This window comes from Pleurodeles waltl, chromosome 5, assembly GCF_031143425.1.
Source record: "Pleurodeles waltl isolate 20211129_DDA chromosome 5, aPleWal1.hap1.20221129, whole genome shotgun sequence".
In the NCBI taxonomy this organism is placed as follows: Eukaryota; Metazoa; Chordata; class Amphibia; order Caudata; family Salamandridae; genus Pleurodeles; species Pleurodeles waltl.
In genome coordinates, this window is record NC_090444.1 from 949648977 (window position 1) to 950802409 (window position 1153433).

General features: G+C 45.7%; 1 protein-coding gene across 7 annotated transcripts; it reads left to right on the forward strand.

Moving 5' to 3' along the window:
- Nucleotides 1–427564: 427564 nt before the first annotated feature.
- RGS17 (regulator of G protein signaling 17) lies at nt 427565–953125 on the forward strand. 7 transcript variants are annotated; one of them, XM_069235062.1, is made up of 10 exons: nt 427695–427809; nt 545282–545357; nt 586854–586966; nt 590692–590767; nt 629709–629776; nt 637569–637648; nt 667387–667523; nt 781392–781481; nt 829329–829563; nt 949606–953120. In XM_069235062.1, the coding sequence occupies exons 7-10, from the start codon at nt 667408–667410 to the stop codon at nt 949792–949794; spliced, it is 630 nt and encodes a 209-aa protein (XP_069091163.1). In that variant the 5' UTR covers nt 427695–427809; nt 545282–545357; nt 586854–586966; nt 590692–590767; nt 629709–629776; nt 637569–637648; nt 667387–667407; the 3' UTR covers nt 949795–953120. The 7 variants fall into 7 exon arrangements, with proteins under 7 accessions (XP_069091165.1, XP_069091166.1, XP_069091167.1 ...); XM_069235064.1 differs by lacking the exon at nt 637569–637648 and having other exon boundaries at nt 427565–427809; nt 781404–781481; XM_069235061.1 differs by lacking the exon at nt 637569–637648 and having other exon boundaries at nt 949606–953125.
- Nucleotides 953126–1153433: the final 200308 nt, after the last annotated feature.

The window sequence follows — 1153433 nt, forward strand, 5'->3', positions numbered from 1 at the left end:
GAAGTGGCATTTCTAGAGTATTTTTGACAAAACCACCTTTAGCATGAGAAGGAAATTGTCAATCAAATGATAGTAAACATCATGAGGCTGCTCCACTGCAACCCACTATTGCAGCCAGGATTAATTATAAACTTACCCACATGTTATCCTATGGGCAGAGCAGCTCTCATGGGCAGTGAGAACACATATGGGTATTCTGCACTCCTTGGGCACATGTGCCCTGGTGCACGCACAAGCCTGCAGGGGCAGGCTGGACTAAAGTTTAGAATCACCAAAAAGGTGCAAGTACACCCCTACAGGCCTGCTGTGTCAGGCTCAGTGTATGTAAAATACCAGTGTCCAAGCATGCACACCTTGGCAAGAAGTGCCAGGTTCAGTATATATGGAAATATAATTGTGCACGTGTGCACATATTGACTAGTTGTGGCAGGCTCAGTACAGAAGTGAAAACACCATTATGCAATTGTGCATGCACTGGCAAGTTGTGCAACGTTCAGTATGTAAGAAAACACTATGGTGCATGTGGGCACATATTGGCAAGCTAGGCCAGGCTCAGTATATATGAAAACACCATTGTGCAAGTGTGCACATATTGGCAAGCAAGGCCAGGCTCAGTATTTATAAAAAAAAACAACATTGTGCAAATGTGCACAACTGGGACTCAATGGGAGGCTCAGTACCTTATTGAACACCATTGTGCAAGTGCACACACGATGGTCTGCAATGACAGGCTCAGTACACGCTGTTTAGCGCCACTTCCTACCTGGTGGGGGAAGGCACATGCATTTCCACCCTGTACACCAAGGGGATAGTGCTCAGGACCATAAGGTCATTAGAAGAGAATCAGCCCACCCTATGGGAAAGGATCACCCCCACTAGGTCGGGAAAACCCCTGTGGGGGTTCTTCTCTACCAGGGCATGGCACACCTCGGTATACCTGCTCTAGGGAAGCATAAGACCTGCTCAGGGCTGTCCCAGGCATTTGAGATGCCACCCTCAGTGCAGGGGCACATGCGTCCCCACAGACCTGCACTGTCAGGCCTAAGACATGGTTGATAGGCCCTTCTAGTGGGTTGCACACTCAGTACAGCATCCCACTAGTAACCAGGGCTGTACTAGCCCCAAGTATGTGGTGTACCTTTTTACAGGGCACTCCTGGGTACAGCATCGCAATCAAACACATGAGAGCTCTTCACTGGCATGTGTAGGAAAGGTGATTGCACTTTCCCACTGCAGTACAGTGGGAAAATGCTCAGATTCCTAAGGCCACACGAAGAGAGGCAGCAAAAACTGGGAGGAAAAATAAAAGAAAAATTCAGGAAAATTCCCTAAGAAGGGCCATGTCCAACATAGGGCTTTCTTGGTTTTCGGGATTGCTAGTGCAGCACCTAGTCGAGTTGAAGGCCATATCTTCTCTAAACCAGAGCAGAAGCAACCCAAGACCAGTTTTGGGCTAAGTGTGTCTGTTCATTCTGGTGCATCTTGGTTACAGCTGCACAGTGAACACACATCTGGCATAGTCATTGCACTTAGGGCCTGACAAGAAAAATACAAAAAAGAGAAGAAAATGTAAAAAATCATACCTGCAACTAGATTCCTTTCTTTATCGCTTCAAGGCTCATATCACTGGAACTCACTGTCTGTCAAGATTTAATTGTGCTACTCACTGGGTAAGTTTAAAACTGCCCTGAAATGTCAGGGGTGTGGCTGGTGGCCAAGATGGCAGCCACGAAGTTCTGAGCCCTGCTGCTGACCCAACACAATCCATTAGCATCCAGCACATTTCCCCTTTACTTAGGGCTTGAGGCGGTGGCGCAAAGCCCATGTCTCCCCAATGAGGAATGACAGCTCTGTAATCAAGGCACTGGCCCGAGGCAAGGTGAGAGGGACAGCTCATGAGCGGCCACAGAGCACAGAGAGTGGCAGGAGCCCTCCGCATGCTGCTGAGGGCTGGCGGCATTTACGGCTATGTGGGCTGGTGGCAGCAGGGGCGCTCAGGAGAGTTGGAGCAGGGCAGAAGGTCGTGTTGACGCCCACTGTAACGAGGCCTGGTGATGTGGGGCCCATCCACAGTGGTGTGCTGGCGAGGATGCCTGGAGCAACCAGACTGGGGCAGGGCTCGCCCCGACTTCAACGAGTTGAGCGGAGAAGAAGCTGGGACATGAGTGGCAGTGCTGGGCTCTGGGTAGCGACGGCAGCAGCGAAGCGCCTGGAAACCCAGGGAGGATTGTGGAGGAGGGGTATACATGTGGTCTTTTAGGTGAAGCGCCCTGGAGAGCCTGACTAATTGGGGCCCACTGACATATGGATTGAGAAATAAGTGGAGACCCTGGAGAATGAGAACAAGCACTTGCAGAGATCAAGGAGGCCCAGGACTGACTTGTGGCTTTGGCCACAGACTTGGGCCTTAAAGACCATTGGATGATGCAGTGACCAGTTATGGAGCAGCCAGGGACTGATTGGGCCCCTGTGGGGGAAATTCAATGTGGTCATGGATCGGGTGGCTGACACGTTGTCTGCCCCAGGGATTGTGTGTAATAAGCACCTTTGATCCTGGGAGGAGGCGCTGGGCCTGGTAGATGCCTGGCAGCTGCACCATCGCTCAGAGTGGCAATACACATAATACACATACTATTCCCCCCATGGCACTTCCTCCTGCCTAGACTATTTCCTGCTGCCCTCCTCAGACACAGGCTCCATAACACAGTCAGGAATCCTTCCAAGGGGGTATTCAGATAATTCTCTGGTATTTACCGGTTGGGGACGGGCAGCAGGATGAGCATGGATTGTGGAGGTTGAAAGCCTGGTGGTTCCAGGATTTTGTGACTTTGTGGAAGAGATTATAGGAACTAAAACAGATTACTTTGAGCAAGGGTGGCCACCACCAACACAGACCTTTACTAAACATTTAAGACAGTACTTATGTAGGCGCAATATGTGAGAGGAAGGGCAGTTGCTGCAGTGGGAAGACAAAAATACTGGCCTTGAGCGGCAGGCTCAGGCTTCCTCCACATGGTTGGTGCAGGCAGTCTTGACCAGGCTCCCCTGGAGCTTCAATGAAAGTTGCTGGATTTGGCGAAACTCAGTTGGCTCCACTTCTAGGGGTGGGTGTACGAAATGGGGGACAAGGCGGGCAAACTGATCTACTGGCTGACAACAGCGGATTACCCATACAGTTTATGTCCTCGCTGTGTTCTCTCGAAGGCATGGTGTTGTGGTATGTAGATATCTTGGCATGGAAATTTTCTTCACACTTTTAGGCGCTGTATGCTGGCCAAGACCTCCACCCCCTGCTTTGGAGTGGACCCCTGTTTATCCATCATTTGTCAGTGCAAAGGCTTACAGGCCTTTGAGAGTGGCAATTTAGATCTCCCCCTTACTGCCGAGGTGATGTTGCAGGCCATCTATGCGATGCCCTCTAGAAGGGCTCTGGCCTTATTGGGTTTCCACTGCAGCTGTACAAGCAATACTCATCTTTGTTGGTCCCACATTTGCTGGAGCTGTACGACAATGTGTTTGCCCGGGGAAGGCTGCCTTCGGACATCAGGGATGCTACGCTCATGGTTCTACTGAAACCAGAAAACCTCTGACGGACTGTGGGTCATATTGTCCTATTAATTTTTTGAAGAAATTCTGGCTGACGTGCTAGCTACACACCTGGCCCACACCTGATAGATTAGGTGATCCACATTGACTATAATGGTTTTATGCTGAGTAAAAACACTAGACATTGTCTCTGCCGGTTGCATATGACACTCGCCCACTCTAGGAAACTACTGAATGATGTGGACCTCTGTTAGCTGACACAGAGAGGGTCTTTGGCAGTCCTACATAAGATGTGCTTTGGTTACAGGTTTATAAAGTGGTTGTCCATCTTGTATATGGGTTAGTGGGATCAAGTCCGAGTGAATGGCTTTTTCTCTTGGAAATTCCCTATAGAAACAGGCACTCGGAAGTGGTGCCCTTTTCCCCCACCCCCCCCCCATTGTTCACTCTAGTGATGAAGCCAGTGGCAGAACTTATCCAAACAGACACCAGATTGTGTGGGTTTGAGGGGAAGAGTGTGGGGCCTTGTTTTTACTGTACGCTGACAACATTCTCCTCTTTCTCCAGAGGCCTAGGGATACTCTCTCATGACTCACGGAGATCCTAATGATTTATGGGGATGCCTCAGGGCTCAAAGTTATTTGGGGCAAGTTGACTCTGGTGCCTGTTCGGGGGAGTTGGACCGGCAGGAGGTGGACTCTACAATGCAGGTGGGGGAGGACAGCTTCTGCTATTTTGGCACGACTGTGGCCCTAACCCAGTAGTGATGCTGGGAACTGAATATAATTCCACTACTGGCCAGAGCGCGTCAGTGTATGGTGGGTATGGTCTAAACTGTCATTGTCGATGGCCGTGGCCAGGGCACTCTCTAAATTGTGTCCCTCCCTCATTTTTGTACATATTGCAGCATTGCCTGCACCAGCTGCTGTAAACTTTCTTGCCGAGCTGGAGGCCCAAATCACAATTTTTCTATGGGAAGGCAAAACACCTGGGGTGTCCTTTGTAAAGTGTAGCTTCTCTACATTCGACGGGGAGCTATGTTGGGCAGATGTTAAATTGTACTAGTGGGCCTCACAACTAGTGAACATTAATGACTGGCTAAGGGCATACAGGGACGTCCCGCCTCAGAGGTTGGAGTTAGATCTGTTGCATCCCTATGGTGTGCTTCCCTTCTGAACGGTGGATTTCCTCCCCGAGCACTGCTGCCTGCCACCTAGGTCCCCATTCCATGCTGGTATGTGGCCCTTTGGCACACAAAATGGTATGGTACTCTTATGAGGTGACCCCCACCTACTAGCATGGAAGGTGGTTTTCGGAAATGGCTGGCCTTGCGGGGTTTCAGGTTTAGGGCATCATTAGAATATACACATTCAGAGATGTCTAGAGAGAGGGACGCCTGTGATCCTTCCAAGAGTTAGTGGTTGACTTATAACTGTACTTCTCTCAGTTCTATAGGTATGTTCAGCTGTCCAACTCTTTTGAGGGCTATAGAAACCTACTGGGAATCCTCCCAGAGTTTAATCCATTGGAATGTAATTTGGTGACTGAGAACCAGGGCAAGAGAGGCATCTCCCGCATCTGTAAGTCATTGGTTGGTAATATGTCAGATCGCTTGCTGGCCCTCAGGATGAGCTGAGAGCACGACGTGGGCCTCTTGATGATGATGACTGGGTGAAGGTGAAAATGGCTCCCAGAATGTTGGTTATTTCCAACCATTTCCACTTGATCCAGTTCAAGTAGTTTTGCCATTTCTATTAAGCCCAGAAAGGCTCTGGAGGATGGGCTGGGCCCTGGGGTCGAATGTCTTAGGTATGGCCATGTCCCGCTCTCTTTACCATGTTCTATCAGTTTGCTTGTAGCCCAGGGGTACTGGTGAAATGTTACCAGCCGGATTAGGCAGGTGAGCTGTTGGGGATTATTGACTCCCTGGAGGAACCTTTTGCCACACAACTACTTATTACCATGGGGTATATGGTGGCCAAGAGAAATCTGGCAAGGCCCTGGATGGATGAGAGGATGTAGCAATCGCAAGCCTGTGTCAAGGTTATGGGCCACTGTGTTGCAATGGAGAAATTAGTGCATAAAGCACAGGGGGTCCTGCAAAAACTTGAGCACATATGGGCGCACTGTACTTGGTGCAGAGGACCCTTGGACTAATATGGACACATGAGAGACTGTCTGGGCCTGTCCATGATTCTATGAAGGATTGCGGAAGGGGGAATTAATCTATCTTACTGTTTTTTGGTTGTTATTATGCTCACTGCCTAGCGCTTGAACAGGTGGCCCTTGTGGCCAAAGTTGTGTTACGTGCTGATCTTTGTCAACTTTGCAAAATAAATAAAAAATGTGTCATAAAAAAGCCTATCCTGAAATATCATCTAATGCAGCCGGAACATAAGAACACATAGATGCCATTTAAAAAAACTTCAACATGTAACTTGTCGAAGTGTTGTCTTACTTTGCTTTCTATCTATCACAAGCAGTATCTTTGTTCAGTGTTTTAATCCCCCTGTCTGCATTTTGCCATGTACATTTCTGCCAATTAAACTATGTCCCAGATTGTTTAGAAAATGACAGAGTGTGGTGCTGCACCAAATTTGGCAGCGCCACACTCTGTCATTTTCAAAACGCAGGGACGCACTGTATTTAATAGAATACGGTGCACCCCTATGTTTCCCCCTGCAACGGCGCTAAATTTGCTGCAGAGCACCAATACAGCCAACCTCGTGCCATGGTGCAAGAATGACTGCTTTGAGGGGGAGATTGTTTGTGTGCAGGAAGGGATGCCTTCCTGCAAAAAACTGTCTTAAATGGCGATTTGCTCTTTCTATGTGTGCTGCAGGATGCGATGAAATTTAAAGGGGCTGCTCCCGCCCCAAAGTCGAAAGTGCAATCAGCCAATTGGCAAGGGGACCCGGCTCCAGCCCCTGCCTCAGGAAAGCGCGACCCGCGGGAGCGGGCGCACAATGAAATTTAAAGGGGCTGCTCCCGCCCCAAAGACGAAAGTGCAATCAGCCAATTGGCAAGGGGACCCGGCTCCAGCCCCTGCCTCAGGAAAGCGCGACCCGCGGGAGCGGGCGCACAATGAAATTTAAAGGGGCTGCTCCCACCCCAAAGTTGAAAGTGCAATCAGCCAATTGGCAAGGGGACCCGGCTCCAGCCCCTGCCTCAGGAAAGCACGACCCCAATAAAATAATTTAATAAATAGGTATGACAGGATCAACATTGCTGTAAGAATATGATTGTGTAAATGCCCTTTCTATATTATCTTTGATGGACCATATTTAACATGCCCTTCTAGAACGGTGCCTGAATCTTCTTCTAGGAACCACTCTCATTAATGTGACACCTTGGCTGGTGAAGCCAAGCCTCAGGAGGAAAGCACCCATACATCTAAATTGGTATATTCCTAGTAATGGAAAAAGCAGTGCATGCAGCTACCTACCATAACAAGATGATCATCATAGTCATGCCTTTTAATACAGTCGGATTGAAGCAGCCTGGAACTATGATGTGTTCATGAGAATGTTCCCCCAAACGTCAACCTTTCCCCAGAGAGGCGGTCTAGATAACTTGGAAGTGTGTGGTTTGAAAGATCCTCAGTGAAAAAGTTACCTGGAGGAGAAAGATTGAAATTACAACATGAGCTCCTGAAACGTTAGTTTAGTTACTGCTCAAAATATAAGTGCAAACGATGTTCTACGTTTGTTTGCTATCCCTGTTCCAGGGACTCGTACATGCTTAACACTTTCCTGAACCTGATGCCAAAGTACTCTTGTTATATATATCACAATCCTCCGCCTGGATCACACCAATTCAGTGCAAGAAATCTCTCTGGATTACGCTGAAACTTCAATGTGTTATACCTGATAAAAAGATTAATGGTGGCCTCTTCAAAGTTATCTCAAGTTTACAATCTGCCATACCCCAGGGTTAGGTTTACCTTGATGCCAACTGGAAAGCCCATTCAGGGCAAGTAGAGCGAGTGATGACATTGTAAACCAAATAGACTGTGAAAACAAGCTTCCGCACATTCTCTCACATTTACATCTGAACTTCCTGATTGACCTTGATAAGGTTTAATACATAAGGATGAGGTGCACAAGACAGGTGGTCCAATTCAGCAGTTCCTGACACTGCTCAGCACCAAAGAATCTCTGCTTCTCCTGTAAATACTGCGTAATTGATGTATTCCTTTGGTCTATATCCCCTTGGCAAAGCTTGTAACCCCAGCTTTCCAACATCCTGCAACCCTGTACAATCTAGATCTCATCCTCTATTCCTTAGAAGGGGAAGGTTTTGCTTTTTGCTCTGTAATAAGGAAGCCATTGCAACATATATTATTTGCTGCTGATCATCCCTAGAGCAGCTGAGTTGTGGCTGATAGTACGAAGGATAGTGTTTGCACACTGCAATCTTTTAGCAAGTTTTACATTCTTCTATACCTACTTTGATGGGTTTTTGTCTCGAACTGAGGCTTGAATCATCAATGTAATGACATATCAATGACAGTGAAGCATAATTTGCCCCACAGTATCCACAAAGGGCAGATTTGAAAACCATTACATTCTCATTAACAAACGAGTAAAGTTACAAAGTCAAACTTATCAATTTAGACATCAATAATCATGTGAATAAAACATGTGAAATATGCTCCACACAAATCAAACAGCAAATGCGAAGGCAAAGGGGCATATTTTGCGCATCTTAGCGCCCCCCCAACGCCACCATGTGGGTACCGTATTTAAAATATGGTGCACCATAGCAGTAGTTAGGGAAATAGCTTCGAAACTTTTGACGCTTGTAGGAAGCTGGCCTGGTTTGTAGTATGTACCTTGGGTACTTACACCTTATCCCCCAGGTCCAGTTATCCTTTATTACTAAAGTAGTTGTGTTCTAGAAGCTTAGGCTGATAGAGGTAGCAATAGCAGAGCAGCTTAGGCTGAACTAGGAGACATGCAAAACTCATGCAATGCCACTTATAGTTACACAGTACTTCTACACAAGTAAAGACAATAATCAGTGCTACCAAAAAGAAAGGTATTTATTTGGGTGACACAGTAACAAAAATATCTTAGAGACAATACTCCTTCTGGAGGTAAGTATTATATACAATATATACACTAGACACCAAAATTAGACAAGTAAGTAGTCATAGGACAGTGCAACCAATAGGAAATGCCATAGAATGCAATGGGAGAAAATAGGTCTCGGGGCAACACAAACCATATAATAAGAAAGCGGAATGTGAATCATAAAATCCCCCCTAGACAAGTGTAGTGTGTGCAGAATCGCTGGGATAGTGAGTATACAGTAAAGGTAAGTAAATTACCCCACCCCAGAGCCCAGAAAAGCAGGAGTAAAGTACAGCAAGTTTCCTTAGGAAACACTACACCTCATGATTGGGATTTTGCAGTAACCAACCAAGTCTGCAAACAACAACTGCTGGATTCCTGGACCTGAAGACCTGCAAAAGAAGGGGACCAAGTCCAGAAGTCGAAAGAAGTTCCAGGAAGGACAGGAGCTCCTGCCAACCACAAGAGGGTGCAAGAGAAGAGCCCCTGGTTAGCCGAGGACTGCAGGAATGCACCCTGGGAAGATGCCAGCGGGTTCCCGCATGATGCACAAGATGTTGCACAACGTGAAGATGGATGCAGATGTAATTTCGTTTTGGAAGTTGCCAACAAGCCTTGGTTACGACAAATATGCGTTTTACATCAAAATTCCACTGGGTGGGCCCAGGAGGGACCTGGGGGCCTCAACTCTGTGTGAGGAGGAAGAGGGGGCTCTCAGCACTTCAGAGAGTCCTCAGGATGCCAGGCAGCACCCACGGGAGTCCCAAGACACGGAGACAAAGGAGGTGCAAAACGCGGTTGGTACAGCACAAAAAAGGAAGGTCCCACGCAGCCGGAGAGCAACTCAGCGAGTTGAGCATCGCAGGATGGATTGCTGGGGACCTGGGCATGAAGGAATCTTGAAAATAGTGTACAGAGGCTTCAGGAGGTGAAGAAGACACAGTACACAGGGGTACTGTTGCTCTCGGGGAAGGCAAGGTCTTACCTCCTCTGAATTGCATCAGCAGGACCTCAGGGCAGTCTACGTTGATGGGGTCCACCTTCTGTGTCCTTAGGAGCACGCTCGTCACTGTGAGAGGAGTCCAAGGGTACAGGTCATCATCTTAGAAGGTGCCTGCGTGAGCAGGGGAGTGACTCCGTCACCCCATGGGAGATTTCTATGGTCCTTCTGGTGCATGATGAAGACAGGGAGTCCTCAGAGCGTGCACACCGTGGAAACTGTTACAGTTGCTGGCTGGAGCTGAAGTTGCAGAGGAAAAGTATCCCTTGTGGATACTTTGTTGCTGTTACAGCGGTTCCTGGAGCAGGCTGCGGTTGATCCGAGGTCAGAGGGTGAAGCAGTAGCTGCAGAGGATTCCTGAATGAAACTTGCAAGCAGAATCTGAAGAAAACCCACAGGAGAGACCCTAAGTAGCCCTGAGAGGGGGATTGGCTACCTTATCAGGTATGGACCTATCAGGAGGGGTCTCCAACATCACTTGCTGGCACTGGCCACTCAGAGCCTTCCAGGGTGCCTCCACACCTTGCAAAGCAAAATGGCTGAAGTCTGGGACACACTGTAGGAGCTCTGGGCCCCACCCCTAGGGTGGAGATGGACAGGGGAGTGGTCACTCCCTTTTCCTTTGTCCAGTTTCGCACAAGAGCAGGGGATAAGAGGTCCCTGAACCGGTGTAGACTGGCTTATGCAAGGAGGGCACCATCTGTGCCCTTCAAAGCATTTCCAGTGGCTGGGGGAGGCTACCCCTCCCCAGCCTGTAACACCTATTTCCAAAGGGAGAGGGTGTATCACCCTGCTCTCAGATTAAATGCTTTGTTCTGCCTTCCTGGGACTGAGCTGCTCAGATCCCAGGAGGGCAGAACCCTGTCTGTGAGGTGGCAGCAGCTGTAGCTGCAGTGCAAGCCTCAGAGAGCTGGTTTGGCAGTACTGGGGGTCCATGGTGGAGACCCCAGCATGCATGGAATTGGCTCCCCAGTACCATATTTGGAATAGGGGGACAATTCCATGATCTTAGACAAGTTACATGGCCATATTCGGAGGTACTATTGTGAAGCTACAGATAGGTATTGACCTATATGTAGTGCACACGTGTAATGGCGTCCCCGCACTCTCAAAGTCCCGGGAAATGGCCCTGAACTATGTGGGGGCACCTTTGCTAGTGCAATGGTGCCCTCACACATAGTAACTTTGCACCTAACCTTCAGCAGGTGAAGGTTAGACATATAGGTGACTTATATGTTACTTAAGTGCAGTGAAAATGACTGTGAAATAGCGTGTGTGTTATTTCACACAGGCTGCAATGGCAGACCTGTGCAAGGATTTGTCTGAGCTCCCTATAGGTGGCAAAAGAAATACTGCAGCCCATATGGATCTCCTGGAACCCCAATGCCCTGGGTACCTAGGTACCATATACTAGGGACTTATAAGGGGGTCCAGTGTGCCAATTAAAATTGGTAAATGATGTCACTAGCCTATAGTGACAAATTTAAAAGCAGAGAGCGCATAAGCACTGAGGTTCTGATTAGCAGAGCCTCAGTGACACAGTCAAGCACTGTACAGACGCACACATTAAGCCATAAACTATGAGCACTGGGGTCCTGACCAGCAGGATCCCAGTGAGACAGGCAAAAGCATACTGACATACAGGTAAAAATGGGGGTAACATTCCGAGGAAGATGGTACTTTCCCACAACGCTAATCCTGCAAAGCACCCAGAGGCATACTGTAACCAATGGAAGCCTCCTTTTAACGCCTACTCCGAGGAGGCATTTAAAGTGCCAAAAAAATGATGCAAGGAAATCTCTTAGATTTCCTTGGTCCATTTGTTTGGCTCCCCTAGTGGGGGAATTCCCCTTTTGCATACAGTATGCCTGGTGCAGGTATAATGTAGCGCAAAGGGTTACAAAGTGGCTCAAATCATTCACTGCACCACTTTGTAAATATGGTGCGGCGTATTTGGCCTTCTAACGCCACATTAGTGTAAAAAATGATGCTAATGTGGCATTGGAATCGTGCTAGGGGCCTTAAGTATGCCCCAAAATGTTTAAAGACATAATAGGCAAATGACAAAAGGGTTCAGTTCCTCTGAAGAGAACTCCCTAATCCTAAACTGCTGTTGCAGTTAAAGCAAATATGTCTCAAATGCAACCAAATGAAGGTTCCAATCAAAAGGAAACAAAATTAGTCTAACCGAAAAACTATGTCTATGAGCAGAATTAAAAGCAGCATTGGGTTGCAAGAGTAGGAAAGGGATGTTCACCTACAATGGTGTAAATGTCGAACATCAGAATACACAATTAAATCATGAAAATCAACAGAAAAATACACTACTACAGTTCCGCTATAGAGACAGAACTAATCAAAACTAAACATACTTGTACCGGTTGGTGTCAGCCCACTTCTCATGAGTAATACAATACAGAATTTTTCATCACCGTAGCCTTCACATATATTGCACAAGGAAGTATTCTTCTTCGCCGGCTCCCTTCTCACGCAGATGCTGAGATTCACTGTCCAAATCTTTAAAATGTTACAGTAATAACCTTCATACAAAACTTTAACAATAGCAACACTGTTAACAAAAACACAGTAGCTCTTGGTGCCTGAAATGAGAAAAGAATAGGCACATAAAGCAGAAATACAACATTTCATTTAGTATGGAATCTTTCAACTGAGGCCTACAATGATTCCAGCTAACTTAAGCTAACTTTACGTGAACACACTCTAATTATGGTTAACTGCTAATGTAAAAATCACTCAATATAGTCAGTATAAATATAATGCCATGTGTGTGTATGTATGTTAACAATGATTACATATGTTATTAGTTAACATGTCACTAAAGAAGATAACGAATAGTCGCATTGTGTCACCAATTTCCCCCCTCTGATAGTTGGCATAGCCTTAATGACAGTTCAGAAATCAGTTGTTGACTTTGCTGCTTACCTCTAAATACCTCCAGGTTCTTCAACTTATCATAAACACAGCACTGCCTCATTTCCAATTCTATTTCATCTTGTTATCTTTTCATTCTCCTACTCTCATCTGATTTCTCTCCTCCTTTCTGTTCTGAATTCTTCTCTTTCATCAGCTTGAATCCCTTTACCATCAAGAGCAAACAAATCACACAAATTAAAATGATCAATAAAAGACTAAATATAGCACAAAAGAGCCCACTACCAATTCCACTAAGCCATTAGCTTACAGCAGAAAAGTATTTTCCATTTGCTTCTCAAGCACCTGGTCTTTCAAAACTTTAGATAGACTTGTTATATTCTTAACATAGTTGTTGATCTCTATGCTCTTAACTAACACACATATGTAGCATTGTTGGATGTGTAACATTTTACAAATTCTGCAATATTTCCCATGCAAAATGTCTAAAGCAACAACATGTCTTTAACTATAATGGCTAGCAGTGCACCTACTGTGCTGGTTGTGAGTCTAGCTACTTATCTAGACATCTTTCAAATCTTCACATCAATCAATCGGGGATTTGTAAAGCGCACTACTCACCCGTGAGGGTCTCAAGGTGCTGAGGAGGGGAGGGGGAGAAGGTGGGGGGGTGCTGCTACTGCTTGTACAGCCAGGTCTTGAGAAGCTTCCTGAAGGTAAGTAGGTCTTTCAGGTAAAACTACTCCTACAGAGGGAATAATAGTCCCAAATATATCACATATGATTTGTGAAGCACTATGCTTAGCTCTCCCAAGAAACTCAATTGTCTGGTCACCTAATCTATCTATATGATACACTTTGGGAAACTTTAAGGCTAATTAGCAGCTGCCACCCCATAACTTAAAATGCATTCTTCCCACACACATAATAAACTTCAGGAGTGACAGACTAATTTCCTGTGAATATCTGCTCTGTACAACCTAAAACCTCAAATTTATGCAGATGTTCACTCCAACCCATCCTCTGAGAATTCTAAGCATTTTTCTTTCTCCTTATAAAACATAATTTTTCCTTGCTTCTCCCATTCCAAGCTCAATTTTCATTGCATTCCAACTAATCCATTGTTCTCCTCTTCCTTTCTCCAAACACTGTTTGATTAATCATTTCCATTCTTTGCTTTGAGTATAAGTTCTTCCCGCATGTCTCTCAAGTCATCAATAAAATCCTTTTCAGCCTTGCTCAGCTTAAGGTTAAATTCTGCAGTGCCAAGCTTAACTTGTGACCTAAAGAGGTGGCACACGGTTTCCACATATTTAGCATTAGAGTAGGGATTCAACTGTTGGTGCATGGACACCTCAGAAAAGACTATGGCCTGAGAAGACCGTCAAGTCAATGGCCTTCTGCCCACCGTATTTAGATGTTACAGTTCTGCAAGCGGATTGACTGGTGACGGATTGCTGATGGAGGGAGATGGTGGCAGGACCCAATGGACTTCGTACAATGGCTGGGGCTATGGAATTGAGGTAAGTGACACACACACACTGTTCCTTAGCCATAGGGGTAACCCCACACTAAACAGTACACCACATACACATAACCCATCGCCATTCTGACACAACACAACCCGTACATGCCGAAAACACCTATTGACACACATCCATGCCATAATATACACACACCATTGACACTGCACCCACACAGGAAACAACCACAACAACCAACACAGTTACACACTCAGCTACACGAACACATACGCACAACTACACACATCACGACAATGTCTGCCACACAATGGTCACACTTACCTGAGTGTTTCACAAGGCAACAAAACATACACAACAACATAGGTCTCACATGCAAGTGACACACATACAGACACAAACACATCACCCACTCCAGCTCCCTCCACCGCAACCAGCTAATCCACACACACACACACATACAGACACACACACCCATGTACTGAATCACTAACGCAACTCACAACACAACATGACAGGTACAGGTCCCCTGGCAATGTGCACACATGGACACGGTTTACAGGTGTGAATGTATTGTCATTATGGTGCCAACATTTATTTACCAATGAATATTGGCACCATAATAACAGTTGTATGTGTGCAATATGTGTTGTATACCAATGCATCCCCATCCATGTCTGACTCACTCGCATCCCCAACGTATGCATGTCACTGTGATTCAAAAAGGTTTTGTGGCATGTATATGCCTGCCTGCAGTGGTCTAGACCTCCCATGCAGTGCCAACCCAAAGTACCCTGGGAATGCGGCGTCCGTACCTTCGAGTCCCGAAATGGGGGGTTGGGTTTTCGGCATGGGTCAGTGGCATCAGTGACGGAAGGTGTTGTCCAGTCATGCCCCTCGGAGACAAGGTTGGACTGGTGAAAAAAATTCACCCCTTTCCCCGCCCCCAATCCTCCAACTCAGATATGGAGATTTGACAGCCATTTTTTCTTGGCAGTATCCAAATCTGCACAGCAGTAATGGTGTCTGGCATCCTCTTTTCTATCTCCCGCCATCAATGCAGGTGGTATTTCTTGGTAGAGGTGGCAGTTCTAATGCAAGCTTCCGTCTATGGGATCACTAACATCTAAATACGGTGGGTGGACCGTAAAGGCAGCGGACAGGTTTCCAGTCAAAAATTCAACGGTGGGACTGTTACCACCAACATCTAAATCTGGCCCTAAATCATAATTTGAAAAATAAGACTCAAAATGTCCCTGATGATACAAAAGACAAAAAATGATACTACAAAATAGAACATACATAAGGGGAATATGACGGTAGGTCATACCTTCAGCCAGTGCCTTGCTGCGCCACCCTGAGCCACTGGGAAAGGGCATAAATGCATCATATCTGCAAGATACAGCGCATTTCTGTCTGTTCCCCCACGTAGGTACAGAAATTGCTGCCAATCTCCAGGGCAGGCACCCTTGCACCATGGTGCAAGAGTTCCTGTATTGTGGGGATGATTGTTTTTGTGCAAGAAGGGACGCCTTCCCGCACAAAAACAATCAATGGAGGCAGATTCAGCACACATAGAAACTGGAAAAAAAGGAAAAAATGTGGGGAAATAAATATATTTTTCTCTGTTACATCACTCTTGCGTAGGCTTTTGATGCATTCCCAGGTTCACAAAACCTTGTAAATCTGTGAATGAGTCAAAATTCATGGATATTGCATAGGAACACCCACGCAACCCCCATGGAAATGCCTCCCTGATACAAAGTAAGGCAATGCAGCGACATGTGCTGCATTGTCTTACTTAGTATCTACAAGGCCATGAAAAGCCATGCAGAGTGGCTTTGCGTGGCCTTGTAGATATGGGTCAGCAGCCTGCGCCGTCTGTGCCTCACTAAAAGTGACACATCGGCGGTACAGACTGCTTCTAAAATATGGGCCTCAATGCGTAGTGATCTTGCATAGAAAAAAACAATGACATAAGGAATATGACAATGATAAGAAATGAGGGTTACATAAATTACACCATCTATTTGATCGCTCCTGCAGAGCAAGACTAGAAAGCCTTGCTTCCGGTACAGATGCAAGTTGGAGTTAATTGGTGTAACCATTCTGATTTATACTAGCTATGCGGGGTGAGGAAAAAAGGTGTTCCTTCTGCAGAGAAAGTAGAGGAAATATGTATTCCATTTTATTTTAAAAAGCAAGAGCGATGCCTTTCTTCAGAATGTTCAATATGTGTGAGGTTTTCAGAAAGCAATGGGGGCACTATAGTATTGTGCTGCAGACAACTTGCCTGCAAAAGGAGAGGAAATTGCTGGTGAGGAAAGAAATGAAGACTAAATTTAACATGCAGAAAGTTCTTGCATGCCATCCCGAATTTGTTACCTTGATGAACACATTAAAGCTGAGGCCTGCAATTCCAATTTGTTTTAAAAAGGACCAGGTGCCCAGATTTGCTATTTTTTGTACCATCATTCAGTGAAATTGGGCTGCTCTTCATGACAAGCAAGTGAAAAAAACGGAAGCGCCAAAAGCATTATTTGAGCAGAAAATTGATGTTAAGTGCAGCAACAAATGCCTATGCACTACATTATGCCAAACCCCTGCTTATAAATTCAAAGTGGAAGTAATAGGGCAAGAACAATCCAAGCACTCCTCAGATTCCACTCAAAACCAAATTTTCTAAGAGAGGGGGCTGCCGCAAATCTCAATGGAAGGGGCGGGTGGGAGGGGCAGGTGGGGGAACAATAAAATAATAACAATAAAAAATAAACAATAAACAATAATAATAATAAAAATATATACTTATCTGTCCGCTGTCGGCCACCCAGCTCCTCTCCCCTCCTATTGGCTTTGGTGTCCCAGCAGTCCCTAGAACACCTGCACAGGGTCCCCACACATTTCAGGTGCTTCTCTCATGCTATACCTAGCATTTGAGTAGCATCAGGATTGGTCTGAGCAGCTTGGTTTGCTGCTCAGACAAGGCATTGGAGTCCCTGCAGTTTCTCCAGCCTGGCTGTGCAACACAGCCAGGTTGGACAAACCTAGGGGACATATTTACATGCCCCTAGCACCACTGGAGGGTCACTGTTACAAGGTGGCACTAAGCCACTTTTTGTGGCTTAACGCTGCCTTGTCAATATGAGCCCCTCCAACGCAGTTTTCTGCGGCAGAGAGGGATACAATGGGTGTTGCTGTGGGCATTCCACTGCAACATCCATTGCTTTTGACGCTGCCCCAGGTTTACAAGGAATCGTAAATCTGAAGAAGCGCCAAAAACTAATGCCACTCCAGAGGTGGTGTTAGCATGATGCAACAAGGAGAAATACTTTCATTTCTCCTCGTTTTTGCCTTTTCACACATAGAAAGCCCAAAAGGCCACTAATGATTGTTTATGTGCAGGAAGGTGTCCCTTCCCGCACATTAACAATCATTCATTAATGAGGATTTGCTACTTCTATGTATGCTGCATTCTGCAGAACACATACAAGTGCCAAATCACCATTGTAGATCGTTTATGTGCAGGAAGGGACACCTTCCTACACATAAACAATCATTATCATCTACGCAGACACCCTTGCACCATGGCGCAAGGATGCCTGCGTTGGTGCTGGCAGCTACATTTAGCGCCAGAGCAGGGGGAAACACAGGGGTGCACCGGTTGCGCAAGGAGCTTGTAAATAAGCCCGCAGGTGCGGACAATGGGCAAGCGGAATATCGTGTGATATTTCTACACGTAGCCCTTGAATGGTTGTCTCCACATTTCTACATGAGGGTGTGCATTGCGTACAAATGTAAGACACCGTTCTCTACTATTTGGACACCGGCGCAACTATTAGGGGTGTCCAAAAATTGCATTTATTCACCATGAACGCGTTCGGTGACATCATCAGCACGATAGGCTTTGTAAACACGACGCCGAACAATGTTTTCATTTCATACAAAGGAGCATTGTACAATTTCGCGCAGAGCTGCGCCTCCTTATGTTAAATACATCTGGGCCATTGTCTTTCAAATATTAGTTCATCCGTGATAAGCATGACAGGAATGACAACAACCTCAGCTGCCATAAGGAACATATCATGTTGAGTTAGGCAAACCAGCTAGAAAATATTTTTCCCGTGCGACTGTATGAGCTGATAGGTTGCAGCGGTGACATAACATTCTAAACACTCGCTGATCGCTGGAGCAAAGCAGCCGAGAATAAACTGGGAATTGCATTGCATCCTTTTCTCCTGTCCCGCACGCACGGGGCACTCTGGGGAATGTAAAGAAAATAAGGGAAAGTACGTGCTATGCAGTCTTTCATAATGTTCATCACATCTCTGTCACTGACACTGTCCACAGGCTCAACCTATCTCTCTGTAAAGACCACGGATAAACCTCCTTTGAGGCCGAGTCATAAACTACAGTGTTTTAGCGCCTTCTAGTGGTGATAAGAAGAACACCTTGCAATGCATTTACATACGGATTGTGTTTCTAATGCTTGACAATTTACAATGTGCGTTGAATTAATGTATTAATAATCAGTTTCACTCAAAATAATATGAAAAAGTATTCTCACGTGTTACGGTATTTCAAACCGCAGGGTAAAACATAAACACGCTAAAAAACCGCGTTACAACCTTCTATGTGCAAAAATAATACAAAAATGAACAAACAAGCCCACTCGGCAATCATTTAAGAATGACCAGTGTTTGTATTTTAAATTATCGCACATTTATTTTATTCTAACAGAGTGTGCCTAAACACACGCTCGCGACGTTTAAAATCATGTAATAAAGGTTCACATTGTCTGACATGAACGAAAGAACAGACAGAATATCTGATCAAAATACCTTGCTTAATACACACCATTATGGAGGAGAGAAAACATACCCATCGTGATCAGGCACGTGGTGAAGGATGGTGACCTTCTCCTCAGACGTGTAGCACAGAAAATAAAGAATGGCATTCTTGTGGGACATGGATTATGGCACCCAATACAAATAATACCCCTCCCCTATCTAGCCGAATAAACACAAATCACACCTTTGTTGGACCTGACCCCCTCTGTTGGATCACCCCAAACGTTTTGCCTTCAGCACTCCTGTTTTGCTGAATACATTTGCCTTTGGGACTCTGCGTACTTTACCACTACTAAAGTTGTTGTGCTCTCTTCTAAACATGGTAAAATTGGGCTAACCAAATTGGCCTATTTAATTTACCTGTAAGTCTCCAGTAAAATGCTACTAGTAGTCCCGCAGCACTTATTATGCCACCCAATTATGAATCCCTTTTAAACATGTCTCGGGCCTGTCAGTGCAGCCTGTGGGTGCAGTTTCAAACTGCAATTTTTTACCTGCCAAAATAAACCTTTTGCCTGGCCTAAACCTTCATTTTTAGTACATATAAGTCCCCCCTAGGGTAAACCCTAAACAGTCCACAGGCAAAGTGCACTGTCGTTAAAAAGTTGGACATGAACTTTTAAGTTTTACATGTCCTGTTAGTGAAAAACTCTCAGATTTGTTTTCACTATTGCAGGGCCTACTTCTCCCATAGGGTAACACCATATTACATTTAATAAGTGATAATTTGTTTTGGGAGCAGGTAGGAATTCCATGTTTGGTGTCTGAGGAATTGTAATTTAAATCCATCCTTAATGGTAAAGTTGAATTTTAAGTCACAATTCTGAAAAGACACTTTTAGAAACTTGCCATTTTCTTGCCCTAACCCTTTGGTGCCTGCAGCCTGTTTTCTGGGTCAGGTGACCGAGTGTAATTGGCCTTTCTGTATTCCTACCTGACAACCACACAATAGAGGGTTTGGGTATTGGCATGATGGGCCATCCTAACTTGATGAGAAGGAGGAAGCTGTCACCTGTCACACTTGCGCTTCAAAGACAGTGCCTCAGCTCATACAGAAAACACTTCACACTAGCCTTTTGTGCTGACAGACAGACTAGGACCAGGACAGGAAGGCAGGACATTCCAAACATGCTTCTGTAGGGGGAAGACTCCAGAAATCTCTACCTCTTCAAAGTGGCCACCAAATATAAAAAGGGGACCCTCAGACATACTCTTCAGTACACTCCTGGACATGTGGATACTACAGATGGCTGCCAGAGGACTGCGCTGCTGCTTGAGGCCTGCTACGCTGTCTGAGAAGGACAGCTGGACTTGGACCCTTCATCCCAAGCTGAGGTGATTCCAAGGGTCAGGTGACTGACCTCCTGTTCTGAGCTACAGGGTCACAACAAGCTCCAGAGGTCTCCATGCAACCTCCCAGCTGACTTGCTGCACTGGACCCCAATGGACCCCAATGGACCTGCAACTGGACCTGCCTGAGCCCTGCTGGCCTCTTCTGCGGTTAGTTCCCCAAGAGATGTCACCCAGTCCCTGGACCCTTGTTGTGGCATCAGTTGAGCTCCTCCTTGACTTGATAAAAAGGGGAAATCATGAAGTTTTTGGCTCTTCATGACTGCAAATGGGAAAGTTCATGCCAAGATCATGCTGTCCATACTAGCTGGCAACTCAAAGCTCCGGTGAACCCGACTCTTCTTGCTACAGCAATCGCCAGAGATGACCGGCAATGAGAGATCTGCACTTCCACCTGCAGCATCCATACCCTGCGGTGACTACCAACTTGAAACTCCAGCAAAGACCGTATCCTGACGCCCAATATAGTGTTTGGGCTAAAGTGACAACCATCCATGATGCCCTGTCTGCTCTTTACGCCACATCGATAACCATTCACAATACTCTCCCTGCTCCTCACGGCCTCCTCCATCATGAACTGGTCTCTTCACACTAGACTTTAGAAGGTAACTTAATCAGCAGGACTAACCTGGTTCCTGTATTTGGCCAGCATTCCATTGTGGTCAGCCTGAACTTGAGACTTTCATCCGGTTTTGCAGAACCTATTAACTGCAAGTGGTGCTTTGTGCTTTTAGGCACTATACTTACCTTTAATCTTTGACATTACATATTTACAGTTCTACTGATTCAATTGTTGTCAAATAATTTATTAAATTTAACTCTAAATTAAGCCGAACTGCTTTTCTGCCAAGCCACCAGATGGTTAAGCACAAGTTAATTTACTGACTTTTTGTGGTTCAACCTGACAAGAATTGAGGCTATGCTTGAGTGGGGTTTCATCCCTTCAAACCAGCAACACAATGGCGGTGATTCTAACCCCAAATCCCTTGCAAATCTCAAAGTTTGACTGAAAAAACACATTTTCCTCACATTTTTGTGCTGAAAGGTCTGGAACCTGCAGACAGCCACATACGTAACATTCCCCCAAGTCAACTGATAAAAACAGTACCTCACTTGTGTGGGTAGGCCTTCTGCCCACAACAGGGAAAGGCCCAAAAATGCAACATAGAGACATCACATTTTTCCACTGAAAACTGACACCTTTTTACAATGTGGGTAGCCATGGACTTTAGGTCCTCATTCAACTAGAATCCAGGGAAACCTAGCAAACCTGCACATTTTTGAAAACTAGAAACCCAGGGAAATCCAGACATTTGTACCCCAAATCCCTCGCAAACCTCAAATGTTGACTAAAAACATATTTTCCTCATATTTCTGTGAAGAAAATTCTGGAGTCTGTGGACAACCACAAACTCCCTACCATCTAGCATTCCCTCAAGCCTCCCAATAAAAATTGTACCTCACTTGTGTGGGTAGGCTTAGTGCCAGCGACAGGAAACAGCCCAAAAAGCTACATGGACACATCACATTTTCCACAGAAAAATGACCCCTTTTTTCGCAAAGTGGATAGCTGTAGATTTTGGGTGCTAGCTCAGGCAGCACCTAGATGAACATGAATATTTTTTTAAACTAGACACATAGGGGACTCAGGAGTGGGGTGACTTGCATGGCTCCCACCAGCTTTTTTTAAAACAAAATCCCTGGCAAACCACATATTTGGCTAAAAAAAAATCCTCAAATTTATGTGATGGAAAGTTCTCAAATTTGTGGGGAGCCACAAACTTCTTCCACCTCGCATTTCCCCAAGTTTTCCAATAAAAATGGTACCTCACTTGTGTGGGTAGGTGTAGTGCCTGTAAAGAGGAAGGGCCTAAAAGGCAACATAAAAACATCACATTTTTCCACTGAAAACTGACACTTTTTTTGCAATGTGGGTTGCTGTGGATTTTAACTGCTAGTTCTACTGGCATGCAGGGCAACCCAGCAAACCTGCACATTTAAAAAAAAAACTAGACTGGACTCACCTAGAAAGATCCAGGGTGGGGTGACTTGTGTGGCTCTCAACCAACTTTTTACCCTGAATCCCTTGCAAGCCTCAAACTTTGTCTAGAAACAAATTTCCCTCACGTTTTGGTGATGAAAGTTCTGAAATATGCACACAACCACAAACTTCCTACCACCTAGCATTGCCCCAAGTCTCCAGATAAAAATGGTACCTCACTTGTATGGGTAGGCTTAGTGCCTGCGACAGGCAACAGCCCAAAACAAAACATGGACACATCACATTTTTCCACAGAAAACTGACCTTTTTTTGCAAAGCTGATAGCTGGGCCCTAGTTCAGGCAGCACCTAGGGAAAATCAGCAAACCCTAACATCTTTTAAAACTAGACACCTAGGAAAATCCAGAGCGGGGTGACCTGCGTGGCTTTAGCCAAGTTTCTTTAATAGAATCCCTTGCAAACCTCAAACTTTGACTAAAAAAGCACATTTTCTTCACATTTCTGCGATGGAAAGTTCTTGAATCTATGGGGAGTCACAAATGTCCTGCTACCTCGAACTGCCCCAAGTCTCCTGATAAAAATTCTACCTCACTTGAAAGCATAGTACTACACAGGAAACAGCCCAAAACACAGCACGGACAAACCACATTTTTGCACTGAGAAATGACTCATTTTTTACAATGGCAGTAGCTGAGGAAATCGGGCCCTAGCTCAGCCGGTACCTAGGGAAACCTAGCGAACATACACATTTTTGAAAACTAGGGGGCATATTTATACTCCGTTTGCGCCGAATTTGCGTCGTTTTTTTCGACGCAAATTTGACGCAAAACTAACTCCATATTTATACTTTGGCGTTAGACGCGTCTAGCGCCAAAGTTCATGGAGTTAGCGTCATTTTTTTGCGTGAACTCCTTCCTTGCGTTAATGATATGCAAGGTAGGCGTTCCCGTCTTAAAAAATGACTCCGATGCATATGCGTCGGATTTATACTCCCGGGCAAAAATGATGCCCGGGAGTGGGCGGGTCTAAAAAACCCGCATTAGCGCCGGATTTTAGCACCTGGGTCAGGGCAGGCGTTAAGGGACCTGTGGGCTCAGAATGAGCCCAGAGGTGCCCTCCCCTGCCACCAGGGACACCCCCTGCCACCCTTGCCCACCCCAGGAGGACACCCAAGGATGAAGGGACCCACCCCAGGGACATTAAGGTAAGTCCAGGTAAGTTTTTTTTTTTTTTTTGTGGCATAGGGGGGCCTGATTTGTGCCCCTCTACATGCCACTATGCCCAATGACCATGCCCAGGGGACAGAAGTCCCCTGGGCATGGCCATTGGGCAAGGGGGCATGACTCCTGTCTTTGCTAAGACAGGAGTCATTTCAATGGGGGATGGGCGTCTTAAAAAAATGGCGCAAATCGGGTTGTGGCGATTTTTTTACCTCAGCCTGACTTGCACCATTTGTGGACGCCCATACGCCATTTTCCCCCTACGCCGGCGCTGCCTGGTGTACGTCGTTTTTTTTAACGCACACCAGACAGCGCCGGCGGCTAACGCCGGCTAACGTCATTCAATAAATACGGCGCCCGCATGGCGCTTCAGAATGGCGTTAGCCGGCGCTAATTTTTTTGACGCAAAACTGCGTTGGCGCAGTTTTGCGTCAAAAAGTATAAATATGGGCCTAGATATCTGGAGGAATCCAGGGTGGGGTGGCTTTCATGTCCCTTGCCAGGTCTTCTTACCCAGAATCCCTCGCAAACCTCAAACTTTGACTTAAAACACACATGTTCCTCACATTTCAGTGGTGGAAAGTTCTGGAATCTGTGGCAAGCCACAAACCTTCTACTTTCCCTCGAGTCTCCCAATAAAAATGGTACCTCACTTGTGTGGCTAGGCCTAGTGCCTGCAACAGGAAATTGCACAAAATAAAACATGGACATATCACATTTTGTACCTAGAATTCCTTGCAAACCTCAAACTTTGACTAAAAATACATTTTCCTCACATTTCTGTGATGGAAAGTTCCGGAATCTGTGGGAGTCAGAAACCTCCTTTCACCTAGTTTTTTCCCAAGTCTCCCAATAAAATGGTACCTCATTTGTGTTTGTAGTCCTAGTGCCTGTCACAGGAAATGCAACATAGTCATGTCAAGATTTTCCACTGAAAACTGACTTTTATTGCAGTGTGGCTAGCTGTGGATTTTGAGTCCTATTTTAACTAGCATGCAAGGAAACCTGCCCAACCTGTACATTTTTTAAAACTATCCACCTAGGGAAATCCAGAGTGGGGTGACATGTGTGGGTCCCACCAGACTTTGTGCCCCAAATCCCTTGCAAACCTCAAACTTGGACTAAAAAAACACATTAGCCTCATACTTGTGTGATAAAATGTTCTGGAACCCTTAAGCAGCCACAAACTGCCTACCATCTAGGATTTCCCTAAGTTTCTAAAACAAAATGTACTTCATTTATGTGGGTAAGCCTAGTGTGTACGACAAGAAACTGCTCAAAATCCAACATGGATACATTACATTTTTCTGCAGAAAAGTGACCCTTTTTGCAATGTGTATAGCTATAGATTTTGGGCCCTAGCTCAGACGGCACCTAGGCTAACTTACCAAACCAGTACATTTATGAAAATTAGAGAACCTGGGGAGTCTGGGAACCAGGTAATTTTACCCAGAAACCTTTGCAAACCTCAAACTTTGACGAAAAACACACATTTTCCACACATTTCTGTAAGGAAAATATCTGGAATCTGTGGGGAGCCTCAAATTTACTACCACACAACATTCTTTCAAATCTCCTGATAGAAATGCTACCTCACTTGTGTGTGTGTAGGCCTAATGCCCATGAAAGAAAAACTAGACAACCAGGGGAATTCAGGGGTGCATGACTTGCGTGGCTCTCAGTAGGTTATTTCAACTAGAAACCCTCGCAAGCTTCATACTTTGGTAGGAAACACAGATTTTCCTCACATTTCTGTGATGGAAAGTTCTGAAATCTATGGAATGACACCATCTTGACTTCCCACATGCCCCTCAATAGGAGTGGTACCTCACTTGTGTGGGTGGGCCAAGAGACCACGACACAAATGGCCCTAAAGAACAATGTTGAGATATAAGCTAGAGGGGCAGCAGCTGTATTTGGGGACCTGCTGTGGTGCTACCCATAGAAACCTACAAACCACAGACCTTTTGGAAAAGTATACAAGCAAGTGATTCCTGGGCAGTTTGCCTTGCATGGATTTCACAAGGTTTTTGTACCCACAATGCCCTGCAAACCTCAAACCTTGTGTGAATTCACACATTCCCCCTCCTATTTCTGTGATGGAGACTTCTGGAATCTACAGGAAACAACAAAATTCCTAGGCCCTAGCATTTCCCCACTAGTGCTGATACAAAACCTTGGTACACGTGTGTGGCTGGTCCTAGTGCCGACAGCAGAAAAATATAAAACCACAGTCAATGGATATCCCACCTTGGAAATCCCATTGAACTTGGTTTGTTCCATTCCTGTTGTATGCACCAGAACAACTCATGTCAATAAAGAACCAGAATTTGAAGATCAGTTAAAAAATGCTCTTGATACACAGACTAGATTTTTTAATTCATTTGATGATGGCTCATTTTTTTAAAAGTGCAAACATTTGCATATGAAGACTATGCCCATTTCGCAGAGCATGGCATACTCTCATTTTGGTAGTTACTTGTGAAAGAAGCATGAATTTTACTAAACATGAGTCAATCAATCAATCAATCAATCAGTCGCATTTATAAAGCGCGCTACTCACCCGTAAGGGTCTCAAGGCGCTGGGGGGGGGGGGCGGGGTCAATGCTCGAAGAGCCAGGTCTTGAGCTGCCTTCTGAAGTGAAGGTGGTCTTGTATGGCGCGAAGGTGGCTGGGAAGGGAGTTCCAGGTCTTCGCTGCTAGGTAGGAGAAGGACCTGCCTCCGGCGGTGGCTTTGCGAATGCGTGGTACGGCTGCCAGGGCTTGTCCGGTCGAGCGTAGGGTGCGAGGAGGAGTGTAGAAGGAGACGCAGTGGTTGATGAGTTCTGGTCCGCGGTTGTGCAGGGCTTTGTGTGCGTGGGTGAGGAGTCTGAAGGTTATCCTCTTGTTGACTGGGAGCCAGTGGAGTTTCTTCAGGTGACCGGAGATGTGGTGGTGGCGGGGTATGTTCAGGATGAGTCGTGCGGCAGCGTTCTGGATTCGTTGAAGTTTCCTCTGCAGCTTGATGGTGATGCCGGCGTACAGGGCGTTCCCATAGTCCAAGCGACTGGTGACGAGGGCGTGGGTGACGGTCTTCCTGGTGTCGGTGGGGATCCAGCGGAAGATCTTGCGGAGCATGCGGAGGGTGTTGAAGCATGCTGAGGTCACCGAGTTGACCTGTCTGGTCATGGAGAGGGAAGAGTCCAGGATGAAACCGAGGTTGCGTGCGTGGTCGGTGGGTTGGGGAGTGCTGCCTAGGGCGGGAGGCCACCAGGAGTCGTCCCAGGCGGTTGGTGTCGGGCCGAGGATGAGGACCTCCGTTTTCTCTGTATTCAGTTTAAGCCGTCTGTCTGTCATCCACTTTTCTACTTCCTTCATGCCTTCGTGTAGTCTGGTTCTTGCTGAGGTGGGGTTGTTGATGAGGGATAGGATGAGCTGGGTGTCGTCTGCGTAGGATATGAGGTCGAGTCCGTGTTTGCGTGCGATGTTCGCCAGGGGGGTCATGTAGATGTTGAAGAGGGTGGGGCTGAGGGAGGACCCCTGGGGGACGCCGCAGATGATCTCCGTAGCCGTGGATCTGAAGGGGGGGAGGCGGACTCTCTGAGTTCTTCCGGAGAGCAAGGAGGTGATCCATTCCAGGGCCTTGCCTCTGATGCCGGCGTTGCTTAGGCGACGTGACACTTGTGACACAGTTCTGGTGATACTAACTCATTCCCGATTCTTTGTATTGTTGAAATAATCAAAACTAGTCTCCTATGCATCACAGAGGAAGTGGGTGCAAAGAAAGGACAATAGCTACAGTACATAGCCAGGAAAACAAAAAAGGACACATTAGCAGTCACTCACTTTGCAACAAAAGAGGTTGCTTACGCACTACCACTGTGACAGTTGGAAGAAATCCATACTTACGTAGAGGGCAACATACATCAGTAAATGGGATTCATGGCTGAGCAGCTCTCTCTAATGAAGGCAGCCTTGCTGTTTTGCAACAAAGGTGCTTCCAGAACACACAGATGTCAACTCCCTCAAGTTCCAGTCCTGAGGCAGATTCAAGAGGAAGTGGATCCACAGAAGGAAATTAACTGAGGAAAACATAATGCTGATCCTTTAAAGATGAGACAGTGGGTAGGAGTGTATGGTGTCCGTGGGTGACATTGGCTCAAGGAGGCAGGAAATCTCAATGCCAAGAACAAAGGACTCAGGGCATCACAATGCCAATAAACAAGACTGATTTGGGGATTGCTCGCACAATCTCCATCCATGTTGGATTCATGCAACATGACAAATAGGGAGGTCTAAACATGAACTACTCCAAATAGCCAAAAAGTGCTCAGCACTGTGGGGGCAAGGGGGAAGGTGGGATGGAGGGCTGGGACAGGTGGAGTGGGGGTGACAACCCAGCTGTAAAGGGGGTAAAAACCAATAAATATATTAAAAGCATTTAAACCAAATCATTTTAATTAAAAAATATTCAAACAATATTTTAATTATAAAGGAAAAAGTGATATTTAAAGCAAAATATTTGTGTCTGTCAATATTCTTTCCAATATATTTTATTTGAACACCTTGGCAAGATAGCTGTCCTCAAGAGGTCTTATAAGCTATTGTGCATATTCAAAATCAATCCCTAATTGATACTTTTAAGAAAACTGGGCTTTTTGCAGATGCCCTCCACTTTTTGCCCCCTCCATTGGACCCCTAAATGCTGGCTTCTCGACTCTGAGAGTGTTCTGGGAACTGCCAACCAGACCCCAGTGTATGTGTTCTCTCTCTAAATTGTCATGTCGACATGTGAATTCCTGATTGGCAAAAATTTATCGCTTTGTAAGCCCCTAGTAAGTGGTACCCAGGGCATAAGTGGTAAAGGGGTCTCCAGGTCTGCAGCATGAAGTTGTGCCACCCTAGAGGACCCAGACAAGCTACTTGTGGCAGGCCTGCCATTGCAGACTGTCAGAGCAGTGCAAACTGCTCAAGTCTGAATGTGCCTCACCATGTGTAGCACAGTCGCATGCACTGCCTCACATATATCACAGACACCCCTAAGGAAGGCTTCAGCAGGCCCGGAGGCAGGGTGCATTATATTTGAGGTGCAGGCAGGTAAGCACAAGATTATGGGGGTCATTACGAACCTGGCGGTCGGTGGTATAGTTGAGGTATTACCGCCAACAGGCTGGCGGTACATACCTCCACTATTATGACATTGGCGGTTTGGCCAAGTACCACTAGGCCGCCCATGGCATTATGACCCCGCCCACCGCCATGGTTTCAGTGGTTTCGGTACCGCCACAGAAACCATGGCGGTAGGCACTATCAGTGTCAGGGAATTCCTTCCCTGGTACTGATAGGGGTCTCCCCCGCCCCCTCCCTCTGCCCCTACCCAGAATCTTCCCCCACCCTCCCCCTCCCACTCCCAACCCCCCACACATTTACACACATACACGCACATACATACACACCCATACACACACGCATACACACATTCACCCATGCATTCATACATTCATCCACACTCACAGCAACACTCATGAACATACATCCAGGCACACACGCAATCTCATGACACAACATGCACGTACACTCACACCGACTCACGCACACACGTATTACACATGCATGCACGCATTCACACACAGTCAAACACACTCCGCTCATGCACACAACACCCACACCCCCTCTCCTGTAGGAGAACCCGACTTACCTGCTTGCAGGAGGTCCTCCGGCAGGAGACGGGATGCGGCGCCGCCAGCAAAACACCGCCAGGCCATATCATGGAACATGATACGGTAGGCCGTGTTTTGCTGACGTGGCGCCGCTGCTGGCAGCAGCGTCACCTTACCGCCGTCCGCCGCCATGACCGTAGACGGATTACCACCAGCCTTCTGGCAGTATTCCGTCTACAGTCATAATGCCATGGACGGTCGGTAGCCACGGCGACGGTATGTTGGCGGCCGTCGCTGTGGCGGTAGGCGGCATTTGCCGCCAAGGTCCTAATGAGGGCCTATATGCCTCTATAGCATCCTTTCCATTAAGATACACTATAAGTGCAGGCCGGTCGATAGGATAAAATGAGACTAAAGCCCCAGTTGACCAGGGCTACTAGCTCCATTATGGTACCACCTAGATATTTCAAGTTTGGTGTCAAACAATGTGCCTTCTCTCCCGATCACGAATCTTGTGCCGCAGAACAGCTGGCATGCACCCAGTTGGCACACTAGAGGTTTCCTCCAGCCACCCACACCCCCAGGCACATTTGCTCATGGACAGGTGGGAAATTAGGTATACAGAACTGTGTACTCCCCCAGCAGGCTGACCACACCTCTAGGGTGAGCAGTCCAGTCAGTGCACTCAATTTTAGTTTCTGCCATCTTAGGAGTGGTAGAATAGACAGGTCCTGGGTAGCTAAAGGTGACCTGTCCCACCGAATGTGGTCACCTCAGAGGCAGATTAGGTGTAGGAGATAGCTGGCCATTAGTCTCCACATTCTTAACTCCCGTAAACCCAGGATTTAAGGGACACCCCTGACACCAGAACCTCAGATCTGATTGGCCAATTTCAAATAAGGACCAGAAGAAGCTCTGCATCACAGAGAACCGGACTCTGCCAACTGCTCCAAAGCAAAAGAGGGAAACTCTGACCCTGAGGCAACAGACTGGGAAGTGCGTGATCGGTCTTCATCCTTGGCTGAAACTCATCACTCCCGACCAAAGGGACACCTGTGGAAGCCAGAAGCACCTTCAGTAACCCTTTGACTAGTGACACTAGTCCCCTGCAAACTGCAGGTAAAAACGACTGCAGGATCTGAAGTTTCACCAGCCCTTGGGCCCGCCATGGTACCATCAAAGACCAGGTGGGCCAGTGTCTTCTGGGAGTCTTAGTCCAGCCTGCCTCCAAAAATCAGGCTGCTACCTCACTCCCTCGGACCCAGGTAATTTCCCAAAGGATTTAAGGACCCTTACCACTGCCAAGGCTTGTTGGCTACCAGCCTGGTAACTAACCTATTCACTCGACACCTCAGGAGCAGTGCACAGCGTGCAACCTGCATCAAACATGTGCAACCCAGTCCCAGCTGAGATTTTGCATCTCCTTGTCAGCATCATCATGCTATGGTAAAATCAGCATAAGCCCTGTTCAGCACCACAGACAGCCAGGGCACCTCTGCACACAGGCCCCACAGACTTGGTAGAAGTGAACTGACTGTTGTGGCCTGGTCCCAGGGCCCACACTACCTTAACTCTTTAAGAATTCCTCAACCTCCAAGTGGTCGTTTGTCACCAGTGGCATACCTGTCATTGACTTCAATGCGAGTCCTGTTCAGCACCACGGACAGCCAGGACAAATCTGCACCCAGACTTCACGGGCCAGGTAAAACTGCTCTGACTGTTGTGATCTGGTCCCAGAGAATATACTAGCTAAACCCCCCAAGGATTCCATGCAATTCGTCCTTTAAGCGCATTTTTGCAATGTATGACATTTTTCCTTTGACTTCAATGCAACGTTTAAATGCCATTTCTGTAGTGATTTTCTATTGCTTCTAAAATCAATATCTCCGGTTCTCCCAAACCTATACTGTTTGTTTTGGTGTCTAAATTTATATAAAAATAAGCTCTACTTTTATACGTTGGTTCTGGATTTCTCTTGAGTTGTGTCAAATTGTCCATGTTTGTACTGTGAAACTCTTAACACATGTTCCTCTAAGTAAAGCCTGACTGCTCTTTGCCACACAACCAGGACCGATCTAAGGATTTACTAGTGTGAATCTAAGGACCATCTCTGGTAGAGACTACACCAGCACAGTATCCCATTTACCGATAGTGGCACAGGCCCAAAAGAGCTGAGACTGACCACCATGGAGGCTCCTAAATTCAGAAAGACACCAATATTAAGGACTTGCTATCAAGTTCAGAAGCATTGAAGCAGAACAATATACTAAGATGGCTAGCAGGCCCTCTTCAAGGGACCCACCTCAGCAAGGCAATGAGCTGGTGGAGCAACCTATTATACATTCATGCAGGAACTCTCCAGAGGCCCCCGGGAAGACTTTTTTTGTCTGAGAGATGAGGTCAATCAAGACAGCCAAACCTCAAGTGTGATACAAAGGAGCTGGAAGACAGGGCTTCACTGCTTGAGAATGCAGGTTAGACCTGAGAAGAAGTGGAGGCCTGTACCAAGAGATCCTCTACATAATCGATCAGGTGGTGAACGTACAGGGGCACTTGGAAGACATAGAAAACTGGCCATGAAGACAGAACGTGAAGCTTTATGTCAGGCCACGAAATCCAGGAGGAGAAGAGATAGTAATATCTGTCAAGAAGCTGTTCAAACATATCCTCCCAGCCCTCCAGGAAGCAGATAAAGGGCCTGATTTAGATTTCAGCAGACAGGTTACTCCATCACAACAATGACGGATATCCTGTCTGCCGAAATATAAATCCCATTATTTCCTATGGGATTTGTATTTTAGAGGAAAGGGATATCTGTCACTTTTGTGACAGAGTAACCTTTCTGCCAAAATCTAACTCAGGTCCAAAGAGCTTGACCGCATACACCAACTCTGGTAGGGGCAGGGGAGAGGGAACAAGCCTCTGGATATTTTAACATGCCTCCACTACTTCCAGAAGAAAGAATGCATCATGGCAGCAGCTCGAGATATGAAACAACTAACATTTGAGGGACAACAACTGACACAATACCAAGACTTCTCAACCATTACACTACAGAAGCAACAGTAGTTCAGAGCAGTTACAGACTTTCTGAGAGGCAAAGAGATAAGGTATATATGGGATCATTCATTCAGCATTATATTTATGTGAGAAGGAACTTAGGCCCATATTTATACTTTTTTAGCGCCGCATTTGCGTCGTTTTTTTATGCAAAATCGGCTCAAACTTCCAAAATACAGTTGTATGTTGGAAGCGTGCGCTGCTTTTGCATCAAAAAATGACGCAAATGCGGCACTAAAAAAGTATAAATATGGGCCTTAGTACCAAATGAGGTCTTTGTCTGGGCCTGGGAGATGCACAGATATTGGCCACAGCTTCACTGACAACACCCCATGCCTCAAGTACAACATCCCCAAACGAGGTAGATGGAGGAAGGTACAGGATGTTCAGAAAACCATGATGCCACTAAAACAGACATTACCAGCATAATTCCAGGCCCGGTTGTACCAGCTTCATGCCAGAAGCCAGACGCAAGGCACTTAATAAGTACAAATAAGCTACTTCAGCAACACTCAAAGATAAGCAATAGAAAGGGGCAAGCTATTAGAATGTCTGGGGGGAATATGAGGCGAGATAAAGTAAGAAGAATTCAGGCAGGAGGAGAGCACAAGGGATATTGGTAATTGATGGAATACAGGACTGCTCCAATCCTACATTCAATCGTTCTTGACTTGTCAGCAGGGGAGAGTCTACTTGATGAGAAAATACATTAATTAGTTATGCTCATAAGGGGTTTGTTGAAGTTGAGGTGGGGGGAATCAGGGAAGGAAGGTTTAGCATATTGCACTGCTTGGTGAACATAGAATATGCTTTCCTAAATTAGATGAAGCAATCCTCATAGGAACACACATTGAATGGATCAAAGGAGGCACCCACCATAGCTATTCATTGCGGTATGAGGATATAGAAGGGTAAAATCCTGAGCCTAAATGTAAAAGGACAGAATGCCCCAGTATAAGAGGAGCGTTATTGTTGCTATTAAGGGACTAAGGTTGCTAGAGATGGTTCCTACAGGAGAGGCATCTGTTCAACAACAAGTGACATAGATTGCACTCAAGATGGCTTACAAGGCAATACTTCTCTTATACTTAGATCAGATACTTAGAAGAAAGCAGGAGTAGCAATTTTGCTAAGCAAGCACCTTTTGGGGACAGTGAAAAATATTCTTGCTGAGACCATCATTAGAATGCTAACCATCAGGATTACCCTGGAGAACTATATTTTCACAGTTTCAATGGTATGCACCACAAATTTTGGCTGGGAAAAATGTCTTAAATCCACCATTCAAATTTCATAAAAGCCCCAGACAAAGATACCATAATTGGAAGTGATTAACTTTAATAATGTACAACGAAAAGGTTAGAGCAGCATAGAGAGTGAGACAGATAGGTGTACTATCACTTGAAAGCAGGGAGTGGCTAAAAGAAGTAAGGTTGGTGGATGCTTGGAGCAACAGCCACACCCATACCAAGGATTATTTGGCTGCCCATCAAGTGTAGGCCCATCTAGACTACTTCCTGTGCTCAACTCACATGTTTCACCAGAGAGTGGTGTTTAACATAGGCACAAAATCACTGTTAGATGATGTGCAGATGCAAATCAATGACCTGGTCCCCAAGGTAGCTTAACAGCTGACAACTCAGTGATAACCTGCTCTTTAGCAAACTCAACAAGGAATAAACCAAACGTCCATTACCACATACATTCAAGAAGATAAAAGGGAGGGATTGGAGATACACCCACTAGGCCCGACTAGGCTACCAGGCAATTGACAAGTGGGGGTTGGCCGATGTGGTAACAGGTCGGCCCCCCAGCCAGGGTCATAATAATTAAATAAAAAGTTGTTTTTTCACCTCTGGGGGTGCGAGCGCGCCCCCCCAGAGGGTAATAAAATGCTTTTTTTTTTTATTTAATTGTCAGGGGGTCGTCCCTCCGATACATGGGCGACCACCAGTAGGGAGCTAACCTTTTTTTTATCGATGTTTGCTTTCCCTGGGGACTGCTATTGGCTCCCAGGGAAACCACACATCTAGGAAAAAATGTGTATTTATGTTTATATATGTATATATATATATATATATATATATATATATAAAGATAGATAGAAATGTAGATAGAGAGAGAGTGTTTCTCTTTGTGTAGATGGATAAATATATATATATATATATATATATATATATATATATATATACATATATCAATCCCTTTTTAAATACATATGTGGGGACTGAATAAAAGGGGGTTAAAAACATGACGCTTCCCATGTTAATTTCCATAGGACCTTCAGACACGACTACAGCCCGAACCGCTACACAGAATTACACGAAATTTGGGAGAAGGCTAGCTTTCTGTACACAGATCACACTTTCAATTATCTGGTGTAAATCCGTTCAGTAGTTTTTTGAGAAATTTAAGGGAAACTAAATTTGTTTATCTAGGGACGCGGATCCTTCATGAATAAATTTTGAACATTTGTGAATTTTCGCGAATATGCATGCAAAACAAGAGCTGTAATTGGCTGACCGCATCCTGACAAGAAAGTTGCGGCTTCCATTTTACTTCACAGGACAGGGTCCCCAGGGTTGAAAATCCTAATTGAAAGTTTGATAAGGGGTCAAGGCGAAGGAACCCTGAGCCCAGGGATGTGATATAAGTGTGTCTGAGGGGCAAATTATAGGTTTTAAATAATTTAGCGTCACCACTTGCGATATTCATGAAAATGCGCAAATGTTCACAAATTTCCACAAATTATGTGCAAAATATTTGCAAATGTGAAAAAATGTAAAGAAAAACCATAGACTCATTCATATACTAATTTATTCACTCATACATGCATTCAGAGACTCATGCTTCCACTCACAACACCCACTTAGACACTCACGCTCCCACTCACAGATCCACTGAGAGAGACAAGCCCTGTGGCCAATCTGCATTGAGGGGGTTGGGTGATTATAAGGGCTTGGCTGCAAGGCCTGGTTGCAGCCCTGGCCTTGCGACCAACCCCCGCCGTGCACTGGTTGGAATAACCTATAGTAATTAACATTACTTTACGTTAAAAAAACCATAAAAATTCACTGAAAAAAAACAAAGGTTACAGGTACATTATAGTTAGTTTCTGAATTTACTCGTACAAAACCATAGAAATTCAGCAGTTATAGTTAGAGTTCTTTCAAGTAACTATAAGTTGCGTCCTTAGGTAACTATGACTCACCCCTTTGCCAGGTACTAGGTAGTTATAGTTAGGACCTATTTTCTACAGAAAATTTGTTTTTTGTTTTGCTAATAACTTTGGCACCATTTGATGAATCTTCAAAAAAAATTCCAAGACAATACAGCGCTCACTTCAGCGTCTGGAAAGATTTGGAGTGATCCCTCAAGTGAGGGCCAAGAAAAAGGGGGGTCCCAAAACGCATTTTCTCCATGCATATTTCTATTGGGATTTTTAACAGGAATAGCGACGCACCATTGGACGGAGTTACACCAACTTTGGCAGAAAGATAGCTCTTGGTCCAGAAAGCGACTTTTTTCTTATTTGTTGTAAATCCATTCAGTAGTTTTTTAGAAATTAAAGAAAATCCAAATTTGTAGATATAGGGATGCAAACCCTCCCAATCTTGTGCTGAGATGTGATTGGCTGCCAACACTTCAACAAGGTAGTGTGGGCAGCCATGTTGTGACTCGGCTTCAGCCAAGTCCATTAAAAAAAGATTTTTTTTTAAAAGGGAACAGGGTAGGGGCGCCCTGACCACTTAATCCTGGTGCTGTGGTCCCACAGGGACCCCTCCCCCGGAGCAAAAAAGCATTTGTTAAACATTTTTCAGAAGGACACGTGGTGGATCCACTGATCGGCCAAAATATATATTTTTTAAACAATTGGGGGATCTTGCACCTGTTTCAGTGAAGAACCTGGGTGGGCCAGATCCTGGGAGCATTAAACGTTTGAAGGGGTCTCCACCCTGCCCCCCTGCAGTCCCTGGGACCACCACCTACCCAGGGCTTTATATAAAATGGATGCAGGGGGGCCACTGGGCCCCCCAGTAGCCCTGGGGACTGCCACCATCCCGGGGAACAATTGAAATCCAATGAGGGGGGTGCCTGGACCCCCTGCACCCCAGGGACTGCCACCTCCTGTGACTAATCTTTAAAGAGATGTGGGGGGCCATACTGTAGGAGGCTGGACTGGCTTGTAGTGAGTACCAAGGGGTACTTGCACCTTGCACCAGGCCCAGTTATCCCTTATTAGTGTATAGGGTGTCTAGCAGCTTAGGCTGATAGATAATGGTAGCTTAGCAGAGCAGCTTAGGCTGAACTAGGAGACGTGTGAAGCTACTACAGTACCACTTAGTGTCATATGCACAATATCATAAGAAAACACAATACACAGTTATACTGAAAATAAAGGTACTTTATTTTTATGACAATATGCCAAAGTATCTTAGAGTGTACCCTCAGTGAGAGGATAGGAAATATACACAAGATATATATACACAATAGCAAAAATATGCAGTATAGTCTTAGAAAACAGTGCAAACAATGTATAGTTACAATAGGATGCAATGGGGAAACATAGGGATAGGGGCAACACAAACCATATACTCCAAAAGTGGAATGCGAACCACGAATGGACCCCAAACCTATGTGACCTTGTAGAGGGTCGCTGGGACTATTAGAAAATAGTGAGAGTTAGAAAAATAACCCTCCCCAAGACCCTGAAAAGTGAGTGCAAAGTGCACTAAAGTTCCCCTAAGGACAAAGAAGTCGTGTTAGAGGAATAATGCAGGAAAGACACAAACCAGCAATGCAACACTGTGGATTTCCAATCTAGGGTATCTGTGGAACAAGGGGACCAAGTCCAAAAGTCACAAGCAAGTCGGAGATGGGCAAATGCCCAGGAAATGCCAGCTGCGGGTGCAAAGAAGCTTCTACTGTACAGAAGAAGCTGAGGTTTCTGCAAGAACGAAAAGGGCTAGAGACTTCCCCTTTGGTGGACGGATTTCGCTCGCTGTGGAGAGTCGTGCAGAAGTATTTTCCCGCCAAAAGAACGCCAACAAGCCTTGCTAGCTGCAAATTGTGCGGGTAGCGTTTTTGGACGCTGCTGAGGCCCAGGAGGGACCAGGAGGTCGCAAATTGGACCATCAGAGAGAGGGGACGTCGAGCAAAACAAGGAGCCCTCTATGAAGCCGGTAGCACCCAGAGAAGTGCCAGAAACAGGCACTACAAGGATGCATGAAACGGTGCTCGCCGAAGTTGCACAGAGGAGTCCCACGTCGCCGGAGACCAACTTAGAAAGTCGTTCAATGCAGGTTAGAGTGCTGTGGACCCAGGCTTGGCTGTGCACACAGGATTTCCGCCGGAAGTGCACAGGGGCCGGAGTAGCTGCAAAGTCGCGGTTCCCAGCAATGCAGCCCAGCGAGGTGAGGCAAGGACTTACCTCCACCAAACTTGGACTGAAGAGTCACTGGACTGTGGGGGTCACTTGGACAGAGTCGCTGGATTCGAGGGACCTCGCTCATTGTGCTGAGAGGAGACCCAAGGGACCGGTAATGCAGCTTTTTGGTGCCTGCGGTTGCAGGGGGAAGATTCCGTCGACCCACGGGAGATTTCTTCGGAGCTTCTGGTGCAGAGAGGAGGCAGGCTACCCCCACAGCATGCACAAGCAGGAAAACAGTTGAGAAGGCGGCAGGATCAGCGTTACAGAGTTGCAGTAGTCGTCTTTGCTACTATGTTGCAGGTTTGCAGGCTTCCAGCGCGGTCAGCAGTCGATTCCTTGGCAGAAGGTGAAGAGAGAGATGCAGAGGAACTCGGATGAGCTCTTGCATTCGTTATCTAAAGTTTCCCCAGAGACAGAGACCCTAAATAGCCAGAAAAGAGGGTTTGGCTACCTAGGAGAGAGGATAGGCTAGCAACACCTGAAGGAGCCTATCACAAGGAGTCTCTGACGTCACCTGGTGGCACTGGCCACTCAGAGCAGTCCAGTGTGCCAGCAGCACCTCTGTTTCCAAGATGGCAGAGGTCTGGAGCACACTGGAGGAGCTCTGGACACCTCCCAAGGGAGGTGCAGGTCAGGGGAGTAGTCACTCCCCTTTCCTTTGTCCAGTTTTGCGCCAGAGCAGGGCTAAGGGGTCCCCTGAACCGGTGTAGACTGGCTTATGCAGAATTGGGCACCTCTGTGCCCAACAAAGCATTTCCAGAGGCTGGGGAAGGCTACTCCTCCCCTGCCTTCACACCATTTTCCAAAGGGAGAGGGTGTCACACCCTCTCTCAGAGGAAGTTCTTTGTTCTGCCATCCTGGGCCAGTCCTGGCTGGACCCCAGGAGGGCAGATGCCTGTCTGAGGGGTTGGCAGCAGCAGCTGCAGTGAAACCCCAGGAAGGGCAGTTTGGCAGTACCAGGGTCTGTGCTACAGACCACTGGGATCATGGGATTGTGCCAACTATGCCAGGATGGCATAGAGGGGGCAATTCCATGATCATAGACATTTTACATGGCCATATTCGGAGTTACCATTGTGAAGCTACATATAGGTAGTGACCTATATGTAGTGCACGCGTGTAATGGTGTCCCCGCACTCACAAAGTTCAGGGAATTGGCTCTGAACAATGTGGGGGCACCTTGGCTAGTGCCAGGGTGCCCTCACACTAAGTAACTTTGCACCTAACCTTTACCAGGTAAAGGTTAGACATATAGGTGACTTATAAGTTACTTAAGTGCAGTGTAAAATGGCTGTGAAATAACGTGGACGTTATTTCACTCAGGCTGCAGTGGCAGGCCTGTGTAAGAATTGTCAGAGCTCCCTATGGGTGGCAAAAGAAATGCTGCAGCCCATAGGGATCTCCTGGAACCCCAATACCCTGGGTACCTCAGTACCATATACTAGGGAATTATATGGGTGTTCCAGTAAGCCAATGTAAATTGGTAAAAATGGTCACTAGCCTGTTAGTGACAATTTGGAAAGAAATGAGAGAGCATAACCACTGAGGTTCTGATTAGCAGAGCCTCAGTGAGACAGTTAGGCACTACACAGGGAACACATACATATAGGCCACAAACTTATGAGCACTGGGGTCCTGACTAGCAGGGTCCCAGTGACACATAACAAACATACTGAAAACATAGGGTTTTCACTATGAGCACTGGGCCCTGGCTATCAGGATCCCAGTGAGACAGTGAAAACACCCTGACATACACTCACAAACAGGCCAAAAGTGGGGGTAACAAGGCTAGAAAGAGGCTACTTTCTCACACAACCCCCCCCCCCCAAACGAAGGACAATAAGGCTAACCTTGGCCAGTTGAGACTTTATTGTCTAAGTGGTGATAAGTAGAGAGTAGCTCTGCAATAGACTGGTTACTCCCTTTATCATCCACTATATGGTTACTTCCCTGTGGGGATGTAAACCACCCTGTTTGAAGTTTTTTAGCTAAGCAACAATGTGAAGATGTATTTTCAGAGTTTCTATCAGTAAGTTTTAGTTTAGAGCAGTGGGAATTGTCCACTGAACCTATTTGTAGTGATGGAAATGCCAGACAGGGATGCTGTCTCAGAAAAACCATAGCTGGGCAAAAACTTTGTCCATATGGCTGGAAGAGAGAACAGGGATGCTGTTTCTCTTGAGTTGGAGCAGGGCAGGGATGCTGTCCTATGAGCTCCACACTAGGGCAGGGATGCTGTCCTAAGTGTTGTGAGGCAGTGCAGGGTTTCTGCACTAAAGTTTCTCTGGGAGGGTTGGAGGGATGCTCCATGTTAACTAAAATGGTGTTCTTTTTCTCACCAATGTTAGTTATCCCACAGAGAGGTACTTCTACCTCAGGGAGTCCAGCTTTGCCAGCTGATGATTCCCTTGGAACAGGTGCCACCCCAGGAGAGGTTTCTCCCACCACAGGAATGCTATCCTGAATGGTAGGGTGGTTAGGGGGATACTGTGATACCCTTTTTACCTGTTGATGGAGAGGGATCCTGAGTTTTCAGGCCTTCTCTCCTTTGCTTTTTCATTTCAGTAGAAATGAGAGGGAACAATTCCTCAGGGATGCCCAGCATGGCTGCATGGGCATAAAACTCTACATCAGCCCAACCTGAGGCCTCTAGGTCATTACCTAAGAGACAGTCTACAGGTAAGCTAGGTGATACCACCACCTTCTTAGGGCCAGTAACTCCACCCCAACTAAACTGAATTATAGCTAAGGGAAGAAACTTAGTGGAGTTATGGACATCAATAATCTTATACTGTTGTCCAATGATGTGTTGATCAGGGTGCACTAGGTTTTCAGTCACCAAAGTGATACTGGCACCTGTGTCCCTGTAGGCCAAGGCCTCAACACCATTTATTGAAACTGTCTGCCTGTACTTATCCATTGTAAGGGGACAAGCAGCCATTGTGGCAAGGCCAATGCCACTAGGTGTGACAGAAACTGTCTTGGGAGTGACTACCCCAGTTTCTACTATGGACCCAAAAGTGAACCCAACTACACCCTTAACTTGACTGTTGCCAGCAGTCCCACCACTAGTACCACTACTGCTAGGGGCACTAGAGCTTGATGTATTAGTGGTGGTAGGCTCAGGGGGTCTACCTGGACAGGACTTATCCCCTGGCCTATGGCCTCTGTTTTTACACACAAAGCACCAAGGCTTTTTAATGTGTGCAGGTTGAGAAGAAGAGGAAGAATTAGTTTTATCCCCACCCTCTGAAGAGTGTTTAAGATTTGAAGTGGGATCTTTGGTTTTACCCTTATCCCCATGCTTATCTTGAGATTTTTCACCATCTTTCTTCTTATTGCCATCTTTGTCACCCCCTGTATGAACTTTTCTGTTCACCCTTGTTCTGACCCATTTGTCTGCCTTCTTTCCCAATTCTTGGGGAGAGGTCAGATCAGAGTCTACCAGGTACTGGTGCAACAAATCAGACACACAATTATTAAGTATATGCTCTCTCAGGATTGTGTTATACAGGCTTTCATAATCAGTAACTTTACTGCCATGTAACCACCCCTCCAAGGCCTTCACTGAATGGTCAATGAAATCAACCCAGTCTTGTGAAGACTCCTTTTTGGTCTCTCTGAACTTTATCCTGTATTGTTCAGTGGTTAAGCCATAACCATCCAGGAGTGCATTCTTAAGAACTGTAAAATTATTGGCATCACTTTCTTTCACAGTAAGGAGCCTATCCCTACCTTTTCCACTAAATGATAGCCATAGGATAGCAGCCCACTGCCTTTGAGGGACATCCTGTACAACACAGGCCCTCTCAAGTGCAGCAAACCACTTGTTAATGTCATCCCCCTCCTTGTAAGGGGGAACTATCTTGTGCAGATTCCTGGAATCATGCTCTTTTGCAGGATGACTATGGGGAATACTGCTGCTGCCACCATGGGTTTCTAAACCCAGTTTCTGTCTCTCCTTCTCTACTTCTAAAGTCTGTCTATCCAAATCCAGCTGTTGCTTCTTGAGCTTCAGTCTGGTTTGTTCCACTCTCAATCTATTGAGCTCCCTTTCTAACAATCTGTCATCAGGGTGGGTGGGAGGGACATGCCTTGAAACAGAAGTATGGTGAGAATGGACAGAAGGAGACCTGTCCCTTACAGAAGCCACCCAAACAGCTTGGCTAACAGAAACATCACTACCAGTATGGTGAGAATAAATGCTTTTGCTATGATGTGAGACAACACTATTTGTATGGTGTGGCTCATTATCATTACCAACTATGCTAGACTGTCTAGTAATGGGCAGGCTAGGAAGTTTCTTTCCTGAATCTTTTCCTGGGGGAGTCCCTGGATCAGATTGAGAACCATTAGCTACTTTTTCACCAGATTGGGCACTTATGGCCTTATCCTGTACTCTAAGCGTGTTAATTAACAGTTCTAAGGAAGGATTCTTCCCTACACTCAAACCTCTCTCTATGCAGAGACTCCTTGCTCCTTTCCAGCTAAGGTGATCATATGCAAGTTTGGACAGATCAACATTTTGGCCTGTGCCAGACATTTTTAGAGAGAGTTAAAGTGATAGTAAAAGATAAAAAGTTTGTCAGAGCTTTTAGAAAGACAGAGAAAAAAAACTTTTTAATCTTTTTAGAACTTTTTAGAAAGTTAGAAGTACTTTTCAGCACTTAGAAAAGAGTGAAAAGAGGAAATGCAAAACTTTTTGGCTATGTGTATATACACTGACCTTGCTTTGTATATTTTTCTCTTATGAAAAGTACAATGACAAGAGTGGTAAGTAGTCTCAAAGCACTTATCCCACCGCTGCCACCAATGTAGGAGGCTGGACTGGCTTGTAGTGAGTACCAAGGGGTACTTGCACCTTGCACCAGGCCCAGTTATCCCTTATTAGTGTATAGGGTGTCTAGCAGCTTAGGCTGATAGATAATGGTAGCTTAGCAGAGCAGCTTAGGCTGAACTAGGAGACGTGTGAAGCTACTACAGTACCACTTAGTGTCATATGCACAATATCATAAGAAAACACAATACACAGTTATACTAAAAATAAAGGTACTTTATTTTTATGACAATATGCCAAAGTATCTTAGAGTGTACCCTCAGTGAGAGGATAGGAAATATACACAAGATATATATACACAATAGCAAAAATATGCAGTATAGTCTTAGAAAACAGTGCAAACAATGTATAGTTACAATAGGATGCAATGGGGAAACATAGGGATAGGGGCAACACAAACCATATACTCCAAAAGTGGAATGCGAACCACGAATGGACCCCAAACCTATGTGACCTTGTAGAGGGTCGCTGGGACTATTAGAAAATACTGAGAGTTAGAAAAATAACCCTCCCCAAGACCCTGAAAAGTGAGTGCAAAGTGCACTAAAGTTCCCCTAAGGACAAAGAAGTCGTGTTAGAGGAATAATGCAGGAAAGACACAAACCAGCAATGCAATACTGTGGATTTCCAATCTAGGGTACCTGTGGAACAAGGGGACCAAGTCCAAAAGTCACAAGCAAGTCGGAGATGGGCAAATGCCCAGGAAATGCCAGCTGCGGGTGCAAAGAAGCTTCTACTGTACAGAAGAAGCTGAGGTTTCCGCAGGAACGAAAAGGGCTAGAGACCTCTCCTTTGGTGGACGGATCCCTCTTGCCGTGGAAAGTTGTGCAGAAGTGTTTTCCCGCAAAAAGAACGCCAAAAAACCTTGCTAGCTGCAAATCGTGTGGTTAGTGTTTTTGGACGCTGCTGAGGCCCAGGAGGGACCAGGAGGTCGCAAATTGGACCAGCAGAGAGAGGGGACGTCGAGGAAGACAAGGAGCCCTCTCTGAAGCCAGTAGCACCCAGAAAAGTGCCAGAAACAGGCACTACAAGGATGTGTGAAACGGTGCTCGCCGAAGTTGCACAAAGGAGTCCCACGTCGCCGGAGACCAACTTAGAAAGTCGTGCAATGCAGGTTAGAGTGCCGTGGACCCAGGCTTGGCTGTGCACAAAGGATTTCCGCTGGAAGTGCACAGGGGCCGGAGTAGCTGCAAAGTTGCGGTTCCCAGCAATGCAGCCCAGCGAGGTGAGGCAAGGACTTACCTCCACCAAACTTGGACTGAAGAGTCACTGGACTGTGGGGGTCACTTGGACAGAGTCGCTGGATTCGAGGGACCTCGCTCGTCGTGCTGAGAGGAGACCCAAGGGACCGGTAATGCAGCTATTTGGTGCCTGCGGTTGCAGGGGGAAGATTCCGTCGACCCACGGGAGATTTCTTCGGAGCTTCTGGTGCAGAGAGGAGGCAGGCTACCCCCACAGCATGCACAAGCAGGAAAACAGTCGAGAAGGCGGCAGGATCAGCGTTACAGAGTTGCAGTAGTCGTCTTTGCTACTATGTTGCAGGTTTGCAGGCTTCCAGCGCGGTCAGCAGTCGATTCCTTGGCAGAAGGTGAAGAGAGAGATGCAGAGGAACTCGGATGAGCTCTTGCATTCGTTATCTAAAGTTTCCCCAGAGACAGAGACCCTAAATAGCCAGAAAAGAGGGTTTGGCTACCTAGGAGAGAGGATAGGCTAGCAACACCTGAAGGAGCCTATCACAAGGAGTCTCTGACGTCACCTGGTGGCACTGGCCACTCAGAGCAGTCCAGTGTGCCAGCAGCACCTCTGTTTCCAAGATGGCAGAGGTCTGGAGCACACTGGAGGAGCTCTGGACACCTCCCAGGGGAGGTGCAGGTCAGGGGAGTGGTCACTCCCCTTTCCTTTGTCCAGTTTCGCGCCAGAGCAGGGCTAAGGGGTCCCCTGAACCGGTGTAGACTGGCTTATGCAGAATTGGGCACCTCTGTGCCCAACAAAGCATTTCCAGAGGCTGGGGGAGGCTACTCCTCCCCTGCCTTCACACCATTTTCCAAAGGGAGAGGGTGTCACACCCTCTCTCAGAGGAAGTTGTTTGTTCTGCCATCCTGGGCCAGGCCTGGCTGGACCCCAGGAGGGCAGATGCCTGTCTGAGGGGTTGGCAGCAGCAGCTGCAGTGAAACCCCAGGAAGGGCAGTTTGGCAGTACCAGGGTCTGTGCTACAGACCACTGGGATCATGGGATTGTGCCAACTATGCCAGGATGGCATAGAGGGGGCAATTCCATGATCATAGACATGTTACATGGCCATATTCGGAGTTACCATTGTGAAGCTACATATAGGTAGTGACCTATATGTAGTGCACGCGTGTAATGGTGTCCCCGCACTCACAAAGTTCAGGGAATTGGCTCTGAACAATGTGGGGGCACCTTGGTTAGTGCCAGGGTGCCCTCACACTAAGTAACTTTGCACCTAACCTTTACCAGGTAAAGGTTAGACATATAGGTGACTTATAAGTTACTTAAGTGCAGTGTAAAATGGCTGTGAAATAACGTGGACGTTATTTCACTCAGGCTGCAGTGGCAGGCCTGTGTAAGAATTGTCAGAGCTCCCTATGGGTGGCAAAAGAAATGCTGCAGCCCATAGGGATCTCCTGGAACCCCAATACCCTGGGTACCTCAGTACCATATACTAGGGAATTATAAGGGTGTTCCAGTAAGCCAATGTAAATTGGTAAAAATGGTCACTAGCCTGTTAGTGACAATTTGGAAAGAAATGAGAGAGCATAACCACTGAGGTTCTGATTAGCAGAGCCTCAGTGAGACAGTTAGGCACTACACAGGGAACACATACATATAGGCCACAAACTTATGAGCACTGGGGTCCTGACTAGCAGGGTCCCAGTGACACATAACAAACATACTGAAAACATAGGGTTTTCACTATGAGCACTGGGCCCTGGCTATCAGGATCCCAGTGAGACAGTGAAAACACCCTGACATACACTCACAAACAGGCCAAAAGTGGGGGTAACAAGGCTAGAAAGAGGCTACTTTCTCACACATACCACCCCCTGCAGCCCTGGGTACCACCACCTCCCTGGGGCACCATTTGTAATCGAATGCAGGGGGGGCTACCTGGCTCCCCCGCCACCCTGGGGACCAACACGTCCCTGGGGCACAATTTAGATAATAAAAGGGGTCCTTTGTAATCCCCCAGCCCAGGGGACCACCACCTCCCAAAGCACACATTGAAATCCAATGCGCAGCTCCAGTGATCACCACCTCCCTGGGGCTAATCTTTAAAGAGATGTGGGGGGTGCACAGCCCCCCCACAACCCTGGAGACCACCATTTCCCTGAGGCTCAATTTAAATAATAAAGAGGGTCTTTTAGAGACCCCTGGCTCCAGGGACCTTCACCGCCCGAGTGTGAAAATGTAGATGTGTGTGGGTGGGCTGCATGGGCCTCCCACAGCCCTGGGGACGACCGCCTCCTCAGGGCAAATATTTAGTTCTGTTTGGGGAAGCCGCATGTCCCCCCTCAACTCCAGAGACCACCACCTCCCCGGGGCTAAAATACAATAATGAAGGGTGTCTGTTTCGGATCCCGGGGACCACTACCTCACCTAGGACAATGTCAGATGTTATGCGGGGCCGCGTTGCCCCCTGCAACCCCAGGGACCACCACCTCCCCCGAGCTAAAATGGAACAATGAGGGTGGTCATTTTCAGACCCCTGATCCCAGGTACTACCACCTCCCTGGGGCAATTCTCAATGGAGGAGGGCTATGCAGCCCCCCTCAAGGAGCCAATGATGACCCTGGGGACCACAACCCCCTGGGGCCAGTTCCTGTGGGCACCCAGGGGCAAAGCTGCTTCCTTTTGCTCGGTGGGCACTGACAGCTCTCACCAAGCAAAAGCAAACAAAGTCTGCTTTCTGACAGCAGGAAATTTCAAACAGCTCCCGCTGGCAGAAATCAGAATTTTAATCTGTTTCCCTGCACGCAAATTTGTTTGCAGGGAAACAGATGGGAACATTGCTCCCACAAGTGGGGAGCTGCTATTTAAAGCAGCTCCCTGCTTGTGTGAGGAATTCTGGATCCTGCAGGATGTGGGGAGCCAGCTAGGACTGTGGGGGCCTTCAGGCTCCCCCCATGGCCATGTCACTCTCTCTCTCTCTTCCATCCGATGAAGTGATGGAAGAGAGAGAGAGATTGTTATTGCAATGGTCTCCCCATACAATGACTTCAAAGAGTCAGACTAGCAAGATGTTTGGTAAAATTTTTATAGTTTTTTTGGATGCAGAGCAGAACAGAGTAGCTTATGGGCTAATGATCAAGGTCTTGTACTGTCACTCAGTAGGCTGAAGGTTCAATGGGACATTCATGTTTCTTTCCAATCACATGTATGGGTTGACTGTCATAGGTATGTCTGGAAGCATCACAGCAAAGAGTCACATATGGCCTAAAGGTTAATGTCACGGACCCTCACACTGAAAGTTGAGAGTTCTACTCAAGGTGTGTCTATGGTCATTTTCCTTCTTTAATGTATTTTAAATTTCAAAAGTTTAAGGTTCATTCTGAAAAATTTTCTCACTTTTTTTAATTGACAAATATATTTTTCTTTCCAATTTGTCCATAAATATCTTGTTCTAAGTATATCATTCATCAAAGCCTAGAAAACTCTCAATCTCTACCCCTTTCACTCTCTTTCTCTCTCAATTTCCCTCTTTCAATCTCTTTCTCCCACTCACACACCCACTCAGACCCTCATGCACCCATTCACAGCCCCACTCAAACCCTCATGCACCTACTCACAGACCGACTCGGACACTCAGGTATCCACTCACAGACCTACTCAGACTCTCACACACCCACTAACAAACCCAGTGAAACCCTCAAGCACCCACTCACTGATCCACACAGACACTGATGCACTCACTCTCCTACCCAGAGTCACTCTCACACTCAGATACACCCTCTCCCACCTATCCTTACACCCAGAGAGACAGGCTGCTGCCAACTCTGACTGTGCATGTCCTTTGGCTGTGAGCAGCGTGAGGTTAGGTTGTTAGGTGGGGTTGGCCGCAGGGTCTGGCTGAAGGCCAGGCCCTACAGCCAACCCCTGCTACCGATGGCCAAAGGCTGTGTGTGGCACAGGGTTGTGTGGCTATAGGGGGTTACCCTGGCTTTGTGGCCAAACCTCACCATGCATGCCCGAAGGACTACCATTGACCCTTATGTGATCCATTCCTGTTGCAGGCACTAGACCCAGGCACATCAGTGGGGTAGCACTTTAATCAGGACTAGTTGGGGAATGCTGTGTGGTAAGAAGTTTGTGGGGTCCCTGCTTATTCCTGTAGTTTATGTCACAGAAATGCAAGGAAAAATAGTGTTTTTATTCAAAGTTGCACCATTGCAGGATATTGTGGGTAAGAAAACTTTGGAGAATCCACATAAGCAATACCCCCCTGGACTCCCCTTGATGTCTACTTTTCAGAAATGTCTGGGTTTCCTTACATGGTTCCCGAACCCAGGACTAATTAGTACACTCACCCTAGTTATCATTATCACCACAATACGTTTTGGGCCCTTCCCTGTCACTGGCACATCGCCCACCCACACAGGAGAGGTTCCATTTTTACCGGGAGACCTGGGGGAATCCCGGCTGGAAAGAAGTTTGTGGCTTCCCACAGATTCCAGAGCTTTCCATCACAGAAATTTGAGGAAAATGTGTTTTTTAGTCAAAGTTTGAGGTTTGCAAGGGATTCTGGCTCATAAAACGTGGTGTGAGCCATGCAAGTCAGCCCACCTTAGATACCCCTAGGTGCCTAGTTTTCAAAATTGTACAGGTTGGCTAGGTTTCCCTAAGTGCCGGCTGAGCTAGGGACCAAAATCTCAAGCTACCCACTTTGGGTAGAAAGGGTTCGTTTTCCGTAGAAAAATGTGCTGCGTCCATGTTGAGTTTTGGGAAGTTTCCTGACACAGGCACTTAGCCCAGTCACACAAGTGAGGTTCCATTTTTATCATGAGACCTGGGGGATTGTCAGGTGGAAGGAAGTTTCTGGCTCTCCTCAGCTTCCAGAACTTTCCATCACAGAAATATGAGGAGAATGTGTTTTGTACTCAAAGTTCAAGGTTTGCAGGGCATTCTGGGTAAAAAAACAAGGTGTGAGCCATGCAAGTCAATCCACCTTGGATACCCCTTGGTGTCTAGTTTTTCAAAATGCACAGGATGGCTAAGTTCCCCTAGGCTTCTGGTGAGCTAGGGTCCAAAAATCTCAAGCTATCCACTTTGGGGAAAAGGGTCAGTTTTCGGTGAAAAAATGCACTACATTCATGTTGTGTTTTGGGCCATTTCCTGGTGTGGCCACTAGTCCTACCCACACAAATGAGGTACCATTCTTATCGGGAGAACTTGCGGAATGCTGGATGGAAGGACGTTTGTGGCTCCCTGCAGATTTAAGAACTTTCCATCATAGAAATATGAGGAAAATGTGTTTTTTTAGCCAAAGTTTGAAGTCTGCAAGCAATTCTGGGTAAAAAAAACATGGTGTGAGCCACGCAAGTCAGCCCACCCTGGATACCACTAGATGACTAGTTTTCACAATTATACAGGTTGGCTAGGTTTCCCTAGGTGCCAGCTGAGTTAGGGTCCAAAATCTCAAGCTTACTCACATTGGAGAAAAAGGATCAGATTTCGAAGGAAAAATGTGATGCGTCCATGTTGTGTTTTTCGCCATTTCTGTTGCGGGCTATAGGCCCACCCACACAAGTGAGGTATCATTTTTATCATGAGATTTGTGGTAACATAGAATAGTAGAACATTTGTTATTGCCTATTGGATTTCACTGCATCTGTGCCTTTCAAATGTAAGCCAGTGTATTACAAAGATGACATTTTGAAAAATACCCTTTAAATCATACGCAGTACGGGTAACCCATAAATTCAGAGATGTAGAAATAACCACTGCTTCTAAACTCTATGGCCCAGATTTAAGAGGGTCTAGCGTCATTTAAACGACACATTAGTGTCATTTATTTTTACACTAATGTGGCGTTAGAGGGCCAAAAGCACCACGCCATATTTACAAAGTAGCGCAATGCATAGATTGCACCACTTTGCATCCCCTTGTACCACATTATACCTGCGCCAGCCATAATGTATCAAAGGGGGACATTCCCCAATAGGGGGGTCACAAAAATGGTGTAAAGAAATCGAAGTGATTTCTTAACGTCATTTTTTTCGGCATTTTTAACGCCTGCTCAGAGCAGGTGTTAAAAGGGGACAGGCCATTGTTTTCAGTGGGCCCCCATGTACTGTTCAGAGTTAGCACAAAACTTTTGCTGTTAACCCTGAACAGCACATCAATGGCGTCAGAAGTTCTGACTTTATTGCCCCCTACCTTGTGCCATGGTGCGCCATATTTTAAATATGACACACACATGGTGGCGGTAGGGGGGCACAAGGGGCCACAAGAAAAGTGGCGCTACATGTAATGTAGCACCACTTTCCTTAGATCTGGCCCTATATCTTCTGCCCATTTCAGAAATACACAAGTTTCCTTGATACCTGTTTTTTACTCTGCCTATTTTGTTATAAGAATTATTCTATACACGGTATTCAATGAAAAACCATTTACTAGTGCAGCTGAGTTGTTGGCTCTTGGTACCTTGGGTTCTTATAGAGCCTACAAACCTTAAATATCCTCACAACCAGAAAGGTCCAACAGATATAATGGTATATTGCTTCTGTCAATAGGCCATCGTGACGAAAAGTTACAGATGAAAATGTTGTTTCAAATGCCTATTTTTTCCTACTCATTTTCAATATTTTTTTACTACAACAATTCTATAGCAAAACCTTGTGGGATCTAGACATATGACCCCTTGCAGATTTGGAATTTTGTCTACCTTCCAAAACATTATAGTTTTTCTGGATCACCCATGGGTTTCATACTGGTTTCTGCCACAAAGTGTATGTAGGTTGAGAACACAAAAAATACGGAATTTAGGCTGCTTCTTAGAAAAATGCCAAAACTACGGTACACATTTTTGATTTTTGGATTCAGCTCTACATATTGCTGAAAGCTGGGAAGGTAGTGACTTAAGTACAGCAAACTGTTTGTGGATGTCTTTCTTAGAGAGAAAACAGACACTTTTACCTAGAGCACATTTTCCATATTTTTCTCAGAAACTCAAAATGTTGCTATATTTTGCCTATTTTCTCAGTTCCTACCAGGGGAGTCTAAAAACCCTGGGTGCCTTTACAATCCCCATGATGTTGGAAGAAGAGGACACAAATTTGGCATGGATGCCTTACTAAAAATATTTGGGGGGCCAAATGGACCCCCCCAGACCCCGTGGATCACTACCTCCCTGGGGCTCCAATTAGTAAATATATATGGGGGGTCACACAGACCCACTGGGTCCGGGGGACCACCACTTCCTAGGGCCTACTTTAAATAAATTGATGGGGTGGGCCCCACAAGTCCCCCCCGAGGACTACTACCTCCATGAGGCAATAAATTAAAAATACTTGGGGTGCTGTGTGGCCCTACCAGGCCCCAGGGACCATCACCTCCCCAGGAAATAATTTTTGTTGCTCTGGGGAGGTGGTGATCCCTGGGGCCCGGTTGAGGTCTGTGCAGCCCACCAACAATTGTTTTAGGTAGTCCCAGGAAGGTGATGGTCTCTTGGGCCCGGGGGATCCATATGGCCCCCCATCAATTTTGATTTGGTAGCCCCAGGTTCGTGGTGGTCCCTGGGGCCCAGGGTGTCCATGTGCCCCCCAACAATTTTGATTTGGTAGCCCGGGTTGGTGGTGTCCCCCAGGGGCTGTGCGGCCCCCAACATTTTTCGTTTGGTAGCTGCGCATGTGGCCCCCCCAACATTTTTTATTAGATAGCCCCGGTAAGGTGGTGCTCCCCGGGGCCCAGGGGGTCTGCGTGGTCCTGAGGAGGTGGTGCATGGCATGGGGTTGAGTGATTATAGGGGGTGGCTGCAAAGCCTGGTTACAGGGCAGGCCATGCAGCCAACCCCCGCCGCACATGGCCAATGGCCTTGCATGGCATGGGTTGGGTGGTTGTAGGGGGTTGACCAAGCTCTGCCAAAGGCTGGTTGGATTAACAGATAGTAAGTTAAATAACTTTACATAAAAAACACCATAGAAATGCACCAAAAACACCAAGGTAACAGGGATGTTATAGTTAGGAAATAGAGTTGAAGAAAACATAGAAATTATATCTTGTGCCCTTGGCTAACTATAACTCGCTCTCTCACCGTGCACTGCTAATTACCCCATGTAATACAATACTAATGACATCTTTTATAACTTCATTGATAATATCAATGTAATATTTGCAGTAAAAGTATTGATGAGATAAGTGTGCATGGAGGGGGAGTGAGTTACTTTAGGACATGAGTTATAGTTACTATAACAGCTGAATTTCTATGGTTTTGTGAGTTTGAAATGTAAGCCTAACTATAACGTCCCTGTAACCTTTGTTTTTTTCAGTGAATTTCTATGTTTTTTAATTCTATTTCCTAACTATAGCGTCCCGTAACCTTTTGTTTTTTCAGTTAATATGTATATATAGACATATACATGATTGTGTTACAAGATACAAAGTTTCAATCTATACCCATTTTCCAAATTAGTATATTTCAAATTATAAAGAGAAAGACATAACAAAGCCTTTGGCCTTTTCTGAGGATGTGAGATGGTCTGCAATACAACGGTCATCAGCATGTATCTAGACTCCCAGTACCCACCACTTCAACTTTTCAACTACCACATGTGATCCTTCTGACAAACTCAAACATGTACTAATCACTTAATCCCTGAATAAAATAAATGTTGATCCTGACACATTTTCCCAACTATAGATCTATCTTAGATTTATTCTGCATTGCAAAGGGTGTGGAAACAGTGGTAACTACTCAACACCGCTAATTTGAAAAGTTCTAAAAACTGCTGGATGGTTTCTAGTCAAATCCATAGCACACACTTAATTCCATATTTATTCAGTATCAGGAAGTAATTATTTTGTGTCCCAGGCTGTGCCCAAGCTTACAAGGTGATTTTATTGGGCATCTATTCTAAACTATGTTTGGTAACATTGCTTCAAGGTGCTGGTTGGCTGTCATTTGTTTTGCAAGAACTATTGGCATGACCACATCCTGGTTTTCCTCTTTGCTGAGCAACATTATCCAGTGGGCCAAAGACTTACTATTACTACAAATCTAGCTATCACTGGACATTGAATTTATGGAGTGCAAATATGTGTACCACATAGCATTCAAATTACAAGTCCTCTATGACTTCCTGGATTCAGAAATGGTCACTCACCCATAATACCCATTGGAAAATGAAGTGTATAAATTGGTTATCCAACAAGTACCTCAAGCCAGTGACTGCCACTAGACACAGAAGAAAGAACCTCGGATGCAGTCCTGACAGGGAGTGGTATAAGTATGTGATCAGTGTGTGTGATCAATCACGACCAGTCTATGGTCTCACTGCTCTTCACAATGTTTTGCTCCACTGTTATTAATACATTCATGGTCCTTCTCTCACCTAGGTAGACATGGGGAGTGGGTAGATAATAGAAAAATATATTTTCATCAATATTCGAGGAATTTTCTATCATCTGCCACTATCAGGTAGGAAGAGCCTGATTTAAGATGCCCTAGCACCACCTTAGCGCCACCATAGCGTCATTTTTTTGAAGCTAAGGTGGTGCTACAGTGGCACTTTACACTGGACATATTTACAAAGTGGCGCAATGCAAGCATTGTGCCACTTTGTAAACCCTTGTGCCACATCATGCCTGCGTCAGGCATAATGTATTCAAGTGAGGGCATTCCCCCATTAGGGGGGGCTGAAAAAATGTAGCAAGGAAATCTAAGAGATTTCCTTGCACCATTTTTTTGGGCACTTTTAACGCCTGCTCAGAGCAGAAGTTAAAAGGGGGCATGCCACTGAATACAATGGGCCCCTATGTACTCTGCAGGGGTAGTGCCAAAATGTTGGTGCTACTCCTGCAGAGTACATCAATAGCATCAGGAATTCTAACACTATTGCCCTCTACCCTGCGGCGTGGTGCTCGGTATTTTAAATACGGCGCACACATGGTGGCGGTAGGGGGGCGCTAAGAGTTGCAAGGAAAGTGGCTCTGCACTGGATGCAGCACCACATTTCCTAAATCAGCCCGGAAATGTGCAAGTGCGGTATGGTTTTAAAACAAACTTCATGCTCAAAGTGAGAGTACATTTGACATGTCAAATTTGCATTTAATTGGTCAGTTGCTTGGAAATCCATTTCCATCCAATGTCGATAATCCATTTTTGAAGTAAAAAATATGTTTTGGCTAACAAGATTCTCTCTGATACCAACAGACCACTGCCAAAGTGTGTAAAACATCCTGCACATTTTGCACTTTCTAATACATTGAGTGCCATTATTAGGGGCAGATGTCCCTAATAATGTCTTTATTGAGAAAAAGACTAATGTTCACCTCTCACTGCATGAAACCCCCATATGTCCATCTGAAAAGTAAATGTATATTTATCTGAGGATGGTGGTAACTTAAGCAATCAATTCCACTTCAAAGATATATACCAAAATTTGACTTTTCTAGTCATCTTCTATTATGCTTAACTTCAAATATGAAGGCTGTCTTCAGTCCCTAGCACTGAGGGCCCATACCAGGATCTTTGCCCCCTCAGATCAGAAATCAAGGCCTAATCTAGAGTTTGGAAAATGGAGTGCAGTCCAGCAGGGTGCGCAGTACATTACATCCACTAACTTTCCAGATTACCATCGACCATATTTAGAGATCAGCACTTACAATACACAGTTATCTCTCTACATTGATAGGAACCGCCATCATGGCCATTCATGTCAACATACAAAAAGTTTAGTGAATAGCCTGTTAATTTTGATGGCCATTCACCAAACTTTACAAACATTTGCTTTTGAAAAACAAACTCTCAAATTGGGAGTTTGTTATTGACAAACCCAGGAATTAATGACCCCCACACCCTGGGAGTTTTCTACATTTGTTTGGGAGTCATTATTTGTTTCTGCCCCTCACTGCAGGTTTTATCAGGGGTGACAAGCAAAACTTACATATGAATGTCCAACCTAAATAGGGCAGATGATGTAATACATTTTCTCCAAAGGTCCCAGAAGTCCCTACTCTGTCGGGCTATTGGAGGAAGCTGACCGTCAAAGAAGACAACTGGGGCCCTATTGAAGGAAAGCTAGTGGTCCACCTGACCCTACAAAGAGCCACTGACTGTTGGTTTGAAAAAATGGGTACTGCATGATTTTGTGATGGAGTACCCTGACTACTGAACTCTGCTCCTTAGTCACTTGGTCTTTCAGTCCTAGCTCCCGACAGATTGAAAGAAGCCATTGTAACATACATCCAGGCACACACGCAATCTCATGACACAACATGCACGTACACTCACACCGACTCACGCACACACGTATTACACATGCATGCACGCATTCACACACAGTCAAACACACCCCGCTCATGCACACAACACCCACACCCCCTCTCCTGTCGGAGAACCCGACTTACCTGCTTGCAGGAGGTCCTCCGGCAGGAGACGGGATGCGGCGCCGCCAGCAAAACACCGCCAGGCCATATCATGGAACATGATACGGTAGGCCGTGTTTTGCTGGCGTGGCGCCGCTGCTGGCAGCAGCGTCACCTTACCGCCGTCCGCCGCCATGACCGTAGACGGATTACCACCAGCCTTCTGGCAGTATTCCGTCTACAGTCATAATGCCATGGACGGTCGGTAGCCATGGCGACGGTATGTTGGCGGCCGTCGCCGTGGCGGTAGGCGGCATTTGCCGCCAAGGTCCTAATGAGGGCCTATATGCCTCTATAGCATCCTTTCCATTAAGATACACTATAAGTGCAGGCCGGTCGATAGGATAAAATGAGACTAAAGCCCCAGTTGACCAGGGCTACTAGCTCCATTATGGTACCACCTAGATATTTCAAGTTTGGTGTCAAACAATGTGCCTTCTCTCCCGATCACGAATCTTGTGCCGCAGAACAGCTGGCATGCACCCAGTTGGCACACTAGAAGTTTCCCGCCTGTTTGCCACCCTCGCTTGTGCTCTGGATGAGCAGCTCATGCTTTTTCTCATGCTTGCTGCTACCAAGACAGAGTTCTGACCCCCTGCCAGACAGCTGGGGTGATTCCAGAGATCAGAACAAAGGGCTGAGGTGGGCAGGAGGTCACACCTCCCACCCCCCCAGCCAGGCTATTGAATACAGCTATTAGGACAGTGTGCTTCAAAGGCTGCACCTCCCCTGATAGCCATCAGTACTGTCCTCCAGCCACCAACACCCCCAGGCACATTTGCTCATGGACAGGTGGGAAATTAGGTATACAGAACTGTGTACTCCCCCAGCAGGCTGACCACACCGCTAGGGTGAGCAGTCCAGTCAGTGCACTCAATTTTAGTTTCTGCCATCTTAGGAGTGGTAGAATAGACAGGTCCTGGGTAGCTAAAGGTGACCTGTCCCACCGAATGTGGTCACCTCAGAGGCAGATTAGGTGTAGGAGATAGCTGGCCATTAGTCTCCACATTCTTAACTCCCGTAAACCCAGGATTTAAGGGACACCCCTGACACCAGAACCTCAGATCTGATTGGCCAATTTCAAATAAGGACCAGAAGAAGCTCTGCATCACAGAGAACCGGACTCTGCCAACTGCTCCAAAGCAAAAGAGGGAAACTCTGACCCTGAGGCAACAGACTGGGAAGTGCGTGATCGGTCTTCATCCTTGGCTGAAACTCATCACTCCCGACCAAAGGGACACCTGTGGAAGCCAGAAGCACCTTCAGTAACCCTTTGACTAGTGACACTAGTCCCCTGCAAACTGCAGGTAAAAACGACTGCAGGATCTGAAGTTTCACCAGCCCTTGGGCCCGCCATGGTACCATCAAAGACCAGGTGGGCCAGTGTCTTCTGGGAGTCTTAGTCCAGCCTGCCTCCAAAAATCAGGCTGCTACCTCACTCCCTCGGACCCAGGTAATTTCCCAAAGGATTTAAGGACCCTTACCACTGCCAAGGCTTGTTGGCTACCAGCCTGGTAACTAACCTATTCACTCGACACCTCAGGAGCAGTGCACAGCGTGCAACCTGCATCAAACATGTGCAACCCAGTCCCAGCTGAAATTTTGCATCTCCTTGTCAGCATCATCATGCTATGGTAAAATCAGCATAAGCCCTGTTCAGCACCACAGACAGCCAGGGCACCTCTGCACACAGGCCCCACAGACTTGGTAGAAGTGAACTGACTGTTGTGGCCTGGTCCCAGGGCCCACACTACCTTAACTCTTTAAGAATTCCTCAACCTCCAAGTGGTCGTTTGTCACCAGTGGCATACCTGTCATTGACTTCAATGCGAGTCCTGTTCAGCACCACGGACAGCCAGGACAAATCTGCACCCAGACTTCAGGGGCCAGGTAAAACTGCTCTGACTGTTGTGATCTGGTCCCAGAGAATATACTAGCTAAACCCCCCAAGGATTCCATGCAATTCGTCCTTTAAGCGCATTTTTGCAATGTATGACATTTTTCCTTTGACTTCAATGCAACGTTTAAATGCCATTTCTGTAGTGATTTTCTATTGCTTCTAAAATCAATATCTCCGGTTCTCCCAAACCTATACTGTTTGTTTTGGTGTCTAAATTTATATAAAAATAAGCTCTACTTTTATACGTTGGTTCTGGATTTCTCTTGAGTTGTGTCAAATTGTCCATGTTTGTACTGTGAAACTCTTAACACATGTTCCTCTAAGTAAAGCCTGACTGCTCTTTGCCACACAACCAGGACCGATCTAAGGATTTACTAGTGTGAATCTAAGGACCATCTCTGGTAGAGACTACACCAGCACAGTATCCCATTTACCGATAGTGGCACAGGCCCAAAAGAGCTGAGACTGACCACCATGGAGGCTCCTAAATTCAGAAAGACACCAATATTAAGGACTTGCTATCAAGTTCAGGAACATTGAAGCAGAACAATATACTAAGATGGCTAGCAGGCCCTCTTCAAGGGACCCACCTCAGCAAGGCAATGAGCTGGTGGAGCAACCTATTATACATTCATGCAGGAACTCTCCAGAGGCCTCCGGGAAGACTTTTTTTGTCTGAGAGATGAGGTCAATCAAGACAGCCAAACCTCAAGTGTGATACAAAGGAGCTGGAAGACAGGGCTTCACTGCTTGAGAATGCAGGTTAGACCTGAGAAGAAGTGGAGGCCTGTACCAAGAGATCCTCTACATAATCGATCAGGTGGTGAACGTACAGGGGCACTTGGAAGACATAGAAAACTGGCCGTGAAGACAGAACGTGAAGCTTTATGTCATGCCACGAAATCCAGGAGGAGAAGAGATAGTAATATCTGTCAAGAAGCTGTTCAAACATATCCTCCCAGCCCTCCAGGAAGCAGATAAAGGGCCTGATTTAGATTTCAGCAGACAGGTTACTCCATCACAACAATGACGGATATCCTGTCTGCCGAAATATAAATCCCATTATTTCCTATGGGATTTGTATTTTAGAGGAAAGGGATATCTGTCACTTTTGTGACAGAGTAACCTTTCTGCCAAAATCTAACTCAGGTCCAAAGAGCTTGACCGCATACACCAACTCTGGTAGGGGCAGGGGAGAGGGAACAAGCCTCTGGATATTTTAACATGCCTCCACTACTTCCAGAAGAAAGAATGCATCATGGCAGCAGCTCGAGATATGAAACAACTAACATTTGAGGGACAACATCTGACACAATACCAAGACTTCTCAACCATTACACTACAGAAGCAACAGTAGTTCAGAGCAGTTACAGACTTTCTGAGAGGCAAAGAGATAAGGTATATATGGGATCATTCATTCAGCATTATATTTATGTGAGAAGGAACTTAGGCCCATATTTATACTTTTTTAGCGCCGCATTTGCGTCGTTTTTTTACGCAAAATCGGCTCAAACTTCCAAAATACAGTTGTATGTTGGAAGCGTGCGCTGCTTTTGCATCAAAAAATGACGCAAATGCGGCACTAAAAAAGTATAAATATGGGCCTTAGTACCAAATGAGGTCTTTGTCTGGGCCTGGGAGATGCACAGATATTGGCCACAGCTTCACTGACAACACCCCATGCCTCAAGTACAACATCCCCAAACGAGGTAGATAGAGGAAGGTACAGGATGTTCAGAAAACCATGATGCCACTAAAACAGACATTACCAGCATAATTCCAGGCCCGGTTGTACCAGCTTCATGCCAGAAGCCAGACGCAAGGCACTTAATAAGTACAAATAAGCTACTTCAGCAACACTCAAAGATAAGCAATAGAAAGGGGCAAGCTATTAGAATGTCTGGGGGGAATATGAGGCGAGATAAAGTAAGAAGAGTTCAGGCAGGAGGAGAGCACAAGGGATATTGGTAATTGATGGAATACAGGACTGCTCCAATCCGACATTCAATAGTTCTTGACTTGTCAGCAGGGGAGAGTCTACTTGATGAGAAAATACATTAATTAGTTATGCTCATAAGGGGTTTGTTGAAGTTGAGGTGGGGGGAATCAGGGAAGGAAGGTTTAGCATATTGCACTGCTTGGTGAACATAGAATATGCTTTCCTAAATTAGATGAAGCAATCCTCATAGGAACACACATTGAATGGATCAAAGGAGGCACCCACCATAGCTATTCACTGAGGTATGAGGATATAGAAGGGTAAAATCCTGAGCCTAAATGTAAAAGGACAGCATGCCCCAGTATAAGAGGAGCGTTATTGTTGCTATTAAGGGACTAAGGTTGCTAGAGATGGTTCCTACAGGAGAGGCATCTGTTCAACAACAAGTGACATAGATTGCACTCAAGATGGCTTACAAGGCAATACTTCTCTTATACTTAGATCAGATACTTAGAAGAAAGCAGGAGTAGCAATTTTGCTAAGCAAGCACCTTTTGGGGACAGTGAAAAATATTCTTGCTGAGACCATCATTAGAATGCTAACCATCAGGATTACCCTGGAGAACTATATTTTCACAGTTTCAATGGTATGCACCACAAATTTTGGCTGGGAAAAATGTCTTAAATCCACCATTCAAATTTCATAAAAGCCCCAGACAAAGATACCATAATTGGAAGTGATTAACTTTAATAATGTACAACGAAAAGGTTAGAGCAGCATAGAGAGTGAGACAGATAGGTGTACTATCACTTGAAAGCAGGGAGTGGCTAAAAGAAGTAAGGTTGGTGGATGCTTGGAGCAACAGCCACACCCATACCAAGGATTATTTGGCTGCCCATCAAGTGTAGGCCCATCTAGACTACTTCCTGTGCTCAACTCACATGTTTCACCAGAGAGTGGTGTTTAACATAGGCACAAAATCACTGTTAGATGATGTGCAGATGCAAATCAATGACCTGGTCCCCAAGGTAGCTTAACAGCTGACAACTCAGTGATAACCTGCTCTTTAGCAAACTCAACAAGGAATAAACCAAACGTCCATTACCACATACATTCAAGAAGATAAAAGGGAGGGATTGGAGATACACCCACTAGGCCCGACTAGGCTACCAGGCAATTGACAAGTGGGGGTTGGCTGATGTGGTAACAGGCCGGCCCCCCAGCCAGGGTCATAATAATTAAATAAAAAGTTGTTTTTTCACCTCTGGGGGTGCGAGCGCGCCCCCCCAGAGGGTAATAAAATGCTTTTTTTTTTTATTTAATTGTCAGGGGGTCATCCCTCCGATACATGGGCGACCACCAGTAGGGAGCTAACCTTTTTTTTATCAATGCTTGCTTTCCCTGGGGACTGCTATTGGCTCCCAGGGAAACCACACATCTAGGAAAAAATGTGTATTTATGTTTATATATGTATATATATATATATATATATATATATATAGAAAGATAGATAGAAATGTAGAGAGAGAGAGAGTGTTTCTCTTTGTGTATATGGATATATATATATATATATATATATATATATATATATATATATATATATATATATATATATATACATCAATCCCTTTTTAAATACATATGTGGGGACTGAATAAAAGGGGGTTAAAAACATTACGCTTCCCATGTTAATTTCCATAGGACCTTCAGACACGACTACAGCCCGAACCGCTACACAGAATTACACAAAATTTGGCAGAAGGCTAGCTTTCTGTACACAGATCACACTTTCACTTATCTGGTGTAAATCCGTTCAGTAGTTTTTTGAGAAATTTAAGGCAACTAAATTTGTTTATCTAGGGACGCGGATCCTTCATGAATACATTTTGAACATTTGTGAATTTTCGCGAATATGCATGCAAAACAAGAGCTCTAATTGGCTGACCGCATCCTGACAAGAAAGTTGCGGCTTCCATTTTACTTCACAGGACAGGGTCCCCAGGGTTGAAAATCCTAATTGAAAGTGTGATAAGGGGTCAAGGCGAAGGAACCCTGAGCCCAGGGATGTGATATAAGTGTGTCTGAGGGGCAAATTATAGGTTTTAAATACTTTAGCGTCACCACTTGCGATATTCATGAAAATGCGCAAATGTTCACAAATTTCCACAAATTATGTGCAAAATATTTGCAAATGTGAAAAAATGTAAAGAAAAACCATAGACTCATTCATATACTAATTTATTCACTCATACATGCATTCAGAGACTCATGCTTCCACTCACAACACCCACTTAGACACTCAAGCTCCCATTCACAGATCCACTGAGAGAGACAAGCCCTGTGGCCAATCTGCATTGAGGGGTTGGGTGATTATAAGGGCTTGGCTGCAAGGCCTGGTTGCAGCCCTGGCCTTGCGACCAACCCCCGCCGCGCACTGGTTGGAATAACCTATAGTAATTAACATTACTTTACGTTAAAAAAACCATAAAAATTCACTGAAAAAAAACAAAGGTTACAGGTACATTATAGTTAGTTTCTGAATTTACTCGTACAAAACCATAGAAATTCAGCAGTTATAGTTAGAGTTCTTTCAAGTAACTATAAGTTGCGTCCTTAGGTAACTATGACTCACCCCTTTGCCAGGTACTAGGTAGTTATAGTTAGGACCTATTTTCTACAGAAAATTTGTTTTTTGTTTTGCTAATAACTTTGGCACCATTTGATGAATCTTCAAAAAAAATTCAAAGACAATACAGCGCTCACTTCAGCGTCTGGAAAGATTTGGAGTGATCCCTCAAGTGAGGGCCAAGATAAAGGGGGGTCCCAAAACGCATTTTCTCCATGCATATTTCTATTGGGATTTTGAACAGGAATAGCGACGCACCATTGGACGGAGTTACACCAACTTTGGCAGAAAGATAGCTCTTGGTCCAGAAAGCGACTTTTTTCTTATTTGTTGTAAATCCATTCAGTAATTTTTTAGAAATTAAAGAAAATCCAAATTTGTAGATATAGGGATGCAAACCCTCCCAATCTTGTGCTGAGATGTGATTGGCTGCCAACACTTCAACAAGGTAGTGTGGGCAGCCATGTTGTGACTCGGCTTCAGCCAAGTCCCTTAAAAAAATATTTTTTTTTAAAAGGGAACAGGGTAGGGACGCCCTGACCACTTAATCCTGGTGCTGTGGTCCCACAGGGACCCCTCCCCCGGAGCAAAAAAGCATTTGTTAAACATTTTTCAGCAGGACACGTGGTGGATCCACTGATCGGCCAAAATATATATTTTTTAAACAATTGGGGGATCTTGCACCTGTTTCAGTGAAGAACCTGGGTGGGCCAGATCCTGGGAGCATTAAACGTTTGAAGGGGGCTCCACCCTGCCCCCCTGCAGTCGCTGGGACCACCACCTACCCAGGGCTTTATATAAAATGGATGCAGGGGGGCCACCGGGCCCCCCAGTAGCCCTGGGGACTGCCACCATCCCGGGGAACAATTGAAATCCAATGAGGGGGGTGCCTGGACCCCCTGCACCCCAGGGACTGCCACCTCCTGTGACTAATCTTTAAAGAGATGTGGGGGGGCCATACCACCCCCTGCAGCCCTGGGTACCACCACCTCCCTGGGGCACCATTTGTAATCGAATGCAGGGGGGGCTACCTGGCTCCCCCGCCACCCTGGGGACCAACACGTCCCTGGGGCACAATTTAGATAATAAAAGGGGTCCTTTGTAATCCCCCAGCCCAGGGGACCACCACCTCCCAAAGCACACATTGAAATCCAATGCGCAGCTCCAGTGATCACCACCTCCCTGGGGCTAATCTTTAAAGAGATGTGGGGGGTGCACAGCCCCCCCACAACCCTGGAGACCACCATTTCCCTGAGGCTCAATTTAAATAATAAAGAGGGTCTTTTAGAGACCCCTGGCTCCAGGGACCTTCACCTCCCCAGTGTGAAAATGTAGATGTGTGTGGGTGGGCTGCATGGGCCTCCCACAGCCCTGGGGACAACCGCCTCCTCAGGGCAAATATTTAGTTCTGTTTGGGGAAGCCGCATGTCCCCCCCTCAACTCCAGAGACCACCACCTCCCCGGGGCTAAAATACAATAATGAAGGGAGTCTGTTTCGGATCCCGGGGACCACTACCTCACCTAGGACAATGTCAGATGTTATGCGGGGCCGCGTTGCCCCCTGCAACCCCAGGGACCACCACCTCCCCCCGAGCTAAAATGCAACAATGAGGGTGGTCATTTTCAGACCCCTGATCCCAGGTACTACCACCTCCCTGGGGCAATTCTCAATGGAGGAGGGCTATGCAGCCCCCCTCAAGGAGCCAATGATGACCCTGGGGACCACAACCCCCTGGGGCCAGTTCCTGTGGGCACCCAGGGGCAAAGCTGTTTCCTTTTGCTCGGTGGGCACTGACAGCTCTCACCAAGCAAAAGCAAACAAAGTCTGCTTTCTGACAGCAGGAAATTTCAAACAGCTCCCGCTGGCAGAAATCAGAATTTTAATCTGTTTCCCTGCACGCAAATTTGTTTGCAGGGAAACAGATGGGAACATTGCTCCCACAAGTGGGGAGCTGCTATTTAAAGCAGCTCCCTGCTTGTGTGAGGAATTCTGGATCCTGCAGGATGTGGGGAGCCAGCTAGGACTGTGGGGGCCTTCAGGCTCCCCCCATGGCCCTGTCACTCTCTCTCTCTCTTCCATCCGATGAAGTGATGGAAGAGAGAGAGAGATTGTTATTGCAATGGTCTCCCCATACAATGACTTCAAAGAGTCAGACTAGCAAGATGTTTGGTAAAATTTGTATAGTTTGTTTGGATGCAGAGCAGAACAGAGTAGCTTATGGGCTAATGATCAAGGTCTTGTACTGTCACTCAGTAGGCTGAAGGTTCAATGGAACATTCATGTTTCTTTCCAATCACATGTATGGGTTGACTGTCATAGGTATGTCTGGAAGCATCACAGCAAAGAGTCACCCATGGCCTAAAGGTTAATGTCACGGACCCTCACACTGAAAGTTGAGAGTTCTACTCAAGGTGTGTCTATGGTCATTTTCCTTCTTTAATGTATTTTAAATTTCAAAAGTTTAAGGTTCATACTGAAAAATTACCTCACTTTTTTTAATTGACAAATATATTTTTCTTTCCAATTTGTCCATAAATATCTTGTTCTAAGTATATCATTCATCAAAGCCTAGAAAACTCTCAATCTCTACCCCTTTCACTCTCTTTCTCTCTCAATTTCCCTCTTTCAATCTCTTTCTCCCACTCACACACCCACTCAGACCCTCATGCACCCACTCACAGCCCCACTCAAACCCTCATGCACCCACTCACAGACCGACTCGGACACTCAGGTATCCACTCACAGACCTACTGAGACTCTCACACACCCACTAACAAACCCAGTGAAACCCTCAAGCACCCACTCACTGATCCACACAGACACTGATGCACCCACTCACAGACTAAGACACTGATGCACTCACTCTCCTACCCAGAGTCACTCTCACACTCAGATACACCCTCTCCCACCTATCCTTACACCCAGAGAGACAGGCTGCTGCCAACTCTGACTGTGCATGTCCTTTGGCTGTGAGCAGCGTGAGGTTAGGTTGTTAGGTGGGGTTGGCCGCAGGGTCTGGCTGAAGGCCAGGCCCTACAGCCAACCCCTGCCACCAATGGCCAAAGGCTGTGTGTGGCACAGGGTTGTGTGGCTATAGGGGCTTACCCTGGCTTTGTGGCCAAACCTCACCATGCATGCCCGAAGGACTACCATTGACCCTTATGTGATCCATTCCTGTTGCAGGCACTAGACCCAGGCACATCAGTGGGGTAGCACTTTAATCAGGACAAGTTGGGGAATGCTGTGTGGTAAGAAGTTTGTGGGGTCCCTGCTTGTTCCTGTAGTTTATGTCACAGAAATGCAAGGAAAAATAGTGTTTTTATTCAAATTTGCACCATTGCAGGATATTGTGGGTAAGAAAACTTTGGAGAATCCACATAAGCAATACCCCCCTGGACTCCCCTTGATGTCTACTTTTCAGAAATGTCTGGGTTTCCTTACATGGTTCCCGAACCCAGGACTAATTAGTACACTCACCCTAGTTATCATTATCACCACAATACGTTTTGGGCCCTTCCCTGTCACTGGCACATCGCCCACCCACACAGGAGAGGTTCCATTTTTACCGGGAGACCTGGGGGAATCCCGGCTGGAAAGACGTTTGTGGCTTCCCACAGATTCCAGAGCTTTCCATCACAGAAATTTGAGGAAAATGTGTTTTTTAGTCAAAGTTTGAGGTATGCAAGGGATTCTGGCTCATAAAACGTGGTGTGAGCCATGCAAGTCAGCCCACCTTAGATACCACTAGGTGCCTAGTTTTCAAAATTGTACAGGTTGGCTAGGTTTCCCTAAGTGCCGGCTGAGCTAGGGTCCAAAATCTCAAGCTACCCACTTTGGGTAGAAAGGGTTCGTTTTCCGTAGAAAAATGTGCTGCGTCCATGTTGAGTTTTGGGAAGTTTCCTGACACAGGCACTTAGCCCAGTCACACAAGTGAGGTTCCATTTTTATCATGAGACCTGTGGGATTGTCAGGTGGAAGGAAGTTTCTGGCTCTCCTCAGCTTCCAGAACTTTCCATCACAGAAATATGAGGAGAATGTGTTTTGTACTCAAAGTTCAAGGTTTGCAGGGCATTCTGGGTAAAAAAACAAGGTGTGAGCCATGCAAGTCAATCCACCTTGGATACCCCTTGGTGTCTAGTTTTTCAAAATGCACAGGATGGCTAAGTTCCCCTAGGCTTCTGGTGAGCTAGGGTCCAAAAATCTCAAGCTATCCACTTTGGGGAAAAGGGTCAGTTTTCGGTGAAAAAATGCACTACATTCATGTTGTGTTTTGGGCCATTTCCTGGTGTGGCCACTAGTCCTACCCACACAAATGAGGTACCATTCTTATCGGGAGAACTTGCGGAATGCTGGATGGAAGGACGTTTGTGGCTCCCTGCAGATTTAAGAACTTTCCATCATAGAAATATGAGGAAAATGTGTTTTTTTAGCCAAAGTTTGAAGTCTGCAAGCAATTCTGGGTAAAAAAATCATGGTGTGAGCCACGCAAGTCAGCCCACCCTGGATACGACTAGATGACTAGTTTTCACAATTATACAGGTTGGCTAGGTTTCCCTAGGTGCCAGCTGAGTTAGGGTCCAAAATCTCAAGCTTACTCACATTGGAGAAAAAGGATCAGATTTCGAAGGAAAAATGTGATGCGTCCATGTTGTGTTTTTCGCCATTTCTGTTGCGGGCTATAGGCCCACCCACACAAGTGAGGTATCATTTTTATCATGAGATTTGTGGTAACATAGAATAGTAGAACATTTGTTATTGCCTATTGGATTTCACTGCATCTGTGCCTTTCAAATGTAAGCCAGTGTATTACAAAGATGACATTTTGAAAAATACCCTTTAAATCATACGCAGTACGGGTAACCCATAAATTCAGAGATGTAGAAATAACCACTGCTTCTAAACTCTATGGCCCAGATTTAAGAGGGTCTAGCGTCATCTAACGACACATTAGTGTCATTTATTTTTACACTAATGTGGCGTTAGAGGGCCAAAAGCACCACGCCATATTTACAAAGTAGCGCAATGCATAGATTGCACCACTTTGCATCCCCTTGTACCACATTATACCTGCGCCAGCCATAATGTATCAAAGGGGGACATTCCCCAATAGGGGGGTCACAAAAATGGTGTAAAGAAATCGAAGTGATTTCTTAACGTCATTTTTTTCGGCATTTTTAACGCCTGCTCAGAGCAGGTGTTAAAAGGGGACAGGCCATTGTTTTCAGTGGGCCCCCATGTACTGTTCAGAGTTAGCACAAAACTTTTGCTGTTAACCCTGAACAGCACATCAATGGCGTCAGAAGTTCTGACTTTATTGCCCCCTACCTTGTGCCATGGTGCGCCATATTTTAAATATGACACACACATGGTGGCGGTAGGGGGGCACAAGTGGCCACAAGAAAAGTGGCGCTACATGTAATGTAGCACCACTTTCCTTAGATCTGGCCCTATATCTTCTGCCCATTTCAGAAATACACAAGTTTCCTTGATACCTGTTTTTTACTCTGCCTATTTTGTTATAAGAATTATTCTATACACGGTATTCAATGAAAAACCATTTACTAGTGCAGCTGAGTTGTTGGCTCTTGGTACCTTGGGTTCTTATAGAGCCTACAAACCTTAAATATCCTCACAACCAGAAAGGTCCAACAGATATAATGGTATATTGCTTCTGTCAATAGGCCATCGTGACGAAAAGTTACAGATGAAAATGTTGTTTCAAATGCCTATTTTTTCCTACTCATTTTCAATATTTTTTTACTACAACAATTCTATAGCAAAACCTTGTGGGATCTAGACATATGACCCCTTGCAGATTTGGAATTTTGTCTACCTTCCAAAACATTATAGTTTTTCTGGATCACCCATGGGTTTCATACTGGTTTCTGCCACAAAGTGTAGGTAGGTTGAGAACACAAAAAATAGGGAATTTAGGCTGCTTCTTAGAAAAATGCCAAAACTACGGTACACATTTTTGATTTTTGGATTCAGCTCTACATATTGCTGAAAGCTGGGAAGGTAGTGACTTAAGTACAGCAAACTGTTTGTGGATGTCTTTCTTAGAGAGAAAACAGACACTTTTACCTAGAGCACATTTTCCATATTTTTCTCAGAAACTCAAAATGTTGCTATATTTTGCCTATTTTCTCAGTTCCTACCAGGGGAGTCTAAAAACCCTGGGTGCCTTTACAATCCCCATGATGTTGGAAGGAGAGGACACAAATTTAGCATGGATGCCTTACTAAAAATATTTGGGGGGCCAAATGGACCCCTCCAGACCCCGTGGATCACTACCTCCCTGGGGCTCCATTTAGTAAATATATGGGGGGGTCACACAGACCCACTGGGTCCGGGGGACCACCACTTCCTAGGGCCTACTTTAAATAAATTGATGGGGTGGGCCCCACAAGTCCCCCCCGAGGACTACTACCTCCATGAGGCAATAAATTAAAAATACTTGGGGTGCTTTGTGGCCCTACCAGGCCCCATGGACCATCACCTCCCCAGGAAATAATTTTTGTTGCTCTGGGGAGGTGGTGATCCCTGGGGCCCGGTTGAGGTCTGTGCAGCCCACCAACAATTGTTTTAGGTAGTCCCAGGAAGGTGATGGTCTCTTGGGCCCGGGGGATCCATATGGCCCCCCATCAATTTTGATTTGGTAGCCCCAGGTTCGTGGTGGTCCCTGGGGCCCAGGGTGTCCATGTGCCCCCCAACAATTTTGATTTGGTAGCCCGGGTTGGTGGTGTCCCCCAGGGGCTGTGCGGCCCCCAACATTTTTCGTTTGGTAGCTGCGCATGTGGCCCCCCCAACATTTTTTATTAGATAGCCCCGGTAAGGTGGTGCTCCCCGGGGCCCAGGGGGTCTGCTTGGTCCTGAGGAGGTGGTGCATGGCATGGGGTTGAGTGATTATAGGGGGTGGCTGCAAAGCCTGGTTACAGGGCAGGCCATGCAGCCAACCCCCGCCGCACATGGCCAATGGCCTTGCATGGCATGGGTTGAGTGGTTGAAGGGGGTTGACCAAGCTCTGCCAAAGGCTGGTTGGATTAACAGATAGTAAGTTAAATAACTTTACATAAAAAACACCATAGAAATTCACCAAAAACACCAAGGTAACAGGGATGTTATAGTTAGGAAATAGAGTTGAAGAAAACATAGAAATTATATCTTGTGCCCTTGGCTAACTATAACTCGCTCTCTCACCGTGCACTGCTAATTACCCCACGTAATACAATACTAATGACATCTTTTATAACTTCATTGATAATATCAATGTAATATTTGCAGTAAAAGTATTGATGAGATAAGTGTGCATGGAGGGGGAGTGAGTTACTTTAGGACATGAGTTATAGTTACTATAACAGCTGAATTTCTATGGTTTTGTGCGTTTGAAATGTAAGCCTAACTATAACGTCCCTGTAACCTTTGTTTTTTTCAGTGAATTTCTATGTTTTTTAATTCTATTTCCTAACTATAGCGTCCCGTAACCTTTTGTTTTTTCAGTGAATATGTATATATAGACATATACATGATTGTGTTACAAGATACAAAGTTTCAATCTATACCCATTTTCCAAATTAGTATATTTCAAATTATAAAGAGAAAGACATAACAAAGCCTTTGGCCTTTTCTGAGGATGTGAGATGGTCTGCAATACAACGGTCATCAGCATGTATCTAGACTCCCAGTACCCACCACTTCAACTTTTCAACGACCACATGTGATCCTTCTGACAAACTCAAACATGTACTAATCACTTAATCCCTGAATAAAATAAATGTTGATCCTGACACATTTTCCCAACTATAGATCTATCTTAGATTTATTCTGCATTGCAAAGGGTGTGGAAACAGTGGTAACTACTCAACACTGCTAATTTGAAAAGTTCTAAAAACTGCTGGATGGTTTCTAGTCAAATCCATAGCACACACTTAATTCCATATTTATTCAGTATCAGGAAGTAATTATTTTGTGTCCCAGGCTGTGCCCAAGCTTACAAGGTGATTTTATTGGGCATCTATTCTAAACTATGTTTGGTAACATTGCTTCAAGGTGCTGGTTGGCTGTCATTTGTTTTGCAAGAACTATTGGCATGACCACATCCTGGTTTTCCTCTTTGCTGAGCAACATTATCCAGTGGGCCAAAGACTTACTATTACTACAAATCTAGCTATCACTGGACATTGAATGTATGGAGTGCAAATATGTGTACCACATAGCATTCAAATTACAAGTCCTCTATGACTTCCTGGATTCAGAAATGGTCACTCACCCATAATACCCATTGGAAAATGAAGTGTATAAATTGGTTATCCAACAAGTACCTTAAGCCAGTGACTGCCACTAGACACAGAAGAAAGAACCTCGGATGCAGTCCTGACAGGGAGTGGTATAAGTATGTGATCAGTGTGTGTGATCAATCACGACCAGTCTATGGTCTCACTGCTCTTCACAATGTTTTGCTCCACTGTTATTAATACATTCATGGTCCTTCTCTCACCTAGGTAGACATGGGGAGTGGGTAGATAATAGAAAAATATATTTTCATCAATATTCGAGGAATTTTCTATCATCTGCCACTATCAGGTAGGAAGAGCCTGATTTAAGATGCCCTAGCACCACCTTAGCGCCACCATAGCGTCATTTTTTTGAAGCTAAGGTGGTGCTACAGTGGCACTTTACACTGGACATATTTACAAAGTGGCGCAATGCAAGCATTGTGCCACTTTGTAAACCCTTGTGCCACATCATGCCTGCGTCAGGCATAATGTATTCAAATGAGGGCATTCCCCCATTAGGGGGGGCTGAAAAAATGTAGCAAGGAAATCTAAGAGATTTCCTTGCACCATTGTTTTGGGCACTTTTAACGCCTGCTCAGAGCAGAAGTTAAAAGGGGGCATGCCACTGAATACAATGGGCCCCTATGTACTCTGCAGGGGTAGTGCCAAAATGTTGGTGCTACTCCTGCAGAGTACATCAATAGCATCAGGAATTCTAACACTATTGCCCCCTACCCTGCGGCGTGGTGCTCGGTATTTTAAATACGGCGCACACATGGTGGCGGTAGGGGGGCGCTAAGAGTTGCAAGGAAAGTGGCGCTGCACTGGATGCAGCACCACATTTCCTAAATCAGCCCGGAAATGTGCAAGTGCGGTATGGTTTTAAAACAAACTTCATGCTCAAAGTGAGAGTACATTTGACATGTCAAATTTGCATTTAATTGGTCAGTTGCTTGGAAATCCATTTCCATCCAATGTCGATAATCCATTTTTGAAGTAAAAAATATGTTTTTGTCTAACAAGATTCTCTCTGATACCAACAGACCACTGCCAAAGTGTGTAAAACATCCTGCACATTTTGCACTTTCTAATACATTGAGTGCCATTATTAGGGGCAGATGTCCCTAATAATGTCTTTATTGAGAAAAAGACTAATGTTCACCTCTCACTGCATGAAACCCCCATATGTCCATCTGAAAAGTAAATGTATATTTATCTGAGGATGGTGGTAACTTAAGCAATCAATTCCACTTCAAAGATATATACGAAAACTTGACTTTTCTAGTCATCTTCTATTATGCTTAACTTCAAATATGAAGGCTGTCTTCAGTCCCTAGCACTGAGGGCCCATACCAGGATCTTTACCCCCTCGGATCAGAAATCAAGGCCTAATCTAGAGTTTGGAAAATGGAGTGCAGTCCAGCAGGGTGCGCAGTACATTACATCCACTAACTTTCCAGATTACCATCGACCATATTTAGAGATCAGCACTTACAATACACAGTTATCTCTCTACATTGATAGGAACCGCCATCATGGCCATTCATGTCAACATACAAAAAGTTTAGTGAATAGCCTGTTAATTTTGATGGCCATTCATCAAACTTTACAAACATTTGCTTTTGAAAAACAAACTCTCAAATTGGGAGTTTGTTATTGACAAACCCAGGAATTAATGACCCCCACACCCTGGGAGTTTTCTACATTTGTTTGGGAGTCATTATTTGTTTCTGCCCCTCACTGCAGGTTTTATCAGGGGTGACAAGCAAAACGTACATATGAATGTCCAACCTAAATAGGGCAGATGATGTAATACATTTTCTCCAAAGGTCCCAGAAGTCCCTACTCTGTCGGGCTATTGGAGGAAGCTGACCGTCAAAGAAGTCAACTGGGGCCCTATTGAAGGAAAGCTAGTGGTCCACCTGACCCTACAAAGAGCCACTGACTGTTGGTTTGAAAGAGTGGGTACTGCATGATTTTGTGATGGAGTACCCTGACTACTGAACTCTGCTCCTTAGTCACTTGGTCTTTCAGTCCTAGCTCCCGACAGATTGAAAGAAGCCATTGTAACTTCCCTTCTAAAAAGAAAATCGCCAGGTAATTCTGTGCAATTGTCATCCCATTCAGTCATGTTTCAAGTTCAGCAAAGATTTTGAAACAGTACTTGTTAATGTCTGGGAGACCAGGGGGAAGACTCTCATCTGATAATGTTGAAAAACTTTCAACATTGTGGTTCACTTACTTGTTTTTGATAGACCACTCGAGGGATACTGTAGGACCTCGGAATTAACTCTATTCAAGTATGACATGCTTTCTCTCTGCAGTAGCAAAATCTACAAATATGAAACTTAGGTCTCACCGGGCATGATTTACTAAGGGTTTGTATTGCTCATGAATTACTCAAGTTGTCACAAGGCAACACTGTCCTTTAGTGGAATTTACTAAGCATCACAAAGCTTCTTGTTTAGCTCTGTGTGGTTTAGTAATTCCAAAGTATCTCAAGGCTGCACATATTGTTGCCTTGCATTACCTTTGAGAAAGGAAGCAGTCCATGCATGGAGTTCCTATGCGTCCATCCATGGATTTGTGTGCATTTCCAGATTTACAAAGAGTTGTAAACCTAGGAATGTGTTTAAATGGTACACATCCCAAATCCACGCATAACGAGGAGAAATAACTTTATTTCTCCTTGTTACTTCGTTTTTGTATGTGTGATGCATTTAGCATCACACACAAAACAAGAAAATTACTTTAAGGTGTTCCTTCCTGCACAAAAACAATCCTCTCTGTAACGCAGGAACCCTTGCACCATGGTTCAAGGGTGTCTGCATTGGCACTAGGTAGTACACTTTGAGCCAGACAAGGAGGCAGCAGAAATGCACAATATCTTCGTCAATATGGTGCATTCCTGATGTCTCTCTTTCACACAACGCAGCGCACTGTGCTGGGTGAAATGTTATTAAATCTGGGCCCTCGTTTTCTTCAAACTAACCGGAGTATGTCTCGGGGCTCTGTGCCCTTTCCTATTCTGTTTTAAACTGTGAAAGCTTGCCATTTTTTATAGTTAACCATGATTTTATGACTGCATATTGATTCCATAGCCATTGATTAATTGAGCCTAGAAATTAATTTGGCTGTTTTGCGTGAGGTATAAATAAACATAGAAGAGTGCCTAATATATATATGTGAGGGATAGATTTGTTGGGGTACGGATTTGACCTATATTATAACATTTGTGCATGTGATTATTGAGCCAATGGGACGTGAATAATTCACCTTGAGGGTGACCCAAACGTGGGAATGGGCCTTGTGCCCCTCCACCAACCACCCCTGACCCCTTTACAAATTCTCTGCATATGTCACCACACACAATTCTGTTAAACTGTATGAAAGTTGTCAGTGGATAGAGTGTGGTTGATTGGAGGATACCTTAAGATAAGGGGAACCTTTCATCAAACCTAAATGTGCATTCTTTGTGCAGCCTATTGTGTAATTAGATTACCTAGGATATTTGGATCATCCTCACGTAATCTGTCATCTAATCTGTGTGAGAAAACACTCTGGCTCTTTGTACTGAAGCTAGAGCCTGAAAGGTGTGCTCGTGTGGTCATGTCATGTTCCAAATATGTCTATTTTCTAATGTAAGACTTTCATTCAAATACAGTTATTAGTCTATCAAGTTGTGAGTTTCATTTCAATGAAGCTTCTGTTTTGCCAGTGTTGTGATAATCGCTCTCGTGAAGGGGGCTGTTCACAAAGGTAACTCGCACTTGTGAGTAATTTATATGTGTAAACCTACTATTATAGTTTGTAATAAATGTACTACTTTCAACTATTCACAACATCTGAGTGTAAAGTTACTGCAAAGGCTTGATTTACATGTCCCAATCCCCTGAAAAACAGAGAGGAGCCAAATTTACGACTGTAAAGTTACTACTGCCAAAAAGGAACAGTAGTAAATCCAGCTCCACACATGGCCAACCACTGATACTGCAACACCCTACCATAGATAATTATGGAGGTAGGGAGTTAAAATACATCCCCATAGGAAATAATTTACATCAAATTAAATTATTTAAAATAGAAATATAAATAAATAGAATTTAATGTTACAAAAACCATATAAAAATAAAACATATTTAAAAATATTATAATAATCATATTTAATATAAACATAAATGTAACATTATTTTTATTAAAATATAGTTAAGTTACATATATTTTGATGATCATTACTACACATTAAAACTATATTTTTTATGTCTGGTGGGAAATGTTTATTTATTGAAATTTCAGAACTTGAGTTCTTATTATTTTAATATATTTAAAATAATTAAATAGTTAATTACTTTGTTTTTACTTTTGTGGACCACGAATAGTGGTTACTTTCTCTCTTTGTTGACTATGTCTTTGACCTCCTCAATTAATTCATCAGTGTATTGGATAGTATAGTTCTCTGCCTCATGCCTAACATTTTTGGGCTTTTTCCTGCTGCCCTGTGGAGCATCACCAGCCTTCCTTCTCTCCATTTGAGCTCAATGAAGACTCCGTGGATCTTCTTAGACTCGGATGAAACATTGGGAAGCTTAGGCAGTGGCAGCTAAATCCTGCTAGTGGAGATGCAGATAGTTTATGACAGGTATAGGTAGCAAAGTACCAAGCATTTAGGCCCTCATTACAACCCTGGTGGTTGGTGATAAAGAGGCGGTAATACCGCCAACAGGCCGGCGGTAATAAATCTGAAATTATGACCACGGTGGAAACCGCTCAGACAGACAGCCACTTTAACACACCCACCGCCAGGGTGAAAACAACAGGCACCACAGCGGTAACCGCCAACAGCCAGGCGGAAGACAATGTACCCCCCACCGTATAATGACAGTCCAATCTGCCACCTTTTTCTGAGCGGTACCAACGACATCAAAAGCCTGGCGGAAACACTGCACAGAAGGGAAACGACTCACTTCTGGACACTCAAGGAAGAACCACGCCACCATGGAGCCCTAGTTGCATGTCTTCCCCATGCTCTTCTACCTTCTGCTCCACTACGAACACCAACGCTGGCGAAGATGACCACAGTGAGTACTGCCGCCTAGCACACAGGGGAGGGGGGGAAAGAAAGTGACACACACACGCAACACCCCTACCCCCAACACCATACACACAAGCAGATGCAGTAACATTACATATTCACCCCGTAACCCTGAGGAATAATGCAAGGACAACTACTATAGTGTAAAAAGGCTGTAATCAGATGGTGAAATTTGTGCATCCAAATCAAAAAGTATATACATATTTACAATGCAAGGTACACTGCCCAGTCCTCAATGTCCGTGGGCCACAGGGCCACATCAGAAAGACCAAGGCCCAACCTCACTCCTGCAACAACACGGAGAGAACACTGCAGGGGCATCAGGTCGAAAATAGACAGGCACCTCATAGGGATGGGGAATGGAGGGACACCTCAGCCGTAAGATGGAACACCACTGGTCCTGGAGGGGGCAACATGCCCTGTACTTGGTCCTGGGGAGTGCAAGGCCACAGTCTCTCAAGTGGGTGATTTTCCCAGATGCTCTGGAGGGGGCAACATGCCCAGTGCTTGGTCTTGGGGAGTGCAAGGCCACAGTCTCTCAAGTGGGTGATTTGCCCACTGACTTATCCTGGGGAGTGCAAGGCCACAGTCTCTCAAGTGGGTGGTTTGCCCACATACTCTGGAGGGGGCAACATGCCCTGTGCTTGGTCCTGGGGAGTGCAAGGCCACAGTCTCTCAAGTGGGTGATTTGCCCACTGACTTGTCCTGGGGAGTGCGAGGCCACAGTCTCTCTAGTGGGTGACGACGTCCACTGGTTCTGGAGGGGGCATTGTGCCCAGTGAGCTTCATCCTGTGGAGGATGGGGTGAGTGGATGGCTTCTTCCACTGGTTCTGGAGGGGGCATTTTGCCCAGTGAGCTTCATCCTGGGAAGGATGGGGTGAGTGGATGACTTCTCCACTGGTTCTGGAGGTGGCATTGTGCCCAGTGAGTTTCTTCCTGTGGAGGATGGGGTAAGTGGATGGCTTCTTCCATTGGTTCTGAAGGGGGCATTGTGCCCAGTGAGCTTCATACTGGGAAGGATGGGGTAAGTGGATGGCTTCTCCACTGGTTCTGGAGGGGGCATTGTGCCCAGTGAGCTTCCTCCTGTGGAGGATGGGGTGAGAGGATGGCTTCTTCCACTGGTTCTGGAGGGGGCATTGTGCCCAGTGACCTTCATCCTGGGAAGGATGGGGTGAGTGGATGGCTTCTTCACTGGTACTGGAGGGGGCATTGTGCCCAGTGAGCTTCATCCTGTGGAGGATGGGGTGAGTGGATGGCTTCTTACACTGGTTCTGGAGGGGCATTGTGCCCAGTGAGCTTCATCCTGGGAAGGATGGGGTGAGTGGATGGCTTCTTACACTGGTTCTGGAGATCTTGGGGAGTGCAAGGTCACAGTCTCTCACCTGGGTGTCAGACCCACAGGATTTGCAGGGGCCAGGCCGCACAGCAGCCCATGGATGCAGGACTACACACTGTCCGCCGGCAGTGACGGCTGCTCAGTGGTGACAGTGGCAGTGCTGGTGTCGGTGCTGAGAGTGGTGGGGGGAGGCTTCAGCCCTTCCACTGGGGCTGCTGCTGCTGGCAGTGGTGCTGGTGGCAGGCAGTGCTGGCAGTGGTGGGGGGAGGCTCCAGCCCATCCCCTGCAGCCTCTGCCGGCTGCCCACTGGGGCTGCTGCTGCTGGCAGTGGTGCTGGCTGCTGCTGCTGGCAGTGGTGTTGTTGGCGGTGGTGGTGGCGGTGCTAGCAGTGGTGGGGGGAGGCTCCAGCCCATCCCCTGCAGCCTCGGATGACTGCACCACCATGGTTGGTGGTGGGGGCTCTGACTGAGTCCTAGGACCAGGCCTCCTATCCTTTTTGCCTGCTGGTGCAGGCCCCTTGCCCTTCCTGCCAGCAGCTGGGGATAGCTCCTTGCTCCTTTTGGCAGCAGCCGGGGATTGCTCCTTGCCCTTCTTTTTACCAGCTGGGGATGCCTCCTCGCCCTTCTTTGCAGCAGCTGGGGGTGCCTCCTTGCCCTTCTTTGCAGCAGCTGGGGTGGCTCTTGCCCTTCCTTACAGCACTTGGTGCAAGCACCCTATCAGTGTGGCTTCCTGGTGCCCGGGATCTTCTCCCACCTGGTGTAGCTGTGGACACTACTGTGCCCCTGGACTGGGTGGCTGAGGTGCTTGGCTGGGTTCTGACCACCCTGGCTTGACGTGGGGGATGGGGGAGGGCTAGGGACGAGGTCAAAGGTGGAGATGAAAAGCTTCTTAGGGACATTGGTGCGGGAAGAGGGAGATGGTTTGGGAGTGGAGGTGGAGGGAGTGGTTGTAGGAGGTGTCTGTCTGCTGTGTTTGGGAGCAAGTGCATGGGCTGAATGCTGTTGTGAAGTGGATGGCTGTTGGGTGTCTGAGTGCTTGCGTTTGTGTACTTTGGGAGGAGGGGGTACAGACCCAGTGGGAGAGGACACAGGGGATGTGTGCATGGAAGTGGGGGTGGTGACTGCCAGTGAGGGGTGTGTGCTGATCAGTGTGCTGGTGATGGAGGTAGTGGATGAGGATGTAGTGCATACAGGTGTGAATGTAGACAAAACTGGGAGGGAGGTGGACGAGGAGGAGGAGGGGGCCACAGTGGAGGCAGTGGATGTTGGTATGTCTGCATCTGGATGGTGTTTGTATGAGTGCCTGTGGGATGAAGTGTGGTGCTTGTGTTTGCCATGTCCACTCTTGTGTGTTGTCCTGGGTGCCTGCTCGTCTGCCTGTGGGCTTGGGATAGGTTGGGGTTGAGGGGAATGGGATTGGGTAGAGGAAGTTGGAGGGGGAGGCTAGAAACAGGGACAATGGCTGTCATCAGAGAGGAGGCCAGAGCCTGGATTGATCTATGTTGGACCGCCATGCCAGTGTGAATGCCCTCAACATGGGACCTACCCTGCAATGTCTGGCCTGGCCTAGGGGCACCCACGAGCCCACATCCCCCACCTGGATCCCATCCCACCAGTCGCAAGTTGTATATTGGGGCACTGTACTCGCCCCCTCGTTGCTGCTGTGATGCCCCCAAGCGCCCATCCAGCTCCGGATAGGCCACCGCCAGTATGCGGGCCATCAGGGGGTCAGGGTTCGACAGGCACCCCTTCCTCGTTGGGAGGCCATCCCCAGCTGGGCCTCCGCCATCTTCCATGCCCAGTGTCTCAGGTCCTCCCACCGTTTGCGACACTGGGTGCTCCGTCTGCCGTAGACACCCAGGGTCCACACCTCCTTGGCAATGGCACACCATATTCCCTTTTTCTGATGGGCACTGACCTGCAGGGAAATGGGCACAGGGAAAGGTATTAGTCCAACAGTCCTGCCTGTTACACTCATGGCCCACCATGCCCCTTCCCATCCCCATTAGCACAGACATGGCCCACCATACATGCAGCACGCTGCCCAGGGCCCATCCACCAACCCCCCCACATGAGGCCTTCACACACAGCACTCCATACATTCACGCCCCATGCATCGTACTCACAGTGTACCTACCTGTTGGTCTGGAGGCCCATACAGCACTGGGGTAGGACCCCATCAACCAGTCGCTCCAACTCCGCCGAGGTGAAGGCAAGGATCCCTTTCTCCAGTGACGCAAGCCATGGTCAGTTCCAAACACAGGTCACAGCAGCACTTGCAGTGTAGGTCCTCTCCTGTTGAAGGTCAGGTAGCAAGTGAGTGAACAGATAGAAAATGGCGGTGATGTCCGCAGCGGTGCATACCGTCACCGCAGGCGCACATCACCATTGGCCACTGTACCCCATAGGGCCCAATGTTAACCAATGAGGAGTTGCGCAGTGGTTTTCGACCGCCTCCTGCAATGGCGCACAACGTCAGCGGAATTACCTCCATTTCCACTTAGTGTGTGTGCTCTTTTTGTCTCTCTCTGGTGGCAATTCTTTCTAGTTGTAAAGGGTTGTGGGTAGTGGGGGTCTGTGTTTTATAGTGGTGTGGGTGTGGTGTGGGTATGGGTGTCAGGTGTGTGTAGTTTGAATTGACAAATGTAGTGTTGTTTTGTTTGTGTGTGTGTATTTTGAGCACTGCGGTATGTCCCACCAATGGTTTGCCGCCATTGAATGCCCGCCGTGGTGATTCATGGGTAATAATGCTGTGGGCGCAGTTCTGTTGGTATAACGGTGTGGGTTTTGCTACCGCCAGTTTATCGCTGACCTTTGGGCTGGCAGACTTGTGTATGTGGATGTATAGTGACGGATTGGTATGTGTGTGTCATAATATGGTTGGTGGTTATCTGCCACGGCGGCATTATGTTGGCGGCAGTCAGCATGGCGGTAAGCGGGATTTACCGCCAATGTCATAATGAGGGCCTTAGAGTCTTGCTTCAGTACCTGAACATGTCAACTGTTGGGTAAGTTCAAGAGGCGTACCTTCAATATGCGGATGAAACAGGCAAAGTTGTGTGGAGAACAACAGGAGCAAATATAATGGTGGTGGCCTTGTCCTGCCTCTTCCTGGCAATGATGGGTGAAGAGGGGCCCGACCTTGGCCTGAGCTTTGCACTGGCGCATCCCGCACAGCGCGAACAGTGTTGGCGCCAAATAATGCTGTGTGGGTGCTGGCTCATCCTATATATAGAGCAATTGGTGCTGGGTCCTGGCACTATGATTAGTGGGGTTAGAAGTCCCCCTGGCAATGTTAGCAACAGAAGACCCATGCAGTGGAACAGCACTGGCACTAAGTAGCACTCTGGGGTGTTGGCTCCTCCACCTCCATGTGACAGTGCCACATGCTTCTGATGCAATGATTAGTGGGATTGGCTTTCCACTGCCAATGTCGGCAACAGAAGACCTGTGTAGTGAGAACAGTGTTGCAACTAAATAGTTCTCTGGGGTGCTAGCTCCACCTCCCTCAAAGTGACTTTTGCACCTGTTCATGGGACGGGAATTAGTCAGGGATGGAACCCTCCTTGCAATGTCAGAAACAGAAGAACTGAGCAGCAGGAACAGCATTGGTGCAAAATAGCACTGTAAGGCACTGGCTCCTCCTTCCCCATGTGACACTGGCACAAGCTTCTGGTGCAGTGATTAGTGAGGACTGGAGTCCCCCATGCAATGCCAGCAACATAAGACCCATTAATGGAAGGAGCTTACCAAGGAACTACCGCCAAATCAGCTTGACAGATTACTTGCAGAAAGTCTTCTGCCACCAAATACTAAATAAACTACAGGGTTGGATGGTTGTTTATCCACTCAAAAGTAAATACAACCAAACAGATCTTTCATTTTACTTTGGTTACGTAGAAGAACCTAAAGCTCGCCAAAGATAACCTTTATGTGGCGTTTGCATAGTTTAGAGCGGCCTCTGACCTTGGCCCCAGACACCACCTCAGGTCTACCCCTGGGTCAATGCCTGTCCCTTCCGAATTACTAAACATTCTAATAAGACTTCATGTGGGTATCTATGCTGGGGCGGTATTGGCGAGTTTACAGATTGCATCCCTGTCAGGAGAAAGGTCCGTCAGGGGTGCCTTCTCATGTCCATTTTATTTTCCCTTTATATAAACAATTTCATAACCCACCTTATCCATTGTGCATGACTCCCCCAAATTTGGAGCCTAAGCTATTCCAGCCCTATTATTTGCTGCTGATATACTCCTGATTTTGCGTATGCCTGGGGTATTGCAAAGCCTATTAAATAACTTAAATTAATTTTGTGACCACTGGGGCTTAATGGTGAACTTAACAAAACCAAATACATGATCTTGAATCGTCACAAAACCCATTGAGGTGGCTTTACAATACGGGGATGTGACTCCGAAAGGTGGACAGCTTTGATTATTTAGGGATTAGGGTCGAAAACATGCACTCCTGGAAAGCACACGTAATTAACAGTGGACAACCTTACCACACAGATCCTCAGCTGTTGAAATAAGTATTAAGCTACTTAACTGAGAACTGTTTCACCGGTATTAGGAACCAATTGTGCTAAGGCAACATTATACTGTGCAGAAATTTGGGGAATAGGAAATATTAAGGCATTGGCACTCAAAGAGAACATTTTTTTTTAAATGACTTTTTAACCTACCTCAAAGCACTCCAATCATTCTCCTATTTTTTTACACAAGACTGAAGAGATTCAGAGATTTAGCTATCTTTAAACCATTTTGCTTCAGAATAAAGTGTGGTCAACCTCTGAGTTGATGACATATAGAATAAGCCTCAAAGAAATATTGAAAAGTGACAAACCCTACACCGCACCTTGGAGTTACCATATAAAATCTTGGTTCCAGATTCTTGGGGTAGAGAACTGATGGGTCAATCCTGTAACCATAAAAAGAAGCATACAGAGCCTTATAATAGTGACTTTTGAGGACAGCTCATTAACCAGTATCACAGGGCACAGAAGTCAATAGCCTGATGGGGAGATTGTTGTCGACAAATTCAGAATGTATGAAATGGATGATATTAGCCCGTTTCAAGCTAGGCCACTGTACATCAAAATTAGATTGGGTATGTGAGCAATTTCCAGGTTCACATGTAATTAGGCCTGGGCGGAGTTCCACGGAATGAAGAAAACACTCCGGGAATTCCACCCAACTCCGCGTAAGCGGGTGGGGTTGTGCTTGGCATGCCGTTTGCACCGATTGGTGTGAGTCGCACACTCCACATTGCAAACATAAGCGCGAACAGAACCACGCAGTTGCCAGCGTGCCGTCATTTTATTTTTCCTGTTCTTTGCATGGTGCAGGGACTACTTTTCCATCTAATTTATATCTTGTCAATCCTTACTCTATCGTACTTATCCTTCCCTGTCTTACATTTATTTCATTAGTGTGTATTTGTGTTGGTGTATTGACATTTTTGCCTCTTTTTTATTTTCTGTGACTTTTATTAGTTTTCCCTTAACTTCTCCTAACTTAATTTCTCTATTCATCCTTTTCCTCCTGTCTTTTTTTCTATCACACCCAGTGCCATGGGTGAACATGAGGGACAAGGCGGTGCGAGTGCAGGAGTTGTGTCGAACAGCACACTCTGAGGGCACCGGTGCCACCAAGGCTTGCAGCCTCTGGACATTTTTAAGAGGTGGAGGAGGCTGCATTTGTTTTTTTTGTGCAGCACCCCCTCCCTTCCATGTTGGCAGCAGGCCTGGTAGTGGAAACGGCCTGAGGGTGTGGCTTTGCATTTGCCGATGCATTGGGGTTCGGCACACCCAGCAGCAGCTGATGCACCACTGGACAGATATCACTGACTGGGAGAGGGACCTGCTCGACCTGCTGGGCATCTAGGTTGCGGAGCTTGGTGAGCACTAGTAATTATTTTTTCCTAATTTTGTTGTGTTCTGTTGTATAGTGCTATTTTTTTTTCAAATAGCATGCTGCTCACACTCAGAGGTAAATTAAATTCATGAAAGGTAACATTACAAATATCATGTGTGATCCAATTTGAGCAAGCCAGGTGATCGGTGTTACCTAGTTTTGCTTGTTGCTATAAGTGCTCACTTGGGCTAATTATTTAAGAAGTTGTACTTGCTGACTCATCTGTCCTCCTGTCACTAAGATAGTGGTACTATTGTGGTAGTTGTAGTAAGTAATATATATCAGTGAGTTAGCATTCCCTGTGTCTTTCTTTTTATGGAGCTCACACAGTCCCACGCAATCTTCCATTGATGTTTGAGTGCATCTATGCATTGAAAAGGGAACCTGACTGAATTGGCCCATCAAAGAGGCTTGTGAATGTGATTTGTGAAGCAAAGATCATTTGTTGCAATGCATTAGTATTTCCAAATGTAGCTTAGGAAATGTGAAATATGGCTAAGGTAAGGTGTCAGAAATTAGGAATAGGGCAACTTGATTACATAGGTATTAGACAATCTGATCCAGAAAAGTGCAATGTCAATATGTTACTGCATTTGTCAATCAAAATTTTCTAGGAGATTAACTGTACCACTAATCTATTTGTGTTATGTTCTTTCTTTCTCATATCAGCACGTAAGGATAAGAAGAGGGCATTAGATGGTCGGCCCGAGGAGTGTGCCACCACTAGTGCTACTGTGAGTGGAAGTTCCACCACACCCGCCGAGGACGTGGCAGACAGCTTTGCTGGCCCCAGTAAGTTCTTGTTCATACTTATTTCTCTAGCTTTTAAATCTCCCCAATTAGATTAATGTTTCCTCATTTCTATTATTCTGTGACTTTTTTCAAGTGAACTTCATTCTATTCCATGATTATTCTTGTTATCCCACCCTGCATTATCCTTTTTTCTATATTTCTTGTTTCTGTAGCTGACTTCCTCCTGTTTCTATAATCTGTAGCTTAAGCTGTCTTCTGCTTGGTTATTCTGTCTTTCTCCCCTAACTTTATTGTATACTGTGGACTGGTACTGTAAGACTAAGGCCCTCATTATGAACATGGCGGGAAAGACCGCACCGCCGGCGGTAACTACCGCCAACAGGCTGGCGGTCTGGACCGCCAAATAATAAAGGACATGAAAAACAGCCAGCGTGAAAACCACTTACCACCAGCAGAGGAGTGCCGACATCGACGGAAGAGGCCACCCACAGGCCGACGGAAAGGCCTCACTCACCCAACAAATAATGAAGCACAAGACCGCCGTCAGTTCCGGGGCAAAAACCACCGCCACACAAAGCCTGGCAGAAACGAGCATTATAAAAGGAAACACTCACCGTAGGCACACAGAACATGCCGAAGCAGACATGGAGAGAGATTTGGAAATCATGCTCCTTGCCATATATCTCCACAACTGTGACCGCCGACGAAGACGACGACGGTAGGTACCGGAACCTACTAAACAAGGGAAGAAAGGGCACAGTTACAGACCCACCCACCCCACCCACCCTGCAACGCACCCCCAACCCCTCACACCATCACAAGCCATACACACCAGAACAAGAGGTACTTACCTGACACAAGTCCAAAACAACCTGTCCAAAGTACACACATGTGCACACCATACCCCCACAGTGAAATGATGAACCACGTCTCCAGAGTGTGCCAACAGCAACACTGGGCAGTCAAATTTTAATAATTGCGGAAAATTCAATGTCCAAATAAGGCCATTGGCCAGTCCAACATAAAAAGGCTGAAGGTCCCAAATGGCCCGAACTTGACTCCCACTTGCGCACATGGTACTCCACCATAAAGGGACATCAATGGGGCAGCCAGGCACCTCAGGGAACAGGGGCAGGGGGTGGCGGGGATGGGGACTTACATTTGGGATGGGGGGATTGGGCTTACTTTTGGGAGGTGGAGGGTGTTTGGGTTTAGCCTTGGAAGGTGGGGGAGCGGGCTTGGAACAGGGGGTGGCAGATGGACCGGGGCCAGCACGGGGCTTCTTGCTCAATGGGGAAGGGGCACTGGAATGGGAAGGGCAGACTGGGGCCAACTTAGACGTGGAAGGAGTGGACAGGGCAAGGAGGTGGGCATGTTTAGGGACGAGACGGGGTGGGCCAGTGGGTTCGAACAGGTCAACACAGGACAGGAAAAGTTTTTTAGGGGCAGTTGGGGAGGCTTTGGAGGAAGGTGTGGGAGTGGAGGTAGAGGGAGTGCTTGTAACTGGTGTAGGTGTGCTGGATGTGGATGCTGTTGCCTGTACAGTATGCTGAGGTGTGGTGGATGTGTGTTGGGTGGGTGTCTGGGAACGTCTGAGTGTTTTGGGAGGAGGGGGGGTGGACTCAGTGGGACAAGACAGTCTGCCAGTGTGAATGGATGTTGTCTGGGTGTCTGCAAGTCTGGTGAGTGTGCTGCAAGTGTCAGTGAATGTCGTTGTGGTGAGTGCAGGTGTGGTGTCTGGGGTGCCTGACTGGATGTCTGATATTGTGGTGACTGCAAGAATGGGGTCAGCAACAGTGAATGAGGGTGCAGTGCATGTAAGTGGGCATGTAGAGGTGACAGACAGAGAGGCGGGAGAGGTGGACACATTAGGGGAAGTGGATTTTGTAGTGTGTGCCTTTGTATGTTAGCTGTGTGTATGCCTGTGGTGGGAAGTGTGGTGCTTGTGTTTCTGTGTGTTTTTTGTGTGTTGAGGTGTGTGCATGGCTGTTCGAACGTGTGCTTGGGATGTGAAGGGAGTGGGGTGCTGGAAGGGGTAGAGGTGGTTGGAGGGGGGGTGGAAAGGCCAGGGATACTGGCTGCCATCAAAGAGGAAGCCAGAGCCTGAAAAGATCTCTCTAGGCCAGACATGGCACTGTGTATGCCTTCCAGGTATGCATTGCATTGCTGCATCTGGGATGCTAGCCCTTAGATAGCATTCACAATGGTTGTCTGCCCTACAGAGATGGCCCTCCGGAGGGCAATAGCCTCCTCCGTGAGGGCAGCAGGGCTGACTGGGGCAGGGAATGAGGTGCCTGGGGAGAAGGAGACGCCCACCCTTCTGGGTGAGCGGGCACGGGCAACTGGGTGGGGAGCAACTGGGAGGGTGGTGATGGTATGGGGTGGCGGAAAATGTCAAAGAATGGGTGGGCCCACTAGGGTCTGCCACCACCAGAGAGCTCCGATCGGAGGAGGTATCAGAGTCACTACCGCCAGTGGTAGTTGCCTCCCCTGTGGTACTCCCCTCACCCTCCAACCCACTGGTCCCCTTGGCGTCGGTAGACTCTGCCTTCTTGGAACCGTGGGCCGCTGCATCCCCACTCGCCGGTGCCATTGCTCCCTCGCCAGATGATGCTGATGTACACAGACAACACAAGAGTACAGGGGTGGAGAGACAAAACAGGAGAGAAATATGTTAACACCTGAATGGATGTACATATTTGGTTCATTCATTCTCCCACCCAGCATATACACGAACACGCGGCACCTACAGCTATAGTAATGCTTATGCCCCTGACTAGTGGCCACAACCCTAGCATACTCCTCATCTACTACATGACACAAGGACCTGATGAACTGCAGACCTGCCCCTAATCATCTCAGTCCCCATGAGGGTCGGATTGCTGTAAGACACCTGTCTGAGTACCTGGCACTAGACAGCAGAGATCCTACAACACCCTCAGACATCCATCAAAGAGGAGTTGCATGGTGTTGGTACTCACCCTCTTGTGGCTGCTGTGCAATCTTCAAGCGCCCATCCAAGTCTGGATATGCTACCGCCAGAATTCCTCGTTGGGAGAACTTCCCTAGTTGGGCCTCGCAGGTCTTCCTGGCCCAGCGCCGCAGGTCCTTCCACCACTTCCTGCAGTGGGTGCTCCACCGGTTGTAGACCCCCAGGGTCCGCACCTCCCTGGTGATGGCCTGCTAGAGTGCCCTCTTCTGATGTGCGCTGACCTGTAGGGGACACACAGAATAGAAACACAGAGTTCAGAAAATTGCCATGTGACACCGCTGACTATACGCCACCTATGGGACAGACAATTTACAACATCATCCCACCACCTCACTCACGGTACTTGCCAAACATTCTACGCCTGTGTAGGTACATACCGACCACACATGCATACAGGCATCTGCTACCATCACACACATCCAGGCAGGTCAGCCGCCTACTCACCTGCACCTCTGGTCACCCATATAACTTGGCATACAGGGGTGGGACCCCGTCCACCAGCTTCTCCAGCTCCTCCGTGGTAAAGGCCGGTGCCCTTTCCCCTGTGACTCATACCATTTGAGTAATCAGAGTCAGGACACAGCAGCACACTCAGTGGAGTACTTCCATACATGGGATCCAGGAGTCAAGTGAACCTGGGGTGACGACATGGCGTACGCTCCGTGGCGGTGTGCACCGTCTCCACCGGCGGCGATCATGATAGGCCCAGATTCCCCATTGACAACCATGTTGATCAATGAATGGGTGCACCGCCTTACACCATCACAACAACAGCCAGCGGAATGAGGTAACTTCCACTGCTACATATCTGGATGGCAGGGGGCTGCCATTTTGCTAGTACTACGCAGATATTTCCTGGTCATGAGCACCGTGCAGGCCCTATGGAACACAGCCCTTAGTCGCATGACTACATAACTCATTTCTGTCCACAACAGTCCAGACGTATCACTTCATACATGTCCCTACAGTTGTACATCATACAATGCTTTTGTGTAACCTACATAATGTACAGCAGTTATTTATACACAACATGTTGTGTATATGTATGTGTGTCCCTCACAAGCGTTTTCCACACCTCCTAGGTACAGGCCCATGTGCAGAGGGAGGGCCCTATCACTGTACAGATCTCTTGTTGATTTGGAGACCATGGTGGAACGTCACATCATTAACAACTACAGACTCACCCTTGCTACAATCCATGAGCTATGTGCATTTCTGGATACAGTACTCAGACCGGCTAATCGGAATCAGCATGCCAGCCCTACAGAAGTGCAAGTGCTCTCTGTACTTCCTTTTTCGGCAACGGGCTCATTTCAGGTGACAGTGGGCATGGGTGCAGGGTTCTCACAGCCAATGTTTAGCCTCATCCAGTCCAAATTCCTGGATGCATTTGTACTACACCTGCACACATGTGAAGTTTCCACAAAGGGGCTGATCTCCCTGCCATCAAGTCTGACTTTTATTCCTTTGGTAACATTCCCCATGTGATTGGTGCCGTCGATGGCACCCACATAGCTCTCATCCCCCCAAGAGTAAATGAACAGGTGTACAGAAACAGGAAGAAATTCTACTCAATAAACATGCAATTGGTGTGTACTGCAGACCAGTACATTTCACATGTGAATGCCATGTTTCCAGGATCAGTCCATGATTCATTTGTCCTGAGGAACAGCAGTGTACCACACATGATGGATAAACTACAAGGGGACAGAGGATGGCTCATAGGTGAGTATGTATGACACTGGTTCTGTACATAGCTGACAGCCAGGCTGTCTGCAAGTAATGGCAGTCTGTCACAGTCCTGTTTCAACCACTTTTGAAGGTGATTCTGGCTATCTCAACATGCATTGGCTCCTGACACCTGTGAGAAATCCTAGGACAGATGCAGAGAGGAATTACAATGAAGCCCATGGACGTACCAGGAGGGTGATAGAGCGCACTATAGGTCTCCTGGAGGCTAGATTCTGTTGCCTCCATCTCTCTTGGGGATCCCTGTGATGCCCTTAGAAGGTGTGTAGAATAGTGGTGGCCTGCTGCATGCTGCACAACATGGCTGTGAGGAAAGCCATCCCCCTACTGGAGGAGGAGGGTGCTATACGTCCAGATCTGCATCATCTGAGAGGGGATGAGAGTGATGGTGAGGATGAAGAGGGGGGAGATGTTCACTCTAGGAGCCAGCTAATCCAACTTTACTTCCAGTAATTATGAGGTACTGTTCACTGATGATGTTGTCTGCAATGCATATTATCTGTCTGACTTATTCACTATTGGGATGTGGGGTCTGTAGTCATTGACAATGTTACCTGAATATTGAGATTGCATGCGCCATTGAGACAAACATGGTGTACATTTCTGTTTACTCCACACAATGTTTTGCGTGGGGTGCCATTCCTGCAATAAAGGTTTGATTATGGTATTGACAGGATAATGCATTCACATTTCCAATTGATTCATCAATATGACAGGGGACATACGGTTTGGTGTGTTTTATTTGGTGTCACAAATGCATTGGTGTGCAGTACAGAGATTGGGGGTGGGCTAATGGTGATGTCCATTGGTAGGGGCTTCCAGGTTTGAGGGGGTCTCAGGCTGGGTTGGGTAATGGTGCTGCAGCACCCCTGCTATAGTGGCCATGGTAGCATTGAGTTCTTTCCACTGCTCCATGGTCTCTTGATTTTAGGCTATCTGCAACCTTTGACTCTGTTCCAGGGTGGCCAGGATCTGGCCCATCATGTCTTGTGTATGGTGATATGCTCCCAGGACCTCAGAGATCACCTCCTGGGCTGCAGCATCCATCCTTTGGCCTCCCCACTGGGCCACTGATACCCTCCCACTGGGCCTAGCCTGTGTCCCCTGTACAGGTCTGGCAGTACCACTTGTACTGGGGCCATCGTCATCCTGCCTGTTAGTAGGTGGAGACTCGGGCCTCTGTACTTCAATCAATCAATCAATCAAAAAATGTATAGAGCGCGCTACTCACCCGTGAGGGTCTCAAGGCACTTGTGGGGGGGGGTGAGGGAGGGGTTACTGTTCGAACAACCATGTCTTGAGGTTTTTTCTGAAGAGTAGGAGGTCTTTGGTTTTGCGGAGGTTGGTGGGGAGGGAGTTCCAGGTTGTGGGGGTGAGGTAAGAGAAGGCCCTGCCTCCTGTGGTGGTACGTTGGATGCGGGGGACTGTAGCTAGTGCGAGGTCGGCTGATCGGAGGTTGTGGGTGGGAGTGTGGAAGTTCACTCTTTCTTTGAGGTAGGTCGGGCCGGTGTTGTGGAGGGATTTGTGTGTGTGGATGAGGATCTTGAAAGTGATTCTCTTGTCTATGGGGAGCCAGTGTAGGGATTTGAGGTGTGGTGAGATTCGTTTGTGGCGTGGGAGGCCGAGGACGAGGCGTGCGGCTGTGTTCTGGAATTTTCTGGAGTTTGCGTTTGAGTTTGAGTGTGGTGCCGTCGTAGAGGGCGTCACTGTGGTCTAGTCTGCTGCTGATGAGTGCATGGGTGGCTGTCTTCCTGGTCTCTGTGGGAATCCATTTGAAGGATTTTTTTAGAGTACGGAGTGTGTGGAAGCAGGAAGATGTTAGTGAATTGATTTGCTTTGTCATGGAGAGGGAGGGGTCCAGTATGATGCCGAGGTTGCGTGCGTGGTTTGCGGGGGTGGGTGCGGGCCTAGGGCAGTGGGCCCCCAGGAGTCGTCCCATATGGTTTTGTTGGGGCCGAAGATGATAATCTCGGTTTTGTTGGAGTTAAGCTTGAGGTGGTTAGTTGTCATCCAGTTGGCGGTGTCGAGGAGAGCAGTGTGTAGGTTGGTTTTGGCGGTGGTGGGGTTGCGGGTGATCGAGAGGATGAGTTGGGTGTCGTCTGCGTAGGAGAGTATAGTGATTCCGTGTGGTCTGAGGATGTTGGCTAAGGTTATCATGTAAATGTTGAAGAGTGTGGGGCTGAGGGAGGACCCCTGGGTGACTCTGCAGATGATCTTTGTAGCGGTGGAGTGGAAAGGAGGAGGAAGAGGAAGGAGGTGAGCCAGTCTAAGGCTTTGTGGCGAATTCCTGTGTTGTGGAGGCGTGTGCGGAGTGTGTGGTGGCAGGCAGTGTCAAAGGCTGCAGAGAGGTCAAGGAGGATGAGTGCGACGGTCTCGCCTTTGTCGACTTTGGTCCTGATGTCGTCAGTGCATGCGATGAGGGCGTTTTCCATGCTGTGGTTCTTGCGGAACCTGGATTGTGAGGGGTCAAGAGTGTTGTTTTGTTCGAGAAAGTGGGATAGGCGGGCGTTGACTAGTTTCTCGGCAACCTTGGTGGGGAAAGGGAGGAGGGAGATGGGGCGATAGTTGGAGAGGGCCTCCGGGTCGGCTTTGTTTTTTTTTAGGAGAGCGGTGATTTCTGCGTGCTTCCAGGGGTCTGGGTAGGTGGCGGAGTCAAAAGAGGAGTTGATTATGTTGCGGAGTATGGGGGCGATGGTTGGGCTGGCTTTGTTGTAGATGCGATGAGGACAGGGGTCGGAGGGGGATCCGGAGTGGATGGAGTTCATGTTTTTTTCGGTTTCTTCATGTGTGGTGGAGGCCCAGGTGGTGAGTGTGGTGGGGGGTCATGAGTGGGGGTTGAGTTAGTTGAGTTCGGGGTGTGTGTGGTGGGTGTGTGTGGTATGAAGCTGTTGTGGATGTCCAGGATTTTGTGGTGGAAGTGGTTGGAGAAGGCGTCACATAGGGGCTGTGTATGCGTGGGGTCTATGTTGCTGGCTTTGGGTTTGGCTAGCTCTTTAATGATGGTGAAAAGTTCTTTGCTGTTTTGGGAGTTGTTGTCAAGGCGTGTCTTCTAGTGATCTCTTTTGGTGGTGCGTATGAGTTGGTGATGGGTGCGAATGGCAGTTTTGAGGGTGGAGAAGTTGGTTGTAGAGGGTTCTTGTCACCATATTTTCTCCGCTTGGCGGCATTTGCGCTTGGAGTCGCGGAGTTCGGGGGTGAACCATGGGGCGTTCTTGATGTTGTGGGTGGCGATGTGTTTTCTGAGGGGGTAGTGTGTCTGCGCAGGTAGTGATCCATTTAGAGAGGTTGTGTGCTCCTGCATTGGGGTCGTTGGTGTAGGGGGGGAGGTTGTGAACCAGTTGGGAGTTCAGGTGTTCTGTGGGGATCTTGTCCCACATGCGGTAGGGTGTGGTGTGTTGATGGTGGTGTGTGGGGGGTTTGGTGAAGGAGAAGTGGACGCAGTGGTGGTCAGTCCAGTGGAGTTTGGTGGTGTGGGAGTAGGCTATGTGTTGGCTTGAGGTGAAAATTGCGTTGAGCTTGTGTCCTGCTGAGTGGGTGAGTGCGGTGACCAGTTGTTTGAGTCCGAGGTTGGTGGGGTTGTCTATGAGGGAGGTTGAGTTGTGGTCTTGAAGGTTCTCCAAGTGAAAGTTTAAACCACCAAGGAGGATGTAGTCTGTAGCGGTGAGGGCGTGCGAGCTGATGGTGGCGGCGATGGTGTCGCCGAAGGAGGGGCGTGGTCCTGGTGGTCTGTAGATTAGTGTACCTCTGAGGGTGGAGTTGTTGTTAATGTGGATTAGGAAGTGCATGTGTTCTATGTTGTCGATAGTGTCTTGGGAGCTGGTGGTGACTTTGATGGTGTCCCTGTGTAGGATGGCGATGCCACCACCTGGCCTGTTGAGGCGGTCTTTGCGTTGGAGTTTGTATCCCTTGGGGGTGGCGATGGCTATGTCGAGTTCGGAGGAGGGGTTGGTCCAGGTTTCCGTGAGGAAGGCGATGTCTGGTGAGTGTGATGTGATGAGGTCCCAGAGTTTTATGGCATGTTTGTGAAGGGAGCGGGTGTTGAGGAGCAGGCAGTTGAGGTGGTTGTGGTGGGTGGTGTTGGGGTGCATGAGGGTGTTGTTGCGGGGTGTGTTCTGGTTGTGGGGTGTTGTGCGGCAGGGGTGGTTGGTGGGGTGGGGGCAGAGCAGGTGAGTATTGCGTTGGGGGTGTTGTGTTTGTTGTTGGGGGGGTCGCTATGGTTGGTGTGTGGTGTGAGGGATGAGGAGCAGGAGAAATGACAGATGTAGCAGGAGAAGGGGCCATGGGTGCAGGTGGGGCGAGGGCCTGGGTTGAGTGAGTGGAGGGTGAGGGGGGAGTAGATTTGTCTGAGGGGGCCAGGGGGACTGGCGCTGGGCGCAGTCTTGGCGCAGACGGGCACAGACGGGCTTGCTTTTGACGCACATTAGGTGCACATTAGGCGCACCAGCGGCGCGCCCGCTGCGTGCTTCCGCGCCGCGGCTGCCATAAATGGGGAGGAGGTAGGGAGTGGCAGCTGGGAGGAGGGAGGGCTGGGCAAATGGTAAGGCTGGGGGGTGGGGCCGCAGGGGATGGCAGCAGCGTGAAAAACAAAAAGGAAAACGGACGGTGAAGAGGTGGGGGGAGGCGGGAGGGGCCGCGGGGATGCAGTGGCAGGGGATTAGCAAGAAGGAGAATGGATGGAGAAGGAGGTGGGGGGAGGCGGGAGTGGCCGCGGGGACGCATCAGCAGGAGATTTGCAAGAAGGAAAACAGATGGAGAAGGAGGTGGGGGAGGTGGGAGGGGACGCAGCAGCAGGGGATTTGCAAGAAGGAGGACGGATGGAGAAGTAGGCAGCGCGGGGCGGCGGCGCAAGGAGCGACCTGCCTGCTGGAAGCAGGGTCAAGGGTTGCTCCTCGTTACTGCGCCGCGGCTGCCATAAATGGGGAGGAGGGAGGGAGTGGCAGCTGGGAGGAGGGAGGGCTGGGCGAATGGGAAGGCTAGTGGGTTGGGGCCGCAGGGGATGGCAGCAGTGGGAAAAACTAAAAGGAAAACGCACGGTGAGGAGGTGGGGGGTGGTGGGGGGCCACGGGGACACAGCAGCAGGGGATTTGCAAGAAGGTGAACGAACGGAGAAGTAGGTGGGGGGAGGTGGGAGGGGCCGCGGGGACGCAGCGGCAGGGGATTTGCAAGAAGGAGAACGGATGAAGAAGGAGGTGGGGGAGGCGGGAGGGGCCACGGGGATGCAGCATCAGGGGATTTGCAAGAAGGTGAACGAACAGAGAAGGAGATGGGGGAGGTGGGAGGGGCCGCGGGGACGCAGCGGCAGGGGATTTGCAAGAAGGAGAACGGATGGAGAAGAAGGTGGCGCGGGGCGGTGGCGTGAGGAGCGACCTGCCTGCTGGACCACCAGTCCGTGGCGTGGATACACTGGTGTGGGGTGGTTTGGCCAGAGCTGATGTTGGTGGCTGGGTGGTAAGGGTGTCAGTGGTGTCCTGGGTGGGGCTGCTGAAGGGTGACAGTCCAGGACTGTGTGATGGGTCAGGGTAATCCTCACTGTCCACACTTCCCTCTCCAGTATCCTGAGTTAGGCCTCTGTCTCCATGGGAGGCCCTGGCACTCCTTGGCCTGTCCGTCAGGGTGGCATGGGTGGTGGTGCCTGTGGGGGAAAATGGAAATGTATGTTACATTTTCTAGTTCAGATGAGGATGCACAGCTCTGGCCTGTATTGGGCCATGCAGGGACCTTTTGTGGGGTTGCAATTGCATTTTGCATGGGATGTGGAGGCGCATTGTGGGTGGTGTAGTGCTATTGTGATTCCTTGCAGGGGTAGGTGGCTGTGCACGGAGGGGGCTGTTAGTGGGTTTGTGGGCATGCAGGGTGACAGGATGTGGTGATTGTGGCCTTGGTGGGGTAGTGGTCCTGGTGGTAATTGGAGGGGGTGGGGTGGTGCATGCATTACAGGTGTGGTGGATATAGGGTAGTTGTAGATGACTTACCAGAGTCCATTCCTCCAGTGAGTCCAGTGAGGCCCTCAGGGTGCAGGATGGCCAGTACCTTTTCCTCCCAGTCGGTGTAGTCGGAGGTGTAGGTGGGGGTCCTGCCCCAGTCTTCTGGACCACAATGTGGTGCCTCGATGCCATGGACCTCACCTTCCCGCGCAGGTCGTTCCATCTCTTGCGGATGTCGTCCCTCGTGTGTGGATGGTTTCCCATTGCGTTGACCTTGTTGACAATCGTCTGCCATAACTCTATCTTCCTGGCGATGGGTGTGTGCTGGACATGTGCCTCGAAGATTTGTGGCTCGACCTTGAGTATTTCATCCACCATTGTTCTTAGCTCCCTATCTGTGAAGTGTGGGTGCTTAGGGGGTGCCATGGTGTGTGTTGTGGGTGGGGTATTGTGTGGATATTGGTGAGGTGCTGTTGTGTGGTTGGGTGTGTGAGTTGTGTGATGTTGCATTCTGTGTCTGCGTGTTGTGTTGTCAGTCTCAGTTGTCCTATTGACGATGCAAAGGATTGTGGGGTATGTCTATTAGTGTTTTATAGTGTTGTGGATATGTGTCAGGTGTGATATGTGGTGTGCCAATGCGTGTATTTCTTGCTGTTGGGGCACATTGTTGGCCGTGGCGGTCTGTACTGCCAGTGGTCTTTCGACATCCACTGTCCGCCGCAGTGATTTGTGCATCATTATTTGGAGGGGGGGGATTTGTCTGCTTGGTGGTGGCAGGGTGGGTTGTGCAGCCTTTCTGCCCACAAGGCCCTGGCGGTGGCTGGTGGAAGCTGAGTTTTTGGCTGTTTCTGTTTTTTGCATCATTATATGGCGGGTTTCTATTCACCGCCAATGACGGTCATCTGTTCACCGTCACCACAGCGGCCGACGGTGTTTACCGCCATGTTCATAATGACCCCCTAAGACTCTAGCTTAGGTGTCTACTGTGAACATTGCAGAGTTTGTAGACCCAAGCAAGATCTTATATGCTTGTTTGTTGAGAAGGTTTTCTATTTCTTGCACATGCTCAAATGACGAGAGAGTGGCCAAGGTTATAGTGAAACTTCACAGCAGTTCGGGCTGGACTGTTCCCATGAGGAACAGGTTCAAGACTGATTTGCATATGGCTGGGTCCAAACTGGGGTGGCGTGGTGAGCAAAAGAACAAAGGATTAAATCCAGATCTGTGACTGGGGGTGAGTGTTTGCATTGTTCAGCACTCCGTCCATCATCCTTTTGTGTTACTATAGGTAAACTTCCCCCTCCAATGCTGTGTTGTATTATCCCAACAGTTTCAATGACAGTGCAGCATGGCAGTAAAGTAGTATGAGGATGGACACATTGTATTTGTCAAAATTGCCAATCAAAACCAAACCATATGTCCTTCATTGGCCAATTTATTCTAACCGTTATTGTGCTTCAGATGACTCACAGTCATCATCCTATCCCTGCCCATCCATATGGTTGGCTTGACTACTGACTTTTCTAACATTGTCAACCAGCAAAATGCCCAAAGTGACATTTTAGATGGGAGAGGAGATACTGTGATCTCAACCGTAGTCATGTGTGGTGGTTGTATGTTGTTAAAAAAACATAAGGGGCGGTATATGTGGCATCTAAAATATGTGATGTTGTTTTTTCTAGCCGCACAGACCACCAGTGCCGGGGCCAGCACCAGTGCGCCAGATGCATCACCTGAAAGGGGAGCCTCTACGGCAGCAGGAACGGGTGATGGTAAGTCACATTGATTGGTTATTGACGATTACTAATGTACTCACTGTATTTGTTAAGTAAGGCAGATCCTACCCATCCATCATCATCCATAACCTTCCTGCCCATGCTTGTGACCCATGGGCCATGATGATGATGATAACACCACCCAACTGCAGCATGGTTCAATCCGGCACTGAGGTGTTAGCTGTGCAATGTGCGTCTGTTTCTGTTAATGTAGCATTTACAAAGTTTTCAATGGACTGCAAACCGAAACAAAACCAGAGTGTCTTTCTCTTCCCTCCCAGTGCCCATTCAGTCACTTTCCCTAGTACCACACTATTTGTTCCTAACTTCTGTCCACATTGAAAGAAAAAAAAATGTTGGCGTGTTCCCACTGTTACGGCTGGGCAAGTGGTTCATACTTTATATGGCTTACATAATGGATTTACACCTGTTCAAATTTGACATTCATCAACTATAAGTTTCAACTACAGTGACTGACTAAGCCTAAGCTACATCATCAGTGAGCTCCCCCAAGTATATTCTATAGAAAAACCTCTACTGTACCTAAGGGCCTGATTGAGAGTTTGGCAGGGGGGGTTCTAAATCACAAATGTGATGAATATCCCATCTCCCATATTACGAATTGTAATACGGCGGACGGGATATCTGTTACGTTTGTGACGGAGTAACCCCTCCTCCAAACTCTAGTCTCAGCCAGTCCCTAAGTCAAGTTTTCTTTTTTTTTCCTTCTCATACTGCCAAGTTAATGTATTTGATTTAAATAATTTATGTTTGAGGGTGAAGTCAGGAAGTAAAGTGGGATTAAGGGGGTCATTCCGACCCCGGCGGGCGGCGGGTGCCGCCCGCCGGGCGGAAGCCGCCAAAAGACCGCACTGCGGTCAAATGACCGCGGTGGTCATTCTAACTTTCCCGCTGGGCCGGCGGGCGATCTCCAAAAGATCGCCCGCCGGCCCAGCGGGAAAGCCCCTGCAAAGAGGAAGCCGGCTCCGAATGGAGCTGGCGGATTTGCAGGGGTGCGACGGGTGCAGTGGCACCCGTCACGATTTTCAGTGTCTGCCAAGCAGACACTGAAAATCTTTGTGGGGCCCTGTTAGGGGGCCCACAACACCCGTTCCCGCCATCCTGTTCCTGGCGGTAAAAACCGCCAGGAACAGGATGGCGGGAAGGGGGTCGGAATCCCCATGGTGGCGCTGCAAGCAGCGCCGCCATGGAAGATTCCCTGGGCCAGGGGTAAACCGGCGGGAAACCGCTGGTTCCCCTTTTCTGACCGCGGCTTTACCGCCGCGGTCAGAATGGCCCAGGAAGCACCGCCAGCCTGTTGGCGCTGCTTCCGTGGTCGTTGGCCCTGGTGGTCGGTGACCGCCAGGGTCAGAATGACCCCCTAAGTGTCTGTGATTTCATGTTTTTTGGATGGTACACTCTGTGAAAAGCATGCTCAAAAAATCTATATATCTTGTTCCTTTCCCTGTACTGCAGTGCATCATTCCTCCCACCGTCTACTTAAGCCAGACAAGACATCCATTATCTAAATGTTATACATGATATGTGTGACATATAATCATCTGCCTTTTTGTATTCAGGGAAGAGTTGAAAGGCATTTGAGGAAGAGCAGGGTCATTGGAATCAAAGATATTTTTTGTCCATTGCAGCTTATCCAGCTGCAAACTGCAGAGAGTAGCAAATTTGTAGTATACCTGATGTGCTAGCTAGCATGCTTCCAGTCATTTAGCACAACAAGAATAGAATATTTTTACTCATTAGCGGATGATGCCTCACTCATTAAACAGAATTCTTTTCATTTTTCAAAGTGTTTGTGTTGTTTCATTTTTTAGGAAATCCTTTACCAGAAAAAAACACTCTATGTTTTCAGTATTATGCTGCCTCCATGGTTTTCTGAGTCAGTGGTTTTCTGAGGCATGTGTTGTAATCATGTCCCTCCCTGTGAGTGACTTTTGGAATCATCACATCAAAAATCCAAAGGCCCTAGGGCAGCAGCAATGTATTTATACTGCACCACTATGTAATTTTAACAAACACGAATTTGCACAGAAAGTTCTGTACAATTTCTTTTTTTCCTTGTTTTTCTTTCTTGATATAGCTACTTCTGCTGGTCCACCTCCACCACCAACCTGGCAGGAGTTTGCGGCCCGGTTCTGGTGGCAAAGGCTGGTGGCCACCAGGGCACATTACCAGAAGTTGGTGGACAAGGAGGGCCTAACACATGCACTTGCTCCTAGAACTGGGCCAAGTTCCACCAGCCAACCAGCTGTGCCTCCAGTCTCCAGGCCACATCAGCGCCGTCGAAAGCCAGGAGCTGACTGTTCCCATCCTGCCCCCCTTTCAGACCGGCTCTACCATCAACACATGATGCGTGAGCTAGTGCAATTGAGCAATCTGATTGCAAACCTGAAAGGTTGCATTGAACATCTGGAGACCCTCATACAAAATACCATCTTTTAGCCCTTTTTTTTTTTGTTGGGGGGGGATGGAGGGAGGGAGTTGTTTTGTGTGAAGAAGGTGGGAATTTAGGAAGAGCCTTTTCTTATGTACATTGGGTAGTTAGTTTGGATATGGGCATTTATTTTGGACATTGGTTGGGGATGGGAAAAGATGTGGGACAGGCATGGGCCTGTTGTGGATGAAGAGGGTAGGTTTTACATTTTATTATTTATATTTTATATCTTATTAAAGGGAACATTTTTAATCCACTTTATGTCTGAAGTTTTTTTCGTCTTTAACTTAGCACTGATTCCTTTTCACACAGCCTCTCTTTTTAATTATTTTCTCTAAGTGTATGCCGGTTAAGAGGTATGCTGCCATCCTCCATATGGCCTGCAGAAACATAGATAAACAAGTACTTATCTCAATTGCAGTAGAAGTTAGCTACATACTAAGTAGGGTAGTTCACTTCGTCCCATAGTTCTCTTACTTGAAAATATGAAGTGGTGGTTGGTGGCTGCTCCCCCTGTCAATCTTCCAAGTTCCAACACCTTACTGAAGGATTTCCCAAGGTGCCTCCTTTATGGTAGTGGTAGTGCACTAACAGGGAAGGCATCATAGCGAGGTCCCACTCCTGCCTAGGTGATCTCCAACTGTAGGATTAATCAAAACAGACAACCAAATTGAAAGAAAAAACAAAAGTTAATAGGTTATGCATATACATTTATGTTATAGCTTTAAAAAGACTGAGGACAGACTGCTACCACCATGACACATCAAAGAATACCTCATATCGGAAACAAGCAATAGTAAATTATTCTGAGCAATGGTGAGCATGGAATTTGAAAACCAAAGTTATGAAATGCTCAAGTCATGAAAAATGTGCTCAAAGTCTGTACTCTGTAGTCAACAATGTTAAGTGGTTTACTGACGCATAACAAAGGCATGAATGGTGAATGATGAATGTTGACTTTGAGGAATGACGTTCTTCCTTACTAATGTGTAGTTGGGTAAGTGGGGCTAGTGTGGGATATTGCTCAGGTAATAGAAGATCCCACCGTGAGTTGGTGTCACATCTAACCACATCCGCCCCACCAAGTGTGGGATCTATTTGGTGTTAATTAACTTAAGTCACACCTCAATAAATCACACAGCCCAGGGGAAGAGGGTTAGTGGTTTCATGAATGGATGAGAAGGGGGATGTGGGAAAAGGTGTGACAAAGACAAACACAACAGAAGAACAGTATTCAACAGGACAATGAGCAGCACATGATTATCATCAATTTGTTGTGGAAGGAAATGAAGGAGTGAGTATGACACAATTCAGTTAAATGCATTTCAAACAGTACTTTTGCCCCAGCCACCCAAGGTATGGATAGCTAAATGTGCTGTCATCTAGGTTTGAAAAATTGAATTATGGAGGAGTTTATTGAACCCACTTGGTTCTAAAAAATGTCATTGTTAAAAGAAAAATGATACTGTATTGCCAAATTGGGTGGTGCACCTGCATTCTCCTCGGAATGTCCATCACTCTTTGGTGCCTGTCTCGAGACCAGTCCGGTAGGTAAGCAGGAGTATTTAACTCATCTTTTATTTTCATTTGTGCAGGAGAGGAGAAGGCAAGTGGATTGTAAAACAGAAACTGTATTGTAGAGTCAAGGAGAAAGAAAGAAGGAAGGTAAGTTTCATGAGGAGTGTACCAAGAACACTCAGCGGCACAGCAAAAAACAAGAGGACTCAGAATTTCACTTTTGCCACCAGTGAAACCGTACACTCATCAGCATTTCCCAAGGCAACACACCTCTCTCCATTCCACATAGCTGATTACTAGGCCTTAGAGTCATGGTTCCATTTGAAGTTGATAACTTCCTTCTTCTAGCTGTTGTTGATGAGGTAGTCCTGGCCTGAGTCCTTCCATCCACCTCCTGACTCTGAATAACTCTGTTCCAGTTCCGAAACAAGCAAGATAAACGTGTAGTACATGCTGTTGAAGAACAAGTAGAGAAACTGAATTGCTGAATGTTGTATAGATTAGTATTTGTTAACTAAAGTGACTGGTCTGGTCTCTGAAGAACCAGAAAAAAGTAGACCATACAAGTACATTTTTGCTTACTAAGTTTGTAAAGGCCAATCGCATTCAGGAAAAATTATCACCCAGCAGTCACCAAAGATTGATCAAAGTTTACTATTATTTACCACCCTCCCTCACTGTCTGCCACCACATAAATAATTAATCATCACTCACAATCACTCACTTATTGTTGCAATAATTGTACTTAGTTATAGTTACCTCTTCCAATCCAAGCACGGGTAGGTTAGGTACGCAGTTCTATCTTTGACGCAGGCAACATATTGGAGTTTGGTATTGGCACTCTTGTAAATAAATGATCTTCAAGGACAGCCCTGCTAAATGATGAAGAAAAGGGATAGGCATGCAAGGGAGGCAGGCATTGTCTCCAATGTCATGAAGGTAAGGTGGAGGCTTCTTCACTGCACACTAGTCCAACTCCAAATTGGCCACATGTGTGACTAAAAAATGATAAGGCAGCATAAAATTAAATCGGACATGAACAATGTTCTACTAGCTTTTTTTGGAAAAGAAAGAAGTTCAAAGAGAAATAATTAAAAAGTTATGTGGTGGCACTGGCATACTCAGTTTGGTAAGTAGAGTTTGTCCTCAAACTCAGGTGGTTCACCAAGAAGTTGGTCAACTAACAGATTTAGTTCTGACCAATCATCCTCCTCCTGTGGTGTTTTGGGAATGGTGTAAACAGGTGGTATGAAATGTTGGTTCTTTTTGATCATGGTCAATCTCTCCACATTTTGAGGTGAGAGACTGGTCCTTTTCAATTTAACAACTGCTCCAGCTGCACTGAACATACGTTCAGCAGACACACTGGCTATACGAAAAGCTAGATACTCCATTGCCAGCCTGCTGAGCTCTGGCCATTGGTGCATCTTCCCATACCAATATACCAATGGGTTTGATCCACATACACCTCTTTTGGGTCATACAGTTACTCCTGGAACATCCTCCGTATGGTCATTAGCGCTGCCACTTGCTCAACCTCTTTTGCCTTCGCCTCTGCAGTGGACTTAAGACCTGCCACTTGAAACCAAGCCAAGGCAGAGGTTGGGTCCAATTCTTCTGTCGCTGTTGTTGCCGGTGTTCTTTTTGCTGGTGTTGGCTGTTGTGATGACAAGACTGCCCTCTCTGGAACTTGAAGACTGCACCTCAGAGCCGTGGAGTGGGACTCTAACTTCAAGCCGTACTTCTTCCTGGTGTTCAGCTTGCTCAACAATCCATCTCCTGTATTTTGAAACATCCCCTTCAGAAAAAGGAATGAGATTGAGATGAAATGTTTTGTAGTGTGGATCAAGTAGGGTGGCACAGATGTCCTCTTTGGATAAGATAATGTCATTTTGCAGCCTTGTATTACAAGTCAAATGATAGCTTAAGCTTTCACCAAGGCATGCGCTTCTGGGTTTTCATTCACACCGCTGAGTGTGAAGCTTTCAGACACCGTCTTTAGCTGGTCCTGTAGCAGATGCAACAACAGGATAGCTTGGCCCATCATACTGTCCTCCTTGCTAACTTGCCATTTGAAAACCTCAAAAGGGAGCAGCATCTGTGTCAGGCATTTGGCTAGGCCCCATTTGTCAGCATCGATTGTCACAGCTTTCCCAATTGCATCCCTTCCTCTTTGAATGATATAGTCATTGATCTCTCTGTACTGCTCAAACAGATGTTGGGACATACAATAGGTTGAGTTCCAACGTGTTGGTACCTCCTGTATCAGGGCTTTAACTGCTACTCTATTAGCACCCTGAATAATCTGCAACTGCTTCCGGGCTTTAAAAAGATGGCTGAAATTAGTGCAGATTCATCTGCTGACTATGTCTTCTTTTTTGAGAAACTCTTGCACTAACAGGTTGATGCAGAGTGCAAAACACAAGACTCTGAAATAGCCACCGTCTGCCATCGCCTTGGCTATGTTACTGCCAATCCAATTCAGCGACCTCTGGGTCAAAGCCATTCAGACACCTTGCTACTAAATTCATTCAAGCTGTTTGCAGCTGTATGTGATTTCTCCTTGGCGAACATGGCTACTGTTGCATGCTGCCAAATGCTCTTAAAACTTTCTTCAGGGCCAGGACCTGTAGATAGCTTTTGCTTTACTACCGCAAAAGAGATCCAGTGTGCAGTGATGCACATGTAATCAGTCGCCTGACTACTTTTCCACATGTCTCTCATCAGGTGGATAGTGTGGACAACACTTTGCTGCAAAGCTTGTCCAACCAATTACTGCACATCATGATGCAGCGCTGGAGCAGCAACTCTAGCAAAATAGGTCCTTCTCAGAACCTTCCATTTCAGGCAGATGGCTCCCACAAATTCTAAAATTCCCACTCCATTCACAAAAGAAAAAGGGAGGAGGTCCAGCCCTAACATTTTTGCCAGCTTCACATTCTACAAACGTGCCATTCGGTGGTTGCGGTCTTAGGGCCCCTCCTGCCTAAACATGCCCATAATAGTAGCCAAGATTTCCTTCTTTTCTGGGACCACTGAATCAGGCGACTTTTGAGAAGTAGGTGGTGGTAAACTCAATGTGCATTGTGAGGCAGTCACTGTATGCAGTGATATCTTCATCTGACTCTGAGTCTTCTTGTTCCATTGTAAGGTCACTGAGATGGGTGATTCTGGTGCACTGCTGGGAACGGGCAGCTTTGCATGAGATGTCAATCTCTTCTTCCTCACCTCCCACCATGATTCTATGTCAGGACCGGGGGCTCCGATTATGCTTTGTCTTTCTTTTACTGTTCCAGACAGCAGCCAATGAAATAACAGTAAAAAAAACATCAATACCCATGATGCTAGAGAATATAGTCACATGGTCCAATCATAGCCCAGGACCTCAGCCCATAAAAGCTATGACCCCAAAAGTCACTTCCTCCTTCTTTGCTGCTCTGCAGCCAGATAAGTACAGCATTGGTTTCTCTGCACTTTACTGTGTATTTGTTTGCATAATGATAACGCTGTTTATCAATGTTTATGTCGTTTTATAAAACACTTATTCAGCATTTAATTATCTGCCCGCACCACCTGGCCAGGTCTTTGCCTGTGGAGTGGGATCAGGAGCGGACTACGCGTTCTTCACGTGGTCGTATTTCTATTTTTAGGACTCGGGTCGTGTCGCATGTGCGAGCCAGCTTTTTCTTTTCACTTTCTGAGGAGAAGCATTCCTTCCCCAGAATCTTTGCTCTTCTGTGCTCACTGGATGCCCTACAGCTAGCGTGTGGGGTTGTAATCATTGAATAGGCACTGCCTAGAGTGCAAATTCCAGGATGCTCCCTCCAAATTTTATTGGCAATTTTCAAATAAAGCCCGGCAGGGGTTTTGCACTTCCCCTTTGATCTCTCCTGCACATATTTCTCTGCAGATTTACAACTTTAGTACAGGAGTATGGCTCAATGGCATGGGGATGAGTCAGGAAACTATCCTGAAGAAAATGTTGACCAGCTTGAAATGAATCTGGTCGAGGCCCTTGATTCTTGGGTGCAGCAATCGGTCAACGACGCCCTTGTGAAGGCATTGGGACCCTTTTCCGGTCAGTTGATTGCTTACGCTCGTAATCAAGGTTGGATGCCGGGAATGCCAGCCCCCAGTGAAAGTTCTAAGTCCCAGGACAAAGGGAAACATATTGATTCTACATCCCTGGATGCTCAGGCTGACACCTTTGATAGACTTTGCCGCAAAAGAGCCAGCGAACATAATTATAGTAGTAAAAAAGATGCCAGCTCTTCGTCATCCTCCTCTGATAATGATTCCTCTCCTGGTTCAGATGACATGGATGTTCCAGGGCCCAGCAAAAGGCCTAAGAAACAGTCTTCACCGCCCAAAGTTCTTGATTTGACCCCACTGACATTATTCATCCTAGGGCATCCAACTGGGTCCCTCCTCCTGAAGTGACCAAATACGTGCATTCCCACTTACGCAAGAGCTTTGATAAGGAGGTTCGCGCACGTCTTCGTGCTGAATGCCCCAGACCAGACTTAGAGGGTAAAGTTGCGGATACCCCAGAAGTGGACCTCACGATGGAGATGTTCAAGAAAATATTTTCTAAGGACTCGAAGAAGGGTTTAGGCAGTGCGTGGCGTAATTGCCAGGACAAACTCTTAGACATGTCAGGCCCCCTTACTAAAATCCTTGAATTGGCTTTTTATTCCAAAGCATCTGGAGTAGCGGTGGACATTGATATTCTGATTGGATGGGCGCAGAGAGCCATTTGCCAGCTGGGCAATACTAATTGTGCTATTTCTTCTGAAAACAGACGGTCCTTCCTAACATGTATTGTCCCAAACTAAATGATCTAGCAACTTCGGAATCTGGTCCTGCTGTGGACGGAATGCTCTTTGGAGTACCGTTCATGAAAGAACTATCTAAATTTTGCTCTACCTACTCATCCCTCGACAAGGCCCAGATGTCCCTAAAAAAGGTTTTTAAATATGGTCTTTTTCTCAGGGCTGGTCGTTATGGAGGGCGTATGCCCAGTTGAGGAGCCTTTACAAGCCCTCAAGCCTACTACCCCAGAGGTAGAGGAGGCTGGTACGGAGAACCTGCGGAGGCCACCTTCTATCCCACCTGTTCCTGTGGCGGGCGCCCCAGGTTCTGCAGAGATCCCAGACGGGGACAACAAGGAGTGATACAGGATGCAGGATATTCTGGTAAGTGTTATACCTTCTTCCCAGGTGACTTTGGGGGCAGAGTGGGTTCTTTCCTACACAATTGGAAACTGATTTCAGGGGATCTTTGGACTCTTCAGTCAGTGACAGGCTTCAGACTGGAGTTTTCAGTACCCTGAAACAAACTCGGCCTCCTGCCCCAATGTATTTCTCACAAGCAGATCTGTCCATTATAGATTTAGAGGTGCAATCCCTTCTGGACAAAAGGAAAGTGGGTTTTTCCTCACCTGACCCTTACGGTTTCATCAGCCCTGTTTTCTTAGTAGACAAAAAGGGTGGAGGTCATTGTCTAGTGTTAAATCTCAAACAGTTCAATTGCTGGATATTAGACAGATACTTCAAAATGGAAGTTATTCACATGTTGAGGGATATTCTGTTAGGGGGCGATTGGATGGTTCGTCTGGATCTAAAAGATGCTTACCTTTCAGTTCTCATTTTCTCTCCTCACAGGAGATACCTCAAGTTTCTGTGGAGGGGACAGTGTCTAGAGTTCAAGGCTCTTCCTTTCGGCCTGCCGTCGGCCCCTTGGTGCTTCACCAAACTGATGAGACTAGTGGTGGAGTCCCTTCGAGCGAAAGGGGTTCATTTGATAATTTATATGGATGACATTTTACTGATGGCTCAGGATCCTCAGACTCTCCAGAGTCATTTGTGGTGGACTATTCAACTTTTAAAGGATCTGGGATTCATTATCAATGTGCAGAAGTCACTGTTAAATCCTTCCCAGGTGATACATTTTTTGGGGTTTTCAGATAGATTTGGTTTGAGCCCAGCGGATTCTCCCTTCTCAAAAGATTTGCAATATCAAGAGGGAGTTGAGGTCTGCCTTAAACAACCAGACCGTGTCATTGAGAGCAATTGCCAGGATAGTGGGACTTCTGTCCTCGTCCATTTAGGCCATTTTTCCTGCCCCCCTTCACTACAGTGCTTTCCAGAGATTAAAAATTCAGCACCTACGGAAGGGTCTGTCCTACTTGGAACAGATTCCATTATCCAAGGAGGCCAGCCAGTGGGGCTGGGGGGGCCCGTTGCAGATTGATTGCAATGGGGGGCCATTGATTTCAGATGGAAATGCGACTTCACAGAAATTGTTTAGAGCTTCTAGCAGGCTCATTTGCCATAAAGAGTCTTTCCCCTCAGAAGTCATATTGTTGTATTTTATTGAGGATGGACAACATATCAGCAGTGAGATATGTCAACAAGCTGGGGGGGACCAAGTCCAGAATTTTAGCAGAGATAGCAAGGAATGTTGGCATTATTGCATTTTTCACCGTCTGAGTGTCACAACGGTTTATCTCCTGGGGGTTCAGAATACCATAGCGGACTGAAACTCCAGGTACTTGAGGGATGCCAGCAATTGGAGGTTGGATCAGGATCTTTTCACCAGATTCTCCTCGAAATGGGTCCCTGTGACATAGATCTCTTTGCCTTCCGTCTCAATTTCCAGATTCCGACTTTCTTCAGTTGGCATCCGGATCCCCTGCCTTTGGTGACAGATGCCTTCCTTCAGGATTGGAGCCAGTTTCGGGGATATACATTTCCACCATTTATGATGATTCCCAGGGTTCTATCTCAGGTTCGAAGACAAAAAGTGGAGATTGTGCTTCTAACCCTGGTTCCCGGTAGCTCTGCTGTTAGCTTGCACTCCTCCTCGCCTCATTCCGCCTTGTCAGAATCTTCTTCTGAGTCCGGAGGGCCTTCAACATCCCTTGGTTCTGTAAAAGAACTGTGGTTAATGGTTTGGACAGTTTCAGGTTGAGATGGAGTTTCCGAGGCATTTTGCAAAAGGCTGCAGGCTTCATCAAACAGGCCTGGTCAACAGGCACTCATAAGCGGTATGCATCAGCCTGACGGAGATGGTCTAGTTAGTGTGATCGATGGAGTATCGATCCCATGAGGTTGAATGTTGACATGATTGTGAATTTTCTAGCAGTACTCATGGGATCGGGTCTGGCTTATCGTACGGTGAATAATTTCAGGTCAGCTATTTCTGCTGGTCCTATGCTGGTAGGAGGTAAGACGGTTGGGGAACATCTACTAGTTTGTAAAGTGATGAAAGGGATTTGCATGTCATCTCCTCCTCAATCAAGGTATTCTTCCCTTTGGAACACTGAACATAGTTTTAAGGTTTTTGGACAAATGGCCATCTAACCGTTATCTTTCCAGAAAACAAATATCAGCAAAGTTAACCATGTTACTTTGCCTTATTTCCTGTAAATGTGTTTCAGACATTAGAGCTTGGGATTTAGCAGGGAGAACATATTCTCCAGAGGGAGTTACGTTTAACATCACCAGAAGACCGAAAAACAATTGCAGGTTAGTAACATATCCTAGGTTTCCTGAAAATCAACAGTTGTGTGTAGTTCAATGTTTGAAGGATTATGAAACTGCTACAGTTGATATCAGACAAGATATTAAAGGTCAATTGTTAATATCATTGCAGAAACCATTTCATCATACACAAGCTTTATTCGGTAACAAGACCATCAAAGCATAAAAATACAAACATGATAATATAGAAATGCCATAAAATCGAAATATAAAATAATACATTAAAATATAGCATATAAATAGAAGATTGTAAAATGCATACGCGTAAAAAATAATTCATGAAGAACTACTTATTTAAAAAACTCTTCCTTATAAGCCACGCAGCCACAAGGAACTTGCTAACTGCGAGATACTGTGGCTTAGATGTCTCATTCCTTAATATTCTCATTGCTACTCTATATTGAGTCACACCCAGAGCACGGCAGATAGTACAGGTCCATTTAGATCGAGGAGTAGAATAAGCTTGACAGAAGAACATAAATTGCACCTCTGATTCAGGGTTACCAAGACATGCGGGGCACAGATCAGACAAGGGGGCATTCCCCCATTTACTAGTCAAAGTTAGAAGTGGAAGGCTCCCAAATCAGAAACGTGCATACAACCCCTTCAACAACAGATCAGGTATAAGGTCCAAATATGGTTTGAAGTGTGGAATTGACTTAAAGTCCAAGAAAGAGATAGTCAAACGACCATCCAAACTGCTACGGGTTAACTCGTTACTTATATAGGTCCAATAAGAAGTTTTCACAATGGAACTATGTGATTTCTCCAATCCCCGAGGATTTTCCCAAAAGCTTGTCATTCCTAAAATGTGAAACCATTTAGACACAAGTTTGACCCATTGAATACACGTCACATTGGGTTTTTTCAAAAGGTCACAAAAGGAATCTCTCTATATGGCAAGTTCAGGTACCGTCCAAATCCTTACCCAGTATAATAATGGTCTTAAAATAATCAAATCCATTACTCGTTTGAACCCCAGATCCAGAAACAGAGGTTTTAACGGGGTACTCCTCGGGCAAGCAATTAAAGCCCTGGCAAAATGCTTTTCACCTACAGTTATTTTTTTACAATCAGAAAATCCCCATATTTCTGCACCATAAGCAGCCGCACCTTGAGCTTTAGCCAAAAGAATTGATAGCAGGGGATACAGCTTTAGACACAGAGCTTTTGTAAAAGTGCAGGATTGCGGCTGCTCTATTCTGGAGAAGCCCCACACTCTTCCCAATCTGTTCCTCACAAAGCATGTTACTTGAGATCCTCACTCCTAAATAATCGCTAGAATTTACCCAGGTCAAAATAGACCCGTCTAGGCTAATGGGACATCTACCATGGGGTCCTGAGCCGAACACCATTAACCTAGTTTTGTCCACATTCAACTCCAGACCATAGTCCGAACAGAAGGATTTAAAGTGATCTACAAGGATTTGGAGACCCATTGGCGTCTTAGAAATAAGAAGGGAATCGTCAGCAAAAAGTAGAATGGGTATCTTTTGGGAATTCAGTATTGGGGCATCATTCTGGCAAGAGAGCAATATAGGGACTATCTCATTGATAAAAAGTGAAAACAGAAGTGGAGCCAAAACACAACCTTGGGGCACTCCCCTATAAGTGGGAATTTTATCTGTCAACTCGCCTCGTTTACCCCATCTTACCATTGCATAAGTATTCTCATGTAACCGCCTCAGGAGATCAACTATATTTTAGGGTATTGTTAGCCTAAATAATGCTTCCCATAACTTCTTCCTTGGGACCAGATCAAAAGCTGTTCGCAAATCCACAAATACAACTTATAGAGGTTGTTATTCAAGGACAACATACTTCCAATGCAGGAGGACAAATCTAAATACCTTGTCTATTGTGCTGATTTTTGGGCGAAAGCCCGTCTGCAATGGTGATAGAACCTGGTTGTCATGTACCCATTCCATCAGTCTATCCAGAAGTTGTTTAGAAAAATCTTTTTGCACGTTATCAATTAAACTGATTGGTCTATAGTTGACAGGTAAATTGGGATTCCCTTTTTTAAATATTGGAATGATTTCTGTACCTTTCCAAGTGCCAGGGATTGCACCCCCTGCAGCAAATTTATTGGAAATCAGGTTTATATACCAGGACCAGATCGTCCGTTCGGATTTGTATAAATCACCTGGTATCTTATCGAGTTCTGGGGCCTTGCCTGGTTTTAGGAATTGAATCGCATTTGTTGTCTCCTCCAGGGAAAAATTAATATTATCCTCGAATGTTTGAGGATCCTGGTTGGTTTGCTTGGAAATATCACAGAGGGTAACTCTGGATAAAAAAGCAAGGTCACACTTGTTACTATTTGGCGACTCAAAGGGAGCAGCATAAAGTTGGGAGAAATGTGTCACCCAAACCTCAGGTTGAATGTGGTTCCTGAAACTGGACCTATTCCCTCTTTGTCTTTTAGATACAGTTCCCAGAATAACCTATTATTTTTTAATTCTACTGCAGCGAGCAAATACTGCCAAACAGCATCTTCCCATGATTTTTTCACCTGCATTAATACTTTTTTATATGTGCATCTGGAGGAACAAACTTCCCCCAAGGTACCATCCATAACTGCACTCTTAAGCACCAGCTTTGCCTTTGCACAGTCCCTGTTGACCCATGCATTGGCTGCTGTCATGTTGGAAGGTATGCGTTTAGGCAAAACGTTTTTATAGAAAATATTCTGGAGCCTGTTTAGCAGTGACTCAGGTATATTAAGAATAGGGGTACTATTTGCTTCATGATCTACGTAGTGCGATGTCTCATCAATAAAAGCTTTATAAATACCTGATAGCAAATAAGGGTTAGACGTAACCTTAGGCTAACAAACTCTAGTGCAATTATTGCTCAATACGGGAGTGGAGGCCGCTGACCTCTGCCCATGAGTGGACCTCCTAAATTCATCTCCACTCAAAGTAAGGGGTAGGAGATTGTGGTCGCTCTCAGGTCGAGCATCCACCTTCATATCGTTTAACATGGGCCACAATCTGACATCCACTAAAAAATAATCAACAATACTAGCGGAAATGCCTCTCTTAAATGTCGGCATCATTTCCATATCAGAGGATGTGCGTCCATTGCATGCCCTAAGGTCATATTTTAAACATAATGCGGCCAGCTGAGAGGCCACTCGAGAGCGAATACATTGAGTGGTTTTTCTTAATTGCGTAATTCCCCGCAATTCGTCTTCTTCATCAGTTAGCCGGCTAATCAAAATGGATGCTTCAAAGGTGCAATTCAAGTCACCTCCTATTACTACCAGAGTGGATGGATGTAGGGAATCCAAGAATTCAGACAGTTGGCTTAACGTCTGGGATTATAAGCCCCGTGAAACTGAACGGGCATATACATTTATTATTATGATCTTTAAGTCCGAACAAAAAGTAAGTTGCACTCCCATTAGATCCACCGAATCTATATTTAATAGCAAGTGGTGACATCATAGCTTCTTATTTAGTAGTAACAATAATCATCCTTTGGCACGACCCGAACACTTAACTGGCGGTTGAGTGGGGATCCTAAATTAAGTAAACCCTTGAATATGGGTCTGTTGCTCAACCCAGGTTTCTTGAAAGAGACAAATGTCCTGCCTACTGATATAGGTGGTCCATTCTGTATCTCCCAGTTTCTTTTCCAATCCTGCTAAATTCCATGACATCAACAATAGCATTGTTTTTGTCAGCTCAAGGTCATCTGAGGGAACAATGTTTCCCTCAAGATGTAAAACCCTGTATGGTGACCCCAGGAGCACTATTTGGGTAGGATTTAGTCATCCGGTTACTGGGGGCAGGGTCGTGGATCCCATTTCAGCTTGTGATAAACAGACAGAAGTAGGAGTAAAAATCTTCCTAGAGCCTAGAACGGGGGGCTGAACTGCAAGGCTAATACCAGTTCCTCTCAAGGGATTCAAATAGAGTGTACGTACTTCAAAGTCTATCAATTCCTCCAATAGGTCCCTGCTGGAGAAACAAACAGAGATGAAGTCATAGCAATGCCTTTTCACCATGTAAATATCAGAGCGGATAACTGAAAGTCAGTTGCGCCGGGTAAGTAGCCAATGGATACATTTATTTATCAAGGACTCTTCATCTTCAAAGGCACCTGGCAATAACGTGGATATGTTGATCATATAAATAGTACGACTATTGCGTCTCCAATCCATCCTCTGATGTTGCTGGGGTTCCATTTTTTTTTCGGATAGTGGGGAAGAGGGGAGAGTAGGAGAATTAGCAATCCTATGGGGAAGAGGCTGGTTACCCTCTCTCCTAGGCCCTACTTCTACGTCACAGGGCTGTGTAGAGGCAAGTGTAGAAAATCCCTGATGAGACCTAGAAATAAGACCTTGGGTTTCTGGCTTCCGCATAACACTTGCATGTGCTTCCTGGTGTTTGACCCCTGTACTAGAAGTAGTTGGAATAGCAAGAGACTGGACCGGGTCATTCACCTGTGGAAATTTATCGGTTCCTGGTACGGGCCTAGACATGGCAGATCTCCCACCGCCCCCTTCCTCCTGGCATAAAAGCTGGCACTTACAACTATTACTCTGTAATAAATTATTTTTCATGAGACCCGTTAATAATAACAGTATAGATTTTATCTCATCAATTTTCTGCAAAACAGGAGTCAACTCTAATAGTTTGTTTGAAGAATGCAGGCCCTCAGGAGTGGGAGCAAAGACAATAGGAACAGAATTTGTGATAGCATCCACAGCAACTCCCGGATCAGGATGAGATATACATGTAGACAAATCCTCGTCCTCATCCAGAGGCCCAAAACGATTTACACACAAAATGTTAGGGACCACCTTGACCACAGGACTTAAAGGAATGGAAATAGGTTTAGCCCTTGAAAATGTCACATCTTTCTGGCAAGCAGGAGATCCCGGATCGCCCTAAGGAAATATCAGAGGAGTTTGAGGAGAAAACCCCTCTAATTCCTGGGGGGCCTTGGACTTGTCAATATTAGCATGAGCGCACTTGGCTTGTAGGCTCCCACTCTTGCTCTTGTTGAACATGGGTGGGATTTTCTTTTCCTTGAGCGTTCCACTACCAGTACAAGATGCGTGTGAATTACTATGTAATATGGCCTCAATCTCTTCGAATAACTGGTTGATAGCATGAAGAGCACTTAGGTCTGCATTGGGCTCAGATCTCGTTTGGGTACACCTGTTTTTTACTTTTTTAACACCACTCCGAGGGGTGGCAATATCAATAGCTTTCCTTTTCCCCATTTTCCCCTGCTATAAGAGAAAGTTATGAATCCTCCTTACTTGTAGATTTTCCACGGTGATTCACCCTGCTCGACCTCTTCCAGATGATGGTAAGCGCGTGAAGTACCCTACAATTAAATCCAAAAAAGAGGAAGAGCCTGGGGGAAGAAATCCCACCCCAGGCTTAATGGCCAGGGCGCTCCGATCAACGTCCCTTAACCACAGCACCGATGAAACATCAATCTTAATAGTCGTGCTGACAAGTAATCATGAGCCCACTGAGTAAAAATGCTTGGGACTCAGAGGGATTGCCCAGCCCGGTCTCCAACGGAGACTTTATGCTTATGCTTTATGCTTTATGATTTATGCGTCTGCGTCGATGGTCCGGCCCCCAGCAGCAAGCAGACTCCTGAGACAACGAGTCCCACCAGGAGTGGATGGCACCGGGAAAGAAGGGGAACAACCAGCGGAGCAGCACGGCGCGCTTTATGTGCCCGTGTCGATGGTCCGGCCCCCAGCAGCAAGCAGACTCCTGGGACAACGAGTCCCACCAGGAGTGGATGGCACCGGGAAAGAAGGGAAACCATTTAACCGGTGTCATCTGCTACTTTATCCAGATGGATGAGATGGTTGATGAATGAGGCAGGAATAGACATTTCTAGACATTTCTAAATATGGGGCTCATTCAGCTAGGGGAGCAATGGCTTCCAAGACCTATGCGTTAGGTTCTCGTCTGGAAGACATTATGAGAGCAGCGGATTGGCCATCAGAATCTACGTTTAGGAAATTCTATCACAAACCGGTAGTTGATGTTGCGACTGTGGTTGTTGGGCAGCTTCAAACTAGTATAATCGGAGCCTCCAGTCCTGACATAGAATACAAAAAATTCTAGCTTTCGCGTCAAGAATTTTCAATTCTACTAAGGACACAGAGGTGAGGATTATCCCGCCCTTAATATTATCTGAACCATATTTGATACATTTTGATGAGAATTGTATGATTAAAAATGGGTGTTGTGTTTTGGGTTCTGCCCGCCCTGAATTATAGATTCTATACAGATGTTTTTATTCTGAGTATCTGTTATGTTCGACAAAGGTACTACCTTAAATTTTTGTTTATCATCTTTAGGATCGAACCAGAAGACACCGTGATGGGTGGGACCTATTGATTCCTGTGTTTGAAGAGGACAGCTCTTGACTTTCAGTTTCTCTGGTGTAGCTGTTGAGGTTGCATCTTGTCCTGCCACTGTTGAGCTCGGACCGGGATGTTTTGGACTTCAGAATGGTTGTTCATGGACTGTTAATCTGTAAGGAGTTTCGTTTTTACTGCGTTCTGGTTCTAATCTGAATGTTACAGAGAAAGAGGAAGTGACTTTTGGGGTCAAAGCTTTTATGGGCTGAGGTCCTGGGCTATGTTTGGACCATGTGACTATATTATCTAGCATCATGGGTATTGATGTTTTTGTTTTACTGTTATTTCCTTGGCTGCTGTTTGGAACTGTAAAAGAAAGAGAAAGCATAATCCTCACCTCCATGTCCTTAATAGAATTGAAAATTCTTGATGTGAAAGCTAGAAAATGTTTTATTTGACTAGTTGTAGCTGATGTTTCCCGGCTCTCGTCCCATTCACTACCACAACCACATTCGGCATACTTTTTAAAGGTGCTCTTCCCACCAGATTACATGAAGTTTTTTCATATGGGTCATTTGGCCTCCAGAACCATAATGTGAACCAGGCTTACTTCGACGAACACTTGTGTGTCAAATTGAGCATATTGCAATGGTCTCCTGTTTGCTAAGCGTAAGAAAGGTCCAAACTAGAGAGGAGTACTTTGTTAGTAGGCCATTGACTGAAGAAGAACTGGAGGTAGGTGGGTGTGTCGTTGATTGGCTCTCTGCAGTACATACTTCTACTGAGGTAGGGGTTGGTGGAAGTCTCAGCTGGAGCTTTGCAAATATGGGAGCTGACAGTGCTACCTATGCTACATCCCTCGGAGCGGATTAAATAGTAAAGTCGGACTATTCTGTGCCAGCTTCCACAATGACTGGTTCATTGTTGTCATCCTCCTCATCATCCCTTTCCATGATTCTAAGGCTTCCGGGAACTTTTCTGTTTCCCTGCCTCTCCTGGCATCTCCCGGACTCTGACGGGGTCCCTATCATCATCATCATCAGAAGTGGTGCTTGGAGAAGATGGTGTAGTAGTGCCCTTCCTTTTCCTTGCTGGAGATCTGGGAGACAATGCTTCTAAAAGAGGAGGTTCTTGCTCAGCAGCAAGCATGACCTCCTGTTCTGCTCCAACTTCAGCAAGATCTACTATTGCTGGCTGTGACTGCTGTCCACTTTACTCTGTTTCCTGAAACAATTGGGTACTATTTTGTGAAAGGGATAAATCAAGGTTAGTGTCACTGCTCGCTGGCGTTGCCATGATAGCAGTGGCTGCCTACTCACAGACATGGTCTTGGGGTTAGGTTGGGGTCCTGCTATTGATGCAGGAGTGCTGCTCCAAGGTTCCTTCCCAGGGGCCGGTGCGGTAGGCACAGGTCTCCCAAAAAAGAATGTGGTCGGCACGCCACTAGTAGAAAGCTGCTTTTACTCACCGACCATTTTCTGGGGAGCAACTTTCTTTGGGATCATCTTAAAAGTCTCAGTTGCCAGTGGCACTAAGCTGCACAAGCAGGAGAGACTGGAGGACTGCAGTCAATATACAGGGCTTCTTTTGGCAGTACTGCAGGTGATGGCTCTTCTCTTGTGCACTTAAAAGCAACCAAGCAAGAAAAACATGTAGCTAGGAGAGGAGACAGAGGGAGCTCTCAGCAACTCAGAAAGTCATCAGAAGACCAAGCAGCATGCACAGGAGTCCCACAGCATGGGGACAAAGGAGTTGCAAAGGGTGGCCATTGTAGCACTACACAAAGGGATCCCACACCGCCGGAGAACAACTCACGGACCTGAGCATCGCAGGATAAAGTGCTGGGGACCTGGGCTACGCTGTGCACAAAGGATTTCTTGGAGAAGTGCACAAAGGCCCTAGGAGCTACAAAAAACATGGTGTGCAGGGGTACTGTCTGGCATGAGGAGGCAAGCTCTTACCTCCACCAATTTGGACAGCTGGACCTTTGGACAGTCAGGGTCACTTTAGTCCATGACCTGTGTTCCAGGATCCACGCTCCTCATCAGGAGAGGGGACCCAGAGTACCGGTCGTCGCTGCAGAGAGGTGCCTGCTGAAGCAGGGAAGTGACTTTGTCAATCCACAGGAGATTCCTTTGGTTCTTCTGGTGTAGGATGAAGACAGGTAGTTCTCGAAGTGTGCACAACCTAGAAACTGTTGCAGTTGCTGGTAGGAGCTGAAGTAACAGAGTTGCAGTAGCTTTCTTGGATACTTTGTTGCAGGTGTAGAGTTCTTGAAGTAGTTCTGCTGTTGATCCGATGGTAGAAGACGAAGTAAAGGATGCAGAGGATCCTTGCTGGAGTCTTGTAATCCGAGTCTGAGGAAACACCCACAGGAGAGACCCTAAAAAGTCCTCAGCTGGGGATCGGTCACCTAACCATGTATGGACCTATCAGGAGGGGTCTCTGACGTCATCTGCTGGCACTGGCCTATCAGATGCTCCCAGAGTATCCAAACACCTTGGAATCCAAGATGGCAAAACCCAGGGACACTCTGGAGGAGCTCTGGGCACCACCCCGGGTGTGGTGATGGACAGGGGAGTGGTCACTCCCCTTTCCTTTGTCCAGTTTCGTGCCAGAGCAGGGGCTGGGGGTCCCTGCACCGGTGAAGACTAGATTATGCAAGGAGGGCACTATCTATGCCCTTCAAAGCACTTCCAGAGGCTCTGGGAGGAAACCCCTCTCATGCCTGTAACACCTATTTCCAAAGGGAGAGAGTGTAACACCCCTGTCCCAAAGGAAATGTATTGTTCTGCCTTCATGGGGTTGGGATGCCCAAGCCCCAGGAGGGTAGAAGCCTGTCTGTGAGCAGGCAGCAGCTGGGGCTGAAGTGAAAACCTCAGAAGGTTGATATGGCAGTACTGTGGGTCCATGGTGGAGCCTCCAGGGTGCATGGAATTGGCCCCCCACTACCAGAATCAGATTAGGGATACAATTTCCGGTTCCTAGACACCTCACATGGCCATATACAGTTACCACTGTGTAGCTACATGTATGTATTGACTTATATGTAGTGCACATTTATAATGGCGTCTCCGCACTCACGAAGTCCAGGAAAATGCGCCTGGGTGATGTGGAGGCACCTCTGCTAGTGCAGGGGTGCACTCACACACATTAACTTTGCACCTTGCCTTCAGGAACTGTATAGACATATAGGTGACTTATAAGTTACCTGATGCAGTGAAAATGGCTGTGAAATAGTGCTTGCACCAAAGCTTCTCTGGGAGGGCTAGAGGGTTGCTCCAAATATACTAAAACAGTGCAGTTTTGCTTATCTCTTCTAGTGGTTCCACAGACAGAAAGGGACTTTTACATCTGGGAGTTGAGCTGTGGCAGCTGTGGGCTCCCATGCTACAGGTTCGACCCCAGGAGAAGTGTCTCCCACCACAGCAATGGTATCCTTAGTGTTAGGGTGGGGAAGGGATACTTTGATACTCTTTTTACCTGTTGGAGGAGAAGGATCCTTAGGCTTCAGGGCTCTTTCTCTTCTTTGCTTTTTCATTTCCCCTGAAATGAGAGGAAGCAATTCCTTAGGGAGACCCAGCATGGATGCATGGGACCAAAACCCTACCTCAGCCCAACCTGAGGCCTCTAGGTCATTACCTACGAGACAGTCTACAGGTAAGCTAGGTGATACCACCACCTCCTCTGGTCCAGTAACTCTACCCAAATAAGTTGCACTACAGCTAAGTGGAGAGACTGAGTGGATTTGTTGACATCAGTAACCTGGTACTTCTGTCCAAGGAGGTATTGTGCAGGTGACACCAGGTTTTCAGTCACCAAAGTGATACTGGCACCTGTGTCCCTGTAGGTCTGGGCCTCAACAACATTTATTAAAATTGACTGCATGTATTTGTCCATATTAAGGGGACAAGCAGCCAAGGTGGCAAGGCCAATGCCACCAGGTGCAACAGAAAGTCTCTTGGGAGTTTCTATACCTACCCCAGTTTCTATGATGGACCCAAAAGTGAACCCATCTACACCTTTTGTTTGACTATTGCCAGTAGTCCCACCACTATTACTACTAGTGCTAGGGGCACTAGAGTTTGATGTATTAGTGGTGGTAGGCTCAGGGGCTTTACCTGGACAGGACATATCCCGTGGCCTATGGCATTTACCTCTGCACACATAGCACCAGGGCTTTGTATTGTTTGTAGAGTGAGAAGAAGAGGAAGATGATTTATCCCCACCCCAACGGAGTGTTGTAGACCTGAAGAAGGATCTTTGTGTTTACTTTTATCTCCATGCTTGTCCTAACATTTCTCACCATCTTTCTTCTTTTGTTTGTCACCCCATGTATGAGCTTTTCTGCTCACCCTTGGCCTGACCCATTTGTCTGCCTTCTTTCCCAATTCTTGGGGAGTGGTCAGATCTAAGTCCACAAGATACTGGTGTAACAAGTCAGACACACAACAATTCAATATATGCTCATTCAAAATCAGGTTATATAGACAATTTACTGCCATGTAACGAACCTTCTAAAGCTTTGACAGAACAGTCCACAAAGTCAACTCAATCTTGTGATGATTCTTTCTTGATTTCCCTGAACTTAATTCTGTATTGCTCTGTGGTGAGCCCAAACCCATCAATGAGTGCATTTTTTTAAATGTTGTAGTTGTCTTCATTCTCCTCCCTAACAGAGAGGAGTCTGTCCATCCATTTGTCAGAGTAGGACAACCAAAGTATAGCAGCCCACTGCTTCTGGGGGACCTTTGAACCTTACAGGCCCTCTCAAGTGCAGCAAACCACTTTTGAATATCATCCCCCACCTTGTATGAGGGAATAATCTTATGTACGTTTCTAGAGCTAATGTTGTCCTCTCTGACCTCATAACTTCTGAAACCTTCAATGCTACTGCCACCATGGGGAACTAACCCCAACCCCTGTCTTTCTCTTTCTACAGCTAAGCCTTTCATATCTAGGGCCAGCTGTTGCTGTTTCAGCCTCAGTTGAGCCTCCTCCAATCTCACCTTTCTGAGTTCCATATCTAGGGAGTTATCCTCAGGACTGGATGTGTTAGACTCTTCAGAGACTGAGGTGATGTGTGACTAAGCAGAAGTGGATCTTTCCCTAAATTTTGTAACCCAAGTGACCTGGCCTCTAGGTGTGAAGGGTATCCTACCTGTGTGTGACCCCTTCCCACTACCAGCTACACTAGGGTGTTTGTTAATGGAAAGATCTGTAGAAGGACCCTCCCCTGAATCAACCTGGTCAGAATCTCCCTTTACCTACTCTTCATGCTCTACATGGTTATCAGATTGACCCTGAGGTGTAAAAGGAAATCCTTCTTGGGGTTCTTCCCAATCCCTAAGCTTCTTTCTAAGCACAGCCCCGCTAGACCTTTAAAGTTAAGGTTCTCATAAGTGGTCTTGATAACCCTAGGGGTGGCCTCAGCAGAAGACATAGGCGGTCATTCTGACCGCGGCAGGCGGCGGTAGCCGGCCGCCATGCGGTCACCGCCATTTGGCCGCTACGCGGTCAAAAGACCGCGGAGGCCATTCTGGCTTTCCCGCTGGGCCGGCGGGCGCCCGCCAAAGGAGCGCCCGCCGGCCCAGCGGGAAAGGCCCTGCAACATAGAAGCTGGCTCCGAATGGAGCCGGCGGTGTTGCAGGGGTGCGACGGGTGCAGTTGCACCCGTCGCGATTTTCACTGTCTGATAAGCAGACAGTGAAAATCATGCTGGGGCCCTGTTAGGGGGCCCCTGCACTGCCCATGCCAGTGGCATGGGCAGTGCAGGGGCCCCCAGGGGCCCCACGACACCCGTTCCCGCCATCCTGTTCCTGGTGGTAAAAACCGCCAGAAACAGGGTGGCGGGAAGGGGGTCGGAATCTCCATGGCGGCGCTGCTTGCAGCGCCGCCATGGAGATTCAGCCCAGACAGGGGAAATCCGGCGGGAAACCGCCGGATCCCCTTTTCTGACCACGGCTTTACCGCCGCGGTCAGAATGGGCAGGGAAGCACCGCCAGCCTGTTGGCGGTGCTTCCGTGGTCCTCCACCCTGGCGGTCGATGACCGCCAGGGTTGGAATGACCCCCATAGTGATATAAAAAGTTAGAGCAAAGTGAAAAGAGTAAGCAGACCTACTTTATCTAACTTTTTAAAAAGTTTTAGAACTTTTAAAATGCAAGTGAGACTGCTAGGTACAGTTGTGTATAGTTCTTTCTTATGGAAGGCACCAGTGACAGAGTGATAAGGCAATTGCAAGTACTTATCCCATCGCTGCATCACCAATGTAGGAGGCTGGCCTGGTTTGTAGTGGGTACCTAAGTTACTTACACCTTATACCAGGTCCAGTTATCCCTTAATATTGAAATGTAGGCAGTGTCTAGAAGCCAGGCTGTCTAGAGGCAGCTGTAGGCAGAGCAGCCAAGGCTGAACTAGGAGGCAGGCAAAGCTCTTGTAATACAACTGTAGTCACACAGTACTCACAAACAAGAAAAACAATACTCAGTGTTACCACAAATAAAGGTACTTTATTTTAGTGACACAAGGCCAAAAATATCTTAGAGGCTATACTCCCTTAGGCGGTAAGAATTATACACAAAATATACACTAGTAACCAAAATCAGGTAAGTAAACAGTCATAAAATAGCGCAAACAGTGAAAATCACAATAGGTTGCAATGGGCCTAGGGGGAACACAAACCATATAGTAAAACAGTGGAATGTGAAAGTCGGTTTCCCACCTAGGCAAGTGTAGTGTGTAGAGGGGCAATGGGAGTGTAAGAAAACACCAAAGATAAGTAAAATACCCCACCCCAGAGCCCAGGAAAGCAGGAGTAAAACACAGCAAGTTTCCTAAAACACACTAGAAGTCGTGGTAGAAGACAGTGCAAAAACCAGAAGAGACTGCAAGATACCAATGATGGATTCCTGGACCTCAGGACCTGTAGAAGAAGGGGACCAAGTCGAAGAAGCACTGAAGAGTCCAGGGAGAACAGCAGCCCCTGCTAACCTGAACGAAGGTGCAAAAGGAGAACCACCAGTGAGAAGACCTAGTCAGTATTGCACTAAAGAAGATAGATGCAGGTTCCTGGTTGGTGCAGAAGATGTCCCTCACTGGATGAATGAATGCAGTCTGATTTGCGTTGCGGGATTCCACCAACAAGCCTTGGTAAATGCAAAACTTATGTTTCACAAAAAATGGCGCTGCCCGGGCCCAGGAAGGACCAGGTTGACTCTACCCAGGAGGGGAAGACAGAGGGGGCTCTCAGCAACTCAGAGAGTCCTCAGAAGACCAAGCAGCATGCACAGGAGTGGCACAGCATGGGTACAAAGGAGTTTCAAATGGTGGTCATCGCAGCACTAAACAAAGGGATTCCAGGCCGCCTGGGAACAACTCACGGAGCTAAGCATCACAGGACAAAGTGCTGGGGACCTGGGCTACGCTGTGCATGAAGGATTTCTTGGAGAAGCGCACAGAAGCCATAGGAGCTGCAAAACACAAGGTGCACAGGGATACTGGCTGGTTTGGGGAGGCAAGCTGCTACCTACACCAAATTATCACAGCTAAACCTTTGGACTGTAAGGGTCACTTTAATCCACCACCTGTGTTCCAGGACCCACGCTCGTCATCAGGAAGGGGACCCAGTGTACAGGTCGCTGCAGAGAGATGCCTGCTGCTCCACTGGAGATTTCTTCAGTTCTTCTGGTGTAGGATCAAGACAGGCAGTCCTTGGAGGGGGCACAACCTGGAAACTGTTGCAGTTGCTGGCAGAAGCTGAAGTTACAGAGTTGCAGTAGCCTTTCTGGATACTTTGTTGCAGTTGTAGAGTTCCTGGAGCAGTCCTGCTGTTGATCCAACGGTAGAATATGAAGAAAAGGATGCAGAGGATTCCTGTTGGAGTCTTGCAATCCGAATCTGAGGAAACACCCACAGGAGAGACCCTCAATAGCCCTCAGAGGGGAATTGGTCACCTAACCAGGTATGGACCTATCAGGAGGGGTCTCTGACGTCACCTGCTGGCACTGGCCCACATCTTGGAAATCAAGGTGGCAAACCCCAGGGACACGCTGAAGGAGCTCTGGGCACCACCCCTGGGGTGGTGATGGACAGGGTAGTGGTCATTCCCCTTTCCTTTGTCCAGTTTCATGCCAGAGCAGGGGCTGGGGGTCCCTGAACCTGTGTAGACTGGATAATGCAAGGAGGACCCCATCTGTACCCTTCAAAGCACTCCCAGAGGCTCTGGGAGGAAACCCCTCCCATGCCTGTAACACCTATTTCCAAAGGGAGAGGGTGTAACACCCCTGTCCCAAAGGAAATGCATTATTATGCCTTCCTGGGATTGGGCTGCCAAACCCCAGGAGGGCAGAAGCCTGTCTGTGAGGTGGCAGCAGCTGGGGATGCAGTGAAAACCTCAGATGACTGGTATGACAGTACTGGGGGTCCAATGTAGAGCCCCTAGGGTGCATGGAATTGGCCCCCCAATACCAGAATCAGATTGGGGGTACAATGTCCAGTTCCTAGACACCTCACATGGCCATATTCAGAGTTACCACTGTGAAGCTACATATATGTATTGACCTATGTGTAGTGCACAATTATAATGGCATCCCCGCACTCACAAAGTCCAGGAAAATGGGCCTGGATGACGTGGGGGTACCCCTGCTAGTGCAGGGGTGCCTCACACACATTAACTTTGCACCTAGCCTTCAGGAACTGAGGGTTAGACATATAGGTGACTTATAAGTTACCTGGTGCAGTGCAAATGGCTGTGAAATAGTGCTTATACTATTTCACTCAGGCTGCAATGGCAGTCCTGAAGGAGTGTTTGTATGAGCTCCATATGGGTGGCAAAAGAAATGCAGCAGCCCATAAGGATCTCCTGGAACCCCAATGTCCTGGCTACCTAAGTACCATATACTAGGGACTTATAAGAGCGGTCCAGTATGCCAATTTGGAGTGTAATACTGGGTTACCAGTATGTAAGTACAAATTTGGAATCAGAGAGAGCATAAGCACTGGACTTCTGGTTAGCAGAACTCCGGTGACACAGTCAAGCATACTGACAAAACAATAACACATACTGACATGTAGGCCACACACTATGAGCACTGGGGTCCTGACTAGCAGGATTCCAGTGAGACAGTACAAACACACTGACAAACAGGCCAAAAATGGGGCTTACCATGCTGGAAGAAAGCCACCTTCCTACAGCTTCCATTTGAGAAAGCTTCCAAATGTCATTCTAAATAGCAGACAAGCATCTTTTGGAGCATGATGATCTAGGACCTAATAAGAAATCTTGTAATTCCATGTCATCAGAGAGGAGAGAGAGGTGTACAGCTGACAAAGTGGAATGTTGTAAGCATTACTGACATAACTTTCCTACACTGTAAGTAGTGACAACTCCTGTGTGTTGTGTCTCAATATAACGAGGGTCCAGGCTGCTTGCTTTAAAACCCTGCAAAGAGTTTATAAAACATGCATGACAACCATTTGTGTCCACTGGCCACAATAACCACCCATTGGGACCCGGAGGTGACAAATTAAATGTACCATTCTGAAACATACCATTGAGCTGATCTTCTGTGCAATTTGCCAAGCTTTGCCTATTATTGAATCATGAAATTGACAGGCACATTCATTTCTTTAATCTTTGCTAGACCTAGGCAAGTAGTCTTCTGGACAGTGTCATTCAGAAAAATCATCTGAAATGGAATTAAATATACTTTAAAAAGGCATCTATTCCTTGCACTCACCATTCGTTTGTTCCCCTAAGTGATTTTAAATCACTTGTTAATTTCCAATTTCTATAGCTTTTATTGGCTAGTTAGGAAATGAATGCATTTGAATAAATTAATTTCGTAGCTGTCAGCATTTTTTTCCTTACTTTTGTTGACTGTAGTTTGTAATAATAGGAGTAGAAGTATCATGACCAGAAAACTTGTCTAAGTATGTTTTTGAACTCTCTACGGCAGAGTTGGGCAATGTTCCCACTATGTATAATTAAAAATTGTACGTGGAGTACGAGTTCTCTGTAGGTAATGGTGTTTATCGTGATGGCAACAAAACATTTCACCGTAATTGGCTGAGTTCATGTACATATCTTCACTTTCAGATACAGTGTAATATTCAAGCTCAGAAAGCATTGAGGAAAAAGTTTTAACATCCCAGCCATCAGACACAACACCTGCTGTAATCACATCATCCATCACAACCTTAAAAACATATGGAATTTGAATAGTCTCTGTAGGACCAACAATATCATATGGAACCTGTTGGAGGCTGGCCTGGTTTGTAGTGGGTACCTTGGGTACTTACACCTTACACCAGGTTCAGGTATCCCTTATTAGTGAAATGTAGCAGTGTTCTAGCAGCTTAGCCTGATAGAGGTAGCTATAGCAGAGCAGCTTAGGCTGAACTAGGAGACATGCAAAGCTCCTGCAATACCACTTATAGTTACACAGTACTTATACACAAGTAAAGACAATACACAGTGTTACCAAAAATAAAGGTAGTTGATTTGGGTGACACAAGGCCAAACATATCTTAGAATGCAATTGGAGAAAATAGGTATAGGGGCAACACAAACCATTTACTAAGAAAGTGGAATGCGAACCACAAATTCCCCCCTAGACAAGTGTAGTGTGAAGAGAATCGCTGGGAGAGTAAAAATACAGTAAAAGTAAGTAAATTACCCCATCCCAGAGCCCAGGAAAGTAGGAGTAAAGTACTGCAAGTTTCCTTAGGACACACTACAAGTCGTGATTAGAGTTATTGCGCGAACCAAGCAAGACTGCAAACAACAAATGGTGGATTCCTGGACCTGAAGACCTGCAAAGGGAGGAGACCAAGTCCAGAAGTTGGAAGAAGTTCCAGGAAGGACAGGAGCCCCTCCTAACCCAGAAGAGGGTGCAAAAGAAGAGTCCCCGGTTGGACGAAGACAGCAGAAATGCAGCCAAGGAAAATGTCAGCAGGTTTCTGCATGAAGCAGTGGATGTCCCATGAAGAGATGTTGGATGCATGCTAGTTTTGGTGGTGGATTCGTCCAACAAGCCTTGGTTCCGGCAAAGTTGTATTTTGCATCAAAATTGCGCTGTCTGGACCCAGGAGGGACCTGGGGGCCTCAGCATTGCATCAGGAGGAAGAGGGGGGCTCTCAGCATTTCAGAGAGCCCTCAGAAGACCATACAGCACCCACAGGAGTCCCAGGACACAGGGACAAAGGAGGATCAAAATGTGGTTGGTGCACCACTGCAAAGGAAGGTCCCACACCGCCGGAGGACAACTCAGTGAGTTGAGCATCACAGGATAGAGTGCTGAGGACCTGGGCCAGGCAGTGCATGAAGGAATTTTGCAAATAGTGCACAAAGGCCTCAGGAGGTGAAGAAGACACGGTGCACAGTGGTACTGTTGTACTTGGGGAAGGAAAGCTCTTACCTCCTCCAAATTGGGACAGTAGGACCTCAGGACAGTCTGTGTCGAAGGGGTCCACCACCTGTGTTCCAAGGAGCATGCTCGTCGCCAGGAGAGGATTCCAAGAGAACCGGTCGTCGACTTAGAAGATGCCTGTGTGAGCAGGGAAGTGACTCCATCACTCCACGGGAGATTTCTTCGGTCCTTCTGGTGCAGGGTGAAGACAGGGGGTTCCCAGAGCGTGCACACCGTGGAAACTGTTGGAGTTGCTGGCTGGAGCTGAAGTTGCAGAGGAAAAGTAGCCCTTCTTGATACTTTGTTGCTGTTACAGCGGATCCTGGAGCAGTCTGCGGTTGATCCCAGGTCAGAGGATGAAGTAGTAGTTGCAGAGGATTCCTGCTGGAAACTTGCAAGTAGAATCTGAAGAAAAACCCACAGGAGAGACCCTAAAGAGCCCTGAGAAGGGGATTGGCTACCTTATCAGGCATGGGCCTATCAGGGGGGGTCTCTGACGTCACCTGCTGGCACTGGCCACTCAGAGGCCTCCAGAGTGTCCCCACACATTGGTAAGCAAGATGGCTGAAGTCTGGGACACAATGGAGGTGCTCTGGGCACCACCCCTGGGGTGGTGATGGAAAGGGGAGTGGTCACTCCCCTTTTCTTTGTCCATTTTTGTGCCACAGCATGGACTGAGGTTCTCTGAACTGGTGTAGACTGGCTTATGAAAGGAGGGCACCATCTGTGCCCTTCATAGCATTTCCAGAGGCTGGGGGAGGCTACCCATCCCCAGCCTGTTACACCTATTTCCAAAAGGAGAGGGTGTAACACCCTCCTCCCAAAGGACATGCTTTGTTCTGCCTTCCTGGGACTGAGTTGCTCAATCCCCAGGCTGGCAGAACCCTGTCTGTGAGGTGGCAGCAGCTGTAGCTGCAGTGCAAGCCTCAGAGAGCTGATTTGGCAGTACTGGAGGTCCATGGTGGAGCCCCAGGATGCATGGAATTGGCTCCCTAATACCAGATTTGGAGTGGGGGGACAATTTCATGATCTTAGACACCTTACATGGCCATATTCGGAGTTACCATTGTGAAGGTACATATAGGTATTGACCTATATGTAGTGCACATGTGTAATGGCGTCCCCGCACTCACAAAGTTCTGGGAATTGGCCCTGAACTATGTGGAGGCATGTTTGCTAGTGCAAGGGTGCCCGCACACGTATAACTTTGCACCTAACCTTCAGTAAATGAAGGTTAGATATATAGGTGACTTATAAGTTACTTAAGTGCAGTGAAAACTGGCTGTGAAATGTGTGCACTATTTCACGCAGGCTGCAATGGCAGGCCTGTGGAAGGGTTTGTCAGAGCTCCCTATGGGTGGCAAAAGAAATGCTGCAGCCCAAATGGATCTCCTGGAACCCCAATGCCCTGGGCACCTCGGTACCATATACTAGGGACTTATAAGGGGGTCCAGGTTGCCAATTGAAATTGGTAAATGAAGTCACTAGCCTATAGTGACAAAGTTAAAAGCAGAGAGAGCATAAGCACTGGGGTTCTGGTTAGCAGAGCCTCAGTGACAAAGTCAAGCACTACTGACAACACACACATTAGGCCAAAAATTATGAGCACTGGGGTCCTGCCAGCAGGATCCCAGTGAGACAGGCAAAAACAATCTGACATACAGGTAAAAATGGGGGTAACATGCCAAGAAAGATGGTACTTTCCTACAGAACCTTATCCTAAACAATATCATCAGGAACTGGAACAGCAGAAATGTTCACAAGAGACAGGTCTCTTCACACTTTATGGGATGAGAAATGATGCTTCAATACCTCATCTACCAGTTCAGGAGCGGAGTGTTTAGGAAGGTAATACACATTTATAGCAAGAAGAAATCAGTCACAAACCCAACCCACAAGAAGAGAGCAAACAAGACAAGAATAATCCACAAATAGGGCCATGGTTGGATCAGATAAGTGTGTTAAAGCCAATAAATAAGCTTACCTATACTATGAAGAGAAGTGGTATCTAAAACTGAACAGAAGATGTCAATGTTGACAAAGTACCCAGAAGCAGTCAGTGTGATGACAGGTGCCCGCAGCAGGTGAAAGAGAACTGGTAGACCCCTCCAAAGGTTGGCAATCATAAACAACTCCAATGCTTTGGGAAGTAGTAGAAAACTATAGACGTACATCTGGTGTATAACCTGCTGTTGTAGTGGTAACTGGAAACAACAGAAGTTCATTCTCTGCCCTCCCTAACTTAGGGGAAACAATGTTTGTGTTGCTGAATGCTTGAATAGGTAATTCCTGTATGGTAGTGAGAAGGGATAGGGAACTGCCCGTGAGTCCTTGAGGCCTAGTGTGTAGGATCGGCCACATGATGAAGTTTGACTTCAATGGAGACAAAGTATTTGTCTTTACAACCAGCAAGCGGTCGCAGGATCACAGTTCTGGTACCTTGAATTCCAAGGACTGGCAATGGTGCACGGTATGACGGGCCAAATTCTTTCTTCACTACAATATTTTCTTGAATTAGATCTCCAACTTTTAGAATCCATCCTGTAGGTGCTGGTTGGTCCCCCACTCCTACAGTGGCAGCATACGAAGTAGAATGCTCATCTTGGAAGTCTTGGAGTTCCTTTAAGACATTGAGACATTAATTTATTTCAATAGGTGTTTTCTGCCGCCACAGTGCCAGGAACATCAAGATCTGGGACATACATCTGGATGCCAAACAGGAGTTCATATATGGTATAGCCACTCAAAGATCTTCTAGGCAGATTATTTAATGCTGTCAGGACACCATAAAGGTGGTGGATCCAACTGCGACCTGAGCATAATACTCTAGCTGTTAAGGATTGGTTCTTCCTTTCCACTATTGAATTTCCCTCTCGATGATAAGAAGTATAATGCACAGCTACATCCAGGGTTCCCATGGTATCCCTGTATGTTTTAGAGGCAAAGGCAGGGTCCTGGTCTGAGTGGAATGCAGCTACTGCATATGTCCCAGTGAAGAGTTGCAAATCTTTAATAACAGTGCAAGCGTCAGCTGATCCCTACGGCCAAACCAAGAGAAATCTGGAGCAAAAATCTACAGCAAGTAGTATGTATTTCAATGCACCATCCAAGTTCAGGGGGGCGCAGTGGTCTAGATATCCACACGCAGTGTCTTGTTGGAAACTAGGAGGAGTGTCTGAGGAGTAACTTTAACGGTGGAGTCTTTAATTTGTTGGCAAATGTCACAGCTAAGGACATACTGCTTAGTCTGGCTATACAAACCATGCCACTAATAACATTTTTGTAGCAATGAAACTGTAGCGGCCACACCACCATGTGCTGCTGTGATTAATTCTTACCTGCGGTCTTGGTTGGGGATCACCCGACCACCCAGCCCTGAAATGGTTACATAAGGAATGTACTGGGCACTCAAGTGGTTGGAAGATTTTGCTGTGTCTTCCTTTAGTAAAGGGGTGCCATTAGCCAAAGCATTGATAGCAGCCAGTATTTATTCATCCACCCTCGTGTGAGAACGAGTATTCATGGCTACAGTAGCAGTAGTGACTGCAGATTTGGCTTCTTCATCAGCCAATGAATTCCCTACATGTATTCCTATATGTTGGTGACTCAGTGTTTGGATTACATGACCTCATGGCAGACTATCTTTAATTTGTGTCACCTTTCCTGAAAGCACTTTATGCTTGATAGTATATCCTTTAGATTCTGTGAATCCATTTAAGGCAGATTGCAAGTTTTCATTCAAAGGCTAAACACAGTTATATGAATCATACACTATAGGAGTGGGGAATTCGGGATCCGTATCCTCCAGTGCCAGAATAATAGCTTTTGGTTCAGCCAGTTCTGCAGTGCTATCCCCAAGGGACTGCATGAAAGTCTGCTGAGGGTCGAACTTGCTATCCCTCATTACTCCGTAAACAGCTGCGCAAACCGTGGAGCATTGATGTTTGGTGTCTATGGCAGGCTGAGTTGAACCATCAGTATATATGATATATTTATACTGATCAAGAGGCAAGACGTTAGTGCGCATGGGATATTCCAGTTCACACTAGAGAAATTCTTGAGTTTGTTATTTAGGGTGAAACTCATACTTTATGGAGGCCACAGCGCGGCCCCACTGAGCAGGTCCTCGTGCCAGCTCCCCTGTGACAGTCTCCTGCCCAGCCTTACCACTGCCACCCCCTGCTGCCTGGTTTCTGTTTGATGTATGCCCCTTTTTCCACTGGTCTTCTCGTTATTGCTCTGTTTTTCACTCTTTTCTGCTTGCTTTATGCACCCTTTTCCCCTTCTTTTCTGCTCATTTTCTGCAAATTTTTTCCCTCTTCTCTGCTCTATTTCTGTACCTCTTTCCCCTCTTTGCTGCTTGTTTTCTGCACCTTTTCCCCTCTTTCTTGCTTGTTTTCTGCACTTTTTCCCCCTCTTTTCTGCTCCTTTCCAACTGTTTTCTCTTTGCTTTTCCCTGCTTGCCTTATTTGATCTTTCTCCTCCTTTTTACCCACATTCCTCCTCTGACTGTTTCACACCTCCCACCACCCAGTGCCCCGTCCTCCACCAGGACCTATTTAATGAAGGCCACAGCATGGCCACGTGCAGCGGGCACGCAGCTTGCGTGTCAAATGTGCATCAAAGGCAAGCCCGTTTGCACCCCTCCATACCTGGACCGCTCCCAGTGCAAGGAACCCTGGCCCTCCAGCCACCCACCGCTTCTCCATAGAGAAGCTCAGAGCCATGAATATTGGGCACCACAACAACAACTGCTGCACCACATCCCCTTGTGCTTCCAAAAGACCATCACCTGCCAAAACTGCCCCTTCTCTTGCAGCACTGAGTCTCCAGCCCACTCATGACCCTGTGCCACACCCATCCAGAAGGCCATGGTCAACTCAAAACCTCTCCGATGTATCCTGCTCAATGCCTGATGCCTCTGCAAACATGACACGGAAATCTAGGACACCATCACCTGCCTCTCACCAGTCGTTGCCTTCATCACCGAAACCTGGCTAAACCCCTCCTCGAATCCCGACATTCACCACCACAATACCTGAAGGCTACAAGATCATACATTGAAACAGCATCAACAAACACAGCGAGGGCTTCACCATCATATTCAAGAACACCATTCAGTATATTGCCACCAACGACAACACATCATCCCTCATGGAACACCTCAATTTCCAATGACAAACCAACGCCAAAACTACCCTAAGAGGCACCCTCGTATACAGACGTCCTGAACCCTGATCAGTCTTCTGCAACACCACCCCCAACATTATCATGCCACTAGCCATGGACTCCAACCACTACATTCTATTCAGCAACCTCAATTTCCACTTCGACGACCCCAATGACGCCAACTCCACCACCCTCCTCGAGAACCTGAGCAACATAGGCCTCACCCAACTAGTCAACGTACCCACACACAAGGCCGGACACACTCTCAATTCCCTCTTTACCTCCAGCGACAGTCAGATTCAGCCATGTCACAGAACTCTCCTGTCTGACCATAGCATCGTCTACTTCACCATCATTGACACCCAACACACCACCACCAGGAACCACAGAGCTGGCTACCGCTCCTGGAGCCGAATTACTGTATCACAGTGAACGCAGGCCCTCAGCTCATCCAAGGCCTCATACAACCTCAACCAGGCCATCCTGAATGTCTCCTCCTGGATCACCAAATGTGCTGACTCAGTTGCCTCACTGAAACCAGCCAGAACCAACAAGACATCTAAAAACACCAGCTGGTAGACTCTGGAGCTCAGAGCCAACAAGGGCAGCTGCTGCAAACTTGAAAAACAACGACAATCCACCAAGAATTCCTCCAATAGAACAGCCCACAAAGCAGCCCTCAGCAACGATCACCGACAACTCAAGGAGGCGAAGGGAGCAGCCATCATGACCCGCATCGACTCAGCATCCAACCACACAAAATAACTTTTCAAAATAGTCATTGAAATACTCCAACCCTGCAGCCACAGAGAACACCTTCCACCCTTCCCAAGAATTTTGCAACACCCTCTAAGACTACTTCCACAGCAAGATTGCCACCATCTACAAGAACTTCGACCCTCAGCTCACGATCCTCAGCCTCAGCTCTCTCGACCCCCCAGTACACACAAATAGCAAAATCTCAACGTGGGCACTGCTAACCACTCAATCCACCTCAGCCATCATGTCATCCATTCACTCTGGGGCACCCACCGAGCCATGCCCCTAACACCTGTTCACCCTTGGAAACAACCTCATCAGCACGGAACTCACCAACATCCTCAACACCCCCATCACCACTGCTTGTTCCCCCAGACAAATGGAAAAATGGGGAAATCAAACCCCTCCAAAAAAAAAACTCAGTCGACCCTAACAAATTCCAGAATTACAGACCAATCTCTTTACTCCCCTACCCGGCCTAAGTACTTGAGAAGCCCATCAATCAGCAGCTCACCAGCTACCTAAAAGGAAACAACCTACTGCTTACCTCCCAATCAGGTTGTCGTTCCAACCACAGCACCGAGACTGCACTCATCACCACCACTGATATGCATGTCAGTCTGTAGTGATCTGGGTATTTGTGTATGTTCTGGAATCCAATGTTTGCTGCGAAACTCTAGGCAGATTAAATCTAATAGTGGTATACCTGGTGTGTAGGTTCTGCCAAAATTGAAGAATCCTAACAAGGATTATAGTTTTTTGATGGTATTTGGTGGTTGAACCTGAGCATACTTCTCAAGAAAGTGTGGTGCCAGGCTCTTCTCTTTATTTGGTAACTCGTATCCTAGGAACAGGACATTGAAAAATACTTTTTTTCTTTTCTTGATGTTTAATTTGTAGCCATGTTCTGCATATCCCAAAACTATGCAATCTACTCTGGCTAAATGAGTGTTTAAGTAATCATCCATCAGATATGTGTCATCAACATAGAACAATGCTTCTGGATCAATATCATATAATATTAATGTAATGGGGAAGACAATAGCCTAGGACTGTTCCTATGCCCCTAGGGGAGCCAGCAAAAATGGTGCTGGGAGCAGAGCGCAGAAAGTGTGGTTAGATCCCTGCTTTCATTTTAGATATTCAGGGTTGTTTCATATTTTATACGAACAATATTGTTAATTAATGCTCTACTGTGTGAGTTTTGTATTGCAAATGTGCCCATGTGGCTATTCAAATGTCTGCAACCTAAGACTATTCTATAAGAGTGATCCAACTTAGCTAATGGGAACAAGGGGTTGTTCATAAGGGATACACAGGGTTCAATTACTCCCTGGTACTCAGGATGTGAGATGAGTTTTCTCACTAAAGCTTTTCCTTCATGCTTTATTGGGTATTGTCGTTGCAATTAGGGGCTGGACCTAATGGATATTACATGATAAGGCGACTCCTTGACCTAGCCCACATAGTTGCAGTAAGGTGCAGGGGCTTGTGCAAGAGTCCAGTCTGCGACACAGGATTGTTTTACTTGCTCAGGAATTAGATCTGACAAAGATGGTAAAATCACATCTGTCCCCTGTAGGAGGGTTCTAATAAACTCCGGTGGCTAATCTTTTTCAGCCAAGAGAATGTCATAACTGTTAGTCTGTTCCAGAATATTACTTTATTTGTGCGCATTATGTTTCCCTCAATTTGCATGTTTAATATGCATACTCTATCTGGAGGGGTGACTCGCCTATCTGGGGTTTCTACTTCTAAGTAGTCATTAGTTGCTTTTGGATCCAGATACTCTAGAAGATTTTGAAAACGATTTTGACGTTAGCCGTGCTGGCTAGCAGACTCATTGGTCACATCCTGTTCCACAGTAATGTTGTTATTATGTGTGGCATATTTTGCCAGAATTCCCGAAAACGTATTCTTTTGGAATTGGGGGTTTTCTTGAGAAAGTTTCTTTTCTTTTTTCTGATGATGTCAGATGAACATTGCGAGTCCTTTTTTGGTTTCATGTATCCTTCTTCTCTGTCCACTCACATTAGTTGCCCCATAAACATGGCTCAGACCTGCCACTGCAGTGTCTGTGTGTGCAGTTTTAAACTGCCAATTCAACTTAGCAAGTTTACCTACTTGCCAGGCCTATACCTTCCCTTTTCTTACATGTAAGGCACCCCTAAGGTAGGCCCTAGGAAACCCCATGGGCAGGGTGCAGTGTACATTAAAGGTGGGACAAGTACTTATGTGTTTTACATGTCCTGACAGTGAAATACTGCCAAATTCGTGTTTCACTGTTGCAAGGCCTATCTCTCTCATAGATTAACATGGGGGCAGCCTTTAAATGTTATTAAAGTGCAGATTCCCTTTGGGAGCAGACAGAAATTTGGAGTTTGGGGTCTCTGAACTCACAATTTAAAAATACATCTTTTAGTGAAGTTGGTTTTTAGATTGTGTGTTTGAAAATGCCACTTTTAGAAAGGGCACATTTTCTTGCTTAAACAATTCTGTGACTCTGACTGTTTGTGGATTGCCTGTCTGGGTCAGTTTGACAGTTGGACTGCCTGCACCTCTCTAAAGACAGTGACACAAAGGGAGCTGGGGTGTAGCATGCATATCCTGATGAGCCATCTGTCCCGACAGGGAGGGGAGGAGTAGTCACTCACACCTGAAAGGGCTGTGCCTGCCCTCACAAAATGCAGTCTCCAACCCCTCGGTGTGTGACTGGGTCCTGGCCTGGGCAAGGCAAGATATGACAAACAGGAGAGACTTTCCTTTGAAGTTTGCCTACTTCAAAGGCAGAAAGGGGTATAAGAAGAGACCCCAAACCCCCTGAAAATTAGATCACTTCTGGAATCAAGAGGAACCTCTGCCAAGGAGAAGAGCTGAAGAGCTGAGGAGAAGTGCTGCCCCTGCCTGTGAATGTGCTTTGTTGGGCTATCCTGCAGTTGCTGCTTCCACCTGTGAAAGGGGACAAAGGCTGGACTTTGTTGAGCATTCCTGCTTGAGAAGAATCTCCAAGGGCTTCAACTGAGCTTGCCTCCTGTTGTTGAAGTCTCAGGGCCATCAAAGACTTCCCCTGCCAGCACCTGCACTCTCTACTGAGACTCCTGCCCTGCCAAGTGGTGCTCTATCCAGTTCCTCTGCCCTTGAAAGATGAAGTTGGCAGCTAAGAACTAAAAATCCACGAACAGACCGCTGTGCGGGAAGATTTTAGACACACCTTCTGTGATGCGGCTGATAAATGATGTGCCGCCGGCATCGCGGCTGGAAGATTGATGCAACACAGCTAGAGAAACGACACGCAACACCCGCTAATGGAGGCTGATAACGACGCAAACCCCATGCAGTGCGGTTTTCTGATACTGTGCAACCGGATTTTCAAAGCAACATCGCTGGGCGTGGAAAATCAACCCAAAGCCTGCCTGGAGGTGCCCATCCAGATCGACACATCGCTCTCTTGCATGAGAGAAGAAACGACGCACGCCAACCCGACCGGAGGAGGAACAACGCATGTTCTGGCTTGCGAGTGAGAAATCGCATCGCTGGCCTTTTCCAATGCACATCAGCCCGTGCGGCTTTATTTTGACGCTACCCAGGTACTTTTGTGCACTGAAAGTGTTCTCACTGTTTTCTAAGAATTAAGGATGTTATTCTTTTAAAAATTCATATCTTGACTTGTGTATGTTGGACTTTTGTCGTTTTGGTCCTGTTTTGTTTAGAGAAATATTATCTATTTTCTTAAACCTGTGTTGTGTTATTTTTGTAGTGTTTTCACTGAGTTACTGTGTGTATTGGTACAAATACTTTATATTGGAAATGGCCTTTCAGTAGAGTCACCCCCAAACTTTTTGCCTTCTGACCTCATATTTGGTGGCTTTAGGACTCTGTGCACTTTACCACAGCTAATCAGTGCTAAAGTGCATATGCTCTGTCCTTGAAAACATGGTGACATTGGCTCATACCCAATTGGCTTATTTAATTTACTTGTAAATCCCTAGTCAAGTGCACTACATGTGCCCAGGGCCTATAAATTAAATCATACTAGTGGGCTGCAGCACTGGTTGTGCCACAGAGATAAGTAGCCCCCCAACCATGTCTCAGGCCTGCCTCTGCTGTGCCTGTGTGAGCAGTTTCACTGCCACTTCGACTTGGCAGTTAAAAGTACTTGCCAAGCATTAAACTCCCCTTTTTCTACATATAAGTCACCCCTAAGGTAGGCCCTAGGTTGCCCATAGGGCAAGGTGCTATGTAGGTAAAAGGCAGGACATGAGCATGTGTGTTCTATATGTCCTGGTAGTATAAAACTCCTAAATTTGTTTTACACTGCTGGGAGGTCTGCTCCGTTCATAGGATAGCACTAGGGCTACCCTCATATACTGTTTGAGTGGTAGATCCTGATCTGAAAGGAGTAGCCAGGTCATATATAGTATGGCCAGACTGGTGATGCAAAATCCTGCTTAATGCTGAGGTTGGATTTTATATTACTATTTTAGAAATGCTACTTTTAGAAAGTGAGCATTTCTCTACACTTAAATCCTTCTGTGCCTTCCAATCCACGTTTGGCTTGGTTTAGTTGACAGCTCTCTTGTGCATTCACTCAGACAGCCCCAAACGCAGGATGCTCAGTCACACTTGCACACATCTGCATATTGAATGGGTCTTCCTGGGCTGGAAGGGTGGAGGGCCTGACACTTACATGTCAAAGGACAGTAGCCTGCCCTCACACAAAGGACTGCCACACCCCCTACTGGGACCCTGGCAGACAGGATGGAACTGAAAGGGGACCTTGTGCACTTCTAAGCCACTCTTAGAACTCTCCCCCGCTTCAAAGGCACACTTGGGTATTTAAGCAGGGTCTCTGACCCTACCAACTTAGTCAGTTCTTGACAAGACACTTTTGTCACAGACACTTCCTGGAGAAGAGAACCTGAACCAGAACCTGCAACCTGCCAAAAAGAACTGCCTGGCTGCCCAAAGGACTCGCCTGACTGCTTTCTGTAAAGGACTGCTGCCTTGCTGTTGCCCTGCTGCCTTGCTGCTCTCTGGCTGTGCTGAGAAGTGCTCTCCAAGGGCTTGTATAGAGCTTGCCTCCTGAAGTCTCAGGACCAAAAAGACTTCATTCCTGCAAGAAGAACTCCCTGTGCGGCAGAAATCGATGCACAGCCTGCCAGAAACAACACACAGCCTGCAACGCGGTGAAAATGCCCGCCAAACAGGAATGACACAGCCCGACTCAGCAAGGATAATATCGACAGAGCACCAGCGCAGCGACCAGAAATTCAACGCACACCCCACTGTATCAACACAAAGCCAAGCCGGAATGATGCAGCCCAACTTCCTGAGAGGAATCGACGCAGCATCTGCTGTGTGGTAGAAATTTCCACGCAATGCCCACCGGATCGACGCAGTCCCTGTGACTTCATCCTGTCAGTGCCGGATTTCAACGAATTGTCCTTGGAACGTCCGAAAACCCCGCAACCCGAAGAGGATCCAAGACTGAGCGCTGGAAATTGATGCAAAGCCTTCCCTGCGTGAAAAATAAATGTCGAATTACCGTGTGCGGCCTGAGAAATCGACACAAACCTCCCTGTTTTCCACGCATCTCCTCCTCTGCGGTCCTTTGCAGAGATTTTGAACGCAAACCAGGTACTTTGTGCTTGCAAGAGACTTTTATTGCTTTTAAGAGACTAAAGACACTTTATATCACTTTTACAGTGATATCTCAACATATACTTACTGCATCTTAATAGTTTTGACCTGCATTTTACCAGATAAATATTATATATTTTTCTAAACACTGTGTGGTGTATTTTTGTGGTGTTCTACTGTGTTATTGCATGATTTATTGCACAAATACTTTACACACTGCCTTCTAAGTTAAGCCTGACTGCTCAGTGCCAAGCTACCAGAGGGTGGGCACAGGATCATTTGGATTGTGTGTGACTTACCCTGACTAGAGTGAGGGTCCTTGCTTGGACAAGGGGTAATCTGACTGCCAACCAAAGACCCCATTTATAACACTTTACACATTGCTTCTGGAGTTAAGCCTGCCTGCTCATGCCAAACTACCAAGGGGGTGAGCGGGGGTTAACTGAGGGTGATTCTCCTTTCCCCTGACTAGAGTGAGGGTCCTTGCTTGGACAGGGGGTAGTTTGACTGCCAACCAAAGACCCCATTTCTAACAGGCGGTTTTAAATTATCACAGCTATGTAAATTGTAATGTTTTTCTGTGGAGATTCTTCCCGTGACTTTATTTTGTCTTTATTCGATCTTGGTTTGTCCCAGCATTTTTAGAAGCTTCTTGTGCTTGCTTGGTGTTATCCTTTTCAGGGTTTCCTTTAAGCTGTGGTTAATTTGGTCTGGCCTCTGAATTATCGTGACCTAGGGATGTAAGAGTTTCTGAAATAATTGTTGGTAACTTGCGCCCCTGACCTATTGAAGGAACTTTCACGAGACGCTGGCAAGCTGCCATTCCTGCTGCTTTGCCTTTTACATTTCCTAAAATAATTGTGGATACTGTGGAAAAATTGCCAATTGACTTCAGCCCCAAATCCAGGGCAGGGGGCAGTTTGTATTCATTTTTTATGTGTTTCAACCCATCTGATAAAACAGCAAGAGGTGGTATACCATGAGTTATGACATATATTGCAGCAAAGACTGTACCCCATGTTGCACATTCTTCAATAGAGGGTAGAATCCCAAGTGGCAAGCACATTGTGAGAATTTTATGTTTGTCTTGGGAAACACAGCTTCAAGCTGGTTTGTATTTTGAGCTATCCACAAAGGAAAATCCTCCCCTCTGGTGAGTACTTTACCCATAATAGCGTTAAAAGTTACTGGGTTTAATTCCAGGTGCCTTAGCTAGCCCATTTTGGAGTAAATGTTGTGTAAGAGCATGTCTACTATTGACAAGAATACTAACTGGATTTGTCAATTTTGTTATTGGAATTCAGAGAAGGAAATACTGAAGTGGGGTATCATTTTAGAGATTCAAGCCTGAACAACCTACAGACAAATATAGGTGCTTCCTGTACTGCTGAGAAGGATTTGACCCCTATTACCATGGACACCCCTACATTAGGTAAATAGGGCACATTGAGCAAACAAAAGAAACTACTCAGGAGACCTGTTAAATAAGTACCTGACTGTAGGAAAGTGGAGCATTATGTGGTGTGGGGGTTAGGCCTCACCATGTAATGCTCTCACAATAGTCCCCAGGACCGGATTACGACGGTCAGTGCAGTTTTACCTGGTCTGTGGTGTTCAGGTGAACAGTTGTCCTGGGTGTCCATTGTGCTGAACGGGACTTGTGTTGAAGTCAATGACATGGAGCCAATGGTGACAAACGACCACTTGTAGGTTGAGCTGCAGGGAACCCTTGCAGGGTTATGGTCCTGGGACTAGACCACAGCAGTCAGTTCTCTTCTACCTGGTCTGTGGGCCCCAGGTGCAGAGTTGTCCTGGCTGTCCGTGGTGCTGAATAGGACGCACGCTGGTGCTGATTTTACCATACACATGGGGCTGTGAGCAAGGAGATGCACAAACTAAGCTGTAGGGTCATTGCTGACCTTGGTCACAAGTGCTCGGCAGTGCTCGCCCCTTGCAGTGTCAAGTTTAGGGGTCAGTCACTGGGCTGGTGACCAACAAGCCTTAGTAAAGGTCAGCACAGCATAATTCTTTGGAAACCTCTTGAGGTCCAGAGGAATATGGTAGCGGCCAGTAGCTTTGTGGAAGGCTGTACTACTACTCCCGCAATAGACTTCACCAACTGGATCCAATTGATTCCTCGGCAGGCCAATGGCCGGTGATTCTTTGGTTCCAGAGTGTCTTTTTACCTGCAGTTTCAGGGAACTAGTGTCACTAATTCAAAGAGACTAAGGGTGTTTCTGGCTTCCACGAGGGTCCCTCTGGTGAGAGTGATGAGTTATAGCCAAGGACAAGGGTCCTTCACGCAGTTCCTAGCCTGTTGCCTCAGGGACAGTATATCCCTCTTTTGGCGTGGTGCAGTGGGCAGAGTCCTGTTGTCAGTGATGCAGAGCTCCTCTGTTTCCTTCTTTGAAGTTAGTCCATCAAATGTGAGGGTCAGGGGTCCCCCTCAAATCCTGTATTTAGCGGATTTAGGTGCGTGGAGGCCAGTGGGCAATGGGCAACTAGATCATACAGCCAATCCACCCCTAAAGTGACCACATCAGGTGGAACAGACCACCATTAGCTACCCCGAAAACCTCTATTCTGCCTCTCCTAAGATGGCCAAAATCAAGATTCAGTGCACAGACCAGGCTGCTCTCCCTAGAGTTGTGGTCGGCTTCCTGGGGGTATGCACTGACCTGCATAGCTAATTTCCAGCGTGACCACAAGCGAATGTGCCTGGGGCCAGGGGGAGGGCTCTTTCCTCACTGAGGGACAGAAAAGATGGCTATCAGGGGCAGTGAAGCCTTTGAAGGTCACTACCTTATGACCCTATTCACTAGCCTGGCTGGGGGGGCGGGACGGGTGCCCTCCTTCCTGCCTCAGCTTTTGTTCCTGACCTCTGTGAGCACCCAGGCTGCCTGGCGGGAGGTCAAAAACCTGTCTTAATGGCAGCAAGTGTGGGAGAAAGCAAGAGCTGACCAGCCAGAGCACAAAGAATGGTGGCAAACAGGTGGGCAACCTCTAGTGTGCCACCTGGGTACATACCAGCCATCTGTCCACACCAGATTCATGTTGGGGGAGCGAAAGAAAGTTGTTTGACACCAAACTCTACATATCTAGGCGGTACCATAATTGAGCTAGCAACCCAGGTCTGCCCGGGCTTACGTCCCATGTTATCCTATGGACCGGCCTGCACTTTCAATGTACCTTAATGGAAAGGACGCTATAGAGACATATATGCTTTTGGTTATATGCCTGGACCTTGAATACAATGTACTCTGCCTCCTGGGCTGTACAAGCCTTCCTTAGGGTTGTCTGATATATATGTAAGGCAGTGTATGGGACTGGGCCACTTGTGGTGAGGACACAGTCGAACTCGAGCAGCTCGCACCACTCTGGCAGTCTGCAATGGCAGGCCTGCCATCATTTGTTTGCCTGAGTTCTCAAGGGTGGCTAGGGTGGCACAAACATGTGCTGCAGCCCTGGGGACCCCTTTACCACCTATCTTCTAGGTACCTTGGGTACCATTTACTAGGGGCTTACAAGGGGGTAAAGCCTTGCCAATCAAGGAATTACCATGTCGACAAATAATTTAGGGAAAGAATGCATACACTGAGGCCTGTTTAGCAGGTCCTAGGGCACATCAGAGTCCAAAAAACAGCACCAAGGGGCCCAAATGGGGCATCTGCAAAGAGCCCAGTTTCCTTACGCTGACCTTAACGCATTGGTAGCACCATGTAATATGGTTCCTACTGAGATAATAGGACTGTGTATTTAAGATGGCAGAACTTCAGAATGTGGGAGACTAAGGGCCTGATTACCAGTATGGTGGTCCTGAGACTGCTGTACCCGTGGTGGCAGTCCGACCGCCGACTCCTCGACAGTCTGACTGCCAGATTATGAGGATGGTGGTCGGTCTTCCAAAAGAAAGCGGCAACCATCAGGATCCAGGATCCCAGGGCAAAGGGGGAGGGAAAGCCGTGGTCAGTCTCGGTGGTGCGGATGCTGGCACCTCTGTGCTGATCACAACCTGCCTTTCCCCCGTGTTTTTCATGGTGGGGACCCCACCATGAAAAGCTTGAAGGAAAGGCAGAGAAGAGGCCCCAAACAGGTTCCCAGGACAATTTTAAGCCCTTTGGATATGAGCAATTAACAAGTCACTATTAAAGTATTAAACCTTTCCAAAATACTTGTGTCTGTACACTAATGAGAAGAGAGAAGCCAGCCCAGCTGCCCAATAATTTCTAGACCACTACAAAAAAACACATAAATAAACTAGAAAGAGATTCACTAACTCCTAATGTGCTTTTTAATACGTTTCACTCTTGTTTTCTCAAAACCACAAAGATGAAAACAATGCCATTGAAATATTTGACCAAAGAAGAAAACATGAGAAGCAACCAACATGAAAATATCAGACTTCTTCCACATGTAAATTTTAAATTAATGCAAACAACTGTAAATGTGATATTTAGATAAGCAAAAACAGCAAACAGCAAAACAGATAATCATCTCTATATTTTTAAATGTACACAGATTACAACAGGTCCCAGGAGGCAAAATATAATGTACTTCAGAAAGGAAACCCCCTGCCAACATATCTAGGATACAAAGAACATAGCCCTGGAAAAGTACCAATTACTATTTAAATTGTTGCAAAGGGAGGACAATTATTGTTAATGATGAGACAGAAAACACCCCTGAGCATAATCATCCACCAAATACATTTGAAATGGATTCTGAAATACAGTTCAGGAACACGAAGAAGCCTCCACAAACTCAAGGCTCTGATTGGAGCAGTGCTTAAGTAATAAGACCAAAAAGTTCCTTCGTATTGTATAGCACAACTACTAATTCTTCCCAATGTGAAAAAATATGTAGAAAAGGACAATATAACAAAGTAGTAAACACACCCCCTAAAACCTTTGCAGTGATGGAAAACCCTAACCACTTACTCATTACCCATGCGAAAGACAATTTCCTCCTCTTAACAATGGAAACAATGGGAAACAACTATTAATTTTCACTACAGAAGAAAATCTTCAAACAGTAAAGCAATGCCCCATATGGCTAATGAATGGGGCATTTAAACCATGGCCACTACATTTCATCACATTATCTACTATCCATGGACAGATGCACAAAAATACTATGGGGCATATTTATACTCCGTTTGCGCCGGAATTGCGTCGTTTTTTTGACGTAATTCCGACGCAAAACTAACTCCATATTTATACTTTGGCGTTAGACGCGTCTAGCGCCAAAGTCCATGGAGTTTGCGTCATTTTTTAGCGTGGACACCTACTTTGCATTAATGAGATGCAAGGTAGGCGTTCCCGTCTAAAGAAATTGACTCCGAGGCATGTGCGCCGTATTTACACTCCCGGGCAAAATTCACACGCGGGAGTGGGCGGGTCAAAAAAAATGACATACGGCTGCTTTTGCGCCCTTTTTTAGCGCCTGGAAAAGGCAGGCGTTAAGGGACCTGTGGGCTCTGAAGGAGCCCAGAGGTGCCCTCCCATGCCCCCAGGAACACCCCCTGTCACCCTTGCCCACCCCAGGAGGACACCCAAGGCTGGAGGGACCCATCCCAGGGACATTAAGGTAAGTTCAGGTAAGTCTTTTTTTTTGTGGCATAGGGGGGCCTGATTTGTGCCCCCCTACATGCCACTATGCCCAATGCCCATGCCCAGGGGACAGAAGTCCCCTGGGCATGGCCATTGGGCAAGGGGGCATGACTCCTGTCTTTGCTAAGACAGGAGTAATTTCTATGGGGGTTGGGAGTCGAAAAAAATGGCGCAAATCGGGTTGAGGTGAAAAATTTGCTTCAGCCTGACTTGCCCCATTTTTTGGCGCCCAAGCTCCATATCCCCCTACGCCGGCGCTGCCTGGTGTACGCAGTTTTTTTTCACGCACACCACGCAGCGCCGGCGGCTAACGCCGGCTAACGTCATTGATTAAATACGGCGCCCGCATGGTGCTTCAGAATGGCGTTAGCCGGCGCTAATTTTTTTGACGCAAAACTGCGTTAGCGCAGTTTTGCGTCAAAAAGTATAAATATGGCCCTATATATTACTATTCAATGTACTACCCAATACACAAATGAACACCTACTTAGAAATGTTTAACACAATAAAAGTAACATTTACCAATTGTGCTACCAATAAAGTAATCATAGACTTTGGGGGGCATATTTATACTTTTTTGCAGCAAAACTGTGCAAATGCAGTTCTGCGGGCAAAAAGTATAGCGCCGCTTGCACCATTCCACAGCACCAGCCGGGCTCCATATTAAAGGAATGGCGCAAGCCGGCGCTAAACTTGGGCTAGCATCTTAAAAGAAGAGGCTAGCCAGGTGGGGGTGGCGGTAGGGAAGGAGGGGGTTGTGCATCAAAAAATGACGCTAGCCTGGTTAGAGGCAAAAAAATGCCTCTAACCAGACTAACGCCATTTCCTGGCGCACAACCACTAAAAACATGACTCCTCCTCTCTTAGGAAAGACAGGAGTCATGGCCAGCACAGGGGACAAGTGTCCCCTGGGCATGGCCATTGCATCCTGTGCCATACAGGGGGCCCCAAGTTAGGGCCCCCGATGGCACTTTAAAATTAAATTTAAAAATACTAAACTCTACTTACCCTACTCACCTGGGTAACCATGGAAATGGGTCCACAGGTCCCCTAACGCCTGGTCTGACCCAGGTGTTAAATGAAGCAAGCTTTGCACCATCGTTTGGCCCCTCCTCCCACCTGTGCGTCATTGTACCATGGGGGGTATGAATATGGGGCTATTGGGATAGCACATATTTTAGATGGGAACGCCTACCTTGCATCTCATTGACGCAAGGTAGGTGCACGCATCCAAAAAATGGTGAAAACTCCTATATTTTGATGTTAGACGTGTCTAACGTCAAAATATAAATATGGAGTTAGGTTTGCGCCGAATTTGCGTAAAAAGTTACACAAATTCGGCACAGAGTATAAATATGCCCCTGAGTGTGCATTGCTATACACAATGTCCATGGTATATCCAAACACACAAATACAAGGGTGCTATCTCCACTACAACAGAGCCATTTAGCACCACCTAAAAAATCTAATCTTTCTTAAGTACTGAGGCCCATATTTATACTTTTTGACGCAAATCTGCACTAGTGCAGTTCTGGGTCATAAAGTATAACGCCGGCTACCACCATTCCAACGCACCAGCCGGGCGCCTTATTTATGGAATGACAGTTTCCGGCGCTGCGGCCTGGTTAGCATCAAAATAAATGACGGTAACCGGGCAGCGTAGGCATAGGGAAGACTGGGGTTTGTGCGCCAAAGAATGGTGCAAGTCAGGTTAGAGTCAAAACTATTGGCTCTAACCTGACTAGCATCATTTTGTGACCCACAACCCCCATGGAAATGACTCCTGTCTTAGCAAAGACAGGAGTAATGCCCCCCTGCCCAATGTCCATGTCTAGGGGGCGACTGTCCCCTGGGCATGGCCGTTGGGCACAGTGGCATGTAGGGGGGCCCAAGTTAGCCCCCCCCATGCCATTAAAAAATAATAATACTTACCTCTACTTACCATAGATGGGTCCCTCCATCCATGGGTGTCCTCCAGGGGTGTGCGAGGGTGGCAGGGGGTGTCCCTGGGGGCAGGGAAGGGCACCTGTGGACTGCTTCCATGTTCAGAGTCCATGTAAATGAGCCCACAGGTCCCTTAATGCCTGCCAGGACCCAGGTGTTAAAAAATTACTTTAAACCGGTTTAGAGTCATTTTTTAAGGCCCTCCCCCTCCCGTGTGCCATTTTTGCACGGGAGTATAAATAAGTCGCAAATGCCTTTAAGTTATTTTTTGCCCAGGAAAGTTTACCTTGCATGTCATTAATGCAAGGTAGGTTTCCCCGGGAAAAAAATGACTTTATCTCCATAAATTTGGTGCTAGACAGGTCTAGCGCCAAAGTATAAATATGGAGTTAAGTTTGCACTGAATTTGCGTTAAAAAAAATTACATAAATCCGGAGCAAACAGAGTACAAATATGCCCCTGAATACCCTACAAACATCACATTCCAATTTCAAATTAAACATTTATTTACACGAGATTTGTACCACCCATAGAATAAACAAGGTATTATGATTCAGTAATTGATTCACATTTTTACAAAGATAAGTTAACCATACACTTAGATTACTTTTAGGACCCCACCACTCTTGAAAACAGACCCTAAACATTTAAACAAAAATTAACAACAGAGCAGAAGGGTACCACAACTCATTTCAAGCCACACTAGGTAGACACTACCTAATCTTCTACAGGTTCATTGAAATACAATAAAAAGAACACAGTAACCAAACCCTAAGAATACAGCAATTCTTATCAGAAACCTCAAAACATAGAGTGGCCAGGTGGTGGGATGGAATCACATTACGAAAATATCTTGAAAATAAAAAAATCCCACGAGGCCTGAGAATTCTAATTTTCCCGACCTTTGAAGACTTGGAAGAGGAATCATTGATGGAATGGGAGGACAACCTACAAAGTGCCTCCTTCACAATGATGCGCATATTAATTAAACATTTGGAGAAAAAACTACCAAATTACAGGCTGAGATCGACAAAATTGAGAAAGGCATTGAATCTATGAATCTTAAGGATGCTATTAAAAAGAACTATGAGATTATGGACACAATTTTGGAAGACCAACTACACCTGCGCGACAAGCAGTTACGTAAAATGAAACGGGATGACATGGACTACAGAGAAGGAAGGATCTATACCTTTGCACGTAAATATGACAATCTGAGATAATCTTTGACTAATAAAAGAACACGCATGGAAATGACGGACACAGACTCAGCTCTATGTGCTCCTTTGATAGTGTAGTATCTAATGAAGCATCAACACTAGCACCTTTACCCCGGAATCCTTTGCCTTTTTTATTAGAGATGGAAAGGCTAAGACTGGGGAACAAACCAGTACAAAAGGAAAGACTAGAAGGGGGGTAAAAGATGGAGGCAAAAACATAGGCTCACATCCCCAGGGGATACAAAAACGTTCCAAAAGAAATTAACCATATATGATTTAAATGCCACCACACCTATACCTTCCCCAGCTATTGACTCTACAACACAGCAAGAAAGATTGTCGATTGTTAATCTATCTGATCGTGTGCTTAATAAAGATGAATGTGAAATCCTAAGTCAAGGATTGGGTTTTTGTCCCACATAAATGAGTGATCCTACTGACGTCTTTATTGACCTGTTTAAATGTACACGTCTTCTTAAATTGAAAGATTGTTTTAGTGTGTTACATCGACCTGCCACTCCATCAGTTGAGCCATCCCCCATATCATTTCACTCTGTGTCTGACCTCTATGACTTACAACTGGTGATGTCACTTACTGATAATGATCATATTGATATTGATGCACTAAGGAAGGATTTGGGCATTGAGGAAAATGCATGTGTTAACCATGGCCTTAGACCCAGTTCCAAATTTATCCCTCAAGGAACAAATCATAATATTGATCTCTTTCGCATGCGTGTGTCTAATGATTTCTATAAACTCATGGAAAGACCCAATATCTCCAAATCTAGAGATGACAACCTGTCCAAATTAGAGAGAAGTGCATTACACTCTCTAAAATTGGACTCCTCAATAGTGATCAGGGAAGCCGATAAGGGTGGAAATGTTGTGGTTATGAATAAATTGGATTATATCCAGGAAATCAACAGGCAACTGTCAGACAGCGCCTGCTATGAACGCACAATGGTTAATCCAATGCAATCCCTTAGTGAGTTCATCAATATGCGACTAGAGGATTGGCGTGAAAGTGGCTTTATCTCTGATGGTGAATACAAATACTTGAGAATTCACGACCCACATTTTCCGTGCATTTATGTATTACCTAAAATACATAAAGGTGACAAATTTCCTCCAGGTAGACCCATCATCCCTGGCAATGCCTCTCCCACCAAGAGACTGTCAGAGTATGTGGATGTATTTCTACAGCCATTTGTACATAATTTACCATCGTATATACAAGACAGAAAAGATATACTCAACAAATTTGATGACTTTGATTGGTCGGATGAGCTCATGTTTGCAACCATGAATGTGACTAGTCTTTACACGTGTATAGACAAACATTTTGGCACCAGAGCGGTTGAATCTTTTCTCTGCACAAGAACTGCTGACCATTGGCAGCATAACAACATGTTAATGGAGATGATTGATATTATTCTCTCCAAAAACTTCTTCTTGCATGGTGGTCAGTGGTTCCTTCAGATACAAGGGACTGCTATGGGTTCCAGGTTTGCTCCTTCGTGTGCCTGCCTGTTTATGGGTTGGTATAAGAGAGAGCATGCCTGGGGCAAACATGCTGCTCAATGGAGAGACCTATTGGTGTTCTGGGGCAGATACATAGATGATATTATCCTCTTGTGGAAAGGGTCTGTGGAACAATTATTGGCATATCATCTATTTCTCAACAACAATCCATTTAATGTCAAACTGAGCCAACAGTATAGTAAAGAACAGATAGATTTCCTTGATCTAAGATTCTATGTTGAAAACTATAATATACAAAGCACTCTATTCAGGAAGTCCACATCGTGCAATAGTGTTCTTCATGCCAGCAGTGCTCATCCTAAATCAGTTATCAATAACATTCCTTTTGGTGAAATGGTTCGCATTAGGCGTAACTGTAGCACCAGTAATACATTCACTGCCCATATTGATGAAACCAAAGAGAGATTAAAAAACTGAGGATACAGTGAAGATGTTCTTACAAATGCACATAAACGTATTGGTGCGGTAAAGAGACATACAACACTTACAACCAACACCAAAGCAAGAAAAAACAGGTCTAGCCACCTGGTGTTTATCACTAAATTCTCTACATTGAGTGATGACGTGTATAAAATTCTACGTAGGCACTGGCACCTACTATTAGAAGTACCTGGTATCAGTAGTTCCATCCACAGGAAACCACAGGTGACCTACCGTAGGGGTCGGACTCTGAGGGACCACCTATGTCCAAGTTATATCACCACCAATAGAACACACACGTGGCTACCCACAGGTCATAAAGGTTTTTTCATTTGTCATGAATGTAACATGTGCAGTTTCGGTGTTGACAAAATCAGGTGTTTCAGCTACAATAATCGTAAAAGGTATGAAATTAGATATTTCAATAACTGCAAAACCAAATATGCTGTCTATGTCTTAGGCTGCAGCTGTGATCAAATTTATGTAGGGAGTACCATTAGACCACTCAAACTCCGTATACAGGAACACGCTTGTGCAATAAAGAACAAAGACATGAGATATCCTCTGACGCTCCATATGATTGAGCAACATCCCAATGACAGCAAAATCTGGTTCCATGGGGTAGGTCAAGTATTACCTAATCGGAGAGGAGGCGACAGAGAACTAGCTCTATGATGTAAGGAGGAAGCATGGATATGCCGCCTACGCGCTGTAGGAATGGGCCATAATACTGATGAGGAATTTCATTATTTACTCTAAGTATTTTATACAGTCACTCCTATTGGGTTGACAATTTTGCCATTATCAATGTTGTAATAGGCATTTTTCTTATTCCAGGCCCTCTCCCTTTTTTTTTCCAATCAGGACCACCTCTTTTTCTTTTTCTTCTCTAACACTGTTGTTATTTGATTCGCTTAGGCAACTCAATTTGCTTGTTATTATGTAGTTCTTACTTTCGTTATACGAGCACAATTATTTATGTATTGGTTTCATGTGTTTTTTCACTCTTTTTTGTTGATGGCTTTTTTAGCATTCTTCGATTATGTTTTCCGTTATTTCTTAACAATTCGTTTTATATGCCTGCTGGTTTGCTTATTTATAATCATTGGGTTTCTTTGTTTGTGACACATGATATTACATTACATATTTTTATATCCTTATTGATTTCTGAACTTCGTATGCTTGCCAACCCAATTCACCCATTCCTAGCTTTCTTTCCGGTTTCTTATTCTGTTATTCCTACCTTTTACATGTTACTCTTTGGTATCTAGCGGACCATTCCAAGATGGGCGCCTTGATTTCGACCATCGTCTCTGCCTCCGATGACCGGTTGCCTCAGCAACGTCTGTTTCCCAGGTTTCCTTGTGAAACTGGCTTTGTCGGCATCTTTGTAAAAAAAGGGGACTATACCATGCCCGGCGTTTACGTACTACGCATGGGACCGGCAGAGCCACAGAGGTTTGAGATGCTCTCGCGATATGGCATTTGTTCTGTTTCGTTCTTTTGTCTTACCATATGCATTACCACCACGATCTCCTGGACGGGGTTTGGCATTTAGATTTACCGAACCCTGAGCACTAGCCAAATACGATCGTCTTAAGCGTACCTGCATATATCCTCCTCACAATAGCTTACTTTTAACCACCAATACTTTTTGTTTTCTATCTACACTGCCCATCAGGCCCGTTTTTCATTAAAGTTGTATTTTCATTCATTACTTTATTATATTATAATAATTCAAGTTGAATATTTCATAGCTCTTTCCTGGTTTAATTTTTGCCACTATTGCCCCCTTATTATAGGGTTTTTCTTTCTTTTCTGTTTTTATACTCTTGTTTCAATTCAACATTCATTACTTTTTCTGCAATACATTCGGTTTTAACTTTTGTTATCTTTCTTTACATTGATAGTATACTACTCAGGCATTACGTTTCTTGCTACTCATGACTTCAAAAATCAATATGAGAACAGCTATCTACTATCATCTATACACAAGGTAGGACTTTCTGGTGACTTGTTCCTATGTGCAAGAAAAACTCAATATTGATAAGATGATTTTGTGATGATTTATAGTATTCGGACCTCATTGTTCTATTCCAAGTGGTGCAGTTTCAAAATATCTTACTTCTTGGAATGTTTGTGGCTTCTAAAATGCCCTAGAGAAAATCTTTTATTGGCACCTCTCGGTTTAGATATATGCTTGCCATCCTGTCCCATTTCTTTTTGATTCGGGGCCTACTTTTTGTGAGTCTTTTTGATTAGAATAGTGCACCCAAAAACACTGTCATACATCTTAGATGAGAATATCTGTAAATTCCTCCCCTTTATTTTTCAAAAGTACTAACTATATATCAGGTTAATAATTTTTTTTATATTAATTCAATCATTTTTTATTGGGTCACATTCCCTATGAATAATACACATATAGGCCCTCATTATGACCTTGGCGCCCGCCCGCCAAGATCTGACTGCCGGGCGGGCGCCAATGCGGCCGCACTCCCGCCGCGGTCATTATGAGATCCCCGCTGGGCCGATGGGCGGAAACCTGGTTTCCGCCCACCGCCCCAGCGGGGATCTCGGCCGCAACACAGGAGCCGGCTCCAAATGGAGCCGGCGGTGTTGCGGCCGTGCGACGGGTGCAGTTGCACCCATCGCGCTTTTCACTGTCTGCTATGCAGACAGTGAAAAGCTGCATGGGGCCCTGTCAGGGGGCCCCTGCACTCCCCATGCCAGTGGCATGGGCAGTGCAGGGGCCCCCATGGGCCCCGCGACTCCCCGTACCGCCAGCCTTTTCCTGGTGGTTCAAACCGCCAGGAAAAGGCTGGCGGTCAGGGACTCGTAATCCCCTGGGCAGCGCTGCAAGCAGCGCTGCCCAGGCGGATTATCACCGCCGGGGCAAATGTGACGGGAAACCGCTGGCCCCGGCGGTGCGACCGCGGCGCTTCCGCCACGGTCATAATTCCCGGGATTGCACCGCCAGCCTGTTGGCGGTGCAATCGCCACAACAGCCTACCAGGGTTGTAATGACCCCCATAGTATCATATTTCAAGCTTTTTTACATTAAGCTTAACAATATTCACTTCTAGCAATGTTCTTTTTTATATTTGTTGTCATCTAAACGTTTGATGACTTACTTTGGACTGCCTAGGTTTGCTATCAATTCTGTTGTAAATATTTAACACTTATTGCATTTTTGTTTTTGTTTCATTGCTCCTTAAAGTTTATACTTTTTGGTTCTTGTTGTCCCTTGTCTGCATGTTTTATAAATTAACTTAATTTGTTAGTCATGTTTTTAATGTGCACTTTATATGTGTTAGTATTTTTTATTTTTTATATTTGGTATGTATTTTTGTAAATATATTTAGGATATTCTTTCTATCATATTTCAGCCCTGAAGAAGTCCTTTGTTAAGGATGAAACGCGTTGGCTGATTTGTCTGTATGTGCAAGGAAAACTAAATAAAGAAAGAAAAAGATGACTTTGTGATGATATGGACTAATTGGACTTTATTTATATTTTTCTACTCTAAGTGGTGCACTATCAGAATATAGATTCTTGTATTTCTCTCGAGTTGGCACCTTGGCAGCAGGCGCTGTGATTTGTGCACACATTGTTTCTTAAATATCTGCTTCTTGTTTGCATTACAAGGACTATACAATAGTTGGAGATAGGGATAGGTGCATCTTCATTTCGAACCCGCTGCCAATCCTTTCAATAAATTGTCAAAGCAGAGAGTAGTCAAACAAATCCTAGAAATGCCAAAAATCCTCTGTAAAAAGTTAAACCTATAAAACGAACTATCACCCCAGACTTTCAAGAATCCTTAGCATACACACTACTAAAAATTACTACATTACACCTAAAAAACATAGCATAATCCACCACCTAGAAATATTTTATTTTGTTGAGTACATAAAATATGTTTCTCAACCCAAACAAAAACACTATCTACAAATAAACCACAATGCATATAACATTATTTAAATTATTTGATGGGCCTGCTCTGACTGTAGTGGGGGTGAGGAGAGGGGGGTAATGTGTATGTATGTGGCTGGGGGTGTGTGCGTTTATGGTGGGTGGGGAGGTTAGTGTATGTATCCGGGCTGGGGGGTTGAGTTTGGATGGGGGGTGAGGGGGCGTGCTTGGATGGAGGGGTTGGGGGGTGTCAGGTGAGTGTTTGGAGGGGTGGGGGAGCCGCCTACTGGTGACAGGGTAGGAATTCCCTGTCACCGGTAGGGCCTACTGCCATGGTTTTTGTGGCGTTGCTAACGCCATGGAAACCATGGCGGTAGGCCGGCTCTTAATGCCGGGGCGATACTCTGTCGGCTGCCAGGTAGGGGATTGCCATGGCAGTATGAGCAGCCAACCCGCCAAACTCACAATGTGGAGGTATGTACCGCCAGACTGTTGGCGGTAATACCACCACATTAACCCTGGCAATCAGGAGGCCACCAGGGTCATAATAAGGGCCGGAGTATGTTAGATCATGCCACTTTAATGTACAAGACTTTCCTTGTTGAACTTGCTAGCTTTTTTCCTTTTCCTTTGTACAAAAATGATTATTTGTTATTACTTCATATTGTGACTTTTGCTGAGTCTCTCAATTTTCTTGTTTTACATCATATACTGTTTATATCAATTTGGATTTTATGTGTCTTTTTTGATGGTTTTATGAGCACCATAGCGATTTTGGGTTAGCTAATAAAACCGAGGCCTCTCAATAGAAAGCCTACTTAACCCCTTCGCTGCCAGGCCTTTTCCCCCTCAGGTGCCAAGCCTTTTTTGGGCTATTTGGGGCAGTTTGCGCTTAGGCCCTCATAACTTTTTGTCCACATAAGCTACCCACGCCAAATTTGCGTCCTTTTTTTCCAACATCCTGGGGATTCTAGAGGTACCCAGACTTCATTGGTTTCCCTGAAGGAGACCAAGAAATTAGACAAAATACAGTGAAAATTTCGTTTTTTTTAAAAAAATGGAAAAAAAGGGCTGCAGAAGAAGGCTTGTGGTTTTTCCCCTGAAAATGGCATCAACAAAGGGTTTGCGGTGCTAAAATCACCATCTTCCCAGCGTTCAGGAACAAGCAGACTTGAATCAGAAAAACAAATTTTTCAACACAATTTTGGCATTTTACTGGGACATACCCCATTTTTACTATTTTTGCGCTTTCAGCCTCCTTCCAGTTAGTGACAGAAATGGTTGTGAAACCAATGCTGGATCCCAGACAGCTAAACATTTCTGACAAGTAGACAAAATTCTGAATTCAGCAAGGGGTCATTTGTGTAGATCCTACAAGGATTTCATACAGAAAACAACAGCTGAAATAAACAAATATTGAAATTGAGGTGAAAAAAACAGCCATTTCTCTCCACGTTTTACTCTGTAACTTTTTCCTGCAATGTCAGATTTTTTAAAGCAATATACCGTTACGTCAGCTGGACTCTTCTGGTTGCGGTGATATATAGGGCTTGTAGGTAAATGAAGAACCCTAGGTACCCCGAGCCAATAAATAAGCTGCACCTTGCAATGGGTTTTCATTCTATACCTGGTATACAGCAATTCATTTGCTGAAATATAAAAAGTGAAAAATAGGTATCAAGAAAACATTTGTATTTCCAAAAAGGCCACACGATAAGATGTTGAGAAGCAGTGGTTATTTGCACTTCTCTGAATTCTGGGGTTCCCATACTAGCATATGAATTACAGGGCATTTCTCAAATAGACGTCTTTTTTACACACTGTCTTACATTTGGAAGGAAAAAATGTAGAGAAAGACAAGGGACAATAACACTTGTTTTGCTGTTCTGTGTTTCCTCAAGTCTCCCGATACAAATGGTACCACACTTGCGTGGGTAGGTGTAAGGAAATGCCTGGTACCCATGATGTGGACACAGGAGACAGCATGCCTGTCAAAAACAAAATTTTCAGACAGTCTGACCAAGTTAAGGAAAGCATCAAGGTGGAAGTCCACAAGGTGCTGGAATTGGGAGTAATTGAGCACTCTGACAGCCCCTGGGCTAGTCCAGTGGTCTTAGTCCCCAAACCTCACACCAAAGATGGAAAGAGAGAGATTAGGTTTTGTGTGGACTACAGAGGACTTAATTCTGTCACCAAGACAGATGCCCATCCCATTCCTAGGGCTGATTAACTGATTGATAAATTAGGTGCTGCCAAATTCATAAGTACCTTTGACTTAACAGCAGGGTACTGACAAATCAAAATGGCACCTGGAGCAAAAGAAAAGACAGCATTCTCCACACCTGATGGGCATTATCAGTTCACTGTTATGCCCTTTGGTTTAAAGAATGCCCCTGCCACCTTCCAAAGGTTGGTGAATCAAGTCCTTGCTGGTTTGGAGTCCTTTAGTGCAGCTTATCTTGATGATATTGCTGTCTTTAGCTCCAGCTGGCAGGATCACCTGGTCCACCTGAAGAAGGTTTTGAAGGCTCTGCAATCAGCAGGCCTCTCTATCAAGGCATCCAAATGCCAGATAGGGCAGGGAACTGTGGTTTACTTGGGACACCTTGTAGGTGGAGGCCAAGTTCAGCCACTCCAGCCTAAGATCCAGACTATTCTGGACTGGGCAGCTCCAAAAACCCAGACTCAAGTCAGGGCATTCCTTGGCTTGACTGGGTATTATAGGAGGTTTGTGAAGGGATATGGATCCATAGTGACAGCCCTCACAGAACTCACCTCCAAGAAAATGCCCAAGAATGTAAACTGGACTGTAGAATGCCAACAGGCCTTTGACACCCTGAAACAAGCAATGTGCACAGCACCAGTTCTAAAAGCTCCAGATTACTCCAAGCAGTTCATTGTGCAGACAGATGCCTCTGAACATGGGATAGGGGCAGTTTTGTCCCAAACAAATGATGATGGCCTTGACCAGCCTCTTGCTTTCATTAGCAGGAGGTTACTCCCCAGGGAGCAGCGTTGAAGTGCTATTGAGAGGGAGGCCTTTGCTGTGGTTTGGTCCCTGAAGAAGCTGAGACCATACCTCTTTGGTACTCACTTTGTAGTTCAAAGGTGAAAATCCCAAACTGTTGAGGTGGTCCATCTCCCTACAGGGAATGGACTTTATAGTGGAACACAGACCTGGGACTGCCCATGCCAATGCAGATGGCCTTTCCAGCTTCTTCCAGTTAGAAAATGAAGACTCTCTTGGGAAAGGTTAGTCTCATCCTCTTTCGTTTGGGGGGGGGGGTTGTGTAAGGAAATGCCTCCTTGGCATGGTTACCCCCTGACTTTTTGCCTTTGCTGATGCTATGTTTTGAATTGAAAGTGTGCTGAGGCCTGCTAACCAGGCCCCAGCACCAGTGTTCTTTCCCTAACCTGTACTTTTGTTTTCACAATTGGCACACCCTGGCATCCAGGTAAGTCCCTTATAACTGGTACCCCTGGTACCAAGGGCCCTGATGCCAGGGAAGGTCTCTAAGGGCTGCAGCATATCTTATGCCACCCTGGGGACCCCTCACTCAGCACAGACACACTGCTTGCCAGCTTGTGTGTGCTGGTGAGGACAAAACAAGTAAGTTGACATGGCACTCCCCTCAGGGTGCCATGCCAACCTCACACTGCCTATACAGTATAGATAAGTCACCCCTCTAGCAGGCCTTACAGCCCTAAGGCAGGGTGCACTATACCATAGGTGAGGGCACCAGTTCATGAGCACTGTGCCCCTACAGTGTCTAAGCAAAACCTTAGACATTGTAAGTGCAGGGTAGCCATAAGAGTATATGGTCTGGGAGTCTGTCAAACACGGACTCCACAGCACCATAATGGCTACACTGAAAACTGGGAAGTTTGGTATCAAACTTCTCAGCACAATAAATGCACACTGATGCCAGTGTACATTTTATTGTAAAATACACCCCAGAGGGTACCTTAGAGGTGCCCCCTGAAACCTTAACCAGCTACCCGTGTAAGGCTGACTGGTTTTAGCGGCCAGCCACACTCGAGACATGTTGCTGGCCACATGGGGAGAGTGCCTTTGTCACTCTGTGGCTAGTAACAAAGCCTGCACTGGGTGGAGATGCTATCACCTCCCCCAGGCAGGAGCTGTAACACCTGGCGGTGAGCCTCAAAGGCTCACCCCCTTTGTTCCAGCACCACAGGGCACTCCAGCTAGTGGAGTTGCCCGCCCCCTCCGGCCACAGCCCCACTTTTGGCGGCAAGGCCGGAGGAAATAATGAGAATAACAAGGAGGAGTCACTGGCCAGTCAGGACAGCCCCTAAGGTGTCCTGAGCTGAAGTGACTCTAACTTTTAGAAATCCTCCATCTTGCAGAATGAGGATTCCCCCAATAGGGATAGGACTGTGACCCCCTCCCCTTGGGAGGGGGCACAAAGAGGGTGTACCCACCCTCAGGGCTAGTAGCCATTGGCTACTAACCCCCCAGACCTAAACAAGCCCTTAAATTTAGTATTTAAGGGCTCCCCAGAACCTAGGAACTCAGATTCCTGCAACTTAAGAAGAAGAGGACTGCTGAGCTGAAAAACCCTGCAGAGAAGACGGAGACACCAACTGCTTTGGCCCCAGCCCTACCGGCCTGTCTCCCCCCTTCGGAAGAAAACTGCTCCAGCGACGCTTTCCCCAGGACCAGCGACCTCTGAATCCTCAGAGGACTGCCCTGCTCTAAAAAGACCAAGAAACTCCCGAGAACAGCGGCCCTGTTCAACAAAGACTGCAACTTTGTTTCCAGAGGAGCAGCTTTAAAGACCCCTGCAGTCCCTGCCAGAAGCGTGAGACTTGCAACACTGCACCCGGCGACCCCGACTGACTGGTGAAGAAACAACGCCACAGGGAGGACCCCCAAGCAACTCCAAGACTGTGAGTAACCAAAGTTGTCCCCCCTGAGCCTCCACAGCGACGCCTGCAGAGGGAATCCCGAGGCTCCTCCTGACCGCGACTGTCTGAATCCAAAATCCCGACACCTGGAAAAGACCCTGCACCCGCAGCCCCCAGGACCTGAAGGATCGGAACTCCAGTGCAGGAGTGACCCCCAGGAGGCCCTCTCCCTTGCCCAGGTGGTGGCTACCCCGAGGAGCCCCCCCTTGCCTGCCTGCATCGCTGAAGAGACCCCTTGGTCTCTTATTGTAACATATTGAAACCCAACGTGTGTTTGCACACTGCACCCGGCCGCCCCCGTGCTGCTGAGGGTGTACTTTTTGTGCTGACTTGTGTCCCCCCCGGTGCCCTACAAAACCCCCCTGGTCTGCCCTCCGAAGACACGGGTAATTACCTGCTGGCAGACTGGAACCGGGGCACCCCCTTCTCCATTGAAGCCTATGTGTTTTGGGCACCACTTTGAACTCTGCACCTGACCGGCCCTGAGCTGCTGGTGTGGTAACTTTGGGGTTGCTCTGAACCCCCAACGGTTGGCTACCTTGGACCCCAATTTGAACCCCGTAGGTGGTTTACTTACCTGCAAGAACTAACAATAACTTACCTCCCCTAGGAACTGTGAAAATTGCAGTGTGTCCACTTTTGAAATAGCTATATGTGTTTTATGTAAAAAGTATATATGCTATTGTGATTATTCAAAGTTCCTAAAGTACTTACCTGCAATACCTTTCAAATGAGATATTACATGTAGAATTTGAACCTGTGGTTCTTAAAATAAACTAAGAAAATATATTTTTCTATACAAAAACCTATTGGCCTGGAATTGTCTCTGAGTGTGTGTTCCTCATTTATTGCCTGTGTGGATGTACAACAAATGCTTAACACTACTCCTTTGATAAGCCTACTGCTCGACCACACTACCACAAAATAGAGCATTAGTATTATCTCTTTTTGCCACTATCTTACCTCTAAGGGGAACCCTTGGACTCTGTGCATACTATTCCTTACTTTGAAATAGTGCATACAGAGCCAACTTCCTACATTGGTGGATCAGCGGTGGGGTACAAGACTTTGCATTTGCTGGACTACTCAGCCAATACCTGATCACACGACAAATTCCACAAATTTTCATTAGAAATTGATTTTTTGCAATTTGAACTATTTTTCTAAATTCTTAAAAGTCCTGCTAGGGCCTTGTGTTAGTCCCTGTTTATCATTCGTTTTAGAGTTTAAAAGTTTTGTGAAAGTTTGAATTAGAACCTAGAACTAGTTTTAGATTCTTAAAAAGTATTCCAACTTTTAGAAGCATAATGTCTAGTGCAGAGATGAATGTGGAGGAACTCGACCTCACACCTTACCTCCATCTTAAGATGAGGGAGCTAAGGTCACTCTGCAAAATAAAGAAAATTACAATGGGCCCCAGACCTTCCAAACTACAGCTCCAGGAGCTTTTGGCAGAGTTTGAAAAGGCCAACCCCTCTGAGGATGGCAACACAGAGGATGAAGATAGTGACTTGGAGGATAATTCCCCCCCTCCAGTCCTACTTAGGGAGAACAGGGCTGCTCAAGCCGTGACTCCAAATATACTAGTCAGAGATGCTGTTTCCCTCACAGGAGGGACCAGCACATCTGAAATCACTGAGGATAACTCCAGTGAAGAGGACATCCAGTCAGCCAGGATGGCCAAAAGATTGGCTTTGGAAAGACAGATCCTAGCCATAGAAAGGGAAAGACAAGAGATGGGCCTAGGTCCCATCAATGGTGGCAGCAACATAACTAGGGTCAGAGATTCTCCTGACATGTTAAAAATCCCTAAAGGGATTGTGACTAAATATGAAGATGGTGATGACATCACCAAATGGTTCACAGCTTTTGAGAGGGCTTGTGTAACCAGAAAAGTAAACAAATCTCACTGGGGTGCTCTCCTTTGGGAAATGTTCACTGGAAAGTGTAGGGATAGACTCCTCACACTCTCTGGAAAAGATGCAGAATCTTATGACCTCATGAAGGGAACCCTGATTGAGGGCTTTGGATTCTCCACTGAGGAGTATAGAATTAGATTCAGGGGGGCTCAAAAAACCTCAAGCCAGACCTGGGTTGATTTTGTGGACTACTCAGTGAAAACACTGGATGGTTGGATTCAAGGCAGTGGTGTTAATAATTATGATGAGCTGTACAATTTATTTGTGAAAGAACACCTATTAAGTAATTGTTCAAATGATAAACTGCATCAGCATCTGGTAGACCTAGGACCAATTTCTCCCCAAGAATTGGGAAAGAAGGCGGACCATTGGGTCAAGACTAGGGTGACCAAGACTTCCACAGGGGGTGACCAAAAGAAAGGGGTCACAAAGCCTCCCCAGGGGAAAGGTGTTGAGAAATCCAAAAACAAAAGTAGTAAAGAGTCTTTTTCAGGCCCCCAAAAACCTGCACAGGAGGGTGGGCCCAGAGCCTCTTCACAAAACAATTTTGGGTACAAGGGTAAAAACTTTGATCCCAAAAAGGCCTGGTGTCGTAGCTGTAATCAGCCTGGACACCAAACTGGAGACAAGGCCTGTCCCAAGAAAAGTACCACTTCTAACTCCACTCCAGCTAACACTGGAATGGCTAGTCTCCAAGTGGGATCAACAGTGTGCCCAGAGCAAATCAGGTGTCACACTGAAGCTACATTAGTCTCTTAGGGTGGGGTGGATTTAGCCACACTGGCTGCCTGGCCCCCTAATATGCAAAAATACAGGCAGAAGCTCTTAATTAATGGGACAAGTGTAGAAGGCCTGAGGGATACAGGTGCCAGTGTCACCATGGTGACAGAGAAACTGGCTTCCCCTGGTCAATACCTGGCTGGACAAACTTATCCAGTCACCAATGCTGACAATCAAACTAAAGTACATCCTATGGCTATGGTAACTTTAGAGTGGGGAGAGGTCAATGGCCTGAAACAGGTGGTGGTCTCCTCAAATATCCCAGTAGACTGTTTGCTTGGAAATGACCTGGAGTCCTCAGCATGGGCTGAGGTGGAACTGAAAACCCATGCAGCCATGCTGGGTATTCCTGAACTGATGTGTGTCAAGACAAGGGCACAGTGCAAGGCTCAGGGTGAAAAAGTAGAGCTGGAGTCTGGAAAAAGGGCCCAGCCTACCAAGAGGAAAGGAAAGACAACTGGGAAACCAGCTGCAACACAACAACAAAAAGAGAACCTCTCTTCTCAGGAAGAAGTTCTGCCCTCTGAGGGAACTGAGCCTATGGAGTTAGAACCTTATCAGGTTGAGACACTCAAGGGAGCAATTGTGTAAGGGGCAAGAAACCTGTCCCTCTCTTGAAGGCCTTAGGCAGCAAGCTGCTGAAGAGTCCAATGGCAAGAAAACTGGAACACATAGGGTCTATTGGGAAGATGGGCTCCTGTACACTGAGGCAAGAGATCCCAAACCTGGTGCCACTAGGAGAGTGGTAGTGCCTCAGGAGTTCAGAGAGTTCATACTGACCTTAGCCCATGATATTCCCCTTGCTGGGCATTTGGGACAAACCAAGACGTGGGAGAGACTAGTCAACCACTTCTATTGGCCCAACATGTCCCAGAAAGTTAAGGAGTTTTGTGTCTCCTGTACCACCTGACAAGCCAGTGGTAAGACAGGTGGACATCCAAAGGCCCCCCTCATTCCACTTCCAGTGGTGGGGGTCCCCTTTGAAAGAGTGGGTGTGGACATAGTGGGTCCACTTGAACCTCCCACAGCCTCAGGAAATATGTACATACAAGTAGTAGTGGATCATGCTACTAGGTATCCTGAAGATATTCCCCTTAGGTCGACTACTGGCCCTGCAGTAGCCAAGGCCCTCATTGGTATCTTTACCAGAGTGGGCTTCCCTAAGGAGGTGGTGTCTGACAGAGGTACCAACTTCATGTCAGCATACCTGAAACACATGTGGAATGAGTGTGGAGTGACTTATAAATTCACTACACCCTATCATCCACAAACTAATGGCCTTGTTGAGAGATTCAACAAGACATTAAAAGGCATGATCATGGGGCTCCCAGAAAAACTCAAAAGGAGATGGGATGTCCTCTTGCCATGCCTACTTTTCGCTTACAGAGAGGTGCCTCAGAAGGGAGTAGGGTTCTCACCCTTTGAACTTCTGTTTGGCCACCCTGTAAGGGGACCACTAGCTCTTGTCAAAGAAGGCTGGGAGAGACCTCTTCATGAGCCTAAACAAGACATAGTGGACTATGTACTCGGCCTTCGCTCAAGGATGGCAGAGTACATGGAAAAGGCAAGTAAAAACCTTGAGGCCAGCCAACAGCTCCAGAAGTTTTGGTATGACCAAAAGGCTGCACTAGTTGAATTTCAACCAGGGCAGAAAGTCTGGGTTCTGGAGCCTGTGGCTCCCAGGGCACTCCAGGACAGATGGAGTGGCCCTTACCCAGTGCTAGAGAAGAAGAGTCAGGTCACCTACCTGGTGGACCTGGGCACTAGCAGGAGCCCCAAGAGGGTGATCCATGTGAACCGCCTTAAGCTCTTCCATGACAGGGCTGATGTGAATCTGTTGATGGTAACATATGAGGATCAGGAAGCTGAGAGTGAACCTCTCCCTCATCTCCTCTCATCAAACCCTAAAGATGGTTCAGTAGATGGAGTGATCTATTCAGACACCCTCTCTGACCAACAGCAAGCTGACTGCAGGAAGGTCCTGCAACAGTTTGCTGAGCTCTTTTCCCTAACCCCTGGTCAGACACACCTGTGTACCCATGATGTGGACACAGGAGACAGCATGCCTGTCAAAAACAACATTTTCAGACAGTCTGACCAAGTTAAGGAAAGCATCAAGGTGGAAGTCCACAAGATGCTGGAATTGGGAGTAATTGAGCACTCTGACAGCCCCTGGGCTAGCCCAGTGGTCTTAGGGCCTGATTCTAACTTTGGAGGACGGTGTTAAACCGTCCCAAAAGTGGCGGATATACCACCTACCGTATTACGAGTCCATTATATCCTATGGAACTCGTAATACGGTAGGTGGTATATCCGCCACTTTTGGGACGGTTTAACACCGTCCTCCAAAGTTAGAATCAGGCCCTTAGTCCCCAAACCTCACACCAAAGATGGAAAGAGAGAGATGAGGTTTTGTGTGGACTACAGAGGACTTAATTCTGTCACCAAGACAGATGCCCATCCCATTCCTAGGGCTGATTAACTGATTGATAAATTAGGTGCTGCCAAATTCTTAAGTACCTTTTACTTAACAGCAGGGTACTGGCAAATCAAAATGGCACCTGGAGCAAAAGAAAAGACAGCATTCTCCACACCTGATGGGCATTATCAGTTCACTGTTATGCCCTTTGGTTTAAAGAATGCCCCTGCCACCTTCCAAAGGTTGGTGAATCAAGTCCTTGCTGGTTTGGAGTCCTTTAGTGCAGTTTATCTGGATGATATTGCTGTCTTTAGCTCCAGCTGGCAGGATCACCTGGTCCACCTGAAGAAGGTTTTGAAGGCTCTGCAGTCAGCAGGCCTCTCTATCAAGGCATCCAAATGCCAGATAGGGCAGGGAACTGTGGTTTACTTGGGACACCTTGTAGGTGGAGGCCAAGTTCAGCCACTCCAGCCTAAGATCCAGACTATTCTGGACTGGGCAGCTCCAAAAACCCAGACTCAAGTCAGGGCATTCCTTGGCTTGGCTGGGTATTATAGGAGGTTTGTGAAGGGATATGGATCCATAGTGACAGCCCTCACAGAACTCACCTCCAAGAAAATGCCCAAGAAGGTAAACTGGACTGTAGGATGCCAACAGGCCTTTGACACCCTGAAACAAGCAATGTGCACAGCACCAGTTCTAAAAGCTCCAGATTACTCCAAGCAGTTCATTGTGCAGACAGATGCCTCTAAACATGGGATAGGGGAAGTTTTGTCCCAAACAAATGATGATGGCCTTGACCAGCCTGTTGCTTTCATTAGCAGGAGGTTACTCCCCAGGGAGCAGCGTTGGAGTGCCATTGAGAGGGAGGCCTTTGCTGTGGTTTGGTCCCTGAAGAAGCTGAGACCATACCTCTTTGGTACTCACTTTGTAGTTCAAACTGATCACAGACCTCTCAGATGGTTGATGCAAATGAAAGGTGAAAATCCAAAACTGTTGAGGTGGTCCATCTCCCTACAGGGAATGGACTTTATAGTGGAACACAGACCTGGGACTGCCCATGCCAATGCAGATGGCCAGGTTCTTCCACTTAGAAAATGAAGACTCCCTTGGGAAAGGTTAGTCTCATCCTCTTTCGTTTGGGGGGGGGGGGTTGTGTAAGGAGATGCCTCCTTGGCATGGTTACCTCCTGACCTTTTGCCTTTGCTGATGCTATGTTTTGAATTGAAAGTGTGCTGAGGCCTGCTAACCAGGCCCCAGCACCAGTGTTCTTTCCCTAACATGTACTTTTGTTTTCACAATTGGCACACCCTGGCATCCAGGTAAGTCCCTTGTAACTGGTACCCCTGGTACCAAGGGCCCTGATGCCAGGGAAGGTCTCTAAGGGCTGCAGCATATCTTATGCCACCCTGGGGACCCCTCACTCAGCACAGACACACTGCTTGCCAGCTTGTGTGTGCTGGTGAGGACAAAACAAGTAAGTCGACATGGCACTCCCCTCAGGGTGCCATGCCAACCTCACACTGCCTATGCAGTATAGATAAGTCACCCCTCTAGCAGGCCTTACAGCCCTAAGGCAGGGTGCACTATACCATAGGTGAGGGCACCAGTGCATGAGCACTGTGCCCCTACAGTGTCTAAGCAAAACCTTAGACATTGTAAGTGCAGGGTAGCCATAAGAGTATATGGTCTGGGAGTCTGTCAAACACGGACTCCCCAGCACCATAATGGCTACACTGAAAACTGGGAAGTTTGGTATCAAACTTCTCAGCACAATAAATGCACACTGATGCCAGTGTAAATTTTATTGTAAAATATACCCCAGAGGGCACCTTAGAGGTGCCCCCTGAAACCTTCACCAACTACCCGTGTAGGCTGACTGGTTTTAGCAGCCTGCCACACTCGAGACATGTTGCTGGCCACATGGGGAGAGTGCCTTTGTCACTCTGTGGCTAGTAACAAAGCCTGCACTGGGTGGAGATGCTATCACCTCCCCCAGGCAGGAGCTGCAACACCTGTCGGTGAGCCTCAAAGGCTCACCCCCTTTGTTCCAGCACCACAGGGCACTCCAGCTAGTGGAGTTGCCCGCCAACTCCGGCCACGGCCCCACTTTTGGCGGCAAGGCCGGAGGAAATAATGAGAATAACAAGGAGGAGTCACTGGTCAGTCAGGACAGCCCCTAAGGTGTCCTGAGCTGAAGTGACTCTAACTTTTAGAAATCCTCTATCTTGCAGAATGAGGATTCCCCCAATAGGGATAGGACTGTGACCCCCTCCGCTTGGGAGGAGGCACAAAGAGGGTGTACCCACCCTCAGGGCTAGTAGTCATTGGCTACTAACCCCCCAGACCTAAACACGCCCTTAAATTTAGTATTTAAGGGCTCCCCAGAACCTAGGAACTCAGATTCCTGCAACTTAAGAAGAAGAGGACTGCTGAGCTGAAAAACCCTGCAGAGAAGACGGAGACACCAACTGCTTTGGCCCCAGCCCTACCGGCCTGTCTCCCCTCTTCGGAAGAAAACTGCTCCAGCGACGCTTTCCCCAGGACCAGCGACCTCTGAATCCTCAGAGGACTGCCCTGCTCTAAAAAGACCAAGAAACTCCCGAGAACAGCGGCCCTGTTCAACAAAGACTGCAACTTTGTTTCCAGAGGAGCAGCTTTAAAGACCCCTGCAGTCCCTGCCAGAAGCGTGAGACTTGCAATACTGCACCCGGCGACCCCGACTCGACTGGTGAAGAAACAACGCTACAGGGAGGACCCCCAGGTGACTCCAAGACTGTGAGTAACCAAAGTTGTCCACCCTGAGCCCCCACAGCGATGCCTGCAGAGGGAATCCCGAGGTTCCCCCTGACCTCGACTGTCTGAATCCAAAATCCCGACGCCTGGAAAAGACCCTGCACCCGCAGCCCCCAGGACCTAAAGGATCGGAACTCCAGTGCAGGAGTGACCCCCAGGAGGCCCTCTCCCTTGCCCAGGTGGTGGCTACACCGAGGAGCCCCCCCCTTGCCTGCCTGCATCACTGAAGAGACCCCTTGGTCTCTCATTGAAACCTATTGAAAACCTGATGTGTGTTTGCACACTGCACCCGGCCGCCCCGTGCTGCTGAGGGTGTACTTTTTGTGCTGACTTGTGTCCCCCCCGGTGCCCTACAAAACCCCCCTGGTCTGCCCTCCGAAGACGCGGGTACTTACCTGCTGGCAGACTGGAACCGGGGCACCCCCTTCTCCATTGAAGCCTATGTGTTTTGGGCACCACTTTGAACTCTGCACCTGACCGGCCCTGAGCTGCTGGTGTGGTAACTTTGGGGTTGCTCTGAACCCCCAACGGTGGGCTACCTTGGACCCCAATTTAAACCCTGTAGGTGGTTTACTTACCTGCAAGAACTAACAATAACTTACCTCCCCTAGGAACTGTGAAAATTGCACTGTGTCCACTTTTGAAATAGCTATATGTGTTTTATGTAAAAAGTATATATGCTATTGTGATTATTCAAAGTTCCTAAAGTACTTACCTGCAATACCTTTCAAATGAGATATTACATGTAGAATTTGAACCTGTGGGTCTTAAAATAAACTAAGAAAAGATATTTTTCTATACAAAAACCTATTGGCCTGTAATTGTCTCTGAGTGTGTGTTCCTCATTTATTGCCTGTGTGGATGTACAACAAATGCTTAACACTACTCCTTTGATAAGCCTACTGCTCGACCACACTACCACAAAATAGAGCATTAGTATTATCTCTTTTTGCCACTATCTTACCTCTAAGGGGAACCCTTGGACTCTGTGCATACTATTCCTTACTTTGAAATAGTGCATACAGAGCCAACTTCCTACAGTAGGCCTAGCGCCCGCGACAGGATATGCCCCAAAACACAACGTGGACACATCACATTTTCAGAAAGAAAACAGAGCTGTTTTTTACAAAGTGTCTAGCTGTGGATTTTGGCCTCTAGCTCAGCCGGCACCTGGGGAAACCTAGCAAACCTGTGCATTTTTGAAAACTAGACACCTAGGGGAATCCAAGATGGGGTGACTTGTGGGGCTCGGACCAGGTTCTGTTACCCAGAATCCTTGGCAAACCTCTAAATTTGGCCAAAAAAAACACTTTTTCCTGTCATTTCGGTGACAGAAAGTTCTGGAATCTGAGAGGAACCACAAATTTCCTTCCACCCAGCGTTCCCCCAAGCCTCCCGATAAAAATGGTATCTCACTTGTGTGGGTAGGCCTAGCGCCCGCGACAGGATATGCCCCAAAACACGACGTGGACACATCACATTTTCAGAAAGAAAACAGAGCTGTTTTTTACAAAGTGCCTAGCTGTGGATTTTGGCCTCTAGCTCAGCCAGCACCTGGGGCAACCTAGCAAACCTGCGCATTTTTGAAAACTAGACACCTAGGGGAATCCAAAATGGGGTGACTTGTGGAGCTCGGAACAGGTTCTGTTACCCAGAATCCTTTGCAAACCTCTAAATTTGGGCAAAAAAACACTATTTCCTGTCATTTAGGTGACAGAAAGTTCTGGAATCTGAGAGGAACCACAAATTTCCTTCCACCCAGCGTTCCCCCACGCCTCCCGATAAAAATGGTACCTCACTTGTGTGGGTAGGCCTAGCGCCCGCGACAGGATATGCCCCAAAACACGACGTGGACACATCACATTTTCAGAAAGAAAACAGAGCTGTTTTTTACAAAGTGCCTAGCTGTGGATTTTGGCCTCTAGCTCAGCCAGCACCTGGGGAAACCTAGCAAACCCACACATTTTTGAAAACTAGACACCTAGGGGAATCCAAAATGTGGTGACTTGTGGGGCTCGGACCAGGCTCTGTTACCCAGAATCCTTTGCAAACCTCTAAATTTGGCCAAAAAAACACTTTTTCCTGTCATTTCGGTGACAGAAAGTTCTGGAATCAGAGAGGAGACACAACTTTCCTTCCACCCAGCGTTCCCCCAAGTCTCCCAATAAAAATGATACCTCACTTGTGTGGGTGGGCCAGGTGCCTGCAACAGAATAAGGCCAAAAACTTGTAGAGATAGAGGGGACAGCACAGCGAGTTGAAAAGGACATATTCTTCTTTTATACATCTTTAGGCTGACTCTGCTTTGGGGACCCACACAAGTGAGGTGTCATTTTACTTGGGAGACTGAGGGGAACACTGGGGAGTAGGAATTTTGTGCTGGAGCGGTGATCTTACAAACAAAAGTCAGGAAAATATGCTTTTTTAAGCAACTTTTGCAGTTTGCAGAGGCGTCTGGGTAAGCCCCAAATTTCCTTCCACCCAGCGTTCCCCCAAGTCTCCCGATAAAAATGATACCTCAGTTGTGTGGGTAGGCCTAGCGCCCGCGACAGGAAATGCCCCAAAACGCAACGTGGACACATCACATTTTTTGAAAGAAAACAGAGGTGTTTTTTGCAAAGTGCCTACCTGTAGATTTTGGCCTCTAGCTCAGCCGGCACCTAGGGAAACCTACCAAACCTGTGCATTTTTGAACACTAGAGACCCAGGGGAATCCAAGATGGGGTGACTTGTGGGGCTCTGACCAGGTTCTGTTACCCAGAATCCATTGCAAACCTCAAAATTTGGCTAAAAAAACACGTTTTCCTCACATTTTGGTGACAGAAAGTTCCAGAATCAGAGAGGAGCCACAAATTTCCTTCCACCCAGCGTTCCCCCAAGTCTCCCGATAAAAATGATACCTCACTTGTGTGGGTAGGCCTAGCGCCTGCGACAGGAAATGCCCCAAAAGGCAACGTGGACACATCACATTTTTTTAAAGAAAACAGAGGTGTTTTTTGCAAAGTGCCTACCTGTAGATTTTGGCCTCTAGCTCAGCCGGCACCTAGGGAAACCTACCAAACCTGTGCATTTTTTAAAACTAGAGACCTAGGGGAATCCAAGATGGGGTGACTTATGGGGATCTGACCAGGTTCTGTTACCCAGAATCCTTTGCAAACCTCAAAATGTGGCTAAAAAAACACATTTTCCTCACATTTTGGTGACAGAAAGTTACGGAATCATAGAGGAGCCACAAATATCCTTCCACCCAGCGTTCCCCCAAGTCTCCCGATAAAAACGATACCTCACTTGTGTGGGTAGGCCTAGCGCCCGCGACAGGAAATGCCCCAAAACGCAACGTGGACACATCACATTTTTTGAAAGAAAACAGAGGTGTTTTTTGCAAAGTGCCTACCTGTAGATTTTGGCCTCTAGCTCAGCCGGCACCTAGGGAAACCTACCAAACCTGTGCATTTTTTTAAACTAGAGACCTAGGGGAATCCAAGATGGGGTGACTTGTGGGGCTCTGACCAGGTTCTGTTACCCAGAATCCTTGGCAAACCTCAGAATTTGGCCAAAAAAAACTTTTTCCTCACATTTTGGTGACAGAAAGTTCTGGAATCAGAGAGGAGACACAAATTTCCTTCCACCCAGCGTTCCCCCAAGTCTCCCAATAAAAATGATACCTCACTTGTGTGGGTGGGCCAGGTGCCTGCAACAGAATAAGGCCAAAAACTTGTAGAGATAGAGGGGACAGCACAGCGAGTTGAAAAGGACATATTCTTCTTTTATACATCTTTAGGCTGACTCTGCTTTGGGGACCCACACAAGTGAGGTGTCATTTTACTTGGGAGACTGAGGGGAACACTGGGGAGTAGGAATTTTGTGCTGGAGCGGTGATCTTACAAACAAAAGTCAGGAAAATATGCTTTTTTAAGCAACTTTTGCAGTTTGCAGAGGCGTCTGGGTAAGAAAATTTTGGGGGATCCACGCAAGCCACATCTCCCTGCACTCCTTGGGGTGTCTAGTTTTAAAAAATGTCTGGGTTTGGTAGGTTTCCCTCGATGAAGGCCGCACCCAGGACCAAAAACACAGGTGGCCCCTCCCCCCAAACACAGGTAGTTTTGTAATATATCATTTTGATGTGTCCACATACGTCTGTGATGTGCCAAACACTAAAATTGTGAAAAGAAACGCACTTAGGTTATGTGAAAAAGACCCCTCACCCACCAACCAAGTTGGTGGCATGCTTCATCATCGGGGTCCCACCTGAGACACCTAGTGTGTCTAAAGTGTGCTGCGACGCCTGATTACAGCGGAGCAGGTTTTGTCATTTGTACCACACATACTGGTTGGATTTGGCACGAGGGGGAGTGATGGTTCAGTAGATCAAATTTTCTTAACAAGAGATTTCACAAAAGTGAAATGCACTGGTAATAACTGAAAGTCCAAAAAACTGAACCAATGACTCACAGCTCGTGAGCTGTATAGCCACGACAAGGCACCAACCGCTTTACAGTCCATTCACACACCTTTCATACATGACATGCACAAGACCATTCACGCTGCCAGCCACGGGCCCAGCATATTACAAGACTTGCATCGACAGACAGCGCCAGTGAAGGGCCCATCACTTTCATGCGCCCACATGCCTGATACAGCAATCACACCAGCTGATGAGTGTGTGGAATGGCGTTTGGCTGGCACCGCCAGCCAAGCGCCACCCCACCCACACCACCAGCCAAGCCCCACCCCATGCACACCGCCAGCCAAGCGCCACCCCACCCACACCGCCAGCCAAGCGCCACCCCATGCACACCGCCAGCCAAGCGCCACCCCACGCACACCGCCAGCCAAGCGCCACCCCACGCACACTGCCAGCCAAGCGCCACCCCACCCACACCGCCAGCCAAGCCCCACCCCACGCACACCGCCAGCTAAGCGCCATCCCACGCACACCGCCAGCCAAGTGCCACCCCACGCACACCGCCAGCCAAGTGCCACCCCACGCACACCGCCAGCCAAGCGCCACTCCACACATACCATCCCTTTTTTTTTGTTTTTAAACAACAAAGAAACCACTAATCATAAATAAGTACAAAACTACAAACACAAAAGCTCTAACTGAATACATGACTAATGCCAACCGTGAAACTGAACATATAAAAATATAAAACAGCAGTTTACGCTCACGGAATTTCCCAATAATTCTTCTGTGTGTAGTAGCCCCTGAAACAGCCACCCACACACAGCCCAGGCTTTGAAGGACAATCAGGGCAGTACATCCTAGTCTCCTTCCTGATACCTCTTCGAGCATAGACTCTACATCTCTTAGCAGGAAAGTTTTTTTGGGCCGTGGGAGGAATGTGCTCAGCAAAGTGACGATCTTTCAATCTAGCCACATCCTCCACCACTGCTTCTCTAGGAACTCTTGCCTGTTCCAGCACAACAAGGCTAGCTATGATAGACTCCTGAAATTTCACAAATGTCATCCTTGACTCTGGAGAACTATCCTTTAACACAACAAAAGCATTAAAAGTTGCCAAGTGGAACAAGTGAACCGCTAATTTCTTATACCACACATAAGACTTACGAGCAGCAGTGTAAGGTTCTAACCTCTGATCTACTCTATCAACACCACCCATGTGCTTATTATAGTCTAAGATGCACACAGGTTTGCGCACTTCGGCAACCTGACCCCAAACAGCCACAGGTGAAGTACTCTCATCATGGATGGTGCTTAGCATGTATACATCCCTCTTGTATCCAAATTTCAGAGCTAGCAGCTCATCATTCCGCAAGGCACTGCACTGTCCCTTCTCAAGTTTTTTACAGACAAGCTCTCTTGGATAGCTTTTCCGATTAGAGCGGATTGTGCCACAAGCAACAGTGTCCACTCTGAACAACTCCTTGAACAAGTGAACTCCAGTGTAGAAGTTATCTACATATAAATGGTGACCTTTGTTAAACAGTCGTCTACCAAGTTCCCACACAATTTTCTCACTAACTCCAAAAGTGGGTGGACAACCAGAGGGGTCAATATTGGAATCCCTACCAGTGTAGACCCGGAAATTATAAACATATCCTGTACTACTTTCAGACAGCATATACAATTTAATTCCATACCGTGCCCTCTTGCTAGGAATGTACTGCCTAAAAACCAAACGACCCTTGAACAGGACCAAAGACTCATCTACAGATATTTCTTTCCCTGGAACATAGATCTCTGAAAACCGATCTACCAAATGATCAAGGACAGGTCTAATCTTCTTAAAAAGATGGCCAGAATCAGGATGATCTCGTGGCAAGGCTAAAGCATTATCTACAAAATGCAACATCCGAAGAAGAAGCTCATACCGGTTACAACTCATGATGGCAGGAAATATAGCAGTTGCCATCAAGGGAGTAGTAGACCAATATGAAGACAGCGATGGCTTCCTTATCAGCCCCATCAAAAAAGTTAAACCCAAGAACTTTTCCAACTCTTCCAGATTTGTGGGAATCCACCGGCTAGCTCTAGAGTGTGGCCTAAGTCTGGCAGCGTTGTCCCTCAAAAACTGCTCTGCATACAAATTAGTCTGCTCAACAATCTCTTCCAAAAATATATCGTCTGGGTTTGGTAGGTTTCCCTAGATGAAGGCTGCACCCAGGACCAAAAACACAGGTGGCCCCTCCCCCCCCAAACACATGTAGTTTTGTAATATATCATGCCTTGGGGGCAGATTGGCCTAAAAATAAGGTAACCATTACGTCCATGGCGGGGAAGGGGTTAATATAGGAAATCTGTCCAATTGATGAAGTGCTCTAGCATTTTTTTTTTTTATGTATTCTCTTGACTGTCTTGCTTTTATGTGTGCTTTCTGCCTTTTTATAACCTGAGACCTATTGATTCACTGTAAATTATTTTCTTTTGAACACCTTCTTTTGTAAAGATTTTAATTAATCATACAATAAAATACTTACTACTACCAAACAAAACAACAAACAAAATTATAACAAGACATTTAGTTATAAAAATCTAAATAGTGTTTTTGAAGAAACATGCATTTATAATATGTTTTACTTACATTAAACTAACATTTGTTACAATAAAATAGCACTGTTACATTTATTAAAAATGCTATCCGCCCTAAACCCCTATAATTCTCCTCATTAATCCAAAAACAATACTGTAAATATGATTAATAACAAAATAACACTTTAGCGTTGTTTCAAAATTGTAAAATAGTGTAATTTATCAAAAGCACATTGCTTAAAAATATTCTAAAATAATAAAATTATGTAAAATACTACCTACACACACTATGCCTTTATATATATTAACACTCAGAAAATAAAATAAAATTACAAGCACATGTTATTCTAATTCTTAACATAAATTAGCATAATAAAAATATTTTTTTTCAAAATTAAATTTTATATTCTTTTTACACAATTTCAAGTAAAAAACACTGTAAAAACAGTGTTTAATATAGACAGAAAATAATAATGATGAGGACAAAACTAACCTAATATCAATATTAAAACAAATAGACACTGAGAAAAACAAAAGGTTGAAGAGATGTTATAGTTAGGAGTGGTAAACTACAAGTTCAATGTAAAAAAGCAAAGTTTAAAGTCACATTGTAGCTAGGTGTCGAAATCAAATACAAACTAATGTTTAGAAATAAAAAGAAAACTGAAACTCACCAATTAAAGTTCATTGAGAAGACAATAACTTACACCCTGTCATGCATTGATTATGACTTCACATACTACATTATTGATGACATAATAAATTCCAGGAGTTGATGACATCCCTGATGACATCTCAAATTAGATCATTGATTACATACATACTTGATGACATCATCCAATGAATGTGACTGTTTGCTTCACCCTTTTCATACTGAACGGTTTCCAGTAGTTATACCTAGGCCCAATATTCTACCACCTCCATAGTGATAATGGGCGTGACCTTGCACAACATTTAGGACATGAAGCACATCTGTGAAATCATCCACATTTAATAGATATTATATATTTTTTTACTTTTCTATTTAGGTGCATCAGAAATGTAATGTGTCTGTAGACGTTAATGCAATTAGGAATTTATGTGATAGTAAACTTACACATGCAACTTACTCCCAAGTGTAAGTTATCTTTGTGAATGTACACGGTAGTGTCTTTGTCGCTGCAAACAATATTGCGATGAAGCCATTTATTAAACCTTGACTATTATTCAAAAGATTGTTTGGTGATTGTTTACCTTAATGAGATATACCTGTTAAATATCTTGTCTGACACAGAAGTCAAAAGGTCCACACTTATTTATTAGCTACTGATATGGCATGTACAATGAAAACATTTGTTGATCAGGCACATGCATTGCTTGATTGTATTGAAAAGCCAGGTAATATGTCTCAATCAGGAATGAAATACCCAAGTCTGTGTTTTTATAGTGTTTGCCGTATTTGGTCTAGTGGAAAGCAAACAGGATCATGGGCTTTTCCTAGTTGGAGTCCATTGACAGATGGCTGCAAACCCACCACAGAGAAAGGTTTAAATCCTGTTTGTACTTCTCCAAAACTGGCAGGAAAGTATTTTCTTTGCAGAGCGAGCATTTGCCCAAGAGGTGGGCACTAGAATAAGGGCCTCATTACAGGTTTTGCAGTCGGACCTCCAGACCGCCGTGTTGACAAATGTTATCTCCCCAGGTGTGTACCCTTGATAGATACCAAACAGGGGTATTTGGAGAAATGACCACTGGTCTGTGTTTGGAGTTATAGAACAGTGCCTGCTGGGATTTGGAGTTATGTCAGTCCCTGCACTTCACACACTATACTAATTTCATATACCCAAGTAAGTACACTTCAAATGTGAGTTGCAAAACAGATGTCTTTGGACTGGTGGACACTGGGCTGGTGAGTGGAGTGACAGTAAAAGTGGCAAAAGCTGAGCTGTGAGCATGTATGACATAGCATTTCGGTGACATTTTTAGTGTTGTGACTTACCAGACCCACTCCCCCCAGGTATTCCTGTCAAGCCCTAAGAATGCAGGATGGCCAAGACCTTTTCCTCCCAAAGAAAGAGATGTAATGGGGCACTGGGAGGGCCACTGCCAGTCTTCTTGGCCTGCAGCTGGTGCCTGGAGACCAGGGAAAGGACCTTTCTCCTGAAGTTGTTCCACCTCTTCCTAATGTCCTCCCTTGTGCGCAGGGTGATGTCTACAGCATTCTCTCTGTCGACGATCCTGTCCCACATTTCCATTTTCCTACTGAGAGAAGTATGCTGGACTTGCGCTCCAAACAATTGTGGCTCTACTCTTATGATTTCATCCACCATTGGCTCTTAACTCATTTTCAGAAAAACAGGGATTTTTTAAACGTGCCATGGTAGCAAAAAAAACAGGTGACAGTGACCAACTAAACAGGGGAAGTGCAAAAGAGTATGACTGGACACACATGTTTGCAGGGTATTGTATGGGATATAGTAGCAGGCACTATTATTGTGACTACAAACACTAGCTCAGTGGTCACATGCTACAATACATCTGTTAGTGAACTCTTAATTGAAGTGGACTCACCTGGGCGGATAACATCTGTATAGTGTGTATAGTACAGGGAGTTACATGACTGCAACTACCAGTAGCCCTTGTGTCTGTAATTCTAAACACCAGCCCAGGTGCACTTGCCCAAATACACCTATTTGCAACCCCTCCAATGCTCTTCACTCATCTGGGAGTATACTATTTGTCAAATGTTGGGAATTAGAGGGAGTGACATGACTGCAACTCCCAGCAGGCACTGTATCTGGTACTCCAAACACCAGACCAGTGTACTCTTGTCCAAAGACCCCAATGTCCTAAATGCCAATTGAGGTGTACTCATCCGGGAGGATGGTATTTGTATAGTATGCAGTACAGGGACTGACATAACTCCAACTCCTAGCAGGTCTTGTTTCTGTAACTCCAACCACTTGCACAGTGATCACTTGCCCACACACCCCTGTTTGTCAACTCACAAATAAAGGATACTCACCTGGGGAGAGAACATTGGAAAAGTGTGTGAACTAGATGGAATAACCTGAATGTAACTCACAGGAAGCACTGTTTCAGCATCTCATAACACCAGAGCAATGTTCATTCATCAAAAAACCCTGTTTGGAAACCATCAATGTACATCTACTCAGCTGGGAGGATACCATTTGTACAGTGTGTGTAACAGAAGGACTAACATGACTGCTAAGGCCAGAAGGGTCCATCACTGTTACTTTTCTCACCAGCCCAGTGTCCTCTCCTCCAAAGACTCCTGTTTGGTAACTCACAAATGAGGTGTACTTACCTAGGGGAATACCATTTGTATAGTGTGTAGTACAGGGACTGACATGACTGCAACACCTTGTTTCTTTAACTCCAAACACCAGCCCAGAGTTCCCTTGTCCAAAGACCCCTGTTTGGCAACTCACTGCCAAATGAAGTTTACTCACCATTTGTCAAGTATTGGTGAGTAGTGAGAGTGACCTGAATGCAACTCCCAGGAGACACTGTTTCTGTAACTACAACCACCAGTTCTCTGAATACCCTTCTTCCGAAACTCACAAATGAAGTGTACTCACCTGTGGGGATGACATTTATCAAGTGTCTGAAGTAGAGGGAGTGACATGACTACTAAGGCCAGGAGGCTCTGTTTTTGTCTCAGCCGGCCTTGTTTCTTTAACTTCAAACACAAGCCCAGTGTTCACATGCCCAACTACCCCTCTGTCTTAACTCTCAAATGCAGTGTACTCATCTGAGAGGAAGTGACCGCAACACTAAACCCAATAGGACCTGTGTCTCTAATTCCAACCACAAAAACAACGTTCACTTGCCCAAATCTATTTATCAACTCTCAATTTAATGTTACTCACCTGAGAGGATACCATTTGCAAGGTGTGTGTAGTGTAGAGAGAGACCTGACTGCAACTCCCAGGAGGCACTGTTTCAGTAACTCCAAATACCAGAGCAGTGGTCACTTGTCCAAATACCCTTGCCTGCTAATTCTCAATTGAAGTTTACTCACCTGGAAGTGACCAAGATACCGATCATGCTCAACTCTGAGATGTGTCTGGCCACCTAGCTCTATCTTGACCAGTCAACCGAAAATGAAACTATTGAGTACAGGAAGGACAGCTTACCCAGTGTGCAAAACAATAATACCAAAGGCCCCAAGATGCATCACTAGAATGTTATTGCAGCAGACACATTCACAATGCACTGACCATATCACAACTCCAATAACATGTACAACAATGTCCTGGGTCTCCCTGCATCATAATCAACTAGGCCTCAAAATGGCCAAAGATATATCTTGCAGAGCCACTGTTTTCCCTGCACTAATGACAAGATGGCATTCTCAAGCCATCCTCCCAAGTGCTAATGATCTAAACCATTTAGCAGCTGCTTGACTTAGATAGAATTTGTCAGCTCAATACAATCAGTATCATGGCTACTTGTCATAATACGATTAACTACAAAATGACTTTGTACAAGGTCTATGCTTAGTGTGACACTAAATCGTTGGAGGTAGCTTTGACAATTCAACTAGTAACAATGTGTCTTTCACATCAACAGGTTGAGCTTCCAAAGGGCACACAGAGGCAAAGGAAGAGACTGCCACTACCCCCCTGGATGAAGCCCTCAGTGAAGAAGACACTCCTGGATGCCTGGACATGGAGGACGGGTCTAGCTCATCTGGGCAACCTGGCCAGACACCAACAGTGAGTCTCACTGTGGTTGCATCAACAACTCGCAGCTCGGTTGCTCAACATCACAGGCAACCATTCGACCACCAACCTGTGTACTGAGCACAGTGTCTACCATCTCATACCCCCCACACCTGGATCATGAGCTGTAGCGTAACACTTCAGACAATGAGGGTCCAGTATCCAGCGGAAAAGAGCACCCTGTGTGAAGGGCACAGGGCTGTGGGGGTTTGGTGCATGGGAGGGATGCTGTGGGCCAACAGAGTGAGGCCACTTGGGCCGCTCCTGGCCAGGACACCATCAGCCACGTATTGGGGGTGTATCAGAAGTCCCAAGGCGTGATGGGCCAGATCATGACTGAAGTCCAGAAAATCATGCAGCTACAGAGGCACATCTATAGGGATATGCGTGAACTGTGACAGGCTCACAATACCAACATGGCCTTCCTAACAGGGAAGTTGAGAGACATTAACACTACACTGAGCAGGGCTCTACCGGACCATTCTACCCCTTTTTTGTCACATCCATGCTAGGCACTTCTTCATCGGTGCCAGCCACTGGAAGAGAGGCTCTGGGAGAGGAACACGCTCCAAACACCCATGCCTCTGTATCAGCAGATTCCCCCTCACCACACAAGCTGAGACGTCTGGCAAAGACTTCAGGAGGTGCTGATGGCAAGACACCCACCACTGCCAGCAAGTGACCTCTTCCTAAAGGACCTCCTTTGTGTGCCACACAATCACTCTGTTGACTGATCCTGAACTAACTACCAGTCCCAATGGGAGGAGTACTCTGAAATATGGAATATGGACTCCCTATGGTGTGGCATATACTCCAATGATTTCATTCACCATGGCTGACACCTTCACTATATTATTTTTCTTCTTTTCTGTCCAAATTATATTTACTGCATCAGCACTGTAATAAATTTACCCATCACAAACTCATTGTCTGCTTGCTTAATTTCAAAACTTTGCTATGTAGAGATGTAAGACCATGTGAGCCATATGATGAAGGCATAATTTACTTGTGCAAGGAGGGATATGTTACATGTTGACAGTGTCATGCTCAGGATTGCGACCCATACACACAAAAACATACGTACAAGTGTCTTATCACACCAAACATTTTATTCCAGTGTACAGCACACAGGCAGTCCATATGTCTGGACCTTTTTGACATAAGAATGTGTGACTCATACTGAGTCAAAGTACATATTCCAGGGTAAAATCCCCCAGAACACTGAAGGGAGGTATTTGTCAGGCATTGTCCTGTTGAATAGGCAAACATTAAAGTGGATGATGTCAGCAGCTTGAGCCTTATCACATACCACACCAAAGTAATCCAACCTCACATAATCCAAGATTTAGAGAGATTGCAGTACAATAGTCCTTGATCACAAGCCCATCTTAATCCAATGGCCATGTATCTGGTGTTATGACACAAACATATGACAGTGTTATGGCACAGGCACTGTGACCTGAAATGATGAAACACATCTAAAGCTATATACAGGCCACGAAAGAACAGTGTTTAGCCAATGTGAAGGGTGAATAATTTGCTCACAATCACTGACTAAATATTTAATGCCCACATGATGACACACACAATGCAATTGGACAAATACAGCATACAAAACAAGGCCAATGTGCACTTCTGACCTTCCACCCAAACTCTGTGCAAGCTGCCTTGGCACAGGTTTCATACACCCCAAATATGTGACCTACATTACCTTGAACAAGCCATATCTATTTCCTATGTCAGAACAGCATCAGATACCTGCCAGTGTCACAACTCTGAAATGCCTACATGAGGATGTCATGGTGAAGGTACCTGTACAAAGACAAAAAAAGGGGTATAGGTTTGAAAACATACCTATTACACAACTCACATAGCAAATTACTGGAAATGTAACTACATTGCAAGGAAAATGGCGCAAACAAAGCAACATCATCAAGGTGGAGATATGTCAAAGGCTGACTAATCAAACAGCCTTTGGCTGAATATTGCAGAGTATCAGCTCCCTAGTTGTTGCTGAAACACTCAACTCTACACATGCTAACAACTACAGTTCATTGTACAGTCACAGTCATGACATCATATAACATACTTCCACACATGAAAAGTAGCTGTTGATTAGATCTTCACACAAGTTAGGCCATCTTTGGGTACATTCGTGAGATCAGCTGGGGTATGGTGCTGTTCTGCATTATGAAGGAATCATGGACTGAACCCGGAAAACAGGTACAGACATATGAAATGTAGAGCTCTGCCAAACAGACAACTTGCACGTTGATGCCAAGGAAGTTCTTTCTGTTGCCATATACTTGTTCATTGACCTGCGGTGGGACCAAGCCAACATGTATGCCATCAATGGCCCCCACCACATGTGGGATGCATGCAAAACCATAAATGTCAGCCTTCACATGGGCTAAATCCACTCGTCAGGGAAACCAGATGTAGCTGTCAAAGGTGTTTCAGCACTGCTGAGAGGACATCCTTAAACACTAGACTGAACATAGGCTGGAACAAACCAGCAGGCAAGGCCACTGTATGATGGAAGGACCCAGTGGCTAGGAAGTGCAATATTGACATGACTTGTACAATGGGTGGTATGATGGTTGGATAATTAATAGCTGGCATCAGATCTGGCTCTAACTGACAACATAGATCCACTATTGTTTGCCTATCCAGGCCGTAATATGTTATTATGTGCCTTTGTTCCATGGTTGAAGGTCTGGCAGTGGACGGTAGACAGGAGGTTGTTGCACCCTCCCTCTCCTTGGGTACCTGTGTATGACAATACATGATTTGTAACATTAGTCAGCGTGTCCACAGCAACATACATGATGCATGTCAATGATATCATGTGACAAGGCATTTCTGACAGGATGAACATGGCAACCTGTACATATCACAGCTGCAAATAACACAAGGGTCACATTTGACACCTATGGTTTTCCACACGTGTCCACAACATGTATATGGACCAAACTCAAATATGTGAAACATAATTGCCCCTCAAAATGTGACTGGACATCCTGTCTGCCAAAATGACCATCGGCAGTGGTGGACTGTGACCCACTGTTAGAGAGAAGGGGGATTGATCGCACATTGCCTCACATCCCAGCACAGTTCTCCCCTTTACATCCTGATAAATGCAGTTCACAATTAGCACTTACTTCAAAATTAGCTGTAGTGTTTCACCAATGTTGGTGCAGACATTGCTGTATATCTCTAGACACATGTTTCTGGGGTTAGCCCTTCATCAGTAGGGAGCAGAAGTACTAGAGAGCAAAGGAAATTAATCTGGGGTTTCTGGAAATGTTGCCAAATTCGTCTCAGGTTACAGTTACCCTCAAAGGCACACAAGTGCATCTACAAGGTTCATCAGCTTGCTGGCTGAAGAGACCATTTTAAACAGAAGGGGGTTGGGACTGCATTTACCACGATGCATAGGACGAACTGTGCTGGGACGTGAGACAGGGTGCTTCCAACCCCCACTTCTGTTTTTTGCTTGACCTTGACCTTTCCCCTGTTCCCTCAATCCCCTGTTCCAAACCTAAGAGGCCCTCACCCACCTCTCAACCCAACTCTACCACCTCCAAGTCATCTCCTGTCACACCTGCCCCCCTGCAAGCACCCATGTTCCTCCCCCAGAAGAAGCCCACCCCTCACAAGAAGCAGTCCACCCCTCCCAAACCCAAACTCACCCCTACCTAATCCAGCCTCCCCCAAGATGCTCCCAGAGGTGCCTGCCTTCGTCCTTGATGCCCCTTCCTGTGGAGACTCCCTGGCAGTTAGGAGTCATGTGGCAGCACAGTGAAATGCCTGTGCACAACAAAATGCACTGGGCATTGGCCTTGGACTTTTCAAGTTTAAATTCAATAAACCCAAACAGTTGTTTTTTGGGTATTCATTTGTCCTGCAATTCCTTTCCTCCTGTATGTTGTTTCTGAGTGACTTGTCAGTTGTGTGTGTTTCAGCCTGCTTCGTGATCCATTTGCTGTTGTTTGCAGTATCTGACTTTGTGGGCAGTGCTGGTGTCCCCCAAGACAAGGGTATATGTTGACTGTATGATATGTGGGTATAAATGCAATGGTGGTGTCATGGCATTGTATACTGTTTGGTATGGAAATTATTTCATCTTGTGTTGTCCAGTGTGACCATGTATGGTGTTAGACTTGTCCCCCTGATATGGATTATGGAATAATCTAATGTGTGGGAGCTTGAATTTTGTTTGTGCAGCCATGGCGTGTGATATGTTGTGCTACCTTCCTTTGCATTTGACTGTGCATGTGTCCTTTTAGCTGTGTGTAACTTGCAGCTACTTCATGTAGATTCATTTGGAGTTGTACGTGCTTTGTTGACTTCCCTTCCACATTGTGCAGATAGGCATGTCATTTGAGTCTAGTAATGTAGGGCCAGTTCCTGTGGAAATGTTGTTTTAGGGGCATATGCAGGGTGATATGTGTCCTAATGCAGTCTCCTTCCCTGAGTGCTCCTGATGCCCCCATCCCTATTATGCAGATATTGTTTGCATAGTGATCTTTGTACATTTGTCTCTCTGTTTATTATTCAGCCCAGTATTCTTCCATTGTGTTGCGATGTGGGTGATGAGTGTGTCCATTGCAGGGCTGTTTACTGGGAGTGGTGTTTGTGTTCCATGCCACATCCATGGGTTGACTGTCCATGGCATGTGAGAAATTTGAGTGTGTGAGTTGTATTTGTAGATGTGATGGTGTGTTATTGGTGTTATGTGAGACAATGTTGTGTACATTTCACTGTCCCTGTGCCTGAGATGAGCAGACGTGTGTTTTTGTGTAGTGTTGCAGTGCAGGGTGAGTGACCTGCCCAAAGGGAGCGTTTTGTGACTGTGAATGTGTCCTTCTTTGTGTCTGATTATGACACGGACACATTGACAGATGTACTTGGTGCCCGTAGCATGACCCCAATATGATGTGGATGACAGCGCAACAATCTATTGTTGAGGGTAATGACACATGTGGGGGTGTGTACTTATGTTCGGCTGCGCCCACGGCAGTGTGGTTTTTGTGCTCCATCAATGATCAGCAGCAGTGGCAGGACATGTCTGATCAGCTCCATGGCGGCACCGGACATGGGAGGCTGCCTGCAGGTGAGTGTCTCCCTTTATACTCCCCGTTTCTGCCTGCTGAGACATGGTGGTTGGACGGCCATGGTCACATTTTCGGTGAGGAACCTCATAAAGTGGTTGTGTGTCGGAACAACGCAGGTCTTTAGCATGCCTGCCTTAAGAACGCTGCCAAAACTACGAATGCGTCTCTGCAACGCATTCTTTTACCACACAAGTCAGTACAACGACTTGCCTTGGGGAAAGTGCTGGACTTTGAAATAGTATAGTTTACTATTCCAACTCCAGTCCGCGCCACAGTAGGGAAAGTGTTGGACTTAAAGTCCAACATCAGTCCAACAACACTTTCCCTAAGGCAAGCCGTTGTAATGACTTGAGTGGTAAAGGAATGCATTGTAAAGACGCATTTGTGGTTCAGGCCGCGTTGTAAAGGTACAATGTGACTCGAGCCGCGTTGTTAAGGCTGTTTCCCTCATAATGTGTCTAGCAGAAACACAGGTGCCGCCGGCCTATTTGTGCTGTCTTGTGACAGCGGCGGTCTGTGCTGCCTCGCAGTGCCGGGGGGACCGCGTTAGTTTTTGCTCCCTAGGCCCGCAAGACTCATAATACGGCAGTCCAACCGCCAACCTGACAGTGGTCGGACCCCCAACACTGCCATGGCTGTCCACAGATCACCCAAACTGGTAATGAAGCCCTAAGTATGGTTGATTGCTTCACATCTGTTCCCTATAGACACAGCAACACAGTGAACTAACCAAACAGGCTCGCAGTGAAGAGACCCAGCCAAATCCCCAGAGGAATGAGGTAGCTGGAAGGCTTCCCACTCTTAGGGTTGTATGCCTTTTCCTTGGCTAGCAGAAGGGGCTACATACTGATGACAGTGGTGTAGTGCAACAATAGGAATGGTGGTATTATGGGTCATGAATGCAGAGGAACGTCTGTTTGCTGGAGTAGATGAGGGGCAGGGACGCTTCAGTTCCACATGCTAGGTTGCTTTTGGGTGCAGATGTAGGAGTGCTTTTGGATACATGTTTAGGAGCATTTCTGGTTGCAGGTTTAGGAGTGATATAGACTACAAATTTGATGTTTCTTGGTTCAATAGTCCACTTGCAGTACAATGTGTGGAACCAGGCAAGATGTCCATGGCACTTCTCTGCAGTGGTTGTATATGGGGCTGGAGTGCAGATTTTCGATAGTGGAACTTCACATTGACTCTGTCTAAGAATGCAGAATGTGGCAGCTACCTGTCCCACTGATGAGCAAGGCTGCTTTGCCCTGAGATCAGACACTGTTGAGATAGTGAATCAGTTGTTTGCAGTACTTTCGAGACACAACACCACTCAAATCAAGTAAAGTCGGAGACACTGCTGAGTAAGAGGAAGTTGCATGGGATGGCCTAATACAATTTTGTTTGTCTTAGGAGTGGCTTCACTTGATCAGAGTGCGAAAGCTTGAGTGTTGGGCCATGTGAGAAGTTTCTGCACAATTTTTAGATATGTTTTTTCAAGGCCCCATTGTACCACTTAGCCTTTCCTAAGGACTCAAAATGATAAGTCCAATGGAAGTGTTGTTTCTGTTTATTACAATCTAAAGATGCAGTAATGAGATACTAGGCATTCTTCAGGGCCATTGTGTGAAGTCACTCTGCCGTTTGATGAAGAGGGAAGTGTAGGAACAGTGTAAATGAAAAAATCCCTATATGATGATTAATTATAAACAGTATTCCATAAACAATGTGGCCATATTGACTGTTGTCGCTGCCAACTCTTGTTGGGTGTTTGGCCTCAACTCAAGCTTTCTCAGGCAGATTAATACAGGGTTGTTCCAATCCGCTGGTCCTCAGGGCAGCTGGGAAAAAACAAAACTCTTCAAGGGGAATAATCCAATCAACACACAGGGCAGCTAACTAGGGGAGGAGAGAGTGGCCCAGATTTAAGAAAAGTTAGAGCTGCCTTTGCACTATTTTTTTTACACAAAAGTGGCACTAACCCAGCGGCATATTTAGATTTTGTTGCTAGAGCAGTCTAGTGTCAAAATTTCCGACTTAGCATAATTTTTTGGGAGCACCACCACACCTTACGCCGTCTTACAACAATGATATACAAAGTAGGCTTTCCTTCCTAAAAAATGACACTAAGGGCCAGATGTAGGAAGCAAAACATTTGCGAGTCGGAAATTGCGAGTCATTGCGACTCGCAATTTCCGACTCGCAAAAAAAAGCGACATCAATTTGCGACTCGCAAATGATGTCGCACCGCAGATTGCGAGTCCGCTGTTAGCCAGGTCGCTTTTTGTGACCTCGCTAAAAACAAACTCGCAAATTGCGAGTTGGGTATCGCAAATTGCGACTGTGCCGCAAATGGCATGCAGGTGCAGGAAAACAGTTGGAAAAACACTTCCTGGCTCTTGCTGATGACATCAGAGCCAGGAAGTCATTAAATACACATGGGAGGAGGGAGGACCACTCCCTTTTCAAACTGCAGAGCAACTACCTGGAGGAACAGCTGCAACAATGGAAGACTCAGGCAGTGCAGGCAGGAAGAGAAAATTGAAATTCTCTGAAAAGGAACTTGAGGTGCTGACAGAGGAATGCTGCCAGCACCATGACCAGCTGTTTGGAAAGGCTGCCCTGAGTGTCCCAGACACTGAAAAGAGGAGAATCTGGCAAGACATCCAGGAGAGGGTAAATGCCATAGGGGTGAGCCACAGAAGCATAGAGGAAATTAAAAAACGGTGGGATGACCTGCGCTCCAGGACAAAGGAGAGGGTGGCAGAGTGCCTCAGGGAGATGAGGGGCACAGGAGGAGGCCCATCCACCATCCCACCACCCACAGCCATGGAGGAACTGGTTGAACAGACCCTGGAGCCTGAGGCAGTGTCAGGAATGGGAGTACTGGACATGTCAGCACAAGGGACATCAAAAAGTGAGTACCATGAAACATGCATGTACACTTATGAATGCCATACCCGCACCCACCCAGTACACAGCAGCATGCACAACCAGACTAGCTCCATTCCAGACTAGCAACCACCAGAATGATGCATTATGGGCAATGTAGTACAGTATGCAGCATATAGGCAAATGTTTTTTAGGAGGCATACAACAGATGTGAGATACTGACAGTGTGTTCCCTATGTCCCACAGGTCTCCCACAAGACACCCCCACCAGCCACACCGTCCAGGGTGAAGAAAGCAGGCCACAGGCAGGGCAGGAGGCGGCAGCAGCCACTACAGGGCGCAGCACCACACCACCACAGTTCCCTCCAGCTGAAGAAGTGGACATGGAGGAAAGAGACACAGCACCTGGTCCCAGCCACAGTGTGAGACAGCAAGACCAAGAAGAACAACCGCGTTCCAGACGCAGACTCCATGTCCACGCAGTGTCCCAGGAGGATATAGGTGACGCATCCATGTCTGCAGCAGAGGCATCCCTCATATCTGGTCAGCGGCTGCAAACAAGGCAGTTGAGAATCATTTCTGGGCCGATGCAGAGTGTGGAGCACAATTTTACGCATGGCCTGGCAGAAGTGAACACACAGTTCACACGTTTGAATGACAATGTCAGTGACCTAGCACTATCCATACGGCAACTGGTGACAGAACTGGTGTCAGAGAGACAGAGTGCAAGGCGCCGTGAGCGCCAACTGGTACAGAGATTGGACCACATGGCTGCATCCATTGTCCGTCTAGCAGTGAACACCACAGGGCTGTCACGCCGTACTGTGAGCTTGCAGGTGGACTTGGGCCACTTTGCAGGGGATGTGGCTCGGGGACTGGGCCGCATTAGCCACGCTGTGGACATGCTGGAGGCCAGACAGGTGGCTAGGGGCACGGCAGAAACACCTCAGGACAGTGAGGAGGGGTCCACCATCAGCAGCGCATCTGCCACAGACACACGTGTCTTGCGGAGTGGCAGTGCACGTCAGGGGTCTGCTGACCCACCTAGCACAAGCCATGCTGGGCGTACCAGGAGGAGGTGTTAGGCCCAAACACTGCAGGACACATGAGGCACATGGAGTTAATGTGTCCTCATTGAGGGTGGACATGTGCAGCCCCTTAACAACAGTTCAGTTCTTTAGTTATTGGTTCCCTTATTAAAAAGTATTGTTTGATCCACTTCACAACTGGGCTCTTTGTGTGTGACATAAGTGTGCGTGGTGACAGTTGCCACGTACCTGCCAAAGTATTGGGTTGCAATGTGGTCCCGTTTCTGTCTGCCTTGATTTGCAATGCTTCTATCCCCAGGCTGTCGATGTGGTAGCTCTTGCTCGTCATCCTCCGAATCTGGGTCTTCAGGGGTGAGATGTAGCCCACGTCTGGTGGCAATGTTGTGCAGTATAGCGCATGCGCCGACTATCTTGAAAGCTGTTATTGGGGCATACTGGAGCGCACCTCCACTTCTGTGAAGGCATCGGAATCTTGCCTTTAGCAGTCCAAAGGTCCTCTCTATGACATTTCTGGTCCGCCCATGTGCACTGTTATATCGCCTCTCATTCTCATTGCTGGGTGTTAGGTACGGGGTAAGTATCCATGGTCGTAGCGCATATGCACTGCCACCTGTGTGGCAGAAATTAACAATGTTAGCAGGGCATGGATGGTTTCTACAGTGACCTGTGTGTATGGCTTCAGGGTGTCTTCAGCAATACATAATAGATAGCCGTCTCCAAACTCCCCACGTTCTATGAGTTGGTGTATCCCATTGTGCCTGAAAATGTAAGAGTCATGTGTACTCCCTGGAAATTTGGCTACCATGTCAGTGATGACATAATGGGCGTCACATACCACCTGGATGTTCAGTGAGTGTGTACACTTCCTATTGCGGAACAGATATTCGAGATTTGCAGGAGGGCATATTTGTATATGTGTCCCGTCTACACACCCTATTACATGTGGGAAGTTGGCAATTCTGTAGAATTCCAACTTGGTGTTGTTAATTTCTGCCTCATTCCTGGGTAGGTATATGTATCTGGACATGTGTGTGAGTATGGCATCTAGGAATGATCTGAAGAATCTTGAGAGGGCACTTTGGGATACCCCTCCTGCCACTGCAATCACCCCCTGATAGCTACCCGAGCCAAGAGGTGCAGTGAGCATAGCACTTACACATGTGTGGGGATGATGCTGCCGTGCACAGTCTGGCATTGAAGCTGCGGATTGAGTAGATCAATTAATTCTAAGATTGCTGCACTGCTGAGTCTGTATTTGTCATAAATCTCCTCCTCGGTTTGTTGGAAAAGTGTCTGCCTGGTTCTGTATATCCTCTCCTGTCTCTGGCTCCTCCTCCTCCTCTGCTGTGCGGCGTGGACTCTCCTCCTCCTTACTATCACATATATTTCAGCCATTTTGAGTAACCCAGATGCCTTCTGGGTCTCCTTTTATACTTTGGTTATGGGTACCACCTGCTCTGAGTTAGTGGTAATTTGGGTGTGCAAAATGGGCTTTTTGCGACTAGTCGCAATTTGTGAGTGGCTTTTTCATATGATTTGCGACTCGCAAATTGCGACTACCTATTTGCGGGTCGCACAATGGGGTTGCAAATTTTGCGAGTCGGTAATGGCTCACGTCGCAATTTGCAATTCGGAAATGGGGTTTTTGCATCCCAGTTCCGATTTTGCGGGGTTGCAAATTGCGATTCGGGCCATTTGCGACTCGCAAATGTTTGCTACATCTGGCCCTAGGTCGCTAGCTCCATATTTATAACCCGACGGAAAAACAACACATGCATAGGACACTAAGGCCCTCATTATGTCAATGGCGGTAATGACCGTCTACCGCCGCGGCGATGGCTGCCAAAACACCGTTGCCGCGGCTACCTAGCGTCCACCATATTATGACCGTAGCCGGAATTCTGCAAGAAGGCTGGCGGAATTCCAGCTACAGTCTGTAGTGCTTTCCTCTTATTTAGTTTCTAAGCACTAACATAACACAACAGAAATGCACTTTTGAGGTCAAGGAAGACTTTTATTGTTATTTTATTCTTCCCCAACCACAATGTTTATGAATGAATGACGAATTAGTAGCTTTCAAGTCCGCGTTAATCAAACAAAATATATCAGTTTGCAATATACACAGCAGGTTATATTTATAAGATATTGAATGCAAAGCAAAACAAATACTTCACCGTGTGGGAACTATTCACAGCTTCATCTTTCTAAGGTCTGCAAGCTGAGGACCCCTGTCAACCGCGAGAAAGAGAGATTCATCTACCCACACAGGATTGCTGGCAGCCTGCGCCAAGCTCCAGCACGAGGTCCGGCAGATTCGAATCTGACTCTCTGCAGCCTGTTACATTCGTTACAAAGGTGTGCCCCCTCCTCTCAGACCTGGGAAACTGAGCAAGCCTTTTGGAGACTGGCCAGGTCTCCAAGACTACTCCTGTTCCCAAGCTCAAGGGAAGAGAAACGACGCCCATGTACTCTCTCTTATCAGGTCTAGTCTACTGTGAGAGCAAAACATCTTGGTTCTCTGGTGCAAAAACACAGCTTGGAAAAATACAGAACTCCACGTTAAAGGCAATGGGCAGCTAACCTAAATATCAAATGCAATGTCATGTTAAAGGCAATAGGCAGCTAACCTAAATATCAAATGCAATGTCTAGTGTCATGTCAAAGCCAATAGGCATCTAAGCTGAATACAAAATACAATGTCTTATATCATGTCAAAGCCCATAGGCAGCTGAGCTGAATACAAAATGCAATGTATAATATCATGTCAAAGCCAAAAGGCAGTTAAGCTGAATACAAAATGTAATATATGATATCATGTCAAAGCCAATAGGCAGAATATCTAATAGCATGTCAAAGTCAATAGGCAGCTAAATTGAATACATCATGTCAAAGTCAATAGGCATGCAATGTCAAAGCCAATAGGCGGCTAGACTGGATACAGCATGTCAAAGCCAATAGGCAGAATACAGAATGTAATGGCTAATGCAATGTCAAAGCCCATAGGCGGCTAAACTGAATACAGAAAGCAATGGCTAATGCCATGTCAAAGCCAATAGGCACAATACAGAATGTAATGACTAATGCAATGTCAAGGCCCATAGGCGGCTAAACTGAACAAAACATACCATGTGCTACTGGTGAACATTGAGCAACTAATATGCGCAGTGGTGAAACACAAAGTCATTGGTCAAAACAAAACTTTATCAAATGGCAGGACATTCCGCCCTTTGACCAATGAATTTTTGTTTCACATATCTCATATTTCAAAAAAAAAAAAAAAAAAAAACATCAGCACAAAAAAAAACATTATGATCAAAGCAATCCCTGTAAAGCAATAGAAGTGAATTAACACATTGATTTCATAACCTTTCACATCAGATACATCTACATAGAAAAGACTGGGCAATTTTTTTTTTTCTCTGAATGAGTCTCTAATTCAACAGTGTTAGCAATTTGATGTGGCATGAGTTCTGCTCATGTAAAGAGGCACGGTCCACCTGAAAGGTTTTCTGGAAGGTAAGCAAAAGTCAGAGTTCCAAACGAGAGGCAAAAAAAAAAAAAAAACACAGCAAACAAGTTGAACTTGAACTGAAGGCGCAGTTTGCGCAAAATGGATCCATGGTGCTGGCACTTTACTCAGCCAGGTTCAGGTTGGGGATTCGGTCCCTTCCCCGACCCCACACGCACACACCGGAAGGGGGACCACACAGCGCACTCAGGGACAGTGGCGAAACGTGGTCGGATCTGCAAAAGAAACAAGTATGACTTTTCTTGCAAATAACATTTTTCATTTAAACTGCACCCTTCCTCTTCCTTTCCCTGTTTTATAATCAGCAGGACGTTTTTGGGGCCCTTTGTTATATTTTCTGCAGGTTCTGGAGGGTCACTTGGGGCGTCAGCCCACACATCAGCACTGAGGTTTTTATCTGCTGCGCCACAGCTCCCCTTTTCTTGCACTGTCAGAAGGGCTGGGGCAGACTCCTTCTTTACCAAACCTCCATTCACTGCATTTTCGCCAATTTGGGCCATTCTGTCTCCAATTTGTATGAATAAATCAGATTCTTTTCTAGGTATCAGCATAATTTCGATTTTTCCTTGGTAATTTGCAGCAATCACTCTCCCTAAAACCTGATCAATTTGCCATTTCTGTTCTGGTAACTTTCCTCTCCCCAACTGCTCTGTGACTGCTTGCATGACAGATTGCTTTTGTGCGTGCTGCACAGTTTTTATCAAATCTAGGGGAATGGGCATCTCTCTCATCTCTGCCCACCTGTAAGTGGCCTTTTCACATTTCTGGGGCACCCACATAGCCATCCCCACTAAGGCAGAATTCTGGGTGAACACTTCTCTCTCTGCATTTTTCTCATTAACATCTGCAAGGTAATTGAACCAGTTAGGTGCTAAAACATTATCAAAGAACCAAAAATCAGCATAAAAATGACACATCTCACGTAGCTCTTGCTTTAAAATCTGACACACATTATACAACGCTGTTTCTTCTACTGTGCCAGAAAGCAACATTTCAGTCAATGAATCATTAGTAAAACAAACATGCTTTTTATCTTCAGTGGACACGAATTCAAATGGTGCACACAACTTCATTGGTAACTCTTTTATCTGTGGTACTCTAGCCCTGTCTTGCAAGTACCAGATCCATTGTATGATTCTAGCTAGGGGCACTATTTTCTTCCCTTGTTCATGATTTAAATGTACATAAGTATTTCCTTCTTGCACTGCGCAGAAACCTAAAGTCTGCATTATTTCATTTGCCAAATCACAAGCGCGCAGCTGCATATTATTTTTCACAGTGACCATGTACAAAAGTGTTAGGATTTCTCTCAAATGAGGGCTATTCTTTTTCCAAAAATCAAACAAGCTAATGAAACTCGGGGTGTCTTGCTCTAAAATCTTTCGTTTTACTTGTGCATTTTGCAACGGTAACTCGTAAATCACATTCTGGTCTCTCTCCTCCGTGTTATCAGTTAAGGAATGCATTTTGGCTGCCAAAAACCCTGGCTCACACGGAAACTCAGTGCAGCTCGGAGCTGTCTTAACCCCCTCATTACTGGAATGGGACAAGAAAGATTCTTCAAAAACAGCCTTTTTATAACTTTCAGTCGGGCTAATTTGCTCACGTAAATTCCTATTTTCATGTTCCAACTGCCTACATTTCTCCTGCATTTCTCTGTAAGCAGATAAAGGTATCCAGACCTTTCTGTCATCATTACTTCCAAAACACACTTTTTCTACATATATACAACGGGAATTATTTCTCAAAACATTATCAGGCCTTTTAGCTACACATGCATTTTCTTCTGTAATTCCCCAAACAGAAAACAATTCACAGTTTTTCTTAGCACCATCAGGCAGTTCATCAACACATGTATTCTCAGACATGGTCTGCCGTGCTACTGTGATTCTCCAAACAGAAAACAATTTCTGTAATTCTCCAAACAACAAAAAACAATTACACTTTTAAAGTGTGCACTTAGAAATCTACTAACTCGTCAAACCCTTTAATCACCTCTAATGACCGACCCCACTCCTGGTACCAATTGTAGTGCTTTCCTCTTATTTAGTTTCTAAGCACTAACATAACACAACAGAAATGCACTTCTGAGGTCAAGGAAGACTTTTATTGCTATTTTATTCTTCCCCAACCACAATGTTTATGAATGAATGACGAATTAGTAGCTTTCAAGTCCGCGTTAATCAAACAAAATATATCAGTTTGCAATATACACAGCAGGTTATATTTATAAGATATTGAATGCAAAGCAAAACAAATACTTCACCGTGTGGGAACTATTCACAGCTTCATCTTTCTAAGGTCTGCAAGCTGAGGACCCCTGTCAACCGCGAGAAAGAGAGATTCATCTACCCACACGGGATTGCTGGCAGCCTGCGCCAAGCTCCAGCACGAGGTCCGGCAGATTCGAATCTGACTCTCTGCAGCCTGTTACATTCGTTACAAAGGTGTGCCCCCTCCTCTCAGACCTGGGAAACTGAGCAAGCCTTTTGGAGACTGGCCAGGTCTCCAAGACTACTCCTGTTCCCAAGCTCAAGGGAAGAGAAACGACGCCCATGTACTCTCTCTTATCAGGTCTAGTCTACTGTGAGAGCAAAACATCTTGGTTCTCTGGTGCAAAAACACAGCTTGGAAAAATACAGAACTCCACGTTAAAGGCAATGGGCAGCTAACCTAAATATCAAATGCAATGTCATGTTAAAGGCAATAGGCAGCTAACCTAAATATCAAATGCAATGTCTAGTGTCATGTCAAAGCCAATAGGCATCTAAGCTGAATACAAAATACAATGTCTTATATCATGTCAAAGCCCATAGGCAGCTGAGCTGAATACAAAATGCAATGTATAATATCATGTCAAAGCCAAAAGGCAGTTAAGCTGAATACAAAATGTAATATATGATATCATGTCAAAGCCAATAGGCAGAATATCTAATAGCATGTCAAAGTCAATAGGCAGCTAAATTGAATACATCATGTCAAAGTCAATAGGCATGCAATGTCAAAGCCAATAGGCGGCTAGACTGGATACAGCATGTCAAAGCCAATAGGCAGAATACAGAATGTAATGGCTAATGCAATGTCAAAGCCCATAGGCGGCTAAACTGAATACAGAAAGCAATGGCTAATGCCATGTCAAAGCCAATAGGCACAATACAGAATGTAATGACTAATGCAATGTCAAAGCCCATAGGCGGCTAAACTGAACAAAACATACCATGTGCTACTGGTGAACATTGAGCAACTAATATGCGCAGTGGTGAAACACAAAGTCATTGGTCAAAACAAAACTTTATCAAATGGCAGGACACAGTCATGGCGGCGGACATCGGTAAGGTGGCGCTGCTGCCAACAGCAGCGCCATGCCAGAAGATCGGCGCAGACCGTATCATGATCCTTGATATGGCCTGGCGGTGCTCTGCTGGCATTGTGTTGTGTGAATGCGTGGGTGCTTGTGTGTATCTCAGTGTGTGTGGATGTGTGCATGAGTGTATGTATGCATGCGTGGGTGAATGTGGGTATGTGTGTGTATGCGTGTGTATGTTGGTGGGTGTATGTGAGTGTATGTCGTGGGGGGTTGGGAGGGTGGGGCAGGACTCTGGTTAGTGGAAGGGAGCGGGGGAGACCCCTATCAGTGTCAGGGAAGGAATTCCCTGGCAGTGATAGTGCCTACCGCCATGATTTTCATGGCAGTAAGGAAGCCACGTAAACCATGGCGGTAGGCGGGGTCAAAATCAAGCGGATGGGACAGTGACGGCTGCCTGGCTGGAGACTGAAGTCTGGCAGACGGAGTGGTACATTGGCGGTTTGGCGTGACCCAAACCGCCAATGTCATATTTTGGGGTAAGGTACCACCAGCCTGTTGGCAGTACCTTTCTCCAAAATACCACCGTCCCCCAGGGTTGTAATGTGGGCCTAAGTTTGATTAGCGCCAAAATATTAACACCTGGTCAGACCAGGCGTTAAAATGAGGCCCACACACTACTGCATAAGGGAAACACAGAGAAGCAAAATTGGCAAGCAACTGGACAACATGGACCTGTTATTGCTACAGTTCGGCACTGGTAGAAGACAACAGCGACAACGCCAAGTGCCACCAGCACCACTGCAGCAACGGCAAACCCTACCACAGCTGCCAGCACATAACCTACCTGGCCCTCAGAGAAAAAGAGATCAGATTCTACCATCTGAGGCGGGAGTCCATTGTACGGCTCCTCCACCACATTGCGCAGAGATCAAAGCAAAAGTGCAGAGTTTCACAGCAATTCCACCCAAACTCCTGGCTGTCCTCCACTTGTTGGCATCAGGACCATTCCAGACGACTGCGGCATAAGTGGGTAGGATCTTCCAACCATCCCTCTCTGCCTTCCTTACAAAGGTCCTGGACGCCATCATCAGACTCACGCCCCACCACATCCAGTTCCACAACACCCAGGAACTGCAGCAGGAGACCAAGCAAGGTTTCTTTCAAATTGCTGGCTCCCCGCATGTGCTGGGTGCCATGGACTGCACCCATGTCCAACTTGTCCCTCCTGCTGCAACTGAGCACCTCTACAGGAACCACAAACATACACACTCCAGCAATGTGCAAGCCATCGTTGACTACCGTGGAATTATCACAAACATCCTTGCAAAATATCACAGCAGTGTCCAGGATGCTTACATCTTCAACACACTAAACTTGTAGTACAAACAATACATACACCACACTAAACACACATGAACAGGGAAACACAGATGTATATACCACAACACATATGCCACATGCCACACTACACCGCATTCAATGCACCTCGCTGTCACATACGGCCATATCTACAAGTCCCTGGCACCACCTGACTGACACACCCCATGACGGACAGGTGGAGCAATGTCCCCTTTGAATGTAAAAGATAGACTCTAAACACTACGTGTCCAAAGGTTGACAACAAAACATAGATCCTTCACACTTAACACTTAGAAAGGAATAGTTCTGCTAAGGGAATTGCATCGGCCATTCAACTGTCAAACAACTCACACATTGGCACAGCCCCACATTTTTCATGCTGTAGAAACCTCAGGCAGAAACAATATCAATTGCCACCCGAGTGTTCCCATCACCATTTACATATCACCAAAACATAACAGATATCCTCATTGTGTTCAACTTTCCCTTGTGTGGTGCATAGTGCAGCACACATTGAAATTCAACATCACCATCAATGAAAGATTATGTGCAGAAACGGACACCTCACAGCACCCCAACAATCATACCTGTAAATCCCACATCTCCATACCATGATACAAGGGTACCAACAGTGGACTGTGGCAGATGAACTACTGACAATGTACAGGGAGGGGGCAGAAATACAGACAAACGGGGATACATGGGACTTAGCAGTGCTGGACTCCTGATGAAGAGCAGTGCTAAAAAGCATAGCATGTCCTGTCCCACAGCTGTCAGAAAAATCTTGCATGCATCACAAAACCTCCCACACAACTGTGCCACACTGGGCATTTGAACCTCGTGCACATACGTATGCCAGCCAGCAATTGCCAACAACAACACTTTGTGCAAGGGAGGTATTTCAAGGGCAACGAGGTGGGATTCACGTGCAAAACACAGGGCCCTACACCTGTTACATTACACAAAACACACAAAATAGGTGCACATTTGCACAGCATCACTGCTGCAAGTCTAAAGTGAAAGCACTAAGGGCCATATGTCAGAAAAGTGGGGCAGCATGTAAAGCAGCGCAACTTTATTTGCTCCCCTTAGCGCCTAATTACACCCAACATGTGTGTGCCATTATTCAATAATGAATAGTATATGAAGCAGAGTAGGTGCAATAGTGTCAACATAATGAATGCCATGGATGGATTGTGTAGGATTATTGCCAAATTTATGGTGCAAATCCTGCACAGTACATAAGGGCCCATTGAAAGCAATGGTGTGCCCCCTACTTACGCCTGCTCTGTGCAGGCCTCAAAAGTACCAAATAAAAATGACGCATTGGAACCTCTTATATTCCTCTGCACCATTTTTGCATTTGCCCTACCAAGGTGACACACCCCTTGCATACATGATACCTGGCACAGGCATAATGTGGCGCAAAGGGTCACTCAGTGTTGCACTGCATGGGCAGTGCCACTTTGTAAACAAGGCGCTGTGTTTTTGGCCTTGTTGGGCCACAATTGTGTCAATAAAAATTAGGCTAATGTGGTGCAAGGAAGTGCTAGGTCCTCTTAAATTTGGGCCCATGATCAAATATAGACAACACCACGCATATTTGGTATCGGTGAACTGTTAGACCAGAATTTCAATTACAATCACCAGGTACCTGAGGCACAAACCATGACAGGAAAGTGCACCACAACACACCAATGCAACCATCCATCCAAACAGCAACACACACAATGCCATATGCAAGTCTGATTCACCACTCCACTTAATACAAATATGTGCCATGGCACATAGCAAATAACTAATATGCATTATTGACACATGTTCTCACATTCCTATGCATTGGACCAAGGTTCAGCATCCAGCCATGGGTCATGACACCTTTTGGAAATCCTACTATGGATGCAGAGCGGTAATACAATGAAGGCCCAGAAGAACCAGAAATGTGGTTAGAGGACATTTGGGCCCTCATTCTGACCTTGGCGGGCGGCGGAGGCCGCCCGCCAAAGTCCCGCCGTCAGCTTACCGTTCCGCGGTCGAAAGACCGCGGCGGTAATTCTGACTTTCCCGCTGGGCTGGCGGGCGGTCGCCTTCAGGCCGCCCGCCAGCCCAGCGGGAAAGAGGCTTCCATGATGAAGCCGGCTCGGAATCGAGCCGGCGGAGTGGAAGCTGTGCGACGGGTGCAGTTGCACCCGTCGCGTATTTCACTGTCTGCGCAGCAGACAGTGAAATACATTTAGGGGCCCTCTTACGGGGGCCCCTGCAATGCCCATGCCAGTGGCATGGGCAGTGCAGGGGCCCCCAGGGGCCCCGCGACCCCCCCTACCGCCATCCGGATCCCGGCGGTCGGACCGCCGGGATCTGGATGGCGGTAGGGGGGGTCGGAATCCCCTCGGCGGCGCAGCAAGCTGCGCCGCCGTGCAGGATTCAATGGGGCGGCGGTACACTGGCGGGAGCCCGCCAGTGGTGCCGGTCCGACCGCGGCGGTAAAGCCTGTCGGCGGTGCTCCCGCGGTCCTCCGCCCTGGCGGTCTTTGACCGCCAGGGTCAGAATGACCGCCTTGGTCTCCTTAAATCAAGTTTCAGGTGCCTACGTCTAACAGGAGGAGGATAGTTAATTGCAGCACCCTTTGTATGCAAAATGATTCTTGTGTGCCATTTTGCTTAATATTTGTCTACGCACCAATGTCCCCTGGGATGAACAAGTAGATGTCCCCTATGAGGAGGTTGACAACAATGGTGTACAACTGGAGAAGGGGGGACAACAAAACACTACTGCTGGAATACGCAGAAGAGAACTAATTGTGCACGAGGGAAACTGAAAAATGTCAGAAAAGGGAAGAGCCCATTGTATGAGTGGTGATGAACTGGAAGGGTTCATCTGGTTAGTGTGCCACTACCTCCCCAACATGGTGGCTATGGGTGGCCGGGTCATCATGGGCTAACCAATGGAGGCGAGGAATCTGCAGTAGGGCAAAGTGCTCCACAAGCATCTCAGGATATTTTCAGTGGAGCGGACGGGCCGCCAGCTAAAACACCGGTGGGCAGACCTCATTGCCCGTGAAGGAGCTCTCCTGGATCACCTGGTGATTCGGGTTGGTGGACTGTTGGTAAGTACCCCTTTCACATTGCAACATCCTCATTTGCATGTGCATGGCAGTAGGACACAAGGAAAACTGCAGCATGTAATGACTAGGGTCAGGCCACCAAGTGTTGTGTGTAGGAAAGTAGCCTCTTTCTAGCATGATTACCCCATGTTTGGCCTGATTGTGAGTGTGTCAGTGTGTTTTTACTGTGTCACTGGGATCCTGCTAGCCAGGACCCCATTGCTCATAGATGAAAACCTGTATGTCAGTGTGTTTTGCCTGCCACACTGGGATCCTGCTAGCCAGGACCCCAGTGCTCATAGTTTGTGGCCTAATATGTATGCCTGTGTATTGCCTAACTGTGTCACTGAGGCTCTGCTAATCAGAACCTTAGTGCTTATGCTCTCTCTGCTTTTAAATTTGTCACTGTAGGCCAGTGACTACATTTACCAATTGTAATTGGCACACTGGACTTCCCTTATAAGTCCCTAGTATATGGTACCTAGGTACCCAGGGCATTGGGGTTCCAGGAGATCCATACGGGCTGCAGCATTTCTTTTGCCACCCATAGGGAGCTCAGATAAACCCTTACACAGGACTTCTACTGCAGGCTGCGTGAAATAGTGCACACACTATTTCACAGCCATTTTCACTGCACTTAAGTAACTTATAAGTCACCTATACCTCTAACCTTCACTTGCTGTAGGTTAGGTGCAAAGTTACAAAGCGTGAGGGCACCCTTGAACCAGCAAAGGTGCCCCCACATAGTTCAGGGCCATAGGGGCTTTTTTTTCCCCATAGTGGTGGGACTACTGGCAATAGTCAAACTAAAGGTGTAATTGGGTTCACTTTTGGGACCATAATAGAAACTGGGGTAGACAGTCCCAAGACTGTTTCTGTCACACCTGGTGGCATTGACCTTGCCACCTTGGCTGCTTGTCCCCTTAACATGGATAAGGACAGGCAGTCAACCTTAATAAATGGTGTGGAGGCCCAGGCCTACAGGGACACAGGTGGCAGTATCACTTTGGTGACTGAAAACCTAGTGTCACCTCCACAACACCTCCTTGGACAGAAGTACCAAGTTACTGATGTCAATAACTCCACTCAGTCTCTTCCCTTAGCTGTAATTCAGCTTAGTTGGGGTGGAGTTACTGGCCCTAAGCAGGTGGTGGTATCACCTAGCTTACCTTTAGATGGTCTCTTAGGGAATGACCTAGAGGCCTCAGGTTGGGCTGAGGTAGAGTTTAGTACCCATGCATCCATGCTGGGTATCCCTGAGGAATTGCTTCCTCTCATTTCTGGTGAAATGAAAAAGCAAAGGAAAGAAAAAGGCCTGAAATCTCAGGATCCCTCTCCACCAACAGGGAAAAGGGGTAGCAAAGTATCCCTTCCCCACCCTGCCACTAAGGATACCATTCCTGTGGTGGGAGAAACCTCTCCTGGGGTGGAATCTGTACCAAAGGAGCCATCAGCTACCACAGCTGGACTCCCAGAGGTAAAAGTACCTCTCTGTGGAACTACTAATCCAGATGTGCAAAACTGCACCATTTTAGTAAATATGGAGCATCCCTCAAACCCTCCCAGAGAAACTTTAGTGCAGCAGCCCTGCGCTGCCTCTAAACACTTAGGACAGCAGCCCTGTCCTGGTGTGGAGCTTATAGGACAGCAGCCATGCCCTGCTCCAACTCAAGAGAAACAGCAACCCTGTTCTCTCTTTCAGCCATATGGACAAAGTTTTTGCCCAGCTACGGCCCAATTTGCAGTACTTTATTCCTGCTTTTCTGGGCTCTGGGGTGGGGTAATTTACTTACCTACTCTCTAAAGTGCTGAGAGCCTCCTCTTCCTCCTCACACAGAGTTGAGGCCTCCAGGTCCCTCCTAGGTCCATCCAGCGCCATTTTGATGAAAAATATACTTTTGCCATAGCCATGGCTTGTTGGTGCCTTCCAACACGAAATCTCATCTGCAACAATCTTCACACCATGGGACATCTTTTTCATCATGCAGGAACCCGCTGGCATCTTCCTAGGGTGCATTTCTGCAGTCTTCAACTAACCAGGGACTCTTCTTTTGCACCCTCTTCTGGGTTGGCAGGGGCTCCTGTCCTTCCTGGAACTTCTTTCAACTTCTGGACTTGGTCCCCTTCCTTTGCAGGTCTTTAGGTCCAATAATCCAGCAGTTGTTCTTTGCAGACTTGGTTGGATGCTGCAAAATCCCAAAAACGAGGTGTAGTGTGTCCTAAGGGAACTTGCAATACTTTACTCCTGCTTTTCTGGGCTCTGGGGTGGGGTAATGTACTTACCTTTACTGTATTCTTACTCTCCCAACGATTCTGCACACACTACACTTGTCTAGGGGGAATTTGTGATTCACATTCCACTTTTTTAGTATATGGTTTGTGTTGCCTCTAGACCTATTTTCTCCCATTGCATTCTATATGATTTCTTAGTGTTTGCATTGTTATATGACTATTTACTTGTCTAATTTTGGTGTCTAGTGTATATATTGTGTATAATACTTACCTCCAGAAGAAGTATTGTCTCTAAGATATTTTTGGTACTGTGTCACCCAAATAAATACCTTTATTTTGGGTAACACTGAGTGTTGTCTTTACTTGTAGAAGTACTGTGTAATTATAAGTGGTATTTCATGAGCTTTGCATGTCTCCTAGTTCAGCCTAAGCTGCTCTGCTATAGCTACCTCTATCAGCCTAAGCTGCTAGAACACTACTACATTCACTATCAAGGATAACTGGACCTGGTGTAAGGTGTAAGCACCCAAGGTACTCACTACAAACCAGGCCAGCCTCCTACATTGTGTCTCAAACAGCTTGCATTTATGAGAGCTCAGCAATTCACTGGTTGCAGAAAAAGTGCAGAACATTGTACACACATGAACAATGGTGCAAGGGTTCATGTTTCCCAGGCACAAATTTACATGTCCATCATGGGCTTTACAACTCTGGAAGTGTGCTAAGTAATGTTAAAGTGATAACAAACATGAGGCAGGAGTATTGTTAGTCATGGGTGTGTGTGCCTTGAGTCCTTTATGTGCAGAGTGACATGACAAGAACCCAAATGTAAGAAGGAATGATTGGCTCATGGTGCACCATCTGTGTCTTCGAAGGTAATGTTGCCGATTGAGGCAAATATTACCTACCCATACGTCAAAATTTGGCTAGTGAATGCATTGTGGCGGATTTCAAAGCTGGGTGCCTCATGATGGCAGCGCCAGGCCTTAAGAATGTAAGGTGTGTATTCCTGCTGTTAGTGGCACATGAAAAAAGAGCGTTTAAATTAACTTGGTTGTACTGTGCCTTTTTTGGAGTTAACATGTATTTGTGCCTAAGGCAGGTTGGTTACATGACAATTCCATTGTTATCAAAATGCTTATTTTCACTTAGCAGGTATAGCACCTTCATGTATGGTGCAAAACATGCTAAGAGCAACCATAATGTCATAGTTTACAACAGCATTTACCTGACATGGTTTGCATATGTTACATACAGCACATACATGATGGAGTAATGTGGTAGTAGTATGGGTTCTTACATTTGTGTTCCTGATTCATTTTGAGGCTTGTTGATGTGTGGATGCATCATTTTGGGACACGGCATCAGGGGTGGCATTGTAGTTGTGGTACTAAGGACAGACATTGTAGTAATATTACTGTGTACTATTTTTAATGTGTCTTGCAATCACCGTCAAACATTGTAAGTGACAGACAGCATTCCTGTTAGTAGATTTAGTAAGATGTGTTCCTTACTGCAGATGTGCATTAGGACCAGCAAGAGAAACACCCATATACAATGTAGGTTATGTGGCATTGTTGGTGAGGTCCCTCATGTATTTAGGTATTACAAAGGTTAGTAGAGGGATGCATTGACTATCTGTGACAAGTATACATCCCTGCACATTTTTATTGATGCTGCACAGCGGAGCATGCAGAGCTATTGCACTGCGTGTTTCTTCATAAATGGGTAATCATGTGCCAGTATATCCAGACACAGACATCATGGTGCACTACCCAAGCATATTAATTGTTTAACTTCTACTCGAATGGTGGATAATGCTAAGTCATAATTAACACGCCAAAGTGAGACACCTTGCATACCTTATCCTGGCATATTTTCCATGTTCCCCTCTCACACCTGACACTGCATGTAATAGGCATTCCATGTGTATATTTGTGATCTTCCCATGCAACACAGATGTGACCCACCCAGCTTCTGATGCCTTTGAAAAGGTCAGCACATCTGGATTTGGTTAAGTGTAGTCCAAGAAATCAGGGTGGTGTGGAAGTGACAAGTAGGTGTGCAACAAGTTTGTAATTCTACAGATTATAGTGGTTTATTGTGTGTTGTACTGTGCATCACACATCGAGCAAACTTTCAATGTATTTGGTGCACTGATCCCACACCACCATTTTCCTTGCAGGCCCCTTGCCCAAGCCAATAACAACATGGAAGCACGTTATTGACATTACTGGTCACCATGGTGGACATTCCTACAGTACTCTTATGACTTTTGTCACTATATTGGTGCTTTACTGCTTTGGCACCATAAATTATGGAACTAGTGCAGCAAAGCACAGGGAGGTCCATTGCTTACAGTGCTTGAATCACTTTGCCATCTGCTTTTGGCAGGGCTCACAGATGAGGTTATTAGATAGCACAGTGCAACCTTTATGGAATGCCAGCCCCATTAGTTCTTCCCTCCCTGCGTAGGGAATATTTCCTTGCATACATCATCTGCTGCAGGCATGTGGTGGTGGAAGGATGTACAAAGTGGATCAATGCATGCATTGTGTGACTTTGTTGATGTAGCACAAGGGGAACGGGCAGCTTGGAGCAACATTGACAACAATTTGTATGATGCTAATGTTGCATTACAGGCTTGTACAATTAGGCCCCTAGTGCAACACTGATGCCACTTGTAGCTGTTGTTACACATGAAGGAGTACCTTTGTGCACGACACCAATCATTCCCACAACACAGGCAACTTTGCTGCATGGTGAAATGGAAGCTACTTGTACAGCAGCACAAATGATGATCACAGACATGCCCCATTATTTACCCTGGGGCGGAGGGTATGCTGGAACCCCGTGTGTGCGTTCCAAGGCAAAGAAAGGGGATAGACCCTCGTCTGCCATTTCCTCCCGGATCCAACTTTCCAAATTCTCTACCATGTTTCTCCCCTCAACACATTCTGGTAGACCAATTATGCGGACCTTGTTGTGCCTCGATCTGTTTTCAGCATCTTCCCCTCTCCATTTCAGGCCATGGACTTTTGGTTGGAGGTTGCGTATTTTTTCTGTTTCTTCAGTCAATGTTGGTGAGACATCCTTTATAGTCTTTTCCATTGCTGAAACACATTCCAACAGGTGTCGATGATGATCATGCAGTTATCCCATGTCAGTTGACAAGGAGTCGATTTTATCCTCCACGGCCTCCCAGGAGGTGGTTATGGCCTGGACTTTATCTTGCAGGGTGGGATCCCCAGGGGTCTTTGTTTGGTCTAGTCGGCTATCTTCTTGTAGCAGTGCAGGGCATTCTTCCATATTGCTGCCTCTTGTCCCCTGGTCTCTTTTGTAGGCAATTTTCCCCATTGTCACTGGGGCAAGTAGAATACATCAAATTTGGCAATCTTCAGGCTGTAGACCTCCCTGCAGACCTCCCGGTGGTGTAGAGCATCCCAGACAGCTCGGGGGTACGTGTGGGCTGCCCAGGTTATGAATTAAGCCAGTATTGAGGCTCTCTAATCATAGCCAGTGTCATTTAGCTGGGGGAATACTTCCTGAGAACAGGTGCTGCCAAGTTTTCCAGATCTTCCATGCAACTGAGGGAGAAGTGTCTATCAAGCCCCCTGCACATGGCTATCAGATAGCATGATCTGGTTAGGGAATATGCTTACAAGGGGGTACATAAAATCCTGGCCTGTGTTCTCCAATTATGTAGGCACTCACTGCCTTGGTCCTGCTGCTCAAAGCAGACCATGATATGAAGGCGCATTGTCTCCCTTGCGCTCACTGTGCAGTCTCTGGTTACAGCCCAGCTCTCCTCCCAGGCACCATCTCACCAGTAGCGTGATGATGTGAGTATTCTGGCCCAGCCTCTTTTCAAATTAAATTTGTGAACCATCAGTGATTGTCGTGATTCTGCATTTCTCTAGCCTCACCTGGGCCCACATCCCTGGGGGTGCCTCACCTGATGCAGCCGCGGTTCCAGGCAGGTCTCCGCTACTGGCACTCTGATTGCCGGCTGCTGGCGCACTAACAGTTTACCCTTGTCAGCGGGCCTCAGCGCCCTCAGACAGCAACCCCTCCCACTGCTTTTCACTGCCCCTCTGCAGTCTCACGCGCTCCATGGGGATGGAATCACTGGAATGCGGCTGGCATCTTGAGTCCAGTGCCTGGCCACTGCCTGATGTCGGATTTCTTGTGCTGCCATGCTCCCAGTCTGGCGTCGGAACCCATTGCAGTGTTCAGGGGTGCCAGTAGCCCTCCCTCCTTGACTTGGGGGTCAGGAGTAACGATTTTTTTTATTCAAGATGGCATTGGGTGAGGGTCACCAGCAGGAGCCCCACAAAAAGGCTGCCTACTCCATCGGCGTTAGACTACGCCCCTCCCGCATGCACCCTTCCTGACACTGCCCTGATCTGCACTATCCCATTTGCCTCCATACCTACTACTGGTGTTATGCGGGTGAATCAACCTTTTCAGGCCATTTTCTGCTCCATTATAACCCATGCAGGAGGCAGGTTATGTCGACAGGAGATGGAGCATGAGTAGTTGGATGAAAATGGAAGTCTCGGTCATGGGTGTCGATTAACCAAAATTCCAGGGGTAGCGGAAGTGACATCATGTGTCCTTTGATGCTCGGTGGCATCACAGGAAGTGACATCACCTAATCCTAATGACAGCTCAGGAAGTGACATCACGTGAACTTTGAATCTGATGTGATAGAAGTGACATGATGCTGAATTGAAACACAGGACATTGCAGGAGGTGAAATCGCGGATGAAATACTATGCTAAATCAAAATACTTTGAAATTTGACTAGAGCACCTGCAAACACACCAAAATAAACACAGCTATAATTAACTCAAATCATATCAAATAGTTACCAAATAATGCTATTATAAGAAGATAAAAGTGCATACAGAACTCAAAATTAATAGCCAAAGATGTTGACAAATACTGTTCTAATGTGTAAGATATTTATCCCAGAACGTGCATTATTAGCACTGCTGCTGGTGGTCAAATAAAATGGTGGCAGATGTGCAGAATGCATGCAGCACATCTAGTTCTATTTAATGTACAGGATGTGTACTCCGATGAAAAAGAGTTAAAAGCATAATAGGCAATATCTTGTTGTGTCTCAGTGCTAGTCATACAGAATGCAAACATCTTTATTTAGTGTCCATTCAGACTCTACTGACATATATACTTGGGGCACTTGTCTAAAACTAAAATGGGGAGCCACCTGCGCCCCGCAGCCCCAGGGACCACCACGTCCCCAGGACACTTTTCTAAATCTAACTGTGAGGGTGCAGCAATCCACTCCCTCCCCCAGCCCTAGGGACAGCCACCTCCCTGGGTCTAATAAATACAATGCAGGGGAACACCTGCCCCCCCACCCCCGCATCCCGGGGACTGCCACTTCCCCAGGGCTTATTTAAAAAGACATAGGGGGTCTTGCAGACCCTAGGCCTCGGAGACCACCTCCTCCCTGGGGCTACTAATATTGGAAAAAAAAGCAGAAATGAGATAGGTACAGATTGTAATCAATATGATTTCTTGAAATTGAATACATCTCTAGTTGCCTTTCTTTCTGCATATCCTCACACAGACACTCCTATATTACTGGAACCCACGTGCAACTTTGCCATGCACCTTGTGACCTCCAGCCCCTACCTACTCCTATTCCAATTTTGGGACCTATGTGCAGCTCTTCCATGTGCTTCCTGCCCTGAAGTAGCAACCACTTATATTTTAGCACTAGTACTCACACGCCGCTTTAAATTCACCTCATTCCATAACAACACATGCACCAACATGCAGCTCTTCTGTTAGAGTTTAAGCCTCATATGAAACACCTATCCCAATTCTGCCAGTACTGGCACCTGAAATCTGACCTTCAGCACTCAATTTTAATACTTCTGTACTGGGGCATATTGTCATACATCTCCGTCATGACTTACAAACATACACACCAGTATTCTTTGAGTACACGGACCCCCATTTATCCATGTATCTCAGTCGTGCCATTTTTGTCCAACTCTGCACTTCCAGAAATGGGACCACATGTAGGTTTGCCATATACCTCATTACTCGTGCATAACACTCATCCATTTTCCTACCCATACTCGGATGCTCCAGTAGCTCTGTAATGTATCTCACTCGTCACCCACTGCTCTGCTAGATCTGGGACCCAAAAGCAGCTCTATTATACTTCTGAGTCTTGATATGCAGCAATCAACACCGTTCTTCCAGTTGTAGGACCAAAAGAAGATGTAAAAACCCCATCCAAATACCTGCCAATTTTCCAGTTTGTCGATGTGTGACGTTTCCATGGTTTCAGTGTGGTTGAGTGTGACTTTTCAATCCCCTAGGTATAACACTTTCACACTCTTGTGACTAGAACACAGCAAGTATGTCCAGGTAACCAGATAAATATGGTATTGCCAGCTTTCTATAATGCAATGGTGTACAAATAGTCTCAAAATACCTCTGATCCTCCTGAAGTGTTTATGTAATATTGCTTACTAGTTTTATTTTTGTAGCACGATTGTACTGGAAACATTTGCGATCAGGGTGTGACTGGCCTAGAAGGCAATAAGGCTGTGCCTGAAGGGCTGGTATGATGGTTCAGTGTGTGGGCCATCTTTTGGTTGTTTATGGACCTGTTTTATGGTCTTCTGGGCTGGTTTTTTACTACTGATTTCCCTGATATCAAAAAACAAACTTTGTCTGCAGCTAGCTCAGGTCCATGCAGTCTTCCATGCCTAGTAAACACATACACAGTGTGTCTTTAAAAGTTCAAAACTCCCCCAATTTGCAAACATGGGTCACTTTATTTTTGCTATCTGATTCACCATTGGGACCACTTTTATATTGGTATCGGCTGTACTTTTACAATTCAACCAGCAATTAGAGGGCTCATTATACTTGCATGCACTAGGATCCTTTCCACATTAGCTACACCACTGCTAAACTATAGTGTTTTAAACAATGTGATCCTATAGCAGCGCCAAACTAAACATGCTGTAATCTAAACAGAAAGAAAGTAAATGAAAGCACTATTGACTGTGGCCAAAGCTTAATTTGTAAAATAATAAGTGGCAGTACCCAAAGTATTCCTCAGTACCATGCAGCCAGTACTGCTAAATGTCTGCCTTGCAGAATACCAAGGCTCTGTAGTCTTGATTTCACCCCATGCCTCTTTCATCCACCACAAGATAATCCCTGCCACTTTATCAAACTCTTGCATGTTTTTTTCCCTTTCTCCCATCCGCGCTGTTTTTATGTCTTTCTTTTTTGCCCTTCTCTCTATTTTTCTGGGCCAAAGCCTGATGATGAAAAGTAAGTTTTGATCCCCAAAAATAAGTGCTCAAGTTCAGGACTGACAGTGGCTGTCTACAAGAATTGTGGCATTTCAGAAAGTTGGTACAAGAACATCAATGGTCCACTCCAAACACCTGAAAACTGTACTCCTTGTCCTCTGAGACTATTCTGTCAGTCGAGTTATCAATAGTAAAAAACCTTCAGGACAACCACACTCATGCTAGAGGAAGTCTGTGACCTGGGGGCCCAAGGAGTGTTTCCCTCTTCAGGCTGAATTATAATAGTTGCAACTGTCGCAATCTGAAGTGAGCTGCTGCCACGAGAAACTGAACTCAAGAGCATTTTACTCAGTGAAATGTCTATGTTCCTAGTGCTTCCGTTTCCACTCAGAAGCCAGGAGTTGCAAGGGCATTGCTATGGGTCACAGGGGAGCTGCCAAGGGGCGTTGCGACCCCTGCCGACCCCAAATTATGTCCATGATCTCAGTCTGCTAGATGTAGCCGGGAATTCTCCCCACCCAAAGAGTCAGTTTTTCACATATCCCTCATTAAGATAGCTTAATACCGCTCCTTGGTACTTGCCACCCATCCTCAAGGAATGCCTTGATTCTAAGCTTGCACCTCCCGTGCAACAGTATGCAGTCTCGACAGACATACACCTCTTCCAGTAGGCTCAGTTCTTAATGCAACCAAATGATAGGAATGTAAGAAATAGATAGTTAGATGGTGAATCTCATGGCATGCTGGGGACTGTAATTTCTTATAAACTGAGCAAATATAGGGCTACTTAAATCTTTCAGTATAACCTCATCTGTGGAGAAAGAGAAAATATTATTTGCGCTAAAAAGAAAATCTGTGACTCTGTATTAGGCTACGTGGTGTAATTCCTACACCACGGTACAGTCAATGCTACCTTTCTAATATTGCCCTACAAATAACAGAAGTACCATCTTTTGTAGTGCAGAGAGCAGGCTTGGCATTATGTCTAGCATTGAACTACTTTGGCATTCCCCATTATAAATACTGTTTCATTTCTAATGCCCATGTCTAATTTCTAATGTCTGTGTTTACTGTCTAATCTCCACTTTGCCTTCTGTATTGAACAATTCTGTATAACAAATAGCAAACACTATTCTGATAGAAGCTATGATGTGTCTTTACCTGAAAACCAGAAAGATTACAATTAAGAACAATTTTGCATACCATTGTGTTACTGTTGACCACCCTGCTTGTCTCTAGGTAAAGTGGGGAGACAGGAAGAAAGAAGATGAATACTTATAGTTAAGAAATGGACCAGAGGTCAATGACAAAAGAGACAAGAACCTCTTGACAGCTTATGTTTTAGTACTCAAATATATCGAACTACAAACCTTTCTGGAGAGAGTATTTGAGACAAAGTAGCTCATGTGAATTGAGGGTCGGTAAACCCAAATACTACAGTGCCTTTTGCTATCTGTCACCTGCATACCACCCTATAAACTTGTATGGAATCAAGAGTGGGAAAAGCCAGACCTAGGCCTGATTATGAGTGGGTTGGTCAATTCCGACCCATGTGAAAACCCCCTGTTTACACACAGGTGAGAATTGCACGTTTTGTTTTGTTTATTGGATGTTTTAAATAACTCAACCGTCTTAAATTTCAGGAGGACAAACCTTCCAAAATTTAGCAAGGGAAATTGTACAGTATTTACCATACCATGCAGATTTTGGTGCGTTAAACACCAAAATGCACGGTACTCCCCACAAACTCGTAATAGGTGTTATTTATCTCACACGATAAATAATGTCCCCAGTGGTATAATTATTTATCATGTGTGATAAATAACAACTAAATTCGAAATTAGGCCCTTATAGTTCACATTGTTCTCTACCCCACACTTAATTCCTTTTTCTCCTCTCATCCTTTTGCTCTGTTCTTCTGCCACCCCATGTCCCCACTATCTCACTTAGTACACTCTATCCTATGCTTTTTGCTCCTCACCCTATTTCCCTCAATTATTTTCCTCCCTCTGCACATTGCCATATTGAGCTATCACTCTCCCCTCCCCTTTCATTCATAGCCCTGTCTCTTTTCTCACCTACACGTAATCTTCCTCTCCTCAGATCTCTCACTGAGCCCTGCTCTAACTGTCTATTCCCATTCACCATGTACCTGCTATCATATCCCTTCTCAATTGACCTCCCATTCTGCTAATAGCTCCCTCTACTCTTCTTTCCTTATTATTTTCTTTCACTTCATCTTTCTTTCATCCAGCCAAGTCTCCATCACTGACACTTGGTACAATCTCTCTGGCGTTCAACATACAATTGCTTCCATAACCTCATATTTCCCCTTTGACCAGTGATATCTCTGCACACCCCCATTCCCTTTCTCTCTCTCTCTCTCTCTCTCACTCCCTCACATTCTCCATCTTACTCTCTTTCTACTCCTGCTTTCCTCCTCTTTTCTACACTCTTTCCTAATAGCCGCTCCTACATCTTACACTTCTCCCTCTGCTCTTTTCCATTTCATCCATATATGTATCCTCCTGCACCTCCCTACCAACTCCTTCTACGTCTCCATCACCTTCATTTACACAATTCACAATTTCCTGTCCCCAAATAACCTTCTTCTTCTTCACCAGTGCATATTCCAAATCGCACCAACGGCACCGAAACACGGACTGCACACAATCCAATACCGGTCTGAATTACAGAGACCAGTCACACCCCAAATGTTCCAGGAGTGTTGCTCCAAAGTGCTGCATCATGCGTTCACGACACAGCTGCGCTGATGGGAGCGCCCACATTCGTCCTTGTTGCGGCGGGACAGCCATTGCGGAAAAACAACAGCAACAGCAAAATGCCGGCTAATAAAGCCAAAGTTATCGGAAATCCCCCAAAAATGCTTCCGAAAATTGAATGAATAGCCGAAGGTATTAAACCAAATATGGAAGAGAAGGTGTGAACGGAACCAACACCAATGGCTTTGAAAAAATGTGCTAATCCAGCCGTACTGGACGCATTAAATATACGTCCCACGAGTTCACCAAAGTGGCTCAGAAAGTTGGTATTTAACAGGGACTGTATTTCTGCTGATGACCTTGCCACCTGAAGTGCGTAGGTCTCGTGTGCAGATGTAAGGGCCACATGCTTTTGAAACAATGAAAGCCTTTAGTCTACTTAACGTGTCGAAATTCACCTTGAAAGTAGCAATGAGAGGCCAGATATCTTCTACCTCCCTTAATTTAGTGGGGGGAAACAACACACTCCCGTAGCAAGTAACGACCTTAGTGACCGAAACAACATAAACTATTCCGGCCCGCATGCCACAACAGTCTTCACTATTGAGGAGGACGTAGCTGCCGTTTGAAAGCACCTGGAATGTGCGTTTAATCAAGGGGACCGGAACTCCCTTCAGATAGCAAGCCAAGTTCGCAACCGAGGCATTACATGCCCCATGCAAGGACAGCTGCTTACAATCATCGAATGGCTGACTGAAGTCTTGCATTCACTACCGCTAAGAAAGACCTCTTTCATGCCATTGAGACATTTGTACAGGAAGGGAAGCTCCCACACCTCATGGATATAATTATCCCCCAACTTCTCATATCTGCCTACCGGAACATGTTTCAAACAAGAAGTGAATTGTAACGTAGAAATAGGCAGATTAATAACCCCATGTATCAGCCACTCTGCAGACGGTATTTCGGCCATGGTAAAAGGCAATCTTTCTAATTTTCAATGTTGAGCATGACATAAGTCGCCTCCTTCTTAGCCATTAGTTGTTGTTGTCGCGTTATATTAAAGGAAAAAAAATATCTCCCTGGCACTGATGTGCTGCCACGGAACGCGACCCGCCTTTAATGTCTGAAGTGTCCAACCCAACTGCATAATGGACCGGGTCTGACTTTGTCCATGATATAAAGAAGACATATCAGATTGTATAATGTCTATAGCAGAAGAAACAATGTTGTTAATCGTGTATATTCGGTCAGACAAGGTGTGAATTCCATTATCCACAACAGCTAATGCCTTTTTCAAATTTTCCTGATCTACCTGCCTTAACCGGGCTGCAGCCTCCTGCTGAGAAAGTTTCCATATTTCATTGTATACTTCTTACAAGAAACGCTTCCTACGTGGTGTCTTCTGGCCTGACAAAAAATCTTGTAAGTCAGTGTTATTAGACAGGAGAGTGAGATGTGTCTTAACTGCATCTAGCGAGGATGATTTTAACCATTGTTGGCACAATTTTCCCACACTATATGTAGTAATTATTTCAGCATGTTCTGGTGATATATAGCGAGGGTCTGCCCGACTCGTCCTGAAACCCCCCGAGGAGGTGACAAAACATCAATGACACCCGTTGGTGTCTATAGGCCACAATAACCACCCGCCCGGACGTGTCAATGAAGTGTTAAATGTACCATTCTGGACCCAGTTTGAAAGCTCACTAAAAGTGGCATTTATGTATTTCTGCCAGTTATTAATTTTTGCAGGGACAGGTATACTAGGCATGTTCAATTCTCTAATCGTTGCTAAGCCCAAACAGCTAGTTTGTTGTACTGTCTCATTTAAAAAAATCATTTGGACGGGAATGAGACATGCTCTAAACAATGTTTCTCTACCCTTTGTCTGCCAATGTTTTGTTACCCAAACACTTCTCAAATCAACATTATTTGACCAATATTCATAACCTTCAATCGACAGTCGGGAAACAAAAGAATCTGAGTATATGAATTTCGTATTAGTCAACAACATTTGCTTATCTTTAGATTAAAATAATATGCCTTAGCATTCATTTGATGATGCCCAGAAAAATACATAAATTTGTCAGAATAAGTTTTGGAACTCCCTTGCGGGGGAGTTGGGCAATGCTCCCATTGCGTATAGTCAAATCTCGTTTTTGGACTACTTGCTTTGTGTATAAAATGGTGCCCATAATAATTATAGCAAAACATGTCACCATAATTGTCTTTAAACTGGTAAACATCTTCATTTTCATAGGCAGTATAATATTGTAATTCAGTCATCATGGAATCGTCTGTCTTTACATCCCAATCATCAGATACAATGCCTGGTATTACTATATCATTCATAGATACTTTAGGACATACGGTATTTGAATTATCTCAGTGGGACCGTATATATCAAACATTACTTTATCCCACACAATCCCATCCGGAATTGGCACTGCAGAAATGTTCACTAAGGACAAGTCTCTTCGAACCCTATGTGATGACCATGTATTAACAGAAAAAAGTAATGACAAACCCTATCCAGAGAAAAAATGCTGACATAATCAATAAGAGCCACAGATAGTTCCAAGGAAAAACAAAATACGTATCTTTAAGCCAACACATCAGCTTAAGTGGACCCGACAGGTCAGTAGTCGAAGAGGCAAACAAGTCCGTTAGACCATCGTTGTTGTTGGCAAAGTACCCAGAGGCAGTTCGTGCAAAAGGTGTCGCCGTATTCAATGGAGGAGTTGGTGTTTCTCGCGGTGGTACACTGTAGATAGCACCATCCGTCACGTCAGTAGTCATGGTGACTCAATCAAACGTTTCTAAATTATTTGTTGTCAGTGGAACTAATGCGAGATCATCATCCACCCTCCCCAAGCTCAGAGAGGCAACAGTGTTGGTATAGATAACTTGAAGCGGAACATCTTCCCCAGTAGTGAGAGGGATTTGGGAACTACTGGACGTTCCTCCTGGTCTGCTGTGCAGAATCGGCCACATGTTGTAACTTGACATTGTCAATGGAAACAAAGAGATTTTCTTTTGCACCTTGCAATGGCAGAAGAATAACAGTTCTCGTTCCGTGTATCCCCAACACAGGGACAGGTGCTTGATAAGAAGGGCCAAATTCTTTTTTCACTGCGACCTTTTCACGCACAAGATCCCCAACTCTGGGTATCCAACCAGTAGATGTTACTGGCACATCCTTAATTCCTGTGGAGGCAGCACTTTTAGAAGAGTTTTCTTCACGGAACTGTTGTAATTCTTGCAAAACAGTGACACGATCATTTATGTCAAAAGGCGTTTCCGCCGCCTCCACACCAGGACCATCAAGATCCGGAACAAACATTTGTGTTCCGAACAGGTACTCATATGAAGTACGACCCCCCAGGGACCTTCTAGGCAGGTTATTTAGTGCTCTCTGAACTCCATACAGGTGGGTTAGTCAACTACGACCCGTACCTAAGACTCTGGCTGTTAAGGATTGCTTTAAATCACGGTTTAATCGCTCCACAACAGAATTTCCCTCGGGATGAAATGGAGACGAGTACTGGAGCTGGACCCCCAATGAAGCCAGTATGCCTACGCTAGGTATTTTATCCTCAGCGTTGAGCATACTTCCCATGAAATATTGGTATTTATGAGGAAATCCTTTAGGATAGGGCGTGCCATCAACCGTAGCTTTTATGGCAGCCAGAATCTCTGTGTCTGGTTTGGAACTCAAACGAGTCACTGCAGGCACAGTGGCAACTGCCATTGCCGACTTTGCGGCTTCATCAGCCAAAGTATTCCCAGCAACGTGTATTCCAACGCACTGGTGTCCAAGAGTATGTACAACATTGACTTTGGGTAGCGTCTCCTTCAGGTCTGCTACCTTCCCCCACAGTAGTCTGTGTTTTATGGTGTTGCCTTTTGAATCTCTGAACCCATTCAAGCGCCAGTAATGTACGTATTCATTAAAAGACTGGACACAATAATACGAATCACAAACAATCAGTGTGAACTGTGTCGGATCTGTATGTTCTAATGCCATCAATAGAGCTTTCAGCTCAGCCAATTGTGCCGTGCAATCCCCTAAGGTTTGTGTATAAGTATGCTGGGGGCAGAATTTCTCCCCCTCCATATGGCCGCTCACTACCGCACATGCAGCAGAATATTGGTGCTTTGTTCCTACTGCCGGTTGCGCAGAGCCATCGGTGTACATGACTACTTGATATTGATCAATAGGCAACGTGTCAGAGGGAACAGGATATTCATCTTCATATTGCAGAAACTCTTGAGATGTAATTTTGGGTCAAAAATGTAATCTACATCAGTGGCTGTTAAAGACGTAGCCCATTGTATCCATCGCAGGTGCAATGCTTTTGCGTTGGGAACGCTAGCTTTTGTAACAGCCTCTAGGGCCGGAATAGGGGAAACAACAATAATGCGTTTACCCTGGGCAAGAGGTCGTTCCTTAATAACAGCCATCTGTAGAGCAGTGAGAATTTTCTCTGTGGGTGCAAATCGTTGTTCAGCAGCCAAATACAAGTGGGACTTGTATCCAATCGGGACTGTCTCACCTTCGTTAAATGTGACATACGTAAACCCAATGGCCCCAGCTATCACCCTGATGACCAAATGCGTCTTGTTGTCCCATGTATGTAGATGTTTTGCTGCTAGGAGATCTGCTTGTAACTCCCAAAGTGTATGTGTATGTTCAATTGTCCAGAATTTGCTTGAAAAATCAGGACGGATTAATTCATATAAAGGTTTTATGCGTGTAGCCAATTAAATTTGTAGCCAATTTTGGCAAACCCTACGGGCTACCCGTCTTAAATGTTGAAGCAATTCGTCATCTGTGAGATATATATCATCTACATATGACAATGCTTCAGGGTCCAACTCGTGTAAAATTGGTGTCACACGAGCCGCAAACAGTCCCGGGCTATTCTTATACCCCTGAGGCAAACAACAGAATTTTTTCTGGGAGCCTAACCCGCTAAAGCTTGTGAAATCCCTGCTTTCGGGTGCTATATTCTGGCAGAAGAATCCATTTGAGATGTCTAAAGTCGTTTCATATTTTTTCCGCACAATATTATTTATCAGCGCGGCGCTATGTGAATTTTGTATAGCGTATGTACGTGTATGTCCATTCAAATGTCTGTAGTCTAAAACTATTCTATATGAATGGTCCAGTTTAGCTACAGGGAATAAGGGATTATTCATTGGTGAGACACTGGGTTCAATTACCTCCTGGTATTCCTGTTGTGTAAGTATTTCTCTCACCGGTGCCCTTGCTTCATGTTTTATGGGATACTGCAGTTGTGGCTGAGGTTCACCTTTAATCGTAATTACATGATATGGAGAATCCCTATCCCACCCTACGTGATTTCTATATAAGGCAGGTGCTTGTGCTAGAGCCCATTTGATGCAATAGGACTCTGCGAGTTCCCCTGGAACAAGTGGTGAGAACAAAGGTTTAATAACCTCCTCCCCAACTGGGCAGGTGCGGACAAAGTCAGGCGGCCAATCCTGTTCAGCCAGCAAAATGTCATATATCTTGACTACACGATCCCAAAATATTGCTTATATAGTGCGTTCAATGTCTCCTTCCAATTGTAAAGTCACTGTATACACCCTATCGGGTTCAGAGACACGCATATCTGCTGTTTCAACCTGTATGAAGTCATCAGTTGCTTTCACCTCCAGATGCTCTGGAAGATTCTGGCAAACTATTGTGACCTCTGCCGCACTGTCTAGCAGTGCTAGTGCCCATGTCTTGTTCTTCAAGAGAACTCTCTTCATGTGTGGCATGTCTAACTGAGACTGCCGCCACCTTTTTCTTTTTAAACTGTTGTTTTTGTTGTATCGGTTTGTCTTCCTTCTTGACAGAAACCTCCGAAGAGCGTTGTGATTCCTGTCTTGGTTTCACGTACTCTGTTCTCCGCTCTGACCGCCCACCTCTCTCATTTCTCTTTTCCGATGAGTCCTGAAAGGACCGGGATTGGCATGTATCAGTGAATTGATATCTATCAGGCGTTTTCAGGTTATCCCTATTTCTGAGATTACACCTATTCTGCGGGGTCTCCGTATGTGGAGATTCTCCCCTTTCTTTTTTAGATGTCTGTTGTTTTTTCTCCCAGCGCTTCTTATTACCCTCAGATTGCTGTTTAGCATTTTCTTTACAAAAGTTTCCTTGAAACTGAGGTTTTTGCGGTCTAGCCCTAGGCTATCTCGACCGATACTGGAATATGTTTCCGCTATTATTTTTGGTAATTCCCGCTCTTGATCTAGTCGCCGGACGTCACGAAGATGCACACGTACTGCAAGTGCAACTGCCTCCCCTTTAAGATTACTTAGTATTATTGAAGAAACCGTGGCAAAGTTGCCCATCAGTTGCATTCCTAAATCTAATGCTGGGGCAGCCCCGTGTTCATCCTGAATTTGTTTAAGCACTTCCGGTAAGTTGGCCAAAGTCGGTGTACCGTGTGCCGTTCTATAGAGCGCGGCAAACACCGTGCCCCATGTATTACAATGTTCCACTGTGGGAACCATGCCAAATGGTAAACACATAGTTAATATTCTATGTTTGTCCTGAGGTCCCGTATGGGGAAATACCGCCTCCAGCGTATTTATTTTCTGTGCCAGCCAAAAGGGAGTCTCCTCCTGTTTTTCTGGAACTTTACCCATGATAGAATGTACAGTCACTGGGTTTATACTTGGTGTTACTGCATGTGGTTGCGCTGGAGCAGCACGCGCTGGGTTTGTATTTAGTGTCTGCATCACAAATTGTACTAAGCGTCTATATGTAGCCGTTAAGTCTGTATATGAACGACGAACTTCAGCCACCGGCATATTTGCAACCGCAGGATGTGGTGTATATGTGGCTAATAAAGGCCAGGTCGGACCATCATTACTCAGTGGACCTAACCTTACTGGCAATATTGTATGGGGTAGGGCACCATCAAGCCAATTATTATGTTCTTGATAAGATAGAGGTATCTCTAGGTATGCGTCCCTGTACTGGCCATGGCGCGTTTGCAACCGTATATGTGTGAAATGTATTTGTATTCCCATCAACTGCTGGAAATGTGACCCAAGAGTAGAAAAATTATTTTCTAAAGGCTGCGTGGGCGGCCACCACAAATGTGACTGGACCACCCTGGATCGTAAGACCATGTGCAAGCAAATGTGCTGTGATTGGCTGTCTCATATTAAGAGCTATTTGCATTACCTGGGGATTCGCCATTAGAAAAACAGCGATGGTTCAGAGAAGGCACACCAAGAGGGGGTCTTTCCTTTTAAGGTTCAAGCTTGAACAACCATCCGCTATAATTAGGGTTACCTATATCGCGGTGGTGGAAGTCCTTAGTGCCACAGACACATCCGTTAAAGGAACTGAGGGATCATTATAATTTATGAGAGCGAGAGAAACTGGTGGACCCGAAAATTAGAGCCAGACCAATTGTTGGCGGCGTCATGTCGCGTAGGCTCTCATTTTCCTAATGAGACTACTGGATTTTTGGGTGGCAAGATTGTTCACAGTGTGGGGGACTAAGTCTGACCCACGGGGAAGGACCCTTGTCACCCCAAATCCAGGTTGAGCTCCGGCTAACTAGCAGTGCCTCATCTCTCCTGAAAGGAAGAGACAATTGGGCAGCCGAGCGCATGACATCTTAGCACTTCCCAGGGAAGTCGTGGTCACTCAGGTCCCAACCAGTTCTCTCATAAACAGTGTGATCTCATATATGAATGACAAAGGCAGTTTGAGTTTTAAGAAGTGGTTCAATAAAACGACTGCATTTTAGATAACAAGGCGTGAGCCTTAATAACCAGAACCATACAACACAGGAGGATTGAAATGGTAACGTGGAGAGTGAAACATAAGAATAATGCTATCATAGTGCAACTAGATTACGTTCTTTCTCTAAGTTATATTTTGAGCACATCATGTTAAGCTCTAAGCCTGCCTTTCAGGTTCCCCCGGGAGGACATCGACCCTCATACTTGAGCAAAGGCCTGCGATCGGGATCAGCATCTGCAACAGGTCAGTCAGCATATAGTTGTGGGTTCCTGGTCGGAATCTCCCTCTTACATGTACCAGGACTAGGAAGTGTTTTTATAACTAACACTCCGGTGTTCTAAGAAACGTCCCTACGTAAGAATGTGTACTTTCTATGAACCCTAAAGACTAAACTTCTACCACGTCTATCGGCAATGTACCAGACTGTATCCTTGATGGAAGCACAGAGCGAGCAAGAATGTATTGTTTGAGAACTTCAGTGCTGAAGTAAGCTAAACAGTGTGATAGAAGAAAATAAAACAAGACCGTGAAACTGGTTATTGTAAAATAACAGTGTGAGGCTAAATAAAATGCATCTAGGGCAAAGTGCACAGAGGCCTAATATTTTAAGCAAACGCGCAGAAAGCTACATTAAAAATGGCCACACTACAAGTTAACTCAGGGAACTTTAACCAATGTCAAGTTTTTTATCGCAATGTTTGCAAAAAGTTTGTAAGACAGCGGTGCCGGGCAAAAATATTAAAATGAAACAGCTTTGCTATGATTCATTTGGACCTCTGTTTTACTGTCTCTTCCTTTGTACTAGGGTGGGCTATTCAGTGGGCTGAGGTTTCAGTTGCTCAGTTCACAGCAATATAAACCAAAAACAGTACCACAAACCAAAAGCAGCCTTTCAACGGTTCCACTCATTGAGGTTAGTGGTGCACGATGGTTGGTTTTAGATGCTCTTATAAAAAAAATATTGTTAAGGCCAAAACTATGTGTTTTTTTCAATAAACAGGGCGGATGAAATAGTTAATCAGAACCACTCTGAAGTTCCCCAGTGCTACTAAGCTTTAAGGGATCGTATCTCAGAATGTATCAATGTTAGAAGTTGAGTTTCTGGTTGGCTGAGGTTTGCAGTAAAATCATAAAGGAATCCCCCACAAGAGAACCAAATCAATCACATACAAGTAATGAATCTCTCTATTGATCAGCTAAAATCAAGGAAATCAAGGGTAAGTATTTTTAATAAAAATCCAGATAAAATCCAAATCTTACAAGGACAACACAACCACATAAATACTAAAACTTCAATAACATGGAATAAATATCAAATGAAGTCAAATAAAAGGGAGACAAACACAAGGCATATACAATATTCTATAAAAACAAACTGTCCCAATGTTGATAGGAATAGGTTTATCGATAATTATCCACACTCTTTATTCGATAAAAGCCTCCTTCTATGGGTCCAGTCAAGGTAATGCGTCGACGCGTTTCGGTGGGCTTCCAAACTTTTTTTCACCACCTTCTTCAGGACTATATATTATGCACCCCAATATGGTTCGATAAAACCTCCATACAGGTCAATTTAAACCATCAACACTGATACAGATAAATACTTTCCTTCACATCCACAGTTTCTGTGAAGTATATTTCATGGAATCCAAATCTATTGTACTAGGTCAGAACCGTATATAAATCAACTGGTTCAAGCCTTACTTCTTAAAAACGACGCTCTTCTTCCTTTCACTGCCACTTAAAATTCATTTTGTGACTGAGGTTTGTACCCTCTACAAGCAGTACCCACAATTCTAGTCAAGGTAGGTCAGATACACACCATAAATCAACCTGGACTCAATGTCTGGTAGCTTGGAAGAAAACAGGCAGGCATGAAACTTAAGAGACAATATGCAAACTATTTGTGCAACACCTTGAACTGTAAAACAGTGAAAACACCACACAAAAAGATACCACATCTAGTTAGAAAATAGATCCTAATTCAATGAAAAAACAAGACCAAAACAACAAAAATCCAATAAGTAGAAGTGGAGATATGAATTTAAAAAAAATGTAAATACAATAAAGCGCTTAAAAGCATAAAACACCAATGGGGGCTATCTAGTTGCGCTGGACCGGATGAAATCTGAAAAGTCAGGCCAACTGCGATGAAGCGTGGGCCGAACACAGGGACCAATCTTGTCCTGCCCAAACAGTACCTTTTTGCATCGTCAACGATGGCCCGATGCGTTGAGCAGAGAATGCAATGTACCAGAGTCGAACCCGCTGGATGTAGGAGATGCATCATTTCTGAGCCACGCAAACCTAGATGCATCAGTGGCAGTTTCTTAGTGATGCAGGTGATGCATCATCGTCAAGCCACGCAGCCAGCAATATGATGTCTTTGTCCTCAGCGGCAGCCGTGATGTGTCGGAGTTAAGGCAAGATGCATCGGTTTCAACTGGCGCATCAACAGCACTTCCAAGGGCCCAGGACTGGAATGGCACCCATTGGCAGAGCAAGACTTGTAGCAAGCAAAGTCCAGGTGCTGTTGCAGGATCAAGTAAAGCCTTCGATGTCCCTAAGACTTCAGAACAGGAGGCAAGTCAGCAAGTCCTTGGAGTCACTTTGGTTTTGCAGATGTAGAGATGCAGGTCCAGTCCTTCTCACTTCAGGCAAGGAGGGCAGCAGGCAGCAAGACAGGCACACCAGAGCAGGAGTCCAGCAAAGTCCAGCAGAGTCCAGCAGAGTCCAGCAGAGTAATAGCCCCTTCAGCAGAACAGCAGTCCTTCTTCCTGGCAGAATGTCCTCAGGCCCAGAAGTGTACTGATTTGGTGGGATCAGAAGTCCAATTTTTATACCCAGGGTGTCTTTGAAGTGGAGGAGACTGCAAGGAGAGGTCTTTGAAGTGCATAGAGTCCCTGCCCTTCCTACCCCGACTCCAGACTTACTACAGGGGATTATGCAGCCCTTTGTGTTGGATCAGAACACAGCCTTTCAGATTCTCCCTCCCATGCTGCCCAGGATGGGCCATCAGGAAGTTGATGGTCCTTCAATTACACCTAAGCTCTCTTTGTGATTGGCTGCCCGGAAGAAATGCACAAGAGCCCAGCTGTCAACCACCCAGACATGTATTCAGAGACAGGCAGGAGGCACTAGATAATTTAAGGTAAGAAAATGCCAACTTTCTAAAAGTGGCATTTTCAGAATTAGAAATTCACCATCAGTTGTGATTTTAAATTGTGATTGCAGAGAAACCAAACTTGGGAGTCCTATCTCTTCCCAATTAGAAATTACCCTTATAAAATGTTATAAGGCAACCTCCTTTACCTATGGGATGGATAGGCCTTGCTGTAGTGAAAAATGAATTTAAGAGTTTCTTACTACCTCCACATGTAAAGCGTAAAAATACACGTCCAACGTTTTAAATACACTGCACCCTGTCCTTGGGGCTGTCCAGGGCCTACCTTAAGATTGATATATGTATTAAAAAGGAAGTTTTGGGCCTGGCAAGAAGGTTAATTTGCCAGGTCGACATGGTTGTTTACAACTGCACACACAGGCTCTGCAATGGCAGGCCTGAGTCAAGTTTAAAGGGCTACTGAAGTGGGTGGCACAATCAGTGCTGTAGGCCCACTAGAAGCATTTAATTTACAGGCTCTGAGCACAGTTAGTGCACTTTACTAGGGACGTATCAGTAAATAAAATATGCCAATTGTGGATAAGCCAATATTGCCATGTTTTAAGCAGAGAGTACCTCCACTTTAGCACTGGTTAGCAGTGGTAAAGTGCCCTAAGTCCTGAAGACAGTAAAAATGAAGTCAGCAAAACAGGAGGTCAGGACTAAAAAAAAGTCAGGGGAAACCATGGCAAGGATTCCAGGTTAGAAATGAGTTCATGGGACTGGCACCAAATAATCTATGTGCAGAGATATAGCAGAGAAATCTTTGTTTAAAAAAATATATACCTTCAGCACGAAGATGCTTTCACAGAGAGAGATATTTTCATAAAAGACATATGATAACATTAATTCTTCCAGCTTATACAATAAGAGTAAGAACTTTCTTTGGCTGACTTTAGGTCCACCACTAACAGAAAAAAAGTGTTAAAGTACTTTATAGAGAAACAGCACCTCAGTCGCGTAGGCCTTGCTAGTACTGAAAAAGTTAGAACCAACCATTGTAAGTGAGGTGCAAAATTAATGAAAATTAATTTTGTTGTATTTTAATAAAAAAAAGTGGTTACATGAATTTCTAAATTCAAAATACAGTACTGAAATATTTTATAATAAAATAATCTATTTGAACTATCTTTATAATTTTAACATTAAATTATATATATTTACATTTTTAACTATTTTTAATAATTCAATGTAATTTAACATTATTTCCTAGGGGTTTTATTTTAATTCCATACGCCCATTATTTTACATGGGAGTGTCTTGCAGTACATTTGGTTGGCCATATGTGGTGCTGGACTTCTCACTGTTTTTTTTTTTTACACTGCAGTAACTTACACTTGCAATTTGTAAATAAACAAATAATAGTAAACTTAAACAAAAGTGTAATTTTCCCAAACTTTTAAGTTACATTTGTGAATCAGGCACTCAGTGTTTAATCTTTGCAACTCACTTAAAAATGTTGAATGATGAAATGTAACAATAGGAGACGAATGCAGCCGAAGTTGCCAGCAAATGTTCTCAGAGAGGTCACAGCTCACGCAACGGTAGTCAGGATGCCTTCGGTCAGACAGTTGTTTAAAGTGAGGTTTGCATACGTATAATTTATAGTGCAACTTAATGAAGAGCAGTTTAAGATTTTCAGGGACATTACAACATAATTTGACCATTTGAACTTGGAATTTTTCGTAAGAAATCTGAACGTACCTGTAAAATATATAATCCTACACGTCTCTATGTTAGTGGTCAGGGAGACATTGGGAAAAGTTTCCTTATGCAAGTACTTACAGCTTATGTTTACAAAAAACACAGATTGCAACCTTTCATGTATTTTAACAATGCCAACTGGTCTAGCTGCTCACATTAAGAGATATAACTTTGCATTGTCTACTATCCTTGCCAGTAGAACATGATCACAAACTCAAATATCTCAAGTAATCTGGTGTAGCTTGTCATGATGTTCCCATAGTTCATAGGAAATTGAATGTTATTATTATTGATGAGATTAGCATAATTTCTAATTTCATGTTAGCTTCCATTCTTCTGAGAGAGCAAGAAGTTCTCAAAACAGACGACTTACTATTCAGAGGAAAACGTCATATTCTTTTGATATTTGATTTAGTTCACTGCAGTGAAAGGAAAGCCAGTGTTTAACAATTTACTGCATGAGCAAACACTGCACCTTTTGCAAATGTCAATGTGTGGTTACATTTCCAGTATTCTAAATTGGCCAGATATTTGAGACAGACTGTAGATGAAAAGTATGGAACTATGCTAGAAGACATTAGAAAACATGTACCAAATGAAGAATCTAAAACTGCACTGGAAAGTAATATATTAGTTTTTCTGTTTTCAGAAATAAATTTACTTTAAAATGTAATGGAAGAGTTGCAGAAAACCAACACACAAAGTATATGCCTCATGTCAACATCAAATCAGTGTGAACACAATGCTACACCTGCAGAAGCAAAATATTACTGAGCTCAGGTCAATAGACAAGATTCGGCATCAAGGATTAGACATACCACTATGGCACAAGTGGTTAGGAAACGACTTTAATTTGAAAAGTCAGTTTTGCAAGTTGTGGGCTAAGAAAACATTTAAGTCTGTGTAAAAATTCAGGATAATTTTACAATGTAATATGAGCATTGAGCAGGGTCTAGTAAATGTAGGGATGGGAAACGTGGTAGAATTCATGACAAATCTCAGCAGTACTGACATTAAATACGTTTTCATCAGGTATGAAATACATAGATGAAACTAAACAAATAGGCAGAACCAATGCTCAATTCATATCAGGAAAAGAGTTGTATTTACACAGAGAACAATTTCCTTCATACTTAGCTTATGCTTTCACCATACACAAATCACAAGGATTAAGCCTGGAAGCAGCAATTGCCAGAAAAAAAGCATTGAAGGAAGGGATTTTTTATTTTGCAATGCCACATGTTGGGACACTGTCTGGACTGTACATTCTTAATTATGAGAGCAAGTAAATGCAAACATCATATGTGTTAGGGTACAAAAGGGTGAGCAGTTTATACACTTCTTAATCTCAAAACTGCTGCAGAAGAATGTGGCAGTTTTTTTCCTGCAACTGGCATCAATGGAAGATTTATGGCGCTAAAATCACCATCTTCCCAGCTTTCAAGAACAGGGAGATTTGGCATTTTAGTACGAGATAGCCCATTTATCTTATTTTTTGTCTTTTCAAACTCCTTCCAATTCGTGGTGGAAGATAGCCCATTTATCTTATTTTTTGTCTTTTCAAACTCCTTCCAATTCGTGGTGGAAAGTGGTGTGAAACCCATGGTGGATCCCAGAAAGCTATACATTTCTGAAAACTAGACAAAATTATACATTTAGCAAGGGGCCATTTGTATAGCTCCTTCAAGTTTTTTTTAAAGAAATCAAGTGTTGAAATAAAATAAAAATGAAAATTAGTGGGAAAAACGAGCATTTGTGACAACGTTTTCATTTGTAATTCCTCATCACGATGGTAAATTTACAAAACCTATACACCATTACATCTGCTAGACCCATCTGGTTGTGGGGATATGTAGGGTTTGTGGGTGTTCTAAGAACTTGAGATACCCAGAGCCAATAACTGAGCTGCAACGTGCAATGGTTTTTCATTTTGAACCGGGTAAAAAGCAATTCATTTGGTAAAATATAAATTGTGAAAAATAGGTCTCACGGAAACCTATATATTTCCAAAATGGGCAGAATATATGGAGTTTAGAAGCAGAGTTGTCAGTACCCATACTAGCATGTGAAATAGAAAGTATTCCTAAAAATGACTTCTTTACACATTGTCTTACATTTGGAAATGCAGATAAATACCAATGGTAATAAAACCTGGGGTCATATTTACAAGTCACATTGCGCAACCAGAGTGTCACTTTTTGTGATGCTCCTGTGGCGGTGTGGATTAAGCATATTTACAAGGTTGCGCTAAGCCACTTTTTGTGGTTTAATGCTGCCTTGTCAATATGCTTCCCGACTCAGTTTTTTGCGGCAGAGGGGAATGCCACAACACCCATTGCTTTTCACGCTGCCCCAGAGTTACACGAGTCTGTAAATCTGTGGCAGCAGCAAAAACTAATGACACCCAGGGGTAGCGTTAGCATGGCACAACGAGGAGAAATGCTTTGATTTCGCCTTGTTTTTGCTTTTCTATGTCTGCTGTAGTCTGCAGCACACATAGAAAGAGCAAAACCACCATGAATGCTTGTTAATGTGTAGAAAAATATCCTTCCTGCACATAAACAATCATTAAATAATGACAATTGGTACTCATAGAAGTGCCAGATCGACATTGTAGATTGTTTATGTGCAGGAAGGGACACCTTCCTGCACATAAACAATACTTCTCTTCAACACAGGCATCCTTGCACTATGGCGCAAGGATGCCTCCATTGGCGCTGGCAGCTAAATTTGGCACCAGTGCTAGGAGAAACACAGGGGTGCGCTGTATTTTTCAGAACTGACACAGTTGGTGCTGCAAATTTTGGGGCAACACAGCATGGCGTCAGTTCATTTTAAAATATGCCCCTCATTTTACTATTCTGTGTTCCTCAGGAGGCCTATACACAGAAATGTGGTGTCGGTAGACCTAGCCTAGTAGTCATGGATACATTAAATTTTTCCACACAAAACTGACCAATTTTTTGCAAAGTGGGTAGCAGTGGCTTTTGGGCCCTAGCTCAGGTGGCACCAAAGGAAACCTATCAAACTTGTACATTTTTAAAAACTAGAAGCCTAGATGAATCCTGGATGGGGTGGTTTGTATGTCTCTCAATAGGTTGCATTACCCAGAATCCCCTGCAAACCTCAAACTTTGACTAAAAGCTCATATACCTCATAATTCTGTGATGGAAAGTTCTAGAATCTTCATGGGGCCAAAAACGTCCTTCCATCCAGCATTTTCCTAAATCTTCTGATAAAGATGGTACCTCACTTGTGTGGGTAGGCTCAGTGCCTGTGACAGGAAACAGCCCAAGACGCAACATGGATATATACATTTTTTCCATGGAAAACTGACCTGTTTTTTTCAAAGTGAGTAGCACTGGTTTTTGGGGCCCCACCTCAGCTGGCACAGAGGGCAACCTAGCAAACCTGTGCATTTTTTAGAACGAAACACCTAGGGAAATCCAGGATGGGGTGATGTGGGTGGCTCTCACCAGGTTGTTTTACTCAGAATCCTTTGCAAACCTCAAATACTGACTAAAAACAAAAATTTCCCTCACATTTCTGTTATGGACACTTCCAGAATCCACAGGAATCCACAAAATTCCTACCACCCAGCATTGCCCCACTGCTGCCAATATAAATGCTGTGCCACATGTGTGGTAGGTCCTAGTGCCAGTGACAGGAACTGATCAAACCAAGGACAATGGAGCCCTTGACTGGAGACTCTTATTGACGTCGGTTGGACGAGTTCCTTTATAGATTCCTGTGGATTCCAGAAGTTTGCATTACAGAAATGTGAGAAAAATGTGTGTTTTTATTCAATGTTTGAGGTTTGCAGAGGATTGTGGGTATGAAAATGGAGTGGAATGCATGCAAAGTACACTACCCTGGATTCCCCAGATGTCTAGTTTTCAGAACTGTCTGGATCTGGTAGGATCTTCCAGGTGGCAGCCACCCAAGCCAAAAAAAGTGCAGTTGTTCACCCTTGCAAGTGGGATGATACTGGGAGTTAGCCAAACTCTCCTTGCCCATTTCTTGAAACAACACCCAAAGAAGCAAATGTCCTCTTGGTTGCCTATGGGATGAGATGCTTTAGTCCGCAGTGGAGCTGTTTATATTTTAGGGGGAGTGTGGGGCCTCATGTTAGGCTGGTAAAGACCCACACTGTTTTTTATTCAAAATGTAGACTCCCCCAACGGAGCAGAAAGACTGTTTCCCATTTGTGAGGGGGTGGGGGCATGGCATGCTGAGCAGCCCTCAACCCTGTAATTAAAAAGAAAATAATCCCTGGGGTCCAAGGGGCCATCCGCCCTTTCCCCTGGAGGTGCAGATGGATGTAATGGCCCTCAACTATCCACAAGGGGGGGGCAGAAAGACTATATTTTCATTTTTATTTTTTCCCAATCAGGAATCCGGTAGGGACATTCTCCCCTTTCCAATTATACCTTTCCCATCTGCATCAGTGCTCTGGGGGCTGAGACAGCTGATTGGCTCATTTCACTTTCATTTCCATTGAAATGACGTCACTGCCATTCACGCCGATCATTAATTCAAATAAAATGCTTAAATAGCCTTGGGAGCTGGGGAAGCTCTTTTCCAGCACCCAAGGCTATTTTCAGTTTTGGGAAATCCCCCTGGTGCCCGCCTCATGTGCAGGGAAGGCTTGGAGTTATCCTGTGCACACAAGCACCATAGGGGAGGATGGCTCCAAGCTATCCTCTGCATGGAACTGGTTAAGCACAGGGTAATTTGGTGACATTTGTGGTTCACTCTGGAAGGATTATGGTTGATGTCAGAGTGGGGCTTCCATTCCCCTCAACCACCAACCCAATTCCTTACAATAAATAGAACCTACACTACTACTGCCAATATTTTAAAGAAAGAGAGACCATAACATCAGGGCATTTTACAGTCTATCTGAACAAATAGGACAGGTTGAAACTAATGTAACAATACTTGTCTAACATTCAAAGAATGATTGGTAAAAAAATTAAAAAGTTCATATCTGGCATTTCTAGAACTAAAGTTCTAGAAAATATGACTTAGTATATTAGAGATAGTTTCTGAGATATGGTATTTCTACTCAATAAATGTTGTCATTCTGCCATGAAGGTGAAAAAAAATCACAAAGAGGTACATAAACAATTATTCTTCACTGCTAGGTTGGAGCAGTATCCACAAATCTTTAGGAACTCTTCCTCTTTGTCTTAGTAGGAATTGAAAACAGTTCTATGGAAAAGGAATTCTGACACATAGTGAAAAATAATACCTGCTCTTTCTAGTTGAAATATCCAGCAAGAGGGTTCTGCCTATATAGTCTTGCAGGGATTGTTTGCTTTTAACTACCCAGTTTTTTGACTTTTTGAGGGAGTTTCACTAACTGAGTCTCACTCACAGTAAATTCACCATAATTGAACTGAGCATGCTGACTGCCAATATCCATCTTTCAAGATAAGGGCACTGCTACACAACTAGCGTAAGAGACTCCGGTGTGGTTACAGGTGAACACATGAGCACACCCATGTGCACTCTTGTGTGGACTTCACGTGTGAGACCACCATCTTGCAAAGCCCAGTATATGCACACAGATAGTCTATAGCAGAAGAGATTTTTCAAAGATAAGTGCTAACCTCGAGTAGGCTTTGTAATGTGAGTAGGCATTCATAGTTTAGGTCTGAAGTGCTTACTGAAGGTCCCTGGTGCTTCCACTGTGCACACACTATAGGCAACCTTTGCCTTAAAGTACAGTTTCACTCTACTTATGGCTTCAAGGTCCAGAAAGGCATCAATCTGGATGAAAACATGCACCTGAGTGTAAATTTATAGTCTTTAACATCCCATTTACACTTATTTTGGAACAGCCTGAGGCCAGAAGTACACACACTCACCAGGAGGGACACCGGGATCGGCAGCATGGAGGCAATGGCCGGCAAGGGGGGCCAGGTGTGCCGGCTTTGCGAGGATCATGGCAAGGTAGGTGTCAGGATGGGGCAAGCACCCTCAGAAGAGGTAGGGGTGGGATATGATACCAATGAATAAAGGGCCAACACAATGCTGGTAGTTGCCAGTGGTTTCAGTGCAGTGGCACTACAAGGGCACGGGGTACTCATTGGATTGGTGTATTTTCTCACGTCAATATTTGTTTCATTTCCTACTAGTGTTGTTACCTATCGGATAGTATGAGAAAACTGGGCTGATTGCAGAAGCCTGCAAACTTTTTGCACACATTTTTCGCTTTTTGCTGGTGTTTTCCTGACTCTGATAGCACCCTGGGCACTGCCAAACAGACCCAGGACCTGTGATCTGATTAAACTGATTATGCAAATTAGGCTAATTATAATCGGCTATCCCAACCTACCTATAGGTCCCTGGAATATGGTAATGCATCTAGGTTTAGGGACCCCGGCATAGGTGGTGCACCCATAGGTGCACTTCTGAGGTTCCCAGTGTCATTTTAAAGGCAGGCCTGCCTTGCTGGATGCTTTTAAATTGAAGCTACCTTCAAATTGGATTTGGAATTAAAAGTACTTCCAAAGTTGTAAAGTACCTTATTTTTACATATAAATCACCCCGAAGGTGTGCCCCTAGGGCTAGGTTCTAAGCCCTGCTGAGAATGACTTTAACTATTAAAATCTCAAACAAAGCTAGATATGTCAAGTTTGGCATCAAACAGATTGTTATAACAAATCCAACACCTTGCCATTGTTGAATTTAATATAACTAGTTCAGGGAAAGAGGCTGCCTTGATGAGGTGTGAAGTGGCCTGGGCTGAGGACAAAGCTCAGGACCGCCCCCATTTCCTGCAAACCCAGACAACTGAATGCCCCCTTGATTAGATTAGGAGGAGGCAGGAAAGGGGTGTATTAAGAGATTTTAGCCACACCAGTGGGTGGACTCAGCCAGACAATAACCTCCAAAATTGAATTCCTGGCATTTTGGATTTTTAAGGAATGTTGCTCCCTAGGATTGATTTTTGCCAAATATCACAGGAAGTGATCATCCAAGAGGGTGGTGGCCTGCCTGTGATAGGACATTCAAACCCCTACGCTTTCCACCCCAGGAGCAAGGATAAATATGGCAGAGCTGCACCCACACCTCAGATCCCTACCATGAACAAGACAAGAAGAAGAAGGACTGCCCTGCTGGACCCCTGACATGCACCTGGACACTGCACTCTGAAGGACTGCACCAACTGCACATTTAGGCTTAACCACAAAAAGGACTTTGCCTGGCTTCAACTGGTTCAAAAAATGACTCACTGTTTGCTACAGGTAACAAATAGCTAACCAGAGTCTGTTGCATCAAATTCTAAAGAAACTGACTAGCTGACCACTGGTGACCAACATTTGTGAGTTTGAGCCAGGTGCATTCCGGGAGTTGGAGTCCTAACTCTCAAGGAGCAACTCAGAGCTTCTGGAACCTTGGGGTTAGCAGCGGACTCCTAAAGGACCTTCAAAGACCTTCTGGAAAAAGATCCACAAGTTTGGAGAAGAATGGAGAACTTTTGATAAAAAGCTCCATAAAGGAACTGACCCGATGTCGTGAGTCAAGTCGGCTTACTTCGACTGCGACCCTGCCTGACTTTGCAGGTTCATCCAGCTGAAAAGCTCCAGAGCCCCAGAATTCCAGGATTTCACGGGGGCTCCTAGAAAGGAAATCCAATGACGTTGACTGACAATCAGTTTGCTTTGGAGGGTCGTTTGACGTCCAAAAGAAAAATCTCCAAAAAAGTGACAAAGTCCGAGTGTAAAAAGTTGACCGGGGACTTTCCGCGTAGCGTATCTGAGGAGGGTTCCAGGGACATCAGATCCAATTTCAACTTCACCCAGAATAAAGATTTCCATCCTGAAAAAATCAGCCCAAAGGTAGAATTCTTCACTGAGGTCTCCTGCGGCACGTATCAGAAGGGAGGTGGCATCAGATTGGTGACTTTGTCCCAGTGAGAAAAATCTTCAAGAGAAAGACTGAGTCCGAAGTTGAATTTTTGACCGAGGCCTCCCGCTTTCTGTAGCGGAGCAGGGCTCCATCATGGTCGGCCTCAAATTATGACTTTGCCCCTGTCGAGTTTCGACTAGATATCCTGAGTGGCACTTTTAGTTTCTATGCGCTAAAAAACATTCATTCTTAACAATATTCATATCTCCGGTTCCCATTATATCTGATTTTAATTGTTTTGGTGTCATTGTAAAGATAAATATATAATCTATTTTTATAAATTGGTGTTGGATTTTCATTGTGTTTTGTGTTTTAGTTATTTACAGTTTTTTTTATTTTGAAATGCTTTACATACCTGTCTGTTGTGTACTGGATGGGTACCCTTCCTGTACAAAATATTACAAATGCTTTCCATTTTGGATGTGTGCTGTACAGTGCATCCAAAGTCACAACCCTTTGGAGATATTTCTCCTTTTTAAGTTTAGCCTTAAGGAGGCATTGATTTTAAAATCAAAGCTCTACCTATAAAACTTAGTAGATAGGACTTTACGTCAAAGACCATTGGTGGTTTAATGGGAACACCCTTGTACCGCCCATGGTACCACCCCTTGATACAATGCAATGCAGCGCTACCCCAGCTTTGGTTTACTTTAGGACTAGTTTGCAATGCAAATAAACTTTTGTGCTGTAAAGTAAATGCCAAATAAACATTTTTGTGCCTCTTTGCATCACTTTTCTTTGCAAAGCTTTAGTAAATCTGTCCATGAGACGTACGCATGCAAACACTTTCTACCAGGTTGTGTTAGTTCCCTAACATAAAGTCAGAGCAAAGTTTATGTAGGGATTTACTTTTCAATTTATGTCATGATTTAGACAGAAATTTTACCAGAAACATTACACCTGCTAATGGCAAGCATAACAAGGAGAGAGGCTTATTTCTCTATTGATTACCAACATTCCTTATATGGTGTATACTACTGTAAACATACCAAGTTGGAAAAGTGAGAAAGCATTGGGTTTTTTTTTCACTAGAAAGGCCTCTTACTGTAAAAACACATATGCAGAATGCAACAGTCATACACTTGAAATATCGTGCATGATAATCTGCATTAATGCATGGCAGTGAAAAGTTGCCAGTGCTGAGGAAGAGAAAAAAAAACATCATATCTTGGTAGACATGATGTTTCCTTTCTTTTTGACTTCAAATGTAGTGCACCATGTTTGTATGCCACACAACATTGTGCCAAAGAATATTAAATTTCCCATTTAAAATATGGGAACACACTTTAACATTTCTAATTTTTAACACACAGATGACAAGCATACATTTCCTATTTTTTTAACAAGAAATGTGATTCTACAAAAACCTTTTTTGATTTTTAAAATGTTGTATGTTTTTCTGTAATTTTTCAATTGGCTGGGTCAACTAAAAATATGAAAAAGTATGGTTCAATACTTGCGTTAAAAAAATATAAATATATTTCTTGCAGTTTGCTTGGTGTGCAGCCACCTGCTTGTCATAAGCTTAACCACTCTTCTCCCCTACACAAATAGATTTTCAAAATTAAGTGCAGTACAACTCTATCCCTTTGTATGAAGGCTTCACATGTTTTGGAGACTAAGGGTCTGGTTACGAGTCTGGCGATCAGAAAACTGACCATCAGACTCGAGGTGAGGAGACTGCCACAAAGCTGGCGGTCTCCCCACCAGACCCATTACATGTTTTCCACTAGGCTTACTGGCGGAAGCCAAGGTTTCCCCCGGTCAGCCCAGTGGAAACTGCGTGGTGGAATTGAACTTGGCGCAACATGGAGCCAAGTCCAATGCCATCACACAGGGGGACCATCCAGCACCCTCGGAAGGCAGTGCCATTAGCATAGGAAGTGCAAGGGCCCCCGGCACTGGCTCTTCACCAGCCTTTTGATGGCGGGGTCCCCGCATGAAAAGGCTGCAGGAAAGTGGGATTGTAATTAGCCAGGCGGCGCTGAGTTCAGCACCGCCATGGCTGGTTACAAGCCCGACCACCACCACCCTGCAAGGATCTATGATCCTGACGGTGGTGGTGGTCCCTTGGCGGTCCAACTACCAGGGTTGTAATCTATCAGTCAGACAGCCAGGAGTGGAGCGGTCTGACCGCCATGAGTTTAGTGGTCCTCAGACCACCAAACTCACAATAGGGCCATAAGTACATGTTATGGTAGAGAATCACCTGTTGTTAGACTCATGAGTGAACAAGGAGATGTTGGTGCTTTATTGTCGTCCTCCTATCTCCTCTTTGTAGCATTCAGGTGCCTGCTATCCAACGTTTTGAGGTGCTTCATTATCACCGATTACCAAAGGAGGACTTTTTGCCATACCCCTGCTGAATTCCTTCTGGCATAGGTTGTATGCTATCAGTTTCGTAGCACCTTGTTTTCTCCAGACGAAATTGAAAATAATTGCCAAATGATGGACTCTGAAGAGGTCCTTTTCTGCTGCTCATCATTCTGAGGTCCTTCAAGTGACCTCTGGTCTACACTAGATACCATCTTTTCTAACTTTTTAGAGTTTATTACACCCAAAAAATAAAAGAAATTGTAGCAAAAGAAGTAGGAGAGTGCACAAGATTTGGATACAGCCAAGTGTAAATCCCTAATGGAATTAAATGGGGAAGAACTCCTTCAAAATACATCAATACTGTCGTAGCAATCAATAAAATAGTACCATCTTTAAGTACTTTAGTACCATACCACCCGAAAGTGCAGACTTTTATGTAAAAGCCACAAAATATCTTGGGGCCTGATTTAGATTTCAGCGGAGGGGTTACTCTGTCACAACGGTGATGGATATCCCATCCGCTGAAATCTAAATCCCATTGTTTCCTATGGCAGTTCGTCACTATTGTGACAGAGTAACCCCGCCACCAAAATCTAAATCTGTGGGGCTCTGGATGTGCCTTACCAACAAGCCACCTGTGGCGATCCAACCTCCACAACTCAGTTGGCAGATTGGGGGGAAATGAAGTAAAACCTTACCTTTTCTCAGAAATCCATTTCCATTTTCGACTGACACAATTGGACAAGACCCTCCGTCGATGCTGCCACTGGACCACAGAGAAAACACAATCCCTCTCCTGTCAATGGACTCAAAGGTAGGGAACCTGCATCGTCAGGGTACGTTGGGGGGCACTGCACATGAGGTTTAAATTACTGTGATGCATATATGGGGAGCGTGATTGTATCAGGCATGGATGGGGACACACTGGTACAAGTCACATATTGCACACATACACAAATGTCCTTTTGGTGTCAGTATTCATTGCCAACTGAATGCTGGCACAACAATGACGGTACATTCACACTTGTCAACTGTGTCCATGTGTTCACATTGCAAGGTGACCTATGCCTGTGATGTTGTGCTTCCCATAGTGCATAGGATATGTATGTATGTGTATGGATGTGTGTGATTCGATTATCTGTTTGTGGTAGAGGGAGCTGGAGTGGGTGATGTGGTTCTGTCAGTATGTGTGCCATATGCATATGGGTCTGATGTGTATATTTGGTTGTGTTTTGTGTTGCTGTGTGTAACATTCAGGTGAGTGGCATTGTTGTGTGGGGGACTTTGTTGTGATGTGTGTAGTTGTGGATGTGTGTGTTTCTGTAGCTGAGTGTGTGGTTGTGTTGGTTGTTGTGGTTATGCTGTATGTGGCTGCCATGTCAATGGTGTGCGTATGTTGTGTCATGGATGTATGGCAATGTGTGTTTTTGGCATGTATGGGTTATGTGGTGTTGGAAAGGCAGTTGAATATTGGTGTGTATGTGGTGTGTTGTGTAGTGTGCAGTGCAAGGGGACACATATGGATAAGATACAGAGTGTGTGTGTGTGACTTACCTCTATTCCATAGCCAGTGCCATTGTCCAATGTACATTGGGTCCAGTGACCTTCTCCCTCTATCAGCAATCCGTCGCCAGTACATCGCCTGACTGTGTTTTCGAGACCACCTCTGCCGCAGATTGGTGATAATACTGCCAAGATCTAAACCAGGCCCTTAGTTGTTTGAGCCTGCTAGGAAACTCCAAACGTCATAGTGAACAAAACAGGTCCAGCAGGACTGTGGAATAATTCAATCTCTTGCTTCTTGTCTTTTTTACTAATACTTTGCTCTGTTTCTTATAGACTGGTGCAATCCGAGCAGGATAAAACATACTCACTTATTAATTCATCATATTCTTTTTTAGTGATGGAGAAACAAAGTAACGGTCTGTACTTGGCATGTGAACGAGTTGAAAATATATTTAATCACATCATTTGATTATTGTCATTTCGCATGTGTTCTAACTCCTCCTCACAAAGTTTTTCCCAAGGCATAAAAAACAAAATAATGTGCTGCATATGCATTTTCTTTATCCCATTGTGTTTTCATAGGCATAGATTAAATCAAAACTTCAGTTTAAGGACTTAGTGAATAGTCATGGCCCCAGGAATACAGTATAAACATCAATATTTTCTATGGAACACTGCCTTTCACCATTTCTACCTGCTCATACAATTCCTACTTTTGTGCATGTCATATAAAAAAAAATTAATGAGACTGGTGCATAGTGTTTTATGAGATCATATGGCTTATATCACTTTTCACAAAGCATAAGAATGAAAAAAGTCAGAAAATGCTGTTTCACACAAGTGAGTCAAACTATGTTAATCCATCAATGGTATGGGTCACTGAGGTAATGTATTTCATGTATCCCAATTTGTCCTTACAGACATAGAGGAATATCAAAAACTTAACTCATGGACATTGTTACACTCACCCAATAAAATTAGGTCACAATGTGTTCCTTCCCAAAAGAATAATAACAAGACTCAGTTTCTATTTAATGCTAGGGTCACGGGAGGACAGAGATACCTCCTGTAATTTTGGAATAGGTAGTGTAGGCGTACACAGTTAAAAGGGAGTCAAAGGAACTGACATTCACAATTACATGTTTTTCATCCATGACACTGTAGACATTGGCTGACTCTAAGTAAAACAAAGAAGAAAATAACAAAAAGAAGCAGTCCCCAAACTAGCTCGGTGCTTGCAATGTAGAGATGCTTTCTTCCCAAATTGTGTGACTTATTTACAAAATATTGAAGGTTATACCATCCTAGCAAAGGTTGTAATCTCAACAAAAAACCTTTCAGAGAAGATTTTTCAGCAGAACATTTTTGCAGGGTTTTTAGAAACAGACGAGATTTCTAAAAAGTACCAGAAGTGTTTTCTTGAATATAGTGAGGATTTGTTGTTGACACTGGTTGGCCTAGTTAAAGTAAAATATGACGAATACGTCAGTTACACTAATGTATTTTGTATAGAAACAAGCTTCGAGATTTAGACATTACAGTATGGCATCTACATTCATCTGCCTTGCAGCCATGAAACTACAACAAAACATCTGCTAACAGTAGAAATCTGAAAGGATAACAAGGATGAAACAAATAAGTAACTTTATTTTCATAAGAGCGAAGTGCATCCAATTCCTTTTTTCAGAAGAATTGTGATTTTCCTAGCCAGCTGGTGAAGGAGAGTCCCGGTTTATTAAATACAAAAAAGGTGAATATTATTCAACCTCTTTCATTGTTGTTTATTGAAAAGCACCTTTGAAGAACTATATTTCCCACAACCCTGTCCTGCTGGGCAGGAGGTCCCAACATAAAGAAAACAAATCAATCCACTATAAATAGAGGCCTTCCAACCAACCTTTATTGCTAACTGCGACTCAAAGTCGATGCAAAAAACTAAACATCAAGAAAGTAACAGAAATCCAATAAGTAGCCAAATTACTTCTGCTTTGCCTTGATGAACTTACATGTGGAATGTGTCTTCCATCCTAAAGGGGTGTCTTTCTTTACCCAAATTGCCACTTGGCATCTCAGACCATTGTTTGTTTGGAAATGACTGGCGCTGGAATTATCCATAAGCAACATATTACCGCAGGTGTCAGTGCAGGCCTACATTTAGAGGTGGGATAATATTAGTCTCCTTTGTCTTTAATAAAATCAGGACAGAACTTCACCATCTGGCTAGGAAAATCTGCAATTTTATTACAAGACAGGAGGCTCATATTATCTTACTTGTGGTTTAAAGCTCATAAACAACTGTCATTGCTGAGTATTGAACTGGCTTACAATAAAAACATTTAAACGTTGATACTCTAGACCAATCTGCTTATTCAAGGATGCCCTCTAATCTAGTTCCTACCCAAAATGCTTTTGTGCCATAGCATAGGAACTGTGTATGAGTGAGCCTCAAAACACCCCTTATCCACCACTCCAGGGTCCTGACCCCCTTAACTCATCTTCTTTGGTAGTTTCAGATATCAGAGGGAATGGTTTATGTAATTAAATTAGTAATTGTGGCGCAGAGGTTAATTGCCTCTGTCGTCTTCACAAAGTGCTGAAGGATGAAGGTACCTCATAATGCATAACTTAGGGTGCTAGGGGAATGAAGGAAACTCTACAGAGGTAGAGCTATTGTCGGTACGCCTTGTCATGATAAAATGGAACCCCACTGGTGCAAAATACATTGTAGAAACATCTAAAGATCGAACATCAGAAACCCTTTTAAATGATGCAAGACAGTAACATAGCCAACTTGCCTGATAAACTCCATTGAAAGGTCAACATTGTCTTCCAATGACTGGCATTTGCAAAAACAAATTTGCATTCCACAAACAGAGTACCTGAGTTTAGGAGGGTTCACATATCTAATCCACTTCATCAACCTGCAAATCAAAGGGTGGTCCCCAAATGGTTTACCATCAACTTTCTAATGCCCTGTTAATATTAACACCCTCTGTTAATTAATAGTCCTATAGGACCTCTGACCAGTCGCCAAAGTGCCCAAGAAATGTAAAATCGTTCAATTCAATTCAAAGAGCATTATTCAGTAATAATAAAAAAAAAACTTAAAATGAATGCATAACATAAAGCAAATACACATTGGAATAAAACCCTACTGATTGTTAAAAGCTTTAAAAATAAATGAATGATCAGAAATTCATACACCAGTATAGGACTACTTTGAATCCCCCACTGAGTTCCTTGTTCTCACTGGTGACATTAAAAACACAATGTCCACAGAGAGCATTTGTAAAAACAAGAGAGCAAGGTGTGCTTTTTTAAAATCTCCCTCCTTAAATGGGGGAGTAAATAAGCCTTTCTTGGGAACTCATAGAATATGCACAACAAGGTAAAATGCATGGTATCCTGTGGAGACACCTGGTCGCAGCCACAGGGTGTTAGAAAGAGTGCCTCTTGCCAGCCCAGAGAAAATGCTAAAAGCTGGGGTAACAGATTTAACCTAAATCGGGTCAGCAGGAATCGAGCATGGTCAGAGGTGACCCCTATAGGATAGAGTTCCATGAATGGGTTGTTTTGAGTAACAGATAGCCTTGCCTCAAAATCTTTTGGAGATCTTCAGATTCTCTCTCTAGCAGTCTACATTAAAAAAAAATATCACTCACCCAGCCCTGGTCTGCCTTTACAATATTCTCTGGTCAAGTGAACAAATCCCACCTTACTAAAGTCTGAAACAATACCTTGATGTATTTGAGAAATAGGATTTGCAGGGCAAAGTCAAGGGATAAGAAGCCCTGTAACTACTTTTCTATTTACTTGTGCTCATTTAGTCCAGATCTCAGCCCAATTTAAAAGAGGGTGAAGAGCTACAATGTCAGTAAGATAACTTATCCCCTGCTCTTCGTTTACTATAAAGGAGGGTGTGCTCTGTGGTACACAAAGAAGGCATCTAAAAAATGTGTTTTCGGCCACCTGAAAGAGTTGATGCCTTACGTATCCCCAAATTTCACTCCCATAAGTTGATTTGGAGACACTTTTAGAACTGTAAACTTGTAACAAGGCACTAATTGGCTTCACACCCAATCTGGAAGCAAATTTCCAGACAGCAGCATTGGCCCTGGCAAGATCAAACAACTTTTACAACAGAGTCAAGCCGGCTAATAGGCATATGACAGAGTAGACTATCCCTGTCTCCTGTGTTAAATACTGGGACAATGACTGCGGAAGCCCAAGAGGAGGAGTGGGGTTTCCTTCACAGCAGCATTCAAAACATTTGTTAAAACAGGGGCCCAGGTTGCAACGTCACTCAGATATAGATCAGGGGGATTCCATCAGGTCCTGGCGCCTTATGTGTAGTTAGGCCCAGAATTCCCTTTTTTACTTTGGCCAGGGTGGAAACAAAATGGGGGACTCCTTCAAGAGGCTGAACTTCCTTGTTATTGGCTAAATCAGGCCCCCATTATATAACCCCCTCAAGGGGGAAATACAACTGTCTGCAGTAATATGATGCGCTAAGGAGGGAGCATCGGTTTGGGGAAAAAAGGGTGACTGATAATGCCCCAAAACATGGCACTGTTCCTTGAGCAGCCGGGGTCAAGCAGATTTTCCCCTGCAACATCCCTAACCTCATTTTTACTCCATTTCACTTTGATTTTATAATACAACAGCAGAGTACCACCAAAGAGACATCCCTAGGAGTTTCTTTAAGAGCCTTTTTTAAATCTCTCAAGGCATGTGAGCACCCTTTGCTAAACCATTTCGGACCAACAGAGACTCTAGGGCCCACTGGACAACTAACAGACTCAGAGTCTGCACAAGCAATATGTGAGAAGGCCTCTAAGATCATACGGGAACACAAAGAACCATTTGAGCAGGTTGTAACCTCCTGGGTACATTTGAGGGAAAAAGTATGTCTGAAATGCTCGGGGGGTTACCTGAGACCACTCAATCTTCTACCTTGGTCAGTGGGCATCAAAACCCACTAGATACCTCTGGATTCTGCTTAGTAGCCTCGCTCAGCTGAGACAAATACAGTTAGGATTATGATCACTATGCGGACTGCACTCAATTTTAACCTCTGAAATTTGAGAAAACGTGAGTGGCGAAACAAAATTAAAATCTATAATTGAAGCACATCCTCTGCCGGTAAAAGTGAGAATCAGCCCCCCCACCGCAGGGTAAATTAGTTTATCCAGTGTAAAGAAAAAATCATACTTGCCAAGAATAGAGTTCAATAAATTCCCTTCTGTGGAATGGTTCAAATGCAGACCCTCTAGTGACAGACAGCAACTACTTAGGGGCTAAGAGGGCATAGTAGTAGAGTCCTCACACATGTGACAATTAAAATCTTCCACTAGAAAAGTGTTTTTAAACCCTCCAACTTGGACCTCTCTTGCTGACCAAGGAAGGAATCCAGTAAGTTCAAGCTATTAATATCCTGGGGGAGTTTTTAGCATTGATTTACATCAGAGTTTTCGGAGCCCCTGCAAAAGTAAGAGGACTTGTAAGCTGGGAGACCCTGTGTCAATGGTCTCTACACACCCTTGAACTGCAATCGATACAAAAATGCCCAGACCGCCCTTTGTCTGACCCTTTCGAAATTCACATACTGGGATAGGATAAGACTTGTACCCCTCCATCAGACATGAAACTGTTTTATATAACATTACAAGCAGGGTTGCTAAGTTTACAGCCAAGGCCTGCAATGTTCCAACCAATGAGTCTGATATCTATAGAGGATTGGTTAATTAAAACATCTATTTATATAGTGCATGTCTCATGTGAAGGACTCAGAATGGAGTCAGCCTGGGTCAGTCAATCACACATGTCCAGGGTGGTAAGCAGCAAGAATTGATTGGAAGCTTCCAATTTAAACAGTACCACTGACCCCATATTGCATATCACGAGACGCTGAGAAGGCGAAGGGCCTAGGCTGTGGGATACATGTTCTGGCCCATTAATACAATCTAAAGGCAAGGCTACGATTTCTATTCTTGTGTCCGATCCTATTGAGTCAAGAACCTGCCCTGCCATTTCAGATCTGGTAAAGTTAATAATCATACAATCTTCGGGGCGCTTCCAATCCAGTTCACTCATCTCACCAAATTAATCCAAGCACCAAGGTGCACTCCCACTGAAGTATGGGCCCTCAGCCAGTGCATTATTCTTGAGTTGCATATAATTCCTTTTGAAATAAGGTGAAGACGAGGATCAGTCCCTAAAACCACAACAAAAACTGTCAGCTCAGGGGGCAGGTTGATAGAAACCTTGGGGGTCACGGACATAGTCTAATGTTTGCTCTGATTGGCGGAAGGCAGTACAGTGCTTAAAGACTCTTGAGGCGTGGATTGATGGCGATTAGCATATGTCACTCTATTCATTCTACCCATGACCGGAAGCCTCATTACATGGCATCTTGCACTGTCCATGTGCTATAATTGAGGCTTAGGTAGCAATGGAACTTTGGATGGGTACTACTTCCCTGAGTGGAGCAAGTTTGACCAACCTAGTAGTTTGCCTCCCTAATATGGGTGCCAGAGGAGAGGGCGGCTTAGGTGATGTATCCACTATTTGGTCTTTAATCAACTGCTCAATCTTATCCAAGTGTAAAGAAACAGCTTCTCATTCTTCAAATAAAAACCTTTTAAGAGGGTTTGCAAGCTGACAACCCACCCAGTTTGATCCGCTCCACTAAACGATTTTCCCACAGCTTTACAAAGGGATGACTCACATTGCCTAGGCCCAGTTTTCTCCTTTCTCTTTCTCTTAGGGGCTTGATGGGTCAGGTTGGGAGAGAGCAGAGGTTTGTGTATGACTGCTTGTGTCTGGGAGGGGCCATTTTATAAGACTCATTGTTTATATCCTGTTCTATATGAGTCACAGTGGGGGCCGGGCCAGGGTCAGAAGTGACAGTGTCTTTGGGGCTCAATGCACAGGCATAAACATGGGCCTGTGTGTGAGAGACCAGGTCCTCTTCTACAGTGACTATTTCTTCAGAAAGCACACCTACAACTGAAGACAGATAGTTTAGTATGGAGGACTTACCACGTGTCGTTCTGGGGGTCATACCATCCTTCTCCTTGAGGGCCTCCTTAATGGGGTTAGCTTTTCTTTTGCCCATGATGGTAAAAGTCTGTCCCAGGGAGACTAGTGTGCCAAATGTCAGGGGCCTGGTCCAGTCTCGGCCACCTGCAGACGAATGCAGACAGGCCTGCCCTTGGCCTGGGCGTGGCCTGGACAAGGCCCAGGCGCAACCCGCACACGTTCCTTGCTGCAGGAGGCCAGGACACACTAAGAGTGTATTGAAGCTGGTGGCCTTGCCCTCACCTCAGTCGTTGCAGCACCTCTGGGTGCTGAAGATTATGGCTGTTGTGGTCCCTCACAGCAGGACTGTGGTGCTCCTTGTGATACTCCTCCAAGGAGTCTGGGCCTCTCTCACAGATCCAACTAAAGTCCCACGCTGACGGAGGCCGGGACGTGCTTTAAGCGCATTGGCACTGGTGGCCCCGCCCCTCCTCAGTCATTGTAGCACCTTCGGATGCTTAGGATTATGGCTGTTGTCGTCCCTCACAGTAGGGCTGCGGGGCTCTTTGTGGTTTTCCAAGTCTCACACATGCAAACAAAGTTCCAAGCTCCAGGAGGCTGGGACGAGCTTTGAGCTCATTGGTGCTGATGGCTCCACCCCTTCTCAGTCTTTGCAGCGCCTTCAGGTGTTGAGGATTATGCCTGTTATGGTCCCTCACAGCGGGACTGTGATGCTCCAAAGGGTCTGGGCCCCCTCCCACAGATCCAAATAAAGTAAAATTGTTGTTTCATCTTATAAAACTTGATCTATACCCTGTTCTTTACACCAGCTATTCAAAACCTCCTTTGCATGTTTGTGACCAATCTGAGAGGTATTATGGCACTAGCCAGGAACCCCTCTCTCTGGAACAACTTTGCAATATTATCCCTGAGAACCCCTCAACATTCGAACAAACACTGGCAAAGGAAATTGGGTAATCTGCCACGACAACAGGGATGGGTACCAATGTTGTGCTGTCTAGAATGGTGGTCATGATAAAAGGTGGAAAAGTGTAGTGATTTTTGTAGGAACAATCCTGAAGAAAAAGTTATGTTGCTAATTGTCATGTTCTCCTCTCCTTGGAGTTACCCAATTTTCATTGAAGCAGAATGGTCCCTATTCCCATTGCCTTCCCAAGACACCTCACAATCTCCAAAATGTAATTCAGAGATTTGTGAGTGCTCTGAGGGGGGAAAGGGGATGGGGAGAAAAAGAAACAACTGCTTTGTCTCATTCTTCTGGGTTCTCCTCTCCTATTTGCCTTGCTTTTTCCTCGCTAATACAAAGATGATGTAGTGCCATTGGAGAACTGGAAATAAAACATCAACATAAACCTAACTTCCTATAACTCTTTACTGATTATGTTTTAAACACTAAACAGGTATACCTGTTTAGCTAACATACCCAAGACAAAAACATTAGTCATTCTCCTGTTGTAAGATAAGTATGTAAAAAAAAAATCTTAGTTACTGACTCTTTCTGAATGAATCCTCTATGTTAGTACAACATTTTCTGCAGATGCCTTAAACATTCTTCAAATAGTTAATTTGCATTTTGCTCTATATATTGTATTTGTAATTGTCATCTAACTTTGTTCTTTGTCTCTTTTTTCATAGGCTCCTTGCATGACAAACAATTTCTTCAAGGATGAAGTTCAAGTTGGAGTTCTCAGCATATATGTTATTCTCATTTAACTGGTGACTACTGAACTTCTTTAATTGAATGCCTTTTCCTGCTTTAGTATTCTGTCACTAGTGAGGTTTTGTTTAACTCCCTAGAACAGCTCTAAGACTCAGAAACACACTCTAAAAGCTCTAAAAGATTCTTCTTTCATCGGCGAACAGATGTGTTGTAATACTGAGATGCTAATCTATTAACCAAAGACACTACCATGACTTAACGGCCCTGACTAGCTAAACCTGAGGTAATGTGAATACGTGGACGTAAGAGGCTACCCAATGGAAATATTTGGTGAAGTGCGATGCTTCAGAGCATAGCGTGCGCTTTAGAACCTCTTCATACAGGCTATCATGAGAATTCAAAACAGGTAACAACTAGTGCAAGGATGTCAGTACTCGACGGCGGCCATCTTAAGACTCCTCTTGTGCTGCAACGATCTCCAGTTGAATGATGTGGTGTTCTTAGGAAGCTGATTCTGTTTCTTTAACCTCACTGATCTTGCTGGACAAATAGCATGGGATACTCTTGTTTCTTCTGTAAACCCTGACACTAACGCTTCCAGAACCAGTCTGAAATTTCTTTGACACTGTACTGTGAGCCTGCAAGCAAACACGTCTATGCCAACTGGAGCCCAAACCAATCTGCCCATTGGGTCGCCATTCTCTGACATTGCAGAGGTTTCCTTTCACACCCATAATTGCTCAGACCTGGGAGATACTCTACTTTTAGAGATATCTCCTGACATTGACAAACACCAGGGGGCCCAGGCCAATTCCACTAGAGTTCTGAACTTTGTGTCCCCCTACCTTTTCATGTATATAACTGCTGTCAGGTTGACCATATGCAAGAGGACTGAACACTATGGGCCTGATTACAACTTTGGAGGAGGTGTTAATCCGTCCCAAAAGTGACGGTAAAGTGACGGATATAACACCAGCTGTATTACAAGTTCCATAGGATATAATGGACTCGTAATACGGCTGGTGGTATATCCGTCACTTTACCGTCTCTTTTGGGACAGATTAACACCTCCTCCAAAGTTGTAATCAGGCCCTATATCTTGCATTTTATCATACTCTGGACTGCAAAGGAACCAGCAAGAAACTCTAAATAATGTATGTGCATTTACGAATTCCTCCTGGACCATTGTCCTCCACTCAAGAAGGTGCCACAGCTGGTGGCAAAACCCCAGAAACTAGCATCAGACTCCTATAGAAGATCTTGAGCAGTGGAAAAGATGGACTTTTCATTCCATGGCATAGCTACCAATTTATTTCTTCTTTTGCTACCAAGTCTATCTGAACCATCTCTGAGTATGCTAGACGCTTCTGTAAATGTTTTATTTTTAGTCTTTGGCGAGCCCTGTAATAAAGGGGCCTTGAAAAGGTATGTGAATTGAGAATAAAAAAGGCCCACCATCCTCACCCACTCCCTGAGAGAAATGTGCTGTTGAGTCAACATCATCCTTAACTCCTCCTTTAAAACCTGTATTTTTTCCTCTGGCAGAAAGAGTACCTCTTTGTCTGAGTCTACTCTGAACCCCAGAAACTCCATCTTTTGTGGACTTCTCCACATTAAAGATAAAACCTAGAGACTGGATGAATTCCATGGTTGTCTACACCTTCTCCAGCATGAGATTCTTTCGTAAACTAGAAATATCCTATCTTCCAAGGATTCCACCATTCTCAGCCCCTAGGATCAGAGACGGGCTGCAACAGATTTTATCAGCTAGGTAAAGCACCATGGAGCAGAGGTCAGGCTGAATGGAAGGGATTTGAACCTGTATGCCTGGCCTAGGCAAAAGAAATGTAGATATGTGTTTTGGCTGTGGCAAACTGGTGCTGTCAAATCTTGTCAGGGAGGGCAGCCATTGTTGTCCTACTAGCAATAATGCTGGGCCTGATTTAGATCCTGGCGGAGGGGGTTACTCCATCACAAACGTGTCAGATATCCCATCTGATGTATTATGGTCCCATTATAGTCTATGGGGATTGTAATACAGCGGATGGGACATCTGTAGTGTTTGTGATGGACTATTCCCTCCAATAGGATGTAAATCAGGCCTATTGTCTCGAGATCACATAGGAACCTTCCTGCTTCCTGCTTTCTGAAGTGATTGTAATTTCAAACCAGGCATGTGTACTTGACTACAGAATGGATTCTGCAGGAAAAGAGAAAAAGAGAGCAGTACAGTTCGACAGGTAGGTAAAGACAGCAGTCCTAACTATCTTTAGAGAAGGGGTGTGTAAAATGACAATTTTTCGAAAATACTTGTAAAGGTATCTAGTTGAAATTGTGCTTAAAATGCCAAATAAAGTTTGCACAAGGAATACCAAATGTCATATAAGATACTAGGAGACTGGGTTGGGAGGAAAATGCCACAAACAGGATACTTTCTTGTCAAACCAGCCCCTCTCGGGTAAAAATCACAGGGAATGTTATATAATTTTAAATGGCATACATTTGGCACAAATCATGTGACGTTAAAGCCCCAAATTATTTAGCATTACAATTTCAATGAAAGTTTCTCCCAATGAAGCACACATTGGCCTAAAATCAATATGCATAAAGGGTGATTCAGAATTTGGCGTGCACCATCTCTCTTGTACCCCAGCATTTCTCACATGTCCATACACTCTTTGGGACTCCTGTTCCCCATTCATTACAAACTACCCAGATATGCACAGAGCCAGAGGGCTTTCTCCCTACAGAGGTGAAGCTAAAAGGCCTGTGCTATTAATTAACTGCCACCAACTGGTAATTGTTTCAGGGCCTGGTTGTGGGGATGATAGTAACCCATGAAAAAACAATTAACATTTTGGGTATTCCGCTATCACCTAACGCAGTCTAGCAACATCTTAAACATTTAGAGCACCTTTCAGGGGGCTCGTAACACATGTTTCCTGCACTTGAATATATATTGGTCAGGGACGCAGTAACTGCTGGGTGGCCAGAAACTACAATTCCCGGCAGGCCTGGAGGAGGTCGCTTGATCACACTAAGAAACAGAGGTGCATATAAGGATTTCCCCACTCCCACTGCAAGGGACACACCTAAGAGCATGCCAGGGTGAAGACCGGGCCAAAAGATGGCCCGTCTGCGCCTGTCCGCACCTGGACGTGGCTTGGCCACCCCTCTGTGCATCGGTTCCTGGGAGGGGCTGGCCCTTTTGTCATCCTCTGAAGAAGAAACACAAGGGTAGTAAGGGTGAATGATGCCGCACTTCTAGGCAGTAAAACAATAGTTTTTAACAGGTATATGAGATAAAGCAAAGTCTGGTGCAGCTTGGCCCAGTGCCCTACTACCCAGAAGGCACAAAAACGGGTATCAGAGTACCCAAGGACAAAATTGGAACAAATTGGCCACAGCACACAGAATATATTGTCCAAACATGTGGTGACAATAAAGAATCCCTGGTGGTACGTTGAAGGTTTGGAGGAAGTATGAGGTAAAGAGAAATCTTGAGTCTTGTTAGTAGATGGTGTCTTTATTTGTGGGTGTTAGAAATCATAATGTCATCATAGATATACAGCCAACACGTGTTTCGTCACACAAGTGACTTAATCAAGGCTGGGCCATCCGGCCAGAGTAGTAGATAATAGTCAGCTATGTAGGCTAAGATAAGGAAAAGAAGATCTTAATGGGATAGTGAAACTAAGAGTAGTATAGCTGCCCGAGCAGCAGTAGGTGAGTTGGGTGTTGAGCATTAGACGCTCCAAGACTACCTACCGCGCCTCTACATCCGACGTTGATCAGGTTTGACTCAAGGCTTATCAGGGCTTCTTATACCTGTTTCAACCTACGTGCTCAACCTCATACTTCCTCCAAACCTTCAATGCACCACCAGGGATTCTTTATCCTCACCACATGTTTGGACAATATATTCTGTGTGCTGTGGCCAATTTGTTCCACTTTTGTCATCCTCTAACCACCTTCAGTGTCCACTAGAGTGAGTGCTAGCCCTTTGTTGTTTATAGTGGCCCTTGTGTAATTGGTTTTGTGAGGTTCCCACTGGCTCAAGGCCACTAATAAGCTTTTGAACCCCAACTGATCATGGGTAAACGCAAGGGTCTACTTATGGATCAAGTGCCTGCTGCCTCCAGAGGCCCACTACAATAGATAAGATGTTACAAATGGTGATAAGGGGTTGTAGCGACTGAAATCGAACTAACAGAAAGACGATTCTCCTTAAGTCGTGGTCTTTCCAGCCCTACAGCAGAAATCCACCCTGTAATTTCCTGAGTCCCTGAGTGCTCCAACTGTGATTTAATGGAGGAGTCCAATTACTCAGGAGATGTTGGGTTGTTCATCAAGGTCTGGGGCCATCATGCGATGTCTATAGGACAAAGTCTATGAGTGAAGATATCATAAAATCTAAGAAAACTAAATCTAAACCTGCGCAAAGCCAAAAAGGCTTGGGGGTGCAAGGAGTCTAGAACATGCAGTTCTCCTATGGTTAATACCTTTGTTGTGAAAACCAGATTGGAGAACACATAACACTGGGACAATGCCGCTGTGGAGTGAATTAGTGGTTGAAATTGAAAACATGTTGACAACAGCCCTGGCGGTGGAACTCACCCCTCTGGTGGCACGATTAGAAAGATACCTTAAGCTCAGCCCATGTGGCAACCAAGAGGGTTATGTCAGTGACAACTCAAACTGAAGCAGCTCTGTGGATGCAGCCTAGGGATACTAATATGCACTCTGATGTTGCCCCCATTGGCAGTCAGAATGGTTCAGCTATGGGCAATGGTATTTTAAAGCCAATAGGGTTGCATAGGGGCAGATCTAGTCTGAGACATAATGTGGGGAGGTCAACTTGCCGGCCCAGAGAGGGAGAGGAAGTCGTGTTTTCTGCCAGGGACAACAGTTTGAGGTGCCCTGTGGTAAATTTGCCCTCTGCCTTGTGCCCATACGTGGTGGTTCTCTCTGGGGTCCCCAAGCTTACGCTGGGCCAAAGGGAATCCCAGGAAGAACTAACAAATAAATGACTGCATTGTTTTATGCAGAACAGGAATTCTCCCCTTACTTTGGCCGATATCATCCTTCTTACTAGAAGGGTAGGCTGGATAGGTAAAAGTCCAAAAGATCATACAGGTGTGATTGTTAATTTTAGACATCCCCAAATGGCTTATAGTCTCTTGCAGAGAGAACTCAATGGTCAGAGAGCTAGATCTGGTATAACGATTCTGCTGCTGGACTATTTTTATAAACCCTTCCACCTTACTTCACCTGGAAGTCAGGCCCTCAACATGTGGAAAGCTATTGTCCACTGCCGTAATGCCCTGTCCCTGGGTTCTCATGACCCCAGAGCTAGGACTACTAGCAATGCTAACAACGCTGTGGTTTTGGAGGAGGTGGATTGATGCAGGGGCAATAGGGAATACGACGTTCAAGGGGTTTACCCACTACTTTCGAGTTAAAGCAATAATAGGCAAGCACTGAGATCTGACGAAATGGTCAGCCCAGTAAATTGTAGTTCCTTTTCAAACATCATGTCTGCAGTATGTAAAGCAGCTAGGGATTTCACTGAGATGTCGGAAGGCTCTAAGATCAATACCAGTACGACTGAGAGGACCCAAAGTACCCCTATATTGATAGGTTTAGCTATGGAGGTTGGTGGGGCAAGGGCATAACTGGGGATACAGGGGCATATTTATACTCTGTTTGCGCCGGATTTGCGTTGTTTTTTTTTACGCAAATCCGACGCAAAACTAACTCCATATTTATACTTTGGCGTTAGACCCGTCTAGCGCCAAAGATCTTGGAGTTAGCGTCATTTTTTAGCGTGGACACCTACCTTGCGTTAATGATATGCAAGGTAGGCGTTCCCGTCTAAAAAATGACTCCAAGGCATGTGCGCCTTATTTAAACTCCCGTGCAAAAATGGCGCACGGGAGTGGGCGGGTCAAAAAAAATGACGTCAAGCCGCTTTTGCGTCCTTTCTTAGCGCCTGGTCAGGGCAGGCGTTAAGGGACCTGTGGGCTCAGAAGGAGCCCAGAGGTGCCCTCCCATGCCCCCAGGGACACCCCCTGCCACCCTTGCCCACCCCAGGAGGACGCCCAAGGATGGAGGGACACATCCCAGGGAATTTAAGGTAAGTTCAGGTAAGTATTTTATTTTTATTTTTGTGGCATAGGGGGGCCTGATTTGTGCCCCCCTACATGCCACTATGCCCAATGACCATGCCCAGGGGACAGAAGTCCCCTGGGCATGGCCATTGGGCAAGGGGGCATGACTCCTGTCTTTGCTAAGACAGGAGTCATGTCAATGGAGGGTTGGAGTAAAAAAAAATGGCGCAAATCGGGTTGAGGCAGATTTTTTGCCTCAGACCGACTTGCCCCATTCTTTGACGCCCAAGCTCCATTTTCCCCTACGCCGGCGCTGCCTGGTGTGGGTCATTTTTTTTTACGCACACCAGTCAGCTCCGCCGGCTAACGTCATTCCATAAATAAGGCGCCCGCATGGTGCTTTGGAATGGCGTTAGCCGGCGTAAAAACTTTTGACGTACAACTGCGTTGGCGCAGTTGTGCGCCAAAAAGTATAAATACGGCCCACAATGTCCTGGGAGAAGATTGGTAGTGAGAGCGCTGAGGCCATTGAGCCTGTGAATGATCAGGCAAGCTCCCTCAGTACCATCAAGGTGCCTTCTTGGAGTGTGGTTGGGGTAAATTGGATTATCCAGATTGGATGTCATGCATAAACCAATTTAACATCTGTCTATTTCAAGAGACATGGGTCAGTGAGGACATCTGTAGGAAGGTAGCCTCTTTCTAGCCTTGTTACCCTCCCTTTTGGCCTGTTTGTGAGTATATGTCAGGGTGTTTTTACTGTCTCACTGGGATCCTGCTAGCCAAGGCCCAGTGCTCATAGTGAAAACCCTATGTTGTCAGTATGTTTGATATGTGTCACTGGGATCCTGCTAGCCAGGACCCCAGTGCTCATACGTTTGTGGCCTATATATGTTCCCTGTGTGGTGCCTAACTGTATCACTGAGGCTCTGCTAACCAGAACCTCAGTGTTTATGCTCTCTCTGCTTTTAAAATTGTCAGTGCAGGCTAGTGACTAATTTTACCAAATCTGATTGGCACACTGGAACCCCCTTATAATTCCCTAGTATATGGTATCCAGGTACCTAGGGTATTGGGGTTCCAGGAGATCCCTGTGGGCTGCAGCATTTCTTTTGCCACCAATAGGGAGCTCAGACAATTCTTACACAGGACTGCCACTGCAGCCTGAGTGAATTAACTTCCACGTTATTTCACAGCTATTTTACACTGCACTTAAGGAACTTATAAGTCACCTATATGTCTAACCCTCACTTAGAGTTACTTAGAGTGATGGCACCCTGGCACTAGCCAAGGTGCCCCCACATCGTTCAGGGCAATTTCCCCAGACTTTGTGAGTGCGGGGACACCATTACATGTGTGCACTACATAAAGGTCAATACCTATATGTAGCGTCACCATGGTAACTCCAAACATGGCCATGTAACATGTCTAAGATCATGGAATTGTTACCCCAATACCATTCTGGTATTAGGGGGACAATTCCATGCATCCCCGGGTCTCCAGCATAGAGCACGGGTACTGCCAAACTAACTTTCCGGGGTTTTCTCTGCAGCTACCGCTGCTGCCAACCCTCAGACAGGGTTCTGGCCCCCTGGGGCCTGGGCAGCCCAGTCTCAGGAAGGCAGAATAAAGGATTTCCTCTGAGAGAGGGTGTTACACCCTCTCCCTTTGGAAATAGGTGTGAAGGGCCTGGGAGGAGTAGCCTCTCCTGGCCTCTGGAAATGCTTTGAAGGGCACAGATGGTGCCCTCCTTGCATAAGCCAGTTTACACCGGTTCAGGGATCCCTCCAGCCCTGCTCTGGCACGAAACTGGACAAAGGAAAGAGGAGAGACCACTCCCCTGACCAGCACCTCCCAGGGGAGGTGCCCAGAGCTCCTCCAGTGTGTCCCAGACCTCTGCCATCTTGGATGCAGAAGTGTGAGGGCACAATGGACAGCTCTGAGTGGCCAGTGACGTCAGAGACCCCTCCTGATAGGTGCTTACCTTTCTCTGTACCCAATCCTCCTCTGAGGGCTATTTAGGGTCTCTCATGTGGGTATCTCACCAGATAACGAATGCAAGAGCTCACCAGAGTTCTTCTGCACTTCCACCTTTGACTTCTGCCAAGGATCGACCGCCGACTGCTCCAGGACGCCTGCAAAACCGCAACAAAGTAGCAAGAAGACTACCAGCAACATTGCAGCACTACCAGCAACATTGCAGCGCCTCATCCTGCCGGCTTTCTCGACTGTTTCCTGGCGGTGCATGCTCTGAGGGCTGTCTGCCTTCACCCTGCACTGGAAGCCAAGAAGAAATCTCCAGTGGGTCAACGGAATCTTCCCCCTGCCAACGCAGGCACCAAACTTCTGCATCACCGGACCTCTGGGTCCCCTCTCATCCTGACGAGCATGGTCCCTGGAACACAGGACTGGGTCCAAGTGTCCCCGACAGTCCAGTGGCCCTTCTGTCCAAATTTGGTGGAGGTAAGTCCTTGCCTCCCCACGCCAGACGGTAATCCTGTGTACTGCGTGAACTGCAGCTGCTAGGGCTTCTGTGCACTTCTGCAAGACTTCCTTCATGCACAGCATAGCCCAGGTCCCCAGCACTCCGTCCTGCATTGCCCAACTCGCTGAGTTGGACCCCAATTCCGTGGGACCCTCTTTTGTTGTGCTGAGTCGACCATTGTGCTCAGATCTTCTGAACACCTGTTCAGGTGCTTCTGTGGGTGCTGCCTGCTTCAGCGTGGGCTCTCTGTGTTGCTGAGCACACCCTCTGTCTCCTCCTCTAAGGGGCGACCCCCTGGTCCTTCCTGGGCCCTGGCAGCACCCAAAACCTTCAACCGCAACTCTTTCAGCTAGCAAGGCTTGTTTGTGGTCTTTCTGCGTGGAAACAACTCAAAGGAGAAGCTCCTGGCACCTTCCGTTGTTGCAGAATCTTCGGCTTCTTCTACCCAGAGGCAGCCCTTTTGCACCTTCATCCAGGGTTTAGTGGGCTCCTGCCCCCCTGGACACTTGCGTGACTCTTGGACTTGGTCCCCTTCCTCTACAGGTCCTCAGGTCCAGGAATCCGTCTTCAGTGCTTTGCAGTCAGTTGTTGTCCTTGCAGAATCCCCTATCTCGACTTTCCTGTCTTTCTGGGGTAGTAGGGTAACTTTACTCCTACTTTTCAGGGTCTTGGGCTGGGGTATCTTGGACACCCTTAGTGTTTTCTTACACTCCCAGCGACCCTCTACACACTACACTAGGCCTGGGGTCCACTCGTGGTTCGCATTCCACTTTTGGAGTGTATGGTTTGTGTTGCCCCTAGGCCTATTTCTCCCTATTGCATTCTATTGTGTTCTACACTGTTTGCACTACTTTTCTAACTGTTTACTTACCTGATTTTGGTTTGTGTGTGTATATTTTGTGTATTACTTACCTCCTAAGGGAGTATATCCTCTGAGATACTTTTGGCATATTGTCACTAAAATAAAGTACCTTTATTTTTAGTAACTCTGAGTATTGTGTTTTCTTATGATATAGTGCTAAGTGATATAAGTGGTATAGTAAGAGCTTTGCATGTCTCCTAGTTAAGCCTAAGCTGCTCTGCTATAACTACCTCTATCAGCCTAAGCTGCTAGAACACTACTAATCTACTAATAAGCGATAATTGGACCAGGCACAAGGTATAAGTACCACAAGGTACCCACTATAAGCCAGGCCAGCCTCCTACAACATCTCTCACCCAGGGTTTGCTATCTACTTTAAGGCTGCAATCAGGGGGGAGAAAATATGTCATCTGGTGGATTGCCCATATGGGTAGCCTCTCATTTGGGTTGGACCGTGGAGAAAGCTAATAGGGTTATTCTATGTTTCTCTGACTTCCCTGAGTAACATTGATTTGTTTGTGACCAATGTCTATTCCAGGCCAGTAACTTCTGGCCTAGAGTCTCTGGTGGTGGAATAGCTGTCTGACTTTTTACCCCTACTCCCAGTTAGAGCTTTTAAATTGATTGGAGGGGATTTTTCTTGCAACTTTGAACCCCTTAGTGTTTGCTCTGATGAATTTGTATCTGCTGAAGACAGTTTATGGTCTATTCCACTGCCTGGCACCTCCCCGTGAAGAAATGTACCCCGTTGGTTCCAATAGATTAATGAGCTTGCACTGAATCCATCGATATGTGCGTGCAATGGACGCACTAAATCTGATAGTTATGGGACACAAACATAAAATCAACCAGGTAGGACTCAATTGTTAGACTATATTTTTATTGATGTCAGGTTGTGGGTACATGTTATGGGCATGGAAGTTATTGTAAGGCATGACGGTTGCCACTATGCACTCTCAATAGTCCTGGAGATCCCATGCCATAAGGGTGGAGCTGAAGGAGATCTAAGTTTGGTGGCAGGCTTACACTGGCACATGATAGACATAGGATTATGTGGAATGAAATCTCCCTGACCACCAAAATCCGTTGGTCAGCTTTTTCCTATTATTGGCTCGGCCCAGGAAACGTTGGGTGAGAATTTAGATACACAGGTGTCCAACTGTTGGACCTGGCTTTTTGACAGGGTCATCCCCAAACTTTTTGCCTTCCTCCTTTTCTGTTTCTGACCTCATTTTTGCTGGTTTTTAGACTCTGCGCACTTTACCACTGCTAACCAGTGCTAAAGTGCATATGCTCTCTCCCTTAAAACATGGTAACCTTGAATCATACCTGATTGGACTATTAATTTACTTATAAGTCCCTAGTAAGGTACACTTTATGTGCATAGGGCTGGTAAATTAAATGCTACTAGTGGGCCAGCAGCCCTGGTTGTGCCACCCACTTAAGTAGCCACTTTTCCTTGTCTAAGGCCTGCCATTGCAAGGCCTGTGTGTGCAGTTTCACTGCCACCTCGACTTGGCATTTAAAAGTACTTGCCAAGCCTAGAACTCCCCTTTTTCTACATATAAGTCACCCTTAATGTGTGCCCTAGGTAACCCCTAGAGCAGGGTGCTGTGTAGGTAAAAGGCAGGACATGTACCTGTGTAGTTATATGTCCTGGTAGTGTAAAACTCCTAAATTCGTTTTTACACTACTGTGAGGCCTGCTCCCTTCATAGGCTAACATGGGGGCTGCCCTCATACACTGTTGAAGTGGCAGCTACTGATCTGAGAGGAGCAGGAAGGCCATATTTAGTATGGCCAGAATGGTAATACAAAATCCTACTGACTGGTGAAGTTGGATTTAATATTACTATTCTAGAAATGCCACTTTTAGAAAGTGAGCATTTCTTTGCACTTAAATCCTTCTGTGCCTTACAATCCACGTCTGGCTGGGCTTGGTTGACAGCTCCTTGTGCATTCACTCAGACACACCCCAAACACAGGGTACTCAGCCTCACTTGCATACATCTGCATTTTGAATGGGTCTTCCTGGGCTGGGAGGGTGGAGGGCCTACTCTCACACAAAGGACTGCCACACCCCCTACTGGGACCCTGGCAGACAGGATTGAACTGAAAGGGGACCTGGTGCACTTCTTAGCCACTCTTTGAAGTCTCCCCCACTTCAAAGGCACATTTGGGTATAAAACAGGGCCTCTGCCCTACCTCATCAGACACTTGCTGGAGAAGAAACCTGAACCAGAAACTACATCCTGCCAAGAAGAACTGCCTGGCTGCTCAAAGGACTCACCTGTCTGCTTTCTACAAAGGACTGCTGCCTTGCTGTTGCCCTGCTGCCTTGCTGAACTCTTGTCTGGCTGTAAAAGTGCTCTCCAAGGGCTTGGATAGAGCTTGCCTCCTGTTCCTTGAAGTCTCAGGACCAAAAAGACTTCCCTCTTTTACTTGGCCACTCCGTGCGCCGAAAATGTCGACGCACAGCTTGTTTCGCGGCGAGAAAAACGCCGCACTCCGACGCTGATCGACGCGACGCTCTTGGGACGATCGAAGATCCGACGCACGGCCTCGCAAGGACAACGCCACCCGACCTCTAGAGGAGAAATCGACGCGACGCCTGCCGTGAGATCGTAATTTCTACGCGCAGCCCCGCAGATCGACGTCTAGAGGAGAAATCGACGCGACGCCTGCCGTGAGATCGTACTTTCGACGCGCAGCCCTGCAGACCGACGCGCAGCCGGAGAACAAGCAGGAAAATCCACGCACAGACCCGGGACATCTGGTAATCCCCGCGATCCACAGAAAGAGACTGTCCGCGCGCCGGAAAACGACGCCCGACTTCCCCGCGTGGAAAATAACGACGCAAGTCCGTGTGTGCTGGGGAGAAATCGACGCACACACCCTTTTTCCACGCACCTCTTCTCTTGTGGCCCTCTGAGGAGATTTTCCACCAGAAACCAGGTAGTTTGTGCTTGAAAGAGACTTTGTTTACTTTCTAAAGACTTAAGACACTTTCTATCACTTTTCAGTGATATCTTTACAAATTCGTATTGCAACTTTGATCGTTTTGACCTGAAGATACCCAGATAAATATTATATATTTTTCTAAACACTGTGTGGTGTATTTTTGTGGTGTTATGCTATGGTGTTGTATGATTTATTGCACAAATGCTTTACACATTGCCTTCTAAGTTAAGCCTGACTGCTCGTGCCAAGCTACCAGAGGGTGAGCACAGGCTGATTTTGGATTGTGCGTGACTTACCCTGACTAGAGTGAGGGTTCTTGCTTGGACAGAGGGCAACCTGACTGCCAACCAAAAACCCCATTTCTAACACCAACAATCAGAGGTGCAGTGTGGAGTCTAAACATAAAGAGCTACTTGGGATCTTAAAAGTTTTTTTTGTTGAATCTCAGGTGGGTAGAGCCCGGAAAACGCCAGCTATGTGGTTTAACAAGCAGTGCCGCTTGGCAAAATTGGACCTTCTTAAGGCTAATAAATCGAAAGATTCTGGGTTGTTCCCTAGGGGCAGAAGCCATTATAAAAGTAGCGTATTCTCTGCAAAGAGAGAGTGTTAAACTCAAGATGGGAGTCCATCCATTCCACTGTAAGAAACAAGGATTTCCAAACATTCTTGAGGATTGTTGCCTCAGGGAACCAGGAGACAAGGGGCTTCATTGAGAACAACATATCTGCAGACCAGTGGTCGGATAACTTTTGGTCCTTATATGATTTTCAATCCAATGAAGATTAATTTGTGGGTATAAATCATGGCAAAGGGTTGGCTCCCAAAAAGCAGGAGGCTTGTCCCATGCTTACAATCGAGGAGGTGTATAACACCATTACCAAAATTGCTGCGGGCAAGGCTTCTTACTTAGATAGAATTCCAGGAGGTTTATCTAGCTTTGCACCTGACATCTGGGCACCTTACCTTGGAATTGAATTGAATGCTATTTTGTAGGTGGTGCCCATGCCGCCATCATGGGCTTATGCCAAAATAATACCTATTTATAAAAAAGGCTCCCAATTACTCTCAGCCAACTACAGACCAATTAGATTAATCGATATAATGTAAAAACTGTTTGCACACGTGATTTTAGGGAGACTCCGGGCTTGTATAAAAGTGAACCGTGTTCTTAGCCCCCTACAGGCTGGGTTTAGGCAATGTACTTCTACTATTGACCAGGTATTCTGTCTGCAGCTTATATATTGGAAAACTGTGGTGCTGGACGGTGCAAGTCTCTACACAATATTTGTGAACCTACAGGCAGTGTTTGATCTGGTTCCAAGAGTTACCCTTTGCCATGTCTTGACAAATATGGGTATTCCTACTTGTGTAGGACTATATAAAGACTCCATGATAGAAATTATGCCTAGTCCGGTTTGCAAAAATGGGAGAACTCACCAAAGCTTTCCCTGTCAGAAAGGGTGTTAGGCAAGACTGTGTGTTGGCCCCTCCACTGTTTTCATCATACATCAATGGATTGATTGAAGCCCTGAATAGTGTTTCAAATGATGCCCCTAGACTAGCCTCGCTCAGGGTTCCCAGGTTGATGTTCACAGATTACACTCCTGTTGTCAAAGTCTCCAATAGGCCTACACAGGATATTAGATAGTTTTGTTGACTTCCATAAGGTGAGGGGGTTGGAAATCAATGTGGGAAAAACTAAGTATATGGTTTTTCACCCCTAACTGTCACCTAGGTCAGGCCCCACATTAAACAGGGTATCTTTGGAGAGGGTCAAGGTGTTTGACTACTTGGGAATCATGCTAAGCGAGTATATGCACTGGCTTTTGAACATTGATGAACAAAAGCTTAGATTGGCAATTCACTGTGGCAGTGGTCTGGTGGGAACCTTCAAAGGCTCGTTTTTTTTTAAGACAGTCAGTCCGGTGTGGGAATTACACAGGTCACAGGCTTTGGGTGTGGTTATGTATGGGGCAGAGCTGTGGGCCACAAGATGGTTAGTGGTATCTCGAAGGAGGAGAACCCATTTTTTAGACAACTTTTAATCTTCCCCGAGTACTCCACTTCTGCCCTTGAGGTCTGACTTGGGTGTCCGGCCTATTGTTGAGGAATAGGGTTTGAGACCGCTTCATTTTTGGAGAAGAGTATGGACTGCTCCTGAATTAATATCATACAGAAAGGGGTTGGAGGAGATTATGTACTTGCCAGGCGCTAGCAAACTACCGTGGCTTAGGCAAATTAAGGATACTTTGAAACGTATGAGCAGGGCTAGCTTGTGGGAGCAGCCAGAGGTGTCTTGTCAAACAATCTCAAAGAGTGATTTAGTCAGGTCCTATAAGCACTTTAACTTGACTGTGCTTTTGCCTAATTCTGTGCATGGTTTTGTGACTTAGATTTTTTAGATTTTAGGGATCCTTACGAATTTGAATCCTTTTTAGATGAGGTGCAGCCAGAGCTAACAAGGAAGCTGTATTTACAGTTAAGACATGGTTCTTTGCCTCTTCGTACGTAGACCAGCAATTGAGGGCAAGGTGGTAATCTATCCAGAATGCTTTGCCCCGCATGCGGTCTGGTTGACGATATTGAGGTTCACCTTTTCTTTTTTTGTAAAGCCTACAAATACACAAGGTCTAAATGGTTGGTCACATCATGTCACATTATGTAGAAATCTACAATTGTTTTTTCTGTGTCAATGTATTTGTTTATGGCTTGGTGTATAATGTAAAAGGTGCGTGTAGTCTATTTTTACGGCTTGCGGGGGGATTATTTTCTCACTGTATTTTATGCTGTTAATTATTTATTAATGATATGTTCCATTGACATATTTTTATGATTGTAATGATTTGGACTGGTTGAAATGTAGTAGATTTTATTTATCAATGCCCTTTTTATTTGCTATGAGCCGCAATAAAGTTCATAATGATGATGATGATATATTGGTTAGTCATAATGAGAAAATGAGGAGCAGGATGTCACAAGACTATTGCGTCAGGGACCCTTGCCTGTCCAGCAGCCATGAATTTGGTTATTTTCTCAGTCACTAAAAATTAGAGTGATATAAGGGATGGTTAAATACATTCTTCTGTATGAAGTACATTTCCCTCACTTCTTTTGCAGCAATTTAAACTTTATGGGTATTTATAGAAGATCCCTATATTATTTTTTTTAACAGAATAACCTGGAATCAATAAGATATAGAGATATGCTGTGTGCCTCAGAATGATCTCGCAAACACAGTGTGATGTGATTCCTGAACCATTTTCTATGTCATAGAAAGTAACACGGTTTTCACAAGATGTGAGTCTAATGTTCTGCCATGAAAAATATGTTTCGTGTATATATAACCAGTGGTGTTTGTTATGTTACGGGTATTTGCAGCGCACACTATCACCCGTCAGGGTATCCTGGCATTTAGCAGTTGAGTGCCCTTGCTAGGAGAGAATTCAAGGTGACAGAAGTAGGCTCTGATGTGGAGTGTGAGGTTGTTCCTCATCTTATGTGTGATATAAAATAACGCTAGTCCTCTTGATCTGGTTCTGTGTATGCATGGGACCAGATACATAAATTCACTTTGTGATATTTGTTTAAAGGAGTGCAGAGGCTGGGTTGGCTTACTCTTGGAGGTGATTTTTGGAAACGGATTGGTGCTGGTGGTATTTGTTTGTTTTAAATAGGAGTCCAATGTGTTTGCCTTGGTTGTATAATGATTTGTCAGTTTTTCTGTGAAATCTTGAGTAATGGGATGAGTTCCTTTCATGCATTTAGGTTTTCGAAATTCTTTGAGAATTTTATAAAATTCTTTATTTGCAGATAGAACATTTTGAATTCTGTTTGAGTAGTACCTTTTTTATAAGTGTACCTTCCAATTGGGAATTTATGGGACAACTGAGTTTGGTGTCTCTGGAACCACAACTTAAAATCACAACTTATGGTGAAGTCGGTTTTTATATTGTAATTCTGAAAATGCCAATTTTAGAAAGTTGGCATTGTCTTACCGAAACCATTGGGTGCCTTCTGCCTGTCTCTCAATATAAGTCTGGGTGGGTGACAGCTGGGCTCTTGTGCATTCCCTCCAGACAGCCACACACAAAGGGATCTTAGGTGTACCTGGTGGGCCATCCTGGACAGGATGGGAGGGAGAAGCTGACACTTTCACCTGAATGGGCTGTGTCCTGATTCCACACAAAGGGCTGCATAAGCCCCTGTAGTGAGACTAGAACCAGGGCAGAAAGGTCAGGGACTCTTTTCACTTCAAAAGTCCCTCATTGAAGTCTCTCTCACTTCAAAGACACTACTGGGTATAGGAACTGGACCTCAGCCCCACCAACTCATTACACTTCTGGGCCTGTGGATCCTCTGCCGATAACAAGGACTGCTGTGCTGCTGGACTCTGCTGAACCCTGTTGGACTCCTACTCTGCTGACCTGCTGCCCTCCTTGCCTGGAAGTGAGAAGGATTGGACCTGCATCTCTCCAACCCAGAACCAAAGTGACTCCAAAGGCTTGCTGGCTTCCGTCCTGTTCTTCTGAGGTCTCAGGGACATCAAAAACGTCTCTTCATCCTACCTGGACTTTGCTTGCTGCAGTTCTTGCCCTGTCAAGTGGTGCCAAATCCAGTTCTGGGCCCTAGGAAGCGGATATAAAGTGCTGCAGCTCCTTAACCCTGCATCACCACCGTTGCGCCAATCGGAACCAGCGCATCTCCATCAATGCTGATACATTGCGGCTGCTGCTAGTATTGAGGACACTGCTTCGCCATTGATGCCGGTGTATCACTGCTGCTGCGAGGATAAAGAATATCACGTTTGTTCATTGAATTAAGGTCTATTTTTCTAACCTGGCGTGGTGTCTTTTTGTGTGGTGTTTTCACTGTTTCACTGTTTGAAGTGTTGCACAAATACTTTACACATTGTCTCTTAACTTAAGCCTGACTGCTCTGGTCCAAGCTACCAGAGGGTAAGCACATGTTCATTTATGTTCTGTATCTGACTTACCCTGACTAGGAGTGTGGTTCCTGCTTGGACAGGGTACAAACCTCTGCCAACCAGAAACACAATTTCTAACATTCATGCTTTTACCTCTCAATTTAGAGCTTTTTATGGGTTCTAACTGACATATTTCTCTAATTCTGCAATCTTAGAATAGGGGCTTTTCCTTTAAGGATTGATTCAAATGAATTGATGAGATTTAATATTGATTCTAATGAAAAGTTAAGAACTTGAGACTTTAATAAAGTTTTGAAACGCACACCAGATCTCATCATTGACTCCCAAAAGATTGAAATTGAAACTGTGATGAATAGTTGTTTTGACTCGCAGCTTCTGATTCATTCTCACTTATGCCCAAGGTCCATCGGCCTGGACAGCAAGGACAACTGAGTTGGTAAGATTATGCCATATGCCATATATTTAACTAAAGCCCCAACTCCACCAAAGTTGGTAGCAGGAGGACTGTTTAAGAAATTAGAAAGAGGAGCTGTACTAATTAAAATTTGCCCAGAGATAGATAAATATCCATGTCACATGGCCCAAAACCTGAGCTGAAAGATTGATGGAGTGTGGTTTTTTAAGGCTGTTGCTGAATTGGAGATGTATCAATAGGGTTATTTGTTGAAATTGATTATAGATTGTGATTATTGTGGTTTTATTCAAGTATTGGTATTGATGGATGAATGTTGAATGAGTTATTGAAGTTCATTAATTATTGATGCTTATGCTCTTTTGTTGAAGAAGATAAAGAGGTTATCAGACTACGAAATAGTCCAAGATCCCGGAATAGATAAACAAAGAGTTAATTTATGGTTTTCTTCTCTGGTTATGATTTGTGGTACAGGTCCTGAGACGTTGTCAAATGCACTTTTGAGACAGGGGCAGTAACAATTTGTTGTACTTGTACTAATATTGGTCTATGTTAGAGGAACCGGATGCACAAAGGTGACACTACATTGATTCAGGTGATTTACTGCTGGTCAAGATTTCATTGGTGTGTGTCAATTTCTTGTTGATTGAGAACAGTCGGAGGATGTAAAAACCATAATATTCTGGTTGTTGAATTGTTCTTTTTGTTTTCTTTAGAATGGGCAGACAAAGACTGTTATTGTATGTTGCATAGAACAGTAGAGTTGTAGCTTTGTGTGAATATGAAGAAATTGTAAAGGAGGGTGATCCACTGTAAGAAGCAGGATGATGCATCAAACTGTACCATGATGGTATTTGTGTGAAACGCAGCACTCCAACTTGTTGGGCTGCATGAAGAGCCGCGCAGTGATTGGTTGGTTAGTGTAAACAGTCGCTCTGAGATCGGAAGACAGGCTTATTAAACTTGATGTATACAGAACAGAATCAAAACACTGAAGATTTATATCCCTTTTAATTGCCATTTGTTGATTTAAATTCAGAATCGTGAAAATGTTCAAAGGTATTAGATGTTTAATGTGAGGTGATGTGACTATAAGAGTACGGGAGGGTAAAGAGGCACCTCCGGAGGGTATGCCAGCTTCTCATTTGATGTTTAAGAATGCTTACACACGTGAATGGCTTCACCAATGGTGCAAGATCACTGAGAAAGAGGGTCCATTGAGATTTTCTAGATGGGGGGTACCTTTAATATGAGAATTATACACAGATTATGAGAAACACTTTGTGACATGAAGACTCCTCCTAGACCCACACAATTTGAAGCACTAAGTGCTTGGGAAAAGATGGCTTGTACTAGGGTAGAGAGAAATACCAAAGACAGACAAAGGGATCTATGAGAAATTATACAGATGTGTGATGAGCAACAACAGAGGTGGAGAAAGAACATAGAGGAGGGAACTAGAATATATGCTCTGCAATTACAAATGAGAACAATGAGCAAACTAAAAAAAGATCAAGATACCCAAAAAGAAAAAGATTAAAGAGGAGAAAGAGACAAAAGAGGAAATTAAATTAGACATAGATACTAATTCAGGAGATTATATTTTGGATGCGTTTTTAGCTGTAAGTCCACCACTAATGTAGGTCCCATGACAAATACTGATGGATCATCAACTAATAATGTGACAGTGGCTGCAGCTTCTGTTGATCCAAACGTATATCAAATTGAAAGACTATTACCAATGAGTCGCCCCATTGTAGCACAGCCTGTGATGACACAACCTGTTAAAACACAACCTGTGTACAGCCTATTGCCCAAGTTGAGACTGTACAGGCAGTGAAGCCTATAGGTGTTATTGCTTCCATTGTGACTGTACCAGCACCTGTTGTTGGGATTATCACAGCACAGCCAGTAGAGATATACACACCTAATACTCTGATTAATATTGCTACAAATGTAGTAGCTCAATGAGCTGTTGAAGGAGCACCTGCTAAATGGTTTATTCTGACGTTACAGCATTCACAGATTGTTGTATTGACACCATCACAGACTATTCAAACACTAAGGGAAGGAAAGAGATGTGTCTGTACAACACAGACAACAGAAGGTGAGACAAATTTGTTTGAGGATGGGATTTTTACCCATTGGTTTGAGGAAGCTGCCAGGAAAAATACAAAAACAAAGAAGGCAGAAAGCCCAGGTACTAGTTAGATGGCAGAAAGAGAGAGACCACTAAATGTCCTAAGATTAAAAATATAATTGGTAGATATAATCAGAGGGTGTTTGTATCTTGAGCATGTGAATCAATACCAAGAAAAACAGCTGATTTATCTGATTAAAGGACTTACTAGGTGAGTTGCAACTGTACATCACAAATTGATGGAATCAGCAAATAAATATGAAGTAAATCTCTCATAGAGCATCCCATTTTCAGAAACGTTTCAGGGTAAAGAGAAAGCCACCTCGAAGTCCTCCAGATGATGGAGAAGCTGCTGCTTATTCATTAAGAAAAATACCAAGTGGAGGGTATGTTCATGTGCCTTGGAGTAGGGGAGATCTTGCATCATTTACAAACAATTTCCCCAACTTGAGGGGAAATCCTATGCAGTGGTACAGACAGGTTGAAAGATTTGTTAAGTTTTCCAAAGTTTTGTGGACTGAATTGAATATATTCTTAGATATTGTTGCTCCAAAGGATTTGTGATCTGAATGTAGAATTGCTGTACGTTCGCCAAATTCAGAACCACTAGGAGATCACCTCACTAATGCACTATCACCTACTGTGATGGATAAATGCAATGAGATGATTACTTTCATGAAAGGCAGAGTTCCTCCAAAGGATTTAGATTATGTAAGGTTGAACAAGAATCAACCGGAAGTGAAATAGTGCACGAACATTATGAGAAGTTATTGAAAGCGTTTAAGCCTCATACAGGTCAAATGCCTCTTGAGCCGAGTGATATAGAATTCTTTATTTCACAGTTTGTTCTTGGATTAAGACCTGAGTTTAGTCAGTATGCACAGCAGAATGTGATTTGTTGGCAGACAACTGTGTTGGATGAGTTTCTGAAAAACTCCAAGTAATGTAGTGATGAATAGGAGATGAAGCATAAGAAGCTTAAGGGAAAGTTTATGCTGGCACAAACGAAAATGGCTCTAAAATGTTTTCAGAATCAGTCATTTGCAGGGACTATTGTTGATGCAATCTGTCGATTTTCAGAATAGCATGCAAGGAGCTGAGTTCCAAGCTGGATCACCAGGTGTTCAAGGTGGTATGGTTGCTTCATGGGGTAGAGGGCGAGGAGTTCTGATTGATCCAAATTCAGGTGTAGCTGTTGCAATGTTGAGGAAAATTACTCCTTGTCACTTCTATAACAAGATCAGACATTGGAAGAGGGGGAGTAAGCTGAGTCCAGATAGAATAAGTGCAAATAATCAAATGCAAGGAGGGAACCAGGTGCAGATGCAAAACTTGTCTGTTTAAGAAATGCAACTGCCAGTGTAGACTCAAGCTCCAACGATGAACGTCCCACAAGTCCCTATTGTTCAATGGAATATGGAAAATCCTAAAATTAACATGAATCAGATTACCGAGTAAATAAAAATTAATTGCAGAACACGTTTCAGCAGTTTCCTATGACTGAGAGTGAGAGCTTCAACTCTGACAACTTACAGTGATGGTGCCTGAGAGGGGAAGAAGATTGTGTGCTTGGCGTAGTCTTAGAGGAAGACCAGAGTGGACCATTTGTGGAAGGTGAGGTAAATGGCCACCATTTGTCAATTCTTATTGACATCAGAACTACTCGTTCTGCTGTTAGAATAGCAGAAGTCCCAGACCTACCCCTCTCCATGACCCTATCACCACAGGGCAGCCTGGTTGTCTAAAATCATACCAATTATGAGCAGCAAATCCACACATCTGAAAATGTGACACTGAAGCATTGTCAGGTTTTGAATCCCAGTACTTTGCTACCCTTACCTGAAAGGGATATATTTGACGATTTTGAAAATTACTGTCTTGATGTTACCGATTTATGTACCAAAAGGCTAAGGGGGCAAAAGGGTTAAGGCCCGGAAGAGAACCTCAAGCTTGGAGGGATCCCCACTCAGCACCACTCCATCAGCCCACAAGCCGCACAAGACCAAAACAAGTTTCCGCCTGTAGTATCTAGCAGCGTGCAGGTCAGCCACCTAACCCAGCATTCTTGTAGAGAGAGGACTTGTGAGAACTCTTAATAATTGGACATCTCTGTCCATGACATGACCATAATGGCCTACTCCTGTGAATTTCACCTGTTTCCCAAAGCACCCAGAACCTAGCCCTCTTGTTAGAAGAGCCACTCTGCTCTAAACGGTAAAAATTAGTGATTGATGCCAACCATTTGTGCAGTGACAGAGCCGAAGGGAGAATCGATTTCAGACATGTCTCCCGGCAAGCCAAGAGAATCAGTACCAACACTAAGGACCTTTGGTGTCTGTGGATCACTTGGCTTTGCCCTTCACCAATAAGCACCCCTAATATTATCAAAGAGAGGCTTACCTTGGCTTCTGGACTAATCACATCCATAAGCACCTTACCTTCATCTTGACAGAATTGGTGGAGCATAGGGCACTGCCAAAACACGTGGAGATCATCCGCCCTCTCTCCATCGCTTTGGGGACAGGTTTTCTTGAGCTTTCCAAAAGGCTGTCAACTTCTCCAATAAGCCCTATGCAGTGTGAACAAATGTTTTTTTCTTTCAGGAAGCAGATTTGACTGTAGCCCAAAGCGTAGACATTGATACTTGCCAGAGGGTGGTGACATCAAGTGATGGCAGGTCCTTTCCCCATTTTGTTTCTGGCGAGAGAGGAGACTCTTCCCCAGCCTCTACTGGCATCCAGTACCATAGAGCAACCTCTTTATGATAGGTGAGTCTCTGAAGCAGTTTCTTTTCCCAGATGTCCTTCCCTTATCCTTCCTTAGGTAGAGTACTCACCCAACTTGCAAGTTGATAATATTTGAATTTGGAAACAAAACCCCCCACTTGCTCAGTAAATCTGGACCAAGGCAACAAAACGTGACCCACTATGATTTGGCCCCACTTCACAAACCCTTTCTCCTTTATGGGAATAGATTGTTTATCTTGGAGACATTTAGGGGTGCCTGGCAAGACCCAAATAGGAGCCAGGCTACTATAGTAAGATATCACTAGGACTCGCCAAACCTTAAACCAGAACTTGCAGGCTGCCATCAGATCTTTAGCCTAATCTTGGTAAAATATTCTGGATGGCGAAACTTAAATAGAAATAATTATAATTATTTTATTAGAGCTACCGACAAAGGCCTTAATGCCGCCCCCCTCCGCAACCTCTGGAACATTCAATAGCCTAATGTTATTCCTTCTCACATTGTTTTCCAGGGTTTCCATTTTATCCTGCAGTGCCTTCTCTCCAGACCTCAGTTGTTGGATCTCTTGCCTATTTAGGACCACCCGCCTGTCAGGTTCCTCAAGAGCAGGTTCCATTTTACTCATCCTTTCCATCAATATATTTATCTTGTCCTCCATAACCTCACAAGTCTCTTTAATCTTTTCCTGATTGCACTCAGAGATCACAAACTTCCCTCTAATTTCTTCTGTTAAAGAGAGAGAAGATGATTCTGTACATCCGACTGGACTTCTGATCTCAGAGATTGAGGGGTTAAGGGCTGGGATACAGATGCTAATTCACCAACCTGAGGTGGAGACGAAATCTGGGGGGTTCAATGGACCCATAAGAGGGTCCTAATGCTTCTGGGCAGTCTACTTGAGACATTGCACATCCCTCATCAGACTTTTCCAGGACCTGCATTCTCAAAGCTGTATCCCCCACGTCTGAAGGAAGGGAGATGTCTGCTGGGTCCTCAACATCCCTAGGGAGAACCCTAAAGAAGGAATGCAGAGAAGGAGTGATCCAAGGACCTTCTGGAGGCTTCGTACCCTTCCTCCTGTATACAGAAAGAATGTCTTTGATTGCCTTGTTTTAAACAAGAGTGGGGAGGGCCATTGCAAGATTAGCTAGATAAGAGGGAGGATGAGCTTGCTGTTTTTCTGAGCTATCGCCCTGTGTTGCTGTCCCACTTGTTGCTGCCAATAGTATCACTCCCCTTCGTGCTAGCTCCCACCTTCTTAATTGTAAGCCCTAGCAGCCTGATACTCAGTAGGGGCACCCCCCAGCACTGACACCACAGATATATTAGGAAGGGCCCCCGTACCTGTATACTGCTTGTTGCCTCGAAAAAGATAGGTCCAGAGAGGCTCCCTCAGCACAAGTCTGAGCTGGAACACAATGCCACAGTTCCAGAAAAAGAAATGGCACCTCTGGTGCCTCCAGTGGCACTGCCAATTCCCTAGAAGTCGGCCCGGGCACAGAAGTGTCTTAACCTGGCCGAGATTCCGAGCTGCCTCCACCCACAAGCCAGCACCACAGCCTCCTGCCTACAAGCGCAGCACTGCTGGGGCCGCGTCCAACAGCACCTCAAGTGCCCACATATGCCGAGTGACAGCCACTGAGAAAGAATCACACGGCAGGTAAAATATTGCAAGGGTTCTGAGAGTACCCAACCGGGCTATTCAGCTGATCACCATGTTCCCCCTAGCATCGTTGCCCTGGCTTTGTATTCTTAGCTGTGTCCGTACTCTTTGTTGATGACTCATGCTTAAGAACAAATTATGTTTTCCGGAGAGCAGCTCATGCTTTATGCTCATTCAAAGACATTGTGGAAGCCTCCTAGCTTCGAGGTGTTACCTCAGGACAAGTTGCAGAACTGATTGCCCTTACCACAGCTTGCAGCTTAACAGCACAAATGAGCATGACTATATTTACAGATAATCAGTATGGCTTTGGTATGGTCCATGACTTCGGACAGTTATGGTCATGAAGAGGCTTCATGTCATCATCTGGTTCACCCATAAGGAATGGGGAGCATGTAAGAAGAGTGCTAGAAGCTTTACAGCTCCCAACTGAAATTGAAGTTGTTTAATGTGCAGCCCACAGAAGTGACAATGGTTATGTAACAGTAGGAAAAAGGTACGCAGACGAGGTATCATGTTATTTTGCAAATGTGGCGTGTACATTTAATGGAACAATCACAGAAGAATCTCAAAAAGACGCTGTCTTTTTAATGTTGTCTATAGCTGACATAGGGGAACAAATCAAAAGTTTGCCGTAAAATGTTTCAGAAGCGGAATAGCAGAGTTGGATCAGAGCAGGATGTGTAAAGGATGCAAATAATGTTTGGATATCAGCAGATGGGGGACCAGTGTTGCCAGACAGTTTGTTGTCTCCCATCATATGACATTTTCATGGCCCAACACATTAGATTCAGGATGCAATGCTGAGGTCCTTTAGCTAGAATTGTTTTAACCCCAGATTTAGGATTCATGCAGAAGATCTGTGTCACTGTTGTGTAACATGCCAACAGTTGAATGTAGGGAAACGAACACCAGTTACACTGAGTCATACAGGGAGTTCAGGTAGTCCCATTAACAGAATGCAGATGGACTTTATCAAAATGCCTGTTTGTAATGGGCAGAGATATATTCCTGATTATGGTGTACATTTACTCTCAAAAGGTAGAAGCCTACCTAACAGGGAGAAATAACAGTCTCAGTGCAGCTAAATTGCTGTTAAGAGAACTGGTACCAAGGTATGGAATGCTGCTTTCGCTGGAGTCAGTTTGAGGCACTTAATTTAACAGTGAGATTCTTAAGATGTATGCAGCATTACAAGTGGTTCATACGTTGCATTGTTTCTATCAACCAGAGGCTTCTGGAAAGGTCAAGTATCTAAATAGAACAATAAAGTCCTGATTGTCAAGCATTTGTATATACATGTCACTGAAATGGCATCATGCTTTACCTTTGGTGTTGATGAAATTTCTAAGTACACCTGACAGGAAGACAGGTTTATATCCTCATGAAGTTCTGATGAGAAGAGCAATGAGATTGCGTGCTGTACCTGCAAATGCACTTGTGAACACAACAGATGACATGGTTCTCAATTGCTGCAAAGGATTGGCAGATGTATGACAACTTTGGAGGGGCCAGTTGTACCCCACCTCCTACTCTGGCTACACACATGGAACTCTGATATGGGTTGCCCCGGCGGCCTCCTTTAGGCCTATTAGAACCTTCAATGATGAGGAGGGCAGATATATGATGATTGAAGGCACACTAGGTCCCCACCCTCTGAGTGTAGTGAGTGTTTATGCTCCAAATCGTGATGAAGAAGAGTTTTTTGGGCGATGCTGGGGAAACTTCATCTACCCACAGACACGGGGATCATAATGGCAGGGGATTTTAACTGTGTTTTGGATGCTGAGTTGGACAGAACGCCACCCCGTCACGGCACTGGGCCAAGGGCAACAGCAGCCCTGAGAATGTCACAGGATAGCCTTATTTTATAGACATTTGGAGGAGCCGGAATCAAACTACCCTGACCTATTCCTGTTACTCTCCGGCATCTGACACGTATAGCCACTTGGGCTGCGTATTGGCACAGACATCAGACGTTCAAAATATCTCTGGAGCCCAATATTTGGGCACTTGTCTGACCACTCACCACTGTTGGTCACATATTCGCACTATGTCCCCCCCCCCTCGGATACCATTATGGTGCCTGAATTCTCCATCGCTGAGAGATCCGGTTTTCAGGGACCAGATGAAACAAGGTCTGACAAGTTACTTTAGAGACAATTGGGGATCTACCAAAGAGAGTGCCCTGGAATGGGACGCAATGAAAGTAGTAGTACGAGGAGCTTGTATATCAGCGACAAAGGGTATAAGAACACACTCTGGAATGAGAACTGTCCTTACAAGAAAGTAAATTAACTAGCTTAGAAAAAGTCTCTTTCGACAGGGAACATAGGGAAATCAGAGTGGAATGCCCAGCGTCAGAAAATAGGAGAGATACGGGATCGGCTGAACACAACTGGTCGGTCGCAGCTGGTGGTACCGGGAGGGTGACAAATCATGGCACCTACTGGCACACTTAATAAAAACAGAACATCAACCCCAACCAATCCTAAAAATGCATAATGACCATGGAACACTAGTATACACACAGCAGGCTATTAATAGAATATTTGCGTCCCACCTACAGAGGGTTTACACGGACGACCAGGGAGTGATAGTGGATCAGCGAGTGCGCACTTACCTGCAGACAATCCCGAGTTTGACCCGGAGGCTCGCGCGTCACTGGAGACTCCGATCAATCAATTGGAACTCTTAGAAGCAATAAGGGCTTTAAAACCAGCAAAATCTCCAGGTCCTGACGGCCTCCCGGACGTATTTTATCACCAGTTCTGTGAAACTGTGGTACATAGACTGCTAGAAGTATATGATGAGGCATTGGAGAAGGAGGACCTGCTGGGCTCCATGAAAGAGGCTCTCATAATGGTGATACCAAAGCCAGATAAAGACCCAACCAAACCTAGCTCCTACAGACCCATATCAATGTTGAGCATAGATCTTAAGGTGCTTAGTCATTTGATGGCGACAAATGCTGCTGCCTTTCCTGCCACAGTTGGTGCATGAGGATCAATTGGGGTTCATTCAGCGTAGAAATACTCTACGTAATATTTGTCAACTGGCTTATGTGGTGCACTCATTACAGGGGGAGGGAAACGAAAATTATGCCCTGGCCTTTTTAAATTTACAGCGGGCGTTTGATACTGTTAGTTGGAGGTATGTCTAGGGGGTGCTGGATACCATGGACATGGGCCCACAATATATTAAATGAATACAATTTCTCTATAAGTTCCTACAGACCAGGGTACGTACAAGCCGCACAGTCTCTGCAGCAATAGAGCTTCAGCGTGGCACCCGACAGGGCTGCCCTTTATAGCCCCTGATTTATGCTTTAGCTATGGAGCCGCTGGCATGTAGACTCCGACAAACACTTAAAGGCTGGGGAATATGGATGTGAGCACTGAAACACATTGTCTCTCTTTATGCAGACGATGCATTAATCTGTCTGAGGGAGCCAGCGGAGTCGGTCCCAAGTCTGCTGGCTGAACTTGAGGCATTCGCAATGGCCTCTGTCCTCAGAAAGAATAGAACAAAATCTTTTCTTTTCCCCTTAGGGGGATTGATCAGCACCCCGATAGGGCGGATCCCACTTCTAGACCTAACTTAGGTAACAGATGGAATACTAGCCCTGGGAATGCACATCAACCTAGATGAGGCCTTCAACTATGAAAAAAATATGGATAGGGTGATAGACGGATTAAAGAGATACATCCAGTTCTGGAACACTCTGAGGCTCTCCATGATGGGCAAGATATCCCTTATAAAGATGGTGGTGCTACTGAGATGTCTGTACACTATGCAGGGCCCTTTTTATGATATACCGCGGAAGACGTTCCGTAAATTGGATTCCCAACTGGTAAACTTACTTTGGAACGGGTGGAGGAGCAGGGTGAGTCTTGACACACTGCGGAGAGAGGATAAACGTGGGGGACTTGAATTGCCAGACCTAGAATTACATTACCTAGTGGCACAACTGCAACACGCAGTGAGTTGGTTTGATCAAGACCCATGCTGGGAGCGATCCCTCCTGCAGACTACGGACGCCATGCAACCACTGGGATTGTTATTGCTGGGAAGGGAAACACTTCCGACTACCTGTCTTCACCTGGTACGCCTAATGGCAAATATATGGGTGAGAACTATACAAACTGTTATACGAAAGAAACAGTATGCAACCAAACTCAGTATATGGCTCCTGCCCCCCTTTATACAGATCCAGAACTCAATGCCGGTAGAGCGCTGGCAAAAGGGTGAGTGTTTGACACTAGCTGATCTGTATCTGAATGTGCAGTTCATTTCCCTGCAAGACATTATGGAAAAAGTTTCTTCAGTATGCAAAACTAGCGGCCACGGCCAGAGGCTCCAGATCTCACACAGGCACTCCATTGTCTATAGTCCATGACAAGAGGATGTAAGTACTCGTCCAAGATAGCTTGTTGACACACGTCCCCTCGCCATTTCAGGTTCCGACCACAGGCTTACCAGGGTCTGCATTCAGGTTCTCTCACTCAACCATATTCTCATTAGTTCTACTCTAAGAAGTCACCACTGACGTCCCTGAGCCCATTCAACTGATCACGCGGCTCCCTCATTACTTACCTTCGTTACGCACCTTCCTGGCCGGCTGGCCCAGCCTTGATAAAGTCACTGGTGTGACGAAACACGTGTTGGCTGTATCACGCTGATGACACAATGATTTCCAGTATCTACAAATAAAAGACACCCTCTACAAACAGGACTTGAGACTCCTTTCAACCTTGCATCATAGCAACATAAGATAAGGGACACTCATCCCTGCCACACTATTGGACTATACTATCTGTGTGCTGTGGCCATTTTGCCCAAGGATGTAAATTAGTGACAAACTTATATCGAACATTATGATTCGTTAGACCAGCGGAGTCATTAAAAATAGAGCAGAAATGGGAAACAGTAAGTGATGAACTGCTTTTCCCTGAGGACTGGTCCCAAATACACAAATTCAGAGGGTATTGGTTTGTGCCAGATTTAAACAAATACAATACAACGTAATACACATGACCTACCTCTCACCAGAAGACTTCAGATGATTTACCCGGCACAGGATTCAGGTGCCCAAGATGCCTCGACCTGGATGCTGATTTTTTACACATGATCTGGCTGTTCCAAAAGTTATGACCATATTGGAGAGCTGTCACAGATCAGATTAGAGATACAAGGGGGTGGGACATTCCTCTAACTATAAGTGGCTGTATCCTAGGTTTGTTGCTGTGCGATCCAAAACATAAGCTTAGCAGGAGATTCACAGTATTAATACTTAAAGCAGCTAAAAGATGAATTGCAATACACTGGATTAGCGATCAGATCCCAACTAAGGAACGCTGGCTGGGGGACTTGAGGGAATGGAAGAAGTACATATGAGACAAACGAGTAGAGATGTCAAACTACTACAATTGCTACTGACATGCTGACACATGATACAAGAGTTATCAGGGGCTATGCAGGAGCGTCGATCGGAACTGGTCTCCAAACGGTCCCAGCAAGGGGGTACAGTATGAGACAATAGCTTTGCAATATAAACCTATAGAATAATCCACGATTTAGGTCAATAACCAACTTGGAAGAGGGAAAAAAACACACACACACATCATCAGAATAGAAGGTGATTGTGAGGTATGGATTTTCCTGTTCATAATAAGGGTTCCAGCATGGTAGGGGGGATTTTGGGGTGAGTCAGGACCCCAGTGCTTATGGTTTATGGCCTGCATGTCAGTGTGTTTCACTGTTTTCTAAATTGTCACTGGAGTCCTGCTAATCAGGACGCCAGTGCTCATGCTCTACAGTCAAAAATAATTGAAATTAAGTGTGTCAGTTGAATCCATTTCTCAAAAAATGCTGAGGAGACAGAGTCTAGCGGTTTAAGTGACATAGAAGGAGATCAACAAATGCGCAAGACATCCAAAAGAGCCAGAGCACCTTGTCGAAGGTGTTCAGCACCTGACTGATGAGCCAAGTGCTAACTATCCCAATATCTGATTTTCTTGACTGGAGCAAAGAATTGCCTGAACCACTTTGAGGTTGTTTGCATTTAATTTAGGGAAGTTGCTGGAAAAGATTCCTGAAAGAAATAAAAGTTGCTGAAAAACTCAGTGAAAGAATGGTGGAGATAGACTAAAATAAAAACTGGTGAGTTGCTGACTAAAAATAATCAAGAAGATTTATCTAGGCCCAAGGCTGCAGAAGAAGATTAGGGATAACATTTTAAAAGGACACAGAGTAGAGTTAAGGAAGACTATATGAAAATTGCTGTAAATAAGGCTGCAAGAAAGTAACTCGCAAAGAAAAGAAGAAAAAGAAAGACTGTGCAAATAAGTAACTTTGAAAGCAAAGAATTAACACTTGCTGCTACACTTATTGCTTTCAAAAGAGCTGACTATAGGCAAACGTCTGTTCTAACTAGAGCAAGATGCAAGGTTATTATGGGTATTACATTTAAGTAGTATTAGTAGCCACAGCAAGATTATTAGTGATACATTTTACACCAGAGAAAGCGAAACCTGCATTTTCACTTACTAACACAACATATGTTCCTGACATAGATGAGGATGAGTTAAAAGCCTCATTTCTAGATTACCTGAAATAGGATTATTCAATAAATGTGCATTGTAGATTAGTTCAAGAGTATGCACAAGCTTTAGATACAAAGGATTGTTATGTATGCACACTCTTACCTTCGTCGGCTGACGAGGAGGTGGCACACCATCAAATTCCTCTGCCATTTGCACTACATGCAGTATTTTACTTAGCTTAGTTTATAGATGACAACACTTTGAATATTCCTACTCTCACTTTGCCATGATTCTTTCCAAAGTACCTTTACAGAAGAGCATGACTTTACATCCACGGGCAAAAGAAATGGCGACTGTGTAGCATTATTTTAGACCTTTTCTTCCTATAGCCACTGGTAAGGCACATGAAAACAATCCAACCTGCTTATTGAGTGCACTAGAGAAAACATTTATTGTGATGTTAGAAGAAAGAAGGACACACTTTGCAAATAGTACAAATCAAAATGAGGATGTTTTTGAAGAATGTTTGGAAAACAGAAGAAGAAGAATAAAGAAGAAAAACGTATTTCCCAAAACTAAAGTTAGAGAGAAGACATAAGGGAAACATATACGTTTTTAGGAGAAGAATTCAAAATAGAAAGAGATCTGTAGGAATGGTAATTGTGAGCACACATTTGAATTATCAGGAGGTTCATGGCAAGTATTACTGGGAGATGATCCAACTATATCGGGAGTACAATTTATTTGTCGGCAGAATGCATACTTCAGATTAACTGCTGATTGGGAGGGTATTTGTTTTTTAGGTGTACTATTTCCAAGTATGTATCATGTATGTAATTTATATACTTTAATAATGACACCTGTACAGAGATACACATGTAGCATTAGGGAATGAACACAATAAGTGGGAGGCATATTTGGAGCACATATTCCAGCAGTGGGAATGGTACTAAATGATGAAAAGATTAGAAACTGTTAACAGTAGTGGACAAGCTGGCAACTACTACAACTGAAGTTTTGTTAGTAGCTAGCACAGAATTAGTAGCAGTTACTTCAATGGTTTTATAGAATAGGTATGCTTTAGATATTTTACTTGAGAGAAAGTTGGAGTCTACAAGATATTTGAGGTTGAAACCTACATACCTGATGAGAATCAGAAAATAGCAATATATGAGAAGTACATTTCAGGCATAAAACGTGATTTGGAACCATTAGAAGCGAGTAGCATTGTAAGAGTTTCACAGAGGGAGTTTCTGCAATAGGAAATTGGATTGCAACTGTAGGAGGAGGAATCCTCAAAGCCATATTAGTACCTGTGTTTGTTGTTGTTGTTGTCTGCTTCCTGGCTTCATTAGGAATATACAAAGCTATCAAACTATTATTGCAAAAGAAAAAGAATAGAGAAAGAAACATATAAAGAAAGACTTAGAATTAAGTGATTGCATTAACAAAAGAATACAATAGACCAAAAAAAAGAGGACATTTGAAAAGAAAGAGAAAACAATCAACTTAAGATGAGAGTGAGATTTAATATAATCTGTGAATGATTTTGTGATGGTTAGAACCCATCAGAGGGTGGAGGTTGCAAGGGCGTTTTTAAATAATGAAAATGAATGTAATTGTATAGTGCCCCACCATGCATAGTTTTCTCATCAATAATTTCACAGTACAAATTGCAGTGATATTAATTATTATTTAATAGGAGATGCCATTAGTGATATAACATGTGGGGTACGTAGCAGTGCATGACAAGGGCACGAATTATAGTTACCTTAGAGCACAAGTTATTGTTTCTTTAGATAAGTTTAACTATAACTGGTGAATTTCTGTGGTTTGAGTGAGTTAAACCTTAACCTAACTACAAAGTCTCTGTTGTATTTTTCAATGAAATTCTAATTATTTTTTTTATTCTATTTCCTAACTATAACATCCTTGTAATCTTTGTTTTTTATAGTGAATGTATAGCGTTTTGATAATGTTAAGTAATATTCAATTACCTTACATTAATTTAAACCTCATGGTGCACACCAGGGGGTTGGCCATAGGGCCCCCACAGGCACCCAACCCCGCACAGATCTTTGGTCGTGTTTGGGGGGGGTTGGCCAGCAGGCCACGCCCTGCTGACAACCCCCCTGCAGGCACCCAACACCACACCATGCACAACATTGGACTGTGCTTAGTGGGGTGTTTATGGGGAAGGGGCAAGCAACCCCTCTCCCGGGCCGATTTCTGGCCCCAGGCACCCCATCTTCTGAGGCCTGGTCATATGAAGAAGTGGGAGGGGGCACACAGCCTCGTACTCAGGACAACATTGGCCCTAGCAACCCCATCCCCCAGACCTATACAATTATTGTCTGGGGAGGAGGCCACTTGGCCCCCATCCCACGACCATTTTTGGCCATGGGGACCCCATCTCCTGGGACCCATTCAAAATTAGTGAATGAAGAGGGGGCCACGCAGCCTCCCTCCCTGGCAGATTTCAGCACTGGGGAACCCATTACTCTGGGCCCGACCAGTTAAGGGTGGATGCCAGGGGAGGGGGGCCATGCATGCCCCCTCCCCTCATTATTATATATATCTATATGCCCCCGGGGCCTAGCTGACCCAGTGGGCATGTGAAAAAACAAGTGTGGGAGAATGTGCTTTTAAAAACAAAAAATTGCATGGATTCACAGATCAACTGCAAATTTGCAGCAATATTTAAAAAAAAAACATTTTTGGGCCCCAGCGCGGACCCTGTGAGATCTTACCACCAGGCCAAAGGGGTTAAGGTATTCCTACCCTTGCACCTTGTGTTTTATTTTTATTTTGTCTTTGCTGAGTCCGAGTACCAAGGTAGCTGCCAACACTTCCTGGTTGCAGTATTGTCAGTCAATCATATCTCAGCATGAGATTTCTGGGATTCGCAGAGGCTTCGTGTTCATAGACATACAACTGTGTTTTCTCCTTAATAACACTAAAACTACTAAATGGATTTACACAAAATAACAAAAAGGGCTCTTTCTGGACCAAAACCTACCTTTCTGCCAAATTTGGTGTGCTTCCGTCCAGTGGTTCAGCCTGTAGTCGTGTTCAAAATCCCTATGGGAAATTGCTTGGGGAAAAAGCATTTTGGGACCCCCCTTTTTCTTGGCCCATGCTTGACACTTCACCCCAAAAGTCTCAAGACAGAAGCTGATGTGAGTGGCAAACTAGTTTTGAACATTTTATGAAGATTTGTCAAACAGTGCCAAAGCAAGATATTAACAAAAAAATGTGTGTCCTCTGGAAGCTAGGCCCTAACTATAACTAACTACAGGTGACTGTTAGTAGGTAATAAACGTATAGATCTGATTGTAGGTGTAAGAGGCGTGCTTTGGCTAGGGAAAAAAAGCTGAAAAATGTGTCATGATGGCAATCGCTAGGAAGAAATATAAGGCCTCCATGCTTAAGCCTAGGAAGGAGTGGGATAATGATAGGTGGCAGAAGCTACTGGAGGGATGTGCAGCTAGAGACCAATCGTGCTTCTTGAGGCTGCTGGCCAGTAGCCCAAATTTTCGTGGGACTGATTTACAGAATGATGTATCGCCATCTCATTGGGTCACCCATTTTGCGGCTCTCTATCATGAAGAGACAGTCTCATCTACTGAGAGTATTATGTTATATAATGGCCTACAGAATTTTAATTCTCTACCTTTTACTAAGAGGATGTACTTTATTCTTTGACCACATTTGAGAGGGGAAAGGCTACAGGGCCAGATGGCCTACCCTTGGATTTATTTGTGCATGATGCTGATACATGGGCTCAATATATGGCAGTCTCAATAAATGTGATTCAATGGGTGCATCTACACCTTAATCCTGGCAGGGAGCAGAAGTAGTGCCGGTATACAAAAATGGCAATAAGTCACTACCGGTCAAATACAGGCCCATTAGCCTTTTTGATTGCGTTAAAAAACGTGTATGGTTTTGTCAAAAATCCAAACGTGGGTTCTAGACCATGATATTATGAGCCCACTCCAAGCTGGTTTTAGAGCGAAGACTTCTACAATAGACCATGGCCCATATTTATACTTTTTTACGCAAAACTGCGGCAACGCAGTTTTGCGTAAAAAAAATTAGCGCCGGCTAACGCCATTCTGAAGCGCCATGCGGGCGCCGTATTTATTGAATGATGTTAGCCGGCGTTAGCCGCCGGCGCCATCTGGTGTGCGTTAAAAAAAACGAAAAACGAAGTACACCAGGCAGCGCCGGCGTAGGGGGATATGGAACTTGGGCGTCAAGAAATGGGGCAAGTCAGGTTGAGGCAATTTTTTCGCCTCAACCCGATTTGCGCCATTTTTTTTCACTCCCAACCCCCATAGAAATGACTCCTGTCTTAGCAAAGACAGGAGTCATGCCCCCTTGCCCAATGGCCATGCCCAGGGGACTTCTGTCCCCTGGGCATGGTCATTGGGCATAGTGGCATGTAGGGGGGCACAAATCAGGCCCCCCTATACCACAAAAAAACAAAAAAAAAACACTTACCTGAACTTACCTTAATGTCCCTGGGATGGGTCCCTCCAGCCTTGGGTGTCCTCCTGGGGTGGGCATGGGTGACAGGGGGTGTCCCTGGGGGCACGGGGGGGCACCTCTGGGCTCCTTCAGAGCCCACAGGTCCCTTAACGCCTGCCTTTTGCAGGCGCTAAAAAACGGCACAAAAGCGGCCGTACGTAATTTTTTTTGACCCGCCCACTCCCGGGCGTGATTTTTGCCCGGGAGTATAAATCCCACGCACATGCCTCGGAGTCGATTTTTTAGACGGGAACGCCTACCTTGCATATAATTAACGCAAAGTAGGTGTCCACGCTAAAAAATGACGCTAACTCCATGGACTTTGGCGCTAGACGCGTCTAACGCCAAAGTATAAATATGGAGTTAGTTTTGCGTCGAAATTGCGTCACAAAAAACCACGCAATTTCGGCGCAAACGGAGTATAAATATGCCCCCAGGTCTTTCGGTTTGTTCTAATTTTCTGGAAGATTGTAAGGATCGGCAGAGGCAACTTGTTTTTTGCTTTTGTCGATCTAAAATCGGCTTTCAACCTGGTCCTTCGATTGAAACTGTGGCAAGTTCTGAGGGCGATGGGCATGCCTCAGGACATTTTGTGATTAGGTTACATGAGAACAACTTTGTGAGGGTTAGATGGGGACCACAGGGCCAACTTACTGATAAAATCTGTGTGAAAAGGTGTAAGGCAAGAGTTTGTCTGTCCCCTATTCTTTTCACTCTTTACCTAAATGGGCTGGTTGAGTATCTTTCTGAGTGTCAAGTTGATGCCCCCACAATAGGTAACGTTAAGACCCCAATATTGCTTTTTGCAGATCACATAGAGTGATCTGCAAACACTTACAAATATATTTGCTGCTTTTTGCCAGGAGCGTGAGTTAGTAATCAACACTGCTAAAAACAAATGTATGTTTTTTTAGCAATTCTATTTCTAAAAAAATAACAGGTAATTTAATGATTGGGGTGAAATCTTTACCGCGGGTCGAGGAGTTTGATTATTTAGGTTGAGCCCACATATAAATCGGGCTGGCCTAAAGCACAGGCAGGTTGCTAGTGTTTTTTTTAAAGAGTATCGAGGTTCATTCACAAAGCCAGTAGCACCTTCCTACAGGTGTACGAGGCCAGAGCACTTGGAACAGCATTGTACGGTGCTGAACTATAGGGCTGTAGTGATGTCTCTCTGTTAGATGGCTCAGAAAATAGCTTTTTAAGATCCTTGGCTTTTCTTCTGTCTCGTACACCATTAAATCCACTAGCTTTGGATATGGGAGTTAAAAAAGGAGCTCTTAAAGCATTACTGCGGCCTTTGTTATTCTGGCATAGAGTGATTGCCACCCCGGATCTGGCACAATATGGTGTAGCCCTAGCAGATATCATCAAGATAGACAGATTTCATACAATTTCTTGGCTCTCCTCAATTTCGAAAGATCTGGCCTCTTTGGGCTATAGTGACATCTGCCATTATCCAACTGAATCTCAAATGAAGAAACAGCATTGTGTAATTACGCTCGAGAGGGAGGAGCAAAATGTGGGAGGCAGCTCATTAATGGGTGCATTTGTGATGTTTAAGTCAGCGCATGGGTTCGGAAAAGATTGGTACTTGATTACGGTCCCACTAGATAGGAAGATGTACCCCTCAATTTAGGGTAGGAACGCTTCCATTAAATTAGTTTACTGCGAAACGGCTGGGCTCTGCATCTGAGAAATGTCCTTTTTGCACGAACCAAATTGAGTATGTGCCATATGTGCTGTTTGCTTGCCCAGCATATTCTCTTCACACTTTCTTTGGATGGCACCTGTGTTTAGACGTCTGGGCACTTTTTGCCATTCTGTTGCTTTGGGGCTATTGAAATCGGACCCTTCCACGTTTTCTGTCAGTGCTGTAACAAATTATTTGGGGCTGATGTGAGCAAAGAGAAGATCTGCTTTCAAACAATAAGGAGATTGATTTGGCTTATAGGACTTTGCCATCAGCCCTACATTGTGTTTATTATGGATTTAGTTTCAAGGTATTTTAGCTTGGGGTACAGATCGTTTAAAAATAATTGTAAAATGTTTCTATGTGGTTGTGAGATTTTATAGTATGTAGTATATAATGTATTTTGTGACTTGTGTGGCTATGCTGAAATAAAGCTATCTTTGACTAGACTCTACTCGTTGTTGTCGCTTTTAACCACTAAGAGTCTTTAAAATGACCTGGAAGCTCCACCCATTTGGCTAAGCCACATATACCTTAGTGGTATGCAACCTTTTCCCGCATTTTTACAGGATGATGGACAGCTTACTGAAAAGCCCACAAAGCATGTTTCCCTCTGATTTTGGAGATGGGTTCTTGATGCAGAGGAATATGAGCACATCTCCACCAAATAAAGAAGCACTTACTACATATTGTTGGAAAGTGGGGTATTGGTAATGGCAGATATGTAACTACACCTAGCAAAAGACCACAATCCCCCACTAGGTCTAGTAGAGGTCTCAATAAATGAATCCTTGCTTAACCCTTGGTAGCTTGGCCCGCAAGCAGTTAGGCTTAACTTAGGAGACAGCTGTGTAAAGCATTTAATATCAACAATACAGTAAATAAGTAAAGCACAACACATAATACAAGTCTGACACAAATTTATAAAATTAGGAACTATTTCTATCTTTAAAATGACACTAACACGACAAATTTCCAATGTAGGGAACCAGAGATATGAATGTTCAAGGATTAAATATAAAAAAAAATGCTTACTTGTGCCTGAAAACCAAAAGAGCAAACTGGGGCCATCTGGTCGCGCTTGACCAGGGCAAAGTCAAAAGTTGAGGTCGACCATGATGGAGCCCTGCTCGGATACACTGAGTGGGAGTCCAATGTCAAATGTTTTACCTTCACACTTAGAAACTTTTTAGGAGCTTTTCTTCCTCAACGTTGTGCGGTCCTCCTTAGCAAGCCCATTTTAATGCAACGTCATTGGATTTCCTTTCCGCAAGCCCACGGTCAAATCCTGGAGGTCTGAAGCTCCAGAGCTTTCAGTGGAATTAACCTGAAATTCAGGCCTGGTCGTGGTTGAAGGTAGCCAGCTTGACTCATGATGTCAAGTAGGCCCAGTTCTGGAGCTTTTTTCAAAAGGTTCTTGATGTACCAACAAACTTGATCAAAGGTTCCAAAGGCTCAGATGTGCTCCTTGGAAGTGGGGACTACAGTTCCCAGAATGCACCTTGTCAGAATCCTCAAATGGACACTGGACGCTGGTCAGCTGGGCTCTTCTTGCAGGACTTGATGCAGGGGCCTCTGGTCAGCTTCTTTGTATCAATAGCTGATAAGGAGTTCACTCCTGGAGATGTGGAAGCAAGGCATAGTCCTTCTCGTGGTGAACCCCAGAGTGGGCAGCTGCTGTAGTCATTGTAGGTGCAGTCCTTTAGGTGCAGACCAGGGGTTCAGCAGGGTAGTCCTTTTTCTCCAGTATCTTCTACCAGCAGGGATCTGAAAAGCTGGGCAGCTCTGCCATATTTGCCATTACTCCTTAGTTGGCAAGCGGGGGGCACCCCTGATCAATGGGGTGCAGGGTGCCACCCTCTGGGGTGACCACTTTCTGCAAAGACTGGCAAAAATCAATCCCATAAAGCAACATTCTTTCCAAATACAACATGGAAAAAATCTCTTCTTGGAGGTTCCATCTGGCTGCGCCACTGGTGTGGATAAATTTCCCTAACACACCCCTTGCATCCCCCTCTCCCAATCTAATTACTGGGGCTCATATCTGGCTAGGGGAGCAGGAAATAGTGGATATCTAGCTTCTCTCACAGGTGGCTTTCCCTCCTTTGAATACCAGTTTGGCCACTCCCCCTCCCTTACTGCTCTGCCATCTGCTGCAGCAGTTCTCCTCCCACCAGATGCTTCCTTTGTTTCAGCCCAGGCCACTTCACACCTCATTAAGGTAAATAAGCTCAGAGACTGATCAATCAGGAAAGGGCACTACAAGGCTGATTTTGGTAGCTTTCAGAAAGAGTTCTAAAATTCTATCTCTGTACTAGTTAGAATGAATCCAACCTTGGCAAGTTGATGTACGTATTCTAACTTTTAATTTGATACCAAACATGACAGTTTGAGCTCTTTTCCAGCAGAAATGAGTCTTTATTAATTTTAAATAAAGCCTTCCAATGTTAGCCTATTGAGCTAATGTACTACCATGGGGAAAACAAATGTGGCTGTTTTAGCTAACCAGGGCTTATAAAATATCCTTTATAAAGTCCCTCCTTATATTTACACTGCACCCAACCGTTGGGGCTCACAGGGAAGACCTTAGGGGTGACATATGTGAATATAAGGTATCTTGAGACTTTGGAAGTACTTTTAATTCCAATGTCCAATTTGGGGTTAGTTTTAATTTAGAAGCAGCCTGCAAGGCACGCCTTCTTTTATAATGGCACCAGAGACCACAAGCAGTGCAACCATGGATGCCCTAACTACACTTTGATCCCTTAACCTACATGCCCTACCATATACTAGGGAGTTAAAGGTAGGGTATTATAATTATGCCTAATTTGCATATACTATTTTAAACAGAGCACTGACCCAGGGCGCAATCAGTGTCAGAAAACAACAGTATCAGTTAAAACTGGGGGCAAAAAGTGAGGGGGGTTCTGCAATCAGCCTAGTTTTCTCACACAAATAAATAGAGGAAGTACCCTTGTTTGGTGGCGTTTCAACTCTTTCGTCCTCTTCTCTACATGAGGATTCATGTTATTGCAGATTTCTGGATGAAGACCCTCGAGGAACAATCACATTGCCAAAATTACAGATACACAAGGTCACTGGAGAGTTTACCTCTTGGGGACCTTTACACACCTGTAGTGTGGAAGATGCGTTATACATTTACCCAATGAGGTAGTACTTGCTAGTTAGCCAGTAGAAAGTACTCCAGTTGGGTAGACATTTTGCGCAAAACTGTGGCCTCTTCTTGGATAAATAAGCATGTCAGGGTGCATTCTGGCACTATTACACATTTCATAGAAATTAAACATCAGCCCCACCCAGGATGCCAAGGGAGGGCTGTTCACAGTGCCTGGTCACAGACCAGACCCTGTGGCCAACCCCCAACACGCATAGGCAGAAGGCCATGCATGGAGCTAGGTTAGATGCCTTCAAAGAGTTGGCTGCGTGGCCTGGCTGTGTGCGGCTTGGGGCTACATGCGTGCAGTGGGTTGGCCACATGTCTTTACACTAATAAAAACATAGAAATTCACTTTAAAAATCAAAGGTTACAGGGACATTATAGTTAGGTTCTGATTTTACACGCACAAAACCATACAAATTCAGCTGTTATAGAGTTATTTCAAGTAACTATAACTTGTGCCCTAAGGTAACTATATTTCGTGCCCTCGACATGCACAGCTAATTACCCCACATATTACATTATTGATGAGATCTTCCATTTCATCATTGATATTATCACTGCAAAATTTGCAATAAAATTATTGATCTAAAAACTGTGCATGGCAGGGCGTGAGTTATAGTTACCTTAGGATACAAGTTATAGGTACCTGAATTAATTGTAACTGCTAAATTGCTATGGTTATGAACCTAACTATAACATCCCTGTTACCTATGTTTTTTTTGGCAAATATTTATGGTTTTCAATGCTATTTCTAACTATAACGGCCCTGTAACCTGGGTGTATGAGGCGGTGTGTGAGTGAGTGTCTGAGAGGTTGTGTGGCTGTGTAAGTGGGCGTTTGAGTGTGTGGTGGGTGTGTGAGTGTATGTGTGACTGGCTGCTTGGGTCTGTGAGTGGGTGTGGCAGTGGCTGTGTTGGTATGTGAGTAGGTGTGTGAGTAGCTGTGTGGGTGTGTGAGTGGTTTGGGTTTGTGGGTCTGTGAGTGGGTGTATGAGTGGCTGTGTGAGCAGTTCTGTGGGTGTATAAGTGGATGTGTGAGTGTATGAGTTGGTATGTGAGTGGCTGTGTGAGTGACTGTGTGGGTCTGAGTGGGTGTGTGAGTGGTTCTGTGGGTCTGCGAGTGGAGTGAGTGTGTGAGTTGCTGTATGGGCGTGTGAGTAGGTGTGTGAGTGGTTGTGCGGGTATGTAAGTGGTTGTGTGAGCGTATAAGTGGGTGTGTGAGTGCTGTGTGAGTCTGTGAGTGGGTGTCGGAGTGGTTTTGAGGATCTGTGAGTGGGTGTGTGAGTGGCTGTGTGGGGTGTGTGAGTGATTGTGTGGGTATGTAAGTGTGTGTGTGAGAGAGTGAGTATGGGAGCAGGTGTGTGTATCTGTGAGTGAGTGTGTGTATTTTTTAATGGTGTTCTGGATCTACTGAAAAAACAAAGGTTACAGGGGCATTATATATTTTTAAAACAGATTTTATTAGGTGTTCATAATCTCAGCATATAGCAGGCTACAAAAGGTACCACATGGTCATTAACAACAGACCAAACAACCCTTCTGCCCTCAATAACACCAGCAACTTCCCTCCCACCTCCGCAATGTTCGTAAATCAAAACCATTTGCACAGTTCTCTACCCATATAGCAAACTAATATCAGGATTTGATACTGTACTGTGTCTCAGAGCTAACACACTTCACTCATAGTGCCACATCAAAATTGTCCACTTTCAAATCAAATTTAGGCGGGTATCTCAGCCATCGACTTTTTACGAGACACCACTTGTGATGGGGGTTCTGGATCCTTCATACAGTCTACAAATACCTCCCAAGCTCTGACCACTTCCAATGATCTACGTCTCCTTCTAATTTCTTGAAGCAACACCTCATTCTTATACTCTGCCCATCTTTCAAGTTCTCTGCACCATGCTGGCAACCGGGGAACCCTAGTGACCTTCCAATTCTGTGTATGTCTCTTTTTGCCAATAGAAAGGCCATCTTGAAACCTATTGGTGACCTTAATTTGGCAGTGTGTGGGAACCAGCTTAACAAGCAGAGCCCCAGTGGAACAGGGGAACTCCCTCAGTGTAGTATCAGCGATTGTGTTCATAAACTCCTCCCAGTAGTTTACTAGAGATGGGCAGGTCCATAACATAAGAAAGTTTTCCGCCAGAACTACTCTACAACGTGGGGATGCTGCACGAGTCATACTGAAAAACCTATTAATTCTCCCAGGAGTAAGGTATGCCCTGTATAGAACATAGAAGTTGATCTGTTTAAATCTGGCATTCTGAGACATCCTGGGGGAATCACTCCAATGATTTTACCCTATGCCCTCAGGTAGCTGCACCCCTAAATCTCCCTTCAATTGTTCCCACCAGGCATCCAATGGTTTAATCATGTTAGCTCTGATTTCTCTACATAAACAGGAGACTGCTTTGAAAGTGCCAGAGCTCGAGACTATGTACTGACAGCCCGCATGAGTAGATGGTTCTGACATGCCCTCCCCCAGTGTTTCGTAACTGCTGCCGACACAACCCTGTGGAGCAAAAATTCCAGATCAAAGTCCTCGAAAGGGAGAAGCACTCCATCTCGAAACTGGTCCCCTACTTGAGTCACGCCTGCAGCCACGCAGCCTATTAGCCCACGCCAATGTCCTCTATGTGGTAGTAGCTCTAACAAACCTATGTGCATATGAGGTGAACAGCGGACCCAGTCCGTGTTTTCTGCAAGCATGTAGTCTGGGAGTTACACAGCACTTGGAATTCATTTGTGCCTCCAGTGAGAGGGTGCCCAGCTGACATTAGCACCTTGAACATCTGCTGTAACTCAATAACAAACTGCCCTGCTTCTCACCCCGTGGTCAACCAACCCACCACCCACTAGGTGAGCCACTTGAACTGCACCGCAACATACTACATCTTGAACTCTGGGATTGCTAGGCCTCCCTCCCCCCATGGCACTGCAATGTTGTCAAAACTACGCTCCTGTGACCTGCACCCCAGAGGAAAGTAGTAATTAGCAAATCCAGATCCTGGAACAACAATCGGGAAATGTATATAGGTAAAACATCAAAGAAGTATAGTTGCCGGGGATTCTCCACTATTTTAAGAAGAGCAATTCACCCCACCACAGATAAGGGAAGTGTCTTCTAGATGTGAATGCTCACTCAGAGGGATCTAATCACCATCCCCACATTCCCTTCTAGCAAGTTGGCCTGGTCATGATATACTTTCACCCAAAGATATTGCAGACATTGTGGCTCCCACTGTAGCACCCCCAGCCCCTTCGGGGATCTACAGTTCGCAACTACTAGAAATAGCCTCAACTTATACCAATTTACCCTCAACCAAGATATAGCCCTGAATTTATCCAGCAGGTGCATTGTTCCCTCTAGGTCAGTGTCAGTGTCTCGGAGGGATAGCATAAGTTGTCTGTATATATAGAGCAATGTGCTGTTGTTGATCCCTGACCTCTATTCCCCTCTAATGGGCACCTGGCCTGGCATGGTTGGCCAACAACTCCATTGCCAGAGCAAAGAGCAGTGGGGACAAGGAGCAGCCCTAGGTTTTTCCCACTGCTCACCCTATATCCCTCAGAGATAGCATGGCCTGTACGTACTTGGGCAGTAGGGTCCATATACAACAGCCTAGACAAGTCTATGAAACCACTCCCCAACTGCAGTCGCTCCATGACCCTACAGAGAAAGTCCCACTCTAAGCTTTCTCTATGTCATCCGTAAATATCACTTCCTCATCACAGTCATAGGAGTCTGCTTCAAGCAACGTTAACAATCTCCTGATATTGAGTGTTGTGTTACAACCTGGAATAAACCTTACCTGATCTGGGTGTTTCAGTTTTGTCATTTAGGGTAGGAGCCTGCTTCCTAAAATCCAGCTAAGGATTTTATCATCGATGTTGAGCATCAACAAGGGCCTATATGCCTTGCAATCATGTGGAGGCCTCGCCAGTTTCAACAACAGCACCACTAGAGCTTATCTGGTGGAAGGCAGGAGATGTCCCATATATTTTACCACTCTACAAGTGCACTAACTTGGAGGCCAATATGTCAACATACGTGACATAAAATTCAACAGGAAACCTGTCTCTCCCAGGTGTTTTCTTTCTCACCATGCTCTTCAGTGCTGCCCTTTTCCTGAAATGTAGTATTCACCCCCAGTTCCTCCTCCTCCTCACATGTGAGAGCCGGTAGGAGTAACAGGTCGAGAACATCAGTAATGACATCCTCAGTGTCTGTGGTATTGCTTTCGTAGAGGTAAAAATAACATTCCTGAAAACTTTGGTTAACATCCGCCTCTCCATATAGCCTGTCCCCCTGGTTTGTTTCCAGTTCTACAATGATGGATCCTCGGTTAACAGAATTAGCAAGCCAGGCCAGAAGTGAGCCAGCCTTGTTGTGCTCCGCATATATTCCCTATAATCATAACACCTATGTTTGTCAACCTGCTCCACCAACCGCTCCCTGGATTCCATCAAAACCTGTTGTAGTTCTGGGCACCCAGGTCTCCTTTGTTCCACCGCCCTCAGTTCTGCTTCTAAGTCCACCACTTAACTTAGCAAAGTATGCCTGACACTCACCGTTTCTGCTGTACACTTGCCCCGGGTTACTGCTTTAAAAGTATCCCATTCTAATTGTGGAGTAGATGCCATGCTAATGTTGTCCTCTAAATATTGTACAATTCAGACTCTAATCATGTCCTGAAAGAATGGGCCCTCCAAGGACTCCAACTTCAGCCTCTTTGCAGTTCTAGTTTGATGTTCAACATCATGTACTATCCCATAGATGTCAGATGTGCAGAAGAACATATCTAAGCACACAAGGAGCTCATGGAGCCCCAAAAACTAGGAATATTCCCTGGTTTCAGGGGGCATGCGGCACCAAGAGTCTACCAGTGCCCACCAGTCTTGCCATCCAGCAAATGCTCCAGCCGATCTGCTGACCTGAGAATCCCTCAATGGGGAGTGGGACCGATCTAGTGCAGGGTTAGCCACACAATAATAGTCACTCCCCATTATGGATGATTGCACTAAATAGGGCACCAGTACTCTGGACAAATTCTCTAAGAACATTCCATGGTCCACATTCGGGCGGAAATATAATCACCACTATGTCCTGGCCATCTAGGCGCCCTGTCACCACCACAAATTTGCCCGCTGTATCCAAAAATTTCCTTTTTTCTGAAAATGGAGCACCGGGCGCACCCAGATAAGTACCTTTTGTGCATAGGCAGAATACATGATGTAGTAGACCTATCCCTGCCATCTCCTCTGGACAGTGAAACCCTTTTTAGCCATTAAGTATCCTACCTAATGTTCCAGGATTTGAATTTGTAGCTAATGGGAGTCTCCACTGAGCATGTCTGCATGTAACTTCTGGCAGCCTCCATCTGGCCCTGGTCCTACTTCACAGCGCTTGCATACGAGGCTGGGGCCCATATACCAAATCCAATAGGATGCAACTCATATAATACCAACATTCACCCAAATAACAGTTAGCCCCACTTTTCACTCCCCAGGACATTTTGACAATGGACCCCCCATCCAAACTCACACTGAAACCACAAACTCTCGCAGGCGAGCCCACAGGGTCAAAGAAGCAAGCGAAGGGTCGCACCTGCGTTCCCTGGTGACCCCTAAATGATGTCCATGGCTACCCTTACATTTTGTGAAAGCCATAGGCCAAATTGCTTAACAAGTTGAAAACGTGTTAGCTGAACTATGTAAAATAGCCAGCAAAATAATGTAATCAAAATAAAAATTCTGTTGCCAAAAACACAAATGTACACAATACTTTTAAACAGCAATTTGAAAACTTCAAAAAGCAAAGAAAATGTTGATTGCATGAAAGAGTGGAGTTTTACTTTTGCCTTGGGTGCTGAAAATCCTCCCACCATTCCTTTGTTATGCCTGATGCACAATGGCAATATTAAAAAAAGGAGCTGCAGCTCTGCTCTGAAACTGTGAAACTATTTCAACCAGTTTTGGGTTTTTTTGTAATGTGCTTTATGGTGCTTGTCCATTTGGATCACTTGGATCAGGACGGCATTACAGCTCTTTGGAAGATTTTGGTGATTACTTGAAAGTTGCACATAATCTAATTAACAATAGGTCCTGATGAAAGCCATGGACCCTGAGTGGCACTTTCAGGCTGAAACATATTGACCTTAATTTTAGTTGTATAGGATTCATTGTTGATCCCCACAATGTCACCTGTTTTTAATCTTACCTTATTCTTTTTATTTACACAAATAAACAGGAATTTAGGGTATGAGGTAATTTGAACCTGTAGGAAAGTGCCATCTTCCTTGGCATGTTATCCCCATGTTTACCTGTATGTCAGTATGTTTTTGCCTGTCTCACTGGGATCCTGCTGGTCAGGACCCCAGTGCTCATAGTTTATGGCCTAATATGTGTGTCTGTGTAGAGCTTAACTGTGTCACTGAGGCTCTGCTAATCAGAACCTCAGTGCTTATGCTCTCTCTGTTTTTAAATTTGTCACTGTAGGCTAGTGACTTCATTTACCAATTTCAATTGGCACGCTGGACCCCCTTATAAGTCTCTAGCATATGGTATCTAGGTACCCAGGCCATTGGGGTTCCAGGAGATCCATATGGGCTGCAGCATGTATTTTGCCACCCATAGGGAGCTCAGACAAACCCTTGCACAGGCCTGCCATTGCAGCCTGCGTGAAATAACGCGCATATTATTTCACAGTCATTTTCACTGCACTTAAGTAACTTAAAAGTCACCTATATGTCTAACCTTCGCTTGCTAAAGGTTAGGTGCAAAGTTAGGTGAGGTCCTGCTGACGCAATTTAGAGGAGGTAAGACCTTGCCTTCCCAGAGAGTGACGGTACCCCTGTGTACTGCGTCTTCTTCACCTCCTGAGGCCTCTGTGCATTATTTGCAAAATTACTTCATGCACAGCCAGGCCCAGGTCCCCAGCACTCCATCCTGTGACACTCAACTCGCTGGGTTGTTCTCCGGCAGCGTGGGACCTTCCTTTGTTGTGCTGCATCAACTGTGTTTTGCACCTCCTTTGTCCCTGTGTCCTGGGACCCCCGGGGTGCTGGCTGGCATCCTGAGGGCTCTCTAAAGCGCCGAGAGCCCCCTCTTCCTCCTCACACAGAGTTTAGGCCTCCAGGTCCCTCCTGGGTTCATCCAGCGGCATTTTGATGCAAAACGCACTTTTGTTGTGGACAAGGCTTGTTGGCGACTTCAAACACGAAATCACATCTGCAACAATATTCACATCATGGGTCATCCTTTGCATCATGCAGGAACCCGCTGGCATCTTCCTAGTGTGCATTTCTGCAGTCTTCGACTAACCGGGGACTCTTCTTTTGCACCCTCTTCTGGGTTGGCAGGGACTCCTGTCCTTTCTGGAACTTCCTTCGACTTCTGGACTCGGTCCCCTTCTTTTGTAGGTTGTCAGGTCCAGGAATCCAGCAGTTGTTCTTTGCAGACTTGGTTGGCTGCTGCAAAATCACAATCACAAGGTGTAGTGTGTCCTAAGGAAACTTGCAGTACTTTACTCCTATTTTTCTAGGCTCTGTGGTGGGGTAATTTACTTACTTTTACTGTATTCTTACCCTCCCAGTGATTCTGCACACACTACACTTGTCTAAGGGGAAATTCGTGATTTGCATCCCAATTTCTTAGTATATGGTTTGTGTTGCCCCTAGACCTATTTTCTCCCATTGCAATCTATAGCATTTCCTATTGTTTGCACAATCCTATGTCTAATTACTTACCTTATTTTGGTGTCTAGTGTATATATTGTGTATAATACTTACCTCCAGAAGGAGTATTGTCTAAGATATTTTTGGTACTGTGTCACCCAAATAAATACCTTTATTTTTGGTAACACTGAGTATTGTCTTTACTTGTGTATAAGTACTGTGTATCTATAAGTGGTATTGCAGGAGCTTTGCGTGTATCCTAGTTCAGCCTAAGCTGCTCTGCTATTTCTACCTCTATCAGCCTAAGCTGCTAGAACACTACTACATTTCACTAATAAGGGGTAACTGGACCTGGTATAAGGTGTAAGTACCCAAACTACCCACTACAAACCAGACAAGCCTCCTACAGAACTCACATTCTTTCTCTCACCTTCTCACTGAGATATCCTTCAGTTCACTGGGAAAACAGTGTATTGAAGTGAATGGAGACCCCGTGATGATGCTACCCACAAAATCACCCCACAGTGGTAACATTCACCATTGAGGGTAGAATAAGTGGTTGGGGGTTTGTTGACAACGATTTCACAGGGCCTGGAATTATATGGTATGGTATGAAGGTTCAAATCGTTTGGTTATTAGTGTTAGGAAAAAGTTAGACTCTGTGTTGAAATGATGTGAGAAAGTGCATTTAAAAAATGAAAAAAACAACAGATATTCATTATAGGAGGCTGGCCTGGTTTGTAGTTGTTACCACACGTACTTACACCTTATACCAGGTCCAGCTATCCCTTATTAGTGAAATGTAGACATTGTCTTGAAGCAGGCTCTCTAGAGGTAGCTGTAGGCAGAGCAGCCAAGGCTGAACTAGGAGACATGCAAAGCTCTTGCAATACTACTGTAGTCACACTGTACTCACACACAAGAAAGATAATACTCAGTGTTACCAAAAATATAGGTACTTTATTTTAGTGACACAAGGCCAAAAATATCTTAGAGGCTATACTCCCTTAGGAGGTAAGTAATACACATACAATATACACTAGTAACCAAAATCAGGTAAGTACACAGTGACAAAATAGTGCCAATAGTGAAAATCACCATAGGCTAGAATGGGCCTAGGGGCAACACAAACCATATATTAAAATAGTGGAATGCAAAAGTTGGTTCCCCACGTAGGCAAGAGTAGTGTGTAGAGGGGTGCTGGGAGTGTAAGAAATCACCAAAGGTAAGTAAGGTACCCCAACCCAGAGCCCAGGAAAAAAATGAGTAAAGTACAGCAAGTTTCCTCAGAACACACTAGGAGTTGTGGTAAAGGATTATGCAAAAACCAAGCAAGACTGCAAGACACTAATGATAGATTTCTGGACCTGAAGAACTGTGGAGAAAGGAGACCAAGTCCAAGAACAGATGAAGAGCCCAGGGAGAACAGGATCCCCTGCTAACCTGGATGAAGGTGCAAAAGTGGATTCTCGGGTTGGAAGAAAAAGTCAGAAATGCACCAAAGAAGACAGCTGCAGGTTCCTGCTTGGTGCAAGAGATGTCCCACGTCAAGTCATTGGATGCAGGCTGGTTTTCGTCATTGGATTCTATCAACAAGCCTTGGCTCATGCAAATGTCGCGCTTGGCAGGAAAAGGTGCTACCTGGGCCCAGGGGGGACCTTGGGGTCTCAACTCAGATTGGGGAGACACAGGGGGTTCTCAGCATTTCAGAGAGCCCTCCGAAGACCAGGCAGCACCCACAGGCGTCCCAGGACATGTGGACAAAGGAGTTGCAAATCGCAGTTGTCACAGCACTACACAAAGGGATCCCACGCCACCGGAGAACAACTAAGGGAGCTGAGCATCGCAGAATAGAGTGCTGGGGACATGGGCTATGCTGTGCATGAAGGATTTCTTGGAGAAGCACACAGAAGTCCTAGGAGCTACAAAACATGGGTGCACAGGGGTACTGTCTAGCTTGGGAAGGCAAGCCCTTGCCTTCACCAAATTTGGACAGCTAAACCTTTGGACAGTCAGGATCACTTCAGTCCACCACCTGTGTTCCAGGGATCAAACTCGTTGACAGGAGAGGAGTCCCAGAGTACTAGTTGTCGCTGCAGAGAGGTGTCTGCTGAAACAAGGAAGTGACTTTGTCACTCCACTGGAGACTCCTTCAGTCCTTCTAGTGCAGTAAGAAGACAGGCAGTCCTCAGAGCGTGCACAACCTGGAAACTGTTACGGTTGCTGGCAGGAGCTGGAGTTACAGAGTTGCAGTAGCCTTCTTGGATACTTTGTTTCAGTTGTAGAGTTCCTAGAGCAGTTCTGCGGTTGATCCGACGGTAGAAGGTGAAGCAGAGGTTGCAGAGGAGTCCTGCTGGAATCTTGCAAAACCAAATTTGAGGAAACACCAACATGAGAGACCCTAAGTAGCCCTCAGAGGGGGATTGGTCATCTAATCAGGTATGGACCTACCAGGAGGAGTCTATGACGTCACCTGCTGCACTGGCCACCCAGATGCTCCCAGAGTTCCCTGACCATCCTGAAAACAAGATGGCAGAACCCAGGGACACTCTGGAGGAGCGCTGGGCACCACCCCTGGCGTAGTGATGGACAAGGGAGTAGTCACTTTCCTTTCCTTTGTCTAGCTTCATGCCAGAGCAGGGACTGGGGGTCCCTGGACCGATGTAGACTGGATTATGCAAGGAGGGCACCATATGTGCCCTTCAAACCATTTCCAGAGGCTCTGGAAGTAAACCCCTCACATGCCTGTAACACCTATTTCCAAAGGGAGAGGGTGTAACACCCCTCTCCTAAAGGAAATGCATTGGTCTGCCTTCCTGGGATTGAGCTGCTCAATCCCCAGGAGGGCATAAGCCTGTCTGCGAGGTGGCAGCAGCTGGGGCTGCAGTGAAAACCTCAGAAGGCCGATATGGCAGTACTGGGGGTGCATGGAATTGGCCGCCCAATACCATAATCAGATTGGGGGTACAATTTCCAGTTCCTAGACACCTCAGATGGCCATTTTGGAGTTACCATTGTCCCTGCACTCACGAAGTCTGGGAAAATGGGCCTGGACAACGTGGGGGACACCTCAGCTAGTGCAGGGGTGCCCTCACACACAGGTACTATGCACCTAGTCTGAAGGTTAGACATATAGGTGACATATAAGTGACCTGGTGCAGTGAAAATGGCTGTGAAATAGTGCTTACACTGTTTCACTTAGGCCGCAAAGTCCTGAAGAAGTGTTTGTATGAGCTCCTTATGGGTGGCAAAAGAAATGCTGCAGCCCATAAGGATCTCCTGGAACCCCAATGCCCTGGCTACCTAGGTACCTTATACTAGGGACTTATTAGGGGGGGTCTAGTATTCCAATTTGGATTGGAATACTGGGCTACCAGTATGTAAGTACAAATTTGGAATCAGAGAGAACATAAGCACTGGAGTTCTGGTTAGCAAGTCTTCAGTGAGACAATCAAGCATACTGACAAAACAGTAAAACATACTGACATGTAGGCCACAAATTATGAGCAATGGGGTCCTGACTATCAGGATTCCAGTGAGACAGTAAGAACACTCTGACAAACAAGCCAAAAATGGGGGTATCTTAACACAAAAAGACAGTCAGGGAGAGAAGGAAGACCACCCCATACTGTCCCCCTAAAACCTGAACCATAAACAAAAAAAGTATAGGGTTCACTTATAAAATGGAACCACTGGGAAATGATTTGCCTAGGGCTCCTCAGTCTCAAACTATGAGTATCATATTGAGTGCTGTTGAAAGTTATGTGTTAAGGGAAGTTTCCTTTACGGACTAGGTGGTCTCCCACACTATATAGGCCCTCATTACAACATTGGCGGTAAATGCTGCTTACCGCTGTGCAGAAGACCGCCAACACACCGCAGCGGCCGCGGAATTCCGCCACAGGTATTACTACCCACAGCTCGGAATCCGCCAAAATCTAGACACCCACACAAGTCCGCCACACCAAAGGTCAGTGATAAACTGGCGATGACCAAACCTCCACCATCACGCCAACAGGAATACGACGACACTATCACGGACCACGAATCCACACGGCGGTCTTTCAACCGCGGTATTCCATTGGCGGTACACACCGCCGCGCTCAAAATACACACATATCTACAAAACACTACCACATTGGACAATTCCAAATACACACACCTGATACACATACACACACCACTCCCACACACCCAATACAATATAAAACACACACCCACATTACCCACAAACCCTTACTACCAAAAATTCTGACGAAGGACAGAGAGACAGCGCACAGAGGAACACAACACCATCACACATACGCATCCACGCACAAAACACCACACACCCCTAAACATCACCCCACACATCACAACACACACCACCTCACACATCACCCACACCACCCCATGGCACCGCAAAGACACCCCAGGTTTTCTGATGAGGAGCTCAGGGTCATGGTGGAGGAAATCATCTGGGTAGAGCCACAGCTATTAGGATCACAGGTGCAGCACACCACCATAGCTAGGAAGATGGAGCTATGGCCCAGAATCGTGGACCGGGTCAACGCAGTGGGACAGCATCCAAGAACACGGGATGACATCAGGAAGAGGTGGAACGACCTACGGGGGAAGATGCGTTCCGTGGTCTCAAGACCCCACATCGCGGTTCAGAGGACTGGCAGCAGACCCCCACCTCCTGCCCCACAACAACATGGGAGGAGCAGGTCTTTGCTATACTGCATCCTGAGGGCCTTGCAGGAGTAGCAGGAGGAATGGACTCTGGTAAGTCAAATCTAAACTATTACATCCCCCACCCTACCTGCATGCTATCACATACCCCCACCCTCGCCCTTACCCCCATCACTCCAACTCTTCACAGATGTCCCACTATCACAAACCACACATCCCAACACCAGGCCCTGCATGAAACAACAAATCATGGACACCCATCACCAATACATGGCCACTACACATACCCACACAGACCCCTAAACAATTAGCACACAAGGTCCTGCACATGAATGGAAGCACTGGGGTACAGGGTCACCCACCCATTGCACACCATGGCACACACTAATGCAATAATCATGCCTTTACACCCCTGCAGGACGCCTACCCAACGTCACCGGACAGGAGGTTCCAGACATGTCCACTCCACCCACAGAAGAGGCCCACAGTGATGACAGCAGCTCTGTCCAACTGGATCTAGATGACCAGCCCGGCCCATCTGGGACCTCTGGACAGTCGGTTCCCCTCACACTGGCACAGGCCATCACAGAGCCTCCCCCTCAGGAAACACCAGCACAGCACCCACCCAGCGGGCCCATACCTCTGTCCCCAGGACACGTCAAGCAGCAGTGTGTCCACCACTACAGGGAACCCAGGCTAACCCACCACCCCAAGAACAGCAGGGCCCTGGGGGCAGTGGTAGTGGGCACACGGTTCAGGGGACAGAGGCCCAGGAAAACAGGGGAACTGGGAGGGCTGCTGTGCGACAGGGGGACGACAGGCCCAGGGATCCCACTCTCCACGAGGCCCTCTCCAACATAATGGGAGCCTACCATCATTCCCAGGAGACGATGGCAACGGTACTGGCCACGTTTCAGGGGACCCAGCGGCTGCAGGAGGAACAGTATTTGGAGTTCAGGGAGGAACTCAAATCCATCAATACCACCTTGGGCACCATTGTAGAGGTGCTGAAGGAACTCGTGAACACCAGGAGGGACACTGTGGCACAACAAGGGGCCCATGACACTAGCCTGGACGATGAACTGCCCACCATCTACGCCGGCGCTAGTGGACAGGAGGCACCGCCACAGGACCACGACATCATCACCCCACCACCTGCAGATGGAGGACCACCCGCAAGCGGTCCCTGAGACCCAGGACAAAGACAGAGAACAATGCCAAGACCCCCGCCAAGAAATGAGACCACCCTGATTGTCATCCTTCTGTCCCACTTTGTCACCCTGTCCATCCTTAAACTGCCCTAGCTCCACTTCCTATGCCCCTTTGGACAATGCACCTGTGAGACTAATAGACTGGACTCAAATAAACACCCTTAAATCACAAAACAATCTGGAGTCAGTCTGTGCTTTCACCAATGTGTATTTGCAATAACTGAGGGAAATAGCAATGTCCATTCAATTTGTCAACATACCTATGTCACACACCTCTAGTCCATGAGGAAACATACCAGAGGTAACACAGTGGGACCTACATCTGTGAAATTGAAAGGGAAAATGACAAACAGGGTCCATACACTGGGTGAAAGTGACAGACAGATAAGAGGTAGAACAAGTGTATCAGATGTAGGAGGCAGTGATTTCTTCTTACCTGTGTCTCACTGGAAGTATTGATGGATCTCACTGGAAGTATTGATGGATCACGGTGTTTCTGTTGTCTATGTCCTATTCTTCTGCCTCCTCTTCTTCACTGTCCACAGGTTCCACAGCTGCCACAACACCTCCTTCAGGACCATCCTCCTGCAGAAAAGGCACCTGTCGTCGCAAAGCCAAGTTGTGCAGCATACAGCAGGCCACGATGATCTGGCACACCTTCTTTGGTGAGTAGTACAGGGAACCACCTGTCATATGGAGGCACCTGAACCTGGCCTTCAGGAGGCCGAAGGTCCTCTCTATAACCTTCCTAGTTCACCCATGTGCCTCATTGTAGCGTTCCCCGGCCCTTGTCCTGGGATTCCTCACTGGGGTTAGTAGCCATGACAGGTTGGGGTAGCCAGAATCACCTGCAAATGTCGAGGGACAACTGTTAGACATACACTAACCCTTAGGGACAACCCCAGACAACTATTCACACTGTATAGGGTCCATGTCCTCACCTAATAGTCACACACGGTGCCTCTGGAGTTGCCCCATCACATAAGGGATGCTGCTATTCCTCAGAATGTAAGTGTCATGCACTGAGCCAGGAAACTTGGCGTTCACATGGGAGATGTACTGGTCGGCCAAACACACTATCTGCACATTCATAGAATGGTAACTCTTCCGGTTTCTGTACACCTGTTCACTCCTGCAGGGGTACCAAGGCCACATGTGTCCCATCAATCGCGCCTATGATGTTGGGGATATGTCCCAGAGCATAGAAGTCACCTTTCACTGTAAGCAAATCCTCCACCTGAGGGAAAACGATGTAGCTGAGCATGTGTTTCAGCAGGGCAGACAACACTCTGGACAACACGTTTGAGAACATAGGCTGGGACATCCCTGATGCTATGGCCACTGTACTTTGAAAAGACCCACTTGCCAGGAAATGGAGTACTGACAGGACCTGCACTAGAGGGGGGATACCTGTGGGATGGCGTATAGCTGACATCAGGTCTGGCTCCAACTGGGCACACAGTTCCTGGATTGTGGCACGATTAAGTCTGTAGGTCACTATTACATGTCGCTCTTCCATTGTCGACAGGTCCACCAGCGGTCTGTACACCGGAGGATGCCGCCATCTCCTCACCTGCCCCAGCGGACGTGCTCTATGGCTGAGAACAGCGAGCAGAGGGTCAGCCAACACTGAGGTACGAAAACATAAATTTATTACACACATTTGACAATCCGCTATGTGCCTGTCTTAGTGTGTATGCAAGGCCTAGATATGTGTGACTCATTTAAAATTAATGCCATGTGGCCCCCTGAAATAGCGGCTGCCTGACCTGTAAGGTGGGACAATGGGATATGAGGTAACTGCGCTGGCATTGTACACTGTCGCAGTAGGCGGTCGAAGACTGCGGCGCAATCCTGCATTGGTTAACATTGGACCCTATGGGTCCCAGGAGCCAATGACGATGTACGCCGGCGGTGACAGTACGCACCGCCGCGGACGTGACTGCCATTTTCTGTCTGTTCACTCACTTGATACCTGATCTTCGACAGGAGAGGACCTACACTGCAAGTGCTGCTATGACCTCAGTCTGGAAGCGACAATGGCTACAGTGTCTGGGGAAAGGGCCCCTGCCTTCACATTGGAGGAGTTGGACAAACTAGTGGATGCGGTCCTCTCCCAGTACACGCTACTCTACGGTCCTCCAGACAAACAGGTGAGTACACTGTGAGCATGCTGTATGGGCAATGCCTGTTTGGAGTGGTGTGGATGGGAGATGGGGGGGGAATGAGGCGTGCATGAAACAACGGTGAGTGTATGTGCGTCAGGGCAAGGGTGGGAACATGGGCCAATGACTGTGATGGTCCGGACGGTTATATTTTCTCCTTTTCCCCTGTACTATTCCTGTAGGTCAGCGCCCACCAGAAGAAGGATATTTGGCGTGCCATCGCCAAGGAAGTCCAGACCCTGGGGGTCCACAACAGATGGAGCACCCACTGCCGTAAAAGATGGGAGGACATTCGCCGCTGGAGTAAGAAGACGGCGGAGGCCCAGCTGGGGATGGCCTCCCAACGTGGGATGGGTGCCCGTCGAACCATGACCCCCTGATGTTCCGGATCCTGGCGGTGGTGTATCCAGAGTTGGATGGGCACTTGAGGGCATCACAGCAGCCACAAGGGGGTGAGTACACTCTCATTCAGCTGATTAAGCGCGCATGGGAGGTGTCTGGGTGGGGGAGGTGGGCAGTGGGTTACTCTAGGCCAGGGTGAGTTTTGCAGGCAAGGTCCCTTCGTGAGGCAGGCTATGTGGCACCCCACCCCACCAGTGTTAAGAGCCATCTACCCCTAGTCAGGCTCCTGTGACTAACATGTGTGCTGCAATCGGGCATAGGCCTTGTACCCCATGTCCCTGTGATTAATTAGGGAACTCTAAGTGCATGGCGCAGTGCAGACGGCTGCTGTGTCTGTAGTGTCTGCCAACTGTAGTGGTATTGCATGCACTGAACATGTCTTTCTACTTCCTTTCCCCCCCTTTTTGTGGTCTCCCTGTTCTTGTGTGCATTAGCATCATCAGGCGGAGGAGCAATGCCACCGGAGCAGGAGGGAGCTGTATCCCACATGGCCCTGGAGGGTGAGACTATGGACTCCGAATTCACCAGTGGGACGGAGGGCGAGGGGAGCTCCACGGCGGGGACAGGAGCTGGGACCAGCGACACCGCCTCCGCCTCTGATGGGAGCTCCCTTGTGGTGGCGGGCCCCTCTGTGCCCACCGCATCTACAGGTACAGCCGCCACCCCCCCACCAACACCGCCCTCCCAGCAGCCCCTCAGCGTGTGTCCCGTGGCTGCTCACCCAGGAGGGTGGGCATCTCCTTTGCCCCAGGCACCTCAGTCCTGCCCCTTTCAGCCCTGCTGCCCTCAGTGAGGAGGCAATTGACCTCCTCAGATCCCTCACTGCTGGGCAGTCTACCATTCTGAATGCCATCCAGGGTGTACAGACGCAGTTGCAACAGACAAATGCATACCTGGAGGGCATTCATTCTGGTCTGGCAGCCCAACAGCGAGCTTTTCAGACTCTGGCCTCAGCACTGATGACAGCCATTGCCCCCGTGTCCAGCCTCCCCCTCCAACTTCTTCCACCCAGACCCAATCCCCAGTACCTCAGCCCATCCCAAGCACACCATCAGACGCGCATGCACACACCTCAACACACAAGGGTAGCTCTGGCAAACATAAGCACCACACATCCCACAGGCACTCACACAAGCATCAAACCCATGCAGACATACCAACAGCCACTGCCTCCACTGTGTCCCCCTACTCCACGTCTCCCTCCTCCCTCCCTGTCACGTCTCCACTCACACCTGCATGCACTACATCTTCAGCCACTACGTCCATCACCAGCACGCCCATCACCACACACTGCTCACGTCCACTCACCACCCCAACTACCATTCACACATCCCCTGTGTCCTCTCCCAGTGTGTGTGTGAGCCCACCTCCCAAATTACACAAACGCAGTCACACACCCACCCAACAGCCATCCATCTCACAACAGCCTCCAGCCCATGTACTTTCACCCAAAGTCAGCAAACAAACACCTCCTACAACCACTACCTCTTCCTCCACTCCCAAACCCCCTCCATCTACCCATCCCAGTGTGTCTAAAAAACTTTGCCTGTCAAACCTTGACCTCTTCCCTACACCTCCCCCACCCCTTCCATCCCCTAGGGCCTGCCTTTCCAGGTCCCAACCCTGCACCTCAGCCACCACATCACCGGAAACAGTGGTGCCAGCAGTAACCAGCTTCTGGAGTGCAACAAGCAGCAGGGCAGCCAGTGTGCCAAGGAGCCAGCCCAAGGACATTCCCCCACCTCAAAAACTAAAGAAGTTGGCCACAGCCCAGAGGGAGAAGGCCAAAACACCTGCCACCAAGGGCTTTCCCAGGACTACAGTTGTGAGTGGCAAGACAGCTACGCCACCATCCAAGGTGGGGAAGGGCCAGAGGAAGAAAGGGAAGTCGCCGCCAACCTGCACGGCGGACAAGACCGCCACATGCACCGCCGCCACAGGCACCGCTGCCCAGGACACCGCCGCCAGCAGCACACTCACGGAGCCACCCACCAGCACCACTGCCTAATGAGCGCCGCAAGCACCGCCGCTACTGATGCCGCTGCCAGCACCGCCAGTGGCCACGCCACATCTTGTGCCAGTGGCACCACCGCAGACATGGCTGCCATCCCCAGTGGTCAGTCATACGTGGCTGGTGGTAAGTTCCAGGGGCCTGGACAGCTTCCATGTTGGCCCACCGTCAGTGGAGAGATACATCCACAACCTGAGTCCTTGGCAGGATGATGCACTCTGGCCACAAAGCCCCCTCCAGAACCAGTAGAGAAAGGCATCCACTACCTGAGTCCTTGGCAGGATGAAGCACTCTGGGCACAAAGCCCCCTCCAGAACCAGTGGAGACTGTTATCCACTTGAGAGTCTGTGGCTTTGCACTCCCCAGGATAAAGCAGTGGGCAACCCACCCACTGGAGAGACTTGAGAGACTGTGGCTTTGCACTCCCCAGGATACAGCAGTGGGCAAACCACCCACTGGAGAGACTTGAGAGACTGTGGCTTTACACTCCCCAGGATAAAGCAGTGGGCAAACCACCCGCTTGAGAGACTGTGGCTTTGCACTCCCCAGGATACATCAATGGGCATTGAGCCCCCTCATGGAGCTGGTGTTGTGCACTCATCCGGCTGAGGTGCCCCCTTTCCCTTCCCCCTGAGGTGCCTGTTTTATTTCGATCTGATGCCCCTGCAGTGTTCTATCTGTTTGGATCGGGTATTGAGTGTGGGCCTCGCCCATGCATTTTGGGTCCAGTGGTCCACGGACTATGTAGGTGCAGTACAGGGACTTGAAATCTTGGTGTACATATTTGTTGATAGTATATATATATTTTTGACTAATGGATTGTTTCTGATTACAATCATTCAAATAAATTCCTTTTTTCCTTGCGTTCTTCCAGGGGGGGTAGGTGGGTGTAAATGTAATGTTTCAACATGTATTTGTGTGTATGTTTTTGTGTGGGAGGGCGTTGCGTGTTACGTGTGTGTGTCACTCTCTTTTCCCTCCCCCCTCCTCTGTGTCGTAGGTGCAGTACTCACTGTGGTGGTCACCGCCGTCGTCGTGCTCCTGGTAGAGGAGCAGGAAGACAATGGCAGGTAGACTTTGGAGTTCTGGCTCCATGGCGTCCTGGTTCCTCGTGGGGTGTGTAGAGGTGAGCGTTTTCCCTTCCAAGTCCAGTTTCCGCCGTGTTTTTGTTCACGTTGAATCCGCCCCGGAAAAGGTGGCGGATTGGCCTCTCATAATGATGTGGGTGGTACATTGTCTTCCGCCTGTCTGTTGGTGGTGACCGCCATGCTGTTTGTTTGTACCGCTGTGGCGGTCAGAGTGTTAAAGTGGCTGTCTATGTTGGCGGTTTCTGCCATGGTCGTGATTCCATTTTTTTTTCCACCGGCCTGTTGGCGGTCTTACCGCCACTTTACCACTGACCGCCAGGGTTGTAATGAGGGCCATGGGCCCTCATTCTGACCTTGGCGGGCGGCGGAGGCCGCCCGCCAAAGTCCCGCCGTCAGGTTACCGTTCCGCGGTCGAAAGACCGCGGCGGTAATTCTGACTTTCCCGCTGGGCTGGCGGGCGGTCGCCTTCAGACCGCCAGCCAGCCCAGCGGGAAAGAGGCTTCCACGATGAAGCCGGCTCGGAATCGAGCCGGCGGAGTGGAAGCTGTGCGACGGGTGCAGTTGCACCCGTCGCGTATTTCACTGTCTGCGCAGCAGACAGTGAAATACATGTAGGGGCCCTCTTACGGGGGCCCCTGCAATGCCCATGCCAGTGGCATGGGCACTGCAGGGGCCCCCAGGGGCCCCGCGACCCCCCCTACCGCCATCCGGATCTCGGCGGTCCGACCGCCGGGATCTGGATGGCGGTAGGGGGGGTCGGAATCCCCGCGGCGGTGCAGCAAGCTGCGCCGCCGCGGAGGATTCAATGGGGCCGCGGTACACTGGCGGGACCCCGCCAGTGGTGCCGGTCCGACCGCGGCTTTACCGCCGCGGTCGGAATCCCCATTGGAGCACCGCCGGCCTGTCGGCGGTGCTCCCGCGGTCCTCCGCCCTGGCGGTCAAAGACCGCCAGGGTCAGAATGACCACCATAGTGTCTTACTTCATCATAAGACCACCTAGCCCCACCCAGGTAGGGCAATGTCACCTGGGTGGACTCAACCTCACCCTTAAAAGAACAGGAGGGAGTGCGGAAATTCAAATTATCTGGAAGTATATGGGATCCAGCTACGCTAGGGAAAATATGAAAACACTTAGGGCCTGATTCTAACTTTGGAGGACGGTGTTAAACCGTCCCAAAAGTGGCGGATATACCACCTACCGTATTACGAGTCCATTATATCCTATGGAACTCGTAATACGGTAGGTGGTATATCCGCCACTTTTGGGACGGTTTAACACCATCCTCCAAAGTTAGAATCAGGCCCTTAGTCAGCCACCTGTGTAATAGTACATCTTTATTCGTGGTGACTGCTGGGAGGTTAAGAACAGAGGATTGGACACCTATATGAGAGTAAAGACTCACGGGGTCCCCTATCTAATAGTTACTGGCCAACATGTTTCTGCCCGCTGCTAAGAGCCAAAAGATGTCTGGGGGCATTCTTCAGGGCCTGGGATCCCTCAGTATCATGCACTACAAAAGCAAGAAAAGGACTACTCCACCAGGAGGAGTTCAGATATTATAGAGATGAAGGGCCTACCTGTGGGAGGATACACTATGGTGGCCTAAAGGAAACAAAAATGAAAGTACTTTATACATATATGTGACACACAGCAATGCACAGCACACAAGGAAGTGACACAGCAAGCAAAAAGTCATGCAATGTAAACATGAGTAATACGTGTAAAGGGATAAAGAAGGTCTCTTACCCTAATCCTGAAGGGCTACTGGCCCCAGGTCAAAAGGAGGGGGAATGTCCCCTTATAGTCACACACTAAAAGCAAGAGAGTAAGGAAAAACAGAACAGGGAACAACCTATGAGCTATATGGAGGGCAGTGGTCCACCTATTGGTAGCCAAGGCTACTCTACACTGTGTAAGCAGTATTGGGGCTGAGGTGTACTACATTGCTGAAGCCCAAGTAGGAGAGTATAGAAATCGTAATTTAATTGGAGACATAGGCACACATATCAAATGAACTAATGTAAACATAAAGAGGTCATAGGTAATGAACACTGTCAGGCCAGCGGCATTCACCCATACACCCCAAAGGTGACAAACACACGACCAGGATTGAAAATGACCAAATCTTATCTGTGCCGGGGCATCACCGCTGTGCAAGGGTTCAGAAAGACTCATAACTCCAAAGGAGGCGCTCGCTCAGCACCTACTCCGTTCCCCTCCTAGACCACTTGTGGTAACGGGTCTAGGGAGTGAACGGCAAATAAAGAGCCCCGATGTGCATTCGACCGCCGGCCCGAACCGGATCAAGGGTCGTGGCAGGCAGGATGCTCGTAGCTCACAGCAGCGCTCAGTGAGGGGCCGGGGAATATGGGCATTGTAGTTCCCTGCTAAAAGGCCTGCGAATTGAGTTGCGAGGACCCGGGTGGAAGGAGGGAGGTGAAAACTCAGTTAAAATGTAACAGCACTCATTTTAAAAGGCATAATCTTTCCAATATGCGTAATAAACATTGTGTAGCAGAGATGAAGGAGTTGGTGATTCTGTTTATGGATCTGCATACAATCTTAGCAGTGGGAGGGAAAACACCACTTGAGGAGGATGTTTGATAAGTGCATTTGTTAATAGAGTGTCTGTTTATGATTTGTAAAGTGCAAAATATATGTGAGAACCAATTTCTAGGCATTCAAAACAGTAAATACAAAACTAGAAGAAAAAGAGATTATACACAAGAGGTTGTTGGGTAAGGTCACAAGAACAAAACAAGTGATCAACAGTAGAAATGTATATGTATGGGTTTTCAAGGAAGGAAGTATTCCCTTTGTAATACAAAAGAGATATAACAATAATTCAGGGAGCTACAGCTAACCATTGCTAAGCATTTGTCTAACCACAGCATAGTTTTTATTATTTAGAAGTGTGACAATGCAATATCAGTCTTTGTTGAAAAATAATTAGATTCATTACTATTGGTTCGGGGAAAGCATTCCGCAATGAAATACCTGCCACTTGTAATGTCCTGCCCTCTAATGTAAACAGTCTGTAAGAAATTAGCATATTAACTCTAAGTGGTGAGAACTCACCTCAAATAATAATCACAATCCTTGTTAGAGTGAATCACAGAAGTCACTAAATAAACCTGTGCTCAGCTACCTGGTAGCTCTCGCACAGAGCAGCCTTGCTTAACTTAGAGGCAATGTGTAATGTATTTATGCAGTACTCCAAAAGCAATAAAGTGAAAGCACTATACATGAAAAATCCCAAGCCAATTTAGATAAATAGACACTATTTTAATAAAATCAAATGATAGCAAAATTACAAAAATCCAATTATTTGAAACGGGTATATTAATTTTTAAAGTTTGAGTTATAATATAGTGGCAAAATAACACAAAGTGCCAACAGCATGTATCTGATTGTGCTAGACAGGGTCACAGTCAAAAGTTAAGGCCATCCATTATGTATGGCCAGTCAGGTACAAGGACTAGATTCATCTCAGTGGAAACTTTGCATTATGACTGAAAAGTTTTCTGGACAAAAAGTGTTTGTCAAGGAGTCGTTGGTAGGGCAAGCTGCCTAGTGGATCTGAGGAACTGCTCAACATTGACAGGAAGCTGCTGTGTAAAATCTTAAGAGTCAATTGGTGACTGCTCCATTTCTAGCCCAGTGATCAGTCAACAAAGGTTGTAGGTATGGATTGAGTGCTGAACTGCATCAAATCCAATGAAGCTGTCTATTGTGAAATAAATTTACAAGCCTCTTCTTGTAGGAGGCTGAATGTCCACAAGATAGAATACAAGGATACGGAGTAGGCTTCAAGATAGCATTTTATTTCGCTGCAGCGGGTCACCCCCAAAGAGTGTCCATGACTGTGGCCAAGTGCAACTGACTTTTTCCCCTCCCCCTCATATGACTTTATTGCAGTACCCACTTTACTACACTATACATGCGTCATAATTTCCAAAAACATTCAAGCAAACGTTTCCTGCAACACCGTTGAACCACAAGAACAGGATGTTCAAGCACAGAAATAACATTTCTGAGAACAAGAGGGCTGGTTAGGACATCTGCAAAGTTTTGAAAGCATTTCTAAGAAACCAGCACATTTTTAAGAAACCAAAATGAGCACAGCTGCTAAAGGCATACAATTTTGCTTGTATGCACATAAAGAATGGAGCTAAAGGTTAGACAAAATGGTGCCCTCACACCAAGTTAAGAAATCCATTTTCCACAAACTGCTCTTTATGCCGTAAGACGAATATCTTGTCTACAACTCAATGTCACATATTTCCCTAAAGCCTACGTCTCTTAACATGCATTGCCTTTCTCTTGAAACAGCAGATGGTCGACAAGCAGATGCGCACATGGAACATATCATAGGCAAGCAATTGATATAATAACAAAATCCCAATATTCCACCATCAACTATAAGCAATACAATAAAAATGTCCAACCCCATGTGGAAAGTAGGCCCCAGAACCTACCAGGTGCCTGTCTCCTGGTGCATCTTGGCAGCTATTCTGTGAAAAAAAATGATGATACTGAGGGAGCGTTATCAGGTGTATAAATGCAACAAGAAGACCCTATGATCCTACAAACACCACCACAGTCAGCCAGGATGGTGTCTAAAACAATCCTGTTTTGAACGGTCATTAATCTATTGGCTTGCATTTCAAGAATTATGTTAGCCAGGCATCCTGCAGTCTCATCTATGACAGCCTCAACTAATCGTGTAAGTCTTCTTATGTTTCTACTTGTGAGACCTGCTCCCACTGGAAAGAATAGGCCCAAAAAAGTTATCCTTTGTTACCTCCCCTTCGGTGTCACTTTGGCTTACCTCTCTTTTCAGCAATCAATGATCTTTATGGTAATTTGGTGAGGCAGGGCAGACGGGAGGTACCAAGAAAGCAATAAAACAAGTGCCCAACCAATTTTTGGGCAGCCAAGTATAGGCACTTGTTCCACATATAAAATATGTATTTGTGGACGGTAAAAGCAAGGGACATCTGGTACAGTTTAACGTTATTACCATAGAGCAATCACTATTACCCATAGGACGAGTGCCATTGGCACCAATACATAGTCTACCCTTTACAGGGAGTACGGATATGGTTTCTTTGCATTGGTAATATTGCGTTGTTTATACTCCAGCAGTTGAACTATTGTGGAATCATATTCTTCCATTTCCAGGGCGGTGCCATTGTGTGTAATATTATCAGCCCAGCATATTCTGGCTATGTCGTTTACCAGGGTGCATGTCCAATTATTCTCTTCTTTCTGTGCTGAACTAACCACTTTGGATATTTCAAAATAAGTTCTACATGATCCATTTTTGTTTGAAAGATATATGAACAATTGGGCTTTTAGTATCAGTAGAATGAGGCAACAGACCACAAATGTAACAGTTGGACTCGTAATAGGCCTGCTGGACTGCTCCCAATATTTTAAAGAAGGTGTTATTCATATAATTTATTCTGTGGACCTTCTTGTGTGGTTTTAAAGTTATGAAGCGATGTTCTGGAAGGGGAACAGTGTTGGGAAGAACCTCATTTATGGGAACATACCATTCAAGCAATAGAAACGCCACCAATATAAGTAAACAAACAAAAAGCAATGCAGCAAATATTCTGATACCCCGCCTTTTCTTGTTCATTACCCTTCTCTCCTCTGGGATATTGTCATACCTAGCCATTTTCCCTATCTACTCTAACAGAGAAAAGATATAATAATCCCCAGTGTCCTTTATTTCCAAGCCTCACTGGCAAGCTTATGTACTGATACGGACGATGGCGGTCTTTACCACTGGCATGGGGTGCAGTCCCTCCTGGGACTGTTTTTTCTTTTAAGTCTCTTTGTAGTTCAACTGTACCCTATTCTTTGAATCGTATCTAGGTCTATATATCTCAGAATCAAAGAGTTCAAGGGGAGAAGTGGAGTTGTCAGCGTGTTCCTCAGGTGTCCTTATTCCGCCATTTAAAATCACTTCTCCATTGCCAAAAGGAACTTGGTACGGAATGTGCTCAGTCTAGGTATCCGGGTAATTGTCTAATACCCACTGGTCATAAGGTAAAGGCAAAGGGTACTTTTTTACATGTGATGCATGAATTCAGTTCTTCCCATCACATTCCACAGCAGTCTGGGTGGTCAGGAGAACTTGCAGGGGCCCCTTCCACCTGGGTTCAAGACTCCTTTTCTTTTGGAAATTCTTTACAAAGATCCAGTCTCCTAGATTGATGGAGTGTCCAGAGCCCTCAATTCTCCTGGGCAGTGCCCCTTTGACCTGTTCATGGATGCAACACAGTTGTTTAGTTAGCTGCACAGAGTAATTTAAAAACAGTGGGTAATCTATATCAGCAAATTTCTTTGTTCTAGGTACACCCTAAACATTAGTGGGTCGCTCCATTATTACCTCATAAGGATAGACTTTGTTTTTCGAATGTGGTGTGTTTCTCATGGACAGTAAAGCTATAGGCGGTGCATCTGGCAATTTTAGTTTTGTCTCAGCACATATCTTAGCTAATTTGTTCTTTAAGGTACCATTACAGCGTTACACTAAACCTGCTGCTTGTGGATGATAGGCACAATGAAATTTATGTTTTATTTGCAACCCCTTACAGATCAGATCCATTATTTCTAGTGAAATGACTGCCATTGTCACTCCAAATTGTTTGAGGCAGGCCGTATCTGGGAAAGTATTCCTTCATCAAGACCTTGGCAGCACTGGCAGCAGAGCAGTCCGTCAGTGGATAGGCCTCCACCCATCGACTGAAGGTACATATTGCCACCAGCATATACCTTTTCTTGTTCACTGGTTACATTTCTACGAAATCCATTTGCAGGACTTCGAATGGCAAGTCCGGTGGTGCAAAATTCCCTTTAGGGACAAGAGTGCTTTTTCCTACATTGTATGTCTGGTATATGAGGCACCTTTGTACATGAGAACATGCATATTTTGGTATGTTCTTGTTATGCCATACGTGATCCAATGTATCCACTATTCCTTGAGCGCTAATGTGTGCAGGTACATGTGATAAGAAAACTATGGCATTCACATAAGTATTAGGTAGCATCCATCTCCTTTTCTTTGTCTTGTCTACCCAACATCCTTCACTATCTAAGGTGGCACAAATGTACCATTCAGCAAGTTCCTCCGGAGTAACTGCGTCCTGAATATCCTTTACACATTCTATTGTCTGGTTCATCATGCCAACTTCTGGTAACCATCTAGCTGTCCCTGTCACTTACATGGTACTGTACTCAGCTTGTGCAGTATTTTTCGCTGTCCTGTCTGCAAATGCATTTCCCTTTCCTATATCATTCTCAATTTTCTTGGGAGGTAAACATTTTATCACAGCCAATTTCTTAGGTAACGTTGAAGCATTTAGTAATTGCATAATAAGTTCACCATGATGTATTTGTGTTCTATGAGAGGTCATAAAGCCCCTCACTCTCCATAATTGACCAAAGGAGTGTGCTACACCAAAGGCATATTCACTGTCAATGTCCACATGAACTCTCAAGTCTTTTCTCAATTCACATGCCTGAGTCAAAGCTATCAATTCTGCAGCTTGTGCAGAGTTGTAGGGTATCTTGTTGCTTTCCACTATAGTCTGTAATGTAGTAACAGCATAGGCTGCAACCGTGGTCCCATCAGATAATTTTGAGCAGGAACCATCAACATACAATTCGCAATCCTACTGCTCCAAAGGCCTGTCAGTGAGGTTCACTCTACCTTTGGTCTCTTGTTCTGTTCTGATAATACAGTTATATATTTCTTCTGGCAACACTTCTTCATTAGGTAAAGGTAACAGAGTTGCAGGGTTAAAAACATCTCCATTTTGTGATTTGTGGAGAAAACAAAGTGAGTTTGTAGCCTGTCAACCTAGCATTTTTAAAATGTTGTGTCTGTGTTTTTTTGCAGAAGGACATCTACAGCATGGTGTACTATCACTGTTAATGAATGTCCAAGCACAAATCCTTCACTCTGTTTTATTGCTGTCTCCGCTGCTGCTACAGTCCTGAGACAACATGGCAATGCTTGTGCTACTGGGTCTAAGGTGGATGAAAAATAAGCACATGGTCTGTTTTTGTCTCCGTGTGATTGTGTCAATAATGCAAGACTGCAACCTTCGTTTACATGTACAAATAGGGTAAAAGATTTCTGATAATCCGGGGTGGCTAACACAGGTGCATTACACAAAAACTTTTTCAATTCATAGAAGGCTCTTTCACATTCATCATTCCAAGTGGTTGGTACATGTACATCTTTGAGAGTGAGGGCAAACAAAGGTTTCGCTATGAGGGAATAATTAGGTATCTGTTGTCTACAATGTGAGGTAATACCTATAAAACCTTGAACATTTTTCTGGGTTTGTGGGCAGTGTAAGTTGCAAATTATTGATATTCTTTGTGGGTCTAGTCTTCTACGCCCCTTCGACAGGAGGTTCCCTAAGTAGGATACCTCCTGTTGACAATATTGCAACTTGGGTAAAAAAACATGATGTCCATGTATAGCTAAATGTGACAATAATTGTGTGGCTTGTTGACATTGTTCAAGTGTGTTAGATGCAATGTATTTTAAAAGGACATTGCCAGCTGGTAATTTTAAAGTGTCCAATTAGCTTTTCAAAGCCTGTGACAAAGGTAACGGACTCTCAGTATACCCCTGGGCAGCTCGACAAAACTTGAAACATCTGTTTCTTATGGTGAAGGAGACTAAGGCCCTCATTCTGACCTTGGCGGGCGGCGGAGGCCGCCCGCCAAAGTCCCGCCGTCAGGTTACCGTTCCGCGGTCGAAAGACCGCGGCGGTAATTCTGACTTTCCCGCTGGGCTGGCGGGCGGTCGCCTTCAGACCGCCAGCCAGCCCAGCGGGAAAGAGGCTTCCACGATGAAGCCGGCTCGGAATCGAGCCGGCGGAGTGGAAGCTGTGCGACGGGTGCAGTTGCACCCGTCGCGTATTTCACTGTCTGCGCAGCAGACAGTGAAATACATGTAGGGGCCCTCTTACGGGGGCCCCTGCAATGCCCATGCCAGTGGCATGGGCACTGCAGGGGCCCCCAGGGGCCCCGCGACCCCCCCTACCGCCATCCGGATCTCGGCGGTCCGACCGCCGGGATCTGGATGGCGGTAGGGGGGGTCGGAATCCCCGCGGCGGTGCAGCAAGCTGCGCCGCCGCGGAGGATTCAATGGGGCCGCGGTACACTGGCGGGACCCCGCCAGTGGTGCCGGTCCGACCGCGGCTTTACCGCCGCGGTCGGAATCCCCATTGGAGCACCGCCGGCCTGTCGGCGGTGCTCCCGCGGTCCTCCGCCCTGGCGGTCAAAGACCGCCAGGGTCAGAATGACCACCTAAATATTGACTTTCCTCCGCAATTGGTATACTAATGAAAGCATTATTTAAATATATTACAGAGAAATATTTGGCAGTGGGGGGAATCATGTTGAACAGTGAAGCGACATCGGTACAACTGGGAATTGTGGTACTACCATCTTGTTAATAGCTCGCAGGTCACTAACCAATCTATATTCTGTCTGTTGTCCAGGAGGACTTTTCTTGATGACGGGATGTATGGGACTATTACAGGGACAACCATAACTCTCCTTCACAATACCCTTATCAAGGAGGTCCTGTACTACGGAAAAAGTCCTTCCTAAGCTTTGAGGGAATACTTGTATTGTGATATGCAGGGTGTGCAGGGTAAGGATGCGCCTTCTTCAACGCGTATCCTGACTGGTTCCATGTTTATGAAACCCACATCGTTTTTACCAGTAGCCTCAAAGAGACAGATCTATATGTGACAACTGCTGGGGTATATTAGTTGTGGAAAGAACAAGGTAACTCTTTGAAATGGAAGGATTAGCAATCATCACACATATTCCATCAGGGGAACATTAAATATGAGCATGCACTTTCTTTAACAAATCCAACCCTAGCAAATTTTCATCACAGTCATCAGTGAGGATGAAAGAATGGGGCAAACTGTAAGGTCCATTAGTAACATCCAAAGGTTTTGATATGGGGCTTTGTACTGGCATTCCAGCAAATCCAAGTGAAGTGTTAATAGACCCAGAGAGGGGAGCCCCAGGAAGATGGCTGTGGGTGGCGGAGGTGCGGGTAGCTCCAGTGTCTAACAGAAAAGGCTGCTCTTCACCACACATATAAGCCTACATACGGTCCCCGCTGCTCTACTGGAATTGCCAATCTCCCTTCACCCTCTTGTGGGCATCCCTAGTCCATATTGTCGACTTGGTCATCTACCACATATGATCTGTCCATGTGTGTTGTAACAAAGTAATTAGTGCACATCTGCTGTTGGGAACGTGCAACAAAATCTTGTCTAGATGGTCTACCTCTTCCTCCCTGCCTTCTCCTATTTCTCATTCCTCTCTGCATTCCTTGGCCAGAATTTTGTAGTTCTGGAGAAATGTCTTTCCAATGGCCTTCTTGTTCACAATAGGCACAGGTATTATATCCTATGACTCTCATTCCCTGTTGCGCAGGAGTATTTGTTTGTCCTCTGCCAACCCACCCTCCACGTCCTCTTGCCCTCTGTGTCTGCCTGTACCTTGGGCCTGATTAGGGAAAGCCTGTTGTATTAATGCTTTTGTTTTCAAATCCTTCATTTTCTTATCACAGACCTCTATCTCGTTTTTGAACAAATTTTGATAATATGTGGCCATCACTAGGAGTTCTGACGGGCTCCTAGTTGGCCATGTACTTTCAGTACTTTCAATAGAAGTCACAGAGGTACTTTTGCATGTTATTAATGAATTTATCGACAAACATTTGTTGGCCAGTCTGTGTATTAATATCTTGTCCCTTATGATTATGAAACACTTCTTTAAACCTAGCAAAATAATCAGATATTTCTTCTTCATTTTTCTGTTTACAAGCTGTTATTTTGCCCCAATCTACATTGTTTCTATGGATGAGTGTTTGGAGGTGTTGTATGATGCGGTCAGGTAAGTCACAAAGGCGCTGAGAAGGGAGGTCGCCGGCCGCTCAGGTGGCACCATCCCCTTCCAAGACATTCCAAGTAGCTGTGTACCTTGCCACATCATCTACGTCTTGTATTTGTCTCCATATCGAGATAGGTGAAAGACTGCCAAAAAACATTTCAATATCCTTAAAAGTCATGACACATAATTTACTAGCAGCTCCTCATAAAATTTGGATGGATTTTTTCTATAGTTGGGAAGGCCCTTTCGTATGTTAAGAAGTTCAGATCTTTGCCTGGGAGAATGTACATATTGTCAAACAAACGCATTGGGGTTTACGGGATCAGGTCTAGGGTGCATCTCCCTCATGGGTCTCTGGAGTGTTATGTCATCTCAACTATCATCCCCCCAGCGCTTTAAGAAGTTCGTCTAGTAATTGTGCAGTGTCTAACAACTCCTCAACTGCCTTTATTCAGTCAATAGGGGCCTTGTTAAGTGTGCCAGCATGATATTGGGTGAGGCCTATGGTAGTTGGTACATCTATACCATTTTCAGAACATTCCCTCTTGATCAATTTAGACATCAAGTCCAAAAGACAATGTTGCTGAAAATCGTTATAGTTTTCAAATTCATGAAAAGTGATGGCTGAATTTGTATATGGAGCATCAGTCATCCACTTGTTTACAGTGCCAGGCAAGGCCGCACCAGTTGTTTGGGATCTACTTATTCTTTCTCTGTCAGAGAGGAGACTATCTTGCAAACTAATGTGAAAAAACATCACTGTGGAGTCGGTGGTGTATGAAGTGTGTCCTACAGAGGAGGGCCTGTGTCCCTTCTTGTATTTTTTAGATTTAACATTGTTACTAATGTATGGTGACTGTTGTGGATTATAAGAAATAGTTCCTGTTGCATGTTAGTATGAATCTGTGGAGTCACCATTACACTTTGAGTGCTAGTCAATTGAGGTATGCCTCCCATTGTGGTGTTTGGTATAGCAGCATTTTGTGTAGTTTGTACGGGGACTGGTTTGGGAGGAATATTTATAACCTGGGCCGGATTAAATATGTGAGGGCCAAGAATCTGATTGTCAACATTGGGGACATTAGAGGTAGATCCAGGGGAGGAGGAATAGCAACATGAGGAACGGGATTAGGGATATTAACGTTAAAATTTGGCACTGGAGCATTGGGTTGGACGGGAACATAACGCGGAGGATTGTCCAAAAGATTGTACAACAATTCGTCCTGTGTAGTCCTTTGTCGTATGTCATTTTCTGACCAAGAGGAATACATTTTATTTATAGTCATTCTGAATTCCCTGTCTCCCTCTTCAATATTCTGTTCTTTTTTAGCGTCACTATATTCTTTCAATTTCAAGGCTGGTGGATTTTGTTTTCCTTTTTCATATTCCCTGGCCTCCTTCATGGCCCTTTTTCTAGCCTCTTTTTCCCAAGTCTGATAACTGTCCCACATTGCCTGTCTAACATTTTTCTTCAATAATATCTGTTGGAAATTTTTTTATTTGTCATCGTCAAATGATCCATTTAGTGGCCACTGTCTGTCTCCCCCTTTCTTAAAATATTTGTGCCAAATTGGGCCACAGAAGGTCAGGCCTGCACCATATTTTTTCATTACTATCCAGGCCTGACTACCCTTGGCTGGCACGGGTATAGTCTCGTCCAGACGAGGGGTCCAGAAACAACATCATTTAGAAATGCATTTATTGAGCTTACTCATGTCTCATGATTGTCCTAAACGCAGAATTTACCTATGAGAAGATCACAAACAAGTACCAAGATCAAATACCAAGATCAATATGACGTCAATACCAGGAAAAAGTTTACAAATTACAAGTGGCATAGAACGGTCTCACCAAATAGGTTGGGTCCGGATCCTCATATTCTTGAGGTCAAATGTCTCCTCGGCCTCCTACTAGGTCTCAGTGGGAGAAATTCTTTACAGGGGATTGAAGTTGACAACATTGGATGGCAGCTGCAAGAAACTTGTCCTTTAGCAGGGACCCCCTCGGTCTGGGGTCTCCAGTCTCCTTCCTCTGTCACAGCCTTTTACTCTGTCGAAATTCTCTCCATGAGTCCGCGTACAGGCCACCAAATTTGTGAAATAAATTAACAAGCCTCTTCTTGTAGGAGGCTGAATGTCCACAAGATAGAATACAAGGATACGGAGTAGGCTTCAAGATAGCATTTTATGTCGTTGCAGCGGGTCACCCCCAAAGAGTGTCTATGAGTCTCTCTGGCCAAGTGCAACTAACTATTTCCCCCCCCAATGACTTTATTGCAGTACCCACTATACCACATTATACATGCGTCATCATTTCCAAACACGTTCAAGCAAACATTTCCTGTAACACAGTTGAACCACAAGAACAGGAAGTTCAAGCACAGAAATAACATTTCTGAGAACAAGAGGGGCGGTTAGGCCATCTGCAAAGTTTCAAAAGCATTTCTAAGAAACCAGCACATTTTTAAGAAATGAAAACAAGCATGGCTGCTGAAAGCATACAATTTTGCTCGTATGCATATAAAGAATGGAGCTAAAGGTTAGACAAAATGAAGCCCTCACTCCAAGTTAATAAATCCATTTTCCACACTATGAAGGCTGTTAGCTTTAATGACCGCTGTCAAATCTGGTGAAGCTTGCAGTTAGGCAGTGAGGAGTACACTCTGACCACAATCAAGGGTTCAGGACATTGGGGACAGTGCTTGGGGGTCAGTGCTCACTCCAACAGAAGCCAGAAGAGGGGACCAGCTCAGGTCCAGTTCAGACTGGTCAGCTGGAAAGTAGAAAAAAGTCTCTAGAAGCATGTTGTGTCCCAGTAGCTCAAACAGGAGGTCAGCCAATTGACTTGTGGAGTCACTTCTGACATCCTAGGTTCATAGCAAGTAGGTCAAGTCTTCCTTTAAGGTTCAGTCAACAGTCAGTTTTCTTCTGATTCTTCAGAGGTCTATGACTGTTCTGAGGAGAAGTGTCATGATCTCTGTGGTGTACACTCTAGCGCCACCAGTACACTCACACACGTATCCAGTTCCCAGCCATTGTGGCAGACTTCATGGCACTATTCTTTGTGGATGAGTGCACATTCAAAGGAGAAATGGGCAATGGTAGTTACGCTATCAAAATATATAGTCAAGAAGTTTGTATTTAAGACCCTGTTGTAATATTACAAGAAATGTGCCAGATTATTAACCTGTGTTATAAACTCTTCTTGAAATCCATTTCTAATGTGAGAATTTGAATTGTGAGGAGGACTCACAATTCACAGGTTCTCTGGTGTTCCTCCAAACTGAAGACTCATCAGGCAGGATGCACACTCCCAGGTTCCCTGGTGCTCCCTCCTGACTGCTGACTCATCGGGTTGGGAGCACTTTCCAGATTTCCTAGTGCTCTCTCCAGTGTACAGAGTCATCAGGTGGGGCTCATGTATAAAAACCCACTCCACCCCAATACACGTCACTATTCAGGAAGTCTGGAGCAGGGAATGTCTTCTGATCCTGTGTTCCTTGGTCTCTTAATTCTGGAGCGCCTCCAAGGCAAATTCACCTCAGGAGCCCTTCGCTGTTGGCCTCTTCTATCAAACCTTCAATGGCATCCATCCAGATTCTGCAAAGTGGAGTGGATTCCAGTGAGTCTAGAAGACTGTGGGGGTCTCAAACCGTAAGGGTGTAGTTGGCCATTTGAATATTTTGGAAAAAACTATTTCAATGTAAACATTGTGACAAAATCGTGATGAAACTTTGAAAGCAAGTTTTAAAGGGGTTTCAGGAATAAAGTAAATGTGAACTCAAAGGTGAAAATTGAAAATAGAGGTAAACAGGAAAGTGCTTTATTTCCTATAAGAATATATGATTCCCTTAGTGTGAAAGTACTTTTGTGTCTGAATATTGTCTCTCTAGAACCAGGGGGAAGGAACCCTGTCCTGTACCTAATCTATGGAAAGCGACAAGAAGACCTAAAGTCCTAAATAATGGTATAGTCTTGCTTTAGAAGACTTAAAGGCCAGATTACTTGATAAAAAAAGGAGGGTTTGATTAAGAATAAGAATTCTTAAGCTTTTACAGCAGCTACTCTGAAGACACTGTGAATTCTCCTTACTTTAGGATGATCCCCAAAATGCACCAAAGGAACAGGTTAATAATTTATGTTTAACTTAATTAGTGATAGAGAAAGAGGTAATTTAAGTGCTGAAGATTTTAATTATTTAATTATTTTCTTTCAGATTTCCCTCACAGTTGTCTTTTCCCCCAACACATTTTCCCACATCTGGCCAGTCCATTTCTTGTGGCAAAAAGGCAATCAGAGTTAGTGGTCCCTTGAGGCGGCTTTCAAAGCTCTTTCTACAAGCTCTGAGGAAACTACAGTGCTGACAAAATGTTTAATGTGGTAGGAGACAGCATGTCTAGAGAGACTAAAGGGAGGCAGGCCTAGGTGTGAGCTTCATCTGCCACTGACCGGGTGTACATCATTTGAAGCTAAGGAGGTGGTTGGCCATAATTCACAATCCATCCTGTCAAGAATGGAGAGTCCCTCCCCACACCCAGAGTCACTTGTCCACTATCTGGGAGAAATACACATCTCATCAAAGGGTATTCATCATGGTCCATGTGACAGCTGGACACTGGCAGAAAAGCATTTTGGTTTAAGGCAGGAAAATAACAACTTTCTATAAGTGTCATTTCTAAAACAGTACTTTAAACTCTGACTTTGCCATCAAGTTAGATTTTAAATAACCATTAAAACGGTTTCTTAATTATTTCAATAGCTAGTCCCAAAATGAATTTAGCACTTATTAAATGTACCAGTGTAAACCACTATTAACCTATGGGAGAACCAGCCTTGCTACAGTAAAAAACACCTTTGGAGGTTTTTTACTGCCAGAACATGTAAAACATTGAGGCCCTCATTATGTCATTGGCTGTAAATCCCACTTACAGCTGCGGTGACAGGCACCAACATACCGCTGCAGTGACGAATATCCGTTTGTCATATAATAACACACACACACCAAACCGACAAAATACTGCCACAAACACAAACCCGCCAGCCTATAGGTCAGTGCTAAAGTGGAGGTACGAACACCCAAACCGCAACGCCAACAAAACAACACCCACCACATTAAGACCCACAAATCACCATGGCAGACATTCAATGGCGGTAAACCATTGGTGGTACACACCGGCGTCCTCAATGGCCACCCTAATACAAAACAAAACAACATTGGCCAAAACTAAACACAGACACATGAAACTCATACACACACCACACCCACCCACCTATAGCACTACAAAAAAAAAAAAAACACACCCACATCACACGCCACTCTTTACGAATACCAAAAAGCACCACAAGACTAACACAAAGACCACTGAGACAACTACACACACACACCACAAACACCCATATATCCGCCACACACCCCTCATCCTACACAGTGAGAAAGTAACCTTTTTCTAGCATGGTTACCCCCATTTGTGGCCTGTTTGTGAGTGTTTGTCAGTGTCTTTTTACTGTCTCACTGGGATCCTGCTAGTCAGGACCACAGTGCTCATAGTTTGTGGCTTATGTGTGTTGTCAGTATGCTTGACTATGTCACTGAAGTTCTGCAAACCAGAACTCCAGTGCTTATGCTCGCTCTGCTTACCAAATTGTTCACTATAGTTTATTGGCTCCATATTCCAATTCTGATTGGCACACTGGACACCCCTTATAAGTCCCTGGAATAAGGTACCTAAGTACCCAGTGCATTGGGGTTCCAGGAGATCCTTATGGGCTGCAGGATTTCTTTTGCCACCCCTAAGAAGCTCATACAAACCTTTCTTCAGGACTGCCACTGCAGCCTGACTGAAATAGTGCACACACTATTTCACAGCCATTTTCCACTGCACTAAGGCCAATATTTATACTTTTTGACGCACAACTGCGCCAACGCAGTTGTGCGTCAAAACTTTTACCGACGGCTAACGCCATTCCAAAGCGCCATGCGGGCGCCGTATTTATTGAATGACGTTAGCCGGCGCTGCGGACTGGTGTGCGGCAAAAAAAATGACTCACACCAGGCAGCGCCGGCGTAGGGGAAAATGGAGATTGGGCGTCACAAAAAGGGGCAAGTCAGGTCTGAGGCAAAATTTTGGCCTCAACCCGATTTGCGCCATTTTTTTCGACACCCAACCCCCATTGAAATGACTCCTGTCTTAGCAAAGACAGGAGTCATGCCCCCTTGCCCAATGGCCATGCCCAGGGGACTTATGTCCCCTGGGCATGGTCATTGGGCATAGTGGCATGTAGGGGAGCACAAATCAGGCCCCCCTATGCCACAAAAAAAATAAAAAATAAAAAATACCTACCTGAACTTACCTTTCTTTCCCTGGGATGGGTCCCTCCATCCTTGGGTGTCCTCCTGGGGTGGGAAAGGGTGGCAGGGGGTGTCCCTTGGGGCATGGGAGGGCACCTCTGGGCTCCTTCCGAGCCATCAGGTCCCTTAACGCCTGCCCTGACCCAGGCGTTAAAAAACGGCACCCATCAGGCTGAGCGTCGTTTTTTAAGGCCTGCCCCCTCCTGTGCGTCAAAATGACGTTACAGTATAAATATGGGGCACAGGCCTTAAAGTCATTTTTTGCAAGGGAACGCCTACCTTGCATATGATTAACGCAAGTCTGGTTCCCCCTTCCAAAAAATGGCGCACATGGTGGAACTTTGAAGCCCGCTGCGTCGGACGTCAAAGTATAAATATGGGGCAGGGTTTGCGCCGATTGTGCGTCAAAAATTTTGACGCACATTCGGCGCAAACAGAGTATAAATATGTCCCTAAGTAACTTATACGTCACCTATATGTCTAACCTTCTTTTACTGAAGGCTGGGTGCAAAGTTACTGAGTGTGAGGGCACTGATGCACTAGCAAAGGTGCCCCCGCATTGTCAAAGGCCAATTCCCCAGACTTCATGAGTGTGGGGACACCATTATAAGCGTGCACTACATATATGTCAATACATATATGTAGCTTCACAATGGTAACTCTGAATATATGGCCATGTGAGGTGTCTAAGATCATGGAATTGACCCCCCAATGCAAATCTGGTATTGGGGGCCAAACACATGCACCCTTGTGGGGGTCAAACATGGACCCCCAGTACTGCCAAACAGCTCTCGGAGGCTTCCACTGCAGCTCCAGCTGCTGCCACCTCACATAAAGGGTTCTGCCCTCATGGGGATTAAGCAGAGCAATCCCAGGAAGGCAGAACAATACATTTCCTTTAGGAGAGGCGTTTGACACCCTCTCCCTTTGGAAATAGGTGTTACAGGCATGGGATGGGTATCTTCCCAGAGCCTCTGGAAATGCTTTGAAGGGCACAAACGGTGCCCTCCTTGCATAATCCAGTCTACGCCAGTTCAGGGACCCTCAGTACCCGCTCTGGCACGAAACTGGACAAAGGAAAGGGGAGTGACCACTCCTCTGTCTATCACCACCCAAGGTTGGTGCTCAGAGCTCCTCCAGAGTGTCCCAGATGTTAGCCACCTTGGATTCCAAGGTGTGGGGACCCTCTGGAGACCTCTGAGTGGCCAGTGCCAGCAGGTGATGTCAGAGACCCCTCCTGATAAGTGCATACCGGGGTACATAGCCAATCCTCTCGCAGGGCTATGTAGGGCCTCTGGGTGTTTCCTCAGATTCAGTTTGCAAGATACCTCCAGGACTCCTTTGCATCCTTTGCTTCAGCTTCCGACAGTCGGATCAACCGCAGACTGCTCCAGGAACCGCTGTAACTGCAACAAAGTATCCAGGATGACTCCTGTGACCTACAACTTCAGCTCCGGCCAGCATTTGCAACAGTTCCCAAGGTGTGCACGTTCTGAGAACTGCCTGTCTTCACCCTGCACCAAAAGAACCAAAGGAATCTCCTGTGGAGTGACGGACCCTTCCGCGACGACAACCGGTACACTAGGACTCCTATCTTGGCAACAAGCGTGCTCCCTGGAACACAGGTGGTGGAGTGAAGTGACCCAGACTGTCCAATGGTCCAGCTGTGCAAATTTGGTGGCGGTAAGAGCTTGCCTCCCCGTGCTGCGACAGTACCCCTGTGCACGGCATCTTCTGCATCTCCTTGAGCTTCTGTGCACTTCTTCCAAATGTTCTTCGTGCACAGCGTGGCCCTGGTCCCCAGCACTCTATCCTGGAACGTACAGCTCCCTGAGTTGTTCTCCAGTAGCTTGGGGTCCTCTAGTGTAGTGCTGTGAAAACCGCACTTTGCATCTTCTTTGTCCCCATATTCTGGGACTCCCGTGGGTGCTGCCTGGTCTTCTGAGGGCTCTCTGAGGTGCTGGGAGCCCCCTCTGTCTCCTCAGTTTGAGTTGAGACCCCCCCAGGTCCCTCCTGGGTCCAGGCAGTTCCTCTTTGACACAAACCGCGTAGTTGCTTGAACCAAGGATTTTTGGCAGAATCCAGCAACGCAAACAGCCTGCATCAAAACAATTCGACATGGGACATCTCTTGCACCAAGCAGGAACCCGCAGCCATCTTCTTTGATGCACTTCTGTACTTTTCTTCCAACCGGAGAATCCAATTTTTGCACCTTATTCTAGGTTGGCAGGGGCTCCTGTCCTTCCTGGACTCTTCTTTGGCTTCTGGACTTGGTCTCCTCCCTCCACAGGTCTTCAGATCCAGGAATCCACCATTTGTTGCTTGCAGTCTTGCTTGGTTCTTGCATAATTCTTCATCATGACTTGTAGTGTGTTCTGAGGAAACTTGCTGTACTTTACTCCTGCTTTCCTGGGCTCTGGGGTCGGGTACTTTACTTACCTCTGGTGTTTTCCTGCACTCCCAGAGCCCCTCTACACACTACACTTGCCTAGGGGGGAATTCAACATTCGCATTCCACCATTTTAGTACATGGTTTGTGTTTCTTCTAGGCCCATTGCAATCTATTGTATTTTCTACTGTTTGCACTATTCTATGACAGTATACTTACCCGGGTTTGGTTACAAGGGTATATATTGTGTACAGTACTTACCTCCAGAAAGAGTATTGCCTCTAAGATATTTTTGGCCTTGTGCCACTAAAATACCTTTATTTTTGGGTAACACTGAGTATTGTCTTTTATTGTGTATAAGTACTTTTTAACTATAGTGGGATAGCAGGAGCTTTGCATGTCTCCTAGTTCAGCTTTGGCTGCTCTGCTACAGCTACCCCTTGACAGCCTAAGCTGCTAGAACACTGCCTGCATTTCACTAATAAGGGGTAACTGGATCTGGTATTAGGTGTAAGTACCTTAGGCACCCACTACAAATCAGGCCACCCTCCTACACACACCCCACCACATCACTCAACACCCTCTGCGCAACATACAGCACAACATCCATGTCCCCACAAAGGCACCCCTGTTTCACAGATGAGGAGTTCCGGGTCATGGTTGAGGAAGTAGTCAGGGTACAGCCACAGCTGTTTGCAGCACAAGTACAGCAAATATCCATTGCCAGGAAGATGGAGCTATGGAGGAGAATCGTTGACAAGGTGAACGCCGTGGGACAGCATCTCACCTGTGTGTCATTGGAAGCATTGACGTATAACTGATGTTCTGTTGTCCACATCCTCATCCTCTGCCTCCTCATCCTCACTGTCCTCAGGGTCCACTGCTGCCACAGGGTCATTTCCAGTCTCCTCCTCCTGCAGATAAGGCACATGTGGTCTGGGGCCCAGGTTATGCAACATGCAGCGTGCCACTACAATCTGGCAGACCTTCTCGGGTGAGTAGCACAGGGATCCACCGCTTAGACAGAGGCATCTAAACCTGCCCTTCAGGAGGCCTAAGGTCCTCTCAATAATTCTTGTGGTTCACCCATGTGAATCATTATAACAATTCTCAGCCCCTGTCCTGGCATTCCTCACAGGGGTCAGGAGCCACAATAGGTTTTGGTAGTCAGAGTCACCTGTAAGTATTGAGGGGCAAACATTAGCCTTTGCACAATGGTATGGTGTCAACATCAGAAGGCCTACATTGACATACATTGGGTGGGGACTCAGCCTCACCAATTAGCCACACACTGTGCCTGTGTAGTTGTGCCATCACATGTGGAATGCTGCGATTCTTCAGGACGAAGGCGTCATGCACCGGACCAGGATACTTGGCACTGATGTGGGAGATGTATTGGTCAGCCAGGCACACCATTTGCACATTGAGTGGGTGGAAACTCTTCCGAATCCTCAACACCTGTTCATTCTGGCGGGGGGACAAACGCAACATGTGTACCATCAATTGCCCCAATAATGTTGGGTATATGTCCCATTGCATAGAATCCTGCCTTCACAGAGACCAAATCTTCCACCTGGGGAAAGCAATGTAGCTGCACATGTGTTTCACCAGGGCAGACAAAACCCTTGCTAGCACAATTGAGAACATTGGCTGTGACATTCCTGCTGCCAAGCCCACTGTCACTTGGAATGAACCAGTTACCAGAAAGTGGAGCACTGATAGAACTTGCACTAGAGGGGGGATCCCAGTGGGATGACAGATAGCTGATATCAGATCAGGATCCAATTGATTGTGGCCCTGTCCAGTCTATAGATGAGTATGCCTCTCCTCCTGTGTAGCCAAGTCCACAAGGCGTCTGTACACGGGGGCTTGTCTTGTCCTCAAATTCCTCTGCAATGGTAGGCATCTAAGGTACACAAGAGTGAGTAGGCTGTGACAATTTAAACAGTGGATCCACCACCTCAGTGCACATAGAGCAGGAACGTGATGGGACATTGGAAATTACAATGTATGTGAAAAAATGGAAACGACGCAGTTCTCAATTATCTGAATATTGTCCACCACCATAAAATGTCGACCGCCTGTCATGTATGTAGGGATATGTGGAAGTGAGGTAACTCCGCCGGCATTGCGCATCATGGCAGTAGGCGGTCTTCCACTGCTGTGCTAATCCTCAGTTGATAACATGGGGCTCTATGGAGTACAGTGGCCAATGGGGATCACCGGCGGCAGTGACGGTGTACACCGCCACGAACATGACCGCCATTTTCTGTCCATTACCTCACTCGATTCCTGACTTTCCACAGGACAACACCTACACTGCGTGTGCTGCTGTGACCTGTGTCTGGATCCTACCATGGCTCGTGTGACCGGGGAAAGGGCCCCTGACTTCACTTTGGAGGAGTTGAAGCGTTTGGTGGATAGGGTCCTACCACAATATGGGCAGCTATATTGGCCTCCAGACCAACAGTTGAGTACACCTTGGGCACGAGGCATGTGACAGGGTTGCCTGGAGATATGTGTGCAAGCATTGTGTCATTTGGGGGGGGTCGCATGTCTGGTGGTAGTGCACATGGTGGGCGCTGAGTAATGTGTGTACCAATGGGGATGGAAGGGGATTTGTGGGCCATATGTGTGACAGGCTGGATTGTATGTGTAATGGTGTCCTTGCGTCTGTGTTTCCTCTGCAGGTCAGCACCCATCAGGACAAGGGATTGTGGCGTGCCTTCGCCAAGGACTTGTGGACCCTGGGGGTCTTCAGCAGGTGGAGCACCCACTGTAGGAAGAGGTGGGAGGGCCTGAGACGCTGGGCCCGGAAGTCAGCGGAGGCCCAGCTGGGGATGGCCTCCCAATGAGGGCAGGGTGCCCATCGGAACCTGCCTCCCCCGATGGCCCGCATACTTGTGGTGGCCTACCCAGAGCTGGATGGGCGCTTGAGGGCATCACAGGAGCCACAAGGGGGTGAGTGCATGGTGTGTTACAACTATGATTGGTAGGTGGCATGGGAACCTGGTGGTGGCTGTCAGTTAGAGGGTGCCCCTCAATGCCAGCTCAGAGAACGCAGCGTAATCCGGCTCAAGGGTAATGGGTTTATTGCTAAATCTGGTAACATAGCTAGGTTGCATACCATGTCAGACAGGGCGTACAGGCCAGGAGAGGTGCAGTTGGCGGTGTTTGGCTCTCATCTTGCTGTGGTACCTAGCCAATGTAATGCCAGTGTGATGCATGGGACACAATCCTAATACCTGTGTGTGACGGTAATGTGTATGTCATATGTGGTGTTGGTGCTGTAATTGACCCTGTGATCCCTTTCTTTCTACCCCCCCTTTTTTCTTCTGTCATCCTGTCCATGTGTGCGTTAGCATCATCTGGCGGAGGAGCAGGGGCACCGGCAACAGAGGGATCTGCATCCCACAGGACCCAGGAGGCAGAGTCCACCCACGCTGAGGGGACCAGTGGGATGGAGGGTGAGGGGAGCACCACGGCGGAGACAGGAGGTGACAACACTGACTCTGATACCTCCTCCGATGGAAGTTCTCTGGTGGTGGCGGACACCTCTGGGACCATCCCAGGTACAGGCATAGCCGCCAACCCCGTACCAGCACTGCCCTCCCAGTAGCCCCTCACCGAGATGCCTGTGCCCACTCACCCATGACGGTGGGCATCTCCTTTGTTCAAGGCACCTCAAGCCCTGCCCCATTGAGCCCTGCTGCTCTCAGTGAGGAGGCAATTGACCTCCTGAGAACCATCTCTGTAGGGCAGTCAACTATTGTGAATGCCATCCAGGGGCTGGTATCCCAGATGCAGCAATGCAATAGATTCCTGGAGGGCATTCACAGTGTATTGGCGGCCCAACAGACATCGTTCCAGGCTCTGACCTCCTCTCTGATGGCAGCCATTGTCCCTGTTCCTACCGTCCCCCCCCCAACTACCACTTCCCAGTCCCAATCTCCTCCACCCCAACCCATCCCATGCACACATACAGACAAGCATGCACACAAACCATCACACAAGAGTGGCACAGGCAAACACAAGCAGCACAATTCAGGCCACAAGTACTCACACAAACAACAGACAGTTGCCCACACTGCAACATCCACTGCCTCCACTGTCTCCCCCTCCTCCTCCCTCACTGTCACATCCGTACTCACATCTGCATGCACTGCATCAACAGCCACTACCACCACACCAAGCAGCACACACACCTCCACAACATCCGTTCACGCGTCCCCTGTGTCCTCTCCCACCCTGTCAGCCCCTACCTCCTAAGAGACACAAACACATGCACACAGACACCGAACAGCCATCCACCTCACATCAGCACACTGCCCATGCACCTGCACCCAAGTCTAGCAGACATACACCTCTGACAACCACTCCCATCCCTCATCCCACCCCACCGTCCCTAAGAAGCTTTTCCTTGCCCAACTTGACCTCTTCCCTCCCCCCTTTACCCCCCGTACCTTCCCGTAAGAGCAGGGTCCCAATGACCCAGCCCAGCACCTCACCCAAACAATCCATGGGGACAGTGGAGGCACCTCCTAGTCTTAGAGGCAAGAGAGGGAAGGTTCCCACTCCACCACCCAAGAGAGGGAAGGACCCCACTCCACCACCCAGGAAAGGGAAGGATCCCACTCCACCTTCCAGGAAAGGGAAGGATCCCACTCCACCACCCAGAAAAGGGAAGGATCCCACTCCACCAACTAAGAGGGGCAGAGGACCCCCAAAAGCAGTGATCAAGGTGCCCTCACCTCAGGCTGGGACACAGCAGCCCTCACCTCAGGCTGGGACACAGCAGCCCTCACCTCAGGCTGGGACACAACAGCCCTCATCTCAAGTGGGGACACAGCAGCCCTCACCTCAGGCTGGGACACAGCAGCCCTCACCTCCAGCAGAGGGCATGTAGGCCACCCCCAGGGAGTGTTGTACAAGGAGCCCCCTCAAGAACCAGTGTGCATGTTCCCCACCTCAGAGACTCTGACCTTGCACTCTCCAGCATAGGAAAATGGGTATGGAGCCCCCTCCAGAACCAGTGGCCAAGTTCCCCACTTCATAGACTGTGACCTCGCACTCCCCAGCATGGGAAAATGGGCAAGGAGCCCCCTCCAGAACCAGTGGGCATGTTCCCCACCTCAGAGACTGTGACCTTGCACTCCCCAGCATAGGAATATTGGCATGGAGCCCCCTACAGAACCAATGGGCATGTTCCCCACCTCAGAGACTGTGACCTTGCACTCCCCAGCATAGCAATATTGGCATGGAACCCCCTCCATAACTGGTGAACAAGTTCCCCACCTCAGAGACTGGTACCTTCCATGCCCCAGCATAGGAAAATGGGCATGAAGTCCCCTCTAGAACCACTGGGCAAGTTCCCCACCTCAGAGACTGTGACCTTTCACTCCCCAGCATAGGGAAATGGGCATGGAGACCCCTCCAGAACCAGTGGGCAAGTTACCAACCTCAGAGACTGTGACCTTGCACTACCAAGCATAGGAAAATTCCCCAAATCAGCTGCGGTGCCCCCCAACCCCCTTCCCCCTGAGGTGCCTGGCCATTCCCACCATGATGCCCCTGCACAGTGTAGTGCAGATTACGACAGGGAAAGAACTGGGGCTTGGACTGTGCCCTGTGGCCATGTGAGCCTTTTGTACTTTTGACTGGCCATTGGTCCTTTCTGCACAATGACTCATATGTATTTTGTAACATGGACAATATGGAGGCTGTTTTCATCCAATTACACTTTCAGTTCTGGAATGCTGTAGTCCTTGCATTATTATGACGTGGTTCTGTGACATTGTTTTTCCTCTGCAGCTGTTTGTGTGTATGGTGTGTGTGTGTGAATGATGTGTGTTGTGCATGTGTGTGTCGCTCTCCTTTTCCTCCTTCCCTCATTTGTGTGCTAGGGGGGTGTACTCACCATCGTCGTCTTCGTTGATGTTGATGTTTCAGGTGGAGCATGGCATAGAAGAGCATCTGGAAGACTTGAAGTTACAGTTCCATGGTGGCCTTGATCTTCTATGTGTCTCCGAGGGTGAGTCTTTCGTCTTCTGTGTTCTGTTTCCGCCAGGTTTTTTTATGGCGGTGGTACTGCCCTGGAAATCATGGTGGTGTGCTTTGTCATAAAATGGTGGGGCGGTACCTTGTCTTCTGCCTGGCTGTTGATGGCTACCACCATGGTCAGTGGTGTTAACACCCTGGCGGTGGGTGTGGTACATTGGCTGTTTATGGGAGTTATCACCGCCATGGTCATAATTTGGCGATAATTACCATCAGCCTGTTGGCGGTATTACCGCCACTTTTTCACTCACTGCCAATGTCATAATGACCACCTAAATATCAATATACTACTTTTAAATACAAAAAACCCTCCCCTTTGGGCTTTTATAGCCCATCTTGCAGATATTTTATAAGTTTATTTTGCCATGTCAAAATGGCAGTTTAAAAACTGGCCTAGGGACATGCTTTACAGGACTGCTGTAGCGGGTGGCACAATGGGTACAGCCATCCACTAGTAACATTTTATTTACTGGACCTGGGTACAGGTAGTACAATATACTAGGTACTTATAGGTAAATGAAATGTGCCAATTAGTTATATGCCAAATTACCATGTTCGAAAAGAAGAGCGCTTTACCGCTGGTAAGCAGGGATAAAGTGCACAGAATCCTATGGCCAACAAAAATGTGCTCTGCATCAGTAGGCAAATATTCTGTGTGAATACCACCAAAAGATGGTTATTTCCAACACATATATTAAGTATCATAAATTTTGGTTTGTTAGTTTTTTGGTGATTGATGTATGGCGGGCACAGGAGAATTGGCCTTGTTTCGCACCAGACAGCCAAAATTGGATAACTGGGAGGCAGGTTTGCAGGTGGGCGCTCTAACATTGGTAGGTCCTAAGGGAATTAGAACTCTAGGTCACTCCAAAGCATTGGGGGATTCCTTAGGTCCAGGAAGTGAAGGAGTACAAATAAGCCCCAGACGTTGAAGCTGCTAGATCCACAAGATGGAATGTCAGACCAGTCAGTTAATAAAGAGGAGGCTGGGTGAGGAAGTTCAGAATGGCTGAAGAGAGAGGACTAGAAGGTGAGAAAACAAAACAGATAGACTGGGTGATGACTGACAGCTGGTAGGCTGGAGAGAGGTGCGTCTGTGAAAACAGAACATTTTGGCCCTTATTACAACATTGGCGGTAAATGCCACTTACCGCCGTGCCAAAGACCGCCAGCACACCGCCGCGGCAACAGAATTCCGCCACAGCTATTACGACCCAAAGCTCGGAATCTGCCAAAATCCAGACACCCACACAAGTCCGCCACACCAAAGGTCAGTGATAAACTGGCGAAAACCAAACTGACACCGTCACGCCAACAGGAATACGCCCACACTATCACGACACACGAATCCACACGGCGGTCTTTCAACCGCGGTATACCATTGGCGGTACACACCGCCGCGCTCAAAATACACACACATTTACAAAACACCACCACATTGGACAATTCCAAATACACACACCTGATACACATACACACACCACTCCCACACATACAATACAGTATAAAACACACACACACATTACCCACATTACCCACATCACCCACAAACCCTTACGACCAGAAATTTAGACGAAGGCCAGAGAGACAGCACAGCAAAGACAACCCCACCATACAGAGGCACACAACACCATCACACATACACATCCACGCACAAAACAACACACACCCCTAAACATACCCCCACACTTCACAACACACACCAGCTCACACATCACCCACACCACCCCATGGCACCGCAAAGACACCCCAGCTTTCTTGACAAAGAGCTCAGGGTCATGGTGGAGGAAATCATCCGGGTAGAGCCACAGCTATTTGGGTCACAGGTGCAGCACACCACCATAGCTAGGAAGATGGAGCTATGGCACAGAATCGTGGACAGGGATGACATCAGGAAGAGGTGGAACGACCTACGGGAGAAGGTGCGTTACGTGGTCTCAAGACACCACCTCCTTCCCCAGAACTAACAACATGGGAGGAGCAGGTCTTGGCTATACTGCATCCTGAGGGCCTTGCAGGAGTAGCAGGAGAAATGGACTCTGGTAAGTCAAAGCTTTAACTACTTCATCACCCACCCTACCTGCATGCTATCACATACCCCCACCCTAGCCCTCACCCCCATCACCACAACTCCTCACATATGTCCCACTAGCACAAACCACACATCCCAACACCAAGCCCTGCATGCAACAACAAAGCATGGACACCCATCACCAATCCATGGCCACTGCACATACCAACACACACCCCTAAACAATTATCACACAAGATCCTACACAAGAATGCAAGCACTGGGGTACAGGGTCACCCACCCATTGCACACCATGGCACACACAGATGCAATAATCATGCCTTTACACCCTTGCAGGACCCCTACCCAATGCCACCGGACAGGAGGTTCCAGACATGTCCACTCCACACACAGAAGAGGCCCACAGTGATGGCAGCAGCTCTGTCCAACTGGATCTAGATGACCAGTCCGGCCCATCTGGGACTTCGGGACAGTCGGTTCCCCTCACACTTGCACAAGCCACAACAGAGCCTCCCCCCTCTGGAAACACCAGCACAGCACCCACCCAGCGGGCCCATACCTCTGTCCCCAGGACACGTCAAGCAGCAGTGTGTCCACCACTACAGGGAACCCCGGCTAACCCACCACCCCAAGAACAGCAGGGACCTGGGGGCAGTGGCAGTGGGCACACAGTTCAGGGGACAGAGGCACAGGAACACAGGGGAAATGGGAGGGCTGCTGTGCGACAGGGGGAGGACAAGCCCAGGGAACCCACTCTCCACGAGGCCCTCTCCAACATCATGGAAGCCTACCACCATTCCCAGGAGACGATGGCAACAGTACTGGCCAAGTTTCAGGAGACCCAGCAGCTGCAGGAGGAACAGTATTTGAGGTTCAGGGAGGAACTCAAAACCATCAATATTGCCCTGGGCACCATTGTAGGGGTGCTGAAGGAACTCGTGAACACCAGGAGGGACACTGTGGCACAACTAGGGGCCCCTGACACTAGCCTGGACGATGAACTGCCCACCACCTCTGCTGGCGCTAATGGACAGGAGGCACCGCCACAGGACCAAGTCACCAGCACCCCACCCCCTGCAGATGGAGAACCACCCGCAAACAGTCCCTTAGATCCAGGACAAACACAGAGAACAATGCCAAGACCCCCGCCAAGAAATGAGACCACCCTGATTGTCATCCTTTTGTCCCACTTTATCACCCTGTCCATCCATCAACTGCCCCAACTCCACTTCCTATGCCCCTTTGGACAATGCACCTGTGTGACTAATAGACTGGACTCTGCCATGGACATTCCTCCACCATCACCCCTGACCATTTCCCAAACCCCTCCCCTATTTGGCACTTAAATAAACACCCTTAAATCACAAAACTATCTGAAGTCAGTCTGTGCTTTCGAAAATGTGTATTTGCAATAAGTGAGGAAAAATGCAATATCCATTGTATTGTCAACATACCTATGTCACACAGTTCTAGTCCATGAGGAAACAAAGCAGATGTCACACAGTGGGACCCACATCTGTAAAATTGAAAGGGAAAGTGACAACTCAGGGTCCATACCGTGGGAGAAAGTGACCGACAGATGAGAGGTTAAACAAGTGTATCACTAACTCTTGGGGACAACCCCAGACCCAGACACCTAGTCACACTGTATAGGGTCCATGTCCTCACCTAATAGCCACACACAGTGCCTCTGGAGTTGCCCCATCACCTAAGGGATGCTGCTATTCCTCAAAATGTAAGCGTCATGCACTGAGCCTGGAAACTTGGCGTTCACATGGGAGATGTACTGGTCGGCCAAACACATCATCTGCACATTCATTGAATGGTAACTCTTCTGGTTTCTGTACACCTGTTCACTCCTGCGGGGGGACCAAGGCCACATGTGTCCCATCAATGGCACCAATGATGTTGGGGATATGTCCCAGGGCATAGAAGTCACCTTTCACTGTAGGCAAATCCTCCACCTGAGGGAAAACGATGTAGCTGCGCATGCGTTTCAGTAGGGCAGACAACACTCTGGACAGCACGTTGGAGAACATAGGCTGGGACATCCCTGATGCTATGGCCACTGTCGTCTGAAAAGACCCACTTGCCAGGAAATGGAGTACAGACAGCACCTGCACTAGAGGGGGGATTCCTGTGGGATGGCAGATAGCTGACATCAGGTCTGGCTCCAACTGGGCACACAGTTCATGGATTGTGGCACGGTCCAGTCTGTAGGTGACAATTCCATTGTCGACAGGTCCACCAGCGGTCTGTACACCGGAGGATGCCGACATCTCCTCACCTGCCCCAGTGGACATGCTCTATGGAGAAGAACAGTGAGTAGAGGGTCAGCCAACACTGAGGTACGAAAACACAACTTTATTGCACACATTTTTCAATCCGCTACGTCCCTGTCTTAATGGTTATGCAAGGCCTAGATATGTGTGACGCATTTAAAATTGATGCCATGTGGCCCCCTGAAATGGCGGCTGCCTGACCTGTGATGAGGGACAAGGGGATATGAGGTAACTGCGCTGGCGTTGTACACTGTCGCGGTAGGCGGACGAAGACCGCGGCGCAATCCTGCATTGGTTAACATTGGACCCTATGGGTCCCAGGAGCCAATGACGATGTACACCGGTGGTGACAGTACGCACTGCTGCGTACGTGACCGCCATTTTCTCTCTGTTCACTGACTTGATACCTGATCTTCGACAGGAGAGGACCTACACTGCAAGTGCTGCAGTGACCTCAGTCTGGAAGAGACAATGGCTCATGTGTCTGGGGAAAGAGCCCCTGCCTTCACCACGGAGGAGTTGGAGAAATTAGTGGATGGGGTCCTCCCCCAGTACACGCTACTCTACGGTCCTCCAGACAAACAGGTAAGTACACTGTGAGCATGATGGATGGGCAATGCCTGTGTCGAGTGGTGTGGATGGAAGATAGGGGGGGAGAATGAGGCGTGCATGAAACGACGGTGAGTGGATGTGCGTCATGGCAAGGGTGGGAACGTGGGCCAATGACTGTGACGGTCCGGACGGTTAATGTTGTACCTTTTCCCCTGTACTATTCCTGTAGGTCAGCGCCCACCAGAAGAAGGATATTTGGCGTGCCATCGCCAAGGAAGTCCGGACCTTGGGGGTCCACCACAGACGGAGCACCCACTGCCAGAAAAGATGGGAGGACATTCGCCGCTGGAGCAAGAAGACTGCGGAGGCCCAGCTGGGGATGGCCTCCCAACGTGGGACTGGTGCCCGTCGCACCATGACCCCCCTGATGTTCCGGATCCTGGCGATGGCCTATCCGGAGTTGGATGGGCGCTTGAGGGCATCACAGCAGCCACAAGGGGGTGAGTACACCCTCATTCAGCTGAATCAGCGCGCATTACGAAGTGCCTGGGTGGGGGAGGTGGGCAGTGGGTTCCCCTAGGCCAGGGCGAGTTTAGTAGGCAAGGTCCCTTCGTAAGGCAGTCCATGTGGCACCCCACCCCACCAGTGTCCAGAGCCAACTACACCTAGTCAGGCTCCTGTGACTTCCTCGTGTGCAGTAATCAGGCATAGGCCTTGTACCCCATGTCCCTGGGATTAATTAGGGAACTCTAAGTGCACAGCGTAATGCAGAGGGCTTCTGTGATTGTAGTGTCCACCAACGGTGGCAGTATTGCATGCACTCAACATTTCTTTCTTCTGTCTTTCCCCCCCCCTTTTTTGGGTCTCCCTGTTCTTGTGTGCAATAGCATCATCAGGCAGAGGAGCAGTGGCACAGGAGCAGGAGGGAGCTGCATCCCACATGGCCCTGGAGGGCGAGACAACAGAGTCTGAAGCCACCAGTGGGACACAGGGCGAGGGGAGCTCCACGGCGGGGCCAGGAGCTGAGACCAGCGACACGGACTCCTCCTCTGATGGGAGCTCCCTTGCGGTGGTGGGCCCCTCTGTGCCCCCTGCATCTACAGGTACAGCCGCCACCCCCCCTACCAGCACCACCCTCCCAGCAGCCCCTCACCGTGTGTCCCGTGGCCACTCACCCAGGAGGGTGGGCATCTCCTGCGCCCCAGGAACCTCAGCCCCTGCCACTGTCAGCCCTGCTGCTCTCAGTGAGGAGGGCATTGACCTCCTCAGATCCCTCACTGTTGGGCAGTCTACCATTCTGAATGCCATCCAGGGTGTAGAGAGGCAGTAGCAACAGACAAATGCAAACCTGGAGGGCATTCATTCTGGTCAGGCAGCCCAACAGCAAGCTTTTCAGACTCTGGCCTCAGCACTGATGGCAGCCATTGTCCCTGTGTCCAGCCTCCCCCTCCAACTTCCTCCAGCCAGACCCAAACCCCTGTACCTCAGCCCATTCCAAGCACACCATCAGACCAGCATGCACACACCTCAGCACACAAGGGAAGCTCTGGCAAACATAAGCACCACACATCCCACAGGCACTCACACAAGCATCATACCCATGCAGACATACCAACAGCCACTGCCTCCACTGTGTCCCCCTCCTCCTCCTCTCCCTCCTCCCTCCCTGTCACGTCTCCACTCACACCTGCATGCACCACATTTTCATCCAGTATGTCCATCACCAGCACACCCATCACCACACACCGCTCACGTGCACTCACCACCCCCACTACCATTCGCACATCCCTATGTCCTCTCCCAGTGTGTCTGTGAGCCCACCTCCCAAGGTACACAAACGCAGTCACACACCCACCCAACAGCCATCCACCTCACGACAGCCCCCAGCCGATGCACCTTCACCCAAAGTCAGCAAACGAACACGTCCTACAACCACTACCTCTTCCTCCACTCCCAAACCCCCTCCATCTACCCGTCCCAGTGTGTCTAAAAAACTTTTCCTGTCCAACCTTGATCTCATCCCCTCACCACCCCCACCCCTTCAGTCCCCTAGGGCACGCCTTTCCAGGTCCCAACCCAGCACCTCAGCCACCACATCAGCGGGAACAATGGTGCCAGCAGTAACCGGCTTCTGGAGTGCACCAAGCAGTAGGGCAGTCAGTGTGCCAAGGAGCCAGACCACGGACAGTCCCCCACCTCAGAAGCATAAGAAGTTGGCCACTGGCCGGAGGTAGAAGGGCAAAAAACCTGCCACCAAGGGCTCTCCCAGGACTAAAGTTGGGACTGGGAAGACAGCTGCGCCACCATCCAAGGTGGGGAAGGGGCACAGAAAGAAAGGGAAGACACCGCCAACCTGCACAGCGGACAAGACCGCCAGCAGCACCGCTGCCCAGGACACCGCCACCAGCAGCACCGCTTCCCAGGATGCCGCCACCAGCAGCACCGCTTCCCAGGACACCGCTGCCAGCAGCACCGCTGCCAAGGACACCACCGCCACCAGCACCGCTTCCCAGGACACCGCCGCCAGCAGCACCGCTGCCCAGGACACCGCCGCCAACAACACCGCTGCCAAGGACACTGCCGCCAGCAGCACCACTGCCCAGGATACCACTGCCACCAGCACCGCTTACCAGGACACCGCCGCCGTCCGCCAGCAGCACCGCTGCCCAGGACACCGCTGCCAGCAGCACCGCTGCCAAGGACACCGCCGCAAGCAGCACCACTGCCCAGGACACCGCCGCCAGCAGCACCGCTGCCCAGGACACCGCCACCAGAAGCACCGCTGCCCAGGACACCGCCTCCAGCAGCACCGCTGCAAAGGACACCGCCGCCACCAGCACACTCACTGAGCCACCCACCTGCACCGCAGGCCAATGAGCGCCGCAGGCACCGCCGCTACTGAGGCCGCCACAGCCAGGATGAAGCACTCTGGGCACAAAGCCCCCTCCAGAACCAGTGGAGTATCACATCCACTACCTCAGTCCTTGGCAGGATGAAGCACTCTGGGCACAAAGCCCCCTCCAGAACCAGTGGAGTATCACATCCACTACCTGAGTCCTTGGCAGGATGAAGCACTCTGGGCACAAAGCCCCCTCCAGAACCAATGGAGAATGTTATTCACTTGTGAGACATGTGGCTTTGCACTCCCCAGGATAGAGCAGTGGGCAAACCACCCACTGGAAAGACTTGTGAGACTGTGGCTTTGCACTCCCCAGGTTATAGCAGTGGGCAAACCACCCACTGGAAAGACTTGTGAGACTGTGGCTTTGCACTCCCCAGGAATCATCAATGGGCATGGAGCCCCCTCGTGGATCTGGCGTCGTGCATTCATCCGGCTGAGGTGCCCCCCTTTCCCTTCCCCCTGAGGGGCCTGTTTTATTTCTATCTGATGCCCCTGCAGTGTTCTCTCCGTTTTGATCGGATATTGAGTGTGGTCTTCACCCATGTGTGGTCCACGGACTATGTATGTGCAGTACATGGACTTGAATTCTTGGTGTATATATTTGTTAATAGTGTATCTATATTTTGGAATAATGGATTTTTATTGATTACAATCGTTCAATTAATTTCCTTTTGTCCTTGCATTCTTCCGGGGGGGGGGGGGTTGGGGGTGTAAATGTAATGTGTCAACATGTATTTGTGTGTGTGTTGTAGTGGGTGAGGGTGGGGGTGGGGTGGGGGTGTTGCGTGTGTGTGTCACTCTCTTTTCCCTTCCCCCTCCCCTGTGTCGTAGGTGCAGTACTCACCGTGGTCTTCGTCGCCAGCATTTGTGCTCCTGGTAGAGGAGCAGGAAGACAATGGCAGGGAGAATATGGAGTTCCGGCTCCATGGCGTCCTGGTTCCTCGTGGGGTGTGTAGAGGTGAGCGTTTTCCCTTCCAAGTCCTGTTTCCGCCCTGTTTTTGTTCACAGTGAATCCGCCCCGGAAAAGGTGGCGGATTGGCCTGTCATGATACAGTGGGCGTACATTGTCTTCCGCCTGATTGTTGGCGGTGACCGCCATGCTGTTTGTTTGTACCGCCGTCGCGGTCGGAGTGTTAAAGTGGCTACCTATGTTGGTGGTTTCCGCCATGGTCGTGATTCCATTTTTTTTTCCGCCAGCCTGTTGGCGGTCTTACTGCCGCTTTAACACCGACCACCAGGGTTGTAATGAGGGCCTATATATTTTCCATTAACTTAATGTTTCAGATGCGCTTGTGGAGCAATACAGCCATGAACATTTTTAATGTACCTTTCACATTTGTTTGCCTTTTTGTACGCTACACAGCTGTCTATTATTGATAGTATCATTTCAATCATGATGTAATGTTTTGTATCATTCATACATGTTGTTGATAGGCAGTCTGTGTGGGCACGCAGCAACTATCTTGTGGTGCACATGCATTCTAAACAGACACATTGGGTTTTACAAGGACTTGCACTTTTGCAACTTAGCCTTAGTGGAAGCAGATTCCACAAATTAATAATTCTGTGTTATTAATCAATGATAATGAGACACAAATGTAATGTCTTAACTTTGTTTAGTATAGTGAGACATAGTTATCTTGACAAGAGTAGGATTTTGCCTACTCATGTTTGAAACTGAACATTTGTAGTGCATGTGAGACATTAACTTGTCTGCCTCCTCCCTGCCTGTGCACCGCATAGCTCAAATATAACCTTCATTTCTCTTTAAATTGTACAAAATTCAGTTAGCTCTGTGGTCTTGTTTGGTCTATAAATTGTTTAAATTGTATTATTTTCTGTTCAAATGGTTCCTGAATAGCAGGATGTTCAATTGTATGCAGTTAAATGGCACTTACTTAGGCCAAAAGGAGGTGCTTTTGTATTCTGAATGTGGTATTGTTTTCTTTATAAGACATAATAATACAGCTTCATTCATTAGGTGTTGAGCAGAAAACATTTTACCATGTGATATATTTCTTTTTTACTACTGGGTTATGTGCAGGAACTTTCTTAATCGAACCACAGAGTTTGCATGATGTATTTGTCCGAAACTTTATGAAAACAACAAGCCATTTCTTCCTCTGACCCATTTACAGAGTAGACTCCATGTTAGTCTGTTTTTGTTGTTCTGAACTTAGAATAATTTCCAGATTCTCTCATTCTAACATGCACTGAGCAGTCCTTATGACAAATGCACCTTGACACATATTTAACTTTGTGCTAGGTCATATTCAGTACTGGCAATTGAGTAGATTACTGCTTAGTTGCTTCTGTCAATGGTGTTTTACATATATTTGTATTACAAATGTTTTGAATTGTTTGACTAGCCATATATTTTTGTGCCTTCTGTAATGATTCCTAGATATAAAATAGAACTTCTTAGTTTGCACTTTGAATTTTGTCTTGCGTGGATTTTCCTACCGGATTTCTCTGGGTTAAATGAAATTGTGTTTCGGGCTCTTATCTTTAAAAGACCTATGCATAGCCCCGATCCACCAATCGACTCTTTTCATATAAAAAGCGCTGACACCTTCTAAAAAATGTAACCATCCCCTAAAGTGAATGACACGCGATTCAGACTACTATGAAAAGCTAAAAATAGGAATACATTTATATATTCGGTATGCTAGGGCTATATTATAGCAAGGCGTTGGCTCATTTTCAGAGTGACCCCTGCGAGAGCGCACATCATGGTAGTCCTGCACGAACAAGTGGAGAATCGTATGAAAAAATCTAGCTGGCTTCCTTACATGGGCGGGTCATTGTGAAATTCACCATAAGAGTGGGTGTGGATTTATTTACTAGTTCCTGATATGTATTCGCAGCGAGATTTGCCTATCTCGGACACCAACAATTGATGAGCTGTGGAACCGACACTTGTCTAGTACCACTTGCTGTTAGAAACGGGATTGGCTGATACGGATAAAGCTAGCGCACTTGCTCACCTGCCGTCGGGCACGCAGGAATCAACTGCACGTGATGAGCTCACCCTGATGACAGCATTCTGTATTCATGTTGTACCTTAATCGTTGGGCTGAGTTGACCTGTGTATCTCGACATGCTACTGCATTCACGATGCATCAATTATTGTTCCCGCTTAAGACAGGACCCTGAGGAGTCATTTAAATATATATTTTTTTAAGTCAGATGTCCAGAGCCATTTCAGTAGCTCTTCTCTATAGCCGACTCACCTGTTCTCGATTTTTGGTCGAGGCGGCAAGGAATGAGATTTAAAAAAACAATGTAAGATAAATCATTAGGACCTTCTTATTTCTCTGCTTAAGCGAAACCTGAGCTCTAAAGATAGCACATTATATATTAGATACATATTTTGCTTTAAATAACCATTGGTATCTAAAGGACATCATAAACCATTGGGTTAGATACAATTATTTGATATTTCGTTTTTTACTTGTTCCTCTAGCTAAGTTTAGCCAAAAACGTAGGTATGGGTTTCAGCTTTATTTCAATGCTTTTTATTGTTTTTGAGACGTTTGTGACATTCACTATGCTTAGGGCCATATTTACAAGGCCCGTGGCGCAGGGCGATGCATCTAGTGCCTTGCGGTGCCGCTCTACGCCATCGGGAAAGGACAGATATGGCACAAATTGCTATCATACACCAACACTGGAACCCTTGCAACATGGTGCAAGGATGGTTGCGTTGTGGGGGTGATTGTTTTTGTGCAGGAAGGGACAACTTCCTGCACAAAAACAGGGCGATTTTCTCCTTCTATGCGTGCTGCAGAATGCAGCACACATAGAAAGAGGAAAAAACAGGGAGAAAAAAATATATTGCTCCTTGTTGTGCCGCTTTTGATAAATTCTCAGGTTTATAAAACCTTATAAATCTGGGAATACGTCAAAATCTATAGATGTTGTGTGGGAACACTCAAGAAATACCCATGGAAACGCCTCCCTGACGCAAAGTAAGGCAACACAGCAACTTGTACTGCATTGCCTTACTCCATATCTACAAGGCCAAGTAAAGCCATGTGAAGTGGCTTTGGGTGGTCTTGTAGATATGGGTGTGCAGCCTGTGCATCACAAAAAGTGACACATGGGTAGCGCAGGCCACTTGTACATATGGAAATTCTCATGAATATGAACACACTCATGGACTTTACAAATCCAGCCACTGCTAGGCTGCGATTTTTTTCAGTAGGTAATCAATATTAATATATTAATCATGCATAAAAAGTAAACTAAAGCAACAGCTGATCTAGATTCTTCTAATCTGTCAAACTACCAAAATCCAATGTATGTTTTGCCGTGGGGTACCACTTGGAGTACCAGATTCAATTGTGTAATTGTCGATGGTTCATTTACCCTGTTCTATTCCTCTACACTAAACATGCAGCCCCATTATCCCATATTGCATTACGTTGAGCCATTGTCTGTACTGCAGTACTTGGCGACTGAGTTCCCAATGAACGTGAGAGAGCTTTATCAGTGTATTAATCCTTTCAGTGATATGCCTTTTCTACCCTTGAATATTGAGGCCTGTTTTTTGGCTATTTGGGGCAGATCACACTGGCCTCTATAAACGTTTTACCCATGAGGTGTCCATGCCAAATCTGTGTTGTTTTCTTTTAATATCCTTGGATAATAACAGTAGCAAGGGTTTGTGTATTCCCCAGGAGTAGACCAAGAAAGCGGCCAAAATATAGGGGGATGTTGGGGTTTTCCTGGAAAAATGGGAATAAAACTGCTGTGCAAGAAAGTGATTTTTTCCTGAAAGTGTCACCAACAAAAGGTTACTGTGCTAAAAACAGCATTTTGTCAGTTTTCATGGACTGAAGTTTTCAAGTTCAATAAAAAAAAACGATTTCATGGACTGAAGTTTTCAAGTTCAATAAAAAAAACTATTTTTTTACCACAGTTTTGAGATTTTTCTAAGATGTAGCCAATTTTTCCTACTTTTTGTTCTTTCAGCCTCCTTCCAGTTTGGGATGGGAATGGGTCATACTGGAAAGCTATACATTTGTGTGAAGTAGACAATATTCTGAATTCAGCAAGGGGTCATTTGTGTAAAACCCTCACCGTTTTCTCAAAGAAACTAACTGTTGAAAAACATGAATGAGAGTTGGAAAAAACAAATCTTTATGACACGGTTTTAATCTGTAACTTCTTGTCACAATGTCGAATATACTGTTACATCCACTAGATCCTTCAGGTTGCAGAGAAATATAGAGTTTGTAGGTACTATAAGCACCTGAGGTATCGAGAACTAACAACTGAGCTGCACCTTAAAATGGTTTTCATTATGTACCGACTATACAGGAATTCATATGGAAAAATATAAGGAGTCAAAAATTATTATGAAATAAATCTATGTATTGCTGAAATACACACCAAATAGTGGGCTTAGGAGCAGTGGTTATTTTTACGTCTCTGAATTTGTGGGTCCCCATACTAGCATACGATTCAGAAGGCATTTTTCAAAATGTCTTCTTTCTTACACCCTGGCTTAAATTTGGAAGGCAGAAATGCAGAGAAATCCAATTAGTAATAACAAAGTTCTACTATTTTGTGTTTCAGCACGTCTCCTGATAAAACTGTATCTCACTTGTGTGGGTAGACCTAGTGCCTGCGCCAGAAAACGGCCGAAAATGCAACATGGACACTTGACACTTTAAAGGACTCCCACTGACCCTGGTTTGATCTTTTCCGGTTGGGGGCACTAGGCCCAGTCATATAAGTGGGATATCTCTTATGTCAGGAAAAGTTAAGGAAAGCTGAGTAGTAGGAATTGTGTGGCTCTCTGTGGTCTCCATTTCAGAAATGCAAGGAAAATGTGAAATATTACACAGTGTTTGAAGTTTGTAGGGAACTGTGGGTAAGAAAATGTTGTGGGATCCACGTGAGACACACCACTCTTAGAGGCAGATTTAAGAGCCCCTTGCATCATTTGTTTTATGCTACTGTGGCGAAATTATGGCAAAAACGCTGCACCAGATTTACAAAGTGGCGCAATGCATTAGTTGTGCCACTTTGTAACCCCTTATGCCACATTATGCCTATGCCAGGCATAATGTATGCAAGGGGGGCATTCCCCCATTAGGGGGAGCTGAAAAATTGCACAAAGAAATCTAAAAGATTTCTTTGCATCATTTTTTTCAGCATTTTTAACAACGGCTCAGAGCAGGCATTAACAGGTGTCACACCATTGTTCAAAATGGGCCCTTATGTACTGTTCAGGGCTGGAGCCAAAATTTTGGTGCTAGAGCTAACCTTGAACAATACATCAATAGTGTCAAAAATTCTGACCCTATTGCCCCCTACCCTGAGCCATGGTGCAGAGTATTTTAAATACGGCGCACACATGGTGGCGGTAGTGAGGCACTAAGGGGCACAAGCAAAGTGGCACTGCGCTGGGTTCAGCTCCACTTTTCTTAAATCTGCCCCTAGGTGTCTAGGTTTCAGAAGTGTCTGGGTTTGGTGGGCTTTCCTGGGTGGCCGCCGAGTCTGGACCTAAAAACTGCAGCTACCTCTTTTGTTGATCTCATCATATTGTATTTTGGACCCTTTCCTGTTGCAGACCCTAGGCCCACCCACACAGGGAAGGTAGCATTTATATCAGAAGGCGTAGGAATGCTGGGTGGTAGGACATTAGTAGCTCCCTGCAGATTCCACTACTTTCACGCACAGAAATGTGAAGCAAATGTTTGTTTTTAGCCATTGTTTGAGGTTTGCAATGGTTTCTGGGAAAGAAATCCTTGTGGAATCCTTATGAGGCTCACCACCCTGAGACCCTTGATAACTAGTTTACAAACATATTGGGGAGTTGGTAGGTTTCACCTAGAGGCAATGTACACCCTGGCAGGGAAAGTCAGAAAAGACAAGTATGACTGCACACCCATCAACTACTCAAATAGTGGATGGATGGGTGTGCATAATCCTGCCCCCGATATACCTCCGTAAAAAAATTGTTGTCCAGAGATCTTCATTTTTTATTTGTGTTTTTGGATCATTAGAGAAGTAATTTAGCTTGGGTAGATATTACTGATCCGGGCCAATTGTTTCTGGACGACATTTTTCAAAATGGTGAATGTGTTGCAGTGATGATTTAATATTTCAGGAACCATGAGACCTACAGTATATACTTCATTTTGGTGTCGAAACATAGGCTTTGGGGGTCAAGTAGTTCTATAGAGACAGAAAATAACTCCTCAGAACAACTCTTCTGCAATTTTCAAAAATGGCAGCTATAATAGAGAAAGAAGAGACATATATAGAAATGAAACACATATTAATTTTTTTTAATCCTTTTATGTATACACCAAACAATGTTTCTGATCTGAATATGAGAAAAATAATGTTTATCACTCCTGTTTTAGACACATTTTCATATTTCGCTTTATTTGTTTTGTCAATCCTTGGTGGTACATTTGAATATCAACATTTCTGTAGAGCATATTGACAGGGACATCTTTTTGTAGCACAGGGTTGACAAGTACATGTACGTGTAAGTTCTGTGGATAGAGGCTTTAAAAAGTTAGTAGGTTTTAGCACCCCATCAATATCTTCCCAACCAAATTCACACAGATCTTTCACTACATATGCATGATCCAAAACATTTACACATCTTCTTATAAAGTAAAAAGCTCTCTTAATGTGTCCACTCACAGAATATGATGTCGGTGGAAGGTCATTAGCGGGGCTGATCTCTTGATCTGGCTGTACCAAAGATAGGAAAATGTGTGACAGTCAGAACTAATTTTCCACAAACGCACAAGATATTTTTCTACATCTTTAAAGTCACATTCTTCTTCTGTCTCAGCAAATCCTTTTAGAAACTTTTCATGTCTATCAGTTAAAGCTCCAAGCTTTGTTCCAATTTTGCTCATAGTGTCATCACCCATAAGAATATGTGCCTTGATAAGAACACTGGACATCTCTGGGTCAAGTTTCTTCTACAGAATATGAAGCAGGATTAAGGCCCTCATTATGACATTGGTGGTAAATCCCGCTTACCGCCATGATGATGGCCACTAACATACAGCAGCGGTGGCGAATATACGTTCACCATATTATGACACACACACACACCATTCTGACAGAATCGTGACACATTCACAAATCCGCCAGTCCAAAGGTTAGTGCTAAAGTGTCGGTACCAACACCCATATCGTTACGCCAACAAAACAACGCCCACTACATCATGACCCACGAATCACCATGGCGGACATTCAACAGCGGTAAACGATTGGCAGTACACACCGGTGCGCTTAGAATGGACACCCAAATACTAAACTGCACAACATTGGCCAGTACCAAAAAGACACACCTGACACTCATACACACATAACGCCCACCCACAGCACTATTAAGCACACTCCCACATTACCCATAACCCTTTACAAATAAAAATTATTGCCACCAGACTGACACCAAGACCACTGCGACAACTAGACACACACACCACATACACCCATACATCCCTCACTCACTCCACTATGCACACCCAACCACACTACACAACACCCACACACTTACACACACCACACAACACCCATACCCTCACAAAGGCACCCCGTTTCACAGATGAAGAGTTGAGGGTCACAGTGGAGGAAATAGTCAGAGTAGAGCCACAGCTGTTTGGAGCACAGGTACAGCAGATATCCATTGCCAGGAAGATGTAGCTATGTTGGAGAATCGTTGACAGGTTGAACGCTGTGGGACAGCATCCAAGAACATGGGACGACATTAGGAAGAGGTGGAATGACCTACGAGGGAAGGTACTTTCCATTGGAGCAAGGCACAAGCTCGCCATCCAGAGGACTGTCGGTGGATCCCCACCTCCTCCCCCACAGCTCACAGCATAGGAGGAGCAATTCTTTGCAATGCTGCATTCTGAAGGACTCATCGGAGTTGCCGAAGGACTGGACAGTGGTAAGTCAATATTTACTACTTATCACCTCCCATACCTGCATGCCATCACACCCCGTCACCCTCACTCCCATCACTCGACTACATCCCACACACTGCACCTACACATACGACTATCCACAATTCCCAGCCCTGCATGCTATACCAATGCATGGACAGCCCTCCCAGCACTGCATGGACACCCATCACGAAAGCATGCACAGTATAGGGGAACTAACAATCCCACAATACATCACCATACACAAACAAAGGTGGCAGGGAAACAGCAACGATAGTGGGGAAGCTAGGGATGTACAAAATGTCACAGGCATGAAGCATAATACATCACTTACATCCCCGCAGGTGCCCCAGCCAATGTAATTGTAGAGGAGGTGCCACGATAAACTAGTCCCCCAACACAAGATGCCCCCAGTGATGACAGTAACTCTGGACTCCAGGATCTGGATGAACTACCTGGCCCATCAGTTACCACTGGTCAGTCGGTCACCCCAGCCCACTCACAGTCCACCACAGAACCTCCCCCATCAGTATCCAACATCACAGCCCCCACCCAGCGTTCCCACATCTCTGTCCCCAGGACACGTCAATCAGAAGTGTGCCCACCTGTACAGGGACCCCAGTCCACACCTCACACCCAAGACAATCAGGGACCTGGGATCAGTGGCAGTGGGCACATCATTCAGGGGACAGGGGCACAGGGCAACAGGGACACTGGGAGGACCGCTGTGCACCAGGGGGTGGACAGGCCCAGGGAACTGACTCTCCAGGAGGCACTCACCAAGATCCTGGGTGCCTACCAATAATCCCAGGACACGATGGGCCAGATACTTAACAACATGCAGGAGAACAAGCGGCTGCAGGAGGAACACCATCAGGAGATCAGGGAGGAATTGTAGGGTCTCAACACCACCATGATCTCCATAGCAGGGGTGCTGGCATACATGGTCAACATCATGAGGGAATCAACAGCACACCAGCGGGCCCCTAGCACTAGCCAGTCTGTTGACCAGCCCACCACCTCTGCTGCAGCTAGTGGGCAGGAGGCCCCACCACAGGACCCACAGGCCACCAGCACCCCTCCCCCTGCAGAAGGTGAACCACCCCGCAAACATTCCCTGCGACCCAGACAGAAGCCAGAGACACTTGCCAAGACCAAGACCACTGCCAGGAAATGAGACTCTCCTGAATGTCCCCCTTGTGGCCACCCTGTCACCTTGTCTACTTTAAACTGCCTTTGCTCCCCTTCCTATGGCCTCTTGGACACTGCACCTGTGCCTCAAAGAGACTGTAATAATACCCTGGACTTTTCTCTTCCATCACCCCATTCCATTGCACTTTACCCTCGATTTAATATCACCACAATAAACACCCTTGAAAACAACTTGACTGATAGTATTTTATGTGTTGAAAATGTGCATTTAGGGGAACAGTCACATCTGGTGCAATTGATATGGACACTGTGATAGCATACAATTAATGACCTGTATCTCTCTGTAGTAATCACATCAGGACACTGTTGTCATATCACCAACATCTGTAAGATTACAAGCCATAGGTGACAGTAAGTTTAGATGCAAAGGAAGCGAATGCCATCATGCCACAGCCACACAGATGAAATCAATATTCAGCGCAATGATCAGTTCCACTGTCTCACCTGTGTATCATTGGAAGTATTGACGTATAATTGATGTTCTGTTGTCCACATCCTCATCCTCTGTCTCCTCATCTTCACTGTCCTCAGGGTTCGCTGCTGCCACAGGGGCATCTCCAGTCTCCTCCTCCTGCAGAAAAGGCACATGCCATCTGAGAGCTAGGTTGTGCAGCATACAGCATGCCACTACTATCTGGCAGACCTTCCCTGATGAGTAGCACAGGGATCCACCTGTCAGATGGAGGCACCTGAACCTGGCCTTCAGGAGGCCGAAGGTCCTTTCAATTATTCTTCTGGTTCATCCATGTGCCTCATTATAACTGTTCTCAGTCCCTGTCCTGGCATTTCTCACAGGGGTCTGAAGCCACGAAAGGTTTGGGTAACCAGAGTCACCTGCAAATACTGAGGGACAAACTTTAGCCTTACACAATCCTATGGGAATAACACCTCAAGGCATACACTGACTTGCAGTCGGTGGGGACTCTGGCTCACAAATTAGCCACACCCTGTGCCTCTGTAGGTGGGCCAGCAAATTTGGGATGCTGCTATTCCTCAGGACAAAGGTGTCATGCACCGACCCAGGATATTCGGCAGTGACATGGGAGATGTACTGGTCAGCCAGGCACACCATTTGCACATTCAGTGGGTGGAAACACTTCCGATTCCTGAACACCTGTTCATTCTCGCGTCGGGGACTCATGCAATATGTGTACAGTCAATAATAATATTGGGGATATGGCCTATTGCATAGAATCCTGCCTTAACAGTGGCCATATCTTCCATGTGGGGGAAAACAATGTAGATGCACATGTGTTTCACCGGGGCAGACAGAACCCTTGACAGCACGATTGAGAACATTGGTTGTGACATTTCTACTGCCATGGATGTGCGGACCCTGGGGATCTACAGCAGGCAAAGCACCCACTGCAGGAAACGGTGGGAGGACCTGAGACGCTGGGCACAGAAGACCACGGAGGCCTAGCTGAGGATGGACTCCCAACGAGGAAGGGGTGCCCGTCGAAACCTGACCCACCTGATGGCCTGCATACTGGCGGTGGCCTACCTAGACCTGGATGGGCACTTGAGGGCATCACAGCAGCCACAAGCGGAAAGTACAGTGGGCATTACTACAATAACTGGTAGATGTCATGGGATCTGGGTGGTGGTTGTGAGTTAGTGGGTGCCCCTTAATGCCAGGCCAGACATTGCAGCATGATCCAGCTCAAGGGTAGTGGGTGTATGGTAAATGCAGGTAACCTAGCTTGTTTGCGTTCCACGTCAGTCAGGGCTTAGTGGGTCCCAGGAGGGGTGCAGTTGGCGGTGTTTGGCCCTCATCTTGCTGTGGCATCTAGCCAAATCAATGGCAGTGCAATGCATAGTGCTCAATCCTGATGCCTGTGTGTGACGGTGCTGTGCATGCCAACTGTGGAGTTGGTGCTGTAATTGACTCAATGTCCCCTTTCTCTCTCCCTCCCCTTTTTTCTTCTGTCATCCTGTCCATGTGTGCATTAGCATCATCTGGCAGAGGAGCCGGGGCACCGAAGACAGAGGGAGCTGCATCCCACAGGACCCAGGAGGCAGAGTCTACCGACGCAGAGGGAACCAGTGGGACGGAGGGTGAAGGGAGCACCATGGCGGAGACTGGAGGGGACAGTTCTGAATGTGATACCTCCTCCAATGGAAGCTCCACCCCAACTATAGGTACAGCCGCCCCCGTACCAGCACCGTCCTCCCAGCAGTCCCTCAGCGTGTTTCCCGTGCCCGCTCACCCAGGTGGGTGGGCATCTCCTTCGCCCCAGGCACCTCAGGCCTTGCCCCAGTGAGCCCTGCTGCCCTGAGTGAGGAGGCTATTGACCTCCTGATATCCATCTCTGTAGAGCAGTCAACCATTGTGAATGCAATCCAGAGACTGGCATCCCAGATACAGCAATGCAATGCATTCCTGGAGGGCATCCACGATGGACTGGCTGCCCAACAGAGATCGATTCAGGCTCTGGCCTCCTCTCTGATGGCAGCCAGTGTCCCTGTTCCTAACGTCCCACCTCCAACTACCACTTCCCAGTCCCAGTCTCCTCAACCCCAACCCATCCCATGCACACATACAGATGAGCATGTACAGAAGACATCACACAAGAGTGGCACAGTCAAACACAGGCACCACACTTCATCCCACAAGCACTCATGCAAACAACAGACACTTGCACACAACCACATCCACTGCCTCCACTGTCTCCTCCTCCTCCTCCACCTCCCTCACAGTCAAGTCCACACTCACACCTGCATGCACTGCTTTAACATCCACCACCAGCATCACCACACCAAGCAGCACACACACCTCACTTGCAGACACCTCCACAACATCCAGGCACACATCCCCTGGGTCCTCTCCTGCCCTGTCTGTCCCCCCCCAAAGGACACAAACACAGGCACTCAGACATCTAACAGCCATCAAACCTCACATCAGCATACTGCCCATGCACCTGCAACCAATGTCAGCAGACATACTCTTCCAACAACCACTCCCTCAACCTCCACTCCCACCCCTTCTCCCTTATCGCGCCCCTCCATCCCTAAGAAGCTTTTCCTTGCCCAACTTGACCTCTTCCCTCTCCCTCCCTCCCCCGTCCTGCCCGTAAGAGCAGGGACCCAGCCCAGCACCTCAGCCAAACAGTCCACGGGGGCACCTCCTAGTCGTGGAGGCAAGACAGTGAAGGATCCCACTCCACCAGCAATGAAGGGTAAGGATCCCACCCCAACAGCCAGGAGGGAAAGGATCTCACAACAACCGCCAGGAAGGGGAAGGTTCACATTCTAACAGCCAGGACAGGGAAGAAGCCCCCACCTCCTGCCATGAAAGTGCAGAAGCCCTCACCTCCAGCTGATACACAGCAGCCCTTGCCTCCAACCGAGGCTGCCCAGGAGGCACCTTCCACAGCTGAGACACAGCAGCCCTCACCTCCAGCAGAGACTGCCCAGGAGGTACCTTTTACAGCTGAGACACAGCAGCCCTCACCTCCAGCAGAGGTTGCCCAGGAGGCACCTTCCCCAGCTGAGATACAGCAGCCCTCATTTCCAGCAGAGGATGGCAGGGTATCACCACCACCACCAGTGGTCACGGAGCCCATATCTTCAGCTGAGACGGTGCAGCTCTCTCCTCCAGCAGCAGACATGTAGGCCACCCTCCAAGGACTGCTGTGCAAGGAGCCCCCTCCAGAAGCAGTGGGCGAGTTCTCCACCTTAGAGATTGTGACCTTGCACACCCCAGCAAAGGAAAATGGGCATGGAGCCCTGTCCAGAATCAGTGGGTGAGTTCCCGACTTCTGCTGAGGTGCCCCCAACCCCCCTTCCCCCTGAGGTGCCTGCCCACTTCAATCATGATGCCCCTGCACAGTTTGTGTGGATGTCATCAGTAAACGAGTTGGGCCTTGGACTGTGCCCTTTGGCCATGTGAGCCCTTAGTACTCTGAACTGGGCATTGGCCCTTTGTGGACAGCTGTACATATTTGGTTCATGTGGTGGCTTTTTCCTTGCTAATACATTTTCAGTACTTCCAAAATCTAATCCTTGTTTTATTATGCCATGTGTCATGTGCCATTGGTTTACATATGCAGCTGGTTGTGTGAATGGTGTGTGTGTGTGTCTGGTGTGTGTTGTGCGTGTGTGTGTGTCACTCTCATTTTCCTCCCTTCCTCTCTTGGGTGCTAGGTGGCTGTACTCACCATCCTCGTCTGCGTTGGTGTTCCATGTGAAGCATGGCGTAGAAAAGTATCGGGAAGACTTGCAGTTCCTGTCCATGGCTGTTCTTCTCTGTGTCTCTGATGGTGAGTCTTTGGTCTTCTGTGCAGTGTTTCCTCCAGGCTTTTGATGGAGTTGGTTCTGCCCCAGAAATCCTGGAGGTTTGCTGTGTCATAATATGGTGGGCTGTACCTTGTCTTCCGCCTGGCTGTTGATGGCTACTGCCATGGTCAGTGGTGTTAATGCCCTGGCGGTTGGTGTGGTACATTGGCTGTCTATGGAGTTATCACCGCCATAGTCATAATTTGGCTGTAATTACCGCCAGCCTGTTGGCGGTATTACTGCCACTTTAACAGTCACCGCCAATGTCATAATGACCACCTGTCAACACCAGAGCAGTACGCGCTCTATTGGCGACAAAAATGCAAAAACACAGCACTCTCAAAACAACATAATTTATGCATTGTGCTGATATGTTGTGGTTTAACCTTTTGCATTGCAGAGTTCAATCCTGAAAACGTATTTTTAATATGCTTACAAATACTGTTCCTTTGCAATGTATTGCTGCAGGTTTTCACAGTGTGTTAGGGTGCGGCCCCTTTCCAGGGCCTTCCAGAGACTTTCCCTGCAACATGCCTGGGCGTGGTTCTGGGCTGGGCCAAGACTCTATAAAAGAGAGCCAGCCCAACTCCCAGTGCTCACTATTCAGAGGTCCTGGTGCAGAGCAGCAGCTTCTTCCTGAGCTCCTGTCCCGGTGGCCTATTTGGATCTTCCAGTCTTCTGCCCTTCATCCTTCATTGGTGATCATTGGTCCAGGCGGTAAGACGATGGTTGGACTGTTCCGACAACGTTATTGAGAATTTTCATATTCTTGGTTTAATTCTTAAATGAGTAACAGATTACTTGCGCGCTACCATTTCTTGACATTTATATGGTAGTTTACAAATAGGCAAGACGCGCGATTTGTTTCATAAAGGTTTGACTTTGTTATTCATTGTGTGCTACCATTTCTTGACATTGGCATGCTGGCTTAAGAATCGCCAAGACGCGCGATTCGTTTTATGGTGTTTAAACATTGTTGTCCATTGCGCGCTACTATTTCTTGACATTTACATGATGGTTTACGAATTGGCAAGACGCGCAACTCGTTTCATGAGGATTTAACTTTGTTGTTCATTGCGTGCTACCATTTCCTGACATTTACATGGTGGCTTAAGAATCGGCAAAAGAAGCGCGATTCATTTCATTGTACTTTGATCTTGTTATTTATTGTGAGCTGTTATTTCTTGACATTTACATCGTGTTTTACGAATCGATAAGACGCGCGATTCGATTAATGATGATTTGACTTTGATATTCATTGCGTGCTACCATTTCTTAGTATTTTACATGGTGACACTCGAATTGGCAAGACGCACGATTCTCTCCTCGAGTTTATTTCATGTTGTTTATTGTATGCCACTATTCTAAGATATTTATAATGTAATATTCGAGTTGACAAGTTATGTGATTTGTTTCCTGAATCCATATTGTGCTATTCATGGTGCACAATCCTTTTATGGTGTTTACTATATATATGTATATATATATATATCTGCAATATGCGCAATTTGTGTTGAAACATTTTAAGAGTACACAGAAGGCCAGAGTTTCTAGATGCAATATTGTATGGTCCTAGTATACATTCTCAAAACAGGATTTATATGACTGGTTTAAAATTTAGTCAGAATGTTTTTTCTGATTCTCATGTAAAGGAAAGTACTTGAATAAGAAAGTTTTCATTTAATTCATCTTGATTCCTTACAGGTATCCAGCCATCTTGAAACTTAGTCATTTTAAACTTAACTCTTAGATTGCTCATGTTTTCAGAGTGACTAGGCTTAGAATCATAGTCTAGTATTGATTTCAGGAGATATAATTTTCATATTGTGTGTTCTAACCTTTTTCTTACTACAGGTCTCCTTCCCAGCTGTTCCCTTCCTAATCCCCTCCTCCCCTCTTGAACTCTCTCAGTCTCTGTGATTTATCTATCAGAGTCTTGGAGCTGTTCAGTGGTGGACGTATTGGGAACGTGCACAGACCCCGAGGATCTGGTGACTCTGACAGAAGAGTGAGTCAGTTGCAAGATAAAGTAGAGAAGAAGGAACAAAGTGCCACAGGTGTGTCTTGGCCAGGTACTTCTTCTCAGGCTTCTGGAAATAATCCGATTTCCCTAAATGTTCCTTCTGCAATTCCTTTAGCTCCCCCAGAACATTACTCAAGTGACCCTTTGAAAGCGCAATCTTTCCTGGTTCAAGTGGAACTACACTTCACCTGCAGACCAAATACTTTCCCCGATGCCCAGTCCAAAGTAGCTTTCTTGTTATCATATCTGTCTGGGGATGCAGTTACTTGGGCAATTCCTCTTGTGCATAAAAATAGTCCCTTGTTGTACAACTGGAGAAATTTTCTTCGTGAATTTGAGAGAGTTTTTGATCGTAGAACTGTAACACAGTCAGCAGATCGCGAATTATTAGATTTACGCCAAGGGAATCAAGACCTAGTGTCGTATTTAGCCAACTTTAACCGGCTGGTTCCCGAGACATCCTGGCCTGAAGAAAAACAAGCGGACTTGTTTTACAAGGGACTCAAAGAGGAACTAAAAGATATCTTAGCTCAAATCGACCTACAACCTACAGACTGTCAAGAATTAATAAATCTTGTCTTGAGACTTGATCATCGTTTAGCAGAACGTAAAGGAACGCGCAAAAAGATTGAAAAATATTCATGGCGCGTTCATGATAACAGAGACTCAAGAACTCCGAAAGAAAGAACGCCAGAACCAATGGAAATTGGAACCATCAGAAGACCTTTGACCATAGATGTAAAGGACCTACGCAGAAAAAATGGACAATGTCTTTATTGTGGGCGAAAAGGTCATTTTGCCAAAGATTGTCCAATCAAACCAAAGAACAAGCACGGTCCAGTTCAGAAGGTCGCAGCCAATGCACCAGTCGAGTTGGAAAACTAAAAAAACCAAGATGCAGAGAAGGGTTGCTCTTGGGTGTCACCGTGGACCCTTCACAATCTAGACATCTTAAACTGGAAATAAGAGTTCAGGTCAAGAAAAATATCTATTTCAAAAAAGCTCTAGTCGATTCTGGGGCTACTGGGAACTTTGTTGATTTCCAATTGGTTCGCGCATGGGGGATCCCATGTATTGAAAAGAAGACCCCAGAAATCATCCAGGCAGTCGATGGAAAACTCTTGACTGGAGGTCCGATAACTCTTCAGACTATCCCCTTGTCAATGATTTGTGAAGATAAGAATCAAAGAAAGAAACATGAAGAGAAAATCATCCTTGACGTGATCCATGCTCCCCAATATGGGATTATCTTCGGCTTTTCATGGTTAAATCATCACAATCCGGAGATCAATTGGGCAGAACGAAAAATCGTGTTCTCATCTGCACTATGTAACGAACAATGTCTCCAAAAGATTCAAGTACCAAAAGTTTGCAACTCTTACATAGCTACTACCGCGGAGAAAGAAATTCAGCTGTCCAAACAGTATTCATCTTACAAAGATGTATTTGATGAGAAAGGAGCAGAGACTCTATCTCCTCATAGATCTTATGACTGTCAAATTGGTCTAGCCCCAGGTGCGATACTTCCCAACTGTCGTGTATATGCCCTGTCAGAAAATGAAAATCAACATTTACGAAAATACCTAGATCAATTTTTGGAGAATGGCTTCATTCGCCCCTCTAAGTCTCCTGCAGCTTCGCCTTTGTTTTTTGTTCCAAAGCTAATGGAGAACTTCGAACTTGCATCGACTATAGGGGTTTGAACAAAGTCACCATCAAGAATAAATATCCTTTACCCCTAATTCCGGTCTTATTGGAACAAGTAAAGAGAGCACAAATCTACACGAAGCTTGACCTTCAAGGTGCTTATCATTTGGTGAGAATGAGAGAGGGTGACAAATGGAAAACAGCGTTCAAGACAAGATATGGCCTTTTTGAATACACCGTCATGCCTTTTGGTCTGTGTAATGCTCCAGCAGCATTTCAATTTTTCTTGAATGACGTTCTTAGAGAGTACCTCGACATATTTGCCATAGTCTACATCGATGATATTTTGATCTACTCAGACAATGAAAACGAACATGTCCAACATGTCAAGAAAATTCTTGCATTCCTTCGAAAACACCATTTATATTGCAAACTAACCAAGTATGAGTTTCATGTTACCACAGTCGAGTTTTTAGGGGTTATTCTTACCCCTCAAGGTATGGTGATGGCATAAAAGAAAGTAAAAGCCATATCTGATTGGCCCACCCCAAAGACTGTTCGTGATGTACAATGTTTCCTGGGGTTTGCAAATTTTTACCAGAGGTTCATAAATCATTTCTCCCAGACAGTGGCTCCAATCACTAAGCTACTAAGAAAGAAAGAAAAGTTTGTATGGTCCCCAGAAGCTGATCAAGCCTTCTCAACTTAGAAGGAAGCTTTCTCCACTGCCCCAGTCTTGATTCATCCTGATGCGAATCAACCTTTCATGGTGGAAGCTGATGCTTCAGATGTAGCAATAGGAGCCGTCTTATCACAACAAAATGAAGACACTGGTCAACTTCATCCTGTAGCTTATATGTCTCGGAAGTTGAACGAAGCCGAACAGAACTATGTCATTGCTGAAAAAGAGCTTCTGGGGATTCGTGACGCCTTTAAAGAATGGAGACATCATTTGTTGGGTGCCAAATACACTGTCACAATATATACTGATCATCGTAATGTTCAATTCATGAGTTCCGCCAGACTTTTGACCGCTCAGCAATTACGCTGGATGCTTTTTTTTGCCGAATTTGATTTTGTAGTAACCTTCCGGCCTGGTAAAGATAATCGCAAGGCTGACGCCTTGTCCCGTCAAGAGTCTACCACGTTGCCTGCATTTCAAGCCTCCAGAGATATCATTGCTCCTGACAAGGTTCTATGTATCATAAAAGCTGAAGATTTCTTTGAAGAAATTCGCAACTCTTTCACTGTTGAAAAATGGCAAACATGGGCCCAAGCAGATCCCAAAAGGTCAATCAAGCAAGGTTTACCCTTTCATGACACTCGTTTGTTCGTACCCACTACCAAACTTCGCAAGATAGTGTTTCATAGGTTGCATGTTATACCTACGGCAGGTCACCCAGGTACTCTTAAAACTCTTGAAATGATCCAACGCTATTTTTGGTGGCCTACCCTAACAAAAGATATAAAAGCAATGGTAAACAACTGTGAAGTTTGTGCTCGCATTAAAACAAGTCATTCAAAACCAAAAGGGTTGTTACATCCACTTCCAACCCCAAGTCGTCCATGGGAGCACATTTCTTTAGACTTTATTACCAGTCTGCCAGTGGTTCAACAGCATTCAGTAATTCTGGTGGTAGTAGATAGTCTCACGAAATATGGACATTTCATCGCCTTTAAAAAAATTGCCCACTTCTAGTGAATTGGCAAATATTTTACTGAACAGAGTGGTTCGTTATCATGGACTGCCAAAGGTTATCCTCTCTGATCAGGGTCACAATTTTCCTCCAATTTCTGGAAGACGTGGTGTCAAACACTCCAAGTGACATCTACGCTATCTACTAGTCACCATCCTCAAACAGATGGTCAAACGGAGTGACTAAATCAGACTTTGAAACAATACCTACGTGCCTACGCTGAAAAGGCACTTCATTCTTGGACATCTATGCTCTGGTTAGCTGAGTTAGCTTACAATAACTCATTCCACACTTTTATTGGCGTTACACCGTTTTTTTGGTTATTTGGCTATCATCCTGACACCTTGCCCATCACAATTCCTCAAGAAAGTTCCCTTACTCCAGCTGTGTCAGAAACCATTCAACATTTTCATCAAACCCAGAAACTGATTCAACAGCATTTAGAAAAAGCCAAACAAAAATAAAAAAAGCATTATGACAAGAAACATTGTGAGGGACCGCAATATCAACCAGGTGACAAAGTGTGGCTTTCCACAAAACATATAGGGGGTCATTCTGACCTCGGCGGTAAAAGGCGCTTACCGCCAGTCAGAAGACCGCCATAACACCGCCGCGGGCGCGGTAAACCGCCACGGTCATTCTGACCCGCAACTGGCAAACCGCCAAAAACCCGACATCCACAAAAGTCCGCCACACCAAAGGCCAGCGTAAAACTGGCGATGACCAAACCTCCACTGTCACGCCAACAGAAATACGTCCATTCGATTCCGACCCACAAAATCCACGCGGCGGTCTTTCAACCGCGGTATTCCATTGGCGGTACACACCGCCGCGGTCAAAATACACACACATATACAAAACACAGCCACATTGGACAATTTAAAATACACACACCTGATACACATACACACAACACTCCCACACACCCAATACAATATCAAACACACACCCACATCACCCACAAACCCTTATGACCAAAAAAAAAACGACAGAAAGCCAGAGAGAGACAGCACAGAATAGAGAACACCATCACACAGAGGCAAACCACACCATCACCCACACAATATCCACGCACAAAACACCACACATCACCACACTCACCACACTCTACTACACATACACCACCCCACACCTCATCCACACCACCCCATGGCACCCCAAAGACACCCCCGGTTTTCAGACGCTGAACTCCCGGTCATGGTGGAGGAAATAGTTCGGGTAGAGCCCCAGCTCTTCGGGACACAGGTGCAGCACACCACCTTTGCCAGGAAGATGGAGCTATGGCAAAGAATAATGGACAGGGTCAACGCTGTGGGACAGCATCCACGAAATCGAGACAACATCAGGAAGCGCTGGAACGACCTACGGGGGAAGGTGCGTTCCATGGTATCAAGGCACAACATCGCGGTGCAGAAGACTGGCGGCGGACCCCCACCTACTCCCCCAGAATTTACAGCATGGGAGGAGCAAGTCTTGAACATCCTGCATCCTGAAGGCCTCGCAGGAGTAGCTGGAGGAATGGACTCTGGTAAGTCAACCCTTCACCACTTCCCCCCCACCCCACCTGCATCCCAAATCATACCCCCACCCCCATCACCCCAAATCCTTACAAATGGCTCACCATCACAACCCACCCATCCCAACACCTAGCCCTGCATGCGTCCACAAAGAATGGACACCCATCACCAAAGCATGCCCACTGCACATACACATCTCCCCCACAAGCCACCCCCACAAAAGCCCCCACACAGGAATGCCAGCCCTGGGGTACACGGGCACCCACCCATTGTACGATATGGCACACACTGAAGCAATAACCATACTTCTATACCCCTGCAGGACCCGAGCGCCACCACACCGCCCAGGAGGGTCCAGAAATGTCCATCCCACCCCCAGAAGAGGCCACCAGTGATGACAGCAGCTCTGTCTCCCTGGACCCAGATGACCAGCTCGGCCCATCGGGGACCTCAGGACAGTCGGTTCCCTTCACACTGCCACAGGCCACAGCAGACCTAACCCCCTCTGGGAACACCAGCACAGCTCCCACCCAGTGGGCCCATGCCTCTGTCTCCAGGACACGTCAATCAGCGGTGTGTCCACCACTACAGGGCACCCAGGTTAACACACCACCCCAACAACAACAGGGACCTGGGGGCAGTGGTAGTGGGCACACGGTCCAGGGGACAGAGGCCCAGGGAAACAGGGGAACTGGGAGGGCTGCTGTGCGACAGGGGGGGGACAGGCCCAGGGAACCCACTCTCCACGAGGACCTCTCCTCCTTCATGGGAGCATACCACCACTCCCAGGAGACGATGGCGACGGTACTGGCCAGGTTCCAGGAGATCCAGGTCATGCAGGAGCAACAGTACATGGGGTTCAGGGAAGAACTCCGAAGCATCAGTTCCGCAATGGGCACCATCGTCGGGGCACTCAACCAGATTGTCACCAAATTGCGGGACCATGTGGCACCACAAAGGGCCCCTGTCACTAGCATGGACCAAGAACAGGCTACCACCTCCACCGGCGCTAGTGGACAGGAGGCCCCCACACAACAATAGGCCACCAGAACCCCACCCCCTGCAGAAGAAGAACCACCCCGCCAGCGGGGCCTGAGATCTCGAAAGAAGACAGAGTAGGATTCCAAGACACCCGCCAGCAAAGGATACCCCCTGATGTCATCCCACTGTCCCACATTGTCACCCTGTCCAACCTTAAACTGCCCCTGCTCCATCCTTCCACAGGCATATGGACAATGCACCTGTGAGACTGAAAATCTGGACTCTGCCATGGACATTCCTCCACCATCACCCATCACCGATTTTCAACAATGTCCCTAAATTCAACACTTTAATAAAATCACTTATTGCACAAAAATAATCAGGAGTCTGGCTGTATTGTGAACAAATGTATTAGACATAACGGTGCCAAAATGTCCAGTTACATAGTGATGAGAACATACCACTGTCACACAGCTGTGGTCCATGGGGAAACAAAGCAGAGGTCACGCAGTGGGGCCCACATCTCTGAAATTTGAAGGGAAAGTCACAACTCAGTTAACATACAATGGGGGAATAGGCCAGACAGTTGAGAGGCAGGAGACTGTAAGTAATTGTAAAATGCCGGTGTTGATTCTTACCTGTGTGTTATTGAAAATACTGTAGTATCACTCTGTCCCTGTTGTCTGTGTCATCCCCGTCGTCTTCCTCCTCTTCACAGGTTCCACCGCTGCTACAACACCTCCATCTGGATCATCCTCCTGCAGGAAAGGCACCTGGCGTCGCAAAGCCAGGTTGTGAAGCATACAGCAGGCCACGATGATATGACACACCTTCTTCGGTGAGTACATTAGGGATCCACCTGTCATATGCAGGCACCTAAACCTGGCCTTCAGGAGGCCGAAGGTCCGCTCGATCACCCTCCTAGTACGCCCATGGGCCTCACTGTACCGTTCCTCTGCCCTGGTCCGGGGATTCCTCACTGGGGTCAGTAGCCAGGACAGGTTGGGGTAACCAGAGTCACCAATTAGCCACACACGGTGTCTCTGTAGCTGTTCCATCACATAAGGGATGCTGCTATTTTGCATGATGTACGCGTCATGCACTGACCCAGGGAACTTGGCATTTACATGGGAGATGTACTGGTCAGCCAAACAGACCACCTGGACATTCATTGAATGATAACTTTTTCTGTTCCTGTACACCTGTTCACTTTCTCTGGGGGGAACCAAAGCCACATGTGTCCCATCAATGGCACCAATGATGTTGGGAATATGTCCAAGGGCATAGAAATCACCCTTCACTGTAGCCAAATCGCCCACCTCAGGGAAAACAATGTAGCTCCGCATGTATTTCATCAGGGCAGACAACACTCTGGACAACACCTTTGAAAACATAGGCTGAGACATCCCTGATGAAATGGCCACTGTAGATTGAAATGACCCACTTGCCAAAAAATTGAGTACTGACAGCACCTGCACTAGAGGGGGGATCCCTGTGGGTTGGCGGATGGGTGACATCAGGTCTGGCTCCAGCTGGGCACACAGTTCCTGTATAGTGGCTCGGTCAAGTCTGTATGTCAGTATGACATGTCTTTCTTCCATTGTCGACAGGGCCACCAGCGGTCTGTACACGGGAACATTCCTCCATCTCCTCGCAAGTCCCAGCGGACGGTGCCTAGGAAGGACAACAGCGAGCACAGAGTCAAGCAACCCACAGGTACGTTCCCACAGCTGGCACAGTACACGATTCTCCATGCAGTGAATAGATTGTATGAGTGGCAATGCAAGGCCTAGGCCTGTGTGACGCAGTAGAAATTAAGCCATGTGGGCCCTTGAAATGGCGGCTGCCTGACCTGTGAAGTGTGACAATGGGATGTGAGGTCAATGCGCTGGCGTGGCACACCGTGGTGGTAGGCGGTCGAAGACCGCAGTGCAAAGCCGCATTGGTTAACATTGAACCCTATGGGTTTCAGGAGCCAATGACGATGTGCGCCGGCGGTCGCGGTACGCACCGCTGCGGGTGTGACCGCCATTTTCTATCTGATTAATCACTCGAGACCTGATCATCCACAGGAGAGGACCTATACTGCAAGTGCTGCTGTGACCTCGGTCTGGAAGAGACAATGGCTGCTGCGACTGGGGAAAGGGCCCCTGCCTTCACTTCTGAAGAATTGGAGAAACTCGTTCATGGGGTCCTCCCCCAGTATGCGCTACTCTATGGTCCTCCAGATCAACAGGTTAGTACACTGGGACCATGCTTTGTGGCCAATGCCTGGGTTGAGTGGGGTGAATGAACGACGGTGCGGAGGGGAGCGAATGAGGCATGCATCAAACAACAGATGAGAGCATGTGCCACATGGCAAGGGTGGGGAGGGGGGGCCACTCACATCGAGCATGCAGAAAATGTTTACATTTTATTTTCTCTCCCTGTACGTGTCACATAGGTCAGCGCCCATCAGAAAATAGACATTTGCCGTGCCATCGCCAAGGACGTCCGTACCCTGGGGGTCCACAACAGACGGGGCACCCACTGCCGCAAGAGGTTGGAGGACATCCGCCGCGGGAGCAGAAAGACCGCAGAGGCTCTGCTGGGGATGGCCTCCCAACGTAGGAGGGGTGCCAGTCGTCTATTGACCCCCCTGATGTCCCGGATCCTGGCGGTGGCCTACCCAGATTTGGATGGGCGCGTGAGGACATCACAGCAGACACAAGGGGGTGAGTACAAGCACATTCTGCTATCTTAGCGCGCAGTGGAGGTGTCTGGGTGGGGGAGGAGGGATGTGGGTATCCCTAGGCCAGGGCGCTTTCTGTAGGCTAGTCCCCTCCGTAAGGCATGGCCCTGTGCCCCCGCCCCCCCCTCTGTAGGGTGCCAAGTACAGCTATCCATGGCCCTGTGTCACCTATGTGTGCAGTTGTCGTCCTTTGGCTTGTAGTCCAGGTCTCACTGATTGAGTAGTGTACCCCAAGTGCGCGGCGTAGTGCAGGTGGCTTCTGTGTCTGTCCTCTCCGCCAACTGTGTTGCCAATGCATGCACTCAACATGTCTTTATGTTCCCCCCCCTTTTTTGTCTGCTCTTCCTGTTCATGTATGCATTAGCATCATCTGGCGGAGGAGAAGTGGCATTGGAGCACGAGGGAGCTGCATCTCACATGGCCCCGGAGGGCCATGCAACGGACTCTGATATCACCAGTGAGATGGAGGGCGGGGGGGGTGTTCCACAACGGGGACACGTGGAGACATCAGCGACACTGACACGTCGTCAGAAGGGAGCTCCCTTGTGGTGGCAGCAACATCCGTGCCCACCGCAACAACAGGTACAGCCGCCACCCAGTGCACCAGCTCCGCCCTCCAAGCAGCCCCTCAGCGTTCGCCCCGTGCCCGCTCGCACACCAAGGCGGGCATCTCCTTCGCCCCAGGCACCTCAGGCCCTGCCCCAGTTACCCCTGCTGCCCTCAGTGAGGAGGTCATTGACCTCCTCCGGACGCTCATTGTTGGGCAGTCTACCCTTTTGAATGCCATCCAGGGGGTAGAAAGGGAGGTGCATCGGAGCAATGCATACCTGGAGGGCATTCATTCGGGTCAGGCTGCCCATCAGCGATCGTTCAACGCTCTGGCCTCAGCACTGACGGCAGCCATTGTCCCTGTCTCCAGCCTCCCTCCTCCAACTCCCTCCACCCAGTCCCACTCCCCTGTTCCTCTGCCTATCCCAGACACACCTACAGACCAGCCTGCACACACCTCAACACCCAAGGGCAGCTCATCCAGACATAAGCACCACACATCACACAAGCATTCACACAAGCAACATCCACATGCAGACATGCCAACAGCCACTGCCTCCTCTGTGTCCCCCTCCTCCTCGTCTCCCTCCTCCCTCCCTGTGACGTCTCCACTCACACTTGCATGCACAACATCATCATCCACTACATCCATCACCAGCACACCCACCAGAACACTCCGCACATGTGCAGTCACCACCTCCACTGCCATTTACACGTCCCCTGTGTCCTCTCCCACTGTGTCTGTCACCCCCTCATCCAAACCACACAAACGCAGGCAGCCACCCACCCAACAGCCATCCACCTCACGACAGCCTCCGTCACAAGCACCTGCACCCAAAGACAGCACACTTGACTCTCCTACAACCACATCCTCTTCCTCCACTCCCATACCCACTCCACCTACCCTTCCCATTGCTCCGAGAAAAAAAAATCCTCTCCAAAATTAACCTCTTTCCATCACCTGACCCAACCCCTCCATCTCGTAAAAGTCCAATCAGCACCTCAGCCACCACAACCCCTGGACCTACAAGGACCATAGTCCAGGGATATTGGAGTCCACCACCTTCGAGGGCAGCCACATCGGCCAGCAGCAAAGGGACAGCCAGCCCACCCCCTGGGAAAAAATCAAAAAAAGGGAAGGCCCGGCGCGAGAGGACAGAGACGGCAGCCTCCACAGCCACCACCCTGGCACCGTCAGGAAGTGGGGTGCCACCTGGCACATCTACAAAGGGAGGCAAGGGCCACAGAGACTCACGGAAGGATGGCAAGGGCAGCACGGCCGACAAGTCCGGCAGCAGGCGAGCAGCCCAGGAGGGCCCAACCAGCCCCATTCCTGAGGTGAAGGAGGACACCCACGGGCACGGGACACCAGCACAGGAGGGCCCCGCAAGCGGAAAGTCGGATGGCGAGTGAACACCATCTATTGTCCGGATCTGGTGCCCTGGAGACACATGTGAAGAACCGCTGAACAGGGCCCTTCAAGACCAGCACCGCTGAACAGGGCACCGCCGTCTCAAGAACCGCTGAACAGGGCCCTTCAAGACCAGCACCGCTGAACAGGGCACTGCCGTCTCAAGAACCGCTGAACAGGGCCCTTCAAGACCTGCACCGCTGAACAGGGCCCTTCAAGACCAGCACCGCTGAACAGGGCACCGCCGTCTCAAGAACCGCTGAACAGGGCCCTTCAAGACCAGCACCGCTGAACAGGGCCCTTCAAGACAAAGCACCGCTGAACAGGGCACTTCAAGACCAGCACCGCTGAACAGGGCACTGCCGTCTCAAGAACCGCTGAACAGGGCCCTTCAAGACCAGCACCGCTGAACAGGGCCCTTCAAGACCAGCACAGCTGAACAGGGCCCTTCAAGACCAGCACCGCTGAACAGGGCCCTTCAAGACCAGCACCGCTGAACAGGGCACCGCCGTCTCAAGAACCGCTGAACAGGGCCCTTCAAGACCAGCACCGCTGTACAGGGCCCTTCAAGACCAGCACCGCTGAACAGGGCACCGCCGTCTCAAGAACCGCTGAACAGGGCCCTTCAAGACCAGCACCGCTGAACAGGGCCCTTCAAGACCACCACCGCTGAACAGGGCACCGCCGTCTCAAGAACCGCTGAACAGGGCCCTTCAAGACCAGCACCGCTGAACAGGGCCCTTCAAGACCAGCACCGCTGAACAGGGCACCGCCGTCTCAAGAACTGCTGAACAGGGCCCTTCAAGACCAGCACCGCTGAACAGGGCACCGCCGTCTCAAGAACCGCTGAACAGGGCCCTTCAAGACCAGCACCGCTGAACAGGGCCCTTCAAGACCAGCACCGCTGAACAGGGCACCGCCGTCTCAAGAACCGCTGAACAGGGCCCTTCAAGACCAGCACCGCTGAACAGGGCACCGCCGTCTCAAGAACCGCTGAACAGGGCCCTTCAAGACCAGCACCGCTGAACAGGGCACCGCCGTCTCTGCACCGTTCCGCTGGGCCCTTCCTCTCAAGCACCGCTCCGCTGGGCCCTTCATCTCAAGCACCGCTCCGCTGGGCCCTTCCTCTCAAGCACCACTCCGCTGGGCCCTTAATCTCAAGCACCGCTCCGCTGGGCCCTTCCTCTCAAGCACCGCTCCGCTGGGCCCTTCATCTCAAGCACCGCTCCGCTGGGCCCTTCCTCTCAAGCACCGCTCCGCTGGGCCCTTCATCTCAAGCACCGCTCCGCTGAGCCCTTCATCTCAAGCACCGCTCCGCTGGGCCCTTCCTCTCAAGCACCGCTCCGCTGGGCCCTTCCTCTCAAGCACCACTCCGCTGGGCCCTTCCTCTCAAGCACCGCTCCGCTGGGCCCTTCATCTCAAGCACCGCTCCGCTGGGCCCTTCATCTCAAGCACCGCTGGCCCATTGGCAGAAGGGGCAGGCCTGGATCAGTGTCGGGCAGGGCTGCACGATACACTCTGGGCACCAAGACTCCTCCAGTACCAGTGGAGTCTGTAATCCACTTGTGAGACTGTGGCTTTGCACTCCCGAGGATGGCACAGTGGGCAGGCCACCCACTGGAGAGACTTGTGAGACTGTGGCTTTGCACTCCCCAGGATGGCACAGTGGGCAGGCCACCCACTGGAGAGACTTGTGAGACTGTGGCTTTGCACTCCCCAGGATTGAACAGTGGCCATGGAGGCCCCTCGTGGATCTAGCGTCATGGACTCATCTGGCTGAGGTGCCCCCCCTTCCCTTCCCCCTGAGGTGCCTGTAGTTTTACTATCTGATGCCCCTGCAGTGTTCTCTCCAATGGATTCGGGTCTCCTGTGTGGGCTTTGCCCATGTGTTGAGGACCATTGGCCCACGTACGATGACTGTAAGCCAATTTTGACGGGACAATTTACATAAGTGTATATAGTTATGGAATGTTCGAATTACTTATTTACTTAGCCTTACAATATATTTGGATTTCGATAACATATTTTTTTGTCTTTGCATTCTTCCAGGGGGTTTGGGGGGTGTCACTCTGAGTTGTTGATCTGCATTGGTGTGTAGGTAGTGGGGGGGGGGGTGTCGCGTATGCGTGTGCCCGTAACCTTTTCTCCTCCCCCCTCCCCTGTGTCGTAGGTGTAGTACTCACCGTTGTCTTCTGCGCCGGCGTTCGTGCTCCTGGTAGAGGAGCAGGTAGACAATAGCTGGTAGGATGTTTAATTCGGGTTCCATGCTGTCCAGATTCCTCGTGGAGTGTGTAGAGGTGAGCGTTTTCCCGTTCGTAGTCTGTTTCCGCCGTGTATTTATCGGCGGGGCTCCCGCCCCGGAAAAGGTGGCAGATTGGTGAGTTGTGATAGGGTGGGCGGTACATTGTCTGCCGCCTGCCTGTTGGCGGTGACCGCCGCGCTGTTTGTTTGTCCCGCCGTGGCGGTCGGAGTGTTAAAGTGGCGGTCTGTGTTGGCGGTTCCCGCCAGGGTCAGAATTCCATTTTTTGGACCGCCTGCCTGTTGGCGGGTTGGCCGACGCTTTAACACCGACCGCCAGGGTTGGAATGACCCCCATAGACTTCAACAAGAAGCACATGTTTAACCCCAAATTCATAGGTCCTTATACTGTCCTTCAGCAAATCAATCCGGTGACCTATAAACTACAATTGCCCAGATCCTTACGGATTCATCCAGTGTTCCACACTTCCCACTTGAAAAAGGCAGTCCAAAAGGTCCACCCTCATCCAGCTTCTGTTCTAGTACAAGGGGAAGAAGAATACGAAGTCAAGAAAGTGTTGGATTCTAAACTGAGAGGGCGTAATCTATGGTACTTAATCTCATTAAAAGGTTATGGTCCTGAAAGTAACTCATGGGTTTCCGCATCTGATGTTCATGCTCCAGTACTTGTGAGACGCTTTCATCGTCTTAATCCAAGCAAACCAGGCCCTAGAGCGTGTCTGGATAGGGGAGTACTGTCAACACCAGAGCAGTACGCGCTCTATTGGCGACAAAAATGCAAAAACACAGCACTCTCAAAACAACGTAATTTATGCATTGTGCTGATGTGTTGTGGTTTAACCTTTTGCATTGCAGAGTTCAATCCTGAAAACTTATTTTTAATATGCTTACAAATACTGTTCCTTTGCAATGTATTGCTGCAGGTTTTCAGAGTGTGTTAGGGTGTGGCCCCTTTCCAGGGACTTCCAGAGACTTTCCCTGCAACATGCCTGGGCGTGGTTCTGGGCTGGGCCAAGACTCTATAAAAGAGAGCCAGCCCAACTCCCAGTGCTCACTATTCAGAGGTCCCGGTGCAGAGCAGCAGCTTCTTCCTGAGCTCCTGTCCCGGCGGCCTATTTGGATCTTCCAGTCTTCTGCCCTTCATCCTTCATTGGTGATCATTGGTCCAGGCGGTAAGATGGTGGTTGGACTGTTCCAACACCGTTATTGAGAATTTTCAAATTTTTGGTTTAATTCTTAAATAAGTAACAGATTACTTGCGCGCTACCATTTCTTGACATTTATATGGTAGTTTACAAATAGGCAAGACGCGCGATTCGTTTTATGGTGTTTAAACATTGTTGTCCATTGCGCGCTACTATTTCTTGACATTTACATGATGTTTTACGAATTGGCAAGACGCGCAACTCGTTTCATGAGGATTTAACTTTGTTGTTCATTGCGTGCTACCATTTCTTGACATTTACATGGTGGCTTAAGAATCGGCAAAAGAAGTGCGATTCATTTCATTGTACTTTGATCTTGTTATTTATTGTGAGCTGTTATTTCTTGACATTTACATCGTGTTTTACGAATCGGCAAGACGCGCAATTCGATTAATGATGATTTGACTTTGATATTCATTGCGTGCTACCATTTCTTGGTATTTTACATGGTGACACTCGAATTGGCAAGACGCACGATTCTCTCCTCGAGTTTATTTCATGTTGTTTATTGTATGCCACTATTCTAAGATATTTATTATGTAATATTCGAGTTGACAAGTTCTGTGATTTGTTTCCTGAACCCATATTGTGTTATTCATGGTGCACAATCCTTTTATGGTGTTTACTATATATACATATATATATCTGCAATATGCGCAATTTGTGTTGAAACATTTTAAGAGTACACAGAAGGCCAGAGTTTCTAGATGCAATATTGTATGGGTACGTTTATTTGCGACCCACTGGGAATTGCAAGGGAAACTCAATGGAGTTTCTACATTTGGTATTGTGATTTCCTAATTGCAATTCGCATGGAATCGCAATTAGGAAATCGCAATTCCAAAGGTTCGTACATGTGGCCCATAATTATTTATTACAGAATAAATGTTCCCCTTTTTAGGTCAAGAGAAGTTTCTCTTTGAAAATGCTATCTGGTTAGACAGTTGGTGAGGATTCTCCAACCTGTTACAACCTACCTGCCAGCTTCCAAACTTGGAAATATTTAACCAGCTGAGAGAAGCAGAAGGATCTTGGGTGTCTTGGGTCTGAAGAAAGGATCTGGTTTTGAACTATCACTACTTTCCAAGCAATAGAAGGGACAAGGGATGTGGACAGGTCTTTGGGTCCAGCACAGCTTTAATAGATCCTCCTACCTTCCCTCAAAAACACTTACCAACAATTCTGAGGTTTCAGCTGATACCATTGGGATGAAGCAAAACTCTGATGGACTTCAGCTGTATGGAGACTTCATGCACAATCTGGAAACCAACTCAGTGCAGGGGCTACCCTCTCACCTTGCCTTTCGCTCTTTGATGGGGCCTCTTTGCCAAGAGACTGCGTGAAGATAGCCAATATCATGCAACACATGGTGGCACCATGTGAGTTGGAAGGTTTGCACCTTCACAGGTGGCTGGGGCAGAGAAGATACCCTCTTCAGCTATACAATAATTTCACTGAATTTGAGCTGGAGAAACCACCCAAGGAAAGAAGGAGCAATGATTACAGAGTGTCAATAGGAAGAGGAAAGACAGAGAGGAGCCTTTCATCTCGTTACTGTCTTACCTTCTGGAGACTAAGGTACAGCAAAGCCCACTGCCCATTGGAGTGGTGTGAGTACATTATGTCATTTTCTTCAGCTTCTGTCTCTGTCTCTGGGCCTGGAATGTATACTGGCATGTGACTATGGAAAACTGTTGCCCAAAGGGAACTTGGGGTAAGACAGAATTAGCTTCCTGCAACATTGGTATTCTGGGGGCAAAGTTAAACATAATACAGGAATAGTGGCACTTATATGGCACTTAGGGCCAGATGTAGCAAAGGTTTTTACCCATTCTGTGTCTATGGGAAAAAGTGTTCGTACATATGGCCCTTGGTCCTTTATTGGTACAATTCAATTTGTTACTTGGATCTTACAGTGTCTGCAGCTTGGTGGTTTAAGACCTTTCAGTGTCATTAAGCAACATTGAACACCATCTCCTTTATTATTTAGGAGTCGTCAGTGTGGCTTGATTAGTTCTGATTTTAAGTTGTTTCTTTTTAACTGGACTCAATCAGTTATTTTTTCATTCTTGGCACTGTTTATCACACTAGGGCAAATTTGACAATTCTGCCATGGCACTATGAACCTCACTGGAGCCTAATCATAAATGCAAGACACTATGGCCCTCATTACAACATTGGCGGTAAATGCCGCTTACCGCAGTGCTGACGGCCGCCAACATACCATACTCGCGGCGGTATACCGCTATGGGTATTATGACCCACACAGAGAAATCCGCCACTATACAGACACCCACACAAGTCCGCCAGACCAAAGGTCAGTGATAAACTGGCAGTACCAAACCCCACACTGTTACGCCAACAGAAATACGCCCACAGCATCATGACCCAAAAATCACTGCGGCGGTCATTCAACCGCGGTAAACCATTGGCGGTACACACCACTGCCCTCAAAATACACACACTAACAAAACTAGACCACATTGGACAATTTAAACTACACACACCTGACACACATAGACACAACACACCCACACACCCAATCCAATATAAAATACACACCCACAATACCCACAACCCCTTACAATGAAAACAAAATAGTGCAAGCTAAGAGAGAGACAAGCCAGGAGCACCCACTGAATCTGAGCCACAAAACACCATCACCCATACACCATCCATGCACCTCACAGCACACACCCCAACACATCACCCCACACACCCTCACACATACCACTCACACTACACCCATGGCACCACAGAGACATCCCAGGTTCTCAGAGGAGGAGATAAGGGTCATGGTGGGGGAAATCATCCGGGTAGAGCCACATCTATTCGGATCACAGGTGCAGCAGACATTCATTGCTAGTAAGATGGAGCTATGGCGGAGAGTCATGGACAGGGTCAAGGCTGTGGGACAGCACCCAAGAACAAGGGATGACATCAGGAAGAGGTGGAACGACCTACGGGGGAAGGTGCGTTCCGTTGTAGCAAGACACCAGGTAGCTGTACAGAGGACTGGCGGTGGACCCCCACCTCCTTCCCCACAACTAACAACATGGGAGGAGCAAGTCTTGGCGATCATGCATCCTGAGGGCCTCGCAGGAGTAGCAGGAGGACTAGACTCTGGTGAGTCAAATCTCTATTACTATCACCCCCCTACCTGCATGCCATCACAAACTCCTACCCCTACCCTCACCCCATCACTCCACCACCTCACATATACCCCACCATCACAACCCATCCATCCCAATACCAAGCCCTGCATGCAACACCAATGCCTGGACACCCATCACAGACCTGCATGGACACCCATCACCACAGCATGCACACTATTGACAATCACTTAGCCAACCAAATGACAACTCACACAAGCCAAAGCTGCCTTGGTAATAACAACCATAGAGGTAAATATACCCATGCACAAGATGTCACATGCAGAAACAATAACACTGCATTTACATCCCCACAGGACCACCACTCAATGTCACCGGTGAGGAGATGCAAGCAACATCCAGTCCCCCCACAGAAGAGGCCCCCAGTGATGACAGCAGCTCTGCATGCCTGGATCACGATGAACAACCTGGCCCATCAGGGACCTCTGGACAGTCGGTTACCAAGCCACAGTCCCAAACAACCACAGAGCCTCCCCCCTCAAGAAACACCACCACAGCACCCACCCAGCGGGCCCATACCTCTGTCCCGAGGACACGTCAATCAGCAGTGTGTCCACCACTACAGGGACCCCAGGCAACCCCACAAACATAGCACGATCAGGGACCTGGGGCCAGTGGCAGTGGGCACCCGGTTTAGGGGACAGAGGCACAGGACAACAGGGAAGCTGGGAGGACTGCCGTGTGACAGGGGGAGGACAGGCCCAAGGAACCCACTCTACAGGAGGCACTTGCAAGGATCCTGGGAGCATACCACCATCCCCAGGAGACCATGGGTCAGATACTGTACAAGTTGCAGGAGACCCAGAGGCTGCAGGAGGGACAGTACCGGGGGATCAGGGAGGACCTGAAAGACATCCACACCACCCTGGTCACCATTGCTGGGGTGCTGGCAGACATGGCAAAACACCATGAGGGAGGCAGTGGCACACCAACGGGCCCTTGACACTAGCCACACTGATGAACAGCCCTCCACCTCCGCCAGTGCTAGTGGACAGGAGGCCCTGCCACAGGACCAACAGGCCACAAGTACCTCACACCCTGCAGAAAAGGAACCACCCCACAAATGGTCCCTGCAATCCAGGCAGAAGCCAGAGAACATTGCCAAGCCCCTGCCAAGAAATAAGACTCTCCTGAATGTCACCCTTGTGTCCCACTCTGTCACCCTGTCCACCTTGAACTGTCATTGTTCCACTTCCTATGCCCCCTTGGACAATGCACCTGTGATACAAATAAACTGGACTCTAACCTGGACTTTCCTCAATCAGCAATCCAGCCCATTGCAATACCCCCATCCACTTATTAGCACCTAAATAAACACCCTTTGAACAAAATCAAGTATGGAGTCTGGATTATATGACAAATGTATTAGCTTCACAAACTGTAAACATTGCAATTCTAATCAACTGTAATATTAACATAGGTATGACCTGTAGTGGGCAGCAGTAAACAAACCAGGAGCCAGAGTGGGGCACAGAGATCTGAAAATAGAGATGCCAAAGGGTACCGTAAGTGGCCATAGAAATAGGGAAATCAGGCTCCCATGTTCAATGTTTAACACAATACTGCAATGGAAGGTGAAGTTCCAGTGTCTTACCTGTGTGTCACTGGAAGTACTGTTGAATGAGTGTATTTCTGTTGTCCACATCTTCTTACTCTGCCTCATTTTCGTCACTGTCCAAGGGCTCCACCGCTGCCACACGACCTTCTCCAGGCTCATCATCCTGCAGAAAAGGCACCTGGCGTCTCAAGGCCAGGTTGTACAACATGCAACAAGCAACGATGATGTGGCACACCTTCTTGGGTGAGTAGTACAGGGATCCACCTGTCAGATGGAGGCACCGGAATCTGGCCTTCAGGAGGCCAAACGTTCTCTCAATGATCCTCCTTATTCGCCCATGTGCCACATTGTAACATTTCTCTGCCCTTGTCCTGGCATTCCTCACTGGGGTCAGTAGCCATGAGAGGTTGGGGTAACCAGAGTTACCTGTAAATATCGAGGGATACCTGTTAGCCACACACTTACCCTTAGGGCCAAACCCACACCCAAATACCTACATCAACTGGGTGGGGACCATGGGCTCACCTATTAGTCACATCCGGTGCCTCTGGAGTTGAGACATCACATATGGACTGCTGCTATTCCTCAAGATAAAGGCATCATGCACAGAGCCAGGATACTTGGCATTGACATGGGAGATGTTCTGGTCCGCCAAACACACCATCTGCATATTCAGAGAGTGAAAGCTTTTTCTAATCCTGAACTCTTGTTCATTTCTCCGGGGGGGGGACAAATGAAATATGTGTACCATCAATGGCACCATTGATGTTGGGGATACGTCCCAGTGCATAGAAGTCAGCCTTCACGGTGGCTAAATCCTCCACCTGGGGGAATACGATGTAGCTGCGCATGTGTTTCAGCAGGGCAGACTACACTCCGGTCAGCACGTTTGAGAACATAGGCTGTGACATCCCTGATGCCATGGCCACTGTCGCTTGGAAGGAACCACCTACCAGGAAATGGAGCACTGACAGGACCTGTACTAGAGCGGGGATACCTGTGTGGTGGCAGATAGCTGAAATCAGGTCTGGCTCCAATTGGGCACACAGTTCTTGGATTGTGGCCCTATCAAGTCTGTAGGTCAGGATAATGTGCCTGTCCTCCATTGTCGCCAGGTCCACCAGGGGTTTGTACACGGGAGGATGTCTCCATCTCCAATTCATCCTCAGCGGTTAAACTCTAGGGTAAAAAACGGTGAGCAGCGGGTCATATTCACACATATTTTAAACTATATATGCATTTCTTCCTTTACAGAAACAGTTTGTGAACTCGAGAATCAGTTGATGTGCCAATGCCTGTTGTGATGCAGTCAGGTGCCATGGTCTGTGCCCCCCTGAAATGGCGGCTGCCTGACCTGTGAGGAGAGACAAGTGGAAATGAGGTAATTCCGCTGGCGTTGTGCGCCGTTGCGGCCAGCGGTAGATGACCGCCGCGCAACTTTGCAACTTCGCAACTTCGCTTTGTTTGTCATTGGGCCCTATGGGTTCCAGGAGCCAATGGCGATGTACGTCGGCGGAGACGGTATGCACCGCCGTGGACGTGACCGCTATTTTCTATCTGTTCACTCACTTGCTACCTGACCTTCAACAGGAGAGGACCTACACTGCAAGTGCTGCTGTGACCTGTGTCTGGAAGCGACAATGGCTCGAGTATCTGGGGAAGGGCCCCCGCCTTCACTTCAGAGGAGTTGGAGAGACTGGTGGATGGGGTCTTACCCCAATACACTTTACTCTATGGTCATCCAGACAAACAGGTGAGTACACTGTGAGCATGATGCGTGGGCCATGAATGTAGGGATTGCTGTGTGTGTAAGCCTCGTGTAGGGGGGGTGACTGAGGGGTCCTGGGCAGAGAGCTGCATGTCTGGTGGTCAATGTCTGTGGGTAAGGGGATGGGAGGTATATGGTGGGCCATGAGTGTAACGGGACGGACGGTATGACTCATACCTTTTTCTATGCATATTTTCCTGCAGATCAGCTCCCATCAGAAAAAGGGTATATGGCGTGTCATCGCCAAGAAGGTGCGGACCCTGGGGGTCTTTGACAGGTGGAGCACCCACTGCCGCAATCTGTGGGAGGACCTGCGCTGCTGGGCAAGGAAGACGGTGGAGGCCCAGCTGGGGATGGCCTCCCAATGACGAAGGGGGGCCCATTGTACCCTGACCTCCCTGATGTTCTGCATCCTGGCGGTGGCCTATCCAGAGTTGGATGGGTGCTTGAGGGCATCACAGCAGCCACAAGGAGGTGAGTACAGATTCTGAATCATTACTTTACGCGCGTTAAGGTTTTACCTGGGTGGGGGATGTGGGTGCCCCTAGGCCAGGGCGAACATGGCAGGGTAGGTCCCATGCTGGGTAGGCTCTGAAGCACTCCAACACCAATAGTGTTAGTGGGCATCTACTACTGGGCAGGGTCCTGTGGGTTTCAGGTGTACAGCTAATGGCGTTAGGCATTGTACCACATGGGCTGGTGACTAGCATTGTAACTGGTAGTGCATGGCCTAGTGCATAGGGCTGTTCCCTGTCTGTTGTGTACGCCAACGGTAGTGTTGTTGCTGGCATTGACCAAGTGTATCCTCTGTCTCTGCCCCCTCTTTTTGTTTTGTCACCCTGTCCTTGTGTGCATTAGCATCATCTGGCGGAGGAGCAGAGGCACCGGCAATGGAGGGAGCTGCATCCCACATGGGCCTGGAGGCCGAATCCACTGACGGTGATGGCACCAGTGGGACGGAGGGCGAGGGGAGCACCACGACAGAGACAGGAGGGGACACTACTGACAGCGACTCCTCCTCTGATGGAAGCTCCCTGGCAGTGGCGGACACCTCTGTGCCCACCCCAACAACAGGTACAACCGCCACCTCCGTACCAGCACCGCCCTCCCAGCAGCCCCTCAGCGTGTTTCTCGTGCCCTCTCACCCAGGAGGGTGGGCATCTCCTTTGCCCCGGGCAGCTCAGGCCCTGCCCCAGTCAGCCCTGCTACCCTCAGTGAGGAGGCAATTGACCTCCTGAGCTCCCTCACTGTTGGGCAGTCAACCATACTGAATGCCATACATGGTGTAGCAGGGCATTTGCAAAAAACAAATGCATACCTGGAGGGCATTCACTCTGGCGTGGCAGCCCAACAGAGAGCATTCCAGGCTCTGTCCTCCGCACTGATGGCAGCCATTGTCCCTCTCTCTAGCCTCCCCCCTCCAACTTCCTCTACCCAGTCCAAAACCCCTCAACCCCAGCCTATCCCAAGCACACCTTCAGACCAGCAGTCACCCAAATCAACACACAGAAGTGGCTCAGACAAACACAACCACCTCACTTCATCTCACAGGCACTCACACAAGCACCATCCCCATGCAGACACACCAACATCCACTCCCTCCACTGTGTCCCCCTCCTCCTCGTCCACCCCCTCCCTCCCAGTAGCGTCTACACTCACACCTGCATGCACTACATCCTCATCCACTACCTCCATCACCAGCACACCTATCACTAAACGCCCCTCACTGGCAGTCACCACCCCCACATCCATGCACACGTCCCCTATGTCCCCTCCCACTGTGTCTGTGACCCATCCTCCCAAAGTACACAAGCACACACCCACCCAACAGCCATACACCTCACAACAGCATCCAGCCCATGCACCTGCACCCAAACACAGCAGACTGACACCTCCTACAACCACTCCCTCTTCCTCCACTCCCAAACCTTCACCCTCTTCCCGCCCCAGTGTCCCTAAGAAGCTTTTCCTCACCAACATTGACCTATTCCCTACCCCTCCCCCCGTCCTTCACCTCATGCCAGGGTGGCCAGAACCCAGCCCAGCACCTCAGCCACCCAGTCCACGGCCACTGTGGTTTCTGCAGCTGTGAGAGGCTCCATGGAGGCACCCGTCAGCCCAGCCAGTGTGCCACCAACACCTGCCAAGGCCAAGAAGGGTCCGCCATCTGGCAAGGGCAAGAAGGGGACAGCAGCCAGCAAGGGGAAGGAGTCACAACCAGCCAGCAAGGCCAAGTCAAAGACTCCAGCTGGCAGAAGCAAGGAGGCACCACCATCTGCCAATGGCAGGAAGGGGCACAGAACACCAGCCATGACACTTCAGCCGTCCGAGGCTGCAGGTGAAGGCCTGGAGGCTACAACCACAACTGCCAGCACCGCCATCTGCACCATGGCCAGCACCGCCCACTGCACCACGGCCAGCACCGCCACCTGCACCACACCCAGCACCGCCACCTGCCCAGCCACAAGCAGCACCACTGCCAGCAGCAGCAGCCCCAGTGGGCAGCCGTCTGAGGCTGCAGGTGAAGGCCCGGAGGCTACCACCACAACTGCCAGCACCACCATCTGCACCATGGCCAGCACCCCCACCTGCACTGCGCCCAGCACCGCCACCTGCACCACACCCAGCATCACCAGCCCCGTCACAAGCAGCACCACTGCCAGCAGCAGCAGCCCTAGTGGGCAGCCGTCCGAGGCTGCAGGTGAAGGCCTGGAGACTACCATCACAACTGCCAGCACCGCCACCTGCATCACAACTGGCATACACTGAGTAGCCGTCACCACTGGAGAGCAGTGTGTAGTGGTGACTACATGGGCTGCAGTGTGTCCTGGCCCCTGCAGAAGCTGTTGTTGTGACACCCAGGTGAGAGACTGTGACCTTGCACTCCAAAACATCTGCATCACAGAGCGCAATGCCCCTTCCAGACCCAGTGGAAGAAGCTATCCACTTAGCCCCTCCTTGGCAGGATGAAACTCACTGGGCAAAAGGCCCCCTCCAGAACCAGTGGAAGAAGATATCAAAACAACGAAGCCAGCAACAACCAACACAAACCACCTGCACTGCATCCACCTCAACACACGCTCCGCACGAAAGCACGCCATCGAGCTCTGGGACCTGCTCGACACCACCGCCCCAGACGTAGCCTTCCTGACCGAAACCTGGCGGAACGACTCCTCAGCCCCTGACATCGCCATCGCCATCCCTGACGGCTACAAAATCACCAGAAGAGATCGCACCAACGGAATCGGCGGAGGAATAGCCATCACCCACAAATCTACCCTCAAGATCCACACCCACACGGACGACACCCTCAAGACAGCCGAACACCTCCACTTCCAGATTCACACGAACCCCAACACTACCCTCAGAGGAACCCTCATATACCGTCCTCAGGACCAAGAGCCCTCTTCAGCGACACCGTATCCGACCTCGCAAGCACCCACGCCCTCGCCTCTTCAGACTACATCCTCCTGGGAGACCTTAACTTCCACCTGGAGAACAACAATAACGTCAACACCGCATCACTGACCACCAACCTCTCCAACCTCGGACTCCGTCAACTGGTCAACACTCCCACCTACATCGCCGGCCACACCCTTGACCCACTCTTCACTTCAAGCGACTACATCTCTTTCAGCCACACCTCCGAACTCCACTGGACCGACCATCACTGCGTCCATTTTTCCTTCAAGAAAAACACCGAACACCACCGCACCCCTCTACCGCCTCACCGCCGCTGGGGAAAAGTCACCGAAGACCAACTAACCAACACCCTCGCCAAAAACCCACCACCCGACCCCACCGACCCGAACTCCGCCGCCATCAACCTTCAACAATGGATCCTCGACTGCGCCAACATCTTAGCCCCACTCAAGAGACCCACCGCCAACCAAGAAAAGAAAAAACCAGCATGGTTCACAGACGAACTGACCACCTCCAAACGCACCTGCCAGAAACTCAAGAAAAAATTGATCCTCGAGCGCACACCCGAGAACCTGGCTACCCTCAAGGAAGCCAACCGTGAACACCACCAACTGATCCGACTCGCCAAGCGCTCCCACTTCACAGAACGCCTTAACAACAACGCTCACGACTGCAAGGAACTCTTCGGCATCGTGAAGGAACTCTCCAACCCCAACGCCAACGTCAACGACATCCCTCCATCCCAGAAACTCTGCGACGATCTCTCCACCTTCTTCTACCAGAAAATCGCAGCCATCCACGACAGCTTCAACACCTCACCTCCGCCAGACCCCACCCCCAACAACTCCTCCCATGCCGACCACATCACCACCTGGACCCAAGTAGACGACGCCGAAACCCTAAAGACCATGAACTCCATCCAATCAGGATCTCCCTCTGACCCCTGCCCACATCACGTTTTCAACAAAGCCGACGTCACCATCGCCCCCAAACTCCGCAAGATCATCAACCTTTCCTTCAACACCGCTACCTTCCCGGACAGCTGGAAGCACGCAGAAATCCAACCCCTCCTCAAGAAACCCAAGGCCGACCTCAACGATCTCAAAAACTTCCGACCGATCTCCCTCCTCCCTTTCCCAGCGAAAGTCATCGAGAAGATCGTCAACGCACAGCTCACCCACTACCTAGAAGACAACTCCATCCTAGACCCCTCCCAATCCGGCTTCAGATGAAACCACAGCACAGAGACTACACTCCTCGCCGCCACAGATGACATCAGACAACAAATGGACAACGGCGAAACCTCTGCCCTGATCCTCTTAGACCTATCAGCCGCCTTCGATACAGTCTGCCACCGCACCCTACTTACCCGTTTACACGAAGCCGGCATCCAAGACAAAGCCCTCAACTGGATCTCCTCCTTTCTCTCCGGCAGAACTCAGAGGGTCCGACTCTCACCTTTCCACTCCAAAGCCACCAACCTCATCTGCGGCGTCCCCCAAGGCTCCTCTCTAAGCCCTACGCTGTTCAACGTCTACATGGCCCCCCTCGCACAACTGGCCCGCCAGCACGACCTCAGCATCCTCTCCTACGCCGACGACACCCAGCTCGTTCTCTCCCTGACCAAAGATCCTCTCACCGCCAAAGCCAACCTTCACGAGGGACTGAAATCCATCGCCGAGTGGATGAGCAACAGCCGCCTGAAACTTAACTCCGACAAGACGGAAGTCCTCATCCTCGGGCGCACCCCCTCGGCCTGGAACGACTCGTGGTGGCCCTCCGCCCTGGGCCCCCCACCCACCCCAGCCAGCAACGCACGAAATCTCGGCTTCATCCTCGACTCCGCCCTCACCATGTCCAAACAGGTCAACGCAGTCTCATCCTCCTGTTTTAACACCCTCCGAATGCTCCGCAGAATCTTCAAGTGGATTCCAACAGGAACCAGAAAGACGGTGACCCAAGCCCTCGTCAGTAGCAGACTCGACTACGGCAACGCACTCTACACAGGCATCCCAACAAAAGACATCAAACGACTCCAACGCATCCAGAACGCATCCGCCCGCCTGATCCTCGACATACCCCGCCGATGTCACATCTCCCCTCACCTGAAGGACCTCCATTGGCTCCCCGTGGACAAGAGGATCACCTTTAAACTCCTCACCCACGCACACAAGGCACTACACGACACCGGACCTACCTACCTGAACACCAGACTCAACTTCTACGTTCCCTCACGTCAACTACGATCTGCCAACCTTGCCCACGCCATCGTCCCCCGAATCCAGCACAAGACCTCTGGCGGCAGATCCTTCTCCTTCCTCGAACTCACTCCCGACCTCACTACGCCAGACCCAGGACCTCCTCACTTTCAGGAGACTCCTCAAGACATGGCTCTTCGAACGATAGCAGCCCCCCCCCCCAGCGCCTCGAAACCCTAACGGGTACATAGCGCGCTTTATAAATTTATTGACTGATTGATCCACTCAGCCCCTCCTTGGCAGGATGAAGCACACTGGGCAAAAGGTCTTCTCTAGAACCAGTGGAAGGAGCCATCCACTCACCCCATACTTGGCAGGATGAAGCACACTGGGCACAAGGCCCCCTCCAGAACTAGTGGAAGAAGACATCCACTTGAGAGACTGTGGCCTTACACTACCCAGGACCAAGCAGGTGGCAAACCACCCACTTGAAAGATTATGGCTTTGCACTCCCCAGGAACAAGCAGGGGCAAACCACCCACTTGAGAGACTGTGGCTTTGCACTCCACAGAACAAAGCAGTGGGCATACCACCCACTTGAGAGACTGTGGCTTTGCACTCCCCAGGACCAAGCAGTGGGCATGGAGCCCCCTCCAGGAGCAGTGGCGTTGTCCCATCTTCCGGCTGAGGTGCCCCCCATTCCCCGTCCCCCTGAGGTGCCTGTGTCTTTTCGACCTGATGCCCCTGCAGTGTTCTCTCCGTGTTGAGGAAGGAGTCAAGTGTGGCCTTGGACTATGTGGTTTGACCCAGTGGGCCACGGACAATTTTTGAGTGGGCATTGTCCTACTTTTGGTATATATTGTTGTTGGAAAATGGGTTATTGGTAGGGCAGGTAGGTACCTACACCTAGCAACAAGCCACAAACCTCCACATAAGTACAGTTAGGTCTCAGTAAATTAATCCCAGCTCTACCCTTGGTAGCTTGGCATCGAGCGTCAAGGCTTAACTTAGGAGACAAAGTGTAAAGCATTCAAATATCACAAAACAGTAATTAAATAAAACACAGGAAACAGTTTAAAAATCCAAAACCAATTTATAGCTTATATTTTTATCTTTAAAATGACACAAAAACGATTAAAATCGGTTCAGGGGAACCGGAGATATGAATTTTTAAAGTATTATTATTTTCTAGCGCTTAGAAACAAAAAGCGCCAATCGGGTCATCTGGTTGCACCAGGACCGGGGCAAAGTCAAACTTTCAGGCCGACCGCGATGGAGCCCTGCTCGGCTACAAGTCGCGGGAGGCCTCGGTTAAAAAGTTACCTTCTGACTTAGTCTTTATTTTGAAGTTTTTCTTCACCGGGACGAACCTGCCAGTTGAATCCGACCTCCTGGAGCCCTTGTCCGGATACGCGAAGTTGGTTTCCTCGGTGGTGATTTTTACCTTTGGACTTAGTCGTTTTTTCGAGATGAAAATCCTTCGACCGGGGTAAACCTGGATCTTGATCCGACGTCCATGGAGCCCTTCTCGGATACGATGGCTGGGAGGTCCCGGTCAACTTTTTACGTTCGGACTTAGTCTCTTTTTTGGATGTTTTTCTTTACCGGGACGAACCACGAAGTCAGGCCGGGTCGCGGTTGAGGCAAGCCGGCTAGAATTTCCGCGTCGGGTCGGTCACTTTATGGAGCTTTTTTAAAAAAATTCTCCAATCTTTTCCAAACTTCTGGGGCTTCACCCAGATGTTCTTTTAAGGTTCTTTTGGGGTCCACAGCTCACCCCAAGGGTCCAGAAGTTCTGTGATGGTCCTTGGGGGTGCGGACTTCAACTCCCAGAATGCACCTGGCGCAAACTCCTTTTTGGCCACTGGGCAGTGGTCAGCTGGTCGCTTCTTTCAGGAGTTGGTGCAGGGGACTCTGGTTAGCAATTTTTCACCTGTAGCAAACAGGGAGTCCCTCCTTGAACCAGTTGAAGCCAGGCAAAGTCCTTCTTGTGGTGAAGCCCAAGTGTGCAGCTGGTGCAGTCCTTCTGAGTGCAGGGTCCAGGTGCAGGCCAGGGGTCCAGCAGGGCAGTCCTTCTTCTTCCTTAGTTCCTTTCTTGTTGAATTCTGGAGGGGATCTGAGGCGTGGGTGCAGGTCTGCCAGTTTTATCCTTGCTCCTGGGTGAAAAGCAGGGGGGCCCTGGTTCTCCAATCAGGGACAGGGTCGTCCCCCTGTGATGACCACTTCCTGGGAAGTGTGGCAAAAATCCATCCCAGAAGGCAACAGTCTCTAAAAATCCAAAATGGATGAATCTGATTTTTGGAGGAGAGATCTGGCTGAGCCCGCCCACTGGTGTGGCTAAAAATCATAAACACACCCCTCTCCTGCCCTCTCCTAATCTAATCAAGGGGGCACCTAGCTGTCTGGGGTTGCAGGATGTGGGGGTGTTGCTGGGTGCTCCAGATGTCCTTCTCTGCCTTTGAAGACCAGTTTGGCAGCCCTCCCCCTTCCTGCCTCACCATCTGCTGAGGGGAGATTCTCTCCCCCAAGCACATTCCTTTGTGTGAAGCCAGGCCACTTCACACCTCATTAAAGTAGCCTGGCAGAAGCTGCTGAAGGCTGGCCAATCAGAGCACAGCAGCAAAAACAATGCAGAGCTGAAATTGGCAACTTTTTAGGTAAAGTCTAAACTTTTTACCTGCACTAGTTATATTAAATCCAACAACTGGAAGTTGTGGGATTTATTATAAAAATCAATTTGATACCAAATTCTTGGCATGTAACATTTAAGGAGACTTTAAAATTTAAAATAAAGTCTGCCCATTCTAGCCTATGAAGGCCATTTACTTCTATGAGGGAAAAACGAATTTGGCTGTTTTTACCTCACCAGGGCTTATAAATCTATTTTTATAAAGTCCCTGCTTATAGTTACATGGCACCCAGCCCTAGGGGCACAGAGGGCACACCTTAGGGGTGACTTATATGTAAAAATAAGGTAGTTTAAGACTTTGGAAGTACCTTTAATTCCAAAGTCGAATTTGCATATAACTTTAATTTAAAAGCAGCCAGCAAGGCAGGCTTGCTTTTAAAATGACACTGGGCACCTCAGCAATGCACCTAGGTGTGCACCACCTATGCTGTGGTCCCTAAACCTACATGCCCTACCATATACTAGGGACTTATAGGTAGGTTAACTTAGCCAATTATAATTAGCCTAATTTGCATATCCATTTTACACAGAGCACTGGCCCTGGGACTGGTAAGCAGTACCCAGGGCACAGCCAAGAGTCAGTAACCACCAGTACCTATCCAGAAAGAGTGGGGGTGATCAGGCAAAAAAAAAGGACTTTTCTACACTGCCCCCCCCCCAGATGAAAGGTGATGGGTACTAACCTACACCCTGGTAGTCCTCATCAGCTAAGTGGAAAAACCTGGAAAGGCCATCTGCATTGGCATGGGCAGTACCAGGTCTGTGCTCCACTGTGAAGTCCATCCCCTGTAGGGAAATGGACCACCTTAACAGTTTTGGGTTCTCCCCCCTCATCTGCATCAACCATCTGAGAGGTCTGTGGTCAGTTTGTACACGGAAGTGAGTGCCAAACAAGTAAGGCCTCAACTTCTTCAGGGACCAAACCACAGCAAAGGCCTCCCTCTCAATGGCACTCCATTTTTTCTCTCTGGGGAGTAGTCGCCTGCTGATGAAGGCAACTGGGTGATCATGGCCCTCTTCATTAACTTGTGCTAACACTGCCCCAATCCCTTCCTCTGAAGCATCTGTTTGCACTACAAATTCCTTGCTGTAGTCAGGGGCCAGTAACACTGGTGCTGAACACATAGCCTGTTTTAGGGTGTCAAAAGCTTTTTGACACTCTGGGGTCCAAATGACCTTCTTGGGCTGTTTCTTGGAGGTAAGCTCAGTTAGAGGGGCCACTATGGTCCCAAAATTTTGAACAAACCTCCTGTAATACCCAGTCAGGCCAAGAAAGGCCCTGACCTGAGTCTGGGTTTTTGGAGCCTCCCAATCCAGGATAGTCTGGATCTTGGGCTGGAGAGGTTGTACATGGCCTCCACCAACAAGGTGGCCCAGGTACACAACAGAACTTTGCCCTATCTGGCACGTGCTTGCCTTGATAGTCAGGCCTGCTTGAAGCAGGGCCTGAAGCACTTCCTTCAGGTGGACCAGGTGGTCCTTCCAGGTGGAACTAAATACAGCTATATCATCCAGATAAGCTGCACTGAAAGATTCCAACCCAGATAGGACTCTGTTCACCAACCGTTGGAAGGTGGCAGGAGCATTTTTCATGCCAAAGGGCATCACCTTGAACTGAAAGTGGCCCTCTGGTGTGGAAAATGCTGACCTCTCCTTAGCTCTTGGACTTAAGGCAATCTGCCAATATCCTGAGGTCAGATCAAATGTGCTCAGGAATTTGGCAGCCCCCAACCTGTCAATGAGCTCATCAGCTCTAGGTATGGGGTGAGCATCAGTCCTAGTGACTGCATTTAGACCTCTGTAGTCCACACAGAATCTTAATTCTTTCTTCCCACCTTGGGGATTAGCTTTGGGCACCAGTACCACTGGACTGGACCAAGGACTATCAGAGGGCTCAATTACCTTCAGGTACAACATCTTAGCCACTTCAGCTTTGATGTTGGCCTTGACCTGGTCAGACAGCCTGTACAGCGTGTTCTTGACAGGCAAGCTGTCACCAGTGTCAACATCATGGACACACCAATTGGTGAGTCCAGGGGTCAGGGAGAACAGACTAGCAAACTGTCCCAAGACTTGCTTACAGTCTTGTTGTTGCTGATCTGTCAATTTGGGAGAGAGTACCACTCCCTCCACTGACCCATCTTTTGCCTTTGAGGACAGGAGGTCTGGCAGAGGTTCACCCTCCTCCTCCTTCCCTTCATCAGTGACCATCAGCATGGTCATGTCTGCCCTGTCCTGGTGGGGTTTCATCCTGTTTACATGTAGGATCCTGTGAGGATTCCTGGGGGTGCCAAGGTCCACCAAGTAGGTGACCTCACCTTTTTTCTTTAGGATTGGATAGGGCCCAGTCCATTTGGCCTGTAGTGCCCTAGGAGCCATGGGCTCCAAAACCCACACCAGCTGTCCTGGGTGATACTCAGGCATGGTAGCCTTTTGATCATGCCAGAGCTTCATGAGCTCCTGACTGGCCTCCAGGTTTCTGCTTGCCTTCTTCATATACTCAGCCATGCGAGACCGCAGGCCTAGTACATAATCCAGCACATTCTCCTTGGATTCCTTGAGAGGCTTTTCCCAAGACTCTCTCACCAAGCACAATGGGCCTCTTACAGGGTGCCCAAACAGTAACTCAAAGGGGCTGAATCCAACCCCCTTCTGTGGCACCTCTCTGTAGGCAAACAGCAGGCATGGGAGGAGGACATCCCATCTCCTCCTGAGTTTGTCAGACAAACCCATGATCATGCCCTTCAGGGTCTTATTGAATCTTTCCACCAGACCATTGGTCTGTGGATGGTAGGGTGTGCTGAACTTATAAGTAACACCACACTCCTCCCACATGGCTTTCAGATAGGCTGACATAAAGTTTGTGCCCCTATCTGAGACCACCTCCTTTGGGAATCCCACTCTGGTGAACACACCAAGTAGGGCCCTAGCCACTGTAGGAGCAGTGACTGTCCGGAGGGGTATTGCCTCAGGGTACCTTGTGGCATGGTCCACTACCACCACAATGTACCTGTTACCTGAAGCAGTTGGTGGGTCTAGGGGACCAACAATGTCAATCCCCACCCTCTCAAAGGGAGTCCCAACCACTGGCAGTGGAATCAAGGGAGCCTTTGGCTTGCCCCCTGTCTTGCCACTGGCTTGACAGGTGACACAGGAGCTGCAAAACTCCCTGACTTTTTCTGACATTTCGGGCCAATAAAAATGGTTGACCAGCCTGTTCCAGGTCTTGGTCTGTCCCAAATGACCAGCTAAGGGGATATCATGGCTTAAGGTAAGGAGGAATTCTCTATACTTTTGGGGGACCACTACTCTCCTAGTAGCCCCTTCTTTAAAGGCCCTTGCCTCAGTATAGAGAACTCCATCCTCCCAGTAAACCTTGTGGGTACCACTGGTATCCCCTTGTTCTTGCCTGGCAGCAGTCTGCCTCAGGCCCTCAAGAGTGGGACACTCTCTTTGTCCCTGGCACAAATCTTCTCTGGTGGGCCCACCTGCCCCTTGCAGTTCTGCCAAGTCAGGCAGAGTTTGCAGGGAAGGTGTCCCTCCCTCAGAGTTCAGATCCTCCCCCTCAGGGTTGGATTCTTCCTGACCCTCTGTACTTGTTGGGGCTGGCAAGCCAGACCCAGTGCCTTTTCTCTTTCTCTTGGAGGCTTGGCCCATTGTTCCAGGGTCCAAGTGTCCAGCATTCCCCTGTTGTGCTGCCTGTGACCTGGTCACAGCACACACCCATTCAGGGAGGTCCAGCATCTGTGCATGGACCCTTCTTTCCACTTCTGACCACTCAGATGCTTCAAGATCATTTCCCAGTAGACACTCTACTGGGAGGGCAGGAGCTACAGCTACTTTTTTAGGGCCAGTCACACCTCCCCATTCCAGACTCACCATAGCCATGGGATGGAGTTTGGTTCTGGTATCTGCATAAGTCACCTGGTGGAAGACACCAGGTAAGACCTGCTCTGGAGAAACCAGCTTTTCTGCAACCATTGTCACACTGGCTCCTGTATCTCTCAGAGCTTCCACTTCAGTCCCATTGACTTTAGGCCTCTGCCTATACCTCTCCATGATGGGAGGTAAGGTGGCCATAGTTGCAATGTCCACCCCACCCACGGATACTAAGGTGACCTCAGTGTACCCTGATTCCACCCCTGGGCCAACTTCCACCCCCAACCCTACACTAGCAATCCCCTGGGATTGCCCACCAGTGGGGGGCTTCTTGGTGCAGATAGCATCTCCTCTTTTATGTCCTGGCTGATGACAGTCAAAACACTTGCCGGCCTTAGCAAGCTCCTGAAACTTTCCTGCCTTAGCAGGGTCATAATTCTTTCCCTGATACCCTTTCCCTTTAAAAGTGAATTGGCTCGGGGCTCCCCCTCCCTGAGAAGTTTTTGGGGACTCTTGTGAGGACTCTTTGGGTTTTTTGTCATCTTTCCCCTGGTTCTTCCCCTGAGAAGAACCATGTCCTCCCTTTTTCTGATCACCCCCTGGGGGTTTCTGGTTAACTCTAGTTCTTAACCAGTCATCTGCTGCCTCCCCCAGCTCTCTGGGGTTGGTCAACCTAGAGTCTACTAGATACTGGCGGAGCCTCTCTTGGACACAATTAGTTAGAAGGTGCTCCCTCATAATCAAATTGTACAGCCCCTCAAAGGTACTTACCCTGTTGCCCTGTATCCAGCCCTCCAGTGCTTTTACTGAAATGTCCACAAAGTCCACCCAGGACTGGGTGCTTGTCTTTTGGGTGTCCCTAAACTTAAGCCTATACTGCTCTGGGGTTAGACCAAACTTTTTAGTCAAGCAACTCTTCATACTGGGGTATGAGTCTGCATCCTCCCCACTCATGGTTAGGAGCCTATCCCTCCCAGAGTTGGGAACTAACTCCCAAAGGAGTGAACCCCAGTACTGAGGCTTGACTTTCCTCATCTGGAGGGCCCTCTCAAAGGCCCCCAGCCACTTATCTATGTCATCCCCCTCTACATAGGCAGGAACCACCCCTTTGGGTAATCTGGGGGCAAAACCCCCACCCAGGGACACCTCAGTTTCTTTCTCGCTGCCTCCATCTTTTTTTTCTTTGCTTGCCCACTTTTTCTTTTCTAGGGCAAGCTTATCTGCTTCCAAAGCTATGTAGGCTAGCTGGGCTTCCAGCTCTCTTTCTCTGATGGATGGGTTCTCTCCTCCTGAAAGGACCCCCTTCCTACCACTAGCTTTGGGTCTGCCCCTAGTGACTGTATCCACTGAGGACCGTTCCTCCTCTTCCTCACTTAGGCTCGGACGCCTTCCCTCCCCTGAGTGGTTAGAGTTAGCATCTTCCCCTTTTTCTTCCTCCTCTGGAGCTTCCTCTGTCTCTACCTCTTGGGCCTCAGCCCATGCTGTCAGGGATTTAATCAGGATTTGCTTCCTGAGATCAGGGGTTGCAGGCAACCCTCTCTCAATACACAACCCCCTAAGCTGGACTACTGTCAGTGTGGGTAGGCTAGCCAGATCAAGCTCCATGGTTCCCTTGTTTTGTGTCAACAAAAACTTTTTGCAAAAATTGGTAACAAGAATTTAGAAAAATTACAAAAATTCAATAATTGAAATTAATCCAAATTAATAAAAAAAATTAAAATTAAAAATTAAAAACAATTTTTGCACTAGGACAATTTAAAGGATTTTTAATTTGTTTTATCTAAAACTGTAACGTGATATTGAACACAAGTACAGGATCCCGTCGCTGCTTCCAATTATGTTGGAAAATGGGTTATTGGTAGGGCAGGTAGGTACCTACACCTAGCAACAAGCCACAAACCTCCACATAAGTACAGTTAGGTCTCAGTAAATTAATCCCAGCTCTACCCTTGGTAGCTTGGCATCGAGCGTCAAGGCTTAACTTAGGAGACAAAGTGTAAAGCATTCAAATATCACAAAACAGTAATTAAATAAAACACAGGAAACATTTTAAAAATCCAAAACCAATTTATAAAAATAGCTTATATTTTTATCTTTAAAATGACACAAAAACGATTAAAATCGGTTCAGGGGAACCGGAGATATGAATTTTTAAAGTATTATTATTTTCTAGCGCTTAGAAACAAAAAGCACCAATCGGGTCATCTGGTTGCACCAGGACCGGGGCAAAGTCAAACTTTCAGGCCGACCGCGATGGAGCCCTGCTCGGCTACAAGTCGCGGGAGGCCTTGGTTAAAAAGTTACCTTCTGACTTAGTCTTTATTTTGAAGTTTTTCTTCACCGGGACGAACCTGCCAGTTGAATCCGACCTCCTGGAGCCCTTGTCCGGATACGCGAAGTCGGTTTCCTCGGTGGTGATTTTTACCTTCGGACGTAGTCATTTTTTCGAGATGAAAATCCTTCGACTGGGGTAAACCTGGATCTTGATCCAACGTCCATGGAGCCCTTCTCGGATACGATGGCTGGGAGGTCCCGGTCAACTTTTTACGTTCGGACTTAGTCTCTTTTTTGGATGTTTTTCTTTACCGGGACGAACCACGAAGTCAGGCCGGGTCGCGGTTGAGGCAAGCCGGCTAGAATTTCCGTGTCGGGTCGGTCACTTTATGGAGCTTTTTTTCAAAAATTCTCCAATCTTTTCCAAACTTCTGGGGCTTCACCCAGATGTTCTTTTAAGGTTCTTTTGGGGTCCACAGCTCACCCCAAGGGTCCAGAAGTTCTGTGATGGTCCTTGGGGGTGCGGACTTCAACTCCCAGAATGCACCTGGCGCAAACTCCTTTTTGGCCACTGGGCAGTGGTCAGCTGGTCGCTTCTTTCAGGAGTTGGTGCAGGGGACTCTGGTTAGCAATTTTTCACCTGTAGCAAACAGGGAGTCCCTCCTTGAACCAGTTGAAGCCAGGCAAAGTCCTTCTTGTGGTGAAGCCCAAGTGTGCAGCTGGTGCAGTCCTTCTGAGTGCAGGGTCCAGGTGCAGGCCAGGGGTCCAGCAGGGCAGTCCTTCTTCTTCCTTAGTTCCTTTCTTGTTGAATTCTGGAGGGGATCTGAGGCGTGGGTGCAGGTCTGCCAGTTTTATCCTTGCTCCTGGGTGAAAAGCAGGGGGGCCCTGGTTCTCCAATCAGGGACAGGGTCGTCCCCCTATGATGACCACTTCCTGGGAAGTGTGGCAAAAATCCATCCCAGAAGGCAACAGTCTCTAAAAATCCAAAATGGATGAATCTGATTTTTGGAGGAGAGATCTGGCTGAGCCCACCCACTGGTGTGGCTAAAAATCATAAACACACCCCTCTCCTGCCCTCTCCTAATCTAATCAAGGGGGCACCTAGCTGTCTGGGGTTGCAGGATGTGGGGGTGTTGCTGGGTGCTCCAGATGTCCTTCTCTGCCTTTGAAGACCAGTTTGGCAGCCCTCCCCCTTCCTGCCTCACCATCTGCTGAGGGGAGATTCTCTCCCCCAAGCACATTCCTTTGTGTGAAGCCAGGCCACTTCACACCTCATTAAAGTAGCCTGGCAGAAGCTGCTGCAGGCTGGCCAATCAGAGCACAGCAGCAAAAACAATGCAGAGCTGAAATTGGCAACTTTTTAGGTAAAGTCTAAACTTTTTACCTGCACTAGTTATATTAAATCCAACAACTGGAAGTTGTGGGATTTATTATAAAAATCAATTTGATACCAAATTCTTGGTATGTAACATTTAAGGAGACTTTAAAATTTAAAATAAAGTCTGCCCATTCTAGCCTATGAAGGCCATTTACTTCTATGAGGGAAAAACGAATTTGGCTGTTTTTACCTCACCAGGGCTTATAAATCTATTTTTATAAAGTCCCTGCTTATAGTTACATGGCACCCAGCCCTAGGGGCACATAGGGCACACCTTAGGGGTGACTTATATGTAAAAATAAGGTAGTTTAAGACTTTGGAAGTACCTTTAATTCCAAAGTCGAATTTGCATATAACTTTAATTTAAAAGCAGCCAGCAAGGCAGGCTTGCTTTTAAAATGACACTGGGCACCTCAGCAATGCACCTAGGTGTGCACCACCTATGCTGTGGTCCCTAAACCTACATGCCCTACCATATACTAGGGACTTATAGGTAGGTTAACTTAGCCAATTATAATTAGCCTAATTTGCATATCCATTTTACACAGAGCACTGGCCCTGGGACTGGTAAGCAGTACCCAGGGCACAGCCAAGAGTCAGTAACCACCAGTACCTATCCAGAAAGAGTGGGGGCGATCAGGCAAAAAAAAAGGACTTTCCTACAATTGTGTATATTGTACATCCTGTTTTATCTTTATGAACATATTTCTACGTATTACTAATATTACACTCATTTTACTCCATTCCTTTTGTCCTTGTGTTATTCTAGAGGGTTACAGGGTGTATATGTAATGTTGTTGCATGTGTTTGTGTGTATGGTGTTGGGGGTGGGGGCGTTGCGTGTGTGTGTCACTCTCTTTTGACTCCCCCCTCCTCTGTGTGCTAAGTGCAGTGCTCATCGTGGTCCTCGTCGCCGGCGTTCATGTTCCTGGTATATGAGAATATACATCAGCATGGGGAACACCTGCAGCTCGGGCTCCATGGCGTCCTGGTTCTTCCTTGAGTGTCGAGAGGTGAGTGGTTTCCCTTCTGTGTTCTGTTTCCGCCATGCTTTTGATGGTGTTGGTACCACCCCGGAAAAGCTGGCGAATGGGTGGGTTGTAATGCAGTGGGCGGTACATTGTCTTCCGCCTGGCTGTTGGTGGTTACCGGCCCGGGGTTTGTTGCTACTGCCGTGGCGGTCAGAGTGTTAAAGTGGCTGTCTGTGTTGGCGGTTTCCGCCGTGGTCATGATTCCATTTTTTTCACCGCCGGCCTGTTGGCGGTGTTACCGCCGCTTTATCACCGACCGCCAGGGTTGTAATGAGGGCCTATACACCTTAATAGGGAAAACACGTATAACTAACTTAGCATGACACTCTTTGTTTAACTTAGGCACTGTTATAGTTGAAAGGCAGTGTGTACCTAACTGAGCAAAGTAACACTTGCAAGGCAGCACATACCTTACTAATGAGAAACTGAACAACCTAGCACAGCACTGTACATCTCAGTAGGATGTTGTGATGCTCGCATGTCATTGTGTACCTAACAGGGGAAAATGTACATAAACTGGCAATTTTGTGGTAATGTGCATAAGCTGGCATAAAACTGTTTTCGCATTATGATATTTCAAAGGTACTGTGCATCTTTCCAAAGCAAACATGATGAACCTGGCAGTGTATTTCACTGTGCCACAATAATATGTGATTGTGCTGTGTACTTTGCTGGAGTAAATGGGAAGGATCTGAAAGGCACTGTATCTGCTACATGGGCATTGTGATACTTATCGCTTTATACTTGACTGGGGAAAATGTGAAGAAGCTGGCCTCACTCTGTGTACCTATTTGGGGCATTGTGATACTGGTACGGTGGCTAGCGAGAAAACTGGAACCTGATGATAAAGTGTAATTCACAGGGGCAATACAATATTTTGATGGCCATATGGCAACTGACAATCTGTCATATTAAGTTGAACCGTGGCACTTCTAGCAGCACTAGTGGGAGGCTGTGTATATTACTTGAATGATGTACACTCCTGTCAAAAATGTCAGAGTACTATGCTGAGCAGTTCCTCTTATCACATTTAAAACTAGTACCATATTTATTAAGTTACAAAATAGAAATGGCTTTTATAATAGCCCCTAGTTCGATTATTTTCAATAGGAGTGCATTTCAGTACCTGTTAGTGGCCATGTGTGGTGATGGAATTATTCCTTGGCTGGGCTGGAGTACATGTACGACTATTTGGGGCCTTTTTTGGCTGTTGTGCCTTTAGAAGTGCAATTTCTGAATAGCAATGGACTTACTCTCCTGTGGGTGTGTGCTTGTATATACTTGTTCCTCCTTTAACCCCTCTTTACCCCTCTGTAAACCCCTACTTCAACTTCCATAAATCTCTCCCATTTTGGAGTATGTATTCCCTATTTTCCAGTCTCTCTCCAGGTTGCACCCACATTTACAATGTGTGAGGAGACCTCTGCAACCAGAGCAGAGAACTCTGCATAGAAAAGATAGGAGAGGCAAAGGTCTCTGCATATTGGTTTGCGAATAGCATTTTGTAGTACACATAGTACTATTAAACGTTCTACAAAGTTCAGTTTGTAAATAGGCACCGCAGTTTTTTTGATAGGCTCGAGTAGTATACAGTGATACCTTTCTTCACCATTCATTTTTTGACAGGTGGGAACGCCCCCCGGAAGTGACGTAGTAGCCGGAAGTCCCGCCCCGGAAGTCCCTCCCCGGAAGTCCCTTCCTGGAAGTCCGGGGCCGGAAGTCCCTCCCCAGAAGTCCAGGGCCGGAAGTCCAGGGCCGGAAGTCCAGCCACTGAGGGTCGGCCCCCCCCGAAGGGCATCCCCTAAGGTGTCCAGTTGTAGTATGAGTACCCTGCACACTGGAATTAATGGATGTGTAGGTGTGTCATAGGTTTAGAGTGACGGTGTGGGGTGCCTAGGGATAGCTGCAAGGCAGGCAATAGGGCCTACTAGGGGTGTTTTAGGGTTGTGGGATGGATGAACAGAGACTTACCTGTGGGGTGCCATGTTTGTTGGCCAAGGTGGGACATGTCTTGGCATGCATGGACATGTCTGTGCATGTTCATCGGGTAGTTACGGCTGCAGGCTGGTGTTGCTTGAGCAGTGTCGAGCTCCATCTGTGGAATGGGAGTCCTAGAGTGTTGCGCGGCCTTTTTTGGAGGTAGGACAGCCCCGTAGGAGGCGTGGCTGATGCCTATGGAGTTCCTGAATGATGGCCTGTGATGTAGTGGCGTAGCCTTAGCAGGCCGAGGGCTGGAAATCCATTGGCCTCGAAGAGGCGGGAATTTTGCCGCCTAATTTTAAAAAGTCTAGACTGTGAAATGAGAGCAGTTATGAAAATAAAATAAAAAATAAATGCCAAGTCACTGTGGGTGACGTAGAAGGATACAAACCCTTTTATGAGCTTACATTGTATATAAGGAGACCCTTAACGCATAGTGTTATACCAGCCGGCAAGAGAGAACCTGGGCATCATGAAGCGGTCCAACTATCTCGCATCGAGGGATACCCGTGAGCGGGGGGTGAACACTATTGACAAATATTTTCGCCCCCTGAGTCCCCTGGTAATAGATGAGCAGAAGCTGCAAGAAGTCGCTAAAGAGGAGAGCGCCGAAGTAACAGGTTATCATGAGGACCTGTGTCGGCGGATGGCCTCACTCAGCCTTGAGGATCGACCACAGCTGATATCACCTATTAAGGGCTCAGAAAGCACCAGCCAAGCCTCAAGTCAAGAGGGAAGCTTTGAAAATAGTTTCACAGAGATGGAAGTTTCGGAAGAAGCTATAATCTCACCCCAATCAAAGTTGTATGAAGATATGAGATCTCTGGAGGCTGAATCAGGGTCAGATCCCGCAGGTGGTCGGCAAGGTGCTGAAATCAGCGACGATCATGAGGCGATGGACTTTGACATCTCGCAAGATTTCAGAGCAGCAGCAGAATCCACTTCAGATGTGGAGGTTAGTATTATCTTAATGTAGATATTTTAAGCATCTGTGATGCATTTTATTTTATTTTTTCTTGTTAACTAATCCCTTTCTTTCTTTTTTGAACTGCAGAAAGCAGCAGAAAATTGCGCCGAGGTTGAGGAGTTTTCAGGGGCTGCTAAGACCTTCATTATGAACTGTTTGTGCTGTTCAAAACAGATTGAAAGTTCCACCAGCCAAAACAACGAATTGTGTAAGGACTATAAAAAAGCATTGGACTTCAAAGATCTTGAAAAGGAGACCTCATGTGTAACCTGCCTGGATAGAGAGCATGTTAGGGGTTTTGCAGCCAGTGTTGTGTATGCCTGTCTCAAGAGAGACTTTTATTCTCGATGTTTTGGTCATAAAACTAAGGATCCACAACACACTGCTCATGACTGCCTATATCCATCTTACACAGCTGAAACTACCCGTTATATATGTCATTTGATAGACCCCTGTAAGTTATATAAACTGTTAAAGTCTGTGTACCGGCTAGCAGCAGAGAAAAATGGCAGACCGGCTACGGTCAGGATCTTGTCGCAGGCCCTCACGGAAATCAAAAATGCATATCATATTAGGGCAAAACTTTCTAACATGCGTGGCCGCTGCCAGCCAGTTATTAGAAAGAGGGTGGAACGATCTATAGAAAAGCATGTTGCTGATGTATATTATAAAACTAGAAAACAGGTGGGGCGTATGGACCCAAGAAAAATGTTTTTAAATTTAAATAGAGGCAGCTCATATTAGTGTGTTGTAGAAAGAACCATAGCATCATTGTGTGACTGTTAAGAAATGCCAAAAATCTCTGTTGTTATAAGCTCATGTTTGACTATTTAATACTTATTTTTAGGATATGGAGCAGGAGATGGTGATCCCTGATGATTCTGAGCCAGCGCCGGAATACCTGTGTATTGCTAAAGTGTTATATGATTTGCTTAAAGAAAGAATCATTGAATTACAGCCAACGACATTGTGCTTTTCAAAAATGGTCCGTTTGCTAGAGGGGGCACAGGCAGGGCAGTCCTAGATGCTTATGTGGCTGCGGTGTTAGTATGTGGTCGGCGACGAAGGACGCCTTTTGGAACAACTGTATATACTATATGCGAGGCTTAATCCTGCCACAGATGTCCATCTTAAATTTAGCCTGTAAACTTCTAACAGAGGATTATTTTAGAAACAAAGGTTTCCTGATGTGCGAGAGAGAATTGTATGAACTATTGATGGCAGCCAGTATCCTAGCCGTGCAGAGTTATTGGCGGGTGATCGGATTAACCTATACAGTACTATGGACTATATATCTTTAAAAATATCAAGATATGTGACTCTACGTCGACATCTGAGACAAACACCCGAATTCTATGTGCTTGCATACTGAATAACCTGTATACTACTTTTTTAATGTTGGTACCACCCACAATGTAAGCTTGTAAACTATGGAATGCTAATATTTTGTTATCCTATTTACGTATAATAAAGTGCCTATACACAAAACATGCGTCTTTCATTTTGAGTTTCAGAAGTGCTAACATGTCTGGGGTCTTGTTAAAGAAGCTTTATTATGATACAAAGGATGTTGCGAGCTTTGGAAGCGACAAAGCGCTGTTAAGAAGGGCTAAAGCTGAAATGGAGGCGATAACTAGAAACCAGGTGAAGGCGTGGCTATCTGGTGAAGAGGCGTATTCACTTCATAAGCCAGCGAGGAGACGCTTTAAGAGGAGACCCACTATTGTTAATGCGCAATTAGATTATCAATGGCAGGCTGACATAATAAGCCTTCAAGATCTAGCCAAGCATAATAATGGAGCCCGGTACATCTTAACAGTAATAGATGTACTGACTAAATACGCCTATGCAGAAGCTCTAAATGATAAAAGTGGGGCAAGCGTCACCAGGGCCTTTAAAGTAATCTTCAGGAAAGGCCGAACACCTCAAAAACTACAAACAGATGCCGGAAAAGAATTCTTAAACAAAACCTTCCAGAAATTATTAAAACAGCATGGGGTACAACATTTTGTAACACATGCAGAGGTAAAAGCAGCGGTTATAGAGCGCTTTAACAGAACCTTAAAATCTAAGATGTGGAGGTACTTGACGGCATACAATACATACCGATACCTCCCCGTTCTACAGGATTTTTTAGCTGTTTATAATGCCAGCTATCACAGAACTATCAGAATGGCGCCTGTAGAGGTAACGGCTGACAATTCTCTAAAGGTGTGGAGGACGGTATACAGACGCTACTTCGCTGCCAAAATAAAGAAGCCTGTTTTTAAAAAAGGGGACCATGTCAGGGTTTCAAAATTAAAAGGGGCCTTTATGAAAGGATATAAACAGACTTTCAGCGATGAAATATTCATAGTTGATAGTGTTGAGCTTAAAGAAGGTATGTACATTTACAGGCTGAAGGACTACTCTAGTGAACCAGTGACAGGTGTTTTTTACAGTGAAGAGTTACAAAAGATCCCAGACGATGTAAATAGGGTTTACAGGGTTGAAAAGATTCTATAGTGGAAAGGGCGGGGACAAAAAAACAGGCCTTTGTTAAATGGCGTGGATGGCCTGAGAAATTTAACAGTTGGGTGCCTGCCGACTACCTGCAGGACGTGTAAGGAATGATAGCTCAAAAAAGAAGAAGAAAGAAATATGGAGACAGCATCCTTTTATATTACATTACCTTCTAACGCATCGATGGCTATGTTCCCGGATAATAAAATATCAAATTATACGGTCAAATTGGCTAAACCGGTAGATTTGAAAGGGGACTGGGAAGTCGCCCTAACAGAAATCCAATACCCCCGCACATGGAATACATTTAAGGGATCAGAATCTAAATTCAGTATAAAGAAGACACAATCCGAACCTCTAGGCAGCTCAGGCTTTCCCCCGGGATACTACCCTACTGTTAATGCTGTGTTGGATGCCATTAACAAGACAATATCCGGCATTGATGGGTTTTCAGAGGTTCAACTGGTGCTTGATAGTGTTAGAAGGAAAGTTTTTATTAAGGCGCCCAGCCAGGACGCCCAGTTTGTTACCCGTGGGAAGTTGAGCAGGGTTTAAGGAACTGTCCAGCATATAAAAAGCAAGCATGAGGCAGATCTGACATGTCCAGATATTGATGGTGGGTTTTACACACTCTATGTGTATACAGATATAATATAACCGCAGAGAGTGGGAGATTGTTATGCTCCCCTGCTGAGGTGGGTTCAAGTGCGGGGCGAAAACAACACAATAGCTAATATTCAATATATTAAGCCTGACTATGTAGCAATTTCTAAAAGTCATCTTGACACTATAACAGTTATGGTCTTTGATGATCAGTCTGAGCCGGTGTCCTTTAAATACGGGAAAGTTATTGTTAAGCTTCATTTCAGGCCACGCCGCGGCGGTGACTATTAAGAGCTCATCATAGTGGCTATGAAAGCCTACGGCAACCCTTCTATGTATAGAGAGTATTACAAGCACCAGGTGGGATATGGAGGGCCCCCCCTACTTTCAAGGAGCTCCTGTTATGTACGGGCGGGTCTAGGAGGTTTTTTCCGTAGCTTGTTCAGAAGGGCTATGCCTTTTTTGAGAAAAGGCTATGAAATTGCAAAACCCCATGTAAAGACAGCTGCCCAGAATATTGCCCAAGATGTGGTGGGGTCTGTGAAGTCGGCTGTCGTTGAACGTATGAACAGACAACCTCAAGAGGGGTCAGGACTGTTGTACAAGCTACGCCCTAGTATTAAAAGGAAGAGGAGGTCTTCACAACGTCGGGGGCCCCCTGCGCCCTATAAAAAAAGGAAGCGATCTTCAAAAAGAGCTCACAAAAGAAGATCCCCAAGGCGGAAGAGAGCTACGAAGAAGAGAACACCCCCTAACGGTAATATTTTCTAAAAGGCTCGCCACCCTGAAACATGGCTTTTGTACATTGCGCTTCGGGTGAATGCGCCAAGTCCGAGTTAGATTTGTTCTCTCTAAAACCCACACAGACTAGTATCGAAAACAGTTTTTTCATGGAGGTTTCGCCATTAGCGGCCCTGACACCACTGGCCCCTATAGAGTTTTATGTATCTGGGTCCACGGATATGTATCTAGATCTCAACAATACGCTGCTACATGTGGTATGTAAAATTGTCAAAGCGGATGGATCTGATATTCCTGCAACCGCTAAAGTGGCTACCGTTGCTTACCCCATAGCGACGATGTTTAATCAGGTGGACATTACCCTGGGTGACAGACTCATCAAGCAAAGTGACAATATGTACGCCTACAGGGCTTACATTGAGAGTATCCTAAACTACAGCAGCGATGCCTTGGACACACAGCTTTCAGCAGGGCTTTTTTACAAAGATACTTACGCTCAGTTTGAAAACACGGCTCTGGACGGCCCCAATACCGGGTTTGTAAAAAGAGCAGGGTTTGCTGCAGAGATTAGAGTTCGATCTCCTGGGGCGAATACATTCAGACCTCTTCTTCCAGGATAAACTAATCGTTAATGGCATAGACCTCAAGATCAAACTCAACCGTAACAAAGATGCCTTTTGCCTCATTACTGGGGATTCCGAGCAGTATAAACTGCTCATACAGTCTGCAAGCCTGTATGTAAAGAGAGTGAATGTATCACCATCGGTCAGATTGGCTCACGCTGAAGCTCTACAACTGTCGAATGCTAAATATGCCATTGAAAGAGTCTCTATGAAAGTCTACAGCATACCAGTCGGCACCCGATTAACACAGCAGCAAAATTTGTTCCTGGGGCAGCTACCAAAACTTGTTATTATAGGGTTTGTTGACAATACAGCTTTTAGCGGTGTACGCAACTCCAACCCTTTTAATTACAAGCACTACAGTATCAACTACGCTGCCCTGGTTCACGAGGGAGCTGTCATACCTGCAAAGCCGTACACACCCAATTTTGGAACTGGAAATTTTATTAGAGAATATCTTGGATTAGTGTCGATAACTGGGAAACACCTGCGTGATTCGGGGGTCGTCGTATCACGCGAAGGATATGGTGCCGACTACACACTATTTGCCTTTGATCTGACCCCCGACATGGAAGATGGGGACCATTACAGCCTGGTTAAAAATGGAAATCTAAAAGCTGAAATCCGATTTAGCGCCGCCCTAACTACGAATGTGAACATGGTGGTATTTGCTGTATTTGATAGCGTCATACAAGTTAATCACGCCCGGCAGATTCTGTTTGATTATCTTTGAAAAGAATATAAAATGGACACTGTTCACATACGAAACTTCTTAAGCCGCCATAAAGACGTTAAGAAATACTTTTTAGGTGTTTATCCAAGCAATGGGTTGCCGAAGGAAATAAGTTATGAAAGACCACGATCTCTGGTCTTTAACACCGATCCTCATCATGAACCAGGAACTCACTGGGTTGCTATGTTTTTGGACACTGACAGGGTAACGGTGTTTGATAGCCTTGCAGAGTTTCCGGAGCATAGCATCTATACAAAACCCATATTCAAGTATTTAAAAAAAGTGGCTTCTAGAGTAGAATATAACAAGTTGCAGGTACAGGATTCACTATCTATTACGTGTGGGGAACATTGTATATATTTCATCTGTAAAATGTCAGAGGGTCTAACTTTTAGAATTGTTTTAAATTTATATTCAAGTGATCGCTTAAACAATGATAGGCTTGTTACCCGCTACATGAAAGAAGGCTTGAAACCTATTCCTTGCAGCGTTACAAATGAATACGATATTTGTCAAAAGTGTAAAGTTTTATAATGCATGTTTGTGTAATGCTCATGTTCAAAATAAAAATATATGAATACAAGTCTGTATTTAACCAACTACTCATACTATGTGGTTTTCTTATTTACGCCGCGCCAAGAAAAAAAAAAAGCCAGTAGAGTGTTGAAAGTTATAAATGTTTATTACAAGCATTTTGAAATATTCAAGAATCACACACATAAAACTGGTACAGAGATAAATAGAGAACCATATAGTGAAGACAGGCAGGGAAGCACAGTTCTGTACACCCTCTTTATATACAAAATATACAGGCAAACAGTAACATGCCACAAGCAATTTTTAATATGGGAGCCATCCCTTCATTTTAAATAGAGACTTTTAGCCTCCAGAGGCACATCTCCAGGGTTACTTGAGGAGGCTAGCTGTGGAAAGAATGGGGAAGTGGGTGATTTTGAAGGTGTGTGAAAGGCAGATGATAGCAGAGGAGATGCACCACTGGCGGTCCTAGGGTGTTTCAGAAGTTCAAGTTGGTGGCGGTGTCCTGTGCTACCCACAAGCAATGATGGTATGTTGAGTTCCGCAGCAGCGCTTAGAAACTGATCCCATCCTCTCAGGGCTGTCTGTCGTGAGAGGGTTTTAGGATGCGTGAACCTTTTGATCAGATCGTACATATGTGACCCACCAACTGGTTGTCCCTTGTAGATGAACTCACCACGCTCATTCCATGATGTTAGGTCTTTAGAATAGCGTCAGGGGATACCTGCGGCTGGGCTAATGGTAATGGTGTTGCCTGGGCTGCCGCGGATATAGGTGCTGGCTCATCATCAGCAGCGTATAAAGTCAGTTTGTTTTTTTCAGCCTGTATCTGCTTGTAATATTGCAAGAAATTCTGAAGAGCTCGGGAGTAGAGCCCCGCTTTAGCTTCAGGCTTTAAGTCTGTGCGGGCCAAAATATCTTTAATTTCAGCATCCAGGCGGAGTGTTTCAGATCTCCTTATGTCCCATGTATCATTTGTCGAGGGTGTCAGCTGTTCAAGCTGCTGTTGCGGTACTAGATACATTTTCTGGGCGTAATCCATCAGGTCCGCGACAGGAGGCTTGTAATTAGAGGTATAGCTATACCCAGCAGAGCCCCTATAAAGCCCCCAGACTGCTTTACCAGTTTCTTCTTTGAAGTAAGGGAGACCCTTTTATTACTAAGCTTCTTGATGAGTTGCCGCTTCTTCTTCAGCACCCTGTACTGGCTAGTTGAAATAGGAACATTACCTTTTAGGGTGTTCAGAGCAATTTCTGAAATGGCACCAACTAAGTCGTCTGAAGCAGCACATAGTATGGCTTTTCTCTGAGGGGGACTGGCTGTAACAAGCACTTTCAAGAGGGCCATATTACGGCGTAAACGGGTGGACATGTTTAACACCGTATGGTGTGGCGCTTTGTGAATAAATGGTTCCTAGGCGTTTTAGTGATTCTTTTTATAACCTTTGGGTCTCTGTTTTGGGATGTAGGCGATAGGTAGCTCGGCGGGAAAATATCAGCCCGCAGTCTGTAGTCTTCCAGAGTACAGGTCTTTAAGTCCACCAATAAGTAGCCGTGGGGTTTAGTGGTTGCATCGTTAAAGGCTTCCATAAAAAACTGAGTGTTCCTCGGATACATTTGTTTAGCTATAACGGCTATTTGCTGTTTATCCCGGGGTTTTTTAAATAAAACTAGGTAGGAGGCATTGAGAGCTATAGAACGGCTTCTCTTACCCTTGTAAAACAAGTTCTGTATGATGTAACATATACTCAGATTACGATGGTGGGAATATTGCGTAAAACCTCTCTCTATCTCAGGATGGTCCCCTCCTTCCCGCATAAGATCATCTACAATTACCATATTCACGCGATCCTTGGGCAACAAGTCGTCGTCGTTAAGACTCGTAGGTATCCCTTCTATAAATCTAATATTTGCAAACTTGTGAGTGAGCTCAGTATAAAAATCTTGCCAGCAGGAATAAAGCCAGACAATATTGTTAGGCGTATGGGATAAAATGCTCGGAGCATTTTCTAATAGTTTTTTTATAAAGTAGCTTTTGCCGCAGTTTGAGGGTCCTGCTATAACGCATGAGAAGGGGTGTTGCAACCTGGTATCCATGTTGGTAGAGGTTCTCAGCCGTAATGAATCTTTAATAACCGTAAGGGACCGTTTTGTAGTCTGACATTAAGACCCTTTTATCGATCACCACTCGTAATGTTTTATGCAAAAGTTGGGTTGTGATTTCCCATCTTTTTTTGGTCCTAACTATAGAAGGTTGACTTACAACGATGGTTTTGTCACAGGAATGAACGGTCTTTGAGGCATACTCATTCACTAGATTCTTTAGACTGTCGAAATGTATTTTTATGGTATTCTTGACATTTAATGTTATACCTTTGACTTTCATACAGACTTTATTGTTAGACGTTTTGTAGCTGTACGTCTTTGGCCCAGTTGACGCGAATTGGACTATGAACTCATCCTTATCTAGTTCACTAGTTAAATCCCCCAGATAATCTCCCAGAGGAGGGTCTTCATCCCCTATTTTGCTCACAAAAATAACAGAGTCTGTGTCATGATACAAACACCGTTCCTGTAGGTTGTCTAGCAATTTGTAAAGCTCCAAACGTGCATGTGCGGTTGTAAAACAAGCTATAAAGATGTTTATATTGTTACTAGTTGTGGGGTACTCTTTAGCATGTTTCCAACCCAGCATGGCCGTATCGTCGTTAATAAACTCACAGGTGGATACGTCATAACAGGGTGCAAAAAGGTAAGGTTTGTGGTTGCGCAAATTTTCCCCACAAGGAGTTGAGACATAACTTCGCCAGCTGACGTTTGGCGGGGTTGACTTCGATAAAATTAGGTCTCAGGTTTATGCCCTCATGAGTATAGTATTCATTGATGTACTGTTGTCTGGAGGCAGCATCAGTGCACCAGTCTGGATACCCCGAGGCCGCCTGCTTGTCTCTGAGAAATAAATTAATATACTCAGAAAAAAGGTTGGTTGTAGTCTTTTCAAAGTGCCAAATTTCAAATATTTTACCTAACCGGTATCCTTTCTTTAGGGCCTCTTGAACCTCTATGCTACACCATGTACCCCTGAGCATCCGTTGTGCTTCAGTGTGTAGGCATAAGGTGTCCTCTTTACTTTCAGCGCAGGTTCGGCAGAGGGGGAACATGAGCTTACTATCGACTCTGTAGGGCAACACTGGGAAGTAAAGGCCCCGGGGCGGATACATTTCACACTTAACTAATCCAAAGTATGTGTCTATAGATTTAAAGTTGCGGTATATAATAGTGGGATGCCCTTCGGGTATAATTTCATTTTGTTGACAAATGGATACAAGCTTGTGAAATCATAGTAGTGTATTTTCTCCCCGGGACATACGGCTCTGTGCAGTTGTATCGCATTTGTGCGGCCCCCGAACAAGGCATGGCGGGGATCCAGCGGTTCAGGTAGCTGCTCACTCTTGAGAAAACAACCTAGCTCGACATCTGATGCCAGCATGTCATTCCACTCGTGTTCCCAAAGCGTTCTCATAATGAAGCCCTTGTTTACAACATACTGAGCTTTCATTAGTGTGTGTCTATAAAGGTGCTCAAACTTTGTGCCTATCAGTTTATTAAACTCGTTGGGTTTGTAGCAACAGGGGCATCCATGATAAAAGCAGCCGTTGTATTCAAAGGCTGTTGGCCGTCCGCTGATTACCGCATACCCATCCAGGTAATAAGGCCCTAACCGATATTCACCACCCTGCAAGGCGTGCTGAATGTAGATGTTTTCTTTGTTAGAAATGTACATAAGCCATTGTATTGACGGCGTGGAGTAACGTTTTTGTTTACCGTTATAGAGGTCTGGTGGTATTAAAGCTATGCTTTGCGGCTGTAAAAACATGTGCTTATAGATAGACATGCACATAGAAGCCAGGGTAATACTCTGAAAGGGATCGATGTACTCAATAGACTCTGTCTCCTGAGGCGTGTTGGGGTTGGTTACTTCCACCTGTTTAGTCATGTCTACAACTGCATCTCTGAAAAGATTACAAGCCTGGCGCAAGATCATAACATCCGCTTGACAGTAGGCTTTTAACTCTGTCTGAAAATTTAACGTTTTGTCACTGTTTTCGCCATACCATTGTAAAAAGTTATTTTCCTCATCTGGCATCATTTACTCAGCTCCATAGCTGTGAGGCAGTGGCATGGGACCCTCATAATTTTGATTAGCCCAGGTGTTAAAAAAATGGGGAAAATAGCCTTTACACCCAGGAAAGCCAAAAGCTTTTGGCAGCTTACTTAACTTCATGGGCAGAAAATTTAAGGTGTCTATAAAACGTATTTGTAGGGTTACAACAGTTACAGACATTAGCTTAGAGCCTTGGGTGATGAGTTTTACAGGCATCTTCTCACTAATCAACTTCTGTAAAATAAAAAATGAGTCATACCCCTTTGAGTTATGAGCCATCATGGTGTACCCCTTATATTTGGGCTGCATGAAGGTGGCTAGGAAATCACTCACACAGGATCGACCTTCAAACTCCCAGTTCTCATCCGAAGTTAGATGATGAGCGTAGATATAATTGGGCTCATGCACAGATGTTTCTTGGGTGCACTCTATATAAAAAATGATATAATCTTCTGTTTTAGGTGGTTGTCGTCCCTTGCACATGTAGCACATGTGCTCTGCACCCTCCTGAAAAGAAGCCTTACAGCGGGGGCATTTCATGCCACGGCATTTGTGACCCTCGGCGACGTAATGCCCGCAGTGACCACAATCTGATTTAAGTATGCACCGGACAACACTGTTATGTATGCGCAAACATCTTTGGGAGCGACAGAATAGATTACAGGTGCCGCAGCGCACCTTCTGCTCTGCTATGACTTCGCATCCAGCTGTCTGACACATTTTAAAATACATTTCACAGTCATGAGTTAGCTGATTGCTGTAAATGTGATCACAGTGGGTACACACATACCTAGCTCCTAAAAATCCTTTTAAATTCAGGATACCATAAAAATGGTGAAGAACATAAATGGTCTTGTTTTTCAGAGGCTGTCCAGATGTGAAGTATCGCCAGGTGCTGTTGTTGTTGTACAGAATTTTTACCGTAACTTTAAAATAGTTCTCAAAAAGCCCTAGGTATCCAAAACCAACAGGGTGATTTGTAGGTACTTAAAGAGCAGTATGGGCTGCATTAGCTCTAGACAGGATAACAGCATCGCAAGTGTTACGGTCAGCCAAAAGTCCTGCTATGCTTGCGGCCAGGCATGTATTAGCTGTCAGGTTGTTAAAAACCAGCCATTGTTGTTTCTTCCCTATGATTTTACTGAACAGAATAGTCTTTAAAGGTCTAGAACCACCTCCGGCGCGAAATCTGACAACTAGAGCTATGATTCTAAAGGTTCCATGAGCCATTATCTCACTCCTACTCTGCAAAAGATTAGTGAGGTTTTCTAAAAAATCTACAGCGTCAAAGACATCACGGGCTGCTCTAGTTGTAAATAAAGGACTATTGAGATCTTCAGCCTGGAACCGCAGCTGAAAAAAATCATTAGGCCCTGTATCGTGTAACATGCGCTCTATGAGGGTTTGTATAGCTTGATGAATAGCTAGAATGCCTTGTTCTAATGAGGTTATACGATCAAGGTTGACAAATCTAAACTACTCGTAATGTTCTGTAGCATTAAATTTCCGTACAGGATGGGTGTACCTTCTGACGCTCTCTAAAAAGACAGGCTCTAAGTCTTCAGGTTGAGGGCTGATGCTCCTTGGCAATCTCACAGGGGAGGGGTGCTGAGGGGTCTGTCTTAGGGTCTGAGCGGCTAGTTTTTGAATCCTTCTTGTGACGTGTATTCTGGCTTTCTTTAGGCTATTTGTTAAACGCCTGCGGAGCCTCCCACTATTAAGCTAATTCTGCTTGTTCTAAACCCATGTGCTTTTAGGTAACCTCCCACATCCTGATTGATTCGGAAAACTTGTAAATTCAGGCTCAACAGGCTCATTTTTACAACTCATTATTGATGCCTCTAAGGGATTTAAACCCCCGACGGACCTTTCTAACTGTTTTGTCTTCTTAACGGCCCATAGGACTCGTCGAGCCTTATTAAGTATCTTCTGGAATGTTTTTTTATATTTTGACACACTTGTAGCTTTATTCATAAACCCAGAATTAGAATTTTTTAGGGATGTCTGAGAGTCTAGTCATAATGGTATGAGCATTAGGTTGGTAGCTGCTGATTCACAAGCTGATACCACATAGCTTGTACACATTTTCACCGTATGATTTATTTCCTCCAGCACGTCATTTAAAGCTCGGTTCTTGTTTTTTGCTTTCCCATGTTTTAAAATTATAGAGCTCACCCTAGTTTTTACTTGTTTGATAGACTTCTGCATTTCTTTGATATTGTTCAGTAAAACCGTTTTATGAGCTAATTCAGAATTGTTGGTGCTGTTAGGGTCATCTATTAATGTAGGGTTTATATTACTATGGGGACTCCTTCGAATCGCTCCCTCGTCATCTATTAACAGTTTTATTATTGATGTCAGCGCTGCTATCTGCTAAAGCTGGGCCCCTTTGCGAACATCCCTGTGCATTAGTCCCTATTACGTAAGTCGCTGCCGCTCTAGGCTTTTCAATATTATTGTTGAGGGGGTCTAAAGAAGCAGGTTCCCAATACGAACACCCTGGTGCTGATGCCCTGAGGGTCACAGCTAATTCATAATACCTCTTTTCAACCCCATTCAAAGTGGCACTATAATCATGGTCTGAAGAGGGTGAGGACAATATTATTACACTGGATGAGGGACTAGTACGGTCATAGGCTGAATCGGGTTCGGCGGGTTCCACGTGCTGAATGAAATTTAAATGCTGATCATAATAAGCCAAGGCCTCAGCGGTATGAGATGCGAATGGGGCTGGGGGGCGGTACTCTATATTCCTCATAGTTCACATTAGAGAGATGGTCAGACGCTTCTGTTGGTGTTATTTCAGAACCCTCGGTCAGCCTAGACATATCCTGAAGAAGCTTTATAAGACTTGCGTGCAATGTGCGTTCTGACTCCTTACTTTCAATAACCTCTCCATTGAAGTCAGGGCCATTATCGGCTAGGGGGCTCCTATCCGGCTGAAGATCAGCCGCTAAATTACCAGAGGCCTTGTTTGTCAGGGGTTTCTTGTGGGGTTTAGCGTTCACTCCTTTAACTCTCTGTTTATGACCGGTCGCCAGCTGTGTGGAGCGACCAGGGGTTGGGGTGTCTAGTGGGACCTGTCCTTCACCTAGGTCGTTAGGCATCTGTGAGAAAAAGGTAGGCTTAGACATTTGCTTAGCTGCTTTCTTTAGAGCTAAACCTCTGGGGTCATTTTGAATAACAGGGGCAGCGGCTAGATCCAGTTTTAACTTTTTCACATATGTAGGCTTTACTTTAGCTGATTTACAATCTCCACCAGTCTCTTCAACCGGTTTACAAAAAATCTGTTCACCTTCATAAATGTTGTCCTCCTGGGCATTTTTGACCTCAACAGCTGATGTCTTTGTGTCGCGCCGCACCACGCGGCGCGAGCCGAGCGTTCGGCACAAGCCGCGCATTCGGCTCGGGCCGCGATTCGCGTCTCTAAGACGCGGCGCGCCCCGAGCCTTTCTTGCACCCTGCGAGGCCCCAGGACTTACTTGGGGCCTCGCGCTGCTCTCTCCCTCTGTCTTGTTGGGGTCTCCTGACCCCTCTTACCTGTTTGGGGCTCCTTTTTCTTCTTTTCTGTCTTTCTTCCTTTTTGGGTCTGTTTTCTTCCTCTGTCCTTTATGTCTTTTCCCCTTCCCAGGTTACCTCTGTCTTCCCAGCATTCCTCCTTCCCAATTCTCTATGGTTTCTGCTCCAGTCTATTCTATCTACTTTTCCCTATTCAAGATGGTGTCCTTTTTCTTCCTGTGGGTCACTTCCTGTTTTATGGTATTTAAGGGTGGGTTTTCTTTTCCTCTTTGCGCTGCAACACTCTCTGTTTCAGTTAGTGTCCTCGCTCCTGATTTCCTAGCCCTTGGCTCTGGATTTCGCCATTTCTGTGTTACGTCAGTTCCTTTGATTCCTGTTCCTCTGTTCTTGTTCCAGGAATCCCCTGCGAATCTTCTGGGAGGTTTTTCCTCTTCTTCTGAAGGGGTTTTTTCCCTCTGGCGCTACTTTCTCACGGTCACGGTCTGTCCTTGGCGTTTCCTCGCCTACAGCACCGTGGCTACCAGAAAGAGTCGCCCCTTTTTGGGCCAAAGTCGAACCCTCAAGATCCACGCCTCAAGATCTGCAAACTCCAGGCGCAAGCAGCACGTGAGTCGTGACAGATTGCAGCGCCAAACCATCCCGACGTCTTCTAACACCATGGAAGACACTGTGGTAGCTGCTGCGGATCCGGATCAAGCTCTGCTAACTACAATTCAGCAACAAGCTCAAGAATTACAGCAACTACGCAGTGAGAATGCTGCGCTGCGACAGGCTTTGGCTTTCCGCAGTGGTGATGTCCAGACGCTCTCCGCCTCTACCCATCGTTTTTCGGGTGAACCAACCAAGCTGCGAGAGTTCCTTGACTCCTTGACAGTGTACTTCGCCTTCCGACCCACCCAATTCTCCCATGACAGAACAAAGGTGGGTTATCTCATCAGTGCCTTATCTGGTCCTGCCTTGGCCTGGGCAACCCCGATGGTATCATCTAACGATCCGGTATTGTCGGATTATTCCGCCTTTGTGAACCGCTTCAAGCTGATGTTTAGTCGTCCGGGATTGGAGGCTTCAGCAGAAGAGGCCTTATGCGATATTCATCAAGGTTCACAAGATGTCCTTCAATACATTACACGCTTTCGTCAACTAGCGGCAGAGACCACCTGGGTGGAACGTACTTTGGTGACTTTGTTTCGTAGAGGACTCAAAGAAGAAATCAAAGACGAACTAGTACATTCCACCAGAGTGGAAGATCTTCGTGGCCTGATGGATCAAGCCCTCTCCATCGAGTATCGCCTTCAGGAACGGAGAGCAGAGAAGAGAAAGAGCAGAGGGTCTTTTCAACCAAGCACCTCACGAGTTTTTCCGCATCGTTCTGAGGAACCTCGTCCTCCTGTCAGAGACACCGAAGGAGAACCCATGCAGGTGGATACAACTCGAGGCCCTCTCTCCGCTAGCGAACGAGAAGATAGACGAAAGAAGGGTTTGTGTTTATACTGCGGTTCTGCCGGCCACATACTGCGTACCTGTCCAGTACGTCCATCAAGGCCATCGGGAAACGCCGCTTCCCGTCCTCTGTAAGAAGGGAGGGGACGGGATTAGCAGCTATACCTTCCATCAGTTCTTTCAACGACAATACCACATCCTTGTTCATTTTACCAGTAATGTTACAATTACCTGATGGCCGTCAAGAGAAGACTATGGCACTACTAGATTGTGGAGCTAGTGGCATTTATATGGATAAGAAGTGGGCCACCACTCAACAAGTTCCTATACAACCTAAGGAGATTCCAGAACAAGTACACACGGTGGATGGATCTTTGATATCATCGGGTCCAGTAGATACAACTACCCTGATGCTGAATCTACAGATCAGTAACCATCAGGAACACATCTCCTTTGATCTTATAACTTCCCCCAACCATACCATCATTCTTGGAATCCCGTGGTTCATCAGACATAATCCATATGTGAACTGGGCTACCCGGACGGTTTCCTTGTCTTCACAGTTCTGTCACGAGCACTGTTTTTCTTCAGACAAGTATTGGTCGCCTAAGAGGTCAATAATCACGGAGGGTACCACCGGTTTGACCATAAATACAGTCCAAGGAGTTCCTGAACACTATTTGGATTTTCAAGATGTCTTCCAAAAACCTTCCAAACCTGTGTTACCTCCACATCGAGATTACGATTGTGCTATTCCCTTGGAACCTGGCACTATCGTTCCTTTTGGCAGGATGTATTCCCTCACGGAAACTGAAAAGGAAGTACTAAAGGAGTATTTGGATGAAAATATTCAAAGTGGTCTTATTGTTCCATCGTCTTCTCCGGCCGGGGCTCCTCTCTTTTTCGTACCCAAGAAGACAAAGGACCTTCGCCCTTGCCTGGATTTTCGAGGCCTGAATAAAATAACTATTAAAGATCGTTATCCTTTGCCTCTCATAAGGGACATTTTAGAGGCAGTCAGAGGGGCCCAACGGTTTACCAAACTAGATCTACGGGGAGCCTATCACCTCTTACGCATTAAAGAAGGAGATGAGTGGAAAACGGCCTTTAGGACTCCATTTGGTCACTTTGAATACAGGGTAATGCCTTTCGGTCTTACTAATGCCCCGGCAATCTTTCAGAGATTTATGGACTCAGTATTCTCGGATCTCCTGAATCAGACAGTTGTAATCTACCTTGATGATATTCTTATTTATTCCAGAAATCCCGAACTCCATTCTTCCCATGTTAAACAAGTCCTTCAACGACTCCGGGCACATCAACTATTTTGCAAACCCGAAAAGTGTGAGTTTGACCAGACGGAAGTCAAATATCTAGGATATCATTTAAGTACCACCGGAGTAGCCATGGATCAAGAAAAGGTACAAGCTATCCTAGATTGGCCTTCTCCATCTTCTATTAAAGAAACACAATGCTTTCTAGGATTGGCGAACTTCTATCGACAATTCATCGCAGACTTTGCAAAACAAACTAGCCATATAATTCACACTTTAAAGAAGGAAAATCTTATTAAAGGGTTTGTCTGGACTAAAGCTGCTGAAACAGCTTTTCAGGATTTAAAGAAGGCATTTACACAAGCTCCCATCTTAAGACATCCAGATACCAACAAACGATTTATTGTCGTCACCGATGCTTCTGAAAAAGCCATTGGTGCCGTCCTACTCCAACAACAAGAGGATGATGGTCTTGAACATCCTGTTTTCTATTTGTCTCATATACTCTCTATTGCAGAACAACATTACTCAGTATTGGAAAGAGAATTGTTGGCTCTGAAAACAGCTTGTATTGAATGGAGGCAGTTTCTGATGGGTTCCAAGGAACCTTTTGAAGTGAGAGCAGACCATCGAAACTTACAATGTCTACGAAATTTCGTATGCCAAAATAGTCGTCAAGCTCGTTGGGCCTTCTTCTTCAGCCAGTATGATTTCTACATTACATATATTCCTGGCTCCCAAAACATTCTGACTGATGCTCTATCGCGTCGTTATCCAGATTGTACTCCTGTCCCAGCTCAACCCCTACTGGAACCTAGTAAGATCATTGGGGTAGCCCAGTCTTTTCTGGAGGAGGTACAACTGGAGTACCCCAATCTATCTGATGATGAAATAGAGAACTTAAGGCCTCTTTTACATAAGAGACAAGGATACTATTATTATCACGATCTGTTATTCATCCCCACTAACAGAGTGAGAGAAAAGGCATTACAAATGTGTCATGATTCACCGGTTGCTGGTCATAGAGGCATCAAGGCCACACAAGAACTGTTATCACGATTTTTCTGGTGGCCTACTTGGAAACAGGATATTGAAACATACGTTCAGGCTTGTCCCACATGCGCTCAAGTCAAGATTCCCCGAACCAGACCTGCGGGATTACTCCAGCCCTTGCCGGTTCCGCCAACACCATGGCACACCACCTCTACCGATTTCATGTGTTTGTTACCACTCTCAGCAGGAAACCGGGTAATCATGGTCACTGTGGACTCTTTTACTAAGATGGCTCACTTCACTGCCTTGAAAAAGCTACCTACATCCCAAGAATTAAGCCAGATATTCATCGAACATATCTTCCGTCTTCATGGACTTCCTCATACTCTTATATCTGATAGAGGACCTCAGTACATTTCCCGGTTTTGGAGGTATTTTTGTAAGACACTAAACATCGATAGAGCTCTGTCATCGGGCTTCCATCCTCAGACCAATGGACAGACCGAGCGTCTGAACCAAGGCTTAGAACAATACCTTCGTTGTTTTTGCAACTCAACTCAAAGCAACTGGAACACTTATCTCCCTATCGCTGAATTCTCTTATAATAACTCAGTCCATAGTGCCTCCAAGACCACTCCTTTTTTCTGTTCTTATGGTTTTCATCCTACCTCTTTTCCTACTTCTTCTCTGTCTCCCACTCCCTTGCCCGCTATTACTCATTTTTCCAAACGTCTTCTACAAATCCATAGACTGATTCGTTCTAATCTCTTACACACCAAGAGATATATGAAGAAAGTAGCAGACAAGAAACGTAGGGCCACTCCGGACTACCATCCACAGGATAAAGTTTGGCTTTCTTCTAAATTCTTACCCTCACGTCTTTCTCAGAACAAATTCACACCTCGCTATTACGGGCCTTTCCGTATTCTCCAGTTGCTTAATCCTGTCACTGTCCGTCTTCACTTGCCTCACACATGGAAGATTCATCCAGTCTTCCATGTCTCCCAACTCAAACCTTATGTACCAGATCCGTATTCCCGTCAGTTTTCCTGTCCTCCTCCTGTCTTAGTGGATGATGTTCCTGAATATGAGGTTCAGGAGATTTGTGACTCTCGTCTTTTTCACACCCGTCTGCAGTATCTGATTCATTGGAAGGGTTATCCTCTCAGTGAGTGTTCTTGGGAAGATGCATCTTCTGTTCATGCTCCTCTTCTGACTCAGCGCTTTCACCGTTTATTTCCTTTCAAACCAGGGCCTTCGGGAGGGGGGCCTACTGTCGCGCCGCACCGCGCGGCGCGAGCCGAGCGTTCGGCACAAGCCGCGCGTTCGGCTCGGGCCGCGATTCGCGTCTCTAAGACGCGGCGCGCCCCGAGCCTTTCTTGCACCCTGCGAGGCCCCAGGACTTACTTGGGGCCTCGCGCTGCTCTCTCCCTCCGTCTTGTTGGGGTCTCCTGACCCCTCTTACCTGTTTGGGGCTCCTTTTTCTTCTTTTCTGTCTTTCTTCCTTTTTGGGTCTGTTTTCTTCCTCTGTCCTTTATGTCTTTTCCCCTTCCCAGGTTACCTCTGTCTTCCCAGCATTCCTCCTTCCCAATTCTCTATGGTTTCTGCTCCAGTCTATTCTATCTACTTTTCCCTATTCAAGATGGTGTCCTTTTTCTTCCTGTGGGTCACTTCCTGTTTTATGGTATTTAAGGGTGGGTTTTCTTTTCCTCTTTGCGCTGCAACACTCTCTGTTTCAGTTAGTGTCCTCGCTCCTGATTTCCTAGCCCTTGGCTCTGGATTTCGCCATTTCTGTGTTACGTCAGTTCCTTTGATTCCTGTTCCTCTGTTCTTGTTCCAGGAATCCCCTGCGAATCTTCTGGGAGGTTTTTCCTCTTCTTCTGAAGGGGTTTTTTCCCTCTGGCGCTACTTTCTCACGGTCACGGTCTGTCCTTGGCGTTTCCTCGCCTACAGCACCGTGGCTACCAGAAAGAGTCGCCCCTTTTTGGGCCAAAGTCGAACCCTCAAGATCCACGCCTCAAGATCTGCAAACTCCAGGCGCAAGCAGCACGTGAGTCGTGACACTTTGGTTTATTTTGCCCTACATTTGTGATGTCCTTTAGATGTATTGATAATGGGCCCCTCTTGAGTGACTCTTCTTTTCGCACAAACTTGTGTACTGTTTCTACAGATGTAAACAAAAATATATATTAAAAACTAGAAAAGTATAAACTAGTAACAATAAACCACGGTAAGGTTTCTTACAAACAACTGTGATGAATACTGGGCCCTTCTACTTTACACTATATCTGGCTAAAACATTCTTTTTTTTAAACGGAGTCCAAAGCTTTTAAAAGCTCACCTGTTTGTTGTCTTTGTAGAACCCCATTCTTAGTAGACTGTCCGCTTTTAACCTCTTCTGTGCCTTGGACGAGATGATCTCGTCCAAGGCTACAGTTCCCCTGTGCCTTGGACGAGATCATCTCGTCCATGGCACAGGGGAACTTGGGGGCGCGCTAGCGCGCCCCCCGTGCACCCCCCTCCCCCCCCCCAAGTCGGGGATGGAAGGGGAAGACCTTCCCCTTCCACCCCCGACCCCACCCCCACCCCCCCTGTGACGTCAGCGCGCGCGCGCGCGCTGATGTGTCACAGGGGCCTCCCTCGTCGCGCTGGAAGCTCTGCTTCCAGCGCGATTGAAAAAGAAATGCAAAAGCATTTCTTTTTCAATCACTTGGGAGGCCCGGAGGGGCTTCAAAGGGAAGGAAAAGTATTTCCTTCCCTTTGAAGTCCCTCCGAGGGTTTCAAAAGCCGGATTGCTTGCAATCCGGTTTTTGAAACCCCACTAGACACCAGGGATTTTTTTTTTTTTCGTAGAAATTGACAAAAGGGAGCGACCCCTTGGGCAAGGGTCGCTCCCAGGGGGGGCATTTTTTTGAAAAGGCCTTTTCTGCCCCCCCTGGGGGCAGATCGGCCTTATTAGGCCGATCTGCCCCCAGGGGGGGCAGAAACCTCTAGGCACCAGGGACCTCTTTTTTTTTTTTTTTTTTTTTTTTTTTCATTTTTTTTTTATTGAGGTGGGGAGCGACCCCTTAGGCAAGGGTCGTTCCCCTTGGGGGAAAATTATATTTTGGCCATTTCTGCCCCCCTTGGGGGCAGATTGGCCTATTTTGATGAGGCCAATCTGCCCCCAAGGGGGGTAGAAACCACTAGACACCAGGGATTATTTTTTTTTTTTATGGTTATTGACAAAAGGGAGCGACCCCTTGGGCAAGGGTCGCTCCCAGGGGGGCATATTTTCGGGAAGGCCTTTTCTGCCCCCCCTGGGGGCAGATCGGCCTACTATTAGGCCGATCTGCCCCCAGGGGGGGCAGAAACCTCTAGGCACCAGGGACCATTTTTTTTTTTTTTTTTCATTTTTTTTTTTTTGGTGGGGAGTGACCCCTTAGGCAAGGGTCGCTCCCCTTGGGGGAAAATTATATTTTGCCCATTTCTGCCCCCCTTGGGGGCAGATTGGCCTATTTTGATGAGGCCAATCTGCCCCCAAGGGGGGTAGAAACCACTAGACACCAGGGAGTTTTTTCTTTGCGTGAATTTCACGCAAAGGGAGCGACCACTTAGGCAAGGGTCGCTCCCTGGGGGGGAGGGGAATTTATTTTAGGCCATTTCTGCCCCCCCTGGGGGCAGATCGGCCTATTATTAGGCCGATCTGCCCCCAGGGGGGGAAGAAACCTCTAGGCGCCAGGGCAAATTTTTTTTTTGTGTTTTTTTTTTTGGTTCTTTTTTTTTTTTTAGAGATGGGGAGCGACCCATCAGGCAAGGGTCGCTCCCCTGGGGGGCAAATTGTATTTAGACCATTTCTGCCCCCCTGGGGGCAGATTGGCCAATTTTAGGTCAATCTGCCCCCAAGGGGGCAGAAACCACTAGGCACCGGGGATTTGTTTTTTGGCGCCAATGTCACGCAGGGGGAGCGACCCCGTAGGCAAGGGTCGCTCCCGGGGGGGGGGGGGGGGTGGGGGTTGGGGGGGCAAATTTATTTTAGGCCATTTCTGCCCCCCCGGGGGACAGATCGGCCTATTATTAGGCCGAACTGCCCCCGGGGGGGGGGCAGAACACTCTAGGCACCAGGGCAATTTTTTTTGTGTGTTTTTTTTTTTTTGTTGTTTCTTTTTTTAGAGATGGGGAGCGACCCATCAGGCAAGGGTCGCACCCCTGGGGGGGCAAATTATATTTAGACCATTTCTGCCCCCCTGGGGGCAGATTGGCCAATTTTAGGTCAATCTGCCCCCAAGGGGGCAGAAACCACTAGGCACCGGGGATTTGTTTTTTGGCGCCAATCTCACGCAGGGGGAGCGACCCCGTAGGCAAGGGTCGCTCCCGGGGGGGGGGGGGGTGGGGGTTGGGGGGGCAAATTTATTTTAGGCCATTTCTGCCCCCCCGGGGGACAGATCGGCCTATTATTAGGCCGAACTGCCCCCGGGGGGGGGGGGGGCAGAACACTCTAGGCGCCAGGGGCAATTTTTTTTTTGTGTTTTTTTTTTTTGTTGTTTCTTTTTTTAGAGATGGGGAGCGACCCATCAGGCAAGGGTCGCTCCCCTGGGGGGGCAAATTGTATTTAGACCATTTCTGCCCCCCTGGGGGCAGATTGGCCAATTTTAGGTCAATCTGCCCCCAAGGGGGCAGAAATCACTAGGCACCGGGGATTTGTTTTTTGGCGCCAATGTCACGCAGGGGGAGCGACCCCGTAGGCAAGGGTCGCTCCCGGGGGGGGTGGGGGTTGGGGGTTGGGGGGGCAAATTTATTTTAGGCCATTTCTGCCCCCCCGGGGGACAGATCGGCCTATTATTAGGCCGAACTGCCCCGGGGGGGGGGGGGGGCAGAACACTCTAGGCACCAGGGCAATTTTTTTTTTGTGTTTTTTTTTTTTTTTGTTTCTTTTTTTAGAGATGGGGAGCGACCCATCAGGCAAGGGTCGCTCCCCTGGGGGGGCAAATTGTATTTAGACCATTTCTGCCCCCCTGGGGGCAGATTGGCCAATTTTAGGTCAATCTGCCCCCAAGGGGGCAGAAACCACTAGGCACCGGGGATTTGTTTTTTGGCGCCAATGTCACGCAGGGGGAGCGACCCTGTAGGCAAGGGTCGCTCCCGGGGGGGGGGGTGGGGGTTGGGGGGGCAAATTTATTTTAGGCCATTTCTGCCCCCCCCGGGGGACAGATCGGCCTATTATTAGGCCGAACTGCCCCCGGGGGGGGGGGGGCAGAACACTCTAGGCACCAGGGCAATTTTTTTTTTGCTTTTTTTTTTTTTGTTGTTTCTTTTTTTAGAGATGGGGAGCGACCCATCAGGCAAGGGTCGCTCCCCTGGGGGGGCAAATTGTATTTAGACCATTTCTGCCCCCCTGGGGGCAGATTGGCCAATTGTAGGTCAATCTGCCCCCAAGGGGGCAGAAACCACTAGGCACCGGGGATTTGTTTTTTGGCGCCAATGTCACGCAGGGGGAGCGACCCCGTAGGCAAGGGTCGCTCCCAGGGGGGGGATGGGGGTTGGGGGGGCAAATTTATTTTAGGCCATTTCTGCCCCCCCCGGGGGACAGATCGGCCTATTATTAGGCCGAACTGCCCCCGGGGGGGGGGGGGGACAGAACACTCTAGGCACCAGGGCAACTTTTTTTTGTGTTTTTTTTTTTTTTGTTGTTTCTTTTTTTAGAGATGGGGAGCGACCCATCAGGCAAGGGTCGCTCCCCTGGGGGGGCAAATTGTATTTAGACCATTTCTGCCCCCCTGGGGGCAGATTGGCCAATTTTAGGTCAATCTGCCCCCAAGGGGGCAGAAACCACTAGGCACCGGGGATTTGTTTTTTGGCGCCAATGTCACGCAGGGGCAGTGACCCCGTAGGCAAGGGTCGCTCCCGGGGGGGGGATGGGGGTTGGGGGGGCAAATTTATTTTAGGCCATTTCTGCCCCCCCGGGGGACAGATCGGCCTATTATTAGGCCGAACTGCCCCCGGGGGGGGGGGGGGGCGAACACTCTAGGCACCAGGGCAATTTTTTTTTTGTGTTTTTTTTTTTTTGTTGTTTCTTTTTTTAGAGATGGGGAGCGACCCATCAGGCAAGGGTCGCTCCCCTGGGGGGGCAAATTGTATTTAGACCATTTCTGCCCCCCTGGGGGCAGATTGGCCAATTTTAGGTCAATCTGCCCCCAAGGGGGCAGAAACCACTAGGCACCGGGGATTTGTTTTTTGGCGCCAATGTCACGCAGGGGGAGCGACCCTGTAGGCAAGGGTCGCTCCCGGGGGGGGGGGGTGGGGGGGGGCAAATTTATTTTAGGCCATTTCTGCCCCCCCGGGGGACAGATCGGCCTATTATTAGGCCGAACTGCCCCCGGGGGGGGGGGGGCAGAACACTCTAGGCACCAGGGCAATTTTTTTTTTGTGTTTTTTTTTTTTGTTGTTTCTTTTTTTAGAGATGGGGAGCGACCCATCAGGCAAGGGTCGCTCCCCTGGGGGGGCAAATTGTATTTAGACCATTTCTGCCCCCCTGGGGGCAGATTGGCCAATTTTAGGTCAATCTGCCCCCAAGGGGGCAGAAACCACTAGGCACCGGGGATTTGTTTTTTGGCGCCAATGTCACGCAGGGGGAGCGACCCCGTAGGCAAGGGTCGCTCCCGGGGGGGGGGATGGGGGTTGGGGGGGCAAATTTATTTTAGGACATTTCTGCCCCCCCGGGGGACAGATCGGCCTATTATTAGGCCGAACTGCCCCCGGGGGGGGGGGGGGGCAGAACACTCTAGGCACCAGGGCAATTTTTTTTTTGTGTTTTTTTTTTTTTGTTGTTTCTTTTTTTAGAGATGGGGAGCGACCCATCAGGCAAGGGTCGCTCCCCTGGGGGGGCAAATTGTATTTAGACCATTTCTGCCCCCCTGGGGGCAGATTTGTCAATTTTAGGTCAATCTGCCCCCAAGGGGACAGAAACCACTAGGCACCGGGGATTTGTTTTTTGGCGCCAATGTCACGCAGGGGGAGCGACCCCGTAGGCAAGGGTCGCTCCCGGGGGGGGGGTGGGTGTTGGGGGGGCAAATTTATTTTAGGCCATTTCTGCCCCCCCGGGGGGCAGATCGGCCTATTATTAGGCCGATCTGCCCCCCGGGGGGGGGGGGGGCAGAAACCTCTAGGCGCCAGGGGAATTTTTCATTTTTTTCTTTTTTTTTTTCTTTGTTTTTTTTTTTTAGAGATGGGGAGCGACCCATCAGGCAAAAGTCGCTCCCCTGAGGGACAAATTGTATTTAGGCCATTTCTGCCCCCCTTGGGGGCAGATTGGCTGATTTTAGGTCAACCTGCCCCCAAGGGGGCAGAAACCACTAGGCACCGGGGATTTGTTTTTTGGTGCCAATGTCACGCAGGGGGAGCGACCCCGTAGGCAAGGGTCGCTCCCGACGGGGGAGGGTGGGGGTTGGGGGGGCAAATTTATTTTAGGGCATTTCTGCCCCCCCCCCCCCCCCCCCTGGGGCCGGCTGAGCTACAGGCCAAACACCACAGGTAGGCACCTTGCAAAAAACACCTCTGTTTTCTGTGAAAAATATGTTGTGTCCACGTTGTGTTTTGGGCCATTTCCTTTTGTGGGCGCTAGGCCTACCCACAGAAGTGATGTACCATTTTTATCGAGAGACTTAGGGGAACGCTGGGTGGAAGGAAATTTGTGGCTCCTCTCAGATTCCAGAACTTTCTGTCACCGAAATGAGAGGAAAAAGTGTTTTTTGGGCCAAATTTTGATGTTTGCAAAGGATTCTGGGTAACATAACCTGGTCAGAGCCCCGCAAGTCACCCCATCTTGGATTCCCCTGGGTTTCTAGTTTTCAAAAATGCACTGGTTTGCTAGGTTTCCTCAGGTGTCGGCTGAGCTACAGGCCAAAATCCACAGGTAGGCACTGCTTTTTATAAAAAAATGTGATGTGTCCACGTTGTGTTTTGGGCCCTTTCCTTTCGTGGGCGCTAGTCCTACCCACACAAGTGAGGTATCATTTTTATCGGGAGACTTGGGGGAACGCTGGGTAGAAGGAAATTTGTGGCTCCTCTCAGATTCCAGAACTTTCTGCCACAGAAATGTGAGTAACATGTGTATTTTTAGCCAAATTTTGAGGTTTGCAAAGGATTCTGGGTAACAGAACCTGGTCCGAGCCCCGCAAGTCACCCCTCCTTGGATTCCCCTAGGTCTCTAGTTTTCAGAAATGCACAGGTTTGGTAGGTTTCCCTAGGTGCCGGCTGAGCTAGAGGCCAAAATCTACAGGTAGGCACTTCGCAAAAAACACCTCTGTTTTTTTCCAAAATTTAGGATGTGTCCACATTGCGCTTTGGGGTGTTTCCTGTCGCCGGCGCTAGGCCTACCCACGCAAGTGAGGTATCATTTTTATCGGGAGACTTGGGGGAACGCTGGGTGGAAGGAAATTTGTAGCTCCTCTCAGATTCCAGAACTTTCTGCCACAGAAATTTGAGGGACAAGTGTTTTTTTAGCCAAATTTTGAGGTTTGCAAAGGATTCAGGGTAACAGAACCTGGTCCGAGCCACACAAGTCACCCCTCCTTGGATTCCCCTAGGTCTCTAGTTTTCAGAAATGTACAGGTTTGGTAGGTTTCCCTAGGTGGCGGCTGAGCTAGAGGCCAAAATCTCCAGGTAGTCACTTTGCTAAAAACAGCTCTGTTTTCTGTGATGTGTCCACGTTGTGTTTTGGGGCATATCCTGTCGCGGGCGCTAGGCCTACCCACACAAGTGAGGTATCATTTTTATCGGGAGACGTGGGGGAACGCTGGGTGGAAGGAAATTTGTGGCTCCTCTCAGATTCCAGAACTTTCTGCCACAGAAATGTGAGGAACATGTGTTTTTTTAGCCAAATTTTGAGGTTTGCAAAGGATTCTGGGTAACAGAACCTGGTCCGAGCCACACAAGTCACCCCTCCTTGGATTCCCCTAGGTCTCTAGTTTTCAGAAATGCACAGGTTTGGTAGGTTTCCCTAGGTGCCGGCTGAGCTAGAGGCCAAAATCTACAGGTAGTCACTTTGCTAAAAACAGCTCTGTTTTCTGTGATATGTCCACGTTGTGTTTTGGGGCATATCCTGTCGTGGGCGCTAGGCCTACCCACACAAGTGAGGTATCATTTTTATCGGGAGACGTGGGGGAACGCTGGGTGGAAGGAAATTTGTGGCTCCTCTCAGATTCCAGAACTTTCTGCCACAGAAATGTGAGGAACATGTGTTTTTTTAGCCAAATTTTGAGATTTGCAAAGGATTCTGGGTAACAGAACCTGGTCCGAGCCCCGCAAGTCACCCCTCCTTGGATTCCCCTAGGTCTCTAGTTTTCAGAAATGCACAGGTTTGGTAGGTTTCCCTAGGTGGCGGCTGAGCTAGAGGCCAAAATCTACAGGTAGTCACTTTGCTAAAAACAGCTCTGTTTTCTGTGATATGTCCACGTTGTGTTTTGGGGCATATCCTGTCGCGGGCGCTAGGCCTACCCACACAAGTGAGGTATCATTTTTATCGGGAGACGTGGGGGAACGCTGGGTGGAAGGAAATTTGTGGCTCCTCTCAGATTCCAGAACTTTCTGCCACAGAAATGTGAGGAACATGTGTTTTTTTAGCCAAATTTTGAGGTTTGCAAAGGATTCTGGGTAACAGAACCTGGTCCGAGCCCCGCAAGTCACCCCTCCTTGGATTCCCCTAGGTCTCTAGTTTTCAGAAATGCACAGGTTTGGTAGGTTTCCCTAGGTGGCGGCTGAGCTAGAGGCCAAAATCTACAGGTAGTCACTTTGCTAAAAACAGCTCTGTTTTCTGTGATATGTCCACGTTGTGTTTTGGGGCATATCCTGTCGCGGGCGCTAGGCCTACCCACACAAGTGAGGTATCATTTTTATCGGGAGACGTGGGGGAACGCTGGGTGGAAGGAAATTTGTGGCTCCTCTCAGATTCCAGAACTTTCTGCCACAGAAATGTGAGGAACATGTGTTTTTTTAGCCAAATTTTGAGATTTGCAAAGGATTCTGGGTAACAGAACCTGGTCCGAGCCCCGCAAGTCACCCCTCCTTGGATTCCCCTAGGTCTCTAGTTTTCAGAAATGCACAGGTTTGGTAGGTTTCCCTAGGTGGCGGCTGAGCTAGAGGCCAAAATCTACAGTTAGTCACTTTGCTAAAAACAGCTCTGTTTTCTGTGATATGTCCACGTTGTGTTTTGGGGCATATCCTGTCGCGGGCGCTAGGCCTACCCACACAAGTGAGGTATCATTTTTATCGGGAGACGTGGGGGAACCCTGGGTGGAAGGAAATTTGTGGCTCCTCTCAGATTCCAGAACTTTCTGCCACAGAAATGTGAGGAACATGTGTTTTTTTAGCCAAATTTTGAGGTTTGCAAAGGATTCTGGGTAACAGAACCTGGTCCGAGCCCCGCAAGTCACCCCTCCTTGGATTCCCCTAGGTCTCTAGTTTTCAGAAATGCACAGGTTTGGTAGGTTCCCCTAGGTGGCGGCTGAGCTAGAGGCCAAAATCTACAGGTAGTCACTTTGCTAAAAACAGCTCTGTTTTCTGTGATATGTCCACGTTGTGTTTTGGGGCATATCCTGTCGCGGGCGCTTTGGCCTACCCACACAAGTGAGGTATCATTTTTATCGGGAGACGTGGGGGAACGCTGGGTGGAAGGAAATTTGTGGCTCCTCTCAGATTCCAGAACTTTCTGCCACAGAAATGTGAGGAACATGTGTTTTTTTAGCCAAATTTTGAGGTTTGCAAAGGATTCTGGGTAACAGAACCTGGTCCGAGCCCCACAAGTCACCCCTCCTTGGATTCCCCTAGGTCTCTAGTTTTCAGAAATGCACAGGTTTGGTAGGTTTCCCTAGGTGGCGGCTGAGCTAGAGGCCAAAATCTACAGGTAGTCACTTTGCTAAAAACAGCTCTGTTTTCTGTGATATGTCCACGTTGTGTTTTGGGGCATATCCTGTCGCGGGCGCTAGGCCTACCCACACAAGTGAGGTATCATTTTTATCGGGAGACGTGGGGGAACGCTGGGTGGAAGGAAATTTGTGGCTCCTCTCAGATTCCAGAACTTTCTGCCACAGAAATGTGAGGAACATGTGTTTTTTTAGCCAAATTTTGAGGTTTGCAATGGATTCTGGGTAACAGAACCTGGTCCGAGCCACACAAGTCACCCCTCCTTGGATTCCCCTAGGTCTCTAGTTTTCAGAAATGCACAGGTTTGGTAGGTTTCCCTAGGTGACGGGTGAGCTAGAGGCCAAAATCTACAGGTAGTCACTTTGCTAAAAACAGCTCTGTTTTCTGTGATGTGTCCACGTTGTGTTTTGGGGCATATCCTGTTGCGGGTGCTAGGCCTACCCACACAAGTGAGGTATCATTTTTATCGGGAGACGTGGGGGAACGCTGGGTGGAAGGAAATTTGTGGCTCCTCTCAGATTCCAGAACTTTCTGCCACAGAAATGTGAGGAACATGTGTTTTTTTAGCCAAATTTTGAGGTTTGCAAAGGATTCTGGGTAACAGAACCTGGTCCGAGCCACACAAGTCACCCCTCCTTGGATTCCCCTAGGTCTCTAGTTTTCAGAAATGCACAGGTTTGGTAGGTTTCCCTAGGTGGCGGCTGAGCTAGAGGCCAAAATCTACAGGTAGTCACTTTGCTAAAAACAGCTCTGTTTTCTGTGATGTGTCCACGTTGTGTTTTGGGGCATATCCTGTCGCGGGTGCTAGGCCTACCCACACAAGTGAGGTACCATTTTTATCGGGAGACTTGGGGGAACATAGATTAGCAAAACAAGTACTATTGCCCCTTGTCTTTCTCTACATTTTTTCCTTCCAAATATAGGAGTGTGTGTAAAAAAGACATCTATTTGAGAAATTCCCTGTAATTCACGTGCTACTATGGTCACCCCGGAATTCAGAGATGTGCAAATAACCACTGCTCCTCAACACCTTATCTTGGGCCCTTTTTGGAAATGCAAAGGTTTTCTTGATAGCAATTTTTTACTCCTTATATTTCAGCAAATGAATTGCTGTATACCCGGTATAGAATGAAAACGCACTGCAGGGTGCAGCTCATTTATTGGCTCTGGGTTCCTCGGGTTCTTGATGAACCTACAAACCCTATATATCCCCGCAACCAGAGGAGTCCAGCAGACGTAACGGTATATTGCTTTCGATAATCTGACATTGCAGGGAAAAGTTACAGAGTAAAACGTAGAGAAAAATTGATGGTTTTTTCACCTCAATTTCAATATTTTTCTTTTTCAGCTGTTATTTTCTGTAGGAAACCCTTGTAGGATCTACACAAATGACCCCTTGCTGAATTCAGAATTTTGTCTACTTTTCAGAAATGTTTAGGTTTCTGGGATCCAGCATTGGTTTCATGACCATTCCTGTCACTGACTGGAAGGAGACTGAAAGCACAAAAAATTGCACAAATGGGGTATGCCCCAGTAAAATGCCAAAATTGTGTTGAAAAATTGGGTTTTCGGATTCAAGTCTGCCTGTTCCTGAAAGCTGGGAAGCTGCTGAGTTTAGCACCGCAGACCCTTTGTTGATGCCATTTTCAGGGGAAAAACCACAAGCCTTCTTCTGCAGCCCCTTTTCCCAATTTTTTTGAAAAAAACGAAATTTTCACTGTATTTTGGCCAATTTCTTGGCCTCCTTCAGGGGAACCCACAAAGTCTGGGTACCTTTAGAATCCCTAGGATGTTGGAAAAAAAGGACGCAAATTTGGCTTGGTTAGCTTATGTGGACAAAAAGTTATGAGGGCCTAAGCGCGAACTGCCCCAAATAGGCAAAAAAGGGCCTGGCACAGGAGGGGGAAAAGGCCTGGCAGCGAAGGGGTTAAGCATAGGCACTGATTGCAGCGCTCTTTTCTCCGAAGATGTACCACTTTTAAGCACAGGTGTTGTTTGTCGAGCGCGTTTCTCAGGAGGAGGGCCCTTTTTAAGCACCGGTGCTGACCTTTTCACAGCTCTCCCTTTAACACACATTTCTACTGTATATATATGTATCCACAATGTGATCCCGCTTGGTCTTGAGCGCTCAACAGCGGGTGCTTTGCGCTGGGTTCGGATCCTGACCTTCGCTTACTTCCATTAGAACAAATAGCGCAGCACTCCAGACTAGGTTACTTAAGGGATTTTATTTTTCACAGTACCACTCAACAACTCATGTATATATATATATATATATATATATATATATATATATATATATATAGCATACTTCACAAGGTAATAAGGCTTGCTCTCCTTTTCGCAGTACGCGTGCACACACACACACACACACACCCTTCCTTACCTGTAATAGGCGTATTAGAAGAGTGTTGCTTCTCCCGTTCCTCAGCATCCAATTGTTGTTGTATTATGTCAAAGGTTAGTTGCATATCCATGTCATAGTCTGTAAAAAACATACATAGAGAGGTAGTTAAGAAATGCAGGAAAAACGTTTTTACTACTATTTCTAAAAGGCTGGCGCTTATACACATACCTTCGGCAAAAGCAGCAGTTTCCGCATCAGACAGTGTCAACTCCTAAAGATCCTGCGTACAGAAAATAAATAAATTATAAATACTAATAAAAGAAATAATAAAATATATATGTATGAAAGCTACATATTAATAAAAATATAGCCTGATTTATTTTGCATGAACTTGATCCCAAGGGGTTTCAGACCACTTTACAGGAGTACCAGGTGTATTACAGTGTGCATTTTTATTTGTCCAGAACTTTCGGATACTTGAGCCACGACACCAGTTGTTTTAGAGGGGTCCCAGGAGCTAGCCTCGATCATTCAACTACAACCTCTCCACATGAGGCTTGCAGCTGCGCATTTTATGTACTGGGCCCTTCTGCTTCAATAAACTATTGCCCCCCTTAATTGGCCCAGGATCACAGGATGATTGAGTCTGCACTGAGACACCCTTGCCACCACGGGTCACAAACACCGGCTCTAATTGTAAAGCTACAGCCTCTCCTTACGAGGTCTGTAGCAACATGCTTTAAAAGTACTTGGGCCGTGTTATTAAAAGCTTGGGGACAGTGTGAGCGCACCGTGGCCCCCTGCTTTCATTCACAGTGCTTGTGGGGGACATAATAGAACACTGTGCTAGGCAGGGCATACAGCGCTGCCATGATGGGGGTGGAAGTAGTGCTTTAAACACTTCCGCCCCCATCATGACGTCAGATCACAGGGAGGGACTCAGAGTGGTTTGAAACAACTCTGAACCCTCGCGCTCTCACACCCGGCGTGGTCCCCGCACTGGAGAGCAGCACACCGACAACAACCCCACGAGTGGAGGAGGACATCAGTGCTAACAGCACTATCCAGGTTTGGGCGGCGGCGGAGGCATTGAGGTCAGCCTCTGTCGCGCTTATCAGGGCAATATATACATTTTTTTAAACAGAAAAGGTGCTGGTCCCCTTTAGGGCTGCCGCACCTTGTACCGGCAGTGCTGCTATTGCAGGGGATCGGCGGACACGTTCCCTAAGGCCTCCGTCTGGCCCCAACAGTAAAGCAGGCATTGCGGGGGATCGGCTAAGGCGTTAGGGGGCCAGCCTTCGTCGGCCCCTCGCACCACGGGCATGGCTGGTGATTTAAAAAAAAAAAAAAGACATCCCGGGTGGTGAAGGCCCCAGGGTCACTCGCCACAGCTCCCCGCCCCTAAGTATTTTTAAGGCCCCGCAGGGGAGGCGATGGCCCCTGGGGTCAGCCGCCGTCTTCCCCCATAGACCTAAAGTCATCGAGGCACTATGGAGGCATTAGGAACAGCCGCCCACGGCCCGTGACACTTCAGCCCCGTGCATGGGGCTTTTTAGTAGCTCATGGGTGGTGGAGACCCCAGGGGCCGGCTCCACACCTCAGACGCCTAAAGGGATATTATTTTAATAACATTACTCAGCGCTGCGAAGGCCTCAGCCTTAGCCTTCAGCACCCCGCCTACTAAGACAGGTCTTCAGGGCCACCCTTTTACCGGAACCATCATCAAGTACAGAGCCACAGATGCTGGATTTGGAAGACCCCAACATCACTACAGATCCTGGAGACGCCCTGCATTTAAGGTAAGTGTATAACAGTCCTTGCTTTGTCATTTTCACCCTCTTAAACTGCTAAGCCTCTATGCCCCATACTACAATAGCCTCTCTGTGCATGCTTTTTACAGTTGTTCATGGTCTATGGTTTTTAAGTAAGGCCTGAAATACTTTATAAATTAGAAATAAAATTCAAAACTACTTACATTAAGTATAGAGTTGGTTTTATCAGTGTGACTGTTGCCAGGGTGTGCCATGTTAAACGCGTAGTCTTCTGTCGAAGTCTGTTCACTCGCCAAAATGCAGATAGGTGCTACAAAACGCCTGTCAGAGTGCCAGTGTGCGTCTATGTTATGTCCCTATTTTTATACCTGTTACAATCTGATAAAAACCAGAAGGGTCGTCCTCTAGACTGGCTGAAACTTATGGCAGAGAGAGTTTACGTGTTAAACAGACCAAAGTGTAAAAGCGCTCCTTAAAAAATGTTGTACACTCATATCTGTTACACTCTGATAAAGCAGGCCTTGTAGGCTCCCTCTTACAGGCGGGAAACTCACGGCTATAGAGATAAGAGCTTACGTATTACCCTTCAATTATTTTCTGCAGCCTCCCAAATGTAAAAGCGTGCCTTTGAAAATGTCATACTTTCTTTGGCCTCTCTCATGCACTGCCTGCCTAAGCGTCCCATGTGCACATTTCGCGCCACTCTTTTACAAGACAACATTGCTTATCAGTCCTTGCCAGCTGACTCCACGTAGAAGCCTCTTCGTTTCTTAGCAGTCTTTTAGACTGTTTAAAATTAGGCGCCAGAATGTTACATCAGCAAACTTACATTTTAGTTATGCCGCTCTTATGAGCCTCTTGTTCTTCCCGCTCTTTCTGTGTTGCACCAGCATTTTTTCTCACCCTGTTACATCTCCATGGCTAGTTTTCCACCTTTTTGTGACACTTGCGCCATCCAACCCTTTATGGGCTGTAGCAGCCTATTTTACCGTTACAAAAAAAAAATACCTGTCCATGTTGTTGAACCCTGAGGTCTGCTTTACAAGTATGCCACGTTTAGCAGCCCTGGCCCCTCACTCATACGTAGATCGTAGCCTCGGCTGCATAACACATGTCCTTATTTATATAATTTATTTATTTTTTCTTTTCATAATTAGTGTAATTTACATCAGAGACTTTCAAATAGGCTGTACATAATGCTGCACCAGGAAACTCTCAGTCTAGGTTTGTGACAATACATTACCCTGTAAAGAACCCAGTAAGGGTCTGTTACACAACCCTGCAGCTGCCTTACATCCTGGCCCCTGCTCATCATCCCTAACACATTACTCCATGTAGAAAGAAGCCACAATTGCACAACACTTGTCTTCATTTATTTTTTATTTTATTTATTTTTCTTTTCATAACGGACATCAATTTACATCAGTGACTTTAAAATATTTATTTATTTATTTTCCATTTCATAAATGGCATCATTTTACACCAGAGACTTTAAAATTAGGCTGTGCAAAATATTGCACTGGCAAACTAGCAGTCTAGGATTTCTGCAGCACGCTCCAGCGTGGTACACTGCAGTGCCCTGGCATGTTACACAGCCGCCATCAGGTGGTTTACACACTGTCCCTCTTTATCATCCCTAACACATTACTCCCACGTAGAAAGAAATCATAATTGCACAACATTTGTCTTTATTTATTTTATTTTCATAACTGCTCTCATTTCACAGTCTAGACTTTTTATAATTAGGGGGCAAAATTCCCGCCTCTTCGAGGCCAATTTATTTCCAGCCCTCGGCCTGCTAAGGCTACGCCCCTACATCACAGGCCACCATTCAGGAACTCCATAGGCATCAGCCACGCCTCCTACGGGGCTGTCCTACCTCCAAAAAAGGCCGCACAACACTCTAGGACTCCCATTCCACAGATGGAGCTCGACACTGCTCAAGCAACACCAGCCTGCAGCCGCAACTACCCGATGAACATGCACAGACATGTCCATGCCTTCCCAGACATGTCCCACCTTGGCCAACAAACATGGCACCCCACAGGTAAGTCTCTGTTCATCCATCCCACCACCCTAAAACACCCCTAGTAGGCCCTATTGCCTGCCTTGCAGCTCTCCCTAGGCACCCCACACCATCACTCTACACCTATGACACACCTACACATCCATTAATTCCAGTGTGCAGGGTACTCACACTACAACTGGACACCTTAGGGGATTCCCTTTAGGGGGGCCGACCCTCAGTGGCTGGACTTCCGGCCCTGGACTTCCGGGGAGGGACTTCTGGGGAGGGACTTCCGGGGCGGGACTTCCGGCACCTACGTCACTTCCGGGGGGCGTTCCCACCTGTCAAAAAATGAATGGTGACGAAAGGTATCACTGTATACTACTGGCGCGTAAATGACTTACTGCAGATTATGAGTACTTCTTTGATTTGTGATAGACTTTTAAATATAGAAACATTTCATGGGCTCCCCGGAACTGCATATAAAACCTACAGCTATTTTGGCTGATATATTGGGAAAATTGTGTTGCAGCATGTGCAATCTGCACAATATGCCCCCAATTGTAAAATGCTTTCTCGTGGTCGAACCGTCTGTCCTAGGGTATGTGGAGCTTGCACACCACTCTCACGCTCTGGGTTATTTTTGTTCCTTTACATGAACACAGAATTCAGCACCTCCTAAGTCTATTTCTGTCTGCTGTTGTACTTCATTTGGTTATGTTTATTTTGGAAATATGATTGTCATTTCACAAAGTTTGAGAACTATGGGCCATATTTACAAACCATTTTTGCGGTGAGAAATGGCCAAGCAGGCTATTTCCAACGACTAACATACTTTTACATATGTACAAAACACAAATTGTGGTTCAGTAATACAGTTACCGAATCGCAATTTGTGTTTGCAATTTGGTATTTGGAAGGGGTGAGTTTAGGGCAACCCTTCCAAATACAAAACCTGAATGGGATGTATAATGGAAAACAAATGTTTTTTAAGAGCAGGCAATGGGTTCGATGACCACTGCCTAGTCATTAAAAAAAAAAAAACTCAAAGTTGCATTTTCTTTTTTTTAAACACATCCAGTATTCCTTTAAGGAAAACTGACTGCATTAAAAATAATGCTTTTATTAAAAAGAAATCACAGACATGGTTGTCTGCTGACCTCAGCAGACCACCATCACTATGATAGATGTGATTCCTCATGGGTCGCAAATTGCGATCCACCCCAGTAATATGCATGAGATAGGTTTATTTGCGACCCAATAGGAACTGAGATTCAAAAGAGTTTAATATATTAGGAACACTGATTTCCTAATTGAGATACGGAAAGAATCGCAATTAGAAAAACGGTACCCCTAATGTTAGGAAATCTGTCCCCAAACTCTTTTCATGTTCACTTCTTAGCTGATCTATGCATTAAAACTGAGGATACAGCCAGTGTTTCATTCTGGTTGTATATCAGAAAATTGATAACATAACTATCATCTGTCATCACTATTGTGGCCTGAATAAAGTTTATAAAAGTATCCCTCCGTTGGCTGCAGTCTTTCTATAATTAACGCCAGTAGATTAATATTTTTATGAAGGATATTTGGTTCACAATAATTTTGTCAGATGATATTTAGGCCATGATATTTAGGTGCCATCCCGTCAATACATCTATGTGCCACAGCTCGCCTGACCTTTCATATCTTTCTTTTCATTCACCATTTGCACCATCAGAAGGGGAAAGCATGTTTGTGAATTTGTGCAGCTCACCTCCCCGCAGAGCAATGTCTAATACTGTTGACCCACTGCACTGGAACTAGGGGTATTGGAGGTGCTGCAATACCGTCAGAAAACTTGAAAGACTTTAGGTGGAGAATGAATAGAGGTCTCTTTAAATGTTCTTTTTCTGTCAGCATTTTTGTGTTTTAAAATCAACAGTGTAAACAGTCAACAGTGACAGATTTGTGTGAGGTAAAATTATTGGCAAGCACCCCCACTCTTAATATCGTTCCAGCACCACTGTGTCCACCACTATGCGCTCTCCCAGAAACGGCCCAGTTAAACAAATAGTTGTATTTTCGGTTGCATCTGTAAAACTTGAATTTTGCCCACAATATATCATATGTCATTTCTTCAGAAATGTTTTAGTGTCCTGAACTGTACTGAAGAGAGATGCTTATTCAGACACCTCATTCGTGCTTCATCATTCATTCACCAGCATTTACAAAATGAGCTCTAGTTCGTATAGTAGGTCACATATTGAAACTATGCAGCTCAATTCTGGCATTTGAGTTTAATATTCGTTAGGTATAAGCTGGCACCACTCCATAAACAAGCTTCGTGATTTAGGAAACCGCTTTGTTCCAGCCCTGCATTTTGAACATCTCGGGTCGGATGCAAACAGTTAAACAGTGGAGTAACACAAAACGACAGGCTCGCCTGCAGAAAGCGGTGAAGGGCCCCTGAGTCTCCCATATTCACACATATTAATTGGACAAGGGCTGAATGCCACCCCCCTCCCCCCCAAAAAAATGTTTAGGGTGTCCCCGAATGGTTGGGGGCAGCCTTGCGCCGCAGGGGGCTGCATTATGCCCCTTGGTGGAAAATCCTTAAAGCGGTTTATTGTGAGTTCGCAAACCTTCCCCAGCGAGCTCTTGCTGTGCTGCTCGCTCCGGCAGGAGTAGCAGCAGCAGAGACGGCTTCTGGGCAGCGCATGCGCGCTCGCCCACCTCCCCTTTACTCGCCTCTCCCAGAGCTGCTCTGGCCGCCGAGCGCTGCTGCTGCTGCCGCTGCTGCTGCTGGGGTCAGGCGGATGGCAGCGGCGCGGCTCCTCTGAGAAGAGACCAGCCTGCAGCTCCAGGCACCGGTAAGGCACCCGTGGCTTTGTTCTCGTAAAGGATGCTCTGATCTTTACTGTGGGAGGTGGGAAGAAGCACAGCGCCTATAATAAAAAAAAATGATGTCTTAGTATGATCATTGGTAAATAGTTTTATTATAGGGACGGGGAACAGGAAGATTCTAGACACGATATGCTACATTGCATGCAGATTCTGCGAGGAGGCAGGCGTGTGGAGGGGTGCGCTTCCATCTGATGCTGTGTGCCGCGGTTTGATTTCTTTTACAGGAGGGCGGGGTTGGGGTGTCAAGGGGCTGGCTCTCCCGTGGGGCTCGGGTGCTGCTGTCGCATTGGGGTACATGGGGTATAGGGTTGACCTGCAGGAGCCGGCGCTGTATCAGATAATGTCAAGTGAAGAGGAGTATATCTCGCTTCTGTACTACACAGCGGAACTGAAGTGGGGGTATTTTCCCATTTTCCCTACGTGTTCGGATTGTGTTGCGATATTTTCTCACAAGTTGTAGCGCGAGGGATGCCGGCGTGTACCGTATTTATACAGGCTGCTGCAGGGCTTTGCTTGTCACCTCGCCAGTTGGAGGGGGCCGGGAGGATCACTCACAGAAGATGGCTTGGGATTGCATATCGTCGTTGTGTGGAGCGCGCGGATCAATCACGGTCCCAAGATTTATTTAAACTCTGAAATGCACGAGGCCCTGTGGGGCCGGGATACCCCTTTTCGAGCGGTGAAACCGCCTGCTGATGGAAGGATGCGGAAGAGATCGACGGCTCCGGTTGTACTGCAGGAGACTAACACACACCCCCTGCTCGCTGAACTGGATCACGTCGGTACAGCGCATAACTCGTCAGGCGCTGCCAGTGTGATGTGTGCACTGCAGGGGAGGGTTCATAGAAGGGGACTACTGGCATGCGGTAAGTGCCTAGATGGGGCCTTTGATTGCATCCTATCAGGAGGCCAGGGCTTTCAATGCCAGCTTCCAGGCGTAGCAGTTATTCTGATCTAGGATGCTCCTCGTCCTTCACTCCCTCAGAAACTCAGAATCCAGGGTAGACCAAGAAGCATGAGGTCCAGTTTTTATTATGTGACGCGTGAATAAATCTTCCCTTGTCTGTTCTACACTGTAATTCAAATTAAGATTTTAAATAACCTGAGTGTACCATTAGGGCGTCCATGTGGCCACACTTTGACATATCTCACAAAGAGTCAATTCACGAAGGTTTCTTCATTTAGGTATTACTTAAACATGTACAAGTGAACATGAAATGTGTACAAGTAAAGTAGGATGCTATATTTCGAAAGCGTTACTTTTACTATGTATATGTGCACGTAAGTCCTATTACGCATTTTTGACTTTGTACTGTGTACACAGGTGCAGTTTATTTTTACAATCAGCCATTGGATTTTTTTTGGATAAAATCAGCGCCTCCCAGAACTTGCTTTATTTCTATGTATTTCGTTCAGGTTTCCTTTCGTAATTGGAATTGAATGGGTATGTTTTCGTGTTTACATATGTCTGTGAATGGTCATGGGTGCTGATGTCTGTGGTGTTGTGTGGTGTTGAGCACTGCGCTGCGTTGTAAGCGTAGCGAAATAATTACAGTACACCAGGGCTGTATTCTGCAACTGGTCAGCAGGGGGTTCACTGCACGTTGCGATCTCTCGTTCCTCGTGCCTCCACCCATTGACCTCTCTTTATTATGTATTCACCCACGTGACCAAGGGGGTCAATCCATTAGGCTCATACACGAGGGGAGTCGGGCGAACCTCCTCTCTAGCCGAATGCTACACCATGTTAGTGCCTGCGACCAGTTGCATCACTGGCGCAACACTACGTTCCTCCCCAACAAATAAAAATGACAAACAGGCGAATCAAGCAACTATTAGACAAAGAGAGTAATACTCCAAGTGTTAGTTCACACCAGATGGTCTCGTAGCTTCTGGGATGGAGCTGGATTACCCCTCAAAAAATATCTGGTGCGCTTGGATCAATCAGTGTTAACCCCAGCTCCCCGATCACCTGGGAAGTCCCATTGTCTGGACCCTTTTCAGAAGGGTTGAAGGCTGACACAGGAGTACCAGAAGAGACTAACGGACAACTGCTAGAGCCATGGATAGAGTCTTGTTCATCATCCAATACCAGTTCTCATTCGGCAACCCCGTCCAAGGATGGTGGAGGGGAAAATCTTTTGAACATATAAACATTCCTGGTGACGGTTGAATTTCCTCTTTGAGCGACAACCATAGTTCCACTCCGCACAGTTACCCATGGACTCTGATCAAATGGCAAGCAAAACTTGCTCTGTGGTGACTACCCTTTCAGTAGCACACCGTCCCCTACCCCTAGATCTGAAACCTTCGCATGGCGCTGGTGACTAGCCTGTCGGTTCCCCTTAACTCGCTTGTTGTGCACACAGAGGTCATCTATGGGCCCTGGTTTTCAGTTACGATGAGGTATGGAGTCAACCACGACCCTCCCTAGCTACACATGAGCCTGGGCTTGCCCAGTGGTGGAATGAGGAGTTTGATGATAATTCCTCATAAGAGTATTTGGCATATTCCACAGGTTGTCCATCAGCAGAGGGGATGCAGATGACTTTGTTCAATGTTCTCATAAAATGTTCAACTTCTCCGTTCGCCTGTGGCCAGAAGGGTGTGATTATTCTGTGTCGGATGTCGATGGCCTCAAGATATGATGCAATTTCCTGGCTCTGAAATGGAGGGCCGTTATCTGTCCGCAGCTTGGTGATGACACCATGGGTAGCGAGAATCTTCTCTGTCTTGGGAATCACAGCCTCAGCCGTCAGGGCAGAGATGATCTCTACTTCGGGGAACTTAGAGTAATCGTCAGTCATCACTAAGGTGTGTCTACCGTCAGGGAGGCTCCCAAAGTCTAAACACGCTGACACCCAGGGCTGTTGGGGCCCAGCCTCAGTTTCTATCGGTGCAGGCCTGCTGGGTTCTCCTGATGCCTGCCACCACTCGCATGAGCGTACAAGCTGCTTGACTTTTCCATCCATCAGGGGGAACCAGACTTTGATTTGCAGTCAATTCTTTGTCTTGACCATCCCTTGGTGTACATGATGGGCAATGTGGACCACTCTGTCTGGAAGGGAAGACGGAACATCCAGGTGATGACCTCTCAATAGACATCCGTCAGGATCAACTGACAGCTCTTGCCTAACGTGATACGAGCTCTATAATTTATGCTTCGATTCAGGCGTAATTGCAGACACTTGTTTCCTTACAACATGCCACTGGTCGTTTTGTGTAGCTTTTGTGGCCTTTTGAAGACACTCGTCGTGTCTGGTGGCTTGAATGATGGCTTCATTAAACTGTCAGCGGCCATAACCTGTTGGATATAATACAGCACATACTCCTCAACTTCTTGAGCATCATGCTGGTCCTCCGGGGTAGCTTCCTGGGGGTGACGGGATAGATAATCCTCTGGGTTTTCGGAGCCCAGCCAGTACTCAAGATGACACTGATAGTCTTGCAGCTGGAGTAACCACTTTTTGATTCTTGGAGGTGGCTTGGAGGCAGTCCCATTAAAAAGGGGAACGAGGGGCTTGTGATCAGTGGTCACTAGAAATGGTTGTCCATACACATAGAGATGAAAGTGTTTGCAGCCCCAGTGCACTGCAATGGCCCCTTACTCAATTTGCGAGTATCCTTGTTCTGTGTCCGTTAGTGACCTTCTCGCAAAAGCTACCAGCGACCACTCCTGGTTGTCTTGTCTCTGGAGCAACACGGCTCCTAACCCTTTTGGACCAGCATCAACGGCGATCTTGGTTTCCTTTCGAGGGTCAAAGTATCGAAGAATGGTGTCTCCCGACAAGGCATCTTTGGTGGCTACGAAGGCTGCTTGTTGAGCAGGCCCCCAGACCCACAGCTCTGCTGACTTTGTCAAAACTCGGAGGGGCTGAGTCAGTGAGGAAAGGTAACTAATGAAACAGCCACAGTAGTTGACCATTCAGAGGAAACTACTTCTGTGACAGTAGTGGGAGGAGGAGCTGCTTTGATGTCTTGTACCTTGCTTGGGTCTGGCGCTATCCCCTCTGAAGAGAATATATATCCAAAGAATTGGATCTTCTGTGTGAGAAATACACACTTTCGGCAGTGGAGAGTCAATCCTGAGTCCTTTATCTGTTGAGCACTCCTCTGAGTCGGGATGATGTTCTGAAATTATTTTTGCATGAACCAAAATAACGTCACTGACATTTATAACTCCAGGAAGGTCTGCTAGGAGTTCATGAATTACATTTTGAAATACTTCTGCAGCGCTGGATATGCCAAAGTTGAGTCCCATGTAGCGTCTTAGCCCAACGTGAGTCAAAAATGTTCTGATATAGTGCGATTCCTCCGTGAGAATTAGTTGGTGGTACGCAGAGTGCAGGTCTAACTTCGACAACCAACAGGCACAACTCAGTTCACTGATCAATGCGTCAGTGGTGGGGGTCAGGTGCCGCTCTCGCTTGATGGCGCCATTGGGGAGGCACATGTCCACACATATTCGCACTGCTCCTGGTTGCTTCGGTTTCTGTGCAACTAAAATCGACAGTACCCACGGCGTGGTTTGAGAGACACTTACGATGATGCCTGTAGCTTCAAGTTGGTCTAGGTCCTTCTCCATCTGCGGTCTTAGGTGGAAAGCAATGCGCCGATGTCGGAGTGCCACTGGCTGTACGGACTCATCTATATGCAGCCGTACTTCTTTGTGACGGAGACAGCCAATGCCGTTGAACAATTCTTTGTATTGTTGTAGGATATCAGCCATGGATTCTTGGTATATTCTGAATGGAAATGTGACAGGTCCTAGGGCTTCGGCTGTCTGGCATCCCAGGAGCATCCCTTGCTCCTCTTCTGCCACGTACACAGGAGCATGAACCGAGCAGGGTGCATAAGTGATTGACGTTTCAAATTGGCCCTTGAGTAGAAGGGGTGTGTCCTGACCATAGGCATAAACTCACATGTTTGCGGCTTTCAGACTGGGGGCAGAACTCATCTGACGGTAAATGTCTGCAGCTAATATAGTGATCGAAGCTCCTGCGTCAACGACAGGAAGGGTGGGATGTTCACTGACCTGTATTTGGCATCGCAGGAGCTGTTTTGAGGGTTGGCGAGCTGCACCCACTGTGAAAAGAGAGTGGATGACGTTCTTCAGCATCGCAGTCATCCATATCAGTGCTTCCATGCGGTTGGCTTATGGCTGGATTGACAGTGGTGCTTTCCAATCGTGGTTTGCTGAATCTACACACTGTTACAAAGTGATTGACTTTCCCGCACCCTGCACATCTTTTTCCTCAGGTTGGGCAGTCGGAGGGTTTGTGTTGCGGCCCCCCAATGTATCCGCAGGTACTTGGTGTTCTGCCGGTGTTCCTTGGTCTTGTCTTGTTGGGGGATGGCATCACCGCATTGACTGGCTCTTCCTTCACTGCTCTTTGGAGTGCTGCTTCCATGTGGGACGCTCTGGCTTTGGAGAGTTCCTTAGTGCACCCCATCGTGAGGATGTCTGGTAGTGACCTCCCAGACTCTTTGACAATTCTTCCTCTCAGTTTCACTGACGCACACCCCTGGATAATCTGACCCCTTATTTCTTTGGTCTCATCAGCTGTTAGCCAGTTCTTTTAAATGCATACAAAACAAGTCAATCGATTCTTCGGCTTGCTGGTGGGCTTGCCTGAAAATGAACCGTTCATAATCCGTGTTGGCCATGGGCTCGAAATGCATGTTGAGGACGCCTATGAGAGTCAGGTGCGCCTTGGGTGTGGCTTCTGTAAGATTCTTTGAGATTTTGTAGATTTCCTTCCACGAGGTGTAAGAGCATGGCTCTCTTCTGGGCATTATCTGCTCTGGTGGCCCTGAAGAAAAGTATGATCCGTTCCACCCAGTCCTTCCTTTTGAACGCTTGTGCTGACAGGGCACCCTCAACAACAAAAGGTTCAACCAGGGGAATGTTGGACACCTTGGCAGTTTCGAGGTGTGAGCTTGCGTGTCCTTACTACGTGTGGCTGCATCAGTGATGTAGAGGTGACTGCAGGGACTCTGGCTGAACTATGCAACCCCTTCCTCTTTTGCTACTGTGCCAGGAAGATTGTTGTGTATGTGCACTTAATTGCCCTCTCTGTGTCATTTCATACTGACATCTTATGAGCAGTAAGCTTCTCTTGTGTTCACAATCCAGTGCAGAGCATGGAATATGCAGTTCTTAACTGGAGGCTACCGGAGAAGCATGTGGAATCTGCTGCTCGGTAACCCAAATTGCTGGGAGCCGTGCAGCAGCGTCTCACCGTGCTGAGCAGCATGTGGAATCAGCTGCTCGATGACACAACTCGCCTGGAGCCGTGCAGCTGCGTCTCACACAGACGGGCCAGCGAGTGCACAGGGACAGACACATGCATGGTGGGCGAGGCCTCCTAGGGCAGTGAGGGCGCTGGTGTCGTTGGCTGGGGAACAGGCAAACCCTGCACCCACAGACGCCGCACGGCGCCGGGTGGCAAGAGATGCGGACACCACATAGCACGAGCACCGCAAGGTAAAGGGCGGATGCCGAAGTGTGGTGACAGGTGGGTGACGTCGCACCCTCGTCGCCAAATGTGGTGTCGTGGGGGTGTTGTTGAGCGCTGCACTGCATTGTAAATGTAGCGAAATAATTACAGTACACCAGGCCTGTATTCTGCAACTGGTCAGCAGGGGGTTCAGTGCACATTGCAATCTCTCGTTCCTAGTGCCTCCACCCACTGATCTCTCTTTATTTATGTATTCACCCACGTGATCAATGGGGTCAATCCATCAGGCTCATACATGAGAGGAGTCGGGCGGACCTTCCCTCTAGCCGAACGCTACAGAATGGTAGTGCCTGTGACCAGTTACATCACTGGTGCGATACTACAATGTCGACAAGACCCATTTCACGCCATGTACAGTGCTAGTCCTGTTTGGGGCATGGGATTAGTACTACAACAAATCTGCCCTAAGTACTGTTGGGTGACATTCTTCTTGCGCTGTGCAGGTTAAAGCTGTAAGCTGAGCAGAGTTTATTTTTAGGTGCATCAAGCAGGCCATAATGCAGCAGACACCACCGGAGAGTATAGATGCAATGGATCATGGACGTGAAGTGAACTTTATAGTGAGTGCACATTGCAACGAGCATACTATACCTTATATTTGTAAAGAGTACCATTATTTTTTGGGCTTCTTATCGTTGAGTAACAGATGTGTATTCTTTCCCCATTAAATTGGCACTCTTTTTTCCGACAAGAGGAAGGACGAATGGACCTGACCGAGTTCAAATCTGTGGCCATGTGTCAAGCATACATTGCTAGTGGGGATACGTTAGCCCACTGAGCCACCAGACCCTGCGAGCAGGCACGAATACCACCACATTTAAACAACTCAGGTGCCCGTCCTGTAGACCGCATTGGCGTGGAATGTCATGTATTTTCCTTCATAGATGAACACTCTGCAAGGGTGGAAAGCTTTCCTAAACAGAGCGCTGCACCCAAGTGGGTCATGTTCCCCAGCCAGTCATTTATATGGATATTTCGAAGTGCAGGCACTCCCTAGTTAGAATACCTGTTTGCTGCGGAGAAGTGGCGGTATTCTCCCATGGAATGTATAGCATCAGTGCCGGGCTTACTCCAATAGGAGTGGTCAGGGCCAAGGGCTTCCTGTAGACACTGCAGACAGTCACCGTTTTTCATCTGTCACAAATCTCTTCATTTACACTCCAAAAAAACTGCTGCACTGCACCCCAGGAGATGGAAGGGCTCTGAAGGCCTCTTGTTTTTATAGTCAACCATATTGTATTCCGTATATTCCAGTGAGTGGGTTCATCAAGGGAGCGTGACGGCCTCTTGTCTGAAGTTTATTTATTGCACAATTAATACTAATCATTGCAATCAGCAAAAGAGGTTAAAAAGGACATTAGGATCTAAAACACCATAAAACATCAAAAAGACCAAATTCCACAATATGTAGTAAAAGCGAAAACAATTTAAAACCAGCGATGACCTAGTGGCAACTCAGTGCAAGTTCTGCAGTGTGTATCATCACGGGGGCTAAGAGCTGAAAAGTAGTAAACCAACAATTAAGGTCCTACATTAAACAACTTACTTCTTTGTTGTACCTACCCGAAAGTCTTGCCGACAAGAATAAGTCAGTTACACAATAAAATCCTGTGCCGGTTGCTCATATTAAGAGGTACTTGAACAGCAGTATATTTTAAAACAGAAACTGAGCATAGTTAGAATGATGAGCTCGGTCGACCTTCTTGGTTGCTCGGCGCATGCTTAAGGAGGCAATCAACTTTTAAAGTCAGTTTAGCGAAACATGCCATATGTTGTGATGTCAACCCTCTAAGACGAAACCAGATTGCTTGACGGCATGATCTAATGCCATTGGCGTTAAAGATGTTTTTGAGATATATTTTCACCAAGATAACAGTGCGGGACATATACAAAGAATATGCAAGAAGTCAATTCAATTCAAAACAATCTTTATTCGGATTTTACTCCATAAAGGAAAAAACAGTCTCTTTAAAATGAAAAGTTATACAATAATTTTTTTTCCAGATACGTTACTAATAAAAGGATAAAAATCTTTGTTGCGACAAATTATGTGGTTATTCATTCTCATATCGGAGTTTTTCTTAATAAGACAACTTTTTCCTCTGTTCAATTGCATGTAGGATAAATGTTATCACTGCTTCACATTTCTCATTCGTATCCAGTTTAAATAAATAGTTAAAAGCTTCTCTGCAGTAAAATAACTTATTAATAATAAATAGTGGTTTTAAGAATTGCTTCCTAATGTCATGATAACATTTACAAGATATAATAAAGTGCATTGTAGATTGTGCAAATCGTCCCACACAGGGGCACTTCGGTAGGCTTTTACTCCAAATTCTCATTTTTGGGAAGGCTACCAAAAAATGCAACATTCTAAAACGTAATCGGGTCAAATAAAATCTATGCTGAGTATTCACAACTGTCAGTAAATAATTTGGTATTACCTCATTGTTTTCTATCATATAAAGAGCTACCGTTGATTTCATGCATTCTCTGTTTCCTCTTTCACTAGCCCTCCAAGCCATTAAATTATTTTTCAGTTCTTTCTTGCTAAATTGGAGAACTATGCCTGGGTTGTCTAAGTTTGGTGTTAGATTTATACCTCTCAACAGATCTTTTAAGTGCATGAACCATGGGATTCTATCCCAATGTTCTAATGTAAGGCAATCTTTAATAATCTGTTGGGTAAGATACATCCCTTCTTTTGACCAAATACCATGCCAAGCCGACAACGCATTTATATATATTAAATCCACCACGTAGGGACTGCCCAATTCCTTGTGTACCATATATGTGGAAGTGGTATTTGGGCCTGCAAGTAGTCTGTTAAAAAATGTATTCTCTAACACTTGTAATGAATGGATCTCGGGCATCGAACCCCAAAGGGCAGAACCATATGTGATGCTGCTGATTGATTTGCTTTTGTAAATTTGCAGCATTTCCCTTAGGGGTTTATTACCAATTTTATTGGAGAATCTAAAGATTGCCTCAGTTGTCCTAATATACTTCATTTTGGTTATTTCTAGGTGTTGTTTCCAATGTCCCATATTAGAAAATTGTATACCCAGATATGTAAATCATTCACCTCTTCGCATTTGTGGCCCTTAATAAAATACGTTTTCTTCCTGGCCTTTCCCTGTCCACAAGTCATTACCACTGTTTTACTCATATTCAACATCATATCTCTTTCCTCCATAAATTCCATGAAGCCCTCCATTAGTTGCTGCAACCCATTTGCGGTTCGTGACAACAAAACTGCATCATCTGCATATAAAAGGATTGGGATAGAGTATTCTCATATTTTAGGGCAATCAATTTTTAATTTTTTTAAGTGGGCATCTACACCATTTATATAAAGAGAGAATAGGAGCGGCGCTAAGACACAGCCTTGGCGTATTCCTCTCCATATCCTAAAGCCTGAGGTACATTCTCCATTTCTTCCATATCTCACCCGTGCTGTTAGATTATTGTATAGTTGTGCCAAGAAGCTTATTATATCCGAGGGCGCACCCATATCTGTTAAGACTTTCCACAACTTAGCATGATTCACCAAATCAAAGGCACTACTAAGATCTGCAAAACAGAGGAATACATGACCCTTCTTTGCTATTGTATACTTACTTATTATTAAATTAAGATTTATACATTGTTCCAGGGTACCAACCTCAGGCCTAAATCCCAATTGAGCCTCTGTAAGTATATGATTATTTGTTGCCCATGTTTCTAGTCTTTCTACAAGTACTCTTCCCAGCAATTTAACAGAGGTATCCAAAAGTGAGATTGGCCGATAACATTTGGGGTCGCCTCTATGCCCCTTTTTAAAAATAGGGACAATTATACTTTCACTCCATGATGTTAAAATATATCCCTTTGTCACACTCAAAAAGACTTGGGTCAGGATAGGGCACCATAAATCAACGTGTGTCAAATAGGCATCTACTGGCACCCCGTCAGGGCCTGGCGCCTTCCCTTTCGGGCATCTTCCCATGGCAAACTTCACTTCCTCTAGACTGACTGGTTTCAAGAAGGGTGGGTTGATCTCAATTATCCCATTATTTGGCGGGTGAATAGTCAGGTTCTCTGGGTTAAAAATTGAACCAAAATGAGAAAGCCATTCCAATAAAGGAACATGTACTGTTATTTCGGGTGCATCACTATCTTTTAGGAAAGGTTGGTTGATTGTTTTCCAAAATAAAGTACTATCTCTTAGTGTCGTTGCTTGTTCAAGATTCGCCCATGCCCTAGCTCTCAAATGTGCCTTCCTGGTTTCTAATGTATGTTTGTAATTAGAACGCTTAATAATGACTTTTTCTCTGTTTTTTGGTCGGGCCTGCAGGGCTTGTTTTAGTTCCTGGCTGGCTGATGAGCAATTGTGATCAAACCACCCCACTTTACCACTCTTTTTTTCCCCCGATGCTCTCAATAAACTTCCTGCGATGGCGATTCTAAGTTGATTAAAGGACCCTAGGATCATATGTGAATTTTGATTATATTCTGTAGATATGATAATTTCTTGGTGGTGTTGTGTCACCACTTTGTTCATCACATCTGTTTAATTTATCCCAGTCCATTTAATCGCAAATCCGTTTTGACTTCTTATTCCTATATCCATTGCTAGTCGTTCACCTATATTAAAGGGTTTAGCTAGTCTCGTAGTCAGTATCAGGGGGTAGTGATCACTATATATAGTGGGCTCAATCTTCAGTGAAACGACCATATCCGAATGGCTCTTTGACATTAGTATGTGGTCGATTGTCGAGAAATGTCCTCTTCCTACAAACGATGGAAGCTTCTCTCCTTTATACCCATCTTGCTTTCAACTCTAGGTCATATCTAAATAGTATTTCATTCAATACAGTTCCATAGTTATTGTGTAAAAAGTGCAATTGGGTACATCCCCCCTCGTCGATGAATCCGCATGTCTCCCCTATAGTATTCTTGCATATCCCGATATTGAAATCTCCAGCCCATATTATTATGTAACTTGAAGTTATATCGTTTACAAAAGCTTGTAAGTCATCGTGGAGAGTCGATGCCACTATTCTATTAGTACCATCAAATTTGTTGTTGTAATAGTTTATTAGTACAATTCCTAAGATCCCATCTATCCGAAAGTATAAAAACTGGTAGTAGGGGGAATCGAGGGAGGATTTCACCAATAAGTAGGGTACCAATGTTGAAATAAGGATTGCTAGACCTCCCTTTGTCCTTCCCCTGGCTGAGGCCGAGGCTGGTGAAGAGAATGTGGCATAACATTCCATAGAGAAGGATCCCGTGTGTCATGTCTCTTGTAGGCAGATTATATGTGATGAACTTATTATAGTCTGCCATTCCTTCTCAGCTATTTTCGTCTTTACTCCAGCTATATTCCATGACATGAGTGTAATTAGGTCTCCTACTAGAGGTCCCCCATCTGGCTCAATGTTGCCATTACCACTTGGAGATTTTGATATGGGCACTATAGTGGTAAGTTGTGTTTTATTATGCATCGGAGTCGTTTTCCTACTCAAGTTCTCCTGCAGTCAATCTAGATCCTCCATGTTACTCAGGGGGGCAAAACGGTTGGAATACTCCCGTTTATTATGCCTATCCAAAATACTGGATGTATTCTCTGTCACCCCTATGTCTATTATGCCTGTGATGTTCATCATTCTGTAAAAGTATCCTAGGGGAACAGCCATAATTTCCCTCCTCAGGTATTTACAGTTTCGATGTCTTATATCCAAGTCTGCTAGTAGTTGGCCCACAAAGCGAGGGTTACGAAAGTTGACCACGTTACAATCTCCCTCTTCTTCCTCCAAGTTTCCCACCCAGTCAACACTCCTTGCATATAAGATCTCTCGGAATAGTGTATCTGGTGTACATATATTCCCTGACATCCAGTGTATTACCTTATTACGTATATCTGGCCAGGTCTCGACAATATTTGGGCCACGTTTGGGAACATTTTTCAGAATGATTGTGTATGGGGTAGCATCTGGTGGTAGTTGTAACACCTCTTTCACAGGTCTATTCCTAGTCAAGGACTCGCGTTTCTGGTTTCTATCCATGGGCTCTGTTTGGTAAGTCATAGGTGCCTTGTACTGGGGTGTTTCTTCCTGTGTGGGATGCCGGCATTTCATACTCCTTTTGTTGGGATCTGCAAACCCTATTATTGCTCTATTCCTTAAGGCTGCAGCTTCTTGATTCTCGTTTAATATAAGGTCACTGCTAGGAGATAGAGTTTCTGGTTTGGTCATTGAGTTAACACTTACTTCTATCTTGGTTATGCGTTCTTTTATCTCCTTAAATTCTGACAATATTTTTGTCTCTATATGATCTAACTTGCCATGCAGTTTTTTTAAAAGGGTTTCCACGCGTTTTTGTAGGGAACCATCGTTATCTGATGGTAGTGCTACTGCATGACCCCCATACATTTGTGTAATTTTTTTGTTACTCTTAGGAAGCTGTGAGTGTACTACCATGGATTTAGATTTGATAATCTGACTACTTCTTTTTTTCTTGGGTGGTGAAAAGATTTGGTCGTCTGTACTATTTGGTGAGTCAATTTCCTCTATTATATCTGTAGGGAGTAAGGGTCCTAAAGAGAATCTAGAATCTGGCCCAATAGTTTTTCCTTCTGAGGCTTTTAATTCAGAAGTTAGACCTGCAGCCTCAGAGCTCACTTCGGCGATGCTCTCATGTAAAACATTTTTTGTTGCCACTAAACGTGCTTCAGCATTAATGATTTCTTCATTTATTTTTCCCATGGCATCTGTAAGGTAATTAGTAATTGTATTAGTACTTCTCTGGGTTGTGGTGTTCACACCATTCCCTATTTGATTTTGCTTTCTTTTCCCCATTATGTATGAGGGGTTAACTATGGTAAGCACTCTTAGCTAGTTGCAAACAGGGTATATATAATTTCTAAAAACAAATGACAATAAAAAGACAATAAGAAAGTGCCCAGCCCAGCTCTGGTGAGCACAAAGCAGCGGTGCAAGAGAGTTATTTTGGGCTTCTATTCTAAAAATCGGCTGCAAGTCTTAGTTCAAGCGACTCTTAATAGTCCTGAGGAAACCAATATCAATAGGGGCCGGTAAAAGGATGTCAGGGGGGTGGCCCAGCCCAGCCTCTGTCAGGCGCTGACGGGCGCAGGATGGGCCCGCCCTTGGCCCGGGCACCGCCCGGGCGCATCCCGCGGGTGGGAACGCGGTAGTTCACATTTAAAGGGCTCCTGCCCTTCAGATCAAGTTTAAAGGGCTCCTGCCCCTCGGGGATTGCTGCCGCCGCCTCCCGCTCCAAGCCGCGCTTCCCGCAGGGCGGAAGAAGTCATCCTGGGGGTATGCACATAGCCTATATCTCCTGCTGTTCGAAGGTTTAAGCCATTTTGGAGCTGAATCCCGTGAAGGAAGGCACCAAGCAGCTCTCGGAGCACCACATGCCTCTGCCACAGATCCAAAGTAACGATCATTCGTTCTCAAGTCATTGGCATATCATAGATGGAAATAAACGACTCAAGCGCCCTCTTCCCCGTTACACATTTCAACAAATGATAGGGTATAAGGGTACGGCTGGGTAGGCCCTGCTCGTCCAAGATTGGAGAAGAGAGAAACGATGAGGTCTGCTTCACAAAGTTCTTCACAAAGATGCTACGTCAGTGAAATCAGCTTGGCGTGTGCAGTGTCTTTGTAACGCACGTTGGTCCTAACGGAGGTTGTAAAAAAATGGGTTACCGGAAGGTTGCTGTGCCCAACATTTAATTATCATCAGTAGAGGGCCTAGAAGCAGGCTGGTGCCAAAACACGACACCTTTTCTAAAATGGTGGCAAATGTACACTAGACTTGTGCTAAAATGTCACCCAAACTTCACAAAACTTCAACGATCGTGACATCATCCCTAGTGTTTCCTTTTTACTTTAGCAGATACCGTTGTTGGCACTCACCTCGCGATGTACATGAAAATGGAACTATTGAATGTTTTCAGTGTTTTACAAACATTTGATTTGCTCTGTATGTTTAGTGCCCATCACACTCAAGCGTGCGTGTAATGATATTCTAACACCTTCCTGACTTAAATGACGCTTTTAATCATATGTTGGACAATCATTCACTAAATGGTTTTTACTGAGCACATTTTGCAGCAAGATGGTTAATAAGGCAATTCAAGAAGTAACAACAAAGCTGCTTACTCCCACATGTTAGCATGATAACCATAAATAAGAAACGCAGCTTAAATAGAATTATTAAAAACACTCAAAATTAAATATAGTGTACACCAGACACGCCTCAGCAAATTACCAAGAAACACTTGTATCCAAGTCTGTGTGTGTACTTTGAGTTCTATAGGTGCTTTGAAGTTATAGCTACGCTACACAATCAATGTCACCCTGACGTAAAGCATCATTGTAGTGCATGTGTTGTCTACGATATTCAGAGGTCATCATTAGGTCTTGGCTGCAAACTGCGTGAGCTGTCTATAGGAACACCTATTCTTTCTAAAATACTTTACATGATCTTTGGTTTAACCTCTTGCTCATGATTTGGTGGCTTTGTTGTGTATCTCAGATGTGTTCCTTGATTGAGTGGTCTTTCTTCTCTTTCTTGGGTTTGCTCCATCGAGGAGCATTTTGATCTGTCAGTGTTCTGATCAAATGAATGATATCCTTCCACTTCTTACTTGAGGGAAGTCTTTTTTTTTTTTACTTTCTGAACTCAATCAAAGTGAATGTTCGGCTGCTCTCTATATCCCCTATGTTTAACGTCCTCCCCTAATTGCTCTCTTCACCTCATCCCTGTGGTGACAGATAAAAGACATGTTGGGCTAACAATGATGTAGGCTTGGCCAACCCTGGTCATCACTGACAGAAATAGTGCAGCTTTATGTTGGAGGAAAGCCTGCAATATGCTGCCACATAAGACGTTGAACAGGTTCATTTTGGACAAATCAAGCCACGAACCAAAAAAACAGACCTTGTCCAATATTTCCATGTGAAAAAAAGATGAGAAACCAAGGTTATCAGTTGCTTATTTGTTAATTGACAACTTTGGCAACTTTACTACATACTTGTCCATAGGTAAATCACTGGCATCTCTGGGGGGGGTGGGCAGATGGCGTAACTGCCTCAGCTCTCTTCGCCCCTTCGCCACCACAGCTATTGAATGCACCAGGAGACAACTCAGAACTGTACGTAGCTGCACACATTCGTTGTCCCTCTACCTTTCATTGCAAGGCACAAGGTATTAAGGATTTTTGGGGGGCTCTGTGGCAAGCATATTTTGGGTGCCCCTGTTTCCAACAGTTTTGCATTTCGGACCCATTTTCAGCTAATTCACCCCCTTTGGTTTATACATTACAATTTGAAAAAAATGGTAAAAGAAAGAAGATACATGATAGGCAATTAGTTATATAAATTCCTCAAGGTCTCAATGGTACCTTTTAACATCCCTCCTTTTCTTGTTCTTGCCTTGGACTGTCTTGTTCCACAAATAACCCCCCCCCACGGGTCACCATGAAGCTACCCTCCATGAGTCTGTAGTGTATTTGGCAACATTCTATGACCAAAAGATGAAGGAATTAGCACATTTCAAACGTGCAAATTTGCATTACAATGACGTCACAGTAAATGGTATCATATGGCCGTCAACATGGCAATGAGATCACAGAAAATGCCCACACAGCACTTTACTTGGATGGTGTATTCTTTGATTCTGAGAACATCACTATGAGGTCTAGGCTAATCTCGGAGATATTTCATTGTGAACAATAGAAACATGGAATCGGAGGAGGACTGCAAGCCTCATCCAGTCTCCCTATTTGCTATCTATTTTTTATTTACCAGCCGTAACCTTGCCTTTTTATCAGAATTCTTTTAACACGACGCCTGCTGGCCATTGAGTTTACCATTGCCAGACACGTCTTTACTCACAAACTCTGCATGGCATCCAGTTTTACACAGAAGGACAGCAGCAATATTGTCATTTTCTTGTGCCAATAGCAGGAAAGAAAAAGAAGAGAAAGTAGTAAACAGAGAAAGGAGAAGGGATAGAAGGAAGAATGGAGTGAAAAAAGAGGGTAGATGAGAAAGGAACTAGAGGAGGCAAGAGGAAAAATTGAGAGAAGGGATGGAAGAAACAAACGGGAAGGAGGAGCTAGGATAAGGGAGGGCGATAGAAGGGTAGATGGGAGAGCATTAAACGTGGCAGGAATTAAGTGAAGAATCTGAGGTTATTCTGGAAATGAGATGGGGAGGGAAGAGTCAGGAGAGAAGGAGAGGAAAAAGATTGGCGTAAGAATGGAGGGAAAATTATAGTAAGAACATGGGAGCTGAAGAAAGGAGAAGAGAGGAGCATAAAAACTAAGAGAAAGGATGAGAAGGCAGAAGAAGGAGAGGGAAATCAGATAGCAAAAGAAAGGTTGAAGAATAAAGAATTGGACATGTGAGTAACAAGTATTGGCATGAGGACAAAGGGACAGTAAATTGATGAGGAGAATGGAAGCATGAGAAGCAGAAGTGGAAAGAAGGGATAAAGAAATTGAATGAGCTGTGTTAGAAAGTGGGATGGAATACAAGGAGGATCCATGGAGAAAGTTTGAAGAAAAAGAGAAGGCGCAGAGAGGAAAAAAGCTGACAGAGGAAGAAAAATAGACAGTGAGAATAAAGGGGCATTAAGTCTGAAGCATATTTGAAAGGTAGTAAAGGAAAATGAAAAAAACGGAAGAGGTAAATGCAGAGAGGCAAGAAAGAAGAGAATGATAGAAGAACGATATGCTGGCATGGAAAAATGGACAACAGTCCAAAGATGTGAGGAAAGGAAGATGAATGAACTGGGAATATAACTGCTCCAAGTTAGCATGAGATTATCCATGTGCATCTTTGGAATCCAAAATTAACCTGTCTGCTCTCACCACATCAGGGCACAGACCCCACAATGAGGCCTGATGATAAAGACAACTTTCTTTACAAATGCTGAAGGCCCTTTTGGATTTAGATGAATACACCAACAGTATTGCAAATGTATATCCCTTTTTAAAGTAACTGAACAGTGATGATGGACAAGACGATAAAGAAAAGAACAGTGTCATTTTTACTCCAACGGTACTAAATAAAGCTTTGTCGGGGCGAGATTAAAAATCATAGTCTGACTGTTGTATGCACTGGATGTCATTTCTGTCTGTCTGGGGTGTCACTGTTTACAACAATAAGACACACCATTACGTCGTGGATATAAGCAATGTTTCGTGCCAGGAAAGACAGATGCCATCCTTTAGGCAGCCTGCTGTCAATTTATCATGATGGGTGAACAGGATGATTTGCTCCTTCATGCCCTTCCTAGGGTGCACAAGCTGTCTCTATCACCTTTCCCTCTCACTTAGTGAGTTCTTTAAAGGCTAATTGAGCTTCAGCCACCCAAGCACTCGTTCTCCTCCACAGAACTTTCCCCGTCTGCAGAGGGAACTGAAATGGAGCAGTGAAGAGTTTACCTGCTGCTGACAGTGATTTAAATGGACAGATATTTTGTCAAGTACTGAGTACCAGCACTTCTCAACAGGAGTGAAATAGTCTCAACGGGAGAGTACTCTGACTTTTCATTAGTGAATAGATGTTCTGGCATAGTGGGTACCTACATGCTTATATTTTCATTCGAAGCTCTGGCTGCTGAAATGGCAATAGCTCCTTCTTTGCCCCTTACTGCAGTACAACATGGTTATAGGGATTTCCGAAGAACAGATGAGCACCGATATGGAATCAATGAGTGTCCAGGGGAGTTCGGAGAGAAAAGACTACGACTCATCACAAGGGTTTTTAGCATGGGCAAATAAGGCCAGGAAGAGGTGTTTAAGAATCTGCTGAAAGGATGCCAGTGCACACTGCCTTCAACAACATAACTTGTGGGGCTGGGCTCACCATGACTCAACTTGCCAGGCACCAGCCCCACCCTATAGCAGTGCACCACCTTTGTGCGATGCAAGAGCAGCACATATCTGTAGGTGATGAGCCCCCTTCCCACATTAGGTCTCATCTCAACAACTGATACTAGTATCCATTCCCTTTCTTCCCACTCTGCACTCCTGAGTCTGTGGTCCTCCTGGTGGAGGGTACCTTTTTCCTAGGGTCAGGAAGTGACGGAGAGAGCCAAGTGCAAAACAAGCCATGCACATCTGACATAGATCATAAATGTCACATGCCTGAGCTGATGCCATGATGCAGTGGGGCAGCAGGGGCTCTCAAAGGTGGGTATCTTGACTTTTGAGGTCCATCCTTAACATCTGCATCAGTATTTGAATACGCGTCAACATTATACTGATTATGCTGGTGAGCAAAGTATAGAGCTGCTTGCAGCTTAATATGCCTCAACAGTAGGCCACGTGTGCTGGTGAGCGAAGAAAAATGCTGCATGCAACACAGGCCAACCATATTCAAGCACTGCTGAGAGGCATTTGAGTGTCACAGTGCTAGAATAAGATTTCAGCATGAAAATCTGTGATTGCTGTGACAACCTTTTAGAGTGCTGAGTATGGGTACATGCACAGCCCTGTGACCCTTCTTTGCTTCCATACGAGCACTGCTCTGTGAACACAGGTGAAATCACGGCGGCCCGGGTGCTTTCAAGTTTGAGTAGGGAGGTAGAATGAACACCCAAATGTACCAAATTAGAGCACCTCTTTGCACTGGCTATATTTGTTTATTTCCACATCCTAAAAACTCAATATCTTCCTCCACTGCTGGAGTTTTATGCCCTGCGCCTGTTTTTTCTTTTGATTTGAAAGACTTCTCTGGAGGAAGTCACACCAGTAGAAAGCTTAACTTTGGCTTCCACCTCAGCCACTCTCTGTCATTGCTTATCGCTTAATGTCTGCAACATTTTTGAATTTGGCTAAAAATAGTTGATCAATTAATGAGGATCCCCCTTGAAAGGTGGGGCCCTGGGTCAGAGCCCACTTTGCCCATGCCTTAAAATGGCTCTAGCTGAGGAGTGTTGTTTTACTTAAAATGTTGGAATCTGATTTTGTATGGATGTGTATAGATGTGTATTTATATATCAATACATATATATTACATGGTTAAGCCTTCTTACTTGAAGAATTGTCAGCGGTTTCAAAGTTTGTATTTCATGAAAAAGAGGTGTAACCAAATTATTTCCCATTGTTCACATTAAGGATTTAATTTGCAGGGTATTTAGCTCCCCTAAGCTAATTAAAAAGTTAAAAACAGACTTTCATTTTTCTTTCAGCACTTGTGAAAAAACACTGTTATAATTCCAGTGCTGCTCTTAGGGCATTAATCAGCACACCTGGATTGCTTACTCTTGCAGACCCAGCCTTGACTGAAAGCATATATCAATAAATCCTCTCCAGTGTGTGAAAACAAACATTGTAACCGCAAAACTCTGTTACCAAAACAGTACACCTTCCCACATTGCACTTTTTTATACATGTCTAGTTCAACATACTCCAAACGTATACACATTTTAGAATGCGTTTTCATTTTTTACAATGTGCTTTGCTTTTAAAATTTGATTTATAATAAGTCACATTATTGCATAAAGCACATTTTATCTATTAGTACATTATCCCGATTAAAACATTACTTTCTCAAAACATTAACTAACATATTTGCAGGTTCAGGCAAACACTGAATACTAAACAGATGATGCTTGGAGACTCTAAATATTTCTAAAGAGTACCAAAATCATCAATTGACCATGTAACATACAAAATTCATAATGAGTAACATGTGTAATATAGTCCTATTTTGCCTAAGTTGGAGTTCAAGTGGCACTTATAAACTTTAGAGTCATGCTTACAACACCAGTATGAGATAAACCACCTTTAATAGACACCCAGTTTTCTAATGGATTCATCAATCAGAAATGTTTTAAAATCTTCAGCGAAGTTCTGGAAAAAAATCTACACTTTACAAACGTCCTCACTACATAGACTTTGTCTATATCTGTCTATTACAGCTCTTTAATGCAAGCATGTACTCATATATTCACTGGTGGATATTCTATTGTCAACAGAAGTTTTGGACTGGTAGACTTAGGCTTATAGACATTTTTTCAATGGGCTTTGACTTTAAGCCATAAATAACTTACTTTGAAACATACCTCTGTAACCCACATCAGGTGCATTCAGCCATTACCATGTTTAACATGGAATACTACTGGCACCCCAAGATTTATTAAGTTGTAAACTGTGCACCATTTAACTATGCATCCACTTGTGCTCACTTAGTAGCTCTGATATGACTATGTAGATGTGTGGAATTTAATAAAATACCTACATGTCCATGTGACAAGTTGCTTCATAAATCAACTTGTCCTGTAAAAATTGTACTTGTCCCTTTGGTACCCTATAGTGCGGCAACAAATTATGACAGCAATTTCATTATTTAAGAGCTCTAACAATAGCCTCTCCCATTACGCCAGTGTTAATACTATAGTAGGACTTGAATATTAGTAGTTTCCTTATGTTGTCACCTTTCCACAGATCTACATACCGGGGCTGGAGGTAGTGTTAAGGAATAGTTCCAGGTTTGGAATGCCTGTGCAAACCTACTAACTTGCATGTTTTAAGGGCTTTCACCAGCTCTTCGCTAATCTTCTCCCATTCTGAGAAAGATTAGGAAATGTACTCCTGACAAGGGCAGAAGTAAAACATCTTCCAGGGTTGGGAAAAAATGGTTGGAGGGAAGGTGAACTTGTAAACAGTTAACAGAGTTGCGCATGAGCAAATATACACACGCATATTTGCTTGTCCTAAAATACAGTTCACAAATATTTTCTATGACTACTACAATTTCCTAGTCTACTTGTGTATGTTCTTGTGAATTAATGACATACATAAATCTGCACTCATGTAAAGACCTTGGATGCACTTTTGTGACTTTCTTTAAAAAATAGGCCCCTAATTAGGTCTGGTCTTTACCAAGACTTTTTTTTTTTTTTTTTTAATTCCATCTCTTTCTCTATTCATCTGTCAGATGCCTTCACTGTGAGCGATAGGAATCTGCTCTTTCACAAGAAGCATATCGGCAGACAAAGTAGTTTTGTTCCATGTCAGGAATTTTTGTGGCAATGTGTGGTTTTTTAGACCAATTTTTTTTTGTTTTTTGCCAATGTTTGTTACAATGGCTAGGGCCCAGCAGCTCCCACAATAATAACGTTTTATAAAAGCCATGTCAATTAAAAATATTTACTCACAAAACCAAAAGACTAACCACCAATGTCAGACGTATTGGCTTTGTCAATGCTTGTTTATTTTCATGTTTCCCATAATCGTCTTCAAACTACTTATACTGACTTTCCATTATAAACATACTTTGGAAATACTAGCATGCATCAACACATTTTACTAAATGATGCTTCAAAGAAACAGTACCTAAAATATCACAGTAATTTAGCAAAACATTTTTCTCCTAGTTGCCTTCTTGTGAACATTTTATTTTGAAAGCAATCTTGCTTCCACACTTCTGCAAATATTTGCATCTGAACAGAGAGGATTCTAGGAGCATTATACATAGCCTCATAATGTGAAACTTTGCAATGACATACACATTTTATACTGGAACTACTGTCAGTAGTGCAGTCCAAACTTACAACATTTATTTAGAGCGCTCACCCTAATAATAAAGGCTTTGCATTCATGAACCAAAGGTACAAGTTTGAATAGGTTTAACATTTGGATACAAATGTTACAAACTGCAGGCAGTTTCCTTACCTGCTCCATAATGTGGTCAGGTAAATTGGCGGCTAAAAGGTTTGTGCTGCAGGGCACTTGGCCTATTTGCCCCAAGGACAAAATTAAAACTTGCCCTTGACCCCAAACAATATGCCCTGGTCACCAGGCTATATGAATTCCACACTCCTGACTATGATGACAACAGTGATGCAATCAATAATGTAATTTAATAGGTTGTGAGTGATATAAATTGTGAGGCCATGAGCAGTGCATGGCAGGGCCACATGTTGAAGTTAGTTCAGTAAACTATAACTGGTGAATTTAATTTTGTTTGGATTTTAAACATTCGTTTAAAGCTTTTATCTTTCAACACCTAATTATGTTGTCATTTTAATATACATATATCGTTCCTCCAAAGTGGTCTGTAGCGTGCCTCACTCCCTGGGGCTGGTGTTCTCAAGAGGGTCAGACCCACCCTCCGAAATGTGTTATATCAAAGAATTTTGGCACTCAGAAGACTGAAACCCAAGATATATTTACTTACATTCTTTACATTGTGAATGTGACAATAAAAAAGAGTCAACAAGTTTCAATCCAACGGTCTTGTTTATAAATTTGGAACCTTTCGCCCTCAAAAACTACTCAACGGATTTACACCACGTTACAAAAAGCACACTTTCTGGGTAAATATCTAAGTTATCTGCCAAATTTGGTGCAATTCATTTCATCAGTTTTTGCTATATCACTGTTTAGTTTTCCTATGGAAAGTTGCATGGTTTTGGGACACACCATTTCTCAGCTCCCACTAAATGAGTGATTCTGAAACTTTCCAGGCGCTGTTGAGTTGGCTGAGTCCTTTTTTGAGAAAGTTATGCGAAGATTCTTCAAACAATGCCAAAGTTATTAACAAACCCAATTTTTTTTAGATATATAGATAGATAGATTTAGATAGATAGATAGATCAGGGGTGTGGAATTTATTAAAATATCTACTTGTCCAGGGGACAGGTTGCTTCTCAAATCTACTTGTCCTGTAAAAAGATCTACTTGTCCCTTTGGTGCCATGTAGTGTGGCGACAAATTATGGCAGCAATTAATAGCCTCTCTGATTATGCCAGGGCTACTACCATAGTAGGGCTTGAATACTTGGAGTTTCAATCCCTACTGTAGAAATTTCCTTATTTTGCCACCTTTCTGCAGATCTGCATACTGGGGCTGGAGGAAGCAGTAAGCAATAGTTCCAGGGCTGGAATGCCTTTGAGTCTGCAAACCTACTAACCTGCATGTTTTAAAGATTTTTACCAGCTTCTCTCTAATATTTTCCCATAATAAGAAAGGTTGGACATTTACTCCTGACAATGGCAGAATTAGAACTTCTTCCAGGGTTGGGAAGAAAGTGGCTGGAGGGAAAATGAACTTGCAAATGCTCAATAGATTTTCACATGAGCAAATCTACACATCGTATTTACCCACGCTAAAATACAGTTCACAAATATTTTATAGGGGTACGACATATACCATGGGTGCACTTTTGTGACTTTCTTTAAGAATTTGGGGCCACAAGTAGGTAGGTTCAGATTTGTGACCTGCAAATTGTGAGTCGCAAATCCGAATGTAGGATGGTGTCCTTGACACCATCTGTGATTCGCAAGGGCTTCGCAAATGCCCACATCATGAATAATCATGAGGTGGGTCGCAATTTGCGACCCCCTCACGAATGGTGGCCTGCTGGAGACAGCAGACCACCATGTCTGTGACTGCTTTTCAATAAAGCAGTTTTTTTTTGTAATGCAGCCCGTTTTCCTTAAAGGAAAACGAGATGCATAACAAAAACGAAAAATGAAACGTTTTCGTTTCATTTTTTCAGAGCAGGCAGTGGTCCACAGGACACTGCTTGCTCTGAATTTTTTTTTACAGTGACATTCACAATGGGAAAGGGGTCCCATGGGGATCCCTTCCCTTTTGCGAAAGTGTTAGCACCCATTTGAAATGGGTGCAAACTGCGATTGGTTTGCGCCCGCGTTCGCGGTCACAAAACAATCCTACATTGCACTGCGAGTTGCAATTAGGAAGGGAACACCTCTTACTAATTGCGAGTCGCAAACCCGTTTTGTGATTCGGTAACCAGGTTACTGAATCGCAAAACTGGGTTTGTGCATCGCAATGTGCTTTTTGCACGTCGCAAACAGCGAAAGTCGCTGTTTGCGACATGCAAAAAGCTACCTACATGTGGGTCTTGGTCCCTAATTAGGTCTGGTGTTAACAAAGACATTTTGTTTTTATTAAACTTCTATTTCTCTCTCTTTTGGCTGGCTTTACTGTGAGTGATCGCATTCTGCTCTTCCACAAGGAGCATATTGCCACACAAAGTAGTTTTGTTCAGTGTCAGTAACTACAGTGGCAATCAGTGACGTAACGAAACTGGAGGGTGCCCCTTTGCAAAGAACATGGAGGAGCCCCCTCTCCAGACTCACTCAGCGCAGGTGCTGTGCTGATGGGGCCCCCTGGAGGGCGGCTGCGGGGCCTTTGTTATGCCGCTGGTGGCAACGTGTGCTTTAAGAGTTCAAAAACTTTTTGGGGGGGTTTTGCCAATGTTTGTTACAATGTTGAGGGCCTGGTAGCTGCCACAACAATAAAGTGTTACAAAAGCCATGTCAAAACAAGACACGCATTGATAAAACTAAAAGACTTATAAAAATATGTCAGATCAGTTGGCTTTGTCAGTGTTTGTTTATTTTCATGCTTACCATAAAAGTGTTGAAAATGGTTACACTGATTTTCCATTAGAAATATTTTTGGGAAATACTAGCATGCATCAACACATTTTACTAAATGACACTTCATTTGCATATAATCAGAGAGCATTCTGGGAGCATTATACTTAGCCTCTTAGCCTAAACTTTTCAAACATGTGTGTACACGTTTTATTTTTTTGTACTGGAACCAACGTCAGTAGTGAAGTGTGACCTTAAAACATTTATTTACAGCACGCACCCTAATAATGAAGGCTTTCAAATAATGAACCATAAATACAAGTTCGAACAGCATTATCCTTTGGAAACACATTATCTCAACTGCAGAGAGTTCAACTCTCTGTAAACAAGCAGCCAAAGGGTTTGTGCTGCAGGGGGTTGGGCCTACTTGTCCCAAGGACAAAGTAAACATAAAAACTTGTTGCCCTTGACCCCAAACAAGATGTCCCAGGCGATGTTATAGTTAGGTGTTGAAATAAGATAAAAGCTAATAATCATAGTTCACTGAACTAATTATAATTCACATATTCGCCATGCACTACTTATGACTTCAGATAATACATCACTCATGACAAGTTGTATAACATCAGTCATGACATCTGAAATGACATCAGTCAGGACATCACTGTGAGGGTGAGAGTTATAATTACTTCAGTTAAGTATAGCTGGAGAATTTTGGTGTTATTTGAGTTTAAAACATTAACTATAAAGTCACTTTAACCTTTGTGTGTGTGTATAGATATATATATATATCTTCACACCAGTTTGACAATTAAGTAAAAAATGCAGCACTCACAGGATTACAGCAGATTGGTTTTATTCCATAACAGGACCCCAAACAAACTAACACCAACGCGTTTCAACCTTCCCGGTCTTGATCACGTGACCGCCCGGTCTTGACTTAATTGTCAAACTGGTGTGAAGATTATTGATGGGAATAGGTCCTTCCCATATGCGAGGACCGTCATGAGAAGAGCGCGCCTCTTTGAATCTGTTGGAGCTGAGAAACATATATATATATATATATATATATATATATATATATATATATATATATATAAATTATATCACAAAATCCGCCGCACTCCCGGAGGTAAAATACGGCACTCCTTATTTATTGAAACAGGCAAGTTATGGCAGATTTCGTCCATACCACATTACATTCCACAACGCGTTTCAACTTTCGTCTTCATCAGGTGGTTCTGATTAATATGCAAACGTGGTCCCAATTCACCTACCTTTATAATCACTGAGGCATGATGGTACTTGTAGTTGGATTATTTAAACTGAATGGGAGTCAGCGCATTTTGTGATATAATTTAAGGATGTTTGGTGAGAATCCCACACTGGCACCAGCAGAAAGAGTGCTCTGCTTTTAAGACCAGCTGCTTTGGATATATATATATATATATATATATATATATATATAGTTAGACCTAGCATCCTTTGTGTGGTCTCCCCTGTCTTTTTTGCCTCTGCTTCCCATGTTTTGACTGTGTGCTGGACTTGGTTTTTGCTGTTTTTGGTTCTCTGGGCACTTTACCACTGCTGTCCAATGCTAACGTGCAAGTGCTCTTGTGTAAATTATACGTGTAATTGGCTTATTCCTGATTGGCATATTTGATTCACTAATTAGTCCCTAGTAAAGTGCACTTGTAAATCAAGTGCTAATAGTGGGCATGCAGCACTAGTTATGCCATCCACATGAGTAGCCCTGTAAACATGACTCAGACCTGCCACTGCAGTGTCTCTGTGTGCAGTTTCAAGCTGCCAATTCGACCTGGCAAGTGTACCCACTTGCCTGGCCTAAACCTTCCCTTTTTCTACATTTAAGGCACCCGTAAGGTAGGCACTAGGTAGCCCCGTGGGTAGGGTGCAGTGTATGTTAAAGGTGGGACATGTACTGCTAAATTCAGCTTTCACTGTTGCAAGGCCTATCTCCCTCATAGGTTAACATGGGGGTTGCCCTTAAATGAAGTTTAAGCGCAGAGTCCCTTTGGGGACAGATAGAAATATGGAGTTTGGTGTCGCTGAACTCACAATTTAAAAATACATCTTTTGGTAAAGTTGTTTTTTAAATGGTCATTTTGAAAATGCTACTTTTGGAAAGTGGGCATTCTCTTGCTCTAACCATTCTGTGATTCTGCCTGTCTGTGGATTTGCTGGGTGGGTCAGACTGACAGTTGGGCTGGTGTGAATTCCCTCTAGACAGTGAGACAAAGGGAGCTGGCGAGTAGCCTGCATATCCTGATGGGCCATCTGAGGTAAAGTGGAGGGAAGAGTGGGCACTTACGCCTGAATAGGCTGTGCCTGCCCTCACACAATGCAGCCTCCACCCCCCTGGTATGAGCCTGGAGCCTGGCCTGGGCAAGGCAGGATCTTGTGAACATATATATATATATATATATATATATATATATATATATATATATATATATATATATATATATATATATAGATATGTACAAATCTTTATTCAGTTTTAAGAATAAAACCATTAAAGCACATAACATATATACATGTGCTTAATTACTTGAGTAAAAAATACATTCTCATTCAGTGATCAGTCACAGCTGTGATTTCACGATTCATGAGCCATAAATAGAACAATACTATAATTTAAAAAATGCAGGATAGGCTGAGCTTAAACAGATTCAGTCAGAAAAGTACAAGTACGACAATATGCAAATGCATAGTGATGAATAAAACTCAGTGCAAGAACGGCTGGATGATCAAATAACCAGTCACAACTACAATCAAAGTCAAAGTTGGAAAACTCTATTGCTATAGTTAAAGCATAAAATAAACTATATATGGAGAGGACTCCATCATCATTGATCAAAATGCATATATATTAGAAATAAAAACCAGTACTAATTACACCTGGTACAACAACCACCAAATCTTGTTTAAAAACAGTTCACAATAAAGAATGACATGTTTTATGCATCCCTCCTCTGTCTATTGTTATTCTTAATTATTAACATCTTGATCGCTACGCCTAGCAGAGCCATCTAAACAGCACAAATACAGTGCCTTAGATAAGATCTAATTCATTGCAAAATATTGCTAGATTATTGATCAAGAAGCAGTAGCCACAATTAGTAGATCAAAGTCGAACAGTATTTTGCTGCAATTAGAATAAATAATAAACTAGGCAGAAAGAGGGTTCAGTCAGCATTGTTCAAAGTGCTTGTGCAGTGAAGGTTCAAATCAGCCCTGTTTACACATAGTACAGTACTCATAAGATCAATTAGACGCAGAGAGTGTTCAGTCAGCACTATTTAAAATGCGTGTGCAATAAAGGTTGGGATTGTCCTGTTTACACCTAATACTACAATGATAATTTTTTTTTTAAGATGCAATAAACAATAAAATAACATATTTAGTATATCCCTCCCAAATGCTGGTCACACGTCTCAGCCGCCATGCGTAAAGTAAATATCGAGACAACGCAAATGCAAGCCATTCTGAGTTGTCACTTTTTAGTATTCTGATATCATCCATTAAGTGTGTTGTTGACAGAGTAAGGCAAACAGAGTTAATCCAGGTCTTCTTCAAATTAGTATAAGAGGGACAAAAAACCTGAAATGCTCCTTTGACTCAGTACTGGCCTCACATAAAGGGCAGGAAGATAGACCATGATATTCCCTCCTTCTACTTCAATATTTATTTACGGGCAGAATCCCATACCTGAATTGTAGGAAAATGTATCTGATTTCTGGTGGTTCAATTCTATCCAGAAACAATTCAAATCCTGGATACACTTAAAATCTAAAGACCTCTCAGTTAAAACACATGTATCAGGGTTACGCAGCTGGTTCTCTTGAATATTATTCCAATATCTACTTTTTAACTGACCCAGTGTAACTTTTTTAATCCGGTCCGGATTGTGCCAGGCTTCATACAATTCTAATTTATACATCCAGGTTTTAAAGTATGTGAGCCAGGGTATTAGCCCAGATTTATCCTGGGCTTCCGCTTCAGTAAGTGATTTCCTGAGAGGGACTGGAGAATTACCTGTCCAAACCCTGAGCCAGTATACTAAGGGTTAAAGAACTACCACATGTATTACATTCTTTAAACCATGATCTAATCGCATGGGTATACGAGGGGCACTCTCAGGCAACAAAAATGTAGATCTTATAAACCTGCTTTCAGTCTTAGTCCTCTTGCACTGTAAATTTCTAGGGCTGATGATATGGGTCTGTAATTTGAGTTGTTTAGCTTTTTCACTACTGTTGACCCTGCATGTTGTAGAGTCAGCTGGCTCTTAGCTATTTGTGGCACCCACAATAGAGTATTAGCATTTTTTACTCCTAAGTAATCAAAATCTTTAACTTGTTCCAAATAAGCTGGTCCTAACGCTAAAAGCCGTATGTAGACAAAAAGTATTAGATTTTGTATTAGACATGTTCATTTCCAAGCCATATTTGTCACAGGAAGATGAGAACCGATTACATAAATTCAGCAGGTCCATGTAAGTTTTAGAGATTAGTAGCGTATCGTCTGCAAAAAACAGAGCCTTTGTTCTACTAATTTTTGGGGGAGGGCAGTGCTTAATTTGTGCTTGTTGGTTCCTTTCTGGGGCATTGGCACATATTTTTGAGGCCCAGCACTTCTATTTCTGCCTCAAGTATTTACTGTGAGCAAAAGACACATATGGGAAAGACGGAGGAAGAGAAAGACAAAAAAGCATCACAATGGGAGGAAGCAGAAACCTGTAAGAGTGAGCTGAAGGGGCAGGGAGTGGCAGTAAATGGATTGAAGAGGCCCGAGATGGCTTCAGGATTATGCTGCCTCATTATTCCATGTTTGCACATTGAATTAAAACAGCGGCGTGTTTAAGAGGAGGTCTTTGGGCACCGGCACTTTTTTATTTATAAATTAAGCACTGGGGAGGGGGTCACCATTGCAATTATATAGTGTCTCAATAAGCCAATTAATAAATAGGTTGAACAGAGTCTGAGCTAAAAGGCATTCTTGTCAAACACCCCAATTAACATTTATGCATTCTGTTAGCTCACATTTCCAACCCCACCTTACTTTGGCATAATTGTCACTATATAAGCGTATTATGATATGCAGTAAATTAGTCAGCATTCCCATATCTTTAAATGCTGTCCAAAATTTCTCCTGAGGAATTAGATCAGGCGCTGCCTGCATGAAGGTCTACAAATACTACATATATATGTTCCTTATTTAAAACCACAAATTTCCAAACTTTTAAAATAAAGCGGAACACCTGGCCAATAGTGCTTGTGTTTGATCTAACGCTCACCTGAAAATGTGACAAAACGTGTTCATCCTCCATCCAGATTTGAATCATCATCAGTAACTAACTGCATGCTAAAAAGCTTCTGGGAATTATCTATCAGGCTAATATGCTCATAACTAGCTGAATTCAATTTATCTCCTTCCATGTGGATCTGGACTATTTCAGTGCCTTTCCAGGAATCCAGCATTGCCATCCCCTTTCACTATGGCATTGGATATCTGGTTCACAATATAACCCAAGTCAAACGTTTTAGAAGAAAAGAGATTCCCTGATATTTTATCAATGCCTGGGGCTTTCCCTTTTTTCATGTTATCAATTGCCCACATTTTCTCTTCCAAAGTGAAAATAATTAAAGTATTGTTTTCCTCTTCACTACCGCTAGTCGAATGATCTTCAGCAACCTCAATGCCTGCCATATCATTCTGTTTTGAATATAACATACTAAAATGATTGACCCATATTTGTGGTTGAATGTAAAAATCTTCCTCCTTTACCCCTTGTGGTGTACCTTTGGTTAACAAGTGTCAAAATAACCTACTTTTTAGTGTGGCTACTCTAACCAGTTCTTGCCACATATTATTGTTCCAATTCTTCCAGGACCTTTGTTGTGTAAAATTCCTTTCTTCAACTATGCATCTCTGTTGTCACTTTTAATACCAGTCATCAGTTTTTTTCTTGCCAGCCTGCAGTGTGAATCATACCATAAGGCACCATTGGAATTAACCACCTTTACCTCAACATCTTTAAAGACATATATCCTGATCTTTTTCATTAATTCATTGAAAATACACATAACAGTGTGATCATCCTGTACTTGATTATTAAACAAAATTAATTAATGAATGACCAAAGTATATAAATGAGATAGAGTGTCCTCATTGGGTTCTATAATGGGCCATTTCATCTGCCTTCTTTATTAGTTAGAAGAATGGGCACTTCTATCTGTTGGTGAGAATGGCTACAGGGTAAGATAGGAATATGTACTAAATTCAGTGCTAGGGCATTGTGATCGCTGTCATGGCGTTCAATGACTCTCATATCTACCAAATTGGACCACAGAGGGAGGTCTAATAGAATATAGTTGATTCTACTTCTACTGGAAGCCCTCTTAATGGTGCAACTAGCCTCTTTATCTGATGGTATACATCCATTACAAGCTTGCAATCCTTGCTGTAATGTTAAAGATACAACCTGCATTCCTACCTTGGACTTTTTAGCTGCTGGATAAATAATTAATCTAGGAATACCTCTCTCATCATCTTCCTCCTTCATGATCATTTGCATCACATCCAGAGGTTTGAAAGTTACATTAAAATCACCAGCCAGAATAAGATGATTGGTTCTATTGGAGTGTTCCAAAAATCACCCAAGATAAATAAAATCAGGAAGTCATGATTGAAGCTCAGGAATCGATTATATATGTTCAGCAGTCTTGTTTCAAATCCTCTATTTGATGAATAGATGTTCAAACCCAGTATTTCAATGGACTTAAGGTTAAGCCAACTTACTCGACATGTTAATGCTGTCTTTATCCATAGTAGTCAGTTGGTCAGTAAAATAAACTTTATTTTGCTTGCAGAGAGCCATAAAAGCACAAGTTAAAACATATAGCAATCAAATGAATATCTTGCAAGGGTTAAAAAACAAATACTTCTAACCCCCCACCCGTTCAAAGCAGCCTAATACAATCAACAGAGTACATTATACGGAGACATTTCCATTTCTTATTCTCAGCGCACAGCGAACAAAATTGACCAAAGCAACACAGAGTTCCAAATTGCACATTTTTTGCAAAAAGATAAATGCCTCTCTGTGAGACTGTATCTTAGATCTGTGCAGAATAGTGGTCAAACAGCACTTCCAGGAGAGACAGTAGCAGTGACAAAAGAGAATAAAGTGCATAGTGCTTTGTTTAGAGGTATTATCACTGCAACTTGGCATACTACTATTCCAGTCAACATCCATAAGAAAGGCTACTAGTAAATGTTAAATGTTAAAACAAAACCTAGTCATTTAAAATCTATAATTGAATAAAAAATTGATGTGTGGTCAAATTCACAACCTTGCGATGTTCTAATCGGTTTGTAGTTAGTGCCACTACTCAATTTATCAACATTTGCTTAATGAAGGGTACTCAGCCTAAATGCCATTTTCACCTGGGAAGTTACAGGCCACTTAATGTTTGACAGATTAAAAAATAGCAGAGAGAAACCTAAATCCCTAAAGCCCTCCTAAATCTAATTAATCCACAGGATTGCCTGGGCGTAATCATGGGAGAGAGAGTCTTCCAGTATATCATTTGAGAATGTGGGTCCTAGTTTACCCCAAATTCTAATCTAGAATAAGAGAGGGGTCAGTCTAATCCTGCCCTCAGAGTGACACATAAATGAAGCAGCAGATTGAGGGACTTTCAAATGCTGGAGTAAAACATTTTTCTCAACACTCTGCAGAGGACCCTCACCCATGTAGCCCCAACTTCCGGTGCCATAGGTTGCTACAACGATACACTTACTTTTGTATATATTGATCACTTCATGCACTGAAAAGTGCCCTAGCTGGTATGCAAAAGTGAAAAACTGACTCTGTAACTCTTTGACATTGTATAGCCCTACTGTTGAAAAGAGTGTGCCAACTCAAATTTTGGTCTATTGGGATACCAAGATAATTAAAGGTTTTCACCCTACAACTTTCAGACCCTTCCAAGAAAATGATCTGGTTTTAGTGCTTTTGGGGCGATGCACATAAATGATTTACTTTGAATGCTTTTAATGTCGAGCCCCCGCAAAAAAGTGTAAAAAGCATCTAAATGCTGTTACAATCCATTGGCGCTTCTGCATATTAAAACTGTGTCATTTGCAGACAGTGAAACAAAGAGGGCACTAGGTTTTACCATAGGCATATACTTCCCTGCTTTAATCAAGTACAACTCTAAATCATTGATAAAGATTAAAAATAATAAAGGGGCCATCACACACACCTGCCTAACCTCCTGCGAGGATTTAATAGCAGGGGAAAGTAAACCCGCAGGACCATTCCTCACCTGTCTCAGGCAGTCCCAATGCATCCTCTGCAATAAACCAATTATACCCTGATCTATGCCCATTGCAGCTATAATGCCCACAATTTGGACCTATTCACCATGTCAGAGGCAGAGGAGAAGTCCAAAAAAACTAAGTGAATGGACCCTCTCTGTGCCTTGCTATACTTGCTTATGACCAGCTGAAGGTTCAGGCATTGTTCCACTGTGCCCAAAGTGTGGTATTGTCTTTAAAAAAGTCTAAGGGGACTTCATCTGGGCCTGAAGCTTTACCTGTGGGGCTTTGGTTGAGGGAACTATTACGTCCTTTACTGAGAAAGAATCACTGAGATTGGAAAACAAAGCTCTCTGGGCTTAGTTGATATTATGGGCAAAGGCCATCACCCCAGAGGTATAGATCACTCTCAACCCCTTCCTCAAGGCAACTCGAAAGTTGGGGAATATTTTCTTTTTCTCTCGGATCACTCAGATTGGTCTGATGGAGATATAGAATCTGTAGAGGAAACCAGCTCTATGGAGTCGAAGGGGAGTGCCTCTGGGAATCTGAGTTATTTATTTGGCGAGGGAGAGTCCTTTATTGCAGGGAATCTGAGCTCGGAAGTAGCAGAATCTCACACTGTTAAGGAAAAGGAAAGTGCAGTGTCAATCGCAAAGTAATGGTATGGCTAAAGCAGGTGATGGCCTGAGATGGGACTATTCCTCTGACATCCCCCTGAATGGTATACCGTCAGATAATATGGGGAAAGGGTCCGACCGAGTGACCCTTAAGGCAATTATAAGGCGATCATGGCACACTGAGAGGAAACTAGGGCAGATAATCACAAGGCCCAGGCTGCCAATAGGAAACTTCAAGGCACCATCCATAGGGTTGCAAAGACTTGTGCCAAATTCTCTCAAAGGGTCACTGAGGTGGAGTCCAGAGTAGCTGCTTTGGAGAGTGAAGCGTGGCACAAAGCAAGAAGCCTGAGGCAGTCGAAGCTCAAATGACTGACACTTAGTGGAAGTTAGAAGAATTTGAGAATAGAATGCAGCGCAATAACCAGAGGGTGCTCGGGTTCCCTGAAGGGATTGAAGGAGCAGACACATGGACATTTATTGTGCATTTGTTTTGAAATACTTTTATAGAACTGACTCAGTGAAACTGGGATCAGTAAGTGCAGCAAGCTCATAGGTTTCCGCTTAAGCGACAGCTACAGGACATGGCCAAACTGTCAGCAATTCTGATATTTCTTGGGAATTTTCTATTGAGGCAAGCAATTTTTGAGGTTACCCGCCTGGACAAGAAGCGCAGTCAAGAGAGATTATCCTTTTTTGTTCAGCCTGATTTTTGCCACGTTACGGTTGATAGACGATGGCGCTTAAGGAAATTAATACAACTATTTCAGGGCACAGGAGCCCAGGCATATTTATAGGCCCCTGCCAAGGTGAAAGTTGTTGCTGCCAAAAATGTGTATTTTTTTAGTTTGGAAGTTGCTGCAAAGGATTTTTTGTATGAGCTGAAAACTGGCAGCTGCACCTCAACAACTCATAGTCACACTGCTTAAGGCAAATTCGTGGAATAGATGAGGGATGAAAACGCTACATCTTTAATGATGATAATGATGATGGTGCCATAAGTCAATGTGTCTTAAGCTTAGGCTCTTGGCTTATCTAGTGGGGACTTGTCTTTGCTTTCTTCTTTTCTGTTCGGGGAAGCGGTAAGGCTTTGTCTGGTGTTGTTTCTGTTATGTCACATACAGGAAGGAGGGTGCTTCACCATCTACAGACTTGGTCCAGTTGCCCTTAGTGGCAGGGTTGACATGGTGTGGAGGGTGGGTCAGAGGGAGGAGGGTGGGGGCTTGGGGCTTGAGCAGAGGTGGGGGAGGGCGGTGGGGGTTAGGCAAATGGGGGACGACAGAACATTTTTTTTGACTGGACAGGCAGGATAGATAAAGGCAAATACAATGGGTGGACAATGCTAGCGGAAAGGTTGGTAAGGTGGAGCAGTCCTGTAAAAGTCTTCAAGTGTGGAAAGCACCTAACCCTATGGATGTAGTTCAGCTCTTGGCTAAGGGGGTCTGGTTTATTGTGTCGGGACATCATGGCTTCTTTACCATTATTTGGAATGATGGGTAGCAATATACGGATATGCATGATAAATATTTGAGGTCTAGGTTGCATATAGGTGTGACTGGATTAGATAGTTTTGGGCCATTAACAGGGATACAGCGACGGATCAGGTGATTTCAGACACCTTCAAATCTGTTATTGCGGGGGAAAAACTGAGTTATTCCTTATTTCAGCAAAAGGAGAAGCAACAGGAGATCTGAGACCTCTACACTGCCTTGTCATTGGCAGAGGAGCAGCAAACTAAGTTAATAACCAGGAACTTGGATAGTAGGGAAAGTCAACAGGATATTGCAGTCTTGAGAGCAAAAATCTATTGCTTTTTGGGAAGGAAATAGCTGCCAAATGTTTGAGTTATAGAACAGAGTGCTACAAGTTTGGGGTAAATGTGAGGGGGATATTTGCTTTACGTATCAGGCAGAAGGAAAATGAAAAAGTGATAGAGGTGATACAGGACTCTGATGGGCATATAGTTGGGTCACCTGCTGAAATAACAATTGTCTTTAGGGATTATTAACAAGGATTATACCAAGAGCGGGGTCTCATTCCTCATTGGGAGTACAATGGCATGTTAAAGGGAAATTACAAAATTCAACTTTCTCTGGGGGGACAGGGATGCGTTGGAGGCGGTGAACTCAGTGGATGAAATTGAAGGTGCGGTCAAGTCTCTATCCATTGACAAAGCTAATGGCCCTGATAATTTCCCTTTAGAATCCCATAAACTTTTTTTTTAGGAGATCAAACAGGATTTGTTGGCAACTTTCTTGAACGCCCAGGCAGGAAACATCCCTCTGTCTTGGGAGGAAACGACTATTGCTGTCTTTAAGAAGAAAGTGAACCCTCCCTCTAAATCCGGGGTCCTGTAGACTAATATCATGAATAAACTGTGTTTTTTAAGATTACCCTAAAGTTTTGGATAACCATCTAGGTAGGGTAATTGCATCTTTGGTTTCACATCAACAGCATGGTTTTGTTCCGTCCCGGGGTACAGTAGAACACATTTGGAGAATAATTACGTTATTTGATATTGCTGATGTTACTAAAACAGATATGAATCTGAGATTATTAGATGTTAAAAAAGCGTTTCATCAGGTCTCATGGAGCTATTTATAGGCAGTCCTCAAGTGGCAGGGCTTTAGATCAGGTTTTATCCAGGCTATTAAGGAAGGCACTATATCATACCCCCACTGCCAAACTCGTTATCATGGGTCACAAGCTCGCTAAGATATTGATCACAAGAGGAACCAGGCAGGGATGCCCTTTCTCTCCGCTATTATTTGCCCTCTATATTAATCCCTTTATCTCTATTCTAGAAAGGAACTCCCAAATTCTTCCTGTTATTGTGAAGTAATTCAATAATAAGGTTTTTGCCTATGCAGATGATGTAGCAGTGATAACTACTAATCCCTCGGAGACTGTAAAGGAGATAGAGTAAGAAGCAGAATATTTTGGGAAGTACTCTGAGTATAAATCCAGTGTGATAAAAACACAGATAATCTGTACAAAAGGCACTTGTTTTGAGGACTCTAGAACAGTGGAGAAAGCTGTGTATCTGGGAGTACGAATTACATGAAAGATAGATCACTTGGTTAATTATATTTGTTTCCCCTCATAACTCAGATTGGGCAAACTCTTAGGAGAATTGATGGCCTACATTTGTCACTGGCAGGAAGGGGTAATGTCTTGAAAATGATAATCTTACCAAGCTCTTTCATCTATTCAGTGCAATTCCATTGGAATTTAGCAGGAGCTGTTGGGCGAAGTTTGAGAGTGTATGTTACAGTTTAATTTGGGAGTTCAAGAAGCCAAGAAGGGCGTCTAACTTTATGGAATTGCCTAGGGATAGGGGGGACTGGGCTGTCCCGAACCTAACATCATCTTATTGGGCCTGTGTCCTTCAACATCTGGTTGTACTGGTCACGGGTAGACCAGGGAACCTGCCCAAAGCCAAATTTTTGTCAATTTATAACCTAATATTGGGTCCTGAAGCCAAGAGCAGGCTTGCAAGAAATGTCGAACCTAGCTATTACAAGAAAACAAAATTTAAGATAATGCAAGGGGCATGTAAGGTTTAGCGACTGATTACATTTTAATTATTACACACCTCTCAAGCTCAGTTTTCACCTGATCAGGCTCTGCTGGTTAACGCAGTGGATAAAAAGGCATGGATTGGGTCATTGTTATTGGAAGGATTGCCTGATGATTTTGAGGCTCAAAATTCCAAGTGAGACAGTAGACTTGGGTCTGCTAGCGCCCCCGATCCTTAGTAAGTAAACTTACAAGGGGACGCGTATAGGTCGATGAACCTTTTGAATCGCATGGAGTATCCTAGTCATGCAGTGACTACTGGAGTGATAGATAATAGGTACATAGATAATCAAGAAACATTCTATGAAACACGTCTATAACCATACTAAGCAAGAACAACCATTACACAAAGAAAGTTTAACAATGTTTATTCCCTATTGTTTACAATTCTAATTAATCTGTTAATTCAAGCTTTATTCAAATCAATCTTTATTAATTCATTAATAAGAGACATTACTGCTCAAAGAAAACTTATACGACAATGCAAAACCATAAACCATTAATACCAGCAGCAATAATGCAATTCAGCAATTTAGTCCGTCAGTCAGTTGTCACTATCAGCGTCACCCCTAACAGCCTACCTAACCAAGATTAGCATTAGCATGTGGGTCTTCATGAAAAAACTATTTGGTGAAAACATTAATTTGGAAAAAAATCTACCTAAGTGTGAATCTCTATAAAACAGCGCAGTTGGTACCTAGAAGAAAAGGCACAAAATAGTCAGTCACATTTTCATAGCTACCTATCCCGGATGGAACAACAACAAGTCAGTCTTCGTCTTCAGATCATCAGTCAATCAGCTACGGATCAGGCTCACAGAACATGAGCTCCATATAGGCACCTCGGACAGCGTCTCCTGACGTCATCAATTTCTTCCCTCATTTCTCCTAAATTCTGAAGTCTTAGCCCCTTGTCATGGCTTTTTATTAGGGTCTCCCAGTCCATCCCCCTAATTGCTAATTGGTCAGTCGGTCAACAGTTATGACTCTAACCTATAGTTTTTATTTACCAAATCTCTTAATTTGTGTGTTAATTCATTTCACAGAAAGCTGATTGGTTCTTCATGCGATGAGGACATTATCCGGCTCTTCAGCTATCGAAATTGTTGCATATGGCTCTCCAGTCAGTGCTTCTGTTGTTCAGGTTCTGGGAAAGTACATTTGGCCTACACTACACATAATTGTTTCAAATTGACTTCAACATCTCCTTTCCGCTGGTACATTGCAGAATGTTGTAGCTAAGCGACTTGAACTCCAAGCGGTTTTGGAGTGACAGGTGTCACCCACAGTGGGTCAGACTCAGTCTCCCACACCGTGGTCGATCTTGCTGCTCAAAATCCAGTAGTCTCATCAAAACAATGAGAGCCTACACGACCACCTTAAAATTCAGTTTTGGATGCATTTTGCCTTCTTCTTTAATTTTCTCTATAAATAAGTCTCCTAGGTGGTTCTGCCCTCCTCTGATCACTTTCTGATTTTCTTAGTTTTATTTTCTGCCATAATTTACATGTACCCCATAATCCTAATATGGAAACAATCACAATTAATATTCTCTGGACAATTTTCCACAATACCCCATTCCAAATTTGACTAAACCAATTACCCACAGAGGCAAATCCATTTCCAACCTTCTCCCAAACCCCTGGTTCCTTCAAATCCTCAAATCCTTGGTTGAATTAGTTAAGTTAGTAAGGCGGTCATTCTGACCCTGGCGGTCAAAGACCGCCAGGGCGGAGGACCGCGGGAGCACCGCCGACAGGCCGGCGGTGCTCCAATGGGGATTCCGACCGCGGCGGTAAAGCCGCGGTCGGACCGGCAACACTGGCGGTCTCCCGCCAGTGTACCGCCGCCCCATTGAATCCTCCAAGGTGGCGCAGCTTGCTGCGCCGCTGAGGGGATTCCGACCCCCCCTACCGCCATCCAGATCCCGGCGGTCCGACCGCCGGGAACCGGATGGCGGTAGGGGGGGTCGCGGGGCCCCTGGGGGCCCCTGCAGTGCCCATGCCACTGGCATGGGCATTGCAGGGGCCCCCGTAAGAGGGCCCCTATATGTATTTCACTGTCTGCTGCTCAGACAGTGAAATACGCGACGGGTGCAACTGCACCCGTCGCACAGCTTCCACTCCGCCGGCTCGATTCCGAGCCGGCTTCATCGTGGAAGCCTCTTTCCCGCTGGGCTGGCGGGCGGCCTGAAGGCGACCGCCCGCCAGCCCAGCGGGAAAGTCAGAATTACCGCCGCGGTCTTTCGACCGCGGAACGGTAACCTGACGGCGGGACTTCGGCGGGCGGCCTCCGCCGCCCGCCAAGGTCAGAATGAGGGCCTAAGTCTCTTATCTCCTTATTATTCTCTGGAATGTAGGAACAGCAATGCCTATCATTAATCATTTTACAGACTCTGCCATCTTTCACCAAAATTATGTCTAAAGCAAGCATGTTTTGAAGCGTCATAGCTCTATCCGCAGCCAATTCAGTATCTAACAGGAGTATTGCCCCTGTAAAGTTTGTCAGCATGTTATCCACAATAGTAGACAACTTTCGTATCTTGATTGCATTGAAAATAACTCCCACAGAAGGAATTACTGCACCAAAAATATCCCCCTCAATTGCAGAAGGTTCCCCTCCTCTGTCGCTCATGATGTAATTCAGTCACTTTCGGTATTTTCTTTAGATCATCTATCTGATAAATCTTAGGGAAAACTATTCCCAAATAGCATGTCCCATACTATCCTCTAGGAAGACGGTAATAAGCATTAAGTCCAAAAATACATAATAGATTCTAGGAATCGCAGGGTCCTGACCATTCAGCATAAAAGTCCATTTACTCTGAAACAAAAACACATGCCTACCTTCACTCGTTCCCACAAATAAAGTGTCAGTGCGTGATTTCTGCCTATACATACAAAGTTTCCCTACATGTAATGCATCTAAAGCTAATTTCCCTTGCTTTTTAATAGCAGTGTAAGAATAATCATTCTTATAAGTCCTCTTCTCCAATCCTTTCTCTAACTTTTCCTTCAATGCCTTCCTTCTGTCATCACTATGCCCTATAAAGCTCTTTTCTAATGGGGTTAATAAGCAGGTTAGATTGTTTTGATGCACATAAGCAGCACCAAACCTTAGTGTTGGCTCAAAGAACCCTCTAACTAATACTATATCATGCTCTCTAGCTATTTTACTCAAATATCTAATAATAGGAACAAAGGAAAACACGACATCATGGTTAGAATAGAAATATTGAAAATACTTGGTTACAGAATCTGGTTAGTAGCAAACTACAAGTTATGCCATAAGTGAAAGGCAAGCTATGGTACGTAACCCCTTCTTCCACAGAGGAAGGAATTTGCTTACACACAAGACAATTTCTCGCATCCATCGTTCCCACATACTCACTTAACAGCCGATAGAACACATTAGAAGAAAGCTCTCCTTGAACATTAGTATAATCATGCAAATATTTTTCATCTAACTTGAATTTCTCTAAAGCTGTTAGTGTAGTAGTCTCAGGAACAGAAGCAATAGTAGTTTCCTTCATTTCATGAACAGACATACCCACAATCATTATTATGAACATTATTCCACACATAATTGCCACACCAACACTCAAATACCTACAATATCTAAAATTTCTAACGCAAATATTTAATTCAGCCATGATCTGTAAATAATCAGAAAGTACAATCAACTCCCAGATAAAGTGCAACAGAAAAAAAAATCAAAATGAAGAAAGAAAATATTTCTTTCTCACAGTTCAGTTTCCCACATAGGAACCCTTTTTTCTTTTGTCAGATTCGGTTAGCAGCTTGTCACATCTGGGTTTTTAATTGTCACATCAGGTTATCAAAGTCTTTTCGGTTTTATTTCAACAGTCTCTCTTTTCAGGTTTCTTCAGATAAGTTCAACAACTCAGACTATTGATCCCCTTCAGGTTGCATCAAAGTACTGATTCGGAACTTCTCTGTCAAAACAAAAGGACATGAGCTCATTTTGCCATTCACTTGTTGCTGCATATGCCCACTCAGGACCTGCGTATCTTCGACTTGCTACTCTCTGTCTTTTCAACCTTCGTTCTCCACCTAATTTTCCTTCACTTAGTTTGTCTTTTCTTGTAGCATCCACTTCTTCCTCTATTGGTTCATTTATGACCAGTTCTTTCTTCTTTCCAATTTGTGATTCAGGCCAATTGTCTCCTTTTCGTGTTCCTTCTGGTGATATTCTCTTCAGAATTGGACTCTTCTGTTTTTCTCTTTCTATGGTGTTTTCTCTTGATTGACCTGCAACAGGTTCAGGAGGAGTCTGACCACTTTGACTTTGACCCGTCTCAACTCTTTCCCCCTCTTGACCTGGCACTTTCTCTACTTGCTTTTCAACACCGTCTGCTTCTGGGAGAACCCCTGCTGTGCTCGGTTCTCCTGCTGTATCTATTGAGTTAGGTTCTTGCATACCTGTCTGTAATTCTTCACTTTCATCTCTTACAGGGGTGATTGACCCATCTTCCACCAGCTCAGGATCAACTTCAAGTTCAGTTTGTTCTTGCTCTGGCTCAGGTATAGCCACCTGTTTTGCTGCTGTTGGTGCTCTTAACAAAACTTCTTCATGGTCTTGCGGGCTCACCACTCTCTTTGTATGGCTTGCATGTATCCAATTCAGCACACCTGCACACTTCACAGCTGTCGTAGTCGTTTGCACCACCTGGTATGGCCCCTTCCAACGCGGCTCTAAACAAGTCTTTTGAACTTTTTTTTTGATGACGACCCAATCTCCAGCTCTCAGATTGTGACCTGGGTTGTGGATGGGTGGCAGGGTGACAGCCTGCACCTGCTGAGAGAATGAACGAACCACATCAGCCTGACCCTTGCAGTAGCCCAACACCATATCATCTGTAATATGGACAAGAGCATTAGCTAGAATTGCTGGCAACCTCATTACTCTGCCCATGAGGATCTCATGGGGTGACAGTCTTGTCTTCCTGTCGTGAATATTCCGCATTGACATCAATACCAAAGGTAAGGCATCTGGCCATTTTAGAATGGTTGTGGCACACATCTTGGCAATTCTTGACTTCAATGTACCATTCATTTGCTCCACCAGCCCTGATGCTTCAGGTCGATAGCTGCAATGCAACTTCTGCTCAATGTTTAATGCTGCACACAAGAGTTTGATCACTTCGTTATTGAAATGAGTTCCCCTATCTGATTCTAAAGAGACTGGAAATCTGAACCGTGGTATTAACTCTCTAAGCAACAGCGTTGCTACTGTGAGACTATGAAGCGTTCGTGTGGGATATGCTTCAATCCAAGGACTAAAGACACACTCAATCACCAACACATACTTCAATCCACCACATTCAGGCCTCTCAATAAAATCCAACTGCATTCTGCTGAATGGTCCTCCTGCTCTTCCAATGTGGCTCAAATTTACCATTGTCCCTTTTCCCACATTTAGTTGCTGACAGATTACACATCGATGCCATACTGCCTCTGCTGCTTGCATGAATTTCGGATTGAACCAACCAACTTTAAACAGCCTAACCATGGCATCTCTTCCAATTTGTGCTTGGCCATGGTAGTAGCGAGCCATCTGAGTCAACAAACTGTTTGGCGACACCATCTGACCCTCCTCAGAAACCCAAATCTCATCAGGTCTTTGAACACACTTTAACTTCACCCAAAGCTTTTTCTCTTCCTTGTCTGCATTTTCCTGCAATGTTTTCAATTCTTCTAGTGTATCAGTTACTTTTAAAGCAAAACTTGCAGGCTTAGTTCCCACTTGTCTTTAAACGATATACAGTTCAATGTGCAAAACCTTGCGACTTGATCCGCATATCCATTTCCCTGTGAAATGTAATCTTGTGTCTTTTGGTGTGTGTTGCATTTTACCACAGCAATTTCTTCAGGTAACTATATTGCGTACAACAACTCTTTGACTCGGTTGCCATTTCTCACTGGATTCCAGTAGAGGTCATAAAACCTTGTTACGACCACAACTGACCAAAATCATGAACAATTCCAAATCCATATTGGCTGTCAGTATAGATTTTGACTCTTAATCTTGCAGAGACATAGCATGCTCTAGTAAGAGTTACTAATTCTGCTACTTGCGCAGAGTATACACCTGGAAGCTATGAAGCTTCTAATGTGCCTGTAATTGTGCACATGGCATATCCTGCTCTCAGTGTGCTGGTTCCATCTCTGAGACACAAACCATCAACAAAGACAATTTGGTCGTTTTCTTCTAAACATGTGTTTCTAATATCAGGCCTTGGTTTTGTACACAGCTCAGTCACCTCAAGACAATCATGCTCAATATCTTCCTCTTTTTCAATTTCAGCAGTATCACTTGGAAGCAAAGTCGCTGGATTCAGAACTGTACATCTTTTCAATGTTACACTTGGAGCACCCAATATGCTCGTCTCATACCTTTTCAGTCTTGCACCTGTCAAATATTGCGTTTTCATCCTTGTAAGTAAAATCTTAACAGAGTGTGGTACCATTACTGTCAAAGGGTATCCCATGACTACCCCCTCACATTGGGAAAGACTTTGGCCAACTGCGGCTACTGCGCGCAGGCAACTAGGTAAAGCTGCTGCGACCAGGTCCAAGGTAGCTGAAAAATAGGCTATTGGGCGATAAGCACCTCCATGGACCTGTGTCAAAATAGACAAAGTACAAGCATCACGTTCATGTCAAAACAATGCGAAAGGCTTTGTGTAATCAGGCATTCCCAACCCTGAAGCTCTGCACAAACTCTCTCTCAATTCAGTGAATGCTTTTATCTGATCTTCATCTAGGGTAATGGGATCTGTAACTTCCTTATGTGTCAATTGCTGCAAAGGTTTAGCAATTTCAGCAAAATGTGAAGTTGGGAAACTTCTCTGCAGTATCATAGTAATTCTCTCCCTGAAGATTCTCCTCAATCCTTTCTCAATCTGGTGTCCCAAGTATTGTACTGATTTTTGGCAATACTTCAATTTCACAGGTGAGACCTTATGTCCAAATTCTCCCAAATGACTCAACAGGGCAATCAAGTCATGTTTACACTCATCCCATGTTCTGGATGCGATCAACAAATCATCAATATACTGCACTAGAGTCGATTGGTATGGCAATTCCAATGACTCCAGATTTTTTTAAAGAACTGATTAAACAGAGATGGTGACTCCGTATACCCCTGTGGAAGCCTGCACCAGCTGTAGACTCTGTCGAGGAAATTGAAACTAAAAATAAACTGACTATCTTCATGAAGAGGCACTGAAAATAAAGCTTATGACAGATCTACCACTGTGAATGACTCTGCATCGCAAGGAATTTGAAACAGTAGCACTGCTGGATTGGGCACTACCGGACAATATTTAACCACCATGTCATTCACTATTCGCAAGTCTTGCAAAACACTCACTTTCCCACATGGTTTCTTCAAACCCATTATCGGTGAATTACATGGGCTGCTCAACACTTCTTTCAAAACTCCTTGTTTTAAAAAGTCTCCAATTAGTTGCTCCACCTTCATCAAAACACCTTGTGGCATGTTATACTGTGGAAGCTGCGGAAATACTGCATTGGGCTTCAGAGTGATTTTAATCGGCTCTACCCCCTTAATCAGACCTACTTCTTTCCCTGTCAAGTCCCAGACTTCTTCCTTCACTGTTTCCTGCAAGTCTACATGCAACTCTTTCACAGCAAACATTGGGAAAAACTTAATCAATGGGTATTCTCCATAGGCGTTGTTAACCATCATTTCAGTCACTTGCTCTTCCTGATCATCACTATTTGTTTGGACTTCTATCCCAGTGTCCGAACAATTAATGGAGCAATTTTCCTTACACAGTAAGTCTCTTCCCAGTAGGGATACAGGACTTGAATTGCACACCACAAATCTATGCAACCCTTGGTAGTTTCCAATTTCAACCTGCACGGGTTCTGTGATTGGGTTGGTCAACTGTCTATTTTCCACACCAACAACTTGAACTGTCCTGCCTGAAATAGGTAAATTCTGGACCTCTATGCTCCTCACTGTAGAGCGTGTAGCTCCTGTATCCACTAAGAGTGAGACCTTGTAACCCATCACCTTTCCCTTCACAAAAGGTCCTCTCTGATCTACTTCTAGGGAAGCAGCAAGCATACAAGCTCTTTCGTCTGAACTGTCACTCATCCATTCTTCGTTTATTTCATCCTCACTATAATATGGAAACTGATGTACTGTGTTATTAATACTGTCTTGTCTCTGACCTGTGACCTGCTGAGTAAGCATCACCTGTTGCTGCTCCATCGGGGCTTGAGGTATCTGCATTTACTGTCTAGGTACCATGGGGACCTGCTGCTGTACTGTTTGCAACTGGGTTAATTGTGCGCGTGGCACCTGCATTTCCTGCACCGGTAAGAAATTCTGTCCTCGATTTTGAACATTAGGAATAAATACTTTCATTCTTGGGACTTTCACAGTTTGAAATGTACTGACGTCACCTTGCTGAATGACTCCATCCTGCGCCATCAACGGACACTCCAGCTTCCAGTGTCCCACGTTTCCGCACAAATGATACAGCAACATCTTTTTTATTCCTGCATGTCATTCTGAACAACCACAGTCCCTAAGTCCGGACTACGCATCATGTCAATTCCATGTCCTCTACCCCTCACTTGAGGCTGAAACATAACAGCTCTCTGCTGCTGCAGCATAGGCGGTACTATAGCTCTTTGCACTCCTGTCTGAGCTGCATTTATTTGCATCACCATTTCTTTTTCTTTCAACTTTTTCTGCTTCAATTCAATCTCATCACTACAGTATATTGCATACTGCAACACCTCATCAATCGGCTTTGCCTGCCAGCAAATTAAATGACTCTTGATCATTTGTCCTACTTCTGGTCGCAATCCTTCGACAAATCTGAACACAAAATGCAACATGTCTTTCGGCTCAATTGCTTCCTTACCACTGTACTCCTTGAATGCCTTTAACAATCTTTCATGATAGGTATGTATTGACTCTTTAGACGCCTGGACCGTTCTATCAATCCATTGCCAATCAATGTTTTTGGGAGAAATTCTTGTCTTCAGGAACTCAATCACCTTATAATCATTTTTCATTACCTCAGGTGAAGGTGCACCTGTTACTTTATCCCTTTCTGGTTCACTCGTTGGCCAGTCTACTGCTCTCTTTCACTCAACCCGCAAGTCAGCTGGTACCACTAACTCCAATAGCGTGTTCAAGGCTTCCCACAGACATTTGGAAAGCTTCACAAATCTCTCTGTTTGATGATACCACTCGACCGGCTTCTCTCTCAATTTTTGGTAATAATTTGTGAATGACAACACATCACTCCTGTGCCATGGAACATGAACAAACTGCCCTCCTGGAATCTCTGTCATCGGAAGCATCTTTACTGATTCTCCCTTGTTGACACCTTCAGACACTTCTTGTGAATCCCGTTTTCGTTTATCTTTTTTCTTTGTCCATCTACCTTCCCATTTCTCTAATACTCCACAAATCTGAGCACTCTGCAGCAATTCTCTCAAATGTGCCTTCATTCCTGCTGATCTCATGTGTTCAAAATCCTTTGCCTCAAAATCTAATCTGTAACTGTGTTTCAAATGCTTTGTTTTCTTAATTTCGATATCATGCTTCTCTGCTAGCTCTGCCAATTTCTGATGTATCTTACTCACTTCTCTTGTAATTGTTGGGCACCAATACCTCACTTCTTCTTCTGTGTAAGATTCCAATCTGTTCACACCAATTGTTCCCTCAACTAGTTCGGTTGCCTCTATATTCAACCTCACACGATTTATCTGCTCTTGCCTTTGGATGCATTTTTAGGAGTGTTTAAACTGTCTAACCATTCACTTAATGCTGTGCTGACAACCCCTGTAATGAAATATTACTCGCATTTGGCACTGGTAACTGTTGCATCACTGCACCTGAAGCTTGTGGCATCAAAAGTTTCAAGCTCTGACTCGCACCCGGGTCATTCGCTGCCTCTGGAAGCGCTACAAGTGGACTAAGATCCATTAAAGGTCTAGATCCATTAAAGTCTGTCCTGCGGACTACATCATCTGGACAGGATCACTTAATCCCCTCCTCACAAGACTCTGTGACATTTCATTCTGTTCTCTTGCATCTGATTTCTTTTGCGCAAATAAGGGTACTGCTGGACCAACAGTAATTGGTAGCGATATTGCATCTGTAGCTGCCCTAACATTTGCACCTTGAGGGAATGTTACCCCCATTGCTTGGTTCACAACTGGTGTAATATCTGACTGTGTTACTGTCATTGGGGTGAACTTTGGCAAACCTTGCGCCTTTGCTGAAGGCATTAACATTGGGGTGCGCTCTGTCTGAACTAGCATTGGCTTTGGAAGCACTTGCTCCCTTGGCACTATTATGTTCAAGACTGCCTCAAGAACTGGTACATCTGGATACATTCTCTGCACTGAAGGCGGAAGCATCTGCGCTTGGACCACAGTAGTTGTCCCTGCATTAAGTGTACTCTGTACTATCCCTGGTATCTGTCCACCATTTGGCTGAACTGCTCCCTGAGGCACCTGTGATGGAGCTGTTGTAACGGCACTAGTACTTGGATCCCCTGCATATGTTGTTAAAGGTGGAGGTCGATCTCTTAACAACTGCGTAATGAGGTCCTCAACATCATAATCCTCATCATCAACATAAGACTTTCTCTTTTTCTTTCTTCCTGCACTTTCAACCTCTTTAGCACTATCTTCCTTCTCTGCCTCATCTTCCTCCGTAATGGCTAGAAATAACTTGACATCCTGTAATGTCACTGTTCTCCATTTCTTTTGTTCCCAATCCCATCTAGCTTCAGCTAAACATTTCTCTACCCGCTTCATCCTCCTTTTGAACTTCATCTATTGTTGCTGTCTGGCCACTAGCTTCCAAACCGCTAAAGCCTCAAACTGTGCTGGTCTTGGTAACGGCTTCATGTCATATAATGCCATTCGCAATTGGTCCAAAATTCTCAAATTAAACGTTACATGCTCTGGAAACGCTAAAGACCCTTGCGTTTTAGTTAAGTTACACCATTTCTTCAACTACAAACATGGTGCTACAACTCGCTCCTCCATGACAATGTAAATCGGAAAATGTTCCGGTGGGGTTGGCTCCCCCACTCACGCCCTAATGTAAGTATCACCCTTCAGTGCACTCTTAAATGCCTTGAAAAACGTAATTTTGCCTGCTTTGTTTACTTCAATTCAATAATGAAATGACTTTTACTCCCAAGATTCCCTTCACCCGCTTACTCAACTAATTGCCTCTTGCGGATGGCTGCCAATCTGCTCATGACTCTTCTCTCTAACCAACCTATCCCAGAGCGGCTCACTCTGATGTCACACTCACACACAGCGGCTGACAAAGTCTTGCGGCTCGTCCTCCTACTTCGGCTTACACAACTAATGCAAATTATTGCGAGCACCTTAACCAAATATCATTAACTAAAACAAACCTGCTGGTTTACTACAGGAAGGGACATATTCGCTTCGGAGACCTTACGGATTTTCACTAATGGCCCTTTCGCTCATATAGCTATTCCCCTTTCTCAATCTCCCACATTCGCAAGCAAAATTCGACCTGCAAATTTTACTCTCAACTGATCAATGGGTCTGTCCTGGTGCACATAGAACTCGCCAAATCTCAGTCGAAATTTCTTTTACTCGATCCTCACACACACCGATTTGTTGACCACGCCCCATCAACCTACTAAACCAGACAGATTACAACATATAACCAAGTGTCTCCTACACTTGTCAATATACTCCGGAGTCTTAGACCCCGCAGGGTCCGTACATCACCAACAACAACATGGATAATTTTTTAGCACAAAGCCCCACACATATGTGAAGTTCGACGACTTCCCTACTCTCATACTTTGGAGTACACACACCCCTAAAAACCTTAATTGGAGTAAGCAGACTCCCTACTTTACCTCACAAACGTCACAATTCACCTGCAGTTTGCTCAAGCCTGTGCAAGTGCAACCTACCACTTTCACACTATCTCTAAAATACGGCGAGATCATACCCAACTTTACTAGCAGGATCCGGGATCTGGGAAAGTCATTTCTGGGCCTAGGGGACATCATCTTTGTTATCAATGCCATTTCGGAAAAACAAAATTCAGACTCATAAAAATATGAACAACTAACCCTAACTTAAACTACCACCATAACCATCAGTCACCACATAACCAGTCCTCCAAGGAAACTAACCATCAAGCTGCTACCAAAAACTGCTAGCGCGCCCGATCCTTAGTAAGTAAACTTACAAGGGGACGCATATAAGTCGATGAACCTTTTGAATCGCATGGAGTATCCTAGTCTTGCAGTGACTAGTGGAGTAATAGCTAACATCGATAATCAAGAAACATTCTTTGAAACACATCTATAACCATACTAAGCAAGAACAACCATTACACAGTAATTGGTCAGTCGGTCAACAGTTATGACTCTAACCTATAGTTTTTATTTACCAACTCTCTTAATTTGCGTATAATTAATTTCACAGAAAGCTGATTGGTTCTTCATGCGATGAGGACATCATCCGGCTCTTCGGCTCTTCGTCTGTTGGTACCTTGCAGAATGTTCTAGCTAAGCAACTTGAACTCTGAGCGGTTCAAGGTCTCTGTCCCCAGTTACCAGTCCTTCGCAAGGCGTTCAAATTCTCCATGTTCAGAGCGAGCAAGGCCCAGTGGAACTAGGCCTCTGGTTCAGCTAACTTAAGACTATGAATTAATATAAAACATATGTTTTACATCTCATTATGACATATTAGTACGTTTTTCTCATATATTTTCATTATTTCGTATATTTTATGTTATTTTAGTACACATGATGCTCGTACCCCGAGGGCACATTTTCAAACGCACACATTATTTTCTACCATTAACTTCTCTACACATTTTTCTCATTAGTAAACACACATATAATCATTAGGAGGCTCAAAATTCCAAGTGGGAAAGTAGACTTGGGTCTGATGGGCTATTTCTCCAGGAGGCATTAGATCTTGGCAGTAGAGTATTGATCACAGCGGGGCTAAAGAGTCAGCATTATAAGACAATATTTGATCTTTAGTACACACTGGTTAGAATGTGGGGTAGGAGACCCGACAGTAAATGTTACCGCTGTGGAGCTGACCAAGCGGATATTGTGCATATACATTTCGCATATCCAACCTTGGCTCTTTTTTACATGACATTCGCTCGTATAAAGGTATGATTGTAGGGGAACAGCTGCAAATAACCACTTCAATGATGTTATTAGGGGTAGTCAAGGATTTATCTGCCACAAAGATCTTGTATAAAGCATCTTATTTTCTATTTCTTGCAATGTCAGTGGCTCAGATGTGCATTGCATCAGATTGGCTAAGACCTGATTCTCCTACATTTGTGGAATGGAGGTCTAGATTACTATCAATCTATTATCTGGAGATCAACTTGTATAAAGGTAAGGGGCAGAGGGCTCAGAAATGAGGGACTCAGATTTGGTCTCCCATCACTAGGTGGCTGGAAGTTATGCAGTAGGGAAACCGGGGTGGTTTCTGATGTCCTGGCGTGCTCGAAAAAGCTAAGGGTTATATTTAGTTTAACTTTCTAATTATGTGGCAATGATTGTCTTTACGAATCCATGATGGCATGCCCTGCTTGTTAATTGCTATTTGAGTAATGTATTACTCTCTGACTCTTTCCCCTTTGAAAAAAAAAGAGATTGGAAAACTTCTCCAGGTTGCCAAAGGCTACCTCACTGTGCTCTTGGATGGTCTCTGAGTTGTCAAGACTTAAAATGCCATTATAGTGATCCACCCAAGCTTGAGCAGGGATACCCCTGTCCACAAAGGACTTTTCATAATCAGAGAAAAATGGCTGAGAAACAACTTTCCAGAATAGTGCAGAATTCTTTGCGTGAGAAGCCCTTTCAAGTCCCCCATGTGTCTGCTCTTAGCTCTGACCTCCTAGCCCCCAGAGTAGATTTGTAGTTTCTCCTAGCATTCAGCATATCATCCTTAGAGCGTGGTTTGGAGAGGGCTAATTTCAGTCTCCTATTGGCTGAAGTACAAGCATGATTAAACCAGCAAATAGGTGACCATTTTTTAGGAGTTTATTCTGCCTCAACCCCTTATGTATAGGTATACATAAAAGCAGTAGAGATAATCTCAGAGGGTGGGGGTCCTCCTCCAGGGTGAGTACTGATATAGCTTTCCTATTCTCCCTCATTATCTTCTGCAGGAAGCCTCCCTATCCACTGTTTCCCAATTCACCTTTACACCGTTATTACGTGAGCGAAAGAGAGCCAAACTCTCCTAATTCCCTAATGCCACCAACACGTGAAGGTCCAGCAATACGGATAGTGAGTTGTGATCACTAATACAGGAAACAAACACACTGTAGTCTCGTACCAAACTAACTAGATCATGGGAAACCAAAATAAAATCAATTTCACTGCCCTTTCGAGTACCATTGTATGTTAGGGTAAAGGTGCTCCCAGTGCCTTATACTCTTTAGCAAATACCAAAGATCTGGTAGTCAGTGCTCTGTTCAGAGCTCCTCCACAAGAGTTGTGCTGAAAGTGTATGAGCTTCTCTTCATCCAGTGCCTCCATTCCACAGATGGAGGGATCCCTGCTCCCACACAAACTTGTTCCCCTCTCAAACTATCAATGTGTCCTTATTAAATCTGTCTTTTAGACTCACTAAGTCCCTCTCGAGCTCTTCAATTAAGTTGATCAGGCGAAAGTCAAAAAAGTTGTTATACATATTGACCAGGATCACATCAAAACTATACGAGATTCACAATACCAGCAGCTGACAGTTAGGCCTACAGCAAATTACTTTAGTAGATAGGCTGGTTAATTTAAATAAGCACACTTCCATTCGTGCCAGGGCCCACCCAAGGGGACCTCCTCACCTTAGTAACCTCTGTTTCGGACTCTTTCTTCCATATCCTCTTCCAGAGAGATGAGCAAAGATTACAGACCCGACTTCTTAAAAATGGCCAGCCATCAAATCAATTCTTTCTTGCGCCAGCTCTCCCCCTTGGTTTGGCTGCATGGGGAAGTTTGTGTGATGACCGTCCCAATATTGCATTGGACAGGGCGTGCACTGAGGCCCTGGAAGAGTCAGCCGTTGACCCTATCTTCCCAGTCTGGTTGTCAGTTTTTTTAGCCAGAATGGGAACTAAGCCTGTGTTAGCGGTCTCTGCATCGCAAGGCAAAGAAGCGGACAGTGAAGAGAGTGATAAGCACCGCTCCGCCAGCTCAATTTCCATGTTAACAACATTCACAGTGTTATACAAAAACCCATCCAGTGTTGTCCTGGGAGTTCTGGGGAGGGTGGGTGGCATTTTGAAGATTTGCAGCTTTGATAGGATTGTCCAGTGCCTTGCTCGTCCCCATTGTATGCAACTTATAGAGAATAAAGAGGGCTGATACGCCCCAGCCGGCCACCAACTGTCAGCATTTGCCAGTCACTCATAGTCACCAACAGTCAGTAGCAAGGCATAATCTGGCATGGTGCTTTATACCACTGTGCAGCCAAATTGCGTGAACATGATAGAGCAGGGACAGAGCAGGGACAAGGGGTGAAAGACAAGGAATGAGGACAATCAAGGGCTGCCTCTTCAGTGGCTAAAGTCCCACAGATTCCTGAGGTAGGCATTCCAACAGCTCCGAGAGTTCCAACACCTTTAGACAGCCCAAGGCAACTCCATACAGTTGTATCATTTGAGCCCAGTACTTGCCACAAAAAAAACAGCCATTTGCCACTCACCTCCTCTTCTGGTCATTGCGAATAGCTGTTGGCTAATAGCTGATGGCCGCTGCCTCCACCCACAGGTCTGCCAGATATAGGCGCACAAGTACTGTTTAAATGTACTTTGCAAATGGCACAGCCCACGAATGCCAAAGAACCACAGTGCTAGAGTACCAGAGTCAGTGAGCTGACAAGCAAGCAAGCTGATTTCTGCCTAAATTTTCAGGGGGACCGAAGGGCAAGAGGAAGCAAGGGATAGAAGGGGAGAGGGTGGGATCCTCAAAAGGCCACGTTACTCTCTGTGTCTCATTAATCAGAGACTCAGTGGATTACTCGGCTTACTCTGTGCCACCCATAGGACTCCCAAACTCCTTGGCAAAATGCCTTATCCTACACTGCACCAGTGCAGACCCCACTGCCACACGCCTATTACTCACTATGCACCCCACGAGTAGAGCACAGTGACGGTGGCGGAAAAAACCCAGCACATGACTCCTATCAAGCAGGAGGTAGGTGGCCCGCAACAGGCTTAGCCTGAAAGATTTTGGGCAAAAGAGAAGTCACTGCACATGAAAAGTAGCCTCCACACAAGTTCCACGGCATGGTGACACCCCCTCTGTGGCCCCAGCATGGCTTGACTCCCAACAGGACTCCAGCATGATGGCGTCATCAGTGATTGACTAATTTTCCTTTGCCAAGAGTGCAGCAACCAGGGGAGGTGAAAAGTAAATTGTTGTCATCTATGATTCAACTGTGTCAATTGATTCCATATTATCAGCCACCTGTTAGTCAGCCAACTGGAGATAGCCTCTCAGACAAACAAAAACAGAGAATCCTGCACACTCAGTTATGTAGCATGGGTGATATATTTACATATTGTATCGTATATTGGAGCCTCAAGGATACATTAAACAATAAACTATCAGATGTCATACAAAAAGATGTTTATTAATGTAGGAAAGTACCATCTTACTTGGCATGTTACCCCCATTTATGCCTGTATGTCAGTATGTTTTTGCCTGTCTCACTGGGATCCTGCTGGCCAGGACACACGTGCTCATAGTTTATGACCTAATGTGTGTCTGTATAGTGCTTAACTGTGTCACTGAGGCTCTGCTAATCAGAACCCCAGTGCCTATGCTCTCTCTGCTTTTAAATTTGTCACTACTAGCTAGTGACTTCATTTACCAATTTCAATGGGCACACTGGACCCCCCTTATAAGTCCCTAGTATATGGTACCTAGGTACCCAGACATTGGGGTTCCAGGAGATCCTAATGGGCTGCAGCATTTCTTGTGCCACCCATAAGGTGCTCAGACAAACCCTTTCACAAGACTGCCACTGCAGCCTGCGTGATATAGTGCACACATTATTTCACAGCCATTTTCACTGCACTTAAGTAACTTATAATTCACCTATATGTCCAGCCTTCATTAAATGAAGGCTAGGTGCAAAGTTACTTAGTGTGAGGGCACCCTTGCACTAACAAAGGTTCCCCCACATATTTCAGGGCCAATTCCCGGAACTTTGTAAATGCAGGGACACCATTAGACGTCTGCACAACATATAGGTCAATACCTATTTGTAGCTTCACAATGGTAACTCCAAAAATGGCCATCTAAGGTCTCTAAGATCATAGAATTGTCCCACCTTTCCAAATCTGGTATTGGGGAGCCAATTCCTTGCATCCTGGGGGCTCCACCATGGACCCCCAGTACTGCCAAACTAGCTCTCTGAGGCTTGCACTGCAGCTACAGCTGCTGCCACCTCACACACAGGGTTCTGCCCTCCTGGGGTCTGAGCAGCTCAGTCCCAGGAAGGCAGAACAAAGCATTTCCTTTGTGAGCAGGTAGTTATACCCTCTCCCTTTTGAAATTGGTGTTACAGGCTGGGGAAGGGTAGCCTCCCCCAGCCTCTAGAAATGCTTTGAAGGGCACAGATGGTGCCCTCCTGCATAAGCCAGTCCACACAGGTTCAGGAACCCCTTGTCCCTGCTCAGGCGCGCAAAACGACAAAGGAAAGGGGAGTGACCACTCCCCAGTCCATCACCACCCTAGCGGTGGTGCCCAGAGCTCCTCCAGTGTGTCCTAGACTTCAGCCATCTTGCTTTGCAAGGTGTGGGGGCACTCTGGAGGACTCTGAGTGGCCAGTGCCAGCGGGTGACGTCAGAGACCCCTCCTGATAGGTCCTTTCCTGATAATATATCCAGTCCCCCTCTCCAGGCTATTTAGGGTCTCTCCTGTGGGTTCTCTTCAGATTCTACTTGCAAGTTTCCAGCAGGAATCCTCTGCAACTACTACTTCATCCTCTGACCTCGGATCAACCGCAGCCTGCTCCAGGAACCGCTGAAACAGCAAAAGAGTATCCACAAGGGATACTTTTCCTCTGCAACTTCAGCTTCAGCCAGAAACTGCAACATTTTCCACGGTGTGCACGCTCTGAGGGCTCCCTGTCTTCACCCTGCACCAGAAGGACCCAAGAAATCTCCCGTGGGGTGACGGAGTCACTCCCCTGCTGAAGCAGGCACTTTCTAAGTCGATGACCGGTTCTCTTGGACTTTTCTTCTGGTGACGAGCAGTCTCCTTGGAACACAGAGGGTGGACCCTATCGACACAGACTGTCCTGTGGTCCTGCTGTCCCAGTTTGGAGGAGGTAAGACCTTGCCTTCCCTCAGTATGACAGTACCCCTGTGCACACGTCTTCTTCACCTCCTGGGGCCTCTGTGCACTATTTGCAAAATTCCTTTGTGCACAGCCTGGCACGGGTCCCCAGCACTCTATCCTGCGACGCTCAACTCGCTGAGTTGATCTCCGGCGGCATGAGACTTTCCTTTGTAGTGCTGTACCAACCGCATTTTGCACCTCCTTTGTCCCTGTGTCCTGGGACTCCAGTGGGTGCTATCTGGTGCTCTGAGGGCTCTCTGAAGTGCTGAGAGCCCCCTCTTCCTCCTCACAGAGTTGAAGCCCCAAGGTCGCTCCTAGGTCCAGATAGCGCTTACTTGATGCAAAACACGACTTTGCCGGAACCAAGGCTTCTTGGAGGAATCCAGCGCCAAAACTCACCTGCATCCAACTTCACAACGTGGGACATCCTTTGCAGGAACCTGCTGGCATCTTCCTAGGGTGCATTCCTGCAGTCTTCATCCAACCGGGGACTCTTCTTTTGCACCCTCTTCTGGGTTGGCAGGGGCTCCTGTCCTTCCTGGAACTTCTTTGGACTTCTGGACTTGGTCTCCTTCCTTTGCAGGTCTTCAGGTCCAGGAATCCACTGTTTGTTGTTTGCAGACTTGGTTGGTTCTTGCAGTAATTCCAATCACGAGGTGTAGTGTGTCCTAAGGAAACTTGCAGTACTTTACTCCTGCTTTTCTGGGCTCTGAGTTGGGGTAATTTACTTACCTTTACTGTATTCTTACTCTTCTAGCGATTCTGCACACACTACACTTGTTTAGGGGGAATTTGTGATTTGCATCCCACTTTCTTAGTGTATGGTTTTTGTTGCCCCTAGATCTATTTTCTCCCATTGCATTCCATAGCATTTCCTATAGTTTGCTCTATCTTATGTCTAATTACTTGCCTTATTTTGGTGTCTAGTGTATATGTTGTGTATAATACTTACCTCCAGAAGGAGTATTGCCTCTAAGATATTTTTGGTACTGTGTCACCCAAATAAACTACCTTTATTTTTGGTAACACTGAGTGTTGTCTTTATTTGTGTATAAGGGCCAGATGTAGCAAAATCGGATGCAGAACGGTGTCTCAGACACCTTCTGCGAATCTCAATGGGGTCGCAAAGACCCACCTCATTAATATTAATGAGGTGGGTCACATTTTGCGACCCTATTGAGATTCCCTGCACTCACAGGGATGGTGGCCTGCTGGAGACAGCAGACCTCCATGTCTGTGACTGCTTTTTAAATAAAGCTGTTTTTTTTTGTATTGCAGCCCGTTTCCCTAAAAGGAAAACGAGTTGCAATACAAAAAAATAACTAAACCATTTGGTTTCGGTTTTTCAGAGTAGGCAGTGGTCCATTGGACCAATACCTGCTCTGAAAAAACATTAATGGCGACATGCACAAAGGGGAAGGGGTCCCATAGGGACCCCTTCCCTTTTGCGAATGGGTTACCACCAGTGTGACACTGGTGGTAACTGTGAATTGATTTGCGACCGCGTGCGCGGTCACAAAGAAATTCTGCATTGCGGTGCGCGTCGCAAATACGAAAGGAACACCCCTTCCTATTTGCGAGTCGCATTCCCATTTTGCGAGTCGGTACCAACTGGCAAAATGGGAATGTGCATTGCGATGCGCGTTTTGCATGGCGCAAACTGCGATTTTCACAGTTTGCGCCATGCAAAACGCATTCTACATCTGGCCCACAGTACTGTATGACTATAAGTGGTATTGCAAGAGCTTTGCATGTCTCCTAGTTCAGCCTAAGCTGCTCTGCTATAGCTACCTCTATCAGCCTAAGCTGCTAGAACACTACTACATTTCACTAATAAGGGACAACTGGACCTGGTGTAAGGTGTAAGTACCCAAGGTACCCACTACAAACCAGGCCAGCCTCCTACAATTAATCTTGCATTATGAAAACAAAGTCAACAATTGATTTTCAAATAATTTATCACTTTCCTTGAAGAACCTTGTGTCATTCTAATAATAAACACGGGTCAAAATACTATAATATTTATAGACGCCCTAGATTTCTATCACCACCCTATCTAAAAATCACTCAACACTAAATCGCACTTCAAGCATGCTGCATCCACACATATCCTACATACTAAACAGAATCACATTTTAAAAAGGTATATACAGATCTTAAAGAGTCACAACAAGCCTATATTTGTACTATTGTCTACATGAACATATTATTTACAATATACCATATATTATGTGGTTTCCCCAACAAACAAATAACAATGTAGAGTTTCCTTTTTTTTTTTTTTTTTTTTTTTTATTGGAAGGAAACACATAACACATATATACTTATGTCATTCTACACTGAAGGCTTAAAAAAGAAGAAAGAAAATAGTACCAAATTACATCATACGTACTACAAAACACAAAGCCTAGCCTCCCCTCGAACTCTATCTAAAAGTGATACCCATTGATTCATTCAAAAGGGAGTGGCCCGATCATTATGGGCCTGTATCCAAGCCTGAAACAGACCCCATATTATCTTCCCTTTCCTCCTGGCTTGTCTCCCCTTCCGTTCATACAGTGACATCTCCAAGTGATATACAGACAGCAACCTAGCCAGCCATTGTTGCCGGGACGGGGGTCGTAGGTCCAGCCATGCTGTTGATAAACAGATTCGAAACACCGCCATAGCTACAAAGATAAACGCTCTGTGAGGTCCAGCGATTTCGCCATCAGTCCCGAAGACCATAATCTCAGGCGTAAGGACAAGATCATAGCCCACTATCTCCTTCAACACAGATTGAATACCTTCCCTTGAGGCTTTTAACTCCCCACATGTAGCCATCATATGTATAATATCTGCACCATGCATCCCACATCTTGGACAGTTTGTTCCTGATACATATCCCCATTTGGCGAGATGGGCTGGTGTATGATACAGATCAAACAAGGTCTTGTAATGCTGTGCTTGTAGGGAAGATGATAATAGGATAGTATATCCCAATTCCAGTGATCTCACAAAATTATTACTACCATCCGCCAGCTTCTTACTCCACCTCTCCTTGTTCTTTTCTAGATCATCTGCTTCTTCTACCATTAAAGTAGGGTACATTGACCTAATAGTTATGCTGGGCTTAGCCAGAATATCATTCAACAGTTGATTACTTTTAAATCCCTGGACCCCCCCTGTTTTTTTCGCTAAAAAGTTCCTTATCTGTAGATATTTGAAAAAGTCCCTTTTCTGTAAACCATATTGCTCCTGAAGATCTCGAAACGTCTTGACCCCCGAGTTGTCGAAAAGGTTTCCTAGCCTGGTAATACCTGATGTACACCACTTTGCCATATATCTATCATGAAATATTTCAGGAAGTAATGGATTCTTCTCGATCATGGTATAATAGTTGTATCTACCAAATCCTTTCTTTTTATACCATAATCGCCAACACTTGTGAGCCGCTCCTAGGACTTTTTATCTAGTTTTCTTATAATATCCCGGCTCATGGAATGTTACCAAACACCCATTGGCTGCAGCTCCTATCTGCAGCTCATATATATTGGGGCTATCTGCCTTTAAAGCGCCTTCTGTGTCAGATCCCAGTAGCGGACGCATATGTTGAAAGGCTGCTGCCATTTGATATAGTTTTACATTCGGCAGGGACCACCGGGGAAGAGACATAAATTTGCTCGATCTCCTACACTTGCCATACGCCGATATAAATCTCATAATTATTCTATCAATCTCTTTGAATTTTACGTTAGCAAAGTTCAATGGTATAGCACGAAATAAATACAACAACTTTGGGAGGAAGATCATCTTTATCATATTACATCGCCCTACAATGGTTAAATGTAGATTATTCCATATGCATGTATCTTCTCTAAATTTGGCGAGTATAGGATCTATATTTAGATTTACCACTTCGTCTACATTTGGTGTAATATTAATGCCTAAATATACTGCATGGTCCACCCTCCGTGGATCTTTAATATTTGTATATTGATTAGCCAACAGCTGTGTCTTAGCTCCATTTAACTGATACCCGAAAAACCTTCCGAATGTTTTCGTCACCACTTCAATCTCTCTCAGTGCTGAATCAGGAGAGGGTGTTAGTATGGCTATATCATCTGCATATGCTAAGACTTTGGTGTCCCATCCCTGCCTATGGATTGGTGGAATCTTACTATTTTCTTCCAGTTGTCTCAGCAGAGGATCTATATACAAAGCAAACAGAAGAGGAGAGCAAGGGCACCCCTGCCTGGTGCCTCTCCTAATTAGTATAGTCTCAGATTGTCCTCCCATTAGTTGTATTTGCGCAATCGGGGATCTATATAAAGCCCTTACTGCTGTAATAAATTTCTTCCCTAACCCATAATATTCCATAACATGCCATAAATACTTCCAATTCACCCGATCAAATGCCTTCTCTGCATCCAAGAAAACAGCCGCCATAGGCTCTTTTGCTACTTCCGTAGAATCAAAGAGTGCTAGTACTCTCTGTATATGATTGGTTGTATCTCTTCCCGGGGTAAACCCATGTTGCCGTGAAGAGACCAGCTTTTTAATCACCAATGCCAATCGAACTGCCAAGATCTTTGAATATATCTTGGCATCACTATTTATTAATGTGATCGGGCGATATGAGGCTGGATTTAACGGGGGTTTTCCCTTCTTATGAAATATAACTATATTAGCTAGATCCCAAGATGGGGGAATTTTCCCTCCATTTTGTACCTGAATATACAATTCCAACATAACCGGAAGCAGAGGTAGTTTGAAAACTTTATAAAATTCTAGAGGGATCAAATCAGGACCAGTAGCCTTCGCTGTGGGCAGATTGCTTATTGCCGTTTCTATTACTGAGACATCTATCTGTTCTCCCAGGCGTGCCTTATCTTCCTTATCTAGCTTTCCCAACTTAATGGGATACAAGAATTCTAAAACATCTTCATCCGAATATACTGATGTTTCATCATAAAGTTCCTGATAATATCCATGGAACACCTTTCTGATCCCGCCCACTTCTGACGTTACCCGTCCTTGCCGATCTATGATCTCCCTAATTACTCCTTCCGCTGTTTTCTGGGTTGCCCGGATCGCTAGCAGCCGTCCAACTTTTTCTCCAAACTCAAACCCTTGCGCGCGCTGCGTTAAATATTTCTCTGCTATTTTTTGGGCTATTACCTCATTTGCTGTTGCTTTTATTATGGCAACCTCTTCCTGTGCTTTCATTATATCTACTCCGGTTTCTATAGCTATAGCCAGCTGTCTTTCTGCAGACCGCAACTTCGCTTGGGACTCTCTTATTTTCCCTTGAGCCTCCTTCTGTCTTTTAATACTAAAGCTTAATGTTTCACCACGAATACCAGCTTTCAGAGTATCCCAGACAATCTCTACTGGGGCTGAACCCTGATTAAACCCCAAAAATTCCGTTATCCACTTACTCATATGCTCACAATATTCTGGATTTTTTAAAAGTCCCCTTTCAAATGTCCATCTGCTGACTTTTGGTTCTAACCCATCCAATTCCACTTCAAGTACTAAAGGATTATGATCTGACACCATCCGTGAGTATAACTCGATCCTGGCTTGTTTTAAGAATACAGGGGAGATTAGAAAATAATCAAGCCGTGCTAATTTCACGTGTGGAGCCGAGTAATAAGTATATCCGGGATCGGGTTTGCGCAGCTTAACCCAAGCATCCACTAGCCCTAATTCTTGCTGAATAGCACCCATTGCCTTGTACTTCTCAGTTGTGGGTGCTAATAAATCCTGTAGTCCCTCCCACGAGCCATTAAAGTTAAAATCACCACAAATGATATAGGGAGGGGCCCATCCTGTAAGCTCAATAGCGAGGGTGTCAATTACAATCGGGTCATCCGTAACTACCCCATATATGGAACATAATGTAAAGCGATTATGGCCATATCTACATTCTACTATTACCCATCTTCCACCGGTATCGGCCTTTTGCCGAGTAAATTCTAGTTTACCAGTCTGGTCTAAAATCGCCACTCCTTTAGTTCTAGCTTCTTGTTTAGACCAGGCAATTGCCTTCAAACCAAGTGAGCCGAAGATCCCGGAATTTTTATATTCCACGTGAGTTTCCTGCAGGCAGAAAATATCTGCCTTAAAAGTTTTAAGTTCTTCGGCCACTCTCCTTCTTTTATGAGGATCGTTCAGACCACATATATTGATTGACACAATTCTGAGTCTAGCCATACCCCTTCCTTTTTGTAAATTCAAATCTTTTCTCTTTGCGAACCCTCAAGTTACCTTTTCTAACTACACCATCTCTTGTGTTCCCTTTCCTTCCTTTTCTACTTCTTTGCCCCTATCTCTCACCTCCATTGATCGTTTCCTTTCCATTTTCTCCCCTGATTTATCCCTATTGCTCCTCCCCCAACCCCTCCTACTTTCCCCTTCCCATTCACACCCCCCCTTCCCTCCCCCAGGGCCAGTCGCCCCTTACCCCCTCCCTGGTCCCCTCCCTCCCCCCCTAATACTGGCCCCCCATTTTGTTGAGCAATCAGACCCCAAATGGCCTGAATGTTGGTGTTGTGCATGCATCGACCTACCCCACCCCCCGGTGCCCCGAGTGCCTATATCTTCACGAGTTCTTCTATACTCTATATATTCACCCCCATTAAGTATTCTTTTGCCTTAATTTCTGATGTAAAGATTCTTACTTTTCCACTCATTACTGTTTTTAGCCTAGCGGGGGCCAACAAATAAGCCTCTCCTCCTTTCTCAAAGAACGGTTTAATAAGCTGCCGAAGCCGCCATCTCCGCTCAACTGTAGCATGACAGAAGTCGGGGCGGGTAAAGAAGGTAACCCCATTGCAGGAGCGTGGGGTATTGGGAGGAGTCTTATTGGCTACCTCTTGACGTACCAGATAGCTCCCAAAATATACCAAAATCGCTCTTGGGTATTTAGAGTCTGCCCGATGTCCCCCCTCCCGCCGGTTTATCGGGAACCTGTGAACCCTCTGCACCTCATTGTCCCAATCCCGATTCCCCAGTTCTGGAAAGGCCCCACGCAAAAGAACAACCATATATGGCTGTATATTGTCCCCTTCTAGTCCTTCTGGTATACCCAGAAATCGTAGATTATTCCTTCTTTGTCTGTTTTCCAAATCTTCTATCTTCCACATCACGTCCGTCAGTTGTCCTTCTCGGGCAGTGTTCTGCTCTTTAAGAGTATCAATATCATCCTCAACTGCCACTATCCGATCTTCCATAGAGCATAGTTTGGCTTCAATTTCCATGCATGATTTCACTACCTTACGAACAGATCCTTGCAGCTGCTTTGTGGCGACCCTAGCCCGACGGCTTTCGATCCTAGTCTCCGTTTGTAGCTCTTTGATTGAACTATAAATTGACTGTAGGATCCCCGCCTCGGTGCCCATCGCGTGAGCATCACCAGTGTTACCAATACTCCCGGCTGCGGCTCCTGGATCGGTATTCTCTTTGATGGGGCTTTGGTTGCCACCGGTAAAGGTATCTGCCAGGCTTATCCCCGAATAGTCCCATCTTAAAGTCCTACCACTCATGGGTGCCGTAGTTTCTGAGCCCTCTTGTAAACCAGAACGTGATTTAACAGATTTCCGTTGACGAGCCTTACGTACTGTGTGTTCCCCACTTGGGGATTTGTTGCCCGTTTCAGAGGTCTCACTCTCATCAGTTTCACTGAAACTGCAGTCGGCGCTGCCAGGATCAGACTCCTCTGTCAGAGAGTAAAACTTGTCACTGCTTTCTCTGCCCCAGTCAGTTAATTGGGGATTTCCCCCCCCCCCCCATAATATTATCCTGTTTTTTAGGGCTGCCTAAGGGGTTAGTATAGTTGTTCTCCTCCACTGTAAATCCTGATGGACTTCCAATTCTCCCCTCATTCTGAAGATCCAGCTGTTCGCCTTGCACCATTTGTTGGGTTTGCAGCTGTTCATTTCCGGGGGGACTGACCACTTTTCCGATTGCTTCCCGGCTGTTGTCTTGATTGCCTGATGGGCTTATTATGGGTTTATCACATTGATCTTGGTTTCCCATACTTGAGTCTAGAGGAGTTGATCCTATTCCCGGCCAGTTATGTTTCAGGGGGGGGGTTGCATTTGCAGCAGAGGCATCTTGTACTCCACTGGCCAGAAAAGCCATTATAGTTGATTGATTTTTATCTTTCAATTTGTTTTCCAACAGGGAGATAGTGCTGTCGCTTATCTTAGCACTCATATTGGAGTCTTTCATCGATCCTGGGGCAGAAGTATTTCCCCCCCCCACTTTACCGGTTGTAGACATTAAGCGCTTATTTACTCCTGCTGACTCTCCTTTTCCCCTGCCAGAGCGTGCGCACTTAGCGCCTTCGCTTTTATTCCCCAGATACCTATTGACTTTGGGTGCCATATTTATTGTTATAGTCTGAGATAATAATCGAATAAGTCTTGTTATGCCCACCGCTGCCGACAATACCTCTGCTATTGTTTGTTTAATCACGCTCCTTAATGGCCGTGCAGGGGTAGACATATACCATAATATATTATTATGCGTGATCGGAAGCATTAACACTTCCTAGGGTTCTTCCTCTTCCTTCCCCTAAAAATAGAATCTTTCAACACTTTGCCAAATCATTTCTCGTCTATTTTCCTTCCACGTCCTTAATCGCTGTCAGGTTATGACAAAAAAAAAAAAAAATGGCAGCTAAAACGGGTGCAGGTAAGCGCAGAGCCCTTAACAGTGGCTATTGCGGCGTGAGAAAGCGTGACTACTTAGTGAATAACAGACAATTGTCACTGAAACGCTGGTGTCCGGAGGGGATACTGTCAGCGCTGCTTGTAGCTATCTTAATGTATACTGCAGCTATAACAGCAGTCAGACACGGCGCGAGGCTCCAACAAACACAAGCTGTAGTCCTTGCATTTTGCGCCTTCACCTTATTGCAAAAAAACTAACCCCCTCGTGTTGTGTCTTCATTGTTGGGCCCGGCCGTTAGTTAGTAAAGTTTCAGCCCACGATCAGGCTTGAGCCACCCTGCTCCGTAACGGCTCGTTAATTCGCGCTGTTACCTGCGAATGCCGTTGTTGAAAAACCACCGCCTCTGCCTCTGCCGCAACTCTCTCCTCCGTCCACGACAAAATCCCTTGGGACGCCAGAGGTTTGCCGGCAATTCTTCTCCGCACCCGATCCTACCCGGCCGCAAACGCGGCACCAACTGCTGCGGCTTCGGGATCCCAAGTGGGCGGGGCAGGAAGCCTCGCAGTTACACGTCCACCATGTTGCTCCCAACAATGTAGAGTTTCCAATGTTTGTCATTTTACAGTTTGAAATACTTGAAAGGTACTAGAACATAAATTGTTCCAAATGTTACATGATATATTTCAATTTCCTTTGAACTTCTGAGGCCATAAGACAGCTCTTATGTGCTTTTTAGTGAAGCCACATGACTACAGTCCACCTTCTTCAGGGCACAATCAATTTCATAAAAAACTGAGGGGAGGAACCCAGACAGCTTGAGTTAAGTCTAGCAACAAGACGAATACAGAAGATAATGCAGAGGGCTCCAAACAGGAACAACTCTAAAATAACAAAGAAACACACTCATAGGTGTACTTGATAACTAATGTTTATGACTTGTTCCACTTGTGTCAACATAGATCACATGCCAACCTCGAAACACTATATGAAGAGATCTTGCAAGTGCACACCAGATTGTGTAAAAGTAGTAAAAGGATGTTTCTATACACTTCACCATGTAGGCATACACTATAATATTTACCTGGAATCTAAACATAACCTGTCTTTCAGATACTCCTAAGGACCAAATCCACTAATAATTCTGATGTCATACTTCTAGAAATAACAAAAAACAACAAAAACACATTCCCCGATGGAAGCAAAATCACAAGGGCACAAATGACACTAGAACATAACAAGAGGCAAAGAGCATATGACAAACATGGCACTTACCCTTAGTGCACTCAAGGAAGAGATTCCGTAACTCCCAAAAGGCAAACAACAAGCATTAGATAAGATCAGCTGGAGGGCGAAAATAGAGCCATTTTACCCAAAAAACAAGGTCACTTATGGGCTTGAGGGTGATAGGGGACTACTAAAATAAAGCCAATCCAAAATTGAGAAACTACAAATAAACCAAATTACTTCAAATGTACCCACTCTCAAAAGATATTGAAAGGGTACATTGAGATTAATTTTGAAACCAATAAAAATAGTCAAAAGCTGAGAGGTGATATCTCAAAACCTTAAACTGTAGTACACATGGGAAATCCTGGCAAACTATCAAAGAGATGAAAATCGTTGCCAACAGAGAGTGAAAGCACCTAATACTAATCACATGAGGTTCACAAAGGATGCCTATATAGCATATGGACTCACTAAGAGTGGAATACAGTGTAAATGCTAAAGATATATAGAGAGATAAAATGCACATGAAAAACACCTATATATAGCGGGCTGTTCTGGCCAAACCAATGTAGTAAATACCATTTATCCTGTTCTCAGTCAGACAGGCCCTCATGAAAAGCAAACATAGGTATCCAAGGGAAAAGCAATACATAATGTGCCAAAGACGCCTGATCCTAAGTGGAACGCAACCTAATGTGGACCAGGCCGCATTACAATTACCTAATAACACTGCGGAAACGTCTTGCTCGGGTGATAGAAACTGACAGTATGTCGCTGCCATCTTCACCTTTGAAGAGCCAAATTAATCACCCGCTAAAAGTGATTCCACCTAAAAACACATCCGCACCAGTCATATGACTATTTCTTAGGTGCCCCCAGAGAGAGAAGAAGGACTAGAATAAAAATGTGAGTCAGACATAGTGCTGAAAAAGGCAGCCAATGTTTCACCAGAGCAAAAGTGAGCACCATATTTAAAGGAACCTAACTTGATGACAACCCTATCCTACTGATCACATCAAATACAAAACACTGAATATACTAAAACAAAGGGCACACCAAAACAACTCAGAACAAACATAGGGCTTAGTAAAAAAAATCTAATCACAAATAAACAATAAGAAAACAAAAAGGAATAGTGAAAAAAATAAAAACCAAATATCCTAAACAGGAATGTTCCAAAAAAGACTCATTAGGGCAAGGCTTGTAACATGTAGAACATATCACATGCTCCCATGGAATCATCTCATTGAGACCCTTTTAATGGGTCTCTAGTGTACAAATCCAACATACTTCTCTCATTTTGCTTTTCTCATTGATGTTGTGTTCCTTGACTGGTATAATTATGTAGTGCCTAGTCCATATCAAATGTTGCTCTGTGTGGCCTGCTTGTGTCCAGTGTTCTACTAATGAGGCTGTATTTCTGTGATTTCTGCTAGCTGACTTGTATTCACTGTACCGTACATGGACCTTTCTGCTAGTTTCTCCTAAGTATCCCAGACCACAGGCACACATAATCAGTCACATTAGTAGATCTGCAGTTTTCAGCTTGATGGTTTTCTGCCCAATCTTAATTTGTTCAGCAACAATGACATCCTCACAAGCATGTCATGTACCACATTTGTGGTTCTCATTGACACACTTCTGCCCTCTAATGGATGTTTGACTGGATTTATGTTGGTCAGGAAAACACACTTTCACCAGAACATTTCTTAGATTGTGATTTCTGTTGAAAGCAAACATGGTTTAGCAAGTGTTACTCCTTCAGAGTTGATGTTCAAGATATGCCATTGTGAATTAATTAGTTGGCTTACCTTCTGGTCTAAGTTGGAATGAGGTACTACAAACACAAGCCTTCCCTCTTTGTTATTTATTTGAAATTGAAACATACTGTCTCTGCTATAGTATTGTACATGTTTAAAGGAGTCACTCACTAACCTCTTAGGGTTGCCTCGGTTCAGGAATTTCTTTTTGAGGATCTCGGCGTTCTTCACAAAATCTTGCATGTTGGTACCATTTCGACGTAAATGGAGAAACTAGCTGAATGGAATACTCTCCTTTTAGAAGAGAGGATAAAAACTATCATAATGTAATAAAGTGTTCCTGGCAGTGGGCCTGGTATATATAGAGTCTAACAGTTGCTGTTCATGATGCATGATCCAAATATTAAGAAATTCTGCTTGTTCATGACTCGACCTGCAAGTAAACTTACGATTTTTTATCACATAAATTTAACCAGGAGCAAATTCTTCCGATTGCTCTTCTTCGCCCCTCCAAATGAAGAAAATATTGTCTATATATCTAGACAACTGCTTAGCATTTTCATAGAAGGGAGCCATCTCATTGTGAATACATTTCTCTACAAATGCTCCCATGAGGGGATAGCCTCTATACTGTAATTTGCAAATCCCACTCTATGAACTGGGTGAAGTTCCCAAGTTTCCTGAAAGACGCAGATGTGGAAACTTTCTATAAAAGTTCCCTACTCCGTGTCATTCAGTTTGGTCCTGAATCCTGCTATGTTCCATGAGAGTATCTTAAGCTTTGTGGGGACATTTGTTACCTGGAACATTTGCTGTATTTGAGATAATCTTCCCTCTCCCCTGAACTCAGCAGTACTTATTTGCACCCCTGAGTGCTCTAGTGAGATAATACTGGGAACAATCTCCCCAGAGCAGGTCCTCTAGTTTGGTGGGCCCTGTGTGTTTCAATCCAGCCCCCTTAACTCAACAGCAACAGTAGTTCCTCCTCCAATTTCTTCCTGCTTTCCTACCTGCTGGCGAGTAGCTAGATCTCCAACCTTATCACTAGGTAAACTTTCCTTCTGAGAAGGACTACACTTGATTTGAATCTTAGAGTCCTTAGGATATAAGGTGCGTTAATCTAGATTCACTAAGCCTATTTCAAATTCCTCTTTAGATAATTCTGTGACTATATAAGCACATTCCTTGTCATACTGGCAATGCTTCACGGCAAGGGGGTCAGATCTTATTATGGAATAACAATGCTTTCAATGCCTAATCCAGTGTATTACTTTGTGTGCTAGTGAATCATAATACTCTCTTGGTCTATCCCGCAACCTAGGGACATTAATCATGTACAATTTGGTACCATTACCCTTGTGTGCCTCACTCAATCCAGAAGACCCCCCTCTCCTGTTACTTGCACCATTACCCAGTTTGCCTACCTTCACATAGCACCATTCCTCCGATCCTATATTGCTTCATTTCGCTAATTTTGCAATACTTGTGGTGTACATATGGGCAGAGTCAAACAATGTTCTCCATTGTGGTACTGGGTTCCCACCCAAGTGTATTCCATGGCTGCTAGGAGGGTTGTGTGAATTGAGCGGTTTGAGTGGACCTGATGTCTGACTCTCTGGCCTACTCTGAATAGGTATAATTTGTTGGGTAGATGTAATGCTACTTTTATCCAAGCTTGTATAAACATTATTTAAAGGCATTGCCATTGTTTCCCAAGGATCTCTATGTTCTGGTCACCTCGGGCAGAAGTTCTGAACACAAATTCCAGTTGTGGCTTTTAACAGAATCAGCAGGACAATTAACAACTCCCCCGATCATCTCCATTGTTATTCTTTTTAAATGGCCTCCTCGCAAGCATCCCTTCTCCCTTTTCTCGGATATTGTCAATTGCATTCTCATTTTGAGATTTCAAAAAGCTTTTTGAAACCAGAAAAAGGGCTTAGTAAATAAGAAAAAGTGATTTATCCATAACAAACCGTGAACTTTAGGAATTCACAATGGTTCTGACTTCTAAATCACTTCGTACATCTGACCCTCATCCACTTAGGTATCAACAGATAACACATTTCCCCATTAGTACAAGGTCCCTAATGTGCAATCATATATCCTCCAAAATATATACTTAGGTCTGTTGTTAGTTAGGACCTTTTGAGTTTGTTAAAATTATATATGTAATATGCATACATATAGTTGCTTTCATTCAGTCCTCTTCATTGAATGGCCTGATATTCATTCATATTTTTTTTCCGCTCAGTACAGGATACAGCTTGAGATAATGAGTCATCCCCCTTCAACCACTGGTTACATTCACTATGCATGACAGCATTCTGCCTTTTTGCAAAAAGCACTTCCACACACAAAAGTAGCCTCCTCCAGTATCAGGGACTATTATAGCAAAGGGTGCTTTTAGAGTCCAGAAAATATTTTTGTATTGGACCAGTTCTGTTTTTTAATATTAAAGAGGTCACAGGAGCTTCCCCAACATGAAAGTATTGTCAAAACAATGATAAAACAAAATAAGCAATTACACAGCCAACAATCTGTCTGCCAAGCCAGGCTGAGTTTGCCACTGATTGTTTTCTAAGCAGCAATACCTAAAAGGTAAAAAGGCAGGCAGTACAACCCATCATAGTACAAAGGGCCATGTGCTTAGGATCAATCAGGGATAATCAAATGCTCTAGAGGGTTTATTAAGTAGGTTTTAAACTTCATAGGTATTTTAGAAAAGTCTCCAGGTTATTTGAAATGGCTCACTGGAGAAAAACTAATTTAAATTAGGGTGATGAAGAGCCTCCTGGTTGCTTTCCAAGTTTGCTATCTTCATGAAATTTCGGACACTTTTATGCTGATTTCGACATCTGAGCAGTCGGACACAAGAGTGATGGTATACTTAGTAGATCCTTAGGGACAGAGTGGGGGCTTAGGCACCTTCCACAAATAATGTGCTGCTTCTGGACTGAAATCGGAGAAATTATTTCTAAGCAGTTTTGAATTCATGAACCTAGATCGCAATGACTTAGTTGTGCAAAATTCAAAAAGTTAGGCAAATCATAGTCCCTCTGTAACTGTTGGTTATAAACCCTAATCTGAAAGGTTCCCTTTCTTGTACAGGGGCACATACTTGCTGCTCTGCTGTTAATGCTAATAATCAAGGGTTCCCCATGGATTATATACTTATAGGCTAGTTTTTCATTCACCTAGCCACATTTCCATCTGGTCGGGCAAAATAAAAACAAATTAAACTTGTATGCCTAAGGGCTCCTTGAGGCTTAGCTAGAGCCTTGATACAAAGGCTGCCTGATCAGAGGAATCCTGCTTAAAATATTCTAAGCAATCCTGAGCCTATCTAATATTCACTCTTGTAGAATCTGCCAGGGAGATTGTATTGATGCAAAAGAAAGAAGAGCATTCTCACCATTAGTGGAGGGTGATTGTGAGCTTTTGAATGCTAATAATTTTCTTCATCTGTGTGGGACCTGGCCCTTTTCCCTTCTTCCTCCTATTGTTTCTGATCTGTTTTTGCTGGTTCTAGGAATCTAGGCACTTTACCACTGCTGACTAATGCTAAAGTGCAAGTGCTCTCTGTCTAAATTGGATTGGTAATTGGTTTATCCATAATTGGCACATTTGATTTACTAGTAAGTCCCTAGTAAAATGCACCAGAGGTGCCCAGGGATTGTAAATCAAATGCTACTAGTGGGCCTGCAGCACGGATTGTCCCACCCACATGACTAGCCCTGCAAACATGTCTCAGTTCTGCCACTGCAGTGTCTGTGTGTGCAGTTTTGCTCTGCCAATTCGACCTGGCAAGTGTACCCACTTCCCAGGCCCAAGCCTTCCCTTTTACTACATGTACATCACCCCTAAGGTAGGCCCTATATAGCCCCATAGACAGAGTGTAGTGTATCTAAAAGGTAGGACATGTACTGGTGTGTTTTACAAGTCCTGATAGTGAAATACTGCCAAATTCGTTTTTCACTATTGCAAGGCCTATCTCTCCCATTCTTCCCTAGGTTAACATGGGGACTGCCTTTAATGATCTTTTAAGTTCAGTTTCCCATTGGGAGTTGATTGAGATATGGAGTTAGGTGTCTCTGAGCTCACAATTTAAAAATACATATTTTGGTGAACTTGTTTTTTAGATTATAAGCTGGTAAATGCCACTTTTACAAAGTGGGCATTTTATTGCTTAACCGTTCTGTGCCTCTGTCTGGCTGTGGAATACACATCTGAGTCAGACTGACAGTTGGGCTGTTTGTGAATGCACTCTAGAGAGTAACACAAAGAGAACTGAGGTGTGTCCTGCATATCCTGATGAGTCTTCCTGGGCTAGAGTGGGAGGGAAGAACTGTCACCTACACTTCAAATGGCTGGGTCTGTACCCTCACAATACAGTCTCTAACCCCCTAGAGTGTGGCTGGGGCAGGACAAGGAAGAGGCAGGGCCTTGTGCACTATAAACACTTTCCTTTGAAGTTTGCTTACTTCAAAGGCAGAAATTAGTATAAGTATTGGACTTTTGACCCCACCACTTTAGAACACTTCTGTATCAAGAGGAACCTCTGCCCAGGAGAAGAGCTGTGAGGAAGAGTACTGCCCTTTTGCTTTGTGTGCTTTGCTTGGTTGGCCTGCAGTTGCTGCTTCTGCTTTAGAGAGGATTAAGACTAGACTTTGCTGTGTATCCTGCTTTGTGAAGTTTCTCCAAGGGCTTGGACTGAGCTTGTCTCCTGTTAAGAAGTGTCAGGGACATCAAAGACATCACCTGCCGGTACCTGGACTCTTCTGCTGAGACTCCTGACTTGCTAAGTGGTGCCAAATCCAGTTCCTGGGCCCTTAGAAGTGGAAGCTCGTAACCTGCAGGGGAAAATACATGCACTGCTATGTGCATCAGAAAAATCAATGCAGCACCTGTGGTGGGGTAGGAAATATGACGCAGTGCCAGCTTCGCGGCTGGAGAATCGTCGCAGTGCCTGTTCTCAATGCGGACCCTTCACACAGCACATCGGAATTGTCGACGCATTGACCCTGGGTGTCAAAATCTTCAACTTAACAGCATAACCAAAGGCTGCTTGTCCAGAAACCGATGCATCCGTTCCCTGTGACCAAAGAATCGGTGCATCGCTTACCCGGCGGGGAAAGAATCAACACACGACTTCACATGTGAGTAAGGAATCAACGCATCGATTTCTTTTCTGTCACACGCTTGCCCCTGCGGCTTTATTTTTGACGCATACCAGGTGCTTTGTGCTAAAACAACGCATCCATTGATTCTTATGCATTAGGACTCTTTTTTTTTACTTTAAAATTTGATATCTTTGCTGGTGTATGTTTGATTTTTGTCATTTTGGTATTGTTTGATTTGGATAAATATTTGCTATTTTTCTAAACTGGTGTGCAGTGCTTTTGTGGTGTTTTCACTCTGTTTCTGTATGTGTCTATGCAGATACTTTACACATTGTCTCTGAGATAAGCCTGACTGCCTGTGCCAAGTTACCAAGGGGGTGAGCGAGCAAGGGTTATCTGAGATGTGTATCTCCCTTACCGTGACAATGCTGAAGGTCCCTACTTGGACAGGGTGTAAACTGACTACATTTCTAACTATTTGGGTAAAACATTTGACAAAATTTTAAGCAGACACACTCTGCAATCTTACACTCCTAATACAGGCAATTAATTAACAGACATCAAATTTGTAAACTGGGTAAGAGAGGAGAGGCGCTGCCTTGGATACTAAACGTGCAGTGTGGTAGCTTGGTGGAACCAGCCCATCCCTGGCTGAATAATGGAACAAAAGCTGCAAATTAGGGTAAAAAAGACAGCACAATTATAATAAATGAATCTATAAGACCCAGTACTTAAGCAAAGCAATAGGATCTCCGTGGGTGTTTTTGGAGAGCATTAACCCTTTGATTGTTAAGGAATTCTCACCTGTTGCTAAGTCCTTTTTCAACATTTTGGGAAGGTACAGCTTAAGCCTCCATAAAGTTTTTTTACATAACATACGCAGGCCAAGTTTGTGTACTTTTCCCTCCACATGCTGAGGATTGCAAAGATGCCCAGGATTTGAGGTTTCCCCTGGAGGGAACAGAGAAACTAGCCAAAATAGTGTGAGATTTTTTGTTTTATTTTAGAATGCGAAAAAATGCTGTTCAAGAAAGAGAGCGTTTCTTCCCTAAAAACGGCACCAACAAAACGTTGGTATGCTCTCACTCGTCCCAGAATTCAGAAATGAAAAGTTGTTAAGAATATTGTTTTATCCACAGTTTTTGCAAGTTTCTAAGTGGTGGTTAATGGTTCATATTTCTGCTGATTCTACTTGTAGTTTGAGCGGGAAAAAGGCAGGAAATTGTAAAGGCCTGTAAAGCTGTAGCTTTTTGAAACATAGACAAAATTCTGAATCGTGCAATGAGTCATTTGCGTAGATTGTTCATGGGTGGGCCTAATTGTCTGGTCTATGAAAGTCCCCAAAATCGAAAGGGGACACATGAAGATATTTCCTTTGAATTTCAGTCGTTCTAGGGGTGTGTAGTTGTGATACTTTGGCCAAGGGTTGAGAAGACGTTGGCTGAAATCACTAAATTTCTGCACATTTCTGTGTCTGAAATCTGCTGGGATCGAAAACAATTCTACCTTCCAGTATTTCCGCCTGATTCCTGATCAAAAGGGCTTCCCAGTTGTGTGTTTGAGCCCAGAGATGGCAGGCAACTGGGGTAATCTACAAATCCAATATGTTTTTGATAATTAGACTCCTTAGAGTGTCCTAGGTAACATTGCTTCCATCAGTCCCATTACTTTTTACTACCCAGAATGCTTTGAAAACATCCAAATTTGGGTGAAATCACTGAATTTCCACACATTTTAATCCTAACAGTCCCAATACACAGCATTCTCATAGGATACCCCATTTGTGTGAGTGAGCCTTTAGCCCTTAAATGGAACATGGAAACATCATGATATTTCCTTCAAATTGTAATCATTCTAGATATATGGGTAGCTGCAGTATTTGGGCATGGGATTGGCAGACACCTAGGGTAACTATAAAGTAGGACCACTTTAACACACCGGGCACAGGGATTACACTAAATTCAGAAGTGTGCCTAGAGGCGAGTTTGCTCAATTACACCTCAACCACAGCTCAAGCCTAACTGACTTACGTAACTTTCTGTTAGTTCACACCTATATATCGCAAATAGAATCCCTAAGCAAGTTAAGTCCATGACACTACAGTGACCTATCAATCTCAGACAGCCTATACAATTCCAGAAGAGCCCCAGGTGGTGTGGCTTGTATGTAGCTAACAACATTGTCATACTCAAAATACATATGAAAAGTTTAAAAACTAAACTTAAAATCATCACCCAAAGTCTTCAAACTGTCCATGGGTGCGAGGTGGAGCTGCAATATTTGACCCGGGGATTAGCTGTCACCCTTGGAAATCTACCAACTCTGGCCTTTTCTGAAAACTATAGACCATGGGGAATCCCGGGTTGCATTCCAGTATATTTTCTTATTCACTATGCCCTGCAAATATCATAACTATGAGCGAAAAATCGAACTTCCTTGCACTTTCCTTGGGGGTTCCTGCAGTGTTGAGCCTGGGGTTAATCAGCATTTAGGGAAATCTGCCACCCCCACACCTTTTTGAAAACAAGACACTCAGGGCAGTTCAAGATGATGTGGCATGTGTGGGTTTCACCACTTTTACACAGAATGCCCTTTAAATGTCATTGTATGAATGAAAGACTCAATGTCCTTATTTTATGTGGCAGAAAAAAATTGTAACTCGCAGCCAAAAGCAAAAGTCTATTTTCCTTCATTCCTACATTTCTTTATGAAAACGGTGCCTTACATTCGTGAGTGGGCCTATCCTGAGAGATAGGAAACAGACACAACTTGGACTATGTGAAGTTAATGTACTGTCTGTAATCTTCACATGTTTAATGTTTTGGTCCTTTGCTATCATCTACGTTAGACCCTCCCATACCAGTGAGGTATTGTTTATTTTGGAGGACTGATGGGATTCATGGTGGTAATATTTTTGAAATTGACTGGAAGTACCAGTGATTTCTGTCATATAAATGTAAGCAGGACTCCATTTGTTGACCCATACTTTGACTTTAAAGAGCATTCTTAGTAAGAAGACATGCTGGGTTCCATGGAAGCCAAACCCCCATTAATCCCTTAGGTTTCACTCTTCAGATATGAAAGCAGTAGTAGACTTTTTTATGATTTTAGGCAAAGTTTTGATGTTTGTAGGGCATTATGGGTAAAACAGCAAGATAGGATCCACACTAGCCCCACCAGTCTGGATTTCCCTGTTCTCCAGGTTTCAGAAATGCTTAGGGCTGGGAGGATTCCCCGTGCGCCAGCCAAGCTTATAACTGAATACATCAGGAAACCCCCTGGTATAGATTTGGTGTTTGCCTAGCATTCAGGCATATACAACATACTCAGATGCAAACAAGGAATGTCATCACGGTTTCCTCTAGGTTTTAGATTTGAGAATGTCCCACAGTTGGTAGGCTTTCTTGGGTACCAACATACATAGAACCCGAGTTCTGAAGCAGTCCTGTGGCAAGTGAAAGACAATTGGGATTTCTTTGCACGCAGTTTTGACACATGGGCCTTTCAAATGAGTAAGTCCCCAATTCTTCCTCCCCATGAAGCACAAAGACTGTCTAAGTCCCAGGTGTGTGGATGCAGCCGAAAACCACCATGGTTCAGTCCCTACGCCATAATTTTTTTGCATTGTTTATCCCAATGTTCTAGTGGCCTTTATGGACCCCTTGGGCCGGTAGGAAGTAAACCTTCAATGAGTCTTCCTTGGGGGTGGGGTAAACCACTAGTCTGGCATCCAGGGGCTTAGAGAGACTGTTTTATTCCTGAGGGTAGATAGAAGGCCCTGTATCAAGATAAGTCAGACCCAGCAACCCATAATACACAAGTAATCAAGTAATTCCAGGAAGCTAGGTGTGTTTTCTGCCCCTTGGCTGGGCAGATTGGAGTGAAACTCCTCAATCAGCCTCTGCATGCAGAGGTGGAGAAAGACTGTGTGGGCCCTTGCGGTGGAGGGATGAGGCCCATGCTAATGCAGGTCTCCCCTTCCCGTACATATTTAGAAACTCCCTGGTGGCTAGTGGTGTATCATGTCCCCTAGGTGGACAGATTAGGGTGGAAATCCTTAGTGTTCCACCTGGGAGGCAGAAAGACTATCTGGTTCCCCGGCTTAACAAATAATTATTCATTAAAAAAATTAAGAAAGACATTTCTGCCTCCTCTGGGTGAGCATATTGGGAATGGTACTCAATATGCACCCAACTGCTCAGAAATATGGTATGGGCTCCTTGGGTCAAGGGACTTAAGCCAATATGGAGTTTCCACACTCCATTCATAATAAAAAAGTAAGCTTGTGTGTTTAGTGTTGCTTTCTATCCTCCTGGGTGGGCAGATTGGGGATTAACTACCCAACATACCTCCTAGGGGGCAGGAAGTCTGTCTGAGCTCCTGGGATAGAGTGGTGTGATCTGATGCCCATGTGTGCTGGCCCCCCCACAACATACATAATAAAAGCAGTTAGAATTTCACAATCTGCCTCTAAAGGATACAAAAAGACTGTCTGTGCTTTGGGGGCATCCTGAGGCTTTATAGCTTAGCACCCTCACCACATTCCTATTGTTTAGTGAGCTTTATACAACCGTGGGGCAGGCAGAGTAGAGGTATTCCCTCAACTGACCCCCACAGGGACAGAAAGACTGGGTCCTGGCGGTGGGCGGTCAACACAATGCCAGGCGGACTACCACAAACCCATACTATTCCTTTTTTTAATTAATTTTCCTGGTCTCTAGGGAACTCTCTGCCCATGGAGTGGATAGATCCTTCTGTTTTTTTCAACCCAAGGTGCATATAAAATATCTGAGTGCTGTCAGTGTGGGGACCGGTCAGTGTCAACTGGGCCAGCCCTATCAACATTCCTTTTCTCTATGTTCACAGGTTTTGTGGTCTCCCTGCCCCATGGGATGGTGGATTTAGGGTAAACACCCTAATCTGCCCAAGATGGGCAGAAAGACTGTTAAGGGATGGGTGGCGGGAGGGAGTGTAAACTCATGTCTTAATGGGGGAATATATTTCCTCACATTAAAACAACCCATGTGATCTATTAGGGTAGATTCCTGCTAAGTGGTCATCATCCTTGGTCGTCTCCAAACAGGAACCCATAAGGGAGGGGTATCATCAGAATACAGGCAATCTTCTCTTTCCAGTGGTACTTCTCCTGTACAGATCAGAGCTTACGGAGTATAGCTGGGACACTGAGCACTGATCTAAGTGAAAAGAGCCAAAATTAAAAACTATGGCTGTTTGCACTTTTAGAAATAATGACACCGGCATGCATTATGAGCTGATCATCATCAACCCAAAAAAAACTCTAGCTCCAGGAAAAGCTTTTTCCTTGCACCTCCTAGTGAGGGCTGCAGCGGAAATTCCCTGTGATGCAAGCACCAGAGCTGTTCCCAGTCCTGGGTGCTTTGACATGACCTCTCTGTCAACAGCACCGAGGTGATTGTGCTGTTGATGAAGAAATCAGATCAGTAGCACTCCATTTGTAGTTCAGAATAGAGAGCCTGAAAACGTTGAAACAGGAGTCCTTCACTTCCCCTCTGGCGCGAAATAATTCTCAGTCTCATAGAATGTGGCATGATTGGAGAGGTGCATGATGGATAGAATAGTAAATATTTTCTCCTATATTTCAATTTGATTTGCATTTAGAAGGCCCAGTACCATGCTGAGTATAGGCTTCATGGTTTTCCACCATTAATGAAAAAGAAGTAAAATCTGCACAAAGGTTTTTTTTTACTCTATTGTACGAAGTAGTGAGCAGCTGGAAAGGGAAGTTTGGTGGTAACAGAATTTTTTGTAACACTGTAATATGGTAGAAACCTGGCACAGTCTATTAGTTTTTAATTTTGCTCTTTCCCAGTTTCATAGAAATGAATTACAGACTTGCACAAAATCTAATACAGGTTTTAAATAAAGCAAATGAAGTTTAGCATAGAGATGTTTTAATTGAAACTTGCAACTTTAATTGTAATTTTTTGGGGAGAAATCAAACAAGAAATGTATACAGGTATGTGACAATCTCTAGAGAGTGTCACTGATAGAGGTCCATATTTGTAAGGGTAACTTCAGCGGGAAACAGCTACAGGAGCTTTTCATATCGTCCTAGCTTTACTTTCTTAATGCCCTGTTCTATAATGAACACCTATCTCCTAGTACCATTTTATCACCAATGGAATCGTAGACATTTTGATTTCTGGCCAAGATTGTAGTCATGTTCAGAATTTCTCTAGAGAGTATTTAAGTGACCATTTGCTTCAGCTTACTCAACATAAATGTTAAAATCTGAAAGAATGGCCATTGCAAAGACAGGGAGTCTTGATGAACTATGAGAAGATGTGTCCTGAGATAAACATTGCCAAACTTGAGCGTGTTAAATAATTTATATACCTAAATTATTCTGTCTTCTCTAGTAGTTACTGCATAAGATGCTTTCTACTTTTAAGTATCTTTGTGCGATTATTTGTAGAATCTCAGGCAATAATCACTCAAGGAGGTTTTAAAAAAAAATAATGTGGATATGTACTCAAAAGGAAACAATCATAGCATAACTAGTCATGTCAAAATCATAAGAAACAGCAGTTGAGGATGTTAAGTCAACTTAATGAAGCTCATCTTCTAACTGCAAATCAGCTTGTCTTGAGTCATAATTAAAAAAAAATGATGCAACCTGGTTGGAGCTAGTAGAACGAGAATAGACATTTTTGGGAGTGGATTACAAAGTTTTCCAGTACAGTGGAAACGTCACCTGATTCAGGAACTGTTGAAGCTGATGAAAAGATCTTTATTAATAAACTTTATGGACCAACCAGAATCAATTCAGTCTTTGACGTGAGCTGGAATCCAATTAATGTGGCCATTTCAAAGCTGCTAGTATTTAAATTGACTGTAGTTTCAACAACCTCTAGAGAACTTTAGCTAAATAAAGTCTTTTGGGTTGAAACTCTTGTTTTTAAATGAGTTGCAATGTTTACACAAATCATTGCATGGAAGCAATTTAGCTCCAATATATAAGAAGGCAGCAGAAAGGCGTGTCAAGAATTATCAATTACTTGTCTTCGAACTCAATCAGGGCATGTACTAAATATGTCAGGAAATTTTCTCGACTGATGAGAAGAATATTTTACACTGTGTTATGATAATGTTTACTTTAGCATGCAGAGGCCAAGGTCAAAAATAATTGAAACTCAGTTGGAGTGTAGGTTTTACACCCAATTTGACAAAGCAGACAGAGGATTTCTTTGAAATAAAATTTCCTAATTAGATATCAACCATATTCTAGTTTGGATATTGTAACTCATTCATGAACAGGCATGGGTGCAAGCATAATTAGGTAAGATATGTAATTTTAATATAATCAATACATTTACCAGCATTAAGATGGTTGCATACTTAAGCCCAACATATTTAATATTTAGAGTGCAAATACCTCTAGCATCTTTTGAACAGCTAATTAATTTCTGCCAAAACTGGGTAGTATAAATGCCTTGCTTCTTGCTAATACAAAAACTAAGTGATGGATGGAATGCTTGAATTACTCTCAGCCCTTAGCAGTCGCTCGGAGACGCATCCCAATCCATTGTTTTTTGCCCCATGGGAACAGTCTACCCCAAAGTGCCAGGCCAGGTCCTCCCCAGACTGGAAACAAGAATCCTGGGACCAGTTTTGGGGTATCACCCCTCATCAGTCAGGCTAGGTTGAATCCAGTGGCCCAGCCTGGTATGGTACCTTCGGCTGGACTATTCCCATGGGTTTTTAAGCTGGGTGCCAGGTGAGGGCATCTCAACCATCTGACTAATTCCTTTGTCCCTAATAGGTTCCTTCCTAAAGACTTTAGATTTAATTTTTAAAGTAAAAACTGCCTGCACAGAGTAGTTATTCCTGATCCAAGCCTCGGACTCAGCCTTCAACCAGGCCTTACCATGAAGAGCGATTATGTTCTAAGGGCCATATACAAAATATATAAATAGCAATTTTCTTATCAAGATTGTTACTTAATCACAATTAGGAAGTCACAATTCCTAAGGTAAGACAGCTTACAAATATTAAATAGCGATTTCTAGTGGATCTCAAATAAACCTCCCTCATGACTATTAATGAGACATGTTGCAGTTTATGACCCATTAGGAATGTATGCTATCACAGAGATGCTGGCCTGCTGAGGTCAGCAGACCACCATGCCTGAGATTGCTTTTTGATACAGCAATTTTGCAGTCCAGTTTCCTTAAAGGAAAACTGCATGCGTTAAATTTTTTTTAAATTAAACTTTGAACAGTGCTGAAAAAAGTGGGACTACTGCCTACTCCTTAAGCTTCGTTTACAGTCTGAAAGGGGAAGTATGCATAATAGTATATTAGAGAATGTAGTAAGCAAACTGCTGTGAAGACCCCTAAGGGACCCCTTCCCATTTGCCAATGGCTACCAGTACCCTTTTGTCATCTGTAAAGAAATTAACGTTTTGCGACTGTAATTCAGCTGCAAAACATTAATGCATACCACTGCGATTAGGTAGTTGGAAGGGACACCCTAAACACACCACTTCCAATTACCATTACCAAATCGCTAAACCTAATAGCAATTCAGTAGCAAATTACCAAATCATTATTTGACATTTGTACATTACAAAATATTTTTTGGGTGTTGCAAAATAGTTGTGTACATATGGCCCCCTAAGATTTTTCTATTTACCTGTTTGCTTGAGCTAGAGACTAAGGGCTTCATTACGACCCTGGCAGTCATGATACCACCAGTGGTAGTTGGACCGCCGCCAAAGCAGCGGTCCGGCCTCCATATTACGATCCTGGCGGAGCCACCATGGTTCGACCGCCAGGTTGCCGCCAGCCGACATCCTGGCGGTGCCTGCGGTCTCAATCCGCCAGGGCATCGCCTTTTGCAGCACTGCCCTGGGGATTACAAGTCCCCTTTCTGCCTGCCTTTGCATGGAGGTAGCTCTTCCATGCAAGGGCTGGCAGAAAGGGGATTCAGGGGCCCCCATGGACAGCCCTGTCATGCTTTTCACTGCCAGAATTACGGCCAGTGAAAAGTGAGACGGGGCGGTCGCACCTGACGCACTGCCACATTGCCGCCGGCTCAATTTTGAGCAGGTATCAGTGTTAAGGCCCTGTTCCCAGCTGGGCCGGCGGGCGGGGTGGAAATGCTGTTTTCACCCACTGGCCCAGCAGGGAACCTGTAATTGGGCCGGCAGGCAGAAGACCGGCGTGGGTGTCTTCTGTGCAAATGAGTTTGGTGGGCGGCCACTGCCGCACACCAAACTCATAACGGGGCCTATAGCTTAAAAAGAGCTATATTCTTGGTAGCATTTAGTGGGAGGATTCCATGTGGGTTTTTAGGTTGAGCATAGCAGCGGGCAAGTGCTGCTTTTTTCGACGTGTTGTAAACTATATTGTGGACTTTAACCATGCCCATCTCACGCCCATCACTTTCATTCGTTCCTAGCCCTGCCTTTCAAAAATCCCTTGATTCTGTTGGTAAATGCTTTAGGTTTGTCCCGCCTTGAGGCTGTTTCGTCACGCATTACAGACTGACTCTGTTACATGGATTAATGGACAATTGGCCATATACTTTAGTGTGAGTGCCCTACTTATTTCTTTGGCCTCTTGGCTTCGGAGGGTAATAAACATTCATTGGGGGTGTTCACGCACAAAGGAGTTGGCTTTCCCAACATCATGCTCTCAGGTGCAGGTGCCTGTACAAAGGGTACAATCAGGAGATCAGGCACGTCGTTGGGCTCCTCCATTTTTTTGTCTAGTGCGTAAAACTTGCATGTCGCGCGCAAAGTCACGTGTGTGGACTAGAGGTGCTGACATTGCGCACTCCCTCATGTATACCTTCAGATACTGTGTCGATTTTTATTAAATAGTTCAGCATTATTTCTTGACCCACTCCCTCCCTGTACAATGCATCTACCTAGTAACTTTGGCATTTACAAGGACATCTGTTACACACTGGACTTTACCTTGTCCCGCCCTCACACCATCTTCGTTTAAAGTCAATTATCTTTCCACATTGAGGTACAAGGTAATATTGCATTTTATGTAATATCTTAAGAGAGGTTGCTTTGCTCTCATTCCAGGGGCACCTTTGCATCGTTCACTCACTGCAGGAGGCAGGAACACTCCAGACACTCACTGTGTTGGTACTTTTTTTCCTTGCATCACAGGCAAGAACAGTAGCGGGCTGAACAAAAGTTTTGATGTTATCATTAAAGCCTTGCCGCCTCCTTCAACACACACCTACGTCATTGTCATGAGACGTTCACATCATATTAGTCTAATGGTGAATAACCAGTTTGCAAATGATTGGCATTCCAAATAAATTTGCATGTAATGTCTAACAATGCTCAGTATTTTAACAAGCCTTTCTCTCTACTGTTGGTTAAAAGGGGGTTTTCTACTCAATGTGCTGGGAAATATCAGCAAAGGGTGATCGGCACAGATTCATTTTTTAAATGAATTCAGGGCTGCTGTTTCATACCTGTCGGGAGAATCACAGCAACGAAGTCCATGTTTAGCAAATCCCTGTGTGTTCAGAGTTTAGGGGATTACCGTATGACCCCTAGTATGAGCACAGATGCACCACTCCTGATGTTCTGGTGAGGGCAGCCCAAATTATCGTGACATGGGGGAATTTACCACATCATGGCCCTCATTACAACCCTGGCGGTCAGTGTTAAAACGGCGGTAACACTGCCAACAGGCCAGCAGTAAAAAAATGGGATCACGACCACGGCGGAAACCGCCAAAATAGACAGCCACTTTAACACTCCAACCGCCAGGGTGGTAGCAACAAACACTGCGGCGGTCACCGCCAACAGACAGGCGGAAGACAATGTACCGCCTACAGTATTATGACAGGCCAATCCGCCACCTTTTCCGGGGCGGTACCAACGACATCAAAAGCACGGCGGAAACCGTACACTGAAGGGAAACCACTCACCTTTCGACACTCAACAAAGAACCAGGATGCCATGGAGCCCGAGCTGCATGTCCTGCCCATGCTAGTCTACCTCCTCATCTCGCAGGAACACCAAAGAAGGCGGCAACGACGAGGGTGAGTACTGCACCTAGCACACAGGGGAGGGTGGGAGGTAAAAGAGAGTGACACACACATGCGACACGCAACACCCCCACCCTCACCCACAACACCATACACAATAACACATCCAACAACATTACAGATACACCCCGTAACCCCCTGGAAGAACGCAAGGACTGAAGGAATTGAGCTCAATCAGTGATATTTTGGAACATGCAGGTATAGCAAACGAGTATCAAAAAATGTGTATATACAAATATTTACATTATGTACTGAAGGCCTTACACTGTCCCTTTTGAATGTCCGTGGACCAGTGGGCCCAAAAACCATGGGCGAAGCCCACACTTGACTCCTGCCTCAAAACGGAGAGAACACTGCAGGGGCATCAGGTCAAAAATACACAGCCACCTCAGGGGGAAGGGAAGGGGGGCACCTCAGCCGGAAGATGGTACTACAACACTGCTCCTCAAGGGGGCAACATGCCCACTGCTTGGTTCTGGAGAGTGCAAAGCCACAGTCTCTCAAGTGGGTGATTTGCCCACGCATTGGTCCTGGGGAGTGCAAAGCCACAGTCTCTCAAGTCTCTCAAGTGGGTGGTTTGCCCACTGCTTGGTCCTGGGGAGTGAAAGTCACAGTCTCTCAAGTCGATGCCTTTCCCCACTGGTTCTGGAGGGGGCTTTGTGCCCAGTGTGCTTCATCCTGCCAAGGATTGGGTGAGTGGATGCCTTTCTCCACTGGTTCTGGAGGGGGCTTTGTACCCAGTGTGCCTCATCCTGCCAAGGATTGGGTGAGTGGATGCCTTTCTGCACTGGTTCTGGAGAGGGCTTTGTGCCCAGTGTGCTTCATCCACCAAGGATTAGGTGAGTGGATGCCTTTCTCCACTGGTTCTGGAGGGGGCTTTGTACCCAGTGTGCCTCATCCTGCCAAGGATTGGGTGAGTGGATGCCTTTCTGCACTGGTTCTGGAGAGGGCTTTGTGCCCAGGGTGCTTCATCCTGCCAAGGATTGGGTGAGTGGATGCCTTTCTCCACTGGTTCTGGAGGGGGCATGGTGCCCAGTGTGCTTCATCCACCAAGGATTAGGTGAGTGGATGCCTTTCTCCACTGGTTCTGGAGGGGCCATGGTGCACAGTGTGCTTCATCCTGCCAAGGATTGGGTGAGTGGATGCAGTTCTCCACTGATTCCGGAGGGGGCTTTGTGCCCAGTGATGCTGTACCTGGGGTGTGGCAATTCCCATTCCCTCACCTGGGTGTCTGAGTCACAAGATTTTCAGGGAACAGGTAGCATGATACTCCATGGAGACAGAGCCACACTCCACCCTACGGCGACTTAGGCTGCAAACTTCTGGTAGTGCCAGTGCTGGTGGTGGTGCCTCATGTAGTGTGTGCCGGCTCCAGGAAGTCTCCTGCAGCCTCGGACGGCTGCCCACTGGGATGCTGCTGATGCCCGCTGTAGTGGCACTGGCTGGGCACGTGGCGATGCAAATGGCGGTGCAGGTGGCGGTGGCTGCGGCGGTGTCTGCGGTGGAGATGCTGCTGGTGCTGCCCGTGGTGCAGGTGTCTGTAGTAGTGGAGGGAGACACCAGGTCCTCTCCAGCAGCCTCAGATGGCTGCCCACTGGGGATGATGCTGGTAACTGTAGTTGTTTCAGCTGCGGTGCAGGGGGCGGTGCAGGTGACGGTCGTTGCGGCGTTGCTCACCGTGGTACAGGTAGCTGGCCTGTCATGAGAAGTGGGGGTCACCAGTCCCTCACCTGGAGGCTCCTTGCCCTGAGGTGACTTTCCCTTGTTTTTGTGTCCCTTCCCCACCTTGGTAGTCGCTGCTGGGACCTTGGCACTGTCCTCTTTGGTTCTGGATGAGGCCCTGCTGGGTGGGTGGTGCATCTTTTCCCTTCTGCATGCCGGCCCCTTCTTAACCTTGGCAGGTGTTGGAATCGGGTGGTCCTTAGCTTCGATAGGTGGCACACTCGCAGCCCTGACGGGTGCCCCCTTCGATCCTCCCGGACTTGCAGGGACCACAGCAGACGGCGATTTGGTGGCTGAGGTGCTGGCCTGGGATCTAGACATACTAGCCCTGGGGAAGGACTGGGGGGAGGTCTAGGGAAGAGGTCAATGTTAGCCAGGAAAAGTTTCTTTGACACACTGGGATGGGAAGATGGAGGGGGTGTGGAAGTGGAGGAAGAGGTAGTGGTTGTAGAAGGTGTACTTCTGCTGAGTTTGGGTGAAGGTGCATGGGCTGGAGGCTGTTGTGAGGTGGATGGCTGTTGGGTGGGTGTGTGCCTGCGTTTGTGTACTTTGGGAGGAGGGCTCACAGACACACTGGGAGAGGACACAGGGGATGTGTGCATGGTTGTGGGGGTGGTGATTGCTTGTGAGGGGTGTGTTGTGATGGGCGTGCTGGCGATTGAGGCAGTGGCTGATGATGTAGTGCATGCAGGTGTGAGTTCAGACTCTACTGAGAGGGAGGTGGATGAAGAGGAGGAGGGGATCACAGTGGAGGAAGTGGATGTTGGTATGTGTGCATGGGTATGGTGCTTGTGTGAGTGCCTGTGTGAAGATGTGTGGTGCTTAATTTTTCCTGAGCCACTTTTGTGTGTTGATGTGTGGGCATGCTGGTCTGAAGGTGTGCTTAGGATAGGCTGAGGTAGAGGGGATTGGGTCTGGGTAGTGGAAGTTGGAGGGGGGAGGCTGGACACTGGGACAATGGCTGCCATCAGTCCTGAGGCCAGAGCCTGAAATGCTCTCTGTTGGACCGCCACGCCAGAATGAATGCCCTCCAGGTATGCATTTGTTTGTTGCAAATGCCTCTCGACACCTGTATGGCATTCAGAACGGTTGACTGCCCAACAGTGAAGGATCTCAGGAGGTCAATAGCCACCTCACTGAGGGCAGCAGGGCTGACTGGGGCAGGGCCTGAGGTGCCAGGGGTGAAGGAGATGCCCACCCTCCTGGGTGAGCGGGCACGGGAAACATGCTGAGGGGCTGCTAGGAGGGCGGTGCTGGTAGGGGGGTTGGTGGCTGTACCTATTGTTGGGGTGGGCACAGAGGTGTCCGCACCACCCTGGATCTTCCATCAGAGGAGGAGTCGCTGTCACTGGTATCCCCTCCTATCCCCATCGTGGAGCTACCCTTGCCCTCCGTCCCACTGGTGCTTTCACCCTCAGTGGATTCACCCTCATGGGCCATGTGGGATGCAGCTTCCTCCATCGCTGATGCCTCTGCTCCTCCGCCAGATGATGCTAATGCACACAGGGACAGGGTGACAAAATAGAAGGGGGGGAGACAGAGAATTCACATGGTCAATGCCAGCAACACCACTACCGTTGGAGTACACAACACACACTGAGCTGCCCTATGCACTAGGCCATGCCTAACCACTTACTAAAGTAGTCACCAACCCATGGGGTACAATGCCTAACACCAGCACCTGCACACCTGACACCCACAGGACCCTGCCCAGTAGTAGTTGTCCACTTGTACCATTGGGGTAGGGGTGCTTCAGAGCCTGCAGACAAGGGACCCACCCTGGCATGGTCGTCCTGGCCTAGGGGCACCTACAGCCCACACCCCCAACCAGCTAGTTCCTAAAGCGTGCAAAGTCAGCTTTCTGAAATGGTACTCACCCCCTTGTGGCTGCTGTGATGCCCTCAGGTGCCCATCCAACTCCGGATAGGCCACCGCCAGGATGCGGAACATCAGGGGGGTCATGGTGCGACGGGCACCCCTTCCACGTTGGGAGGCCAGCCCCAGCTGGGCCTCCGCCGTCTTCTTGGTCCAGCGGCGCAGGTCCTCCCATCTCTTGCGGCAGTGGGTGCTCCGCCTGTGATAGACCCCCAGGGTCCGCACCTCCTTGACAATGGCACGCCAAATACCCTTCTTCTGGTGGGCGCTGACCTAGAGGGAGAAGACTGCGGAAAAATGATTTACTCACCCGTCCAAACCGTCATACTCATTGCCCACCAGTTTCCACCCATGCCCTGACGCACATACACTGACCACCTCTCATGCAGCATTCAGGCCAGGACGCCTCAGCCCCCCCCTACATGTGGCTTACATACACAGCACTCCCTACAGTCATGGCCCACGCATCATGCTCACAGTGTACTCACCTGTTTGTCTGGAGGACCGTAGAGTAAGGTGAACTGGGGGAGGACGCCATCCACCAGTTTCTCCAACTCCTTTGCAGTGAAGGCAGGGGCCCTTTCCCCAGACATTCTAGCCATTGTCGCTTCCAGACTCAGGTCACAGCAGCACTTGCAGTGTAGATCCTCTCCTGTTGATGGGCAGGTAGCAAGTGAGTGAATAGCTAGAAAACGGCAGTGATGTCCACGGCGGTGCATACCGTCACCACCGGCGTACATCACCATTGGCTCCTGGAACCCATAGGGCCCAATGATAACCAATGCGGAGTTGCGCGGTGGTCTTCGAACGCCTACCGCGACGCTGCACAACGCCAAAGCAGTTACCTCAATTCCCCTTGTCCCACCTCACAGGTCAGGCAGGCGCCATTTCATGGAGGCACATGGCATGGCACCTAACTGCACCACAGCACATATTGGCACATATACTGACTCTAGTTCACACACACTGCTTCTGTGACATTCATGCATACACAGTTGTGCTATCTCTGTGGGAAATGAACTTCTGCTCACCGTTCTCTTCCATAGGCTACAACTGCTGAGGCAGATGATGAGATAGTAGTATCCTCCGGCATACAGACCCCTGGTTGATCTGTCGACAATGGAGGACAGACACATTATAATCACATACAGACTTGATCGTGCCACAATCCAAGAACTGTGTGCCCAATTGGAGCCAGACCTGATGTCAGCTATCCGGAAAGTCCTCCTTTTTGCCCTGGTCACCCCCAAACGTTTTGGATAGATATTGGTGGTTACTGATTCTTGGCTGTGCCCTGAGTACTGCTTACCAGTCCCAGGGCTCTGTGTAAAGTGGATATGCACATTTTGCTAAATATAATTGGCAATATTAACCTACCTATAAGTCCCTAGTATATGGTAGGGCATGTAGGTTTAGGGGCCCCAGCATAGGTAGTCCATCCATAGGTGCACTGATGAGGTACCCAGCGTCATTTTAAAGGCAGGCCTGCCTTGCTGGCTGCTTTTAAACCAAAGTTCTATGCAAATTCGACTTTGGAATTAAAAGTACTTCCAAAGTCTTAAGCTACCTTATTTTTACATATAAGTCACCCCTAAGGTGTGCCCTATGTGTCCCTAGGGTTGGGTGCCATGTAACTATAAGCAGGGACCTTATAAACATTGTTTTATAAGCCCTGGTGAGGTAAAATAGCCGAATTCATTTCCCCTCACTGTAGTGAATGGCCTCCATAGACTAGAATGGGAGACTTTATTTTATATCACAAAGTCCCCCTAAGTGTGAGATGCCTCAAGTATGGTATCAAATTAATTGTTATAATAAATCCCACAACTTCCAATTGTTGGATTTATATAACTTGTTTAGGTAAAGAGTTTTAAACTCTGCCTAAAAAGTTGCCAACTTCAGCCCTGTAGTGCCCTTCCCTGATTGGCCAAAATCTGGCAGCCTGGCCTGGCTGTCTTGATGAGGTGTGAAGTGGCCTGGGCTGAACACAAAGAGATGTGCCTGGGGGAGGAGAGCTCCCTTCAGCAGATGGGGAAGCAGGAAGGGGGGAAAGCTGCCAAACTGGTCTTCAAAGGCAGGGACCACAAGAAGGACTTTGCCTGGCTTCAGCTGGTTCAAGGAGGGACTCCTTGTTTGCCACAGGTGGAAATTTTCTAACCAGAGTCCCTGGCATCAACTCCTGAAGACACGGACCAGCTGACCACTGTCCAGTGGCCAATTTGGAGTTGCACCAGGTGCATTCTGGGAGTTGTAGTCTGTACCCTAAAGGAGAACCTTGGGGTGAGCTGTGTACTCCTAAAAGACCTTAAAAGACCTCCTGGTGGAGGATCCAGGAGTTTGGAGACGTTTGGAGAACTTTTTTTTAAAAAGCTCCATAAAGGGACAGACCCACTATAGCCGGCTTGCCTCAACCGCGACCCGGCCTGACTTGCAGGTTCGTCCCCCTGATGAAAATCTCCAAAAAAGAGACTATGGGGGTTATTCCAACTTTGGAGGAGGTGGTAATCCGTCCCAAATCTGACGGATTTTCCACCAGCCGTATTACGAGTTCCATAGGATATAATGGACTCGTAATACGGCTGGTGGTATACCCGTCACTTTACAGTCACTTTTGGGACGGATTACCACTTCCTCCAAAGTTGGAATAACCCCCTAAGTCCGAACGTAGAAAGTTGACCGGGACTTCCTGCACAGTGTATCCAAAGAGGACTCCAGGGACGTCGGATCAAGATTCAGGTTTGCCCTGGTCAAAGGATTTTCACCTCAAAAAATTGTCTAAGTCCGAATGTAGAAATCTTCACCGAGGGCTCCTGTGAGGGCTCCAGGGAGGTCAGATCAGACTGGTGACTTCGTCCGCTGAAGAATATCTTCACGAAAATGACTAAGTCCGAAGGTAAACTTTTGACCAAGGCCTCCCGCTTCCTGTAGCCGAGCAGGGCTCCATCGGTCTGCCTTAAATTCTGACTTTGCCCCGGACGAGTTGCGACCAGATTGGCGATATTCGTTTCTATGCGTTAAAAAACACGAATTCTTTAAAAATTCATATCTCCGGTTCCCCTTTTCCAATTTTATTAGTTTTGGTGTCATTTTAAAGATAAAATATTTCCTATTTTTATTAATTGGTTCTGTTTCCTGTGTTGTATTTAATTACTATTTTGTGATACTTGAATGCTTCACTCTTTGTCTCGCAAGTTAAACCTTGTCGCTTGTTGCCAAGCTGCCAATGGTTGAGCTGGGGTTAATCGATTGAGACCTAACTGAACCTAGTGGGGATTAGTGGCTTATTGCTAAGTGTAGGTACTTACCTGCCCTTACCAATAATCAATTTTCCAGCACACTCTAAATAATTTTATTTCATACATCCCTACAGTATCAAAGAGCTCCCAAATGCCCTGGTTGAAGCCCACCCAGATGTACCGTTGTTCTGGGTGATGGGGTCCTATGATGAAGGATGTCATGGAGATTTAGTATGTGAGGACGCCCTTACAACCCTGACTGGTTATTCAGGTAGAGTCAATAAACAAAAGTATTTCTCTTGATTCTGGGGCTCCTTACCACCTCCTGATTAATGAGTCTACATGCAACATGACAGCCTCCTTGGAAGTATACAAAATACACTTCCAAGCTGACTGGCTGCCACTATTGGTTTAGCTTATGCTGGCTGTTAGGGATTCTGTGGGCAGATGCAAGTTGTTTAGTTGTATGAGTGTGATCCCGGGGGATGGTAGGGATAGATTGCAGACACGGTTATTATTTAATTCTTTATTTTTCCACATTATCATAGGATGACATGTACAAGAAAGACATGATGAGGGAACACTACTTTGCAGTGTGCAGGCTGCACATACTGGACCCACTACTTGAGATGGTCTCAGGACCTTGGGTGGTAACCAAAGTACTGCCGGTGATCCCAAAGGCAAGGTGATACGTTTCCTGACTTGGAATGTCAGGGATCTAAATAACTACGCCAATCATTACAAAGTTCGCACATTTTTTCAAAGAAACCACGTGGATGTAGTGTTCCTCCAGGAAACACGTTTAAGGGACTCTGAGGTACAAAAACTACATAAGAAATGGAGAGGACAAGTGTACACGGCCACATACTCGTCATATGCCTGAGGACTGATGATATGGGTAGCCCCAGGAGTCCCCTTCCGGCTTTGATCATTGCATACAGAAATCAATGGGATTTCGTCATGCAATGTGATCAGTTTACAAATAAATAAACACAAAAAATGCATTGGCATTGCTGAAAAAAAACAAACACAGGTAACGCAAAACCGATTACTTTTTGCCAATGCTTGTTAAATACAGGGTGCTAACTTAAGTTAGTAGGTAGTGCAAGTCTAACATGTTTACCTTTATACAAATTGGTAAGAGAAGTTGACTTCTAGGTAGATTATAACAAATGCATGTCATTAATTGGAGACTTAGGCATGAAAATACTCCAAACCCACATGCAAACATTTGATCAACAAACAACATACTTTACTAACTTTCATATAAAAGTTAGGTTTTGTAGAATGAGACACTTTTTCATTATGATCACTTGATTTTTCTTGCCAGGATTATTATTAAGATGTGTGCTCCGTTACTAATCGGTACAGAGTTCTAAGAAATCTCTTTAAGTGGTCTTGTGATTGATTTAGACCCTCTTTCCCCATTTTTTGGTCTGAAAAGTTTCCTGAAGACATGTGCTTTTACAGGATATCTAATGGATAAGAGGTCCACCTATCATTGGTTAAACCCAAGATTTTGGTAGGTTTTCTTTTAGAAGTTTCTACATTGGAACACTACAGGGAGTGCAGAATTATTAGGCAAATGAGTATTTTGACCACATCATCCTCTTTATGCATGTTGTCTTACTCCAAGCTGTATAGGCTCGAAAGCCTACTACCAATTAAGCATATTAGGTGATGTGCATCTCTGTAATGAGAAGGGGTGTGGTCTAATGACATCAACACCCTATATCAGGTGTGCATAATTATTAGGCAACTTCCTTTCCTTTGGCAAAATGGGTCAAAAGAAGGACTTGACAGGCTCAGAAAAGTCAAAAATAGTGAGATATCTTGCAGAGGGATGCAGCACTCTTAAAATTGCAAAGCTTCTGAAGCGTGATCATCGAACAATCAAGCGTTTCATTCAAAATAGTCAACAGGGTCGCAAGAAGCGTGTGGAAAAACCAAGGCGCAAAATAACTGCCCATGAACTGAGAAAAGTCAAGCGTGCAGCTGCCACGATGCCACTTGCCACCAGTTTGGCCATATTTCAGAGCTGCAACATCACTGGAGTGCCCAAAAGCACAAGGTGTGCAATACTCAGAGACATGGCCAAGGTAAGAAAGGCTGAAAGACGACCACCACTGAACAAGACACACAAGCTGAAATGTCAAGACTGGGCCAAGAAATCTCTCAAGACTGATTTTTCTAAGGTTTTATGGACTGATGAAATGAGAGTGAGTCTTGATGGGCCAGATGGATGGGCCCGTGGCTGGATTGGTAAAGGGCAGACACCTCCAGTCCGACTCAGACGCCAGCAAGGTGGAGGTGGAGTACTGGTTTGGGCTGGTATCATCAAAGATGAGCTTGTGGGGCCTTGTGGGGAGTCAAGCTCAACTCCCAGTCCTACTGCCAGTTCCTGGAAGACACCTTCTTCAAGCAGTGGTACAGGAAGAAGTCTGCATCCTTCAAGAAAAACATGATTTTCATGCAGGACAATGCTCCATCACACGCGTCCAAGTACTCCACAGCGTGGCTGGCAAGAAAGGGTATAAAAGAAGGAAATCTAATGACATGGCCTCCTTGTTCACCTGATCTGAACCCCATTGAGAACCTGTGGTCCATCATCAAATGTGAGATTTACAAGGAGGGAAAACAGTACACCTCTCTGAACAGTGTCTGGGAGGCTGTGGTTGCTGCTGCACGCAATGTTGATGGTGAACAGATCAAAACACTGACAGAATCCATGGATGACAGGCTTTTGAGTGTCCTTGCAAAGAAAGGTGGCTATATTGGTCACTGATTTGTTTTTGTTTTGTTTTTGAATGTCAGAAATGTATATTTGTGAATGTTGAGATGTTATATTGGTTTCACTGGTAATGATAAATAATTGAAATGGGTATATATATTTTTTTTGTTAAGTTGCCTAATAATTATGCACAGTAATAGTCACCTGCACACACAGATATCCCCCTAACATAGCTAAAACTAAAAACAAACTAAAAATTACTTCCAAAAATATTCAACTTTGATATTAATGAGTTTTTTGGGTTCATTGAGAACATGGTTGTTGTTCAATAATAAAATTAATCCTCAAAAATACAACTTGCCTAATAATTCTGCACTCCCTGTATACAATGTGGGATAATTGTAATACTTTTAACAAAGAATCAGCCAGATCTGCTGTCTTGCTCTGCCAATTTTTTTGTCAGAACCGTAGGATTTGATCTGTTTACGATCTTTGATGTATTAATTTATTTTTATTTATTTATTAATTGGTGGTTTATTAGGCACAATTTATCAAATCAGGCCACTTCACGGTGCCTGGGAATGCAAATAAGATAGGTGACTAGCTAAAGAATGAGTGGAAGTTAGTCAATGAGATGAAAACAGGTAACGTTTAAGATCTGTGATGAACATAGGGCCTATTTACTAGTTTATGACTGAATTTGTTTTAGAAACAGAAAATCCTGCCATGCTGTTCAAGAATCTATTTTCGTCTAGTTCTAATGTTATATTATCCTGTGCTTCTCATATTTTGGTGCAAAAACTGCACCCAGAACTACCTTTGCTTGGCAAATTCCAAAGACAGAAAGAATAATGGTGGATATCCACTCCAGAGTTGTGTCCCTTTCACCGTGAACTCTGGCTTCCCCATAATGTAAATAAGTCCTGGGAAGATGAAAGTGAACGGGCATGGCGGCTGCTGATTTTTGTGTGTACCTTTTAATGGGGCTCTGAAAATGTAACATGGAAAGAAGAGGTGATTTGTATGAAACCATGGGAAATCAAGATTATCTTCTGTGGCACGTTTTATTCAAAACTACTTAGTGGGCATCAAAATATAGAATGTCACTACAAAGCAAAAGAAATAGTGTAACATTGACTTCCCTCTTCTAAAGACCAGATGTAAGATGCATTTTCTATGGGCGGTGGGCCATTTACGACCGGTAAAATGCATTTTAGCATATTCCAAAGGCAAAATGTGCACGGTAACTTATAACCAATGTACATTTTGCTTTTGCGAATCGGTATTAGGAAGGGGTGTGTAAAGGGTGTCCCTTCCTAATAGCGAGTCGCACTGGTAGATATGCGTCCATTACTTACGTTAATGGCATTACTCCTAGTCCTACTCCCTCGCCTTCCTTTAGACCAATAAGGCTCCCTGCCTCCCCATAGACCCACCCTTCCCCTTAAACCTCCCGCACCCCCACCACCTCCTGTACAAAAACAAGCCCAAGCAGCAACTCAGGCCGTCCGTTCCGGGAGGGCGGGAGGGAACGGAAAGGAAGGCGAGGGAGTAGGGCTAGGAGTAATGCCATTAACGTAAGTAATGGACGCATTACCTCCCGTCCCTCCCTCGCCTTCCTTTAGACCAATGAGACATAGCAAGAGAAAACAGGAGACGGACACTGAGTTGCAACAAGTTTAATCACAACCAATAAAGACCACTGAGTCCCCACCCCCCTTATTACATCATAGAGGACAAGACACGTTGACCCAATACCGACTCCAAATTGCCCAAGTCTGCCAGCCTGTAATGACGAACAAAGGTCGAAGGTGAGGCCCAAGTTGCGGCCCTGCAAATTTCCACCACAGAAGCTCCCTGAAGCTCCACCACCGTAGCAGCCATACCCCTGGTGGAACGGCCCTGAATCCCTTGGGGAGGAACCTCCCCCTTCAAAGAATAAGACATCAGTATCAGCGAGCGAACCCACTGACTCAAAGAAGCCGTGAAAGGCTTCTCACCCTTCCGAGCCGGACCGAAATTCACAAAAAGAGAATTACCCTTACGGAAAGGAGCAACTACCCGTAGATATTCCAACAAGGCCCGACGCACATCTAAAGAAGCAACCGAACCTCCTCATCCGAGGAAGGATCCGGACAAAACGAAGGAAGGATGACCTCCTGGCGAGCATGGAAAGACGAATTCACCTTAGGAACAAAAGAAGGAACCAGAACAAGCACCACTCGATCCGGAAAAACCTTACAAAAAGGAAACGAGCATTCCAAGGCCCCCAATTCCCCTAAACGGCGGGCCGAAGTAATGTCCACCGAGGCATCAAATGACCCTCATCAGACAGATTACGCCATGGACCCCTAAAAGCCTGAATCGCCGCCCACTGCACCGTAGAGAAGCCACCGACAAACCCAACTGGGCACCATCCTGTAAAAATTGCATCACATCAAAAAGAGAAGCGGACCTAGGATCCAACTTATGCCGGAAACACCAAGAAGAAAAAACTTTCCACTGCCGACCATAAGACAGCAAAGTGGAACGCCGTTGGGAAGCCAGTAAAGTAGAACTCAAAGCTACCGGAACTCCCAAACCCGTCAAACCCCGCCGTTCAACTTCCAGGCCGTCAAGTGCAACCGCCTCAATGACCCCATCGAGAGGCAAGGAAACTCCAGAGGCGATGGACAGAGAGGAAGAGTCCACACATGACCCGACGCCATCAACTGAAGCAACGGAAACCAATTTGCCCTCGGCCAATGGGGCGCAATCAAGATAACCCTGGCTCTCAAAAGACGTACCCTCAACAGAAACGCACGGAGCAACTGAAAGGGCAGGAAAGCGTACAAAAGACCCTGAGGCCAAGGACACGACATCCCGTCCACCTCCCAAGCCTGAGGACAACGAAACCGGGAGCAAAAGCGACTGAGTTTCGCATTCTCTGGAGACGCAAACACATCTACCACTGGAAGACCCCGTAGGTGAACCAGATGATGAAACAGAGACCACCGGAGGGAGAAAATCTGACAGGAAGGAATCACCCTGCTCAGAAGATCCGCCCGAACATTGACCACCCCCCGAATGTAGGTGGCACACAGGGAAAGAACCCATTCTTGAGCCCAAACAAAAATCTTCTTGGCAAGGCGGAACAGAGCCCACGACCTGGTCCCCCCCTGCCGGTTCACATAAGCTTTGGTCACCAAGTTGTCTGTCCGAATAAGAACCGCAACACCTTTCAGGGGGACCTGAAAATGAATCAGAGCTAGAAGCACCGCCTTCAACTCCCACCAATTCGATGAGCGCCTGGCTTCCAGAGGTGACCAAAACCCCTGGATCTGAGCCGACCCCATCCAAGCCCCCCAACCGGAGAGTCTGGCATCGGTCATCACCACCACTGGGAGAGGAGGAGATAAAGACACCCCTACCCAAAGATGAGCGGGTACCAGGCACCAACCCAACTCCGTGCGAACCAACCCCGACACCGGAATCCGCGCCAGAAGAGAACTTGACCCTGGAGACCAATGAACCAGGAACCAGTTCATCAGGCAAAGAAGATGGAACCGTGCCCAGGGAACCACGCCAAATGACCCTGCAGACGTAACCACTGAAGGGCCCTGGGAGCAGGCTGCGACAAGATCGACCTCACCAGAGACTGGAGGACCAACAACCGCTTCTCCGACACAGTCACCAAACCTCGAAGGGTCAGAAACCGAGCCACTAGAAACACCAGATCTTGAGAAGGAACCAAATCTGACTTCCCCCAGTTGACCAAAAACCTGTGGTATTGCAGGACCACCAGAACCCGGGCCACATGCCTCCGCAACAGCTCCTGAGAGGACGCTTGGATTAGAATATCGTCCAGGTAAGGATGAATAAACACCCCTTCTGAATGTAGAAGAGACACCTGAGGGGCCAGCACCTTGGTGAAAATGCGGGGAGAGGACTTGAGGCCGAATGGTAGAACACAAAACTGATAATGGTCCAGGCCTACCGCAAAACGTAGGAATCGCTCAGAAGACAGAGCCACTGGAACATGCAGGTAAGCATCCTGCAGATCCAGAGATGCCAGGAAATCCCCCGGACTGACCAGAGGAAATATAGTCTGAATGGACAGCATACGGAAATGTACAGTCCTGATCCAGGAATTCACCCCTTTCAGATTGAGGACAGGCCGAAAACCCCCTGACACCTTCAGAACCAGAAACAAGACTGAATAAGTGCCCAGACCTCTCTCCCCCACAGGAACCTGGGAGATGGCCCCCTTGAGAAGCAAGTCCCGGACCCCATCCAATAACGCCTGTCTCTGGGCCCCAACTGTAGGCAGAGGAGTGGGACGCACCCCGGAATCTGGAGGCACCACTTCGAAATCTATGGCGTAGCCATTGTCCACAATGTCCAGCACCCAACGATCGCTGACACTCTCCTGCCACACTGAAAGAAAGTGCCTCAGCCGTCCCCCAACCTGCCCTATGCCGGGCCCACACTGATTGGCAGGACCCCTTCTTGAACCCACCCCGGTTCGAAGGGGCAGACTTCTTAGGAGAAAAACAGGGCTGAAAACGACGTTTTCTGAAAGAAAAAGATTTGGAATCCATCTTGGGAGATGAGTGCGAATGCTTCCTCCACCCCTTGCCAGAAGAAGAACCACCTTTGTAAGGCAAGGCGTGTTTCCTCTCCTTAAATGCCTTGGAAAGCATGGAAGGCAACTGATCACCAAACAAATTACGCCCCTTAAAAGGCAGTCTCAGGAGAGCAGATTTCTCCCCAGGATCCGCCTTCCACAACCTCAACCAGAGGGACTTACGAGCCCCAATCAAAGCTCCCGATGCCAGAGCCGAAGTACGGACCACATCAGAAGACATGTCTGCCAGCAACCTGGCCTGCTGCTCCATAACAGCCAGAAGTTCTGAGCACTCCGAACCTTCCTGAACAGCCACCGCCAGCTTGTCAAAATCCTGCACCAAAGATTGTGCAGAATAAGCATAATATATACCTGCTCTGAGGCCCAAATTCTCCGCCGCAAAAGCCCTCTTAAGACCAGAATCCACCTTACGGTCAGTGGCATCCGCAGGCACACAATCCTCCGGATTGACCGCCGTCTTGCCAATCAGGGTCGCCAGAATGGAATCCAGTTTAATTGAGGGAGGTAACACATCTTCCCCTTCTAGTAAGTACAGTTTCTGAAGGAACCGTGGCAACTGAGACTTATCCACATCTTTCCATTCCCGGAATACCATCTCCTTCACAGGGCCCTGAAAAGGCATGGCAAACTTAGAAGGTGTTTGATACTGAGGGAACAAATGTGAATCCGACCCCGCAGGCTGAAACACAGGAAAACCTAAATTGTCCCGAACATGCGACATCATCTCCCACATCTCTTCCCTGGAGACATATTTCCCACCAGAAGAAGTAGATGGAGCGTCATCATCATCATCCCCAGAAAAGGACCTCTCCGCAGTCCCAGGAGGACGGGCTGCCGGAGAACGACCAGGCCTGGCCACCCCTGCTTGGAGAGCCCGAGAGACAGCCACCTCAATCATGTCCTGAACCTCTTCTCTGGACATGAGTGGCGCAGAAGCCCCCACCGGAACCTGGCGACCCCCATCGTGGAGAGGGGAACCTCACCATCCTCCCCCGATGAAGAGGAAGAGGAAACAATCCTACTTTTTTTTTGACAGGTACCTTCGGCATGATACAAACCAGAAATGCCAGCCACAGGACCCCAACCCCTTTAAACAACAGAGAAAGATCCGCCTCTAAAAAAGAAACAGCAACTGAAAATACATAAACAATTAGCAAAAACCTGTTAAAAATGCAGGCAGAACGCCCGTCCTACCGCCAAAAATGCCAAAAATCCAAACCGGCACATCAGGTCGGCTCTGTAAGCCGAAGATCCGGAAATTGTAGCCCCAGCCGCAAAGAGCCAACCGACCTCGTCAGCCGACTCCCAGGACGCGTCTCCAAGGCAGCCACGCCCGCCTCTCGAAGACGCGACCGCCAGGATCCCTCCCCGACGAGCTCCGCGCCTCGAGGAGAGCAAAGCCGAAGACCCCTAGGCCCCGCCGTGGAAGAAGAAGAAGGTAAGTCTAGTGGGGCTAGACAAAAAAGAACAGGAGGTGATGGGGGTCGGGGGGTGTTTTTAAGGGGAAGGTAGGGTCTCTGGGGAGGCGGGGAGCCTCATTGGTGTAAAAGAAGGCGAGGGAGGGACGGGAGGAAATGAATGTTTTGTGACTGGGAACACGTTCACAAAACATTCATACTTTACTGACTCCTTGAAGGAGGTTGTAACCCATTCGCAAATGGGAAGAGGTCCCAAAAAATAACCCAACATTTTTTCAGAGCATTCAGTGGTCCCACGGACCACTACCTACTCTTAAAAAATTAAAGGAAACTTGTTCATTTTTATTTTTGAAACGCATGCGATGCGCCATAATTACAATGTGGCGCAATGCTTGCATTGTGCCACTTTGTAACCCCTTGCACCACATTATGGTGCAGGCATAATGTATGCTAGTGCGGCGATCCAGCACCAGGAAGCCTGAAAAAATGGGTGCAGTGAAATTTACAATATTTCACTGCACCATATTTTGCGTCATTTTTAACGCCTGCTCAGAACAGACACACCCATTATGTTCAGTGGCCCCCCTGTGCTTTGCTGCACTAGCATCAACATTTTGGCACTAGTGTAGCAAAGCACCACAGTATTCTAAATACAACACAACCAGGGTGTTAGGTGCCAGTAAGGGTGAGGGGTGCAAGAAAAATGGCGCATTATCTATGATGCTTCACTTTCTGCACCCTTGTGTATGATAGTGGTATACTTAGGATGCTTGCAATGAGTCTAGATTTGGGGGGAATTGAGAATATATGGCTGGGCGCCTACTGCTCTAGGATATTTGATTCTATTTCATGCCCAATTCCTTTGCCTCTAGTGAGCACAAAACACCATATTGAGGTTTACAGAGTTAATTGATGAAGAAAATGTCCCTGTTTATTTCTCTTCCGATATCTCTCTTCTGAAGTAATTTGTATGTTTCAGGTGAGGCTTGATTTTGCTGTACAATTTGTAAGTTCATTACGCGCATTTGTATTTTTCCAAGGTAAACATTGGTTGGCATTTGTCTCTTATTTGCCTAATATATCCATTAATAGTCATCTGCAGTCTGATAAGGATAAATCATCCTTTAAAAGAAAGGGCGATCGTTTCACAGCAAAGGGACTACAGGTGGTGCAAACAGCACCGAAGGATCAAATTTCACATGCTAAAGCAAATTTTCGCCAAAAATGTGAACCTCGCAAGGACCCAAACCTCTATGGGCCAGCATCCTGTTAAAGTATGCGAGATAGTGTGTGTGTTGTGGACCAGAACATAAATGATAAGTTTTGGCATAAAGCAGATTTACTATATTCGCATGAACTGCTTTGCCCCAATTCCCAATAACTTGTCATAAAAGTGCAAGCAAGTAGTCAAGTGATATATTTCAACGCGTTCTTCACACTTTGTGCAGTGGTCTACCCGTAAGAATTTTTACTGGAGGCTGTAGCGCCAGTACACATCGGAGGCTAGACACTGCTGGCTCACCTTAACGCCATAGAGAGGGGCTAAGCATTACAAAGAATAGCCAGATTTAGCACAAGCAATGCTATCTGTACAATTGTCAGACAACTTCCTAAATCAATCTGTTGTTTCGCTATTTTCTGTCTAACATTCAACACGGAGCGGTTATTTTTGGCACAGCTTTCTTTTGCATGAAACATAGTAACTTTGCATTGCTGTCTAAGTAAAGCGCCCCATTTTTTAAAAGTGGGAGAGGTGACACCTACAGAAGTACCTCTAAAAAAGGTTTGAGTTGAAGAAGATGTTGCAGATAAAAAGATAGGCTTGCTAAGATCACCTTTGGGGTGACAGGAAGATAGTATGGAGGATACCTGTATTATTTAGAATAGTGTTGCACACAAAATGGAAGGAAGTGAATTACATTTTTCTGCATGGATATAATATTTTTTAGCATTATACAATGACCCCGGGGGGTTAGAGGAGCTTTATAGGCTGAGTAGGTTCGGGCTTCCAATAACAATGTTTTGAGTGGTAGAATGCGCTTAAGGTTTTTGCCACAGGAACTGAAGATACACGTCTTTGTGGAACAGATTCTTAGATACCTTTACAGACAATTGAAGTGAACACCATATGGGATTCCTGGGGTCTGGAGAGAAATCAGTAATTATTTTACATTTTCAGAAAAGGGAATAGAATTGCCTAGTTTTTAATAAGCCTCTTTTTTTACTTCTAGACACTGGAGATGGGATGGATTGTGCTATAATACTGAAAGAAATGGGTCAACTTGCTTTGGTGTCAAATGCCTGAAGGTCAAAAGAAAATATGGGAAAGCTCTATAATAACGCAGACCAACTCGTAGCAAGTTATGAGCTGAATTTATCACAGTAATCAATGTCCTCAGTTGATCATAAAGTGGGTGTAAACGTACAAACGTGTTTAGGATCCTAAAGGCAGTCAAACAAAGTTACGTAGTGGCTCCCTTCTTTTTCAATGTGCACAGAAATCTAACCTCCTATGATGCACCTAATATTAAATACAGCTCTATTTCTCTTCATTAGATTATGCAGTTCTTTTAAGCAGCTCAATAGTTTCTTCAACCTATGAGATTAAATAAGAAGCAAGACTAAGCTATGTTCCAGATATAACAAATTGGGATAGCATTATGGCTATGTATAATGTTAACAAATCAGCTATCTTTACACAAACCACATTCTAAAGCATGTATTGTTAGAAATAAGGCTTTAGGAGCTGTGAATTTGTTTGCCTGTGGTCACACATGTCATTTCATCAAAAGACCAGGGGTAACAGAAGTGACATCACATGCCTTTTGACTTTCATTTACACACAAACTTACACATATCTACATATTGACACATACAAGCTCTCTTTTTCACATAATCAATCTGCAAGCGTGCAAAAACATACATTTTAAAGTATTTTTAATTTATCTCAGCTGCAAGGGAATGCCATGTTTCTGCTAATTGTACTCCATTGTTATTAATTAACAGTGAAAAAAGTAATATTATCCACTATTAGTATAATCCGAAAATTGACAGAGCAGATCTTCAACGGACACCCATAAGAACAAGCTGCCCCTGTGTTCCCAGCACTGATTTTGCTACCTCTGAGGCCAGGGAACGCAAACGCAATGAATGGGGTTGCAAGGGGCAAGCCAGGGGTTACAGCTGTGATCCCTGGCGATGCCTAAAGAATGTCATTATTTATAATCTCTACATCTGTATTTTTTGCGGGGATATTATTTTTAATGTATTGTTGGAAAGTGGATTATAAGTAAGGGCACACAGGTACCTACACTTAGTGACAGTCCACAATCCCACACTAGGTCCAGTCAGGGTCTCAATAAATTAATCCTCACTGAACCCTTGGTAGCTTGGCCCACGAGCAAATGGCTTAATTTAGGAGACAGGTGTATAAAGCATTTAATATAAGTAAAAAACAACACACAAGAAAAATCTAACCCCAATTTATACATATAGGAAATACTTTTATCTTTAAAATGTCACCACAATTACAAAAATCCAATGTATGGAACTGGAGATAAGAATTATTAAAGATTAAATGTAAAATTGTGCTTTCTAGTGGCTAAAAACAAAAAGCGCTAACCAGGCACATCTAGTTACGTATGACCGGGGCAAAGTCAAACGTTGATGATGATTGCGATGGAGCCAAAGTCGGACACACTGACAGTAGGCCTCGACCAAAATGTTACCTTCTGACTTAGAGGTTTATTACGCATTTGGCGGTCCCAACGCGGGCCCGCCAAACTATGGCAGGAGGAGGCCATGGCAGTGGCGTCCCCACGCCCTATTACAAGATTTTCTGCCGGCCTGACCGGCAGGAACAGTGCTACAAGATAGCACTCGGCTCCCTTAAAGGCGCCAAATGCTATCTTGTAGCACACAGAGAGACACCCAGCACCCTTGGAATATGCACTGTCTGCAAAGCAGACAATGCGCATTCTGATGGTGCCGGGAAGGGGGGCCTCCCCCCTGTGGCTCTCTGCACTTGTTCTCCGCCAGCCTTTTCATGGTGGTGAAACTGCCATGAAAAGGCTGGCAGAGAACAGGGTTGTAATCAGCAGGGCAGTGCTGAGTTCAGCGCCGCCCTGGCTGATTGCAACCAAGACTGCCATCACCCCATCAGGCTCTAGGATCCTGGCACAGATAGCGGTTGGATGGCGGCCTGACTGTCAAACTTGTAATGTGGCGGTCAGACTGCCACAGCTGCAGCAGTTCGATGGCCACTGCGAAGCTGGTGATCTTGTGATCACCAGCCTCGCAATGAGGCCCTAAGTCTCTTTTTTTGGAGCTTTTTCTCTTGTCATCGATTGAGGCTCTTCTTCAGTCTGGCGTGCGATGCAACATCGTCGGTGTGTCTCAGTGTGAGGTCTCGGTTAACTCCTGGAAGTCTCGTCAACAGGGAAAAGCTGTCACTGGCTTGACTCTCATCAACAGGTCAGTCACTTAATGAAGGTTTTCACAAAGTTGTTCCAAACTTCTCCAAACGTCTGAATCTTCTCTCAGTAGTCCAGTTTGGGTTCTGGAAGAGTCTACAAACTTGATCCAAGGTTCCAGAAGTTCTGAGTTGCTCCTTGGAAGTTGGGAGTACATTCCCAGAATGCAAATGGGCACTGTGTGCTGGCACTGTATGCTGGTTAGCTGGGATGTTCTTGCAGGACTTAATGCAGGGGACTCTGGTCAGCTCCTTTGTACATGTAGCTTATGGGTACTCCACACAAGGAGTTGCAGAATCAAGGCAAAGTCCTTCTTGTGGTGAATCCCAGAGTGGGGTGCAGGGTGCCACCCTCTGGGGTGACTACTTCCTGCAAAGTGTGGCAAAAATCAATCCCAGAAAGTAACAGTCTTTAAAAATCCAACATGGAGAAATCTCTCTCTGGAAGTTACATCTGGCTGAGTCCACCCACTGGTATGGCTAAATTTCCCTAACAGACCCCTTCTAGCCCCTCTCCTAATCTAATTACTGGGCTCCCATCTGGCTGGGGGAGGAGAAAATGGGGGAGGTCTAGTTTCTGTCCCTGGTGGCATTCCCTCCTTTGCAAAGCAGTTTGGCCACTCCACACCAGTTCCTGCTTTGCCAACTGCACACTGGATGCAGTTCGTTACTTAATATGTGGAGCACATGTTGAACAAAGGGGAGAATCAGTCTGAGCTATCCTCTTCTGAACCTAAAATTACAAATTTTTTCAAGGGCAAAAATAAAAGGAGTAGTGGCTGAAGTGATTCCTTGTCCAACCACCAATCAGGCATCTGGACATTATTCAAAAACAACTTATTTGAGAGCATCTGGTGTCCCCATTGTTTCTTATCCTGTCTTGAGCTTCCAAGCCACCCACTAGAAGCGGAGCCCAGTATCATATTCACAAATCATTGTGCTCCACTTAAAAATATGGTAGAGAAAATATCTGGGCCATGTGCTGAAAGCAAAGCCATTGAGGAGCTGGGCCTGGCAATTGTATGCCTAAAGAGGGCACTTGACTCCGTGAACAAAGTTGTGCAGTCCCTACATTTAATAGTACAGGAAGTCACTGAGTCATACACATTTTTATCTAATAAGTTATAGGCACATCGGGCTGAGTGTCAAGTGGATAGGCCAAACTACCCAAATTGCCAGCTAGCCCCTGGGAGTATTAACGAACGAAACAAAATTTGTACAGTATCCACCATTTGCTGCCCCAAGAGGCCTAAGTCCAATTTTGAAGGCAACTCACTTTCTAAAAGTGGCCGGCTTATTGTGGATGGGGGTACTAAAAATACAAAGATGGACATGCAGCGTGAACACGGAAACCCCTAAGCCCCAATCGCACCAAGAAACCTTAAAATACAATAAAAAATAAACAAAATAGGGAAATGTTGTGCACGTTACCATTGTAATGTAGCGCAAGAACAATGATATTTGCTTTCCAAAAACAACAGTAACTGTACCAAAATAAAACAAATTGAAATTTCATAACCTTACAATACATACTATACAGGTAGATGGATGAAGGTTCTCAATAGTGAATCATAACTTGTGAGATTTTTGGAATCCCAGATTGGGAATCACTATTTGGTATGTACAATAGTGTTAGAGAAACACTTGCCTATTGATTATGAATAGCCTTCATTATTTATCAAATGATATTTAGCAATTCTGTACATTTCAAATTGAGTCACAAAAAATGTTGCTTTTTGGCAGTGAATGATGACCTCACAAACAAGAAGTAGTACACTATGGGCCAGATTTACAAGAAAGTGGCGCATCAACTTTCATGAGCCACTTTTCTTGTGCCTCCCCAAAGATACTATTTATGCGCCGACAATACGGCGATCCATGGCCCTTGATTCCACAATAGCATCATAATTTATGATGCTATTGTGGCGCTTTGCTGGGTTAGCGCCATAAATTATGGCGCTAGTGCAGCAAAGCACTAGGGAGGCCCTTAGGCTTCTATGGGACCATCACTTTAACGCCTGCCCCGAGCAGTCATTAAAAAATGACAGAAAAAATGTTGCAGTGAGATTTCACTGCACCATTTTTTGTGGCCTCCCTAAGTGTGAACGTCCCCTTGCATACATTATACCTGCTGCAGGTATAATGTGGTGCAAGGGGTTACAAAGTGGCTCAGTGCTAGCATTGCACCACTTTGTAAATATGGCGAAGAAGAATGGTCTCCCTAACGCCACATTAAAAAAAATGACACCAGTGTGGCGCTAAGAGGCGCTAGGGCCTTGTAAATACTGGACCTATATACTCAGTAAAGGACTGGAGAGCACTCAGGTTGGGGAGTCATTTTACATTCCATCAGAAATCTTTGCTTTGCTTTTTGGAGCTATCCACCCTTACAAATTTGCAAAATGTCTAGCCACGATCCAGAGAAGGATGCAGGAGGTAGGAAACACAAGTTAAATTATTTTTAAAAAAGAACTAGTAATTCTATCCAAAGAGTATGTTGCCACCATGATGAATTATTTGGCATATCTTCACTTTCTATGCCTAACTCATAATAAAGGAAACTGGTCCCAATTCAGGAGAAGATTAACTCAGTTAGAGTCAATGAGTAGGAACGATGGAATAACTTCTGGTAAGCTTTTATGAGTTGCTATGATATTCAACATAAAACATGTAGCTACTATCGTGCAGCTTGTCTTGTACATATAATGTAGGGCACCACCACTCTAATGGAGACATTAAAACGAGTTTTGAGAAGTCCTAATCTTCTTTTGACCGCAGATCTTGTTCTTTTGTGTGAAGTATTGCAATGGCCCTCAATTTGCATTTAGGGATTTAGGTAAGCTGTTAGGTAAGCTCAGATCTGGTCTCAGTTCCTCTTTGATCTCTTGCCGGCCCTGAGACTTGTTTTGCTGCTGTAGGCGCTCTCAACAACTCTTCTTCCTCATGATCCAGGGGACATGCCACTTTTTTCATGTGACTGGCATGGATCCAATTTGGAATTCCATCGCACTTCACAGCTGTGTTAGTTGCCAGAACTACCTGAAATGGTCCTTTCTAACGAGGCTCCAAACACGTTTTCCTCACGTGTTTCCGGACCATAACCTAGTCTCCGGCTCTCAGGTTGTACCCTGGGTCCTGGATCGGTGGCAGTGTGGTAGCCTCCACCTGCTGAGAGAAAGAGCGAACCACATCAGCCAGACCTTTCCAGTAGTCCAACACCATATCATCTGTATTGACAAGTGCATTTGCAGGCACCACTGGCAACCTCATGGCTTGGCCCATAAGGATCTCATGCAGCGAAAATTCTGTCTTCCTGTTAGGTGTGTTTCTCATTGACATCAAAGCTAGAGGCAATGCGTCAGGCCATTTCAAATTTGTGGATGCACACATCTTTGCAACTCTTGACTTCAAGGTACCATTCCTCTACTCCACTGGTCCTGATGCTTCAGAGCGGTAATTACAATGCAACTTCTGCTCAATGTTCAATGCTACACACAGTAATTCAATTACTTCATTGTTGAAGTGACTTCCCCTGTCTGATCCTAAAGAGATCGGAAACCCAAAATGCGGTAAGCAGTAGTTTCGCTACTGTGAGACTATCATTCCTTCGTGTAGAGTAAGCTTCAATCTAGTGACTAAAAATGTAAACAATCACAAACACATATCTCAAATCTCCACACACAGGCATCTCAATAAAATCCATGTGCATTCTACTGAATGGACCTCCCGCTCTTCCATTGTGGCTCAAATTCACCACCGTCCCTTTCCCTGTGTTCAATTGTTGGCAGATGACACAACGATGGAAAACTGCTTCAGCAACCTGTCAAAACTTTGGGTTGAACCAATCATGTTTGAACAACCGAATCATGTCATCCCTCCCAATATGTGCTTGACCATGATAATACCTAGCCATTTGAGACAACAGAGTATTTGGCACTTTCAATGCAAAACTTGGACGTTTCAGCTTCTTCAGGTAACAGTTCCCACTTATCTTTGAATGATATACAGTTCAATATGCAAAACCTTGCGACTTGATCCGCATATCCATTTTCCAATGATACAAAGTCCTGCGACTTCAAATGTGCACTGCATTTCACCACAGCAATCTTTTCAGGCATTTGAATAGCATGTAACAGTTCTTTAATTCTTTCACCATTTCTCACTGGTGAACCAGAAGAGGTCATGAAACCTCTCTGTGACCACAACTGGCCAAAATCATGGACTATTCCAAATCCATACTAGCTATCCGGATAGACTGTAACTTTCAGCTGAGCAGAAACATGGCACACTCTAGTAAGGGCGACCAGTTCCTTTACTTGGGCAGAATACACTCCTCGAAGCCAAGAAGCTTCCAAAATACCAGTAATCGTGCACATGGCATATCCTGCTCTCAGTGTCTCTGCATTGTCTCTCAGGCAGGAACCATCAACAAAGATAATTTGGTCATTCTCTTCCAATCGGGTATCTCTAATGTTAGGTCTCGGTTTTGTGCACAAGTCAGTTACTTCAAGACAATCATGCTCAACATCTTCCATCTTTTGATTTCAACATTTTCATTTGGGAGTAAGGTTGCCGGGTTCAGCACTGTACATCTTTTCAATGACACATTTGGTGACCCTAGAGTACTTGTTTCATATCTGGTCAACTTAGCACCTGTTAAATATTGGGTTTCCGTTCTTGTAAGTAGAATCTCAATAGCGTGAAGGACCATTATATGCAAGGGATGTCCCATCACAATGTCTTCACGCTGTGTAAGGCTTTGCCCAACTGATACAACTGCGCACAAACAACCTGGTAAGGCTGCTGCAACTGGGTCCAAAGTAGCTGAAAAATATGCTACTGGGTGGTTTACACTGCCATGGACCTGCGTCAAGACAGACAAAGAACATGCATCATGCTCATGACAAAACAAGGTGAAAGGTTTCTTGTAAACAGGCATACCCAAAGTTAGAGCCTAGCACTGACTCTCTCTCAAATTCAGTGAATGCTTTAATTCCAGACTGATCGAACACTATAGGATCAGTGACTTCCTTATGAGTCAACTTCTGCAATGGTCTCGAAATGACTGAAAAATTTGGAATCCATTGGCGACAGTAGCCTACCATCCCTAAAAACATCCTGACATCTCTTTGTGTGGTCGGAGGATTTATCTGCAATATGGCTGTAATCCTTTCTTTGGATATCTTTATTGATCCTTTCCCAATCTGGTGACCCAAGTATTTCACAACTTTTTGACAGTATTCCAATTTGAGTGGAGACACTTTGTGACCATTCTTTCCCAAGTGATTCAGTAAGGCAATTGTATCATACTTGCACTCATCTTTTGTTTTAGACGCAATCAGCAAGTCGTCAATGTACTGCACCAAGGTCGATTGGAAAGGCAATTCCAACGACTCCAAATTATTTTTCAAGATCTGATTGAATATGGAAGGTGACTCTGAAAACCCCTGAGGAATTCTGCACCAACAATAAACTCAATCCAAAAATTTGGAACAAAAGAGAAATTGGCTATCCTCATGAAGAGGCACAGAAAAGAAGACTTGTGACAAATCAATGACAGTGAACCACTCAGCATCACATGGAATCTGGAACATTATTACAGCTGTATTTGGCACCACAGGGCAACATTTGACCACAATCTCATTTATTTTTCTCAAGTCCTGGACAACTTGAACTTTCCCACAGGACTTTTGCAAACCTATAATCGGTGAATTACATGGACTGCTCCATACTTCCTTCAAAACCCCTTGCTTTACAAAGTCTGCAATTATCTGGGCGACCTTCATAAGGACATCTTGCGGCATGTGGTACTGCGGAAGTTGAGGAAAAATTGCATTCGGCTTTACAGTAACTTTAACTGGCTCAACTCCCTTTATCAGACCTACTTCTTTTCCTGTCAAATCCCACAGTTTCTCCTTAACCATTCCCTGCAAATCAGGACGAAGCTCCTTCACTGTGAACATCTGGAAAAATTCAATCAGAGGGTACTCCTCATTTGCAATTTCACCTTCTAACTCTGCGGCTTGGTCAGCTTCATCATCACTATTGGTCTGAATCTCAATTCCATCATTTGAACAAGTAATCGAACATTTCGTTTTACACAGCAAGTCTCTTCCTAGTAGGGATACCGGACTTGAATCACAGACTAATTTGTGCACTCACTGAAAGTTGCCAATTTTAACCTGAACTGGTTCCGTAATTGGGTTGGTCAAATACTGATTTGCTACTCCTACAATCTGAACTGTTTTACCCGAAAGGGGCAAGTTTGAAACTTATGCACTTCTCACTGAAGAACGTATAGCTCCTGTGTCAACCAAGAATGAAACTCTGTGACCCATAACCTTTCCCTTCATATAGGGACCTCTATGATCTACTTCCAAGAAAGTTGCAAGCACACATGGCTCCTCATCTGAACTGTTGCTCATCCAGTCATCATTCATTCCATTCTCACTGTGTAACGGGAATTAGTGCTCTGTGTTATTACTTTGGTTAAGCCTCTGAACCGCATCCTGTTGAGAAAGCATTTTCTGTTGCTGTTCCATTGGGGCTTGAGGTATTTGAATTTGCTGCCTAGGTACCATGGGAACCTGCTGTTGCATTGGCTGCAACTGTGTCATCTGTACACGTGGCATTTGCACCTGCTGCAGGGGTTGAAAATTCTGCACTTGATTCACATTATTTTTAAAATCTGGATTAGGACCTTTCACTCTCGCACCTCTCATGTTCTGGAATGAATTGATTTCATTACTTTGCTGAATGACACCTTACTGCAACATCATCGGACACTCCCGTTTCCAATGTCCAATGGCTCCACAAACTTGACGTGGCAATAATTTCTTCATTCCCTGCACATCATTCTGAACCAATACAGTACCCAAATCTCGACCACGATTCACATTAACTCCGCGACCTCTACCTCTCATCTGGGGCTGAAACATCATGTTTCCTGGCTGAGGTAACTGTTGCGGAAAGTTCCCTTGCATTCCTGTTTGAGCAGCTTTAATCGGCATCACCATTGCCTTCTCTTTCAACTTTTTCTGCTTCATTTCAGTGTCATTACTACAGTACTTTGCATACTGCAACACCTCATCAATCGGCTTTGCTTACCAGCAAATCAAATGACTCTTAATCATCTGGCTAATTTCAGGTCTCAATCCTTCCACAAATCTGAACACAAAATGAATAATGTCTTTTGCCTCAATTGTCTCTGTACCATTGTAATGCTTGAATGCCTGTAACAATCTCTCATAATTCGCATGTATTGAATCCTTTGTTTCCTGAGCTGTCCTATCAATCCTCTGCCAATCAATATTTTTGGGCGAAATTCTCATTTTGAAAAATTCAATCACCTTATAGTAATATTTCTTAACCTTAGGAGATGGTGCACCTGTATTTTGTCTCTCTCTAGGTTACTTGTTGGCCAATCTACACTCCTCTTACATTCGATCCACAGATCGGCCGGAACCACTATCTCTAGTAATGTGTTCAAGTACTCCCACAGGCACTTCGCAAGTTTCACACACCTGTCTGTCTGCTGATACCACTCTACTGGCTGCTCTCTCAATCATGAATAATCATTTGTAAATGATAGAATGTCAGTTCTGCTCCAAAGTACATGAATAAAATGTCCCTCCTGGAATCTCTCTCATTGGTAAAATCTTCACTGGATCTTTATCCTGCTGCACATTTGCAGTCAGCTCCACAGAATCCCCTTTTCTCCTGTCTCTTTTCTTTACTCATCTGCCTTCCCATTTGTCTAATGCTCCCCAATTCTGGGCACTTTGAAGCAATTCCTTAAGGTGTACCTTCATTCCGGCAGATCTCATGTGTTCAAAATCTTTAGCTTCAAAATCTAATCTGTAACTCCTTTTCAAATGCTTTGTTTTCTCTATTTCTATGCCGTACTTCTCTGCCAGGTCTGCTAGTCTCTGATGCACATTTCTCACGTCCCTCGTAATCTTCGGGCACAAATATCTCAACTCTGCCTCTGTGTAGTATTCTAACCTGTTCACACCCATAGTTCCCTCAATGAGTTCACCTACTTCCATGCTTAGCCTAGCATAATTCAAGCACTCCTCTCCTTTAGGAACACTCTGCTGGCTATTCAGCTTGTCTAGCCCTTCAGTCAACTGCTGGGCTGTTTAACCTTGCAACGAAATGTTACTGGCTTGGACTGGTGGCACCTGCTGTGCAACTGCATTCGGGGTCTGCGGTGTCAACAATTTCAAACTTTGGCTAACATTTGAACCTACCATAGTATCTGGAAGTGCTACAAATGGACTGAGGTCTAACAATGATCTTGATCCATCAAAAGTCTGTCCATCAGGAGAGACTACCTGAGCATTTTCATTATGTCCTCCCCTCATTATATTCTGGGACATGGCACCCTGCTCACCTACAGTAGTTTTCTTGTGCAAATAAGAGCACAGCTGGACCAACAGTAATAGGTACCGATATAGCATCTGGGGTTGGTCTGGCACTTACGCTCTGCGGGAGAGTAACTCCCATGTTCTGATTCATCATTCAAGACATATCTGACTGTACCCCTGTTACTGGAGTGAATCTTGGCATTACCTGTAGCTGCACTTGAGGCAGTAAAAGTGGAGTTGGTTCAGTCTGAACCAACATCAGTCTTGGGTAAACGTGTTCCCTAGGCACCATTAAATTTGAAGTTGTTTCCATTGTGGGCACATCAGGGTAAATTCTCTGAACCTGTGGCGGTTGCACCTGATTTTGCACAACAGGAGTAGTAGGCACATTAAGACAACTCTGCATCGTATTTTGTGTCAGGCTAGCATTAATCTGCATCTGACTCATTGTCCCATTAACCTGTGTCGGAACAGAGGGATCTGCACTGATACTCGGACCGCTCTCATGTGCTGCATATGGTGGTGGGCGATTTCTCAATAACTTTAAAATAAACTCATCATCATCTGATTCTAGCCTCCCTACTTTCGGACGGACTTCTGTTAGTCTTTCTAGTAGCTTTCCTTCTTTCCTTTTCATTGTCCTGCGTAATTGCTGGAAACAACTGAATTCCATGCAAAGTCTCCATCCTCCAAACTCTCTGATCACTGTCCCATCTAGCCTCTGTTAAAGTCTTTTCTGCCTTTCTCTTGAATTTCTGTTGCTGTTGCTGTCTGGCTACTAGCTCCCAAACGGCTAATGCTTCAAACTGTGCTGGTCTCGGAAGGGGCTTCGATTCATATAGCACCATCCTTAAATTCCCCAAAACCCTCAAATTGAACATCCCATTTGTAGGAAATGCTAAGTTCCCATCCTTCTCTGTCACTTTGCACCATTGCTTTAGCCAAAGATATGGCGCGACACCCTTCTCTTCCATTATAATGTAAGCTGGTGTACCTTCTGGCAGTGCAGCCTCACCGAAACTCGTTGTAATGTTTGTATCTCCCCTTAAAGCACTCTTTAAAGCTTTGAAAAATGTCATCTTTTTGACCTTTTTGTTATTCAAAATCAAATCAGGAAGTGACTTTTAATCCTAGAATTCCCTTCACCTACTTTCTCAACCAACTGCCTCTCACGGACTGCTGCCAATCCATGCGCAACCCCTCTCACTAACTGACCTATCTCAGTGCAGCTCCAATGATGTCACACTCACATATATTGCGGCTGACAAAGCCTTGCGGCTTGTCCTCCCCAAACTTCGGTTCACACAACCTAATGCAAGAATTGCGAGCACTAATCAAAAAACAAAAAACAAATCTGCTAGTTTACTACAGGAAATGTGACACAATCGCTTCAGAAAGTTTATGGATTTTTCACTGATGGCTCTTCCCGCACTTACAGCTACTCCTTCTTTCTCAGTCTCCCAGATTTGCAAGCAAAATTCAACCTGCAAATTTTACTCTCAACTGATCAGTGGGTCTGTCCTGGTGCACATAGGACTCGCCAAATCTCAGTCGAAATTTTCTTTCACTCACTTTGACTCACACTCAGACTTGTCGAGCATGCCTGATCGACCTACTAAACCAGACAACTCACAACATAAAACCAAGTGTTTCATACACTTTTCAATATACTCTGGAGTCTTAGACCACGCAGGGTCCGTACATAAACAACCACATGGACAATTTTTTTGCACAAAGCGCATACACATGTGAAGTTCGATGACTTCCCTACTCTAATACTGCGGAGTACGCACACTCTTGCAACTTCATTTTGAGAACGCAAGCTCCCTAAACCCTCACAAACCTCACAATTCACCTGTGATTTGCATAAGCTGTGCAAGCGCAACCTACTTCATTCACACTGTCACTAGAATGCCGAGAACTTCCTCAGACAACCATTAGCAAGATCTGAGATTCTGGGAAAGTCATTTCTGGGCTTAGGGAAAATGTTTCCCTGTCATCTCTGCAATTTGTATCATAATAATAAATCCAAATCTCAGTAATACTGAACTCTTAAAGGACCAAATCATCAAGCTACCAGAGATGGTGGGACCTCTGTTACTATCTCTGGACGTCTATGATGGGCTCTTAAGGAGACTAAACTTCACCTCTGTTACTATCTCTGGACATCTATGAAAGGCTCTTAAGGAGACTAACCATCTTCTGCTACCATCATTGTTAGAGCGTCTGACCTTAAACTTACAAGGGGACGCGAATAGGTCGATGAACCTTTTGACTGGCAATTAAGATGTTCCAACCGTAATTCTGGTACATGCAGATCAGTAATCAATAACCACTTCACAAAATCAACAATCATCAATAATCAATAACGTTACTAATCAATAGAGTCAGTAATTGTCATAACCTTTCAGCCATGAATAACCCCACCTTTTAGTAAAAGTCTAAATATGTATTTCTGTATATTAACAATGCTAATGTCATGTGGACTAACCTCAAAATCAAATGATACGCATACAGAAACAACACTGGCTGTCCAAAGCGACGGAAAAACGTAATCTAATCAAAGCTTGAACTATTACACATTCTAAGGTTATAGTGCAACTTAATAGCAAGAACAATTTCGCTACGAGATCACATACAAGCAGACTTTTCATTAGTAAGAATCCTTAACTAATACCAGATTAGCATCAGCATGTTGGGCTTCATGCAAAACAATTTGGTAACAAGAATTTGGAAAAACATCTAATTCTGGCTCTATCAAAACAGTGCTGTTGGGACTTGGAAAGAAAAAGCAAATATGCATAACAGACACATAGGTTCAATTACTACCTCTCCTCATTTGGATCTGTAACACAAGATAGTCTTCGTCATTAGGACATTAGTCGATCAGCAAGGCATCAGGATTCAGCATCAAAGTTCAGAAAACGCAGTCTTTAAGCATTAAAGTTAAGTACGTCTCTTGTCAAGACGCACAAGAAAATATTGACCTTTCGGCCAGCAAGAAAATGGACAATGGGGTTGTCTTCCCTTGGTGCAGTCTCGTTAAGTTGAATTCACTAAAACTATTTCCCAAATCCCTATTGGTCAAGGGATAACATATTCACACTTTGTCCAATAAAACTAAACCTCCAAATCTATGAATTCTACCATTACTCCGTTCACACGTCGTTGATTGGTTGTCCTGCAATGTCCTCATCATCCGGCTCGCCAGGTAACAATATTGTTGCAGCTTCTACTCCAGTCAGTGTCTCCATTGTTCTCCTCCTGAGAAAGTCAGTCTTACACACATTACACACATAATGTTACAATTAGCAAGAACAGCATCTTCTAGCAGTCTGTTCTCATGAGAAAAGATTCTCAGCTGTGAGAACATTTACACAATACAATGGAAAATCACAGTTTAACTCTCTAGGACAATCTTTTATTAAATGTTAAGAAATACAGCTTGACATGAGGCCTGGCAAGTAGGCTAAGACCTTTGCTAAATTTCAGGCCTACAACTAGTAAAGCTAATACATAATGCATAACCTTTAATATGACATATTACTTCATTAGTCAAACAAATGCTAAACATTTCATAGTATTAGACTATTAATAAGTACACTTCGTGAATATTGGCGGCTACTCATCGTAATCACATTTTCAAATGCTTGCATTATTTTTCTATATTATTATATTTTGTACCCACACCCATTAATCAGAATACATGAACACTCATTAATATTTTTTATTAAAAACCTGCGCTAGCAATGGCCATTTAAGAGCTACCTTCCTCTATTAATCCTTGTTGTAGCCTTGGTCTAGAATTCTAATATCCACTCATAGAGCATCATGTAATGGGTAGCAAGACCTATGTTCAGTGTTTCTAAATTAATACACATTTCTTCAGTTTAATTTGCATGTGCATATACCTCACATCAAGTATATAATATGTTCTGTACTTAAATTATTGTTCATTTGTTCTCATTTGTTGTTTTAAGTTAGGGTTCATTGAAATGTAAGACAACTTTATGTAACTGACAAACAAACAACAACTAATGTCTTTGTGCAATGATTTCCAAGAATTCTCATTTTTCCACGTGTGTCGAGCTTTACTGTCCAGTTTGTTATTTTACAAAAAGATTACTGAATTTTAGTACTGAGATCCAGCAGGTTTAAAGAAATGAAACATTCCTATAAGCAGTATTTGAGTTGGTTGTGAAATACCTGCATGGTGATTTAAACACACCTCTTATGTTTGTGTAAGGCTACTTGCTTGTATTTAAGTTATGAAAAAAGTACATCTAATTCAAACTGATAGTGTTAGTATAGACTGCTCAGTGATTTTTATTTGAAAATGAGTTTTGCTGATTAAACAAATGATTATTGTATAAGAGATCTAGTAACCCCTTTCTGTTGCTAAATAGATTGAATGTGATAATTTCTGTTGTAATAAATGTATTGTGAACTTTTACTTGTTATGAAGCTGGAAAAAGCATGTTAATGTCAATTTTGTCACTGTTCCACAACTACTACACACTTAGGGCCTCGTTACGTCTTTGGTGATCGGAATATTCCGACCACCAAAGCCGCGGGGAGGAGGCAGCCCTCATACCGGCTGCCTCTCCCTCAGTCATATTACAATGTTTCCGCCCGGCTGATGGGAGTGAGCATCGTATTGCGACGCTTGGCGGGAACAGTGCTACAGTATTGGCCTCGGTTCCCTTGACTGTACCAATACCATAACACAACAGCACCCTCTGAATGCTCACTGTCTGCAAAGCATACAGTGCGCTGCGCAGGGAGGCACCTGCACTGCCCATGCCCCATGTGGCCCCCTGCCCTGTGTTTCAGCCAGCCTTCCCATGGAGGGGCCCCCACCATGGAAAGGCTGGTGGAAACAGGAGTGGTGATCAGCATGGCGGCACTGAGTTCAGAGCTGCCGTGGCTGACCAAGAGTCCGCCCACCATCAGCCCTTCCGGAACCTTGTTCCCGGCAGTGACAACGTTCCTCTAGCCAGGGTCATAATGTGGCAGTCGTACTGCCTTGACAGCAGCAGTCCGACCGTCACCACGGGGCTGGCAGTCTCAACATCGCCAACCTGGTAATGAGGGCCTTAAAAAGGTTCCGAACCTTTACTGTCGCTATCTAAATAATACAGTTTTGGTTGCAACCCTGAAAGTTCTGTTGCATCATGCTTACTTTACAATTCATGAAACACATTTGAACGATGACCAAGGACATTCTTAAGGTATGACATATCTCCTCGATTTCAGCAATGAAACAATTATCTTATACCTTACTTTTTCCTTTACCCCAGCTGTGTTAAATCAAACATCATGAAGATGCTAAAGCATTGATTCAAGAGAGAAGCTAAATACTATTTCTTAATGCGGGTAAGTGATAAAACTTATTATAATGAGTAATACTTCACTGGGAATTGTGTATCTGAAATTGCAGTGATTTTTCCAAAATAAATGCCCTATCTTACAGGCTAAAAGTGTGGTTAGAAAGTGATTTCTTTTAACCTTTAATATGTTTCAGGCTATCTGGATACAATTTTTATTAGTAATCAATTTTCTACTGGTGTTATGCATGGTCCTTCTTGATTTTTATGGTTTTTAGGTTGTGAATGGTTGAGGCTTTTTGATGGAAATAAGAAAGCTTTGGAATACTAAATTCTGCCATTATCAATATGAACTGTTTTCCTACAGAAAATGCAATCAGGTGCATAAAGGGAAAATCAAATAATATGTGAATTATTTTTAAAATTCAAAAAGCCTAAAGGTTTGATGAGGGGATGATGTTTTAAAATAGAATATTTGTTTCTACATTTTGTCATGATATCTATCCAGTAGTATGAAATAATTATATTTTCAAATTGACATATATTTACATATGAATACATTATTATTGATTGGATTTTTGATCATCCGAACAAACATGCTTACCTGCTTGACAATTCCTTAATGCTTGTAAACAATGAAACTCATTTTGGAAAGCAGACAGCAAATGATAGGGATACAGTATTTTTGAGTGATGTGAGAAATTAGGTTGTTGGTTGACTGAGGTGTGGGCTGTAGTCAAGCAGCAGCCACAATCCCTTGCAGGATGGACCACAAAAAATCACTGTATTAACTTGTGCTTAACCCTGGATATCGTTGCACAAAAAGCAATAAGGCTTAACTTAGGGGCAATGTGTAAAGTATATATGCAGCAAACAAATAGTAATAAAGTGAAAACACAACACAAGAAAAATCCCAAACCAATTTAGAAAAATAGAGTACATTTTCATAAGTTATCTGACACCAAAACAACAAGAATTCAATATGTAGACCCAGAGTTATGACTTTTTAAAATATTTAAGTAAAATCTAGCACCTCAAAGATCTAACTGCCAACATCTAAGCGCGCAAAACCAGGTCAAAGTCGAAACTTACAGCCGACCATCATGGAGCACGGTTCAGATACAAGGCGTGGACTGGGCCCATTCAGCATTTACCTTCGGACTTGTAAAAATTATTGAAGAAGAATGCCTGAGAAGGTAAAGTCCAGAGAGGGTAAGGAGATGTCCGAGGTGGGAGCTTTGTCATCAGATGACCTAGGGCCCAAGCCACGGTGAAGATTTCTATTGTCAAACATAGTCACCGAAAAAGAAGCTAAAATTCTCCACCGGGACGAGGCAGAGGGCTGTAGCCAAAGACAGTTCCACGATACCCCTTTTGCAAACAATAGCTGAAATGGATTTTTTGCTGCGGAGAAGAACATAGTGGGAGAAGCCGCAAAGTTAATACGTATGGTAATGCACCTTGGGAGGATAGCAAAGCATGCTAGTTGTGGTCTCCTCCTGGTTCTGAGAGCAGGTTGGTTGTGGTCTCCTCCTGGTTCTAAGAGCACTTTTTGGCGAAATTTTCACCTCAGTTTTGGAAATTGGCCGACTGGATACCTTTAGCACCACAATTAAGGGTCCAGGACTTTGGAAACACCTCTGTCCGCTGAGAGCCATTCCACAAAAGTGAACTAAAGAGTGATCCTGAAGCTCCTATTTTTTGTGTCCTGGTACCCTTCTCCTAGAAGGTTGGAGAAGCTTCTGGTAAGGATCTTTCAAGTGCATTTCCTGACAAGCCTGCCCTGTGTGCAAGCTGGCTGCAGTGACAATACAGGGTTGCTAGAACATTTGTGTGAAGGAAGAGCATGAGCTATTTAGCTATTGATCTACTGAGGGGTAAGAGGGACTGTGCTGAGCTCCACCTAGCGAAGGTTAGGCCTCACAGTAGTGAAAAACGATTTTGAGGAGTTTCACTACCAGGACACGTAAACTTTAAAAGTATATGTCCAGACCTTTAAATACCCAGCACCCTTTCCCATGGGCTACCTAGGGCCTATCATTGGGGTTACTTATATGTTATAAAAGGGGAGTTTAAGGCTTGGCAACAGGGTTTAAATACCAAGTTGACATGGGAGTGCAACACTGCATTAAGGCTCTAATGACAGGCCTGGGACATGTTTTGGAGGGATACTTAAGAGGGTGGCACAATAAATGCTACATGCCCACTGGTAGCATTTCATTTACAGGCCCTAGATATATGGTAAACCTCTCTATAAGGGACTCAAAAGTTTTTTAAACATGCCAATCAAACCATGTTTAGGGGAGTGAACACAAGCACTTTAGTACTGGTTAGTAGGGTAAAATGGACAGAGTCCTAAGGCTTACAAAAACGAAATCAAGAAAAAATTGGAGGTATGTAGGCAAAAATGTTTGGGGGAAGACCACCCTAAAACTGACAGGTCTAAATGTGGCATCAAGATTTGGAACAACACAAGACTTTACAAATACCAGACTGAGAATATTTGGTACAAAATTGATTGTACACAATGTGCTTTACTAGAGGTTTTAGCTTTTATTGAAGTTTCTGCCTGGGATATCTGGACAAAAAAGTTGATCAACTTACATACTGCTGTGACGGTATGTAAGATGGCAATAGCAAATGTAGTATTATAGTGTTATTGTTTAGCCTCTGAATTATCAATAGCATCGTTATAGTATAGACCAGCAGTTCTACTAGCAATATGAACACCAAAGGGAATAAAGCATACCAGGCATGTGAAGATGCATAGCTGCAGATGATGTACCATTAATTAAAAAAACTCTGGTCACTGGCCACTTGTAGAATAGTTATGTGTCTCATCGATCACAAAAAATACATGTTGGTAAAATATTTCTGAAAATGCGGGTTTTATTTTAATGTGACTTAACATGTCAATAGAAGAGCAACAATATGCCTAATAACCTTACAGATGATCAAGTCTTTTGGAAAGATGTAAGAAATCATGTATTGAAAATCACGACTTTGAAAACTATTGCTTGCAAAATAAATGTGCCTACGATTGGCAACACCAAATGACTAACAAAACAACATACATATTCCCTGTTTTATAAACTCAGCACAGTGGGACTCCAAACCAGTCACAGACAATTGAAAGACATACCTAGTGAAACTCTACACCTTTTGGCTAATTGTTTATCAAGGATCCAACAATAGCTAGATTATGGAACCAATTTGTGATAATTTGGAAATTAAGTGCAATTTGTGAGTGGTCCATGTGGGACAGCACACACATTTCAATCAGCAACCCAGAAGAATACAACTGTATAGAATAATGGTATTTTAGGAAAACAGATAACTAGAACATTCAGTTGTTTTGCTAGCAACGTAAAACGTGACGTCTTGAACTGCTGTGGCCTTTCTGGCATGACATAAATGGTATTTAAATTGTATCCCTTCGTGGCATACATCATTTCTAAATTTATTTCGGTGAATTTCACAGTGTATGTTTAACTGACCACTAGATCGCACTTTCTGTATCCCTCGCTTTTTATGCTGTATCAGTGTTGATTCTCTGTTTTCTCAACAGAAGTCAGATCCTTGTGGCAGGCTGAGTATGTGTTGAACATTTGCTTCAATGCACTTCCTACTAGAAGCAATACTACTGCTTTTACTTCCTAGCTAAAGCCCTGATTTCAATCTTGATAGTAATTCACGTGCAAACACCCACTTTGGATAGTATTTGATCATGTGCTCATTGTACATTTGCTATTTGCATCGTGCAAATTGCTTGCCTCGTGCTGTTTGGCCACAGGCTTTCAGTAGGTAAAACCTGGTGAAACTGAGAATCTTGTAGACAAGTAGCAAAACATTCTGATTTGTGCACCCTGTAACGTTGGAGAGTTTTCTGATTTGCTCACCATTTCAGATTGCACAAATCTGAATTTTTCACTAGTTGCCAACAAGATTCTTGCTAGTTCTGCCTGTGTTATTTGATTATGCCACAAATGGCAGGAGCAAACACCTGTGATTTGCACCCACATTATACTCCAGAATAGTCATGCCTTCCAGGGACAAAAAAGCTGGTTTAACCAAAGGCACCTGGGCAATGTGATATATTGTACCTGCATTTATAAGATGGTGCAAGAAATTGGTCGACCATGGGACCTTCCACATGTCTTTTTCTGACACCTGAGGGTCACAGATATAAATTGTGTTGAGAGCTATCTGCAAAAATGTTTTTACCTTCAACTCCAAGGAACTTTGCATTATGATGGATACACGTTACACAAATGTCTTGGAGTGTCTTGGAATTCACCTTAAATGGATGCTCATAAATACTACAAAATATGTTCAGACTTTACACGTTTAATAACAAAAAAGTGCAGTGACTCCATTTTTTCAAGGAACCTTCCACTGGTGGTGCCAAATGATGAGGTTGCTGAAGGATGAGACAGCCTAGTCTTGAATAGACTAAATGCCTCTTTCTTGCACTACTCTATACTTTCATTCTCCTTATCTCACTATTACAATTCCTTTTTCACTCCTATTTTATCCCTGTCAATGTGCTCGTGTTAATTTCTTTATTTTCATTTCTCTCTTTTCCGCCTTTCTCTCTCTTGTTCTGAATCAAGTCTTCCAGGCCTCAAAATACATCCATACCAATCCACAACACTGACAATCAATAGAAAAAAATGAAGCATTGTTATACAAATGCCTCCTTAGGCATTTTACTACTATAGACAGGGTCACTGGAATTATGTGGCAGGAGAGGGCCAAATGGTGCCGCTGGGATAAGTAAATTATGCGGCAAGAAAAGGCAAATTATGCAGCATAATGTGATACATTTTGTAATAGTATTCATTGTTTTGTCATTTTTAAACACGGTAATATTGTCTGGGCATTGGTTGCATCTGATTAGTACCATTTTAAAACCAAAATATAGCAACTAGCAACAAAAAGGTGACCAGTCCAGATTTGTAAACAGCCTTTCAGTGCAGCATTTTTAGTATCTTTTACATGGTTTGAGCTAGAAACAAAGTTTGTGTTAAAATCTTTAGATTATGCTGCAAATGATCCAATCTGTGGTTGTCACTGGTAACCAACGTACATGTTTGTAGGCATTCACAAACTTACTCTTTTAAAAATACCTTATTGCTCACACTTCACAAGACTGGGATGGGATTTACTATTGTGTAATTCTATCCACTTGGGCAATGGAGTCATATAATAGTAAATCCATTTATACATACTAGGAATTCTTCAGCGAATGCCTGGCAGATGTAGATTAATGCATTGTTGGCCATAAACAAACTGCTGAGCTGAAACTGCCTTTCTTGATCAGGACAAGTGTATTTTAGAATCACAAACCAGGAGTCAAATGTTGTTAAAAAATGGTAATTAAATGCATGTACACATAGAAAACAGACCACTCTACGTCATTATATTTTTATGATACTGAGGCCCTCATTATGACATTGGTAGAGAGTGATAAAGTGGCTGAAATACCGCCAACAGGCTGGCAGTAATTACTGTCAAATTATGACCATGCAGGTGAGAACTCCCATAGACAGCCAATATACCACACCATCAGCCAGGGCGTTAACACTACGCTCGACGGCAGTAGCCATCAACAGCCATGCGGAAGACAAAGTACTGCCCACCATATTATGACACAGCACTCTGCCTCGATTTCCGGTGCGGTGCCAATGCCATTAAAAGCCTGGCAGGAACTGAACACAGAAAACGAAAGACTCACCAACAAGTACACAAAGGACTCCGCCGCCACCATGGAACCAGAACTGCAAGTTTTCCTGATGCTCTTCTATACCATGCTCCACCTGGAACACCAACGCCAACGAAGACGACGACGGTGAGTACAGTCACCTAGCACACAAGGGAGGGAGGGAGGAAAACAAGAGTGACACACACGCAGAACTCACACCAGAAACACACCATACACACAACCAGCTGCAGATGTAAACCAATCGCACACAACACATGGAACAATAAAACATGGACCAGATTTCGTAAGTACAGAAAATGTATTAGCAAGGGAAAAGCCACCACATGAACATGATATGTACAATTGTCCACAAAGGGCCAATGCCCAGTCCAAAGTACAAAGGGCCCACATAGCCACAGGGCACAGTCCAAAGCCCAACTTGTCTCCTGACATCAACTGCACAGAACTCTGCAGGGGCATCATGTAAGTGGGCAGGCACCTCAGGGGAAAGGGAGGTGGGGGCACCTCAGCTGAGTTGGGGCACTTGCTCACTGGTTCTGGAGGGGGCTCCGTGCCCATTTCTGTGTGCTGGGAAGTGTTCTGGAGGGGGCTTCGTGCCCGGTTCTGTGTGCTGGGAAGTGCAAGGCCACAGTCTCTGGAGTGGGTGACTTTCCCACTGGTTCTGGAGGGGGCTCCATGCCCAGTTCTCTGTGCTGGGGAGTGCAAGGCCACAGTCTCTGGAGTGGGTGACTTTCTCACTGGTTCTGGAGGGGGCTCCATGCCCAGTTCTCTCTGTGGGGAGTGGAAGGCCACAGTCTCTGTAGTGGGTGACTTTCCCACGGTTTCTGGAGGGGGTTCCACGCCCAGTTCTCTGTGCTGGGGAGTGCAAGGCCACAGTCTCTCAGGTGGGTGACTTTCCCACTGGTTCTGGAGGGGGCTCCATGCCCATTACTCCGTGCTGGGGAGTGCAAGGCCACAGTGTATGGAGTGGGTGGCTTTCCCACTGGTTCTGGAGGGGGTTCCATGCCCATTTCTCTGTGCTGGGGATTGCAAGGCCACAGTCTCTGGAGTGGGTGACTTTCCCACTGGTTCTGGAGGGGGCTCATTGTACAGCAGTCGCAGGAGGGTAGCCTACATGCCCTCTGTTGGAGGTGAGGGTTGCACTGTATCAGATGGTGAAGGTGCCTCCTTGACAGCCTCTGCTGGAGGTGAGGGCTGCACTGTCTCAGCGGGTGAAGACGCAGGCTCTGCAGGAGGAGTGGGCTGCACTGCCTCAGCTGGAGGTGATAGCTCTGTGACCACTGGTGGTGGTGGTGTCACCCTGCCAGCCTCTGCTGGAGTTGAGGGCTTCTTCCTCTTCATGGCAGACGTTGAGTGCTTCTTCACCTTCATGGCAGAAGGTGCGGGCTCCTTCCCCTTCATGGCAGGAGTCAAGGACTTCTTCCCCATCATGGCAGGGGTTGAGGACTTCTTACCCTTCATGGCAGGAGGTGCAGCCTCCTTCTCCTTCATAGCAGGAGGTGCGGCCTCCTTCCCCTTCATGGCAGGAGTTGAGGGCTTTTTCCCCTTCATGGCAGTGGCTGTGGGATTCTTACCTTTCCTGGCTGGTGGTGCGGGAACCATCACTGTCTTGCCTCCACGGCTAGGAGGCGCCTCCATTGTCCGCGTGGACTGTTTGGCTGAGGTGCTGGGCTGGGTCTTTGGGACCTTGCTCTTACGGTCAGGACAGGGTGAGGGGGATGGGAGGGAAGAGGTCAAGTTGGGCAAGGAAAAGCTTTTTAGGGACAGTGGGGCAGGAAGAGGGAGGAGGGATGGGAGTGGAGGTTGAGGGAGTAGTTGTTGGAGGAGTACCTCTGCTGGACTTGGGTGCAGGTGCATGGGGAGTGTGCTGATGTGAGGTGGATGGCTGTTGGATGTCTGAGTGCTTGCGTTTGTGTGCTTTAGGAGGGGGACAGACAGGGTTGGAGAGGACACGGGACGCATGCATGGATGTTGTGGAGGTGTCTGCTAGTGAGTTGTGTGTGCTGCTTGGTGTGGTGATGCTGGTGGTGGTTGTTGAAGCAGTGCATGCAGGTGTGAGTGTGGACGTGACTGTGAGGGAGGTGGATGAAGAGGAGGAGGGGAGACAGTGGAGGCAGTGGATGTGGTTGTGTCTGCAAATGTCTGGTGTTTGCGTAAGTGCTTGTGTGTTGAAGTGTGGTGCCTGTATTTGACTGTGCTACTCTTGTGTGTCTTGTGTGCATGCTCGTCTGTATGTGTGCATGGGATGGGTTGAGGTTGAGGAGACTGGGAAGTGGTAGTTGGAGGGGGGACGGTAGGGACAGGGACAATGGCTGCCATCTGAGAGGAGGCTAGAGCCAGAATTGATCTCTGTTGGGCCACCAATCCACTGTGGATGCCCTCCAGGAATGCATTGCATTGCTGCATCTGGTATGGCAGCCCCTGGATGGCAGTCACAATGGTTGACTGCTCTACAGAGATGGATCTCAGGAGGTCAATAGCCTCCTCACTCAGGACAGCAGTGTTCACTAGGGCAGGGCATGAGGTGCCTGGGACGAAGGAGATGCACACCCTCCTGGGTGAGCGGGCACGGGCAACTCGCTGAGGTGCTACCGGGAGGGCGGTGCTGGTACGGGGGTGGCGGCTATACCTGCAGCTGGGGTGGTCAAAGAGGTGTCCGCCACCACCAGGGAGCTTCCATCGGAGGAGGTATCTGAGTCTGTGTTGTCACCTCCTGTCTCTGAAGTGGTGCTCCCCTCACCCTCCGTCCCACTGGTTCCCTCAGCGTCGTTGGATTCTGCCTCCTGGGTCCTGTGGGATGCAGCCTCCTCTGTCGCCGGTGCCCCTGCTCCTCTGCCAGATGATGCTAATAAATACATGGACAGGATGACAGACAATAAAGGGGGAGAGAGAGAGAGAAAGAGAACACAGGGTCAATTACTGCACCAACACCACTGTTGGCATACACAGCACTGTCACACACAGGGATCAGGATTGAGCACTATGCATTGCACTGCCATTGATTTGGCCACAGCAAGATGAGGGCTAAACACCGCCAAATGCACGCCTCCTGGGACCCACTGAGCCCTGTCTGACATGCAATGCAACCTAGCTAGGTTACCTTATTTTCCCTTTCAACCATTACCCGTGAGCTGGATCACGCTGCAGTGTATGTCCTGGCATTAAGGGGCGCCCACTAACTGAAACCCAATACCCAGATCCCATGCCATCTACCAATTAATGTAGTAATGCCCACTGTACTCACCCCCTTGTGGCTGCTGTGATGCCCTTAAGCGCCTATCCAGCTCTGGGTAGGCCACCGCCAGTATGCGGGCCATCAGGGAGGTCAGGTTCCTACGGGCACCCCTTTCTCATTGGGAGGCCATCCCCAGCTGGGCCTCTGCGGTCTTCTGTGCCCAGCGTCTCAGGTCCTCCCACTGTTTCCAACAGTGGGTGCTCCACCTGCCATAGACCCCCAGGGTCCGCAAGTCCTTGGCCATGGCACGCCATAATCCCTTCTTTTGATGGGCGCTGACCTGCAGAGGCAATACAGACGGGGGACACCATTACACAAATAATCCAGCCTGTCACACATGTGGCCCACCAATCCCGTTTCCGTCACCATTGGCACACACATCGCCCTGCGCACACCATGTACACCACCATATTACATCCCCCAAATACACGATGCTTGCACACACATCTCCATGCATCCTTCCCACATGCATCGTGCCCAAGGTGTACTCACCTGTTGGTGTGGAGGCCCATACAGCAGTCTTTACTGGGGTAGGATCCCATCCACTAATTGCTCCAACTCCTCCGAAGTGAGGGCAGAGGCCCTTTCCCCGGTCACACAGGCCATGGTAGGTTTCAGACACAGGTCACAGCAGCACACGCAGTGTAGGTGTTCTCCTGTTGAAGGTCAGGAAACAAGTGAGGAATCAGATAGAAAATGGCAGTCAAGTGTGCCATTGCTGATCCCCATTGGCCACTGTACTCCATATAGCCCCATATTATCCAATGAGGAATTGCACAGTGGTGCAAGACCGACTTCCGCCACGACGCCCAACATCGGCAGAGTTACCTCACTTCCACCTGTCCCTACATACAGGACAGGCGGACGCCATGTCATGGAGATGGACAACCATCAGATTAACCTTGACTGCGCCACTGCCTAGATTTGCACATACCTGTCATTACCACTGTCCCATCACATAAATGCAACATGTACAGTGAGGTTGTGGTTCCATTGTTCAAATTGTGACAGCCTACTCACTCTTGTGACCCTTAGATACCTACCGCTGCAGATGAATGGGAGGAGAAGACGAACCCCCGTGTACAGACCCCTGGTGGACTTGGCTACACTGGAGGACAGGCACACTATACTCACCTATAGACTGGACAGGGCGACAATCACAGAGCTGTGTGCCCAATTGGAGCCTGACCTGAAATCAGCTACCCTTCATCCCACAGTGATATCAGTGCTCCATTTCCTGGCAACTGGTTCTTTCCAAGTGACAGTGGGCTTGGCAGCTGGAATGACACAGCCAATGTTTTCTATTGTGCTGGCAAGGGTCTTGTCTGCCCTTGTAAAACACATGTGCAGCTACATTGTTTCCCCCCAGGTGGAAGATTTGGCCACTTTAAAGGCAGGATTCTATGCAATGGGCCATATCCCCTATATAATTGGTGCAATTGATGGTACATATATTGCGTTAGTCCCCACCCCTCCATAATGAACAGGTGTTCAGGAATCGGAAGAGTTTCCACTCACTGAATATGCAAATGGTTTGCCTGGTGGACCAGTACATCTCCCACGTCACTGCCAAGTATCCTGGGTCGGTCCATGACGCCTTCGTCGTGAGAAATAGCAGCATCCCAAATGTGATGACCCAACTGCAGAGGCACAGGGTTTGGCTAATAGGTGAGCCAGATCCACCACCCACTGTATGTCAGTATATGCCTTCAGGTGTTCTGCCCATAGGATTGTGTAAGGCTAAATGTTGTCCCTCAATACTTGCAGGTGACTTTGGCTACCCCAACCTATCATGGCTGCTGACCCCTGTGAGGAATGCCAGGACAGGGGTTGAGGAACGTTATAATGAGGCACAAGGGCTAACCAGGAGAATTATTGAAAGGACCTTCGGCCTCATGAAGGCCAGGTTCAGGTGCCTCCATCTGACAGGTGGATCCCTGTGCTACTCACCCGTAAAGGTCTGCTAGATAGTAGTGGCATGCTGCATGTTGCACAACCTGGCCCTCAGACAACTTGTGCCTTTTTTGTAGGAAGAAGGGACTGTAGATTACCCTGTGGCAGCAGTGGACCCTGAGGACAGTGAGGATGACAAGGCAGAGGATGAGGAAAACGGAACATCAGTTATACAACAATACTTCCAATGGCAAACAGGTGAGACAGTGGAACTGGCCATTACTCTAACTATTGATTTATCTGTGTGCCTGTGGCATGATGGCATTCACTTCCTTTGCATCCCAAATTACTGTCACCTATGGCTTCTCATTTTCCAGATGTTGGTGATATGACAACATTGTCCTGATGTGATCACTACAGACTGTTCCAGTTAATTATGTGTTAGCTATCACAGTGTTCAGAACATTTGCACTTGATGTGACTGTTCCGACAAATGCACATTAAAGACACATTAAACAGTGTTACTCAAATTGTGTTCAAGGGTGTTTATTGTAGTGCTATATAATTGAGGGTAAAGTGCAATGGAATGGGGTGATGGTGGAGGAAAGTCCAGGGTATTCTTCCAGTCAGTTTGTAGCACAGGTCCAGTGTCCAAGGGGCCATAGGAAGGGGAGCAATGTCAGTTCAAAGTGGACAAGGTGACAGGGTGGGACAAAAGGGGGACAATCAGGAGAGTCTCATTTCCTGGCGGTGGTCTTGGTAAGTGTCTCTGGCTTCTGTCTGGTTTGCAGGGAACGTTTGCGGGGTGGTTCACCGTCTGCAGGGGGAGGGGTGCTGGTGGCCTGTGGGTCATGTGGTGGGGCCTCCTGTCCACTAGCTGCAGTGGGAGTGGAGGACTGGTCAATAGAGTGGCTAGTCGTAGGGGCCCGTTGGTGTGCAAGTCCTCCCTGATCTCCCGATGGTGTTCCTCCTGCAGCCGCTTGTTCTCCTGCATGTTGTTCAGGATCTGGCCCATCGTGTCCTGGGATTTTTGGTAGCCACCCAGGACATTGGTGAGTGCCTCTTAGAGAGTCGGTTCCCTGGGCCTGTCCTCCCCCTGGCTCACGGTGGACCTTCCAGTGTCCCTGTTGAGGTGTGCCCTTGTCCCCTGAAAGGTGTGCCCACTGCCACTGACCCAAGGTCCTACCTGGTTACCTTGTGACGGTTTCACACCCTCTTAAACTCTCTCTGCAAAGTTCTTTTCAAGTTCTTGCGCTGTACTTAGTCTTAGATGGAATTTACCACCTACTTTGGACTTAATTTCCCATGCCGATACTAAAACGCGGGACCACTCCCGCCTAATGCCATCTACAGATGAGCCTCAATCGAAAGGACGTGGGTCCCCTGAGCAACACCAGGGAGTCTGCCTTCTGTATACCACATTCCCCAAAACCACCGCCGGGTGGGAATACTTTTCTTTCTTTACTTGCCATTTCTGAGGGAATCCTCATTAGTTTTTTTTCCTCTGATTAGTAATTTGGTTAAAGCCAGCAGGTCACCAAGTCCAATCTGAAGTCATACTTGCATACTGAAAAATGGGGGAGCCGGACAACTTGACGAATAACATTCAAGCAACAATCAGACATATGTAACCCCAGGAGGAACCCAGGACCTCAAGGTGCGTTCAAAGTGTTGATGATCAATGTGTCTGCAATTCTCTTTTATTCTTGCAGCTAGCTGTGCTCTTCATCGATATGTGGGTAAAGTGGTTCACTACCAAGAGTGCAGGTGTAGGAGAGGTAGGAGGAAGTCAGCCCCAGCCATCCATTACCCCTGCGTTGAGGTAGCCTAGCACCCCATCCCACTTCCCCTCTGAAAGTCAGAATCCACGATTTAAAAAAGTGTTACCAGGCACTGGACCCAGCAGCCCTGCCTAACCGCCACCGCATGTGTGCAAATAAGGGGCTTCCACAGCACCAGAGGCTGGAAGCTCCCAGACAGGGCCACACTAGTCTTTAAACCCCAACTTGTCCACATAGGACCAGCCCACTAAGTACCTAGCAACGAGGGAGGATTTTCCCACCTGCACATCAGCCATCTGCTACCGGGCTACCGGTCAGGGCCAGTGAGAGCCAGGGCTTGATCCCCACACATCATGAGTCTCTAGCTTAGGCAGCAGCCCGAGCCATACCCGAGCCATGCCAGGGGGTTGGGGCCCCCCTTGCCCAGAGGGGAGTAATACCAGGTCCCCCCACACTATCAAGCAACTCAACTGCTTTCAGTACATGAGTGGAAGCTTGAGCAACCAGGGGTAGTATCTCATCTTACCCCTGAGAGCAGTTCATACTAGCTTCGATGGGGCACAGCATCTCCACCGAGAGAAGCCGGGGTTCCCTTATGGCCCTGGCTCCTTCGCATCTAGGCTGCTACTCCTCAGTCACTCAAAACCCAGGCAAGGTGGGGTCAGGTCTGAGAGGGCCCAGGTGGCAGGCCCTTTAGGGTATCCAAGCCCTAGGAAGCACTGCATGTCAATTACACCAAGGTGCGTGCTGGGGTGGCTAGCTCTCAAATCATGCCAGAGGGTCCAAGGCATCTCCCACCCCTGGACTTCACGTGTCAGTTGGGTCCTCCCAGGTGCTGAAGCCCACCTGGTGCCTTGTGCTCACCTAAGTGCCCAGCAAACACAGACTGCTCCGACGGTCAGAACGCACAAGCTGAGGTCTAGGCCCTGTGCCTTGGGTTCCCTCTGGGAGATGCCGGAGGGTTCAGGCTGTCACTGTCAGCCACTCAGGCTGCTCCACTGTAAAGGATCCTTCCACATGTTCACCTACATAGAGCTTGTGTGAGAAGCTGGCCTGGTTTGTAGTGGGTACCAGAGGTACTTACACCTTATACCACGTCCAGTGATCCACCTTAGTGAAATGTAGGCAGTGTCTAGCAGCTTAGACTGTATAGGGGTAGCTGTAGCAGAGCAGGCAAAGCTGAACTAGGAGACATGCAAAGCTCTTGCAATACCACTATAGTCACACAGTACTTATACACAATAAAAGACAATACTCAGTGTTACCAAAAATAAAGGTACCTTATTTTAGTGACACAAGGCCAAAAATATCTTAGAGGCAGTACTCCTATTATACACAATATATACACTAGTATCCAAAATCAGGTAAGTAAACAGTCATAGAATAGTGCAAACTGTAGAAAATACAATAGATTGCAAAGGGCCTAGGGGCAACACAAACCATATACTAAAATAGTGGAATGCGAATGTCGAATTCCCCCCTAGGCAAATGTAGTGTGTAGAAGGGTGCTGGGAGTTTAAGGAAACACCAAAGGTACATAAAATACCCCACCCCAGAGCCCAGGAAAGCAGGAGTAAAGTACAACAAGTTTCCTCAGGACACACTACAAGTCGTGATGAAGAACTCTGCAAGGACCAAGCAAGACTGCAAACAACAAACAATGGATTCCTGTATCTGAAGACCTGTGAAGAGAGGACACCAATAGAAGAAGAGTCCAGGAAGAACAGGAGCCCCTGCCAACCTGGAAGAAGGTGCCAAAGTATATTCCTGGTTAGAAGAAAAGTACAGAAATGCCCCAAAGAAGATAGTTGCTTGGTGCAAGAGAGGTCCCAAGTCGAGTCATTGGATGCAGGCTGTTTGCGTCGCTGGATTCTGCCAACAAGCCTTGGTTAGCGCAAGAACGCGTTTTGCGTCAAAGAGGAGCTGCCCGCACCCAGGTGGGACCTGGGGGTCTCAACTTGGACTGAGGAGACAGAGGGGGCTCTCAGCACTTCAGAGAGCCCTCGGAAGACCAGGCGGCACCCAAGGGAGTCCCAGCACACGGGTACAAAGAGTTGCAAAGTGCGGTCATCGCAGCACTACACAAAGGGATCCCATGCTGCTGGAGAACAACTGAAGGAGCTGAGCGTCGGAGGATAGAGTGCTGGGGACCTCTGCTACGCTGTGCATGAAGAACTTTTGTAAGAAGTGCACAGAAGCCCAAGGAGCTTCAGAGGATGCAATGCACAGGAGTACTGTCTGGCACAGGGAGGCAAGCCCTTACCTCCACCAGATTTGGACAGCTGGACCTTTGGACAGTCAGGATCACTTCGGCCCACCACCTGTGTTCCAGGGATCAGGAGAGGAGACAGGAGAGGAGACCCAGAGTACCGGTCGTCGTTGCAGAGAGCTGCCTGCTGAAACATGGAAGTGACTCCGTCACTCCACGGGAGATTCCTTTGGTTCTTCTGGTGCAGAATGAAGACAGGCAGTCCTCAGAGCATGCACAACCTGGAAACTGTTGCAGTGGCTGGCTGGAGCTGAAGTTGCAGGTCACAATAGCCTTCCTGGATACTTTGTTGCCATTACAGCAGTTCCTGGAGTGGTCTTCCATTGATCCGATGGTCGGAAGCTGAAGCGGAGGATGCAGAGGAGTCCTGATGGAGTATTGCAAACCAAATCTGAGGAAACACCCAGAGGAGAGACCCTAAATAGCCCAGAGAGGGGGATTGGCTACCTACCCAGGTATGCACCTATCAGTGACGTCACCTGGTGGCACTGGCCACTCAGATGCTCCCAGACCTTGGAATCCAAGTTAGCTAACACCAGGGACACTCTGGAGGAGCTCTGGGCACCACCCCTGGGATGGTGATGGACAGGGGAGTGGTCACTCTCCTTTCCTTTGTCCAGTTCTGTGCCAAAGCAGGGACCGGGGTCTCTGAACTGGTGTAGACTTGGTTATGCAAGGAGGGCACCGTTTGTGCCCTTCAAAGCATTTCCAGAGGCTCTGGGAGGATACCCCTCTCATGCCTGTAGCACCTATTCCCAATGGGTGAGAGTGTAACACCCCTCTCCTAAAAGAAATGCATTGTTCTGCCTTCCTGGGATTGGGCTGCTCAATCCCCAGGAGGGCAGAAACCTGTCTGTGAGGTGGCAGCAGCTGGGGCTGCAGTGGAAACCTCAGAGAGCTGGTTTGGCAGTACTTGGAATCCATGGTGGAGCCCCCAGGGTGAATGGAACTGGTCTCCCTATACTAGATTTGGATTGGTGGCTCAATTTTACAATCTTAGGCACCTCACATGGCCATATTCGGAGTTACCATTGTGAATCTACATATATGTATTGACATATATGTAGTGCACACTTATAATGGTGTCCTCTCACTCACGAAGTCTGGGAAAATGCTCCTGGACAACGTGGGGGCACCTATGCTAGTGCAAGGGTGCCCTCACACACAGTTACTTTGCACTTAACCTTCAGTAACTGAAGGTTAGACATATAGACATATAGGTAACTTATAAGTTAACTGGTGCAGTGAAAATGGCTGAAATAGTGTGTGCAGTGCAGTCCTGAAGGAGTGTTTGTATGACCTCCTTATGGGTGGCAAAAGAAATGCTGCAGCCCATAATGGTCTCCCGGAACCCCAATGCCCTGGGTAGCTAGGTACCATATACTAGGGACTTAAAAGGGGGATCCAGTGTGCCAATCTGAATTGGAATATGGAGTCACTAAACTCTAATGACAAATTTGGTAAACAGAGAGAGCATAAGCACTGGAGTTCTGGTTAGCAGAACTCCAGCAAAACAGTCAAGCATACTGACAACACTTATATGCCACAAACTATGAGCACTGGGGTCCTGACTAACAGGATCCCAGTGAGACAGTAAAAACACACTGGCAGGTCAAGAATGGGTGTAATCATGCAAGAAGAAAGCCACCTTCCTGCAACTTGTTATGAATTTTACTCGATAGCCTAGTTTGATCATCTTCTTAGCGTGCCACCGGAGCAATTGCCAACCTTTGCAGGGCAGATCCAAGGACGCCACTACACCATTCAGTTGGTAGCAGCGACAAGCGGTGCTCACAAAAGGCAGGGACTTAATCAATGTAAATTTATGACCGGATCTTATTGGGAATTCCATGTTCATGGGAAAATGATTGCAATTCCCAATCCCTATCACAAATGGGTTCAGCAGGTTAGCCGCACCTGTCAGCAAAGTGTAGACATATGCTGATCTGTCCAGTGTAGCACTCGTGCAGCCACGGACATCTAAGGGTGTCACACACCTGTTATTGCTTGATCTTGTGTGTCTGAACACCACATGTCCCTCTGAGAAGTTGAACGCCAATCACTGGTGTCGCGTAACTAGTTAATATGGAAGGGTCTCATTCATTAGCAGAATGAACCAGACAAATTGCTCCACCAACCAAAGAACAGGTATCCATGTTCAGTCAGGTTAGGCCACAGGATTCACCCCTGGTGGTGCCCTTCTTTCAGTTCCTTTAAGTTTTAGCTGTGCAACCATACTTTCCCCAGAACCCAAAGACATTTGTTTTCTGGGTGCTACTTAGTAGGATTTAGGAATAATGCATTTGGATCACTAGTTAGCATTGTTTATGTTTGGGGCTTCAAGGGTATATGATCATCTTTGAACCTCTGACTTTTATTTTTGATTAATGAAAACAATCTTGGCAAATGCTTTTGCTGTTATTCATCGTGCGCTGGTCCAAGAATTTCACCTCTAGAGGCAAAGTACAAGATCCCCCGGCTGTCTCTCTTAATCACTGCCCCAGTTCTGAAAACACCCAAAAAAAGAACCAGAGTCCTATTCCTTTATTCCTAGTTGATGTATACAGGTAAGCTCTAGCATAACCACAGTTTCCCCAGGGTTAGCAGCAGAATTCTGCTTCTATGAGTTCAGATGCTTCCCTCTCTAGTCTTACTGAGTGAAAGAGTAGAGCTTAGAGACATGATTAGTCAGTAGTTGACAGGTTGTGCATCAAGCATTTCTCTGCATCCATTTCTGAAGTTAATTATTTTTATATCATCCTACCAGGAAACAAGACAAGCCTTATCCAACTACCAAATATCATTTAGAATTGATCTATAGAGGGTAGCATAAGGATTAGCCCAAACCACCAATCACAACGTCAATGGCATACCTTTAATCTTATTATCCATTTTCCTTACTGCAAGTTCTTCATTGCATACAAACTTAGAAATTATAGTAGGAAGACTCAGTAAGCCTTTAAAAAATGTAGGGCTCCATGATGCGGTTTGGCAGGCAGCCCTCTATCCTTCAGGGATAATAAAGTACACTACTGCCATCCAAATTTAGAGATCACCACCAGTCCAACGGTGATCTCTGTACCTGCTGTCATGGCTATTCCTCTGAAGGTACCAAACGTTTGGTGGATGCCCGCCACTGGTTTTGACAGCCATCCACCAAGCTTTTTCCTTTTAAAGGACAGGCTCTGTTAGACTTTTCATCCTTGGCGTGGTCTCCCTTAACTTTTTGCCTCTGTTCCCCAGGTTGTTGATGTGTGCTGGACTCTGATTTTACTGTTTTTGTTACTCTGGGCACTTTACCACTGCTAACCAGTGCTAAAGTGCAAGTGCTCCTTTACAAAATGTGGATGTGTTTGGTTTATCCATGATTGGCATACTTGATTTATTAGTAAGTTCCTAGTACAGTGCACTAAAGGTGCCCAGGGCCTGTAAATCAAATGCTACTAGTGGGCCTGCAGCACTGGTTGTGCCACCCACATAAGTAGCTCTGTAATCATGTCTCAGACCTCCCACTGCAGTGTCTGTGTGTGCAGTTTTATCTGTAAATTCGACTTGGCAAGTGTACCCACTTGCCAGGCCTAAACCTTCCCTTTTCTTACATGTAAGACACCCCTAAGGTAGGCCCTAGGTAGCCTCAAGGGTAGGGTGCAGTGTATGGTTGAGGTAGGACATATATTAATGTGTTTTATATGTCCTGACAGTGAAATATTGCTAAATTCGTTTTTCACTGTTGCAAGGCCTGTCCCTCTCATAGGTTAACATGGGGGCTACCTTTAAATCTTATTAAAGTGTAGATTCCCTTTGGGAGCGGATGGACATGTGGAGTTTGGGGTCTCTGAGATCACAATTTAAAAATACATCTTTTAGTAAAGTTGATTTTAAGATTGTGTGTTTGAAAATGCCACTTTTAGAAAGTGAGCATTTTCTTGCATATACCATTTCTGTAACTCTGCCTGTTTGTGGATTCCCTGTCTGGGTCCGTTTGACAGTTGGCTGGTTGCACCTCACACTAGACAATGACACAAAGGGTGCTGGGGTGTAGCCTGCATATCCTGATGAGCCATCTGTGCTAGGAGGGAGGGGAGGAGTGGTCATTCACACCTGAAAGGGCTGTGCCTGCCCTCACACAATGCAGTCTCCAACCCCCTGGTTAGTGTCTGGGGCCTGGCCTGGGCAAGGCAGGATTTCACATTCCAAAGAGACTTTACTTTGAAGTAGGCCTACTTCAAAGGAGAAATTGGGTATAAGAAGGGCACCCAAAACCACAGACTTGAGAAACACTTCTGGAACCAAGAGGAACCTCTGCCTGGAGAAGAGCTGAATAGCTGAGGAAGAAGTGCTGCCCTGCCTGTGACTGTTCTTTGTGGAGCTTTCCTGCAGTGCTGCTTCTGCCAGAGTAAGAGGGCAAAGACTGGACTTTGTGTGCCTTCCATCTTGTAAAGAAATCTCCAAGGGCTTGATTTAGAGCTTGCCTCCTGTTGTTTGAAGTCTCAGGGACAGCAAAGACTTCTCTCTGCCAGCACCTGGAATCTCTGGAGAGACTCCTGCTCTGACAAGTGGTGCCCTATCCAGTCCCTGGGCCCTTGAAAGGAAAGCTGGTGGAAATCCAAGGAAATCGACTTCGGACGAGTTCGGACTGACGCCGCTGCTGAATCCGTTGACACCGCCTGCACCCGATGCCGTGACCTTCGCTGGAACGCGACGCTCTTCACAGGCCCGACGCTGCTGCAGCTCGCTGAAGTCCGTGACTCCGTGGAAGTCGCTGCACCACGTCGTGACTGACGCCGCTCGAAGTGCGCGGATTCAACGTTTCGCACAGACGCCGCGATCCCCGACTTCGCGCATCAGCTTGTTTTCACTCTTCACCAAAGGTACTGTACTTGGGGGTCTACGAGACTCCGTGTCTGGCGCCGCTGGTTTCGGCTTGTTGGGAACGACTCTGTCACGACACCGTGTTAACACCTCATCGAAGCCTTTTTTTTTCAAAGCGCTATTTTTGAGTTTAATCTTTAAAAATTCATAACTTGACTTCTGTATGTTGGATGTTTGTCGTTTTGGTCTTGTTTTGTTTAGATAAATATTTCCTATTTTTCTAAACTGGTGTTGTGTCATTTTGTAGTGTTTTCATTAAGTTACTGTGTGTGTTGGTACAAATACTTTACACGTAGAACTCTGAAGTTAAGCCTACTGCTCTGCCAAGCTACCAAGGGGGTAAGCAGGGGTTAGCTGAGGGTGATTCTCTTTTACCCTGACTAGAGTGAGGGTCCTTGTTTGAACAGGGGGTAACCTGACTGTCAACCAAAGACCCCATTTCTAACATTGGTGATCAGTGGTTGGGATTTGGACTTGTATTTGTACTTGACATACAGTGATTAAGTGTACACTACTATTTGATTTCAGACCACTACGTGACCACATACTACTTGTTTGGTGATCTTTAGATTTTTTCTCTTTGGGACTGTTTTTGTTCTACTTCCATTTTTTTCCTGCTGATTCCTTGATTGACTTTCTTTGGAACTTCATTTGGGAACTTGTTTTTCTGCCTTTGGAACTTTGCACTTTTTTTTTAAATCTTAATCATGTCCCATGCTGGAGATCCATCAGTTGGAGCTGACTTTGACCTTGAGAAATTGGAGAGTTATACCAAAGCTCAGTTGAAGCAGTTCTGTAAAAGTTTTGACTGTCCCATTAAGAGCTCATCCAGGAAGGAGGAGCTGCAAAAGGCGCTGAGGGCCTGGGTGACAGCCAAGAGCACTGAAGGGCACACAGAGGATGAGGGAGATGAGGAGGATGAGGAAGAGTGTTCAGTACACAATGGTATTGTGGGTGGGCCTGTTATGTCCAGGGAGAAGGTCTCCAGGGCAGGTAGCAGTGTCTCATCCAAGGGTCTGACACCTGAGGAGTTACAGGACAGACAGGCAGAAAGGGAGTACCAAATGGAGCAGAGGAGGCTAGCCCTTGAGGAGAGCAAGTTAGCAATGGCTCATGAGCTTAGCTTGAAAGAGATCGATCATAGAAGCCAGTCCAGTAGAGATGGTGGCAGCAACCCTACAGTGCAGCTGAGAGGAGGGTGCACCTTCCTAAAGACCTTGTGAAAGATTACAAGAGGGAGGATGACATATACTTGTGGTTCAAGGGGTATGAGTCTGCTCTCCACATGAATCTGGTCCCTGAAGCTCATTGGGGGGCGGGTCTGTGGAAGCACTTTGAGGTAGAGGGGAGGGATACACTGACAGCCTTAGGGGATGCTCAGAATCTCACCTACTCTAACATGAAGGATGCCTTGCTTACAAGGTATGGTCTTACCCCTGAGCAGTACAAGGATAAGTTTAGGTCCTACAAGAATAAGGAATCCCAAACATGGTTGGAATGTGTTGATTCTTATTGCAGGTCACTGGATGGTTGGGTGAAGGGCAGTAAGGTAACTACATATGAGGGGCTTTACAATCTGATTGCTTGGGAGCACTTGTACAGTTTATGTTTTCCAGAGCTGCGCCACCACCTGATTGACAGCAAGCTGACTGACCCCAGGAAGCTTGCGCAGGAAGCGGACCGCTGGGAGAGCACCAGGGTCCAAAGGAGGTATGGGGGAGACCACGCCAAGGGTGGGCAGGGTCCCTCTCAGAAGAAAGGGGGGGGTAAGGGCAAACAGGGGGAGTTCTCTAAAGGGCCCCAAACTGATTCCCAGGGTAAGGATTCCCAACCCCCCAGTGAAAAGAAGCCATGGTTCTCCAAAGGGAAGCCAGTGGCAGGTGGTCCCCCACGTAAGTGTTATGCATGTGACCAGGGGGGTCATGTGAGGGGGGACCCCAAATGCCCCAAAAGTACACCAGCACCCACTGGTGCACCGTCCCAGGGTTTGGCCAGTGTAGCGCTTGGGGAGGAGTTGGTTTCAGGTGGGTGGGAACCAGCTGAGATGACCCTTGTCTCATTAGGGGACAGTGAGATGGTCCAGAGAACCCTAGTGCCTGAAAACACTAAGAAGTACAGGCAGTGGGTGACCATTAATGGGCAGAGGGTGGAGGCTCTGAGAGACACAGGAGCCAGTGTGACTACAGTGAGGAGTCAGCTGGTGTCTGAAGAGCAGATTGATCCCCGGGTATTTCACCAAGTAGTTGCAGTGGACAACTCAGAGCGCCTGAGCAGAGTGGTGCAGGTTCCCTTTGAATGGGGGGGGTCTCAGATTCCTTGAAGGTAGCTGTGAGTCCAGCCATGCCTGTTGATTGTTTGCTAGGCAATGACCTGGAGGATTCCCCTTGGAAGGAGGTTGAACACAGGTCTCACTTGGAGATGTTGGGTCTGCCTGGGTGGGTATGCGTATCCACCCGGTCAATGGCAGCCCGTCAGGGTAATCAAGAGCCCCTGAAGCCTGAAACAGTGGCCCAGGGGACCGCCAAGAAGAGGAAGGGCAGGGGGCACGGGAAACCGCCCCCAGAAGTTCCCACGGTCCGGGAGGAGGCGGAGCCTGAGGGTGACACCCCAGAGCCTACAGGGGAACAGGTGGCTGAACTGGGGGAGGTCCCTGAGCTGTCACAGTGGCAGCAGGAAGGGGGGCCCACCAGGGAAGTATTCTGCGCAGCACAGAAGTCATGCCCTACTTTGGAGGGTTTGCGGCAGCAGGCGGCAGACCAGGCGGTTGGCAAGGAGCCAGGATCACAGCTGATTTATTGGGAGGATGACCTCCTGTATAGCGAGGCTAAGGTTCCTGAGCCTGGGTCAGCCCGTGTGCTGGTGGTACCCCAGTGCTTCAGGGCCTTTCTACTGGGGTTGGCTCATGATGTGCCTTTAGCTGGACATTTGGGGCAGGACAAGACCTTTGAGAGGCTTGTCACCCACTTTTACTGGCCCCTAATGCGCAGGCACTCAGATGCACATTGCAGGTCTCGTCAGACTTGTCAGGCAAGTGGCAAGAGTGGGAGGAAATGTAAAGCTCCCCTCCAGCCTTTGCCTGTTGTCAGTACTCCCTTTGAGAGGGTAGGCATTGACATTGTGGGGCCTCTGGATCCCAAGACAGCCATGGGTAACAGTTTTATCCTGGTCTTGGTGGACCACGCCACCCGGTACCCAGAAGCCATTCCTTTGAGATCAATCACTTCCCCTGTGGTGGGTCGTGCATTGATGGGGGTTTTTACCCGCATGGGGTTCCCCAAGGAAGTAGTATCTGATAGGGGTACCAACTTCATATCCACGTATATGAAATCTTTGTAGAAGGAGTGTGGGGTAACCTACAAGTTCACCCCCCCAAAGTAATGGTCTGGTTGAGAGATTCAACCGCACCTTAAAAGGCATGATCATGGTACTGTCAGAGCCCTTGAGGCGGAAGTGGGACGTCCTCTTACCATAACTTCTGTTCGCCTACAGGGAGGTGCCTCAAAAGGGACTTGGGTTTAGTCCCTTTGAGCTGATTTATGGCCACCCTGTGAGGGGACCCTTTAGTCTGGTTAAGGAAGCTTTGGAGAAAGCTCCTAGTAAACCCCCCAAGGATGTATTCAGTTACATGCTGGCTTTGAGAAACCAGACTACCCGCTTCAGGAGTCTCGCTCAGGAGAACCTGGAAGCAAGCCAGGTGAATATGAAACGGTGGTATGACCAGAATGCCACTCTGGTCGAGTTTCAACCTGGTCAAAAAGTGGGGGTGATGGCACCAGTGGAGCCTAGGGCGCTCCAGGATAAGTGGACTGGGCCATTTGAGGTGGTGGAGCGCAAGAGTGAAGTCACCTACCTGGTGGACTTGCGGTCTCCAAGGAACTCTTTAAGGGTCCTGCATGTCAACCGCCTCAAACCTCACTTTGAGCGGACTGAACTGTCCATGCTCCTTGCGACAGATAATGGGGTAGAGGAGGAGAGTGAGCCTCTTCCTGACCTCCTGACTGCCGGAGAAAAAGATGGGTCAGTGGAGGGAGTGATCCTCTCCCCCTCCCTCACTGAGGAGCAGCAAGGTGACTGTCGCCACGTGTTGGGACAGTTTTCCTCACTGTTTTCCCTGATCCCAGGAGTCATACACTTGTGCACACATGATGTGGACACTGGGGACAGTACACCTATTAAACAGAAGGTTTACAGGGTGACTGACAGGGTCAGGGCATGCATTAAGGATGAGGTATCCAAAATGCTTACCCTAGGTGTTATTGAGCACTCCAGCAGTCCTTGGGCCAGCCCAGTGGTATTGGTCCCAAAGGCTGCTGCACCTGGTGCCACCCCAGAACTCAGGTTCTGTGTGGACTACCGGGAACTCAATGCGGTCAGCAAGACTGATGCACACCCCATCCCCCGAGCTGATGAGCTCATTGACCGGTTGGGAGCTGCCAAGTACCTCAGTACGTTTGATTTAACATCTGGGTACTGGCAGATTGCCTTAACTGAGGGGTCCAAGGAGAGGTCAGCATTCTCTACACCAGATGGACACTTTCAATTTAAAGTGATGCCATTTGGGATGAAGAATGCCCCTGCCACCTTTCAGAGGTTGGTCAACCAGGTGTTGGCAGGACTGGATGAGTTCAGAGCCGCCTACCTGGATGACATTGCTGTGTTTAGTTCCACATGGGAGGAACACGTGCAACACCTCTGGAGAGTGTTAGAGGCCCTGCGGAAGGCAGGCCTCACTATTAAGGCGAGCAAGTGCCAAATAGGGCAGGGTTCTGTGCTGTACTTAGGACACCAGGTGGGGAGTGGCCAGGTGGCACCCCTACAGCCTAAGATCGACACGATTCTGGCTTGGGAGCCTCCCAAGACCCAGACTGAAATGAGAGCCTTTTTAGGTCTCACAGGATATTACAGGAGGTTTGTTAAGGGATATGGTACCATTGTTACCCCCTTAGCTGAGTTGACTTCTAAGAAGCAACCCAAGAAAGTGATGTGGACAGAGGCTTGCCAGAACGCTTTTGATGCCCTGAAGGCTGCCATGTGCACAGCACCTGTGCTGAAGGCACCTGACTACTCCAAGGAGTTTGTTGTGTAAACAGATGCCTCAGAGCATGGTATTGGAGCAGTACTCTCACAGCTTAATGAAGAGGGCCTAGATCAACCCGTAGCCTTCATTAGCAGGAGGTTACTACCCAGGGAACGTAGGTGGAGTGCCATAGAACGTGAAGCGTTTGCTGTGGTCTGGGCACTGAAGAAGCTAAGACCCTACTTGTTTGGGACTCACTTCCGAGTTCAGACCGACCACAGGCCCTTCAGATGGTTAATGCAGATGAGGAGTGAGAATCCAAAACTGTTGAGGTGGTCCATTTCCCTACGGGGGATGGACTTTACGGTGGAACACCGTCCTGGTACAGAGAACGCCAATGCTGATGGTCTGTCCAGGTTCTTCCGCCTTAGTGATGAGAACTCCCATGAGGTTGGGTAGTTGCTCCCCACTTTCAGCTGGGGGGGACACGTGTTAGACTTTTCATCCTTGGCGTGGTCTCCCTTAACTTTTTGCCTCTGTTCCCCAGGTTGTTGATGTGTGCTGGACTCTGATTTTACTGTTTTTGTTACTCTGGGCACTTTACCACTGCTAACCAGTGCTAAAGTGCAAGTGCTCCTTTACAAAATGTGTACGTGTTTGGTTTATCCATGATTGGCATACTTGATTTATTAGTAAGTCCCTAGTACAGTGCACTAAAGGTGCCCAGGGCCTTTAAATCAAATGCTACTAGTGGGCCTGCAGCACTGGTTGTGCCACCCACATAAGTAGCTCTGTAATCATGTCTCAGACCTGCCACTGCAGTGTCTGTGTGTGCAGTTGTATCTGTAAATTCGACTTGGCAAGTGTACCCACTTGCCAGGCCTAAACCTTCCCTTTTCTTACATGTAAGACACCCCTAAGTTAGGCCCTAGGTAGCCCCAAGGGTAGGGTGCAGTGTATGGTTGAGGTAGGACATATATTAATGTGTTTTATATGTCCTGACAGTGAAATATTGCTAAATTCGTTTTTCACTGTTGCAAGGTCTGTCCCTCTCATAGGTTAACATGGGGGCTACCTTTAAATCTGATTAAAGTGTAGATTCCCTTTGGGAGCGGATGGACATGTGGAGTTTGGGGTCTCTGAGATCACAATTTAAAAATACATCTTTTAGTAAAGTTGATTTTAAGATTGTGTGTTTGAAAATGCCACTTTTAGAAAGTGAGCATTTTCTTGCTTATACCATTTCTGTGACTCTGCCTGTTTGTGGATTCCCTGTCTGGGTCAGTTTGACAGTTGGGCTGTTTGCACCTCACACTAGACAGTGACACAAAGGGAGCTGGGGTGTAGCCTGCATATCCTGATGAGCCATCTGTGCTAGGAGGGAGGGGAGGAGTGGTCATTCACACCTGAAAGGGCTGTGCCTGCCCTCACACAATGCAGTCTCCAACCCCCTGGTGAGTGTCTGGGGCCTGGCCTGGGCAAGGCAGGATTTCACATTCCAAAGAGACTTTACTTTGAAGTAGGCCTACTTCAAAGGAGAAATTGGGTATAAGAAGGGCACCCAAAACCACAGACTTGAGAAACACTTCTGGAACCAAGAGGAACCTGTGCCTGGAGAAGAGCTGAATAGCTGAGGAAGAAGTTCTGCCCTGCCTGTGACTGTGCTTTGTGGAGCTTTCCTGCAGTGCTGCTTCTGCCAGAGTAAGAGGGCAAAGACTGGACTTAGTGTGCCTTCCATCTTGTGAAGAAATCTCCAAGGGCTTGATTTAGAGCTTGCCTCCTGTTGTTTGAAGTCTCAGGGACGGCAAAGACTTCTCTCTGCCAGCACCTGGAGTCTCTGGAGAGACTCCTGCTCTGACAAGTGGTGCCCTATCCAGTCCCTGGGCCCTTGAAAGGAAAGCTGGTGGAAATCCAAGGAAATCGACTTCGGACCGACGCCGCTGCTGAATCCGGTGACACCGCCTGCACCCGACGCCGTGACCTTCGCTGGAACGCGACGCTCTTCGCAGGCCCGACGCCGCTGCAGCTCGTTGAAGTCCGCGACTCCGTGAAAGTCGCCGCACCACGTCGTGACCGATGCCGCTCGAAGTGCGCGGATTCAACATTTCGCACAGACGCCGCGATCCCCGACTTCGCGCATCGGCTTGTTTTCACTCTTCACCAAAGGTACTGTACTTGGGGGTCTACGTGACTCCGTGTCTGGCGCCGCTGGTGTCGGCTTGTTGGGAACGACTCTGTCACGACGCCGTGTTAACACCTCATTGAAGCCTTTTTTTCTAAGCGCTATTTTTGAGTTTAATCTTTAAAAATTCATAACTTGACTTGTGTATGTTGGATTTTTGTCGTTTTGGTCTTGTTTTGTTTAGATAAATATTTCATATTTTTCTAAACTGGTGTTGTGTCATTTTGTACTGTTTTCATTAAGTTACTGTGTGTGTTGGTACAAATACTTTACACCTAGCACTCTGAAGTTAAGCCTACTGCTCTGCCAAGCTACCAAGGGGGTAAGCAGGGGTTAGCTGAGGGTAATTCTCTTTTACCCTGACTAAAGTGAGTGTCCTTGCTTGAACAGGGGGTAACCTGACTGTCAACCAAAGACCCCATTTCTAACAGGCTCCAAAAGAGATTTTCCCTGGGTGTTAGGGTCATTATATGAATGTTTCTGTTTCTCACTGCTAGGTTTTTCCTGGCATCGAAGAATAGAAGAAAAGCACATCAGACCATTAGTCCTAAGAAGGGTGGGCAGGCGGTGTGATGTCCTTACTCTGACGGCCATCACTCTGTCATGATGTAAGAGTACTCTTTCTTTTAACAGAGCCAACAGGGTATCAGCGATGGAAAGCTGATGATATGCCCGACGCCAAATAGGATTAGCAGAGCAAGAGTTTGGGAATAGTGTATGATCAGTGTACTCTGTCACCTTTATGATGAAGTACATTGTCTGCCAAACTGTAACTCTGACTCTTATATTCTTCTAACTGTAGCATCTTTGTGGTTTCATGACCCAAAATGCCAGCATGGTATGTAACTGATGAAACAACACATAACATTTTATATCTTTAACCATAAGGGATACATGAACACCATTATTTTCCTTAGCAAAACTAAAAAGGGTCTAATTTATCTTTACTGTCTTTATCCTGTCATGTTTTGAGTAGACCTTGACCTCGTACATTTTTTATTAATGACACCACGGAGGCAGGGAAAAGGATAAACTCTCTCACAACAGGTTTCATTGCCCGGATTCTTCCTTTGTGTGTTCCAAGAGTCATAATTTTAGATTTACTCAGGTCAGACTGTAAATTCAGGGATCTCCCATTCAACATATTTAAAGAGAAACCGCTAATATATTATGCGTGTATGTCATAAGTACTGCATTGTCTACATATAAAAGCAGAAGCAGAATTCTGCTGCTCACCCTGGGGAATCTGTGGTTGTGCTAGAGATCACCCCCTCCAATTTAATAATGTAAAGGGTGAAGAGAAGAGGTGCCAAAACATATCCCCACTGCATGCCCCTCACTGACCTGAAAGAGAAAGTGCTCTCCCCATTGCAGCTATGCCTAAGAGTTGTAGGAGGCTGGCTTGGTTTGTAGTTGGTACCTTGGGTACTTACACCTTATACCAGGTCCAGTTATCCCTTATTAGTGAAATGTAGTAGTGTTCTAGCAGCTTAGGCTGGTAGAGGTAGCTATAGTAGAGCAGCTTAGGCTGAACTAGGAGACATGCAGACTCATGCAATACCACTTACAGTTACACAGTACTTATACACAGGTAAAGACAATACTCAGTGTTACCAAAATAAAGGTGTTGGAAAATGGGTTATTGATAGGGCAGGTAGGTACCTACACCTAGCAACAAGCCACAAACCTCCACAAAAGTACAGTTAGGTCTCAGTAAATTAATCCCAGCTCTACCCTTGGTAGCTTAGCATCGAGCGTCAAGGCTTAACTTAGGAGACAAAGTGTAAAGCATTCAAATATCACAAAACAGTAATTAAATAAAACACAGGAAACAGTTTAAAAATCCAAAACCAATTTATAAAAATAGCTTATATTTTTATCTTTAAAATGACACAAAAACGATTAAAATCGGTTCAGGGGAACCGGAGATATGAATTTTTAAAGTATTATTATTTTCTAGCGCTCAGAAACGAAAAGCGCCAATCGGGTCATCTGGTTGCACCAGGACCGGGGCAAAGTCAAACTTTCAGGCCGACCGCGATGGAGCCCTGCTCGGCTACAAGTCGCGGGAGGCCTCGGTCAAAAAGTTACCTTCTGACTTAGTCTCTTTTTCGATGTTTTTCTTCCCCGGGACGAACCTGCCAGTTGGATCCGACCTCCTGGAGCCCTTGTCCGGATACGCGAAGTCGGTTTCCTCGGTGGTGATTTTTTCCTTCGGACTTAGTCGTTTTTTCGAGACGAAAATCCTTCGACCGGGGTAAACCTGGATCTTGATCCGACGTCCGTGGAGCCCTTCTCGGATACGATGGCTGGAAGGTCCCGGTCAACTTTTTACGTTCGGACTTAGTCTTTTTTTCGGATGTTTTTCTTGACCGGGACGAACCACGAAGTCAGGCCGGGTCGCGGTTGAGGCAAGCCGGCTAGAATTTCCGCGTCGAGTCGGTCACTTTATGGAGCTTTTTTCTAAAATTTCTCCAATCTTTTCCAAACTTCTGGGGCTTCACCCAGATGTTCTTTTAAGGTTCTTTTGGGGTCCACAGCTCACCCCAAGGGTCCAGAAGTTCTGTGATGGTCCTTGGGAAGTGCGGACTTCAACTCCCAGAGTGCACCTGGCGCAAACTCCTTTTTGGCCACTGGGCAGTGGTCAGCTGGTCACTTTTTCAGGAGTTGGTGCAGGGGACTCTGGTTAGCAATTTTTCACCTGTAGCAAACAGGGAGTCCCTCCTTGAACCAGTGGAAGCCAGGCAAAGTCCTTCTTGTTGTGAAGCCCAAGTGTGCAGCTGGTGCAGTCTTTCTGAGTGCAGGGTCCAGGTGCAGGCCAGGGGTCCAGCAGGGCAGTCCTTCTTCTTCTTTAGTTCCTTTCTTGTTGAATTCTGGAGGGGATCTGAGGCGTGGGTGCAGGTCTGCCAGTTTTATCCTTGCTCCTGGGTGAAAAGCAGGGGGGCCCTGGTCCTCCAATCAGGGACAGGGTCGTCCCCCTGTGATGACCACTTCCTGGGAAGTGTGGCAAAAATCCATCCCAGAAGGCAATAGTCTCTAAAAATCCAAAATGGATGAATCTGATTTTTGGAGGAGAGATCTGGCTGAGCCCACCCACTGGTGTGGCTAAAAATCATAAACACACCCCTCTCCTGCCCTCTCCTAATCTAATCAAGGGGGCACCTAGCTGTCTGGGGTTGCAGGATGTGGGGGTGTTGCTGGGTGCTCCAGATGTCCTTCTCTGCCTTTGAAGACCAGTTTGGCAGCCCTCCCCCTTCCTGCTTCCCCATCTGCTGAGGGGAGATTCTCTCCCCCAAGCACATTCCTTTGTGTGAAGTCAGGCCACTTCACACCTCATTAAAGTAGCCTGGCAGAAGCTGCTGCAGGCTGGCCAATCAGAGCACAGGAGCAAAAACAATGCAGAGCTGAAATTGGCAACTTTTTAGGTAAAGTCTAAACTTTTTACCTGCACTAGTTATATTAAATCCAACAACTGGAAGTTGTGGGATTTATTATAACAATCAATTTGATACCAAATTCTTGGTATGTAACATTTAAGGAGACTTTAAAATTTAAAATAAAGTCTGCCCATTCTAGCCTATGAAGGCCATTTACTTCAATGAGGGAAAAACGAATTTGGCTGTTTTTACCTCACCAGGGCTTATAAATCTATTTTTATAAAGTCCCTGCTTATAGTTACATGGCACCCAGCCCTAGGGGCACATAGGGCACACCTTAGGGGTGACTTATATGTAAAAATAAGGTAATTTAAGACTTTGGAAGTACCTTTAATTCCAAAGTCGAATTTGCATATAACTTTAATTTAAAAGCAGCCAGCAAGGCAGGCTTGCTTTTAAAATGACACTGGGCACCTCAGCAATGCACCTAGGTGTGCACCACCTATGCTGTGGTCCCTAAACCTACATGCCCTACCATATACTAGGGACTTATAGGTAGGTTAACTTAGCCAATTATAATTAGCCTAATTTGCATATCCATTTTACACAGAGCACAGGCCCTGGGACTGGTTAGCAGTACCCAGGGCACCATCAGAGTCAGGAAAACACCAGCATAAAGTGGAAAATGGGGGCAAAAAGTTAGGGGGCCTCTGCAATCAGCCCCAGTTTCTCACACAACCCCCCCCCAGCCCACACGCCCAGGAGACTCAGCCCAACCCTGGGAGAGTCTTCCTGGCTTGTTAGGCGAGGAAGACAGTGCAGAAAACTGGCTGTCCCTTTGCAGGGCCTACTCTGCCTTATATCCTCCTGTCAGGGTCACTCCCTCTGGGTAGTGAAGCCATCCCAACAGTAAAAGGACCCAACCCAAACTGAAACTTCCCTCTAGGGGGGTCTTCCTCCTCTCTCTCTGCCAACTTGGGTAGTGAGGTGCCCACCTCCCCTACTCCTAACTTTGCTAGGGCAAGACCTAGTTTACCCAAAGAGGTCACCCAACACTTGAGCAACCCCACCATGACCAACAGGGTCAGGGGGCCTACTTTGCTATTGGCCTTGGGGTCTGCCTCCCAGGCCAAGTACAGTGCTGCCTGGAAGGCTAGCACCCAGCAGAGGCTACTGACAGCTGTCAGTACCCAGAACCACACCCTAAGCTCTCCACTGACAGGTGGCTGAGCTGCTTTAGGGGCATCTTTGGGGTCCTGGCACCCCTCTTGCTGTCTAGAGTGGGGGGCTACCACCTCCTGTGGCAGACACCCTCCTTCCACTCTCCCTTCTGTCAGTGCAGGGGCAACACCCTGCATCTGGACAGCTGCCTGACTACTCAGGACTTCCTTGGGGTCAGGTGAGGCCTCACCAGTGCCAACTCTGGGCTCCCCCCCTACTGGGGCAGAAGGCCTTTGGCTCCCTGGAACTCTCTTTAAGAGTGGCCTACCCTTCCTTTTCTTCTTTCCTTTTCTTGGGGACCCCTGTCTCCTAACTGTAGGGACTGACTCCCCAGGACTTTGGGTTGGGGGGGCGCCCTGGGCGACCACCCCATCTGTGACCAGACTCACCTCTGGGAGGTCATTGCCCAGGATACAATCTAGGGGAAGGTCAGCACTGACTACCACCCTAATCCAGTCAAGGATACCCTCCCTCTCTAGGGGCACTATGGCTACAGGTTTGGAGGTGACCTCCCCTGTGGCTATCCTGACTTTCTTTGTCTTTCCTGGGACATACATGTCTGGGGTCACTAACCGGTCACTCACTACAGTGTGACTGGCACAGGTGTCTCTCAGGCCAGTGGTAGGGATCCCATTCACTTGAATGTGGTGGAAGTGCCTACTCCCACCCTCAGGGATCACCAGCTTACCATCTGGTCCTGTCTCCCAGCACAATGCTAGGAGGACTTCATCATCTGAGAAATCCTCCTCTATGGCTACACTGGACAGCCCAGTGCTAACCACTTTCTTTGGACAGGCTGCATCTCCTCTGAAGTGACCTGTCTGCTGACAGTCAAAGCAAGCCCTACTGTCCAAGAGCTTTTTTAACCCTGGGTCTCCCTGTCTCTGCATGTCAGATTGGGAGTGGGATTTACTCTCCTCCTTCTTAGGGTTCTGGGGTACAGAGGGAGTCTCTGTGGTGGGCTTACCACCTCCCTCCTTAGGTTTTTGGGGACCTGTCCCCCCCTTCTTGGAGTCTCCCCCCTGGGACTTGACAACCACCCTGGTTCTCAACCACTCATCAGCTGCCTCCCCTAGCTCTCTAGGGTTGGTCAGCTTAGAGTCCACTAGATGCTGGCGTAACCTTTCTTGGATACAATTGGTCACGATGTGCTCTCTCATGATCAGATTGTATAACCCCTCATAAGTATTTACTTTGTTGCCAATAATCCAGCCCTCTAGTGCCTTTAGTGAGGTGTCCACAAAGTCAACCCAAGACTGGGTACTGACCTTCTGGGTGTCCCTGAACTTCATTCTATATTGCTCTGGGGTCAGACCAAACTTCTTGGCTAAGCACCTTTTCATACTAGGGTATGAATCTGCCTCCTCCCCCCTTAAGGTCAGAAGCCTATCCCTCCCTGAGTTGGGGACCAACTCCCACAAAAGGGAACCCCAGTATTGAGGCCTAACCCTTCTCATTTGGAGTGCCCTCTCAAAGGCCCCTAGCCACTTATCTATGTCATCCCCCTCTACATAAGCAGGGACCACCCCCTTGGGTAATCTGGGGCAAACTCCCCCACCCATGGACACCTCAGCTTCTTTATCGCTGCTTCCATCTCTTTTTTCTTTGTATGCCCACTTTTTCTTCTCTAGGGCCAGCTTCTCTGCTTCCAAAGCTATGTAGGCTAGCTGGGCTTCCAGCTCTCTTTCCCTGATGGATGGGTTCTCTCCTCCTGAAAGGACTCTCTTCCTACCACTAGCTTTGGGTCTGCCCCTAGTGACTGTATCCAGTGAGGACCGTTCCTCCTCTCCCTCACTTGGGGTCTGATGCCTTCCCTCCCCTGAGTGGTTAGAGTTAGCATCTTCCTCTTTTTCTTCCCCCTCTGGAGCTTCCTCTGTCTCTACCTCTTGGGCCTCAGCCCATGCTGTCAGGGATTTAATTAGGATTTCCTTCCTGAGATTAGTGGTTGCAGGCAACCCTCTCTCAACACACAACCCCCTAAGCTGGACTACTGTCAGTGTAGGTAGGCTAGCCAGATCAAGCTCCATGGTTCCCTAGTTTTGTGTCAACAAAAACTTTTTGCAAAAATTGGAAACAAGAATTTAGAAAAATTACAAAAATTCAATAATTGAAATTAATCCAAATTAATTTTTAAAAAAAAAATTAAAATTAAAAATTAAAAACAATTTTTGCACTAGGACAATTTAGAGGATTTTTAATTTGTTTTATCTAAAACTGTAACGTGATATTGAACACAAGTACAGGATCCCGTCGCTGCTTCCAATTATGTTGGAAAATGGGTTATTGATAGGGCAGGTAGGTACCTACACCTAGCAACAAGCCACAAACCTCCACAAAAGTACAGTTAGGTCTCAGTAAATTAATCCCAGCTCTACCCTTGGTAGCTTAGCATCGAGCGTCAAGGCTTAACTTAGGAGACAAAGTGTAAAGCATTCAAATATCACAAAACAGTAATTAAATAAAACACAGGAAACAGTTTAAAAATCCAAAACCAATTTATAAAAATAGCTTATATTTTTATCTTTAAAATGACACAAAAACGATTAAAATCGGTTCAGGGGAACCGGAGATATGCATTTTTAAAGTATTATTATTTTCTAGCGCTCAGAAACGAAAAGCGCCAATCGGGTCATCTGGTTGCACCAGGACCGGGGCAAAGTCAAACTTTCAGGCCGACCGCGATGGAGCCCTGCTCGGCTACAAGTCGCGGGAGGCCTCGGTCAAAAAGTTACCTTCTGACTTAGTCTCTTTTTCGATGTTTTTCTTCCCCGGGACGAACCTGCCAGTTGGATCCGACCTCCTGGAGCCCTTGTCCGGATACGCGAAGTCGGTTTCCTCGGTGGTGATTTTTTCCTTCGGACTTAGTCGTTTTTTCGAGACGAAAATCCTTCGACCGGGGTAAACCTGGATCTTGATCCGACGTCCGTGGAGCCCTTCTCGGATACGATGGCTGGAAGGTCCCGGTCAACTTTTTACGTTCGGACTTAGTCTTTTTTTCGGATGTTTTTCTTGACCGGGACGAACCACGAAGTCAGGCCGGGTCGCGGTTGAGGCAAGCCGGCTAGAATTTCCGCGTCGAGTCGGTCACTTTATGGAGCTTTTTTCTAAAATTTCTCCAATCTTTTCCAAACTTCTGGGGCTTCACCCAGATGTTCTTTTAAGGTTCTTTTGGGGTCCACAGCTCACCCCAAGGGTCCAGAAGTTCTGTGATGGTCCTTGGGAAGTGCGGACTTCAACTCCCAGAGTGCACCTGGCGCAAACTCCTTTTTGGCCACTGGGCAGTGGTCAGCTGGTCACTTTTTCAGGAGTTGGTGCAGGGGACTCTGGTTAGCAATTTTTCACCTGTAGCAAACAGGGAGTCCCTCCTTGAACCAGTGGAAGCCAGGCAAAGTCCTTCTTGTGGTGAAGCCCAAGTGTGCAGCTGGTGCAGTCTTTCTGAGTGCAGGGTCCAGGTGCAGGCCAGGGGTCCAGCAGGGCAGTCCTTCTTCTTCTTTAGTTCCTTTCTTGTTGAATTCTGGAGGGGATCTGAGGCGTGGGTGCAGGTCTGCCAGTTTTATCCTTGCTCCTGGGTGAAAAGCAGGGGGGCCCTGGTCCTCCAATCAGGGACAGGGTCGTCCCCCTGTGATGACCACTTCCTGGGAAGTGTGGCAAAAATCCATCCCAGAAGGCAATAGTCTCTAAAAATCCAAAATGGATGAATCTGATTTTTGGAGGAGAGATCTGGCTGAGCCCACCCACTGGTGTGGCTAAAAATCATAAACACACCCCTCTCCTGCCCTCTCCTAATCTAATCAAGGGGGCACCTAGCTGTCTGGGGTTGCAGGATGTGGGGGTGTTGCTGGGTGCTCCAGATGTCCTTCTCTGCCTTTGAAGACCAGTTTGGCAGCCCTCCCCATTCCTGCTTCCCCATCTGCTGAGGGGAGATTCTCTCCCCCAAGCACATTCCTTTGTGTGAAGTCAGGCCACTTCACACCTCATTAAAGTAGCCTGGCAGAAGCTGCTGCAGGCTGGCCAATCAGAGCACAGGAGCAAAAACAATGCAGAGCTGAAATTGGCAACTTTTTAGGTAAAGTCTAAACTTTTTACCTGCACTAGTTATATTAAATCCAACAACTGGAAGTTGTGGGATTTATTATAACAATCAATTTGATACCAAATTCTTGGTATGTAACATTTAAGGAGACTTTAAAATTTAAAATAAAGTCTGCCCATTCTAGCCTATGAAGGCCATTTACTTCAATGAGGGAAAAACGAATTTGGCTGTTTTTACCTCACCAGGGCTTATAAATCTATTTTTATAAAGTCCCTGCTTATAGTTACATGACACCCAGCCCTAGGGGCACATAGGGCACACCTTAGGGGTGACTTATATGTAAAAATAAGGTAATTTAAGACTTTGGAAGTACCTTTAATTCCAAAGTCGAATTTGCATATAACTTTAATTTAAAAGCAGCCAGCAAGGCAGGCTTGCTTTTAAAATGACACTGGGCACCTCAGCAATGCACCTAGGTGTGCACCACCTATGCTGTGGTCCCTAAACCTACATGCCCTACCATATACTAGGGACTTATAGGTAGGTTAACTTAGCCAATTATAATTAGCCTAATTTGCATATCCATTTTACACAGAGCACAGGCCCTGGGACTGGTTAGCAGTACCCAGGGCACCATCAGAGTCAGGAAAACACCAGCATAAAGTGGAAAATGGGGGCAAAAAGTTAGGGGGCCTCTGCAATCAGCCCCAGTTTCTCACAAAAGGTATTTATTTGGGTGACACAGTACCAAAAATATCTTAGAGACAATACTCCTTCTGGAGGTAAGAATTATACACAATATATACACTAGACACCAAAATTAGACAAGTAATTAGTCATAGGATAGTGCAAACAATAGGAAATGCTGTAGAATGCAATGGGAGAAAATAGGTCTAGGGGCAACACAAACCATATACTAAGAAAGTGGAATGCGTATCACGAATACCCCCCTAGACAAGTGTAGTGTGTGCAGAATCGCTGGAAGAGTAAGAATACAGTAAAGGTAAGTAAATTACCCCACCCCAGAGCCCAGAAAAGCAGGAGTAAAGTACTGCAAGTTTGCTTAGGACACGCTACACCTCATGATATGGATTATTGCAGTAACCAACCAAGTCTGCAAACAACAACTGCTAGATTCCTGGACCTGAAGACCTGCAAAAGAAGAGGACCAAGTCCAGAAGTCGAAAGAAGTTCCAGGAAGGACAGGAGCCCCTGCCAACCCAGAAGAGGGTGCAAAAGAAGAGTCCCCAAGTTAGTCCAAGGCTGCAGGAATGCACCCTAGAAAGATACCAGCGGGTTCCTGCATGATGCAAAAGATGTCCCACGACGTGAAGATGGAGGCAAATGTGATTCCGTGTTGGAAGTCGCCAACAAGCCTTTATTACGACAAATATGCGTTTTGCATCAAAATGGCGCTGGCTGGACCCAGGAGGGAACTGGGGGCCTCAACTCTGTGTGAGGAGGAAGAGGGCACTCCCAGCACTTTAGAGATCCCTCAGGATGTCAGACAGCACCCACAGGAGTCCCAGGACACGGGGACAAAGGAGGTGCAAAGCGCAGTGGGTGCAGCACAACAAAGGAAGGTCCCATGCCGCCGGGGAACAACTCAGCAAGTTGAGCATCGCAGGATGGAGTGCTGGGGACCTGGGCCAGGCTGTGCACAAAGGGACTAACGGGTTACTTGAGGTCGCGCTAGACTGTGACAAATCAAAAGTTCAGGCCAATCGTGATGGAAGGCAGGGCAGCTACAGAACCCAGACAGGGTCTGCTGAAAAATTACCTTGAATGGAAGAAGTGTTTTTCTCAAGGGTCTCAATGCGTGGAGCAGAGGAAGAGATACGTCGCTGGTGATTGAGGAGATGTAGGTGATGCGTCAGTTCTGAGCTGCGCAGCGTCAAGGCAGCATTGAAGATCAGGCAGTGTTAAGCATCGAGGTGATGCGTCATTGAAACACTGGGTCGGAGCGATGCTGTGGTGCCGAGCCACGCAGGGTCAGAGATGGGCCAGAATTCGGGGTCAACACAAGGGTCAGCAATGCGGTGTCTGCAATTCAGGCGGCAATGCATTGGTGTTGAGAGGAAATGTGCCTCTTCCGATCGGTGCAATGTCATTGATGCGTGAATTTTCTTGGGTTGCCACACAGATGCTTACTTCCAAAGACCCAGGACTAGATTGGCTACCCTTGGCATAGAAGGACTCTCAGCAGACCGAATCCAGATTCCTTATCTAGTCGGTTCACTATGCAGTTTTAGCAAACTTTACTTTTCTTCGTTGATTATTTGATCTGTCGCAATTTAGCATTCGCTGACCAGTGTGAGACTGGTTACTGATTAACTCAACTTTAGTACATCAGAACCCTAAAGCACAACAACATTTTTCCTAAAACTATTGTATTGAAGTTTACTTCCTGTATACATTTTATGGTCTTCGAGTTCAAATTAGTCCTGGTACCCTTGGGTCAGGTGCTATTGTGGAGTCAAGACGGCAGTGTTTATCATACTGATCTACAGACTAGGAAGTCAATAAAAAATAATGCCTTTTGTATTTACAAAGGAGGTTCTGAACTTCTAAAGGAAGATTGCTTAGGCCTCAATCTATCTTTAGTCATTCTATTGTAGCATAATATTTAGTACATTTCTTTTCTGGCATAATTGTATGGTGGTCAAAATAAGTTCAGGGAGACATTTCCTCAAGATTAATTTATCTGATTGTATTCACATTTTACAATTGTATCATAAAGTAATTGCACAGCAGTCTTTTGGGCCGTTTTCTCACATCACTAGTTAATGCTGTTTCATGCCAAATGAGAATCTCTGTTTCAGAGACAATACAATATAAATTTATCTGAAGACACTAAGGCCCAGATTTAAATGAAAATGATTGAGCGCAATGCTGCGCCACATTTGTCAGTGCTGCGCTCCGTCCTTTTCAAAATGCAGGAATGCATCATATTTAATAGAATATGGCTCTCCCCTGTGTTGCCTCTGGCCAGCACTAAATTTGCTACTGAGCGCCGACGTAGCCACCCTTGCACCATGGTGCAAAAAGGGCTGCACTGTGGAGGAGATTGTTTTGGTGCAGGAAAGGACACTTTCTTGCACCAAAACAATTTTCAGTTGCGATTTGCTCTTTCTATGTATGCTGGAGAATGGAAAATGAAAGCATTTCTCCTTGTTGCACCATGCTAACACCACCCCTGGGGTGGCATTATATTTTGGTGCTGCCTCAGGTTTACGAAAACCTGTAAATCTGGGGCGGTGTCAAAATGCAAGGGTTGTTACTGTGGCACGCCCACAGCAACACTCATTTGCACGCCCATTCCATGCAAAGTGTTGATGTTAAGGGGCCATATTTACAAGGTGGTGTTAAGCCACAAAAAATGGCTTAATGCCAACTTGTAAATACGGCACAGTGCAGAGCGCCACCAAAGCGTCACTAAAAGGGCCTTTTAAATCTGACCCCAACTGTGCTGATACCATAGTGTCCGCAATAGTGGTCGAAGTCAGAACAACTGTTCATATATCTCACCTCAGTTTAAAAAATATACTTAAGTTCAAAATCATGAAAGTTTAACACATATCTGTCAGAGAATGCCAAAACCATACATAAAGCATTAAAAAGTGCTACACGTCAGTGTTGTGCTGAATGTATTAAGTGAGAATAGGGAGATTACCAGACTACCTAACAGCAACCGGTGCCTACAGGCAAATCAAGCAGTAGGTGACTCGCAATGTTTTTTCTTTTCTTTCTCTTTTCAGTTTGATTTTATTTCTTCTATTTTGTGCTCCATTTAGCTTGGTGCTCTAGCCAACTTTCTAGTGCACCCATGTGTTAATGGACTACCCTGAGAGAAAATCATGAATAATGAACAATACAATGAAATCTTGTCTTCTGCCCTTTAAATATAATAAAAGGGCTATACTTGGTCTGATATAGAGACCAGCTATGTGTGTGTGTGTTCATATACAATAAGAAATGAAGAAAACATACTTTTGCATAACAGAAGTCATTAATATAAAAAATAGAGGTTCAAATTCAAGTGAAATATTGAATACATCAACCAAAAAATTGAAAATATATCTAAACCATAAATAAGTTAAGCACTTTAATACAATGTAATTGTAATGTGCTGAAATAATGAAAGGTGTATATTTACCCTGAACTATTCTGACAGTCGCTCACTTTTCAGTATTATTTACAGGAACTGTCATTTTTGGCCGTGCTTCACAGATGGCAAAGTACATATCAGTAACAGAGAATTGTAATATTTTGAAGAGACCTCTGCTCTTGGGAGGAATCCAAGATAAACACTGAGGAGTTAAGTTTCAGAAAAGTGGCTAATGCTAGCTGACAGGGAAGGGGTGAAAAGAAGATGACAGGGGCACTTGGAGTGTTATAGGTCTTCCTCCATTTTAGAGTGTAGTGGCATTATAGCATTCACAATAAGTAAACAAATAAGCCCAGCAGTGCTAATTCAATGTTTTCTGCTAATGAATCTAAATCTGCAGTGCTTCAATGCAATGTCATGCTTTAGAAGAATGAAGTCAACATTGTTTCTCATGCTGTTATAACCATATATTTCCTTGGATCATCCACATAGCTTTCATCCAATGATATGCTAAAATATTTTCAACTTTAGCTAAAGGTTTGATGTCAGTTTCTGAAAATAAATTATGACTGTATTTTTTTCAAAACTTGAGATGAATGTCCAGTTTATTATTTAGAATAATCTTCACTTTTTCCATCCTATTACATCTTTTGATTAGCTTATAGAAATATGGTCTAATTGCATCTTCTACATGCATTAGATTGATTATCTCTTACGTACAGTGAGCTATCTAGTATTGTTCCAGATACATGTTCCCACCCATCACCCCCCAAGCCCAACACATCCTAGTTCCTATTGTATGATCTCAATGCGGAGCCCAGACACCAGATCACAGACACCTTACCTAAATGCATGACCCCATTGCACTGTTGTAATGAGAATCTTCTTCAATCACGCTTTGCTGCTTCTTGAAACTCAGTCTGTCTCATACTATAGACAAAAAGAGATGTAGGTCCATTGGTCTAAACCTTTCCATCCAAACAATAGTTGTGTAGACTGGGAAGATTTCCAAACTGACAAATACATTGTAATTAATGACTGTTACTCCATACTGAATTTGTGAAGCATGCCCAACCCCATACTAGATACTCAATAACCGATTAGTATTGATGGAAGAACCTATATTTGCTCCATGGCTACGTCAATACTTATACAACATGCCACCATATGCTTAGATTACTCCTTTTCCTTAAGTATGGCATGAGCATAGACTCTTATGTAGCACGTAAATTAAACAGTCTTTTCGAAGTTTCCTGTTGAGTAAAGCTTTAGTGCAAAATCCAGCTGTTTCAGTGCCTTTTTTAGCTCTTGAAATGTCTGAATTTGAATATGTGGCACCTTTTTCTGAGGTCTTAGCATCATATAATGGCTGAAACAGAATCTGATATGGTAAACATTGCAGAACTGATGTTGAACCATTTTGCAGACCAGTTGTTGGCATGGATTTCCCTCCTGTCACAAATGTTTTACCTCAAGCACAGTAGTAGAAGTCCTTTAATAGGATACTGGGTAGCTGAGACCCTTTGTGTTGTATGTGTATTGGCTTGTAGATTACATACATCTGCATTGCTGGCTTGTACCTTACAAGAAAAATAAATATGTCTAGCTTGTTTTCTCTATGTCTGCAAACTATTTATGGTATCAGTTGGTGTTTCATGTGCATAAACAGATTTACTCAGTAACAATTCATGCGTCATTGTAATGTTAGAGTTGCCATTGTGCAAAGAGATCAGAAGTGGTGTGCAAAATTACACTATGAATTGTGAGTTCTTGTAAAGATGTGGCATTTCTGATTTCCATCATATTATTCTACTATATGCGTCCTTATTTAGGTGCAGAATGAGAGGCCTGGGAGAATCTGGTGCTGGAATGAAGCAGAACAACGTTCCCAGACATGGAAAAATCTTGAGAAGCAAATAATGCGGATTGGGTTACAATTTTCAAGGTATAGTGTTGGATTCCGGAAGATGTTGTAAACTCTGCCGGGCTACTAGTGGATTTGGATGGTTTGCTGTCAAAAGCTCTTGCTACACTTACACTGTAACACTCTGGTCTAGATTGCATAATTTTCTGATTTAGTCATGTTTTTTCTGTATTGAAGACATGATGAGTCCTTTGGTAAATGCGCTGCAAGAGTTTGTAAAACAGTTACTAGCAAGGTACATGAACCTACTGGAGGTTCTGCCCTCCCAAAGAGACACTCCCTTTAACTTTAACATTGGTGACAACGTGTCATACTAAGACCATGCCACGACTAACTGTTGAAGGATGCTAATGATATATTTACAAGAGAAACAGATAGAGAGAAAGAATGTGTGTGTGTGTGTGTGTGTTTGCGTGTGAGTGTGTGTGTGTCTGTGTGTATGTGTGTGTGTCTAGTCCTCAGTCTATGTGTAGCCCAAACAAGATGAGTTGCTATGATAGACAGCTTAGGTAATGAGACACCTGTCTCTCCTAGCCCCTGTTTGTCCCTGCATTAGTCCAATTCTTGCCCTTGCTTCTTAAGCTAGACTGTTGTGGATCAGAATCTCAAGTGTGGCAGTCTTTCTGCATGGGCAGTTAGTGCAGTCAAAATCTGTTTTCTGAGTATGTATGCTGGTGTATGACACAAGTCGTTTTTTCATCTTCTCTTCTTCTCCCGTCCAAAGGAGGACTGCTCCATGGACAGGAAGATGGGGTGTTCCCTCCCACTAGCCTGATCCAGAGTCCAAAGAAGACTGAGTTGGTGAAAATTTGAGAAGCAAAGGCAATATACTGCTCCATAGTCTGAGAACCGGTCTTAATCTGTTAAGGAACAGTGGCCCACCTGTTAGAGTTTTGTGGATGGATCACTAACCAAAGTGTGGAGAGTGGAGTGTGGAGTCTTGCTTAGACAAGGGCCTTGTAACCTTCCTAAATTAGGTTGACTGTTGCCAGGAGTGGAGCTCTCTTTGTCACCGTCCACTGATGGATGCATGCAAGGGCACCTAGATTTCTGCTACCAGCAGTGCAAGAGGAAAGCAAAAGCAAAATATGGGACAAGGTGCATGTGCAACCAGCTTGCCCCAGGCACTCTCTTACATTCCTGAAATGGGCATGTTTTGCATACCCCATGATATATCGACCCGTACAAAGGACCTTGAATGTTGCCATTTAACCTAAACCCAGACGCTATTTGCTTATCTTTGAAGTATCATTGAATTGTCATGCCATCCTTGCTATGAAAGACCAGGAAGAGCAGAGTGTGAATCAGACCCAGGCACTTCCCTACATCATTGATGTTCTGTTAAGTGAATCATTGACAGGTGCTCAACAAAATAACTCCAGCCTATATATTGGTATGTTTAAAGCTTGCTGAACAGCTTGACAGACTTATATCAAAGGAATGCAGCAAGTCTTGCACATGCCAAGCTCGTAGACCTTATTAGATGCTGCTTTGCAGGCCAGACACTACACTTGAGCCCCAGTGACAAAGCCCATAGACTTGCACCAATGACTGGAGGACTGCACATTGGCCACCAGCCCTGCTTTCTTGGGGGAAGTCAAACTGTCCACATTGCTGTGCTCAATGTACATTTTCCTGTGAATAAGATAACAATATTTTAATCTGCTGTTGAACATTGAAACCTACGTTATAGTATCTTTCAAGAGAAAGGCTTGACATCTCACCATTGCTATCCCTTGAACATCAGAGACTACAAATGTGGTTCTTGGCATTCACCAAACTTGTAGTGATACAAGTTCATAAAACATGTCCCATTATAGGGTTAGAAACACAAAAGAGGGATGTTGATAACATAGTTTGCATATTGTGTTGTAAACAGCGGGTGCAGTTGAATGATCTGCCTGAGCCCTTTTTATTACTGCATAGCATCCATGATATCAGTAATGAGAATGAGGAACTCCATGGAGGCACATACAAGTTTATTTCAAGTCATTGTGGGAGAGCTGATCTAATATCCACTCAGGAAATTCACTTTGATGGCCCATCATTTTTTAACTATGCTGTTGATGTAGCATTGTTCAACAGTATCTGTTTTTCAACATCCAAAACAGCCAAATGTTATTTTCATGCATAATGGATTTTTGGTTGTGAATGAGTGATATTTCCCTTGAGTGAGATGATGCAAAATACTCTGATCACAGACATTAAGCAATTTCTTTGCAACTAATCCTAATTGTTGACAGCTACTGCCCACAATTAAGGTGAAAGACCTTAGAGTAATTATCATCAAATGTCTGATCATTGTCCAAAATCATTGTCCAAAACATCACAGCTGTTACCTATTTTGTTTCATTTTAAGAATGTTGTACAAAAGTTGTTTTTTTCTCACATTTCCTCACAGAGTTGCTGGTTTGTGTTTTTATCTAGACAGGACTATACCCATCACACTTTTCTTGATCATTTCAAATGACAGGTTATCCATCTGTAGATATTGAAGAATGCTATAGCTCATTGGCTCACAGGTCTTGGCTAGTGGAATCATGTCTCACCTCTCACTTCATTGACATGCCACCTAACAAATGTAATGTGTTCGTCCATCTGTTTTGTGTATCTAATACAGTATGGAAGTGAGTTCATTTTTATTTTCAAAGCAGCCACCTAATCTACCATCTTCTGTCTTGTTTATGAAGTCAGATAAGCACATATGTTTTACACAGGTAATAGAGTATTTCTTGTTTAGCACCTCAATTGTAGTACTCCTTTGCGTCTTTTCTATGTGGCATCACCAAAGCCATGAACTTGCTTGGACAGTAATGTGCAATTCAGAAACTGATCCTAATCACTCATTCACTCTTTACATGAAATTCAGTGAAGACTATTAGTAAAATCCATAAATTACAACTAATATAATTTATAAAGGTCATTCACTTTAAAATGCCTAGCGTGTGGTGTGATAAAGTACCATAATCTGGAACAAATTGTACCATGGCAATAACAATGAGGCTTAGGTCAGATCTGGTTCATAAATAATTTCCATGTGACCCTCCTCTAGGAATTACTTGCCTCCTAGCCAGTAATAGATATGATGCCAGTTTTAGGTAGAACCTTGCCCGAATTTACAAACTGATGCTGATTAACCAGACTGCAGCCCCGCAACTCCTCATGCAGACCTTCTTGATGGCCCACCTAAACCACACATTTTTGCCTTAGCTGGCACCAGGTTGCTGAGCTCCTGTAACTTGGAGTTGTATTCCATCTGAAAACGATCATATTATGGCCAAGACCCTTTTTAAAATACCCCATTTCAATCTCATTACTGGTCAGTTGCTCCTTATTAGTACATCGCTGTTGCATTTCCAAATCCTACCTGCTCTATATCAAATGTTCTCCTTCTTTGATGGCACACTCTCTTTTTCTTTGGCTACACTGATGCACATTTAGGTCACCACCAAGAGGGATGGTGGGCAGTGATCACTTCATAAATGAAGTCAATCAGATGCAGTCAAATATTAGAAATACAGAAGGCCATGGTGATAGAGCTGGTGCTGCAATGTGTTTATAGCCTTGCTGTCCTTGGAGCTTGTCTATAATTTGTTATTTTCAATGAGATGGTTAGGAATCAAAGTCTACGGTTGTGCAATAATTCAGTAATACCACATTGTACAGCATCTTGGGACTATAGAGTTCCCCTTTACAGTATTAGATTGAAATAAGTGCTATTACTCTCATCTATTTGTTTTATCTAGGTGAAAAATCACTCCAGTTTGCCTGTCTGCCATTGACTGTTGCTATTGTGACTGCTGACTATATTCCAGAAATAAGGTAAAATGGCAATATGTTTATGTTTCTCTTCATTATCCTCAGCCCAAGGACTTATAAAGTACCTCTACATTTGCTATTATGATATAGCATTCATGGAAACACACAAGCTGTCAATATTGGGATTTGTACATTATTGAACAATCTTGCCTGGTTTTTGTCAATGCGTTTTCACATAAATTGTGCCCTCTTTTCTTTGTAAATACATTTTTGTTGGACACTTCAAGCAAAATAAGTATCATAGTGCACATGTCAGAAACAACAAGCTCCATTCGCAGTGCAGCTCTCTAGCTAAAGTAGAGAAGAATGTAAGGCCAGAACTGTTCTACAAAGAGAACACATCAAAGCAATTATACATTGTTAGTTTGCAAACCTATATTCTATTCTAGCCCCATTTCCCCCTATAAACATAAGGGTGTGCTAAGTGTTATCACACGCCCAACACTGTTATAGCTTGATAATTGATCTACTCTGTCTTTAAATGTTAATGACCCAGTATCTCATTATAGCAGAACATGAGCATACTTGCTTGTGTGTGGTCTTTACAGAGGTGAAAAGGCTTATTCCTGTGAATACCATCTACCCCATTCTATCGCACCACTAGCTTGGGTGGCACAAAGATTGGTTGTTACTATGTAAAATTCACATCTGAGGTAGCTTAGTCCCCCAGTTGATGTGCCCTAAGAAAGGGTCACATGGCCACCATTGAGGCTTGCCCAACCAGATAGTCTGTTTCAGTATGTGAAAAGGTATAAAAATGGGCAGTGTCCAAACCAGATAAAGGTAGAACAGAAGAACATACATCCTTACATATGCTCCCTTCTCAAGACACACTAGCTCCAGCCTACCCCCATACATATCCTTATGAAGTACTTCTAGATGCGGGGGGAGCAGTGACCATAAAGGAAAGACTTTGAGTGGGTGCAATATATACGTGGGCACTGAAATGTACAAGTTTCATCTATGAAATGGAAAGCAGCCCGGGTGATGAGCTTTGTTTCGATCACGTTCACGTCTCTCGTATTCACGTCACTTGTCTTAAAACACACTATCTTGTGGAACTCAGCTAACTCTTTGATGAAATGAGGCAGGGAAGTAACAGTCTGGCTCAAAATAACTAGCTTGTCAATGGAGTACATTGCCAGCATGTGGTTTGTCCTGCCTATCACAATGCCTGTGATTCAATGTTTCAAACAAATAGATAAGAGGGTCTGTGACAAGATCAAGGGGGAAATGGGACAACTTTGCTTTGTTCAGCAAATGAACAGCATCCTTTCAGAAACACTATCATTAACTCTGACTTTATTTGATTCAGGTTGACTCTCAACAGTTCTTTAAATGGACAGATATTTTTAATGGGAGAGTACTGGTATTATCCCCTTAGAAATGTCTGTCCATTTAAAGCACTGATTGTTGGGCAAAATTAAATGAGTCAAAAAGTGTCTCTTGCCAAAAGCTCAGAGAACTTTATTCATGAAGAACCAGCTTATGCAAACACGTTTACAGCATCTAAAGTTAGGACCAAAAAGAGTGTGTCCTCCCATTGTGCTAAGTCAGGTGCATTCACTGATTCCCAAATGCCCAACATGCAGTGGGATTTTCAAAAGTTAAATTTGTCTAGATGAGGTATGTCCTACAAGTGCTGATCTACACAGGTGTCTAATGCCTTAAAAAACATTTTTTACTCGTATTAAGAATTATGATGGTCCTGTTTTCTGTGTAGTTCTTCTCTTTCCTAGATTTATAAATGAGCACTAACATCTACTCAGCCTTTGTGATAGTTACACCAGCAGTAGATTCACATGATTTATTTATGGCTACTGTTTTCCCCATTAGGATACAAAAGGTAGCTGAGAAACTATCAAGTCCCAGAGGTTTAATAACAGATAGGAAGGGAATAGCCAATTGGACCTCTGCACTAATATGTAGGTGAAGAAATATGTCCTTTACACAATACCTGGGTATAGAGATTCTGTGAGGAACTGGGTTGTTGGTTGAGGGTGCAAAACCCTTCTCAAGAAGCAACTACAATTCTTCTCACAAGAAGTCACAAGCAAACCCTAAATTACCTTGTGCTCAACCCTTGGGTAGCTTGGCTCAGAGCAGTCAGGCTTAAATCAGAGGCAATGTGGAAAATACCTGTATACCTGTGGAACACTACAAACAGTAACACCATGAAAACACATCAGATAAGGCACCTACTACAAAGTTAGTCATTTTTAATAAATAAATCAAGACCAAAACAACAAAAATCCAATCATTAGAGCCAGAGATATTCAGTCTTAGAACTCCAACTGTGGTTATCTGGTTGCTCCAGACCAGGACAAAGTCACAAGTTCAGGCGGACCGTAATGAATCATGGGCTAGCTACAGAGACCCAGTTACGTCCACTAATCAGATTACCTTGAATCATGATTTTAGGAGTGTTGCTAGGATCCATGTCGCGGATGTGCCACACAACCAAAGAGATGCGTCAGTTCTGCTATATAGTCTATATCAGTGCTTAATTTGTAAATAAAGAGGTGCCGGTGCTCAAAGCCCTTCTCTTAAACACGAGGCTGCTGTAACTAAATCTGCCAGCACTGAATACTGAGGCGGCATAATCCTGATGCCATCTTGGGCCTCTTCAATCCATTTACGGTCACCCCCTGCCCCTTCAGCTCATCCTGCAACTTTCTACTTTCTCCCTTTATGACGCTTTTTCGTTTTTCCTTCTTCCGTCTTTTCCATATGTCTCTTTTGCTCGCAGCAAATGCTTGAGGCAGAAGCGTAAGCTCCGGCCCTCACAAATAAATGCTGGTGCTCAGCACCGGAAACAACAAGCACAAATTAAGCACTGGTCTATATATACATATATATATATATATATATATATATATATATAGGTATATATATATATATATATATGTGTGTATATATACACACACACACGTTGGGAGCTGTAGGGGGGGCAAGCTTTGCAGCTGCCCAGCGGGTGCAGCTGTTATCTTTTGCATGCTCCCTCCCCCCAGGAGCAATATCTGTTCTGTTTCTCTGCTCACCTGCTGAGACACAAGTCTGCACCCAGCATGCTTAAAGCTCTTGTCAGCTGGCAAAAGCCTTGGATGTTTGCTATGATTTGCCAGTAGATTTAAAAATTCTCCTGCCACACAGGAGCAAACATATGTTTCCCTGCCTCTATCTGTCTATATATATATATATATATATATATATATATATATATATATATATATATATTCTCCAACAAAATTCCCAAAAGGAAAGCAGCCTGGAGCACTCACAGGTTATGCAGTCCATTTATTTTAATTTAAACAGCAGACACGTTTCAGCATTACCATATGCCTTTCTCAATGCTAAATCAGCATGTAACATCACATGATATTCTTTTGAATCAGGCCTGCATTTCTCCCATTGGAGATTAGTGGGTTTCGACATACTCAACATTTCAATGTTGTCATTTTGAAGGCACACCATTTTTACGAGATGTCTTTATTTCAGATGTTAAACTTGCAATTATAAAACAAAAGGTCTGCTCCCCTCGTAACCGCACTTGCCTTATTAATCATACACACCCGACAGCACTGGTCCAGTGACCTTTGCTGTTCCATTTAGTAATGTCCCAATGTCTATTGGCAGTTAAAACGTGCATTCTCGGTGGCGGTGGTTCTGGCAGTTTGTTAACATAAAATCTAAATGCCACTTGCGCTGCCGAACAACTTTAGAATGGGTGCTTCCTTCGTGATTGTGGCCATCACGTTTAAATTCTTCAACAAAATTCCCAAAAAGCAAGCAGCTCGGAGTGCTCAGAGCTGCTTTCCGTTTGCAAATTTTGTTGTAGAATTTAAACGTGATGGCCACAGTCACGAAGAAAGCACCCGTTCTAAAGTTGTTCAGCAGAGCAAGTGGCCTTTGGATTATCTGTATATATATAGCAAATTTAGAGCAAATCTAGAGTGTCACTGGTGTTGCAGAGTGCTTCTTACTAGAGCTGCTCTCCACCTAAACTTGGGAACTACCCAGAGTTCTCTAATTGTTTTGTTTTGCATATATATATATATATATATACATATATAAATAACCAGGAAAATGAACACCCCTCACTCAGCTCTTGGTGACATTCAGATGCAGTTTATTGCACCAAAAACACATGACTCATTTCAGCCTCCCAGACACTTGATCACATGACCATAATCGTTATAGCATCCCATTTAAACCGAAGACATAACATAAAGAAAGGACTAAATTGGATGTGAAAACAGAAGCAAACAAAGCGCCATATTGGAAAAGGTTAACCTCTTGATTCAATCAATGTTTACCCAAATTGAACGGATGGGTGCAGTGTTATGTTATCCTAGTGTGGAACAATTCATAAAGTTATGGCTTACCACAAAAACACAATTATAAATTCCATAGTAGGAAATGTGCATGGTATGTATATAAAGAACAAAAAAAAGATTCCAGAATTGAACAAGATAGTGATTCATAACAATCAGTTGGTATCTGGTAAAATCATAAGTTAAATGATAACCATATATTATGTTCACTCAAAAAAATAAACTGTACATTCCATAATGGAAAATGTAGGTATTATATATAAAACAGACAAGGTATTGTAATGGTAGAAGTGAACAAAATATCAAAATATCACACTCAAGAAATCCATGGCTTACTTTCTCATTAGAAATGTACCTATGTATGTCAATTCAATATTTTGTATACATTTTTTCATTCCATTAGAGAAACCACCAAAAATATATCCAAATAAATAAATAATACACTGAATCCAAAATTAAGGTGTAGTCCAATAAAATAAATCTCAAAGTTATTTCCCTATCAGATTGGAAAATTATTATTAAGGACAAATTCTCAGTCCAGTAACACCTCAGAAGTTACACATCCAATGTCAATAACAAAATTTCTCAAACTCACAACTTAACACAAACGGACCACTATGTCAATTTCTAGATTGCAATTCATATAATTCAACAATGTATCATAACCTGCTACAATATATATCGTACTTATAATAGGGTGCACACATGATATAGGGACACATGCTAAAACCAAGTGAAAAAAACAAGTGAAAAGAAACATCTTATCTGATGTAGTGTCCACCACACTCAGTGCATCTTAAGGAAAGGATACGAGGAAGCGGACCCCTTCTGGTCTTTGTCACATCTCACAAGATATTTCCTTTCTTCTCTTTCTGTGTAAATACAAAAGTAACATACCAATAAATTAAAACCACAGCTCTGTAATATGTTACAGGGACGTTATAGTTAGGAAATATAATTAGAAAAACCTTAGAAATTCACTGAAAAAACAAAGGTTACAGGGACGTTATAGTTAGGTTCAGATCTTACACACACAAAACAGTAGAAATTCAGCAGTTATAGTTATCTCAAGTAACTACAAGTCATGAAAACAGATCAAAACATACATTGATCTGGTGAAATGTACACTTTTTACATTGCAGCTATGGACTCATTCAAAATCCTTAACAGAGTACTGTGGATTCTGGTACTATTGCTTTTTGTGCAGTACATGCTCATATTAATTGTTGTGTTTAAGTAGAGTTTAACCTCTTAAATGCGGGCGTCGGCCACTGGCCGACGCCCACACACCCTCCCTGGTGCGGGTCACGACCAGTGGCCGACACCAGGAAGGGCATTAATAAATCCTCGGGTGCGTCGCACCCGAGGATTTATTTTTTATTTTTTTTCCCCCCCCGGGAGACACGGAAGCTACCGTGTCTCCCCCCGCCCCCCACCCGCCCCTTTGTGACGTCAGCGCGCCGCGAGGCGCGCTGACGTTGCAAAGGTGTTTTCCCCATGAAAGCAGGAAGCAGCCTTGCGGCCGCTTCCTGCTTTCATGGGGAAAACGGCCTTTTTCACGTTCGGGAAGGCCTCGTAAGAAAGGGGAGAGTCTCCCCTTTCTTACGAGGCCTTCCTGAAAGTGTTTCCTGGCCCCCGATCGCAGCACAGCTGCGATCGGGGGCCAGGAAACACTTTCAGGAAGGCCTCGTAAGAAAGGGGAGACACTCCCCTTTCTTACGAGGCCTTCCTGAAAGTGTTTCCTGGCCCCCGGTCGCAGCTGTGCTGCGATCGGGGGCCAGGAAACACTTTCAGGTTTCCTGGCTCCCCCGATCGCAGCACAGCTGCGATCGGGGGGGTCAGGAAACATTTTGAAAAGGCCTCGTAAGAAAGGGGAGACTCTCCCCTTTCTTACGAGGCCTTCTGAAACTGTTTCTGGCCCCCGATCGCAGCTGTGCTGCGATCGGGGGCCAGAAACAGTTTCAGAAGGCCTCGTAAGAAAGGGGAGAGTCTCCCCTTTCTTATGAGGCCTTCTGAAACGGTTTCCTGGCCCCCGATCGCAGCACAGCTGCGATCGGGGGCCAGGAAACCCCACTAGACACCAGGGATTTCACTTTTGGGGGGCAGCCCCCCCCCGGAAAACGGGCCGCCCCCCCCGGATAATTTTCCTAAAAAAATAAAAAGGTAGGTGCCCCCTGGGGAGGGGGGGGGGGGGCGATCGCGCCCCCCCCCCCCCCCAGGGGATTTTTTTTTTTTTTCAAAAAAAAAAAAAAAAATGAAATGACAGGGGGTCGCCCGTGGGCAGGGTGACCCCCTGTGGGGGCATTTTTTTTTTTAGATGTTGTAGGGTTTCCCTGGGGGGCATTTTGGCCCCCAAGGAAACCATACAACAACTAAAAAAAAATATATGTATATATCTATATATATATATCTATGTAGATAGATATATCTAGGTACATGGATATATCTATAGATATATCTATGTAGATATATATTTATATATATATATATAGGTAGATCTGTATCAAAGAGATTTATAAAGCGCGCTACTCACCTGTGAGGGTCTCAAGGCGCTGGGGGGGGGGACGGGGGGGAGGGAAAGGGGCTAGGAGGTTCACTGTTCAAAAAGCCAGGTTTTGAGGCCCTTCCTGAAAAGAAGTAGGTTTTGGGTCTTGCGAATGTGGGTTGTGAGTGCGTTCCATGTTTTGGGTGCAATGTAGGAGAAGGATCTGCCCCCGGTGGTGGTGTGTTTGATGCGGGGGTCAGAGGCGAGAGAGAGGTCAGCTGAACGGACGTTTCGTGTGGGGGTGTGGAAGGTGACTCTCGTTGAGGTAGGCAGGGCCTGTGTTGTGGAGTGATTTGTGTGTGAGGATGAGGATCTTGAAGGTGATCCTTTTGTCAATGGGGAGCCAGTGGAGGGATTTGAGGTGTGGAGAGATGTGTTCGTGTCGGTGGAGGTCGAGGATGAGTCGTGCTGCTGAGTTCTGGATGCGTGTAGTTTGCACTTGAGTTTTAGAGTGGTGCCGGTGTAGAGGGCGTTTCTGTAATCAAGCCTGCTGCTGATGAGTGCGTGAGTGACAGTTTTTCTGGTCTCTGTGGGGATCCATTTTAATGTTTTTCAGTATACGGAGTTTGTTGAAGCATGAGGAGGTAAGAGCGTTGATTTGTTGGGTCATAGAGAGGGAGGAGTCTAGGATGATGCTGAGGTTGCGTGCGTAGTTGGCGGGGGTGGGTGCAGGGCCTAGCGTGGTGGGCCACCATGGGGGGTCCCAGGTTTTTTTGGTGAGGGCCAAAGAGGATTATTTCGGTTTTGCTTGAGTTGAGTTTCAGGTGGTTGGCTGTCATATATACATCACTTTTGTCAATATGTGTGTGGTTTCCCTGGGGGGAAAAGGGTCCGACTTGTCTAGTGGCAGTTTTAGTGCCATAAAGAAGCGCAGAAGGTTTATATGCCTACTGCAAAGAGCACATCTGTATTTTATGTAAATAGCTGAGTACATTAGTAAAGTCTATGGAGAGATGAAGGGCACTTTTGCTGGGTGGTAATGAGGGAATCCGAGGAGGAGGGAGTGGGAGCACCAATAATGATTGTTGGACTGGGCGCAGGAGGTGCTAAAGACTGTGACGAATGGTATGTGACAAGGTGTTTTTTGAGTGTCTTGAAAGTACATGCTGATTGAGGGAAGAAGCGCAGGTAAGGTGGCCTCTACTGTTGCACGTATCTCACACACACCATCGATTTTGTGACTGTCTACGTAGGCTAGTGTTTTAGAGCAACAGTTTAGCCAATAGCAGAGATGGCATCTTGATGGATGACTGCTGCCTGCACTCGGGTTATAGAGGACCGCTCTGACATAGGATCAGAGACTGAGACATCAGATACTGAGACAGCATCTGAGGGATAGGACAATGGCGCAGACTCTGGGAGTGATTTTTCAGTCAGAGGAGTCCCATTCGAAAACTCCTCTTCCAGTACATTATGAGGGAGGTGATGAGGACAGTCCTGCTGTCCCTTCGCAAGCTGTTCGTGCAACTGGGTAATAGTGGGTTAGGCCAACCCAGAGAGCAGGTGAATGCGGCGGCAAGCAGAGAGAGAGTGCTCTCTTGGGAGCTCACCAATTTAGTTCAGCCCCAAATTCCACCACCCAAATCATATTGTGGAGACATCAAAATTGTCTATGGCAAAACAAACTGGTTTTGTAAGGCAGGCACCTGTGTTTTTGGTCCTGGATTCGGCGGCCATATAGAGAAACACACTAAACCCAAACATTTCTGGAAACTAGACATTCGGGGGAGTCCACAGAGGTGTGACTTGTGTGGATTCCCCAAAGTTTTCTTACCCAGAATACCCTGCAAACCTGAAATGTTGAGAAAAAACTCTATTTTTCTCGCATTTCTGTCACACAAACTACAGGAATATGCTGGGATCCACAACATTCCTACCACCCAGTGACTCCTCACCTGTCCTGATAAAAACACTACCCCACTTGAGTGCCTACACCTAGTGCCTGTGTCAGGAATGGATCACCCCAGGGTCAACAGCTGCCTCACGTAAGGACCAACATTGACCGTTGTGTGATCTATTCCTGTCGCAGGCACCAGGCCTAACCACACAAGTGAGGTATCATATTTATCGGGAGACTTGGGGGAACGCTGGGTGGAAGGAAATTTGTGGCTCCCCTCAGATTCCAGAACTTTCTGTCACCGAAATGTGTGGAAAACGTGGTATTTTAGCCACATTTTGAGGTTTGCAAAGGATTCTGGGTAACAGAACCTGGTCCGAGCCCCACAAGTCACCTCATCTTGGATTCTCCTGGGTTTCTAGTTTACAAAAATGTGCTGGTTTGCTAGGTTTCCCCAGGTGCCGGCTGAGCTAGAGGCCAAAATCCACAGGTAGGCACTGTTTTCTATGAAAAAATGTGATGTGTCCACGTTCTGTTTTGGGGCATTTCCTGTCGCGGGCGCTAGGCCTACCCACACAAGTGAGGTATCATTTTTATCGGGAGACTTAGGGGAATGCCGGGTGGAAGGACATTTGTGGCTCCTCTCAGATTCCAGAACTTTCTGTCACCGAAATGTGAGGAAAACTTGTTTTTTTAGCCACTTTTTGAGGTTTGCAAAGGATTGTGGGTAACAGAACCTGGTCCGAGCCCCGCGAGTCACCCCTCCTTGTATTGCCCTAGGTCTCTAGTTTTCAGAAATGCACAGGTTTGGTAGGTTTCCCTAGGTGCCGGCTGAGCTAGAGGCCAAAATCTACAGGTAGGCACTTCTCAAAAAACACCTCTGTTTTCTTCCAAAAATTTTGATGTGTCCACGTTGCGCTTTGGGGCGTTTCCTGTCGCGGGCTCTAGGCCTACCCACACAAGTGAGGTATCATTTTTATCGGGAGACTTGGGGGAACGCCGGGTGGAAGGAAATTTGTGGCTCCTCTCAGATTCCAGAACTTTCTGTCACCGAAATCTGAGGAAAACTTGTTTTTTTAGCCACTTTTTGAGGTTTGCAAAGGATTCTGGGTAACAGAACCTGGTCCGAGCCCCGCGAGTCACCCCTCCTTGGATTGCCCTAGGTCTCTAGTTTTCAGAAATGCACAGGTTTGGTAGGTTTCCCTAGGTGCCGGCTGAGCTACAGGCCAAAATCTACAGGTAGGCACTTCTCAAAAAACACCTCTGTTTTCTTCCAAAAATTTTGATGTGTCCACGTTGCGCTTTGGGGCGTTTCCTGTCGCGGGCGCTAGGCCTACCCACACAAGTGAGGTATCATTTTTATCGGGAGACTTGGGGGAACGCCGGGTGGAAGGAAATTTGTGGCTCCTCTCAGATTCCAGAACTTTCTGTCACCGAAATCTGAGGAAAACTTGTTTTTTTAGCCACTTTTTGAAGTTTGCAAAGGATTCTGGGTAACAGAACCTGGTCCGAGCCCCGCGAGTCACCCCTCCTTGGATTGCCCTAGGTCTCTAGTTTTCAGAAATGCACAGGTTTGGTAGGTTTCCCTAGGTGCCGGCTGAGCTAGAAGCCAAAATCTACAGGTAGGCACTTCTCAAAAAACACCTCTGTTTTCTTCCAAAAATTTTGATGTGTCCACGTTGCGCTTTGGGGCGTTTCCTGTCGCGGGCGCTAGGCCTACCCACACAAGTGAGGTATCATTTTTATCAGGAGACTTGGGGGAACGCCGGGTGGAAGGAAATTTGTGGCTCCTCTCAGATTCCAGAACTTTCTGTCACCGAAATCTGAGGAAAACTTGTTTTTTTAGCCACTTTTTGAGGTTTGCAAAGGATTCTGGGTAACAGAACCTGGTCCGAGCCCCGCAAGTCACCCCTCCTTGGATTGCCCTAGGTCTCTAGTTTTCAGAAATGCACAGGTTTGGTAGGTTTCCCTAGGTGCCGGCTGAGCTAGAGGCCAAAATCTACAGGTAGGCACTTCTCAAAAAACACCTCTGTTTTCTTCCAAAAATTTTGATGTGTCCACGTTGCGCTTTGGGGCGTTTCCTGTCGCGGGCGCTAGGCCTACCCACACAAGTGAGGTATCATTTTTATCGGGAGACTTGGGGGAACGCCGGGTGGAAGGAAATTTGTGGCTCCTCTCAGATTCCAGAACTTTCTGTCACCGAAATCTGAGGAAAACTTGTTTTTTTAGCCACTTTTTGAGGTTTGCAAAGGATTCTGGGTAACAGAACCTGGTCCGAGCCCCGCGAGTCACCCCTCCTTGGATTGCCCTAGGTCTCTAGTTTTCAGAAATGCACAGGTTTGGTAGGTTTCCCTAGGTGCCGGCTGAGCTACAGGCCAAAATCTACAGGTAGGCACTTCTCAAAAAACACCTCTGTTTTCTTCCAAAAATTTTGATGTGTCCACGTTGCGCTTTGGGGCGTTTCCTGTCGCGGGCGCTAGGCCTACCCACACAAGTGAGGTATCATTTTTATCGGGAGACTTGGGGGAACGCCGGGTGGAAGGAAATTTGTGGCTCCTCTCAGATTCCAGAACTTTCTGTCACCGAAATGTGAGGAAAACTTGTTTTTTTAGCCACTTTTTGAGGTTTGCAAAGGATTCTGGGTAACAGAACCTGGTCCGAGCCCCGCAAGTCACCCCTCCTTGGATTCCCCTAGGTCTCTAGTTTTCAGAAATGCACAGGTTTGGTAGGTTTCCCTATGTGCCGGCTGAGCTAGAGGCCAAAATCTACAGGTAGGCACTTTGGAAAAAACAGCTGTGTTTTCTTTAAAAAAAATAGGATGTGTCCATGTTGTGTTTTGGGGCATTTCCTGTCGCGGGCACTAGGCCTACCCACACAAGTGAGGTATCATTTTTATCGGGAGACTTGGGGGAACACAGAATAGCAAAACAAGTGTTATTGCCCCTTATCTTTCTCTACATTTTTTCCTTCCAAATATAAGAGAGTGTGTAAAAAAGACGTCTATTTGAGAAATGCCCTGCAATTCACATGCTAGTATGGGCACCTCGGAATTCAGCGATGTGCAAATAACCACTGCTCCTCAAAACCTTATCTTGATCCCATTTTGGAAATGCAAAGGTTTTCTTGATACCTCTTTTTCACTCTTCATATTTCAGCAAATGAATTGCTGTATACCCAGTATAGAATGAAAACCAACTGCAGGGTGCAGCTTATTTATTGGCTCTGGGTACCTAGGGTTCTTGATGAACCTACAAGCCCTTTATATCCCCGCAACCAGAAGAGTCCAGCAGACAAAACGGTATATTGCTTTCAGAAATCTGACATCGCAGGAAAAAGTTACAGAGTAAAACATAAAGAAAAATGGCTGTTGTTTTCAGCTCAATTTCAATATTTTTTTATTTCAGCTGTTATTTTCTGTAGGAAAACCTTGTAGGATCTACACAAATGACCCCTTGCTGAATTCAGAATTTTGTCTAGTTTTCAGAAATGTTTAGCATTCCGGGATCCAGCATTGGTTTCACACCCATTCCTGTCACTAACTGGAAGGAGGCTGAAAGCACCAAATATAGTAGAAATGGGGTATGTCCCAGTAAAATGCCAAATTTGTGTTGAAAAATTCGGTTTTCTGATTCAAGTCTGCCCGTTCCTGAAAGGTGGGAAGATAGTGATTTCAGCACCAGAAACCCTTGGTTGATGGTATTTTCAGGGAAAAAACCACAAGCATTCTTCGGCAGCCCTTTTTTCCCATTTTTTTGGAAAAAACAAAATTTTCACTGTATTTTGGCTATTTTCTTGGTCTCCTCCAGGGGAAACCACCAACTCTGGGTACCATTAGAATCCCTAGGATGTTGGAAAAAAAGGACGCAAATTTGGCGTGGTTAGCTTATGTGGACAAAAAGTTATGAAGCCCTAAGCGCGAACTACCCCAAATAGCCAAAAAAGGGCTCAGCACTGGGGGGGGAAAGGCCCAGCAGCTAAGAGGTTAAGTATTCTCTTTCTTTTGATTTATAGTTACCCATTTAAAGGACTGTATATTCAACACATGTAACTGTGTTTCAGCGACACTATTAATGAGTACAAAAACATAACATAATTTGTGCGATTTAAAGATACCGCCTTTTTTCAATGTTAAACCGTCCAAATTATGCAAATTTTTGGTACTCGTTAACAGTACCGCTGAAACACACCTCTGTGTTTGGAGTTGTCTGAATCAAAAAGTAAATACATTTATCTCCCATTTCCGAGTGCTGGCCCTCTCTCACGTTGGGAGGTTTTTCTGGTATGTAGTTATATATATATATATTTAATTTATATATATATATATATTGTATATATACATATACATATATATACATATATGTGTATATATAGACATATATATATATATATATATATATATATATATATATATATATATATATATATATATATATATATATATTACCTACCAGCGGGTGTCAGTAGGTAGTTATAGTTAGGACTATGTTTCCATTGAGGAAGCGTTTTTGTGTCTTGCTTATATCTTTGGCGCAGTTTGACAGATTTTCACAAAATGTTCCCCAACAAGGTCTGCCCATGAATCTTGGTGCTTATGGGAAGTTCTGGGGTGATCTGTCAAGCGGGGGCCAAGAAAAAGGGGGATAAAAAATGTGCATTTAATCCCCAGAGGGATTTTAGACACGACTACAGCCCGAACCGCTGGACAGGATTACACCAAATTTGGCAGGAAGATAGCTTATGGTCTAGAAAGAGTGCTTTTTGTTATTTGGTGTAAATCCGTTCAATAGATTATGAGAAATTAAAAACTAGATTGCGAATTCACTGCACAATAAAAAAAAAAAAATAAGCACGGTCTCCCGCGCTTGTTTTAGTTAAGCCCCTGGATGGGCCAGGTCCCGGGGGCATATCACAAATAAGGTTGGGGGCTCAAAGAGCCCCCCTCCTGGACTTATTTATGCCACAGTGACCAGCACCTTCCCAGGGCTTAAATCAAATAGTAGGGAGGGGCCGCACCCCTGGCACCACCACCTCCTTGGGGCTTTTTCTTTTAATTATAGTGAGGGGAGTCCTGTGGATCCCACCGAGTCCTAGGGATTGCCACCTCTCCGTGGCTAACATTGTATTATATGCAGGGGCCACGTGGCCCCCCTGCAGCCCCAAGATGCCACCTCCTGGGGCGATTCTAACAAAATAAGTGGGGCTGCATTGCCCACCCGCAGCCCCAGGGACCGCCATCTCCCTGTGGGTGAATTGAAATAATGACCACCACCTTTCCAGGGCTGTTTAAATGTTGGGGGGGGCTTTTGGAGCCAATAGTGGCTCTGGGACCGCCACTCCCCACTCTACCCACCACTGGTACATAGCTGTTTGCTCTGACTTGGCAGGAGCTTTGACATCTCCCACCAAGTCAGAGCTAACACAACTCTACTTCCAGCAAGCAAGAGCCGCCAAACAGCTCTTGCTTGCTGGTAGCGGAGGTTTTCTTTGTTTCCCTGCTTGCATGAAAGAGAGGGAACAATTGCTGTCACAGAAAGGAAGTTGCTTGTTTAGCAGCTCCCTGTCTGTGACAGCAATGCCGGCTCCAGCAGGAGGCGGGCAGCCGTCAGGGACTGTGGGGGCATTCACCCGGATGACATGGGCGGGCCCCAGGATATAGAGTCCCCTATTAAAATCTAAAAGCATTCATGGAGGTGAATGCATCACTGATCTATTGGAGTGCAATCTGTATGTGACTGTGACGAGTGGATTATTTCTTGTCCTCTCCTGGTGAGGCCAGAGTCCATAGTTTTCCCTTTAAAATGCTACAAGTATGTAAATGGGCAAATCGTCTAAAAACTGTGCCCGCTTGGCCCCGCACTGCCCACCTTAGAAGTATGCAAAGGTCTTCACGTATTTTGCCATGATGATGTACAGTTTACCAAAGAGCCCCCCAGTGCATTTCCCGATGATTTTGAAGGACCCTGATTTGATGGAGATTTACGTCTTTGTATCTTGTTGACTTCTCTGTAGAAGGATTCATGTTATCACAGAATTCTAGAGAAAGACTCACAAAGAATAATCACATTGCCAAATGCACACAAGGTCACTGGTGACACCCTTGTGGTCCATTTCACAGCTGTAGTGTATAATACACACTGGACATTTACTCAGGGAGGTAGAAAGATCTGCACATGGGTAGATATTTTGTGCATAGCTTGTTAGATAAAAAAGCAGGTGAGAGCCCTTTGTGACTCAGTCACTCATACTGCTACTAACACACCCACACAGACACACACTCACCCACTCACAGATGCACTCAGACACTGATGCACTCACTCACAGACCCACTCAGACAATCATGCATCCACTCACAGACCCACTTAGACATTCATGCATACACTCACAGATCCACTCAGACATTCACGCACCCACTCAGAGACCCTCTCAGACAGTCATGCACCCACTCACAGACCCACTAAGGCTCATGCACCCACTCACAGACCCAGTCAGAGACTCATGCATTCACTCACAGACTTACTCAGACACTCACGCACCCACTCACAGACCCACTAAGACACTCACACACCCACTCCCAGACCCACAAACCCACTCACAGACCCATTCAGAGACTCACGCACCCACTCACAGACCCACTCAGACACTCATGCACTCACTCACAGACCCACTCAGAGACTCACAGTCCCACTTAGACGTTCACATACCCGCTCACAGAAACAATCAGAGACTCACACACTCACAGACCCACTTAGACACTCATGCACCCACCCATTCAGTCAGGCACCAACTCACAGACCGACTCAGACTCTCACACACCCACTCACAGATGCTTACACGCCCGCTCACAGACACACACTCACACCCACTCTCACATTCAGACTTCCTCTCACACCTACTTTCTCACCCAGACACTCTCACGACTAATCTCACATCCACATAGACCCTCTCACACCCACACACACACCCAGACACTGTCACATCCACTCTCACACCCAGGGACACCCTCTCACACCTGTTCTCACACCTAAAGAGACAGGCTTTGCAGCCAACCCCCGCCACGCACGGCTGAAGTGTTGGTAGCTATTTTGGGACTCTGCTGAGTCCTGAAAAAAAAGTTTAGAAAAAGACAAGTGGGCAGGGTATGAATACCCTGACCCCCTAGACTTGGTGGTAGGGTCCCCCAGAGACCTCGCCTGGGCCAGAAAGCATTTTAAAAAAATGTTGCTGTGAAAATTGCAGAGGATCCGGAAATTAAAACAAATAAAACAAGTGCGGTCTCCAAGGCATGTTTAAACATCGGCCCCTGGGTGGACCAGGTCCCACAGTCACATTAGAATGAATATGTTGGGGAAGGAGATCACGTGGCCCTCCTCTCCATGGCAGATTTCGACCTTGAGGACCTCCACCTCCATAGGGCACGGCCAATCTGTATGATGGGGGGGGCTATGCGGACCCCCCTCCGGGGCCCATTACAGCCCCAGAGACCACCACCTCTCCGGGCCAGAGCACTTTAGGAAAAGGGGAAGGGGACCACAGGCCATTTTTAGCCCTGGGGACCACCACCTCTGTGGGGCTAGGACAGTATACTAACAGAGGCATGGAGCCCTACGGGCCCCCAGGCTGTTTTTGGCCCCATGGACTACCACCTCCCTGGATAGCCACTGTAAATACAAAGGATGGGGGCCATGCGGCACTGACCACAATGCTATTGAGGTATCCCTCGCAGTCTCCAATAGTTGACATTGGGTGCACTGAGTGGGGCCAGGGAACCCAAGATGAAGTGGCTAGGCCTCTGGGGATGGGGTCCCTGGGGCTGAAATCAGTCTGGGGAAGGGGGCTATGTGGCCCTCCTCCCCCTTTCACTAATAGGCCGGGCCCCAGGAGATGGGTCCCCGGATCCAAAATCATCCTTGGGAGGGGGCCTGCGCATGGCAAGCAGTTGCATGACTACGGGGGGTTGGCAGTATAACATCCCTCTAACCTTTGATTTGTTAGTGAATATATATATATATATATATATATATATATACTTAGGACCTAGTTTCCATAGTTTCCAATAACTTTGGCGATGTTTGTTGAATCTCAAAACTGGTACTTTAGTCAGTTCAGCTTCTGTGTTGAAAGCAAATTACTTTGTTTAAACACCTCCTGGAGGCTAGCTACAGATAAAGTCCTTCAGTCAGTCTTCATAGCGGCATCCAGTGGCTTCTCCTTCCAGCTGGAAATTCTTTTGCTGCCATAGGTGCCAGGACCAGTGTCTTCTCAAGTGTCACTCCCTTTTGCAGTATTTTTAAGTGTTCATGGAAAGTTCTAGAATCCAGGCACAGCTGCTCAATTCTAGGGTAACACATAATCACTCCCTCCTGTACAGCATTCTTGGACTTTTTAATGTGCCTATTTTAAGTGGTCCATGAAAATAGTTTTCCTGGATGCCTCCGCTACACCCCCAGCTGACACAGCTGTTTGAGCACTTCCAACCAAAACTTCAAGGTAAGCCATTCTTTTGTGTGGCTTAAGAGGTCTGGCCTTCCTCCTTTCTTTTTGTAGGCTTGCCCAGGACAGTTGCAGTGTGAAGAGTTGACTAGCAGATGCACGTTTCCTCCCCACTCTCCTCACCTAGAAACTGGGCCAAGCATTGATAATGGCTCTGTTGTGTGGGGAAGCCATTAATCCTCCTGCTGGCCAGCAGAGTAATAAACTTGGCCCAGTGTAGGAGGCAATGTCCGGAAATATGGTTATTGATTTGCCAGGTAAATATGTTTTTCTTAAAGTGCCTTACGGATTGCAGTTATGAAGGAAGTGACTGTGGACCTATACTTAAAAAGCATGTTTACCCTAACATTGATACCTCGCTGGACCCTGTAGGCTTAAGTGGGGCAAAATTGCATTTTGTTGCGGATCTCACCAATTCAGTTACTCACCACAGAGTTTAATTCAGTACTTTAAACATATTCTATGAATTCCTTCTCAAATTATGAGGCCTATGCCAGGTCAGCACCAATCCTTATGGGATCCCTTCCATGACAGGCTACCTGTGCATAGATGCTGGGCTGAGTAACACATGCTTAGGCTGAACACGTGCGCACATGTGTGTAATCAGCCCAGAGCCTCTTACCCTAGCTGGGGGGCAGCTGCCTTGACTTAAAAGGCAAACAGTGGTGGTTTATGTTCTCAATCCAAACTTTGCAACAACACTGTTAAGGCCCTATTAGCAATGGTAAATTTATGAGTAGATCTACTGACATGTAGATCTACTCCTACTCCTAGGTGTAAATCTCCGCTTTTTGCTGTTCACCATTTCCAAGTGGAGCGTTACACCTGCATGTAATGAGGTTGTGGACCCTCTAACAACCCATTTTGTTACTGCAAACTTACTGGTAAAAATGTTCCAGATGTTTATGGAGATCTCTGATGACAGGTAGGATCTGTATATGAAAATGTAGGGAGCAGTTTGCCACCTCCAGGGGAAGATTATGAGCCTCCCCCCAATCTGCTATCCTCTTGGCACAAAAAGCCCACTAGCCAGCAGGCAATACTGTTAATAAAACAGGGTGGGGTGGCTTGCCCTAACACCAGACCACAATCTGAGTGGGGTGGAGGGAGAAAACCAATTAGACACCAGGGATATACTTTAAAAAAAAAAAAGGAATAAGGTGAGGGTCGGACTGCTTAGTCATAGAACTGGAACCATGTTTATCAGAGAAGTATTGGGATACAGAGTAGTACAACATTTGTTATTATCAATTTAAGTTAAATCCATTTTTGGCTTCCAAAGCCACTATGCAAGAAAGAAATATATTTAGCAAAATGTCCTCTGAATCCCACAATATATATGTAACATCAAATTCAAAGTTGTACACATAACCACTGTACTTAAACTCAGTATCTTGCAAACATTTAAAAAATGCATGTTTTCCTTCATTAGATTTTTCCACATAATAATACATTTTTATTGTGGATGAAAAGACATTAAAATCACCAGCATCACCTCCACGGAATGGAGGACATGAAAGCCTCATCCTCCATATATTTGGTGGAACTCCTTCTGGCGTTTGCACCCGAAGCATTTTCAGTTTTTTTAATCATTACAGGACATGAGGGAAGTGCTTCTCTTGAGTCCCAAGTTTATCTTTTTTATTAGTATGACGAGCAGTGCACACAGCATGGTGACGTCACACTGACTGAAAGTGAAGGCAATTGGTAGCATTAGACACCAACTGCTTGTACTTATATTGGGCCTTGGGGCATATCTCACCTTCAAAGCACTGATCAAAGCGAGAGAGCTATGTTTGAAAAGGAGACAATTTCTCTTTCCAAAGGTATCTCCCCCTCGTAGATTTCAGCTTTTTAATCATCACAGGAAGACATCCAAGACATCCAAAAGCAAAGATCCACTCACTAGACACCAGGGAGGGAAGAGAACCCCTCAGGTTTGGGCAAGTTCTCTGCACAAATAAAAATGAAAAGCCAACCTTTGTGCCCACTGGGGAGAGCGATTGGGCGGTTTATCACCCTTCTGCCCAATTGTTCCTTACGTTTGTTTTTAATTTAACATGTGTGAGTTATTTTATTTACTGTTACTTGAAAGTCTAAATAATAAAATAGGTAAAGAATATTTTTATATTTTTAGCTACATCTTTAACCCCCACCACCCCACTCCCTCACCTGGACCCTATGTCACTCTAGATCACAGTTCACATGCATTATATTCAGTGCTTCAACCGCTGCATGTAAAGACATCCTTGCAAATGTGCCCAATAAAAAAACTTGGTCTTCCAGGCTAACTCCATTTACAAGTAGTTGCAGAGGCATTTGCGCCCCCTGTGAATGCAGCCCTGGACCCTCAGTGGGATGCACCCCAGAGTTTGAAGACCTCTGCTTTACACAGTACAATTGTTTAATGGTTCCAAGCATGGTCAATAACCCCAGCCTCCCAAGGTGGGGTACTGTTTTTATGAGGAGAAGACTTGCAGTGCTTAGTGGTAGGAATTATGTAGAAACCTACAGATACCAGGACTTTCCCACACTGAGATGTGAGGAAAACCGGGGCTTTTTAGTTAGGGACTGGTTGCAAAGGTAAATGTAGTGGGATCCATGCAAATCATACCATCCTGAACTCCCCTGTGAGTCTGGTTTTCTGAAATGTGTGTTTGAAGGTTTCCCTGGGTGGCGGCCAAGCCTGGGCCCAAATATTGCACCTCCCCACATCACCAGAATGGGTCAATTTGCAAAGCAACATTGCAATGCCCCCATTTGGCACTTTGGGACCTTTCTTTTCATAAGCATTAGGCCTGCCCACACAAGTAGGGTACCGTTTTTATTGAGGGACATGCATGAGTGCTGATAGCTTGAAAAATCAGCGATTTTAGCTAACATTTGAATTTTGAATGGCATTTTGTCTCAGAAAATATAGAAGGATCCAATCAAGTCACAATACCTTTGACTCCTCTGGGTACTTAGATTTAAAAAATCTCCGGGTTTTTCGGGTTTCCCAGGGTGACAGCGAGTACAGGCCCAAATACTGCAGCTACTCACATTGCCAGATTGAATCAATTTGCAAGGCAAATTGTGATGTCTTTATGTTGAAATTCCGGGCCTTTCCTGTCGCAGCATTAGGCCCAGCCACACAAATGAGGAAGAATCTCACCAGGAGAAGTGTCAGAATACAAAGTAGTAAAATATTTCTTATTAAAAATGTAAACTACCTCTATTTTTGGCTTCACAATGTAAGCAACTGCGCAAGAAAGAACACATTTTGCAAGATGCCCTTTGAAGCTCCATTTATGAGTAACACCAAGTCCTGAGTTGTACAAATAACCACTTTTCCTAAACTCAGAATCTTGCGTACATTTCAAATATGCATGTTTCCTTTATACTCATTTTTACTCATTAGATTTTAATGTGAATTTGTGCATGTTCAGTACACAAGAAAAATAATTATGAATTGATGCTCCATTGTTGCCTCTTCTTGTTGGGTGTTTTTTAAACAACAAACAAACACTATATGCACATGGGACCAGAAGAGTATGATGCACACAACAGTTTACTAATTTTGTGACTTGGCCTGCAGGGACAAAATTTAAAACGTTTTCATCTATTTCTATTTTCCTACTGGTTTTCATTATGTTTAATTCAAATGATGTATTACTTTGGTGAGAACCATGAGGCATCTACACAATTTACCTTTTCTGGGTTCTGAGTGTTGTTTTCTTGCCAGAAAATTATAGCTTTTTAGTTTCACCAAGGGCTCCACAGTTGTTTCTACCTCATATTGGAAGTAATTAGAAAAAAAAAAATAGGAAAAATCTTTGCCTGTTCCTGAATGCTGGAAAGAGAGTGGTTTTAGCACAGCAAACCTTCTTTTTAGAAAAAAAGTATTCTTTCATTTAAGCACTGTTTATATCTGGCCTAAAGAACCTCACTTATTGGCACATGTTGCCAAATTCCCTCCAGTGACATCCATCTACAAACCGTGTGTAGTTTTATAATCCCCAACATGTGGAAAAAAGGATATACAGTTGGCCTGGATACCTTTGTGGAGAAACTATGGTCAGGTTTTACTGCCTCCACTCGAGTCTATCCTGGCAAGAAACTCAGGGCGGTGGCAGCTGAAAATGCCTGCATAGCTTTTGCTTGCCAGGTTCGAGGACCAGAAACATAGTGGTTACCTAAAAGATGGATTTCCTTTACTCTTCTGTAACCAGCGTTTGCACTAATATTTCTATAATCTTTAACGCTATCACACTATTAAACTTTACACCACAGAGATTTAATTTAGGTCCTGATAAATGCCCTGCAAACCTTGTTGAAAGGTTATTTTCAGACACAAACATGTTAACCCATAGGATATAGTCAAGGAGGAGTTTCCTCCCTTCTTCACTTCATTATTTTTAATCTTGTCCCTAGTAGACAAGAATAAAGCTTCAGGGTCTGATCAGGTATCAGTTTTACTCTCACCATGATTCACACTTCTAAACTTTTCACAGCTCACCCATATGTTTCAGTCACATAGGGTACGACAAAACATCCAAGAGCTCCTCCTATTTTAAGAACTGTAGCCCAAACCACAATTTCATGTTATGTTGTCAGGAGGAATCAGATGATGAAGCATGCCATGTCAGTTCTCTTCTTTTAGCAGAAACAGTGACTCTCAGCTAGTCTTTCATGTTTGATTTAGATCATAAATATTAGAACCGGGTACATCGTTTTTTTTGTTTTGTTTTTGTCTTTTTATTTGGTTTTCAACAGGTGTATAGCATATCCAAGTAGGCATTACATAGTAGTATCTCTGCAAAGCACCAGAACTAAGAAAATGTATCAAACAAACCCTTCCCTCCCCCTCAAATCATCCCCAGACACATGAACCCACTAGTACTTTGAGCAATCCCAAGTTCCATGTCTCTTCTACCTCCAGTATAATCCGGAGGCCCTTCAGCATTCAATAGTATATGGCCCTCCCATTAGCCTATGAGTCAATACTCGACAAGCGGCTATACATCTAAGGAGTAGTATATCATCCAATCTCCCCATATCTTCTTGAACTTCCATGGGCAGCCTCTATTTATATAGGTCACCTTCTCCCCCATCATGAACCCATCCATTCCTCTCCTCCACATATCTACTGAGGGACATGTCTCAGAGCCCCAGAGGCGGGCGATATCTCTCTTTGCCACCAGTCCACAGAGGATAAGCTTCCTTTGGGGCAAATCAATATCGGTGGGTTTTCCCAGTAGGATAAATTTGGGGTATGGGGGGATCTGCGCCAATATCACCCCCTCCATCTCTCCCATTATCCTATTCCAGTACTCTTGGACCACAGAGTATTCCCAGAGTGTATGTAAAAAGGTTCCAATATTGCCTCGGCATCTAAGACAATTTGGATGCTGCGCCCGTCCCATCATATGTAAACGTTGTCTATCATAGTATACCCTGTGAAGAATTTTAAATTGAATTAATATGAGTGTTGACCGGATAGCCACCTCTCTGGGAAACATCAGCTCCGCCTCCCAGTCTATATCCTCTAGTTCCCCAAGAGCTCAACCTCCCACTGCCTACGCAGTTTTATAAGCATGTTCAGCATGTTATTATTGATAGTCTTATATGTCAGATGCTTTCCTTTAGTGACTAAGCCTTCCATCAGTAATCTACCTTCTAGACTGGCATAGTCAGGGTTTCCCTCTCCCGGGAGACCCTCTGCCCTCCACGCATGTCGCAAGCGTGCATAATGAAAAAACTGTGTCTTGCTAAGCTCATACTCATCCCGGAGAGATGCAAAAGGCATGATATCCCCCCCTTCCATCACATCCCCTACCTTGGAGATACCAGTGGGGTCCCAAATCTCAAAACCTGTCAACTTCCCAATTTCTGACAGCCAGCCTCCCTCCCAAAGAGGGGTCTCTCTGGTGGGGAGACGGTGCCATCCCATCAGCTTAGTGGACCTAGTCCAAGCCTTTAAGGTCACCTGAGTGGCTGGCAAGAGATGTCTATTCGCCTCTCCCCCATATAAGTAATGCTTACAGGATTTCCTTCCCCACTGCAATCTCTCTAAGCGGAAGGTAGGATGATCTCCAGGTAAAAATAGCCAGTCATTTACGTTACCCAAGTGCGCTGCCCAGTAATACGCCTCCAGATCCGGAAGGGACAATCACCCCGCATAGTGATTGTGCTGTAGCGTCTTAAGGGCTATTCTTGGGTGCGTCCCCTCCCACAAAAAGAGCTGCATGTATCGGTCTATGGTCGTGAAAAGACCCGGAGGGATCTGTTAGTATGTGTTTTGCAAAACATAGAGGAACCTTGGTAGAGGGATCACCTTAACCATAGCCATCCGCCCCATCGGTGTGAGAGGCAGAGTTTTCCACCTCTCCAGATCAGCCGGCATTCTCTAATTACCCTCCCCAGATTATTAGCATGACAAATTTCTGCCTTATGTGTCATATAGATACCAAGATATTTGAATCCTTCAGTAGTGCTTTGCAGGTGTACTGGGAGGGAAGGACGCACTATGGGGGTGATTCTAACCCTGGCGGTCGGTGATAAAGCGGCGGCCAACCCGCCAACAGGCCAGCGGTCCAAAAAATGGAATTCTGACCCTGGCGGCAACCGCCAACACAGCCCGCCACATTAACACTCCGACCGCCACAGCGGTACAGACAAACAGCGCGGCGGTCACCGCCAACAGGCAGGCGGCAGACAATGTACCGCCTACAGTATTACAACTCACCAATCCGCCACCTTTTCCGGGGCGGGAGCCCCGCCGATAAAAACACGGCGGAAACAGACTACGGACGGGAAAACGCTCACCAAAACACACTCCACGAGTACGGAGGACAGCATGGAACCCGAATTAAACATCCTACCTGCTCTCGTCTACCTTCTCATCTACCACGAGTACGAACGCCGGCGCAGACGACAACGGTGAGTACTGCACCTACGACACACGGGAGGGGGGAGGAGGAAAGGTTACGGGCACACACATATGCGACCCCCACCCCCCCAAACTATGTACACACCAATGCAGAGCAACAATGCACAGTGACACCACCCAAACCCCCCTGAAAAATGCAAAGACATAATTAAATTGTGAAGAAAAATTTATATAAAAAATAGACTCTGATATGTATCGGTCAACTATGCAAAATATCCATAACAAAATAATACTATACACACTGCCATGGAGAACCGAGGCAATTAGTCCTCTACATCAAAGTTAAATAGAACAGTCCGTGGGCTACAGTGTAGCGACACAAGGGCAAAGCCCACACAGGAGACCTGAGTCCTTTGGAGAGAACACTGCAGGGGCATCTGATGAAAAAACTACAGGCACCTCAGGGGGAAGGGAAGGGGGGGGGGCACCACAGCCACATGAGTCCACGACGCCAGATCCACGAAGGGGCCACCATGCCCACTGTGCCATCCTGGGGAGTGCAAAGCCACAGTCTCTCAAGTCTCTACAGTGGGTGGGTTGCCCACTCTGCCATCCTGGGGAGTGCAAAGCCACAGTCTCTCAAGTCTCTACAGTGGGTGGGTTGCCCACTCTGCCATCCTGGGGAGTGCAAAGCCACAGTCCATCAGGTGGATGACAGTCTCCACTGGTCAAGGAGGAGGCATGGTGGGCACAGTGAACCATAAACAGTGCTTGACAGGAAGGGCCCAGCGGAGCGGTGCTTGACAGGAAGGGCCCAGAGGAGCGGTGCTTGAGACGGTGGGGCCCAGCGGAGCGGCGCTTGAGACGGCGGGGCCCAGCGGAGCGGTGCTTGACAGGAAGGGCACAGCGGAGCGGTGCTTGAGACGGCGGGGCCCAGCGGAGCGGTGCTTGAGACGGCGGGGCCCAGCGGAGCGGTGCTTGACAGGAAGGGCCCAGCGGAGCGGTGCTTGAGACGGCGGGGCCCAGCGGAGCGGTGCTTGAGACAGCGGGGCCCAGCGGAGCGGTGCTTGACAGGAAGGGCCCAGCGGAGCGGTGCTTGAGACGGCGGGGCCCAGCGGAGCGGTGCTTGAGACGGCGGGGCCCAGCGGAGCGGTGCTTGACAGGAAGGGCCCAGCGGAGCAGTGCTTGAGACGGCGGGGCCCAGCGGAGCGGTGCTTGAGACGGCGGGGCCCAGCGGAGCGGTGCTTGACAGGAAGGGCCCAGCGGAGCGGTGCTTGAGACGGCGGGGCCCAGCGGAGCGGTGCTTGAGACGGCGGGGCCCAGCGGAGCAGTGCTTGAGACGGCGGGGCCCAGCGGAGCGGTGCTCTTCTGCACGGCGGGCCCTGTTCAGCGGTGCCTATCTTCACGGCGGGCCCTGTTCAGCGGTGCTCTTCTGCACGGCGGGCCCTGTTCAGCGGTGCTCTTCTGCACGGCGGGGCCCTGTTCAGCGGTGCCTATCTTCACGGCGGGCCCTGTTCAGCGGTGCCTATCTTCACGGCGGGCCCTGTTCAGCGGTGCTCTTCTGCACGGCGGGCCCTGTTCAGCGGTGCCTATCTTCACGGCCGGGGCCTGTTCAGCGGTGCCTATCTTCACGGCGGGCCCTGTTCAGCGGTGCTCTTCTGCACGGCGGGCCCTGTTCAGCGGTGCTCTTCTGCACGGCGGGGCCCTGTTCAGCGGTGCCTATCTTCACGGCGGACCCTGTTCAGCGGTGCCTATCTTCACGGCGGGCCCTGTTCAGCGGTGCTCTTCTGCACGGCGGGCCCTGTTCAGCGGTGCCTATCTTCCCGGCGGGGCCCTGTTCAGCGGTGCACATCCAGTAGGTTCAAGGGAGCCAGACCTGTGCTGGACTCCCTGCTCAGTCGCCCTCCGACCGCGATGTTTCTGGACCCTTCGGTGACGGAGTCCTGGGCCCTTTGGTGTCCTCCTTTACAGCTGGGATGTGGCATGTGGGGCCCACCTGCTCCGCGCTCCTGCTTGCTGACTTCTCCGCCCTGCTGCCCTTACGCTCCTTAGATGGGGCTCTCGGGCCCTTGCCTCCCCTAGATGTTGTGGCTGGTGAAGTGGGCGAACTCTGCTCCTTGGGGGCAGCCGTGTCAGTCCTCGCACGGCGGCCCTTGTGTTTCCTGGTCCTCTTGCCGGGGGGGGGGCTTGATGTGTCCTTGCTGCTGATGGAGGTGTCACTGCTGGCAAAGGGTGGACTCCAGAACCCATGCACAACAGTGACACCCGAAGCTGGGCTGGTGGTGGCTGTGGTGCTCTTGGGACTCTTTGCAGATGGAGGGGGTAGGTCATCGGAGGGAAAGAGGTCAAGATTAGCCAGGAAAAGTTTTTTAGGGCCAAGGTAAAGGGTAGGAGAAGTGGTGATGGGAGTGGAGGAAGAGGATGTGGTTGTAGGAGAGTCGGTGTGCTGTCATTGGGTGAAGGTGCAGGTGCTGTAGGCTGTCGTGAGGTGGATGTCTGTTGGGTGGGTGGCTGCCTGCGTTTGTGTGTCTTGGAAGAGGTGGTGACAGACACAGTGGGAGAGGACACAGGGGACGTGTAAATGGCAGTGGGGGTGGTGACTGCACGCGTGCGGACTGTACAGGAGGGTGTGGTGGTGATGGAAGCACTGGCTGATGTTGGTGTGCATGCAGGTGTGAGTGTAGACGTCACAGGGAGGGAGGAGGGAGACGAGGAGGAGGGGGACACAGGGGTGGTAGTGACTGTTGGAATGTCTGCATCTGGGTGTTGCTTGGGTGAGTGTTTGTGGGATCTGTGGTGGGTGCTTGTGTCTGGATGAGCTGCCCTTGGGTGTTGAGGTGTGTGCAGGCTGGTCAGATGGTGTGGATGGGATAGGCTGAGGAACAGGAGACAGAGACAGGGTGGAGGCAGTCAGAAGAGGGAGGCTGGAAACAGGGACAATGGCTGCCGTCAGTGCTGAGGCCAGAGCAGTGAACGATCGTTGATGGGCAGCCTGACCCGAATGAATGCCCTCCAGGTAGGCATTGCTCCGATGCACCTCCCTTTCTACCCCCTGGATGGCATTCAAAAGGGTAGTCTGCCCAACAATGAGCGTCCTCACAAGGTCAATGAGCTCCGCACTGAGGGCAGCAGGGGTGACAGGGTCAGGGGCTGAGGTGCCTGGGGCGAAGGAGACGCCCGCCTTCCTGGGCGAGCGGGCACAGAGCGTAGGCTGAGGGGCTGCAGGGAGGGCGGGGCTGGTGCGCTGGGTGGCGGCTGTACCTGTAGAGGCGGGGGGCACGGATGTTGCCGCCTCCGCTAGGGAGCACCCATCCGAGGACGTGTCTGTGTCGCTGCTCTCACCACCGGTCCCCGTTGTGGTGCTCCCCTCGCCCTCCGGCTCACTGGTGCCCTCGGTGTCTGTTCCTGGGCCCACCGGGGCCTTGTGGCTTGCAGCTCCCTCGTGCTCCGATGCCAAATCTCCTCCGCCTGATGATGCTAATGCACACATGCACAAGAAGATGAAGAAGAAGGGTGGGGGGAGAAAAAAGAAGACCTGGTTGAGTGCATGCAATGTCAACACCGTTGGCGGAGAGGACAGACACAGGAGCCGCATGCACTAAGCCGCGCATTCGGGGTACACTACTCAGTACTTCTGACTCGGACAACAGGTCAAGAGACGACAAACGCGCACATGTGTGAGGCTGGACCATCAATAGCTGTACTTGTCACCCTACAGAGGTGGGGGCCGGGAGCACAGGGCCATGCCTAAGGGAGAGGACTACACTACAGAAAGCGCCCTGGCCTAATGTCACCCACAACCCTCCTCCCCCCCCCAGACGCCTCCACTGCACAGAAAGATAGCAGAATGTGCTGATACTCACCCCCTTGTGTCTGCTGTGATGCTCTCAAGCGCCCATCCAAATCAGGGTAGGCCACCGCCAGGATCCGGGACATCAGGGGGGTCAGGGTACGACTGGCACCCCTCCTAGGTTGGGAGGCCATCCCCAGCAGTGACTCGGCGGTCTTCCTGGTTCCGCGGCGGATGTCCTCCCACCTCTTGCGGCAGTGGGTGCCCCGTCTGACGTGGACCCCCAGGGCCCGGACTTCCTTGGCGATGGCACGCCAAATCTCGACTTTCTGATGGGCGCTGACCTATGTGACATGTACAGGGTGGGAAGGAAACATTAATCAACTTACTGCATGTTAGATGTGATTGGCCCCCCCTCCCCAACCTTGCCATATAGCACATGCTCTCATCTGTCGTGCGTTGCACTCCTCATTCACCCCCCACCCCACCAACTTACATCCACCCCACTCCACACAGGCATCGCCCATTCCATGTGCACCCGGTGTACTCACCTGTTGGTCTGGAGGACCGTAGAGTAACGCATACTGGGGGAGGACCCCATCCACGAGCTTCTCCAACTCTTCAGACGTGAAGGCAGGGGCCCTTTCCCCAGTCGCAGCAGCCATTGTCTCTTCCAGACCGAGTTCACAGCAGCACTTGCAGTATAGGTCCTCTCCTGTGGATGATCAGGTCTCGAGTGATTAAGCAGATATAAAATGGCGGTCACGCCCGCGGCGGTGCGTACCGCGACCGCCGGCGCACATCGTCATTGGCTCCTGAAACCCATAGGCTTCAATGTTATCCAATGCGGCTCCGTATAGCGGTCTTCGACCGCCTAACGCCACGGTGTGCTCCGCCAGCGCAGTGACCTCACATCCCATTGTCCCACTTCACAGGTCAGGCAGCCGCCATTTCAAGGGCCCACATGGCATAATTTCTACTGCGACACACAGGCCTAGGCCTTGCATTGCCACACATACACGCCTTTCAATACATAGATAACCGTGTGCTATGCAAGCTGTGGTGAACGTACCAGTGATTAGCTTGACTCTGTGCTCCATGTTGTCCTTCCTAGGCACCGTCCGCTGGGACTTGCGAGGAGAAGGATGAATCCTCGCGTGTACCGACCGCTGGTGGACCTGTCGACAATGGAAGAACGCCACATCATACTACGATACCGACTTGACCGTGCCACTATCCATGAACTGTGTGCCCAGGTGGAGCCAGCCCTGATGTCCCCCATTCGCCAACCCACAGGAATTCCCCCTCTGGTGCAGGTGCTGTCAGTCCTCCATTTTCTTGCAAGTGGCTCATTCCAGACAACAGTGGCCATGTCATCTGGAATGTCTCAGCCAATGTTTTCAAAAGTTTTGTCTAGAGTGTTGTCTGCCCTGACGAAACACATGCGGAGTTACATTATATTCCCTGAGGAGGTTGAATTGGCCACTGTGAAGGGTGATTTTTATGCCCTTGGACATATTCCCAACATAATTGGTGCCATTGATGGGACCCATGTAGCCTTAGTCCCCCCAAAAGACGATGAGCAGGTGTACAGAAACAGGAAAAGTTACCATTCTATGAACGTCCAGGTGGTCTGTTTGGCTGACCAGTACATCTCCCATGTGAATGCCATGTTCCCTGGTTCAGTGCATGACGCGTATGTGATGCGTAATAGCAGCATCCCTTATGTGATGGAACAGCTACAGAGACAAAGTGTGTGGCTAATAGGTGACTCTGGTTACCCCAACCTGCCTTGGCTATTGACCCCAGTGAGGAATCCCCGGACCAGGGCTGAGGAACGGTACAATGAGGCCCATGGGCGAACTCGGAGGATCATAGAAAGGACCTTTGGCCTCCTGAAGGCCAGGTTTAGGCGCCTGCATATGACAGGGGGATCCCTGATGTACTCACCAAAGAAGGTGTGCCAGATCATCGTGGCCTGCTGTATGCTTCACAATCTGGCATTGCGACGTCAGGTGCCTTTCCTGCAGGAGGATGGTCCAGATGGTGGTGTTGAAGCAGCTGTGGAGCCTGTGGAGAGTGAAGAGGAGGAAGACTCAGAGGACGACACAGACAACAGGGACAGAGTTATCCAACAGTATTTTCAGTAGCACACAGGTAAGAATCACACACGCCATTTTAATTTTCCTGAAAGCCTCCAGCTTCTCAACTTTGTCTATGACCCCCCAGTTCTTTAAAACTGATGTTTGATTTTCCCTTCCCTTTTCAGTGCTGTATGACCCACTGCGTGACTTCTGCTTGGTTAGCCCATGGACTAATGCTTATTGATCTCGGTATGTGTTCAGCACAAAGTTAACAGAACATAATTGATCGGTAATGTGTTATACATTTGTAAATAATACAGCCTGACTCCAGAGTGATTTATTTTTGGTGCTAGATAATGGTACATGATATTAACACGGTGATGGGTGGGGGTGGAGTAATGTCCATGGCAGAGTCCAGTTCTCAGTCTCACAGGTGCATTGTCCATATGCCTGTGGAAGGATGGAGCAGGGGCCGTTCAAGGTTGGACAGGGTGGCAATGTGGGACAGTGGGATGACTTCAGGGGGTGTCTCATGCTGGCGGGGGTCTTGACATCCTACTCTGTCTTTTTTTTGGATCTCAGGCTCCTCTTGCGGGGTGGTTGTTCTTCAGCAGGAGGTGGGGTTCTGGTGGCCGGTCGTTGTGGTGGGGCCTCCTGTCCACTAGCGCCGGCGGAGGTTCCTCCTGCTGTGCCTGGATCTCCTGGAACCTGGCCAGTACCGTTGCCATCGTCTCTTGGGAGTGGTGGTAGGCTGCCATGATGGTGGTGAGGGCCTCTTGGAGAGTCGGTTCCCTGGGCCTCTCCTCCCCCCCCCTGTCGCACAGCAGCCCTCCGAGTTGCCCTGTTTCCCCCGGCCTCTGTCCCCTGGACGGTGTGCCCACTACCACTGCCCCCAGGTCCCTGTTGTTGTTGGGGTGGTGGGTTAGCCTGGGTGCCCTGTAGTGGCAGACACACCGCTGATTGACCTGTCCTAGAGACAGAGGCATGGGCCCGCTGGGTGGGAGCTGTGCTGTTGTTCCCAGAGGGGGTTGGGTCTGCTGTGGCCTGTGTGTGGGGAACCGACTGTCCAGAGGTCCCCGATGGTCCGGGCTGGTCATCAGGTTCCAGGTCGACAGAGCTGCTGTCATCACTGGGGGCCTCTTCCGGGGGGGGGGATGGACATTTCTGGACCCTCCTGGCCGGTGTGTTGGCGTTCGGGTCCTGCATGGGGTAAGAGAGTATGGTTATTGTTTCTGTGTGTGCTATTGTGTGCGATTTATGGGTGCCCTTGTCCCCCAGTGCTGTCATTCCCTTGGGGGAGGTGTTGTGGGGGTGTTTGGGGGGGGGGTATGTGCAGTGGTCATGCTTAGGTGATGGGTGTCCATAGTTTGTGGTGGCATGCAGGGGTTGGTGTTGGGTGGGTTGTGCTGGAGAGACATTCTCAGGGAGGATGTGTGATGGGGGGTTGGGGGTGAGGGTGGTGGTGGTGGTGGGGGTTAGCATGCTAGGGGGGGGGTGAAGTAGTTGAGATTGTACTTACCAGAGTCCATTCCTCCGTGTACTCCAGCGAGGCCATCAGGATGCAGGATGTTTAGTACCTCTTGCTCCCATGCTGTGAATTCGGGTGGAGTGGGTGGGGGTCCCCTGCCAGTCTTCTGCACTGCGATGTTGTGTCGCGAGACCATCGAGCGCACCTTTCCCCGTAAGTCGTTCCAGCGTTTGCGGATGTCGTCTCGATTTCTGGGATGCTGTCCCACCGCGTTTACCCTGTCCACGATCCGCTGCCATAGCTCCGCCTTCCTGGCTATAGTGGTGTGCTGCACCTGTGAGCCGCAGAGCTGGGGTTCAACTCTTATGATTTCCTCCACCATGACCCGGAGTTCTTGGTCCGAAAAGCGTGGGTGCCTTTGGGGTGCCATGGGGTGGTGTGGATGAGGTGTGGGGTGGTGTATATGGTGAGGAGTGTGTTGGTGTGTGGTGCTTTGTGCTTCTATGTGGTGTGTGTGATGGTGTAGTATGCCTCTGTGTGATGTAGCTCTCTATTCTGTGATGTGTCTCTCTCTCCTTCGTCTCTGATCTTCGGTCGTAGGGGTTTGTGGGTGATGTGGGTGTGTGTTTTATAGTTGATTGGATGTGTGGGAGTGTTGTTTGTATGTGTGTCAGGTGTGTGTATTTCAAATTGACCAATGTGGCTGTGTTTTGGAGCTGTGTGTGTATTTTGACCGCGGCGGTGTGTACCGCCAATGGAATACCGCGGTTGAAAGACCGCCGCGTGGATTCGTGGGTCAGAATGGCATGGGCGTGTTTGTGTTGGCGTGGCGGTGGAGGTTTGGTCATCTCCAGTTTTCCGCGGCCCGCTGATGAGGCGGCCTTCCTTGGATGTCGGGTTTTTGGCGGATTCACAGTTGGTGGTCAGAATGACCGTGGCGGTTTACCGCGGCCGCGGCGGTAGTATGGCGGAGTTCTGACCGGCGGTAAGGGCCTTTTACCGCCGAGGTCAGAATGACCCCCTATGTCCCCTTGTGTAGCATATAGTATTGTTTTATCCCAGTTAATTTGATACCCAGAGTGTCTCCCATATTCTTCAAGCAAATGAAAGAGTATCGATAGGGCGATCTCTGGGCACGCGACATATAAGAGTATGTGGTCCGCATACAGAGAAATACGTTCTTCTTCATCTCCCTCCTCCTTCAGCCTGAAGCCATGTAATCCAGGACATGTACGTATCCTACACGCCAAGGACTCTAGAGTGAGGGCAAACACTAGGGGGGATAGGGTACATCCCTGTCTAGTACCCCGCGCAATGGGGAATTCGGAAGAAAGGACCCCATTTACTCTTACTGCCGCTACTGGATTACAGTAGAGCAGTCGCACCCATTCCCTGTATCGCGGGCCAAATCCAAATCGCTCCAGTGTGGCTTCAAGGAAAGGCCAATGCACCGCATCAAATGCTTTCTCAGCATCAAGGGCTAAAAATAAATGTGGGTCTAGGCGGTCCAGTATGGTAGTCAACTAATTATGCTCTCGCCTCAAATTATGTCTTGTGGAGCATCCCGGCATAAAGCCAGTTTGGTCCATATGAACTAGGGGGGAAATAACTCCACTAAGGCGGGTTGCCAGTACGGTGGCCAGGACTTTCATCTCCACATTCAGGAGGGAGATCGGTCCTTAGGATGCACACGACCACTTGGGTCTCCCTTCCTTATGTATAACGACTATCTCAGCCCTTAAATCAGGGGGGAGAGCTCCTTGTCCTCGGGCCTCCAGAAACATACTTAAAAGATGGGGGGCTAGAATATCGCATAAGTTGAATAGCTCAGCTGGGATCCCATTAGGACCCGGGACTTTGCCCGGTAGGAGCCACGTCAAAGCAGCTGTGACCTCCTCTAAAGTAATATCTCCTTCTAAGTCTGCCTGTGTCTCTGCGTCCAAGACGGGAACATCTATATTGTTTAAATACTCAGTAATGTGGTCAACGTTTTCCAGTGGCCTTGCCCTATAGAAGTCACTGTAAAGGTCTCCGCAGTGTCTTTATCGGAGGACACCCTAACCCCCACCTGGGTACCTACCTCCTGTATCCACCTCGCTTCCTTCTCCTTTCTCCCAAGCCAAGCAAGGAGTTTCCCGGCCTTGTCCCCGCCTCATAAAGCCTATTTTGGCTGGCCTGTAACTGACTCTTAGCCTCTTTCTCTGCAGTTTCCCGGTATTCAGCACTCGCCAGTTCCAGTTGACAGAGTGCTGAGAGTGTCAGTATTTGTTCTAAGGTCTCCTCAAGTGCTAGTAGCTGGTGCTCCAGTTTACTCAAGTTTTCATTCTCTCTCCTTTGCTTCTGGGCTACCAAATTCTGAGCACAATCATGAAGCACTGTCTTATATGCCTCCCATAGCACCTTTGCAGACTCAACTGACCCCACATTATCTCTAAAGTATAGTTCAGTGTCTATCCGAAGCTCACGTGCCACTTCACAGTCTTGTAGCTCCCAAGTACCCAACCTCCACCTTCTGCCCTCCCAATTCGACTTCCTAGGCGCACCATCAAAGCGGAGTGATCCGACAACCCTCTTGCTAAGTCATCTACATGATGTATAGTGCCCACACCTCCAGCAGGGGTGAAAATATAATCCAGTCTGGAAAACATCCTGGGAGCCCCAGAAAAGTAGGAATATTTTCTGTCTATGGGATAGACCTTTCTCCACAGATCCGACAACCCCAATGCTGTAGCAAACTCATAGAGTGGGGTAGTGGGACAGAAAGGTTTCGGCGTCCCGGATCTATCTATATCCGCCTCCATCACATCATTAAAATCTCTTCCCAGAACATAGAGCGTGGAATTTACCCCTAACAGGATCTTTGCCAGTTTCTCCAGCAGGGGGGCCTAGAGCCTAGGCGGGGGCATACACACTCATCAACAAAACCTCTTTTCACCCCAGAACCCTTTCACTCCCACATATCTGCCCTCTGGGTCTAATAATTGATGGGTGATGCATAAGGGGTGGGGGCCCTACGAATCAATATTGCCACTCCTCTGGATCCAAATGTATATCCTGCATGTGCCAGTGTGACATAAGGCCCTCTTCCCAGAAAATAGCACTTTGTGCCCCTAAGATGTGTCTCCTGAAGGAGTACGATGTCTGGTTGCAGCCTTTTTATGTAGCTGGACACTAAGCCATGTTTAACCTTGTCTCCCAGTCTGTTCACATTCCAAGAGAGGACCGTAAGGCCCTGCGTACCCCCCAAGGGAGCCTCCGTGTTATTACTCATGGGGGCCATTTAAAGCTAAAGGCAATAATCTAGCAATTCCTCATCGTCCAGAGCCCCCAGGAACGTAAAGGGGGAGCTTGAGAACCAACTTTCCAAAGAATAAACTGGTCAACTACCTGTGTAAGTGAGTTAACTTTGTAAAACTGTAACCAAAAAAGAACAAAACCTCCTTGAATGAAGCCCCATCCCACCCCCTCCCTCAAGAGGTCTGTAGCCCCCCCACACCTCCCTCAACAGTTCAAACTAAAAAACTCAGTTAGGGGGATCTCCCACTACAATGAGTGGAGACCCCACAGTTCAGCACACAGTGCACAGAAGTCTTGCTGCCCCCCCCAGAGAGACCCCAATATCCATGTGTGAGTTCTCTATCAACGGGGGGAGCGAGAGAAACTGGTCCATACCCCTCCAGCCTCTACTCACAATGTTGCCTCTCCGGCCTTATGGGCCCCCGGGGCCTCTTTATCAGTCTCTAAATTATCAATAATCTCTAGCAGTGGATGAGGAGACTTCCTGTCCACTCCTAAGCGGTTCTCTGGTGTGATAGAATCCCTATCTTCTCTCCTATCTCTTTTCCGGATACTCATGCTATGGTTCCCTTCCGAATCAGTTAAATCTGCTCCCCTCGCGTACTGCTGGGGCAGCCGCCACGTCGTGTCTCCTCCACCTCTCTGCCTTGTCTGTCCCCTACGTCAAGAGAGAGACCACTCCTTTTGCCTCGCTCCTTCCTCCTGGGGCCCATCATCAGTCCCTCTGTTGCCCTTCCCTGAGAACTGAGGGCGTTCCTCCAACCACAGCCAGGCCTCCTCCGGAGATTGAAAAAAAGAAAGCTCTCCCCTGAAACAGGACCTTCAATTTGGCAGGGACGAGGATCATGTACAGGGGCTTAAGACTGCAAAGCTTGGCCTTTACAGAGTCAAAAGTACTGCGTTGTTTCTGAACCTCTCTGGTATAGTTGGGAACTACCAGGATTTTAGAGTTTTCATACCTGACCTCCCCCATTCTACGTACCTTCGCTAAGATCATGTCTCGGTCCTGGTAGTTTAAAAAGTCTGGGGGGTGCAGCTGGAGGGGGATTCTCTCCCAACGATCTATGGGCCCGCTCAATCACGAAACAAGTAGAGAACTTTTCTGGCGGAAGGACTCTCTGGAGCATGTATCCAGAAACCGGCTCAAATCTGTCCCTCGAGTACCTCTGCAAATCCTACAAATCGTAGATTGTTTCTCCGTGCTCAGTTTTCCGCGTCTTCCAGCCGCCACACAATATCGTTATTAAGGACTCTGGTCTCTGACATCTCTTTTTGCAGGTCTCTGACGGTGTCTTCAAGATCCGAGATTCTTGTCTCCGCTGTTGTAACTTGCTCTACCACATTCCGCAGATCCTAATGCAGCAGGGAGACCACTGAGTATACCTCACCCATTTGACCCACTAGGGCCTCCCTGGAAGCCTGTATCGCAGAGAGGAGTACAGCATTGTCTGGGGCTGCTGGGGGGGGGGGTCAGAGGCTGACAGTGGGGGGGTCACCACTTTTGTATATCGATCCATTTTGCCCTGTCGAGGTGGCTTAGGCTCCTTATCTCTCGCCATCTGAAGACTCCAACAGACTCTCCAGCCCCGTCTGACCACCTCCTCTTAGACAATATACTTGCAGGCTAGTGGGGACAGGTGGGAGACTCCAAGCCCCTCCTGCCCCCTCGGGATACTATTTTCTGCCCCAGGTACTTCGATTCTACAAGTCCTGCGACAGGGATCTCCATCTCTCTCCCCGTTGGGGAGACCTCCCCCACCTCAGCGACCTCTCCAGCCTTTCTCTTCTCTCCGGGGTGATGGCCCCACTCCAGCGACCCCTTTGACACTTTCTCGCCCACTGGCGTGATCCTGCCGGCGAAACCGGGGTCTCACCTTCTGTGCTTTGTGTCTTCCTCATGCAGGGCCAGGGGGTCTCCTGACGATCTCCCGCTCCTGCCCTGACACACATAACAGCAAAGAATAAAAGTGGGGGTCAGAGGGGGTGCCCTCTGAGCTGGGGCCCCTGTCTGCTCCCCAATGCTGTTTGTCCCTTTGTGGGACCGGATCACGTCACCAGCTCTCCCCCACTCTTGGGGCTAAACGCACCAGGCGAGTTCCGGCGGCTGGTCTAGCTAATATCGGCCCGCAACCCAGGCTCTCTTCGCCTCCGTCTGCTCCTCCATGGAGCCCAACTCTGAGGTGTCTCGGGCCGGGAGGCCGCACAGGTCTCGCAGCTGCCCGGCAGTGCTCTGATCGCTCCACGGTTGCCTTGCTTGCCGCGATAGGCTGCCCCCCTCCGGGCAGTCACTCCGAGGGCCTCTCCTTCAGCCCCAGGGGTCGAACCAGAGAGATCAGGGATGTTTGTGCAGGATTTTGGGTGGAGGCCGTACGGAGCTCTTCAGTGACATCCAACTCCAGCACCATCTTGGCTCCGTCCCAGACCCAGGTACATTGTTGCGATTGTATTTTCTTTGGAAAGTCTGTACCTGTGGTTTTTAAACACTCCTTGGCCTCTTTGTGTCCCTTGAAGTTATTTAATTAATTTTTAACTTTTAGTTAAGGTTCCTGCCTCCATTGTTATCTAATGGATTGTGTTACGGTACCAGTGGGTGTCCATATGTTGTGCTTGACATACTCCCTCACTGGGCTGTAATTTATTTAAGCCTTTTTTGACACTTGACTCTTTTGTGTTAGTAAATTTATAAGTGTAATTGTGAATTTCAAGGCTCTTACTCTTTTGTGGGTGTTTATTTTGTGTTACCACGTCCCTCCCAAAACCCTCTATAACTTTCTCTTAACCCCACTTATTTTGTAGTAATTATTCCCCATTTTCCCATCACTTCCCTTGGTCCTTTCCACATTTACAACATAAAATGTATAATTATGTGCATGAAGTTCACTGGCCACACATTCTGATCTCTCTAAAGAAAACATAGGAGAAGCAATGGTGGAAATGTCCACCTGTAGTTTTGTGATGTGTATTTTGTAGCATGTGAAGTATTACTACCTGGGTACTACTCAACATACTTCAAAGTCCCTTTCCACAATACAAACTGAATACTGTACACCCATACCATAGACAGAAAAAAAAGCATAATGCAAGTCACATCAAAGTTCAGTGATCTTATAAATCAACTCACCCTTTAGCCTTGCTTCTCTGTTTGCCCTTGGAACTCCTTAGAGTTGCAAGCAAATTTACTTAATATTCATTTTCTGACTCACACAACAGTCACCTGCTGTACATTATATTTAGTGTTACAAACTCTGAAACTCAGGCATTTTTAGGTTATATATCAAAATTAACAATAATAATATTATTATTATTAATAATAATAATAATAATAATAATAATAGTAATAATAATAATAGCAAAAAAAACACCTCAGGATAATAGAAATCTGAGTCAGCTGTTCCATTTTTCAAATTGGTGGTATGAAGATCACTACATATTTTAGAGACAAATGTTTAATACACTGCCAGTCTTGCAGCTTTTTATTCTCTTCATTATCCAGTGTAAATGCAGAGGCTTATCAAAACTAAGCAAGGAGTTATTACCAGTTGTTCTGAAAGCATGAGACCTAGAGAAAACTAAACAGAAAAACATAACACCAAAATGACTAATAGGCAACTCATTAGATAGGCAATGTTCTGCTGATATTATGTGATATTATATTATATTGTATTATATTATATTATATTATATTATATTATATTATATTATATTATATTATATTGTATTATATTATATTAAATTAGACGTTTTAGTGCCGATATATATTCTGTGCAGAAGTGTTTTTCCTCACTTAAAACTTGCTTGCAATGTAGAGCAATTAATACTACATCAAAACTAATATTTAAATGGTTATTCATTTTTAAAAGCATGTAGTTTCACTCCTAATCTGATTTGTTTATGTCTGTACCACTATGCAGTACTGATGTTGACTTTGAAAGTACAGGTAAAAATGCAATTGTTTAGTGAGGCATATAGGCAAGCTGTTTAATATGTACATGTTACAACACTATTGGATTAGGAGAGTAAAAGGGGTAGTTTGATATTGATCTTGAAGTGCATTATGGTTTAGTATATTGAGGCACATGAAGCAAATTACAATTATAGTGTAAAGCGAAGGTAGAGCGGCACAAAGAACTGCTCACCAGCAAAACATACTGTAAACCAGGATGTAGCAATGTGTGTGTATTTATATATTTTTGTTTAAGATTTTAATTGTTTCTTACTTTTCTTATAGATTCATCAGTAAAATACAAGACTGAACAAAAGAAGAGAATTAAAAGGTCACTTGTTCACATCCGATGGGTAGGAAAATCTCTCAAATTACTATTTTCTAAAGATCACTCCACTTTGTCATTGAGCCGTATGTGCTCATCTCTAACCTAAACATTTGTCCTTCTGGCCTAGAATTATAAAGCATTACCTTAACATCAATTGGTCTAAATGATAAATAACATAAACATAATTTCAGGTTTACAGTTCTCTGGAATAGGACACAGTGTCTGAGTTGTAACATTTTAATGGCTGAGCTGTTGACCTAATCCAATATAAACCCATCAAGAGTACTTTTCAGACCTAGCATTAGGTTGACATTCAAATCTGTATAGTTGTGATTTAGTTGATATTAAAAACATAGAAACAGTTCACTGGCTTCACAATCCATGAGCCTATTCATTGTAAAAAATGGCCATCTTTATGTGTTTGATCGTTGTTAGCAGTCTAAAAAATCCAAATGAAAAGTACTTGACTTGAAGTTCCATATGTTTATGTTTTATGAATAATTTTCATAGACATCCTTTATAGGAAATAGGGAACACTTCCTGAATAAGCCTAAAAAAACAGTGTATTTTTCATATGTGGTTAAATATTTGTGTATACATATAAAACATAAAAGTAGCATACAAATCAGAGAGTAACTTTGAGCACAGTAGAACAGAAAACCCCACTTTTCCTGTCAAAGGCTGATGTCATTCTAATCGGAACCCAATCTATTGTGGCTAAATGATACTTTTGAAGTATGTTTGTAAATGCCTTATCATAAAACATCATGAACTATTTTCTTAAAACTAACATGAGTTCTACCATGAGAACAAATTAATACCAAATCAATTTATAATCTTGATAGCCCTGCTCCTGGTGTACCTCTATGGTTAATTTTCATGTTTGTTTCTAGAAGAAAATAAATCTAAAGAAAGCTGCACCATACAATTATTGCCCAAGATATCCCTCGACAATCATAAATGTGTGGAATATGCATGACTTAAATGAATTCTACCAACTAAAGATGTATGAGTAATTTTTATTTAGTGGGCTGCTTGGCAGCCTACTAACTCATAAAACGCCTTGGCGTCTGCTTCTATGGAGGAGGATCCCACACTGCAGTTAGACACCCCGTCTGCCTGGTGAGAACCTCAGTGCCCTTAGTACATCCGCTAGTGCATCGATTACACTTATGACAGAGAAGGACACTGAATGCAGAGGATGAAGCTAAGCTTGCAGCATGCTTGTTTCGCCCTGCTGAGAATTATATTTTATGTTACGGAAACTTGGGAGTTTGTTTCAGAAAATCAAATATCCAAATGTTTCTTCCTGCGAGTCCATCCATTGTTTATTGTCCCTGCCTGTTGTTGCCATGCCTCAAGCAAGGAAATTCAGTGATGGTCACACTGCTCTAAATAGGGGAGCTTGAACACCTCTATGATTCATTGATCCAGCGATGGAAGGGCTGCTGGTCAAGATTTCTGATGACAGAGATAGCTGAGGCTCCCCTGTCAGAAGCCATGTGAATCCTCTGCCTTTAAATGAGTTAGGGCAACTATGATTTTCGAGTGGAGCGAGCACCACTAAGGTAGCATTTCAGTTCATGAAAAAAAATCATAAACTCACAATTGTAAGATAGACTGGACTCAGCATCACAGCCTGTGAACACAGATATCATGCCTTGGTTTATGAGAGTCTTTATATGTGACCGACACGTTTTTGTCATGTATAAAAGAGCTAATATAGCTGTGTGTCAATAAAGTCTCACTTGACTTGATTTTACAGGCTGTTAGCTTTTTTAGTAAAGCACGCTTCCTATATGGCATAGCATCGATTAATGTTTGTCCAAAATGCACTGCTGTTTCCTTGTCTGGTTGCTTTAGATTTCAATATATGAAGTTGTGGCATCACCTCTATGCTACAATGTCTTGATGTGAAATATGCAGAGAAGATGAAAGGGAATCTTCAACACACATATTTTTATGATATTTAATCATTTACAAACATATTACACGATTAACACTGCCTGTTATGAGCTGCATTTTGCATAGAATGTAAACTAAAATTTGGAAGCAGTGTTGTGGTTCAGTGTCAGTTACAAAGTTATTCTGTTTTCTAAATAACATTTTCCAAGCTGCTGGCGTATTTTATGTGTTTATAGAATATACTATTACTGATTAAATGGTGTACAATTCTATCAGATTACCTTGTAAAATTATTTTCCACTCGATCTTTTATTTTTTATCTTTTGTTATTGATTCACTTATTATTGGTGACTGAATTCTACTGTCCTTGCTAGCTGCATAGAATGAGCATGTTGGATTCGTTAAGGCTTAGGCACTCTTTGATAAAGTATATGGATACACAGTGAAATTGAGGGGCAATGATGATTTTAATTTAAATGATTTTTGTTGGGAACCATCTTAAAGTTGTATGATCTGCCAAGTATAGACCAACCCAAATATCCCAATAATGTAAAAAATGAGGTAATATTATAAGCCAAACTATGAAATATAATTCCAGTGTGCTATATTTAGAGAAATACATTTACAAAATGATACCAATATAAAACAACAGTCTCCAGAGCAATCTATAAATATTATATAAATGATATGAGAATAACCAGAAAACAATCAATAGGGAAAACAAAAAGAAGAATTTTTGGTGCCAGTATTTAATGATCCCATTGTAGGCTGCTGCCTTTAGGCATGGACGGAGAAAACTAGGGCTTTGTAGATAAATTCCTGTTCTAGGATTCAACTTGAAATAAATCGAACAAAAACTAAACTAATGTGGTTTTGTCAGTATTGACCCTGATCCTCAAATTCTAAGCGTTGGTGGAAAACATCAATTAAGTTACTTTGACTGTCTGACATTGGTTGATCGTATTATCAGATGTAATTAATGTGGACTGCAATGTGCTAAATCTCCCTAATCTAGGAATCATTACCTTTGTAGAAATCATACTCCAAATTTGGTGGAGTGCATTAAAAGCCTCCGGCCACAAACCCTCCTGCTTCATTAGGGAGTGAACTAGGGAGACTACATTTGGAGCTACACTGATTTACTCTTGGCAGAAAAATGTGTTCTACTCTCTCTGGCTTGTGTTTCTAAACATACACCATCAATTTTGTTGCGATTAAAGTCACAGAGTAACTGGTCGCTTTTTAGCCTTTGGTCATCTATTTTATTCTGTGCAAGGTTAGTTTTCATAACAGAATTAATTTTCAACACCGGTTGAATAAGTTGAAGGGAGCATCATCGTTGCTGTAGTTAGCTCACATCAAACTTGTCACTCCTGATATTGGTTTGGCCATGTCAAGAACTTACTAGGTCAAACAACCATACTAACAGAGTGAAAGAATGTTTTTAGCCCTACAAGCTGCGCATATTTAGTATAACTTAACACCCACAGGATTAGTGTAATTTTAATTATGCAGAAAATGGGTTTGAATCACAAAATGTGCAGATATGTATGTGTGTGTGTGTGTGTGTGTGTGTGTGTGTGTGTGTGTGTATACATATATATATACATATCCAACAAAAACGCGACGCCTACTTCTCCTAGATAATGGATAGGTAGACACTGTTTAGAGCTCTTATAATTTGGCAAGTTTCTAATTTATTTGTGATAATGGCAGAAAAAACTCAACATGTTTCGGAGCTCCTGCTCCTTGTTCACGAGTTCAACAAACATAACTCTTAACTGTAGTCCTATTTCTACTACTTCCATAACAAACCCCTACATAACAATAGTAAAAGGACTGCATTTCTAAACTGAATACTCTCATCAATGAAAACTGTCGGCCATCTTAAGACATTGTGCTTTCTACTTGTTTTGAAATTGTTCATCTACTCAAATATAATCTTAATATAAATCAAGAAGTACACAAGAAACTGAATCTGCCACTAAATACCTTCGCATGCTTTCCTCAAAAGATTATATATGTGAAATTCAAAAAATACACTGCAAGTACAATACATCAAGGACAGTGATTTTGATATAACCTTATAGAAGTGCTGGATACCGAAACGAGATATAATAGCTCTCCTCCTTCCATAATACAGGGCTGCCAACTTGAATCACTCTGAAAATAAAATAAAAAATAAAAACTTTGAATAAATTTAGTATTCTACATGAGATGAAATTCATCTTTCCTCTTCTAAAACATATACACCCCTGTATACTTCCATTAAACTGTATATTTCTGGTAATCATACCAACACTTCCCAATATTTTTAACCTAAATGGACTGCCAATTCTTCATCCATATTACGTCCTTTCGGTGGATGTCCTATACTTGATAATGAGTTTTGATTCCAGTTTGCGCAATTCTTGTTCTCTATTCCCCCCTCTGCTGTTCACAGGAATACTGTCCAAAACACAGAATTTCAACAAATTCACATTCTTCTCATGATATCTAGCACAATGTCTGGCCACTGGATATTGGTTATCTTCATTCTTGACCGCCCTAAAATGTTCCAGTATCCTTTTCTTTGCTTGATGGATTGAACTGCCTATGTAAACTAAATCACACGGGCAGTACAACGCATAGATTGAATATTCAGTATTACAAGTTAAATGTTTCCTTATTACAAATGGTTTCATTTCTTTATTTTATATTATTTCTCGACAATTCGGGCTAAATCTACAAGCTTTGCAAGTTCCACAGGTGTAAAAACCATGTATAGGTCTTTGACACTCTTTTCGGGATTTAATTAAATTTCTGCACAACTGATCTTTCAGTGACGGGCTTCTTCTAAAGGTTATTTGAGCTTTGTCATCTACAAATTTCCTAACTGCCTCGTCTGCCCTTTATATATTCCAATATTTGTTCAAACTATTCCTTAATTCCCGTGATTGATTGTGGAAATCAGTGATAAATCTAACTGATTGTTGTGAATCCAAACCTTTCTTAGTATGTGGAATTAGTGCTTCCTCTCGATTGGTTAATAAGACCTTTTCACATGCACTCGCTATAGTTTTCTTAGAATAGCCCCTTTCTGAAAATCTACTCCTCATGAACTTCATTTCCTCCAAAAAATCTTCTTGTTCACTACAGTTTCTCTTTGCTCTTAATAACTCTCCATAAGGTATACTTTCAATTAACTTCTTAGGATGACAACTCCTTGCATGCAATAAACTGTTACCTGCTGTCTTCCTGCGAAACAATAAGGTCACCAATTTAGATCCTCTCACTTCCAACTTGAGATCTAAAAACTCAATTTGGGTGGCATGGATTTGTGCTGTAAACCGTAAATTCAAATGATTATGATTCAACTCATCTACAAATGTCATAGCCTGCTCTTTGCTTCCCTTCCAGATACAAAATATGTTGTCAATAAAACTTACCCACATGTCTACATGTTCCTTGAATTGATGACTATTATATACTACCTGCTCCTCCCACCAGCCCAGGTATAAACCTGCGTAACTGGAAGAGAAACAAGTTCCCATTGCTGTTTCTTGGGTTTGTCTATAAATCTGATTATCAAAAATGAAAAAATTGTTTGTCAAACCCACCTTCATCATATCTATTAACATTTCTGTGTGCTGCAAATATGACAGTGATCTAGCTCTCAAGAAATGTTGACTGGCTTGAATTCCTAACTCATGTGGAATGGACGTATACAAACTTTCAACATCCAGGCTTACTAATAAATATTGTTTCTCCCATGCTATGCCTTCAATTCTAGTTAGGAAATCACTCATATCTCTGATATATGAAGATAATGACTGCACAAATGGTCGTAGAAAATAGTCCACATATCTAGAAGTGTTTTCAAGGGCACTACCCCTTGAGGACACTATTGGTCTACCTGGTGGGTTCTTAGAATCCTTATGTAACTTAGGTAATAGATACAAAACAGGTAGTTTCGGAAAATCACATTTAAAAAATGATATTCTTCATTGGTAATTAGTGTCTTCTCTTTCCATTCACCCAATCTCTCTCGATAACTATTCAAAGTTTGTGTATAATGATTTCTGGTAGTCACTTCATATTGATCACTTCTCCTCAATTGTTTTAAACCTTCCGCTAAATACTTCTGTAGAGGCCAGATTACTACGTTGCCCCCTTTGTCAGATTGTTTAATAACAATCTCTTTCATATTACTCAATTCCTTAATAGCTTTTAACTGCTCACCACCAAGGTTTCTATGACCCACATTTCTCTTTTTGTCAATTCTCTCAAGCTCCAGTACCATACATTTTTCAAATGATTATATTGATCCTTGTGACACCTGTGGACAAAATTTAGATTTAGGTCGAAATTTACCCAATGTATCACACCTCAAATCTGTTCTCATTCCTTCCTTATAAAGACTTTTTTGAGGATCAATACTCCACCCTAGGTCACCCTCAAGTTCTCCCATTGTTCGTAAAACCTCCAAATCACTTATAAGTAAGTTGGATGGTTCCCCATTCTCACGTTCCAATTCACCGGGTGACTTGGTGGCGTACCAATATCTCAGTTTCAACTTCCTTATAAATTGAAATAAATCAATTCTACTTTGAACATAATCGAAATTCGACGTGGGACAAAATGACAAACCACATGCCAAGACCTCTTCTTGATCTTTCGTGAGAGTTATATCTGATAGATTGACTACTGTCAGTTTGTTCCTTGATTGGATGCTTGCTGTCCTCTCGTGAGTATTCCCATGAAATTCATAATCTCTCCTTGTTTTGTACCGCCTCTTTGATTTTTGTATCCTCTTCTTTCTCCTCTTCCTCGGCCTCTGTACCCTTGTGCACCCCGACCTCTCTGAGTATTCAATCTTCCTTGTGCCATGAGGTCGAATTCCTTTAAAATGTTGGATTTTACAGATTCAGCTTCAGATTGATTAGATACATCGCTTTCCCCTGAACAGGAAGATTTTTGGGAGGAAATGAAGGTCACGAGGAGTAGATTTTCAGAAAGGGGCTATTCTAAGAAAACTATAGCGAGTGCATGTGAAAAGGTCTTATTAACAAATCGAGAGGAAGCACTAATTCCACATACTAAGAAAGGTTTGGATTCACAACAATCAGTTAGATTTATCACTGATTTCCACAATCAATCATGGGAATTAAGGAATAGTTTGAACAAATATTGGAATATATTAAGGGCAGACGAGGCAGTTAGGAAATTTGTAGATGACAAGGCTCAAATAACCTTTAGAAGAAGCCCGTCACTGAAAGATCAGTTGTGCAGAAATTTTATTCAATCCCGAAAAGAGTGTCAAAGACCAATACATGGTTTTTACACCTGTGGAACTTGCAAAGCTTGTAGATTTAGCCTGAATTGTCGAGAAATAATATTAAATAAAGAAATGAAACCATTTGTAATAGTGAAACATTTAACTTGTAATACTGAATATTCAATCTATGTGTTGTACTGCCCGTGTGATTTAGTTTACATAGGCAGTACAATCCATCAAGCAAAGAAAAGGATACTGGAACATTTTAGGGCGGTCAAGAATGAAGATAAACAATATCCAGTGGCCAGACATTGTGCTAGATATCATGACAAGAATGTGAATTTGTTGAAATTCTGTGTTTTGGACAGTATTCCTGTGAACAGCAGAGGGGGGAATAGAAAACAAGAATTGCGCAGACTGGAATCAAAACTCATTATCAAGTATAGGACATTGCAACCAAGAGGACTTAATATGGATGAAGAATTGGCAGTCCATTTAGGTTAAAAATATTGGGAAGTGTTGGTATGATTACCAGAAATATACAGTTTAATGGAAGCATACAGGGGTTTATATGTTGTAGATGAGGAAAGATGAATTTCATCACATGTAGAATTCTAAATTTATTAAATGTTTTTATGTTTTATTTTATTTTCAGAGTGATTCAAGTTGGCAGCCCTGTATTATGGAAGCAGGAGAGCTTTTATATCTTGTTTCGGTATCCAGCACTTCTATAAGGTTATATCAAAATCACTGTCCTTGATCTATTATACTTGCAGTATATTTTTTGAATTTCACATATATATATAATTTTTTGAGGAAAGCATGCAAAGGTATTTAGTGGCAGATTCAGTTTCTTGTGTACTTCTTGATTTATATTATGATTATATTTGAGTAGATGAACAATTTCAAAACAAGTAGAAAGCACAATGTCTTAAGATGGCCAACAGTTTTCATTGATGAGAGTACTCAGTTTGGAAATGCAGTCCTTTTACTATTGTTATGTAGGGGTTTGTTATGGAAGTAGTAGAAATAGGACTACAGTTAAGAGTTATGTTTGTTGAACTCGTGAACAAGGAGCAGGAGCTCCGAAACGCGTTGAGTTTTTTCTGCCATTATCACAAATAAATTAGAAACTTGCCAAATTCTAAGAGCTTCTGAACGGTGTCTACCTATCCATTATCTAGGAGGAGTAGGCGTCGTGTTTTTGTTAGTTATAGTTGGGGCTCGCCACCCCTTCCGAAGCCAGCCGCAACGTTGGGCGTCGGTACGGCGACTATTAATTATGTGGATATATATAGATAGATAGATAGATAGATAGATAGATAGATAGATAGATAGATAGATAGATAGATAGATAGATAGGCCCTGCGGCCAACCCCTGCCATGCATGGCCAAAGGCCATGAGTGGTGCAGGTTTGGGGTGGTTATAGGGGATTGGCTACAAGGCCTGGCCGGAGGTCGTACAGGGCAGTGGTTGGATTAAGTTATAGTAATTACAATTACTTTGGGGGTCATTCTGACCTCGGCGGTAAAAGGCGCTTACTGCCGGTCAGAAGACCGCCATAACACCGCCGCGGTAAACCGCCACGGTCATTTTGACCCGCAACTGGCAAACCGCCAAAAACCCGACATCCACAAAATTCCGCCACACCAACGGCCAGCGAAAAACTGGCGATGACCAAACCTCCACCGTCATGCCAACAGAAATACGCCCATGCCATTTCGACCCACAAATCCCCGCAGCGGTCTTTCAACCGCGGTATTCCATTGGCGGTACACACCGCCGCGGTCAAAATACACACACCTCTACAAAACACAGCCACATTGGACAATTCAAAATACACACACCTGAGACACATACACACACCACTCCCACACACCCAATACAATATAAAACACACACCCACATCACCCACAAACCCTTACGACCACAATTGCGACTGAAGGACAGAGAGAGACAGCACAGAATAGAGTAGACCATCACACAGAGGCAAATCACAACATCACCCACACAATATCCACGCACAAAACACCACACACCAACACACTCACCACACTCTACAACACATACACCACCCCTCACCTCATCCACACCACCCCATGGCACCCCAAAGACACCCCAGGTTCTCTGACGCAGAACTCAGGGTCATGGTGGAGGAAATAGTTCGGGTAGAGCCCCAGCTCTTCGGGACACAGGTGCAGCACACCACCATTGCCAGGAAGATGGAGCTATGGCAAAGAATAGTGGACAGGGTCAACGCAGTGGGACAGCATCCACGAAATCGGGACGACATCAGGAAGCGGTGGGACGACCTACGGGGGAAGGTGCGTTCCATGGTATCAAGGCACAACATCGCGGTGCAGAAGACTGGCGGCGGACCCCCACCTACTCCCCCAGAATTCACAGCATGGGAGGAGGAAGTCTTGCACATCCTGCATCCTGAGGGCCTCGCAGGAGTAGGCGGAGGAATGGACTCTGGTAAGTAAAATCTTCACTACTTCATTCCCCCCACCCCACCTGCATGCCAAATCATACCCCCACCCTCACCCCCACCCCCATCACACCAACTCCTTGCAAATGGCTCACCATCACAACCCACCCATCCCAAAACCTAGCCCTGCATGCGTCCACAAAGCATGGACACCCATCACCAAAGCATGCCCACTGCACATACCCATCTCCCCCACAAGCCACCATCACAACGGCCCCCACAAGGGAATGCCAGCACTAGGGTACACGGCCACCCACCCATTTCACGAAATGGCACACACAGAAGCAATAACCATACTCTTATACCCCTGCAGGACCTGAACGCCACCACACCGCCCAGGAGGGTCCAGAGATGTCCATCCCACCCCCAGAAGAGGCCCCCAGTGATGACAGCAGCTCTGTCTCCCTGGACCCAGATGACCAGCCCGGCCAATCGGGGACCTCGGGACAGTCGGTTCCCCACAGACAGCCACAGGCTACAGCAGACCTAACCCCCTCTGGGAACACCAGCACAGCTCCCACCCAGCGGGCCCATGCCTCTGTTTCCAGGACACGTCAATCAGCGGTGTGTCCACCACTACAGGGCACCCAGGTTGACCCACCATCCCAACAACAACAGGGGCCTGGGGGCAGTGGTAGTGGGCACACAGTCCAGGGGACAGAGGCCCAGGGAAACAGGGGAACTGGGAGGGCTGCTGTGCGATAGGGGGGGACAGGCCCAGGGAACCGACTCTCCAAGAGGCCCTCTCCTCCATCATGGGAGCATACCACCACTCCCAGGAGACGATGGCTATGGTACTGGCCAGGTTCCAGGAGATCCAGGTACTGCAGGAGGAACAGTACATGGGGTTCAGAGAGGAACTGAGAAACATTAGTTCCGCAATGGGGACCATCGTCGTGGCCCTTAACCAGATAGTCACCACATTGCGGGACCATGTGGCACCACAAAGGGCCCCTGTCACTAGCATGGACCCAGACCAGGCTACCACCTCCGCCGGCGCTAGTGGACAGGAGGCCCCCACACAACGACAGGCCACCAGAACCCCACCTACTGCAGAAGAAGAACCACCCCGCAAGCGGTACCTGAGATCTCAGAAGAAGACAGATTAGGATGCCAAGACCCCCGCCAGCAAACGATACCCCCTGATGTCATCCCACTGTCCCACATTGTCACCCTGTCCAAACTTAAACTGCCCATGCTCCATCCTTCCACAGGCATATGGACAATGCACCTGTGAGACTGAAAACTGGACTCTGCCATGGACATTACTCCACCATCACCCATCACCGTTTTACAATCATGTCCCTAAATTTAGCACTTTAATAAAATCACTTATTGCACTTAAAAAATCTGGAGTCTACTTGTATTTTGAACAAATGTATTAGACATAACGGTGCCAAAATTTTCAGTTACATTGTGATGACAACATACCACTGTCACACAGCTGTAGTCCATGGGCAAACAAAGCAGAGGTCACGCAGTGGGGCCCACAGCTCTGAAAACGGAAGGGAAAGTCACAACTCAGTTAACAGGAACTGGGGGGAAACACAGACAGTAGAGAGGCAGGAGACTTTAAGTAAATGTAAAATGGCGGGGTTGAATACCTGTGTGCTACTGAAAATACTGTTGTATCACTGTGTCCCTGTTGTCTGTGTCGTCCCGTCGTCTTCCTCCTCTTCACTCTCCACAGGCTCAACAGCTGCTACAACACCACCATCTGGACCATCCTCCTGCAGGAAAGGCACCTGGCGTCGCAAAGCCAGGTTGTGAAGCATACAGCAGGCCACGATGATATGGCACACCTTCTTTGGTGAGTACATTAGGGATCTACCAGTCATATGCAGGCACCTAAACCTGGCCTTCAGGAGGCCGAAGGTCCGCTCTATCACCCTCCTAGTACGCCCATGGGCCTCATTGTACCGTTCCTCTGCCCTTGTCCTGGGATTCCTCACTGGGGTCAGTAGCCACGACAGGTTGCTTGCAGAAGCGTCCGGATTGGTGATTAATCCAAAGAAGTCTCTTTTGGTTTCATTAACTGGGTCTCAAGAGGCAATCGATTGGCAATCTGAGTTGCCAATAAAGACACTTAGCTTCACCTATTTGGGAATTAAAATAGCACTGGAGCCATCCCTTATGTGGGCGTTAAACATCACGCTGCTTGTTCATAGAGTCAAGGTGGACTTGAAGAAGTGGAACACACTACCCCTTAGCATTCTGGGACGCAGTGCCCTAGTTAAGATGCTAGTGTTGCCATGCTTTCTCTAGCTTCTCCAAAACCTCCCCATACAATTATCGTCCCAGTGGTTCAGAGAGATGGACGCTGTGGCCACTGCCCTCCTCTGGCACAACAAAAGAAGACGCCTTGGTAAGAAAATATGCCAGCGAAGCACGTGTGAAGGAGGGTTGGGGATGTCCAACATACATTACTACTATCTAGCTTCCCAGGTCCTTGTGATCCATGATTGACTTACTGGGGGGTTGGGCGGATCAGGCCTACCGGCTGGAACTTGCAGATCGATGTGGACGCTGTGATGGCTCCCCAGCAAACTTCTTTTATATGGCATGGTCTTGTCCAGTTATTGTACCCTACTGGGAACAGGTGTTAACAGAACTTTCCATTGTGGTGGGGGGAACCCTGGAAATGTCTCCAAAGATGGTTCTACTGGGAGTGATGGAGGGGATGGGAGGTTCCCAAGTGGATAGATAATTGGTGGGGATGGCCCTTATGGCTGCAAAGCAGGACATTGCAGGACACTGTTCGGCGACCAGTCCTCCCATGCTTTAGTAATGGAGGAGAGGAGTGGACTGGTGCGCTCAGATGGAGAAACCCATTTACGAGGCAAGGGGATGTCTGCAGAAACATACTAAAATCTAGTCTAAATGGACAGTCGATCAGGGGGGTGATGTGGAAGAGGAACTGTGATTCTGTTATACATATGCAGCATTGACACAACTGCGAGCCTCACATGTATTGCATGCTGGGGGAGGCTGGGTATGCCCGGGGAGCAGTTGTATGTAAAGCTGTATCAGTTCTATGGTGTGACAACTGTTAGGTCAAATAATATAAATAAAACTTGGTTATCCAAAAAAAAAAAGATTGCCAGACCGAAAGGAGCGTGTAGGATAATAAGAGAGTATGTTTCACCCAAATATGAGGCAGAATGGATTTGAATAGCAACCTTTTACCATGGTGATCCAGTGAAGCAACTTGAGATGAGAATATATAGACTGGAGTCTCCGAAGAATCATAAAGAGATAAGTAGCTGCATCCTGCACAACTTTGAAGTGGGAAAGCACATGTACAGTAGGTCCTAAATACATTTTGTCTATTTAATTTTGTCGAAATTTCCCTAATCACGATGAGCAGTAACTAATGCTTGAACCATAATCTTGGAATTGGAATCAGGAAGGAGAGGGATGTTTTTTCTAAGAGTTCTTAACGTTAGGAATCAGATATCATATGGAGGATTGTTCACCAAACACAAAGACCTCAATCTTGTCATTGTTAAACCTGAGACAATTGGCCTTCGTCCACCCTGCTGCTGATGACATGCAGGCACAAAATATTTATTGAGTGAACACAAGGTTTTCAGTGGTCATGACAGTGAATTGTGTCTCATAAGCATATAACATATGACATGTTCTGGAATACAAAGGAGTGAACTAAGGAAGCAAGGAGTGAAAAAGATATTAAAAAGATTGAGGTTTATAGAGGAGTATTGTGGTATCCCAAAAGGGAAGAGGAAAATATGTAAAATGGATGAACTATCTGACTTCTGCTGGTGGAGAAAAGAACAGCACCAATGAAAGACCTTATTATATGTGAAAATGAGAGATAAGAGTAGTCTGAGAGACTGTACAAAGGGCGACAGAGAGATATAGTAGGACTAGAAAGTAGAGCCTCCCTGGTCTTCTATGATATGCCTCAGATTCTCAATAACAGCAAGAAGAGCAGAAATAGTGGAATGCTATAAAGGAAAGCCAAATTGAGTATGATGTAGTAAGGGGTTTGACTCAAGATATGTGAAGAGCTGTTTATTTTATTTTCTCACCCAGATTTTTAGTGGGCAATAGTAAGAAGGAGATACAACAGAAGTTACTTAAAATGGTAGAGTCAGCCTTAGGGTTTCTGAGGATGCACACAAGTAATGTACGTTCCAAGAATCAGGAATTGTAACAAGGCCAAGGTAAAGAGTTGAGATGAACAAGGATCTAGTGAGGAGCCAGAGTTTATATAAGCAACTGGTAATCTGATGTCTTTGCAAGACAGAGATGACAGTTCTGTGAAGGATGGCCTGGTAGCAGAAACGAAGGACAGGTTTTAAGATTAGAAGGGTCCAAGGAAGGTGTGAAAGGGAGAGTGGATAATAATTCTTGTGAGGGAGTGATAAAGGTTCTACTATTGGATGGAGTAAGGACTTAACAACAGAAGAATATTCATACGGAGATTTACTAGATGATTCAATGGAATTAGCATGAAAGGTTATCCAAGCTTAATGAATATGGCAGTGGTAATCTTTGAAGGCTGTTCTATAAGTGATTTTGGTCTAGGTGTTTACTGTGGTGCTTGGCCTTGTGAACGTCATTAGTGTACCATTGAGAAGAGTGGTCTTTATGATGAGAAGTAGTCTGTTCAAAGACACAAGCGAGTCAAAAGCAACATAATTGGAGGATGCATTGAAACATGCCATATATCCACTGAAGATATGCTTGGTTATTATTTAGAGGATGAGGTGTGGCTGACAGCCTGATCAACCCAAACTTTTGGAAGGGCACAGTCACCTGTTTCGCCTCAACTTCAAGTAATACACCCTGTTGTTCATAAATGAGCACAAAAATATTTGGTATGTGACCTGCATCATCCAATTATGTTGGCTAACCTGTACACAGAAGCACTAAGGAGCCGTTGACTGAGAAATAACTTTTATACTTCTCTGCCAGAGATGTTTAGATCGTCAAAGTTGAACGTTCAAAAGAGAGTTTAATCTGATATGAATGATCATATCCAGTTTAGGTTAGGTTATTGCCCGATATGACACCATTCTTTAAATAAGGGACATGTGGTCAACAGCACAGTAGGCAGTTTATATCTGTTGTAAGATTATGGCTACACCTTTAAATCAGTGAGGATTATCTAGGCCATCGTCTCTGATGTTGAAAATTGATGACTATATTCCCATACTCAGTGCTGAATTGGATGGACAGTGGTATATAGTATATTTTGTTTCAGTGAATTGTATTTATTGTCTAAACTCCCATTTCTCTAAACCAGTTAAGAGATAAAGGACAGCGGCAGTTACCCAGGGCTTCTTTAGTAGAGCTATGTTTTTAATGTCATGCTTGGGTCAGAGACATAGGGCCTCATTATGACCCTGGCGGGCGGCGGAGGCCGCCCGCCAGGATCCCGCCCTCCAAATTACCACGCCGCGGTCAAAAGACCGCGGCGGGTATTACGAGTTTTCCCCTGGGCTGGCGGGCGGTTCCAGTAAAACCGCCCGCCAGCCCAGGGGAAAACGACCTTCCCACGAGGATGCCGGCTCGTAATCGAGCCGGCGGAGTGGGAAGGTGCGACGGGTGCAGTGGCACCCGTCGCGTATTTCAGTGTCTGCAAGGCAGACACTGAAATACTTTTCGGGGCCCTCTTACGGGGGCCCCTGCCGTGCCCATGCCATTGGCATGGGCACGGCAGGGGCCCCCAGGGGCCCCGCGACCCCCCCTACCGCCATCCTGTTCATGGCGGCTTTCCCGCCATGAACTGGATGGCGGTAGGGGGGGTCAGAATCCTCATGGCTGCGGAGCGCGCTCCGCAGCCATGGAGGATTCCAAAGAGCAGCGGAAAGTCAGCGGGAGACCGCTGACTTTCCGCTTCTGACCGCGGCTGAACCGCCGCGGTCAGAATGCTCATTGGAGCACCGCCAGCCTGTTGGCGGTGCTCCCGTGGTCGGTGGCCGGTCAGAATGACCCTCATAGTCACAAAAGCTATAAGTGTGTGAACAGAATGTAAATAAGCTTGAATGAAGCAGTCTGCGGAGAGAATGGTTGGGAGGCATCACCGGTTTATTTAAAATAGCATATTGAAATACATTTTATTTTACAGATGGGTCATTCTACTTGTATGCCCTGGTAGGATATAAGATAGTTACTACTTACACTTACAAACTGGTGAGTGTTACACCAACGGTAGCTAAAAGCAAAGGTGCACTGCTATCATTGCTCATAGATGTTTAGAAACTTAGAAGGCCTTAGAAATAACATTGTCTTAAGCATGTTCCTGAAAATGAGATGGCTGGTTTGTTGTTCAGTGTAATAGTTGAGCTCTGTACCTTCAGTTATTATTATTTTTTTTACTTTGGAGACGTTTTCGCCGTGATGGGAATATTCACTGTTGAAAGCTATTCAGTTGTAAATGCTTACATATCCTGTTGCTCAATTCATTTAGTTCTGTGTGAATAGTTTGCTAATGAGATAGTGGCGGTTTGGGCAGCAGGCTTTGTGGACTCGGTAAAATAGTGTAAAGTTCAGGCTCTTTCCGATGGGAAATCTGTGGAGGGCATAAAAGGCAGGCTCTCTGTAGTCAGATTTCATCAATCCTAAAATTACTTTGTTTGAAATCAGTTTGGTCTGCTTGTTAATAGTTTAGCAGTGGACTTTAGTTATTTTTCTGGGACTACAACACTTGCTAGGCTTCCTGTTTTGTCAGGTGCGATAAGCAAGAATGTTTTCTTCAGACAGAGGAGTTAAAAGTGGGTTCTTTTTGTGATCGCTGAATTGCGGGGTGAAAGCAGTGTATGGAGTTGAACAGTTACGGTTTTCAGGGTGTTCATGGTCCACTGTAGAGAGCTATATGGAGAGTATGGGACATGTACATGTGCCTTTCGTATCTAGAGGCTCCGTTTTGGACCGTTCTTGGCAATAGGAAATCGCCTGTTTCTCACCAAGCATGAGTATTAAGCATTTTGGAGTGTTGGTTGACTCTTAATAATCCTGGGACTGTTTTTTGGAACGATGTGTGGACATGAATGTTCTCAGTATACCTTTAAATGTTTACTGCTACTAACACCAAAGCGAGGGAATTAATGTTTGAATTAATCTGAGAGAGGAACATTGCTTAAGGGATCTCTGTGGCTTCCTTTGACAGAAGTATATCCACTTTATTGGACCATCTTTTATGATCATGTTTTGCCAGTTGTTGAGGCAGTGTGGTCAGCCAAGTCCTAAAGTGGCTAAAGGATAGTGTGGTTGACCATGATTTTAACTTTAAATAGTCTGTTGACGAAAACATCATCTCCTGAGAAACTGATCTCTGCAATCTACTGACCCCAAATTGTTGCTTAACAAGGGGCCGGGAAAGCCAGTAGTGAGCTTCATAGGGACTGAGTTAGATATCTATGGCGGGATATGTTTTAGAGTCTGCCGTGATATTTCGAATGCAGGTCCAAACTCCCTGGTACTTACTAGCCTACAGATGATAGTTCAACACTTCAAGATTAAAATAAAGATCGTGTTCCTGCAAAATGTTATTCATGTCCAGGAAAGTACAGTCACAAATTATGTTATCCAGCTGAGAGCCCAGCCTGTCATTCTCAGCCATTCCCATTTTTTATTCTCAATCAGATTACCGGTGTTACCATGATATTTCAGTAGCGTTATATACATACTCATCCTGCAGCAAACCGATTATGTTGCTTAAACAGGGAAGAGTATCACTTATCAAAGGTTTATTACAATTCTATTTATACCGACATTTTAGCAAGTAATCATCCCACACACTTGTCTATCTGATTCCTTCAGCAGCTACTCTCTTGAAAAGAAAAATGTAGTCAGACTGGTGCTGCAACACTATGCATCTCAGCAGACATTAGCACTTGATACTTGCATGAACAGAGAACATTAATGCATATGATTTCCGAGTTGCCATAAATTATTCTGTATAAACCTTTTCACCAGATACTTAAAACTTAAATCTGTTACAGTAACTCTATTGACAAGATGCCTGGTGATCATAGGGTGACTTGAAGAAGATAAGTCGACGTTTAGTATGATGATCATAGCAAGATATAGAATTATAGGCCAGTTGTACTAAAAATGGGGTCACAAAACGTGGGCGCAATTTGCGTACTGACTTTTTAGAATAAGTAAATTACTTTGCGAACCGACCTATATGAAAATACACTGGTTTGCAAAATACGTATTCAGAGTGGGTCACACGCTGACTTTCCTAATTACTATTCATGAGGTAGGTCACAAATTCCGACTCACTCCAATTCCTGGTCAGCACATGGATGGTGCCCTGCTAGGGTTAGCAGACCACTATTACTGTGATTGCTTTAAATAACCTTTTTTCCTAAAGCAGGGGAAACGGATGTAATTGAAAACATGTTTTCTTTTTTTTAATGTTTATTTGAGTGTTGGCAGTGGCCACTTAGGCCATTACCTATTCCCAAACAATGTTTTTTTTTTCATTCCCTTTTCTGAATGGATTACCACCCCAACTTGGAACCCAGTAATTTTTCACCGTTTTGCAAACAGATTACAGTTGCAAAACATTGATACATTGGGTACCGAATCATTATTGGTAAGGAACTCTCAAACATTCATCTTTCAAGGGTTTTCTGAAGGGCTGTATGTGTATAGTACACAAAAAAGGGGTTTTAGCATTCCAAAACCCTCTTGTTTACCGCCTCGGCGGATTTGCAAACCTTAAAACCCTTCATATTTCTGTCCCTGAAAGATATTGGAAAACCCATAAATTTCAGATTTTCAGAGAGACAGGTGATAGCCATAAATGTAATGATGTATGACAATGCAATCATAAAGTCTCAGAGAGATAGATGACCTCAGCAAAATACAAATGACTTTTTTTTTAAGACTGCAAATCTGTCATGGAGTTAAATCTTCAGAATTTGATGGTATTTTGTTTTATGCTGCTGATAAATCAAGGCACTTTGGGGGATTATCATATAATACTGTGGCAATTCTTGGAATGTAACTATAACCTTCAAACTAACTGACTTTTTGTTTGTGACTGTTGTAGTTTTTTTTTTATTATACTCTGTTATAATGCGTAAACAGGGCAAGCATGTGTGGCCTTTTCCTTCTTCTGTGTTTGTTAGTTCCATCATTCAAATACTGGTGACAGCCAAATGTATTAACTTCGACAAGTCACCATGACATACCTTTATTGAACCAGCCAGCCGAACATGCAAAATTGTTCCAAGTGGCCATGGACTGCATTTGTGAGAACAGTCCACCAAAGGGAGACCTTAGTTGCAAGTGACCATGGTACTTTTGTTTAGCCATTCAATATATTGCAAATGGGAAAATCACTTTAAAACAAAGGTTTTTGGATTAGGAGCTTGTCCAACATGAGCTGTTATACCTACAATAATGTGGTATGTAGAATTTGGTTAAGAAGGTAGTGTGCAAACCAGTATTTGATTGGAAGATAGGAGTCGGTCATATCATTAGGAAAGTATGAGGTAGCACAACAAACCGTTGATTTTAATATCTGTACAACACAAATATTTACAATTTGAAAATTAACATTTGGAACAATAACCTTCTGAATGTGGAGAACTAGAAGTTCACGTTCTGTGCAGTGCAGAGGATGTGAACATCTCGTCCTCTGACTATGTGGTGAACATCCTTCTGGCGCTTGCACCACAATGATTTTCTCCTTTTGAAATTATCCTGAGGTTAATGTCTTTTCTCACACTGTGTAACAAGCAGCGCTCACACCGCACAAAAGTCACACAGTTTGAAAGTGAAAGCAGTCAACGTCATTAGGCAGTGGGTGCTTTCAATTTGATCTATATCTGGGGGCATAGCACAGCCCCCTGACCACCGATCAAAGCAGAAAAGGTACCAATAGAAAGAGGATGATATCCCCCTTCCCACAGTATCTGCTTCTCTTGAACCACAGCCTGGGGATCGCCACAGGAGCGTGATCCCCAAGCAAGGATCCCCTCCCTAGACATCAGTGTTAAAAAATATTTAGCCTTTCTACCTCCTCACCTATTCCAGGGCAGGGCCTTACATATAAGGGCAGTCAACAGAGTAACCATATCATACCTCAATCAACAGATTCCCTTTCTCTCAATCATCTAACTCGTCTGGCTTGTTTGTGGAGCTGCACTACTCTGGCTCTGAGTAAGCTGGCAGCTAGGGAACCCTGAAGGAATTTCTGAACCCTAGAGACCCAGGGAAATCCAAGGTTGTGTGACTTGTATGCTACCAAGCTTTCATCAGGAGACGTGTGGGAATCCAGCACTTCCCTCACAGATTCTGGATTTATCCTCCCATGATTATGTCCAAAGTTTGACATTTGCATGGCATTCTGGGTAAGTAAACTTAGTGGGACCCTTCCAAGTAGCACCATGTGGACTCCTGACTTGTCTTATTTTTCAAAATATTTGGGTTTGGTAGGTAACCCTTTTTGCCAACTAAGCCTGGGCCCCAATTCTGCAACTACCCACAGTGCCAGAACAGGTCAATTTGCAAGGTGAGATCTTCATGTCTCCATATTGCGTTTTTGGGTCTTTCTTGTTACGGACAACAGGCCCAGCCACATAGATGGGGCAGTTTTTATCATAAGTAGTGTGGGAAAACTGGGTGATAGACATTTTGCCGATTTCTGTAGATTCTGCAATTTTCCACCACAAAAATGTGCAGGAAATCCTTGATTTTAACCAAAGTTTAGCATTTGCAGGGCAATCTGGGTAAGGAAACACACTGGGATCCATGCAAGTCACACCTTGGGCATCTAGTTTTCAGAAATTTCTGGGTTTGGTAAGTTGCACTGGGAGTAGGCTAGCTCAGGCCCAAATACTGCAGCTACCCACATCACTAGAATGGGAGTATTTGCTTGGCAAACCCTTGCTGATTCCTTGTTCCTGTTTTGGGTTTATCCTTTTGATGGTCACAGACCCAGCCAAGCAAGTGAGGTTCCATATTTATTGGGTGAAGTGAGGGAATACAGAATAGTAGACATTTGTTATTATTGTTTGTCTCCATTGTTGTATTTGGAACATAATCCAGTTTGCAACAGCAACAAAGAACTCATTTTGAAAAACCTCCTGGGCCTCACATGATCAAATGAGTAATCTCAAGTTCAGATCAGTACACACACCATCTGTATCCAATCTCAGTACCTTGGGCACATTTAAAAACTGCACGTTTCCTTTTACACCCATTTTTATTCACTATATTTTGCCATGTGTATTGATACATGAGGAAAAATAATAATAAGCTAGAGTTCAGATGATGACTCCTGGTATTGCGTGTTTTTGGACAATCAACAAACACTATATATCACTACTACCAGGATGATTAACATATGTTACAGTATATTACTTTTGTAAGTCGGCCATCTGGGAAAAATGTGACTGATTTATATGTTTTCACCTATTTCTATTTTTTCCACTTATTTTAATTATTTTATTATTTTTAACAGTTAATTTTTGGGGAAATTATGAACAATCTACACAAATGGCCCCTGGCTCAATTTTGAATTTTGTCTATTTTTCAGAAATGTAAAGCTTTCTAGGTTCACAAATAGGTTTCCTGCCTTTTTCCATTACAAATTACAAGTAGATACAAACCACAAAAAATAGAGAAAATAGGTCACCTCATAGAAATATGCAAAACCTGTGGTAAAACATGGATTTTCTGCAACTCTTCCTGTTCCAGAAAGCATGAAAGAGAGAGTTCACTTAACACAGCAAACAGTTTGTTGATGCTGTGTATACACTTTCAAGCACTTTTTCCTATTTTTACAAAAATGTCCAGACTTTTGCCACATTTTGGCTATTTTTCCCATTCTCTCCAGGGGAATCCACAATCCCTGCATACCTTTAGAATCCTAAACTTGTGGGAAAAAACATCGCAAATTTGGTTCTGTATACCTTTTGTTAAAAAAAAAATGTATCAAGTCTTAACTATGAACATCAAAAAAGTAGCTCAGGATAGGAATGGGGAACCTCAGCACTGGGGTGTGGAATTCCTATAGTCCAACACCCTGGAACAAGTAGGCCCAACCCCCTGCAATACAAACCCTTTGGCTGCCAGTTTAGAGCACCACATTATGGATCAGTGAAAGTCATTGTCTGCTGTTAAGGTCATATTTGCGTCCATATAAACTTGTATCTATGGCTCATTATTATATAAGTCGCTATTTTTTTATTTTTAGGGTGAGCACTCTAATGAAATGTTGTAAGCTCGGACTGCTCTGTTGACAGTGGTTCCAACATAAACATTTGTATACACATTTCCAAAGTTTAACAACATGAGGCTACATATAATGCTCCTAGTATGCTCTCCGGTTTGGTGCAAATATTTGCAGAAGCTTCAAAGAAAGGTTGGTGATTCTTTAATTTCAGAATAAAATGTTGAAAAAAAAGCAATGAAGGAAAAAACGTTTTGCTAAACTGCTGTGAAACGTAGATATCATTTCTTTAAAGCATCATTCAGTAAAATTTGTTGATGCAACACGAGTATTTCCAAAAATAATCATACTGGAAAAATTAGTGTAACCACTTCCAGCAAGAATCAGGGAAACATAAAGATGAACAAACATTGGCAAAGCCAATAGGTCTGACATTGATGGTCAGCGTTTTGGTTTTGTCAATGTGTCTTGTTTTGACATGATTTTTATAAACCTTTATTGTGGGATCTGCTGGACCCTCACCATCATAACAAACATTGGCAAAAAGCAAAAATATTTTTGGTCTCAGAAGCACACCTTGCCACTGTAGTTCAGGACACTGAACAAAACTTCTTTATGAGCCAATATGTTCCTTTTGAAAGGGTAGAATGCTGTCTCTCCCAGTGAAGCCGACCGATAAACAGAGAGAGAGCTAGAATTTCAATAACAAACAAAAGGTCTCGGATTACCTACTAGGGGCCCGATTCTTAAAGAAGTATTTTACAGAAATAGGCCGTGAAATCGTACTCCTAGAAAATATTTGTGAACTGTGTTTTAGCACAATCAAATATGCATGTATGGATTTGCTCTTGCAAAAATCGGTTGAGTGTTTACAAGTTCACTTTTCCTCCAACCACTTTTTCCAAACTCTGGAGGAAATTTTACTTCTGCCCTTGTGAGAAGTAAATTTCCAAACTTTCTCTGCATGGGAAAAGATAAGAGAAGAGCTGGTGAAGACAACTAAAACATGCATGTTAGTAGGTTTGCACAGACTCAAAAGGCCATTCCAATCCTAGAACTATTGCTTATCCCTGTCTCAAGCTTCAGAATGAAGATCTGCTGAAAGGTGCTTAAATAAGGAAATTGCTAGTATTCAAGCCCTATGAGCGCTAGCCTAATCAGAGAGTCTGTTATCAGACCTCTTATATAATGTGATTGTTGGCATAATGTTTTGCCACACTACATGGAACCAAAGGGACAAGTGGAATTTTTTACAGGACAAGTAGATTTTTGAAGCAACTTGTCCCATGACAAGTAGATATTTTATAAAACTCCACACCTCTGCTCAGCAGGTAGGGGCACTAAGTGAATCGCTAAATTTTTGGTCAAGTAGCAAATCTGGCATTAAGGTCCAGGTTCCAAGTAAAACAGAGGTAAATGGTACAATTCTTTATTTGCTGTTCTGGTTTGCCAAACACAGAATGCACCCACAAGCAATCAATGTATATGTTTCATAGAAGAATTCCTCCACATGCCAACTACTGCCATAAGCATTCATCTCAGTTAACAGTAATAATGCAGGGCACATCCCAGTCCATTGTTTTTCTGCACACAACACCACCTCAAATTAACCCCTTAGCTGCTGGGCCTTTTCCCCCCCCAGTGCTGAGCTCTTTTTTGGCTATTTGGGGTAGTTCGCGCTTAGGGCTTCATAACTTTTTGTCCACATAAGCTAACCACGCCAAATTTGCGTCCTTTTTTTCCAACATCCTAGGAATTCTAATGGTACCCAGAGTTTGTGGTTTCCCCTGGAGGAGACCAAGAAAATAGCCAAAATACAGTGAAAATTTCGTTTTTTCCCAAAAAAATGGGGAAAAAGGGCTGCCGAAGAAGGCTTGTGGTTTTTTCCCTGAAAATGCCATCAACAAAGGGTTTCTGGTGATGAAATCACTATCTTCCCACCTTTCAGGAACGGGCAGACTTGAATCAGAAAACCACATTTTCCAACACAAATTTGGCATTTTACTGGGACATACCCCATTTTTACTATTTTTGGTGCTTTCAACCTCCTTTCAGTTAGTGACAGGAATGGGTGTGAAACCAATGCTGGATCCCGGAAAGCTAAACATTTCTGAAAACTAGACAAAATTCTGAATTCAGCAAGGGGTCATTTGTGTAGATCCTACAAGGTTTTCCTACAGAAAATAACAGCTGAAATAAAAAAATATTGAAATTGAGCTGAAAACAACAGCCATTTTTCTTTATGTTTTACTCTGTAACTTTTTCCTGCGATGTCAGATTTCTGAAAGCAATATACCGTTTTGTCTGCTGGACTCTTCTGGTTGCGGGGATATAAAGGGCTTGTAGGATCATCAAGAACCCTAGGTACCCAGAGCCAATAAATGAGCTGCACCCTGCAGTTGGTTTTCATTCTATACTGGGTATACAGCAATTCATTTGCTGAAATATGAAGAGTGATAAAGAGGTATCAAGAAAACCTTTGCATTTCCAAAATGGGATCAAGATAAGGTTTTGAGGAGCAGTGGTTATTTGCACATCTCTGAATTCCGAGGTGCTCATACTAGCATCTGAATTGCAGGGCATTTCTCAAATAGACGTCTTTTTTACACACTCTCTTATATTTGGAAAGAAAAAATGTAGAGAAAGATAAGGGGCAATAACACTTGTTTTGCTATTCTATGTTCCCCCAAGTCTCCCGATAAAAATTATACCTCACTTGTGTGGGTAGGCCTAGCGCCCGCGACAGGAAATGCCCCAAAACACAACGTGGACACATCCCATTTTTTGACAAAATACAGAGCTGTTTTTTGCAAAGTGCCTACCTGTAGATTTTGGCCTCTAGCTCAGCCGGCACATAGGGAAACCTACCAAACCTGTGCATTTTTGAAAACTAGAGACCTAGGGGAATCCAAGATTGGGTGACTTGTGGGGCTCTGACCAGGTTCTGTTACCCAGAATCCTTTGCAAACCGCAAAATTTGGCTAAAAAAACACATGTTTCTCACATTTCTGTGACAGAAAGTTCTGGAATCTGAGAGGAGCCACAAATTTCCTTCCACGCAGCGTTCCCCCAAGTCTCCCGATAAAAATGATACCTCACTTGTGTGGGTAGGCCTGGCGCCCGCGACAGGAAATGCCCCAAAACACAACGTGGACACATCACATTTTTTCATAGAAAACAGTGCCTACCTGTGGATTTTGGCCTCTAGCTCATCCAGCACCTGGGGAAACCTAGCAAACCAGCACATTTTTGAAAACTAGAAACCCAGGGGAATCCAAGATGAGGTGACTTGTGGGGCTCTGACCAGGTTCTGTTACCCAGAATCCTTTGCAAACCTTAAAAATGTGGCTAAAATAACACGTTTTACTCACATTTCGTGACAGAAAGTTCTGGAATCTGAGAGGAGCCACAAATTTCCTTCCACCCAGCGTTCCCCCAAGTCTCCCGATAAATATGATACCTCACTTGTGTGGTTAGGCCTGGTGCCCACGACAGGAATAGATCACACAACGGTCAATGTTGGTCCTTACGTGAGGCAGCTGTTGACCCTGGGGTGATCCATTCCTGACACAGGCACTAGGTGTAGGCACTCAAGTGGGGTAGTGTTTTTATCAGGACAGGTGAGGAGTCACTGGGTGGTAGGAATGTTGTGGATCCCAGCATATTCCTGTAGTTTGTGTGACAGAAATGCAAGAAAAATTGAGGTTTTTTTCCAACATTTCAGCTTTGCAGGGTATTCTGGGTAAGAAACCTTTGGGGAATCCACACTAGTCACACCTCTGTGGACTCCCCCGAATGTCAAGTTTCCAGAAATGTTTGGGTTTAGTGTGTTTCTCTATATGGCCTCCGAATCCAGGACCAAAAACACAGGTGCCTGCCTTACAAAACCAGTTTGTTTTGCCATAGATAATTTTGATGTCTCCACAATATGATTTGGGTGGTGGAATTTGGGGCTGAACTAAATTGGGGAGCTCCCAAGAGAGCACTCTCTCTCTCTCTCTCTCTCTGCTTGCCGCCACATTCACCTGCTCGATGGGTTGGCCTAACCCACTATTACCCAGTTGCACGAACAGCTTGCGAATGGACAGCAGGACTGTCCTCATCACCTCCCTCATAATGTACTGGAAGAGGAGTTATCGAATGGGACTCCTCTGACTGAAAAATCACTCCCAGAGTCTGCGCCATTGTCCTATCCCTCAGATGCTGTCTCAGTATCTGATGTCTCAGTCTCTGATCCTATGTCAGAGCGGTCCTCTATAACCCGAGTGCAGGCAGCAGTCAGCCATCTCTGCTATTGGCTAAACTGTTGCTCTAAAACACTAGCCTACGTAGACAGTCACAAAATCGATGGTGTGTGTGAGATACGTGCAACAGTAGAGGCCACCTTACCTGCGCTTCTTCCCTCAATCAGCACGTACTTTCAAGACACTCAAAAAACACCTCGTCACATACCATTCCTCACAGTCTTTAGCACCTCCTGCGCCCAGTCCAACAATCATTATTGGTGCTCCAACTCCCTCCTCCTCGGATTCCCTCATTACCACCCAGCAAAAGTGCCCTTCATCTCTCCATAGCCGCCCTCCACCCTGCACATACATTTCATTGGTATTATAGCGCAGGTAATGGCTGACTTTACTAATGTACTCAGCTATTTACATAAAATACAGATTTGCTCTTTGCAGTAGGCATATAAACCTTCTGCGCTTCTTTATGGCACTAAAACTGCCACTAGACAAGTCGGACCCTTTTCCCCCCAGGGAAACCACACACATATTGACAAAAGTGATATATATATGACAGCCAACCACCTGAAACTCAACTCAAGCGAAACCGAAATAATCCTCTTTGGCCCACACAAAAACACCTGGGACCCCTCATGGTGGCCCACCACGCTAGGCCCTGCACCCACCCCCGCCAACCACCCACGCAACCTCAGCATCATCCTAGACTCCTCCCTCTCGATGACCCAACAAATCAACGCTCTCACCTCCTCATGCTTCAACACACTCCGTATACTGAAAAACATTCAAATGGATCCCCACAGAGACCAGAAAAACTGTCACTCACGCACTCATCAGCAGGAGGCTTGATTACGGAAACGCCCTCTACGCCGGCACCACTCTAAAACTCAAGCGCAAACTACGCGCATCCAGAACTCAGCAGCACGACTCATCCTCGACCTCCCCCGACACGAACACATCTCTCCACACCTCAAATCCCTCCACTGGCTCCCCACTGACAAAAGGATTACCTTCAAGATCCTCATCCTCGCACACAAATCACTCCACAACACAGGCCCTGCCTACCTCAACGAGAGTCACCTTCCACACCCCCACACGAAACGTCCGCTCAGCTGACCTCTCTCTCGCCTCTGTCCCCCGCATCAAACACACCACCACCGGGGGCAGATCCTTCTCCTACCTTGCACCCAAAACCTGGAACGCCCTCACAACCCACCTTCACAAGACCCAAAACCTACTTCTTTTCAGGAAGGGCCTCAAAACCTGGCTTTTCGAACAGTGAACCTCCCAGCCCCTTTCCCTCCCCCCGTCCCCCCTCCAGTGCCTTGAGACCCTCACGGGTGAGTAGCGCGCTTTATAAATCTTTGATTGATATATATAGATCTACCTCTATATATATATATATATATATATATATATATCTACATAGATATATCTATAGATATATATCAATGTACATAGATATATCTATCTACATAGATATATATATATATATACATCTATTGTTTTTAGTTGTTGTATGGTTTCCTTGGGGGCAAAATGTCCCCTAGGGAAACCCTACAACATCTAAAAAAAAAATATTGCCCCCACAGGGGGTCACCCTGCCCACGGGCGTCCCCTGTCAACCTTTTTTTTTAATAAAAAATATGCCCGGGGGGGCGGCCCGTTTTCCGAGGGGGTCGCCCCCCCAAAGTGAAATCCCTGGCATCTAGTGGTGTTTCAAAGGTGTTTTCCCCATCAAAGCAGGAAGCAGCCTTGCGGCCGCTTCCTGCTTTGATGGGGAAAACAGCCTTTCCCACGTTCGGGAAGGCCTCGTAAGAAAGGGGAGAGTCTCCCCTTTCTTACGAGGCCTTTTGAAAGTGTTTCCTGGCCCCCCGATCGCAGCTGCGATCGGTGGGCCAGGAAACCTGAAAGTGTTTCCTGGCCCCCGATCGCAGCACAGTTGCGACCGGGGGCCAGGGAACACTTTCAGAAAGGCCTTGTAAGAAAGGGGAGACTCTCCCCTTTCTTACGAGGCCTTCCCGAACGTGGGAAAGGCTGTTTTCCCCATCAAAGCAGGAAGCGGCCGCAAGGCTGCTTCCTGCTTTGATGGGGAAAACACCTTTGAAACGTCGAGGCGCGCTAACGTCACAAAGGGGCGGGGGGCAGGGGGGACACGGAAGCTTCTGTGTCTCCCGGGGGAAGGTTAAAAAAAATAATAAATCCTCGGGTGCGACGCACCCGAGGATTTATTAATACCCTTCCTGGTGTCGGCCACTGGTCGTGACCCGCACCAGGGAGGGTGTGAGGGCGTCGGCCAGTGGCCGACGCCCGCAATCAAAAAGGTTAAACCTAGCCATAGGCAAATCATCCTAAATCCTGCTCCAGTAGAAACAGTCCAGACCGAACTGCCAACCCAGGTTCTCTCTGAAACAAAACACAAGCAACCCAAGATTAAATTCAACCTAGTTGGGACTCGTCACTCAATGGCAAAGTGAGCATGGGGCCCACATCGGGGTGTCATACTGAAGTAGACAAAAGAGTGATGGGTAGGATGCTTGACTTAATTTCAGCTACTGGTAATGACTCTGGACGTATCTCAGTCCATTGTTTTTCTGCCCACAGTGCCACCTCAGGTTAGGCCCAGCCAGACCCAAATCAGCCTTGATCCTGCTCCAATAGGTACAGTCTGGCCGGAACTACCAAGCCAGAAGACTGTTTAAAAAAGAGACATAGCAGACATCTGTTTTGTACAAGCAAATTTCTCAAGGCTAAACTCCTTTATTGTACAAATCAAAGCGAAGGCAGTTTGTACTGTCAAAACGTATGCAGTGTAGTTGAGAATCATGAATGAGAAAAGAATGTTCGTACAGCATGTGACATCATATGTTATTAAAAGAAGGTGACTGGAGTCACATCTGTGCTGGCTCCCACACAACTTGCTTCCAAAGGAAACACATAGGGCTTGATTCACAAAGGTAATTTTACATGAGCAGATTTACTCATGTGAAGATCTACACTTAGACCTGGGTGCAACTCTCCCCTTCTTTTTGCTACTTACCATGCCTGAATTGAAATTTACACCTAGCTGAAAACGGACATATCTGCATTCCTCACTATGAGGCAGATGAGCCTTCTAAGACAGAATTTAAAAAGGAACAAAGGTACAAATGTATTAATAATTTAGTTCAGTTGATTAAATGTTGTTTTTTTACACTTTTTAAATTTAAAATACCTTTTTTTTAATCAAGCAAAAATATTTCTCCCTTACCTTTTTATTTTACTCAGTCCATCCGTGAAATTTGGGGTGACTGGAATTTCATCATGCACAGTTTAACAGTGTTATTCTACCATTTCGCACACTTAAGGTATGGCTGACAAGGAGAAATGGGTTTAAGAATGTTTTGAATTTTGGTTGTGTTACCTAAAAGTATGCACACCCTTATACTTTGCAGATATGTCTTGGTGGCAATGTTCATATTTTGGGTGGTGTACCCTCAGATTTTTGCTTTGACTATGTTTGCTGGCTGTAGATGTCTGTGCACGTTACTCGTCCTAACCAGTAGTAAAGTGGCTGTTCCCCCTTTCATCATGATGACATTGGCATACCCCTGATTAGTATATTTAAATCACCTCCAAGTCTCTAGTATATGGTACAAAAGTGTACCCAGGGCTTGTAAGTTAAATGTCACAAATGCACTGCAGCACCCATTGTGCCAACCTCTGCTGTGACAGTGTAAACATGAATACAGACTTGCTATGTGTAGCCTGGCTTTGCAGTTTTACACTGCAAATTTTTTCTGTCAAAATAACTCCTTTTGACAATCCTAAAACTTACTAGTTTTAACTATTAAAAAAGTGACCTTGTGTAGGACTTAAAGCCCATAAGGCAGGGTCCTTAGTATTTAAAAGTAGGACAAGCGAAATCTAATGTTAAACATGTGCATGGAGAAATGTATCCACATAGTTGAAATTTGGACTTCACAGACATTTTCCACAAGATATGTGGGTAAAACTGCAACCAGCTCAACATTCCAAATTAATACTAAAAAACTGTGAGTTCCTGAAAGTCTTAAATCAGTGCACATACCAGGTGGTAGACTTGCAGGTCCACATCTATTCATGTATTTGTAAAATGGGCCTATGGTATCCATTTGTCTTAAATGTCCACTAAACAACTTTAGACATATACCACTGGAGCCACAATTTATTTCTACAGACCTCTGTATATGTGCGAACTTCGATGATGTAGCTCATCATTTGCAAATGCTCATATTATTTCACAATATTTGGAGTGAATTTCACACGCTTAGGTTTCATCGTCTGTCAAAACATTTACAGTGTCCGGCAGTAATTAACATTTTGAAGACTGCATTTGTTTATAGAATGCCTTAAGTTTATTTAGAGCAGTTTTTGACTCAGTGTTAGTTTTAATTTAGTTAGTTGAAATTGATTAATTAGACTCAATTTGTTTGCATCCAGATCACACGTTTGTCAAATAAACATCCTTATCTATGCATGTAACTGTTTATTTGGGGTGCAGCAGTGGATGAAATAGATTTTTTTTGGCATATATGATGATATATGTGAATATTTTCCTGCAGTGATTTATTATTAGTTTTTCATCTTTTGAGCCCTTTCCTGGACAAAATCACATGTATGTTAGCCCAGCAGTTGTTTATGAGCTTTAGATGTGGAACGTTGCCTATTGTCAGTTTTTGCATCTGCTGAGGACAGCATTCAAATTTTATATCATTTTTTTCTTAATGCTTATCTAGTACCCCAGAAGAAGTGGATCAAGCCTACATAACCCTTTCTAGGTGTTAGACAAATCACACACATGCTGAGAATAATGAGATCTGATACAAACAAAGTAATTTTCATAAGTGTTTCTAAGCTTTTACTCTCTGCTTGGATTATTCGGAAGAACATTATCAGTGCCCAAACTTGATTTTTATCCTATTATTATTAATAAACAGTTAGCATTTGCACTTTCTGGAAGCTTGTGCGTGCTGTATGTAATGCACTTTTGCACTTTATAGAATTGAAATGCATCTCACTATTGGTTGGCACTTTTTAAATACAGTTTATTATTTATAATTAATTAATAATTAATTATTTGATGCTTCCAATCGCTCATTTTCATAGAGCTTTCCACTTATTATAGTGTAGCTTCCAATTGCTCATTTTCATAGAGCATTGCACTTATTATAGTGTGGCACCTTATATCACTCTTGTACAATATTCTTTGAATGAGTTGGGCTGATTGGAATTCGACCAGCTGCTGGACTTGCATTCTATGATATGTTAAAGGAGTACTGTAGGTGAACTTTGCTCTTCATAAACGAGAATATATTCATCCCATGCTATATCAGTGTCTCATATTTTGACACTGTTTTATTGTTAGGTCGAGCCTAGGAAGCACATGGATGTCTCAAGAAACATGCTGTATCTCCTTTGTGGGCATTCAGCACGCCCATCATTTTTATTGGTTTGTCTGTGTGCCTTTTGAAATTCCTCTCATTTCTATGGTCAGTTGTTCACATTTGTCCCTCCTTTTAGTGTGTTGATCCTAACAATGGCTGCTGGCCCTGTTACACATATTACTTCTCTTGTGTGCATTTCTGTTAGTGTCGGCACACCATTTTTTTTGTTTGGTTTCAGGCTGTAACACAGGCGCTCATGTTTTGAGTCACTTGTTTTTTTCATTTTTTAAATGCGTGCACCCGACTTGCTCCGAGAGGGCCATTGTAAGCAGGGCTGTTTTTATCTGGACTGCTTTGTGACTCCGTCCTTAGCAGTAGTGAAAGACTGAGCCATTTTAGACATGAGAGCTCATATTTTCATTTTTTAATTTAAACACATTCACCCAACTTGTTATTGTTGCTTTGCCCGTCATTAGTCCTCCACCCCTCCTCATTGATCAGCTTTCAACCGGCATCATGTCCGGTGGTGAACAATCTGGACCGTGGAGGAAGGTGGCGTTTCGGACTGTGTCCTGCAATGCCTTATTAGGATCGCCTGCCCTCTGCTGCCTGCAGAGCTACAGGCTGCACTGTGGGAAGGCTCAACAGCTGGCACCGTAGCCACCTCAATGGGAACTGAGTTCTGCCTCATCATTCTCCATGGTAGATAATCTGGTACATAGAGTGTGCAGTCACTAAGGGTGCTCTGACATTTGAAAGCAAGTTGCTATTTATGGCATATCTACTCCAAAAATGTAATTGAATGATTCTCGTTTTCTGCTGGCTATTTTTAAAACTCTTACTTTGATGGCTCTACAAAACACCCCATCAAAAAACTTTTTAACAACCCCATTCGTTTTAAAGCAAGCTGCTGTGTAATTACTTGTCTATGGATAGCTGGAGAGCAGAGGGGATGTCTTGTTGCGGGGGATTATTCCCATATGGAGGCACAGACCACGTTTGGCTTGGGCCCAGGCCAGATTGTGCAATATGCTAAGTTGGAAAGTGTTGCACAGGAGGTCTAGCGCGATTTTACGGTTGCCCTGCCGTTCTCTAAAGTGTTGACTGGGCTAATATATTATGGGGATGGGATATACTTAATTACCCTATTTTATAGGGCCCTCTGGGAAGATATGCCTGGTACAACCTATGTGGCATACCTATATCACGCCTTCTCATCTTAACAAGATTGATCCCACTAGAGGAGCTGGGTGTTCTCGATTTGGTGAGGACAACACCTCCTTCCTATACCTAGCATGGTCCCGTAGGGGGGTGCAGCTGTTTTGGTGGGAGGTGGTTGCAAAGGTTGTGGAGGTTACAGGCCTGGGTATAGCATTGATGCCATTGACATGCCTACTGGGGGTGGTGGTGCAGCCCAGGGGGTGGAAAATCCCATACAACTTGGGACAACTGGCTCTAGTGTTGGCTAAACACAGGGTGTTCGTAGGCTGGATGAGTTCTAGGAGCCCATTAGTGGAATAGTGGATACAGGGTATCTTGGAGTTGGGAGTGGCAGAAGAACAACATATGTGGTTAGCACAGAGAAATGAGGGTGCACCTACCGATTTGGTGGCATGGGGACACTTATTGGAGCGCTTCACCTGATGCTGATGAGTCAAGTTCTGGGATGAGTACTGACACTGAAGATTAACAAACAGGGTCCAGTTATGAATATAATGATGATGGCAACCAACTGTGGTTATATTGAAATTTTGGTATGCATAGATTATTTATGAATTGGTTACATTATGGTAATATCAGGTGTTGAGGACCACTGTGATGCTCCGCTGGTTCAGCCGATGTTGATAACTATATTTTCCTTTGCCTGTATAAGAATTCTCCTGGGAGATGGGTATTGAAGGGGCCTCATATACTTTGCACTGTATTGTGTTTATATTGTTCTGAATGTAAAAAAAGAAAGCTATCCAACAAACATATAGTAGGTGATTCATTGTTTTGAGGAAGACTTCTATTGTAAATATTAACATTTTTACAAAACAGCCTTGTAGAGGTAGGAAATATCAGTCTTGAAATATCTAGGAATCTTAAATCAAGGTGCCTAAATGTGCAATCTAATGAGCTATTTGTCCAGAAAAGTAGTTCTCCAGATGGACTGTCTATCTTCAACACTATAATTTAAAGATCTTGATCTTTGGAATGTAGTTAATGCCCATGTTTTCTGAAAAATGCAGATATTGTGTCTGGCTTCACCCCCAAGTTGGATCGCTAAGCTTGGCTCCTTAGACCAGCCACTTTCCATGAAAGCACGGGGATCCTAGAAGGATACACACAATCCTAGCATGTGGGAAGATTATCAGTGTCTTGCTTAAAATAATACACACAATCCTGGCATGTGAGAAGATTAACAGTGTCTTGCTTAAAATAATCAAACCTGTTAGTACTTCCTGATTCACCAGTGGCCTGTAGATTGTCCCCCCTTTAAATTAGCTGATGGTTAAGCAAGGCAAGAGGTACAGGCCCTGTCTATCAACAGTTATTGGTACAACCGTGCAAGTTTGTAGTATGCCTGCCTTTCTTCGCCAATCCATCTTTTTACTTCCCCCTCCTTCTGGCAATGGTGTTTGAGCCATGCCTTCCTCAACATTATTACAGAGAAGGATATTTCTATTGTTTTTGAGGTGGTAATGCCATGAACCACTTGTTGGGGTATGAGTTTGAATTGAAATTTAGAACCATTTCCTGGACTAGCGCCCAAGTCAAGACCCTTCAGGCTCTCAACTAACTCCTCTTTGTCAAATGTAATTGTGATGTAATCAAATGATTCATTTGGGGATGAATGAAGCCTGACATGCCTAATAGCTGAACGCATTACTGAGTGGCATTGGCATCTAATGCAATACTTTATTTATGAGGGAGTCGAGATCTTCTGTAGACTGGGTAGAAAATTCAGGATCCCCAGTCATATACAGCTCCCTCTTCCCACGTTGTCCTACTAGAAGTTTAGTTTCTGCTATCCTGGCAAAGTATTCCAGGAAAATAGCCTTTCTATTAGGTTGTTTTTACCACTCTTCCTTAGGTGAGACACTGGGTGAGCAGAATGCAAGTAGTTCCTTGTACAATCAAGAAAACTATTTCTTCCTAAGTTACGCGCAGGTCTCAGTACACCATCTATGCATGTCCCCTTACAATAACCATTCTTGTTAAAACATGTTTAACAGTTGTTAAGCTACTTCCAACTAACTGCCCTTCCGGGTATACCTCTTCTCCTTTGCCATGTGTATCCACCAATCCCTCTCGTCCCCCTTCCATGAGATCCTCAAGTTTTTTTTTTATATTAGAACTATGATTTTTAATTGCATAATCTCGTCCGATAAGTACTGCAGTATATTTAATTGCAATAAATGTAAATGATCTGTCTGATCCCCATTTGGATTCAGCTGCATCTCTACCCTTTAAACACTGTCTTTACATTCAAAGAAACTGACATTTTGATTCAGCTCATAGATTGAAAATGGTGCAAGCTTACTATGGCAAATTATTGTGGGCTGAATATGCACATAAGACTTGTGTGGATGGGGAATGTTGGGTGGCTGCCCGCTTCCTAGTGGTTCTTGATCCCAAGTGGCGGAACTAAATTAACTGGTAATAATCTGCTGGAACAAGGAAATAATCTGTATGGTGTTTACTCTAGAGGCACTGGTAATGTGAGTACTTAATTCGTTCTTCTTTGTGATAGATTTAAGTGCAGGTTTCAGAGCCTTCCATTTTAAAGATGGACTCAAATATTCTTGTATCAGAAGCATCCTGTGTGCTGATCAAGTACACATTTTGTGACAATTAAATAAAGATGTATAAATAATGGCAATCATTAGGGATCTTCTCTTGTGGATTAGTAATGGCTAAAAAGTGAAAACAAACCAAACAACGTCGGAACTCACAGGTGAGGGCGTTGCCCTACCCTGCCCTATCCTGTCACTAACGTGAGCAGATGGACCCGGGCTTTGCTCGGTTGTGGCCTATGCACGCCCCTCTCAGCTGGAGTGTTGGTGCTAGGAAGAAGGTGGGGCTGGTCACTTCAGGGGGGGTTTGTGAGCCTTGTAGTTACCGCCGCCCGCCTGGCGGGAACCGCCATATGGCCGCTCCGCGGTCGAAAGACCGCAGAGGCCATTCTGGCTTTCCCGCTGGGCTGGCGGGCGACCGCCAGAAGGCCGCCCACCAGCCCAGCGGGAAACCCCTTCCCACGAGGAAGCCGGCTCCGAATGGAGCCGGCGGAGTGGGAAGGTGCGACAGGTGCAGTTGCACCCGTCGCGAATTTCAGTGTCTGCTAAGCAGACACTGAAATTCTTTGTGGGGCCCTCTTACGGGGGCCCCTGCAGTGCCCATGCCATTGGCATGGGCACTGCAGGGGCCCCCAGGGGCCCCACGACACCCCATACCGCCATCCTGTTCCTGGCGGGCGAACCGCCAGGAACAGGATGGCGGTATGGGGTGTCGGAATCCCCATGGCGGCGCAGATTCCTGAGGGCAGCGGAAAACCGGCGGGAGACCGCCGGTTTTCCTGTTCTGACCGCAGCCAAACCGCTGCGGTCAGAATGCCCTGCGGGGCACCGCCAGCCTGTTGGCTGTGCTCCCGCCGACCCCGGCGGTCCTTGACCGCCGAGGTCGGAATGACCCCCATAGTCTGCTGCTGCCCCAGCAAAGTGTCAATCGCAGCAGGAGTGTTGGCACTCTAAATAGCGCCAGGAAGAAGGCAGGGCTGGTCTCTTCAGCAGGGCATTTTTGGCCTTGAAGTCCCCCTCCGAAGCCATGTTCCTAATACAGTCCTCCATGGCAACACATCTACATACTTTGAAAATATGTGTACCACCTAGGTATATAAATATGTACTTGGGTATAGAAAATCTAGACTAATATACCTGTTAATATATATTGTTTTCTGTCCTTGCTCTTCTGCCTCAGCAATCCTATTCATTCAGGGGACACACCTTATTTTATCCTTCAATTCCAGCTAAGGAGCAGGCAAATGGGATACTCTATCAAGAATTGACAGGTCTCCCTCCCCAATTACAAGTGTCGTAGGCTAAAATGCACTTGTAATATGACATATTGGACATCTGTGAGGTTTGTGAGGGAGTATCCCGTCTGTCAAACTGCACATAACGACTCATGTTCGGTAAGCAGAACAAACAATTTGAAGAGGTGGATCTTTGGATCTTTTCTGAACTATGGTTGTGAATATAATGTGGGGAAGGGCTGTATGTACTGCATAGAGACATAAAAAAGGCATCTTCTGAGGCAGAATTAAAGAAGTGGCCCAGGGTCGTAAAGTGAGGAAGAGTACCAGGCACTACATCTACATTATAATACAAAGGGTCAGATTTATGGAAAGTGATTTTGCACCGAGTACAGCGCCACTTTTCCTGCGCCCCTTAGCACCCCCCTACTGCCACCACGCGTGCGCCGTATTTAAAATACGGCGCACCATGGCGCAGGGTAGGAGGCAATAGTGTCATTTTTTATGACGATATTGATGTACTCTGCAGGAGTAGTACCAAAATATTGGCGTTATGCCTGCAGAGTACATAGGGGCCCATTCTAAAGAGTGGAAGCCCCCTTTTAACGCCTGCTATTGAGCAGGAGTTAAAAGTGCCATAATAAATGGTGCAAGGAAATCCCATAGATTTCCTTGCACCATTTTACCGTCTCCCCTAACGGGGGAACGTCCCCTTTGCATACATTATGCCTGGTGCAGGCATAATGTAGCGCAAAAGGTTACGGGGTGGCCTGTAAATACGGCGCTGGGATTTTGGCCTCGCTGGGCCACATTAACGTCAAAATAAATGACGCTAATGTGGCGCGAGGTGGCGCTAGGGGCCTATAAATATGCCCCAGATTTTGAACTAACAATTCCTCTGGCCTGCTCTTCTGTGTGTGGCCAGTGCGGGGTTGTATATCTGAAATATACTAGTTACCTAGAGAATTTCAAGGTTTTTTACAATCTTCTCATTTTTTTAATGATTTATTAAGTATCAATAAAACATTACAAAAAATATTGGCTGGGCAAAAACGTATGCATAGTAAAAAAAACATGTCTTTCATCTGACTATTTTCATTAGCCAGAAGGCAGAATACATTTATGTTTTAACGGTCGTGTTTCTGTCTGTTTTTGCAGCCACTGGTATACTCAGCTGAAATGAGAAAGAGGCAGCAGTCACAAAATGAGGAAACATCGGCTGTGTCCCAAGCACCTGAAAACCAAAGGCCCAACACATGTTGCTTTTGCTGGTGCTGTTGTTGCAGCTGCTCATGGTATGTCATACAGTCTATTTAGTATCTTGTGAGAAAGAGGGAAATAAGGGGAAATAATACCTGTTTTTGAAAACTGAGCGGGTACAAACATTTTCAGGATTTACATGTCCATGAAATTAGAGTAATTATCTTCAGATTTGGCATCTCATATAGTAAATCTTGATGTAGAAAACAATTTATGCATCTAATGTAGACAAGAACTGCTGCTGGCTCTTGTTAAGTTACGTTATGTCGTGTGATGCATTGAACTGCCCTCCTGTGCTGAAAGTTTTATTATTTTACGTTATGCTGTGTGTTGGTATGTTACGTTATGCTGTGTGTTGGTATGTTACGGTATGCTGTGTGATCATATGCTGATGTTACATTATGTCATGCTGTACAATGTTACGTTACGCTATGCTGTGTGATTTTACGTTATGTTGTATGATATTGAATTACGTTATGCCGTGTGATGTGATGTTACATTATGCTGTTTGATGTTATGTTATATTGTGTGATGTTGTGTTGTGCTGTTTGACCGTATGTTATGTTATGCTGTGTGATGTTACTCTGTGTTATGCTGTGTGGTATGTTATGTTGCTCTGTGTGATGGCACGTTATGCTGTGTGTTGTATTTTGTGATGTTACATGACGTTATGCTGTGCAATGTTACGTTATGCTGTATGATGTTACGTTATGCTGCATGACTTTATGTTATGCTGTCTGTTGTTACATTATACCACCTTACTTTCTGCTGTGTGATGTTATGTTATGGTATGTTATGTTACACTATCTTGTGCTACATAACGTTATGGTATGTTATTGTTGGAAAGTTTGCCTTTCATGTGTTCACCCCAGATTTTTCAATTGTTTGCACTGACTTGCATATATATTTGAGCCACTGGGTCCTAGGCGGCTAACAATTACCTCTGCATGTGTCCGAACCTCTAAATCATAGTAAATAATTTGGAAACCCAACTTGGCATATTTGATACATTTGGTCGCTTCTGAGTTTCTAAAATGAGAAATTGTGGTTATATACCCTTCACAGATTAAAAAGGTTACATTTAAAGATGAAACCTCCTGCAGAATCAATTGTTTCTTACATCTGCTGCAACTTTCAGAAAAACCACTGGTTACTTGTGAGTGAATTTCCACAGCGGGTGTCAGTTGCCACCTACAGTAGTGATTCGTGTCAATGGGAAGAGTTGGTTTCTGGTCTTATTTAGCTTGTCAGTTGTTCTTTTTCTTCAGTTCCTTTCACTTACCTTCTCTTTGTGACATAAATTTTCACTCCTCTTCCATTCACTTACCATCTATTTTACCTCATTGCCCCCCACGTTCCTTACGTAACCTTCACACCTCTTTTGATGTTTTTGATTTCAGTGTGAGTTAAGCATTTTGTACGGGTGCAATGTTTGTAGCCCAAAGCTTAAACAAATCACATAAAATTAAATCATATCCCAGGATAGTGGCACAATCCACAGTGCAAAATTTGTGTCAATATTTTTTAAATAAGTTACTTTTAAAATGATTTCTAAACATACAGGAATTGTTGTTTTTGTTGTAGCCCAGGAAGAATAAATCAAATGACACTTCACTTATTCCCCAACCCCTGTCCTCTCAGTCTTAATAAGTACTATGTCAAACAGTTACGCAGTCAGGGCAAAGTCCACTGATATTTGTTCTTGACTGATTTAGGATAGAGTTCATAGCATATCGTGAACAGCCAGACATCCTTGAACTTTTTTCACGAAGATTTGCAGTGGAGCAAAACCTAAGGTACCTTTAGCTATTTTGAAATGCTCAGACTATATTCAAGATTCAGATGGGAAAAACACACTTCATGTGATTTTACCTGAACCTCTCTCTGAAGGCATATTCATCACAAGGTTTGCTGCACTGCAGAACTTGGCTATTCAAATTTGAGATGGCCCATCCATTGATTTATTTTCCTCAGAAAGTTTGAGTAAATCCTGGCTTTAATAAAACAAAATAAACTGCAAAATCTCTAACAAGAATATGTTGTATAATTATTCCTCACTGGGTATATGGGACTGGATGCTGCAACCAGCTAGTTTTTCTAATGTCTTTAAAAAAAGTTGAGGAACATAAAACACGTTGATGGGATGTGCTGTGACAGAAAAGTCCTCTACATGGTATCAGACATGTACCCTTGCCTTGAGTGGCCAACTGAACAGATTTCTGGATCTCTTATTTTGATATATATTGTCATAGAGAAACATTGCCCGTGAGTGTGTGCCATGACAGACCGTCTCACAGATTGCCGTCTTGTTGACCCGAGAGGGGTGCCCAAAGCTCTACCCTCATATTGGTGGGAGGTTACTGTCTTCACCAGGAGTTGAGTTGCATGAGTGCAGTGGTGCCAGCATACCTTGTAGTGATCAGTAAAAGTGAGGCCTACAGGCTCCCTCACTTTTAAAGTTACACTGGTGTGTGCCTCACTCACCCTTGACACTACAACAGGTTGGTGTGAAGTACTGTGCAGTGCAGAAGTGGTGTATCTGAGCTGAGTTTAAGTGTGCCTGGGAAGGGTGCACTACCGGGATAGTGCCGTACTGAGCAGTGTGTGCATGGTGTATGCTTGTGCTGGGTGTGCATGTGCTATGAGTGGTATGGTATCTGAAGGATGTAGTGTTGTGCAGTGCTTGCACGATGAATGCATGTGCTGGGTGTATGTGTACCTGTTAGCTTTACAACACATGAAGTATATAGTGTATGTATATTAAGTGCATTAGCTGGATATGTGTAACTGAGTAGTACATTACATGAAGGATGCAGTGCATGCACATTAAGGACATATGCTGGATCTATGTGTGCGTCTGAGTGGTACAATACATAAAGGATACAGTGCTGGTCAGTGTGTACAAGTAGAATACATTTGCTGGATATATGCGTGTTTATGAGTGGTACAGTACATGGAAGATACAGTACTGTGCAGTGTGTGTATGCTATATACATGAACTGGGTATATGTGTGCCTGTAGATGGTACAATGCATGGAGGACCCTGGGTTCTATTTTAGGAGACCCAGGCCTGCATGGACAAACATGAGGGGGGGGGTGGGGGAAGGTGAGGGGCGAGGCCTCCCCTGTACACTGCAAAGGTACTCTTTCATTCAGTGAGAGATCACAAGGAAGGGGCTTGGGCACATCTCATGAAGGAGATGCTGCCTAGAAGAGTATTATGAATATTAAGGCTGGGGGCCTTAGGCTAACCTTTCGATACACATATCACTGTTGCTGACATCCAGGTGTAAACTCTAGTCAGTCCCATGCCCTGTGTTGTAAGAGTATCAGCTGGGGGGGCACTCCTGCTGTGATAGACTGTTTTTCAAGAGGGAGCAGGGGTTTGGATACTTAAAAAGAAGCAAAGGGAAGGTGGAGACCCTAAAACTTTCCATCTGTCAAGCAACCATGCAGGCTGCATGAGGAGGGGAAGCTCTGCACGACTTCTGCATGTGACTAGGACTGAGGGCCAAGTCCTGCTAGTCTCCCTGCTGTGTGAGGGGACATCACACAGAGATTCCAAGATCACCTGACCTGGAGCCCCGAGAGCAAGCACCTGCCTGCTTGCCAAGACCAATGTGCCCTGTGAGGTAGAGGAGAGTTTTGGGTGGTGCATGGTTCAGTGGGGAGCCCTGTTGAGTGGGCTCCCTGTGTACGGAAATGGCTGCTGCACCAATTGGGTCATTGCCCATGTGTAGGAAGAAGTCAGCAAACCCTGTATGCCAGGAGAGGGCTGTCGTGAACTTAGCCGTGTGCTGTGCTGATCGGGCCGGAGCCCATGTGTGGTAGGGGAGCAGTGACCCCGTATGCCAGGAGAGACTGCTGGAGAAAGATTGCCATGCAGAAAGGCGTCATAGCCCTGTGGGGTAGTGTAGTGGCAACCCCGTAATCCTGAAGGGGCCGCAGTGGAGAGAATTACTGTGCTAATCAGGCTGAAGCCCATGGACTATGAGTTGCACTGACTCTGTATGCCTAGGAGGGGCACCAGGAGCACCAAGGACATTGATTTGTTCTACCTCGCTGGAAAAGTGAGGATGCGATGGGAGCACCATCACCAAAGCAAGGGACCCAGGGTAGCATCATTGTAGCTGCTCACCATCGGGAGTTGAGCGAACACTTATCCCGCAGAAGGAGTCATAGGATACCACCAGTCCCTTCAGAATGCGAATGAGAGATCCTGTACCCGCCTGGTCTACGACATACCTGACCTAGGATGCAGCAGCTGCAAGTTCCTGCTGACGGGTGGACTCAGAATCTCCAAACGCTTCACCCTTGCCGGTGTGTGTAAGACTAGTTTTGGGCCTGTCAGCCCCAGGGGAACAGGCTGCTAGTAGCCTGCGGCACTAGAACATTGTTTACTTTAACTGAGAGACACCTTCCCAATTCCTTCATACATGAACACCTATTAAGGTCAATTCCTGAGCTCACATGGCCTCACTAAGGTTTGTTGTGTTTTGAGTAGAGAGGTCCCCAAAACGCCAAGGATCTTCATTACAGATTGTGTGCTGCAGTAATGTTTTGATTTACTCTTCAAAGGCAAATAGGTACGCCTACTTGCTGTCCTTAATCTCCCATGTAAAAGTTCTTAGGTTGACCTAGAGCAGTGGTTTCCAACCTTTTGACTTCTGTGGACCCCCACTTTATCATTACAGGATCCCAGGGACCCACATGGAATCATTATTGGAATCTGTGACCCCCCACTGAGTCATTACGGAAAGCTGGGGACCTAACCTGTTACTATTATTTAATTTTCTAAGTAGTCGCAGACCCCCTGTGGAGGCTTCGCAGACTTTAGTTGTGACATGGGTCTTTTTTCAGATTTATGGGGAAAAATCATACTTCAGGACTCAGAGAAGGCTGTCCACTTGAGGCTTCATCAGGTTTTTGTGCGTCTGAATGGTGCTGTTGCTCCTATGTGAGAGCCTGCAAGGCAAATGAGAGTAACCCATATTTGCCTGTAATATTTTGATTAATTGTTATTCTGTCAAAAAAAGAATTGAAGAATATTAATTTGTTAATTTTTAATGCAGAGAAACTGAAACTCTTCAATAAATTATTCAGCTGCTCTTACTGTCTTATTCATTAGTCTCAGTGTCCTCGGGGTGCAGAACTGTTAAGTTTGCATAGAAAGACTGAATGTTGCTCATATTGATGATGCAATGTTTTGTTATGGACATGTATATATCCAATTAATTGGCCTCTTGATTGCTTTGTACAGAGTTCTTTCTGCAGCCGTGATACATTCTGATTTGTTAGTTGGAGTTTTTTCTTGTGTGAGCATCATTCCAGCACAACGATACAGCTGTTTTATAAAACTCAAAATACGGTAGAATAGAAAATAGAATCCAGGATTGTTTACCACTGCTGGATTGCTTTCCAAAACATTGATGTGGGTGTGCGGTTTAAAGTGTAGGGGCTATCCTTATGGAGAAGGGATAGGTCTTGTGACCTTCCAACCTAACGGGTGTGGATGTTGAGTATGTTAGTGCTTGACTGTATGTGGTGATTTGCAGTGGCAGGGTTCGGATCCTGCAGCTTTCCATTAACCTGTGGGCAGAAAAAGAGCCTTTTTTGTAACTTAATGAAAATCTACAAAATCGACTTTACCCTTAAATCCATTCTCTGCCTCTTTGCCCATGTTTCAAGTTGTGAAGAATAAGAGGGATGCTGATTGCCTTTGCCACATTCTATAATTTTATGTATTGTAAATAATTTCTGACAACAAATAAAATTGCAAAAACTCTGATATTAGTTGGCGGTAAGAGGGAAAATATGGATCCTCGTAGAAACTCCTTGGGCCATATTTATTAAAGCCTTGCGTCACCCTTGCCCCAAAAAACGGGGCACAAGAGCGACTCAAGTTAGATTTATCAAGCCACGTGAGGCACCTAGATCTAGAGTAACGAGGAGAAATATCTTTACTTCTCCTCGTTACTTCCTCTTTCTATGTGTGCTGCAGCAGCACAGGAAGAGGAAAATGCCTTTCGGGATTGTTTTTGTGCAGGAAAGTGCCCCTTCCTGCACAAAACAATCATTCTTACAACGTAGGCACTCTTGCACCACAGTGAAAGGGTGCACGTGTTGTTGCTAAGCAGCACATTGTGCACCAGCCATGGAAATGACAGGTGTGCGCTTTAGAGTGTTAAGTACGACGCAGTTCTGCCCTTTTCCTGTCACGCAGAAGGAACAGCACGGTGAGTTGCTGCGCTGCATGATTTTTTTCCCCCTTGATTGTGCAGGGGTTGGAATTCAGAGTATGGTGGTAATTACAGCAGCCAATAATTTTCACCCAGTGAATTTTGTCAGTTCGGCCTGACAGAAATTAAGCAGGTGAAACACGTGGTGTGTACTACGAAAATTGCAGAATTTGGTGGTCCAAGCTCAGCATACATTTCCTCATTTTTTGAAGAAATCTCATATTAGGAGGTAGCTCCTAAACACTTCGGTATCGGTATGTACAGTGCTTTAAATGGGCCGGTACTCACAGGTACTGCGTACCGGCACTTCTTATTTTTTCCACTCTGACTACCGGCACTTCTCTGCTGCCAAGGAGAGTACTGGTACTCATGAACAGTAGGCTCATTAGCTGCTAGTGCTGGTGAGCACTAGGCTGTCAGAGTTGAACCTACCTCTGACAGCTAAGGTGCTTCTGTAGCCCTAAACTGACCCCGCTGAGCTATTCAGCAGGCATTAAGTGCCTAATGTCCGGGTATTCACCATCACGCTGTGTTTGACCGAACAGGGTCCATTCAGGCCCTGTGCTGTCAATCACATTTACACTATCGTATGCATTTGTGCAAACACAGGAATAGAGGCAGCCCAGCTGAAAGTGACAACTAAGAAAGCCATGGGAGGAAAGAAGTTTACAGTGGCATTAATCCCACCTGAGTCTTTTGAACGAGGGTCTGCTTATGTAAGTGTGTTTGCATGCTTGTATGTGCGTGTTTTTGTGTGAGAGAAAGGCGAATGAAAGAGGGAGAGAATCGGAAGACTTTAAGGAGGACTGTGTGGAATGCTTTGTGTGTGCGTGTCTGCTTGTTTCTGTCTGTGTGTGCACATTCAAGAATATATAGTATTGTGCAAAACAACAGAAAATAACACTATGGTATTAAGAAGCTGAAAATATTACAAAACAAAAGAAATGTTAAAATATCATTGTGTTTAGCTTTCGTTTTGTGTAATGAGTTAACTTGTTTTGTTTATTTAAATACATTTCTCATGGGCCTTTGGGATGTGCTGCAACTGGTATATAAGTCATAAAGTACCCTCATGTCTTGCTCTAAGCCCCGTCCCTAGCCCCACCCACCACACTACTAGTTCATGCTAATGAGTACCGGCACTTATTTTTTCACATTTAAAGCACTGGGTATGTACTGAGTGCAGTAAATAACTGATCGCTTTCCGGTCCACTTTGTAATCACCGCCTTATTGAGATGGTGCATTTTCAATAAAAATTGCATGCTTTATCCCAAGAAAGTTTTCTTTTTCTGAGTTTCATGTTTTGGTAAAAAAAATTAGATCCTGCGGTGTATGTTTCTAGTGTTCAGATATTGCATTTGCTCCAAACGTAAGGACACAAAGATCCATCGATGACATTAGTTCGGCACATTTTATACTATAAACCATCACGAGCTACATTTTAAAAATAAATATGACAAGAAAATGATGGATTATCATTTTTTATAGAGCAAACAATAGATCTCATCTGCAAGCAGGGTGTAGCAGATACTATCAGGTACTGATACCTGCACTTCTTTCATTTTGAAGAGCGAGGACTGCACTTCTCAGCAGAGGTTCAATACTTTTAATAGGAGAGTGGCGGCAGTGGCATTTCTCAGCTGGAAACAGGTAGTCGGGACAGTGAGTACCTACCCTTTTGTAGTACCATTTCGAGAACTGTCTGTATCTGAGCCAAAGATGCAGCCCTTAAGTACGTGTTATTTAAAACCGAGCTAATGGGGCCAAATCGCAAAAGTGGGAGAGGCGTTTAGCTACATTTCTGTAAATAAGTGTATATGCTGAATCTTTACATAAAGAATATATTTAAAACTACAAACTGCTTGTTTTATTCTGTCCTGGAAGCAAAAAGAATACAAATATGATTTGATGAATGACGTTCCATAAAAGTGCAAACAAAATGCACATTGCAAAATATAGGTTTTTCATATTCAGTTTGCCAAACTGGTCAGCTGCTGGAGAAGACTGAGAGCATCCAGTGGCGTAGCGAGAGAGCCATGGCCCACATCCACGGTCAGAGGGCCGACTGTTTTTCTGTCCCCCGGTGCCTCTGCACCTGCTGCACTAATGCTTGAGTAATCCGTCTTACGTGTACTTAATTAGTCCCTGATTCCAGAAACAGCGCTTTCAAATTACATTAGTGCCCGTTAGTTCGGGTCTGTTTATAGAAACACTAAAACGACTTACAGTGATGAGGGATTTGCATTACTTCTTTCGGGAACTCGTGCTCCGATTTACCCTCAGTGTTAGGAGAGGCCGTGTTAATGTGGAAACAGTTTATACTGACTCCGCAGGAGAAGCCAGGCCTCATTACGTCTCTTATTAGCCCAGTTATGCACTGCCGAGCCCTGAAATAGCAAAGCTTAGACAGCAAAGTCTGTTCAGGTCAAACAGTGATGTACTCTGACTGCAGAACTTCTGAAATGCACTATGTTCCATAATAAACTGCTGTTTAATATTCTGCTTCATTTACAGGCGTGTCTTTTAAATCTGTGTACAAATTAGCGCACTTCGATTTGAAATCACTAGGCAAACTTTAAAGTTTGCAAAACCATAGTCTCTTCTTTTTTGCTGCGGCATCTAAATTGAGCCGAATGACATAGGTGCATGGTGTGGAAAAGAGCGCATCAAACGTCTGTGCGTTCTTTTTTCACCTTTGTGGAACAAGTATCTGCGGTGCGTCCTGTAAAAAGAATGGGTTCTTTTCCACCTGGTCAATCTGGTGGGGTTCCAGGGACTGGGAGCTCAGTGGAGAAATTTCAGATTGACCTCTTTGTCATTAGGGTTGAATCCTGGCGGAAAAATGAGAACCATAGACTTTTTTATCAAGAAACATCTGTTATTCAGCAGGTTGTATTGCGCTGGGAAAACATCAGTGGGATACTCATTCATAGACGAGATATATTGTCAGTAAGTATGTATATATTTTGTATACCTAACTCCAAGTAGTTGTACCTTGATGGCATATATATTTATATATATATATATATATATATATATATATATATATATGTTCGATGGCATGTGTAACTGCAGATACACATGCTATGCATAGCTCTTCCGACATCTAGTGTTGGGCTCAGAGTGTTACAAGTTGCTTTTCTTCGGAGAAGTCTTTTTGGAGTAAGGGGATCGAATAACTCCTCCTCTTGGTTACAGTGCGCGTAGGCATCGACTCCATTGTTAGATTGTTTTCTTTCCGCTGTCGGGTTCGGCCCTGTTTCCTCTTGCTCCGAGATTTTGAATAGGAAAACGTTAGAAAACCTATTTAATCGTTGGTATTGTTTCGATCTCGTTCTCCATCTTGCATCGAACCGATAGTACCGTTGGAATTTAGATTTCGTCCTTCTGGGTGCGTACGCCCGGCTCAGGCCTGTTCGGGCCTACCGCGTGTAAGCCTGATAGATCAGACTCCATTTCCATTCTGCCCTTGGTGCCACGTGAAGTTCCCATATACAGACCAACATCTGGTTTGTAATTTGTGCCTTTCGCCGGACCACCAAGAATAAGATTGTGAGGCCTATCGATCGTTTCGATCCAAGAAGACCCTGAGAGATCGCATAGCCCGAAGATTATAATTGGCATAGAAAAGTACAGAACATCTCAGCATCATGGAAGAAGAACAGGCGCAAACAGCAGTCTCCATCCGAGACACTGATTCCGAGCAAGAATCAGCAGAAGATAGGCCTATCACTGCTGGCCAGCACGTAAGTACCTCGCCCCTGCGCCCATATATAAAAAACTACCAAAGGCCTTGTGTACACCACTGCCGGAAGGCCATGGTTCGGCCCGAAAAAAGACTGTCGTCGACCGACCTTTGGGTTCGGCGCCAAAAAAGGCCATGCCTCCGTCCACTTCGGAGTCGAGCAAGTCAGTTAAGAGTTGGACTCCAGTAAGCGTCCTCACTTCTCGGAGTCGAAGATTTGACGCCCGATTTCGGTGCCGAAACAGCTGATTTCATCTTCGGGACTGAAAAAGATTCAGACTTTGGAGCCAAAAAAATCATCCTCATACACAGAGGAACAAGGACTTTTGAGCACACTTACACAAATCTCGAAGCAGATGCAAGAATCTTAGAAGCCTTCTGATAAGGACATTGAGATTCAGCCAATATTAGAGGTTATGGATGAATGACAATCTAGAATCCATATACATAAAGCGACTAGCAGAATTATTACTGCACCTCCTTTAAAAACTAAAAGAAAGCCGGCTTTTCAAGAGGAATTAGACTCTGCTCAACCACCAGGAAAAGTTCAAAAACAAAAGGAGAAACCAGCACCTTTCCCTACTTCTCCTCCTCATTCTCCACAGCTTTCTTTTTCACCTCCACACAATAGTTCATCACCATTGCCTTTTCCACCACACTCACAAAACTCTCATGGAGATACAGTGGATCCAAGGGATCTATATGACCCAGATCCTATTCTGGATAATGATCCTGACCTATACCCCTCCAAGCCTTCTCCACCAGAGGCTGCTACCTATACTCAAGTTGTTTCTAGGGTAGCTGCTTATCATGGGGTGCTTATGCACACTGAGCCCCTAGAGGAGGACTTCTTGTTCAACACTCTGTCTTCCACTCACTCTAGATACCAGTGCCCCCCCATGTTACCTGGAATGGTCAAACTTGCCGACCAAATTTTTGCCATATTTAAAATTAGGTAATCATACCCAGTCATGAATTCCTAAAGGATCAGAAGGAAGATTTCTACCTATATTTGATCACCTCATTCCAGTCTTCAAGTGATATAGGTGACCACACTTCCCCTTCTCTGATTAGGAAAGACCTCTTGGCAGGGTGTTCTTGATAGCTTCAAATCCTTATCACCTCTCTGTCTTTATGAGGGATCCACAATATTCTAAAGCTTGTAAATATTTCGCCCTTTTAACACTCTCCTAGCTGATTGTGCAGTCCTGAAGCATTATTGACCAATCATCGGTCTTTCCTTTCTTCAGAAATCCATGACAAGGATGCAGCAATCAAGCTAGTCTTGTTCCCTTACAGAAGGCAATTTACAAGGGGTTTCAGACCAATGTACAATGCCACCACCAGTGGACACTGCCACCCTCCATGTAGGCTCTAGACATTTTAATAATGACAAGGCCTGACTCCTCATCCTCCCAGATCCCTCCTTTAAAGTAGCATTTGATATTGTAGGGGCATTCAATTTGTTTTTGCATCGTGAAGTCACTATTTAGAACAGATTAAGTAATTCTGAACTTGTTTACTTCATTCTGTCTGAATGAGCTCTCCTGGTGTAAACTAAGCATTTATCATTTGGAAGTAAATTTGGTAAGTTAAGCACTGTACATCTCTTACTGTTTACATTTGGAGATCCCAATATTGCTGTCTTATATCCGATCAGCCTTGAGCTGGTCAGATACTGTGTTTTAGACCTGGTAAGCAAAATCTCAATAGAATGTGGTTACCATTATAGTAAGGGGATAAGCCTTCACTATACTCTCGCTCTGAGGGTGGATCTGCTCAACTTCTGCAACGGACTGCAAACAACCAGGTTAAGCTGCTTCGACCAGATCCAAAGTGGCTGAAAAAATGCCACTGGGTGATTCACACCACCAAGAGTCTGAGTCAAAACGGACAAAGAACATGCATCACGTTCATGAAAAAACAACAGAAAAGACTGAGGCGGTCATTCCGACCCTGGCGGTCATGGACCGCCAGGGCCGGGGACCGCGGGAGCACCGCCAACAGGCTGGCGGTGCTCCCAAGGTCATTCTGACCGCCGGTTTTCCGCTGCCCTGGGGAATCCTCATTGGCGGCGCAGCAAGGGATTCCGACCCCCATACCGCCATCCTGTTCCTGGCGGTTTTGGCCGCCAGGAACAGGATGGCGGTATGGGGTGTTGTGGGGCCCCCGTAACAGGGCCCCACCATGATTTTCAGTGTCTGCTATGCAGACACTGAAAATCGCGACGGGTGCAACTGCACCCGTCACACCCCTTCCACTCCGCCGGCTCCATTCGGAGCCGGCATCCTTGTGGAAGGGTGTTTCCCGCTGGGCTGGCGGGCGGCCTTCTGGCGGTCGCCCGCCAGCCCAGCGGGAAACCCAGAATACCCGCGGCGGTCTTGTGACCGCGCAACGGTATTCTGGCGGCTCCCGCCGGCCCTGCGGATACCGCGGCCGGCGGGAGTCAGAATGTCCCTCTGAGTGTAGTTAAGCATACCTAGAGCCGGAGCTGGACACAACCTCTCTTTCAGATCAATAAATACTATTCTCATCCAGCACTACAGGATATGAAACATCCTTATGAGTCAGCTTCTGCAGGGGCTTTTAAAGAACTGAAAAAATCTGGATCCATTGGCTGCAGTAACCCACCATTCCCAAGAACATCCTCTCATCTTTCTGAGTAGTTTGTGCTGGCAATCGCAAAATAGTGGAAACTCTTTCTCTAGAAATCTTCCTAGTTCCATTCTCAATCAAATAACCCAAGTATTTCACCTCTTTCTGACAGTACTGCAATTTAGCAGGTGACACTTTATGTCCATTGTCTCCCAGCAAATTCAACAATGCAATCTTATTGTATTTACACCCTTCTTTTGTCTTGGACACAATTAACAGATAATCAATGTATTGCACTAATGTTCACTGATAAGGCATCACTAATGATTCCAAATTCTTTATCAATATCTGGTTGAAAATAGATGGGGACTCTGAGAACCCTTGTGGAATTCTACACCAACAGTAGGCTGTGTTCAGCAATTTAAAACAAAAGAGATATCTGCTGTCCTCGTGAAGAGATAAGTCAAAGAATGCTTGACATAAGTCCACCACAGTGAACCATTCAGCATCACATGGGATCTGAAACATAATCACAGCTGGATTTGGCACAACTGGGCAACACTTGACCACTATGTCATTTATTTTTCGCAAATCTTGCACAAGTCTAATTTTCCCACAAGTTTTTTGCAGTCCCATTATTGGTGAATTACATGGGCTGCTCAACACTTCTTTCAGAATTCCTTTCTCCACAAACTCTCCTATCAGTGGTCTCACTCCCTTGATTAAATCTTTTATCATCGGGTATTGTGGAGTCTGAGGGAAAACTACATTGAGCTTCACTACAACTCTAACTTGCTCTACTCCTTTTATCAACCCAATGTCTTTTCCTGAAAGATCGCAAACTTCACTCCTAACACTTTTCTGTAAGTCATCAAGAAGATCTTTTACTGCATATACTGGAAAGACATTAATCAAAGGAACTTCCTCCTTCACTGGCTCATCAAAACTGATCAAAGAAAATTCTTCAGACACTGACTTATTGTTAACAGTAAGTGTCAGGTCTTCTTCATCATCACTGTTTGTCTGAATTTCAATTCCTTCATTTGAACAGGTAATGCATCATCTTGTTTTGCACAATAAATCCCTTCCCAGCAAGGACACAGGACTTGAATCACAAACCACAAATTTGTGCAAGCCTTTTCAAATTGCCAATTTTAACCAAAATTGGTTCTGTAATTGGTTTGTCAAATATTGATTAGCAACCCCTACGATCTGAACTGTCTTCCCTGACAAGGGCAAATCTGGAACTTCTGCAGATCTTACAGTCGAGTGTGTAGGTCTACTGTCAAACAAAAATGAAACTCCGTGACTATTCACCTTTCCTTTAACATAAGAACCTTCCTGATCCACTTCTAAAGAAGCTGCCATCACACATTGTTCTTCAGCCGAACTCTCGGACATCCATTCATCGTTTATTCCATCCTCACTGTGTAATGGAAATTGGTGTACTGTATTGTTACTGTGATTCACACTGCTGCTGATCCATAGGGGCTTGAGGTATCTGAATCTGTTGTCTAGGCATTGGAATTTGTTGTGCACGCACCATCTGCACCTGTAGCTGCATCTGCTGTAACTGGGGCATTCACACTTGTAAAGGCTGTACATTTTGCATGGGCTGCATGGGTTGAAAAGCTTGCAATGAGTTTACACTATTCTGGAAATTTTGAATTTGACCTCTCATTCTTGGTCCTCTCACATTTTGAAATGAATTGAATCATTCACCTGCCGAATCATACCTCCCTGATTTACCATCGGACATGGCAGTTTCCAAGGCCCTATTACCCTGCAAGCATGACAAGGTGACACTCCCTTTCCTTGCTGCTCTCCTTGAATCATTACTGTATTCAAATCCAAACCACGATTAACACTTCCCATTCCACCACGTCCTCTAACTCTGCCTCCATTCTGAAATGCACCTTGATTCTGAAACATGCCATTTCCCTGTTGCTGTTGAGGCTGAAAACGTCCTGAATCCCTGTCTGTGCAGCCTTAATCTGCATCACCATCGCTTTCTCCTTCAACTTTTTCTGTTTCAATTCAGTCTCATCACTACAGTATTTCACATACTGCAGCACCTCATCAATCGATTTGGCTTGCCAGCAAATCAAATGACTCTTAATCATCTGACTAATTTCTGGTCTGAGACCCTCAACAAATCTGAACACAAAATGGATCAAATCTTTTGGCTCGATTGTTTCTGTACCACTGTAATGTTTAAATGATTTTAGCAATCTCTCATAGTATGCATGAATTGATTCTTTCACTTCCTGAGCAGTCCTATCTATGCCCTGCCAATCAGTGTTTTTGGTCGAAATTTTTGTTTTCAGAAATTCAGTCACTTTATAGTAATATTTCAGTACTTCAGGTGATTGTGCACCTGTTGGTGGAACTCCTGGCGGCTCACTTGTTGGCCAAACTACATTCCTCCGGCATTCAGTCCATAAATCTGCTGGAACAACTAGCTCTAAAAGAGCATTCAAATCCTCCCACAGAAATTTTGCAAGTTTCACAAACCTATCTGTCTGCTGGTACCATTCCACTGGTTTCTCCTTCAACCTGAAGTAATCGTTTGTAAATTACAAAATGTCACTTCTGCTCCAAGGGACATGTACAAAATTCCCTCCTGGATTTTCTCTCATTGGTAAAACCTTTACTACATCCCCATCCTGTGGTGTTCCTGCAGAAAAAGTATCAGGACCTTTTTTTGCTTGTCTCTTCACCCATCTGCCTTCCCATTTGTCTAATGCTCTCCATATCTGGATACCTTGAAGCAACTCTCTAAGGTGTGTTTTCATTCCTGTAGGTCTCATGTGTTTAAAAACGTTTGCATCAAATCTAACCTATAACCTTTTTACAGATGTTTCATTTTTGATAAATCTATCCCATGTTTGTCTGCTACATCAGTTGATGTATCTCACATGATTCTTTTGTAATCTTTGGGCAGGTGTATCTCAATTCTTCTTCAGTGTAGAACTCTAACCTATTTACACCCATGGTTCCCTCAACAAGTTCACTCGCTTCTATTGAAAGCCTAGTGTAGTTAATATAATTCCCTACACTAGAAGCATCTTGTTAGGTATTCAGCTTTTCTAACCACTGGGTTACTTGTTGAGCTATCCGCTGTTGTAATGAGATGTTATTAGGCTGAGTACTAGGTAGCTGTTGTACAGTTAGACTCAGAGGTTGCGGTATCATCAACCTCGAATCAACACCAAGAAGTGACCCTGCTCCAGTATTCAGAGGAACTCTGAAATTACTTAATTCTATCAATGACCTTGTTCCATCAAAAGTCTTTGTCACAGGTGTACCTATTTTGGCATTTTCACTAGTTCCTCCTCCCACCAAATTTCAGGATTCCCTGTCCATTTGTACCATTGTTACCCTGGGCATACAACGGTATTGGTGGACTAATAGTGACAGGTACAGACACTGCATCTGGATGTATTCTGGCATTTACATTCTGAGACTGCATTACACCTGTGTTCTGCATTTGGAGTAGTAACAACGGGGTTGGCTCCTTCTGAATTAACATTGGTTTCTGGTAAACCTGTCCTGTTGGCACTATTAGATTTGTTGTTTCCTCCACAGTTGGCACATTTGGATAAATCCTAGGGACACTAGGTTGTGGAAACTGTACAGAATCTGTTGACTGATTTAGACTGCTCTGCATTGGTATTTGTACTAAAAGACTAGTCTGCACTGAGCTCTGTGTCATGTTAGGATTAACCTGTGTGGAACTCTCAATCATGTTAAGACTACTATGTATTGAACTCTGTGATAGGTTAACCTGTGTTGGTGCAGAAGGATTGACATTATTACTTGGAATGTTCTCTTGTGCCACATATGGTGGTGGTGGTTGATTTCTCAATATCTGTAAAATAAACTCATCATTGTCCGATTCCTCATTATTAATCAAAGACCTTTCAGGTTCTTCAGATGTCTGCTCTTCATCTGATGAAGAGAAACTCTTTTCAGATTTCTTTAAAACTTTCTTTGCATCTTCCTCACTGTCTTTAGACTTTGCAGGAAATATCCCAATACCATTTAAGGTATTGAGTCTCCACTGTCTCTGATCATTGCCCCACCTAGATTCTGCTAGTGACTTCTCTGCTCTTCTCATTTTTCTCTCAAATGTCAATGCTTGTTGTTGTCTGGCTACTAGCTCCCAGATCGCTAATGCCTGAAACTGAGCTGGTCTTGGTGGAGGGTCTAACCTATACATCACTTGTCTCAAATTTTCTAAACTTCTCAAATTAAATATCTCATTTTCAGGAAACACTAAACTCCCTTCTTTTCTTGTGATTTTGCACCAATGTTTTAACCAACGGCCTGCTCCAGTACCTTTCTCTTCAAATACAATATATGCTAGAGTACCTTCTGGCGAACACATTTCTCCTACCCTAGGTGGAATATATTAATCTAAGAGCACTTTTTAAAGCTTTAAAAAACGTCTTTTTCACAAATTTATGTTAAAAATCAATGCTTAGGAAGTGACATTTAATCCCACAATCCTCTTTGTCTACCTTCTCACTAACCAACCGATCTCAGCGTAGCACAAAATGACATCACACGTACACACAGCGGCTGACAAAGTTGTGCGGCTTGTCCTCCTAAGCTCAAAAACATTCAAAGCTAGTGCAATATAATTTGCGAGCATTCATCGGGACCAAAAAAAACAAAACAAATTTGTCTATTTACTACAGGCAGGGTAATACAATCACTTCAGGAACCTTACGGATTTTCACTGATGTCTTTTTCCTCTAGCAGCTACTGTTCTTTCTCAGTTCCACTGATTTGCAAGCAAAATTTGACCCGCAAATTTTACTCTAAACTGATCAATGGATACTGTCCTGGCGCACATTGGACTCACCAAATCTCAGTCAGAAAGACTTTACACTCAACTTAACTCACAAACACGACTTGCCAACCATGCCCGATTGGCCTACTAAATAGACAAATTACAACAAAAACCAAGGGGGTTATTACAACTTTGGAGGAGGTGTTAATCCGTCCCAAAAGTGACGGTAAAGTGACGGATATACCACCAGTCGTATTACGAGTTCCATAGGATATAATGGACTCGTAATACGGCTGGTGGTATATCCGTCACTTTACCGTCACTTTTGGGACGGATTAACACCTCCTCCATAGTTGTAATAACCCCCCAAGTGTCTCAATGCACTTTTGATATACTCAGGAGTCTTAGACCTACCTCAGGGTCCGCATACCAACAACCACATGGACAATTTTTGAGCACCAAGCGCCACACACGTGAAGTTCACCAACTGCCCCACTCTCACACTTTGGAGTACAAAAACCCCTTCTTCAACAATATTTGGAGTACGCCAACTACCCTAAAATCTCATAAACACCTCAATCATCTGCAAAATTAGCTAAAGCTGTACAAGTACATGATCTACTTCATTCAACCCAACAATAGAACTCTGAGAACATTCCCCACCAACATAGGCAGACTCCAAGGACTTGCTGGTGTCGTCGTCTGTGATTGTTTCGTGAGTTGAAGGAGCAATTTATGATAGCTCCCCCCGTTGCTCCTAGTATCCCTATTTCTGAGATCATGTACGTTTTCAACAGCTCAGCTTAAGTACTACCAACTCTCAATCCCAGCAAACCTTCACGCCATCTCAATCTCCCTGCTCCATATAGATTATCCCGGTCACCTAGGTACTTGTTGGGATACTCTGTCATATTTCCTTGCAGACCGTAGAACGCCACCCTTTGATAAATAGCGCAGTGTATAAAGTGAGCTTACTCCGTCCCTTGAAGGAGGTCCTACCTCTGGTGCAGTGCATGCTCTGTGAAGATGGACACAGATTTACTAATGAGAAAAGATCACTGGTGATAGTGGTCCAGAAGGCCATCTTTTATTTCAAGGTTGTGGCAGTTGGAACCAGGCAAGCACAAAGCACTGATCTTGTGTTACCCTTGAGAAATTAGAGGAAGCCGACCAAACTCAGAGAAAGGAGTTGGAGTCTTCCCGGGAAACAGGGAAAGTGTTATGCCCAACAACTTCAAAGATCATCACCCATCACTGCAATAACAGAAGGTGAACTATTAAATCCCATGGGAAGGAGAGCCTGAAGAGCGAGCCCCGGGACGGGGACTCCCTACTGAAGAATCTACAAGGCTCATTGTGAGGTTCCGCTGCCTGTGCTGTCTCTGACACCGGTCACCAGGAAGTGAAACAGTTCTTCACAGAGCGGGAGCTTCGAGTTAACAAAGGAGCCTAGTGTTCAAGGATTGCAAAAAGACCTAGGAAAACCTTGAGACTGATCTTACGGAACGTGGACGTAGCATACTGCTGGTCACCGTATACTGATGTGTTGGAAACATACTTTAATATGATCGAGACAGAGTGACGCACTGAGTGAGACGGAGCGAGCGAGACGGAGCTGACGCGCTAACAAGGGCGCTGCTGTAGACGCAGACGAGGGCATCCGCTGCCGTTGCGGCCATTGCTGTTGCCGTGTAGGCTACTGAGAGAGGCAGGATGAGCGCAGCTGTGTCATTCACAGCAGCAGAGTGAGTGCACCAGGGCCACACGGAAGCGGCCCAGCCTGGTCTGGGTGCAGCTTGTGGGCCCTATGTGCCCCGCTTACCCACGCACCTCCCAACTGCACCTCGCTCCTCACCTACCTCCTCACTTACGAAACTTACGAACATTCAGCCCTTTGGACGCTCAGCCCACTGCTGTACGTCGTCGCGTGTACAACTTCACCTACTATTACCTAAGCAGAAGGTGTAGTGCTCAGGGCCTACCAGGGCCCACCATTCTCTACAGTTCGCAGTGAGCACAGCAGTTTTTTTTAAAAACTGCTGCAGAGAGAGTGTACCGGGGTTACACGGAGGCGGCCCGCTAGGTTGGGTGCAGCTTGTGAATCCCCCGGGTGCCCCGCACACCTGCCGCTGTAAGCCACTGTAATCCTGCAATCCTAAACATCAGGAAAACGCTAATTGTGCTTCTTTTTCACCAGTCCGGGCCAAGAGATAGCCACCATGAGACCGGGGCGACTCAGGACTCTAGCAGAGGGCAAAGTCAAACCTTTCAAACCCCAAAGGAGGGCGCAAGGGAAGGGAAAGTGCTCAGCGAAGCACTCAAAGACAAGTCCGCAAAGTAGCAGACAGGATCAGCTGGTAACGCCCTTCACTCCTTTTCAGCTCTACTTCAGACAAACAGGACTCACTAACAAGGCAGACTTTTTGAAAGATCCAGCGGCGGCTTTCTTCTCAAATCCCGACACCGACGTGGGCCTTCCAACCCCACTGATTCCACAACCTCTGATCAAGGGGCAGCTTGGGCCCGAGCTGTTAACAAACCCGACACAACAATTAGGGGTAGCCCTCCCCTGTCAGGAAACATCAAAGGTCCAAGCTCCTGTAGAGCTTAGTGATCCCCTGCTCCAAGGGCAACAAATCAACTTCAGTTACTTAAGTAGCCCAATAGTGCACAAAAATTCGCAAACAGGTAGAATCGTGACTATGGCTCAGGTACATGCCCAGGAGTGGGAAACTTCTCCAGGTGCTCATCTACAGGTTTTAACGGGCAACCGAAGCAACTCCGAGCTTCCAATCTCTACGGGTAATGCGACAGAGGTACATAATGACACTGGGTATGTGAAAACCCACCAACAATTGACCCCAATCCCGCGGTCAAATTTCAACACCCAGGGGAATAATAAGAGACTGAACATTGGTTCCGAAGTAATTACAGGGTTGGAAGATTCCTGGTTACAGTCGCTCTCTATAACAAATAACAAAGAACTGGGAGAAGCGCTGGACTTAAAAACTTTTGCTCTAGTGAATCCCTAGGACCAGCAGTCGAGCTATCCTCTGGTGGTAGGAAGCATTAAAAACAGTATTACTACGCACCAACAAGAAAGAACTTTTAACTCGATTACTGAAATTTCTAGCGAGATGTCCAAAACACAATCACTTGAGGAATTAAGGGTAAAAAACAACTCGACTGCTTCAACTTCCAATAATATCCCCTCAGAATCCATTAACAGGTAAATTCTATTCAAAAATCCCGCTCATGCAGGCCACCCTACTTGTGAAATGGGAGATCTAACGCGACTACATACCTGATTGCTGAATGCTCTACATACTTCAACAGCGGTTCTTAACATGCAATCACATAAATTAGACTTGCAAATGGATCTAATGAAGGTAATGGCCACATGCATAGCTGGCATCAATTACAAACTGGACTCGCTGGCCATTCGTCCAAATGAACAAAATTGCAACCAACAGCACTTTCCTTGTAATTGTGGCCCAATATTAGATAAACTGTGTACGTTACCACAAGTCTTAGTAGAGATTCTGCAGGAAGTTAAAGCAAGGAAAACCAATGAGGCCATCTCCAGGAACCAAGATACATCTCAAAAGACACCAGTCTTTGGGGTAAGCAGCCCAGCAAAAAAAGATGCAAACATTCAGTGCACTAACCCAGTGGTCACAGATGGATCAGATAGATCTTCACAGTCGGAACAAACAGCATCTACCAATTTGGAGAGTATAATTGAACAGCCAGCTCCAGCACTGAAACCCCTAACAAAGAGACAAAAAAAGCGAGCAAGAAAGGCAAGGAAACAAACATGTGCCAAAGCTATTAATGACAATCTATATCCCATATTTTCAACGCTGCGGCCACCGCAAAATCGAGCTTTAGAAACCGCAAGCAGCATGCAAACCTCAAATAGCTTCAAAGCCATAAGTGAGGGGGTAGTCACCAGTCCAGAACAACAATTCACTGGAGAACATCTACCGACTGACTCGCCAATGTCGCTCAAATATAACATGCCACACCCAACATCCCAAAACCAATTGAACGGGCACGCATTGGCCACGAGGTTGGCAGCTCCTTGTCAGGGAGACCTAAGGGCAGGAAATTGCATCTACAAGGATAAATCTGAGATCCCTTTAGATGCCCAATTACCACTGAAGATTCCACCAGAACCACCCTCCTATGCGGCTGTCGCACAAGCCACTTCCTCACTATCTACAATAACCCTTCCGGACAAGACCCAGGGCATTTTTTCGAGTCTCAAAACATCTTCCAGGCAAAGATCATCCGCCCAGGTCAATGCGGGGCAGGTTATAGTAATCCCTGCAGGCGCAAAGAACAATAAATTCACTCCTTTAGCAGACGACTCGCAGTCCAGACTCAATCCTCGCACCAGAGAAACACATCTGTCACCAACCCTAAATCTCAAATATCCTTCTAGGGAGGTCGCAACTACTCATCATGATGGACGAATAAAGACAAAAGTAACGATTCAAAATACTCAAATAGCCGCAACAGACCTTGAAAACAAAGCCTTTTTAAGCAAACAATCATGCACGCTCAAAAGGGCCTCAAGTAGAAACAAGTCAGAAGATGGTCAACGAAACAGGCATATGCCACACAGAATTATAGAACATTCCCAATCTAGTCATGTTATTGAAAATGATAGGGAATCAAGGCAGGTCATCCTAACCCCAGATTATGACTCACGCGGCCAACAAAATAGCCTGAACAGGGGCAACATTCTGAGGCTTTTGGCAGAGCTTCCTTCAACTAAGAAAATTATGTCCCCAGATTTAATACTGAAATTCCTCTCCAACAGCACTCAGAATGACCGGGAACAAACTCTGACTATGTGGAGAACAAGCGAAATCGCTGCTTTAATTATGGCAGTTAAGCAACAGTTTGAAAACTGGGGTATACGGCTATCACAACCAATCAACCCACGGTATCCTTTTCCCCTATTGTTAAATCTGAAAAGTGAACCAATTAAAAAAACTGAATCACAGGCCCGCAAGCGTGGATGGGGCCCGGACATCGGGGAAGCGGAACAGCTTCAATCCAAATAGGGGGGAAAAGATTCAAACACCTCTATCGACCCCCTAGTTGTAGGGAATGGACTACAAGACGAATGGAGATGGATGGCACGTACCCTAAATTTGAGGAGAAGTAATTGACCCAGCATACGTAATGCACCAGATACGGATCAAAGGCCGACCGTTACTATTATGTCCTGGAACATTGCGGGAGCAAAAGCAATTATTACAGAAGGATTTACAGCAATGTCCAGTTGCAACTACTCGATAATAGTGCTGCAAGAAACATGGCTGGTAGACCCGATAGAAGTAGGAGGCTATTCTCTACACCACATTGGAGCTGAAAAATCAAACAAATCAGGCAGGGCAAGCGGTGGTCTAGCCACATACATCTCTACGGCACTTCAGGTCACAACAGAACAGCTGGCCTTCTCATCAACGGACTTACAGGCAATAAAAATCAATTTTAGTTTCAACCGTCACGCTCCACTAATTATCTTTAATGTCTACGCCCATCCGCGGAAACATCGCAAAGTACTTCTCTTCGAGAAATTACTACAAAAGGTAGAAGAGACATGGTGCGCTAATCCAGCATGGGACATCTTAGTAACAGGCGACTTTAATAGCAACCTGATATATACTCCAGAACCGGACGAGCAATTGGCAGCAGAAAATGCAATTTGGTCAGTACTACCACAGTTACCATCAACACAGATGAAATTGGATATAAGGGGCAAGCAATTGGTCGAGGCCTTAGAACATCTGAGTATGAGGATGCTAAACGGCAGGGTGAAAGGTGATGTCCCACCCAGCTTTACTCATCATAGTGCAAAATCTGCAACTACAATCGACTATACTGCCGTCTCTCTTCCCCTTCTGGCACATGTTAAAAAATTCAAAATCATACCCACTCTTCACAGTGACCATTCGCTTCAGCACATAGAATTGGCTTGGAACGCTCCGTGTATTCTTCCAGCCATAAATGAATTAGGTACAGTAACCTCTGTCAATCTAAACCGCTTGTTTTGGACGGAGTCCTCTTTACCACAGCTGTGCAAAAATATAAAAACCCTGCTTCAATCAACAGCATGCCAAGATCTCTCAGCTGGGGAAGTGTGGGCCAGCTTTCTACAGTTAGTTCCATCACTTGGCTCGGCCAGGCGTCAAGCACCAAATCACAACCGAAGGCCACTAACTATGCCACCAAATATCTTAGAATTAAGAAAGGATCTGAGACGTAAACTCAGATACACAAAAGATAAACATCCTACAGAATCTTTATGTGCCCAAATAAAAACCCTTCGGAAAAATTATAAGAAACAGCTATGGCAAATACGAACCCAAAAGGAGGATGATTTCTGGATCAAATTACTTTTCAACTTAAGAAAGGCTAATACTAGAGAATTCTGGATGTCAGTGAATGAAATAGACCGAAAAGCAAGAGTAATAAACTGTACTTCAGTTTCAGAAGATAAATGGGTGGATTACCTGTTAGACATCTTTTTTAAGCCAACTCCTCCTGTAGAAAATCAGCAACTGAAGGCTTCGCTAAAACCTACAGACCTTCCTCAGAGTGATATGAGATTCAGTGCCAATAAAGTAGCCCAGGTGATCAGAAGGAACCGTAGGGACGAGGAGAGACTTCCTGCAGGCTATGCAAAGGCCCAAAAGAAGATATGGTTCACCTGATTTGTATCTGTCCAGCCTTAAAAGAAGCCCGCAGACAACTATTAAAACCGCTTTTTATGAGAAATGGGACTCGTTCCTGTCGGTCAGCGGTGATGTCAATGTTTGATCCTAATGATGCACAATCAGTATGCAAATTTATCAAATTCTTGACTGCACACACCAAAGACGTAAACCTGCCATCCGGGATGCATACATAATCACGCACTTTTTTACATCTTAGAATTAAGAAACTGATTTTAGGTCCTCGTATGGTTTCATGGCCAAGGAATTTACGGTATTTTCAGAGATGTTTTATCTTGAAACATGTTGTATTATGGGATGATTGTTATGGTTTTTATTAACTAAACAATAAAGATTATTATTATTAAGACTCCAAGGACCAGGGACAGTCACTTTGGGCGTTAAGGGACACATCTTCTCATATTTTTAATCAATTTAAAAAAGTCAATAAATCTCAATCAAAAGTCAATAATCAATAACCATCCTCTGCTACCAAAACTGTTAGCGCCCCCTTGGCTTATTTATTTCATGATAGTAAGTGATTGGACACCTCTCTAAGGTCGATGAACCTTTTGACTCATTTAAATGATATTGATTAACATACTGATTATTATTGACACATAAAACAACAACATTAAACAATAATAATCATCATCAAAAAATCTATATACGACGCACCATGACCCATTTGGCCATGAATAACCACAGCTTTTAGTATCAATTAAAATATTTATTTCGCTATATTAACAATGCTAAGGTCACAAAAATTATTCTCAACACCAAATGGTACAAATAAAGAAGCATTACAGGCTGACGGATTGGCCTGAAGAATCTTAGTTTAAACAAATCAAATAAAACTATAAACTCAATAGTTAGAACACAAATCAATAACATGAATATCTGTGTAAGAGAGATAGAATACATTTTATTCAGCAATAAACAATGTTAAATCATGGGTATAGAGAAAAACACCTCACTAACCTCAAATTAACATTAGCATGTTGGGCTTCATGCAAAGGTTTTAGTAACATTAATTTAGAAAACATCTAGCTATGACACTATCAAAAATAGCAGCAGAATTAAAACAGTAGCAGCTGGCACCTGTAAAACAAAAGACAAATAACATGCACAGAGCAGTATATTTACCAATCCTAAAGAATACAGCAACACAGCATAGCTTCATCAGGGGGTCAGCAGCATCAGAATCAGGACAAGGGGCAACGAAAAGGGGTGACAGTTCGAATTTGGACTCTTAAGTTCTCTGAACCATAAAGTTAATTATCTAAGGCAGGCAGCAAAGTGTTACAGGCTCTACGCATTGAGCGGCAAAGTAAGCACCAGCATCATTGCTTGGAGCATGAGAAAAATAATTCAAAATAATAAAATACCATAATGTCAGTAGACTGACTGGCAAAGCATGAAATGTCAAAGTGACAGTTCATAAGAATGAGAAGTGAAGTCTCTGGAAACCAGGAAGCAATGAACCCCCAATGTCTGATTCTCAAACATTGGATTCAACTTGCTAAACTTCTGTGATTGGCTAAAAACCTCTTATGGACATGAATCATCCAATCATAAAACATCAGCTCAACAGAAAGTATCCTAATATTAGCTTAAATGCTTTATATTTTTCTGCTTCTTTCTTTTGCGTAAACCCAACCGATATTAATTGTTGTAGCTGATGCGCATTTCTGAACTGTTCAGTGAAAGTCTTTGTTCAGCCATTTTAAAATACACTGCTGCCAGACAATAGTTAGGAAGAAGTAGAAGCATCTTCAAATCAATTCGTCCCATTGAAAGAAACACATTCCATTAGTATGAACACAGAATAAACTCATAATTTAAACAAAAGAAGCTTGTAAATCTACAGAGATGATCTCATACAGTTGATACTTTAGGTCAGCTTGGCAGACAGATAACTATACGCTGTGTCCTTTCTTGCTTTACACACAGCATAGAACAAGTGTTTTTAGTTCTTTTGGCAGACATTCAACATTAGCTGTGGCCTTGTTCTGCTAAAAGGCACAGCAGAAACCCAAGAAATACTCATGTTATTTCAGCATTTATTTTTGCAAAGAACATGTTCTTTAAGAGACAGAATATTTTTTCTCATCACTAAGTTAACACATTTTATTAAACATGTACAGCCCTTTCACCTGATGGGGGCCACCAATAGCGTCACATTTTGTGTCAACATTAGTTTTCAATGTTAAAGCATTTCATTAGTACATAAGTATGATTACATAAGAAATAATGATTTATGTCAGAATATCAGCGCTAACACTCCCTGGGGACACTCCATTGCCCAAGCTCTAGTCCTGTAATGCTGTAAAGTCTTTCCATAGTGCCAGTCCTGCCATGGCGTGACCACCTGCGCCTGCCACTGTCTACCTTTTTGGCTTATGTGCTCAACCAGTGACAGGCACTTGCAAAAAAGCCCACTCGATTATTAGCGATATGATTAGCTACCAACATGATCATCAACAGCGCTGAGCGGGATCTAGTTCACACATTTTTGTAGGCAGGCTGACGGAAGTCAGGCACTCAGCTGCTGATTCCTAGAGAGGCCTCACCGTTTAGTCTGGACCCTTCAGCTTCAGGGTCTCTGTTGAAGCTAAGCTCAGTTAGTTTCGTGGTGCTTAAGGTATCATCGTCTGCCACAAGTGGCAAAAAATATAAAGTTCTTGGGAGCCCTAGATGTTCGTGCCCATCATGAATCCCATTATTTACATTTTCTAAAAAATGTATTGAGGAAGGCTTTCAGGATGGTCAGGTTGGTCAAATAGTTTTGAAAAGCTGATCCCCAAAATACCATTATCAGAGTACAAGCAGATGAAAGAATATGTGGACTTAGAGAAGTATCTGAAAGACCTTGCATGCCCCAAAACATTGTGTACATTGTTGATTCTTTCAGTTAAGATCATATCAAGATGAATTATCATTGTGTAGTAGAGAGCATAGCAAAAATGCACATAAGTAATAGATGAATGGTTGATTCATTTATACACCAGCTTTGAAAAAACACATAGATGCTGATATTTAAGTCCCAACTTATGGTTTTTTGAGGGCTTCTAAGGGTACTAAATCATTCTTTCACTATACTAGGTTACTTACTATGGCTCTGATTTAGAATTTGGTGTACAATGTATTGGTGTGGTGGAGTACCCTGTCCACTAAACTGACAGTCTACCTGCTTTACCTTAGTAATGTGGACCACACTGGGTCTGCTGGCACAAGCGCTACAACAGTTGCTCCACAGATTTAGGGCCTGTGAGAGTATCAAAGACCCTGCCTATTTACAGCAGAACATTTAGAACATTTAGGCCCTCATTACGACCTTGGCGGAGCCATTTGGAGATCCCCGCTGGGCCGGTGGGCGGAAACCTAGTTTCCGCCCGCGGGCCAGCAGGGATCTCGGCCACAACACAGGAGCCGGCTCCAAATGGAGCCGGCGGTGTTGCGGCCGTGTGACGGGTGCAGTTGCACCCGTCGCGCTTTTCACTGTCTGCATAGTGAAAAGCTGCACAGGGCCTTGTCAGGGGGCCCCTGCACTGCCCATGCAAGTGGCATGGGCAGTACAGGGGCCCCGCGACTCCCCGTACCGCCAGGCTTTTCCTGGCGGTTCAAACCGCCAGGAAAAGGCTGGCGGTAGGGGGACTCGTAATCCCCTGCAAGCAGCACTGCCCTGGCGGATTACAACCATTGTGGCAGGAAACCGCCGGCCCCGGCCGAGCACCGCCAGCCTGTTGGCGGTGCTTCCTCCGAAACAGGGTTGTAATGAGGGCCTTAATGTACTTTCTTTTATGTTTGAGTCTGCCAGGGAATCCCTGTCAGTTCCAAACAGAAAACAATTACAAGTGAACCCAACACCCTGGGAAAAAAAAATCCAAAGTGTGAGGTTCATTCGTTTTTTTATTTTTTCAAAAACACACTCCCACTTAGGAGTGTGTTTTTGAAAAACAAAAATGTTTGTTGAGAAGCCATCTAAAAGTATGGTAGTTGCTCAGTAAGCTTTTGGTGCCTTCAGACAAGTCACCGGTGGTGCCTCTGAAGGGGAAGAAATGTTTGCATGGCTGGTAGTGATCTCAAAATATGCTGGCCAGTAATAACGTCTGTCACATGACAGACAGCAGGGATCCTGCCATTCTCAAAATCAGGCCGTATATTTTTATTTATTTAGTCATGACTGGAGCTTAATTTGTGCCAGTGGTATCATGTGGTGGGCCTCAACCCTCAGTTTTGGGGTCCAGAATTTAATTTTCATTATCAGACATTGACTTAGAGCAAGAGATAGAAATAAACAAAAGAGCAACAGCAAGAACAACATAAATAAAGAAAACAGTGACGAGGGGATAAAGTAGAGATAATAAAGATCAAGCCAAAAGTGAGGTAAAACGAGAGAAAGTAAGGGGTTGTGGAACAAAGAGGCATGAGGTGGAATTAAAACTGGGCAGCCCTGGCATTCGGCAACGGTGGCATTGGGAAGCACCATCTATTGCCACTTACAAAAAAACTGGGACCCTGAAATACAGAGTACTGAGTCTAGAATGTTATACTGCCACTTCACAGCTACTGCAGCTACTTCCGATCACATTTGCATATATTGGTGCACATTGTTTACAGCTGCACTTAGGAAACGGTAGATTTTGTTTTTAATATGCGCGTTTTGCTTCTACTTGCATTGAAGTCAAAAAAATGAAACCCAGTAAAGTAACAATTTTGAAAATGTCAAGCAAAAGAAGATCTTCCAGTGAAAGTTTTTTCTGGTACGTGGAGGCAGAGATGAAAAGAAAACATCGAAAACACAAGGACAAATTATCAACACTTCTGTTCTCAGTTCTTTTTCCCCAAAAGACTGCTGTCCCCTGGGGGTCTATACAGCATATATTTTTTTTTCATCTACTCAGGTACCCCTTTTTCAGTAAATGTACATCAATTGGCTCCAGGGAGCCCACTAGTCTGTTTGTTTCAGTTCTCCTTGATAATAAATTGTCCCTTTTCGACTACTTCTTCATCAGTGCTTTTGCTTGTGCATTTGTGATCTTAAATGTAATCGAACGAGAATCACTACTGCCATACTAATATATAAGAATCTGAGAATATTTAAAAAACAATTCTTGAGAGCTGTACATTGAGAGGACAAAATGGCATAATTCATATATATTCTTTCCAAGATAGTTCCATTACACTAGGTGATTAGATGCTGCTTGTCTCCTTTTGAATTGGACTGCAGCGCCTGGTGGCTTATTTCCCAGAAGAACTTGTGTAGGAAGGTGGCCTCTTTCTAGCCTTGTTACCCCCACTTTTAGCCTGTTTGTGAGTATATGTCAGGGTGTTTTTACTGTCTCACTGGGATCCTGCTAGCCAGGGCCAAGAACTCATAGTGAAAACCCTATGTTGTCAGTGTGTTTGATATGTGTCACTGGGATCCTGCTAGCCAGGACCCAGTGCTCATAGGTTTGTGGCCTATATGTGTTCCCTGTGTGGTGCCTAACTGTATCACTGAGGCTCTGCTAACCAGAACCTCAGTGTTTATGCTCTCTCTGCTTTCTAAAATTGTCACTGCAGGCTAGTGACTAATTTTACCAATTCTCATTGGCACACTGGAACACCCATATAATTCCCTTGTATGTGGTACCTAGGTACCCAGGGTATTGGGGTCCCAGGAGATCCCTATGGGCTGTAGCATTTCTTTTGGCACCCATAGGGAGCTCAGACAATTCTTACACAGGACTGCCACTGCAGCCTGAGTGAAATAACGTCCACGTTATTTCGCAGCCATTTTTCACTGCACATAAGTAACTTATAAGTCACCTATATGTCTAACCCTCACTTGGTGAAGGTTAGGTGCCAAGTTACTTAGTGTGTGGGCACCCTGGCACTAGCCAAGGTGCTCCCACATTGTTCAAGGCAAATTCCCCATAACTTTGTGAGTGCAGGGACACCATTACACGCGCGCACTACACATATGTCACTACCTATGTGTATAGTCACAACGGTAACTCCGAACATGGCCATGTAACATGTTTAAGATCATGGAATTGTCACCCCAATACCATTCTGGTATTGGGGAGACAATTCCATGATCCCCTGGGTCTCTAGCACAGATCCCGGGTACTGCCGAACTGCCTTTTTGGGCTTTCCACTGCAGCTGCTGCTGCTGCCAACCCCTCAGACAGGTTTCTCCCCCCCTGGGGTCTAGGCAGCCCAGGCCCAGGAAGACAGAACAAAGGATTTCATCTGAGAGAGGGTGTTACAGCCTCTCCCTTTGGAAATAGGTGTGAACGGCTGGGGAGGGGTAACCTCCCCCAGCCTCTGGAAATGCTTTGATGGCCAGTCTACACCGGTTCAGGGATCCCCCAGCCCTGCTCTGGCACGAAACTGGACAAAGGAAAGGGGAGTGACCACTCCCCTGACCAGTACCTCCCAGGGGAGGTGCCCAGAGCTCCTCCAGGGTGTCCCAGACCTCTGCCATCTTGGATTCAGAGTGTTGGGGCACAATGGACTGCTCTGAGTGGCCAGTGCCAGCAGGTGACATCAGAGGCCCCTTCTGATAGGTGCTTACCTCTTTCAGTAGCCAAGCCTCCTTTCTTAGTAGCCAAACCTCCTTTTCTGGCTATTTAGGGTCTCTCCTCTGGGCTATTCCTCAGATACCGAATGCAAGAGCTCACCAGAGTTCCTCTGCACTTCCCTCTTCGACTTCTGCCAAGGATCGACCGCTGGCTGCTCCAGGACGCCTGCAAAACCACAACAAAGTAACAAGACGACTACCAGCCACATTGTAGGGCCTCATCCTGCAGGCTTTCTCGACTGTTTCCTGGTGGTGCAAGCTCTGAGGGCTGTCTTCCTTCACCCTGTACTGGAAGCCAAGAAGAAATCTCCCGTGGGTCCACGGAATCTTCCCCCTGCCAACGCAGGCACCAAACTTCTGCATCACCAGTCCTCTGGGTCCCCTCTCATCCTGACAAGCGTGGTCCCTGGAACACAGGAGCTGGGTTCAAGTGTCTCCGACAGTCCAGTGGCCCTTCTGTCCAAAGATGGTGGAGGTAAGTTCTTGCCTCCCCACGCCAGACAGCAAACCTGTGTACTGTGTGATTTGCAGCTGCTCTGGCTTCTGTGCACTTCTCCAAGGATTCCTTTGTGCACAGCCTAGCCTGGGTCCCCAGCACTCGGTCCTGCATTGCCCAACTCGCTGAGCTGGACTCCGACGTCGTGGGACCCTCCTTTGTGACTCTGAGTCGACCGCTGTCCTCAGATCTTCTAAGTGCCTGCTCCAGTACTTCTGCGGGTGCTGCCTGCTTCTGCAGAGGCTCTCTGAGATGCTGGGCGCCCCCTCTGACTCCTCCTCCAAGGGGCGACATCCTGGTCCTTCCTGGTCCCCAGCAGCAACCAAAATCCCCAACCGTGACTCTTGCATCTAGCAAGGCTTGTTTGCGGTATTTCTGCCTTGAAACACTTCTGCAACCTCCAGCACACCATGGGACATCTTCCATCCAAAGGAGAAGTTCCTAGCCCTTTTCGTTGTTGCAGAATCTTCGGCTTCTTCCACCCGGAGGCAGCCCTTTTGCACCTTCATCCGGGGTTTAGTGGGCTCCTGCCCCCCCTGGACACTTTAGTGACTCTTGGACTTGGTCCCCTTCCTCTACAGGTCCTCAGGTCCAGGAATACGTCTTCAGTGTTTTGCTGGTGCTTGTGGTTCTTGCAGAATCCCCTATCACAACTATTCTGTCTTTCTGGGGTAGTAGGGTAACTTTACTCCTACTTTTCAGGGTCTTGGGGTGAAGTATTTTGGACACCATTACTGTTTTCTCACAGTCCTAGCGACCCTCTACAACTTCCCATAGGCCTGTGGTCCATTTGTGATTCTCATTCCACTTTTGGAGTAAATGGTTTGTGTTGCCCCTAGGCCTATGTCTACCTATTGCATCCTATTGTGATTCTACATTGTTTGCACTACTTTTCTTACTGTTACTTACCTGTTTTGTGTTTGTGTACATATAATTTGTTTATAATACTTACCTCCTAAGTGAGGGTATCCCCTGAGATACATTTGGCATATTGTCACTAAAATAAAGTACCTTTATTTTGAGTAACTCTGTGTATTGTGTTTTCTTATGATATTGTGCTATATGATATAAGTGGTATAGTAGGAGCTTTGCATGTCTCCTAGTTCTGCCTAAGCTGCTTTACCATAGCTACCTCTAACAGCCTAAGCTGCTAGAAACACCTCTATTCTACTAATAAGGGATAACTGGACCTGGCACAAGGTGTAGGTACCACAAAGTACCCACTATAAGCCAGGCCAGCCTCCTACAACGTGTTCATTTCTTGAACCTGATTTTGCACACCAAAATATTGCTTTATTTTGCTATTTTCGAAAATATTAACATTTTGCCTTTATTTGAATTTATTATTGTTAAAATCATATACATATGCATATTAATGAAGCATAGCTTGCACACAGTGCTTCAGGTGTTTGTGGACACAGGTTGGTGTGAGCTTGATCCAAGGACTTCCTTTGGTGAATTCTACCTTCACATTCGTACTTCTGCCTTGAGCAGGTTGAGATTTAGTAAATTGAGTTCTATAACTGACAAAACTTGTAGGGCAGACATTCACCCCTGTGGGGTCTCTGGACACTATTGGCAGCACAGTGGTACTCACTTTATCGATCTTGGGAGGATAAAAGGCTGAGTGGACTACCCAGGATTTAAACTTATGACTATTACCTGCAGTGGACACATTAGTCAACTTAGGGCCTGATTTAGATATTGGCGGACAAGTTACTCCATCACAACAGTGACAGATATCTCTTCAACCGTAATCTGAATTCCATAGGAAATAATGGGATTTAGATTTCAGCGGACAGGATATCCGTCACCAGAGTGACAGAGTAAACTGTCTGCCAATATCTAAATCAGCCCCAGAGTCGCCGGACCGTGCAAGTGACTTTTCATATGTCTACGAGGCGGATCAGTGCTTTAAATGAGATGAAAAAGATGGAAGGGGATGTAACTCAATTAGTGTATCTAAGGAGCAACCAAAAGAGGCCTGGCCTATGTAACTAAGAACGTGATGTAATACATTTGAAACAGAATGTGTGACATTTTCATACAGTATTACTGTACAAAAAAATGAAATCAGAAGGCAACAAGATATACATGTAACTGATTATAATTGGGAACAGAGGTCCCTTCCTAGCAATTAAGTAAGTAATACACAGGGGACAATATAATAATGCCCAGGTGGTGTTGAATCAACTGCTAAAATCAAATTTTTTGGGATATACATAAAATAGTTCTATAGGGGTTACCTAACCCTACAGGGCATACTACACAGGGATCATAAATCACACACACAGGCAAAATTATGTGACAAAAAAGAAATAATTTATAAAATCAGTGTCACAACTTTGTACAATACAGCACTCCTGCACCTATATTTGATTTACATATAGTCATTGGTATCAAAGTGTTTATGTTGATAACGTTTCGATCCACTCTAAGTTATGGGATCATCATCAGGACAAAACAATGCTTGAATGGGAGGGATGACGATAAATCAATTAAAAAAACAGGGAGTGAGTCCCCCATATATCAAGCACAGATCAGTAAGCAAGGGGTATCCTGACCTCAATAGCAAGGGTGTGGGGAAACTCCAAAGGAGTGTGCCCCCCGGCCTGAGGGCATTCCCATACTGTTGCGGGGAAACTAAAATAAACACTCTTAAAATGGAAAATAGTAACCACCAATTAGTGAAATATCACTGATACATGCAATGTTATTTGAGATGTCAGGAGTCATGTCAATGACTATGTCTTGAGTGATGTAATATGTGAGGTCATAAGCAGTGCATTGCATGGGCATAAGTAGTTAGCTCAGGTAACAATAACTGCTGAATTTCTATGGTGTTTTATGAGTGAAATCTGAGCATAACTATAGCGTTCCTGTGACCTTTGTTTTTTCAATGAATTTCTGTTTTTCAATTATATTTCCTAACTAGAACGTCCTTGTAATCTTTGGGTTTTTTAGTGAATTTCTATGGGTTTTTTACATTCTATTTCCTAGCTATAATGTCCCTGTAACTTTTCAGTGAATTTCTGTGTTTTTATATTCTGTATCCTAGTTATAATGTCCCTCTATTAGTTAATGTACTGAAGAGGTCTGAGTCTCTGAGTGGTTCTCTGAGTGGGTGCATGACTGCCTGAGTGGGTCTGTGAGTGGGTGTATGACTCTCTGAGTGGGTCTGTGAATGGGTTTGTGAGCATCTGAGTACATCTCTGAGTGGGTGTATGAATTGCTGAATGGGTTTATGAGTGGGGTGTTAGTGTCTGACTGGGTTGCGAGTGGGTGTATGAGTGTCTAAATGAGTCTCTGATTGGGTGTATAAGTCTCTTAGTGGGCAGCCTGAGTGAGTGCATGATTGTCTGAGAGGATCTGTGAGTAGGTGCATGAGTCTCTGAGTGGACCTGTGAGCGGGTGTATGAGTCTCTGAGTGGTTTTGTAAGTGAGCATGTGAGTCTCTGTATGAGTGGTTGCAATTGTGATTGGTTCTCTGAGTGTGTGCATGAGTGTCTGAGTGGGTCTCTGACTGTAAGTTTCTGAGTGGGTGTGTGGGAGGGTGCATGATAGCCTGTGTTGGTCTGTGAGTGGGGGAATGAGTGTCGGGGAAGGTGTGAGTGGGTGTGTGAGTGCCTCAGTGGGTCTCCGAGTGGGTGTATGAGTGTCTGAGTGGGTCTGTGAGTGGATGCATGAGTTTCTAAGTGGGCCTGTGAGTGGGTGTTTCAGACTCTGAGTAGGTCTGTAAGTGACTGCATGAGCCTCTGAGGGTGTGTAAGATAGTGTGAGTGCGTCTGTGAGGGTATTAGTGTCTTAGTGAGTATGCACATTTTTTTTTGGCCAATATTTGCGAATGCAGTGCAACATTACAAGGGGCCTTGCCGAGCATTGCGACGCACTTGCGATTTTCACAAGTGAAATTTTTTTGGGGGACATATGGAATGCATAAGGTGTCCCAGAAACACCCCTATATACCATTCAGTGGGTTAGGGTGCCTCTACCCTGACCTCTTATACCACTTTTGATGTTTAGTTTCAGCGCCAAGGATCGTACCCTGTTACTTAAAATGGCAGCTGCAACTTCCTGCTCAGGTTGCAGCCAGCCAATCAGGGCATTCCTGTTGGCGCTCACATTTGCGATTTTGCGATTTGTCACAAAATTGTCTCAAAGTGTTTGCACATCTAAATATACAAATTTGTTTTTTCTTTAATATCACAACAAATAACTGAACGGATTTACACTAAATAACAAAAAGGGGGCTTTCTGGACCAAGAGCTACCTGCCAAATTTGGTGTAATTCCGTCCAGCGGTTCGGCCTGTAGTTGTGTCTAAAATATCTATGGGAGTCAGCATGGGAAACATACTTTTTTTTACCCCTGTTTTTTTTCTTGGCCCCTGCTTGATGGATCACCCGAAACCTTCCATGCACAACAAGACCCAAATTGACACTTTGTTTTGGAAAATTTCATGAAGATTTGTCAAACTGCACCAAAGATATAGCCAAGTCAAAAAATGCTTTTCCTATGGAGACTAGGTCCTAACTATTGCTACCTAATTTATATACTTACAAAAAAACGAAAACAATTAATTTACATACGTACCATGTAATAATTATAAGTTATTAAATAATTGTTATGCAAGTATTGTTTAAATAACTTCACACCCAATACTCCTACAAGCTAGCATTCCACACCTAAAATATAACTAAAAAATAAGTATTCTATAATTTTCATTTTTTAAATCAATTAAATATTTAATTTACAGTTCATAATGAATTGTTAATTATCATTTACTTAACTCCCCCATATCCCAACAAACCTACCATTCCACTACTAAAATATAATTAAAATAAATAAGTATCTTATAATTTATATGTTTACATTTCCATTAAAACCTGATTTACAACTAATAATTATTAGTTAATTAATTATTACTTAATTGACTTCCCACCCTATATCCCTACAAACTCAGGATCCCGCAACTAAACTATAAGTGAAATAAAACAGTATTCCATATGTTACATAGTTAAAAAACAAATAAATAATCATGTAATACTTAATAATTATATGTTCATTCATTATTAGTTAATTAACTTACCACTCTATACCCATACGAAAATACCAATCATATAATTAAATAAAACTTATGGAACCATTTATAATTAAATTCCTACCTTACCCCCTTGCAAAGCCAACACCCCATTAAAACATCTTAAATTACTATTAAAAATTAAATAATACATTCTAAATCACTTAAAATTACATGCTGTTTAAAAACTGAAAACCTTTTATATAAATAATAGTAACACATAAAATTAACTAAAACACGTTAAAATAATTTTTAAATATTTTAACCACTACATTACTGAAAACGATATTTAAAAGATCAATAATAATTAAAACTATATTACTTACCTTAAAATACAATATTCTTGTAAATAGTATTCTTGTATCAAGATATGTATGTATCACAATATTTTATTTGTGAGGTCTCTGTATCCCATTATTTACAACTCAATATTTTGTCCAAACTTCTTATACAAAAAATGGGCTTTGGATTCATGCAAAGGAGTATTGTTTAATGTTTATTTTGGGTAGATACCCGCATTAAACATGTACACACACATTATCCTCATATGGTTCGAGGGCATCAGCAATGGTAGTGTAAATATTGACTAGTACATTTGGGCTTGCCATAAATATGGGCTAAGCCACTTGTCTTGTCTTCTGTTGTTTGCACTTGGTCTCATAAAAAATAGGTGCATCTGGTATAGTATTTGAAGGGTAATCTGTTGAGGAGAGTATTTCTCAATGTGAGGGCAAGGGCTTTCCTATCCATTATAGCCATATCGCTAATATTGGACAATATGCGTAGTTCTCGTTGTATATAATCTAGACGTCCCTAAGTGCTGTCAGAGGCAGGCTGCAGGGAGTGGCATGCAGCCCCAGCACTTATAGCTCTCTTCATCCCCACAGTGTGGGACACTTGAACTCTGGGCCAGGGAGACTGCAGCTCCCAGAAGCCCCTAGGTGCTGTTGGACGTGGGCTGCAGGGAGGAGTAGTCTGCCTCAGCTATTATAGCGCTCTTTTTACCCCTGCAGCATGAGAGGCTTGAACTCTGGACCAGGGGGAATGCAACTCCCAGAAGTCCCTAGGTGCTGACGGAGGCGGGCTGCATGGAGTAGCAAGCAGCGCCAGCGCTTATAGTGCTCTCTTCACTGCTGCAGCGTGGAACACACACAAGACATGCCTGGGTGAAGACCAGGCCAAGAGTGGGCCCATCTATGCCCAGAAGAGGCTGAGCCCCATATCTATCACCTACCTCAGAAGATTTTATACCAAGCAACCTTTTGGATGAGTGCTACCAATGTTATTTACCATTGCCAAACGAAAGGCGGCAGGTTCCATCAGCGTTCCACGCATTGTAACTATAATTGACAGCATGTTGGAAAGAGCAGTGAGGTTGATAAAGCAGGAAATTGCCTTAATGGAGTGCAGACTGTCCCTTGAGCAGAGGCCAGCACCTGCCAATACACTTTATCGAGTAACTGATAATAGTGTGGATTAGCCGCTGGAGAGGGCCAGAAGTCAGTTACTCACTGTTGCAATTGCAATTGATCTATTTATAACTTTGATAGCCCCCCGGCTTCATTAATCTCTTCTGTTATTCTGTCACCCCAAGAGCAGCAGTTGAACACAAAAACTAGTCTCCCACCTTCTCAGTTGCATTTGGGAGAGGCAGAAGCTCCACCTAACTTAGACTTGTCCCCTATTAAAGAACACTGCAGGAAAATATTTTACATTCTGCGAAAACAAATAAGCCCTCTTGTGGAACACCTGGGCCACATTGGGATGCAGTTGGCTAGTCTTCAGGTGGCTGATAGAGGCAAGAACTGTCCCAATTCAAATGCCAGCATCTGCACCGATGCAGCGCTCATTCAGTAAAAACTTATAAGGTAGCGGGACCGTTGAATAACGAGGAAATCATAATTGCCCATGTAATTGCCTCCATCAGGACCTTGTCCGCTGTTGCCCCATGCAACAACTGCTGTTACCTCACGCCCCTGTTCAAATGAACACCGTGGTTCAAGTTTGAGGGATAATGAATCACTTGAGATCCCAATGCCTGTGGATAATTTGAGCGTTGTGCCCGCTCTCAACATAACAATTTTAAACTTCCCCCAGCATTGTGTGCTTATGTGGTGGTGCTAACTGGAGTAATGCCTCAAAGGTGCAATCAACCTGAAACTTGAGAACAATTCTGAAACAATGTAATTAATTGGTTTTGCAGGCATGAATATTTTAATGTGACGAAGTGCAACAAGACCTTAATGGTACAGAGAGTGGGCTGGGTGGGCACTCAAGCAAGAATATAGAGGAAGATTGCATTTTGGTTAATTTTTTATATCTGGCTTGTGCGAGAAATCTCTAATTTACAGGTGGGGGACGAGCATTCCCCATTCAGAGGTTGTCGTTTTACCTTTGTGTTTTTTTCTATAAACCGCTATTGCCTCTTTCACCTCAAGGCAACTTACCAGCTATGCCAGCTTTAGAGATGAAGAATAGATTTGCAACCATGTCCAAGCTCACTGATATTGATTGACTACCTGGTACTGTGGCTGCAAGTCAGGATAAAGTGCCCGAGCAGACTATGCATACCCTCGCCCACCCAATCGTATACCATCTTTAATAAACGTTAATCCACAGTTATACCTGCTAAGGATCTTGAGTTGGAACATAGCTGGCCTTCACACCAAGGCACACCTTGCGGACTGGCAACTGCTTATAAGAGATTTTGACACTTTGTTGCTCCAAGAGACCTGGGACTCTCAGTAATTGGCATATGAGGGTTATGAGTGTTTCAGTGTGCCTGCTAAGCCATCAGGGTATGGGCATGCTTTGAGGGCCTATCTGTTTGGATTAATTTATCTTTAGGTGTGAATGCCCAAGTCCAGCAAACACCCAGAAATAATTTTCAAGCTATATTTATCAAGGGTAACCCAGGTTCTATATGATAAAGTTTTATAATAATAACTGCAGATACCTCAAATGCAAAGTTCCTGATTTTATTAGAGATCATTGATTCACATACATCAAAGTCCAGTGTTAAGGGACACTTAATTCAAGTAGGTGATTTTAATTCCAGGCTGGGCCATTACTCCATGTCACACGATGTGGAGTATGTTACGGGTAGTGAAGACCATAAAGGCAAGAAGTTAGAGACCTTCATAGCGTCCTATGATTTGAGCAACGGGATGGATTTAGGAGGTTCCAGTGAACCTGTATTGCCCACTTATAGTGGTAGAGGTTGTGCCTCAGTAATCAATTATATTTTCATCTCTAGTGGCTTAATTAACTCTCTAATGTATGGAGTCATTATAGCCTCAAATGTTGGCAATCATAATCCCATAGAAGCAGCAATCTCTGTACCACTCTGGAAGGTATCCAATGCAGTTAATGGGATTACCAAACCTCAGCCATCTTTTGATGGCCTCAAGTTGGTTCAGAAACTCCATAACCCGACCCAGTTACTTGAATCCTTAATAAGAGATTATCAGGAGCTGATTATACGATGTTTGGAGGATGTGGAAGGTAGGGACTTGCTAGTCTGTTCTTTTGTTGCCCTTTGTGCGTTAATTAAAAAAGCTCTTGTAAAACCCATTAGATTTACCATGCTGTAGCAAGGTGGTTCAACAATAAATGCTCGAAAGCCAGTCAACAGCTGCATAGGGCTCTCATGGCTAACCCTAAGGATAAAGTCATAGTAGCCACTACACGTAAGCAATATATAGCTGTCTTTACAGAAAGACGAAATGAAGTCACCACCCAGCAATTGGATAAATTAGTAAAAGCAGTGTATGTGAAGGACTTTACGTTTTTCTGGTCTAAAGTAAGTGATATTTAAACCTTAAATCAGATAGAGACTACAATTAGTTGTCACATTTCTGGTGCAGCATGGGGGTCCCACTTTTCCAAAATATATTCTGTCACAGCACCTATTAAACAGTTTACCACGATCAGTAGCAAGCATCAGGGCGTATTGACCTAACTGTATGAAGTGATTGAGTCTGCCCAGCAGAGTGTTAGTGAGAAGGTGCCAAGGCTAAATGGAGTCTCTATAGACTTGATAAAGAGCAATATTGATTTGTGGCCACTGTTATTGACTATTGTTTTAGTAACCTTGCAGATTCTCTGTTACCTGGTTCTTTGAGAATTTTTCCAATATTCAAAAGAGATAATTAGTCTGATCCCAGCTGTTATTACCCTATTTCACTTATTGAAATGTCTGAAAATATTAGGCAGAGTTAATTATAATAGAATCATGGATTAGGCCTTAAAAATGTAGCTTGCATAGCTGTTACTAAGGCTTCAGGATTCGTGTGGAAACAATAGAGCATTGTCTGAATTTAAATTTAAATATTGGCAAGAAGACAATAGCTAAAGAATGCCCAATATATATTGCCTTTATAGAAACTCTCCTCGGCATTTGACTGCATAAATCACTCAAAGCTGTGGAGACTTCTTCTGTCCATGGGATTGGATGAGACGCTTGTGCACCTTTTAGCAACCCTGCACGAAAACCCGAAAGCTAGAATAAGATTTGGGGAAAATGGAGAACAAAAAAGTGAGATTGAAAACTCTCGAGATGTTAGGGAGGGTTGAGTACCAGCACCTTTACATTTTATACTCTACATTAATAAGCTAAACCCCTATTTAGCACCTATTACCTCATATGTTCCCAAGGTTAATGGTGTATCCCCACGCTGCTTTACAACAATGACGCAGACGTTATAGCCCACACTCCGAAAGCCTTGCATTTGCTTGTGACTTCTTTTACCCAACTTATGGCAGACCTTGGTCTTGTAACAAATTTGTCAAAATTGTACATCATGGCCTGTGGTCTCTAATGAGTTTCTATTCTTGCAGCCGGCCAATTGTTTAGCTAAAACCAGCACTTTTTCTTATCTTGGGGTTATCTTTGACTCCTCAGGTTCTTGGGTACCTAAAGTTATGCATGATAGGCTGCAGTTATTTAGGGAAGTTAGCTCTCTCTTTAGCCTGCCGCATCCTCCTGGAGAGGGAGTGAGAGCGCTTTCTCCACTTTGCAGATTTCCACAACACAATGTGTGCCTTTAGCAATCAATGTACGGAGCCAACATCTTGAGCATCACTAATTGTGCAGGTTTTCAGGCGGAGGAAAATCCATTCTGTAGAAAGGTTTTGCCAGTCCCTCCATCCACCTCCCATTGTATTTGTTAAGAGGAACTGGGCTTGAGCTATATGGTGGATCGTATCAGAGCTAGCCCCCTACTTTGGAGTTATCTATATGGCGAACTGTTGAGGCGGCTCTGAATCAAGCCATTATTAAAGATTGTCTTGCATGAGACAAGGGCCTAAGTATTGTATGTCTATCATATGTGAAAGAACACCTCTCACACGATTGGATTGCCTCATGCCTTTGCTGAGCTGTGTGCCAGCAGGAGACTACATAAAAAAGACCATGAAAGCACTAGTGCTAAATTATACTCGTTCACAAAGGGTATTTAAGGGTAAATAAAAAACATTTAGTTTTAGCTTCCTCTCACTTGAGTACAGATAGTGCTCCAGAGCAAAATGTGTTTCATGCACATGGGCTTTTGGAAAGCTCCCTATTATTTCACCTTATGGTTGGCACTGCCATCTACCTACTTTGTTTTCCCTTGGGCTTTCAGAAAAAAAGTTAGTATGTGCCCATATCCATGTGATTGAAGATCCACCCAAACAATGCTACATTTCGTTTGCGCTGTAAATACTATAGAAAAGACACAAAACAATTTCTAATTCAGTTCATCAAGTTGTGCAATTTTAGGCAGTGTAGACCAGCCATACACTTCCTATAGTAATTGGCAGATGCTGAATGATGTTTTTATGTAGGATCTTTCCTGAGACTACCTGTACTGTCACGTAGCACTATGCATTTTGAGTGATTTTACCAATTACTTTCCTGTTCTAAAAATTGCACATGGATGCTATGTATTGTTACATGAGTTTACGTGTATTGTGATTTATATGATGTTTTAATCATGGTTTTAATCGGAATAATGCACGTTTATGGTTGTTTTTGCACCTTATTTTGCTTGTCATCTCCTCATCTGAAATAGAGTGACCATTGCATGCATGAATACCTTGGGCTAAAGTAAAAGATTCCACTTGAAGTGCCACTCTAATCCACTTTTTTACAGGTAATGCCAATAATATGGAATACCCCATTCCTCATCCTCCTTATTTGTTAGGACTTGCATGATGCTCAAGTTTCAAAGAACACATTTAAATTGCCTCCAACTAGTATGGGGCAACTTACATCACTCTGGTTGAGATAGTTGTCCCAATTATGCATTGCCGGTGATTCTGTATTGTTCTTGCTACTACGGTTATAAACATTAAACAATTTAATGAAGGGTCCAGTGTGAGAGATAGACCTAAAGTATCAGGCCACCTTAGGCAATTTATTTTATAATTCAGTGTAGTTTTTATGAAGATTACCAGTCCACCTGATGGGTGACCTGCTTCTGAATGTATTGCTTCTATGCTATAGTTTTAGCAGCACGCTCTATATATTGGTTGTGCTGTCCATATTTCCTCAAATGCATGTACATAAAATTTGTCTCTAAACTCCTCCCATTCTGGAACTCATAACTTAGGGCCTGATTTAGATCTTGGCAATAATGGTCCTACCGCCGACTGGAAACCCGTCCGCTGCTGTGACAGTCCGCCCGCCGTATTTAGATGTTGGCGGTCCCATAGATGAAAGCCTTCTTTTGAACCGCTGTCTCTGCCAAGAAATACCGCCCACGGCAATGGGGAATAGGGAAATGGGAATGCCGGCTGGAACCCAGACACCATTCCTGCTGTGCAGATTTGGATGTGCCTTAGCGGCAAGAAAAAAGTGGTTGTCTGACCTCCATGTCTGAATTGGCGGATTGGGCGGAACTCACTTTCTTTCCCCATTCCACCCCCGTCTTTGACTGGAAATGACCGGACAATACCTGCTGCCACTACTGCAACTGATCCACGGAGAAAACACAACACCTGTCGCTTCGAAGGTAGGGACACCGTATTGCCATGGTACATTGGGCGGGGCACTGCACAGGAGGGTGGGACCACTGCAGGCATGTTACAGTAATTTTTTAAAATCACTATGACATGCATATGTCGGGAACACGAGTGGGTCAGACACAGATGGGGACACACTGGTACACAACACATATCGCACACCTACACAAGTGTCATTATGGTGCCAGAATTCATTGGCAAATGAATGGTGGGAACACAATGACTGTACATTCACACCTGCAAACTGTGTCCATGGGTGCACATTGCCAGTGGACCTGTACCTGTCATGTTGTGCTGCGGGTTGTGTGTGTGAGTCAATACGTGTATGTGTTTATGTGATGGGATGCGATTGGCTATTTGAGGTGGAGGGAGCTGGGGTGGGTAATGTAGTTGTGTCTGCATGTGTGCCACTTGCATGTGAGACTGATGTTGTGTATGTTGTGTTGCTGTGTGACACATTCAGGTGAGTGTGGTTGTGTGGTAGACTTTGTCATGATGTGTGTAGTTGGGTGTGTGTGTGTGAGAGTGTTTGTGTATGAGTGCTCAGTATGTAGTGGTTTGTTGTGGTTGTGCTGTGTGTGGGTGCATTGTCAATGGTGTGTGTATGTTGTGTCATGGATTTATGACAATGTGCGCTTTTGGGATGTACGGGTTGTGTTGTGTCGGGAATAGCAGTGGGTTATTGTGTGAATGTGGTGTGTTGTGTAGTGTGTAGTGCAGGGTACAAATATGGCTAAGGTAGAGTGTGTGTGTGTGTGTGTGTCACTTACCTCTCTTCCGTAGCCCCTGCCATTGTACAAAGTCCATTGGGTCTCACCACCAGCTCTCGCCATCAGCAATCTGTCGCCAGTCATCCGCTTGCAGAGCTGTAACATCTAAATACGGCTGGCGAAAGACCTTAGACTTGGCAGTCTTCTCAGGTCCAGGTGTTGTGACCACCAAGATCTAAATCAGGTCATTAGGGGCATATTTATACTTGTTTTGCACCAAATTTGTGTCATTTTATTTAATGCAAATTCGGTACAAAACTAACTCCATATTTACACTTTGCCACTAGATCCATCTAGTGCCAAAGTTATGGAGTTAAAGTCATTTTTTGGACGTGGAAACCTACCTTGTGTCAATGAGATGAAAGGTAGGCGTTCCCGTGCAAAAAATTACTTTATAGCCTTAGCACCATATTTATCCCCCCATGCTAAAATCACGCACGGGGGAAGGAGGGGTCAAGTATTGGTGCAAAGCTTGCTTTGCACCATTATTTAACTCCTGGGTCAGAGCAGGCATTAGGGGACCTATGGGCCTATTTCCATGGTGGAACATCATGGAATAAAGCCCACAGGTGCACGTCCCAGGGACACCCCCACCCACATCAGAGGGATAGCGGAGGATGGGGGACCCCATACCAGGTAAGTATAGGTAAGTACAGGTGTAGGAAAGTAACATCTTTCTTGGCATGTTACCCCCAAATTCTGCATGTTTGTAAGTGTGTTTTGCCTTTCTCACTGGGATACTGCTAGCCAGGACTCCAATGCTCATAGTTTGTGGCCTATGTGTGTGTTGTCAGTATGCTTAACTGTGTCACTGAAGTTCTGCTAACCAGAACTCCAGTGCTTATGCTCTCTCTACTTACCAAATTTGTCACTACACTTTAGTGACTCCATATTCCAATTCTGATTGCACACTGGACCTCCCCCCCCATACATCCCTAGTATATGGTATCTAGCTACACAGGGCATTGGGGTTCCAGGAGATCCTTAAGGGGCTGCAGCATGTATTTTGCCACCCATAAGGAGCTCATACAAACCTTTCATCAGGTCTGCCACTGCACTAAGGTAACTTATAAGTCACCTATATGTCTAACCTTCATTTACTGAAGGCTAGGTGCAAAGTTACTGTGTGTGAGGGCCCCTTGCACTAGCAAAGGTACCCCCACCTGGTCCAGGGCCAATTCACCTGACTTTGTGAGTGCGGGGATACCATTATAAGCGTGCACTACATATATGTCGATACATATATGTAGCTTCACAATGGTAACTCCGAATATGGCCATGTGAGTCCATCTAAGATAATGGAATTGTCCCCCCATTCCAAATCTGGTATTTGGGGGACAATCCCATGCACCCTGGGGGCCCCACCATGGACCCCCAGTACTGCCAAACCATCTCTCTGAGGTTTCCACTGCAGCCCCAGCTGCTGCCACCTCACAGAAAGGTTTCTGCCCACCTGGGGACTGAGCAGCTGAATCCCAGGAAGGCAGAACAATGCATTTCCTTTGGGTGGAGAGCGTTACACCCTCTCCCTTCGGAAATAGGTGTTACAGGTGTAGGAGGCGTAGCCTCCCGAAGCCCCTGGAAATGCTTTGAAAGGCACAGATGGTTCCTTCCTTGCATAAGCCAGTCTACACCGGTTCAGGGACCCCCAGTTCCTGCTCTGGTGTGAAAATGGATAAAGGACAGGGGAGTAACCACTCCTCTGTCCATCACCACCCCAGGGGTGGTTCCCAGAGCTCCTCCAGAGTGTCCCTGGCATTAGCCATCTTGGGTGCCAAGGTGTGGGGACCCTCTGGAGACCTCTGAGTGGCCAGTGCCAGCAGGTGACGTCAGAGACCCCTCCTGATAGGTGCATACCTGGGTAGGTAGCCAATCCCCCTCTCAGGGCTATTTAGGGTCTCACCTCTGGGTGTTTCCTCAGATTCGGTTGGCAAGATTCCTCCAGAACTCTTCTGCATCCTCTACTTCAGCTTCTGACCATCTGATCAACCGCAGACTGCTCCAGGAACCGCTGTAACTGCAACAAAGTACCCATGACGACTCCTGTGACCTGCAAATTCAGCTCGAGACAGCTTTTGCAACAGTTTCCAAGGTGTGCACGCTCTGAGGACTGCCTGTCTTCACCCTGCACCAGAAGAACAGAAGGAATCTCTAGTGGAGTCACAGAGTCACTTCCCTGCTTCTGCTTGCACCCTTCTGCGACAACAACTGGTACTCTGGGACTCCTCTCCTGACGACAAGCGTGCTCCCTGGAACACAGGTGGTGGACCGAAGTGACCCAGACTGTGCAAAGGTCTAGCTGTCCAAATTTGGTGGAGGTAAGAGCTTGCCTCCCCGTGCTGTGACACTACCCATGTGGACCTCGTCTTCTGCAGCTCCTTGGGCTTCTGTGCACTTCTTCCAAGAATCCTTTATGCACAGCGTAGCCCGGGCCAGCACTCCATCTTGCGACGCACAACTCTGAGTTGTTCTCTGGCGGCGTGGGACCTTCCTGTGTAGTGCTGCGATGACCGCACTTTGCATCTTCTTTGTCCCTGTGTTCTGGTACTCCAGTGGGTGCTGCCTGGTCTTCTGAGGGCTCTCTGAAGTGCTGGGAGCCCGCTCTGTCTCCTCAGTCAGAATTGAGACCCCCCAGGCCCCTCCTGGGTCCAGGCAGCTCCTTTGTGACGCAAACCGTGTACTTGCTTGAACCAAGGCTTGTTGGTGGAATCCAGTGACGCAAACAGCCTGCATCCAACAACTTGACGAGGGACATCACCTGTACCAAGCAGGAACCAGCAGCCATCTTATCTGGTGCTCTTCTGTACTTTTCTTCTTACTGGAGAATCCACTTTTGCACCATCTTCTAGGTTGGCAGGGGCTACTGTCCTTCCTGGACTCTTCTCCGACTTCTGGACTTGGTCTCCTCTCTCCACGGGTCTTCAGGTCCAGGAGTCCATCATTCGTTGCTTGCAGTCTTGCTAGGTTCTTGCAAAATCTCTTATCACTACTTTTAGTGTGTCCTGAGGAACTTGCTGTACTTTACTCCTGCTCTCCTGGGCTCTGGGGTGGGGTACTTTACTTACCTTTGGTGTTTTCCTACACTCTCAGCACCCCTCTACACACTACACTTGCCTATGGGGGAATTCGTTATTCGCATTGACAAATATTAGCTAACACATATTATTGAATATCAGTGACAAATGTGCTTGATTCAGTTGATGACTTATTCTTTAGAAGTTCCATATCCTCTCTAGTTGTTGGGGGCAATCTGGGTACCCTGCCCACTAAAGCTCTTTGTCTTTTTTGTTGCTGTATCAATTGACTGGGAGATACTAGCTATGTTTCCCTTTAAGCTAAGGGTAAACTGGTTGGCCTGGGGTCTTCTATTACAAAACACCAGCTGCTCTCTCCTAAACTGGTGGATTGGTGGTGGGTACCCAGAACTATCACTGGGGTGGTGTCTTCTATGTAGCCTGTAAACACCAGCCTTATGTACTTGCCTCAAACACTTCCTTTCAGCTACCGGGAAAGGTTTATTGTCTTTTGCATGGTAAAGCATACCTGACCTCTGTTTTTCTAAAGGTACATGTTTTACTCCCCTCCCACTATTTTGGTCTTGCAGCAGTGTATTAGAACTATTTTGCTTCCTAATTCTAGAATTAAGGCCCATATTTATACCATTTTAGCACCGCATTTGCGTCATTTTTTTACGCAAAAGCGGCGCAAACTTACAAAATATAGTTGTATTTTGTAAGTTTGCGCCGTTTTATGCGTAAAAAAATGACACAAATGCGGCGCTAAGAAAGTATAAATACAGGCTTAAAGTTTTCAAGTAGATGATTTCCCCTTCAAGTTGGTTTAATAATTCTAGTTGCTTATTAGTGCAGTTCTCAGCAAATTTACTGTGTTTTTGTGCCTAGGTCTCTTGCTTGCCACTGGGGAGAGCTCTCTTTTGGCTTGGTGGTAATGAGGGGATCAAACCTATTCCTGCAGACTATAAGTGGATCAATATAGGCTTACTCCTCCCGTGATAGCCTCTGATGGATATTCTTTGTAGTGGGTGGTATGACTTTAGTACGCATGCCTTTACCATGAATGCCTTTACCACACTGATGTTTTCACCATGCAGATGCTTCTAACACTCATGACTTTACCAGGCATAGTAAGTATACTTAGGGCAAATAAAACCCTTATATAAATATGTGTGTAATTTTGAATCACTTTTCTTTTTTAGAGGAAGAATCCCTCACAAACCACCTTTTTTCAAATATCCTTAACATACTTTACCCCTATTCACCCCACACCCTAAAAATACCCTTACCACCCTATACCCCTGAACATCCCTAAACCCTATCATTACTCCTGCTACCCTATACCTCTACTCACCCCTAAACCCAGATAATACTCTTACTACCCTATACCCCACCTACCCCTAAACCCTAAAAATAACCTTCCAACCCTATACCCCTACTCACCTCCAAACCATAAAAATACCCTTACCACACTATACCCATACTCACCCCTAAAAATACCATTACCATCCTACATCCTTACCCACTTGTAGACCTTAAAAATACCCTTACCGAGCTATATCCCTAAACCCTAAAATTACCTTTAGCACCTTACACCCTAAAAATAGCCTTACCATGTTATACTCCTTCTCAGCCGTAAACCCTAAAATGACCCTTCCCAATCTATAACCCTACCCACCTCTAAATTATAAAACTACTCTTGCCACCCTATACACCCTAAATTATATACACATACACAGAAATTTATATATAGTCAGAAGGTACTTACAGTTAGTACCTAATTCCCATAGACAAAGCGTTTTTTGTTTTGCCAGTAGCTTTAGTGCCGTTAGATGAACCTTGACAAAATTCTCAAAAGTAGTGGCCTGGTCACTTCAGCTGCTGTCTGGAAAGTTACACAGGGATCTATGAAGCAGGGGCAGAGATAAAGGGGGGGACCTAAAACACATTTTCCCCATGCAATTTTCCATAGGGTTTGTGAACATTACTACCGCCTGAACTGCTCAACTAAATTACAGCAAATTGGCAGAGAGCTAGCTCTTGTTTGAGAAAGACCCTTTTTATGATTTGATGTTAATCTGCCCAGTAGTTTTGGAGATATTGAAGGAAAAAGAAGGGATGTAACCCCTTCTTGGATCCATTCGTGTGTGATCCACAGATCCCGAGTGTGAGAAAGAGCCTCTTTTAACATGGTAGGCCCCCCACTTTGTGCCTAGAAAGATGTGGTTTCAAACTGTAAATGCCCTGGGTCCCTGCTAATCAGATGCCCAGGGCCAGATCTCTTTCCCCAGAACTGTACTATGTTTGGCACGTCAGTCACCTGTGTAAGTCCCTAGTAAATGGTACCCCTGGTACCTAGGGCATGGGTACTAAAGATGGCCCCCCAGAGCTGCAGCACCAATTGTGCCACTCTGAGAGGCCCCACACCAGCCTCATGCAGACTGCTATTGCATGTGCATGACAAGATGAACCTAAAAATTGCATATTTGACATGGCACTCACCCAGAGTGCCATGTCCACTAACACTGCATGTAGTATAGGTAAGTCACTCCTCTTGCAGGCATTATAGCCCAAAGGCAGGGTGCACTATAATGTATGTGAGAGTATATGTGTGCGTGAGCCAGTATTCCCCCACTGTGTCTTTGTAAAACCTTAAGACATAGTAGGTGTACAGGGAAGCCATACATGTGTTGGCCCTGGTCATTACAAGTTTCCTAGCTGCATGATGGCCTCTCTGAATACTGGGTTGTTTTGTATCAAAAGAACTCATAATGAGTAAATCCACATTGATGTCAGTGTTGGATTTAATATAAAATGAACCCAGAGGGTACCTTAGAGGCCTAACAGCCCTGCCATGGTTGCTGACAGGTCTTAGCCAGCCTGCTACCACCAGACAGAAGTCTGGACTCGTGGGTTGAGACCCTCTGCTCTCAGGAGCCTGAACACAAACCCTTTCCTCCGTGGAGGTGTTACACCTGCTCCCCCAGACAGGCACCCTGCACCAGCTGTCTGCTTGAAAGACTAGACCGTCTTTGAAACCTGACCCCTGCCTCTGATGCTAGCAGCAGATGGCTGCCCAATAGTTGTTCCCCCATTTGAGAGGAAAAACCAGTGGGGAAATTTAGCCAGAATAGGAGTGCCCCCCTTCAGCCTGCCCTACCTCTTAAGTGTGGCAGGCAAGGTGAGCACTCCATTTCGTTTTCCTCCATCTTTGATGGCAGGAAATTAGCCAATCAGGGTTAGGGATGAGACCCTTTCCCACAGGAAGTGGTAATTTTATTGTGTATAGCCACACTAAGGTAGGTGGCCTATTGGCCACTACCAGGTACTCCCCCTAATTCCCACTAAATTCAGTATTTAGTCGGCATCCCTAAGCCATCAGATTCAATGGACACAAGAAGACCAGTGACAAAGAAGATCTGAGGCACGAGAACACAAGGTCTGCTGCAAGAAGAAAAAGGCACCAAATCCTTCCTGCTGCTCCCAGAACACGACAATTGAGGCTGAGAGGTTGACTTGACACTGAAGGACTCTAAGGAACCGTGGAGGACGTCCAACGTTCTGAAACTCACCAGGAATCTCCCTCTGGGTGAAGGCATCGCTCCCTGCACACCGCAGGCAAGAAACCAGAGAAGTCCAGGTTACTGACCGGCTGCTGATCAATGAACCGTACCCAGTAGCCTGATGACCAAAATCCACCCGATGAACTGGAAGGCCAAAACAAAAGTTTGGTGACACTGCAACTTTCAGGGCCCGAGGCGTACCAATACCTGAGGTTCTAAACCCCAATGACAGACACCCAGAAGTAAAGTCCACTCCAGACTCGAAAAACACAAGGAGAAAAGATCAATTTGAGGGCCAAGAACCACCCCCCAGAGTGGGCTGCTGACCTGCAAACCACCCTCCAAGTGACCTACTCCCGGTCCCAAGGACGCTAAGACGCATGACCCTTGGCTGACCTATCTGCACTGCACCCGACCTCCCCGGCACCTGCATCCACAAATCAGCTGTGCTCTAGGGGTCCCATACCCCTTGTGACCTCTACAGTACAAGGGGACCTGCCAGACTTAGCTTTAAGTGTACCTCTGCAGGGTGTTTCAAAGTGGTCCCCTTCACTGTGAACCAGCTCCAAGTCTTTCAGCCGCTGCTCCGAATTGAACCGGGAACCGCTTCTCCAGCTGGCCCACAGGACATCTCGAGGACATCAACCTAAAAATAGAAGGTGACACTTATAAGAGCATTGCCTTATTTTGTATACTTTTTTACATTTTTCCCATTGATTCCTATAGTGCATAATTACGCACAGAAACAGAACATTTTCTAAACTTTGAAAACTCATAACTAAAAAAGTACTTACTGTAAATTGATGATCTTGGTCCTAAAAATCTTTAAAAAATCTGGAGATCTCCAAGATAAACATACCTGCTTGCCCACACTACTACAAAAATAGAACATTAGGTGGTCTATTTTCACCTCTGGATACCAAGGTCTCTCTGCAGAGTGCACATTATTTTTGTACACTATATAGAGAGCCAACGTCCTTCAGGAGGTTACAGCAAGGCACTGATTGGCTGGCCGCAACCTGACAGGAAAGTAGGAGGCACCATTTTCTTTTTCACTACGGCAGAGTGGGAGGTAGAAAAAGGAGAAAAACACATAAGGAGACAGGACACAGGTATCCAGACCCCATAGGACACATGGAGGGATCCCCCAGGTACACCTCATGGGCAAAAAATTGCCCAATTTTTTTTGTTCAGACAAATGACAGATCCGCCACTGGGCTCAGTGTAACCACCACAGTAAATCCACAATAGATCCATGATTCCAAAGTAGACTTAAAAAGAATCCCACTCATACACCAAATCCTTGCTGTGCACGACCAAACGCCGTGCGCAGCGTGGGGTTCGATTCATGCGGAGGGGTTGAGTGCAGGGCTTGTCAGTGTGTGTATTAACGTACAGTAATTATATATTATGTTAAAACCATAGAAAACCAAAGGTTAAGGGATGTTATAGATAGGTTGACGTTTTACCCAAACAAAACCATAGAAATTCAGCAGTTATAGTTGTATTTATATGAAGAAACTATAACTCCTGCTGTTAAGTAACTTTAGGCCATAAGCTATAGTTTCTTAACATAAGTATAACCATCAGTATAAGTATACCTATAACTGCTGAATTTTAATGGCTTTGTATGGGTAAAACGTCAACCTACCTATAACGTCCCTGTAACCTTTGGTTTGCTTACTGACTGTTACCAAATGGCAGTCACCACTAGGTAGTTATAGTTAGGACCATGTTTCCAGCGAAAAAGTGTTTTTGACTTGCCTTTATCTTTAGCAACTATTGACGAATCTTCATGACATTTTCCAGAAAAAGAGTTGCGATGATTCTTGTTGCACACAGAAAGTTTCTGGGTGATCTGTGACACTGGGGCTGAGAAAAAGGGGGAGGGTCAAAAAAGTTGTATTTCCCATGTTAATTCAAGTAGGACCTTTAGACAGGCTACTGTCCGAACCACTGGGTGGAATAAAATCAAATTTGGCAGAAAGCTAGCTTTCGGTACTCAGATTACGCTTTTGCTTATTTGGAGTAAATCGGTTCAGTAGTTTTTGAGAAATTTAGGGAAATTCCTGTATAACTCTGGCCACCAAATATTTACAAACAAAAACGAGCTTGTGAGGGAAATGCACAGCTCTGATTGGCTGCCAACACTTCAAACCAGGAAGTTTTGGCAGCCATCTTGTGACTTCGCTTCAGCCAAGTCCCAGCAAAAAAGTTAAAAAAAATAAAAAGGCACTGTAGGAACACCCTAACCCCTTAGCCCGGGTGGGGGTGGGGTCCCAGTGAGACCTTAAGAGCAAAAATCATTTTTTTAAATCATTTTTTTACTGCAAAATCACGATATTCGCAAATTCACAGCAATATTTGTTTTTTAAAACAAGTGCGGGCCCCCATACATGTTTTTGATAGGCTCCCAGGTGGGTCAGGTTTTGGAGGCATTAAGGCATTAAGCCTTAAGTCTCCCACCGTGCCAGATAGCCTGTAAAGGGCATTTTGATCAAATTATGAAAAATAAATAAATATGCAGGGACCGCGGGGAAGCCCTTGAGGGCTCCCTCATGGTCCCAGATAACCCATAAAGGGCTAGCCACAAAAAAAAACAATAGCTCAGTGTGAAGGTCACAGACCTTCACACTGAGCATTTAGTGTTCGAGTCCAGCTGGATTTGTTTCCCTCTTTTTTTTTAATATAGTACAAATTATAGTATTTTTTTTAAATGACAGATAATTTTTATTTGAAATTGTGCAACCATATCTCGTTCTAAGTATATCAGACATCAAAGCCTAAAAAACTATATATTTCTCCCTCTCTTTCTTTCTCTCTCTCTCTGACTCTATTTCAATCAATTTCTCCCACTCACACTCTCTCAGACACTTACACACCCACTCACAGACCCACTCAGACACTCATGCACCCACTCACAGACCCGCTCAGACCCTCATGCACCCACTCACAGTCCCATTCAGACATTGACGCACCCACTCACAGACCCACCCAGACACTGATGCACAGACTCACAGACCCACTCAGACCCTCGTGCACTGACACACAGACCCACTGACACCCTCATGAACCCCCTCACAAACCCACTCAGACCATCATGCACCCACTCACAGATCCACTCAGACACTGACACACCCACAAACAGACCCATTCAGACCCTCACGCACCTACTCACAGATGCACACACTCATGCACCCACTCACAAACCCACTCAGACCTTCATGTGCCCACTCACAAACCCACTCAGACCTTCATGTGCCCACTCACAGACCTCCTCAGACACGGGCACACCCACTCACAGACCCACTCAGACCCTCATGCACCCACTAAGACACTGACGCACCCACTCACAGTCCCACTCAGACCCTCATGCACCCACCCATAGACCCACCCAAACCCTCATGCACCCACTCACAGACCGACTCAGACACTGATGCACCCACTCATAGGCCCACTCAGGCACTGACGCACTCACTCACAGACCCTCATGCACCCACTCACAGAACCACTCAGACCCTCACTCACCCACTTTCACACTCAGACAGACACTTTCACACCCAGGGACACCCTCTCACACCTATTCTCACATGACGAGAGACAGACTGTTTGGCCTTGCATGGTGCTAGTTGGAACCCCCACCACGCATGGCCGTCAGCAATGAATGGTTTGGGTGGCCAAAATCCGTTGCGCACAGCTAAAGGCCGTGGGTGGCGGTGGTTGGATTAACGTGTAGTAATGCAAATTAGGATACGTTAAAAAAAACATAGAAGTTCACAGAAAAAAACAAAGATTATAGGGACATTACAGTTAGGAAATAGAATTTTAAAAAACATGGAAATTCACTGAAAAAAACAAAGGTTACAGGGACGTTATAGGTAAGCCCCCTTTTTAATTGTACAAATTCATCGAACCCCACATGTTATATTTAGAGTAATCTGAAGTAACTATAACTCATGCTCTAAGGTAAATATAACTTGCACACCCGCCATGCACAGTTTTTTTGTCAAAAATGTTACTGCAAATATTACATTGATATTATCAATGATGTTATCAACGATGGCATGAGTGCCGTAATTTTGTGGGGTCATTAGCAGTGCATGGCGAGAGCGCAAGTTATAGTTACCTTACAGCACAAGTTATAGTTACTTGCGATAACGCTAATGATTAGAGGTACATTTCTATGGTTTTGTACGTTTTTTCTGTGAAAATATTGCAGTCGTCAGTAGGTAGTATAGTTAGTCGCTAGGTTCTATCGGAAAAGCGTTTTTGTTTTTCTAATAACTTTGGCCCCTTTTCACAAATCTTTACAAAATTCAGCTGCTGTTTGGAAAGTTTTGGGGTGATTTGCCAAGCAGTGGCAGAGAAAAACGGGGTCCCAAAATGTGTTTTACCCGTGCAGTTTCCCATAGGGATTTTAGACACGACTACAGCCAGAACCACTGAAAGAGGTCAAGAAAGGTCTCTTTTTTTAATTTGGTGTAAATCTGTTCAGTAGTTTTATAGTTATTAAAGAAAAACGATTTATGTATATCTAGAGACACAGATCTACAGTTGACCCACCACAGTGGATTCACGTGCCAACAGCAAAGCTGGGATTGGCTGGCCACAACCTGACAGGAAAGTTGCGGCCACCATTTTGTGAATCAGGACACAGTTCCAGAGGGGTGGGAATTAACATAATGTATAATTGAGGAAATCAGGATAAAGGTATTCTGAACCCATAGAACGAATGGAGGGGGTCTGTGAGGGAGCCCTCATGGGAAAGAAATTGCCCAAAACACTTTTTTGGGGGATGGCGCATGAGGATCCATGGATTCACTGCAGCACTTAGCATGGTCCCCACCTTGTCAATCCGCTACAGATCTGCAGAGCTAGAAAAATGCACCAAGTCACAGACCCACTTACACACACCCATTCACACACTCACAGACCCACAAAACCACTGCCACACAGTCACTCAAATACCCAAACAGCCACTCACAGACCCATTCACATACTCGTGCACATACTTACAGACCCACAAAACCACTACCACACCCACTCACACACCCCCATAGCAACCCGTACACCCACTCACACACCCACTTACACACTCATTCACACACTCACACACACTCACAGACCTACAAAACCACTACCACACCCACTCACAGACACACACAGCCACTCACACATCCACTCACACGTCCTTTCACACACTGACACACCCACTCACACACCCATTCATAAACTCACACACCCATTCTCACACACACAAACCCACAACACCACTACCACACTCACTCGCAAACCCACGCAGGCAGTTACGCACCCACTCACACACCCATGCAGCAAAACTGGATCTTTGGGTCCAAAGCACATCCTCCCACAATATAACAGGCAGACCCCATATTTGGCTGGTGATTTACAGGGTATCCACGGATCCGAGTGAGAAATTAAAAAAAAGAATTTGAAAACAAAACCCAGCCACATCACTGATTGATGTGTCATCAGTACTGAATTCAATGATAATGAGGGCATAACACATTAAGGACCAGATGTAGCACACAGTTTGCACGTCGCAAACAGCAAATTTTGCTGTTTGCGACGTGTAAACTGCACTTGACAATGCACAAAACCCCTTTTGCGATTCGGTAACCTGGTTACCGAATCGCAAAACGAGTTTGCGAGTTGCAATTAGGAAGGGGAGTCCCCTTCCTAATTGCGAGTCGCAGTGCAAAGCAATTGCAGTTAGCACCCATTTCAAATGGGTGCTAACCCATTCGCAAAAGGGAAGGTGTCCCCATGGGACCCCTTCCCCTTTGTGAATGGCATAAAAAAAAAAATTCCAGAGCAGGCAGTGGTCCTGCTCTGGAAAAATGAAACGAAAACGTTTCATTTTTTAGTTTTGTAATGCATCTCGTTTTCCTTTAAGGAAAACGGGCTGCGTTACAAAAAAAAAAAAAACTGCTTTTAAAGCAGTCACAGACATGGTGGTCTGCTGTCTCCAGCAAGCCACCATCCCTGTGAGTGCTGCAAGTCTCAAGGAGGACGCAAATTACGACCCACCTCATTAATATTAATGAGGTGGATCTTTGCGATCCCCTTGCGGGTCGCAGATGGTGTCAGGGACACAATCCTACATTCTGAATTGCGACTCGTAAATTGCTAGTCGCTCTGACTCGCAATTTGCAGGTCGCAATTCAGAATCTACTTACATCTGGCCCTAAACCCCTATTTGAGAGCTGCGGTTACAAGTGGTCAACAAGACAAGTTCAGACACGACAAGTGGTAAACGTGCTAACATTCTTTGATTACTGCTAATTCTGTTTCTGTGGCAACTTTAGAGCATACAAGCCTGTTTGGAACTACATTTCCCATCAGTCGTCAGCTCACTCATGTGCATTATGCAAAGACCACGTGAAGGAGAGTGGTGCAGCTTTGTCTGTCCACGGTTGGCTCTCTAATGCTGGTATTATGATTTTCCGAAACTCACAAGCACTAGGACCAATTCTAAAAAACTTGTTTGAGAAGAACTAAATTTCCATCAATCCCTTCAGACCTTTGACACATAATATAGTCGCCAGTCACGTGATACAAATTTGAAAACTGCATTTAAAGGCTTCCCAGCCCCTGGGGATTCAACATTTAAGGTGTGAGGGGATCCAAGCAGATGCAAATGAAGGACGATGACCCTTGATGAAGTAAGCAAGGGGCACTGTAGGTCTGGGGTTTCACAGAATCCAGAGGAATTACAGGGCAGATGTATAAAGAAAGCATTTTGCGAGTCGGAAATAGCGATTTTTAAGAAATCGCTATTTCTGATTCACAAAATGCAATGTATCACATTTGCGATTCGGTAATAGCGATTTCTTAAAAATCGCAAATGGCATTACCGAATCGCAAATTGCGATACCGGCCCCCATTCGCACCTATGGGCCAATTTTTGGCATTTCCAAAATTGCGAATTCCTAACTGGAATTTGCAATTTTTGGAAATGCAAAGTCCAGGGTGCTGGGGGCCTTCGGCCCCCTCTGCTGCACCCCATAATACTTTTTTACAACATGTAAGGTGCACACATGCCAAAAGGGCATGTGTGCTTTACATGTAAATTTTAAAAATGCATTTTAAATGCATTTTTAAAATTTGCACATGGTTACCACCAAGTTCAACTTGGTGGTAAATAGCGATTCCTTAATGCCCAATTCGCATTAAGGAATTGCTTGTTACATGTGCTTTAGAAATCACAAATAAGGATTCCTTATTTGCGATTTCTTATTTAGAGAGTCGCAATTTGCGACTCTCTAAACAGGGTCGCAATTTGAAGGAATCGCTATTTTAGCGATTCCATAAAATTGCATTCAGAATGCCTTTGATACATTATGAAATGGCTTTTTGCATTTGCAAACAGGCATTCGCACCGGTTGCGAATGCTAAAAGCTTTGATACATCTGGCCCTACATCTCTTCTTCTGACCTTCCTTCCCACCCTCCAGTATTTGACTACAAGGATGGCCACCCCCACAGCCTTATTAAGCATATTGATTGTGTGTTACGTGTAGGTCGAGAAAGAGACCACTTTGGTTCTGCAACACACATAGAAAGAGGAAAAAGCCTCTTAGAAGTGCTTTTGTACAGGAACTTGTCCCTTCCTGCCCAAAACAATCCTGCATGCAACACAGACACCCTTGCAATATGGTGCAAGGGTGCCTGTGTTGGCTCTAGGCAGCCTATTGTGCCCCAGCGCAGGAGGAAAGTACAAAATTGTGCTGTATTCCTTAAATGTAGTGCATTTTACAAGTTTACATAGTGACCTTACATTGTTTTGTTAATTGTTACTTACAAAATGTACATTAAGAATAAGTGTGCTAATAACATATATTTATAAACCTATGAAAATGTATGTTAGTAAATTGAATGTATGGGTGAAATTGTAGTACAATTTATATTTAAAAAGCAGTGAAATTCACTGAAAGAAACAAAGGTTACAGGGACGTTATAGTTATGAAATAGAAGTAAAAAAACTTTGAAATTCATTGAACAAAACAAAGGTTACAGGGACGTTATAGCTTAGAAATAGAATTTAAAAAAACGTAGAAGTTCACTGAAAAAACAAAGATTACGTAGGAGTTATAGTTAGGCGCAGATTTTACTCACACAAAACCATGGAAATTCAGTAGTTCTAGTTTTATCTAAGCTAACTATAACTTATGCGCCTGCAATGCACTGCTTATGACCTCACATATTACATCACTCATGACATGATCAGTGACATCATCGATGACATCACTGATGACATCATCTAGCAAAGTAAACTTCAATATACTTGTGAAATATCATTTAATTTAAAAAGAAAATAAGAAGACGACACCGGTGGGAGATATACAGCACAGAGCTGACTGTAAGCTTATGGACTACTACACTCAATTATCACTAAAGAGACAGTTCTCAGAGGATAATCCTGTCTCTTCTGAACCACTACTCTAAACAATAATGACCAAACAAAATAGTCTACCTGTATTGGCTAGTCAATTGAAAACCACAACAACACCATTCATGAACCTGGAAAGTGGTTTTAGTGCAAACGTGACATTTACACAAACCACTACAAAATGCAAACAGTAGAGTGGTCTTAGAGGACAGGCCATTGTGTCACAAACTACTCATAAAATTATTTTTCATCCTGGAGAAAGGTGCCAGCAGAGAGGGCAGTCTGTTGTAAATGTATATTACACTGAGCCATCACCCTAGAGGAAGGTAGTAGTGAGCAGATACATTTATTGCAATCGACTGCTATAGTCATTCATCACAAAGGAGAGAGGTCTAAGGAAACTGGTCACTATGTCATAAAACAGAACTATACTGAGTCATCACTGAGGAGTGAAATCTCAGTAAACATCTTAGACTGTTGCAAAGCACTACCATACACAAACATCCTCATGGGACATGTGTCAGTGTAGAGTATAGTTCACTGATAAATAGCACATCCACTTTAAAAACTGGTTTATAGATCAGATGGCATGTGTTAGAAATGGTATCACTCGTTGGTAGTACAGAAAGATTTAACTTATGCAGTAACTTAGTATGTATCTTTAGGTCTCAGAAACGTATACGAAACACACTCACTAGATGATGTCATTTGTGATGTCACAGATCATGTCACGAGTGATGTAATATGTGAGATCATAAGCAGTGCATTGAGGAGACATAGGTTTTAGTTAACTCACATAACTATAACTACTGGATTTTTATGGTTGTGTGTGTGTGAAAATCTGAGGCTAACTAACAATCCTGTAACCTTTGTTTTTTCAACTAATATATATGTGTGTGGGTAAATATATATATATATATATATATATATATATATATATATATATATATACACACATATGCATAAACACACACACATATATATAATAATGGTGGTTGCCACTGGATAGTTATGGTTAGGATTGCTTTTTTCATAGACAAGGTATTTTTTGTTTTGCTAATAAATTCTGTGAATCTTCACGAAACCTACCAAAAGTAAAAGCAAATTCACTTCAGCTTCTTCCTGGAAAGTTTTGGGGAGATCCATCAAGCAAGGGCAGAGAAAAAAATGTGGGGTCAAAAAAGCAGATTCCCCCATGCATTTTCCATGGACTTCTATGAGCAGCACAACTGCAAAAACTGCTGAACTGAATGACACCAAATTTGGCAGGAACCTAAATCTTGGTTCACAGATTCTGCCATTTGGGTTTGGTTAAAACCCGTTCAGTAGGTTTTGAGAAACAAAGGTTTTAAAATATCTGCATATCTGGATGGTTGGGTCCACGAGAGTCTTGCAACAGTCTTGCGGGAGTGGCAATTTAAAAATAGAGCATTCTGATTGGTTAGTGAAGCTTTTTTTCCCTTGGACCATCCTGCATCTACGGGAGTGGCTGCCAGCAATGTGAGAAGAAAAACAAATCACTGTGTGTTTTTAAGCCGTTCAGGCACCCCAGCCCTAGGATGGGGCCAAATGTGGTACAAATAGAAAAAAGACAACAATATGAAGCCTCCATGTTAAGAATCCTTCAGTTGCAATCCATCTCATGTATAGTGCTGTAAAAAAAATAAACCATGGACTTCTCAAACAAAAGCCTAGCACTCTTTAACCCCTTAGCTGCAGACCTACCACCGCTGAGCCCTATTTTGGCTATTTGGGGTAGAGCGTGCTTAGGCCTTAATAACTTTTTCAAATTGGTGTCATTTTTTTCCAGCATCCTAGGGATTCTACGGGTACCCAGAGTTTGTGGGTCCCCACAACGAGACAAAGAAATTAGCCAAAAGCTAACATTTCGTTTTTTTCAGAAATATGGGAAAAAATGGCTGCAGAAGAAAGCATGTGGTTTTTTTGCCTAAAAATTGCATCAACAAAGGGTTTGCGGGGCTAAAATCACCATTTCCTAGCTTTCAGGAACGGGCAGACTTAAAATCAGAAAACCATGTTTTTTCAATACAATTTCAGAATTTTACTGTGACATACCCTATTTTTACTATTTTTTGTGCTTTTAGCCTCCTTCCAGTTAGTGACAGAAATGGGTATAAAACCAATGATGCATCCCGGCAAGCTAAACATTTCTGAAAAGTAGCTAAAATTCTGAATTCAGCAAGGGGTCATTTGTGTAGATCCTACAAAGTTTTCCTACAGAAAATAACATCTGAAATAAAAAAAGATTGAAATTGAGGTGACAAAAACAGCCATTTCTCTCCACGTTTAACTCTGTAACTTTTTCCTCCAATGTCAGATTTTCAAAAGCAATATACCGTTACATGTGCTGGACTCTTCTGGTTGCGGGATATATAGGGCTTGTAGGTTCATCAAGAAACCTAGGCACCCAGAGCCAATAAATAAGCTGCACCTTGCAATGGGCTTTATTGTATGTCGGGTCTATAGCAATTTATTTGGTAAAATGTAAAGAGTCAAAAATAGGTATCAAGGAAACTTTTGAATTTCCAAAATGGGCACTAGATAAGGTATTGAGAAGCAGTGGTTATTTGCACATCTTTAAATTTGGGGGTCCCCATACTACCATGTGAATTACAGGGAATTTCTCAAATACACTTCTTTATTACACACTGTCTGTGAGAAACTAGCCTCTTTCTAGCATGGTTACCCCCACTTTTGGCCTGTTCGTGAGTGTGTGTCAGTGAGTTTTTACTGTGTCACTAGGATCCTGCTAGCCAGGACCCAAGTGCTCATAGATAAAAACCTATATGTCAGTGTGTTTTGCCTGTCTCACTGGGATCCTGCTGGTCAGGACCCCAGTGCTCATAGTTTATGGCCTTATGTGTATGCCTGTGTAGTGCCTAACTGTGTCACTGAGGCTCTGCTAACCAGAACCTCAGTGCTTATGCTCTCTCTGCTTTTAAATGTGTCACTGTAGGCCAGTGTCCTCATTTACCAATTACAAACCCTTACACAGGACTGCCATTGCAGCCTGCGTGAAATAGTGCACACACTATTTCACAGCCATTTTCACTGCACTTAAGTAACTTATAAGTCACTTATATGTCTAACCTTCACTTGCTGAAGGTTAGGTGCAAAGTTACTAAGTGTGAGGGCACCCTTGCACTAGCAGAGGTGCCCCCACATAGTTCAGAGCCATTTCCTCCGGACTTGGGACGCCATTACACGCATGCACTACATATAGGTCAATACCTATATGTAGCGTCACAATGGTAACTCCGAATATGGCCATGTAACATGTCTAAGGTTATGGAAGTGTCCCTGGTATTGGGGAGCCAGTTCCATGCATCCTGGGGGCTCCACCATGGACCCCCAGTACTGCCAAACCAGCTCTCCGAGGCTTGCACTGTAGCTACAGCTGCTGCCACCTCACAGACAGGGTTCTGCCCTCCTGGGGTCTGGGCAGTCCAGTCCCAGGAAGGCAGAACAAAGCATTTCCTCTGAGAGAAGGGTGTTACACCCTCTCCTTTTGGAAATAGGTGTTACAGGCTGGGGAGGGGTAGCCTCCCCCAGCCTCTGGAAATGCTTTGAAGGGCACAGATGGTGCCCTCCTTGAATAAACCAGTCTACACCGTTTCAGGGACCCCTTCTCCCCTGCTCTGGCGGGAAACTGGACAAAGGAAAGGGGAGTGACCACTCCTCTGTCCATCACCACCCCAAGGTTGGTGCCCAAAGCACCTCCAGTGTGTCCCAGACTTTAGTCATCTTGCTTTGCAAGGTGTGGAGGCACTCTGGAGGCCTCTGAGTGGCCAGTGTCAGCAGATGGCGTAAAAGACCCATCCTGAAAGGTCCATACCTGATAAGGTAGCCAATCCCCCTCTCAGGGCTATTTAGGGTCTCTCCTGTGGGTTCTCTTCAGATTCTGCTTGCAAGTGTTCTTCAGGAATCCTCTGCAATATCTTCAGACTCTTCTGTCCTCGAATCAACCGCAGCCTGCTCCAAGAAAAGCTGTAACTGCAACATAGTGTCTACAAGAGACACCTTTCTTCATCAACCTCAGCTCCAAGTCAGCAACTGCAACAGTTTCCATGGTGTACATGCTCTGGGGACTCCCTGTCTTCATCCTGCACCAGAAGGACAGAAGAAGTGTCCCGTGGAGTGACGGAGTCACTCCCCTGCTCCAAGCAGGCACCTTCCAAGGCGACAACCGGTAACGTGGGACTCCTTTCACGGCCATGAGCATGCTCCTAAGGACACAGAGGGTGGACATCATCGACACTGACTGTCCTGAGGTCCTGCTGACGCAATTCGGAGGAGGTAAGACCTTGCCTTCCCCGAGAATGACGGTACCCCTGTGTATTGTGTCTTCTTCGCCACCTGAGGCCTCTGTGCACTCTCTGCAAAATTCCTTTGTGCACAGCTTGGCCCTGGTCCCCAGCACTCTACCCTGAGATGCTCAACTCACTGAGTTGTTCTCCTGCGGCGTGGGACCTTCTTGCTGCATCAACTGCGTTTTGCACCTCCTTTGCACCCGGATCCCGTGGCTTCTAGGGGTGCTGGCTGGCATCCTGAGGGCTCTCTAAAGTGCTAATATCCCACTCTTGCTCCTCACACAGAGTTGAGGCCCCAGGTCCCTCCTGGGTCCATCTAGCGCCATTTTGATGAAAAACACACTTTTTTCGTACCCAAGGCTTGTTCTTGCCTTCCAACACAAAATCTCATCTGCAACAATCTCCAAGCCGTGGGACATCTTTTGCATCGTGCAGGAACCCACAGGCATCTTCCTAGGGTGCATTTCTGCAGTCTTCTACTAACTGGGGGACTCTTCTTTTGCACCCTCTTCTGGATTGCCAGGGGTTCCTGTCCTTCCTAGAACTTCTTTCGACTTCTGGATTTGGTCACCTTCCTTTGCAGGTCGCCAGGTCCAATAATCCAGCATTTGTTCTTTGCAGACTTGGTTGGCTGCTGCAGAATCCCAAAAACGAGGTGTAGTGTGTCCTAAGGAAACTTGCAGTACTTTACTCCTGCTTTTCTGGGCTCTGGGGAGGGGTAATTTACTTACCTTTATTGTATTCATACTCTCCCAGTGATTCTGCACACACTACACTTGTCTGGGGGGAATTTGTGATTCACATTCCAGTTTTTAGGGTCGAGCCTGCGTCGCATGCGATTGCGCATGCGTTTCGCTAAGCGAGACGCTTTAGTAATTAAAAAGGGCTCGGAGCCCTGTCCACATCACGTCAGTGTTTGTCATTGGCTTGTGGGCTTGCCTATTAGAATCTGCATGATTTCATTAGTGGAAGGCATGCATACGTCATGCCTTTTCCGGTGGATAGCCCTCCTCGAGCGCATCGACCAAGTACAGAAAGCATGCGAGGCTCGCTGTTTTCTATCCGGCTCCTGGACTACTTTTCTCTATTTTCTCAGAGCGATCTTGCTTGGGAGAAGTCGAGCGCTTGTTACACAGTTAATTGCACTTTTTTCCGGTTAGTACATAAACACACTTTTGCCGATAGGTTTCATGACCAGTGAAAAGTCGGGTTAGGAGTTTACAACGCTGTCAGCTCTAACACGAGCAAACGTGAGACCCGTTGCATTGCAAATGCTTGTTTAGTACATGATGTGTGTTGCCTCTAGACCTATTTTCTCCCATTGCATTCTATAGGATTTCCTACTGTTTGCATTATTCTATGACTATTTACTTGTCTAATTTTGGTGTCTAGTGCATATACTGTGTATAAAACGTACCTCCAGAAGGAGTATTGTCTCTAAGATATTTTTGGTACTGTGTCACCAAAATAAATACCGTTATTTTTCAGTATTCTCTTTACTTGTGTATAAGTATTGTGTAACTATAAGTGGTATTGCATGAGCTTTGAATGTCTTCTAGTTCAGCCTAAGCTGCTCTGCTATAGCTACCTTTATCAGCCTAAGCTGCTAGAACACTACTACATTCACTAACAAGGGATAACTGGACCTGGTGTACTAACAAGGGATAACTGGACCTGGTGTAAGTTGTAAGTACCTAAGGTACCCACTACAAACCAGGCCAGCCTCCTACACTGTCTCACATTTGGAAGGAGAAAATGTAGTGAAAAACAATGGGCAGTAACACTTGTTCTTCTATTCTGTTTCCCCACATCTCACGATAAAAATGGTACCTCACTCGTGTGGGTAGCACTAGTGCCCGCGACAGGAAACGCCCCAAAACGCAACATGGACACATCACATTTTTACATTGAAATCTAACGTGTTTTTTGGAAAATGCCTAGCTGTGGATTTTGGCCTTTAGCTCAGCCGGCACCTAGGGAAACATAGCAAACCTATACATTTTTGGAAACTAGACACCTAGGGGAATCCAGGATGGTGTGATTTGTGGGTCTCTCACCAGATTCTGTGACCCAGAATCCTTTGCAAACCTCAGACTTTGGCAAAAAAACACTTTTCCCTCACATTTCAGTGCTGCAAGGTTCCGGAATCTAAGGGGAGCCACAAATGTCCTTGCACCCAGCATTCCCCAAGTCTCCTGATATAAATGGTACCTCACCAGTGTGGATAGGCTAGTGCCCACGACAGGAGTGGATCACACAAGGGTCAATGGTAGGCCCGGCATGATGGCTACTGTTAACCCTGGAGTGATCCATTCCTGACGCAGGCAGTAGGCACAGGCACACATGTGAGGATGCCTTTTTATCAGGACAAGTGGAGAAACAATGGGTGGTAGGAATTTTGTGGATCCCTGCACATTCCTGTAGTTTCTGTGATGCAAAAAAGCAAGGAAAAATAGTGTTTTCAATCTATGTTTCACTTTTGCATGGTATTCTGGGTAAGAAAACTTTGTGAAATCCAAACACATTACACTTCTGTGGCCTGCCCCGGGTGTCTAGTTTTCAGAATTGTCTGGGTTTGGTAGTTTTCCCTCTATGGCCGCTGAGCCCAGGACCAAATACTCAGATGACAGTTTTACAAAACCTGGCTGTTTTGTGGTAAGTAATTTTGATGTCTCCACAATCTGTTTTTGGTACTTCCCTGTTGTGGTCACTTGCCCACCCACTAAAGTGAGGCAGTGTTTTCCTCTGGAGACTTAGTGGAACGCTGGGTGGTAGAAAATGTGTGGCTGCCTGCAGATTCCACGACTTTCCCTCACTGAAATGCAAGGCAAAAGTGTTTGTTTAAGCAAAGTTTGTGATTTCAAGGGGATTTTTGGTGAAAGAAAACTGGTGAGAGCCATTCAAGTCCTGCACCCTTGGACTCCCCTGGTACTAGTATGTTAAAGTTAATCCACCACTCACAGTGGTTGGTTTTGGCACATCCAGAAATTGTGGTTTCAAAGCATGAATACTTATCAAAGTATCTGAATATTGAAACTAAGCCTTCTGAAGGTGGGCCATAAAGCTGCGTCCAGGCACCAACCTATTTATGGTCCATTAACAAGCCATTCAAACACTACAAACAACCCTTTCATACCGCCGGCCACAGGCCCAATCCAACCAATCACTGCACTTGCATTAACTTACCGCTGTCAGACAAGGGCCCATCTCATTCATATGCTACAGGACGGAATAAGTTTGACTACATTTTACCACCTGTCAAGTAACCTGCCTCCTTCTTCCTGAACATTACTGAAGACATGCGTAACAAACCTTTACTAATGACTCCCATGACAGCCAGAGTCTCAGGAAGATATGTTTTTCATGCGTCCTTAGTGCACTCACTGTGCTAAAACCAGCTCCGTCCAGTTTGTGGATGCAAGTTAGGGGTGTCTGAGTATGCCGTACAAAGCTATTCATCGAACTGAGCGAGCATATCTACCTTTGAAACTAAGGCAGACATGCTGAGGAATTCTTGTGATGTTCCCTAAAGAGAAGGTCATAGGCTATGAAAAAGGGTAGTGTTTGGCACACAGGGTAGTCCATGAGAACGTTGCATATGTCCCATCCAACCTTATGTGCAGTGCTGTGACTGTAATGCACTTATCATACAGAAAATTGGACATCTACTAAGTGTTGATGGAGGATGAACATAAAAAGCAGGTCAAACACCGACCCATACGTGGGTTTGAATCAATAGGTGTAGATGATGTACATCTGTACTACCTTTACTATCTGCCTTCTACCTGTGGAATATCCCTGTGAAGGCACACTTACCATAAGCTTTCCCTACCCATTCATGTCTCTGTCTTCATCAGAGTCCTGACTAATCCTGTATAATTGGCAAGTAACCTATTCTAGTTTGTGGATGCAAGGTTGGGGTGTCCGAGTATGCCTTGGAAGGCCTATTCCTCGAACAGAGCGAGCATATCTACCGTTGAAACTAAGGCAGACGTGCTGGTGAAGAAATCCTAAGGTCTCTAAAGTAAAATGTCAAACAAATATCCTATGGTACTCATTCACCAACACTTCTACTTCTGCTTTTAAAGTGAAACTACAAATTGAGTTTGCACACTTTCAAACAAGTAGAAATGTTGGTGAATATGTCCTACGGGACATTTGTTTGACTTATTACACTTACTCTGGTTCTCGTTGGCAATCATGGTGATCCTTGTGTAGCATTCATAAGTTCCCTAACAAGCACTTCAAGATTCAGTCATGCCTTTAACATTTTGCCACACAGTGTACTCTTGTGAAAATGTGGCATATGTTCTATCCACTAGTATGTGCAGTATGGGGACTAGAATGCATGTTAATTGAACAGAACACCTACCACGTTCTGACGGTGGATATACGTGTCAAGCAGGCCATAAGGAAGCCATTGATTTCCTGAAGTAGATGAAATAAAATTCTGTGGTTGCATGCCTAACGAAGCAGTGAGCCGTGGACGTTCGGTATCCATGCACAGCCACTGAAAGGATTACCCAACGGCAGCTCCACCTCAGTCGATTTCCCAGAACTTTGCTTTAGTATGATACAAAATAACGCAAGTGGGGACACAGAGGCCTGGTTGAGATGGGCACTGGGGACAGTAATACCGACTCTCCTGCTTTCCATGCTTCGAGCATACTTCACAGCAACAACATGGACAATCCTTTTTGGAGTGTTTTAGGAATGCGATCAGCAAAGTGTCGCTCCTGCAGCCTTGCCACATCCTCCAGAACGTATGATGTGGAGGCTAATGCTGCTTCTGTAAAAGCAGTGAGGCTTTTAATTGCAGACAACTGGGAGTCAAAGAAAGTCATGAGTCTTCCTGTGGTTGTCTGACAATACACAACATTCACATGGTATGTTGCCATCTGGATCAGGTGGGTAAACAGTTTCTTGTACCCAGTTCAAGTTTTATGACACGCAGTGTATGATTGAAGAATCTGGTCATTCTTGTCCACTCCACCCATGTACTTAATGTAATCAAGTATGCAGATGGGCTTGTGGACTTCGGCCATCAGACCCCAAACCTTGATGGGGGAAATGCTCTCATCATGAATTGTAGTGAGCACGTATACATCACGTCTATCCAAAAACTTAACTGCAAGCATCTTTGGAATGCATCGCAGTACTATGGGATTTCTGGAGCTTCTTACAAATGAGCTCTTCCAGGAATCCTTTGCGGTTACAATGAACTGTACCACAGGCCACAGTGCCAGCTTTGTAGAGCGCACTGAACAACTCTACTCCAGTATAGAAATTGTCCACATAAAGGTTATAATCTTTGTGAAGGAGTGTCTGGACAAGTTCACATACAATCTTACCTGTGACTCCTAATGCGGGAGGGCAACCTACAGGGTTTAGGATACACTCCTTCCCTGTATATATTCTCAAGCTATACACTTAGCCAGAAGAGCTCTCACACAGCATGTACAGCTTTATGCCATAGCAAGCTATTTTGCTGTCAATGTACTGTCTGAACAGCAGCTGCCCTTTGTACAGGATCAAGGACTCATCAGCTGCTATATTCTTTCCAGGAGTATAGATCTCTGGAAACCTGGCAGACAAATATTCCACGACAGGCCAAATTATGAACAACCTGTCATGGTTTGGATGGTCCTGGGGCAAATGCAGCAGAATTGTCATTGAAAGGCAGTATGCACTGCAGTAGCAAAAAACGATCTCTGCTCATGTATGGTGCGAAGTTGGGGGTTACCCAAACCGTGTGAGTCGTCCAGTAGGACTGCATGCTGGGTTTCTGCACTAACCCCATTTTTAGTGTGAGGACCAAAAATATCTTCAACTCCTCCAGCGAAGTGGGAGTCCACTGGCCTGCTCTAGAACGGGGCCCTAGAGTGCCTCCATGCTCCCTCAGAAATTGGTCTGCACGCAAATTTGTTTGCTGCACAATTTCCTGAAGGAAGTCAGCATCCAAAAATAGATCGAGGTAGTCGACTGGCAGAAAGTTGGCCGTATCGACTTAACATCCAGCGTCACCAGTAAAAAGTGGAATTTGGGACTGAACTAAATGAGGGGGCTGCCAAGAGTGCACATTCTCAGTGCTTGCTGCCGCACACACCTGCTCTCTGGGTTGGGCTAACCCACTGTTGTCCTGCTGCACAGACTGTGCTTGTGAAGCCACAGCACGACTGAATCACTGGAAGAGGTGTCATCGGATGGGACTCCGCCGACTGAGAAATCACTCCCAAACTCTGCCCCATTGTTCTCTCCCTCAGATGCTGTCTCAGTCTATGATCCTGCCTCAGAGCTATCATCCATAACCTGAGTTAGGGCTTGCGCAGCAGGCATCTAATGAGCCGTCATCTCTGCTACTGGTTAACTGTCCCTTTAAAGTACTAGGCTGCGTCAAAGGCATGTATATATATATATATATATATATATAGATCTATATATAGATCTATATATAGATAGAGAGAGAGAGAGAGCCTGACTCTTTTGTTTTGGACACATATGTGCTTTCCCTGGGGCTGATTGTGACCCCATGGCAAAGCACACATGTATAAAACAAGCATTTGGAATGGGTCTCGCATTTGCTCAACTTAAAGCTATTAGCGATGTAAGCTCCTAACCGGACTTTACTTGCTACATAAACTGAAAAGTAAAACAATTTCACATAAGCGAGCAGACAGCCGCAAACATACAGAAGGAAACAGAAGTTTGCTCGCAGTGAAATTTATCAGCAAAGGGAAATTATCCATGTAAACGGCAAAAGTGCAGTTATCCATATAACCACCAAAAATGCAAATATCCATTTATCTATGCATGCCTTTCACTAATTAAATCAAGCAAATTTTTTAAAAAGCACACTAACCAACCAAACTGATGGGCTTGACATGGGCATGATTAAAAGCTCACCGAGAGATTGCACCAGGGACAGGGCACTTTGCGCTCAACCATAAAAATGGCCACATAGGACAAAAGGGCTGACCCCAACATTTTCATCTTTTTTTTTAAATATTCCCGCCGGGGAGCGATCACTCCCCCAGGGAAAACTATTTTTTTTATTATTGTATATTGCCCCCCGCGGTCAGCCTGGGGGTGACCGACCCACCATTTTGTTTTGTTTTTTGTTTATAAAAAAAAAAAAAAAACATTAATTTTACTATCTGGGGGGCACGATCGCCCCCCAGAAGAACCCCAACATCTTTTTGTTATAAATTGTGCCCCCCCGGGGGAGGGCATCCCACTTACACAGGGGCCGACCCCCCCAAACAAGATGCCTGGTATCTAGGGACGTTTCCTGGCCATGGATCGCAGCCACCAAGAAACGGTGCGAGGAAGGCATCAATGGATAGGGGAGACTCTCCCCTTTCCATTGATGCCTCCCTGGCATCTGGGGAAGCCATTTTGGCCTTTTTTTCCCCACTGGCGTGGGGAGAGATCGCTCACCTGCTCCTTGATTCTCCGGTGGGGAAAAAGTGTGACGTCAGCGCGCCATCAAAGATGGGTGGGTGGAGACGCAGAAGTTCTTCCACATCTCCTGAGGTAAAAAATAAAAAAAATCTCTGTTTCATTGCACCTGAGGACTTTTTAAAACCCCTCCATGGCATCGGCCACTGGTCGTGACCCGCATCTATGAGGTTAAAAGCATAATTTAGGAATAATGTGAAGTGTACTTTGTATATTCAAACTTTAACCATTTAATTATTTCAGTTGTGGACCTGTCCCATTCTGCAGGGTTGCCCCCAAACGTTTTGCCTTTCCACTCCACTTTTTGCTGAATTAGGTTTTGTTACACTTTGAACTCTGTGCACTTTACCATTGCTAACCAGTTCTAAAGTGCTTGTGCTCTCTCCCTAAAACATGGTTTGTTTGGCATATTCCCAATTGGCATATTTAATTTACTTGTAAGTCTCTAGCAAAGTGCACTTCATGTGACCAGAGCCTGTATATTAAATGCTATTAATGGGCCTGCAGCACTGCTTGCACCGCCCACTTAAGTAGCACTTCAAAATATTTCCCAGGCCTACCATTGCAGCCTGTGTGTGTAGTTTTAAACTGCCATGTCAACCTGGCAAGTTACCACTCTTACTAGGCCCAAACATTCCTTTTTACTACATATGTCACCCCTAATGTATGCCTTAGACATCAGGGCAGGGTGCAGGGTATTTAAAAAGTTCCCCTATTCCAGGAACACCGAGACGGGGCAGGTGATGCCGCAAACTTCGGACAGGTCCCAACTCAGTAGGACCTCCGTTACTTGGTGCTTTACCTGATGTGGCCCATCCACTAGTATGAGGAGGGTCCCTGCATTGTACTAATATTCCTTATTATAGGTTATATTTACACATAGGATTAGGTAGTTTAGGTCCTGAAGAATCGCGTTAGATCCATAGGACATCAATAGCGAGAAACATGTTGACCTTCTGGTGAATCGTACAGGGGATCCTGTGCGTACAATTCCTAACCTCAAATTGAGTGAGGAAGTGAATAATATTTTGGGGAGCATAGACCTTGTTCTTTTCTCTCCCCGCTCTTTAGTTTTAATCATGACAGTGGTTGGATTATTTAATAAAATTTGCCTAACCTCTAGTTATTTTTAAATAGAATTTTTCCAATCCTATACCCTATTCTTTCTAAACCGGGCATATATCTCAAAAGATCTCCGGCAAAGAGCCCCCCTTGAGGGGCCCGTCAGGCATTGCAGCGCCGGCCTGACGTGGAGCAAAGCCCGAGGATGAAGCATGTCACCTTTGGTGAGTGAGGGCTCTTGTTCCAAAATAATTAATTTTCCAGGGACCTGGCTTTCTTTCTTCTTTCTTCTCTCTTTTTTACGATCTTTTCCTTAGATCAGGACCCAATGTGGTTTTCCTGATTATACTTACGTTGTGGAACTGTGTATACCTTGTTTTTGTATATTTAAAAAGTAGAACATGTATTTGTAAGTTGTACATGCCCTAGTAGTGAAACACTCTGCAAGGCCTCTCTGTCCGATAGGATAACATTAGGATTACCTTATTACAGTGTACAAGTGTAATTTCCAACTGAGAAGAGATAGAGCCCCCAAGTTTGGGGTCCCTGGAATCACAATTTAAAATCTCAACTTATAGTGAAGTTGGATTTTAAGTTGTACTTCTGAATATGCCACTTTTAGAAATATGGCATTTTCCTACTTTAACCATTTGATGCCTTCTGTCTCGGAATACAGTTCTTGGAGGGTGACAGTTGGGCGTTTGTGCCTTCCCTCCAGACAGCCACACAAAAGGGAGCTTAGGTGTGAGTGATGGGCCATCTAAAGCCTGATGGACCATCCTGGGCAGGATGGGATTGAAGAGCTGAAACACCTGAATGAGGTGTGTCTTGATCCCACACAGATGGCTGCATAACCCCTTGCATAGAGTCTGGAGTCCGGACAGGAAGAGCCCTGTGCATTTCAAAGGCCTCTCTTTGAAGACTCCCTCACTTCAAAGGCACCACTGGATATATGAATTGGACTTCATACACCACAACTCAGTACACTTCTGGACCTGTGGATACTCTGCCAGGAAGAAGGACTGCTGTGCTGCTAAAAAGACTTTCACTCTCTTGGACTCTGCTGGACCCCTGCTCTGCCGTGCTGACCTGCTGCCTGATGCCTCCCTTGCCTGATGGTGAGAAAGACTGGTCCTTAATCTCTCCAACCCAAAACCATGGTGACTCCAAGGGCTCTCTGGCTTTCCTCCTGTTCTGCTGAAGTCTTAGGGACACAAAAGACTTCCAGTACACCTGCTGCATCTCCTTGACTTTCTCCTGACCCCCAAGAGGCAACCCACCTGTCCTGGGCCCTAGAAAGTTGTATTGTGGCTCCTGAAATCAAGCTTTTGGGCTCTTTGTGACTGTGAATGGGCGCACTTGCACTGGAACTGCACCACTCGCACGAAGAATCAGCATGAGCTGCTGCAAGTTTGCCATTTCGCACAGAAAGATTCACCATTTACGACTGTGATGCTTCAGTCCACCCATCTGCGATGCCCGGTTGACTCTTCATGCCCGCGGACCCTTGTCATCGACAGTCTCCTTGTCTCCATGCTCTAGGCAAACTTCCTCCCCGTGAATTGGACTCTCGGTTCAACTTTTGAGAAGGCAAAACTTAAGCGGGACTTACCTGGGACTTTACCCGATCCACGCTCCATCAGGGTTGGCCTGAACATTTGAATTTCACCTGACCTAGCGCAACCAGATAGTCCTGGTTGGCCCTTTATACTTTTAAGCACTATATTGCATTTTAATCTTTTAAAAATCATTAGTTCTATTTTTCTAACCAGGTGTGGTGTCTTTTTGTGTGCGGCTTTCACTGTTGTACTATTTGAAGTATTACACAAATACTTTACACATTGCCTCTTAAGTGAAGCCTGACTGCTGTGCTGACTGCTGTGTGCCAAGCTACCAGACGGTGAGCACTGGTTAACATATGGTGTGACTCTGACTTACCGTGACTAGGATTGTGGTTCCTGCTTGGACACGGTGCATACCTCTGCCAACAAGAAACTCCATTTCTAACACCAATGGAATGAAAAGTGCATATTCTCGAGGCAGAAGGCATCTTGGTTTGTACACTCTATTAAAAATGAAGTAATGTTGCTATTTGCTCCTGAAAGGCGGGGCACTATAATAAAGGCCTCCAGTGCGGCATGTGCTGTTGTCTTCCATCCAGTCATGCAACACAAAAAAAGTTAAAGAAGAGGAAATGTTTTTGGGAAAAATGACACATTGACCCAGAAGACAAGAGAGTGGAAGGTACTTCCTTTGAAGTCAGTGGTTACTTTGTGCAGTGGCGAAATGCCATTACTCACAGTGAGGGGAACAAATGGGTCAAGTAGGCTGACTCATTGCCACATGCCGTTTGCTTTGGTGGGTGGGAGCAAAATGTGATTGCCACTACAACTGTCCAATAGATTAAGAGGGCTTAGTGCCCCTGTAAGTATGTATCTTTTAAAGGTTTTATTAAAAAAAAAGTCTTGGCTAACACCAGACCTAAAAAAAGATAATGTGCTAATTTGTATTAAAACAGTGCGAGTTCCAACTGCAGCGTTCCTCACTGCTATTGAGAGGGGTGGAATTTGCAATGAACTGCACACGTACGTTTGTGTTTACCTAAATACAGTTTAAATGGGAATTCAGAACTCCAAGCTGTTGGCCATTCAATGAAGTATAAAATAAACAGAGTACAGGGTACACAGCACACCTATATTCTGAAGTTCGACTTTGACATCAGTGCATTAAAAAACTCCCTTTCAATTCTAACCTGTCATGGTTCCCTCTTATGTGTGGATCTTTATTTGTTGTCCTCACCAATGAAATAATCCTTGTACAGCAGAGATGTGAGGTGTGGCCCTGCCTTGCCTCTCCCTTTAACTGATGACAAAGGCACTTTATAGCACTTCAGGCAATTCGGCAATCCAACCTCTCCATCTTCTTCTGCCACCAAGGATTCTGGGGTTGGAGTCCCTCTTGCCCAGAATACATCTGGCGCTACGGTGATGACAAAGGCTCTTTATAGCTCTTTATAGCGCTGCAGGCAATTGGGCGGCCAGCCTTTTTTCTGACACCAAGATCCTGGTACTTGGAGTTCTTCTTGCCCATTACTGCAATTCCAACTCAAATTCAATAATACAGCTGCTGCTGCACCAGTCCCGGTGGAGTAATAATCTATCACCTCAGGGTATTGGCAATTTAGGGTATCAGTCTGCACTCATGGACGTGCTACCATTGGAATGCTTGAGGGGCCATTTTGCATCAGAAAATACACTCAGTCATCAAGTACAATCAACCATAATGCTTCAATTACTTACTTGGTAATTGCATTGCTCTGAGTCCTCTTCCCTCGCTTACAATCATGAGGCAATCCTGCCTCACCAGACATCCATCACGTGACCCCTCACCTGTAAATAAAAAGACCCCCCTCAATCCTCCTGTGTATACCACGCCACCTGATAAGACCCAAAAAATATATGTTTTGGATGGCCTGGCATGTGAGGGAGGGTGGGAGGGATGTAGTGAATAGAAGCAAAGGAAGAGGTCTCAGAGTAATGCATTTACCAGGTAAGTAATTGAAGCATTGCTTCATTGTCCCCTCCCTCACTTCCCTTCCTTACAATCATGAGATGTGCAAAGCGGCACAGGACAACCAAAGCTCCATGCACAAACTCAGAGTTAACAAATTCAAAAGTAACAGCCATGGACCACTACATAGATGTCATAGGTGCCAACACCGTAGATCCAAACACCAGATTCAGGGCAACACCCTGAACAGTGCAAGAATGAGAGGCAAAAATCAAAGGGGGAGACCAGGTGGCAGCCTCACAGATGTCAGCAGATGTCAGCAAGGAAAGCCCCCTGAATCTCAGGCCAAGAGGTAGACATGGAACAAGTAGAACGGCCCTGCATCCAGACCAGAAGCCTTGTAAGCCAGAGAAATCAAGGATCAAACCCACCGACTCAAAGAGGAAGTGGTAGGCTGCAACTCAGTAGTCACAGGGCCAAAATTCACAAAGAGAGAATCACAGAGCCTGACATGAGCTATCCATCCAAAAAAACAGAAGAGCCCTCCGGGCAACTGTACAATGCACCAGCAGGTCCTCAGTAGAAGCAGGAGACTGGAAAAAAAAAAGCAAATTCAACTCCTGGCCCCCTGAAAAGAGGAATCAAGCTAGGGACGAAAGGAGAGAAGATGCCGCAAAATGATGCGATCAAGAAATATCCAACAAAAAAGATGCTGGAAAGTCAAAGCACCCAGTCACCCAAAACGAATAAAAAGCCAACTAGAAGAAAGTCTTCAAGGACAAAATCTGAAGATCAACTGAATCCAGAGGTGCAAAAGGCGGACCCATCAAAGACTCCAAAACCAAAGAAATATCCTAGGAAGGGAAATGCCTATGAGGAGAAGGTAGGACAATCAACAAGCCCTTAAACAAAGAACCCACCTATCTGGATTGGATAGAGTAGTCCAAGAACACCTAAAGACCTTAATAGCAGCCCATGAAAGCTGAAGGGTGGCAACCTACAACCCTAAAGAAGCCCGTTCACGGAAAACATCATTACATCGAACAAGGCACCAGAAGTAGGAACCCCCTACACCGACACCAGCTACTGAATGAGCACCAATACTCAAATAAGATAAATTAGTAGAGGAATGCTGGACAGCCTGCAGAGTGGGAGCAAAACAGGCCAGAACCCTTTTATGCATCAGGCCTAAACTTCCAACCTCCAGGCCGCAAACTTCATTGTGAACAGAACCAACACCAGCAACACAGGGAAGGACCAAGGAGAAGCAACCAGTGGCTACATACAAACCTCCTCCCGCCACAATGCCACAATTCCAGTAGAGGAGGAAACCATGAGGAGCGAGGCCAAGCTGGGGCAATCAACGGAATGGACACCCTCTCCTTCCTCACCCTGAGAAAGAACCAAAGAAGTACAATGTCATAGACGGAGCTGGCAAACAGATCATTTACAGGAATGCCGCACAGAGCCGGAATCTCTGCCTACATCTCAGACGGAGACAAAAGCCACCGCCGGCAGAAGCACCCTGCTGAGACTGTCCACCGGCGTAATGGATACTCCCTGAAGCGAATCGCAGCGAGAGACAACAGACGAGACACCATGCAGTGAAACAACCAGTTCACGATCCGTGCCAGAGACCTAGTCCCCCCTGCCTGCACACAAAAGCCAAGGCCGTAACATTAGTTGTTTAGTGCAAAACAATTGCCCTGTCCAGGAATAGAGGTCTGAGACAAGGACCAAGAACCTCAGACCCAACGTACCCCCATTCCTGCCCCCCTGACAGACTGGCATCTGTTGACACAATCCTGGGAGGGGGAATGGAGAGAGGAGAAACCTTGCAGCCCTACATCAACTGCCGAGGCAGAAAACATATGGGGCAGAGGCTGCCTCCTACAGCCCGAAAAGTAGCTGAGGACCCTTCTTGGAGGAATGAAAATAGGAAGAAGAAGGCTGATACCAGAAGCGAGTGGAAGCAAAAGACGTCCCCTTGTATGGGATAGCAGACAACCTATCCTTGAATGCTCAGTAATCATGGAATCCAACTGTCCCCCAAACAGCATCTTGCTGACAAAAGGGACAAACAACAATGAAGATTCATCAGAAAAAGCTGCCTTCCAATCTCTCATCCCGAAATTCCTTCCTGCCAACGCCACGGATCCAGTAGCTGTGCCCAAGGGCATCAACACATCCAAATATACATCTGCCAAAAATATTGCCTCCTGTTCCTTATGCACCAGAAAACAGAATAGTCAGATCTATCCTGAATAGCAGAGGCCAATGCCACAAAATCTGAAACAAGAGACTGAGCTGTACAAGCTGAATATACCACCACTGCCAGCTCTGGATTAGCTGCAGAAAATGCTTACCTAAAGTCACCTTCCAACTCCCTGTCCAAAGTAACGGAAGGGGAACAGTCCCCTGGAGCAATGGCCGTGCAACCAATGAGTAGCCAACATAGCATTGAACTGAACGACGTGCGGCAGAGAGTTCTCTCCTTCCACCAGACAAAACAGTTTCTTCAAAAACCTGGGAACCGAGGAGTGGTCCAAGTCCCTTGTTTCCCCAGTAATGAAGTCCATATGTCAGCCATGAAAAGGCAACGCAAAGAGAGGAGGATTAACAAATGGAGGGAACGGGCCTTCATCACTAGCCTGCAATGGAAAAGGAGCAAAACCCAAATTCCCCCGAATGTGCTACAGAACATCTAGAACCTCCTTCTTACGCACAATTTGCCCTGCAGAAGTGGAGGGAATGCCCACCTCAGAATCTGAGGAATCACCAGGAAGAGAAGCAACCCTTCCCCCGGAAGAGCAACTGCCACTGGCCCCTGACTGCGGACCGTCCTCCAGTGCTCTGGACATAGCAGCCTAAACCATAGCCTGGTCCTCTGCTGCCAAGAGAAAGGCTGGAGGCTCAGCCGAATCCACAAACTGGCTATGCCTCCTGTAATCAGCATGTTTTCCCACCATCATCACAGAACACAAACAGGAAACAAGTGCCCCTCCCCCAAATAGGAAGAAGAAATAACAGGGGCCATAAGGCATATATATTTTTAACTGTTTTTTATAGCACAAATTCCACCAAAAGGTATTTGCGGCAGTCCACACAAGCACCAGCCACAACACACAAGGACACATCCATCTTGGTAGATCGCTGGGAGTCTAAGTGAATTGCTCCAATCCACCGCCGATTGGCAAAAGACTTAAGATATCAAACCAATTTCAGAATGACCACAGCAACATAAAACAATAAAGAAAAAGTTCTCCCTCTAGGCCCTTACTGTGTGCAGCAGGCAGACGAGAAACCACCCGTCCCCAGGCACTGCCATAACCTCCACCGGCAAGTGCAACAACCAGGAACCCCCACAACCCAGAAGCGGTGCCCCAGCCACGGCGAGCCGGCAAACACTGTCTACCGTCTCAAAGAGGAACGCGAGTGAAGTGTGCACCATGTCGCCCTCCAACCAGTCTGTCTCCAAGGATGAAATGCTGATGGGGCGGAACAGTGAAAAGACCACAACACTCTTTAATAAGGGGTAAAAGGCTGCTTTAATAGAACAGGTCTGGCTATAAACCATAACCTTGGCATAAAAGCCACACAAAACTACAAAATCCTCACTAATACAGAATTTAGCTCCTATCCCCTCCCCCTCCCTCAAAACTGACCCCTCAGCACTACCCCTTGTCCCATCCCCACCTTGACCCAACCAACCCATTAACCCATCTGTCCTGCTGTCCACCTTCTGCAGTTACCCTTGCCTGTGAAAACTCCCTGCCCTCTCATCTTTTATGATTGACCTCTTCCCCCCGAAAGGCTTTCTATGAACAGAACCCCCGCCAATAGGTGTTTTCCTGCCCCACCCAACCCAACCTACCTATCCCAAAGTTTCTCACCCAACAGATCTGCAATCACCAGATGAAGCTCCAACAGATAATGCTCATTGCCCAGAAATGATAAGTGTACCCCATCCTGCCGAAATAGCTCCCTGTCTGAACCAATGATGTTCTCATGCGTCAAAACCGAAAAACCCTGCAGCCTACAGAAACTTCTCATCTCCCGATTGACCTTCTTACACTGCTTCTCTATTCCCACAAAGGAATTAGCACCCCTCCAAACTCTTCTCGGCACCAAACTCGTCCATACAATATGTGTACCTGCCCAGTGTTCCTTTATCCTTCCCAAATCCAACTTCATCGCCTTCAAAAGGCCAATACCAGACAATGCGATTAAATCATTCTCTCCTAAATGGATAACCAATAAATCCAGGCAAACCCCCTGCTCCAGTCTCGTCGAAAGCACGTATAACAATTCACCCCACCTCATGCCACTTTTACCCACCCAGCTAAGTTTAATCCTTGCTCCATCTAAACCTAGTTGCCGACCAAAATGCCGCGATGAAGCTTGCTTCTAAGCCCAACGAACAAATGAGTGCCCCACAATCCATACAGCACAGGCTCTGTCCGGGCCCCCGACGCAACCTACAAGAGAACAAATCTTAAGTAACATTGCAAAAGAAACACATTACAGCAAATGAGGGGAAAATTCGGAGGGGGAGGGGGAAGAAGGTGGAAAGCTGGAAGAAAGCACAACATAGCGAAATGACAACACCTCCTCCCTACTTAAACGACCGCACACAGCACTGAAAACATTGCGATCTCCACCTACCCAACTACTTAATAGCCTGATCAAGTTTACCCAGCCTTCTTGCTTCTGTGGCAGCCCCAATCCTAAATGAATGTGTACCATAACAATTGGGATCCAAACCCAACTTCTTAATACCCATCTTCAAAACCGCAGGCAATTGCGAGGCTAATAAACAGGAACCATCTTGGTGAACAAATACCAACCTGTAAGATTCTGGCAATAATCCGGCAAAGGACCTCCAACTCCTTACGGGACAATCATAACAGTGCTTACCTTTTAAAATGACCTCTTGGCCCCTTCCCAACTGATCCACTTTAGATAAACGCAACCAAATACAAATATCCCCCCTCTTACCTGAACATCCTCTCGGGCGATACCTTCTTTCCCGCTCACCCCCAATAGCTCAGAAACACAAAATGCACCATGAAATAACCAAGACATGTAGAGTCATATCAAACGCACTTCCCAATTTGAAAAGCAAACCTCCACCAGAACCCCCAATAATGCCCTTAAAAGGTGAAATGTAATCGGGCACCTGGGATCCCACCGCGCACCTCTTGACCTAGCCCAGCCTGCCAAAATTCTCCTACAAATCTCACCTTCTGCCGGATCCTAACCCCAAAAATGCTTACCGTAAAATAAAATCCCTGATAACTTACCTGATATTGTAACTGCCGACAACCCAGCCTCAATCTGCTGCATAACAAAACGAACAGCATCCTCCTGCCTCCTTGAAACAACATCAAACCCACCCGTCCGTTGTACAGCACCTGAATTCAGAAACTCCGACCAGGCCTGAAAATAACTCTTTCTCGTTGACGGAGCTATAGACTGCTGTACTAGCTCCAGCATCCTCAATCTCCTATCTCCCACAACTCCCCCGGTATGACCGTCTTCTGCAAATCTGTTCCCGGTGCCAAACCACGGAATCTCTGCCACTGAAAACGAGATAGGGCATCAGCAATATCATTATTAACGCCAGGCACGTGTCTAGCCTTGAACATTATGTTGAACTCAAACAATTCAGCAAGAAAATTCTCAGCAGCCTGAGCACCCTCTCATCATTTGCCTTCTGCGAGTTTACCAAGTAAACCACTGTCTGATTATCCACATTGAAAATCACATTCCTATTAGCCAAACAGGGACCCCAAATTACCAAAGCGACTACCAAAGGAAAAAATTCTAAAAAGGCAGTGCTATGCTGCTCTTCTTTCCATCTCACTGGCCAGGCCTCCGCTGCCCAATGACCGTCCCAAAACAGAACAAAACCATGAGCACCTGATGCATCAGAAAAAAATGGAATTTGCCAAACCAATCAGTGTCCTCCACTAACATTGTCACCCCGTTGAAATCCTGAAGAAAATCAATCCACATCTGTAAATCGTCTTTTACACTGGCCCGAAGCGGAATATGATGATGTGGCAAAACAGCACCACTCATGGTGAAACCCAACCTACAACAAAAAGCCCTGCCCACTCTCACCACTTTGCAAGCAACATTTAAATGACCAAGCAATGACTGGGCCCGACGCAATTCCAACTTAGGTTTCTACCGCCTCCTCCAACATCGAAATCAACTGCTGCACTTTATCCTGAGGTAGCCTCACCTCCATTCTTTCAGAGTCAAGCTCAATTCCCAAAAAATTAAGACATGTTGACGGCCCTTCCGTCTTCTCCCGTGTCAGGGGAAGTCCAAGCAGAGACGTCATTTTCTCAAACGCACACAAGGACCTACCTCACTCACCCGAATTAGCCCTTCCAACAAAGAAAAAATCGTCCAAGTAGTGTGTCACCAACTTACAACCACCCTGAAACTGAAAACACCACTGCAAAAAAGAGCTAAACATCTCAAACAGGGAACAGGAAACTGAACAACCCATCTGCAACATCCGATCCACGTATATGGCATCCTCAAACTGCATGCCCAATAAAGAAAAATCCTCTGGGTGAACCGGCAAAAGCCTAAAGGCTGACTGTATGTCGGACTTTGTCATTTCCGCCCCCTTACCACACCTCCGCACCAATGAAATTGTCTCGTCAACCGAAGTGTAATGCACCACTGTATCCTCCGCTGCAATGAAATCATTAACCGAAGCACCAGCCGGCCATGACAAGTGATGAATCAAAAGAAATTCACCTGCCTGCTTCTTGGGCACTACGCCTAAGGGTGAAATAGTCAAGTTCGGCAAAGGCCACTCTAAAAATGGTCCAACAATTCTGCCCAGCTCTAATTCCTTCCTCAATTTAGACCTCACCACTTCTGGATAATCCTTTGCAGATTTCAGATTATTGGCCCTTCTACGCAACCTCGGGCCCTGATAACAAAACCTGAAACCCTCCAAAAAAAACACTAAACAGGAGCTTTGCATCCTCGACAAATGGATAAAACTGCAACCAATAAGAAACCACCTCCCACTTAATAGGTGTGGGGCCCTTTACCTGCCACCTGTTGCACCTGCCCCCTACCTCTCTCAGCACCTCTTGTCGGTGGCCCATGCCAGCCCCATTGGAGCCCACCGTAACATTGATATGCCGGGTGTCTCCCACCACAATTGAAGCAGTCATGTCAAAACTTACACTGTTGCCTACTACAAAGACCGCTGATGAACGACCAGCACGCCCCATTACCCTGGATCTGTCCTCTATGTCCAAAACCCACCCCAAATTTGGTGGGACGCCTCTGAAAGGGCTTATACTGTACTGGTAGACCACTCGCCGTATGCGTTGTAGGTGCATTCCTTGCCATCCGTAGCCATTGCAGCCACAGTTCATTATCAATTTCACCCCACACTTTATTTGGGTCCATAGCCTTCCTTGCTCTAAATTCCTCATCATATCTAAACCACCCAAACCCTCCATAATCCATCTGTGCCCGACACACAATATCCATATATTTAAACAAAGCCACACAAGAATCTTGATGCCGCTCACAATACACGCTAGCATAAATCAAGGAAGCTGACGTCCAATTTTCAATCGTGGATTGAACTCTAGGTCTCCTAGCTAACTCCCATTCTTCTTCTTTCTAACCCTCCTTCGCATGGACCTCCCTATGGAACAATTTAAAAACATCAACAAACTCCCCTTTCAATATTCTTTCCTTCAAACTCTGAGTGAGATGCGCCCCCAAAGGCATCGACACTCCCATATAAGGTAGCTTCTTGGCTTTGGACGTGCCCCCCGAGCCCTCTCCCCCCGCAGCAGTTATGGTAGCCAGCACCTTCCCTTCACCCAGATCCGCCTTTTGTACACCAACCGAACCAGTCCTCAAACTCACCTCCGACTTACCTTCCCCCATATCCGTAACCTGACCTACCTGTATGGACGTGTCCACCTTACCCTTCATTTGCTCATTGGTCACACCACATATATCCTTACCCCCCTTTTGCGTAGCATCCCCAACGCCCTCCCTCACATCTCCCAAACCAACTGAAACGAATACCCCTTCCTCACCTCTCGGCAAATTGCCTGCCACCATATTCCGACGATGAACCCCAGTGTGATCGCCCTGGACCACCCCGGTGACGACTCTGGGCTTCATAGTATCACCCCGCTGCACTGACGTTACATGCCCTTCCACGTCATCGTCGTAAGCAAGCAGTTCCTCCTCAATGCGTTCCAAACTGACACCAGCGCCCCGGCTAGTGGATGGCCGCACGTCACCAACTCGGTCATCACGCTGACCCATAGATCCAGCTCCGGCTGCCTCCCACGATGTCAGGTAAACTGCTCCGGGTTTGACCCTCCCTTCAGCTCGGTGTCCGAAAGGTGTCCCGACCTTCACCGGCAAGCTCTGCACATCAGCAAGCCGCCCAACTGCTGATGCACAGTCCTCTCCCCATGTCTGCCCAAAAAATGAGGAGGGTCACACCCAGAAGGACCCTCGACCTGATCTGACTCCCAAAAATCCAGGCTGACATAAGCCCTACCCACTGACCCATCGCCACTAGCTTCCCCACAAACTGTACCTTTAAGTACCACACCACTCCTATCCACCAACTCAACCTACTCACCCAACCTAAACACTGCCTGATTCTCTGCCTCCCAAGCCTGAACACTATGTAGCATAGGACTGACTACCCTAGGTATCCATTGTACAATCCTACCTACCTTCTGCCTAGAAATACCTCCACTACCAACTGTTCCCCTACACACAACCCTGCTCTGACTCACCTGCACTTCAACCTCTTCATCCGATATGACAACCACCTCATTATCGATGTTAGAAATGGGTGCAGCCATCTTGCACGGCTCACCTTAATCCCTTTCCTCTAATTGACTCCTGCACAACCTATCAGCATCGGAGGACACCACCATCTTGGACGGGCCTCCTAACGTACTTTCCTCACCCAGGCCATCTGCAAGCTCCCAGCCTCTTTCGAGTGGCAGTTGAGCTTGCCGTTTGCTCTTTTTCAACCACGCATGCTCAAAGAAGGCCTGCTCCCCCATGCGGCTGCTTGGGCTCACCGCAATCATGGGGCCAGACCCTCTGCCACCAGCAGCAACACGCCGCGCAAGGAAAGCGTCCTGATGCTGAGAAAAATGACTCCAACCACGCCGCCGCACCCCAACCGTCAGCAGTGACCCGGCGCCTCCTCAACCGCTCCCACTGCATTATCAGGTGAGCGCGTCACTTTACGCCCCAAATCGCTCTTCGATTTAAACTTCTTAAACGTTTTCTGTGGCGCCGTGCAAGCAGCAACTGCCGCAGTCACACCTTCAGCGGAAAGCCTTTTTGGTCTTTGGAGACCCACCCAAGCTTCCTCTAAAAAACCCTCATTTATTAAGTCCTCTCTCCCCTCATCCTGTAATACCTTTAATGCCTGTACGACTTTACTAGGCTCCATAACAGCTATAATGTTAACCACAGCAGAAAACATTTTAGCCACTAGCTCCTCCCACACTCCAACGACCGCCTCTACACCTGCCCCTAAACGCCTTAAACAACTCCTAGCACGAAGACACAATGCCTACTGGGTGTGACAACGGCCAAAGAGGCCGCCCACACCCTGCCTTATAAGCCAGTGCCCTAAACACCGCCCCAGCCGGTACCACCTCCAATCACCATTCGAGCGCGTGGACTATTCCACCGTTGTCTGATAAGCCCGGGGGAGACCGGACAAGCCCTTTGCTCCCCCAAGCTCCCATCGGACCAGCCCCACAGTGTGTGACCGGCAAACCACAACGTGGAAACTCCAAACCAGAAACATAAAACAGTTGCTGCACTGCACACGGCTGACGCGTCTGGTAAGACAAAAAAGAACAGGAGGATTTGGGGCGAGGCAGGATTACCTCATGATTGTAATGAAGGGAAGCGAGGGAATGGCCGATGAGGTAATGTTAATTGTCTCTTTCAGTTCTTTATTTTACAGGTGCATTTAGTACGGAGAGGAATCCTGAGGAATCCTTTCATAACACGTTTTTTTACTAGCATTGGCAAAGTCAGGAGGGCTAGCTTTACTGTGTCATACAGCATTTGAATTCAATCCATGTAAACATCATATGTGAGTACCTATGATTACTTTTGCTGACTTTGCCACTGCTTGTTTTAGGTGTGTCAGGGAAACAGGACTTAGTACATGGTGAAATTCCCGATTAGTATTTATTTAACCATTTTTTTCACTCCAAGTGTTCAATGCTTTCTAAGGTGGTCATTATGACCCTGGCGGTATTACAACCGCAGGGCCAAGACGACGGCAGCACCGCCAACAGGCTGGCAGTGCCTCCCGGCGTATTATGAGCCGCGGTCGCACCGCCGGGGCCGGCGGTTTACCGCCACAATAGCACCGGCGGATATAATCCGCCAGGGCAGCGCTGCCCAGGGGATTACGACTCCCCGACCGCCAGCCTTTTTCTGGCGGTCTGAACCGCCAGGAAAAGGCTGGCGGTACGGGGAGTCGTGGGGCCCCTGGGGGCCCCTGCACTGCCCATGCCAGTGGTATGGGCAGTGCAGGGGTCCCCTGACAGGGCCCCATGCTGCTTTTCACTGTCTGCTGTGCAGACAGTGAAAAGCGCGACGGGTGCAATTGCACCTGTCGCGCGGCCGCAACACCGCCGGCTCCATTTGGAGCCGGCTCCCGTGTTGCGGCCCACATCCCCGCTGGGCCGGCGGGCAGAAACTTGGTTTCCGCCCGCCAGCCCAGCGGGGATGGCCAAATGGGCACCGCGGGAGTGCGGCTGCATGGCGGCCGCACGGCGGTTACAGCTTGGCGTTGTAATGAGGCCCTAAATCTGTTAAAGTTGACATAAAAAGTTAGCATGCTAATGTAAATTAGACCTATGATAATCACAACTCTGTCTATGAAACTGTTGCATGAAAAACAAAAACAAATGTTTGTGAGCTTACTAAAAAGTGCGAGTAAAAGTGGACAATAACGACGAGATCGTGTACCATGAACTGCGTTTAAGTACCTCCGCTCCACCGGGATCCAAGGACAGGCCCTGGACTGGATCACCTCCTTCCTCTCCAACCGCTTCCAAAGAGTCTACCTCCCAACTTTCCGCTCAGACCCCACCGAGATCGTCTGCGGCGTCCCGCAAGGCTCCTCGCTCAGCCCGACTCTCTTCAATGTCTACATGAGCCCCCTCGCCGACATCGTACGCAAACACAACATCAACATCACCTCCTACGCCGACAACACTCAGTTGATACTTTCCCTCACCAAAGACCCCACCAGCGCCAAGACCAACCTGCAAGATGGAATGAAAGACGTCGCAGAATGGATGAAACTCAGCCGTCTGAAACTGAACTCAGACAAAATGGAAGTCCTCATCCTCGGAAACACCCCGTCCGCCTGGGACGACTCCTGGTGGCCCACGGCCCTTGGCACCGCACTAACCCCCTCAGACCACGCACGCAACCTCGGATTCATCCTGGACCCACTTCTCACCATGACCAAACAAGTCAACGCCGTGTCATCCTCCTGCTTCCTCACCCTCCGCATGCTCCGAAAGATCTTCCGTTGGATCCCTGCCCGTTGGATCCCCGCCCTCGTCACGAGCCGCCTGGACTATGGCAACACCCTATACGCAGGAACCACTGCTAAACTCCAGAAACGTCTGCAGCGAATTCAAAACGCCTCCTCCCACCTTGTCCTCGACATACCCCGCAACAGCCACATCTCCGCCCACCTGAGACACCTGCACTGGCTTCCCGTCAACAAAAGGATCACCTTCCGACTCCTCACCCACGCACACAAAGCCCTCCACAACAAGGGACCCGAATACCTCAACCGTCGCCTCAGTTTCTACACGCCCACCCGTCAACTTCGCTCTGCCAACCTCGCTCTCGCCGCCGTCCCTTGCATCCGCCGCACCACGGCAGGTGGGAAATCCTTCTCCTACCTGGCGGCCAAGACATGGAATTCCCTCCCCACCAACCTCAGGACCACCCAGGACCACCTCGCATTCCGGAGGCAACTCAAGACCTCGCTCTTCGAGCAGCAGTAACCCCATCCCCGCATGAGTAGCACGCTTTATAAATGTTTTTGATTTGATTTGACCTAACATAACCTACATGATCATCCAGAGTCAGTTGAATGCATTAGAAGCAAACACCTGAATCTCACAATTGATCGGGAGGATATAAACGGAGCCGCTGTGACGGACACCTGAGAGCTGCAAAGTGGCCGAAAGGTAACGCCAGCAGTTTCCCAAACTGTAGAACACATGAGCAAATATTAGAGGAAAACAATTATCATGGGTGTTTGAAAAAGTGATCGATAATAAAACACTTAAATGGAGTACTTTCTGTCAGCCACCAGATGGCAATACTCCTTCATGATTAGAAATACAGTGTCAGAGTACTGTGAGTCTTTAGTAAAACTAATTTCGCATTGGCAGGATATTGGTGTAGTGTAGCATTGTTGGCTTACGTTTCATATTGGAGAACAAAGGAAGGAACTTAGGTGTTGTACCATAATTATGAGGTTTTTTTTGTCACTAGTGCATGATTTTGACCAATTTAATGTCCTTAGAGTAGCCATGATGGAAAGAAATTTTGCTGAAATTGTCTTCTGCTTTTCACACCATGACTGACAAAATGTGCAGTGTTTGGCCCTAATAAAGTCATTCATTTTAGGTCGCGCGCGCAAGCGCTTTGACCTGTTGTAATCTATCTGTGGGCTTTTAACCACTCCTATCGCACGCCCATCACTATCACACATTCATGGGCTTGCTTTTCAAAAATCCTTTGTTATCATTGGTAAATGCTTTACATTTGTCCCTCATTGGGTCTGTTTTGTTACCGCCATGGACACTGATCGTGTTCCATGGATAATTGCACTTTTGCCGATACCTTTGACTGAGAGCGAACTTCTTTTTCCTTTTGTGCCTCTCCTTTGCGCTCATGCTCATGGCAGCCATGGTGCTTTGAATCGGCACGCTTATGTCAACTGTTTTACTTTTCATTTTCAATTTATGTGGCAAAAAAATGTTGAGTTAGGAGTTTACATCACTAATAGCTCTAACTGGAGCAAAAGCGAGACCCATTGCGTTGGAAATGCATGTATTGTGTTAACAGCCATTGGTCTCCTTTCACGTAAACATAACCTGTGGCATAAAATATTTGTCATATCTTTTTACAGCAGCGGAAATAATCCAAAGAACATGGGGCCTGATGTACGACAATTTCGTTTTGTGAGTCTCTAATTGAGATTCATTGCAAATCACAATTAGAGTTTCGCAAAATGAAATGTAAAAATGTGTCTCAGACACATTTAACGATTCCCAATGGGGTCGCAAATAATCTAGCTCATTTTTATTCATGAGGTAGTCGCAATTTGCGACCCCATTGGGAATGGCCCCACTCACAGGGTGGTGGCCTGTTGGCGACAGCAGGCCACCATGTCTGTGACTGCTTCTTTAAATAAAGCAGCTTTTTTTGTAGCGTAGCCCATTTTCCTACAAGGAAAACGAAATGCATCACAAAAAAAAAAATGAAAAGTTTCCTTTTCTTTTTTTCAGAGTAAACAGTGGTCCGTGGGATCACTGCCTGGTCTAAAAAAATGTTGGCTCCCCCATTCACAAGGGGAAGGGGTCCCTTGGGGACTCCTTCTCATTTGCAAATGGGTAACCACAAACTTGAAGTTGGTGGTAATGTGATTGTTTTACGACCGCCTTTACAGTCGCAAAACAATCTTATATACCACTGAGACTCGCTATTTGGAAGGGACGCCCTCAGCATGCCCCTTTCAATTAGCCACTCACAGACCTATTTTGCTATTGTGTAAATAGATTACCGAATCGCAAAATAGCATTGGTACATACTAAAATGCTATTTTCTGGGTGCAGATGGCCCAATTTTGCGAATCAGGCCATTTTCAAGCAGAAAATAGTTATGTATAGCTGGTCCATGATGCCATAACATAAATGGTACGGGTTCGGTTGTCACAGGGAGCCGAAAGGTGATGCCAGCAGTTTCCCAAACTGTAAAACAATGAGCAAATATTAGTGGGAAGGAATTATCATGTGTGTTTGAAAAAGTGATTGATAATAAAACACTTAAATGGAGTACTTTCTTTCACCCACCAGATGGCAACATTCCTTCATGAATGAAATACAGTGTCAGAGTACTGTGAGTCTTTAGTAAAATTAATTTTGCGTTGGAGGTATATTGGTGTAGCATTGTTGGCTCACGTTTCATCTTGGCGAACAAAGGAAGGAACTTAGGTGTTGTACCATTATTATGAGGTGCTTCCTTGTCACTAGTGCACGATTTTGACCAATTTAATGTCCTTAGAGTAGCCATGATGGAAAGAAAGTTTGCTGTAATTGTCTTCTGCTTTTCACACCATGACTGACAAAATGTGCAGCGTTTGGCCCTAATAAAGTTATTCTTTTTAGGTCGAGTGCGCAAGCGCTTTGACCTGTTGTAATCTATCTGTGGGCTTTTAACCACTCCTACCCCACCCCATCACTATCACACATTCATGGTCTTGCCTTTCAAAAATCCTTTGTTATCATTGGTGAATACTTTACATTTGTCCCTCATTGGGTCGGTTTTGTTACTGCCTTGGACACTGACTGTGTTACATGGATAATTGCACTTTTGCCAATACCTTTGACAGAGAGTGAACTTCTTTTTCCTTTTGTGCCTCTCCTTCGCGCTCATGCTCATGGCGGTCGTGGCGCTTTGAATCGGCTCGCTTGTATCAACTCTATTAGTTTTCATTTTTAATTTATGTTTAAAAAAAAAATCCTGTTAGGAATTTACATCACTAATAGCTCTAACTGGAGCAAAAGCGAGACCCATTGTGCTGGAAATGCACGTTTTGTGTTAACAGCCATTGGTCTCCTTTCATGTAAACATGACTTGTGGCGTGAAATATTTGTCATATCTTTTCACAGCAGCGGAAATAATCCGAAGAACATGGGGCCTGATGTAGGACAATTTCATTTGGCGAGTCTCTAATTGTGATTCATTGCAAATCACAATTAGAGACTCGCAAAATGAAATGTACAAATGTGTCTCAGACACATTTAACTATTCCCAATGGGGGTCGCAAATAACCTAGCTCATTATTTTTCATGAGGTAGTCACAATTTGCGACCCCATTGGGAATGGCCCCACTCACAGGGTGGTGGCCTGTTGGTGACATCAGACCACCATGTCTGTGACTGCTTTTTAAATAAAGCATTTTTTTTTGTAATGTAGCCCATTTTCCTTAAAGGAAAAGGAGATGCATTACAAACACAAAAATGAAAAGTTTCCTATTCTTTTTTTCAGAGTAAACAGTGGTCAGTGGGATCACTGCCTGCTCTAAAAAAAAATGTTGGCACCCCCATTCACAAGGGGAAGGGGTCCCTTAAGGACTCCTTTTCGTTTGCAAATGGGTTACCTCCAACTTGAAGTTGGTGGTAACTGTGATTGTTTTACGACTGCATTTACAGTCGCAAAACAATCTTACATACCACTGCGACTCACTATTTGGAAGGGACGCCTTCAGCACGCCCCTTCCAATTAGCGACTCACAGACCTATTTTGCTATTGTGTAAATAGATTACCGAATCGCAAAATAGCATTGGTACATACTAAAATGCTATTTTCTAGGCGCAGATGGCCCAATTTTGCGAATCGAGCCCTTTGCAAGCAGAAAATAGCTATGTATAGCTGTTCCATGATGCCATAACATAAATAGTACGGGTTCGGCTGTCACAGGGAACCGAAAGGTGACACCAGCAGTTTCCCAAACTGTAGAACAATTACCAATATTATTGGAAAGCAATTATCATGTGTGTTTGAAAAAGTGATCGATAATAAAACGCTTAAATGGAGTACTTTCTGTCAGCCACCAGATGGCAATATTCCTTCATGATTGGAAATACAGTGTCAGAGTACTGTGAGTCTTTAGTAAAACTAATTTTGCGTTGGCGGTATATTGGTGTAGCATTGTTGGCTTATGTTTAATCTTGGCGAACAAAGAAAGGAGCTTAGGTGTTGTACCATAATTATGAGGTGTTTTCTTGTCACTAGTGCACGATTTTGACCAATTTAATGTCCCTAGAGTAGCCATGATGGAAAGAAAGTTTGCTGTAATTGTCTTCTGCTTTTCACACCATGACTGACAAAATGTGCAGCGTTTGGTACTAATAAAGTCATTCTTTTTCGGTCGAGCGCGAAAGCGCTTTGACCTGTTGTAATCTATCTGTGGGCTTTTAACCACTCCTACCTCACCCCCATCACTATCACACATTCATGGGCTTGCCTTTCAAAAATCCTTTGTTATCATTGGTGAATGCTTTACATTTGTCCCTCATTGGGTCGGTTTTGTTGCCGCCTTGGACACCGACTGTGTTACATGGATAATTGCACTTTTGCCGATATCTTTGACTGAGAGTGAACTTCTTTTTCCTTTTGTGCCTCTCCTTCGCGCTCATGCTCATGGCGGTCGTGGCGCTTTGAATCAGCTCGCTTATGTCAACTGTTTTACTTTTCATTTTCAATTTATGTGGCAAAAAAAAGTCCAGTTAGGAATTTACATCACTAATAGGTCTAACTGGAGCAAAAGCGAGACCCATTGCGTTGGAAATGCATGTTTTGTGTTAACAGCCTTTGGTCTCTTTTCAAATAAACATGACTTGTGGCGTGAAATATTTGTCATATCTTTTCACAGTAGTGGAAATAATCCGAAGAACATGGAGTCTGATGTAGGACAATTTAATTTTGAGAGCCTCTAATTGCGATTCATTGCAAATCACAATTAGAGACTCGCAAAATGAAATGTACAAATGTATCTCAGACACATTTAATGATTCCCAATGGGGTTACAAATGACCTAGCTCGTTATTATTCATGAGGTTGTCGAAATTTGCGACTCCATTGGGAATGGCCCCACTCACAGGGTGGTGGCCTGTTGGCGACAGCAGGCCACCATGTCTGTGATTGTTTCTTAAATAAAGCAGGTTATTATTTTTAAAATGGAGCCCATTCCCTTTAAAGGAAAACGGGATGCATTTCAAACAAAGAAATGAAAAGTTTTCTTTTCATTTTTTTAGATTAAGCAGTGGTCCCTGGGACCACTACATGCTCTGAACTTTTTTTCCCTTCTATTCATGAAGGGGAAGGGGTTCCGTGGGGACCCCTTCCATTTCAGAATGGGTAACACCAATTTGAAATTGGTGTTAACTGCAATTGTTTTGCGAATGCGTTCATGGTTGCAAAACAATCATACATACCACTGTGACTTGCAATTAGGAAGGGAGAGCCTTGGAACACCCCTTCCTAATTGCGACTCACAAACCCTTTTTGCAATTCAGTAAATAGATTACTGAATCGCAGAATTGGTTCTACATTGGGAAATGCTTTTTTCTTGTCGCAGATGGCCGATTCTATGAAACGGGCCATTTGCAACAAGAAAAAAAACTTTGTATATCTGGCCCTAAGTATGTAGGCATCAATGAACCATATTTCAAAGATGACTTTTAACAACTTTGATGTCATTGGTTACTTATTTTTCTTTAAACAGCATGATTTAACTTCAATGGAAGAGACACTCCTGTTCTTACAGAAGATCTGCTGAACTTCAGAAAAGCTATTAAAAAAGGATAAATAAAAGAATAGCTGTGAGAAAAACACATCCAAGGCTGGATTAGTGAGGGTTTGTCTTTGAAATGGATAATAGTCTTTTTGTTCAAGCACGCACACCATCTAGAGGACAAAACTGAAGATTCTTCTTATATAAACTAGCAGGGCGACGGTATCATGAGAATGTTATAACACAATAACCAGGCATAAAATCACTTGAAAACATTTTGTTACCGACCTAAATTATTTAGTTGTTTTGCTGTAAAATGTAAGGAAATACCTTTTTTGGACTAATGCTGCTGGTATTTCGACTCTGAGAGTGCATTGAGGCCTGCTAACTAGACACCAGTGCCAGTGTTCTGATGCTATACAAATTGCATGTCGAATTGTATACCCCCAATTGGCAAGGACTGACTTACTTATAAGTCCCAGGGTAACCAGGGCATGTAAATCCGAGTGTCCACTCAGGGCTGCAGCACTGTTTGTGCCACTCTGTGTGTGACAAGGTACAAAAATGGTCCCCAGACTGCCACTGCAGAATAGGAGGACATGGTTTTCACTGCCAGTTCATTCACTACAACTGCAAAGCCACCCTATCCCATAACACTATATGTAAGTCTCCCCTGAGGGAGGCCTACAGAGCCCTATGACAGGGAGCTGAATTTTGTTCAGTAAGACATATAGGCCCTCATTCTGACCTTGGCGGGCGGCGGAGGCCGCCCGCCAAAGTCCCGCCGTCAGGTTACCGTTCCGCGGTCGAAAGACCGCGGCGGTAATTCTGACTTTCCCGCTGGGCTGGCGGGCGGTCGCCTTCAGACCGCCAGCCAGCCCAGCGGGAAAGAGGCTTCCACGATGAAGCCGGCTCGGAATCGAGCCGGCGGAGTGGAAGCCGTGCGACGGGTGCAGTTGCACCCGTCGCGTATTTCACTGTCTGCGCAGCAGACAGTGAAATACATGTAGGGGCCCTCTTACGGGGGCCCCTGCAATGCCCATGCCAGTGGCATGGGCACTGCAGGGGCCCCCAGGGGCCCCGCGACCCCCCCTACCGCCATCCGGATCTCGGCGGTCCGACCGCCGGGATCTGGATGGCGGTAGGGGGGGTCGGAATCCCCGCGGCGGTGCAGCAAGCTGCGCCGCCGCGGAGGATTCAATGGGGCCGCGGTACACTGGCGGGACCCCGCCAGTGGTGCCGGTCCGACCGCGGCTTTACCGCCGCGGTCGGAATCCCCATTGGAGCACCGCCGGCCTGTCGGCGGTGCTCCCGCGGTCCTCCGCCCTGGCGGTCAAAGACCGCCAGGGTCAGAATGACCCCCATAGTTTTGATAAGACTTAACAGCAACACTTCCAAATTGTCATTTTGCTGTGGATAAAGTTAATAGCACCATTGGCTAACACATGATACCTGATTGGCATTGTAACCCAGCTAACTCGTAACTGGGACTACCACACTGGGTAATGTAAGGTATCAAATTAATTGTGGCTGACAGAAATGGGGTCTCTTGTTGGCAGTGGTTTGCACCCTGTCCAGCTAAGATAACCCCTGCTCACCCCCTTCGTAGCTTGGCTAAAGCAGATATGTACGACCTTTTGTTTTGCGACTCGCAATTTGTGATCCATTTGGGAAAACAAAATGTACAACAGTGTTAAGTACAATGTTTGCGATTCCCAATGGGGTTGCTGATGACCTACCTCAACAAATATTTATGAGGTAGGTCGCTCTTTGCAACCCCATTGGGAATGGCCGCACTCACAAGGATTGTTTCCTGCTGAGGACAGCAAACCACCATGTCTGTGACTGCTTTTAAATAAGGCAGGTTTTTTTAAAACGCAGTTTGTTTTCCTTAAAGGAAAACGGAATGCATTTCAAAAAGAAAAATGAAACGTTTTCTTTTCATTTTTTCAGAGTAGGCAGTGGTCCCTGTGACTACTGCCTGCTCTGAAAAAATATTTTCACTGCCATTCACAAAGGGGAAAGGGTCCCTTGGGGACCCCTAACCATTTGAGAAGGGGTTAACACCAGTTTGAAATTGACGTTAACTGCGATTGTTTTGCGGCTTAATTCACAGTCGCAAAAGAGTCATACATACGATTCAGATTTGGTATTTGGAAGGGATGCCCTGAGCACGCCCCTTCCTTATACCGAATCGCAAAACCCAAATTGTGACTCGGTAACAAGTTACTGAATTGCAATTTGGGCTTTGTACATCCCAAAAAACATTTTTCTAGTCGCAAACAGGCCGATTTTGTGAATCGGCCTGTTTGCGTCTAGAAAACTTCTTTATACACGTGGCCCTTATTCTTATCTCAGAGACAGTGTGAAAAGTATTTTTACACACACACACACACACAGTAACATAGTGAGAACACCTCAAATGTAGTCCACACAAGTTTAGAAAAATAGCCAATATTTATCCGAGCTCTTCGAAATACAATAGCTCCACCTAGGGCTATCAAAACGATTTGATGGCGTTGGTTCTAATAGTCTGTCGCCACATGCGAGGGAGCGCCGCCGGCCATGGAGTCGTGTAGGCCTCAGTTACAGTACCTTGGAAAACTATTAGGAAACAAAGACATTGCAGGGAGTCGGGGAGGTGAGACGTCACTGGAGCCAGTGCAGCATTGATTCCTCTGGGGAGGTGAGAAGTTGGTTTCTTACTGCTAGACAGGGGAGGTGATTCGTTGATTCCTTACGGTTGCAGCGAAGATGATGCAGCGTTTGTGATTAGGCATTGGCTCCTGACAATAAGGCCAGGTTGATGATTGAGGTAAGTCAAGATGCAATGGGCCACGGGTGTTGCAGCAGAGTCGGGTGCCACGGACGACGGAGACAAGCACCCTTGACTCACACTGTGGTGTGACTTCAGAGGGGCTGCAGGGGCATCGGTCTGCGTTGTAGTCTGCAGTCATTGCACTCAGTAGGGATCACAGCTCCGATGCAGGCAGCGGTGTGGGACCAGAAAGCGGCGTCGGTTCTGAAGTAGTTCTGGAAGTCGATGCACTAGTTTGTTCCTTGCTGCACCACAACACACTCCCAAAGGCCTAGGAACTGGATTTGGCACCACTTGGCAAGTCAGGACTCCCAACATGGGAGCCCATGCGCTGGTAGGTGAAGTCTTTGATGTCCCTGAGACTTCTTAACAGGAGGCAAACTCAGGCCAAGCCTTTGGAGAACCTTTGGAAGCCATATGTAAAAAGCCAAGTTCAGACCTTTCACACTCAGGACAGAAGCAGCACACCAGCACAAAAAAGCAGCAGGCACAGTAGCAGTCCCTCCTACAGTATCCAGCTCTTTTTCCTGGCAAAACTTTTTCAGTCTTGAAGGATTCTAACTGTGGGGTGAGAGATCCAATACTTATACCAATTTCTGTCTTTGAAGTAAGTAACTTCAAAGGGGAGTCTTTGTAGTGCACAAGACCCTACCTTTCCCTGCCCTGGCCTCAGACACACCTCAGGCGGTTGGAAACTGGACAGGCACAGCCCTTTTTAGGTGCAAGTGTCAGCTCCTCCTACCCCTCTAGCTCAGGAAGCCCAGTAATCCTGGTAATGGGCCATCAGGATATGCAGGGCTCCCTTTGTGTGACTGTCTAGAGTGAATGTACAAACATCACAACTGTCATCCTGACCCAGATGTGTATTCAGCAGACAGGCAGATGCACAGAATGATTAAGTAAGAAAATGCCCACTTTCTATAAGTGGCATTTTCAGACTCGCAGTTCAAAAACCAACTTCACCAAAAGATGTATTTTTAAATTGTGAATTCAGAGATCCCAAACTCCATATTTCCATCTGCTCCCCATGGGAAATCACATTTAAAAGATATTTCAAGACAATCCCCATGTTACTCTATGGGATAGATAGGCCTTGAAATAGTGAAAACCAAGTTCAGCAGTATTTCACTATCAGGACATGTAAAGCACGCCAGTACAAGTCCTACATTTTAAATACACTGCACCCTTCCCCTGGGGCTGCCTTGGGCCACTTGTAGTGGTGGCGTACATATGGTAAAAGGGAAAGTTTGGGTCTGGCAAGTAAGTGCACTTGCCAGGTCTAATTGGCAGGTTAAAGCTGCACACACAGACACTGCATTGGCAGGTCTGAGACATGTTTACAGGGCTACTTATGTTGGTGGCACAATCAGTACTGCAGGCCCACTAGTAGCATTTGATTTACAGTCCCTGGGCACATATAGTGCACTTTACTAGGGTCTTACTAGTAAATCAAATATGTCAGTCATGGATATACCAATGACACATACAGTTTAGACAGGGGACACTTGCACTATAGCACTGGTGAGCAGTGGTAAAGTGCCCAGAGTCCTAAAGCAGCAAAAACGAAATGCAGCACAGTCAAAAACAGGAGGTCAGAGGCAAAAAGTGTGGGGATAAACCTGCAAAAAGTGCTATTTCTAACAGGTGCATTTACCCTGACCTGAAGCCCAGTTTGAATTTAATACCACTATTAAAGATAAGAAACTTTTAGAAAGTTGCCACTCTGTGCTCCAGCTGGCCCAACACCCTCACAAAGGCCTTGGCACACAGAAGGCTTCTGACCACCTGCGGAGACGTGTGAATGACTCCTCAGCACAGGAGCAAAGGCAGTTGTGGGGAGAGAGGTGTCATCTCCTCCCCCAGGATGGCCACTCAGGGTGTTGGTCCAAAAGGCGAGCTTTAAAGGTGAAGCCGCCTTTGTGAGGGAAGTAGCACCAACACCCCTGAGCAGGATGCCTTTTGTTGCTGCAGACAAAGGGAAGACAGGTCAAGGAGGGAAAACTCACCCCCAAACTGGTTCTGCCATGTGCGTGTAGCCCTCTGGTAGCCACACCTCTGGAGTGGGCTACCTAGCTCTTAACAACAGAGGAAGGGTCGTGCCATCTTGAAAGAGACAAGAATGTGGCACTCTGGGATAGCCAGAAGCCACACATCACAGGAACTTTGTCACTAGGTAGGAGGAGACCCAGTAGCCCATTGGCTATTGACCGTGTGGTCTCCTCAGTGCACTTTCCTGTGACAAATATGGCACCCCTGGTACTCTGACCTTTAGATTACGCTGAAGTCGGAGAGAGGACAGAAGAAGGACTGCCCAACTGTACTTGGACCAGCACAAAGAGAGGCTGTATGTTCAGAAGATTTGCACCTGCTGCACTTTGGGCTAACAAAGTTTGGACTGCACCTATATCTCCTGGCTCGGGGAAAGGTTGATTCCTGACATCCAGCAGCAGCAGTGACTCCAAGGATCAGTTGGCTGATCTCCTGGAACCAGCTCCAGGGACACAGAATCAATCATGTTATTTATAGGCATACAAAATACATTTAAAAAGTATTGTTTGGGGGGCAGAGCCAAGATGGCGGCAAAGTAGGAGCACCGTGGTGGAGCTCTGCCGTCACGATCAGGCCGGGAGCCGCCTAGAGCACCCACTGCACAACCGGAGTGTCATCTGGGGCCCCTGGAGTGAGGGAAAGTCCCTCCAGGGAGCCTGCGGAGTGGCAGAGCGGCATGTTGTGGGTCGCGGCTCCAACCAAGATGGTGGCTGTGTGAGAACCGGAGCAAAGGAGCAGATGGGCTGGGGTGAGTGAGACCCCCAGGGACTGCATCCTGCCCTACGGACGACTGGGGATGTGAGGTGCCCCAACCCCCGGGTTGCTGGGGGAAGAAAAGACGACTAACGGCGACTCTGCGCGGCGGCCGGCCTGGCCTTGCTGGTAGGCCTGGCCGCTCGTGGGTGGAAGGGAAGCTGAGAGCGCACCTCATTGGCCGATTCTGGGATTCGAGAGACCCGCAAGGAGAGGCCAACGGGGGGGGGGGGGTGACCAGAGGATGAACTGTCGCCATGTGGCGACTGGGGCCCCCCTGCAGGTCAGGTGCACACAAGGGTCCTGGAGGAAGGCAGGTCCCACGTTGCGACCTAGGAGGGTAAGCATCGGGAAGTGTTACACACCCTAGCACCAGAGGCTCTGAGCGCTGAAGCAACACACAGAGAAGGACAGAAGACAGACGGCAACATGTGAGACAACGGCTTTGTCTGAAACACAGCCCACATAAGGCAGCTCAGGGGTAGAGTGAGTGAGGGTCTGCCTGTGGGGAGCAAACCTGAATGTTTGTGTGAGGTGCCAGGCCCAGAGGAGAACCGGACAATAGCTGGAAGGTAGGAGGAGAGCCCACTGGAGAGGAGACAGATAAGGAAGTGATGGGGCCCTCTTAAGAGAGCATATACACACCAGCAGAATCACACAGTCAAAGCATCCACAACTCCTAAGGCACTGAGGAGACACTCCTGGAGCTGGATGGACTGGAGTAACGGGCCAACCTGCACCCCCACCTCCCCCACCCCCTGGACCTCCTGAGGCCCAAGGCCCCTAGGAGAGCCCATGTGGTGGAGGGAGAAAACATCCTAAGCGTAATCGTATGTGAAAGGAAAAGTCAGGGGTAGCATTCAGGGTGGAAGTTATGCAAACTCCCTGTAAGTGACCTCACCCATATGCAAGGAATAATGGTGACACAACGACAAAGTAAAAAGGAAGACAACTTGAAGGAGCTCTTCACAAAGACCCCGGCCAAGAGGCAGGAGCACACCCTAGGAGGGGTGTCAGACGATAACAGACCAAATAGAGGCAAGCAGGTGGAGGAAGACACGACCCCGGATAACAAAGTCATAACTGGAACCTTTGTTCGCCGGACTCCATGGCGATATTGCTGTTCTTAGACAGGAGATTTCAACCACATCTAAAGAACTCAAAAGGGAAGTATCTGAACTGGGACAGAGAATGGACATGGTGGAACACTCCCATGATGCACAGGCAGAAGACCTGAACCACCACAGACAGGAACCCCTCTCACTTCAAGAGAGCAATAGTGAACTGCAATAAGAGCTCAAGAATAGTTCACGGCGATCCAGCATACGTATAAGGGGGGGGTCCCGATGAAGGCGACACTGTGGCCATTGGAAGACTTTGTGACACACTTGTTTCTGCATGTTGCCCAGGCACTCAAAGACCAAGAGATAATACTGGACCGCACGCACAGAGTGAGCCGAACGTCTCGGGCCCCGGGTCAGGCACAGGACATACTCACGTCTCTTCATTACTACAAACAAAGAGAACAAATCCTTACAGCGGGTCGTGATTTGAGTGCAATCAACTTTGAAGGCAACAAAATATACTTATATCAAGATCTCTTACCATTAACGCTCAACACCGATGAACGCTGTGACCCATCACCAACCTGCTCCAGGAGAAGGGAATTCGATACAATTGGGGTCACCCCCTCTGTCTGCAATTCATCTGGCAACATGAACTCGCTTTATTAGGACACTGGAAGAAGCAGAATCTCTACCAGACATGACTGAGGCTCTGGGTCGCCCCCCCATGAAGCTCCAAATCTACCACCACAAGAGGAAGCGTTTGGGCCGGGATGCAAGACTCGACAATGTAACAGTAGAGTCCATAAAGCAACCGACAAAGAAAGCAAGAGGGAGAGAATGAACCTACTGCGCAGCCTACGGCGTCAGGACTGTATCTCGGTCACTGAAGTAGAACAGTGAGGCCAAATGGAGGGGACATACATGAAGGGGGTGAGGGCGCGACACGGATGAGAATTCGCCCTGTCTCTCCTTTTCGCTGTCTCTTCCTTTCCGCTGGGGCCACTTATCAGGGGAAATCGGGCTCGATGGACGGACACATACCGTTACTCAGGAACAATGCAGGTGAACAGACGGGATGACGGCGGAGTCTCCACCAGGTGGAGAAAGAGGAAACGAGAAATTACCTGGTGCATGAAGATGTACCCCCACAACAGACATGGTGTAGCTTCCAGGCCAGGAAGTGTACGTTTGTTTCTTGGTTTGTATTGTTTCCTGTTTTGTTACTTAACCAAAATTCATTGTATTGTTGGACTCTGGGAAGAACACCGCTAGCCACCACTTTCTTTAAGCGCAGGCCTGACACCCAAGCCAACCCCATCCTAAATATTCCTACACACATGAATGTCCTTTGAAGTATTAGCCTCAATGTTCGAGGCCTCAATGCTCCAGTGAAGCAGCAAGCCCTCCTCTCATACCTCAGGAAATCTAAATGTGACATATGCTTACTGCAAGAGACGCATTTGCTGCAAGCAGACTGGAAGAGGCTGAAATGCCGCTGGTTCGACCATCAGGTCTACTCCCCGGGACCGGGGAAGCAGGGAGGGGTGGCGATATTATTGGCCGGGAATGTTGTGGGTACCCAGGCGGAGAGCAAGGGCAGGCCTATCTCCTTACACATAGACATACATGGGTACAAGGTAACTGTGGCATGTATATATGGGCCTAATGAGAGACAGGAGGGGTTCCTCTGGGTGGCCACCGGCCAAGTGCTCACGACAAAGGACACTGACATCCTTATAGGGGGCAACTTTAATGTGGTTTCTGACTCTCTCATGGACAGATCAGCACAACGCTACAGGCAGACGGGAGAATATTCGGTGGGCTTTTGACACTGGTTGCAGGAAGAGGGCCTTACAGACGTATTGCACACTCATAACCCAGCGTGACGGGAATACACATTTTTCTGGCTGCTCATCAGACATATGCAAAACTTGACCTCTTCCTGGTCACCCCCAGCCTTCTACACTTAATCACACAGACCACAACGGGAGTGGCGGCCCTCTCCGATCACGCTCCAATTACACTGCATTTCACAGTACCAGCCAGAGACGGAGCATTAGGTTGTGGAGACTCTCCTTAGTCATGCAGAGGTGTGCACGGAAATAAGAGACATGATTACGTCTTACTTAGCCCTTAATGACATACCAGAGAATTCAGTGGTCGGGGTATGGGGCACACTGAAGGCTGAGGTGAGGGGTCATTTTATAGCCCTCGCAGCACGTGCTAACGCCCTTCGAAAGGAGAAGCGCCGTCAGTTATAAGCACAGGTAAAAGAATTGGAAGAAAGGAACAGAGGAGTGGACGCCGGGGAGACACGACGTCAGCTAGGGGTGGCGCTTAAAGGATTAAGGGCCTTAGATATAGACGCAGCAGAGCATGCCATGTTACGCACCAAGCAGATGTACTATGTGGGGAGGGACAAAGCGGGACAAGTACTGGCCCATAGGCTACTGGCTCAGGCAGTGCAACATCGAGTAACTGAGATCCAAAACAAAACGGGAAAGCCTTCACAGCAGATGGGTTAATTCTGCAGGAATGTAAGGAATTCTATCCCTCCCTTTTACACACACAAGGGGAGGGATGCAAAGGCAATCATAGGCTATTTAGATGAGATCTCGCTGACCCGGCTCCCAAAAGCGGCAGCTGATGCACTAGACACAGACATTACCCCTACTGAAGTCTTACAAGCCACACGTTGCCTCCCGATGGGGAAGGTTCAGGGACAGGATGGGTTTGGACCAGAATTCTAAAAACTATTTGGGAACCTCCTGGCACCCATACTGACACAATTGTTCAATCATTTTCCAGACACCAGAACACTTACGCACTCGATGCAAGTGGGAACGATCTCAGTCATTCCAAAAGATGGACGAAACCCAGCCCTCTGCTACTCATATAGGCCTATCACGTTAATGAATGTGGACGCAAAACTCTTGACCAGTGTCCTGGTGAACAGACTCAATCCTTACAAGCAGGGGCTAATAGACCCTGACCAGACTGGGTTTATCCCGGGGAGGACTTGTGCCGATAACACTACAGCTGTGCCACCTTTTGGATAAAGTGCATTGAGCCTACATACCATCTCTATTGCTATCACTTGACCCACAGAAGGCCTTTGACCGAGTTCACAGGGACTTTCTGTTTGCGGTCCTACCCCGCTATGGTATAGGGCTGAGATTTTGAAAATAGGTGCAGTGTAATTACACCTCCCTCAGTCTTGAGTGAGTATAAATGGGGCCTATCTGCCATCTTCCCCATAACCAGAGGGACCAGGCAGGGCTGCCCGCTATCGCACTTGCTGTTTGACTTAGACATGGAGCCCTTTGCGAAACACAAACGGTTCAATTTGACAATTCATGGCATCCCATTGGGGGGGACGAACGCACAAAATTGCACTCTATGCGGATGACGTCCTGCTCTATCTGACACAACCAGAAAGGTCTCTCTCAGCAGTCCTCGAGGAACTGAGCGCCTTCGGGGAGGTGGCCGGTTTCAAGGCCAACTGTCTAAATGTTCCATCCTCAACTTAACAGTATCGGAAACAGAGGTAGTAGCGCTGAGGCCCACCCTGCCTTTTACTTGGAATAAGTGAACAGTGAACTACTTGGGCCTCCAGATCTGCACCACCCCCGACTGACACAGTACAGCTTAACTACACCGCCTTGCTGAGTGAAGCAAGGGACGCCCTGGCCAAGTGGAGAGGCTTTGGACTCTCATGGTTAGGTCGCATAATAGCCATAAAGATGACACTCTTACCCGACGTGCTCTTTCTCATGCAAAGGCTCCCGCTGACTCCTCCTAGCGGAGTGCTAGACACTATGCAGAAGTTAATCTGGGAGGATATCTGGGCAGAGAAAAAGGGCAAGAATGGCATGGGCGCAGGCCTATCTCCCACAGGCAAATGGAGGATTGGAGGTCCCCATTTGGCTAGCTATTACCAAGTGGCCCAGTTATGGTATTTATTGGAATGGTCGAAGGATCTCACAGAGAAGCATTGGTGCTTCATAGAACAAGCAGTGGCTAGACAGCACATTTGGAAAATCCGAAGGCTCCCCCGGAGGGCATCGACCACTGGGAGTTTATGTCTCTCCTGACCTGTGGGCCACGATGGAGGTGTGGGACAGGGTGCTGACACGCAAAGGCTTATCTTCTCCCAAATCTCTGCAAACGCCGATTATCGGCAGTCCTGACATCCCCTTAGCTCTCACGGGAACCTCATTCCAAGACTGGCAGGACTCCAATTGTAAGTGGATTGGAGACCTTTATGATGCCCAAGGCATTATGGATTTCGATCAGCTGCAGGTAGCATATGGCCTGCCACCAAAAACTTACTGGCAGTACCTAGCAATACAACATTCGGTGTCCTCTCTGGAGATTAGGCCACACACGAGCAGACCACATCTCCCTTCCGAGAAATGGCTTCTAACACACACCAACGATAAGAAACTTATATCTGATATATATGGCTTCTTGACCACTCCGTCGGTTTCTCTGCAATCCCCTGCGAGGCGCAGGTGGGCAGCGGAATGTGAGCTCTCCTTCACAGATAGGGAATGGTGGGATGTGTTACACCGAGCTCAGATGACAGAGCGAAACATGAACACTAAAGAATTATTCTTAAAAATTGCACTTTATTGGTACTTCACACCAGCCCGGGTAGCTGAGTGGTGGAGGGGCAGCACAGACCGAGGTTGGTGGAACTGTGGGCAGCCAGGCACCTTGACGCATTTACTGTGGCTTTGCCCCCTGAATAGCCTTTTGGGATGCCATATTAAAGGCTGTTGATGATATTTTGATATTTTTGTCCCTACCCTTCCACGGTTCCCTAGCTATGTGCTATAGGGGCTTCCCAACCCACAGACTTACTCCCTTAGAACTCCGGCCGGCAGGGCTATCACATTACAGCTCGGAGCAGCTAAACAACTACTTATAGCTCGCTGGGGTACTGAAGTGGTTCCCACTCAAACGGACTGGCTCCATAAACTGTGGGACATAATGGGAATGGAGAGGCTCACGGCAGCGGCTACAACCACCCTGCCCACTTTTGATTAAACATGGGGCCCTTGTGTTTCCTACCTCTCCGACGAATTCAGAGAGCTGACATGCCCACGCTATTTGTGTGTCCTTCGCCTGACTGCACTAGGCACTCGCCTGACCACAGCAAAAACCACTACATAGAATGAATGGGTTCACTCAGGGTGACAATTATGATCTGCAATGCGGTCATCCACATTAGAGATGCAGTAATGTTTGTCTGTTCGTATGTTCCCTATTCTACTGTTATATTTACTTCCACCGGCCAGTGGTTATAAGGTAGTGCTGTTGTACTCTGCTAAAGCTTTAATGATAACAATAAAAAGATTTAACACCTAAAAAGTATAGTTCATAACCAAATTTGTTATTATTAGCAGAAGCCATTCCACCAAAATGCACAACGTGGAAATTGTAAAAACCAACAAAAATACCTGCATACTTTAAGCAAACTTGTAATATAAATGACAACAAAATATAATTTTGTATTTTCTTAGTAATAAAATGAATGACTATTCAGTAATATCCAATCATATAATTTACTTCTTGCATTTTAGTCTTGAGTATCACATTGGTCCTCATAATCGATGCAGGAAAATTATTAGTAAAATAGAAAAAATAGTAATTATTAATACTGCACCAGGAATTATTAATATAGTGAAGAACATTCATTCTTGGGAGTAGAAAAACTACAGTATTTTTAGTTTTTTGATCAGGAATGAGGAATTACAATGGCACTCATAATGTAGGGCCATTTCCTCACATTGACCTGGTTACAATAAATGCCTCGAGGGACTTTAACAACAAATAGCTGTAGGGTTAATTTCCATCTCAACATTCTCAGCACTGGTCCTCTGTTATACCTAAATATGCTGGATAATAATCAGTAGAGACTGCAGCACATTTTGTGCTTCATCGGTTTGTAATAAATATATATGCTCACTTTTTCTTCTTTTTTTTTTTTAAATGACTTAGGGCCAGGTTTAGAGTTTGGAGGAGAGGTTACTCCGTCACAAACGTAACAGATATCCGGTCCGTCGTATTATGATTTCTATAGGCTATAATGGAATCGTTATCCGGTGGATGGGATTTCCATCACATTTGTGACTGAGTAACCCCTCTGCTAAACTGTAACTCAGGCCCTCAGTCTTTTACAGAAAGGACTTCAAAGTCCCTGTAATCAACAGACTAAGGGGGTCATTCTGACCCCGGCGGTCTAAGACCGCCGGGGCCAGGGTCGGCGGGAGCACCGCCGACAGGCCGGCGGTGCCCCGCAGGGCATTCTGACCACGGCGGTTCGGCCGCGGTCAGAAGAGGCAAACCGGCGGTCTCCCGCCGGTTTACCGCTGCCCTTAGAATCCCCCATGGCGGCGCAGCTTGCTGCGCCGCCATGGGGGATTCTGACACCCCCTACCGCCATCCTGTTCCTGGCGGTTCGCCCGCCAGGAACAGGATGGCGGTAGGGGGTGCCGCAGGGCCCCTGGGGGCCCCTGCCGTGCCCATGCCAATGGCATGGGCACGGCAGGGGCCCCCGTAAGAGGGCCCCGAAAAGTATTTCAGTGTCTGCTAAGCAGACACTGAAATACGCGACGGGTGCAACTGCACCCGTCGCACCCCTGCAACTACGCCGGCTCAATTCTGAGCCGGCGTCCTCGTTGCAGGGGCATTTCCTCTGGGCCGGCGGGCGCTCTTTTGGAGAGCGCCCGCCGGCCCAGAGGAAATGTCTGAATGGCCGCCGCGGTCTTTTGACCGCGGTGCGGTCATTCAGCGGCGGTACCCTGGCGGACGGCCTCCGCCGTCCGCCAGGGTCAGAATGAGGCCCTAAATTTTCTTTCCAAAGTGGTCTACATTTTGTAAAAAGTTTTACATTTTCAGAATGAAAGCCTTTATATTTTCATCATACAACGGCCCTTGTTTGACCTTAAAGCGCTACATTCAGGAAACTGTCGGCCTCCCTTTTTTTGTTGTCAGTTCAAGACTGTGTCAGGTCAGTTTTCAGAGGTCTGTAGAACAGGAGATCAAATATGCAAACCTTACCACAAGTATTGATTTAGGTCTCTGTTATAACAGAATCCATCCGCTACTGCGAGCTTGCTGACTTCAAAGCAGTAACAAAGTTAAGCAGTCAAGTCTTATGGCTCCTTTTGAAGTTTGAAGTTTGGCCCTTGACAAACTGTGTGGATGTATCTTCCACTATATCACATGTGCGTTAGGGGGATGGAAAATGGTGCAAAGAAATCTAAGAGATTTTTTTGGCACTTTTAATTCCCGCTCAGAGCAGGCGTTGAAAGGAGGCACACCATTGTTTTCAATGGGCCTCAGTGGGCTTTGCATGATTAGTTTCAACATTTTTCACGCAAGTCCTGCAAAACTCCAATCTAGTGTAAAGAAATTTTACACTAGTTTCCCTAACTACTGCCATAGTGCCCCGTATCTTAGATAAGGTGCACACATGGTGGTGTTAGGGGGGGTGCTACTGTCCTTAAATCAGGCCCTTACTCTTTAAGGTTGAAACATTTTGATTTAATCGCACATTTATCACACACAATGATTTCAATGTCTAGGAAGTGTTATGTCTTTAATAAAAAGAGATAAAATGTATGTTGAGTAGAAATGCTTAGCAACTATAATAGATAGAATGCAATAAACTCTAGGTAAGAGTCAGTGGATACTGCTCTTGGATCGTTCTGGGGATCAGCTTATGCCACAATGCATGAGAAAAAAACAAATTATGCAAAGTCTGGACCATGGGTACAATCATTTTCCCAGGGGCCCAGTTTGATCTATGATGTGCCAGAGGATGAGCACTGATACCAGCCGGGACGGGGAGGGGGAGCTGATGGTCAGGGCAGCGGGGAGAATTGGCTATAAGGTAGATGTAGGTGAAGTGAAAGATATACATCTAGTACCTGAATTTAGCAATGTGAAATCAGAAATCCTGGGATTTATCCCGGCATCCTCACTTTTCCAAATTGTCTGATTCTAGCCAATTGTTCTGTTTTCACCTTCCCTAATTTTTCATTACCACATATAAGAGTGCCACGAAATACATGATTTTGTGGTATCTGGGCCAAACTTCGAGTATCCATGGTCTGGAGTCTAGAAACAACATTAACTGCATCGGTGCAGCACTCTCCCTCAGCTGGTAATGGTGGTGTTTTGAGGCAACCTGTGAGCTTCAAGAACTGGTTAGATTTGTTTTGTCGTTTTATATAGCACAAACTCGACCCAAAGTTATTGGAGAGCTTTACATGAGCACCAGTTGTTACATTACACAAATACCCATTCTTTTATTATTTTTTTTAGGCATGGGGAGAGTGAGTGATTTGCCCACAATCATAATTCATAGGATGTTGAGCTGTCACTGGAACTAGAATCTGATTCTCCAGTTTAAACTGGGGAATCAGTGGTGTTGCAGGGTGAATAATAGTTAGGCTCACAGTCCTGCACAAAAGAATGTGGCACCACCAATGGGGAGTTTTTCCAACCAAGGGGAGTCTGTGCAAGGGCAGCTGCAAAGATGGTCACATGCCATGAGAAATTGATTCCAAAGGGGCACATTCAGAGGGTTCCCATTGAAGATGCTTAGTGGGTTAGAGAGAGGTTTTAGTTACTCTGAGTCTATCAGAGGTTGGTAGTACTGTATGTGAGGGGTTCATGGGTCTGTGTCCTTGAAACGTAATAACAGTAAATGAACAAGACCTGATTGACTTGGCTTACCCTTTAGACAAGCTCGCAAAGTCTTTTAAATACAGGATCTAGGTTACCCATGAGTGCAAGAGCAGGCTAATGCCTTGATATGATGAATTCCAATCAGGATAGTGTGGTGGGTGAATTCTGTATTTCTTATTACATCATTATAATTCGGAAATATAAATATACATGTTGAGGACATTTGGCTGTTCCAACAACTTCTTGTACTGTAGATACAATGGCAGTGCAGCGCTTTGCTCAGTGAAGGACTTCTTTTTGAAATGTAACACCTATCTCATGTCCTCACCCACTCTTTCACCTTTGTTACAACCACATTATGAAATCTCTACAACAAGCCTTGAAAAAGCCCCTTTATACATGCTCAAAGGCTCACACATGTATCAGCTATATTAAAACTATGTAGAATGTACCTACAATGTGCTTACAAATTATGGCCCCACACTGTTCATCCTGTCAACAACAAACAATTGTTCTAACAGCACAGTGACCGCAACACATGTATTATATTAATACAATAAGAAATACGGAATTTGCATAGCACAGTGTAGTGTAATTCTTCATATCAAGCCATTAGTCTGTTCCTGTAGTAATAGAGACCCTAAATCCTTAATTTAAAAAAGTTAGGCAGCAGTCCCCAGCCTCCAGCCTTGGTAAACTTTGAAGGTAAAAGCTCAGCGCCACAGCACAGACAGCAGCTCCAGTCAAGTTCTGTGCTGATGTAAAGGTAGGTACTCTACAAAGCAAATAGTGTACCACTGTCTCCTTTTTAGTTGCAACAGGTGCACATCTTTCCTATATCCAGGAGTATATTTTATCCCCTTTCGGGGGTGGGGTTGTTGATAGCATAGATACCTTGCCTGTAGTCCCTCCTCACTCTGCACAGGTGTACTGAGCTGCTTCAGACTTCCAGCTGTAAGATGACCTATAAGACAGGCTAATATACGGTTATTACCTCCTCCTTCACCGCATCGACTCTGACTCCCTTCTTCTGTACCTTAACCACGCATGTACGTTGTTCAGACATGCGTGGTTAAGGTACGAAAACCAGGAAGTCGTGGAAAACGAAAGCGTTGTTTCGCTTTCGTTTTTCACGACTTTGTGGTTTCAGTGTCATTATTCCGGGTGTTTCCCCTAATATACGGTGACAGCCGTCAGTAGGACTATGACAACTGGCCACTCAGTCGATGAAGAGTCTCTAAACCTCTTTGGAGGAAGCTAGTCATTCAGAAGTGCATTTTGATGTAGATGTTGTGCGATTCTTTGACAATTACCTACAAAAGATGCACTGATTCTGTGTTTTTTGGGGGGATAGGAGGCATCCTTTAATGTCCACATGGTTTGCTAAATGAATCCAGTCACCCTCGAACTGGCCAGGAGTTAATGATGGGCTTCTGCTTTGAACTAAGACTAGGTTTTAAAAAATTGTGAGGAAGGGCAGTGTGGACCAGGGGCTGTTATGTGGGGAAGGTGGGACTGAAGGTGTGGGGAGGCTGTGGACTCTCATGTAGGAGCATTGTCTGCTGTCCTGTGGGGTGCTGGAGGAGGAATGCAGAGGCCAAGTAACACCTATTCCCACAGCACTTGCCACTCTCCTTCTGTGGGTTTACTGAATGCCAACATGCACCTAGTAATACCATGTGTTTCCCAATCAGGTACTTTCAGTTGTGGAAAAACAGGCCAATCATAGTAGGAAACCTTATAATTAGATACCCTTTTTTCCCTTTTTCTCTGAATGTATAAGGCTTTGCATTTGGTGGCCCCTTTTCCACTTGTGAATCTATAAGTGTTGCAGCCATGTTTCCCAGTCTTGAACTAATGCAGAAATTTGAGGTATGGGATTCTGGGGACATTTCCAACTATTGCTTTAACGATGTTTCAGCCACAAAGCTCCTTGCTGGAGCTGCAGTAGTTTGCAGTAGGTATGCAACTGGTGCTTTTATGTAGAAAGAGTTAATCCTAGGCCAGTATGTACCGGAACAGGATGTGCTTAGCCATGAACAAAGGAACTTGAGAGTGGAATAGTAGGCCAAGGGACGCTCTACCTAAGGTGCAGCTAATGAAGTCGGTTCACATGTTAGAGAGGCCAAACTGAGACAGAGTAAAACCTAAAAATCCTAACTTTCGAACCTGAACAAATTCCTCCCTTTTATATGCAAATAAGCCTCCTTCCTTTTCCTGTTGTGAAACTGCTGTATTATTACTACTTGCACTGGTAAACGTGTAATGAACAGTGCACCAGTTGGATGGTAATAGAGGGTTTATACAGAAAAAAGCCTATTGAGGAATATAAACACAAACTTTAGAGCCTCTAGTTTGGTGCATCCACCCCAGCTCTTTGCTTGTGTTCCTAAGAAAAACAATGTAAAGGAAAGGTGAGGATGAAGATTTCCTTTTCCTCAATTGACGTGGAAAAGGTAAAAAGTGAAAAATGTTCTGGGACATTCAAGAGTAGGAATCATGTCAGCAAGGGGCATGTGGGTGGTCTCAGGAAATTCCTGCAACTCCTTTTAAAATCAAAACAATTCATGCACTGCCAGTGCTCTATGTGTGCAGTAAAGCCTGGGGCTTATGGCTTCCACAAAGGGAGTGTTAGACTTGGCATACTTGGCATGGTCTCTTCTAACTTTTTGTCTCTGTTTCCCAGGTTGTTGATGTGTGCTGAACTCTGTTTTTACTGTTTTTGATACTCTGGGCAGTTTACCACTGCTAACCAGGGCTAAAGTGCAGGTGCTCCTGGGTAAAATGGAGGTATAATTGTCTACCCATGACTGCTCTATTTGATTTACTGGTAAGTCCCTAGAAGAGTGTCCTAGAGGTGCCCAGGGCTTGTTATTCAAATGCTACTAGTGGGCCTTGAGCACTGGTTGTGCCACCCCCATTAGTAGCCCTGTAAAAATGGCTCAGACCTGCCACTTCAGTTTCTGTTGTGCCGTTTTAAACTGCCAGTTCGACTAGGCAAGTGTACCCACTTGCCAGGCCTAAACCTTCCCTTTGAATATATGTAAGGCACTCCTAAGGTAGGCCCTAGGTAGCCCCATCGGCCGGGTGCAGTGCATGTTAAAGGAGGGACATGTACTTATGTGTTTTACATGTCCTGACAGTGAAATACTACCAAACTTGGTTTTATTAAAGTGCAGATTCCCTTCGAGATCAGATAGCAATGTGGAGTTTGGGGTCTTTGAGCACACAATTCAAAAATACATCTTTTAGTGAAGTTTGGCAGTTGAGCTGTTTGCACCTCTCCTCTAGACAGTGACACAAAGGGAGCTGGGGTGTAGCCTGCATATCCTGATGATCCATCTATGCTAGGAGGGGAGGGAGGAGTGGTCACTCACACCTGAAAGGGCTGTGCCTGCCCTCACAGTATGCAGGCTCCAACCCCCTGGTGTGTCTGTGCCTGGCTTGGGCAAGGCACGATCTTGCAAACAAGAGAGACTTTGCTTTGAAGTTTACCAACTTCAAAGGCAGAAAGGGATATAAATATTGGACCCAAAACTTCTGCAAATCAGATTACTTCAAGGATTCAAGAGGAACCTCTGCCTGGAGAAGAGCTGAGGAGAAGTGCAGCCCTAGCCTGTGACTATGCTGTGTTGGGCTATCCTGCAGTTGCTGCTTATGCCTGTGCAAGGAGACAGAGACTGGGCTTTGTTTTGCAATCCTGTTTGAGAGGTATCTACAAGGGCTTTGAGTAGAGCTTGCCTCCTGTTTTGAAACCTCAGGGACAGCGAAGGCTTCATCACCTAGTTCTGAGTCTGCCTGCTGTGGACTCTAGCTTGCCAGAGGGTGCCATTCCAGTTCCTGGGCCCATGGAAATGAATTTCTGGAGAAAAACCTGTCTAATGATGCCAGACGATGCCATGCGACTTAGTCAAGGACGCCGCTGCCCGGAACCGCAACGCCACCTGCCCCAAGGCCATAGACCTCTCAGAAGTGCGACAACGCGACGACCCTGTAGGCTTTCTGTCTCTACAGCCGCTGATCCCACCCGACTTCGCTGACTTCAGAGTGTTGTAAGTCTGAAGTCCGTGACGTCCAACGTCATTGCAGCACCTGCAGCCTTGTGATGTCATTGCGAACCCGTGAGGTCGCCCCTCAGCATCGTGACTTCGCTGGACTTCGTGCCTTCCGAAACCAAGGGACCGACTTCGCAACGGACGCTGCTTCACCTCCCCGCTCTACATTAAGAGCCTGAGGCTGCTGCGTAACGCCTCTGCCATTATGCCCAGTAGCACCGGAACCGACGCCGCATCGGATCCAGCGACACCTCGCTCCCCGACTCTGTGCACCGGCTATTTTCTACTTGTTTGCTAAGGTTCTGTACCTGGGGGTTGAATAACTCCGTAAACGGTGCCATTGGCGTCGCATTGTAGGAAATGACTCTGTCACAACGCTGCTTAATACCAACTTACAGGTGCCTCTAGGCACTATTTTTGTGCTTTTAAGTGCTAAATTCATATTTGTAACTGTGTAGTGTGGATTTTTGTAGTATTTGGTCTTGATTACTTAGAAAAAATAATAACCATTTTTCTAAACTTGTGTTGCGTCATTTTGTAGTGGTTCACTGTGTTACTGTGTATGTTTGTACAAATACTTAACACATTATCTCTGAAGTTAAGCCTGCCTTAGTTAATAGGCTGAGCGGGGGTTAGCTGAGTGTGATTCTCCTTTATCCTGACTAGAGTGAGGGCCCTTGCTTGGACAGGGGTAACCTGACTGCCAACCAAAGACCCTATTTCTGAAAGGGAGGATCAGTCAGTGGCCACCCTGAAACTCTGCTGTGGGCTTCTGCTGCACAGTCAGGATCTGCCATTGCTGTGATGCATGCAGGAGGGTAGTGATGTAAGGGATCTACGGTTAGCTAGAGCATCCTCCAAAAAGAGTGGTACCAATGGTAATTATCTTGATCATTATTACCGAAGGTAAGCAACTAGTTCAATAAAGAGCTAAGTAAAATAATTGTGTAATGTGACCACCATATTAATATGCATTGTGGTGGTTTACATTTTATTGCACTTAGAGAAAATGCGTTTGCTGCATTCCCTTTTTACTCAGAAAACAATAATTGTGCATTATTAGTTTGCTCCATGAAAATGTAGAGAGTTTTATGTAACAACTGCTACAACCTGATTTTCTGTGCTTTTTATCATATCATTTACTTATAAGTTTTTAGTTTAATGCTAGGTTGCTGGCTTATCTATTTATCTTATATTGTCTGGCTTCTTCATCTTTTTTAAAATTTGTTTTTAATGTACCTTTCTGGAGGTGTAGGTTTTACATTATTTACTTAGATGTTAATGGTTATTATTGGTTTAATAAGTCATTACTAAGCTTTCAATCATGTATAACGTTAGCCTGAACTCTTACTATGCTGATAAAACTGAAGAATGACCTGCCAGTTCTTGTGTGTGACTTTTGGCCAGTTGTTAGTGAACAAACTTTCTCTTGACAAAATAAAGTGTTGTACTACATTACAGCCTCACTGTTAGGAATGAAGACAGACGAGATCATGCTGGAAGACATCTGCATGCAACCAAAATGGAAAGTGTTCAAGTTATAGAAGAATGGTAAGGGATTACTTTGTATTTTAAATCAACTTCAGTACAGTAATAATTTGACAAAATGTATATACCTACTTCCACTTTTGCCTTTTGTCTGCAAGAGTATGGAGGCTGGGCTTATAAGACAAATGTAGGATTTCAAAAAATCTAATCAGTTACTTTCAGGTCTCCATTCTGATATTCAACGCTGCTAGGTACATCACTTACCTTGGATGTGAGTGAGAGTCAGTAGGATTTGGAGGACATAGGTGGCCCCTCTGTCCCTGCTGGCTTTGGGTTTTCAGAGTCTTTGACACTGTGACCATGTCAATAGGTTTGGTCGCTGCACTGCTCTGTAGGTATTTGGAGAAAGGTATTGACCTTGAGCAATCTTTTCTCTTGCGTAGGGATCAACAACTAACCTTGATAATTGTTCATCTAATGAAGTTCAACAAACCCCTTCCTTGTTCATAACCTCTCTGTGCTCCCCTTTGCCCACCTACGAGGTAGCTATTGTCTGCAGTGTCAAGTACACGCTGGTGTGACAGCTGGTTACCTCTTCTTGGGAATAAGAACAAAGGGTCTGATATAGATCTTGGTGGTAGTGGTCCCGCCATCGGTTTTCTAATGGAAAACCCATCTGCCGGTTTGCCTGTATGCCCGCCCGAATTAGATTTGATGGTCCCATAGGCAATAGACTGCCCGCGTCCTGCTGTCTCTGCTAGGAATCCTCATCCGCCGCAATGGCATTGGAAACAGTGGCTGGCGACGTGACTCCAGCCACTATGACAGCCGAGCAGATTTTGATGTGCCTTACTGCCAAACCAACTGTGTCTGTCTGACATCCACATCTGAGTTGGTGGGTTAGAGTTGAATTGAGGTAGAAACTTACCTTTTTTCCCGATTCCACTTCCATTTTAAAGTAGACACGGCTGAACAAGACATTCCGTCCGTTGTTGCTGTCACTGGACCATGGAAAAAATATGAAACCCTCCCCATTGCTGGACTCAAAGGCAGAGAACCTGCATTGCCTGTGTACGGTGTGGGGTCGCTGCACATGGGCTCAGGACCACTGCAGTCACTTACATGTCACAGTAATGTTTTAAAATCACTGTGACATGCATATGTCGGGAACACAATTGTGTCAGACATGGTGGGGACACACTTACAATACACATATCGCACACATACACAGCTGTCATTATGGTGTCAGTATTCATTGTAAAATTAATGCTGGCACCACAATAAGATCACAATTGCACTTGTGAAATAGGTCAATGTGTCCACATTGCAAGGGGACATATACCTGTAGTGTTTTGCTACCAGCTGTGCATCTGAGTCAAAACGTATATGTGTGTGTGTGTGTGTGTGTGTGTGTGTGTGTGCAATTGGATTGACTGGGTGAGGTGAAGGGAGGTGTAGTGGGTGATGTGGTTGTGTCAGGTTCTATTTCTATTCTATTTTGGGATTATATAAAGCGTATGGCTGCCAAAGGCTTCCCAGCGCTACTGCAGGACCAAACAGAAAAGAAACAACCATCAGGAGACCTATAGAGGGAAGAGAGTAGTTTTCAGAATTTTCCGAAAAGAGAATTCAGAATCTACTGACCAAACTTCAGCCGGGAGAGAATTCCACAGTTGGGAAGCCCTAAAAGCAAAGGATCTACCTCCCCATCTTGCTCTTTTATAGCGGGGTACGCTAATCAGGGATGCAGAGGAAGATCTGAGCAAACGTTGGGGGATATAGGGAGTGATAATCTGTTTAAGAAAAGCAGGTCCTTTGTCGTGAAGAGCACGATGAACCAAACAGGCTGCTTTAAACTGTATACGCTGTTCTACAGGTAGCCATTGAAGGGTGGCCAAAGCAGGTTTTGCTGAGATATGAATCGGGGTACCCAGCAGAAGGCGGGCAGCGGCATTCTGATTTACCTGTAACCTCCTTAGGACATATTTCGGGGAGCTCATACACAAAACATTGCCATAATCCAGACGAGAAAGAATTAAGGCCTGAACAATAAGCCTCCTAGCCAAAAATGGGAGGAAAGGGAATATTTTCCTCAGTGCACCAAATCAGGAGGAGGCTAGTTTCTTTGCATGGCATTCCATAGTGAGTTGAGTGTCCAGCCAGAAACTCAAACTCTTGATACTATCCTTTGACGGAGGAAGAGTATTTAATCCTACTGACGCAAGTAAGGAGGGTTGGGAGGAAAGAGATTGTCCCATCAGCAACACCTCAGTTTTTCCATCATTTAGTTTCGATTTGCTGTCCAACATCCAACCTGCGATATCCGAGAGACAGGAGGAAAGGACTGCCGATTGTGAATTGTTGTTAGTGCAGAAGGAGAAGACCAACTGAGTATCATCCGCATAGGAGATAAGAGATAATCCATGAGGTTCAACAGTCTTTGCCAAAGAAGCCATATAGATATTGAATAACGTAGGACTCAGCGAGGAGCCTTGTGGAACACTTTATGTTAAGGAGAAAGTGTCTGAATAATGTGACTGATTTACAACTTGAAACGTCCTATGCGAGAGGAAACTTGTCAGCCATTTAAGGGCTTTGTCCTCAAAGCCCATTTTAGCGGCTCTATGTAGCAGAATCTTGTGATCCACTGTGTCAAATGCTGCACTCAAATCATGTAGAATCATAGCTGCATAGCCGCCTCCATCTAGACGGCGTCTAGCATCTTCAGTAACAGCTAGATGGGCAGATTCCGTGCTATGAAAAGGTCTAAAACCCATATGGGTATCATGAAGGCCATTGTGCTTCTCCAGGAAACTTGACACCTGGGAATTCACATGTTTCACCATAATTTTAGAGGCAATGGGAAGACGGGTAATGGATCTCAGATTCTCAAATAGAGCCGGGTCAAGAGTAGGTTTTTTCAGCAATGGCTTAATCACAGCATGTTTCCAACGATGGGGAATACACCCTGAAGAGGGAATACACCCTGAAGACAAAGTGTCATTGATAATCTTGGTTAAGACAGGTGTTATGGCTTCTGAGCCCATGGCCAGCGTAGCTGGAGGGAAACCCGATGTGTTCCACTTGCATGTGGGTCTGCTGTTGTGTTTGTTTGGTTGTGTGTTGTGTTGCTGGTTGTGACATTCAGGTGAGTGTGGTTGATGTTTGGTGGTCGTTGTTGTGATGTGTGTAGTTGTGATATTGTGTGAGTGTGTTTGTGTATATGAGTGTGTAGTTGTGTTGGTTGTTGTGATAGAGTCATGTGTGGGTTTGGTGTTGATAGTGTGTGTATGTTGTGTCATGGATGTATGGCAATGTGTGTTTTCGGCATGTACATGTTGTGTTGTGGAGGAATGGCAATGGCTACTAGTGTGTATGTGGTGTATTGTGTAGTGTTGTGTAGTGTGTTGTGCAAGAGGATTCATATGGCTAAAGTACACTGTGCTTGTGTGATTTACTTCTGTTCCATAGCCACTGCTATTTTTCAATGTCCATTGGGTCCCGCGCCATCCTTCCTCCATCAGCAAACCACAACCACTACACTGCCTGTAGGACTGTAACATCTAGATATGGGCAACGGGAACCAGCCAGCTTGATGGCTGGGAAGAGCACTCCGTTGTGGCTCTGCTTGACGGAGTACTCAGGCCCGCCACTGTGGCAGATTGGTGGTAATACAATCAAGATCTAAATCAGGCCCAAAGTTCTGCTCCTTCGCTGCCCTAACCATCATACTCTCTCTTTAAAGTGGCTCTCACTTTTAACCTCTTAGCTGCTGGGCCTTTTCCCCCCCAGTGCTGAGCCCTTTTTTGGCTATTTGGGGTAGTTCGCGCTTAGGGCTTCATAACTTTTTGTCCACATAAGCTAACCACGCCAAATTTGCGTCTTTTTTTTCCAACATCCTAGGGATTCTAATGGTACCCAGAGTTTGTGGTTTCCCCTGGTGGAGACCAAGAAAATAGCCAAAATACAGTGAAAATTTCGTTTTTTCCAAAAAAATGGGAAAAAAGGGCAGCAGAAGAAGGCTTGTGGTTTTTTCCCTGAAAATGCCATCAACAAAGGGTTTCTGGTGCTGAAATCACTATCTTCCCACCTTTCAGGAACGGGCAGACTTGAATCGGAAAACCACATTTTCCAACACAAATTTGGCATTTTACTGGGACATACCCCATTTTTACTATTTTTGGTGCTTTCAACCTCCTTCCAGTTAGTGACAGGAATGGGTGTGAAACCAATGCTGGATCCCGGACAGCTAAACATTTCTGAAAACTAGACAAAATTCTGAATTCAGCAAGGGGTCATTTGTGTAGATCCTACAAGGTTTTCCTACAGAAAATAACAGCTGAAATAAAAAAATATTGAAATTGAGCTGAAAACAACAGCCATTTTTCTTTATGTTTTACTCTGTAACTTTTTCCTGCGATGTCAGATTTCTGAAAGCAATATACCGTTTTGTCTGCTGGACTCTTCTGGTTGCGGGGATATAAAGGGCTTATAGGTTCATCAAGAACCCTAGGTACCCAGAGCCAATAAATGAGGTGCACCCTGCAGTTGGTTTTCATTCTATACTGGGTATACAACAATTCATTTGCTGAAATATCAAGAGTGAAAAAGAGGTATCAAGAAAACCTTTGCATTTCCAAAATGGGATCAAGATAAGGTTTTGAGGAGCAGTGGTTATTTGCACATCTCTGAATTCCGAGGTGCCCATACTAGCATGTGAATTGCAGGGCATTTCTCAAATAGACGTCTTTTTTACACACTCTCTTATATTTGGAAGGAAAAAATGTAGAGAAAGATAAGGGGCAATAACACTTGTTTTGCTATTCTATGTTCCCCCAAGTCTCCCGATAAAAATGATACCTCACTTGTGTGGGTAGGCCTAGCGCCCGCGACAGGAAATGCCCCAAAACACAACGTGGACACATCCCATTTTTTGACAAAATACAGAGCTGTTTTTTGCAAAGTGCCTACCTGTAGATTATGGCCTCTAGCTCAGCCGGCACATAGGGAAACCTACCAAACCTGTACATTTTTGAAAACTAGAGACCTAGGGGAATCCAAGATGGGGTGACTCGCGGGGCTCTGACCAGGTTCTGTTACCCAGAATCCTTTGCAAACCTCAAAAAGTGGCTAAAAAAACAAGTTTTCCTCACATTTCGATGACAGAAAGTTCTGGAATCTGAGAGGAGCCTCAAATTTCCTTCCACCCAGCGTCCCCCCAAGTCTCCCGATAAAAATGATACCTCACTTGTGTGGGTAGGCCTAGCGCCCGCAACAGGAAATGCCCCAAAACACAACGTGGACACATCACAGAAAACAGAGCTGTTTTTTGCAAAGTGCCTACCTGTAGATTTTGGCCTCTAGCTCAGCCGGCACCTAGGGAAACCTACCAAACCTGTACATTTTTGAAAACTAGAGACCTAGGGGAATCCAAGATGGGGTGACTCGCGGGGCTCTGACCAGGTTCTGTTACCCAGAATCCTTTGCAAACCTCAAAAAGTGGCTAAAAAAACAAGTTTTCCTCACATTTCGGTGACAGAAAGTTCTGGAATCTGAGAGGAGCCTCAAATTTCCTTCCACCCAGCGTCCCCCCAAGTCTCCCGATAAAAATGATACCTCACTTGTGTGGGTAGGCCTAGCGCCCGCGACAGGAAATGCCCCAAAACACAACGTGGACACATCACAGAAAACAGAGCTGTTTTTTGCAAAGTGCCTACCTGTAGATTATGGCCTCTAGCTCAGCCGGCACATAGGGAAACCTACCAAACCTGTACATTTTTGAAAACTAGAGACCTAGGGGAATCCAAGATGGGGTGACTCGCGGGGCTCTGACCAGGTTCTGTTACCCAGAATCCTTTGCAAACCTCAAAAAGTGGCTAAAAAAACAAGTTTTCCTCACATTTCGGTGACAGAAAGTTCTGGAATCTGAGAGGAGCCTCAAATTTCCTTCCACCCAGCGTCCCCCCAAGTCTCCCGATAAAAATGATACCTCACTTGTGTGGGTAGGCCTAGCGCCCGCGACAGGAAATGCCCCAAAACACAACATGGACACATCACAGAAAACAGAGCTGTTTTTTGCAAAGTGCCTACCTGTAGATTATGGCCTCTAGCTCAGCCGGCACATAGGGAAACGTACCAAACCTGTACATTTTTGAAAACTAGAGACCTAGGGGAATCCAAGATGGGATGACTCGCGGGGCTCTGACCAGGTTCTGTTACCCAGAATCCTTTGCAAACCTCAAAAAGTGGCTAAAAAAACAAGTTTTCCTCACATTTCGGTGACAGAAAGTTCTGGAATCTGAGAGGAGCCTCAAATTTCCTTCCACCCAGCGTCCCCCCAAGTCTCCCGATAAAAATGATACCTCACTTGTGTGGGTAGGCCTAGCGCCCGCGACAGGAAATGCCCCAAAACACAACGTGGACACATCACAGAAAACAGAGCTGTTTTTTGCAAAGTGCCTACCTGTAGATTTTGGCCTCTAGCTCAGCCGGCACCTAGGGAAACCTACCAAACCTGTACATTTTTGAAAACTAGAGACCTAGGGGAATCCAAGATGGGGTGACTCGCGGGGCTCTGACCAGGTTCTGTTACCCAGAATCCTTTGCAAACCTCAAAAAGTGGCTAAAAAAACAAGTTTTCCTCACATTTCGATGACAGAAAGTTCTGGAATCTGAGAGGAGCCTCAAATTTCCTTCCACCCAGCGTCCCCCCAAGTCTCCCGATAAAAATGATACCTCACTTGTGTGGGTAGGCCTAGCGCCCGCGACAGGAAATGGCCCAAAACACAACGTGGACACATCACAGAAAACAGAGCTGTTTTTTACAAAGTGCCTACCTGTAGATTTTGGGCTCTAGCTCAGCCGGCACCTAGGGAAACCTACCAAACCTTTACATTTTTGAAAACTAGAAATCTAGGGGAATCCAAGATGGGGTGACTCGCGGGGCTCTGACCAGGTTCTGTTACCCAGAATCCTTTGCAAACCTCAAAAAGTGGCTAAAAAAACAAGTTTTCCTCACATTTCGGTGACAGAAAGTTCTGGAATCTGAGAGGAGCCTCAAATTTCCTTCCGCCCAGCGTCCCCCCAAGTCTCCCGATAAAAATGATACCTCACTTGTGTGGGTAGGCCTAGCGCCCGCGACAGGAAATGCCCCAAAACACAACGTGGACACATCACAGAAAACAGAGCTGTTTTTTGCAAAGTGCCTACCTGTAGATTTTGGCCTCTAGCTCAGCCGGCACCTAGGGAAACCTACCAAACCTGTACATTTTTGAAAACTAGAGACCTAGGGGAATCCAAGATGGGGTGACTCGCGGGGCTCTGACCAGGTTCTGTTACCCAGAATCCTTTGCAAACCTCAAAAAGTGGCTAAAAAAACAAGTTTTCCTCACATTTCGGTGACAGAAAGTTCTGGAATCTGCGAGGAGCCTCAAATTTCCTTCCACCCAGCGTCCCCCCAAGTCTCCCGATAAAAATGATACCTCACTTGTGTGGGTAGGCCTAGCGCCCGCGACAGGAAATGCCCCAAAACACAACGTGGACACATCACAGAAAACAGAGCTGTTTTTTGCAAAGTGCTTACCTGTAGATTTTGGCCTCTAGCTCAGCCGGCACCTAGGGAAACCTACCAAAACTGTACATTTTTGAAAACTAGAGACCTAGGGGAATCCAAGATGGGGTGACTCGCGGGGCTCTGACCAGGTTCTGTTACCCAGAATCCTTTGCAAACCTCAAAAAGTGGCTAAAAAAACAAGTTTTCCTCACATTTCGGTGACAGAAAGTTCTGGAATCTGAGAGGAGCCTCAAATTTCCTTCCACCCAGCGTCCCCCCAAGTCTCCCGATAAAAATGATACCTCACTTGTGTGGGTAGGCCTAGCGCCCGCGACAGGAAATGCCCCAAAACACAACGTGGACACATCACAGAAAACAGAGCTGTTTTTTGCAAAGTGCCTACCTGTAGATTTTGGCCTCTAGCTCAGCCGGCACCTAGGGAAACCTACCAAACCTGTACATTTTTGAAAACTAGAGACCTAGGGGAATCCAAGATGGGGTGACTCGCGGGGCTCTGACCAGGTTCTGTTACCCAGAATCCTTTGCAAACCTCAAAAAGTGGCTAAAAAAACAAGTTTTCCTCACATTTCGGTGACAGAAAGTTCTGGAATCTGAGAGGAGCCTCAAATTTCCTTCCACCCAGCGTCCCCCCAAGTCTCCCGATAAAAATGATACCTCGCTTGTGTGGGTAGGCCTAGCGCCCGCGACAGGAAATGGCCCAAAACACAACGTGGACACATCACAGAAAACAGAGCTGTTTTTTGCAAAGTGCCTACCTGTAGATTTTGGGCTCTAGCTCAGCCGGCACCTAGGGAAACCTACCAAACCTGTACATTTTTGAAAACTAGAGACCTAGGGGAATCCAAGATGGGGTGACTCGCGGGGCTCTGACCAGGTTCTGTTACCCAGAATCCTTTGCAAACCTCAAAAAGTGGCTAAAAAAACAAGTTTTCCTCACATTTCGGTGACAGAAAGTTCTGGAATCTGAGAGGAGCCTCAAATTTCCTTCCACCCAGCGTCCCCCCAAGTCTCCCGATAAAAATGATACCTCACTTGTGTGGGTAGGCCTAGCGCCCGCGACAGGAATGGATCACACAAGGGTCAATGGTAGTCCTTGCTTGAGGTCTACTGTTAACCCTGGAGTGATTCATTCCTGAAGCAGGCACTAGGCGCAGGCACACAAGCGGGGTTGTGTTTTTATCAGGACAAGTGGGGAAACACTGGGTGGTAGGAATTTTGAGGATCCCTGCAGATCCCTGGACTTCTGCTCATTGGAATGCAAGGAAAATGTGTTTTTTAAGCACATAATGTAATTTCAAGGGGATTCTGGGTGAAGGAAAACTGGTGAGAGCCATGCAAGTCCTGCACCCTTGGTCTCCCCTGGTACTAGTTTGTTAAAGTTAACCCACCACTCACACTGGTTGGTTTTAGCACCTCCAGAAATGATGGTTTTAAAGCATGATTACTTATCAAAGTATCTGAATGTTGAAACCAAGCCTTCTGAAGGTGGGCCATAAAGCCGCGTCCAGGCACCAACCTCTTTATGGTCCATTCACACGCCATTCACGCACAACAAACAACCCTTTCATATCGCCAGCCACGGGCCCAATCCAATCAATCACTCCACTCACATTAACTTACCGCTGCCAGACAAGGGCCCATCACATTCACACGCCACAGAACGGAATAAGTTTGACTACATTTTACCACCTGTCAAGTAACTGCCTCCTTCTTCCTTAACATTACCAAATGCATGCGTAACAAACCTTTACTAATGACTCCTGTGACAGCCACCTGACGCTCAGGAAGACATGTTTTTCATGCGCCTTTAGCGCACTCTCTGTGCTAAATCCAACTCCTTCCAGTTTGTGGATGCAAGTTGGGGGTGTCCGAGTATGCCGTACAAAGCGATTCCTCGAACTGAGTGAGCATATCTACCTTTGAAACTAAGGGAGACATGCTGGGGATTTCTCATGCTGTTACCTAAAGAGAAGGTCATAGGCTACCTGCCTCCTTCTTCCTTAACATTACCAAATGCATGCGTAACAAACCTTTACTAATGACTCCTGTGACAGCCACCTGAGGCTCAGGAAGACATGTTTTTCATGCGCCTTTAGCGCAATCTCTGTGCTAAATCCAACTCCTTCCAGTTTGTGGATGCAAGTTGGGGGTGTCCGAGTATGCCGTACAAAGCGATTCCTCGAACTGAGTGAGCATATCTACCTTTGAAACTAAGGGAGACATGCTGGGGATTTCTCATGATGTTCCCTAAAGAGAAGGTCATAGGCTATGGAAAAGGGTAGTGTTTGGTACATAGGGGAGTCCATGAGAACGTAGCATATGTCCCAGCCAACATTATGTGCAGTGATGTGACTATAATGCACTTATACAGCAAACTGAACATCTACTAAGTTCTGATGGAGGATGAACATGAAAAGCAGGTCAAACACTGACCTATACAAGTCATTCTCCTTTAGTGCTGGGATGGCACCAATGGGTTTGAATCCATAGGTGTAGATGATGTACATCTGTACTACCTTTACTATCTGCCTTCTACCTGTGCAATAACCCTGTGAAGGCACTCCTACCATAAGCTTTCCTTACCCATCCATGTCTCTGTTCTCATCAGAGTCCTGGCTAATCCTGTATAATAGCCAAGTGAACCTATACTAGTTTGTGGAAGCAAGTTGGGGGCTTCCAAGTATGCCCTACAAAGTGATTTCTCGAACTGAGAGAGCATATCTACCGTTGAAAGTAAGGAAGACATGCAGGTGAAGAAAGGGTACTCCGTGGCAATGTGGCATATGTTCTGTCTACTAGTATATGCAGTAGGGGGAAGAAAATGCATGTTAATTGAACAGAACACCGACCACGCCAAAAGGAAGTCCATGATGAAGTAAAATTCTGTGGCTCCTTGCCTAACGAAGCAGTGGCCCATGGACGTTCGGTATCCATGCACTGCCACTGAAAGGATTACCCAACAGCAGCTCAACCTCAGTCGATTTCCCAGAACTTTGCTTTAGTATGATACAGCGTAAAGCAAGTAGGGATACAGAGGCCTGGTTGTGATGGACACTGGGGACAGTAATACCGACTCTCCTGCCGCTTTCCATGCTTTGAGCACACTTTATAGCGACGACATGGGCGATCCTTTTTGGGTGTTTTAGGTATGCGATCAGCAAAGTGTCGCTCCTGCAGCCTTGCCACATCCTCCAGAACATATGAGGTGGAGGCTGCTGCTTCTTCAGTAACAGCAGTGAGGCTTTCAATTACAGACAACTGGAAGTCAAGGAAAGTCATGAGTCTTCCTGTTGTTGTCTGACGGTAAACAACATACGCATCATATGTTGCCATCTGAATCAGGTGGGTAAACAGTTTCTTGTACCAAGTGCGAGTTTTACGACACGCATTGTATGGTTGAAGAACCTGGTCGTTCTTGTCCACTCCACCCATGTACTTATTGTAATCGAGTATACAGATGGGCTTGTGGACTTCGGCCATCTGACCCCAAACCGTGATGGGAGAAGTGCTCTCATCATGAATTGTAGTGAGCACGTATACATCACGTCTATCTAGGAACTTGACTGCGAGCAGTTCGTTAGAACGCAATGCAGTACTCTGTGATTTCTGGAGCTTCTTGCAAACAAGCTCCCGCGGGAATCCTTTGCGGTTACAACGAACTGTACCGCAGGCCACAGTGCCAGCTTTGTAGAGCTCACTGAACAGCTCTACTCCTGTATAGAAATTGTCCACATAAAGGTTATAACCTTTGTGAAGAAGTGGCTGGACAAGTTCCAATACAATCTTACCTGTGACCCATAACGAGGGAGGGCAACCTACAGGGTTTAGGGTAGAATCCTTCCCTGTATACACTCTCAGGCTGTACACATAGCCAGGAGAGCTCTCACACAGCATGTACAGCTTTATGCCATAGCGAGCTCTTTTGCTCGCAATGTACTGTCTGAAAAGCAGCCGTCCTTTGTACAGGATCAAGGACTCATCGACTGCTATATTCTTTCCAGGAGTATAGATCTCTGGAAACCTGGCAGACAAATGTTCCACGACAGGCCGAATTTTGAACAACCTGTCATGATCTGGATGGTCCCGGGGCAATGCAGCAGAATTGTCATTGAAATGCAGCATGCGCTGCAGTAGCAAAAAACGATCTCTGCTCATGTATGGTGCGAAGATGGGAGTTACCCAAACCGTGCGAGTCGTCCAGTAGGACTGCAAGGTGGGTTTCTGTACTAACCCCATTTTGAGGGTAAGGCCCAAAAATATCTTCAACTCCGCCAGCGAAGTGGGAGTCCACTGGCGTGCCCTAGAACGGGGCCCTAGAGTGCCTCCGCGCTCCCTCAGAAATTGGTCTGCACGCAAATTTGTTTGCTGCACAACTTTCTGAAGAAAGTCAACATCCAAAAACAGATAGATGTAGTCGACTGGCAAAAAGTTAGCTGTATCGACTTTACATCCAGCGTCACCAGTAAAAGGTGGAATTTGGGGCTGAACCAAACAGGGGGGCTGCCAAGAGAGCACTCGTTCTGTGCTTGCGGCAGCAAGCACGTGCTCTCTGGGTTCGGCTAACCCAATGTGGTCCCGCTGCCCAGAATGTGCTTGCGAAGGGACAGCACGGATGTCGTCATTGTCTCCTTCAGACTCACTGGAAGAGGTGTCGTCAGATGGGACTCCGCCGACTGAAAAATCACTCCCAGAATCTGCCCCATTGTCCTCTCCCTCAGATGCTGTCTCAGTGTCTGCTGTCTCAGTCTCTGAGCCTACATCAGAACTGTCCTCCATAACCCGAGCTAGGGCTTGATCAGCAGTCATCCAACGAGACGCTATCTCTGCAACTGGCTAAACTGTCCCTCTAAATTACTATCCTACGTAGAAGGCAGATAGTCACAAAATTGCTTGTTGGTATGTTTGTTGTGTACAACAGGAAATGTCGTCACCTTACCTTCGCTTCTTCTCCAATTCTGCAGATTCTCTGAAAACACTGAAAAAAACAAAAAAAGAATGTATTACTTCACCTTACCACACACCCTGTGCAACAGTCATTTTTGGTGCTCTGCCTCCCATTACCTCCTCTTCTAATTCCCTCAGTACTATCCAGCAAAACTGCCACTACAGAAAAGACATGCATGCATGCATATTGTGTATATATATATATATATATATATATATATATATATATATATATATATAATAATATATATATATTTATATGTTTAGAAACAAAGTGGTTGAAGGGTTGCTGGGCGGCACACTCCACTGCCGGTGCCCAGTGACAGGGAAGACCAATCTAGAAATTATCTAATGCCGAAAAATTTCACCGCACTCCATGAAGTACAAATAAACGTGTATTTTATTGCAGTCAATAACCACCAACGTGTTTCAACTCACCAAGGAGTCTTGATCACGGTCCTCGTGGAGTGCGGTGAAATTGTTCACCATTATAAAACAACACACACAAGAATAACAAGCATTTACAATGCAATGGGTCTCGCATCTGCTCGAGTTAGAGCTATTAGCGTTATAAACTCCTAACCCAACTTTTCTTAACACATAAATTGATAATTTAAAGTTAAACTCTTTCACATAAGAGAGCCGATTCACAGCGCCATGGCCACCATGAGCATCATGTGAAGAGTTACACAAAAGGAAAAGAAGTTCGCTCGCAGTTAAACGTAACAGCAAAAGTGCAATTAGCCATGTACCAGGGGCGATGGCCAAGGCGGTAGCAAAACCTCCCCAAGGAGGGACAAAGGTAAATCATTTTCCAATGCCATCAAAGGAGTGGTAGTGATGGGCGTGAGGTGGGCGTTGTTAGAAGCCCAGATACACACCAACAAGTCAGAAAAGCAGCACATGGACGCTGCAATGCTTGTCCTGAAAAAAAAATATATATCTATCTATATATATATATATATATATATCTATATAGATATATATATATATATATATATATAGATATATATATCTATATAGATATATATATGTGTATACATATATACACATATATATGAGACTCATGTCACAAATCTTTTTCTTTTTATACATGTGTGCTTGCCCTCGGCAAAGCACACATGTATAAAAAAAAAAATGGCCCCATTGATGGTCACCCTAAGGGCTGACCACCAACAATTTGTTTTTTTTTGTTTTTTTTTACCCTGGGGGGGCGATCGGCCTCCCCAGGCAAAACGACGTTTTTTTTTTTCCCCTGGGGTCGGCCCGTGTTCCAAGGGCCGACCCCGCCATTTTTTTTTTATTATTTTTTTTTTTTTCTTTTGTGGGGGGCGCGATCGCCCCCCAAAACAGTGTCAATAATTTAAATATTGCCGGGGGGGGGGTGGCCCTTTTACGAGGGGGCCGACCCCCCCAAAGAAGATCCCTGGTGCCTAGGGGCGTTTCCTGGCCGTGGATCGCAGCCGCGCTGCGATCCACGGCAGGAAACGGTGCCAGGGAGGCATCGATGGAAAGGGGAGAGCCTCCCCTTTCCATCGATGCCTCCCTGGCATCTGGGGAGGCCGTTTTGGCCTTTTTTTCCCCACCGGAGAAGGAAAGAACGCTTACCTCCGTCTCTCCTTCTCCGGTGGGGAAAAAATGTGACGTCAGCGCGCCTCGCGGCGCGCTGACGTCATAAGGGGGCAGGAGGGGGGTGGGATGGAGACGCGGAAGCTCTTCCGCGTCTCCTACGGTGAAAAAAAAAAAAAAAAAATCTGCACCGGAGGATTTTTAACCCCCTCCCTGGTGTCGGCCACTGGTCGTGACCCGCACCAGGGAGGGAGTGTGGGCGTCGGCCAGTGGCCGACGCCCGCATTCAACGGGTTAAGATTTATTCACTGCTTTCCAGAGTGTTAAACAAAATGGTTTTTGATAGAAATTCATTGTGGCTACCATTGTCAAAGTTTCTCTGTAATGTCTGCATTCGCTGTGAGTAACCGGTTAACTATTGAGCACTGAGCACAAAATAAGTTGGGTGGTTATTTATTCATCAAACAGAATTTTTCATGACTATTTCATTGAATGGTTCATGTAAACTATTTATTTTCATGGAATGTATACATTAGAAAATGTTTATTTTTTTAAGGCTTGTCGATTTGACCATGCAGTTCAAATAGGTAAGACAGGTTACGCATCGACTACAATTGGGAGTTTTGATCCAGATGTAGAAGTTAATCATAGCAACATTCCAGGTCTACCCCGTAAGAGCTCAAAGTACAGTCAAATCTGGACCTATTACATAGAGAAAAAAATAGAGTTGGAGTCTGTGGCGTAACAAAACGTGAGGGGTCCCCCCAAGCAAAATATGCTGAAGAGGCCCCCAGACTCACATCAGTAGGGGATGAGGGGGGCACATCTAGTATGGGTAAGTCTGGGGGGGGGCCTGCACCACAGATGCTGAAGGGGTCTCTGTTGCGCCCCTGGACTGTCTGGGTGTCTTTCTTATTTATTTCAGTTGTCTGGTCCTGTTAATTGGCTTTTCTCCTTATTGTTGTGTTTGCCTCACCAATGACCATGGCTTATTTACATGAATTCTGATTGGAAAACTTGTATCCTTCCAATGTAGGCTTGAATAGACTACTTTTTATTTGTGATTCTGCACTCCGTGGGAGTGCACTGTTTTCCTGTCTAGCTTCTTACTCAAAACTCTCTCTTGTTCACTCATAGGCTGCCTCACTCATCCATCACTTCCACACCATTCCTCAATCCTTATTTTATTAATTCTAAAATATTTCTTTAATTTTTTTACAAAATATAAAGTAAAAAGATGTCCTCTACATATGCATGCACATGCTCAGCAGCCATCTTTGAATGATTTATGTTTGTGAATGTGTGGTTTCAATCCTCTAATGATTTCTCTTAAAGCAAAAGAAAAATCATTAAAATATATCTGCTATATATGTTCACATGTATGTGATGGCCATCTTTGAATGATTTTTCTTTTTTTACCTTTAAGAATAACATATGCCAATGGGGCAATGTGTGCATACAACTGGGGTGGGCATGTTAGGGGAAAAACATTGGCAAAGCTATTAGGATCATGGGGGAAGCATATTGGGTACCAGTGCTTGTTGATTTTATATATGTCTAGACTCATCATAAACCTTTCCTAACTGAGATCAAAATAAAAAGTTAGAGTCTACTTCACCAAATTTAACACTTTTAAGTAAATTACACTTTGGAGTAAGTTTACTACTTTTCGACATTCACAAACTTCAAATGTAAATTCACTACAAAAGTGTTTCATGTCCACTGAGGATTCCAGTTGGCTTACTCTGGTGCATTGGGTGATGCCCCTCCCTAAGCCCCTTCAGGAATCTCCCTAATCCCCTCTAACGCCACCCCATTCCCATCCCTTTTTGTAGGAAGTCTACCCCTTTCTCCACCCACTCTTCCCAGTCCTGCCCACATTTACAGCAAAAACCTATGCTTACATGTGCGGAGACTCCGCAGTCACAATGGGGAACTCTGCTATACGTAAGTATAGGTAGTGCAGAGGTGTAAAACATCGAACTTAGTTTGTGAAGTGCACCTTGTAGTATGTTTTGTAATACTACAAAATATACTACAAAGTACAGTTTGTCAATTAGGTCTTTAGTTCGAAAGGCCTTCCGTGGACAGGTACCTGAAAGTTGCATAGGTGAAACTCTGAAATTCCCTCGCCAAATTATTTGTGGGACAAGACCTCTCACCTGTCTTTTAAAAAGGGTAAAAGATTATTTATTACAGATAGATACTTAAGGACAAATCTGTATTGTTATGAATTTCCTATTCTTTCTTAACTTTTTGTTTACTATATTTAATGTTGGGTTTTTTCTGTGTCTTATTTCAGTTGTATTTTGATTTTGAAATTGTAACGCTAATGGACTGTAAAATTTTTTCTGTTTCTTCTTTATGTGACACCTTGATTAATAATAGCCCTAAATTGCTCTGAACAGTCCTAACTCTTTATGGAAAAGTGTAGGGGTATTTGACCACCCCAAGAAAGTTGGTGTCAAACACATGTATTTTCGCACATAACTTATCAAAGATATTGAATACAAAGCACTGGTTTTGGAAAGTCAGTTATTAGTAGTGATAAGTAGGGACCTACCACTTGTAATCAGGCCACATTCACAATGTAAGGTTCAGTCACGGTCTCAATAAATTAATCCTTTGCTCAACCCCTGGTAGCAGGCAACAAGCAGGCAGGCTTAACTTAGAAGACAGATGTGTAAAGCATTTAAAAACACCAATACATTAAATAAGTAAGACACAACACAGAATAAAAATCTAACACCAATTTATAAAGTTTGGAAATATATATATGTAGGAAACCAGAGATATGAATTCTTAAAGAAGAAATAAAAAAATTGCTTTCTAGTGTCTAAAAACCAATAGCGCCACCTGGGGACATCTGCTCGTGCTTGACAGGGACCAAGTCACAATTTGAGGCTGACTGCAATGGAGCCCTGTTTAGATACACTGAGCCTCGGTCAGAGTTTTACTTTCAGATTTAGTCATTTCTCTGGAACTTTTTCTCTCATCATCAGGCGAGGGTCCTCGTTGGGCCGGGCTTCGATGCAACATTGGCGGCTTAGCTCAGCATGAGCTCCTGGTCAGCTTCTGGAATTATCGTCGACGGGGAAAAGCTCTGGAGCTTCAGCCGGATGAACCTAAAATTAAGGCCAGGTTGCGATTCGACGTCGGTGGCTAGACTCTCGTCGGCGGGTCACTCACCTTATGGAGCTTTTTTCCAAAATTTCTACAATCTTCTCCAAACTTCTGGATCTCCTTCCAGAAGTCCTCCTTTGGGTCTTCAGTGGCCCAAACACCAGTCCAAGGGTCTAGAAGCTCTGAGATGGTCCTTAAAATGTTGGGACTACGTTTGCCAGAATGCACCTGACAAATCCTCAAAATCCAGCTGAAGGTGGTCACCTGGGTCCTCCTTGGTGGGGGTATTGCAGGTGAAGCTGTTTTAACCTGTTGCTGTCAGGGAGTCCATTCCTTCACTCTCTTGAAACCAGGCAAAATCCTTAGAGCTGTAGTGCCAGGTGTGCAACAGGAGCAGTCATTCAGAGTGCAGTCCTTTGGAGTGCAACTCAGGATTCCAGCAGGGCAGTCCTTCCTGTAGTTCAGGCAGTGTTCTGAGTTGCTTGGCAACTCTCCCATATTTATCCGGTGTTCCTGGGCTGGCAAGCAGTGAGGCAGCCCTGACCAACTGGGTGGCGTGTGCCACCCTCTGGGGTTACCACTTCCTGTGAAGTGTGGCAAAAAGGAATCCCAAGAAGCACTATTTTTCCAAACTCCAAGATACAGGAAATCCCTCTTTGTGGTTAGGATCTGGCTAAGCCACCCTGCTAGAGTGACTTATTTCCCTAAACACTCCCTCTTTAGTCCATCTGCTTATCTCATTACTGTGGCTCCCATCTGGCTGGGGTGGCAGGAAGAGGCGCTGAGCCCGTGCCCAGTCATTTTTACTTTGAAGACCAGTTTGGGTACCCATTTCCCTCCCTGCCTTTTGCTGTGCAGCTTGCAGATCTATTCTCCTCAGATGTCTCATTGTCTCTGTGCAGGCCACTTCACACCTCATTAAGGCAGCTTGGCTTAGCCTGGCAGAGGCTGGCCAATCAGAGAAGAGCAGCTGGAAGGCTGGATTTTGGTTTACAGAAAAGAAAGTTCTACAACTTCTTCTCTCTGTTAGTTAACCATGGCAAGTTGTTGGATTTATTCTGACTAACATTTTGAGTCCATGAATGACATTTTTACCTCTTTTATATCAATAGTTATACTTTAATAAAGTATTCCCATGTTAGCCTATGGAGCTAATGTACTACAATGTGGACAATTAAATTGGCAGTTTTTTCCTCACCAGTGCATATTAAACAACTTTTATCATGTCACTGTTTACAGTTACAAGGCACCCTACCCCTGAGGCACTTAGGGGAGACCTTAGGGGTGACTTGTATGTAACAATAAGGTATTTTGTGACTTTGGAAGTACCTTTAATTCCAAAGTCGAATTTGCATATAACTTTACTTTCAAAAGCAGCCAGCAAAGCAGGGCTGCCTTTAAAATGACAACAGGCACCACAGCTGTGCACATCTAAGTGCATTAAGTCCACTGTGCCTATAACCCACCATGGCCTATTATATACTTGGGACTTATAGGTAGGTTGTCATGCCAATTACAATTGCGCCTAATTTACAGTGCTTTTAATCAGAGCACAGACCTTGGGTCTGGTTAGCAAAGTCCAGGGCACCATCAGAGTCAGAAAATCAGTATCTAGGAGTCAAAAACGGGGGCATAAAGTGGGGGGACACTGCACAAAACCTGGTTTCCCACAACTGGGTGAAGAAGAACTGATGAAGTATCCCAATATGTAAAGCTCTATATCCTGGCCAGTATTGCCACAGCATGTTTAACTCCATAGTCACATAGTTTTAGCAATGCAACAGTATGTAAATCACTGTTCCCAGACCAGGATCCCCAATGCCTCAGCCCATGAAATAGTAAAGGCAGGTCATATCTACAAAGGTTTAGGGCCTGATTTAGATGTTGGTGGTAATGGTCCCACCATTGAGTTTTCGACTGAAAACCTGTCCGCCGCCGTGACGGCCTATCATCCTCCTTAGATGTTACCGGGAGCATAGGTGAAAGACCATGGATGGTCTGCTGTCACCACCAAGAATCTCACCTGCGTCAATGGCACCATTGGCAAAAGCAGCTGGTGGCATGTCGCAAACCCTTTTTATTGCAGAGCCAATCACAATGTGCATTCCCGCACCTAAACCTCCACAACTGAGTTGGCGGATTGGGAGCTATATAAGCACGAAACTCACCTTTTTAACGCTTTCCACAATTCCTGCCACCATGGACGTGCTCCTACCATTCCTGCCATTGCTCCTTGGCCAGGTTTACGATGGAAAAACATCCATGTCATTATCGGAACAGAAGGTACATCATGGTCCTCAGAGTTGTTGCTTCATTAGTACTGGACTCGTGTATGGGTAAATATTATGTGGATACAACACCAAAATGATGAACAATGCTTAAGTGTTTAATGTAGCAGTTAGAAAATGTATCCGAACAGACCTCGAGATATGAGTAGCACCCACCAATCAGGTACAAACTTCCTTCATGGCAATGGACACTACACTACAACTTGATACAGGTGGGTGTACACAGAATGTACCGCAAAACTGCAGACATGAGAGAGGCTTATGAAGGTCACTTGTCTCTTTGGTGTGTGCAATATATCACAAACGTTGGATGTCACTAAACTGTAAAGTGCCAGGTACTTTGTGTAATGCTTATGTGTATTTATTAAACACACATGCATGCATTCCCCAATAGTAAAAGCAGAAACACATATAGGGGGTTATTCTAACTTTGGAGGAGTGTTAATCCGTCCCAAAAGTGACGGTAAAGTGACGGATATACCACCAGCCGTATTACGAGTTCCATAGGATATAATGGACTCGTAATACGGCTGGTGGTAAATCCGTCACTTTTCCGTCACTTTTGGGACGGATTAACACCTCCTCCAAAGTTAGAATACCCCCATAGTTTTGGTGCAACTGTCCAGTAACAACATGAATGCTTGCACCAAAATTGATATGCCCATCACAAATGTACAGCTCTAAATTATGCAATTTTTGAAAATTAACTACAGTCCACGACTGTGCTGGTCACTGTCACAAATGGGAGCAAGTGCATGGCACATGTTAGCAGAAATTACATTATTAGCAAACAATTAGTAACATTCATCAAATATGGCCAGGACAAAGGTGTTCTCAAAATAAAAATGTATTATAAATATGAGATAATTCTCTCATGACAAATTAAAATATACAGTACATAATAAAAAAAGGCACAAATCCTGTTGTCCAAATTGTTGGTGCATGGCAACAACTTGCCTCCTAATATCGCTGCCAAAATAAACCTCTGGAAAAGGCATCTATGGGGCAGTGGGCAGGCACCTCAATGATCTAACGGGGAGAGGGTCCTTGAGTTTGGGAGGGGTGGTTTTTGGTTTGGGAGTGGTGGATTTTTTTCATTCGGAAGGGGTGTGGTGGAATGTGGAAGGGGTGGTTTGGGATGTGGAAGGGGTGGCTTTGGAAATGAAAGGGGAGGTTTTGAGGAAGGAAGGGGGTTTGGAGGTGGAAGGGATGGTTTTGGAGGCAGAAGGTGTGGTTTTGGAGGTAGAAGGGCTGGAATGACGTTTGGGAGTAATGCTTTTGGGTTTGGAAGGGGTCAGGGACAAACAAAAAAGTAGGCCCTCCTTGGGAAAATAGGTAGGGTGGTCTTCAGGGAGTATGGGTTGGGAGGTAGAGAGAGGGGCTGTGTCTGTTGTGTGTGTATATGTTGAAGGTGTGGGTCCCCAAGGGTCTGGTGTATGTGCTGTATGTTTAAGATTTGTGTATCTTACTGATTGTCTGCTGGGTAGGTGAGTGTGGGCATTTGGGTTCAGTATGTGTGTGTGTATGTGGATGTAGATAGTGGATGTGGTGTGTGTTGGTGTGGTGTCTCTGTATGTGCTGGTATATGCATGTGTGGTGGTGGGTGCACTGACTGGGGCTGTGCTTGTGGTGTATGTTGGTGTAGTGGTGGGTGCTCTGACTGAGGGTGTGCTTGTGTGTGGGGTGTTGGTGTAGTGGTGGGTGTTGTGTCTATGGGTGTGCTGGTAGTGGGTGGGTGTGTTTGTGTCATGGTGAGTGTGATGCCTGTGGATATACTTGTGGTGGTGCTGGTGGGATGTGTGGTGTCTGCATGTGTGTGTGTGTTTTTTGCTGTGTCGGTGTGAGGATGTACTGCTTGTGGTTGTTGCAATGGGTGTGTGAAAATGTTTGCGTATGCTTGGAATGGAGATGGGTTGAGGGGCTTTGGATGGGGAAGGGGTGGGAGTCTGGGCATGAGGATGGGGTGGGTGGAAGGCTGCAGTCAGTGAGAAGGCCAGACCCTGGAATGACCACCGTAGGCCAGACAGGTCATCATGAATATTATCCAGGTAAACCAGCATCTGGATATTCTGGCCAGCCAGCACCTAGATGGCATTCAGGAGTGTAGTCTGGCCTACAGCGATAGTCCATAATAGGTCAACAGCCTCCTCATAGAGTTTGGGACGCAGGGGCGGAGGTGCCTGCAGAAAAGGTGATGCCGCCCCATTTAGGGGGGCAGCTCTGACCAACTGGGAGGGTAGCAAGAGGGAAGGTGAAGCTTGGAATGTAGGTGGTGGAAGGTGACTCAGGTGTCACTGTCGCTCCTGTGTCTTTATTGAAGGCCTCTGAAGAAGATGTAGAGTCAGTCATAGCCTCCGTGCCAGTCCTCTCATCCGCCATGCCACTAGGTCCCAGGTGTCCACACCCGATCCCCAGTGGCCTGCTTCCTCCCCACCAAGGTGGCTGCTGTCACCTTTCCCTTGCCCAGATGATGCTTTAAACACAGATACAACAGTTTGAGGGCATCTGTGTAGCTATAATTGGACATCAATGTTCAACACACAATTTCATTAGTCCCTCATACCATCTCCCATACCATGTATGCCTTTGTCACTTATACACTTGTAGGTCCCTCTATAAAAACGGTTTTGCCAGGACAAGTAAGCAGATAGGCCTTGGGACATCTGTGAACCACTGTAGTACATAGCTAAAAGGTATTCACATTTAACAAAGGGACAGGTGGTGAATTGGAAGTTAACGATGGGGACACTACAACATCTGTGTGATTTAACCTTCCATCTTCAAATGTTTTTTTAAGTATCACATTGCTCTCCATCATTTATTTCTCCTCTGGACAGAACTAAGGACACCAACATGGTGTTTGGGGGATGTGGTACTCTCTCCTCAATGTGAACACATTCATGTGTGTTGCAATCAATACAGTTTGACATAAAAATTCACATTGTCAGAAACAGACTGACTTACATGCACATTTGTAAAGGACGAGGACCTCAGGTCAACCTGCCATTGTCCACATGAACTAACTAGAAGTTTGCTGCACAAACCGTTTTCAAACATGTTACAGATTATCAATGATGCCACTTTACACAGAATTCCAGTCCATTTGGTGCAGATGCACATTCTCATATTGCCATAGCACAAACTTACCTATGTAATGTCTAATATATCAACTGCGTTATAATTGCCTAATTTGCCATAGGCACCAATAATGGGACCTACATTACCTACTCACACTTGTGATGGAGCATCCTACCTGACCCATTCAAGACATGGGGCATGTCTGTTGCAGCTGCCCCTCACGACATAGAGAAAATGCAGGTATCCTGTTTTCTGATATGCAGCCATGTGTCTGCTCACAACAGTACTTGCCTTGTGATGGAGAATCTATTGGCAAACGTCTGCACAAACAAATACACCACACATACCATCAGACACTGTCTGACTAACTCACACCTCCAGAAATCCTCATGGGCTTTGGATGTGTGTCATCCTTAATGTTGATGGCATACAACATTGCTGGAAATAAAAAAGGTTAGACAACAACAATATCTCCAGAGAATGACTTACCCTCTTGATGCTACTGTTGGGTCCTGAACTGCCCATCAAGCTCTGGGTAAGCCACTGCAAGGATGCGGGTCATTGGGGGGGTCAGGGTGCTGCACACCCACCTGGATCGCCGGGAGGACCACCAGGGTCCGGACCTTCTTTGCGAAGGCCTTAAAAATCTCACACTTCTAATGGGTGTTGACCTGTAGGGATGAACAAAAACAAGAAAACATTTTTTGAGTGAATTTGTTTGTCAGCACTGCTGTGATAAAATAATTTGGCATGGCACACATTCATTCACCAAACAGTAACTTCATTTGTACCAAAATAATTTAGATGTAGCTCCGAAATACTGAGTTATATGAATCTTATGAGCACCCTCTAAACTTTCTAGCTCCTCATGTTACAAATTCAGCATTACAACATCATCTAGCCCACGGCTATGAAACCTGTCCTGGTGGTAAACCCACTCCTGATTACTCACAATTATTGTGAACTACTAAGGGCCATACAACCTGTGCAATTCATGCACATAATCCCATGCACAGCTGCATTGGCTTCATGCCTAAACTCCCAAGAGCCAGAACCCATGATAAGCATTGCATACAGGGGCAAAGGGCAATAGAGAAGGGCAGCTAAGTGTCAGTGCGAGCAGGGATTTCGAGGATGGGTGAACAAGTATGTGGGTTGGAATGGGGCATCCTAGAATGGATGATTGTGAGCCAGTGTCATCTGAGCTTGGAGCACAGAGAATAACTTTAAATATATGTGGCTCCATGGTATATTGAAACCATACAGGGCTAGAATCCCACTTGACAGGACACCATCAGACAACTCCAGACCCTCAAGTGTATTTGTTCACCTCGCTATCATTTTAACAGTGGCTGTATGTTGTAATTGATACTACTGGTACACTGGCTACTGGCCACTGGTAGTCAGTGGCCTGAGGTTTGTCTGACGAAACTGGAATTTTGAGTTACATTGACACATATTACAGATTCTCATTTCAGGTGAACTAACACTCCTATGCACAGACATTTCAGACAGTGGCAAAAACAATTCTGTTGCTGCTAAATCTTTCTGTTTACTACAATCACACACTTCCCCCATTAACAAAAAGGAACAAAATGGCCTGTGGATCAAAAAGGAAGAGGTTACTCAGTCAGTCAGCCCTCAATCACGCATGTACCTGTTCCTATGGGGTCCAATAGAGCTTGCTATACCGGGACAGGACCTCCCTGGAAAGGAGTTCCAGCTCCTCCATGCTGAAAGCAGGGACCCTGACAGTGGCATAACAAGGGCTCTGGCAGCCCTCGAGCTGTAGGGGCCCCCCTCAGCAGAGTACCCTGCCCTTAGAGCTTCTTACTGAGTCTAGAGAGGGCCCCTTGATGTACTTTGCAGGGGGCCCCCTCAAGTTTTATTACGCCAGTGGACCCTGTCATCTGATTTGCCTGGGATCCTGGCTTCCAGAGGTCGGTAACAGCAGCAAAATGTTGAGGAGGTCTTGTTGGCTGCAGTGTTATGAGGCAAGTGAGCTTTTTTCTCAACGCCGAATACAAGTACACAGCAGACATGATCCATGGCAGAGACAGACAAAGCCATTCGCTGTCGTGCGCAGCTGTCACACACGTTAGCCTATGGAAGGGAACGTTGTGGAGGGTACCACCTGCTACACTGTCAAGTTCTGCCTACAGCTGTCAGGTAGCCACTGTCCTGACGGCAAGGTCTGGCACCCGCCATTTAGGGTGTGTAGCTGTGCATTTTTCAATTGTGAGTGCGTCACCAGCACCCAAAATAGAGGCTAGGGTATTTATAAATGTCAGATACAAACAACACTGTTTTTGGTAAGATATGACAAAAAGGGGCATATCTAAGAGCTCCTGGCGCCTCCTTGTGCCACATTAGCATCCATTTTTTTTTTTACGCTAAGTGGCCCAACAAGGCCAAAATCCTTGCACCATATCTACAAAGTGGCTCAATGCGTGCATTGCTCCACTGTGTAACCCTTAATGCTACATTATGCCTGCGCCGGGCATAATGTATGCAGAGGGGGCGTTCCCCTATTAGGGTAGCCACAAAATGGTGCAAAGAAGTCTAAGAGATTTGTTTGCATAATTTTTTACAGCAGTTTTAACACTTGCTCAGAACAAGCATTAAAAGGAGGCACACCATTGATTACAATGGGCATCAAAGGGCTTGGATTAGCGTCAACATTTTTCACGCTAATCCTGCAAAGCTTCGGACTAGTGTAAAAAATTATGATGCTAGACCCCTAACTACCGCCATGGTGTGCCGTATTTTAAATACGGCGCACACATGGTGGCATTAGGGTGGCGCTATTTGCCGCAAGAAACGTGGCAGAGTCACTTTTTCTTAAATATGCCCCAAAATGTGAACCGTGACTGTGTTTGACATCGATAGTGCCGCGGTGGACGTAATACCTCAGTTGACAGTATTTTTTAAAAAAAGAATATAAAAAAGAATAGGTGAAAATAGTTTATTTCAAATGTATTATTTGCAGATAATGCTGTAAAAGAAAAATTACGTTTTTTTTTAAAGTTTAAAAAATGTGATGTCAGTGTGTGTACATGTACTACCCTTTGGCATTCCTAATGTTACCAACACTTCAGATGTGTGTTGATGTTGAAAGTATAGTGTGACCATTTCAGGTGATATTCTCTTTTCCATACATACAGGGCTCTGAACCCAGTCATTGGTAGGAGGCGATGGCCTCAGGGTTTCTGGCACTTAGCAGACCTTTCCACCATAGAGGAAAGAGATGTCATTAAGTAATTCAGCTAAATGGGCAAACTATCATGGGTTTGTGTCACCAACTGAAGACTTATCTGATGCCTCACAATCCAGCAACCATGACACCAATTGTTAAACTCATGGTGTTACTGCATTTTGTGGCCACTGGCTCTTTTCAATACACTGTGGCAAGATCTGGGGGCATGTCCCAACCAATGTTCAGTGGTGTGCTACAGCAAGTCCTTGCTTCCTTGATACGATACACCAACAACTACATCCAGTTCCCACATCAACAGTATTTAGCCACCTTGAAGGGAGACTTTTATGCTTTGAGTTGACTACCACATGTGGTTGGAGCAATATATGGCACGCATATTGTCTTGCTGCCACCACACGCAAGGGATCAGGTCTATTGCAATCGGAAGAACTTCTGTTTCAATAAAGAGCAAGTTGTCTGCTTACTGGATTTATACATCTCAAGTGCCCGCTTCCTTGGGTCAACACATGATTCATTTGTACTATGCAACAGCACCATACTCATGGAGATGTCACAACTTGGACCATAGAGGGCCTGGCTTGCTGGTAAATACAATATGACTTGAGGATCTATTGCCTGAAACCTAATTTAGGAAAAGACAATGGCTTGATATGTAAGTAATCTGTTGATGTATCGCTTCCATATAGGGGATTTGCATATCCTAACCGATCATGGTTATTTGCACTGCTGAGAAATCCCACAACGCCAGGGGAAGTCTGCTTCAATGAGGCCCATTAAAGAACAAGGAGGCTAGTGTAGTGGACTTTTGGGCTCCTGAAGGCCAGGTTTAGGTGCCAGGACAAGAACAGTGGAGACTTCCTCTACTCATCCGACAAGGTGTGCTAACTCACGGTTGCCTGCTGCATGCTACATAACTTCACCGTGTGACGTAACGTCCCTATTATTGGAGAGGAGGGAGACCATGATGAGCCACCGGGTGAGGATATTGAAATGCCCAATAAAGATGGCAGTGGTGAAGAAGAAGGAGTTGACTTACATCAAGGTGTGATTGACCACTTCTTCACCTGAGTGTGTGTACCTTTACAAATTGTAACCTCCACTGTCAGAACAACTTGTGACATAGGGAAAATATCCGTCTGCAATGGGACTTTGTTAGGAATGGCCAGTGCATGAAAGTCCAAAGCAAAGATGTTAGTGGCTCAGAGTTCCCCTACGATGACTACTGTGTTAGTTGCCATAGAGTAACTTTGCTTGTGCTAAGCATGTGTGTCCTCCTTTCTTGCCATGTGAGTCAAAATTAATATTAGTAACTATTAATTATCCCTTGTTATTCTGTTTCAGGGTCCTTCACCATGTCATCTTCATCTGTACATTTTAAAGCTATGACATTTGCAGTGACATGTTGCTGTTTGAGAGTACAATGTGAACATGTGTTGACCCTGGGACAGACACACACACGTGGGATGAACAGATCTTAACCAGGTGCAACTTGCATCTTGGTAGAATGGAAGTTCAGGAGATTGTGTCAGACCTATTTTCTGTGTAATGGTGCCATCCAGGCAAGATGTGCCACTTAACTTGCTCTGACCACATGTGTATTCCAAGCCCGAGCATACCGTTCTCCCATCACATTGGCTAAATCTTCAATGTGTGTTCAGTGGATGTAGCTGTTGATGTGCTTCCTCATAGTTGATAGCCCTGATTTGATTAACAGACCAATGAATGTTGGTTGTGTAGTTGCACCAGATTCTCCCACAGTGTCCTGTAATGGTCATGTGGCCTCAATCTTTTTTACTGCCATGATGTTGACTATTGGTGTTAATGATTTGGGATTCCTGTTGTGAGGGCAGGATGTATGTCAGGGAGTGCAAACCTCTGAAAACAACATACTATTGGGGCACTTCATGTTTTTGGCAAATCTGTTCTGAATTCTGCAGTGAGGAGTTTCCTACATCTGTATAACAACAATACATTGTTTTTTGTCTTAGTGAAATGGGGAACACATTACCTTTTGTTAATTTCTATTTTACATTTAAAATGTTGGGTCAATAAATGTTGACAAAATCATGGTGAAGACAGAGATGTAAGCTTGAATGCCACACTAAAAGCAACAACAGTGTTGTAATTTTCTGTCCATAGTGTTTATCCCTATTTCCCCAAGCAAATTAAAACAGTGCAGACAAATGTGAAAAAGGCAACAGACGAAGTCCATCATAGTTGATGTAAGTATAATGGTAGAGGCATAATTGTTTGTAGTCCAGTGTCCAAAATACAATTGTCCTCAGAAAAGATAATTGTGTCCCAAAAATCCACATAGTAAGTGGTAGACACCCACATGAGGAAATTAGGTACGGCATCTCTTGGAGGTAGTGGCGGAGGTCTTGCCTTCCTCTCTTGGAAGGGTGGATGACCGCCCCCTCTGGGGAGGAGGGGGGCACAGATGCAGGGACTGGGGAGGGGGTAGCAGGCCCCTCATGTGGCAGGGCCTCCCTATCTGTGTCTGGCAGTGGTGTTGTTGGCCCAGAGCTAGAGGGACCACAAACAGGGGCTGATCGAATTGGGAAAGCCCTGCTCACTTGGTAATAAATGTCAAATAGCACCCCCGTCAGGGAGCTCATTATGTTGTTGTGATTACGTATTTCCAAAACGAGCTTCCACTGCACCTCCTTGATCTCCCAGAGGTCAGTTACTACCTCGCCATCATGTCTTAGGACTGTTCTACAGCTCCCAAGACTTGGTTGATGGTGGTCTGGCTGACAAAGACCCTAGTGTCCTCATATTGTGGGCCCACAGATTGCCACCCACGACCCCTACCTCCACTGCTCTGTGACCTTGGGGCAGTGTGGCCCATTCCACTGGTTCCTAGAATAACATAAGGCAGAGTGGCTGAAGGAACAGCATCTCCCTTGACTGGGGGGGGTACAACATAAGTGTTCGGTTCCTTGGAACACAGGAAGTGGAGGTGTCCTTCTGCTGTGATAGTGCTTCAGCTATGGGTCAAGTGTAACTCACTGGGGCTGTCTGGTCAGACAGACCAGATGGACCAGCTGGCTCCTGATCATCCGGGCCTGCAGGAGTGGAGTCCTCGCTGAAGGCTTAATCCTGAGCTGGAGTCAAAGTGCTTTGGCTGAAAGAGGATGGTCCACTTGTCCATGGGTTGGACCTGAGAATAATGAAGATAATGTGTAATTATCTAGTTTGTGTATCCTATGTGTCTTTGCTTACAAATGGGGCATCCTGAAAAAGAAAAATCAGAGTAATAGTCTGATTAGGCCTTTATGAGCTTCTCATAGTTTTATACATTCAGGCTGATTTACACAGATAGGCACTCCAGTGAAGATATTGTAGAGATGTCCTGGGATGGAAAATGTTATTTCTGACATGTACGTTACAAGTACCATACATTCAAGCCAACACAGTGGTGAGTATATTAAAGTACTGGACCATTCCAAGGTCTAGCAGGCTAAACAAATTTATACAAACTGTGGTTTAACTTAATATTATGACTGGCTTTGGTAATCATATGAACAGTGTAAAATAAGTTTTGTGTGGATACTCCTTCTACTCAGCATGCCACATCACAGTGTAGTAAATCTGATATTCAAAAGACTATGAAATAAGTGGGCACTTACATCTATTCAATGTAGCTATGAGAAGTGATCACCATTGTTGAGGGACACTACACCTGACATTTTCATCCATGATATGACATGGTTACTGTCAAATGCACATTTGTTGGAGATGTGTGCACATATGGAAGTAAAGGAAGGTGGAGCAATGTTGCCTTACACTATTGTTTTGCAGGTAACAAGAACAGGACATCATGGAAGTTGTAGTCATCTGTGACACCATAGACAATAGTTGTTGTTAGGTGATTTGCACATTCCTATTTCAAGGACTACAGTGGAGATGAACACTCCTTTACAACCTGGACACACATGGGTATGATGTGAATCAGTGAAATAACCTACTTACAAGGAGTATACCTTCATGTGCAAATGGATGGAGTTTTGTACCTGTTTCATATGAGAACAACATAGCAAATGTAATGAATGACCCATGGGGAACAACACACAATATAACTTCACATATTGCACATTATTACAAAAGGTAGAGACAACCATGATGCTAGTAATTGGTATGACACAACATATTTTGTGGAGTCTCATTTGGAAAGATCTGTTTTGATAAGGGTATAGGCCCATTCTAAAAATGTACCTTAAGGCCAGGACTCTATTTGAGATTGTTGAGACGTTGCTAAGTTCAACTTCAGGATGTAGGCTCTGCAAGACCTTCTCCTCCCAGGGAATCGGTTGTAATGGGGGGCAGGGAGGACCACCACCATTCCTCTGGGCCTCCAGGTGACGCTTGGAGGCCAGGGAATGGACTCTTTCCTTGCAGGTCATTTCACCTCTTCCTAATCTTCTCCTGTGTGCTCATGTTGTTAGCTACAGCATTCACTCTGTCAACTATTCTGGGCATAGTTGTCTTTTCTGAGCAGATATTGTGCTATTTTGGACTTGTGCTCCAAATAATTGTGGCTCTACCCTGATGATTTCATCCACCATGTCAGACATCTCTGCTTCTGTAAAACATGAATTTCTCCTCCCTGCCAGTGTTAATATTTTTTTTAAAGATATAGGCCCGTATTTATACTTTTTTAGCGCCGCAATTGCACCGCTTTTTGACGCAAAAACGGCGCACAGTTACAAAATACAATGGTATTTTGTAAGTTTGCGCCATTTTTGCGTCAAAAAGCGGCGCAATTGCGGCGCTAAAAAAGTATAAATATGGGCTATAGTGCGCAAATAAATGAAGGCAACTTTGATAAGTAAAAGTAAAAAGAAACAGAGAGGTAGAGGAATACAGAAAAAAATTAACCTGTCTCCTGTGTCAAAAAATTCTGCTTGCTGTTTGGTCTTCTGCAGTGGATGGCAAATGATCATGGTCTGAAATGGAGTGTGTTTTATAGTGTGTCTTGCAGGTGTTCACAATTGTCCAATATACAACATGTGTGGGCTTCAGGCATCCAACCAATAGCCACAGCCATATTACTATGCTGAATGGGTCCCTTGACGGATGGCCGTCGCCATGGGCCCACTGCTAAAACACCACAAAGACTGTGTGATCTAAATAGTCTCTCCGGGATCGCACCATCAAAATGGCGACGCAGGCATGCCTGCTTGTCAATATTGGAGTCATGCTTGCTTGGAGTGGACTCTGTTGTGCTGGTTTTCGGCTTTTCCGCAATACATCTAAATACGGTGGGTGGAAGACCGTCGACTTGCTGGTCTTTTCGGGTCAGCACCTGATGCAGATTGGTGGTGCGACCACCAAGATCTAAATCAGGCCCTTAATTCCTAGAGCACCATCTGCAGATCAGTATGCGCAGCGCCCAAATATGTTAAAGTGCTATGCACTTAGTATGCAGTACCCACACTGTACCAGTTTTTAAAGAAATAATACTGTCCGTTCTGCAGGCCAGTATCTAAAATGCCAGAGTATGCAAAATACTGTACTCAGACAGGTATCGAACAATGCTGCTATTAGCCTATGGTCCTTGACTTGAGGTAGTAATGGGAGTTCAGGTATTTTGCAGTCTGCAGTCAAGTATAGCCTTTCTTGACTATATAACACATGCATTGTATAGGATGTAACAGCATTTCATAGATCTATCTGGGATACTCTGCTATTAACTGCCAGATATAAGGCAAAAGTCACTGAAGGTAAGATTGACCAAAATAGCTAGATTTGAGAGTAGTATGGGTAAGAGCAGGGCTCAGTGAGGTCAAAGTGTGAGGAGTGAATAGGGACATTTTGGGGGTAACCCTGGAAAGTGCCCTAAGTGTGTCCCCTGTTACCTCCTCATGCCATCCGTGTCTCTCACCTCACAACTTCACAAAGCTGCACAGGGCCAATTTCTCCCACATGGTCTGCCCCTAGTTTTTCTCCTTTCATTCTCTCTCCTGGCTTGTCTCTCTCCTTACCCCTCTCTCCTGACCTTTCTGTACTCCTGCCTGCCTCATCCATCTGATTGTCTTTCATCTCCCCTTTTCTGTATAAATTGTCCCTGTGTTACAGGCTTCTCTCTTTCTGTTTGTTCTGTGTCTTTCTTACTTTTAGCTGCGTTCCTTATCACCCAATCTTTCTCCTTTCTCTCCATCTCTACCAGGTCTTGCTTTCTTCCCTGTTTCTTTATCATGCCTCTCTCACCGGTCTTCTCTCCCACCATTAGCTACATCTTCTCTTATTTTTGTATCTCTTTCTCGCCTCTCTTACGTGCTCCTTCTCTCTTAGTTATCTCATTCTCACCTCTTTGTCTCTTTTTTATAACATCCTTCTCTCACCTGTCTCTTTCCCTTTACTTCCCATTATGACCAATTGTTTTTCTATCTCCCACGGTCCCAATGTTGCTAAGGTTGTATGACTGTATGTAGTACTGCTGTAATGTTTTAAACATTTTTAATATACTCAGATTATCTGTGTGCTTGGGCACACATTGTTTCAAATTATTCCAGGATTTGTTATACAGTGATGGTCACTGCTTGCATTGTTTTAGATGCCTGCCATCTTGAGGAGAGGTTAGCAACAGGATGATGGAAGGAGTGCTGAACAATGCAAACACTCACCCCCAGTCACAGATTTGAGTTTAATCTGTTCTTTTGCTCACCATCCCACCCCAGTTTGGACCCAGTCATATACAAATCAGTCTTGACCCTGTTCCTCATCGGAACAGTCCAGCCTGAACTGCCAGGCCAGGTCCTCCCTGGACCGGAAACAAGCATCCTGGTACCAGTTTCAAAGTATCTCGAGGAAAGGGTCAGGCGGGGAGGAGAGCGCAGTCTAGTTGTCAGACCGACATGAGAGATTGCCAAAGGCAAGCCCATCTGCACTCATCCGCACCCAATCATCACCAGTGGCTAGGACTCTACTATTTACAGTTGAGGTTGTGGTAAGCACTGCCCGGTCAGGTATTCACAAGAAACCTTGCTTGCTATGGTTTCTAATGACCACACTGTAGCAAGTGTCTACAGGGGTACTCCAGGGATGGTATTTGGACCATTCTCCTGTGCCAGCTGTTGGAGGTCTTGTATGAACCAGTTTGAGTCAAAGAAGACAATGGAAGAGTCTAGAATTTGAGTTAATTTACTGAGGCACCATTTGGTGGTTGCCCTCTGGGAAAGAATGTTCTTAGTGAGGATAGTGGGGAAGGCCTAGTGATTAGGTGCCTCTTCTTTAATTCCATATCACTTCCTAAAAATTGCATGGACATTTGGGAAATTATCCATGGCTTAAAGCCAGCCTTAGTATTAATTACAGAGACCTGGCTGAATAGTCATTCTATTCCTGATCGAGCCTTGGAGGTGCCAATTGGTTATAGGGTGCACAAAAGCGATTGTGTTGGAAGGAAGTGTGGGGCCGTTGCAATCCTTATAGAGATGCATAAGAGTGTACTAGGGTGAGTGACTCCCCATTGGGGGACTGCAACATTTTTATTTCTCTTATTTCCCTTTGCAAAACAGCTATATTGAGAGAAGCCTTCCTCTATAGATCTCCTGGTTACAATTCTCAGTGGACAGCAAATCTGTTTGCTTTGTTTTCCCCATTTGTGTTAAAATTCGAACACTTTCTTCTTATTGGTGATTTCAGTCTTCTTTTTGCGGATAAGTCAGATTCTTCAAGTAGGATGTTGTAGAATGAGATGCAGATTCTGCAGTTAAATCACTGAATAAAAGATCCAACACACATGGCAGGGAACTCTTGATCTGTTATTCACACATTTAAATCCAATGACGATTCAGTTGATTGATCCTGTCGTTTGATCAGATAATTTTCTACTTAATTTCTCTGTATCTTTACTAAGTGGTTTCCCAGTTAGACATAGTTCCTCATCCCATTAGGTATGCTCAGTAGTCTTTCCCAGGTTCTATACAAACAAGTTATTTTTCCTTTGACTACACTTCTCTTTGCTACTATATTCCTATCCTTCCTGATGGCTGAACCATGAGAAAAAGTAGCCCTGCTTCTCTACTAACATTAAATATTAAATAACATACAAATTACAGCAGTGTCATACACATATTGTTTCTTTAGCTGTCAAGGAAAACAAATGACTCCACTTTGATACCACTGAACTCAATCATGCTCAAACCTGGGTACCATAAATAATAAAAGGACTGAAAACTCAGCACCAAGTGCATTGCCAACATACTTCCATGCAACATTCGTCCAAGAAAACAATTTATTTGCATTTTACTTGTATTGAATGGCATCCACTAGCAACCTTGATAAGTGAAAATTACATTTAAAAACTTCTGTCTGGCTTATAAAGCCATTTACCTACATATCCCCTCCTGCCTGGTGGACCTTCTGATTGCCCCAGAAGGGAAATCAAGTCTATGGAGCAAGGACTGTTTCCTGCTATACCCAATGATATTCAATATTTTACACAATATTTTACCTGTCTGTCATGTTGTGGCTGTCCCGGGTCTTGTAGGTGCGCATCCACTTTGCATGGGGTGGTGTCTGCTGGTTCTTGTTTTGCTCTGCTTTCTGTTTCCATGTTTCAGAGGAGGGCTCACTAATGAGCTTTAAGCCTCTTGATGTTCTCCATTGTGGAGGTGGATTCTCCCTTCAAAAAAAATTCATTCCTGCTGCCAGACTGTGTGTGGTATAGGCACACTTTCTGGTGGTTTGTGGTGAGGCATCCAAGACACCCTGGCAAATACAGTGAGCTGCTGCAACAGTGAAAAACGTACGCTTAAGGGACAGAGAAGAAGCACAAAATAAATATAATAAGGCTAAACCAGCGACACGGCCTGGCAAGGAGCAACAGCTGCCTACTTGAACACCCCAACATGAAGCTTAATGCCGAGACAGGAGGGGCCAGAGACAGTGGGAATACCAGGAGTGGTGCTGGCATCTGCTAGTCAACAGGTAGACATACATTTCTTTTGGCTGTGAACTTTTTCTTGACGAAATTTAGGTGCCAGATGAGAGGAAGATTGTGAGGAGGCACCACCATCACATTTTAAAGGCTGCAGCAGCCATTCAGAATAAACCAAATGGAGAGCGGTCATATCAGAGGTGTACAGAATAGCCTGGATGGAATCCCACCAGTGACCCGCTTGGGCATAAAGCAGACAAGCAGAAACTATGGTGGGATGAGGTTACCCTGAATAGCAGTATTCCGGTTATTGTGTGTAGAGTGGTTAATCGGTACAGTACAGGCTAGAACCGTTATGTTTTTTAAAAGTGTGAAATTGTCTTGGGAATTTTAACTGGAGAGGTTTGTATTTTTTTATACTAAGAAACATGCAATTGAATCTGTAAACTTGTACTTTATCCCAGTAACAGGAATTTTATGGGGATGCCATCTTTGAGCAGTAAACTTCTTTGCCCCATATTTATACTTTTTTAGCACCGCTTTTGCATCATTTTTTGATGCAAAAGCGGCGCAAACTCACAAAATACAATTGTATTTTGTACGTTTTCTCCGCTTTTGCGTCAAAAAGCGGCACAAATGCGGCGCTAAAAAAGTATAAATATGGGAATTAGTGCGGTCATGCAGCGGCTAATCAGTACGGCACAAACAGCACTTTGGATCATAAATTATAGAAGAGTTCTTTTTTTGTAAAGTGATTTTATCTGTCAATTTTCTTGGTAATTTTAACTGGGAGATTGTTTTCTTTTTGTATTTAAATTTTTTAATTGAATCTAGAAATCCTTGTACATTATCCCAGTAACCATGCCTAATAAATGTAAGATTATTACCGAAACATAATTTGAAATATGGAGCTTTTTAAATGATAACATTTAAGATGTAGTATTTCTTATGCAAGCCTGGCTTTATAAGATCTCGGTCGAGAGCCATTGATGAGGGCTACACTATTTGTCACATGGATAGGGAGCGTAACTTATCATTCAGAAATGCAGTGCATTGTACAAAAACTTGGATAGATCATTTGATGGGTCTGTTCGACCTGACAGTGACGGATACTCAGCATGAGGGTGATACACAAGTTATGATTTCATACCCCTTGCATTGAATCTCTGATACCAATTTAAAAGACATTCTGTGCATATTAATATTGAAATGGAGGAAAAATCGACAAAGATGACAACTCCTTAAATAGGGCATTAGAAGAAGGCCTATACAAACTGGTCTCAATTAAAACAGGTGTAAAAAGAAGAAAATCCCCCACTGCTGCATGGGTTTCAGCATCCTTCATTTGGAAAAATGCAAATGCAGACAGTTGGAAAAGGCTTGGAGACACTATAAAGCAGAGCAGAGCATAAGGAAACCTATAAAAAAAGCTTTAAGTGTTGGTCCTAAAAATATTAAGAAAGCAAACGCAGGGCTGTTTACAAGAAAAATCACGGAGGATGGAAACTCCACAAAGGCTATTTTTAGTATAGTAAAATCTTTTTTAAATACAGATACAGCTAAACAAGAAATTCCAGTGTCTCAGACCTTGGTGGACAACCTAGCTTCATTTTTCCAAGAAAAAGTCGAAAATATCTACTTAAGCTTTGAAGGGTCAATAACACAACCCCAAACGTCCACTGACATTAAACACCCTGAATTCTTGTTGCCAACTTTTAAACAAGTATCACTAGAAGAGTCGAACAATTTAAATCAGCTTTTCTGTTAGATGCCTGTCCTCCTCATATTTTGTCCAGGGCAGCTTCTTCCATAAATGGCTCCTTATTTCATTTGTCGCGCATGCAGGGAAAATATCCAAATGTGTGGAAAAAAGCCCTAGTCAGGTCTTTACTGAAGGAAGTAAATGCAGATCCATCAATTATGAGTAATTACAAACCTTTTTCATTATTACCAGCAATGGGGAAAATGCTAGAGGCTATGGTTAATGTCCAGATCAACAACCATTTAGAAAGGAATGCTATCCTACACAGATCTCAGTCTGGATATCAGGCCGGCTTCAGCACTAAAGCAACACTTTTAGACGATACATAATATATTAAAAATAACTTTATTAGTAATTTGCCATAATTTATCTGCAGCATTAAATACAATATCTCATGCCATTTTACTGTAGAGAGTGAAAAATGCAGGTATTTGAGATATTCCTTTACAATGGATTAGTTCCTTCCTGTCAAATAGAAAACAAGCAGTGTTTTTACCACTGATACCGTTCTGTTTCAGAGATATAAGATAAGGTGTCCCACAGGGGTCAGTGCTCAGCCCTACCCTATTTAAAATATATATATATATATATATATATATATATATATATATATATATATATATATATATATATATATATATATATATTTTTTTTTTTCTATTGATATTTTTATATATATATATATATATATATATATATATTTACCTATCTATATATTGTGGCATGTGTGCCATTAAAACCAACTGCAACAAGCAACAATGTGACTAGGACTTTCTTTTTTCAACCTGCGGATATTTTATCATTGGGAGTAAGAGAATTTTGTGTGAATTAATAGGGGTTTGCCACCCCGTCCTGGTCTGCTGCGCTATATATATATATATATATATATATATATAAAACAAACAATGTCAGGACTCCCCTGACGCGTTTCGGTCTCACCAGACCTTGTTCACAGGAACTCGCTAATTAAAGGAAGGAAAATAATGGTACAACCTGGGAGTGAGGTTTTCTCTTTATTGTAATCTAAGAGAATCAGTAAAAGTGATATGCGGATGTCCTACTGAAGAACCAGCACCACCAATTAATGAAAGTGCGCCGTAGCACGCCATCGAGGACAACATTTCTTTTTATATATATATATATAAATATATATATAGCAGCCTTGGCAGCAGTTGTGCAGCCATGGGGTTTCAACATAATATTTTATGCAGATGATACTCAGGTAATGCTGGCATTTCAACAACTGGACAGCACTACTATTGAACATTTTCAGGGATGTCTGATGGTAGTTGCAAGATGGATGCAAAATAATTGCCTTCAGTTAAATTCAGACAAATCTGAAATTTTGATATTTGGAAATGTGTCGCCTCTGGACATCCAAAGAATTTGGCTTCCTTGGCAGCCGCTGTGCTGCCATGGGGTTTCTATATAATATCTTATGCAGATGATACTCAGCTAATGCTGAAATTTCAACAACTGGACGACTCTACTATTGCAAATTTTCAGGGATGTCTGTCAGCATTTGCAGGATGGACGCAAAATAGTTGCCTTCAGTTAAATTCAGACAAATCAGAATTTTTAATATTTGGAAATGTGTTGCTTCTGGACATCCACAGAATGTGCCTTTACAGTTGTGGTTAGCCCCAATGCCAACCTTGGTGGCCAGCACTTTGAGGTAAAACTAGACATAGAACTATCTTTCCAACCACAGGTGCAAGCTACTGTTGCAGTCTCCTTCGCTTTATTAAAGGCCTTCAGAAAGGTTCTAAAATTTCTCAGTTGAAACAAGGAAAGATATTGTACATGCCCATATCTCTCCTAGGTTGGATTATGCAAATGCCCTGTATTTGGGATGACTAATGAGACTGTTAGATAGATTACAGAGTGCACAATGCGACTGCAGGACTGATTTTAAATATCCTAAAATGGCATTCCATTTGAAAAGGAATGAAAGCACCTCACTGGCTTCCATTTAAGCACAGAATAATTTTCAAAGCCTTAATAATCACACACAGTCAACATAAAAAGGGTCACATCTCCATTCAAGAAAGAATAAAAAAATATATATTCAAAGGGCCTTACGTTCAGCATACCAAGAGCTACTAAATATTCCCAGAGTACAAAAAAGAAGATCGGGAGTAGGTCTTTTGCTTTCCAGATGACTAAGTTATGGAACTCGTTGCCAGATCAGCTTTGTTGTCTTGAATTAGAGCCAGTCTTCAAGCCTAATTTAAAAATTTGCCTGTTTAATGAAATGTAGATAGGTAGATTGGAGTGCATTATCAGATATCTGCTTAGCACCAAGAAGCTAGAGATAAATATGATTTCATTTAAAATAAACTTTCATAGTGAGTACTGGGTCTGGCAAACACATACACCCGTCCACTATAGTTTTTTTTGGGAGGACCAGAAGAGACTTCTAAAATGAGTTGTTCTACAGGAAGAGAGAAGAAAGGCAAGAGTGGCTGGAGATTAATTTGGATAGTCCATGTACACCACATCCGTGGCAATAGTGGCACACATCTGTAAACAGTATGACGCCAGTGACCTGAGAATTATTTTTGGCACACTGTGCGTTAAAGGGGCAGAGTGGTGCGCGGTGGGATGGGGGGGGACAAAATAATTACATTTAAAAATAAAATAAAAATGTCCATGCTCTGCCGCGCCACTCCTCTTTTCTGGTCACTGCTGGCAGGCACAGGCTCCCACCCTACCCTGCAGCAAATCCTGACGCTACTCAGAGCAGCATTAGAATTGGCTGGAGAACCCAGCCAGGGTACTCCCAGGCAGAATGTCAGCCTGTGCCTGTTCTCTCCAGCCCCTCAACACAATGCCGGGCTGGAGCGAGCACACTGCACATGTGTGTTTTTGCTGGCCCGAGACTGCCAGCCAAACACACATGCGCACTGAGGGGAGTGTACAGTGTACTCCCCTCGTCCCTGTCATCCCCATTGGCCCTCCCCCCTTTAACAACAAAAGGATAGTAAACACAGTTTATTATCCTTTCATTGTTAACGTTTTGCAGGTGCTGCTGCTCATGGGGGTGGCAACGCTCCTGTGTTATAGCGGAGTAGCCGCTACTGCTGGGATCCAGATACTAGTGCACTGCACCTCAGCAAAGTTCATTAGCTCTACACAATGAGTGCAGATAATGAACTGAAACGTGGCACCTTCAACACAGGATGGGCAAGAAATCTCTTGTTAGGGGTTGATCTCTAGAACCCTGAACCTTGACATACTCATCCCTTTTGTATGGTCTGCGCAGGGCCTGCGGCCATTCTGCAGATGTGACTGAGGAGACTACTAGAACTGACCTGGGGAACTATTGGCGCACAAAAGAGGCCTGGATCCCTTGAAAAATGCATAAACCAGATGATTTTTATTAAAGGTATGCTGAAATTCGGATATTCCCTACAGATCATGGGGAAAATAGTTTGAATGTCATGTGGCTTAAAAGCCCCAACAAAATGCCTGGCAGTCATCATGTTACTAAATTTTCAGAATAGCAATATATCTCCTCCAAGAAACCCAAACAATCAAGCTGGACTAGGGTGAACTACATTCCAATTGGTTTCTCAAACAGTATTTTGCATCAAGCTCTATGAAATAGCAGGTACAGAAAAGGCTGTAAAGGCTTCAATCTGTTGGTTTCTAATGCGCAGATTTTTCAGTGGAACAGCTTGAGATTTGGACCTTGGATAGATTTGAAATCCTCGTGGAAAGCCTGGGGGAAGCTAGGCGTGTCTTATACTACTGAGGGAAATGGGATTTAGTTAATTTTTCTGAAAATAAAAATTAAAACATTACTGCAACTGTACCTAGCATTGGCAGGAGAGAAAGCAAGTATGATCGAAAAAAATGTTATTAGTTGCTGGTGATAACTAACAAATTCCTCTCCTTGTTAGCCACCGGATAGACTCGATAAATATACAGGGATTACGCTCAAGGAATGAGGGGAACTATCTACCTGAGGTATTTACAGCCTTGTTTAGATAAATAAAAAATGATGTTTCCAGTGACATCCCTATTTTAGTGACAGAGCAGAAGTTTGTTTTTATTCTTATGTCTGTGGCCTGCTCACTCAATTACAGTGTTGGAAGGCAAGAGGCTTTCCACTAGTTGTTCATTGTCAGTCAAAAATTAATCATGTGAAGTTTTTCAAACTGACTTATGCAAAAATAACTAATTAAGCAGCTAATGGCAAAGAATATGTATTTTATCTGCTTTGGGAAAACAGGAGCTGTGACTGACTAAATGCTGACAGCCTCAATATTGGTTATTCCACAACCGGTCAAAGAACTCTCAAATTGTGGGCCTGAGTGACCTAAATTACTCTTGAATCTTGATGCCAAAATATTCACAGGCTTATTGGTGAACGGCTTAAACCCAGTGATGCCTGAATTGAGACACTCTGATCAGTCCAAATTCATCTTGCGATGCTAGTGTGGTGACAATAGCAAAAATGTCCTAAAAATGTGTGTAAGATTGCTAAGCTCGTCTCTTTAGATGTGGAAAAAGCATTTGAGAAAGTCAACTTGACAGACATGGCATACCTAGTACAATCTCTTGGCTTTGGCCCATTAGTCCTGCCCTGGCTTCTGATCAGATAACAACCATAGGGCACGGACTAGGGTTAACAGTACAAGCACCCAAATCCTCCTTATTTAAAGGAGCACACGGCATGGAATCCCACTGTCCCCACTTCTGTTCGGCCTTACAATAGAACTCTTTACTGATCAACTACAAAGACATGATGAGATGTTGTGAATCAAAATAGACACAGGTATGTTCAAATCAGCGATTACATTATGCTTTTAGTCACAAACTTGGTCCGTTTCCTAGTCTGCATACTATCTGAGCTAGAAAAGAGCAGCGCAGTGTTAGGATTTAAGGTCAATATAAAAAAGGCAGAGGCCCTGGACCTTAATCAACCATGACAAAATGCAGACAGTCCTAGCTTTGGCCCCTTTCAGTAGGCATCCATATATCTGACATATCTAGGTGTCCAAATTGCCCAGACTACAGCACAAGTGATCTCTTTAAATTATTCACTGCCATTGGCGAATATTCAAAGAGAAGTGCACTTGTTGTGGCTTTGCAGAATTGCTGCAGTGAAAATGTCAGTCCTGTCTAAAATTCTGTATCTATTCAAAACCGCTATGTATATCTCAGTACCAATGGCCCTTCTATGCCAGGCTCAACAGCTTCATTTGGGGGAGGGGAGCGGCGAAGAGTGGCGGCTAGTCTCCTTTCCCTACCATTAACACTGAGGAATGAGTTGTCCCATATCTGACAGGTTATTACCAAGCAGCTCAACTAAACTTTTTAATGAGTAAACTGATAGTCTGTGGTGCATTGCAGTCCATGCAGTCACAGAACGACTGGTGAACTGGGTGGTAAAGAAATACTTGTGATTCAGACAGTACTCATTGCCAATAACTAGAGTTACCCTTGATGTCTGGGACAAACTGAGAAGGCTCAAAGGCTTCACAAGTTATCCATCAGGCTTCACCCCATTTGCATAATGCGGAATGAGATAAAAGGTATGATTCTGGGATTACTTTTCAGTAGGGAAACCATGAATTATATTATAAACCTTGAAAAATGAATTTGGACTACCGAAGACTGAATGAGTTCAATATTTGCAGGTCTGCCACTAGGCGATGAATGCGACAGTGAGAATGGGGGTGTCATAAGTTCTTACAGCATTTGACGGGTGGGCAAGGGGAGGCGAACATGACAATCACCTGATCTCTAGGCTATAGAAGATAACTTTCCCCATACAACTTCCTAAAAGCCCAGGCTAAAAGAGATGGGAGATCGAAGTGTGGTTACTGTTGCTAACTGGGGAAAACCCTATGACAAGTCCAGGGTTACCAATAGATGTATGAATGGAATTGAGATCATGTACACGCTTCTCACTTGTTGATAGCTAACACCTGAAAAGTTGCATAGGTCAAAATAAAGTTGCCTCTCTGGTGGATATGTTGGTTTTTTAAGATTGACTCACTGCTGCATTTACTTTGGCAAAGCTCGAAGTTGGGCAAATACTGAAAAGAATATTTTAGAGCAGTTGACTCAATGTTCTGCAGCCTCATCCGGCATGACCCCAGCATTGTCTCGCTAGTACTCCTGTATTGGGGAGCCAGGTCCTATAAATCCCTCATCGATAAGCACATAACCCTGGCTTTGGTAGTTGTGTCCCAATCTATATTGTTCATGTGGGGAAGAAAGACACCCTCAGACTAAGAGGGGCTGGCTGTATAGGATTTGGGATCTCCTAGCGAAGGGAAAATGAACCTCATCCAATCAAGAAATATATTTAATAATTTGACACCTAATAACTACATTCAGGGAATTAACTCATCTGCATGTTAAAGTTTTAAGAATGATTCTATTGGAAAGGGTGCAACTTCTTCGAAGGTGTAGTTACAGAGAGACCCTCCCTGGGCAGAGGTCTAAGACTGGCAGGACACGGGCGCTTCTTTTCTCTGCACATAAGAAAAGACCCAGCGATCCTGGAGGTGGCCTGGGGGAGTGAGAGGTAAGAGTCCAGAAAATAGCTTCAAATAATCAGCTACCTAATTCCTCGCCGGTGGCCCTTCCTGCACAAAAAACAATCATCCCCACAAAGTAGGCATCATTGCACCATGGTGCATGGGTGCCTACGCTAGGCAGTAATTTGTGCATCGGCGCAGGAAGGACAGAAATGCGCCCTATATAGTAGACAATGCATTTCTGCCCTTTCCTGGTGGCGCAGCGCAGAAAGACACTTGCTGCACAGCCCTGCCTCACAGGGCTTGTAAATAAGCCCCCAAGTGTCTCCAAAAAAATCTTCTTTTCCAAGTCTTCGTTGTGAATTATGGGTCCACTGTCCTGTGAAAATACTTCCATAATAGCTCCAGTGAGTTTGCAGTTGCTGCTAACTTTTCCTTAAAACTGATATGATGGGTCATTCCTTTATGGGAACCTTTACATGTGTTTGCACGTCGGACCTTAATAAGTAAACTTACAAGGGGACGCGTATAGGTCGATGAACCTTTTAACTCGTTTAGGATGTTCTCGCCATAGCTCCAATATAATGAACAATAGTCTATAATCACAACACAATAATTAATAATCATTAGTCAAATCAATAATCAACGGAGTCAGTAATTATCACGCACCATGACCTTTCAGCCATGAATAACCACGCCGTTAGTAAAGGTTTAGTAATTTTATTTCCCTTATATTAACAATGCTAAAGTCATGTAGTTTCAGGGGTGTGGAATTTATTAAAATATCTACTTGTCCATGAGGCAGGTTACTTCTTAAATCTATATATCCTGTAAAAAAATCTGCTTGTCCCTTTGGTGCCATGTAGTGCGGTGACAAATTATGGCAGCAATCTTGTTTTGTAAGAGCTCTGATAATAGCCTCTCTGATTATGTCAGGGCTACTACTATAGTAGGGCTTGAATACTTGCAATTTCAATCCCTACTATAGCAATTTCCTTATTTTGCCACCTTCCCGCAGAGCTACATACTGGTGCTGGAGGAATCAGCAAGCAATAGTTCCAGGGCTGGAATGCCTTTCAGTCTGCAAACCTACTAACTTGCATGTTTAAGGATTTTCACCAGCTCTTCTCTAATCTTTTCCCATAATGAGAAAGGTTGGAAATTTACTCCTGACAAGGGCAAAAGTAGAAGTTCTTCCAGGTTTGGAGGGGAAAAAACAGAGGTTGGAGGGAAAGTGAACTTGTAAACGCTCAATAGATTTTCACATGAACAAATCTACACATGCATATTTGCTTGTGCTAAAATACAGTTCACAAATATTTTCTAGGAGTACGATTTCCTGGTCTACTTCTGTAAGTTCTTATGAATTTATGAAAGCCACTAATTCAAAGACATAGACCATGGGTGTACTTTAGTGACATTCCTTAAGAATTGGGTCCCTAATTACTGGCGTTAACAAAATACATTTTGTATCAGATTCAAGAAAAGTGCTGCTTTACATCGTAAAGTGACACTTTTCTTGCGCCCCCTCCTAACGCTACTATTTAAGATACAGGCCACCATGGTGGAATTAGGTACAATAGTGTCAAACCTTTAATGCTATTGTGGCGCTTTGCTCCACTAGCGTCAAAACTTCTGATGCTAGTGCAGCAAATTGCAAAGAGGCCTATTGATTCCAAAGGGTGCGTCCTTTTAACGTCTGCTTTAAGCAGGCATTAAAAATGACACCAAAAATGGCACAATGAAATCTTGTAGCCTTCATTGTGTCATTTTTGCGGGCCTCCTTGTGTCAGAACACCCCTTTGCATACATTATGTATGACACATGCATATTGTGGCACAAATGTCACAAAGTGGCGTAGTGCATGCATTGGGCCACTTTGTAGATATGGTGCAGCGTTTTTGGCAAACTAATGCCACATTAACACATTTACATGGCCCTTTGTTTTTAATAAACATCTATTTCCCTATCTATTGGCTGGCTTTACTGTGAGTGATTGCATTCTGCTCTTCCACAGGGAGCATATTGGCTCACAAATTAGTTTTGTGCAGTGGCAGGAACCACTGTGGCAATCAGTGTCGTAATGAAACTGCAGGGGGCCCCCCTGCAAAGAATATGGAGGGCCCCTCCCTCCAGACTAATTCAGGGCAGGTGCTGTGCAGAGGGGGCCCACTGGAAGGGGGCTGCAGGGCCTTTGTTACACCACGAGTGACAATGTGTGCTTTTTGAGACCAAATGTATTTTTTCTTTTTGCCAGTGTTTGTTACAAATGTATGGGCCTGGCACCTCCCACAACAATAAAGCGTTACAAAATCCATGTCAAAACAAGGCACGCATTGACAAAACCAAAAGACTCACAAAAAAATGTCAGACCGGTCGGCTTTGCCAGTGCTTGTTTATTTTTATGCTTCTTATAATCTTGTTGAAAATGGTTACACTGACTTTCTATTAGGAATATTTTTTGGAAATACTAGCATGCATCAACACATTTTACTAATTGACGCTTCAAAGAAATGGCATCTTTCATAGAAGCAAAACGTTTTTTTGTCCTAGTTGCATTTTTTTCAGAACATTGAATTTTGAAAGCAGAAAATCACTCTTGCTTACAAGCTGCTGCAAACATTTGCATCTAACCAGGGAGCATTCTGGGAGCATTACACTTAGTCTCATACTGTTAAACTTTTCAAACAAGTGTGTACACTTTTTTTATTTTTATTTTTTATTTTTACTTTAATCACTGCCAGTAGTGCAGTGTGACCGTAAAACATTTATTTACAGTGCTCACCCTAATAATGAAGGCTTTTAAATATTGAACCATACAATACAAGATCGAACATCATTAACTTTTGGACACACATGTTACCTCAACTGCAGACAATTCCGTTCTCTGTAAACTGGCAGCCAATGGGTTTGTGCTGCAGTGGGTTGGGCCTACTTGTCCTAAGGGCAAAATAAATATGAGAACTTGTTGCCCTTGACTCCAAACAATATGTCCCGTGCAATAGGTATTCCACATCCCTGTAGATTAATCTCAATATCAAATGAAACACATATAAGAACAATACTGGTGGATAGGAATTCCACATCCGTGTAGATTAATCTCAATATCAAATGAAACACATATAAGAACAATACTGGTGGACCAAAGCGACAGAATAAACGCAATCTAATCAAGGCTTGAATCACAACACATTCTAAGGCAATGGTGCAAATCAAAAGCAGAGTCAGCTGCAACAAAGATATGGCATACATAGAACTCAGCAAGATAATTTGTCAAAATATTAATCGCTGTAATTTGTCAGTCGTCATGTGAATACCCTCATCTAACCCAGATTAGCATCAGCATGTTGGACTTCATGCAAAACAATTTAGAACACAAATTTAGAAAACATCTAGCTATGGATCTATGAAAACAGCGCAGTTGGTACCTAGAAAGAAAAGGCATAAAAATGCATTTTAGTCATATTGTCATATCTACCCATCCACAGTATGGGTCAGCAAACAGAATCAGTCTTCGTCCTCAGGTCATCAATCGATTAGCAAAGCATCAGGCTCTCAGTCGGAGAGTATGAGCCCAATGACAGAATCTCCAGTCTCTTCTCTTCTCAATATCGTAGTAATTCCCTAAAATCTGAATAATTCTCCTCTGTCGCGTTGTTATATCAAAGTCACCTAAACTATCCCTAATTACCAATTGGTCAGTTAATCGTACGTTATTACTCTACCCAATAATTTTTTATACCAAATCTATGAATTCTAATATTTCTTCATTCATACTAAGTTGATTGGTCCGCTTCACGATGTCCTTATCATCCAGCTCGTCAGGTATGTAATTTGTTGCATCTTCCTCTCCAATCAGTGTCTTCATTGTTCGCGTCCTGGGAAAATACTTTTCACACACATTACACCTAGTTTGTTATATTTTTAAGGACAGTGTCTCCTGTTAGTTGGTTCTCATGGAAAACTTCTACTAAGCATTTTATTAAAACAAGGGACATTTCACAGTTAGTTCATTCTGTCAGCATTTTCTATTAAACGCTAAGAAATACAGCTTCTGCATGAGGCCTGGCAAAACTAGGCCAAGATACTCGCTAAGTTAAGGCCTACATTTAATAAGCTAGAGCACACTTCATAACCCTAAATATGACATAGTACTACATTAGTCTAGTACATTTTCAATATGTCATGAGTATTAATCATTAATTAGTACATTTCGTGAACATTGATGGCCATTCTCCGAGGTCACATTTTCAAACGTGTGTATTATTTTTCTCTATGTTATTCATTTTCTACATATTTCATTATTCAAAATACATAAACATTAATCATTTCTCATTAAGACACCTGCTTCAGCACATGCATTTGTTCCAGAAATGTGTGGGAGCACTAATTTTATTAGTAGTGTGTCGAAGGTAGGGACTTGTAAGTTGATGGGCCATCATTTTTCAGGCCCTTCGTCTATGCTGTCCGAGTGAATGTATGGATTAAAATTGAAGTGAATGTGCATTTCTGGAAAAAACTAACCAGAAGATATTCGATTAAGGAAATAAAGGTAGATCTTATTATACCAACAAATGTCGGGTCTTCAATTATCTTATCATCGATATTTTTAATAATATAGACTGTGTTTTAGCAATATCTTTGTAATACATTACCAATTAAGATGATCATTTAGAAACGTGTTGTTGTTAGTTGCATTCTTCGACCTGCTTTGCTCCAAATTATATTTTGTTGCTTATTGATGAATAGATTTTTCATCATTTCTTTTAATTAAGAAGTTTTAATGAGCATGAAATGATAAAATTTCTGCAGATTTCCTAAACTAAATATAGATAAACATTTAGTACAAACACAGAAAAATCATCATGTCTCACTTTCATACATAGCCAAACTTACATGTACAGCAGCGGATATGTCATTAGCGACAAACGTTATTAGTATCTCAAGTCTAATGACGCTCTTTCATTTGCAGCCAAGAACCAACTGCCGAAGAGATCTTGTCCTGGTCGCAGAATTTTGACAAGTTGATGAAAACTGCAGCAGGACGGAACCTGTTCAGAGAATTTCTGCGGACGGAGTACAGCGAAGAGAACCTGCTCTTCTGGCTTGCATGTGAAGAACTGAAGAATGAGCTGAACAAAAAGGTTATTGAAGAAAAGGCTAGGATTATATATGAGGATTACATTTCTATACTTTCACCAAAAGAGGTAAAGGAGAACTTTATATAGCTGCAGCAATGACAAAGATGGGTCATTACAAAAAGGTTAGAGACCACCATGTTCAATTATGATTTAATATATTTTCATCAGCTGACGCTTCAGACGATCAAATGCATTATATTTCTCATGCTTTGTTGGTAGAAGTGGTCATTCTTGGGTCTTTCTCAGTGTAATGAAGTTGCATAAATCCCTGGAATCATTGTGGAAATCATCAGTTCATTTCTGGTGGGAGAAAATAGAGGACTTATAAATGGATGTGATTGTTTTATTATTTTTTTCTGCTGTCATTTATTTTATAAATAGAACATAAACAAAAATGTAAGGCTCTCTAATGCATTCATTACAGGTGGCCCTGTAATTGTGACAGGGAAAATAACTGGATTTTCCTCTAGCATCCCCATTTCAAGTTCCTTGGTTTCAGGCTGTTTGACCCACAGACTTCGTAAGGTGAAATCAGGTGCAATATCCATGTCAAATATGGGAAATAGGGGAATGGGAATTAACAGCGGGGTTTGGGTTTAGTATTCCTGATTCCCCTGGTAGATTCCCCTTCTCTGTAGGTTATGTTGACTACAGTGACCACCTGGCATTGAGGCAAATTCTGGACAAGAGTGTAAAAGATTCAGGACAAAATTTCAGGACAAAGTTTCAGGACAAAGGGACAAAATTCAGGACAAAATTTCAGGACGAAGGGCCAAAATTCAGGACAAAAATTCAAGAACAAATTCGTTTTTTCAGGCACACCCAAGAGAGGCTATCCCTCACTAAGTTATCAGTGCATTTATTTACTCGTTTTTAACATAGCACTGTTTATTCACTGTGGTCCTTTTGTGATTGCCTCCTGGTATGCTATATTCAGGCATTACAGTACGTCCTTGTTCAGTAGTAAATAAATGCCCTTCAGCACTGTGTCAAGGCCACCACCCCTAACCAAATGCACCCAATCTTTCTTGAAGCGAAAGTAACAGCAACATTTTGATTATGTTTCCAAACATGTTAAAACCCCTGGCAAACAGTTTGGGAAACATTAAGGTCATTAACATTATGCTAGTTTATACAAATTGAACAAAAACATCTGGCTCACCCCACACTCACCCCAACCGTCCATGGACTTTCAACCTAAATTTTTTTTAATGAGGCAGGGCAGATGGTGTGGGCGACAGTCTCACACCTAATGTCAGGATGTGAGGTACACACACCTTGTCTGTAGTCTCACAGCACTAGAGTGTATGTGGGAGTCCGGACTACCAACCAAAGGTAATAAAAGAGGAGGATGAAATTGAGATCAAATGGGCGATCCACAACAACTGATTCAAAGGGTTGTTGTTAAGAACTGGAAAAATAAGGAAGAGAAGAACAAGGTGGGACAATTCCTAAAATAAGACAAGATGGGTCCACCAGGACTATCAGAAGGTATTGCGTACCTGGGGAGTTATCTCTGCAGACAGGAGAGAAACAGAAGAGACACTGTCAAGTGGTTGAATAAGCAGCACCCACTCCCCTTGGCAAACTTTTTTGGTGCAAGGGTCCACTGTTCGTGCTTGTGAAGGGTGAGCAGGGGCCAGACTCGTTGCAAAGTTGTGCTAGGCAAATGCCTGCTTTGTCCATGTCTTAAAATGGTTTTGCAATTGAGCAAAAGCCAAACTATATTCAAAATATATGCAATGTAAGTTGCACAACCAAACGTACAAAATTTTAAATGTAATTAGTGTTTCTTTTACATATGGCACTGTTTTCCCCTTTATATACAATTAGACCTCAGATTGAACTGGGAACCAGTTACCTTTCGATACCTAGTGATTAATATCTACCATTCCCACACTGATTTGCAGGATGGAAATCTCGGCAGAGCGTCACTGTCCCTCCGAGCCCAGTTTGCTTTTTGGTCTTCTCCTCTGCTTTCTGTAGTGGGCCAGGTCGCTCTAGTGAAGATGTGTGCAACCCCAATATTAGTATTATTTTGCAAACCTTCCCCTGCTTGTCCTTCATTCCTTTTTCAGACAAACAACATTTGATTTAGTTGCTGGGGTGCAGTTGGGTAGCTCTTTCCACCCTAAAGCTACCCGTGACTGTGGGTGTATTAGGCCTTCTGTACTTAGAACGCTATTATTCAGCTGCACAGGTCCAATGGGTGGCTCACTGGCTTTCTGCCCGCCCGCCCTCCTGCATAAGATGGGGTTTATCCATAAAGACTTTTAAGGAGGGCTTACTGCACTGCTCATTGTTTCCTACTGACCATGTACGGATCACCATCCAGGGTTATCATGCATAGCTTTCTCTTGCCTTGCTAGAATCTGTAAGCTTACTGACACAAAGAAACCCTGTGCTCCTGCACTACCTTTGCTAAGCCTTCCCACTCACATAGGACGGCTGTGCTCAGAGCAAGTCCATCAGTGGCATGCTGCAGGTGTCTTAAAATTGGGGAATTTGTTTCTGGACGGCAGGCTACTAAATGTCCAAACCCTTGTGGCAGACTACCATCTTCACCCCGGTCAACTCCTTACTTAGAACCATCTTAAACATTCAATAAGTGCCCTATTTCATGTCTGCCACCTGGCAGTAACCCTATATGAGGTGTGCCGAAAGCTCTGCACCATAGGGACTGGTGGCAAACTGATAGGATGGGTGTATAGACCTTTCCTGCAACAAGGACACCACTCCAGGTCTTCTCATCATACTACCTGGGGGATTGATGTGGCCAAACCTCTGCAAGACACGGGCTGGACTGAAATGCTGGACTTTCCCTTCAAAGTATCCCACAGCTGTCACTTTAAGTTCATTCATATAGCTTCCTTGGGAATGCATTTGGCCTCTTGCTTGCCATTTGGTTTGAGGTTTGCAACTCATATTTAGTTTCTTTCAATTTGCTGGCTTTATTTATTTTAGGCTATCCAGCTTGAGTTTGTCCCTTCCCTTGCCCATACCTTATCTACTGTGTCCTTCTGAGTGCTCCCTTTCTGTAAACAGACCTGTAAATCTTGTTCTTATCTCATCACATTTGCTGTGCATTCATAGAACACGGGCAAATGTCAGGCTCTGTCTTCGGTGGGACCTTAGGCCCTCATTATGCAACAGCACTCGATGCTACTTCACACTAAGGCCCATATTTATACTTTTTTAGCGCCGCATTTGCGTATTTTTTGACGTAAAAGTAGCACAAACTTGCAAAATACAATTGTAATTTGTAAGTTTGCACCGTTTTTTTAACGTCAAAAAGCGGCGCAACTGCGGCGCTAAAAAAGTATAAATATGGGCCTAAGCCGCTGTACTTTGTACCACTCTACTCAAGGCCAATGCTCTTTATGCCTCGCCACACAACTGCACTCTGCACCCCTGCCTGCTAAACCACTCCAGTCTAGGCAACACCATTCTACTCCACACAACTCCACTCTATGCCTCTCTGCAACACTGCACTCTATGCTAATACACTTTAAGCTAGTGTACTTTACTCTGTGGCACTCAACTCTATGCCCCTGCACTCTACATCAATACACTGTATGTCACTCTAATCTACTCTGCACTACTGCACTGTATGCCATGGCACTCTAAGCCACTTGATTCTATTCCATCACACTCAATGCCACTCTGGCAACTCCACTCTACCCTGCACCTCTCCATGCCACTTCACTCTACTGTGAATTACACCACTGCATTCTATGCTGCTTCAGTCTACCCTGCACCTCTCCACTCTACGCCACTGCACTCTACGCCACTCTGCCCCACTGCACTCTAAACCACAGCACTCTACTTCAATTCACTCTATGCCAATGCACTCTAAATAACGGCATTCTACGCCACTGCACTCTACTCTGCACCACTGTACTGTATGCCTCTGCTCTTTATGCCACTCTACTCTACTATACACCACTGCACTCTGACACCCTACTCTGCAACACTGCCCTGGCCGCCACTACTGTATACTCTACACCACTACTCTGCTGCATTCTGTACCGATACACTCTTTTCCACTGCAGTCTATACCACTTTACTCTGCATAACTCCAATCCATGCCACTGAACCTTACAGCACTGTACACTGCTCTGCACTGCACCGCTCCATTATGCACCACTGTATGCCACTGCACTCTATGCCACTTGAGTCTACTCTGAACTCTGTGCCACTGCACCACTCTACACTACTGCACTCTCTGCCACTCTATTGTATGATACTCTACTCCACTGCACTCTTCTACTCTGCCACATGCCACTCTATGCCACTGCACTGTACGCCAGTGCACTCTATACAACTGTACTGTACACCACTGCCCTCTACTCTGCACCACTGCTCTCTGTGCTACTCTACTCCACTCTACAGCACTATGCAACTAACTTTTAGCTATTCTAAACGGCAGCCACTCTGGTGTATAACATGGGTAAAACAGTTTGGCAAAGCCAATAACTCTAGCGTATACAAGACATATTGGCTTTGCCAATGTTAGTTAGTACTATGAATTACAGAGGTCCCTGAAAGAAATGTGAATGTGTAAGTCTTTATTTTAACCATGCAATACACACATCATAATATAGGCTGCTAATAAATGTGGAAACACATTTCAGTTAAATTTAAAAAAGTCCCTCTAAAATACATATTTGAATAATATACACTTTATACCTAGTACTACTATTTTTTATAACAGTCCATTAAAACCACACACTCCACATCTCACCTTGGTATACCCTTACAGTACATCTCTAAAAGAAAATATCTTTGTCATCAGAAAGCTTCAAGTGACTCCTTTGATTAAAGTCAAAACAGGTTTCCAAGCCCCTTTGCATTTGCAGATTTACCAGTTGCGTACATATGCATTTCTTTAGGGAAGGAGACACCCTGGCAAGAAGGCCTGTTTCTTATCTGTCTTCCCCTCCCTCTCTCAGAGCACAGGAGACTCCCTGCCTTTCATTCCAGCTGGGGAAACTGATCTGTCCTAATTACATTTTGTACTTTAGCTGAAAGGCTAAAATTAGGGACAAATGCTGTCCATTAATCCTTTCCTCACAGATATCGGGCAGTAGGGTTAATTTACAGGCAGTCCGTGAAAATTACGGACGGGTGGTCACCTTAATGTCGATCCCCACTCAATTGGTATCTCTGGGAGAGGGTGCAATGCTGTGTTCTATTAAGGCTCACTCATGAGGTGCCCCTCAATCCTTTGCTTAACTTGTGAAGGACATCATTAATCCTAGAACGATTCATATTATTTAACTGACACGTGTAAAAGATGGGAAATTAGGTGACATATTCTTTCAAATCAGTTGCAAAAATACAGTCACACATCTAGTAGGGCTAGTGGAGTAAAATGTATACCCCACATAGAAAATAACCTACACTACACCACTTTGCATTGGTATGTCTAGAAGTGTCATAACACATACAGAGAGTCAGGGAGACTGAAATCAACCAAATCTAAAGGAATCGACCCATACTATCTCCCTACATATAAAGCCAAAAACACAACAAAGTATGGGGTTCACTTATAATGAGGAGCTATACCCGTGGGACATTTTCCTGGTGCTCCTTAACCTCACTAGGTCAGTAAATGGTGAATGGGTGCTGTGAAGGGTCGTAAAGTGATGAAGGGGGGGTATTTCCTTTACGGACTAGGTGGTCTCACACACTATATAGTGTCATGCTTCATCATTTGACCCCCTTCACTTTTGGAAAGTTGGCATTTTCTTGTCCTATTCATTTGGTGCCCACTGCCATTGTCCTGGGTCCCATGACTGCGAATGGCTTAGCTGGTAAGCTTTGTGTATTTCCCCCAGACAGTGAGACAAAGAGGACCAGATGTTGGCAGAATGGACCATTCTGCATGGATTGCTGGGGACAAAGCTGATCCCTACACCACTTACATTTCAAAGGGCTGCCTCTTGGACATACACAAAGGAACCTGCCACTAGTGTTTTGTCACCCCAGACTTATTGGAGCCCTAGCAGGGTAACGGAGGAACTTTCCAGAACCAGATGTGGGGGTAACCTGGACGATTCCTCCATTTCTAAGGCTGCCACCAGATATAAATATTGGTCCCGGGGAGCAACTCTTCAGTACACTCCTGGACCTGTGAAGACTTCAAAAAGACTGGCTTGGATCCCCCCAGAGGATTGCCTTGCTGCTTGAGTTATGTAAGGGGCTTCCTTTTCAATGGCTGAATTTTCTGAGTACTGTCTCAACCTACTTTGGACGAAACCCCTAATCCCACATGGAACAGCATTAAAATTGAAAATTAAGGTGGACAGTTTCGAACAATGAATAGGTTTTTGTTTGGTAAATTTAGTCTCCATTCAATCTTATTTGTAAAAGTACATGTTATTCAGAGTCAGAAAGTTCTTGGTAAATCCTGAATATGCCAATATGGTGAATCTTGAATATGCCAACACGTGTTTCGCCCTCTTGTGGCGCGCAGACCTAGGGCTTTTTCAAGGTCAAAGTACTGTATATACCTTTCATATTTATAAATAATCAGGAAAAAAGCAAATGCTAATTATCTGATTATAGTCTGTAAAAGATGAGGTCTGTGCAGTCAGAAAAAGCAGGAATGTATATGTCGGTCCAACCACAGAAACCTCATCTTCTTTGGACAATAATAATAACAACTACTGACTGAATAAAATGTGCTTTTACAAATAAGTATTATTGGAGACTAAATTGACAAAAAAAAATCATACACATTGTTCGAAACTCTGAAACCTTATTCTTGAATACCCTGCTGCTGAAGGCCTGCCCTGTAGCACAGACTGCCCTGCTGCTACTAGAGGACTGCCCACCTGCTGAGGCTTTCCTTGTCCCCCCCAGAGGTCTTCCCTGCTTCTTGGGGTCTGCCTTGCTGCTTGAAACCAGGACTACCAGAGTGACTCAAAGACCTAGTTGGCAGGTCTCCTGTGTGAGCTACAGGGACTTGACAAGTTACAGAAACCTTTAACCCTGTGCCTGGCCTCTGGTGGAATGATTCCTAACCCCCAAGTGGTGACCCCCCAGGTTCAGGACTCTTGGAAGTGGTGTTAGAGGTGTTGCTTCTGACTAATACTAAAAGCTGTGACTTGGAAATATCATCACCAAAGAGTGTCAAAAGACATAACAGTAGATAGGGACCTATATGCCACCCAATCCTCCCAAGATGCATTGCCGACTGGCCTGACGTCATGTTAGCTCCTGCTACATTCTTCGCAGCAGCTGATCCTGTTCAGTGGGACCTCCAAGCAACAGTATCCGTCCTCATGGAGGCCTCTTCGACAACAACTTGCAGTTTTATCTAGCTGCAGATTTTCGACTTCCAAAAAGTTGTCCAAGTCAGAGGATAAAAATCTTCAGCAACACAAAAGGATGATGGAGGGAGTGCTGAACAATGCAAACACTCACCCTCAGTCACAGATCTGGGTTTAATCCATCGTTCTTTTGCTCACCATGCCACCCCAGTTTGGACCCAGACATATACAAATCAGTTTTGACCCTGTTCCTCATGGGAACAGTCCAGCCCGAACTGCCAAACAAGGTCCTCCCTGGACCGTAAACAAGCATCCTGGAACCGGTTTCAGAGTATCGCCCTTCATCAGCCAGACTAGCTTGAATCCAGAGGCAAAGTGAGCAAAGGACCCATGTCTGGGCATACCCTTCCCACTTAGGGCAACTTTAGCAACACAAAAGGACGATGGACGGAGTGCTGAACAATGCAAACATTCACCCCCAGTCACAGACCTGGGTTTAATCCATCGTTCTTTTGCTCACCATACCACCCCAGTTTGGACCCAGCCATATTCAAATCAGTCTTGACCCTGTTCCTCATGGGAACAGTCCAGCCCGAACTGCCAAGCAAGGTTCTCCCTGGACCGGAAACAAGCATCCTGGGACCAGTTTCAGGGTATCCCCCTTCATCAGCCAGGCTATCTTGAATCCAGTGGCCCAGTGAGCAGGGACCCACGTCAGGGCATACCCTTCCCACTTAGGGTAACTTTAGAAACACAAAAGGATGATGGATGGAGTTCTGAACAATGCAAACTCTCACCCCCCAGTCACAGATCTGGGTTTAATCCATTGTTCTTTTGCTTACCATGGCACCCCAGTCATACACAAATTAGTCTTGACCCTGTTCCTCATGGGAACAGTCCAGTCCGAACTGCCAAGCCAGGTCCTCCCTGGACCGGAAACAAGCATCCTGGGACCAGTTTCAGGATATCATCTTTCATCAGCCAGGCTAGCTTGAATCCAGTGGCACAATGAGCAGGGACCCAAGTCTGGGTATACCCTTCCCACTTAATACAACTTTAATTACACAAAAGAATGATGGACCAAGTGCTGAACAATGCAAACACTCACCCCCAGTCACAGATCTGGGTTTCATCCATTGTTCTTTTGCTCACCATGCCACCCCAGTTTGGACACAGCCATATGCAAATCAGTCTTGACCCTGTTCCTCATGGGAACAGTCCAGTCTAAACTGCCAAGCCAGGTCCTCTCTTCACCAGTAAAAATCTTCACCAGGCTCGAGGGTGACAGGCTCCTCATCAACGATGAGGACTTCCTCAGCCTTGAACTCTATCTTCTCCTTCTCTGAGAATTTTTCAGCCATGGTTGACAGCTTCATCAAGACCTTATCCAGCAGCTCCCCGACAACAATGCCTCCTTGGACACAGCTAGATGCCTTGCCCCGCTGACTTCACACTGCCTCTAAGTTAAGCCTGGTTGCTTTTGCGCAAAGCTATCACAAGGTTAAGCGCAGGTTAATTTATTGACATGGTTCACCCTGACATGGATTGTGTTTTTTGCTTGAGTAGGGTCATCACCCCCCTCAATATATTGCCCAGATTCCTACAGAGAGCAAAAAGCTGGGCGCAGTGGGTAAGCGGGTAGCAGTGCAAGCAGCCACACATTGTAGGACTGCCAACTCGGTTGGCCTGCTCATGTGATAAGACAGGTCACATTGGGACTACATACAGGACCTACTTAAACACCTCCCTAAGGATTATAGGCAGTGAGGAAAATAATTGATAACGGAGGGAAAAACCATATCCATTGCCACTATCTGCTGTGCCCTAGAAGCAGTTGACACCACAGCCAGATGGATAAACGTAAGTATCCTGGTCTGATGTTACACCTTGCTCTGTGTCTTTGTTCTTAAACCAGCAGTTCTTGAGCATCTGCTTAACCTATTTGATGATGAATATCTCCTCGGTGAGCAGCTGGACTAGATGCTGGAAAAAATTTAAAAAGGTCATGTGCAAGGGCAAGGCTATGGGGTCCCTGTAAACATCTACTCTAAGTGGGTCCTTTGGCAGGCAGCAGTCACCATAGGATTACTCCAGGGGGCCTGTAGAGGCAACACTACCAGGGTTAGGTGCAAAGGAGGCTCATCAAAGAAGCCTCCTCCTCCAAGTACTGACTCCCTTCACCTTTCCCCTGATTATAGAACACCTGCCGGGGACTCTAGGGATTTCTTCCTTACTGGGAAGTTATCACCTTTGCTTGCTGGGCACATAGAGCACGGCTAATACCTTGAGCTCACCTCAACCCCTCCAAACATCCAATAGCATAAACACACCCTAAGCCCCAAGCTCCAGCACGTTCTTCAAGAGGAGGTTCAGGCGCTCATCTCCAAGGGGGGCATAGAGTCATTACCACTACAACACCGTGGCAAGGGGGGCTACTCCTTATACTTCTTAAGGTAGCGGACTACCTTAGAAGGGGAGGGGGCTCACGTGTTACCCTTTCTTCATGATTGGCTGATCAAGAGTGGAAGCAAGGAAAAGTGTTGCACTCAAATCCAAGCTACCATAGCCCTCCTCCATGGGTTGGACTCAGCATAAATGCGGCCAATTCTCACCTCCAGCCCCTTCAGATTCAGCCCTTTCTTATGGATCAATTATGTTTATTGGTATTTTTTAGAAGGAAAAGAAGAAGAACACAGCTATATGCCTACAACCTTACAGGCCGGCAGCCCTAATAATGCTCAGAACAAGTACAACATAGTTTTGACGCCATCCTTGGGGGGTCGGCAGTGTAACCAATCAGCATGAGCACTGCATGTGCAAGAACAATCAACAGAACAATGTGGTGTAAAACAGGTCCCCTCCCCGCCATGCCCATTATGGTGTACCCCTTGTGTCCTTTCCCCATATGTGTATAAACAATTCTGTCCGGCCTCCCTCCCCGCTCAGTGGTTGAGTGAGTATCTCCGAGAGTGATCTATGAGTTCTGTGGTCACCCCAACAGGCATAGGACTTTTAAGTATGTGGGGCATGTAATTTCATTGAATTCTTGTAGGAGGCTGGGCCGGTTTGTAGTGGGTACCTAAGGTACCTACACCTTATACCAGGCCCAGTTATCCCTTATTAGTGAAATGTAGGCAGTGTTCTAGCAGCTTAGGCTTTCTAGAGGTAGCTGTAGCAGAGCAGCTTAGGCTGAACCAGGAGACATGCAAAGCTCCTGCGATACCACTATAGTTACACAGTCCTTATACACAATAAAAGACAATACTCAGAGTTACCAAAAATTAAGGTACTTTATTTTAGTGACACAAGCCCAAAAATATCTTAGAGGCAATACTCCTTCTGGGCGTATTATACACAATATATACACTAGAGACCAAAATCAGGTAAGTAACTAGTCACAGAATAGTGCAAACAGTAGAAAATACAATAGAATGCAACAGGCCTAGGGGCAACACAGACCATATACTAAGAAAGTGGAATGCGAATCACAAATTCCCCCCTAGGCAAGTGTGGTGTGTAGAGGGGCGCTGGGAGTGTAAGAAAACACCAAAGGTAAGTAAAGTACCCCGCCCCAGAGCCCAGGAAAGTAGGAGTAAAGTATGCTAGGTTTACTCAGGACACACTACAAGTCGTGATTAGAGATATTGCAAGAACCAAGAAAGATTGCCATCAACAAATGGTGGATTCCTGGACCTGAAGACCTGTGAAGAGATGGGACCAAGTCCAGAAGTCGCAGAAGATTCCAGGAAGGACTGGACCCCCTGCCAACCTGGAAGATGGTGCAACAGTGGATTCTCCGGTTAGAAGAAGTCTGCAGAAGGGCACCAAAGATGATGGCTGAGGGTTGCTGCGTGGTGCAGGAGAAGTCCCATGTCGAGATGTTGGATGCAGGCTGTTTGAGTTGCTGGATTAGTCTAACAAGCCTTTGGTTCAAGAAAAGTCACGGTTTGCGTCAAAATGGTGCTGCCTGGACCCAGGAGCGACCTAGGGGCCTCAACTTGGACTGAGGAGGCACAGGGGGCTCCCAACACTGAAGAGAGCCCATAGAAGACCAGGCAACACCCACCGGAGTCCCAGGACACGGGGCCAAAGAAGATGCAAGTGCAGTTGGTGCAGCACAACAAAAGAAGGTCTCAGCGAGTTGTGTGTCGTAGGATGGAGTGTTGGGGACCTGGGCTACACTGTGCACAAAGGATTCTTGGAAGAAGTGCAAAGAAGCCCAAGGAGCTGGAGATGACACAGTGCTCAGGGTTAGTGTCGCAAACCAGGAAGGCAAGCTCTTACCTCCACCAAAGTTGGACAGCTGGACCTTAGGACAGTCTGGGTAGTGTTGGTCCACCACCTGTGTTCCAGGGAGCATGCTCGTCGTCAGGAGAGGAGTCCCACAGAACCGGTCGTAGTCGCAGAAGGGTGCCCGCAGAAGCAGGGAAGTGACTCCGTCACTCCACGGGAGATTCCTTCGGTTCTCCTGGTACAAGGTGAAGACAAGAAGTCCTCAGAGTGTGCACACCTTGGAAACTGTTAAAAATGCTGGCTTGAGCTGAAGTTGCAGGTCACAAGAGTCGTCCTGGATACTTTGTTGCAGTTACAGCGGTTCCTGGAGCAGTCTGCGGTTGATCCGACGATCAGAAGCTGAAGCAGAGGATGCAGAGGATTCCTGGAGGAGTCTTGCAAGCTGAATCTGAGGAAATACTCAGAGGAGAGACACTAAATAGCCCTGAGAGGGGGATTGGCTACCTACCCAGGTATGCACCTATCAGGAGGGTTCTCTAACGTCATCTGCTGGCACTGGCCACTCAGAGGTCTCCATAGTGTCCCCACAAGTTGGAATCCAAGATGGCTAACGCCAGGGACACACTGGAGGAGCTCTGGACACCACCCCTGGGGTGGTGATGGACAGGGGAGTGGTCACTCCCCTTTCCTTTGTCCAGTTTCGCACAAGAGCATTGACTGGGGGTCCCTGAACCGGTGTAGACTGGCTTATGCAAGGAGGGCACCATATGTGCCCTTCAAAGCATTTCCAGAGGCTCTGGGATGCTACCCTCCCAAGCCTGTAACACCTATATCCAAAGGAAGCGGGTGTAACACCCTCCTCCCAAAGGAAATACATTGTTCTGCCTTCCTGGGACTGAGCTGCCCAGACCCCAGGAGGGCAGAAAGCCGTCTGTGAGGTGGCAGCAGCTGGGGCTGCAGTGCAAACCTCAAAAAGCTGGTTTGGCAGTACTAGGGGTCCATGGTGGAGCCCCCAGGATGCATGGGATTGGCCACCCAATACCAGATTTGTAATGTGGGGACAATTCCATGATCTTAGACACCTCACATGGCCATATTCGGAGTTACCATTGTGAAGCTACATATATGTATTGACATATATGCAGTGCACATATGTAGTTTACGCATCTAATGGTATCCCCGCACTCACGAAATCCGGGGAATTGGCCCTGGACAGCGTGGGGGCCCCTTTGCTAGTGCAAGGGTGCCCTCACACTTAGTACCTTTGCACCTAGCCTTCAGTAAATGAAGGTTAGACATATAGGTGACTTATAAGTTACTTAAATGCATTGAAAATGGCTGTAAAATAGTGTGGGCACTATTTCACTCAGGCTGCAGTGGCAGTCCTGAAGAAAGAAGCTCCTTATGGGTGGCAAAAGAAATGCTCCAGCCCATAAGGATCTCCTGGAACCCCAATGCTCCGAGTACCTAGGTACCATATACTAGGGACTTATAAGGTCCAGTGTGCCAATTGGAATTGGAATAGGAAGTCACTAAACTATAGTGACTAATTTGGAAATAGAGAGAGCATAAGCACTGGAGTTCTGGTTAGCAGAACTTCAGTGACAGAGTTAAGTATACTGACAACACACACTTTAGGCCACAAACCATGAGCATTGAGGTCCTGGCTAGCGTGATCCCAGTGAGACAGGCAAAACATACTGACAAAGAGGCAGAAATTGGGGGTTACATGCCAAGAAAGATGGTACTTTCCTACAATTCTGTAGACAAGATTTGTATGAAGGGTGCCCTTAGTGTGGAAACGTCTGCTGATCGTTGTTCCGCTGCTAGGGAAAGTTTCTCCATCCCTAGCAGAAACCATAGTTTATGTAGCCATTAGGTGTAGTTTGGAATTCTATCCGTGCCCCATTGTGATAATATCGTCTGGTGGGCAACGTTGAGGGCGAGAGTGATTTGACGACCTCTAAGCGATCGTAGAGGAAAGGTAAGGGGGTAAGATAAGCCAAGAATAACATATGTTGGCAATCTAGGGATCTCCGGGTGAAATGCTCTGTCAACATCGTCTTGGATGCTACTCCAGTATCGTTTCAGCTTGGGAAAGTGTCATAGTAAATGTATCAGTGTACCCGTATTACCGCATCCTCTCCAGCATAACTCCGGCTTAGTAGGGTTCCCTGCGTGAATTCTCGCCGGGGTATAGTACCAGTACGATGCTATTTTATAGGCTGTTTCAGTGCCCGACATACTATGGGTGGTGTGGTGGGCCTTGTATTGTATATCTCCATATTCGTCTTCTGTTAGTTCTCTTCCTAATTCGGCTTCCCACCTTCGTTGCCCCTTGCTTTTGGGTATTTGTGTAGTGGCCATTAGGTGCATATAAAGTTCAGAGATCAGCCATTTATGATCTCTTTTAAGTGTTAACCATTTCTCAAATGCTGTGAGTGGTTTCGCTACTAGAGGTCTAACTGTCAGTTGAAGCACCCAGTGTTTAACCTGGAAGTATGTCATTCTGTCTGTCTCTGTAATCACATAGTCTTCTTTCAGGCAGTCACAGGGGATGATACCATCTAGGTCAAATAGACTCCAAACTCTCTTGCAACCTCCGGTATGTCATCTTTGAAAGCGCTCTGCGCTGAAACCAGAGGCAAAGTCTGGGTTAGCGCATATCGGTGTCAAGGGGGGGTGGATGTCAGTCCACTCTTAACTGACTCTGAGTCCCAGACCCGGAGTGTCGTGCCAGTGATAGGGGAGGAATATAATCCCATAGCCCTGTGTCTGCTTTGCAGCCAAGGCTCCTTCCAGATATGCGACCCTACAACTGCTTGATCTGTAAAACACCAGTGTTTCTCGGAGTATGGGCGACTCCATTCCACTATGATCTGCAGTTGGGTAGCCTGGTAATATTTCAAAAGGTAAGGGACTGCTAGTCCCCCTTTCGTCTTGGGGAGACATAGGGTTTGTTGTGGTATGCGTGAGGATTTCCGGTCCTATATACATTTTTCTATTGCCGATTGCAGTGTGGGTAGGGTTTTGGTCAGCGGGGGGAGAGGGATAGTTTGAAAAACGTATAGAATGCGTGGTAAGATCGTCATCTTTATTGCTGCCACTCTACAAAACCCGCCTGATCAGGTTCCACGAACCCGGGCATGTAGGGATTGAGGCGATGCACTAAGATGCCTGTGAACTGCTTGGCATCGATGTTTAGAAGTGGGATGGGCCAGTAGGAGCCACACTCCTCAGGGTCTTTTCCCGGTCTGAGGATTACAGTGATGGTCGCGTAGAGCATACTAGCAACGAGAGAGTTGGTCTATGAGAAGGAGTTAATAGCCTCGTGAGTATCGGGGCTAGTTCCAAGCAAAAGCTTTTATAGAAAAGTGCAGTGTAGCCATCTGGGCCCAGTGATTTCCCAGTCTTCAAGCAGAAGAATTGCATCGTCTGGTGGGAGCGAAGCAAGAGCACAGTTGTCTAAATATGTGGAGGGGTCCTTGTTGATAAAGGTGTGGGCCACGTATAATGCTTGGTAGAATTTGTGGAAAACAGTTGCGATTTGGGGGTTTGTGCGCTCTTCTCCCAGGGAGGAGGAACGTACCATTTTAATAGTATTGGCCTGGACACATGCCCTCAGTTTGTGGGCAAGGAGCTTTCCGCTGCGGTTGCCCCCCACGTAATATTTATGTTTGAGTCTTATAATGGCGTATTCAGCGTGATCCCAGTCTAACCGCCTCAGTTGGAGACATGTTTTTTCTAACTCTCTCCAGACTCTGGGGGCTCTGTGCGCTTGTGAATGCGTTCCCATTAAACCAATCTCTGCTCAAGCTGTGCTCGCCTCTCCCTCCGAGCTTTATTCTCCATTGCAGATAGAGAGATCACCTCACCCCGTATCACTGCCTTAAGGCCCTCCCACACAGTCGCTAATGAGGTGTGTTCATCATCATTTTGGCTAAGATAGTCTTTAATTGTGTGTCTTAGAGTTTCCTCTGTGCTCTGTGACAGGAGTATAGTGTCCCTAAATCTCCAGCCTGGGGCTCGGAAATGGTTAATGGCATTTTGAGATGTTAATGTAAGGGGTGCGTGGTCTGAGAGAGCGCAGGGCTCCCTGGCAACCTCTTGAATGTGAGGGCGGAAGGCCAAAGAAGCTAGAAAATAATCTATGCAAGTGTATGTTTTTGGTCCTGCTGAGTAAAAGGTGTAGCCCCGAGAGTTTTGGTTTGTGTCCCTCCATACATCTGTCAAACCACAGTCCTTGAGCGGGGAGAGAGCACCTGTCTGACCTAGTCTGTGTCCTGACCGGTCTAAGTCATTGTCCATAACTGAGCTAAGATCTCCTCCTACGAGGCCGGGGAGAGAGCACCTGTCTGACCTCGCCTGTGTCCCGATCAGTCTAAGTCATTGTCCATAACTAAGTTAAGATCGCCTCCAACGAGGATCGCTGCGTCGAGGGTACTCAGCATTGAGGTAAGAGCTTGTGTGATTAATGCTTCTTGGTGCATGTTGGGGACATATATAGTGGCTAGTGTGAAGTGGAATTAATCTATCCACACTCTGTAGTCTAAGTATCTACATTTTATCTTGTGTACCTTGGTGAGGAATTCCCCAGGGAATGTTTAAGAGACCAGGGTCCCGCCCGATCCCCTTGTGTTTCGTGGGGTCTAAAGACCAGAACTGTTGAGGAAATTGTTTAGAACGCATTTAATAGATATCTTTGGGTAAGAGGTGTGTTTCTTGTAATAAGCATATATGACCCTCTGAGCGCTCAAGGAGAGAGAGAATTGCCAGTCACAGGGTTATTGAGGCCTCTGACATTGAGGCTCAGACATTTAAGTGTCAAGTGTGTTGATGGGGAGGGAAGGCCATTGGTATCTTCGTGTCGTGAGTGGTAAGGAGTGTAGGGGTCATCAAGCACATGGTTCTTACTATGTCGCATGGGGGAAGAGAATGACACCATTAATAGTGTAGCACAACAAGTGCTTAACCAAACAAATAATGAAGTTCTCGGTTCAAGGTAACCCATAGAGAGGGCGTTGATTGAGGTTCAAGGGCGTTCAGTGGGGTCTGATTACGCTGTCCATGGGCTCCTCCTCTCCAGGCCCACATATTGCAGCTCATTGGATCAGAACCTGAAGGGCAGCCACCGGATCTTTCTTTCAGGCTGATGTTGTCTCTCAGTGTCTATGCTTTGATGAAGGAAACAATGCTATCCAGGACCTCCTGCCACTCGTGTGCTCGCTCCTCAGATGATGGTCTTTGGTGTTTCCACCATCGCCCCACCCTTTTCCATCAGGTTTGGCCCCCAGGGGGGGCCTTTCCCCCAAAACTCACGCCTCCAAGTCTGAGGGATCCTCTGTCATGACTAGTACTTGTCGGGCCTCTTTAATTGTTTTTACTTGTCACAACTGATTTTCCCAGCGAAATATAAGTCTATAGGGGTGTCCCCAGCCCGTTTGTGAGACCGGAGGTGGTCAGTGATGGGTTTAAACTCTCTGCATGGTTGCATTGTGAGCAAAGAGAGGTCCTTGAATAGCAGCAGGGCGTGTCCCCTAAAGTGTATCTTAGGTTGGTTTCGCGCTTGTCAGAGGATGCCCTCTTTAATAGGAAAAACTTGTGGACGCAGGCTAAAATGTCAGGAGGTCGTGATCAGGACCCGCCCGGGTGGCCCGCTCTGTGAATATGATCCAGTAAAATCTCTTGATTGTTCTCATGTCCCAGGAGTGATCGGAACAAGGCCATGGTGTACTCTCTGATGTCCTCATCTTCAGCCCCACTGGGGGACCCTCTGATTCGTATGTTATGACGACGGGAGCAATTTTCCAGGTCCTCAGTCATGATCTGTAGTTGCTCCTGCTGCTCCCGTAAACAAATGATCTCTTGCTGGAGTTGTTCAACATCTTCTCCTCTCACAATCTCATTGTCTTCATGACCCCAAACCCATTCTCCTATCGAGGTAAGGTCAGAGCGCATCTCGCGTAGTTCTTGGGAGAGGTCTTTTCGCGGGTCATGGAGATCAGTCTTTAGGGAGTCGAACAGGGAGGTGAGAAATCATCTTGTGACTGGCCCACGCTCATTGTCGCCCAGTCCTCTATTGTTGACCATCATTGAAGGTTGTGAGATAGTATCCATGTGTTTGTTTTGCGCTGGCGTTGATCTGGTCAGCATCTCGTGGACCGACTGATCCTTTTTATTCTTCGAGGTAGCCTTTGTCTAGTAGTGGGCCGCAATGGCGCAGTGTGGGCAATCAATCAGTCAAAATGGGTGTTGCAGGTCGCAGCCCAGGGAGGTGGCCTGTCGTTGGGCTCTCTTTCTCCTGTTCCCAACAGCCACTCTGAGGTGGGGGTGCCACCAGCTCAGCGGGCCCCTGCCCAGTTGTCCTGTAGGCACACCTCCAGTATCCTGGGCGCCTCTGTTGTCTAGTGCTTCTTTGCCAAATACTGCGGTCCTACCAGTCCAGTTCCCGCTAGGCCGGTCAGCGGAAGTCCCCAAGACCCTGCCCTCTGTCTGGCTTCAATGTCCCCCCTGGCTGGAGCAGGCTTTTGCACGGGCCTGGGGCTCCCCCCTGCCCTCTGTCTGCAGCTGCTCTAGGGGAGGCAGTCCCGAGGTGCCCTTCTCCTTGCGCCTTGGTCACGAGTCCCGGCCTTTAGGCCCCACCCATATCGGCCCTCACTGTGGCCCGATCCGTGCTGCCGACCAGAGGCCCAAGCCCATAGCACACACAGCACCTCCTCCAGCATGGGGCTCCATTTACGGCTGCTCCTTCGTCTGGGGTGCTCACTGGCCGTGCCGCTCACCTGTGTCTTGTTGGGGTGCACATGGGCCTCTGTCCTCTGCAAATCCCAGGCCCTCCTGCTGGTGTGCGTTTGGGCACCCGCAACGCAGTCGCTTTGGGGGAGATGACCCCTCTGCACTTTCTGGGGCCCGGACCCAAGGCCTCTCCACTTCCTACGTTCCGGAGGCTTACTGCACCTCATGTCTCAGCTCTGAGGCTCGCCCTTTAGGCCCTTCTCATGCTGGCCCTTGCCACGGCCCGATCCGTGCCGCCGATCAGAGGCCCCCACTTTGGGCACACACAGCACTCACCTCTGGCATTGGGCTCCCGTTATAACCGCTTCTCTGTCTGGCGAGGCTCCCCGGACTTGCTCGCTCACTGGTGTCTTGCAGCGGCGTGCTCGGGCCTTTGCAGTTTGCGAGCCCCGAGCCCTCCCGCTGGCGCGCTTCCGGCCACTCACCCCAGCTGGCCTCTCCGCAGGCCGCTCCCATCGGAAGGGTTAGCTCCTCACCGGCACCCCCTCATCTGGTTCTTATTACATCTTCTAGGGAGGGGCTCCGGGGGCTCCGCAATGTCCTTCTTTTCGGGCCCGGTTGGTGGAGAGCCCCAGCAGCACATCCGTTCACGCCGCCATCTTGGCCAAACCCCATCAGCCCTTTTTTATGGATCAAATCGGTTTATTGAGTTTTGAATTAGAGAACATCGCATATGCACTACATCACAGTATTGCCAAAAGGCTCGTTATTAGCTTACTCCATGCGAAACAATAAAAAAGAAGGTTAAATATCTAATACAACTATGTTTCCCCACTGCTGACTGACAGTACAATAATCAAACAATCTCAGGCTCTTTTACCATATAAATCTAGTCCTATATATACATCTCCTTGCAGGTGCACTCCCTTGCGCTCAATTCAAATTCAGAACCCTCAAATAAGTTGGACATGTCAGCTCTGAAAACTCCCCGGATAGAATACCTAAGAATGGTTGCCAAAGTTCTTTAAAGTCCCCGCTCCGCTGCTGAGAGGTCAGTGTGAGCTTTTCCATACCGAGGATAAACCAGAGCTTGTGCAGCCACGAGACTGTTGTCGGAATCCGCTCGGTCCCCCACACAGATAGCAACAGCTGTACTGCAGCATTCAAGGCTATAGCCATCTGCCGACCCTTCAATGATCTCAGGGGAAAAGTGAGAGGATTGGGAAGGCCCAACAAGATATACGCAGGAAACTTAGTGTCAAAAGCCCTGTCCACAGTGTCTATTATGTCCTTCCAGTACCGGTGTAGTTTGGGACAATGCCATAGTAAATGCACAAGCGAGCCCCCTCCCCCACACCCCCTCCAGCAAAGACTAGATTTGTCATGATCCCAAGCATGGATCCTAGTTGGGGTGTAATACCAGGAGGAGGCTACTTTATAGGCTGTCTCTGTACCTGCTGAGTTGTAAGCTGTGTGGTGCGCCCTATAAAAAACACTCTCCCAATCATCTTCCGATAGCTCCCTCTCTAATTCCTTCTCCCATCTCAGTTGACCCTTAGTCTTGGGTGAACGGACCTCCCCCCGCAAGAGGACATAGAGCTCAGAAACCACGCGCTTATCGCCCTTTTTCATTAGAATCCACTTTTCAAACGGTGTTAACGGCCTATCTATTAATATCCTATTGGCTGGAAGCTTTTCCCAGTGTCTTATTTGATAATACATCATCCTGTCAGCTTTGGTTAGGCCATATAGCTCCCTCAGCTGGTCAAAGGGGATAACCCCCTGCTCATCGAATAAATATCCCACCCTTTTGCAGCCCCCTCATACCACCGACGCAGTGCTTCAGACTGTAGGCCCGGACCAAAATCGGGGTTCGCTCCCAGGGGAGTCATTGGGGACGGGAAGGTCGTCAACCCCACCCTGCCGGCCACTCGATCCCACACTCTCATCGAAACCTCCGTGACCGGGGATATATACAACCCCTGCGCCCTGTGACGGCGCTTAAGCCAGGGTTCCTTCCATATGTGAGAGCCAGCCACTGCCTGGCCCATAAAACACCAATGCTTCTCAGAAGACGGTCGGCTCCATTCCAAGAGGAAACGCAGCTGTGCTGCTTGGAAGTATTGAAGGAGGCAGGGGACCGCCAGCTCCCCCTCCCTCTTAGGGTGATACAGGACCTGCCGCGATAACCGCGCCGCCTTCCCTTCCCATATAAATCTTAGAATCGCCGTTTGGAGGGTCGCTATCGTTCGCGGTGGGGGCTCCAGCGGGAGCACCTGAAACAGATAAAGTATTCGTGGTAGGATGGCCATCTTCACTGCCGCAACCCTGCCCAGCCAGGACAATTTAAGTTTCCCCCATGTCTCTAGGTCGTGCTGCACCTCCCGGGTTAGTTTCACATAATTCAATGTCGCTGTGCGGGCGACTGTGGAGCCCAGCTCGATCCCCAAGTCTGGAAGCCCCGGGGAGGACCATGTAAAGTGGAATCGGGCCTTCAGGTCCCTTTCATGCTCCACACTGATAAACTTGCCCATAGCCTGCGATTTAAGCATGTTCATTCGGAACCCCGAGACCCGTCCAAATTCCTCTAAAACGCCCATTAGCGCCGGTAGTGAGGTCAGTGGCTCCGCCAGAGTAAGGATGACGTCTTCCGCGTATAGTGATATGAGATGTTCATCCCCCCCAAACTTCACGCCCGTGATCTGAGGGTTGTCCCGGAGCATCTGCGCCATAGGCTCCATGTAGAGCGCGAACAGGAGGGGCGAAAGCGGACACCCCAGCCTGGTCCCTCTTTGGACGGCGAATGGCAAAGAAAGTGTCCCATTAACTCGGACCGCCGCCTGAGGCGCCTGATAAATGCAGCGAATCCATGCCATGAAGCCCGGACCCAGTCCGAAGCGTTCGAGCACCTTGAACAGGTATGGCCAGTAAACCCTATCAAACGCCTTTTCAGCGTCGATAGATAAGAAGAGCGCCGCCCTACAAGAGCGTTCGGTTTTATCCAAGAGGTGAAGCAATCGCTTGGTATTATCGCTACACTGTCTATGCGGTATAAATCCCGCTTGGTCGGGATCCACAAGCCCCGGCATATAATAGTTGAGGCGGTGTGCCAAAATGCCAGTGAATAATTTGGCATCAATATTCAGGAGGGAGATCGGCCTGTACGAGGCGCATTCCTCGGGATCCTTCCCCGGTTTCGGGATAACCACGATAGTAGCGTCTAACATACTAGGCGTAAGAACACCCGTTTGACGAAAGGAGTTAAAGAGTCGCACAAGAACGGGAACAAGTTCCACACAGAAGGATTTATAAAAAAGTGCAGAGAAACCATCGAGGCCAGGTGACTTCCCGGTCTGCAGCCGAGCGATCGCTGATATAACCTCCTCTGCCCTTATAGGTTGATCTAACGCGGTTGCCTCTCTTACAGACAAAGGAGTAATTGCTATGCCCTCTAAGAAGGATTCTGGAGTTAAGGTACCGGGCTCCTCAGCCCTGTATAGATTTCGATAGAATTCCGCAAAAGCCTGCGCAATTTGGTCGCTCGTGCGTGCTTCTGCTCCAGAAGGGGAGCACACCATTTTTATCATTGACGCTGCACGCTGCGCTCTCAACCTATGTGCCAGTAGCTTCCCGCACTTGTTACTTCCTACATAGTACTTTTGTTTGAGGCAGACTACCGCATACTCTGCCCTGTCCCAGTCCAACCTCCTCAGCTGATGTTGCACCTTCTCAAGCTCTCGCCATATTCTAGGAGCACCGGTGTGTTTATGTGAACGCTCTAACACCCTCACTCGCTGCTCTAGGTCCCCCCTAAGTTGACTCCTTGCCTTATTGTCCCTAGAAGAGAGCGACATCACCTCGCCCCTCAAGACAGCATTCAGTGCCTCCCACAGTATTGCAATGCTTATTGTCCCATCATCGTTAAAGCTAAGATAATCTGTTATTATCCTTCAGATCGCCTCTACCGTTGCGCCGTTCTGAAGCATCGAGTCCCTAAATCGCCATCGCGATGCACTGACCCTCTCCATATCCATGTGGATCTCAACTGTAATCGGGGCATGATCTGACAGGGCCCGCGGCTCAATCGTTGAATCTCTTACCCTGGGAGAAGCTCCTGGGATGCCAGAAAAAGGTCCAACCTAGCGTATGTTTTGGTTGCTGATGAGTAAAAGGAGTAGTCCCTCAACGAGGGGTGCGCGCTCCTCCACACATCCACCAGACCACACTCACTCAACCACTGCCGCCCTGCATCCGACAAAGACCCCGTCTGCCCATACCGATGGCCTGAGCGATCTAGGTCCCCGTCCATCACCAAATTAAAATCGCCTCCCAGCAATACAGCATCGTCAGGGGATTGGAGCAGCGGAGTCAAAGACTGTCTTAGGAAGGTTTCTTGTTGGGAATTAGGTGCGTATAAGGAAGCGATCGTGAAGGAAAAAAACCCCAGTCTAAACCTCATGGCCAAAAGCCTCCCTGGAACCTCATGCAATTTTGATATCACTTGCCCCAGGAATGAGCGTGATAAAAGTATCGCCACCCCTGCATGCTTTGATGGTAGCGAGGACCAGAACTGCCTGCGAAACCACTTAGAGCGCATATGGTAGGTATCTTTAAAGACAAGGTGCGTCTCCTGCAAGAGACATACATGACTCCCATGATCTCTCTAAAGCTGATAGGATGGCTAGCCTCTTGGTAGGGTTATTGAGCCCCCTAACATTTAAACTTATGCATTTAATGGTCATAGCCTATACTGAGGAGAGCAAGCAGAAGAGGCAGGAACACAACAGATGACTACCCCCTACATTAATACCTAGACCACCTAGAACACTCAGGCCTGAGGGTGTCTCTACAAAGAGCCAGCATCGCAGGGAAACCCAACAACAGACAACTAATAAGCACAACAGGTGCATAGAACACAGAAGTCCTCAGTCGTCCATCCTCGCGAGGTGCAGTCTCCACGGGGCAATATATCCAACCATGTCAGGTAACCAGGTCCATTGCCCCCGCCACCCCGACCCTCTTCGACGATCAGCATATTGTTAGCAATGCGGCCAATAGCAATCCCGGGCGCCCCCGGGTGTCTACACTAGGTTGAAGTTCCTGCAGCCACACTGTTCAAAGCGGCTTCTCTCTCCAATCTCAGCTCCGAGGCCGTCGGGCGCTGCAGCTTCCTTTTCTTCTCTTTTCTCCACCAACGAGGAGGGCCCTCAACTGGCAGAACTGCCCCCTCACTCACCTCCCGGCCTATATCCTCCAGACCCAGGACGCGGCTAGCTTCCAAGACGGATTTCACCTGCCGGAGCTGCTCCTCCCAGCGGAAGACCAAGCGGAACGGATGGCCCCAGGAATAGGACACATTGTGCGCTCTCAAGTGATCCGTGATCGGTCTGAATGCTCTCCGTCTCTGCAAAGTCTGCACAGATAGGTCATGGAATAGCTGGAGTTCATGCCCTCGAAAGAGGACACTCTGGAGGTTGCGGGCCTGCTGTAGAATCTGTTCTTTAAGGACAAAATTGTGGAGACAGGCTAGAATGTCTGGGGGGCGGTCTCCAGGGCCCCCGGCGCGCCCAACTCTATGTACCCGGTCCAGGACTACCTCCCGTGTCTCATCTGTGCCAAGCAGGGAGCTAAACAGGTCCACCACGTAGCCCCCAATGTCCTCTTTTTCAGCACCAACCGGGGCCCCTCTAATATGAATATTTTGTCGCCTCGAGCGATTTTCCAAATCCTCAACTGCCATCTGGAGGCGGTCCTGCTGCTCTCGGAGGCGGACTACCTCCTGTTGCAGGCCCGCCACCTCTTCACCGCGAGGGATCTCACTGTCCTCTAGCTGCGATACACGTTCACCCAAGGAGGTAACCTCTCCTCGTAGCTCCTTCACCTCCTGTGAGATGTCCCTGCGCAGCTCTTGGATATCACCCCGGAGCGACTCAAACAGGGAGGTCAGAAAGCCCTTCGTAACGGGAGAACTCTCCTCTGGATCTGTCTCCACCCGACTCTCCAAGGCCCTCATCTCAGGTAAGTCCTCCGCCACAGTCCCAGATGTCAGGCGCGCCCCTAACAGCATGTCCCTCACTGAGCGCTCGCGTTTGGATTTTGATGTCGCCATGGCGCGCCGGCCTGGTCACACATCGCCGATTCAATCCCGCAGAGCCTCCAGGGTTCCCTTCTGAGGCCGATCAGTACATGCTGCTCTGTCTGGGGCCGCGCCCAGGTCCTACCCCCAGCAGCCACCACCTGCAGAGATCCGCTCCTAACGCCTTTTCCCACGGGAATGCAGGACCACGCTTGTCAGAAGTTTAAGTGTGGAGTGAAGCAGGCCGGAGGCCAGGCAACTGGGCCCCTACCTTCTACTGGGGCCCCGCACTTCACAAGGCACCAGGATGAGGAGGCCCTGTCTACAGCCCCTGGTCTGACGGAACATGAGGGAGCGCCCCTCTCCCTCAGGGCGCTCAAGTCTCCAGGCGCCGGGTCCTGCGGCGCAATCCAGCTGCTCTGGGGCCCAGGGTGAACCCACAAGCCCCCAATCCCTCGGCGCCAAGCTCAGGAGGGCCGCCGGGGAAACTCAGCTCTCCCTGCGGGAGCGGCGCAGCCCGGACCCGGCCGCAGCCGAGCGGCACAAAACCCCCGGGGGAGCTTCACGATGCGGGGGAGCCTCCAGGCTTCCCCCCAAACGATCCGCAAGGCACTTTACTGGGTCGAGGCGGCGGATCGCTGGCGGGCACGTCTTAGCGCTCCGCCATCTTGGACACGCCCTACTCAGCCCTTTTTTAAAGGCCATAATCAACACAGTCCCTAGCGAACCCATGGTACAGGCATTCCAGCAATTGCTGCCTCTTTTTCAGCCAGATCATCATCTCACAGTCAAAACTGTAATGTCCCTTCTGGTATGATGGCTTCATGCATAAGGATAGAACCCTATGCCAGACTGCACTTGCATCTGCTCCAGCAATACCAGCACAATGGTTATGAGTGAGAGTCACTTGGAAGACTTAGTGCTGATGCAGGCCAGCAGCCATCATCACTGTCTGCAGTGGTAGAACAGCAACAGTCAGTTGCACTGCCAGCCCTTTGCAGACCCCATTCCACAGGTGATCACCACCACGGATGCCTCACACTCAGGATGAGGAGTGCACCTTCAACACCTAACTATTCAGAGCATGTGTCACCCCAACAGAGGAGACTTCACATCAGTTACCTCAAGCTCCTGGCTATGCAGCTGGCTCTTAATGCCTTCCTTCAAGAGATTCATCACAAGGTAATCCTCATAAACACAGACAACATGACCATCAAGCATTGCCTTCAAAACCAGGACGGCACCCTCCCACCACATTTGTCAACACTGGTGCAGAGCATTTGACATTGGGTAATTCATCAACGGATGCCCCTATTTGCGTGGTACCTTATGGGAGAGACAACAACTCATCAGATCTGCTCAACAGGATGCAGCAACAAGTCCACGAGTGGGAACTCCACATAGAAGGCTTATTCCTGTACTTCTGCTGTTGGGGTTCCCCGATGTGGTCCTCTTAGCCACTGCACAAAATGCCAGAACTGCACCTCCAGGTTCCCACAGTCCATGGGCAATGATCTATGGATTAATTGGTCAGGGATCTTTGTATATGCTTTTCCTCCTCTCCAACTTTATTTGGTCCAGGAGCTTCAGCAAATGTCCCTCACTCTCATCCTGGTGGCTTCCATGTGGACCAGATAACCCTTGTGCTCAACCCTCCTCGAAATGTCAGTGTAGGAAAGTACCCTGTTTCTTGGCATGGTTACCCTGATTTTCTGCCTGATGTCAGTGTGCTTGACTGTGTTCACTGGGATCCTGCTAACCAGGACCCCAGTGATTATGCTCTCTCTCCTCTAAATTTGGTTGCTACTTACTGTTAACACAGTATTTCACCCACAATTGGCATACTGGTGCCCCCTTATAAGTCCCTTGTATATGGTACCTAGGTACCCAGCGCATTGGGGTTCTAGGGGACCCCTTGGGCTGCAGCATATATTTTGCCAGCCATAGGGAGCCCATGCAAAGGCTTTTGCCGGACTGCCATTGCAGCCTGCGTGAAAAGGTGCAAGCACCCTTTCACTGCCATTTACACTGCACCAGGTCACTTATAAGTCACCCCTATAGCAGGCCCTCCAGCCCTGAGGGCAGGATGCAAAGTACCTGTGTGTGAGGCGACCCTTGCACTAGCAGAGGTGCCCTCACAACCTCCAGTACCATTTTCCCAGACTTCGTGAGTGCGGGGACGCCATTATATGTGTGTACTGGACATAGGTCACTACCTATGTCGAGCTACATAATGGTAACTCTGAACATAAGCATGTTTGGTATCCAACACTTTGGAATCATCAATAGCAAGCATTGGTTGTATGAATCCATGCACTCTGAGGGCTCCTTAGAGGACCCCCAGTATTGCCATTTCAGCCTTCTGTTGTTTTCCAAGCAGCCCCAGCTGCTACCACCTTACAGACAGGTTTCTGCCCTCTTGTTGCCTGAAAAGCTAGAACTTAGGAAGGCAGAACAAATGATTTCCTTTGGGAGAGGGGTGTAACACCCTCTCCCTTTGGAAATAGGTGGTACAGGCTTGGGAGGAGTAGCCCCCCAAGCCACTGGAAATGCTTTGAAGCACACATTTGGTGCCCTCCTTGCATACCTGTTCAGGGACCCCCATTCCCTGCTCTGGCACAAGACTGGAAAAGGAAAGGGGAGTGACCACTCCCCTGTCCATCACCACCCCAGGGGTGGTGCTCAGAGCTCCTCCAGAGGGTCCCTGGTTTTTGCCATCTTGGAATCCTAGTTGGCAGGGACCTCTGGGAGCATCTGAGTGGCCAGTGCCAGCAGATAACGCCAGAGCCCTCCCCTGATAGGTGCTTACCTGGTTAGGTGCCCAGTCCCCCTTTCAGGGCTATTTAAGGTCTCTGCTTTGAGTGGTTCTTGAGATTCGAATTGCAAGACTCCAGTAGGAATCCTCTGAATCCTCCACTTCAACTTCTCACTGAAGAAACTGCATCTGGACCCTCAAGGAGCTCTACAAACTGCAACAAAGAAGCAAGACGCCTTCTGCAACATTGTATCTTCAGCTCCTGACAGCAACTGCAACTGTTTCCAGGTCTTGCATCCTCTGAGGACATCCCGTCTTCAGCCTACATCAGAAGAGCGAAGGAATCTCCCTTAGGGAGAAGGAGTCACTCCCCTGCTTCAGCAGGCACCGACTACAACAATGACCGGCTGCGTGGATCCCCTCTCTTGCTGAGCTGTGTGGATCCTGCTTCACGGGTGGTGGACTGAAGTGGTCCCGACGGTCCTGATGTCCTACTGTCCAATTTTGGTGGAGATAAGAGCCTGCCTCCCCAAGCAAGACAGTACCCACGTGCACCTTGTGTTTTGCAGCTGCCAAGGCTTATTGGCATCCTTCCACTAAGTTCTTCATGCATCTTGCAGCTCTGGCCCCCAGCACTCTATCCTGCGACGAACAGCTCCCTGAGTGGTTCTCCGGCGGCATGGGAGCTTTGTCGTAGTGCTGCTTGGGCCTCTTTTGCACCTTCCGTGTCCCTGTGCTGTGGGACTTCTCTGCGTGCTGCTGGTCTTCTGTGGGTTTACTGAGTTGCTGAGAGCCCCCTTTGGCTCCCCCTCCTGGGTAGAGTCACCTGGTTCTTCCTGGTCCTGGGTAGCGCCATTTTCCGCTAACCTCAAGCTTTGCGTGCGCCAAGGCTTGTTGGCAGACTCCAGCAACGCAAACCACACTGCGATCCTCCATCCGGCGTGGGACATCACTTGCACCAACCAGGAACCCATCTTCATCTTCTTAGGTGTAATACTGACTGTTTTTCACCGGTGGTTCTTCTTTTGCACCATTATCCGGGTTATCAGGGGCTCCTGTTCTCCATGGACTATTCTGTGCTTCTTGGACTTGGTCCCCTTCTTCTACAGGTCCTCAGGTCCAGGAATCCACTGTTGGTGTCTTGCAGTCTCTTCTGGTTCTTGCATAATTCTTCTTTTCGTTTCTGTGTGTTCTGAGAAAGTTACTGTGTTTTACTTCTGCTTTCCTGGGCACTGGGGCGGGTCTAGTACTTACCTTTGGGGTTTTCTAGTACCCCAAGCTCCCCTCAACACACTACACTTGCCTAAGTGGGAAACCAACATTTGCATTCCACTTTCTTAGTATATGGTTTGTGTTCCCCCGAGTCACATTTCTAACTATTGTGATTTTCACTAATTGCACTGTTTTCTAACTGTTTTTATGCCTATTTTTGCATACTAGTATATATAATTTGTGTATTACTTGCCTCCTAAGGAACTTTAGTCTCCATGGTATTTTTTGTATTTTTGTCATCAAAATAAAGTACCTTTATTTTTGTAACACTGAGTGCTTTCTTTCATGTGTTTGAGTGCTGTGTGACCAGAGTGGTATTGCATGAGCATTGCATGTCTCCTATATAAGCCTTTGCTGCTCATCCACAGCTACCTCTAGAGAGCCTAGCATCTAGACACTGCCTACATCGCACTAATGAGGGACAACTGGACCTGGTATAAGGTGTAAGTACAGTAGGGTACCCACTACAAACCAGGCCAGCCTCCTACAGTCAGTTGTTCCCCATGATTAGCTCCCCAACAGGCTGGCCCTTCTCACTCAGAACCAAGGCAAAGTCAGGCACCTCAACCCCAGGTAGCTCGATCTGGCAACTTGGCTCCTGAGGTCCTGTATTTTGGTTATCTCTACTTACCTCCATAATGCATTGCCATCCTCAAGGAAGCACACAGGCCCACTATACGAGCATGTTATGCTCTCAAATGGAAAAAGTTTGTCCATCACTGCATTTCCAAGCACCTGGACTCTCTTTCAACTCGAGTTCAGGACATTATCTGTAACCTCCTTCACAATGAAAAAATCGAGTCTAGTTTGCTGTTCCATGTGCCTTCACTTAGCCGCTATTGCAGCCTACACGCCGAATATGGAACATTAATCTTTATTCAAAATAACTGTCATCAAGGCTTTCATGGAAGGACTTAAATGGGTTATTCCACACAGAGTTCCCATAGCCCAAGTCTAGAACCTTAATGTTGTTCTTACCGGAGTGATGGGCTCCTCTTTTGAACCAGTGCACTTATGCCCTTTACAGGTCCTCTGCTGGAAAGTCACCTTCCTTGTCGCTATTACATCCTTGAAGTGCACTGTCACTCACTCACCTGCTTCCGACCGCAGAGGGGGTGCTAGTCCTCTTATCCACATAGAGGGCAGACCAGGATCAAGGAACCCTAAACCCTTAAATCACACACTGCCCTCAAGGGGAAGGGTGGTTCGGATAAAATAAGAGAAGATGGACTTGTGGCACTGGTCCTGCTCTGCTGCCTTGCAACACTGAATAGGAGGTTCTGCACTTCCTGGACCTTTTGTGTTGGTGTGAATGTAGTGCACTGGAAATAACAAGAAAAATAGTTAACCAACAGTTCTCAGCATACAAAGATTACCTAGTTATTCACAATGTTGTACATTTATAGGCTTCACCACAAGTACTGTATGAGAGTAGGTACAAATCAAAATGTATGGCTGGAGTTTCTGGCACTCCTAAGAATCATTTTACATTCAGGGGCATATTTATACTCCGTTTGCGCCGAATTAGCGTCGTTTTTTTCGACGCAAATTCGGCGCAAAACTAACGCCATATTTATACTTTGGCGTTAGACGCGTCTAGCGCCAAAGTATGAGGAAAGAGCGTCATTTTTTTGTGTGAACGCCTTCCTTGCGTTAATGAGATGCAAGGTAGGCGTTCCCGTCTAAAAAAATGACTGCGACGCAAATGCGTCGTATTTATACTCCCGGGCAAAAATGACGCCCGGGAGTGGGCGGGGCAAAAAACCCCGCATTTGTGCCGGATTTTAGCGCCTGGGTCAGGGCAGGCGTTAAGGGACCTGTGGGCTCAAAATGAGCCCACAGCTGCCCTCCCATGCCCCCAGGGACCCCCCCTGCCACCCTTGCCCACCCCAGGAGGACACCCAAGGATGGAGGGACCCACCCCAGGGACATTCAGGTAAGTTCAGGTAAGTATAATTGTTTTTTTTTAATATATTTTTTTTTGGCATAGGAGGGCCTGATTTGTGCCCCCCTACATGCCTCAATGCCCAGTGACCATGCCCAGGGGACATAAGTCCCCTGGGCATGGCCATTGGGCAAGGGGGCATGACTCCTGTCTTTACTAAGACAGGAGTCATGTAAATGGCGTCTGGGCGTCGTTAAAAATGGCGCAAATCGGGTGGAGGCGATTTTTTGCGTCAACCTGACTTGCACCATTTTTAAGACGCCCTAGCGCCATTTTTCCCAACGCCGGCGCTGCCTGTTGTACGTGTTTTTTTCCACGCACACCAGGCAGCGCCGGTCTGCTTGCGCCGGCTAACGCCATTCAATAAATACGGCGCCCGCATGGCGCTTCAGAATGGCGTTAGCCGGCGCAAAACTTTTTGACGCTAAACTGCGATAGCGCAGTTTAGCGTCAAAAAGTATAAATACGGGCCTCAGTTCTTTCTACAAGTTTGTATATAATATAAATAGTGCATTCTAATAAGTCATCTCTCGTTCTCATTGCAACAATTTGTCAAGAATTACTTGTGGGCGGATTTCAGTTCTGATATAATTCAAGTCGAAACCAGAAAAACAGTCACCCACACCCTAGTCAGCAGCCGACTGGACTTCGGCAATGCACTCTATGCAGGAACCAAGGCCAAACTACAAACGAAAATGCGATGTATCCAAAACGCCTCCGCCCGACTCATCCTTGATGTCCTACGCCGCAACCACATCTCTGCCCACCTCAAAGAACTACACTGGCTACCCGTATCGAAGAGGATTACCTTCAAACTACTCACCCACGCTCACAAAGCCCTCCACAACACAGGTCCGGCCTACCTCAACGACAGACTCACCTTCCACACCCCCGTCCGCCAGCTCTGCTCCACCAGCCTCGCCCTCACCTCTGTCCCCCGCATTCACCGCACCACCACCGGAGGTAGATCCTTCTCTCACCTCACCGACAAGACCTGGAACTCCCTACTGCTCCAACTACGCCAGACCCAAGACCTCCTGACCTTCAGAAAACTCCTCAAAACATGGCTATTCGACCAGTAGCTCCCATCCGCCCCGTGCCTTGAGACCTTGACGGGTGAGTAGCGCGCTTTATAAATTAATTGATTGATTGAAGTCTGGAGCCCCCTCTCTCTGTAGAGGAGTTCCGGTCACTAAAGCTATTGAAACAAAGGTAGTGTCCCATTTCCAGAAAGAAAGCTTTCACTATTCTCTGTTCTTATGGATACTCTTAGGCTTAGTCTAAGGATTACTGCACACTGGCCTGTGATCAAGTACTTAGCCTTGTCTCTCCTACTTACAACTGGAATCCAGAAGAAATCTTTGTGGCTGTAGTGCAGGGAGCCGAAGAGGAATTACCACACTGGAAGTGAAGAGGACAGAAGGGTCAATGACGTCAGAATAGCAGAAGCTGCAGGCACGCTTGTGCTGAGGAAAGCTAGATTGCTGGAGGAGTCCTGTTGACTCAGGAGGTGAGTGCCAGGATAATGCTTGCTTAGGGCAGGAACTAGACCAAGCACCGATTCAAGTTCCAGGTGCGGTTTAAATACTCTATTAGGGTGGCTGACTTCTGAAATGTACGTGGCTCACATGGTAGACAGGAAGGTTCCAACGGGCCCTGGGAGAGAACACCTGTCAGCCTAATGGTTTTGACCTTTAATGTAAGCAATTGCAATGAAGTAACAATAGCAGGTGGATCAATAGGTCATGGCAGTTGGAACTAATAAAGAGAAGCAGATGGCATCAATTAACATTGGCGGATGGGTCGATAGGTCATGGCAGTTGGAACCAATAAAGAGAAGCAGGTGGAATCAATTAACATAAGCAGGAGTCAATAGGTCATAGCAGTTGGAAATAAGAAACACGTCTATTCCTTGCAAGTGTGCAAACAGAAAAACGAATTGAACAATAGTACTAAAATGTTCTAATGGTCTGGGAAGGGACCTGCTAATGAGTTAAGTGTAGTGGGATCATGGGGCCTGAGGGGTATTTATCCTGATGTCGCAGGAGGCCATGAAGTGCCACATGGGAAATACAACATGAGCACTGTGTGCCAGACCTACTGTACATAGTGAGCAAGAGAGAGTCATTACATGCATCATTGAGCTACAGGCCCTCACTCTTGAGCAGCCTTTTTTCGAGGTTAATAACAACTGAGTTTTCCTCAGAACCAACCTCAGGTTTCTTCTAAAGGTGGTGTCCCCCTTCCATGTCAACCACACCATAGAGCCCCTGTCTTTTTCCCTCATCCAGACTCAGTAGCAGAGACAGCCCTTCACATCCTTTATGTTTACCATGCCCTCATGTACTACACTGACAGGACCAAATACTTTAGCAAAAATCTGCAACTGTTTATTGCTTATGCCAAACCTCACAAAGGACCTAAAAGACCTTTGCCTACCCCACCTAGGTTGCATTCCACAAGATAATAAAAAGGGTCCGTTATGCTTTTCCTTGGAAATATCCCCATAGCTGACATTTGTAAGGCAGCTTCATGGTCCACCAAACTCATGTTTACTAAGCATTACTGAGTGGTTGTCTTAGAATGCCAACGATCTAGAGCAGGTCAGACTTTTTAAAGAACTTTGGCCCGTATTTATACTTTTTGACGCTAAACTGCGCTAACGCAGTTTAGCGTCAAAAAGTTTTGCGCCGGCTAACGCCATTCTGAAGCGCCATGCGGGCGCCGTATTTATTGAATGGCGTTAGCCGGCGCAAGCAGACCGGCGCTGCCTGGTGTGCGTGGAAAAAAAACACGTACACCAGGCAGCGCCGGTGTTGGGAAAAATGGCGCTAGGGCGTCTTAAAAATGGTGCAAGTCAGGTTGACGCAAAAAATCGCCTCCACCCGATTTGCGCCATTTTTAACGACGCCCAGACGCCATTTACATGACTCCTGTCTTAGTAAAGACAGGAGTCACGCCCCCTTGCCCAATGGCCATGCCCAGGGGACTTATGTCCCCTGGGCATGGTCATTGGGCATTGAGGCATGTAGGGGGGCACAAATCAGGCCCCCCATGCCAAAAAAAATAATAAAAAAAAAAAAAAATTATACTTACCTGAACTTACTTGAATGTCCCTGGGGTGGGTCCCTCCATCCTTGGGTGTCCTCCTGGGGTGGGCAAGGGTGGCAGGGGGGGTCCCTGGGGGCATGGGAGGGCAGCTGTGGGCTCATTTTGAGCCCACAGGTCCCTTAACGCCTGCCCTGACCCAGGCGCTAAAATCCGGGGTTTTTTGCCCCGCCCACTCCCGGGCGTGATTTTTGCCCTGGAGTATAAATACGACGCATTTGCGTCGCAGTCATTTTTTTAGACGGGAACGCCTACCTTGCATCTCATTAACGCAAGGAAGGCGTTCACGCAAAAAAATGACGCTCTTTCCTCATACTTTGGCGCTAGACGCGTCTAACGCCAAAGTATAAATATGGCGTTAGTTTTGCGCCGAATTTGCATCGAAAAAAACGACGCTAATTCGGCGCAAACGGAGTATAAATATGCCCCTTTGTTCCAGTCATTTGCACTATCCACTGGCTAACCACCACTTAAGCGAGTACTGCTTCACAGTCTATGCAGAGCATGTGTATCTGCAGGTTACTCACCCTGTAAGCATCTGTTTGTAGCATGTAGTGTTGTAAATTCACACATGCCTACTCGCTTCCCTGGGATACATTGGTTGCTGCAGATGTAGAATTCTTCATCTACATGCCTACACCCTGTGTGTACAACTAGTTGCATGGTCACCTAAATGTCCTATCTACTGCTCCAGTCAGTATAGCTTGTGACTCACGAGTCACTATACCTCGTCAGTCAAAACACTACATCAAAGAAAAATAGGTTGCTAACACCCACACCTAGCACTAGACAGCAGGAGTATGCAGTGCATTTGAATCCACTGCAGCAAACAATACAAACAGATGCTTACAGGGTAAGTAATGTATTCCTTTTAGCTTCTTGACTGATGTAGTGTCATTATTTTGTCATCTCTCGTCACATAGTATCTAATTTTATTGGGAACTCACTTTATCCTTAGAGCGTAGGTGTGCTTAAATATTTTGCTGCAGTAGATGGTGGCATACATTAGATATTCTGATGTTTTGTTTCCACTAAAAATATCTAGAGCACTTTGATAACCGTCTCTCCTCTTTTTTGGAGCCCTCTCTACAGTTACTTACAACCGACTTCCCTGTGACAGTATCCTGCCCACATATTTCAGTTGTGGCCTACATCATGTCTGTTAACCAGTGAGACATAGATTTTCCAGCTGTCAAGGTAGTGCCAATTAGTAGCAAAATGCCTCACATTAGATTATTTGATGCCACAGAGATGTTTTGCTGCAGGAAAAGTAATGTGAATATTCTAGCTGCACAGCTAAAGTACAAGCATTAATACATATGTCTGAGAAATAGCTCTGTCAAACCCATGGAGTGTATATAGAATAGGTGTGAAGTGCCATTTTTTGTGCCAATTGCCCTTTGAGCACTGCCACTTGCAGTGGGGGCCATGGTACTGGTTACATGGTGCAACTTAAATTTATGTCAGCGACCGTTGCCCTAGAAACGTGGTCCCAGGTCATGCCCTTGAGGATATAGCGGAACAAAAGCTTGGTGGCACAGTTTTCAGCCCATTTTCAAGAAGATACAGCTTGCAGATAGGATAATCCTGGAACCTGTATCATTACTCATCAAATCCATCATTATGTGTAGTGGTGAACATTGAAGGTGGTGGGGTGTGAGCCTTTTTTGGATCAGGGTTCTCCCTCTATAAAATTATGAAAAAAACAGGATCAGATTGGGCATTTACAAAAAAATTTCACATAAACTGAATATGCATCCAGAGGATTTGAAGAGACTCTAATAAAATAGGCCAGTACTTATTTTGTGCGTCATATGTTCCTTAACCCACGCCTAAGGGTGGTAGCACTCACCACCCCCATGAAAACTTTGATAAAGTAGTACGAAAACCATAGATTATTCATTGTAATTTCCCTTATAAATTAGCTAAATGGTTATACATAGTTAATTTTATTTCGTTTTGTTTTTAAATATTTTATTCTCAAGAGTGCAAACAAAAGAAGAAAATAGCAAGATACATAAGGTTATAATTAAGAGTATATATATATATATATATACATATATAAATATATGTATATATATATATATATATATATCATCATTGTTTCACAAAATGTGAGTAGGTTATTAGAGATAAGCAATAAAATATTTAACATAATCAACAAACTCTAATCTGACATCATATCATCCTTCAAACTCCCCCAAATACAAAAACATTTCAGGGTAGATCCTCTGACCTTGGTTATCTGACGCTCTAATTCACATGCCTCCATCACTTCTTTCACCACTTTTCATGTTTTGACGGAAATAAAGATGTCCAATTTCTAGCAATAATAAGACTAGCTATAAAAAGAGTGTAAAGAACAGAATCAATAGCACCTATGCCCAACAAGATCATTTTTGAAGTAAGTTTCCCTGCATGAGGTTGTACTTTAGATGTCTGCTGTTGGTCCAAAGACTAATTTAGGACTTGTATGGCAAACATATGGGCATTATCAGCTTCTTTAAAAAAGTGCAGCGAGGGCAGCTATATGATCTATCACACCATGTGCGCAGTTTTGAAGGGCTAATGTAAAAATCAAACATTGTACAATAGCTTTGGCTTCTTAACCTTGTAGAAGTGACAACTTTGCAGTATCACATAAGGATGTTGCAGAGTTCTTGTACCAAAACCCCCTCATTTGAACGAACGGTCTATTTATCAGCCCAAATTTTCAGATCATTAAGACAGTGCTTGGTAAGACAACTATATTTCTCTAAAATACTGAATGAATGGTGTAGCTTGAGCTGCATCTAAGCGAGATGGAATTTGTATCATATGTAGTAGAATTAAGCTATTCAATTGACCCCTGATGAATCACTCCTCTTCATTATCTGCACTTGAGATCTGGGTAACAAATGATTACAAAATACCCCTAATATAAGCTTTGAGGTTTCCAGGATCACAAAGGGGTGAGCTGACCCTTCGTTATTTGTAAGGAATTCCTGTGTATAAGTACGGAGATATTCTATGTACTCAGCACGATCTAACACATGCTTAGGGAAATAAGAATGTTGTAAATTGTTACTAAAATAGCAATTACCTTCCCATTTGAGTTCAATAGCCAAGTGATCGGAGTGAAGTAAGTGTAAAATCTCAGATTTAAAAATCAAAGCAATTGTGATAGTACTTAGACAGAAATCTATGCAATAATATTGTCTTTGGGGCCTAGAGAAAAAGAGATGATTCCGAAGGTCAGGATTTTGCTCCCTCCAGAGATCAAACAAATTTAAATTAAGCATCATATCGATCATGCTATTTCTGGTACTGCTCATACGAGCTACAAGTGCAATATTAGTAGTATTAAGTGCTCGATACAGGGTGCAATTAAAATCCCCAAGTATGATAATAGGTAAATTAACATCACTAATTTCTAGCATCATGTTAGCAAAGAATCGCAGATTCTGATTGTTTGGTGCATAAACGCTTGCCTAAACAAAAAGGCTTTTACTTTGCTGATAAGCAGTTTCGGCCCTTGCCCACCTACCCTGATGATCTGCTTTAGATCTGATAACTCTATGTGATTTATTAGAAAAAATAATAGAAACCCCCTCTGGCCTGAGCAAAATGTAGCATGTGCTACATCATATATTCTAGGTGCAGTATACCCCTGACAACATTTAGATATAGAATAAATATCAGCCTCTTTTTTAGTGAGATTCTCTTGAAGAGCCAGAATATCAGGTCTCATAGCGCAAGCCTTGGAAAATATCTTGGCTTTCTTCCTCCCCCCTTTTAAACCACTTATATTCCAAGAAATAATATTAACCATTTTGGTTTATTAACATTTTATAACTCCTGGACAAACCCCATGGTGAATAACCTACAAACGCTCTCTTTTTTAAGTAATTTAAATAACATATGTTCCTATAAGCTGCACTTCTACCATAACAGCATGTCTGAACTCTCTTTTTACCTTTTCTCCCTTCCTCCTTCTCCCCCCAGCCCTCAGACCTCCCCTTTCTCCACCCCACCCACTTGAGTTTCCAACATACCTCTAGTGCAGACCGGCTAGAGAATGGAACCAGCCACACCCTTGTGATGTCACAGAAGACATCCAGGCAATATTAGAGTGCCACCTCCCACCAGCAAAAACTAACACAATCCAATAAGTCAATATATCCCCCTTCTACCCATCTTCAGCATACTTCACACCTATTTAACAAGGCCATTGAACTGCAATGACATATCCCAATATAATCATTCAGCAAGGAATACTCTCAGAGTCCAAAAAATGTTTAACCTGTTCTGGTACTGAAAATGTTAAGAAAGAGCTCTTCCAATTTATTTTCAGAGACAAGTCTCCTACAAATGGAATTGGAATGGATATAGCTTTAAACTTTGGTATGAGAGACCACATTTCCCACATCCTTGTTGCTGTCTCCCAAGCCAAATCCTGAAAGATAAAAAAAGATTAGCCATCTGGAGCCGTGATTCTTCTGCGTTCCCTGGCAATTGACAAAATTCTCTCCTTACTCCTATAGTCGTGAAAGAAAACAATATTAGTGCGAGGTCTGTTTGCAGGCTTTGGTGGCCCTGACGGAATCCTATGTGCACATGCAATGGACAACAGCCCATCGGTGCCTTGGATATTATCCACACTGCCCAACAATACGTAAATACAAAAAAAATTGGTAGTCCATTTAATCATTACAGCATTGAATGATCAGTATCTTTGGCAGTCTCCAAACCCTCTGGCAGTCCCACTATGTGCAAATTCGATCTACGGGAGCGGTTTTCAAAGTTCTTGCATTTGTCCCTAAGATGTTTCATTTGCTTCGTCACCACTTCCTGCTTGACCTCCACCTGAATTGTCTGTGTTTCCAGCTTCTGTAACTTTGTATCAATTGCTTTATGTGTGTCTGTAAAATCGCTAAGTTGTTACTCAATAGATAATACTTTGAGTTGCAGATTATCAAATCTATGAGCTTTTGCAGCTTGATTATTTTTAACAGATCAAATTTCTTTTAGGATCATTTTCAATAAAGATTTGGTAGACATAGATTCTGAGCAGCAGGTGGAGGCTGTCTCCGATTCCTCTGTCTCAAAGATAGGAGATTTACGTATAATATCCAGTTGGCCAGCCTTATCATGCCCTCCTTTCCTGCCATTGTTTCTGTCGCCCAGCTACAGATCGTATTTCAGGAAGCCCTGTTTGTAGAGCATAAGAGGCATAGCTTTGCGAGGCATTGATATTAAGTTGAGCCTCTTGGGATTGGCGTAGCCGAATCGCAGTCTCTTGAGCTTTAGGTTTGGAAAGGATATAGAATGCTCTCTGTGTAGATAAGTTAGAACTAGAGTTGGCTTCTGGAGCTTGACTGAACATTGGGAAGTCTGATTCTTGGTAACAGAAGTTTAGCATGTGTCCTGAAGTGCATATAGAGCATCAAAGTCTGGGGAGTTCAGATTAGCCACAGGAATTAACTTGTCGGCCCTCCCAGCTAAAGGCTTTGATAGCTGTTCAGCCCAAGAGACATTGAGGGTGGTAGCACATTCCTCTTCTCCTTACTAGTGCTTGCAGTGCAGGGTTTAGTTATAGCTACCTCCTCTCCCATTGCTGTAGCACTAAGGGCCATATTATCTTGATTAAGTTGATCCTGGAAAGGAGGCTGAGCGAATGCAGGTGCCACATTCTCAAATAAAATAGCGCTCCTGCTTTTAGATGCGGTATCCGTGCCCCTTGCCCCACAGCTGTTAGACTATCTACAGAGGTCAGGCCATTCGTTAGTTGTGCGGAACCAGACTGGATGCCATTTATTGGGCTACTATCCTGCAGTTTACTCCCAGGGGACTATTTATCGTAATTTGTGTCAGCCATAACAGTTGTGTCTCTGATACTGTGGGGCATATTTATACTCCGTTTGCGCCGAATTTGCGTGGTTTTTTTCGACGCAAATTTGGCGCAAAACCAACGCCATATTTATACTTTGGCGTTAGACGCGTCTAGCGCCAAAGTATGAGGAATGAGCGTCATTTTTTTGCGTGAACGCCTTCCTTGCGTTAATGAGATGCAAGGTAGGCGTTCCCGTCTAAAAAAATGACTGCGACGCAAATGCGTCGTATTTATACTCCCGGGCAAAAATCACGCCCGGGAGTGGGCGGGGCAAAAAACCCCGCATTTGCGCCTCTTTTTAACACCTGGGTCAGGGCAGGCGTTAAGGGACCTGTGGGCTCAAAATGAGCCCACAGCTGCCCTCCCATGCCCCCAGGGACCCCCCCTGCCACCCTTGCCCACCCCAGGAGGACACCCAAGGATGGAGGGACCCATCCCAGGGACATTCAGGTAAGTTCAGGTAAGTATAATTTTTTATTTAAAAAAAAAAAAAAATTGGCATAGGGGGGCCTGATTTGTGCCCCCCTACATGCCACAATGCCCAATGACCATGCCCAGGGGACATAAGTCCCCTGGGCATGGCCATTGGGCAAGGGGGCATGACTCCTGTCTTAACTAAGACAGGAGTCATGTAAATGGCGTCTGGGCGTCGTTAAAAATGGCGCAAATCGGGTGGAGGCGATTTTTTTGCCTCTACCTGACTTGCCCCATTTTAAGACGCCCTAACGCCATTTTCCCCAACGCCGGCGCTGCCTGGTGTACGTGGTTTTTTTCCACGCACACCAGGCAGCGCCGGTCTGCTAGCGCCGGCTAACGCCATTCAATAAATACGGTGCCCGCATGGTGCTTCAGAATGGCGTTAGCCGGCGCAAATTTTTTTGACGCAAAACTGCGATAGCGCAGTTTTGCGTCAAAAAGTATAAATATGGCCCTGTATGTCTCTGCTTCAGTTTGAGAATGTGACAGCCCCCAGGAGAGACTCTGAGCCTTTCGTTATGTCCCCTGCCACCACTGAATTTGCTGGGTTTGCTGGAATTATGTTAAGGCAAATCTGGTTTTGAAGTGACAGGATTTCTTTTGCTACTGGTCCTGGTTTAAGTACTAGCCCTTATCAAGTTTCAGAAGTGCTGTTCTCCAATAACACAGTGCTGTGGTCTCCAGATCAAAATATGCAAAAAGGCTATGGGATGTATTAGCCTGTAGCAGTACTAACTTAGGTTAATCAAGTTTATTAGATTAGGAAAAAAGCCAGTAAGTTTACTACTGTACAGTCTCGATTTGACTTCTTTGCTCCTCTTTCCCGGCTCCTTTGCGTACACAAGTACCATAATCCCACTCCAGTTGTCATGCAGGACTTGCACAATCTCCAGAGCTTGCTCAGCGCCTACTCGCACCGGATCTCCCTTGACCAGCAGGAAGATCCATCAGAGGGTCTGTGCCCTGGATAAATCACCACCAATGCTTCCAATGCTCCGATGCCTAATTGAATCCAAACAGTGCCACTGCGTTCCCAATGTCCACAGTGGTGCCAAAGGCCAATCAGCATGGAGTGTATCTCAGCAAAACTCAACAAGGCTCCATTGGCCTTCTGCCCACTGCACAGCACCTTCAGCGCAGCAGCTCACTGGAAACACTTAGAGAAAACAACAGCAGCAACTCCTTCCAGTGCACTTCAACCATCAGCAGCCATCCATGCGGAGGAACAAAGATGCCAACACCACGAAGAAAAAATAAACGGCAATAGGCGGTGAGCCCTCCTAGAAGCTACAGGACTCCTGCCGTGGCATTCTGCATACTGGGCGCCATATTGCCCACTCAGTTCTAAGTATTTTAAGCAGTTTTAAAAAATCTAGTTATGCTAGGTCATATAGCCTTCATGTATATAATGTTATGGCTAAGAATATCAATAGAAAGAACAGGGTGAACAAATCAAAAAGGATACCGAGGAAATTCTTACAAGCACATACAGTAATATGACTGCTCAATTACAGTGAGGTGATAGGATCAGATCCAATCCTACTCAGGCCTCAATGAGTAGTAGTGATCACAATCTTAATGATTCAGGCATCAGAGAGTACCAGTCATACCTTCAAAAATGTATCAATATAGACAATGAAATTCATTTGTACAAGACATGAAATTGGAACTACAGCTTGTGCTAAGGAACAATTATCAGCAGCAAGTCTCATCAACTCAGCAAGAATAATGCTCAGATAGCAGATTTAAATATATTTTAGTAAAGCAGTCATTTTGTCCAATACATTAGCTTGCCAGTTTTGGAAATTGCAGACGCTCCATGTTAAATACAACATGTTCAGTTTGAATAATTCAGCTCCATTACTCCAGACTAAGCATGTCATTTTCATCAAAAAGAAGAACATGAACAATGTTTGTATCCTGAAATATAAAATATTTATATACGTGGGTCACTGTTATGCTAAGAATACTCGTACTTTTATCAATAAATAGCCACTGTATGAGAAAGATGGTCCACTATTATGCTATGGACAGTCAGAGTGCCATAATATATTGCCACAATATAACAAGAATAGCCACTAATTTGACAGGAAACCCAGAAAAAATAAAATTAGAGATCATGGCCGTAAGCTCAAAATACCTGGGTGTATTCAAAATGTAAATCAAATGAGAGAGGGGCTTAGAATGTTATATGAAAAAGTCATTGAGGAACTGAAACTGAACTAGTTACCTTGAGTGGTAACTGCTTATGATCACATGATCTCAAGGAAAACATATCTGTGATTAAAATCTGGAAAGAAAACTTTCCTAACAATTTTATTACTTAGGCACAAGCAAGTAATTAATTTTTATAGAGACATTAACAATTGGAAAATAAAGGTGATTTTCACAGAAAAGTGTAATGCGATAGACAACCAGTTTCTAAAATAAAGACATGTTTTTAACTAGGTGAAAACAAACATATTTGTGCAACAGATAAAAAAAGGTAGGTTAGTTCACGATTTGAAGAAAAAATATGTCACAACTGTTGAACTGAGAGGGGTACATGACAGTCATTTATAGGAATACCACTCCAGGAACTTTGATTAGCAGAGAAACTATGACAAATATCAGAACATAGCAAAAATATTAAATTGATGTCACTGTTGTACTGAAATGTATAAAATATATGAGAAGAAATGTAATCTATTTGAAATAAAGAGGTTATTTTGAATGTAAATAACAGTTTTGATGGTACACCTTATAAGATTCCTTATTGTGCACATAATTATTTTGCTGATGCAGTCTGCGTTATCATGCCTGAGAACTATTTTGAAGGTATTGTTACATTGTAAATGAATTTCAGTGGAACATAGCAAGGCCCTCATTACATGTGGCCAGGTATAATCCCCAGAACTTCCAATCATCAAAATTATCATTATTAATGGTATCAGTAATTTGGGAGGGAGGAAATTATGTTATTCTAACTTTTGGTGACCACTATGCAGGAATAGGTTTACTGTGCTGATTCTCACATGTTTTTCTGAAGTATGATATGTGGGGACTTCCTCTGCCTGCAGCAGGTGAAATCACTGGGTAGAATTCTTCTCACCTGTGGTGTGCCTGCTAAAGTCATCGTTCTGATGAGCCAGTCAATTGTTGTTACATGGTCTGCCGGAAATAATGAGCTAATCATAATGAGACCCTAAGTGGATAGTTTAGAGGGCCCAATTCACTAATGTAAGCTTAGACCAAAAGTCTAAACTTAGACCAAGGGGGTCATTCCAACCCTGGCGGTCATCGACCGCGAGGGTAGATGACCACGGAAGCACCGCCAACAGGCTGGCGGTGCTTCCCTGCCCATTCTGACCGCGGCGGTAAAGCCGCGGTCAGAAAAGGGGATCCGGAGGTTTCCCGACGGATTTCCCCTGTCTGGGCTGAATCTCCATGGCGGCGCTGCAAGCAGCGCCGCCATGGAGATTCCGACCCCTTCCCACCACCCAGTTTCTGGCAGTTTTTACCACCAGGAACAGGATGGCGGGAACGGGTGTCGTGGGGCCCCTGGGGGCCCCTGCACTGCCCATGCCACTGGCATGGGCAGTGCAGGGGCCCCCTAACAGGGCCCCAGCATGATTTTCAGTGTCTGCATAACAGACAGTGAAAATCGCGACGGGTGCAACTGCACCCGTCGCACCCCTGCAACACCGCCGGCTCCATTCGGAGCCGGCTTCTATGTTGCAGGGACTTTCCCGCTGGGCCGGCGGGCGCTCCTTTGGCGGGCGCCCGCCGGCCCAGAGGGAAAGCCAGAATGGCCTCCGCGGTCTTTTGACCGCGGAGCGGCCAATTGGCGGTTTCCGCTTGGCGGGCGGTGCCTGCCAATATTGGAATGACCCCCCAAAAGTCTAACTTTACTCATAGTAAAGTTAGACTTTTGATCTAAGTTAAGACTTTCGGTCTCAGTTTAGACCAAAAGTCCAAACCTAGACCAAAAGTCTAACTTTACTTTTTGCATTTAGTCAGCTGTTTTTGGAGGTGAGTCAGGCCAATAACCCATAAGCAGGCAACCCAGGAGTGAGGCACGTAGCCCCCCTCTCCGGCCAGTTATAGCCCTGGGAACCTCATACCCCAGGACCCAGATAAATACTAAAATGGAGGGGCCACACAGTCCCTCTCCCTGGGATGATTTTGGCCCCAAGGACCCTTTACCCTGGAGAATTACTGCATGGGAAGGGGGCCACGTGACACCCCTCCCAGGCTGATAATAGCCGCATGGACCCCTGCCCTCGGGGCCTGCCCTATTAGTGCACGTGGAGGGAGCTGCTGGCCCCCCTCCCTGGGTTGATTTCAACCTCGGGGAGCCCATCCCCCGGGGACCCACCAGTTACAAACAAGCATTTGCTATGCAATAGGTCTCACATTTGTTTGAGTTAGAGCTATTTGGTATTTTTCTGCCACACAATTCCAGTGGCCCTGCATATAACTAAAGCACTTTAATTTACCGTCTTCCTCTATTTGCAGCAAAAAATGAAAATTTTGCCATTTAGCATCCTAAATGAATCTACCATGCTACTTCATAAAAGTGCCAACAGTATGATAATCTTCCAGCATTCATTTCTAAATATAAAGAGAATGATACTTTTGTTTATTTGATATCAAACACTAAAGCAGTGTGAGAAAGTAGCCTCTTTCCAGCATGGTTACCCCCATTTTTGGCCTGTTTGTTAGTGTTTGTCAGTGTGTTTTCACTGTCTCACTAGGATCCTGCTAGCCAGGTCCCTAGTGCTCATAGTTTAAAACCTATTTGTCAGTGTGTTTTGCCTGTCTCACTGGGATCCTGCTAGCCAGGACCCCAGTGCTCATAGTTTGTGGCCTATGTGTGTTGTCAGTATGCTTAACTGTGTCACTGAAGTTCTGCTAACCAGAACTCCAGTGCTTATGCTCTCTCTACTTACCAAATTTGTCACTACACTTTAGTGACTCCATATTCCAATTCTGATTGGCACACTGGACCCCCCTTATAAGTCCCTAGTATATGGTACCGTGGTACCCAGGGCTTTCGGGTTTCAGGAGATCCTTATGGGCTGCTGCATTTCTTTTGCCACCCATAAGGAGCTCATACAAACCTTTCATCGGGACTGCCACTGCAGCCAGAGTGAAATAGTGCACATCCATTTTCACTGCACTAAGGTAACTTACAAGTCACCTATATTTCTAGCCTTCGTTTACTGAAGGCTGGGTGCAAAGTTACTGTGTGTGAGGGCACCCTTGAACTAGCAAAGGGGCTCCAGCGTTGTCCAGGGCCAATTCCCCGGACTTCGTGAGTGCAGGGACACCATTATAAGCATGCACTACATATTTCAATACATATATGTAGCTTCACAATGGTAACTCCGGATATGACCATGTGAGGTGTCTAAGATCATGGAATTGTCCCCCCAATCCAAGTCTGGTATTGGGGGGGGGGCAATCCTGTGCACCCTGGGGGCTCCACCATGGACCCCCAGTACTGCCAAACCAGCTCTCTGAGGTTTCCACAGCAGCCCCAGCTGCTGCCACCTCACATACAGGTTTCTGCCCTCCTGGGGACTGAGCAGCTCAATCCCAGAAAGGCAGAACAATGCATTTCCTTTGGGAGGAGGGTGTTACACCTTCTCCCTTTGGAAATAGGTGTTACAGGCTTGGGAGGGTAGCCTCCTAGAGCCTCTGGAAATGCTTTGTAGGGCACAGATGGTGCCCTACCTGCATAAGCCAGTCTACACCAGTTCAGGGACCCCCAGTCCCGGCTCTGGTGCGAAACTGGACAAAGGAAAGGGGAGTGACCCCTCCCCTGTCCATCACCACCCCAGGGGTGGTGCCCAGAGATCCTACAGAGGGTCCCTGGTGTTAGCAATCTTGGATTCCAAGGTGTGGGGACACTCTGGAGACCTCTGAGTGGCCAGTGCCAGAAGGTGTCATCAGAGACCCCTCCTGATAGGTGCATACCTGGGTAGGTAGCCAGTCCCCCTCTCAGGGTTATTTATGGTCTCTCCTCTGGGTGTTTCCTCAGATTCGGTTTGCAGGATTCCTCCAGGACTCCTCTGCATCCTCTACTTCAGCTTCAGCTTCTTACCTTTGGATCAACCACAGACTGCTCCAGGAAACGCTGTAACTGCAACAAAGTATCCAGGATGACTCCTGTGGCCTGCAACTTCAGCTCCAGCCAGCTTTTGCAACAGTTTGCAAGGTGTGAACGCTCTGAGGACTGCCTGTCTTCACCCTGCATCAGAAGAACCGAAGGAATCTCCTGTGGAGTGACAGAGTCACTTCCCTGCTTCTGCAGGCACCCTTCTGCGATGATGACCGGTACTCTGGGACTCCTCTCCTGACAACGAGCGCGCTCCTTGGAACACAGGTGGTGGACTGAAGTAACCCAGACTATCCAAAGGTCCTGCTGTCCAAATTTGGTGGAGTTAAGAGCTTGCTTCCCCGTGCTGCGACAGTACCCGTGTGCACCACGTCTTCTGCAGCTCCTTCGCCTTCTGTGCACTTCTTTATTTTCTACTATTTGCACTATTCTATGACTGTTTACTTACCTGATTTTGGTTACTAGTGTATATGTTGTGTATAATACTTACCTCCAGAAGGAGTATGGTCTCTAAGATATTTTTGGCCTTGTGTCACTAAAACAAAGTACCTTTATTTTTGGTAACACTGAGTATTGTCTTTTATTATGTCTAAGTACTGTCTAACTATAGTGGTATTGTAGGAACTTTGCATGTCTCCTAGTTCATTCTAAGCTGCTCTGCTACAGCTACCTCTAGACAGCCTAAGCTGCTAGGACACTACCTACATTTCACTAATAAGGGATAACTGGACTTGGTATAAGGTGTAAGTACCTGAGGTACCCACTACAAACCAGGCCAGCCTCCTACAAGCAGCAGCCAGGTTCCAGTGAGATGATTAAAGAAGGATGAAAAAAACATCAAAAGATTAAAAAAAATTGTTTCAGAGTAGGTTGTGGGTTGCCAGTGGAAAAAATATCATGATAGACAGTATGGATGCTTGGTCTGACAACCCCTTGCCCGAGGTGTCGTAATCTGAAGCGATGTTGCAGTCAGCAGCTTGTAGCATCCTGGAATGCGGACCTTAGGGGGCCTGTTAGTAAGTTTACTTAACACTCATTTGGCTCAGCTGTTTCAGAGCAGAAATGCAGGCGCCGAAGACATAGTCGGGCTCTGACAACGGTGGTTTGCAGAGAGATGAAGATTGTACCTTTAGATTGTGCTTATTTTAGCCAGCACATGAACTTGCATGCCATCTCCTCATTTGACCGGGAAAGACAAATGAAGGCCTGTTCACAACAAATGTGGTTTCATTCAAAAGGAAGTATTTTCCAAAAACTGTTGTGACTTTAGGATCGCAAGTTCAGAATCATATGGATTTATATCAGTCGCTAATTCGATTATTACACCAAATTGCGTGTCTTTTGCTTGATGCGTCTACTTTAAAAGTGCAACCTGCGAGTATGTGTGTGCAGTTTTGTTCAAGCATTTGTAGAGGTCACGTGACATAGGATGCTCATGCGTGCGAAGTTCTTGTTCCCACACATTAAACAATACCAGGTTTGAACAAGTAATGAAATAAAATATGGAAGAGATAAATGTAAAGCGCAGTGTGCCATTCTGTCACAATGAATGGAACTGGAATGTCTCAGACGCTCCACAGAAACCTGAAAGGACAGGGAGAAGGTGTGGCACAACGAATAGAGCTGCTGTCTTTGGAACTGAAGACGCAAATTCGAGTCACAGCATCAGCTCAAAATCACTTAATCTCGCCATACCTAAAAAAATGAATATGTCATGTGTAATGTAGCTGGTACTTATGTAAAACCTCAAATACCTTCAAGTGGAGTTTGGGCTACTTAGCAAACAAGTAATTAAATAAACACTTTGGGCAAGCACACTTGGTAAACAGAATCCAACCCAAGGAATGGTGGGTGCCAGGCAGCTGAGAGAGAGCAGTAAAAGAAGGTGCAGAGTGAGGAAGAGCAAATGTGACCAAAATAGCAGCCTGATTTACAGCCTTGTTTACAGCGAAGCTAAGCTGAGAGCAAGAATGCTCTGCAAGTGATAAAGAAGTTTCACCCAACAAGAGTAGGAAACAAAGAGAAAACAAGTCCTGAAACCCCTCCCCTCCAGTTTTCCTGCTCCAACCTGCTGGGAGCAACTTGCTGTTTGCTCTCGCTTGGCGGGAGTTGTCAAAGCTCCTGCAAGCGAAAGCCAACAACTATGTCCCGAGGGTGGGCACCTCAGGACATAGTGAACCGGGCCTGAGGGTGTCCCCACTGCCATTAATGGCTCCAGGAGGGACATGCAGCCTTCCTTCATTAAGTTGCATGGGCTGCCCCTGGGAGGCAGTGGTCCCCTGGGCTGAAAACTGCCCAGGAGGAGGGCTGCACAACCACCTCCCCTTGATAGTATCGGCCTGCCCCAGGGAAATGGGGGCCAAAAATGGTATTGGAGGGGGGCCCCTTGTAAACATAGTTCCTGCCACAGGGAGGTGGCGGTCCCCAAGGGCGAAATTTACCATGGGGAGGGGAGCTGCATGAGCCACCCTCTCCAGTATACTTGCCCCTGGGACCTGGCCCACCCGGGGGCTGAAGTTCAAACAAGTGCGATAGACTGTGCTTTGTTTTTTTACAATTTTTGGCCAGATTGGTGGATCCTCTGTGATTTTCGCAGAAAAAAAAATGTAAAACATTTTTGGGCCCTAGACCTAGAGGCTCAGTCCCTTCTATTTTTTTTCACTTTTTACTTACTGACCATATCATGAGGGATGTAATATCTAAGGTCATCAGCAGCGCTTTGCGGGGGCATAAGTTATTGTTAGCTCAGATAACTATAGCTGCTGAAATTCTGAGGTTTTGTGTGTGTAAAATCTGAGCCTAATTATAATACCCCTGTAAACTTATGTTTTTTTCAGGGAATTTCTAAGGTTTTTTTAAAATTCAGTTCCTGACTATAATGTCCCTGTAACCTTTGTTTTTTTTCAGTGAATTTCTATGGTACTTTTAATTCTAGTTCTGAACTATAACGTCCCTGTAACCTGTTTTTTCAGTGCATTTCTAAACTTTCTTTTATTCTATTTCCTAACTAATGTCCCTGTAACCTCTGTTTTTTAAAACTCTTTTCCCTACTTACAGCATCCCTGTAACTTTTGTTTTTTCCAGTGAATTTCTATGTTTTTTGTTCTATTTCCTAACTATAACGTCCCTGTAACCTCTGTTTATTTCTGTGTATTTCTAAGGTTTTTGTAATTATTTTCCTAACTATAACACCCCTGTAACATTTGTTTTTTTAAGTATAAAAAATACTACAATTTCATCCATTCATTCAATTCAGTAACATACATTTTATAAATACATTCTAATAAAACACTTATTCTTATTAAACATTTTAAAATTATAATTCACAAAACAATTAAGTTAACATGTCAACTTTAAATAAATACAATACAACAAGCCTTTCTCTTTTTTGTATTGATTTTATTAATCCATGGATCTACTGCAATGCCACCATGAATCTCCTGCAATTCCTGAATAACACCCAAACATCATCTTCTCATTGGATACACTTAAGGGCATATTTGCAAAAAATTGGCTTAGAGCAGCACTGCATGTGTTTTTTCTGCGCCACCCTACACCTATTTCAAAGGACAGGAATGAACCGTAGGGTGAGAGCCAGCATCCAGGAGGAGGTCTCCAAGATGTTAGGTTTAAGGGTGACTGAGCTCTCTAACAGTTCATGGTCCAGCCCGTGGTGTTGGTACCAAAGGCGGCCCCACCAAGCACCAAACAGAACTTCAGTTCTGTGTGAACTACGGAAGCCTTATTTCCGTCACCAAGACTAACGCACACCCCATCCCAGGAGATGATGAGCTCATTGACAGGCTAAGTGCTGCCAAATTCCTCAATACTTTTGATTTGACATCAGGGTACTGGCAGATAGCCTTGACTGAGGGACCAAAAGAGAGGTCAGCGTTCTCAACCCCTCAGGGCCATTACCAATTCCTGTGATGCTCTTTGGCTTGAAGAATGCCTCTGCTACCATCCAACGGTTAGTTAACTGGGTCCCGGGTGATAAGGAGGCTTTCTATGCTGCCTACATAGACAGTATTACCCTCTGCAATGCCAGCTGGGGGGAGCAAGTGCATCACATCCAAGAGGTGCTTCAAGCCCCACAACAGGCAAGCCTGACAATCAAGGCCAGCAAGTGCCTGATTGTGCAGGGCTGTATGGTGTATTTGCGACACCTGGTAGGCAGAGGAAAGGTGCAGCCCCTCCAAGTCAAGAATGAAACCATCATGACCTGGCAACCACCTACAACTCAGACAGAAGTGAGAACCTTTCTAGGCCTCACTGGCTACTACAGGAGATTTGGTAGGGACTTTGGCACCAATGTTGCCTCCTTAACAGAGCTGACTTCTAAGAAGCAGCCCAGAAAGGTGATCTGGACAGATGCTTGTCAGAAAGCCTCTGATTCTCTCAAGGAAGCCAAGTGTCCAGCACCTGTGGTCAGGACACCTGGTTACTCCAAGGAATTCATCATGCAGGCAGACGCTTTAGAGCATTGTATAGGGGAAGTCTAGAACAGCTGAATGAGGAGGACCTAAAACAACCGGTAGCCTTCATTCACACCATGTTACTTCCATGGGAACAGAGGTGAAGTGCCATTGAAAGAGAAGCATTTGCTGTGGTCTTGGCACTGTAGAATCTGAGACCATACCTGTTTGGGACTCTCTTTCAAGTTCAGACAGGCCACAGGCCCCTCAGATGGCTCATGCAGATGAGGGGTGAAAATCCTAAACTCTTGAAATGGTCCATCTCCCGAATGGACTTTACTGTGGAGCATCACCCGTTGACTGACTATGCCAATGCTGATGGTTTATGCAGATACCTCCACCTTAGTGAAGAGAGCTCCCAAGGGGGTGGGTAGCTCTCCCCACTTTCAGCTGTTCACCAGTTAGACCTGACAGCCTTAGGGTGGTCTTCCCCCAACTTTTTGCCTCCCTCCCTCCATGTTTCTGATCTAGTTTTTGCAAGTTTTAGGACTCTGCACAATTTACCCCTGCTGGCCAGTGCTAAAGTGCTTGTGCTATCACCCCTAAACATTGTAACATTGGTTCCTACTCAGTTGGCATATTTAATGTACCTATAAGTCCCTAGTAAAGAACACTATGGCCTTCATTACAACATTGGCGGTAAATGCCGCTTACCGCCGTGTAGAAGACCGCAACACACCGCCGCGGCCGCAGAATTCAACCAGAGGTATTACGACCCACAGCTCGGAATCTGCCAAAATCTAGACACCCACACAAGTCCGCCACACCAAAGGTCAGTGATAAACAGTCGATACCAAAACCTCCACCGCCACGCCAACAGGAATACGCCCACACTATCAAGACCCACGAATCCACGCGGCGGTCTTTCAACCGCGGTATTCCATTGGCGGTACACACTGCTGCGCTCAAAATACACACACAGATACAAAACACAACCACATTGGACAATTCCAAATACACACACCTGATATACATACACAAACCACTCCCACACACCAATACAATATAAAGCACACACCCACATTACCCACAAACCCTTACTACCAAAAATTCTGACGAAGGCCTGAGAGACAGCACAGCAAGGACAACACCAGCATACAGAGGCACACAACACCATCACACATACACATACAAAATACCACACACCCCTAAACATCACCCCACACATAACAACACACACCACCTCACACATAACCAACACCACCCCATGGCACTGCAAAGACACCCCAGGTTTTCTGAGGAGGAGCTCAGGGTCATGGTGGAGGAAATCATCCAGGTAGAGCCACAGCTATTCAGATCACAGGTGCAGCACACCACCATAGCAGGGAAGATGGAGCTATGGCGCAGAATCGTGGACAGGGCCAACGCAGTGGGACAGCACCCAAGAACACGGGATGACATCAGGAAGAGGTGGAACGACCTACGGGGAAGGTGCCTTCTGTGGTCTCAAGACACCACATCGCGGTTCAGAGGACTGGGGGTGGACCCCCACCTCCTCCCCCACAACTAACAACATGGGAGGAGCAGGTCTTGGCTATACTGCATCCTGAGGGCCTCGCAGGAGTAGCAGGAGGAATGGACTCTGGTAAGTCAAATCTTAACTATTACATACCCCAACCTACCTGCATGGTATCACATGCCCCCACCCTCGCCCTCACCCACATCACTCCAACTCCTCACAGATGTCCCACTATCACAAACAACACATCCCAACACCAGGCCCTGCATGCAACAACAAAACATGGACACCCATCACCAATGCATGGCCACTACACATACCCACACAGACCCCTAAACAATTAGCACACAAGTTCCTACACAGGAATGGAAGCACTGGGGTACAGGGTCACCCACCCATTGCACACCATGGCACACATAGATGCAATAATCATGCCTTTACACCCCTGCAGGACCCCTACCCAACGTCACCGGACAGGAGGTTCCAGACATGTCCACTCCACCCACAGAAGAGGCCCATAGTGATGACAGCAGCTCTGTCCAACTAGATCTAGATGACCAGCCCGGCCCTGTGGGACCTCGGGACAGTCGGTTCCCCTCACACTGGCACAGACCACCACAGAGCCTCCCCCCTCAGGAAACACCAGCACAGCACCCACCCAGCGGGCCCATACCTCTGTCCCCAGGACACGTCAAGCAGCAGTGTGTCCACCACTACAGGGAACCCAGTCTAACTCACCACCCCAACAACAGCAGGGACCTGGGGGCAGTGGTAGTGGGCACACGGTTCAGGGGACAAAGGCCCAGGAAAACAGGGAAACTGGGAGGGCTGCTGTGCAGGGGGAGGACAGGGCCAGGGATCCCACTCTCCACGAGGCCCTCTCCAACATCATGGAAGCCTACCATCATTCCCAGGAGACGATGGCAACGGTACTGGCCAAGTTTCAGGAGACCCAGCAGCTGCAGGAGGAACAGTATTTGGGGTACAGAGAGGAACTCAAATCCATCAATACCACCCTGGGCACCATTGTAGGGGTGCTGAAGGAACTCATGAACACCAGGAGGGACACTGTGGCACAACAAGGGGCCCCTGACACTAGCCTGGACGATGAACTGCCCACCACCTCCGCGGGCGCTAGTGGACAGGAGGCACCGCCACAGGACCACCACACCAGCACCCCACCCCCTGCAGATGGAGAACCACCCCGCAAGCGCTCCCTGAGATCCAGGACAAAGAGAACAATGCCAAGACCCCGCCAAGAAATTAGACCACCCTGATTGTCATCCTTCTGTCCCACTTTGTCACCCTGTCCATCATTAAACTGCCCCAGCTCCACTTCCTATGCCCCTTTGGACAATGCACCTGTGAGACTAATAGACTGGACTCTACCATGGACATTCCTCCACCATCACCCCTGATCATTTTACAACACCCTCCACTATTTAGCACTTAAATAAACACCCTTAAATCACAAAACAATCTGAAGTCAGTCTGTGCTTTCACCAATGTGTATTTGCAACAACTGAGGGAAATAGCAATGTCCATTGTATTGTCAACATACCTATGTCACACAGCCCATGAGGAAACATAGAGGAGGTATCACAGTGGGACCCACACCTGTGAAATCGAAAGGGAAAGTGACAAATCAGGGTCCATACACTGGGTGAAAATGACAGACAGATGAGAGGTAGAACAAGAGTATCAGATGTAGGAGGCAGTGAGGTCTTCTTACCTGTGTCTCACTGGAAGTATTGATGGATCACGGTGTTTCTGTTGTCTATGTCCTCTTCTTCTGCCTCCTCTTCTTCACTGTCCACAGGCTCCACAGCTGCCACAACACCTCCTTCAGGACCATCCTCCTGCAGAAAAGGCACCTGACGTTGCAAAGCCAAGTTGTGCAGTATACAGCAGGCCACGATGATCTGGAACACCTTCTTTGGTGAGTAGTAGAGGGAACCACCTGTCATATGGAGGCACCTGAACCTGGCCTTCAGGAGGCCGAACGTCCTCTCTATAACCCTCCTAGTTTGCCCATGTGCCTCATTGTAGCGTTCCTCTGCCCTTGTCCTGGGATTCCTCACTGGGGTCAGTAGCCATGACAGGTTCGGGTAGCCAGAGTCACCTGCAAATGTCGAGGGACAACTGTTAGACACACACTAACCCCTAGGGACAACCCTAGACCCAGACAACTATTCACACTGTATAGGGTCCATGTCCTCACCTAATAGCCACACATGGTGCCTCTGGAGTTGCCGCATCACATAAGGGATGCTGCTATTCCTCAGAATGTAAGCGTCATGCACTGAGCCAGGAAACCTGGCATTCACATGGGAGATGTACTGGTCAGCCAAACACACCATCTGCACATTCATAGAATGATAACTTTTCCGGTTTTTGTACACCTGTTCACTCCTGCGGGGGAGACCAAGGCCACATGTGTCCCATCAATGGCACCTATGATGTTGGGGATATGTCCCAGAGCATAGAAGTCACCTTTCACTGTAGGCAAATCCTCCACCTGAGGGAACACGATGGAGCTGCGCATGTGTTTCAGTAGGGCAGACAACACTCTGGACAACACGTTTGAGAACATAGGCTGGGACATCCCTGATGCAATGGCCACTGTACTTTGAAAAGACCCACTTGCCAGGAAATGGAGTACTGACAGGACCTGCACTCCAGGGGGGATACGTGTGGGATGGCGGATAGCTGACATCAGGACTGGCTCCAACTGGGCACTCAGTTCCTGGATTGTGGCACGATCAAGTCTGTAGGTCACAATTACATGTCGCTCTTCCATTGTCGACAGGTCCACCAGTGGTCTGTACACCGGAGGATGCCACCATCTCCTCACCTGCCCCAGCGGACGTGCTCTATGGATGAGAACAGCGAGCAGAGGGTCAGCCAACACTGAGGTACGAAAACACAACTTTATTGCACACATTTGTCAATCCGCTATGTGCCTCTCTTAGTGTGTATGCAAAGCCTAGATATGTGTTACGCATTTAAAAATAATGTCATGTGGCCCCCTGAAATGGCGGCTGCCTGACCTGTAAGGTGGGACAAGGGGATATGAGGTAACTGTGCTGGCGTTGTACACCGTTGCGGTAGGCGTTCGAAGACCGCGGCGCAATCCTGCATTGGTTAACATTGGACCCTATGGGTCCCAGGAGCCAATGACGATGTACGCCGGCGGTGATGGTACGCACCGCTGCGGCCGTGACCGCCATTTTCTGTCTGTTCACTCACCTGATACCTGATCTTCGACAGGAGAGGACCTACACTGCAAGTGCTGCTGTGACCTCAGTCTGGAAGCGACAATGGCTACAGTGTCTGGGGAAAGGGCCCCTACTTTCACATCGGAGGAGTTGGACAAACTAGTGGATGGGGTCCTCCCCAGTACACGCTACTCTACGGTCCTCCAGACAAACAGGTGAGTACACTGTGATCATGCTCTATGGGCAATGCCTGTTTGGAGTGGTGTGGATGGAAGATGGGGGGAATGAGGCGTGCATGAAACAACGGTGAGTGTATGTGTGTCAGGCCAAGGGTGGGAACGTGGGCCAATGACTGAAGGTCCGGACGGTTATATTTTCTCCTTTCCCCTGTACTATTCCTGTAGGTCAGCGCCCACCAGAAGAAGGATATTTGGCGTGCCATCGCCAAGGAAGTCCGGACCTTGGGGGTCCACCACAGACGGAGCACCCACTGCGTAAAAGATGGGAGGACATTCGCCGCTGGAGCAAGAAGACGGCGGAGGCCCAGCTGGCGATGGCCTCCCAACGTGGGAGGGGTGCCCGTCGCACCATGACCCACCGATGTTCCGGATCCTGGCGGTGGCGTATCTGGAGTTGGATTGCCACTTGAGGGTATCACAGCAGCCACAAGGGGGTGAGTACACTCTCATTCAGCTGATTCAGCGCGCATGGGAGGTGTCTGGGTGGGGGAGGTGGGCAGTGGGTTACCCTAGGCCAGGGCAAGTTTTGCAGGCAAGGTCCCTTTGTGAGGCAGGCTATGTGGCACCCCACCTCACCAGTGTTCATAGCCATCTACCCCTAGTCAGGTTCCTGTGACTTCCATGTGTGCAGCAATCGGGCATAGGCCTTGTACCCCATGTCCCTGTGATTAATTAGGGAACTCTAAGTGCATGGCGTAGTGTAGAGGGCTGCTGTGTCTGTAGTGTCCGCCAACGGTAGCGGTATTGCATGTACTGAACATGTCTTTCTACTTTTTTTCCCCCCCTTTTTGTGGTCTCCCTGTTCTTGTGTGCATTAGCATCATCAGGCGGAGGAGCTCCGAATTCACCAGTGGGACGGAGGGCGAGGGGAGCTCCACGGCGGGGACAGGAGCTGAGACCAGCGACACCGACTCCTCCTCTGATGGGAGCTCCCTTGCAGTGGCAGGCCCCTCTGTGCCCACTGCATCTACAGGTACAGCCGCCACCCCGCCTACCAGCACCGCCCTCCCAGCAGCCCCTCAGCTGGTGTCCCATGGCCGCTCACCCAGGAGGGTGGGCATCTCCTTCGCCCCAGGCACCTCAGCCCCTGCCCTTGTCAGCCCTTCTGCCCTCAGTGAGGAGGCCATTGACCTCTTCAGATCCCTCACTGTTGGGCAGTCTACCATTCTGAATGCCATCCAGGGTGTAGAGAGGCAGTTGCAACACACAAATGCATACTTGGAGGGCATTCATTCTGGTCCGGCAGCCCAACAGCAAGCATTTCAGACTCTGGCCTCAGCACTGATGGCAGCCATTGTCCCTGTGTCCAGCCTCCCCCCTCCAACTTCCTCCACCCAGACCCAATCCCCAGTACCTCTGCCTATCCCAAGCACACAATCAGACCAGCATGCACACACCTCAACACACAAGGGTAGCTCTGGCAAACATAAGCACCACACATCCCACAGGCACTCACACAAGCATCGTACCCATGCAGATATACCAACAGCCACTGCCTCCACTGTGTCCCCCTCCTCCACGTCTCCCTCCTCCCTCCTGTCACGTCTCCACTCACACCTGCATGCACAACATCTTCCACCACTACGTCCATCACCAGCACACCCATCACCACACACCGCTAACGTGCACTCACCACCCCCACTACCATTCACACATCCCCTGCGTCCTCTCCCAGTGTGTCTGTGAGCCCACCTCCCAAACTACACAAACGCAGTCACACACCCACCCAACAGCCATCCACCTCACGACAGCCTCCAGCCCATGCACCTTCATCCAAAGTCAGCAAACAAACACCTCCTACAACCACTACCTCTTCCTCCACTCCCAACCCCCCTCCATCTACCCGTCCCAGTGTGTCTAAAAAACTTTTCCTGTCAAACCTTGACCTCTTCCCTACACGTCCCCCACCTCTTCCTCCCCTAGGGCCCGCCTTTCCAGGTCCCAACCCAACACCTCAGCCACCACATCACCGGGAACAGTGGTGCCAGCAGTAACCGGCTTCTGGAGTGCACCAAGCAGCAGGGCAGCCAGTGTGCCAAGGAGCCAGCCCAGGGACATTCCCCCACCTCAAAAACTAAAGAAGTTGGCCACAGCCCAGAGTGAGAAGGCCAAAACACCTGCCACCAAGGGCTCTCCCAGGACTACAGTTGTGAGTGGGAAGACAGCTGCGCCACCATCCAAGGTGGGGAAGGGCCAGAGGAAGAAAGGGAAGTCGCCGCCAACCTGCACGGCGGACAAGACCGCCACCGGCACCGCCACATGCACTGCCGCCATGGGCACAGCTGCCCAGGACACCGCCACCAGCAGCACTCTCACTGAGCCACCCACCAGCACCGATGCCCAGGACACCGCCCCCAGCAGCACGCTCACTGAGCCACCCACCAGCACCACTGCCCAGGACACCGCCGTCAGCAGCACGCTCACTGAGCCACCCACCAGCACCGCTGCCCAATGAGCGCCGCAAGCACCGCCGCTACTGAGGCTGCCGCCAGCACCGCCAGCGGCCACGCCACATCCTGTGCCAGTGGCACCACCGCAGACATGGCTGCCATCCCCAGTGGTCAGTCGTACGTGGCTGGTGGTAAGTTCCAGGGGCCTGGACAGCTTCCATGTTGGCCCACCTTCAGTGGAGTATCACATCCACTACCTCAGTCCTTGGCAGGATGAAGCACTCTGGGCACAAAGCCCTCTCCAGAACCAGTGGAGAAAGGCATCCACTACCTCAGTTCTTGGCAGGATGAAGCACTCTGGGCACAAAGCCCCTTCCAAAACCAGTGGAGAAAGGCATCCACTACCTCAGTCCTTGGCAGGATGAAGCACTCTGGGCACAAAGCCCCCTCCAGAACCAGTGGAGAAAGGCATCCACTACCTCAGTCCCTGGCAGGATGAAGCACTCTGGGCACAAAGCCCCCTCCAGAACCAGTGGAGACTGTTATCCACTCGAGAGACTGTGGCTTTGCACTCCCCAGGATAAAGCAGTGGGCAAACCACCCACTGGAGAGACTTGAGAGACTGTGGCTTTGCACTCCCCAGGATAAAGCAGTGGGCAACCCACCCACTGGAGAGACTTGAGAGACTGTGGCTTTGCACTCCCCAGGATAAAGCAGTGGGCAACCCACCCACTGGAGAGACTTGAGAGACTGTGGCTTTGCACTCCCAGGATAAAGCAGTGGGCAACCTACCCACTGGAGAGATATTGAGAGACTGTGGCTTTGCACTCCCCAGGATACATCAATGGACATGGAGCCCCCTCGTGGAGCTGGCGTCGTGCACTCATCCGGCTGAGGTGCCCCCCTTCCCTTCCTCCTGAGGTGCCTGTTTTCTTTCGATCTGCTGCCCCCGCAGTGTTCTCTCCGTTTGGATCGGGTATTGAGTGTGGGCCTCGCCCATGCATTTTGGGCCCAGTGGTCCACGGACAATGTAGGTGCAGTACATGGACTTGAAATTTTGGTGTACATATTTGTTAATAGTGTATACATATTTTTGACTAATGGATTTTTACTGATTACAATCGTTCATATCATTTACTTTTGTCCTTGCGTTCTTCCTGAGGGGATAGGGGGGTGTAAATGTAATGTTGCTGCATGTATTTGTGTGTATGTTGTGTGTGAGGGTGGGGGTGTTGCGTGTGTATGTCACTCTCTTTTCCCTCCCCTGTGTCGTAGGTGCAGTACTCATCGTGGTGGTCGCCGCCGTCGGTCGTGCTCCTGGTAGAGGAGCAGGAAGAGAATGGCAGGTAGAATTTGGAGTTCCGGCTCCATGGCGTACTGGTTCCTTGTGGGGTGTGTATAGGTAAGCGTTTTCCCTTCCAAGTCCTGTTTCCGCCGTGTTTTTGTTCGCGTTGAATCCGCCCCGGAAAAGGTGGCGGATTGGCCTCTCATAATGGTGTGGGCGGTACATTGTCTTCCGCCTGTCTGTTGGTGGTGACCGCCATGCTGTTTGTTTGTACCGCCTTGGCCGTCGGAGTGTTAAAGTGGCTGTCTATGTTGGCGGTTTCCGCCATGGTCATGATTCCATTTTTTTTTGCCGCCGGCCTGTTGGCGGTCTTACCGCCGCTTTACCACCGACCGCCAGGGTTGTAATGAGGGCCTTTATGTGCCAATGGCCTGTAAATTAAATACTACTAGTGGCCATTGATTGTGCCACCCACATAAGTAGCCCCATAACCATGTTTCAGGCCTGCCATTCCAAGGCTTGTGTGTGCAGTTTTAATGCCACCCGGACTTGGCATTTAAAATTCTTTTACAAGCCTTAAACACCTCTGTTATTACATGTATGTCACCCCTAAGGTAGGCCCTATGTCACCCGCAGGACAGGGTACAGTGTATTTAAAAGACAGGACATGTACTTGTAAGTTTTACATGTCCTGGTAGTGAAAACCCCCCAAAGTTGTTTTTCAATATTGTGAAGCCTGCTTCTCTCATAGGCCATTATTGGGAATTCCTAAATATACTTTTAAGCTGTAATTCTGGATCAGAAAGGAGTAGCTACATCATGTTTTCTATTTTTGGAATGGTAATGATAAATCCTCTTTACTGGTAAAGTTAGATTTAACATTGATATTTTAGAAATGCCACTTTTATAAAGTAGGCATTTCTCTGCTCTTACTGTTCTGCGTACCTTACAGCCTGCCTCCAATCCATGTCTGATTCCTGTGCTGGTTGACAACTCCACGTGTGCAATCCATCCAGACAGCTAGAAACACACAACACTCAGCTACATCTGCATTAATTTGCATACTGATGGATCTTCCTGGGCAGGAAGGGTGGAAGAACTCACCCTTACACTTCAAATGGGGGTGGCCTGACCCCACACCAGGGACTGATAACCCCCCGCAGACCTCCTGGCAGACAAGACTGAGGTGAAAGGGAAAGGGAAATTGCCGCACTTCAAAAAACCACTCTTTGAAGTCTCTAGTACTGGGACTGTAACCCCATCAAATCAGACACTTTTGGACATGAAACTGAACCTCTGTCAGAAGGACTGCTGTACTGTTCAAAGGACGCAACTGGACTGCTTTCCTGGAAGCACTGCTCTTCTGCATGTTGCCTGGCTGCCTGCTGCTCTCTGACCCTGCTCTCTGACCCTGCCTTCCCACTGAAGTTATCTCCAAGGGTTTGCTGGCTTGCCCCCTGTACTCCTGCAGTATCAGGAACATCGAAAACTGTCCACTACTCTCCAGGTGCTGCTGGCCTTCTGTGAGTCTCACTCTTGCCTGAGGTGCTCACTCCAAGCTCTGGGCTTTAAAAGTGGGTTCTGCAGCTGAGTTCTACAAACATCGATGCACTGCCATAAGTGCGCAAACAAATCGTCGCATCGCATCTCTGATGACGACGCTGCAGCTACCAAACAACAGCGTAGTTACAGTCTGCACAACTCGCTCTGCGCGGACCGACAACGATGCATCACATTTACCTCAATGGAGTCCACTGACAATGCAGTGACCCAACTGCATGGAAAATATCAATGTATCGCGCCCTCAGCGTCACTCCAGCAAAGGTACTGTTTCATGGGACCCTGTGTGGGTTTTGTAGCCAGCTTACCCTCCATCGTGATCGAGCCTGGATTTTGGATTTGCACCAGTCAGAAGACCGCCATAACACCGCCGCGGCCGCGGAAAGCCGCCACGGTCATTCTGACCCACAACGGCCAAACCTCCAAAAATCCGACCTCCACTGCAGCCCGCCACATCAGCGGGCAGCGATAAACTGGAGATGACCAAACCTCCACCGTCACGCCAACAGAAAAACGCCCATGTCATTACGACCCACGAATCAACGCGGCGGCCTTTCCAACGCGGTATTCCATTGGCGGTACACACCGCCGCGGTCAAAATACACACACAGCACCAAAACACAGGCACATTGGACAATTACAAATACACACACCTGATACACATACACAACCCACTCCCACACAATCAATCAACTATAAAACACACCCCCACATCACCCACAAACCCCTACGACCACAATTACTGAGAGAAGGAGAGAGAGACACAGCAGACAATCCATAGCAATACACACTGAGGCACACTACACCATCACACACACCACATAGTAGCACAAAGCACCACACACCAACATACTCATCATCACATACACCACCCCACACCTCACCCACACCACCCCATGGCACCCCAAAGGCACCCACGCTTTTCGGACCAAGAACTCCGGGTCATGGTGGAGGAAATCCTAAGAGTGGAACCCCAGCTCTTCGGCTCACAGGTGCAGCACACCAGTATAGCTAGGAAGGCGGAGCTATGGCAGCGGATCGTGGACAGGGTCAACGCGGTGGGACAGCATCCCAGGAATAGGGAGGACATCCGCAAACGATGGAACGACCTACGGGGGAAGGTCCGATCGATGGTCTCCAGGCACAACATCGCGGTCCAGAAGACTGGCGGCGGACCCCCACCCACCCCTCCCGAATTTACATCATGGGAGCAAGAGGTCTTCAACATCCTGCATCCTCAGGGCCTCGCAGGAGTAGCCGGAGGAATGGACTCTGGTAAGTCCAATCTCAACTACTAGATCCCCCCCACCCCACCAGCATGCCAACCCACACCCCCACCCTCACCCCCAACCCCCCAGCACACATCCTCCCTGACAATGTCTCACCAGCACAACCCACCCATCCCAACACCAACTCCTGCATGCCAACACAATCCATGGACACCCATCACCCAAGCATGACCACTGCACTTCCCCCCCCCCCCCCCCACTAACTACCCTCACAACACCTCCCTCAAGGGAATGCCTGCACTGGGGGACGAGGGCACCCATAACACGCACGCTATTGCACACACAGAAACAATAACCAAACTCTCTTACCCCATGCAGGACCCGAACGCCAAAACACCAGCCAGGAGGGTCCAGAAATGTTTATCCCACGCCCGGAACAGGCCCACAGTGAGGACAGCAGCTCTGTCGACACTGAACCTGATGACCAGCCCGGACCATCGGGGACCTCTGGGCAGTCGGTTCCCCTCACCCAGACACAGGCCACACCAGACCCGACCCCCTCTGCCAACACCAGCACAGCTCCCACCCAGCGGGCCCATGCCTCTGTCTCTAGGACACGTCAATCAGCGGTGTGTCTGCCACTACAGGGCACCCAGGCTAACCCAACACCCCAACAACAACAGGGACCTGGGGGCAGTGGGAGCGGGCACACCGTCCAGGAGACAGAGGCCGGGGGAAACCGGGCAGCTCGGAGGGCTGCTGTGCGACAGGGGGGGGAGGAGAGGCCCAGGGAACCCACTCTCCAAGAGGCCCTCACCACCATCATGGGGGCCTACCACCACTCCCAAGAGACGATGGCGACGGTACTGGCCAGGTTCACGGAGATCCAGGCACAGCAGGAGGAACGCTACATGGGGTTCAGGGAGGAGCTGAGAATCATCGGGACCGCAATGGGGACCATCGTCCTGGCCCTCAACAGGATAGAAGACGTGTTGCGGGACCATGTGGCACCACACAGGGCCCCTGTCACTAGCCCGGACCAGGAACAGCCTACCACCTCCGCCGGCGCTAGTGGACAGGAGGCCCCAACACCACGGCAGGCCACCAGAAACCCACCTCCTGCTGAAGAACAACCACCCCGTAAGAGGAGCCTGAGATCCAAAAAAAAGACAGAGTAGGATGTCAAGACCCCCGCCAGCAGGACATACCCCCTGAACTCTTCCCACTGTCCAACATTGCCACCCTGTCCAACCATGAACTGCCTCTGCTCCATCCTTCCACAGGCAAAAGGACAATGCACCTGTGAGACTGAGAACTGGACTCTGCCATGGACATTACTCCACCCCCACCCATCACCCTTATAATCACATGTACCAATATCTAGCCCTGTAAATAAATCACATATTGCACACAAATCAGTTTGGAGTCATGCTGTATTATTAGCAAATGTATTACATATTACTGTTCAATATCTGTTCTGTCAATTAGTGATGACAACATACCAATGCCAATACGCTGTAGTTCATGGGCAAACCAAGCAGAAGTCAGGCACTGAGTCATACAGCACTGAGAAGGGAAGGGAAAAACAAAAATTACCCAAAAAGATCTGGTGGGAACTACAGAAAGTATTGTGAAATGGCGTGGGTGATTCTTACCTGGGTGTTACTGGAAATACTGTTGTATCACTCTGTCCCTATTGTCTGTGTCGTCCTCTGAGTCTTCCTCCTCTTCACTCTCCACAGGCTCCACGGCTTCTACAACACCACCATCTGGACCATCCTCCTGCAGGAAAGGCACCTGACGTCGCAAAGCCAGGTTTTGAACCATACAGCACGCCACGATGATATGGCACACCTTCTTTGGTGAGTACATTAGGGATCCACCTGTCATATGCAGGCACCTAAACCTGGCCTTCAGGAGGCCAAAGGTTCGCTCAATCACCCTCCTAGTATGCCCATGGGCCTCATTGTAGCGTTCCTCTGCCCTTGTCCGGGGATTCCTCACTGGGGTCAGTAGCCACGGCAGGTTGGGGTAACCAGAGTCACCTATTAGCCACACACGTTGTCTCTGTAGCTGCTCCATCACATAGGGGATGCTGCTATTTCGCATCACATACGCGTCATGCACTGACCCTGGGAACTTGGCATTTACATGGGAGATGTACTGGTCAGCCAAGCAGACCACCTGGACATTCATCGAATGATAACTTTTTCTGTTTCGGTACACCTGCTCATCGTCTTTTGGGGGTACCAAAGCCACATGGGTCCCATCAATGGCACCAATGATGTTGGGGATATGTCCAAGGGCATAGAAATCACCCTTCACTGTAGGCAAGTCACCCTCCTCTGGGAAAATGATGTAGCTCCGCATGAGTTTCATCAGGGCAGACAACACTCTGCTCAAAATCTTAGAAAACATAGGCTGAGACATTCCAGATGACATGGCCACTGTGGTCTGGAATGACCCACTGGCCAAAAAATGGAGGACTGACAAAACCTGCACCAGAGGGGGAATCCCTGTGGGTTGGCGGATGGGGGACATCAGGGCTGGCTCCAGCTGGGCACACAGTTCATGGATAGTGGCACGGTCAAGTCTGTATCGAAGTAATATATGGCGTTCTTCCATTGTCGACAGGTCCACCAGCGGTCGGTACACACGAGGATTCCTCCTTCTCATCGCAAGTCCCAGCGGACGGTGCCTAGGAAGGACAACATGGAGCACAGAGTCAGCCAAACCACAGGTACGTACAGACAGCTTGCACAGTTAAAGAATGGCAATGGGTTGAAAGGCGTGTATGTGTGGCAATGCAAGGCCTAGGCCTGTGTGTCGCAGTCAAAATTAAGCCATGTAGGCCCTTGAAATGGCGGCTGCCTGACCTGTGAAGTGGGACAATGGGATGTGAGGTCAATGCGCTGGCGGGGCACACCGTGGCGGTAGGCGGTCGAAGACCGCGGCGCAAAGCCGCATTGGTTAACATTGAAGCCTATGGGTTTCAGGAGCCAATGACGAAGTGTGCCGGCGGTCGCGGTACGCACCGCCGCGGTACGCACCGCCGCGGGCGTGACCGCCATTTTCTATCTGCTTAATCACTCGAGACCTGATCATCCACAGGAGAGAACCTATACTGCAAGTGCTGCTGTGACCTCGGTCTGGAAGATACAATGGCTGCTGCGACTGGGGAAAGGGCCCCTGCCTTCACGTCTGAAGAGTTGGAGAAGCTCGTGGATGGGGTCCTCCCCCAGTATGCGCTACTCTACGTTCCTCCAGACCAACAAGTGAGTACACCGGGTGCACATGGAATGGGCTATGCCTGTGTGGATTGGGGTGGATGTAAGTTGGTGGGGTGGGGGGCGAATGAGGAGTGCAACGCCCGACAGATGAGAGCATGTGCCATATGGCAAAGTTGGTGGGGGGGGCCAATCACATCTAACATGCAGGTCATTCATGATTTCCTCCTTTCCACCCTGTACATGTCAAATAGGTCAGTGCCCATCAGAAGATCGAGATTTGGCGTGCCATCGCCAAGGAAGTCCGGAACTTGGGGGTCCACAACAGACGGGGCACCCACTGCCGCAAGAGGTGGGAGGACATCCGCCGCGGAACAAGGAAGACCGCAGAAACACTGCTGGGGATGGCCTCCCAACCTAGGAGGGGTGCCAGTCGCACCATGACCCCCCTGATGTCCCGGATCCTGGCGGTGGCCTACCCTGAATTGGATGGGCGCTTTAAGACATCACAGCAGACACAAGGGGGTGAGTATCAGCACATTCTCCTATCTTTCTGCGCAGTGGAGGCGTCTGGGTGGGGGAGGAGGGCTGTGGGTGACATTAGGCCAGGGCGCTTTCTGTAGTGTAGTCCTCTCCCTTAGGCATGGCCCTGTGCCCCCGGCCCCCACCTCGGTAGGGTGACAAGTACAGCCATTGAAGGTCCAGCATCTCCCATGTGCGCGTTTGACGTCTCTTGGCCTGTTGTCTTAGTCAGTAGTACTGAGTAGTGTACCCCGAATGCGCGGCTTAGTGCATTAGGCACCTGTGTCTGTCCTCTCCGCCAACGGTGTTGACATTGCATGCACTCAACCTGGTCTTCTTTTTTCTCCCCCCACCCTTTCTCTTCATCTTCTTGTGCATGTGTGCATTAGCATCATCAGGCGGAGGAGATTTGGCATCGGAGCACGAGGGAGCTGCAGGACACAAGGCCCCGGTGGGCCCAGGAACAGACACCGAGGGCACCAGTGATCCGGAGGGCGAGAGGAGCACCACGACGGGGACCGCTGGTGAGAGCAGTGAAAGCGACACGTCCTCGGATGGGAGCTCCCTAGGGGTGGCGGCAACATCCGTGCCCCCCGCCTCTACAGGTACAGCCGCCACCCAGCGCACCAGCCCCGCCCTCCCAGCAGCCCCTCAGTCTTCGCTCCGTGCCGGTTCGCCCAGGAAGGCGCGCGTCTCCTTCGCCCCAGGCACCTCAGCCCCTGCCCCTGTTGCCCCGGCTGCCCTCAGTGCGGAGCTCATTGACCTGGTGAGGACGCTCATTGTTGGGCAGATGACCCTTTTGAATGCCATCCAGGGTGTGCAAAGGGAGGTGCAACAGAGCAATGCGTACCTGGAGGGCATTCATTCGGGTCAGGCTGCCCATCAACGAGCGTTCACTGCTCTGGCCTCAGCACTGACGGCAGCCATTGTCCCTGTTTCCAGCCTCCCTCTTCTTACTGCCTCCAGCCTTTCTCTGTCTCCTGTTCATCAGCCTATCCCATCCACACCATCAGACCAGCCTGCACAAACCTCAACACCCAAGAGCAGCTCATCCAAACACAAGCACCACAGATCCCACAAACACTCACCCAAGCAACACCCAGATACAGACATGCCAACAGCCACTGCCACCCCTGTGTCCCCCTCCTCCTCGTCTCCCTCCTCCCTCCCTGTGACGTCTACACTCACACCTGCATGCACCCCAACATCAGCCAGTGCTTCCATCACCACCTCACCCTCCAGTACAGTCCATACTCGTGCAGTCACCACCCCCACTGCCATTTACACGTCCCCTGTGTCCTCTCCCACTGTGTCTGTCACCCCCTCTTCCAAGACACACAAACGCAGGCAGACACCCACCCAACAGCCATCCACCTCACGACAGCCTACAGCACCAGCACCTTCACCCAATGACAGCACACCTGACTCTCCTACAACCACCTCCTCTACCTCCACTTCCATCTCCACTTCTCCTACCCTTTACCTTGGCCCTAAAAAACTTTTCCTGGCTAACCTTAACCTCTTTCCCCCCGATGAGCTCCCCCATCCATCTTCAAAGAGTCCCAAGAGCACCGCAGCCACCACCAGCCCAGCTTCGGGTGTCACTGTTGTGCCTGGGTTCTGGAGCCCACCCTTTGCCAGCAGTGACACATCGATCAGCAGCAAGGACACGTCCAGCCCCCCCCCCCCGGCAAGAGGACCCGCAAAAACAAGGGCCGCCGTGCGAGGACCGACAGGGCTGCCCCCAAGGAGCAATGTGCGGCCACTTCACCACCCACACCATCTAGGGGAGGCAAGGGCCCGAGAGCCCCATCAAAGGAGCGGAAGGGCAGCAGGAGCGCGGAGAAGGTGGACCCCACATGCCACATCCCAGCTGGGAAGGAGGACACTAAGGAGGCCAGGAGTCCGTCCCCGAAGGGTCCAGAAACGTCACGGTCCGAGGGCGACTGAGCAGGGAGTCCAGGCCAGGTCTGGCTCCCTTGACCTGCTGGATGAGCACCGCTGAACAGGGCCCGCGGTGCAGAAGAGCACCGCTGAACAGGGCCCCGCCGTGGAGTAGAGCACCGCTGAACAGGGCCCCGCCGTGGAGATAGGCACCGCTGAACAGGGCCCGCGGTGCAGAAGAGCACCGCTGAACAGGGCCCGCGGTGCAGAAGAGCACCGCTGAACAGGGCCCCGCCGTGGAGTAGAGCACCGCTGAACAGGGCCCGCGGTGAAGAAGAGCACCGCTGAACAGGGCCCCGCCGTGGAGATAGGCACCGCTGAACAGGGCCCGCGGTGCAGAAGAGCACCGCTGAACAGTGCCCGCCGTGGAGATAGGCACCGCTGAACAGGGCCCGCGGTGCAGAAGAGCACCGCTGAACAGGGCCCCGCCGTGGAGAAGAGCACCGCTGAACAGGGCCCGCGGTGAAGAAGAGCACCGCTGAACAGGGCCCCGCCGTGGAGATAGGAACCGCTGAACAGGGCCCGCCGTGCAGAAGAGCACCGCTGAACAGGGCCCGCCGTGGAGATAGGCACCGCTGAACAGGGCCCCGCCGTGGAGAAGAGCACCGCTGAACAGGGCCCCGCGGTGCAGAAGAGCACCGCTGAACAGGGCCCCGCCGTGGAGAAGAGCACCGCTGAACAGGGCCCGCGGTGCAGAAGAGCACCGCTGAACAGGGCCCCGCCGTGGAGATAGGCACCGCTGAACAGGGCCCGCGGTGAAGAAGAGCACCGCTGAACAGGGCCCGCCGTGGAGAAGAGCACCGCTGAACAGGGCCCGCGGTGCAGAAGAGCACCGCTGAACAGGGCCCGCCGTGGAGAAGAGCACCGCTGAACAGGGCCCCGCCGTGGAGAAGAGCACCGCTGAACAGGGCCCCGCCATCTCAAGCACCGCTCCGCTGGGCCCTTCCTCTCAAGCACCGCTCCGCTGGGCCCTTCCTCTCAAGCACCGCTATGCTGGGCACCGCCGTCTCAAGCACTGCTCCGCTGGGCCCTTCATCTCAAGCACCGCTCCGCTGGGCCCTTCCTCTCAAGCACCGCTCCGCTGTGCACCGCCGTCTCAAGCACCGCTCCGCTGGGCCCTTCCTCTCAAGCACCGCTCCGCTGGGCCCTTCATCTCAAGCACCGCTCTGCTGGGCCCTTCCTCTCAAGCACCGCTCCGCTGGGCCCTTCATCTCAAGCACCGCTCCGCTGGGCCCTTCCTCTCAAGCACCGCTACGCTGGGCACTGCCGTCTCAAGCACCGCTCCGCTGGGCCCTTCATCTCAAGCACCGCTCCGCTGGGCCCTTCCTCTCAAGCACCGCTACGCTGGGCACCGCCGTCTCAAGCACCGCTCCGCTGGGCCCTTCATCTCAAGCACCGCTCTGCTGGGCCCTTCCTCTCAAGCACCGCTCCGCTGGGCACCGCCGTCTCAAGCACCGCTCCGCTGGGCCCTTCATCTCAAGCACCGCTCCGCTGGGCCCTTCCTCTCAAGCACCGCTACGCTGGGCCCTTCCTCTCAAGCACCGCTCCGCTGGGCACCGCCATCTCAAGCACCGCTCCGCTGGGCACCGCCGTCTCAAGCACCGTTTATGGTTCACTGTGCCCACCATGCCTCCTCCTTGACCAGTGGAGACTGTCATCCACCTGATGGACTGTGGCTTTGCACTCCCCAGGATGGTCCAGTGGGCAGCCCACCCACTGTAGAGACATTGAGAGACTGTGGCTTTGCACTCCCCAGGATGGTCCAGTGGGCAGCCCACCCACTGTAGAGACATTGAGAGACTGTGGCTTTGCACTCCCCAGGATGGTCCAGTGGGCATGGTGGCTCCTCGTGGATCTGGCGTCGTGGACTCATGTGGCTGTGGTGCCCCCCCCTTCCCTTCCCCCTGAGGTGCCTGTAGTTTTTACATCTGATGCCCCTGCAGTGTTCTCTCCAAAGGACTCAGGTCTCCTGTGTGGGCTTTGCCCTTATTTCTCAAGACTTTGGCCCACGGACATGCTGAATTCGTAGGATGTGCAGGACTTGGTACTTCAGTTATACACTGATGTGTATGTCATTAATTTTGTTGTGAATATCTTTCATGGTTGTACGATAATTTTCTGGAGCTTTTTGGTACATAAATATTTATTCCAAATTTGATTATGTCCTAGCATTTTTCAGGGGTGTTTGGGTGGTGTCACTGTGACTTGGTGCTCTGCATTGGTGAGTACATAGTTGGGGGCGGGGGGGTCGCATATGTGTGTGTCCGTAACCTTTCGTCCTCACCCTCCCGTGTGTCGTAGGTGCAGTACTCACCGTTGTCGTCTGCGCCGGACTTCGTACTCGTGGTAGATGAGAAGGTAGACGAGAGCAGGTAGGATGTTTAATTCGGGTTCCATGCTGTCCTTCTGGAGTGCGTAGTGGTGAGCGTTTTCCCGTCCGTAGTCTGTTTCCGCCGTGTTTTTATCGGCGGTGCTCCCGCCCCGGAAAAGGTGGCGGATTGGTGAGTTGGAATAGTGTGGGCGGTACATTGTCTGCCGCCTGTCTGTTGGCGTGACCGCCGCGCTGTTTGTTTGTACCGCCGTGGCGGTCGGAGTGTTAAGGTGGCTGTCTGTGTTGGCGGTTCCCGCCAGGCTCAGAATCCCATTTTTTTTACCGCCAGCCTGTTGGCGGGTTGGCCGCCGCTTTAACACCGACCGCCAGGGTTAGAATCACCCCCTTAGTGACTTCTAAACACTGTTTTACCATCTAGGGCCAGATTTATAAAAAAAATTGGCAGCGTCACGCACTGTCATTTTCAAAACGCAGGGATGCACTGTATTTAAAAGAAACGGCGCACCCCTGTGTTTCCCCCTGCACTGGTGCTAAATTTGCTGCCGTCCGCCAACGGAGCCACCCTTGCACCGTAGTGCAAGGAGGGATGCGTGAGGGGGAGATTGTTTTTGTGCAAGAAGGAACACCTTCCTGCACAAAAACAATCTTTAATGGTGATTTGCATTTTCTGTATATGCTGCAAAAAATGAGGAGAAATGAAAGCATTTCTCCTTGTTGCGCCATGATGGTGTTAGATTTTGGAGCTGCATCAGGTTTACCAAAACTCGTAAATCTGGGGCAGCATAAAAATGCAATGGGTGTTGTTGTGGCACACCCACAGCAACACCAATTGCACGCCCCTTCCACGTAAAGGGCTGTGTGTGAAGGGGCCGTATTTCCAAGGGGGCGTTAAGCCACACAAAGGGCCTCATTCCGACCCTGGCGGTGGAGGCCAGCTGAAGCACCGCCAACAGGCTGGCGGTGCTTCATTCAGTATTCCGACCGCGGCTTTGAAGCCGCGGTCGCCCAGCCGGGTCTGGCGGTTTTCCGCCGGATTTCCCCCGGCTGGGGGAATCCTCCGCCATGGGGATTCCGACCCCCTTCCCGCCAGCCTGTTTCTGGCGGTTTTTACCGCCAGAAACAGGATGGCGGGAACGGGTGTCGTGGGGCCCCCTAACAGGGCCCCACAAGGATTTTCACTGTCTGCATTGCAGACAGTGAAAATCGCTACGGGTGCAACTGCACCCGTCGCACCCCTGCAACTCCGCCGGCTCCATTCGGAGCCAGCTTCATTGTTGCAGGGCTTTTCCCGCTGGGCCGGCGGGCGAACTTTTGGCAGTCGCCCGCCGGCCCAGCGGGAAAGTCGAAATGACCCCCGTGGTCTTTTGACCGTGGAGCGGTGTTTCGACGGGGTAACTTTGGCGGGCGGCATCCGCCGCCCACCAAAGTCAGAATGACCCCCAAAGTGGCTTAACGCCACCTTGTAAATACGGTGCTGTATAGGTATGTGAATGGGTGCACTAGTCTCTGCATGGTTGTGAGAAATGCTATGTAAGTCGATGCATAGGTGAGAACGTGAGTGTGTGAATTTTTTTTGGGGTGTGTGACTGAGTGCATCATCACTGTCTGTCTAAATGAGTGATAGATACATAAGTGCTTTTGAGGGAGTGTAACTGGGTGCATAAGTGTCTGCCGCACTGTGTGAGAGAGTGCAAATTACATACCATGTGAGAGAGTGCAAATTACATATCATTACATTACATACTATAAGCAAGCAGCCACATCTAATTTCAAACACATTCATTCATACTGGTGTAATAAAACAACTATATTTTCAGCATAACAATTCCTCTTCCTCCTTTGCTGCTCACTATATTTTTTACCTAATGTTCCTGTCCAACCTCCCTTCTATTTTGCCTTCTCCTTTAGTGTCCAGAAGCTGCACCTTATGTTTTAGCTCTTATACACTCTTAGGTCTTATGTACATATTTTTTACAATACAACCTAATTCACATTCTTGTTAAACATCTTTGCTGCTGTCCAAGTTTTATGGAAATATCGGTTAATATCTCATTTCGCTGCAAATCACAGGCCAGAAATATGGCAATCCTCCTCCACTCTCATTTGAAAAGTACCAATAATGGCTACCCTTTCCACTGCACTCTCACATATACTTCTGTATTTAGCAAATCACAGACTTCCTTTCATCTTTCATTTTTGTTGTACGACTTCTAAATGGTCATTGTTTGTTAACTCTTTCCATGTTTCCTGTAAAGAAGCCGAATTCAGTTGATTTTTTTGCAGGTACATAGATCCACCATGGAACTCAGCAATGCATCCCGTGTGGTCTTCGGTGAATACATGGATCCACACGACAGCCCCTTAAAAATATTGAACAATCTACTGTCAGTGCTTTTCATTTATATTTTACTTTGTAAAATATTGTTAATTATAAGATGTACACTCCCTACTGCGCAATTATTGTACACCAGTCTGCTTTTCAGATTCACACTACAGTCTCTTTAGTTCCCTTCCAGCCATACTCTTTTAACTCTGTGCCCACAGTAACCATGTTTCCAGTAGTCCCTGCCTACCTGTAGGTCAATATTTTACTAGGCCTTTTCTCAAAAGCATACTAGCTTCACATTAACTGTAGCAGGTGTGGCTATCTGTTTGCAATTCCAAGCATATCCCAAACAACATAACTTTTTTTCTTATTTTTCCAAAGCTAATCACAAAGATAGTTACTTTTTTTCTTAAAGTCACTAGCCAGTTTTAGTTCCCTGCACATCTCCATCAACCAAATATGCTCTTTTATATTTTAGTTGTTCTCCCCATTTTAACTGCCTTTCATCTGCTTTATTCTGCATACATCCTTCTGTGTGCTACCCCCGCTTTTCTCTAGAACAGTCAGAGGGTGCATTGTGGGCCATAGTTTTGTGTTTTGGGTCTGAGAGATTGCTAGAAAGAGTGGCATTGACAAGGACCTAGGTTTACCTAATGTAGACATTACTTGGATTGGCCAGAGAGGTTTAAAGTGACGTCAATTGCTGCCTTTGGTTAAAAACATTGCTGATTGCCAACATCCAGATCTCATGATTGTGCACTGTGATGGCAATGACCTAGGCACAATTACTGGAGTAAGACTGGAAATCCTAATGAAGGATACTTTTGGTAAATTACTTACACTTTTTCCACTTACTGCCTTTGTGTTCGGCAACATTTGCCAAAGAAGAAGTGGCAGTGGTTACCAGATTTCGGTTTACAGATAGAAAAATCAAGGAAACATGTCAATAAAACTGTGTTTTCATTCCTCTAATTCTATGATATGGGCTCTATATACCGTAATAACTTATGCTTGTATGTGGACAAAATATATTGAAAATACAGAGTCAACAGGGTGTTCCTCAACAACTTAAAAGACTGCATCCTATTCTATGTGCAATTATCATCTACACATCCGGCTCTTTTCAGAGCCAACCCTTTCCTAAGCACTGTTTTTTTTATTTCATATCCTTTTTTAAAATTAATTTCTCAGATCTGTGGATCTGTCACGGATCCCCAGTCAAAGGGGCCTGTCTGTTATATTGTGTGAGCATCCATGATGGATCCGCTGATCCCATGTTGCTGTATGGAGGTGTGAGTGGGTGTCTAAGTGCCTCTGTGGCTCTGTGAGTTGGTATGCACGTGGCTGTATAGGTGTCTGTAAGTATCTGTGTGGGTCTGTGAGTGGGTGTGGTAGTGGTTTTGTGGATCTGTGAGTGGGTATGTGATTGTGAATGTGTTTGTGGGTAGGTGTGTGAATGGGTGTGTGAATGGAGGTGTGAACAGCAGTGTGAGTGTGTGGATGGGTGTGTGATTGGCTATATGGGTGCGTGAGTGGGTGTGGCAGTGGTTTTATGGGCCTGTTTGGAGGTGTGTGAGTAGGTGTGAATGTGTGTGTAAGTGGGTGTGTGAATGTGTGAAAGGGAGTGTGAGTGGCTGTATGGATCTACAAGTGCGTGTGGTGGTTTTGTGGGTCTTTGAGTGGGTGTGTGATGTGTGAGTGAGTGTGCATGGGTGTGTAAGTGTGTCAAAGAGTGGGTGTGTGAGCGTGTGAATGGGTCTGAGACTGGGTGTATGAGTGGATGTGTGGGTCTGTGAGTGGGTGTTTGAATGGCTATGTGGGTCTGAGACTGGGTGTATGAGTGGATGTGTGGGTCTGTGAGTGGGTGTTTGAATGGCTATGTGGGTCTGTGAGTGGGTGTTTGAGTGGCTGTGTGGGTCTGTGAGTGGATGGGATACTGGTTTTGTGGGTGTATAAGTGGGTCTGTGAGTGAGTGTATGTTTTTTATTAGAGTCTGGATCCAGAGATCTCTTTCGGATTCACACATGGACCATGCTGATCACCACAATGGATCCACAGATCCTCATGTGCCCCCAAAACGTTTTGGGGTGATTTCCTGCCATTGAAGGGTCCCTCTGAGACCCCCTCCATCAGTCCCATGTGGTCCGGATACCAATAGCCTATTTTATTCCCCTCCCCCCTTGGGAACTTTGTTCCAATTCAAAAAATGGTGGCTGCAACTTTCATGTTAGGTTACAGCCAATCAATCATGGCATTGGTGTTGGGGCATGGATCGGCAGACCCACCACGGTAGATCCGCATCTCGAAGATATACATAGATCTTTTTTCTTTTATAACTCCAAAACTTCTGAACAGATTTACACCAGATTACAAAAAAATATGTTTCTGGACCAAGACATAGCTTTCCTGCAAATTTGATATAATTCCATCCAGCAGTTTGGGCTGTAGTTGTGTCTAAAATCCCTAAGAGAAATTGAATGGGGAAATGCATTTTGGGACCCCTCCTTTTTCTTGGACCGAATAACCCTGAAACTTCCCAGACAACAGCTGGAATGGCACACTAGTTCTGAAACTTTCATCAAACGACACCAGTTATTAGCAAAACAAAAAACGCTTTTCCTATGGAAACTAGTTCCTAAATATGACTACCTACTGGCAACCGCAGCAGGTAATGTAATATATACGTATATATGCTATAGTTACGACCTAGTGTCCATAAAAAAGCACTTTTGACTTGTTTATATATATCTTCATGAAATTTTTAAAAAGTGTAAAATTGGGTCTTGTTGTGCACTGAAAGTTTCAGGGTGATCTGTCAAGGGGGTGCCGAGAACAAGGGAGGGGTAAAAAAAAAGTGTGTTCCCCATAGAGATTTTAGGCATGATCACAGTCTGAAATGCTGTATGGAATTGCACTAAATTTGGCATAATGGAAGCTCTTAGTCCAGAAACCACACTTTTTGATATTTGGTGTACATCCATTCAGTAGTTGTCGAGAAATTAAAGGAAATCCAAATTTGTATGTCTAGGGTCACAAAAACCTCACAGGTACTGCCGGTCTCAAGCAGAGATCTGATTGACTGCCAACACTTCAACCAGGAAGTGTTGGTTTCAGCTGAGTCCCTAAAATAACTGCAAAAATAAAAAATGGGAAGGGTGCAATACTCTTAACGCCATAGCCTTTGTGCAAGGGTCTCCAAGAGACCCCACCAAGGCAAAAAAGCATTTTTTTTAAATTCACAGCAAAATTTGCAAATATTTGTTCATTTTGCTGTGATTTAAGAAAAAAAAGTGCGGTCTTCCACAATTACTTTTAATTTTGCCCCCGGATGGGCTAAGTCCCGAGGGCATGGTCAGTTCTGATAAAAAGGAGGACGCATCTGGCCTCCCATCCTAGGGCTCTTAAAAGCACCAGGGACCACCACCTCCCCGGTGCTACATTTTACAAATATGTGGGTTGGAGGAGCACACATACCCCCCCACTGGGCCCATAATAAAAATGAATAGGGGGCCCTGCTGACTTCCCGACCCAGGAAACCACCACCTCCCAGGGGCTAATGACTTATTTAAAATGAAGGACAGGAGCCACGCGGCCCCTCTTCAGGGCCATATACGGTCCCAGGGCCCACCCCCACCCCAAGACCAGTGCATGCTAAACAAAGTGGGAGCTGCACGGTCCCCCTCTTGGAGCCATTTATGGCCCTGAGGACCCCCACCCACGATGGCCAGCTCTTGGTACCTCCTGAGGTGCCCACCTTCGGGAGATAGCTGTTTGTTTTTGCTTGGAGGGAGCCATGACAGCTCCTCCCAAGCAAAAGCAAACTCCGCTTCCAGCAGGCGGGAGCTGTCAAAATGCTTCCACTTGCTGGAAGCAGAGTTTTCCTCTAAAGAGATGAAAGAATTGCTACTGCATGCAGGGAGTTGCATTTCCAGCAGCTCTCTGCGTGCTGGAGCAATGCCGGCTCCTGCAGGACACAGGGAGCTGGCTGGGACTGCAGGGTCCATGACGCTCCCTCTGAAGTCCCCAACAGAAAAAAAACTATTATTGAATCCTGCCCTGTCTATTTATGTTACATCAATATGCAGGGGAGGGTTCATTCTGGCACGTAGCTCATTTATCAGAAATTAAACCTCAACGGGAAGCTGTTACAGAGAAAAACAAAGCAAGTGCCTAAATTGAAGCTTTGCTAATGTAAAGTACTAATCATCCTAATTTCTTATTTATGGTCAAGGCAAAGCAAGTGTTTTTTCCTCTACATTTCCAGCTTGAAATGTTATCTGTAAACCTTGTAGGAAATGTTTGCATGCTTGCTTTTTTTTAGCTCAACATCTCATGTAGTGACTTGGACAAGTGGGTTCTTTCTTGTCATTTACTGCCCTGCCCCATATATATTAGTGACATGCAGCATCTTCCCCCCATCTCCAATGGAAATTGACAGCTTACTGAAAGGACCACCCTGAGCACATATCCCACCGATTTGGGAGAGGCATTCTTGATTCACAGGAATATGACCACATCTTTACCAAACAAAGTAGCACTTCATGAGTTCTGTAGGGTAGGCTACAGGCCAGGCACTGCAGCCAACAACCGCCGTGCATGGCCAAAGGCTGTGGTGCACAGTTGGGTGGTTATAGGGGGTTGGCCGCACGGCGTTGCCGCAGACCAGAGGCCGTACGTGGTGGTGGCTGGATTAACGTTAGGTAATTTAACTATTTTACATTTTTAAAAACATCGAAATTCACAGAAAAAAACAAAGGTTACAGAGTCTTTATAGTTAAGAAATAGAATTAAAAAAAACATAGAAACTACCTTAAAAAAACAAAGGCAACAGGGACGTTATAGTTAGGTTCACATTTCAAACCTACAAGTGCACTGCTAATTACCCCACATATTACAACATTCATAACATCTTTTATAACATCACTGATAACATCACTGACACATTTGCAGTAATATTATTGTTGAGAAAACTGCATGGAGTGAGCTATAGTTACCTTATGTCACAAGTTATAGTTGTTTGAAATAACTCTCACTATAACAACTGAATTTCTATGGTGTTGTACATTTGAAATGTGAGCCTAACTATAACGTCCCTGTAGCCTTAGTTTTTATAAGTGTATATATATATATATATATATATATATGTTCGATGGCTTGGTTAGCGGTAGATACACATGCGTTGCATAAGTCCACCATCTAGTGTTGGTCCAGAGTGTTTTTGTTTGAAGAATCTTTTCAAGTCACAGGATCGAGTAACTCCTCCTCTCGGTAAAACAGTGCATGGGCATCGAGTCTTTTGTTAGATTGTTTTCTCTCAGCCGTCGAGTTCGACATATGTTCATCTAGATCTGATTTCTCTCGGCTCAGTCCATTCCGAACCATTCTCTTCCATCTTTCTATCAGCGACAGTACTGTACCTCGATAGTGTTTTTCTCTCTATTGCTTCATCGGTCTTAATTTCAGCTCCAGGACCCAAATCACCACCCTTTGAGGTGTCATCGCCCATCACAGCCCTACTCATCCACATGGAGTCGGACTATGCAGGGCTAATGGAACGTACTCCATTTTGGTTTTGCCCTCAATGCCACTTTAAATTTCCCCACACTGACCAATATCTGGTCTGTAATTTGTGTCTCTCCCTGGACCATCACGAATAGAGTTGTGACACCTGCCATTCCTTTCTCTCGAAGAAGACGCTCCAAGACCAAAGAGCTCATTGGTTGGAAACGGCATCCAAAACTTTAGACAACACGCTTGATATGGTCAAAGAAGAACAAGCGCAGGAGGAGCCACACCAAGAGGAGGCCTTCTCCATCAAGGACTCAGAGGGAAAATCTGACATTTAAGTCAGCCAGTGACATAGGCGCAACCTGTGAGTAGAATATTCCCTACTCCCCAAACTTTATGACAGCGTTAGATCTAAAGGATGCTTACCTTCATATTCTGATTCACCCAGCACACCGCACATATCTCAGATTTGTAATTGCAGGAAAGCATTATCAGTTCAAAATGTTACCTTTCTGGGTCACAACCACTCTCAGGGTGTTCACTAGCAGTAGTTCCTGCATATCTCAGATGTCAACAGATTGATGTATTCCCTTACTTGGACAATTGGCTCATCAAAGCAAGTACATTACAGCACTGTCAGCTGCGGACTCAGCTAATAGAGAATTTCCTTCAGACTCTGGGATTCATGATCAGCTTGCAAAAATACCATCTCCGACCTATGTAGATAAAACATTATCTAGGAGCAGTGCTCAGTTAGGGTTAGCATATCCAAGTCCAGCTCGGATTCAAACTTTTGAAACCTTGATTTCCCAGTTACTGGAAGACCATACTTATGCAGTGAAAATTGCGATATGACTATTAGTAATGATAGCGTCTTGCATTGCCATCATCCTTACGCCAGACAGCACATGCGTCCCTTACAGCAGTGTCTGTCTCGTCAGTGGTCTCACTCACAGGGTCATCTAGAAGATCTAGTGTTGTTGGATCACCAGACTCACTGCTCTCTGCAATGGTGAGATTCCTCCCACCTCTCCAAGGGGTGGCCCTTTTTAGTCCCTGTGCCTCAAAATATTCTGACAGTAGACACATCACAGGCAGGTGTGAGAGCTCACCTCCTCAACCTCACAATAAAAGGTCTCTAGGATCCCAGTCATCAGTCTTTACATATCAATTACCTGGAACGTCAAGCAGTCTTTCTAGCACTGAAGGCTTTTCTTCCACACCTCCTGAACAAAGTGGTTCTAGTCTGTACAGGCAACATGATAGCCATGTATTATCTGTAAAAACAGGGGGGACACGTTCATCTCAATAGTCACATCTTGCTCAAACAATATGGAAATGGGCAGTTCATCATCACATTCACTTAATGTCAGAGTATGTCCCAGGCACGGACAACCAGTTTGCAGACTTGTTCAGCAGGATGCAGCAACAAGTTCACGAAGGGGAACTCCACCCACAAGTCATTCAACAGTACTTCCTAAAGGGACCCCAAATAGACCTCTTCGCCACCGCAGAAAATACAAAATGCCAAATCTTCGTGATCAGATATCCACACCCTCAGTCCAAGGGCAATGCTCTGTGGATGAATTGGTCAGGAATATTAGCTTACGCTTTTCCGCCTCTCTCACTCTCCCCATCTCTAGTTTGCAAATTGAGACAAACCTCTCTCACTATGATCCTTGAAGCTCCCTCATTGGCACGTCAACCTTGGTTCATGGCACTTCTGGATCTATCACTAGTTCCACACAAGAAGCTCCATAACAGGCCTGACCTTCTTACTCGGAACCAATGACAGATAAGGCATCCAGACCCAAATCTCTCAACCTTGCAATATGGTTCCTGAGGTTATAGAGTTTGGTTACTTAAGGCTATGGCTAGAATGTATGGACATTCTGAGAGAAGCACGTAAACCTGCAACCAGGCAGTGTTACGCTGCAAAATGGAAACATTTTGTATGCTACTGTCAACCTAAACACATTGACCCACTCAAAGCTTCGGTTCAAGACAATGGCCCTCATTACGAGCCTGGCGGTCTGTGACCGCCAGGCTCGCGGTTGGCGGGAGCACCGCCGACAGCCTGGCGGTGCCCCTTAGGGCATTCTGACCGCGGCGCTTTGGCCGCGGTCAGTGCAGGAAAACCGGCGGTCTCCCGCCGGTTTTCCGCTGCCCGTCAGAATCCTCCAAGGCGGCGCAGCATGCTGCGCCGCCTTGGGGATTCTGACACCCCCTACCGCCATCCTGTTCCTGGCGGTTCGCCCGCCAGGAACAGGATGGCGGTAGGGGGTGTCGCGGGGCCCCTGGGGGCCCCTGCAGTGCCCATGCCAATGGCATGGGCACTGCAGGGGCCCCCGTAAGAGGGCCCCGCTTGTATTTCACTGTCTGCATAGCAGACAGTGAAATACGCGACGGGTGCAGTAGCACCCGTCGCACCTTCCCACTCCGCCGGCTCGATTCCGAGCCGGCGTCCTCGTGGGAAGGTTGTTTCCCGCTGGGCTGGCGGGCGGCCTTAAGGCGGCCGCCCGCCTGCCCAGCGGGAAACTCAGAATGCCGGCCGCGGTCTTCAGACCGCGGTGCGGTATTCCTGCGGTGCAACTTTGGCGGGCGGCCTCCGCCGCCCGTCAAAGTTGTAATGAGGGCCAATGTTTGTTATTTGCTACATTTGCAAAAAGCAAAATTAGCATATTCATTTATTTGTCTTCATTTAGCAACTATAACTGCATATCTTCAAAACAGACAACACACCTCTATTCAGAATGCCAGTTATTAAGGCTTTCATGGCAGGCCTTAAAATAGTCATTCCACCAAGGGTACCTACAGCACAATCCTGGAATCTTAATGTTGTTCCTACAAGGCACATGGATCCACTTTCCGAGCCAAACAATGCATTAATGTCAACTACAGTTCCTTTCATGGGTTTCCTAGTGGCTACCACTTCCCTAAGACGTGTAAGTGAGCTCCAGGCTTTAACTTTAAAAGAACCATTCTTCCAAATACACAGGGATACAGTAGGTCTTTGAACAAATCCTAAATTCCTTCCAGAGTTGTCTCAAAATTCCATATCAACCAGTCTACTGAATTACCAGTATTCTTTCCACAACCAGACTCAGTAGCAGAAAGAGTTCTTCACACACTAGATGTTAAAAAGGCTCTCATGTATTATATTGACAGGACCAGAGTTTAGTAAATAAAAACAACTTTTTGTAGAATTTTCAATACATCATGAGGGTAACCCAATATCAAAAAGTGTAATAGCCAGGTAAATAATCAAATGTATTCAAACTTGCCACGCTAAAGCCAAAAAGCAGTTACCTATTACCCCAAGGCACACTCCACTAGAAAGAAAGGTGCTTCCATGGCTGTTCTATGTAATAATAGCAGATATATATAAAGCTGCTACGTGATCTACACCACATACATTTACTAAGCACAATTTTGTAGATTGTGAGAAAACTGGGCTGATTGCAGAAGCCTCCTATCTTTTTGCCCCCATTTTTCACTTATGCTGGTGTTTTTCTGACTCTGATGGTGCCCTGAGCACTGCTAACCAGTCCCAGGGCCTATGCTCTGATTAAAATGCATATGCAAATTAGGCAAATTATAATTGGCTATGTCAACCTACCTGTAAGTCCATAATATAATAGGACATGTAGGTTTCCGGACCCCACCACATATGTAGTGCACCCATGGATGCACTGCTTTGGTGCCCAGGGTCATTTTAAAGGCAGGCCTGCCTTGCTGGATGCTTTTAAGTTAAAGTTAAACCCAAATTCGACTTTTGAATTAAATGTACTTCCAAAATCTCAAACTATCTTATCTTTACATATAAGTCAACCCTAAGGTGTGCCCTCAATGCCCCCAGGGCTGGTTGCAGTGTAACTATAAGCAGGGACTTTATAAAAGATGTTTTATAAGCCCTGGTGAGGGAAAAATAACTAAATGTGTTTTCCCCCATTGTAGTGAATGGGCTCTGTTGGCAAGTGGATTATTGATAAGGGCAGGTAAGTACCTACACTTAGCAATAAGCCACTAGTCCACAGTAGGTCTAGTTAGGTCTCAATAAATTAATCCCAGCTCAAACCTTCGTAGCTTGGCAACGAGCGACAAGGCTTAACTTAGGAGACAAGTGTGTAAAATATTTAACAATCACAAAAATGTAAATAAGTAAAACACAAAACACAAAAAAATCCAACTCCAATTTATATATAGAGATTATATTTCAATCTTTAAAATGACACTAAATGACGGATAAGGAGAACTGGAGATATACATTTTTAAAGAATAAATGTTTTTAGAGACCAAAAATGCCAATCTGGACATCTGATCGCACTAGACTGGGGCAAAGTCAAAATTTGAGGTCAACCCCGATGGATCCCAGCTCGGCTACAGCAAGCGGGAGGCCTCGGTCAAAAGTTTACCTTCGGACTTAGGCTTCAAACCTCAAACCATAAATATACAAGTGAAAAAGTGCTCGAACATGCAAAAAGTTCTCATGGAAGGCACCTATTGTTGTCAGCATTTCAATGTTCATTTGTTACAATGTTTATTTGTATCCAGGTGATAATTCTAATTGTTCATCTATCCAATTGCTCTGGGAATGGGAAGAGTCACTTGCAATACCGCTATGCTTTGATGTACACAAGCTAATTGCACTGGTTGTTTTTTACAGGACAACACACATAGTTCTCGTGCCCTCCCAGTGCATGTTGGTAGTTGTGGTTCAGATGGTACCTCTTTCGATTTGGAGCACGACAATGGCACATATTGTTTCAACCTTGTACCAATAAACCCCATGTTTGAAGTAATCATGCTTATTGTTTGTGCATTGTTGCAATTTATTTGCAATAGTTAAAGTACTTCTCTCCTTGCCTGCAAATGGGTCTCACTGATGATTGCTTTCAGCACGTAATACTGAATCGTCAACAAGGCCATTTGGTGAACAAACTCATGAAAATTGTGAGTTATCCAGTAGAACAAAAGGATATTCATTACGTGTTCTTGTGATTACATTTGTTTGAATTATTGTTATGCTTCAGTTTACTACATTCCATTTATTTTCCTAGTGAAAAGGTGTTCATTTTATGCAGTCTTGAAAGAAATGTTTATGTTTATTTCAGTTCTCTTTGAAGATCTGGGACTCTTCTTACTTGGTGAATGTGTGCATCATTTATATTCTACCAAATCTTATATTTCTGGCCCTCAACTGCTCTGTTTTCCATTCTCGTTGCTGAACTGCAGGCCTGCTTGGGCATTAAGTTTTCACTTTTTGGATTCCTTTTGGGATTATGCAACCCAGTGTTGTATGTGATTCCATATGCTACGTTGAGCAACCCTCTAAATGTTTTGGGGTCGCGTGGTTTTTAGATATGTGAATATAATTACTTATCCTGATTTAGACCTCTAGGACTGAGGGGTGGAGAACATCATTATGTCTAAATCTCATTCCAATTTGCCCATCTGGTCCATTGCATAATAATTTGGTTTCTTCCAATCACTTTGGTCATTCTCTTCCATATGATTGGATACTGAATTGCTTGTATGTTTAGTCTCTGTAGCTCTTACATGTTCCAGGATTCGTTTTTTCAGTGCATAGATTGTACTGCTTACATATTTTAGGGCACACGCGCACTTGAACACATAGATGATAAATTTGCTTTTGCAGTAATGTTTAATTTTCTAATTCTTTCCTCTTGCAGTAGTAAAATCTTGTTTGTGTAGCACAATTTTGCATGTCTTGCAATCAGTACACTTCCAGAGTCCTGGTTTTTGAATCCATTTATTCTATTTGCCTTTAAAGTGACTGTGCACCAGTCTGTCCCTCACATTGCATGCTCTTCTAAACGTTATATCAGGATGGTTCTCAATTAAGTTGTTCATGGTGGGATCTAGTTTTAAAATTCCCCAGTGTTTTCTCAAGATTTGTAGTAAGGTTTTCGATTCTGCTGACTATGGAGTGGTGGTCTTATTATATCAGTTTCCACTTTCTTCGGGTTTTTGGTTAATATTTAGGCTTTCCTTTGGTGTTACTTTTTGGAGACATGTATTGATGATTCTCATTGGATATTTCCTTGCTTCCAATATTTTTGTGTCCCAACACTGTGTTTTTCCAGTTCATTACTCTGCAAACAGTTTATTTTTATTCATAGAAAATCCCCGTAGAGAATGCTCCACTTGAGGCTCGGTTGGTGGAAGTTTTCTGCATGTAATACTGCATTAGTTGCTGTTGTTTTCCTATGCAACATTGTGTGGATCATGTTGTCCCATATATATTTATTTATATATATATATATTTCAGGATCCAAAAAAGATGACAATGGTGCTGCTTATTTCATATGCATATTTCAGGTTGACCTCATTATTGTTGAGAATATGGTAATATTTTTCAAATTCCGCCGTTGTGCTATCCCATATCATGAATAGATTGTCAATGAACCTCAGCCACATTACAATTTTGCTCACAGATGTATCATTTTCAGAAGCTCATGCGATGATTTGTTCCAACCACCTCATTGTTAAGTTTGTGTAACTTGGTAAAAAGGAAAATCCCATGGCTGTCCCTCTTTTTTGCCTGTACAGTTTTTTATTGAATAGGAATATTTTGTTGAATAGACACATTTTGATCATGTCCATTAGTGTTTGCTTTTGTAGGCAGAAGTGTATATTTCTCTTCTTCAGAAAGTACTCACATGCTTTCATTCCTGTTTCATGTTCAATGCTTGTATATAACAAGGTGACGTTCATGGCAAATGTGTCCTGCCATGGTGTTTCCTATAAATGTTTGATAAGATCGCGTCCGTTCTTCAGATATGAACTTAGATCATTGACCAGTGGTGCAAGGAAAAAGTCAATGTATTTAAAAACAGGTTTAAATAGGGATCCTTTAGCTAAAATGATAGGTCTTCCTATTGGATTGCGTTGATCTTTATGTATTTTGCACAAGAAAATACATTGTAGGGATGATGGGGTTATCAGTTGTCATGTACTTCTGTTCATCCATGTCTTTCAGATTGAGTTTCAATCATTGTTCCAACTGAGTTTTTAGTTGTTCTTTATGTATTTGAATGGGGTTGTGTGTAGCAAGTTTCATCAAGGAGTTATCAATTGTCTTCTCTTATGCAATTCTTTTATGTTCAAAATGATGATATTTCCCCTTTAGCTGCAGGCTTAATTTCAATAGTTTCATCATTTTGCGATTGCCTCAAAGCTTCTCTTTCCTTTGTTGTTGAATTGTCCCTGATGGTTGTATTTTGCAACATATATAAGTCATGGATGACCATTTCATGAAATACATCGATATGGTTGTCAGGTGGAAGATTTAGAAAAAAGAAAGATTTAGGTTTTTTCCCAGTGAGACGTGCTCCAAGTGAGGAACTTGCATCATTAATGCTAGAGATTTCTTGTTCGTTAGCTGTGTCGCATACGTTGATTAAAGTGATGACTGTTGCTGTGTTCTCTACAGACAGATCTATGCTTTGTTGTTCATTGTTGTTCATTCTTATCCTCTCGTATCAGATTGTTAGCTGTTGCAAAGATGTTTGCAGGTTTAAGTTTTTGTGTGTGTTTATATAGATCAATTCTCATTTGTGTATTGTCAATGTGAGCCATTGGACAAAAATTCAGACCTTTCTTGAGTAATGTGATCTCTAAGTCCATCATAGTTCTGTTGGGAAGAACTATTATGCTCAATAATTCCTGACACTTGCCTGTTGTTAAGGTCTCAGTTATGACTCCTGCCTTCTCTGTGTCTTTACCTCTCTTTCCCTTCCTTGTTTTCTGCTTTTGGTGGCCCACCCCGACCTCTTCCTTTCAAGGCATCTTATCTTCTCGCAACCTTCTACCTGCTTCACTCTAGTCGATATCTGTGTAAACTGAGTCACTGCTTCACCTTTCTGTTGTTACCATATCCAGTTGTTAATTTTGTCTTAATGTATTGAACCTCCTGTCAAATGTAAAGATTCTGCCTTCTTCATAATCTTCCTTCTCTCTTTAAAGCTTAATTTGTTTCCTTTGTTTTACTTTTTCTTCATGTGTTTCTACTGCATCACTCAATTTTTTTAAATCCTCTGAAAGTTTTTTTTATTTTATTCTTCCTCTAGAACTTTAAGTTGCTCATGTACGTGATTTCTGAATGTTTACTTAGGATGACTATTATGCCTAAGGAAGAGTTTAAAATATGTTCACCCAAACCTTGCAGGAGTTTGCCGCTAGTGTCATGGTGACCAGTCATTAGGGAAATCCTCAAACCGTGTGAGACCCTTTGTACTTCCATGTGTTTTTTTAGAGTTAGCTCTTCCCACCATTTGTTCATTTCCTTGCAGGATAATTTTTCCCACTGTCTCAACTTGTCTTTTGTGTCCGTTTTTTCCCAGTTTGTTTTTACTTTTGTTCCCTTTACCCTTTCCTGGGCACTTTATGCTTCTTCAAATATTGCCGCTGCTGTGGCATTTCACCTGGCCTCCCTTAAATCCATGTTACTGCCTCACTGTGTGACGTAATTTGTATATGCAACAACAGCTCAATCACTCCAGTATCATAGGTTAAGTTCTATCTTTCATATGTGATTTTCTTGTTGCTCAAGAACATTATCAACATATTTAGATCCACTGGTTTGCCACCAACATCTCAAATGTAAAACCTGTTCCTGCTTCCCTCTTGCCTACTGAGCTTCTGACGCGGTGAGTGCTGCCCTCCGGAAACTGCCTGCCACGCCTCTGGCTGTTCAGTTTCCAAACGAGGATCACTCCATGCTTGTTTAGCAGTTGTGGCAGCTCGCACCCGTAGTAAATTGTGATTCTCTCTGATCCTTGTTTCCAGGCACTGTTGCGCTCTTTAATCCTTTTCCTCTGCAGTGCACTACTCCTGAAGCAGGACCATGCCTCTCAATATCCTTTCACCTCCAAACATATAAGAGCTGCAGTGAATAAGGATAGAAGTAACACAGTAGCCAAACGTATGGAACAGCATCACCAAAGAGATTGGAAGAAACTAAAACATTATGCAATTGTCCAGGTGGAAAAATCGGAACGAGATGGAGACAGAGAGAGAGCCCTGAGACAAGGAGAATCATGCTATATAATGCTACTCGACACCCTCACTGCAAGAAGACTAAATCAGGATGAGGAATTATATACACATATCTAAAAACGCTAAGACCCAACACATTCAGAGGAGAGCTTAATGTAGCATATGCAATCACATACAGCACTGGGTTGCATAATCCCATAAGGAATCGAAAAAGTGAAAACGTATGCATAGGTTGGCCCACCGTTCACCACCTAGAGAGGAAGACACTTATTTCCCTGGCCCTACTAAGAGGACCAGAGAAATAAGATTTGGTAGAATACGAATGATGCACAGATTCACCAAGTAACAAAAGTCCCAGATCTTCAAAGAAAATGGACATAAACATAAAAATGTATTTCAAGACTGGAGACAATAAACACATTTTCACCGGGAAAGTAAATGGAGTGTAGTAAAAAGCAGCATTACAATAATTTGAAAGAATATAATCACAAGAACATGTAAAGCAGAGTGTCATACAAGTTAATTCATGAACATCCCTTCATTCCATTGGAGGTCTCAAATTTTTTATTAGTTTTATCATCAGAGGTCGTTGTTGACTATTCAGTAATATGTGCTGAATGTAATCATCAGTGAGACCCATTAGCGACCAAGGTGAGAAAAAGTACTTGACTTAAACTAAATTGCAATACCGCCTTACAATAAGCATGATTACTTCAAATGTGGGGATCTCTGGTAGAAAGTTAAAACAATATGTGCCATTGTAGCGCTCCAAATTTAAAGAGGTACGGTGGGACCCACAACTACCAACATGAACTGGGATGGTACGAGAACTATGTGTGATTTTCTGTAAAAAATGACCAATGCAATTGGCTTGAGCACATCAAAGCATAACGGTATCACATGCAAATCTTCCCATTCCGAGAACAATTGGGTAGGTGAGCCATTAGAAATATCACCTGGATACAAAGAAACATTGTAACAAATGAACATTGAAATACTGAAAATAACGGGCGCCTCCCATGAGAACTTTTTGCATGTTCGAGCACTTTTTGACTTGTATATTTATGGACACACGTTTGAAGTCGTTTTTATACAGATGCACTTTTCTTTTGTGAATTTTGACATTATGAAATAGGATAATATGTAAATGTGAAATCATGGAAATAGACAAATCATTCACGGGACTATAGACAGTGTTGCAGGACTTGGAAACACAAACCTGTGTCAAGGTCTAGGGGGATTGAAACAGGAGTTTGTACTGCTGACTCTGTGAATACAAATAAACAGAGAATTTTCAGCTATATTTAAGAGTTTGACTTGTTTATGCACACTGCTGGGACGGAGGTGATCTGTATCTATATATATATATATATATATATATATATATGTGTGTGTATATATATATATATATATATATATATATATATATATATATATATATATACAGAATGTATATATATACAGAATTTCTCCATCACTCCCAACATTCCAGCAAATATTCAAAATAGAAACTCCTTGAACTTCAGCCCAAGATGCCAGTGCCCCCTTGCGGGCCTTCCCTGAATGGTAGCAGAAAGGGCAGAATCCTTACAAGCATAGGCTGTAGAAATGATAGATCTAATCTATCTACGAAATGAAGGAGAGGTTTAAGACCTTTCCTCGCTAAACCAAAGTTATCAAACCCAGCCATCTTTGTCATATAGATGGAAAGAGCCCTTGGAATATGAAGAATGGGAGGGCCTTTGTTCTTCTTAGAAAAGTTAGGAAAGTTAGGAAAGAAAGAAGGGGGAGTAACGTCTTGTTCCAGATTCTCTTTAAAGGTAAGGTTGGAAACAAAATGAGAAGCTAATCTGAGAAGTACTCTTTCCAAAACAATCTTCAAGTAAGCAAAAACAGAACGTAAATACGTTTTTATTCCAATGACTAACCTATTTGACAGGAATCTTAACAATACCTACCTAAGTGGTTGGACTGTATGAAATTAGAGAGCCTTTAAAACAAGAGCATGATGCCAAGGAGGGAACTGTAGATCTGGATATTGCTCTGGCTATTGACAGTTTTGAACAAATAGAGAACTGAAGGTCTTTTAAATACCTCAAAGTTATCTGAAAGCCTGGCCAGCTGCCCACACAGAGTGGAATGCAGTAGACCTTTGTTGAAAACCACATAGAAGAAATTAGAAAATAAGACCCCTTCACAATTTCAAAGGGGAACATCCTCGAGAGAATACTAATACAAACATTTTGTGCTGGGTTAGCATTACAAAAGCTAACCAGCAGAAAACGTTTTTTTCCTATTTTACTTTCCAGTTCAAAACTTGTTTTGCAATACTTAACTCCAAGGGAGCGTTACATGGATGCTACATGGGGGTTCCCATGCAACCACACATGCCCTTTGATGCAAAACTTTATCTACAAACAAAAGTAGACTGGATTGGGAAAACTTGGATGATTGCAGAAGCCCCCTTGAAAGGAGGCGTTGTGCAGCACACATACACAGTATGAAGCGTTTTAAAGTCTGTCTACGCATATTATTTTGTACTGGAGGCTACCCTTTGAGTACAAAACCTATGCAAGATTCTCGCACACACCCCTGCACTATGGCACAAAGGTGTGTGTGTGGCGCACAGCAGTTATAATCTGCACTAGCGCTAGAAGGAGGGGATGAGAGTGCCATATCTATGTGAATATGGTGCTCTCCTGCTCCTTCCCTGTCACAGAGTGCAGCACAGCTTTTTTGTAAATCTGCCCCTAAGTTTGAAAAGATGCCCTTGATAATTGTAGTACTTCAAAGTAGATACCCTGAGGCTACCTCACTAAAGACATTCAACTGCTGCATACCTAGGCTTTCAAGAATCAAGCAGGTAACCTGAGCTTCAGGAGAGTAGAAGATGGGAGAACAGGAGCTGTTAGGGGAGAAGAATTGAATTGAGAGGAAGAACTCACTGTTCCTTCACTGACATTTACATGAAGAGACAAAACCAACTCATTCTTAGCCAAAAAGGAGCGATGATTAGAACCCAATCTCTAACCAGTCTAATTTGAATGAAACATGGTTGAGTCAATAGGATCAGAGGCAAAGCATGCCAAATAACAATTCCTCTGGCCAAGAAAATGAGAGAACAACTATCACCCAAATGTTGTATCCTGAATCCTGGAGCAGTAGAGATGTAACACAGGATTATATTTGAAAGCAGAGTGATCCAATAAAGGAGAAAAAAGCCCATGCAAATATCTGGGAAAATCTGGAGAGCCAAAGAATATTTCAGACATTATGGAAAGTGTCAGCTGAGGGAAACTACATACTAGTTTTCTTCTCTGACATAAACAGCCACGAGAGACATGAGACTCTACTCACTTTCTAATTTTTTTAATCAGCTGGCTCAGATCTCCAGACGTGATGCCACTCAGATGATTAATATGGGCTTTCATGGTGGGACTGTTGGTTCCCAAACTGGGTTTTTCTGCAGCAAAGGATGGAATATTTGAAGCCCCTTTCAAACAGTTATTAGCTCCTTCCAGTTGGGTTGTAAACTAACGATGGATTAGGATGAGGTCTTGAGTAATTACCAGCGGCTGAGATTAATTCAAGCATTCGAGCTATTACTTTTTCTTACTTTAGTATAACCAACTGCTAGTCACTTCTCAACACAAATATCCCCTCTGAAGATGCAGTAGAGATAATACATGTATGTCTGGAAAAGAGAGAAAGGACACACAAGGTCCTGACAGACTTTATCCTTCAACTTGCACACTTTGACAAAAAACTATTATCTATACAATGGAGAATACTTTCTGCAGATCAAATATACTGCAATGTGATGTCCCTTTGCCTCTCAAATGGCCATACTGTACAGGGCTGAATTTGAAGAAAAATATGTTTACAATAATCATCCATTAATCAAGAAGATATCTTCATGCCATAGATACATCAATGATATATTCTGCATTTGGAAAAATAACACAGAAAATGTGCGTACCTTTGGAGACTGTTTAAGTACTAGAACAGCAGACATCAAATTTAACATGAAATATAACAAAAAGAAAATACATTTCTTGGACATCACAGTGACGCCTATAGTGGGACTATTAACAACCACTTTGTATACCCAAGAAACTGATAGGAACAGCTTTTTGAAATACAGTAACAGTCACCCAAGAAACCTATATGACAATCTCCCCTTCGGACAACTTTTGAGAACTCACCAAAGCTGATCAACGAAAACCAAATATTTCAAACATGGAGAGTTGTTAAAGAAAAAAATGATTAAAAGAAGATACCCAAGAAAACTTGTGATAAATTCATGGGTAAGAGCATGGTTCACTTCACCTGAATCTCTCCTGATTAAGAAAAAGAAAAAAGCAATTAAAATTATGATTCGTGTCATACCCTTTTGTCCAGCCTCTAACCACTTCAAAACAATCGTACACCAAACTGGCACCTACCAGTTTTACTATGTAAAATTTATGTGACTCATGTTTGCACTTAAAAAACAGAAAGAACATTCATTACTACATTATTCAGGCATATACACAACCTACAAAGAGCACCAAGAAAACTATCAGAGAACTGTGGAATTTAAAACCAGGGGAAGGCCATCATAGACGTGAAGAATGCACGGTGTGGCCAAACAATAGAAGGAACCATATTTGAACACAATGTCATCAAGACTACATGCAAGATCTTCTCAAGCTGCAAATCAAAAAATGTAATCTATGGGACTACATTCCTGAGTAAAGATCTGTACATTGTGCAAATAGTTCAACACAGTTGCAAAAGAATCAGTAAACATAAGTCACATATTTGATGTAATGTTGTCTCTGCCCCACTTGTAAAACATCATGTTGAGCAGGAACACAGAGAGCACGACTGCAAGTGGAGTATCATTTACATAATTCAAAACGATTTTAGAGGTGGAAACATTAATAAAATGCTGCTAAAGACAGAAGCTTTATACCATTGAAATCGAGCAATGCCCAAAGGTGGTGGGATCATAACCTTCTCATACTGACAATAAAATAGCCCCTTTTCCATTCAAAGACCACACTGTGGACTTCTGAGCAGCAACTTCTATCAGACAAAGGGTATGTAAACAAGATTTCACAATTGATGAAGGAGTTCTTGGAGATTCATCTAGAATCTGCCTGTACTTCTATTGTGTGGGATATCTGTAAGAACTATATTAGAGGATGTATGTTGAAATATGCTGCTGATCGTAACAGGGAAGCTTATAATCAGGGGTTTCTGCTGCATTGTGATCTACTAAATCTAGAATATGCACACCGAAGTGCAATGGGAGGAATTCAACCTCCCCACCCCAGCAAGCTTGGCGATATACACAACTCCGACACTGCCTCTCTGGTAGCCTGGGCCCGTGACCCTGGTCCTTGCCCTCCTCACTGTTGGCTTTTTACCTTCGCACACGGGGACACTACTGCGGCGTGGTGTCTGGAATACATGCTCTCTTAGTCCAACACATTTATTTCATACCCCTTCTCCACAACCTCCACACCTCCAGGCAGTAAAAGCTCCAAATGGAATTTGATCAGGAAGATTGGTCAGATGTGATAGAAACCCACGGTGAGGAGAGAGGGAAGCCTGGATGAAGTTCTGCCTCTTTAAAACACTCAATGACTGGTATTGGATGCCTGCTAAATTAAAGATGGCAGGCCTCCTGCCTCATGCACAATGCTGGCGTTGACCCCATGCCAACTGCGATCTTCTCCATATCCTCAGTGATAGCCCATTGACCACCACCTACTGGGACGCAGTAGGACGCATACTGCAAAAAACACTGCTGAACCCGCTACCGCGTTCACTATTATTTCTCCATGACTTTACCGGTTCTCCGGATCTGATGTGCCCCCAAACGCTCCTCCTTCACACTGCACTTGCCACAGCCAAACTCTGCATCCTCCGACATTGAAGATGTACTATACTCCCCATGCATGGAGAATGGTTTCTGGCAATATATTAAACAGTGTCATATGAGTGTGTTATTTATAATCTGCCCGACAAGGCAGACCTATTCTTCTACACTTGGGCCCCCCTTTCTTCAGGCTGAGGTAGACACCCAGTGAAACACTAGTTCTTACATCAATAACTGCTTCTTCCCTGTCTCCATCTGTGGCCCTCCCCCCATCCTGTTACCTCCTACCAGTCGTACCTGTCCCCACTCCTCGGTCACGTCCCAACTCAACCCACCTGAGTTCTCTAGCGATCCTCCCCTTGTGGTTTCAACTGATAACCTTCACTCATTAGGCATCTCCATCCCCCCTAACGCTATTCCTGTCCTTGTCTTTCCCTGTCTCAAGCCCTTTTTCACCCTTTCCCTCATCTTTGTTACCAAGACACTGTTTTCTTTCCCCAGTCCCAGTCTTGATATATCTGTGACACCAGGCCTCTGTATTACGCTATCTGCTGCATCCCATACGTCCTCCTATCTCCTCTACAATTACTATCCTTTGGCAAACCCAAGGATGTTGACATAAACTCAACAAATTACATACTATAGATATTGAACACACCAGGGCACCCTCAAATAGTGACAGCACAAATTTACTCCCCACTAATGCCTCCTTGCGTTAACATGACCTACCCCCGCCCCTTTTCCCATTACAAATGCCCTTTCCCGGGCATCACAGTTTTGATGTCCTATATGTCTTACTGTTGGGTCTCGGTGTCCTTTGACCCACATTACACTGTCGTATACACCAATGCTAGAGGGTACATACATGAGTTACATAACATCATGCAACCTATTGAGGAATCTGCCATCCAGTCCTTCATGGCGCATTTACGGCCACCTCACCGTCTGGGCGAAAGACTTCTTTCCTTCCCTCAGTACCTGCCTTCCCCACCATCCTGTGGGTCACAATCTAGACCACCGAGCCGTTGCCCACGCTCCCCATATCTTCTTCCGTTTCATAGGGCAACCCCTACCATTATATATAACCTTCTCAGTTCGCTGACACCATTCTAGATCACGGTGTCAGTCTGATATTTGAGGGATGACTGTGCCCCCCATGCTCTTGCAATGTTGCATTTAGCCACTCCGGCTGCTAGTCTCAGCCATATTTCTGTGTATCTGGGCCAGGTGTGTTCTCCTGATATTCCCAGGATAAGCCACTTAGGGCCCAATGGAATGTAAAGTGCAGTGATGCGTGACTAACTACCAGGACCCAGTATTCCCTTATTTTGGGACACTCCCAAAGTATATGCATAAATGTGCCTTCTCCGTCACAGTTCCTCGGGCAGAGTGGATTCTCTGCCCTGCTAATTTTCAATAGCAGTGTACGAAGATAATATACTCTATGTAGGATTCTTAGCTGTGCCAGTGGGAATCTGACCCTGATGGCTATGTCCTTGATGCTGCAGGGGGCCTCCCTCACTCATCTTCCTCCAGGGGACCCAGGTCGACCTCCCATTTCTCCCTCAAGTTGCTCAGCAGGTTGGGGGAGTTACTGATTAGTTTTTATAAATTACTGAAATTCACTGCCTAGGAAGTGGCTCCAGTAGGATTAGGTCTTCCAGAGGGGAAGCATCCGGCAGGTGATCCCCCTCCCTGATGTGTCTCCTCAACACATGTCTCAGTTGCATGTACCGAAAGCATTCAGTGGGTACAAATGCATATTCCTTCCTTAGTGTCTCAAAGCTGACGAATGCCTTCTCCCTCCACACATCTCTCTAGCGCTCTATGCCTATCATCTCCCACTTCTGAAATCCTTGTAGGCCTCGCACCTCTGCCAATTTGTTGCTATGCCATAACAGGGAGAGTTCAGTGACTTTTCCCGTCCACCCCAAGAGTTTGGTTGCATCTTTCCGGGCCCAGATCACTGCCCTTGTGTGGTGCGGTAGGGCTCGCTCCCGTCGACTGTCATGCAGTAGGGCTTCGGGTCCCCCCTTCCCATCAGATGTCTTTCCAGCCTATATGCCGGGTCTTGCTGGTCCCCGAACACAGAGTCATTGACTACGAGAAGGTGGGATGCCCAATAGTATTTCTGAATGTCGGGTACTGCCAACCCCCCACTCGCATAGTCTCCTCTGCAGTTTGGTCAGATCAATCCTCGGAGCTCTCCCCCACCCCCGACAACAGTCTCTGTACCTCCGATTCTATTGTACCAAAGACCTCTTGTGGAATGCTGTATGATGTGTTTTGCATGACACAGAGGAGGCGCTGCAGGCTCATCATCTTATAGAGAGCAGCCTTCCCCATCAGGGACAGGGGAGATCATGCCAATGAGTCACATCCCCCTTAGGTTTTTCCAGCTGGGTGGTCAGATTTTTACCCAGAAAGTCCCTGGGGTCTCTAGTTACATATATTCCCCGGTAGCGAAAGCCCTCAGTCACAACCGTGGCCCCCCAGTCTCGTGGGAAACAGAGCCTCTCCCCCGAAAGGGGAAGCACCATTGATTTTGACCAATTTATCGTATATCCTGAGTGGTCACCAAATCATGTGAATATTTGCATGAGCCTGCCTATCATCAGTGAGGGCCTTGAAACGTAGAGGAGAATATCGTCCAACTATAGTGATATACGCTCCTCCCAGCCACCTTGAACATGTATTTCCTTCACCACGGGATCCTGGCAGACCCATGCTGCCAATGCCTCTAGCGCTAGAGCAAAGAGCAGGGGGGACAATGAACAACCCTGATGGGTGCCCCTCCATAGCTCAAACTCTTGTGACACCACTCCCTTGACCCTCCCGCGTGCCATGGGAGAGGCGTATAGTAGTTTGGTCCACGCACAAAACTGCGGCCCAAACCCCATTCGCTCCAGGACTGGGAACATATAATTCCACTCCAGGGAGTTGAATGCCATATTGGCATCCAATGCCATCAGGGCTGCCTGTTTCGTGTGAGGCCCCATGGTCAGGTGCAACACCCCAAACAGGCATTGAAGGTTGAGTCGCGAGCTCTTCTCTGGCATGAAGCCTGACTGATCCAGATGTATCAGGGATCCTATTACCCACTGCAACCTGTTGGCTAATACCTTAGCCTCCATGTTTAGTAAAAAGATCAGGCAGTATGAACTGCAAGCCTCTGGAGGTTCCCCTCCTTATGGATCACTGTAATCGTCACTGCTCTTTTGTCTGCTGGTAGGCGACCCTTGTCCCTGGCTTCCTTAAACATCTCTAGCAGTGGAACAGCAATCACAGTGGCCATTCCTTTACACAGTTCGACTGGGATCCCAATCGGGCCCGCAGCCTTCCCAGTCGGTAAGTCCCGCAGTGCAACGGTCACCTCTTCCTCCGTCATCTTGACTTCCAATTTGTCTCTATCATCTTTCTGCAGCTCCTGCAGTTGGATATCTGTGAGGAAGTCCCTGCAATCCTCAGTGGACATGTCTGTCCTGGAGGCATTCAGGCTCTCGTAATAGTCTGCAAAGGTCTTCACCATAGCTGCACCAGTTGTCTGCAGGACCCGCTCCAAGTTTTTAACTCTTAGACCCCTGCACGTTCTCTGTCCCTCGACTCCAGCCATGCTAGCAATTTCGGGCTTTGTCACCCACCTCATAGAGCTGATGATGAACCGCTATTGCTTACTGCCTGGCGTGGTTTTCTGCCAGGGATCTCAGCTCCATCTGTCTCAGTCTCAAGTTCTCTCGAGCTTCTGGGTCCCCTGAAGCTAGGGCAGCCTCCTCTAGGCCAGCTATGTCTCCCTCTATGGCTGCGCATTTTGACCGTGTCTCCTTCTTCACCACCCTCAATAATGCCTGCCCCTGCCCCCTCAGGACTGTCTTGAAAGCTTCCCACAACTTTCCTGCTGATGGCACCAAGCCCCGTTTTTCTGTGAAGTAGAGGGCTGCCCCCTCCCAAAGGCTTTCTCTGGTAACCGAGTCCCTCAAACCCCAAGCGTCTAGTCGGCCCAGTAACGTGTAGTCTCGTCGTGGACCCATCAGTCTGACCTTGACTAGGAAATGGTCTGAGATTTATCTTGCATGGATAGTCGCATCGCAGAACCATGTGTGTAAAAGCACATAATGTGAAAATATAGTTCAGTCGGGAGAAGCTTCCATTTGCCACTGAGAAGTACGTGTATTGTCTTGTGTACGGGTTCCCCTCCCTCCAGAGATCAGTCAAGCCCAGTGCCCCACAAACTGGGAGAGTATTCCCTTGCCTCCTCTCTCCCCTGAGGCCCCAGATCTGTCCATTTCTGTGTCCATGGTCAGATTTAGGTAGCCACCTAAGTTAAGGATCCCTGGGGGCAGATTCAGCAGTAGATCTCCTATCTCCGAGAGTGTTGCCGCATGCAGATGAGGGGGGAGATATACTGAGCACAGGTCGAGTGTAGTACCCTCCCAAGTCCCTGATATGACCACATAGCAGCCAGTATGATCATGCCATGTCCGATGCGTGATAAGGGGTACTATTTTCTTAACAGGTATGCCCAGTCCCCTATAGTCCATATTGTACCCTGCATGTGCTCTAAGCGTGTAGCCAAATCTGTCAAGTGCCTTGTAGTAGTTGGCTTGGAGATGTGTCTCCTGGAGTAGGACAATATCTGCAGCATGGAGCTTTATGTGCTGCAAATCTAGGGAGTGCTTGATAATGTTCCAGGACCATATGGTCAAGTTATGGACTGGACTATCCATTTGTCAACGTTGATTCTGTAGTGGAGCCCAACGCATCTTACCCCCGGTGTATCCTCCCACTCCCTGACGAGGACCTCAATCCCTCCAAACCGTGCTGTGTGAACCAAAACAGCCCAAAAATGTGTCTCTAAGAACATACCTATGCCTAGGTGCTCACATAAGAAGACTCGCTTCCCCAACTCCCCCCTCCCAGCTACTCTGCTTCGTGAGCTCAGAAACAACCACCCCCCCAACTTGCAGAGCGGTGTTGCCCTAAATGAACTATACCTCTCTGGGGATGGGTGTATGGTGTTGCTCTGCGGGTTTCATTTGGGCGAGTGCCCAGTATCTCCCCCCTCTGCATCAGCTAATTGTTGTGTCCCTGGTCGTTGTATAATGAAGAGATCCTGATTATTCCTTGTCGACTCACTCTGCGTGAGGCAGTCCAATCACCCCAGTATAGCCACACTCTGGATGCTCTCTGTCCTCCTCTTGCATTGGGCGCTTTCCATTCTTCCCTCCTGATCCGGATTGTGTTGTTGCCACGGCACCAGTGGGTCGTGCCTTCCATCCATCTCCCTGTCTATTTCCTGGTGGTCTCCAGCCCTCCAGCCAGTACCATGCCTCTTCAGGGGAGCCAAAGTACCAAGTCTTACCCTCCGCCTCCACTCTCAGTCTGGCTGGGAATAACATCATGTGTCTCAGTTCCTTGGCCCTCAACGCTTTTTTAACTTCCTCAAAGTTTTTTCGTTGGCGTTGCACGTGGAGGGTGAAATCAGTAAAGAAGCGAATGACAACGTTGCCTTGCTTCAGGCCCCCGAAAGTTCTGGCCACCTGCAGTATGACACTTCTGACTCTATAATTCAGAATCCAGGCAACTATTGTGTGCGGCAGAGCCCCTGGTTTCGGTGGGGGGCATGGCATCCTGTGTTCCCTCTCCACTGAAAAGAAGTTAGACAGGTGCTTCGGTTTGAGTTTATTTAGGACCAAGTATTCCACAAATAGGTCCATGCTCGGGCCTTCCATGCCCTCCAGAACACCCACCACTCTCACGTTATTTCTCCTGGATCTTCCCTCCTGGTCTTCCAGCTTGGCTTCCATTATCGAACGCTTTCTGGTGAGCAACCAGACCTGCTCCTCCAAGTGTTTTGTTGTTGCTAGTAGGCCATCTATGTACATTTCTGCCACATCTACTTTCGCCGAGATCTGGCCCATATCTGCTCTGAGGAGGTTGACGTCAATCTGAACTGTATCTAGCTTCGGTTCCAGGGGGACGATGGAACCCCGGAGGTCCTAAATGGCTGCCATGATCGTGCCCAGCGAAGGCTCCCCTCCCGGGCTCAGGTCTTCACTGCAGGATCTGCCCCCCATCCTTGGAGTGGGCCTTCCGCCACCGCCATTCTTACTGTATACCTGTCCAGGCTGCTTGTTTGTGACTGCTTGGGAGTGCGGCCTTTTACAATGGCCTCAGCCTCCTATTCCCCACCTTGTGCGTGCACTCATTGAATCTTTCTGCCGCGGTTCAGCTGTCCCTGAATTGCCTTTCTGGCTAAGCTCTCAGGGGGCCTCTCTCGCCAACTCTCGGTCTCTGTTATGGACTTGCCCTTGTTGGCTGCGTTGGGGCCAGACTTGGGCCCTGCCAGGCTCACTGCCTGTGTGCCTCACTGTTATCCCCGGGGCCTTCCCTGTTCTTCTTTCTTTGGCTTAGTGTATCTGCCATCTTACCCCCCAGCTCTTTCAGTACTGTCCACCACCCTGCGAATCTCCCCCCTTTCTCTCTCTGGGGGTCTGAGCAGGGGAGTCCACGCGGGTCGGGCTGCGGTGGGTGTCACTCACTGCTCCGCTGTCTCCTCCTCCAGGTCTGTTTCCGGCTCTGCTGGTCTCTCTTGTATAGCATGCAGTTGCCTTCATTGCGTGTGGCACTTCTCCGGGACCTCTGGGGGATGTCCTGCTGTCTGCGTCACGGGAGCGACTGGGAAAGGCAGAAAGCAGCGATGGGGGTCCTTCTGTTTCAGGCACCTCTCTGTTTCCTGTCTTGGTTGCTGCCACCAGGCCCCCTCACTCCGTCCACCATTTTATGTTCGACCACGCCGATAAATCGGCGCTGTTTATGCATCCCTCAGCTCTCTAGCTATCGCGCCACGGCTGCTCTTCTGCTTCCAGTGTCTCGGGGGCCCAGGGCTCACCCTGTGTCCCGTCACTGTCAGGATGTTGCCAGATTTTGGGGGTCTACTCACCCCAGCAGTGCAGGAGCTCGCTCAGAGCGCGGCCATCTTTGTTGGCGGCAAGCTCCACCCTCCCCCATCAATAAACAATTGTGAAATCTGTGCAATAGTGCTTAAAGATCACTAAGAAAGGATGGTTTGTGCATGATTGAGTGTTGTAGTAGAATTGCTTGGGTTTTGAGGGGAAAAGTGGCAGCCTCATACATGGCAAAGCAGAGGGGAAACTATTAATAAGGGTAATCCATTTGGAAATTATTGGCATATAAAATAAAGGAGAGGCTGAATAAAACTAGCACAGAGGAGATTAAAGATGATAATAATGGACATGTTGTGTATCATTCTCAAGAGACACTACAGCAATTTGCTATGTTTTATCAGTGTCTCCCTAGCCCAGAAAATCACATTTATTGAGATATTATCACTCAAAGTTTGGATACTGTAAAAGTTCTGAAATTGAGCAATGAAAATGCTTACGTGCTGGAAGCTAATGTTCCCATTAAAGAAGGTAGGGAGGCTATAACATCACTCTCATCTGGTGAAGCAGCTGGCCAGGATGGGAATCAGTTAGAAATCCATATTACATATATGTATTCATGGATATAATTGCTTCAGTATGTTTTAAGATTATTATGAGTATCGATCAAAAGCAGGTTGTCCCAGAATCCTAGGACTCTGTTAATATTGCAGTTTTCTTAAAAAAGAAAAACCTGCCAAGAAGAGAGGGTCCTTATTAAAGCAGGTGCAAAAATATATTCTAAAATTCTTTCCTCTCGGCGTTGTGCAGTAATTGGTACAATTTCCAGCCATTGTCATCATGGCTTCATCCACAGAAGTCAGTCAGTGTGATCCTCCTTGATTCAGAGGTGGCTTTTGGAAGAGTCTCATGGGCGAGCTTAGGAGCCACTGTGAGCAGGATGGTATTTGATACTAACAAAATTAATTGGGTATATTGCCTTTAGAAAAAAAAACCAAGCCAGGTACTCACCCATATGGTTACGGCTGCTTTTAATATCAAGTGGGGCACTCGTCAGGGCTGCCCACTTTGGCCGTTATAGTTTATTCTATATCTGTAACCTTTTATTTTTCAACTTTCCTGCAATCGTTTTTTATCACCTGTCAATTTGAGTGGCACCACATTGTTTGTTTAACAACATGATATCACTGTTAACTCTAGTAATTCACTATCTGATATACCATATATTGAGATTTTGGAAAGGTGTACGGGTATAAACTGAATATGAATAAAACTCAAATTATACTAAATCATATGGTCTTGTCTCCCAATTAATTCTAGGGCTATTCATTATACCATATATATGTGGGTAGTCTCACCGCAAGTAATATCCATGAGATTTTCAAGCTCTACTAAAAGACACTTATTTTGAAATGTTTCTCTCGGATGAAAATCTGGCACAGGATGCCAATATCCCTTGCTGGAAGATGCAATATTATAAAAATGAATGTACTTCCAAAATTCCTAAATATTTGTTTCATGCTATTCCGCTCTCAGTCCCGAACTCTTTTTGTTCAGCATTTAGATTCCTCAATTAGTAGCTTTTTCTGGGGGTATGCACGATTGAACTACTGAAATTACCTCAAGAGGAGGGGTGCTGGGTGCTACCACAACTTTAAACATTACTATTGAGTGGCTTCCAGGGAACAAATTTGATGTCTTGTGACAGAGAATTCTGACAAGAGATTAGTTATGTTTATGGAATCGATCTAGATAGAGGAGCCTCCAGCTTTTTCTCGTGCAATGATACAAATTATTTCAAGCAAGTGGGATTCAAGGTGATTTGAGATGCAGAGTATATTTGGACTGAATGGTGCTGAAAATATAATATTATGAGCATTCATACCTACAATCATGTATTTAATAATCTCCTTTTTCCATCTATCTTACATGACAGCATTTTTATAGGTGGTATGGTAGGGGGCTCAAACGTTTTGGTCAATTCTACAAGCTTGGTTTACTGAATCATTTTTAGGAACATCAAGAGGAATTTGTACTCCCACCCAAGACTTTCTTTAAGTATCTTAATTTAAAGGACTATTTAGATTGAAACTCACCTTTTTAGCCTGATAATAATGATGTCTTGAATACGCTATTCTAATAGAATCCCTATTAGAAGGCTTTATTTGCACTTTTCAATGCTATGACAAAACAATATGATTAAACTGACCGATAGTCTAGAAAGTTGGGCACAACAGTAAACACTTAGGGGCATATTTACAAGTCCCTAGCGCATTCCTGCGTCACATTAGCGTCATTTTTTACGCTAATGTGACGTTAATGTGAAAGTAGCGCAGTGGTCACATTGCTCCACTTTGCACCCCCTTGCGCCACATTATGCCTGCACCAGGCATAATGTATGCAAGGGGGGGCTTTCTGGCACTAGGAAGCCAGCAAAAATGGTGCAGTGAAATCTACAAGATTTCACTGCACCATTTTTGGTGTCATTTTTAACGCCTGCTTAAAGCAGGTGTTAAAATGACGCACCCTTAGAACCCCATGGGCCTCCTTGCACTTTGCTGCACTAGCGTCAAAATGTTTGATGCTAGTGCAGCAAAGCGCCACAATAGCGTCAAACAATCTGACGCTGTTGTGCTAAAGACCACCATGGTGCACTGTTTTGTAAATACGGTGCACCCATGGTGTCGTTAGGTGTGGCAGTGGCGATGCCAAGAAAACTGGCGCATCAGCACTGATGCACCTGTTTCTTTTAAATATGCCTCATAGATGCTTGTGTCAAGCTAGCCTGGCTGATGAGGGGTGAATCCCCGAAACCGGTCCCAGGATGCTTGTTTCCAGTCCAGGGAAGACCTGGCCTAGCAGTTTGGGCTGGACTGTTCCCAAGGGGAACAGGGTCAAGACTGATTTGCATATGGCTGGGTCCAAACTGGAATGGCATGGGCAGCAAAAAAACGATGGATTAAACCCAGATCTGTGACTGGGGGTGAATGTTTGACAATGTTCAGCATTCCGTCCATCACTTGTTGTTTTTGCATTTGTCGCCCTAAGTGGGAAGGGCATGCCCAGACGTGGGTCCCGTGCTTCCCATGCCACTGGATTCAAGCTAGCCTGGCTGATGAGGGGTGAAACCCCGAAACCGGTCCCAGGATGCTTGTTTCCAGTCCAGGGAAGACCTGGCCTAGCAGTTCGGGCTGGACTGTTCCCAAGGGGAACAGGGTCAAGACTGATTTGCATATGACTGGGTCCAAACTGGAATGGCATGGGCAGCAAAAAAACGATGGCTTAAACACAGATCTGTGACTGGGGGTGAATGTTTGACAATGTTCAGCATTCCGTCCATCACTTGTTGTGACCACAACAGAAGACCCTGAAAATCCATTCCAGTGTAACCTTTAACCCTGAAACTTTTGTAGAGAACTTGAATAAGTCCTTGGTTCAAAAAGGTGCCCTGTCACAGTGGTTCATGGTGGAGCACACGCACCGGTCTCTCTCCCAGCACCCTCCTCCGGGAGTGCCACCATACCCTATAATTGCCAAAATACTGAACTAATGAGTTTCAAGATGGCATCCTGCATGCTGCGCATAACCATGAAACCTAGTACATCCAGTCAATCCGCATTATGGTGTTTCCTGTCTACACCAGGTTGGTACAGAAACAGTGCAAATCCCTCGACACCATTAAGGTGGAACTTAAAGAAATGTCTACTGTGCATGCTAATTTACCCGGCCAAGCTAAAGTGGGCTACATTTCCAAATCTCATTTTAGTGAGGCTGCAAAGGAGGCCAAGAAGTGGGCTGCAGAAAAATAAGAACTGCTCAGCAACTGGGAGGTGCCTATTACCGGCAGTCAGTAGCTCTGTGCTGCCCAAGCTGTGACGGAAAATGAAATCCAGGCAAGGGTGCAGACAACAGAGGTTCTCACAACACTCATCAGACATGTACCAGAGCTGCCCCTGAGCAATGGAAATCCCACCCTAGTACCTCCTGCGAGCACACCACTCTGACTGAGGAGAATGTTACCTGGTAGACTCCAGGGGACAGGGACTCTCAAAGTGAATAGTTACATTGCAGATAGTTGGAGATCTTGCCTCCTAGGTTGGAGCCATAGACTGTTATAGCACGCCGGCCTCCAATAGTATTGGTAATCTCCCCAGCAGAAGCACATTGTGGGAGGATTGCACAAGTGTCTGAATAGGAGGAGGTCCACCTTGAATTCCCTACAATGTACTGTGAAGTTGTAGTTTTGGTTTGATGGGTAAGGGTGACAGATGCTTCTGGTGTTGGAAGTGACAGGTGTGGGAGCTGGGAGGGAACAGCACGTTCACACTGTTTGTCTGTTCTGTTTTTTTGCAGCCTGTTGTTTACACATGCATCCTAAAGCACACTCTAGATACCTCCACACCTCCTTGTGAGCTGGCTCCCAGTGAGCGGCCTGCCAACCAACCAACTCATAGACCATATGGCTGACTTCCAAGTCATGTCTTGGAACATTAACAGCTTCCCCGACTTATTTAAAATGCACAGCAGTCTTCCGCAATGCCAAGTGATTCATGCCTGATATACTACTCATGCAAGAAACCTACCTTATGGGCTGTAACTCCCCGTTTTATGGAAATTTTGATATGACTGAGACTTTCATGCTTGGTTTACTAGGGGATCCAGAGGGTGGCCTTTCTTCTTCACAGACACTTTCCGATGATGGTAACACATGCCTTTCAGAGACTCTTGTGGCCTCTGTTGGAATCAAGGGAACATAAGAGGGCAAACCCTTCACCATTCTAAGTATTTGCATACCACCCCAGTTGCTCCCACAAACTGTTGAGGTGCTAACAGATGTGGGCAAAAAAGAGATACAGAAGGGAAGATGGTGTATAGGAATAAGCGCTCACAATAAATCACCAAGTTTACATAAAATCAAATTAATCGTAGGCACGGTGCTCCTGGCAGGAGGATCTTCCCCACTCCTCCTATGTTTCTCCAACGGAAAAACAAAACCTTGCGTTGACTTCTGTTGTCTATGCTAACAGATGTGGTACTGGGTCCATTGCCTGGGGTCGTGATCCTAGGGGGGATTTTAACGCAACTCTCAACCCAGTAGAGGATGCATTAGGTACCCCTATTAGGCAACGTGTGAAGACTTCTAAAGTTCTGCAGGTGTGGATGGCCTTGTTGGGCCTCTGTGATGTGTGGAGGGCTTGGTACCCGAAAGCAACAAGGTACACCCACACTTCAGCCTACATGAAAATCCTGTTAAGCATAGACCTCCTACTACTTCCAACCACCAGTATGGTCTGTACAGTGGCAGCAAATATTCTCCCCAGCGGGATATCCAATTACTACCCGATTACCCTCTGGGTGGAATCCCCCACACATGGTATGAGGCCAAACTGGTGCCTCAGTGCCTGGTTCTTGGTGGATGAGCACCTCACAAAGCTTATGGCTATGAGCCTTCATTCATACTTTGAAAGCACAAAGGATCTGTGGCTGCAGCTGGCATGTTGTAGGCAGCCAATAAGGCCAGGATCAGGGGTGAAGTCAAGGTTTACCTCAAGCATGTAGACAGAGACAAATATTACCAAATAACTAAACTTGAGACTTACCTCTTGAGTACTACTGTACATTTTGAGACATTCTCACCTCTCATTTACTAACGCTATATACTGAGGGGAAAGGGCATCTTCCAGCCCAACTTAGACTTGGCCACCATTGTCATACTCCATAAAGCTGGCCAGCCAAAGAATAGATGTGACACCTGATGCCCTATCTCCTACAAAAAATCTTTATGAAAGCCCTGACAAAATGACTGCAAGGAGTCCTAGACACCCTCATATACCAAGACCACTGTGGCTTTATGCCCAATCAGAGCAAATGGTATTGTACCCAGCATGTAAATATTGCGCCAACTTGAGCCCAAGAAATACCTGACTATGTTGCCCTTCTGCTTGCTGATTTTGAAAAAGCCTTTGACACAGATGACTGATCCCACTTGGAGTACTTTCTCCAATGTATGGTACTTTGGCCGAGATAGCAAGGATATATCAAACTCCTGCACCGAGATCCCTTGGTACAAGTTCTCATCAACAGAATGCTCTTGCACACTTTCCAATCAGAAAGGGCACCAGACAGTGGTAATCGCTGTCCTCTCTCCTTTTCGTTCTTGCCTTTTCACCCCTGGCCAAAATAATTTGCTGTGATGCCCGGGTGTGTAATTGTCACCCAGGATGAACTGATTGATCTATATGCTGATGATATGCTTCTCTCAGAGTGCTAGAAATCCTGAAGGTGCTTCAGGGCTACACCGCAACTGGGGCAAATGCCTTAGGATTCCAATAAATGAAGATTACAACAGGTACCTGGCAGACAACTATCCCCATTCTGCAGCTGAGCTTTAAATATCTAGAGTTCCATATATTGGCAATGTCTGACATCATGCAGTGTCATAACCTCCTTCCCCTCTTGCATAAGACCAAAGTAGACCTACATTACTTGTTCAAATGCCTGCTAAATGTATTGGGAAGGGTAGCCCTTGTGGAAATTATGGTGCTCCCGTGCTTCCTCGATGTCTTACAGAAATTCCCATTCCATATCTCCAACTCCTGGTTCACCAGGGGAGCAGCAGTGATCCGCTCCTTCCTCTGGAGTGGCCGACTCCCACATATACCCTTGGAATCAAGAGGTTCGGGTGGGGGAGGTGGACATCAAGCTCTATTACTGGGCTTCTCAACTACTGGTTATCAATGAAAGGATACAGGAAATGGATAGTACTGGGATAGAAACCTGCACCTCCCATAAAGGTTACAAAACAGTGGTGGGAAATTAATTTCAATAGAAACAACAGATAGTATATAAACAGTGCTAGTTAGGTGATGACTGCCCTACTGCCAGAGCTTTTATAATATTAATCTTGGAGAGACCAATATAAATCCATAAACAACATAAACCTCTTGCACACAGTTAAGAAAGTATATAGTACATTTTAAATAATCCCGTTATAGTAAGGATACATAGAAGATTTAGATTTAATCGGTCCTTCTATTGTTTTTTCATAAAGATTCAACATCTGACACGTGTTTTGTTACTGAATGTGACTTTTTCATGGCTAACCACAAGTATTTCACAGAAGCTGCAATACTAGTTGAAAACTCTTAAACCATTAAAAAAACATAAAACCTGTTTGGTTCCAGGTAGTACCAAATCATCATACCAATAAGTCCCTGTTCAAAACATCTCAAGTAGACACATTGCGCAGAAATCCGTTACTCTCATTAAGTTGAATAGGCAGGCCTTTTTTTAAAGCAAAAAAGAGGGCAAACATCGAAACCCTGATAAGTCTGTGCCCTGAATTTCCTCGACTAGTCAGGCAGCGTCTCTCCGAGCGTAACATACTGGCAAGGGAAATCAATACTGACCGCCCGTTTTATCATATCGGCTAGAGCTGGAGAGTTTGGGGCTTAACCATGTTATGAATCAGTTATATGGAAGCCACATCCAAACACATACCCTTTTGATCACAGGGCCTCCTCCTGACAATGCAGACGGCAAACAGATTCACAAGAAGGGATAACAACTGATGCAACAAAAGACTCATTGGAATGGCCGATGGCTATGTCAGAAGGCCGGGCTGGAAGGCTTTGGAAAGTGGGACAAAATAGGGATCACCACTCTGGGCAACATGTAGGATATGAAGTCATTCCAAGGCCTTTGGTCCATATTGTAACTATTACATACCAAATTCCACAAATACTTGCAATTCAGGCATGCTCTACCGAGCTGCCATATACAGATCGCCCTCCTTCCAGACTTTAGCCCGATGGAAGCCAAGCTAGTGATGGATTGACCCTCGTTACAACCCTGGCGGTAGCAACAAGCACTGCAGCAGTAACCGCCAACAGCCAGGCGGAAGACAATGTACCGCCCACCCTATTACAACAAGCCAATCCGCCACCTTTTCCGGGGCAGTACCAACGCCATCAAAAGCACGGCAGAAACAGTACACAGAAGGGAAACAACTCACCTCAGGACAATCAGGGAACAACCACGACGCCATGGAGCCAGAACTACAGGTGTTACCCATGCTGGTCGACCTTCTCCCACACCAGGAATATCAATGCCGGCGAAGACGACCACGGTGAGTAACGCACCTAGCACACGGGAGGGGGGAGGAAAAAGAGAGTGACACACACATTCAACACACAACACCCCCACCCCCAACACCATACACACAAACAGATGCAATAACATTTCATATCCACCCCGTACCCCTCAGGAATGATGCAAGGACAAAACGAATTGATTAAAGTGAGTGTAATAAGATACATTACTAGAAATTTGTGATTCAAAATCAAAACAGTATATACATATATACAAATGGAGGGACACTGCCCAGTCCATAATGTCTGTGGGCCACAAGGCCATATCACATAGGCCAAGGCCCCACTTGACTCCTGCCTCAATACCGAGAGAACACTGCAGGGGCATCAGGTAAAAAATATACAGGCACCTCAGGGGGACAGAGAAGGGGGGCACATCAGCCAGAAGATGGTACAACGCCACTGCTCCTGGAGGGGGCAACCTGCCCATCACTCGGTCCTGGGGAGTGCAAGGCCACAGTCTCTCAAGTGGGTGGTTTGCCCACTGCTTGGTCCTGGGGAGTGCAAGGCCACAGTCTCTTAAGTGGGTAGCTTCTGCACTGGTTCTGGAGGTGGCTTAGTGCCCAGTGTGCTTCATCCTGGCAAGGAGGGGGGTGAGTGGAGCCTTCTTCCACTGATTCTGGAGTGGCCTTAGTGCCCATTGTGCTTCATCCTGGCAAGGATGGGGTGAGTGGATGCCTTTTGCCACTGGTTCTGGAGGGGGCTTTGTGTCCAGTGATGCAGCACTTGGGGAGTGCCAGGTCACAGTCCCTCACCTGTGTGTCAGACCTACGAGATCTGAAGTGGGCAGGATGTATGACACTCCATGGAGACAGGACTACAGTCCATCCGACGGCAGCTATGGCTGCACAGTGGTGGTAGTGCCGGTGCTGGCAGTGGTGGGGGGAGGCTCTAGACCTTCCCCTGCAGCCACGGATGGCCACCCACTGGGGCTGCTGCTGCTGGCAGTTGTGCTGACAGTGGTGCAGGTGGCGGTGCAGCTGGCGGTGATGGTGGCGGTGCTGGCAGTGGTGGGGGGAGGCTCCAGCCCTTCCCCTGCAGCCTCGGACGGCCGCCCACTAGGGCTGCTGCTGCTGGCAGTGGTGCTGACAGTGGTGCAGGTGGCGGTGCAGCTGGCGGTGCTGGTGGCGGGGCTGGTGGCGGGGCTGGCAGTGATGGGGGGAGGCTCCAGCCCTTCCCCTGCAGCCTCAGATGGCTGAAGTGCCATGGTTGATGTTGTGTGCTCAGAACCAGCTCCAGCACCAGGCCTCCTATCCATCCTACCTGCAGTGGCCGGCCCTTTGTCTTTGCCCTTGGCAGCTGGTGGTGCCTTCTTGCCCTTGCCAGCTGTTGGTGCCTCGTTTCCCTTGGTAGCTGGTGGTCCCTTCTTGCACTTTCCAGCTGGTGGTGCCTTCTTGCCCTTGCCAGCTGGTGGTGCCTCCTTGCCCTTTGTCGCTGGTGGTGCCTCCTGGTCCTTTCCAGCTGGTGGTGCCTCCTTGCCAGCTGGTGGTGCCTCCTTGCCCTTGGTAGCTGGTGGTGCCTCCTTGCCCTTGCCAGCTGGTGGTGCCTCCTTGCCCTTGGTAGCTGGTGGTCACTACTGGCCAGCTGATGAAGGCATACTGCCAGTGCTGACGGGTGTATCCTTGGAGCCTCTCACACCTGCAGTAGCTGCCCAAACTACAGTTGCCGTGGACTTGGTGTCTGAGGTGCTGGCCTGGGTTCTGCCTACCGTGGCCCGAAGTGAAGGACGGGGGGGGCAGGGAAGAGGCCATGGGTGGGGAGGAAAAGCTTTTTAGGGGCACTGGGGCAGGAAGAGGGTGAAGGTTTGGGAGTGGAGGAAGAGGGAGTGGTGGATGGAGGTGTTTGTCTGCTGTGTTTGGGTGCAGGTGCATGGGCTGGATGCTTTTGTGAAGTGGATGGCTGTTGGGTGTCTGAGTGCTTGCGTTTGTGTACTTTGGGAGGAGGGGGCACAGACACAGTGGGAGAGGACACAAGGGACGTGTGCATGGATTTGGGGGTGGTGACTGCCAGTGAGGGATGTGTAGGTGTGATGGTGATGGGGGTAGTGTATGAGGATGTTGTACATGCAGGTGTGAGTGTAGACGCTACTGGGAAGGTGGTGGAGGACGAGGAGGAGGGGGACACAGTGGAGGCAGTGGATGTTGTTATGTCGGCATCTGGATGGTGTTTGTGTGAGTGCCTGTGGGATGATGTGTGGTTCTTGTGTTTGCCTGAGCCAGTCCTGTGTGTTGTCTTGGGTGCATGCTGGTCTGATGGTGTGCTTGGGATAGGCTGGGGTTGAGGAGAATGGGACTGGGTAGAGGAAGATGGAGGGGGGAGGCTAGAGACAGGGACAATGGCTGCCATCATGGAGGAGGCCAGAGCCTGGAATGATCTCTATTGGGCTGCCACGCCAGAGTGAGTGCCCTCCAGGAATGCATTTATTTGTTGCAAATGCCCTGCCAGCCCCTGAATGGCATTCACTATGGTTGATTGACCAACAGAGATGGATCGCAGGAGGTCAATAGACTCCTCACTGAGGGCAGCAGGGCTGACTGGGGCAGAGCCTGAGGTTTCTGGGGTGAAGGAGATGCCCACCCACCTGGGTGAGCGGGCACGGGAAGCACACTGAGGGTCTGCTGGGAGGGCAGTGCTGGTACAGGGGCGTCAACTGTATCTGTAGTTGGGGTGGGCACAGAGGTGTCCACCACCAGCAGTGAGCTACCATCGGAGGAGGTATCACTGTCTGAACTGTCCCCTCCAGACTCCGCCGTGGTGCTCCCCTCACCCTCTGTCCCACTGGTCCCCTCACGGTCGGTGGATTCAGCCTCCAGGCCCATGTGGGATGCAGCTACCTCCGCACCGGTGCCTGTGCTCCTCCGCCAGATGATGCTAATGCACATAAGGAAAGGATGACAAATCAAAAAGGGGAGGAAGAGACAGAGTATACACTTGGTCAATGCCAGCAACAACACCACCATCGGCGTACGCAACACACAGGGGACAGCCCTATGCACTAGGCAATGCACTACCAGTCACAATGCTAGTCACCAGGCCAGGAGAATGATGCCTAACGCCAATTGCAGCATACCTGAGACCCACAGAACCCTGCCCAGTAGTAGATGCCCACTAGCATGTTTGGGGGTGGAGTGCAAAAGACCCTGCCCAACATGGAACCTACCCTGCAATGTTCGATCTGGCCTAGGGGCACCTACAGGCCCACCCAGATAACACCCCACCAAGCGCAATTTGCAGAATTGGAAACTGTACTCACCCCCCTGTGGCTGCTGTGATGCCCTCAAGCACCCATCCAACTCCGGATCGGCCACCGCCAGTATGCGGAACGTCAGGGTTCGACGGGCACCCCTTCCTCGTTGGGAGGCCATCCCCAGCTGGGCCTCCGAAGTCTTCCTTGCCCAGCGTCTCAGGTCCGCCCACCGTTTGCGACAGTGGGTGCTCTGCCTGTCTTAGACCCTTTTTCTGATGGCCGCTGACCTGCAGGGAAATAAACATAGAATAATGCTATCAGTCATACCGTCCAGCCTGTTACACTCATGCCCCACCATATCCCTTCCATCCCCTTACGCACGTACATTGCCCACCATACATGCAGCACTCTGCGCAGGACCCCTCAACCAGCCCCCCTTACACGAGGCCTTCGCCCACAGCACTCCATGCAGTCATACCCCATGCATCGTGCACACAGTGTACTCACCTGTTGGTCTGGAGGCCCATATAGCAATTGGTACTGGGGTAGGACCCCATCTACCAGTCTCTCCAACTCCTCCGAAGTGAAGGCTGGGGCCCTTTCCCCAGAGACTCGAGCCATGGTCGCTTCCAGACACAGGTCACAGCAGCACTTGCATTGTAGGTCCTCTCCTGTTGAAGGTCAAGTAGCAAGTGAGTGAACAGATAGAAAATGGAAGTCACGTCTGCGGCGGTGCGTGCTGTCACCGCCGGCGTACATCACCATTGGCTTCTGGAACCCATAGGGCCTAATGATAACCAATGATGAGTTGCACAGCGGTTCTCGACCACCTCCGACAACGACGCACAACGTCAGCGGAATTACCTCATTTCCACCTGTCCCTCCACACAGGACAGATGTCCGCCATTGCAGGGGGGACAGGCCATGGCACCTCACTGCGTCACAGCCGGCATAAGCACATTTTGGGATTAAATATGAACATACTGTTTCTGTCACAACATGTAATGCATTGTACAATGACGAAATTTTGAAAAGTGACCAGATGCTCATCATTTTGCCCCCTAGATTACAGCCACTGAGGATGAATAGGAGATGGAGACATCCCCCCGTGTAAAGGCCTCTGGTGGACTTGGCAACAATGGAGGACAGGCACATTATCCTCACCTACAGACTTGATAGGGCCATAATGCAAGAACTGTGTGCCCAATTGGAGCCAGACCTGATCTCAGCTATCCGTCAGCCCACTGGGATCCCCCATCTTGTGCAAGTCCTATCAGTGCCACATTTCTTGGCAAGTGGCTTCTTCCAAGCGACAGTGGCCATGGCAGCAGGGATGTCTCAGCCAATGTTCCCAATAGTGCTGAGTAGAGTGTTGTCTGCCCTGATGAAACACATGTGCAGCTACATAATTTTCCCCCAGGTGGAGGATTTGGCCACAGTGAAGGCTGACTTCTATGCAATGGGACATATCTCCAGCATCACTGGGGAAATTGATGGTACAGATATTGCATTTGTCCCCCCCACCGCTGGTGAAATAAACAGGTGTTCAGAAATCGAAAGAGCTCTCATTCTATGAATGTGCAGATAGTGTGCCTGGCGGACCAGTGCATCTCTGATGTGAATGATAAGTATGCTGGGTCTCTGCATCATGCCTTTATCCTGAGGAATAGCAGCATCCCATATGTGATGGCTCAACTCCCGAGGCACAGGGTGTGGCTAATAGGTGAGCCCTGGTCCCTACCCAGTTGATGTAGGTATGTGGGTGTGGGGTTGGCCCTAAGGGTGAGTGTCTGGCTAACAGGTATCCCTCGATATTTGCAGGTGACTCTGGTTACCCCAACCTCTCATGTCTACTTACCCCAGTTAGGAATGCTAGGACAAGAGCAGAGGAAAGTTGCAATGAGGCACATGGGCATACAAGAAGAATTATTGAGCGCAGCTTTGGCCTCCTGACGGTCAGGTTCAGGTGCCTCCATCTGACAGGTGGATCCCTGTGCTGCTCACCCAAGAAGGTGTGCCAGATCATTGTGGCATGTTGCATGTTGCACAACCTAGCCTTGAGACGCCAGGTGCCTTTTCTGCAGGAGGACGGGGCTGGAGATAGGCGTGTGGCAGCTGTGGAGCCTGTGGACAGTGACGAAGAGGAGGCCGAGGATGAGGATGTGGACAACAGAACAACTATCCTAAGGCAGTACTTCCAGTGACACACAGGTAAGACACTTTAACTTCACCTTCCATTCCAGTTTTGTGAAGTTAATTTTCTCTAGGCAGGCTGCTGTTCCCACTACTCTGGCCACTTACTGTACCCTTTGACATGTCTATTCACAGATCTTTTTGCCCTACTCCGGCTTCTGGTGTATTGACTGCAGCACATTACAGGTCATACCTATGTATACATAACTATACAGTCTAATTGTAATGTTTACAGATTGTTAAACAAATACATCTTTAATTCATTTGACAGATGCTGTACTTGTATTTTTAAGAGGGTTTTTATTTCAGTGCTGAGAAGTAAATGGGGATGTGCAATGGGCTGGGGTGATGATGGAGGAAAGTCCAGGCTATAATTCAGTCTATTTGTATCACAGGTGCATTGTCCAAGGGGGCATAGGAAGTGGAGCAATGGCAGTTCAAGGTGGACAGGGTAACAGAGTGGGGCACAAGGGTGACAATCAGGAGAGTCTTATTACCTGGCGGTGGTCTTGGCAATGTTCTCTGGCTTCTGCCTGTATCGTAGGGAACGTTTGCTTGGTGGTTCTCCTTCTGCACGGGGTGGGGTGCTGGTGGCCTGTAGTTGCTGTGGCGGGGTCTCCTGTCCACTAGCGTTGGCGGCGGTGGATGCCTGTTCATCGTTGTGGCTAGTGTCAGGGGCCCGTTGGTGTGCCACTGATTCCCTCATGGTGTTCGCCATGTCAGCCAGCACCCCTGCAATGGTGACCAGGGTGGTGTGGATGTCCCTCAGGTTCTCCCTGATCCCCAGGTACAGTCCCTCCTGCAGCCGCTGGGTCTCCTGCAACTTGGCAAGTATCTGGCCCATTGTCTCCTGGGAATGGTGGCATGCTCCCAGGATGTTGGTGAGTGCCTCGTGAAGGGTCGGTTCACTGGGCCTGTCCTCCCCCTGTTGCAAAGCAGTCCTCCCAGCTTCCCTGTTGTCCTGTGCTTCTGTCCCCTAAACCATGTGCCCACTGCCACTGACCCCAGGTCCCTGTAGTGGTGGACACACTGCTGATTGACGTGTTCTGGGGACAGGGGTATGGGCCCGCTGGGTGGGTGCTGTGCTGGTGTTTCCTGAGGGGGGAGGCTCTGTGGTGTTATGGGACTGTGGCTGGGTGACCGACTGTCTGGAGGTCCCTGCTGGGCCAGGTAGGTCATCCTGATCCACGCGTGCAGAGGTGCTGTCATCACTGTGGGCCTCTTCTGTGGGGGGACTGGATGTTGCTGGCACCTCCTCTCCGGTGATTTTGTGTAGGGGTCCTGTGGGGATGTAAATGCAGTGTTATAATTTCATTTCATTTACTTTATTTCGGTAAGTAAAAACATACCATAAAAGTACAATACACAACAAATTATGGAAAAACACTAGAAATAAAAGCGCAATAAAAATGGATAAAAAATTGGAAAAAAGTTAAAATCATGGCAGAATAAACATAGAATATTTTTCTCCAATAATAAAAAGTTCCTCTCAACAGGTAACCAATTCCTAAAATCCATTAACAGTCAATAATATGGAAAAACAGTACCTATAATGCCACAATATGTCAACTAATATCATACGTCAAAGTTCAATAAATATGCATAAATAGATCTAAAAATCAGCTACCCAATCTTGTTCTTCAAAATTGCTAATCTGAGACGCCAGATTGATTCAAATAATTTTGCCACTGGATAGACTATGTAAACGGATGGGTCAGATTTAAGAACTCTCTCAGCATGTAAACAGGTCCTAACACCTAATTGTTTACATAAGGGACTAATCCAAAGGGCTCTTTGTTTATTGTATGCACGACAGTGGAGAAGAACATGTGAAACAGACTCTTCGTTTTTACAACCCATCGGACAGAGCTTAGACCTGTTAGTGGAATTGGGCCATTTGTAGGTTAGGGAACACAAAGGGAGGGACCCTATTCTGAATCTGATAAAAAGGGCACGTGCGAATGGAGAAAGTGCTGGGTCCATGAAGGGCTCAAATTCATAGTGACATTTGACTGACAAGTAACTATCAGACATGGACAACGGGACAACCTTAGCAAATTGAGCAGTCTGGACATTATGCCAGAAAGCGTCCTTCAACAGCTGCACAGCATTTTTAGGGATGGAAGAAGGATCCTGCCAATAGGACCCTAAGCGAAGGTGGGTTAAGGACCGTTCGACATAAGCACACCAATTAGTTTTCGTGTTGGGGTTGCGGCCCTCCAGTTTGAGGAGCCCACATCTAAATGGAATGAGGGCATCTGATGACCATAGCCGAATCCAAAACAAGAGGGGCCTTAAGGCAGCAATCTGTGTAATTGAAAAGAGATTTAGGTCCATTCGGATGGGCAGGGATGGAGTGCTGGAAGGAACTTTTAGCAGCATCTTCAGGAACTGGTTTTCCACCCTTGCCAGATTCGCCAAGTTGCAGTGGCCCCAAAGCTCTGCACCATACAGGGCCCCCCCGGCTTGAGATTTGTATATTTCGAGAGCAGGAGTCATTGCAAAACTGGGTGATCTAGAAGCAAATCTCATGATGCCGCCCGCCCTTTGCTTCAAACACAGTAGTGCTTTCTGGCAGTGGGCATGCCAGAGATGTGAGTCTTCTAATTTTATGCCTAAGTAATCAAAAGTGCCCACTCTTTCCAGGGAGACGCCTTCTAGATATACGGCCCCTTCATTTTCTGCTTCTTGTCCCCAAAGACCATGTATTTTGTTTTTGCTGAGTTAATTTCCAAACCCTGATCATTGCAGAACTCCATAAACTTAGAAAGCAGACTAGAAAGACCCATAGCTGTTCTGGAAAGTAGCAAGGTGTCGTCAGCAAACAAAAGACATGGGAACTTCTGCCCACCCATACTAGGGGCATCGCCAGGACAATCTAGAAGATATGGGATACATGCATTGATAAACAGGAGAAACAGGGTGGGCGCAAGAACGCAGCCCTGCCTCACACCACGGGCTGTTGGAAATGCTGGGGTCAGATCACCTGCAGGGCCCCAGCGAACTCTGGCACAATTGTCAGAGTAAAGATCTTTAATAATATTGATCATGGAGCCCGGGACTCCAGTATTGCTCAAAATCTCCCACAGCTTGGTGCGCGGGACAAGGTCAAAGGCAGATTTCAGATCAACAAAGGCCACAAATAAGTGGCCTTGGTCTGTGTCTACGGTCTTCCACTTGATGGTAGTAAAGCGGAAGACCTGGTCGATAGTACTGACCTTGTCCCTAAATCCTGCCTGAAGATGACTTAAAACCTGGTTTTTCGCTATCCAATATTTCAGTCTGGATAGCAGCTGAGAGCAGAATATTTTTTGCAGGTTATCTAATAAGCTGAAGGGTCTATAATTTCCTGGAAAGCTCTTTTCTCCTTTTTTGTGTATGGGGACAATAGTTGCCACCTTCCAGGAGTCCGGATAAGACCGGGTTGTCAAGGCAGTGTTCGATATCCTGTTGATATACTGGGTCCATGTAGATAAATCTGATTTGTACAGGTCCGAGGGGATACCGTCTGGTCCAGGGGCCTTCCCTGTTCTTTGGGCACAAATTGCATTATAGTTTCAGCGTGTGTCAACTTGTGCATGGGTATGTTGCCCTCTATGGTTGATATTGCCATGGCAGATTGGCCTTAGTGAGAGTTGTTATTTGGTGGGCCAGGTGATTGTCTCTAGTGTGCACGCAGTGGTGATGTCTGTCCATGGAGGTTTGTGAGTGGTGTCCATGCATTGGTATATCATGCAGGGCTTGGCATTGGGATGAGTGGGTTGTGATGGCGGGGTGTGTGGGTAGTGGTGGAGTGATGGAAGTGAGGGTGGGGGCTTGTGATGGCATGCAGGTAGGGGGGGTGAAAATAGTAATGATTTGACTTACCAGAGTCCTGTCCTCCAGCTACTCCTGCCAGGCCCTCAGGATGCAGTATTGTCAAGACTTGCTCCTCCCATGTTAGTTGTGGGGGAGGAGGTGGTGGTCCAACGCCAGTCCACTGTACTGCTATCTGGTGTCTTGCAACCACGGAACGCACCTTCCCCCGTAGGTCGTTCCACCTCTTCCTGATGTCATCCCTTGTTTTTGGGTGCTGTCCCACGGCATTGTCCCTGTCCACGATCCTCCGCCATAGCTCCATCTTCCTTGCAATGGATGTCTGCTGCACCTGTGATCCAAATAGCTGTGGCTCTACCCGGATGATTTCCTCCACCATGACCCTTAGCTCCTCCTCAGAGAACCTGGGGTGTCTTTGTGGTGCCATGGGTGTAGTGTGAGTGGTGTGTGTGATGGTGTATGGGGTGATGTGTTGGAGTGTGTGCTGTGAGGTGCATGGATGGTGTATGACTTCAACAACAGGAGGCACGCTCAGTCCTAACCCTTGGAGATTCTTCACCTATGGGAAGTTACACAAAAGTCAGTCTTTGTCCTCTCTCAGGCAGAAGCAGCTATTGCAGGCCAACCAAGCAAAGCACAGTCACAGGCAAAGGGGCAGTACTCCTCCTCCAGCTTCTCCAGGGCAGAGGTTCCTCTTGGTTCAAGAAGTAATCTGATTTTCAGGGGTTTTGGGTGCTCCTCTTATACCCCTTTCTGCCTTTGAAGTAGGCCTACTTCAAAGAGAAGTCTCTGTTGTTTTCAAGATCCTGCCTTGCCCAGACCAGGCCCCAGACTCACACAAGGGGGTTGGAGACTGCATTGTGTAAGGGCAGGCACATCCCTTTCAGGTCAGGTATAAGTGACCACTCCTCCCCTTCCCTCAGCCCAGATGGCCCATCAGGATATGCAGGCTACACCCCAGCTCCCTTTGTGTCACTTTCTAGAGGAGAGGTGCAAACAGCTCAACTGTCAAACTTTCCCAGACAGGGAATCCACAAACAGGCAGAGTCACAGAATGGTTTTAGCAAGAAAATGCCAACTTTCTAATAGTGGCATTTTCAAACACACAATCTAAAAAACAACTTCACTAAAATATTTTTGAAAAAAGTATTTTTAAATTGTGAGTTCAGGGACCCTAAACTTCATATTTCTATCTGCTTCCAAAGGGAATCTGTGCCTTAATATTATTTAAAGGCAGCCCCATGTTAACCTATGTGAGATAGGCCTTGCAACAGTGAAACTGAATTTGTCAGTGTTTCACTTTCAGGACATATAAAAACACATAGGCCTGGCAAGTGGGTACACTTGCCAAGTTGAATTTGCAGTTTATAACTGCACACACAGACACTGCAGTGGCAGGTCTGAGGCATGTTTCCAGGGCTACTAATATGGGTGGCACAACCAGTGCTACAGGCCCACTAGTAGCATTTGATTTACAGGCCCTGGGCACTTCTAGTGCACTTTACTAAGGACTTACTAGTAAATCAGATATGCCAATCATGGATAAGCCAATGTACATATATTTAATTCATACAGGAAACACTTACACTTTAGCACTGCTCAGCAGTGGTAAAGTATCCAGAACAAACAAAACAGCAAAAACAAGACTCCAGCACACAGAAGCAACCTGGGAAGTAGAGGCAAAATGTTAGGGGAGACCATGCCAATGATGCCAAGACTAACAAGAACACAAGGGAGGCGATGTTGCAACCTATTTGCTGCCTTTCATACATTGTTGTTATGTGTGCCAGGGTATCTTATGTGTTTGGAACTAGAAATTGTAAGTTGCATGTTGCCAAAGGAAAGAAATGATCTAAAACTACATCAGGGTATTAGGGTGATTCCTATATATAAATATATATATATAATTATTTATATTTATGGGGAAGGTCTCTGTGAAACGTTAACGTAGGCATACTTAGAAACAGTGGCCTCAGCAACTCCTTATGGCTGCCCCTTTTTTTTATATCATAGATTTCATGGCAACTCTCCATAAGGTCAGTGCTGGAAATTAGACCTTGTGGTCAAGAAAAGCTCAGTCACATAGGCCATGTGGTTAGAAGTAGGACTCAAACCTATGGTCATTAAAATCAAGTCATGATCCTGACTTTTTTTTAAGTTTATCTGACCTAAAACATGAAACAATAACTGCCAAACGTCTTTAGTGAATTAGTGAATTAAGGCCAGCCCCACATTTTGAAATTACAAAGAAAGGGAGCACACTGCCTAGATTCCAGCAACAAAGCCCAACCCTGATGCATCATGATAAAAGCAGTCGGATTCGTAGTCCGTTCAGAAAGTAATAAAGTCTTTCACCTCTGTAGGCGCAGCAAGTGTTGTATATCGATGTTACATGTGTTTCTGGGTTTAGCCCGTCATCAGCAAGGAGCAGCATGGTATAGGGGCTTGCTTGAAATGCCACCAAATGTCTTCTCGGGTTTATGTACCACTCATGGCACACAGGTGCCTCCCAAGGCTCGTCAGCCGTGGCTCAAGGGTGCCGTCTTAAAGACAAAATTACAAAGAAAGGGAGCACACTGCCTACACTCCAGCAACACCACATTTTGGAATGTAAGATACAGAACAATGATTATTAATCTGCATTGTAAGTATATATGGTTGTCAAGACTAGTGAGTCTGAAATGCCTATTGAGAGTCTTTGGCAACAAATAAAAACTTTCAGGAAAAGGGCCTGTTGTGGTTCTTTCATTTAGAAGAAATATATGTATTCAAGGAGGGCTTTACTGTTGCTATATCTGAAACAAGAGAGTTTTAGTATGGAATCATATTTGGGGGAATTTCTGCTCTCACAATGAAAACAATCTGATAGCTGCTCATAATGGGTTTTTACATAGTAAAGATAATTTTTCTCTTGTAGAAATGGTACTATCTACTCACAGACCCACATGGTACTAAGCTGCCCTTATATATAACATGGAAAAGACAGACCTTATGTCCAAAACTACTAGAGCTGAACATTGGAATCATTTGGAGGTGATGGGAGAGTTATTGAAATTCTCTACTACAGGAGTAAGAGTGGTTTAAACACTTGCAGTAAAGTTTACATTTTTAAGGGATCTTAATAAGATAGTAAACATTAACAGAGATAGGGAAAAGATGGCGTGATATTGTGCTAAAGTCAAATGTTTATGAATATGGTTTCGAAATCTGTATATTTGTTGCAAACTATTGCGTTTTATGAATGTTAATATTTGACAGTAATTCAATGGCATGCTATAAATTCATAGCTATCTTTTTTTACTTATGTTAGGATAACAAATGCTAAATACCAATAAAGACTGAATTATTTTGAACACTCATTGTTCTAGCTTAAATGTTTATTATTGTCTTTTATGTTCTTCAGGTCAGCCTTGACTCCAGAGTGCGAGAAGCAATCAACAGAAACCTATTGGATCCTAATCCTCACATGTACGAAGACGCCCAACTTCAGATATACACTTTAATGCACAGAGACTCTTTTCCAAGGTTTTTGAACTCTCAGATTTATAAATCTCTCCTTGAGAGCACTGGGAGCTCGACTTCTGAAACATAGTTCTTTGTTTTTAGATACACATCTAGCTTTTTTTGAAATAACAAAAGTAGTTTCAAAACACCTGAAGCTGAGTTCCTGGAGAACACCAGCTTGGCACTACTCAGGCAACTGTGAAGACAGCAAAAAGATATTTATATCTATAATGATCTTTGTCTCCATTTTTCCCAGGTCATTCATGCTTCAGTTTAACTACAAAACACTAATGGATAAATACTGCATTTCTCAATTTACAATTGATTTGCACACTGATCACTTGCAGAGGACAATTCCTTTGTGTAATATTTGATGATTTCTGGGATTCCCCTGGTGTTCCCTCACAGTGCATGCATGAGGTAAAATGGCTTCATTTTACCACTTAATTGTTGCAATATATACTCCAATGAAGACATTTTTGTGCAATACAAACTTACTTTGAAATTATTTCATCTGACCTGTATGGGGTTTATCATACTTTTGAACTTAAATAAGGTTTTAATGGCCAATTTTAGAAGTGCTAATAGTGTATAACACTCTTTATTGTGTTGCATTTGATGCATTGACGTCACTACTTTTTTATCGGGGGGAAACATTCCTGCCAACATTTAATGGATATGGATTTTCGGAGTTGGTGTTTCCTCTGATTGGTAACTACCAAAACGGTGGTATTTTATTGTTGTTGTAGCTGTTCTTGTTACAGAGTTTGCAATGTCAAAGAAGCACAACCCATTTTACGGGATCCATATCTGAATGGCACAGTCGATGCGCTGACATTGTTTTAAATCATTTTCAGATCGAAGATTCTCTGTGTACATTTCAGATGTCATATACTGTCACATATTTATTAGACACTGGTCTCCAGGTGTAATACTGTTGTGTAATGTTGTGTACTTCAGAATGAGACAGCTTGAAACTTTGTTTTTCTATATATTATTTTTTAATAAAATGGTAGGTTACCTACATGTAGCATTTTAAAAGATTTGAAAGACTAGCATCTGTCTTAGTTTTTTGCTATTTTAAGCTACAACATTGACTTTTAGAGTCCATTCAAAAAGGAAGGACACATTTCAGCTTCAGACCTAAGTAACTCTGTACCACTTCAAAACTAATGATTGAGCAGACAATTAGGCAGTTTACATGAATACATTTACATTTCCATAAGAATAAAAATGTGAAGTAGCACCCTTATTTTTTGCTGACCTATTTCTTTATTTTATAATTTGTTCAAGATATTTCTAAAAGAAAATCCTTTACACTGGTTGCCATTTTTGACCTATGCCTGAGAATGAGATTGCTTTCATTTTTAAATGAATCACCGTTTCCATTTCTTATGAAAATATTACTGAACTCCTAGCACAATCATACATTTCCACTTACATTTAACCGGTCATGGCATAGTGTGGATTGAGTTTGAGTACAATGGGAATCAATTACATTGATGTTGATGAAATAAGCCTTATATATGTGAAGGCTTATACAGAGATGTGACGTCCTTTCTTTATGTTTTACTACCTCTTATTTTTGTTATTTATTGAATGCTATTAAGTCCCCTTTTTAACGTATTTTCAGCTGGAGAATGTTAATTTACTTTTTTTAATTAAAATAATACTGTACTCCCAGCACAATCATACATTTCCACTTACATTTAAACAGTCACGGCGTAATGTGGTTTAAGTTTAATAAAATGGAAACCAATTGCATTTGTGCTGATGAAATGAGCTTTATATATATTTGAAGGCTTATACAGACCTCTCGCATCTTTTTTTTTTTTACTGCCTCTTATTTTTGTTATTTATTGAATGCCATTAAGTCCCCTTTTTAACCTCTTTTCAGCTGGAGAATGTTAATTACTTTTTTTGCATGTACTAAAACATTAAAAGTGATTTTTTTATGAATGCTCATTGGATTTTGTAATCAATTTTAGATTCAGGAGAAATGAATATAAAGGGCTATTCTATGTCCCCTATGCAAATATATACACTGTTGTGGGCATTTGAGAGGACACGATTACATACAGTGCTTGAAATGGAGCAAGAGTAGTCTGAAAAATCAATATTTTGAATATGTGTCACCATCAGTGGGTGGCATGTGCTTGTCACAAGAAAAACAGTGACATTGTGCAGGGATGTGCTGTTTTTTTCCCCTGTAAAAAAGACTACCAGTTCTTTGAGGTTTATAACACTTGCCCATTTGATGCACTGATATCAGAAACAAAAACATTTCTGAAAAGTGGACAACAGTATACTGTTTACACCAACGTGGCTGATTAGCCTATCATATTCAGCACATATAATAATTTATGAAATTATAGGTAAAAGATTAAACCAATATTTATAGCAGTTGTTTATGACCTATGTGTTTTGTGTGAAAATTTTACTCTACTATGATATGCTTTGTTCGTATTTGTTTTACTAATTTGCAAAATGAGGCAAACTCGAAATTGCAAATTGATAAAACCGATTATGGATTTTTAAGGGCAATGTTTACACACTAGCAAAAATGTGAACTTTTTTACTTGAAGAATGAGACTATTTCTCATCCATGGGAAGACACGACTTTTCTACTGTGAAGTTTTATTGTTTCTGGAGATGGTTTCAGAATACCTTTTAATGTACTGTACAATATATTTACCTTTTGACCATATTTTTGATGTTATTTAATGTCTGCCAGTGTTTGAAATGCAATAACTTGGTGCAGATGTGGAAATCTGTAAAAGTATGAAAATGTGCATGGAAACTATAAAACCCTTTGAACTGTGTAGGTAGCAACTGATTATGACCTGCCAGGCAGGCATTATTGTTCTGTGATTTAAGAAAATGGTTGACTGAATTTGCTTTGGGTGACCGCAAATGGCATGGATTACTGGCTTGGCAGTTACACCCCACTGCAATAAAGGTAGCTAGGGACAAAGTCTATATTCAGTAGCCCTTCACACTGTGTAGAACCAATGTTAATAGATAAATTAATTTTGAATAAAATGTATGCTTCAATGCAACATTAAAACCTGTAAAACAGGTATGAGATTTATAATATATTTACCTTTCTGTCACATAAACTAAAAATCAACGTGTACATTTTCATTTAAATATATGTAACAAATTGTTAACAGCATTATGTAACGAATCATTAATAGAGGGAATGCAACTAATTCAGGTATTCATGTGTTTCTATTAACGCACCCTCTTGTAGGAAAAAGAAGGCAGTTTCCCACCAAGACTTTAAACACCTAAGGGTGCTGTGTAGAGATAATCACAGAAAAGGGAAAGTCAAATATTTAGCTAAACTCTTTGATTGAACATGTGCATGGGTGCATGTATGAAAACCTATTTTTTAAAATAAAAATATATTTCAATATATTTGGGTCCTGTGTGCCAGGCTGTTAATTAATATCTTAGTCCACTCCTCATTGATAATGGAGACAACCAATCCTGTGTGTGGCTTCCAATCCGATGAGTTCACAACTTCTAAATGAGGGGGATGATAACACCTGAAAAGCCAGATACTGTTGAATAAGTTCAGAGTATAGACAAGGTGGGGCAAGTGGCTTTGAAAACAATGCAGTGAACAGTCAAAATGGCACAGGCTAAAAAGAAGACCACCATATCAGTAGTGTAAGAAGTCCATGTGTTTGTTTAGATTTTATTTCCAAAAGATCAGCTACTCCCATAATGCTATGGCCGAACACATGTAATATACTTAATTAGAATTTGTGTTGCAGCCCTCTCACGACTTTGGGAGTTATTTAGAGTTTAGTGCATATCGAGTTCCACCAATAAATGGTGAATATTCAATTTACCCTATTTATTTAGAATTATACTGGAGTGGAAGTTATGAAAAAGGTAGACATGATATTCTCTGAGGGATACACACTAAATGGGACAGATGAGATAACCTAAAAATTGTACCTGATATTCTGCATCAGCCAAAATCTAAATACCCACCTTTGTTATGGTACGGTTGTACAGTCATACATGTCATTCAATGTTCATTGGTCAAAAATGCTGACAAAAGGGCAAGATAAAAGGTGTCCCTAAAACATAACCCATAATAGAGGTGGTGTTAATTTAGATATTCTGCTCTAAATGAAAACAATTTCTAAATAGCATATTAGTCCCTATCATCAGCGCTATGCAAGCTGCTAAATGGTCTTGTCCTCAGTTTTCATCCTCACCTGAAAATAGGGCTAATATCTCATGGAAGGACATATAATGACATGAACCAACTGCAGCGATCTATAATGTTATGTTCGATTTTTTTAAATACATACTTTTAAATCTGGCTTTAAAAAGCATATTATAGGAGCTAAATGATCCAGCATGTCACAGTAATAAAGCATTTGCTATTCATTTATTTCAGTAGCAGATAATCACTAACATTCGTGCAGGAAAAAGGTCAGGACCATTCAATAGTAGGATGGCTAAGAAAATAGGAGAAGCCAGGTGAGAAAAACATTAAAGAACGAGTGTGTTTAGGCTTCTGGGAACAGAGGAAACATTACAGTTGTTTGACATGAAATATGTTGTCCACAACTGGTGGCGAACATTGGCTAAAATCAAAGACTTTAGTTTTGTGGCTGTCTCTGGTTTTAAATGAAATTCACATGGAATTTTTAATCTTCTTGGAGAGTAATTAAGATGGCTAGCCACAAGAACATTTGGGCACATATTATACATATATCGTACATTTCTTTTGCCTGCTATGGCATGGTTCTCTTATTATTAGGTTGTGTCCATTCCTGTTCTTGAAATCACACCATTTCAGAATTCTATGATAACTATTAGTAACAAATACTCTCACTAATGTGTAGGCTGGGAATATTGTATCTGGAATTTCAATGGGATAGAATATCATTGCAAAAATGTCAAAGGATAAAATATCAAAAGGTAAGATTCTAAACATTTTCTACACCTAACTCCACATAAACATACCTACTGATATATATGTATATATATATATATATATGTATATATATATACATATATATATATATACACATATATATGCACACACACATTGATATTTTGTACCTCGATATTGTTGAAACAATATTCTGTCCTGCCAATATTCGAGATTCAATATTCCCTCCTACAATTCTGAAATATTCAATCATTATTTCATGTGTATGTTATTACAGTGATAATGTTACTAGAAATGCAAAACCCATCCACAATTTGGCATATCCTTTGTTTGATGTGCCATGTAACTGTATGGATAATCAACTTAAAAGATGACCAGCTATAAGTGAAAAGGTTCAGTCTTGTACAATTCCTTCTGATTGATGAAATGCAAATATGAGGATGTTTCTGTTTAAAAATAGGCAGATTACTAATTAATAATGTAACCTAGTACTATATGGTATAGACAACTTCCTGATGTTCATTATAGACATATTGCTAGCGACAGAATAGTTGCATTACCATATAGAGGTCAAAGGCTGAGTTCCTTTATGAGGTCTTGGAACTTTGAGGTGCCATCTCCAGAGGTTAGGTCTTTCAATATTTCTTTCTGCAGTTCCTCATTCTCCACTAGCAAGATCTTTTTCCAGTGTCATGCAATCAAATTAAACTGGTGTTTAGCTCTTTCAAAGGGCTCAGGTGGGTGGACCTAAAATATGACCATGCAAAGATAAACACCTGAGGAAGAGCTACCCCAGGTAAATGGGAACACCCAAGGCTTTGTGTGAAAGACAGAGACTAACAAATCTACAACATAAACAACATTGTTACAGTTACAAATGAATCTAAGAGTCTGAATCCTATTGTCACAGGGCTTTAACTATAGAATGCAAACATTTGTGCCTTATTAGAGAATATTGTGGCAGACAAAAATTAAGGCATACAATAATAATTACTTGTTTTGAGTACTACAATGTGTCTCCCCACAAAACCATTAACCTAGAATAGTGAACACATTAACTTTAGATGTGTGTTAGGCTGAGTCAGTCATGTACAAATTTGAATTGGGGTCCATACGTTAGCACAGAACTTAACTCAAGCCATGAAGTTAGACAATGAAAAAGAAAATGTATTGAAACACAAATTACTTGCCAAGAAACAAAAAGACCTAAGCCACAAAACTGCATGCAAGACTGAGAAAAAAAAGTTAACAAAAGATTAGAAAATAAAACACCAAGAATCTTTGGCAAACAATGAAAATATAGTCTCGAGTTCACACATATGCAGCATATTGAAACTGCACCAAATTAATGGTTGATGGTCACTGTTGTTCTTCAAGGAAATCCAAATATGGTGATGCGGGCAAACTATATTGTCAGTTTAGGTATTTAATAGTGTCCTCACCCGACACAAGGTTAACACTTAAAATGTTAAGATCCTGTGTGTGAGGAGATCTGTAAAACCCGCAAGGAGGATTATGAATTTTGTAGCTCCCAACAGTGAGTTTTTGGACCGATTCTCGTATGCTTAGACCGTTTTTTGTATGATTTAGCATATTACCCTAGTGGGACAGGTATGCCCAGATGTGGATCGATACACACTGTAGCACGGGAACCAAGTTATACCTGGCTGATGGCCCTAACTAGGGTGAAACCCATCCTGGGTTGCTTGTGTTCTGGTTCAGGGAGGATCTGGCCTGGCAGTTCAGTCTATAGTGTTTTTGGAAAGGGTCAAGACTAATTTGCATATGGCTGTGTCCAAATTGAAGTGCCACAGTGTGCAAAATAACAATGGATTGGGATGCTGCCCGAGTAATTACAAGTGGCTAAGATTAATTCAAGCATTCCAGCCATCCCTTTTTTGCATGATTTTGTCTATTACTTAAGGTGAGATGGGTATGCTGAGACATTGAACCCTTGCACACTGCGTCACTGGAACCAAGCTATACCTAGCTGATGAGCCCTTACTAAGGCAAAACCAGTCTTGGGTTTCTTATATTCTGGTTCAGAGAGGACCTGGCCTGGCAGGTGGAGCTAGACTGTTCCCATTTGAGCAGGGTGAAGACTGATTTCCATATGGCTAGGTCCAAACGGAGGTAGAGTGGTGTGCTCAATAACAGCGGATTGGGATGCAGCCCTGAGTAATTACCAGTGACTAAGATTAATTTAGGCTTTCCATCTATCACTTTTACTATGCTTTAGTATTTTCTTTTAATTTGCAGCAACATTAAAACACCCAATAAGGTTATATTTTAAATCTCGGGATTACTTAATGGAATGTGTCAACAAAGAAGTGTTGTGAAACAAGGAACATGAATGAAAAGTGAATTAAATGTGTGCTTCCAGTGCTGCACAGTATCAAGGTACTAAGGACTATTCATTGTCTTGTATTAATCTCTTACTGAAAGCTACAGTAAACCAGAACATCCACGTTGCAATCAGGGTTTGTTGATGGCTGAATATTGCTGGTAAGGTTTCAAATATTGCATAACCACTGTGTACTGTTTAATCAATAGTATATTCATGGAAGCTGAAAACTGTAATTCCATTTAGGGCTTGTTGTTAGCTCTGCCTTATTGGCAGCTGCTTCCACTGTGTCTTAGGTCTAAAGCCAGGATGTGACTTATGGAAAGCAAAATGTGTTGTATCTGAAAACCTGTACTCTTAACTACATAACTAAATACTGTTCTCTTCTTTTTTTCTAAAGAAAAACAGTATTTTCATATGCATTTTTAATAAATGTTTTCTTGTTTGAAAAACTATTTTCTTCCTACTTGTACTAAAATAAACAAGGAATATATAAACTATATGTAAAATGTAACTTGTGTAATATGAGCCTATATCTATATAGAACTATTGATTGATAGATAGATAGATAGATAGATAGATAGATAGATAGATAGATAGATAGATAGATAGATAGATTGATAGAGCAATCCTGCTATGTATGCTATCTTTATAGGAGTGAGACCGAAGTCTTATATACTGCTACCAAGGATGTAAACTAAGGGACCAAAGCCACCAAGGGGCATTTTTAAGAAACGTGGCGCTGCGCACAGTGCAGCACCACTTTTTTTGCACCCCTTAGCGCCCCCTTAACGCCACCATGTGTGCGCCGTATTTAAAATACGGTGCACTATGGCGGTAGTTAGGGGACTAGCGTCTGAATTTTTTCTAGTCTGGCGCTTTGCAGGATTAGCTTAAAAAATTCTGACGCTAATCCTGCAAAGCACCCAGAGGCCCATTGTAAGCAAATTAAGCCACCTTTTAACGCCTGCTCTGAGCAGGTGTTAAACTTACCAAAAAAATGGCGCAAAGAAATAACTATTTGGTTCCCTATTTAAAAAAAAGGCAAGAAAAATAAATATATAGATATGCATGTAGAGTTTGTTTTAGAAATATTGACCTTTGCTTTGCTAAAATAAAAACACATTCTTTGTGTGACTGGAGAGTTTGTTGAAGAGGTTCACCCCAACCTGCAACTAACAGTGGGCACTGACTGGAATTAGTGTTCTGTATTTCACTTCAATATCAAGTACAGCATCGTGCTACCAGAATATTGTTGCACAAATACTGAGGGACAAAATATTGTGACATATGGAACAATATAGGTTTATTTTACTCAACTCTGCATATATGTACCATGACAATGCAAATATTGTCAAGGTACATGGCTGTGGGGTTAAGAATGGAAAATCTATACTTACCTATATGAGATAAACTTCTCACTGTTTTAGTCCTCGTTATTTTTGCTGTGGCGTTTTAGTAGCACAATGTTTTTGTTGTTGATATTTTGAACTAAAACCAAATGTTCAGGTTTTGTTTACGTCTCATGACTAAAATGTCAGTCATATATTGAAGCTCACTAAAGCCACAAAAAGTGGTTATGGTCTGTCATTACTGTGGTGACCAGTATCCTATAGAGAACCATGAAATATTTCCATGTTTCACTGAAACCACTGAAATGTGGGTTTTAATACCTCTGCTTTTGTACAGCAAAGCACTCAAACACACACAGGCACATCCACATATATAATGCTGCAAACAATGCAAATTATTCAGCACTTTCTCTGGCTGTTAATTTTTTCCTACATTTGAACTAGAAACAATATTCTGCGAAATATACAAATTATGTGGCAAATGAAGTAAATATATTATTATGTGGTAATGTTGCAGCCACTGATCACATAAATTCAAGGGGCCTATCAACTGCCCTTTGTTTTATCACCAATTTATTTAAAAAGTAAACATAGCCCAAATGTTCTAGTTCCAATTGGTGTCCTTTATTAGCTATACTCTGAAGAAAACAGCTTTTTTCAAGCTAACTTCCTCCGAATAAACAGGTATTATGAAAAATACAATAGAGGAAATTGTGTAACATGGTCCAATATTGCCATTGAGTGGTTCTGGTGATATTTCTGAAATACAACTTATATATACAAATTAAACATGTAGTATAAGACATACATAATAGGACCCTGTGTAACATGGTCCAGCATTGCCATCTCTAGTTCTGGTGGCATTTACAAATCACTCAGCCTTGTGCATTGCGATGTTACCAGATTCCCCTTGATGACAGTATTGGGCAGTTTTGCATATATATCACAGACCTTTGTATACTGTTTTATAGCTTACATTACATAAACATATTTTGCTTTGTTTTACTTTTTATGCATTGGAGCAAATGCACCATGTTTCAGAAGCAATAAAATAGATTTTCAAATTTGTGTAAAATATGTTGATGTAAAAATGTAACAAACCTATTGTGTGCTCTTGTTTCTGCGCATTACAGATTCATATTATATATGTACTAAAAGAGAAAAGCGCACATTATGAAAATTAGATCTCTGTAGGAGTAGTACATTCACAATTGTATATCAAACTTTCAGTTGGACATACAAGCCTATTATGCTATACATTTTTTAATTATGGTGTGTGTTTCTCAATACACTGCTTTCTTCTCAATATAGACTTTATAATTTAATAAGGAGGGGCATAAGCTGTCAATATTGCCTGTAGTTCTTGCTTAATAACTAATGCACAAAATGAGATCTGAACCTTGATTGGTATTTTGGCTTCTTATGTCCGGTATATATTAATAGTGGAAATTGGTTGCTCTCCAATTGCATTAAAACGTTGCTTTCATTTTTAAGCAACACAGTAGAATATTGACTCTCTCAAAAGATCACTTACACTTTAATGCTAGATTATATATAAATTAGCCTAAAATGACACCAATGTTCTGTTCAATTGTCTGTTTGGCTTGGACCTAGGCTTGGGTTTAGGTGGGGACAATTAGATTTATGAACTACTGAAGTTACTAGTTATGTCAAACTAACTTCTAGGAGACAGATATACAGACGCAGACTTTAAATGAAAGTACATGAATTGTATTATAGATAACATGCTCAGTTGTATCTTCATTCCAGAGGTTTATGAACTTACCAGGAAACAAAGACTTGTTTTCAATGTCTTTTCATGTTGTAATATGTCCATTAGTGTGAGTTCTACTTACAGGTGCCAATGGATGATAAAATATTTTTATTGCATGCATTATATATCAGTTGATTTATATACACACTGTATATTAATCTGCAGTATGGGCTATGTACTAACACCAGATGTACAGCATGGGTTATGGTACTAGCAGATCATATTTTACTTGTAAGTAAATCACAGAAATGCACCTGTCTAGTGTGATTTTTTAATGCAGGCAGTCGTGGTCTTAAAGAAGTAACTATACTGAATTGTTTACAAGACCAACAGATAATAAAATCTATTGCTGTTGATAGATCTGTGTTGCGTACAGTATACACTGTGCATACATTTTGCTAATTCCGAAGTGTCATTCACTGCTATTGACCTGATGTTCACATTTTAACATTGGTTCTTGGGGAAAAGTTAAGTGTGTTTTTGATAGGACAAGATAAGCACAGAGTTCTTATTCATCAATTCACCCCACTTTGATAGTAGAAATGAAACTTGTTTTACTTTAATTAGGTCATAGGAAGCAGCTAACTGTGATATTCAGTAGTAAATATTTCACAAGACTTCTAAATTCGTGTCATGCATGGATGCGTGACAATTTTAATAAGAATACCCTGCATGTACTCTCTTTTTAGTATTTTCTTGCTTTATGTTCTTAAATTATGGTGAGCACTGGATTTGTAAAACAATGCTGTCTATGATGATTTTATTTAATGTATACCTTTGTTGCTTTCAGAAAGCTTGTTGTGTTAAACAAAACTCACATTTTCACCATGAATATACATTTTGTGTATCTCTATTTCATTCGTTAAAAACACAATTTTCGCCATACTGCAGTGACTTCACAATGACCCAAAAGCAAAATGACAAAAAGGAGAAGTGGAAATAAACATGGAAAAATTGGTCTTGGGGTGAAACATGTTTTTTAATGAGCCGTACTAAAGAAAGATTCAACTCAATATTTGGCACCTATTTCCAGAACTAATTAGAATAACATCAAAAATCAACTTATACTATTATATGCAAAATGTGTTTTGTTGGATGACAAAGTGTCAATTCTGTCAACGTTTTTGTATAGATGTGTACTTTCATTGTGAAAATATATAGAAAAGTGTAGGGATATGGCATTGTAGCCCATTTCCAAGACTATACTGGTCTTTAACAGCCCTGTGGCTGAGTTATAGGGCTAAGCCATAGGTGAAAGCATATGAAGGAGAATGCTTTGAACAGTCCATACAACCTGAGGCAGAAGAGCTCTAGCGCTGTTAGGTCATTCCACCCACTAAGGACATGACGCTAGAAATTAAACAGGGAGAGACAGAAAGGTAAACATTGGAATTTTGGATCAGAAGATTTAACCAGCCATTAATGGTGCTGTGCACTCTATTACCTTCAAGGGAGCCAATGCCATCCATTTTTATATTGTGCTATTAAGTAATGTTGTTTTTTGCTGCCTCACTTTTCTCAAGAGAAAGAGATGAATTGGTAATTCTGAACATTCACTCTGGATCTGTTGACTCATGTATCTGATGCAGCATGTTTGTGATGTCTAGAATTCTCTGAGGTTGTTTGCTCTGACTCCTGGGTGCAGTTGTGGCAGGCTGTTGTGGATAGGAAACATTAGACTATAGGTAGGGACTTTATTCTGTCACCAAATTGAAGGCTTTATGTCAATGTACTGTACAGAACTAAACACACGATTTCCTCACTCTTGGTAATTATTTTTTACATTTTTGAATTGTATATATAACCATTATAGTCAAAATCTGTATTGAAATTATCTTAGAAAAATGCATACCAAACAACATTTTATAATGCATCAAGGAGTGCTATCTTTTAAACTGATGTCAGTAAATGTTATTTTGAAACAAAGCATTTGCACTGTTAAACTAAGTTTATGTGAATTATGTTAGTGGTAATGATGTGAATGTTCAAATGCTGTTGTGTTATTTACTTACAGTAAGATGTCATGGGAAATAAAGGAAATACAGTTTCAATCTATTTAATCTGTATATGTTCATGGAAACGTTTTGCAGATAATTGCACTTGTACAATGTAATAAAATATTACACTTTCAAATGCTCATGTTTTGAGTATTGATAGATACCACACAGAACGGCTTTAATGTCAAAAATTACTGTAATTACTACATTGGCACATCAGGAAAGCATGACCTAAGAAATGTTTTTATGCCTGCATACAATTCCAAAATATAAAGTAAAGGTTTCATGTAACGGTATGTTCATGGGCACACAGTTGTTGGTATTGTGATTTAAATATTTTAATTTAGCAATCATGCAGTAAAAGATTTGTCTGATTTATTTTTGTAAACTGGAGATTGGTGTACCTTAAACCACTACATCTGACTCAAGAGGATTATTTCTCTGTATTATGGCAGGAATGCCTCTCTTAAAATAACTACTAGACTGCATTAAGAAGTAATGAATTTTACTGGATGTCTGTTTGTCAAACTCCTAACTGGGATGAACTTTTACTGTAAATTTTTCTGGTGGAGGGATTTTAAGTATAGCATATATGCTAATGAGAGTAATTGCAAATTGTATGTAAAAGTTTACGATCTCTCATATGTTTTAACGACAGTTAAGCTCTTAAGCTTACCAATGTCATTGATTTTCATAGAAACCAAATATGCTATTAGAGATGGGCCAGCAATATTCATAACAAAGTCAAGCAACCCCATTTTCATAAAAATATCAGAATGAAAGATGCCATGAAAAATGAATGGCTAAGCAAGATGAATTAAACCACCTTTATAGCAACTTATTGCGTATATCTTAATTTATTCTGGGTGTCAATAGCAATGCCAGAATGATGATAATTTGGAAGGGATTTAAAGATGTGTTGAAAATGTTGCCTGGCTTCCTAACTATCTTTCCCCTCCAAACAAATATTGGCAATGGAAGGTTAAAGAAATTGCAACAGTGGAACTGTATTAACCATCAAGCTGTTGAAAAACTGAAAGATAAATACCCAGTAAGAAAGTATTCGGAAATCCCAAGTTTAAGGGCCTGATTTAAAAAAAGTGGAGCTGCACCAAGTGCTGTGCCACTTTTTTTGTGCTCCTTAGCACCACCATTTATGCTGTGTATCTAAGATACGGCGCCCATGGCAGTAGCTAGGGATCTAGCATCAAAGTTCTTGATGCTAGTTCGAAGCTTTGCAGGATTAACGTAATAAATGTTGACGTTAATCCTGGAAAATCTTTTGAGGCCCATTGTAAACAATGGAGTTGCTGTCATATTGTGACACAAAGGTGAACGATAACAATGTCAAAAAGTAAGCTTGTATAGTTTTTCTATTCCTAACTCCACATCTATGTAGCTTGAGAAAATATGTTTTGTGTATATATATATATATATATATTTTTTTTTTTATATATATATATATATATATATATTCACTGAAAAAACAACGGTTACAGGAATGTTATAGTTAGGGAATAGAATTTAAAAAAACATGGAAATTGACTTTAAAAAACAAAAAACTAAAGGTTACAGTGATGTTATGGTTAGGCTCGCATTTAAAATATATATAAATTCAGCTGTTATAATTGGAGTTATTTGAAGTAACTAAAACTCATGCCCTAAGGTAACTATGACTTGCGCCCCTGCCATGCATAGTTTCCTTATCAATAATGTTACAGAAAATCTTACAGTGATATTATCAATGATGTTTTAAAAGATGTCATAAGTGCTGTAATATTTTGGGGAATTAGCAGTTTATAGCACCCCCCCCCCTTACAACTTTTGGAGAAATTAGTTGGCCCTGGGGAGGTCATGGTCCTTGAGGGATGGGGGTGGGGGGTCCACAGAACCCTGCATCATTTTATTGTTGTAGCCCAGGGAAGGTGGTGGTCTCAGGGGCCCAGAGTCTTGGCATCCCACCCCCCCCCATCATTTTATTTTAGCCCCAGAGAGGTGGTGGTCCCCAGGGTTCTAGGGCGGGTTCCACTGGACCCTGTATATTTCTCTAATGTAGCCCCTGGGAGGTGGTGGTCCCCAGGGCTTTTGAGAGCCCCGGGAGGGGTAGCCTGTGTGCCCCTCCTTAATTATTATACATACAGTGCCTCCGGGACATGGCCCCCCTGGGGGGGCAGAGAAATACAAACTTGGGAAACCATGCTTGGGTATTTTTTTATACTCAAGGCGAAATTCAAGCATATCCATGAATTTCACTATGAATTTTAAAAGAAATGCTTTTTTTACCGTGCTGGGGTCCCAAGGAGACCCCAGGACCAAGGCTAGAGGGTTAGGGTACTTCTACACCCTACCTACTTTTCTTTTTTTTTTTTTTGCATTATTTTGGGACTCAGCTGAAGCCTAGTTCCAAAATGGCTGCTAACACTTCCTGTTTGAAGTGTTGCCAGCCAATCAATTCTCTACACGAGATCGGCAGTATTTGTGAAGTATTCACTCTTTTAGATATACAAATTTGGATTTCCTTTAATAGCTCAAAAACTAGATTTACACTAAATAACAGAAAAGCTACATTTCTGCCAAATTTGGTGTAATTCCATCAAGCGGTTCGGTCTACAGACGTGTCTAAAGACTCTATGGGAATTAACACATGAATCTCACTTTTTTGACCCCCCCCCCCTTTTTCTCAGCCCCCGCTTGATGGATCAACCGAAACCTTTCATACACAACAAGACCTAACTTGACACTTTTGGGGGGAAATTTAATGAAGATTCATCAAACAACGCCAAAGATCTAGCCAAGTAAAAAAATGCTTTTTCTATGGAAACTAAGTCCTAACTATAAATACCTACTAGCGATATGTATATAGATATATATAGATAGATGATAGATCTCTCTCTCTCTCTCTCTATATATATATATATGTATATATATATATATATTTTCAAGTCCTCTCACCCAATCACACAAGAGATCAAGACACCAGACGAACAGTTCCAAAATATATTGAAAAAAATAATGAAATGGTATTCCTCCCATTTCATTATTTTTTTCAATATATTTTGGAATTGTTCGTCTGGTGTCTTGATCTCTTGTGTGATTGGGTGAGAGGCCTTGAAAATATTTTATGGGATACCCGATCCGATATCAAGACCGCCATAATAGAGCCTTGACAAGTCGGGTACTCCTTTTTTCTGATATATATATATATATATATATATATATATATATATATATATATATATATATATATATATATATATATATATATTTATATATATTTTTTTATTCTTTTTCACTGAAAAAAACAAATGTTACAGGGACATTATAGTTAGGTTCAGAATTTACTCATACAAATCCATAGAAATTCAGCAGTTGTAGTTAGAGTTATTTCAAGTAAGGAATACTCGCACCCTAAGGTAACTATAACTTGTGCCCTCGCCATGCACAGTTGTCTCATCAATAATTTTATTGCAAATGTTGCAGTAAGAATATGAAAGATGGCATAGAATATGTCATCAATTATATAATATGCAGAGAAATTAGCTGTGCATGGAGAAGGCGCGAGTTATAGTTACCTTAGGGTGGGAGTTTTTGTTACTTGAAAGAACTCCAACTATAACTGCTGAATAACTATAACTGCTGAATTTCTATGGTTTTGTACAAGTAAATTATGAACCTAACTATTCAACAGATCTACTCCAAATAAGTGAAATCGTAGTCTGCGTACCGACAGCTAATTTTCTGCCAAATCTGGTGTAATTCCATCCAGTGGTTCAGCCTGTAGTCGTGTCTAAAGAATCCCATGGAAATTGACATGAGAAACGCAACGTTTTTTTAGCCTCCTTTTTTTCGGCCCCCACTTGACAGATCACGACGAAACTTTCCATGCACAACAAGAATCACTGCGACAATTTTTTGGGAAATTATCATGAAGATTCGTTACCGGTGGCAAAGATATAGGGAAGTCAAAAAACACTTTTCCTATGGAAACATGGCCCTAACCGCCAGGTTTTGCATTGAGTTGGACAAGCGCGAAGAGCAAGGAGACGCGGGCAGAAGACTGAAGCTGCGGCACACAGTGCTCTGTACGAGGTGAGAGCACTGAGCGGTGGTGTGGGGATAGGTGGGTAGCAGTGAGGATCAAGGCAGAAATCAGGCTGACCTGGAGGGCTGCGAGGGGAAAGTTGAGGCTCAGGTGGAGGCTGGAAAAGGGTTCGAGGCCACGGTCCTCCCACTGTGTTCAGCAGCCTGCTTTTCTTCCCTCCCACCCTTCCACTATCTCGTTCTCCCGGTCTCCCAGCCCCGGTCCCACTTCTCCTTTGCTTTCTCCTTTGCTCCCTGGCATCCGTCTGCATCTTCCGTGCTTGCTGCCACCACCCATTGCCACTACCACCTGCCTTCTACCCTACCACCAGCTCACTGCCCTCTTGCTCTTGCTGCTGGCCGCAGCACAGGCCGTGGTTTAGGCAGGCGGTCTAGGAGGTCTAGGCGAGCAGGTTGGTGGTGGCTAAACAGCTGCCGGCAGCAGTGCAATCAGTCCACTACAACACTGCAATGTTTAGAGAATCCTGCACGTGTTCTGTGTCTCTGCAAAGGGTGATCTGTGAGCACGGCAGTCGAAGTCAGCTGCAGCTGAGAGTGCACCTGGGGTTCTCACGGAAGCGGCCCAGCTAGGCCTGGGTACGGTTTGTGGAGCCCTGGTGAGATCCGCTTGCAGTCACCCATTTTCTTCCAACTGCCTGCCTGAGCTATTCCAGGTCTACTCCAGGACACCCCTCAGACTATAGACTGCAGAGTCATATCCGGCTACTTAAACTCGCGATCCAACGAAATCACTGAACCCAGCAGCTACACAACAAGAGTGCAACAAGGTAATACGGAATAGTAAAACAAGGATAGCAGAAAGAAGGGCATCCGGCTAAATCGGCTCATGTGCATTCTGGAAAAACCATGGCACCACCAACCCCTCTTCAGAGAAAGGAGCCAACTCGGAGAAAAGGGACTGAAATACCTGAAGCCCTAGCAAATATCATTGATCTAGCAACGCCTTCACAGGGCAGTATTTCAACCACGGCAACCCAGGTGGAGCCACACACCAAGATCAATCAAAGAGGGTCAATGTAAGAAATCCTTGCAGCCACTAAGCATCAGTCTAAGATTGATGCCAAATGTATTTTTCTCAAGGATCCGGTTTCAACCATCTATGTATCAAACTGAAGTAAAACACATCATGTAGTCTTAAGACCATTGAATGTTCATCAAGTCCACTTGCTCTCTCACTCCCTGAGACATTGGCTTCTCAAACAGCAACTAAGTCTTCTACAGTGGCACAGGTGCACTCAAATGGCTCCTGAACAGAGTCCTTGTGCGCAGACGAAGTTGGCAGTCGTGGAGACAAGTCCATCTTAGTAAAATGCCCTCATTCTTTTCCCTCCTTGTTGGTCTCTTTGGGACCAAGTCAGCCGGCCCAGTTGGCTAGTCAAAATTACTCTCTATTACCAGGCTCGAATCATGACTATTCATCAAGAGCCTGCCTTAGTGTTACCACTCCCAGCACAGATCAATTAGACCTAGTGCCTGATCAACATTTGTTAAAGGATTTTACGAACAGATCTTGTCTCAGTGAGCCCTCTCTTGACAGTTCCGCGCCCCAGGACAAACTGGTGAGCAACCCACATCAGAATCCTTCTTTGGTCACTTTCCTGGAATGGGAAGCAATGGTGGCAATTTATGGTGACGGAGACATAGGGCAGAACCTCACCAGTTCCACCCCACACTCACCGGAAGTATTTTGCCCCGTCCCCAGGACCCGACTTGGCATCAGCAGACACCTTGAAACCACAGCATATCTAGATGTACCAACAGTTCTGAACATTATTCAGAACACCCTCTAGCTCACCGTTGACACTCTCAGTCTGTAAAAATGGACACTCAAACAAACTGTTAAACATGCTGGCAGTTTTTACATTAGGAATTGACTCAAAAATTGCAGATCTTAATAACTTGATATTCAGAGCCCAGAAATCTGCTGACTCCTGGCTACCAGTTTGTTCTTTTACTTGTTCTTCATTTCTGGATAAGCTGGGATCTTTTCCAGGAATCCTAAGTAGCGGCTTTGAGGATATGGAAAATGCTCTGACTCAAAATGGTGTAGCTAACTCTAATTCGCTAGCAACACCACGAGAGGTCAATCACCAGAGCCTCAACAACATGCCCTCCCACTCGGTCCCCTCTGCGGGGACCATGTCAAGGGTCTCCTAAACCACACGAACAGGAACTTATACATGAGCATCGAACTCCAGCAATCAACCAAACAGCAGAGTCCTCCAAGGCACACACACAAGTCTCTAATCCACTGAGCAGTCTTCCGGACAATCAGAATTCAGGTCCAATTACCAGTTCTGGGATTTCTCTCCCGATTACAAGCAGCACTCCAGCTGTAAACTATTTGCCATCTATGTCCCAGGAAGAAAAGCAGATGGAAAGGGCGAAAGCACAGTTTGAAAGCACTCGAGAAGAAGATGATTGTCTCCTGTTTCAGCAACCAAGCAAGGGGGGCAAAAATGCCATCCAGTTCCCCCCCCCAGGGTCACAGATAGGTTATCCAGAAGGCCAAAGCAAGCCTAATTCGTTAAGTGCACCTCTCACTCAAGCATGCACCCCTTATGCAGAAATCAGGGACAGCACCTTAGCCAGTCCTCAAGTGCTGAAGACAAAATCATCCAGTAGAACACTGCCCAGTACTGCCATACTGGTGAATCAGTCTAGCTCCACGTCTCCATCAGAACAACCTCAAGTATGCCCCTCTGATGGAGCTTCCAGGGGCAACACCACAGCTAGTCCTCATAAGCTGGCAAGCAAGTCTTCGCAGAGAACACTACTCAGTGACCCCAGACTGGCGAATCAGTCAAGCCTTGCTTCTGTACTAAATCAACCCTCTGGGCAGCTTGGTACTTCCTGGATTGCTCCACCTAATGCCGATAGCTGAGCTTCGTCCAATGCATTGGTCATTGTTACAGCTAATTTCGATAAAAAGTCTCACCTGATTAAAGTGTGCTTGAATCCATTAAATCAAGAAACCTCCAGGTGGAGTTCGCAGGGTAGTAACCATACATTGGAAGTGCCAGCAATTGAGGAGGCTACCAACCTTCAAACAAAGACCTGCAGCAAGATACCTTCGCCTCAACCCCCCCTTGCGTTTCTAGCTTGGACTTCCAGTAATAGTGGCACAAGCTCTAGAGCTACTTTGATGTCCCAGGAATATACATCAAGGGGCACTTTAGACCTGCTGAACGAGGGGAACATTCTATGGCTATTAAGTCAGCTCCCCGAGATGGCGAGTCTCACCTCGGCTGATATGGTATCGGTGAAATTCATTCCGCCTTCTGCATCTCATACGAATGAAGCAACCAAATTGACCTGGATCTCTGTTGAAGTAGCTGACCATGTATTGGGAGTTGGAGGGTTATTCAGGAACTGGGGGATTCAAGTCTACCCAGTAATTGATCCTATTTATCCATATCTTCTACTGTCACAACAGGACGGCGGTGGGATTCAGCCACTGAACTGTGCCCTTGGTAACATTTCAAGGGACTCTCAAAGCGAGCTGTTACCCCCTCAAGCAGCACAGACAATCCAAGTACCTTTATCCTGCTCTATGGCTCCCTCCCTCTTTGATAATTGGAGCTGTCTACCTGGAACCCTGAGCACAATATCAAGACAATTATGAAGTAGCACGCCAATTACCAGGAGCTCAGAAGACAAAACCAACCTCACAATATGTTCCTGCAATAATAATGGGTTGCTGGATAAACTGGGGGATAGGAACCTGTTGAACTACTTAACATCCTTTCAAATAATAATGCTGCAGGAGACCTGTACAGAAACCCTGCCTGCAATCCAGGATTTTGAGTTATGATGTTCTGGCAATAAGGAGAGCCTGCTTTCGGTGTTTGAGTGGCAGGCTTATGATATGTATTAGCTCAGCAGTGAAGGAGCAACATGATATGTCCCCAGCCACGTATAAAAATCTAATGGCAGTTCTTTCTCTCCACATCACAAGGCCCCTTTGTACTCCAACTAGCTCTAATGAATATCTATAGAAAGCTTGTAAATTAGAGGCTGTATTACAACAGAAAAAGAAGATAGAAGAGCTGCTAAACAACACTCCTTGCCCGAGCTGATTCCATCTGGTGACTTCAATATGAATTTATTGGGCATGGAGCACTCCGAGGAGGCCATTGTGGCACCAAATATTTCCTGGCAGGTCCCTGATCACATTTTATACAGAGCCTACAAGAGGGGCAGGCTAGGGAAATTGCTAATAAAAGACCTTGAAGCAATGGCTCTTCGATCCTCTGACCACCATTTTAGCACGGATGAACCTCCCTTATTCATGTTTTCATTCAGAAAGCAAGAACGCTAATAGACTTCACGATTCTATCATCCTCTTTGTTCTACCGAATCTTGAAATTCCAGGTAGCAAACAGAGGCAAGAGCGATCATTTGCCACAAGAGCTCCACTTTGCTCATCCAATTGACCATTATGATCCAACAGATGATGCAACGGATCCAAATGACCATCATGATCCAAGAAATGCACTGCAGCGTGCAAAGTATTCAAACAACTTTTTAAAAAGTTAATGGCAGCCATGTTGTTTTAAACTCGGTTTGTCCTGTGTTTGGCACTACACCTTTCAATCTCAGAATTAGTTTGGTAATTTTCCCATATCTACTACCACTGTAGAAAAGTGGTAATAGAAAGGGAAATATGATTTATAAATTTATATATATGTTGATTAAAAAATCACAGTTTCTCTGGAGTACCGAGGTACCAAAAGAAAGTAAAAACACTGTAAGACACTACAGTTTGTTTAATATAGTGTGCTAAAGGTTTGTGTTTCTTTTATTTTATATTAAATCTGCCCATACAAGTGTAGGGAGTAGCACAGTAATTACTATAAATTACTTCACACTTCAGCGTACGGTGGTATGAAACCTAAATGTGAACCTTTGAAAATAAATTTAGGGTACCGGAGAACTCTTGTGCCACTCCATGGTATATGAAAAAAATATAGAAAGTTATAACTATTTTGCTCTACCTTGTACCACTTTACTAAAGTGGGGGTAGGGCAAAAATACCAAACCTTATACTTACCTACATCATCAGTATGCTATTTTAGTATACAATATACCAATATATGCCCCTTCACTATTCAACACTCCACTCTATACCACTCCATTGTACACCATTACAGTCTATGCCAAACTTACCAACCTTATTCCACTTTATTGCAGTCCAGTATACAAAAATGTACTGTACCACTGTACATTTGACAACACTATCCACCAAAATATTGCATCATGCTTCAATTTGTATTACTCAATTCCAGAGCAGAGCAGTAATCTGTACCAATATAAGACATGTGTTACTAACTCTACAAAGACCATTCACAAAAAAAGATTAAACATAACATTTTATTTATATATATATATATATATATATATAATAATCCACAACTGGTGGGACAATACCCACCAAATGTCTGCACCAATTCCTTCACCGACTCATGAGGACAAGGACGAATCAATGTTCAAAGGTGAATTTCATCAGCTTTATTCCATATAATTAAACCATAGTCTCCTACAAAGAATGTTAACGCGTTTCGCCAAACGCCTTCTACTGGACAAACTCGGCCAATAAAACTGCATCTTATATACATAGTTTAAAAAACATCATTTGTTTCCATACCATGCTAGTGCAAACTAATAGTGCGGCCATCTTTTAACATGCAATTGGCTAACGTAAACATTCGCAGAATGCTGCCTTCACAGTAATTTGCGTATATTATTTTATGCTGACATGGACACTAATAAAGATTCTAACAATTAAAGATACACATCAATCATCATAATAGTCGCAAACATTGAAATTAAGGTAGAAGCTATTAATTACCAATCAAGATGGCTCTACTACATTTTATAAGAGCCCCAAACAGTATATCATGATTGATTCAAATACCATATAAAAATTTACTCAAATGCAGAGTATTATTCAACATTATCAGCAGATATTTTATCAAATATTTCTGATCAACTATTTTTAAATACAGTCATAGGGAATATAAATAATCATTGTCATATAATTAATTACTTCAATTAAAACATATTCTTAATCAAATTAGATAAAATCACTATTATTTTCTAAAATCGAGATTTAAAGTAAAGTGTCACATGCTGTAAATATTTATAAATAGTCTAAATATACTACCGAACTGAGCAAAGGGTTTTTAGTCTGGAGCCATCTTGCACAGGTGACATCATACACTGTGACTCACACCAGAGAGCCTTTTATCATTCAAGTCTTAGAGTTTATAATTGACAATTTTATTGCAAATGTTGCAGTGAGGATATCAAAGATGCCAGAGAAGATGTCATCAATGATATAATATGTGGAGTGGAGTGATCCTTCAAGCAAGAGCTGAGAAAAAGGGGTTGGGTCAAAAAAGTGTGTTTCCCGTGGTAATTTCCATAGAGCCCGAACCACTAGATGGAATTACACCAAATTTGGCAGAAAGATAGCTATTGGCCCGGTCTCATGCCTTTTGTTATTTGGTGTAAATTGGTTCAGTAGTTTTACAGAAATTAAAGGGAAGCCAAATTTGAATATCTAGAGCCACAAACCCTTTGTGAAACCTCTCAAGGTGTACTGTTGAACCCTTGTGCCGCAGCAAGGCCCTTATTGGCTGGCCACAACTTGAGCAGAAACTTTTGTTGCCAATTTATGTAATGGGACAAGGTCCCTAGGGCTGAAAACAAATAAGAAAAGTGTGATAAGGGGTCAGGTGGAGGTGCCCTTACCCCAGGGGTGAGACATAAGAATGTTTGAGGTTCATATTATGAGTCCTGTGACATGTAGAGACAAATTTGAGGCTATCGCAAAGAAACCAAATAAGAAATTTACACACTCACAGACTCACTCACTCATGCACCCACTCAGAGACTGACTGATGCACTCATGCACCCACTCACAGACCGAGTCAGCTGCTCAAACACACACTCACAGACCCACTTAGACACTCATGCACCCACTCACAGACCCACTCAGGCAATCATGCACTCACTAACAGACCCACTCATGCACCCACTCACAGACCCACTCAGATACTCGTGCACCCACTCACAGACCCACTTTAACACAAGGTTACAGGGACATTATAGTTAGGGAATAGAATTAAAAAAAACATGGAAATGCACTTAAAACCAAATGTTACAGGGACATTATTACAGTTAGGCTTTGAATTTACTCGCCCAACCCCACAGAAATTCAGCAGTTATATTTATGGTTATCTCAAGTAACTATAACTTACACCCTAAGGTAACTATAACTTGTGCCTTGCCATGAACTAATTACTCTAGATGTTACAGCACTCATGACAACTTTTATAACATAATTAAAAATATCAGTGTAACATTAGCAGTAAAATTATTATAGAGAAAACTGTGCATGGCAAGGGTGCGAGTTATAGTTACTTTAGGGATACAATAATTGTGCCTAAAGTTTACAAATTACTGATTACCTAAAAAGAAATGACACATTAAAACAGAACGTGCTTCATATAAAACAACACAATTGCAATTGGTCCACATGGCTTTGCTACCTGGCAAAGAGGCAAATCCAAGAGATTAATGTGACTATCATCCTCAACTTCAGAATTATCAAAACTGCGGTGTTTCTAGATAGGGGCACTCAGTAGCAAAATAGCAGCTAAAGATGAATTGAATCAAAGATGCATATCTAATGCAGAAGAGAGCCAGGGTGATAACTGGAAAGGGAAGGGCAGTGAACTTACTGTGCAAACATTCTGAAAGGTAAAAACGAATTGGTAGATATATTATAGCTGTGCAGAGAGCAAGTTAAGTGCTGTGTGCGATTGCCAGTTAGGATGGCAGGTGACTTAAAAATATTGATCCATCACCCATTTTTGTCCATCTCCATTTCTGGAAGGATGTATGCAGTTGCAGAATAGCAGCATGGAATCAATTAAGTCAAAGATGCATTACTAGTGCATGAAGAGCCAGAACGAAAACCTCCACGTTCCAATGGAGGGGCCAGGATGAACTTGCTATGCAATCATTCTACAAGGTAAAAACATACTGGTCAGAGATGCTATAGCTGTGCAAAGAACAGGTAAAGTGCTATGTGTGATTAACAAATAAGATAACTGATGACTTTTAAAAAAATTGGTCCATCACCAAGGCCTTATCTTTGCAAAGACAATTAAAGTGCACCCGTGCAGAGCCTTGAATAAGGTACACCAAGGCCAGACCTCAGCTACCGTAGGCAGCTTGCAAAGCAGCTATGGTTACTGATCAAACGAACATATAAAAGATAACGCCTAAGATGCCTTAAATAATCACACTAAACTTGCTATTGCAGATCATAGTGCAAGTGAGGCCATTGGCAGTCAAATGTTCCAGACAAAATAGCAGGTGGACTGGCTTAATTCCCCAGTTTGCTGTAACTATTACTCTGACCGGTCGACTTTCGCTACAAGCAGCATGTATATAGGACGCTACAGCCTGATAAATTTCCGGCTCGTTTGATCTGTTGCAAAGTATTATGGCACCATTGCATTTCCTTGTGCTGTATTTTAAAAACAGGGGACGAACATAAAACCTCCGGGGTTAGTGTCATTGCACAAAGCAGCATAAAGTACGTGAATGTTTCTTGGCTGGGCAAAGGACAGCAGCACATGCCAGCTCTCAGTCCACAAACCTTGGTCCAGGATTTGGTGCAAGCTCGTATCTGTAGAGTTCTTAGTCTGAATCTGAGATATAAGGCCCTTTTCTCAGGTGGTGAAATCAGATCGAGGAATGATTCCCACATGGATTCAGACTTCACTATCAAATATTTCGTCAGTAGGACATCTTTCGTGGCCTCATGCTATTGCCACACAAAAAACAGCATTTGTTTTTCTCCATTGATAGTGTGACTTTGTTCATATTTTCTGCGTTGTTCCTTAGATCTAGGCAGTATAATGACTTAAGAGTGTGCCGTATGTATCTAAACCAAGGCAAGCAGCTGCAATTCTGCCTCCTGAGGATGTCCTTCAGGAACTCTGTGAGGGCAGGGGTAGTCCAGACTCGTATCCAATAGCCTACTTGGTGAAAGACTAGGTAATCAGCTGCAGAAATTATTCCTAGTTTGGGTATAAGTATTGCCATTGGGGTTCTTGGATGTAAGTATAGCAGTTGCTTCAAGAAGGAGTTTACCTTTTTTTTAAGCATCTGCACATCTGTGTCCCCACATTTTCAGCACCATAGCAACTAGCTGCCACCACTTTGATTTTATGCAGGCTTTATTAGGCAATTTTTATATTTGTTTGCAAATCTGCAGGCCGCTCCAGCCTGTTGGGACAGAATCACTGTGGACTTGATTGCTTGGGCATTCAAGCGGAGCCGCTCATCAATCATAATCGTAGATTTTGGTCTGCTCTATTTGGGGACATCAAGGCCAATATCGTTCAGAGAATGTCCCATGCCATCGATATAGATGTTAAATAAGGCAGTGGCTAGAACACAGCCCTGCCTGACCCTTGTGTGTATATCAAATGTGGCCGTACATTCACCTTTGTAACCAAATTTCACTGCTGCTGTGTTGCCAGTGTAGAGGTTAATTAGCAGATCAATAAATAATTGGGAACAGCTTGTTCATACGCCTCAGTATGGATATATCCACAGTCAAAAGCTGACTTTAGTCTGTAAAGACCAGGAAGATCTGGGAATTTTGGGGAGAGCTACATACTTCATGATGACCATATATAATCGCAGAACCTAATCCACTGTGCTCTGTCCCTTGTGAAACCATCTTGGAAATTATGTAGTTGTCCTCCATTCAGGACTCCAACTGAGAAAGCAGCAGGTTACAAAATATTTTGCCTACTCCGCGCAATAATGAAGTTGGGCGATAGTTGGTGGAATTGTCTCTCCTTCCTTTTACTGTGAACTGAAACATTTACAGAGGACCTCCAGGAGTCTGTCATCACACCTTCTGTCAATGTGGTGTTGAATGCTGCTGTCAAAGGACCCAGCCATGATTTTGAACGCATCAACTGGCCCCTTATCTGGGCCTAGAGTTTTCTCCAATGTTTGACTTTGGATGGTCTGGGCTATTTCCATTTTGCTGAATGCGATTTCTTCATGCTGGATTTGATTGTCTCGTTGCCTGAAGCCTTAGCCCCCACACTCAATGCTGCATGAATTGCATTAGTGGAGAAATTAGCTGAATCCCAATTAATGGGGGCTCTAGATAACGTTTTCCTGTTTCTATTCAAGCTTAATTTGCATGAGTATACAGATTGTATCTGGTGCCATTTCTCAAATTGGGTTTCTGGAAGAGCAAGTGCAAGATGGAGTGGATCGTGATCACTTTCTATTCTCCCTTTGACCTACATGTCGGTTACCAGGTTCCAAGTTGCCAAATTGATGAAAATGTAATCAATAGCATCAGCATTCTTCCCTATGTGAAAGGTTGGTTAAGGGGGTTTGTCGGAAATAGTTCAGCCATTCAGTGGTCTCAGGCCCGCATTTAAGATAATTATGAATAATTGTTCCACTTATTATATTGTTATATAGTTTTTGGATATGGATGATGGAAGTCCCTAGGTGTAGTCCTCCTCCAGTACTTTATGGTCCGGAAAAGCAGGGTGAAGGCTGGAATTGACATCCCAGCACAGAACTATTATCAGTTATTATGATTATCAGTCTATGAATGGGTAGTAGCACTTTTCTGCCTTAATGTAGACAACAAAAGGATTGCAGTGTCTTCCTTCCAACATGGTGATAAATAGACGTTGGCTTTGACCCAAATATGAAGGCCACCCTTTGCCCTCTTGGCTGGCTTATAGAAGGCGTATTGAAGCAAAGGAATCCCTCTAGGTCTATATTCTCCGATGCCCAGGTTTCTTGCAGGCAACATGTATTTTGTAGCTTCATATATGCTACCCAGTCTTTATCTTCCAACTTGTTGCCCAGTCCCACTATGTTCCAGCTTGTTTTCTGCATTAAGTTGGTGCGCTGGAGGAGGGATCACTGTTCTCCCGATAAAGAACTGCATGGTCACCCAGCAGTGCTAATAGGATTCCACCCAAGCTGCTGTTGCAGATCAGTGGGATTAGGAGCGGCTCTGGGTTGTCTGCCTGAAAGCAATTGAGCATCCACTGTTGCGGCTTGCTTTGTTGCCAGGGGGAACCTCAGTTTCTTGATGTCAGCTTTTGGTGGGAGGGGATGTAATGTCCTATATTTCATAAAAAAATAAAATTTAAAAGTGCAGTGAAAAGCGGACCCTCCAATATTGGAAGGATAAGCAAGCTGTGCGGAGCACCAATAGGCACAATATTTAGAAAGTCCAGCTAGTTAGTGGCTGACAGCACCATGAATATCAATAAACGATCACCACTCAAAATTAAGCAATGTATATATCAAGCCCAAGTGGGCATATCAAAATATGCTTAGTTTTCTGAAGAATCTAAACTTCCTTGTATGGCTCGCTGATTACTCAAACAGTCACCCAAACTACCTGTATAAAAAATGACACCACATTAAAACATTGCACAAATATTATTGCATAACAAACAAAACAAAAGGAATTAGAAGTATACAATCTATTCTGTTCCTAAATGTGTGCTCACTTCCTCTTCTGCATTGAGACCTTGCAGACCCATAGTTTCCAGTTGGACTATCCATCTAGACTCAGCTCTCCTAAGCATCAACTCTCTGTTCCCTACTCTGTTAAGGGGGGAATCCTATCAATCACAGAGAAATGTAGCAGGTCATTATCACTGTTGGGATATTCTGTATCAAATTACAGGGATGTCCATAATTAGCATGGAGTAAACTCTTTCCTCTCATGAGGTTTCTACATAACTTGTTTTGAGCTTAACATCACATACCTCAATCATAGTATCAAGTAATTCCACACTTTCATTGCTAATTTCCCCTACAAATTGTAAATTCCAATTGTTGTTATTGAGGGATTTAAGGAACTCCTCTGCCATAGTATATGGACCATTCCAGATAGCAAAAATGGCATCAATAAATCTGACTCAACGTTCCAGATGTTCCAAGAATATCACATTCCCATTGAGGACCTGCTCCTCCCACAAGCTTATCAACAAGTTGGCTTAGCTGGGAGTAAAGCAGGGCGCAGAAAGTAATTTTGAGTCAGACAAAAAATTAACATTTCAAATAACATTTCGTTATAGAGGAGGTATGATAGTGACCTTGCCCTAAGAAAGTGTTTGCAGGTTCCAATTCTTCACTCATGCCTTATACTAGTATACAGACTACTAAGACCTTATGTTATGAGGAAAAACTCTTTCTCCCATACAATGCCTTCAATGCGGGATAAGAACTCTCATGTGTCTTTGATATAGGAGGGCAGTGTGTATACGAATAAACTTAAGAAAAAGTCAATATATCTGGAGGTGTGTTCTCTAGGAAACTATAATTTGAAGATACTATTGGTCTCACCGGAGGAGTTATAGGGTCCTTATGCATCTTGGGTAGTAAATATAAAATGAACAGTCTAGAAGGTTCTAGGATGTTGTCATCTTAAAAACCGAATTTCCTCCTATTCCAAAATCCCCTTTTCCTGCTAATACACCAGTGACTTACCTAATTGTTTGTTAGTGGCTGTTCCCACTGGGTAGTTATGTTTAGGTCAGTCTTTCCATGAGAAATAAATTTTTTTAAATTTGCTAATAATGAGCACCATTTGACAAATCTTCATGAACCTTTCCGAAAAAGTGCTACTTTATGTCTAGTTTGTGCATCAAAAGTTTTGGGGTGATTTATCAAGCTGAGGCCGACAAAAAAAGTGGGTCCCAAAATGCAAAATTCCCATCCATTTTCCGTAGTCATTTTGTAACAGAGCTACCATAAAAACTGATGGACAGAATTACACCAAATTTGGCCGAAAGCTAGATCTTGGTCCAGAAAGCTTGCTTTTTGTGATTTGGTGTACATCTATTCAGTAGTTAAGCTCAAAAAATATCTGTATATCCGTACGTTTGGGTTCGAGGGATTCCTGTGAGAGTCCCTCAAACTCAATTTTAAAAAATAGAGCCTTCTGATGGGCCCAGAGGGGCTTTTTTGCAGTTGAACCATCTTACTCTCATGGGGAAAAGGCTCCGATTGGGTGCCTTCAACATGAAGAAAAGATGTTGCAGGCAGCCATTATAGAATTCCAGGACTTAAAGCCTGATTTAGAGTTTGGTGGAGGGATTACCTCATCACAAACATGACGGATATCCTGTCCATGATATTACAAGTTCCCTAGGGTATATTGGAATTGTAATAAGGCAAGCATGATATCCATCACATTTGTGATGGAGTAAGCCTCTCTGCCAAACTCTAAATCAGGCCCTAAGTCTCCTGTTCTGACATTAGGGAAATTAAATAATATAAGGGGGGCAGGGTAGGGATACCTTGCTCCCATAGCCCCTGGGATGCACTTGGCCCCTCTGTAGGAGGCTGGCCTGGTTTGTAGTTGGTACCTAAGGTACTTACACCTTATACCAGGTCCAGTTATCCCCTATTAGTGAAATGTAGGCAGTGTCTAGCAGCTTAGGCTGTCTAGGGGTAGCTGTAGCAGAGCAGCTAAGGCTGAACTAGGAGACATGCGAAGCTCTTGTAACACCACTAGAGTCACACAGTACTTATACACAATAAAAGGCAATACTCAGTGTTAACAAAAATAAAGGTACTTTATTTTAATGACACAAGGCCAATAATATCTTAGAGGCAATACTCCTTCTGGAGTTAAGTATCATACACAATATATACACTAGTAACCAAAATCAGGTGAGTAAACAGTCATAGAATAGTGCAAACAGTAGAAAATACAATAGATTGCAATAGGCCTAGGGGCAACACAAACCATATACTAAAATAGTGGAATGCGAATGTCGAATTCCCCCCAAGGCAAGTGTAGTGTGTAGAGGGGTGCTGGGAGTGAGGGAAAACACCAAAGGTAAGTAAAGTACCCCACTGCAGAGCCCAGAAAAACAGGAGTAAAATACAGCAAGTTTCCTCAGAACACACTACAAGTCATGATGAAGGATTATGCAAGAACCAAGCAAGACTGCAAGCAACCAACAATGGATTCCTGGACCTGAAGACCTGTGGAGAGAGGAGACCAAGTCCAGAAGTCGATGAAGAGTCCAGGAAGAACAGGAGCCCCTGCCCACCTGGAAGAAGATGCAAAAATGGATTCTCCAGTTGGAAGGAAAGTACAGAAATGCACCAAAGAAGATAGCTGCGGATTCCTGCTTGGTGCAAGAGATGTCCCACGTCGAGTTGTTGGATGCAGGCTGTTTGCATTGTTGGATTCTGCCAACAAGCCTTGGTTCACGCAAGTAAGTGTTTTGTGTCAAAGAGAAGCTGCCCAAACCCAGGCGGGACCTGGGGGTCTCAACTCGGACTGAGGAGACAGAGGGGGCTCTCAGCACTTCAGAGAGCCCTCAGAAGACCAGGCAGCACCCACGGGAGTCCCAGGACACGGGGACCAAGAAGTTGCAAAGTGCAGTCGTCGCAGCACTACACAGGAGGATCCCACGCCTCCGGAGAACAAATCAGAGAGCTGTGCGTCGCAGGATGGAGTGCTGGGGACCTGGGCTATGTTATGCACAAAGAACTTTTGGAAGAAGTGCATAAAAGCCTAAGGAGCTGCAGAAGACCCAGTGCACAGGGGTACTGTCACTGCATGGGGAGGCAAGCTCTTACCTCCATCAAATTTGGACAGCTGGACCTTTGGACGTCAGGGTCACTTTGGTCCACCACCTGTGTTCCAGAGATCATGCTCCTTGACAGGAGAGGAGTCCCAGAGTACCGGTTGTCATCGCAGAGAGGTGCCTGTTGAAGCACAAAAGTGAAGCGTCACCCCACGGGAGATTCCTTTGGTTCTTCTGGTACAGAGTGAAGACAGGCAGTCCTCAGAGCGTGTACACCTTGGTTTTGGAAACTGTTGCAGTTGCTGGCTGGAGCTGAAGTTGCAGGTCTCAGGGTACTTCATGGATACTTTGTTGCAGTTACAGCGGTTCCTGGAGCAGTCTGTGGTTGATCCGATGGTCAGAAGCTGAAGCAGAGGATGCAGAGGAGTCCTGGAGGAATCTTGCAAACCGAATCTGCAGAAACACCCAGAGGAGAGACCCTAAATAGCCCTGAGAGGGGGATTGGCTACCTACCCAGGTATGCTCCTATCAGGAGGGGTCTCTGACGTCACCTGCTGGCACTGGCCACTCAGATGCTCTCAGAGGGTTCCCACACATTGGAATCCAAGATGGTTAAAGCCAGGGACACTCTGGAGGAGCTCTGGGCATCACCCCTCTCCTTTGTCCAGTTTCGCGCCAGAGCAGGGACTTGGGGTTCCTGAACCGGTGTAGACTGGATTATGCAAGGAGGGCACCGTTTGTGCCCTTCAAAGCATTTGCAGAGTCTCTGGGAGGATACCCCTCCCATTTCTGTAGCACCTATTTCCAATGGTAGAGGATGTAACACCCCTCTCCTAAAGGAAATGCATTTTTCTGCCTTCCTGGGATTGAGCTGCTCAATCTCCAGGAGGGCAGAAACCTGTCTGTGAGGTGGCAACAGCTGGGGCTGCAGTGGAAACTTCAGAGAACTGGTTTGGCAGTACTGTGGGTCAATGCGGGAGCCCCCGGGTGTATGGAATTGCCCCCCAATACCAGATTTGGATTGGGGCTTCAATTCCACAATCTTAGACACCTCACATGGCCATATTCGGAGTTACCATTGTGAAGCTAGATATACGTAGTGACATATATGTAGTGCACGCTTATAATGGTGTCCCCACACTCACGAAGTCCAGGAAATCGGTCCTGGACAACGTGGGGGCACCTTTACTAGTGCAAGGGTGGCCTCACACTTAGTAACTTTGCACTTGGCCTTCAGTAAATGAAGGTTAGACAAATAGGTGACTTATAAGTTACCTGGTGCAGTGAAAAATGGTGTGTGCACTATTTCACTCAGGCTGCAGTGGCAGTCCTGAAGAAAGGTTTGTATGAGCTCCATATGGGTGGCAAAAGAAATGCTGCAGCCCATAACGATCTCCTGGAACCCCAATGCCCTGGGTCTTATAAGGGGGGACCAGTGACCAATTAGAATTGGTATATGAAGTCACTAAAGTGACAAATTTGGTACACAGAGAGAGCATAAGCACCGGAGTTCTGATTAGCAGAACTCCAGTGACACAGTCAAGCATACTGACAACACATATAGGCCACAAACTATGAGCACTGTGGTCCTGGCTAGCAGGATCTCAGTGAGAAAAGAAAAACACACTGACAAATAGATTTCAAACTATGAGTCCGGTGGTCCTGGCTAGCAGGATCCCAGTGCGACAGTAAAAACACACTGACAAACAGGCCAACAATGGGGGTAACCATGCTAGAAAGAGGCTACTTTCTCACACCCTCCCCGAAGCTGTAGTGGTTAAGGAGACTCCATGTCCCAAGGCTGAAGTGTTTACTTTTATGGGTGTGACTACAGATTAACTAGAGGAGCAGGGTGGGGATGCAGCCCCTCCTCTCCAATCATTAATAGGCCCCAGGTATCCCATCCTCCAGGTTGTCTTTTGAACTGTTCCCATGGAGCCCATCGCAAGGACACACTGCTTTTCCCTAGCAATAGGACCACGGGCAGGGAAAGAAGTGTGCTCCCACTTTGTGGGAGCATTGAAAATGCTCTCACTGGGTGGCAGCGCACTTCATTTTCCTTGGCCATGTTCTTGCGGGCAGGGAAACTGTGATTGCTCCCACCTGGCGGGAGCAAGCAGAAGCAGCTGCTCCCGCTAGGCAGGAGCCGGCTGGGCCTGTGGGGGTTCTGGGGCTCCCACTGTGGCACCCAATATTGTTTGGCCCCAGGGAATGGGTTCTCCAGGGCCATTTGGGCTCGGGAATGGGGGCCACATACCCCCTCCTTTAATGTTAGTATATTAGGCCCTGAAGGATGGAGTTTGCCGAAGCCCATTCGGACTCAGGGAGGGGGACCAAGTGCCTCCTCCCCTTATATTACTGTTTTTGATCCAGGGTTATTGGGTCCCCCGGGCATTTTAAGGCTTGAGGATTAGTGGTCATGCCCCCCCTCCCCTATAATTAAAGAATGGCCCCAGGGAGGTGTCCCAGCAGCCCATTTGGGCTTAGGGAGGGCTGCTGCATGCCGTCTCCCTTAATAATATAATTTTTGGCCCCTGCAGTGGGATCCCTGGTGCCAATAGTGGCTTGGGGATTGAGCTGCATGCCCCTCACCAGGGTTGGGGTATCCAGGGCCAAAAGAGGCTTACAGAGGGGAGCCGGGCACCCCTCTCTTCTACATTATAAAAGAGGGCCCTGGGGAATGGGGTAGGAAGTTAATGGGCCTGCTTTCCCTTCTTAAGAACAAAAGGCTCTGGGGTTGGAGAGGCAGGTTGGTTGCAGGGCCCAGCCACATGCCATGCCCTCACCGTGCATGTCTGACTGCAGTTTGTGGTGTGGGGTTGCTTGACTGTGAGAGTTTGGCCACAGGGCCTGGTCAGCCACTCCCCGGGTGTGCACATCCCAAGGCAGTGCACAGAGAGGAGTTGGCTTTACATATGGTAAGGAAATATTTCTTTACGTTAAAAACACCCTAGAAATTCACCCAAAAAACAGAGGTTAAAGTGATGTTATAGTTAAGAAAAACATTCAGTGAAAACATTAATGTTTTAACTCAAAACACCACTGAAATTCACAAGTTATAGTTATCTCTAGTAACTTTAACTCATGCCATAAGGTTACTATAACTCATGCCCTCGTCATGCACTGCTAATTACCTCTCATATCACAACCCTCATGACATATTCTATGAAATCCTTGATAACATCACTGCAACATCTGAAATTAAATTTTTGATGACAAGACCGTGCATGATGGTGAATTTTCCATTTTTTTCTATTTGAAATGTTACGTTGGCACAAATATTTTAACCTAACTATAACACTACATCACTTTAAAATGTGTTTTTTTCACTGAATATATATGTATATATATATAGATATAGATGTATTGTTGTGAACTTAAAAATAATACATCTATGCTCACCTATGTACACTTACCTCCTCAACATTTAGTTTTTCCGTATTTGGTCACAATATTGTGGCCAATCGGGATTCTAGGCCAGAAATGAAATGTAGATTACCAATGCTGCTGATTTAGCACCTGTACAAAAACCACCAAACCTGATCGTCATCTGCCCCTACCAGGGGTGCTCAAAGAAATACAGATGATAGCTCCAACATCAGTGAAAATATTTTTTCAATCTGTGGTTATATACTGAAAAAGTAATCAAGTTAGAAGATTCAAGATCATTAGTTCACTCACTGACCACTGCATTCTGAAATTATTTTAAAATCATATTGCTTTCAGTAGTCTTTATGTCATTACTGTAATGTTATAATGTCTTATCGCAATCCTGTCTCAGGTGCATACATGTGACACTCATTGGATAAACAATTAAATGTAAGTACATATGTTTAACCCCTTCGCTGCCAGGCCTTTTCCCCCTTCTGTGCCAGGCCTTTTTTTGGCTATTTGGGGCAGTTCGCGCTTAGGCCCTCATAACTTTTTCTCCACATAAGCTAGCCAAGCCAAATTTGCGTCCTTTTTTTCCAACATCCTAGGGATTCTAGAGGTACCCAGACTTTGTGGGTTCCCCTGAAGGAGGCCAAGAAATTAGCCAAAATACAGTGAAAAAATCGGTTTTTTCAAAAAAATGGGGAAAAGTGGCTGCAGAAGAAGGCGTGTGTTTTTTCCCCTGAAAATGGCATCAACAAAGGGTTTGCGGTGCTAAAATCACCAGCTTCCCAGCGTTCAGGAACAGGCAGACTTGAATCAGAAAACCCAATTTTTCAACACAAATTTGGCATTTTACTGGGACATAACCCATTTTTACAATTTTTTGTGCTTTCAGCCTCCTTCCAGTCAGTGACAGAAATGGGCGTAAAACCAATGCTGGATCCCAGACACCTAAACATTTCTGAAAAGTAGACAAAATTCTGAATTCTGCAAGGAGTCATTTGTGTAGATCCTACAAGGGTTTCCTACAGAAAATAACAACTGAAAAAGAAAAATATTGAAATTGAGGTGAAAAAAACAGCAATTTTTCTCTACGTTTTCTCTGTAACTTTTTCCAGCAATGTCAGATTTTCGAAAGCATATACCGTTACGTCTGCTGGACTCCTCTGGTTGCGGGATATATAGGGCTTGTAGGTTCATCAAGAACCCTAGGTACCCAGAGCCAATAAATGAGCTGCACCCTGCAGTGCGTTTTCATTCTATACCGGGTATACAGCAAATCATTTGCTGAAATATAAAGAGTGAAAAATAGCTATCAAGAAAACCTTTGTATTTCCAAAATGGGCACAAGATAAGGTGTTGAGGAGCAGTGGTTATTTGCACATCTCTGAATTCCGGGGTGACCATACTAGCATGTGAATTACAGGGCATTTCTCAAAGAGATGTCTTTTTTACACACTCCCTTATATTTGGAAGGAAAAAATGTAGAGAAAGACAAGAGGCAATAACACTTGTTTTGCTAATCTATGTTCCCCCAAGTCTCCCGATAAAAATGATACCTCACTTGTGTGGGTAGGCCTAGCGCCCGTGACAGGAAACGGCCCAAAACGCAACGTGGACACATCACATTTTTTGAAAGAAAACAGAGGTGTTTTTTGCAAAGTGCCTACCTGCAGATTTTGGCCTCTAGCTCAGCCGGCACCTAGGGAAACCTACCAAACCTGTGCATTTTTTAAAACTAGAGACCTAGGGGAATCCAAGATGGGGTGACTTGTGGGGCTCTGACCAGGTTCTGTTACCCAGAATCCTTTGCAAACCTCAAAATTTGGCTAAAAAAACACATTTTCCTCACATTTTGGTGACAGAAAGTGCTGGTATCCAAGAGGAGCCACAAATTTCCTTCCATCCAGCATTCCCCCAAGTCTCCCAATAAAAATGATATCTCACTTGTGTGGGTAGGCCTAGCGCCCGCAACAGGAAATGCCCCAAAACGCAACGTGGACACATCACGTTTTTTGAAAGAAAACAGAGGTGTTTTTTGCAAAGTGCCTACCTGTAGACTTTGGCCTCTAGCTCAGCCGGCACCTAGGGAAACCTACCAAATCTGTGCATTTTTGACAACTAGAGACCTAGGGGAATCCAAGATGGGGTGACTTGTGGGGCTCTGACCAGGTTATGTTACCCAGAATCCTTTGCAAACCTCAAAATTTGGCTAAAAAACCACATTTTCCTCACATTTTGCTGACAGAAAGTTCTGGAATCAGAGAGGAGCCACAAATTTCCTTCCATCCAGCGTTCCCCCAAGTCTCCCGATAAAAATGATACCTCACTTGTGTGGGTAGGCCTAGCGCCCGCGACAGGAAATGCCTCAAAACGCAACGTGGACACACCAAATTTTGTGAAAGAAAACAGAGGTGTTTTTTGCAAAGTGCCTACCTGTAGATTTTGGCCTCTAGCTCAGCCGGCACCTAGGGAAACCTACCAAACCTGTGCATTTTTAAAAACTACAGACCTAGGGGAATCCAAGATGGGGTGACTTGTGGGGCTCTGACCAGGTTCTGTTACCCAGAATCCTTTGCAAACCTCAAAATTTGGCAAAAAAAAACACATTTTCCTCACATTTTGGTGACAGAAAGTTCTGGAATCCAAGAGGAGCCACAAATGTCCTTCCACCCAGCGTTCCCCCAAGTCTCCCGATAAAAATGATACCTCATTTGTGTGGGTAGGCCTAGCGCCCGCGACAGGAAATGCCCCAAAACGCAACGTGGACACATCACATTTTTTTAAAGAAAACAGAGGTGTTTTTTGCAAAGTGCCTACCTGTAGATTTTGGCCTCTATCTCAGCCGGCACCCAGGGAAACCTACCAAACCTGTGCATTTTTTAAAACTAGAGACCTAGGGGAATCCAAGATGAGGTGACTTGTGGGGCTCTGACCAGGTTCTGTTACCCAGAATCCTTTGCAAACCTCAAAATTTGCCTAAAAAAAACAAATTTTCCTCACATTTTGGTGACAGAAAGTTCCGGAATCAGAGAGGAGCCACAAATTTCCTTCCACCCAGCGTTCCCCCAAGCCTCACGATAAAAATGATACCTCACTTGTGTGGTTAGGCCTAGCGCCCGCAACAGGAAATGCCCCAAACCGCAACGTGGACACATCACATTTTTAGAAAGAAAGCAGAGGTGTTTTTTGCAAAGTGCCTACCTGTAGACTTTGGCCTCTAGCTCAGGCGGCACCTAGGGAAACCTACCAAACCTGTGCATTTTTGACAACTAGAGACCTAGGGGAATCCAACATGGGGTGACTTGTGGGGCTCTGACCAGGTTATGTTACCCAGAATCCTTTGCAAACCTCAAAATTTGGCTAAAAAAACACATTTTCCTCACATTTTTGTGACAGAAAGTTCTGGAATCAGAGAGGAGCCACAAATTTCTTTCCATCCAGCGTTCCCCCAAGTCTCCCGATAAAAATGATACCTCACTTGTGTGGGTAGGCCTAGCGCCCGCGACAGGAAAAAGCCCAAAACGCAACGTGGACACATCACATTTTTTGAAAGAAAACAGAGGTGTTTTTTGCAAAGTGCCTACCTGTAGATTTTGGCCTCTAGCTCAGCCGACAGCTAGGGAAACCTACCAAACCTGTGCATTTTTGACAACTAGAGACCTAGGGGAATCCAAGATGGGGTGACTTGTGGGGCTCTGACCAGGTTATGTTACCCAGAATCCTTTGCAAACCTCAAATTTGGCTAAAAAACCACATTTTCCTCACATTTTGCTGACAGAAAGTTGTGGAATCAGAGAGGAGCCACAAATTTCCTTCCATCCAGCGTTGCCCCAAGTCTCCCGATAAAAATGATACCTCACCTGTGTGGATAGGCCTAGCGCCCGCGACAGGAAATGCCCCAAAACGCAACGTGGACACATCACATTTTTTGAAAGAAAACAGAGGTGTTTTTTGCAAAGTGCCTACCTGTAGATTTTGGCCTCTAGCTCAGCCGGCACCTAGGGAAACCTACCAAACCTGTGCATTTTTAAAAACTAGAGACCTAGGGGAATCCAAGATGGGGTGACTTGTGGGGCTCTGACCAGGTTCTGTTACCCAGAATCCTTTGCAAACCTCAAAATTTGGCAAAAAAAAACACATTTTCCTCACATTTTGGTGACAGAAAGTTCTGGAACCCAAGAGGAGCCACAAATTTCCTTCCACCCAGCGTTCCCCCAAGTCTCTCGATAAAAATGATACCTCACTTGTGTGGGTAGGCCTAGCGCCCGCGACAGGAAATGCCCCAAAACGCAACGTGGACACATCACATTTTTTTAAAGAAAACAGGTGTTTTTTGCAAAGTGCCTACCTGTAGATTTTGGCCTCTAGCTCAGCCGGCACCCAGGGAAACCTACCAAACCTGTGCATTTTTTAAAACTAGAGACCTAGGGGAATCCAAGATGGGGTGACTTGTGGGGCTCTGACCAGGTTCTGTTACCCAGAATCCTTTGCAAACCTCAAAATTTGGCTAAAAAAAAACAAATTTTCCTCACATTTTGGTGACAGAAAGTTCCGGAATCAGAGAGGAGCCACAAATTTCCTTCCACCCAGCGTTCCCCCAAGTCTCCCGATAAAAATGATACCTCACTTGTGTGGTTAGGCCTAGCGCCCGCAACAGGAAATGCCCCAAACCGCAACGTGGACACATCACATTTTTTGAAAGAAAACAGAGGTGTTTTTTGCAAAGTGCCTACCTGTAGACTTTGGCCTCTAGCTCAGGCGGCACCTAGGGAAACCTACCAAACCTGTGCATTTTTGACAACTAGAGACCTAGGGGAATCCAAGATGGGGTGACTTGTGGGGCTCTGACCAGGTTATGTTACCCAGAATCCTTTGCAAACCTCAAAATTTGGCTAAAAAAACACATTTTCCTCACATTTTGCTGACAGAAAGTTCTGGAATCAGAGAGGAGCCACAAATTGTCTTCCATCCAGCGTTCCCCCAAGTCTCCCGATAAAAATGATACCTCACTTGTGTGGGTAGGCCTAGCGCCCGCGACAGGAAATGCCCCAAAACGCAACGTGGACACATCACATTTTTTTAAAGAAAACAGGTGTTTTTTGCAAAGTGCCTACCTGTAGATTTTGGCCTCTAGCTCAGCTGGCACCCAGGGAAACCTACCAAACCTGTGCATTTTTTAAAACTAGAGACCTAGGGGAATCCAAGATGGGGTGACTTGTGGGGCTCTGACCAGGTTCTGTTACCCAGAATCCTTTGCAAACCTCAAAATTTGGCTAAAAAAAACAAATTTTCCTCACATTTTGGTGACAGAAAGTTCCGGAATCAGAGAGGAGCCACAAATTTCCTTCCACCCAGCGTTCCCCCAACTCTCCCGATAAAAATGATACCTCACTTGTGTGGTTAGGCCAAGCGCCCGCAACAGGAAATGCCACAAACCGCAACGTGGACACATCACCATTTTTTGAAAGAAAACAGAGGTGTTTTTTGCAAAGTGCCTACCTGTAGACTTTGGCCTCTAGCTCAGGCGGCACCTAGGGAAACCTACCAAACCTGTGCATTTTTGACAACTAGAGACCTAGGGGAATCCAAGATGGGGTGACTTGTGGGGCTCTGACCAGGTTATGTTACCCAGAATCCTTTGCAAACCTCAAAATTTGGCTAAGAAAACACATTTTCCTCATATTTTTGTGACAGAAAGTTCTGGAATCAGAGAGGAGCCACAAATTTCCTTCCACCCAGCGTACCCCCAAGTCTCCCGATAAAAATGATACCTCACTTGTGTGGGTAGGCCTAGCGCCCGCGACAGGAAAAGGCCCAAAACGCAAGGTGGACACATCACATTTTTTGAAAGAAAACAGAGGTGTTTTTTGCAAAGTGCCTACCTGTAGATTTTGGCCTCTAGCTCAGCCGACACCTAGGGAAACCTACCAAATCTGTGCATTTTTGACAACTAGAGACCTAGGGGAATCCAAGATGGGGTGACTTGTGGGGCTCTGACCAGGTTATGTTACCCAGAATCCTTTGCAAACCTCAAAATTTGGCTAAAAAAACACATTTTCCTCACATTTTGCTGACAGAAAGTTCTGGAATCAGAGAGGAGCCACAAATTTCCTTCCATCCAGCGTTCCCCCATGTCTCCCGATAAAAATGATACCTCACTTGTGTGGGTAGGCCTAGCGCCCGCAACAGGAAATGCCCCAAACCGCAACGTGGACACATCACATTTTTTGAAAGAAAACAGAGGTGTTTTTTGCAAAGTGCCTACCTGTAGACTTTGGCCTTTAGCTCAGGCGGCACCTAGGGAAACCTACCAAACCTGTGCATTTTTGACAACTAGAGACCTAGGGGAATCCAAGATGGGGTGACTTGTGGGGCTCTGACCAGGTTATGTTACCCAGAATCCTTTGCAAACCTCAAAATTTGGCTAAAAAAACACATTTTCCTCACATTTTTGTGACAGAAAGTTCTGGAATCAGAGAGGAGCCACAAATTTCTTTCCATCCAGCATTCCCCCAAGTCTCCCGATAAAAATGATACCTCACTTGTGTGGGTAGGCCTAGCGCCGGCGACAGGAAAAGGCCCAAAACGCAACGTGGACACATCACATTTTTTGAAAGAAAACAGAGGTGTTTTTTGCAAAGTGCCTACCTGTAGATTTTGGCCTCTAGCTCAGCCGACAGCTAGGAAAACCTACCAAACCTGTGCATTTTTGACAACTAGAGACCTAGGGGAATCCAAGATGGGGTGACTTGTGGGGCTCTGACCAGGTTATGTTACCCAGAATCCTTTGCAAACCTCAAATTTGGCTAAAAAACCACATTTTCCTCACATTTTGCTGACAGAAAGTTCTGGAATCAGAGAGGAGCCACAAATTTCCTTCCATCCAGCGTTCCCCCAAGTCTCCCGATAAAAATGATACCTCACTTGTGTGGATAGGCCTAGCGCCCGCGACAGGAAATGCCCCAAAACGCAACGTGGACACATCACATTTTTTTAAAGAAAACAGAGGTGTTTTTTGCAAAGTGCCTACCTGTAGATTTTGGCCTCTAGCTCAGCCGGCACCTAGGGAAACCTACCAAACCTGTGCATTTTTAAAAACTAGAGACCTAGGGGAATCCAAGATGGGGTGACTTGTGGGGCTCTGACCAGGTTCTGTTACCCAGAATCCTTTGCAAACCTCAAAATTTGGCCAAAAAAAACACATTTTCCTCACATTTTGGTGACAGAAAGTTCTGGAACCCAAGAGGAGCCACAAATTTCCTTCCACCCAGCGTTCCCCCAAGTCTCTCGATAAAAATGATACCTCACTTGTGTGGGTAAGCCTAGCGCCCGCAACAGGAAATGCCCCAAAACGCAACGTGGACACATCACATTTTTTTAAAGAAAACAGGTGTTTTTTGCAAAGTGCCTACCTGTAGATTTTGGCCTCTAGCTCAGCCGGCACCCAGGGAAACCTACCAAACCTGTGCATTTTTTAAAACTAGAGACCTAGGGGAATCCAAGATGGGGTGACTTGTGGGGCTCTGACCAGGTTCTGTTACCCAGAATTCTTTGCAAACCTCAAAATTTAGCTAAAAAAAACAAATTTTCCTCACATTTTGGTGACAGAAAGTTCCGGAATCAGAGAGGAGCCACAAATTTCCTTCCACCCAGCGTTCCCCCAAGTCTCCCGATAAAAATGATACCTCACTTGTGTGGTTAGGCCTAGCGCCCGCAACAGGAAATGCCCCAAACCGCAACGTGGACACATCACATTTTTTGAAAGAAAACAGAGGTGTTTTTTGCAAAGTGCCTACCTGTAGACTTTGGCCTCTAGCTCAGGCGGCACCTAGGGAAACCTACCAAACCTGTGCATTTTTGACAACTAGAGACCTAGGGGAATCCAAGATGGGGTGACTTGTGGGGCTCTGACCAGGTTATGTTACCCAGAATCCTTTGCAAACCTCAAAATTTGGCTAAAAAAACACATTTTCCTCACATTTTGCTGACAGAAAGTTCTGGAATCAGAGAGGAGCCACAAATTGTCTTCCATCCAGCGTCCCCCCAAGTCTCCCGATAAAAATTATACCTCACTTATGTGGGTAGGCCTAGCGCCCGCGACAGGAAATGCCCCAAAACGCAACGTGGACATATCACATTTTTTGAGAGAAAACAGAGGTGTTTTTTGCAAAGTGCCTACCTGTAGATTTTGGCCTCTAGCTCAGCCGGCACCTAGGGAAACCTACCAAACCTGTGCATTTTTGACAACTAGAGACCTAGGGGAATCCAAGATGGGGTGACTTGTGGGGCTCTGACCAGGTTATGTTACCCAGAATCCTTTGCAAACCTCAAAATTTGGCTAAAAAAACACATTTTCCTCACATTTTTGTGACAGAAAGTTCTGGAATCAGAGAGGAGCCACAAATTTCTTTCCATCCAGCATTCCCCCAAGTCTCCCGATAAAAATGATACCTCACTTGTGTGGGTAGGCCTAGCGCCCGCGACAGGAAAAGGCCCAAAACGCAACGTGGACACATCACATTTTTTGAAAGAAAACAGAGGTGTTTTTTGCAAAGTGCCTACCTGTAGATTTTGGCCTCTAGCTCAGCCGACAGCTAGGGAAACCTACCAAACCTGTGCATTTTTGACAACTAGAGACCTAGGGGAATCCAAGATGGGGTGACTTGTGGGGCTCTGACCAGGTTATGTTACCCAGAATCCTTTGCAAACCTCAAATTTGGCTAAAAAACCACATTTTCCTCATATTTTGCTGACAGAAAGTTCTGGAATCAGAGAGGAGCCACAAATTTCCTTCCATCCAGCGTTCCCCCAAGTCTCCCGATAAAAATGATACCTCACTTGTGTGGATAGGCCTAGCGCCCGCGACAGGAAATGCCCCAAAACGCAACGTGGACACATCACATTTTTTGAAAGAAAACAGAGGTGTTTTTTGCAAAGTGCCTACCTGTAGATTTTGGCCTCTAGCTCAGCCGGCACCTAGGGAAACCTACCAAACCTGTGCATTTTTAAAAACTAGAGACCTAGGGGAATCCAAGATGGGGTGACTGGTGGGGCTCTGACCAGGTTCTGTTACCCAGAATCCTTTGCACACCTCAAAATTTGGCAAAAAAAAACACATTTTCCTCACATTTTGGTGACAGAAAGTTCTGGAACCCAAGAGGAGCCACAAATTTCCTTCCACCCAGCGTTCCCCCAAGTCTCTCGATAAAAATGATACCTCACTTGTGTGGGTAGGCCTAGCGCCCGCGACAGGAAATGCCCCAAAACGCAACGTGGACACATCACATTTTTTTAAAGAAAACAGGTGTTTTTTGCAAAGTGCCTACCTGTAGATTTTGGCTTCTAGCTCAGCCGGCACCCAGGGAAACCTACCAAACCTGTGCATTTTTTAAAACTAGAGACCTAGGGGAATCCAAGATGGGGTGACTTGTGGGGCTCTGACCAGGTTCTGTTACCCAGAATCCTTTGCAAACCTCAAAATTTGGCTAAAAAAAACAAATTTTCCTCACATTTTGGTGACAGAAAGTTCCGGAATCAGAGAGGAGCCACAAATTTCCTTCCACCCAGCGTTCCCCCAAGTCTCCCGATAAAAATGATACCTCACTTGTGTGGTTAGGCCTAGCGCCCGCAACAGGAAATGCCCCAAACCGCAACGTGGACACATCACATTTTTTTAAAGAAAACAGAGGTGTTTTTTGCAAAGTGCCTACCTGTAGATTTTGGCCTCTAGCTCAGCCGGCACCTAGGGAAACCTACCAAACCTGTGCATTTTTAAAAACTAGAGACCTAGGGGAATCCAAGATGGGGTGACTTGTGGGGCTCTGACCAGGTTCTGTTACCCAGAATCCTTTGCAAACCTCAAAATTTGGCAAAAAAAAAAACATTTTCCTCACATTTTGGTGACAGAAAGTTCTGGAATCCAAGAGGAGCCACAAATGTCCTTCCACCCAGCGTTCCCCCAAGTCTCCCGATAAAAATGATACCTCACTTGTGTGGGTAGGCCTAGCGCCCGCGACAGGAAATGCCCCAAAACGCAACGTGGACACATCACATTTTTTTAAAGAAAACAGAGGTGTTTTTTGCAAAGTGCCTACCTGTAGATTTTGGCCTCTAGCTCAGCCGGCACCCAGGGAAACCTACCAAACCTGTGCATTTTTTAAAACTAGAGACCTAGGGGAATCCAAGATGAGGTGACTTGTGGGGCTCTGACCAGGTTCTGTTACCCAGAATCCTTTGCAAACCTCAAAATTTGCCTAAAAAAAACAAATTTTCCTCACATTTTGGTGACAGAAAGTTCCGTAATCAGAGAGGAGCCACAAATTTCCTTCCACCCAGCGTTCCCCCAAGCCTCACGATAAAAATGATACCTCACTTGTGTGGTTAGGCCTAGCGCCCGCAACAGGAAATGCCCCAAACCGCAACGTGGACACATCACATTTTTAGAAAGAAAGCAGAGGTGTTTTTTGCAAAGTGCCTACCTGTAGACTTTGGCCTCTAGCTCAGGCGGCACCTAGGGAAACCTACCAAACCTGTGCATTTTTGACAACTAGAGACCTAGGGGAATCCAAGATGGGGTGACTTGTGGGGCTCTGACCAGGTTATGTTACCCAGAATCCTTTGCAAACCTCAAACTTTGGCTAAAAAAACACATTTTCCTCACATTTTTGTGACAGAAAGTTCTGGAATCAGAGAGGAGCCACAAATTTCTTTCCATCCAGCGTTCCCCCAAGTCTCCCGATAAAAATGATACCTCACTTGTGTGGGTAGGCCTAGCGCCCGCGACAGGAAAAGGCCCAAAACGCAACGTGGACACATCACATTTTTTGAAAGAAAACAGAGGTGTTTTTTGCAAAGTGCCTACCTGTAGATTTTGGCCTCTAGCTCAGCCGACAGCTAGGGAAACCTACCAAACCTGTGCATTTTTGACAACTAGAGACCTAGGGGAATCCAAGATGGGGTGACTTGTGGGGCTCTGACCAGGTTATGTTACCCAGAATCCTTTGCAAACCTCAAATTTGGCTAAAAAACCACATTTTCCTCACATTTTGCTGACAGAAAGTTGTGGAATCAGAGAGGAGCCACAAATTTCCTTCCATCCAGCGTTCCCCCAAGTCTCCCGATAAAAATGATACCTCACCTGTGTGGATAGGCCTAGCGCCCGCGACAGGAAATGCCCCAAAACGCAACGTGGACACATCACATTTTTTGAAAGAAAACAGAGGTGTTTTTTGCAAAGTGCCTACCTGTAGATTTTGGCCTCTAGCTCAGCCGGCACCTAGGGAAACCTACCAAACCTGTGCATTTTTAAAAACTAGAGACCTAGGGGAATCCAAGATGGGGTGACTTGTGGGGCTCTGACCAGGTTCTGTTACCCAGAATCCTTTGCAAACCTCAAAATTTGGCAAAAAAAAACACATTTTCCTCACATTTTGGTGACAGAAAGTTCTGGAACCCAAGAGGAGCCACAAATTTCCTTCCACCCAGCGTTCCCCCAAGTCTCTCGATAAAAATGATACCTCACTTGTGTGGGTATGCCTAGCGCCCGCGACAGGAAATGCCCCAAAACGCAACGTGGACACATCACATTTTTTTAAAGAAAACAGGTGTTTTTTGCAAAGTGCCTACCTGTAGATTTTGGCCTCTAGCTCAGCCGGCACCCAGGGAAACCTACCAAACCTGTGCATTTTTTTAAACTAGAGACCTAGGGGAATCCAAGATGGGGTGACTTGTGGGGCTCTGACCAGGTTCTGTTACCCAGAATCCTTTGCAAACCTCAAAATTTGGCTAAAAAAAACAAATTTTCCTCACATTTTGGTGACAGAAAGTTCCGGAATCAGAGAGGAGCCACAAATTTCCTTCCACCCAGCGTTCCCCCAAGTCTCCCGATAAAAATGATACCTCACTTGTGTGGTTAGGCCTAGCGCCCGCAACAGGAAATGCCCCAAACCGCAACGTGGACACATCACATTTTTTGAAAGAAAACAGAGGTGTTTTTTGCAAAGTGCCTACCTGTAGACTTTGGCCTCTAGCTCAGGCGGCACCTAGGGAAACCTACCAAACCTGTGCATTTTTGACAACTAGAGACCTAGGGGAATCCAAGATGGGGTGACTTGTGGGGCTCTGACCAGGTTATGTTACCCAGAATCCTTTGCAAACCTCAAAATTTGGCTAAAAAAACACATTTTCCTCACATTTTGCTGACAGAAAGTTCTGGAATCAGAGAGGAGCCACAAATTGTCTTCCATCCAGCGTTCCCCCAAGTCTCCCGATAAAAATGATACCTCACTTGTGTGGGTAGGCCTAGCGCCCACGACAGGAAAAGGCCCAAAACGCAACGTGGACACATCACATTTTTTAAAAGAAAACAGAGGTGTTTTTTGCAAAGTGCCAACCTGTAGATTTTGGCCTCTAGCTCAGCCGACAGCTAGGGAAACCTACCAAACCTGTGCATTTTTGACAACTAGAGACCTAGGGGAATCCAAGATGGGGTGACTTGTGGGGCTCTGACCAGGTTCTGTTACCCAGAATCCTTTGCAAACCTCAAAATTTGGCAAAAAAAAACACATTTTCCTCACATTTTGGTGACAGAAAGTTCTGGAATCCAAGAGGAGCCACAAATTTACTTCCACCCAGCGTTCCCCCAAGTCTCCCGATAAAAATGATACCTCACTTGTGTGGGTAGGCCTAGCGCCCGCGACAGGAAATGCCCCAAAACGCAACGTGGACACATCACATTTTTTTAAAGAAAACAGGTGTTTTTTGCAAAGTGCCTACCTGTAGATTTCGGCCTCTAGCTCAGCTGGCACCCAGGGAAACCTACCAAACCTGTGCATTTTTTAAAACTAGAGACCTAGGGGAATCCAAGATGGGGTGACTTGTGGGGCTCTGACCAGGTTCTGTTACCCAGAATCCTTTGCAAACCTCAAAATTTGGCTAAAAAAAACAAATTTTCCTCACATTTTGGTGACAGAAAGTTCCGGAATCAGAGAGGAGCCACAAATTTCCTTCCACCCAGCGTTCCCCCAACTCTCCCGATAAAAATGATACCTCACTTGTGTGGTTAGGCCAAGCGCCCGCAACAGGAAATGCCACAAACCGCAACGTGGACACATCACCATTTTTTGAAAGAAAACAGAGGTGTTTTTTGCAAAGTGCCTACCTGTAGACTTTGGCCTCTAGCTCAGGCGGCACCTAGGGAAACCTACCAAACCTGTGCATTTTTGACAACTAGAGACCTAGGGGAATCCAAGATGGGGTGACTTGTGGGGCTCTGACCAGGTTATGTTACCCAGAATCCTTTGCAAACCTCAAAATTTGGCTAAGAAAACACATTTTCCTCACATTTTTGTGACAGAAAGTTCTGGAATCAGAGAGGAGCCACAAATTTCCTTCCACCCAGCGTACCCCCAAGTCTCCCGATAAAAATGATACCTCACTTGTGTGGGTAGGCCTAGCGCCCGCGACAGGAAAAGGCCCAAAACGCAAGGTGGACACATCACATTTTTTGAAAGAAAACAGAGGTGTTTTTTGCAAAGTGCCTACCTGTAGATTTTGGCCTCTAACTCAGCCGACACCTAGGGAAACCTACCAAATCTGTGCATTTTTGACAACTAGAGACCTAGGGGAATCCAAGATGGGGTGACTTGTGGGGCTCTGACCAGGTTATGTTACCCAGAATCCTTTGCAAACCTCAATATTTGGCTAAAAAAACACATTTTCCTCACATTTTGCTGACAGAAAGTTCTGGAATCAGAGAGGAGCCACAAATTTCCTTCCACCCAGCGTTCCCCCATGTCTCCCGATAAAAATGATACCTCACTTGTGTGGGTAGGCCTAGCGCCCGCAACAGGAAATGCCCCAAACCGCAACGTGGACACATCACATTTTTTGAAAGAAAACAGAGGTGTTTTTTGCAAAGTGCCTACCTGTAGACTTTGGCCTCTAGCTCAGGCGGCACCTAGGGAAACCTACCAAACCTGTGCATTTTTGACAACTAGAGACCTAGGGGAATCCAAGATGGGGTGACTTGTGGGGCTCTGACCAGGTTATGTTACCCAGAATCCTTTGCAAACCTCAAAATTTGGCTAAAAAAACACATTTTCCTCACATTTTTGTGACAGAAAGTTCTGGAATCAGAGAGGAGCCACAAATTTCTTTCCATCCAGCATTCCCCCAAGTCTCCCGATAAAAATGATACCTCACTTGTGTGGGTAGGCCTAGCGCCGGCGACAGGAAAAGGCCCAAAACGCAACGTGGACACATCACATTTTTTGAAAGAAAACAGAGGTGTTTTTTGCAAAGTGCCTACCTGTAGATTTTGGCCTCTAGCTCAGCCGACAGCTAGGAAAACCTACCAAACCTGTGCATTTTTGACAACTAGAGACCTAGGGGAATCCAAGATGGGGTGACTTGTGGGGCTCTGACCAGGTTATGTTACCCAGAATCCTTTGCAAACCTCAAATTTGGCTAAAAAAACACATTTTCCTCACATTTTGCTGACAGAAAGTTCTGGAATCAGAGAGGAGCCACAAATTTCCTTCCATCCAGCGTTCCCCCAAGTCTCCCGATAAAAATGATACCTCACTTGTGTGGATAGGCCTAGCGCCCGCGACAGGAAATGCCCCAAAACGCAACGTGGACACATCACATTTTTTTAAAGAAAACAGAGGTGTTTTTTGCAAAGTGCCTACCTGTAGATTTTGGCCTCTAGCTCAGCCGGCACCTAGGGAAACCTACCAAACCTGTGCATTTTTAAAAACTAGAGACCTAGGGGAATCCAAGATGGGGTGACTTGTGGGCTCTGACCAGGTTCTGTTACCCAGAATCCTTTGCAAACCTCAAAATTTGGCAAAAAAAAACACATTTTCCTCACATTTTGGTGACAGAAAGTTCTGGAACCCAAGAGGAGCCACAAATTTCCTTCCACCCAGCGTTCCCCCAAGTCTCTCGATAAAAATGATACCTCACTTGTGTGGGTAGGCCTAGCGCCCGCGACAGGAAATGCCCCAAAACGCAACGTGGACACATCACATTTTTTTAAAGAAAACAGGTGTTTTTTGCAAAGTGCCTACCTGTAGATTTTGGCCTCTAGCTCAGCCGGCACCCAGGGAAACCTACCAAACCTGTGCATTTTTTAAAACTAGAGACCTAGGGGAATCCAAGATGGGGTGACTTGTGGGGCTCTGACCAGGTTCTGTTACCCAGAATCCTTTGCAAACCTCAAAATTTAGCTAAAAAAAACAAATTTTCCTCACATTTTGGTGACAGAAAGTTCCGGAATCAGAGAGGAGCCACAAATTTCCTTCCACCCAGCGTTCCCCCAAGTCTCCCGATAAAAATGATACCTCACTTGTGTGGTTAGGCCTAGCACCCGCAACAGGAAATGCCCAAACCGCAACGTGGACACATCACATTTTTTTAAAGAAAACAGAGGTGTTTTTTGCAAAGTGCCTACCTGTAGACTTTGGCCTCTAGCTCAGGCGGCACCTAGGGAAACCTACCAAACCTGTGCATTTTTGACAACTAGAGACCTAGGGGAATCCAAGATGGGGTGACTTGTGGGGCTCTGACCAGGTTATGTTACCCAGAATCCTTTGCAAACCTCAAAATTTGGCTAAAAAAACACATTTTCCTCACATTTTGCTGACAGAAAGTTCTGGAATCAGAGAGGAGCCACAAATTGTCTTCCATCCAGCGTCCCCCCAAGTCTCCCGATAAAAATTATACCTCACTTATGTGGGTAGGCCTAGCGCCCGCGACAGGAAATGCCCCAAAACGCAACGTGGACATATCACATTTTTTGAGAGAAAACAGAGGTGTTTTTTGCAAAGTGCCTACCTGTAGATTTTGGCCTCTAGCTCAGCCGGCACCTAGGGAAACCTACCAAACCTGTGCATTTTTGACAACTAGAGACCTAGGGGAATCCAAGATGGGGTGACTTGTGGGGCTCTGACCAGGTTATGTTACCCAGAATCCTTTGCAAACCTCAAAATTTGGCTAAAAAAACACATTTTCCTCACATTTTTGTGACAGAAAGTTCTGGAATCATAGAGGAGCCACAAATTTCTTTCCATCCAGCATTCCCCCAAGTCTCCCGATAAAAATGATACCTCACTTGTGTGGGTAGGCCTAGCGCCCGCGACAGGAAAAGGCCCAAAACGCAACGTGGACACATCACATTTTTTGAAAGAAAACAGAGGTGTTTTTTGCAAAGTGCCTACCTGTAGATTTTGGCCTCTAGCTCAGCCGACAGCTAGGGAAACCTACCAAACCTGTGCATTTTTGACAACTAGAGACCTAGGGGAATCCAAGATGGGGTGACTTGTGGGGCTCTGACCAGGTTATGTTACCCAGAATCCTTTGCAAACCTCAAATTTGGCTAAAAAAACACATTTTCCTCACATTTTGCTGACAGAAAGTTCTGGAATCAGAGAGGAGCCACAAATTTCCTTCCATCCAGCGTTCCCCCAAGTCTCCCGATAAAAATGATACCTCACTTGTGTGGATAGGCCTAGCGCCCGCGACAGGAAATGCCCCAAAACGCAACGTGGACACATCACATTTTTTGAAAGAAAACAGAGGTGTTTTTTGCAAAGTGCCTACCTGTAGATTTTGGCCTCTAGCTCAGCCGGCACCTAGGGAAACCTACCAAACCTGTGCATTTTTAAAAACTAGAGACCTAGGGGAATCCAAGATGGGGTGACTTGTGGGGCTCTGACCAGGTTCTGTTACCCAGAATCCTTTGCAAACCTCAAAATTTGGCAAAAAAAAAACACATTTTCCTCACATTTTGGTGACAGAAAGTTCTGGAACCCAAGAGGAGCCACAAATTTCCTTCCACCCAGCGTTCCCCCAAGTCTCTCGATAAAAATGATACCTCACTTGTGTGGGTAGGCCTAGCGCCCGCGACAGGAAATGCCCCAAAATGCAACGTGGACACATCACATTTTTTTAAAGAAAACAGGTGTTTTTTGCAAAGTGCCTACCTGTAGATTTTGGCTTCTAGCTCAGCCGGCACCCAGGGAAACCTACCAAACCTGTGCATTTTTTAAAACTAGAGACCTAGGGGAATCCAAGATGGGGTGACTTGTGGGGCTCTGACCAGGTTCTGTTACCCAGAATCCTTTGCAAACCTCAAAATTTGGCTAAAAAAAAACAAATTTTCCTCACATTTTGGTGACAGAAAGTTCCGGAATCAGAGAGGAGCCACAAATTTCCTTCCACCCAGCGTTCCCCCAAGTCTCCCGATAAAAATGATACCTCACTTGTGTGGTTAGGCCTAGCGCCCGCAACAGGAAATGCCCCAAACCGCAACGTGGACACATCACATTTTTTTAAAGAAAACAGAGGTGTTTTTTGCAAAGTGCCTACCTGTAGATTTTGGCCTCTAGCTCAGCCGGCACCTAGGGAAACCTACCAAACCTGTGCATTTTTAAAAACTAGAGACCTAGGGGAATCCAAGATGGGGTGACTTGTGGGGCTCTGACCAGGTTCTATTACCCAGAATCCTTTGCAAACCTCAAAATGTGGCTAAAAAAAACACATTTTCCTCACATTTTGGTGACAGAAAGTTCTGGAATCCAAGAGGAGCCACAAATTTCCTTCCACCCAGCGTTCCCCCAAGTCTCTCGATAAAAATGATACCTCACTTGTGTGGGTAGGCCTAGCGCCCGCGACAGGAAATGCCCCAAAACGCAACGTGGACACATCACATTTTTTAAAGAAAACAGGTGTTTTTTGCAAAGTGCCTACCTGTAGATTTTGGCCTCTAGCTCAGCCGGCACCCAGGGAAACCTACCAAACCTGTGCATTTTTTAAAACTAGAGACCTAGGGGAATCCAAGATGGGGTGACTTGTGGGGCTCTGACCAGGTTATGTTACCCAGAATCCTTTGCAAACCTCAAAATTTGGCTAAAAAAACACATTTTCCTCACATTTTGCTGACAGAAAGTTCTGGAATCAGAGAGGAGCCACAAATTGTCTTCCATCCAGCGTTCCCCCAAGTCTCCCGATAAAAATGATACCTCACTTGTGTGGGTAGGCCTAGCGCCCGCGACAGGAAATGCCCCAAAACGCAACGTGGACATATCTCATTTTTTGAGACTAGACAGAGGTGTTTTTTGCAAAGTGCCTACCTGTAGATTTTGGCCTCTAGCTCAGCCGGCACCTAGGGAAACCTACCAAACCTGTGCATTTTTGACAACTACAGACCTAGGGGAATCCAAGATGGGGTGACTTGTGGGGCTCTGACCAGGTTATGTTACCCAGAATCCTTTGCAAACCTCAAAATTTGGCTAAAAAAACACATTTTCCTCACATTTTTGTGACAGAAAGTTCTGGAATCAGAGAGGAGCCACAAATTTCTTTCCATCCAGCGTTCCCCCAAGTCTCCCGATAAAAATGATACCTCACTTGTGTGGGTAGGCCTAGCGCCCGCGACAGGAAAAGGCCCAAAACGCAACGTGGACACATCACATTTTTTGAAAGAAAACAGAGGTGTTTTTTGCAAAGTGCCTACCTGTAGATTTTGGCCTCTAGCTCAGCCGACAGCTAGGGAAACCTACCAAACCTGTGCATTTTTGACAACTAGAGACCTAGGGGAATCCAAGATGGGGTGACTTGTGGGGCTCTGACCAGGTTATGTTACCCAGAATCCTTTGCAAACCTCAAATTTGGCTAAAAAAACACATTTTCCTCACATTTTGCTGACAGAAAGTTCTGGAATCAGAGAGGAGCCACAAATTTCCTTCCATCCAGCGTTCCCCCAAGTCTCCCGATAAAAATGATACCTCACTTGTGTGGATAGGCCTAGCGCCCGCGACAGGAAATGCCCCAAAACACAACGTGGACACATCACATTTTTTGAAAGAAAACAGAGGTGTTTTTTGCAAAGTGCCTACCTGTAGATTTTGGCCTCTAGCTCAGCCGGCACCTAGGGAAACCTACCAAACCTGTGCATTTTTAAAAACTAGAGACCTAGGGGAATCCAAGATGGGGTGACTTGTGGGGCTCTGACCAGGTTCTGTTACCCAGAATCCTTTGCAAACCTCAAAATTTGGCCAAGAAAAACACATTTTCCTCACATTTTGGTGACAGAAAGTTCTGGAACCCAAGAGGAGCCACAAATTTCCTTCCACCCAGCGTTCCCCCAAGTCTCTCGATAAAAATGATACCTCACTTGTGTGGGTAGGCCTAGCGCCCGCGACAGGAAATGCCCCAAAACGAAACGTGGACACATCACATTTTTTTAAAGAAAACAGGTGTTTTTTGCAAAGTGCCTACCTGTAGATTTTGGCCTCTAGCTCAGCCGGCACCCAGGGAAACCTACCAAACCTGTGCATTTTTTAAAACTAGAGACCTAGGGGAATCCAAGATGGGGTGACTTGTGGGGCTCTGACCAGGTTCTGTTACCCAGAATCCTTTGCAAACCTCAAAATTTGGCTAAAAAAAACAAATTTTCCTCACATTTTGGTGACAGAAAGTTCCGGAATCAGAGAGGAGCCACAAATTTCCTTCCACCCAGCGTTCCCCCAAGTCTCCCGATAAAAATGATACCTCACTTGTGTGGTTAGGCCTAGCGCCCGCAACAGGAAATGCCCCAAACCGCAACGTGGACACATCACATTTTTTGAAAGAAAACAGAGGTGTTTTTTGCAAAGTGCCTACCTATAGACTTTGGCCTCTAGCTCAGGCGGCACCTAGGGAAACCTACCAAACTTGTGCATTTTTGACAACTAGAGACCTAGGGGAATCCAAGATGGGGTGACTTGTGGGGCTCTGACCAGGTTATGTTACCCAGAATCCTTTGCAAACCTCAAAATTTGGCTAAAAAAACACATTTTCCTCACATTTTGCTGACAGAAAGTTCTGGAATCAGAGAGGAGCCACAAATTGTCTTCCATCCAGCGTTCCCCCAAGTCTCCCGATAAAAATGATACCTCACTTGTGTGGGTAGGCCTAGCGCCCGCGACAGGAAATGCCCCAAAACGCAACGTGGACATATCACATTTTTTGAGAGAAAACAGAGGTGTTTTTTGCAAAGTGCCTACCTGTAGATTTTGGCCTCTAGCTCAGCCGGCACCTAGGGAAACCTACCAAACCTGTGCATTTTTGACAACTAGAGACCTAGGGGAATCCAAGATGGGGTGACTTGTGGAGCTCTGACCAGGTTCTGTTACCCAGAATCCTTTGCAAACCTCAAAATTTGGCAAAAAAAAACACATTTTCCTCACATTTTGGTGACAGAAAGTTCTGGAATCCAAGAGGAGCCACAAATTTCCTTCCACCCAGCGTTCCCCCAAGTCTCCCGATAAAAATGATACCTCACTTGTGTGGGTAGGCCTAGCGCCCGCGACAGGAAATGCCCCAAAACGCAACGTGGACACATCACATTTTTTTAAAGAAAACAGGTGTTTTTTGCAAAGTGCCTACCTGTAGATTTTGGCCTCTAGCTCAGCCGGCACCCAGGGAAACCTACCAAACCTGTGCATTTTTTAAAACTAGAGACCTAGGGGAATCCAAGATGGGGTGACTTGTGGGGCTCTGACCAGGTTCTGTTACCCAGAATCCTTTGCAAACCTCAAAATTTGGCTAAAAAAAACAAATTTTAATAAAATTTTGGTGACAGAAAGTTCCGGAATCAGAGAGGAGCCACAAATTTCCTTCCACCCAGCGTTCCCCCAACTCTCCCGATAAAAATGATACCTCACTTGTGTGGTTAGGCCTAGCGCCCGCAACAGGAAATGCCACAAACCGCAACGTGGACACATCACCATTTTTTGAAAGAAAACAGAGGTGTTTTTTGCAAAGTGCCTACCTGTAGACTTTGGCCTCTAGCTCAGGCGGCACCTAGGGAAACCTACCAAACCTGTGCATTTTTGACAACTAGAGACCTAGGGGAATCCAAGATGGGGTGACTTGTGGGGCTCTGACCAGGTTATGTTACCCAGAATCCTTTGCAAACCTCAAAATTTGGCTAAGAAAACACATTTTCCTCACATTTTTGTGACAGAAAGTTCTGGAATCAGAGAGGAGCCACAAATTTCCTTCCACCCAGCGTACCCCCAAGTCTCCCGATAAAAATGATACCTCACTTGTGTGGGTAGGCCTAGCGCCCGCGACAGGAAAAGGCCCAAAACGCAAGGTGGACACATCACATTTTTTGAAAGAAAACAGAGGTGTTTTTTGCAAAGTGCCTACCTGTAGATTTTGGCCTCTAGCTCAGCCGACACCTAGGGAAACCTACCAAATCTGTGCATTTTTGACAACTAGAGACCTAGGGGAATCGAAGATGGGGTGACTTGTGGGGCTCTGACCAGGTTATGTTACCCAGAATCCTTTGCAAACCTCAAAATTTGGCTAAAAAAACACATTTTCCTCACATTTTGCTGACAGAAAGTTCTGGAATCAGAGAGGAGCCACAAATTTCCTTCCATCCAGCGTTCCCCCATGTCTCCCGATAAAAATGATACCTCACTTGTGTGGGTAGGCCTAGCGCCCGCAACAGGAAATGCCCCAAACCGCAACGTGGACACATCACATTTTTTGAAAGAAAACAGAGGTGTTTTTTGCAAAGTGCCTACCTGTAGACTTTGGCCTCTAGCTCAGGCGGCACCTAGGGAAACCTACCAAACCTGTGCATTTTTGACAACTAGAGACCTAGGGGAATCCAAGATGGGGTGACTTGTGGGGCTCTGACCAGGTTATGTTACCCAGAATCCTTTGCAAACCTCAAAATTTGGCTAAAAAAAACACATTTTCCTCACATTTTGCTGACAGAAAGTTCTGGAATCAGAGAGGAGCCACAAATTTCCTTCCATCCAGCGTTCCCCCAAGTCTCCCGATAAAAATGATACCTCACTTGTGTGGGTAGGCCTAGCGCCCGCGACAGGAAATGCCCCAAAACGCAACGTGGACACATCACATTTTTTGAAAGAAAACAGAGGTGTTTTTTGCAAAGTGCCTACCTGTAGATTTTGGCCTCTAGCTCAGCCGGCACCTAGGGAAACCTACCAAACCTGTGCATTTTTAAAAACTAGAGACCTAGGGGAATCCAAGATGGGGTGACTTGTGGGGCTCTGACCAGGTTCTGTTACCCAGAATCCTTTGCAAACCTCAAAATTTGGCAAAAAAAACAAATTTTCCTGACATTTTGGTGACAGAAAGTTCTGGAATCCAAGAGGAGCCACAAATTTCCTTCCACCCAGCGTTCCCCCAAGTCTCCCGATAAAAATGATACCTCACTTGTGTGGGTAGGCCTAGCGCCCGCGACAGGAAATGCCCCAAAACGCAACGTGGACACATCACATTTTTTTAAAGAAAACAGGTGTTTTTTGCAAAGTGCCTACCTGTAGATTTTGGCCTCTAGCTCAGCCGGCACCCAGGGAAACCTACCAAACCTGTGCATTTTTTAAAACTAGAGACCTAGGGGAATCCAAGATGGGGTGACTTGTGGGGCTCTGACCAGGTTCTGTTACCCAGAATCCTTTGCAAACCTCAAAATTTGGCTAAAAAAAACACATTTTCCTCACATTTTGCTGACAGAAAGTTCTGGAATCAGAGAGGAGCCACAAATTTCCTTCCATCCAGCGTTCCCCCAAGTCTCCCGATAAAAATGATACCTCACTTGTGTGGGTAGGCCTAGCGCCCGCGACAGGAAATGCCCCAAAACGCAACGTGGACACATCACATTTTTTGAAAGAAAACAGAGGTGTTTTTTGCAAAGTGCCTACCTGTAGATTTTGGCCTCTAGCTCAGCCGGCACCTAGGGAAACCTACCAAACCTGTGCATTTTTAAAAACTAGAGACCTAGGGGAATCCAAGATGGGGTGACTTGTGGGGCTCTGACCAGGTTCTGTTACCCAGAATCCTTTGCAAACCTCAAAATTTGGCAAAAAAAACAAATTTTCCTCACATTTTGGTGACAGAAAGTTCTGGAATCCAAGAGGAGCCACAAATTTCCTTCCAGCCAGCGTTCCCCCAAGTCTCCCGATAAAAATGATACCTCACTTGTGTGGGTAGGCCTAGCGCCCGCGACAGGAAATGCCCCAAAACGCAACGTGGACACATCACATTTTTTTAAAGAAAACAGGTGTTTTTTGCAAAGTGCCTACCTGTAGATTTTGGCCTCTAGCTCAGCCGGCACCCAGGGAAACCTACCAAACCTGTGCATTTTTTAAAACTAGAGACCTAGGGGAATCCAAGATGGGGTGACTTGTGGGGCTCTGACCAGGTTCTGTTACCCAGAATCCTTTGCAAACCTCAAAATTTGGCTAAAAAAACCACATTTTCCTCACATTTTGGTGACAGAAAGTTCCGGAATCAGAGAGGAGCCACAAATTTCCTTCCACCCAGCGTTCCCCCAACTCTCCCGATAAAAATGATACCTCACTTGTGTGGTTAGGCCTAGCGCCCGCAACAGGAAATGCCCCAAACCGCAACGTGGACACATCACCATTTTTTTAAAGAAAACAGAGGTGTTTTTTGCAAAGTGCCTACCTGTAGACTTTGGCCTCTAGCTCAGGCGGCACCTAGGGAAACCTACCAAACCTGTGCATTTTTGACAACTAGAGACCTAGGGGAATCCAAGATGGGGTGACTTGTGGGGCTCTGACCAGGTTATGTTACCCAGAATCCTTTGCAAACCTCAAAATTTGGCTAAAAAAACACATTTTCCTCACATTTTTGTGACAGAAAGATCTGGAATCAGAGAGGAGCCACAAATTTCCTTCCACCCAGCGTACCCCCAAGTCTCCTGATAAAAATGATACCTCACTTGTGTGGGTAGGCCTAGCGCCCGCGACAGGAAAAGGCCCAAAACGCAACGTGGACACATCACATTTTTTGAAAGAAAACAGAGGTGTTTTTTGCAAAGTGCCTACCTGTAGATTTTGGTCTCTAGCTCAGCCGACACCTAGGGAAACCTACCAAACCTGTGCATTTTTGACAACTAGAGACCTAGGGGAATCCAAGATGGGGTGACTTGTGGGGCTCTGACCAGGTTATGTTACCCAGAATCCTTTGCAAACCTCAAAATTTGGCTAAAAAAACACATTTTCCTCACATTTTGCTGACAGAAAGATCTGGAATCAGAGAGGAGCCACAAATTTCCTTCCATCCAGCGTTCCCCCAAGTCTCCCGATAAAAATGATACCTCACTTGTGTGGGTAGGCCTAGCGCCCGCGACAGGAAATGCCCCAAAACGCAATGTGGACACATCACATTTTTTTAAAGAAAACAGAGGTGTTTTTTGCAAAGTGCCTACCTGTAGATTTTGGCCTCTAGCTCAGCCGGCACCTAGGGAAACCTACCAAACCTGTGCATTTTTAAAAACTAGAGACCTAGGGGAATCCAAGATGGGTTGACTTGTGGGGCTCTGACCAGGTTCTGTTACCCAGAATCCTTTGCAAACCTCAAAATGTGGCTAAAAAAACACATTTTCCTCACATTTTGGTGACAGAAAGTTCTGGAATCCAAGAGGAGCCACAAATTTCCTTCCACCCAGCGTTCTCCCAAGTCTCTCGATAAAAATGATACCTCACTTGTGTGGGTAGGCCTAGCGCCCGCGACAGGAAATGCCCCAAAACGCAACGTGGACACATCACATTTTTTAAAGAAAACAGGTGTTTTTTGCAAAGTGCCTACCTGTAGATTTTGGCCTCTAGCTCAGCCGGCACCCAGGGAAACCTACCAAACCTGTGCATTTTTTAAAACTAGAGACCTAGGGGAATCCAAGATGGGGTGACTTGTGGGGCTCTGACCAGGTTATGTTACCCAGAATCCTTTGCAAACCTCAAAATTTGGCTAAAAAAACACATTTTCCTCACATTTTGCTGACAGAAAGTTCTGGAATCAGAGAGGAGCCACAAATTGTCTTCCATCCAGCGTTCCCCCAAGTCTCCCGATAAAAATGATACCTCACTTGTGTGGGTAGGCCTAGCGCCCGCGACAGGAAATGCCCCAAAACGCAACGTGGACATATCTCATTTTTTGAGACTAGACAGAGGTGTTTTTTTGCAAAGTGCCTACCTGTAGATTTTGGCCTCTAGCTCAGCCGGCACCTAGGGAAACCTACCAAACCTGTGCATTTTTGACAACTAGAGACCTAGGGGAATCCAAGATGGGGTGACTTGTGGGGCTCTGACCAGGTTATGTTACCCAGAATCCTTTGCAAACCTCAAAATTTGGCTAAAAAAACACATTTTCCTCACATTTTGCTGACAGAAAGTTCTGGAATCAGAGAGGAGCCACAAATTTCCTTCCATCCAGCGTTCCCCCAAGTGTCCCGATAAAAATGATACCTCACTTGTGTGGATAGGCCTAGCGCCCGCGACAGGAAATGCCCCAAAACACAACGTGGACACATCACATTTTTTGAAAGAAAACAGAGGTGTTTTTTGCAAAGTGCCTACCTGTAGATTTTGGCCTCTAGCTCAGCCGGCACCTAGGGAAACCTACCAAACCTGTGCATTTTTAAAAACTAGAGACCTAGGGGAATCCAAGATGGGGTGACTTGTGGGGCTCTGACCAGGTTCTGTTACCCAGAATCCTTTGCAAACCTCAAAATTTGGCAAAAAAAAACACATTTTCCTCACATTTTGGTGACAGAAAGTTCTGGAACCCAAGAGGAGCCACAAATTTCCTTCCACCCAGCGTTCCCCCAAGTCTCTCGATAAAAATGATACCTCACTTGTGTGGGTAGGCCTAGCGCCCGCGACAGGAAATGCCCCAAAACGAAACGTGGACACATCACATTTTTTTAAAGAAAACAGGTGTTTTTTGCAAAGTGCCTACCTGTAGATTTTGGCCTCTAGCTCAGCCGGCACCCAGGGAAACCTACCAAACCTGTGCATTTTTTAAAACTAGAGACCTAGGGGAATCCAAGATGGGGTGACTTGTGGGGCTCTGACCAGGTTCTGTTACCCAGAATCCTTTGCAAACCTCAAAATTTGGCTAAAAAAAACAAATTTTCCTCACATTTTGGTGACAGAAAGTTCCGGAATCAGAGAGGAGCCACAAATTTCCTTCCACCCAGCGTTCCCCCAAGTCTCCCGATAAAAATGATACCTCACTTGTGTGGTTAGGCCTAGCGCCCGCAACAGGAAATGCCCCAAACCGCAACGTGGACACATCACATTTTTTGAAAGAAAACAGAGGTGTTTTTTGCAAAGTGCCTACCTATAGACTTTGGCCTCTAGCTCAGGCGGCACCTAGGGAAACCTACCAAACTTGTGCATTTTTGACAACTAGAGACCTAGGGGAATCCAAGATGGGGTGACTTGTGGGGCTCTGACCAGGTTATGTTACCCAGAATCCTTTGCAAACCTCAAAATTTGGCTAAAAAAACACATTTTCCTCACATTTTGCTGACAGAAAGTTCTGGAATCAGAGAGGAGCCACAAATTGTCTTCCATCCAGCGTTCCCCCAAGTCTCCCGATAAAAATGATACCTCACTTGTGTGGGTAGGCCTAGCGCCCGCGACAGGAAAGCGCCCAAAACGCAACGTGGACATATCACATTTTTTGAGAGAAAACAGAGGTGTTTTTTGCAAAGTGCCTACCTGTAGATTTTGGCCTCTAGCTCAGCCGGCACCTAGGGAAACCTACCAAACCTGTGCATTTTTGACAACTAGAGACCTAGGGGAATCCAAGATGGGGTGACTTGTGGAGCTCTGACCAGGTTCTGTTACCCAGAATCCTTTGGAAACCTCAAAATTTGGCAAAAAAAACACATTTTCCTCACATTTTGGTGACAGAAAGTTCTGGAATCCAAGAGGAGCCACAAATTTCCTTCCACCCAGCGTTCCCCCAAGTCTCCCGATAAAAATGATACCTCACTTGTGTGGGTAGGCCTAGCGCCCGCGACAGGAAATGCCCCAAAACGCAACGTGGACACATCACATTTTTTTAAAGAAAACAGGTGTTTTTTGCAAAGTGCCTACCTGTAGATTTTGGCCTCTAGCTCAGCCGGCACCCAGGGAAACCTACCAAACCTGTGCATTTTTTAAAACTAGAGACCTAGGGGAATCCAAGATGGGGTGACTTGTGGGGCTCTGACCAGGTTCTGTTACCCAGAATCCTTTGCAAACCTCAAAATTTGGCTAAAAAAAACAAATTTTAATAAATTTTGGTGACAGAAAGTTCCGGAATCAGAGAGGAGCCACAAATTTCCTTCCACCCAGCGTTCCCCCAACTCTCCCGATAAAAATGATACCTCACTTGTGTGGTTAGGCCTAGCGCCCGCAACAGGAAATGCCACAAACCGCAACGTGGACACATCACCATTTTTTGAAAGAAAACAGAGGTGTTTTTTGCAAAGTGCCTACCTGTAGACTTTGGCCTCTAGCTCAGGCGGCACCTAGGGAAACCTACCAAACCTGTGCATTTTTGACAACTAGAGACCTAGGGGAATCCAAGATGGGGTGACTTGTGGGGCTCTGACCAGGTTATGTTACCCAGAATCCTTTGCAAACCTCAAAATTTGGCTAAGAAAACACATTTTCCTCACATTTTTGTGACAGAAAGTTCTGGAATCAGAGAGGAGCCACAAATTTCCTTCCACCCAGCGTACCCCCAAGTCTCCCGATAAAAATGATACCTCACTTGTGTGGGTAGGCCTAGCGCCCGCGACAGGAAAAGGCCCAAAACGCAAGGTGGACACATCACATTTTTTGAAAGAAAACAGAGGTGTTTTTTGCAAAGTGCCTACCTGTAGATTTTGGCCTCTAGCTCAGCCGACACCTAGGGAAACCTACCAAATCTGTGCATTTTTGACAACTAGACACCTAGGGGAATCGAAGATGGGGTGACTTGTGGGGCTCTGACCAGGTTATGTTACCCAGAATCCTTTGCAAACCTCAAAATTTGGCTAAAAAAACACATTTTCCTCACATTTTGCTGACAGAAAGTTCTGGAATCAGAGAGGAGCCACAAATTTCCTTCCATCCAGCGTTCCCCCATGTCTCCCGATAAAAATGATACCTCACTTGTGTGGGTAGGCCTAGCGCCCGCAACAGGAAATGCCCCAAACCGCAACGTGGACACATCACATTTTTTGAAAGAAAACAGAGGTGTTTTTTGCAAAGTGCCTACCTGTAGACTTTGGCCTCTAGCTCAGGCGGCACCTAGGGAAACCTACCAAACCTGTGCATTTTTGACAACTAGAGACCTAGGGGAATCCAAGATGGGGTGACTTGTGGGGCTCTGACCAGGTTATGTTACCCAGAATCCTTTGCAAACCTCAAAATTTGGCTAAAAAAAACACATTTTCCTCACATTTTGCTGACAGAAAGTTCTGGAATCAGAGAGGAGCCACAAATTTCCTTCCATCCAGCGTTCCCCCAAGTCTCCCGATAAAAATGATACCTCACTTGTGTGGGTAGGCCTAGCGCCCGCGACAGGAAATGCCCCAAAACGCAACGTGGACACATCACATTTTTTTTAAAGAAAACAGAGGTGTTTTTTGCAAAGTGCCTACCTGTAGATTTTGGCCTCTAGCTCAGCCGGCACCTAGGGAAACCTACCAAACCTGTGCATTTTTAAAAACTAGAGACCTAGGGGAATCCAAGATGGGGTGACTTGTGGGGCTCTGACCAGGTTCTGTTACCCAGAATCCTTTGCAAACCTCAAAATTTGGCAAAAAAAACAAATTTTCCTGACATTTTGGTGACAGAAAGTTCTGGAATCCAAGAGGAGCCACAAATTTCCTTCCACCCAGCGTTCCCCCAAGTCTCCCGATAAAAATGATACCTCACTTGTGTGGGTAGGCCTAGCGCCCGCGACAGGAAATGCCCCAAAACGCAACGTGGACACATCACATTTTTTTAAAGAAAACAGGTGTTTTTTGCAAAGTGCCTACCTGTAGATTTTGGCCTCTAGCTCAGCCGGCACCCAGGGAAACCTACCAAACCTGTGCATTTTTTAAAACTAGAGACCTAGGGGAATCCAAGATGGGGTGACTTGTGGGGCTCTGACCAGGTTCTGTTACCCAGAATCCTTTGCAAACCTCAAAATTTGGCTAAAAAAAACACATTTTCCTCACATTTTGCTGACAGAAAGTTCTGGAATCAGAGAGGAGCCACAAATTTCCTTCCATCCAGCGTTCCCCCAAGTCTCCCGATAAAAATGATACCTCACTTGTGTGGGTAGGCCTAGCGCCCGCGACAGGAAATGCCCCAAAACGCAACGTGGACACATCACATTTTTTGAAAGAAAACAGAGGTGTTTTTTGCAAAGTGCCTACCTGTAGATTTTGGCCTCTAGCTCAGCCGGCACCTAGGGAAACCTACCAAACCTGTGCATTTTTAAAAACTAGAGACCTAGGGGAATCCAAGATGGGGTGACTTGTGGGGCTCTGACCAGGTTCTGTTACCCAGAATCCTTTGCAAACCTCAAAATTTGGCAAAAAAAACAAATTTTCCTCACATTTTGGTGACAGAAAGTTCTGGAATCCAAGAGGAGCCACAAATTTCCTTCCAGCCAGCGTTCCCCCAAGTCTCCCGATAAAAATGATACCTCACTTGTGTGGGTAGGCCTAGCGCCCGCGACAGGAAATGCCCCAAAACGCAACGTGGACACATCACATTTTTTTAAAGAAAACAGGTGTTTTTTGCAAAGTGCCTACCTGTAGATTTTGGCCTCTAGCTCAGCCGGCACCCAGGGAAACCTACCAAACCTGTGCATTTTTTAAAACTAGAGACCTAGGGGAATCCAAGATGGGGTGACTTGTGGGGCTCTGACCAGGTTCTGTTACCCAGAATCCTTTGCAAACCTCAAAATTTGGCTAAAAAAACCACATTTTCCTCACATTTTGGTGACAGAAAGTTCCGGAATCAGAGAGGAGCCACAAATTTCCTTCCACCCAGCGTTCCCCCAACTCTCCCGATAAAAATGATACCTCACTTGTGTGGTTAGGCCTAGCGCCCGCAACAGGAAATGCCCCAAACCGCAACGTGGACACATCACCATTTTTTTAAAGAAAACAGAGGTGTTTTTTGCAAAGTGCCTACCTGTAGACTTTGGCCTCTAGCTCAGGCGGCACCTAGGGAAACCTACCAAACCTGTGCATTTTTGACAACTAGAGACCTAGGGGAATCCAAGATGGGGTGACTTGTGGGGCTCTGACCAGGTTATGTTACCCAGAATCCTTTGCAAACCTCAAAATTTGGCTAAAAAAAAAACATTTTCCTCACATTTTTGTGACAGAAAGATCTGGAATCAGAGAGGAGCCACAAATTTCCTTCCACCCAGCGTACCCCCAAGTCTCCTGATAAAAATGATACCTCACTTGTGTGGGTAGGCCTAGCGCCCGCGACAGGAAAAGGCCCAAAACGCAACGTGGACACATCACATTTTTTGAAAGAAAACAGAGGTGTTTTTTGCAAAGTGCCTACCTGTAGATTTTGGTCTCTAGCTCAGCCGACACCTAGGGAAACCTACCAAACCTGTGCATTTTTGACAACTAGAGACCTAGGGGAATCCAAGATGGGGTGACTTGTGGGGCTCTGACCAGGTTATGTTACCCAGAATCCTTTGCAAACCTCAAAATTTGGCTAAAAAAACACATTTTCCTCACATTTTGCTGACAGAAAGATCTGGAATCAGAGAGGAGCCACAAATTTCCTTCCATCCAGCGTTCCCCCAAGTCTCCCGATAAAAATGATACCTCACTTGTGTGGGTAGGCCTAGCGCCCGCGACAGGAAATGCCCCAAAACGCAATGTGGACACATCACATTTTTTGAAAGAAAACAGAGGTGTTTTTTGCAAAGTGCCTACCTGTAGATTTTGGCCTCTAGCTCAGCCGGCACCTAGGGAAACCTACCAAACCTGTGCATTTTTAAAAACTAGAGACCTAGGGGAATCCAAGATGGGTTGACTTGTGGGGCTCTGACCAGGTTCTGTTACCCAGAATCCTTTGCAAACCTCAAAATGTGGCTAAAAAAACACATTTTCCTCACATTTTGGTGACAGAAAGTTCTGGAATCCAAGAGGAGCCACAAATTTCCTTCCACCCAGCGTTCTCCCAAGTCTCTCGATAAAAATGATACCTCACTTGTGTGGGTAGGCCTAGCGCCCGCGACAGGAAATGCCCCAAAACGCAACGTGGACACATCACATTTTTTAAAGAAAACAGGTGTTTTTTGCAAAGTGCCTACCTGTAGATTTTGGCCTCTAGCTCAGCCGGCACCCAGGGAAACCTACCAAACCTGTGCATTTTTTAAAACTAGAGACCTAGGGGAATCCAAGATGGGGTGACTTGTGGGGCTCTGACCAGGTTATGTTACCCAGAATCCTTTGCAAACCTCAAAATTTGGCTAAAAAAACACATTTTCCTCACATTTTGCTGACAGAAAGTTCTGGAATCAGAGAGGAGCCACAAATTGTCTTCCATCCAGCGTTCCCCCAAGTCTCCCGATAAAAATGATACCTCACTTGTGTGGGTAGGCCTAGCGCCCGCGACAGGAAATGCCCCAAAACGCAACGTGGACATATCTCATTTTTTGAGACTAGACAGAGGTGTTTTTTGCAAAGTGCCTACCTGTAGATTTTGGCCTCTAGCTCAGCCGGCACCTAGGGAAACCTACCAAACCTGTGCATTTTTGACAACTAGAGACCTAGGGGAATCCAAGATGGGGTGACTTGTGGGGCTCTGACCAGGTTATGTTACCCAGAATCCTTTGCAAACCTCAAAATTTGGCTAAAAAAACACATTTTCCTCACATTTTGCTGACAGAAAGTTCTGGAATCAGAGAGGAGCCACAAATTTCCTTCCATCCAGCGTTCCCCCAAGTGTCCCGATAAAAATGATACCTCACTTGTGTGGATAGGCCTAGCGCCCGCGACAGGAAATGCCCCAAAACACAACGTGGACACATCACATTTTTTGAAAGAAAACAGAGGTGTTTTTTGCAAAGTGCCTACCTGTAGATTTTGGCCTCTAGCTCAGCCGGCACCTAGGGAAACCTACCAAACCTGTGCATTTTTAAAAACTAGAGACCTAGGGGAATCCAAGATGGGGTGACTTGTGGGGCTCTGACCAGGTTCTGTTACCCAGAATCCTTTGCAAACCTCAAAATTTGGCAAAAAAAAACACATTTTCCTCACATTTTGGTGACAGAAAGTTCTGGAACCCAAGAGGAGCCACAAATTTCCTTCCACCCAGCGTTCCCCCAAGTCTCTCGATAAAAATGATACCTCACTTGTGTGGGTAGGCCTAGCGCCCGCGACAGGAAATGCCCCAAAACGAAACGTGGACACATCACATTTTTTTAAAGAAAACAGGTGTTTTTTGCAAAGTGCCTACCTGTAGATTTTGGCCTCTAGCTCAGCCGGCACCCAGGGAAACCTACCAAACCTGTGCATTTTTTAAAACTAGAGACCTAGGGGAATCCAAGATGGGGTGACTTGTGGGGCTCTGACCAGGTTCTGTTACCCAGAATCCTTTGCAAACCTCAAAATTTGGCTAAAAAAAACAAATTTTCCTCACATTTTGGTGACAGAAAGTTCCGGAATCAGAGAGGAGCCACAAATTTCCTTCCACCCAGCGTTCCCCCAAGTCTCCCGATAAAAATGATACCTCACTTGTGTGGTTAGGCCTAGCGCCCGCAACAGGAAATGCCCCAAACCGCAACGTGGACACATCACATTTTTTGAAAGAAAACAGAGGTGTTTTTTGCAAAGTGCCTACCTATAGACTTTGGCCTCTAGCTCAGGCGGCACCTAGGGAAACCTACCAAACTTGTGCATTTTTGACAACTAGAGACCTAGGGGAATCCAAGATGGGGTGACTTGTGGGGCTCTGACCAGGTTATGTTACCCAGAATCCTTTGCAAACCTCAAAATTTGGCTAAAAAAACACATTTTCCTCACATTTTGCTGACAGAAAGTTCTGGAATCAGAGAGGAGCCACAAATTGTCTTCCATCCAGCGTTCCCCCAAGTCTCCCGATAAAAATGATACCTCACTTGTGTGGGTAGGCCTAGCGCCCGCGACAGGAAATGCCCCAAAACGCAACGTGGACATATCACATTTTTTGAGAGAAAACAGAGGTGTTTTTTGCAAAGTGCCTACCTGTAGATTTTGGCCTCTAGCTCAGCCGGCACCTAGGGAAACCTACCAAACCTGTGCATTTTTGACAACTAGAGACCTAGGGGAATCCAAGATGGGGTGACTTGTGGAGCTCTGACCAGGTTCTGTTACCCAGAATCCTTTGGAAACCTCAAAATTTGGCAAAAAAAATACATTTTCCTCACATTTTGGTGACAGAAAGTTCTGGAATCCAAGAGGAGCCACAAATTTCCTTCCACCCAGCGTTCCCCCAAGTCTCCCGATAAAAATGATACCTCACTTGTGTGGGTAGGCCTAGCGCCCGCAACAGGAAATGCCCCAAAACGCAACGTGGACACATCACATTTTTTTAAAGAAAACAGGTGTTTTTTGCAAAGTGCCTACCTGTAGATTTTGGCCTCTAGCTCAGCCGGCACCCAGGGAAACCTACCAAACCTGTGCATTTTTTAAAACTAGAGACCTAGGGGAATCCAAGATGGGGTGACTTGTGGGGCTCTGACCAGGTTCTGTTACCCAGAATCCTTTGCAAACCTCAAAATTTGGCTAAAAAAAACAAATTTTAATAACATTTTGGTGACAGAAAGTTCCGGAATCAGAGAGGAGCCACAAATTTCCTTCCACCCAGCGTTCCCCCAACTCTCCCGATAAAAATGATACCTCACTTGTGTGGTTAGGCCTAGCGCCCGCAACAGGAAATGCCACAAACCGCAACGTGGACACATCACCATTTTTTGAAAGAAAACAGAGGTGTTTTTTGCAAAGTGCCTACCTGTAGACTTTGGCCTCTAGCTCAGGCGGCACCTAGGGAAACCTACCAAACCTGTGCATTTTTGACAACTAGAGACCTAGGGGAATCCAAGATGGGGTGACTTGTGGGGCTCTGACCAGGTTATGTTACCCAGAATCCTTTGCAAACCTCAAAATTTGGCTAAGAAAACACATTTTCCTCACATTTTTGTGACAGAAAGTTCTGGAATCAGAGAGGAGCCACAAATTTCCTTCCACCCAGCGTACCCCCAAGTCTCCCGATAAAAATGATACCTCACTTGTGTGGGTAGGCCTAGCGCCCGCGACAGGAAAAGGCCCAAAACGCAAGGTGGACACATCACATTTTTTGAAAGAAAACAGAGGTGTTTTTTGCAAAGTGCCTACCTGTAGATTTTGGCCTCTAGCTCAGCCGACACCTAGGGAAACCTACCAAATCTGTGCATTTTTGACAACTAGAGACCTAGGGGAATCGAAGATGGGGTGACTTGTGGGGCTCTGACCAGGTTATGTTACCCAGAATCCTTTGCAAACCTCAAAATTTGGCTAAAAAAACACATTTTCCTCACATTTTGCTGACAGAAAGTTCTGGAATCAGAGAGGAGCCACAAATTTCCTTCCATCCAGCGTTCCCCCATGTCTCCCGATAAAAATGATACCTCACTTGTGTGGGTAGGCCTAGCGCCCGCAACAGGAAATGCCCCAAACCGCAACGTGGACACATCACATTTTTTGAAAGAAAACAGAGGTGTTTTTTGCAAAGTGCCTACCTGTAGACTTTGGCCTCTAGCTCAGGCGGCACCTAGGGAAACCTACCAAACCTGTGCATTTTTGACAACTAGAGACCTAGGGGAATCCAAGATGGGGTGACTTGTGGGGCTCTGACCAGGTTATGTTACCCAGAATCCTTTGCAAACCTCAAAATTTGGCTAAAAAAAACACATTTTCCTCACATTTTGCTGACAGAAAGTTCTGGAATCAGAGAGGAGCCACAAATTTCCTTCCATCCAGCGTTCCCCCAAGTCTCCCGATAAAAATGATACCTCACTTGTGTGGGTAGGCCTAGCGCCCGCGACAGGAAATGCCCCAAAACGCAACGTGGACACATCACATTTTTTTTAAAGAAAACAGAGGTGTTTTTTGCAAAGTGCCTACCTGTAGATTTTGGCCTCTAGCTCAGCCGGCACCTAGGGAAACCTACCAAACCTGTGCATTTTTAAAAACTAGAGACCTAGGGGAATCCAAGATGGGGTGACTTGTGGGGCTCTGACCAGGTTCTGTTACCCAGAATCCTTTGCAAACCTCAAAATTTGGCAAAAAAAACAAATTTTCCTCACATTTTGGTGACAGAAAGTTCTGGAATCCAAGAGGAGCCACAAATTTCCTTCCACCCAGCGTTCCCCCAAGTCTCCCGATAAAAATGATACCTCACTTGTGTGGGTAGGCCTAGCGCCCGCGACAGGAAATGCCCCAAAACGCAACGTGGACACATCACATTTTTTTAAAGAAAACAGGTGTTTTTTGCAAAGTGCCTACCTGTAGATTTTGGCCTCTAGCTCAGCCGGCACCCAGGGAAACCTACCAAACCTGTGCATTTTTTAAAACTAGAGACCTAGGGGAATCCAAGATGGGGTGACTTGTGGGGCTCTGACCAGGTTCTGTTACCCAGAATCCTTTGCAAACCTCAAAATTTGGCTAAAAAAAACACATTTTCCTCACATTTTGCTGACAGAAAGTTCTGGAATCAGAGAGGAGCCACAAATTTCCTTCCATCCAGCGTTCCCCCAAGTCTCCCGATAAAAATGATACCTCACTTGTGTGGGTAGGCCTAGCGCCCGCGACAGGAAATGCCCCAAAACGCAACGTGGACACATCACATTTTTTGAAAGAAAACAGAGGTGTTTTTTGCAAAGTGCCTACCTGTAGATTTTGGCCTCTAGCTCAGCCGGCACCTAGGGAAACCTACCAAACCTGTGCATTTTTAAAAACTAGAGACCTAGGGGAATCCAAGATGGGGTGACTTGTGGGGCTCTGACCAGGTTCTGTTACCCAGAATCTTGCAAACCTCAAAATTTGGCAAAAAAAAACAAATTTTCCTCACATTTTGGTGACAGAAAGTTCTGGAATCCAAGAGGAGCCACAAATTTCCTTCCACCCAGCGTTCCCCCAAGTCTCCCGATAAAAATGATACCTCACTTGTGTGGGTAGGCCTAGCGCCCGCGACAGGAAATGCCCCAAAACGCAACGTGGACACATCACATTTTTTTAAAGAAAACAGGTGTTTTTGGCAAAGTGCCTACCTGTAGATTTTGGCCTCTAGCTCAGCCGGCACCCAGGGAAACCTACCAAACCTGTGCATTTTTTAAAACTAGAGACCTAGGGGAATCCAAGATGGGGTGACTTGTGGGGCTCTGACCAGGTTCTGTTACCCAGAATCCTTTGCAAACCTCAAAATTTGGCTAAAAAAAACCACATTTTCCTCACATTTTGGTGACAGAAAGTTCCGGAATCAGAGAGGAGCCACAAATTTCCTTCCACCCAGCGTTCCCCCAACTCTCCCGATAAAAATGATACCTCACTTGTGTGGTTAGGCCTAGCGCCCGCAACAGGAAATGCCCCAAACCGCAACGTGGACACATCACCATTTTTTTAAAGAAAACAGAGGTGTTTTTTGCAAAGTGCCTACCTGTAGACTTTGGCCTCTAGCTCAGGCGGCACCTAGGGAAACCTACCAAACCTGTGCATTTTTGACAACTAGAGACCTAGGGGAATCCAAGATGGGGTGACTTGTGGGGCTCTGACCAGGTTATGTTACCCAGAATCCTTTGCAAACCTCAAAATTTGGCTAAAAAAACACATTTTCCTCACATTTTTGTGACAGAAAGATCTGGAATCAGAGAGGAGCCACAAATTTCCTTCCACCCAGCGTACCCCCAAGTCTCCTGATAAAAATGATACCTCACTTGTGTGGGTAGGCCTAGCGCCCGCGACAGGAAAAGGCCCAAAACGCAACGTGGACACATCACATTTTTTGAAAGAAAACAGAGGTGTTTTTTGCAAAGTGCCTACCTGTAGATTTTGGTCTCTAGCTCAGCCGACACCTAGGGAAACCTACCAAACCTGTGCATTTTTGACAACTAGAGACCTAGGGGAATCCAAGATGGGGTGACTTGTGGGGCTCTGACCAGGTTATGTTACCCAGAATCCTTTGCAAACCTCAAAATTTGGCTAAAAAAACACATTTTCCTCACATTTTGCTGACAGAAAGATCTGGAATCAGAGAGGAGCCACAAATTTCCTTCCATCCAGCGTTCCCCCAAGTCTCCCGATAAAAATGATACCTCACTTGTGTGGGTAGGCCTAGCGCCCGCGACAGGAAATGCCCCAAAACGCAATGTGGACACATCACATTTTTTGAAAGAAAACAGAGGTGTTTTTTGCAAAGTGCCTACCTGTAGATTTTGGCCTCTAGCTCAGCCGGCACCTAGGGAAACCTACCAAACCTGTGCATTTTTAAAAACTAGAGACCTAGGGGAATCCAAGATGGGTTGACTTGTGGGGCTCTGACCAGGTTCTGTTACCCAGAATCCTTTGCAAACCTCAAAATGTGGCTAAAAAAACACATTTTCCTCACATTTTGGTGACAGAAAGTTCTGGAATCCAAGAGGAGCCACAAATTTCCTTCCACCCAGCGTTCTCCCAAGTCTCTCGATAAAAATGATACCTCACTTGTGTGGGTAGGCCTAGCGCCCGCGACAGGAAATGCCCCAAAACGCAACGTGGACACATCACATTTTTTAAAGAAAACAGGTGTTTTTTGCAAAGTGCCTACCTGTAGATTTTGGCCTCTAGCTCAGCCGGCACCCAGGGAAACCTACCAAACCTGTGCATTTTTTAAAACTAGAGACCTAGGGGAATCCAAGATGGGGTGACTTGTGGGGCTCTGACCAGGTTATGTTACCCAGAATCCTTTGCAAACCTCAAAATTTGGCTAAAAAAACACATTTTCCTCACATTTTGCTGACAGAAAGTTCTGGAATCAGAGAGGAGCCACAAATTGTCTTCCATCCAGCGTTCCCCCAAGTCTCCCGATAAAAATGATACCTCACTTGTGTGGGTAGGCCTAGCGCCCGCGACAGGAAATGCCCCAAAACGCAACGTGGACATATCTCATTTTTTGAGACTAGACAGAGGTGTTTTTTGCAAAGTGCCTACCTGTAGATTTTGGCCTCTAGCTCAGCCGGCACCTAGGGAAACCTACCAAACCTGTGCATTTTTGACAACTAGAGACCTAGGGGAATCCAAGATGGGGTGACTTGTGGGGCTCTGACCAGGTTATGTTACCCAGAATCCTTTGCAAACCTCAAAATTTGGCTAAAAAAACACATTTTCCTCACATTTTGCTGACAGAAAGTTCTGGAATCAGAGAGGAGCCACAAATTTCCTTCCATCCAGCGTTCCCCCAAGTGTCCCGATAAAAATGATACCTCACTTGTGTGGATAGGCCTAGCGCCCGCGACAGGAAATGCCCCAAAACACAACGTGGACACATCACATTTTTTGAAAGAAAACAGAGGTGTTTTTTGCAAAGTGCCTACCTGTAGATTTTGGCCTCTAGCTCAGCCGGCACCTAGGGAAACCTACCAAACCTGTGCATTTTTAAAAACTAGAGACCTAGGGGAATCCAAGATGGGGTGACTTGTGGGGCTCTGACCAGGTTCTGTTACCCAGAATCCTTTGCAAACCTCAAAATTTGGCAAAAAAAAACACATTTTCCTCACATTTTGGTGACAGAAAGTTCTGGAACCCAAGAGGAGCCACAAATTTCCTTCCACCCAGCGTTCCCCCAAGTCTCTCGATAAAAATGATACCTCACTTGTGTGGGTAGGCCTAGCGCCCGCGACAGGAAATGCCCCAAAACGAAACGTGGACACATCACATTTTTTTAAAGAAAACAGGTGTTTTTTGCAAAGTGCCTACCTGTAGATTTTGGCCTCTAGCTCAGCCGGCACCCAGGGAAACCTACCAAACCTGTGCATTTTTTAAAACTAGAGACCTAGGGGAATCCAAGATGGGGTGACTTGTGGGGCTCTGACCAGGTTCTGTTACCCAGAATCCTTTGCAAACCTCAAAATTTGGCTAAAAAAAACAAATTTTCCTCACATTTTGGTGACAGAAAGTTCCGGAATCAGAGAGGAGCCACAAATTTCCTTCCACCCAGCGTTCCCCCAAGTCTCCCGATAAAAATGATACCTCACTTGTGTGGTTAGGCCTAGCGCCCGCAACAGGAAATGCCCCAAACCGCAACGTGGACACATCACATTTTTTGAAAGAAAACAGAGGTGTTTTTTGCAAAGTGCCTACCTATAGACTTTGGCCTCTAGCTCAGGCGGCACCTAGGGAAACCTACCAAACTTGTGCATTTTTGACAACTAGAGACCTAGGGGAATCCAAGATGGGGTGACTTGTGGGGCTCTGACCAGGTTATGTTACCCAGAATCCTTTGCAAACCTCAAAATTTGGCTAAAAAAACACATTTTCCTCACATTTTGCTGACAGAAAGTTCTGGAATCAGAGAGGAGCCACAAATTGTCTTCCATCCAGCGTTCCCCCAAGTCTCCCGATAAAAATGATACCTCACTTGTGTGGGTAGGCCTAGCGCCCGCGACAGGAAATGCCCCAAAACGCAACGTGGACATATCACATTTTTTGAGAGAAAACAGAGGTGTTTTTTGCAAAGTGCCTACCTGTAGATTTTGGCCTCTAGCTCAGCCGGCACCTAGGGAAACCTACCAAACCTGTGCATTTTTGACAACTAGAGACCTAGGGGAATCCAAGATGGGGTGACTTGTGGAGCTCTGACCAGGTTCTGTTACCCAGAATCCTTTGGAAACCTCAAAATTTGGCAAAAAAAATACATTTTCCTCACATTTTGGTGACAGAAAGTTCTGGAATCCAAGAGGAGCCACAAATTTCCTTCCACCCAGCGTTCCCCCAAGTCTCCCGATAAAAATGATACCTCACTTGTGTGGGTAGGCCTAGCGCCCGCAACAGGAAATGCCCCAAAACGCAACGTGGACACATCACATTTTTTTAAAGAAAACAGGTGTTTTTTGCAAAGTGCCTACCTGTAGATTTTGGCCTCTAGCTCAGCCGGCACCCAGGGAAACCTACCAAACCTGTGCATTTTTTAAAACTAGAGACCTAGGGGAATCCAAGATGGGGTGACTTGTGGGGCTCTGACCAGGTTCTGTTACCCAGAATCCTTTGCAAACCTCAAAATTTGGCTAAAAAAAACAAATTTTAATAACATTTTGGTGACAGAAAGTTCCGGAATCAGAGAGGAGCCACAAATTTCCTTCCACCCAGCGTTCCCCCAACTCTCCCGATAAAAATGATACCTCACTTGTGTGGTTAGGCCTAGCGCCCGCAACAGGAAATGCCACAAACCGCAACGTGGACACATCACCATTTTTTGAAAGAAAACAGAGGTGTTTTTTGCAAAGTGCCTACCTGTAGACTTTGGCCTCTAGCTCAGGCGGCACCTAGGGAAACCTACCAAACCTGTGCATTTTTGACAACTAGAGACCTAGGGGAATCCAAGATGGGGTGACTTGTGGGGCTCTGACCAGGTTATGTTACCCAGAATCCTTTGCAAACCTCAAAATTTGGCTAAGAAAACACATTTTCCTCACATTTTTGTGACAGAAAGTTCTGGAATCAGAGAGGAGCCACAAATTTCCTTCCACCCAGCGTACCCCCAAGTCTCCCGATAAAAATGATACCTCACTTGTGTGGGTAGGCCTAGCGCCCGCGACAGGAAAAGGCCCAAAACGCAAGGTGGACACATCACATTTTTTGAAAGAAAACAGAGGTGTTTTTTGCAAAGTGCCTACCTGTAGATTTTGGCCTCTAGCTCAGCCGACACCTAGGGAAACCTACCAAATCTGTGCATTTTTGACAACTAGAGACCTAGGGGAATCGAAGATGGGGTGACTTGTGGGGCTCTGACCAGGTTATGTTACCCAGAATCCTTTGCAAACCTCAAAATTTGGCTAAAAAAACACATTTTCCTCACATTTTGCTGACAGAAAGTTCTGGAATCAGAGAGGAGCCACAAATTTCCTTCCATCCAGCGTTCCCCCATGTCTCCCGATAAAAATGATACCTCACTTGTGTGGGTAGGCCTAGCGCCCGCAACAGGAAATGCCCCAAACCGCAACGTGGACACATCACATTTTTTGAAAGAAAACAGAGGTGTTTTTTGCAAAGTGCCTACCTGTAGACTTTGGCCTCTAGCTCAGGCGGCACCTAGGGAAACCTACCAAACCTGTGCATTTTTGACAACTAGAGACCTAGGGGAATCCAAGATGGGGTGACTTGTGGGGCTCTGACCAGGTTATGTTACCCAGAATCCTTTGCAAACCTCAAAATTTGGCTAAAAAAAACACATTTTCCTCACATTTTGCTGACAGAAAGTTCTGGAATCAGAGAGGAGCCACAAATTTCCTTCCATCCAGCGTTCCCCCAAGTCTCCCGATAAAAATGATACCTCACTTGTGTGGGTAGGCCTAGCGCCCGCGACAGGAAATGCCCCAAAACGCAACGTGGACACATCACATTTTTTTTAAAGAAAACAGAGGTGTTTTTTGCAAAGTGCCTACCTGTAGATTTTGGCCTCTAGCTCAGCCGGCACCTAGGGAAACCTACCAAACCTGTGCATTTTTAAAAACTAGAGACCTAGGGGAATCCAAGATGGGGTGACTTGTGGGGCTCTGACCAGGTTCTGTTACCCAGAATCCTTTGCAAACCTCAAAATTTGGCAAAAAAAACAAATTTTCCTCACATTTTGGTGACAGAAAGTTCTGGAATCCAAGAGGAGCCACAAATTTCCTTCCACCCAGCGTTCCCCCAAGTCTCCCGATAAAAATGATACCTCACTTGTGTGGGTAGGCCTAGCGCCCGCGACAGGAAATGCCCCAAAACGCAACGTGGACACATCACATTTTTTTAAAGAAAACAGGTGTTTTTTGCAAAGTGCCTACCTGTAGATTTTGGCCTCTAGCTCAGCCGGCACCCAGGGAAACCTACCAAACCTGTGCATTTTTTAAAACTAGAGACCTAGGGGAATCCAAGATGGGGTGACTTGTGGGGCTCTGACCAGGTTCTGTTACCCAGAATCCTTTGCAAACCTCAAAATTTGGCTAAAAAAAACACATTTTCCTCACATTTTGCTGACAGAAAGTTCTGGAATCAGAGAGGAGCCACAAATTTCCTTCCATCCAGCGTTCCCCCAAGTCTCCCGATAAAAATGATACCTCACTTGTGTGGGTAGGCCTAGCGCCCGCGACAGGAAATGCCCCAAAACGCAACGTGGACACATCACATTTTTTGAAAGAAAACAGAGGTGTTTTTTGCAAAGTGCCTACCTGTAGATTTTGGCCTCTAGCTCAGCCGGCACCTAGGGAAACCTACCAAACCTGTGCATTTTTAAAAACTAGAGACCTAGGGGAATCCAAGATGGGGTGACTTGTGGGGCTCTGACCAGGTTCTGTTACCCAGAATCCTTTGCAAACCTCAAAATTTGGCAAAAAAAACAAATTTTCCTCACATTTTGGTGACAGAAAGTTCTGGAATCCAAGAGGAGCCACAAATTTCCTTCCACCCAGCGTTCCCCCAAGTCTCCCGATAAAAATGATACCTCACTTGTGTGGGTAGGCCTAGCGCCCGCGACAGGAAATGCCCCAAAACGCAACGTGGACACATCACATTTTTTTAAAGAAAACAGGTGTTTTTGGCAAAGTGCCTACCTGTAGATTTTGGCCTCTAGCTCAGCCGGCACCCAGGGAAACCTACCAAACCTGTGCATTTTTTAAAACTAGAAACCTAGGGGAATCCAAGATGGGGTGACTTGTGGGGCTCTGACCAGGTTCTGTTACCCAGAATCCTTTGCAAACCTCAAAATTTGGCTAAAAAAAACACATTTTCCTCACATTTTGGTGACAGAAAGTTCCGGAATCAGAGAGGAGCCACAAATTTCCTTCCACCCAGCGTTCCCCCAACTCTCCCGATAAAAATGATACCTCACTTGTGTGGTTAGGCCTAGCTCCCGCAACAGGAAATGCCCCAAACCGCAACGTGGACACATCACCATTTTTTTAAAGAAAACAGAGATGTTTTTTGCAAAGTGCCTACCTGTAGACTTTGGCCTCTAGCTCAGGCGGCACCTAGGGAAACCTACCAAACCTGTGCATTTTTGACAACTAGAGACCTAGGGGAATCCAAGATGGGGTGACTTGTGGGGCTCTGACCAGGTTATGTTACCCAGAATCCTTTGCAAACCTCAAAATTTGGCTAAAAAAACACATTTTCCTCACATTTTTGTGACAGAAAGATCTGGAATCAGAGAGGAGCCACAAATTTCCTTCCACCCAGCGTACCCCCAAGTCTCCTGATAAAAATGATACCTCACTTGTGTGGGTAGGCCTAGCGCCCGCGACAGGAAAAGGCCCAAAACGCAACGTGGACACATCACATTTTTTGAAAGAAAACAGAGGTGTTTTTTGCAAAGTGCCTACCTGTAGATTTTGGTCTCTAGCTCAGCCGACACCTAGGGAAACCTACCAAACCTGTGCATTTTTGACAACTAGAGACCTAGGGGAATCCAAGATGGGGTGACTTGTGGGGCTCTGACCAGGTTATGTTACCCAGAATCCTTTGCAAACCTCAAAATTTGGCTAAAAAAACACATTTTCCTCACATTTTGCAGACAGAAAGATCTGGAATCAGAGAGGAGCCACAAATTTCCTTCCATCCAGCGTTCCCCCAAGTCTCCCGATAAAAATGATACCTCACTTGTGTGGGTAGGCCTAGCGCCCGCGACAGGAAATGCCCCAAAACGCAATGTGGACACATCACATTTTTTTAAAGAAAACAGAGGTGTTTTTTGCAAAGTGCCTACCTGTAGATTTTGGCCTCTAGCTCAGCCGGCACCTAGGGAAACCTACCAAACCTGTGCATTTTTAAAAACTAGAGACCTAGGGGAATCCAAGATGGGTTGACTTGTGGGGCTCTGACCAGGTTCTGTTACCCAGAATCCTTTGCAAACCTCAAAATTTGGCTAAAAAAACACATTTTCCTCACATTTTTGTGACAGAAAGTTCTGGAATCAGAGAGGAGCCACAAATTTCCTTCCACCCAGCGTACCCCCAAGTCTCCCGATAAAAATGATACCTCACTTGTGTGGGTAGGCCTAGCGCCCGCGACAGGAAAACGCCCAAAACGCAACATGGACACATCACATTTTTTGAAAGAAAACAGAGGTGTTTTTTGCAAAGTGCCTACCTGTAGATTTTGGTCTCTAGCTCAGCCGACACCTAGGGAAACCTACCAAACCTGTGCATTTTTGACAACTAGAGACCTAGGGGAATCCAAGATGGGGTGACTTGTGGGGCTCTGACCAGGTTATGTTACCCAGAATCCTTTGCAAACCTCAAAATTTGGCTAAAAAAACACATTTTCCTCACATTTTGCTGACAGAAAGTTCTGGAATCAGAGAGGAGCCACAAATTTCCTTCCATCCAGCGTTCCCCCAAGTCTCCCGATAAAAATGATACCTCACTTGTGTGGGTAGGCCTAGCGCCCGCGACAGGAAATGCCCCAAAACGCAATGTGGACACATCACATTTTTTTAAAGAAAACAGAGGTGTTTTTTGCAAAGTGCCTACCTGTAGATTTTGGCCTCTAGCTCAGCCGGCACCTAGGGAAACCTACCAAACCTGTGCATTTTTAAAAACTAGAGACCTAGGGGAATCCAAGATGGGTTGACTTGTGGGGCTCTGACCAGGTTCTGTTACCCAGAATCCTTTGCAAACCTCAAAATTTGGCTAAAAAAACACATTTTCCTCACATTTTTGTGACAGAAAGTTCTGGAATCAGAGAGGAGCCACAAATTTCCTTCCACCCAGCGTACCCCCAAGTCTCCCGATAAAAATGATACCTCACTTGTGTGGGTAGGCCTAGCGCCCGCGACAGGAAAACGCCCAAAACGCAACATGGACACATCACATTTTTTGAAAGAAAACAGAGGTGTTTTTTGCAAAGTGCCTACCTGTAGATTTTGGTCTCTAGCTCAGCCGACACCTAGGGAAACCTACCAAACCTGTGCATTTTTGACAACTAGAGACCTAGGGGAATCCAAGATGGGGTGACTTGTGGGGCTCTGACCAGGTTATGTTACCCAGAATCCTTTGCAAACCTCAAAATTTGGCTAAAAAAACACATTTTCCTCACATTTTGCTGACAGAAAGTTCTGGAATCAGAGAGGAGCCACAAATTTCCTTCCATCCAGCGTTCCCCCAAGTCTCCCGATAAAAATGATACCTCACTTGTGTGGGTAGGCCTAGCGCCCGCGACAGGAAATGCCCCAAAACGCAATGTGGACACATCACATTTTTTTAAAGAAAACAGAGATGTTTTTTGCAAAGTGCCTACCTGTAGATTTTGGCCTCTAGCTCAGCCGGCACCCAGGGAAACCTACCAAACCTGTGCATTTTTTAAAACTAGAGACCTAGGGGAATCCAAGATGGGGTGACTTGTGGGGCTCTGACCAAGTTATGTTACCCAGAATCCTTTGCAAACCTCAAAATTTGGCTAAAAAAACACATTTTCCTCACATTTTTGTGACAGAAAGTTCTGGAATCAGAGAGGAGCCACAAATTTCCTTCCACCCAGCGTACCCCCAAGTCTCCCGATAAAAATGATACCTCACTTGTGTGGGTAGGCCTAGCGCCCGCGACAGGAAAACGCCCAAAACGCAACGTGGACACATCACATTTTTTGAAAGAAAACAGAGGTGTTTTTTGCAAAGTGCCTACCTGTAGATTTTGGCCTCTAGCTCAGCCGACACCTAGGGAAACCTACCAAACCTGTGCATTGTTGAAAACTAGAGACCTAGGGGAATCCAAGATGGGGTGACTTGTGGGGCTCTGAGCAGGTTCTGTTACCCAGAATCCTTTGCAAACCTCAAAATGTGGCTAAAAAACACATTTTCCTAACATTTTGGTGACAGAAAGTTCTGGAATCCAAGAGGAGCCACAAATTTCCTTCCATCCAGCATCCCCCCAAGTCTCCCAATAAAAATGATATCTCACTTGTGTGGGTAGGCCTAGCGCCCGCAACAGGAAATACCCCAAAACGCAACGTGGACACATCACGTTTTTTGAAAGAAAACAGAGGTGTTTTTTGCAAAGTGCCTACCTGTAGATTTTGGCCTCTAGCTCAGCCGGCACCTAGGGAAACCTACCAAACCTGTGCATTTTTAAAAACTAGAGACCCAGGGGAATCCAATGGGGTGACTTGTGGGGCTCTGACCAGGTTCTGTTACCCAGAATCCTTTGCAAACCTCAAAATTTGGCAAAAAAAAACACATTTTCCTCACATTTTGGTGACAGAAAGTTCTGGAACCCAAGAGGAGCCACAAATTTCCTTCCACCCAGCGTTCCCCCAAGTCTCTCGATAAAAATGATACCTCACTTGTGTGGGTAGGCCTAGCGCCCGCGACAGGAAATGCCCCAAAACGCAACGTGGACACATCACATTTTTTTAAAGAAAACAGGTGTTTTTTGCAAAGTGCCTACCTGTAGATTTTGGCCTCTAGCTCAGCCGGCACCCAGGGAAACCTACCAAACCTGTGCATTTTTTAAAACTAGAGACCTAGGGGAATCCAAGATGGGGTGACTTGTGGGGCTCTGATCAGGTTCTGTTACCCAGAATCCTTTGCAAACCTCAAAATTTGGCTAAAAAAACACATTTTCCTGACATTTTGGTGACAGAAAGTTCCGGAATCAGAGAGGAGCCACAAATTTCCTTCCACCCAGCGTTCCCCCAAGTCTCCCGATAAAAATGATACCTCACTTGTGTGGGTAGGCCTAGCGCCCTCGACAGAAAATGCCCCAAACCGCAACGTGGACACATCACATTTTTTTAAAGAAAACATGTGTTTTTTGCAAAGTTCCTACCTGTAGATTTTGGCCTCTAGCTCAGCCGGCACCCAGGGAAACCTACCAAACCTGTGCATTTTTGAAAACTAGAGACCTAGGGGAATCCCAGATGGGGTGACTTGTGGGGCTCTGATCAGGTTCTGTTACCCAGAATCCTTTGCAAACCTCAAAATTTGGCTAAAAAAACACATTTTCCTGACATTTTGGTGACAGAAAGTTCCGGAATCAGAGAGGAGCCACAAATTTCCTTCCACCCAGCGTTCCCCCAAGTCTCCCGAAAAAAATGATACCTCACTTGTGTGGGTAGGCCTAGCGCCCTCAACAGAAAATGCCCCAAACCGCAACGTGGACACATCACATTTTTTGAAAGAAAACAGAGGTGTTTTTTGCAAAGTTCCTACCTGTAGATTTTGGCCTCTAGCTCAACCGGCACCTAGGGAAACCTACCAAATCTGTGCATTTTTGACAACTAGAGACCTAGGGGAATCCAAGATGGGGTGACTTGTGGGGCTCTGACCAGGTTATGTTACCCACAATCCTTTGCAAACCTCACAATTTGGCTAAAAAAACACATTTTCCTCACATTTTGGTGACAGAAAGTTCTGGAATCAGAGAGGAGCCACAAATTTCCTTCCACCCAGCGTACCCCCAAGTCTCCCGATAAAAATTATACCTCACTTGTGTGGGTAGGCCTAGCGCCCGCGACAGGAAACGGCCCAAAACGCAACGTGGACACATCACATTTTTTGAAAGAAAACAGAGGTGTTTTTTGCAAAGTGCTTACCTGTAGATTTTGGCCTCTAGCTCAGCCGACACCTAGGGAAGCCTACCAAACCTGTGCATTTTTTAAAACTAGAGACCTAGGGGAATCCAAGATGGGGTGACTTGTGGGGCTCTGACCCGGTTATGTTACCCAGAATCCTTTGCAAACCTCAAAATTTGGCTAAAAAAACACATTTTCCTCACATTTTGGTGACAGAAAGTTCTTGAATCAGAGAGGACCCACAAATTTCCTTCCTCCCAGCGTTCCCCCAAGTCTCCCGATAAAAATGATACCTCACTTGTGTGGGTAGGCCTAACGCCCGCGACAGGAAATGCCCCAAAACGCAACGTGGACACATCACATTTTTTGAAAGAAAACAGAGGTGTTTTTTGCAAAGTGCCTACCTGTAGATTTTGGCCTCTAGCTCAGCCGGCTCCTAGGGAAACCTACCAAACCTGTGCATTTTTGACAACTAGAGACCTAGGGGAATCCAAGATGGGGTGACTTGTGGGGCTCTGACCACGTTCTGTTACCCAGAATCCTTTGCAAACCTCAAAATTTGGCTAAAAAAACACATTTTCCTCACATTTTGGTGACAGAAAGTTCTGGAATCCAAGAGGAGCCACAAATTTCCTTCCATCCAGCGTTCCCCCAAGTCTCCCAATAAAAATTATATCTCACTTGTGTGGGTAGGCCTAGCGCCCGCAACAGGAAATGCCCCAAAACACAACGTGGACACATCACATTTTTTGAAAGAAAACAGAGGTGTTTTTTGCAAAGTGCCTACCTGTAGACTTTGGCCTCTAGCTCAGCCGGCACCTAGGGAAACCTACCAAATCTGTGCATTTTTGACAACTAGAGACCTAGGGGAATCCAAGATGGGGTGACTTGTGGGGCTCTGACCAGGTTATGATACCCAGAATCCTTTGCAAACCTCAAAATTTGGCTAAAAAAACACATTTTCCTCACATTTTGGTGACAGAAAGTTCTGGAATCAGAGGAGCCACAAATTTCCTTCCACCCAGCATACCCCCAAGTCTCCCGATAAAAATGATACCTCACTTGTGTGGGTAGGCATAGTGCCCGCGACAGGAAATGCCCCAAAATGCAACGTGGACACATCACATTTTTTTAAAGAAAACAGAGGTGTTTTTTGCAAAGTGCCTACCTGTAGATTTTGGCCTCTAGCTCAGCCGGCACCTAGGGAAACATACCAAACCTGTGCATTTTTAAAAACTAGAGACCTAGGGGAATCCAAGATGGGGTGACTTGTGGGGCTCTGACCAGGTTCTGTTACCCAGAATCCTTTGCAAACCTCAAAATTTAGCTAAAAAAACACATTTTCCTCACATTTTGGTGACAGAAAGTTCCGGAATCAGAGAGGAGCCACAAATGTAATTCCACCCAGCGTTCCCCCAAGTCTCCCGATAAAAATGATACCTCACTTTTGTGGTTAGGCCTAGCGCCCGCGACAGGAAATGCCCCAAACCGCAACGTGGACACATCACATTTTTTGAAAGAAAACAGAGGTGTTTTTTGCAAAGTGCCTACCTGTAGACTTTGGCCTCTAGCTCAGCCGGCACCTAGGGAAACCTACCAAATCTGTGCATTTTTGACAACTAGAGACCTAGGGGAATCCAAGATAGGGTGACTTGTGGGGCTCTGACCAGGTTATGTTACCCACAATCCTTTGCAAATCTCAAAATTTGGCTAAAAAAACACATTTTCCTCACATTTTGCTGACAGAAAGTTCTGGAATCAGAGAGGAGCCACAAATTTCCTTCCATCCAGCGTTCCCCCAAGTCTCCCGATAAAAATGATACCTCACTTGTGTGGGTAGACCTAGCGCCCGCGACAGGAAATGCCCCAAAACGCAACATGGACACATCACATTTTTTTTAAAGAAAACAGAGGTGTTTTTTGCAAAGTGCCTACCTGTAGATTTTGGCCTCTAGCTCAGCCGGCACCTAGGGAAACCTACCAAACCTGTGCATTTCTAAAAACTAGAGACCTAGGGGAATCCAAGATGGGGTGACTTGTGGGGCTCTGACCAGGTTCTGTTACCCAGAATCCTTTGCAAACCTCAAATTTGGCTAAAAAAAACACATTTTCCTCACATTTTGGTGACAGAAAGTTCTGGAATCCAAGCGGAGCCATAAATTTCCTTCCACCCAGCGTTCTCCCAAGTCTCCCGATAAAAATGATACCTCACTTGTGTGGGTAGGCCTAGCGCCCACGACAGGAAATGCCCCAAAACGCAACGTGGACACATCACATTTTTTTAAAGAAAACAGAGGTGTTTTTTGCAAAGTGCCTACCTGTAGACTTTGGCCTCTAGCTCAGCCGGCACCTAGGGAAACCTACCAAACCTGTGCATTTTTGACAACTAGAGACCTAGGGGAATCCAAGATGGGGTGACTTGTGGGGCTCTGACCAGGTTATGTTACCCAGAATCCTTTGCAAACCTCAAAATTTGGCTAAAAAAAACACATTTTCCTCACATTTTTGTGACAGAAAGTTCTGGAATCAGAGAGGAGCCACAAATTTCCTTCCACCCAGCGTACCCCCAAGTCTCCCGATAAAAATGATACCTCACTTGTGTGGTTAGGCCTAGCGCCCGCAACAGGAAATGCCCCAAACCGCAACGTGGACACATCACATTTTTTGAAAGAAAACAGAGGTGTTTTTTGCAAAGTGCCTACCTGTAGACTTTGGCCTCTAGCTCAGGCGGCACCTAGGGAAACCTACTAAACCTGTGCATTTTTGACAACTAGAGACCTAGGGGAATTCAAGATGGGGTGACTTGTGGGGCTCTGACCAGGTTCTGTTACCCAGAATCCTTTGCAAACCTCAAAATGTGGCTAAAAAAACAAATTTTCCTCACATTTTGGTGACAGAAAGTTCTGGAATCCAAGAGGAGCCACAAATTTCCTTCCATCCAGCGTTCCCCCAAGTCTCCCAATAAAAATGATATCTCAGTTGTGTGGGTAGGCCTAGCGCCCGCAACAGGAAATGCCCCAAAACGCAACGTGGACACATCACGTTTTTTGAAAGAAAACAGAGGTGTTTTTTGCAAAGTGCCTACCTGTAGATTTTGGCCTCTAGCTCAGCCGGCACCTAGGGAAACCTACCAAACCTGTGCATTTTTTAAAACTAGAGACCTAGGGGAATCCAAGATGGGGTGACTTGTGGGGCTCTGACCAGGTTCTGTTACCCAGAATCCTTTGCAAACCTCAAGATTTGGCTAAAAAAACACATTTTCCTGACATTTTGGTGACAGAAAGTTCCGGAATCAGAGAGGAGCCACAAATTTCCTTCCACCCAGCGTTCCCCCAAGTCTCCTGATAAAAATGATACCTCACTTGTGTGGGTAGGCCTAGCGCCCTCGACAGGAAATACCCCAAACCGCAACGTGGACACATCACATTTTTTGAAAGAAAACAGAGGTGTTTTTTGCAAAGTGCCTACCTGTAGATTTTGGCCTCTAGCTCAGCCGGCACCTAGGGAAACCTACCAAACCTGTGCATTTCTAAAAACTAGAGACCTAGGGGAATCCAAGATGGGGTGACTTGTGGGGCTCTGACCGGGTTATGTTACCCAGAATCCTTTGCAAACCTCAAAATTTGGCTAAAAAATCACATTTTCCTCACATTTTTGTGACAGAAAGTTCTGGAATCAGAGAGGAGCCACAAATTTCCTTCCACCCAGCGTACCCCCAAGTCTCCCGGTAAAAATGATACCTCACTTGTGTGGTTAGGCCTAGCGCCCGCAACAGGAAATGCCCCAAACCGCAACGTGGACACATCACATTTTTTGAAAGAAAACAGAGGTGTTTTTTGCAAAGTGCCTACCTGTAGACTTTAGCCTCTAGCTCAGGCGGCACCTAGGGAAACCCACTAAACCTGTGCATTTTTGACAACTAGAGACCTAGGGGAATTCAAGATGGGGTGACTTGTGGGGCTCTGAACAGGTTATGTTACCCAGAATCCTTTGCAAACCTCAAAATTTGGCTAAACAACACATTTTCCTCACATTTTTGTGACAGAAAGTTCTGGAATCAGAGAGGAGCCACAAATTTCCTTCCACCCAGCGTACCCCCAAGTCTCCCGATAAAAATGATACCTCACTTGTGTGGGTAGGCCTAGCGCCCGCGACAGGAAAAGGCCCAAAACGCAACGTGGACACATCACATTTTTTTAAAGAAAACAGAGGTGTTTTTTGCAAAGTGCCTACCTGTAGATTTTGGCCTCTAGCTCAGCCGACACCTAGGGAAACCTATCAAACCTGTGCATTTTTGAAAACTAGAGACCTAGGGGAATCCAAGATGGGGTGACTTGTGGGGCTCTGACCAGGTTCTGAAACCCAGAATCCTTTGCAAACCTCAAAATGTGGCTAAAAAAACACATTTTCCTCACATTTTGGTGACAGAAAGTTCTGGAATCCAAGAGGAGCCACAAATTTCCTTCCATCCAGCGTTCCCCCAAGTCTTCCAATAAAAATGATATCTCAGTTGTGTGGGTAGGCCTAGCGCCCTCGACAGGAAATGCCCCAAACCGCAACGTGGACACATCACATTTTTTGAAAGAAAACAGAGGTGTTTTTTGCAAAGTGCCTACCTGTAGACTTTGGCCTCTAGCTCAGCCGGCACCTAGGGAAACCTACCAAATCTGTGCATTTTGGACAACTAGAGACCTAGGGGAATCCAAGATGGGGTGACTTGTGGGGCTCTGACCAGGTTATGTTACCCAGAATCCTTTGCAAACCTCACAATTTGGCTAAAAAAACACATTTTCCTCACATTTTGGTGACAGAAAGTTCTGGAATCAGAGAGGAGCCACAAACTTCATTCCATCCAGCGTTCCCCCAAGTCTCCCGATAAAAATGATACCTCACTTGTGTGGGTAGGCCTAGCGCCCGCAACAGAAAATGCCCCAAAACGCAACGTGGACACATCACATTTTTTTTAAAGAAAACAGAGGTGTTTTTTGCAAAGTGCCTACCTGTAGATTTTGGCCTGTAGCTCAGCCGGCACCTAGGGAAACCTACCAAACCTGTGCATTTCTAAAAACTAGAGACCTAGGGGAATCCAAGATGGGGTGACTTGTGGGGCTCTGACCAGGTTCTGTTACCCAGAATCCTTTGCAAACCTCAAAATTTGGCTAAAAAAACACATTTTCCTCACATTTTGGTGACAGAAAGTTCCGGAATCAGAGAGGAGCCACAAATTTCCTTCCACCCAGCGTTCCCCCAACTCTCCCGATAAAAATGATACCTCACTTGTGTGGTTAGGCCTAGCTCCCGCAACAGGAAATGCCCCAAACCGCAACGTGGACACATCACCATTTTTTTAAAGAAAACAGAGGTGTTTTTTGCAAAGTGCCTACCTGTAGACTTTGGCCTCTAGCTCAGGCGGCACCTAGGGAAACCTACCAAACCTGTGCATTTTTGACAACTAGAGACCTAGGGGAATCCAAGATGGGGTGACTTGTGGGGCTCTGACCAGGTTATGTTACCCAGAATCCTTTGCAAACCTCAAAATTTGGCTAAAAAAACACATTTTCCTCACATTTTTGTGACAGAAAGATCTGGAATCAGAGAGGAGCCACAAATTTCCTTCCACCCAGCGTACCCCCAAGTCTCCTGATAAAAATGATACCTCACTTGTGTGGGTAGGCCTAGCGCCCGCGACAGGAAAAGGCCCAAAACGCAACGTGGACACATCACATTTTTTGAAAGAAAACAGAGGTGTTTTTTGCAAAGTGCCTACCTGTAGATTTTGGTCTCTAGCTCAGCCGACACCTAGGGAAACCTACCAAACCTGTGCATTTTTGACAACTAGAGACCTAGGGGAATCCAAGATGGGGTGACTTGTGGGGCTCTGACCAGGTTATGTTACCCAGAATCCTTTGCAAACCTCAAAATTTGGCTAAAAAAACACATTTTCCTCACATTTTGCAGACAGAAAGATCTGGAATCAGAGAGGAGCCACAAATTTCCTTCCATCCAGCGTTCCCCCAAGTCTCCCGATAAAAATGATACCTCACTTGTGTGGGTAGGCCTAGCGCCCGCGACAGGAAATGCCCCAAAACGCAATGTGGACACATCACATTTTTTTAAAGAAAACAGAGGTGTTTTTTGCAAAGTGCCTACCTGTAGATTTTGGCCTCTAGCTCAGCCGGCACCTAGGGAAACCTACCAAACCTGTGCATTTTTAAAAACTAGAGACCTAGGGGAATCCAAGATGGGTTGACTTGTGGGGCTCTGACCAGGTTCTGTTACCCAGAATCATTTGCAAACCTCAAAATTTGGCTAAAAAAACACATTTTCCTCACATTTTTGTGACAGAAAGTTCTGGAATCAGAGAGGAGCCACAAATTTCCTTCCACCCAGCGTACCCCCAAGTCTCCCGATAAAAATGATACCTCACTTGTGTGGGTAGGCCTAGCGCCCGCGACAGGAAAACGCCCAAAACGCAACATGGACACATCACATTTTTTGAAAGAAAACAGAGGTGTTTTTTGCAAAGTGCCTACCTGTAGATTTTGGTCTCTAGCTCAGCCGACACCTAGGGAAACCTACCAAACCTGTGCATTTTTGACAACTAGAGACCTAGGGGAATCCAAGATGGGGTGACTTGTGGGGCTCTGACCAGGTTATGTTACCCAGAATCCTTTGCAAACCTCAAAATTTGGCTAAAAAAACACATTTTCCTCACATTTTGCTGACAGAAAGTTCTGGAATCAGAGAGGAGCCACAAATTTCCTTCCATCCAGCGTTCCCCCAAGTCTCCCGATAAAAATGATACCTCACTTGTGTGGGTAGGCCTAGCGCCCGCGACAGGAAATGCCCCAAAACGCAATGTGGACACATCACATTTTTTTAAAGAAAACAGAGGTGTTTTTTGCAAAGTGCCTACCTGTAGATTTTGGCCTCTAGCTCAGCCGGCACCTAGGGAAACCTACCAAACCTGTGCATTTTTAAAAACTAGAGACCTAGGGGAATCCAAGATGGGTTGACTTGTGGGGCTCTGACCAGGTTCTGTTACCCAGAATCCTTTGCAAACCTCAAAATTTGGCTAAAAAAACACATTTTCCTCACATTTTTGTGACAGAAAGTTCTGGAATCAGAGAGGAGCCACAAATTTCCTTCCACCCAGCGTACCCCCAAGTCTCCCGATAAAAATGATACCTCACTTGTGTGGGTAGGCCTAGCGCCCGCGACAGGAAAACGCCCAAAACGCAACATGGACACATCACATTTTTTGAAAGAAAACAGAGGTGTTTTTTGCAAAGTGCCTACCTGTAGATTTTGGTCTCTAGCTCAGCCGACACCTAGGGAAACCTACCAAACCTGTGCATTTTTGACAACTAGAGACCTAGGGGAATCCAAGATGGGGTGACTTGTGGGGCTCTGACCAGGTTATGTTACCCAGAATCCTTTGCAAACCTCAAAATTTGGCTAAAAAAACACATTTTCCTCACATTTTGCTGACAGAAAGTTCTGGAATCAGAGAGGAGCCACAAATTTCCTTCCATCCAGCGTTCCCCCAAGTCTCCCGATAAAAATGATACCTCACTTGTGTGGGTAGGCCTAGCGCCCGCGACAGGAAATGCCCCAAAACGCAATGTGGACACATCACATTTTTTTAAAGAAAACAGAGATGTTTTTTGCAAAGTGCCTACCTGTAGATTTTGGCCTCTAGCTCAGCCGGCACCCAGGGAAACCTACCAAACCTGTGCATTTTTTAAAACTAGAGACCTAGGGGAATCCAAGATGGGGTGACTTGTGGGGCTCTGACCAAGTTATGTTACCCAGAATCCTTTGCAAACCTCAAAATTTGGCTAAAAAAACACATTTTCCTCACATTTTTGTGACAGAAAGTTCTGGAATCAGAGAGGAGCCACAAATTTCCTTCCACCCAGCGTACCCCCAAGTCTCCCGATAAAAATGATACCTCACTTGTGTGGGTAGGCCTAGCGCCCGCGACAGGAAAACGCCCAAAACGCAACGTGGACACATCACATTTTTTGAAAGAAAACAGAGGTGTTTTTTGCAAAGTGCCTACCTGTAGATTTTGGCCTCTAGCTCAGCCGACACCTAGGGAAACCTACCAAACCTGTGCATTGTTGAAAACTAGAGACCTAGGGGAATCCAAGATGGGGTGACTTGTGGGGCTCTGAGCAGGTTCTGTTACCCAGAATCCTTTGCAAACCTCAAAATGTGGCTAAAAAACACATTTTCCTAACATTTTGGTGACAGAAAGTTCTGGAATCCAAGAGGAGCCACAAATTTCCTTCCATCCAGCATCCCCCCAAGTCTCCCAATAAAAATGATATCTCACTTGTGTGGGTAGGCCTAGCGCCCGCAACAGGAAATACCCCAAAACGCAACGTGGACACATCACGTTTTTTGAAAGAAAACAGAGGTGTTTTTTGCAAAGTGCCTACCTGTAGATTTTGGCCTCTAGCTCAGCCGGCACCTAGGGAAACCTACCAAACCTGTGCATTTTTAAAAACTAGAGACCCAGGGGAATCCAATGGGGTGACTTGTGGGGCTCTGACCAGGTTCTGTTACCCAGAATCCTTTGCAAACCTCAAAATTTGGCAAAAAAAAACACATTTTCCTCACATTTTGGTGACAGAAAGTTCTGGAACCCAAGAGGAGCCACAAATTTCCTTCCACCCAGCGTTCCCCCAAGTCTCTCGATAAAAATGATACCTCACTTGTGTGGGTAGGCCTAGCGCCCGCGACAGGAAATGCCCCAAAACGCAACGTGGACACATCACATTTTTTTAAAGAAAACAGGTGTTTTTTGCAAAGTGCCTACCTGTAGATTTTGGCCTCTAGCTCAGCCGGCACCCAGGGAAACCTACCAAACCTGTGCATTTTTTAAAACTAGAGACCTAGGGGAATCCAAGATGGGGTGACTTGTGGGGCTCTGATCAGGTTCTGTTACCCAGAATCCTTTGCAAACCTCAAAATTTGGCTAAAAAAACACATTTTCCTGATATTTTGGTGACAGAAAGTTCCGGAATCAGAGAGGAGCCACAAATTTCCTTCCACCCAGCGTTCCCCCAAGTCTCCCGATAAAAATGATACCTCACTTGTGTGGGTAGGCCTAGCGCCCTCGACAGAAAATGCCCCAAACCGCAACGTGGACACATCACATTTTTTTAAAGAAAACATGTGTTTTTTGCAAAGTTCCTACCTGTAGATTTTGGCCTCTAGCTCAGCCGGCACCCAGGGAAACCTACCAAACCTGTGCATTTTTGAAAACTAGAGACCTAGGGGAATCCCAGATGGGGTGACTTGTGGGGCTCTGATCAGGTTCTGTTACCCAGAATCCTTTGCAAACCTCAAAATTTGGCTAAAAAAACACATTTTCCTGACATTTTGGTGACAGAAAGTTCCGGAATCAGAGAGGAGCCACAAATTTCCTTCCACCCAGCGTTCCCCCAAGTCTCCCGAAAAAAATGATACCTCACTTGTGTGGGTAGGCCTAGCGCCCTCAACAGAAAATGCCCCAAACCGCAACGTGGACACATCACATTTTTTGAAAGAAAACAGAGGTGTTTTTTGCAAAGTTCCTACCTGTAGATTTTGGCCTCTAGCTCAGCCGGCACCTAGGGAAACCTACCAAATCTGTGCATTTTTGACAACTAGAGACCTAGGGGAATCCAAGATGGGGTGACTTGTGGGGCTCTGACCAGGTTATGTTACCCACAATCCTTTGCAAACCTCACAATTTGGCTAAAAAAACACATTTTCCTCACATTTTGGTGACAGAAAGTTCTGGAATCAGAGAGGAGCCACAAATTTCCTTCCACCCAGCGTACCCCCAAGTCTCCCGATAAAAATTATACCTCACTTGTGTGGGTAGGCCTAGCGCCCGCGACAGGAAACGGCCCAAAACGCAACGTGGACACATCACATTTTTTGAAAGAAAACAGAGGTGTTTTTTGCAAAGTGCTTACCTGTAGATTTTGGCCTCTAGCTCAGCCGACACCTAGGGAAGCCTACCAAACCTGTGCATTTTTTAAAACTAGAGACCTAGGGGAATCCAAGATGGGGTGACTTGTGGGGCTCTGACCCGGTTATGTTACCCAGAATCCTTTGCAAACCTCAAAATTTGGCTAAAAAAACACATTTTCCTCACATTTTGGTGACAGAAAGTTCTTGAATCAGAGAGGACCCACAAATTTCCTTCCTCCCAGCGTTCCCCCAAGTCTCCCGATAAAAATGATACCTCACTTGTGTGGGTAGGCCTAACGCCCGCGACAGGAAATGCCCCAAAACGCAACGTGGACACATCACATTTTTTGAAAGAAAACAGAGGTGTTTTTTGCAAAGTGCCTACCTGTAGATTTTGGCCTCTAGCTCAGCCGGCTCCTAGGGAAACCTACCAAACCTGTGCATTTTTGACAACTAGAGACCTAGGGGAATCCAAGATGGGGTGACTTGTGGGGCTCTGACCACGTTCTGTTACCCAGAATCCTTTGCAAACCTCAAAATTTGGCTAAAAAAACACATTTTCCTCACATTTTGGTGACAGAAAGTTCTGGAATCCAAGAGGAGCCACAAATTTCCTTCCATCCAGCGTTCCCCCAAGTCTCCCAATAAAAATTATATCTCACTTGTGTGGGTAGGCCTAGCGCCCGCAACAGGAAATGCCCCAAAACACAACGTGGACACATCACATTTTTTGAAAGAAAACAGAGGTGTTTTTTGCAAAGTGCCTACCTGTAGACTTTGGCCTCTAGCTCAGCCGGCACCTAGGGAAACCTACCAAATCTGTGCATTTTTGACAACTAGAGACCTAGGGGAATCCAAGATGGGGTGACTTGTGGGGCTCTGACCAGGTTATGATACCCAGAATCCTTTGCAAACCTCAAAATTTGGCTAAAAAAACACATTTTCCTCACATTTTGGTGACAGAAAGTTCTGGAATCAGAGGAGCCACAAATTTCCTTCCACCCAGCATACCCCCAAGTCTCCCGATAAAAATGATACCTCACTTGTGTGGGTAGGCATAGTGCCCGCGACAGGAAATGCCCCAAAATGCAACGTGGACACATCACATTTTTTTAAAGAAAACAGAGGTGTTTTTTGCAAAGTGCCTACCTGTAGATTTTGGCCTCTAGCTCAGCCGGCACCTAGGGAAACATACCAAACCTGTGCATTTTTAAAAACTAGAGACCTAGGGGAATCCAAGATGGGGTGACTTGTGGGGCTCTGACCAGGTTCTGTTACCCAGAATCCTTTGCAAACCTCAAAATTTAGCTAAAAAAACACATTTTCCTCACATTTTGGTGACAGAAAGTTCCGGAATCAGAGAGGAGCCACAAATGTAATTCCACCCAGCGTTCCCCCAAGTCTCCCGATAAAAATGATACCTCACTTTTGTGGTTAGGCCTAGCGCCCGCGACAGGAAATGCCCCAAACCGCAACGTGGACACATCACATTTTTTGAAAGAAAACAGAGGTGTTTTTTGCAAAGTGCCTACCTGTAGACTTTGGCCTCTAGCTCAGCCGGCACCTAGGGAAACCTACCAAATCTGTGCATTTTTGACAACTAGAGACCTAGGGGAATCCAAGATAGGGTGACTTGTGGGGCTCTGACCAGGTTATGTTACCCACAATCCTTTGCAAATCTCAAAATTTGGCTAAAAAAACACATTTTCCTCACATTTTGCTGACAGAAAGTTCTGGAATCAGAGAGGAGCCACAAATTTCCTTCCATCCAGCGTTCCCCCAAGTCTCCCGATAAAAATGATACCTCACTTGTGTGGGTAGACCTAGCGCCCGCGACAGGAAATGCCCCAAAACGCAACATGGACACATCACATTTTTTTTAAAGAAAACAGAGGTGTTTTTTGCAAAGTGCCTACCTGTAGATTTTGGCCTCTAGCTCAGCCGGCACCTAGGGAAACCTACCAAACCTGTGCATTTCTAAAAACTAGAGACCTAGGGGAATCCAAGATGGGGTGACTTGTGGGGCTCTGACCAGGTTCTGTTACCCAGAATCCTTTGCAAACCTCAAATTTGGCTAAAAAAAACACATTTTCCTCACATTTTGGTGACAGAAAGTTCTGGAATCCAAGCGGAGCCATAAATTTCCTTCCACCCAGCGTTCTCCCAAGTCTCCCGATAAAAATGATACCTCACTTGTGTGGGTAGGCCTAGCGCCCACGACAGGAAATGCCCCAAAACGCAACGTGGACACATCACATTTTTTTAAAGAAAACAGAGGTGTTTTTTGCAAAGTGCCTACCTGTAGACTTTGGCCTCTAGCTCAGCCGGCACCTAGGGAAACCTACCAAACCTGTGCATTTTTGACAACTAGAGACCTAGGGGAATCCAAGATGGGGTGACTTGTGGGGCTCTGACCAGGTTATGTTACCCAGAATCCTTTGCAAACCTCAAAATTTGGCTAAAAAAAACACATTTTCCTCACATTTTTGTGACAGAAAGTTCTGGAATCAGAGAGGAGCCACAAATTTCCTTCCACCCAGCGTACCCCCAAGTCTCCCGATAAAAATGATACCTCACTTGTGTGGTTAGGCCTAGCGCCCGCAACAGGAAATGCCCCAAACCGCAACGTGGACACATCACATTTTTTGAAAGAAAACAGAGGTGTTTTTTGCAAAGTGCCTACCTGTAGACTTTGGCCTCTAGCTCAGGCGGCACCTAGGGAAACCTACTAAACCTGTGCATTTTTGACAACTAGAGACCTAGGGGAATTCAAGATGGGGTGACTTGTGGGGCTCTGACCAGGTTCTGTTACCCAGAATCCTTTGCAAACCTCAAAATGTGGCTAAAAAAACAAATTTTCCTCACATTTTGGTGACAGAAAGTTCTGGAATCCAAGAGGAGCCACAAATTTCCTTCCATCCAGCGTTCCCCCAAGTCTCCCAATAAAAATGATATCTCAGTTGTGTGGGTAGGCCTAGCGCCCGCAACAGGAAATGCCCCAAAACGCAACGTGGACACATCACGTTTTTTGAAAGAAAACAGAGGTGTTTTTTGCAAAGTGCCTACCTGTAGATTTTGGCCTCTAGCTCAGCCGGCACCTAGGGAAACCTACCAAACCTGTGCATTTTTTAAAACTAGAGACCTAGGGGAATCCAAGATGGGGTGACTTGTGGGGCTCTGACCAGGTTCTGTTACCCAGAATCCTTTGCAAACCTCAAGATTTGGCTAAAAAAACACATTTTCCTGACATTTTGGTGACAGAAAGTTCCGGAATCAGAGAGGAGCCACAAATTTCCTTCCACCCAGCGTTCCCCCAAGTCTCCTGATAAAAATGATACCTCACTTGTGTGGGTAGGCCTAGCGCCCTCGACAGGAAATACCCCAAACCGCAACGTGGACACATCACATTTTTTGAAAGAAAACAGAGGTGTTTTTTGCAAAGTGCCTACCTGTAGATTTTGGCCTCTAGCTCAGCCGGCACCTAGGGAAACCTACCAAACCTGTGCATTTCTAAAAACTAGAGACCTAGGGGAATCCAAGATGGGGTGACTTGTGGGGCTCTGACCGGGTTATGTTACCCAGAATCCTTTGCAAACCTCAAAATTTGGCTAAAAAATCACATTTTCCTCACATTTTTGTGACAGAAAGTTCTGGAATCAGAGAGGAGCCACAAATTTCCTTCCACCCAGCGTACCCCCAAGTCTCCCGGTAAAAATGATACCTCACTTGTGTGGTTAGGCCTAGCGCCCGCAACAGGAAATGCCCCAAACCGCAACGTGGACACATCACATTTTTTGAAAGAAAACAGAGGTGTTTTTTGCAAAGTGCCTACCTGTAGACTTTAGCCTCTAGCTCAGGCGGCACCTAGGGAAACCCACTAAACCTGTGCATTTTTGACAACTAGAGACCTAGGGGAATTCAAGATGGGGTGACTTGTGGGGCTCTGAACAGGTTATGTTACCCAGAATCCTTTGCAAACCTCAAAATTTGGCTAAACAACACATTTTCCTCACATTTTTGTGACAGAAAGTTCTGGAATCAGAGAGGAGCCACAAATTTCCTTCCACCCAGCGTACCCCCAAGTCTCCCGATAAAAATGATACCTCACTTGTGTGGGTAGGCCTAGCGCCCGCGACAGGAAAAGGCCCAAAACGCAACGTGGACACATCACATTTTTTTAAAGAAAACAGAGGTGTTTTTTGCAAAGTGCCTACCTGTAGATTTTGGCCTCTAGCTCAGCCGACACCTAGGGAAACCTATCAAACCTGTGCATTTTTGAAAACTAGAGACCTAGGGGAATCCAAGATGGGGTGACTTGTGGGGCTCTGACCAGGTTCTGAAACCCAGAATCCTTTGCAAACCTCAAAATGTGGCTAAAAAAACACATTTTCCTCACATTTTGGTGACAGAAAGTTCTGGAATCCAAGAGGAGCCACAAATTTCCTTCCATCCAGCGTTCCCCCAAGTCTTCCAATAAAAATGATATCTCAGTTGTGTGGGTAGGCCTAGCGCCCTCGACAGGAAATGCCCCAAACCGCAACGTGGACACATCACATTTTTTGAAAGAAAACAGAGGTGTTTTTTGCAAAGTGCCTACCTGTAGACTTTGGCCTCTAGCTCAGCCGGCACCTAGGGAAACCTACCAAATCTGTGCATTTTGGACAACTAGAGACCTAGGGGAATCCAAGATGGGGTGACTTGTGGGGCTCTGACCAGGTTATGTTACCCAGAATCCTTTGCAAACCTCACAATTTGGCTAAAAAAACACATTTTCCTCACATTTTGGTGACAGAAAGTTCTGGAATCAGAGAGGAGCCACAAACTTCATTCCATCCAGCGTTCCCCCAAGTCTCCCGATAAAAATGATACCTCACTTGTGTGGGTAGGCCTAGCGCCCGCAACAGAAAATGCCCCAAAACGCAACGTGGACACATCACATTTTTTTTAAAGAAAACAGAGGTGTTTTTTGCAAAGTGCCTACCTGTAGATTTTGGCCTGTAGCTCAGCCGGCACCTAGGGAAACCTACCAAACCTGTGCATTTCTAAAAACTAGAGACCTAGGGGAATCCAAGATGGGGTGACTTGTGGGGCTCTGACCAGGTTCTGTTACCCAGAATCCTTTGCAAACCTCAAAATTTGGCTAAAAAAACACATTTTCCTCACATTTTGGTGACAGAAAGTTCCGGAATCAGAGAGGAGCCACAAATTTCATTCCACCCAGCGTTCCCCCAAGTCTCCCGATACAAATTATACCTCACTTGTGTGGTTAGGCCTAGCGCCCGCGACAGGAAATGCCCCAAACCGCAATGTGGACACATCACATTTTTTGAAAGAAAACAGAGGTGTTTTTTGCAAAGTGCCTACCTGTAGACTTTGGCCTCTAGCTCAGCCGGCACCTAGGGAAACCTACCAAACCTGTGCATTTTTGACAACTAGAGACCTAGGGGAATCCAAGATGGGGTGACTTGTGGGGCTCTGACCAGGTTCTGTTACCCAGAATCCTTTGCAAACCTCAAAATTTGGCAAAAAAAAACACATTTTCCTCACATTTTGGTGACAGAAAGTTCTGGAACCCAAGAGGAGCCACAAATTTCCTTCCACCCAGCGTTCCCCCAAGTCTCTCGATAAAAATGATACCTCACTTGTGTGGGTAGGCCTAGCGCCCGCGACAGGAAATGCCCCAAAACGAAACGTGGACACATCACATTTTTTTAAAGAAAACAGGTGTTTTTTGCAAAGTGCCTACCTGTAGATTTTGGCCTCTAGCTCAGCCGGCACCCAGGGAAACCTACCAAACCTGTGCATTTTTTAAAACTAGAGACCTAGGGGAATCCAAGATGGGGTGACTTGTGGGGCTCTGACCGGGTTATGTTACCCAGAATCCTTTGCAAACCTCAAAATTTGGCTAAAAAAACACATTTTCCTCACATTTTTGTGACAGAAAGTTCTGGAATCAGAGAGGAGCCACAAATTTCCTTCCACCCAGCGTACCCCCAAGTCTCCCGATAAAAATGATACCTCACTTGTGTGGTTAGGCCTAGCGCCCGCAACAGGAAATGCCCCAAACCGCAACGTGGACACATCACATTTTTTGAAAGAAAACAGAGGTGTTTTTTGCAAAGTGCCTACCTGTAGACTTTAGCCTCTAGCTCAGGCGGCACCTAGGGAAACCTACTAAACCTGTGCATTTTTGACAACTAGAGACCTAGGGGAATTCAAGATGGGGTGACTTGTGGGGCTCTGAACAGGTTATGTTACCCAGAATCCTTTGCAAACCTCAAAATTTGGCTAAAAAACACATTTTCCTCACATTTTTGTGACAGAAAGTTCTGGAATCAGAGAGGAGCCACAAATGTCCTTCCACCCAGCGTACCCCCAAGTCTCCCGATAAAAATGATACCTCACTTGTGTGGGTAGGCCTAGCGCCCGCGACAGGAAAAGGCCCAAAACGCAACGTGGACACATCACATTTTTTTAAAGAAAACAGAGGTGTTTTTTGCAAAGTGCCTACCTGTAGATTTTGGCCTCTAGCTCAGCCGACACCTAGGGAAACCTACCAAACCTGTGCATTTTTGAAAACTAGAGACCTAGGGGAATCCAAGATGGGGTGACTTGTGGGGCTCTGACCAGGTTCTGAAACCCAGAATCCTTTGCAAACCTCCAAATGTGGCTAAAAAACCACATTTTCCTCACATTTTGGTGACAGAAAGTTCCGGAATCAGAGAGGAGCCACAAATTTCCTTCCACCCAGCGTTCCCCCAAGTCTCCCGATAAAAATGATACCTCACTTGTGTGGGTAGGCCTAGCGCCCTCGACAGGAAATGCCCCAAACCGCAACGTGGACACATCACATTTTTTGAAAGAAAACAGAGGTGTTTTTTTCAAAGTGCCTACCTGTAGACTTTGGCCTCTAGCTCAGCCGGCACCTAGGGAAACCTACCAAATCTGTGCATTTTGGACAACTAGAGACCTAGGGGAATCCAAGATGGGATGACTTGTGGGGCTCTGACCAGGTTATGTTACCCAGAATCCTTTGCAAACCTCACAATTTGGCTAAAAAAACACATTTTCCTCACATTTTGGTGACAGAAAGTTCTGGAATCAGAGAGGAGCCACAAACTTCATTCCATCCAGCGTTCCCCCAAGTCTCCCGATAAAAATGATACCTCACTTGTGTGGTAGGCCTAGCGCCCGCGACAGAAAATGCCCCAAAACGCAACGTGGACACATCACTTTTTTTTTAAAGAAAACAGAGGTGTTTTTGCAAAGTGCCTACCAGTAGATTTTGGCCTCTAGCTCAGCCGGCACGTAGGGAAACCTACCAAACCTGTGCATTTCTAAAAACTAGAGACCTAGGGGAATCAAAGATGGGGTGACTTGTGGGGCTCTGACCAGGTTCTGTTACCCAGAATCCTTTGCAAACCTCAAAGTTTGGCTAAACAAAACACATTTTCCTCACATTTTGGTGACAGAAAGTTCTGGAATCCAAGCGGAGCCACAAATTTCCTTCCACCCAGCGTTCTCCCAAGTCTCCCGATAAAAATGATACCTCACTTGTGTGGGTAGGCCTAGCACCCGCGACAGGAAATGCCCCAAAACGCAACGTGGACACATCACATTTTTTTAAAGAAAACAGAGGTGTTTTTTGCAAAGTGCCTACCTGTAGACTTTGGCCTCTAGCTCAGCCGGCACCTAGGGAAACCTACCAAACCTGTGCATTTTTGACAACTAGAGACCTAGGGGAATCCAAGATGGGGTGACTTGTGGGGCTCTGACCGGGTTATGTTACCCAGAATCCTTTGCAAACCTCAAAATTTGGCTAAAAAAACACATTTACCTCACATTTTTGTGACAGAAAGTTCTGGAATCAGAGAGGAGCCACAAATTTCCTTCCACCCAGCGTACCCCCAAGTCTCCCTATAAAAATGATACCTCACTTGTGTGGGTAGGCCTAGCGCCCGCGACAGGAAACGGCCCAAAACGCAACGTGGACACATCACATTTTTTTAAAGAAAACAGAGGTGTTTTTTGCAAAGTGCCTACCTGTAGATTTTGGCCTCTAGCTCAGCCGACACCTAGGGAAACCTACCAAACCTGTGCATTTTTGAAAACTAGAGACCTAGGGGAATTCAAGATGGGGTGACTTGTGGGGCTCTGAACAGGTTATGTTACCCAGAATCCTTTGCAAACCTCAAAATTTGTCTAAAAAACACATTTTCCTCACATTTTTGTGACAGAAAGTTCTGGAATCAGAGAGGAGGCACAAATTTCCTTCCACCCAGCGTACCCCCAAGTCTCCCGATAAAAATGATACCTCACTTGTGTGGGTAGGCCTAGCGCCCGCGACAGGAAAAGGCCCAAAGCGCAACGTGGACACATCACATTTTTTTAAAGAAAACAGAGGTGTTTTTTGCAAAGTGCCTACCTGTAGATTTTGGCCTCTAGCTCAGCCGACACCTAGGGAAACCTACCAAACCTGTGCATTTTTGAAAACTAGAGACCTAGGGGAATCCAAGATGGGGTGACTTGTGGGGCTCTGACCAGGTTCTGAAACCCAGAATCCTTTGCAAACCTCAAAATGTGGCTAAAAAACCACATTTTCCTCACATTTTGGTGACAGAAAGTTCTGGAATCCAAGAGGAGCCACAAATGTCTTTCCATCCAGCGTTCCCCCAAGTCTCCCAATAAAAATGATATCTCAGTTGTGTGGGTAGGCCTAGCGCCCGCAACAGGAAATGCCCCAAAACGCAACGTGGACACATCACGTTTTTTTAAAGAAAACAGAGGTGTTTTTTGCAAAGTGCCTACCTGTAGATTTTGGCCTCTAGCTCAGCCGGCACCTAGGCAAACCTACCAAACCTGTGCATTTTTTAAAACTAGAGACCTAGGGGAATCCAAGATGGGGTGACTTGTGGGGCTCTGACCAGGTTCTGTTACCCAGAATCCTTTGCAAACCTCAAGATTTGGCTAAAAAAACACATTTTCCTGACATTTTGGTGACAGAAAGTTCCGGAATCATAGAGGAGCCACAAATTTCCTTCCACGCAGCGTTCCCCCAAGTCTCCCGATAAAAATGATACCTCACTTGTGTGGGTAGGCCTACCGCCCTCGACAGGAAATGCCCCAAACCGCAACGTGGACACATCACATTTTTTGAAAGAAAACAGAGGTGTTTTTTTCAAAGTGCCTACCTGTAGACTTTGGCCTCTAGCTCAGCCGGCACCTAGGGAAACCTACCAAATCTGTGCATTTTGGATAACTAGAGACCTAGGGGAATCCAAGATGGGATGACTTGTGGGGCTCTGACCAGGTTATGTTACCCAGAATCCTTTGCAAACCTCACAATTTGGCTAAAAAAACACATTTTCCTCACATTTTGGTGACAGAAAGTTCTGGAATCAGAGAGGAGCCACAAACTTCATTCCATCCAGCGTTTCCCCAAGTCTCCCGATAAAAATGATACCTCACTTGTGTGGGTAGGCCTAGCGCCCGCGACAGAAAATGCCCCAAAACGCAACGTGGACACATCACATTTTTTTTAAAGAAAACAGAGGTGTTTTTTGCAAAGTGCCTACCTGTAGATTTTGGCCTCTAGCTCAGCCGGCACCTAGGGAAACCTACCAAACCTGTGCATTTCTAAAAACTAGAGACCTAGGGGAATCCAAGATGGGGTGACTTGTGGGGCTCTGACCAGGTTCTGTTACCCAGAATCCTTTGCAAACCTCAAAATTTGGCTAAAAAAAACACATTTTCCTCACATTTTGGTGACAGAAAGTTCTGGAATCCAAGCGGAGCCACAAATTTCCTTCCACCCAGCGTTCTCCCAAGTCTCCCGATAAAAATGACACCTCACTTGTGTGTGTAGGCATAGCACCCGCGACAGGAAATGCCCCAAAACGCAACGTGGACACATCACATTTTTTTAAAGAAAACAGAGGTGTTTTTTGCAAAGTGCCTACCTGTAGACTTTGGCCTCTAGCTCAGCCGGCACCTAGGGAAACCTACCAAACCTGTGCATTTTTGACAACTAGAGACCTAGGGGAATCCAAGATGGGGTGACTTGTGGGGCTCTGACCGGGTTATGTTACCCAGAATCCTTTGCAAACCTCAAAATTTGGCTAAAAAAACACATTTTCCTCACATTTTTGTGACAGAAAGTTCTGGAATCAGAGAGGAGCCACAAATTTCATTCCACCCAGCGTACCCCCAAGTCTCCCGATAAAAATGATACCTCACTTGTGTGGGTAGGCCTAGCGCCCGCGACAGGAAACGGCCCAAAACGCAACGTGGACACATCACATTTTTTGAAAGAAAACAGAGGTGTTTTTTGCAAAGTGCCTACCTGTAGACTTTAGCCTCTAACTCAGGCGGCACCTAGGGAAACCTACTAAACCTGTGCATTTTTGACAACTAGAGATCTAGGGGAATCCAAGATGGGGTGACTTGTGGGGCTCTGACCAGGTTCTGTTACCCAGAATTCTTTGCAAACCTCAAGATTTGGCTAAAAAAACACATTTTCCTGACATTTTGGTGACAGAAAGTTCCGGAATCAGAGAGGAGCCACAAATTTCCTTCCACCCAGCGTTCCCCCAAGTCTCCCGATAAAAATGATACCTCACTTGTGTGGGTAGGCCTAGCGCCCTCGACAGGAAATGCCCCAAACCGCAACGTGGACACATCACATTTTTTGAAAGAAAACAGAGGTGTTTTTTTCAAAGTGCCTACCTGTAGACTTTGGCCTCTAGCTCAGCCGGCACCTAGGGAAACCTACCAAATCTGTGCATTTTGGACAACTAGAGACCTAGGGGAATCCAAGATGGGATGACTTGTGGGGCTCTGACCAGGTTATGTTACCCAGAATCCTTTGCAAACCTCACAATTTGGCTAAAAAAACACATTTTCCTCACATTTTGGTGACAGAAAGTTCTGGAATCAGAGAGGAGCCACAAACTTCATTCCATCCAGCGTTCCCCCAAGTCTCCCGATAAAAATGATACCTCACTTGTGTGGGTAGGCCTAGCGCCCGCGACAGAAAATGCCCCAAAACGCAACGTGGACACATCACATTTTTTTAAAAGAAAACAGAGGTGTTTTTGCAAAGTGCCTACCTGTAGATTTTGGCCTCTAGCTCAGCCGGCACCTAGGGAAACCTACCAAACCTGTGCATTTCTAAAAACTAGAGACCTAGGGGAATCAAAGATGGGGTGACTTGTGGGGCTCTGACTAGGTTCTGTTACCCAGAATCCTTTGCAAACCTCAAAGTTTGGCTAAAAAAAACAAATTTTCCTCACATTTTGGTGACAGAAAGTTCTGGAATCCAAGCGGAGCCACAAATTTCCTTCCACCCAGCGTTCTCCCAAGTCTCCCGATAAAAATGATACCTCACTTGTGTGGGTAGGCCTAGCACCCGCGACAGGAAATGCCCCAAAACGCAACGTGGACACATCACATTTTTTTAAAGAAAACAGAGGTGTTTTTTGCAAAGTGCCTACCTGTAGACTTTGGCCTCTAGCTCAGCCGGCACCTAGGGAAACCTACCAAACCTGTGCATTTTTGACAACTAGAGACCTAGGGGAATCCAAGATGGGGTGACTTGTGGGGCTCTGACCGGGTTATGTTACCCAGAATCCTTTGCAAACCTCAAAATTTGGCTAAAAAAACACATTTTCCTCACATTTTTGTGACAGAAAGTTCTGGAATCAGAGAGGAGCCACAAATTTCCTTCCACCCAGCGTACCCCCAAGTCTCCCGATAAAAATGATACCTCACTTGTGTGGGTAGGCCTAGCGCCCGCGACAGGAAACGGCCCAAAACGCAACGTGGACACATCACATTTTTTGAAAGAAAACAGAGGTGTTTTTTGCAAAGTGCCTACCTGTAGATTTTGGCCTCTAGCTCAGCCGACACCTAGGGAAACCTACCAAACCTGTGCATTTTTGAAAACTAGAGACCTAGGGGAATTCAAGATGGGGTGACTTGTGGGGCTCTGAACAGGTTATGTTACCCAGAATCCTTTGCAAACCTCAAAATTTGGCTAAAAAACACATTTTCCTCACATTTTTGTGACAGAAAGTTCTGGAATCAGAGAGGAGGCACAAATTTCCTTCCACCCAGCGTACCCCCAAGTCTCCCGATAAAAATGATACCTCACTTGTGTGGGTAGGCCTAGCGCCCGCGACAGGAAAAGGCCCAAAACGCAACGTGGACACATCACATTTTTTTAAAGAAAACAGAGGTGTTTTTTGCAAAGTGCCTACCTGTAGATTTTGGCCTCTAGCTCAGCCGACACCTAGGGAAACCTACCAAACCTGTGCATTTTTGAAAACTAGAGACCTAGGGGAATCCAAGATGGGGTGACTTGTGGGGCTCTGACCAGGTTCTGAAACCCAGAATCCTTTGCAAACCTCAAAATGTGGCTAAAAAAAACACATTTTCCTCACATTTTGGTGACAGAAAGTTCTGGAATCCAAGAGGAGGCACAAATTTCCTTCCATCCAGCGTTCCCCCAAGTCTCCCAATAAAAATGATATCTCAGTTGTGTGGGTAGGCCTAGCGCCCGCAACAGGAAATGCCCCAAAACGCAACGTGGACACATCACGTTTTTTGAAAGAAAACAGAGGTGTTTTTTGCAAAGTGCCTACCTGTAGATTTTGGCCTCTAGCTCAGCCGGCACCTAGGCAAACCTACCAAACCTGTGCATTTTTGAAAACTAGAGACCTAGGGGAATCCAAGATGGGGTGACTTGTGGGGCTCTGACCAGGTTCTGTTACCCAGAATCCTTTGCAAACCTCAAGATTTGGCTAAAAAAACACATTTTCCTGACATTTTGGTGACAGAAAGTTCCGGAATCAGAGAGGAGCCACAAATTTCCTTCCACCCAGCGTTCCCCCAAGTCTCCCGATAAAAATGATACCTCACTTGTGTGGGTAGGCCTAGCGCCCTCGACAGGAAATGCCCCAAACCGCAACGTGGACACATCACATTTTTTGAAAGAAAACAGAGGTGTTTTTTTCAAAGTGCCTACCTGTAGACTTTGGCCTCTAGCTCAGCCGGCACCTAGGGAAACCTACCAAATCTGTGCATTTTGGACAACTAGAGACCTAGGGGAATCCAAGATGGGATGACTTGTGGGGCTCTGACCAGGTTATGTTACCCAGAATCCTTTGCAAACCTCACAATTTGGCTAAAAAAACACATTTTCCTCACATTTTGGTGACAGAAAGTTCTGGAATCAGAGAGGAGCCACAAACTTCATTCCATCCAGCGTTCCCCCAAGTCTCCCGATAAAAATGATAGCTCACTTGTGTGGTAGGCCTAGCGCCCGCGACAGAAAATGCCCCAAAACGCAACGTGGACACATCACATTTTTTTTAAAGAAAACAGAGGTGTTTTTGCAAAGTGCCTACCAGTAGATTTTGGCCTCTAGCTCAGCCGGCACGTAGGGAAACCTACCAAACCTGTGCATTTCTAAAAACTAGAGACCTAGGGGAATCCAAGATGGGGTGACTTGTGGGGCTCTGACCGGGTTATGTTACCCAGAATCCTTTGCAAACCTCAAAATTTGGCTAAAAAAACACATTTACCTCACATTTTTGTGACAGAAAGTTCTGGAATCAGAGAGGAGCCACAAATTTCCTTCCACCCAGCGTACCCCCAAGTCTCCCTATAAAAATGATACCTCACTTGTGTGGGTAGGCCTAGCGCCCGCGACAGGAAACGGCCCAAAACGCAACGTGGACACATCACATTTTTTTAAAGAAAACAGAGGTGTTTTTTGCAAAGTGCCTACCTGTAGATTTTGGCCTCTAGCTCAGCCGACACCTAGGGAAACCTACCAAACCTGTGCATTTTTGAAAACTAGAGACCTAGGGGAATTCAAGATGGGGTGACTTGTGGGGCTCTGAACAGGTTATGTTACCCAGAATCCTTTGCAAACCTCAAAATTTGGCTAAAAAACACATTTTCCTCACATTTTTGTGACAGAAAGTTCTGGAATCAGAGAGGAGCCACAAATTTCCTTCCACCCAGCGTACCCCCAAGTCTCCCGATAAAAATGATACCTCACTTGTGTGGGTAGGCCTAGCGCCCGCGACAGGAAAAGGCCCAAAACGCAACGTGGACACATCACATTTTTTTAAAGAAAACAGAGGTGTTTTTTGCAAAGTGCCTACCTGTAGATTTTGGCCTCTAGCTCAGCCGACACCTAGGGAAACCTACCAAACCTGTGCATTTTTGAAAACTAGAGACCTAGGGGAATCCAAGATGGGGTGACTTGTGGGGCTCTGACCAGGTTCTGAAACCCAGAATCCTTTGCAAACCTCAAAATGTGGCTAAAAAACCACATTTTCCTCACATTTTGGTGACAGAAAGTTCTGGAATCCAAGAGGAGGCACAAATTTCCTTCCATCCAGCGTTCCCCCAAGTCTCCCAATAAAAATGATATCTCAGTTGTGTGGGTAGGCCTAGCGCCCGCAACAGGAAATGCCCCAAAACGCAACGTGGACACATCACGTTTTTTGAAAGAAAACAGAGGTGTTTTTTGCAAAGTGCCTACCTGTAGATTTTGGCCTCTAGCTCAGCCGGCACCTAGGCAAACCTACCAAACCTGTGCATTTTTGAAAACTAGAGACCTAGGGGAATCCAAGATGGGGTGACTTGTGGGGCTCTGACCAGGTTCTGTTACCCAGAATCCTTTGCAAACCTCAAGATTTGGCTAAAAAAACACATTTTCCTGACATTTTGGTGACAGAAAGTTCCGGAATCAGAGAGGAGCCACAAATTTCCTTCCACCCAGCGTTCCCCCAAGTCTCCCGATAAAAATGATACCTCACTTGTGTGGGTAGGCCTAGCGCCCTCGACAGGAAATGCCCCAAACCGCAACGTGGACACATCACATTTTTTGAAAGAAAACAGAGGTGTTTTTTTCAAAGTGCCTACCTGTAGACTTTGGCCTCTAGCTCAGCCGGCACCTAGGGAAACCTACCAAATCTGTGCATTTTGGACAACTAGAGACCTAGGGGAATCCAAGATGGGATGACTTGTGGGGCTCTGACCAGGTTATGTTACCCAGAATCCTTTGCAAACCTCACAATTTGGCTAAAAAAACACATTTTCCTCACATTTTGGTGACAGAAAGTTCTGGAATCAGAGAGGAGCCACAAACTTCATTCCATCCAGCGTTCCCCCAAGTCTCCCGATAAAAATGATACCTCAGTTGTGTGGTAGGCCTAGCGCCCGCGACAGAAAATGCCCCAAAACGCAACGTGGACACATCACATTTTTTTTAAAGAAAACAGAGGTGTTTTTGCAAAGTGCCTACCAGTAGATTTTGGCCTCTAGCTCAGCCGGCACGTAGGGAAACCTACCAAACCTGTGCATTTCTAAAAACTAGAGACCTAGGGGAATCCAAGATGGGGTGACTTGTGGGGCTCTGACCGGGTTATGTTACCCAGAATCCTTTGCAAACCTCAAAATTTGGCTAAAAAAACACATTTACCTCACATTTTTGTGACAGAAAGTTCTGGAATCAGAGAGGAGCCACAAATTTCCTTCCACCCAGCGTACCCCCAAGTCTCCCTATAAAAATGATACCTCACTTGTGTGGGTAGGCCTAGCGCCCGCGACAGGAAACGGCCCAAAACGCAACGTGGACACATCACATTTTTTTAAAGAAAACAGAGGTGTTTTTTGCAAAGTGCCTACCTGTAGATTTTGGCCTCTAGCTCAGCCGACACCTAGGGAAACCTACCAAACCTGTGCATTTTTGAAAACTAGAGACCTAGGGGAATTCAAGATGGGGTGACTTGTGGGGCTCTGAACAGGTTATGTTACCCAGAATCCTTTGCAAACCTCAAAATTTGGCTAAAAAACACATTTTCCTCACATTTTTGTGACAGAAAGTTCTGGAATCAGAGAGGAGGCACAAATTTCCTTCCACCCAGCGTACCCCCAAGTCTCCCGATAAAAATGATACCTCACTTGTGTGGGTAGGCCTAGCGCCCGCGACAGGAAAAGGCCCAAAACGCAACGTGGACACATCACATTTTTTTAAAGAAAACAGAGGTGTTTTTTGCAAAGTGCCTACCTGTAGATTTTGGCCTCTAGCTCAGCCGACACCTAGGGAAACCTACCAAACCTGTGCATTTTTGAAAACTAGAGACCTAGGGGAATCCAAGATGGGGTGACTTGTGGGGCTCTGACCAGGTTCTGAAACCCAGAATCCTTTGCAAACCTCAAAATGTGGCTAAAAAACCACATTTTCCTCACATTTTGGTGACAGAAAGTTCTGGAATCCAAGCGGAGCCACAAATTTCCTTCCACCCAGCGTTCTCCCAAGTCTCCCGATAAAAATGATACCTCACTTGTGTGGGTAGGCCTAGCGCCCGCGACAGGAAATGCCCCAAAACGCAACGTGGACACATCACATTTTTTTAAAGAAAACAGAGGTGTTTTTTGCAAAGTGCCTACCTGTAGACTTTGGCCTCTAGCTCAGCCGGCACCTAGGGAAACCTACCAAACCTGTGCATTTTTGACAACTAGAGACCTAGGGGAATCCAAGATGGGGTGACTTGTGGGGCTCTGACCGGGTTATGTTACCCAGAATCCTTTGCAAACCTCAAAATTTGGCTAAAAAAACACATTTTCCTCACATTTTTGTGACAGAAAGTTCTGGAATCAGAGAGGAGCCACAAATTTCATTCCACCCAGCGTACCCCCAAGTCTCCCGATAAAAATGATACCTCACTTGTGTGGGTAGGCCTAGCGCCCGCGACAGGAAACGGCCCAAAACGCAACGTGGACACATCACATTTTTTGAAAGAAAACAGAGGTGTTTTTTGCAAAGTGCCTACCTGTAGACTTTAGCCTCTAGCTCAGGCGGCACCTAGGGAAACCTACTAAACCTGTGCATTTTTGACAACTAGAGATCTAGGGGAATCCAAGATGGGGTGACTTGTGGGGCTCTGACCAGGTTCTGTTACCCAGAATTCTTTGCAAACCTCAAGATTTGGCTAAAAAAACACATTTTCCTGACATTTTGGTGACAGAAAGTTCCGGAATCAGAGAGGAGCCACAAATTTCCTTCCATCCAGCGTTCCCCCAAGTCTCCCGATAAAAATGATACCTCACTTGTGTGGGTAGGCCTAGCGCCCTCGACAGGAAATGCCCCAAACCGCAACGTGGACACATCACATTTTTTTAAAGAAAACAGAGGTGTTTTTTGCAAAGTGCCTACCTGTAGATTTTGGCCTCTAGCTCAGCCGGCACCTAGGGAAACCTACCAAATCTGTGCATTTTTGACAACTAGAGACCTAGGGGAATCCAAGATGGGGTGACTTGTGGGGCTCTGAACAGGTTATGTTACCCAGAATCCTTTGCAAACCTCAAAATTTGGCTAAAAAACACATTTTCCTCACATTTTTGTGACAGAAAGTTCTGGAATCAGAGAGGAGCCACAAATTTCCTTCCACCCAGCGTACCCCCAAGTCTCCCGATAAAAATGATACCTCACTTGTGTGGGTAGGCCTAGCGCCCGCGACAGGAAAAGGCCCAAAACGCAACGTGGACACATCACATTTTTTTAAAGAAAACAGAGGTGTTTTTTGCAAAGTGCCTACCTGTAGATTTTGGCCTCTAGCTCAGCCGACACCTAGGGAAACCTACCAAACCTGTGCATTTTTGAAAACTAGAGACCTAGGGGAATCCAAGATGGGGTGACTTGTGGGCCTCTGACCAGGTTCTGAAACCCAGAATCCTTTGCAAACCTCAAAATGTGGCTAAAAAACCACATTTTCCTCACATTTTGGTGACAGAAAGTTCTGGAATCCAAGAGGAGGCACAAATTTCCTTCCATCCAGCGTTCCCCCAAGTCTCCCAATAAAAATGATATCTCAGTTGTGTGGGTAGGCCTAGCGCCCGCAACAGGAAATGCCCCAAAACGCAACGTGGACACATCACGTTTTTTGAAAGAAAACAGAGGTGTTTTTTGCAAAGTGCCTACCTGTAGATTTTGGCCTCTAGCTCAGCCGGCACCTAGGCAAACCTACCAAACCTGTGCATTTTTGAAAACTAGAGACCTAGGGGAATCCAAGATGGGGTGACTTGTGGGGCTCTGACCAGGTTCTGTTACCCAGAATCCTTTGCAAACCTCAAGATTTGGCTAAAAAAACACATTTTCCTGACATTTTGGTGACAGAAAGTTCCGGAATCAGAGAGGAGCAACAAATTTCCTTCCACCCAGCGTTCCCCCAAGTCTCCCGATAAAAATGATACCTCACTTGTGTGGGTAGGCCTAGCGCCCTCGACAGGAAATGCCCCAAACCGCAACGTGGACACATCACATTTTTTGAAAGAAAACAGAGGTGTTTTTTTCAAAGTGCCTACCTGTAGACTTTGGCCTCTAGCTCAGCCGGCACCTAGGGAAACCTACCAAATCTGTGCATTTTGGACAACTAGAGACCTAGGGGAATCCAAGATGGGATGACTTGTGGGGCTCTGACCAGGTTATGTTACCCAGAATCCTTTGCAAACCTCACAATTTGGCTAAAAAAACACATTTTCCTCACATTTTGGTGACAGAAAGTTCTGGAATCAGAGAGGAGCCACAAACTTCATTCCATCCAGCGTTCCCCCAAGTCTCCCGATAAAAATGATACCTCACTTGTGTGGTAGGCCTAGCGCCCGCGACAGAAAATGCCCCAAAACGCAACGTGGACACATCACATTTTTTTTAAAGAAAACAGAGGTGTTTTTGCAAAGTGCCTACCAGTAGATTTTGGCCTCTAGCTCAGCCGGCACGTAGGGAAACCTACCAAACCTGTGCATTTCTAAAAACTAGAGACCTAGGGGAATCCAAGATGGGGTGACTTGTGGGGCTCTGACCGGGTTATGTTACCCAGAATCCTTTGCAAACCTCAAAATTTGGCTAAAAAAACACATTTACCTCACATTTTTGTGACAGAAAGTTCTGGAATCAGAGAGGAGCCACAAATTTCCTTCCACCCAGCGTACCCCCAAGTCTCCCTATAAAAATGATACCTCACTTGTGTGGGTAGGCCTAGCGCCCGCGACAGGAAACGGCCCAAAACGCAACGTGGACACATCACATTTTTTTAAAGAAAACAGAGGTGTTTTTTGCAAAGTGCCTACCTGTAGATTTTGGCCTCTAGCTCAGCCGACACCTAGGGAAACCTACCAAACCTGTGCATTTTTGAAAACTAGAGACCTAGGGGAATTCAAGATGGGGTGACTTGTGGGGCTCTGAACAGGTTATGTTACCCAGAATCCTTTGCAAACCTCAAAATTTGGCTAAAAAACACATTTTCCTCACATTTTTGTGACAGAAAGTTCTGGAATCAGAGAGGAGGCACAAATTTCCTTCCACCCAGCGTACCCCCAAGTCTCCCGATAAAAATGATACCTCACTTGTGTGGGTAGGCCTAGCGCCCGCGACAGGAAAAGGCCCAAAACGCAACGTGGACACATCACATTTTTTTAAAGAAAACAGAGGTGTTTTTTGCAAAGTGCCTACCTGTAGATTTTGGCCTCTAGCTCAGCCGACACCTAGGGAAACCTACCAAACCTGTGCATTTTTGAAAACTAGAGACCTAGGGGAATCCAAGATGGGGTGACTTGTGGGGCTCTGACCAGGTTCTGAAACCCAGAATCCTTTGCAAACCTCAAAATGTGGCTAAAAAAACACATTTTCCTCACATTTTGGTGACAGAAAGTTCTGGAATCCAAGCGGAGCCACAAATTTCCTTCCACCCAGCGTTCTCCCAAGTCTCCCGATAAAAATGATACCTCACTTGTGTGGGTAGGCCTAGCGCCCGCGACAGGAAATGCCCCAAAACGCAACGTGGACACATCACATTTTTTTAAAGAAAACAGAGGTGTTTTTTGCAAAGTGCCTACCTGTAGACTTTGGCCTCTAGCTCAGCCGGCACCTAGGGAAACCTACCAAACCTGTGCATTTTTGACAACTAGAGACCTAGGGGAATCCAAGATGGGGTGACTTGTGGGGCTCTGACCGGGTTATGTTACCCAGAATCCTTTGCAAACCTCAAAATTTGGCTAAAAAAACACATTTTCCTCACATTTTTGTGACAGAAAGTTCTGGAATCAGAGAGGAGCCACAAATTTCATTCCACCCAGCGTACCCCCAAGTCTCCCGATAAAAATGATACCTCACTTGTGTGGGTAGGCCTAGCGCCCGCGACAGGAAACGGCCCAAAACGCAACGTGGACACATCACATTTTTTGAAAGAAAACAGAGGTGTTTTTTGCAAAGTGCCTACCTGTAGACTTTAGCCTCTAGCTCAGGCGGCACCTAGGGAAACCTACTAAACCTGTGCATTTTTGACAACTAGAGATCTAGGGGAATCCAAGATGGGGTGACTTGTGGGGCTCTGACCAGGTTCTGTTACCCAGAATTCTTTGCAAACCTCAAGATTTGGCTAAAAAAACACATTTTCCTGACATTTTGGTGACAGAAAGTTCCGGAATCAGAGAGGAGCCACAAATTTCCTTCCATCCAGCGTTCCCCCAAGTCTCCCGATAAAAATGATACCTCACTTGTGTGGGTAGGCCTAGCGCCCTCGACAGGAAATGCCCCAAACCGCAACGTGGACACATCACATTTTTTGAAAGAAAACAGAGGTGTTTTTTTCAAAGTGCCTACCTGTAGACTTTGGCCTCTAGCTCAGCCGGCACCTAGGGAAACCTACCAAATCTGTGCATTTTGGACAACTAGAGACCTAGGGGAATCCAAGATGGGATGACTTGTGGGGCTCTGACCAGGTTATGTTACCCAGAATCCTTTGCAAACCTCACAATTTGGCTAAAAAAACACATTTTCCTCACATTTTGGTGACAGAAAGTTCTGGAATCAGAGAGGAGCCACAAACTTCATTCCATCCAGCGTTCCCCCAAGTCTCCCGATAAAAATGATACCTCACTTGTGTGGGTAGGCCTAGCGCCCGCGACAGAAAATGCCCCAAAACGCAACGTGGACACATCACGTTTTTTTAAAGAAAACAGAGGTGTTTTTGCAAAGTGCCTACCTGTAGATTTTGGCCTCTAGCTCAGCCGGCACCTAGGGAAACCTACCAAACCTGTGCATTTCTAAAAACTAGAGACCTAGGGGAATCAAAGATGGGGTGACTTGTGGGGCTCTGACCAGGTTCTGTTACCCAGAATCCTTTGCAAACCTCAAAGTTTGGCTAAAAAAAACACATTTTCCTCACATTTTGGTGACAGAAAGTTCTGGAATCCAAGCGGAGCCACAAATTTCCTTCCACCCAGCGTTCTCCCAAGTCTCCCGATAAAAATGATACCTCACTTGTGTGGGTAGGCCTAGCACCCGCGACAGGAAATGCCCCAAAACGCAACGTGGACACATCACATTTTTTTAAAGAAAACAGAGGTGTTTTTTGCAAAGTGCCTACCTGTAGACTTTGGCCTCTAGCTCAGCCGGCACCTAGGGAAACCTACCAAACCTGTGCATTTTTGACAACTAGAGACCTAGGGGAATCCAAGATGGGGTGACTTGTGGGGCTCTGACCGGGTTATGTTACCCAGAATCCTTTGCAAACCTCAAAATTTGGCTAAAAAAACACATTTTCCTCTCATTTTTGTGACAGAAAGTTCTGGAATCAGAGAGGAGCCACAAATTTCCTTCCACCCAGCGTACCCCCAAGTCTCCCGATAAAAATGATACCTCACTTGTGTGGGTAGGCCTAGCGCCCGCGACAGGAAACGGCCCAAAACGCAACATGGACACATCACATTTTTTGAAAGAAAACAGAGGTGTTTTTTGCAAAGTGCCTACCTGTAGATTTTGGCCTCTAGCTCAGCCGACACCTAGGGAAACCTACCAAACCTGTGCATTTTTGAAAACTAGAGACCTAGGGGAATTCAAGATGGGGTGACTTGTGGGGCTCTGAACAGGTTATGTTACCCAGAATCCTTTGCAAACCTCAAAATTTGGCTAAAAAACACATTTTCCTCACATTTTTGTGACAGAAAGTTCTGGAATCAGAGAGGAGCCACAACTTTCCTTCCACCCAGCGTACCCCCAAGTCTCCCGATAAAAATGATACCTCACTTGTGTGGGTAGGCCTAGCGCCCGCGACAGGAAAAGGCCCAAAACGCAACGTGGACACATCACATTTTTTTAAAGAAAACAGAGGTGTTTTTTGCAAAGTGCCTACCTGTAGATTTTGGCCTCTAGCTCAGCCGACACCTAGGGAAACCTACCAAACCTGTGCATTTTTTAAAACTAGAGACCTAGGGGAATCCAAGATGGGGTGACTTGTGGGGCTCTCACCAGGTTCTGAAACCCAGAATCCTTTGCAAACCTCAAAATGTGGCTAAAAAAACACATTTTCCTCACATTTTGGTGACAGAAAGTTCTGGAATCCAAGAGGAGCCACAAATTTCCTTCCATCCAGCGTTCCCCCAAGTCTCCCAATAAAAATTATATCTCACTTGTGTGGGTAGGCCTAGCGCCCGCAACAGGAAATGCCCCAAAACGCAACGTGGACACATCACATTTTTTGAAAGAAAACAGAGGTGTTTTTTGCAAAGTGCCTACCTGTAGACTTTGGCCTCTAGCTCAGCCGGCACCTAGGGAAACCTACCAAATCTGTGCATTTTTGACAACTAGAGACCTAGGGGAATCCAAGATGGGGTGACTTGTGGGGCTCTGACCAGGTTATGATACCCAGAATCCTTTGCAAACCTCAAAATTTGGCTAAAAAAACACATTTTCCTCACATTTTGGTGACAGAAAGTTCTGGAATCAGAGGAGCCACAAATTTCCTTCCACCCAGCATACCCCCAAGTCTCCCGATAAAAATGATACCTCACTTGTGTGGGTAGGCATAGTGCCCGCGACAGGAAATGCCCCAAAATGCAACGTGGACACATCACATTTTTTTAAAGAAAACAGAGGTGTTTTTTGCAAAGTGCCTACCTGTAGATTTTGGCCTCTAGCTCAGCCGGCACCTAGGGAAACATACCAAACCTGTGCATTTTTAAAAACTAGAGACCTAGGGGAATCCAAGATGGGGTGACTTGTGGGGCTCTGACCAGGTTCTGTTACCCAGAATCCTTTGCAAACCTCAAAATTTAGCTAAAAAAACACATTTTCCTCACATTTTGGTGACAGAAAGTTCCGGAATCAGAGAGGAGCCACAAATGTAATTCCACCCAGCGTTCCCCCAAGTCTCCCGATAAAAATGATACCTCACTTTTGTGGTTAGGCCTAGCGCCCGCGACAGGAAATGCCCCAAACCGCAACGTGGACACATCACATTTTTTGAAAGAAAACAGAGGTGTTTTTTGCAAAGTGCCTACCTGTAGACTTTGGCCTCTAGCTCAGCCGGCACCTAGGGAAACCTACCAAATCTGTGCATTTTTGACAACTAGAGACCTAGGGGAATCCAAGATAGGGTGACTTGTGGGGCTCTGACCAGGTTATGTTACCCACAATCCTTTGCAAATCTCAAAATTTGGCTAAAAAACCACATTTTCCTCACATTTTGCTGACAGAAAGTTCTGGAATCAGAGAGGAGCCACAAATTTCCTTCCATCCAGCGTTCCCCCAAGTCTCCCGATAAAAATGATACCTCACTTGTGTGGGTAGACCTAGCGCCCGCGACAGGAAATGCCCCAAAACGCAACATGGACACATCACATTTTTTTTAAAGAAAACAGAGGTGTTTTTTGCAAAGTGCCTACCTGTAGATTTTGGCCTCTAGCTCAGCCGGCACCTAGGGAAACCTACCAAACCTGTGCATTTCTAAAAACTAGAGACCTAGGGGAATCCAAGATGGGGTGACTTGTGGGGCTCTGACCAGGTTCTGTTACCCAGAATCCTTTGCAAACCTCAAATTTGGCTAAAAAAAACACATTTTCCTCACATTTTGGTGACAGAAAGTTCTGGAATCCAAGCGGAGCCATAAATTTCCTTCCACCCAGCGTTCTCCCAAGTCTCCCGATAAAAATGATACCTCACTTGTGTGGGTAGGCCTAGCGCCCACGACAGGAAATGCCCCAAAATGCAACGTGGACACATCACATTTTTTTAAAGAAAACAGAGGTGTTTTTTGCAAAGTGCCTACCTGTAGACTTTGGCCTCTAGCTCAGGCGGCACCTAGGGAAACCTACTAAACCTGTGCATTTTTGACAACTAGAGACCTAGGGGAATTCAAGATGGGGTGACTTGTGGGGCTCTGACCAGGTTCTGTTACCCAGAATCCTTTGCAAACCTCAAAATGTGGCTAAAAAAACAAATTTTCCTCACATTTTGGTGACAGAAAGTTCTGGAATCCAAGAGGAGCCACAAATTTCCTTCCATCCAGCGTTCCCCCAAGTCTCCCAATAAAAATGATATCTCAGTTGTGTGGGTAGGCCTAGCGCCCGCAACAGGAAATGCCCCAAAACGCAACGTGGACACATCACGTTTTTTGAAAGAAAACAGAGGTGTTTTTTGCAAAGTGCCTACCTGTAGATTTTGGCCTCTAGCTCAGCCGGCACCTAGGGAAACCTACCAAACCTGTGCATTTTTGAAAACTAGAGACCTAGGGGAATCCAAGATGGGGTGACTTGTGGGGCTCTGACCAGGTTCTGTTACCCAGAATCCTTTGCAAACCTCAAGATTTGGCTAAAAAAACACATTTTCCTGACATTTTGGTGACAGAAAGTTCCGGAATCAGAGAGGAGCCACAAATTTCCTTCCACCCAGCGTTCCCCCAAGTCTCCTGATAAAAATGATACCTCACTTGTGTGGGTAGGCCTAGCGCCCTCGACAGGAAATACCCCAAACCGCAACGTGGACACATCACATTTTTTGAAAGAAAACAGAGGTGTTTTTTGCAAAGTGCCTACCTGTAGATTTTGGCCTCTAGCTCAGCCGGCACCTAGGGAAACCTACCAAACCTGTGCATTTCTAAAAACTAGAGACCTAGGGGAATCCAAGATGGGGTGACTTGTGGGGCTCTGACCGGGTTATGTTACCCAGAATCCTTTGCAAACCTCAAAATTTGGCTAAAAAATCACATTTTCCTCACATTTTTGTGACAGAAAGTTCTGGAATCAGAGAGGAGCCACAAATTTCCTTCCACCCAGCGTACCCCCAAGTCTCCCGGTAAAAATGATACCTCACTTGTGTGGTTAGGCCTAGCGCCCGCAACAGGAAATGCCCCAAACCGCAACGTGGACACATCACATTTTTTGAAAGAAAACAGAGGTGTTTTTTGCAAAGTGCCTACCTGTAGACTTTAGCCTCTAGCTCAGGCGGCACCTAGGGAAACCCACTAAACCTGTGCATTTTTGACAACTAGAGACCTAGGGGAATTCAAGATGGGGTGACTTGTGGGGCTCTGAACAGGTTATGTTACCCAGAATCCTTTGCAAACCTCAAAATTTGGCTAAACAACACATTTTCCTCACATTTTTGTGACAGAAAGTTCTGGAATCAGAGAGGAGCCACAAATTTCCTTCCACCCAGCGTACCCCCAAGTCTCCCGATAAAAATGATACCTCACTTGTGTGGGTAGGCCTAGCGCCCGCGACAGGAAAAGGCCCAAAACGCAACGTGGACACATCACATTTTTTTAAAGAAAACAGAGGTGTTTTTTGCAAAGTGCCTACCTGTAGATTTTGGCCTCTAGCTCAGCCGACACCTAGGGAAACCTATCAAACCTGTGCATTTTTGAAAACTAGAGACCTAGGGGAATCCAAGATGGGGTGACTTGTGGGGCTCTGACCAGGTTCTGAAACCCAGAATCCTTTGCAAACCTCAAAATGTGGCTAAAAAAACACATTTTCCTCACATTTTGGTGACAGAAAGTTCTGGAATCCAAGAGGAGCCACAAATTTCCTTCCATCCAGCGTTCCCCCAAGTCTTCCAATAAAAATGATATCTCAGTTGTGTGGGTAGGCCTAGCGCCCTCGACAGGAAATGCCCCAAACCGCAACGTGGACACATCACATTTTTTGAAAGAAAACAGAGGTGTTTTTTGCAAAGTGCCTACCTGTAGACTTTGGCCTCTAGCTCAGCCGGCACCTAGGGAAACCTACCAAATCTGTGCATTTTGGACAACTAGAGACCTAGGGGAATCCAAGATGGGGTGACTTGTGGGGCTCTGACCAGGTTATGTTACCCAGAATCCTTTGCAAACCTCACAATTTGGCTAAAAAAACACATTTTCCTCACATTTTGGTGACAGAAAGTTCTGGAATCAGAGAGGAGCCACAAACTTCATTCCATCCAGCGTTCCCCCAAGTCTCCCGATAAAAATGATACCTCACTTGTGTGGGTAGGCCTAGCGCCCGCAACAGAAAATGCCCCAAAACGCAACGTGGACACATCACATTTTTTTTAAAGAAAACAGAGGTGTTTTTTGCAAAGTGCCTACCTGTAGATTTTGGCCTGTAGCTCAGCCGGCACCTAGGGAAACCTACCAAACCTGTGCATTTCTAAAAACTAGAGACCTAGGGGAATCCAAGATGGGGTGACTTGTGGGGCTCTGACCAGGTTCTGTTACCCAGAATCCTTTGCAAACCTCAAAATTTGGCTAAAAAAACACATTTTCCTCACATTTTGGTGACAGAAAGTTCCGGAATCAGAGAGGAGCCACAAATTTCATTCCACCCAGCGTTCCCCCAAGTCTCCCGATACAAATTATACCTCACTTGTGTGGTTAGGCCTAGCGCCCGCGACAGGAAATGCCCCAAACCGCAACGTGGACACATCACATTTTTTGAAAGAAAACAGAGGTGTTTTTTGCAAAGTGCCTACCTGTAGATTTTGGCCTCTAGCTCAGCCGGCACCTAGGGAAACCTACCAAACCTGTGCATTTCTAAAAACTAGAGACCTAGGGGAATCCAAGATGGGGTGACTTGTGGGGCTCTGACCAGGTTCTGTTACCCAGAATCCTTTGCAAACCTCAAAATTTGGCTAAAAAAACACATTTTCCTCACATTTTGGTGACAGAAAGTTCCGGAATCAGAGAGGAGCCACAAATTTCATTCCACCCAGCGTTCCCCCAAGTCTCCCGATACAAATTATACCTCACTTGTGTGGGTAGGCCTAGCGCCCTCGACAGGAAATACCCCAAACCGCAACGTGGACACATCACATTTTTTGAAAGAAAACAGAGGTGTTTTTTGCAAAGTGCCTACCTGTAGATTTTGGCCTCTAGCTCAGCCGGCACCTAGGGAAACCTACCAAACCTGTGCATTTCTAAAAACTAGAGACCTAGGGGAATCCAAGATGGGGTGACTTGTGGGGCTCTGACCGGGTTATGTTACCCAGAATCCTTTGCAAACCTCAAAATTTGGCTAAAAAATCACATTTTCCTCACATTTTTGTGACAGAAAGTTCTGGAATCAGAGAGGAGCCACAAATTTCCTTCCACCCAGCGTACCCCCAAGTCTCCCGGTAAAAATGATACCTCACTTGTGTGGTTAGGCCTAGCGCCCGCAACAGGAAATGCCCCAAACCGCAACGTGGACACATCACATTTTTTGAAAGAAAACAGAGGTGTTTTTTGCAAAGTGCCTACCTGTAGACTTTAGCCTCTAGCTCAGGCGGCACCTAGGGAAACCCACTAAACCTGTGCATTTTTGACAACTAGAGACCTAGGGGAATTCAAGATGGGGTGACTTGTGGGGCTCTGAACAGGTTATGTTACCCAGAATCCTTTGCAAACCTCAAAATTTGGCTAAACAACACATTTTCCTCACATTTTTGTGACAGAAAGTTCTGGAATCAGAGAGGAGCCACAAATTTCCTTCCACCCAGCGTACCCCCAAGTCTCCCGATAAAAATGATACCTCACTTGTGTGGGTAGGCCTAGCGCCCGCGACAGGAAAAGGCCCAAAACGCAACGTGGACACATCACATTTTTTTAAAGAAAACAGAGGTGTTTTTTGCAAAGTGCCTACCTGTAGATTTTGGCCTCTAGCTCAGCCGACACCTAGGGAAACCTATCAAACCTCTGCATTTTTGAAAACTAGAGACCTAGGGGAATCCAAGATGGGGTGACTTGTGGGGCTCTGACCAGGTTCTGAAACCCAGAATCCTTTGCAAACCTCAAAATGTGGCTAAAAAAACACATTTTCCTCACATTTTGGTGACAGAAAGTTCTGGAATCCAAGAGGAGCCACAAATTTCCTTCCATCCAGCGTTCCCCCAAGTCTTCCAATAAAAATGATATCTCAGTTGTGTGGGTAGGCCTAGCGCCCTCGACAGGAAATGCCCCAAACCGCAACGTGGACACATCACATTTTTTGAAAGAAAACAGAGGTGTTTTTTGCAAAGTGCCTACCTGTAGACTTTGGCCTCTAGCTCAGCCGGCACCTAGGGAAACCTACCAAATCTGTGCATTTTGGACAACTAGAGACCTAGGGGAATCCAAGATGGGGTGACTTGTGGGGCTCTGACCAGGTTATGTTACCCAGAATCCTTTGCAAACCTCACAATTTGGCTAAAAAAACACATTTTCCTCACATTTTGGTGACAGAAAGTTCTGGAATCAGAGAGGAGCCACAAACTTCATTCCATCCAGCGTTCCCCCAAGTCTCCCGATAAAAATGATACCTCACTTGTGTGGGTAGGCCTAGCGCCCGCAACAGAAAATGCCCCAAAACGCAACGTGGACACATCACATTTTTTTTAAAGAAAACAGAGGTGTTTTTTGCAAAGTGCCTACCTGTAGATTTTGGCCTGTAGCTCAGCCGGCACCTAGGGAAACCTACCAAACCTGTGCATTTCTAAAAACTAGAGACCTAGGGGAATCCAAGATGGGGTGACTTGTGGGGCTCTGACCAGGTTCTGTTACCCAGAATCCTTTGCAAACCTCAAAATTTGGCTAAAAAAACACATTTTCCTCACATTTTGGTGACAGAAAGTTCCGGAATCAGAGAGGAGCCACAAATTTCATTCCACCCAGCGTTCCCCCAAGTCTCCCGATACAAATTATACCTCACTTGTGTGGTTAGGCCTAGCGCCCGCGACAGGAAATGCCCCAAACCGCAATGTGGACACATCACATTTTTTGAAAGAAAACAGAGGTGTTTTTTGCAAAGTGCCTACCTGTAGACTTTGGCCTCTAGCTCAGCCGGCACCTAGGGAAACCTACCAAACCTGTGCATTTTTGACAACTAGAGACCTAGGGGAATCCAAGATGGGGTGACTTGTGGGGCTCTGACCGGGTTATGTTACCCAGAATCCTTTGCAAACCTCAAAATTTGGCTAAAAAAACACATTTTCCTCACATTTTTGTGACAGAAAGTTCTGGAATCAGAGAGGAGCCACAAATTTCCTTCCACCCAGCGTACCCCCAAGTCTCCCGATAAAAATGATACCTCACTTGTGTGGTTAGGCCTAGCGCCCGCAACAGGAAATGCCCCAAACCGCAACGTGGACACATCACATTTTTTTAAAGAAAACAGAGGTGTTTTTTGCAAAGTGCCTACCTGTAGACTTTAGCCTCTAGCTCAGGCGGCACCTAGGGAAACCTACTAAACCTGTGCATTTTTGACAACTAGAGACCTAGGGGAATTCAAGATGGGGTGACTTGTGGGGCTCTGAACAGGTTATGTTACCCAGAATCCTTTGCAAACCTCAAAATTTGGCTAAAAAACACATTTTCCTCACATTTTTGTGACAGAAAGTTCTGGAATCAGAGAGGAGCCACAAATGTCCTTCCACCCAGCGTACCCCCAAGTCTCCCGATAAAAATGATACCTCACTTGTGTGGGTAGGCTTAGCGCCCGCGACAGGAAAAGGCCCAAAACGCAACGTGGACACATCACATTTTTTTAAAGAAAACAGAGGTGTTTTTTGCGAAGTGCCTACCTGTAGATTTTGGCCTCTAGCTCAGCCGACACCTAGGGAAACCTACCAAACCTGTGCATTTTTGAAAACTAGAGACCTAGGGGAATCCAAGATGGGGTGACTTGTGGGGCTCTGACCAGGTTCTGAAACCCAGAATCCTTTGCAAACCTCAAAATGTGGCTAAAAAACCACATTTTCCTCACATTTTGGTGACAGAAAGTTCTGGAATCCAAGAGGAGGCACAAATTTCCTTCCATCCAGCGTTCCCCCAAGTCTCCCAATAAAAATGATATCTCAGTTGTGTGGGTAGGCCTAGCGCCCGCAACAGGAAATGCCCCAAAACGCAACGTGGACACATCACGTTTTTTGAAAGAAAACAGAGGTGTTTTTTGCAAAGTGCCTACCTGTAGATTTTGGCCTCTAGCTCAGCCGGCACCTAGGCAAACCTACCAAACCTGTGCATTTTTGAAAACTAGAGACCTAGGGGAATCCAAGATGGGGTGACTTGTGGGGCTCTGACCAGGTTCTGTTACCCAGAATCCTTTGCAAACCTCAAGATTTGGCTAAAAAAACACATTTTCCTGACATTTTGGTGACAGAAAGTTCCGGAATCAGAGAGGAGCCACAAATTTCCTTCCACCCAGCGTTCCCCCAAGTCTCCCGATAAAAATGATACCTCACTTGTGTGGGTAGGCCTAGCGCCCTCGACAGGAAATGCCCCAAACCGCAACGTGGACACATCACATTTTTTGAAAGAAAACAGAGGTGTTTTTTTCAAAGTGCCTACCTGTAGACTTTGGCCTCTAGCTCAGCCGGCACCTAGGGAAACCTACCAAATCTGTGCATTTTGGACAACTAGAGACCTAGGGGAATCCAAGATGGGATGACTTATGGGGCTCTGACCAGGTTATGTTACCCAGAATCCTTTGCAAACCTCACAATTTGGCTAAAAAAACACATTTTCCTCACATTTTGGTGACAGAAAGTTCTGGAATCAGAGAGGAGCCACAAACTTCATTCCATCCAGCGTTCCCCCAAGTCTCCCGATAAAAATGATACCTCACTTGTGTGGTAGGCCTAGCGCCCGCGACAGAAAATGCCCCAAAACGCAACGTGGACACATCACTTTTTTTTTAAAGAAAACAGAGGTGTTTTTGCAAAGTGCCTACCAGTAGATTTTGGCCTCTAGCTCAGCCGGCACGTAGGGAAACCTACCAAACCTGTGCATTTCTAAAAACTAGAGACCTAGGGGAATCAAAGATGGGGTGACTTGTGGGGCTCTGACCAGGTTCTGTTACCCAGAATCCTTTGCAAACCTCAAAGTTTGGCTAAACAAAACACATTTTCCTCACATTTTGGTGACAGAAAGTTCTGGAATCCAAGCGGAGCCACAAATTTCCTTCCACCCAGCGTTCTCCCAAGTCTCCCGATAAAAATGATACCTCACTTGTGTGGGTAGGCCTAGCACCCGCGACAGGAAATGCCCCAAAACGCAACGTGGACACATCACATTTTTTTAAAGAAAACAGAGGTGTTTTTTGCAAAGTGCCTACCTGTAGACTTTGGCCTCTAGCTCAGCCGGCACCTAGGGAAACCTACCAAACCTGTGCATTTTTGACAACTAGAGACCTAGGGGAATCCAAGATGGGGTGACTTGTGGGGCTCTGACCGGGTTATGTTACCCAGAATCCTTTGCAAACCTCAAAATTTGGCTAAAAAAACACATTTACCTCACATTTTTGTGACAGAAAGTTCTGGAATCAGAGAGGAGCCACAAATTTCCTTCCACCCAGCGTACCCCCAAGTCTCCCTATAAAAATGATACCTCACTTGTGTGGGTAGGCCTAGCGCCCGCGACAGGAAACGGCCCAAAACGCAACGTGGACACATCACATTTTTTGAAAGAAAACAGAGGTGTTTTTTGCAAAGTGCCTACCTGTAGATTTTGGCCTCTAGCTCAGCCGACACCTAGGGAAACCTACCAAACCTGTGCATTTTTGAAAACTAGAGACCTAGGGGAATTCAAGATGGGGTGACTTGTGGGGCTCTGAACAGGTTATGTTACCCAGAATCCTTTGCAAACCTCAAAATTTGTCTAAAAAACACATTTTCCTCACATTTTTGTGACAGAAAGTTCTGGAATCAGAGAGGAGGCACAAATTTCCTTCCACCCAGCGTACCCCCAAGTCTCCCGATAAAAATGATACCTCACTTGTGTGGGTAGGCCTAGCGCCCGCGACAGGAAAAGGCCCAAAACGCAACGTGGACACATCACATTTTTTTAAAGAAAACAGAGGTGTTTTTTGCAAAGTGCCTACCTGTAGATTTTGGCCTCTAGCTCAGCCGACACCTAGGGAAACCTACCAAACCTGTGCATTTTTGAAAACTAGAGACCTAGGGGAATCCAAGATGGGGTGACTTGTGGGGCTCTGACCAGGTTCTGAAACCCAGAATCCTTTGCAAACCTCAAAATGTGGCTAAAAAACCACATTTTCCTCACATTTTGGTGACAGAAAGTTCTGGAATCCAAGAGGAGCCACAAATTTCTTTCCATCCAGCGTTCCCCCAAGTCTCCCAATAAAAATGATATCTCAGTTGTGTGGGTAGGCCTAGCGCCCGCAACAGGAAATGCCCCAAAATGCAACGTGGACACATCACGTTTTTTTAAAGAAAACAGAGGTGTTTTTTGCAAAGTGCCTACCTGTAGATTTTGGCCTCTAGCTCAGCCGGCACCTAGGCAAACCTACCAAACCTGTGCATTTTTTAAAACTAGAGACCTAGGGGAATCCAAGATGGGGTGACTTGTGGGGCTCTGACCAGGTTCTGTTACCCAGAATCCTTTGCAAACCTCAAGATTTGGCTAAAAAAACACATTTTCCTGACATTTTGGTGACAGAAAGTTCCGGAATCATAGAGGAGCCACAAATTTCCTTCCACGCAGCGTTCCCCCAAGTCTCCCGATAAAAATGATACCTCACTTGTGTGGGTAGGCCTAGCGCCCTCGACAGGAAATGCCCCAAACCGCAACGTGGACACATCACATTTTTTGAAAGAAAACAGAGGTGTTTTTTTCAAAGTGCCTACCTGTAGACTTTGGCCTCTAGCTCAGCCGGCACCTAGGGAAACCTACCAAATCTGTGCATTTTGGATAACTAGAGACCTAGGGGAATCCAAGATGGGATGACTTGTGGGGCTCTGACCAGGTTATGTTACCCAGAATCCTTTGCAAACCTCACAATTTGGCTAAAAAAACACATTTTCCTCACATTTTGGTGACAGAAAGTTCTGGAATCAGAGAGGAGCCACAAACTTCATTCCATCCAGCGTTTCCCCAAGTCTCCCGATAAAAATGATACCTCACTTGTGTGGGTAGGCCTAGCGCCCGCGACAGAAAATGCCCCAAAACGCAACGTGGACACATCACATTTTTTTTAAAGAAAACAGAGGTGTTTTTTGCAAAGTGCCTACCTGTAGATTTTGGCCTCTAGCTCAGCCGGCACCTAGGGAAACCTACCAAACCTGTGCATTTCTAAAAACTAGAGACCTAGGGGAATCCAAGATGGGGTGACTTGTGGGGCTCTGACCAGGTTCTGTTACCCAGAATCCTTTGCAAACCTCAAAATTTGGCTAAAAAAAACACATTTTCCTCACATTTTGGTGACAGAAAGTTCTGGAATCCAAGCGGAGCCACAAATTTCCTTCCACCCAGCGTTCTCCCAAGTCTCCCGATAAAAATGACACCTCACTTGTGTGGGTAGGCCTAGCACCCGCGACAGGAAATGCCCCAAAACGCAACGTGGACACATCACATTTTTTTAAAGAAAACAGAGGTGTTTTTTGCAAAGTGCCTACCTGTAGACTTTGGCCTCTAGCTCAGCCGGCACCTAGGGAAACCTACCAAACCTGTGCATTTTTGACAACTAGAGACCTAGGGGAATCCAAGATGGGGTGACTTGTGGGGCTCTGACCGGGTTATGTTACCCAGAATCCTTTGCAAACCTCAAAATTTGGCTAAAAAAACACATTTTCCTCACATTTTTGTGACAGAAAGTTCTGGAATCAGAGAGGAGCCACAAATTTCATTCCACCCAGCGTACCCCCAAGTCTCCCGATAAAAATGATACCTCACTTGTGTGGGTAGGCCTAGCGCCCGCGACAGGAAACGGCCCAAAACGCAACGTGGACACATCACATTTTTTGAAAGAAAACAGAGGTGTTTTTTGCAAAGTGCCTACCTGTAGACTTTAGCCTCTAGCTCAGGCGGCACCTAGGGAAACCTACTAAACCTGTGCATTTTTGACAACTAGAGATCTAGGGGAATCCAAGATGGGGTGACTTGTGGGGCTCTGACCAGGTTCTGTTACCCAGAATTCTTTGCAAACCTCAAGATTTGGCTAAAAAAACACATTTTCCTGACATTTTGGTGACAGAAAGTTCCGGAATCAGAGAGGAGCCACAAATTTCCTTCCACCCAGCGTTCCCCCAAGTCTCCCGATAAAAATGATACCTCACTTGTGTGGGTAGGCCTAGCGCCCTCGACAGGAAATGCCCCAAACCGCAACGTGGACACATCACATTTTTTGAAAGAAAACAGAGGTGTTTTTTTCAAAGTGCCTACCTGTAGACTTTGGCCTCTAGCTCAGCCGGCACCTAGGGAAACCTACCAAATCTGTGCATTTTGGACAACTAGAGACCTAGGGGAATCCAAGATGGGATGACTTGTGGGGCTCTGACCAGGTTATGTTACCCAGAATCCTTTGCAAACCTCACAATTTGGCTAAAAAAACACATTTTCCTCACATTTTGGTGACAGAAAGTTCTGGAATCAGAGAGGAGCCACAAACTTCATTCCATCCAGCGTTCCCCCAAGTCTCCCGATAAAAATGATACCTCACTTGTGTGGGTAGGCCTAGCGCCCGCGACAGAAAATGCCCCAAAACGCAACGTGGACACATCACATTTTTTTTAAAGAAAACAGAGGTGTTTTTGCAAAGTGCCTACCTGTAGATTTTGGCCTCTAGCTCAGCCGGCACCTAGGGAAACCTACCAAACCTGTGCATTTCTAAAAACTAGAGACCTAGGGGAATCAAAGATGGGGTGACTTGTGGGGCTCTGACCAGGTTCTGTTACCCAGAATCCTTTGCAAACCTCAAAGTTTGGCTAAAAAAAACAAATTTTCCTCACATTTTGGTGACAGAAAGTTCTGGAATCCAAGCGGAGCCACAAATTTCCTTCCACCCAGCGTTCTCCCAAGTCTCCCGATAAAAATGATACCTCACTTGTGTGGGTAGGCCTAGCACCCGCGACAGGAAATGCCCCAAAACGCAACGTGGACACATCACATTTTTTTAAAGAAAACAGAGGTGTTTTTTGCAAAGTGCCTACCTGTAGACTTTGGCCTCTAGCTCAGCCGGCACCTAGGGAAACCTACCAAACCTGTGCATTTTTGACAACTAGAGACCTAGGGGAATCCAAGATGGGGTGACTTGTGGGGCTCTGACCGGGTTATGTTACCCAGAATCCTTTGCAAACCTCAAAATTTGGCTAAAAAAACACATTTTCCTCACATTTTTGTGACAGAAAGTTCTGGAATCAGAGAGGAGCCACAAATTTCCTTCCACCCAGCGTACCCCCAAGTCTCCCGATAAAAATGATACCTCACTTGTGTGGGTAGGCCTAGCGCCCGCGACAGGAAACGGCCCAAAACGCAACGTGGACACATCACATTTTTTGAAAGAAAACAGAGGTGTTTTTTGCAAAGTGCCTACCTGTAGATTTTGGCCTCTAGCTCAGCCGACACCTAGGGAAACCTACCAAACCTGTGCATTTTTGAAAACTAGAGACCTAGGGGAATCCAAGATGGGGTGACTTGTGGGGCTCTGAACAGGTTATGTTACCCAGAATCCTTTGCAAACCTCAAAATTTGGCTAAAAAACACATTTTCCTCACATTTTTGTGACAGAAAGTTCTGGAATCAGAGAGGAGGCACAAATTTCCTTCCACCCAGCGTACCCCCAAGTCTCCCGATAAAAATGATACCTCACTTGTGTGGGTAGGCCTAGCGCCCGCGACAGGAAAAGGCCCAAAACGCAACGTGGACACATCACATTTTTTTAAAGAAAACAGAGGTGTTTTTTGCAAAGTGCCTACCTGTAGATTTTGGCCTCTAGCTCAGCCGACACCTAGGGAAACCTACCAAACCTGTGCATTTTTGAAAACTAGAGACCTAGGGGAATCCAAGATGGGGTGACTTGTGGGGCTCTGACCAGGTTCTGAAACCCAGAATCCTTTGCAAACCTCAAAATGTGGCTAAAAAAACACATTTTCCTCACATTTTGGTGACAGAAAGTTCTGGAATCCAAGAGGAGGCACAAATTTCCTTCCATCCAGCGTTCCCCCAAGTCTCCCAATAAAAATGATATCTCAGTTGTGTGGGTAGGCCTAGCGCCCGCAACAGGAAATGCCCCAAAACGCAACGTGGACACATCACGTTTTTTGAAAGAAAACAGAGGTGTTTTTTGCAAAGTGCCTACCTGTAGATTTTGGCCTCTAGCTCAGCCGGCACCTAGGCAAACCTACCAAACCTGTGCATTTTTGAAAACTAGAGACCTAGGGGAATCCAAGATGGGGTGACTTGTGGGGCTCTGACCAGGTTCTGTTACCCAGAATCCTTTGCAAACCTCAAGATTTGGCTAAAAAAACACATTTTCCTGACATTTTGGTGACAGAAAGTTCCGGAATCAGAGAGGAGCCACAAATTTCCTTCCACCCAGCGTTCCCCCAAGTCTCCCGATAAAAATGATACCTCACTTGTGTGGGTAGGCCTAGCGCCCTCGACAGGAAATGCCCCAAACCGCAACGTGGACACATCACATTTTTTGAAAGAAAACAGAGGTGTTTTTTTCAAAGTGCCTACCTGTAGACTTTGGCCTCTAGCTCAGCCGGCACCTAGGGAAACCTACCAAATCTGTGCATTTTGGACAACTAGAGACCTAGGGGAATCCAAGATGGGATGACTTGTGGGGCTCTGACCAGGTTATGTTACCCAGAATCCTTTGCAAACCTCACAATTTGGCTAAAAAAACACATTTTCCTCACATTTTGGTGACAGAAAGTTCTGGAATCAGAGAGGAGCCACAAACTTCATTCCATCCAGCGTTCCCCCAAGTCTCCCGATAAAAATGATACCTCACTTGTGTGGTAGGCCTAGCGCCCGCGACAGAAAATGCCCCAAAACGCAACGTGGACACATCACATTTTTTTTAAAGAAAACAGAGGTGTTTTTGCAAAGTGCCTACCAGTAGATTTTGGCCTCTAGCTCAGCCGGCACGTAGGGAAACCTACCAAACCTGTGCATTTCTAAAAACTAGAGACCTAGGGGAATCCAAGATGGGGTGACTTGTGGGGCTCTGACCGGGTTATGTTACCCAGAATCCTTTGCAAACCTCAAAATTTGGCTAAAAAAACACATTTACCTCACATTTTTGTGACAGAAAGTTCTGGAATCAGAGAGGAGCCACAAATTTCCTTCCACCCAGCGTACCCCCAAGTCTCCCTATAAAAATGATACCTCACTTGTGTGGGTAGGCCTAGCGCCCGCGACAGGAAACGGCCCAAAACGCAACGTGGACACATCACATTTTTTTAAAGAAAACAGAGGTGTTTTTTGCAAAGTGCCTACCTGTAGATTTTGGCCTCTAGCTCAGCCGACACCTAGGGAAACCTACCAAACCTGTGCATTTTTGAAAACTAGAGACCTAGGGGAATCCAAGATGGGGTGACTTGTGGGGCTCTGACCAGGTTCTGAAACCCAGAATCCTTTGCAAACCTCAAAATGTGGCTAAAAAACCACATTTTCCTCACATTTTGGTGACAGAAAGTTCTGGAATCCAAGCGGAGCCACAAATTTCCTTCCACCCAGCGTTCTCCCAAGTCTCCCGATAAAAATGATACCTCACTTGTGTGGGTAGGCCTAGCGCCCGCGACAGGAAATGCCCCAAAACGCAACGTGGACACATCACATTTTTTTAAAGAAAACAGAGGTGTTTTTTGCAAAGTGCCTACCTGTAGACTTTGGCCTCTAGCTCAGCCGGCACCTAGGGAAACCTACCAAACCTGTGCATTTTTGACAACTAGAGACCTAGGGGAATCCAAGATGGGGTGACTTGTGGGGCTCTGACCGGGTTATGTTACCCAGAATCCTTTGCAAACCTCAAAATTTGGCTAAAAAAACACATTTTCCTCACATTTTTGTGACAGAAAGTTCTGGAATCAGAGAGGAGCCACAAATTTCATTCCACCCAGCGTACCCCCAAGTCTCCCGATAAAAATGATACCTCACTTGTGTGGGTAGGCCTAGCGCCCGCGACAGGAAACGGCCCAAAACGCAACGTGGACACATCACATTTTTTGAAAGAAAACAGAGGTGTTTTTTGCAAAGTGCCTACCTGTAGACTTTAGCCTCTAGCTCAGGCGGCACCTAGGGAAACCTACTAAACCTGTGCATTTTTGACAACTAGAGATCTAGGGGAATCCAAGATGGGGTGACTTGTGGGGCTCTGACCAGGTTCTGTTACCCAGAATTCTTTGCAAACCTCAAGATTTGGCTAAAAAAACACATTTTCCTGACATTTTGGTGACAGAAAGTTCCGGAATCAGAGAGGAGCCACAAATTTCCTTCCATCCAGCGTTCCCCCAAGTCTCCCGATAAAAATGATACCTCACTTGTGTGGGTAGGCCTAGCGCCCTCGACAGGAAATGCCCCAAACCGCAACGTGGACACATCACATTTTTTGAAAGAAAACAGAGGTGTTTTTTTCAAAGTGCCTACCTGTAGACTTTGGCCTCTAGCTCAGCCGGCACCTAGGGAAACCTACCAAATCTGTGCATTTTGGACAACTAGAGACCTAGGGGAATCCAAGATGGGATGACTTGTGGGGCTCTGACCAGGTTATGTTACCCAGAATCCTTTGCAAACCTCACAATTTGGCTAAAAAAACACATTTTCCTCACATTTTGGTGACAGAAAGTTCTGGAATCAGAGAGGAGCCACAAACTTCATTCCATCCAGCGTTCCCCCAAGTCTCCCGATAAAAATGATACCTCACTTGTGTGGGTAGGCCTAGCGCCCGCGACAGAAAATGCCCCAAAACGCAACGTGGACACATCACGTTTTTTTAAAGAAAACAGAGGTGTTTTTGCAAAGTGCCTACCTGTAGATTTTGGCCTCTAGCTCAGCCGGCACCTAGGGAAACCTACCAAACCTGTGCATTTCTAAAAACTAGAGACCTAGGGGAATCAAAGATGGGGTGACTTGTGGGGCTCTGACCAGGTTCTGTTACCCAGAATCCTTTGCAAACCTCAAAGTTTGGCTAAAAAAAACACATTTTCCTCACATTTTGGTGACAGAAAGTTCTGGAATCCAAGCGGAGCCACAAATTTCCTTCCACCCAGCGTTCTCCCAAGTCTCCCGATAAAAATGATACCTCACTTGTGTGGGTAGGCCTAGCACCCGCGACAGGAAATGCCCCAAAACGCAACGTGGACACATCACATTTTTTTAAAGAAAACAGAGGTGTTTTTTGCAAAGTGCCTACCTGTAGACTTTGGCCTCTAGCTCAGCCGGCACCTAGGGAAACCTACCAAACCTGTGCATTTTTGACAACTAGAGACCTAGGGGAATCCAAGATGGGGTGACTTGTGGGGCTCTGACCGGGTTATGTTACCCAGAATCCTTTGCAAACCTCAAAATTTGGCTAAAAAAACACATTTTCCTCACATTTTTGTGACAGAAAGTTCTGGAATCAGAGAGGAGCCACAAATTTCCTTCCACCCAGCGTACCCCCAAGTCTCCCGATAAAAATGATACCTCACTTGTGTGGGTAGGCCTAGCGCCCGCGACAGGAAACGGCCCAAAACGCAACGTGGACACATCACATTTTTTGAAAGAAAACAGAGGTGTTTTTTGCAAAGTGCCTACCTGTAGATTTTGGCCTCTAGCTCAGCCGACACCTAGGGAAACCTACCAAACCTGTGCATTTTTGAAAACTAGAGACCTAGGGGAATTCAAGATGGGGTGACTTGTGGGGCTCTGAACAGGTTATGTTACCCAGAATCCTTTGCAAACCTCAAAATTTGGCTAAAAAACACATTTTCCTCACATTTTTGTGACAGAAAGTTCTGGAATCAGAGAGGAGCCACAAATTTCCTTCCACCCAGCGTACCCCCAAGTCTCCCAATAAAAATGATACCTCACTTGTGTGGGTAGGCCTAGCGCCCGCGACAGGAAAAGGCCCAAAACGCAACGTGGACACATCACATTTTTTTAAAGAAAACAGAGGTGTTTTTTGCAAAGTGCCTACCTGTAGATTTTGGCCTCTAGCTCAGCCGACACCTAGGGAAACCTACCAAACCTGTGCATTTTTGAAAACTAGAGACCTAGGGGAATCCAAGATGGGGTGACTTGTGGGGCTCTCACCAGGTTCTGAAACCCAGAATCCTTTGCAAACCTCAAAATGTGGCTAAAAAAACACATTTTCCTCACATTTTGGTGACAGAAAGTTCTGGAATCCAAGAGGAGCTACAAATTTCCTTCCATCCAGCGTTCCCCCAAGTCTCCCAATAAAAATGATATCTCAGTTGTGTGGGTAGGCCTAGCGCCCGCAACAGGAAATGCCCCAAAACGCAACGTGGACACATCACGTTTTTTGAAAGAAAACAGAGGTGTTTTTTGCAAAGTGCCTACCTGTAGATTTTGGCCTCTAGCTCAGCCGGCACCTAGGCAAACCTACCAAACCTGTGCATTTTTGAAAACTAGAGACCTTGGGGAATCCAAGATGGGGTGACTTGTGGGGCTCTGACCAGGTTCTGTTACCCAGAATCCTTTGCAAACCTCAAGATTTGGCTAAAAAAAACACATTTTCCTGACATTTTGGTGACAGAAAGTTCCGGAATCATAGAGGAGCCACAAATTTCCTTCCACGCAGCTTTCCCCCAAGTCTCCCGATAAAAATGATACCTCACTTGTGTGGGTAGGCCTAGCGCCCTCGACAGGAAATGCCCCAAACCGCAACGTGGACACATCACATTTTTTGAAAGAAAACAGAGGTGTTTTTTTCAAAGTGCCTACCTGTAGACTTTGGCCTCTAGCTTAGCCGGCACCTAGGGAAACCTACCAAATCTGTGCATTTTGGACAACTAGAGACCTAGGGGAATCAAAGATGGGATGACTTGTGGGGCTCTGACCAGGTTATGTTACCCAGAATCCTTTGCAAACCTCACAATTTGGCTAAAAAAACACATTTTCCTCACATTTTGGTGACAGAAAGTTCTGGAATCAGAGAGGAGCCACAAACTTCATTCCATCCAGCGTTTCCCCAAGTCTCCCGATAAAAATGATACCTCACTTGTGTGGGTAGGCCTAGCGCCCGTGACAGAAAATGCCCCAAAACGCAACGTGGACACATCACATTTTTTTTAAAGAAAACAGAGGTGTTTTTTGCAAAGTGCCTACCTGTAGATTTTGGCCTCCAGCTCAGCCTGCACCTAGGGAAACCTACCAAACCTGTGCATTTCTAAAAACTAGAGACCTAGGGGAATCCAAGATGGGGTGACTTGTGGGGCTCTGACCAGGTTCTGTTACCCAGAATCCTTTGCAAACCTCAAAATTTGGCTAAAAAAAACACATTTTCCTCACATTTTGGTGACAGAAAGTTCTGGAATCCAAGCGGAGCCACAAATTTCCTTCCACCCAGCGTTCTCCCAAGTCTCCCGATAAAAATGATACCTCACTTGTGTGGGTAGGCCTAGCGCCCGCGACAGGAAATGCCCCAAACTGCAACGTGGACACATCACATTTTTTTTAAAGAAAACAGAGGTGTTTTTTGCAAAGTGCCTACCTGTAGACTTTGGCCTCTAGCTCAGCCGGCACCTAGGGAAACCTACCAAACCTGTGCATTTTTGACAACTAGAGACCTAGGGGAATCCAAGATGGGGTGACTTGTGGGGCTCTGACCGGGTTATGTTACCCAGAATCCTTTGCAAACCTCAAAATTTGGCTAAAAAAACACATTTTCCTCACATTTTTGTGACAGAAAGTTCTGGAATCAGAGAGGAGCCACAAATTTCCTTCCACCCAGCATACCCCCAAGTCTCCCGATAAAAATGATACCTCACTTGTGTGGGTAGGCCTAGCGCCCGCGACAGGAAACGGCTCAAAACGCAACGTGGACACATCACATTTTTTGAAAGAAAACAGAGGTGTTTTTTGCAAAGTGCCTACCTGTAGATTTTGGCCTCTAGCTCAGCCGACACCTAGGGAAACCTACCAAACCTGTGCATTTTTGAAAACTAGAGACCTAGGGGAATCCAAGATGGGGTGACTTGTGGGGCTCTGACCAGGTTATGTTACCCAGAATCCTTTGCAAACCTCAAAATTTGGTTAAAAAAACACATTTTCCTCACATTTTGGTGACAGAAAGTTCTGGAATCAGAGAGGAGCCACAAATTTCCTTCCTCCCAGCGTTCCCCCAAGTCTCCCGATAAAAATGATACCTCACTTGTGTGGGTAGGCCTATCGCCCGCGACAGGAAATGCCCCAAAACACAACGTGGACACATCACATTTTTTTAAAGAAAACAGAGGTGTTTTTTGCAAAGTACCTACCTGTAGATTTTGGCCTCTAGCTCAGCCGGCTCCTAGGGAAACCTACCAAACCTGTGCATTTTTGACAACTAGAGACCTAGGGGAATCCAAGATGGGGTGACTTGTGGGGCTCTGACCACGTTCTGTTACCCAGAATCCTTTGCAAACCTCAAAATTTGGCTAAAAAAACACATTTTCCTCACATTTTGGTGACAGAAAGTTCTGGAATCCAAGAGGAGCCACAAATTTCCTTCCATCCAGTGTTCCCCCAAGTCTCCCAATAAAAATTATATCTCACTTATGTGGGTAGGCCTAGCGCCCGCAACAGGAAATGCCCCAAAACGCAACATGGACACATCACGTTTTTTGAAAGAAAACAGAGGTGTTTTTTGCAAAGTGCCTACCTGTAGATTTTGGCCTCTAGCTCAGCCGGCACCTAGGGAAACCTACCAAATCTGTGCATTTTTGACAACTAGAGACCTAGGGGAATCCAAGATGGGGTGACTTGTGGGGCTCTGACCAAGTTATGTTACCCAGAATCCTTTGCAAACCTCAAAATTTGGCTAAAAAAACACATTTTCCTCAAATTTTGGTGACAGAAAGTTCTGGAATCAGAGAGGAGCCACAAATTTCCTTCCACCCAGCGTACCCCGAAGTCTCCCGATAAAAATGATACCTCACTTGTGTGGGTAGGCCTAGTGCCCGCGACAGGAAATGCCCCAAAATGCAACGTGGACAAATCACATTTTTTTAAAGAAAACAGAGGTGTTTTTTGCAAAGTGCCTACCTGTAGATTTTGGCCTCTAGCTCAGCCGGCACCTATGGAAACCTACCAAACCTGTGCATTTTTAAAAACTAGAGACCTAGGGGAATCTAAGATGGGGTGACTTGTGGGGCTCTGACCAGGTTCTGTTACCCAGAATCCTTTGCAAACCTCAAAATTTGGCTAAAAAAAACACATTTTCCTCACATTTTGGTGACAGAAAGTTCTGGAATCCAAGAGGAGCCACAAATTTCCTTCCACCCAGCGTTCCCCCAAGTCTCCCGATAAAAATGATACCTCACTTGTGTGGGTAGGCGTAGCGCCCGCGACAGGAAATGCCCCAAAACGCAACGTGGACACATCACTTTTTTTTAAAGAAAACAGAGGTGTTTTTTGCAAAGTGCCTACCTGTAGATTTTGGCCTCTAGCTCAGCCGGCACCCAGGGAAACCTACCAAACCTGTGCATTTTTTAAAACTAGAGACCTAGGGGAATCCAAGATGGGGTGACTTGTGGGGCTCTGACCAGGTTCTGTTACCCAGAATCCTTTGCAAACCTCAAAATTTGGCTAAAAAAACACATTTTCCTCACATTTTGGTGACAGAAAGTTCCGGAATCAGAGAGGAGCCACACATTTCCTTCCACCCAGCGTTCCCCCAAGTCTCCCGATAAAAATGATACCTCACTTGTGTGGTTAGGCCTAGCACCTGCGACAGGAAATGCCCCAAACAGCAACGTGGACACATCACATTTTTTGAAAGAAAACAGAGGTGTTTTTTGCAAAGTGCCTACCTGTAGATTTTGGCCTCTAGCTCAGCCGGCTCCTAGGGAAACCTACCAAACCTGTGCATTTTTTAAAACTAGAGACCTAGGGGAATCCAAGATGGGGTGACTTGTGGGGCTCTGACCACGTTCTGTTACCCAGAATCCTTTGCAAACCTCAAAATTTGGCTAAAAAAAACACATTTTCCTCACATTTTGGTGACAGAAAGTTCTGGAATCCAAGAGGAGCCACAAATTTCCTTCCATCCAGCGTTCCCCCAAGTCTCCCAATAAAAATTATATCTCACTTGTGTGGGTAGGCCTAGCGCCCGCAACAGGAAATGCCCCAAAACGCAACATGGACACATCACGTTTTTTGAAAGAAAACAGAGGTGTTTTTTGCAAAGTGCCTACCTGTAGATTTTGGCCTCTAGCTCAGCCGGCACCTAGGGAAACCTACCAAATCTGTGCATTTTTGACAACTAGAGACCTAGGGGAATCCAAGATGGGGTGACTTGTGGGGCTCTGACCAAGTTATGTTACCCAGAATCCTTTGCAAACCTCAAAATTTGGCTAAAAAAACACATTTTCCTCAAATTTTGGTGACAGAAAGTTCTGGAATCAGACGAGCCACAAATTTCCTTCCGCCCAGTGTACCCCGAAGACTCCCGATAAAAATGATACCTCACTTGTGTGGGTAGGCCTAGTGCCCGCGACAGGAAATGCCCCAAAATGCAACGTGGACAAATCACATTTTTTTAAAGAAAACAGAGGTGTTTTTTGCAAAGTGCCTACCTGTAGATTTTGGCCTCTAGCTCAGCCGGCACCTATGGAAACCTACCAAACCTGTGAATTTTTGAAAACTAGAGACCTAGGGGAATCCAAGATGGGGTGCCTTGTGGGGCTCTGACCAGGTTCTGTTTCCCAGAATCCTTTGCAAACCTCAAAATTTGGCTAAAAAAACCACATTTTCCTCACATTTTGGTGACAGAAAGTTCTGGAATCCAAGAGGAGCCACAAATTTCCTTCCACCCAGCGTTCCCCCAAGTCTCCCGATAAAAATGATACCTCACTTGTGTGGGTAGGCGTAGCGCCCGCGACAGGAAATGCCCCAAAACGCAACGTGGACACATCACTTTTTTTTTAAAGAAAACAGAGGTGTTTTTTGCAAAGTGCCTACCTGTAGATTTTGGCCTCTAGCTCAGCCGGCACCTAGGGAAACCTACCAAACCTGTGCATTTTTTAAAACTAGAGACCTAGGGGAATCCAAGATGGGGTGACTTGTGGGGCTCTGACCAGGTTATGTTACCCAGAATCCTTTGCAAACCTCAAAATTTGGATAAAAAAACACATTTTCCTCACATTTTGGTGACAGAAAGTTCTGGAATCAGAGAGGAGCCACAAATTTCCTTCCTCCCAGCGTTCCCCCAAGTCTCCCGATAAAAATGATACCTCACTTGTGTGGGTAGGCCTAACGCCCGCGACAGGAAATGCCATAAAACACAACGTGGACCCATCACATTTTTTGAAAGAAAACAGAGGTGTTTTTTGCAAAGTGCCTACCTGTAGATTTTGGCCTCTAGCTCAGCCGGCTCCTAGGGAAACCTACCAAACCTGTGCATTTTTGACAACTAGAGACCTAGGGGAATCCAAGATGGGGTGACTTGTGGGGCTCTGACCACGTTCTGTTACCCAGAATCCTTTGCAAACCTCAAAATTTGGCTAAAAAAACACATTTTCCTCACATTTTGGTGACAGAAAGTTCTGGAATCCAAGAGGAGCCACAAATTTCCTTCCATCCAGTGTTCCCCCAAGTCTCCCAATAAAAATGATATCTCACTTATGTGGGTAGGCCTAGCGCCCGCAACAGGAAATGCCCCAAAACGCAACATGGACACATCACGTTTTTTGAAAGAAAACAGAGGTGTTTTTTGCAAAGTGCCTACCTGTAGATTTTGGCCTCTAGCTCAGCCGGCAGCTAGGGAAACCTACCAAATCTGTGCATTTTTGACAACTAGAGACCTAGGGGAATCCAAGATGGGGTGACTTGTGGGGCTCTGACCAGGTTCTGTTACCCAGAATCCTTTGCAAACCTCAAAATTTGGCTAAAAAAAACACATTTTCCTCACATTTTGGTGACAGAAAGTTCTGGAATCCAAGAGGAGCCACAAATTTCCTTCCACCCAGCGTTCCCCCAAGTCTCCCGATAAAAATGATACCTCACTTGTGTGGGTAGGCGTAGCGCCCGCGACAGGAAATGCCCCAAAATGCAACGTGGACACATCACTTTTTTTTAAAAGAAAACAGAGGTGTTTTTTGCAAAGTGCCTACCTGTAGATTTTGGCCTCTAGCTCAGCCGGCACCCAGGGAAACCTACCAAACCTGTGCATTTTTTAAAACTAGAGACCTAGGGGAATCCAAGATGGGGTGACTTGTGGGGCTCTGACCAGGTTCTGTTACCCAGAATCCTTTGCAAACCTCAAAATTTGGCTAAAAAAACACATTTTCCTCACATTTTGGTGACAGAAAGTTCCGGAATCAGAGAGGAGCCACACATTTCCTTCCACCCAGCGTTCCCCCAAGTCTCCCGATAAAAATGATACCTCACTTGTGTGGTTAGGCCTAGCACCCGCGACAGGAAATGCCCCAAACAGCAACGTGGACACATCACATTTTTTGAAAGAAAACAGAGGTGTTTTTTGCAAAGTGCCTACCTGTAGATTTTGGCCTCTAGCTCAGCCGGCTCCTAGGGAAACCTACCAAACCTGTGCATTTTTTAAAACTAGAGACCTAGGGGAATCCAAGATGGGGTGACTTGTGGGGCTCTGACCACGTTCTGTTACCCAGAATCCTTTGCAAACCTCAAAATTTGGCTAAAAAAACACATTTTCCTCACATTTTGGTGACAGAAAGTTCTGGAATCCAAGAGGAGCCACAAATTTCCTTCCATCCAGCGTTCCCCCAAGTCTCCCAATAAAAATTATATCTCACTTGTGTGGGTAGGCCTAGCGCCCGCAACAGGAAATGCCCCAAAACGCAACATGGACACATCACGTTTTTTGAAAGAAAACAGAGGTGTTTTTTGCAAAGTGCCTACCTGTAGATTTTGGCCTCTAGCTCAGCCGGCACCTAGGGAAACCTACCAAATCTGTGCATTTTTGACAACTAGAGACCTAGGGGAATCCAAGATGGGGTGACTTGTGGGGCTCTGCCCAAGTTATGTTACCCAGAATCCTTTGCAAACCTCAAAATTTGGCTAAAAAAACACATTTTCCTCAAATTTTGGTGACAGAAAGTTCTGGAATCAGAGAGGAGCCACAAATTTCCTTCCACCCAGCGTACCCCGAAGTCTCCCGATAAAAATGATACCTCACTTGTGTGGGTAGGCCTAGTGCCCGCGACAGGAAATGCCCCAAAATGCAACGTGGACAAATCACATTTTTTTAAAGAAAACAGAGGTGTTTTTTGCAAAGTGCCTACCTGTAGATTTTGGCCTCTAGCTCAGCCGGCACCTATGGAAACCTACCAAACCTGTGAATTTTTGAAAACTAGAGACCTAGGGGAATCCAAGATGGGGTGACTTGTGGGGCTCTGACCAGGTTCTGTTACCCAGAATCCTTTGCAAACCTCAAAATTTGGCTAAAAAAAACACATTTTCCTCACATTTTGGTGACAGAAAGTTCTGGAATCCAAGAGGAGCCACAAATTTCCTTCCACCCAGCGTTCCCCCAAGTCTCCCGATAAAAATGATACCTCACTTGTGTGGGTAGGCGTAGCGCCCGCGACAGGAAATGCCCCAAAACGCAACGTGGACACATCACTTTTTTTTTAAAGAAAACAGAGGTGTTTTTTGCAAAGTGCCTACCTGTAGATTTTGGCCTCTAGCTCAGCCGGCACCCAGGGAAACCTACCAAACCTGTGCATTTTTTAAAACTAGAGACCTAGGGGAATCCAAGATGGGGTGACTTGTGGGGCTCTGACCAGGTTCTGTTACCCAGAATCCTTTGCAAACCTCAAAATTTGGCTAAAAAAACACATTTTCCTCACATTTTGGTGACAGAAAGTTCCGGAATCAGAGAGGAGACACACATTTCCTTCCACCCAGCGTTCCCCCAAGTCTCCCGATAAAAATGAGACCTCACTTGTGTGGTTAGGCCTAGCACCCGCGACAGGAAATGCCCCAAACAGCAACGTGGAGACATCAAATTTTTTGAAAGAAAACAGAGGTGTTTTTTGCAAAGTGCCTACCTGTAGACTTTGGCCTCTAGCTCAGCCGGCACCTAGGGAAACCTACCAAACCTGTGCATTTTTGACAACTAGAGACCTAGGGGAATCCAAGATGGGGTGACTTGTGGGGCTCTGACCGGGTTATGTTACCCAGAATCCTTTGCAAACCTCAAAATTTGGCTAAAAAAACACATTTTCCTCACATTTTTGTGACAGAAAGTTCTGGAATCAGAGAGGAGCCACAAATTTCCTTCCACCCAACGTACCCCCAAGTCTCCCGATAAAAATGATACCTCACTTGTGTGGGTAGGCCTAGCGCCCGCGACAGGAAAGGGCCCAAAACGCAACGTGGACACATCACATTTTTTTAAAGAAAACAGAGGTGTTTTTTGCAAAGTGCCTACCTGTAGATTTTGGCCTCTAGCTCAGCCGACACCTAGGGAAACCTACCAAACCTGTGCATTTTTGAAAACTAGAGACCTAGGGGAATCCAAGATGGGGTGACTTGTGGGGCCCTGACCAGGTTCTGAAACCCAGAATCCTTTGCAAACCTCAAAATGTGGCTAAAAAAACACATTTTCCTCACATTTTGGTGACAGAAAGTTCTGGAATCCAAGAGGAGCCACAAATTTCCTTCCATCCAGCGTTCCCCCAAGTCTCCCAATAAAAATGATATCTCAGTTGTGTGGGTAGGCCTAGCGCCCGCAACAGGAAATGCCCCAAAACGCAACGTGGACACATCACGTTTTTTGAAAGAAAACAGAGGTGTTTTTTGCAAAGTGCCTACCTGTAGATTTTGGCCTCTAGCTCAGCCGGCACCTAGGCAAACCTACCAAACCTGTGCATTTTTTAAAACTAGAGACCTAGGGGAATCCAAGATGGGGTGACTTGTGGGGCTCTGACCAGGTTCTGTTACCCAGAATCCTTTGCAAACCTCAAGATTTGGCTAAAAAAACACATTTTCCTGACATTTTGGTGACAGAAAGTTCCGGAATCAGAGAGGAGCCACAAATTTCCTTCCACCCAGCGTTCCCCCAAGTCTCCCGATAAAAATGATACCTCACTTGTGTGGGTAGGCCTAGCGCCCTCGACAGGAAATGCCCCAAACCGCAACGTGGACACATCACATTTTTTGAAAGAAAACAGAGGTGTTTTTTGCAAAGTGCCTACCTGTAGACTTTGGCCTCTAGCTCAGCCGGCACCTAGGGAAACCTACTAAATCTGTGCATTTTGGACAACTAGAGACCTAGGGGAATCCAAGATGGGATGACTTGTGGGGCTCTGACCAGGTTATGTTACCCAGAATCCTTTGCAAACCTCACAATTTGGCTAAAAAAACACATTTTCCTCACATTTTGGTGACAGAAAGTTCTGGAATCAGAGAGGAGCCACAAACTTCATTCCATCCAGCGTTCCCCCAAGTCTCCCGATAAAAATGATACCTCACTTGTGTGGGTAGGCCTAGCGCCCGCGACAGAAAATGACCCAAAACGCAACGAGGACACATCACATTTATTTTAAAGAAAACAGAGGTGTTTTTTGCAAAGTGCCTACCTGTAAATTTTGGCCTCTAGCTCAGCCGGCACCTAGGGAAACCTACCAAACCTGTGCATTTCTAAAAACTAGAGACCTAGGGGAATCCAAGATGGGGTGACTTGTGGGGCTCTGACCAGGTTCTGTTACCCAGAATCCTTTGCAAAACTCAAAATTTGGCTAAAAAAAAAAACATTTTCCTCACATTTTGGTGACAGAAAGTTCTGGAATCCAAGCGGAGCCACAAATTTCCTTCCACCCAGCGTTCTCCCAAGTCTCCCGATAAAAATGATACCTCACTTGTGTGGGTAGGCCTAGCGCCCGCGACAGGAAATGCCCCAAAACGCAACGTGGACACATCACATTTTTTTAAAGAAAACAGGTGTTTTTTGCAAAGTGCCTACCTGTAGACTTTGGCCTCTAGCTCAGCCGGCACCTAGGGAAACCTACCAAACCTGTGCATTTTTGACAACTAGAGACCTAGGGGAATCCAAGATGGGGTGACTTGTGGGGCTCTGACCGGGTTATGTTACCCAGAATCCTTTGCAAACCTCAAAATTTGGCTAAAAAAACACATTTTCCTCACATTTTTGTGACAGAAAGTTCTGGAATCAGAGAGGAGCCACAAATTTCCTTCCACCCAGCGTACCCCCAAGTCTCCCGATAAAAATGATACCTCACTTGTGTGGGTAGGCCTAGCGCCCGCGACAGGAAACGGCCCAAAACGCAACGTGGACACCTCACATTTTTTGAAAGAAAACAGTGGTGTTTTTTGCAAAGTGCCTACCTGTAGATTTTGGCCTCTAGCTCAGCCGACACCTAGGGAAACCTACCAAACCTGTGCATTTTTGAAAACTAGAGACCTAGGGGAATCCAAGATGGGGTGACTTGTGGGGCTCTGACCAGGTTATGTTACCCAGAATCCTTTGCAAACCTCAAAATTTGGCAAAAAAAACACATTTTCCTCACATTTTGGTGACAGAAAGGTCTGGAATCAGAGAGGAGCCACAAATTTCCTTCCTCCCAGCGTTCCCCCAAATTTCCCGATAAAAATGATTCCTCACTTGTGTGGGTAGGCCTAACGCCCGCGACAGGAAATGCCCCAAAACACAATGTGGACACATCACATTTTTTGAAAGAAAACAGAGGTGTTTTTTGCAATCTGCCTACCTGTAGACTTTGGCCTCTAGCTCAGCCGGCACCTAGGGAAACCTACTAAATCTGTGCATTTTGGACAACTAGAGACCTAGGGGAATCCAAGATGGGATGACTTGTGGGGCTCTGACCAGGTTATGTTACCCAGAATCCTTTGCAAACCTCACAATTTGGCTAAAAAAACACATTTTCCTCACATTTTGGTGACAGAAAGTTCTGGAATCAGAGAGGAGCCACAAACTTCATTCCATCCAGCGTTCCCCCAAGTCTCCCGATAAAAATGATACCTCACTTGTGTGGGTAGGCCTAGCGCCCGCGACAGAAAATGACCCAAAACGCAACGAGGACACATCACATTTTTTTTTAAAGAAAACAGAGGTGTTTTTTGTAAAGTGCCTACCTGTAGATTTTGGCCTCTAGCTCAGCCGGCACCTAGGGAAACCTACCAAACCTGTGCATTTCTAAAAACTAGAGACCTAGGGGAATCCAAGATGGGGTGACTTGTGGGGCTCTGACCAGGTTCTGTTACCCAGAATCCTTTGCAAAACTCAAAATTTGGCTAAAAAAAAAAACATTTTCCTCACATTTTGGTGACAGAAAGTTCTGGAATCCAAGCGGAGCCACAAATTTCCTTCCACCCAGCGTTCTCCCAAGTCTCCCGATAAAAATGATACCTCACTTGTGTGGGTAGGCCTAGCGCCCGCGACAGGAAATGCCCCAAAACGCAACGTGGACACATCACATTTTTTTAAAGAAAACAGGTGTTTTTTGCAAAGTGCCTACCTGTAGACTTTGGCCTCTAGCTCAGCCGGCACCTAGGGAAACCTACCAAACGTGTGCATTTTTGACAACTAGAGACCTAGGGGAATCCAAGATGGGGTGACTTGTGGGGCTCTGACCGGGTTATGTTACCCAGAATCCTTTGCAAACCTCAAAATTTGGCTAAAAAAACACATTTTCCTCACATTTTTGTGACAGAAAGTTCTGGAATCAGAGAGGAGCCACAAATTTCCTTCCACCCAGCGTACCCCCAAGTCTCCCGATAAAAATGATACCTCACTTGTGTGGGTAGGCCTAACGCCCGCGACAGGAAACGGCCCAAAACGCAACGTGGACACCTCACATTTTTTGAAAGAAAACAGAGGTGTTTTTTGCAAAGTGCCTACCTGTAGATTTTGGCCTCTAGCTCAGCCGACACCTAGGGAAACCTACCAAACCTGTGCATTTTTGAAAACTAGAGACCTAGGGGAATCCAAGATGGGGTGACTTGTGGGGCTCTGACCAGGTTCTGTTACCCAGAATCCTTTGCAAACCTCAAGATTTGGCTAAAAAACACATTTTCCTCAGATTTTGGTGACAGAAAGTTCTGGAATCAGAGAGGAGCCACCAACTTCATTCCATCCAGCGTTCCCCCAAGTCTCCCGATAAAAATGATACCTCACTTGTGTGGGTAGGCCTAGCGCCCGCGACAGAAAATGCCCCAAAACGCAACGTGGACACATCACATTTTTTTTAAAGAAAACAGAGGTGTTTTTTGCAAAGTGCCTACCTGTAGATTTTGGCCTCTAGCTCAGCCGGCACCTAGGGAAACCTACCAAACCTGTGCATTTTTGACAACTAGAGACCTAGGGGAATCCAAGATGGGGTGACTTGTGGGGCTCTGACCGGGTTATGTTACCCAGAATCCTTTGCAAACCTCAAAATTTGGCTAAAAAAACACATTTTCCTCACATTTTTGTGACAGAAAGTTCTGGAATCAGAGAGGAGCCACAAATTTCATTCCACCCAGCGTACCCCCAAGTCTCCCGATAAAAATGATACCTCACTTGTGTGGGTAGGCCTAGCGCCCGCGACAGCAAAATGCCCCAAAACGCAATGTGGACACATCACATTTTTTTAAAGAAAACAGAGGTGTTTTTTGCAAAGAGCCTACCTGTAGACTTTGGCCTCTAGCTCAGCCGGCACCTAGGGAAACCTACCAAATCTGTGCATTTTGGACAACTAGAGACCTAGGAGAATCCAAGATGGGGTGACTTGTGGGGCTCTGACCAGGTTATGTTACCCAGAATCCTTTGCAAACCTCACAATTTGGCTAAAAAAACACATTTTCCTCACATTTTGGTGACAGAAAGTTCTGGAATCAGAGAGGAGCCACAAACTTCATTCCATCCAGCGTTCCCCCAAGTCTCCCGATAAAAATGATACCTCACTTGTGTGGGTAGGCCTAGCGCCCGCTACAGAAAATGCCCCAAAACGCAACGTGGACACATCACATTTTTTTTAAAGAAAACAGAGGTGTTTTTTGCAAAGTGCCTACCTGTAGATTTTGGCCTCTAGCTCAGCCGGCACCTAGGGAAACCTACCAAACCTGTGCATTTCTAAAAACTAGAGACCTAGGGGAATCCAAGATGGGGTGACTTGTGGGGCTCTGACCAGGTTCTGTTACCCAGAATCCTTTGCAAACCTCAAAATTAGGCTGAAAAAACACATTTTCCTCACATTTTGGTGACAGAAAGTTCCGGAATCAGAGAGGAGCCACAAATTTCATTCCACCCAGCGTTCCCCCAAGTCTCCCGATAAAAATGATACCTCACTTGTGTGGTTAGGCCTAGCGCCCGCGACAGGAAATGCCCCAAACCGCAACGTGGACACATCACATTTTTTTAAAGAAAACAGAGGTGTTTTTTGCAAAGTGCCTACCTGTAGACTTTGGCCTCTAGCTCAGCCGGCACCTAGGGAAACCTACCAAACCTGTGCATTTTTGACAACTAGAGACCTAGGGGAATCCAAGATGGGGTGACTTGTGGGGCTCTGACCGGGTTATGTTACCCAGAATCCTTTGCAAACCTCAAAATTTGGCTAAATAAACACATTTTCCTCACATTTTTGTGACAGAAAGTTCTGGAATCAGAGAGGAGCCACAAATTTCCTTCCACCCAGCGTACCCCCAAGTCTCCCGATAAAAATGATACCTCACTTGTGTGGGTAGGCCTAGCGCCCGTGACAGGAAATGCCCCAAACCGCAACGTGGACACATCACATTTTTTGAAAGAAAACAGAGGTGTTTTTTGCAAAGTGCCTACCTGTAGACTTTAGCCTCTAGCTCAGGCGGCACCTAGGGAAACCTACTAAACCTGTGCATTTTTGACAACTAGAGACCTAGGGGAATTCAAGATGGGGTGACTTGTGGGGCTCTGAACAGGTTATGTTACCCAGAATCCTTTGCAAACCTCAAAATTTGGCTAAAAAACACATTTTCCTCACATTTTTGTGACAGAAAGTTCCGGAATCAGAGAGGAGCCACACATTTCCTTCCACCCAGCGTTCCCCCAAGTCTCCCGATAAAAATGATACCTCACTTGTGTGGTTAGGCCTAGCACCCGCGACAGGAAATGCCCCAAACAGCAACGTGGACACATCACATTTTTTGAAAGAAAACAGTGGTGTTTTTTGCAAAGTGCCTACCTGTAGACTTTGGCCTCTAGCTCAGCCGGCACCTAGGGAAACCTACCAAACCTGTGCATTTTTGACAACTAGAGACCTAGGGGAATCCAAGATGGGGTGACTTGTGGGGCTCTGACCGGGTTATGTTACCCAGAATCCTTTGCAAACCTCAAAATTTGGCTAAAAAAACACATTTTCCTCACATTTTTGTGACAGAAAGTTCTGGAATCAGAGAGGAGCCACAAATTTCCTTCCACCCAACGTACCCCCAAGTCTCCCGATAAAAATTATACCTCACTTGTGTGGGTAGGCCTAGCGCCCGCGACAGGAAAGGGCCCAAAACGCAACGTGGACACATCACATTTTTTGAAAGAAAACAGAGGTGTTTTTTGCAAAGTGCCTACCTGTAGATTTTGGCCTCTAGCTCAGCCGACACCTAGGGAAACCTACCAAACCTGTGCATTTTTGAAAACTAGAGACCTAGGGGAATCCAAGATGGGGTGACTTGTGGGGTCCTGACCAGGTTCTGAAACCCAGAATCCTTTGCAAACCTCAAAATGTGGCTAAAAAAACACATTTTCCTCACATTTTGGTGACAGAAAGTTCTGGAATCCAAGAGGAGCCACAAATTTCCTTCCATCCAGCGTTCCCCCAAGTCTCCCAATAAAAATGATATCTCAGTTGTGTGGGTAGGCCTAGCGCCCGCAACAGGAAATGCCCCAAAACGCAACGTGGACACATCACGTTTTTTGAAAGAAAACAGAGGTGTTTTTTGCAAAGTGCCTACCTGTAGATTTTGGCCTCTAGCTCAGCCGGCACCTAGGCAAACCTACCAAACCTGTGCATTTTTGAAAACTAGAGACCTAGAGGAATCCAAGATGGGGTGACTTGTGGGGCTCTGACCAGGTTCTGTTACCCAGAATCCTTTGCAAACCTCAAGATTTGGCTAAAAAAACACATTTTCCTGACATTTTGGTGACAGAAAGTTCCGGAATCAGAGAGGAGCCACAAATTTCCTTCCACCCAGCGTTCCCCCAAGTCTCCCGATAAAAATGATACCTCACTTGTGTGGGTAGGCCTAGCGCCCTCGACAGGAAATGCCCCAAACCGCAACGTGGACACATCACATTTTTTGAAGGAAAACAGAGGTGTTTTTTGCAAAGTGCCTACCTGTAGACTTTTGCCTCTAGCTCAGCCGGCACCTAGGGAAACCTACTAAATCTGTGCATTTTGGACAACTAGAGACCTAGGGGAATCCAAGATGGGATGACTTGTGGGGCTCTGACCAGGTTATGTTACCCAGAATCCTTTGCAAACCTCACAATTTGGCTAAAAAAACACATTTTCCTCACATTTTGGTGACAGAAAGTTCTGGAATCAGAGAGGAGCCACAAACTTCATTCCATCCAGCGTTCCCCCAAGTCTCCCGATAAAAATGATACCTCACTTGTGTGGGTAGGCCTAGCGCCCGCGACAGAAAATGCCCCAAAACGCAACGTGGACACATCACATTTTTTTTTAAAGAAAACAGAGGTGTTTTTTGCAAAGTGCCTACCTGTAGATTTTGGCCTCTAGCTCAGCCGACACCTAGGGAAACCTACCAAACCTGTGCATTTTTGAAAACTAGAGACCTAGGGGAATCCAAGATGGGGTGACTTGTGGGGCTCTGACCAGGTTCTGTTACCCAGAATCCTTTGCAAACCTCAAGATTTGGCTAAAAAACACATTTTCCTCAGATTTTGGTGACAGAAAGTTCTGGAATCAGAGAGGAGCCACCAACTTCATTCCATCCAGCGTTCCCCCAAGTCTCCCGATAAAAATGATACCTCACTTGTGTGGGTAGGCCTAGCGCCCGCGACAGAAAATGCCCCAAAACGCAACGTGGACACATCACATTTTTTTTAAAGAAAACAGAGGTGTTTTTTGCAAAGTGCCTACCTGTAGATTTTGGCCTCTAGCTCAGCCGGCACCTAGGGAAACCTACCAAACCTGTGCATTTTTGACAACTAGAGACCTAGGGGAATCCAAGATGGGGTGACTTGTGGGGCTCTGACCGGGTTATGTTACCCAGAATCCTTTGCAAACCTCAAAATTTGGCTAAAAAAACACATTTTCCTCACATTTTTGTGACAGAAAGTTCTGGAATCAGAGAGGAGCCACAAATTTCATTCCACCCAGCGTACCCCCAAGTCTCCCGATAAAAATGATACCTCACTTGTGTGGGTAGGCCTAGCGCCCGCGACAGCAAAATGCCCCAAAACGCAATGTGGACACATCACATTTTTTTAAAGAAAACAGAGGTGTTTTTTGCAAAGAGCCTACCTGTAGACTTTGGCCTCTAGCTCAGCCGGCACCTAGGGAAACCTACCAAATCTGTGCATTTTGGACAACTAGAGACCTAGGAGAATCCAAGATGGGGTGACTTGTGGGGCTCTGACCAGGTTATGTTACCCAGAATCCTTTGCAAACCTCACAATTTGGCTAAAAAAACACATTTTCCTCACATTTTGGTGACAGAAAGTTCTGGAATCAGAGAGGAGCCACAAACTTCATTCCATCCAGCGTTCCCCCAAGTCTCCCGATAAAAATGATACCTCACTTGTGTGGGTAGGCCTAGCGCCCGCTACAGAAAATGCCCCAAAACGCAACGTGGACACATCACATTTTTTTTAAAGAAAACAGAGGTGTTTTTTGCAAAGTGCCTACCTGTAGATTTTGGCCTCTAGCTCAGCCGGCACCTAGGGAAACCTACCAAACCTGTGCATTTCTAAAAACTAGAGACCTAGGGGAATCCAAGATGGGGTGACTTGTGGGGCTCTGACCAGGTTCTGTTACCCAGAATCCTTTGCAAACCTCAAAATTAGGCTGAAAAAACACATTTTCCTCACATTTTGGTGACAGAAAGTTCCGGAATCAGAGAGGAGCCACAAATTTCATTCCACCCAGCGTTCCCCCAAGTCTCCCGATAAAAATGATACCTCACTTGTGTGGTTAGGCCTAGCGCCCGCGACAGGAAATGCCCCAAACCGCAACGTGGACACATCACATTTTTTTAAAGAAAACAGAGGTGTTTTTTGCAAAGTGCCTACCTGTAGACTTTGGCCTCTAGCTCAGCCGGCACCTAGGGAAACCTACCAAACCTGTGCATTTTTGACAACTAGAGACCTAGGGGAATCCAAGATGGGGTGACTTGTGGGGCTCTGACCGGGTTATGTTACCCAGAATCCTTTGCAAACCTCAAAATTTGGCTAAATAAACACATTTTCCTCACATTTTTGTGACAGAAAGTTCTGGAATCAGAGAGGAGCCACAAATTTCCTTCCACCCAGCGTACCCCCAAGTCTCCCGATAAAAATGATACCTCACTTGTGTGGGTAGGCCTAGCGCCCGTGACAGGAAATGCCCCAAACCGCAACGTGGACACATCACATTTTTTGAAAGAAAACAGAGGTGTTTTTTGCAAAGTGCCTACCTGTAGACTTTAGCCTCTAGCTCAGGCGGCACCTAGGGAAACCTACTAAACCTGTGCATTTTTGACAACTAGAGACCTAGGGGAATTCAAGATGGGGTGACTTGTGGGGCTCTGAACAGGTTATGTTACCCAGAATCCTTTGCAAACCTCAAAATTTGGCTAAAAAACACATTTTCCTCACATTTTTGTGACAGAAAGTTCCGGAATCAGAGAGGAGCCACACATTTCCTTCCACCCAGCGTTCCCCCAAGTCTCCCGATAAAAATGATACCTCACTTGTGTGGTTAGGCCTAGCACCCGCGACAGGAAATGCCCCAAACAGCAACGTGGACACATCACATTTTTTGAAAGAAAACAGTGGTGTTTTTTGCAAAGTGCCTACCTGTAGACTTTGGCCTCTAGCTCAGCCGGCACCTAGGGAAACCTACCAAACCTGTGCATTTTTGACAACTAGAGACCTAGGGGAATCCAAGATGGGGTGACTTGTGGGGCTCTGACCGGGTTATGTTACCCAGAATCCTTTGCAAACCTCAAAATTTGGCTAAAAAAACACATTTTCCTCACATTTTTGTGACAGAAAGTTCTGGAATCAGAGAGGAGCCACAAATTTCCTTCCACCCAACGTACCCCCAAGTCTCCCGATAAAAATGATACCTCACTTGTGTGGGTAGGCCTAGCGCCCGCGACAGGAAAGGGCCCAAAACGCAACGTGGACACATCACATTTTTTGAAAGAAAACAGAGGTGTTTTTTGCAAAGTGCCTACCTGTAGATTTTGGCCTCTAGCTCAGCCGACACCTAGGGAAACCTACCAAACCTGTGCATTTTTGAAAACTAGAGACCTAGGGGAATCCAAGATGGGGTGACTTGTGGGGTCCTGACCAGGTTCTGAAACCCAGAATCCTTTGCAAACCTCAAAATGTGGCTAAAAAAACACATTTTCCTCACATTTTGGTGACAGAAAGTTCTGGAATCCAAGAGGAGCCACAAATTTCCTTCCATCCAGCGTTCCCCCAAGTCTCCCAATAAAAATGATATCTCAGTTGTGTGGGTAGGCCTAGCGCCCGCAACAGGAAATGCCCCAAAACGCAACGTGGACACATCACGTTTTTTGAAAGAAAACAGAGGTGTTTTTTGCAAAGTGCCTACCTGTAGATTTTGGCCTCTAGCTCAGCCGGCACCTAGGCAAACCTACCAAACCTGTGCATTTTTGAAAACTAGAGACCTAGAGGAATCCAAGATGGGGTGACTTGTGGGGCTCTGACCAGGTTCTGTTACCCAGAATCCTTTGCAAACCTCAAGATTTGGCTAAAAAAACACATTTTCCTGACATTTTGGTGACAGAAAGTTCCGGAATCAGAGAGGAGCCACAAATTTCCTTCCACCCAGCGTTCCCCCAAGTCTCCCGATAAAAATGATACCTCACTTGTGTGGGTAGGCCTAGCGCCCTCGACAGGAAATGCCCCAAACCGCAACGTGGACACATCACATTTTTTGAAGGAAAACAGAGGTGTTTTTTGCAAAGTGCCTACCTGTAGACTTTTGCCTCTAGCTCAGCCGGCACCTAGGGAAACCTACTAAATCTGTGCATTTTGGACAACTAGAGACCTAGGGGAATCCAAGATGGGATGACTTGTGGGGCTCTGACCAGGTTATGTTACCCAGAATCCTTTGCAAACCTCACAATTTGGCTAAAAAAACACATTTTCCTCACATTTTGGTGACAGAAAGTTCTGGAATCAGAGAGGAGCCACAAACTTCATTCCATCCAGCGTTCCCCCAAGTCTCCCGATAAAAATGATACCTCACTTGTGTGGGTAGGCCTAGCGCCCGCGACAGAAAATGCCCCAAAACGCAACGTGGACACATCACATTTTTTTTTAAAGAAAACAGAGGTGTTTTTTGCAAAGTGCCTACCTGTAGATTTTGGCCTCTAGCTCAGCCGGCACCTAGGGAAACCTACCAAACCTGTGCATTTCTAAAAACTAGAGACCTAGGGGAATCCAAGATGGGGTGACTTGTGGGGCTCTGACCAGGTTCTGTTACCCAGAATCCTTTGCAAAACTCAAAATTTGGCTAAAAAAAACACATTTTCCTCACATTTTGGTGACAGAAAGTTCTGGAATCCAAGCGGAGCCACAAATTTCCTTCCACCCAGCGTTCTCCCAAGTCTCCCGATAAAAATGATAGCTCACTTGTGTGGGTAGGCCTAGCGCCCACGACAGGAAATGCCCCAAAACGCAACGTGGACACATCACATTTTTTTAAAGAAAACAGAGGTGTTTTTTGCAAAGTGCCTACCTGTAGACTTTGGCCTCTAGCTCAGCCGGCACCTAGGGAAACCTACCAAACCTGTGCATTTTTGACAACTAGAGACCTAGGGGAATCCAAGATGGGGTGACTTGTGGGGCTCTGACCGGGTTATGTTACCCAGAATCCTTTGCAAACCTCAAAATTTGGCTAAATAAACACATTTTCCTCACATTTTTGTGACAGAAAGTTCTGGAATCAGAGAGGAGCCACAAATTTCCTTCCACCCAGCGTACCCCCAAGTCTCCCGATAAAAATGATACCTCACTTGTGTGGGTAGGCCTAGCGCCCGCGACAGGAAACGGCCCAAAACGCAACGTGGACACATCACATTTTTTTAAAGAAAACAGAGGTGTTTTTTGCAAAGTGCCTACCTGTAGATTTTGGCCTCTAGCTCAGCCGACACCTAGGGAAACCTACCAAACCTGTGCATTTTTTAAAACTAGAGACCTAGGGGAATCCAAGATGGGGTGACTTGTGGGGCTCTGACCAGGTTATGTTACCCAGAATCCTTTGCAAACCTCAAAATTTGGCTAAAAAAACACATTTTCCTCACATTTTGGTGACAGAAAGGTCTGGAATCAGAGAGGAGCCACAAATTTCCTTCCTCCCAGCGTTCCCCCAAGTCTCCCGATAAAAATGATTCCTCACTTGTGTGGGTAGGCCTAACGCCCGCGACAGGAAATGCCCCAAAACACAACTTGGACACATCACATTTTTTGAAAGAAAACAGAGGTGTTTTTTGCAAAGTGCCTACCTGTAGATTTTGGCCTCTAGCTCAGCCGGCTCCTAGGGAAACCTACCAAACCTGTGCATTTTTGACAACTAGAGACCTAGGGGAATCCAAGATGGGGTGACTTGTGGGGCTCTGTCCACGTTCTGTTACCCAGAATCCTTTGCAAACCTCAAAATTTGGCTAAAAAAACACATTTTCCTCACATTTTGGTGACAGAAAGTTCTGGAATCCAAGAGGAGCCACAAATTTCCTTCCATCCAGCGTTCCCCCAAGTCTCCCAATAAAAATTATATCTCACTTGTGTGGGTAGGCCTAGCGCCCGCAACAGGAAATGCCCCAAAACGCAACGTGGACACATCACGTTTTTTGAAAGAAAACAGAGGTGTTTTTTGCAAAGTGCCTACCTGTAGATTTTGGCCTCTAGCTCAGCCGGCACCTAGGCAAACCTACCAAACCTGTGCATTTTTGAAACCTAGAGACCTAGGGGAATCCAAGATGGGGTGACTTGTGGGGCTCTGACCAGGTTCTGTTACCCAGAATCCTTTGCAAACCTCAAGATTTGGCTAAAAAAACAAATTTTCCTGACATTTTGGTGACAGAAAGTTCCGGAATCAGAGAGGAGCCACAAATTTCCTTCCACCCAGCGTTCCCCCAAGTCTCCCGATAAAAATGATACCTCACTTGTGTGGGTAGGCCTAGCGCCCTCGACAGGAAATGCCCCAAACCGCAACGTGGACACATCACATTTTTTGAAAGAAAACAGAGGTGTTTTTTGCAAAGTGCCTACCTGTAGACTTTGGCCTCTAGCTCAGCCGGCACCTAGGGAAACCTACCAAATCTGTGCATTTTGGACAACTAGAGACCTAGGGGAATCCAAGATGGGATGACTTGTGGGGCTCTGACCAGGTTCTGTTACCCAGAATCCTTTGCAAACCTCACAATTTGGCTAAAAAAACACATTTTCCTCAGATTTTGGTGACAGAAAGTTCTGGAATCAGAGAGGAGCCACCAACTTCATTCCATCCAGCGTTCCCCCAAGTCTCCCGATAAAAATGATACCTCACTTGTGTGGGTAGGCCTAGCGCCCGCGACAGAAAATGCCCCAAAACGCAACGTGGACACATCACATTTTTTTTAAAGAAAACAGAGGTGTTTTGTGCAAAGTGCCTACCTGTAGATTTTGGCCTCTAGCTCAGCCGGCACCTAGGGAAACCTACCAAACCTGTGCATTTTTGACAACTAGAGACCTAGGGGAATCCAAGATGGGGTGACTTGTGGGGCTCTGACCAGGTTCTGTTACCCAGAATCCTTTGCAAACCTCAAAATTTGGCTAAAAAAAACACATTTTCCTCACATTTTGGTGACAGAAAGTTCTGGAATCCAAGCGGAGCCACAAATTTCCTTCCACCCAGCGTTCTCCCAAGTCTTCCGATAAAAATGATACCTCACTTGTGTGGGTAGGCCTAGCGCCCGCGACAGGAAATGCCCCAGAACGCAATGTGGACACATCACATTTTTTTAAAGAAAACAGAGGTGTTTTTTGCAAAGTGCCTACCTGTAGACTTTGGCCTCTAGCTCAGCCGGCACCTAGGGAAACCTACCAAATCTGTGCATTTTGGACAACTAGAGACCTAGGGGAATCCAAGATGGGGTGACTTGTGGGGCTCTGACCAGGTTATGTTACCCAGAATCCTTTGCAAACCTCACAATTTGGCTAAAAAAACACATTTTCCTCACATTTTGGTGACAGAAAGTTCTGGAATCAGAGAGGAGCCACAAACTTCATTCCATCCAGCGTTCCCCCAAGTCTCCCGATAAAAATGATACCTCACTTGTGTGGGTAGGCCTAGCGCCCGCTACAGAAAATGCCCCAAAACGCAACGTGGACACATCACATTTTTTTTAAAGAAAACAGAGGTGTTTTTTGCAAAGTGCCTACCTGTAGATTTTGGCCTCTAGCTCAGCCGGCACCTAGGGAAACCTACCAAACCTGTGCATTTCTAAAAACTAGAGACCTAGGGGAATCCAAGATGGGGTGACTTGTGGGGCTCTGACCAGGTTCTGTTACCCAGAATCCTTTGCAAACCTCAAAATTTGGCTAAAAAAACACATTTTCCTCACATTTTGGTGACAGAAAGTTCCGGAATCAGAGAGGAGCCACAAATTTCATTCCACCCAGCGTTCCCCCAAGTCTCCCGATAAAAATGATACCTCACTTGTGTGGTTAGGCCTAGCGCCCGCGACAGGAAATGCCCCAAACCGCAACGTGGACACATCACATTTTTTGAAAGAAAACAGAGGTGTTTTTTGCAAAGTGCCTACCTGTAGACTTTGGCCTCTAGCTCAGCCGGCACCTAGGGAAACCTACCAAACCTGTGCATTTTTGACAACTAGAGACCTAGGGGAATCCAAGATGGGGTGACTTGTGGGGCTCTGACCGGGTTATGTTACCCAGAATCCTTTGCAAACCTCAAAATTTGGCTAAAAAAAACACATTTTCCTCACATTTTTGTGACAGAAAGTTCTGGAATCAGAGAGGAGCCACAAATTTCCTTCCACCCAGCGTACCCCCAAGTCTCCCGATAAAAATGATACCTCACTTGTGTGGTTAGGCCTAGCGCCCGCAACAGGAAATGCCCCAAACCGCAACGTGGACACATCACATTTTTTGAAAGAAAACAGAGGTGTTTTTTGCAAAGTGCCTACCTGTAGACTTTAGCCTCTAGCTCAGGCGGCACCTAGGGAAACCTACTAAACCTGTGCATTTTTGACAACTAGAGACCTAGGGGAATTCAAGATGGGGTGACTTGTGGGGCTCTGAACAGGTTATGTTACCCAGAATCCTTTGCAAACCTCAAAATTTGGCTAAAAAACACATTTTCCTCACATTTTGGTGACAGAAAGTTCCGGAATCAGAGAGGAGCCACACATTTCCTTCCACCCAGCGTTCCCCCAAGTCTCCCGATAAAAATGATACCTCACTTGTGTGGTTAGGCCTAGCACCCGCGACAGGAAATGCCCCAAACAGCAACGTGGACACATCACATTTTTTGAAAGAAAACAGTGGTGTTTTTTGCAAAGTGCCTACCTGTAGACTTTGGCCTCTAGCTCAGCCGGCACCTAGGGAAACCTACCAAACCTGTGCATTTTTGACAACTAGAGACCTAGGGGAATCCAAGATGGGGTGACTTGTGGGGCTCTGACCGGGTTATGTTACCCAGAATCCTTTGCAAACCTCAAAATTTGGCTAAAAAAACACATTTTCCTCACATTTTTGTGACAGAAAGTTCTGGAATCAGAGAGGAGCCACAAATTTCCTTCCACCCAACGTACCCCCAAGTCTCCCGATAAAAATGATACCTCACTTGTGTGGGTAGGCCTAGCGCCCGCGACAGGAAAGGGCCCAAAACGCAACGTGGACACATCACATTTTTTGAAAGAAAACAGAGGTGTTTTTTGCAAAGTGCCTACCTGTAGATTTTGGCCTCTAGCTCAGCCGACACCTAGGGAAACCTACCAAACCTGTGCATTTTTGAAAACTAGAGACCTAGGGGAATCCAAGATGGGGTGACTTGTGGGGCTCTGACCAGGTTCTGAAACCCAGAATCCTTTGCAAACCTCAAAATGTGGCTAAAAAAACACATTTTCCTCACATTTTGGTGACAGAAAGTTCTGGAATCCAAGAGGAGCCACAAATTTCCTTCCATCCAGCGTTCCCCCAAGTCTCCCAATAAAAATGATATCTCAGTTGTGTGGGTAGGCGTAGCGCCCGCAACAGGAAATGCCCCAAAACGCAACGTGGACACATCACGTTTTTTGAAAGAAAACAGAGGTGTTTTTTGCAAAGTGCCTACCTGTAGATTTTGGCCTCTAGCTCAGCCGGCACCTAGGCAAACCTACCAAACCTGTGCATTTTTTAAAACTAGAGACCTAGGGGAATCCAAGATGGGGTGACTTGTGGGGCTCTAACCAGGTTCTGTTACCCAGAATCCTTTGCAAACCTCAAGATTTGGCTAAAAAAACACATTTTCCTGACATTTTGGTGACAGAAAGTTCCGGAATCAGAGAGGAGCCACAAATTTCCTTCCACCCAGCGTTCCCCCAAGTCTCCCGATAAAAATGATACCTCACTTGTGTGGGTAGGCCTAGCGCCCGCGACAGAAAATGCCCCAAAACGCAACGTGGACACATCACATTTTTTTTTAAAGAAAACAGAGGTGTTTTTTGCAAAGTGCCTACCTGTAGATTTTGGCCTCTAGCTCAGCCGGCACCTAGGGAAACCTACTAAATCTGTGCATTTTGGACAACTAGAGACCTAGGGGAATCCAAGATGGGATGACTTGTGGGGCTCTGACCAGGTTATGTTACCCAGAATCCTTTGCAAACCTCACAATTTGGCTAAAAAAACACATTTTCCTCACATTTTGGTGACAGAAAGTTCTGGAATCAGAGAGGAGCCACAAACTTCATTCCATCCAGCGTTCCCCCAAGTCTCCCGATAAAAATGATACCTCACTTGTGTGGGTAGGCCTAGCGCCCGCGACAGAAAATGCCCCAAAACGCAACGTGGACACATCACATTTTTTTTTAAAGAAAACAGAGGTGTTTTTTGCAAAGTGCCTACCTGTAGATTTTGGCCTCTAGCTCAGCCGGCACCTAGGGAAACCTACCAAACCTGTGCATTTCTAAAAACTAGAGACCTAGGGGAATCCAAGATGGGGTGACTTGTGGGGCTCTGACCAGGTTCTGTTACCCAGAATCCTTTGCAAAACTCAAAATTTGGCTAAAAAAAAAACATTTTCCTCACATTTTGGTGACAGAAAGTTCTGGAATCCAAGCGGAGCCACAAATTTCCTTCCACCCAGCGTTCTCCCAAGTCTCCCGATAAAAATGATACCTCACTAGTGTGGGTAGGCCTAGCGCCCGCGACAGGAAATGCCCCAAAACGCAACGTGGACACATCACATTTTTTTAAAGAAAACAGAGGTGTTTTTTGCAAAGTGCCTACCTGTAGACTTTGGCCTCTAGCTCAGCCGGCACCTAGGGAAACCTACCAAACCTGTGCATTTTTGACAACTAGAGACCTAGGGGAATCCAAGATGGGGTGACTTGTGGGGCTCTGACCGGGTTATGTTACCCAGAATCCTTTGCAAACCTCAAAATTTGGCTAAAAAAACACATTTTCCTCACATTTTTGTGACAGAAAGTTCTGGAATCAGAGAGGAGCCACAAATTTCCTTCCACCCAGCGTACCCCCAAGTCTCCCGATAAAAATGATACCTCACTTGTGTGGGTAGGCCTAGCGCCCGCGACAGGAAACGGCCCAAAACGCAACGTGGACACATCACATTTTTTGAAAGAAAACAGAGGTGTTTTTTGCAAAGTGCCTACCTGTAGATTTTGGCCTCTAGCTCAGCCGACACCTAGGGAAACCTACCAAACCTGTGCATTTTTTAAAACTAGAGACCTAGGGGAATCCAAGATGGGGTGACTTGTGGGGCTCTGACCAGGTTATGTTACCCAGAATCCTTTGCAAACCTCAAAATTTGGCTAAAAAAACACATTTTCCTCACATTTTGCTGACAGAAAGGTCTGGAATGAGAGAGGAGCCACAAATTTCCTTCCTCCCAGCGTTCCCCCAAGTCTCCCGATAAAAATGATTCCTCACTTGTGTGGGTAGGCCTAACGCCCGTGACAGGAAATGCCCCAAAACACAACTTGGACACATCACATTTTTTGAAAGAAAACAGAGGTGTTTTTTGCAAAGTGCCTACCTGTAGATTTTGGCCTCTAGCTCAGCCGGCTCCTAGGGAAACCTACCAAACCTGTGCATTTTTGACAACTAGAGACCTAGGGGAATCCAAGATGGGGTGACTTGTGGGGCTCTGACCACGTTCTGTTACCCAGAATCCTTTGCAAACCTCAAAATTTGGCTAAAAAAACACATTTTCCTCACATTTTGGTGACAGAAAGTTCTGCAATCCAAGAGGAGCCACAAATTTCCTTCCATCCAGCGTTCCCCCAAGTCTCCCAATAAAAATTATATCTCACTTGTGTGGGTAGGCCTAGCGCCCGCAACAGGAAATGCCCCAAAACGCAACGTGGACACATCACGTTTTTTTAAAGAAAACAGAGGTGTTTTTTGCAAAGTGCCTACCTGTAGATTTTGGCCTCTAGCTCAGCCGGCACCTAGGCAAACCTACCAAACCTGTGCATTTTTGAAACCTAGAGACCTAGGGGAATCCAACATGGGGTGACTTGTGGGGCTCTGACCAGGTTCTGTTACCCAGAATCCTTTGCAAACCTCAAGATTTGGCTAAAAAAACAAATTTTCCTGACATTTTGGTGACAGAAAGTTCCGGAATCTGAGAGGAGCCACAAATTTCCTTCCACCCAGCGTTCCCCCAAGTCTCCCGATAAAAATGATACCTCACTTGTGTGGGTAGGCCTAGCGCCCTCGACAGGAAATGCCCCAAACCGCAACGTGGACACATCACATTTTTTGAAAGAAAACAGAGGTGTTTTTTGCAAAGTGCCTACCTGTAGACTTTGGCCTCTAGCTCAGCCGGCACCTAGGGAAACCTACCAAATCTGTTCATTTTGGACAACTAGAGACCTAGGGGAATCCAAGATGGGATGACTTGTGGGGCTCTGACCAGGTTATGTTACCCAGAATCCTTTGCAAACCTCACAATTTGGCTAAAAAAACACATTTTCCTCAGATTTTGGTGACAGAAAGTTCTGGAATCAGAGAGGAGCCACCAACTTCATTCCATCCAGCGTTCCCCCAAGTCTCCCGATAAAAATGATACCTCACTTGTGTGGGTAGGCCTAGCGCCCGCGACAGAAAATGCCCCAAAACGCAACGTGGACACATCACATTTTTTTTTAAAGAAAACAGAGGTGTTTTTTGCAAAGTGCCTACCTGTAGATTTTGGCCTCTAGCTCAGCCGGCACCTAGGGAAACCTACCAAACCTGTGCATTTTTGACAACTAGAGACCTAGGGGAATCCAAGATGGGGTGACTTGTGGGGCTCTGACCAGGTTCTGTTACCCAGAATCCTTTGCAAACCTCAAAATTTGGCTAAAAAAAACACATTTTCCTCACATTTTGGTGACAGAAAGTTCTGGAATCCAAGCGGAGCCACAAATTTCCTTCCACCCAGCGTTCTCCCAAGTCTCCCGATAAAAATGATACCTCACTTGTGTGGGTAGGCCTAGCGCCCGCCACAGGAAATGCCCCAAAACGCAATGTGGACACATCACATTTTTTTAAAGAAAACAGAGGTATTTTTTGCAAAGTGCCTACCTGTAGACTTTGGCCTCTAGCTCAGCCGGCACCTAGGGAAACCTACCAAATCTGTGCATTTTGGACAACTAGAGACCTAGGGGAATCCAAGATGGGGTGACTTGTGGGGCTCTGACCAGGTTCTGTTACCCAGAATCCTTTGCAAACCTCAAAATTTGGCTAAAAAAACACATTTTCCTCACATTTTGGTGACAGAAAGTTCCGGAATCAGAGAGGAGCCACAAATTTCATTCCACCCAGCGTTCCCCCAAGTCTCCCGATAAAAATGATACCTCACTTGTGTGGTTAGGCCTAGCGCCCGCGACAGGAAATGCCCCAAACCGCAACGTGGACACATCACATTTTTTGAAAGAAAACAGAGGTGTTTTTTGCAAAGTGCCTACCTGTAGACTTTGGCCTCTAGCTCAGCCGGCACCTAGGGAAACCTACCAAACCTGTGCATTTTTGACAACTAGAGACCTAGGGGAATCCAAGATGGGGTGACTTGTGGGGCTCTGACCGGGTTATGTTACCCAGAATCCTTTGCAAACCTCAAAATTTGGCTAAAAAAAACACATTTTCCTCACATTTTTGTGACAGAAAGTTCTGGAATCAGAGAGGAGCCACAAACTTCCTTCCACCCAGCGTACCCCCAAGTCTCCCGATAAAAATGATACCTCACTTGTGTGGTTAGGCCTAGCGCCCGCAACAGGAAATGCCCCAAACCGCAACGTGGACACATCACATTTTTTGAAAGAAAACAGAGGTGTTTTTTGCAAAGTGCCTACCTGTAGACTTTAGCCTCTATCTCAGGTGGCACCTAGGGAAACCTACTAAACCTGTGCATTTTTGACAACTAGAGACCTAGGGGAATTCAAGATGGGGTGACTTGTGGGGCTCTGAACAGGTTATGTTACCCAGAATCCTTTGCAAACCTCAAAATTTGGCTAAAAAACACATTTTCCTCACATTTTTGTGACAGAAAGTTCCGGAATCAGAGAGGAGCCACACATTTCCTTCCACCCAGCGTTCCCCCAAGTCTCCCTATAAAAATGATACCTCACTTGTGTGGTTAGGCCTAGCACCCGCGACAGGAAATGCCCCAAACAGCAACGTGGACACATCACATTTTTTGAAAGAAAACAGTGGTGTTTTTTGCAAAGTGCCTACCTGTAGACTTTGGCCTCTAGCTCAGCCGGCACCTAGGGAAACCTACCAAACCTGTGCATTTTTGACAACTAGAGACCTAGGGGAATCCAAGATGGGGTGACTTGTGGGGCTCTGACCGGGTTATGTTACCCAGAATCCTTTGCAAACCTCAAAATTTGGCTAAAAAAACACATTTTCCTCACATTTTTGTGACAGAAAGTTCTGGAATCAGAGAGGAGCCACAAATTTCCTTCCACCCAACGTACCCCCAAGTCTCCCGATAAAAATGATACCTCACTTGTGTGGGTAGGCCTAGCGCCCGCGACAGGAAAGGGCCCAAAACGCAACGTGGACACATCACATTTTTTGAAAGAAAACAGAGGTGTTTTTTGCAAAGTGCCTACCTGTAGATTTTGGCCTCTAGCTCAGCCGACACCTAGGGAAACCTACCAAACCTGTGCATTTTTGAAAACTAGAGACCTAGGGGAATCCAAGATGGGGTGACTTGTGGGGCTCTGACCAGGTTCTGAAACCCAGAATCCTTTGCAAACCTCAAAATGTGGCTAAAAAAACACATTTTCCTCACATTTTGGTGACAGAAAGTTCTGGAATCCAAGAGGAGCCACAAATTTCCTTCCATCCAGCGTTCCCCCAAGTCTCCCAATAAAAATGATATCTCAGTTGTGTGGGTAGGCCTAGCGCCCGCAACAGGAAATGCCCCAAAACGCAACGTGGACACATCACGTTTTTTGAAAGAAAACAGAGGTGTTTTTTGCAAAGTGCCTACCTGTAGATTTTGGCCTCTAGCTCAGCCGGCACCTAGGCAAACCTACCAAACCTGTGCATTTCTAAAAACTAGAGACCTAGGGGAATCCAAGATGGGGTGACTTGTGGGGCTCTGACCAGGTTCTGTTACCCAGAATCCTTTGCAAAACTCAAAATTTGGCTAAAAAAAACACATTTTCCTCACATTTTGGTGACAGAAAGTTCTGGAATCCAAGCGGAGCCACAAATGTCCTTCCACCCAGCGTTCTCCCAAGTCTCCCGATAAAAATGACACCTCACTTGTGTGGGTAGGCCTAGCGCCCGCAACAGGAAATGCCCCAAAACGCAACGTGGACACATCACATTTTTTTAAAGAAAACAGAGGTGTTTTTTGAAAAGTGCCTACCTGTAGACTTTGGCCTCTAGCTCAGCCGGCACCTAGGGAAACCTACCAAACCTGTGCATTTTTGACAACTAGAGACCTAGGGGAATCCAAGATGGGGTGACTTGTGGGGCTCTGACCGGGTTATGTTACCCAGAATCCTTTGCAAACCTCAAAATTTGGCTAAAAAAACAAATTTTCCTCACATTTTTGTGACAGAAAGTTCTGGAATCAGAGGAGCCACAAATTTCCTTCCACCCAGCGTACCCCCAAGTCTCCCGATAAAAATGATACCTCACTTGTGTGGGTAGGCCTAGCGCCCGCGACAGGAAACGGCCCAAACCGCAACGTGGACACATCACATTTTTTGAAAGAAAACAGAGGTGTTTTTTGCAAAGTGCCTACCTGTAGACTTTGGCCTCTAGCTCAGCCGGCACCTAGGGAAACCTACCAAATCTGTGCATTTTGGACAACTAGAGACCTAGGGGAATCCAAGATGGGATGACTTGTGGGGCTCTGACCAGGTTATGTTACCCAGAATCCTTTGCAAACCTCACAATTTGGCTAAAAAAACACATTTTCCTCAGATTTTGGTGACAGAAAGTTCTGGAATCAGAGAGGAGCCACCAACTTCATTCCATCCAGCGTTCCCCCAAGTCTCCCGATAAAAATGATACCTCACTTGTGTGGGTAGGCCTAGCGCCCGCGACAGAAAATGCCCCAAAACGCAACGTGGACACATCACATTTTTTTTAAAGAAAACAGAGGTGTTTTTTGCAAAGTGCCTACCTGTAGATTTTGGCCTCTAGCTCAGCCGGCACCTAGGGAAACCTACCAAACCTGTGCATTTTTGACAACTAGAGACCTAGGGGAATCCAAGATGGGGTGACTTGTGGGGCTCTGACCAGGTTCTGTTACCCAGAATCCTTTGCAAACCTCAAAATTTGGCTAAAAAAAACACATTTTCCTCACATTTTGGTGACAGAAAGTTCTGGAATCCAAGCGGAGCCACAAATTTCCTTCCACCCAGCGTTCTCCCAAGTCTCCCGATAAAAATGATACCTCACTTGTGTGGGTAGGCCTAGCGCCCGCCACAGGAAATGCCCCAAAACGCAATGTGGACACATCACATTTTTTTAAAGAAAACAGAGGTATTTTTTGCAAAGTGCCTACCTGTAGACTTTGGCCTCTAGCTCAGCCGGCACCTAGGGAAACCTACCAAATCTGTGCATTTTGGACAACTAGAGACCTAGGGGAATCCAAGATGGGGTGACTTGTGGGGCTCTGACCAGGTTATGTTACCCAGAATCCTTTGCAAATCTCACAATTTGGCTAAAAAAACACATTTTCCTCACATTTTGGTGACAGAAAGTTCTGGAATCAGAGAGGAGCCACAAACTTCATTCCATCCAGCGTTCCCCCAAGTCTCCCGATAAAAATGATACCTCACTTGTGTGGGTAGGCCTAGCGCCCGCTACAGAAAATGCCCCAAAACGCAACGTGGACACATCACATTTTTTTTAAAGAAAACAGAGGTGTTTTTTGCAAAGTGCCTACCTGTAGATTTTGGCCTCTAGCTCAGCCGGCACCTAGGGAAACCTACCAAACCTGTGCATTTCTAAAAACTAGAGACCTAGGGGAATCCAAGATGGGGTGACTTGTGGGGCTCTGACCAGGTTCTGTTACCCAGAATCCTTTGCAAACCTCAAAATTTGGCTAAAAAAAACACATTTTCCTCACATTTTGGTGACAGAAAGTTCCGGAATCAGAGAGGAGCCACAAATTTCATTCCACCCAGCGTTCCCCCAAGTCTCCCGATAAAAATGATACCTCACTTGTGTGGTTAGGCCTAGCGCCCGCGACAGGAAATGCCCCAAACCGCAACGTGGACACATCACATTTTTTGAAAGAAAACAGAGGTGTTTTTTGCAAAGTGCCTACCTGTAGACTTTGGCCTCTAGCTCAGCCGGCACCTAGGGAAACCTACCAAACCTGTGCATTTTTGACAACTAGAGACCTAGGGGAATCCAAGATGGGGTGACTTGTGGGGCTCTGACCGGGTTATGTTACCCAGAATCCTTTGCAAACCTCAAAATTTGGCTAAAAAAAACACATTTTCCTCACATTTTTGTGACAGAAAGTTCTGGAATCAGAGAGGAGCCACAAATTTCCTTCCACCCAGCGTACCCCCAAGTCTCCCGATAAAAATGATACCTCACTTGTGTGGTTAGGCCTAGCGCCCGCAACAGGAAATGCCCCAAACCGCAACGTGGACACATCACATTTTTTGAAAGAAAACAGAGGTGTTTTTTGCAAAGTGCCTACCTGTAGACTTTAGCCTCTAGCTCAGGCGGCACCTAGGGAAACCTACTAAACCTGTGCATTTTTGACAACTAGAGACCTAGGGGAATTCAAGATGGGGTGACTTGTGGGGCTCTGAACAGGTTATGTTACCCAGAATCCTTTGCAAACCTCAAAATTTGGCTAAAAAACACATTTTCCTCACATTTTTGTGACAGAAAGTTCCGGAATCAGAGAGGAGCCACACATTTCCTTCCACCCAGCGTTCCCCCAAGTCTCCCTATAAAAATGATACCTCACTTGTGTGGTTAGGCCTAGCACCCGCGACAGGAAATGCCCCAAACAGCAACGTGGACACCTCACATTTTTTGAAAGAAAACAGAGGTGTTTTTTGCAAAGTGCCTACCTGTAGACTTTGGCCTCTAGCTCAGCCGGCACCTAGGGAAACCTACCAAACCTGTGCATTTTTGACAACTAGAGACCTAGGGGAATCCAAGATGGGGTGACTTGTGGGGCTCTGACCGGGTTATGTTACCCAGAATCCTTTGCAAACCTCAAAATTTGGCTAAAAAAACACATTTTCCTCACATTTTTGTGACAGAAAGTTCTGGAATCAGAGAGGAGCCACAAATTTCCTTCCACCCAACGTACCCCCAAGTCTCCCGATAAAAATGATACCTCACTTGTGTGGGTAGGCCTAGCGCCCGCGACAGGAAAGGGCCCAAAACGCAACGTGGACACATCACATTTTTTGAAAGAAAACAGAGGTGTTTTTTGCAAAGTGCCTACCTGTAGATTTTGGCCTCTAGCTCAGCCGGCACCTAGGGAAACCTACCAAACCTGTGCATTTTTGACAACTAGAGACCTAGGGGAATCCAAGATGGGGTGACTTGTGGGGCTCTGACCAGGTTCTGTTACCCAGAATCCTTTGCAAACCTCAAAATTTGGCTAAAAAAAACACATTTTCCTCACATTTTGGTGACAGAAAGTTCTGGAATCCAAGCGGAGCCACAAATTTCCTTCCACCCAGCGTTCTCCCAAGTCTCCCGATAAAAATGATACCTCACTTGTGTGGGTAGGCCTAGCGCCCGCCACAGGAAATGCCCCAAAACGCAATGTGGACACATCACATTTTTTTAAAGAAAACAGAGGTATTTTTTGCAAAGTGCCTACCTGTAGACTTTGGCCTCTAGCTCAGCCGGCACCTAGGGAAACCTACCAAATCTGTGCATTTTGGACAACTAGAGACCTAGGGGAATCCAAGATGGGGTGACTTGTGGGGCTCTGACCAGGTTATGTTACCCAGAATCCTTTGCAAACCTCACAATTTGGCTAAAAAAACACATTTTCCTCACATTTTGGTGACAGAAAGTTCTGGAATCAGAGAGGAGCCACAAACTTCATTCCATCCAGCGTTCCCCCAAGTCTCCCGATAAAAATGATACCTCACTTGTGTGGGTAGGCCTAGCGCCCGCTACAGAAAATGCCCCAAAACGCAACGTGGACACATCACATTTTTTTTAAAGAAAACAGAGGTGTTTTTTGCAAAGTGCCTACCTGTAGATTTTGGCCTCTAGCTCAGCCGGCACCTAGGGAAACCTACCAAACCTGTGCATTTCTAAAAACTAGAGACCTAGGGGAATCCAAGATGGGGTGACTTGTGGGGCTCTGACCAGGTTCTGTTACCCAGAATCCTTTGCAAACCTCAAAATTTGGCTAAAAAAACACATTTTCCTCACATTTTGGTGACAGAAAGTTCCGGAATCAGAGAGGAGCCACAAATTTCATTCCACCCAGCGTTCCCCCAAGTCTCCCGATAAAAATGATACCTCACTTGTGTGGTTAGGCCTAGCGCCCGCGACAGGAAATGCCCCAAACCGCAACGTGGACACATCACATTTTTTGAAAGAAAACAGAGGTGTTTTTTGCAAAGTGCCTACCTGTAGACTTTGGCCTCTAGCTCAGCCGGCACCTAGGGAAACCTACCAAACCTGTGCATTTTTGACAACTAGAGACCTAGGGGAATCCAAGATGGGGTGACTTGTGGGGCTCTGACCGGGTTATGTTACCCAGAATCCTTTGCAAACCTCAAAATTTGGCTAAAAAAAACACATTTTCCTCACATTTTTGTGACAGAAAGTTCTGGAATCAGAGAGGAGCCACAAATTTCCTTCCACCCAGCGTACCCCCAAGTCTCCCGATAAAAATGATACCTCACTTGTGTGGTTAGGCCTAGCGCCCGCAACAGGAAATGCCCCAAACCGCAACGTGGACACATCACATTTTTTGAAAGAAAACAGAGGTGTTTTTTGCAAAGTGCCTACCTGTAGACTTTAGCCTCTAGCTCAGGCGGCACCTAGGGAAACCTACTAAACCTGTGCATTTTTGACAACTAGAGACCTAGGGGAATTCAAGATGGGGTGACTTGTGGGGCTCTGAACAGGTTATGTTACCCAGAATCCTTTGCAAACCTCAAAATTTGGCTAAAAAACACATTTTCCTCACATTTTTGTGACAGAAAGTTCCGGAATCAGAGAGGAGCCACACATTTCCTTCCACCCAGCGTTCCCCCAAGTCTCCCTATAAAAATGATACCTCACTTGTGTGGTTAGGCCTAGCACCCGCGACAGGAAATGCCCCAAACAGCAACGTGGACACATCACATTTTTTGAAAGAAAACAGTGGTGTTTTTTGCAAAGTGCCTACCTGTAGACTTTGGCCTCTAGCTCAGCCGGCACCTAGGGAAACCTACCAAACCTGTGCATTTTTGACAACTAGAGACCTAGGGGAATCCAAGATGGGGTGACTTGTGGGGCTCTGACCGGGTTATGTTACCCAGAATCCTTTGCAAACCTCAAAATTTGGCTAAAAAAACACATTTTCCTCACATTTTTGTGACAGAAAGTTCTGGAATCAGAGAGGAGCCACAAATTTCCTTCCACCCAACGTACCCCCAAGTCTCCCGATAAAAATGATACCTCACTTGTGTGGGTAGGCCTAGCGCCCACGACAGGAAAGGGCCCAAAACGCAACGTGGACACATCACATTTTTTGAAAGAAAACAGAGGTGTTTTTTGCAAAGTGCCTACCTGTAGATTTTGGCCTCTAGCTCAGCCGACACCTAGGGAAACCTACCAAACCTGTGCATTTTTGAAAACTAGAGACCTAGGGGAATCCAAGATGGGGTGACTTGTGGGGCTCTGACCAGGTTCTGAAACCCAGAATCCTTTGCAAACCTCAAAATGTGGCTAAAAAAACACATTTTCCTCACATTTTGGTGACAGAAAGTTCTGGAATCCAAGAGGAGCCACAAATTTCCTTCCATCCAGCGTTCCCCCAAGTCTCCCAATAAAAATGATATCTCAGTTGTGTGGGTAGGCCTAGCGCCCGCAACAGGAAATGCCCCAAAACGCAACGTGGACACATCACGTTTTTTGAAAGAAAACAGAGGTGTTTTTTGCAAAGTGCCTACCTGTAGATTTTGGCCTCTAGCTCAGCCGGCACCTAGGCAAACCTACCAAACCTGTGCATTTTTGAAAACTAGAGACCTAGGGGAATCCAAGATGGGGTGACTTGTGGGGCTCTGACCAGGTTCTGTTACCCAGAATCCTTTGCAAACCTCAAGATTTGGCTAAAAAAACACATTTTCCTGACATTTTGGTGACAGAAAGTTCCGGAATCAGAGAGGAGCCACAAATTTCCTTCCACCCAGCGTTCCCCCAAGTCTCCCGATAAAAATGATACCTCACTTGTGTGGGTAGGCCTAGCGCCCTCGACAGGAAATGCCCCAAACCGCAACGTGGACACATCACATTTTTTGAAGGAAAACAGAGGTGTTTTTTGCAAAGTGCCTACCTGTAGACTTTGGCCTCTAGCTCAGCCGGCACCTAGGGAAACCTACTAAATCTGTGCATTTTGGACAACTAGAGACCTAGGGGAATCCAAGATGGGATGACTTGTGGGGCTCTGACCAGGTTATGTTACCCAGAATCCTTTGCAAACCTCACAATTTGGCTAAAAAAACAAATTTTCCTCACATTTTGGTGACAGAAAGTTCTGGAATCAGAGAGGAGCCACAAACTTCATTCCATCCAGCGTTCCCCCAAGTCTCCCGATAAAAATGATACCTCACTTGTGTGGGTAGGCCTAGCGCCCGCGACAGAAAATGCCCCAAAACGCAACGTGGACACATCACATTTTTTTTTAAAGAAAACAGAGGTGTTTTTTGCAAAGTGCCTACCTGTAGATTTTGGCCTCTAGCTCAGCCGGCACCTAGGGAAACCTACCAAACCTGTGCATTTCTAAAAACTAGAGACCTAGGGGAATCCAAGATGGGGTGACTTGTGGGGCTCTGACCAGGTTCTGTTACCCAGAATCCTTTGCAAAACTCAAAATTTGGCTAAAAAAAACACATTTTCCTCACATTTTGGTGACAGAAAGTTCTGGAATCCAAGCGGAGCCACAAATGTCCTTCCACCCAGCGTTCTCCCAAGTCTCCCGATAAAAATGACACCTCACTTGTGTGGGTAGGCCTAGCGCCCGCAACAGGAAATGCCCCAAAACGCAACGTGGACACATCACATTTTTTTAAAGAAAACAGAGGTGTTTTTTGCAAAGTGCCTACCTGTAGACTTTGGCCTCTAGCTCAGCCGGCACCTAGGGAAACCTACCAAACCTGTGCATTTTTGACAACTAGAGACCTAGGGGAATCCAAGATGGGGTGACTTGTGGGGCTCTGACCGGGTTATGTTACCCAGAATCCTTTGCAAACCTCAAAATTTGGCTAAAAAAACACATTTTCCTCACATTTTTGTGACAGAAAGTTCTGGAATCAGAGGAGCCCCAAATTTCCTTCCACCCAGCGTACCCCCAAGTCTCCCGATAAAAATGATACCTCACTTGTGTGGGTAGGCCTAGCGCCCGCGACAGGAAATTGCCCAAAACGCAACGTGGACACATCACATTTTTTGAAAGAAAACAGAGGTGTTTTTTGCAAAGTGCCTACCTGTAGATTTTGGCCTCTAGCTCAGCCGACACCTAGGGAAACCTACCAAACCTGTGCATTTTTGAAAACTAGAGACCTAGGGGAATCCAAGATGGGGTGACTTGTGGGGCTCTGACCAGGTTATGTTACCCAGAATCCTTTGCAAACCTCAAAATTTGGCTAAAAAAACACATTTTCCTCACATTTTGGTGACAGAAAGGTCTGGAATCAGAGAGGAGCCACAAATTTCCTTCCTCCCAGCGTTCCCCCAAGTCTCCCGATAAAAATGATTCCTCACTTGTGTGGGTAGGCCTAACGCCCGCGACAGGAAATGCCCCAAAACACAACGTGGACACATCACATTTTTTGAAAGAAAACAGAGGTGTTTTTTGCAAAGTGCCTACCTGTAGATTTTGGCCTCTAGCTAAGCCGGCTCCTAGGGAAACCTACCAAACCTGTGCATTTTTGACAACTAGAGACCTAGGGGAATCCAAGATGGGGTGACTTGTGGGGCTCTGACCACGTTCTGTTACCCAGAATCCTTTGCAAACCTCAAAATTTGGCTAAAAAAACACATTTTCCTCACATTTTGGTGACAGAAAGTTCTGGAATCAGAGAGGAGCCACAAATTTCCTTCCATCCAGCGTTCCCCCAAGTCTCCCAATAAAAATTATATCTCACTTGTGTGGGTAGGCCTAGCGCCCGCAACAGGAAATGCCCCAAAACGCAACGTGGACACATCACGTTTTTTTAAAGAAAACAGAGGTGTTTTTTGCAAAGTGCCTACCTGTAGATTTTGGCCTCTAGCTCAGCCGGCACCTAGGGAAACCTACCAAATCTGTGCATTTTTGACAACTAGAGACCTAGGGGAATCCAAGATGGGGTTACTTGTGGGGCTCTGACCAAGTTATGTTACCCAGAATCCTTTGCAAACCTCAAAATTTGGCTAAAAAAACACATTTTCCTCAAATTTTGGTGACAGAAAGTTCTGGAATCAGAGAGGAGCCACAAATTTCCTTCCACCCAGCGTACCCCGAAGTCTCCCGATAAAAATGATACCTCACTTGTGTGGGTAGGCCTAGTGCCCGCGACAGGAAATGCCCCAAAATGCAACGTGGACAAATCACATTTTTTTAAAGAACACAGAGGTGTTTTTTGCAAAGTGCCTACGTGTAGATTTTGGCCTCTAGCTCTGCCGGCACCTATGGAAACCTACCAAACCTGTGCATTTTTAAAAACTAGAGACCTAGGGGAATCCAAGATGGGGTGACTTGTGGGGCTCTGACCAGGTTCTGTTACCCAGAATCGTTTGCAAACCTCAAAATTTGGCTAAAAAAAACACATTTTCCTCACATTTTGGTGACAGAAAGTTCTGGAATCCAAGAGGAGCCACAAATTTCCTTCCACCCAGCGTTCCCCCAAGTCTCCCGATAAAAATGATACCTCACTTGTGTGGGTAGGCGTAGCGCCCGCGACAGGAAATGCCCCAAAACGCAACGTGGACACATCACTTTTGTTTAAAGAAAACAGAGGTGTTTTTTGCAAAGTGCCTACCTGTAGATTTTGGCCTCTAGCTCAGCCGGCACCCAGGGAAACCTACCAAACCTGTGCATTTTTTAAAACTAGAGACCTAGGGGAATCCAAGATGGGGTGACTTGTGGGGCTCTGACCAGGTTCTGTTACCCAGAATCCTTTGCAAACCTCAAAATTTGGCAAAAAAAACACATTTTCCTCACATTTTGTGACAGAAAGTTCCGGAATCAGAGAGGAGCCACAAATTTCCTTCCACCCAGCATTCCCCCAAGTCTCCTGATAAAAATGATACCTCACTTGTGTGGTTAGGCCTAGCACCCGCGACAGGAAATGCCCCAAACAGCAAGTGGACACATCACATTTTTTTTAAAGAAAACAGAGGTGTTTTTTGCAAAGTGCCTACCTGTAGACTTTGGCCTCTAGCTCAGCCGGCACCTAGGGAAACCTACCAAACCTGTGCATTTCTAAAAACTAGAGACCTAGGGGAATCCAAGATGGGGTGACTTGTGGGGCTCTGACCAGGTTCTGTTACCCAGAATCCTTTGCAAACCTCAAAATTTGGCTAAAAAAAACACATTTTCCTCACATTTTGGTGACAGAAAGTTCTGGAATCCAAGCGGAGCCACAAATTTCCTTCCACCCAGCGTTCTCCCAAGCCTCCCGATAAAAATGATACCTCACTTGTGTGGGTAGGCCTAGCGCCCGCGACAGGAAATGCCCCAAAACGCAACGTGGACACATCACATTTTTTTTAAAGAAAACAGACGTGTTTTTTGCAAAGTGCCTACCTGTAGATGTTGGCCTCTAGCTCAGCCGGCACCTAGGGAAACCTACCAAACCTGTTCATTTTTGACAACTAGAGACCTAGGGGAATCCAAGATGGGGTGACTTGTGGGGCTCTGACCAGGTTCTGTTACCCAGAATCCTTTGCAAACCTCAAAATTTGGCTAAAAAAAACACATTTTCCTCACATTTTGGTGACAGAAAGTTCTGGAATCCAAGAGGAGCCACAAATTTCCTTCCATCCAGCGTTCCCCCAAGTCTCCCAATAAAAATGATATCTCAGTTGTGTGGGTAGGCCTAGCGCCCGCAACAGGAAATGCCCCAAAACGCAACGTGGACACATCACGTTTTTTGAAAGAAAACAGAGGTGTTTTTTGCAAAGTGCCTACCTGTAGATTTTGGCCTCTAGCTCAGCCGGCACCTAGGCAAACCTACCAAACCTGTGCATTTTTGAAACCTAGAGACCTAGGGGAATCCAAGATGGGGTGACTTGTGGGGCTCTGACCAGGTTCTGTTACCCAGAATCCTTTGCAAACCTCAAGATTTGGCTAAAAAAACAAATTTTCCTGACATTTTGGTGACAGAAAGTTCCGGAATCAGAGAGGAGCCACAAATTTCCTTCCACCCAGCGTTCCCCCAAGTCTCCCGATAAAAATGATACCTCACTTGTGTGGGTAGGCCTAGCGCCCTCGACAGGAAATGCCCCAAACCGCAACGTGGACACATCACATTTTTTGAAAGAAAACAGAGGTGTTTTTTGCAAAGTGCCTACCTGTAGACTTTGGCCTCTAGCTCAGCCGGCACCTAGGGAAACCTACCAAATCTGTGCATTTTGGACAACTAGAGACCTAGGGGAATCCAAGATGGGATGACTTGTGGGGCTCTGACCAGGTTATGTTACCCAGAATCCTTTGCAAACCTCACAATTTGGCTAAAAAAACACATTTTCCTCAGATTTTGGTGACAGAAAGTTCTGGAATCAGAGAGGAGCCACCAACTTCATTCCATCCAGCGTTCCCCCAAGTCTCCCGATAAAAATGATACCTCACTTGTGTGGGTAGGCCTAGCGCCCGCGACAGAAAATGCCCCAAAACGCAACGTGGACACATCACATTTTTTTTAAAGAAAACAGACGTGTTTTTTGCAAAGTGCCTACCTGTAGATTTTGGCCTCTAGCTCAGCCGGCACCTAGGGAAACCTACCAAACCTGTGCATTTTTGACAACTAGAGACCTAGGGGAATCCAAGATGGGGTGACTTGTGGGGCTCTGACCAGGTTCTGTTACCCAGAATCCTTTGCAAACCTCAAAATTTGGCTAAAAAAAACACATTTTCCTCACATTTTGGTGACAGAAAGTTCTGGAATCCAAGCGGAGCCACAAATTTCCTTCCACCCAGCGTTCTCCCAAGTCTCCCGATAAAAATGATACCTCACTTGTGTGGGTAGGCCTAGCGCCCGCGACAGGAAATGCCCCAAAACGCAACGTGGACACATCACATTTCTTTTAAAGAAAACAGAGGTGTTTTTTGCAAAGTGCCTACCTGTAGACTTTGGCCTCTAGCTCAGCCGGCACCTAGGGAAACCTACCAAACCTGTGCATTTTTGACAACTAGAGACCTAGGGGAATCCAAGATGGGGTGACTTGTGGGGCTCTGACCGGGTTATGTTACCCAGAATCCTTTGCAAACCTCAAAATTTGGCAAAAAAAACACATTTTCCTCACATTTTGTGACAGAAAGTTCCGGAATCAGAGAGGAGCCACAAATTTCCTTCCACCCAGCATTCCCCCAAGTCTCCTGATAAAAATGATACCTCACTTGTGTGGTTAGGCCTAGCACCCGCGACAGGAAATGCCCCAAACAGCAAGTGGACACATCACATTTTTTTAAAGAAAACAGAGGTGTTTTTTGCAAAGTGCCTACCTGTAGACTTTGGCCTCTAGCTCAGCCGGCACCTAGGGAAACCTACCAAACCTGTGCATTTCTAAAAACTAGAGACCTAGGGGAATCCAAGATGGGGTGACTTGTGGGGCTCTGACCAGGTTCTGTTACCCAGAATCCTTTGCAAACCTCAAAATTTGGCTAAAAAAAACACATTTTCCTCACATTTTGGTGACAGAAAGTTCTGGAATCCAAGCGGAGCCACAAATTTCCTTCCACCCAGCGTTCTCCCAAGCCTCCCGATAAAAATTATACCTCACTTGTGTGGGTAGGCCTAGCGCCCGCGACAGGAAATGCCCCAAAACGCAACGTGGACACATCACATTTTTTTTAAAGAAAACAGACGTGTTTTTTGCAAAGTGCCTACCTGTAGATGTTGGCCTCTAGCTCAGCCGGCACCTAGGGAAACCTACCAAACCTGTTCATTTTTGACAACTAGAGACCTAGGGGAATCCAAGATGGGGTGACTTGTGGGGCTCTGACCAGGTTCTGTTACCCAGAATCCTTTGCAAACCTCAAAATTTGGCTAAAAAAAACACATTTTCCTCACATTTTGGTGACAGAAAGTTCTGGAATCCAAGAGGAGCCACAAATTTCCTTCCATCCAGCGTTCCCCCAAGTCTCCCAATAAAAATGATATCTCAGTTGTGTGGGTAGGCCTAGCGCCCGCAACAGGAAATGCCCCAAAACGCAACGTGGACACATCACGTTTTTTGAAAGAAAACAGAGGTGTTTTTTGCAAAGTGCCTACCTGTAGATTTTGGCCTCTAGCTCAGCCGGCACCTAGGCAAACCTACCAAACCTGTGCATTTCTGAAACCTAGAGACCTAGGGGAATCCAAGATGGGGTGACTTGTGGGGCTCTGACCAGGTTCTGTTACCCAGAATCCTTTGCAAACCTCAAGATTTGGCTAAAAAAACAAATTTTCCTGACATTTTGGTGACAGAAAGTTCCGGAATCAGAGAGGAGCCACAAATTTCCTTCCACCCAGCGTTCCCCCAAGTCTCCCGATAAAAATGATACCTCACTTGTGTGGGTAGGCCTAGCGCCCTCAACAGGAAATGCCCCAAACCGCAACGTGGACACATCACATTTTTTGAAAGAAAACAGAGGTGTTTTTTGCAAAGTGCCTACCTGTAGACTTTGGCCTCTAGCTCAGCCGGCACCTAGGGAAACCTACCAAATCTGTGCATTTTGGACAACTAGAGACCTAGGGGAATCCAAGATGGGATGACTTGTGGGGCTCTGACCAGGTTATGTTACCCAGAATCCTTTGCAAACCTCACAATTTGGCTAAAAAAACACATTTTCCTCAGATTTTGGTGACAGAAAGTTCTGGAATCAGAGAGGAGCCACCAACTTCATACCATCCAGCGTTCCCCCAAGTCTCCCGATAAAAATGATACCTCACTTGTGTGGGTAGGCCTAGCGCCCGCGACAGAAAATGCCCCAAAACGCAACGTGGACACATCACATTTTTTTTAAAGAAAACAGACGTGTTTTTTGCAAAGTGCCTACCTGTAGATTTTGGCCTCTAGCTCAGCCGGCACCTAGGGAAACCTACCAAACCTGTGCATTTTTGACAACTAGAGACCTAGGGGAATCCAAGATGGGGTGACTTGTGGGGCTCTGACCAGGTTCTGTTACCCAGAATCCTTTGCAAACCTCAAAATTTGGCTAAAAAAAACACATTTTCCTCACATTTTGGTGACAGAAAGTTCTGGAATCCAAGCGGAGCCACAAATTTCCTTCCACCCAGCGTTCTCCCAAGTCTCCCGATAAAAATGATACCTCACTTGTGTGGGTAGGCCTAGCGCCCGCGACAGGAAATGCCCCAAAACGCAACGTGGACACATCACATTTCTTTTAAAGAAAACAGAGGTGTTTTTTGCAAAGTGCCTACCTGTAGACTTTGGCCTCTAGCTCAGCCGGCACCTAGGGAAACCTACCAAACCTGTGCATTTTTGACAACTAGAGACCTAGGGGAATCCAAGATGGGGTGACTTGTGGGGCTCTGACCGGGTTATGTTACCCAGAATCCTTTGCAAACCTCAAAATTTGGCTAAAAAAACACATTTTCCTCACATTTTTGTGACAGAAAGTTCTGGAATCAGAGAGGAGCCACAAATTTCCTTCCACCCAGCATACCCCCAAGTCTCCCGATAAAAATGATACCTGTCTTGTGTGGGTAGGCCTAGCGCCCGCGACAGGAAAAGGCCCAAAACGCAACGTGGACACATCACATTTTTTTAAAGAAAACAGAGGTGTTTTTTGCAAAGTGCCTACCTGTAGATTTTGGCCTCTAGCTCAGCCGACACCTAGGGAAACCTACCAAACCTGTGCATTTTTGAAAACTAGAGACCTAGGGGAATCCAAGATGGGGTGACTTGTGGGGCTCTGACCAGGTTCTGAAACCCAGAATCCTTTGCAAACCTCAAAATGTGGCTAAAAAAACACATTTTCCTCACATTTTGGTGACAGAAAGTTCTGGAATCCAAGAGGAGCCACAAATTTCCTTCCATCCAGCGTTCCCCCAAGTCTCCCAATAAAAATGATATCTCAGTTGTGTGGGTAGGCCTAGCGCCCGCAACAGGAAATGCCCCAAAACGCAACGTGGACACATCACGTTTTTTTAAAGAAAACAGAGGTGTTTTTTGCAAAGTGCCTACCTGTAGATTTTGGCCTCTAGCTCAGCCGGCACCTAGGGAAACCTACCAAACCTGTGCATTTCTAAAAACTAGAGACCTAGGGGAATCCAAGATGGGGTGACTTGTGGGGCTCTGACCAGGTTCTGTTACCCAGAATCCTTTGCAAACCTCAAAATTTGGCTAAAAAAACACATTTTCCTCACATTTTGGTGACAGAAAGTTCCGGAATCAGAGAGGAGCCACAAATTTCATTCCACCCAGCGTTCCCCCAAGTGTCCCGATAAAAATGATACCTCACTTGTGTGGTTAGGCCTAGCGCCCGCGACAGGAAATGCCCCAAACCGCAACGTGGACACATCACATTTTTTGAAAGAAAACAGAGGTGTTTTTTGCAAAGTGCCTACCTGTAGACTTTGGCCTCTAGCTCAGCCGGCACCTAGGGAAACCTACCAAACCTGTGCATTTTTTACAACTAGAGACCTAGGGGAATCCAAGATGGGGTGACTTGTGGGGCTCTGACCGGGTTATGTTACCCAGAATCCTTTGCAAACCTCAAAATTTGGCTAAAAAAAACACATTTTCCTCACATTTTTGTGACAGAAAGTTCTGGAATCAGAGAGGAGCCACAAATTTCCTTCCACCCAGCGTACCCCCAAGTCTCCCGATAAAAATGATACCTCACTTGTGTGGTTAGGCCTAGCGCCCGCAACAGGAAATGCCCCAAACCGCAACGTGGACACATCACATTTTTTGAAAGAAAACAGAGGTGTTTTTTGCAAAGTGCCTACCTGTAGACTTTAGCCTCTAGCTCAGGCGGCACCTAGGGAAACCTACTAAACCTGTGCATTTTTGACAACTAGAGACCTAGGGGAATTCAAGATGGGGTGACTTGTGGGGCTCTGAACAGGTTATGTTACCCAGAATCCTTTGCAAACCTCAAAATTTGGCTAAAAAACACATTTTCCTCACATTTTTGTGACAGAAAGTTCCGGAATCAGAGAGGAGCCACACATTTCCTTCCACCCAGCGTTCCCCCAAGTCTCCCGATAAAAATGATACCTCACTTGTGTGGTTAGGCCTAGCACCCGCGACAGGAAATGCCCCAAACAGCAACGTGGACACATCACATTTTTTGAAAGAAAACAGTGGTGTTTTTTGCAAAGTGCCTACCTGTAGACTTTGGCCTCTAGCTCAGCCGGCACCTAGGGAAACCTACCAAACCTGTGCATTTTTGACAACTAGAGACCTAGGGGAATCCAAGATGGGGTGACTTGTGGGGCTCTGACCGGGTTATGTTACCCAGAATCCTTTGCAAACCTCAAAATTTGGCTAAAAAAACACATTTTCCTCACATTTTTGTGACAGAAAGTTCTGGAATCAGAGAGGAGCCACAAATTTCCTTCCACCCAATGTACCCCCAAGTCTCCCGATAAAAATGATACCTCACTTGTGTGGGTAGGCCTAGCGCCCGCGACAGGAAGGGCCCAAAACGCAACGTGGACACATCACATTTTTTGAAAGAAAACAGAGGTGTTTTTTGCAAAGTGCCTACCTGTAGATTTTGGCCTCTAGCTCAGCCGACACCTAGGGAAACCTACCAAACCTGTGCATTTCTAAAAACTAGAGACCTAGGGGAATCCAAGATGGGGTGACTTGTGGGGCTCTGACCAGGTTCTGTTACCCAGAATCCTTTGCAAACCTCAAAATTTGGCTAAAAAAACACATTTTCCTCACATTTTGGTGACAGAAAGTTCCGGAATCAGAGAGGAGCCACAAATTTCATTCCACCCAGCGTTCCCCCAAGTCTCCCGATAAAAATGATACCTCACTTGTGTGGTTAGGCCTAGCGCCCGCGACAGGAAATGCCCCAAACCGCAACGTGGACACATCACATTTTTTGAAAGAAAACAGAGGTGTTTTTTGCAAAGTGCCTACCTGTAGACTTTGGCCTCTAGCTCAGCCGGCACCTAGGGAAACCTACCAAACCTGTGCATTTTTGACAACTAGAGACCTAGGGGAATCCAAGATGGGGTGACTTGTGGGGCTCTGACCAGGTTCTGTTACCCAGAATCCTTTGCAAACCTCAAGATTTGGCTAAAAAAACCACATTTTCCTCACATTTTTGTGACAGAAAGTTCTGGAATCAGAGAGGAGCCACAAATTTCCTTCCACCCAGCGTACCCCCAAGTCTCCCGATAAAAATGATACCTCACTTGTGTGGTTAGGCCTAGCGCCCGCAACAGGAAATGCCCCAAACCGCAACGTGGACACATCACATTTTTTGAAAGAAAACAGAGGTGTTTTTTGCAAAGTGCCTACCTGTAGACTTTAGCCTCTAGCTCAGGCGGCACCTAGGGAAACCTACTAAACCTGTGCATTTTGGACAACTAGAGACCTAGGGGAATTCAAGATGGGGTGACTTGTGGGGCTCTGAACAGGTTATGTTACCCAGAATCCTTTGCAAACCTCAAAATTTGGCTAAAAAACACATTTTCCTCACATTTTTGTGACAGAAAGTTCCGGAATCAGAGAGGAGCCACACATTTCCTTCCACCCAGCGTTCCCCCAAGTCTCCCGATAAAAATGATACCTCACTTGTGTGGTTAGGCCTAGCACCCGCGACAGGAAATGCCCCAAACAGCAACGTGGACACATCACATTTTTTGAAAGAAAACAGTGGTGTTTTTTGCAAAGTGCCTACCTGTAGACTTTGGCCTCTAGCTCAGCCGGCACCTAGGGAAACCTACCAAACCTGTGCATTTTTGACAACTAGAGACCTAGGGGAATCCAAGATGGGGTGACTTGTGGGGCTCTGACCGGGTTATGTTACCCAGAATCCTTTGCAAACCTCAAAATTTGGCTAAAAAAACACATTTTCCTCACATTTTTGTGACAGAAAGTTCTGGAATCAGAGAGGAGCCACAAATTTCCTTCCACCCAACGTACCCCCAAGTCTCCCGATAAAAATGATACCTCACTTGTGTGGGTAGGCCTAGCGCCAGCGACAGGAAAGGGCCCAAAACGCAACGTGGACACATCACATTTTTTGAAAGAAAACAGAGGTGTTTTTTGCAAAGTGCCTACCTGTAGATTTTGGCCTCTAGCTCAGCCGACACCTAGGGAAACCTACCAAACCTGTGCATTTTTGAAAACTAGAGACCTAGGGGAATCCAAGATGGGGTGACTTGTGGGGCTCTGACCAGGTTCTGAAACCCAGAATCCTTTGCAAACCTCAAAATGTGGCTAAAAAAACACATTTTCCTCACATTTTGGTGACAGAAAGTTCTGGAATCCAAGAGGAGCCACAAATTTCCTTCCATCCAGCGTTCCCCCAAGTCTCCCAATAAAAATGATATCTCAGTTGTGTGGGTAGGCCTAGCGCCCGCAACAGGAAATGCCCCAAAACACAACGTGGACACATCACGTTTTTTGAAAGAAAACAGAGGTGTTTTTTGCAAAGTGCCTACCTGTAGATTTTGGCCTCTAGCTCAGCCGGCACCTAGGCAAACCTACCAAACCTGTGCATTTTTGAAAACTAGAGACCTAGGGGAATCCAAGATGGGGTGACTTGTGGGGCTCTGACCAGGTTCTGTTACCCAGAATCCTTTGCAAACCTCAAAATTTGGCTAAAAAAACACATTTTCCTCACATTTTGGTGACAGAAAGTTCTGGAATCAGAGAGGAGCCACAAACTTCATTCCATCCAGCGTTCCCCCAAGTCTCCCGATAAAAATGATACCTCACTTGTGTGGGTAGGCCTAGCGCCCGCGACAGAAAATGCCCCAAAACGCAACGTGGACACATCACATTTTTTTTTAAAGAAAACAGAGGTGTTTTTTGCAAAGTGCCTACCTGTAGATTTTGGCCTCTAGCTCAGCCGGCACCTAGGGAAACCTACCAAACCTGTGCATTTCTAAAAACTAGAGACCTAGGGGAATCCAAGATGGGGTGACTTGTGGGGCTCTGACCAGGTTCTGTTACCCAGAATCCTTTGCAAACCTCAAAATTTGGCTAAAAAAACACATTTTCCTCACATTTTTGTGACAGAAAGTTCTGGAATCAGAGAGGAGCCACAAATTTCCTTCCACCCAGCGTACCCCCAAGTCTCCCGATAAAAATGACACCTCACTTGTGTTGGTAGGCCTAGCGCCCGCGACAGGAAATGCCCCAAAACGCAACGTGGACACATCACATTTTTTTAAAGAAAACAGAGGTGTTTTTTGCAAAGTGCCTACCTGTAGACTTTGGCCTCTAGCTCAGCCGGCACCTAGGGAAACCTACCAAACCTGTGCATTTTTGACAACTAGAGACCTAGGGGAATCCAAGATGGGGTGACTTGTGGGGCTCTGACCGGGTTATGTTACCCAGAATCCTTTGCAAACCTCAAAATTTGGCTAAAAAAACACATTTTCCTCACATTTTTGTGACAGAAAGTTCTGGAATCAGAGAGGAGCCACAAATTTCCTTCCACCCAGCGTACCCCCAAGTCTCCCGATAAAAATGATACCTCACTTGTGTGGGTAGGCCTAGCGCCCGCGACAGGAAACGGCCCAAAACGCAACGTGGACACATCACATTTTTTGAAAGAAAACAGAGGTGTTTTTTGCAAAGTGCCTACCTGTAGATTTTGGCCTCTAGCTCAGCCAACACCTAGGGAAACCTACCAAACCTGTGCATTTTTGAAAACTAGAGACCTAGGGGAATCCAAGATGGGGTGACTTGTGGGGCTCTGACCAGGTTATGTTACCCAGAATCCTTTGCAAACCTCAAAATTTGGCTAAAAAAACACATTTTCCTCACATTTTGGTGACAGAAAGGTCTGGAATCAGAGAGGAGCCACAAATTTCCTTCCTCCCAGTGTTCCCCCAAGTCTCCCGATAAAAATGATTCCTCACTTGTGTGGGTAGGCCTAACGCCCGCGACAGGAAATGCCCCAAAACACAACGTGGACACATCAGATTTTTTGAAAGAAAACAGAGGTGTTTTTTGCAAAGTGCCTACCTGTAGATTTTGGCCTCTAGCTCAGCCGGCTCCTAGGGAAACCTACCAAACCTGTGCATTTTTGACAACTAGAGACCTAGGGGAATCCAAGATGGGGTGACTTGTGGGGCTCTGACCACGTTCTGTTACCCAGAATCCTTTGCAAACCTCAAAATTTGGCTAAAAAAACACATTTTCCTCACATTTTGGTGACAGAAAGTTCTGGAATCAGAGAGGAGCCACAAATTTCCTTCCATCCAGCGTTCCCCCAAGTCTCCCAATAAAAATTATATCTCACTTGTGTGGGTAGGCCTAGCGCCCGCAACAGGAAATGCCCCAAAACGCAACGTGGACACATCACGTTTTTTGAAAGAAAACAGAGGTGTTTTTTGCAAAGTGCCTACCTGTAGATTTTGGCCTCTAGCTCAGCCGGCACCTAGGGAAACCTACCAAATCTGTGCATTTTTGACAACTAGAGACCTAGGGGAATCCAAGATGGGGTGACTTGTGGGGCTCTGACCAAGTTATGTTACCCAGAATCCTTTGCAAACCTCAAAATTTGGCTAAAAAAACACATTTTCCTCAAATTTTGGTGACAGAAAGTTCTGGAATCAGAGAGGAGCCACAAATTTCCTTCCACCCAGCGTACCCCAAAGTCTCCCGATAAAAATGATACCTCACTTGTGTGGGTAGGCCTAGTGCCCGCGACAGGAAATGCCCCAAAATGCAACGTGGACAAATCACATTTTTTTAAAGAACACAGAGGTGTTTTTTGCAAAGTGCCTACCTGTAGATTTTGGCCTCTAGCTCTGCCGGCACCTATGGAAACCTACCAAACCTGTGCATTTTTAAAAACTAGAGACCTAGGGGAATCCAAGATGGGGTGACTTGTGGGGCTCTGACCAGGTTCTGTTACCCAGAATCGTTTGCAAACCTCAAAATTTGGCTAAAAAAAACACATTTTCCTCACATTTTGGAGACAGAAAGTTCTGGAATCCAAGAGGAGCCACAAATTTCCTTCCACCCAGCGTTCCCCCAAGTCTCCCGATAAAAATGATACCTCACTTGTGTGGGTAGGCGTAGCGCCCGCGACAGGAAATGCCCCAAAACGCAACGTGGACACATCACTTTTGTTTAAAGAAAACAGAGGTGTTTTTTGCAAAGTGCCTACCTGTAGATTTTGGCCTCTAGCTCAGCCGGCACCCAGGGAAACCTACCAAACCTGTGCATTTTTTAAAACTAGAGACCTAGGGGAATCCAAGATGGGGTGACTTGTGGGGCTCTGACCAGGTTCTGTTACCCAGAATCCTTTGCAAACCTCAAAATTTGGCTAAAAAAACACATTTTCCTCACATTTTGTGACAGAAAGTTCCGGAATCAGAGAGGAGCCACAAATTTCCTTCCACCCAGCATTCCCCCAAGTCTCCTGATAAAAATGATACCTCACTTGTGTGGTTAGGCCTAGCACCCGCGACAGGAAATGCCCCAAACAGCAAGTGGACACATCACATTTTTTTAAAGAAAACAGAGGTGTTTTTTGCAAAGTGCCTACCTGTAGACTTTGGCCTCTAGCTCAGCCGGCACCTAGGGAAACCTACCAAACCTGTGCATTTCTAAAAACTAGAGACCTAGGGGAATCCAAGATGGGGTGACTTGTGGGGCTCTGACCAGGTTCTGTTACCCAGAATCCTTTGCAAACCTCAAAATTTGGCTAAAAAAAACACATTTTCCTCACATTTTGGTGACAGAAAGTTCTGGAATCCAAGCGGAGCCACAAATTTCCTTCCACCCAGCGTTCTCCCAAGTCTCCCGATAAAAATGATACCTCACTTGTGTGGGTAGGCCTAGCGCCCGCGACAGGAAATGCCCCAAAACGCAACGTGGACACATCACATTTCTTTTAAAGAAAACAGAGGTGTTTTTTGCAAAGTGCCTACCTGTAGACTTTGGCCTCTAGCTCAGCCGGCACCTAGGGAAACCTACCAAACCTCTGCATTTTTGACAACTAGAGACCTAGGGGAATCCAAGATGGGGTGACTTGTGGGGCTCTGACCGGGTTATGTTACCCAGAATCCTTTGCAAACCTCAAAATTTGGCTAAAAAAACACATTTTCCTCACATTTTTGTGACAGAAAGTTCTGGAATCAGAGAGGAGCCACAAATTTCCTTCCACCCAGCGTACCCCCAAGTCTCCCGATAAAAATGATACCTGTCTTGTGTGGGTAGGCCTAGCGCCCGCGACAGGAAAAGGCCCAAAACGCAACGTGGACACATCACATTTTTTTAAAGAAAACAGAGGTGTTTTTTGCAAAGTGCCTACCTGTAGATTTTGGCCTCTAGCTCAGCCGACACCTAGGGAAACCTACCAAACCTGTGCATTTTTGAAAACTAGAGACCTAGGGGAATCCAAGATGGGGTGACTTGTGGGGCTCTGACCAGGTTCTGAAACCCAGAATCCTTTGCAAACCTCAAAATGTGGCTAAAAAAACACATTTTCCTCACATTTTGGTGACAGAAAGTTCTGGAATCCAAGAGGAGCCACAAATTTCCTTCCATCCAGCGTTCCCCCAAGTCTCCCAATAAAAATGATATCTCAGTTGTGTGGGTAGGCCTAGCGCCCGCAACAGGAAATGCCCCAAAACACAACGTGGACACATCACGTTTTTTGAAAGAAAACAGAGGTGTTTTTTGCAAAGTGCCTACCTGTAGATTTTGGCCTCTAGCTCAGCCGGCACCTAGGCAAACCTACCAAACCTGTGCATTTTTGAAAACTAGAGACCTAGGGGAATCCAAGATGGGGTGACTTGTGGGGCTCTGACCAGGTTCTGTTACCCAGAATCCTTTGCAAACCTCAAGATTTGGCTAAAAAAACACATTTTCCTGACATTTTGGTGACAGAAAGTTCCGGAATCAGAGAAGAGCCACAAATTTCCTTCCACCCAGCGTTCCCCCAAGTCTCCCGATAAAAATGATACCTCACTTGTGTGGGTAGGCCTAGCGCCCTCGACAGGAAATGCCCCAAACCGCAACGTGGACACATCACATTTTTTGAAGGAAAACAGAGGTGTTTTTTGCAAAGTGCCTACCTGTAGACTTTGGCCTCTAGCTCAGCCGGCACCTAGGGAAACCTACTAAATCTGTGCATTTTGGACAACTAGAGACCTAGGGGAATCCAAGATGGGATGACTTGTGGGGCTCTGACCAGGTTATGTTACCCAGAATCCTTTGCAAACCTCACAATTTGGCTAAAAAAACACATTTTCCTCACATTTTGGTGACAGAAAGTTCTGGAATCAGAGAGGAGCCACAAACTTCATTCCATCCAGCGTTCCCCCAAGTCTCCCGATAAAAATGATACCTCACTTGTGTGGGTAGGCCTAGCGCCCGCGACAGAAAATGCCCCAAAACGCAACGTGGACACATCACATTTTTTTTTAAAGAAAACAGAGGTGTTTTTTGCAAAGTGCCTACCTGTAGATTTTGGCCTCTAGCTCAGCCGGCACCTAGGGAAACCTACCAAACCTGTGCATTTCTAAAAACTAGAGACCTAGGGGAATCCAAGATGGGGTGACTTGTGGGGCTCTGACCAGGTTCTGTTACCCAGAATCCTTTGCAAACCTCAAAATTTGGCTAAAAAAACACATTTTCCTCACATTTTTGTGACAGAAAGTTCTGGAATCAGAGAGGAGCCACAAATTTCCTTCCACCCAGCGTACCCCCAAGTCTCCCGATAAAAATGACACCTCACTTGTGTTGGTAGGCCTAGCGCCCGCGACAGGAAATGCCCCAAAACGCAACGTGGACACATCACATTTTTTTAAAGAAAACAGAGGTGTTTTTTGCAAAGTGCCTACCTGTAGACTTTGGCCTCTAGCTCAGCCGGCACCTAGGGAAACCTACCAAACCTGTGCATTTTTGACAACTAGAGACCTAGGGGAATCCAAGATGGGGTGACTTGTGGGGCTCTGACCGGGTTATGTTACCCAGAATCCTTTGCAAACCTCAAAATTTGGCTAAAAAAACACATTTTCCTCACATTTTAGTGACAGAAAGTTCTGGAATCAGAGAGGAGCCACAAATTTCCTTCCACCCAGCGTACCCCCAAGTCTCCCGATAAAAATGATACCTCACTTGTGTGGGTAGGCCTAGCGCCCGCGACAGGAAACGGCCCAAAACGCAACGTGGACACATCACATTTTTTGAAAGAAAACAGAGGTGTTTTTTGCAAAGTGCCTACCTGTAGATTTTGGCCTCTAGCTCAGCCAACACCTAGGGAAACCTACCAAACCTGTGCATTTTTGAAAACTAGAGACCTAGGGGAATCCAAGATGGGGTGACTTGTGGGGCTCTGACCAGGTTATGTTACCCAGAATCCTTTGCAAACCTCAAAATTTGGCTAAAAAAACACATTTTCCTCACATTTTGGTGACAGAAAGGTCTGGAATCAGAGAGGAGCCACAAATTTCCTTCCTCCCAGTGTTCCCCCAAGTCTCCCGATAAAAATGATTCCTCACTTGTGTGGGTAGGCCTAACGCCCGCGACAGGAAATGCCCCAAAACACAACGTGGACACATCAGATTTTTTGAAAGAAAACAGAGGTGTTTTTTGCAAAGTGCCTACCTGTAGATTTTGGCCTCTAGCTCAGCCGGCTCCTAGGGAAACCTACCAAACCTGTGCATTTTTGACAACTAGAGACCTAGGGGAATCCAAGATGGGGTGACTTGTGGGGCTCTGACCACGTTCTGTTACCCAGAATCCTTTGCAAACCTCAAAATTTGGCTAAAAAAACACATTTTCCTCACATTTTGGTGACAGAAAGTTCTGGAATCAGAGAGGAGCCACAAATTTCCTTCCATCCAGCGTTCCCCCAAGTCTCCCAATAAAAATTATATCTCACTTGTGTGGGTAGGCCTAGCGCCCGCAACAGGAAATGCCCCAAAACGCAACGTGGACACATCACGTTTTTTGAAAGAAAACAGAGGTGTTTTTTGCAAAGTGCCTACCTGTAGATTTTGGCCTCTAGCTCAGCCGGCACCTAGGGAAACCTACCAAATCTGTGCATTTTTGACAACTAGAGACCTAGGGGAATCCAAGATGGGGTGACTTGTGGGGCTCTGACCAAGTTATGTTACCCAGAATCCTTTGCAAACCTCAAAATTTGGCTAAAAAAACACATTTTCCTCAAATTTTGGTGACAGAAAGTTCTGGAATCAGAGAGGAGCCACAAATTTCCTTCCACCCAGCGTACCCCGAAGTCTCCCGATAAAAATGATACCTCACTTGTGTGGGTAGGCCTAGTGCCCGCGACAGGAAATGCCCCAAAATGCAACGTGGACAAATCACATTTTTTTAAAGAACACAGAGGTGTTTTTTGCAAAGTGCCTACCTGTAGATTTTGGCCTCTAGCTCTGCCGGCACCTATGGAAACCTACCAAACCTGTGCATTTTTAAAAACTAGAGACCTAGGGGAATCCAAGATGGGGTGACTTGTGGGGCTCTGACCAGGTTCTGTTACCCAGAATCGTTTGCAAACCTCAAAATTTGGCTAAAAAAAACACATTTTCCTCACATTTTGGAGACAGAAAGTTCTGGAATCCAAGAGGAGCCACAAATTTCCTTCCACCCAGCGTTCCCCCAAGTCTCCCGATAAAAATAATACCTCACTTGTGTGGGTAGGCGTAGCGCCCGCGACAGGAAATGCCCCAAAACGCAACGTGGACACATCACTTTTGTTTAAAGAAAACAGAGGTGTTTTTTGCAAAGTGCCTACCTGTAGATTTTGGCCTCTAGCTCAGCCGGCACCCAGGGAAACCTACCAAACCTGTGCATTTTTTAAAACTAGAGACCTAGGGGAATCCAAGATGGGGTGACTTGTGGGGCTCTGACCAGGTTCTGTTACCCAGAATCCTTTGCAAACCTCAAAATTTGGCTAAAAAAACACATTTTCCTCACATTTTGTGACAGAAAGTTCCGGAATCAGAGAGGAGCCACAAATTTCCTTCCACCCAGCATTCCCCCAAGTCTCCTGATAAAAATGATACCTCACTTGTGTGGTTAGGCCTAGCACCCGCGACAGGAAATGCCCCAAACAGCAAGTGGACACATCACATTTTTTTAAAGAAAACAGAGGTGTTTTTTGCAAAGTGCCTACCTGTAGACTTTGGCCTCTAGCTCAGCCGGCACCTAGGGAAACCTACCAAACCTGTGCATTTCTAAAAACTAGAGACCTAGGGGAATCCAAGATGGGGTGACTTGTGGGGCTCTGACCAGGTTCTGTTACCCAGAATCCTTTGCAAACCTCAAAATTTGGCTAAAAAAAACACATTTTCCTCACATTTTGGTGACAGAAAGTTCTGGAATCCAAGCGGAGCCACAAATTTCCTTCCACCCAGCGTTCTCCCAAGTCTCCCGATAAAAATGATACCTCACTTGTGTGGGTAGGCCTAGCGCCCGCGACAGGAAATGCCCCAAAACGCAACGTGGACACATCACATTTCTTTTAAAGAAAACAGAGGTGTTTTTTGCAAAGTGCCTACCTGTAGACTTTGGCCTCTAGCTCAGCCGGCACCTAGGGAAACCTACCAAACCTCTGCATTTTTGACAACTAGAGACCTAGGGGAATCCAAGATGGGGTGACTTGTGGGGCTCTGACCGGGTTATGTTACCCAGAATCCTTTGCAAACCTCAAAATTTGGCTAAAAAAACACATTTTCCTCACATTTTTGTGACAGAAAGTTCTGGAATCAGAGAGGAGCCACAAATTTCCTTCCACCCAGCGTACCCCCAAGTCTCCCGATAAAAATGATACCTGTCTTGTGTGGGTAGGCCTAGCGCCCGCGACAGGAAAAGGCCCAAAACGCAACGTGGACACATCACATTTTTTTAAAGAAAACAGAGGTGTTTTTTGCAAAGTGCCTACCTGTAGATTTTGGCCTCTAGCTCAGCCGACACCTAGGGAAACCTACCAAACCTGTGCATTTTTGAAAACTAGAGACCTAGGGGAATCCAAGATGGGGTGACTTGTGGGGCTCTGACCAGGTTCTGAAACCCAGAATCCTTTGCAAACCTCAAAATGTGGCTAAAAAAACACATTTTCCTCACATTTTGGTGACAGAAAGTTCTGGAATCCAAGAGGAGCCACAAATTTCCTTCCATCCAGCGTTCCCCCAAGTCTCCCAATAAAAATGATATCTCAGTTGTGTGGGTAGGCCTAGCGCCCGCAACAGGAAATGCCCCAAAACACAACGTGGACACATCACGTTTTTTGAAAGAAAACAGAGGTGTTTTTTGCAAAGTGCCTACCTGTAGATTTTGGCCTCTAGCTCAGCCGGCACCTAGGCAAACCTACCAAACCTGTGCATTTTTGAAAACTAGAGACCTAGGGGAATCCAAGATGGGGTGACTTGTGGGGCTCTGACCAGGTTCTGTTACCCAGAATCCTTTGCAAACCTCAAGATTTGGCTAAAAAAACACATTTTCCTGACATTTTGGTGACAGAAAGTTCCGGAATCAGAGAAGAGCCACAAATTTCCTTCCACCCAGCGTTCCCCCAAGTCTCCCGATAAAAATGATACCTCACTTGTGTGGGTAGGCCTAGCGCCCTCGACAGGAAATGCCCCAAACCGCAACGTGGACACATCACATTTTTTGAAGGAAAACAGAGGTGTTTTTTGCAAAGTGCCTACCTGTAGACTTTGGCCTCTAGCTCAGCCGGCACCTAGGGAAACCTACTAAATCTGTGCATTTTGGACAACTAGAGACCTAGGGGAATCCAAGATGGGATGACTTGTGGGGCTCTGACCAGGTTATGTTACCCAGAATCCTTTGCAAACCTCACAATTTGGCTAAAAAAACACATTTTCCTCACATTTTGGTGACAGAAAGTTCTGGAATCAGAGAGGAGCCACAAACTTCATTCCATCCAGCGTTCCCCCAAGTCTCCCGATAAAAATGATACCTCACTTGTGTGGGTAGGCCTAGCGCCCGCGACAGAAAATGCCCCAAAACGCAACGTGGACACATCACATTTTTTTTTAAAGAAAACAGAGGTGTTTTTTGCAAAGTGCCTACCTGTAGATTTTGGCCTCTAGCTCAGCCGGCACCTAGGGAAACCTACCAAACCTGTGCATTTCTAAAAACTAGAGACCTAGGGGAATCCAAGATGGGGTGACTTGTGGGGCTCTGACCAGGTTCTGTTACCCAGAATCCTTTGCAAACCTCAAAATTTGGCTAAAAAAACACATTTTCCTCACATTTTTGTGACAGAAAGTTCTGGAATCAGAGAGGAGCCACAAATTTCCTTCCACCCAGCGTACCCCCAAGTCTCCCGATAAAAATGACACCTCACTTGTGTTGGTAGGCCTAGCGCCCGCGACAGGAAATGCCCCAAAACGCAACGTGGACACATCACATTTTTTTAAAGAAAACAGAGGTGTTTTTTGCAAAGTGCCTACCTGTAGACTTTGGCCTCTAGCTCAGCCGGCACCTAGGGAAACCTACCAAACCTGTGCATTTTTGACAACTAGAGACCTAGGGGAATCCAAGATGGGGTGACTTGTGGGGCTCTGACCGGGTTATGTTACCCAGAATCCTTTGCAAACCTCAAAATTTGGCTAAAAAAACACATTTTCCTCACATTTTAGTGACAGAAAGTTCTGGAATCAGAGAGGAGCCACAAATTTCCTTCCACCCAGCGTACCCCCAAGTCTCCCGATAAAAATGATACCTCACTTGTGTGGGTAGGCCTAGCGCCCGCGACAGGAAACGGCCCAAAACGCAACGTGGACACATCACATTTTTTGAAAGAAAACAGAGGTGTTTTTTGCAAAGTGCCTACCTGTAGATTTTGGCCTCTAGCTCAGCCAACACCTAGGGAAACCTACCAAACCTGTGCATTTTTGAAAACTAGAGACCTAGGGGAATCCAAGATGGGGTGACTTGTGGGGCTCTGACCAGGTTATGTTACCCAGAATCCTTTGCAAACCTCAAAATTTGGCTAAAAAAACACATTTTCCTCACATTTTGGTGACAGAAAGGTCTGGAATCAGAGAGGAGCCACAAATTTCCTTCCTCCCAGTGTTCCCCCAAGTCTCCCGATAAAAATGATTCCTCACTTGTGTGGGTAGGCCTAACGCCCGCGACAGGAAATGCCCCAAAACACAACGTGGACACATCAGATTTTTTGAAAGAAAACAGAGGTGTTTTTTGCAAAGTGCCTACCTGTAGATTTTGGCCTCTAGCTCAGCCGGCTCCTAGGGAAACCTACCAAACCTGTGCATTTTTGACAACTAGAGACCTAGGGGAATCCAAGATGGGGTGACTTGTGGGGCTCTGACCACGTTCTGTTACCCAGAATCCTTTGCAAACCTCAAAATTTGGCTAAAAAAACACATTTTCCTCACATTTTGGTGACAGAAAGTTCTGGAATCAGAGAGGAGCCACAAATTTCCTTCCATCCAGCGTTCCCCCAAGTCTCCCAATAAAAATTATATCTCACTTGTGTGGGTAGGCCTAGCGCCCGCAACAGGAAATGCCCCAAAACGCAACGTGGACACATCACGTTTTTTGAAAGAAAACAGAGGTGTTTTTTGCAAAGTGCCTACCTGTAGATTTTGGCCTCTAGCTCAGCCGGCACCTAGGGAAACCTACCAAATCTGTGCATTTTTGACAACTAGAGACCTAGGGGAATCCAAGATGGGGTGACTTGTGGGGCTCTGACCAAGTTATGTTACCCAGAATCCTTTGCAAACCTCAAAATTTGGCTAAAAAAACACATTTTCCTCAAATTTTGGTGACAGAAAGTTCTGGAATCAGAGAGGAGCCACAAATTTCCTTCCACCCAGCGTACCCCGAAGTCTCCCGATAAAAATGATACCTCACTTGTGTGGGTAGGCCTAGTGCCCGCGACAGGAAATGCCCCAAAATGCAACGTGGACAAATCACATTTTTTTAAAGAACACAGAGGTGTTTTTTGCAAAGTGCCTACCTGTAGATTTTGGCCTCTAGCTCTGCCGGCACCTATGGAAACCTACCAAACCTGTGCATTTTTAAAAACTAGAGACCTAGGGGAATCCAAGATGGGGTGACTTGTGGGGCTCTGACCAGGTTCTGTTACCCAGAATCGTTTGCAAACCTCAAAATTTGGCTAAAAAAAACACATTTTCCTCACATTTTGGAGACAGAAAGTTCTGGAATCCAAGAGGAGCCACAAATTTCCTTCCACCCAGCGTTCCCCCAAGTCTCCCGATAAAAATAATACCTCACTTGTGTGGGTAGGCGTAGCGCCCGCGACAGGAAATGCCCCAAAACGCAACGTGGACACATCACTTTTGTTTAAAGAAAACAGAGGTGTTTTTTGCAAAGTGCCTACCTGTAGATTTTGGCCTCTAGCTCAGCCGGCACCCAGGGAAACCTACCAAACCTGTGCATTTTTTAAAACTAGAGACCTAGGGGAATCCAAGATGGGGTGACTTGTGGGGCTCTGACCAGGTTCTGTTACCCAGAATCCTTTGCAAACCTCAAAATTTGGCTAAAAAAACACATTTTCCTCACATTTTGTGACAGAAAGTTCCGGAATCAGAGAGGAGCCACAAATTTCCTTCCACCCAGCATTCCCCCAAGTCTCCTGATAAAAATGATACCTCACTTGTGTGGTTAGGCCTAGCACCCGCGACAGGAAATGCCCCAAACAGCAAGTGGACACATCACATTTTTTTAAAGAAAACAGAGGTGTTTTTTGCAAAGTGCCTACCTGTAGACTTTGGCCTCTAGCTCAGCCGGCACCTAGGGAAACCTACCAAACCTGTGCATTTCTAAAAACTAGAGACCTAGGGGAATCCAAGATGGGGTGACTTGTGGGGCTCTGACCAGGTTCTGTTACCCAGAATCCTTTGCAAACCTCAAAATTTGGCTAAAAAAAACACATTTTCCTCACATTTTGGTGACAGAAAGTTCTGGAATCCAAGCGGAGCCACAAATTTCCTTCCACCCAGCGTTCTCCCAAGTCTCCCGATAAAAATGATACCTCACTTGTGTGGGTAGGCCTAGCGCCCGCGACAGGAAATGCCCCAAAACGCAACGTGGACACATCACATTTCTTTTAAAGAAAACAGAGGTGTTTTTTGCAAAGTGCCTACCTGTAGACTTTGGCCTCTAGCTCAGCCGGCACCTAGGGAAACCTACCAAACCTCTGCATTTTTGACAACTAGAGACCTAGGGGAATCCAAGATGGGGTGACTTGTGGGGCTCTGACCGGGTTATGTTACCCAGAATCCTTTGCAAACCTCAAAATTTGGCTAAAAAAACACATTTTCCTCACATTTTTGTGACAGAAAGTTCTGGAATCAGAGAGGAGCCACAAATTTCCTTCCACCCAGCGTACCCCCAAGTCTCCCGATAAAAATGATACCTGTCTTGTGTGGGTAGGCCTAGCGCCCGCGACAGGAAAAGGCCCAAAACGCAACGTGGACACATCACATTTTTTTAAAGAAAACAGAGGTGTTTTTTGCAAAGTGCCTACCTGTAGATTTTGGCCTCTAGCTCAGCCGACACCTAGGGAAACCTACCAAACCTGTGCATTTTTTAAAACTAGAGACCTAGGGGAATCCAAGATGGGGTGACTTGTGGGGCTCTGACCAGGTTCTGAAACCCAGAATCCTTTGCAAACCTCAAAATGTGGCTAAAAAAACACATTTTCCTCACATTTTGGTGACAGAAAGTTCTGGAATCCAAGAGGAGCCACAAATTTCCTTCCATCCAGCGTTCCCCCAAGTCTCCCAATAAAAATGATATCTCAGTTGTGTGGGTAGGCCTAGCGCCCGCAACAGGAAATGCCCCAAAACGCAACGTGGACACATCACGTTTTTTTAAAGAAAACAGAGGTGTTTTTTGCAAAGTGCCTACCTGTAGATTTTGGCCTCTAGCTCAGCCGACACCTAGGGAAACCTACCAAACCTGTGCATTTTTGAAAACTAGAGACCTAGGGGAATCCAAGATGGGGTGACTTGTGGGGCTCTGACCAGGTTCTGTTACCCAGAATCCTTTGCAAACCTCAAGATTTGGCTAAAAAAACAAATTTTCCTGACATTTTGGTGACAGAAAGTTCCGGAATCAGAGAGGAGCCACAAATTTCCTTCCACCCAGCGTTCCCCCAAGTCTCCCGATAAAAATGATACCTCACTTGTGTGGGTAGGCCTAGCGCCCTCGACAGGAAATGCCCCAAACCGCAACGTGGACACATCACATTTTTTGAAAGAAAACAGAGGTGTTTTTTGCAAAGTGCCTACCTGTAGACTTTGGCCTCTAGCTCAGCCAGCACCTAGGGAAACCTACCAAATCTGTGCATTTTGGACAACTAGAGACCTAGGGGAATCCAAGATGGGATGACTTGTGGGGCTCTGACCAGGTTATGTTACCCAGAATCCTTTGCAAACCTCACAATTTGGCTAAAAAAACACATTTTCCTCAGATTTTGGTGACAGAAAGTTCTGGAATCAGAGAGGAGCCACCAACTTCATTCCATCCAGCGTTCCCCCAAGTCTCCCGATAAAAATGATACCTCACTTGTGTGGGTAGGCCTAGCGCCCGCGACAGAAAATGCCCCAAAACGCAACGTGGACACATCACATTTTTTTTAAAGAAAACAGAGGTGTTTTTTGCAAAGTGCCTACCTGTAGATTTTGGCCTCTAGCTCAGCCGGCACCTAGGGAAACCTACCAAACCTGTGCATTTTTGACAACTAGAGACCTAGGGGAATCAGAGATGGGGTGACTTGTGGGGCTCTGACCAGGTTCTGTTACCCAGAATCCTTTGCAAACCTCAAAATTTGGCTAAAAAAAACACATTTTCCTCACATTTTGGTGACAGAAAGTTCTGGAATCCAAGCGGAGCCACAAATTTCCTTCCACCCAGCGTTCTCCCAAGTCTCCCGATAAAAATGATACCTCACTTGTGTGGGTAGGCCTAGCGCCCGCGACAGGAAATGCCCCAAAACGCAACGTGGACACATCACATTTCTTTTAAAGAAAACAGAGGTGTTTTTTGCAAAGTGCCTACCTGTAGACTTTGGCCTCTAGCTCAGCCGGCACCTAGGGAAACCTACCAAACCTGTGCATTTTTGACAACTAGAGACCTAGGGGAATCCAAGATGGGGTGACTTGTGGGGCTCTGACCGGGTTATGTTACCCAGAATCCTTTGCAAACCTCAAAATTTGGCTAAAAAAACACATTTTCCTCACATTTTTGTGACAGAAAGTTCTGGAATCAGAGAGGAGCCACAAATTTCCTTCCACCCAGCGTACCCCCAAGTCTCCCGATAAAAATGATACCTGTCTTGTGTGGGTAGGCCTAGCGCCCGCGACAGGAAAAGGCCCAAAACGAAACGTGGACACATCACATTTTTTTAAAGAAAACAGAGGTGTTTTTTGCAAAGTGCCTACCTGTAGATTTTGGCCTCTAGCTCAGCCGACACCTAGGGAAACCTACCAAACCTGTGCATTTTTGAAAACTAGAGACCTAGGGGAATCCAAGATGGGGTGACTTGTGGGGCTCTGACCAGGTTCTGAAACCCAGAATCCTTTGCAAACCTCAAAATGTGGCTAAAAAAACACATTTTGGTGACAGAAAGTTCTGGAATCCAAGAGGAGCCACAAATTTCCTTCCATCCAGCGTTCCCCCAAGTCTCCCAATAAAAATGATATCTCAGTTGTGTGGGTAGGCCTAGCGCCCGCAACAGGAAATGCCCCAAAACGCAACGTGGACACATCACGTTTTTTGAAAGAAAACAGAGGTGTTTTTTGCAAAGTGCCTACCTGTAGATTTTGGCCTCTAGCTCAGCCGGCACCTAGGCAAACCTACCAAACCTGTGCATTTTTTAAACCTAGAGACCTAGGGGAGTCCAAGATGGGGTGACTTGTGGGGCTCTGACCAGGTTCTGTTACCCAGAATCCTTTGCAAACCTCAAGATTTGGCTAAAAAAACAAATTTTCCTGACATTTTGGTGACAGAAAGTTCCGGAATCAGAGAGGAGCCACAAATTTCCTTCCACCCAGCGTTCCCCCAAGTCTCCCGATAAAAATGATACCTCACTTGTGTGGGTAGGCCTAGCGCCCTCGACAGGAAATGCCCCAAACCGCAACGTGGACACATCACATTTTTTGAAAGAAAACAGAGGTGTTTTTTGCAAAGTGCCTACCTGTAGACTTTGGCCTCTAGCTCAGCCGGCACCTAGGGAAACCTACCAAATCTGTGCATTTTGGACAACTAGAGACCTAGGGGAATCCAAGATGGGATGACTTGTGGGGCTCTGACCAGGTTATGTTACCCAGAATCCTTTGCAAACCTCACAATTTGGCTAAAAAAACACATTTTCCTCAGATTTTGGTGACAGAAAGTTCTGGAATCAGAGAGGAGCCACAAACTTCATTCCATCCAGCGTTCCCCCAAGTCTCCCGATAAAAATGATACCTCACTTGTGTGGGTAGGCCTAGCGCCCGCTACAGAAAATGCCCCAAAACGCAACGTGGACACATCACATTTTTTTTTAAAGAAAACAGAGGTGTTTTCTGCAAAGTGCCTACCTGTAGATTTTGGCCTCTAGCTCAGCCGGCACCTAGGGAAACCTACCAAACCTGTGCATTTCTAAAAACTAGAGACCTAGGGGAATCCAAGATGGGGTGACTTGTGGGGCTCTGACAAGGTTCTGTTACCCAGAATCCTTTGCAAACCTCAAAATTTGGCTAAAAAAACACATTTTCCTCACATTTTGGTGACAGAAAGTTCCGGAATCAGAGAGGAGCCACAAATTTCATTCCACCCAGCGTTCCCCCAAGTCTCCCGATAAAAATGATACCTCACTTGTGTGGTTAGGCCTAGCGCCCGCGACAGGAAATGCCCCAAACCGCAACGTGGACACATCACATTTTTTTAAAGAAAACAGAGGTGTTTTTTGCAAAGTGCCTACCTGTAGACTTTGGCCTCTAGCTCAGCCGGCACCTAGGGAAACCTACCAAACCTGTGCATTTTTGACAACTAGAGACCTAGGGGAATCCAGATGGGGTGACTTGTGGGGCTCGGACCGGGTTATGTTACCCAGAATCCTTTGCAAACCTCAAAATTTGGCTAAAAAAACACATTTTCCTCACATTTTTGTGACAGAAAGTTCTGGAATCAGAGAGGAGCCACAAATTTCCTTCCACCCAGCGTACCCCCAAGTCTCCCGATAAAAATGATACCTCACTTGTGTGGTTAGGCCTAGCGCCCGCAACAGGAAATGCCCCAAACCGCAACGTGGACACATCACATTTTTTGAAAGAAAACAGAGGTGTTTTTTGCAAAGTGCCTACCTGTAGACTTTAGCCTCTAGCTCAGGCGGCACCTAGGGAAACCTACTAAACCTGTGCATTTTTGACAACTAGAGACCAAGGGGAATTCAAGATGGGGTGACTTGTGGGGCTCTGAACAGGTTATGTTACCCAGAATCCTTTGCAAACCTCAAAATTTGGCTAAAAAACACATTTTCCTCACATTTTTGTGACAGAAAGTTCTGGAATCAGAGAGGAGCCACAAATTTCCTTCCACCCAGCGTACCCCCAAGTCTCCCGATAAAAATGATACCTCACTTGTGTGGGTAGGCCTAGCGCCCGCGACAGGAAAAGGCCCAAAACGCAACGTGGACACATCACATTTTTTTAAAGAAAACAGAGGTGTTTTTTGCAAAGTGCCTACCTGTAGATTTTGGCCTCTAGCTCAGCCGACACCTAGGGAAACCTACCAAACCTGTGCATTTTTGAAAACTAGAGACCTAGGGGAATCCAAGATGGGGTGACTTGTGGGGCTCTGACCAGGTTCTGAAACCCAGAATCCTTTGCAAACCTCAAAATGTGGCTAAAAAAACACATTTTCCTCACATTTTGGTGACAGAAAGTTCTGGAATCCAAGAGGAGCCACAAATTTCCTTCCATCCAGCGTTCCCCCAAGTCTTCCAATAAAAATGATATCTCAGTTGTGTGGGTAGGCCTAGCGCCCGCAACAGGAAATGCCCCAAAACGCAACGTGGACACATCACGTTTTTTGAAAGAAAACAGAGGTGTTTTTTGCAAAGTGCCTACCTGTAGATTTTGGCCTCTAGCTCAGCCGGCACCTAGGCAAACCTACCAAACCTGTGCATTTTTTAAAACTAGAGACCTAGGGGAATCCAAGATGGGGTGACTTGTGGGGCTCTGACCAGGTTCTGTTACCCAGAATCCTTTGCAAACCTCAAGATTTGGCTAAAAAAACACATTTTCCTGACATTTTGGTGACAGAAAGTTCCGGAATCAGAGAGGAGCCACAAATTTCCTTCCACCCAGCGTTCCCCCAAGTCTCCCGATAAAAATTATACCTCACTTGTGTGGGTAGGCCTAGCGCCCTCGACAGGAAATGCCCCAAACCGCAACGTGGACACATCACATTTTTTGAAAGAAAACAGAGGTGTTTTTTGCAAAGTGCCTACCTGTAGACTTTGGCCTCTAGCACAGCCGGCACCTAGGGAAACCTACCAAATCTGTGCATTTTGGACAACTAGAGACCTAGGGGAATCCAAGATGGGGTGACTTGTGGGGCTCTGACCAGGTTATGTTACCCAGAATCCTTTGCAAACCTCACAATTTGGCTAAAAAAACACATTTTCCTCACATTTTGGTGACAGAAAGTTCTGGAATCAGAGAGGAGCCACAAACTTCATTCCATCCAGCGTTCCCCCAAGTCTCCCGATAAAAATGATACCTCACTTGTGTGGGTAGGCCTAGCGCCCGCTACAGAAAATGCCCCAAAACGCAACGTGGACACATCACATTTTTTTTTAAAGAAAACAGAGGTGTTTTCTGCAAAGTGCCTACCTGTAGATTTTGGCCTCTAGCTCAGCCGGCACCTAGGGAAACCTACCAAACCTGTGCATTTCTAAAAACTAGAGACCTAGGGGAATCCAAGATGGGGTGACTTGTGGGGCTCTGACCAGGTTCTGTTACCCAGAATCCTTTGCAAACCTCAAAATTTGGCTAAAAAAACACATTTTCCTCACATTTTGGTGACAGAAAGTTCCGGAATCAGAGAGGAGCCACAAATTTCATTCCACCCAGCGTTCCCCCAAGTCTCCCGATAAAAATGATACCTCACTTGTGTGGTTAGGCCTAGCGCCCGCGACAGGAAATGCCCCAAACCGCAACGTGGACACATCACATTTTTTGAAAGAAAACAGAGGTGTTTTTTGCAAAGTGCCTACCTGTAGACTTTGGCCTCTAGCTCAGCCGGCACCTAGGGAAACCTACCAAACCTGTGCATTTTTGACAACTAGAGACCTAGGGGAATCCAAGATGGGGTGACTTGTGGGGCTCGGACCGGGTTATGTTACCCAGAATCCTTTGCAAACCTCAAAATTTGGCTAAAAAAACACATTTTCCTCACATTTTTGTGACAGAAAGTTCTGGAATCAGAGAGGAGCCACAAATTTCCTTCCACCCAGCGTACCCCCAAGTCTCCCGATAAAAATGATACCTCACTTGTGTGGTTAGGCCTAGCGCCCGCAACAGGAAATGCCCCAAACCGCAACGTGGACACATCACATTTTTTGAAAGAAAACAGAGGTGTTTTTTGCAAAGTGCCTACCTGTAGACTTTAGCCTCTAGCTCAGGTGGCACCTAGGGAAACCTACTAAACCTGTGCATTTTTGACAACTAGAGACCTAGGGGAATTCAAGATGGGGTGACTTGTGGGGCTCTGAACAGGTTATGTTACCCAGAATCCTTTGCAAACCTCAAAATTTGGCTAAAAAACACATTTTCCTCACATTTTTGTGACAGAAAGTTCTGGAATCAGAGAGGAGCCACAAATTTCCTTCCACCCAGCGTACCCCCAAGTCTCCCGATAAAAATGATACCTCACTTGTGTGGGTAGGCCTAGCGCCCGCGACAGGAAAAGGCCCAAAACGCAACGTGGACACATCACATTTTTTTAAAGAAAACAGAGGTGTTTTTTGCAAAGTGCCTAACTGTAGATTTTGGCCTCTAGCTCAGCCGACACCTAGGGAAACCTACCAAACCTGTGCATTTTTTTAAACTAGAGACCTAGGGGAATCCAAGATGGGGTGACTTGTGGGGCTCTGACCAGGTTCTGAAACCCAGAATCCTTTGCAAACCTCAAAATGTGGCTAAAAAAACACATTTTCCTCACATTTTGGTGACAGAAAGTTCTGGAATCCAAGAGGAGCCACAAATTTCCTTCCATCCAGCGTTCCCCCAAGTCTTCCAATAAAAATGATATCTCAGTTGTGTGGGTAGGCCTAGCGCCCGCAACAGGAAATGCCCCAAAACGCAACGTGGACACATCACGTTTTTTGAAAGAAAACAGAGGTGTTTTTTGCAAAGTGCCTACCTGTAGATTTTGGCCTCTAGCTCAGCCGGCACCTAGGCAAACCTACCAAACCTGTGCATTTTTTAAAACTAGAGACCTAGGGGAATCCAAGATGGGGTGACTTGTGGGGCTCTGACCAGGTTCTGTTACCCAGAATCCTTTGCAAACCTCAAGATTTGGCTAAAAAAACACATTTTCCTGACATTTTGGTGACAGAAAGTTCCGGAATCAGAGAGGAGCCACAAATTTCCTTCCACCCAGCGTTCCCCCAAGTCTCCCGATAAAAATTATACCTCACTTGTGTGGGTAGGCCTAGCGCCCTCGACAGGAAATGCCCCAAACCGCAACGTGGACACATCACATTTTTTGAAAGAAAACAGAGGTGTTTTTTGCAAAGTGCCTACCTGTAGACTTTGGCCTCTAGCTCAGCCGGCACCTAGGGAAACCTACCAAATCTGTGCATTTTGGACAACTAGAGACCTAGGGGAATCCAAGATGGGGTGACTTGTGGGGCTCTGACCAGGTTATGTTACCCAGAATCCTTTGCAAACCTCACAATTTGGCTAAAAAAACACATTTTCCTCACATTTTGGTGACAGAAAGTTCTGGAATCAGAGAGGAGCCACAAACTTCATTCCATCCAGCGTTCCCCCAAGTCTCCCGATAAAAATGATACCTCACTTGTGTGGGTAGGCCTAGCGCCCGCAACAGAAAATGCCCCAAAACGCAACGTGGACACATCACATTTTTTTTAAAGAAAACAGAGGTGTTTTTTGCAAAGTGCCTACCTGTAGATTTTGGCCTGTAGCTCAGCCGGCACCTAGGGAAACCTACCAAACCTGTGCATTTCTAAAAACTAGAGACCTAGGGGAATCCAAGATGGGGTGACTTGTGGGGCTCTGACCAGGTTCTGTTACCCAGAATCCTTTGCAAACCTCAAAATTTGGCTAAAAAAACACATTTTGGTGACAAAAAGTTCCGGAATCAGAGAGGAGCCACAAATTTCATTCCACCCAGCGTTCCCCCAAGTCTCCCGATACAAATTATACCGCACTTGTGTGGTTAGGCCTAGTGCCCGCAACAGGAAATGCCCCAAACCGCAACGTGGACACATCACATTTTTTGAAAGAAAACAGAGGTGTTTTTTGCAAAGTGCCTACCTGTAGACTTTGGCCTCTAGCTCAGCCGGCACCTAGGGAAACCTACCAAACCTGTGCATTTTTGACAACTAGAGACCTAGGGGAATCCAAGATTGGGTGACTTGTGGGGCTCTGACCGGGTTATGTTACCCAGAATCCTTTGCAAACCTCAAAATTTGGCTAAAAAAACACATTTTCCTCACATTTTTGTGACAGAAAGTTCTGGAATCAGAGAGGAGCCACAAATTTCCTTCCACCCAGCGTACCCCCAAGTCTCCCGATAAAAATGATACCTCACTTGTGTGGTTAGGCCTAGCGCCCGCAACAGGAAATGCCCCAAACCGCAACGTGGACACATCACATTTTTTGAAAGAAAACAGAGGTGTTTTTTGCAAAGTGCCTACCTGTAGACTTTAGCCTCTAGCTCAGGCGGCACCTAGGGAAACCTACTAAACCTGTGCATTTTTGACAACTAGAGACCTAGGGGAATTCAAGATGGGGTGACTTGTGGGGCTCTGAACAGGTTATGTTACCCAGAATCCTTTGCAAACCTCAAAATTTGGCTAAAAAACACATTTTCCTCACATTTTTGTGACAGAAAGTTCTGGAATCAGAGAGGAGCCACAAATTTCCTTCCACCCAGCGTACCCCCAACTCTCCCGATAAAAATGATACCTCACTTGTGTGAGTAGGCCTAGCGCCCGCAACAGAAAATGCCCCAAAACGCAACGTGGACACATCACATTTTTTTTAAAGAAAACAGAGGTGTTTTTTGCAAAGTGCCTACCTGTAGATTTTGGCCTGTAGCTCAGCCGGCACCTAGGGAAACCTACCAAACCTGTGCATTTCTAAAAACTAGAGACCTAGGGGAATCCAAGATGGGGTGACTTGTGGGGCTCTGACCAGGTTCTGTTACCCAGAATCCTTTGCAAACCTCAAAATTTGGCTAAAAAAACACATTTTCCTCACATTTTGGTGACAGAAAGTTCCGGAATCAGAGAGGAGCCACAAATTTCATTCCACCCAGCGTTCCCCCAAGTCTCCCGATACAAATTATACCTCACTTGTGTGGTTAGGCCTAGCGCCCGCGACAGGATATGCCCCAAACCGCAACGTGGACACATCACATTTTTTTAAAGAAAACAGAGGTGTTTTTTGCAAAGTGCCTACCTGTAGACTTTGGCCTCTAGCTCAGCCGGCACCTAGGGAAACCTACCAAACCTGTGCATTTTTGACAACTAGAGACCTAGGGGAATCCAAGATGGGGTGACTTGTGGGGCTCTGACCGGGTTATGTTAACCAGAATCCTTTGCAAACCTCAAAATTTGGCTAAAAAAACAAATTTTCCTCACATTTTTGTGACAGAAAGTTCTGGAATCAGAGAGGAGCCACAAATTTCCTTCCACCCAGCGTACCCCCAAGTCTCCCGATAAAAATGATACCTCACTTGTGTGGTTAGGCCTAGCGCCCGCAACAGGAAATGCCCCAAACCGCAACGTGGACACATCACATTTTTTGAAAGAAAACAGAGGTGTTTTTTGCAAAGTGCCTACCTGTAGACTTTAGCCTCTAGCTCAGGCGGCACCTAGGGAAACCTACTAAACCTGTGCATTTTTGACAACTAGAGACCTAGGGGAATTCAAGATGGGGTGACTTGTGGGGCTCTGAACAGGTTATGTTACCCAGAATCCTTTGCAAACCTCAAAATTTGGCTAAAAAACACATTTTCCTCACATTTTTGTGACAGAAAGTTCTGGAATCAGAGAGGAGCCACAAATTTCCTTCCACCCAGCGTACCCCCAAGTCTCCCGATAAAAATGATACCTCACTTGTGTGGGTAGGCCTAGCGCCCGCGACAGGAAAAGGCCCAAAACGCAACGTGGACACATCACATTTTTTTAAAGAAAACAGAGGTGTTTTTTGCAAAGTGCCTACCTGTAGATTTTGGCCTCTAGCTCAGCCGACACCTAGGGAAACCTACCAAACCTGTGCATTTTTGAAAACTAGAGACCTAGGGGAATCCAAGATGGGGTGACTTGTGGGGCTCTGACCAGGTTCTGAAACCCAGAATCCTTTGCAAACCTCAAAATGTGGCTAAAAAAACACATTTTCCTCACATTTTGGTGACAGAAAGTTCTGGAATCCAAGAGGAGCCACAAATTTCCTTCCATCCAGCGTTCCCCCAAGTCTTCCAATAAAAATGATATCTCAGTTGTGTGGGTAGGCCTAGCGCCCGCAACAGGAAATGCCCCAAAACGCAACGTGGACACATCACGTTTTTTGAAAGAAAACAGAGGTGTTTTTTGCAAAGTGCCTACCTGTAGATTTTGGCCTCTAGCTCAGCCGGCACCTAGGCAAACCTACCAAACCTGTGCATTTTTTAAAACTAGAGACCTAGGGGAATCCAAGATGGGGTGACTTGTGGGGCTCTGACCAGGTTCTGTTACCCAGAATCCTTTGCAAACCTCAAGATTTGGCTAAAAAAACACATTTTCCTGACAT

Bases quoted from the DNA above. Each gene is read 5' to 3' on its own strand.
- RGS17 (XM_069235061.1), top strand. From the start codon at position 667,408: ATGAGAAAGAGGCAGCAGTCACAAAATGAGGAAACATCGGCTGTGTCC. The intron at 781,482-829,328 runs GTAAGGGATTAC...TTTCATTTGCAG, and splicing joins GTTCAAGTTATAGAAGAATG to CCAAGAACCAACTGCCGAAG. The intron at 829,564-949,605 runs GTAAAGGAGAAC...TATGTTCTTCAG, and splicing joins CTATACTTTCACCAAAAGAG to GTCAGCCTTGACTCCAGAGT.